The 997,384-nt window shown below is 39.4% G+C and overlaps 4 protein-coding genes and 1 long non-coding RNA gene across 24 annotated transcripts; 2 read left to right on the top strand and 3 right to left on the bottom strand.

The window, feature by feature from the left end:
- Window positions 1-47,625: 47,625 nt before the first annotated feature.
- Window positions 47,626-50,366, bottom strand: LOC115339074. The gene is made up of 2 exons (XR_003922633.2): window positions 49,387-50,366; window positions 47,626-48,988 (listed from the first exon to the last, which is right to left on the bottom strand). It is a non-coding gene; the product is annotated as an uncharacterized LOC115339074 (long non-coding RNA).
- A 291-nt stretch (window positions 50,367-50,657) lies between these two features.
- Window positions 50,658-640,946, top strand: SORCS2 (sortilin related VPS10 domain containing receptor 2). Of its 6 annotated transcripts, none has more exons than XM_030008352.2 (28): window positions 50,658-51,044; window positions 238,450-238,517; window positions 375,563-375,662; window positions 510,248-510,412; window positions 515,170-515,243; window positions 527,457-527,521; window positions 529,660-529,778; window positions 533,921-534,010; window positions 548,124-548,303; window positions 553,607-553,753; window positions 555,153-555,255; window positions 574,211-574,287; window positions 580,292-580,383; window positions 581,857-581,964; window positions 595,244-595,364; window positions 596,680-596,813; window positions 597,420-597,548; window positions 598,969-599,140; window positions 602,551-602,737; window positions 606,618-606,751; window positions 608,098-608,221; window positions 609,970-610,082; window positions 611,714-611,839; window positions 616,582-616,681; window positions 618,148-618,250; window positions 627,433-627,590; window positions 629,753-629,832; window positions 630,172-640,946. In XM_030008352.2, exons 1-28 carry the CDS (start codon window positions 50,664-50,666, stop codon window positions 630,193-630,195), a joined length of 3,474 nt encoding a protein of 1,157 aa, XP_029864212.2. In that variant the 5' UTR covers window positions 50,658-50,663; the 3' UTR covers window positions 630,196-640,946. The 6 variants fall into 6 exon arrangements, with proteins under 6 accessions (XP_029864212.2, XP_040980299.1, XP_040980289.1 ...); XM_041124365.1 differs by having other exon boundaries at window positions 50,892-51,044; window positions 627,433-627,536; XM_041124355.1 differs by having other exon boundaries at window positions 50,892-51,044; window positions 627,433-627,578.
- A 5,335-nt stretch (window positions 640,947-646,281) lies between these two features.
- Window positions 646,282-767,228, bottom strand: AFAP1 (actin filament associated protein 1). 2 transcript variants are annotated; one of them, XM_030019947.1, is made up of 18 exons: window positions 767,119-767,228; window positions 713,050-713,178; window positions 707,711-707,808; window positions 694,050-694,158; window positions 688,218-688,429; window positions 684,993-685,172; window positions 675,531-675,623; window positions 673,916-674,000; window positions 670,445-670,594; window positions 666,922-667,133; window positions 665,290-665,435; window positions 661,596-661,713; window positions 659,820-660,077; window positions 657,879-657,993; window positions 656,201-656,365; window positions 655,453-655,643; window positions 654,559-654,720; window positions 646,282-649,869 (listed from the first exon to the last, which is right to left on the bottom strand). In XM_030019947.1, exons 2-18 carry the CDS (start codon window positions 713,174-713,176, stop codon window positions 649,843-649,845), a joined length of 2,448 nt encoding a protein of 815 aa, XP_029875807.1. In that variant the 5' UTR covers window positions 713,177-713,178; window positions 767,119-767,228; the 3' UTR covers window positions 646,282-649,842. The 2 variants fall into 2 exon arrangements, with proteins under 2 accessions (XP_029875807.1, XP_029875815.1); XM_030019955.1 differs by lacking the exon at window positions 659,820-660,077.
- Window positions 767,229-777,881: 10,653 nt separating this feature from the next.
- ABLIM2 (actin binding LIM protein family member 2) lies at window positions 777,882-923,412 on the bottom strand. 14 transcript variants are annotated; one of them, XM_030014279.1, is made up of 21 exons: window positions 923,308-923,409; window positions 883,162-883,305; window positions 867,837-868,020; window positions 857,984-858,099; window positions 853,026-853,152; window positions 850,907-851,000; window positions 834,462-834,549; window positions 831,128-831,186; window positions 827,024-827,101; window positions 822,262-822,408; window positions 817,551-817,671; window positions 815,714-815,812; window positions 810,086-810,187; window positions 808,165-808,218; window positions 803,730-803,779; window positions 802,961-803,108; window positions 797,163-797,221; window positions 794,189-794,243; window positions 792,755-792,819; window positions 792,503-792,583; window positions 777,882-779,638 (listed from the first exon to the last, which is right to left on the bottom strand). In XM_030014279.1, the coding sequence occupies exons 1-21, from the start codon at window positions 923,354-923,356 to the stop codon at window positions 779,525-779,527; spliced, it is 2,034 nt and encodes a 677-aa protein (XP_029870139.1). In that variant the 5' UTR covers window positions 923,357-923,409; the 3' UTR covers window positions 777,882-779,524. The 14 variants fall into 14 exon arrangements, with proteins under 14 accessions (XP_029870139.1, XP_029870130.1, XP_029870175.1 ...); XM_030014270.1 differs by having other exon boundaries at window positions 803,730-803,782; window positions 923,308-923,407; XM_030014315.1 differs by having other exon boundaries at window positions 792,812-792,819; window positions 803,730-803,782; window positions 923,308-923,402.
- A 12,862-nt stretch (window positions 923,413-936,274) lies between these two features.
- Window positions 936,275-970,138, top strand: SH3TC1 (SH3 domain and tetratricopeptide repeats 1). The gene is made up of 18 exons (XM_030027168.2): window positions 936,275-936,372; window positions 942,307-942,557; window positions 945,005-945,079; window positions 947,324-947,451; window positions 949,958-950,063; window positions 951,908-952,051; window positions 952,749-952,926; window positions 953,711-953,784; window positions 954,696-954,891; window positions 955,782-955,909; window positions 958,171-958,212; window positions 959,794-961,482; window positions 962,175-962,355; window positions 964,795-964,945; window positions 967,075-967,197; window positions 967,483-967,633; window positions 968,531-968,727; window positions 968,960-970,138. The coding sequence occupies exons 2-18, from the start codon at window positions 942,350-942,352 to the stop codon at window positions 969,188-969,190; spliced, it is 4,002 nt and encodes a 1,333-aa protein (XP_029883028.1). The 5' UTR covers window positions 936,275-936,372; window positions 942,307-942,349; the 3' UTR covers window positions 969,191-970,138.
- The last annotated feature ends 27,246 nt before the right edge of the window (window positions 970,139-997,384 follow it).

Raw genomic sequence — 997,384 nt, 5'->3', positions numbered from 1 at the left:
TCAAAACTGGTCAATGCAAGCTGGAGGAGGCAGCTTGGTGGCTGCCGGTGGTCCAGTCTAACGATCCATGTCTTTCCTGTGCAAGTTGTGACTGAAAAAGTTTGAAGATTGCAGCTCATTTTTTTTAAAACTGCTGAAAAACCCTGTTATCAGTAGTACCTTGTAGTCTGTGAACAGTTTGGCTGCAAACCTCCACGTAGAGGTTTTCATCATGTGCATCTATATGTGCTTCCTAACTGCTGTATACAATCTTGCTGGATAATTGTGATCTAAAATCCTGAGCTTTCATTAAAAGGCATAACATTTCTAATCCATGGCTTCCAAATTTGGCCACCTGCTTGTGCAGCCTGTTTGTGCAAGTGTCCCATGTAACTGGAGGTTACGGAAACCCTGCTCAGTGATTCTTGGTTGACCTAACTTGAGCAGTGTTGTCAATTAGTTTGTCATTACCCTGTTCAAAGGGAAAAAAATATCAAGGTCACACATTTATCGTACAGTCCCAAATTGAGTGCTAGATTATTCACAGATGCCTGAACAACAGCTGTTAACCTGATTTTTGCATGCATTTATGCACTTTCCAAACGCAATTTGAAGGATAGAGAAGATGCAGATTCCATAAGCCAAATTCAGTAAATGTTATATTCAAGTGTATAATTAAAGTATTACTAAAAAAGAAGCTGCAGAAGACATTTTTGGCTTGCCACATGAGAATCCTGCAGAAGTTAGGACCTTGCTAAGTTCAAACTTTGGCAGAGCTCACTAAGTTTTCAGCGTGGCTTTTATTTGGCAGGTTTGCTTGTCTGTGATGTGTTGCTTCATGGCCTCTGCAGAAAGCAGGATAAATGGTATAATGAGGCCAGTGGCCTCATACTGTGACAACTGTTAGATCCCAAGAAGTCTCGCTGTCTCCTACAGTTACATGGATGTGGATTTCTCCTCCTGTGAAAAGATTGGAAGAGCTAGAAGCATACTGATAAACATTCTTGGGTGAGAACAGGCAACAGCTCTAAGATAAAAACCAAATGGGTCTGCAGTCCGTTGTTTTTATGTTTTGGTGATTGCTGGTTTGTGATGTGACACGGGCACAGTCCAATGGCTTGCCGATACAGAGCACAACAAAGAAAAAGGGTGTATGCCATGTGCTGTCCATACATGGAGTGGCTGTAGTGCTGTCAGTATCGGCTTTCTGGAAAGTAGATAAGCCACAAATTCCAAGCTTCATCCTCAGAAATACTGAAAGAAGTCATTGAGGAAATCTGTTAAAGATGCTGATAATCCTGAGGAAGGATCAGAGAGAACAAGGAGAAAAATTGGATATTGAATAGCCATAAAGGATGATACCCACAGAAAGGCATGAAGAAATGAGACAGGGAAGGTAAGTGGATATTTAGGTCTGATGTTATTAAAATGTTTCCTGGAAGGATAATTGGTTCCTTACAAAACCTAGACAAGCAGTCTGCCTGTCTCATCTTTCTTGTCTGTTGTTTTGCCCTGACACCCTTAGGATGGAGCTTCCTATTTTAGCCTTTCTTCATTCTCTGCTGCCTACCATCTTTGGAAGTTGTGCTTGATTAATGATCAATCACAAAATCACAGAACTGATAACAAAAGGTTGAGAAAAGCCCATTGCCAGCTTGTCTCATTAATAACTGAGTAAAATACACTGGACTCAAGATTTCTGAAACAAGTTTCTTCTTGTATTGGGACCCATTTACCCCAAATGACAGTTCATAGGCCTTTTGCAAGCAAATTTTAAAGATACTCCACACTGAAAATGAATTTTGCTGTGAATTTCTTAACTCGGAACTGCTGTCAAGAAACCCCCCCCAGGTAGCACAGATACTGATGGGTCAAGACTAAACAGCATATGCAGCACAAAAAAAGGGGATGCAAGTTTACGTGGAGCTTGTTTGCATCATGACTGATGTTTGCTGTAAGTGCCGTCCCACTTTGACAAAAAAAAAAAAAAAAGACTTTTTCATGCTTCTGACTTACACTATTGCAGTCTGTTCTGTTTTAATTGTAGTGCCACCTAGTGGGTTGTTTTCTTTTTAAACTCAACTAATGAGTATTCAGCATCTGTTGCTTGACCTGGTTGGCAGTCACAGATGTTCAATAATAAGCATAGTTTTGTTCTTGAGCAGTCCTCTCCATATCAAGCGGTCTTTTGCTCTTCACATAAATACCAGGTTTGAATATGATTTGATGATAAGTAACGCTTATCCTGAATTCTAAAACATTAACCAGCTGCTACTTTTCAACTTGATGTGGTTGAAAGTGACTCTAACCTCTAATTTCTGTGGACTAGTGATAGAATCAGGTAGTCTGGATATAATTCCTGGTTCCTCTAGTGATTCACTTTGTGGTCTTGTGCAGTTATTTAACCTCATTTCCACATTTCTACAACTACAAATTAAGGGTAGTAATCTTTCAGTACTTTACAAGAAGGTTGTTTAGAGAGTGAAAGGGAATTTCTCTGATATTTTGAAAATTCAAAATGTCAACTGAACGAGAAGCGTCTTCTTTTATTATTAACATTGCACTTGTAGTAAAGAGACTTGTAATCCTTCGAGATGAAAAATGCCATGAATGCAAGAGTTGTGCTTGAAAAGTTAAATGAAAAATTAAGGCATTTCTGTTTCTCTAAAATAAAAAAGGTAGCTCTGTCTCCTAATGCTAAGATATAGTCTACTGGTATTCAACCAGCAAACAGAATGCCATTACATTTGTGTTTCAATATGAACTGTATTATTAGTGTTTTGAGGGTAAAAACAAGAGGGTATTGTATCTTCTCCGATCAGATATGTTATATGTCATCCTAATCGGAACCTAATATTGAGCTATGGTGGGAGCAAGTGGGGAAAAAAAATACCAAGAAATACCTTTGTAAATATTCTAGCAGTGACCTTTTGGGCCAGTTACTAGGGAATACCTAAATCGAATTAAAAATGTTAATTTAGCTGTAAGACTGTTACTGAATTATATAGCAGTGAAGACAAACTTGTTATTCATACCTGTGCCCTTTAGGAAAGATCACAGATAAGACCACTTAGCCGTAGTATTCCATAGTCCATTGTGGGAAGATGTCTAGTGTAAAATTAAGGGACTGATCCTTGTGTATAAAATAATAAAAAAATTTCCTCCATAAGGATTATTGAGACTGAGGATCAGCTACACCCTGGATCCATTTCAGACAGAGGACAATAAAGATTAAATCATTACTTGAATCCAGAAACTTTAAATCCTGAAATGCAGGTTGGGATGTGTGTGGGAGATAACCTTATTTTCTTTTAATTAGAACAGTACTAAAATGGTTAATCTGTACATTCAGAATTTATAATTTTTAATGCAAACATTTTAAGAAATCTCTCCCAGGAGAGAATGTGTAATACCTACTTTCTGCCTAGTTTCTCCTTAGGCTGAAAATACAGAATCATACATCTTGCTCTGATTATAAAGAGTACCCTTTGAGTTCCCATAGCTTTTTGCTAACTAGTTTGAAAGGTACATATTGTAACTATCTTGTTGCCTGGAGAATGTTGTTGCTGTGTTGGAAATCTAATAGCTATAGCCACAGGGCTCTGAAGAGAGCTAATTAGAGCAATTTAGAATAACAAAAGTTCTGTTCCTGGGAGGACACTGATGAGATCCTTCCCCAAAGCAGCATGCCACAATTTCAGAGACAATTTATTGGAATATTCCTGCATAAGTCATCTGGTATCCCAAGGATTTACAAATCTGGCTATCTATTACAGTTTAGCCCTCATGTTATCAGGGGTACTTGTGTATGTCTTGTAACATTCCTGGAGATACAAAAATGGAAAAACTCTGTCAATCAAGCATTGTCTATCTTACTTTAGTCTAGTTACCAGTCAGAACCAAGCTGTTCAAATGCACAGAAACAATCTTCTATCATGCTGATGTGGGTTTCCACCTTGAGACAAATTTATTGAGCTTCGATAGAAGAGTTTTCAAATCAATTGTGCTTCTCTTAGTGTGGGGTCATGGATTTTCTTAATATTTTTTGTAAAAATAAATTGTTGCCTTTCAACTTACCAGAACAAGTTGATAGAAGAGGAGATCAGCTCTCTTTTGTCACATTCAGATTTGCCAAGAAGACAGCAGTTGTTGGTATCCATTCCTGTACGAAGGCTCACAATGGAAGTCCTGTTAATGGAATGGTATTTTGACATTCAGATCTACATTTTTCTTTCTTTCTTAATTTTTCTTTAAGATTTGATGAATTAGTTGCTGTGGGCCCATTTCTGCTGCCCTTGTGTACAAGTGATTTGTATTAGTCAAAGGGAATGTTGTACGGTGAGGGACTGCCAAGCCAGGTGCTAGGCAAATAGGCTGCCAGTAGCGCTGTAAAAGCCTGAGGCCTGGCTATTTATTGCTCAAGTGTGACTTGTGCAAATGTTTCTTCCTTGCTTTTTACATATTTTTTCTGATGACTGACAGGATGTTGAATGGCATGGTTGGTTGGGCCAGTGCATGGAGCTCTGTTTAGGCATGGTGTTTTAGTGCTCTGATTCACAGTTCAGTCTCGTAGGTAGGCTGTTCTTTGTGCACCCAGCTGGTGAACAAAGGAGGAATGCTCATTGTTGATGTTGTGCAAGGGTATTGAAAAGCTACGAATGAACGAAGCGTAAAGCAAAATTTAAAAAGGTTATCTTGCACTTTTATTCAGCTCCTCTAGAAAGCAGCAAGAGCTTTTAATTGTGTTTCTATGCATAATTAATGAGTGGGTGAACGCTCCTGTGGGAACATTGCTGTGCTCCATTCAATCCTAATCTGGCTAGGTGAGTCTGGCCAGAACGGGGACAAAGAGTTCAGCTAAAACTAGCTGGAGTGGGAGGGAATAAAAAGCTTCCAAATATCTGATTGCCACATACACAAATTCTAACTAACACCTTTTTGGTGCTTTATGTGGCGGTCACAGTCTCTGAACCTGGACTTAAACCTCCTGGACTCCAAACCCTAAAATGAAAGCTTTACCCTTTGTTCCCTTTCCACAAGTATCTGTGAGGGCACAACTTCAACCCTGTTATAGGAGCTTGTATCATCATTAAAGTTAGACTGGTGAAATTTAAGGCATGTGTGTGTTTTTGTCAGATTTTCCTCAAGATCAGTTGGGTTCTGTTACTGATATCTGTGGTATAACTCCAGTTTTTGGAGTTTATTTGAATGTAAAATCTGTGCCAGGCAGGTGCAGACTGAACTGAATTAAAGCCCTTGTTTTACATACACAGTACTTGTACCTTTTTCAGAAAGCAAGAGCATGGCCGCTTTACATTTTCTAATAGCTGTTACCCAAAGTACTTTCACTGCTGTTTTAAAGGTCACCTCAGATTTATGAATCACCTCAGGTTAATGTGTTATTAATCAATCAGAAACTGGTTGAAAATTACTGGTTCAGCACTGTGAATGCTCCTGTGCTAGATGTTTATAAAATAAAATACCAGGAAGGGAATCTGTACTTCCATGCTATGTGTTAAGTAGGAATTCTGTTGCTATAGCTGAAACCGCATAGTCTTTCCCTCTGACTCCATTACCAGCTCCTGGTCTCTGCACTGTTCTCTGATCTGACTGGAGAAGCTGCTTCTCATTGCCTTTATAACACATTGTTGGTCCTTGGATTTTGCCCAGGCTTATGCTGTCCTTTCTCCTTCCTCTTCCACCTTCCGCTCTTCACTTTCCATCACCACGTCTGCTCTGTTTAGAGTGGAAGAGCCTCTTAACACAGTACTTCCATCTCTGCTTACTCACTTGTTCTCTGGTTTTGCTGAAGCTATCCTTGCTTAAGATGTCATCATGATTTGTGATCAAGAACGCCTTCACCTTTTTGATATTAAACATTGTTTCAACAGCACTGTGTTCATTTCTAGAGGTGGTGTGACTGGTACCCCCTGCTCTGGTTCACGATATAAGTGTTGGTTGATAATTATGCTTGTGCTGTGTGGTAAAGCATTAAGGTGGAGAATCCCTGCCCTGCTGTGGCTTCTCTTTTAATTCATATTTATTACTGAACAAAGCAGACTCTTCCATTTCAAAGAGCTTATAGCTTTTTTATGACTAGTGTCTGTAGTTTATTAGACCACCTTTTTCTGCTTGCTTAATTTGTATTTTAGTCTATTTTAAAAATGATACTTCTATGGTGTCTTTTTAGATATGTGTTTATTACTTTTCTATGACTCCCCAAGTACCTTGGCTGGCAAAGTCTTAATGAATAAAATTACTGTCATGCTATAGCTATAAAAATCCACTCCCTCCTTGGAATGGGACGTGCAAGTTTGAAGAAGCTGCGGAAAATGAGAAGTGTCGTTATCTTGGAGTTATTTTAAGTAAAATAGGATAAATACAAAGGAAAAATATTTGTAAAATTATTTTGCAGTTATGAACTGTTAATGTGTTGATCTTCCTAATTCTACATTATGCACATAAACCAAATGGTGTATCTGTACTATTATTACAGTGATGTTTGCTTTGTAGGGCAGATTTACCCAGGCTAACCTTGTAGAAGTTGAACGCTGACAGTAGTTTTGAAATACCAAAGAATTCTGTATGCGCTAGAAAACCTGCTTGAGTGTCACGGTACATTGTCCTGCTAATTAGGTCTGAGCTGGTTGTGATTTTGGAAGGCAACTAGTGTCTGAGGCAGCTTGTATCTCATACAGCTCTATACTGCTCTGCACACACATTAGCGACTGTCTACACATTGATTTGACAGCTTTTCTGTTACTTAGAACAGAATGAGCTGTTTTGGACTGCTGGTTGTTGTTTTTCAGTATGAATTGTTAATACCTTGGTACAACACCAAGTGAATAAAAGATATACAAACAAGAAGCTGAGGCTTCAGAGATAACTCTGAGAGCTGTAAGGTAGATGCTGTACTCCTCTGCCGTAAGACGGCATGACAGACTCAGAGGATCTGTTCTCATGGTTCTCTACACTGCAAATAAGTGTGTTTCAGAGCCAGCTTTCCAGTAGACTCCAGCTAAACTATGTAGACTGTGTAAGCAGTTGGCCAGTGCAGCTACAAGCAAGGTCAAGCAAGAGCCCAGCACAGGAAATATTTATGCACTAATGTCAATTTCTTTGTTACAGCTCATGGTTTGTAAGGAATAAATTCCCAGGTGGGGGCAATTCTGAGGCAACAAGCAAATTTACCCAGCTTTTTACATTTCAGGTATTGCCTGCCTTTGTACTGGCTCTGCAGATCACTAAGTGCAAAATGCTGATAAAATTAGTTGATGACTTAAGGCAGTCTCAGCTTTTCAGGCAGAGTCACTGAACGGGAGAGACGGGATGCATTTATCTTCCTCAGTTGGCACAATGTTATGGGTTGGCCCCGGCCAGCAACAAAGCATCCACCAGCCGCTCGCTTATGTCCCCCCCCAGCAGGAATAGGGGAGAGAATTGGAAGGGCAAAAGCAAGAAAAACTCTTGGGTGAAGACAAAGACAGTTTAATAAGGAAAGGAAAAAATGAAAAAACCTCACCAAGTGATGCAAAGGCAATCACCACCTCTCACCAACAGACAGCCCAGCCAGCCTCTGAGCAATGACTGCATTGAGAGACTCCCTCCCCAGTTTTATTGCTGAGCATGACATATGGCATGGAATAACCCTTTGGTCGATTTGGCTCAGCTGTCCCAGCCATGTCTCCTCCCACCCTCCTGTCTGCCCCCAGCCTGTTTGCTGGGGCGGCAGAGTGAAAACCAGAGGTGGCCTTGGCACTTTGTAAGCACTGTTCAGCAATAGCTAAAACATTGGTGTGTTATCAACACTGTTAGTCATAAATCTAAAACACAGCATCATACAGGTTGCTGTGAAGAAAATTATCCACATCCCAGCCAGAGCCAGTATATAAAATAGATAGGCCTGACCCTGCAGTGGGATAAATGCTGTGCTAGCTATAAATACAACTTGACTGCATTTTTATCTTCTCTTCTTACTTTCCTTAGCTCATGTTCATGACATGTATCCAGTTGGCATAGAGAAATACCAGTATCTTAAACTCCTAATAAATTTTATGAAAGCTAGAAGCAAAATTTTCAAATGGAATGGCTGAAATTGTGCATCTGATCTCTCTTTATGCACATAAATATTTTGATATTTTGGTCTTCAGACATGTTCTTCACTTGCAGTTCCAGAAAATTTGTAGGTCTTCATTTTACAGGGGTTGTATATTCATCAGTTTTTTCTTGCATTTTGTGATACATTTTCATTGTATATTTGGGTGGAATTCTAGTTCAGATAAGTCTGTAACCTAGATAAATATAAACCCCTGGTTTAGAGAAACTTATTCCTGTAGAACTGTGTCTTTTCTTCTAGGAAAGTCTGTGCCCTATGGTGAAATCTCACTGTTTAGGGACTTTCTGGAATGCCATTTCTAGCATTCCTCCATTTGCCCTGTAAGTGCTCCTACTTTACTTGAGCACATGTTTTTATGTGAAATTTGTTACATTTATTTCTAGAATGGAAGATCACTTGGAGCAGAGGAGCTGAGATGACGTGTAATGTGAGATGGAGGTGGTAGTAGGCTGGAAACAGTAATACATTATTAAAACCAAGCAGTGTTTTGATCTACACAGGGTCAAGGGATAAGTTGAGCATCAGGCTTCATTTTGTTTGACTGGTGATACCACTGTGGAACTTTTGTATCTGTCATTTGGGCTGGCAGCAGAGTTCTTAGTTTTTTCCACCATGTAAGTTACAAAGCGAGCGATTCAGGTGCTAAATGTGTGCAGTCCCATTGTAGACACCTCACATACCCCACCTGGCCTCCAGCAGCTGTTCCAGAAATGCACAAGCCTTAGTAAGTCTTGTTTTGTTTCCACCGGCCCCATACTGATGTTTCATTTAAAATGTTTTGAGATACTTATTTTTAGTCCCCTGAATCACTCTTCAAACATCAGTTCTAGCAAATACGTCTACGAAAATCCTGTAAGCCACAGTTCTACACCTAGTATATCACCTGTACCATCGCAGCTGGTGTACAAGCTCCTCTGTGCATGTCAAGAGAAGAGCCTCTCAAAGATATTTAAGGCCCAGCAAGTTGCTTTCTATCTTGCAGTCAGTATGCAGCTTTACATCATTGGGGCTCGTCTGCCTGTGCATCCCCTGTGTTTTTGTGTCTGCTTGGCTCTTGGCAAAATTATTTACGCCCTTTCCAGTCAGCCTTCCAGAATTGTCCTGAGGCCTTTGTTTGGCTTAGTCTTCTGGTCTTCAGTCTGTTTTCCCTGGCTCTTCTCTCATCTGCTTCACTCAGTATTTCTTATGACTATGACTCTTGTCGTGGTTTAACTGGCTGTGGCAGGAGATGTCCTGTCTTTTGACTCTTGCATTTTGTGGTCTATCTTGTGAGCTGGCCAGAAATGTGAGGGTGACCATAACCTTGGTTTGAGTTACCTGAGTGCATCCCTGTGTCTCATGTTGAATTCCTAACTATTTACTAGCATGTTCTTCTTGCTTTGAATCCTAAGACAACCTCAGGAGACAGGTTTTTAAACCAAACTATTGGCCTGATAAGGCTTGGGATGCCCCTTAAGAGCCTCCTGTAGCTTTGGATAACTAGTTCTTTCTAAGTGAATAGGAAGGAAGATCAAATGTTTGGGATGAGTGAAAAAGTGTTTTAACCTCAGGAAGGACTTCATAAACCTTAGCAAAAGTTGAATTTGCTATTTCCATGTCAGATCTTCTTTCTTCCACAAGATTTGTGATGAGCCAAATGCTCATTGCTTATCCTTGATGTTTCTTGGGCTCTCTAACATACATTGGTGCCAGAGATGAAGTGTGTATATAGTGCATCCAGAAATATGTGTAATGGTCAGGTTAACATAGTGTCAGGATACTACCATGTTGATGTGTATCACAGACTGAACTGAACACTTAAAATTTGTTTCCTTGTTTAGAAAGCATGTAGTGCTAGTAGTGGCATTACAAATATCTCTCTTCAGTCATGTCAAAATTGGTGCATTTGTTCCTACTTGTTAAAAAAAGATAATGTTGATTTCTGTGAGTTAATCATAAATACTTACCTGGTGCTTGGACCATATTGAAAATAAATCCCATTGTATTTAACAAGAAATGCTGCCCCATATGCCACACAGAAGTGGCAGCCAGCATACAGCAGATTGGAAAGATCTTCTATTATTTTTCTAAAGTTCTGAAGTGAAAAGAACATGCCTGTGAAAATATTTAAGTAATATATTCTTCTTATACTGTACCTTGCATTCTGTAAATGCCTCTGAAAATCAATAAAAACAAATTGTACCTAATGTATTCTGTCTTTTGCAAGGAGGGCAGGCCTTTCCCCCTGATTTATTAATGTTTAGAAAAAAGTCATTGCACATAAAAATCCTATATTAAAAATAGTAATTCATGATGTTTTAATATCTTTTTCCCCTGGTTAAAGAAAAGTAGGAAGTATAGGAATGATTGTTTTTTACTGCTATGAAAATATTTCTATTTTTTGACAGTAACTGGCATCAAGAATAACAATAAAAAAAATATAAGCCATACTGAGTATTCCTCCTCTGATGTTTTATGTCTACTCAGAGAAGATAGGGTACAGACAATTGTTCAGCTGCAGTAAAGTTCTCATTTTTATTGTGCAGAGCTAAATTTATCCTTGCTGTAATTTTTTCTAAAATCAGCAGAGTTACTTCTGCTAGGCATGAGAGTGACCTGCTCTGATTGTACTGCTGTTCTAGGAGAGACTACACTTGAGCAGAGTTTCTTCCCTTCAGTTGAATACACGCGTACATGTAAATTGTGTTTACCTCTGCAACTGCTTGTATGATTATAGCCAGCGCAGACAGAAGAGCACAGTAACTTGAATCTGTGGCTTTCAGGTGGATGAGATAAGCTTTTGTTGTTTCAGAGGAAGGATGCTGTTCTGTATCATGTACTTCATCTGAAATGCTTCACCACATACCTGATTAGGCAGAAGCCTTCTTTAGAAATAAATTAGGGTTACTACTCATGAGATGTTCAGGCTTGGTATTTTCTACAGAGTATCCAGAAATCAAGGGGGAAGGGGGGAGCTTTGATTTTTTTAATAAATAAGTTTCTAGAGTTGCATCAGAATATTTTGTGGTTATAAAAGAAAAAAAACAGGTGGTGCAAAAGAAAATAGGCTGATGGGAGTTTTTCCAAAGCTTCTATTTTAATGAATGAATGTGTCAGAAAGGAATAGAGGAATATAAGGTTTACACAGAAGTAGGACCAAACTAAGATTTGACATCCAGTTTCTATTCTGAGATTATTCATTTTCTCCGTATTAGGCTGTACAGACCCAAACTGAGTAAGTTCCCTGTAAACTGAAGATTCATAATTCACTCCCAACATTTCATGTTCCAGTCTCTCTTGTATTGATGTGGAAATCTGGATTTTTAATAGAGCTAATTAATTTTTTTTCCTCTTCCCTTGAAGTATCATGTGTCCAGAAATGTATATGGTTCATTTCTGTGCCTGCTTATTTTTATTTATTTTTAATAGATTCTCTCATTCTCATCAGTAGCATATGTATGATACAGGTTGCCATGGTAAATATGAATTTTTTATTAACATTGTTAGTATTAATTTAAAACATGAGAAGCTGGTAACTGAGATGTTAACACCGCTTTGGAGATTTTCCTGCTCCTGAGGTGATAGAAATTATATATGGGGTTAAAAATGTGAAAAGCAACATGTCTTGGGAAGGAGGTCCTGTAGTGATAGTACAGCAGCCTAAGGGCACAGAAATGTAGGATATTTGGACTGTGAAGCAAAGACAATAGGAGGTCAGACATAAGCTGATGAAGGTTAATACTAGAGATGACATGGAACCAAGGTTCAAGTTTTAAACTCCTTCCTTACATTTCTGGACCATTTGCAGACAGTTCTTTCCATCAGAGTATGACCAATTGGCTCAGCTGAATCCAATATAAAAAAGAGAGTGTGAAGAGACATGGTCAGCTTCAAGGTAGGGAGGGGTACAGGGCTGGCCTCCCAAAGTTTCATTTATGACTTTACATCTAACTTGCTGTGCTAAACAAATAATTTTAGGCAGATTTTTGAAAACTCCCAGTTACCCAAATTTCATTGAGCTCAATGGGAGTTACCTGACAGGAAGTTCTTGAAAATTCACCTTTCTAGACATACCATATCTCTAAAACTCATGTCCTTCAGCCTCTGTTAGATTGTTTGTGAAATGAGTCTGATACTGCTTTGTTTCTTGGAAGGTGAAGAAACAGAAATATTTTTTGATAGGTGGTAGTTTTGTCCAATGGAAAATTTTTTTATGCATAACCTGTGATTCTTGATGAATTTCTATTCATCCATGAAGTCCCTGGTGTTATGACACAGTGTTAATTTTTCACTGTGGATTCACTTTTGGAGCAGAAAGTTATGAGGTTGTTTGTTGTCTTGCCCTGGGACTTTGACTCGTATTTGATGCTGTCACTGAAGAGTGATTTTAGAAGAAGCTACATGATGAGAGGTGCTATCTTTCAGCTGACATGTTAAATTGAGGTCGCTTCTGTCAATGGCCCTCTTAAAAATCACTTCTGTGTCTTGTCAGACATTCCATTTCCCAGTGAAATTAATTCTAAAAATCAAGGACTGTGTCTGAGATATTACAAAGCCCATAATGGTGGCTCTGTTTGCCCCGTCTTCATTGCACTACTGGTATTTTACTTACTATTTTTGTCAGGACTTGTATTATAAAACTCAATTTTACTCTGTTCTATATCACAAAGCAGCATATGTCACGCTAACTCCACTGAGCAGAGTAAGATTACTACATGAAATCTTATATCATCTTGTGATATATATACACACAAGATTACTCAGAAAATAACTTGTCACCACTGTAGACACTTCATGGTTGCTGGAAAAAACACTCCATACTGAAGGTCACATGTATATATACGCTGATTTAACAGCTCTATTCACCCTTTGCTAGAACAATGCTTCTAGCAGAATGACAGGAGACTAGTAAAGCTTCATACTTTCAAAGAAAACTTTGTGATCCCTTCTGTTTAAAGGATCGAAGTTCCTTATATTAAAAGGAAACAGAACTTAGTAACTACATTATTTTATGAAAATAAAAGAACTCTCAACTCCATTTCACCTTGGACACTACTAAGACTCCAAATGTGTCACAAATGTTGCCATACAGCACACCTTAGTCATTGCAGCATTCGATTTGACACTTTCAGATTGTTAATTCCTTGGTTTGAATCATGTAGAGCTTTTTTTTTTTTTTTCTAACACAGATAAACAGTTCAAATAGTTCAGCATCTCTGGTTCTTTCAGCTGAGATGTTAAAAAGCAATTGTCCTTTCAGATTCTTTGTAGACTGAAATCTTATAACCCATGCACAAGAACAGGATTTAGGAAAGCTGGGTTTGGGTGCACTCTCTCCTCCATATTCTGTTCACTGTACTGTATGCTTTTCTCCTTGATGCACTTCAGTAGTGATTTCAAAGGTAAGAAGGCTTCCTTTCTTCTTCTCTCATGAAAAGCCACTTAGATATTGACGATTTGTAACCTGTTGAAATATAACCTTCGCTAATAGTGTTCTGTGCCTTTGAGGTGGCTCCCAAAAGCCCAGGTCTTTCTGTTGGTTCTGTGCATTCCCAACTGAGATGGTTAGTTTTGCAGATTCACCTTTTATGTGTTCTGACTTACCTGCGTATCTAGAACTAAAGCTTATTTTGGCTATGTGATGCTGGTTGATTTCTTGTCTTAAAACATTTCACAAACCCAGTAAGTTTCTTTTATTTCTGTAGAATGTATTTGATAAGAAGTGACATAATTTCATATTCTTCTTTTGTCAATACACAAAAATTATATCCTAAGTGACTTGACTTCTAACAGACCCACATTCAGGTTTTCACAAGGTTCCGATCTAGCTTTGTGTTAATTGATTTCGTTAATGGTTCCAGTGATATCTTACAACAGAAGAACGTTATATGCGACCTAGTAGTGTTGTGCTCTTTGTAGTCCACAAATCAATAAATGCACTTAAAAAAATAAACTCTAAAAACATGAATTATAGATATAGGCAAAGGTCACTTTCTCTGTCAAATTCCTTATCCTATTTCTAAATAAAGAAATTGTAAAACAGCATGCAATTTGTGAAGTCTAGTGACAATATTTATTTTTATATGTAAATTAGACTGTAAGCATTCCATTTTGGAAATGGAATGGAAAAATTTCAGTGAGCAGAATTCCCTACCTGCTTAATAAAAATTGAGGTCTCTCCTAGCATATTATGTAACAACAACAAATCCAGAAACATTATTGTGCTCAATGTCAGTATCTCCATGTGGAATTACTTCTTGATTGTAAAATGGCAGCAGAGTCTCTCAGCACTTTTACAGTAACCAAGCTGGGATCTAAATTGGTATTCTACCACTTTCATTTAAATTCTAGCAATTATATAAAATAAATAGATAGATACCTTTTTATACTTTTTCAAGCCCTGAATGTTGAATTAAAATGTAGAACTTCCTAATTATGTCAAATGCTGTCATGAAGAGTTCACTTGAAAACATTTCAGACATTGCAGAGAATGGAATGGCTTATTCAGCTTATTATTTCTTTCACTTAACTCGAGTTCTAATGTGAAATTGCTTTAATAGCTTTGTTTCCATTTTAAGTGTTTTACAGGCTCTCTTTCTCCACAGAAATTTTAGTCACATATTTAATTTAGGAATCTTTCCTTAATTAAATTAGTATTTATAAAAGTTGGCAACCTTGTAGGCAAAATTCTGTGTTTATTCTTAGAACAGATATAGCATAGACAAGAAGAATGTAGTGCTATTGCTAGATAGGCATGGTCATCTGGATCAAGCTGTATCAGTTAAAGTTATCACCACAGCCCCTGGAAATGGCAGCACTGTGTCCTATGCTCTGCATTGTGCAGGTGCTCTCAAACCATGTCCTGGTAAAGTCAGCTGAGACAGCCAGCTTTGCATTGAAGGGAAGGAGAAGCATTTACTTGTTTCTTCTACTAGCAAAGGTTTGGGGGCAATAGCCTAAGGCAAGGGATAGCAACAAGCCACTGTAAATTATTGATACCTGATACATGCTTCCTTGCAACATGAATGTGAATCATGATCTGGACTTCCATCTCACTTGTTCAATGATACTTCAGTCTTATTTTGAAATAGAAGAACAACTTCTAGCATTACAAATATGCTCATTTTTTCTTTGTAGTATGGGTTGTGATGCAGGTTGTCTATACTAGTGCAATGTGAATACAAAACACTTTCATTGTGAGTTAATAATACTGAACACTTCAGCCTTATTTTAAATTGCTGGAAATTACACAGAGCTATGGACTATGGGGCTTTGGGGTCCTTCCACAGTAGGTAAAGGGATTTGTGCTAACTGTGTGATAACTAACATGTAAAAACCCTAATGGTTATATGGTATGTACACAGCCTGGTTTTCTATAGCAGACATAATTTTGTTTGTTTTTAAGGTAGCATTTACAAATAATTATCATCGTGCTTTTTGGAATGTTAGCTTCTGCACAAGAACTGGTCTACCTCCTTTGTCAATTTTGGTTTGACTTAAAAGGGCACTATTGAACCAGTATTTGAATCAGTGCTGGAGTCTGTATAGGTGATGAAGTGTGGGTAGACCTGCTATCCAGAAGGTGGGTAAAGGGACAGATGCACTCTTCAGCTAGAGGTTAGCACACCTGATGCAGAGCATCAGATTGGTAAGTGTGTAACATGGTACAAAATCAGCCAGTGTAGCTCCAGCCATGACTGGCATGATTTAAGGTGAGCTTTGACCTTGCCCTGAAGAAACGAGGATGACTCAGACATTTTGGCTTCTTGGCTCTAATGCAAGGGGAGTAACTTGCAGCCAAGGGATGGCAACATGCAGCTTTAGGGCAGTGACACTGCCTAAGGCTGTGTTAGGGCAGTAACTGCTCCAGACACCTGCTAAAAATCTAGTTTATATTTGTTAGTTTTATACCATGAAAATATAGATATAAACTCTCATAAGCTCAAAGAAGCAGATGCAAACTATACAGGTGTAAGCCAGATTAGATGTAATGCAAAAATGTCATAATATTAATGCATAATACTTCAAAATGTAGTTCATTAAGCCCATGCAAGTCACAGAGAGATTTGGGGGGAAAAAAGGGCACTACATTACAAAAATTACTAAGCCCCACTGTCTAAATCAACTCAGGCATTGGAAAGAATAAATGTCATGGAAAGTCAATAAGACTTGGCTCCTGGGTAACACATGTTATTTTAAATGTCATGCTCTGTACTAAATAGTGACTCATTTTGTACATGTTACTGAATCTTCTTGGGAAATGATCTAGGTTAAAGTAACGCCTGTGAAAGGAGCAGTCACTCCCTGGCCATCCATTTCTGATTTTTTGATTCTTTAAATATTGATAGCCCTGCAAGGGGTCTAAGAAAAAAATGGCTCATGAACTAAAGGTGACCTGAATGCCTAGCAAAGATCTATGGCAAAGAAACCAAAGGTGTCAAATGCCATATGATTCTGAGACAGGAACGTTACATACAGAGGCAGACATGCAGCTCTTAAGTGTAGTTCAGGTCTGAAAGAGGGTTTCATATGTACTTACGATTTTCCAGGAAATATTTCACTGAAGTTGTATTTATGCTAAACATACACCTTTAATTTACTGCGCTGAATACTATAGTGTTTTCCAGTTTTTCTTTTCTCTAAACTCTGCTTAAGTGTCCTCAAACTAGCACAGATGGTTTTGATTGTCAAATATTGTTAACTTTGAATTCCAGGTTGTTTTCTAAAGGAAAGTTGTTTTTCTGGTTCTGTCAGAGCAAACAACATCAGATTCTATATGTGCTGGTCTCTACTCTTCATTTAAGTTGGTCTTGTACTCAGTGCAATCAGTCGCTCAGTCTATAACATACTGAAAGCAGTAGGAGGTATTCTGTTAATTAATAGAAGTTGGACTTCTCAAAGAAAAAGAAAATGATCCTCTGAGATCAGATTCTGGCATCCAGTTTCCTTTCTACAATTTTAAGTATCTTTCCTGACTTTTTGTGAACATGAGAGAGATTTTAGAGAACCATCTTTAAGTCTGCAACAGCAGTTGAAGAAGCAGAAGTATTTTGTCTTGTTTCTGTTCTAACCCAGATACATGCTTGATTATAGTGTTCTCCTGTATGACACCACAGAAAAGATCTGGCAGTTAATAACTGTTTCAAAAGCTGTGAACTTTGGCTGTGTTGTGGTTTAACCCCAGCCAGCAACTAAGCACCACGCAGCTGCTTGCTCACTCCCGCCCAGCCGGTGGGATGGGGGAGAGAATCAACAAAAAGTAAAACCTGTGGGTTGAGATAAAGACAGTTTAACAGGACAGAAAGGAAGAAAATAATAATAATGATAATAATAATAAAATAAAAATAATAATAATAAAAGAATTAGAATACACAAAACAAGTGATGCACAGTGCAGTTACTCACCCCTCACTGACCAATGCCCAGTCAGTTCCCGAGCAGCAATCCGCACCCCCCGGCTAACTCCCCCCAGTTTATATACTGGGCATGATGTCACATGGTATGGAATACCCCTTTGGCCAGTTTGGGTCAGCTGCCCTGGCTGTGTCCCCTCCCAACTTCTTGGGCCCCTCCAGCCTTCTTGCTGGCTGGGCATGAGTAGCTGAAAAATCCTCGACTTAGTCTAAACACTACTTAGCAACAACTGAAAACATCAGTGTGTTATCAACATTCTTCTCATACTAAATCCAAGACATAACACTGTACCAGCTACTAGAAAGAAAATTAACTCTATCTCAGCTGAAATCAAGACAGGCTGTAAATAGCATTCCATGTGGAAAATTGGTACAGCAGGTGTCAGCTCAGGATACTCAGAATTCTTCCTCCCTCTGCTACCAAATCAGGCACAGGAAACATCATAACGATTTTGTGGTTTCATGTTCCACTGTGCTGTTTTTCATTCTTGTTACTCCTATTTTACCTCCAATCTCACCTTCCACAAGTTTCTTATATGAATGAGGTTCTACAGAAATGCAAGAAGGAGGACTATGTGACCTGCAGGCTGATAGCGTCACCTCAGTCCCTGAAGAGGTTATGGAGCAAGTCATGTTGGAAGCTACTTCCCAGACATTTGAAGAGCAAGAAGATAATTGAGAACAGCACAGATTTATCGGGACAAATGATGCCTGACCAATTCATTACCCTCTAGAATGAAATGTGGCTGAAGGAACAGCCGTGGATGTTGTTTACCTTGACAAGGCTTCTGACATGGTCTCTCATACCATCCTTGTAGCTAAACTGGTGAGACATGGATCAGATAGTGGATGAAAAATCAGACTGTTGTCTCAAAGAAGAGTGATCAATGGTTTGGAATAAAACTGGCAGGCAGCTACAAGTGATCTTCCTCAGCGATCAGTACTGGGGCTGATAGTGTTGAAGACCTTCATCAGCATGAAGGGGCAACATGCGCCCTCAGCAAATTCATGAATGATGCCAAACTGTGTGTGTGTGAGGGGAGCAGCTGATATGCTAGATTGGAGCAGAGCTTCCATACAGAGGTGTTGTCCCACAAATGGGGTTTGTTTACCTGGTGTGCAAGCCAATAACACACAGAGTTGAGGTATTTTCCAATTAATTTCATTGATGTGCATGAATGGGTGCCTGTCTTGACAGCACACCCTTGCCTCAAAAATTCTCACATTTATATACTTAACTAATACATATTCATTATTATTTTCCATAATGATTGGTTCTTTCTTCTTCGCATCTCCCGTAAATTAGTGCACAGACTCTGTCTTCTTCCTTCATTGTCTTCTTTTGAGTAGGTGGTATCATTTGAGTAGGTGGTCATTGAGTCAGTGGTTGTGATCTCCCCCTGTAGGCATTACCTTTTACCTAATTCTTACTCTGTCTTGGCAGTTCCAAGTGGTTCTTCAAGGTTTGTTGACCAGACCACAATCCATTACCTTTTCTGACATAAGCATTCTACCTCTTTACAAAGCCCCATTGTCTAGTAGTTTATTCCTAAACCCTAAATCATGTATAGTTATTGTTTCCCTATTTTAAATATTAACTGATGGTGGGGTGAGGCTGTACACAGGACTTTAGCAACTCCCTGGTTATTTCAATCATATTATACATATTATTTGATAACAGAGGGACCTCAGCAAGTAGGAGGAATGGGCTGGTAGGAGCCTCATAATGTTCACAATGCAAATGCACTGTTCTGCCAAGACAGATTAGTACAGGCTGGGGGCCAACTGTCTAGAAAGCAGCTCTGCAGAAAGACCTGGGGGGTCCTGGTGGGCAACGAGTTGATCATGAGTCAGCAGGAACACCCTCAGAGCAATGAAAGCCAATTGCATACTGGGCTGCCTTATCAAGACTGTAGCCAGCAGGTCAAGTGGTTATTCCCCCTCTATTCATTACTTACAAGGCCCCATGCAGAGAAGGGTGTTCAGTTTTGACCTCCTGTGCAAGAGAGAGATGAATAAACTGGAGCAAGTCCAGCAGGGAGTGGGTAAGATCGTTAGGGAGCTGCAGCATAGAAAAATTAAAGAAATTTAAGGCAGTGCAAGGAAAAGTTGAGAGCACTGTGCTTGTTTATCCTGGATAAGTTAAGGCTAAGGTAGGATCTAACTGCAGTCTTCCACTACCTCAAGGAAGGATATGGAGAAGATGGAACTAGAACTGCACAACAAAAGGCCAAGATGCAATGGATACAAGTTGCTACATAGAAAATTCAAAGGCATTAGGAAAATCTGTTAGATATAAGGTAGTTTTATTTCACAGGGAGGGTGCTTAAGTACTGGATCAGGTTGCCCAGAGATGTTGTGGGGTTTCCATCCTTGCAGATATTGTAACTTGTTAAACCCCTGAGCAACCCAGCTTCACTTCGGAGCTCACCATGTTTTGAGGAGGAGGTTGGGCTTGTTGATCTTCAGAGGTCTTTTCCAACCTAACTATTCTATAATTATCCCATTCTATAATAAGACTTTACCTCTGGACATGACATCCTTCTGAAATGTAGGAGAGCTGTAGCGAGGAGATGGGAAAGATGCTCGAGGTTTGAAAATTACTCTGTGTGCTTTCATAGAAGATTTTTTAGATCTTAGGTTTGTCCTTGAGTCAGCTCTCCTCCTGATTTCCATGGGTGTATCAATTCTTAGAAGTATCACAGAGCTCAGGTAATGCCTGAATAGCAGCATGGTCCAGCATGTGGGACACAAGACTGAGTTGGGTTCTGGACTTGACCATGCTGCTGCCTTGATAATGTACAAATCGCTAGTTTGTTTTCCACTCCCATTCCTTCCCTATGTAGACTGCAAACTTTTTGGACCAGGAAGTGAATTTTTACTAGTTGTTTAGCATACAACATGCCAGGACCTCATATTGGGTAGGCCTTAAGTGCTATTTTTTGTAAAACACCATCTGAGGTGAACAATGCTGTGAAAATGCAAAGTGTTATAGCTGGAATTTCTCTCAGACTACATTTGTCATGTAACACTGGGAGAAAATAAAAGTCCTCAATGCGGTACTGCTCCCAGTGAGAGACTTAACTAAACTCATATTATAAATGGAAATATTAGCAGTGATGGCTGGAGACTGGGATTGAACTAGAGTTATCTGAAGGAGAAAGACTGAAGAGTCTTGTTACAATTAATGGGGCAAGACAGGGGAGAAGAATCTATTTGTTCATAAGACTCTGCTTGTCCCTTGGCTCCCTTCTCTTCCCTTCTCCTAAAATAAAAATAAAACCACAGGGCTTTATTTGCAGCTGAAATCCTTATGTGACTTGGTGGAAGACTTTCTGTTCGTTCTGTAGTGGTAGTTCCTGGAGGGTACTGTGAACCCTTGACTTCCAATCAATGTTGATATAAAGTGCTCACAGGATTTATGAGCCAGAATTAAGAAAAATAACAGATGGGACTGCTGTCATAGGCTCTTGAGATTCTCTTGTAGCCAATTTTGCTGCCACTAGTATTGTTTCTGGCAAAGTACTGCAGCTGCCTTTCTTTCCTTTTCCAAAATGGAAGGAAATGTCTGATATCGCCGTGTGCATGTGTTCCCTGCATCTTCTTACAAAGGCAGCTGGAACAACTGTTGAAATTAAGAGTTCAGAGACCCGGTGAATAGTTCTAGTTGTGTTGCCACCCATGAGGCGATAGAAGAGTAACCATAAAGCCCACTCCATGGCCAGGGGCAAATTAACTCACCTGGGGAAGAGTGCTGTGTTACTAGTTTCTCATGGGCCATGCAACTGTGGGTATGACTGGGACATGATACGATGTTTCAGCAGTGTTAAATGCCTGAGTAGGCCCCCTTTGCTCCCACATACAACATATGCCAAGCTAATTTCTGGCCATTGGATAAGGGAACTGTGAACCACGTTTGCTGATTTCCTTACCTTTCCCAAACTGAAAGCCTCCATCTGAGGCAGCTCAGATGGGGCTGAAGCTTTTAAAAATATTTGTTCCTAGCAATTGTTTGTCAGAATTCACCCTTTTCTTTTTTTTTTTTTTTTAAAAAAAAGGGATTCTTTACTGAGAATATAAAGCTGTGATTTAAATTACTCTGGAGATGGTATTTCTAAAATAAATACTAGTCTTAGGTTTATATTAACTTGTCCTTCGCTCAGTTTTGCTTTGATAGAGCTACTATGAACATATGGCAAGTGACTCAGAAAGCTTTGAATTTTATTTTGTTACTGCCCCTGCTTGCCTCATTATTCCTCATGAAGTTCCAGGATGTGATCTATGAGTAATTTGTAATTATATGCAACTAGAAAGGTAATGCTGGTCTTGCAGAGAAATCACAGGACTTCATGGCAGGAGATGTAGGTTCTTTCAGCTTCATTACCTTTGTGGCTCCAGCAAGTCATTGGATTTTGGTGTCTCACAGTACCTATCTGCTTCAGTGGGCTCAGAAGCCCTGTCAAGTACAACAGAGACTCAATATTTATACAGATTTGGTGAACTTTTAATGGACTGTCGCGTGAAAGTTAATGATATGATTTTGTAAGTCTCAACCCAAGATTTAGCACTCACCCACATAGGATGTTTCTGGTGAAAACATTGCTGCTCTTAGTTCTGTTGTTTGGAAACTAGATTAAAGTGCATGCAAGGGAGGAAAAATAGCAACAATGTCTGAAGTCTGTGAAGAGATGTGGCATAATGCTGCTTCTGCCTTTATGTTGTAGCAACACTGGTATCTGTAGTAACAATAACTGTTTTTATGATGGCCAGTATTATAGTGTAGCTTCAGAAAAGGAATTTAAATCCTTCTGAAATTAATAGGCTATAATCTGAGTACTTTGACTAAATACATAGTTGAGAAGAGGTCTCTTCCAATAGCAAATTTTCTTACAAAAAATTCTTGACCTGTGCTAATCATGGGAAAACTGATCTACAGCTTAATCATGCACACAGAATAGATTAATAGATGGCCAGAAGTAACCTGATGTCTTTATCAAAGACAACATTCCTATTGATTAAGGATTGTTTTGGTTGGTTCATTCTGTTGTAGACTATGATAACTGCTGTGCATGGTAACACCTGGGAAATAGCTAAGCAAAGAGAGACTATTATAGAGCATAATCTATAATTTTTCCTTTTTTGTTGAAACACATTTGTGATAACGTAGCTTACTGTTATGTTGGCTGAAAAAGAAATACCTGTGCATATAATTCTGTAAAATTTAGTTGGACTTTTATGAGTAGTGTATTTTTATGTGATAAAAAGAGGGAGATAAAGTGATAAAGACAGCCAGAAAGATCAGTTGAACTATAATGATCTCAAACTGTATGCTGGAGTCACAGGTCCATTTAACTGCAGTATGGAGAATTCTGATTCCTGAATACATTTTCTTTGGTGTGATGATTTTTAAATAAGCCTTTAAAGTTTCTGTATTTTTAAGGATTTTGTACTTTTCTTAAAAGTATATAGGGCTAATAGATTGACTTGTAGCATAGAAAAAGCTGAGTAAAATTTTTTCCTTAAGCTTATGATTCTGGTACCTTTACATGCCTGTCTGTCTAGTTCATTGAAATTTATGTTGATAAAAGTTGGATATGAGAACAGATACTAACCATAGTGTCCTTGACATATTCACACTCTATAAGGCTAACTCCTTACTCCTGTTTTTTTACAAGTGGTCTAATTACTTTCAGTGGAACTTGTCACAAGACTCAAGAATTTAAGGGCTTTTAGATTGATTCTGAAATAGTGCAATCCACTTAACTTCCTTATGCAGTTTGACATGAATACTGTTCTAAGCTTTGACATAGAATAGCATAGCTGTATGCTGTTAATCAGCTGCTGTCCCCTACTCCATGTGTTTGCTTGTGATTCCTGTGTCTCCCTTTAATTGTTTGATTAACAAATGGGAGGTGTTATTGGTGTTTGTGAAGTGCTTTGAAATCCATGTATTAATGGTGTCGTAAAAGTGAAAAGCTGTTCTTTGGCAATGCCAGGAAAAACAGGCATTGCTTTGAATGTGGCCCATGGAGTTATCCTCAGTCACTCCCTTATCATTACTTGGCTTTATGAAAAAATAAATAAAACAATGGGGTATGACTGGGCTCATTAAAAACATATTTTGTTATTAAGCATCCCATAAAGAACATACTGTAATATCAATTACTGGCTTCAGCAGTTTTGGGAAATGCGAGCATCAAAGTGTATGAAAGCCAATATGCACCAATGGTACAGTCATTGATTTTCATAGGACTGTGGGAGTCAAAAATGGAAATTGATATTGCAGTGATGTCCTGGGTAATTGACCATTTAAGTGATTTGGTAGTTGTCCTGTAGGTAAGGGAAGAGGTGCCCTTCTTTGGTGCCTGTTCCATATTAATGAGTTTCATACTTAGTCTTTTATGCTCGTTTCGTTTATAGTAGAGCTCTAAGTACCTGATCTTGACTTGAGAGTACTTGGCATCTTGCAGGATCAGGAATTGTGCCTGCCGAAGCTTGCTGCATTTAATTTAATTGTATCATTTTATTCTCTGTTACTCACTCCATCTATCCCAAGGGGAACATAAAGAAAGGAAAAGAGAAAGGAGAGAGTGCCAGTAAACTATAATAGCAGAAAGAAGGAACTAATTTTAAACTGCTTTGAAACATGCTTTCTGTAAGCCATGTTGTCCTCTCAAGTGCCAAAGAGCTTAACTATTGGGAAGAACTGCAATAAATTTAGGTTTTCTTCCAATGGCATAACAGTGTATTGATAACACATACTTACAAGCACTGTCTAAAATGGATTTTCTAACCTAGGGAAATTGTCAAGTTGATAGGACCCAAAAAACCAGAAATCCTTGTTATGATCATAACTTATAGTGAGGGTCATACAGAGGGTTAATAAAAGACTTAATAGATATTTGAATAAAAGGCAAATCAGCAATTACAGTCCAGTAGGTTGCTTATGATCATTGCCTTTAACTATCCATTAAACCTTCTAATGATATTGTCAGCTGTAATATGTAAATCTTATAACTATACTGTCCTTATAACATGTTATAATCATTTAACCTTTATAAAATATTTATAAATGGAACTTTATTATAAGTGTAGCCCCTATTTTGTGTCTTTGGTTTCCATTCTGCAGCATGCTGCTTATTGTGCAGATCCATATTGTCTTATTGCTTCCTTGTATTCCCCCATCTGCCTGTATGTAAGAAAAGAGGATTTTCTTTAGATTATCCCCATGATACTGTGGAATTGTGCACGTGTTTAATCACACACACAAATATTATGAATGGCTTCCGAAAGACCAGTTCAGGAAATGCCAAAATGAATGTTACCTGTCCCAAAAGAGGCACATGCAACCCTGCTGTGAAGGACTCCCATCTCATAGCATATGAAATTGGGAGTTAAGCCTCTGTGGGATGTTTTACATGAAGCAGTGTTCCTCCTGTTCCTCCTGTGCCCTGACATCCTACCATATGGCGGGATCAGCATGACGGTATGGGTGGAAGGAAGATCCAGGCTCAGTGACGTGTCATTTGGTAGATTCACTGTTAGCCCACTTCAAATCAGGAGAGTATTTTTGAAGTTGATCTCCCAGTTGTCAACACTTACTGCACATTTCTTTGCATCGTAGAGCATTTGCAGTTTGGATGAGCTAGATTGCTTTCAGAGGAAATTAAACAAGATCCACTGTGGGTATGTACCAAATATGCCCCAGTCCCTAATTAATGAGGGCTAAAACCATTAATTGCCCTCAGCACCATGATGTTCTCCAGCATGAATCGAATGCACACCAAGAAAAGGCTCTTGGACATTTGAGAGTTTGTGCAGCACCCAGAAAGTACTTCTAGTGCTATATAAAGGCCCATATGGCAAGTATGCCTTGATGTTTGCTGCTGTTGACCACCTTGAAATTTGCTCCTTTTTTTTTTTCTGGGACAACTCCTACCTCCATATACTTTTCTTTCTTTGTAAGCACTGTCTTGTGTTGCAGTCTGTCTTTGCTGAACCTAGTTCTGAACAGAATCTTGATCTCTTTTACAAGATCTCTCTTTTTTCCCCATCTTGTTATTATTTTGGCCCACTCCCTGCTGTCTTTTCAGGTGGAAATGTCTTGCTGCTTCAGCATCCCAGAAGATCCAACAAGGTACATGCTGTGGCCCCAGGAATATAATCATGTTTATTATCTTGTACTGTGAGAAAGCTGAAAATTTCTCCGGTGGCAGAATAACCAGGTGGCAGAACAAAGAGCTTGCTAACCTCAGGATAGCTTCTAGGTGCAAGGGGGCTGGCAGTCAGTGGTGTACAAAGCGCTGGAAGATGAAGGTTCTCTTGGTAACAATAACTGCACTTTTGGGGAGACACAGTGGATGTAACCCTGCTAAGGAGATCTGAACAGCTCTTCAGGTGGGACCACACCTCTGATGCTGCTGTCTACTTGGATGCTTGTGCCCTGGGTCCTGGGATCATCATGCAGGGGTCCTGGAGGAGAACTCAGCCTCTAATGCCACTCCAGGGAAAGCTGAATCCCACAAATGACTCCTGTGAAAAACTGTCAACATTAAGGGATATTTCTTTTACCCACTCTCTGCTGTGGCCAGTATCGACAGTCCCCTGTGCCAGATTGAGTGTTTTCATTTTAGGTAAGCATAGGTTTGCACAGCAGCGCTAAGGATCCCACTTCCTCCCCATGAAAACAAGGACAAGTGCAGGCTGCATTTGTTTCAGAAATCAAGCCAAGGGTTTATCTTGATCTGCTATTACATTAGAACACTACAAAGTTTTCTGTCTCCATTAATATTTTACCCTTAATTTCAACTTCATTCTAATGAAGGCAAACCATGAGAACAGTACCAACCTTAATGTTAGTACATAAACTATGTATGTATTTTAGGTGACTAGCCATAATTAAGACTTGGCTTGTTTTCTTCCTCTTTCTTGGCCTGTGTGATAATGAACAAACAATTCTGATGAGTTATTTATCAAACTTGCTTGTAATGATAAAGTAGAATAAAACCCAGGTAATTTAAAATTATTTTTAAAGTTGAAATGAAACGTATTTTCTATTGAAAATAGATCTTTTAAAAAGACCTTTAAAACATGAGTATATACTAAGCACTGACTTTAGTAAAAAAGAAATTTAGTTATTTTTATGCATTAAAAGTTTATTATATTGTTGTCAATATTTTCAGTAGTCAAACTCCTGCAGTCACTGAGTAAGTGTTTGAAACCATAGGCTATAATAGGATTAGTTTTTTTCCGCAGACATCAAAAATGCTCCCTTATTTTGGCCTTTTCAAATAGTTTAGTTCAATAATTATTTAACTCCAAGCTGAGAAACTGACCTGTGCTGAAAAAGCAGAAAAACTTGTTTTTCTCTCCCAAACTGTTGATAGGATAGGATGATCAGATCTACTAATTAAACACTTGGAGACAACAGCTATAAAAGACAATTGGATTTTTGCTAATTTTAGATTAGTAAAGCTTTCTTTATGAATTAGAAACTTTTGAAAAGAAAATGTGAGTTGACAAACTTTTTTCTTCAGGTATACAGCAGATGATTGAAAATTTTTACTTTAAAATAGCTTCAAATGCTGTGTTATGCATTTGGGGTGAATTAGAATTTTAATCTAATTTAGTTTGACAGAAGTTACACAAAAGCAGGCATTTAATAAACAAGACAGATGCTATTCACAAGAGTCTGACTCTAAGACCCTGAAGAGGCAAAATAATTGCGTATTACTCAAGTAAGGTCTTAAATTAATTTATTTTTGTTGGCAAAGAGAAAATAACAATGCATGCCACCAATGAAAATTAACTAAGTAAAGAATATAATTGCAAAACAAAAGTAATGATTATTTAAGGTTTTCTCCTTGGTAATTCAAATTATCATTAAAATCTGTGACTATCGGCATAGCTACAAATTATCAGTAATTCAAAGGCAGCAGCAGAACTGTCTTTACTCTTCAGAAAGTCTCAATATTCAAAGATAGAAATTTCTGTGGCAAGGTGGGAAATAGAAGAAAGATTCTGTGGAAGGAGACTGACGATTATGTTTTCAGTAATTCCTCAGTGGTAAAATGCTTATTCAGCAGTTAAAGCTGAATTGAAATGTTCTTACATATATTGAAATGCTAACTTACTCTACAGGAAATCACATTCATTGCAGTGTCTTGTTCAGTAATGTGGTGGTTAGTCATTCTAAGACTACAGATGGTCTTTTGCTTCTTTAGTTTCTTTCTTACTGCTGGTAACACTTTATCTGTATTTTTAATTGTAAGTAGGTAAAAATAAACTGACCACCATAAGGAAATTGAGCCAACAAAAGCAGTTTACCTTTGGATATGAACTTAATGGAGAAAAAACAACAAAAGCCCTCAGAAGACCATTAATTTTGACTGAAAAGGCTGAGCTATATTTTTAATTGTAACACTTTTAAATTCCATGCTGTTATTTCTGGTTGTTTCTCAATGGATTTAAATGGTATGTGATGAATAAAATATTGATTGGTGGTTTTGGATGACAGATGCTTCTAAATCTGAACAAACATAACTAATATGAAATTCAAATTCTGATCAAACAGAAAATTAATATGAATTTCATATTTTCTTGCCTTTAATAAGCACAGATGTCTTGCCAGTGGCTCAGGCTCTGTCAAGCATCACTGCATCACTTTTTGTGGGCTCAAACATAAAGGTATAGAGTTCTTTCTATGTATGTGCCTTGCATGCAGAATCAAACTGGTTGATATTCTCGCATAACTGATGTTGATTTTCTTGAATGGTGATTGTGGTCCTAATGTAAAAATCCTGAAACTCTTTGTTTTTCCACTAGAAGATGCATTTAGTAATTTAGGACCAGAAGGGTCCTAGCTCATCAGTGAATCACGTCCCCTGGTCTTGCAGGCAATTTGATCATATAATCCCTTTAACAGACTGATGCAGCTCTGTACCTCTTACTGCTTGACAATGGGTAAAAAAGATAAAATTGCCGATACTTCTTTTATCTTTTACCAGATTACTGAAGAGAAATAATGTCCTCACCTAAATGAAGTATCAGTTTAGTGAACAATGAAGTATATGAACACCAGAATTGCCATGTAGGTCAAAATATTGTGTATCTAGTGTAGTATTCTAGGTTTGACAATGTCCTGTTCCAGAGTGAGGTTTAAGAAACTCTTTTCTGAACCATTGCACAGTGACCTTCCTCTGGAGGAGACATTTTTGTAATGGCTGTCAGAAATCCACCCAAACATGAGGTTTAATTTTTTTTTACTCCTGTTATATAACTTGTGTGTTCATCCTGTTTATAATGTAAGTTTTGCTTTTAATGCCTTATAGTGATGAGTTTCAGAGGTTAACCTGACAATTTTTATATTTTAAATATTTCTGCCTTTTACCTTCACTGCTTCACTGAGTGAAGGTATACTAAACCCTGACTGACTGTGGCTATACCATTGATTATTTTATATATCTCCATCATATGTCTTCTTGTTGGCATCTTGCTGAAGCACTTAGTTTCCTCCATTATCTTTGAATATATGATGCCCAGAACTAAATGCACTATTTTAGCTGAAGGCATACTAATGACTAGAATAAAATGACATGCTAACATTATTTTAACTCTTTTCTGTATCATTCCATTACAGAAAATAAGGCTGAGAATCTCAAGAAATCATCTTTTCCCCTCCTTCTTCCATAATCCTAACACATTGTTTGCTGCTTTATTTGCAGTTGTGTGTTGATCAGAAGCTTTTGTATTCAATCTGTTTACAGTAGTGCTCCTGCCTCTTTCCTGAAAGGTCCTAATTAATTTAGAATCTATCAGTGTCTAAGTAATTCAGACAGGATTACTGTATAGTGAACTGTGTCTGGATTAAAATCCTCATGTGTTGGATTGCTGAGCGGACTGCTTGCAATGCCTTTCAGTTCTAAGGCAGTTTGATATGGTAGTGACCAAAAATTTTCACCAATGTGAATGGAGTTTGTGGTGGTATCATCTTGGCACTTTTTTCATAATTGGTATGTTTTTAGGAAATCTTCACCAAGAGGCCAAGGCTGGCATGAAGTAGAGCCTGTGCAGGTGTCTCTTAAAGGTGGACCAGAGTGAAAAAGCTGACACTGCTGCTTGCTCTGCATTATTAATTCTAAACAGGCCCTGGTGAAGGGCAGGGAAGTATTTTTTTTTTGTCAGTCAGGAACTTGAATGATATTTCTGCCCTCCCCAAAGTGGTGTCCTAAGTGTCTTTTGCTCCTTGGGTCAGACAACTATGTTATATCATTCCTTTAATAACCTAACCAAACTCAGCCTAAAGTTGTGCTGGGGACTGTGGCCATGGCCAAAGAATCCAGCAGTAATAATACATTCTGATTAGGAGGCACCTATGCCTGAGGATTATAGCTTCATTAGCTGCAATTAGCATGAATATGCAACAAGCTGGAATATGCCCAGGAGCGCAGGATGAGAAAAATCTGAAGAAAATTACCACTTACATCCCATTGCCTCAAAACACTTAAAATGGACAATAAATATATGTCTGTACAGGAGCAATACAGCCTATTACCTGGTTGAGTCCTGATGTGCATATAGATATGGAAATCTCATTTCATGGCAAGAATGTACACAGTGTGTTCAAAGAGTGAAACAGATGCAACACACTGGGTACATGAATTATCAATATGTGAGTAGTTACCTATCATTTTAAATCGATATAAATAGTAGATATGTGGTAGATTGATGTATCCAGTACATGTACATATATATTAGATGCAGGAATAAAACAAAAAATATCTTTGCCTAGTATATGTCTGACATCTTATTAATTGCACAAATTTTATCTAGACAGCACTATGTGTGATGGAAAAAGAATTTATTCCTTCCAGAAGTTTCGAGTGCAAAGCAATAAAGAATCTGGGGGTTTATGACGTATTTTCTGTGATTATAAAAGAATCTTCAGCTATTGCATGAGTTGACCTGTCATGAAAAGTCTTACCAGAGATCAACTATTACAAGTTCAGCATTCATCCCCAGTGTTCCCTCCTTACAGTATACAGTTCATGCAAGACTCATCCTAGACATACGGCATTAGAAAGACATTACTCTGTCTCGGTACTGGAGTTGTTCAGAACTCTGCCACTGATCACCATTATTAATAATGTCTGTCTCATTCGGAGGACCGGAAGAGGACCAGGGCTTTTCTGTGTTTAATGCTGCATAAGACTGGTAGGATAGTGTCTGGCTTCTACAGCCTAAGGTTTAAATTGCCAAGGGAGAAGTGGAGAAGCATATAAATACCCAAATTACCATTAGATGTGTAGAGCACACACATGCATGCATCAGGGCACACATTTTTGCTAGTTTAAGTAGAGAAACCAACTATTTAGTTTAGTTAGCATGTTAGCTCATTTCTTCTAGGCATCATGGCAGAGCTGGATAATGGTAAAAAAAGGATGATCCAGGTGCTGGTGCTCTAACCTGGTGGGAATTTAAATCTCTGTGTTAGATAGACAAATTCGAGAATTGTAAAACACTCATATTGAAAGAGACCTTCAGGGGTTATCAGTGTCATTCCCTTGTCCCAGTCTTCTCTGGCTTTGAATCCACAGAGGGCCCTGGCTATATTGACAGTCCTCATACAAATAGAGATTCATTCTTTCATTGCTCTTAACTTCATGTACTCTGTTCATCTTAATTTGCGAAGCATAGGTGCCCGAACTGGTATTTTTTCATGATGCTGAAAGATTGATTTAGCAGACTGAATAAGCAAAATGCAGCTCTCTTTCTCTGTCTCTCCTGCTCCTTGCATTGTTTCTGTAGCTGGTGTGGTATCAGTCAGCTATTACAGTTTTGTCTTCATTTTTACGAGTTCATCTTTAGATTGACTCACTGCACAGCAAATGCCATAGCCACAGTTTCTAGTGATATATTTAAAAATTCTAATTCAGTCTTGTTACTGCTCAGTATGTCTGCAAACTGTCAAATTGATCATAGCATTCTCATCACTCGGCGGTCTTCTGCATAAGGCCAACATGTTGCAGCACTTGAGCAGCTTTCATCTTTTCAAACTACTTGTTTTTGCTTACATACATTCTGCATGGAACTCAGGATTTATCTGTGTTTTTATAAGAAGAAAATAAAATCTCAGGAGAAATTTGGTTTTTTTATTTCTGTTTCGTCTATTATGTCTTCTGTTGTGATTATAAAATATAGAAGCTACTATTCCTTATATCGAGGAACAGGGTTTTTAAAATAATGTTCATCTGAAGTTTATAGGAAAAGTTTTAAATTATTTTTCCATTTTAAATGCATTTTCAGTTTTTCTGTAGGATATGAGTTATGTATTACTTTCCTCTTTTCCTTATCACGGAGTGTGAGGTTCTCAAGGTGTTACGAAGCTGTATTTCCACTTTTTTTCCTACACGGACCTAGTGTACCTCCAATAAAGTTGCTTTTGATTTCAGTAGGTACCATAGTGATGAGAATTGTCTCTCTGATTTTAAAACTGCTGAAAATAATTTGCTCTTATTCAAGATTTGAAAGGACAACAGAATGCTATAAATAGACCTAAGATGAAAGCTAGTACCAGATGCAGCCATAACGTGAAAGAAGGGATGTTGCCGGATGACTGCTTCTGTGTCATCTGACTAATATCACGTGCTTGTCTTGGTCCACTGCTTTCCCCATACCCACAGTAGTGGATCTACCTTTGTGAAGTGTAGGGAGCAAGAAAGGAGCGAAGTACCATGTCCTGACTTTCCTCCACAACCAGTCTCACAATGACAAGAAGCTCCTTCCTTTAGGGTCAGATGCTGAGCTATTAGGAATATTACTCCCCCCTCCCTTTTTTTTCCCTGCAGCTACATATATTCAGTTTAGCTAGACAATGATGTGTTTTTGCAGATGGACGTACCACTTGTGATTTAAGCTTCCTTTGTCCTCAGAGCAGCATCAAGAAATTTGTTGGAGTCATTTAGTGACGAGAAATAATAGCAGCCTGCTTTCCTAGGGAAGTGACACAGTCAGGTCTGGTTTCACCAATAGTAATGTTTAAATCATCTGAATTGAAAGGGAGTAGAGCTATCAGAAGTATTACATTCCTGCATGTTTTGTGAGAACAGATTGGCTGGTGAAGGAGGTGTAACCTGTTAGTGTTGGAATAGCTTTGATTCAAATGTGTTCAGGCATCAGTGTCAATCCATCTTGAGTATTAGGTTTTCTTAATGCTAGTTATTATAGAAGTACATGTTTTAAAACAGGGAGACTCACTAAATGGTGGTTTAGTTTTATAGTAATTTGTCATTGGAAGGCTGTGTCTGGGGATAACTGGATTCTCTGTCACTGTTTCCTTAATTACTTCTTTCTAAACTGGATAGCCTTTTGAATATAGCTTCTAAATATGGCACAAGAAATAATTGGCGAAATTGTAAAGATTCTTAATTGCCTTAAAAACTTTTGAAAATTCTAATTCTAATTTATTTATCTGTAAAGAAGGTTTACATTGCAGGAGCTCAAGGCAGATATCTCAGTCTCCCTATGAATCCTGTGTTTATCACCTCTCATGTATTTTAAGAGCAGATATAGTACTCAGATTCTTATGTTTGATCCATTTTTCAAACTCATAGAAATCATGTACATCATGAAGCTTTCAGAATGTAAATATTTAATATAGACTTCTTCCAGGCGATGGAACCATATTGATCCTGTGTTCTTAATCTTTACAACTTCATCATTTGTCTAACTGAAATTTGAAGCTATCCTTTGTGGTTTTTTGAGTTCTCTTTCCAGTTATGCTGAATGACCTAATTAAACTCCAGATCAGTAGGACTGTAATTTATGTAACTCAGTTTCTCAGCCTCTATCTCCTCATTGAAACACTGTGTGGTTTGTTTCATTATTGAAACAGACCGCACTCCATAACTTACTGTTCAGTCTTTCAGCAGGTAAGCTAAGAGTCTAAATCTGAATGAAGGGAAGAAGTCTGAACTTCATACACAGAAGCTGTAATTCAAACAACAAAGCAGATATTTCTCAGAACATTTAATAAGGACTAGTCATTAAATAGAGTAAAATCAAAGCTTCCAACACTTCTTCTATGTTGAGATTGTAAATTAGGGTAATAAAAGCTTCAGTAATGAGGATCGATTAAATGAAGTCATATGCAGACCATAAGTAACAGAACATTCACCACCACTCTAATGAGAGGGCACTTGATTTTAGAAGAATGTGCTTTCTTTCTATGAAATTAAGTATACATGTTTTTCATGTTTTAGATCTGGGATTTTTAACAAGTAGCAACTACACCTTACTTCTATTCAGGCGGGTATTAATTATATGGTAGATACCATAATTTCTGGTATTATCAGTTGGTGACAAGACTTTGCCCAAATCAATCTGGAACAGACTTTGCACCTTACTATAAAGCAAAGGAGCAGGTAGGCACCATGTGATGTTTTAGAACAGTAGGCAATATAGAGAAGATTGGCGCACAGCAAAAACTCTAAAACTGAAGTTGTCACCCTGCTTGGGGCTAGAACTTATAGTTCAGAAAGTTAATAGTTTGCAGGTCCTTTTCCTTGGTGAGCATTACTAGAAGTTTACCATCAATATGCACTAGGAAAAGTTCAATACATTTTAACCAAAATTGTTGCTGAAAATGTCCAGTAACTAATAGTAATCTATCCAACAGATACAGACTTTCTTTCTGCAGTTCTGTTTTTGCCATTATGTCTTTAATCCTATTTGTCCAGAACACATACTCCAGTCCACCCTTGCAATTTCTGAGACACTGAATCATTTCATTTCTCTAAATCCCTCTGTGACTAGATGATGAATTCTTGCAACTCAGTAATCTTGCACCATTTCCCTCACTGAAGTAACATACTCAGTAAGAGGGAGACTTTAACTAAGCTTGGTGGTTTTGCACCAAGTTTCTTGGGAACCAGATGTTCACGTGGCTGACTTGCTTAATGTCTTGCGAAAGTGAATTCTATTTCATGAAATTAATGGGACTAGGACATAATTCTGGTAGTTGTCTGGCTAGTTTGATAATGCCATCTGAAAGTAGTGGAAAATGACATGTAAACAATTGAATTTCACATGCTTGTGTTGTTATTCTATTATTGCTCCATATCTGAGTGTAGCTTTGTAGAGATAGAAAGGTGTGATTGCTGCTGCTCTCTCCTTTTGTAGTTAAGTTACTTTGCATTAAAAAAGTTAAAATGGTGATACAAACAGAGCAAAGAGATATAAATAGAGCACCATCTCTCAATATCCAGTAACAGATGTTTTCGGAAAAATAAAAGAAACAGGGCAAATACTGAATAATCTTTCCCTGGTGCCATCCAACCTTTCTGCAAATGGCAATTTAGGGACTTTCAGACCTGGATGTTTCATCTGTACCATGGTGCTCAAAAGCCTTGATGTGCCATTACCTCTCTCTAATGTCTCTTTATACTTCTGGCTTCCACAACACCTCATGTGGAATTTAATTATGTTAAGAAGTGTTTCATTTTCTATGTTTTAGACCTGCTGCATGCTGAATTAATGAGCTACTTTATCCCTAACAATTATTTCATATAACTATACTGTACTTCAGTCATCCTTCATCCAAGCCCAAGTCTGACTAGCCTCTTCTTATACAGATGTTGCTCATACTTTCAATCATCATTGTTGCACATTTCCTTCTTCTAGTTCTGTTACATCCTTTCTGAGATGGGTAGGTCAGCACTCCACACAGTATTTAAAGTGTAGGTGCACCATATATATGTACAATAGTGAAAACTGTCTTTGCATCTGTTCTCAATTTCTTTTCTAAAAATATGGCCATCATAGGGGAAAGAGAATGTTTGAATACCTTGTCATGCCATTTACAAGGTCTTCACAGGGCATTTACATTACAATCAGCTGTGCAGTTCATCCTGGAAGACCAGACCTTACCCCTTCCATCTCTTCTAATGCACCCTTTCCTGGTCTTAAAGAGTTTCAGAACTCCCAAGTGGCCAGATTCTCTTCACTGGTTATGACTGGCTCTGGAGCAGATACTTCTTTGACCAGTACTTCCTTTAGCGCTTTCACTTCTGAGCCTCACAAACAACTACTGCTGGCTGCTTGCTTGGTGTAACTGCTGCTCCCCACGTTAAGTATGCAAAGGTGCTTCCCAGCTTACACATGCCAGTAGTCTCTCCTTCTCTGTTGCTTGCTTTATCTGGCTCCTCCTGCTGCTTTCACATGCATGGAGTGCCATGTTCTTCCTTTACTACCTGCTCCCCTTTCAGGGTCTTCCACTTCTACGTTACTTTGCTTGTATTATTTTTCCCCTTCTCATCTTTTTTAGAAATCAATGGTGAAGCATTTAATGTGATGGGAGATTGGAGGTCTGTGGTCCATTTTGTCAAGCAGCATATGAACTTGACAGAAAAGGTAATCTTAGTTTGTAAGAGCTTACTATATAAGTTAAAGGTAATAGGGGGCTATGACAAGGGAAATGGAGCAGAGCAGTGAACTGTAAAAACTAGAGATAGTCACAATGGCACTACGAGTCAACATATGTCTGAGTCTAACTTGGAGTCCTATAGTACTGAAATGTGGTTTGGAAGAAATAGTCGTTGTGTTTATAATAGCCAGAATCAAACCTTTGATTCAGATACCACTAAGCACTAAGGTAAGAGACTGTTAAAATGGAGACAATATTTTCTTGTGCCTCAGGCCCATGTTCAAGTGAAGACTTAAACAAAAAAAAAAGTCTCTGCAGCAATAAAAATACTAAATAAAACCACTAAATACAATGTAAGGTTAATAACAAGCACTCCCTATCATAGCATTATTTTCATGGTTTTATGCACAGGAAGTCTTTCGTACCCATGACATGATAAAAAGTTATTATTAATAGATGAATTGTCTGCTTAAAAAAAGCTACAAAATATTGCACTACTAACAAACTTCTACTTAAGATATACTTTCTCCTCATAATCTTAGACCTGTATGTACAACATGTAAGGGTTTTTGAGAATAATAAATGAAAGTTGCTATAGAAATAATACAAGAATGCTTAAGAATGACTTTTAAATGGTTCGGTGAAGTAGATACTGGAACAGCAATCTAAATTCTATCAGACAAGGTAATGGAGGGTAAAGAAGCTGGCAAGCAGAGTGACTGGAAAACTAAATGATAATATAAGCCTAAAGCGTAGAAGAGCTTTGAAAAACTCTATGCAAATGGGCCAGGAAACTAATGTATACATGACTGTAGCTTGAAAGGAGTAAAGGGAATATCTGGTTGAAAAGGGGTCAAGGAAGGGCTGAGCCAAAGGTGTTACTGAGTGCTTTTGCTTTGGATGCATGGCACCCGTGCAGCTGAGGGCTAAATTCCCATTTGTGGTGTTTTGTTTTAAAATAAGGGCTATACAGATACAAAATATAGCTGGTAATGGTCATCTGGTGAACCTCTTGGCTCCAAACCAGGATCAGCTGTACCTCAGCCATCTTACAAAGCCTTGTTCTACAGGTCCTTAAAAACCTGCATTGGGGATGTGCAGTCACCAGAAGCATTCTCTTCCAAGTGTTGGCAATTTACCTTAGGCAACTTTTCCTGATACGTCACCTTAATATTTCTTTCTGCACTTTGGACCCTTTACTTCTAGCCACATCCTCAGCTGACAAGAATGAGATCTTGCTGCTGTATTAGCTTGAATCTCAGGCTTCACTTCTCTGCTCCCACAGTCGTCCCTAATGTCTGTATGATACCCTTGGGCTCTAGTCTGCAGTGACGCGCTTACCTTCTGTAGACAGGGAACTCAGGTCATTGTCAAAATGGCACAGGTGCCATGTTTCTGTCTAAGGTATTCTGCACAGAAATATTTGGACATTGGCCTGATAGCTCCTGGTAGCTACTATTTTGGCTGATACCCTGGATATGTAGCAGCCAATCACAAATGTATAAATCCTCCATATTAAGCCTGGAAGAAAATCTTGGCTTGAAAAGGAAGACACATCTTAGAGAAATCCATGGGAATACAACCTGGGGGGGAAACATTCATAGCTGGTGAATTCTAGTTTGAATGTGTTTAGTCTAAAGTGTTCTGACAATGGAGTTCTTACTGATAGTTATTTGAGAAATACATAATAAAAATAGCAGAGTGGCAATTTCAGTTCTCATATAGAACAATCACTGAGAAAGTTGTTCCCAGGGCTTTTCTAGAACTAGACAAGCGTTCACAGGTTTCTTTAGCAATAAAAAGTGCTCTAAAAAGAAAGCTTACCACCATAGTCCAGCCGCGTGACAAAGTATCCCAAGTAAATTAGTATATCACATGTGTATCACAGGGGAATCCTGTCGGGGTTTTATAGGTTTGGTTTGTATTGATGATCTGGCTGCTGTTGAATACAGTAAAACAGCAGATGCTATGTTGAAATTTTGATTGAGGAGAAGACTGTTTTTAAGTATCTCATCCAGCGTGGTTCCCTGAGGATTTGGAAGGAAGGATGTTTGCACAACATTGCAGATGAATACCTTGTCTGTACTGGTCAGTGCTACAGCTGTACTTGGTCTATAACCAAGCCTAAGCTTCTCAACACATGTGGTGTTTGGAACAATTAACGCTGTTGCCTTCAAAAGGGATAAGAATTTGATGCAATTTGCTCTGTTTTTAGCCAGTTGGGTAGTGCCACACATTATTTAGTTTTGATTAGCTTAGTCAATGCACAGGGCTAGTAAATGTTAAACATTAATATTAATCATAGAGCAGTGCCACTTATAGGCTCTCAGCATTCTGATCTTTAGCCAGATGTGCAGGTGTGCAAATGAGGAATGTTTTGCCTTTAAAAGCCAAACGTTTCTGCCTCTCACACCTGCACATGTTTGGAAAATAAATATAGTCAACAAAAGCTCTTCTAAAATATTATTGTCCAAGGGTTCCCTACCCAAACATTTGCAAGACATGCACACATATATAAAAGAAGCAGATGCTATTCTGAGAAGTGTAAAGCATGCATATTGCACAGAAGTTGATGTGATCTACTCCTGCTCACCAGAACAGCAGCTTGTAGGAGGCGTTTGATTACCTGCAGAGTCTGGCCCTGGCTCAGTAGACTGGTATACGATTATATAAAAAGCCTCATCTTGCTCCCTCTGAAGTCAATGACAGTGTTCTCATCTTCTTGTCATTAATGGGTCATCTCTTGGCAATATTTCGTTAGATTGTAGTTCACATACATGAGCTTCCAATTAAAATCTTTGCAAATATCTCCTTTCTTACTTGTTTGTTTTAAGGGAGATACTTAAACATTTTCACTTGCCTTCTGCATTTTTTTGTTATCTTATTGTAGGTTCATATTTTTTTTAACACTCAAAATTACAGGGTCAAGATAACTACAGGAGTAAGTGGTATGTTATCCTACTGATTTCAGTGAAGTTGTAATTGCATACTTTACAATTTGCACGGCAAAATCTGGCAAAATGCAAAACCTGGTATTAATAATTTCAGTTTTTGTAAGAAAACCTACTTTGAACACTGCTTGTTACACTATTTTTGAAGACATTAGTTCAGAATGAAATAGAAATTTGGTAAAGGGTATTTGTGAAAAGAATCGATCACACAAGGGATATTATTCCCCGAAAGTTGCACAGACCCTCATGAAAGCTCTGCTGCTGAAAAGCAAGGTCCTCTTGTAGTACAGGATACACAGGTGCCTAATATGTATCTTCTGGATGTCAAAGAGGAGATAAGAAGATCAAAAGTGGTATGGAACATTCATAATTAATAAACCTTTTATGAAGAGAAGTCGGTTCCTGACTTGCCCCTCCAGGGAGCTCCCAAAGGAAAAAGCAAGTGTGTGTGTGTGTGAATATCTTCCTGGTGTCCAGTGAGACAAGTGATTCAGGAAGGTTAGTGCAGTTCCTGTTAGAGTTTCAGCTGTTTAAGTTAGCATAAGCACAGCAACCTTGGTAACAGCTGGGGAAAGCATGACTGAACTTGTTTAGAGCTAGTTTGGTTATCTCTTTCAACAGTAGATGTGAATCTGGCTTAATGTGTAAAACTTGGGGAAGCCACAATTACAAGATGATGATGGGGAATATTGGCAGAACTATTTAAAGTGAATAAACATCATGAAGGGAAAGAATTAAACTTTTCAGAGACATTGAAAGGATATCTAACTAACTGGAAATAATGGAACCGAGTCAAAGCAAAACTGTTAGGAAACATATCTCATTTGCATTGTGGCTCTAATGGAGTCACATTTTTTTACACTTGAGTTCATTTAAGGCATACATCCACCTAAAAAGATCACTATAGGCTTGGTTTGCATGGCAGTAAGTTTATCTAAGGTTCAGAAACAACATTTATAGTAGGAGAATAAATAAGTGAATGGCAATAGCTGTTAAGACATGGTTATATTTGATGTATATGTCAGAGTTGGTTAACTTCTGAATGGCTAGAGGCTACTTTTATTCTCTGGTAGGTGTTTGGTGACCAGAACTAGCACCTGTATTTCTGTGGTATTGCATGACCTGTCCTAGATTACCATCCTCTGTATAACCCACACACAAAAATTTGGCTGGTCTCTTGACCTGATGGCACTCCTGGAATCCAGGTTTCAGCCCTGCAAGACCTACAAACCTCAGATTCCTACGTGGCCACTCCTTTCAACTGTGCTGCAAATGGGTTTCCAACCTAGGTTAGGGGTCATAGCATGAATAAGACTTTAGGGTAAGCTGGAAATAAAAAGTCCACATGACAAATATGACAGCTAACATTGGGACATCATTAATATAGGAAATACTACTATGAAGTCAATCCTTCTTTGAAATGCTAATGCTTAGTGAATGCAATGGGCATGAAGTCAGGATTTTCTCCATATTTAACCATTTTTAAAAATGCACAAAGATGTTTTGTTTCAAGGGATGCAAAGTATGATTCCTAGTGAAATCAGTGGATTCATGTGCATGACTTAAGTTAAATGTATGCTCAAGGTCTCTACTGATTTGTGAGCCTTGGCATAGGACCTTCCTTTATTGCTCTTTTTTGTCATTGCAAAGTCAGTAATGTATTCAACATATTTTCCATAATTTATAACCCAACAGTGACAAGCAGTGTATCAAATACTGCTGTAATGACTGATTGAATTAATGAAGTCCAGGGGCCATGTGCAATATTGAACAGCTTGACAAAGAATCAGACTGTGGTTGGAGATGGGGGGAGACGCAGCCAATATTAAAAAAGATCAAGTATGCACCCTATTCACAGTAATACTCATATCCCTAGGAATAACTACTAATACAGCTAAGGCGGAAAACCTGGAAAATGAAGGTGTTTTGAAAATAAGGTGGTAGAAATGAGCTAAGGTTGAGAAAAATTCTGCATCAAGCCAGCTACAACTGAATATCTTCACTAATATTTTGTTCTGTTGACAACAGAGACCCCATGAGAAGTCTTTTTTTTTTTTTTCTTCCCAAAACAGAAGATTTGTGTCCTGTGATGCAGTTCTATGCAGGCTAAAACTACAAGAGCACTGCTGGAAAATTACGGGAACAATGATTTATTCCTGGGTTGAAAGCTGAACAAGGGAAAACACATAAACACTGCACTATAGGCACAAAGGGTGATTATTTTTGCCACATGAAACAGTTTTAAAATTCATGGGAAAAAGTAATTTTTGTAGGTGGTTTAGGTCTTATAAAAATAGCTATGGACGGTATGTTTGCTTTTCAGACTGCTATCTCTGCTCTACCATTCAGGTATTTTTAATGGCTTTTCTTGAATAAGACTTAGATTAGTTATGTTTATTGATGGATGAATTTATATGATTACACCAGACTAAAATTGCAGAATCTTTACAATAGCAGAAACAAATCTGTGTCCCTACTGTATTTTTCTTCAGCAAGTTGTCTTGGGAGAAAAGATCTGATAATTCTATTTGATTGATTTTTTTTTTCCCCAGTTGTATTTATTTTAAGTATTTCAGTGGATAAATGTACTACTTTTCTGGGTGCTACACGCTGAATCATATATGAAATTAGAGTGAAGTATGGGAATTTAGCAGTAGTTTTGTCACTAAAATATATATAAAAGTCATTCTCTGTTTCTTTGTCAATTTTTACAGTTTAGGTGATGCAAATTCAGATTTCATATGCTCTTTCGTAAGCCCTAAGCAGATTTGTTTTGTTAGGTGTTTCTAATGTCCGTCTTTCCAAGATTTCTGGTTCCTTCTGTAGATCAGGGATACAGAATCACCAACTAAAGATGGAAAAAAAAAAAAAAATCCTAGTTAAGGTCCTTTTTTTCTTAAAAATTATTTCCCAAGTATCATTTCAAAACCAGAAGAAATCAGTTCAGGTCCTGTAATGTAATAACCACTAAAAACTTTTGCAAGTTTAGTCAGGCAGGAGAAGATGGTGAGAAAATCATGCTAGACCTTTCTACCACAGCACTGCAAAGGAAAAACTAAAATGTTGAAAAATCATGAGAATGTCTTACAGAATGTGACATTAAAATTAAATTCTTGACTCCACTTTCTTTGTCTTCCAGTATCCTGAGTCTAGAGGATTAATTTATTCAGTGGTTTTGGTCTTTCTTTGAAAACATGAGGACTATCACACTTCCTAAATGCCAACACTGAGATTTTTATGCAGTCTCGTGATTCCAACAGCTGGAGCTCTAAGTACTGTGAATCTATAAGCTGCTGTATAAGCTTTATATATTGTTTCCTACGGATACACATTTGCTCTTATTTACCTCTCACACCGTACTTATTCCCAGTTTCCAAGTGAATGATATAGCAGGCATATGGAAAAACATACAAGTTTCCCAGACTTCCCTGCTTTTTGATGATCCCAAAGAAAATTGAAACAGCTACTCATGCCAGATTTCTAAAGGCAAATTCATTTTCTAAAGCATTTGGGCTCTTAGCTCCCATTGATCTTTGTAGAAGTTAGGAGCCAAGAGCATTGAAAATGCCTACCTGCATCTTTACAGATTTAGGCTCTTTCAAGATTCTGGATCAAAGGGAACTTCAGGCTAGGCTGCAATTATTTGGGATTGGAGAGAAAATATTGCATAGGAAAGAAAAAAAGATAGAGAAAAGCTTTTCTTCTGGATATTTTTTCATCCTGTGTGTTTATAAGAGGTACTGATAATGGAATTTATAGAGGGCTGTTCAAAACAGTTTGATATTTATGCACCAGTTTGTTTTTTTCAAGTTAGTTAGGTCATCCTATATTCATAGGACAATACTAAAAGGTACCTTTTCTTTGGGAAAAGTAGTATATTTTCTTGATGTAAGTAACCGGGCTTGATGTATAAAACAAGACTTTAAGATGTTACAAAATATGGGGTTTTTTTGGTTATTTTACCAGCTCAAATGCAGAGCAAGAATGATTTAAAAGAAATTAATGTTTAAATGTAGAAACAGAATTGATAAGAGGAGCCTTGGAAAGTGTGAAGTCCTTTGTATTTCTCCAGCTTGTGATTCCAACGCCCTCCAGCCTTTTACTTACACAAAACATCTGCCTTCAGCTGTTCCATTTTTCAGGAACAATAGCTTGTAGGAGAGGAATTGGTGCCAGTTGTCTTTTATGTTTCTATTACTTTAATTTTCACTATTACTTATACAGCTTTTTTTTGAAAATGGTCTTCTCCAAAATGTGTGATGGTCAGGTTCCCTGGCATCTGATAGTACACATTTTTCACAGTGCTGCATTACTTTCAGTAACCTGTTTTTGGGGGGGACAGGGGAGGAAGACTTATCTTTATCCATTCATCTAGACCATGCAAATCTATATTGCAAACAAACAAGGAAAAAAAAAAAAAAGACATGAAGAAGAGTAAGCCAGCTCAGAAAAATTACTACCTAAACAAAATTCATGTACTATTCTGTTGATTATTTAAAGCATCTATTCCTGAAGGTTCTTACTTTTAAGTAAATCTGTTTCACAGGTTTAAAATAGTGTGGTCTTCTATGATGTTTTAATTGAATATGTCTTCTACAAAAAACTCTCATTTTTCTTGGTTTGGCTTTGAACCAGCCACTGCTATATCTGCAGACCTCAGCCATGAGACAAAATTTAGCAAACTCCCTGGTAAACTTATAGCAAAATCCTTCCCTACCCCTTCAAATAGTCACACAAGACCACACAGTTAGTACCCCGTCCCACACTGACTTAAGCTTGATTGCTTGCAATGGAAAGGATTTGCTCTGTTGGTCAAAACCCATTAACCATAAATTGGAGCCTACTCAACATCTGCATTCCTCACTGAGCTCTTTCCATGAAGAGTTCAAGAGAACTGAGGTAGCTGTAAACATGTCATACTGACTTCCAGCTAAACGTTTACCAGATGGGAAGATCTCCTATTAGAAAAATGGTGCCTTCAGGGATCCTTTGCAAAAGACCAAAAAGACTCATTTAGAAGGAATTGGTTTTAGTTGAGCTTAATATTTATTTATTGTTCTGATACTATTTTCTCAGAAATGCAACCATATTAGCAAACTGATTAATCAAATGACACTGGTAAAAATACTCATAAGATTAGATCAGAATCCAAGTGGTTGGTAAGACATTAACAGTATTTTTTTAAATAAAAGGAACTGCATATCTGTACCTGTATGAAGGTGAATGTAAACCTGAGAATTACATCCTTTACACCACATTTTACTTACTTAAATATCCAAATCTTTTCCAGCTTTCCATATTTTCTCAAATAAGCTTATGAAATTTTAGGACAGAAAAAGCATGAGTGCAAAGCTACTCTGTGAAAAACAAATTCCCGCAGTCTAGCCAGCCACATAAATGGTAAAGTTCTTGTTCTTTTGTGAGCTCTTAAGGTGCAATTAATCCAACTCTCTCATGTTTTCAGAACTCTCCTCATTAATTGTTGGTGAGAAATTATGAAGGCTCAAGACAGATAATCTTACAATAGCCACCACAACATTATGCTTCACCACATGTTTTCTATTTCAGACTAAGCCATTGTTTCAGGCTCTGTGGCATAACAAATTTATACAGGTTAGCTGTATCTTTTCTTTTTTTTTTTTTTTTTCCTGATTGATGGAAGATAAAACTTTAGGGGCTCAAGGCAGCTTGTATTCATTGTCAGCGTGTTTTGTAAGTGACAGTAATTTTACAACTTTTTTCTCTTTGATTTTATGAGCTAAAACTAGAGAAAATTATAGTGTATACTTCCAAGTAAAAATCCTGCAAGGTGCTGAGCTGTTCAGTAACTTTCATTGAACTAGATGAGAGCTGAAGATGCTCAAAGGATGAGGTTTCTAGTCTACCTCAGTGACTTCTTGTTTATGGGCTACTGGCCTATATAAACATGGGTGGTTGTGTCAGTTTTTTCTGCGTACTTACTGTTTACTAGCTTGATACTGATAAAATTAGAAGCTATTTAGCTTTCCCTCAAATCATTTACAGCTCTTCCAAATTTTTTCTCATGGGTGTATGTCAGTTAGTATACTCATACCTGAACACAGCTCTCCATAATAATCAGAGATAATACACTATACTGAAATCCTCTCTCTTTTATATTGTTCAAATTTGAATAGGATAATTGAACGTGTACTTTGTAGCTTAGTCAGTCCTTCATAGAACAAAGGCAGCTACTCACTTTTTTGACTTCAGAACTTCCCACAGAAGTAGAGTTTTGTTTCTCTAGTGACAAGTATTGCTTCCTATTAATTAGGCTTTCTTCTGTGGGCATCTGGGCTAGCTGCTGTCAGCAACGTATCAGTGAATTAATGCGAGCAAAATAATCTGACATCAGCTTGATTTTTTTATTCTCTCAAATGGAACAACTATTGAGAAAAGTGTTAAGACACCTAGATTTGTTGGCTATAGAAAGATTTTTTTTTTTTTGTAATTGTAGTAATGCAAATAGAAATTATTTGGGCCCTGAGAGGCTTAGCTAAATAAAAACTCTGCTGTTTGGCATAAGGGAAATGAGGGTATGGCATTATGTATAATAATTTGCATTTAACACAGAAGAAAGCATTTGTTTTTTGTTAATTGGGTAAAAAGGCAATAAAGCTTTGCCCTTTATTAATTTGTTAGCTTAGAATGTGGTCAGAGTGAGTAATAAGGCTGATTTGGAGTCAGGCATTTTGATAAGACACATGAGATTAAGTTGTTTCATGCATGAGCATTTTGTCGAAAACCCTGCATGTCACTGTGCTTTTAGTGATGTTGTTAACATAAACACAATGTAAATGGAAATTGTTTTCTATCTAATGAATAGAATAAGGTATCCTAAATGCATCTTGATACATTATTTTAAACCAACCTTTAAAAGAGGTAAACAATCTATAAGGAGCATGCTTAATTGGGTAATTCTTCTGTGATTTTCTACCATATTGTGCATCTGCAGTCATCTTGCGCTACCAGCCTAAGAAGGCTGTATGAAACATATAACAAATTGTTATAAATATTTTTATTTGCAAGGGTACTTCTTATGTCCAGCAGCAAAAGGAATATTAGCATTGCATCTTGGTTTCTGCTCAAGCAGAACTTGCAGCTTTCTGTAATACTTTCAGTGTTTGATCAGAAATGGTAAAAATAAAGTGGTCTAATTGAAGCCTTTTTAATCTTAATCTAATCTGACAGTCAATAAAAATGTGAGTAGACTTTATTAGTATAGCACTAATAATTCTGCCATTAACAGGAAGAAACTTGCCTTGGATTTACAACACACTAATTCTTTTTCAAGCTTTTTCTATTGCTATTCTGGGACTAGAGGAGCTCAGAGGTGTCTGATACTAGGTTATTTGTCTTTTTGTCTGCCTGTGTGTATTTGCTGAGCCAAAGTTTATAGGAGACATAAAAGGTGACAAATTTAGGGAAGCCTCTTTGTTTTAGGATCCTTAAACTCAGTCTAAACTAGCTTTTTGGCAACCCTTAAGAAGTTCCAGTTAAACAAGCTTTGAAACTGGGAAAGCCCTTCGCTTCTCAGAGTTGGTCTCTTACATTGCTTAGCTTGCTTGAGCTTTCTAGACAAAATTACACTCACTGGTCTGTAAATTAGCTTCCTTCCTTTATTAACATACTTGATGTTAACAAACCTATAAAAAATCAGCAGCAATTCTCTTCTCCTCTGTTTGTGTTTCAGCTGGAATAGTCACAACAGAATTCGAAGTAATTAAATATTCTGGTCATGCTTTGGACTAGAAGTGTGTTATTTTGATCATCCTTTGCATAACCAAACATTTTTATGAAGCTGGATCAACCTTTGTTTTCTCTTTTTGTACAGTACCTACCTAATGCAATTGGACCCTGATCTGTGATGTGGTCCCCTGACTTTGGACAAAACAAATACATGGTTTTACCTCTTAAGTGATTTAGCTACAGGACTTTGAATGACATTAATGGGAGTTACATAATGAAACTTCCTTTCCAGTTTTGCAGACCTCAGCCTTCTCATCCAATCTGCTCAATACTCATATTTTGAAACTATGCTGTCGTTAAGTGTACACAGTAGTGATATAATGCAATACAGGTATTGTTGCTACCATATCGCTAGTCTAGAGTTACAACATTTTATTATTGTGAATTACTGATATATTAAATATGCATTATTTATTAGATTGGAAGATTCAGTAGATGTGTATTAATCAGGTTGATGTAAAACCAGCTTCAACAGCCATTGAAGAAGTGGCCAGGTAAAAGCCTTTCACTTAGTGGCAGAAGTTCTCTTTATTTATCCTGAGAATGTCTATTGCAGAGACAAGAGGTGGTGCAAAGATTTTCATAGGATTGCCCACACATCTGTCTTGGTTATGATAATCTCTAAAGGAGAGAAAACAGAGAAGTTGCTTTCAGTTCCATTTAATCCTTGACCTCTTAAGAAGAGCCTGATACTAAGGGATTCAATTAGTGATAAGCGGAGTGGTAGGTTGAGTGATTCCTCCCTAGGTACTCAAATCTCACAATTCATACAGAGAAATAAGAACTACATCCATTTCTCTCTGCTTTAGCATCCTTCAGGTGAGATTTTTAATTGACTTGCCTAATAATAAAAGGCCTGTGCAATTATTCTTTGTCAGTGAGCAATCAGTTGGGCTGTGTGTCTGTCCATCAACCTTGGTCAACATCTTCTGAACTTGTAAGACAATTTCAACTAAATTGGCAAACAGGGGGAAGTCACAAAAATAAATGGCAAGTTTTGTGACTAGGCAGACAAGGAGGACTTTATTAGTGGATTTGTTAGGTTCCTGTGAAGATACATGGCAAAGATATTCTGACAGTGGGAAAAGATTCAAGCAGATCTTGCAGTTGACCATAAGATGCAAGGCTGGAGGAAACGAGGCTTCATTAGTTCTAGAACTACTGCTTGGTTTTCTTTTTCTTTTTAGGTCTCATTGTGGGAAATGTCAGTTACTGACAGATACAAAGAGCCTGACTCTTAGGAATGTGGATGTTATAATCTCTTATGTGCTGCTCACTGGGAGCCCTACCTGTCAAACACTGTGGTGAATACAGAATGGATAAGCATGACAAAGTCCAACTGTATTCATTCAGATGCAGTATTAGGGTTTGTATGCCAGTTTTAACATGTAGGTACTCAGGCCCTTCCATCTATTCTGAGTATTTTTAGGTTATTCTACAAATGTTGAGTAATCTTTACAATTTTACATGAGATAGGCCATGATGTCAGGATCAAAATTATTGAATTCCTAATAATGGAGAAATCACCCCTTCATGTTAGTTGATACGATTGTGGTCAATCAGTGTTTTCTTAACAATTCAGCATTGTGTTTTTTCCCTTGTTCCTTTTTGTGCAGAGGTGCAAAAGATGGAAGGTGACACGCTCAACATGCAAGTGTTACACCAGCAGGAATGACTTTCCACTCATGTCTTCTGTGAACTGTTGAATCACTGCCTAATTTCTGCACCCCTAAAGAACATGTTCAAACAGCAATGATTCAAACAAGCGTTTGACCACTAGCTGTCACTGAGACCAGTTTGCAAGAGTCAAGGGGGTTTCGTATAGAAAACTAACTTTCTGCCCACTTAAAACCAGGTGTTTTTCCCCTTACAAGGATTGTGGTTCAGAGGGACAAGACACTGTGAGGAAACCAACTGTATGCAAAGATCATTGTCATCTCATGCTCGTGTTTCACTTCCTTTAGACAGCTCCCTATAGCTTCTCCTAGTCCTTCTGAGCTTTCAGTATTGCCTCTAGAAATCAAGATTTGGAAAAAACCAAATTGACTTGCTTTTTACACAATATGTAAAGTGCTTCAGGAATGAATTTAATATATGGCCCCTTCAAGAGTCCCAGGGGCAGCTTCTGGTGACCTGGGCCAGGTGGTGCTGCCTGCCTGAGTTCCTGCGGGCTGCCTGGGCTCTTGCTGGCAGGGTGTTCAGGGCAGAATCTCCGAAATTGGCAGCTGGAGATTCCCAGAGGAGGTGCAATCCCTTCTGTTAATTCAGATACCATGCTGGAGGAATGAGGGGAAGGCTGTGCAGAGGCTGTTTTGAGGCTGTGGGGCTGCGCTTGGGACTCCGAAAGAGGAATTTATTGGGAGCTGTGGAAAAAGCACATGGGATTATTTGTTTAAATTATTTTTATTTTTAATCTTTATTCTTTTTGAAATGTGAGAGTCATCCTGAATTTGAAGCTGCCTTATAGTTTGAGCCACTACAGTAATAACAGGGCAGGTTACCAGAAGCCTCCTAGCACTGAAGGCATACAGCTAATATGTAATCATATAGCTTGCTGAAAGTTATTTTTACATGCATTTGGGATGCCCGGGTTACTTTAGGTGATTACGGTAGTCATCCCAGGCCTGTAAATGGTATAGTTAAACCAGTGGATACTATTTTTTCTATTAATCTTCCTAGAAAAGCCTTTGTAATCCTAATTTTCTAAGCCATTAGGGTAAAGGCAGATTACAACTAAAGCTGGTTTACTAACTTCACTCACCTTGGTTTTGCCCAGCCCAGATCTCTCCTATTAGGTGTCATCTAACGTGTCTGCCTGTAGCTGGAGTCATTACTTCCCTTGGTGGTCATTCAAGCGTGTTTTCTGACATTTAGGCCTGAGCAACCTTATCTTACTGTGAAGTTAGATTCTGCTTCAGAGCTGGCCCTCACGGCGCAGCAGGTTGGACCGGGAATGCTCCGGAGGTCCCTGCCAACCTCAATTACCCCGTGATTCTACCCTGCTGCCTCTCACAGCATCAAACCGCTTCACAAGCCCCAATGTATTCACTGGCGCGCAGCACGCTGCAGTGGAGCAGGAAGAGCATCCAGTCTGTGATGCATCAATCTTCTTCCACCGCTTCACCTGTCTCTTCTGAGTCACGCCACGCTGCACAGCCCCAGCCGTTGCCCCTCCTGGCCGTGCCCACGCTGCCCCGAGCATTTATTCCCCGGTGCTTCCATGGATCAGTCACAAGTTACGCGTCACACGTCCCCACAGTGGGCAATCCTGGATTAGCAACCGGCCGTGGACAGTGCAGGTGAGAGCCTGGTGCCTCCCTCCCGGGAGCTGAGGGGCCGAAGAAAGGGCACGCTCCCGTCTTCCACGGCAGCACTTCTCGCCTTAATCACAAGAATCCTGTTTTTGCACCTGCTCCGTTTGCTCCTCGGCTTCCAGCCGCTGGCAAACGGAGCCCTTTTGACTTTCTTCACGGCATCCTCCTGGGACTCACGGCCCGACCAGGGCGATCCCCTGTGCCGGCAGAGGCAGGGCTTGCGTGCTGGCCGCCAGCCACCCTCGGCCCGTGGCGCGCCCGCCCCGCGGTGCCGGCGGATCTTCCTCGCAGCGCTCTCCAAACGCCCTTCCCCGGAGCTCCAGCGTGAAACTTCACAGCCGGCGGGCTCGGCCGATGCCGGGACGTTCCCGCCTCGCCGGCGGAGACCTCCCCGCCCCGCCTCGCCTCGCCTCGCCTCACCTCACCTCACCTCGCCTCGTCTCGCCTCACCGGGGGGGCGCGGGCGGGCGTGCCCGCCACTCCGCCCGTGTCCGTGCGCGCGAGAGCGCTCCCCCCCCCCTCCCCTCCCCTGCCGCCCCGCCGCCCGGCGTTTCGGCGCGGGCCAGCAGATGGCGGCGCCGCCCCGGCTGGGCGCGCAGCCCCGCGCACGCCGCTGCCGCGCGAGCCCCGCTCCGGTTACAACCCTCCCCCGCCCCCGCCCTCCGCGGCGGTGTCTCCCTCCCCGCCACCTCCCCGCCTGTCACTACCACGCCGGAGAGCCACCATGGCGCACGGCGGGCCACGCGTGTCCGCCGCTGCCGCTCCGCGCGGGGCCGCCCGCCTGCCGCCGCTACTGCTGCTGCTGCTGCTCCTGCTGCTGCCGCTGCCGCCGCCGCCGCCGCTGCTGGGCGCCGCCGCCGCCGCCGCGTTGGGCTGCGCGGAGCCCCGCGGCCGCCCGCGCCCCGGAGCCCTGACCCGCGGGGCGCGCAGCCCGCCGGAGGCGCGGCGCGGCGGCGGTGGGGCGGCGGCGGAGGGCGGCCGCCCCAGGAGAGCATCCTCGGCGGCGGGCCGGGAGCAGGTCTCCCTCATCAGCACCTCCTTCGTGCTCAAAGGGGACGCGTCTCACAACCAGGCGATGGTGCACTGGACGGGCGAGAACAGCAGCGTGAGTGCGAGGGGCGGCGTGGGGGGGGGTTGTCCCTGCTCTTACCCCTGCCCTTAGCATCGCTTTGCTCCCCGCAACTTGCGGGGCGCAGCCCGCCGCTGCCGCCTCCGCTCCGCCGGGCTCGGTGCGGCCGGAGCGCGCCGCTCCCGCCCCGCCCCGCCCGCCGCCCGGCCGGGGGCGCGGGGGGTCCCCGCGGGCCGCGCTGGGGGCGAGCAGCGCCCCGGCGGCTGGCGAGGTGCCGGCGGGAGGCGAAGCGCCGCCGGGGTCGGGCCGACCCCGCGCAGCCTCCGCCACTTCCCCAGAAGTTTGGAAAGTTTACGAGCGCGCATCTTGCAGAGGGGCCGGGTGCGCGGTGTGCGCTGCGCTGCGAGGAGGAGGAGGAGGACGACGAGGAGGAGGAGGGCTTGGCCCCGGAGCAGCGAGGTGGTGTCCGGGTGCGATCGGTGTGCCCCCGGGGCCGTGCGAGGGTCTCCGGGTAAAGGAGAGGCAGGGGGCGAGCGGCGGCGCGGGGATTATCCCCTCCAGCCCCGCGTAAAGTCCCAGATTAAATTATCGAGGTTTAATCGATTCACCTCGATTCAGTCATCCCCGTGTAAGCTTCTCCGCGCCGCGCTCTGCCTCCTCAAGCGCCAGGGAAAGAAAAACCCAAACCAAAACAAAAATCAAGTAAAAACCCAGCCCCGGGCTTGAGGTGGATGTGAGCGGCAGGAGCGGGCGGTGCGCGGCGAGGGCTGCGGCCGGGAGGGGTCCGTCCGTCCATCCCCCGCCCCACGGCCCGGGCTTCACCCCGCCGGGCCGGCTGCGCGGCGTGGGGGGGGGGGTCCCACAAAGGTCCGGGAATAGCAGCAGCTCTCCGAGCATTTTTACAGCCTCGTCGATGGATAAAAACCGCACGCCGGGGCCGGTGTTACTGCATTAGAGCATCAGCGTTCCCAACTTTTCGCAGTTAAGGCAGTGTGCGTCGCCTTTATTATTTAATTACCTGTTTCAGACAGCGACTCTTACGGTGAGCGCCCATAGTCTGTTTTTAACTCATTTTCAATTTCAACTAGTCTTCATTTCTTTGTGTGTTGACCCACTAACGGCTGTGTATTTGCACGGGTGGTTTGGGGGATTTGCTGCTTCTAATTTATCCTTTACTGAAACATTATATCATAACAGTGGGCGTCATAGGTAAATATTACATGGCACCTTGCACTGCCTGTGTAACTTCATAGACAGGAAAATATTCTTATGAAGGCTCAAGATCAACTTTCTCCTGGAGGATTTTAGTGTTTCTGGAAAACTCTCGAGTGTTTTTACTACAGTTCAGCTAAGCTCCGACTCTGCTTGAACTTCATGAATTTAGCATAAACTTTACTTAAACTTGGCTCAGTTCGGAGAGCTCATGTTGTACTTCTTGTAAGTATGTGAATTATCATCCTTTCTCTAGGATCTCAAGTCCTGGTTTTTGCCTGTTTTGCTAGGGAGTCACCCAGGATGTGGAGCTGCTAAGGCTCCGCTGGTGAGGATGCAGTGATTCCCTTGAGCACGCGCAGCGCTTGTGTTAATCCTCTTGTATAATCAGGTGTCAGAGTTGGAGTCAACATCATAAAGCTTGACACTTTCAAAGCCAGTTTTTGATTTGCTCAGGAAAGAAGTGTAAGATGATGGCCGTTTTCTGTGAAAAGAAAATGTTGCAAATCAGCAGCGTCAGCTATTCTGATTCTGTCCTTCCTCCATTTCTCTGCTGTTAGACTGCTGCCGTTTTTGTGGACAGTGCTTGCAGGCTGTTAGGACTACTTCCTTGAAGAATTAGAATAGAATAGAATCAATTCAATATTAAAAAGTTGGCATAAGTTCATTTTTCGACATAAAAGGCAAGTAACAGCTTTCATGCAAAGCGCTCTGAAGTCTCTAAACCGAATATAGTAGAACCTTGCTAATCCACATTTATGACTAGTGATCTCTCCTCGCCTCTCTGCAAAGATCTAATAACAGATGCTGCAGTGAGGGCTTGTATTGCTAAAATGTTATTATTTTTTCACAGTATGCTACAGTTCACTTACTAGAATACTACCAAGTAGTCTCTTCAAAAGTAAAGATAAATGGCAACTGTCAGAGCAAATGAAAGTGGTTACAGTCTTTTCTGCAACTTAGTTCTTTTTTGTTTGCTTAATTACTATCTACTAATTCACTCTTGCAGGATGATACTCTCATCATGAATGCCTGCAGACATTCTGTACAGTATTTACACATTCAATTAAAAATACTTTTGCAGAGTTACTTAAAAAGTATGCTGCTTGCTCTGCCTGCCATCAGGTGATTATCGTCAAGCAAGACTGGATTTGAACAAGCTACCTGGTAATGAAAGACTCTTTGCCGCCTTAACCCCAATGAGAGCAGTCAGTCTTTTTGCACTGGATGTTTTACGGTATGACTGTCAGCATTTTTTTGCACCTTCTTTTCTTGTTAGCTTTGTTTTATTGCACGCTTCCAGTAGAAGAGCTGATTTTAACAAAGGCTTCCAGAGAAAAATGATTTGTAAAGACAGTCTGTAGAATCTTTTTTTTTTTTTTTTTTTGGAACAGAAGTGGAAGAAATACATTAGGCCCAATGAAAGCAGGATGGGCTTAAAGGGTTTGGAGAGAATTTTGCTGCCTGTATGTATGTGAGGTTAAAACAATTGAAAAGAAGTACCTGATCCAAAACCTATTTAAGGTAGTCTTGAATGTTTGTTTGTATAGCTATCTATGTATGCATTTATTTCACTCTGGGTTAAGTGTTTGGAGGTAGGAACGCTAAGATCCAGTGCTTCTCAAACCTGGCGCCTTACCCTGCGTTCTTAAATCTATGGCAAATCTTGCCTTGCCTCGGAAGCACAGGCTTGAGCCGTGAAGCGCTGTTCTGTCCCAAGTGCATTGCAGTCAAGGGGAGGAGTGTCATTCATAACAGTGGGGTTTTGGATCAGGCCCTGTGAACCTCAGGAGGCACTAAGCAATCTTAAAGTGTCAGGACGCACATTTGACACCTCATTGGAGGTACTCAGCACTTTGTAAACCAAGGACCTAAACTAGTTCCTTTACCCTTTACAGCTGCGTGGCTGAAAATTTGACAGTGATGAGCTCCAGATGACCATATATCCTCTTAAACACCTCACCTAGTAAAATAAATGAAGAAGAAATATGCAGTAGGATTATTCCTTTGAGCTCCATGATAGAGAGACAAATAACCATAAAAGCTGAGGGGGCAGCTGCTTCTCTGAGGGATGTTCACCTGCATGAATAGTTCATTGAAAGTGCTACCATGGAGTACTCATGTGTGTGGATCAAGGGAAAATAAATAAATTTGAAAGGGGCAGAGGTTAGGTTGATGTGCACGTGGAGCTTTAAAAAATTTATTTACATCTTGTAAATCCTCCTGTGCCATAATAATAGGAGCATGTGATTTTTGGTTGCATGAAATGTCTTGAAAGAAACTAAGGAGGCTATAAATTAAATCGATCCTCTCTCCTCCGCCTTCTTTTCTGTGCTGTAGAAGTCTGACGTGTACTTTGTTATCCTCTCGTAATGCCATTAGTTTTGTGAATTAGAGAAATGGTGGATTTGATAGCACAGCAGAGTATATGGTTGCCCTGATTGTAAAGTGAGCTTGAATAACTGGGAACATCACTGTAGGCTCCCTTGCTTTGTCAAGAGAGAGCTGTGCAGGGAGGTATGCAAATTGCTTCCGATTTTGTGTCCTCATTACTTTTATTTTGTACTCTAATATAAATTCCATAAATGATAAGCCTGTCCCTGACCTTTCTTGACAGTGGGATGCATAGTTAAAACCATTACTAGTGATGCAAGTCTTGCAAAGCTAGTCCTTGTAACATCAAGAGTGTATCTGGTTAGTGAATTCCTACAATTAGTATTTCTGCTCTCTGTCCCCTATGCCCACAGAAATATGTTGTGCACTATTACTTTCAAACAAAGGCTCATGCAAGTGGAACTGATTTCCTTTCCAGTCTTGAAATATCATAAACTGAAGACATGACAGGTGGGTGGTGCAGCACACCATTTACTCTGGTAAGGGCTAGTGACTGACATTTGTGTAACTGATAAATAACATGGAGTCGTGCATTGGAATATATACAGGTAGCATGCTTCGAGGATAGCCTCTTACTGTGTTAAGCTGAATATGTATGTTCCTAGATTTTCTAAAAATACACTACCCTTTCTGATTTGGGGAAAAATAGTCAATTGATGACAGCTTTTAAAAACCCTACTTTTCCTTAGAAGACACCTTATAGTCATCCCAGGAGCTTTTTTGTGCTAGGTAAGCAGCTTTCTTTGCAAAACTGTATTCTTTTTGACCCTCTTGGAGAATTCCCATTGTGCATTAATACTAGCTGATTAAAACAAAAAAATCAAAGCCAAACCAGAAATACGGGGAGAGTGAGACTTGTATTCACAATTGATTTTGATTCATGGGCTGCTCTTCATGCTGTGTGCAGACTGCTAAAGTGTTGTGAACAGGACTTCCGCCAACTAGTTCTAAGACTGCAGTGTCATGGTGCCAGTATTTCCATTTTTTGTTTGTTGTCAAAATATTAAGTTCATGCAGGCGCTTATTTGTCCAGTAAGTTGATGTCATGATCCCTCGTAAACATGTAGCTCTTTCTTTGTTACGGAAAATAAACATAAATATACACACAATTTTTTCCAGACTTAATATTTAGCAGCACCTTATCAGAAAGGAAGGTTTATCGCACATCTACAGAAATTGCTACGCACAAAAACTTCAGCTGATCAAGACTTTTCTGTATTTGATATACAGATACTTTGTTTAATTTAAAAATTATTACCCTTTGTGATACAGTTTCACCATATATGATTTGTGGAGCCCAGTGATCACTAAATGTATTCTTCTGGCAGATATTTTATTTAATTGGTTTTCTGTTTTGTTCAGTTTGCAATAAATTGTGCTGAGGGGATCTATAAAAAACATTGACTTCAATATTACTGTAGCAGTATCTATAACGGTAAATGTAATTATCTATCCAAACTGGGCAAAAGTCCATTTGTGGTAAGGTTTTGGTGCTGCTTCTCCAGAGTAGCCAGACTACTTTTTATGAAACTAAAGGGAGCATGAGGTCAAAAATCCTGACGGCTCAGACCTTTGATAAATGGCAGATATATTGCAAAGTGAAAGGCAGACTTCCCATAGGGAGATGGTTTTTTTTAAATTCCTTGGGATGATAGTGTGATAAAAAACAAACAGAAACCAAACCCGATGACTATATTTGAATGGAACAGCAGAATCCCACATGGAAAGCAGAATGATTTTAATCTGACTGAACTAATTCAGGAGTTTAACATCTTTTTTTCCTTTTTTCCCCCATGATATAAAGTTTATGGCTTACTTCATTTATTTGCTTTTACCAGCCTCTGTTTTCCCTCTCTTCCAGCCCTACAGCATGCTAGTCATGTTGCTGCCTGCTGAGCTCCCTCCACGTTTCAGCAAATTCCAGCTGCTAAAGGAAAGAGAGAGCACCTCTTCTCATCCCTTAAGTAGACACTTAAAATTGATACATACTTTAATTAGTAAGTGTGTGTTTCAAAAGTGCTTGAAAGTCCTCTTCCACACGCAGCCCTCCACACCTGCAGCCATACCTGGTTTTACTTGGTTTGCTGGTTTAACTGGCATTACCTGGTTTGCTTAGGAGCAAGCTACTAGCAGCCTTAGCTTGAGTAGGTCCTACTGTGCCAGCACTGGGACAAGCTCAGAGAGTTTAAATCTAGGAGGGAAATTTACCAATGAACACTAAAGACAGACACCGGATTGAAATCCTATCTCTGATACTGCTGATGTTACATGTGCATGATAAACCAAATCTGGCTTAATAACAATCATTAGATACATGTTTAGGTTGTTGATAGCAGGTTCACATATCACAGTGGGAACATAATGCATTCTTCCCAAGCTTGACAGTGTTAGGAATCTACTGATGCAGATCTTTGGAGAAAGATATGAGGACATCCCTTTTGATTTTATTAAAATTCAATAGACCAGTAGTTTTTGAAAGAACAGAAGGGGAAAATTATGAGCTTTTCAGAAAACCAGTAATTGTTCTGCTAAACTGGGAAGTTCTGTAAGGTATGTACCAATTTACGAATTTAAAACATGAAACTGCCCAGGTTACAGAAGTATATATGCCCAGTCCTTTGTATGTCCAAATAAAATATTTTCATAGAATCATTTAGGTTGGAAAAAAGCTTTAAGATCATCCAGTCCAACCGTAAACCTAACACTGCCAAGTCCACCAACACTGCCAAGTCCACCATGGTTATGTTGATTAGGAACAAAGGATGTTAGCATAAGGAGAGATAATCTGCTGTACAATGCAAGTGAGATCCTTCTAGTTCCTGAAAGCACAAATTCATTGAAGCAAAAGCTGAAAGTGTGGGTTGAAAGTAGTCTGCAGTATATGGCTGCTTGCTGTAGCTCAGGATGAAACTTGATGACCTGCAACATTCCTTTGGCATTTTTATTCCCATAGTCTCACATTCTTTACCAAACATTCCTATCTCCAACCCCCTGCCCCAGTAATAGTAATTTTAAATCCTAACAAATCACCAATGACAACACCACTTTTGGAAGAAATAATGGATGGGATCCTTTGTCGTGCCTAACTTCAGCCTTCAAGTCTAAGCTGGACTTCTGCAGTAGGAAGGAGGTGGAGATGGTCACTGGCTTGATCTCTTCCCTGACAATCTTATCATCCGTACTTGAGAAAGCTTGGATGAGTTGACTTCTGAAAGCATGTATCACTCCCTGCTTATTGTAGAGGGGCCTAGATGGCAAACTTTGATAAAACACAGAATTTATTTGAAGTTATCCCTAACCCAAATATCTCAAGTTTATTGCTACTGTAGTTATTTCCTTCCTTCCTTACTGTAGCATGGCTGTTGGAGTTTCAGTTATGGATTAAGACTCTGTTGTGGTAGATATTGCACAACCCCAATGCAAAAATACAGGTGCAGCTCTAAAGATTTTAGAATTACAGTTCTACCTGCATACATCCCTGAGAACAGAATTATACGCTTAAAGGATGTACATTGACAGAAATTACACAAAGGTCTAAGTTTCAGTCCAAGGGCTGCTCCAACAGCTGTTTAAGTCTTTTTTTTTTCTAATGACTTGGAATATTCATACATAAGCAGTCCCTGGGGCAAGGCCTAAAATTTCCCCTCTGAGTTGAGAATTAATCAGGACTTTAGAAATGTGCCTGCTCTGTGTGTATGTATGTAGGTTATGTTTTTCTGTCTCTCTCTCTTTTGTCCAAACCAGTAGATATGCAATGCGTCAAGAAAGTGGAACAGTTTTAGCAGTAAGGGTTGTGAGACTGTTCTGGCAGGAGATGTGTGTTTCAACTATTAGACCCTTCTGCTGGGCAAGCACTCTAACCCTGGTGCTGTTGTGCAAGCATGAGGAGGGCAGTGTCACCTCCCATGAGAAGCCGTGTTTCACAGGGAGTTGCCACTGTGCACTGTGAAATGTTCAGTGTCATAGGTGTGTGCTGGCACATCTGCTAGACTCACTGGCTTCAGTAAGATGAGTGGAGAAGTGCCGTGTTTACAGATCCTTTTGAATTTTGTCAGCCCTTGGTGAGGCTGTTGTGGAAAGAGGAGAGATGCTGAGGTGCTGTTTTCTTGCAGGACTGAGAATGTGTGTGCCACCCTTGGCAGAGCTGGTAATGCTCCGCACAGCCCCGTCACCACGTCTGCGAGCTCAGATCATGGTGATACCTCGGGGACATTTGAGGCTTGGCAAGAGGTAGAGCGTGAGGTTCCAACTGAACGGCTGGCTATTGGGTTAAATTGAAGCTGAATAGGGGTACTGAGGAACTTTGCCAGTTACCTCACCAGTATCCTCTGAAATAGCACTTGCATTACATAGGTGATTTTGTGCCTCAGTTGCATACCTGCAATGTGAGAATAATGGTACTTCCCTATCTCTTAGGATTGCTGTTGCTCTAAACAACCTGTGCACTTCGATATTAAAGTAATGGTTATCATCATAACACCTAAAAGAGGCAGGACCATAGAAAATCACATCTGTGGTTTCTTTGTTCCTTTGACTGTTACACAGTACAATCTAGGAATTAGAGAAGAAAAGGTTCTCACAGGTCATGCAAACTTCTCTGCTTGTTCTGACGTTTGTTTTGATCAGGGCTCCTTTTAATGTGTAGACTCTGGCACTTCAAGGTCATTGAACAGACTGAAGATTATGTGTCTAAAAACATTTTCAGTGAAACTTAACTTGTATTTAACATGACATTTTCTGCCCTCGTTTACCAGTATAGTGAAATAACTGTGCTTCTTTCTCAGTGTTTGTACCTTTCCTACTCTTGTAGACTGGTAATTATTTCTCTGAATAACATTTATTTTGGCCTTTAAAATTTTCTTTTATAACTCACTTTTGCTAGCTCTTTAATTGCACCATCTGGATAGGACAGTACCTACATAAAATAGTACCTACCTACCATGTATTTGACTGGCACATTTTTTAGAAATGTACATACACACAGAGATTATTGTTCATTTCTGGCTTCCCTGTAATCTCTTTAATGTCCTTGTGATTATCTGTGTTTTCTAAAAAGAAAACCACAGAACAGTAAATAGTTGGGGTTTTTTTTAATTAAAAAAGATAAGTAAGTCATAAAAACACTTAAATAATTTGGTCATTAGCAAAAAAGCTAATTTCTGTGGTTTCTGTGCAGTAACATTGTTAAAAGTTTGTTCTGGTAGATGAAGTAGATGTATTTTATGTTTTTTTTCCCCATTCACTTTATGAAATTTGTTTCTTTCATGGTCTTTAGAAGCTCATTGGAGGTATGGTAAAACTGCATGAAGTGTTGTAGAAGCGTATTTGCAAGCACCAACTACTGTGATGTGCCCTTACTCCTACTGAGCAGTAGGCCCATGTTTACTGGCCAGTGTGTTCAGTTTTAGCAGATGGCAAGCTATGCTCTGTGAAAACACATTTTTTTATCAGTGTTACTGTCTCTTCTGTGTTCCCCAGACTGAAAGTGCAACAGGGGAAGAGCAGTCTTCCCCCCGTACGTGTATGAGCAAGATGTGGTATACTGGGGCTCTGCTCTGAGTTGATGGCATTTAGGTCCTTCTGTAATACCAATAAATAATAATGACGATGACTGAGGATTGAGCTGTTCCACTCGTAAATTCTAGCGGTGCATAGCCTGGCCTCCCTAACTGAGCTACCGTAAGGAAAAGTTGCTTTTCTCAGGTATTGAAGAGCAGCCTGTTTATGGTTAATGCATTCCCATGCTTGCCTCCACCAACAATTGTCACTGCAAGATAGATGCCCAAGGGGATGGAACTGGAGGGTTAGAGGAATATGTTGGAATCACTCTTTGAGCTTTGGGCAGTGTTTCACAGTGTTAAATGTGACTGATTCTCAAGAAATAGTTGTTTCTTCATTGAAAACACAGTTGTACCAGGGGATGGTAGGTTGCCATAAAATCCTCCCGGGTCTAAGTTTAATAAGATATTTTTCCTGTATTTGCTAGCAGAAAAATACCTTGTAACTTGCTCTTTTCAGAGGATTGGAACTGCCTGTGAGTCTAAGGCATCTAAATCTGGAGCAGTACTCATTAAGTCTTGCCATTTACGGAAAGCAGAATATTCTTCTCAGTTCTTCTTTTATGCTCCTAGGTATTGTGTTGTGTGTTCAGCATAAATAGACATCAGTGTTAACATAGGTAGAGGTAAGAGTATAACCCTGAGGGAACTTGTGAACCCTTATTGTATGGATAGCTCTTTTTTATGCATGCTTTTGGAGGGGCTCCATGGATAAGGCATAAAACCAGAAATAAACCAAACAAAAGCAACACGTGCCAGTGACAGGTGGATTACTTTCTGGGTGCATAGAGATATTTTTGCCAATCAATTGCTGCCAGAAGGCAATGGGGGCCCATCGGGATGTAGTGCACATACACAATGCTCCAGCATTCAGCCTGTTACAGAGCTCGTGAGGGAAACTCCGGGCGGATTTGTAGCAGCAAATGCCTGGAGATGCCCAGGGACCTGGCTGGTGATGCTGGAGACCTGTAACCACATGCAGCTGGGTGGCAAAGAAACACCAACGCTCTTTTGCCCAACTCACCTCAACTTGCAGTGATCTCCCCAGTGGGAAAGGAAGTTGAAATCGAACGATTGGGATCTGCTATGTGTTTGTGTGTTTGTACTTACAGGCTTTAATCTCAATGATTCTTAACTAAATAAACCCCGGTATCCTACTCCACGACAGGTTGGTATTAACATACTTCTGTCTCTAAGTTCCCAGCTGGTTTTTAGAGTGGTCCCACTGTGCTCTTTCTGAGCACTTTATGGGGCCCTCCTGAGGATAGTAAGGGTTCGCATTAGATTTGGCTGCTACATATTGGTTTGCGGATACGCTATGTGAACATCATTCCTTCTGGCCTCTCTTATGTTAGTCTTGTAAACCACAAAGTTTAATTGGTATGTATAGGACCTCGGAGTCTTGCATATTATAGTATTTCATGTGGTTAGAGCATAGAAGCAAGCAGGCATATGAACTAAAAAGCTTTCTTCTCCCAGGCTCAGATGCCCCCCCACAGGCACTAGGACTTCAGCAGAATTGTAGCTTTTGATTTAGAGGGCCATTTCTTATTTTGCTAATTTGTTTGGCTTTTAATCAGTGGTTTCTTATGTTTCCCTGTCTGTTACCCAACCACATAATGGCAAGCATGTCAAAAGGTCTCAGCTGCCTTGAGAGCAGTCTTGAATCATGTTCTTTGGCCTGAGTGAGAAGTACAAACTGAATGGAACCTATGCAAAACATCTATGTTGGGAGTACAGTAGCTTCAGAGTGGGACCTGTGTGTCCTGAGCACCAGTGACAGACTATAGAGGACTGACAGTGAACTCTCTGGTGGCTCTTCGCTATGCCAGTGCTAGGGTTAGAGAATTGGGAAGGTGTTACTATTGGTGGTTCTGACCTTTTCTTTCTGCCTGGAAGAGGGAGGTCAATACTGGCAGAGTCAGCTGAGACCTGATCCTGTTCTTCTGGAGGTTTCTCAGCCTGATAGGAAAAACAAATACGAAAGAATCCAGAGGCTTTTTTTCCTCTCTTGTATGTGTCATCCACCGAGGTGCTGCTGAGCACATGCAGGAGGGAGGAGGATGTGTGGATGGAGCAAAAGTGCCTGTATTTTTGGAGCAAGCAGGCCACTATGTTTTAAATTTCTCTTGGGTCACAGATGTTATTATTAAACTCTGTCTAAAACCACTGTAAAGAGAAGCAAGAAAGTATGTTGCACATCAGCTGAACAGCATTTTTGTAGCTCCATGAAACCCACTTTGTGATTCACTGTTGGTATAAGCTCTTGGCTCCCACCAGCTTCTGCGAAGGAAGATGCAGAAGGAATGCATTCCCCTGCATATAGGCTGAATCAGGCACCTCTGCTTAAAAATTCTAAGATGTAGCTCAGCGAACATGTTTTCAGTTCATAATGAAATACATATGTTCATCTTCATGCAGCATCTCTCAAGGGCTACTGTGCAGAGCATTGAGGGCCGCTAACAAGATCTTCTTTTCCTTCCTTCCTCCTCTTCCAACTGCTTTAAAACAGTAATTTTTTTTATAAAGTGGGCTACATGTAGAGGGCTTTGAACCTTGGTATTCCTTTTAATAATCTCATTGGTCCTGGAGAACCCTAAGAGACAGCATTTTTTAAAATTCATTGTATAAGCACCTTGTGCCCTATGTTTCATTTCTTTATTTAAAAAATCCTTGGGGGAAGAGGAGGGAGATGATTGATATCAGGCTACCATATATAATCAGTGTGAGATCTAGGTTGTTAGCTGGTAAATTATCAATATAATTTTTTTTTTTAGTTTAGCTAACTGCAGAATAGCCACTTCTTAAACTGGCACAGACTGGCACAACTTAAGAATTGAATGAAAGCCAAGCTTCTTCGTCAGTGGGTGGACTTGGTTCGGCTTGGTCAGTCTGCAAGCACGCAGGAATGTTTGAGCTGCCTTTGTGTGTGCTACTGAGGCAAGAGATGTTTCATGAACACTGGAGCTGCATGAAAAGAAGACCCTCCACTTCCTGTTTGAATCAATGTCCATATTATTGTGAGGGATTACATCTTGCCTCTAATGTTCGTGACTGCGAAGAGACTGTTCCTGAAGATAGGAACGTAAGGCTAGAGAAGGATATAGTCTTTATCACGTTTGCAGAAACTGCCAGCAAGTCTGGTTATTGCATTGCTGTATTTTGTGAAGTATATTGAGGCTCCCTGAGGGAGCAGAACTCAGTCCAGCATGATGTTTCACAGGGGTTGGTAGCTCAGAAATCAAGCCCGTTCAGATGAGAGCACTGAAATTCACATTTAGGCATAGACTGTGTGCCAGGAAATAATATAAAGAGTTCATAGCCTTTGATCCACAGTCTGTTGTATGTGGAGGGTTTGCACAAAATATGCAAGCTTTTTATTTTTTGTAGCACCTAAATAGACTTGTATTTATTAACTGAACCTGATTGTCACAGTCACTATCCCTCAGTGAGAAACTCTGCTCCCCTTTAGGCAACTTCTGTGTCTGTCCTTTGTTTCTGTTACTTTTCTGTCTGCTTTTTTGTACGTCTCTCATTCCTCCTCCCTCCTTTCTTTTCACTGTCTCTGTGTGTCTCCTTTGTTATTCTCCCTTCATTTCCTTCTCTGTATTAAATCACCTTTCTCACCCCTGAGGGCTTAAATAGCATCATCCTCCCGGTTCCATCTGGAAAAAAAGATCTTCAAAGACATGGTTAGTAATGACACAGACATGTCATCAGTTTGGGAGTTGCCATTCCAGTGAATATAGATGTTCGTACTTGGTCACATGTCTGCAGGCTTGGACAGATAGCGCGGCACTGCTTAAGGAAATCTTGCATTCATGGCAGTATCTGTAGCCCTAGAGCATAGCAATAGCAGATGTTTAAAAAAAACATTGTCCCCAAAATACATCATCTAAATTGAAACTGGCCCAGGAGCAGTGTATTTCACCTCATGCCCCCAGCTGAAAGCTGTGAAGTGATCTCTTAAACTCACCTAGGGTGAGTTTTAGATTGGGGACATGAAGTGAAATACACTGCTTCTGTGTCAAGCTTCTGGGTGAGTTTAAATGATCATAATTAGAAATGAAAGACTCAAAATCCCATTTCCAGTCATCCAGTTCCGTAATCTGCACATGCCATCTAATAAGAATTTGTATATTACCCATCACTGGAATTACTGTGCTGCTCATCCAAGTTTAATTGAAAAATAATCATAATCTATTCAGTGTTAGATTTAATGCATAAATGAGGTACTGTGAGCAAAACACAACTTCTGAAACATCTATTACCATGGACTTTATTGTCTGGATTAAGTTCAGATATTAGTGCATGTCATTCTGATATTTGGGTGATGTCATTCTGGTATGTGACTTTGCCAAGTATGCCTCATTATTACTTTTTGCAACCAACCTATAGGCAATGAATTCTTTTTCCTTTAAATGAAATGAAATATTTACAAGCTGTTACTTATTGCAGGAATTTAAATGAATGAAGCTTCTTTTGAAAACAAACGCAAGCTGAGGAAAGCAAAGACAGCAAATGAGTGTGAAGCTGTTGTAGAAGGGAAACTCTGCAGCTCATATATACAAGCTTTGTGGCTTTCACTGAGCCTTGAAAACATGGGAGTCAAAAGCAGGAAAGTGCTAAGGTCTTGGTTTCTGGCATAGCTTGTTTGTGTGATGCAAGTGCACTTGCTGTGCAGTCACTACAGTTCATGGACTGCAGGAAGATGAACAGATTGAGAGCGCTTTTATCTAACATGAAATTGATACTGTCTTATGGGAATGACTTCTAAGAATAATATAAGAATGTCTGTACCAGGCTAGACCCGTGGATGTCTAGGGAAGAGCATCAGACTCCGATGAATATTTTGTGATCCTTCACCAGACAGCTTTTCTGGCCAACAGCAATTTGTGGCTCGGGGTAATTGTAAAAGCTTTTCAGGTGCAAGAAACATACCGTGTTTATAAACATGAAAATGAGAAGGAAGATGAGCTTATATACTTAAATGCAGCAGCTAGCCAAAATTGCTAGTACTGAATTTCTATTGATTACATCATCCTTTCCTGAAAGCTAAATGAGTTCAAATTTTGGGGTGTGTTCTCCGAGCGATTTAAATTTTGTGGCTCTGTAGCTACATTTTAGAATTTCAAAACCACTTCTTACTATATTGATTTAAATAGTATTTAAATTCCAACAAATTATATAAAATAACAAGTAGACCTATCAACACATAATTTACAAAGTACTTCCCTTCTACTGTAAGTGTCTCACTGATTTGGGAAGTTTAAAGGGTACTATTTCTCTTGAGTGAATGTTGTTTCTAGAAAGAAAGATGCATGGCAAAAGTAGTTTTTAGATGTCTTTTTGTTTATATGGAATTTATTAAAGCATCCTTTTAGAAGTGTTGGATGATGGTACTATCATATGGAAAAAGTACTAAGTGTCCGAATGTTTAAAGTTGAGTAAATGTTCATTAAATGGACAACCTCATCTAAGCCAGGATTAATTTTAAATTCAAGCCATTATTCTCTTGGTACATAACCAGTACAGTATATGTTCTTATCAACAAGTGAGTCTCATTTTTAATTTATGAAAGTTTACCTGAGAGTATTCAAATGTCTCACCCTTTCCAAGTATTAAAAAATGCGTTTGATATCTCAGCGTTTGACTTTAAAACAGCTGATCTTCTGGTGTGCTGTATAATAAAGTTGTTATGGTACATACAAGAGATTCTGCTTGTTCGTTCCAAGTTTGCATGGCATAATTAAGCTAGGTTTTTGTTGAGTAAAGATTGGTGATTCTGTAAAAGCAAAAGTCAATCCTTTTCTCTTAAGTTACTTTAAGGCCAATTATAAAACAGGCATGATCAGGTTTCTTAGGTTTTAAGAAGTGCTGAAGGTGAATTTTGAAAATCTTGCTTATTCTTATTTACAAATAGTTCATGATTTTTAAATAAAGTTTTCTAGTGCTTTCTTTTGATTTTTAATATTGGATTGAAGGATATCAATAAAAACATTCAATTATAGTGGACTGTCTACAGGCTCCATGGGAACCTGTGCCGTGATTAGGTTTCTCAGCTAGAGTAAAGCAGCACCATTTAATTGACTTAAATTTCACCCATTATGGAAGGATTCTTAGGTTCGATTTGTCTCACAGTTAGTGGATCGTTCACAATAATGGAAAAGAAGAGGTGCAGGAGCCTACAAAATGGGGAAAAGTAAACAGAAACAGGTAATATCACAAGAATTACATTTTAATTGTTGAATTCCATGCTGTTCTTTCTTACTGTTTTTCCTTTTCAATTTTTTCCCTAAGCATTTTTATATTATCAAGTTTATCTAGAAAACCCCAGCTTGTTAGCTCAAGCAGAGGTTTGTTGATTTTTGCCTTTCTTTGTCTTCTTACTCGCTCTTAGTCCTCTACCTTCCTTTCTATGGATTGGTTAATTTAATCTTTCTAGCTGCTGTATTGGTTTGTTCAGCATCGCTAGGGTCAGCATGTTACATATGGAAGGCACATCACCTGAAGGAAACTAATATCCCGATCAACTTACCATCACTGCAGATAGAGGGAAACCAGCTGGCATGAGTGAATTGATTTCTGCATCAATCTCCTTGCACAGGCAATCAATTCAACAGAGAGAAACGAGACCTGAGTCCTCATCGCTTTCCTGTTGTAGAAGGCTCCCTGTATTGGAGTCTCATTCTTCTGAATTCACTGATGCACTCTGCTATCACTTAGCTATGAGAGCAATGGTACTCCATACAGTTTTACTGAACCCGAAGCCTGTAAAAGGCAACAGCAGGCTTCAGTGTGTTTTGGATCAAATCCTTGGGCTAGTGCTGCAACCATACTAGTCACCGCATTAGTTAAGAGGTATTTAAGCCCCAAAAAGCATTAGGAGGGATCTCTCCTTTCTCATTGCTAACAGCATGAGGCTCATCCTGATAACAAAGCAGGATCAATTTTATTTGTAATTTTTTAGTATACCCAGCTGCTTTTTGTAGTTTCTGAATCACACACATGCTAATAATTCTGAAGAATGACACACAGTTTTAGTAGGCATCATTATTATATCTATATGGGGAAAAAACCATGGTGCTTTCGTTCTCCTCTCTCACTTTTTTGATGAAGGAACAGTAGTGCAGCAAAGCAGGTCTGTTCTATAATAAAAATATTCAGGGCGCTATACTGTATAACTTAGGTAATGGCTTAAATAGTCAAGTTAAAGAGAAAATAATTAGAAGGCTAATGTGGATTCATCCTTCCCTATTACCACGTAAAGATGTTGACTGTAGAGTTCTGTTACTGCTTCATTTAGCTTGACTATAGCGATGACCTAACTTCCTTGTGTGTCAGACTATTCGTGTTGGGATATGAAGTAGGGTTTTTGTGTCACTGGATCAGAGCATGTAGCACCTGTGGCTTTTCTGATACCATAGAATTAGGAGTAAATAAGCTGACATTGGCTTACATAAGGGAACAGACTTGCTCTGCTTTGGTCCCAAAGGTGTCATTGATTCTATTTGCATTACATGGTCAAATATTTGTATATGGTATCATTGAGGCTAACAAAAGGTTGTCATAGGGCAGTGTTTATGTCACAAATTGTGGCATTTACTTGTTGATGGGATAGTATAATGTCAGCATGTCGTGGTGCAAATGTCATCATTTTGTGATGTGACAAATTGTCCCTAAGGATAGACTTTTTAAGAGACCTTAAAGGATGTTGGAAAAATGAGTAGGTTTAGACTGATTTTATTTGCATCAAATTTAGGAGCAATCAGAAGTTTAGAAAGCAAAGCTTGCAGCATTTTGTATCACTTTTCATTCTTGAAGGGTCTTTGCTAATGTCAGAAACTTTAGTCATTATATACATGATGCTTCCTAAGCAGGCAAATTTGTTGATTCATCATGCTTCAAGGCAGCTCACAAGATGACGATTCTTCAGTAGCTAACATGTTTAATTGGACCATTCTCCATTTGAAGCAGACTGGATTTTCCTATTTTAACCACAAAATAGTAGGAGAATTTGGAAAGTTTCCAGTCTGTCAAAACTTAAGTGCAATAGGAAGTAAGATAATTTTGTTTGTATTTGTTCAGTCCTTCATTCAAACCTTGTTAGAGGCAATTGTGAAGCATACTAAGCAGTGCTGCTTATATCTTATCTACAAGGCAAATTCAGCTGGGATGGCTGTGCTTTGTTAACACAACTAAACCGAACCAGAAGTATATTTGGTATTGCAACCTATTCCTGGGCAGTTCCCAATGTATGCCTGAGACATACTGTAAGAAACTGAAGGAGAGGATGTTCAGTAATTTTAAATAAAATTAAGACATGTAACCTGCACTGAAATCAGATCCTTTGAGAATGTTGATTGGGTTTCTTAAATGTGAAGGGATATTCTGGCAAGAACTGAAGGCTGCAGCTTTTTCTGTGGAAATAGTAGATTTATGCTTCTGTAGCAATAGAGTCAATGGAAAATTTGTTTGTCCAAGCACAGAATAATTAAATCATAGATTTGCTCTTCAAGTGAGGTGTTTCTGGATTTCATGATGCAATTTAGTCTTAGGCTGGCCTAGTGATACTTCAGGGTGGTGGTGGTGGCATGCAGGCTTATTCTGTCAAACATGGGTCAGAAAAGCCACATGTAATAGCACTAGCGGGCAGTATCCTGCCCTCTCTTCCTGAAGAGCTGTGCACTCATTCTAAGCTGGACTTCAGATGAGTGATTTTTGTATGAAACTACTTTACAGTAGATTTAGAAAAAGTTCTGATGAAATTTGTGCTTTCCAAGTCTGTATGTTCTTAACTTTGTGTTTGCACAGAATTTTGGGTTTGTGTACGTGCTGTATGTGAAACTGTATATGCAGGTGGTTTCAGGCACTTACTCTGCCTGTATAGTTTTTAGATTTCATGCAGAAGTTTGAGCTGCTGTTCTTTGAAAACACAGATAAATATAAATAAAGTAGAGTGTGTTCTTTTGTAAAATTTTCTAAGTGAGGCCGGGATGGGCAGTCCCTGGATGACTCCTCCCCAGGAGCTGGGGGAAACCTGTCCACTTATGTCAGCTTTAACAATGGCACTGCTGTCAGAGACCCGTGCTCATGCAGACTCTTCTTGCTATACTTGGCCAATACTGAGCTAATGCTCCATGATTACACCAGACTGTAACTTGCTACTAAGGAAGAGAATTTGAATAAAGAAAAAACTGTAGTGTTTGATGGAAATGAACAGTGTTGAACAAACTTTGAACAGCTTTCTGATCAAGATATTTGGACATTGGGTACTTTTTTCAAACCACTTGGTCTGGAACTGATCCAAAGCCAGTCCTTCTCCTGAGCAAATTCCTAAAGTAGGACCCTTTTGCTCAGATTACCAACAGTGTAAGCCTCCGTTTCTGTAGTTTCTGCGTCAGTTCAAAGACAGGCTCCAGGTGAGTTGTGATTTCTCTGTCAGTGGTTGCAACATGATGCAGTTCCTGCAGAAATGGCAAACAAAGTGGGTCTGGTTGTTTTTGCATCTCTTGGGCTTCAGGAGAACCACTTCTGCTTTGCGGGGTTGCCAGAGGCTTTCTGTTCAAACTTGAGCAGGTAACTTGAATCTTTCTGTATCTAAATGTCACATATGGAAATCTTGTTCCGCCTCTTCAGTTATAAGGGCGACATCAAAGATCATGAAGTGTTTGGATACTTTGGAAATTTGTGTGATCATGTTACCGTAGGTAAACAGAAGGAAAAAGAGAGGCAAACTACACAGGAAAGTTATTTTTCTGATGTTAGTCTGATAAAGGGAATCTCATTTTACAGTCCCTTATCCAGAGCTTTCATGTGGCTTTACATCCTACATGATATTGCTTATTAAATGCTGCCCTGTAAAAACAGTAGAGCATTATGAATGATTTTTCATTTACATATATTTTTAATGCCTGATAGTTGCATTAGTGAAATATGCTGCTTCTTATTTTGATATCTATTATTTTCTTTCTTAATAACATCTACTTAAAAAATCTTTGGGAAATTTTACCTTCCTTAAAGAATGTTTGGGATTTTTTAAATTCTTTTTCTCAACGATATGTTTTTTTAATTTTAATTTGGTAAGAGTTATAAATTTCTTAGAATGATTGCATACATAATAATTTGAAAAGTGTCTGGCATTAGTTCTGTAAAAACAATCTGGATGTTCTCTGATCTGGATCTACAGAGCCATAAAATATATATGGCACTGTATTAAGTTTTATAATGCTCATTACTTCAATGTTGTACCTGTTGGGTAGAAAATCACTGAAGCGGATGAAGAGTATTGCTCTTTGAGCAGCAGAAATATTAGAAGTGCTTTTACATGGCCCCTTCTAGATAGGAGTTTCACTGCAGGGTTCAGCAAAGAAATAATTAGTCTTTAAACTGTTTGTGAAGGAATATGACTATTCCTCCAGAGCAGAAGAATTACAAATCAGTGGAGTGCTGCAGGATTTTTCTTTGGGCTAAAATAATTGCCGTATGAGGTCTTCAAGATATAATGAGGGATATCTGTGGTCTAGCAAAGTGAGCTTAAAACTCGATATAGTAGGACCGTGTTTTTCTTTCACATGACTGTCATTGTAATTTGGGGCAATGCTCTTTGTTCCTGTTCCAGTTGTTACAGCTGTATTAGCAACATAATCTGTGTGTCTTTAAAATTAACTGTGCCTTCATATTTAGTTACTTTCAGGGTCAATTGCTAAGCTACTTAGACAACAAATTTAACCTACCTGCTTCGTAATCGCTGTAATCGGTACTCTGGAAGGCCTGGGATCTACATGCGTGTTGTACAACATCGATCATTGTACTCCAGCAATGAGCTCCAAAAGGTTAAATATTTAGACAGTGTTAGCTAACCTTCTGCTTATAATTATAGCTCTAATAAACCTTAATATTTGTCTTGATATCTTTCTATTTTTGAAAGGGATTTTTGTTTATGATCTGTAGGAAACGCATTTATTTAATAGGCATTGCATTAGCATTGCTAATGGTCATAATGTGTTTAGTTTCAAAGGATACATGCTTTGAAATTTACTGCAGAATAGTGGAAGTGACACCATTCATTTGTGAGTGTCTAGGAGAAAGTCATGTTAATGTTTTAATTTTAGAATATGTCATCGTAGTGTTCTCCTTCCGTTACTGAAGTGCCAGTTGTTTGGTCTCAGCCGAGATGTACAGGATGTGAAACAGTCCTGTAAGTATCGTGGTGTTGTCCGAAACGCGGATTCATCACCTGGTGTGCAACGAGCCAAGAACCACACACTCAGGAGAGACATTATTTATTTCATATTTGCGCAAAGATGGGTGCTAGGTGGTAATTCCACAAAGCCAGCACAGCCTGCAGTTAAACAAGCAAGCAATTTATACAGATTTAGATTCACCCACTTAGTTTCCAAAGTCCTTCCCCAAAATCATTATTGGTAGTAGCTTATCTGCCACCATTTCTATTGGGCTACGGTTTTCTCTGCTTCGAATTAAAAATACAGTGTTCTTTTATTCTACAGCACATGCTCAAGGAGTGTGTGTGTGTGTGTGTGGGGGTAAGTCTTTTAGGTCTTGAATTGAGTTGGTGGTCGTGATCTCCCCCTGCCACCTTTACCTTTCCCCTACTTCATGCTTCTTTGGCAATCATCTGGCCTTGGGTACCTTCTGGAGCAGGATGTTTCCTTTTTATCAGTCTTTGGTTCCTTCTTCAAGGGTATAGTGGCTGGCAAAGCCTGCATTGTTTATACAAAGTAACGAGGCCTAGGTAGTGAAACTATTGAGTAATGGTCCTCCTTAAAGGACAATGCATCGTGTTTAACCCTAAATTGAGCAGTAACACCACAGTTAGGCCATAACTCAAACATATGACTACAATGGTACAAAGCCATAAGAAAACGTGGAAGTTGGTGGGGGGCGTATAATCCCCAGCTCAGTTTTGCACAATGAGAGCTTGTTGTCTAGGTTTTGGATGTAAGCAACTTCTGAGTATAAAAAGTGGTATGCTTGCCTCATTTATGTGAGCGACCCAGGTTCACCTGTCTATTGTATGGGTTTTATATGCTTTGCAGTATGCTGATTTTGCATTCTCCCAGGTTATAACCCTATTAAAACAAACCCTCCAAAAGCAGGGTTGTTTTTAAGTTGGCTCATTTCACTGTACTGGTGCATGGTGCAGCTCTGCAACAATTGCACCGACACAACAGGCAGGGCATCAGACATAGGCAAGGGGCTGAGAACAAGTGGCCAGAGCAGTAGGGAAACGGGAACTTTGGGAAGTAGCTTCACTGCTGAATCAGTGTGTTGTGAAATAGATTCCTCAACGTGTAGTTTGCTACCTGTTTCTCTGGGTAGCATTGCTGTCTTAAGCAGCCACAGAGTATTTCCAGGGCTGTACAAACCCTCTCGGTTGGTGTCAGTGTAGTTGTTTGTGGAGAACTGAACTGGAGAATTGATCGTGATAAGAAGAACCTGGACAGCTGGGTTAGGCTATTTTCTTTAATGTCTGATTTAGATCTGCCTTGCTTCACTTTACTTCTTTCCATATCCACTAGGGATATGGAGTAAAGTTTATTCCTTGTCTCTTTTCATCAAGCCTTAATATATCTGAAAGCCTTTATTATGCTTCTCCTGTGTCTTGCATTCTTTAGATTTAATAACCTCAGCTTTGTCATCCTTTCCTTGTTGCTCACTTGGTGCTGATTTTCTAGACCTCTCATCATTGTTATTGCATTCTTCCAGGCTCTCTCCAGTAAATTCACATTAGTCCTGTGATGCTCTGGCATGAACACACACTTCCAACTCAAGGTCTCCAGGCTGGAGTAGAAGTTTCCTTTCTGAGACTCACAGTCTGCATGTGTCTTGCAGCCTTTTTATCAATTACCTTATAGTGCCATGCTGCTACAAAAAACGCAGACATTGTTGTCTTATGATTCATTAACACTCCCAGCTCTTTTGCTGAGTGTACTTTGCTCTTGCCTATTCTGATTATGCGTACTTTAGTATTTATGCTCATTGACTGCTGCCGTTCTTGCTGAATGGCACCCGGCCATTTTTGATCATTTTTCCAATTTGTGAAGATCACTTTGAGTTCTCATCTTGTACCTCAGTCTGTATGTTTCAGCTTGGTATCATCCTCGGAATTAATAAGCATAGCCACTTCAAGCAGATGTTAAATACCAGACTCAGGACATGTTTCCTTGCAAACCCACTTGATGGAGAGGGTATCTGTTGCCTCTCTGTATCTCTAAAGCCTGTTACTCTGCTATATGAGGGAATTAGATAATTTTGATAGTATTTGCTTTTGAGAATTTCAAATTGGACTTCACTCATTGATTGCACACAGTTTATTTAGTGATAGCTTCTAGAATTTTTCTGGGAATTGAAGCTACACTGACTCAGTGGTGCTTTCCAGACTCCTCCTACCCCTTCTCCTCTTTTTATAAAAATAAGTTCAATGTCTGTCCTTTTCTGGTCATCTGGTATGCACCCCAATTTCCATTCCTTCTTTAACAAGTGAGTGAAACAATCTCAAAAGTTATGGCAGTGTCTGAGAATCTGAGGATGATGTTCATCTCCACCTTACCTACTAGTATGCTTCTGTTGCCTTGTTCTTTGTTAAAATACCACCTAAATTCTTCTTTCACCTTTCTCCGTCTCCAGACACCTGTTACTTTTCAATCCATTTCACCTAGCTTTGCCACCACAGCTCTTTGTGCAACCTTGTGATAAAGCAGTTGCGTGAACTGATTTGGGTAATCTACTAGCTCTGTGGTCATTCTCCACAAGGTCTTCCCTTTTCATGCTTTGCATGACACCCCCCCAGCCCTTAACCCCCCCACCACGTTGGGGGAATCGCATGTGGAGAAGTCTGTATCCAGAAGTGACCAGCAGGAAGTTTTGGCAGAGGTGGCGTTCTGCTGCGTTCCTTTTCCAAAATGTCTTCTGGGTAGCTTTGTTCACTTCATTGGTAAACTCCGTGAGTTGAATTATTTTTCATGCTGATCAAAATAATGTACAAAGACAGGAATATTTTAGAAAAATATGAATTTCTAGACTTCTGTGGCTTTTATGTCACATGGCAAACTCTGCTTTGAATTAGTGTATCTGCTTCAAGGCCTGCATAGTGTCATTGGGTTTTGCATGCCATTGCCTGGATGTTCTTCCACACTGGAATATGGGCACACAGCATATGGCCTCCCACACCTCCTCCCACCTCTGTTTCACTGCACTTTTACTGCTGGGCATTCTCTTGGTCTTCCGTAATTTGTTTTTTCTTTATTTCTTCTTTTTATTCTCCTGACACTGCTGGCGTTTTCTTTCTCTCTCCCTCTGCATCCTTAATTCTTCAACCTGCATGAGCTTCATAATACATTGCTGGATTACAGACATAGGTAAATTTTGTATAAGCAAAATAAACAGCTGGTAAAAATAAGTTCTACTAAAATCAGCGAAGGATCAGAAGCTTTGTGTGCATGTATATGTACTTATTTATGTCTCACTTGAAATACTTTGTAGTTTAACCTCTCATTTATGTTCTCCTCAGAAAATCATTGAAATGTTTACAAATAATGACCTCTGTTGCCTTGCTTGTATGTTTACTTTTCACTGTCCCTTTACCCATGTGGCCAATATGAAATCTATGCTTCTGGAACAGTACCTTATATGTCACTTAGTATGATTTTGATTGTGATCTTGGAGTAGGGCATATAGGTGCTACGGTAAAGCAGGTAATAATATTCAGCAGATGTTAATGCATTAAACATAGGAGTTCAGAGGCAGGCTTCTCACTTTTATGATTATTACCGCGCACTGTTTAAGTGTCCCTGTGTCTTCCTAGGCAGATATCAGGAATTTATTGAGTGGAGTAAATTCCTTCTGGGTGTTTACAGGAAGAAGTGACAAATGTGATTTGATAACATTGACAATTACATGATTCCCTTCTTGCTGGTGAATTCAAAACAACTTTTGAGAGCAATATGAAATTAAGTTAGGACCAATGCCAGCCACTGCGAGTTACAGTAAAACCAAGCGTTTGGTTAAACCCTCAGAGCTGCAGAATTTCTTACAGAGACATTCAGACAACAGAAGAAAAATACTAGAATGTTAATGAGCTTTATGTCTACAAGAATTAAACTGATTTTTCAGATAAACAGAAGTGCATAGCTTGCTGAACAGAACAAAGAAGAAACATTGCCTGTGCTACCAAGCTGTCGCTACAGACAGTGTGATGAAGCTGTTGAGGAAAGTTGAAGAGTAACCAGCGGTACAGGGGGTACTAGTCAGCAAAGTGTGTCTGCTGTGCACACAGGAATGCTGTGGTGATTACACGTTAGGTGGCTGTTTCTGGTGCAGTTCATGTGTAGCAAAATGCCTCACTGTCTTGTGTGCTTTACATTGCAAGTTGAGCAAGTTTCATAGACTACTAATGGCATTTATGTAGGTAGAGGAAGACTGAAAATGGGCAGAGCTTGCCACTAAGCATGAGGAAACTGAAATGCTGAAGGTATGGAACTGTGTATTTCCCATGTATTACTATAGAGGTCAGTGAAGCTTTATTAGCAGTTGTGTACACTGTCCTAGGAGACCTGCGCTGCAAAGAAACGCTAAGAGCTATAATATGAGAGTTACCACTGGTAGGATCCAAAGACTTCACTAGCTGAGGGCTATGCAAAGCCAGTGCTCTTTAGGAGAGTGCTGAAGGAAGGCTTAGCATGCCAGAAGAGAGAGGTCTTGGGTCTTCAAAAGACATCTTAAAATACTTGGTGTCAGGTAGTTTCACTGAATATTAGAGAAGGCTCTGAATTTGACATTGTTACTGTTTGGACTGTTTTTTAATACGGTCAGTGAGTTTTTGGAGCTCATGGTGTTCTTGCTGTAGGAAGAAACAAAGGTGAAGTTTGTAAATATGTAACAAAGGCTCTGAAAATAATTTGGGAGAACTTTGGAAACAAAGAACAGAGGAGATTGTGCCAGTGGGAGTTTCCATTGCGATTGGCAAGTCCACCATCTCTCTGAGAGCCAGGAAGTTGAGTTCTGAGATAGTGTGGGGTCATGTTGAAAGTCTGAGTATATTAGAGATTTGGGAGTTTTGTGATGGGGAAAAGTGATACTGTGTTATGGCCATCAGGCTCAATTTTTCACTTTGGCTTTACTAGAGCCAGATTTGATTTTTGAACAAGTCCCATAATCAATCTTTTCCTTGACCTTGATAATCTACCTTTTATTTTCTTTTTGATCCTTTTTGTCTATTGAGATAAAACTTCAGTGAAAAGGCAGTTTCTTACCATGCATTTCTGCAGCATAAAGCACAGAGGAATCCCAAATTTGAACAGAGTTTTGAAGTTCTACAATGCGGAGAGAGGAGTTCACCAAAAGCAGAGCTAGTGCAAATTATTTTGCCTGCTGAGCTGTAGCAGATCTTTAGGAAAAGTTCACAGAGAGAGCATTGGCTCCACTTGTCTAATAACCTAGGCTTCAGTAGTTTGTGATCCCACATATGTTCTGCTTCAGACTAGATAATTAATGTTGCCAGTGGTTATCACTTTCTGTGTAATAACTCATATCTGTCCTGGACTGGAGGATGATAAACTTTTGTTCCATCTAAGGGTGGCTGTGCATCCTCATGCCACTGTATATATACTACTTAAACAGTAATAATCTGTCTCTGGCCTTTCCTGCTTTTGCTTTTCTGTGCCAGTGAGCATCTTTCAGTGTTTGAGAGAAAGAGTGAGTGGGTGATACACTTCACTAGGGAATGAGGACTGTTAAGAGGAGGTCATGCTATATCATGCTAGAGTATTTCTTTATCTTTAACTTGGGCAGACAAGACTTCCTGTCACCTAGGGAGCATATTTTAAACTTCCAGGGTGGGAAAAAATGCCTGTGCGTTTGCTTCCTGAGTTAGAGACATGTCATCCAGGGCAATGCAGCATATAGAGCTTAACAGGAGTATTTAGCCATTGGTCCATATTAGCATGCACCAGATCAGCCTGTAGAGTTTCTGGTAACTTGATCGTGGCTTGCAGAGAGCTTGTTTGAAGATGGTGCTCTCTGCGTCTGGACAGCCCCAGTGGCTTGGAGTGGGCACAGGTATGGCTCCATGCTCCCAGTTTTCTTGTGAGAAATGTTTACAGCACAACATCCTGTTGTGACTAACTAAGGAGTAGAGGGAACAAGTGGGGAGCAGGAGGCCATTTTCATAATTTCTAATTGTAAATACTCCTTCAGTTTGTCTTCACGCTGTTCTGAATCAGAGTCAATAAGGAATAAGCAATGAGGCATAAGCAGAAGTTAGGAGCAAGACGTACAGTGTAACTGAGCCCCAAAACGTTTACAATATCACACTTTGATTTTTAAACAATTGCTTAAACAGATAGTTTATTGATAGAAGGACATTTCTTGAGTTTGAAAATGATTTACGATTTATACAGTAATTGAAGTGGCAGTTACTTCATCACACTTAATTTTATTGATTCCATTAGTACATTGACCTCCTTTGTGCTGAACCACGAGTTTGAACGTCTGTGCTGTGTGGGATAAAGTAAAAGGAAAAGATGCTATTTTCCTAACTATTTTCCTGCAGGACCCAGTTTTCTGCAGTAAAGAAATTAAAGCAAACAAACTAGTGGAAAATGAAAAATCACAGGAGAAATGATGCTTTGAATCTCGTTACATGTGATGGATTTTTCAAAGTAACTTTGTGTTTATCAGAGGATGGCTTTTCTGCAGGTCAGTGATGGATGCTGAGTTTGCTGCTCTGTTAAAGTGGCTAGCAACCATATTCCAGCAGTTGGAATAAGCAGAAATCCAGAAGAATATGAAAACTATCACATGAATGGGAGAACAAGGCCAGCTGGAAAGTGATTTCTGTATGATTCCACTTTGTATATTCTACATGTTAAATAACAGTTTCCACACTTGTATTTCTCCCCAGAAAGATCGCTCATAGTTGGGCGATGCTCAAAGCTGCAAAATAAAAATGTGGAGCGTTGGCATGTGAACTCAATGGGAGCTGAAAGACGGAAATTGCAGAAAGACAGAAATCTCTCTTTAGAGCAAGCTGCCTTCTGCTGCAGTCTCACTTAGTCTTATCTCACCTTTGGGAAGATAGTGGCTTTCTGCACCAAACAGTGCCTGTAAGAGCAGGAGCTGCTGCCTTGCCAGGAGTAAGTGATCCTCCGACTCTGTCTGCCCTCCCTGAATTCCTGGCGTCGTTCAGCTTGTGGCAGTTCTCCTGGAGAGTGTGGTATGAAAGCTGGTGGTCTGCCATGGCACTGAGTGCTCATCTAGTCTGAGCATGGCACTAAGGAATGAACATTTTGGCTGTTGCTGAGTGTCCCTTAGATTTGATAGGTTTTCTGCTTTCTCCCCTTAATCACTGATGAAAGTCAGCCAGACTGAAAGGACATGTTTTGCTCTTTGTAGCTGGGAGACAGAACAAAACAAAGTAAAGATTTGGCCCTTGGGATAATTGAAATGAGAATAACCCATCATTCTGTGTCTGGTGGAAGGATAGTTAATATTTTTACCATTGACAGTATATGCTGGGCTAATGGATGTAAAGCTTCAAAAGCATCTGCAGGATATTCTGACCATTGAATCATGCAATTCTGAAAAATAAAGGACTTTGATTACAACCAAGGCTCCATATAATGGTATCAAGCTAAATTCAAGGTCTCTTAGCAGTACTTAGATACTGGTAGAAGAGGTATTTAGCAAAGTCATCTTAGGAGCACCATATTTTTAACAGCATGATTTGTGCCTGGATTACCACAAAATGAGTTTTGACATGATTCCAGGAGCACCTTTTCATGGGATTTGGCCCAGGCATGCCGTGCTTTCACTGGGGTGAGCCTGGACAAGCTGAATGAGAAAAATAGAAATTGAGAACGGTCATGCTCTTTCCAAAAGGTTTTCAAGCAGATTTGTTTTTATCCTATTGCAAGATGGAAACTTTTGCATGCAGAGCCTGATTCAGAGACCAAAGGGATCGCATAGTCTTGCATTTATTAAATTGCAATGTGAGTTGGGCCATATGGCACAGAAGCAGAACAGGGGGATTGTGAAAGGTTTTCTCCAGGGATCCAACTCTCTTTCTGTGACTACAGTGGAGTTATTACCATTATACGGTACGGACATGCGCAGATGCTGTACTGAGAAGTGCAGTATAGTAATCTGAACTGGACTGAATTAATTTCTTCTATATGACAACAAAGTCTCTGGCCATATTATGAGGTTGGCCTCTTGTCATCTTTTCTGATTGTGGTACTCTAAATTTGGACCATCTGTGTGGGGTTATATTACTGTTGTTGCTCAGAAGTTTACAAGCTTTCTAACAGCCAAGTGGAAAGGGCATTTCTCATTATTGTACCAATGGCCGAGACATTAAATGCTTGTTGTTATGTTCACAAATGAGTGTACAGATTTTTGGCAAAACCAAGGAGTCAGATTCGCTCATGCAGATTAAGGTTTTATTACAGTATGTCCAAGGGGGTTGTATACACCCAGGTCGAACCACTGGGTCTTTGATGTGAAACAAGGAGTAGGTTTTAGATAAATGATAGAATTGTCATAACTTTATCAGCTTTTTTTTTCCTTGTTTTCATCCGTTTGATTAAGAAGAAAACAGGATCTAATTTAATTTCCCTTCGTCCTCCCTGTAAAAATCTGTTTTACTGGCAAATTAGAGTGATGAGAATTTCTGAAAATTTTATCAAGCAAATACTTTCCATCTGACAAGGCTGAAACTCCAAAGTTGCCAGGAAACCAGAAAGCTAGTGTGACGTTAATTAGAGGAGATGGTCTGGCTCTTGCTTTTGCCATCTAACTCCATTTTTCTATCCTTGCATCATTTCACACAGAAAGCCCAATAACTATTTTAGGTTCAGTAGCCAGCTGATTGTCTTGTCTTTTATATTGCATAGCATGAATAAGAAAAGTGTTTGTGTGCAAAAGTATCATGACATATTTGTCTGTGCTACCTATGAAAATACAATAAACTATTTAGATTTTATGTGGCCCGAGCTTAAGGAAGAAAAGGGGGAATGGTGACCAAAAGAGTGGTTGAGTGCACAAAAACTGCAAGAAATACCTTCCACAAGCTCAGTGTTATTACTTTATTAGAATAATGTTTAGGAACCAGTATGAATACTTTGAATAAAGAAACGGTTATGCTTCCCACCTCCTGATTTAAGGAGATGCATAAGGATTAAATTAAAGTAAATATGCCTGTAATTTACTGTATTGCATGCATTCAGTGTACTTGCTCTTTGACAAGTATCCAGCTCTGTTCAGAGCCAGCTACTTCCTAATCAAGTAATAGATGAGGCAGGGAGGAGGCTGCTTAGCATCCTTTGGTTGAGCTTTTGCTGCTGGGTAAAGAGGTTAAAGGGGGCTAGATGCAGAATAAGCAAGAGGAGGCAGGATGCTATAGGAGCATGGATGCTGGGACCGTGGAGGATGCTTCAGCTGCTTGTTGTAGGCATTATTTATACCTTTTTCCTTAAAGGATCATTGGTTAAAGTGCATAAATGGTGATGGAAGAAGTGGATTTAGTGTCTACAGTTGTGTTGATACTTGTCTCAAATGAAGTGATCCACTATCTCCCTGGCTAAGGATTGTAGGACAGAATTTTTAGAAGTGGTGGTTTTGGATGCATCCATGTTGTCTTTGTTGCTAGCCTAAATATTAGTTACTTTTTTTGTCATTTATCTGTCATTGCAGTGGCCTCCTGTCTTGTGAGGTTTATAAACACCCAAAAAATACCAGCCCCCACCCCCAACAACGAATTAAGAAGTAAGTATGAATTTAAGCTGAAGCTTCTTTAGTCCTGGGATCACAGGGAGTGACTACATTCATTGATCCACACTGTGGATGTTTTAGGACTGCACCTTCTACAAGGAGAATTAAACCACATATTAGGGATGAGTTTAACCATCCTGTGGAAAAACTGCAGAATAGTCTAAGTTTAGACTGTGCCATGAAGTGTATCCATTTTTTCCTGAAGTGTTTGTATGGAATTTCTTGAGAATTTTGGTTAGAAGCTTGACTTAAATGGAATCCTTTAAGTCATAGTAATAGCAATCCTTTGTGTTTGATTATGGTTGTCATAGTTTTAGATCAACAGAAGCCAGATCAAAGTGGCCAGTCTCTGGGATCTTGAGCTTCTGCTTTGAATCTGTAAAATGGGAATAACGATGGTTCCTTATGTTTGTATAGGTATCCTGAGAATTAATTCATTAACATCCAGTTGCTGGTAATGGGAGGCCTACAAATATGTGGTGGGAGTGTTGGTATCAGGTATGGTTACATACATACTATATCCAATTCGATTCCATGGGATACATAGTAATATTTTTTAGGTTTTCTGAAGTTTGGTACTATGGAGTCCACTGAGATGAGGGCAAAAGTGGAATCTGAAGTTCTTGTTTTTTTCAAGAGTATCAGTTCACGTGACTCTTCCTTTGGAACCTGAGACTTTCCAACCATGGTCCAAGTTAAAACAAAAGTGAAATAATGTTTTCCATTGTCTCCCAATAGGCATTGGACATGCATTGGATACATGCCTGCACCTTGATTATGTTATAAAATGCATGTAATGGTAATAGCTCTGGTTTGTGTTAGAGACCTCAGTCCTGCAGTGTGCCGGACACTCCTGCCGGTTCTCAGTGCCCTTGCCGTGGCTCAGAGTGTTCAACATGCCCCTTAGGACTATGTAACCAAGCTGAAATACATTGCAGTGCTCAATTATTTTTATTTTCATTTTACTGTTTTTTCTTTACCTCTCTCTTCATTGTTATCTGTTCTCTTCGTTTGGCTTTGGGCTCTGAATATTCTCCGGTCCATAATTGATTCTAGGTTGTTAATAAAGTTTTCCACTACCTGTCTACTTTTTATTCCCTAATGGGGAGCCTTCAATGTAGGAGTAGAAACTTCCATTCCGTGAAGATCTGGTAGGCCAAGAAGACTTTTTGCAGCCAAATTAATTTTTAATGGTGCACTGATTCAGTGTCTGGCAGCTTACATGTCAGAGTGTATGAGACTCAGCCTTTGTCCCATCCCTAGTGCATTTCCCTTTAGCAGTCACTGTTTGTGCATTTTTTTAATTTTTTTTTTTTGACTTAGGGCCTTGAAATGCACTGGTCCTTCCTTAAGTTTTATTTAGTAAGAGTGGATTGCGTTGGTGATCAGTTAAGCTGGTGAACGCTGACAGTTCAGTGAAACTACATACATCCCTGGTGTGCCGTCACGTGCACACTGCTGCTGTTCTGTCTGCTGACATACTCCAAAACAGAGGCAGCTTTAAGAAAGTGCCATAACTAACTTAACTTTTACATTTAGTGTGGAATGATGTAAAGCGGTCTATCATGGAGCAGGGGCTGGCACTCCTGGGTTTGGTTTTCCAGGCAGATCTGTAAGATGCTGGGAGTGCAGACTTTGGGATGCTGGTGCTGGCTGTCCTCATTTGTTGTTGCTGTTTCTTATTGTGTTACCACAGCGTCTAAGCATCGCAGGCAGAGAGCTGAACATCTTTGTTTTATGAGCTCTGTACACAGAACACAAAATGTGGTTTGGGGAACACTTCACAAACTGTATGAATAAAATTATTTTTCTAAAATTTATGCTCAAGTATTTAGATGAACATGGCTGTTTTTTTTCCCAGAAGTGATATGCTGCTTTTTTACCCTTACAAAGACCAAGGGCCTAGCTCTTATGGGAATAAATTAAGATAGCAAACCAAAGAGTTTTAAAAGTGATTAATTATAATAATATATTTATAGCTATTTAATTATTTAAAATATTTAAGATTTTTGGATACCCATTTTGAGGGTTTTTTTAAAAGGATCATTTGAAAGGACTGAGAAAACAGTACTTTCTGAAAATTAGGTCCAGTTAAGGTTGCCTAATATGGAGATGAGTGTGAGTCCGCTCACCACTCACTTTTGAAAATCTACATCTATCTAATGTTGAGGAGCCTAATTTGAGGTCCCTGTTTGGAAACACTGATTCCTTTTTTTTTTCCCCCCCTAGCTTCATTTAATCCCTCTGTACAGGGGACTAAAAGAGATACACCTCATTATGTTGCTGTTGGAGTTAATACTTTTGAAAGACTCTGAATACTTTATAAATTACACTTCTAAAGTATTTGTTTATTATTGTGCCCCTGGTGGAGACATACTTTGCCATTTTGTATCTATATCTCTGTGAAATGAGCACAATGGTATTATTTGGTATTAATCTATATTTTTCCTGTGGGGAATGGAAACCAGTCGATGGAGGTAGGAAATTCTGATGAGCTCCCCCTTTGCAGGTTTTGTAGCTTAAGAGTTCCCTCTGCCATACTGCTGTTCCCCTAAGCTGAAATTTTAAGCTGTTTCCCTCTCTCATTTTGATGCCTACTTTGTAAAATATTCCTATTAACATCACATTTCTGTCCTGGATTATATCTGGTGCTGCTGTGTAGCTGAGAGGTGCAGGCGTTTCAACCCACAGTGAGTTTGTGCCTTGTATTCATATTCAAATTTTGGTATCATCTATCTATGAAATTATTCATCAGATTCCTGTGTGAATGCTTTTAATGGTTTAATGTGTTCAGCTGATAACAAACTGCATGCTCAAACGTAATGTTGCTCTTTTTAGACTTGATTAGACTCTATCCTTGATTGTGATTTAATAGCTGTTCACAAGCTTGTTCGCTCTTGCTGTTGCATATTAAGTACCAAAGTATCCAGCCAGGTCTGCCAAAGTCTTTCAAGGGACCATGGTTTCTCAAGGGAGATGAAAAGCCCTAAGTAGGCTAAAGCTTTGATTCAGGACTTGGATTGTGTTTGATTGTTCTTGATCACCAAAGATTTTGTCCGTAAATCCCTCTGGAAATGTTTTAAGTGCTCAAAGACCTGTCTTAGTGGTGGATTTTACTTTCCTAAAATGCTATCTAAACAATTAAACAAAATCCTTTTTAAAGCAATTAGCACAAGCAACAGCAGTCAAAACAATTCCAAATATAAGTTTTATGCACCTTCTCCTTTTCATTTCACAAATGCCTATCTATCTGAGCTATTGTGCCAGAAAAAGCAATGTATGATTAGAAGCCAGCTATTTCTCATATGCTTTGTGCATCATCTCTAACATCTTGTATTTGTGTATCATGGGTACTTGCATGGCCCCAGTTACCATAGTCTCTGCTTTTTAGCATACGTTATTTTTCACTGTGCCCTTACGGAAGTACCGATAGACCTAACTCATGAACAGGAAGATGCGGGGATTTCCACAGGGAGTCTACAGAGCAAGGGCTTGAGCTGAAGTCCTATGCTAGTGCCATTACCAGAGAGTCACTTTTCCCATAAATATTTAGTCTTCTCTGTTTAAAGTAAGAGAGGATTAATAAAAGTGTGATAGTGATACACTAGTTAGGAGATTGTTTAAGCTAGGCTTGAAGTTATACCATATGCTTGAACAGCACAGCGAGAGATGAAACGTCTTCAGTAGTTTTCTGGAAAAAGTGTCAGATTAGGGAAGATGCCCACTAGGCAGTGGGAATGTGGGACCACAGAAGTATGTTGATGTCTTCTAGTGATGTACTCCTCACCTTTGGCTAATGTGTCTTTTATGAGCCCTAGTGAACTCATGTTCTCTAAGAAAATATCTGTAAGAATAAATTAGCTTTTAACCTGTAGGTTGATGACACCTGACCCTCAGGTGATGTTGAGAGTAGCCTGTCAGCAATGGCATGTTTTAAACCAGAGCTGATTTCCACAGCCTGCATTAACTGTTGCTTTTCTAAAGAAAGAGACAGTCTAAAGATTTGCCAGTGTTTTTTTTATAGCAGTGAGTCTGTATTGATGTCGGTGGAATTATTTCTGGTTTAATCCTGCTAGCTGAGAGGAGGTTAGTTGCCAGTGCTTCTCTTTTCCTTTCTCATATCTGGCTGTGGTTAATGTATCTACCACAAGATTATTGCAAGATGATGGTTTCATTTTAGTGGAAGTATGAACATGAACTGAGTGCTTTTGAACTGCATTTTGTTTGTTTATTAAGCAAAATATGTTGATTTTTCAAAAAAACCCATCAAACCAACCAAAGAGACTTATCACCTACAATAGACTAGACTAGAATAGAATAGACTATTTCTGTTGGAAGGGGCCTACAATGACCATCTAGTCTAACTGCCTGACCAGTTCAGGGCTGACCAAAATGTAAAGCATGTTACTAATGGCATTGTCCAAATGCCTTTTAAACACTGACAGGCTTGGGACATCGACCACCTCTCTAGAAAGCCTGTTCCAGTGTTTGACCACCCTCTCGGTAAAGAAATGCTTCCTAATGTCCAGTCTAAACCTCCCCTGCAACAGCTTTGAACCATTCCCATGCATCCTATCACTGGATACCAGGGAAAAGAGATCAGCACCTCCCTCTCCTCTTCCCCTCCTCAGGAAGCTGTAGAGAGCAATGAGATCGCCCCTCAGCCTCCTTTTCTCCAAACAAGCCCAAAGTCCTTAGCCGCTCCTCATAGGACATTCCTTCCAGCCCTTTCACTAGCTTTGTTGCCCTTTTCTGGATGCATTCAAGGACCTTCACATCCTTCTTAAATTGTGGAGCCCAGAACAGCATGCAGTACTCGAGGTGAGGCCGCACCAATGCTGAATGCAGCGGGACAATCACCTCTTTTGACCAGCTGGTTATATTGTGTTTGATGCACCCCAAGATGGGGTTTGCCCTCTTGGCTGCCAGGGCACACCACTGTCAGCACCCCCAGATCCCTTTCTGCACGGCTGCTGTCCAGCCACTCCTCTCCCAATTTGTACTTGTGCCTGGCATTACTCCGTCCTAGGTGCAGAATCTGGTGTTTCGACTTGTTAGATTTCATCCTACTAATCATTGCCCAATGCTTCAATCTATCTAGGTCCCTCTGCAAGGTCTCCTGTCTCTCAAAAGAGTCAACAGCACCTTCCAGTTTGGTATCATCATCAAACTTGCTAATGGTGCATGCAACTCCTGTGTCCAGATAGTTGACAAATATATTGAACAGAACCAGCCCTAGAACTGAACCCTGAGGAACACCGCTGGTGACGGGTCACCAGCCAGATGTAGCCCCATTCACTACAAATGTTCTGTGGTTTTTTTGTGGTTTTTTTTTCCCCCATAAATCAGAAACTTTATTTTGACATAAGTTTCAGACAGAGAAGGTGGGTGTCGCAGAGGAACCCTTGTCCATGGCTGTGGGGAGCTTCCAGCTGCCTGTGAGACCATGGCACGGTGCAGACTGGGGCTGTGTGTGCTTCCTTGTCCTCAGGTCACGAGCTTTGCAGAAACCTCCAGCTGAGTGCCTGAGGAGGAAGGGGACAGCAGTGTGCTAGGGTCTAGCTGTGTCCCTGTCTGGGCCCGAGGCTGTGAAAAACAAGACAATATGTACAAACAACGAGAGCAGCCACCCTCGCTTAGCATGGGCAACCCCAGCCCAGGGCTCTCCCAGCCTCAGGCCAAGGCTGTCAGTCCCACACCTCCCCAGCAGCCCGGAGACACCTGTCCTGGGATGGCCTTGTCACCAGCCCCACCACCAGCCTGCTGCCCGCTGTGTGACATGGCCACTACATTGTTGGGGCTGGTGCCAAGAGCAGATAGCCCAAAAATGGCACCGGCCAGGTGTTATTTTGATTCCTTTCTGTTGATGTCCTTGTAGAAAGTCACAACTCTCTCCGGCTGAGCAGCTGAAGACAGGAGTGCGCCATGGTCCGGTCGCGTCCTCTTCGAGGCCCCAGAAGGCAAAGGAAGAGCAGCCACTAACTGTTGTACCACAGGCAACCTCTGCCTCCCTGCCTGTGGCCCATCCGTCCCCTTCCCTGCCCTCTTCCCTGCCCTCTCTCCTCAGCCTTTGCTCATCCACGGGCTCTCCTCCAGCCTAGGCTGGCTCATCCCGCAGCCCTTTTTATACTCTCTCTGGGCCAGCCGTGTCACCGGCCGCCCTGTGACACGGCCCTGCCCGCGTTCTGCCTGCCGTGACAGAGCCGCTATAGAACCGCTGGGATGGGGGGGTGCCAGGGGCTGATAAAAGGCCCAGCCTTCGGCTGCCGGGGAAGAAGTACTGTTTCTCTTCAGATTTACTCAAACGCGGTGGGACAGATGGCAACTCAGGCCTAGGAGGAAAATGGCCAAGGCGGACAGCGCACTGTTGCTCCTGTCAGTGTGGGGACAGCCTCTCGCCTGGGGCTGCGGTCACATCGCAGCCCCTCGTCGCCCCATCCCACCCCACCTCCCCTTGGCCTCCTCCTTGCTGTCAGGGCTGGGGCAGAGGGAGGTGGAGCCCGGCATGAGGGCGCAGACAAATAAATGGGGTGTCTAAACACTGCGGGGCAATTCAGGCGTTTAACATACTGACCTAGTGCCACTTTGGCTGGCTGAAAGGCCAATATCCTGTGAATATACATGAAATTGGCAGAATACTGGACCTGGGAAAAATGCATGCCTTTTTAGATAAGCCAGGTGGGGTACACTAAGGCATCTGAAATCACACTAAATACTTAGTTTAATTCCAGTTGTAATGCCTTGAACTCCGCTGGCTCCATCTATGGACGCTTAGCTCACACCTGGCTGCACACCTGTGCTTGGGAAAGATACCAAGCTCACTAGCCTTTTATGAAGCACATTTAGAGATCAAATGCAGAAATTTGTACATGAAGGAGGGATTTTGCTGTAATAAGTAATGTGGTAAATACCAGTTATCGGGGGAAAAGCCATAGGAAAGATGTAATTTTGACCCCTGGTGAGGAGGTGCAATTGACTTGTTTTGAAAGTAGTCTTACAAGGAGGCAGGTTCTTGTACCCTGCTTTAAAACACTTGCAAAGATTAAAACCTCCAACATGCCTGTTCCCATCCAAGTGGCTCTTTTGTGCTTGTATTCAACCCCATGCCTTCATCACTGCCTGCTAAAAGTCCTTCATTTTTCCATGGGGAAATAATCACCAGCTGAAGTGGATCAAGAATTACTTTTACATGGATCTTACTCAGCAACAAGTTTAATTACAGCTGAAGTGGCAGATATTTCCCTTGTGACACATCCTCCCTTTATTGGCACCAGAAGAAACATTTAGCAGTGGAGGAACTCCGAACTTCCAGGAGAATGGTCTGCTTTTCTGCTGCTCTGACCAGGCGACCCTTACGTTAGCCCAGCTGCCCCTTTCCTCTTCCTTTCAGGAGAGAAGCAATATATATCTTGTGATTTAATGCATACCCAGCACACGGACTGGGTATGGTATTTTAAAATCAGCAAAATACTCTGCAAGCTTAAATTGCATGATAGTATTTTATTAAGGCAACAACTCTGGATTTTGTTAAGATGTAATGTAGACATTTTTATTACTCATTAATCAAATCCCAGATATGTCAGGAACATGACTTAATTCCTACTTAATAATCCTCTAAATGCAAATATTGGAACGCTTTAAAAAACAAGCTAAATATTTTTTCAGTTGAGCTTGATGAAGCTGATTAAGAAATACCTGTGATAAGTTGTTTTAGTTCCAGTGTAGACTATTTGTTTAATAAAATAAATTACCACCTCAGGGGAGTGTAAAGAGAAACACTGGAACATACTGAGGGTGAGATTTTCAGAAGCACTTTGCAGTGGCTTAACTCTGCCCTGTGAATTTTACACTTTACTTCAAATGGAGGAAGGTGAGGGAAACACCCAGTGTCCATCTTGGATAAACAATGCACAGAGAATGCAGAAACACTTTTTTCTCTATGTTCTCTATAAAATGTTTGTTCAGTATTGCTATGAAATCCTAGTTGTCTTGCTAAAATCAAAAGTCTTCTGCCAAAGGCAAGGACAGGTTAAACTAAGTGAGCTGAAAAACAGCTGTTGTACTTGCTGGCAGTACTTTATTGTCTGTGTCTTGTTAGCTTTTTGTTGGATTTGGCTCAGTTCCTTGAGAAACAATCCCATCTCTTGAAGAAATAAACCTCATGTTACCACCTTAAAATAATATGAAAAGTACTTGATTCTTCTTACTACATTCCTCCCATCTTGCCTCTTTAAGCTGTGGTGTTTGGCTGTTTTTATGTCCGTCCCTTTCAGTACTGAACCCGATACGTGCAATATTTTTCATTGCCTTATCCCCTAAAAACTCAAGCATATCACAGTGCTTGCCAGAAGCTGGTCAAGCAAAACATTACTAGTTTATGAAATATCTTTAATTAATATGCATATACTTATGAAAAATAGGCGGTGTTAAACACCATTCAGCCAAACTAAGCATCGTGCTGTTGTTTTTATCCGCAGATCTCCCCTCCTTTGTTTGCCTGAATCCCTGTTGAATCCTAACATTAAGCTGGAAGTCCTTCAGAGGGTGGGAGATTCGGATAGCTTGCCAGGGGGCTGGGCCCCACCCTACCTTCTGGAGCCTGGGAAATAATAGACTGTGCTAGGGAAACAATGTGGATCCAATTTGAAGTCCGAGAAGCAAGGACTTTCTGTGGTGTATCGGAAATGCACGGCTTCTAACCCACTTCCTCATGCCTGGCTCTTGCTGATGTCCTTGAGAGCACAGGGATCAAACATGACACACAACACGCGTTACCTCAGCTAAGCACGGTGGCACAGGGGCGGGCAGAGTTATGGCCTTAAATTTGCATTTTCCATGGTTTTGCGATAGATGGAGCGTAACTGTGTGTCGGTGCTGATTCACATGTGCGTATTACGTGTGCTGAGAGGGAGGGCACCAGGGCTTCCCTGATGCCCCACATGGCTCTGGCCTCCCGGAGTGCAGGGCAGGGCGGGCAAGCAGCCGCTCTTCCAGCAGCTATTCATGGCCACCTCTTCTACAGAGCACCCAGATCCCAGATTTATTAGTTGTTATTAATTGTCCTTCTGGATGTTGATAAAATACAGAGTGAAAAATATACTGAACAGCAACTGCGGTTTCTTTTCTTTTGGGTGCTGGAGTTGGGTGCATCTCCTAATGTAAGTTGCACACTGTAGGAGCGTAGAGTGAGTGAAGTGTCCTTTGGAAGTTCATTGCTGGAGGAACTGAATGTAATTGCCTTTGAGAAGTGGATATATTCATTTCAGGACCCTGCTTATTAAGCTTCCATATGGAAGGAAAGAGAGCTTTCCATGCATGGCCCTTTTCATGCAGATCTCTCTCCACAGCTGTCTGTCTTTTCCAACTCTTAGTTCTGTGCTAGAAGCTCACAGATAACTGCATTTGCACGCTGAGAAGGCTTTGGTTAGGCAGAAGCACCATAAGTGAGGTCATCTGGTTTCATGTCCAGTCCTTAACCCTCACTGTCTTTGCAGCCTTAAATAAATCACTTTTAGGCCAACATTTATTGAATGTTGATATCTGAAGTTAGACATCCAAATTTGTAGTTAAGCATGTAAATAGAACTGCTCTGATTTTTATAGAGACTGACTCCCACAGTGTCTTTATGTGTTATATTGTGTGGGGGTTTGCAGCATTACTAAAAACTAAATGTGGATTTAGGAGCATAACGTGAGACAGCCAAGTTTGAGAATGTCAGCCTTGACCTACACAAGCTTAATTTTTTGGCCCTCTGTTAAGCTGACCTAATAAGTCTTACCTGACTGAAGAGGACACCAGGAGGACTGCTGGACAGTGAGTTTTCTGATTATGAGAGTGTTTTGATCAACCAGTAGCTGATATTTTCTGGTTTATGAATAAAGGCGGTTATTGTTACAATATAAGGAGGGAGATTTCTTCAGACCTGTTGCCCAAACATAGTGCAGTTGTCATGTGCAAATGTAGCAATCTAATACATTTCTGAATATCCAGACTGTGCTGTTAAACACAGCCTGGTTTGATCCACCCCCCACCAAAGCAGATGAACTGCAGTTTCTTAGTGAGCAGTTTGATAGCTTCTTAGAGACATGTGCAATATCATACTGATGAGATAAGGGCTCCTTTGTGGTACTCTGGATTCATAAGCATGCTGGCTCCATGGGCTGGGGCAGAATGTTTGGGCATTTTATAAAAAAAAAAAAAAAAAAAAAATTCCACTGTTTTGGTAAAGTTTTGGGGCCACATTCCAATCTCATTTTCATCACATATAGAGGGCATAGAGAACAGAGGAGCTTACAGCTAAACTGGGGGCTAACTTCCCTTTCATCACATGAGGACCAAAGCATAGAGCTCTCCTTTTAAATTCCTCTGGCCCAGATTTACCGTGGCAAGGACACGTTAATCTTGCTTCGTAATATAAAGGGAGTGAGTTCCGTGGCATACATTAAAGGACTAGATTTGATGGTAGTTAAGTGCAATTGCGGCTTTCAGTTTGTAACAGAGTTAAGCTCCAGAGCTTGCGTGGTAAAAAAGAAGTTCCCAGTGAATATAATATTGTTTGCAGGCAGAAGCATCTTCAATTCTAGTACCCCTCTCCCTTCCATTTCGTAAGTGCTGTGACAACTCTGTCCCTTTTGGGGACAGACCAAAGTCTGCTGCAACTTTGTGTGGAACGTATATCAAAGCCTACTTTTGTCTTGCTGAATTCAATGGGAATTTTGTCTTTAAATGTAGTGGCAGGCCTGCTGGATTCCTTCTGTTATAATTTATTCTTTAGGGAGTTTATGTCCAGAAGTACTGACTGCCTCTTGCTTCCAGTGACTTAAACATGAGCTGACTGCTTATCACCCTTGGAAGGTGGGGTTCTTTGCTGCAGGAGATTCCAGTTTAAACAGACAGACATAATTGCTCAGAAGCAATTTTTCCCTTGGCTCCTGATGAGACTGTCTTAAGTCAGGCTTGGTTTGGTTTGGTGTGCTTTGATACAGAGGTGTGACAGTGCTTTTCAGGTAATTGGGTTAACACTGAAAGCGTTGTCTATTTTGATTAACACGGTGTAGTTTTTCTTTAACAGGTAGAGTACCAGTACAGACACAGAATCATTTTGACTGCCGGAAAAATGTTCTTCAAGCAAATGGGCTTATCAGATACTTGGTCAATCTCTCAAAATCCAGCTGTTGAGCAGAATCAGCACAGGCAATTGTGTTTTCTGTGGTTTTAAATAATGTATCAGAAAGGATCTTGACTTTTAAGAAATGCATTGCCTGTGTTTTTTTTTCACTCTGAAGCCATGAAGCTGCTTTGCACCAATTTGGATTCAAGCATCCTGTGCAGCACAAGGCTGTGTGCAGTACACAACGGCTGGAATTGTTTCTTTTTTTAACTAAGAGATCTAAGAGATTGACAGCCACTTGGATGAGTCACAATCATGAGCCTAATTTTAGCTGGTATGTATGTATTGGGAGAATCTACCAGAGACAGTTGCATCTCAAGGGTTGAGAGAGGTGAAGTGAATTTAGTTTTGGGGGTTCTTAGAAATCAGCTTTTGTGTCTGAATTCTGTTTCTTCTCTTGTGGTTCTGTACAGTCATATTATATGACCTTTCTGTTGGAATTCACCTAATTCCTCCACCTTCAAAGAGTTTATCAGAAGGGGACAGTCTAGAGTGACAACATCAATACTTTGATTGATGCTTGTTTTGTATGTGTTTGACTTGTGTTTGTGTTTTGAACATAATGAAGTCCAGAGTTCAAGCTGTCTGTAGTGTCCCAGTTCATTTGTTAATTTATCCATATGCAGCCACTGCTGGTTTCCTCTAGCTGACCTGGGAAATAGTATCCAGGAAGGTGTGGCAGTATGTTGCTTGAGAGGAGTTTAGTATATGCAGTCAGAGCCCTCAAGTCATTCAGGCTGTATAATCTGGCTGCCAGCACTCATGCCACTGTTTAGTGGCTGCTACTGTTATTGTAAGGCAGTAAAGGTATTCTGTTGAATACTGCACTTTGCTCTGTTGGCCCACCTGTATCAAAGTAACACAACCTCTGGCAGGAGCTGGTTCCTACTTCTGTCAGCCTGTTAGGAAAGCAGCGTGGACAGTGGTGCCTGCCTTTAAGTGTGGCATACATGAGAAAGAAAAGGTGTGTGCTTTTTATGGCATCTTGTGGTTCCCTAATGCATTATTCCCGTTTCCTGTGAGGCAAAGGTGTCAGACTGGATTGTGTAAGGAGATGGAGGCCAAGTTGTCATTTACTGTCCATGTTCAGTAAGCAGACATTAGTAGTACACAAGTCGTCCCTCTGCTTTGTGTTCTGCTCAGCCTGTGTGCGCCTAGGTAGTAAACTACCATATGTTGTTTATAGAGAATGCAAAGGCAGTGTATCATTTTCCACTTAATCAGGATGTTCCTAATCGGGAAATTGCCCAGAGAACTAATAAAGCCAAATGTACTCAATAACTACTGTTTAAGAGACACAGTAATTCTGCTTAGCAGGAACATCCTCAGGTGATTTACAGGTACCTGGGCCCCGTCCCATTTTTAAACTGAACGTGGCCTGGTTTCTCCTAGGAGAGCTCTTACTTTTGTCTGAATTATGATGCAGGGAATGTCTGTATGAACAGCTTCCTCTCACTTCACTGTCTGATCTGTATTGAAGGTCCGTCCGTCTTTTCTAGACTAGGTAGGCAGAATGCCCTCTCAGTCGTTGCTGTGGCTGGGTAACAAGTCCTGCTCCCACTCTGAGCAGAGTCACTTCCATTACCCGGAGGATTCTCAGGCTGTGGGCTGGTGGTGGTGATGATGGTGATGGTCCTGGTTAAGCTTTGGTTATGCTGAACGTAAACACCTCCTGGCCCTGGACACGTGTTCCTGATTTGTGCTGCTTCTTGTGTTGTCCTGGCAAACTGTTTGTTCAGCTGTGCACCACCTAAATCTGGATACTGATCTGGCTGAAAAATAACCCAGAGAAAGGGGGGAAAAAAAGAAAAGAAGAGAGGTGTCTCGTCCAAATCGTTTTTCTAGGCTGGTTCACAATGTGGCTACGCAAACAGCTGTACAAGCACAAAGAAGGGAGTGGTGGGAATAAGTGGGTGAGGTCAGGGAGAAGGGAGGCTATTTAAGCCAGCACTGCTGCCAAAACTTACTTGCCAAATGATTTCTCAGCTCCTCTGTTTTCTTGAACATTTCCTCACATCTGCTCTGTCACAGTAAACTCTTATGGATGTTACCGCTTCTGCATAATAACATAACAGCTGTACTGGTTCAGACAAAGACTTCATCTAGCCCAATATCCTGTCTCTGACAGCAGCCATAAGAAGCAGACCCAGGGGGTAAGAAGGGGACAAGCGTGTCTGATACTTCGTGAATGTTCTCTCAGCCTCAAACAATGTTTAGCTCAGGGGACTTCTTGAACCTGATAGGGTTCATTTACACAGTAACTCTCAATGGATCTCTTAAGTACTTGTCCAACTGAAGTATTCCCCTGAAGGCCATGTAAAATTGTGGTGTTCATGACATCTTTTGGCAAGGAGTCCCTCAGTTTCCCTACTTGGGATAATCACAAAGTCCATAGGCAGGACAGACCTATAGTACCAACATGAACGGGCCTGGGACCACGCTGGCCTGGGGGGTGACAGTTGTGGGGACAGCCCAGGACTGTCACACCTCTGCCCGACGAGTGTGCCCTCCAAACCAGGGTAGCTCCAACTGCTCCTCCTCTTGGGAGTGTGGGGCCCCTCAACGGCTCCCAGCATGGACAGGTGAATTCCAGTGATCGGGGATGTTCCCTGGCACTCTTTAATTTACAGAAGGACATGCAGCAGTGATGCCTTCAGTGAAATGTGTGTTTCCCTAATATCATTGGGATATTCCTAGATCAGCATTTTTAACCTCTGAGTGTTTCAGGAAGATGATAATTTCCTAGAGGAGATGATAGTGCTTATTTAGTGTGCTTAAATGGGTAATTCCCTCCACGACACCACTGAGTCAGGTTTAACGCCCAGTGCGGTCATCTGTGACCTATTGTCTTTATTTTTATTAACATATCTTTTTACATAATGTTGAGTCACCTGTGCAACAGATAAAAGTATGGGAGAAGAGGCTTCCTTGAAGAATTGGAAGTATCATGAAGTTATTAACACCTGCTAGCTACTGCTCAGCAAAGGTGAAATGTTTTGGTTGCCTCAGTCCAGTATGTGAAATAAAGATGTGAAAGGACCCTTTCCATAAGCCAGTGAAGGGTAATGAAGTTCTCGGTGTGCTCAGCCAAAATGACTAGGAAGGAGCATCAGGATGCACATTATGTGTTCTCTGAGGTGGATGGGTTGAGTTCATATCTGAAAGCACACCAGCCAGTGGAAAAGCTTGCAGCTTGCCTCAGTTTTGTGGGCAAATGAAAGTTCTTTACATCCTAATGCTTGTCTAATTCCATTGGGATTCATGCTTGATTATAAACTGGATGACTGGATACCATCATTTTCTGTGCACATCTGTGCTTTGTGACCAAGTCAGTGAATTGCAGTGCTGCTCAAGAAGGGTGAATCCACTGAGACAAGGCCGTGTTGACAAACTAGGGCAAATTTTAAATGTTTGTTTAGTGGTGTGTTTGGTGGAGATTATAACTGTTGCTAGAACGTGCATACCCATTCACTGGGATGAGAGGGAAAACTCTCCATCTCTTTTTACCTGATGTTCATTGTGTTTCTCATGGTAATCTGTGCTTAGCCCCGTGAGGCAGTCCTGGTGCGGTGCTGCCTGAGCCACCTGAGTTGCTTTGTCCATGGGGAAGACATGGGTAGAGAATAAAATTACCTGGCATTTATTTGCACATTAAAATCTTTTTATGAATAGGCTGTACATTCCTTTCTCCCACCCCCTTGTGATGTGATTCCCCCTTTGTAAGATATTCACAATTTATGTAAATGATTGTGATTGCCAAACTAATCAAACCAAGGACAAAAGCAATCATGGGCGCTCATCTAGCATCCAGCTTCCTGACTCCAGCCCCCACATTAGCTTCTACTTCATTAAAATATATATGACCCGGTTCAAGAGCTAATTTGGACGAAACCATTAGGCTTCTGTCCTCATCACTGGTAGAAATCTGAGGTTCATTTTCACACACGAGTGAGCAGTTGCAGCTTTTAAGATGCATGAAGGTTATTGCTGTGTATGTGCATATGAATGGGAGAGGGAAAGTAGCAGACAGTGGACATACTCATTATTTCTGTAACGGCATCATTTTATAAGGTCTTATTTGTGCTCCACCTGTGGAACGCTAGGCAGGAGATAAAAATATATGGACGAGTTAAACACATGAAAGGAAAATTGAGCCTCTCAGCAGGGAGGGTGACAGGATGCTCACGTTGCATCGTAACTGTTGGGTGGCTAATACAAAAGTTGGTGGTGGTCTCAGTGGAGTCCCCGGTGGAAGATGTCTGGTTGGATCTCCAGAGGTGTTTGGACCAAGCCTAGAGAATCTCTACACACTCTGCAAAGTTTTTTGGTTTGGTTTAGTTTGTTTTTTTTCATATCGGGTAGCTGTTTTAAATGCCTTAACTTCAAAAGAAGCCCGTAGCAGGCAGAGGTTGCAAAAATACTTAGAAGATCTACAGATTCAGAATCTCAAGATATTTTTTAATCCAGCAAGTCCAAGTAATTTATCCCAGTAATTTCCCAGTCTTGGGAAGGATGCCATGACTAGATTGTGTCAATAATATCTACTGGCATGTGTGGCTGGCAGGGGTTTCTTCCCTGGAGCCACTATCTGGGGTATCAAGTTACTCTCTGGGCTGATGGATGAGTCACTAGAATCTCTGTTTTGTTTGTGCGTTTTATCAGAGATCATCAGGCAGCCGTCAGTATGATTGACTAACTCCGCGCCAAGTGTCAGGCAAAAGTAGCTGAAGTGAAGTAACACAAGTGACAGCTAAAGAATAAGCAACAATCTGTCTTTTCAAATGAGTTGTTCTGTTGGCAATTTGACAAATTGTACGGTGTAACTGAAAGTTCTAGTTAATGTGTTACATTACTTTATTTCAAAATATTCTGTTATGAATTGCTTACATTTAAATTCTGCCAGATAGAATGCTTAATGATATCAGTACAAATACAATAAAATAGACATAAAAATGCTGAGACAGTGCAAGTCTTCTGAGATTTATTCCTAAATATACTTGCAAAGTCCTGTTTCAGCATTTTTAAGAATAATTTGACATTTTTGTTTTCTACAAAATAGAATGTGAGAGTTCTTGATATAAATGGACAAGAAGAAGAAAGGGTGGGATTGGAAACAGTTTGTTTGCCCATAGAAAGCCTCCTGCAAACTTTTGCTCAGCAGATTTATTTGGGTGCCATACCAACTGATTGATCTAATTTGTCTGCCTTGCATGGGTAATTCAAGTTTTTCCCATCCTCAGAAAACCTGACTTCTTTTTTCTTTGAGTTTGGTCAAAATTACTCTGGTTCCATGATATTAGGATGACATTTTAATGGGACATGTGAATAAAGAGTATCTCCATGAACTCCAGTATTGTTGCACAAATATACACCAGGAATGTTGGAAGAATTTTCTTCCAAGCTTTTGTTTTTCCTGGCTGGTTAATGCCTTGGGAGAGCTCACAGCTCTTGTGATCGTCAGTGTTTACCCATGTTTTTTGAAATTACTCTCCTTCTATAAAAAAATGTGAATCATGGTTAATTGAGCAGTGGGTATATTAATTTATTATGACCATATTTCAAGGTCTTATAATTTGTTTCTCACAGTCTGGCCAGTCAGTGTCTTGTACATGGCCAGTTAATGATACAGCTTGTAAAAAGCTTTACTGGAAAAATTAAAAAGTGTGATTTTGCAGTTTTACTGGTATATGTCCCTATGGGGATATCCTTATTCTACGATGATCTTTTTTTTTTTTTTTCCCTTTTTTCCTAGACTGACAAATCAAATTTGTGACTAAATTGAAATATTTTCCTCTGATCCAGAGTAAGCATCCCCACATGAAGAACTACTTGCAAGCAATCAGGTGGCCATATTTTAAAAACTTGCTGTGAAGGTGCTTTAAATGTCCCTGTTTTATTTTGCATTGCAAAGGTCTAGGAGTGTACATTGTGAGCTATCATGCTCGACTGAGAGTGCTAAGTCAATCACATGTGATCATTAAAAATGTCCACTGTCCATTAAATCACTAATACTCTATCTTGGGCTAAAATTGTTTCGATGCTTGCAGCAGCTTACAGTATCTAGGTGCTATAGGTTTCCTGTCACGCTTGTTAGTCTGATACCGTGTGAAGACACACTGTTTCTCTTGGCAGATACAGATTGTAGATTAACCACCAGTTGTATTGCAGTACATCTCCTGTTTGTCTTCGTCACTGCTACCTGCTCATGCTGCGGTGAAGATTTGTCCAGGAGTCTCCGTGAAAACAAGAGCAGATAGCAGGAACAGATTTTCATAACTATCACTTCTTTTACGAGACCTTGCAAACAGCAAAGGAATTTTTTTGCACATGGCATTCCTCAAGTTTTAATCTTATCCCTCCTGATGATAACTGCATAGTTGTTGGGAAGAAGCACAGACTGCAGTTATCATCATTATGTTGAGGCTTGGAGCTAACACAGAAGATAGATAGATAGGGGAAGGCTACTTTCTCTGCTGAAAGCAAGGCAGCATCTTCCCAGTATCACTCTGGTGGGGCTGGTACTCGTCCTGCTGATGTGAGGGCTCTCATGTTTTGGTCTGATTTAAACACCATTGGCATCAAGGCATGTGTGTGACTCTCTTCTAGCGTAGCTGATGTGAGTAAGTTTCTTCCTCAAAATGGGTTGATACTGGAGTTCAGATAGCGTCTAGGTGGTTTTGGCCTGACATAGATGAGGAGCAGAGACCATTTAAATAGAAGATTACCAGCAAGTTATTGCAAGGAATATAACCACTGCTTGCCCTGAAGATATTTATCTGTTCTCTAACAGCTCAATTTGCAATGACATTTTAGTGCCTGTGGCAACTAGCACCATAAGAACTTTTTCTTTCAGATACAGGCTTTGTATCTAAACCTTTAAAAGGCTGTGGTACCTGCAGAAGCTAGCGTTTGTGTATGCTGGAAGCAATGAGGCTGTGCTAACTTCAGCAGACCCTGCCGCAACTGCAGCAAGGCTGGTTGGTGCCTGCACGGCCAGCGGCCCCTCGCTGCCTTGTCTGACTTGGGACTACCTGCTCTGCAACAGGGGAGGCAATTTTGGAGAGGAGAGGAAGGGAAGGGAGGGCTCTAAATGTCATCCCTCTCCCCTATCCTCCAGTCAGCCCATTTCTGTGTGGGGTTCTCCGCTGATGAGAAGCTGGGGTTTTTTTGGAGGACATATACCTCCTGGCATCATTCCAGAAAGTGTTAGACATGACAGTGCTTTTGAGATCTGTCATGGAGAGCTGTAGGTGGAATCTCTTGGCAAGAGTTTAAAAAAGAAAAAAAGACAATTGCACTAACCTCGCTTCTCCTCCCCAATTTAAAACAACTTGGATGTTGGCATTTTCTGTTCCATTTTCAGAAAGATGAACACTAATCCAGAGGTGATGATGATAACGGTTGATGGGTTTACTTTTGTTATGTAGTGAGTGTTGTATTATCCTTTTGTTCTGTGATTTATGGTTAAAAATAAAACTGCCGACAGTTCTGAGAATGCAGGGGAGGCTTGGCTAGCATACATATTGAAATAAAAAAATAAATAGATGAAAAAAATTACATTCTTTATTAGTGAGTATGTTTCTTTCAGGCTAATTTTTCTAAGGCAGATAATAAAATTATGTTACCTAAATTCAAACAACTATATTTAAAATATTTTATTACTTTGTTGGCTTCCTTTTTTACTATATATCCCTAGACTTTTGAAACACAGAGGTCATCTTCTTAAAGAATTTCACCATTGCCTTAGTTTGCAGATTAGCTCCTTGAAATATCAGCTGTACATATTTTACATTTAATAAATTAATTTATTAAGGAAGCAAGAAATTGATTATTCAATTACTGTGGATCAGGCACCAAACAGCCTAGTATGTTAGATGAAGCATGAAGCTGATCAATAAAAATCTATTTCATCAGCATTTCTTAGCAGTGAACTAGCTGCTTGGGAACAAAAGAAAGCACACGCATGCAAACCCCTCTCTCCTCTGGCTGTTTTCAGATGATGTGACTGAAACACAAATGTCCTGTGCAATAGATCTGTGTATAATCAGGGAATTTGTTATGGATGAAATGCAATCAGCATTTCATTCCTGGAAAAAAGTAATATACATGTTTGTTTGTATTATATATGTCTGAGTGAGATATATGGATCCCATGAGTAAGAAACATATTATAAAATCTACATGCAGAAAAATTTTGTGTATCCTAACATTAAAGCTGTGCTGAACACTGGCAACAGTCCAGAATCAAAACTGTTATGGTTTGTATGTGTCTGCCTGTTTCCTTCATAAGATCCTTTAAATCTTTGCTTGAGAGCAGGCTCTTCCAGATAGTTTATAGAGGATGCTGCCAAACTCTTCTCATAGTGGACATATTAGAGGCCATGCGAAACAAACCAACTATTTTCACTGGGAATTTATGTGCAGAGTGATTGCTGAACACTTTGCCTACTTTTCTGGGGGGTGTGTGTCAAAAATGTTCCTGTTGCAGTTGATGAAATGGATCATGTCTCACCATGTACTGAATAAGAATGACAACATGTATCTATTTTGGGATGTGGGCAGTAGAATATAATGACCCTGTCACCTTAACATCAACTTTCTTAAAGTTGCTCCATTTGGATTCTAAATATGCAAGCATCAGGCCATTGCTTGCCATTTTAATGGTCTACAAAATAATGGTTGTGCTGGGCAGTACTGTAATTATTGCGCTTTTGTTTGCATATTTGTTTAATAATCTTCAATTTGGATTCTCCAGGCCAAGCTCTGCACTCTTCTAGATAAGTCTTAGGACTTTGATCTTTGACAAATATTGAATGTGGTTTGTGTAGTATGCTGAGATTAGGGATATGACAATGCTGTTATTCTAGTGGCTTCAGTGGAGTTCCTTTCCATTTACACCTGAATAACTAAGATCAGAGTCAGGTCATTGATGTTTGGAGCCCTATTTTTTCTTTTTTCTTTACTAGAATCTATCTAATGATACTCAGCTGCTTGAAAAATTTCAAGGGAGCCAGAGTAAGTATTGCTTCATGGTTTGGGAGTCTTTCCTATCTTTGAACAGTTTTATTTTGAAAATAAAATTGTGCAAGCTAATTTTAATGCACTTTGCGAAACTCTGCTTAGGAACTATGGTTTGTGTTACTGACACACTCTTTTCCAGCCTGAGGTCTCCCAGCTAGTCCTGGGAGATGTTATAACAGTAGAAGAATCTTTATCCCTCTGTCTATGAACCTGTAAAAACTACAACCACCACAAATCTACACAGATGAAGGAAGCAAAGCAAGTTAAACTCAAGGCAGATTTATGTCCCTCTTCAGCCCAACACTTCAGCATGCATTTGACTACAGACACAGGTTTCATCCATTTTTAGTCAACAAGTCACTTAAGCGCGTGACTAAGTCCCACTGCATTACCATGAGAGGTGAGCATGGGCGTATGTGCTTTCCTGACTTGGAGTCTCTGCCACACGTAAGTGCAAGAGTCTGGTAGTGTCGTGTGTGTGACGTTTGTGCCATGGTAGTTAGGTATAAAGCCACAGACTAAGGGTGAATCATCAACATCACCACAGCAACAAATTTCTTAATACTCAAAACCTTTGTCTCTTGTGAGACAGAATCTCTAATTACATGACCTTGGTAGAGCAGTAAGGAGGTTTTTATTGGAATGAACCGAGCAGGGAGGCTTGCATGTGTTGAAGTTCAACCAGCAACTCTGCTTTGCTTTGCACAGGAGATCTCAGTTTGGACTTCAAGTCCTGTAGTTGCCTCCTGGACGCTGCCCTGGCGCTCTCATGCACTCGTGGAAAGCTGTGGCTGTCCCTGAACCGACGGACATGGGAGGAGAGGGGCACCGAGTACCCTGCTGCTCCGTGGCACCCATCTGCAATCCAGAAAGCATCAGGCTTTGTTAAACCCACAAACATTTGTGTATCAGTGGCAGCTACATCTAACTGCACCATGTAGGGCCATCCATGAAATGAAATTATTTGATATATCAGATTCTCAGCTGGTGAGATTCAGTACCCAAATTAATTACAACGATGTAAAGCAGTGAAGGGGAGGACCCATCTTCCTGTGTGTTTTACATTTGGAGAGTTTGCTCACTGAAGGAGACATCTGAAGTGCCTTTTTTTTTTTTTTGAACGGGAGCATAAATTGATTATTTTGAGAGAATGCAAATGTTCAGAATGAACTATTTTTTACCTGTTTTGGAATTTGAATGATTGTGCCAGAAACTGAGGCTGGTATCCCTTCCAGTCTCCAGCAGGGTGATGAACTTTCTAGAATGAATTTGGTGTTGTCCTATTCTCCTCACTAGCGCGGGTACAAATGTTTCTAAAAAGGAAGGATACTTCTTGATTCTTTGCATAGTGATCTGTAGTCAGTCTTAGATTCCTTATGGGATGTAGTTTGTCAAACACCTGTCAGCCATGTAATATTCTCCGCTTTGTTGAATTCTCAAAAAAGGCATAGGATTCTGTTTTCAGCTTGGTGCTTTAAAATGATTTAATAACATGATGAGTCAAATGTTTTATGAGGCTTTTTGGCTTCTTTATGCTTTTCTTGATATGGATGAAGGCACTTGAAGCTGAACTCAGAACAAGGGTCAGAAGAGAGGTTACGATGAGATGACCATCATGGAGTCCTTTTCCCCCCCCATAGTATTTATTTTGATAATAGAGCTCTTGATGGCGTCGGACAAGAGATTCATGGCTGCTTGTGAGCAGGAAGGCATTGCAGGCGTAGCAAGGTTGGGCGCCCGTATGAAGAGTTGGCCGATATTCTTTCATTTGTTGTGATAATTATAGTTTGAGGTTTTTTCTATTCCTGAAAAACAGCAGGATGAAGAGACTATTAAAAACTACACTGGGAAGATACCACAGTGACTATTCTTCAGTTGCTGGCTCTTGCAACTGTATGCCTTATGTTGTTCTCTACCTCAACAAATTTGTTTGGAGGTAGTAGAGACACTTCTAAATTAAAAAAAACCAAGCCCAAACAAACTGTATTAAATTGTTGTTGAATGAGGGAGAGAGAACACAAATATCTGGCCAGCTCATCTCTCTCTTTGCTTAATGACAGTCTTTGTCCTGGCAGTTATCTTGTGGATTTGACTAGGCTTGTTTCCCAAAATTTATATCCATCTATAATTGGAAGTTAATGTGGTAGAGTAATTCCAGTCCTGATTCTGTGCTCTTTCTCTTAATTAAATTACTTGAGACAGTTTGAGGTGAATAGGGGCAGTGCTATCTGGAAGTTGTAACCTTCTGCCCATCTTGCAGGAAAGAAGTGCTATTTCATGGGTGTCCCCATCAAGAATAATAAGCTTCCTTCCTGGATGAATATAGTTCCGTTAAATGATTTATGTTTACATCAGTCTCTGTTAAACTAAGATTTTTGTGCCAGAAGAGTGCCAGCTAGTGCTGAGAAGCCTTTCCAAATGCTCTGCCCAGCTCTTCTAAACATATACTGATTTTACTATGGTACAGTCTTTGGAGTTTATTGACTTAATAGTCTTCAGCTGGCTTTGGCCTGGCAGTACTTCTACACTCTAAGTGTTAAGCATGTCAGCTCTGCATTTTAGTTCTGGGAATGAGATTTTATCCAACTTGCAAATTCGTAGGGTTTGCTTATTGACTGTATTTATAGTTGATATTTTGAATTTTTAAGTCCTGGATGTCTTACACAATGTGGTTGCGCTCCATGACTAAATTATTGTCTATCATACCTATTTTTTTAATGAGTTAAAAAAAGAGAACACTTTCATTCCTAAGAACACTCTTCTATGTTAATGGATGTGAAATAAAGGGTGGAAAAATCTGTATGGTACAAATCTGTTAATAAAAAATGCAAAGAGAATTAGAGAACATGTAAGAGGACATTTTCCCCAGGTAATATAGCCTGTAGCTTGTTACTCTGCAAAGCAGATGTTGTGTTAACTGTACAGTTCAAGACACACACTTCCATTGTAGTTTTTGATCATTTGAACCAGTCAAGACCCTTATGACTGCTCGGTCTTGAAGAAATAGATGACTCTTTTGTCTTGAATTAGCCATTACCTTTGTAGTTCAGCAATATTTAAATACTGCATAAACTCTCTGAGCTTCCATTCCTCTTTTGATGTACACATTATAGTCATTTTTTGAAGCAGAGTAGTCCTTTCCAGTCACAATATAAGGGCTGCTGAATAGTTCACATTTAATTCCTGAAATGTACATTTCTAGGTATATTCCTGGAGATGAGGCAAATGTAATATAACATTACGGTTTTCTTTTCAGTCCACATGATTGATTTTTTCTCATGATATGGATACAACCTAAGATTTATCAGTTTCAATTTATCAGGTCAATAATGGCCTTCTCTCCAGATGTAATATATTGAGCTCAACAGACAGCAGCCTTTTAACATTTCTGTCTTCTAAATTGCTATTTACATGGAGAAGAGTAGTCAGTGGAATTAGCTGGACTCACATTTTCTCAGGTCTTCAGAATGGAAGACACTAGAGGAAACTAAACTTCTGAGTGCCTTCTGGGTCTAACCGGCAGAGGTGGGTTATTCTTTGCCTACACTAATATATCATAAGATATTCTTTGCTGTCCACAAGCTAATAACTTGTACCGTGTGCTATCAGGGGAGTGTAAAATATGACCTCGAGAATTTGATATCCTTTTCTATTGAGGGCTAGATAAGACATGGGTTCTTTATTTACCGTGAAGATTCAGAAGTAGTTTCATGTTTAATGGCAGCTATTGATTTACTAGGTTTTTTGTTCTATCCTGAGGGGTTGGAAAGAGGAGTGCTTTTGCTCATGCATGCAAACAAAATTTTCAAATCCCAGGCACATCTAAAGGTACGTCCATAAATCAGCATAATCTAATTGGTAGTCTTTGGACTACTTCTACTGCTTTCTTTCTGTTTCCCCAAGAGGAATCAGAGGAGATGGGGATGAGCTCCTCCTGTACATGGAAAGGCACTCGGATATGTCATCCTGCATCAGCCCGGCCTATGAGAAGACCCCCAAATCTGGGATGTGTAGTCTGTCTTATATATGAGGTTTTATCACTCCCTCTTAAATAAGTAAGTGACCTGATCTATATCAGTGCTAAGCACCCATAGCCTCTGATAACTTTTATAAGATTCATGGTGTTCACCATTTGGAAACAAGTTACTAGGTAAATGTTTTCCAGCTTTAGGATGGAGCTTTCAGTATTCTAGCCTTTATTTCAATGACTTGATCATAGGCTTCAGTGCAGTTTTCTGGAATAGTCTTTTAGATGCATTATCTCTTCGGCTGCTCTTACCTTCCCTCCCTCCTTCTCCTAATCCCATGTACAATCCCCTAAGCAGTTACAGCTGCTGTTCTTGCACTCATCTGAGTCAGCCATAGTGAATAGAGCCAAATGAACACATAACCATGATTCCTCTCTACCCCAATATTTTATTCTGTTATCCAGAGCTGCCTCAAAGAGCAGGGATGATGTGAACTTCCATGTGTAGGTGCAGTTAGAAGCGTGTATCACTGTCTTCCAGAGTTCCAGCAGCTCCACGCTATTGTGCCTCTGCCTGTGTTAGAAGCTGAGGCCATTATATTGAAGTACTGTTCATTTTTAAGCTTCAGAATACAGTGATGTCTTTGTTGTATGCTCTTGCTCCTTGCCAGGTAGATGGCTTGCATGATTAACAGTATTTTTGATACTGTGGGGATTTCTGTTTGCACGAACACCTTTCCATAGACAACTTAGATGGTTCAGCCTTTTAAGGCAGAGAGCACAGGGGTTTTATATGTATATTTGTTAACCCAGCATTTGTGTTGTACAAGTAACAGTGCAGGCCTGGCTTGATTCATTGCAGTAGCAGATTTCTTGTGTTCTTTGTATGTGCTAATGCTAAATATTGTCTACTTCCTTATCTTTTTATATGTTGATATGCAAGCTGACATGGTAAGTTGAAAAAATTGAATTGATATGAAATGTTAATAGTTTGAACAAATAATTTAGAGGACTAGCTCTTTCATGCTCATTACCAAAAAAGGAATATTTCAAATATTAATCTAATCCTGTGTGAACTTTGCAAAACAGTTCAATTTCTTTCACTGAGTGTTGATGGTTTTCTCTAGCTTTGCTTAACTCATTGAAAGGATCTGCTTTGTGATGTACCTGAACTCTGTAAGACTCACTGGGAATCTCGTCCATTTAGGGAAGACACTTTTAATTTATTAGGTAGCCTGGTGTATTCTTAGAAAGAAAACTTCAAGATGCCTGTGAAGTATTTGGTATGTATTGAATGCGTACATGATTTGTGTACTGCAGAAAGAGAGGAACTGATTTATCTTGTGATCTCATGCCTATACAAAAGCTTGCAATATGTTAACAAGGTTGGGATATTGTTGCTAGCACATACTGGAGGAAAGCCAAGCTCTGCTCGTATTTGGCTTCAATTCTAGTAAGTAATTTTTGATTATTTCAATTAAATTATTCAGTTTATGTAATTCCATAATGCCTTGATAACGCAGAGGCCTGTGCTGCACACCTGCAATGTCAACTTCACATAATAGCTGTTATTTGGGAGGAACATAATAGAAAATAGTAGAATAAAAAAGAGTAGAATATAAACTTCCTGGTAGTTACACCAAGAATTTTACAGGGTGCTTGTTCTCTAACACATTCCTCTCTTATGCATTTTGCCAACACCCTCAAATAAATAAAATAACATTTTGGAAGAATAAATGATTGATTTCTACCAAAATAGCTCTTTGGGACATCTCATATTGCTTCATGTCATATTGCTTGGTTGGGAGTGCTGGCTGCACTTGAGGCAAGCCTGCAGCTGTTTCCCACACCATTTCAGGTCTGTGGTTTGTGGCATTTGGGATCTGGTACCATTCAAATGCAAAGGCATAAGGCTAAAGATGAAGCAATATTTAAAATACCAGTTTCAGACTATGAGCATGAGTTCTCTCTTTTCTTTTTCTTCAGTAACATTGAGGACTTTCAGTGGTGCCTGTTCATTCAAAATAACCCTTTTCTTCTTCAAGGGACAGAATTATTCAATTGCCATAATGCTCCTGCTGGGTTTGCTGACAGGGCTGGTGTATCTGTAAGGGTTGTGGTTGGAAATACAGCTTCTTCTGTCTTGGGTGGAGAAGAAAGAAATTGTACTTCTTAGTGGAGATGCTGCATAGCTGTCCAGAATGGAAATCTTTAAATGGGGGAATTTTCTAGTGAGTCATAGATATTAATGTAGATACTGATTTTTTTTTCTGGCCGTCTCTACTAATTATCTGATAGGGAACTACCCAACCAGAAGGCCAGGCTGTTGCTTTCTTAGCTGAAGATACGTGCATTGTTGGAATCTGAATGTAAAGCTGCAATCAATAGGATGATCAGTTTTCTGCAAGCAAAGGGAGCATAGTGTATGTAATAATCACTTCGTGTATATGCAGCTTGTTGAAGTGATCAGAAAAATGATGGCATCAGCCTTTTTATCACAGCAGTTGGATTAGTTAGGGCTTCAGCTTGCAATATTATCTCAGAGACAGCAGATAAAGCAGCTGTTTAGGGAAGCTTTGCTTGTTCCCGTTTACAAGGAGCTAGCACCTATACTTGTTTATTTTCCAGTGTGTAGGGAAAAGGCTGAGAGCGTAAAGCCACTGAGTGGCCAGAAATGATACCAGTCCATTACAGTTTTCACGGTTCATATTTTTTTACTGTGCTGTAAGTAGTTAATCTGAGCCACCCGTGGAAACACACATAAACCACAGGCCTCCCATGCTATAGTGGATGCTACTGTTTGCCTTCATCTTTCCTGAGTGATATATTGGTCCTGATCCTGTAGCCTTCTCCCGTGTTGAACAGTCCTTCCTTGCGCATAATCCTGGCTCAGCAGGACCCTCTCTGGAAGTACAGCTTACTTTGTGTGGCGCAGAACCTGCAGAGTCAGGTTGTGATTTCTGTTTTAACTTCCCAGGTGCATGGATTTCTACTGCTTATTGATCAAAGGCAGTAGAAATAAATACACACATGCCAGGATTAAGACATACAGACACCATGCAACTCTTCCTTTCTTTAGGCATACATGATTTGAAGGGTAGATTTTCAAGTTTGTTTGGTTTTTGGGGTGGGTGGGGTTTTTTTTAACTTCTTAAATCCTCTCTGGGCTTTGAAATACACATAGTTTCATTTTCAAAGGCACTGAATACTGGATCTCCTGACATCAGATGCTGAGTACTTTCAAAGATTTATAGGTAGAGATTTAGAAATCCAATTTAGTTTCCAATGAAGTATGAAGCTCAGGATGTTTATTAAGCTTTATTTTAAAAAAAGTAAGAATATCAGTATATATTCCCATCAAGATCATTATTTCTTTGCATTCACAAGCTAATGAATGAAACATTCATTTTTCTGCTTGTGGTGATGATTTTTATCCATGCTTCACCTAGAAAAAGTTTTCCCCAAAATGTAGTTTGCATTTGGAGTTAAACAGCAGGCTTCAGCAAATTTCTTTTGACAAGGACTTTAATATTTGGCATCCAGCCATTGAAAATACACAATCCTTGCTGCTTTGCTCAAAGCTGCATTGTTCCTCGAGAGTAGAGCTATCGTGCAAGATCATGGAAAATGATGGGATTGTAGAGGCAGCTTGGTTAAAGGCTTTGCAAACTTAAGACAAGGCTTTAAAATATTTCTGAAATAAAAAGAAGCATTCGTGTACCGGTGAGGTGTGTTTGTGTGGACTCCTGTTTGCCATGTGTGTCTTCACAGTCATATACCTTGCACTAAATGTAGACAGATAGGGCTGTATCAGATCTGTATGGGAACAATAGTCCACTGTCAAATTTGCTTCAATAAAAATATCTTGCTGTTGGCATAATTAATTAAAACTAGGAGGCTTCCCTTAACAGTTATGGCACTCAGAGGAAGAAAGGTGATCTTAAAAATAGCTTGGACCTAACCCATATAAAGACTTTCATAGATCAGCATCAACATCTTGAACTGTATTAGGGTTAACAGGGCGGTCATATGGTCTGAAAAATTGTTATGTTGTGTTTCTTGTGGATACCTGCTTTCTCCACTGCTTGCAACTCTTAAGTGATCCACAGCTGCTCCATGTGAAAATCAATACAGTAATCCAGTCTGGAGGTCCTAAGGTGTAGCAGCAGTGGCAATTATGCTTTGACAATAGACTTCTAAAGTGTGTGGTATGGCTTCATTACAGTGAATAACTTTAAACGTACTGCCAGTTTTCTTAGGCTCCTCTGATCAGGGCTGAGCTGGAGCGGAGATCTTAAATCAAGACAGCTGCTCTATCTGAGCAGTCCAAGTAAATGGGTCTTAATGGTGGCAGCTAGCGTGGTAATGAAAATCAGTTACACTTATTGCTTAGTGTAGCAGAGCTTTGGATACCACAGAAGTTTGTCTTCAGATGAGATAGGGGATTAGGATTAGTTTAAGGCGGACAGAGCAGATGGTTAAAGAAAATTAGACATTCTGTATTTCAAGGGAACAGCAAAGATTTCAGATTACTTTGTGCTTTGTTGCTTTTTTTATTGTAGACATTTGCAAAGATTACTTTGGATGTGTGCATAGCAATAAAGAAACTTGTAGTTTATGCAAACAAGGAGTCTAGCTTGCACATTTATCTGAGATAAAGAAGATATTTAAGCCGTTAAGGAAATGAAAACATAATGATAGAAATAAGCCCATATAGATACAGCATTATTGTATTTGGTCTTCTGCCAGATACAGCCCTTGGAGTTGTACTCTTTATTTGCTGTCTTTAATATAGAGAGGTGGCCAATGAGACAGTTGGTCAGAGTTGGAAGTTACTTTTAAATCAGAATGCAGTATTGCCTGTTGAGGCTTGCAGTTGTAGGGGACTCTACCATCATCAATCAGATCAAGATGGATGGCTGCAAAATTGGATCTCCAGCCTTGCTGAGCCACACTGGAGTGTGAAGGATGCAGGTGGAGGAATTATGCTCTGGTTTGGCCACACCACTCCAGCTGTAGCCCCAGGGCTGCTGCTGCCATCCCAGCGGTCTCTCTTTTGGCTGAAGCCTAACTACCTCACCCTTGAAGGATTTAAGATAAAGCAATGTGTGTTCTAGTCTGAAGAAGAAAAAATGTTTCTAGCTGTCAGTGCAGTGTGTGTAGCAGGCCTTTTCTGCTTTAAGTTTGCTTCAGGTTCATATGGGAATTAAAAAGGTCAATCTCTTGCAAAGTAACCAACAAGATGATGGTAAGTTGCTCAAACAGACATCCCTCTGTTCCTCAGAAGCATCATCTATGAATCATTTCTCAGCCTCTTTCTTTGCTGTCATGAGATAATAGCAAATTAATTGTAGGTCTGTACATCAAACTTTCAAGTGTGAGTTTGTGCTTCTCTGCAAAAATAGGTTTCAAATGGCTTAGAAATTCTAATTCTAGTGAGCACTCTCCTTCACCCATAACACTTTGTGTCTTTAAGAAGTCATGAACAAGAATTAAGCTTGGTTTTAAAAATTGGTTTTTAAAAATTAACGATTGTTAACAGAGAAGGATGGCTCTTAAGTGGGCTTCTCTACAAAAAATGCAACCACCCTTCTAAGACCCCAAACCTCTTTGTTGCCCATGTTTCTCTAGCAATTTGTCTTCATCAACGGGAAAAAAGTTTCCGTGGAATTGATTTGCTTGACAGTGTAGCAGGGGTGTCCAGAATAGGTCAAAATGCAGTATTGCTCACCATTTTTGAAAGGGCAACAGGCTGCTGTGAGTTTGTGTGTCTTGCTGTCCGTGCACTTGCTGTAGGACTGAGCTACAGATCCACATAAAAGGCCATGGTTGTAGTTTCATGGCAAAGTGAGCCTTAAAAATCCCGTTCTTTATTGCTTAAACTGATTAGAAGACCAGCACCTTTTGCAGGGCTTTTTGTAAATCCAGTTCTATAAAGGTAAGTATCTAGGTCAGAAGCTAGAGTTTCTGTCACCTGTTTTTTCAAGGCTGTAGTATGTTTGGAAACTCTTTAATAAAGTTGGATTGCTATAAGGAATCCAGTGGGTTTCTAAAACACTCATTGAATTTAACCTGTAAAACTCAACTTCCAGCAGGTTAACTGGGGATTGTCAGCTGGTGCCTTCATCTCGACAGGCTGACATGAAAATTTTGAGAAAGCAAAGAAAAAATTCTGTGTTCTCTTTATTCTATTCACATCCCTTTTGAGCTCTTCTCATTTACTTCACTTCCTTCATTACATTGCAAAATCGAGCTTAACTGTCTGTCATTTAGCAGTGCAGGGCACCTGGCCCTGTGGCCTTGTTCTGCTGCTAATGAGGGTATTGACTGCCATGCTGAAGAGACTGTGGCTGCTCGTGCGTTGGGTGCATCCAGCAGAGCAGGAGCAGCCGGTAGCAAGGGAGTGAGCGAAGTGGCCGGGCCAGAAGTGGTGTTAACTCCGTCGAGCTGAGCCCTGGGCACAGTGGCTTTGCTTGGCTTGTGCGGAAACAAGACACCAAGTGCATGCTTGTTTGGACAGAAAACCTGTCCACCTGAAAGGAGCACCTTTGCGCTGAAGGACTTTTTGGGACTATATATACTTTGCTGGTGACACTACCTTTCTTGGCTGTCATGAATTAATACTTGTGGCTCTGGAAGTCAGTTTAATGAATCAGCTGTCTGTAGGACTCTTCAGAAGATGCATCCTGCTGATATCAAAACATGTGAATTGTAGTTCTTGTTTAGAAGTTTCTTCTCTGACTTCAAGAAAAGAAGGGTTTTAGAGTGTGTAGGTACTTAAATATTCAGGCAGAGACCTCGTGAAATTTTAAAGAACAACCTGTTCTTAGCCTGCAGTTACTACAGGTGCTTAACTGCCTTTAAAATCTGCCCTGGGGCTTCTCGACTCTAGATATTCCTTCAGTAAAATGAAAAGATAATCAGGATTAATTTACTAATGGAAAATGTGCGACAGTTGGACAGTGTGCTGAGGACAAAAAGTAACTTCCAATAATCCAAGAAATCCAAGAAATGTGAAATTCTCATAATGCCTTTATAAGAACAATATCAAATACATAGGTCTGGCATGGTGGAGGTAGTAAGGAAGAAGAGGTTGTTCCACAAACCCTCTAAAGAAACAATGTCCCCTTAATGGCTGAACTCTGGGGTCCTTCTTTGCAGAAAGCAGACTGACAGCATTTGTAGGTTAAATGATATGAATTAGCAAACAAGTAATTATATTTGCATGTTATCTTGTTAAGATAGTATCCTGTCCATCTTAAACCTGTCATATTAGACATATTTAATCTTTGTGATGCATGGAGTGGTATATTATGTTTGACAGCTTCTAAAGGAAAAAGGACGAGAGCCTGTAATTGGAATGCTGCCGTTGGATAATAATGATGAGCACTTCTCATCTTCAAAGGGTTTTCAGCCTCTCTAGCTAATCCACACATCCGCTGAGTGGGAAAGTAAGTTTTATCCCTGTTTTACAGATGGAGAAACTGAGATGGAAGAAGAATCACCAGATTAGAACTTGAAATGCCTAGATGCTAGTAGTGCTGTGTAAGAACAAAATTAATTTAATTTGAGCACTCAGAATGAAGTAAATGTATTGTTTAGATTTAGGTTACATACATTACATCAATCATCCTGATATTTGACCCTTCAAATATAAAGTCACTCTCATGCACTGCCAATATAACAAGTGTTCTCTAGTAATCATATTACTGTTGAGTTCAATAATCTTTACAAGTAAAATGTGCAGAGTTTCTGAATGTTTGCACTTGGAAGTGAAGATCTGATCCTGAAAGCCTTCTGGGTATAGAATCTGTTTTGTAATTAGTGGAACTTAAGACTCAGAAAACTGGGAGAGTATAACTCACTGCACTGCCAAAACTCTCACTGGAGCGTGCAGCTTCCTGAACAGTTTTACTTGCTGGATTGGCATGTAAGGTAATTTGAGTTTACTGCTTATTAAAATGATAAAACTAAATCAGTTGCTGAAGTAAACGTCTTCCTGTCCCAAAGTGATTGCTTTTGGTGTTAAACAGATAGGTGGTTTAAAAATAACATTTTCTTTTGGTTTGAAGTCTGTAAGTTATGTTATTAAGCTGGAAAATGTTTTAAAAAATTAAGTTTGCTTACTACTTTTCATACTTTATACTATAATTTACTTCATATAAACAACAAAAGGTAGGTCAATTATTACACATATTATTCGCCGCTGTGTGATTCTCTTGTCCCAACGGCTAGTGAGTATCAAATATACATTAGAGATTTTTACAAAAAGTCTTTATTTCATGACAAAATAAATGCTAAATTATTTTCTACTAATTTTCAATTTAGTGAAGCTTCCTGATGTCACCAACTTTTAATGTATGGATGAGCCATAATATAGTCCCCCATTGGAACCCAATGGATGAACTTTGTGCAGCTGGTAAACAGACATGAAAATATTCTGACTGAAGACATTTCTAATTACTACCTATCTAGAGTATGCTTCATATATATAAAAAAAAAAGCAACATTTAAACACCTCTTTAATAAAACCAGAAATACTCCTTTTTCTTTTTCACTGATAGTCTTCCCCCTTCACTTATTTTTACGTTGCAGCACTGCCCAGTAGTTTTGCGAGTACCCCTTTTGGTTTTTTTCCCTTTTGTATTTTCTGGGGAAATTCCTACATGAACGTGTTAGTTCCCCAATAAAAGAACACACTTTCACTTAGTCTTTACCTGAGTTCTATTGGCTGAAATGACAACGCTGTTAAAAGTCAATGTGCAGAAAGACGGATCATTACTGAGGTTTTCCCTTGAACAGTTCACAGAGACAACAAGCTCAGGAAAACAGCCTGAGTAAACTGCATCACGATTGATTTCAAGTACATCTGATGGAGCATAATTGTCCACCCATTCATTTCTTTTCATTCTCCTCTCTACATGTTTCCCCTTTTGGGATCAAATAATCAGTAGCAATAATCACAAGCAACAAGAATAAAAAAAGAAAATTCATAGAAATGATCCCTTGTCAGTTTTGGTTGCAAAACCAAATAGCAGTAACTTCATATTTCATTTATGAATTCCCATATTCTACTATAAAATCAGCAGAATCTTTGGGAAAGCCCTGACTCCACTTAATAATAACTTAATAAAAATGCACACTTTGGTGTATACTGATGGTTTTGCTGTTAGTGGCATTGAGACTAGATTTTCAAGTGTGTCAACATCATCAGCAATATCTTCTCCCACTTAATTTCTTTTAAAATGTGGCAAGAGAATCAATACTATGAGTGGTTAGGATCCCAGCATTTCTGGGTGGTTGTTTTTGGTGTTGTTTTTTTTTTTTTTTTTTTCCCTTCTCTTAGTTTTTTAATTGACATTTATGGCACTCAAAATGGAGACTCTCCAATTCAGAAAATATTACTCTAACTGGCGTTTTTGAACAGAGCATTAGTTGTGGAATGTGTTCTGATACGTACTTGATATAAATCCAGACTATTAAATTGATATTAATAAACTTCCTTCAGTAGGAGTCCCAATTAAAAGAAATTTAGATTTTACTCATATCCTTAACCTTGTAAATTTACAACAGCACAAACTCTGCTGCAAACTCTTAGTATGGGAAGAAATTGTTCTTCTGTGATTATCTGCCACAGGCCATAAATCTGTTTTATAAAATAATACTCTGCTTAAAATAGTATTCTGAAAATTATTTAATACTTTGGTATTTTTGGTTTCAGGCACAAACAAATATCTTACGGCTACCTAAGCAAATGGTTTTGGAATGGTTTTAAAAAAAGATTATATAATAATACTGTCATCTTACTTATGTATAGTGTGAATTGCTGTTACTGCACTGAAAGGAACCGTTGTCATGAATGTGGACCTTTTTTTGGTTTATTGTATGCTCCTTGCTGTAACTGCTTTCATACCATTGAGTGTATCATCCGAGCACTGTGATTTCTTGTGAAATTTTGCTCTAACGTTGTATGTTACTTTGAGTTTTGTTTAGTCCTAAATTCCTCTCTCAAATAATGCCTTTGTCAGTACGTCCTGGGGTTCTATACCTGCAAGTTCTCAATGTTTTAGGTATCAAATTTACTAGTGAAAAACTCTTTTTTTTCTTCTGCCAGAGCCATAAACTCAATTTGAAACGTGAGAATTGAGTTAAGTTCCTCCTTTTTCTATGTGTGTGCTTAAATCTACCTCTAGCAGGAGATAAGCTTCTTCAGGTGGAAGGTTTATTGACTGTCATCAGAAAAAAAAAATGCACCTTTTTCAGATTATGCCTTCAGTGACCTCACCCACTGAAGGCAGTGGGACTGTGCAGTGAGAACAAGGTTATGAGGAATGAAGGCAGTAATACTTCGTTTTGTTCATGTATGTCTCTGCAAGGAGCAGATGCCATGGAAAAGAAGGTGTCATTTTATTTTGAAGCTCTTCAGAACAGAACAATACTTTTGAGTATCTAAAAAGTCATGTCTGCTGTCATTTTTTATGGGAAGATCATTATACACTTGCTAGCTATTCAAACAGTTTCTCCTTTTGCACTCAATTTTAGGTGTACTAAATCCTTCCCTTCTTTCCTTTTTAATTTTCACACAGTTAATCATCAACTACATTCATGTTTCCTTCTCTTTCCTTCAGCTCAACCTGCATAGGTTTAGCTTGCTTTGTTATTTCATTGTAGGTGAGTCCCTCCAGCTCTGATCATGTTTTGTTAACCTCTGTTAGAGCTCTTCAGTTTATCTACATCTTTGAACTAATACTATGCATAGAAGTGCTGGTTAGCCAACTAAATCTGTGTTAATACAGCCTGTTAATAAGTGATTTAAATGTTTTTAGTTGTGTTAATATGTTAATACAGGTAAATTGGATCAGTACTATATTGGCAAATACATTTCTGTATTACACAAACTTCTGTATATTCTCTTCCTATTTCAGCTGTGACTTTAAGGGAGTGCTATTTACTTTTGACATCCTGGGTGAATTCATACATCTGTTTCAGAAAAGCATAAGTGGACTTTATGGTAGAGAAGGCCCACACTGAGACCTTCACAGAGAGTGAAGTTTTTTGAGAGATGACAATGAATTGGTTTCTGATGAGAATTATAATTGCATTAATTAATTACTTAATTGTATTTTGTTTGAATACAAACTGACATTGTGGGTCTTTTCATTGTCTTAAAATGTGTTTTCATTAATAAAGCAAGATAGCGTGAGGCATAACTCATTTTTGGTTTAAAATAAAGGAAAACATTTGAGTCTGATGTGTAGACCTGAGATTGATATCTACATTCTCCTTGTATTCCCTCTTTTCTTGTATTTCAGGGAAGTTCAGATATATTGGTATAGTGCATGAAACTGTACAGCAAAGAAAATCTGTGGAATTTGACTCTGAATCCAAGAAAAAATTCCACACACAATTCTATCCCTATATTTAGTGAGCTTGCAGCCTATTGTTTCTTATATTTTATTCATTATTACTAAAGTGTTTCTACAACTAAGTCTCCTGGGATTAACTTTTTTTTTTTTTTTTAAAAAAGCTGTCAGTATGTCAGAAATAAACCTTCTGGCATTGGAGGAGACTTTGAGGTGTGGTTCTCAGTCAAGATTTTGGGCCATGATAAACCCCTTTTAGTTACATATCCATAATCAAATAGCCAGTTAAATTCCTGGGAGAAAGACTATTACAGTAAATGTAACAGCTGATGCTGTATTGTATGTGACTAACTCACAGGTCTGTTCCAATTGCACATTAAAGCATAGGGACACACACTTCCGATTTCATCTGCTTCCAAGCACAAGATTACACGTTGTTCCTCATTAGTAATATTCTTTTAAGAATAGTACAAGGATGAAGACAAGGCCTGGACTAGCTTTTATAATGATATCCTGGAGCATTAGAGATACTACAAGCTTCTGATCTTGGTGTGAAAATAGTGAGCAAATGGAAAATGTCTGTGTATTAAGAAGGCAGTGAAGTCTTCCTGAATACTCTCATGCACGCTTTCTCTTTGTTTTGGTGGATTTGAGTATATACCACCGTATTTTAACTCCTGTCCAACATAATACAGTAGTTTCTAATTACACTGCTCTTCGAACCAATGTAGATCTCCAGGCTGTTTTTAAAGGTGGTGGCTTAATACATTAACACAGAATATCAATCACAATAGTTGTTTGTTGCTGAAAATACAGAAGCTGTGCTGTTCATAGAAAGGTAAGAAAGACTACCTTGTGCCTATGAAACTTGAGAGACTGAGACTCAATTTCTTTCTCTTCCACAGTTTTTTTGTGCAACTGTGCCCAAGTGTTTTAGGCTCATAAAAGGACTTGGGTCCTAGTACTTGCTTCTTGTGCTGTTTATTTCCCGTCCCCCCTTTATTTTTTTTCTTTTTTAATTGTAAAATACCTAAGCAGTCTCTTACACGGGCAGTAGAAGTGTTGGAAAATATCTCTGTTCCAGTCTTTTTAATGACCTGGTGGTTAGAGGACCTTCTACCAAAGCAAGAGATGCAGGTTTCAGTGCAGGACCAATATCTACTGGATAAATCTTTTCTCCTCTGTATTAATACACAGAATTGTGAATAACTGAGAGTAGTGAATGACAGTAAAAAAGCTGAGAATAATTAATGTAAGTGCATAACTGAATGCAGAATTAACTCCTCTGCCAGGAAGCTTTGCATTTTCCTTGTTGCTTTCAGTGATTTAAATTTACCAAATAAAACTTTTTATGTACAACTTCTAGTGAAAAGAGGAAGAGAAACTGGTTTGAATGGGAGCCTTTGCTATTGGGATGGAGTCCTCTCCTCAGAGTCCTTGGGAAAATGCTTTTGGGAAATCTGCCTATTAATAGAGCCAAAAAGAAACCTTAGAGGGGCCATAACGACAGCAGTAATGTTGCAAGCAAACAGAAAGACATTTTTGGAAGGTTATGCAGGAGGACTGAAGTGCAAGACACTGGGGCAACCTGTTGGAAGAATTTGTTCTCTTGCTGCCACGATGATTGTATGTACTAGACAGAGAGATGAAGGACTAAAACCAAGTCACCTGTGAGGAAGACAAAAAGGCACAAATCTGGCAGAGACATCATAGTTGCCGTTTCTAAATTTAGATGCTAAGCCAATATTGTAGCTATGTAAGGTGAGAGGACGCTCAGTATATATGGCAGTGGCAGAGTAGAGATGTGTCTGGGTGGTTGGGAAACACTCCTATTATGTCCTCCACACAGGTTGTTGCTAGAGCCAGTCGTCAGAGAAGCAGAATGCTCAGATTTTAGGCTAATTCCCCACTGCAGTGGAGGTGCAGCTTGGAGCAGCTTTCCCAGTTCGCAAGTGTGTGCGTGCACCTGAGCCTCTTGCGCTTGTCAGCTCCGAATACTGCAGAGCTGTCGGGGAGGTTGGCTAGGCTGGGACTAACAGGACAGATCTTTGTAAGGGAAATACGTGTGGTTCTTATACTAGGGAAAGTACTACTGTGAAAACTGCCTTCAAAAAAGAGACATCCCTGCTACAAAGCCACTATGCTTGTCACCAGTTTTACAGACTCTGCTCAAACCTTCCAGATTTCCTCTTCAGTTCCTTTTTTGGTGCTTTGTTTTTTCCCCTTCTCTGCCAAGGTTGTTTACATTTCGTTGCTGTGTATTGCTTGTAGGCTATTTAGTCTATAAAGGACCTGTAGCAGAAAAAGGTCTAATAATGTCAGATGCTCAGTTCTTGTTAGTGCAGCTGCCATCTGTGTTAAGGGAACTCTGCATGGGTGGCTGTAGGTGTGAATTGAAAAAAATGGGGATGTGGTGAAGAAATCGAAGATGTTGTGAATGTGAGCACAGAAATTGGATTGTTGAACATTTCTTATCCTGCAGCATAAAATAATTATTGATGAAAGTTTTACTCTGCAGAAAATCTGTTTTGAGCTTTGTGCACACGAGCTTTTCCATTCCACATACAGTTTTAAATGATGTGGAGAAATGCAATCTCTTTTAGAACGCAGCCATTGACGATAATAGCACTAACCTGGAGTTTGTTTCTGTTTCCTGTAAGTTTGGCAGAACAGGATAGAAAAGCACTGAGCATCCTTTGCTATTCTCATGATGAAGAGGACTGATCTTTTGCACTGCGCTTTGGGTTCCTCTGACTCCACAGAATAGATTATCTGTTGCTTTTTCAGGAAGAAGTTACAATAATTGTATTGATTGTCTTTCATTTGACTCTTGACTGAGAGGAATAAAAAGCTTCAGGATTATTGATTTAGTTTTGCACTCAAGTATTTTACTTTTGTTTTTGCTTCCCATAGGACCTAATCCCAAGGCCATTTGGGCAGTTGTGTAAGGCCTTAATGCAGTAGAGATAATGCAGTTTCACTCTGCAGAAGCCTGAATCAGCAGACAGCCCATGCGTCTATCTCCTTGCTCAGGCATTTATAACTATATCATCTGAGAATAAACCTAAAATGAATTAAGAGAAGTTTAAACAAATGGATTTGTTTATTCTGCCTTTTTAAGAACTGTTCTTTTCTCTTATGCACCCGAATGACTTCCGGATAGATCCTTGCTGTATCTATCCCTGTCAGTGACCTGCACCAGAGGGGCAGGAATTTAGGGCTAGAGATTTTCAAGTGCTAAGCACACCTTGATCTTGTTGCTACTTAAATGCTGTATCTGTCATAGTAGAAATGGTCAGTGTGTTGTGCTTTGGAACATCCATGAGTGGGAGTTAGTCAGTGTTGTCATAGTCAGCACTTAAATTTTGGTGTTTAAATGTTATTTACTTCTCCTTACCCCCTATTCTGCATCCCCAGACAAAGTAGAGCTTAGACAATACCAATCCAAGCAATTCAGTAGGAAAGGCTGTTGAACTCCATGCTAACTGCAGAGGTGATGCCTGGCTCAGAGGCTGGAACTGAGAATCCTTTTTGAAGTCTCTCAGTGCTTCAGTGTTTGTGGAAAATAGTCTCCCATAAAAGTGTCGGATTTTATGTTTAATACTGATTTCTCCAAATCCTTTACTTGGAAAAATAATTAAACAAACCTGTAAATATAAATAAAATTTGGTTGGGCAGAAATATTTAGGCACAAAATACAGTAAAGCAAACATGTAGTACAAGATAAGCACAGAAACATGTCGTTGAATACAACAGGTAAAACTTATTTTATGGATTAGGGTCTGTTGAACTTAAAGGCCTTGTGGTTCAAAGACCCCACGTAGAATCAACACAACTTCTGCATCTGGCACCTTATGCACTGTGCCTATATATGTAGTGCTAGTGTGTGTAGGAGGAAAGGAGTGGGACACATGAATTGATTGTTTATGTAACACAGTCCCAGTGTTTGCTGTACCATTACTAAAATTGCACAATGCTGTGATAATGTAAGTTTGTCTTAGACTTCTTGGCCACATTTTTTCCATCACTTTCAGACATTTTTTCAGGAGTTACATTGGTGCTGTATCCCTCTGCCACCTCTTTTCCTTGATGTTGCAGTAAGGCATTGTCATGATTTAACCCCAGCCAGCAACTAAAGCACCGCACAGCCGCTTGCTCGTTCCCCCCAGCCAGAGGGATGGGGGCGAGAATCGAGAAAAAGTAAAACTCATGGATTGAGATAAAAACAGTTTAATAGGACAGAAAGGAAGAAAGTACTGATAATGATACTGATTTTAATATTAATAACATAACATAACAACAACAACAACAACATCATAATAATAATGAATCAGAATATACAAAACAAGTGATGCATAATGCAATTGCTCACCACTCGCTGACAGACGCCCAGATAGCTCCTGAGCAGCAATCCCCCCAGGCCAGCTCCCCCCAGTTTATATACTGGGCATGATGTCACATGGTATGGAATATCCCTTTGGCCAGTTTGGGTCAGCTGTCCTGGCTGTGTCCCCTCTCAACGTTCTTGTGCCCCTCCAGCCTTCTTGCTGGCTGGGCATGAGAAGCTGAAAAATCCTTGACTTAGTCTAAACACTACTTGGCAACAACTGAAAATGTCAGTGTGTTATCAACATTATTCTCATACTAAATCCAAAACATAACACTATACCAGCTACTAGGAAGAAAATTAACTCTATCCCAGCTGAAACCAGGACAGGCATATTAAAAACTAGGAAATGCTTTGGGACAAAAAGGCGTGTGCATTTAAAATTCTTTTACTATATTATCAGCTTCCATTCCGCTCTGAAATAGTGCCTTATGCAGACCAGAATTTTAGGAAGGCAATTAGATATACTTAAGTCCAGGTCAGGTTTGTTCTCTTGGACAAAGTTGTTTCTCCTAGAATGGTTGGTAGCTAATAACAGAGCCTGGTTCTCTAGTCTTAGTTGTGACTTACTGGATGACCTTGGCAAATCTTTTCTGTGTCTTGTCCTCATTTATAAGATAAAGATAAGGAGGGAGAGATCCATTGCACAATGCTTTGACATCTCTCGATGAAAAATGCTGTGCCATTTTCAAGTTTTTGTTATCATCCAAGTGTGGTCATTAATATATTCTTTCTTTAAGAACATTAAGCCCTTCTCCAACCTGTTCTCCTTTATTTCCTTCAAAAAATTTATGTATATATACCTTATGTCCAGGAACCTTCTAGTACTTTAGAAAGATTGGGGGATAACATTATCTCTGTTTTACAGATGCAGCAATGGAGAATCTGTAAAGAGTAAGATCCTTCTTGGAGATTATACATATTGCTCAGTGGTCCAGGTTCCTGTCTCCCAGCAGCTTTAATCGCTAGAGAACTTTGCTACCCTCTGTAAGAGAGAGAGAGGGATGAAAAAGCCATCTGCTGCTTGTGGTTGCTAGGGAGTTGCATGCTGCCCTCAGGTTAGGCTGATCCACTTTCTCTTACATTTGTACTTGTTGGGACCACTGCTCTGTACTGAGCTAAAGTTGATTTAGCTCTTGCTTTTTTCCTCCCCCTCCTAGTAGTATGGCAACTGGACAGTTCAAGGTAGGCTGCATGAATTTAAATGTATAACCTCTTAATATATACACGCAGAAAGGGAGAGTAAATGTAGATTTTGTAAAGCATTGCTCTTCTACTTGCTTGTTGTCTGAGGCTTGCAGCATGGATGAGGAAGAAAACTGCTTTTAGTGAAGAATGCTCACACCGGAGACACTGGCAGAATACTGAGGTTTATATAAATCTGTTCATTATGGCTCTGTGGGGAATTTCCAAATGTATTAGCATTTTTAGGTCCTCTTATCAGCACTTCAAAGATAAAGTGGTGTGAGATGAACGCTTCTCCCTTAGCGCCGGGTTTTACATACACTGTGCACCCAAAATAGGTAGGAAAGTCTGAAAGGGGATTTATAAGCAGATGTTAAAAAATGCGGTGAATGATTTTTCGTATGGTTTTTAATTATGGTTTGTCAGATGGCTTCTCATAGGAGCATAATCACAAGCCAGATAATCACTGATGGTTTATTTAAAGAAAAAAGAAGAGAAGGCAGGCTGGGTAGTGTTTTTGTGAGGTACTGCTGATGGGGGCTCTGTGTGTCTCCATCATGTTTATCTCCCTGCTCACTGTCGTCATGGAAGCTCGGAGCCAACTGGGAGATCCTGCTCTGCACGGGACTGGATTACTGACCCTAATGCATGGAAAATTGAATGTATTAAGTGGCAGCCGCATTTTCAACCCTAAGGACTTCACAAGGAATTTGAAACAAAAGGCCAGAGCCCTCTAAGGAGATTTTCATCCCAGGGGGGAGTCTCATTTTTAAAAAACAAATTAGCATCACCATAGAGAAGCAGCTTCCAATGACCAAAAATTAGAATACAAAATGAAAGATTTTTTTCGTTCTCCTGCGTGCTGCTTTCCATCTTTTTTTGCCAGTTGAAGGAGCGCTGTTGTCTTAGATGTAGCTGAGGTGAGCTAAGCTCTGACCTCAATGCAGTTGGTTGCACTCACATTGGAAGTGGGAAAACTAGCGACATCAGAATGTCTTGCCAATCCATGGGTGAAAGATAAAAGAGGCTCATTCTTTTATACAGGGTTAACAACAGCGGTCTCTTGATTTATATGTATATAAATGCACTAAAGGTCCATGAAAGGAGAAATCTACAGGAGTTAATCTAGCAGGGACAGATGGGTTTTTTTTTTCCTCCTTTTCCTCCTCGTGGCAAATGAAGTATTTGACAGACTTCTAATAAAAGATAGAATTCTGAAAAGACCTGTGAAAGAAAGCTCATGAGCTATAAACGATTGGCTTGCATGTACTTGCGTGTGGAAAACGTGGCTGTCGTATCCCTCAGCATAGGGATAGCCAGGAGCTGTAGGGAGAGGGCTAAAAGGCTTGCATTTGGAAATGCAAAGGATGGAATTGCCAGAGGTAAGGCATGGACAACCTCCACGTGTCTCCTTAACGCCGGTTCGCTGCTTTGTCCCACAGATTTGTGTTGTAGCAACTGGGCGTTGAGTTGCATGGTGAGGTTAATGGCAGATGTGTGTCTCTGCGTGAGAGATGGAGGGCACAGGGCAAGCCTGGGAGGCCTGTTTTGCTGTTTTGCCCCCTGGGGCGATGGCAGAATAGCTCCTGCCAGGGAAGTCTGTGGGGTCTGTGTGCTGAATTAATGCAAAACGTTTTTCACCTACCTTTTGCTATGATAGATGCTGTCCTCTGAGTTCAGCGTACATCTTTTGAACTCCTCTAAGGAGCTGTTTTAGCCTCGTTGCAAACGGTAGCAGATTTATAAGCTAACAAGCTTATACTGATGAGTGTTTTCTCCTTAAGCCTGGCTATCCAAACGTAATAATACTCTGCAGATTTTTCCCTGAAGGGTGGCTGTGTAGCCTGTCACTTCGGAGGATATGCGCTAAGCCTGAAACAACACTTCATTATAAAGAATAAGCAGATTTTAATGATAGCTGTTGTCATATGAGATTTTGCAAGTGAAGCATGCATTTTTGGTGCAACCAAACCAAGAGCAGACCCAGCAGTACTGTCACTGCTTTTTGACTTTTTGCTGTAGAAAAATAGTAAAAATATCTATGGTTATGGGTTTTTATATGAAAAACACTTTATAAATACTCACAAAATATATACTCAAAGCCAAACTTGTCCCAAGGCCTCTCCTCACCTCTCAGATTGTTTCTCAGTTCCCATCATCTCAAAGTAATTCATGCAGTGCTTCATGTTGATTTGTTTTTGATGGTATAGTACCTGATAAAATTGTAGTATAGGAATCAAATAGATAACTACCTACCTAATTTATTTTAAAGGATTATATGCTACAGCATACTTCAGTATATTTGTTTCTAAGTCTGTATGTGGGCATGTGTCTCTTTGTACAATTAACAGTACTGACACAGCAGTTTCACCACTGAAAGCTCTGGTAGAACATAATAGGAATCTTTTATTGTAAAGGTGGTGGCAAAATATCCTTTTTCTGATCTGTACACTGAACACTTAAAGGTCACGCTTGTCGAGAACAGCAGCTTTATTTTTGCAACACAAGTGAAGTGTTTTGTCCTGGTTTTTGCATTTTACTCTGAGGAGTGAGTTGTGGCGCTTGTGATGTGACTTCGCACCATTTCAATTTGGTAAGTGTTGGGTGACGTACGCTACAGCCAACAGGGGCTCAGGCAGAGGTGCAAAACACCCTGGTGTGGTTTTGATAAAGAAAGATGCTGAATCACTTTCTGCTCTGAAGAAATCTCCTCCAGCAACACAGTTGAGATTAAATGACAGTAACTTCTCAACTGTTCACTTTCTTTTTTTTTAGTGTCTACTAGCATAAGCATACAGTAATGGTGGAAAGTGGGATAGCCAAAACACTGTGCAGGGTAAGATAATAATGGTAAATCACGATAGGAAAGAAAATGAAACAGATCTTTTCTCCAGTACCAAAGCTATAAGGGAACATAGGGAAAAAACCCGAAACAAAAAAACCCAACAAAAATCCACACTGTGATTAACATGGCAAAAAAGCAGAGATGCTGGCATTCCTGTATGTGAATCAGAAGACAGTGGTGACAAATGGACATGCGACAGCCCCCCAGACATTTGCAGCTGATTAGAAGCACCACAGATGAGCAGCTGTCATGCCAATGAAATATTACAGAATTGAAATGAACTTACAGCTGGTTGGGGTGCCACCCCTCGTACTTCCCTTTTATCACTGCTGCTCCAGGCTCCTACTCTTTACCTAGTCGATGAGTCTGTCTCCCTGCATGCATCCCATTTAATTAGGTTCACTTTAAATCAAAATGGGGCTCAGTTTCTGCAAGCCTGTGTTTTATAAGGTGGTGAGGTATTGAGCAGACTCGAAATATTCTCCTCAAGCACAGCTGAGATTGGGTAGGTTATCACTGGTACAAGTGCAATGCTGATCAGCTAATAGCTACAAAAGTTTGGAGACCACTAGCTTTCAAAAAATGCTGGTATCTCTCTGCTTTCTGCTCTTCATTTGTCTTGCCCTTCTTTTCCATGCCCTTTTTCCTCTAGCCCTGTACAGAAATCTTGTTAATATTTTGTTCAGCTACCAGCTAACAGAATGAGCTTGCAAATAAGGGAAATAATTCTCCTGAAGTATCTGCATCCTTAAAAATATATACCTATATACTTAAAATGCTAAGCCTTGGTATAACATGTGTAAAATATATTTGCAGATCATTTAGCTCAAGCCATGGTGTGAAAGGTAATTCTAGTTGACTGCTGGGAAATAGGAAGTGTAGCCTCTCATTTTCTGCTTTCAGTGCTGAGCTATTCATGGAATCTGCAACTTTTTTTTTTTCTTTTCAGTCTCTATTATTTTCCATTATTCTCTAGAATTAGCTGCTTCTAAATCCAAAGGAATAGTCTGGATTTAAAATATTGCCTCCAGGAGCAGAAAGTCTGTTTTCCTGTAGGATGGATGTTTTGCTCTTGAGTCTATTAATTATGGCCTTTTCTTTCAACAGGAATAATTGTGTTATTAATAGTCTTTTCATGAACAGAAGAAAGGCCTCTTTGGAAGGAGAATGCTCTTGCTTCACAAAAGGTTTCTGATAGCCTTAAGGTGGATTTATCTGGTGGAGCCTTGGCTAACCTTCATATTGAACAGACAGAAGCAGTTTAGGGAATTTGGGGATGTGAAGCAAATTAGAAAATAAATTAAAAGCATTATAGCTCAATAGTATAAATTAATGCAGCTGCCGTAAGCTTCATCCTGAGAGAGTTGTCAATATCTGCAAAGCTCCTGCTATGGGGAAGAAAATTAATGTGTATTTTAACATTTGTGTTTTGCCCCACAAGAGGCAATTTGAAAGAGTCCCCTGTAGCTTTGATGGCTTTCCTTATCTTAACTCCTTCCACACCAGTGCCCTGGGTGTCCTCTGGGGGCTGCAGAGCGAAGGGGCTAACAGCCCGTGCCAGGCAAAGCACATTGTGAGTAAAAGCTGTGCAAAACAGATGCTGACGACACTGATGTCCGGGCTTCCCTCTGCAGCCACTTCTGCGGGCTCCCGGCTGTGCAGGTTGTGGCAGACTTGGTCCAGCAATTACTCTGTCTTGCAGATGAATAGTTTGGGGATAGAGGCATGAACTGAGTCTGCGTCCACAGAACAAAAGTCTCTTCTGTTCTGGTATGGTGTTGTTAGTGTTGGTGGGAGAAGAGCACTCACCTCCCTCCCCCTCCTGTATCCCAGCTCTCTGCGGTGCCATTCCCTCTACAGCAGCTCTTTGTGTCTGCTCTTGTCAACGGAGATTTTAGTATTGTCTCTTTCCTCCCTGACACCTGGGTGGAGGCTCTACCAAGAGATCAGAGAGGGCAGTGGTGGGTCTCTTTTTACTTACGGAACAGAGAGGGGAGTGCTGCTTGTCCTAAACCAACATGAGACAAACCTCCCAAAGCAGAGAAGAGTAAGATAGCAGGAATTCTGTCTTCAGCACGGACGGAGTCATTCAGAGTGGTTACATGAGAATTGAGGATAATAGAAAAAACATGTTAAATTGCTGATTAAAAAGAAGACTGTCTATGGCATTTGTTTTCTCTGGTACTCTTAATATAAACAGGAATTGAAAACTGTTGTTGCTGTTGTATTTATATTCTAGTTGCACTGGGCACTCTTAGTCAGATCTGGTCCATGGTGTTCTGAGAACTTTGCAAACACATGTAAACGAGAAATTATGTTCCAGGGAGCTTTTGATCTTGATCAAAATAAGATGTTTCAAAGCATATGAAAGGATGGAAACTAGTGATGGCAACCATGATATGGCCCATGGCTGGCTAGGTCAATATCAGTCCCTACAAGGGTAAGCAGAAGGAGATTGCATCTGGCCACAGTTAACTATTAACCTCTAAGAGAAACAGATTTTAGAAAGCAACCTTTTCAGCTGGTCCTGAGACAACATTCCTAAGGCTATATGTGTCAGAGAGAGAGTTTGAGGTGACAGAGGACCAATGGCTATTTGAGGTGCTGTTATTGGTATGGTGGACCATATTGGAGTGAGACAAGTAGTGGAAACATAGGCTGTGCAAAAGCTCCCCCCCTGCACTGCAGGGGACAAGGGAGGTGTCCTTGAATGAGAGCCAATGGAGGTACTTCCAATGATAAGAATGATGTGTTGGGGCTTTATGATGGTCCTCATGGAGATGACCTGGGTGTTAGGAAAATGGCAAGTATGCATGCTGGACACATACTTCTCCCCCGTGAGGAAGAGGATGCAATCTGTGGCGGAATATGGCAGCAGAAGATCTGGAGAAAATTTGATAAGTTTAACTGATTTGCTGATATCTATGAGGAGATATCCTAGAGACCTCATTCCATGGTTGTAGATAAGATAGGAGACACTTTTCTAAATTTCAGCTTGCTGGCTCTTTTTAGGGGTTTTTCTGTCTCTTAATTTTTAATAAAAAGAACTACTTGCTGTCTTTAATACAGGCTACTACTCTTTAAATACGAATTCTAATCCTAACACTGTGAAATAGATTATAGCATGCTTCCGGCAGAACATGACTTGCCTCCAGAGCAAACAAGGAAACTCCTAATCTTGAAAATCTGACCTTTGCTTAATTTTTTCTTACTTGTTCTCAGTATGTGTTTCTCCTGTAGTCTTCTCTTTATTTAAAACATGAGAGAGTAAGAATGTTAGCTTTGTCTTTCTGCCTTCTTTAAGGTACTCAGTGAACTTTGGATGCCTTGTAATTGTCTGTGTAAGGAGAACGGTATGGGCAAGGAAGATGAGGAATTGCACGTATGTGGAGAAAGATGGAACAGAGTAGCTGGAACAAAGTTGGACTGAAAAATTCTTATCAAATGAAAGCTCGCTTAAGCATAACTCTGCATCTGGTATGTAGCCTAAACTTCTTGCAGCCTCTGCTACAAAACTAGAAAAATATTGTCTGGGCAGTTTGTTTGAGCTCCAAACATTACGAATGGAGTGATGTTAGGAGGAGGCCTAACATGTGACAGCGGGTGCTAATATCTTTATTCTGCTGCACCTGAGACCCTGACATTCCCCTTCTAGTGCTGCTGAAAATGCAGGTCAATTAATAGGAGCAGAGTTCTCATTTTTGATCCTGTATTTAATTCCCTAAAGCTATTATTGCCTTGAGGGAGTGGGGGAACAGTGGAGAAGATAATTAGACTTGACCTTGTGCTATGGACTTGTGCAAACTGTTGGATTAGCAATGAACAGTGTCAAAGCTTGGTTAGAAAGCGAGTGGGGGGACACAACACAATGTAAAGCATGTTGCTGAATATGCAAGAGAATAAAAACTGAAATGGAAAGGACAAGAGGGAAGCTGAAAACAAATACTGAGGCGAACTCTGTAAGTGCAATGCTGTCAGGAGTTAATGTCTTTTTCTTTTTTGTTGTCAGAACATCAGCGATAATCAGACAAAATGGTACTTACCGCAGAGAAACAATTAAGTTGGGCCTTCACAGCCTAAATGATTGGAAAAAAAAAAGAAAGGAAAAAAAATAGGAATTACACTAAGGGAACATGTTATAACAGAACTTGTGATGGCTAAGCAGCAGCCGTACATCAAATAGATGGAGCAGAGCAACTGATTCTGATCAGCTTTGTTTTTTCTTTCCCATTTCTCACTGCACATTCACTCACATTATCCTACTATTAGCATTACTGGCTTCCATTTTGGTGTGGATTACAATGACTTGAATAAGTCTTTTTTGGAAACCATCTGGCCTTAGACATCAAAGAACAGCTGTAGATAGAGCTGGCTTTTAATGTAGCTAAAGTTCACGTCTCTGTGTAAAATAAAATGGAGCAATGCCCACATTGATGCTGACATGGCAACACTGAGCCTTGGGGAATTCAATTTCTCATTTTCGGTTTCTTTGCCTTCAGCCTCTCCCCCCCGCTTTGGGATTCTGGGCCAAATCCTGTTCACCTTGCTCATGTGAAAATAGTTTTTGGTATCAGTAGGATTCTTCACTTCCATCTGTGTCATAAATGTAGGCATTGTTCAGCAAGTAGGGGTGAAAGGAAAAGAAGGCGATATGAAACCCAAAACAATTAGAAATTTTGCTATGATTTAAATTTCGCTAAATCCTTTTTTTTGTTTGTCTGAGTCTTTGTGGCACTGGAAATCCAAAATCAAATGCAGTTCACCAAAATGAAACATGCCAGGAAACACTTCAAAGGGTGAAACCATAGGGCTGAATTCTGCTCTTGTTTCTAGTGGTGTAAATCTAGAGTGATGTGGACATCTTCCAGATTTGTGTAGCTGTCACAAACAACTGCACCAAACCTAGGAAATGGAACTGATCATTGTTTTCAAGACCAGGCTGAGTGCAGGAGGGAGAATTTGAAAACTTGACATGATTTATGAAAATGTATTAATTTTCTGAATTCCTAGGACTTAGCAGTAGCATTACAGCTCAGCTGGAGCTGTAACGTGAAGTTAGAAACTTTCAAAGGGAGCATTAACAGGCAGCCTGCTTCCAAGAACGGGCACGTGGTGGTTGCATTCCCTGTGTGAGGGTCCACAGAAAGGAGAACAGTGCCATGACCCTTTTCTTTCCTTCCTATCCCTGGGGCTTTGGCACGGTGGGCGATGCTGATCTGGCCCAGCCCCACTGTGCAGCGGAGGAGAGCAGTACATAAAAAGATTCATCATCTTCATACCCTCTTCTGGCTTTTGAGAATCCAAACAGAACCTGGGAATGACCTGGCTTGCTGATCATCCCTTTCTACTTCAATTTCTGTAAGTAAAAGTACCTGTGGCCCCTGTGTACTGTGAAGCAAGCAGAATTGTATTTGTGTTACTGCTTTAATAATGGGCTGCACTGTCAAAACAGAGCAAATGGGGAGTGAGCAATGAGAGAGGAAGCTAATCCCCTGTTTATACCAAATCATCTTCCACAGCCCTCTCTGAGAGGAACAAAGAGAAAGTGAAGGCAAGGGAAAAGGGTGCTGCAAAAACATGTTTCAATTACTTTATGAAGAAGTAACTGTAAATGTTCCTCTTTAAAATTTGCTAAGCTTCATTGATTTAACATTGCACTCAACATGGGAATTTTCCTCCTGAGCAGCTAAGTTACATTATACCTGACCTCTTTTCCTGCTATTTCTTTTCTTTTTCAAGAGTGACTTTTTGATAAGGATTTGCAAAACAAAATGAGATTCGCTTTCTAAGTTCTCTCTCTACTTTTGTGTATTCTTTGGCCATTGAAGTAATTGCTTGTAGGAGATAAATATGTTAATGTTATGACCCCCCCCCCCCCCGTAAGTATAGTGTATCTGAACTCACATCCTTATCCTGAGCAGATTTATTTTCAAGATAAAGTGCCCTTGCATACAGTCTCACACTTAACAAAGTGCCGTGACCTATAAATATTCCAGTGAACATTAAATGAAATAGATATTGGGCTGGATGAGTTCTAATATTTTTTACTTCCTCCATGGAGTCTCTGAAAGTTAATCCAAACCCTACTTCCCTTGGGCTGCCAGGGTAATGAGGAACAGCAAAAAAAGGGAAAAAAGAAGAAAAAAATCCCCAGCAAACTGCAGGGTAAAAGATGCTTACAGGAAGAAGTGAAATGCTAAAGGGAGAGGTTAAAATCACTGCCCAGCTACACTGTGGGTTTATACTTGAATTATCTAATGAAAGCGCAATGAGAGGAGTATGTATGATGTATGTAAGTGCGATGTAAATGTAAATTATATGATAATCATCCTACATGTAAGGAGGTAACAGCGCTTCAGATACATTCGTTAAAGATTATATACAAGATATATTTTGGTATTTTAAGTAATGCATAGGTGAATTATCTGAATCGCAGGAAGGTTAAATGACGTGCTGTAGCTACTGGGCCAGTCGTGGAGCTGAGATTAACTTTCAGTAACGTCAGAATGAGGGACTGCGGTGTCCGTCTGTGCCAATAGCAGAGCTGGGGACGGAGGGTCCCTACATGCAACATTCACCAGGATAAAATTACAGATTGCATACAATGTTCTGGTCAATTAAGGTTGAAAATAACCTGATTGCTGAAGATTTTTTTCACCGTTTTCTGTTTCAGTTGTTCTGGTGTGTATCTGGAGTGTGGGTTGCCTGAGGGGGGGGGACTTTCTCTGGCCTCCTTGCTGTGACATCTCTCTGCACGTCTGTGGCCCTGTGGTTAGATAGCAGTCAGGAAATGGTATTAAAGATGTATTCGTGAGCTAATTTGATTCTGAGGAGCCAGATTACATACTTGTCCAGCTCATTCAAAAAGAAACAGGTTGTGATTCTGAATTACCTTCTGGAGGCTTCCTTTCTCTTCTGAAGACTTTACCATCCATGAATGTGTTCAAAGTTGACTTTTGTCCCCAGCCCATAATTTACTTTGTGATTGTCTCCCCAGGAGTCTTGCTTCAAGATGAGGGAAAGATAGGTACCTGCTCTAGCTATTCCAGGCACTTTTGCTGATATTTAACTGTTGACTTTCCAGATTTGGGCTTTGTGGGAATTGAGTCTTATTTTTCTTTGCACCATAGTTCTTCAGAGGGCTCGAACTCACCACAGGTATCATTGCTTAACCAGTTACTGTAAATCAGCTGAGCCATGGTGACTTTCTGTGAGTGCTTGTTCATGAGTCTCAGCCCTTAAGTATGCCCTAATTGCTTCACAGAGATCTCCAGTCAGATCTCAGTGATTTAACTGACTGCACTAGCTTGCTATCTGCTCTCTTTGTTTTTCAATAATGTATTAGTACTCCAAAGTCAGAAATATGCTTGAAGTTTTAAATCAGTTGCTAGTCCTGGAGAAAGCTTGGTTTTTGTTCATCTTAAGACTCAGTTTACTGTCTCTTTTTTTTTTTAAATCAGAATGTATATTACTTGATAATTTGATCAATGCTGCAGCAACAAAAGCCAGCCAGTGCCTCATTGCCTGTTGTGCCCTCTGATTTGAATAGTAACAGCACATTTTCATGCTGAGTTTAGATGAATTGGCTCCTGCCTGTGTGTGCTGGGTAATGTCCTTTCATATTCTTGGCATTGGTAATGAATAGGATTTTGAACACAGCTTGCAGATGTTAAGGCTTATTGTAGGAAAAACCCTCACAAAAACTTTAAGCTTCTAATATGTGCCTAAAAGCCAAAGAGGGTATCGGAATTACGGTACTAATTCAGTTGCTATTGGTTGCTTGCTAGATCTCTAATTGCCCGTACAAGCACTTAAATGCATTTGGTGATAGGTGACTTAATTTTATAGTTCCCAGATTTTTTTTTTCCTGTCCCTTTGCCCATACATAAGAGAACTTCATCAATTTGCTTGCTTTTAGACCTGCATTTGTCTTTTAAATCCTGAGTATCTTCTTGAACATTAATGGTGTTCTTGCATCTTAATTAAGATCAAAGTTTGACCTGCTTTTTTTCCCTTGAAGTAACAAAATAGCTCTGTTACTGATACCATGGTTTACTATAGGATATCCTAAAGAAACCCAAACAAACAACCCAAACCAAAAACCTGACACCTGCCGCAAAACCCAAGACCCTACTAAAATGTCTCTTGCCTGAAGATAGTCATAGTATGTGCCACCTTGTGATTTATTATTTGTTTGCAAAACCAGAAACTGAAAAAAACTTTGCAGTGTCAAAACCGTCAACTTCTTATTTTAACAGGGTGTATTTCTGAATAGTAACACAAATTATAAACAACTAACAACTAACAAATCTCCTCTTTTGAGGAATTACTGTGATTTGCAGTTCCTATTTGATTTTACAGCACAGAGTAATGCTATTGAAAAGCTGGATTTAACACAGGCAGTTAAGAGGGATTCAGTGTGTTGGGTTTTTCGGCTTTTTTTTTTTTTTTTTTTAAAAAAGAGATGTTTATTTCAGCTGTGGATTTAATCCTTCCTTCAAAGAGAACTGGAGGATAAAGTGAATGCCAGAGCAGCACTGCAGGTTTCTACTGTACTCTTTGTTGCTGCAGTGCTAAACAAGTTTCTGTTAATGTGGTGGTCCAGGTGAAAATGCTGGGACTTCATTAACAGTCCTGCTGATGAAGTGTGAGCCAGAATAAAATCCAGGTCCTCCTCTGTTCGCCAAGTTAGATTTGCAGGATGAGCAGAAGCAGAAAGCAGGATGCCCTGCTCGTGGTATTCCACTGAACAGATTTCATCCACTGAACAGATTTCACTCACACTCTACATGGGCAGTAGAGTAAAAGAAAAATAGCAATAAAAATGTGAAATCTTTATGCAGTCACATTTCTGAGTAAAACCAACATCTGAGACCTTCAAAGTGAGATGTCGCAGGCAAATTACAATGGGTCATCTGTGCTGTAGCCAAAATATACTGAGAAAAAGAACTGGAGAACTACAAATTAACAAGGAAAAGGTAAGGAAATGAACACATTGTTTTACCTTGTAGCCTGTGTAATTCAGCAGAGTGTCAGAGAAGGGCGTCAGACTCTGACACAGGTGCATGTGGTTGTACTGGTGCCCGGTTTGCTACCTCCTTAACTCCAGCATGCATAAGATGGATGGTCTTCTGGCCAAAGACCTTGGCTAGGTCTTACAAGTAAGTCTGAATGAATAATAATGATTCTTCCAATTTCCTGGCTAAAATGAATTTAAAAAATTGGAAGCCAAATAAAATGTTTTAAACTGGGTTAAAGCCATTGATTTTTTTTCTGCCCATTGTTCCCTACTCTCATGTGAGAGTAAATTCGGGATGTATGGGTACTGTTGCAGTGGGATGGTATGAACAGACAGGCAGTGACAAGAGAGTCCTATCTGATTAAAGAGTAGCCAGCTCACTGAAGAATTACAGAAAAACCTGGTTTTGTTCTGCCTTTCATAATCTCTCTGGTAGAGCTCTTTTCTAAACCGTGTTTTGCATAAAACAATTTAACTCATATTAAAAAGAGTGCCTCAACATGTTTATTAAGAGAGATGAACAAATAAAACCTTTTTCAACAATGGGAAGTACATCTAACACTTCACTGTTCTTAAGTATCACAACACACAAGAAAATGAAAAATAGAAGAAAATCAGAGTCAGATGAAGATGGTAACAGCAGAAGTTCTTTAAAAGCCAGTGTTTCTTGTCTCTCGGTAATGCAATCAATATATTCTCTAAAAGCTTTAAGGCAGTAAGAATTTCTTTAAATAGTGGAGTAGCTTTGAAATTCCCTTTCATACCTGGGTAGAGCAACATTAAATCAAGAGACAGCATCATCAAACTTGCTTTGACTGATGAAAGAAAAGGGGTGGTTGTCTGAGCCCAATCCTTTTTTTTTCTCCAGGAGATCTTGCTAGCTGCAAGTCATTTGAGACAAAAATCAGATTCTGCATCCATATTACCTTCCTAGAGAGATCTTTGCAGATCTGACCAGTGCTTTCCCTTTTTCCCTAGGAGTCACCAAAATCTTTACTGTTTTTCACTCAATCATATATACTGGAGGCGTTGCTTATTTCCTGGGGCAGACTTCAGATGATGCATAAAACTCAGGTCATGAACACTGGAGGTAATTAAAGATCCGTGGTATGTATGTTCTAGGTTGTTAACTTGGGTATCTAGGCAAAATTGCAGTTTGGGTAATTATGTGCTCTCTTGCCAACTTCTATCAGTGGCTTCAGCTGGGTAAGGTATTGTATTCAAGTCTTCTCCTACATGAGTGCGTAGTATTAGTTGCTCAGTCTCCTGGGCCTGTGATTCTAGGAGCTGATTGCTGATTTATCCTTTGAAAAATCACTAATGATTTTATATGTCTATCTTGTCACCCCATAAAAACATCCAGTTCTGAGAGAGCACATCCTTAACACTTACCGAACATCAAGTCCTTTCAGTATTTCTTGTTAGATTAAGCATGTGAAATCACCAGTTATTTTGGAAAAATTAAGCTTTCAGCAGAAATTCAACATTTTCTCATAGGTTTTGTTCACTGGTAAATTTCAATGCATTTACCAAAAAAACCCCACTCCCTTTTTGACAAAATCTTCCCTTCCCCCCCCAGTAATGCTGAATTTCCCTGAGAATATGTGTATCTTTTTGTCAGAGAAGAATCAGGGAGAACTGCAGTTCATGCTGTCTTTATTGGAAAGGAGTCAATTAGTAGGAGAGAATTCTCATTGCTATTATCTTAATGTATTCGTATATGTATAAATATTAACATTATGTTCCACTGTGTTGCCTGAGTGTTAGTTGAAAGCTTTTGAATATCTAAATCATTAATACTGTAACAGATTCTAGATTGAGGAAAACGATGCTACTTTTTATTCCATCAAACGCTTTGTGAGAGCTGTATTTTGTCATGTGCATGCTCTGCTGTGTATTACTGCTAAGTACCAAATTCCTGAAGACATTGGAAACGTAGTTCTAACAGCGTCTTAAGCTGCTCAGTTACAACAAGAGGACTAAATATAGCTCTGGTCATTTTTATTTTAAAAATTGAGTTTTATTGTAAGAAGACACTCCAGTAATGTATCCCAAGGGACTACTGTGATGAAGTTAATATAGCAGAGATTTTATGTCTTACAACATCACCTGCAGCAAGCTGTCTTGTCACCAAAAACGTGCTGCCATTGTGGAAATAAACTCTTCAGGCATAATTTCTGTGGTTTCTTGAATAACAGGAGTGGAACTTCAGAATGGAATTTCTAAAACCATAGGATAGATATTAATGGGATTAGATAGATATATATCATGCCTCTGAGAAGAGGATACCTAGAGACAGCTTCACTATCTTTAAATCTGATGCTGGTATTGTTGACTGCTTACACAGACTTTGCTTTTGGGTGTTGGCAAGAATCACAGCATGTCATGGATTCTGAGATGCCAAATAACCAGACTTTTCCCTTTTTCAGCTGCGTTTTTTCCTGTTGAAGAGAAAAACAAAAGAGGAGAGAATACAGTATGTCATCAGATCTGATCAGGAAACCTCTGTGCTATTGAGGTGGGACTAGCAACAGTTCAGGGACATTCTTGATGCTTTGCTGCTATAAAGAACATAAAAATTATGTTAGAAACTAGTAAAAACTTTTTCACCATGAAAACCATTGGTGGTTAAGGATTAGAACAGGTGCCCAGACAAGTTGTGGGATCCCAACCGTTTGGGTAGGTACAACCCTCAGCAGCCTGCTCTAACCGGGAAGTTGACCCTGCTTTCAGCAGAGCATTGGACCTGATGACCTCCAGAGATCCTTTCCCTCATATTCTGTGATTCTAAATACACATCTGGATACTTGGAGGTGAATTTATCACTTGTTATTCCACTAACTTCACTAAAATATCTAAAAGATCTGTCCGCATGCCATTACAGCAGGTGGAGATGTTAATTTTGACTTCAGTTGGAATTAGTACGTGTTCTGAGTCTCTGTAGTCCTGTTCCAGTGCCCATTAAATCAGACCTTTTATGACTCTAATTCATTTCTCTAATTTCTCTAATCCATTTGTACATGTGACATCTATAACAGTGTGTGGGAGGCAGTTCCACAGTATCACTGTATGAAAAAAACCACCATTCCGTAGCCTAAAAGTTTATCTACTTTTTTTATTTGCATTCCTTCCCATTGCCTTCCCTCTGCAGTTTGATACGTGTTTGTCAGACCATTTATATGGAGCCGAAACAGTAAAAAACCCATCTTGAATAAAAGAGCTTAGTACTTAACACTGGATTGGGAACTGTCGACCATGACAGAAGATGAAAGTGTTGAAATTTAAATAAGCATCCTGGGCAGTGTATTTCTATCTCATCCTCAATGCTAATATGCCTCGGCTGTGATGATAGTGAAACATTCTGCATGCAGAAGTTACAGCCTTTTGTAAGAGTAGGACTGGTGTGCAATGGATTATTTCTCAAAACTTGCTGACTAGCATCAAGCCCTCGGCTGGTTTAAGAGCATCCTTCTACCCAGCTGAGGAGCTTGCCCGGCAGTCTCATTGCTCCTGAGAGGAGCTAGATTTGAGCCAGTGACCCGGAGGTGAAAAGCTCTGTATCCCATTAGCTATTCTCTGGGGGCTGTTCAGTCTTTCCAATTTTAACTGTTTAAGGATTGCTGCATTTTCTCTGATGGCTGCCTTTGGCAGAAGTGAACTGTTGATAAGAAAAGAGATCAGACCCATTCCCTAGAGGTTTCCTCCCTCACCCTCTCCCCTTGTAGCTCGACAGTTTGGATAGTGAAGAAATCAGTTATTTACTAACATTTTACAGTAGTTGGGCAGAAAAATGTCACAACATCTCTCTAATATAGTCTTTAACTCCAAATCGTGCAAGACTGCTTTGAAATGCCTGGAAATATGCATAACTGCAGCAAGCAGAAAAATTGTAGCTAACAGCTTTGCAATCAAGTCGAGATGACTATATGAATATTTCCTAATATTTGTACCTCTCCTATTCTGAGAGCAGTATTTTTGCTACTTGTAGGCCAGATTCTTCTTGCAGGTTTTATTAGCGTGAGGAAAAAAATTTGGCTGCTTGGGTCTATCCTTTGCAGTTCTCACAGTTTTACAATCACTAGTTGTGTAACCCTTTTTATTACTGGCAGGTGCTGCCGAGGTTTGTTAGTGCAGAGCTGAGTGGGACTAGCTTAGGAACTGGCTGTAACAGCTAGAAATCTGATCAATTTAAAAAAGTGGAGTAATTCTCTTTATCTTAGTATTTTCTCTGAGACAGTGGTTATGGTTCCAGTGCGTTGCTAAAGGCAACCCAGAAGCTGCCTTTCAAACCAAAGTTGTAGGCAGTACCAACAGCAAGCTGGCACGTGGAAGCACAGGTCTCATCAGAGTGCATCTTCTTGAACCTGCCGGGCGCTGGAGCCTGCTCTAACTTGCCTGCAAGGCAGTTTGCAGGTGGGAACAGGGTGCATCGTGTTTGTAGCCACTTCACAGACTGCTCTTTAGAGCACCTAGCCCATGACATGACCTCCCTGGGAGATGGGAGAGTGGCATCTCTGAGTCTATGCAAGAGATGATTTGTTTCAATAAAAATAATGTTGGCTGTAATAAGCAAATAGTGGACTTTCCCATTAGCCTAATTCTTTTTCCCCAGAGGGTATATAGTATAGGAAATTACTTTTATTCCAGGCATTTCTGCCTTGAATGATGAGTGAGAATGGGTGATTCTACTTGAAAGAGACTAAGATGAAAAATGAACGGCGATACCAATATATATTTTTTTTTCAGCTGAATTAATTCTGTTCAGGTGCTTCTGAGTATGGCCATATTCAGCAGCCTGTTAGAAAGAAACCAAGCAAGACATCTCTTACTATGTATGGAGAATCAATTTGAGCCAATAGCCTGGAATGTGGGAGTCTGCCACTACGGCCGTGATGCCACCAGTGGATCCGGATGGCATTCCTTGTGGAGCCTGATGGGATGCCTCGGTGTGGCGTAGCTCTGCCAGCTGTCGCTCTTCCATGGAGTGTAGCACAGTCCATTTAGATTCAATTTTGGTTTTATTCTTTGATGAGTGTTTAATAACCATTTCCAAGTCTCTGCACAGTTGGAAAGTGACATTGTCAAGAACAGGTGCAGTCAGCTGAAATTATGTGGTAATGCTTGTTGTAACAGCACTGGGAAGAAGTAAAGCGGAAAAGTTTTATTTCCTTCAGGGCAGAGTTGGCTAAATGGAATTGAGATATCCTGGGATAAAATAATTACCCTCTTGATTTTGGCTTGCTTTCCATCATGAGAGAATGGGATGGTATTTTCAGCTAGGAATCAAAGTCATATATTCTCATCCCAGCCTTGATATCAGCTTGCTGCATGACATTTGAAAAGTCATATGGACAAAATTCTGAGTTTACTTGTTCTACAACCAGGTGCTTATATAAGCCACCTAGTTTCTTAAAGTAAACCCACGACTCTGCTTTTCATTCTGGACACCCAACCTTCCTGGCACTTGCTATTTGGGAAATTAACTGTATATTGATACAGGCACTCGGGACTGAACGTTTCAGCTTTATTTTTGCTGTAGGAACTCCCTGGGTTGCAAGGAAAATTAGTGGAACCTAGAGGCATGTGGCATCTTCTGAAATAATTTCTTTTATTTCTTAGTTTCTTCCTGGTTAAATTGCCTGGAGGCAACAATTCATATCTCATCGCATTGTTTTGAGGCTTTTAATCAATTAGAGTTGGGATAAAGAACATCACTGGCTCTGATGGATATTAATAGATGAGCATGCAGAGCACCTGGTGCAAGAAGGGATCTTAATATTTGTGACTGCTTTGAGATGCTATTCAAGTGCTAGGCTTATTAAGCTCTATCTTAATGCTAGCAACCCACTGCACTGTCAGTGGGGACTAGCTGTTTGTGGCAATGTTCTTTTATTCATGGTATGTTTTACTGCTTTTTCTCTGATCTTTTCCACTGACTGCTTCATATAAATGTTTTGATGAGCTCTGTAGGTGCTCAAAAGCCTTCCTTCTTGCAACTCTCCACTATCCTTTTCTCTGTTTTCCTTTTCTGATACTCCACCTTTTTGCTTTTCTTCTTCAGTGCGGCAAAACAGCAGGCACAGCAATCTCTGTCCTTCAAAGCGAAAGGATTACAGGGGTTAGATGTTGTAAAAGTATACATCGAATGAATAATTCCCATTAGAAAATCAGTTTGTTGACTAAGGGAAAGTAGCTGGGGAGGAAGGGAAGAGAAGAAACAGGCTTACTTAAAATTGTTGTTCCCTGTTGAATCCTTGTTAGTGTGAACAACTGATGTCTGTGGAAACTCTCTAACCTCCTTGCCTTAACCATGAACCTCCTCTTCATTGCTTTAGCTCCGTTTTTGTGAATAGAGGGGTTAACTCAGTAGATGGCAGTCTCTTTCCTCCGAGTCAGTGCAGAGAGGCAGTGAGCCAGAGCTGCAAGGCGGTTCTGCAGATGCCCTCTTTGGGAGAAGATATAAAGCCCACACCCTGCTGAACTGGGGTCAGTCAGGATTGCTCTGCAGATTTCAGGCAAGTAGGTGTGTTCCACCCCAGTAGGCTATAGCTCTCATAATTACCTTTCATCTTTCCGAGTTAACAGTTGCTATTTTTATTATACCATAAAGTTTGGAAACAATACAGACATGAGATCCAAGCCTTGTCTCACTAAAGCTAGCTTTACATGAGTGTTGAGCAGTGGAGCTGCTCTTCATTCACGTATGGAAGTGGAAGGGGGGTTGATCCCAACATGTTGTCTTTAGCAAGGTGTTTGTCCAAAAATGTGAGAAAAGGCCCATGAAGGTAAGTAATATGGGTAAAACCCTAATGACAAATAACATCTGAGGAGGTGTGCTGCTCCCAAGTGCAGTTTCTCACACAGAGACAGATGTCCTCAAGGAATAGAGGCTCTTTTTTTATTTCATTCACATTATGATAGTTGCAGCAAAAACCTGCACTATGTTTAGTACAACACCAAAAATAATTTACTTTGTATTTTGTTTACTAATATTTAATTTAATGGTTAATATTTCCTTAAAATATTTTAGGAAGAAATGAAATTTAGTATGCATTGCTAGATTTCTTGTTAAAATATTGAAAACTTTTAGTCCTAAATTAATGAATTAGACTTAAAAATTTATTCATGAGACTTAAAAAGAATCCAGAATGTATTTTGTAGTTGGGTTTTTTTTGGCTTCTAAGTGAGGTTCTGCATGGTTTCACTTACTCCAAGAGAAACCAGGGGTGCTTTTAAACACTGCTTTGGGTTGTCTGCATGTTAGCTTGAGGAGGCAGGTCAACTTCCAGGCCCAGATGCCATCATATGATGGCAGAAACTCAGTGCTGGAGTTTCCAGTTCAGGGTGAAATAGGAGGCTAGATTTGAAGATAAAAACTTGGCGCTTTTTTTTTTTTTAAATTTTTTTAAACTTTATTCTCATCAGTGAGTACTGTGACCAGAGCGTCAATGTGTCTGTGGGACAGTGAATCCATTACTAATTGGGCAGCTGCCTGTTACTCCAGCTGGAGTTTGTTTAGATCTCTAGCTTTCAGTCCCGTGCACTGTGCACTGCAGTAGTCAGGCTTGGAGGTCATATATATATGGATGATCCTTGTCTCTCTTCTATTAGTACAGGAGAACATACAGGCCTGAATGGATTAGTTATCAAGTTCACTTTAAAAAGTCCTTGGTTATTATAATTTTTGTCCTCTGAGCTTAAAAAAATTTTTTTAAAAAATTAGCTATTAATACCTCTAATTTTGGAACCTCTCAATATGTTTTGGTTAAGTATTTTGCACCCTGGATTTTGACATACTGTATGTTGCCATAGTATTACTACAACACCTGGTTCAATTTCTTCTCTCTCCTACCTGTCAGTGCATCATTTCATGCTCCACTAAGTGGTGCGAATAGCAAAACCATCTGTTCATTACTCATGTAGCCATTGTGTGAAATATGAATGAAACATCTCATGTCTGAAAGAGTCATTGTCAACTGAGTCCAGCTGGTACGGCTGTATTCTGCCCAGAATCCAGAGTCCAGTTGCTTCCTTCAGTTGTTGTGTTTAGTCTCAGCAAAGTACTTGTTCAAGCAAATGTCTAATCCATGATTCGAAATCTTCTGTTTATTCACTTTCTTCCCCTTGAAATGTACTTTAGGGTTGAGATCCTTGCTAGGACATCAACTATGGCATGAGGTCATTCTTTGATTTTATTCATGTAAGCACAGATAAGTGAATAATATATATGTGTGTACGTACAAATGAGGGAAAGAGATGAATTTGTTATGCATTACAAGAAGTCAATGAATGTTTTAAAGAACTCATTTTTTCCCCCACACTGTCTTTACTGAAATAACTTCCATCAAAAGTTTTCTCCACAAGGTCTAGAGTTCTGTCTCCATCAAAGCTATTTGTACCATTCTTTCTTTTGGCAGAAAGAATTGTTCCTTGGGAAGCCATCATTGTCAGTAGTGCACAGATCAGATGGCAATGGCTTCTAAAATAGCAGGTTAATATCCCTGTCTGACAGGATTAAATGCTTAACAGTGATTCTTGCTTTTACAGCTATCAGGGTAAGTGATGCCATATGCAATGATAAAGATGTGACATTGTTCAGCTTGCCTTTTGGAGAATGATTAAATGACATGCTTAAATCCTTTGTGGCCTCACAGGCTTGATGGTACTGAGTGATACAGTGGAACAGAACAGCTATACCTTAAGTGAGGAACAATGGCTAAGTTACACATCTAAAATTTAGTTTATAAGCTGCAGGCAGAAGGAACAGCACGCACTATTTTCATCTGTAACTAACAAACTGATGTATTGTAAAATCTGTCTCTGGTGTAAGCTTTTCCACACTCCTTATGAAGGCACTCATCCCTTTGGGGTGGAAAAGACTGGATGACAACATATTCAGTAAAACCTGAACCTGCATCATCTCTTTAGACTTCAGGGTAAGATTCTGTTTGTGAATTTAAATATCTGAATAGAGTTGTCTACATGTGAAGCAGGAGTCTAAGCTCCTATTACAAAGTCAGTAAAGATCTCATTGTAAGTATCTAAGGCTATTCAGCTTCTAAAGCAACGCAGTCCAGGGCTGTTCAGCTAACCAAATTTAAGTGCCTATTTTAGGATGAGCTGAGCAGCTGACATAGACTCTTTACATTGACTGTAATGGGTGCTCAGGTGACTTCTTCACGTGTGAACGCCTCTGTGTGGCACATACATTTAGGTGTCCATCTGTGAGCTAGATCCAAGCCTCTCTTTGTGCAGTTTACAGTGAGATGAGTATGCCTTCTCATAATCCATGGAACAAAGCGGACCATTGCAGCACAACAGATGAGGAAGGTTTGGCTTATTAAGATAGAGCTGTTAGGGTTGGGCGAACCCAGTGTCAAAGGTGGGTTGTTTTCTGCATACAGACTTGTGCGGGCTTTAACATTCTTGCCCCTGAAGCACTGAAGGAACAGCTGAACTGTAGGATTTTGAGACTGTCATAGGACCTCTACAATAAATGTAGGTACTGAAACGGAGGTTGATGTCTAAATATCTTTGAGGATTTGGGCCTTGGCATTGTGCACTCGTTGCTGACATATTTAAAAACAATGTTTGGAGTGGTAGTTTGGTCCACTTCTGTATTTTTTATTGCTAGCATGGAATTAAATAGTTGTGTTGTATGATATTAATCATTCACACTAGGGTATCGCAGAAGACAGTGCTGGGAGAGATCTCAAGTGTTAAAATGGCCATCATATCTCCAAAGTCAGGATCAGCTGTGCCAGTATATTTGGAGAAGGCCTTGGAAGGGTGGAGCTTGTCTGCTAGGTGCTTGGGGGCCTCATCCACCACTATTTTACTCCAGTATGGAGGTAGAAAAAGAGTGCTTACTCTTAGCTTTGGTGTTTCCAGTCTTTTGGCTGTTAATCTGTAGTCCCTTTTCTTCTTTCAGTGTCATGTATTATTGCACATGTAGAAATGACATAATTAACCAAAAATATTAGGAATATGAGAATTCTTAGACTAGTTTTAATATAAGATTACAAGTTTCTTTTAAAGTGAGAAGTTGTGGCTGTCTGGCATAAGCCTTCTGCCATCCAGAGCAAACCCTGTGATTCTTTAGTCTCTCTGTTGTGTAGCTTTAAGAGATCCCTGTAATGGGAAATTAACCCTTATATAATCAGGCATCTAATACTTTATGGTAGGATAAAATATAACCTGCAGGTTTGTATTATGTGCAGTTTCCAGGCTTGTAGGATGTGAGCAGGTTTGGGTCAGCCCAAATGACTCAAAAGTTCAGAAATCTGGAAAGCTGCCGGTGTTTGCTTTGCTTAATAAAGCAAACTGTAAGTCAAACATTTAATCACAGCATTCAGGTAACAGGGGGCCTGTTTTAATACAGCTCTTTTATTGGCCTCTTTGTAGTTCAGAAATAATAAAGGCGATCCTGGTGGATAAGGTGTTTTCAATGCAAGTCTCAGGTGGAACCTTTTTCAGACACAGGCCTTGTATAACAATATGAATCACCGACGTGAGAGCTGTTCTGATCTATGGTGGTTTTTCCAGTAGGGAAATAACCTGCTGAGTTTATTAATGTTTGTCTAATTTACATCATTAGGGTCATTTTTTAAATAGCCCTGTCTGCTTGCTTTATTGCCGGCGCGCGTGTTGGGAGGAGGGATGCCAGAGCGCGAGCGCTGCTCGTTTCTGAGTGGAGCGGAAAGCCGAGCCTTGCGTCCTCCGAGGCGCTCCCCGAGCAGAGAAAATCTTTGAGGCTTCAAGCTCTGAAGGCCTGCACACCACCGTAGGCGTACATGTTTCAGTGTGGTTTTTCTAGTTCCTCGAAAGACCTTTGTGACAGCAGGAGAAGAGCAGGGCAGGGGAGGCGGGAGAACAGGGCTTGCGTGCTCAGTGGGGAGGCAACATGACACCCGTTTCACGATTCTGAAGGGGAGTCTGTGCCATCCCTCTCTTTACAGGTGTTGCACATACCAATTAGCGAAGGGGGATTTTTGCAGCTCTTTGTGTGCTGATCATTTGGCAGTGCCTGCAGAATTCAGTGGGGTCGTTCTGGCACTGCTCGTGGGGGAGAGCAAGCTCTTGTCCAGCTCCTCTGAAGTATCCTCTCCTCGGAGGGATGGAAGATGTTTTTCCGTGTCGTTGCAGGAGACAGCGTCATGTCTGTTACTACCACTGCTAGCAGTAATACAGGTGAGACTGTTTAGTTGAAAAGACTGATCTGCAGGTCAGACTGAAATTCTGTTTTTTTTCCTTCTTGTTCATTCTCAGAGAGGAATAAATGAAAGGAAAAGGTAGCACTACAATTGAAATCTAGCAGACCAAGTTGTAATCTTTGTCTTCCAGTGAAAATCTGGAATCTCTCTTTGGTTTGCTAGTTACTCTGGAGTTACTACGTTGAGATTAGAATTTGATCAAGCTGCTATAGTTTTGTGAACTGTAATTGATATCTATCTGTCTTTCTACCTATCTACACATACATAGGTGATACACGAACAGTTGCCTGTACTTCACTAAAATTGTACTTCATTGCTGAAGTGGCAGAACTAATTCAGTTCTGCAGTTTCTGTGACTAAATCCTTTTTACTTGAGTGGCAAAACTTTAAGGAATTGTGCAGTCTGAGCCATAGCGCCTGTTCAGTTTGCCAGTGAGAAGCAGGGAGGTGCTCTGTCCCGTAGTGCATCCAGCCAGGCAGGTAAAGCAGAGGCAGAGATTTGGAAAAATCCTGATCACTACCATTTCTGAGTTTATATTAAGTTTCTGAGTTAAACTTAACTCTCACTAGTAGAGCGTTACACAGATTCCTTGGAGAAGTGTGTTTGAATGACTGATTCTCCTTGTGTAAATGTACTGCAGAATGTAAGGTTTTGAGGTTATCTGGATTTTGGATAAAAAGGAACTCTGAAAGAGCTGTTTAATCTGGTACACTGACTATACTTAGTTCTGTATTAGACTGTAAAGAAGAAGTTATAGGCAACATATTTTCTTCTTTTTCCTCGGTAGGAATTTTTTTTCTTCTCTTTGTGTGGACAGCTGCTCAGCTGCAGGTAAAAAATGTTATAGTTTATGGGACTGCCAGCTGGAGCCAATTAAAATCTAATGGACCAGAGTTGGCACTAAAATATCTTACTCTGCCCTAGCAATGTAGAGGTTTTGTTCTGCTGCTTATACATGATTTAAAAGGTTTACAGTGTTGTTAAGAAACAAATTTACTTACCATTTTGCAAACCAAGACATGTTTGAATTTAAAATCTGACACAGAAACATTACAGTTTTGGTCCGTTAATGAAGTCATGGTTCCACTGAGTGTGAAGAGTTGTGATGGAGGGACTTTCCCTGCCTGATGATGTCCTCCCCTAAATATATGAGATGGAAGCAGAGAGCTAAATGACTTGCTTTGGTCACACCAAGGATCTGCTACATACCTAGGAAAAAATGCGGGTCTTAAGACAGATGATGTGTCTTTTAGTTCTGACTGCCTCAAGCAAAAGAAACCTAGGACAAGACTAGGAGCTTGAGTTACGGTATTGGAGAGTGAAAATCATTATTATTGAGAGCAACATGGGCAAAGGGAGATCTGGATGAGGTATACTAGAGGGACAGAACAGAGAGTAAGAGCTCAGCAAAAAGAATTGATTTCTGGAAAAAGAACTCAGTTCAATTGAACTGGAAAGAGCTGTTGTTTGTTCTTGAGAGGTATGATTCAGACTATTCTCTTTGTGCAAACCTAAAGGCTTAAAAGGCATTTTAGGCCTTTCCAAAATGAAGTATTTTCAAAGATTGAATTGAGACTTTTTCACTTTGCTTTGAAGGTGGGAAGAAATTTTTTGTTCCAAAACATACAAATTTCACCAATGCTGTATGAAACATGGCTCATGTAGGCAATCTTTCTATCTACAAAACCTTTCTATTTCTTTACTTTGTGGTAGTTTAAGTGCATTTCACTTCACATTTTCAGTGACAACATTTGATCGGTTAGCGACCAAGGTTCCTGTGATAAACAGGAACTCAATTGCTTGTGATCGTTTCTCCACATTCTTAAACACTCCTCAGGGCACAGAAGATACCCTGATAACAGGTACAAAAGTAGACCTGCAGATGCATCAAAAAGGAAAGAGGCATAAACCTGGAGCGTATTGTCCCATCGTTTCCACAAACAAGAAGGCTGTGCTTTTGAAAGAGTGGAGAATGTGAATAGTGGGCATTTGAAAGTGTGGTAAACTTAGGCCTGATTTCTCTGTTTTGGTATTCATGGGGCAGATCTAACCTGCTTTTAAGCATTCTGCCATTTATTCAAAGATTGATGTATTCAAAGACTGGTCAACATAGCCGATTTTAATCCTGAACTGACAGGTTTTAACCCAGAAATGGGTTATTCCACGCATGTGTTCATACCTGCTGTGGGTGGTCAAGTTGCTCTAGAAGGCAGGAAGAAAAGAAGTTTGGGAGGACAATAAAAGAACATGAGAAATAGTTGAGAGATACTTGTATGGAACAGATTATACAATGCCTGAAAAACTTGTGTATTTGGATGAGGTACTTCCAAATGTCAAAGGAGGGTCACAAGATCAAGGGTGCATCTAGCGTAATGGTAACCACAAACAGTTGATGTTTGTCCTGCTTTGACTTGTCATGACGTTTCACTGGTTCCTAGGTGACCAGTCTTCTTGTGGACTAGTCTTCCCATGGAAGAAGGACTTTCCACTGCTGTTGGGATGTGGGCATTTAATTTCTGTCCTGACTGAACGCCAACCTGAGATCAGTTTGTGTTGGGGAGCATTTACTGTTAGACCACCTGGCGGCAAAGATGCGGAGCTCAGAGAGAACTGTTCTCAGAGGAATGAGACTGGGGCCAGGCCTAATTTGGTCCTAATTTTAATTTTTCTGTAATTTTCCTTTTCTAAAGAGTTCAGGAACCATTTCTATCTGTTTTTGTGAAAATAAGGTAATGAAATTACAAGTCATTTCTTAGAGCTTTACACAGTTAAAACTATGCAGTTCTCCTCATGATATTTTCAGCTCCCCTCAATACTGAAACCAAGGATTCAAACAGAACTGGAGATTGTACAGCTGTAGCATGGTCCTCAGGCACAGGACTGAGATACACTCTCAGGAAACCATTGGAAATACTGCATAGGTGGTGGTGGTATGCCTGTATCATAGCCAGAGCACTTCCTCTATGAACTTGTGAATGTGTCACTTATAATAGGCATTAAATTTAATATTTGGAGAGACACACAACTTCATAATATTAATAACAGCTTCATAATGTTAAAGAGAAAGATATAACCTAACTGGAGAATGAATGTAGACTTCTTTGGCTGCTCTTCAGGCAGGAGACTTATTAGAAGCACTGTAGTACTCTAATTCCTAATCCATCTCCTCTCACCCAGTTTACATTAAGTCACTCCATTTGCCTCTCTCTCTTAGGAGTACTCTTGAAATGGCATCTTTTTATGTACCTGTTTTTTAGAGAACATTGTGGAGGAAAAGGAAGAAGTAACCAATCCAAAGCAAAGTATGGATGATTCATAGTAAGAACTATTGAGGCTGTAAAAAACCTGGTAGGGATTCCGACGAGTTGGCATATCTCCTTCCACATCGATAAATTTGTCACTGGTGAAAGTGTTTATCCCTTCGCAGTTGTATGATTTATGCTGGACCTTTTGTACTGCATATGTGGACCTATAGCTCATCCTCAAACAGTAGAAGATGAACACTGACTAATAGATCTCAGTGACTATCCTGCAATTTATGCAGGATTAGTATTTTAAAAGGGTAGTGTGCATGATTTAAGTAGGATTTGAGTATATAGCCATGGTTTGTCCTTTGCTGTCAGCAAAGCCATCCTAAGTTCATTTCTTTATAGAAGCTCCAGGCCAAATGTCAGGAAAAATTAAATCAAGCAGTGATGTAGTCCCATAGGGAAAATATTTCAATTGTGAGGTACTCATGGATATAATATGTCACCCAGTAGTCTGTGACTGTTGGGTGCACTTACAGGCAACGTGGCTTGGTAATTGCTACTTGTTAAGAAATTTGGCTACGATAAAAAATGACCTGCCAGGGAGAGAGACAGTTTTGTTAATTTTATTTATGAGACTTTCATCAAAATTGGAAGGATGTGTGTATGTGGCGGCAAATCCTTGGTGATACAGCATCTTTTATTAAAGAGCATTGTTTTTGTCTTCCAGCAAGGAGATACCATAATCTTTTAGAGCTTTGGCTTCAGCAGTCTGAGAAACAAGTTGGACACAAGCCCCTGTTTTTGCTCAGCCACCAACATTTTGCTACTCAATTTGCCCTTCCTGAGAGCAAGTGTAAGCAAATTTTCCGTCTTTCCAACAGATGTGGGACAAAGCTAGGCTTGTCGGATCAGCCTGGATCTAAACCTGGAAAGAATTAAGTCCACCCTCTGTACTTTTGTTTTCATAGAGAGTTTCTTTTTTTTTTTTTTTTTCCTGGCATATTCTAAATAAAACAAACCAGACCCTTGCAGTTCAGATTATTCTTTAGTGTGGATACCTGACCCAGGAGCAAGATCGTGTAGGCCATAATTAGAGGCCTGGCAGGCTGAGATGGAGCCACAAACTCCCTTTCCGTGAGACACTTCCCTGCCCATGCTGTTGTATTAGCTTATTCTCTAAGCTTTTCTGGGGGCATAGGGGCTTGCAGTGGTTTTCTTTATCATCTTTAATTACAGATGGGTTAACTTTGTGGTATCAGTAGCCATAAGCACTGATGTCTGGCATTCAAACATCAATGTCATTCTTAGCCCTGTTATTTGATTACTGTGAAGCATTACATGTGGAGTACACATATAATTTAGGAAGAGTATCTTTTCAGATGCAAATGGATGTTTAAATCAGAAGAAGCTGATGCACTTTTGATAGTAGCATCCTTCCAGAATGAAAAGATTTATCACCTATTGAATCGTTAAGGAACAATAGACCTGCTCCCTCAGCTGGCCAAAATCATTGTATTGCTTTGGGCTTTAGCGACCCTCTGACATTAATGATCTCACCCAGTATTGTTCCTATACCTAAGGAAGAGAGTAATGAAGCCACGTTTCATGGATTTATTTTAAGGATGAGAGAAATAGAAGGGGACACATTCTACTTCGACTTGTGCCACTCAAAGTCCGGAAGAGATGAATTAAAACACCAGAGTAATTTTAAGCAGAGCACTTGTGTTATTCCACGGTAACACTTTCTTAGCCAGAAGCTTAAAAGCAATGACAGAAAAAGATTGAATCATAAGAATTCCTGAATACTTTCATTGTGTGCTAGCACAATGCACAAGATGTTCTGGGTAAGGAAATAGGATGCACAGAGTTTTGAATAGGAAAAAACCCTTATGTAGTTAACCCTTTAGAGTCTGCAGACTCGGTGAAGTGTCACACCAGCTGTAGGTAGGAAAATTAAGGATGGGCTGTCACCAGACAGGTTAATCGGGCCCTTGCATGTCTGGCAACCCAGTCCTTTTGGGGAACTCTTTATTATTCATGGTCTATCTGCAAAATAGTTCTTTTCATGTCAGATTCAGCTTTGTTTATCACTTTTTTGTGTGGATTTCTTGAATTAAAAGACCCATCTAAAGGAAGACAAAGTTTTTGTTCCTTTAGTATTCATTCTTCTTGTTATGTCTTAGAAGAATCATGAATTACTCAGGGTCTGTTGTAACTAAAGTACTTTGTGAGACAGTTAACCAATGCCTCTTCACTGGAGAGGAAGTTGGTTGATAGGTCAAAGTGCATCTTTCCTATAATAGTGAGCAAAAGATTTTAATCGAGCTGCCCATATGACCATAAAAAGATGATCTCTTTTCCTTGGGGACTCAAGGCTGATTTTGACTTCATTGAGTCTTTCCAAAGTGCCTTTCATTACGGTGGCTTTCCTTTGTTACATTGCTGGAACACTTTGCTTTGCTTGGTTTTAGTAGTTTTCTCCAGGTCGTTCCAGAGTCCAACCTAAATGATACCTTGTCACCCACAGACATCTGTTTTAACTGTTTAACATAAGCCCAAAGTTACTAAGGGTATGGAAGGATGTCTGTTGATTTTAATTTCTTATATAAATGCTTTATATATTTCTTATTAAAAATGCTTTTCTAAACATCAGTACTGACTGTTTAGAACAATACCTAGTGTTCACAGCTCTTGGGTGAATAAGCATTCATTTCCATCCTTCCTTCCACAGTTTCTCCTTTAATTTTGTTTCCTACCAGTTTTCTTCTCTTCTTTGGTATTACTGCCTGCAGTATTTTTCTCCTTTGGTTTGCCTCCTTTCCAGCTATTTCCCCCTTCCTTTATTGGAACGAATAATTACTCAGTTTTTCCTAGTTAGTTAATTTCCTCAGCTTTTTTACTAGTCCCCTTATTTTTTTTCATGCTCTCTTTCTTTTCTTTATTGAGAGGTTCTTTCCTCCATCTTGGTTATATTTTATGCAGGTAATTCAAATATATTTCCCTGTTCTACCTTGATTATATTGGATGGTGCTTGTAGTCGCTGTTACCTCTTCTACAGTTGTTCAGCAATACCTGCAGGTATTTCCTTCCTTTTTAGAGACTCATTCGTTGCCTATTGGCCCTGTCTGAGGCTCTGATAGATGGGAGGTCTCACTGAAGCTATTAAAAAAGGTTTGTTAAGAGTCAAAGAAAAGAGTATTCTGCAATTGGTAAATGAAGCTGTCTTTGCTGAAGAAGATTGAAGACAGTAGAGTTGTTAGCAGTTGTGATTTCTACCCGTTCTTCTTTGACAAAGCAATTTATGCAGATGTTATCAAGTGGCGTTCTAGGTACACTAGCCTTCTTGGAGTTACGGAGATCTTCCATGCATGTACCGTCTAATCCTGGCCTGGATTTGCTTGTGGGAGGTGAGGAGAGCACAGCCCAGAGCCAACCTGTGCTGCAGAGTGACCTAGTTGTCCAGGGCTGCAGCTTCCTATTTCTTTGCATTTATCCTTTGAAAAGTGCAGTTAAAATTTTCAGACTCATTTATGTAGTTTGGTGCATAATGATAAGTATGCTTTTTTACAGAAGCCATTTGTAGCACAATGGTTATGTTGCACTTTTATTTCTGAAGACTTCAAGGATTCTTTCTGGGCCATATGACTCACAACTTTGAAGTCACTGAGCAAAGGGTCAAGCCCTTCTTCACTCAATAGATGCTTTCAGCTCCAAGTGCTACTAGTACATTCAGGGCTAAAAATCTTGTCTATTGAAACAGCTGTAGCTTCAAAATGTCGTGAAGCTGCATTAACGCTTCATTTCCTGCAGTGAATCATTTTGCTTACGAAAGTATAAGAGCTAGGGACATTTGTTAAAAAAAAAAAAAAAGGGGGGGAAAGAGAAAGAAATAAACCCTCTGTGCTCTGGAATTTTTTTTTTTTTATTATTTTTTTTCCTCATTGGATAACTTTATCCCATCACAGGAGTAAAATGCAATGATATGGAATAATTATGTGTTCCTAAGCTTTTCCAATTGATCTACTGTTGTGAAAATATATTCAGTAAATTCTCCTGAGTGACTTTGGATAGCAAAATACAAGTACATTATGAATAAAAGAAACACTCATTTGCCTGATATAATGGAGTGTTGTGACCACAGGAACATCATTGTCAACCTCTATTCTAGATTACAGTAGGTTTGTTGTCAGAAAATTGGGGGTGTGGTTCAGAAGGTGACTGTGAAAATGACTTGTGGGGCTTCATATTTATTTCCTCCCTCTACTTTCTGGTCTTAAAATTTAATTAATTTTGGATTGGAAAATCGAGCTCTCTTCTTCCTATTACTGTTAGCAGGAAGGTGATTTTTTTCTGACAGAAACCAAACGGCAATTTTGCTGGGTGAGGAAACAGGAAAAATAAAGCCTAGCTCTTTTCTCTTGATCAGCTTTCTGTTACTACCCATATTTAAAATATAATTTAGCTTTAAAAATACTCAGATTTAAGGGAGCAGATACTTGGAAAAAAGAATGAGCCATTATTAATGATTTGCTTCTATCAGTAGCTGCATTTTGAAGCAGCGCTGTCTTCCCCAGGCTGTATTAGCACTGTGAACAATGAAAACAGAAAAATGCAATGTCATAGATAAAAAGTATACTCATTAGTATTCCCCTATTTTCCTGGAAGTATTCATCTTCTGCATTTGTCAGCCATACTTTAAAATACGAGGTTAAAATTGTTTAAATGTTTGTCAAATGGGGATGGAGGAGTTAGTAAATGCTGTAATGAGAAGTTATTCCAATACATGAGATAATATATATGCTATACAATACACACAGTTTGATATTATTAGGACATTATTGCAGAATTAACAGATTTCAAAAATACACTGTGTAACAGCCAAAGAATATGATATATTGCAAATAAGGTCATCTTGTTATACATCTAGAAGTAGTAAATTTATACTGCTCATGATTGTTTTTCTATATACAGTTATTCTTCAGTGGCATTTGAATTTTTTTCTTTGTGTCTTAGAACAACAAAAGAATTTACTGTAAAAGCTCAGAAACAATGAAGACAGAAGGAAAATCTAAGAAAAGAAAGGAGGCAAAGAGCATTGCAGAGGATGGGTAGCAGAGGATAATGCTCCTTCAAAAATATATTTTTACATATTTTAATTTCAAGAATATAATTTTAATGGGAGACTGTAACCTGTCAAGATACAGAGTTGCCTAAAGAAAGAGAAAAGGAAACCTGTGCTTTCAGTTTTTACACTATTTTAAGTTTGAAAATTTAAACAGAAAGTTTTAAATTTTGTGGGTTTATAATTAAGTGTTTGAATTTTAAATGCTGTTTCCATCTAGCTGCCTCCCTCTTTTTTATTTCACTACTGAGAAATGAGAGGATGTGGAAAGATTTGGGAAAAGGAGGAAAAAAACCGCAAGTGTGGAGAAGAAAAAAAAGGAGACCTACAAGTTTTGTCAAAGTAATTAAACAAAATCTCCAAACCTCTCTTCCAAATTATTTTTTTTTCCATATTTTAAATTATGGAGAAGTCCATTTTTGTCTACAAATACCTACTTTAAAAAAAATTGACTAGTTATATTTGTTAAATTATTATGGTAGAAGTGAGAACATCTAGCATGTTTCTGAATGGTGTGTCAACTATAATTACCTGCACAGGGAATAATTTTTGAGAGTAGAGGGATCTTCAATCCAGGTGTCAAAGACACGGCAAGATCAAGTGGCTGGAAACCAAAGCTAGACAAATTCAAGCAGAAGGTAAAAGCAGAGGTTTTTAACAGGGGAGTGTGTGGGTGTTATCCATAGGAACGTCTCATCAGGGAATGCTGCTCTATCTATCTCCATCACTTGACATCTCACATTGGTAGGAAGGCTTTCTAAAAGATGTACTGGAAGGAATTGAGGGATTTCTGGGATTCATACTCTCCATTCTGTCAGGGGCAAAGTCAGATGAGATATCACAGCAGTCCTGCTGGTCTTAAAAGTCAGAATCTATGAAACATATTTTCAGGCAGCTTTATGAGTCTCTCCTCTATGGCTGTGAGATTCGTCCTGCATGCTGAGCCGGAGGAACCAGAAGCGTTGCGGGGAAAGGCTTATCTGACTATTTCAAGGGGACGGTTCAGAAGACCCGCATAATCCAGTACAGCATGTTGTACAGTCAGGGCTGCCATGTCATCTGTGAACCACTTGACATCTGTGTGTGTTGGCTTGTAAATGCGTACAGCTGGGACACCCTCATTGCTCCTCTGCATGTGCTTCTCTCCTCTTTATTCTAATTCCCACCTCATCCCCAACCAGCCGGTAAACACACAGCACTATCTTGATGTCCCCTCTGTCACATGAAGAACATATTGCTTATGTGTTGCTGCAGCCCACTTCTTGAAGGAACCTTCATTTGGGAAAAGGAATTTTTGAGCCCAACGGCATCTGCTGTCTTCTGTAGCTGTTGCCAAGGATGCTAATTGCAAACCCAGGGGGAGGAAGAGGAGGGTCATTTCTGTGAGGTGGGCAGCTCTTTACTGATGAGTAAAAGGTGTCTTGCTGAGAGCCGAGGTCAGCACTGGAGGAGGTACATTTTTCACCTGGTTTTAATGTTGCATGGGGTTAGATGTGGTGTCACTAGCACTTCTGTCCCTACAGAAATATACTGTGCAGGTCACAATCTGTAATTTGAGGCAAAGAATAGGTGGAAGAGTCAGACTTAGCTGCCATCATTAGTTACTGAGTTATAAGCAGTGTGAAAATAAAGATATTGAGCAGAGGGTGAACATCCCCTGAGTAAAAGAGGCTGTTGCATGTGAACAGGAAGGTTTTACTTTAATCATATGAAGATGACTGAAGAGTTGAAAAATTATTTAAGGATATGCAGGGCTAATATTCATAGTAGCTGAAGGAGTGCAATAGGAGAAGAATTTTGCTCACTTTTTCTTGGTTCTCTATCACTTCGAATGCAGTGATAAGAACCAGTGTAGTATTACAGGTTTGTGGATTATGATACGCAGTTCCCATTCATTAAATAACATGGCTTCATACTTGTCTAGTTGATAAAGAAAAGTAATTTTAGGTGTACATTGTAAAGGGGCGAGATTGAGGCAACTGAAATTTATCTGAATTTTTCTCAGTACAATATTTGATGAAGAGAGGAGCCTCTCTTATGCTAGGGTCAGCTGCAGGTGGCTCCGGTTCCTGGTTTGCCCAAACTTATCCCTGCATGATGGAGCAGCCAGGGTAACGTGCTGTCTGCCAGGGTCCAAATCTTCCCAAGGACAGGGAAGGGCAGCTGGGTAGGGCTGAGATGGTGGCTTTGTGCCTGCTCAGGATTTGCTCTTGGGAGGAGACAGGAGACCTTTTAGTGGGTGAATTTTTGCTATCCCAGTGGACAAGAGGAAAGTAGCATCAGGTTAAATTGCATGCTCCAAAAGAATTCATTAGTTAAATCTTGATACATCACAGGGTTTGTGTGGGATTAGTCAGCATTAATACTGGGCCATTAGGAGTTGAAATTATTTTCCCAGAGTCTCAGAAAGGAGTGGAATCAGAGCCAGGATTTGAAGCCAGCATTTGAAGCCAGGTCCTGTGGTTGGACAATGAGCCTCGTCTCTCTTTTCATGGGGTACGGAGTAGCTGGGTAGAAACATCTATTATTTGTGATATACATATTCAGAATATCTGCACAATTAAGTTGTAGCATTGATCCTTCAGCAGTTGCATTGAGACCTCTGTGGACTAGAGGATTCAGACCTTAGTAGATTTTATGTTTCCTAAATTGATTTTGTAATTATGTTTTCACTATTTCAAATTTCCCCCCTGAAATACTGACATTTGATATACTTTCTCCATCTGTCTCTGTCCGGATTCAAATGGTTTGTGAGGTAAATTTAATCTCTCTGTTGCATCATTAGATTCAACAGCTTGTCAGCATTTCCATCCTGAGCCGTGTTATGGAGGTCTTTGTAACTCATCTGTGTACCAGTGAAATTTGAGCTTAAATGACTAAGATGTGAGTGGTTTTCCCCCCTGTTGCTTATGGGTAATTAAAATAAATTGGTATGGAATGCATTTTTAAGTTTGAGGAAGACCTAATGTTTAGACAGGGAATTGCTTAGGAGGTTGGTTTTTGCTGCTTACACTTAGATAAAGCCTGCCTCATTAGTGCAGTTTGCAGTTACTGTTAATTAGTCCATGCAAAACAAAGCAAGATTGCCTAATTCTCTTCTATATCTCACCTTTTTTTAAACTGGTGTTATTCCAGCATCTCTAATAGAATTACTGTAGATTTACACTTAATAACTACCATGACATGCTGAATAATGCTCTCAAAGTCAAATGTGTTCCTTGCTTGGTAAAACCTGAACTCTGAGATCTTCGGTTGCACTGAGTAGTATCTCAGGTCAAACAAGGGTATAGCTCATTCCCCATGCGTACTCTGGGCACCTATATTTTATTCCAGGTATTTACTGCTGTAAGCACTGTATGCCTGGAGGGTGCAGATTTCCACAGCTGTGTGTCCTCTTACATGCAATTCATTTAAGCTATTCGCGGTATCGACACGTAGTGAGGCAAAGTGGTGACCCAGGGCTAGTGACAGTATGAGGTCTGAATTTTGTGCTGGCACCTAACTCAAGATATCCTCACTTGGAATAATTTTCAACTTTTGCTATGATCAACCTTATTTGTGCCATCTCATTCCTCTTTTCAAATCTAGGTCTGCACAGTGTGTACGTTAAAGAAATTAAATCAGCTGTTGAAGTCACAGCTTAGCACCCCTGCCTTGTATGTGTAGTTCCATGCGTGCCCAAAGAACCAGGTATGTGGGTACTCAGAGTGAGATTAATTCACCAGGAACGGGTAGGACAGAAGTAAAGGTTATGAAGACAAGCAAGCAAATGTGGTTACTTAATACGTTTTGAAATAAATTGCTGCCCACAGTAAGTACGTCTGGGACAGATCTGTGGTGTGCTGAGATGGGCAGGGCCTTGGCATGTTGATGCAAATTGCATGGCATCTTTTACTAAGACTGACATAAAAGTGGTAATGCAGGACCATTAGAAATTAAAAATATAAGTAAAAGTTTGTATGTGCTTCCATTCACAATGCAGAAAGTAGAGACCTAAAGGGAAGTCTACTTCTTTCTCCCAGAGGGATTTTAAATGAGAATAGCATTAATGAGGATTAAAAACCCAAACGCTTGCTGTATAGGAAACGGGAGCCAGCCTGTAACATTTGTGCCTTTCTGCTGCAGCCAGTGTCTCTGTTTCACCACAGCCCATGCATCCTGCATTGGGTTATACCACTGTAGCTGCTGGAAGGAAAGAGTTACAAAATCTTCTTAACCTGATAACAGTCTTAACTCTGCTGGCTGATGATGCCCAGCTCAGAATCCCTTTTTGGTGGCTCTAACTGTTGAGTTTATAGCAACATACTATAAACTCATTATTGCTTCTGGCAATTTGCTGGGCTGTTTTTCACTGAGAAGTGACCTGTGTTATACCAGTGCTGTATGTAGGACAGTCTGGGGCCCCTCTAGGTATTAGGTGCTTGATGATCAAGGCTAATAAAACACCTTCTCTGGAGAGTCCTGCAGACTTGGGAGGTTGTTCATCAGCAATCACATTCTGAAGCTGCATTTGTTTACTTGCTTTGTGCTTCCTTATGTTTGCTTGCAAAATAAATCTCCCATATTCAGTGTCGGATGAAATGTTGACTCATCTGAAATCATTGGGGCCAGCATTTGAATCCAGATCTTTCCAATCCTTATGCTTTCCTCTGCTCTGGGAAGGATTGGAGTTACTAGCCTCTGTACAAGAGCTGAAGATGAGCTCTCCTCTTCCACTCCAATTCCATGGGATCCTTATTCAGGAATAGTCCTGATCTTGTCAGAATTGTTTACTGTATATACTTTTGGTCTTACTCAAGCATAAATAATACTTTTTTTTCAGTTGTCAGGCTCAGTTGCATGCACATAGCATAATCCAGTGTTTGGAGGAGTAGGAAAACTCTCCAAAGTGCTTCTGGCTTTTCAAGAATTTTAAGCTTTGAAAATTAACTTAACTTTTGGCAGAAGTCTAGTATGAAGGGTCTGAGTAGAAAATAACAATTATTGCATCTCTACTGTCATTGTTTCTATGTTTGTTCAGTGTTAGTTTGGCAGTAAGTAATGTGCTGAGTTTCTTAATGTTTATTTTATTACATTGTGGTATACAGAATAGTTGCAAAAGTACACTTGTTTGTTTTAAATTTCAGAGGAGATGTTCTTGCTTTATTGGCAAGATGGGATGCTTGTCAAAATAAGAAACTAAAAATGTGCATAGGCTGGGACCACGAACCCAATCCTCATCTTCCTTACAGTGGTCCAACCATTGCCTTGTGTCTCTCTTAAGCTCATGCACATCTACTGGATTGATGACATTGCACTCATGTACAAAACTGGTGAAGAAAAAGGGGTGCTGACTTCAGTGGTGGTCTTCCAGGTTTTCTGAGGTATTGGTAGGTTTTATTGCCACAGTCCTTTTATCGAACTCACTGAATTTACAGATAATTGTACTTGCAGAATACAGGGTGCTATGTAGTAGCTTTGTGCTTGACTCATTCTGTTATATGAGGGAGTAAAAGCTAGTGGCTAAATTAAAACAATCAAACCTCTGAAGAGGTCTTCAGTAACTTAAATTAAAATTAGTAAGTTTGTAGTGTAGGCCTGCCTTATGCTGTGTATTTTTTCAGTCAAATGAGTGGCATCTTTGCATGATATTTAACAGGTAAACTATGTGAAAGAAGATGCCTCCTTAAAGTATGAAGCAGAGAAGCAGAAAACTGTATTGGTGCTGTTGTCTCATTTAGGCTGCAGTCTTTCCCTACAGACTGAGAAATGTTATTGCATGATCTCCTGGTGAAAGCGGTTATCATTAAAATAGTTAAATTCAATATGGCTCAAATCAAGACAGAGGCTTTATGCAATAGTTGCACAGAGTCTCTGCTGCTGCTATAATTATTTACGACTAAATAGCTTTATATTTTAGATGACAACAAATCCAACTATTCTGACCAAAAAAGCTTGTAGAAATACAAAAGCTATGGATATGACATATTAAAAGTGACCAACGTCTTGTATTTCAGTAACTCAAATACAGCTTGTATGTGTGCAGAACAGACTGGTGCCAAAAAAACCAAAGTTGCCCAAGCCTTATCTTAGTTTCTTACTTGAATTGTTTTCCTATCTTGAAGGCTGACATATTTTTGTCATTAATATCTCTGTAGTACCAAAATATTTCAGGTAACAAGTTCTGACTTGATTTGTGGAACTTGACTGTATGTATTTCTTGGCTTTGCCACTTCGGGTGAAGCCTAAACTGCAGATAGGTAAAAAATGAATGAAAGGGTATTAACAGTCCATTAATATTAACTTTGCATATGGATATTACTGGGGTGTCCACTGACGGCTGTGGCTCCTGGGGCTTGTGGTGGAATAGGAAACTCAAACCAAGAGATTCTCTATTATGGTTTAGCCAAAGGCAGAAGGGAGTAATATTTCTGAGGTCTGCTGGTTTGCCGCAGGAAAGTGGAACTGGGCTCAGTGCAGCATCAGGGATGACAGACATCATTGTTGAAATCTTTCTTGCACACTCAGGAGAGGTTTGAAAGAGCTCAGAGACCAACACAGAGGTGGACTTGGTAAAGGACTTGCCAATAGGGGAGTGGGGGAAGCTTTTGCTTTCTTTTATGCACTTCTAATTTGTCCTACTTAATTTGTTGGTATCAGTATGAGGTTACATTTATTTTGCATTTGATATGATTGAGCAACTCTTTTCAGCTTTTTAAGACTTTCTTCAGCTTTCTCTAGATATCTTACTTCTAAATGTATGCTTTCTGTCTGTGACAAATGCCGGGAGGTGGCAGCCTAAAGGGAGAGGTAGCAGGAGGTGGGGGAGTTCGGTAAAGAAAAGATAAGAATTTGCCTTCAGTGTGGAGAGAAAGATCAATAATACCTTTGATCGTTGCATTTTTGTAAATGATTTGACACAGATCATTGGTGACTGGAGCATGCTAAAGCCATGTGGTCACTTCACACGGACAATCAATATATAAATACAAGGCAGACAAGAATGGCATGAATAACTGGTTTTCTTGAATACTTGGCTGCTTCTTGCCAAGTGCAATATATAGGTGGCTTTTAGGGATTGATGGATGAACATAATTTTTGTGGTCTGATGTGTGGGAGCTTAAGCTACAATGATAAAATCCAATTTAATAATTCTTCTTTAATGAAAGTCCAGCAAGGTTAGCTGTACTGGCAAGTGCCAACTGCAGTCTCACCAGAGCTGGTATACTTCTAGCTCATCAGTGGTGGGAGACAGGAGGATAGACAGAATTAACCATTTCCAGTTCTTTTTGACTCCCTCCATTAGATTTCTTCTGTGTTTAGTGGATTGCAAGTGCCATCCTTGCCATTTTTTTAGTGTGCGTATGTGAGTGATGCTGAGAGGTGAAAACGAACTGTTTCATCTCCCCCCCCCCCCCCCCCACTTTCTTCTATCTCTCTTTTCTTTCTCATCTATTGTACTTTTATTAATTAATCTATTTTCCTTTTATTAATTCTCCTTTCATTGCTATATGACACCAAGGAATGGCATTTACATTTAAGGCTTTTGGGAATTTGGTTAAAGAGGTAGCGAGTCCGACATGGTGAATATGCAGACAGAAGCTGTGCATGTGGCAGACGTTTCTTCTTCTGCTGGTAAGCCCAGCTCCTGAGCTTTTGTATATATCAGAAATCCAAACTCAGATCTGACTTGGCAAAGAGCCCCTAACTCTGGAGTAGGCTGACTTCAAATCTCAGGACAGAAATCTTCCTGGTTTCCTATCAGCTACAGCTTTGAAATGTAAATAAGTTAGTACTGATTTTGTGTGTGTGTGTGAATGTGTGCATACCTACATGCTTCCTTCCCCCACCAACCAAGTTTTTTAAAATTCTCTTTTCTGTAATTTTTCTTTCCTTCTATTTCGTCTGAGGCCTTTCTGCCATTTCCAACATATACAGGATGCTATGGAATAAAAATCCATGTAGAGGTAAGCACCTTAAACCGGCAGTGTGCTCTTTACCTGCCGTGTGGGCAGACGCACAGACCATTTGAAGGCACTCTAGTTTGAGGAGAAAGCCAGCTTCAGAGGAAAGAAAGTGTTTGAGAAATAAAACTCACGCTTTCAGGGACTGGGGCAGAGGTTGGATGCCATTTAGATTTTTCTTCAGCTTATCCTGTCTAAAATTTCAAATTTTAGGTCAAAACCATGTTTCTCGCAGAACTCCAGCTACTTCAAAGTCATTCTGCCTGCACAAGTTTCACAGCTTGGGCTGAAGTCACTGATACGATGGAAGCTGCTGTGGGCTTTGAGATCTCGTGGGGTATTCTAGCCAAAAGGCTCTTGTTCATTAAAATTTGAAGTGGAGAGTTAGAAGCAAGCCATGGGAAAGAATGTGTAATGTTTTTGAAAAGTCTAGGCATCTCATGCTTCCTAAATTTTTAAAATTAGTGCATTTTATTGTGTTTTCCCAATGTTAAAAAATGCCCTGCAGCATTCAGAAGAACCCATTTTACTATTTTTATGCTGGTGGCATCTACCTGTTCCACCATAAATTAGTACCTTGTCTGTTACAGAAACAGACAGAGAAACCATTGTGATTGAATAGGTTTGCAGCCTAAATATACAAGTATTAGCAGTAGGCGAAGGAAATATTAGTATCTGCCTTTTGCAGATAGGGGTATAGGCATGGGGAAATTCAATGATTTGGACTTACGTATTCTGCATCTGCTCAAGGCCTGAATCCCCAGGAACAGAGCCCACATTTTGCCAAATCTCTGAAGATATGACTCTGTTTTATATGACTGGGTCTGCCATTGAACTGGTCAGAATTATTTAAAAACCATGCAGAAAGTAGTCTCCCCAAATACCCGCAATGTAAGTTAACTGTTGGTATGCTAACCCCCGTTTTACTGAAAGGAGAACTGACAGAGAAGTGAATCAGGCTTTCTATGCCATTCCCAAGCCATTCCCCCCCAGAATGCAGGAATTCTCTTGCTTTCACAGTAGTTCCCTGCTCAACTTTCACCACTGAGATAGGATCAGAATCAGTCTTCAGTATTAAATGCCACTGCTCAGTTAGAAGGCAGGTATAGGAAAGACTGCAAGCTGCTATATGCTTATAGATGATCAAAGCAGCTATAAAATTCCACCACTACTCTAAATAAAAAAATGAAGTTGTATCCGTTAGTGTAGGGTTTGTCCATGTTCAGACTATGAAAACATTGGAGTCTGGGTCCTGCATAGCCTTGGAACTGAATCACATAGTAAAGTAATCTGATAAATACTATTATATTTTTTATTATAATTTATGTTTCTATTTAATTGTTTGTATTTATTCCTATCTGTATGCAAAAATCAATCCTTTCTTTTATTAGCTTTGTTAATACTTTAATTGATCTCAAAGTCAGATTTTTATACAACAGCTTCTCCTTGCTAATATTTCACTGAGTTGGTTTTAAGGCAGATGAAGTCTACCTTTTTGAGAGCAGTTTTCCGTTTTAGTTAATCATCTTTGACTGTATACCAGGAATTGTCTGAATGCTGCTTCTTGCACTAAACATTTAGTTCATTTCCTTCCTTGTTATAAAACCATTTTCTGTAACAGGATTGCCATTTATTTCAACAGTACAAAAATGTTCTGTATCATTATCAAAGTAACCACCTGGAGTGCTATAAGTAATGCACATACATGGAACAAAACCCTGCTTTTTATTACAGATTTTTGAATGCAAAGTAGCTGCATGTCAATTTAAAATAACTATTGACTTTGTAGAGTTGCTCAAGATTTATACTTGTGTAATTGAGAGCAAAATGCAGCTTCATGTATACATCTAATAATGCAGCAGTGTTGTGTGAGGAGTAAATCTAAACTTTATTGCTGTCTAATAAATTATCTGGTAAGCACTATAATTAAACTACAAACCAGTTCATTAAATGCAGGCAGTATCACTAGATCGGTTCTAATATAAGCTAGGTAGTTGCAGAATGTGAGTGGCTGATTGTGAATATTATTGCTGTGACAGCAACAGTTAATTCAAATAATGATGGAACTTTAATAGATGAGGTTGTGTGACAGAATTAGCAAAAGCAGATTTGCTGAATAATTGGTTCTTTCTTGGTACAGTAAGTCATTGATTTCTATTCCCTTCCTTCTCCAACTTCCTCTTACAGTTGTAATCATCAGTCTGATCATATGTGCATAACGCCCTGAGACTTCAACTACAGCTGTAGCAAAAGTTCAGTGTCTATTGGAATAGAGCAAGCCTGGCAGAAGAAATGCCAAACCAAATCTATCACCAACCCAGCAGGCACGTGGTCCAGGAGGTAAGGGTTGTGAAATTAAGTGAGGGAAGGCACTCAGCTGGGAGTAACAATAAACCGCACTGTGCTGCAGCCAGAGCTGGGACAACAGGGCGGGTTCTGCCACAAGCCTGCTGAGCTGTTCTACCTGCTCCTAATTTTTTTTTAAAATGAAGTTGCAGCCTAACGTAGTGCTTTCCATGTGTAAATGGCTGTGCCTGCACTGCAGATTTGATGTAGTTCTTTTCTTCATTCACTTTTCCTTGACTTGATCTGTTGCTAAAAAAATCACAGTCAAGCTATTTTACTCACAGATCAAACACTGTTTCATGCTGTCCTTTTCTCCTACAGTGTGAATACTTGTACATTTTTATATACATGAGCCATTGCGAAGTGTGTGCATGCATATGAGCTCATGAATGTATACGTCTGTGAGAATGCACGTGCTACAGTGTTTTCAAAGCTATAATGCCATAGTTTCTCAGCAAATACTTTCAGGGTGTATAGCGTGATCTAGTACATAATCCCGTTTAATGTATTTTTTTAATAGCACCAGACTGTGGGTTGTGCTGCCAGATTCAAATGTATAATACTTGTAATAGCCATTTTAAGGAGAAGGACCTGAACTAAAACACTGGAGGCAATTGGTTAAAATGTGGCTTGACAGGCAGGTGTCCAAAGATCAGATGTAGCTCCAGACTTTGTAGTAGGATAAATCAATTTTCTTATACAGTAACATTTCTCAGAAAGTTTAGAGTTGGAGCTATATTTAGTACCCCAAGGGCCCTGCTTCGGTTTTGGTTTTGCATGCTGAAAGCTTTGATTGGACCTGTGTGTTAACTTGCCATCACTTCAAGGAAGTGTTACATAGATTCATCAATACTCATTTTACTGCGCCTTGACTACCTGACGTGTTTTCTGCAGCAGACGGGGGGAATAACAGCTCCCTGCTGCTGATGCCACTGCAGTCTCTACACTCTTCTCACAGATTCTGTTTTATAATGCCATATAACTGCATTTAGGAGTTCAGAAATTTGGGACATCTACTTTGCAAACTCCAACAGTGCTGAAACAAGGCTCCTGAATAATTCTTAAAAATAACATTTTTCATAGGTCTCCATACACTGGAGTGACAGGTACAGACTGTGCAGGTACAAAGAAAACTGTTCTTTTCTACGTGCTCTGTGTCATATCCCCGCCATTATTATATTTTCTGGATTCAGGCAAGATTCCACCTGGATTCTAGAATTCCTCTAATTTTGGGTTAACCTTTTGTGGTTCTAATTTCATAGAATAATGAAATATTGACCCAAACCATGGATTGAAATGTCCACACAGCTTGAGGAGAGAAAGAAATGATTTAGATAAGATACATGTTTTGGTTCTGCTTTTACTAGCATGCAATTTTTTATTGGATCCTGGAGTGCTGAGAAAGTCAGGGTTTTTAATTTGCAGTCTGTAGGATTCTTGCAGACGCTTTGCAGATAATTTTATACTCCAAGAACTCTGGACTGATCTTCTGCCAAAATCCAGGAGATACTCTCCTGCTTTTTCTGATAAAGCAGGCAGTCTTTCCTTGGAATCCTGTCAACCAGGATCTAGACTAGCATAATGAAATATGTGCTGCTCTATTATAAGCTTAAGTGATTGGATAACATTTAAAGTAATTTCCAAATGGTAAGCTCAGTTGCAGTTCATCATTATGGTCCTTGTCTTACAGAGAGACAAGATTAGGTACAACAGATTAACAGCTCAAAACCTTGTTTAAATATTATAAAATCTGAATACTTTCTAAATCTGTAACTTTATGCCTTGATTCTGAAAAGAATTAGCCAGATATTAGTTACATTGTGTGCAGACTTCTGTCATTCTTCCTTTCTACCCCAGGAAGGTTTTTAAATGACAATGATTTTTGTTTCATAATTGTTTGTAATACACCTAAGACAATCTGATACGTACTCTTTTGCAGCATTTGGATGCTACTAGATAAATTCAGCTTTGAGTCTGGACATTCGTGTTGAAAAAGCCTCAATTGCTGTTTACACAGGTGCTAAATAAATAACAAACATTTTATTTTTCAACTTCTCCCTTATGGACCTTTTTTTACCAGTGCTGACTGCAACATCCAGTTGAGAAGTGCTGCCGGGTACCATTGGCGTGGTATTTTGATAGTTTATATAGAAACATTAGAGATTTCTTGGTTTCAAGTTCTCTTCATGGTTCCAGTTCTTCAGCTGATAAAAGCCATTCTAGAAAAGAGCAGATGTTCAGATTTCTTGTGAAAGTCATGGATTTGCCTACACTTTCTCTAGGTTTAGTCTTTTCCTTTCTGGAATGATAACAAATGTAAATTGATGGACAAATAACTCTGGTACCAATCACTTTTTGTGATTGTCAGTACTTGTGGAGCAGAAATCCACAGACTCTTGTACAAATGTGTAGCTTTCCTGGTTTATTTGCAGGTGTACCAATTTAAAATTGTAGATTTGCTGCTTGTACTATTGAAATTAATATCTTTGTCAGTGATCTGGATGAGGGGATCGAGGGCACCCTCAGTAAGTTTGCAGATGACACCAAGCTGGGCGGGAGGGTTGCTCTGCTTGAGGGCAGAAAGCCTCCACAGAGGGGTCTGGACAGGCTGGATCCATGGGCCAAAGCCAGCTGTATGAGGTTCAACAAGGCCAAGTGCCGGGTCCTGCACTTGGGCCACAACAACCCCATGCAGCGCTACAGGCGTGGGGAAGAGTGGCTGGAAAGCTGCCTGATAGAGAAGGACCTGGGGGTGCTGGTTGACAGCCGGCGGAATATGAGCCAGTAGCATGCCCAGGTGGCCAAGAAGGCCGATAGCATCCTGGCCTGTATCAGAAATCGTGTGGCCAGCAGGAGCAGGGAGGTGATTGTTCCCCTGTACTCAGCACTGGTGAGGCCGCACCTCGAGTACCGTGTTCAGTTTTGGGCCCCTCACTACAGGAAAGACATTGAGGTGCTGGAGCGTGTCCAGAGAAGGGCAACGAAGCTGGTGAAGGGCCTGGAGCACAAGTCCTATGAGGAGCAGCTGAGGGAACTGGGGTTGTTTAGCCTGGAGAAAAGGAGGCTGAGGGGAGACCCTATCACTCTCTACAGCTCCCTGAAAGGGGGGTTGTAGTGAGGTGGGTGCTGGTCTCTTCTGTCAGGTGGCTGGAGATAGGACGAGAGGAAATGGCCTCAAGTTGCGCCAGGGGAGCTTTAGGTTGGATGTTAGAAAAAAATTTCTTTACTCAAAGGGTTGCCAGGCATTGGAACAGGCTGCCCCAGGGAAGTGGTGGAGTCGCCATCCCTGCAGGTCTTCAAAAGCCACGTAGATGTGGCACTTCAGGACATGGTTTAGTGGGCATGGTGGTGGTGGGTTGATGATTGGACTTCATGATCTTAAAGGTCTTTTCCAACCTAAACGATTCTATGATTCTGTGAAATTGTGAAACGGCATGTTATATACAAACCTTATAGTAAATTGCTACCAGGCAGTTCCTGAAGGATTTTTAAATTTAATTCAACATGTCTTGGCTGGATTAGCTTTCATCTCTTAAGTTAGTATAATGAAGGATCCCCTGTAAAGTTGGATATAAAATAATATGATTTAAAGAATAATGTGGATAGTTGCTGTTTGACTCTTGATAATTATTATGGTTTTTAATCCTTAAAGATCCAAGAAGCTATGTGAAACTAATTGAGTATTTTAGAGCTCTGCTATGTTTATCTAACAGTTTAAGTACTTCTAAATTTAGTTTGAAATTTACTTTTATTTAAGAATGGGTAAAAAGAAAGGGTTGTATTTAAATGGATGCATATTCTTCCATTCACAACTATATATTGTTTTAAAACCAGTTACATCAATTTAATTTGCATTTCAATGTTTACTTATGGAAATTGAACCTACCCGAGTCAGATTTATTTTTTGAGGGCAACCACATGGGGTTCAGTAATGCAGTTTGAAATTACATTGTTTATGATACGGACACAACTGAGTATGGAATGACTCTAATTGGAAGGTAAAGCAAATTGATTTAAACCGCCTGTAGTGATGCTTAATATAAGTATCCACACAGTATGGTTGGTAAGTGGTAACTTCTTAAGTGATTTTAACTCCATGACTCTCAGTGAAGTGCCCATATCATCAGGAGAAACTTAGGGCTCAGGTTTGTAATCAGTTTATTACAGCTTAATAAATTACCATGCATCATCTGAGGCACAGCAGTGAAAGCCCAGCAACATAATCTACCTTAAATCTCAGTGTAAGAGGTTTGAGCTACACGGGATTACCTGGCTGTGGGCTAATAGTGTGCATAAGGATGACAGAGTTGTGATAATGTGAATTTGAGATGATAATGAATAGTGCATAGGGATAAGTGGTGTTTCTGTGTTTTTCCTAGCGCATTAAAAAACCTCAGTGGATTACAGCCACCAGTTTGTAAATGAAGAATCTGTAGTAGAATTCTTCCTGTGGTACTCTCCAAAGCCCGTAAATTAATTACATAGGTATTTATTTGAATTTGCTTTGCAAATTCCATTAAGCCTGTGTTTAGCAGTTTAAATTATATACTTTGATGTTTTCAAAAATGCTAAACTTCCAAATAATTTGAAGGTGCTACAGGTTGAGCACTGTTTACAAACAAGCCATGTGTTTAGGTTCTTAATAAAATGTGTGAACCTAGTTTTAGCACCCTCAGGATATGGTCCAAAGTCTATTACATTAATAAGATACCTTCCATTTATCTTAAAGATATTAACTCAATCTGTAATTGATTCTGAGCTATTGCTGCATATTTAAAAAAACCCTTTTTTTAAGAATACCTCATACTGCAATGGAAGGGATTCTGGAGACGTATTCACATAGAGCAATCACCTCTGTGTAGCTGTACAAAACAAACCAGTGACTCAGGTTAGAAAGAATTGTTCAGGGACTGAAGTCTGTACGATACAGGTCAGCAGGTGAAAATGCAGACTCTGTGTAATTGGTAGCATTTCTGTTATTTACAGATGTAACGTCTCCTCTGAATTCTTCTAAAAAGTAAAAGATGTTAAAAACCAATATTTTGACTTGGGCTCCTCTCTGTGAGGTGAAACAGTGGTCTCAACTCACCTTCTGTTTCCCAGCATGTCAAAAAGTAGTCTAAAGTATGTTTGTTCACATAGTGCTTAATTTGAAAAAGGAAAAGAAATCAGGACCTCAGGACTGCAGGCATCCTCCCGTTGACTTGAATCAGTCATTTTAGTTAATACAGCCCAAGCTGGTGTGGAGTATTGTTATTTTCCCAGTTGTCTAGGTTGTATGAAGTAGGCATTAAGACCTTACTGTAATTCTTCCTGCACATGCATTTATCTTGCCTTACAAAGCCGTGGCAATCTGATGGCCACACCAGCTGCGGGAACCAAACCAAGCTCTCTTCTGTTGAAGATCCTTCAGGTGAGCTCAGAGGCTCATGGTTGGGCATGCTGGACCTGCTCTGTTGATAGCCTGAGGATGGCAGGCTTCACGCTGTCATCTCTGCCCATCTGGGTCTCTGGTGTCCTGTCTATCAGAGTGTATAGGGAAGCAAGTAAGTAGAAATCTAGAGCACTCTTTTGAGACTTGAACAGTTTAGGGCAATGCTCAGGTTTTCTGTTTCTTTGATTAAACTTCTTTCCAGATCTAAGTACCGTGTGTTTTAAAATTAAGCTGTATAGATTCAAGATGAAGTAGTAAGCTGGAATGATATTTTTTAGGAAATTAACCAAGATAGGATCTTTACTTTCATGTAATAGAATATTTTTTATGACTGCATTTAAATAGTCAAACTCAGATATGATCAGAGAATTAATGAGATTACATTTGATGTAAATTTCAATTTGTTATTACTGTCACTGTTTTTGTAGACTCTGTAATAACGTCTGTGTGCTGCGCTAGTTCAAAAGGATAACTCTGCCATGGAATGCATTGAGTGAGCATGCACAGTTGGGAAGTGTCTTGGAATGAGTCACAATTGTGTATTTAATATTGAAAGATTTCTGTGATACTGTAGTGATCTGTAAATATTAAGACTGAAACAGTAGCTAATTAAGGCAAGCCTCTCTGTCTTATGAACAACAGTTTAGGTAACAACCCCAGCCTGGGTAAAGGAGAGATTTTGTTTTGTTTTGTTTTGTTTTGTTTTGTTTTCTTTCCAGATTTCACTTACTTCCATTAATTATTGAGCAGAAATACCAGACTGACCAAGCTTCATTGTAACTTTTCCAGAGGTGAATATCATCTCAGGAAAAAAATAATCCACATACATAAACAATATAACACATTTCTTTTTCTGAGGTTAACAAATAAGGAAGAGATCATAGAAGATTAAAGAACTAATAGTTTCTAACCAATCCTTTACTCAGGTTTTTCCTCTTTTAACTTATAAAAGTAATTTTGACTTGAGGAGCCTCCATATGTATTTCACTTCCCGCTTAGGTCTTCTCTGCCTTTATTTTTGAAGACAGAAATGTGCTTGCATTTTCTTTTTGGGGTCACCTGTTTTTCTCCTCTTCCAAGCGATACTTTTTATATCAGCATTACAATCTGCAGGAGAAAGGGTCCAAGACATTACCTGAAAGTGCAGGTTTAAGCATTTGTGCTGCAAATGTCATTATGTGATTCTGTTTGTTGGTAGACAGTCTCTTTGTCATCCTTTCAAAAGGCTGATGGGCTTATTTTGGTATTATTTGAAGCTAAATTAAGGTAGGAGAATGGTTATAAAAACCCATGCAAATGTTGGAGTTGGAAGTGTAGAGGAGCCCTTTCAGGCCAGTGCCTGTGAATAATGATGTCAGCAAAGTAAAAAGAAATAGGACTGCACCTGACTTGTTTACTTTCACCATTTCTTGTCCTAGTTTTTCAGCAGCAAACTAGAGGCTGGAAGCTGCTCAGTGGCACTGTACGGTGGTGCTGTTGCTCTCCTGACAAGCCTTTTCCAATGTTATCTGGGTATGAAAAAGCCTTTGTACCCTTTTATAGATGTGGTTGAGTGTGACTTTTTCTGGTAATTCTTTTCCATGTTTTCTTATTCAGAAAGGGTGACAACTGCCTCTTTCCTAGAAGCTGAGATCTGAAATTGAGTAGCTTTAGTAGCTGTCTTTCATCATTCTGCTAGGAGGAAGAGGTCAGGCCACTTAAAGATGATGAAGACTGATGTATCACAGACAGGGTCAGAAGCAGAACTTGCTTCATTATCACAGAATAATGTTAACCCTCGAAGAGCTGGATTTTGCTCCAGCTTCTACTCTGTAGGCAGTATTTTCAGCTGACTTTTGTGGAACAGTTGAGAGAAAGTGTCTACTGTCAAGCTGAATACATCACCTGCATCACTGATTATATAAATCTTTCTTTTCCCACCTATCATCACTTCATGAACAACCATCTTACATTTCCCTTCTTCAGAATTTTAGTTTTCTTTTTGGTTCACTTTAGTTACTGAATTACATAAAAAGTCTTTCTTGTAGCCAAAGTAGGAATTATAGAATTCCAGTGCCTAAACTTTCCTACAGTGCATCATGTGTCCATTGATATCAGCAAATTCAGTTGTGTGAAGTACATGGCATGGAGTCTGTTCTAAAACCCTTACTGATGGGAGGTTGGTCAACAGGCGCTAGTAGAGAGAGCAGTTGACAAGGTGAGGGTAGTGACCATGGACCCAATGCTTGGCTGAAGCCAGATTTTGCCAAGAATCTTCAAAGTTTCAGAAGGTTGCTGCCATGTGATAACTGAGCAGTGACCTGTATTATTGCTTAGTCTTTGCATGCCAAGTCTTTTGAAGCCAGTGACTTGAAAAGGTATGTCCCATAACGTTTATATGCCAGACCAGGTTGAAACATACTGCTGCTCTGATACAGAAAGGCTGACGTTGCTACAGCTTTCTCTACCAATTCCATGGCTGTTGAGGCATTGTTGGTCTTTAATGTCATTAATGTGCCATGTTTAATAAAAGTAACTACTTCCATTCCAGTTTAATGCCTTGACCCAGATCTGACAATCTCAGAATTGTCTATCACACAGGAGTTTCCCATGTCCTCCTGTTGGCAGGTTCTGCACCTTTGTTCCAGACAGAGTTGCTCTCTCCTCTGATGCAAATGTACAGCCACTTCCCAGGTAGTACCTCTATCCCATAAAAAAGTTTTATTAATTCCAGAAATCCCTTTCCAGATTGAATTAGTGACTGTCTTTAACCAATTTGTACTGGCACCACCTTTCTTATCCATTTCCTTCTAAATAGGTTCATAAACTAACAGTATAGTTGACAGTGAATTGACAGCGAATGTTTAGAAAGATGAGTCGATGCAGGTCTGGAAGGTCCTAATAGTGGCACAGTGTTCTTGTTACAAAGGTTTAGTTGTTGTTGAAATCCAGTAAATGAAACTGGAGCTTTCAAACTGAATGTGGCTGCTACCTAGAACAGTTTACTCCGTTGCTTCTTCTAATATGGTAGTGAAAGAGAATAGAATGCTCATTTGTCATATTCAGTGGTTCATAATGAACCGTAGTGCAACAAATTTTGGGTTTCCATCTGAGGTGGTAATTTTCATGACAATTGGTCATCAGGGATATGGAAGTTGATTGTTGTCAATCCCTATATATGTAGGACGGCGTTTTCAAAACTGTCTAGTATAGTCTGCTCCCATTGGGGCATAAAAGGTAGTTTTACCGCTGACTTCAATGAGAATAGAGTTACGTGCCTGCTCTACATGGTTTTAACAGTCCAGTTTCCTAGTTGTTTTAAATTTGGATACACTTATCCCTGGCAAATGTACTTTGCTTAATAAAGTTCCTTCTGGACTTGGTTCTTGACCATATTGCATGACCAGTATACCCTTGCTAATAAGGAATTATAAACTCGTAAGTGATTTTGTCTGACCTAACTTTCCATGGCAGTGCTTTTATACTCTCACTTTCACTATTTGATAACATTTTTGCCTTACTTGAGCAAAGACTCTTTTAAAACATTTCAAGTCTTAAAGGAAATTCAGTGTAAAGAGATTTGAAAAAGGTTTCTTCTTGAACATCCCATTATCCAAAGAATACATAGAGGGAATAGTTATGGTACCATGAGGCTTCATATGAGAGTAATTGAAGGGAAGGTAGTATTTTAATGGTAAGATTTATGCTGTATAAAAGACTTGACTGAGTATCGCCTTGCATTGAATAAACCAGTAGGTGAGATCATCATTTAAGTAGTCACAGACATGACTGGACATATCTGTCTCTCTCCGTGTTATTCTCTCCTTCATTCTCTGCCATTCTTTTCCTCTAGGTCTTCCTATTCAAATTCACCATGCAGAACAGGTGCCCTGGGCCAGCTCCTGCTGAGCCAGGCTGATGAGAGAGCGCAGATTTTTGTTGCTTTCTGTGATAGGTTGTGGGTGGATGTTGGACATAATGAACCCAGACAAAAAAAAAAAAACCAAAACCCCAAACCACAGAAAAATGTACTAAAACCAGAACAGAGCCTGAGCACTTTAGGGGAGGGTGGGATGGTGTTCTGGGAAAATGCAATTGCCATGTATTCCATCTGTGCCAGCATCTGAGAGGAATGGTTATTAGAGCAGGACCCAGAGCATCACACCTGCAGTCCAGTCTCTGTGGGATCAGTAATTACGTGTTAATTAACAAGTCTGGAATGAGTGAGAGTTTGCATGTCAGCAGATAATCTGTATAGTGACTAATAAGCTGCAGAATGTTTTCAATTAGCAGGCTTGAAAAGGAAATCCCAGTGAGTGTTTTGCTTGGTTGGGAAAGGACTGAATGAATGCGCTCTGTTGTTAGGACCCTCAAAATAGGAAAGTGGCAGATTTAAAAACTACATTGTAAAGATTAAGATCTATGAAACACATAGGCTTAAGTTACTTGCTACTGCTGTCCATTGATGAAATCATACAGAGTAAACCTTAGTGAAATGAAATTTTTCACTTGATTAAATAAGAGCAAACATGGAAAAATTCCATTCTTGTATAGATTCATTAAAGCATTTTAGTAGTCTTAAATGTATTTTTATTACAAGTTTTTTAATGGACTGAAGTAGGGACAACTCCAGAATCTGTTCACTTGGGATGGAAACAAATGTTGTATTCTTTCTTTGACACAGATTCTGGGAATCATTGACTATACTCCACCTCTGTTAGGCTTTTCACTGTGATCTCCAGGTGTTAGATTCCCACCGTTATATGTTTACATAGTAATGTAAGGAGAAAAGTTATTTCCCAGTGACCTGGCTTGTCTGTTTTGACTTGACTTTATTTCTGTTCTGTCCATATTTGCACTCAGGGGCAACATTTGGAGAGGTAATTTCCGGAAGTGTTTGACCAATTTTATCATTCTTTTTTTTTCTCTTTTTTCCTAGGATAGTATTACAAGGGCAGGCAATCTGGGACCCTATTTTTTAATTAGCTACAAGGAAGGAGAGCTCATACAAGGGAAGAATGATTAAAATTTGTTTGGGATGTTACAATTTTTAAAAGTGGACTATAAAACTTTTCCATTAGATTGGACAAATTTAGAGCTTCAAGATACGTAGTGTATAATTTTGAACAACTTTCAGGCACTGCAGATAGATCAGAACTGGTCAAATTAACCTAAAGGCATGGTTTTCAAGTTAATTCTTGATAAGTGAACTGTATTCAAAATGACAGTCAGACAGAAGACATACACTGTGATGGCCTTGGTGTATTGAGAATTACTGTTACGGAGATACGCTCAAAGTATGAGAGATTTTCAGACTCGTGAATATCCAGAACTACCTGGCTCTGTCTCCATGTTGTGCAACTGCTTTTAATGTTTTCTGCTAGTGAGGATGCTTTTGGGGAAAGAAAGGCTGATAGAGACTTGCTCTGTCCATTCCTCACCTGCCATGGCTCATCTTCAGCTCCTTCCAAGCAGGATTGGAGCTGTGCAGAGCCCACCCTGCCCGGGCTGAGCTACAGGAGCAGGAGTCCAAACTCCACTCCTGTGCTATTGCCATATCATACATATCTGATAATGAACATTTTGCAGCAAGTGAGAGTTTTTTATGATCTTGGAACAAGTGCAGCTTGGATATGAATAATGTCAACAGTTGTAGCTTTTCTTCTTAATAATCATCGGTCTAAAGGTTGGCGGTGAGCTGTTGGCATGTCCAAAGTGCAGAACACAGAACCCCTCCTTTTCATCCTGGGTGGTACCTCTTACCCCACGGAAACCACTGAACTACTTGTAGTGTTCAAGGCTTGAGTTGCCCTTTATGGACCTTTTGGCAACTTCAGGGACACTGCTACACCCCCCATCCCTCAGATTGCTGCTGCTGCCCCACACTTAGGGAAGCAAGGCAGAGGCACATGGAAAGGTGCTAGGTCATTTCCACGTGGTGAGATGTAGCAGAGTTGGGCTCATAACTTTAAAAGTCCAGATGCTGCAAGAAGTTTTCCCCAATTTCTCTTCTGTGTCTTCCTGCAGATCCCTTCCTGGCTGCTACATTGAACTGATGTTGGTTGTAAGAGATCTTGATACCATCTAAGGCATGATCTCCTTCATGGAGCTAAAATTGTTATTATCTTCTAATTAATTTGTAAGGTTCTCTGTAGTACCTGTTAGGAAATTGAATTGGATGTACAGATTTGGCCAAGCTCCTTCTAGAGTAGGCAGGCAAGCATTCTGCCATGTCCGATAAACTATGATCCTTGACTTCAAGCCTTTTTAATTCTTATGGGGCTTATTAGTGCTCACCTCCATCAATGGCATACTAGGAGGTTATTTTTAATTAAATTAATCTAGTTCAAGATCTTCCCCTCCTCCTATCAATTTCTGATGGATACCTGAGCTTGTATCTCACTCGGATCAGCTTGCAGATTTTTTAGCCTTCTCTTGTCATGTTAAAACCAGGATTGGTTGGTGCCTGGCATACGTTTTTCACTCTGAAGACAGCGTGCATCTAGAATTATGTCCTTGCAGGTAATTGAAGTTGCGGCTGTTGTACCAGCCACCTCTTCTCACACTGTCAGAGAAAAGAGGCACCGTGGAAGACTACTAGCATCTCAAGTCAACAGCTGGTGTTTCTAACACATGCAGACCGTTATGTGTATAAATGTGAAGATTTTTAAATACGTTAGAGTGACTGTAAATTGGTTGACATCAGAGGTTTCTTTGGATAGAAAATGTCATTGCAGTCATCTCATGTTAATCCTTCTGGTTTTCCATCAGTCTGACAGCTGTCCTTAGCTTATTGTTGAGAATGTTTGTAAAGTGATGACAAGTCATATTATTGTCGCTTACATGGCTTGTTCCAGATTCAATTAATCTAATGTAATAATTTTAAAAGTAATTTTCCCTCCTACTTTTGGGTACATGTAGAAATGATCTAATTACTTGCAATTCCTCTTAGAAAGTACTGGGTGCATTCCTGTCTCCCCTGCAGTTTGACGGGTTATGTTATACAAGATGCTAAAATAAAAATGCCAGTGAAACAATAGTAGCAGTTGCCAGCACATTGTGTTTGACACTGCTGTACCACTGAATGAATGGACAGGACTTTTAAATTACTATGAAATAAAACCACATGGAAGTGGAGTGTAAAGGACTTGACTTAGACTTTCAGATGTTCAGCCAACCTCATGGAAGTCATTTAACTTCTCTGTACCTGTTTGTCTCTTGTTTGCCATCACCCGCGTGATTTACAGTTTCTAGAAATTCCTCTCATGAATGTCTCTAAAATGCTGTGAGACACCTGGATGCCAAAGAACTATAAATATTAGCAAATACTATTCTAATTCTTAGAGCATTTGTGCTGGTGTCTGAACTGGGGTCACCACCGTAGCTATAAAAACAGACTCTCAAACGGTGCAATCTCAAATGAGAAGTAGTTTTAAAAAGCTGACACTTCTCCCAAAGTCTATAAAACCAGATAATCCCAAACAAAAGCTGATGTCCTTAATTCATCTCACTGTAATTTCTGCAATGTCAATGCCTCTTTTCCTGGCTGTCGGCGTGGCTCCACGATGAATCTGCCTATATGCTGTTAGCAGGGGCTGGTTGAAATGGTGTGGGATTCCTGAGCTGCGGTGGCTGGCCAAAATCCCATCCTGCTATCTGCTGCATGAGGGTGCCTTACCCCAGCTGGGCTGGGGCAGCATGCAGAACCTGCTGGGTTTTTAACTAGGCATCATGAGTCAGACACTTTACTGTTGTAAGTGTAGAGTTTGGGCTATTTAATTATTTGTTAGCCATAAGAATCTGAGGATTCATGAACCGTCTCTTTTGAGGAATGCAATGATTTCATCAGATAAATGTTTAAAGCAGGGCTAAGATAGCAGCCAACCACAGCAGAAAAATATTTTTTCCTTTGAGACAACCTCTTAAATATATACATATTTAAACCCATTTTATCTTCTCTGTCTAATTCTAAGCACCCCTTCTGTCAGCAGCAGACAGAATTAAAAAGAGAAAACCCTCAGTGGATGCCTTTATTTTTTTGTGAAATGTGTCAGATGATAAGCAAAATGTAACTGGGTATTTATTTTACTTTTCATGTGCCCTGCAAACTGTGGAAGGCAGCAAGAGATAGAGCAGCAACAGCCCGATAAGCATGGTTTTTCCCTTTTTGCTGGCTTTCTGTTTATACTGCCTTTGAGTGAACACTGGGCTAGAGACCAAATGTCTTTACTCATCTGGGAGATTTCAGAGCTGCTGGGAATAAACTGGAGCAAAAAGCAACTCCTTGATTACAAGATCTGTAGGTAAATGTTACCTTTGCAGTAATCGCCATTTCCCTTCCATCTCCTCCACAGCACATTCTGTTCTAGCAGTGCCTAACAAACAAATAGCAAAAATAAGGCGTATTTTTTACACTGGTTATTTTCTGTCTCTTTACTGAAAAGAACACATAATGGAATGAATCTGGCTTCCCATCTGTTGCTAGGTGCAATTCAAAGTGGCAGTTTTGACCTATAAAGATTTGGCTGGTTTGCGTCATGCTTACCCTAGAGACAGCCTCTCCCCTTTAATTTCTCTGTGTCTCCATTTTCCATCTGTGAAAAATCAGGATAACACTACTTTCCTACTTCACAGGGATTTTACAAGGACACGTTTATTAACAGGCACAAAGCATAGGCTCTGTATTAGACATCACACAAATATCTATGTCTAAAAACTTGCTGCCACCCTCAGTCCCGCAGAACCCAAGTCAGTTGACCTTCATTACATGATAGAAGCTGATTTGTTGTCGTAGGCTGTATTATGGATTCCCAGCTCCTAATCTTGCCATTTTTAAACACATGCATAACATGATACTTGCAAGTTGTCCAGCTGAGTTTGGTGTTTCCCATTAAATAGATTGGGACATCCTAGGCGTATAAAGTATGTTTACATGTTGCAGTTTTGGGTCCCAAATAAAATAAGGGACAGTGGGGACCACAAACTGTTGGGTTGGAGGTGGTGTGTGTGAGATACTTACCTACTTGAGAAGGTTTCCTTGGAGCACATATATCTAGAGTTGTGGTTGCTGGTTGTAATAGAAGTGGAGTAGTTCTTCAGTTAGCTTCATAAATCAGTAGGTCTCAGGTGCATTTTTGCAGTCACATGAAGTCACATGCAGGTCAGGTTTAAGCAGTTCAACATGCCTATTTGAGAGAAGATGTTTCCAGGGCATGTTGGATGATCAAAGCAGTATGTACTGTGCTAAATTATGGACTCAGTCCTGCAAGAGTTCAGGGGATGGGTAGGGGCATTTTAAGGAGCCTTGGCTTTACAGCAGCAACCTTTCAGTCCAGACTTACGGCATTTCATACCTGTCCTATTTCCGATGTGATTGTTGGAATGACAAAATTCAAGCTCAGCAGTGGTAGTAGTTCTGCAACTGAATGGTGGACAGGGCAGCAGTATTTCTTGTGGTTGATTACAAGACATGGTCAATCAAGCTAGATGGATTAACTTCCTCATTGGTGTGGCTCGTATCTTGAAAAAAGTGGGGTCTATCCTTACTAGACCTTTATAACCCTTGGTAAAATCTTTGAGTCTTACTTCCCTGCTGTGCTAAGCATGGATAGCATATATACTACAATGATGCTAGCCCTTGGTGGGGATTTTGGTGGCTATTCCCAAGCTCACAGAGACAGAGAACATGCAGGCTGTGCCGAAGTAGCACGTGAGAAACTGTTTTAAGGTCTGTTAAAGGTCATTGCCATATTTTATGTTTTCCACCACCTTACATTCAAATATTCTGTTTTTTTCATAATATTATCTTCATAACAGTGATGAAATTTGACCTTGTTTGGTGTGATACTGTTCTCTTAAAACTCCCTTGCGTTATGTACGTATGCATACACACGCTTTGCAGAAGACACAAAGTCTTATGCAGAGAGCTCCACCAGCTAAAAAAAAATCAGAGCTGCCACTCTACCTGAGTAACTCCCCTTAATTCTATTCTTTGTGGTTTTGGTAAACGTAGGATTTTATCCTTTTCTGGTCTAGCTACCCTTTAGGAATCTTACTGAGAGAATTTTTAAAAAATTAAATAATATTAAACTGCAGCAGAGTTTTTTTCAACCTGTGTTTAGGAACACATAAGAAATTGCAAATAAGTGGCAAATTAAAATTTAGCTTAAAGTGTATTCATTTTAGTTAATGAAACCCACGAGTCCCTTCATTTGAACATCAGTGATGTGGAAGCTGCAGTTTTGAGGTTTGGCAGTGACACAGCTTTTGAGAACTGGAAATAAAGTATCAGGGAAGGATAAAGACAGTGCCTCCTCTTGCAAGGCTTTACTCATTTGAATAGCTCTTCTTATTTCCTTAGGGCATGTTTGCCTGTAGCACTGCGTTCCAGTGGAAGGGTTCTTAATTTTGCTCAAAGAATGGGGTCAGGAGGAGGTGACTTCTCCTTGCATATGAGGGAGCAGGCAGGTCGAGCTGCGCTGAGCCTCCTCACGCTCCTCCTGCTCAGCCGAAGCAGCGCTTTGGCTTGACCATGTGAGCTATCTCACGGCACCTCATTAGGATGGGATGATGGCTTTATTGGAGGAACGGGTCATAAAAAAGCTTCCTTTGGTTAAAAACGAGCAGTTTCATTTTAGTGTGATGACAGCCTGATACTGAGGATTGAATTTTTGTGTTAAAGCTAGTTTTTTGTGTGTGCAGGCAAGAGAAGGGAACTGTGGACACACATGCCTAGAAAGCAGCCACTGCAGGGGGTAAAACTGAAAGAAAACCTGCTGTGATTTTTTTGATTTTTATTTTTTAAACTTCTGAGGTTTCTACTCTCCTGTCAGCTCAATGGGCATCTCTTTAAGTAGCAAAACCCTTGTGTGGAAGTCCTGTCCCTGAATCTCACTTATAAGTGAACGTTTGCAACTATGGATGAGCAAAGTACCAAGGGTGAAGGTATCAGATGTGTTTTTAACTGCTAGTCATAAAGCAAACATTTAATTAATGTATTGTACAGTCCTGTATCTTGTCATCGTGGAAACACAGTTTACAGAAAGTTTCCATCTTACCTGTTCCAGTGGAAAAACCTAATGTAGGAAAATGTGTCAACCTCCCCTCCCACCCCACCACTGTCATGCCAATGTTTAAAAATCCATGTTCACCTTTCATGTGAGCATCCCAAAGTGCTTTTCAGGTGAGGAAACTGGAGCACAGATTAAGGACATAGTAATTCTGGCTCCCTGTTACAAAACATTTATTGCATCTTTTTTTTGTATCTTGTTACCTAGGAAGACCAAGCTTGGTTTTTTTAATGGTTCATACCATAGTAATGCCCCCACCCTGCCCTGGTCCTGAGGTCTCCAGAAGCTACTATAATGTAAATAATGCATATCAGCAGGGCACCTGATGAGTCAGGGGCAGAGGGAACAGAATCCAGGCTCCAGGGTATGTTTTTCTAGCCACTAGACCGGACTGCCTCCCTAGTGTTGGTTTTCATCATTGACATTATATTGATGTCCAGGGAAAATGCCACAGAGAAGCAGTCATGCATTTGCTGAAAACAGAGCCAGTATAATAGTTATTAGATTTAGAAGCATAGTGCATGCATAGCTCACCCAAAAAAAGCATGTGATTATCTATGGTCAATCACAAGCTAATATGTCTGTCACTGGATAACCACAGATATGCACCATGAAGAACATTATCGTAAGTTCTTCAATACTAAAATGACAGACCTCTATCTGACAAGTCAGCATAAACTAACATACGTGAGAAGAGATCTGACTCAACCTCGTATTAATTTCTGTTTATTTTTGTGATGACAGCCAGTAGAGGGCACTGGTAGATGTCTATATAGTACAGAGCTATGAATTCACTTTCCGTAAGAACCCAAATAGTAACACACAACTTGGTGTGACTCACTGCCAAGAATATGTTGCATTTCTCGCCACAGTGCTTTATCCACCCATAGTTTAGGTCTGCTTGAGCTACCAGCAACTGGATTTAGTTATTCAGCATGTGTTGTAGACCTCATACTTTAGGTCAGGAGGTCTTCATCTAACTCCATTGACAACCAGAATGATAGTTCTTGTGATAGAAGATTTTCTGCTGAAATAGCAAATAATGTTTGCAGATAATGAGTTGGGATATCCATGCATCCATAATTGGGATATCCATATCATAGAATCATCATAGAATGATAGAACGGTTTGGGTTGGAAGGGACCTTAAAGATCATCTCGTTCCACCCCCCCTGCCATGGGCAGGGACACCTTCCACTAGATCAGGTTGCTCAAAGCCCCATCCAACCTTCTTCCTTATATCTAATCTAAATCTACCCTCTTTCAGTTTAAAGCCATTACCCCTTGTCTTATCCATATATGGATAGATAATATCCATATTTAGAGATTAGGTGGGGAAAGGGGAAAAGTGCTACATATCTTGTATAGTTTAGCCACCTTGATTGGAGATGGACCTAACTGGAGACGCTATACTTCTGTCCTCATTGATTAAGATTTTAGGTGCAGCTGTTCTCTGTGACATCCCTACTTACCATTGTGTTGTCATGTATATCTAACATACAGACATACTACCTGCAAGGGAGGAACTAATTTAAAAGGGGTGTTTGGTTGTGGGGAGGTCAGTAAATGAATTGATTGACAGTATGGACCCGAATTCTCATATGAGACACTGTGGCCCTGAGGCCTTGACCAGTTCTCTGCTATCTATATATTTAATATATTTTTTATGTGATGGCTCCATTTATGTCCCATTCTTTGTAAAATAACTAGAACAGTGGTGCCCATGTTGTGAGCAGAGCCCCTGGGCATTATCATGTCATGAATAACAGTGATGTCATTTCCACCTTTAAAGCCTGTGGTGACTTCATCATGTTCTTTTATGAAATATCTACCTTTTCAATGGTGTTCATTGTTACTCTTCATAAAGACTGCAAGAGGAACGTTGACTTACCACTCAGAATATTGAATCTTAGAGTAAACAGATCAGTTATGGCCATTTTGGGGTGTTTTGGTGCCTTTGTATTCTTCAGGTTAAAGTGCTATTTATTCTTAGTGCTGTTGACCAGATTTTAATCCTAGCTAATGTCTTGCAGCCATTGAATGGAATATATTGAGTAGAAAAATAAATTCAGTCTTACAGAATGATGCTATAAGAGCAGTTTAAAAAGGTCAAAGATGGAATTTATTTTCTCTGTGTTGCTGGAACTCCTGTGTTTGAGTGTTTAGAAACTTGATATGCTTTTATAGCAAGTGAATAAATCAGAGAAAAGCTAGAGTCTTATATTGGCAGTTCCTGAATACCTCGCTGAGTAGCTTCTCCTTGGAGGTGAATCAGTGAGAGGTAAAAGGTGTTGAATGTCTTCAGCTATTTGTGGATGTGGGACAGATCAGAGCAGGATGGAATAGAATCCATCCACGAATTAAGTCACCGCAAATGGTTTTCAGTCAATGCACAGTTTCTGCACATACTAGAATAATAAAGAATGGGGGTGGCCGTATCAGAGGTCATAAGAAAAAACTGATGTGTGTTAAATGTTCACATCTGTCAATCCTGCTCTTTTTGGAGTGGATGGAAAATAGCTGAAGAAATCATAATGCATGTCCCAAATGACTCTACACGCGATCTGGGAAGTCTCCAGGGATGGTATTTGATTCTGAACACACACTATTTTTTCTCATCAGTCATCAAATTGGCATTGCACACTGTTATTAAGCTATTACCCAGCTTTTGTGAAACACACAGAATCTTCACAAGATAAAGCCCTAAGTGAAAATCTCAGTGGCTCACAACAAACACTTGTTGAACAAAGCAAAGTTCATACTACTGTTTTCTTTTCAGGGGCATGTACATTTAATACACTAACATATCAGTAACTGTACTCAAAATCGGAGTAATAGAGAGTCTAAAGACATGAAAGTATTTCATGAAACCTACTAATGAAAGTTAGGATTTTGTAGATTGCTCCCTGGAACAGTAAGATCTGTTGAGCACTTACATGTGATTCCTGTATAGGAGAAGGGAAAAGGCTTCCTGTTGATACAGGACAATTTGTTAAAAGGATAATTCATGTTTATATTAATCAATTGACAAATGCTTTCAACTGTACCAAAATACCAGTTCACTTGTGGATTTAAACAAAATGCTGATGACTGATGATAAGTATTTTTATTGTTCTGGAGACTATAAAGACAGTAGGTTTAGTATAACCTGGTTCTGACTTCCATTGACTTTGGTGGAATAGGCCCAGAAAATGTTTCCCTATTTTAGCGGGAAAATACTTTGGCTTTTTCTCTAGTGCTTATGATGTTTAAGTTACTGGAAATACTTTTGCTTTCCACTTTTTAAATGTTTATTGTTTATCTTGTGCTGGTTTTTGCTCAAACTAAATGGAGTTTTAGTTTTGTCTGCTCTCCTCTTGAAGAGAAAGAGGAAGCTTATATTAAGTATGGTATTTTCATGCAATCTTGAAGTATTAGAAATACTTAATTTACACAAATTTTTAGAAAAAATATGTTCTTTATTTCTTAAATGCTGTGTCTGCATTTCAGATTTATGGTACCCATCTCTTTTGAAAATGGGAAATGTAGACAAGGAAGACAGGGAAATGATTCCAAGTATTCATTTAGTTTTTACACTGAAAGACATGAAAGATTCTTTTGGTGTTCAATTTTCTACAGATGGTTTAGAGCATATATTAATCTATGGTAGGGGCATGTGTATGTAAACCATTAACATTTGGGAACAAAATCAACCTTCTTATAAATTTTAGAGAGTTTTTTTAAAAAGACCAAATTCTCTTCCCTGTTATTCAGCAGAAAGGGCTGTGTTTGCAATGGGACAACAGCAATTCTAGCAGAATTTTGCCAGATATGTAGTAATGCCTTTGTTTCACTTTGAGAAGGTGACTGTTTTGAAATGGCTTTTCTAGTTCAGGATATTTTGATATTCAATAAATAATTTAAAAGAGTCTGGATTAGGATGAATGCCTTTAATAAATGTATTTTAAATTAAATAGGATTGAAATATTAATTTATTTTTTCTGCCTAGCTCCAAATTGCCCATCAAGTCATTTTTTTTGTTAGCTCCAAATTCTTCCCTGTGTAAAGTCATGGGGGTCAGCAGAGTTAATCCATGCAAATGTTTTTGCCCATTGTCGTTTTTGGTAACTTAATTTATGCTTAATTGTTCAACATAATTGCAAAGGTACTTTAGTGATAGTTTATGAGAATTAGTCTCAATGAACCATTGCTAACACCATGGCTCCACAAATGAAACGTTGCATCACAACCTGCTAGTTCTGGCATCAGTTTTTTTGTTAAGTGAATAAAAGGTGACGTGAGTAGATTTGGTGCTGAGCTCAGCCTGCAAAAAAGAATAATTTCCCCCATACCACAGCAAGATTTCTTCCTCCTTATATCAATTCCCTGCACTGAGTGTAATGGGACTCTGTATAAGCCATCTCCCCAGTAGAAAGACTAGCTTGTCAAATAGGCTGGTGCATTCCTGCTTGGTATCTGTGGAATATGAATAGACTATAATAATGACACAGCACTAGGCACTGTTGTTATAATCATATTGGAGAGTCTGCTACTTGAGGGTAGCATTTTTATAGTGCGTGTGTTGCAGGGGGCTGTATGACTTGACTTGGGCACCAGCATCTATTACAAAAGACGAGATTGACTTAAATTGATACTGCAACTCAGAACACTAAGGAGAATGACACGACCAACAGACGTGGAGCTTTATAAAAACTGACCTTCATGCTATTGTTAAAAATAACAAAACAAAAGCTCGACATGGAATCCTAATGAATGAGATCTTTGTGTTAATTCAGAGAATTTAATATGATTTTGTAGACCTTTTCAGGTGCCTAGAGTAACTCTACTGCAGCTGTGAAAGGACAAGTCCAATTACTGGTGTAATACTCCTTTTCTGAGTGCCTAATAACCATTCAGTTCCTTGATCAAGGCCATTGTTGGCCCTTTGCTGTCCAGTGAAAATGATATGAAAAAATATTAAAATATTTATATGTAAATGGTATTATCTATTCATATAAAAATAACAGGAATAACTCATACCTGCTTCGTAGGTTACCTGGAAATATACCTGTCTATTAGGATGTAAACTTGCAGTAGATTTGTATTCTCTTGTCTTCAGCTGGTCACGATATTTTCCTTTATTTCTCTGTATTGCACAGAGATTTCTGAGGTTCCTTTCAAGCTATTTCCTTAAATATTTGCTCTAGTTAGCCTTATGTAAATACTAGAAATCTAGGGCAAGATTCTGGTCTATTTTCATTTGCCAAGGTCTGGAGTAACTGTGCTTAGCTGAGTTATTCTAGACTTGTGTGGCAAAGGAGATCACAGTCTGGTCCCTACCAGTAAACATGAATTGTAGTCTCCCATTTGATTCATGCACATTGTTCTCATTATCCTTAATGGATGTTGCACGACATATATTAGGAGAATAGACCCTGTTAGGAACTGTCTAAGAAATGAAATGAAAATTATAATCACTTTGTCTTGGATGAGGTATTGTATTTATTCTATGGGATTTTAAAGGATATTTTAGTGTTTAAATTATCTGGTGCATTAGAGAATGGTTTAGATAGGCTTTGGTTGATTGACAGCAGTGGGTATATTTTAGAAAATTATTATACACATTGGGACTTTAATTTTGCTGTGAATTATATTATTTTTGGAGATGTAAATTGCCGTCTCTCCCAGGAGACAGAGATAGTATGCTGCTTGTTTGATTTTTAGCAATAATTAAAATGATGTGTTAAATTAGGCTCAGGTAGTGTCATAAAACAGGACAAACCTACTTGTGTGGGGGAGCTCAGAGTCCTTGACAAAGCCGTGTTTTTTTGCAGTAAAAGAAACTGGGTACCTTGTGGTTCGTATCCTAGAAATCACCCTTCTCCATGTGATCATCACGTAAGAAGGCCAAGTAGTCTGGCAGAGAGCCATGGTTGCTCTCCAAATGAGAATTAAACTAATTGAAGAACAGATGAGTGGACTGGAGCTATTGCCTTGCCTTACACTTAGCTGACACAGAAGATTGTAATTTTGAATGCTGTCGATCCTTTAATTTCCATCCCATGCCATTCAGATCAGACGAGGCTGTGACTGAAGCAGTAAGTACCTACGTAAGGGCTTCGAGGGATAATTCACTGCCAACTGAATAGTGCAGAGATCTGCAGGTTACATCTCACTTTTCAGATCACTGGGCTTTGTGGTAGGGCTGTAGGAGGGAATAAGGTTAAAAGAAAGATCATTGGGTCTCCTTGTTGTTTGGACTTCATGGCTTCCTACCAGCAGCCCCAATTTAGTTAAGGTTGTTATTTTCTCCCCTAGAGAAGAGAAATCACAAGAAAAGTAGTGACGTTTGTTACGGCTGATGGAAAGCAAATTGAGTGCAGTGGAGTGGGTGATCTTTATTGAGGACTAGGTGGCAATGTCACATATCACCCTCTGTGCAGAACCTGGCAAGTGTAAAGATCCTCTTTCCTTCCTAACTGGAGCAGGGGATGGTTGTCACACTAGATGGATGGAGCGAATGTGAGAGGACTTGGGGAGTATTTTTATGCCTGTAATTGAGGAGAATCTGAGATAAACTGTTAATCTCCAAGGGACAGCAAAAAAAGTTTTATCAGTCAGTCGACAGCTTTGTTCAGAGAAAGAAAAAGATTTAAGTGCGAGTACTATCAGAGCAGGGTAAGTTATTTCTAAATAGTGGTGGGTGTGTTTGTGCATGTGCATCCTTAAATGCTCTAAGCACAAGGTGTTTGCCTGAAGCACAGGGCTGGGATTTGGAATAACACTCAAATAATTTCCTAAATTCCAGCAAAGACAAATATAAATCTACCATATCAGGGAACTACAGAATTCAGACTTAAATTAGTTTCTGTTGTACTACATTGTCTGCAGATGCTCTATGTATAATGTCGCAAAAATGGAAATGCTCTGCAATTTAACCATGCCACTTCTTACTGAGGTGATCAAATGCATTGAGACCACTTATTATCCAAACACTGGAAGCAGCATCAAGAATGGATTCCTAGCATTGATTTTGAATTTCTTTCCATTTTTGTCATGGGCCTTATAGGTATGATCTTATCTCAAAAGGCTTGTATTTAACTTTAATTACAAATCGCTTATGTGTTCTTTAATCCTATAGTTGACAATGTGTAGTCATAATTTAGGATGCTACAGTTTAGCTGTGGTAGGAATCTACAGTCTCTGGGGCCTCAGATTATAATTCTCCGTGTTTGGGGGGAGTAAGCAAAAGTTAGCAATGTGGTATTCAAATTCTGTGGAATTAGGGACCATCCACCTAGGCATCTCTTTAGGCAAAACTCTGAACATGACTGTAAACCAAACACAGTCAGGGAGAATGCAAAACTTGCAATTTTGTATCAAAACAACTGTGTGATTCCTGTAGTCTCTATTGCCAGGTAGTACTTGATTTTTCCAAAGGCTAGGATAGAAAATGGCCAGTAATAAGTAACTGCCAAATAAATATAAATTTCAACATTACTGAGGCTTATCATACGCAAACCGAAAAAAAGCAGAATAGTATTCTCTCAAAAACATTATTTATAACATTAGGTGGTGTATCGATTGGATATCCTCTCAACCAGTGTTTTTATTGACTTTGTGTTCTTAGCTGTTTATCAAAGTACTTACTCCTTTCCTCGTTCCTTTTCTTTTTCATCCTTTGAGGCAAAATTGTCATTTCATCTCAATAACAATAGGACTTGATGATTTTTGCATTCATAAAAAATAGAAAAGCCTGAGAGGTTCCCCAAATCCTCTACATTCTCAATTCATATTTTTCTGTATCACTTTCCCCAGCCTCCTGTACCTGCATCCTGATGACCACTTCCTTGGCAAATCAAAAAGTCTTCCTGCTGTCAGAGAAACTCCTTATTTCTGGCTTCTATTATTTGGAACAATTTCTTCACATCTCTCCACCTCATCAGCTCACCTTATTGACTGTCCCTTGTGCTTCATATTTCATCTAAGAACATATCTTTCTCCCTTGTCCCTGTCTGTATGTTCATTTCTTTGTCATTCTGCTCTGTCTTGGTATTACAGTCATTACTTGTATAATTTCAAGGTAGAAAACAATAAGGGCACAGTTTGTTTGAAGAACTCAGTGTAAGATGAATTTGTATAGTATTTGCTTTTTTCCATTAATTCCCCAGGCTGCTTCTCTCGCTGCAAAAATGAGGCTCAGTTTCTGGAAATGTTCCCTATCGGTTCCCAGCTCTGTCATGCAAAACTGCACCTTGAGGTTGACTTATCTGTGTTGATTATGGTTATGTAGAAAGGGAGAGCGAGCAGCCTTATTTTTCTACTATTTCTTTTAGACCAAATGAGAATCATTCCTTCTCAAAGCCATAAGTATTATGCAGCCATTTGCTGTGTAGCACATGTAAGGAAAAGCCATCACAGGAAAATATCTTGATCAGGAAATACTGATAGCATTTTTCTAGAGCTGAAACTTTAATACAGCATGTCACTGATATCTCTTGCACCAAAACAGTGCTGTTGAATCCTGTTTTGCTTTTTAGTTTGATTGACGTCTTTGGAAATACTTTCAGAATTGAACGTGAGCAGAATGAATTTAAGTGTTTCTTGTGATTATTCTCTGTTTCCACAGTACAAAATAATGATGTGTGTGGGCTGTGACTATCATCAGGTGAATGGTAGGTTTACATCCCCTTTGGACAGCTGTCTGTGGTCACCGACAGCGTGTCCACAGGCAAGGTCTCTGGGACAAAGTACTGCTGAACAGAGGTAAGGTTGGCAGCTAAGGTAGCTGTGCCAGTAACAACCTGGGTAAAGAGCACAAAGTGTTTTTGCTGAAAGAGCCAATATAGAGCTGAAGGGAAATTTGAGCTGGAATAACCTCTGTTGACAAAAAACTCGGGTCCCTTTGAACCACATCTTCGCCATGAGCAATTTTTTGCTGTAATACAGCAGCATAGCTGTAGTGGCAAAACTTCCACTGTACAGATGTGGCCAAAGAGGCCAGGCTCTGCTGTAACCCTACCTAAGCTTGCTGTGTCTGTTAGCACTCTCACCTGTCCTAGCTGCTCTGTAAACAAGAGCATTACTTTTCCGTCATGTGAAATGGCTTCATGTTAAGAACTGTGTGGGCAAGCTGCATTTCAGACAGCATCTTGGCACAGAGAAGCTGTCTGGTCTCAGGGAGTGATGTTTTCCTCTGCTTTTGAGTGTATCATATGTTTTTCACAAATGAATTTCTTAGTCTGAATGTGATGCCATGGTGCGTGGATCAATACTGTTCCTCTGTGGCAAGGTGTACAGAATGCCAAATGTGTTCGGCAGTCTGTTATTATAAGGCAACTTAGCAGAGCCAAGAAGCCTGCAACCACCACTTTCATTAAGGGTAATTATCCTTGAGCAGCTGGAATAGGAGCAGGAGCCTGAATGGTAATTAGCTGCAATTGTTAGGAGGTGCATTTTCAGGTTCCTGTACCATTTTTCTCTCTGTTTAAAGAACAGGCTGAGGGAATTGTGATAAATCCTGAGTCCTTGCTGTTGTAGAGGAGCTAGCTGCCTACTGATCAGCTGAAATTAGGATGTTCTTTGCATGTCCATGTGGTCTTGCTGCAGTGAGAAATCATCCTGCACTTGGATGCTATGGTTCTTTGTGGCAACGTTAACATTTCCCTATCTGTTTTCTCAACAGATGTATTGCTTTATTGTTGAGTTTTATGTTGTAATAAATTAAAGTGACAACTACTGCAGATCGGTTTCAATTCAGTTTTGTTATACAGGTAAAGAGATATGTATGCATGTCACCACTGAACAGAATTACCTGACTGGTAGAACCAGACAGATACAACCTCAGTCACAGATAAGATTGATGTGTTTCTATCCATCAACAATTTCAAAATGTAAATTTTCAGTAGAAGTTTGGTGCTAGATTTAAATGGAAGAATATCTTTTTATTTTTAAAACTTTTTTTTTTCCCCACATCCTTCTTTGGTATTATGTTTTGGTGTCAGTAAATAGCATTAGAAGAGCTTGACAAGTAGTATGTCCTTGCTGCAACATCTTTTCATGAAATGAAAGAATTTGTAAAGAGAGGAAAAAGAATTAGTAAAGCTTTTATCACGCAGCACAAATCTGCTAGACACTTGATCACCCCTGCTCTGTCCTTGGATAATAACAGTTGTCCTTATCTACTAACATTCATCGTCAAAACTTTTTACAAGTATTAGTTAACAAACTCTTGGAGCACTATTTAACCATTAAAAAGAGGTGCATGATGGAAAACTGAAGTAAAGATGTTAGGTAGTATATACTTTTCCTGTATTGTATTTCTTTGTAGGAAACACTTCTTGTTAGTTTGGAAGAAAAAATAAAGATCGAAGACTTGCTTCTGTGCTTTGCAAAGGACCCCTAAGGAATTGTGTCAGTGAGAACCAAGGGCATTCAGCATGTCTGTGCTAGATGCTGGGTCCTGGTAGGATTTGTCCTAGATGTACAGTTGTCTTTTCTGGTTGACCAATTATATTTTCCATGACTGGCATTTGTAGCATACTATGTAGAATGATTATTGACTTGTTTTCACATTGTGTGTGAGAACAAACTATAACAATCTGTCTGCAAAGCAGGCATAAGTTTCATAATATTACAGATTTGACTGTATATCCTTAGAAATGCCTTTTTTTTTCTGAGTTAAGGTTTTTCTGCTTTCTGTTGGAAATCTAAAACAATGGTTTCATCCCCTCCTCCAGTTCTAGCACAATTTCAACATACGCTATTTATGACAGTATTGAGAATCACTGATGCATTGCATCGGTGGGAGTGGAGAGGACTCCAGCTGAGACTGAAATGTTTGAGGAGCCAGGCACAGGTCTGATTTTTGCTGTATGCCTTGAAGTGAGTTTTTCAGCTTTCTGAAAGCCTTTTTGAAAGTTTCCACCGATCTCTGGAGGGGAGGCCACGCTGATCTATTTGTTAATCAGTAGCAGAAGTTTTCATCGCCAGGTGCATTTCTTTCTTTGACACTTTTCCTCTGCAAACCACAAAGTCCAGCAGTTCATGTTCTGTTGTAAGCGTGCTTTGTTGGTGCTGGTACTGTTTTGGCTGCTGCTTCTTTGTAGAGAAAAGAACGTGGTACGAAGGCTTGGTTATAGTGAAGCCTAACAGAGGAGAGGTCAGAGGATGGAGAAGAGATGTCCTGAGCTTAAAATAATGATCCATTTATAAATAACAGAATCTATCCAAATACCTTCCTTTGCAGCAACTCTTCTTCCTGCCCTCTTCCTTTTTTTGGCTATTCTTCCTGTCCAACAGCTATTTGCTTGTAGGTTGCATGAAGTTACAACTTAATAATTGAAATTCCCCCATTTGTTGGCTACATATAGGCCCCCTGGTGCCTTGTTAAGTGCTCCGTTACCAGTCAATGTTCTTAATTATGTTCTGGAAGAGTTGTTCAAGTCACAAGTCATTTACTCAAGGTTTGGGCCCAGCAGGTAAACATTTTCAAATTAATTTAGGTTGCTAAACAGAAACCACTTAGATCTCTTGAATGCTGATAACTTGCACTTCCTACTGAATTCAGTGGGAGATTATTTACCGCATTTTGAAATCAGGCTGATTGTTGGTTAAATGACAGAATAGGCTTTTACTAGTCTCCCAGTTTGGATTATGTTGAATATGATTTGGCTAGAGATAGAGGTGTCTATAAAGTGTCTGACTTGCATATTTAGAAGGGACATTGGGCATGTGCTAATGAAAACAGTAGCCTGTAAATTACTAGGAACAACATCTGATCATAAATGACTGAACATGAAGATTTGTTGTCCTCTATCTTACCAGTTTTATGTAAAGTAAAACAATAAAGCTGTCTTAAGAATCTCTGTTATTTCTTTGTGCATGCAGATATGTACTATAGCAAATGCTTTAAATATTGTAGATACTGAAGGTATTTATAGGTGAATGATCTTTTATCCTTTTATATAAGGACATAACCTTGTTTTTATGGACCTTCGCTTAATGTTACTGTGGGGGTTTTTTCCTTTCATTGAAAGCCATAGAATATTTCTAATTTCTTTGCTGTCATTATCATCTTCAGCTTTGTCCTTGTGCCCTTACTAATGAATGACAGCCATTAGAAACCCAGAGTCAGCAAAATTTATACAGGATGATATGCAGTACAAAGGGCAGGGCTCCCAGGGCTGCACTACTGATGGACCTGGAGCTTTAGAACATCAGACGTACATCTTGACCAAAACCAGACGCTGACAAATAACAGGGGAAAGTGTTCCCCTGCCCCCCCGTATCCGGTTGTAAATCAATCAATAAATAAAACTAGCAAACAAGCAAACTGAAAAACCTCTAAACAGATATAAATCTCCTTTAGCCTAGCTTAAATAATTCCACGAATTTTTAGTAAGACGAGAATGCCCATGTCCTGCTGCCCAATAAAGAAGTGGAAGGCTGGGAGTTTGACATGAGCACGGCCTCAGTTTCTGATGCAAATACACATCAATTATGATGATACCTTAATTTCCAGAATCTTAATTTCAACAGGGTCTGTTGGCAGAAACATAGCTTCTATTAAAAGTGATCATGGTGGTTTATGTACCAAACTTCAACCTGGGCATGGGTTTTTTTGTTGCTGGAACTGGGGACTCCTGTTATTGTATCTTGAAGTATATGCAATTTTGGTTTTTTATTCACTCCCACAGTTGGTAACATGTCCACCTTTGGGAAAACATGTTAGCTGTTTTAATCTGAGCTAATATCAATACTTTTTAGTGCTATACTTTGGTTTCCATCTGTGACTTTGTTAGTATAGAACTTCTGACTTCAGCATAGCGATCTTAATCATAGAAAACATTGAGCTTGCAGAAAAACTGTCAACAACAGAATTTAATTTTATAAATAGCTGTAATGCTATACTTGTTAAGATTTCTTTGGGAAAATATCACTTCAACACATGTCCGCATCCACTCATGGTAAAAAAGATGATTTTTTAGCTAGGAAAAGCCAAAAAATTACTGTCAAATGTCATGCAGGTTGTTTTGTCAGGGTTTATGAAGTAAAAATCTATCTATTTGTAAGTGAATTTACAATATAAATCCAGATTTTCGTGAGTGAATCTTGCTCAAAATATAGTACATGTAGGGGAGGGACTGGAGACATCAGACCCTGTGGAAGTGTACAAGAAATACAACCCCTGACTGCGATCTCCTGCAGGCAAGGGGGGTGCCTGAGGCATCTGACAGGAAAGCTGTATGTGGATGAACTACTTAGTCACCAGGAGGTGGGTGGCACTGAAAATGGGTTTCTGAGATTTGTTGTGTGTATTGAAATCATATAGGTTGTGTGGGTATTTGACAGCTGGGTGTTCGTGGAAACTGAGGAGCTCCTACTGGAAGAACACATAAATAATGGAGATTTGGGCTACTTTGGATGGAAGAGCAAGTAAGTGCTTAGAAAAAAGGGTACTGGGTGCTTGAGGGGTGTGTGGTACAGCTGGATTTGGAAGAACATGAGACTGCTAAGTCAGCACAGTAGACCCTCAACCTGATGGTGGTGCTTCCATGTTCCTGTGGCTTCTGCTAGTAAGCATTAGGCAGCTGGAGGGGAGGTCCCTGACTGCCCTTTCTGCAGTGGTGATGGTGGCTTGAAGTTCTTGCCATGCACTTGCCATGCTCAGCGAGACTTGAACTATGGGTCAGAACTGGTCTGGGCTGAGAAGTGATGGAGGACCTCTCTTCTGACAAGTGAGCAGTCCACCAGGTTTCTCCAGGTAAGTGGCCCCAAAGACGGTGTCCTGCTTAAGTACCAGTAAGCAGTTAGACACATGGTTAAAATGAAAAAATAACTTAATAGAGCTGGCAAGAAAGACAAAAACTGCAGACATTGTGGATGTAGTGGTTGAAACAGTTATCAAAGTGGAAACTGATTGCTCTATCTTTGCAATGGAGACTTCAGCCTCTTCATTTTTAACATCTGGGATGCTCTCTTTAGTTCCCTTTTTACTGAGAATAAAGAGGTGACATGCCTCAGTCAGGTTCTTCTGCCCTGCCTTCCTCCCAGGTCAATATAAATATGAATTTCTTTCTGCTTTCCCAGTTGCTGCTGAAATCAGTTTTATAAATAGCTCCCAAATTTTTCTCCCGCATCTGAAGTTCCATTTGCTTCTGAACAGCCAGCCATGATGTAGCTATGTCCCTGTGTGCCAGATGACTTCCTCAGTTGTTTTTCCCCCTGAAAAATTTCCACTCTTTCCCCCGACTTGCTGGGGATGTGAGGATGTGCCTCCGCATTTCCTAAGCGACCTAGATCAAAAGGGACAGAGTTGACAAGAGTTATGGTAGCTTCCCCTTCAGCCTATTCATCCTACTTGCCTGCTGATCTCCACATGCTTTCCTCTTTTGCCAGTCTTTTTAGTCATTTCAATGGGTAAATGTTTCCTATAATATTCATACATTGATATCAAAGGGTTTATTGGAATTCAAGAAGCAGCAATTGCTGCTATGTATCAGCAGTAATTAACATTCTTTAAATCCTTGATCCTCATCCATAACGCTATAACATCAAAGACCCTGAAGATAAAGGAGCAGTAGCATCTAATAGTGCAGAGACTGTTTTCACCAGGTCATATATCTGCATTTGTTTAGTAAGAGTTTGAAAGCAAAACTACAAGTCCTATTATTTTTATTACTTACAGGAATCCAACTACTTTAGTCTATCATGTATGCAGAAGGTGTGCATACCTGCCCATTACTATGAGGAATAGCAAAGAGATCATGGTAAGGCAGCAAAAAGGTTTTTTGAAGACTTCTGTGAGTTGAGTCTCTGGGTTTATTCTGCCAGTTCTTCAGAACTGATACCCCACTGCTGTGTAGTGAAGGATGCTGGGGTGTTACCATGCTTTCCTCCCGGCGTCCCTGTGGGATGGTTCATCTTCCCCTTCCTTTCATAGAATCCAGAGATGGTTTTTGATGTATGAACTCCTCCATGTTTTTAATCACCAAGGGTAATCTAAGTAGCTTCTTAATGACTATGTGAAAGCTTTCTTAAAAAAAAAAAAAAAAAAAAAAAAGAGTATATTCCATTTTTTTCCCCCTCTGGTTACTTACTTGTTCAGTTGCAGGACCACCTCTTCTTCCTGGTAAGGTATGCATTTCTTTCTTTTCTATAACACTTCCGTTTTTTCATATTCAGGAGTGCTGTCCTTAAGCCACAAGGCACTGTTGTATTATTTGCCTGTGAGCAGAAGGGACCTTTCCCACCCTTGTTGCCTGAATAGTTAAATCACAGTGGAACATAGAGAGGCCGAAACTAATCTATGAGGTGGGGGGCAGCCTGTGCTGTACTGGCTGGTGCCCGGAAGAGATGGCAAAAGTCTCTCTGTTAACATCTTATTGGTGTCATTCAGACTCAAAGCCTGGAATAAATGGTTTATCAACTCCCATCCCAAGCTACTTGCACTGAGGGCAGTTCTAGTCCTGACTCTGGTTATTGGACAGGCACTCTTCATATAGTAGTTCAAATTCTTCATTTATTGTTATTTTAGTGGACCAGTCTGAAGTATTACATGTTTCACTGCTGTATCCGTAGTTGGTTTAGTCCATTTATTCTAGTGCATCTGTTCCACTGCATGCTTGGAGAAGATAGCAGGCCTTTCAAATCAGCTTATATGAACTGATAGGGCCTCAGAAAAGGTATTTTTCTTAAAAAAACAAAACAAACATTCCCCAAAAGCCCAAAACAACAACAGGAACCACCTGGTAGCCACATCTGAATAGCTGCAGATACTGAGATCTGCACTGAATATCTGCATGGTACTCTCCCCAAGAAAAAAACTCTGTTGTATTATGGAAACTGCCCCATACTGTTTTGGGTGACCTTATGGAGAACACAGTCCTGTAAAACCTGCAAACAGAAGCAAATTGTTGACTAGATCAGTAGACTGAACTGCTATTGAACTACTCCAGGCTCAGCAGCCTTAGGTTCCTTTGGTAGATATATTGATGAGCCAACACTAATTCCTCAAGCTGTTTATGCTTCGTGTTGTCAGAAGTCCAATCTAATGTTTTTTTTCACTCCCTTGAGATGGCTGAGAGAATACTAAACTACTTTTTTCTTTCCAAATTACTATTACACTGAAAAATATGGACAGCAGCTGAAACTAGCCAAATACTAGTGTTTCAGTCTCCCCCAGATGTACCCACTGATCACTCACACTAGTTTCCCTTACCCAGCCTTTATCTTTGTCCACCTGGCATCAAAAATTGGTAGATATAGCAGTCTCAGCTGGAACTTTTTAGCTTAAAAACACTCTTCCAGGTTCACTGCAACAATATCCTTAGGGACATTACTTGATTATGCTATATGGAGCTTGTCTGAACCACCAAAGAGAGGAATTGATCACTTATTAAGCATGCTAAAAAGCCTGAGAATGAAAGAGGACTGGTTTGGAGGGGCATCTAGTGGGACCACCTTAAACATCTCCCAAAAGTAAGTTAGTTCTGTTAATGTGCTAGGAATTCTTACGATGCTGTCATCAAGGGGTGAAATTTCTTTTTAGGATAGCAGTATTAGAAATATTGGTTTTTAAATGTGTATATGTATGTATATATATATATATATATATATACAGTGAGCAGAGACTTCTGGTTCTACTGAAAGTAAATTTTTCTTTTTCATTGCAGAGGCTGGTTGTTGTGGTTTAAGCCCAGCCAGCAACTAGGCACCATGCAGCTGCTTGCTCACTCCCCTCCCCACAAGTGGCATGGGGGAGGAGAATTGGGGGGAAAAAAAAAAATGTAAAACTCATGGGTTGAGATAAGAATGATTTAATAACTAAAGTAAAATAAAATGTAATACCAACAATAATAATAATAAAATATAATAATAATTGTAATGTAAAGGAACATAATAAAATACAGTAAAAATAAACCCCAAGAATAGACAAGTGATGCACAATGCAATTGCTCACCGTCCACTGACCGATGCCTGAGCAGCGATCCACCCCTCCCAGCCAACTCCCCCCAGTTTATATACTGAGCATGACATTGTATGGTATGGAATATGCCTTTGGCTAGTTCAGGTCAGCTGTCCTGGCTATGATCCCTCCCAGCTTCTTGTCCACCTGCTCGCTTGCAGAGCATGAGAAACTGAGAAATCCTTAACTTGGGATAAGCACTACTTAGCAACAACTAAAACATCAGCGAGTTATCAACGTTATTCTTGCACTAAACCCAAAACACACCGGACCAGCTACTAAGAAGAAAATTAATTCTACCCCAGCCCAAACCAGGACACTGGTGAGGAGTTATGACTAATTGTTAACTTTTGGAAAAGTAAAGAAAAAAAATCTCAATTCATTCCCAGTTCAGGAGTTTTACCCCATGCATAGACTTGCTTCAGAGTGTCATGTCAGACCACACCGTGGTTTTGCCGCCCTCAGCGTGTCCCTGTGTCTAGCAACAGGTATCTGGGCAACTCTTCATGCAGGCTGCTCTATTAATTGCTACTGGTTACCCTTCTGCATCAGCCACTTCTCAGTTCCCTGGCATGACTTGACTCTGCAGTTCAATCTCCGGTGTTCTTTGACTTCACATTATCTCTAAATGTCAGCTGGTTGGGGACTTGCCCTGTAAATGATCTTTCTCGTCTGATCCTCAGGATACCAGTGACTACCTTGCACATGGACCTTTTCCAATTTTTTTATCCCTTTCCCTAGCAGTCGTTTCTTGAATTGTTACATCTGGTGTGAAGTAGTTGCCCTGAGGCTAAGAATTAGAGCCCATATCTTTAAGAAAACTTCAGCTTCAGCGTCTACTTTATAAGTCTGCCTACAACTTGGTCTGTACGTTTATACAGTGTGTTTGCATTGCTTACCAGTGCATTAGGAAGCTCCCTTGCTAATTGTTTGCAAACTGACTTTTCACAGACGATCTTTTATGTCTTACATCTGGGCACAGAATTCTGGCTGGGATGCCCTTGCCAGGTCTGGCACAGCTGGCTTTGCTTCACTTGAGCTGTCTCTTAAGACAACTGGCACAAAGAAAACTGCATGGAAGTATTTGCAGTGCATACAAATAGGCATACAGAATTGCTCCTCCTGTCTGCCTTCTGGCTTGCCATCCCTTTCGATGTTTCAGAAAGCCGGTCTTTCCTGCCTCCTCCCCTGCTTGGAAGTGCTGTAAGCTTGCACAGCTATCTCTAAGCCCCACTGAGAAATTGCAAGCAAGAGGTTTTGCTATTACTAGTGAAAATTCTGATTGATACAATGCAGCTTTTTCTTTAGCATTTTCATATACAAAAAGCAGTAACTCCAAAATTCAAGTACAGACATGCTTGGTTTGATCAACCTGATCAGTAAATTTAATCTCATGTGGAAATGCTTTTGCCATCTGAATCTGCTGGCAGCACTTATTATTAATTTGAAAGATAAAAAATTTACGATTTCAGCAGACATAGGTAGGATGCAACTATGTGTTATCTACTGTAATAGATAACTACTGTCTTATCCAGCTTCAACACTAAGATACAGGTCCACTCGTTTTTTTGTCTGGGTAGGTATGGTTTTACTTGGCAAATGCGGCTGGCTCGATGTTTTAGTTCACCCAGAAGTAACATAGCAGATTATACTGGTAATCACAGCCAATATGGTATGGAAAAAGCGAAGAATTTCAGAATGTAAAAAGAGTAAGAGGGAAGAAGAGTAATTTTTATAGAAGGTTACTGTTTACTCTAAAATGTGATCTGTGTATGCTTTGTATTGCAAAGGTGAAAAGGCAAAGGGCCAAGTCAGCTTGGGGCTTATGTTAGTATAATTCCGTGTCAGAATAACAGTATTTTCCTGTTATATGAAGAGTTCGCAACCGAGTTGCATCCTTATACTAGACACGTATAACCATATAGTGTTGGAAACCCTGCACTTTAGAAAACTGGAATTAGCAATGAGTGAAATAAATAAGCCAGGAAAGGAGAGGACAGAAATCTGGGTGTTGGTGGTAACTGCATCATTAGCAGTAATCCCAATTGCCCAACCATTAGGACAGAGTTCTTGTGTGAGGCAGATGAGATGCATAAAGCAGTTTTGTAATAAGAAAGACAGCACCTTTTAGTCTCCTAAAAACTAACTAGCCAAGGATGGCTTGTAGTCTGGGAAAATTGCACCATATGCTTGTGGGTTGTACTGAACCTGAAAGGCGGACGGGTTTCTGCGCCTCGGCAAAAGCAGAGTAGGTGTTTGGAGAGCAGGCTGATGTAGGTAACAAAATCACTGCGATGTTCTGCTAGGTGCCATCCTAATGTGGCTCAGGGCCAAGCCTGAACGAGCTTCCTGGCCCCATATCCCCACGCATAACTGTGTCTCCTGCTGCTTAAGGACCCAGCTTGTCTGCACAGCCTGCCAGCATCTCCTCACTGCCACAGCGGGCAGAGCCTGGCGGACGGAGGCTGCCCACCACTCTGGAGAGGAGCACGGAGCTGGAGCCAGCTTGGCGAGTGGTGTAGCCTGGGCTGGGAAGGCAGGGTGAGCACGTGCTCCCAGCACTGGTGGAAGCTGGGGGTGAAGGCAGGCACTAACTATGAGAAAGGCTGGGGGCTCCTCTGCGGGCTCGGCCAAATGCAATTTAGTCTACGCCTCCCAGAAGCTGAAATATGACCCAGCTCTTCTGAAACAATTTAGCTTTGAAAAGCTGTGCATCCTGCAAGCAGTTGTTCAGCTTTAGAGAGCAGAAGGTCTCATTGGTTCAGGATGCGTCGCTAGCGCACACGGCCTTGGACTTAGCTTAGTTTTCCTGTGTGCGAGAGAGATGCTGTGCGTACTTCATAATATACAGAGAAAAAAAACCCCAAATGTGAGCATGGTTTCAACACTGTGCATCTTGGTGAAATCCTCTTCTTCTAAGCTCAGCAGGTAGCTCCACTTAGGGTGGTTAGCACTGGGGGAAGGATGTGCAGCAGGAATTAGCAGACACAAACCAAACTCCCGTGACAGAAGCTTTCTCTTGACGTAGTTTGCCAACATGTCCACAAGGGGACTTGGCTCATATGGTGAGAAGAACCCATTGCTGTCCGTACCCACTGATTTACAATTTGCTTGAAATGTTCTCTTTAAACTGCTAGATTTTTAGTGCACACAGAGGCTGGTGACTTGAATCTGTCACAAGGTACAGGAGCACAGGACAGTGTCTGAAGAGCCTGCTTGCTTACAGACATGAAGGAGCTGTTCAGGTTTTTTTTTTTACTCATCACATGCTTTAAGTGCTAGTTATATTTTTATTCATTAAAACAACACACTTAAACACATTTCTTAGTATTGCATTGCCTGGAGCTGTTACATACTCCTACAGAGTAATTAGGTAGTTAAGACACTGTTAAACGTGTAGAATTTGGAAGGCATTTTTTCCTTGTAAGGCTTTATATATATATGTATATATATACACACACACACAGACACACACACTGCTGAAGGAGAAAAAAACCTCAAAACCAACAAAAAAAAGGAAATTCCACTAAGGAACATAAACCAACATTTAAGTAATAGTGAAGAGTCTGGCTTCAGCTCAATATTCAAGGAAATTCAGAATTAAGGCTGAAAATCCATGTTGACAATCAGCCCTGATTTTTATTTCAGTCTTTATTTTTACAGTAATGAGAATGGAGGCTGGAATTATCAGCCCTTTAGCTTTAGCTCAGAATCCCATTCTAAGTCAGACACTTAATATTGAAGAAGAAGGAAGAAAAAAAATCAGAGTCTTGTAAATCAGTTGTGAATCAGTTTTTCTTGTAATAACACAGTGCACTATTTCCATAGAGAGGAGAAGGTCTTAAAGAAAGCTATTCTTCCAGGTAACAATGTCTCCAGCCTGGCATGCTAAGATGCAAGCATGAATGCAGTCTCTCAACAGCAGCAAATGTTCATAAGGAGCACAACAGGATCACCACGTAGGTAGAGGAGTGATGTGAAAGCGGAGAGGTTGTAGTATTCTGCAAACTGCAGGTGATCAAAAATGAGAAGATTAAACTTATTCAGAAATCAGTAAGCATCTTACTGAGTGCATACATATGTGTATGTATTCTCTCTCTGTGATCAGTATATTATATACAATCAGTGTAAACATAAACATATAATCAGTGTATTTGATATTTCTATCAGTGTTTACTTTCTGACTTCTGAACAGCTAGAGTTTACTTGCTGAAGTCTTTTGAACTTTTCTTTGAGCTTAAATATTATGTCACAACCAGCTAGAATTTAAAAAATGAATCATTTTCTGTAATAAGTGTTTAATTGCAATAAAATCCTAAAAGTTAAAAATAGTAGTTCTAAATTACTGATGCTGAATTCGTTTCCGTTTGGAAAGGTCACTTAAGACTTCTCTCTGATTTGCATTTTATTGATGTGGAACTGTAATATTTACAAGAACTTAGGTGAAATGGGAGGCAGAGAGAAAGCTCCCCCCCCCCCTTTTTTTTTTTTTGGAAGTCTAAAGAGAACTCGCTATTCTGTCTCACTGCTTGGCTGAACAGTGTTTCCCGCAGATGTGATGAGACCTCCTCCTACTGTTTCATTTTATTTTAGACACTGAGTGCACTCAGTGTCTGCACAAGGGATGAAAATCTCAAACCCTTTGAATGAGAAGTACTTGAAATCATACAAAACAGCTAGTGCACATTGATCACTCATCTCATCCCAAATGGCCATGATCAAACCCTTTTCCCCAGGAGAGACGGCTTTTCCTGCCGGGCTCCAGTGCTTCCCATTTCAGCTGTGAAGTAAGGTGCTCTGATGGGAATATCTTTAATGCAAGTTCCTCTCAAGTCCTCATCGACTGGAGTCAAGGTTATTGACATCCACTGCCTTTGAGATGGAAAATAACTCTCATGATCTAGAACTCAAAGAAAATGTTCCTTGGATTTCCCTTGAGGGAACTAATCCCTGTTTTTAATTGGGAGGCAAAACTTTAAATAGAGGATTTTATTAGGCCTCATGTTCCATGAAGTAAAAGAGCAATTTGCACAGCAGCATAGTGAAAGAAATGCTTGAAATGGGCATAAAGGTTGAACAGAGATATATTTCAAAAGCGTTAAACATACCCTAGGAAAATGTTGCTGACATGCTGTGTTGTTGGTGTGTTTGTTGGTTTTGGGGTTTTTTTTGTTTGTTTGTTTTGGTTTTTTTAAATGTACATATCCCTCTAAGGAATAGGCTGTATTTTAAAAAAGATATCTACTAGATACATCACTACAAGAGCTATTACCTGTTGCTGGCTTCTTCACATTTTTATTTAAAGCTGTAGAGCTTTCATATTCTGGGCATATCTGGGGAAATTGCCATGCAGTTCAGAGTCATTTCGGGGTGTTTGGAGTTTAAATTCGCAATATGCTCCAGCTTTTTTTTTTTTTTTTCTTTTTTTGACAAACAATGGTAATATGTTTCATTGGGAGAGAAATGTCAGAAACCTCACTGTTTCTATTGAAGCTAACCTCCCTGCATTATGCTATAAAGAAACTGATACTCCCAGTTCTCTTGCAGTACTAAGTTGTCGTGGGTAATGTTCTTCCCTTCTCCCTCAATCCCCCTCCAGTGTCGCACGCTTTATAGCCCCTGTAGATGTGCGTGGCTGCTGTGAGCTGGATGCAGGCGGGCTGTGCTGTGACCACAGACATGCTTTGATATTTTTTTATATAGAAGACACACGCCTCTTGAGGATTTTTGTGGGCAAAGAAGTTCAGTTGCTGGCAAATGAAGGATAGTCATGCCAAGGACAAACCAAAGTAGCTTTGTCATCTTACAGCATGGAGCTTTTTATTTGCAGAGGAAAATATATTGTGGTTAGTCTGGATCTATGGGTTGGAAGGATTGACTTGAACTTCTTAGAGTCTATGCTGTCGATAAGTATCCTGCTAAGGCTGGCCTTTTTCCCTAATTCCCTTTTTAAATGCAGTTGTAGTGAATTCTTAACTTTTGGAGCTTACAGTATTTCTGCCAAACTTGTTGCATGGGTGGTGAACTTTCAGCTGTGAAATTCTGAACAAAGGGTGTTGCAGGGACACAGAACCTGAGCTAATTTCCCCTCATTTTTCTCCTCCCCCTGAAAAAAAGGATGAAAGTCTTTTCTTACAGCATCTCTAATATGTTGTTTGGATTCTACATCTCCCTCTGCACCTCACAATACAGAGTAAGCAGTTGGGACTGATTTTACCTTAAGAGCAAATATCTGTTTCCAGGAGAAAGCAGAATCTTGAATTTACTTAAATTCTTTAGCAGCTCTAAGTAATTCAAGACATAGCACATCCCATGTAGATCTGCTAGCTGAACTGTGTATCAGAGAAACACAATTAAATGTAATTTGAATCACAGTTTGGCCTGAATGTAACCCTGAAGTAAGTGTCTTATATTAATATTTACAATAGATATCAATCATTGCAATTAGTAATAACACTAATGAGACAGAAGCAAAATAGTAACCTTATTAAAATTCTCATTTCAAGAATGTAATGTGACTCAGACATTTGAAGTGAAAACGGATGCACAATGATTAAATTTGAAAAATAATTTTTTTGAGTCTTTTTCTTAAAAAACTTGTTATAGTTTGATTTGTCACTAAGGTTAACAGTTACCTGTAGTGGAAATGCAGGGTACCATTAAAATAAATGGAGATCAGGAGAAAGAATAGCTGGGAAATCTAGCCTTGTAGCAGGCTCCTGCTGGAGCAGGTTTGGTTATCTCTGGGGTTATGTGTCTTGCAATTTAAATATAATTTTGCATAACCTAAAGTCATTAGGGATTAGGAATATTTATGGTAACCATAAAATATGTGATGATACTATCAGATGTAGTATGCATAGCATCGGGTGTGGTAAATATGTAGTGATCAAAATACTGAGTTTTCAGGTACTTCTGCTACTTTTCTAATCAAAACAGCGCTATAAAATAGAAGCACTTAATTTTGTATTGCTGTTATGATCTTTCTGCTAACTCAGACAGTAAAACAGTACAAATACTTCTCACCAGATCTTAGCCAAGAAATGCACATTTGAAAATGGATTCTTAGTAGTTTCTACAGCATTCTATATTCTCCTGCCAGGAATCCTCTGTTCTGATCCCGATTATTTTCAAGCTGCAATCATGTAAGCCATAATGATTACGAAAGATATTTGGTGCTCTAAGAAAATATCATAAGCAAGAGAGTAGAATATGATTTCAGTGCTGTCTTGGACTTTGCAAGCTTAACAACGTGACCCGTCTCATGACTGCAATATTTGCAAACCCGCTTTGTCTCACAGATTCTTTGCCAGCTTTTCATCTTAGACAGTGTCTCCATCTTCTTTTTTTCTCTCTCCATTTCAGACTTTCTTAATTGCTACAAAACCTAGCACACAAAAGTCTCATCTGAATGCATCATGCAGAATCTTCCTGGCTGTAGCAGAAATGTCTGTCCTGGGTTTTGGGGTTTTTGTTTGTTTGGTTGGTTTTTTTTTCATTTTAAACCCCTACTATAGTAATTAAAGGCTCCCTTCTGTTTATATTGTAGGGATTGCATACAAATAAATTAATCAGGTTCTGTCTGTCAGTTGTAAACCTGTCTTTTCTGTTAACTAAAAACATATTCTCTGTAGTGGTGAATGCTGCTGTTGCCTGATCCTGTTGGCTGTCTACATTCGGTAAGTGTGGAGAAGTACAGTTTGCAAAATTCTAGATAAACTGGGATTTTTAAGCCACTGCCTTTGGTTCTTTGCTATCAAGAATCTCCGTTACTCCTTGGTTTTGGAGAGATTTCCTTTCCAGCTCCCCGTTCTGGTGTTTACAGTGTTTACAGTTTACAGTCTTTGAGGATTTTCTTTTTTTTTTTCTGTAATTATGCACTCTCTTTGACTGGTCAAACTTCTGACAAGACCTGGTGAACGCTGCTTTTCCATCTCACCACTGGGCACAATATTTGATCTTGAGGTTACCCTTCCAGAGGGGTGTTGTGTTATGTTCAGGCTCTTAGCATGCTGAAATAATTGCTTATGGAACGAGAAAGAAACCTGTACTCAGTCTTTGGGAGTTTCTGTCTCATTTTTCCAATTGGATCCATACAGGTAGAGCTATTTTTCCTGCATGTGGATGTACAGGTTTGGTGGCTTCCCTGGGCCCATAAAGATGGTTGACGAGAGCTGCTGTCCCTTGGGTGCCTATTTCATGGCCAGTATGGAAAGGTTGGCTTGGCTTTTCAGCTAGAGGGGTTGCTGTGTGTGAAAAAGCACATTTTTTGACTAAGCAAAGACTGAGCAACCCAAAGTTATTTCTGTACACGTAAAATGAATTTCTTCTTCCCTCCTCTTCATGCCCCTCAGTTCATGGGTTAGGCACACTGGCTTTAGGGTTCTGCAATATTGTTAAATATGCTGTATATACACTTTATATGGTATTATCTAGACTTGTAAGTTCTTTGGGGCAGGGATCTTTTGGGCTCGGTGTTTGTGCAGCATCTAGCACAGTGGGTTTAATTAGAGAGCTAATGTGCAGTATCATCATGAAAAATAATGGCCTGTTAAAGTTCAGGGGACAGCTCAAGTAAAAAAAAAAAAAAAAGATCTTTCTCTTTACCTGTCATTTACCAAACTTTAGATTCACTGTCTTCTCAGAAGATCTTTGCATTTTAATAGCTCCAGATAAATCAAAAGCAGAATATACAGCACAATTATAAAGGAGACACAGGTCTCCATACTACACGCCAGACTAACCATCCTGACTGCCTTCCCTGTCATTTCTATTTATTTTCACATGCTTTCAGATTGCTTTCATCCTTCCCCATCAGTTTGAAAATCAGTTATTTCGGGGTTTTTGTCACAACACTTCTGAATTCCCAACCCGTTGTTAGAGGCCCATCATTGTTTTCTTGGGTTTAGGACAATTTTCCTTACCCTTGATTGGACTTTCATTGCTAACCAGGAATTTGACTGACAGGTGAAATTGTAATCTTTTTCTTGCCTTTCTTGCCGGTGGTTTGGAAGAGAAATTTCCAACCTATTGCACAAGGGTAATACCTGTATGTACTGGGGTTCCATATAAATTTGGTCTTATTACTGCAAGCTTTAGTTTCCTGCAAGTCATTCCTTCACAGGAGATGCTTTGGCACCTTAAACTTTATTTACATTTGGATATCGTTCATGCAGACTTACCAGAGTAAGATGCTGACTGATTAAAAGTAGTGTTTTTGTATTCCAGTTGAAGTATTCACCATCTGTGATCTATAATTAGACTTCTTACTAATTAGATATAACAAAGCTGCATAATGCCAAGTTTGAGGAAAAATTTATTAGAAACATGATGTAATATATGGCTGGTTGTTTTTATTGCTTAACTGTAAATAAAATGTTCCTCTCATGTCCTGGGCATCCATAGTTTCCTACCCCTGTAGAATTGTAAAAAATTCCTTTCAGTCATTCATGACACTACATTGGTTGCTATAGTGACACCAATTTCCTGTCTCAAATTATTGTACTTCAGAGGTACATGAGGTCTGTTAATCTTTTTTTTTTTTTTTTCTCTTTCCCATTTCAGTCTTTGATTTTACAGATGCTCTTACTCAAGGACTGGAATTCCTATATTGTTGGTCCATTTTTTCCACTATCTGATGGAAACCAGAATAAATACATACCTTTCCCCCATAGGACTAATGAAGATCCTGCTGCTTTATTGGTACCCTCGCTGAACATTGAGCTATATCAAAGCCTTACAAAACTTACGTTTAGTTTTGTTATGGGTCACTAAGCTAGAGAAGCACAGGCTGTTCACCTTGGCCAAATCAAGAGCAGCTGTACCCAACCAAGTGGAATTTACACACTCAGGAAGAGCAGCTTGTCAGCCATGATAGATGTTACGTTGAGCGAGATGCTACTGAAATCCAATGAGAAGTCCAGTTGGGCCAAGCCTCCCTAATGCAATTTAATGGGTATTGAACCCTGACTGAGACAGTTTGCTGTTTCTGTGATATATATAATAGAAAGAAACCATAAAGCAGTATTAGCTGATCAATGTTCCTTTCGTTTCTCTACATATGATGACGTCCGTGTGGCAGTTGAATTTTCTGTAAGGATCAAGCTGTTTCTGTGGGGTTGTCACTGTGATGGGCATCTCTGTAATGCTTCCCGCTGTCTCTGTACATCCCTTTGAGGGCTGCTGTCATCAGAGATGGGTGTGCGTTTGGCCTGTTAGTCTTTCGAGGCAATATTCCTGTTCATTATGTGGTCTAATTCCCTCTGCATTTTGTTCTCCTTCCCACAGTACAGCATTGCCACCATAACCTCAATCATCAGAATATGTGGAATTTAGTATGTTTTGTGAGATGTGTAGCCCTAAGCAGGCTCAGTTCAAAGGTCTGTATTGCTAAATGCCTTTCTGCTCAGGAATCACTCGTACAGATGAATGATGCTGTTTCCGATACAGACCGCATCCTGAAAACTCTGCGGAATCAGACAGACTGCTAGAGTTTCTAAGCAGCAGGAAAAAATCATTACTCAATAAGGTAAAAAGGAAAAGATTCCAGGTGGGATTACTGGATTTCCAAATGGACAGAAACTGCGTGGGGGAAGGTGCATATAGAAAACATTCAGGGAAGTCAGGAAAAGGAAGGGATCAGTGTGGCTGGAAGTAAGGGATGTGTCTGTATTCTAGTGGGTAGTACATGCTAAAACTGAAGGAGAAATGGGAAATGAAGAAGATGGATGGGTGTGGATCCCGGGATGAATTCATATCCCATGGAACTACACACCAATTAAGCAGGGTGGCAACGATGTTTGTATAACTGAGAAGGAATGCACAATATTAATGTCTTTCTCATCTCTCTATATATGATTCTACCCCATTTTCTTTCTAATTTAGGCTCTCTTATGATTTCTGTCCCTTGAGTGGCTGCCTAGCATGGTGGATTTATACTGTTTGTTCGGCAACATTCCTACTTTTCTGAGTTCTGTCCCACATGCATTTAGCATAATCTTCATTTGCATTTCCACTTGCTGCCTGCTTGTTTGGCTTTTTCTCCCAGGCCATTAGTTCAGTTCTGTCTTTTTGTGGGGAAAAAATTTCATTCTGTGGTAGAAGTAATTAAGTCTCCTGCACTAAAATAGTCTTCTCCAGGATACTCCAGATTTACTCTAGTATCATTCCCTTGGAATCCATATGTTGGATTGGTGATAGAAAAAACTTGGCTTCTCAAGCTCCTTTTCCAGGCAATGGAAGCTTCTGTGGCTGAACTGGTTGGCAGCAGGTGGGTCCCAAACCGGTACCTGCACCACACCATTAGCAGCTATTTGCTTTGGCAGCCAGAAACTTACCCTATGGTGTTGTCTTTTTTAACTTGTACTGCTGTTCTTGGGTAGCAGCTGCTCGCTTCACTATCTGTTTTTAGCTGCCTGTGTGTGGGCATAAAACCCATGCAAGGATCACTCTACTGTGGTTGTAATAGCAGAAAATAGATGTATTTTTATCTCTCAAAAGATCTTCAGATCTTTTCAAAGTGAACTGAACTGTGATTGTTCAGGGTGAAAAGGGTCTTATGCTTTTTAACTTCTATATGATGACACAAGGGACAACTGCATTTCCTTCTTCTTTTTCTGTTCCTTTTATTGATGCTGGGAATTCAAGGCTTGTCTGGCTCAGGGGAATCCATGGGATTTATCTTTTCTCTCTTTGTTTTGTACTTATTTGAATTCATACCAATGATTGGTTTAAAAGTATTTTTATTAGCTTTTAAACATTAATTGAATTGTGGTGCTATCTACCCGCCTCAGCTGCCAGTGTATGCTGTAACCCCCTCTCTGAACCTGGAAGAATATTGTAGAACAAGCTAGGAAGAGCAGGTCAACCAACGTCTGAAAATTTTTGAACTTTCCATTTTTTCTTGCTTTTTAAATTTGATGTGGGAACAGCAAACCTAGATTAAAAATGATCTAAAATGAATATTTTTTGCAGGCAAGGTAACAAGTCAGGTCTGAGGTCAGGCCAGGAGATCCAAGCAACTATTCAGGAACATCAGGGAACAGGAGTGGGAAAAGGCACCCCTATGCCATAGCTCAGGCCAGGACCCTGAAGCTGAAATGAAGATCCCAGGCTGTGGACAAGAGGGTGCATGGGTTGGGGTCCAAGGTGAGGCTGCCTCGGGCAAGTAAGGCCTATTGGTGCTCTTGGGACCCTGACGAATTTAACTTTCTTTCTCCCATTTACTGGGAGATTCTTATGGCCAAAGACACTGTGACAAGTTAGAAGTCCCCAGTGGAGCTGAAAGGTGGATGATGCTGACTATGTTGAGAATGAGCACGAGGAGCTCATGATGAGTGAGCTGGCTTTCAAATGGAGCAATTAGGAGAAAAAATGGAGAGGAGATATCATTGCAACAGCGGGCTGGATGAAGCCCACAGGGACCTATGATTCCAGTTCATGCCATCTCTTACCAAGGCTTGTATAGTAGAGGAGCCTGGTAATGGAAGAGGACAAGTATATTTCTTGGAACAGCTAAAAAAGATGATAATTATAACTGAATTACTCTGAACATAATCAGTGGACTTACATCACACTTGCTACAAAAGCCTGCCTTTCCAAAATCTTTTTGTGCTTTTGATCTGTGAAAGGAACTGCAGGTGATACTCAGGTCATATTCATATAAAAATACCTGATTTCAGACAGAAATCAAGTACTTAAAATAATAAATAATTTAAATTGCTGTCATTATAATTTCTATAAAAGATATGGATGCAAAAGGAGATGACAATGAAGAACGAAGGTCAAAAATCAGATTCTTAGTACTATCTGGCTAATAGTAAAAATATTTGGTTTCCTGACTAATTTGTCTTTCAAGTAGAAGACTCTCGTGGTAGGGGTATTTTTTACACAATGCACTTGGCCTTCTGCCAACAGATGAGCGCTCCAGATTGATACTAATGAAAGAAATATTAATGCACCGTAGCATGTCAATTATCTTGAAAAGGTCTCCAGCAACCATTTATCACTTAAATTTCACATCTTATAGCTGGGGACCAAATTGTGTTACATGTTAGAATAGTTCTGCCAAATTTGATCCATCATTAACTTTCATTTGTTGATAATTTGAACATGAATTTTTATTTAAGTTATGCATCTTTGTCAACTTGATGGAAACGTCCTGAATTGTCATGTTGTCATAGATGAGTGATGCTGATTCCCAGTTGAGACTTGACTGTATTCTGAAATTACTTTAAAGATATATCCCCCCAGGAAAAATTCCCGAGGCCAGGGACTTTATTTCTTGCATTTGGGGTGGGGGGAGAAGGAAAAAAGGACTTTTATAACTTACATTGGATTCTCAGTTGCTGAATCATGCACAGAAACTTAGTTGTTTTTTTCCTTCTTTAACTGCATCAGTATGATGGCTTTCATTGCTAGGGTTACCAGGCTTCCAAGCAAAACAGAATAGTTATAAAGGGGAAAGGTAACACCAGAGTAAATTTTATTTATCTGCTAGGTGGGTTTCAGTGGATTGGGTGACATATCTCAGGTGCAAGAAGGCAAATGAATCCATTGTAGAGGATGTGATGAAGTCACACGTCTCAGCACTAAGGAACATTAACATCAATTGCCTCAGACTTCAAATAAAGGCAATACCCTAGAGGGGTTTGACCAAGGAGAGTCAACACAGAAGCATCCCCCCATCATAATATTGGGGGAAATCCTTTGGCTAAAGGTGTTTGTTGGACTTGTGCAGTATGGGATGGCTATTCCTATTTACTTGTATGGGGTAATTTGGTAGGCTGTGGAAATATGTATCTTTCTGTGTAATATTGGACCATTGCATAGTCCATCAACTGCTTTTCCCTGTACAAGGCATACTTTTTCTGCTTGCCTTTTTAAAAGCAAACACATAGCAGCCTAGTCTTGTGTTATTTTTTTAAAGCTCTCAAATAAAATTCTTGGTGGCATGCAGAATTCTGACTGGAGGAAGCTCAGAGAAGGCTCATACACAACAGGTTTTAATCGCAGTTTAATATACTTCTGTAAGGTGCTCAGATACGATTTTCAGGAATGTGGTATAAGATGCCTGTGTTGAGTAAACAGAATGGGAATCAAATAAAATGTACTTAAGCAGCAAGTAGATAATTTAGCAAGATCAGGTGGCACCTTCGGATAATATGAATTAAAACCAGAGCGAAAGAGACAACAGAGGGTTAAACACTGATTGTAGCTGTATGAAGTGCCTTGAAAATGGAAGCAAAGCCTTGGCATTGAAAAGAAACAAATTTGTTTTGTTTTGTTTTGTTTTTTTTTAAAGCTATGTCTGATCAATATTCTTGTTATGTTTAAATGGACAGTGCAAATGGATTTTTCATGCAAAGCTCAGGATTGTTGCGTATGTTGTATTTGTGCCTGTGTTTGATTTAATTTACTCTTCTGAGAATCTGTAGCAGTATAAAGGCCTTAGGTAGCCTTTCTCGTCACTTGGTATAGTGATTAGATCCTTGCATTATAACTGATCATGGTTGTAGTCATTTCTCCTTTATCCAGGGTATTGGGAGGTTGGCGTAGACTTTGGATAACGTACCTCATCCAGGATATGCTTGGAGTGCAATTTAAAGGCCCTTGAATCACTGTACTGGGCTCCCCAGGTTTCCGGAAAGGCTGATTAGCTCAGGTTGTGAACATAAAATACCTCTGTTCTGCTTCTAGACAAAACCTGGGCAAGAAGCAGCAAAAATGAGTTGTTGCTGCACCTGAGATAATAAACCTTAGCATGCTCTGCAGAGAGCTACATCCGTAACCCTGTACAGTTAATTGGCAGCTTGAATAATTTGACCGCTTCTGGGCTTAATTGATGGATTTGCCAGCATTTTGCACCTTTGTCACGTTGTCCCAGCCTTCAGTGTCCAGCAGTTGGTTGTCACTATCTCTATGAATTGTCCTGACCCTGCTGCCGCAGCTCCTGTGCGTAGGGTTATCTTTTGCCTCAGTGTGTAAAGTCCCGGTGTCTGTCAAAGGCCGTTGTGCTGGGTACAGACTGCAGACAGTTATATTTCTCAACCATCATGCTAAATGTAAATCTGACTGTTTGTGTGGTTTTATGGTGGTATCTCTTTAGGTAACCATGGTACTTTGCAGGGGAGTTCTTTTCTGCTGCCCTTAGCTTTTAAAGCAGAGGGGCAATGATAGTACGCCAGGCTGGGTTTAGAGAGAGCGCTGCTGAAATGTAGGCTCAGTTATGGTGCTGTCACAAATGTATAAATGTCAAGTCACCTACGCTACCGGGTATTAACATCCCTGGACACTTAATACATCTGTTCCTAACTTTATGTTGCTTTAAAAGCACCATGATCCATTAGTGGTACATGAAGAAACCCACCCCAAGTAATATCTCAATTTGCTTGTTTTGCAGCATGTTGAGTAGTGCTCTGACAATGGACATATGAACATCTCTTTTTATCTAACAGTAGTATAAAGATTTCTGATACATGTATCTTTCTTAGTGTTGCGGATGGAGTCATGAACTTCACTCGCAAGAGAGAAGCAACGATATATTTTATTGATACAAGACAGTGAGTTAACAAAGTTCAATGGTAAATGCAACAGTGGTTTAACAAGATTTGATGGCAAGGTACACGTGATTATTTACTGCATAGAGGACTGCAGGGTCAGACAAAACTGTCAGGGAGACCCTCCTGTTGAGTCATGAGGTTCAGAAAGGACCCCCTTGCGTTCTAAATTCCTTCTCAGAGAGGAGTCTAGGTGCGGCTGGATCCAGACTTAGTCCTAGACTTGGTCAACAGTTTATGTCTATATGCGCAATCAGTCCTTTATATCACTTAGCTAAGATTTCAAAGTTTCAGCGTGGTTATTCCCAATTCACTTACTGAGTACCTGACACGATAAGGATTCTCTCAGCCTCCAAGAGTAACCTTGAGAGGCGTCCCTACTCAAGGGGAGATCCTGGCATGCAGCTCGCTGCCGTGCAGGAAAGCTCAGCGGGCCCTGGGCTGTGCACTATTGATGGAGTAAGATGAGTGGCTTATAGTCATATTTGCATACCAGACGTATTTCGGTTGGCGCATGCTCAACTAGCCCTCAGCTGTTGAGCAAGATTTATAGCCCTTAGCTGTTATGTTGTTATCTGTCTCCCCAGAGTCCAACTTAAGCCAGATACAGCCATTACGACTGCCACTGATGGCTATTGCTTAAGCTGAAAAGGTGGTGGGGCAGCACACCGCCACACTTGTTTGAAAGCTTTTCTTACTATTTACTTTTCTTAACAGTTTGTTATTTTCTGGGTTGTGTCTAAATGATTCTAGAGCCTATCTTACAGTTTTTGTTTGTATTTTTTACGTATTTTGTACATCTTTTTAGATGTCTTGATATTTACAGTTTATTATGTTAGTATCTCATCTGCTTAATCACCTCATCTCATCCACTTAATAGCATTTAGAGTTGTGCTTCCTGTTTAGGTTTGTCAGAAAAAGAAATGTGTGGGTCATCAAAAAACACAACAAACCAACCCTGGTAAAAACATTTCTCCCCACTCTTTGCAAGAATTAAAAAAAAAATATAAACATCAGAGAGTGTGTGCGTGTTGCAGGACTCTGTAATAGTGTATAGCCTGAGGCAATATTTTGGTATCTTACTGAGAATGGAGATGCTCCTTTAGTTCATGTACGTCTCTGAAACAGGGAGGATTTGAGTCTGGCAGTCACTGTTGAAGGAAGAACTTTAGGATTTTTTGCTAATCATGATGCATATATTTTATTTAAAGTAACTAGGGAAGGTTTTGGTGAAGCTTATTTACTTAGTAGCAAAAAACGTCTGTGATCCTAACATGAAAAGCTCCATAGTAGGAGTAAGACTGTCTTTATATTAACAAGCCACTTAGCTCATCACTGGGTTAAGTGATGTGACTCAGTCACCTTCATTCTTGCCGTGCCATGGAAACCAGCTGGATACAGAAACTTGTGGTTTTGGAGGACAAGTCATGGTCAGTCACCTTAGCAGGGAGGCACAGGGGAATTGTTGTGGAACTGATTTTACTCAAAATATTCTGTAAAATGCAATAATTTACATTTCAGTTGTTATAAACCTTCTGCTTATTGGTAACATAAAATAAATTTTGCAATGGAAGTGCAATGGAAGGTCCTTGGGGAAAACAAGAGTGACAACATAGTTATACCGAACTGTTGCTTCCTACATCCCCTATGGAGGTTATGCTCTCTCCCCTTACACACATTCATGGTTTACATAAGTTTGTTATCGACCCAGAGTGCTGCCATTCCTACCTTGGAGGTTTTAAGAAAAAAAGAAATTTAAATGCCAGGGATCTTTGTTATCAGTTTACAACACCGTTAAGTTGGATCCAGTAATGGGGTCCCAGATTGACAGTGTGTCTTGACGTTTTCCACTGAATGGCAAATAACCTGGATGGCATCTGAAATACATGGCTGGGTTTTGTAACACCACATGGTCCAGACTGGTCTGGTCAGAATTACACCTGTACAACTCTGCTCAATCGAGGGTGGCTGGGGAGTGAATCCACCCGCACTTGTGGCTCCGCAGTGCGAGCAGATTGCTGTGAGGCTGTTGCTCTGTCCCAGTGCCCACTTTAGGTACGAGAAGTTTGACTGCTGGAGCAGCGAACAGGCTCTGACCACCTTGGGATGCCCGTGACCAGGGTCGCCTTGGCACGCGGTCCTGGGGGAAGGTTTTCCTGCAGGCTCTGGGCATGGCCCTGCGTGCTGTCTTCCCCGAAGTCCCCGGGCTGGGCAATCTCGCAGGACAGGAGCGCGTTGGCCAGCATGCTGTTTCTCTGTCCTCTCTGGGAGCCTGTTGCTTCTCCCAGGTTGGTGTGAATCAGAAATAAGAGTCCGGCTCCATGATCGTTAATCCCAGACCAGGCGCTCCTTCATCATCCAGCAGCCCAAGTGTGATCTGGAGCAGTGCTGTCAAATTAGCCAGGCAGCACAGCGTGAAATCTGTGCTGGCGCCGTCCCTGATGCTGGAAGACAGATGTTACCTGATCCATAGGGGTGATTGGAACGGTGCAGGCGGATAATACCTGAGCCAACATAAAGCTTGACAATGGAAAATTAACTTTTCAGCCTTTGCTTGTCAGATTTGAACTGTCAGGGTGAGTTAATACTGAAGCAGTGCTTTGGTGTTTTTTTTTTTTAGGAGCCTGAGGGGTAGCTCTGCTGTGGTGTCAAACTACAGCCTAACTCTGATACAACAGCTGTTTATGTAAAGCTTGTGGTGAAACTTTAGGTTAAAAGTCCTTGACTGCTTTTGAAACCTTACCATGAGAGAGGTTTGCACATGGTGAGCACTGTAGCTCTTCCTAACCAGCAATTGGAGTCAGCTCATCTTAACTTTAAAGTAAGCAGTCTGAGCCTGATGTGCCGCCTGTATGCAATGCCATTAAATGAAACCAACTACAGTTGAAGCACAACTAGGATCATTGCAGAATACTTTGTTTTTCTCTCTTAGCTTTAATTTTTTAAGGAAATTTTACTATTATTTCCAGCTTTTTCCTATTTCTTTCTTCTTTTCCACAGTGGGAGAAGAGGATTACAGTAAAGTGAGTTTCTCCTTCACATGATCAGCAACACGATTTGCCATTTTAAGGGCAATGTTTGTAGTCTAGCAACGTGTTAGATACGTTCATAAAAGAACAGAATGCTTGGAAATATGGCTTTCCGCCAAAAGAAAAAATAGCAGAAGTGCATATTATACTGACTTTTGTGAGGAAAATCTGGCTGTAAATTGGTGCAAATTATTTGCACAATTTTAAGAACTGTTTAATAATTTACAGCTAGCCAACACTCTCACTTCCAAATCCTGTTCAGCTGCAATGAAGCATCATTTCAACAGATTGTAATTTTACAGTCTGCAGAAGAAGTTGGTAGAAAGTCATCTCTGTGAGAGAGATGTCCATAGCAGGATCTCACCGGTGCAGATAATTTGTGTAAATTTTAAGGCTTATTCTTTACAAAATTAGTTCATTTTCTAGGCTGAAACTACAGTGACTATCAGAATGTTGTCTTAATGATATAAATTGGTCTTAAAGGATAATTAGTGGAAGGACTCCTTTTCATGATGCAGTGTACTCTTGCAGAGTTATAACCATTAAGGGGAGACTTCTTGCCTTAACGTATCTGGCATTATCCTCTCGGAGACAGGCTGTTGTTAGCTTTTTTTCTAATGTGACTTACAGCACTTTGTAGTTACCAGATGTTACAGCAGTAGAATATATCATATTTGAGATTCTTTTAAAATATAATCTATAGGTATGCTGAATGGCTTGTGGACAGATAACATCTTAAAAGTTTTTTTCTGAAGCCAGCAATGCTTTCTGTTTAAAGTGAAATGATCTGGTTCAGAAAAGGAGATGCAGCTTTAACAAGGTAGAGGGTTTTTGATATGTTCATGTAGAATCTAATGGGACTTATTCTGATGCATCACAATGGACTGTATAAGTGATCACATTCATGTAACAGGAGATATTCATATAACACTGACTGAGTCTGTAGAGAAGAAAAGAAAAGAGAATCAGACCAGCCAATTTTGGTTTTGTGGGAAGAATTTTATCCTAACTGCAACTGCCAGTCTTATTCTTTCACACTGAGACATTCTTAAAAGCAGAAATTCATCAGTGTAATGAACATACAGTCATCCTTGTGGAGGTGAGAATTAGATGCTGAAATGAAGTGTCTGTTGTTTGGTTTGGGTTTTTTTTGTTGTTTTTTTTTTAAATAAAAAATAGCCCATGACACCTCTGATATTTTATTTACAGAAGCGTGACCTCACAGCTTATCCAATTACACTTTAATACTATAAATAGATTTGAAATATGGGGTGCTTCCAAGGTGCTACAGGCATGTAGGAGATAATTTAAAAAAATCTTCTGTGTGTTATAAAAGAAATCTTAGTTGAGCATCAATTAAATGGCACTCTTCTTTATTACATTAAAATTCAGTCACGTTTGAAGAATTGACTCCTGCAGTAGGAATATCAGAATTAAAAAAACCCTTGTTGCCATGCATTCTTTCTTTAATTCTAAATTGCACCTGATTAATGACGTTCGCTAGCCCACGGTGTGAATAGAATAAAAGTTGGTTTGGAACGAATTGCTGCTGTCTAGGTCAGCAACACAGTTGTGCTTTAGAAAACGAGCTTTAGGAGTTGAGCCCTAACTCGATGAATACTTGGTATGTGCCTGGGTGCTTTGCTGAATCATGGTTTCTGCGCTGGAAGTACAGGCTTGGCTCCTAATTGACTCCCCTTTGGGCTGTCACAGATTGTTGGCTGGATGGGATTCCGATTCTGGGAACCCTGCACACTTAGACTGAGCTTTTTTTGTTGAGGAAATGTCTTGTGCAGTAGGGAACTATGTGAACTTGCCTGTCCCTTCTGTGGCACAACTAATATATTAAACTTCTTTTGTTAAATAGAAGCCTGTGTTTCCATGCTTCCTAAAGGTCATGATTTCTGTCCCCTTTGAGCACCCTGCAGAGAGTGGTAGGGAAGGGTCATTTTAAGTTGATGATGTGTATTTGAGAAAGTCACCATTCAGGCTTGGAAAATGTTGCTCACGCAGCTGAACAAGTCCATGCTTGTAGCAGTGAGCTGTGGCCACTTTCTGCAGCTGTGTTGCTTTTCTTTAGTTTTTTTTTTTTTCTTAAGCTATGGGTCCTTTTGCTCTGAAAGGTTCTGAGGTTTCTCTGTGTGTTTGTGTGCAGTTTAACAATAAAAATACTTTGTCAGTGGCTTTTGTTTTTTTTTATTAGCAGCGTTGATTGAGACAGCGATTCATGACTTTTTTGGCCATTAGCCTCCATTGTGGTTTTCACAATACACCATTATTTTCTTTCTTCTTCATAGCGGGCTACTAGCCCAGACTCCTTCAACTTCTGCTGCAGCAGCAGGGTCGATTTAACAGAAATCTCTCCGGGCTCAAAAAGAAAAGTGACTCATGTCCTCTTGCTCATCCACTCATGTACATCTTAATAAAAAGAAGTTTGTTTAATCATTTTGTTATGAATGTAGGGTATAGATTCAGTCTTGTCTTTGCAGTCTGTTAATTTTTTCACTGAAGCGAATGTGGTCAAAACGTTATCGTAGAGCCAAAGTGAGCGCTCACGGCAGATCCCACTCACTCATCCTGCTGTAGCAGCCCTGCTGCCCAGTCTGGCTGCCCCACCTCATTGCGGTAGGAGATGTGAAAGACATGCTTTGCAGCTATAGCCCTGGTCGCTCTGGGAAACCAGGCACCCTAGCTAAAAATAGTCTCCTCTAAGTTAGCAGCTTTGCTTGTGAATACACAGGCATGAGAAGCTGATTTGCGTAATAAGAGATTCCCATGGTAGACTGGGAACCAGGGCTATCTGGAAAGAGACAAACAGGAGAAAGACAGAGATGACAAAGACATAGTGGTTTTAATCCTAGCATTGCCAGTCTATATGGAGTGGTTGATGCCGCATCCTTTAATTTTGCTAACCACTGTGTATTTTCGTAAGATCTCAGTCAAGGTCAGAATTTCATCCCACTAAATGCTTTACACATGTATGAGAGAGCGCTTTTGTCTCAAAGACCATAAAGTTTTAGCAGACCAAGCAGTATGTGAGGAAAACAAAGAATTACTGTATCTTTACTCAGCTCATGGGGAGTTAAGGTGATGGAGGCTTCCTTAAGAGGCTGAAAATTTACCATCAGAGGAACTCGATCTGAATTTTCCGTGTTCAGGATGTGAGCCTCCAGACCAGTTCCCCTCTTCTCCTTATTCCCTTTGACCTGGCTTCTTCCCTCTCCCTCTGCAAAGCTCTCTGTAACCCCCCTTCTTTTCACTTGTGCAGCTGAACTGAACTCATCATGCTGCCGCGGGGAATTCCTCTGCTGTGGGGTGAAGGTGTACTCATCAGTGTTTTATTTGCCCGTGGAACCGGCTCACTTTGTCAGCTATGGAAGATTTTCAGTTAGATCATCAGTGGTACAAGGAGGAAAATAAAGATGGGGGTTGGGAAATGCAACAGATAAGGCTTAAGTGGTCAGAATTTAAATCTTAAATTGCCAATTGCATGGCTGGCTAGAAAAAGGAAATGTGGGAAGAAAAAGGAGGCAGTAAACATGATGATTAAGTGGATCTTACTCAGAGTAAATTACAGCATTCCTGAATGAAAGTCTTCTCTTTAACAGGGAAATCATTAAATGTTAAACTCACACTATTATTTGCGTTTCGTTGGGTAGACTTGCATGTGCAGAAATATCCATTTTAATTAGTGTTGAAAAGAAGTCTCGTGTACAGAGCACTGCCTGGTAGGTATTTTTATACTCTCTCTCAGTGAACTCATTTTATATGATGATGATTTCCTCTAATTTTTAATTAACATGTCTAAGTTAGAGTTGGGGAAAATGATCAGTGTTTCATTAACTGCCTCACACTTGGAGATCTATGCAAACCTAATTGATATGGTTGCTACAGGGTACTTTGTCAAAATGAGCCATCCTGCCACTACCTTTCTCCCCTTGCTTTTCAGTTATATGAATTTGAGTGAAAGGTATACTGCAATAGCATACAGTTTTACCTCTCAAGTGACAGCATATGACGTGGCATTGTATTTCAATGCAACGTTTCATTCAAAATATTTCAAAACATTTTATAGACTGTGTATTGGAAGGTCATTTGTTTATCACTGGTATATAGTGCCCCCCCTTTGCAAAGCGTGTATATAACAGTGCTTAGGAAAACAAGCAGGAGTATTTCTTGCTCCTCCTCTGGGGAAAATTATTGGCTCAACTCTTAAGCATCACAATTAAAAATATACTTGCTAGTCTATAACAAATACCCCTAAATTCATAATGTTTGATATCACAAATTATTAAAGCCTGTTGTTTATATTTACTGATTTATTTAACTATATATACAAATGAATTATAGTATCTCACTGGAAAAAATGGTTGAGATGTGTGAAGGCAGGATGGTCTAGGGGTAAAGGTGGCGTACTTATAAGGCCTCGGCTCTGGTCCCAGCTCTGCCACTAACCTGCTTAATGACTGGGACCAAATCGCTGCGTACAGCTATTGGTGTACTAAAGAAAGTGATTTTGGGGGAGGAAGAGACTGGTTTTAGTCATACTCATTAGTAAGTAAGTATATTCATATTAAATATTTTTCAAGGGGCTTAGGTTAAGCTATAGTTATTGTAGCTATAGGGTTTCTGTTTTGATACTGTGATAATGGGAAAGGATATGGAAACAGCAAAGGTAGAAAAGAGCTGAAACCTAGCAATGTTAACCTCGCAGTACTCTGCCCATGAATTATGCCATGAAACTGAGTTAGAGATTGTAAAGTCTGAGTAGAAATGCTATCTCTGAACTTGCTTTATCTCAGGAAAAACAAGACTTTTTACTGTCTGCTTATAGTGAGAAGAGCTAACTGCAATAGCAGTAGTAGAGCTGGTACATTATAAATTGTTCAAATATATTTTTATGAAGTCATTATTAAAAGGAGAGAAAAAAAATTGTTTTCTTCACAAAGCAGTGAAAATGGTTACAGTATTAAAATATACTTGGTTTCCTCTAAAATTTTTGGACTCAGAAATTTGACCAAGACATTTTTTGTCTTAAAATATGATATTCACATGAGATATTAAGACACATGAGATTAATTTAAAAGCAGTGCATGTGACATAGAACTGCAGAATAAGTGAGGTTGGAAGGGACATCCGAAGGTCATCTGGCCCACCTTCCTGCTCAAAGCAGGGTTTATATCAAACGTGAGATGAAGTTGTTAAGGGCCTGGTCCAGGCACATTTTGAGATCTCGAAGGATAGAGATTCCTCAGCCTCGCTGGGCGACCTGTCCTAGTACTTAACTACTCTCATGGTGAAAATATTTTTCCTTTAATATCCCACTGGAATTTACCTTCCAGCTTGTGGGTTTTCTTCTCTTGTTCTCAGACTCTGCGAAGAGTCTATCTCTTTCTTCTCTTCAGGTAGTGGAAGATGCTGCCTTAGTCTTCTCTGCTTCACTAGACAAATGGAGCTCCCTTACTTTTCCTTATCTGTCATGTGCTTCAGCTCTCTAACCATTATCCTCTACTGGACTCACTCCAGTCTGTCAATCTTTGTTGCAGCAGGATCCCCCAAATGGACATAGTATCCAGATTTTGTATGTAGTTGTAGATAGGGAGTTGCTGAATGATAAATATGAATGGTGGGATCCCTACAACTACCTAGATGTAAGGGGACTTAGTTTATATGCCAAACTTGCCATGAGAAGCTGAATGCAACCTGGAAGGATGAGTTACATAAATCTTTGCCTTTGCACTTGTATTCCAGTTCTGAGAAAAAAGGGATAGGATAGAAACCCAGTTTGAAAGAAGAGAGGAGGATAGAGAGTGCTTGGTTATAATGGTGATATTAAGTACAAATTCTAAAGCTTCATTTTCCTGGTGAGGTGACGAAGAAGCGAGTTATGGAGAGATGAGTGAGAGACTGTCTTTTGATTGGAGCAAGCACATCGCAAGCCCTCAAGCTAACTGAAACATTGGAGCCACTTTAGTGCTAAGGATGATGTAATGCAGTGAACAGTTTCCTTTAACTGTTTCCAGTTCTGCAAGTAGGAATGTAACCCATTGCATTATGAGAATAAAATTTATTTTTCCTGGTAGGCTTTTTAGTGTTGGGTAAATATGACAGTCAGAACACATGGTGTTTCCTTAAAAGCTGTGAATTCAAGTGATGGCTTAGTGTTGAAAAATTATCTTGGGTGTTTACAATCCAAGGCAGGTCTGTCAGCTGCAGAAGTCAGAGTGTGTTTTCCACCAGCTAGAATAGTCCATTTGGGGTAAGTGCCAGAAAAAAAAAAAAAAAAAAAAAAAAAAAATCCCTCGGGGAAGCAGTTGGGGACTTAATTCACAATTTTGTGAAAACTCATTACCTTCTTTTCTAGGCTTTAGTTCTGAATCCAGTGATAGTCAGTATTTCCATATTTTCAATCACTGATATGGATGCTGACGTGAGTTTTGCTGTTAAGTTTGTAGATGGCACAAAAATTGCTAAAATAATGAAGGTTGTTGCAAAGATTATCTGAAATGGCTGATTAGATGATGAACTTCCAGCAAAATTCATTTTAATACAGTCAGATGAAAAGCTGTACATTGGGAAGTGAAAAAAAAAAAAAAAAAAAAAAGGATATAAGACTCTCAGGGTGGAAGGCTGCTTTGGGAAGTAGCAAGCCCGAAGTCAATGTAAGGTTATTGGGAGGGCAGCTTTCTCAACATGTACTTAAACTGAATTGGTATGGCAAAGAGGGCTCATGATGTTTGTTCTTGATGCTGGAATTCCTATCTGTATTTGTGAACTGAACTTGGAAGATTGTTCTTTTTTTTTTTTTTTTTTTTTTTTCCCCCTTTCTTTCCCCCATCCCCTCGTCTCCAGCTGCAGACTTTTTCTTCACAAACTTGCTCTTTCTTCTGCAGACAATCATTTGGGTTCTACTGGCAATTAGCCCAGGGAAGCAGAGACTAATTAGAATAATTATTGCTGGAGGTGTAGGTGGAGGTCTACAAAGCCTAAGGCTAAACAAGAGGAGATAGATTAGAAACAGCTCTTTGGAGTCTGAGAGATGAATAATGTCTGGCTTGGAAAGTTCTTGGATTCTTAGGGAGAACCTGGTGGCGTGGATGAAAAAATGCTGATTATTTTTGTATGTATCTGCATTCATTTAATCCCCCTTCTGCATGCCCTGATTTTATTAGGCGTGTTTGCCAAGTGGTTTTTCCCTTTTAGGGAAAGAACAAAATTTTTAACATAGCTCTCCAACAGCATCACTATGCTGGCTTATCCCAGAATCTCTACTCATGGAAACCTGTGATGAGGTTCCTGTAAGCTGATTGTGGGCTGTCCATAAAGGGTATATCGAGTATAAGTTTGAAAATTAACTTTCCTTTGCCTCTGATAGCTGCTGTTGTTCAGATCTGGTACCCTCACCTCAGAAGTGCCCTCAATTCTAGAGGACATACTCTGAAGATAAGGGGTGGGGAGAGGACCCATAAAAAATGATCCAGATGCTGGAAAATAAGCTTTATGAGGTGAGTTGTAGGCAGGCCAGTCATTAATCTTATCAAAGAGAAAAGGTCAAGAGGTAATGTGATTGCTGTGTGTAAGTACTTACATATGGAGAATATATTTGTCAGCAGGGGCCTTTTAATCTCTTATACAAGGACGTGGCAAGATCCCATAGCTAAAGATCGAAGGTAGACAAATTTAGTCTAGAAATAAGTTGTCATTACCTGGCTGTCCGCATAAATAAATACTGGGACTCTTTACTAGAGGAAGATGTAGGAGCTGTATGTTTTTTGAAATGTAGGTAGCTGTATTTTGAGCAATGTGCTTTAAGCATGTTTCTGAGTTATCTGTATTTAGGTCTGGAAGCAAAGGAGGAGAGGAAGCTGGACAGGAAGGACCAGGCGATCCCTTCTAGCTTTAGACTTTGTGTCTGAGATGCCTTCAGTTTATTCCTTTCATCTGAAGGCCATTTAATTGTTTTTGTTTGAGTGTTCATAATGGCTGCAAATCTCAAGCAAGATGATAATTATCTGACACTTCAGAGCATCAATCTGCAGGAGGTCAGGAGAGATCTGTTTTCCTCCTTGACACATGCTTGGCTCTAGTTGCAGTCCCCCCTGCCCAAGTTCACCCGCCAGCCAGCGTACGTTCCTTCAGGGAGTGGAGGAGAGCCACAGACTGAGATGAGACAGTGCCTGAGATAATGGATGCAAAGAACTTAGATCTTTGGCTTACCACCTCTTTATAAAGAGAGCCTTTTTAGGAGATATGATTGTGTTTTGTGCTTTACGAGGGCCATTTCTACTAGCCAGTATTGTTGCTGCCTCATTTCTCCATCAAGAGACCATGTTCTCCTTACCCCTGTGTCACAGGCAAACAGTCTTGACTGTGGGAATTTTGTTCCTGTCCCCCCTTCCCAACATAAGAGCAAAATATCAAATTAATAATTTAGAATAAATCAGAATATCATGCCTGTTTCTGATGCATAAACCTTCAGGAACAATCAGGATCTTACACAAAATACAAATAATATTAGGGTAAGTTAGACCACAGGTACATCTTAGGAGCTAGAACCTACATTTTAGTGAATCTAAAAGCTAGACTACAAAATGCCTTACAAGCTGAGGTGCCTAAGTACAGAAAACATACACTTTACAGTAAAAAAAAACCACCACTGGGAAGCAAAATGTTTTATTTTTGTAAAACCAGGCATTCTTGTGTTTTGGTTTTTTAATTTTCTTCAGTTTCTTTTCAGTGCAGGAAAGAATTACCTGGTCTACCACCCTAGTAAACATTTACCTTGTAGCCTTTATCCACTTCGATTCATTATGAATTTAAGCAGAAAGCATTTAGCTTTTGTGATCATTATCTTCCATTACCTGCTATGAGGACTGTTATACTTTATTGTATTGAACTTTACTGGAATTAAGGTTGCAGTTGCAATTCCTTGAAGAAATATCTATTTCCATGGATTTGTAGCTCAATTCTAACCATTCTGGATAGAAAACATTTAGCTACAGGCAGTTATTTAATTTTTTATTTCTGTCCTTTTCCTTTGGTGTCAAAAATAAAATTTTAAACAGCATAATCTTCTGAAACTATAAAATAAACAGATTGTCTTGGAGACTTACTGTTCCCCCCCCCCCCCCCATTTGCTTTTGTCCGTTTCCCTACCCCTCATGTAGCTGAAGTGGGATGGACCCTTTCCTCTAGTCTGTCTGTGTGAAATAACCATAAGAGTCACTGCAAAGCTGAATGGTAATTAATAATTAAAGAGCGATCCAGAGGAATGTATCTATAATGCATTGATTTTGGGGGGGGAAGGAGTATGTAAGTTGCTTTTTCTTTTTTTCAAAGAAAAGAAAGACTTAGCAGCTTGTCTTTATTTTAGACACAGATCCATTTTACAAACTTCAGACTAAGCTTCTTATTAGAAATAACGCCGCTCCTAGGTACGGTGAGTTAGGTATTCAGTTTGCAGATCTCTCAGTCCTTGTTCATATTAGCCGGTCACACACAGCCACAGACTGTTAGTATTCTTTGCTCTGAGAAAATAAAAGGAAAAAGGAAGGACAATCCTAGGTACCAGGGTACTAAAACCAAAACAAAGACTTGCCTGAGCTGTGATCAGAGACCCTGCACATTTCCCTAAGCTATTTCTCTTAAGGCACTGAGGAGTCAATATTTTTTAGGGACTGACAGTTCTCCAAACAGCTTAAGCCGCTGAGAAAATGGACACTGCTTGAGTTGGATAGGAACCAGAGAACTGAACTGATGTGTTTGAGCATCCGTTTCCCCCTTCCTCATTGATACATTTCTCTAGTAGCACATTTACTGCCTTTTCATTTTATTCATAGGGAATTCACGTTATTTCTCGATATCTGATGATTCCTATTTTTTTCACTGTAGTCCTCTATGTCCTTTACATCCATACTGTGGACCTCTTCCTTCTTTTGTTCCAAAAATTTTTGATCATTGTCCTGTTGTGCCTTAGTTAATTAGTACAGCTGATTAAGAGCAGTATGTGTTATGTCTCCTTCCTGAGAAATGCGCTTCAGGCTGCTTGTGTCATGACTTGGGGAAGGGAGAGGAAAGTTACAAAAAATACCACTTCAGGTAAATTGCTGTCTATGTGTTGTCACAGAGATTAAAGGATGCTTTCACCTTCTCTGGAGCAGGGAATATGGAGGGGACTTGATTTCTTTCCCTGCTGATAGGCAATCAATGCCCTTGAAATTGCATAGGTTTCTGTGGGTAGCTCCCTGTGCTGGGAGGTTTGTGAATATAGGTAGGAAATATCTGGACTGAGTTAATGTCTCCCAGCACTGAACTTTATTATTTATAATTTCTTTCGTCATATAGCAGTACTAATGATGCTGTATTAATTAACTAATTCTGTAATGTGTTATGCATGCTCATTTTAAGTCTCTGAAAGAAAGCCTGAGCCATTTTGATCTGTATTTTTCCTATATTGTGCATAAGAGCTTTCATTGGGATACCATTCGCACTTTTGATTGTTGAAAGTCAAATTTTAGCTGAAAAAACCTTTTGTTTCCTTATTTTTGACACTGCTCTTCCTGAAGAAATGTCACTGTTCTCTGCTCAATTGAAGAATTGGAAGGCAAAATAGAAGGTTTTGTTCGTTTGATTGTTTGGTGGTTTGTTGTCGGGGGTTTTTTTTGTGGGTTTTGTTGTTGTTATTTGTTTTTTGTTTTGGTTTGGCTTTTTTGCCTAAACCTTGATCAGCTCTTGACATGTTTCTGTCTTCAGGAGGTAGCTGAGTAATCTTGAATGGACGTTTTATTCATTTTATTGTGTCTACAAATTAAACTTCTACAAGCTATCTGTTGGGCTGGATTGAAAGCATCTTTTCCCTTCTACTTGCTGTTGAAAAATACAGGCCTACTGCCCTATCTAAGAAGATAATGTGATTGGGAGAGTTTGGAATATTCTTTCTGTGCTCACGAAAAGGTATTTTTTTTTCCAAAGTGGGGAAATTAAAGGAGTTGAATGTTGTTTTGGATGTATGGGTGATATATTTTTCCTGTGGCCTTTAATCTTGTAAAATTCCTGCAAAATACAGTATTTTTAAAAAAACAAATATATGTAGGTGATCATGGATTGACATAATAGGTCTGAGGTAATTTCCGGTAGTCTACCTCTGCTCACTTTCTCCTCTACATTGTGAGTGAAATTTTACTTTAAGAAATGTCTGTTTAGAGAGATCTTCAGAACTATGAGTTCCCACTATAGCATAAAAAAGCTTGCATCATTAAGTATAACCCTAGCTGTTCTCTTTGAGTAGTCTCATGTCCCTTGTAACTTGACTTTGAAAGTAACAAATTTGTACAACTATGTGCATTTTGTGGAAAATACAGTGTGGTTGTTTCTGCTGTGCACAGAATGTATAAAACTTTTGCAAATACTGGTTTTATCAAAATTGGATCCTTCCCTTCATGAAGGAAACTTCAAGATCTGATTTGCTTTTAATATGTTTAGAATGGGCTTAATCCAGATTCCCATTGGTTTAAACAGACTTTGGATCAGACTCAAAATAAATGCATGGGTATGGAAGGGTGAGGAGGGATCAAGAAAAACATCTGTTTGCTAACATCATCGAGCTGAAAAATTGCCATTGGGTTTGGGCTGTATCCTCTGCACTCTGGTTATTAGTGCCTTTCTGTCATAGCATCAGTTAAACCCCAAACTCCAAACTCAAGAAAAACAATTTGCAAGAATTAAAAGGTTCAGATTTTTTTTCTTTGTTTTGGGATAATGTAATTTCCATAAGGAAAAGACTATTGACTTGTAAACAGAGAAGGCTATGCTGTAAGTTTCAGAAATAGAATATAAATAGAGGCAGTCATTTACAATACAAATATAGAACAAACTCATTAGAAAAAAAGACTGGAAAATAAATAGCAGTTCTAGAGAGATGCTCGATATCATGAAGGACAAGAGTGAATGTTATGTACACTGTACAGAAGTTTTAACTGTTTAATAGTATTAAGTTCTGTAATAAAGTACGTTGGTATGAAACACATCATAGTCATACATGCCATTTTTAAGAAATGAATTGTGGTTTTTTAGTAGTTACAAAAACTAGTCTGCTGTACCTTCTGAGATGGTATATAATTGCATAAGTTTCTTCTAACTCTTTCCTCAGATTTCCATTTATTCCTTGGCAGAAAGGCAGGTAAGGGGAAAAATTAATTTTTCCCCATATTGAAAATGTTGACTTTTTGTCACAGTTCATATTATGTGTCAGTTAGGACATCTGTGGTACAGAAGCACGTAACTGTACGTGAGACCTCCTAGCTCTGCCAAGTGCTGGTGCATTGCTCTAAGTCATGGGTACCTGTGTTAGGATAAGTGGTCTTGAATGAATGCAAGACTTGAGTCTGGGAGCATCATGCATTGGAAAAGAACATCCTTAAGGTTAGTGGCACACAGAATTTATGTTGTGTCTGTTGATCGTGCTTCTCGGTTTGTCTTCTTTTTATATGCTGTTTTCTGTTCTGCCTGGACTTCTCCTGCAACTTGTTTAAGCATGGGTTCATCCAGTCTTTCTGAGAGGGTCAAGCTGGAAGTGTAAGTCCTCAGCATGATAAGTCAATGTAAAAAAAGAGTACTTCCAAAGGACTATTTAGATCTAGATAGGCAAAACTGATCTCCAGAGGTATCTGTCTCTGACCCTGTTGGCCAGTACATCCTAAAGTTAGGTGGGATAAATCAGAGTGATACATCTCCGGCTCCATTTCCCAACAGTAAAATAGACAGTACTACTACCTTATGTTAAGGGGATGCGAGAAGCGTGAAATTACTGCATTTCTACAGAAAAGAGCCATGAGAATATGTAAGTGTTAGAGATAACTGTTAGAAGTGTTCTAGGCATGATTTAAAAGTATTTTTCTTCTAAGTCTTGTGCTGCTTAACTGTTGTACCTGTCCTTATATCTATGAAGACAGAAAAGAGTAATTCTCGTAACACGAAGAAAGAAGTTCTTAACATATTTCTAAAACAATCTGGGATCACAGGGGAGAGACCAAGCATGAAAAACATCAGTCTCTAAGGGGGAGAATTTCACATTAATAGTTTGTTACTGAAACTGCTTTGTAGCCCTAGCTACAGCCTGCTAAATGCTGACATACAAAAAATGTCTCCAAAGAATCTGTTGAATGCCTAAGTCTTTGCTGGAGTAAAATAAAGAAATACAGACCTCATTTATCAGGGCCTACAATCTTTTCCTGCTTGTATCTACTTGATCTGAAGGTCATTTAAAATGTATTAGAGGTTTAAGATTGGAATGCGAGGCTAATTTGAAACCTGGCTCTAAGTTGACCGATTGTGTTAATATTCTTCATACTGGTTAAACTAAAGCTTAGTGTCTGTGTGACAGGACAGCATTAGCTAGGGATCCAAAATGGTGTGGCATTGCCTGGTGAAATAGCTGTTTCTTTTCACAGATAATGCTGTATAATTCCACTTAAATTTAATGGCCCCATGGCTCTTAAAGTAATGAACACCTAGGGCAGAGGCTGGGTGAGCAAATACAAAGAGCTGGCGAAAACTCAGTGCTCGCAGATTGGAAACGTCATGGTTTGGATTTGGACTGAATGTGGAGAACTCTCCAGCACTCCCCCGGCCCCTTCCAATGTTTTCTCTGACATATTTGGCCCCTGACCAATTTTTCCAACTGCTCCCAAGTCCTTTCTAATGGTCTCCTAACCCAGTTGGATGTTCCCTCGGCTCCTTTATGCCCTTTCCATTGGCACAGGTATGAAGTTCTGCTGCTTCAGGGATAATGCTGAAGATAAATGTGCTTTCATCCTTCTTCCTCTCAAAGGGGGTCATTCCCAGTATTTTACAGTAGCTGAATTCTGTTAATGTCATTTGAGGTGTTCCAAATTGATTCTGAATGTGGCCACAGGGAGCAGGCGGGCTTTGCATTTGAGTGGGAATGGTCCCCTTTCACGCCATACTAGGGGCACTGTGTTGGTACTTCTGCTGAAATTAATTATTTTAGCAAGATAAGTAGGGATGAAACAGTTAAAATGAAAGGCAGATGGAGAGAGACCAACTTCCGCCCAGTAAAAGGACGACGACGGGGTTGCATTGGGCCTAGTGTGGCCCAGTGCGAAGCTGCAGAGGAAATGGTCCTTGTTCGGAGAGGCACCCAGGCCCACCCCACCGGGAGGGTGATCATGCTGGGAGACCAGAGGGCTTTTTTAGACAGCACTTGAAGTAACATGCCCAGATCTGTTTTGTGTTATTCCTGTTTTGCTAGGCAACCTCCTGACTTTTGCTGGGTTTTTTGTTTTGTTTTGTTTGTTTTTCCTTTTTTTCTCTCACTCTGTTTTTGTGTCATTGTCCAGGCCTGATTTTGTCTTTGGAATACGGGGTGTTAAAGTACCCCTGAGCATGTTAAAGCTGTTCAATGCAACACGCATGCCCCAGATCACAAAAGGTGCAAAACCAGTTTTGCATCTGCCTCTGCTATGTCTCTGGTCTTCTGACTAAAATATTAATCAGCATCCCTCTGTCACTAGAATAGAACTGCCTTGATCTTTAGCGTATTTGTCCTGGCAGCACGCCTTTCAGGTAGGAGTGTGCTGTTGTCCCTTCTGTAGATCCTGTGGCCATGTTTATCTTTCTCATTTGTAAGAACAAATTCAGGTACCTACAATATTCAGGAAATAAAAAGTCCCGTCCTTATTCATGATAAGAAGGATATTAAACAGTGACTCTATGGCTGATCTTGATGCAGTGTCATAGTCCTTGCTCCCATATACAGTCTTATAAAGTCTCTTTATGATAGGCAATTAGGTCCTATTTGAACACTGTAAGCCATTCGCAGAGATAATTAAATGTAATTTTGAGGTCAGTGTAAGTTGATGCAACCTCTGATAAATATGATGTTATCTGGTACAATGATATTTAATCCTGTGGTTTGGGTGAAGACAGAGCAGCTGTGAGGGGGAGTAAGCGGTATGAACATATCTGCCAACAGCCCTGCCTCAAATGAACAGTCTTCCCAGCTTGTGGTATCCTCTACAGATGTTTCCATATGTCTTGCATAATAATTTCTTTTTTGAAATAGAGAGTGTAATTATTTTTATACAGTAATGTTAAAAAAAAAAAAGCTCTAGCTTTGAAAAAGGATTTAGTGATGCAGATTGGAAACTCACTTTCAATTTTTATATTTTACTGTTGGGCAGTAACACTGCATGACAGACTAGGAGTATTTCACAAACAGCACTTGAAGTTTGATCTTTCTTTTCTGGTAGTAAATAGCTGTATAACATTGATGACCAAGGTGAACTGCCTCTCTGTAATATTGGATTCCTGAAATATCTTGAAGAAGGTAAAGATGTTTTACATATGTCTTCTATGGATGTCAGCTCTGCTTCCTCTTGAATTTTCATTGGAAAGGAAAAGAATATTCAGACAATAGGTTTGCTTCTGCAGGAAGGATTGTTAATTCAATTTAGAATACATTATTAGAGGAGATAAGTAAAGCTAGTCTATATTTCAAAAAAATTTACAATTAGGATTCAAGCCAGACTAGGAAAAAAATATTCTTGCTTCATGCTTTAGAAATGTATTCTCTTGGCATGTTCACTGATGTGGTTTTAAGAGCTTATTAAATGCTATGTTAAATATTTAAACCTAAAAATACTCTGCTTGTGTAGAAAAAGGCAATAGCAGAAAACTGGAGATTTTTGTGTCAGAGATGACATTGTTTTGGGCTCTTTGAAAAAGAACAGGAAGTTTAATTGAACAAGTAGTTAAAATGTTAGACACTGTTTCCCAAGCTGCAGATTCAATCTAGAATTTTGGATCCTTTAATCCTGTGGCCTTCAAACTGAGTTCCTGTTTGCTTGAGCGAGCTCTGCATCTGCAGCTTGCCCAGAAATCTCAGAGCTGCATCTAATAATTATAGAAATGAGAAGCAACATGAATATGTTAGAGTAGCAGCAGTTCACAAATTGGTTGACCAATTTTACGTATGCTTTTATTTTTGAGGACTGCCCATTAAAAGTTACAAACACAATAGTCTCTATTGTTGTGCTGATGGGTCAGCCAGTACCACCTAGAAGCCTGAGCTTATCCAAGCAGCCAACTGCTAAACACTGGAGTAACAACAGACCAGCTGCCTGAGTTGCAAACTACTGAAGGCTGGAAAATATATTTGGGAAGCATCTTTATTTATATGCTTCCTCCATTCTTATACTTTTGTATTTTTTGTTTGCCACTGTTCCAGATGGATCTGTGGTATGAAACAGTATGGCTACTGAATCAGCCATATGGCTATCTATCTCTCTGTTAAATACAATTGAAATCAGTCAGTGGATTTAGAATTATAAGGTAGGGATGAGCAGCCAAAACTATATATATACAGTGTACATGCAGTACCATCACATAAACATAATTTTCTTAAGAGCTTGCACTGAAAATCTGACATCAGTTGATGATGTGAAGACTTCTCTCTTTCTGAACTTGGACTGTAGGCTCCTGAAGGCAGTAGGTGTTCTTTTTGTTCTGTGTTTGTAGAGTGCTAACAGAATATAATCCTGTTCTGTGCTATATAGTGGATTAAATATATTGGATATCTTAAAGTTACTCTTCTGTATAAATGTTTGCAGGGTCAGTGTGTATAGTACTATATTTAAAGTAGTTTTGAATCAGGAAGCAATCACTTTCAAGACTATGCACTTATTCAGCTCTTGTAGATAGAAATACCTCTTAGAGAATAGGAATTGAGCCATTACTGTGTCTTGCCTTGAATTATGAATAAATCCACTGTACAGAATTATTACTAATGCTTAAGACAAGTGTACTGGTCCAGTCAGTGACTTCAGACACGGTAAGTTCTCTCTTCTCCCAATACAATTTAGTTGGAAGAACTATAAATCTAATTCTTTAAGTCTTTCATGTTAAGTCAGGGATTGGTTTTATGAACTTTATCACAGAGAGGAGTAGAAGCTTATACAGTGAATTCTTAATAGCTTTAGTAATGGTATAAATGTTGTCTTTTTCACCTTTCATCATAACACTGCAACAGAGTAAACCTAAATGCTCTTTTTTCCATTTACAGTTCTCCCAGCATAATCAAATTATTACGAAGTTGTTAATAGTATTATGGCAGTTGGTCCATATAATAGACTTGTGGTAATATACCTTCATGTTAATAATTTCTTGGTTTTTACTTTTCTCTTAAGAGTCTTTGTTTTAAATAATGAATGTAAAAACTAATGTCGACCTTAGCGTGATGATTGAAGAGCCTGCTGCTGCAAAAGTGGACGTGGCTTGAGGGATTGGAGCAGTAGGTGGTTGCCTATAATTTGTTAAAGGAGTTTTTTGATTATTAGTTGTCAATAAAGTTTTGGAAGTACAGGGGGTGGTGGTGACGAATTAGTAGGCTGTGCCTAGAACACCTTGATCTCCCTGAAATAGTTACAGTTTATAGTGAAATAGTTTAATAGCTGAAAAGGTGAGTTAGGCTGTGTTCTTGAACAAAACAGCAGCTTCCGTTCCAGTCATACAGAGTATTAAGTGCCTGTTCAAGTGACTCTCATAAACACTTCTCTTGATTTCAGTGGGTTCATTCACATGAATTAAATTAAGCAGATGCTAAAAATTTTGCAGAAACTGGAGTCTGTCTAAGCAGTATGTTTTCCTGCTAGCTCTGGCTGCCCAGAAGTATTTATAGTGTGCCCTCACCTTCTAATAAACTTGGGAAAACACAAAAACTTGCAATCATACTTGCAATTATGCGTTTGAAAGTATGAGTCTTTTGCTATTAAATTTCCGAATAGATGCCAAAAAAAATAATTACTTCAAATCACAAATGGCAGGGGTCAAATAAAGCTTAATCCGTAAGAGTCTCCATGTAGATAGAAAAAAAGAGATCTCTGTTAAGAATGGTCCATGAAAGAAAACATCATGGAGGGAGTGGGGCGAGGGGGGGGGGAGGGGGGGGGGATTTTTTTCCATAAGTCAATGTTTATCAAAAAGTGAAGGATCTTAGCAAATCCTTCAAAGAAAAGGGAAAAAACCCAAAGATAAAATATAAACACCAGGGAAAGTGATTGATCTAGAATTTGTTCCTTTTTCCTTTCTCGCCCCTCTTAGCTGACATGGTGATGAAAAGAGAGGATTAAAATGGGCTTCTTTAAAGCCAAAATTTTATTAGGAAATGATTAAAAGCACATTGTATCTCTTAAAGTGAAGTTTTGCTCTTTTTGGTCCAGCCTTGCTACAAAGCATTTTCGGAAGAGAACATGAGAAAAGGAGAGGGGAAAAATGGAGATAATTCTAACTTTAATTATACATGTTATCTTGGAATTTTCCATTTGTTTTCCCTGTCCATCATCCACTAAAAAGCCAGTGCACTTCTGAAGACAGGTCTACATCCAGAAAGGATTTTTGGGTCAGAAACTGCTACAGCTCTTGTGTGGAGAACAGTTTTGAGCTGTAACTACCATAAAAGTAAAAATCCACCCAGGCAGGAACTAAGTTATGGAAGCAGGGGAATGGCATGGGGGAATCAAAATTCTCTCTGTGCACCTTCCCCTCCCCCCAAAAAAAAGGTGGAGGGAGGATGAAAAAGTATAGGTAAAGAAATTTCTGAACCTCAAGGTCTTCCAGCCTAGACAAATTGACCAAAATTATAGTTATTATTTCCACTGAAAACTTACTTACTTCCAATGCACATTGCATATAATTTTTGGAATCCTAAGGGATTTATCTTCCATACCGTGTCCCATATGGAGAAATACTGGCCACCTTTGGCTTTATGGAGAGGTCAAGGGCTTTAGTAAAGAAGCAGGTAATAGAGCACTGATTTTGTGACAAAAGCTGGAGGTTTTCATTTCCTTTCTCCCTTTTTTATTTTAAATCTGTATGGTGTGACATGGTTGGTGTATGCCTGTCATGTAGTATCCAAATAAAACAATTTTTTGGAAAGAAAAGGGTGAAAATATTGTCTCCTGAATTCTACGCAGGGAACCTGGCAGGGAATTGGAGATACGATGCTCTGTTTATTCTAATGTTCCTGAAGGGAGGTGAAACTGCAGTGGTCTGCCATCTTGCTGCAAAAGGCAGAAGGCACTGGGATCAGAACAAGCAGTAGAAAGGTAATCAGAAAGCTGTGAGGTACAGTAAGGACTGCTCTTAAGAGAAGTCTGTGATGCTCAAATACTGAGCAAGGGAATCTGTACTAGACATCTATGTCTCTATTTTGGACCAAAATATGTATGTATTTTTACTTGTATTTACTTGAAACCTCCAAACAACCAAAATTCTGTGAAGAAGGAATGCCTAGGGACTTTTGTTTCAGGGCAATGAAAGCAGAAGGGATAAATTTCTTAGGTATATTTGTCCAGAAGCACCATCAGGTGTTCATAGATCCCTAGCACACAACAGAGAATTACTGTTGCCACCTCCATTGACATACACTGGGGACTAACTCAAAGAACCGTGGCTGAATTGAAGATGAAATGGTTTAAAAAGGGTTTCACAAGTCTCCTCATAAAACAGGAGACTGGATGGACTAGGAGAATCTCTAGGTAACCCTATAAATCCATCTTTAAATAAAGAATCTGGTAAATCCAATTCTTCTCCATTGCCTGCATTTATTTTAGTTATAAAATAATAACACAAAAAAGCTAAATTTATTTTAGCTATCCATGACTGATGGTAGTAGTATGAGCTGGTTAAGAATCATATCCTTGATCATTGCTTAGTTGCTGTTGTGCTTCAAGCCTCTCCCCATCTACAGGCCACCCAGGCGCTTTCCCTAGGACAGCTGTGTGTATGAACCATTGGCTTCGATCCAACCTGTAAAATGCTTGTAATTATGAAGTCCCATTGAAATGAAATCAGTAAAACAGGTCTCTGCTCTTAGAAATGATGCACAGAATCCAGAGATACTGAAGACCTTTATGTTTTTATTGTGAAATGATTCCTCTTGTTCTTTGCATCTGTTTGTTAATTGAGGAAAAACACCGTTATGGTTAGTAGGATCACTATTTAGCCTGAAAAGATGCCCACAATCCACAAGACAATGCTGCAAAATCTGTTAAATAGCTGACCTACATTTTTCGGATATTGGGACGAAATCCACTGGCATAGTTGAAACACCAGTCAGCACCCTGGCAGCCTCCTACTTCTTAAGTTGCAACAGAACTCTCCTAACAGTGTTTAAGAATTCAAAGATAGCTCATTATGGCTTTGTTTTTCTTACTAAGTCATTCTCCCTGCTTCTGAAATGCAAAATAAGGTCTTTTAATTTTTAAATGCATTTACCAGTCAGATTGGAAAATACTGACCTCTGTTTTTCAGAGCTGTGACTCAGATTAAGGCACCAATCCTGCAGCGTAAATAAGCCATTTTACTGCTTATGGCTGCTCCCCAATGCAGTTTGCAATTACCTGAAAGCCATTCATTTGAAGTGTGTGGAACAACAGTAGCTTTCTGATTTGGCGTGTGCATCCCCTAGATGAACTACAGCTAGCAAGCAGTACAGTGAGCCTACCCCTTGTTCCTGAAAGTCTTTAACACTTAGGACAGGTGCTGAGTTACAGAAATGGCTTATCTGAAAGGTGCTTTGTTGATGCTTCCATAGAGGTTAACTTCCAAAGCAGGTGGATTGAAGGTAACCCAATAGGAACTTCTGTGTATGATAGTAACCAGTTTAATTCAGGAATGAAATATTGGGCTTACCCTGTGGCAAGGTGGCTCCAACATACATTGCTGAAAATCATCTGAATTTTAAAAGTTACAGCTTTAGGATGCACAGGGATGAAAAAAAGTTGGCTAAGTTCAGGATTCAGTCTCTGGTTCTGCGTGAATGTAAGGAAACAAAGTGTAATCTCTTATATCTTTTGATACTTTCTTTTTTATTTTCATGCACCAAGTATGCATTCTTGTATGTCTTAAAAAAACCTCCCAGGTTGATTTTTGTGGCCTAAGAGGAATTTCAATTGCTCAGAAAAGCACAGTCTGAAACTTTTTCCTTAATAATTGGAGCCAATAGATGCTCCCAGTAGTGAAGTTTCTTTCTTTTTCTCCTTAATTGCAAGCACCAGCAGAAAGCTGTAGTTAAGACACTGACAATAGAAAAAATAGCTGACCTGATGGAGTGTGCTTGGGCTGTAGCCAGGAATCTCATCAGTAGATACTCTCTCCTTTGGGAAATGGTTCTTCCTCTTGGCTTTGTAAGTCTTCGTAGTAACCTATTTAAAAGTAAAAGTTTGTTTTTGTTTTTTTTTTTTCTTGCTTGCTTTATTTTAAGCCAAACCTTTATTTTTAAAAATCATCAAATTCCAGCAAAGTGATCTGGTAGATTGTGACTCTTTGGAGAATAGGAGAGAATAATACTATTTGTGAGTTATGGATTGCTTCTGCTTTTAATTATATCAATATACATCCAGGAATACATGTTGTGAATTTATTAGGTTTAGATAACCCTGAATGAGACTGGTATTATAGCTCAGTTCTGTAAAACATTGTGTTATTTCCAAAGCGCCATGTACCTAACACCCATGGTCTGGAATTCTGTTCTCTCACAAGCTCCAGTGTACAGAGCAGCATAAATATATCATCAGCATATTAATTACCTGAATAATCAAAGTGAATGCCTACAGTTGCTGTTTGCTGGAGATTTCATCTGGTGGTCAGGAGCAGAGGAAGTGCCAGCTCAGTAACAGCATGCCTCAAACTGTTGGAGACCGATGTTGACCCCGCATTAAAGAAAGCCAACAGCTGTGCAAGGAAGGAACCAGAGGTTCTTCTTGTTCTACCTCTATGGGGTTGCTATGGGAACGTGGGTGTAAGAACCACTACTATGGACTGGCAGCAAGCGAAGGAAATCTGGTTTAAATGATCTGAACTTAAACCATAGCACTCAGCTTGATACACCAGTCATGGACTAGTGCTTTATGTTGTTTGACCAGTGAATTTGTCGGATGTTGAGTGAATGGAAAGTGTTTCTTGCTGACTCTTCTCATAGGCTGAGATGTTTTGTGGATGAAATTTTTTTCTGTATTTTGTTGGCTGTTGGTGATGTAGATGAGTAATTTACAGAGCACAGAGCTGGTTCTTGAGGGAAGAAAAGATGATACTTCTAGGAACGAAAAATGACAGACATGGAAGTTACATTCCTGATCTTGCAGGGAAGACCAAAGCTCATTTTCTGCCTGAATTTGTTATCCAGATAATCAGTTAATTACCATTGTTTAACACTTTGGATTTTTTTCTGTAGATGTCCAAGAGAGTTGCCTCCCAAATTTAAACTAGCAACCAGATTGGTTCTTCCTGCTGAGAAAGTCATACAAATTGCTTGGGGGCTGTCATGTGGTGGGGGGATTTATGTGACTATTCCAACTCCACTGCTCATGTGAAACGGACAATCTTTCACAAAGTCACCAGGTTTGCAGAAAACTTCGAGTGCTGAAATCACTCTCCTCAGAAAGAGGAGGGAAAAAACCCAGTCTGAAAGCAAAACTGGTAAGCGGTTAAAATAAAGTGAAATACAATTCAGATTTTCAGGAGCCTCACTTTTGCATTTACCAGAATAATGCTGCTCATGATCTACTTGTGTTTCCTATATCAGTTTACATGTATAAATGTATTTATTCTTGTTTTCATTTTAGGTGATCCTGATCCTTACCAAGTATTATCATACTGACATGGGGAAAGTGCTGGAGAGCTCTTTGTGGAGGTAATGTCTCTGCTTTTTCGATGACCACCTCCCCCACCCCATTCTTAGAACAGATCTGTCTCTTTTCCTTGTCCAAACTGCTGCTGAGTTGAGTTGGTAGCTGATTGTTGCTAATATAGCAAGATTATCCAGATTGTCATCAACTTTTACTCCTTCTCTTCCTTAAATGCCGTTCCTGCAGTTCAGTAACAAAGAGTTTGAAATTAGTTTTAACAGTAGAGACAATGATAGAGAGTATAAGATACTTTCCGTAATGCCACTTTGAAAGGTGCCATTCTTTTCTTAGTATTTTTGCATCAAAGTTACTTAAAAACTTTGAAATACTTACCGTGTTGGGATGTGTCTGTTGGGAGTTCTTGCTGCTATTGAGTACTATATTGAGGTTAGTAAATAATCCTGATTTGGAAGCAGTCACGATTGTCTGGATGAAATGTAACACCAGTGCAGGTTATATTGTGTTTTATGACAACTGGGAATATGTAGTAATCCCAATAAATTTTAAATTGATTCTCGTTCCCTTAACATTTGTGAATTAAGATATCAGTATGCTTGTTGCCTGGTGTGCACAAATTGCACACTCAGGTATATGTCAGCACAAAACCAGGGCTAGGGTAAGCCTATGTTATACTAGTCATACTGGTTATCTTCTCATGTGTTAATTTGGTTTTGCTAAGTGGGATTTTTGAGCGCTAATTTTCTGTGTATCTATACAAATCTTCCACCACAAATTTTTGCTAGACCCAATATGTACACTTCAGAAGTGAAAGTATTTCACTGGTATCAATAAATATAATATTGCTCCAATGTTTGCTATGCTAGTTTTGCTGGGTTATCTGTAGCAGTAAAAATATTCTTGAAATATTCTGCTGGGATATCTAAATAATTGTTATATATGACAGGAGACTTCTTTGAGGAGTATTACGTGAAATTCTTACATAACCCATAAGCTTCAGGTCTAGAAACAAATGGGTTATCTAATACCTTGTGGCTTAGGCACCTGTAAACTTCATACTGTCCCGAGAGCTTGTATGGGGACTCGAACTTCATCTGTGTGTGTAAGGAGCTTTACAGAAAGAATCCAAGAAAAGGAGTGGGCAAGGGAATAGGGAATGAGAAAAGCCTGTGACCAGGACGTGCTGCACAACCGCTTTGTCACTTGTTTTGAAGGAGGCTGCATTGTTTTAACCTTGTGGGATTTCTCATAATGACAGCGTATCTTTGCAATACCTTGTTTTCATACTAGTGGCTGAGTAGTCCAGTCTGGCCAGGGGCAGTGGTCCATGCAGCACAAGGGTATTTTGAAGTAAAAAAGAAACTTTTAGTCATAAAAAGGGTGTGTTCAGGAAAGAGAGTAAGATCAAATGGAGACTGCTTAGTATTGGCTCAGGATTGGCATTTTTAGGGCTGTGATGGTTCATTTGTAATTATCCTTTAAACCTTTAAGATGCGAAATTAACTGCACATTTGTTTCTGTTTTAATTTTTGTCCAACATCTTGTGCAAAGACGACAACCAAATGGCAATTTGGATACTCCCATAATGGCGTAAGCACACATTGCTTTCCTGTTATATGCCCCTGGCCTATACAACATGTGCAATATGTTTCAAGTTTTGCTATCCACGCTTCAGTGTAATCTATCATAGAAGTCTTTTAAACTTATTCAGTTGGACTCTTCAAAATAAACTCTCTGCTCTTTCAAAATAAACATAAAACAGGCTTCAGATAATCTTGCTTTCTTTTGAGAACATAAACACTTTAAACAAGGTCATTCAGACCTTGCTGACAGCTGGTGTAAAGAAGAACTGGTGTGAACTGCATTCAAATAAAATTGATGCTAGCGTGCTTCATAGGGAAATCGGGCCCTTTTACTTACAACTAATAGATGTACCAGATGCTTTGGTTGTTTATAAAACTAGGATGGAAATGCTGAAAGGAAGCAAGTGCTTAAGATTAGCACTTAGGCCAGGGGTGGTAGCTGATCCATCCCTAGATACGTTCTGCTCTGGGCTCACCTCGTTCCTCTGCCTCCGCCCACTGTGGCGTAAAAGCGGCACATGCGGTTGTCATACTGGGGGAGTTACAAGGTGCCTGGATCTGGAAAAGCACAAATGAGACCAACTGGTGCAAAAAAAATCAAATTTATTTATCTATCAAATTAGATAAAATAAATCAAATTTATTTATCAAATAGTGCCTCTCTCTGTTGAGATGTAGCTCGTTATTTGTACTAAATAAAATAAAAATAAATACTGAACGAAGCTGTCCGTGAAGTCAGGGAACTTTTGTGTTTTTTCTCTGTGTAAAATCGTTGGGTGTAAATTGATGAAGCTCCATGTTTGTTGATGGAGCCAGAGTGTTGTACTCACATTGGCAGCCTGCCCAGAATGCACAGTGTACATATTTTTAAACTTTTTTATTTGATTCTCTTTTGCATTCCTCTCATTTGCATGAGAACACATATACAGTAAAACAGGTGTGAAAAATGGTATAGGGTTTTTTGCCAGCAGACAAAAGCCATTAATCTTTGTGAGGTTTCTCTGCCCTAGTGGGAATGGATCCTGTCCGGTTATTTCCTCAATCAGTCCAATGTTTTTTCTTCTTCCTATCTTGCCCAGCTAGATCATACCAGACACTTGATATTCTCTAAGTCTCTAAGTGCAAATAAACTTGTTTTATAACCTGATCAATCCCCACCATGTAAATTTTTTTATGTTGTTAATCTCCCACTTTTATTTTGCCAATCAGTAAATATTATCCTAGCTTGGCATTTATCAGTTCTTTCTTTTCTTCCTCTAAAACATATTTCCTCTTCATCTCTATCTTTTTCTCCTATTACTCAAAAGAATATTTTTTTTTTTTCCTTCCTTAGTGGAACAGGGATTGAGAAAGGAAGGGTGACTCAGTAGTCCAGTGATGCTTATTTGTTCTTAGCGGTCTTGAAGTTGCAGTCAGACTTTTAAGAGTAATGCAAATGGTGGGGGAAAACACCAGTCGGAGGTACGTGCCTGGCGAGGGCTTTACATGAAGAAGATAGATTTTTTTTTTTTGGAAGTGGATCTAGGTGATGAATTTCTGTGCCTCTGCAGAGCATTGTTAATTTGTGTAGGTAATTTATGCCTGCCCACACAAGTCAGGTTACAGGATTGGGAGGCCTAAATTTTAATTACCTTGGAATTTTTTCATCGTTGAATAAACAGGGAAAATGGTGCTGGATAATGAAAGTCTTAACAACTTTTTACTAGTAGCAGCCATGTCTGGTTACACTGAGGAGGTGGAGGCATAAATCTCAGTGGAAGCATGTAGTTAGAAAACACCAGGGTGTGCTTCTCTAGTCAGCTATTTCTGATACTTTGCTAATTTGTTTATTAAGTAAGTGTTAAGGTTGGGGTAAATTGTATAGTTATTTGACTCAAAATAAGGTAGGGAAATAAACAGAGATGATATTAGCTGCCTCTTGAATATAAATTAAAATAACTTATTGAGAAGGAACAGAGGATTTTTTTCAGGTCTATTTTTAGACTTTCTAAACTGCATTACATATTGAGAATACAGGTTGGTGGTTGTGTTAGGCCGCGTTAGCATAATGAAAAAACTGATACTGTGACTAAAACTTAAAATTCGGGTAATAAAATTATCCCCAGAAATTGTGCATATATTGAAGATACTTTGCATACTAGTTCTGTTCCTGTCAGACTCCATATACATCTTCATCCAGGATGTTTACAGTATGAAGAACCTGAATCAAACAGACCGTTTAGGATAATAGATACTTGAGTATGTGTTTTCATATGCTTTATGGACCAGTTTGTGCATAAATATATAGGTGTACATACTTTACAACCTCAGGTGCAACTTTTGCATACGTTGCATGCCTGCAGCTTTAGGTGTATGTACTTGAAACTTGCAATCAAATGTTTTAATTTTGAATTGGTAGCCACTAAGAAATTAATGATAATACTTATCTGTACACATGATTTAATCCTAATAATGTCTCTTGGAAATATAAATATTTATTGTTATTCCATTTTATGCACGGGACAACTGAGATGGTAAGTGATTGCTGAAGGTTATGCAGTGACTCAGCACTGTGTGGCCATGGAATTGGTTTCCAACCTTGTACTTAGACTGGCTCAGAGTCCTGTTTCTGGTATGCACGCAGGCTTCCCCATCTTAGCTTGATCTAAGCAATGAATAATAGATGCTGCTGATGATTGCTAATAAAGTTTTGATTGCATAGTATCAAGCTGTAATGATATGGTAGTGCTAAAGCAACTTGCTGTGTAATTGCCATTGTTCCCAATGGCATCACCATGTTGTTACTGCTTCACCACAGCAAAACAAATGGCATTATTTGATGTTAACTGCACGGTTAACTCCTGTTAGCATTGCATGCTGAACCCTAGGTAGGTCTATTTCCAGAGATTTTGGGATAATTTGCCCCATGTTGTCAATAATGAACCATTAAATGAAGAAACAGACTTCCCCACCTGCTTAAATATGGTTGGATATGCTAGCTGAACTTCCTGGGACTCCTTACTCCAGATGGAGCCTGAGGAGGGAGCGAAGTCGCAGCGCTGTGTGAGGAGGTTATGAGTGCAGGACAGCGGCTGGGCAGCTGGAGGTGAGAGCAATTAGGTGAGCCTCATGGACAGCATGAGACTTGGCAAACCTCAAGGAGTCAGGCAAATCCTATCTTTAGCAGCACAGCTGTTTCTGTCTGCATCCACAAAAAGCCACATATTCAGGGCAAGACCTGTTTGTACAAGCCCACTGGCCGTCAGTAGCAATCAATGCACAGTGACTGCATGGTGCTTTGGGCATTTACACAAAGGTGCATGCCTACACTAAGGTTAAAATCCAGGCTACAAAGAGCAGGAGCAGGTAGATGCAGTGAACAACATACCACTCAGGAAAGTAAAATTTCCAGACCCTGTGTGGCTCACAGAGTGCGAGAAAATGAGTATGGGCATTTGTTTCCAAACTTTTTGGACTTGTAGGTGAAACTCATTTCACCTGTGTCCTGAAATTAATTTAAAAAGCAAAACAAAAAAAACCCCAATATAGAGTCTGGTGCCCCAGTAAAATTCTTTCTTGGTGTGAAGTGCTGCTTAATAAGTGAGCAACTATATTCTGCAGCAACTTGCACTTCCAGATGGTCTTATATTGTGGTTCTGCTTTGAAAAGTGACTTTGTAGAAATGGCCCCAAGGGATGGAGTTATTGAGTCTGTGATTTCCATATCAAATTTGCTCTCTTTCCAAGTGAAAACAAAAAAAGAAATGGCTTTCTAATTATTAGCCCAGTGAACTCAGCTTGGGATCCAATGTCTAGCTGTGCTTTCTCTGGCTAATGCATCGTCCTGAATAATGCAGGTTCTGCAATCAAAATAGACTGCCCTCAGTTATACCTGTGCAGCTCTTTTGTCCTCCTGTTATATCCTTATTTACATCTGTTCCACTGTGAAAAGGTTTTAGGCAGTACTGTTGAAAAGGCAGTCCTACAATTAGAACTTTATTTCTCTTATTGAACAACAGATTGTTATGTTCTCTTTGATCATATTTCCATATTCACCTAATAGCATTACAAAGACTTTCATTATCTTTGCTGCAATTTCTGTCTTGCTAATGTTCTACAGTGCATTGTTATGAGTTGAATTGCGCAGGAAAGTCTATTTTAGATTTATTTTGGACATTTAAAATGAGCCATAAAACCACAGTTAGAAAGTGAACATAGTGGATTTGAGCCTATCAGCAATGTTTTATCATGGGTGTCAGGTAAGAAAAATACATAAAGACAAAGGAAATGAAAGGAACATGTCTTGACAAACCTTGGAATGTGCAAGATATTGAGGAGATGATTATTCATGTTTTTAACAGCTGGTGGTACTGATTTAGGGACCTAAAGGGTGCCGATGTTGCAGTGTGCTTCTGTAGTGCGTGCTCTAATGGACACACAACCCACCATAGTCTTTCCTAAGACCAAGACCCATCACATTGGCAATAACCTTACTGTTACCTTGGTGCAGCACTCATCCTGTCACATGCTTTGCCTGTAGCTTTTGGCTATTAAATAAAGGAATGAACTTTGGTCATGGATGTTGGGAACATTCTCTGAGTTGTGACCTGTAGACCCCTCTGAAGGAGATGTGTCTTTTAAATGGCTCTCCAGGGCACGGGACTTAGCTTAAGGAGGTCCTTTTATGTCTGTGTTACCATAATAGCATTTAAAAAATATTTTTACATCTAGTATGTATGTAACTGAAAAAAATAATTCCCCGCAAACAAGTAAAAGCTACCAAAGAAGTCTATCCAAAATTCTTTACTGAATATCTGTTGCACACAGATGAGAGCGCTGTGTCATAACTACTTTTCCAAGTCTTTGACAACTTGGAGCAGCGATGATGATTTCGACTGTTTACACATTTCTACACTAGTTTGTGAATACACAAAGAATATATGAGATATAGATTAAGATCCAGTTGGAAAGCTGTGATTTATATAGTTAAGAAAAGGCTCTTGCCTGCAGTACACTTGGGTTTATTGGAGCTGGTTGCAGCATGGCTGCTGAGCATGTTAAATATATCTTGCAGCATGGGAATTTTGCTACATTACAGGTTGATTTCTTTTTTTCTTTCCCTTTCCCTAACCCTCCTTCTGGAAAAGGAATTAAATCATTGTGAGATGTAACTCATTATGAGCAAGTCAATTTATTAAGAAAGAATAAGCATTTATTTTAAATGGTTTAAGAATCCTGTCCTATTATTTGAGTTACTTGAACCCAAGTCATAGAATTTCTGATTGCTTTAACTGGTACTGGTATCATAAACATTTTTTATAGGCACAGAGCGTGTGGGAATTGTACCACAGGTTCTTGTTTTAAGTAGATTCCTTTTGGCAGGGACTGACGGTAATAGAGTAAGCAATCTTTCCTACCCAAAACCCATCCAGGTCAGTAGCAGCAGGAAGTTCAGGAAAGCCACTTCACTGGCTTTTCCTCAGATCTGTCATGGTATCTTATTGCATAAGCCTGCCTACAAGAAATTATCATCGTTCTTGCTAGCCTCAGCAGACAGGTTTAAGGTGAGGAATAGATAAACAATGTCCTTCTATGCATTAGTTGTCTGTGGGGTTTGTAGTTTTGTGTGTGTGTTGCTTTTCCCCTCCCTCCCAGCATAAAAGAGGGAAGCTTGCGTTGGCACTGCCCATGATCCACTTCTATATGATCAAACCAAGAACTGCAATCTAAGAGCTTTTATTGTGGCATGATTCCTCTGTACTAAATTCATATAAAAACAGTTGAGCCATCAGCTTTTAGCTAATCAGAAGTACTCTGCTGCATTGTCATCCATTAACTCCCACTGTCAGCAGGCCAGCACAGCAGGGAGGTGCTGGGCCCGTAACCGAGGGGCAGATGGAATGACACCATATATATATTAAGCAATGTTTCCTTTGCCACTCTGCAAAATGGAATAAATAAGAAACCACAATCAAAGCAGCTAGTTTCATTGCTCATCACATTTTTATGATGATGAATGAGGTATGAAAACCTGAATAGGATATATTTTTAAAACTGAAAAGGGCGAAGTCATGGCTTAGGGGAGCATATGGTGAGGTAGAAATGACATTGCACTCACCAACTAGTGATGCTGCTGGTTCCACCTTCAGCCTGCTGTGTGACCTTGTTTGAAGAACCTACTGTTCCAGTGCTTTCCTCCACTTGGTCTTTGCCCAAATTGTTCCTTTGGAATGTAAGTAATTTGGGGAACTGATTGTACAAGCGCAGTGGGACCCCCGTCAGTGCTGCGGCTGTACAAAGGAGCTGTAATGTTTAGGAATGTTTAATGTTTGTCTCCTTAAAGTTTTTGGCTTGAGCCATGAAGGACAGAAGACCATCAGAGAGCACTGACACAAGACTCATCTGAAAACACTTGCTCATAGTTTCACTACAAGGCAGCTAATGATGAAGTGCCTTTTCTCAGCTGCTGTTTTGAAAATACTGTTTTGCAACCCCCTGTTGCTTCTCTTAGTGTTGGGCACCTTGTGTCACTGATGTGGTATGTGGCATGCGAGCAGCTTTGCTTGCTTCTGTAGTGTGTGCGGTCTGCTCTTGTGCATCCCCTGCGAACTGACTGCAAATTAATTTGGTTGTTGGGACTGAATGAATGAACAGCTGCATAGTTAATTATGCAGAATGGTATAGAAAAATGTAGTGTTAACGTTTTATACTCTCATTATCTCTGCGGTATGGAATATATTTTTCAGTGTGAAAATAACAAAGGCAATATTTCCCACATAACTTATTTATTAGGAACTCTGTATTGTTAGGCAGCTTTCTCTGCTTTAATTTAGTAGGGATTGGGACAATTAAAAACTCCATACAGGCCAGTTTTTAAAATGTAAATATAATCTTATGTGCTGAAGAATTTGGGGGTGTGGGTAGTTTACAAAAATTAAACCCATTTTACAGTAAGACTTAAATGTCTTGATTATTTTTGGTGTTCTGAAATATGGAAGGTTAGCTGAGAGTTTTTCGTTCTTCTCCTTGCAACCTGTCATTGAACAGATGACTGATAATTAGTCAATTAGTCAATTGAATTTCTGTTCCAGCTACTTTTGGGGAATTTGTTTGTTTGTTTTGTTTTGTTTTGTTTTCATATGATATTTGGTTTTGTCCCTTCCTACTTCTGCTCCCCCTCTTTTTCTCCTTGGCATCATTTCCTCCTATTGCATATAGAGCAGGGATAACAACTTATTTTGCTACAACAAATAGCCATTCTTGAGCTAACTTTCAAAAAAGATATTTCATTTTCTTACCAGTTTTCTCTCCTAGTGGCCTTTTCTTACTAGCTATTACCCTCCCTCTTTCATAGGGCTGAGCTTCTGTCTCTTCCGGGCCTGACTTCTCCAGACCAGACTGGAGAAGTTGCTTTTTGGATGAGGGGTTAAGTGCCTACCAAAAGTTTTTGCATTTTTGCCTTACATGTCAGCTCCAAAGCTGGCTGTTGAAGCTGTTCCAGAGCTGACGTCCTTCTGATGGCAGGGCTTTTCCCCTGTACTTGCTTTGACAGACTGTAGATATTTCCATGACCTGTGAGCACATTTGATGCCAATTTTCTATCATAGGTTCTGAAATTGTAATTTCAGTCTGGGGGTGGGGGGAAATACCTGCTATCACCTATTTGTTGAAAAGCACCTGTCTGTGTTAATTTATTTTTTTCACATCTGATATGTACTTTTTTTGCCAAATGGATATTGTTTTTCTTGAAGAGGGTGCATGCAGTTTGAATTACACCCCTTGATAAAAAGGCATTGCAGTATCAGTGAAATACAGCCACCTCTGGGCAAAAGCCAGGGAAACAAGTAAAGCAGACACGCAGTAAAGTGTGCTTTCTTAATATCAGAAAGACTAACAGTTCAGCTCAAAAGCATCTACATCATTCAACCTTTTGATATCCAGTTTTTCAAGCTTTCCTTTCTGGCAGGAAGAGGATGTATGGTCGTGCTTTCTGTATGATTCAGATGGTTTTCTGTAATGCTGATCTGTCCTTAGGATCATTGGCTGTTCTGAAGCCTTCAACATAAAATGGTAACACATGGGAGAGAAAATGATTTTAAATTTTACTCTCTTCCAAGAATTTGGAGACTTATCACTGCTTTATCTTAATTCTTACCATATGCTGTCCAGGCCTTAATTTTGTAATGTCTCTTTGGGATAGAATTTAAAAATAAAGTTGTGCTCTTCTGAAGTACAGTGGCTGGAGTTTGAGATTTCTCTCCCTTTACCCTACCCGTAGACAGTGTTGGTACTAAATACTGGACTCTCAGGTTTCAGTAGTTTTTAATTTGCTTTTTCTTCAGCCTGACACATAAAATTAGAAAAATAGCAATATTTTAGGTTTTAGCCTCATTTAAAAATAATTGGAAGCAAAATATACATGTGATGGAGTTTGGTGTGTGTGATGATTTCAGGTGCATAATACTTAAGCTCCTGGTGCTATTTTGGTGCAATTTTCAGCTTAGCTCAGACTGCTTTGTGCTAATGGGAAGGACACATGAGTAAAATATTATTCCTCTGTGCTGTGAGAGGGCAGCGCTTTCTGGCAAAGGGCAGAAGCCCAGAGTGAAAACTCTCATGCCTCGGCTTTCCATATGACCTCAAGTGAATATATGAATCTGTCGGTGTTCCAGAGTGGAAAGCGTCCAAGAAGTGCATATTTAAATAAAATTAAAGAAGGAAAGAAAGTTAATTATTTAAAGATCAGAAAAGTATGTTACAAATATGCTGCATAAAGCACCATGACCTATAACAGCATTACCTTAATAGGTCACAGTTAGAGGAGACCTTGACTCCTTGCTTAATATACTTCAGGTACAACATCCTTTAACATGCAGTGGCATGTGAAATGCAGGGTTGGATTTCCAAGAACTTCACAGTGGTAATAGGACTTAGCTTTTCAAAACGCATGTTAACATTTGTAGAGTACTTCAATAAGTAAATATGAGTAAATATTTAAGTATCAAATTATATTTGATTTTCATGTTAACTGCAAGTCTTGGTGCTTCCAAATGCTTGAGTTTTTATAAAAAATTTTGAGATTTCATCTTGGGATTTGATACACGTTGATGTTATTATAATAAACATTATTATTTCTTTTTTCTTTACCATGTTTGGCAGGGCTGGGAATAGGACATAAGTTTTCTGATTCCCAGTCGATCACTTACATAACTGCTTTACTGGGAAGTTTTTCCATATTGCATAAATACCGAGAATGATTTTGGTTGCAAAGGAGCTCTGGTCATCATCAAGTACAACCCCTGCTCAAAGCAGGGCTCTCTGCAGAAGTTAATCAGGTCGCTCATGGTCTCATCCTGTCCAGTTCTGAAAATCTTCCAGGCTGGAGATCCCACAGCTTTGCTGGGCAACCTCTGCCCATGCATTGCTGCTCTCATTGTGAGGGGTTAAGTCAGCTGGAATTTCCCACCTTGCAGCTTGTGCTTGCCATCTATTGCCTTTTCACTGTATACCCTGGTCCTATCTTATTTATAACCTCCCTTTAGATACTGGAAGACTGAAATCAGATTCCCCATTAGCCTTGTTTCCCAGACTAACCTACCCCAGCTCCCTCAGCCATTCCTTGTACATCATGTGCTCCACTTCCCTCACCATCTTAGTGACCCTCCTATGGACTCACTCCAGGTTGCTGATCTCTCTCTTCCATGAAGTGACACAAAATTATTTTATCCCGTTTGTAGAAGTGGGTTGATCTGTCCTCTGGGGGTCCCTCTCTGCTGCTGTCCCCACATAAAATAGACTGTGCTTGGGTGAATGGTTTAGAATAGTTACCTTATTTATTTGAATATACAAATAAGTGTGAAAATCACTAAATGCTGACATCATTAACAGGGGAAATTCAGTTCTGTAAAAATTACGTAGACACCCAAGTCACTTCACCTCTTGAAAAAGATAACATTGGTCTTGTTTGCACTGAACCTCTCAGCATAAGAACAGAGGGGATGCCAGCATTAACTTTTTGTCCTCACTTTTGTTATGTAGTATGAATTCTTGATAGGTTTTGATTTAGTTGCTGGTACATTATTTATGACATCTCTTGGCTGCAGCTGCTGTAATCCACGAACCAAAGCCAAGCCTATTGTTTCTAGTCATAGAATTGTAGTTTGTTGTAGAGCAACTCCCAGGTAATTAGGCAGGATGTGCTGTAATTGGTTATAACATGGGCTCTTCTAAATATAGCATTAATCAGACTGAATGACAGATTAAAGTTTGGTGTTTTTTTTTCTTTTGAAGATTTGTCTACCACAGGTAAACATTATTGTGGCCACAAACGTTAGGAAGATTAATTTTGCCAGGAAAGGAAGGAGAATTATGTGTGGTTTTTTCTTTTTTTTTTTTTTTTTTTAATGATCCTTCACTTAGAAGAGAGTTCTTTTAAGTGAGAATATTGAAATGTGCAAAGCAGTGTTTTTGAAGGCAAGAATTCATGTACTAATCCTGGGATGTGGGTAACAGCACAGTCTTATTCAAAGAGTGGACTTCATACAGCAGTTTTTACTGCTATTGTATTTAAGAAGTTTCGGACAATTTGGAGTCATCTTTAGCTTGACCTGTACTTTTGTACATGTATATTCTTGATTGACAGGGTTTCAAGGGTCAAATGCAGACATCTGAAATTGCTGGAGTAAAAACAACTGATTGCTTTAAAAAGTGATTATGAGCTCAGAAGAACTTGTAAGAGGTGCACGTTGGTGGATTTCTTGTCTTTTGGCATCTTCCCATCAAAGCTGCGTTCTTTTGTGGAGTATGTGATGGATACAAGTTAACTGGAAACAATGCAAAGGAAATGGGTTGAGATTCAGCATGAGCTCTGAAAATCAGAATATACAGTAGCCATCCCAAAATCTATGAGAAGCTAATGGATTTGCCTCAATTAGTGCAGCAAACTTGTAAAACAGTCTTTGCCATGAGAACAGTCAGGACTGGGGATGGGAAAAAAAAGGGAGTCAAATGGCATTTGTTCCGTTGAAGGTTGTTCCCTTGAACATGTTATTTTGTCATAGTGTTTTGTTAGGAGAGAAATTAAAGAATGAAGGGCCAAAGCTTTTCGCGTTTATGATTCTGTCCTATTCTGAATCTATATGTTCAGTTTCACTGGCTAATGGGGAATGGTGTTTATGAAGAGGCTCTAGTCTCTTCTCTCGCAGGTGGCAATGCAAAGTGAATTACGGTGTCACACATTACAGAGCAAGTGTTGGGATGACACTGAGGCAGAGCCGCAGACCAGACAGGGGTTATTCCAGTTTTTGTTTTGCTCCACAGAGTGCTGCATATTCAGTATTTATTTTTCCTTTGCACCCTCTCTATAAAATTCCCATGAGAAGTAGCAGCTGTTGTTGCTGCCACGCTCACAGTGAGCTGGATTTCGCCAACAGCAAGTCACAGAGTGTTTTTTCTACCAGAAAACAGTCACTCCAGAAGAAGTGAACTGTGTGGTGTCACCCTTGGGGACAAGCTAACCCGCATGGCCCTCCACCTTCTCTCCTTGAAAACAAAGCATATTTTAGGGCACAAATGCATGTGCCCTACTGAGGGACAAGGCTATTGGTGTAATTGGTGTAAAGAGTGCTAGTGCTTTTGCAAGCAGTGGGGCTGTAATGATTTGCACAGGTTACAAGTCAGGTCCTAAAACTAAACAATAGACTTTAACTGCAGTTTGTACCAATTGTGGATATTTTAAAGCAAACATTTGTGGAGTGCAGTGTTACTTATTATGGAAGTAGTAATCATCTGTTCCCATTCTGTTTTCCCTCTGCTTGCTAGCCTCTGAGGAGGCATTCCTTTAATCACTGGAGTATCTGTTCCACAGATGAAGCCCTGCAGCAGAAAAGGGGTTAAACTTGAGCTCAATAGCAGGAACTTTCTCATCTTGACAGTTTGCACAGCAATTTTTTTTTGCATCACAAAGCATTTTCATCTAGGCAGAAACTGGGTGATCTTACTTGGGGTGGGAGAGTAGGAAGACGGCAGCGTCAATTGTGTACAGGTTAGAGTATTCTGAGTAAAAACTGTAGGCTTGAAAGGCCTCGGGCTTCCTCCATGCATCTGATGATGATTGTGTTGGTTTGGACATTAAAGTGGAGAGAACTGGCGTGTTAGAACGAAGTCTCCTCATCCATTTGTTCTCAGCTCCCTGACCTATTCTTTGCTCTGTCACAAGCAAGGATCTTTGTTGAGTGTCATCCCTTATCATTCATTTTGTCACTTAGTGTAATGGGCAGAAGATTTCGAGGAGGCACACTGGAGGCAAAGTGGCTCTGGAGTAGATTCTTGGCTCCTGGTTTCCTTCTGCATTTAATAGCAAATGGCAAGAGTCCCAGTGTTGAATCAAGTCCTTCTCCCCCAGCGAGGCTTAAGTCAATCCTGCCTAGGCAGCTGAATGGCAGCAAGACAGCCAGTTGCAGAAAGGCAATAGTTTCTGTCTGTCACAGTTTGCTCACAACACCTGGCTTATGTCCGTATTGAAAACAAGTGAATGGATCAGCCCCACCTCTGCTTAAAGATATGAATATCAAAATGTAAGCATAAGAGATCTGATTGCCTCCAGCTGTCTGGGGCCACTGCTTAGAATTTGGTCAGTGGTAGGGTGCACACTTGGTGTGGCATCTGGTGCTTTCATACTTTATTTAAAACTCAGCACATGACTTACCCAGAGTCTTGTAATACTCACCAAAGGTGTTATCATGTGCCTTAAGTTGGTCACTGTATTTGTTCACATGCTAAATAAATTAACACAATATTTCCATAAATGAGAAGTCATTACTGATAACTCACCTAATTTTCAGAAAGTGGATGTTCAATAATTTCCAGTTACCAATTTCTTCCTTCTGAGTACTCAGAATGGGAGTTACCCCAAATTTTTATCATCTTTGAAATTAGATGGTGACATGTCCATGAGAAAAAACATTTGATAAACAAACAAAGAAAATGTACTATTGATAAAGTTTTGTGTTTTAGTTACTGAACACCCAGAACTCTTGGGATCCAGTAAGGATGACAACTGTTTTGTTTATGCAGTAGAACAAGAAGTATCACCAGAAAGAAATTAGAAGTTGAACTGGTTTTGTTGATTTCCACTTTGGTTTTCCACATCTTTACCAAAATTCTGCTTAAGCTTTTTTCTTTAGAAATTAGTCTGGGAGTTTTTGAACTGATATATTCTGCTTCACTGATTCTTTTCTGTATCATATTCTGGGAGTTTGCTATCTTTTAAAATTGAAATTTCCTGATACTTGTTCTCTGTTTGATGGGGTGGGGGGAAAGCACTGTGCAGTATCGATAAGGCACAGGTTAAATATATTAAAAACTGGTTAATTCACAGATCTTTTAAATTAAATTAACATTGAGTAATTGTAACTACCTAGAGTTTAGCAGTGATCAGTATCAGCCTTGCTTCTAGTCAACATTTTAAGCACTTATTTGGCAGTAAATACAAATCATTGCTGATTACAGTTATGGGTGACAAAAAAGAATTGACAGAGTTATGAGGACTGGACTGACAGAAGAGCTTTAAGTTGGCCCATTAAAACCAAGTTCAGCTTAATGGAATGCTATTTATCTGGGAACAAGAAATGTGGGATATGATGTACAAAATATGTTGGCATATGGTGGAAAATCGTGATGGTAAAAAGGCTCAGGGGATCAGAGAGGCAACCTCCATGGTTGTGTCTTCAGTAATTACGAACTTCGTGTAAACTGCACTCATGAGTAGAGAGAAGAGCATTATCTTGCTTTCTGTGTACACCGCTGCAAGGGTGATGGTGAAATACATCAGGCCGTCTTGTCCATACATTCAGATGCATGTAGAAAATGGAAGAGAGCCACAGGAGCACCTGAAAGCTCGAGAAAATGGCCTGCTGCAAGAGATGCACAGAATTCAGTCTTTCAGCTTACCAAAAGAATGTAAAGGGCTCTTTAATCTCATGGTTAAGTTTACAACAGGGCTTGATGATTGCTCTGCTCAACCCTAGGTGACCCTGGATGTAGCCAGTAGGCTTCAGGGAAATGACAGCTCTGTCTATTCATTTGTTTTCTCTTTCTGATATCCCCCATCTTACCTGTTTTGACCAAAAATGCCTTTCTGACTTTTTGCTCCTTAGCCAAACAGATTTCTCTGTAAACTTTCCTTAAAAAAGAAAGGCAGGCAGTAACTGCTCTGTTGGATGGGCATATTCGTTCTCTGATTGTTTTTGCAGGGGTGGAACAGAGGGAAGGAAGGCCAAAGAGTAGTAAGAGGCAAGTAAGAAAATAACTACGTGGAAGAAGACATCACTATCCTTTACAAAAAGCTTTCTAACATTTTGACATGCCAAAGATGCTTTTTAAACAACATTGACTTAGTTTATAAATGTCATCCCACTTACAAATTAACAGTACATAGCACCAGTTGTGCATTGGAAGAGTTGGTAATCTTGGTCTGATTGCTCACAGCAAAGTTGTTAAAATGATCAGGAGCCCCACCAGAGTCAGTGCTGATCTATGTTCCTGTAGGCAGCGGCAGCAGAAGGACCAGGGAACTGATACAAGCGTAGCCATGAAAAACGCTCTTCTTGGATGTGGATGATTCAGATCAGAGCTTCGGCCATTAGCACAGTGATTGGTTTTATTTTCTTGTCTGTTTAGTTTAATCAGTATTCGGTTTTGAAACCCTGAAACCTTGTTAGTTGATCCTTTTAAAGACCATGTGAAGTAAGAAAGTATCACTACGTCTGTGCAATAGAGAGACAGGAGGGAATCCAGACTCAAGCATGGGTAATGTTCACTGAGAGCCTGCGTATCTAAGGTGTCTTAGCAAAGTGCAATGTGTACACACTTCTGTGTGCCTTCAGGTGCCTATGTACTCTCAGGCTTTGGGACTTCCTTCTGAGAGTAGAGGCAAGGATATTATTCCTGTTTTGTTTGCTTCTCATCCACGTATTCTGTCACTTTGAATAGGAATATTTCCCCAAGAGACCGTTAACTAAAAGGAAACAAGATATTTCAAATTGAAAGGTTATCAGCAAATGCTGCATGAATGAAAACGTTAAATGAGTGAATCTCCCGCATGTCTTCTCTGTCACTGCTGCTTATAGGAACTCCCAAGAAAGAGACAAAATGCCCAATGGCTTATATTGGTGGCATTTAACAAGTTGAAATACTCTAATTACCCACGTACTTGTTAGGAGAAGGGGTTGGTACTTGGGGGGAGAACTTACATGGTTCAGAAACACTATAAATTGGAAAACATGGATTTTTTTTTTTTAGGTTTAAATAGAGATGTTATGAAATGATGTTAGACAGCTTGTATGTGGGGCATTTCTCTGAGTGGAGAATGCATGTTTTTGGTAGATTTTAATGGTCAATTTGAGTAGCATCCATGCCGGCTAAGCAGTCGTCTCTAATTTGAAAAAAATTATTTAAGTTTTGTTCTGAATTGCACTGTTACATTTAGATGTATTGAAGATTATTATAATTTAAAATGAATGGGCAGGAAGGGGAAAAATAAATCAAGATGAATTCTCTATTGGAGGATATGGTTTTGAAAACCTATATATACTATAAATACCCTCCAAAACACCTTGTACATGCAGAGAAAGCTTTTTAGGAGATTATTGTTTTAGTAAAAACTTTTACATTTTCCCCTTTCTTGTGATTCTTTTTTTTTTTCCTTCTTGCTATCGGATGAGGAGTGAGCGAAGGTGAGAATAAACTCATTGAGTATGGTGAGAGTGAGAATGATGTAGTGCAAAGCAATATTAGAGTCCTTCTCAGCTACACATTCATCATTTTCAGCCCTGTATTCTTTGAATTGGGATAAGGAGCCATTGGGTCCTTATGAGTCAGCTCCAATCACCTTCTCCTTTAGGAGGAAGATAAGGAAGAAAAATAGATTCTTCAAATAACATAACCTCCATTTAAGTCCTGTGGAAGTTATATTAAAAGGAGAATCACTCCCTGGAAAGCTTTTGCAATGTGAGAATTGAATTTAACAGGCTAAGCTTTCCGTGATAATAATTGCACAGCTAAGGATGATGCAAATTTAATGGCTCTAATCAGATGAGGTGAAACAAAGCAAACATTAGGTTTATGCTTTAATTTGTGATTTGCTCTACTGTTAATTCTTCCGTGCAAGAAGAAAGGTATGTTATGTTTTGTTCTTTTTTTTTTCTTTTTCTTTTTTTTTTTAACCTGGAAAGCTTTGGAAAATATTAATCAAATTGCATGCTCTTCATTAACATAAACTGATTTCAGCTAAAATGATACATTTTACAACATTTAAATTAAAATAGTTTGCTGAAAATTATCATCTAGAAAATGAGAGTGACCATAGCAGGTCACAACAGAGTACTGAGCTGGACAGTCCTTCATCTCTGCCAGTAGCTCATACCAAATACTTATGAACTGTAAGAAAAGGACACAAGTCTATAGTGGAGTTTCACAGAATCACATAATGATTGAGGGTGGAAGGAACCTCTCAAGATCATCTAGTCCAAGCCCCCTGCTCAAAGTACGGTCGACTATAGCAGGTTGCCCAGGACCATGCTCAGCTGGGTTTTGAATATCTCCAAGGATGGAGACTCCAAAACCATTCTGGGCAACCTGTGCCAGTGTTTGACCCTCTTCACATTAAAAGGTCTTTTTATGATGTTTAAATGCAAATTTCTGTGTTCCAGTGCATACCCATTGCCTCTTATCCTGTCACTGGGCATCACAGAGAAGAGTCTGGCTCAGTTTTCTTTGCAACCTCCCCATCAGGCATTTATACGCATTAATAAGCTTCTCCTTGAGTCTTTTTTCACCAGGATAAACACTCCCAGCTCTCTCAGTTTCTCCTCATGTGTCAGATGCTCCAGTACCTTAACCATCCTTGAGGCCCTTAGCTGACTTGCTTCAGTATGTCTGTCTCATACTGGGGAGACCAGACTTGGACCTAGGACTCCAGACCAACTCACCAGTCCTGAGTGGGAAGGATCACCTCTCTCAACATGCTGGCCATGCTCTTCCTAATGCAGCCCAGGAGGCTGTTGCTGTTCTTTGCTGAAAGGGCACATTGCTGGCTCATGTTCAACATGTTGTCCACCCTTGATGAGTTTCATGAGGTTCCTGTCAGCCCGTTTCTCCAGCCTGTGGAGGTCCCTCTGAATAGCAGCACAGCCATCTGAGGTATCAGTCACTCCTCCCAGTTTTGTATCATCTGCAAACTTGCTGAGGTTACAATCTGTGCCATCATCTAGGTCATTAATGAGTATATTGAGCAGTATTGGCCCCAGTGTCAGCCCATGGGGTACATTACTAGTGCCTCACCTCCACCCGGACTTCATGCTGCTGATCAAAACCTGCTGGGCCTAGGATTTCAGCCTACCTCACTATCCACTTATCTAGCCCATACTTCATCAGTTTGTCAATTAAAGTGTTATGGAAGATGGTGTCAAAAGCCTTGCTAAAGTCAAAATAAACAATATCTACTGCTCTCCCCTCATCCTGTGAGCTACCTAGAAGGTTATCAGTTTGGCTAAGCATGATTTTCCCCTTCAGAAATCCATACCGACTACTCCCAAACCTTCTTGTTCCTATATGTAGAAATGGGTTTCAGGATTATTTGCTCCATCCTTCCCAGGGATGAAGATGAGATGGACATCCCTGTAGTTTCCCAGATCCTCCTTCTTGCCCTTCTTGAAGGTAGGAGGAACATTCATTCTTCCATGAACACTCTTCAAGCCTCTAACAATTTTTGACTCAGGCAGTTCCTGTGCCTGAGGTGCAATCCCTTTGTTTAATATCCCTTCATAGATTCCCCCCCCTCCCCCCCGCCAACTCTGTGGTTCTTTTTTTTTTTTTTTTTTTTATAATTTGGGCACATTATTTTACCGCAACTGTGGGTTATGATGAAACACATCCTCCACTTTATCCTGTAAGCTTTTGATTTTATGAACACTACAGTTTTTGGTCCTTGAAGAGAAGTCGTTTCATTCTTTTGCTTGCCCTTGTCTGTCGTATGTGTATTTCTTGTGCTTCCCTTGTGTGCTGTTTGAGGTAAGTAGAGCAGTATTGAACACCGTGTTGAAGGTAAGGGCAGAATGAAGGGGCTAATACAGTGCTATACTGGCATTTTCCATTTGGTTCCCTGTTACCTTCCTAAAAATTTCTGAATTTATTTGTTTTTTCAATTGCTGTTGAATGGCAGATTGATGTTTTTATGGTACTCTGCATCATACCACTCAGGTACCTTTACAGAATGGTAGTAGTTTGTGCAAAAGCCTTCATTTTGTATGTAATGTTAAAATATCCCTTTAAATTTATCTACTATGAATTTCTTTTGCCATTTTAATGACCAGTCACTCAGTATCATGAAGTTCATTTACAACTTTTCATACTATCTTACTTGATATTTAGTTGTCTTCATTTTACTCCTTTGAATGATGTTGTGTTACTCACTGACTTTTGTCACCGTCTGCCCCTGTTTCTATAATTATGAATACATTAAATAGGACTGACCAAAGTATCTTGTGGGACTCCTTTGATAACTTTTCTCAACAGCAAAAATGAATCAAACCTTATGTTTCCCATTTTTAGAATAATTATTTCTCCAAATGAAGACCTGTCATCTTGTCCTCTTATCTTGTAGCAATATAGTTTCTTGAACACATTTTGTGGGGGATCTTTCAGAAGGATTTTTAGAGTAGGCTATTTGGTTGACTTTTCCTTTTTATATATTCATTGATTCTGTCAAAACTGAAGACATTAATGAGTCATGCATTCCCTCTCCAAAGTCATGTGGACTCTCACTTGGTACCTCTTATTTCTCCGTGTGTCAAATTACAGAATTGGAATAGTTTTTACTAATTTGCCTAGTGCTGACATCAAACTTTACTGCCCTGAAGAACCTCTCTAAATTGCTCTTGGAGACCTTTAAAAAAATTGGAATCCATATTTGCAATGTCGATTTCTCTAATGCAAACATTATTTTAAATGAGAAGACACTGCAATTAATGGCTTAGTGATTTCATCCTTGAGTTCCTTTAGAACATTTGGATGAATACCATCTGGTTTGGGCAGATGAGTAGTGTTGATTTGTGTAAAATGTCTTTCACTGACACTTTAATATGAGACATATCTTAATACAGCGACAGCAAAGAGCTCTGACATGGGAACCTTTCAAAGCAGCTCCAGGGTGAACAAAGATGCAAAATGTTAGTTTGCTTTCTCTGCTGTGGCTTTGTCTCTGGATGCTCTTTTCTCACCTTGCTCATGTGTTGGCTCCACAGATTGCTGTGATAGGCTTCACATCTTTTGGTAGGTTGACAGAAAATTTGTTATTAGAGTGTAAACTTTTTACTTTTTCAAGTTGTGTTTCAAAGGTTTTTGTTTTGGCCTATTGCATTACAGTGTTATCCTTCTGAGGAGTATTCCTCCCCCCCCCCCCCCCCCCCCCCATTATCTTCAGCTAGACAAAAATTCAACTTGTTAAAGTTGTCTTTCTTCAAGTAATGTTTCTTTTTAATCATGCCGGGTTTTTTTGGGTCCACTTCAGGTAGTATGCACTTGCACTGAAATTCAATCTCATGCCTTTAAAAAGACATTTCTGATATTTTACCTATATCATTCCTTCTTTTAGCTTTCTTTTTGTAACCAAGCTTCCTCCTTTTTGTCCAAGAATCCTGTTGAACCCACGCCCGTTGTGGATATTTTGGCTTCCTTGCTTATGCACAGATGTTGACTCTACGTCCATGCTGATCATGATTGCAGAGTGACTCACTGACAGCCCTGCTGAGATGTGGTGAAGAGTTGCTTCCCCTCGGAGTTTCCTGGCTAGCTGCTCATGAAGAAGGGTCTGCAAATTTGCTCTTGGCATCGTGCCCCAAAATAACATTTAAGCAATCTACGTGGGGTTATTGAAATCTCCCATTACTGCTGTGTTTCCTGATCTTGCAGTTGTTGAGTTCACGAAGTAAATCAGTCACTGCTCCCATCCAGGCCAGCCCTGTGGTGGTATGCTAAATACTCCATACTGCACTCCCAGCCCTGTGTGGGACTGAACTTCCAGTCCACAGGGATTGCGTGTTACTTCCTACAGTTAACTAACTTACTGGTTTTAGCTTTATGCTTTTCCAGATGGATGGTACCATTGCTAGCTATTCTGTTTTTTCTGTATTCCCTAACCCCCGCCCAGTATTTAAGCAATTTACTACTTTCTTGGATATCTAATGTGTATATAGAAGGACATTTACTTACTTTATCCTCTGGTCTGATTTTCTATTTTTTTCATGCTTGCTTAAAAGGAACTTTCTTTTATGTGAATGCTTTTAAACATCTGCTATTTCAGATTTGCCAACATCTCTCCTCTTCTTTGCTTAAGAATACAGTGTTTGACTCCCTTCTCAAAAAGACACATTGTCCCAAACTGTGTGTCCTTCTCCACCTTTCAGCATTCTTTTTCTATATGTCTTTTCTTAATTTGCTTTCCTGTCATGTGGCTGTCAACATTATTGACTTCAAATCTACTAGTAAGTAGAAAGAGGAGAGGAAGAAATCTGCATTTTTTTTTTTTTGTTAAAAAAAAAAAAGCAAGTGATGCTAAATATTATCACATACATTAAATTTTTTTATTATCAATGTATTTTGGGGGGCTCTTTTCTATTCTCTTTTTCCTATGACTGTGAGTTTACACATTGGAGATGTCAAAAATGAAGCAGCACTACATTTCTTTTTTAGGGAAGAGGATCCTTAACTCAAAAGCATTCCTGCCTTTCTCCCTCACTCCAGTGGCTTCCCTGGGAAAATTCTCACTAAGAGCGAGGAAGCCTTTGTAAAATCCTTGGCCATGTGTTTTGTGTACATTTGTCATCTGGCCTTTTCCTTTTTTCTTTTTCCTTTCCTTTCTTTTTTTCTTTTAGTTATACATATTTGGTATAAAACCAAGTTGAAACTAACCAGAATTCAGAGGCTTTGACTTCTCTGGTGAATAAAAACAAAGATAGTGCACATGAATAAAACAGACTTTGCGTGTCTGCAGCAGCTTCCCACACTCCTTCCATCTAGCAGCCAACACTTTCTGTTGGCTTTTCAATTAAAGCTCTATGCATAGGGACAGATTTGCATCATTTAAAATAAAACTGCTGTTTAATGCCTCATAGACATCACCTCCAGAACATTATTATTTGTTAATTTTTATGGCTAAAAAACAGCTTAGTCATCTGGATTGTAGTTTATCTCACTACCACTTGTGCCTGTAATAGATCCTGCCTGTCTGTGATTTGAGCAGTGATGTTTGGTAGTCCTTTCCTTGCCATCTGTGCCTCTTGCTTCTGCCTTCCCCTTTATAGGGAGACATTTCTTATGTTCTTTCACTCGAGAAGAGATCTCTCCCCATCTTCCCCAACCCATTTTTTTCAGGGTATTTTAAAACATAAGCAGAGGTGTTAATAACAGGAGATCAACATTTCTAAGAATAAATACAGTTCTTGGTTGTTTCTAAGACAGTAATTGTGGATCAAATTTCCTAGAAATTTTGTAAGGTTTTCATGCATTTCCAAATATGAGTTCATATATTTTTAAGAAAAGGGCTCCCCCCCAAGTAGTAAAACTCTGTCCATGACCTTCCTGTACAGTAGAAGGTCCTTTTCTTGCTAAGGAGGCCATTACAAGAACAAGTCTTTATATCAGACCTGTCAGGAAAAGAAAAGGAGGAAGCCTTGGCCCCGTGTCTCTGCATATCTTTCATCAGGTGTATTCTATGTCTGAGGAAGAGGAGACGATAGCAGGAGCTGAAAACTTTGCCCGGGGGGGGGGGAAGAGAGGTGGGAGGAATTACTAGGAGACTATTTCATACTTTCTCTCTTTCTCCCCAGAAAATACTAACATACAAAATATAAATAAGAGCTGCATGCCACCTAAACAGTGTATTAAGGCTTATTAGATTGTCAGCTTCTGTATGTCATCTCAACTGTGTGTATTTAGGGCGGGTATAGGGCTGCACGAAGAGCCTACTTGGGAACGTGAAGTGCTTTGTAAGCAAGGACTGATTGTCCTTCCTTTGGGATTTTGCACTGTTCCTCATCATCAGGACCGAAAAAAGCTCTCCTCTAAATGCTTTTTAATGGGCTTTTACTGCCACTGTCAGTGGTTTAGGATGGAACTTCAGGATGTGCCAGGTATATACAGAAAATGAACTTGTCTGCCATGAGGTGGAAATCTGTTCTGTCATTCCGCAGTGGAGCTGTAATCACTTCAAGCTGTGATCTTGTTGGACACCATCACCAAGCGAGCAGGCCTAGGCCAGGCTTCCCGACTGCTATATCAAACCCCGAGCGACGTGCTAAGTGTAGTAGGGAGAAGAGGAGGGCACCGAGTAACTGATACTGCCCCTCTGAGTGGCGAAAATTGATGCTAGTGCTGTCTCTTTGATAAGGCACTAAATAAAATCTTTATCTTTTGTTATTAGCAAGCCAGTCATTATAAAAGCAGAGGACTTAACCCTGTTATCCTGGACGCACTTCAACTGCTACACGCACATTTTTCAGACTTTGTAAAGATGTTGATCAGAGGTAATGGTGATGTGATACTCTGTGTTTGTATATGTGCGTTTCTGTATTTAGACGTATACCATTTAAAAGAAATTAAATGTACTCTCAAACAGAGGAAATACCAAGTACTGAAGAGCTTTACACTCTAACAAAAAAAGGCATGTATAGAATCAATGGGTAGGAATTGAAGCAAGAGAAATTAAAATTAGAAATCAGGCACACATTTTTAAGTGGAAGCATAATTATATGCTGAAACAAACCAACCAGAGTAAGTGATAGATTCCTCTAGTCAAGACTGGCATTTAGAAAGACATGCATTGGTCAGAGAAGAGTTACTGTCCTCTTGTGTAGCTGTACTTGAGTGAAATGCTCTGGCCAGTTTTATGCAGCAGGTCAGGCTAGAGGCTTTAATGCTTCTTTCCAGATTAAAACTAAGTGAATCTAAATACTAACAGTATTGCTGCGAGACAGATGTATCTAAAACTGGAAAACAGCAGCCTTATTAAAATGTAGAGGGGCAAGTGTTGAAGGAAGGCTCATGTTAAATTCCTAGTTTAAATTCCTGTTTGTAGTATGATTTTTAGGTTTGGGTTTTTTTTTGTTTTCCTTCTCACGGGCATGTTCTTTACCTGTGTTGGCAAAGAATTTGAACATAGAACAGCTTTATAAGTTGGGATCTAACTGCTTTTCTTTATGTACTTCTGTCATTGGTTGGATTGGGGGATACTAAGGTGCTTTCATTTTCCAATGAAGAGGAAGGAGCAGCAATTTAAAACAGAATTTCTTTTCCTTCCTGTTTTTGGCACATTTGACCCTTTTCACATATAGATGTAGGAATATTTTTGTCAGTGCTTTTTCTATTGTGTTGTGGGGGCTGTATCATTCTGTTTGACATTAGTTTGTGGCCTCTATATCATATAGAAGCTTGGAGTAGAAAATTAGACAAAGTGTTTGAGAAATTTCCAGTGGTCTTACATTGGAGGAGGCAGCTTATCCATTTCCTACACTGTTGTTGCTCCATCAGCCTTAACGTTGGAAGGAAAAAGCAGCATGCCAGCAAAGTGGGGATGGGGGAATGCTGGAAGAACTGAACTATGCCAGTCTCCAAGGAAATTGTAATGATTGTCCTTTTATTCTAGCAAACTTTGACTCTGTTTGTGTGTCTTGGGGGAATGAAGGGGGGAATAAGGTTTGAACACGAATTTTTAACTGTTTTTCTGTTCCTTCTTCTAACACTCACTGTTCTGCCTGGCAGTATATTGGCAGCCAGGGACTGCTGGCATCCCCTGGAGGGGGAGGAGGAATCCTGCCTTGAGATTATACGGACATGATCAACCTTGAGCAGATGTAGTAACTCAACCACCCAAAGCTGCTGTTGCCATCTATCTTCTTAATTTCAAAAATTTGCTTTTGAATGCATTTCGTCAAAGCTACAGGAAGACATCATATAGCTCTTAGTACAACAGTATGCAAGATTTTATGTACGTGGTACTCTGGGAGACTATGAAATGTATAGGATCTCTTAAGGGGGTGTCTGTTTCTGTCTCTTCTTTTTTTTTCTTTTCCTCTTTTTTTCTGTGTTATAGAGATTACACAGGAAGTAAAAATACCCTTCCAGCTGCTTTCCCAAATTTTAAATAGGTTTGGAAGCTTCCTATGAAGTCATCAGTCACCTAGTTACTACACATAAATGTGTTCCTAAATGTAACAGGTTTCAGATTTCTGGCTGAATTCCTCTTTGCCTGTGTCAGAAAAGCCCCACAAACTACAGACATCTGGAGCTAAACAGAAATAATCATTCTCTGGAAGTGCCTTTACTGTGTATGGCAGACGGACAACAATTACTTAACTGCTTTTTAGGTTTGTCTCTGTGTTTTTGTGAACACTGTACACAATATTGAGGAAGTTATAAATTTTAAATTGCCATTTTTGCTACTTTTCTTACAGTCAAAGAGTAATTTGGAGTTGGGGAACTTATTAGTAGAGGCTTGAATACATTTGTTCTGCCCAGCAGAAACTATGTAAAATATTTAGCAGTGCTACTAGAAACAAGGAGGAAGGCAAGGAAAATACAGATACTTAAGCTTTAATGAGCAGAGTTGTAACTAACTCCATTTCCCTTTTCTCCTCTTCATGTAGGTTTTATTTTTTAAAGGAAGAGCTCTCCTCTAAATGCATCAAGTGACTGTGAGCCCCAGACATTCCTATTAACTTAAATGCCTGAATTAGGTAGGTAGTCGCCTAAGGTCATATGTATGGCTAATGGAGATGAGTGGAGGCCTCCCGAGGATGATTAGGAAGATAGGAGTGATGATCTCACCATGGCAGTTGCCTTTCTCTGTCCGCTGATTTCTGCAAGGTGAATGTTTAGTGGGATGGACCTGGACCATTAGTCCCACTGGGAAAGGAGGAGTCAGTAGGTACCAGCTCTCCAATTCTCTTGTTTTGGAATCAAAGATGGTGATCTAAGATACATTTAGGGGAAAGGAGGAGACAAAAATACAGCATGAACGATTCTGGGGAGGTGCGACCCTTGAAGTTCAGCTTGGTGCCTTGTTGAGCAAGAAACAGTAAAGAAGGTGGGAGGGATACAACAGGAGAATGACTCAGTCATGGAGTGAGAAAAACACTAGCAGATCAAATTCATCTTTTCAGAATACCTTTCAGGTGATGCTCATGTCTGGTTCACTCCCATCACTTAGTCCATGCAGGACATTTCTTGAGTAGGGAGAGATTTGAGGATTGTATATTGTAGACTTGCTAGGTAGGTGATGATAACCATGACTGTAGTCTTTTTGATGCAACAGGGATGTTGCTGCCATTGCTTTCTGCCTTGTTCAGTGAGTTGCTACATTTTTCTTTCCGAGAAGTATCCAAAAAAAATGGACATTGCAGTCCTCCCCAACAAATTCTTGACTGTTTCTGTCTGGCTAGGGAGAGTTCCGTTTCTTATGGAAAGATACAGGTTAGTGTGCCATCTCCATCTGCTGGTTGAGCAGATTGGCAACAGGAGTATCTGAACTGATTTCAGAAGAAAGAGAATTAACATACTGGAAAATACAAGTAGGAAAGTAGAAAGCATACTATACACTTTAACCCTTACTGAAAAATGGAGTTTAATCAACAAGATACTTAAAATTACGGCCTTCCCTTGGATGATTTCAATAATCTTTCCTATTTTCATGGCAGGGATATAATTACATATTGTTTGATTAATTGCATAAGATGTTACTGTGGAATATAACTTGACTGATACAGGCATATCAATATATCTATGCTACTGAAAATATGGTAAAATAGGCATCTTTATTTGGAGAAGATAGCATGGTTTGTTTTAAAATTCAATTATGTGTAAAGCAATTATATGAATTGTATGTTTTATAAACTCTGTGTGTTTAGTTTCTAACCAAGGGGTTTGATAATTTCATTGTTATCCTTAGGGTGTAAAATTACTTAATTGCTAATGCAAATGTTCAGCCCACCCGAAAAAATGTATTACCTAAGTGCTTCTATTAAATGTTTGCTGTTCTGTACAGAGCAGAGGACGTTCTCATTTTTAAACTGGTTGTCATTGAAGTATTCACTTACTGTTGCTACACTTCATCATTTGAAATGTGCTTAGAGGAGGAACTTAGGTATTTTCCTTTTCAGACTTCAGTACATAAAATAGTCTGAGTGGCATGCTGGTAACCTTCAGGGCAAAGGGATTTCTTCTGTGCCCAAATAATAGAGGTGCACATTCAAGACTTTCCTGGAGCAAAGTAGAAACCTTAAAAAGGGTAGAGGTGAGCTCTACCAGCTGGCAAATTTTCTTGGCAGGTTGACTTCACTAAAATAATGTGTTAATGAAGTCATGATCTGTAACTTTGGAGTTCAATCATTAAAAGGTGCATATTTACATATATTTAAATTTATACGTGTGTGTGTATATTGCAAGCATGTTCCTGAAGTTTAGCATTTGGATCTTCAGCATAACATTAAATTGATGTAGTTCCCTGCTGTTGTTTTAATCTATATTCAAAGCAAAAAAAGGTAAAGCTTCTATAAGCACCCTCCTTCCCTTATTTCCAGGGAATATGATTACCTTGATATCAATCTATCCCTTTATTCAAACGTGTTGGGGTTTGTTTTTTTTATGCATGCATATATGTAACTACATAGAGAGGTATGAATTTCTCAGCTGCACATTTCAATGAAAAGAAAATCAAAGTGATACAAAAGCAATTACTGTCATCATCTTCTGACGTCTCTGTTTAGGGTCATGGTTTTGCATCTGGATATCATAGTGACTTTTTGATAGAAAACAGCGTGGCTTCATCTTTCCTGAATCCATTGATTTGAAAACAGTGAGAGTCCAGCGGGCTTCAAGCATAGGCAACATATATTAACCACACAATTGAGGACAGAATTAATGTAATTATTTTTTTTTTTTTTACTATAGGGGTAAATTAAAAAAAACCAAACCAAACCAAACCAAACCAGAAAGAGTGTTTTAGTATTTTGGAAAATGTTTGAGGTATAGGCCAAACTGTTGCTAACTGTAAGTAAGGAGCAAATTAAAAAGTTATTGTGGTGGGTGTAAATTGAAAATAAACCCCGTGCTTTGCTTTATGCTCCTTCTCTTCCAGAGTGGCAGACAATGTTGTTAGTATTATGTAATTGCAACATGCAACATTAATAGTTTGGTGTAACTAGAATATAAAACCTTCATCCAATAAGGAAATGTTAAATGTTTGGACTTGAAGTCACTGATGCTTATTTTTCAGTGTATTAGCTATGAGTACCAAAAGCAGCAGGATATGGGAAGGATTTGGTGTAAACCTGATCAGCTATTCATTCCTTAAGAGCTGGTTATCCTTAGGCAAGTTTCTCTGTCCAGTCTTTGCCAGTTTGTAAACTGTGACTGGCAAGAATATATATCCAGTACCAAAAGGAATTGCACTTTTCATGAAGTGGTTGTCTGATATACATCCTTTTACCCCATTTGAGTTTCTCTTCCTGTGAAAGGAGGTAGTTTTGCCTTCATGACAAATATTTCCTCCCAGTAAGCACACCTTTGATTGAGACCATTTCTATCTTAAAAAAAATTCATCCCAAACAGAGTTTGAATAACCAGCACCAGCTGCGCAACATTTCCATTTTGTCCTATTAGAATATGCAGTATGTGCCCTGGTACTGCAAGCAAGAGGGTAAAATACATAAATGCACTTTGAAGAGTAATAACAGTCAACCTTTTCATATAGCAGTTGATTGTGTATTCCCTGATAACATACCACTACTAAGAACTTCAAAACCTGTTATTTGTTGCTGCCTGGATTGGTGGAAAATATTTTAGCAATGATAAAGCTTGTGAATATTGGGTCAATGGGCCTATGAGTGGGGCTTTGTGCTAGCTCGCACTTCAGAGGCACTCACTGATATTCCTTCTTCAACTTTGCCTACAGGAAACTTAATTAAAAAATGAGAGCTTGTTCTATTGCTCCAAGATTTCAAATCCAAACAGCAGAAAATATATTCAAATGGATCTGAAAGGATATGCTGGTATGTCTGCCACAGAAATATCTGGTTTTGATGTCTTTCCTGGAAAGTAAAATTCATTCTTGCGATACCCCTCAGGCTTTTGAACTCTTAAGCCATTCTCCAAGCCATAGATAATTTGAACAAATGACCCATATCTCTCTAACAGGTCCTTCCTACAGGGGTGATAGCACTGAAGATTTTTTTCCTTTGTCTTGCGTTTATTTCAAATGAGGATATAGACTTCTGGTGATGTCTAAAAGAGGCTAACCAAATTTCATATACCATATACCAGGTGCTTTTTGTAAACTCCTCTGAAGGGCAAGATCTACCCCAAATCAGAATTGCAGCTATAATTGCCCACTTGCATGATATCTGGTGTCATCTTGGCTGAGCAGGCCAGGGGCAGGATTCCCACTTTTGGAAATGGTGACTAGAATGAAGCCTCAGCTCTGAGAATGAGAAGTCACCAGAGGATCACTGTGTTGCATGGCTAAGTTGTGGAGCTGATGTAAATAGAGATGTGACAGGGAAGGAAAGGAGCTTTCCCAAGGGTCCTTTATGCTGCTGAATTTCTTCCTCCATTCGGTGCCAGAACTGAGTGTACAATGCTGGAGTTTCTTTTCTTACTGCTGTCTTTCCTTGGAAGAAGTATGTTTGAAACTATTGTTATTATATCGTTAGCCTGGGGATCTTGGGGACCTGGGTGTCCTACCCGATGAGAGAGACTTCTATGTCCACTTGCTACAGAGTGTAATGGAGGCAGCAGGTGTCCGGATGAAGCTGAGCTAAAGGCATCTCCATGGGCATCTCCGAACGGCCCCCGACCCAGCGATGGTGCTTTAAGGAGAGATGGCATGGTACAGAGGTAGTGCAAGAAGTCTCTTGACAGCAGAGGAACACAAATTCCCTTTGTAGGGAGCGGAAACAGATTTGTTTGTGTGTGGTCTAGTCTCTGAGACTTCATTAACCACAGTTTAAAGCCCACAGGAAGGGGTAAGTGAGCTGTAGAAGCAAGATCATAGAACTCACAGGCATGTTGGCTGGAAGTGACTTTTGGAGATTATGTAGTGCAGCCTCTCAAGATCTTTGCATTGGGCAATTTCACTATCAGCAGCTGTGCAAACTGAGGTGAGGGATTACTGCTAACATATCTGTGGGGCTGGGTATTCAGCTTATATTTATGCATACGTTTTAGCATTTTCTTATTTTAGTACTGTTTCTTTTCCTCGTAATAAACGTACCTTATAAAGGGCTTATGAGAGGGATCAAGCCACTGAGGTGTACTTATATAAGTAAGAACCCTTGGATGTTTGCATCCTTCCACCTTTGTTGCTTACAACACTGCTCTAAACAAGAATTTCAGGACTTGGCTCCAGACATTTGGCTTTGAATGAAGCTGGATTTTGGGAGGGACAATGGCAATATTTCACCGACATGTTAGGTGAAGAAAGACTGGTTTTAGTCTGTCCATATAAGAAATAGAAGTGCATATATGAAGTGATAAGGGAAATAATATGGAAGTGGAAATCAGGCTTGCATACTCACGGGGCACACCAGGATTTATTATATATCATATACATTTATCCCTTAATGTTATTTTGAAGATAGATAATAGCTGAGAACTCCCTCTTGCCCTGTTTCTGAAATATCTTACGGTATCTGAAGGATAAATATTTAAGAAACACCTAGTGGTTCTGAAATATGAGAGAATCATAGAGTTGGGAAGTAAAGGCCACCTTTTATCTGCAGAACTGGTTCACTGAAGGTCATGGTAGGAACTGTTTCTCAGCTCAACGCTGTTTGGAAGGACCACCTCTAGCAGAGGGAGGATGCAGCCTCTGTTGCTGTTGCCCATTGAACCACTAACATCTAGTGTGTGATTGCCAACAAGGCTGTCAATTAGTGCTAATTGTGTTGGTAGTTTTTGTGAGTCTTAACTTTTTCAAGCCATTCATATTGCTTTCCTTGGTCTTTCTGGATTATTTGTTACCCACAGTCTGTGAGAAGACATTTATGCTTAGGTTGCATTGGTGCCAAATTAGATAGTTTAATGGCTATACCTTGTTGAAAACTGATGCTTGTGGCTTAGGAATACGTGGATGGAAATAAACACTGACAGCATCTAGGAATAATAATTTGGTTTTGTCATTTTTAGTTGCGGGCATTTGCACACAGATGACACTTGCAGGTATTAACAAGCCCATCTGCTCTTCCAGCATTTGCCCACCAACTCACATAAGCTGGTATCATAAGCAACTAGAGATAGATGATGGGCTATGTCTTTGAAAATGTGAGTTTGCCTCCATCGGCTCTGATGAGTTTTACTTTAATTTATGTTATCTAAGGATTTGTCTGGGAGTGGTGTAAGGGAGTGTCCGTGTTTCTATACATACTGGAGCAGGGACTAGGGCTGAGAATTTCCAGGATATAAAAGTGAGATCTCGGGGCAGGGGGGAGGGTGCAAGCTGTTAGTCCTCTGCTTCTTAATATAGTTCAAGATTTTTCTTGGTTATTGGAGGAATCCCCACATTGACAGGAGCACTCAGCTGAGTGCTTTGGCATGTTGCCATTTACTAACTTTCATTTGAGTCTAATCTGCAAAGTAATACTAATTTTTCAAATAAATGTTTTAAAGCTGCAGGATGTTCTCACACTGAAAGAAACCCCAGGGGATCACCTGTTTCCTCTTTCCTGCTACAGCAGGGGAGATTGTTTCTACCTCTTTCTTTCCATACTATTCTTTCCAGCAGTACCTATTGTCCTAAGCCATGCAGTAACCTAGGTACACAGCACTGCCAGTCACAAGTAACCCAGACTCTCAGCATTGCAAGTCATAAGCAGAATTAAATATTTCCCACCCTTTATTTGGCTATACAGTGCTGGATGGAAAGAAAAATGTTATTTTGCTTTAGGAAGTGGTGAACCTTTATGCTCCATAGATTAACTCCCTGTGTATTCAGAACTTGATATATTCTGGCTTTATGTCCTTTATAGAACCAAGCGTAAAATTCTTGTTCCATAGAAAGTTGTTACAGCAAGAGGCAAAAAGGCTGTTTAGTTGATCTTTGAGGGAAGATATCACAGAAATATAAATATGCATTGGCATTTTACTTATCCATAATTTAAAAATTAATAAAGGAGCTAGAAAGTGTATAAAGTTTCTTGTTTGAACATGTTTTTTAGATGAACTAGAAGTTCCCATTACACTTGTTCTTTCTTATTAGTGATCTATCCAAAATGAAAAATTTAACCCTGGATCCAAATGCAGTTTGTGAACATCCTTTCTTACTGCAAAAAGCCATGGACCTTATATTGAGTCCTTAAAGAGATAGTGTTTAAGGACTGAGGGCATGTTCAGAATGTGGGCTGGAGCCCAGAGATCTCTCTCCTCTATTGTCAGATTTGAGAACCTTTAAAAATTCTAGGGTTTTGCCTTTCTCTCAGCAGTGCTTCTACTCCTTAGGCTTATTTTGTGGAAATGAGTCAACTGGGGAAATTTTCTTTTCTTCTTTCCTCCCCCTCCCCCCCCCCCGCCTTTTTTTTTTTCCTTTGCATTTATGAATACGGCTTTTTGCTGTCAGGGCACAAGAGAGTTTCTTTAAGGAAATTTATGGCTGAAATAAGGGAAGAAAATGAAATTGTGCTGGCTGCCGCTTAAGACTTATGGACAAAGAACATACGGACAATAATTACTTTTAAAGCCTCCCTGGAAAATATAAAAATCTCTTGCTATTAACTAAACTGCCTTTAAAACTAAAGAAGGCATGTGCAAGGCCTGCACAATTTTTTCGTGTGTGTCCATGCGTAATTCTCTGTAGATTTTTCATTTCAAGTCTACATTTGCAATATTCTCAATTTCTTTCCTCTTTACCCCTTTAAAGAACTTCTAATGCCTGTTTAGACACAGAGAACACGTATTGTAATCCAGAATTCCACTACTGAGTTTATTTATTTTTCATCTGATTATTATGTTTTATTATAATATTGCATGCGCATCTTGGTTAGCTAAATATACCTGTGTTGATCTGATTAATTTACAGTTGGAGCATGTGTCTTAATGTAGGCAGTTCTTCCTTCGCAATGACTTTTCTGGTAGCTTGCAGTCTATTTGTACTTTCCTTGGTAATATTTCCCCGAGGTGGGATTTAAGGAAGGAAATGGAGCAAATCTAGATTCAGACTTTGCTTTTGGATCTCCTCTCTCTAGAGGATCAGAACAAATCCCTGAATTTAATGATGCGCTCAAATGTAATGAAAATTTGGATATTAATCATCACTGGGAACCTGTGTTCTGTGCTCATTAAATAGCAAATTTTGGTGAGTGCTTCCCATTCCCCTATGAGATACCAGAACAGCAGGTAGACACCAAGCAATGTCAGGTCATAATGCAAATTTTATTTGAGGTAGAGCAGTGCATATTGCATTAGTTTTCAATGAAACTTCAGATTCCACTTTTCCTGATGTAATTTTAACATCATAAATATGCAAAACGGCCTTATCATATGCAATACGGGATTCTCATCACTTTTGTTAGTGAAAGTCTGGACTATTTAAAAAGACCAGTTGTTTGAGTTGACATGTGAATTAGATTGAGAGATTTCAAGAGTGAAGAACAATAATTCAAGTGACATAGAAATAAGTGACTGTTGAAATATTTCCTGACTTACTAATGAAGTATATCTTTTTTAATTAATTATATTTATATATAATGCAACATGACCTAAATCTTTGGGGTCATACAGGACTCTCAGCAATGTTGTCAATCTATCTGATGCATTTAGAAGTCAGAAACAAGCTTGAGTTAATCAATTTTGAATTCTTTTTGCTTGTCTTCTGGCATTTTTACCCTTAGGACCTATATTTTGAAGTTTCTTTTCTACTTTGACAAAGAACAGAAATTTTAATTTGCAATGCTTAAAAAACCCAAACCAAAGCAAAAACACCCCCCGACCCCCCCCCCCAAAAAAAACCCAAAAAAGAAAAGGAAAAAAAAAAGCTGGGATTTTTGGGTGGTTATGTATCTCCCTGAAAGGAAAGAGGTCATTTCAAGGAAAAAAAAAAAATTACCCTAAGGCTCAGGATGATTCTCAGATTTCCTATAAGGTAACACAGTATGAAACAGAAGATAATTCCCCGGGCTAGACCTGTGTCTTGCCTGTTCCCAGGACAGGGTTCCCTTCTCTCTCCATAATGCCCCGTGCCTGGTGCAGCCGAGTCGTGGTGCAGGTGTTTCCTATTCTGATGGGTTCTTATGCAGCAGGACTCTAGGAAGACATTCAGAATCCAGCTGTAACTCATGCTCCAGGTTGCTTCACCTGCCACCATCCTCCCTCCCGACCCCAAATAGCTCTGGCCTTGTAATGTGTCCTGGTATGGGGCTGTCATATGAGCAGAGACAGTAAGGACTTGCAAGTTTTAAACAGTGATGGCTACATATGGATTGTGTCACCGAGCGTTTCTGCAGAAATACGGTATCGGTGTGATGGTTCTTCCACCATGCAAGAAGTCTAGCTTTTTATATTCTGCATGGACATGTGGAGTTCCCCCTGAGTTATTGGTTCACACTATAGGAAGCAAATGACAAATTGAAAAATTATTCAGGATCCATGTGTTGCATCAGAAGAAAAAAAAAAACCCAAACAACAAACCCTGAAGGTTTTTTGGGTAATCAATACAGGGCACTTAGGAGCAAAGGAAATACCACAGTGAGTTTAAATTGTCTCTTCTCAAACCGTTTTAACATTAGAAAAGCAATATCTATGCTAACCTGTAAGAAAGCAACTGAAGCATGTAACATCTGAAATTATTGAGTGCCAGAGGTAAAACTGTGTTTTTAGAATACAAGTATGAATTCACTAATGCATATATTTTTAAACATGCAAAAACCCCCTAGATTAGGAGCAAGCAATTGGATTCATGCTGTTGGATTTCCTGTAAACTTTGTTAGGTATCACACGGGTAGGGTTTTGCTCAAGTGGATCTGGGGCAAAATCTTGTTTTCCTTCATTCACCTGGCAGGTGTGATATTCTAGGTTCAGGACACTGCAGTTCCATGCAATGGCTGATAAGTTGCATGTACATAAGGCTTGTAATCCTAAATCCAGAACTCAGCAAGGTTATAAAGGACAGTATTTTTAGATGCATTCCCATATACAGTATAATGTGTTATATGTTTAAGTCTGTGTTTATAAGGATAGATTATTCCAAATGTTTAAAAAATGCAAATCAGAATAGAATATGTCATTTTTAATACATATTCTTTGTCAGCTGATGCTATTTTAAAAGAGACTTTATATGTATACATTACATATGTATGTATGTTCTTTTCATAGAACAAAAATGAAGTTTGAAATTAATTCATTTTTAAAGACAAATTACCATGTTTGTACTCAATAGTGTATTAGAACATCATGTATTAATACATTGTATGTTATTTATTAAAAATGAGGCCTCTGAAGAAGAATTTAACTTACTTCTCATTGTTTGTTACTGATCTCATGCAGTGGTACTTGAATATTCTTACTTCCAAAAGCTGAATGGGAAGTGGTGGAATGGAATAGCGTTAATTCACCAGCAGCACTTTCTAATTGTTTGCATCTTTTGGCTTTTTTGATTTAAAGAAGTAATATTTGTTGCAGAAATACTAGTTTTGTTTTTATGTTTGCGGTGGGTGCTAAGCAGCTCTCCTTCCAAGACTGGTCTGAGCTCGCAAAACTATGCATTATTATACTAATGAACTTTAATATTAGATTTTATACAATCTGCTTAAACCCCAAATGGGAGTAGACTATTGAAGACATCCTTCTAAATCCTCTTCTGTTGTGCAGTTTCGTACTGATCTATGTAATCTATAATAAAAGAATATCTGCAATTACTCGCTTGGTTTGCTTTTTTTCCTAAATGCCGTCTTCTTGTTTGCTTTGTTTGTATGCAGGAGAGGACTTGGAGGCCTTTTTTATTCTAGTGTTATAATAACACATTTTAGTTTACTTGTGTACGTGAGCAAATGTATGTTCCATGCTCTAAAAGGGAAAAATGAAACCTCTTTTTCTAGTATTTAGCATGAGTTGCTTTTGTTGAGTCTAGGTTTTAAAAACAGAGATCTTCTGCCCTGTAAACCCATTTGTCCGTAATTTACTGACTCTGAAAGCCTGTTAATTTGCTTGGCCTTCCCATCCCGTGCTGACTGACTGGTTTGAATTTCAGGAGTAAATGAATTTGTGAGCAATGGTTTGTTCCATTCTGGCTTTAAGGCTTAATGAGACTCTTATGTATCCAGGCTGAAGTTTCTGTTTGATCTCGTAATAGTAGGAAACGGACAAATAGATTGCACTAATCATTAACAATTGCTAATACATTTGTTTCTCTCTATTCTGACAGAATGACTGTCTGATGCCTGGGCTGGGGTCGGGCACATGGTAAAACCAGAAGGGTTATATCATCTTACTTATGAAATGTCACTGGCAAAAAATACATAGTTGGTTATGGAGAAGGCTGGCCATCTTTCACGTCTTCCTCCGTAGGAGTTGAAGATGGAACGGTCAGTGCTGTTTAGAATAGCAGGATGTTTTTATTGGGAACCTCCTCCTCCTGTGAGCTGCTCTGCAGGCGTGACAGAGCTGATCCTAATGCCAGTGGAGGAAGCGGGATGCTTTCAGTCATGCCTGGTGGGAATTAATGGTCCAGAGCATTGTATTGGAACTGGTGGCACATTTGTCCTGTTAAAGTAAAAGTTCACCTTTAATGTAGTGACTCTGGTGCTCATTCCTGAGACTCAGTCCTTTTGTCCTCTCATAGGTGTTGGAGTGAATTATCTGTCCTGCCAGAACACTCTGAAATGAATATACTTCCTCTAGGAAAATTGCAAAATTAAATTAAACTTTAAAGAAACCACAGAATCCCTTTTGAATACTTAACTTAAACCTTGACACCCCCCCCCCCCCCCCCCCCCCCCCCCACCACTTGGCGCGACATGGGACAGAATCAGAACTGAGGAATGGAAACCAGGGGTGGGAGGGCAGCCCTGAGCTAGAAGTTGGGGTTTTGGGTGGTGGCCAATCATGGGAGGAAGCCAAACTGGAAAACTTGCAGAGGTGTTAAAGGCTCTGAGCCCACAAACCTGTGGCTCACTGATCTAAGCTAGAAAAAACTGCTGATCTGAAAAGGTAATGTGAAATGTATTGTAAAACTTCTGGATGATGAAATAATACATGCAGTGAAATGGGAAACAATCTTGGACTTTTCAAAAACATCTGGATGATCTGGGGTGGTTTTTGTTGTTTTCTTAAGTTAAATAGGACTTAAAAAATGCGCAGCATATGGGAGCTGCAGATTCCCACCATGTGTTGCTGCTAAGTGTAAGGAGGTATGGTTTGTGCAGCAACTTCTGTTGTTTTCAAAGCGTCTGTGTGATTTAGCTGCTTGCTTTCCTTTCCCCTCTGCCCCAATGAGTGAAGGCTGTCAGCTCGTGGCAGGACAGAGCTTTAAAGCCATTGCAGATGACGTGGTGCTCTGGAGATGGACATAGATTCTGGCAGAAACAGACCCTGGGAGCCTAAAAGTTTCCAGTGTAACTTGACTGTCCAGCTCACTTTCCACAGGCCCTGTCAGCAACACTTAACTGTGGTGCTGATAAGTACTATAAAATGTCATGGATGTTGTCTGGAGCCAAATCCTGATGGTGTTGCATTAGATTTGATCATGGGAATATACATTCTCTTAGAAACAGTTCTGATATTAAAAAGAATCTTTTCTTGCACCAACATTTGGCTGGCAGCTATATAGACACTTCCCAGTAACAACACAGATGGCTTTATTTGCTTTTGGAAGGTTTTGCTGCCTGAGTTCATGCTCCTTCCCTGCCTTTCTCCACCCAATTTTTTTTTCTAAAATAGGACTTGATCAAGGCACAGTGGGTTTTGCAAGAAACCTTATGCTTTTTGGTGTCTTGGTGACAAAACAGATAAGTCAAGTGTCTTTTCCTGGCATACAAACACTTACTGACTTGAAGAAACAGTGTGTGTGGAGTATCCAAACATTTAGAGAGAGAAGAATGGCCATGGCAGCTGCACCTTATTTTATAACTGTGATAAAGATAAAATCATTCTGGTGCTTTTTTGAACCTAAGGAAATTATTTAGTTGAGGAAAAAAAAAAAGGCATTTTCTGGTGTATATGAAGAAACCTACATGCACACTACGTTTAAATTGCAGTGCAACAATTTCGGCAGGTTTAAGAGGTGGGAGTGTTTTCCTTACGACACAACGTTCCCTGAGGACACATGGAGCAGGGTCTCGCAGCCCAGACAGGGTGTAGCAGGTTCTCGGGGATCCTTATGCCTTGTGATGTCTTTTGTTTTTAAAGGGAGTACAAGATTAGGTGATCCGGTTTTCAGGAGTGAAGTACTTAGCAGTAGGCTTTCCTTTCTTTGAAACATTGTCAGTGTTTGAAACACTGGGATAACTTCACAGTTCAGAGTGCGTTATGTGCATTTTGGTGGCGTGGTGAAAATATTAGAAGATGCCAGATGGGTGATACGATATTGTGGGCAGATGACAGGGACTATGACTAAGACTTGTGGAGGTCCAGCCATAATGGAGACCTTCAATAACAGATGCTATATAATTTTCTAGTGCAAATGTAATGAAAAGTGTCTCCCTGTAACTCAGAGCATTAGCATCCTGTTGAGTAAGCAGATGGTTCTGGAAACCACCAAATGAAGGCATTAAGTACCTGTTGTATATGCTAGTCTTTGCTAGTAATGATGGTTTATTAGTCTTAGAAATGAGGCACACATTTTCTTTGTTGTTTCTTTTGAAAGATTTCTTTGCAAGTGGTGATTAATGTTTTCTTTGCTTGGAGTTTTCATTGAGGTTTTGCTTTTTTTTTTTTTTTTTTACTGCTTTTAAAGACACTAAACGTTGCCAAATAGTCTGCAAAAACAGTCTGCTAAGTTAAGAGATGTATAACAGGATTGTGCCTAGTCCTGAATAATGAAAACTAATCGGATGAGAACAAAATGCAGTCTGTTTCTTGCCTTGTATTCTGGGAGATAGAATAGATGGATAATCTTCAAGTTCAGGCATAAATCCTGGGTTTGGCTCTGCTATAAATTTCATACATGGTACTCTCAGAGGCTGTTCAAAGAGCGTTCTCTAGGCATCTACAGAGTATCTCAGTGGCCAATTTTATGCGTTTAGGAATCATGAGGCTTCAAGGTCAATCATGGCTCTGGGAAAGTGATTCCCTGAGCTGGGTATACAACTCTCATCACTGGCAGGTTAAGTTGTACACGGATACTGCATTTCTCAAGGCCCATGCAAAGTGCTCACTTTTGTGCAATCCTATCTTTTTGGGGCACTATTCTTGGTTTATAATTGTTATAGTCTCAGTACAATTATGGCCTCTACCAGGGCTACTCAAAAAATGTTACCTACCTGTCATGTTATATTTTGACATACTGAAACTTGATACAATAACCATGGAAGCAGCAGATCTGCTATGAGGATATGAGCTGTACTCCACAGGGTTTCAGGCCCAAAGGAAACACTAGAGGATTTAGTTTTAATTTTCTTCAGAGAAAATCATAGAAAAAGATCATTTTTTGTAATACCCATGTACTCCTTTGTGAAGACTAAAGAATTTTTGTCTTCTGGAGACTAAATTCTTTGTGCCAGATTGCAGGAGAGATCATGAAGCCTCCAATACTTGATACTCTTGGAATGACAAAGAATATTTATTAGGTATGATTACATGAGTCTATCAGAAAAGAAGGAGTTCATAGCACCATTTTTCTAATTTTATATCTTTTGCTTGTTCTTAATCTCTGATGCTGCAGAAGAAGCTAAATAGAGTTCTCTCCTTTTCTGCCTTTGGAGTATGTCTAGGTAGCTGCATGGGAGGGAGGTGGTGTTGTTTCTGACCTCAGTGGGTGATTTTGGAAGCCCTAAAATATGACATTTCAATAAAACAATTTTAATGGAGAACAGAAGTCATTCTGACTCTTTCGAGAGAAAGGCAAGAAACTGTTTTCCTGTGACCTGTGAAGGAAGAGAGATGAGCAGAGGTTTTTGGAGTATGTTTACCTTCATACTCTTTCTGTCCCTGAAAGTCAAAACATGATGTTTCCTGTCCAGTCCAACAAAGCATGTTAACTGCAGAGAATTTCTCCAAGAACCTGTGGGAAAAAAATGAAAAAGAAGAGGAGAAATGTATTCTAGAAGGATAGCATAATTTTCTTTTAAAGACTTCAAGCAATGCAGAGTCCCCTGGTAAAATATTTTGATTTGATTTTCCCAGCTGTGAAGGTAATCAAAAGCTTCTTTCAAGGTTTAACTTGCTAATGAGATCCAGTGACTGGTAGTTAGTTATGCCATTGCCTGCATGATTAACTATTTCTATCCTGTTATCAGGTAGCTTTTATGTGTGAAAATACCTGTGTGTGGTGATGAAGTCAGCCTATAACATTCTCTTTGATGATCTGAATATGTTGCGCTTCTTAAGTCTCACATCATGAATCATGTTTTCTAGGCTTGACTCAGTTTTGTGGCTCTCCTTTGAACGTTTTCCAGTATTTCTACATGTTTCTTAAATTGTGGACACTATGCTGGTATTCTGTCAGAATTCTCACAAGTAATGTAAAAAAAAGTGAGATGATTTCTATTTGCCTAACCTTTACTTGATTCTCCCCGCCCCCCGCTCCCGCCCCCAGAATGTCATAGATGCTTTTCACAGAGAAGGTCTTTCAGGAGTTTATCCTGAAGTTCTCATCCTTCTCTTTCCTCCAGCTTCTCTTTTATATCTCACTTCCACTGAAGCTCTTATCCAGGTTCCCAAAGTGGGTGGCTGCCATGGCAGTGCCCAACCGATGGCCTTCAGGCATCCATTTCTTTTTCTGTAATTCTGTAGAAAACATAGGTTCTTATTTTAAAAACTTTGACAAGCATCTAAACTAAATTCCTTAAGTAGGCAAGTCAAGTACAGTCCTGAAGTTCCCATTAGGCACATAAAAACTCCATTCTTAATTCCCCTTGTGTTGCTGTGCATTTGGTTCTATTAAAATGAATTTTGTTAGATTCTCCTTGTAGGCAGCAACTCAGATTGCTTCTCAGACACCACATTTTCTTCCCTAACCTTTGAGATGCTGTCTCAGCTATCGCTGTTACCACATGAGATCTTATATTTTTGATAAAAATAACTTCAGATGAAGAATGAATCCCTTACGGCTCCACTAAATGAGGAATTGTCGGTATCAAGAACATTTTGAGACCTGTGAGTATACTACAATTGAATCCAACTGAAGTACACTCTGTTAATTCCACATCATCATTTTTTAATTGAGATGTCATGTTGTACTAAGTCAAATGCCATGGAGAAATCAAGTGCACTATAGCATACAATTGCCTTTGTCAACCAGACCTGTTATCTCTTCACAAAAAGACAATAGGTTTGTTTTACAAGACCAACTTTCCATTAAACTGATTGACATTAATTAGATTTTTAGCCTCTAATTCTTTGTTGATGAAATTCCAAATTAATCACTCCTTTTACTGAATGTTAAATAACTATTCTAGAGGTCTGTGGCCCATCGCTTTTATCCTTACTTAAATATTGGATCTCCTTTGGCAGTCCTTTATTTCTTTGGAATTTCCCCAGTTTTCAAAGGTTTGTTTAAAAATTAATATTAGCAGTTCAGGGAAGCTCCTCAGCATGTCCTTTTAACACTCAGGGGTATATGCTATCCAGGCTGCTGATTTCAACATTGTTTAATTTTAGCAGATGTTGCCTAACATCCTTCTTTATCACATATGGCAAACTTTCTAATCCATCCACAACTTTGCATGAGGTGAATGCCTCCTGCTTCGTTCTGAATACAGAACAGAAGAAAAACCTGTTGGAGCATCTCTGTGTACTTTACATCACCCTTTACAGCTTTACTGCTCCCCTCTTGGAGATCTTCTGTATCTTTTCTTCCTACTATTATCTTTTATGCATTGCCACTCACTTACCTTTCTTCAGCTTTATATGTCCACACTCTCTCCTTCTTCCTATGTATGTTCTATATGTTCTAGTTTCTTTTCTGTTTTCATTGTTAATTCCCTGTCTCAGTTTAAGCAGGATACCTTCCTGGCCTTTTCTTGTGTGCATCTGGGTAATGATGACTTCTTGGGAATTTAGAAGGATATTTGTAAAGACACCCTCATATTTTGTGAAAACGTGCAACATAAATTTATTTTGTTGGTTTTTAGTTTTTGTGCCAACTGTTGCTTTAAATTTTGGAAAAATGATTCTCCAGACTTTTCAAATTTCCTGTAAAATATGTGCTTGTGTTTTTAGATAGAATTTGTTTTTCTGTATGGAGGTGTTTTACACAAGGTAAGTGCAGTGTAGTCATGATCATGAGTATCGCCGTCTGATGTTGAGCACTTTTTTTTTAACAGTGTTTCAAATTCAGATATCTGAAACAGATCGTGGGTGATGAACCTGGAGTTTTTGGGGTTCTGACATGTTGATTTTGTCAATGGATGAGGGCAAATATTTGTCTTTGCTAGAATTTCCTTTACTTTTCTCAGCAGAGCTGAGCAAATCAGCTGGTGCAGAGCCCACGGAGAGCTGTGCCACTGTGCCAGCGCGGAGGCTCCATGCCATCAGCAAATTCCAGCAGCTGGTACCTGCTAATATGACATCCTTTTAATGATACTCAGTGGTATTTACACAATATTACAGTGAAAACTGTTCATTCAGGCCCTCTTGTGTGTGAGCTGTTAATGCAACACACTAGATCTCCTGCTTGCCGTCCCTCCTATGGTACAACTGCAATGATATTAATATTACTTCCTACCCTGGCCGTGTTTGAGCAGGTGTGCTTTTGAGTCTTACTAAGCTGTATTGGCTCCCTGTGGCATCCTCCATGTGCCGCTCTGGCACCCACTTCTGCCCTCAGCAATGTTTAGTCTTGTTTGGCAGCAAAGAGCTCTGTAGCCCCACAGGTTTAGATTTACATTTAGGAAATGCTATAGTGGGAGAGCAACTACCCTGAGGTGGTTGATGGCCAGTGTGAACCCAAGACAGACAGCACGACCACCCTGCGGCAGAGTCTGTTCCTGATGGGACTCCGATCACTCTTCTTTCCATCTCCTCCATTGTTCAATGAGTCCAGGTAAGCTCAGGATGCTGCTGCGGTGAGAAAGGATTGTGTGCAGGGAGGTTTTGTGGGGCTGATTAGGAAATCTGCTCCTCAGAGAAAGGGCGTCTCTTGAGATTTTTTTAAGAAGCAGAGAGGAGCAGAAGAACAGGGGTTGATAGTTGAAGGTAGAGGGCACATCTGAACTGGGGAAGCTCATGTGCACACAGCAGCTTGGTCTCACAAATCTTCCTGTAACTCCGACTGGATTGCTTCCAGTATCTGAGTTGTGGGTACGTATCTTTAATACCTGTTTCATGCAGAAGTGGCTCACATAGCTGTATGTTGCTCTGAGCCCCAAGAGAACAGCTGGTGATGAAATGTAGAGACTTAAGACAGTGCAGACTTGATGCCCTAAGCGTAACTGCCTCCTTCAAAATCTGACACGTTTTTACCACAACATTTTCTATACATGTCATCCACCTCTTCAGATTTTGGTTCCGAGTCCTGTGCTTTCTTGCCTTGCTCATTAGTACTCCTGCAGATATCGGTGCATCCTCGACTGCTCTGACTGCTGTGGTAAAGATGACTTTATTATGAACACAATTACAAATGTTGTTTATGGGTTTTTTGACCCTTTTTAATCACTTTAATCACTTCCCTTCCCTGAGCTGCTGACTGCTGACAGACGGACTTTGTTTCCTAGCTGTCCCTGAATGCGTGGAGACTAAATAACCTTGTACTTCAATCACATCTTCAATGCTTGTGTCTCTAATAGAAAAATGATTGATCAACTAATTGATAAAATCTGGCTAAGAATTCACTAAAGTGCTTGTGGGCACAAAAGAGGTAAGGAAAAAATGGAAAACCTATTTATTCTAATTAACTCAGTAAAAAACTATTTCAGGAAACAATGCCTGCCTCGGTTGTGTGGAAACCTACAGATATAGGCAAAATAGCTTTATATACTGTTTCTCATTTTATTAAGAGGGAGTTTCTGATTTGCCAGAGGGGCTCACTTTGCAGCGTTTTTGCAATACAAGTAAGGTAGAAGAAGAAAATTGAAACTAGAGTCCTGGCAGCTTGAATGTTAAGTGTACTCACCAGTGGTTTTTGTTCTTCTCGCAGCCCCAAGCATAGAAAATCTCCTGTGCTGTTTCATTTCTTGCCTCAATGCATATATTTGAAGTAAGGCTGAGAGTCAAAGTCAGTGGTAAAATTCTGTGCCTGAGACATGGGAGTGAAATGGAAAGGAGCTGCAAGACATCAGCCACATGATTCTAAATCTCATTGATTTTATCTCCTTCTTCATATGTTGGAGTTCAGGAGAACCTTTTGCCCTTGCGCCCCACTTCCTTCCCAGGAATGACAAAAAGGTTGTTTTGACCTGTAAATGCTTTGGAGTCAGAGTGTGTGTGCATGTATGGATAATTCAGTCACTTTCTACAACTCTTTGTGCAACACATAATATGCTGCAGTTGATGCCTTGGGTTAAATCTGGTCCTGTAGCTAAGCTTTTACTTAAAAAAAAACCCAACCACCAAACCAGCACCACCACCAGCAATGAACAAGAAGCCCCAAACCAAACCAACAACCAAAAAACCCCAAACCAATCAAGCTCCTCTTCAGTAATTTCTTTCAGTTGTTCGAAGTGTAAACCAACAACTCTTTGCTTGTCTGATTTTAAAGCCTGACTGTAAGACTAGTCTTTAAGGGGTGTAAGCATTTATTTCACTGAGATGCCAAACTTTGAAAAAAATCAAATCGTACCAGTGTGAATAGCAGCTCTTTCAAGTTTAGTCAATTATTTCATTGCCTACATCAGGCAGTGAAATAATTAACTAAATAATATGCTTGATTTCCAAACTCAGACGGCTTCGTCAGGTATCTAAACCTTCCAGTACTTCCTCTCCGTCTGTCAAAATTTCTGCTTTCCCTATAGCCTTTCCTGACAGGATTTGTAATGTCCTTGTGCGTTTTCAGGGCAAAACTTTCTCCATGTTGCCATTTAAATCTTCAAAGCCACCCAAGTTAATCAAATGTAGTATAAAATTAAATAAGGGAGTAAATGCAGACCCGATCATTTAATATTTAGTTCACTTTAAAATTTTATTTTTCAGTGTGCCACAAGATTTTCCCTTACATTGCAATAAATGATAGACTCTTATCTTTGAATTGAGGCATTTCCCCCACAGTACGTGGCGCTTGCCTGCAGCAAGGTTATTCCCCATGTGCAGGGCTGGTGTGGGCAGCAATGGCCACTCGCTAATGTGAGCTGCAGTTCACTTCTAGCCCTAGACAGGGTTGTTATTATCTCACTGTGGCATCTTTAACAGATGTACTTTATAGATCAGATATAAAAGATATATCTTTGAGGGGGGTACAGGACGTTTTCTTCCCAAAAACTTTTGATTCCTCCTCTCCTTTATAAATAGCACAGAGCTACTGCTGTTACTGCAAGTGCTGCATTGACTGGCAAATAAGCTCATTCAGTACAGATGAATTTTCAATCCGAAAATGCCTTCATGCTCCTCCTGGCTGCTTTGGATATGCCTGGCTATTGGAAAAACCAGGAGCGATGTTGTACAGCTTTGACTAACCTTAATTTAAAAAAGAGGGAAATCTTCTTGAAATTAAAGAAAGAATATATTTCTACCAAACTGTCTTGAATTTTCTAAAAGAAGCATTACTATATTTTATAGCTATATTACAAGTATGAAATAGGATTAGATTTAATACAGAGAGGCTGTGATTTCTTCAAAGAGTTTGTCTCATTATGCTTCTGTGTACCATGAGCTATATATATATTGTCAAGTGAGTATATTGTGTCATGGAAGTTACAAGTTCAGTTCAGGATGGCTTAGCTTAAATTGCTGCAAACTGAATAGTTCTGGTTCAAGGGTCTTATAAGCTCCTCAAGTCTGAATGTTCTAGCTCAAGATATTTGTATCTCCTGCCTGTGGAGGCCAGTGTAGTTTGTTTGTTCTGCAAGAAGAGCAGCTTGAGACTTCTTTTCACCTTTTATTTCATAATGTGTTTGCTTGTGGGTTGTTTTTTTTTTATTTTCTCCAGGTTTTTCTCACTTCTGTGCAGTCACGATACTGTTATATAAGGAAGTTGCACACTCGTGACTTCTGTTCAGTAGGGGTGAAAAAAACCATACACAAACATCAAGAAGCTGAAACTAAAACTTGAATATCCAACTCTAATTTGACCTAAGTTGTGTCTGCAGTAAGATAATGTGTCACTTTGTAGCATTGACTACTTATCATATAATAAAATTGATCGTGCTGTAAAAAGTTAAGATTGTCAGATATATCATACATTTATCACAGGCTTTGAGGGCAATATAAAATTTCATTCATAGACAAGAGAAAACTAGTCAGTCTGTGAAATTTTTACATTCTTTAAACTTACATTCTGCAGACTTAGGGCCTTTAAAATAGCATTCATTTCTTACAACTAAAACCCTAACTGGTATGAATATTTAATATAGCAAATTATATTTAATGTTTGGAATGCATTAGTAATTACTGATTATTTTAACATGAAAATTTGAAGTGATGTTCAGGTTAACCTTGGAGAGTTGGTATGATGTGAGAGAGTCAGGGAGTCAGGTGAAAGCCAGTACCCTGGGGGACGGGAGAGCCTCTGGGAGGCTGTATAGCAGCAGGAGGCTGCAGATGGGCTCTATAGGGACCACAGGTCCTCTGTGGTACCCGCAGCTGGTGTGTGGTGCCAGGGCGTAACAGAAACCCTGCACCAAGACCACGAGTTCCCCACGCCGGGGCAAGGCAGTCACAATCCCAAACTAATTTGGGGCAAGCTGCCAGTTCCTCTTAATGCCTTCATAAATCTTCTGCTGGTGAAACCCAATAAAGTCTGTTGTGACTCACTTCAGCAAGGTGTGGAGACCAAGGAAGCAGAAGAAAAATCCTTTTGCAGGTCCCCCCCAGAAAAGCAGCTGTAGGAGGGAGGGAGCGGGGTTGCAGGGTGTGCATCCAATGCAAGGGATGCTCGAGCACACAGACTTAGTGGGAAGCCTTCTCCTAAAACGTTGTGGTTTCCTAGCATAGGTCAGGCTCCCACCTATCTGTGATTTCCTGGAAAAAAACTGCCTTTTTTTGTTTAAAATCCAGTCTTGTTGGAGTTTCTTACTTTGGTTCACTTGTCTGAGATTCGTGCTTTACAGACAGTGCAGGCAGGAGCTCCTGCCCTGAGTTCAGAGCATTTGCAGCTCAGAGAACTGAGCTGCTCCACCTTCAACTCCTGGTGCAGAAACCATTGTCCAAATACTGCACCCAAAATATGTCGTCTCTGTGGGAACTTTACCTGGCTTTGTACTAATGAGACAAGGAAAAGAGGGAATGTTAGGAAGTCAGAAAGCTTGCTTTTTTTGAAAACCCTGTGTAAGACAGCAGTAATGGTGAAAAAGGGAAATGGTCTTCTACATGTATACTTTTGCCCCAAGCAAATCCTTGTCAAAAGTTTGTCTTCCTTAGCTCAGCATTTTTTGCCTTATTTGGGCATTATTGTGTAGCATTATTTACATATGCTTATGTAAATAAGTTTACTCATTAAAGCTGACACATTTTCTTTCCTGTCATTTTTCTGATACTGCCTTCCTTCCTTCCTTCCTATTCCATTAATAAAAAGAAATTCATGTTCTTGGAATTCAGACACTAAAGGATGAAGATAGTATTATACCCTTGCACATTATCATTATCTATATCCATATATGGATATAAGTATAGATTTTTGTTATGAGCAAAACTTTCTGATGTTCCAGAAGTGTCACTGAGAGCTTTTGGTTAAAAAGGAAATAAAAGTAAAGGTGAAAATAGAAAGACAAAAGTTGCGCTTTGTCCTTTGATATCTTACAAATAGGAGGTGTGTATCTGAAAAATGACTGCCTTCTGAGGCCTCCCTCTGATTCAACTAATCTTTTAAAATTGGTGCTGATATTCACTTTTGCTCAAATCTGGGAATAAAACCTGTTCTAACGATGACCTGTGATTTGCTGCTTTTTTCCTCTGCTCTTTTCTCTGCCTCCTGCCCTTCATATAAAGCCTGCTTGTAATGGGAAGAAATGGTCAATGTGCTATACACAGCTGGTTTTGAAAAAATGCAGCTATGTAAAAATGAGTTCACTTTGAGCAAACTCACGCAGTTCCTCTATTTTTCTATTAATGCCATGCCAACAACTTACATGCAAGCCCCTATCTAGCTGAGGGTCATCCATTTTTTTTTTTTTGATCTTAGGTTTGTGGGTTGGAAGGATATGAAAGATCTGGTCAATGCACGCATATTCTCTGTAATAAAATGTGAATTTGACACAGTTTAAGCAGAAATTTGTGTATCTGAATTCTGTGCAGAATTCTGAAGTGCACACACTTGTCTGCAAACAAGGGCCCTAAATGGTAGTTCCCATTTATTTTGATTTCTTTGAGGTCTGTTTATATGGTTTTGGAATAGTTTAGGTGACAAAATTAATTGGAGTTTAATTCAGTTGATGAAGGGATCAGCATTATTCTTTCAGTAAGTGTCCTAGTCATGGTAAATGGACTATACAAGGATTAAAAATACCTTCCAGTGTATTCCACAACCTGCATGTGAGTGCTGGTGAATTCACTGTTACTGGATTAAGTCTAACCAAACTTTTACTGAAGCCAAGTATTTAATGGAAAACTTTGGGTTTTAACGTACAGCCAAGACACAAATAATGTTTTGTATTTCACAGACTTTAACACCACCCATTGCCCAAATGTTGTGCTCATTTAACTCTTAGTATGTCATTCCTGTTTCTGTTAGAGCACGGAGGACTGAAGGAGGCCCATGCATAGTGGGAACATGGTAGCCCACAAAGCTAACGTATTGAAGCTTGTGGAGTTGCTTTCTTTTCCAGCACTTACAGTTATGAATACAGTGGCTACTCTAACAAAATGGACAGACTATGCATATCCTTAACAGATCGGTCTAGGAGACAATGGTAAGATAACTGACGGTCTGTGAAATCGCTTTCTACGAATGCAGAACACAACTGTTGAAGTAGTTGGGTGTCGGTGGCTGAATGCATCCCTGGGAGTGGAAGATGAAATGCTGTGGTGTAGCATGCACATTGGGGTAGGCTGCCACTTAGTGCAGCCTTCCACAAAAAAATGATAATGAAACAAACACTATGTGTGTTTCGCATAGCTCAGAAGTAGCAGCCTTTGGTAGCAGCTGTTGAAGCAAGCAGAACATGAGGAAGTTGGGAGGATGGTGGCACCGAATTCCAGGGTGATATTGCCTATAAGTGGAGCTGGGCATGCGAGAGCACAAGATCGTCTAGGTTGTGGACAGATGTTGTTATGTCTCATAGATTTGCACAAATGGTATTGTTGCAGTGGTACCCACGTCCGGCTGTCGGCTCTGCTGTGCAGCATGTTCTGCGGGAAGGCAGTGTCTTAATACCATCGGTTAGAAAATTCAGCCAGGTGGTAAGTTGAACAGGAGTCAGATGATGATCTTGAATAGTTGTTTTTAGATGGAGGTCTTGGCCTGTTATTTAATGTCTTCATACAAACACATAGCACTTAGCATCATATTTGCATCTTTTGACAGTTAAGGCTTTTTATATGCTGCAGTCTTGATGCAGATGATGATATCCGTGGAGCAAATACTTTCCGTGCTCCAGCAATTGCTGTTACATCTCAAGATAACCGTTTTCCCAGGAAAAAGACATTTCATAACCAGGAGATGTGTCTTTCTCAGAGTCAGTTTGCCGTATATCTAGTGTTACTCTTGCAGAAGGTAATGTTGAATAACTGCAGATGTGATTACAGCCCTGTCAATTTTGATATGAAAAGGTGTCTTAAATTCTTCTCAGCAGTTTTCCTGGATCTTACTCTTGTTCCTTATAACGGAATTGGTATTCTCATGATACTGTCCCTAAATGGTCTTGATACCTAAATGGGATTATATAGCAGAAATTGAGATGGGTACACTTTTATGCCAACAGTGCGCAAGAGAATTACAATCTTTGCATTGTGCTCAATTTCATGGGAAGTTCACTTTTACTAAACTAAGGCAACACGATTTTAAGTGATTTAAGAAACCTAAATCCTTGTAAAAAAATTGGAAAATGTTCAGCACAAGGATTTTTGAAGCCCAGTGTCCTCTCACTAACAATGACCGACAGTGGATGCTTAGGAAACAGGATGAAAACAAACATAGGTTACACATTCAGAGACACCTCCTGCCTCTGCCAACAATCAACGTTTTACACTCGCTGAACCGGAGGTTGCATCAGGATTAGTGCAGCTACTGCAGCCATTCATGAATCCTCCTTTGCTGATGCAATACAGAGCAAGAAAACCTACAGACAAACCAGTAAGGTCGAAGTCTGTCCTGTGCACTTCCAGGAATAAGAATCTGCTGCCTCTGCTGTGAGCACATCTTTTGGAAAGCTGTCCACCTTTTTCTATAACCTACTTTGTTATAATCCCTCTTTCACGCATTCGAATTTTGCTATAATACTCCTGTGAAACCTCATCTTCCAAATCATATTTTTCAAGAGGATTTCTCTTTTCTTTAAAGACAAAGGTTTGGTTTGTGCAGTGTGTGTCCCAAGTACTTCATTCCCAACTCTGCCAATGATTTGCTTTAATTTTGGACAAGACTGTTTATCCACTTTGTGGAAGCAGAGGTAATATTATTTTTCTACAGAGATGAGTTTGAAGTTTTTTAATTTTTAAAGATACTGCACTATTGGGTCCACGCTATTTCACAATATTTTATTCATGAACTGGACAGTGAATAAAGCTTATAGTATAGTGAGATCATGAGATATTGCTTGGGAGACAGCTTAAATTTACCTAGTGGTGAAAATTCAGTACACAGCTGAATAGCTCTGTGTGGCATTTCAGAAATACACATCTGAAATATGTTGAGCTTTTTTCTTACACAACACTTCATTGTGGATTTTTTTTAATAGAAGTAAATAGAAGTTCTTTATGTCATATATGTACCTGCAAAGAACTTGACTGCTGTGGAATGATGGTTAAATATGCTCTAATTTTTCCTGTGATGTGTTAAGCCCCTTTTCTTTCAGGCTTTGCTCTCATTCTTAAAATGTAAAAAGCCCTTTGGTTCCACCAGCTTGCACTGTCCATATTTTTCTGCTTACCTAACCTGGCATGCCAAAGTCAGTTTGCTGATTCCAGCTCTTCTAGAAACTGTTGAAAGAGCCAAACTATGTTTTTGCCTTGTAACATGTCAGAGAAATAGTGACTTATTGCATTTATCTCCAAGTTGAAGTATCGTGCAAGAGGCTGGTTGTCATCATGTTTTCTTCTGGTGTAAAGCACACACTAAAATGGGTGTGTGCTTGCGACGCACAGGGAAAATTATTCACATTAACTGGCATAAGTGGCTACTTGCATGTGGGCGATGCTGAGCAAATGCTTCTAAAATTAACTGCTGAAACGTAATAAGAAGAAAAACTTCTATCGTGCTGTAAGGTTCCTTTAGGAATCCATTCTCCCTCATCTGAAATGTGGAAAGGATGTTATCTCCTTATAACCACTGCTGCTTCCACCTCCTGCCTCACAGGATGATTCTTTTTTACGATGGCAACATTTTGTAGAAGATTGGGAAAATGTAGAACATTACAGCAGAAAGAAAGATCACTCACTTGTCTGGCTATATTTAAATGGATATTTATCCTCTGTTGTGGTATAAATTAACTGAAAAACAACTATACTAAAAATAAATGTACTGTTGTGGTAAATAAGTCAAAATTGTATTGTTTCTCTTTGCATTATTCTAAATGATGCATTCTATCCAATCCTATCCTTTCCAAGTCTAATCTGTTTGGTTTTTTTTGTTTTGTTTTGGTTTGGTTTTTTTGTAAAAGATACTGTATTCCTTAAATGATAACACTGAGTTTAAATGCAGCAAACAATGTAGTCAGGAATAGTGCAAAGCTGCTGCTGTGCCAGTTTCTTTGTACCAGCTTGGGACTGAACTACACTGAACTGAACAGCCTCTGTTTTCAAGTTCTCCATGAAAAAAACTGGGAAATGTTTTAATTGTTGACCTTCAGAGTGAAAAAGCTGGTGCAGTAACTTATAATGTCTCTTACTATACTGTGCTTATTGATTCATGGGGCCAGAAGTGTAAATAATAACAAACTGATATGCTTTAACAGCAATTTATTATAATAATTAGTCACAATTATTTGATGGCACCTCTTCTCCTTTTCCTTCCCTCCTGCAATACTGTTTCATTTTCTATATTTTTGCTGCATCTCCCTAAGTCCATTGGTTCATCTGACCTCCCTATTAGTGTCTGTTAATGCCAGGAGCATGAAGTTTTAATCCCTCATTAGATAATCAAAGGATTTTTTATGTAAGTACAAAACACAGGTTTTCATAATAACATATTTCCAGTTCTTCTCTGGGTCTAGTTCAATAGGAAAAGAAAATATTTACTGGATACCTTATTTTAAAAGTTGTTTTGTATCTTCAAAGTAGTGCAAATACTGTTTTGCGAAGAAATGGAGAGCTGGTGTAGACTGACTTGTATGCGTGCTAAACCACGTATCTTTTTTTGCATCTTTGCTCCTGATTTTGGTCTTGGCAGGTTGAGAGCTCTGCAGGGAAAACTTCATAAATGCTTTACAAATCTTCAGTAAATTGGGCTTAAGTTACATCAAAGTAACTTTTGATCTCATTATCTAGAAAAAGCATCACTTGCTGCAGAATTTAATGGTGATTGTTGAATTAGATGATGGTTTTTATGCTGGCTACTATTATCTCTGGTGATGTAGATGGATAAGCCATTATCTGACATGCAGCTTATAGAGATGTAGAGTAGATAGCTCAAACTTGGACTGGAAAGTGCTGAAGATATTTTGGGGAAAAAAAAATCTATTGATCAGTGAATACTTATTTTTGATGCATTTAATCATTCTCATAATGCACATGGTATTAAATGGATCTGGCAGATTTTATTTTGTAGATACAATGTTTAAAGAGGAGAATGCCTAATTCATGTAAGTGTGAGTGGTCTGAACTCCCACCAACAGGATGTACAAATGCTCGTGTCTGCTAAGAACTAAAACCTTGAAAACACACACGTTGTGACAGGGAGTGACTGCAGCTGCTGTAGGTGACTAAGCCACAGTAGGGGACTGCTATAATTGTTTGTTTTCATAATTTCTATTAGTTCTTGAGTCTTTCCAACTGCTGATCACACTAAGTTTAAGGGTGGTTTTTTCCAGCGTGGACAAATGTTTCCTTTTCTGGATTTGAAGTCAAGGCAGTGGAGTGTCCTCCTTACCAATAATATAAAAAAACACAAATTATTCTCTTCATTCCCTGTCCTCTATGAGAAAAGATAACGCAAAAACTTCTATAGATATGAAAGGTCAGAGCAGACTTGTAAAGTAATTTAAAAGGTTAGTGAATTACATGTAGTTTCCCTGAAAAAAAAGTCTTTCTGTATGTGTGGCTTTTAGGCAAAATTTGATATGTGATTTTGATAACTGAACATCAGAGTGTGGTGATACGTCAAAGCAGAACTTAATCCAGATACTAAACAATGCATTTGACTGTGAATTATCAAATTGCTGACTGTGTTTATTCCAGCATTACACACTAGGTTTCTCTGAAGCTCTGCACTCAAGAGAATGAAAGCAGCGTGTCTTGTTCAGGTATGACCATTTATTACTTCTGGTGCATGTGGTTGAGGTCAGGCTCTGGAACCTGTAATGACCATTGTGTGTCAGTGGAGATGGGTAATAAAGGTCTCTGGAGGTGAAATAATCTGCAAGGGCTCTAGTGAATTCTCACTGGTGCTATATGGATTATGTTTCTAGTGCTGTGTTGTAGTGCATGATTATGAATTGATTTATCATGGGCCTGTATCAGTTGTTGCGTTTCATTATATCACTCCTGGCGCAGAGATAGTCTGATACGGCTTCTGGATCAATTATTTTGCAGTTACTTTTCTGGCTTTTGAATTGTGCAATGTATTGGTTAAAGCACCATCGGAAGATCTTAATTCTCCATACATTACTGCAAGAGAAGATAATATTTTAGTGCAACTGCACTACCTGCTAAGTTACTTGATGGAAGATGTAAAGTAGTTGTGCAGAGAGCAGAGAAGAAAGTTCTACTAGTGGTTGCAAAGTATTTATATTCTGATTCGTCCTTTCCAAGACTTACTCTACAAAGGCTCTAATTGTCTGTGCTTGGTCTCTGCCCAAGAGCGAGGGTTTTGTTGCTGTGAGGGGGGGATCTATCCGCTTTTGTTTTTAAACTCAAGCCAAAATGGTTTAGTCATTATACAGAGACATGAGAAAACTAAATACAACAATTGTCCTAGTTGTCATTATACAGAATTAGACAAATTTGAAAAGCCTAAATAAAAAATGAGGCAAAACTAAACTTTGGGATTAAAAAATCCTTCCCTTGGAAGGACAGTGCGGTGTTTTGATTAGGTTCAGCAGTGAGAAAACGTTCATTTTTGTGTTGACTAATACAGCTCTTTTTACCCTCGTATGTCAAAGTTCCTAGTGAAATCTGGATCAATTATACATGCTTGAGTATCATTTTCCATGCGTCATGAAGCTTGCCTGTTTTGTGATGTACTTACTCCTAGTCATATTGTTTGTTACGCATATAGAGGGTGTTTTTCTCAGACCTGGGGAAAAAAAAAATTAAGACCTTTGCTTGGCTGTTTGCCTGAGTGCAGGGTAATCTAGCCGCTGTGTGTCCGGTTCTTTGACCGTGCCTTCTGCTCAGGACCTAGGCGTGTTTCTTCTTAGAAATGTTCTTCTGAGTGGTCCTCTGGCAGCAGGGCATCAGTGCAAGGGTGGTCCTTGAAGAACAGGGGACAAGGTGTGCTCTGAAACATCTCTGTTCCTGTGGACCCTTAAGAAGGGACTGGCGAGGGAGGTTCGAATAACCTCTGTAGGACAAGAAGACATTACATCTGAAGACTGTGACTCTAGGATGATAGGTTTCCTAGAATTTTTTATTGAGCTTTACAAAATTTCCAAAATGTGGTGAGTTCTTACAGTTCACTAAGGGCAAGCCCCTTCTGATCTCCTTAGTAATTTGCCTAATGGACAAAATTAATACCAAAAAATGCCCTAAAGAAGATCATAACAAAAGCATACTTTGCGTTGGCCCAGTATGTGTTTTCCTAATACAGAGCTTTGATTTTTGGTTGGCATTGGCGGGGGTCTGGGATGTTGTTTGCTTTGATTCTGCGATTTGAGCTTGGATGGAGAACAGTCAATTATTGACTAATTGTTTGAGACAATTTAGCCTTAAAGCAACCTAGGAAGCCAAGTGATCATAAACGATAGTTGCTTAGTTTCTTAAATAAAGCTATTCACAAAGCTCTTTTAAAGATGTAATTTAAATCTTCATGATACTATGCTTGTTAGTTCTCAAAATAATAGTAATTTCCATTTATAATACTAGTGTGCAATTGTTATACTATAACAGTATGCTCTGGATAATATTTATTCAGTGTTTTTAACTGGAAGAGCTTAAAGCATTTCACAAAGCATTAATAATCCTTGCAATTGCCCTCTTAATGGAAATATTCATAGACCCAGTTTCCATATAAAAGAAGACGGAGACATTGAGTCATTTCATAGAGTTGTAGAATGGTTTGGGTTGGAAGGGACCTTAAAGATCATCTAGTCCCATGGGCAGGGACACCTTCCACTACACCAGATTGCTCAAAGGCCACCAAATTTGCCCTAGGTTACAGAACAAGCCAGTGGCAGAGTGAAAATGTAACCTATGGGCTCTGATCTCTGAGAAGTGAAATAAATCGTCTAACACAGGCAAACTTTTTTCACTGCATGAGAATTCCTTTATGTGAACAGGGGGTAGGTTTTATGAGTGAGTGCTTATGGAATTATGTACTGATTTTCTTGAACTCCTTCTCATAACTTTTTTTTTTTTTAAGTTCTTTTTGAAAGAGTAGAAGTAAAATTTGCTAATAGGGCTATATAACAATGGTTATCTTCTGTATTCTTTTTTCACTATGGCATTACAAAAAATAAAAGCACATGCAGTGCTTTTGTGAGCATTTGAATTGTAGATTAGTATTTAACTGTTCAGCTGTAATGCTATCAAGCACTACCAACCAGGGCTGACACAAGTGATATGAAAATATAGAACAATGCAATTTTTGCATCTCTGAGGAGATTCAAATCATTCGCCTGTGTAGAATAAAGTATATTTGAACAGATATCAGCCATATGAGAATAGACACTTTTAATTGAGTCAAGCTTAGTCCTTGAATATAAAAATGCTTTATTTACATAACCAAAATTATGCTACAGTAGCATTTTTTTTCTGTATGTGAGAAGTTTTCTGTATTTAGAGCTATAAAAATGTGAAAGTTCAAATTAGTGTTATGGTTTTAATAACATTCTGCTGTAAATCAAGTGTATAGCTTAGTTTGATGTTTTTATATTATATCAGTTTCTCAAGAAGTATACAACTTAAAAATTAAGCTTCACATCACAAAAAAGCAATTCTATATTAAAAAGGAAATAACTATCATCAAGAGTTTATGTGTCTGAAGTTTCCTTTCTTCATCTAGCACAGGGCATTTTATTCTCAGTTTCTACTCAGCAGAGAGATGATTCCAAACCTTTCCATGGTCTGCGCTATATTGAAATAATATTGATGGCTTTTGCCTGTTGGAAGGTAAGAAAGGTGCAACCCAACTGCACTTACGCTCTTCTGCCTTTGCTGTTGAAGGAAAGGTGTTTGGTGCTGTATTGGTTTCTAATGTAAATTTTGCACAATTACATTGCATTACTCTCCTGTAGTGATACAGCAGGAAACGAAGACTATTTTATAGCCCCCATGGAGAAAATAGCCTAAGAGGGTGCTCTGCCTCTTGGGTCCTCAGACCTGTGCTAACACTTATCTTTTTTCTGCTGCTAGTGATTTTGGAAAAATGCTATTACTTCACACTACTGTGATGCTTTGTAAAAGGAAAAATACTGAATTTTAAAAATAAATTGAAAAAGAAAAATACACTCAGTGATGGCTTTGGTCTCTTTCTGTGGGGTTGGGCACCTTACTGAAAAGAGACTCTCTGTGAAACGCACTATAACTGGTTCTGTGCTGACTGGCTTATGAAAAATGGGTTGTTGGTATTCAGATTTTCAGAATCAGTATTCAGTCTGCAGTGCTGCATGGAACATTATAGATTGAATATATTATGAATAAAGCTGTCAGATCTACTTCAGGAGAAATAATTAATGCTAGTTGCAAAGCATGCTGTCGTCATGACAAAATCCAAATGTTAAGTTGAATATACCTGATCTAGTGACCACTGATCTTTGTAAGTATCTCGTTTGGAGACTGTTGTATGTTTGTGGTCCATGTCTGAATAGCAGCTATTCTTCTATAGTCAAAAGAATAAAACATCAGCAACAAAAAATTTTCCCTTTTAGAGATATACCTTGGAAGAAAAGTCAAGTATTCAAGAGCAACAGATACAGGATTGCGGATCAGCATAAGAAGAGAAAGAGAAAGGGAGAAGGGGAGAATTTTGCAATGGTGCAGTTACACTTTCAAGTAACCAAATTACTTTTTCTTGCTGGTACAAGAAAATCTGTATGTTGATCTTCCAGCAGCTCATGATTACTAGGTGATCAGTGATCCAGCTAGTCCAGTGTGTAACATGAGTACCAAATGCTTAAGGAAAAGTGCAGAACATGGTAAGAGGTTTCTTTGGTATCTAAACTGGTTGGGACCCTGAAGAATTGGGTTCGATAAGGTTTCTAAAATGTGCTGGAACACTTGCCAGCAACTCTAGAAATTGTTATTTCTCTAAATATCATGCCATGACCTAAATATCATTCTTAGTCTTTCTCTGCTTGATTTCTTTACTATGTGAGAAGGAGATCCATGGATTGGTTGCTTGAGAAAGATTGTTTGGCTTAATCAGGTTTGATTTGATACGTTCTTTGTTTTGTTCAGTATACCTTTGTCATGGTGCTGCATTAAAAAAAGTGTCAGATCAGCCCTCCGTAGCCTTTGCTTTTGTTACACAGCACGCTTATCATGTTTCTTCTAATTTTATCTTTGTAAAATAATCTTTCAGTCTTTTAAGTCACTCTTTTTGAGGGAGTGCTGCTATCACGCTACAATTAATCTTATAACCCCCCTCCCTCAACTCCCTTCAGCTCTTTAATAAATGGATTTAGCCATTTGGATTAAGCATAAAGCAGACTAATTCTGCAGCTAGAAATGGATTTAAACTTGTACTTTAATGTTTTGCTGAACCTTGGCCTAAATGAATACATTGGTTAAATCAGGAGTGTTTCTTAATTAGTATGCAGACACTGGTGAATGAATATTAATTTCTTATTAGCTATTTTTGGATTAAGTTAATAAAATTACCAAGCATTTCATAAAGGACTATTTTTAATATTTTTACTCTTGTACACTGCCAGCTAAGTATGTGAAGGTTTTTTCAGATCTTGAGTTTTCTTTTTCTTTTTAATGGATCAACACATTTCAGAAACAAACTTGGTTTAGTATAGGGCTGAAATCATACAGTGCTAAATTTTGGCATATAAAGAGTTTGAGATAATAAATCCTCCACTTATCAAAGGCTATAAAAGAAACCTTCACTGACCTTTAACTATAATGTCATAATCCTGACTATATAGCATAGAACACCATATAGGATTTCAGGTGAAATAACTTAATTTATGTTAAAACATTTTAGGACATTGGAACAAATCTGTTCCCTTTGGTTCCAACAAGCCGCATGCTGTAGCAGCTTTGTTAATCTTCCAATATATGTAAGGCACACCACAGTTTAAATCTTTGCGAGGGATAGGTACACATACAGAGACAATAAAATGATTGTATGAATTAGGTGAAAAAAAGTTTTATAACGTGGATTTGTTAGGATTACCTTCTTTCAAGGCCTGAGCTGGCTGTGCAGTGGGAGTGCAGTGGGAAATGTAATACTGTTTGGCTGATGGGTCTTGTTTGCTCCCCCGCTCCCTCCCCCTTTTTCTTCGGTTCCCAGCCCGAAACCTGAAGCTTTCCCGAATCCACGTCCAATCCACAGGGATAAGCTGCTGGGAGTCAGTTAGCCTTCCAGTGAAACGTGGCTGATCTGGGGCACCGACATCTGTGGCCGTGACCTTCCTATGAACCCTCTATTGCCGTTTTTCTGCATTCATTCAATATATGTGGCAAAGATTCACTAATTGCATTTGCTGGGCTATGCTACCTTTAAAACATTGCTTTTACAATGTCCTTTCCCCTCATCCACTGTTTTTTTCCCCTTTCCTGCAGTATCTGGAGAGTATCAAACTGATAGTTGCAAACTGAGTACAAGCTTTTGAAGTCCAGACATTTGGAATATTGCTTGGCTTTAATGGTGAGAATAAGTATGTTACAGAGAGATATTAAAGACAACTGGAGTCCTAATGACGTCAGGCCTGAAAAAATGATTATTCTATCAGTAGAACATTTAATTTCCGAAAATTAAATTATGCATCATTTCCACATTTGTAATAAAATAATTAGTGCCTGCACTTTCTCATTATCAACTGGTTTGCTCCAATTTCTTTATATGAAAGGGGCTTTGTCGTTTAGTGAGGAGTCATATTATAGTCAAGTTTTACACATTTTATTGTCTCAGCTTCAGCTCCAAGAATTACATGTCTACTTGGGAAATGAATTCACAGTACCACAGAGGCTGGCAAGCTTCCAGATTTTAATTGCTTACCAGTGAGGTTCAGGGCAGACTGTTGTTCCTAGGGTGGGAAAACGAAAAAGAAACAAACCTCAGTGGTGCTAAAGAAAATGAAAATCACCTTCTTGAAAAGAGTATTCGCTGATACATGAAACAAAGAACTGCATCATAGTTATCATTGCATAGTGGGCTCTGTGGCTGAATTAACAAAATTGGGGAACTAAGCAAAGTCAGAGCTGTCGTGGTATTTAGCCAAGTCTTACGGCTTTTTGTAACTAACTTTTTAGGCAGACTGAGGTAGCTGATGGGAAAAAAGGGGACCTAAGATCAAAATACATGGGAAAAGTTGAGAGGAAGTTGAGAGGCTAAAAAGCTGTGTAGTAACAAAGCAGAGAAGTAGCCCCAAACACATCAGCCGCAATGTAAAGGTACTGCGCAAGGAGGTCGAGTGATGAGATCCTGTTACCGAAAACCAGAGATTTCCATCTTAGGCTCCTCTGAGGACCTGTCGTGCCTTGTTTCTGGCGTGCTCTCTCTGCAAAGAAGGAATATTTTTCCACCTTTTGCCTGAAGTTCTCTTCTCTCTCTCTTTTAAAGAATTATTTTCCATTGTATAACTTCATATCATTGCTTTCATGTCTCCGTCTTGTAGCGTGCAACCATCATGATACCAAAAAAGTAGTGAGAGTAACAGAGTAAAGGACTAGTGAAGGGTAAATATCTGAAGTGAAACAGTAACTTTAAGTGTAGGAAGTTGTGCTGGTTTTGGCTGGGGTAGAGTTAATTTTCTTCGTGGTAGCTAGTATGGGGCTATGTTTTGGATTCTTTGCAATTTATTGCCATCAAGCTGTCTAGAAAACATGTTATTTATTTGATAGAGCTTCAAAAGGGATCATTGGTGCTTTGAGGAGGAGGACAATGTTGTGTTTCACCTGCTGACACTACTGTAGCAGCTACTTAAGGATGCAAAAGGGATAAAAAAGGAAAGAGGGCAGTGTTGAACAAGCTCAAATATAGGCTTTTCTAGAAAGAGTGATTCCACAAAGTGAAGCAGTTAATAGGTGATAAAAAAGTGAATTTTTTGTTTGCTACAAATGTGGATAAAGAACTAGTGGAGCTCTATTAGGAAGGATCTTTATTGCACTGTGCATGAATAGATGAAAAATAACATGCTTGAGTTTGGATATGAGCAGCTTGGGAGATTGTGGAGGAGGTGAGATGCAGTAATCAACAGCTGTAGGCGAGCTTGGCAGCTGGAAGGGTGGCTGGATTGGTGCAGGGGGGTCTCTGTTCCAGGACTTGTTTACTTGGAGCATGGACAACCTGACATCTGGTTGTCTTCTAATGAAACTCAGAGCCTCAACTTCATTGCCTCTCCTGAGCTTTCCTTTCATACCTGTTAATTGGCTTATACTAATATTTGAGCAGCCCCTGTATTTTTCATTCTTTTCATTGCCAGGCTGGTAAATGACAGGAAGTACGGTTTAGCTGAGAGAAAAATATTTCCCTGCAGTGCAACATGGGCACTAAACTATATTCGCCAAACAAGAGCAAGCATACTGCTTACATGACTTAAGATCTCTCTATCTGTCAACAATTCCGTGCTCCAATAGGTACTATTTAATCTCAAGATACTAATAATATGCATTCTAAAAAAAGCTCTAGTTAGATTTGTCAGATCCAAAACTTTATAAGCCTTGCTATTCATTCACTAATGTTCACACTCACCAATGTTCATGCTCGTTAAATGTAACAGTCATTAAAAATATATAATACATATTCATCATTTTAGTTATCCATCACTAAATCAGATTAATAGATCACCATACAATTTTACATTCTTTTTACATTCTTTTTACAACTTAATGGAAATGATCCATTATTCAAATACTGAGCATTGCCCATCTGCACTCTTATTTTTTTTTCTCCAGCTGAGTCACTCATTAATGAGTGACAAAAAGAGTAATGCTGACAAATGTATTTGGAGATCTTCAAGATCCCTGTTGTAAGGGTTGGTCAGCCTTCTGAGTCAATACTCTGTGCTTCTGGCTTCTCGTGCATCCTCGGGTGGGGTACTCCTGTTTTGGCAATGCCTCTGAAGAACGGGATCTCTATGATTGGATTAATGGATTCCCTTATTATGTCTGATGACTTTTCATATTTCTCATTTTAATCAATTTTTTAAAAATAGCCTCATGTCTTGGTAGCCTCTTTCCTATGAGAGGAGGTCTGTTTTAATCAAAACACTTCATTAAAGGGATTTTTGGGCGTCAGTATCTCATTCTTTTTGCCAATACTACCATATAAATACCACATAGCATTGTCACGTATTTTAAAATTCTGTGTACATGGGATAGGCAGGACATTGTATGGGTTTCTATTCCAGTTTAAGGTTTCTGAGCACACTAGGGAGGCAAAAGACAATATGGTGTCATACTTAACTTCAATATTAATCACAACAATAACTAACTGCAAGCATATCCCTCACTGATTTGTTTCATCTGGGTTTAGCTCAAGCAAAACCTTCACTCCAAGAGATTTCTTCCTCAATGTTTCCCTATCTGTCTCTGTTATTAATTCTAATTGTTTTTGTCTTGAACATCTCCAGAGGAGGTGGTTGCTGAAAACTAGTGTGTAGCAGTCAGTCTCCATCCCCCAGACCTGTCACCATGAGGCTTGGCAATAGGATCCGAAACCTTCTAAAAGTGTTAGCAGCTTCTCAGCCACTGTCAATGCTAAATGATGCAATTTTAGGAGAAACTCTTGGCAATCTGTTCTGCTATTCATAGTCAGCAATGAACTAGCACATATACAGGGTGCCTCAATTCCTGGGCAGTTCATGTCACTCAGTGCACAGGGATGAGCAATAATAACCAGGCTTAAGAGTTTTACAAGAAATGCTAAGGGAGAGGGGTGAAAAAAGGGTGGGGGAGAGTTAAAGTCTGGGTCCGGTCATTGCAAAAAAATTGCTTTCCAGCACCTGTGAAGGCTTGTACAGCTCATGATGAATTTTCTCTCTCTCTCTCTCTCTGTAGTGTTTTTTTTTTTGTGTGTGTAATTCCTTTGGCCAAGGACTGACAGGTTGTAAACATAATATATTCTTTTAAAAATACCATTCAGTAAATCCATCGCGTTCACTTTTATTCTTTTGTCCTCCTTTACCCTTCATTTTGCCCCCGCACGTCGTTCTGTTTATACTTACCAAAGAGCTGCTTGTTGAGGGTACTGTCAGTAGGGATGCTGGGCAGGTGATGTGCTGGGGGGACAGCGGGGACACCTTTTGCTTCTGGCCTTCCCTTGCTCAGCCAGTGCCCAGGAGCGCTCCCAGAAGCGGTACGGTGCCCTCCTGAACCTGCTTCCCACTGGGCTGATGGTCTCAATTGGCTGTGCGTGGAGCCAGGTCTTCAGTTTTCTGAACCTGCTCTTTTCCCCCTGGTTTTCCTTTTTCTTTCTACCTTGTTTCCCGTGTCTGCCCTCTGCCTTCCCTCCCAAGAGCTGCTGTTAAGGGGAGTGGGTGCAAGCTGGGCTTGCTGGCTGTGAAAGGTTTTCACAGGGAAACCATGTAGGAGGCTGAAAGGTGAGAATTGTTTTCTTTTTCCTCAGTAAACACTTGAAAAAACCAGCTTCGACAATGAAATAAACCTTCAGAAGTGATACTAGGGTAAAAGTGAAAATTTTCCACAGTGTGGAAAACATATCAGGCAATGTGTGTTTTAATTACAGGAAAGCAAACAAAGAAACCTGTGAAGTCTGCAGTTTTTTGATTTGATGCTTCATGAATTGCTGAGAGAGAAGTGTTGCTATGCTGTGAAATCATCAGGTTCCCCTATACTTGCCCTATATCTGTAAGGCAAAACCAACTCCACTTTACGTATTTATTTAAAGCTTACTCACTGCTGCTGTAAGCTTCTTCACAAACCAAGAGTGGATCCGAGTTATTGATCACTCAAAACTGAGGTGCTTTAATAACAGAAAAATAAAGAAAGCAACAGTAGATTATACATCAATATTTTAAACATAAAGCAAACATATTTCATACACATCCTTTCCTAATCATGCATTTAGCAGCAGATTTTTTCTATGTAGGTCCAGTGATGCAGTGAGTGGGGTTTGTTCACATGTTGTGCAACAACATTTGATTTCACCTGCATGTTTTCAGCTTAGGAAAAAGTGGTCAGATAACCTGTACAGATAGGATGCGAGCTTTCTCCTATAGCTAAAACGTGATGACCCAATTCGTACTTACATTTCGAAGTGTTTGGACAGGCTCTTACATTATGAACATTTTCTTCTAACGTTCAGTGGTTTGCTAAGATTACTATTTGCATTTCCTGTTCTCATCTCCCTTCCTGCTCAGCCTTCATATTTCCTTCCCAAATATATCTTTTCTGTATGTCCTTGTGCCTTTTGCTCCGTCTTTTTTCCCTGTCCTTTCTAATTTTAATTCCTTTATTCTCTTTCAGCATCAAAGAGCCTCACCTGCACCCTTACCCTGACTCTGTAAAGCCTTTCAGGAGCAATCCTCCTCTGAGATCCCCTAATGTCAGAAATTAAACAAAGCAACAAAAGAAAGAGCTCAACCGAATGATAAATGCACCTTTCTGAATTTCAGTATTTAGCCCACGTTGTTTCGTTGGGACTTGTGTGCTTTGCTCATATGGTAGAGACACTTCCTTGGAGAGCTTACAGGCTGAAAAGCACCACTGGAGAAAACAATTGGTTAAAGAGGTTACAAGCACAGTATGTTGTACAAAAAAATCCTCTACTAGAAAAGGAAGATTTGTTTTTACACTGTAAATGGTAGTAGCGGGTCTTCAGGAGGGATGAGAGGAGCAATGAGAAATCCATAGAGGAATCATTTGTTTAAGAGAGCTTCTCATGTATAAGGGGCATGGGAAGGAGGGAGGGAAGTCACGTTGTTGGCGGAGGAGGGAGGTTGGGGAGCAACTTCATGAGACATCAGGACGGTTTCCTGGACTTTCTGCTCCAAGTTCAATGGAGCTTCAAAGTGGAACGAAGAATTTTGGATGACAGTCTGGCCTTTTCAAAAGATGAAGGGGTTTGTATCCTCCTTAAATATTTAAAGAACACAGGGAGCACTTTGAAAAGACTAAAGTGTTGAACTAGGCAATTAAAAGAGAGAAGATTCTGCTGAGACCTTGTTTTTGAAGATGTACTGGAGAGGTAAAAAAGCAGCCTAGTCCAAATGCTTAGTACACAGAAGATAGCAGATAGTAATTGCTTAAGCAAATGCGTGTTGTAAAAAAAAGTGAGCAATACAAAAAAGGTCAGCGTTCCCAATTTGCCGTTGAGAACCTGAGTACAGTTGTGCATGTTTGCATTAGAAATCCGTGCACTTGCATGGCAGTGTGTAATATGCCTTTGTACTGCTGAAGTTAGGAGCCTTGCAGCATCGTTCTACTTGGATAAAATTATTTTATTCAGCCTCTGCCCATCCTGTCATTGAGAACTGATGGGATATCCCGAGATTTATTGTGCTCTGTAGGTTTTTAAAAACTCACAGATTTTTCATGGCACAAAATCTTTCCAAAGGAGTTAATTGTAAGAATTGTCAGTCAGCGACAACCCCCCCCACCCCCTCACCCCTGCTAGCACACGGATTTTTGTCCTGACTCAGGGGATCTTTGATATAGCCAGTGGTACCTGTAAAGTGTTTCAGAGAAGCATAAATGGGAAAGGCACAGGTCATTCAGTAGCGGGTATTCACAATTGAAAGAATCCTAGGAAAATAATTGGCTTCAGAAGACTTTGGATTTGTGATTAATTATTCACAGCACAATTTCTCTAGCCCATCTTGGTCTTACACTTTAATCTCTTCAATTTGTCTGGCCTTCGTTGGTTTTATTTGTAAGTTCATTAAAATTAATCTTTCTGAAAAAGAAGTCTGACTTTGAATATAATCTTGCTTGCGTGATGAATGTGGACATTTTGCTTTGTTATATGCATATATATTTGGGGGAGCCGCATATGAAAGGGTAGTCATGTGGATTAGATGAATGTGCAATCAGTTGTCTCTGGGTGTAATATGTTACACAGCTTCCCTTCTAGAAGACAGTGGAGCATCTGGGTGGACACATTCTATACAGCAGCACTGCCTTCACGTTGCTGCACATTTTTTGAAAAGATAAAAAACACTACTATGAATGCCTTCAAATTACTTGTAAGTGGGCTGCAAGTGGAAAGCTGGGGTATGCTTTAGGTGCTGTGTTTGATTTTTTTAGTCCTCATTACATCCCATGTGCTTGCTGCTGGTATCTTAGGGCTGGGGTTGCACAGGCATTTTAATAATGAGAAATTCCCCTGGCACAGAAAGGGGCAGCTCGTTTCCTTCTCCTTTCCCAGCTACGGGCCACTGGTACCCGCATCATCCCCTCTGCGGGCGCTGGTGCTCGTGCAGCTGCGGGGCGAGCAGGGCCGAGCGTGGGGCTGGCCGACGGCTTCGTGAAGGGGACCAGTTTGCAGCCAGGGTTTTTTGCAGCAGTTTCTTGCCCTAGCTCACTTCTCTCGCCTGGGGTTTTGGTACGAAGGTGGGAGCGGTGGCCTGTGGCAGGGAAGCGGGGCTACAGACAGCCTGCGTACCTACCTCTGAAGGCATCAGCAAGCAGTACTTTATTTAGAGAAGTAGGATAGCGTTGCGGTTTGTCAAAGGCAGCGGAAAGGACAGACAACATAGGATGTTTAGGATGCTATTAGTGCTAACGAATTTAGCTACTAATCAAGATTGATGCATGGTTTGGTAGAGTGGTATTTTAATATATTGGTTGACAGAAAAAAGTGAAATACTGCTTTGACAATTTTGATATTCTTGTTCCTACATCTCCTCTGGTGTATTTGACTGGAAAGTGGCGTGGATAACCTCTGATTTGGGACTCTGTTTTATAGCTATTTGCTCGAGTTTCGTGCACCTTCTTTTGATCTCTTTAGAAAGTATTTCTGTACCCCTCAGCAGATAGATACATTCTTGATCAGGTAAGAGTGTTTCATCTGAGCCTTTTTCAAAATTGTAATGATGCTCTGCTAGTTCATATTCCAGGAGGAGAAAGTATCACCTTGTTCTAGTTGCTATGAAATTATTACTTTGCTTTTGTCCTCTGTATAAATTTTAAACATGCTTTATGGCTCAGCTGAATATAGTTGGGTTTGCTTAGCCCTTTTTTGTGAACAAAATAATAAGCCTGAATTAATATTTCTTAATTAGCAGTCCCTAGTCTTTGCTGATAAAAGTCACTTTGAAAATGAATCCAACAAAGGTTGCTATAGTGCTAGAGATACTCATTAGGCATTTCTGTCCATAATTCTGTTCCCGATGTTCTCTCAGGTTTTAGTACTGATATTTGGAATGACTGGCAGCGGATGGGGAAGAGTTTGGGGCATAAGTCCTCAAAACAGCAGATCTGCAATTTTGCAGTTGGCCAGTATGGACCAGAAGCAAGGGGAAATAGAGTGGAAGTGTGTAACCAGCATGAAGGGAGATATGGCAGACCGGTGGTCACGCTGTTTAGGCACTCTGTTTGCAGCCAACTCAGTTGAGGATCAGTTTGCTTTCTTCTTGCGTTTCAAATCTTTACTTGGCATGAAGGAAGAAGGGAAAATGTACTGCTTTCAGGGTCCTGTGATAACGAACCTCACTGCAGAGAGCCCTGCTTTAACCCATCACATACCTTAGTGGAGTGTTTCAGAATTGCACAAAGGCTGGCTTTTGGTCTCCGGTCCTAAAATCTGAAAGCACTTGTGAAAACCTCACCACTCTGGGGTGATGAGATGTCCCACAGAGGTAAGGGGAAGTTTTGCAGATGAGAGGAAGAAGTTGGAACTGTGAGAGCTTCCAGTGTTCAGCTGGATCTGGATAGGGGACAAGTGAGGAATCACAAGGCAATATGGGCGGTATGAGAGGTTTCCTTGCAAGACACAAGACAGTGCTGTGCTGTGTGGTCAGCTTGCTTGTTCCTCTGTTCTGGGAATTTTAAAAGTGGTTTATGGAGACAAAGTGGCCAAGCCTGAGGTGAAGTGAATTCATGCCAGTAGCCTTCTTTTTGGGTAAAACTTAAGGGATTCTGGAGAGAAGCATCTAACATCTAACAGACAGGTGCCAGCCAGTACCAAATGGCTGTACTGAAAGCAAGCAGCACATACCAATGTGTTTTATGGAGGGACAGCATGATTTAAACTGCATACAAAAAAGGAAGCGGGTGTTTACATGTGGTCAGATTATTCCTTGTATTCCGCTCTAACAGGAGTAGAATTTAAATTTTCAGAAGTTTGCCTTAACTCTTAATTTTTTAGCTTCCAGAAGCTTTGCTGAACTTGAGATTCAGAAAAGAGACATGATATTATCAGGCAATGAATTCTTTTGTTACAAAATACTCTTATCAGCTCAGCCATTTACATATTATTAATGTAGAGTTAAGCAAATATTTAACTTCAACTGTACTTGCTTTGCCAATTGCCTTCATGGACAAAAGTTGCAGCTGGTATATTCAGAATTTCACAAATTTTATGACTTGCTAAGTCAGGGGTTTTAATTTTTGTGTTGCTTGCATGCATATATTTCAGACTAGAGATTGTTTTAGAAATCTGCACTAGCCTGTGTCTAGAGAGTTAAACCTGCTTTGAGTGTGACTGTGTTAGCAGCATTTTCTTATAATGGTATATCTGAAAAAATGGAATACTGGCAATCCTTGACTAGCCATACATTAATAGTCCTGACAGAAATTCTGCCACTTTGCCCTTCAGGTAGTGGGTGGTAGAAGAATGATCGTTGTTACTCTTCTGGTCGATGGCTTTGTCTTGGTTCACTGAGTTTCTGTCTTCATAAACACATTGCACGTGAATCGCTACTCACCATGTGTCCCAACCAATCTAGCCAATATCGTCTCCTTTTTCCAAATGGACTGAAATTGGGCAGTCAAATGGAAACTCCTATTCACAGTTTGTGATGAAAAAACTAATGAAATGCTCCATTAATCATTTAGTTTGCCCTTCATTCCCACTGTAATGAAGACTGAGAGGCAACATTCACCCATCTGAAAGGTTTAAGCGTTTGAGATTGATCCTGAATGCAATAAGGCCATCAGTGATATGATACAGGATTACTAAAGGCTTAAATAAATAACTCATGTCTTATAGTTGTGTTAACATAATAATCAGTCAAACGTAGTACTTCTAGGTATGGTATCTAAATTTCATTATTGAAATGCCTCTCACTGCTGGGAGTTTTGTCTGCTTGATGAAAAACTTGGGAAGGCTGCTTACTTTGTCTCTCCAGTATTTTATTCCACTACTTATAATGCTGTGAATGTTAATAATGCTGTGAGGCAGGAATTATTTTTTAATACCTGTAAAATAAAAATACTGCTGCTTTGTGCAGAGTTTCATCAGTCAGTGTCAGCGGTACTCTTCTCTTCGTGGCAGATGATCCCAGATCCAAATCCTACTTCGAAACTTGGACATCAATTGTCTCAACATCTCAACATGGTGTCTTGTGATTTTTGTGAGGCGTTGAACCATATCCATGCTTGAAGTGCGAATTCTGCAATTACAGGCACAATATGTGGAAAGTGTAGAGGAATTTAGGGTACAGTGTAATTTATATATTTTTTTTGTAATACTTCTTTCACAACTTTTATAATTAGGATGGAGCATCTATGGAAACAAGCATTGGTATTCAAAAGACTTTCCATTATAAGTGTCCCCATTAAGTAAATAGATGTAGGAGTCATAGCAAAGCAATTTGTTGTTTAGCTGTATAAAACAGCAGTGATTTGTGCTTATTGAATTTTAAAACAGCGCAAAAAAGTTAGAGCAGAATTTAGGAAATCGCTGTGGAGTTCTTGTTCACTGTTACAAAAAGTTGAGTGATGCATACAAATAGAACTAATTAATTTTTCAGTAGGAAACCAACACTTCATGCATACTGATTCTTCCAACACTGGCATGAAATTGGTTACACTATTGCTATACTGGGAGCAAGAGGCATTGCTGCCGGGAATTATAATGTGTGTAGAAAGGTGTTATGCAATCAGCACTTCTTGGATCTGCAGTCTCATTGACTGAAAGCATTAAAAATGGGAAAATGTATCATTCTGGTTTTACCTGTTACTTACTTTGAAAATGTATGAAATTGAAATGTAATTTTCTGATTTTTTACTTTAGGTAAATTATGCTATGATCAGTCTGTAACAAATGGAAGGATTATTCTGGTGCTTGAGTCAGGGTTGACAGCAAGCTCTAGGCAATGATAGTCTTTAAATGAGCTGAACTTGTTGCTTGTCAAACGATGTTTGTCAGTAGAGCAGGTTTAATGTGAGATTTTTAATAAGACTTTGTGGTTTTGTAGAATTCTGTTTAAAGATCTGTAGAGTTTCTTTCTTCCTATTAATGAACAAAGGCTCAGAATACTTTTTTTTTCTTTTATCAGGCTGCAATATTCAAGATAATAAGCCTTTAAAAAACCCTAAGAGGTAGTTAAAGGCTGCAGCTGTTAATGCTACTTCTTTGCATTTACCTTTTTTCAAATGCAGTGAAAAGCAGAAACGTGTGTGAAATTTCTGTACAGCAGGAAGCTGAATTGATCATTCTGATGATAGGGAGAGTAAACTTTCTGAAATGTTTTTACAACAGAAAAATGCATTAAAATAATAAATGAGTCATGATAGCTAAAACTTCAAGTCATTGGGGCAATGCCTCTGCATATCCACTATGGACTCAGCCCATTAAGTACTTTTCACCTGTGGATGATGAAGCATGAGAAGGTGGAAAAGCACTGTTACTGCCAGAGGACAGAGTATAAAAATGTTGTTGCAGGGCTTCTCACAGTCACTGTCACTTTGCACTTCCCTTTGATATGGCTCTACATACTTTTCCTGGGACAAAAGTATAGTCTGCTGAATTAGCAGTTGATGAGGTTCCCAACTTGCACCAAAGAAAATCTTTCTTTGGCTCTTGTATTGAAATAACTTGGAACTAATTTAGAGTGGGCATGTTTGTGGCTTTGTGAGTTGACCAAATTGTGTTTAGGCCTTTGCAAAATGTCTACATTACAGTCCCTGGCTTGGATGCAGCTTCTGGGATTATTTGTCTGGACCTGGAACAATTAGAAAGTCTTTTTCTTCCCCTGCCCATGTCAGAGTGCTTACTCTGCGAGTTGCTGCTGTAATCTCATATTTCCCAAGAACAGGGTGACTTGCTATTGATATATACCACAGCAGACATTTGGTTCAAACACTTGAGGATGTTGAACAGTCCTCCCACAGAATGCAACAACAGAATTGTAAAATTTTGGGTGTTAGTGAAATAATTGCTATCGATTTCACTGAATGCAAGCTCAGGTGTTAGAAATGTAGAGCATGATACAAATTTCAGTGTTAAAATTTTCAGCATCCGCTAGGAATAGTGATTTCTAGCTCGCTTCCAGCCTTTCTTTATGTCTTCTTTAGAAAGTTCCCCTGTTGCTTAATTGGCTGGTACAGAATGGCTTGGTATATTTCGGAATTTTTTTTTGTAATTCTCTCTGGCAATAGCAATTCATCCTGCTAGGCAAGGGGCTCAAACAGTTATCACCAAGCTGATGTATCAGGACCATTCTTAAGTACCAGCATACATTGCTGCTGTGAAGCTCTGGGAGCAGCAGGGAATTTCATTTCACAACTCCAGTGCTCTAATGCATAGCCAGGGCCTTTTTAATAGGGCAAGACTTTTCCCCAACTGGAAAATTTGAGCCAAACTGAGAATTAGCTAAGTGTTTCTAATGATTTTTCAGCTCTACCTACTTTGTAACAAAACACCCAACTGAACAGTCTTACTGTATAATATTATATTTCTTGACCTGCTCTATCAAATTTTGGGTGCATTAAATGATTAAATGACTCATTCATTCTTTATACTGCTCAGAATGCGAAGTGCTCTGTGGTGGTGGGACAGAGTTTCTCCTGATGTAGAGTTCAGTGTGAAGAACAAGTTTCAAGTCCCATTCTATGAGGGGACAACAGAACGTTGTTGTTGCTTTTTAATTGGACTGTGTGAATGTTAGAACAATACAAACTCAGAGTAGCACAACTTCTATCTGAACGACGAAAATGAAAGCACTCTGGCCAACCCAAACAAAACTTTATTGTCAGATGGTAAGGATGGGGTAAGGTAACACTGTTCAAAGTGATATTTTACTGTTAATGCTAGAGCATTAATAGAGGTATTGAACTTGCAATAAAAAGTCATCTCAAGAATTCAAATCTGTTTTATAAATACACATTTATTTGTGTCCTAAAGCTTTTGATGAAAGTAATTATTATAGTCAAGTAAAGGGGGGTACAGTTTGTAAGAGAGAGGAGGGTTTTGTCACCTCTCACTAGATGCCAGACCCACTGGGAAAGTGTGCAGAACAAAAGGTTTATTACGAAAGAAGTGAACCTGATGGTTTGCTCCCCTCCCTGGTTGAGCTGTATTACTAGTTTATGCCCCAGTATATTTTCTGATACTATGTTTTAAACCCCCTATATGACATCCTATACCTGACAGCCTTTTCTATATGTTGTACAGACAAGTATTTGTGTAGAATGAATACCTCTAATGCTTTTGTGGGCAGCTTTCCCCCTCCTGTCACAACATATCTCCTTTTATTGAGTATGATACTGAATCAGGCTGTCTGATCTGTTCCTTTTAGACTTTTGTCACTTAGATTCTTCTTCCCAGTGTCTTGTGGCAGGTGATTATTAAGGTTATTCTTCTTCCATGTTTTGGGTTTGTTTTTTTTTTTTTTTTTAATTGTAACCTAGGCTTTATAGCTTGCATTTCTCTGTAGAGTACAGTAGAATATCTTAAATACTGATCTTGCCATGTGTCTGAATTTCTAAGTAATTAAAAATTTTATTATTGCTTCTGTTTCTATTAACTCTAGGTTTATATTATCAGTAATTTTTTTAACCTATTTAGCCTCCTTCTGAGTCTTTGATCAGCTTTAATACTGACCACTTTTAGATTCAAGCTATTACTCCTTTAGTTCTCTCTTCTACCATTTTAAATAATCCCTTACCAGAAGGAATTATTCTTAAAAGGTGTACTCTCACCTTTCCTGCCAGGTATAAATGAAGCTTTCTCATTCCCTCTCCTCTGGGTTTTATCTTTACAACCCTTTCATTGTTTTGCTTGCCTGCTTTAGATTCTCTCTAATTTATTAATGTCCTTTTTGTAGTAAGTGCCCAAAATGGCATGCAGTACTTTAAAGCACAGGTGCTAAATAATTTATTTTCTATGAATAATTCAGTCCATACTCTGTTAATGAACTGATCCTGCCTCCACAGAAGCAGCCATTGTTCGTAAGTGTGTGCCAAATTGTTTGTGCAAACAAATTTCAGGTGATGTGATCTTGAATAGTTCAGCTGTTTGGTTTTGGTGGTATATGACTATTAACATAAGGTCTTGTCTTACCACAGTTTTCCTTAGTTAAATTCGTGCAAAGGACTTATGTATTAAGAGGACTTTAACGTGCTCTTGAGTATTAGTAGTGTTACAAGTTCAGCTCGTCAGCTCATTTTCATCAATAGAATCTATGCTGTTAGTCCATCACAAATGTGTGATGAGATTTTTGCCTCTCTTTCAGATAAACAGGTTTAATCTAAGACCCTGAGTACAGCTGTTACTGCTCATGAGTTTTCAGCACATACATCTGTATTCTTGGTTGCATGTCTAAACTTAATTTACCCTAAATGTGTTCCTAAGCAACTTCAGCTAAATTGAAATAAACACATGGTTTAAGCTGAAATGAGAGCAGATACAAACACCTTGCAGAAATGCAACGCAATTCTGCAATCCAGTCCTGTCTGTGTGCCAGGATTGCAAGAGTGAAATTTGTCAGTGCAAGAAAATGGGATTATAGAGTGCCAGTGAAAAGAAACCAAGGCAGGCCTACTAAAACAGGCAAATGCAGAAGTTATCACCAGAATCCTTTATCTGTTCCAATAATCGTAATATGAATCCTGTTCCAAGAATTAAAGCTGAAGTGACATCTAATAACATAAGGACAGTCTTTCACAGAGTGTCAAGAGTAAAATTTGGAGTGGTTTCATTCATGATTATATCATTTTTAAAATACAAGGTTTAAAAAGAGATGTATCTGGGACCTCATCATTTGTCAGTGAGTCAATGAAGGATAACAGTGCATTACATTTTCTGTTATTAATCTGCTTTCCGCAGTCTGTGGGACTGGAGACATTGAATTTTGACAGGGACATTGAATCTTGTAACAAGCTGTTACAAGAATATTCTGAGGAAAGTATCACTTAAAATTATTTAACAAGCAATTTGTTATTTTGACTTCATATTCAATGGCTTAATTGCCTAGACTGTAAGACGTTGTGTCAAGACCATTTTCCTCTTCTACACTTAGCTGTCTGCCTTAGGATGGGTGATACAGATAACGTAGTGATACAGATACATAGTAGTACTGAAATTCGGTCTTAGCTTAGCTCTATAGATAATTTGTATTTTTTAATTCAGCTACTCTAAATAAAAATTCAAAATGTCAAACTGTAGATTTAAAACAGTCTTGCAGCATGTAATATGTCTGAATTTAGAGGTAAAGTGTCTCTGATACTATATTCTGAAGGGAAAATTCAACAGACTTTGGTCCTGAATGTTAGATATCAGCTAGGCAAATCAGTTGTAATTCCTCTATCTGCAAATTGAAACATCATTCTGGTCTTGGTTACTACCTCTGATTTTAGGATTTCTCAATTAAGGAGGCCATTTTATAATGCATTTCAAAAGTAGTAGAAAAATTCTATTCCATCCCTCACGAACAGTTATAGGAGATGGTGTTTCTTTGACTGATGGGCTGATTTTGACTTCTAGTAAAAAAATGAATTGCAGCCATAACTATGAACTCTCTATTTCCAATTCCCATAAGTGCTCTTCTATTGTATATTAAGGACATGAGATCTGAAAGAAGATTTAGTAAGGAGGACTATAATTCAGAATTAATAGAATATCTGGAGTTATATCAAGGTATTTGATTGGCTAGTGTACAGCTTATTACTTCTTTAGAGTTCATTTAAAACACATTGTTTCAAAATAGCCATATGTCTATCACATTTAATTTTTTTTTATGACAGCAGTAAAGTGAGTACAAGTCATTTCTGTGGAATCGATTGTCAACAAAGGTTAAATGTCCCAAGAAGTACCTTGTGTCTCAATCATTGTGCCTGAAAGAGGTGTGGATAGCTTAAAACCTTGAAAAAGTGTTGGCAAGTCTGTTCTAAGGCATAAAGATGAGAAACCACATCAAAAGGAATATGTGGGATGGAGTATAAAGAGTTACTCACATTTGGACCAGGAGGGGTTAAATAACTGAGACCTGTTCTACAAATGGCTTCTGAGAAACTTCAGGTCGGTGTAATGAAAACCAAGCATGTCACACTGAATTTTAGTACAAAAATGTAGCTTGGCTTTATTATGATTTGACAAATAGAGAAAAGCAAAGAAAACTGCAGGAGAAAAAAGGTGAAAATTTAAAGTATTCAGAAATGGCAGAAGTAACACAGAGAGCAACATTTAAATCCTTTTATAGTTATTTGAGATTTAAAAAAAACCACTTCAAAGATTTGCTTTAGCATATCTGTGGCAGCATGCAGCTCCCAGCACACTAGAACTCAGCTTGTTTGGAATTCTTTGTGTTTGATGATGATAAAAATACTTCCTGTTAATGCATCAATCTGTGAGCAAGATTATTTGGCAAACTGGTATAAGTAGATGACAGAAAATTGGCTAACGTACTTGTGGCAAAGTTATTTGCTGCTTTTTGCCCATTGGACCCAATTCTGTAGTCTCTGTAGAGTGTTACTGATTCAGTGTCATTTGGAAAATCTTTTAATAGCAGTTAAACATGGACTTTCAAATGTGGAATGACAATTATGCAAGACTTCTTCGCAATTAAAGATAATATTTAGTTAATACCCTACGATTATCTTTTAAAGATCTGATGGTATGTGGGTTATTTTCACAAGAAAGTATTTGAAATTTTGTACTCGTTATGTAATCATGAATTGAGAATAACAAATAGTAGCATCTTCTGTAGGAAGACACCTATATCCTTTTGTTATTTCTAAAATATAATATATTCTAAAAGCAAAGCATATTGAATCCTCCAGATTAGATGGATGTTAAGAACACAAACTACACGCTCGGTTGCCTGCTTCTGCAAAACAATTTAAAGGGAATGTCCTATCTGACAATGGAGATCTGAAAAACCACTTTTCCTTATACTGGTAATTAACTTCCTGCTGGGAAAAGTGCCATATGTCCTATTGGTTTCTAGAACACAAACCTGAAAATTAAGAGAGATCAACCCATCCGGGGAGACAGAATACACTGGGCTGAAAAGTTTCAGGAGATCATAGTCAAAGACTTGTTTTCCAATATTGAAACTGCAGTAAGTACAAAATTGCATCTGTTAACGTAAATACAGTGCCAGGGATGGTTGAACTTTTTTCTTTACAGGGTATTTTGCCTCTATAATTTTTTCTGCTATGTTGTTGTGTGACTGTAAACCCAGTGGGATGTTGGTTTTGATTTTTCTGAAAAAAAAAAAAAAAAAAAACCAAAAAGAAAACCAGTCCAAACAACCAAACACAAAAACCCCCAAACAAACTGAAAGAGGTTTCTGTTATGAAAGAATAGCAAATAATTAAGCAGTTTTGCAAAGAGAAACTGTACATTGATCATGCCAATTTAGGCTGATTTATAGTAGAATATACAGCGTGCTTTCTTATCCAGGTAAATACTGATAAATTCCTAGCCTAATCCATGGAGATTTTTATAGGTGAATATGTAAAGACCAATATATTGAGCTGCAGGCATTTTCAGTGTGGTCCTTGTTTTTATTCATTATTCTTATATTCCTGTTAAAATAAGAATGGGAAATTCAGCATCTAGGATGCTGGCACATGATGTGGTAGAGCTTTTCAGGGAGATGTGGCAGCTCTATTTCAATAGATGTAGCTGCTGAACAACGTTGTGGTAGCAGCATCACTTAATCAGTTCCTTCTCTGGGCTGTCTCCTTGATTCTCTCTGTGTGCTGCCACTGCCCTAGTAATAATACTCACTTATTTTTCTAATGGAATTGTTCTACAGCTTGACCAGTTCCCCCATTCTAGTTATGAGATGGGCACACGAACACCTCCTCAAGCACAGTGCTGCATGCTGTGCAAGGGCAGGAGTAAGTGGCTGGGATTGAGGGGGTGATTACTTAAGCTGCTATAGGCAGTACTGCTGGGGAATGTGTAATTGCAGCCTAGCTCCCATTGACTTTCAACCCCTGTCACTTGTGCTTATGGAAATCTGAATCATTGTGTATGGCCCAGCGATAATTCCTGTTGTAGACTTCCAGCATATTTGATCTGACTACTTGGTGTTTTCAGACTGAAATACTTGACCTCTTTTTGGCTTATCTGTCTTCATGTGACCCCCTGAGTCGACAATGACTTATTTCCTCTACAATGTGAAGACTGAGGTGCAGCTGTAATTACTGGTTCGCTCAAACATTTTGGAGGATCTGAGCTGTCGTAAACAATTGCATTAGGTGAGCACTTCGCCTGCTAGTGAAACCACTTGCAGTCACTTATCATAGCCTGCTCTCATTTCTCCACCTTGGAAGAACTGAGTTTTTGCAGATTACTGCTGCTTAACAATTCTCAATGTTCTTTCAGCTCCTTTGCCCCCCCTCCAGGGGGGCCGTGATCCATAGTGTAAGACCACATTCGTATTCATAAATTGAATGTATGAAGTGTCTAACTTGAAGTGAAATTGAAAAGAGGAATATGAATTTTGGAAGAGTGAAAAAAAGCGTTTCAGAATCACTTAATCTCTTTTTGAGCTTCATCATTATAAGAGAATACCTAGAAGAATATGTGTCTTTTATTAACCTGAAGACCATACTGCTTGCACCTTATATTAAGTCATCCTGTTGCTTTCACTGGGGCTATTTAAGAGAGTAAGACACAAATCAATATAACATTGTTCGAGTCTTGCCGTGTGTAATGCATGAAATTATATTTCCAAGGTGTTTTCTTTTTCATCTGACTTGGTCTGTCTTATGAACACATTTTTTTTAAATTAGAAATGACCGTTTAACATGGCTTTCTGAATCAGCTATGGAAGCTTGCCATGTTTCTGTGACCGACCCATGAGCAGGCTTGAGACCACAATCTGAGAGCCCATGACAGTTTGAGAATAACTTTCCATGGTTTGTTCTGAAACTCAAGGTGGGATTGATGATAGTAAAGATAACAGTATTCTTGTTCTTTGGTTTGCCTTATGATCTGAGAAGGTGAAGAAGCAATATCTCAGTTCTCTGAGCCAAAGACAAAATGCATTTATAGTCTTTAAACTAGTTTAGAGTTTGTAATATATAGAAAGATTCTCCCTCGCTTGCTCTCTGCCTAAGGTGATGGTTAGCTCATTATCAGCCACTAACAATAAGCTCTTGGCTTCTGCTAGTTCAGTGTACTTGTATTTTGAGGCGGATAATGCTCTGGTTCTTCTCTCCCCAATTTATTTTTTTAATTGTAAAAATCAGATGGAATAAACTGATTCTAGAGATGTCTGGCCTTTGAGGGATCCCGCCAGTTTTTCATTATTACATGCTCTTACATTACACTTTATGCCAATGAAATACATCGTCTGTCAAGGGTTACCTTTCACCCTCTTTTCTTTTAAATATATGGTTACACTTCAGAACATAGCGTGGGGAGTTTCTTATGAGTCTGAGCAAAGTGTGATGGCTCCCTGTTGGCTTGTGCAGGAGATGGTAATGGAAATCTTCACACTCCTGTCTTGAGCTTGAGCCGGGGTCTTCAGCTGTAGCAGCCATGGACTGGACCAGCACGTACTGCCCAATGGCTTAAACGAGCACCGTAAAACTAGATAAGAATCTTTCCAAGAATTCAATAAGGTCTGGGACTCAATCCTAAATAAACATTAAAAAGTTTGAAAGGAACGTAGTCCCAAGATATGTTTTACATTTATGAGCCACAGGTTTTCACATGGGCCAGAAACAGGTTTTGATTAATGAAACGGCAGTAGTTCAGCTGATGGTGCTTAGAAATACATTGATTGCATGTAAGCAAATAGATATTTGACTAACGTGTGGTTTAGTGGCCACATAGTGTCCTTCCAGGCTTACATAAGTTATTGATAGAAATTTTTCATGCCTCCAGTATATTTTACCCTTCAATTGGAAGTATATTTATTTGTGATCTAGTAATTAGCTCTACTGAAGTTGGCACATATGTTTTGCCGTTTTGAGGGGACATAATGTCTGTGCAAAGCAAACAACTTGTTACATTGTAGTAGAGAGGTAGATGAGTTCTTCAACTTTCATTTCTCTAAGAAATATTTTATGGGGCTTACAGCTGAAAGCCAGTCTCAACTGCTACTGTGGAGTGATAGTTGCTCTATAATAAACTTACAATGCTATCATAGGATGAAATATATAGATGTAGGCATACAGTTGTGTTATAAATATTTGATTCTGTGTTTTTTCAAAGCCTCATAGCTTGAATCATGGGCTTTTTTTTTGTTTCCTTTACAGATTATATGAGGGTAAGTTGATTGCACATTGTACAAAAAAATGGCTTTGGAGGAGAAGAGAGAGATATTGAATATCGAGTACAAAAAGGTCTATAACAAACAGTAAAAGGAAGACAAGCAGGAAAAAAGGAAAAATTAAGATACAGAGCTTGTGAGAGTCACTCCATCAAGCACTGAAATAGACTTGTTCTTCTCCAGTGTGCCTGCTCAGTCTATACTGTTTCAGGCTGCTGAATCCTGTACTCTGTCATACTTCCCAGGTCTTTGGCTCGTCTGTTCATTTTTTCGTTGTTGTTCACAGCAAAGAAGTCTTCTCCAGAGGACTGTAGTGATGAATGAATAGAAACCAGGACATCCATCTTAGTTATAATTATGACCTTGCAACTTTTAAGAAGTATTGGGGGGATTTCTTGCTCAAAAATTCCCCAGAAACTGCTCATTCATAGTAACGACATTCCAAATGAAACTGGCAGTGAACTGTTCATAACACAAGGTCAGCAAATCATCTAATGCTAGTTAGCTGTGGAAAGAAGTATTCTCTAATGTAGATGCTGTTAGAATCTTAATAGTTTATATCTGTAAACATGGCGTTGAATGCCCATTATCCTCTGTGAATTACCATTTAGCTTAGATACATGGGAAAAAAAAGTTCCGTCTAAGTCATATTCCTGTCTTCATATTAGTCGTGGTTAACACTGTCACCTAACATTGGAGGCTGACTAAGCTGTGCAGTATTGAAAGACACTGCATCCCTTTATAGTGCCTGGGGTTGCAAAAAATTTTGCTTTAGAAGTGTGTGATACCACTTCGACAGCAGGAAGCATTTGTACACGCAGGTTGCATCCTTCTTGCTGTGCAGGAGAAGCCTCGAGGCCAGACTTGAGGCCAAATTCATCACCTATATACTTCATTTTCTCCAGTGCCTTCAGGGTTGCCTCCGAGGTAACCCAGCAGTGTTTCTGGGAACTCCCGTTTCAGCGCACACTCAAGCGTGTATGTATTTGTATGCTGGCAGTCTCCTGTGGCTCTGGCACACATGTAACAGACATACATGCAGTACTTCTTAAATGGCCACCAAGTTTATGTGCCAAAAATGTAGATGGATTTCTGCAGTAGAAAAACTGTCCACGCTGTCCACAAAGAAAATGTGGAATGATGATGCAAGCCTAAGCATAGGCATGGCCAGAGCACCTCTAGTGGGACCAGAATCTTTGATGAAATAGAAACAACAAAAATAAAGAAGGAATTGGTGGTGAGAGGCTGTGTGCCATCCAGGCCTTGGAGTATAGAGGAAATACAAAAAGGTTCAAGCTAGGTTATTGCTTCTTATTCCTCTTCTCTCATTTTTTTTCATTTTCAATCTGATGTCTCCTGTGGATTTCTACATCCACCATCTCTCTGCCTTTGTAGAGCCTCCCCAGGTGTATTGTCTCCAATAGTTTCGCTCTGTATTCTTTTGTGTAGCTTTCCTTGCTGCTTCTATTATTGGAGCTACTTCTGGTCAAATATATCAGTCCAGATAAGGGAATTACTTCATGGCTCAAAACCTAAAATAGTAATAAAAAGGAGTACTGGGAAGGGAAATCAATCTTCTCCCTTAATCATATATGTTAACTCTTCTCCAAACCATCTTTTGTTTGTAGGCATAGCCTTACATAGGAGTTATTGCCAGCAAGAAAAAAACCCCTATATTTTAAAAAAAAGCAACCCCCTTTTTTTGCTGATAAAATTATCTCCAAATATATGGCATGTGTTTGCCTAAACAGTACAATATAAATAGTAGCACAAATGTGAGATAGCAAAATGTTGCAGTAGCAGTATCTTTCACTGAAGCAACCAGGAGTCCCATTACCTTCCCTATGATCATTATGATAGCAGTAGGACTGGCTTGGTTAGTCTGACAGCTGTCCCTAAGTGTGCAAAATGAGATATGAGGACAGAGGGGAAAACCGTGTGCGAAGAAAACACATCTCTTAATTGAGCTGGGACTGAAAGTGAAGGAGTCTTTATGAGAACACCTTTTATTATCTCTCTCTGCATCAGGTATGAGGAGTGACCTGGAGCACTTTGTGTTAGAAATATTTTCCACTGTTAGCATAAGCATAGCAAACAACATAGCACAGCAGTCAAGACGCTAATGTGCATTGGCAGTATATGCAAATGCTCTAAAAAGAAGTTTTCATTTATTTATATACACTGCTATCGGTGTAGTGGGAATTGAAACTAGTAATGTCTGAATTGTTTAGTTGTTTTTTGGATACATGAAAAGAGTCGAATGTAGGAACCTGATATATTAGCTTTTTAGATGGGATCATTTAAAATTTTTTTATATATTGTGTTCTAGAAGGTGCTTTGCTGCTGAAGAAACTTGCTCTGTTCTCTGAAGAATTGCTATGCTAAATGAGGCTGTATTTATTGACGTGTTATCATTTTTCTACTAGAAAATGGGGCGTTCCTTTTCTAGCTACTTGGAAGCTTATCCTCTAAGGAAGGGTGTCCATTACTCAGGCTAGTTGTCCCGATTCCAGCACCATTTTCTTAATCCGAGAACAAGTCTTGAATTTGCAGGACAGAAAAAAAGGAGGAGGATTGATGTAGCTCAAGCTAGACAAGAAGAAATTAAAGCTTGGCTGCTTTGAAAGATGGATGCCTCCCAGCAGGAGCTCAGAGAAGAATTGCATGTAAGAATAGAAAGTGGGGACAGGTTGCTGGGAAACGGATTAATGAGCTGGAAGATAAATCGAAAGGAAAAATTAAACAGCAGATAGACCCTGCCTTTAGTGTCACAAAGACTGATGTCCAGTTCCCTGTAAGTGAAGAAGCTGTGAGTAAAACTTCCACCTTAAATCCTCATGCTCCTGATTTCCACACCAAATCGTGTTCTGTAATCACATCGGGTGGTGGGGCAGGTTGGGGTGCGTTGCGCTGCACGTGTGTAGTCCTGCCTGCTCGCAGTGGTTTCAAGACCTGCCATAGTGAATGGATAATGACACTGTGATGGTGTTACATGGGAGAAAGGCAGAACTGGGCCCTAAAATGGGGAGAGTTACCAATAGTGTGCTCTGTTAAATTACGTTTGGATGCACGTACTTTACTTCTCTTGAGCAGATGGGAAACTGTAATGTTTTCTGACATGCTTTTAAGGGGAAAAAATGCTTTCTTAATTGATTTAAAAGTTTATCTGTAAAAATGAATGGAATACCTAAGCAATTGCTTTCGAAAACAGACTATTAAGATGCTATGCGTGATGTATATGCATTGGTACTGAATCACTTTGTCATCATTTTGCAATCTACACTTTGAGGACTGAGGCTAAGTCAGCCTTAGATCACTAGGGAAACCTTTGACTGTCACAAACTTCCTTTTGTTTGTCAGTAATGGTGCTAGTACGTCATTATGAGTGAGCCAGTGATGAAACTTGTAAGTAAGAAGAACATTTTGGATATGCATGGGAGATATACTGCAGGTTCTCAGAAAAAAGGAGAACATGTCCCATTTGGAGAGACAACAGTAGAAAAAGCAGATTATGGAAATGGGTCATGGTCTGCAACAATATGTGATGCCTGAGGGGCTATCTAAGAAGCATCTAAGAGCTGGAAATGTAATGACATGGTTATGGATGGAGCCGCTCTGCTCATCCATTGGAGCAGAAAGCAAATACATCACTTTTCAAGAGCAAGAGAAGACAGGTGCAACAAGAGCTGAAGGGAATAAGAGTTACATACTGTGTAAAGCTCTCCTGTGCTACGGCCTTGGCATTGAGTCCTTTTGTACACATTTCCCAAAATATAAGTTGTAGCATTTGTTTTGGTAAAATCTTGTATGCCTCGATTATGCTTTCAGTTAACCTGATGCAAATTTAGCATCAATCTGTTTAGTTCAGTAGAGTTACTTGCCATTTCTAGTAAGGCAACTGAAGCAATATCTGGCCTCTACGGATGCTATACATTTGAATGCAGAAGAGGGCAGTTGTGTGCAATGATGCTCTTGTCAGAGCACGAGAACAAGAATGTTAACAGGAAGGAGGTCGTCCTTCTAAATTTATAAAATTGCATTAGATTAAGTTTTCTAAAATTCTGGCCTTTAACCCAAGTGAAGGCTAGCGTGGGACTGAATTTTATAGGCTAGGTAAATGGGAAGATGAAGAAAGCAACCCAGCTGAAAACAGGCTGAGGTGACTCTGTAGAGAATTATATTACTGTTTTTTGGCCTAAATCTGATCACATTGATCCCAGTGATTCAGTGTCTAGGCTACAGGGAGCTAGAGACAGAAATATTATGGAAAGTTTGGGCAAAAGCTTTGTGGCAGACTAGTCAGATTCGAAACTATTTAGACCATAGGGATCTAGTAGGTGAAGAAAAACAAAAGAAAGAGAGGGAAGCAACACCTGAAGTATAGCATTTTTAGACAACATGGAATATTTTACTGCTCTATTTGCTCGTCTTGCAGGTGAGAGAGGGAGGGAAAACATGGGAGATCATTTTGTTTAACCATATAACATATACAGGTAACGCAAGTAATTTCAGATTTTGTGCCATTTTGCCACTTGTCAAAATATGCAGATGAGCCCTCATTGTCCTGATGGTTGATGTACTGCACAAACCGCAGCCAGAGTTGGGCGATGCTAAAAAGATTGGCTTTGAAAATACAAATAACTGCTTTGCTGCTATAGCTCCCCCAGCCTCTTTCTGTAGTCCAGCAAAAGATTGGAGACAGCATCAGCTTTTACAGGGTGCTCTCAAATTTCTACTTTCTCTTACTGTCTGCTAAGTTATGAACAGTCGTATGCCTGGTGCAGCATCTGGTTAATCTTTAATTCTGTAGTGAATAAATTCTCCTGCCTTTAGCACTGATGTGAAATAATGGGTCTGACCTTTAATTTCAGACCCTAGTCTTGTGGGATAAAGTGAAGCATAATGCTTTTTTCGCAGCTCCAGGAGGTTCCCTGTTTAATATTGGCAAGGGTACAATAGGATCTCATGTCTCATTACCATTGGGCAGTTTTAGGGATTTTTATTAGAAGTATTTAGAACAATAACAAGAGATGCCCTTTGTAGAAGCTCGTGTATAGCATCCTGATGAAGCTTTTCAACAGAGGCTCCCTATGAAGCATCTCAAGGCCTATTATTAGGAAGACACCTGTCTCAAGTCAGGTAATTGCACCACTTTTTCCTCACTCTATTGTATGCAAAAGTACGAAGAACCACTTCTGTCCTTCAACTGGTTTTTTTTCCACTATAGTCCTATGATTAATAAGATATTCACCTTGAATCAGATATAAAAAAGAAGTTAAGATGAATGTAAATTTGCAGGCATAATTCAGAGTTCTGAATTCTCAGATCCCTCGTTATGAAAATGAAATTCCCCCAATGCAGACATTGGAAATGTGGTATTAGGAATAACTTTATTTGAAGAATATGGGAGAAGTGCTCAAAGGAAGTGCCATTGTGTTAGGATATTATGAGGAAACACTATCAAAGATGAGAAACATGCACTAAAAACTTGCTTTTGAACCCATAGTTATCCTAACAAGCTTCAAAAATGTGAGGCATTTATGGAGGATTTTTTGAAAAATGGTCTTGAAATTGAAATTGCAGAGGATTTAAATATGAACTCATTGTGTCTTCATTGTACTGTTAAGCAGAAACTTTCCAGTCCTACTAATCTGGACAGAACTTTTTCTGATTTTCTCTTCACGCTGACTTACTTATGCTTATGTCTACTAATGTGTCATTTATTGTCTGTTAAAAATGCAGTCATTTTCAGTAACATTGATATTGGTAAAGTAAATCTCAGTAGTGTAACCTAATGTACAGATGAAGCATCTTCAGCTCTATATGTTTGCTGTTAAGAAGTCACATTATAATTTTGTCAGTACCTAATAATATTTGTGAAGGTTTCTTTTGTTTTGTGAACTACGCTATTAGGCATAAAATTAAAGAAGAAATGACAATGCCCAACCCTGACGGCTGTGCACTCTGCATTCCAAACACGGCGGTTATGGGAAAAGACTGCTTTCTTTCATTTGTATTTTTTAAGGATAACTTCACTTATTTTTATGTCATGTGTTATAAAATATACACTTAAACCAGTTTTAGTTTTACTTGGTGTTGTTAGTCTGATATGTATCTAAAAAAATATAACTAAGGTATTTATCTCCTTTCCTCTTCTACTTTGAGTTTGCCATAGGAGATGATAGCAATTGCAAAAGCCCCATTGCTTTCAGGGAGGCCAAAATTTCACGTTTGGGGAAGCTTATTGAAGCCAACAGAGACAGTTGTTATAAAATATTTAGTTTTCTTTTTTCTTCTGATTTAAATGGCTGTTAAATAGAATTTTCCAGAGTTTCAACTTTAAGAAAAGATGGGAGAAGTGGAAATTTGAGAAGAAAATAAACCAGTGGAGGCTTTCCTCCCAGCAAACCAGTTTTAGTACCTGTAATCCATGAGCATGGATAGAGGTGTATGGCCCTCATTCATAATCCCCAAAATGGTCCATTATGAATGAAAGTTATAAGGACATGGCTATTATAATTTAGTAAGAAACAGTAATATTTCCCATTAATTTGGTTGTAATTTTGAAAGACCCATCAGCTGGAGTATTGCTAAGACATTGATAACTGATTAATTTGTTTCCAGTTAGACTTGTTCTCATTTATGGATGTTTCCATTTGTTTGACTGCCAAAACTGCAGTGAGATGCAATTTTTTGCTAAAATGCCTTGAAGTCTATAACATGTCTGTCCTCTTTAGAAGCCAGTGGAGAGATTCCTCATTAATTTCAATAGGAATTGGGTTGATGCAAAAATTATTTGGCTTTAAGATTTGTTTCTACTTTTTTTTTACCAGCGCATATTGTGCGTTGTGCATTTTTTTCCATACTTCTCTCATTAAAAAACCACATTATTTGGAGAGAGAAGCTCTAAGCATTGTGTGGTTGGGATACAGGAATTCTGCCTTTCAGCTCTTAGTAAGAAGAATTTCTTTCTGTCTGAGGAGACTCATTTGTCACCTATGAAGACATTTCAACTTTGTCTCGATCAACCATTGCAGTTAATATTGTTTGTTCTATTTAATTTTTATTTCTTCTCAAGGAAGGAAAGATAACCATGGGATTCCTAAAATTATGAGATAGAAAACAAAGAACTGAGAAGACAGATGGAGAGTGTTAGGGGAGGGCCAGGGGTGGGCATATAGAGTTTTGGGTTCTTTTTAAAATCTATAAACAGAATACCAACTTCTGCCTTTATAGTTTCTGAATGGAAAAACAATTGTGCTCTACAGGAGTCTGCTTGCCCTAATGTAATCTATACACGGGCTTAGAGTCACAACACTCAAGTTTCAAATGAATCCATAAATTGAACTAAAATCATATCTATCTTTTAAACAATGGAAGTATAAATTACATTAGTTCCGTCTTGGAGAGAAGGGAAAAGTCCGTGAAATGTGGGTGGTCAAAAGTCTGTGCAACAGACGAGAGCTCTAATTTATACAGAGGTCATGATTTCAGGGGATAAATGTTTATAATCCCAGATGGGAAAAGGTCTTAGAAAATAATTTTACTGTCATGGGATTGCCATTCAGAGAAGAATTACCTTCTTCTGGACATACCTTCAGTTATAACTCAGTTAAATATGTGTATGTACACTAGTAATAATTTAACACCTTCCTGCTGTTGTGTCTTACTGTGATGGAGAAAGGCTTTATTCTTTACTGAACTCTCCGTCTCTCTCTTTTCCCACCTCCATTGGTTCTTCCAGATGTCTGTAATAGATGCCATGAAATGATAAAAGGGTTAAGGTTTTAAGCCATCTGGTGATGTAAGTCTTCCTAGCATTAAAAATTCTAATTACACATCTCAGCATAGTACACATTTTTTAAGACAACCTTTATTTCATTTTCAACGCCCTCCTTGTAGGGTCTTTTAAGGCATAGATTTACTTTTTTACCAGTTTTAGAGATCAAACAAATATTCAGTACCTTGGTTATTTGGCAGCCTTCTCTTACTATTTTCACTTACTGAAGTGTCCTTACAAATATTGGAATAATTCTCCTATCTTTTTGTTACATAATTTTAGTTGTGAAGCATATTTATTTAAGTTTATTCCATACTCTGGGTTAATTAACAGCATTTTAAGTAATCTGCCTTTTACTAAAACATCTAAGGTCCAGATTTTTTAACTGCATCCCTTTGAGGATCTGGGCGTGATTAACTGCAAGGTCCATAGAGTTCACGCAATACAGTGTGATGGAAATGAAATGAGAGTTAAGCTTCTTACACTGTACTTCATGCAGTTGCTTTAATAAGCAAAATGCTCTCAGTGTAACCAAAGCAGGCAGCTCACAAATGGCTAAGAACTGTAACTGTAAAATTATCCAGTCCTTCAGAGTGATCTTCTTTGCAAATGCTTATGAGAAAAAAGTGTCTGTGGATTGATGTGTGGAGAGATTGTGAATGCATACCATGTTTCTAGGGCTCACTGTCAACACCCAGGCAACAGCTCCCACCCGATTTTCAGAATGGGAAAATATCTCATGGGTTGTAGTAGTATAGGAAAGCCCTGCAGGCACAGGAAGTTTCTAAACATAAAATGGTCAAAGTTATTCAAGGCCATGTTTTGGTATTTTTACTCCAACTAAGTAATTTAAATAAATAGGAATAAGTTGGCAGTATTGGCGAAAACCTGCTTTTTGGTGTAAGGGTATTGCCATCAGATACTTCATGATCTAATCTAAATGTCAACGATGTAGACATCCATGTTCGTTGTCTGGATTTCTGTTTTATATGTGTTTGTATAAAGATTGTCTGTGTGCTATTAACATAATCCTAAAGCAGCTTTCCAAACCTGAGCCCTCATATGCCTGTTTCTCCTCATTGGTGATAAAGCGAGCACAGGTGACTGGCTCAGATGTTGGCATTTACATTGTAGAAGTATAACGTTTGGCAAGATGAGTCCCACCATTGGCATGGCAAAGTCAGAAACCCCCAAACCTTACCTGATTGCTGATTTTAATATGCAAGCTTACTTCTCAGCTCAGAAGGATATATAAAGGCCACGTAGAATATAAATTGCCAAGTAATTTATTGAAGTGACACATTGCACTTGTGTTGAAATGGGCTGCATCTCATAACGTGTTTTACAGAAGAGTAACTTTGAGTTCAGTTATTAAGGCTCTAAACCAGTGGGGAATCACGTCTGCACAAGAAGTCATCAAAGCAGCTATGATGCGAGAGCCACTGACTGCAGTGCCACATGAGTAAGAGCTTCTTAGGCCCGTATCTACAAGGACCATTACCTGCAGCAAATCAAGGAAAGTTGTCAAAACTCAAAGTAACAGGAAGACTTGAACAGTTAGAGTCTCCTTTCGGAAATGCTGGTCATACCCATTCATAACAGGAATGGGATTCAACTGCATGAAATTCAACTGCAGCTGGAATCTCTGAAATGGAGAACGATGTTGTGGGTAAAACCGAGATGCAGAGGAGGTTCTGGCTGACCTTTATAATATAAATTACTGATATATTTTCCTTGCTTTACTACAGCCAGTTAGTCATGTAATACCAGTTGCTATATTCTATACCTAGAGTCTATCTTACTTTTTCTTAAAACTGATAAAACCCTAACCTGAGGCATCTGATGTCAGCCAACAGTAAATTTTCATCCCCTCTTTTAAAATTCAAGTGAAACCACTATCCTGTCAGATACACGAAATTCTTTCCACTTTATTAAGGAACTTCAGCCAGGTTTTTGTTTTTGGGAAGGTTTGACTTTTTCTAATTTAAGTTGGCTGTTCAATTTTTTTTTTTTTTACCCTTACGATTTTAATCAGAAGGCTGTGTTTTCATTTTAGGCTTTAGGATACCATTCATTCTGAAAGACACAGGATAACTCTGCTGTAATTAGGAAAATTTACATGCAGCCCCTGGGTGACTGTCAAAACCAATCCGTAGCTTTTGTAATCCTTTTCCTTTGGGAAGGGGAAAAATGTTTAAAGCACCCCTGCTCAACTCTTCTGTTAGTCACTTCACTAGTTTCTCTAGGCTTAACACTTACCAGTGATGCCAAAAGGGAAGGGAGAAACCTGGATAGGGCATGTTCAAAGTCTGAACTTGATACAGCACTGAAATATCAGAAAACATGTTTTAGAAAACTGTATTGGAAATACGAATGACTTCTTAATTTGTGGGTTTTTTTCAATTTCCAGCTTGGATGATTCTGTGGCATATGCTGTTTGTTTTCTCGAGCTTCCTTTTATAGCTGGAGAATTTGTGTGCACTCGTTAGCAGTAAACTGGGATAGGACTTGGTAGCTGTTTCTCTTGGCCTCAGGTTTGCTTTTCTTTGGAATACCTCCACTTTTTAAAGATTTATAAATATCCTGACCCATTTCAGTAAAACTGCAAGATCACTAGCAAGGGCATTGGCCAGTTCCTCCTTCCCTTTTCAATAAATCTGAAGTTTAACAGCCTGTAAGCAGCCTTTCTCTCCAGAATGTGTCATCTTTTTTTGCTCGGAATGTCCTTACTTTGCTCAGGAAGGAACATAAGAACTGCTGCTCTGGTCAGGGCAGGGGTCCTGCCAGCCCAGTTTCCTTTCTCCAGGAAAGATCAGTACCTTATGGAGGAATATTAAAAACAAGGCATTGAAAAGAAGCTTTAAAATACATTAATTTGTTGTCTTTTCCATGGTTTTAGCAGGTTTACACAGTCATTAGCTCTGTTTTATGCTAAAGCATAATACGTGCTTATTAATTTTCTCTCAAGACTCATATAAATTGCCGTATGAAATATAAAATTTTGATAAAAGTGCAAATATAGGACCTACAGAGTCCTCTGTTCATAGTAGAAAGTTTTTAATGTATTAGGTCCACGTACAACAAACCTTAATCTTCTCTGTTTGCTATGTACAGAAAATATTCTCCAGCTGTTGAAAACAAGTGTAAATAATGTTGGAGAAAGCAGAAGCTGACATAGATTAAGTGACCTTTCTAATAAAAGGAACAATGATTGTAAATTAAAGTTTCAATTACCCAACATACTTATGGATCAATATCTACAGATGAGTCTCCTGTTGTGGCAATAAATACTAAGGGAAAGGTCCTATATACAAGAGGAGTTTCTTTTTAAGTTGTCTTCTTTCAGCGTCTGTGATTTTTTGCATTTTTTCAACTGTAATTTCTTGCATGGAATTGTGTTTCTGTCCCCAAAACTAGAACTTCTTTTCCTTATCTTCATTTCTGATGATGTGCCCTTGGCCTCTCTCCATTCTTCATCCCTCTCGCTGCCCTCACAACTGCGCACTTTCTTTTTCCCTAGATCTCTTTGCTAGCAAAACTATTGTCATCCATTTATATTCTGCTCTCTGCTGCTGTTTACATTTCTGATTTTCTCACTTTCTATTTCCACAGCATGCTCTTCATATTAAATAATTTCTCTTTGTTCTATTTTTTCGCTCTGAACTTTGATCTCTTATTTACACCTGGAAGATTTTCCCCATTCAGTGGGGGAATAAGCTCTCTTCATTCATACCCTTTCTGAGAACTCATCTCCTGTGTATGATTGATACTGATAAACCATGCAAATTATTTTAGGTATTCTTAAAATAATTTACAGTTTGAGATAAAGTCATCTTCAGGTCTGTAATATCTTATGTGTCTTTCTTGTATGTGATTACAGCTGCCTTGGGGCAGGGTTCCTGTCTTTGTTTCTTTTGCATGCAGCTCTGAGCATGTTATCGTCACTAAACAAGTCATGTTGTTATTGACTAATAGATGGGGTGTTTCACTTCTCTGTTTTCTTAATTTGAACCTGTGTGAAAAGTGATTCCCTTTTTAACTATTTAAAAAATATCTTACAGCTACTTTTATCCACAGCCCAATGGAAACAAACAAGGTATTTTGTCAGCAGAAGCATTTTACATAAAATGTACTGTTGGCATGACTCCTGAATCTTGATTTATAAGATTTTAGAACAGACATTTTCAATAATTTCTAAATGAAATGTAGTGAATTATATGCTGTGTTTGCTTCAGAGAATGACTGACATGCAATCTAGAGTTTCTTCACAGTTGTATAGTTATTACTTTTGATTTTAATGTGAAATTCAAGCCACCACTATCAATTTGATTAATGGAGTAATACAACTTATGACATTAAAATAAGTTAAATGTTGATAAAGGCAGCATTTTCCTAGGAAGCTGAAAATATATTCTACTTATTGCTGAAGAGTTACGAAGTCTGGTCTCTTGAAAATGTTAGCAAGATTCTTAATGTTACAACTTTAAATAATACTTGTCATCTGAATATTTGTGCGGTTCTCCATTCTGTAAGACTTTACGCCGAAGTCTTAGTCTCTGCAGGGGCAAAGAACTTTGTTACATAAACTAATTGGTTGTGAAGAAAGGAAAAGGGCGTAAAATTGACACAAGAATAAGCAGAAATGCCACTCTTCTTGAAATCCACTGATTAGAATAGTTCTGAGAAAATTACATCTACAATATGAATGTGCAAAAAGCATCTTGGCCTTTTTAATTTTAACATTTATTTTTCTTTTTGTGTACAGTATGTAATATTTTAATTATATTTTACTATTGTGGTAAACCAAAATATTGTCTATCTATAAGCAAACACACCATTTTCTGTACAGGTGAAGTGAAAGAATGCAATTACAGAGGGAGACAGCAGCACTCCATACAAAGTGTAGTTTAACACGCACACTATTCCAAGAGGTGACGTTCTTTCAACTGTAGAGGTGAAACACAGAAAAAGAAGGAAGATTTAGGAGATTAGTGTGTAAGGGTAGATGAAAATAGGCTATGTAACAGGAGGAATCTTAAAACACTTTCCCCTCACCTCTCTCTCCTTTCTAGGCTCAACTTCACTCCCGAATTCTCTACCTCCTCCCCACCAGCAGTGCAGAGGGATGGGGAATGGGGGTTGGGGTCAGTTCATCACACATTGTCTCTGCCGCTCCTTCCTCCTCAGGGGCAGGACTCCTCACTCTTCCCCTGCTCCACTGTGGAGTCCCTCCCACAGGAGGCAGTCCTCCATGAACCTCTTCAGCGTGAGTCCTTCCCATGGGCTGCAGTTCTTCCCAAACTGCTCCAGCGCGGGTCCCTTCCACGGGCTGCAGTCCTTCAGGGACAGACTGCTCCAGCGCAGGCTCTCCCATGGAGTCACGGCCATCTTTGGGGGCATCCCCCTGCTCTGGTGTGGGCTCCTCCCCAGGCTGCAGGTGGGCATCTGCTCCCCCGCTCCCCTCCATGGGCTGGGGGGGGGACAGCCTGCCGTCTCACCACAGGCTGCAGGGGCATCCCCTCCTCCCCCTGCTCCTCCTTCCCCTCTTTCTTCACCAACCTCAGTATCCGCAGAGGGTTTTCTTTCACATTCCAATCTCCTTCCCTGCTGTAGGTTCCCTTTCTTAAATCTGTTATGCCAGAGGTGCTACCACCATCGCTGATGGGCTCAGTCTTGGCCAGTGGTGGGTCCAACTTGGAGCTGGGGAAGCTTCTAGCAGCTTCTCACAGGAGCTGCCCTGTAGCTCCTCCCCCGCTACCAAAACCCCACCACACAAACACAAAACAAACGCCAATACAGTCACCAAACTAGACACTCATGTCAAGAGGAAGAAATATGGCCATATGCAATTAATCCATTTAATAGTCTATTGTTTTCATAGCAGAGTAGAGCTATACTCTGAGAAAAATAGTTTTGTTAGCTGTGAAAAGAATGCTGATTCCCATGTGCTGTACTACCAAGTTGATGCCCGTTAGTTAATATTTCTTAGTATACATTGACATCAAGTGTTTCTCTGTGGGAGAGGGAGTCCTCTCTGCCAGAGTGTGTAGGTGTGTGCAAGTACTGAGTGCGTGTCTGTGAGCAAATCTGACTTTGTATTCTTATCAGGCAAGAGGAGTTGTGATTGGGAAAAACCAAAATTTTACCCCCATTTATTGCTGCAAAGCTGAAGAACAGAGAAATTAAGCAATTTGAGGCCACAGAACTAATCTCTGGTGACAGAACGAGGACCTTCTGAGCCCAGAACTTCCCTCCATAGCAGGAGTGTTATTGTTGCCATTCCTCCTGCTCTCTTCTTGTAGAATTACAAGCCTTGGACTAATCTTGTCCATGAGGCACGCTATAGGGCTATTAAGATTCACATCACAAAATACTTCAACTTTTAGGAAACAACATCATCCTCAGCGTTGTCATCTTGCCTCCTATCTCTTCAATGACTTGATTAATCTAAACTTGTCTTTAATATAAGATTGGTACTCCGTACGGATTTTGTGTTTTTAATTACCCTTGATTTAGGGAAGATCAGCTTGTTTTTAAAGTGCTCCTGTAAATTCTTTATGGAAAATAAGGAGCCTCAAATGGCATAAATTGCATGTTTTATCATCAGTTTTCTCCAAATAAATTGACAGTTTCAGAGATTTAAATACTTACAGCCCTACTCTCAGTTAAGACTGTGAGCAGGCCCAAAGGGATTCATGACTGTGTTTGAATAATAAGATATCACACAGAATGAATGAAAATAGCAAATGCCAGCCCTATGCTGTTACTAACATGTTGATGCACCAGAGGCATATAAAGTTTTGGCTGAAAAAAAGGCTTTGAAAGGAAAGCAAAATATAGACAACTATGAATGAAGCTTTAAAAGTACAAAGAAGATGACCTGAAAGGAGAGTAGATTTAACGTACCTCTTGCAGAATGAAAATTGAATCCCTCACCTTCTCCCCACTGATATTTTGCTCGCATGCTTTTAGAAAACAGCAGTGACAAGTTAATGCTTTACACCAATTAACATTTTCTCTATGGTGGACTTCAAAATTTCTGCATTCTTGAGGAAATCTAAATTGCATGGTAAAATATTAAAATGGTGGTGTTTAAATTCTATTGTCTTATGCTTATGACCAATGAGAAGCCATTTGCTTCTGTATTTTCACTCATTTCATTCAGTAGTTGCCACAATATTGACTGTCAGTTCCCACACCCAGTAGGCTAGAGGTTTTTTGTATGATGTTTGAATATGGATTGGTACTATAAGGACCTAAATCCAAAATATTTTCCAAGGTTGAAGCACAGATGTTGCATTCATTTAACTGAATTTTTATTTCCTCTGTACAAGTGCAATTCAAAGTCCCATGGGGTGGGTTTCCATCTTCTCGGTCCTGTATAAGAATATCTCTGAGACTGCTGAATCCAGTATCTGTCTCCAGACAAAATCCATTCTTCAGAGAAGCTGTCGTCGTACTGGCTCTGAATTGACTGATGCCATCTTTATGTTGATTTTCACATAAGATGCCCTGAAATATGAAGGTTTTCTTTATTACATAGATAAAATCAGGAGCAGAGATATGTGGAATTAAATTGCTTTTCTTGGTGTATAGTATTCAAGTGTAATGAATCTTTGTTTTTTTGCTTCTTAATCACTAGCTACTGGTATAGTGAACTCAAAAATAAAGTTGAGCACCAGTATGTTTTAATGTAGCAGTGCATCAGGTTTTACTATTGTATCTTTATATCTAAATGATTTCTTCTTCCTATTTCTGTCCTTAGTGTTCTACATTTATATGTCCAGATTAAGCAGTTTTTATGGTTGAGAGGTTTTTTTCTAAAGCAAATGATGAATGTAGCTTTACACAAGAATTTTAATGCAACAGATGCATTCACTTATAGTAGAACCTCAAAGACTCTTTGACAGCAAAATGAAAATATATTAGCGTGTCATTAAAGGAATTTTGAATTTCCTACTAACTTGGATAAATGCAACAAAGTATATTTTTGACATCTCATTAGTTAAGTTGATTCCAATAGAGTTGTACGTTGTTAAATATGATAAAACATAACATTAGACCCTTGACTGGAAAACACAGTACAGAACAAACTGCAACTGATATGTTTTGTGGTTTTTTTCTGCACCCACAATTTACACATGATCAGCATGATTTTACATGCATTATCTTAAAATCTTACAGAGATATTACAAAAATATGAATTTTGCCCCAGTTTTTCTTTTAAGTGCAAATATAACTATGAGATAAATCAGTCTCCTTACCTGGTGGTCATAGCAAGCCTGCTTACAACCACATCACCTAGCCAGCAGACAGACACTAAACACACAGTAGTAAATTAGACTTTTTAAAAAGAATTTTTTCACTACTTTGATATCTGGCACCCTGTCCTGCTTCCATTATCCTGCCTTCTTTTGGTTCATCGGTGGTCCTTACTTTGTGATCTTGGTTTTGGAGTTTGTTTTCGGTCAAACATATTCCAATACTCCCCACTTTTACACTGTATTATTATTATTATTATTATTATTATTATTATTATTATTATTATTATTATTATTATTATTATTATTATCATAGAGTCTTAATGAATTGATAGGCATTGTGGTTGTGGTGGAAGCTTGAAAAGGTGAAACACTTTAAATGCAACAAAAATAAACTAAAGAATTAAACAAACTAGGCCCCAAATTCATTATTAAAAACAGTCATATAAAATCCTACTTTTGAGAAACCTGACTTGGTAAATTTACATATTTGGGATTCCCAGTGCAGTGTCACAGTGTAACTTTTTTTACATGTCATCATTGATTTTAATCAATAGTAACAGTATATTTAGCACTGGTGGTGTTATTTCTCACTTAAATAAAACGTTTACCTCTGGATCTGCTGCATGCAGGTACAGCCTTTGCTGGACAGCTGGCTAGCTTGCATTTCTGCAGTGTCACTTTATCAGATTTGTTACTGGTTGAAGGTATCCTATTCAGAAACAACTGGGAACATACAAGTAACAAGTCATACTGAAGTGTCATTCTTTAAAACGTCCTTGCAGAAAACTCAAGGGAAAAAGAATGGTAAAGTGAATTAATTGTATGTACTGTGCAGCAAGCCCTTGTAATGGTCATTAGTTGTCTCTTCATCAAGGTTCTAACAGTATCCTTGAGAACCAGGGAATTTGAGCATTGATTTGAAGGAGATGGTATGTTAACAAGGATTCTAATAATAGTAAAATATTGTCTGATAGTTAAGAAATAATAACATAAACAGATGGATTACTTTCAGGAGGAAGAAAGAACAGTAGGAATGACATGCTTGCCCCAGAACCCCATTTATTCATGTACTGCATTTTTGAACCTATGAATTTGACTAAAGTTTATTTTGTTATCACCTATCACGTTCTTGAAACCATTTTACATCTCTGCAGATGCTTTGGACTTGCATTCTTCTGTAGCCATGTCCAGTCAGTCCTCTGTATACAAAGCAGATTCATCAGAATCATCTAAGAGGAGTTAGGGTTTCTTGGGGGCTTTTTGCAAAAGGTGTGCAGTGTTTATTTTGAGACTGGTTTGCTTAAACATTTCATGCCAACTTCTGTTAGTAAATACAGAGAGCTATAGTTTAAACTGTCCTATGTGAACATCCAAACACATTGACAATATCTGGCTATTAGTATTTTACATTTTAGCCTGTTGCCAAAGACAAACTGAGAATAGGTCCCATTCCAGACAATACTGCTTGTTCTACTGAAAATATTCTGTTGATCATCTGATGATAGGACATCCCTAGGTCCTTTTTGGTTTTAAAACAGAAGACACTCACTGTCTTTTATTCATTTGTCATCCCTAATTAATAATTGCTGGTAATGTTGTCCCCTGAACATCTTTTCCCTCTTTCATTAAATATAGTTGCCCATACCACTGGGGGCGATTGATTGAATGCACAGTTTTCTGAAGAGCTGGCAGACTGGTTGGTGATTGGTGTTATCTCCTGGGAACTGGCTTCGTGCAGCGATAGCTCAGAGCAATCAAAGTTGAGGACCTCAGGAGCATATTGCACAAATGCATCTATACTTTTTTTAGGGGGGGAACGACACCTGGCTTCAAGCTGACGCTGTGTAGTCTATCACCAGCTTGGGTCAAAGATAGGTTGCAAACCCCACCTCGATCCTGACCACACTGAACAGATGAAGCCCTTGCCTCTGCTCCACACCCCTGATCTGGGGGCCTTTGGTAGGGCTTCATCTTGCAGTTTATAAGCCCTCCTTTTGCCATTGCTGAGCCAGACGTCACGAAGCTGATGCGTATCCAGGTCCTGCTGGGGTGTCTCTGCATACATTCCCATGCTCCCATTTCTAGGAGGATTTTCACTTGCTCTCTTTCGTGATACTGTGCCTATGGTAATGTAATGCAAACACCCAAGCCAAGCTGGCTTCCTACAGACAGGTGTATTTATTACAGGAACAAGTCAAACCTCCTACAGTGCCTGATCATTTGGGGCTTTGCCCTTCTTGGGAATGTGCCAGCCCCCTTCCTTGCCTTAGATGATAATTGGCCTATTTAAAGGATCTACTAAAATGATAGACTAGGGACTCTTTCAAAGGTGATAAAAACAATTATTTGTGCTGGTAGTTACTCTCTGTTGTCATATTTTCCTTTACAAACTTGAGAGATGTGGAACAGGGCCTAAGAAGGGGGGTTTTGTGTGTATGTACAGAGACATTTTCACTTTCGTTAAGAATATATGGGGACATATTAAAAAACATGGTATTGAGACATTATTTGACAGGATTCAGTCTTTCCAATGCAGACAAGATTGAATGCTACTTCAGGTATGTCGTTGAATCTTCCCAAGATGACATTATGTTCAACTAGTCTCGTTCTCTAAGTAAAATCAGAAAATGTGCAGAATTGCTGAAACGTTCACTGCTGAAACATAAAGCGTAATTTAGGGGCATGAATAAAATGCAGATCAGTCCAAACTACGTAGAAGTACTAAATTTATTTTTACTTTTGTGCAGTGAACCCGCAATATAGTTAACAATGTGTGCAGGAGCAAGGATGCAACTCCCTATAATAAGATTTAATGGTTGTACAGCTTGGTTTTATCATTTCTATATGTATATGTTTCTAGAAATAAGAAAAATGCAGAAATTCAAAATGGCTCAGTCATCAAATTGGCTAAAAGTAAAGAAGAAATTAAGCAAAGTAGAGATGCACAGTGTTTTCACAATGCTGCAGAAAGACAGGGGGGACAGCATTATAGGAGTGACCAGTTCATGGCAAGAGAGGTAATGAGCAGGAAATGAGCCAGCAAAATAAAAAGGTGGAAAAGAGGAGATGTGGAAAGAATGATGCAAAAAGAAGGTATGCTGTTTGGCAAGAGAGAAATTACTTGATGATCTATTAAATTAGAGAGGAAAGAAAGATATGATGAAGTGAAATTGGATTTAATGAGGTAGAAGAAAGGTGATTAGGGACAGAAGAAAAATAGAATTTAGTGATGAGAAAATCCTACTAAATTATCCAATAAATCTTCTTGCCACTCAAGGATTTCCCTTCTTTCTCCTCCTTCTCCCCAGGATATTTTCCAGGGTGGTTGTGTCAATATCTAACAATACAAGAGCGCCATTTTCCATATGAAGCACTTCACCATCTCTCTATAGGGCCAGGAAAATGATACAGGCGTACGCCTGGCACATAGTCATAGCTTTCAGGCTTGTAGTCTATGTAGTGTGTTAGTGTTTTGTCAAGACTGTGTCTAAGAGACTGGGATAACTTTTTTAAGGGCTCTTTCATTTAGGGTGTTTTTTGAGGGGATTATATCTGTTCATTATATCAGATACTATGTATGAAATAACTGCCTTTCCATTTTTCCAGTAAGCTCCATTGCATAAGCTAAATCTCTGGACTTTGTATGGTTCACTTGCTTTTAACATCATTCAGTTCTGTGTTACAGTTTTTTTAAATCCAAGCAAAGTAGATAGGAACAGCAATATAGTGCACATAACAGGTGGCTTTCCATTAGGAAATTATCAGTTTATCTGAATTATACTCAGAAGGCAAAGTTCATAGTATTTGTGAAGTCTCTTTGCTTTCTTTTTTTTTTTATGGATAAACAGGAAAATTCAACACTTCGTGCCTTAACAAAACCACTCCTAAGACAGTCCATCAAAACAATTACAATGCAGCTACTATTGCATTCTCAGTGTGCGACATTTCTACCTTCATGTTCTGTCATTGAGACCTTGTTTGGCAAGAATTTGCCTATAGGTTAAAATTTGATATGTTTGGACAGTAGGATGGAAATGCCAGCAAAATTACATATTTTCCACAAAAAGTGGCTTAATGAAACAAGCCTGGAAAGACTTCAAGGACAACTCATGCTTTACTGGTCTGAAACAGGGCTCTCTTCAAGTCAGTGAGCTAGTAGAGATGGAGGGGTATGATGGAGTGGTGTCCTGAAAAAGCAGTACAACTAAACTGCAAAGTAATTAAAGTGTAGTTTAATTTGCATATAGAAAGCTTTCCAGTGCACTTACACTAGATGTGATGCATCAACTAAAACATCAGTCTTAAAATGGTGTGTTTTACCGAGTGGAAGGCAGCTAAATTGACCAGTGTTTCTGGAGGTCTCCTGATCTGTTAGTGACGACTAGTCACCACTTTTTAAGGTTTTTAATTTTTATTTTTCCTTTGGCAATTGTTTTAGATGTTCTAGAAGACTTTTTTGAAGACTGTTTCGCAGGAAAAAAGAAATCCAGGAACTGAAGTTAATGCAGTTGTCATAAAAGAAATATGTTGGTTTAGTCAAATCTTAAAACTTCATGGAGTGTACCGTTATGCTTATCCTACAAACTGGGAATACTGAGCAGAAATGAATGTGTACTAACCAAGTCTTCCACCTCTGTGTCCTTCATGGGAAAATGTTTTGAGTGCTGCAGTTCCACAAGTCTGTTTGTTCAGCTTGAAGCACATTTCAAAACTGTTCTGGTCAATTAGATAAGCCTGATGCTGCTCAGCAAAGGTCTTAATTTTTAGTGCTATAAAGTTGCAAGGAAGTTCCCTTAAGCAGTAGTCCCCATGACATGGAAGGTGCTGAAATCAAAACTGAGCAAGCTGCTTTCCTTTCCTATAGTGTCTGGCTGATAACCCTGTCGCCATGAATTCATGCTACTCACCCATTGTTATGCTGAAGATGCAATTGGCAGCATTTTAGAGAAATAGAATTGTTAACTTATTTTAACAAGAGAACCGATATCCAAATAAAGGCTGTGTACCACGATTTTGAAAATGTGTGTGAGTATGAAGTAAGACCATTCCTAATGACTGTGAAAAAGAAAAAATACTGAAGTAATGAATGAATTTAAAGAGAGAAATAAATGTATACTTTTAGCTCTGTGCTGTACCTGTTTCTTAAATACTTGGTATTAACAGTAAGGTCTCTGCATATTAATCCTAAAACCTCTCTTTACTGGGAAGATGATGCACACAGATATTGCTATGCCAGCTGTTTTTCCAGCCATATGAGTACAGTCTCTCTTTTGAGTGATGGACCAAACACCCATTCTTCTACCAGTGATTATTGCATCAGGTTGTGGGCAGGTTCCTGCGGTGTGTGTGTACCAAAGAGTGAAACTGTATGTAAAGTGAAATTTGAAAAGAAGACAACAAGTAAAAATTTCTGAAGGAACATAAAATAAAACAGGATAGCAGTGGAAAGCTAAAGGAAGCTTGAAGTGGCAAGAAGAGAGGAAGTATTCTAAATTTATAATGAAAATTAATTATGCATTCATTGCATTTGAAGAGGTCAGACATGATGAATTTAAATAGTACATGAGAATGAAGGCCATCTTTTATTTTAAAGGCATTACAACAGGGTGATGTGAGGAGGGGCAAAGAAATAAAGGAAGCAAAGGGGGAAAACTGCAACACTGAGGCAGTAAGTAGCAAGAACATTAAATCGAACAGATCTGCTTTGTGACTAAATTGATTCAGCATTTTCAGGCAATTCAAAGTAATGATAATTTATTAACCATAAATTTATTCGGGAAAAATGTTTAAAGCTGCTGAGAAAGTTAGTAAAAGAAGGAATTTCCAAGTGGATTCTCACCAGTTTGCAGCAACTTTTACAACTTCTGTACAGTGGAGTAATTTTTTCTTAAAATTTTTTTTTCTTTCTTACATATAGTTGCTATATATGCTTCCTGCTTTTATGGGGAAAATACTAGGGGTTTTTTCCATTTTTTGCTATCTCCTGTCACATCTGTCTTGCTTTCACTACTCTGTTTCATTTGTGAATATAGTATACGAGCAAAGAGATTAAATACAAGCTTGTGTAAATGCCATACGGGATAACTAGCTGTAGGGCTAAAGCAGAGTATGTTACTCCACTTTCTGGGTTACTGGAGCGGAGAGTTATTCTTAGCAGGGATAGACTATACTGAATAACACCAGTAGAAATACAGCGTAACCTTTCTGCTTAACACTGTTTTAAAATACATATTCTGGGGTGTATAAAGATAGCACATTACTCAGCCATCTTTGTGTTTAGAAACTCAGATGCTTTGGAGCTGGGGACCCTATACCTTCCATGTGGAGTCAGGCAATACTTATATTGATATCTAAACACTGCTGTCAGACCCAATAGTTTATTTTGACTCAATGTATTGCTATGGAGCTTGTGGAGATGCAAATAGTATGTGTATAGTAGCATGACTAGAAAGTCAGAAACTTGCACTGACTTTCCCAGCAAAGGCATACCGTTAACTACGGAAATTCCAGGTGAAGGGAGTCCTTCAAGAATTTCATTCCTATGGCCCTGAGCTAAGCATTGTCAATAGCAAGTGAAATCAGAGAGGCTTAGTGGTTAAGAAGGGGGAAAAAAGGTAGAACAGCAAATAGTAAATTGTCACCTCAGGCTTTTACAAAGTACCACATAAAAGAAATAAAGAGTATTTTTCCCCAGAGGGTGGTTTCATGTACGTAGTTGTCCATGGGGTGCAAGGTTACCGGAACAGTATAGTGTACCAGATAATTCCTCTATGGCAGCTGTTATGATTCACTGGTTTTAATATTATCCCCAACTTCACTTGAGGGAATTCTCCAGGCAAGCTTCTAAAGCATCGCATGTAACCTAATGGCATTATTGTTTTTATTTTTTTATCACAGGCATATTCTTCATTTACGTACAGTCTATACTGAAAACTGCACCGTAATTCTTATAGCCACAATTAGATAACCACAGTTAGATTGAATCAATACCCATTCTTCAGAAGAATATTATACTGAAATTGTGGAGTATGGCTTTCTTTGTCCAGATAAATGCAATTACCACAGGAACCCTGGTCTAAAGCCCACCTAATTAATGTAATTAAGTTATTTACCAATTAAATAATATATAAATAACAGAAAAGTTAGTATTTAACACATGTATGCTGTCCTTGTATTTTAGAATCCTAAGTGTTCAGCATAGTTATCTATTGATGACTAGTTACTGCACTATGTTTGGTGAAAATCCTAACAAGTTTAACAGCCAAGAATGGTGGTGTTGGGCTTTCAGCACATGCGATTTTTGACACCTGATAAGGAGTTTAGGGTTTTCATGTTATATCTCCTTTTCCCTTTTATTTTCCTTATTCTTCACCCTAGAAATGAGAGTAATTGTTATTATGAGGGTAGAAAATTTGTATGATGTGTCTCCTTACCCCCGAAGTGCTTGGTGCTACTTCTCTTTCAAGCTTTGCATTGTATTTTGAACTGACAAATGGTTGGGCTGGCATGGTTCTACTAAAATCATCAATGGTGAGACCACCCATATTAACCTGTCATTTTTTCTTTGAGGACTTCGCAGTTCACTCCCTTTAACGCTGAAAAACTTGTTTACATCGATTTACCACTAGGATTTTTTCCTTTGCAAGGCACTTCTGCACAACTGTGTGTTAGCCTGCTAGCACCTGCTAGCACCTAATTTACCATTGGCTTTACAGCAGAAGTTTGCTTCTTGGAGAGGCAATACATAAACCAGGACAATCATCTCCTGTTTTGAGCTTGCCATTTTAATGCTTTCCAAGGGTATAATTCGATTCCAATCATGACTTAAATTTTGCCTGAAGTTTGACTTTAAAATCCTATCCATTTCCAACTTCTTTGGGGTTTTAAAATGTTTCTACATAATTTCTCTTATTTTAATACCTCCGTCTTCAATCAGAAGTAGATTTTTTTCTTTTAAAAAAGGCACAACAGGGAAAAATCCTTCCCTGCTAGGACCCAGTCAAATTTGCCTCATCAGTTAGGTTGACAGCAGGTTTAGCACATTTATTAATTATGAGTGCAATTTGTTAGAACAAACAAGAGTCCAAACCTTTAGGAGGCCTAGCATGATTATAAATAAATAAAAAACCTTGAAAAATGCTTCAAGGCAAGAGCTCAGCAAACAAGAAGAAGGGACTCTACTTTGAGATTAAGCCAGTGAAGTGGAGAGTACCTTCCCCTTTTGAAAAATTATGTCAGGTACCTTAGCAGTATGTTAATGGTCTACAAGTGTATATACAGTTTTTTGCTTGATAGATGTTCATCAAAGCAAAACATGTTATGAACTTGTATATGAATCTTCTTCTGAACATCTTCTGCCTTCAGGACAGGCAGTAGTTCTGTCCTCTTTCTTGTGTGTCTGATTGTATTTCCACCTTCGGGGCACCTGTCTATGCTACTCAGCAGATAAAATTGTGCAAGAGCGGTGATTACTCTGGGAAGTTGGTTCTGAGTTGGCACATGCTCTTCTTCTTTTTCAGGAGGATGGATGCTTTCCAGGCCCATACAGGGATCTCTGGAGGTCATCTATCTAGTCAAACTCCCTACTCAAAAAATGCAACCACCTTCTTCAAAATTACCATCTGTCATAGTTAACCAAAACGGGAAGGTTTATTTTCAGACATCATTTTCCATGTTGCATTTGTTACCTAACAGACTACTTACTGAGCAGAACCAAAATACTAATGCTGGGGACATCAGTTGTCATAAATTACTACAGAGCTGCTTTTTGTATGCCAATAGATACAAGAGATTTAGGTGCTTAGCAGCTATTATGGCCAACTACTGTATTTAGAGAATCTAAATTGTTCTGTGTTAGAGGCAGGCAGTGTGGCAATTTAGTTGGATAGCACTAAGATTATTGATTTCAGATCTTGAGAGACTTGTTGAGCATATCATGAAGGCCAGTATTCTTTTTTTTTTTTTTTTTTTTTAATGAACAGACATAGAATCATAGAATCATAGCATGGTTTGGGTTGGAAGTGACCTTAAAGATCATCTAGATTCACCCCCCCTGCCATGGGCAAGGACGCCTTCCACTAGACCAGGTTGCTCAAAGCCCCATCCAGCCTGGCCTTGAGCACTTCCAGGGATGGGGCATCCACAATCTCTCTGGGCAACCTGTGCCAGTGCCTCAGCACCCTCACAGTGACAAACAACAGCAACAGTGAAGTTCATCAACACTGAAACAACAAAAGTGGACTGTACAGCAGTGATAGAAATAAACCTCATGTTAATATCTTCAGAATAAGCAAATACCTGTTTGTAACAAGCACAATCATATTTCCTGTCCTGCCCTGCCCTGTGTCTCCCTATTTACAAATATTTATGATTCCTGTGATCTCCAATTTTATATATCTCACCCTGTGAACATATGCCTTCCAGTGCTGTAGCCACTCCATTTCTTGATACAAAACCAGTATGAACAGTTGTGTCTTGTCTTACTGTCTTGGGATTAGTATATCTTTATTCTCTTCTATGGCAGGGGATTTGCATCAAATACCTCTATCCCATTGCTATACATTCTGCCATGAGAAGCAGAAAATAATGTAATGCAACCAAATAATCTGCTCATCACTGACAGTAGAACTTCAGAAATGAAAACTTTTTTTTCCATAACTAACCTGGATAGCCTTTTCTCAAGGAAATGTAAGGGCACTTGTGCTATGAACTGGATTCACCTCTTTGTTACAGTGATGTTAAAAAGGGTTCTGCGGTTGCATTTCTGGGGCAGTTCCAGTGAAATTCAGGGAGCTACTCCAGCTATACAGCTTAGTAAAACAGAGCTGAACTTGGCTCATTAACATGTTTTTCTTCAGATGTAAGATTTGATTTCGACGATGTGCTACTGTGGTGTGCTGCTTTTGTAACTGCATTCATTTCTTTGAAGTTGCATATATGACAATGATGTACTGTCAAGGTAGGTCAGACTCACAGAGGTGTATGAGATAGTCAGGAGGAGGATATTGTGGGCTGTGAGAGTGTCTGTGACCCAGAAAGTAGCACAGAAGCGCATTTACTCTATGTGCTGATGACATAGTCACTTTGTTTTTTCAAGAACTCAGTTACTCATTTTCCCACTCTATTATGTTTATTGGACAAGTTCCACATAGTTCATGATCAGCAGAAAACTGAGGTCATACCATTAACATTTTTTTGGCATTCATAGCTAGACACATTTTTTTTTCCCCTTTTAACAGAACACGGCTTTGAAATAAATAAATTAAAAACCCCTAAAGCCAATTGTGGTACCTTGTAGGTCAACGACTTGGTTTTCCAAAAAATGGTGGTGCCTGACAATACCTGTCGGCAACTGCTCAGCCATTCTGAAAATCAAGGCATCTGGTTAGGTACATGAGTGTAAATGCCACCATCTGACTTAAGGATTCTGTTATTTGTATTTTTTTTTTCCATAATTTCTTCATGGCTTGGAGGGTCTTTTCTCTCATACAGAAGTTAACAACCAAAGAAAACAGACTCACATCTGAGTGTCCAAGTATAAATCACCAAAAAAGTGAAGGAGTCTCGGATTTGGGACATTTAATATCCAAGTTGTTCATCTTTGTCTGTGAAGTTGCTGCATTGACCCGAAGGTCTGTGGGATCTGCTGAAAGGCTGATATTTATGTCACAGTTTTTAAAAAGCCCTAAATGCCTTGTGCAACCACTCCTGATTTTCAGTGAGATGTATTCTCTTTCTGAATATTTATATTGAGATTCCTGAAGGACCAGATGGTAGAGGATTCACTCAGTGACTGACTTTCAGGCTGTCCTGGACTTTATAATTTGTGATTTCAATTCTGTTTTAGCTATGACCATTTATGACCATATTAACAAAGTAGGTTAGTTTTAGTATGTTTCAGATTTGAAGTCTACATTGTTCTTTAGAGTTTTAAGACACAAAGTAGATATATAGTTGTTGTGGTTTAACCCCAGCCAGTAACTAAGCACCACACAGCTGCTCACTCCCCGCCCCCCCCCCCCCCCCCCCCAGAGGGATGAGGGAGAGAATTGGGAAAAAAAAAGTAAAACTCATGGCTTGAGATAAGAACAGTGTAATAGAACAGAAAGGAAGAAACTAATGATAATAGTAACAATAATAAAATGACAAAACTAATAAAAGGATTGGAATATACGAAACAAGTGATGCACAACCTAATTGCTTACCACCTGCCGACCGATGCCCAGTTAGTTCCCGAGCAGTGATTCCTCCCAGCCCAACTCCCCCCAGTTTATATATATATATATATATATATATGAACATAATTGCTAGTACTTGAAATACTTCTCCAAATAAGTTGAGATTAGTTTTTTTAAATACGATTTTTTTAATTCTCAGGTACACAGAGATACGTTGTCCTATTAGCTGGGTATTCTAGAGGTTGCATTGTTTTGTATTGTGTTATGTGTATATATAAAATATTCTTACAAAGATATTTGTATTATTAAAATGGCTCACATCTAATGAAAGATGTTTTAGGAACTCTGAGATTAATTCAATATTCAGAAGGTTGGTCCTTTATCTCAGAGCTTTGTGCTCTGCCTTGCGTTTGCCCTGTGGAGCCCTCTTCCTCTGCCGTCCTTTCCTTCCTGTCATTGTCCTCAGTGACTCTGTCCCACCCTGGCTTTCTCCTGTGGCCTTGTCTTGCTCTCCCAATCACTTGTAAGGGCTTGAGTTGGGAAGGAGACTGTTCTACATTTGGGTGATCACAGCTTTCATTTCAGGTGTGCAGACCAGACATGACGCTTCCCCATTGTAGATCAGTTTTCCCCTCTGTCACCCACCCCACACGTGGTCTGTGCTGCAGGACAGCTGCTTGGTCCTTACCAGGAGCTGCTCTCTTTCATTACCTTTTCTCTTGTTATGCCTCAAAGCAAGGAAGGCATTGTTTCAGCTGCTGTCTGCGCCTGTGGTTCAGGCAGTATAGAACCAGGAAAGTTTCACAGGACTCATCTGTGGACAGCTGTATTTAATGATGCTCTTTTGTGGATTTTGGAATATCCTGTAGTTAAAATTATCATAATTCAGTCTTTACAAACACTTTTGTGAACATTTCATAGCCATGCCCAAGCCATTCTCCATGTTTTGTGCAGACAAGGAGAGGTGATTTCAAAGGAAACATTCTGTTCCTTTCTGGATGACATCCTGCTGCTTCCCAACCATTTTTTGTTTGCCCCCCCCCCCCTTTTTTTTTTCCCTTCCGTCATATATTAATTCCATCTCTTCCTCCTTCAGAGACAGATGGTGAGCTGGTGATACTAATGAGCTCCCTGCTGCCCAGGGAAGGAAGACTGAAATGCTTTGTGTTCTGAGAACTAGCAGGCTGAGCACCCTCACTAAGGATGTAACACATGCGATGAAAGGTTTGATGCACAAATACTGTAGCAGACTTTCTTCACATGCACCTATGAACTGTGTTTCCCCAAGAGAACAACTTCCTGAAACAGCCTACCTAATAGTCCAATCCTTACTGTGTTTATTGGGGTGTTGCTCTGAATGGTACAATAATCCCTCTCTTTTATGGAGATAGAGAGAGCATTAGGTTGTGGACACATGGCAATTGAATGCCCTGCTTCTCTGGCATTAGCACACTGAGAAATAAAAACAAAGAGCACCTGCTGTTCCTCAGAATGAGTCTTTGAACATTATAAAAACTTTCTTGGCAGAAAGCCATTCTTTGCTGGGCTGACTTTAAAAAGAATGCAATTAATTATAGGAACTGCAGACCTCTAAGGTAACAAAATGCAATTATCCAGGGATTCATGATGGATCCAGTTATGTCTTGTTTAAAATGTAACCAGGTTGTCAAAACTGACTTGTACTAAGTACGCAATTAAAGGCAGATCCAGTTGGCCTGGAAGTCTAATGGCTGCAGTCGTGTGGCCAGTTCAAGGCTGCCTACAAAGTTCCCAGGAGGTAGTAGTTATGTGGATTCAGCATGATCCCAAGGAGATTTTCAAAACCTAATGAATTGGTTATGATTCTGAGAACTTTTGTAATGGATTGATTAAATGTTCTCTCTCCAGCAGAGATCACAAAGAGAGATGTATCCCTTTCTCCACACTCAGCAGAATAACTGCAATGACACAAGATTTCTGATTGAGTGAATGTGAAACATTCACTTTTTGTGTTTAAAACCACATCAGAGTATCTGTCTTTTAATGTGTGAGATCTCTTTCTCAAGAAACAGCATTTTGCCACTGGAACGGAGAACAAAAAACCCCAAACTTTGCTTTCAATTACTATGTTGAGATATATCACATAAGTTTAGGGGATGGATAGTAAATCTAACTCTAACCTGACCAGCTATTATAACTGATAGGTGTTGAGCTGAGGTGTTGATCTTTTATCAAAGCAGGTGCTTTGATATCTGTTGATGCAGAATAGTACCCAGTCCACATTTAAGTTAATTACTGTATAGTAGCAAGTAACAGATGTGCTGCAGATGGCTAGGGTGATTAAAATAGAAAAGCTCACAAATAAAGATTTTACAGGTTTGGAAGCTAACAATAAATAAATGGGTTAAAAAGCAGTATATTAAAACTCAAATATTTTAGTAATTGAACTAAACTCATATTTGTTTCCTTATTGTCAATCAGTTGCTGTGAATAGGTTTAAAACAAAATGAGTTACAGACTCAAACCGAGATGTTTTTGCCATTTGAATTTACTAGTACTATGCCAACAGTTACTCTGGGAAAATGTGTGTGTACTCTTTTCTTCGTTCTGTGCTTTTACCAGCTTTCAGTAAGAACATAAATTGAGGGTCAGTCTGGAAGTAGCAGATGGTCCTTTTTTTAGAATGTACCTTTACTTTTACTGAAATGAAAGCTTTTTACAGGAATGTACTGGTTTCACCAAGAATGCTTTTACCAGCGTTTCTACTTTATGACTGGGAATTCCACCCTGAAAGGAGAGGGAGCCACATATAGACAGGCAAACACCTATCTCAGAAAAAGCAGGGTGGTCCTGTAGGCAGTGTAGGATCAAGAAGTTGAACCAGAGGTTCCCACAGGACTAGTGGGTATCTTCACCATAAGGCTTCTTTCTTTTCTGGAATGTTGCTCTGTCTCTGGGTTTTGTTGGTTTGCAATTTTTTTGAGAAAAACATTGGCAAGTCTTATTCCATCCCTATTTTTATCCTAATTCAAACCACGGCAATTTATGGAGTCTCAAAACTTTCATATGACAAGAAAATGGTTTCCTGCCTAGCTGCGAGAAGCGTCATTGTAAGGTGAGAAAGATTATGAAAGGTTAGTAAAGGAAATGATACAATCTCAGTAATTTATGTGTGTATGGGTAAGTTGACCCAATTTCCAAATCAGTAGTAAAAATGTAGACTACCTTGCTTTGAGATCTGATCAAGAAGAACTACTTAGATATGTGATGTAGCACTGAATTAGCCTAAAGGAGCTTAGTATATTCAATGTACTACACTAAGTAACGTGTACAGAAGACCCATCATACTGTGGTACTCTGGACTGGATTAAAAAAAAAAAAAAAAAGAAAATTCATCTTTTAGAAATTGTTCATAAGTAATTTTCTGTTTCTTTGTTTTTTTGTTTTCTCATGGGATTGTAAATGGTACTTAATAGTGTATGAATGTTTTGTTTTAAGAGGTTATTTTTAATATTAGGTGAAATAACTACTTTTTGAAAGAGATGACTAAACACAGGTGAACTGCTTTTTTCTGGATTTTGCTATAGCTACTTTTGCAACTGTTTATTAAGGGAGAGATGATAAACAAATAAGAAGAGAATACCCAGCTTCTACTATTTGTGGTTATAGACTGCTGTGTACGAGTGGGACATCAGATAACCTCACTCACTGCACAGAAAGCCCATGGAATTTTCTCCCCATATCTTAAGGCATTCTACTTTTTATTCTAGTAAACCTCTGCACTGTGTAGTAATTTACACCGTATTCACATGGGAGTAGCTGTGGTAGTAGAATCACACAACACTTTGCTTATGGGTTTTTCTCCTACCCACTGTAATAACAAACTTCCTTGCTATGTTCCCCTGGTCTTTCTCTTCGACTGCTGCAATATCGCATGGTCATCTCCATGTGCTTCTTGGAAAGGCAAGAGGCAGGACTTGCTGTGGCTGATGATGAGCTGTGTGACTGCTAGCGAGACAGCCGGCTGCTGCCTGCCAGATCCCCAGATAGCCTCTTCCGTTTGCCTTTCCCTCAGTGGAGATGCTAATTGGGTCTGTATCCTTTATCCAACTATTGCTATTCATAAAACTTGTAGGAGTTCAGGATTTTTGAGGTCTTTCTTCCTCTGAAATCTGGGTCCAAAAGCTATTTTGGATGGGGAAAGGAACCGGGAGAGAAAACAAATGATCATGTAAGTCTTGTTTCCTTAGGGAGCCAGATTAAAGATGTGTATCTAAGACTTGTATTGCACATTACAGATCAAGCACCCTCTGGTGTATAGGTATAGTGGGCAAGCTTAATTACAGGGGTGATCAAGAATTTAAAACTCTGCCTCTATTGCCATGTGATAGCTCTGGGTTTTTATTATTTCAGAAATGCAGTTGTCATTGTTCTGTCATTCGTTCATATGTTCTAGGTAGTTGTCACCTGTTTTCAGCTGTTTCCTCTCAGGTCATAGCCAGAGATGACATAATTACATCCATTAATATATCTATATGATCTTTTATTTGCCAAAAAGTGTTGCACTGTGCAGTGTTCTGTCATATGAGAAGGTAAGCATGAGATGTGCTACAGAAACACTTCCTTGCAGTGTTCTCTCCCTTATTAAATTTGTTTTTTATTCATGCTTTCTATTAGTTTGGACTTCTGGATATGGTGGAACATTATCAAGTATAATGCAATTGTGTTGTTCAGACAAGTATTAGGTTTGCATCATCACAGACACACCCTTAAAGAATTAGACAGGAAGGAAAAAGAATGTTGCCTTTTCCTGAATTTGCATTATGAAGCACCTTCTTAGAAATAATTTTTAAATTTCCATCATGTCATATGAAGAAGTCCTTCCTTTCCCTTTAGTTCTGAGACAAATACCCCACCCACTGCCCAGATGTACAGAAAGATGTAAGCTGGAGAGGTATTTAGAATTAAGCTTTCTAGTTTGAGCATATGCTGGTGGAAACCTTGGAAACGCTCTCCCAGTAAAGATAAAGTGAGAAAAGATGCCTTTTCAATGCTGAATAAACCACCTCTGCTTTAAATATGGAGAAGCTTTGGTATTTTCGATTTAATGAGGCCTAAATATGTCAATACTGGAGGCTGTTTGCTTTTGTTAAATAGTTGGCACACTATACCGGCTGGCATTGTTGTATTTGCTCTGTCAAAATCCTCTGCAACTCATTGTTTCCCAAGCTATATGGATTCAGCTCTTCAGGCCTGCCTTCATATTAGGTTGTTCTGTTTAGTTTTAGGATGAACTACATCTGCTCTCTGGTTTTTTTTTTCCAAATGTCTTGCTATTTCTTCTTTTACACATCCTACAAGCATATAGACAAATTAATGTGAATAATTCTTTTGAATAAAGCCAGTGGAAGAAAAGTGATGCATTTGAAATGTGAACTGTGGAAGTTTAGCTCATGTAGATACCCTAATGCAGCCTGATCGTATTCAGAACTGGCTTCTGAACGTCCAAGACTACAGTTCTTTTGGCCAGGGGCACAAGGCTCTCATGCATATGGAAGTGGATTGCTCTGCAGTCCCAAATCTGAAATCTCCTGAGCTCGCACTACAAGGGATTATACTTGTTACAAGTGACAACTCTATAATCCGCTATCAGATTTCTCCACTAAAAATAGTTCTAGTCACAAGGCCTACTTGAGTTAGTGTCTAGAAAGCATATTTTCTCCATGGTTGCTGCAGTTTTAATTTCTCTTTCTGTGGTTAGCATGCAAAGGACTACAGTAAATCATGTCCTTTGCTGTTGTGTACCACATCTCTCTTGTAAGTACAATGCCAGAATTATAATGTGAATTGTTAATATTCCAATGCTGAGCTCTGAAATCAATGGAAACTTGGCATGTAGGATGATGGGATTATCAGTATGAGTTCAGTAAAAGGCATGTACGTTTTATTGCTTTATTCAGTCATTTTCCATGAAGTAATTTTGGAGTATCCAGTTCTTTATTTTTGTCCAAAGATTTTGATGGCCTGCTGAAAAAACCCCAACATTGAGGGGTTGATAATCAAATGAAGCTTACTACAGAGGGGGTGGAGAGCTGGTCTGAAGACTTTCTCAGAAAGAGTCATTACTGCTTCACTGGGAAAACAGAAAAGTGAAATGAACGGGATTCTCTAGAGATCTGTGTGTTCGGGGTAAATAAATTTTTATTAGTGATCTGGTTGATGGTGTAGGCAGTGTATATATTACATTTGTAGATGTCATGGACACTGAAGGGGTTGTAAGCATGTTGGAAGACAAAATTTGAATTCAAAATGATCTTGGCAAACTGAGGAAATGACTGGAAAGAGAGAGGAGATCAATTAGTAGGTATAAGTGCAAACTATTGCGCTTCAACAGGAATTGACAGCTTCACAGCTACTGATTAAGTGGAAATTTTACAGAAGTAAAATTTGAGTGTTAAAATGGACCACAAACTGAACTTCAGTCCTGACTTGGTGATGCAGAAAAGCCAAACCTCACACTGGAATATATATATGTGAGTTTGCATGCAAAAGATACAAATTACTCCTTCTGGTCAATTCAACTTTGTAGGGCATCAGATGGGAGTGAGACTAGAGAATAGCATCAGGGTTGAAGGAAGGTCCAACATGTGACCTATGGCAAAGACCAGAAGAACGTTGGGTTATTTATTTTAGAGAAGAGCAGTCAATGGGCAATGTGTTAACAGTCTTCAAATATATTAAAAAATGTCAGCAAAGAGGATACAGTCTCCAAATGGCATAGTGCTAGATGATGAAAAACAGGCTTACATGTTAGCAAAGAACACACAAGTTAGAAATTAGGGAAAACTTTATAAAATTGTATGCCATTTGGAATTAAATGTAATTAAATCTGGCCAGTGACATCAAGGGCAGCAAGAAAAGCTTCTATAGGTAGGTTGGTGATGGAAGACTAGGGCAAATGTGGGCCCTCTCTGGAAGGAAACGGGAGACCTGGTTACCCAGGATATAGAGAAGGCTGAGGTACTCAATGACTTTTTTGCCTCAGTCTTCAGCGGCAAGTGCTCCAGCTATACCGCCTGAGACACAGGAGGCAAAGGCAGGGACTGGGAGAACGAAGAACCGCCCACTATAGGAGAAGATCAGGTTCAAGACCATCTGAGGAACCTGAAGGTACACAAGTCCATGGAACCTGATGAGATGCATCTGCAGGTCCTGAAGGATCTGTCAGATGAAGTGGCTAAGCCACTATCCATCATATTTGAGAAGTTGTGGCAGTCTGGGGAAGTTCCCACTGACTGGAAGAGGGGAAACATAACCTCCATTTTTACAAAGGGAACAAAAGAAGTCCTGGGGAACTACAGGCCACTCAGTCTCACCTCTGTGATCGGCAAGATCATGGAGTGGATTCTCCTGGAAATTGTGCTAAGGCACATGGAAAATAAGGAGGTGATTGGTGACAGCCAACATGGCTTCACTAAGGGCAAATCGTGCCTGACAAATTTGGTGGCCTTCTATGAAGGGGTTGCAGCACTGGTGGATAAGGGAAGAGCAATGGATGTCATCTACCTGGACTTGTGCAAAGCACCTGACACTGTTCTGCATGACAGCCTTATCTCTAAATTGGAGAGACATGGATTTGATGGATGGAGCAGTAGGTGGATAAGGAATTGGCTGGATGGTCGCACTGAAAGAGTTGTGGTCAATGCCTTGATGTCCTAGTGGAGACCAGCGACAAGTGGTGTTCCTCAGGGGTCGGTATTGGGACTGGTGCTGTTTAACATCTTTGTCAGTGACATGGACAGCAGGATTGAGTGCACCCTCAGCAAGTTTGCCAACAACACCAAGCTGTGTGGTGCAGTCAACACACTGGAGGGAAGGGATGCCATCCAGAGGGACCTTGACAGGCTTGAGAGGTGGGCCCATGCGAACCTCATGAAGTTCAGCAAGGCCAAGTGCAAGGTCCTGCACATGGGTTGGGGCAAGCCCAAGCACAAATACAGGCTGGGCAATGAGTGGATTGAGGGCAGCCCTGAGGAGAAGGACTTGGGGGTATTAGTGGATGAAAAACTGAATACGAGCCGGTAATGCGTGCTTGCAGCCCAGAAAGCCAACCGTATCCTGGGCTGCATCAAAAGAAGCATGACCAGCAGGTCAAGGGAGGTCATTCTCCCCCTCTACTCCACTTTTGTGAGACCCCACCTGGAGTACTGTGTTCAGCTCTGGGGCCCCCAACATAAGAACTACATGGACTTGTTAGAGCGAGTCCAGAGGAGGGCCACGAAGATGATCAGGGGGCTGGAGTATCTCCCTTATGAGGATAGGCTGAGAGAGTCAAGGTTGTCTAACCTGGAGAAGAGAAGGCTCTGGGGAGACCATATAGCGGCCTTCAGGTCCTTAAAGGGGGCCTACAGGAAAGATGGGGAGGGACTATTTATCAGGGAGTATAGTGATAGGATAAGGGGTAATGGCTTTAAACTGAAAGAGGGCAGATTTAGATTGGATATTAGGAAGAAGTTCTTGACTGTGAGGTTGGTGAGGCACTGGAAGAGGTTGCCCAGAGAAGTTGTGGATGCCCCATCCCTGGAAGTGTTCAAGGCCAGGTTGGCTGGGGCTTTGAGCAACCTGGTCTAGTGGAAGGTGTCCCTGCCCATGGCAGGGGGCTGGAACTAGGTGATCTTTAAGGTCCCTTCCAACCCAAACCATTCTATGATCCTATGATTCTATGATTATTTGCCTGAGGAGGTTATAAAATCTTCATTACTAGAGGTTCATAAATATATAAACAAATATCCATTAGGGACAACAGAGGTATAATTCACCTGCCTTGGCAGTGGTGGAAATAAAGTAGGCTTCTTTTGAAGAAACTTGCAGCCTTTTTTTCTGGATTTCTGTGTTGGTTGGTTTGTTTGTTTGTTGTGATTCTAATGGCAAATTGATATTAGCAGATGATAAATTTGGGGATTTAGGACTACTTACTGCTTTATGTACTTAAAGCCTGAAAAATTTCACACCTACAGGTAATATTGCTTACGTCTAACTGATAAGAGGGTTTCTTAAATTAGGCAGATCAATACTGGTATGCTGATCAATAATTATTTAATATATCTGTGATAAATTTAAATCAGATCTTATTATCCTTTCAGTGTGTGCTAAATTGTATCTTCCTTCTGGAGAACTTCCTTTTATGACCATGCCTAAAATAAACACTTTTATCTGCTCTGACATCTTGATGGTAAATAAAATATATTGTTAGTATTATGGGTCTTTTTTAAGTGTCAGATTTATTCTGATTACTCTTGTGACCTCCTGCAAGTGGTAATTAGGAAAACACAGCAAGAATGTTAATAGGCTCCACAGGCACATTAGCCTACATGGCATTAGAGTTTATTTCTAACTTCAGTAGAAGTTTGTACAGTAAAGCAGAATTTGCCTCTGTGCCTTTGGCCTGATTCATACTGATGTGCCGTTTTATGTGGCATAATACTTCTGTGTTGTTGTGATTTAACCTCAGCCAGCGACTAAGCACCGTGCAGCTGCTCACTCACTCACCCCCACCCAATGGGACGGGGGAGAGAATCAGAAGGAAAAAGGTAAAACTTGTGGGCTGAGATAAGAACAGTTTAATAGAACAGAAAGGAAGAAACTAATAATGATGATAACAATAATAATAAAACACAATAATAATAAAAGGATTGGAATATACAAAACAAGTGATGCACAATTCAATTGCTCACCACTCGCCGTCTGATGCCCAGTTAGTTCCTGAGCAGCAATCCCCCCCAGGCCAACTCCCCCCAGTTTATATACTGGGCATGACATCACATGGTATGGAATATCCCTTTGGCCAGTTTGGGTCAGCTGTCCTGGCTGTGTCCCCTCCCAACTTCTTGGGCCCCTCCAGCCTTCTTGCTGGCTGGGCATGAGAAGCTGAAAAATCCTCGACTTAGTCTAAACACTACTGAGCAACAACTGAAAACATCAGTGTGTTATCATCATTCTTCTCATACTGAATCCAAAACATAGCACTATACCAGCTACTAGAAAGAAAATTAACTCTATCCCAGCTGAAACCAGGACATGTGTAAAGTAGTATAAGCTCAGATTGGAAAGTAATGTGAAATCTTTATTGCAGAGGAAAAACCTACATCAGGATCTGCTGGAAATTTGGGAGAAGCAAAGGATTTGGTTTCTTTTGTCCATGTAACTGCCTTACCCATGGTGGAGATGGGCATGGCAGAGCAGGCAGGGCACCCTGTGGTGTTTGAGGTGGATCGGACACCTGAATTAATCCTCTGTAGAGGTGAGCAGTTCACCAACAGTTGGCAGCCATTCTGCCTGTCCCCAGACCTTTCATTTTTCATAGAGAAAGCAGGTTTTTGATCCTGTGAGGTGCTTCCTTTATGTGGATTACAGGTATGCTGGAAAAGTGTGTTTAGATCCACAGTTCAGTAATGGAAGGATCGAGGACTGAAACACTTTCACTGAGAAGAAGGTAATTTTGTATACAAGAGATAAATATTTATCGGCACAGTGACAGGAAACTGGAATCCTGACTGCTAATTGTGATTTATGCTCAAATCAAGAAGCTTCTTTTAGATTTTTCATGCTTTGCATATGTTTGCATTTGTGCCTTAATGCATTTTTAATTCCTTTTGTTACCTTAAATATCCTACATATTTTAGATTTGGAAGAATGGACAATTTCCACCAGGCTCATTTGTTCCAAGCTGCAGCATTACCTCATAGTTTTATGCCATGAAATATAGTAAACACTTAGCTCTGTTAGCTCTCCTGGATCCCCATGTAAAGTTGTAAATGAATTTGATATTGTACACAGATGTCAGCTCCATTATAAAGGTAGAACACTGAAATCAGATCCCGCTATCGCTAAGCTTAACATTCAGTGTAATTTAAAAAGAAGAAAAGCTATCAACGGCTTTCATATTAACAGTGCCCCACTGCAATTACTGGAGGTTGTGAGCATTGTGCATGGCAGTACTTGCAGGACCAGTTGGAGCTTGGTTTATATGAATGTTATGTTGTACAACCATTACCACTTGAAAACATTTTCAGACAAACGTGAACACTCTCCAAATGTATGTGAAGAAGAGGAGCCAAGAAGTGTTTATGGTACTGACTGATGACATTTGTAATTTTCTTTAGTGAAGTAAAATTTTTGTGAAAGCTGGAGCATTCCAAAATACATTAGAACAAGTAATTCCAAGGTTAAGATTTAATTTGGGGTGTTTCCAAGTGGCAAAACATTGCCAAAAAGGCACAAGTGTAGACCAGGTGAAGAAGCACTCATTCTGTGGTTAAGTTTGTTGGGACAGGTGTGGTCACAGTTTTGCATCTCCAATAAATGCAGCACACATCACTTGTGTGTCTTACAGTTCTGTTCAGTCACTATTAGTTTGAGAGATAGGAGCAGTGTGTTTGGGGAGTACTTAGGCAAAAAGGTGTGCATTATTTAGTGCGTATGCGGTGTGTGAGGATTAATTGAGAGGCCTTGTAGAAAGCTCGGTTGCAAGTGGTTCATCAGGTGAACTAAGAAACCTTTTAAACTGCTCCCCCTGCACGCTCCTGTTGAGTTGGACTCAGTTTTTTGGGGAGAAGAAACAATGATTTTTGATTATGGAAATAACTTTTGCTTTGAATGGGAATATGTTCGCAATTCAAATGATTCTTAACCACTTGGATAAGCAGATTTCAGGATGAAATCATATATTTATAAATGTCTCTCTATATTGAATGAGAATAGGAAAATAACATTTACATTTTGAAGCATTCTTTAGAGAATTAATCGTTAAGTTAAAAAGCATTACTGTTCCACATCAGCAGGGATAGTGGTAGCTGGTAGAGAAGTGGAAGGATAACGCTGGAATATTTACTCGGCCCTGGATGAGCAAGTGGCTTTACTCTGGAGCACCAAGTGTCGAGGAGCTCTGGATCCTACGATAAACCTCTGTGACTGACAAGGGCTACTGTCATAGATCTTGCCTCCTGCGAGTTCTGCCAATTTCCTGTGTGTACTTAGGATTCACAGTGTGGCATTTAAACAGAATCAGCACCAATAGTAGTTGTTACCACATATGTTACGGCATGTAGAGCCAATTCTCTTTTTCATATCACTGTTTTTCGGAACAGAGTGTTTTCTAGAAGCAGACTGGACCAAGCATTGGTACTTTGCTTTCTGTCTGCAGGTGCTTATTCTGAGGTTGGGAGCTGGCATCATTTTGTTCTGTGGATGGTGTGATTTGATGGACAATATTCCCTGCAACACAGAGCCTGTTAGCAAAACCAACGGCAAGAACGGTAGCATTCCTCTCACACTGAGGATTAATTGACAAGCCAAAAGATACCGTTGTGGAACCAGTGAGGGTGAAACCCAGAGGGGTGACTATGGCCATTAATTTTCTTGTGGAAGTCTTCCCTATATCTGAGTGTGTTTACAGTTGCGACTGAGTTTGGTTTCAGACAGGAAGCATATGGCAGTGGGCTGGGGAGCTGAGACTTTGCTGGGACACAGACCCAAAGAAGCCACGTGAGTAATTGAAACTCTTGTTCTGCTTGAGTCAAGCAACAGAATATTGCAAGTTTTCTGTGAATATTAGCTCATATTTGAGAATTAATTTATTTCAATCCTGTCTAGACCTGTCCTGTGTTCATTTTCTACAAATAGACTTCAGCAAATGGCAGGATTTGCCAAATCAATACATTTTAACTATACAATACAGAATACTCGAGGATGGCAATTGGAATTTAGAATCAGAAATGCTTAGGACAGAAGTCTGATTCTACAAGTTGCAAGTTGATCATGCAAAACCAAACTTAACATGTTACTTTATGCCCTGTCAGAGCTCAAGTATTTTATAGATAACAAGCTACAGGTCAAGAATTACTTTACAAATAATCTGAGACAACTATTGTTGATTTGTCAGATAATTTACAAACAGAGGAGTCATTTGTCTGGATAAATAATGTAATGCAATGTTCTGTGATATTCTTATGTATTGAGATGAATTTAGTGCTCATATGCATAGAAAGCACAGGGCTTGATTCCAAGTGATTTACTTAGGTGCCTTTTTACTGGGGACTTAGAGGATGGACTGTGCTCTGCCTCTCAGCATCTCTTCCTTTCCTGTATACATCTTTGCAGAATATTTACCATTTTCAGGAAATGCAGTTTGTCTCACCATTCTCAGAGCTTCACCTTTTCTCTATTATAATGGAAACTAGGGTGGTGAGGGTGGCAAGTGAATTCGGAAGGGACAGGCCAAATCCAGAGGAAGTACATGGAGCTGGTGCAGTTAAATAAGCAGACTACTGTAGGTTTAGATGAACAGTTTTTCCAGCCATCTGTCCTATTTTTCTCTCCAGAATTCATGGCAGAGTATCAAAACTGTTGAATGGTTAGCAATAGCTGTTAGAGGTATCTGTAAGCTCCCTATATAGTGGTTCACAAATAGTTGGTACGGACCACTGGTGGTCTGCAAGTTCATGGGCCAATGCTTCACAGCTGAGCTGTGGAACTACATTGTAGGTATGTTGTTTTCAATTGGAAGTGTAAAGTATAGTGATATTTGAAATATTCTGACAGAGGTCCACTTATCCAAAATTTTTGGAACCAGTTGCCTGCCAACAGCATACCTGATATTTAAGGTATTTGTTTTCTCTTCTCTGAGATGGGACAGTAAATTGACACCGAGCACTGATATGCTAAAAGAGAACGTAATAGAAAATTCCAAAGCAAATACAAATAGGCCTTCTCGTCTGTGTGCCAAGGATGCCTGACGTTGCTATCAGTACTGTTAGTGATGCTCTACCTGCAATTTAGATGAAATCTGTGCCTAGCATGTCCAGCTCTCAAAATAGGGAATAATGCATTTCTCTCTCCTTGCTGATGCTACACACAGGGTCTTGTGTAATCAATGCCAAAAGATAAGAATGGAATGGGAAGAAAAAGTAGCAAGAAACAATGCTGTTCTGATGAGGAAGGCAAAGAAAAGATAGGTATAAAGGAAAGATTGTATGTGCAGTTGGTGCTGTGATAATAATTTGAAATGCAATTACTAAAGGTCAGCCATCTCCAAAGGCAAATTTTGCTCTGCTGCTCGTGGACTTGTAAGCTGCGGGGGGAGAGGCTTACAGGAAGTAACAAGTAGGGATGGGGTGGGCAGCAGAGGATAGCAGATCATCTTTTCCTCCTCAGGACCTTAGATTTTCTAATGATGAAATCACATAAATCTCTAGTTGTCATATACCTGACAGTTTGCATATTCACTACAGCTTCAATGCATGGATGACCCCGCTCCATTCCTGTTTCATTATACCTCTGCCTTTGTGTATCTGCTGCTCGAGGGATGGGGGAACAGCAGAACTAATTCCCTCCCACATTCTTCTATGCCATTTGAGACATTTAGTAACAAAGACAACTTATTTTTTCCCCAAAATCTATACCTAAAGATTTGAAGAGGCAACTGCAAAGCATGAAATTGAAGCCTAAAAATCTACATACAGTATGCATAAGCCAAGCTCCATTTTCTTTAAGATATTCCATTGAAAATATGACATAAATGTTCTTTTCTTTCTTCTTTCACTTGACAGTATGTGCGTAAAGGTGTGAGAGTCCAGACGTGGTATTATTTATTATTATTGTTGTAGTTATTTAGTAAAGCCACAGAGCTGAAATTATAAGTAACCAAAACCTCATAATAATAAGTAGGCATGACTCATGGGTTGCTCATAAAGTATTTGTTACATTACTCCAACTCTGTTGTTTGGTTTGAAAGTAATTACATGTTGAATATCAGTGTGAATAACCTAATGGTTTGGAATCACTTGAAATTTCTTATCAATCTATCAACTAATATCCCTTACTTATAATTTGTATTCTTAACAGGACAAGTAACTCAAAGCTACTTCTTATTTTATTTCTTTTTATAATCATTTACAGCTTCCTTTGATCATAGGGTAATATCCTTCACTTTTACATCCTTCAGTGTCTTAGAGGCAACAGGTATCAACTTTGTTCTATTTTTATGCTTTATTGAGGCAAAACAGAGGTTTCTCTGTCCTCTTCTAATATTTGAAGAAATTTGAGGAATCTGAAGCTCAGTTGTGTTGAATGCATATTTATTTATCTATGTAAAATATGCAAGTTGTTAGGAGAATCTGAGGCAGATCGAAAAGCTATAACAAAAAAAAAAAATATTAGAAACTTTAAGTGCTAATTGAAATGCTGTCCACACAGCTGCCGAATATGCCATATGTGGCCAATGCAAATAATACAGGTGTGACGTGACTGTTCGTTGTTCTGCTAGATTAGTCAGTTCCTGAAGACACAGCGCTAATGTTGGAGGACAGTTTCTCTGGGATTTGATGGGTCATCTGATTATCATATTTTGTATTATTCTTACTAATCTCATGCTGTAGAATAGATGAATTTGTGAGCAGGTATATAAGGAGAGTGCAACTATATTGGAAGGAGTTGGAACAAAAGATCACTTTTCCTCCTGAGACAGTTATGCAGCAAAGCAAAGGGTCTTCAGTAAACACAAGAGAAAATTATTGCCATATGTATTTTTTCATGTAATATTGCTAATGAAGGAAGGAAAGTATTACCACCAGAAAAGATTTCCTTCCTCCACCCCCCTCTTTAAATCTAGATGTCTCATTTTCACGTATCTGAAGTGCAGGAATGCAGGCCCCATGTTAATGACTGAGGGACAAATAGCCAGTTTTTATACATTGTACATAATGATGAAAGAGTAAACCAGCTTTAAGTCATGTAGGCTGCTTCTCAAACTTGCCCAAGGCTTGCTCAGTAAGAGGTGACTAAGCTTTTTAGGTTCTGTAGCTCTTTCTGGAAAGGGTGTTGCATCTGTCAAGTCAAGTCCTTTATTTGACAGTATAGCTTTTTTCTTGTTCGCATGTAATGTGGTCTATGTTGACCTCAAAAAAATAAAGAATGTTCTTCAATAAAAAAAACCACCAAAGAATAAAAAGTGCTTTAAGAATTGTTTTACTTGTCTTTAATCATAAGGTGGAATAATGACATTTGTCTCTCTTTCTTAAAGTACATTACAGATGACCCTACTGTCCAAACTCATTTACTATTATTAGATCTTTTCAAACCTGAGAAGTGCTGACATCCTGTCATTAATACTCTTGTAAATTCTGAAGTAAACAGATTTCAAAGGCACTCAACTGTTAGTGTGACGACAAGGTCAAAGAGTTGAATGACAAGTCCTCCTGGTACAATAAGACTACCCATCAATCAGTTTTACTAGCAACTTCCTAATAAAGAAAAGAGATCAGAACATGACAAAATAGTATCTTGGAAAATATATGTGCATTACATCCATTGTGGTATCCTTGGACTAGTAGTTAATGATGAACAACCGTTATATATGGTCTGGAACTATGGTAGTCTCCTGGAGGAGAACCTCTTCTGCAGTTTAAAACTATTGAAATTCAGAAATTGAAAAAATCTATTATGCAAAAACTTTCTCAACAAGATATATTAAAATAACTAAAATAAGCAAGATGGTTAAATTTCATTTAAGAATTGCCAGGTTTTAGTATTGATAACTCAGGGATGATCATTTGCAGCCATTAAAAACAATTTTATTTCTGTTATTAAGTACTCTTTTGTATGAGTGTGCAAGCTTCACTGTCAATGCATTCCACAAATACACAGCTCAGAAGCTAGGTCATTTTCCTCTAACTTTCTGATTAAAGTTTTTGGAACTTTTTAGCCTGCCCTGTGGTGCCACTGTGTTTCATTTCCTTAAATTGTCTGTGGCATTTATTCTACAGGGTTAGATGTTACAGACAGGTTAATTAGTGGTAATGTTAAATACAGCCAGTCTACCAGTTTAATAGTAGGACATGGTCTAAAGTTAGACAGATGGTTCTGGAAGAAGGAATTCCCTTTATCTATTAAGTAAATATATAGGAACAACAAAATTATGACTCAGAGCTCTCATTTTTATTAGCACAGGATATTAAAAATTAGAGAAAATATAAAATGCCTACATGTGAAAGGACTTCAGATGCATTCAACAGGCAAGATATTACATGTGTCTTTAAGATATATTGGGAGATTGGGAGACCTTTTCGTTTGGTCATTATCTCATGATGATAATGAGAGTTTGTCTCAGTAAAAAGAAAACAAAAGTCAGTTCATATCTGGAGATCCAGTCTGATCCAGTCTGAACATAAGATACGTTTACATGTAAATTTACTTTACTATATGAAGCTGAGATAAGGAGGGCAGACTGCAGTCTTTTGTGTTCCATGGGATTACCCACAAATGTGGGGCAATAGGCATTGCACTGAGTGACTCCTCCTAACCACCCTCCTTTTGCTTTCTCCAATAATAGCTGGAGTCTTGATTTCTTTGAAAAAGACTGCCTTGGATTGGATGTGATTTGGAAGTAAGAACAGCAAACGTATTTTAGTGTCTCCTCAAACACTGTCATATTGGTTTCCGAGTCATGTATAAAAGTATGTATTAGTAAAATATGCCCGGTGGGACTAGTGGCTAGCATTTGGAATCTGTACATTTATTTGTAGAGTAGTGGTGTTGTGCTGAACTTTCACTATGAACCTGAGGCTTGACCACATATGCCAAAAGGTTTGTCAAAGCCTTTGTAGGTTAAATTCCCCAAAGTGGTGGTTTTGAGTGGAATCAACAACAGCAGGGGAAAAAAAAAGCTTTTATTAGGCAAACCCACATTTTTTTTCCTGTAAGCTTGACTGCTTTGGGCAGTTAAATAAGGTTTAGTTATATGACTGCAAAAAGAAAGGTAGATAAAACACTTCTGTGCCACCTTTCAAACTGCAAATGTAGAGTTTGGGATATGATTATAATTTCAGACTTCATATCCAAAGATTGTGCAGGACCTATGTTGTAGGTACTTTGCTTATCAGTAAATGTGAGGGTATCTTTTGTTGGCTTAACCAACACTGCTGCACGGTTGAGCACTTTGGCACAAGCAGACTCCAGGCAGACTTCTGATTCCACTGAACTTAAAGACAAAACAAAATGGCAAAGCTTTTGTTTTTAGTATGGTCAAGACTTCATGTGAAGTTGTGGATTTCCCAGAAAATATTCAGCTATGTTCCTTCTGTGACCTGGTGGTGCTCTAATTGTGTTGGTTGTCTACAGAAAATGGTTTTTGTTACACAGTATCTTCAACAAAGACAAATCATGGTGTAATTTTCAGTAGCTGCAGAATCACAAATTGATTGAGGTTGGAAGGGAACTCTTGACATTATTGAATCCAGCCCTCTTGCTCAAAGCACAGTGCTCTAGACCTTGTCCAATTGAATTTTGAGTATCTCCCAGGATGGAGATTCCACAGCTTTCTGGGCAATCTGTGCCCAGTGTTCAACCACCCTCATGGTTAAAAATATTTTTTTCTTATGTTTAAAGGGAGTTTAATGTATATCAATTTGTGCCCATTGCCGCTTGTCTTGTCACTGGGCACTGCCAAGAGTCTAGCTCAATTTTTTCTCCCTCCTATTAGGTATTTATACACATCGATAAGGTTTCCCCTGAGCCTTCTCTTCTCCAGGCTGAACAGTCCCAGCTCTCTCAACCTTGCCCTATGTGGTAGATGCTCCAGTCTCTAATCATCTTTGTGGCTCTTTGGTGGGCTTACTCCAGTATGTCCATGCCTCTTTCATACTGAGGGGCCACAGGACTGCAGATGTTTCTCACCAGTGCTGAGTGGGAAGGGTCACCTCCCTTGGCCTGCTGGCAGTGCTCTTCCTGATGCAGCCTGAGACACTGTTGGCCACCTTTGCTGCAAGGGCACATTGCTGGTCTGCGTTCAACTTGATGTGCACCAGGACCCCCAGGGCCTTTTCTGCAAAGCTGCTTTCCAACCTCTTGGCCTCCAGTATGTACTGGTGCATGAAGTTATTACTCTCCAGGTGCAGGACTTTGCACCTGCCTTTGTTGAGCTTCATGAGATTCCTGTTTGCCCATATCTCCACAAGATGTACCACTTATGTATCAGCCACTCCTCACAGTTTTGTATCATCTATAAACTTGCTGTCATCATCCCATGGATCTTTTTCCCATCATCTCAGAAGCTGTGAAGTCTGCTGAGCTCCTTCTGCAGCTCTTCACTTGGTGATGCAGATCTTCCACCACCACAAGGCTCCTGCAAGGAAGGAGCCTGTCTCCTGCTGTCCCAGCTTCAGTGAGGGACCCCAGACACCCCAGCAGCCCCAGACCTGCAGAGCTGCATCCTCTGCTGGCAGCTCCATCTGAGCTTGAATGGTAGATGCTAGGGGAAGCAGGAGAACACATAATAACCTTCACTCCTACAAAAAGAACTCCTTTTTAGATGCTGGGTCGCTTTTTTCTCTTCCTAGTCTCCCTTCATGCCAGACAAGAATGTGATTGAATTTTTGGCTCCTTGAGTGTTTTGTGTTATTTTCAATGTAGAGAACTATTCTTATTCTGTGGGGGTTGTTTTCACTTGCATTTGAAATTACATGGCAACAATTTATAGTGGACCAAGCTTCCGTTAAGAGCAGTTAGTCATCATCAAGTGACCGAATATATTAGCATGTCACCCTGGTATATATCAACCCTCTCTCCTGTAAAGCACAGTGTCAGCTGTGAACACACTCTTAGTGCGACTTTCCTTTTACAAAATAGATCCAGCATGGCATGTATTCAGAAGACTTCTTCTGCCAAGGATCATCTCCTTACTGATTTATTTTTAGAACATTCATTACCATGGCGTGGAAGCACCGTAGATCCATGTGAAAGTGTTAATGGCCATAAAACCGCCCGCTTCCTGTACTTGTTGCTATGAAGTGTGATCTTCTCAGTTTGGAAACTCCTATGTAAATGCGTGTATTTGTCTTAGGATTCTGTTTCCTAGCAAACTGCGGTGCAGTGCAAAATGTGCTGCATTTGCTGTGGCTGGCCCTCGTAATCTGTCAGCATAATTTATGGGAACACTTCACGGCACCTTCTGCTGCTAATGGTCTCTCGGAGTCCTGCAGAAAAGGCCGGTTCTGCCTCCTAATTTTAAGACCTGTGATGGTGGCACTGTTTGTCTCTTTTCTGGATCTATTTTGGATTTATGTCTGGCCAAGGGTTTGGAAGAGCTGCTATAAAAGCAGAAACATCTGCTGGGGCTTTATGTGCTGCTGGCTTGCCAGGTTCAACAGCAGGCCAAACTACAGCTGATGGGCTCGGCCCTCCCCGGGTGTCACTGCAGTTACAGGAGAACGACTGCAAGAGAAATTTGGCTGCTGAAAGCTCTAAACAAAATAAATTAAAAAAAAAAAAAGCTTCAGCGATTGTAGAAGGCTATTAGGAGGTAGCGACTGGAGTCATTAGCAAGTACAAAACCAAGTCCTGCTGAAGTGGTTGTGAGCACCTGAATTCCCCCAGTCAGCCTGGTACTGCAGCACCCTCAGGCGTGCCTCCTCCCACCCTGTCCTGCAGACCGCCAGTTCAGGTGGCACAGACGCAGGGTGATTTTAAAGGCTGTTAGGAAAACCTAATCTTGGTTAACTCTCTGAATGTTTTCATGACTTCAGGCACATCGTGGCAACCTCGTTCATGGGCAGACATGAGTGAGACGGGCAGTGTTTTTGACATGGACAGTGAACTCCTGTTGCAGGAGAGGAATTCAAAATGATGTACCTTAAAATTCCTTGCAAAGATTTTGTTCCTGATGCAATTGTAATAACTTAGAATAATCACTCCTTTGACACTGGGGACAAGGGAACCAATATCCTGGTTGAACTTGCGCTGCATCTGAACACTGCCCAGCCTCTACCCGATACCAGTCTATTTATCTGTATTTTCTTACTGTTTAGGATATTTTCATTCTTTACAAAAATGTCCAGTTCCTCCCTTAGTTCTGCCAAGCGTTTGGCTTCAGGTGCAGAGTACCACAGTGAAATTACTGACAAAACATTGACTTCATTTACCTTTTTGTAAAGGGCTACAACCTGGCCATGTAATTCACTCCTCCTCCCACCTCCCCCAGAGCAATCATAAAGTTGAGGTCAGCACTTCAGCAGCAAATGCAAAAACTTCTGCAAATGGAGCTAAAGAAGAGTTCCATTTACTGAAGAGTAAGTAGCTGACTGTTGTAGTTGGCAGAGCCTGTTACTAGAGGAATACATAATCGCATGTGAATGTGCACATACAATTTATTAAATTGTTATCAGTGCTTTTTTAGTTTTGTAAATGTTCTTGTTGCAGCCACATCTATCCAGCAATTACAAGAAAACTTGTTGTTCTTGTCAGAAAGCACAAGGCCAAATTCTCTCTTCTCATACATCCCAACATCCTTCTTGCCTTCCAAGGAGCTGCCTGACTGACAATAAAGTTGTTTCAGAAATATTTCAGCAGTGTGTAGTGGTTTAAATAAAAAGCTTGGGCTGTGGGAAATACCTAGCATTTTTCCATGGTGGAGGATTTTAATGTTCCTTGCAAACCTCAAGAAAATGTTCTTAAACCATCCTCTTTCCCCAAAGAACACAAGTATGTGAGATGAGAAATTTTCCTTTGTAATTACTCATTTCCAATCACAGAACTCATAAAAGAGGAATTGTACTGGAGGTGATATAAGGATGTTTCCGCTTCTGGCAAGACAGTTAGTAAGCATAATTTTGGAAAATTGCACTTTAGCACCAAAGGCTTTTCTTTCTTTTTTCTTTTCCCTAAATTTTCAACAAACACACCTTTTTTTCAAAGGTGGTTGGTTGTTCAAATTGGTGGAAGGAAGTTAACACTTCCTAATATAGGAAGTGAAGTATTCATTTCTTTTGTAGGTAGTAATTAAGTAGTTAAGTGAAGCCACTGGGGTTTTTTCCCAACACAGTACTTTCAGAAATAATAAACTGAGCTTATGGAGGAAAGCCTTTTTACTAAAAAATATACACCTAACAGTAAAATTATTCCTGTACTCTAATTCAGCTAGCATTTTTATGGTACAAAACCCTCAAATTAATATTACTCATTTTTGTAGCACTGTATGAATTATCAGTACTGGTATTTTATTTATGTTTCTAATATGCCAGAGCTGTCTCTCAGTAGCAAACCCCTCAAACGCTCCATGATATACTCCATTCCTTGCTGAGACCTACTAATGCAATGCTGGATTTGCAGCTGCTGAAATTAAATCTACACAGGACTGTTTCTTAGGATAAATGCACACTAATGTTTAGTTACATGATACACTGAATTCAGTGAAGAAAGTGTGGTAAGAAATTGATCTTTCCCTATTTCCCACAATTTCATTCTTGTTTTCTACTCCCTTATTTAGGTCACTACAACTGTTTGTGGGACTGAGTTGTAAACAGGATTACTGAAATGATCCAGGTTAAAAGCAAATCTTCAAACCCATTAATTGGAACGTGGATCATTTCAGGCGTTTTGTTTTTAACAGGAGCAAATGGCTGGAGTAGAATGATGGTGGGGAATTTTTCAGGTGCCCCCAGGCCTGGCTGTGTCCAGCGACTGCACCTCGAGGGCTGCGTGCTCCGCTGCCTGCTCCAGCCCCACCTGGGTTGCAAAGCTAAGAAGGAAGAAATAACACAGAGCTTTTACTTTTTAGAGAAGTAAGACGTAACCCTGGCAGTGTCTTGTCTGCTTTGTCACTGTGACACTGCTTGTTTCATGGTTGAACGGATTCATCACAAATATCTGTGTACTGCAAGCGTGGCTACAGGCTGTGCCTTCCAAAACGTGCCGTCAGCGAGCGCTCTGTGTTGGTGATGGAATTAATGCACGAAGGCAGCAGTTTCAGAATAGGTGTCTTACCTAAACTAACAGTTTCTGGGAGAAAATGTGATGGCTGTAGCTAAGAGAAGCTAATGTGATGTTTTGCGGGCCTGTAAAATATGAAGGCTAATTATTGGAGCTGTGCGGCAAAGTAATGAGGAGCTTGAAAATGTAACCGATAAGCAGTGTGATTATAGGCTAACGAGCAGGATGTTTGTGGTATACTGAAGGACTAATGAAGGGCTGCAAAAGATAACTGTGGTGTACAGTGAGACTATGCAGAGTAGGAATGTATAAATACAGTACTGAAAGATATGTAGTGTATACTAAAGACACAATGCTGCTAACTATTGGAGTTTAAGTGTGTGTGTATATATTGTACAGATTAAGTAATTAACGAAAAATGGTACACGATAAATACGTGACAACAGATACCAGTAAGGGAAAACATGATACAGTACATAAGTACGTATTATATAGCTTGAATTTCTGCACCAAGCAACACCCACATCCATACACAGAGCTCTGTTTGTCACCTTCCATGTTGCCTCATAAGAAAACATGAATTCCTGTACCGTGCGACACTTTGTGACCAGACAGCTCTGAGACAGGCTAATTCCTGGAAAATGTGGGCTTTGAAACACTTTCTGCAAAGGTAATTGCAACGTCGGAATAGAAAGTTGTAGCCTGGCATGCCAGTATGGGGCAGTCAGCTCAGGTACCGTGTAGCACCAGGGGAAGCAGTTGTCAGACCCTCAGGGGAGAAGCCAATGTGTAGCATCGTTTAGCATTTGTCTTCTGTGATTTTTACATACATTGCAAAATAAGGCAGTGCCCTATTCCTCACTGTGAGGCTAGTAACCATAGTTCCTGAGGAAGGATCTGACTCCCTTAAGTCACCTAGCAGGGTAATCTTTGCTTTTATTATCAGCTACAGAGGACTGGTTTTCCCTCTTAGTGCAGCCAGTTGAATTGGGTATATGTAATGCATTTAATAAAAGTCCAGTTCTAGAATTTGTGACGTTTTGATCCTCCTTGAGTTCTCACTTGATATGAATGTGGCTGTTCGGTGTTTTCGTTTCATTTGAGTTTTTTTCTGTGGATTTATTTAGGTCAGTATTTTACAAGCAACTATATATTTACAGGTCACTAAAAAGCTACCATGAATGGCCACCTGTCCTTTATTGTGCTCCCATGGAGTGACCGAGACTGTAGGGCTCTTCATGTGCACATAATACCTGTAAAAATGGGAAGGAATCTCTATACCTATATAAATGCAGAGTTGCACCGTGATCTGTACTCATCAGAACATTACAGAGCAGGTCACTTCAGCTAAAAGGGCTGTTGTGATAATCCACAGTTCTTAAAAATATCTATGTTATCAGAATATGTGATCAATATATGTTATCAGTAATGGATTGGTAAGTAAAAACAGGATACACTGGTCTTCGTAGTGCTTTTGGAAAAAAAGGTAAACTCTATTGCCTAAATTTGAAGTTGCTAAACTGTTTATCTGTTAGCTCTTGCCTACACCATTGATTCTTTAGTGTAAAACTGGATTAAGGAAGAAACATTTCTATATTTCTGTTTTTGAGAGGAAAAATATGTAACTTCAAAAAGGTTCAACTTTTCTGGAAAGCGGAGAGAGAGGTATTTTCAGAAAGTTCTCCAGCAGAGTTGATAGCTGATGAGTAATCTGTTAATTGGATTGCTAGGAGTCATACTCTTCTACAGCCTTTGAAGAAACTTTCATCTGCACAAATTCCTCAATACATGAGTCAGGTATTGGAACCTAATGTTACAATGTGTTTCTACTCTGAAGAAAGGCTTTAGGGTTTTGGAGGTTTTTTGTTGCTGTTTAAAAAGATTTTAGGAGGCTAACCAAAGTCCGCAATTTCCACATTGTACATGTAAGAGCCCTTGAAGGCTTCTGTGCTGTTTAAGTAAAGAAGATACCTTAGTGTACCACTTCTTAAATGATATTCCTCTGGTTACTTCCCTTTCAGTCGGTTTGTCCCGGCATTTGTTGTTGGAACTTCTGATGTATCTGTTTTAGATACTCCATCAGCCAATTCTTCGTTACTTTACTGTCCTATAGATACCTATTTTCCTTACAGACATTTGAGGTATAGGAGATAGTGTTGTCTCTATTTTTCAGGTGAGGGACCAGAACACAAAGGAAATCCTGGTGTTAGACATAAGTCTGTGACAGAGCAAGAACCCGAATTATTTCTCTTGCACTTTAAAGTTCATGGTGTAAATACTGGATTGTTCTTCTGACCAAAAGGAGGGGAAGGCAAGAAGACGACATTTGCAATACAATCTGGAGAAAATTAAGTGGGAAGAAGTCCAGTGAGTGTTACACACAGATCCACTCTTCCTTGAGTCTGCAATGTGATTCTCAATTGAGTCTTTTTTTTTTTCATCAACTTATCAATAATCTAAACCAGCAGATCTTTTGTATGTTTTTTTTCCAAAGGCTTTCTTTTTGTTTCGCTAGTTAAGTAATCCATGTGTCATTTGAAATCTCTTCATTGTTGTCTTCTAGGATTTTCAGTTAATAGGGCTCGTACAGTATGGCTCATTTGGCTAGAATGGAGCTTGAGTTAATCTTCAAGAAGAAAAGGTAGAGGAAATCTGATGAACATGTGTGTTAAGTGTTCCAACCATTCTCTTTCCAGTGCGTCTCTTCAATTCATTAAAAATAAAAGAAAATGGGAAAGGAAGCATTTGCAGTTGACATTTCTTTGAGTATTAAATTTGGCTTGAGAATGTAATTTTCATCTGTCTCAAAATTTTCATTAACATCTTACTATATACATTTTAATGTTTCTTATATATATTAATATATACTTGTAAATATAGTCTGGAAAAACAACTAACAATGAGGAATACTGAATCATAGGTGTCAGTCATCAGTGGAGAGCTGTATAATGGTAGTGAAGTTCAGACTGGCAAACATTTGGTTCATGCCTCTTTTGGTATCTGTGAAATTTCTTCTTCTTTCTCAAAATTTCTGTTGGATAATGTCCAGACTCAGCATTTAGGTACAGTTCCAAATGATGTTAGGCATAGATTTATTTTAGCTCCAATATAAAAAAGTTATGTTTTTAAGGAGGAGACCCAAATTTCCTCAAAGTTTAGGGACTTTGGAAGTTTGTTTCATCAGGGTACATTTCTATACCACTTGGAAGTTTTCCAACTATCGTTTGAGCTCACAGTATTAAAACAAGCTAAAAAGACATAATTCTGTCTGGGCTGTAATATCATTGTATGGTTTTGATGATTGCTATTTGAACACTCCTTAAACAAAAAAGAATGGCACATATTTCAGCAGATGTACACACTTTCAAAGAAGCTATTACCCAGCTGCAAGCCCTGTCAAACACAGGTTGTGTGATGTCTGCATCAGTACCTGAGTAATCATGTCGTTCCAGCATCTGATGGTCCTACCGCTCTTGAATGGCCCATCACCTGAATGCTGGAAGATGTGTTTCCTACGAGTCCTCCCCCGAGTTTTGCTCTACTAAGAAACATCCATACAATCTATAGCGTGTAGCACACAGGTGGATAAGCAGCAGCAGGAAGCAGTCTGTGCATAGCTTGCTGTATCCCCTGGAATGTCTCACAGGAAGCCAAAATGTTCACTGACTGCATGCAGATCACTCAGAACTGCAGATCAGGCCCATCTTTAAGATAGCAGACTTTACATTTCTTGCTCTGGTTTATGGAGTTCTGCTGTTGTGCTACCACTGCAAATAAACCATGCTATAGAAGAATGTTTTACTGTTCTTATCAAATACATGTGTAGCCTGTTTCGATTATACCTTGAAATATCTTTTCATGAATTTTTAGGGAGGAAAGAGAATGTATTTATCCTGATAAACACAGATGGTTCATTTCTGGTTTTTTTTTTCCCTTTCCTTAACACTTTTAACAAAGCACAAATTTGGATTTTAACACACACACACAAAAATCTCTTCATGACTGCAAGAGCATAGAGGGCTCCTCCTCTCCTGAATTTGTACAAAACACATTTTGTGCTTCTTCTTAATATGTTCTTGAAATAGGCGTGCACTGAGATCCCAGAATTCTTTCTTCCACAATCCTGTCTGTAGCCCAGCAGTACAATTACAGGGAATTCTGTTCTAGCTGTGCGCTACAAAATGTTAATTCTTTATATATGCAGAGTCAGGAACTTGGAATTTATATCTCAAGTAAAAAAGTTGTGGTGACCTGTTTTCTCTGGATTATAGCAGTTTGGGTAAACCAGTTATTTTGGACAGTGCTTCCCTTGAATGATGTCCTTGAACTGTGTCCTCTTGTATGTAAATGTCTCAAAGAGTAGCTGACATTCCTGGGCTCCCTCGAGGCTGGGTTACAGTAAAAAAGATTTAGGAGTCTGAATAAATTTCTCCATAGATCCACAGATCTTCTGCCAATCCGTGTCTTCCTGCTTAGGCATGGTGTACCTACCTTCATGGATATGCATTAGCCTGTTGTCTCAGGTTGGAACAGGATTTTTTTTTTTTCCCCTTGAGATAGCTAATTTGTACCAGAAAATAAAAGATTTTTGACTATATAGTTCTTCTACCTTTGTCTGAAAATACCTTAGTTACCTTAGTGTACTCTTTTTGTTACAACTTTATTCTTTTCTGGCAGTACTTTTTATAAGTCATGAGAATTCGAAGAGTAATTTTAGACTGGAACTTTTTATCTTTGAAATGGCCTATCCTCTTTGGGCTTTCTGCCTGTACTCTTTTCATACCTTGATACAGTTGCCGCCACCATCCCTCCTGCAGTGTCACTCTCCAGTGGTCCCATTGTATTAATCCTGGAACTGCCTCTTCAAAGTAAATTGGATCATCTTTAAGGTTCAGAGAATTATTTCAGGATGTTATTACTGGGCAAGTCACTGACCTGATATTCTTTCCTCAAAGAGAATAGACTAGGTTCTGTTTCCATCATACATACTTGTTCTGCATGATTTCAGTACATCTGGCTGAAGTCAGTATTTTAGTCTTCACTTTAATTTTTTTTCTGTCAAACACCTCCAGCAAATTAGGTTTCACACTGTCCGTACTATTCCCCTTAGAATTTTAATTAGCTCGGTGCTGAATACCCAGTACAGTGCAATTGTATGTATTTGATTTCTACACAATTATTTGTCAAAACTGAATTGCTATGATTCCAACTTTTGTAATGCATTGCTGTATATCTGCAGGCGAAGCAACATTATGAGGAAAAAAACCTAATCAAGTGATTCAGATGTCACTATAAAATAGATAAAATCTCAACTTTAGTCTGTGAGTGTGGTCTGTGTGTCATAGGCTTATGCCCTATCATTTTTTGACTGGTAGAGAGGGAAGGACAGCAAGGTAAATGTGAACCCTTCTTTACTTGGTGTCCCTTAGGACCTGATCCAGGCATATCATTCTGTGCCCAATATGCTTGGTGATGCCAAAGACATAGAAAGCTGTTCCACAACCACAGTAAAAGTTCTCATATCATGTGGAAAGCTGAATGTGTGAAAGCAAAGTAGCCGCCTGTGGCTTCGTACCACGTGCCCTCTGACTTAATGACATCCTCAGTGGGACTGGGACATGGGCAGGCAGAGAGTGGGCACTCAGTGCTCCTGGCAGCCTCCTGTGGGCACCCGTCCCTTGGGGACCGTTCTGCCTCCCGTGGCTTGGAGGAGACCTCAGGCTGTGGGCCACCTCAGCCAGGGATTTGGTTTCTCGCTTTTCTCTCTCGCTGTACTCAGTCATGTTCCTATGAATTTCAGCAGTGACTCCTCTGGGCGAGGAGTATGAGACAACAGAGCCCACCGGGGAGCAATGAACGTGTTAGAATGGGGCTATAGGGCAGAAATCACTGCATAGGCAGTCCTCAGTGTCACACTGGGAAGGACAAAGGTCTCATCCTGGTTCTGTTGGACATGAGAGCTGTTGCATGTTCCCAAATGTTTGAATGATGCAGAGGTACCAGGCAGGGCACCTTCAGCCCTGTTTGTTAAAGGAGATTGTTATTCCAGTGAAAAAAAAGGAGTATAGAGTGGAAGTCCTCCCACCAACCATCTGTCCTAGGGAGGGCTTCTTGGTGAAGAAGGGATAGGTGCCTTAGATGTGTCTGAGTCCCCTTCCAAATGTGAAAGGCAAAACTGTAAATATGGAGAGACCATATGGTGCAATTTGATCCTATATAGAACAAGTGAGACTTCATCCAAAGTGATTTAATTTTGGATGTCACTTGCTTTGAGTTTCACTAACTAATGTTTTCCTATACTAACATTTTACTTGTGCATTCTTTTTATACTAGACATTGCCAATAGAGGCGCGCAGCACAGATGCCATTTTTCATTGTAGATTTTTCAGGAATACGAAACAATTTCTGCAGAGTGCACACACTTGAAATATTCATAGATTTGTGTGTATGACATACTGATGACCAAGTACTGACTTTGGTTTTATTCATTCAAAATTTAGTGATCCTCTGAAAAAGAGCTGGAGGAGTGGATGGATACTTTTATCAAGTACAAATTCTGGTAGTGGTCCATTGCGAGTCTTCCAGATCTCAGGCCAAATTGTTCTCTTATGCAACACGAGGCTCTGAAGTCAGCTCTTCTTTTTCTGCATAGCTGAGGAGGTGTTGTTAGTACTTGCTGATGAGCCTTTGCGCTACTTACCTCTTTTTTTTCCCACCTTGTGGGTGGTGATGGAAAGGTATAATTGTTGTGCTTCTGTCGCTGCACGGTGCAGTGTCAGAATGAAAACTAGCATCACACAGAACAGACAGAACTAGCCATGTTTTTTCAAACCTAGAAAAATATTTTTAATAGTGGCAGGTTTCTTTTAGTAGCTAATGAGCAGCAAAAAGAACAAAAGGATGGCAGAGAAGCATTGAAAATGGATAGTTAGTGCTACAAAGTGGGTGTTTTTTCAGAGTTTCAATGCTGAAGCCTTTAGAAGAGAGCACTTACAGATGTTTGATTTCTTTCAGGTCCTCAGATTTTGGGACGTTATACACAAAGTTGAATCTACAGCCTGGAATTGCCACTGTTATTGACAATTTCTACATTTGTCCTACCAACAAAAAAAAGGTATGTGGCAAAAAAAATGACTTTTTATAGTGCAGCTAAGATTCTGCAACTATGTGAAGTGTGTTTTACAGGTTTTCAAAATATAGGGAAGTGGTTTTCACAAAGTTGCAGGTTACCTCAGGTGCATTTTGTGACATATGGAATTGGGATATTTATTTCTTCCTGTATAATTTAGAAAGGAAAAAATGCCTTGATGGACTCTGAAAACTTATGAGGCCATTGACTTCTGGCAGTTGAGCTTCTGTGGAGTTTTCCATGGAGAAGAAAAGGACCTCCTGTAGGTTTTCACACATCCACACAAATTCTGGGACTAACATTCAACCTCTTCAACCTTTATGCACAATTTCAAAGTCCTTTGCACGTTGCTTAATATAAAGCACAGGGATTGGGCAGGCTGTCATTGAGAATGATGTTTATCCTGTGTAAAACCTTAATTAAAAAATAAAAACACCCTCTCCTTGAGACTCTTTCTTAAGAAATGTTCTTGCATCATTACTGAACCAAAAAGCTTTTCATGGAGCCTAGGAAGATTAAGTGGACTTTATAAGTGCAAGCAAAATCGACCCATTGAGTGTATTTACAATGGATGTTATATTAGAAGCAACAGGAAGAGCGATTATGAGAAAAAAAAAAAACAATAACAACCCTTCTATGTCTGCAAAATGCCCGTGATTTAAACGGCAAGAATTGTGAAATACATTGTGAATAACACAAGCACAGTAGGTCTTTCATGAAATAAGAATTTTCTCTTGATAAGGGCCTTTTAACTCCAGTGTAATACAGAAGCATTGATTTCATGCAGAGACTGCTGATTGGAAGGACACTGTTAGTTGTGTTTATCTGTCTGTTCTGCTTAATCAAAAATCAGTGGAACTCGGCGAGACTGCCTGGATGATTAAGTACATATTTTATTTCTCTTGCAACGGTCACTGGAGTTTTTTTGCCAAAGCTATGCTACACCTGAGCTCGGTAATATATTTTTAATCTGCTGCAAAGTCAGAAATGATTTTTTTGTTTCTTGAAGTGGAACTACCACCAAGCACAAAGTTTCTGTAGATTGTGTGTCTCAGAGATAAGATCTACTGATGATTTCAAGTCCTAAAGAATAAAACCAAAAATCTTTACCCATCTCAGTTTCTGGAATAAAGGCTAAATGTATGAGATGGATGAGAGCCCTGTGGAGGATTTTTCCCAGCTCACCCAGCTACAATGTAAAAGCCTGCACAAGCACAGGGGGAGTCAGTGACAATGTGGTTGTGCCAGTTGTCTGGCAAAATAAACAGTGGTAAGATCACTGCTGAATTTCAAGCTTGAAGGACACACCAATGTTCACAAAAATTCTGCTCAAGACAAGTTGAAGTTTTTAGAGATACAAACCCTGCTTACTAAACTAATATCATATTGGAATCCTTCTGTTACAGAAAGTCCCTTTGAGTCATTAAATACGCTATTTTTATGCTGAGATTTGCTTCTACAGGGATGTTGTTCAATAGTATACAAACAACAAAAACAGCAGAGCAGAAAGGATTTCTAGGGCCTGTAAATGATGCCAGAGGGAGATATTTTTACATGCAAATGTATATACATATATGGATACATGGTACAAAAATGTGAAAGCATTGGGGTTAAATGCTGTAGCCAACAGCTTCAGAGTGGTCTTGGAGGCGTTGCAGCCACATGTGGCAGGTAAGGGGGAAGTCTCCATGTTGACTTCGTCAGTCATCATGGGAACTTTTCTGGTGCTGGACATTTGATTAGGACACTAAGACTACTGGCTGATTTCACAAAAGTTATTTAGAAAGATGGAAGAACATGTCTCGCTATCCACCCATTTCAGCACAATTGCACTGGGGTGGAATAGAACATTTAGAGCTCTGACTCCCTTTTCTGAGCTGAGCAGAAGTCTCGGGGTTTCACTCGTTCCTGGTGTTACCAGACTTTAGATCATTATGGTGTGGGTTTTCTTCAGCAAGTTCACATCTTTTGAAATGTGCTGAAAATGGGAACTGGAGTGCTGACCGTGCGTACTGGAACTGAGCATGCACTTTAAATTTAAAGCATAAGTAGTCCCATGCTACGACTTAGCATTAGGGACTGGGAATATGCATGAAGGCAAAGATAAAAGGCACTGATGGGGATTTTTTGAATACTTTGCATATTAAGCATTATTCTGTGCTTTCATTCCATTTACCCATTGTAGACCTCATCTGTGAAAGAACTGATACTGCAAATTTAATGCTCATAATTTCCACCTCAATGTCATCAGAGCATTAACCTCACCTGATTTTAGCTCTGTGGAATTTAGGTGTCTAGTCAAGCCCTCTCCCTCTACAGTCAAAGGAGGAACGTGGGTACCTCCAGGCAGTTCATCCCGTTAAAATCATAGTTCTTTGTACTTATGAGAATAAGATTGAATGATCTTGTGGAGGTTGCTATAAATGGCTTTGTAACTATTGTGGGTCTGAACAGAGTCTCACTGCAAAGACGTACAAAGAGATGTCATGGTTTAACCCCAGCCAGCAACTAAGCAGCACACAGCTGCTCACTCATTCCCACTGCAGCGGGATGGGGGGAAGAGAATTGGAAGGGTAGAAGTGAGGAAACTCATCGGTTGAGATAAGAACAGTTGAATAATTGAAATAATAATATAATAATAATAATATTAATAATAATAATGATAATGAAAATCGTAATGAAAAGGAAAATAACAAAGAGAAATAAAACCCAAGAAAGACAAGTGATGCAAATGAAAACAATTGCTCACCACCAACCAGCCGATGCCCCACCAGTCCCTGAGCAGCGGCCCCCCCCGGCCAACTCCCCCCGTAGTTTTATCACTGAGCATGACGTCCTATGGTCTGGAATATCCCTTTGGTCACTTGGGGTCAGCTGTCCTGGCTGCGTCCCCTCCCAATTTCTTGAGCACCCCCAGCCTACTCACTGGTGGGAAGGTGTGAGGAGCAGAAAAGGCCTTGGCTCTATGCAAGCACTGCTCAGCAGTAACGAAAACATCCCTGCATTATCAACACTGTTTTCAGCACAAATCCAAAACATAGCCCCATACTAGCCACTATGAAGAACATTAACTCTATGCCCACCAAAACCAGCACAAGATGGAAAATTTTTTGTTTTGTTTTGGACTGCAATTAGATGAAATATTTTCTAGAAGGCTCCAGTCTACTTCTTGGACTGACATTATTTCTTCAGTTTATCTCTGCTGATATACCAGCTCCTGGAGTGACTTAGAGTTTCCCTCACAAAAGTTTATACTTCTTATCTTCCCTACCCCATTGTTTAAGAAGTTAAAATTCAAAAGAATTATAATATTGCTCATGAAGAAGTGCATTAGCAGATGCAGAAGGTACAACAGCATCCTTTTCACATAGTGCTACAAGCAAAAGGGATTATATAAAAAAAAGAGTAAGATTACAAGGTAAAATATAGGAATGCTGGGGGCTTTGAATTAGCTGGTGGAAAGATAGAAATAATTTGTTAAACCCACTAAATCCGTGCAAAGAAGTGGAACATTCCTTTTCTCTCTTACCCTTTGATAAACAAGTTGCGATGAGTACTGTTCATAGATCTAAGAGAAGAATCAGGAAGGAGTTGTTGTGTCAATGTCATGTCTACACAATCTTTTGACGATTGAGGTAAATTCACTCAGTCTGTGTCTTTTTCTGGCTGAACGCAGCAGAACTCTGATGCAGAAATTGTGTTGCTGGGGTTACCATAGGACTCAAGCTATGAAACCCAGTTTTGACAAGAAATTATGACAAACCTCTGAGGGTAGAGCTTTAGAGGGCTTTGTGTATCCCTCTGAATGGGCCTTTCTGATGAAATCATGGGATGGAGGCGTGAACCGTGGCTGTATTGTTTGTGTTGCAGAGCTGAATTGCAGTCAGCCAGCAGCACAAGTAGAAGACATTTGCACCTACCCACAAAAGACTCACCCTAAATGCTGTGAAACAATAGAGTAGCAGGGGAGGTAACACTGTAATTAAGAGTTCACATGTCCTAAGGATGCATTAATATTTGCTTTGCATTCTGGCTGGTTTTTAGTGTATTATAAACCTGCAACTAAAGACACTGAGACTTACTCTGATATGGTTTTGGAAAGATGTAGAGTAATGAAGGTGAGTTCTCCTATGTAAGCTCTCTGATGCTAACTTCTCCATTTGAAGCACTTTTTCATTGATCTGTGACATAAAAAATACTCTATGCAGGCCTTGAAGTGCTGTGCATTGATAAGGGATGTTCCTGCACTTTAAACAACGGAACTTATGTAGTTATCACCTTTTCAGTAATTACTCTATGCCGATAACATCAAATAGTGCAGGCATCCCATAATGTACCATGTAGGGGAAATAATTTGATTTGTATCCTCTGTTTTCCAAAACAGCATTATAATTGTGATTTGGAAGTGATGCACGTGATTCATGGAGTATGGGATTATGTTTTCCATAGTGTCAGTCTGGAGTCAGCTGAACAAAGTAAATTCTTTCTACAGAAGACAGAAGTTAGCAGAACTCAGCTTCACTAAGCTATATTATTGACCAAATATTTAACTTTTTTATAGGGCATATATGCGGTTGGATGTAGAAGTTATATATTTGCTTTAATTCTGTGCGTGTAATGTTGCTGGGGAGGAGTTGAATGAACACACTGTTTTTTTTCCCACATTCAGCACATATTTTAATTTTCATTGGTGCTAATGCAACTGATGCATCCATTCTTCTGTTTATATGCTTCTGGAAAAGAGGCAGCTAAGCAGCGTATATTCAGGCTTTTCATATTAAGAGAAAATAAATGTTGATTGTGCATACACTGACTTATTAGTTAAATGGGTTGAACACTTACATTTCCCAGCTGTCACAATAACCAATAGCTGGTTTTCCATTCTAAAAGGCAAGATGACAAATGTGTATTCTTGCTTGACAAACCACGCAGAACACTTAAGATAGTAATAAGGATATAGGCTATCCTGTACCATATTTTAACTCCTGATACTTTAAAATAGTATAAATTACACATGATCGCAAAAAGGTATTTGCCACAGCTATAAAAGCATTTCCCAAGATGCAACTGGCTTGAGCAATGTTTGTCAGCACTTACAGGTAAATGCAGCCCTACAGCATTTTGACATTTGTCTTTCAGAGCAAAACAATTGGTAGTGGAAGTTGTCAAAATGCAGTATGACTACATTTACTTTTAAGGAATAATTCTACTCAAGAATCAATTTCCTTAGAGACCATACGAGAACGTCCGCAAACATAGAGAGCAGAATTATCTTACACTTTTATTAGTAGAAGTTGTCAACTATGGAATATTCCTTTCAATAACCTGAGTAGTTACTTCAGGAAAGTTTCACTGTGAAATTGCACAATATGAGTCTGTATGTTGTGATGCATCATCTCTCTACCGTGATGCATTCTTTCCTTATAAACAGTGTTACCATTCAGTTTTATTCTAGTGATGTACCACCAGAGCACTGATGTAACCTGACTGCATCATTTTGCTTAAGACTTCTGTCCAGGACTGTTCAGTTCATCTTCAGATTTTCCAAATTTTTCAGATTTTCCAGAAGTATGCCCAGTAATTGAATTTTTTTTCCACCCACAGTTTGCTTTGTAAGTGGATTGCTGTGAGAGGCAGTCCTATACAGAAATCCCAGATTTTATTCACACACAACTGATGAGCAGTTGCCTAGTTGACAGCCAGGAAGCTATTAAATGCAAGTGGAACTCAATAGGTTAAAACAGTCAGAGCTTTCACTGAGCTCTTAGCTAGGAGTCACCATCCATGGCAGAGGTTCATGTAGCACCACCAAAACCAAGCCATACAGGGGGAAGATTTAATGGATGCTATTTGATGGGGCGTGAGTATGTATATGTGGAGAAAGTATGATGAAGCTTTGGGAAACAGAGAATGGAACAGTTGAAAATTAAAAATATGTTTGGAACAATCACTAGGAATCTGGCTCTTAGAAAAGTATTTGAGCTATTTACTGGCTAAATGGAGACTAGGAGCTACAGCTTTCCCTGTCTAACTGATTCCTGCTATGTTTGAGAAAACGGCTTTTTTCACACTTCGTATGTAAACAGGGCTGCATCAAAAATGTGTAACTCTTACGTGATTTTCATATTCTAACTCCTTGTAACACCTCCAATAAGTCAAAGGTAGTAGCAGCGTTACTGTTTTGTTTAAGTATACCCTCTCTCTTAAGCAGTAGACTATGAATGCATTTTTTTATATATGTTTGGTTTGATTTCCATAAAAATTTTGCACTTTCTGTGCATTTCTCCATCCTGGACTTTTACATACGGAGCTAGAAAGGAATCCGCAGCTCTTGTTGATTAGATGCATTGTTGTCTTTGAATACCTTTTTGCATGCATGTCTACCAAAACATTGAACCGTGCATTCTGAAGGTGCATCTAAACCTTTTTGTTTCAGTTCTGCTCCCTTTGACCTACAAATGTTTTATAGTCCAGCACCTGGAGTAGACTGTGGTCAAAGGCTGCACCTCATTTAAGAAAAGAAAAAAAAAAATCCACAAAAAAACCCAAATCAAGAAACCTGGCTAACAATACACGTGAACAGTAGACTGCCATGACTAGTGTGTAGGTTTGCCGTAGTATGTAGGATAATTACTCATCAAGGTAGAAGGAGGGTGTGTGGGCTAAATGAGTGCACACTTGAACAGACATTCTGTGTTATTATTCTATCCTATAATTTATTTGGTGCTTAATGTAGAGATCTCAATTGAAGTTTTTGAGATTGACCTTCTGCTGTGATTTTGTAGCCTAATGTGCAACTTTCCCATTCTTTTGTGCTCAGGCGTACAATTATTCTAAGGAAAAATAGTCCTGTCTTTATTGCATGCTTATTATAGATTCTTTTGTTCTGTTTTTATGAATTTCCTGTCTAAAACTCATTAATCATAAAAGCAGACCAACAACTACCAAAAAGCCGTAATGTTAAATTAAGTTTACTGTAGTGAAGCCAAAAATAAAAAGACTAGTTGGTGGGAGTACAACATAAAAAAGATTTATGTGATAATGGAAAAGACCTGTGAGCAAGTGTTAAGAGACCATTGTGCATATGATTCTGCACTTGAGAGGCATCCATTTCCCTCCCGGTAATTCTGGGAAGAGAAGGAATCCAAGCATCATATTTTCAGCAAGGTTTTATTTCCTATCATGATGAGCAGGGGTCATTGCTTGGAGAAATAGGAATAGTCAATCAAGAACATATAGTAGAAAGCAGGTCTGAAGCTACCCTCAGCACCTAAGTTAATGTGTGCTGCTGAGTGGGTGGCTGGTCAGAGAGGAGCTGTAAACGGGAAAGTGTAATGTTCCACACCAGAGGGGTTTTAAGATTTGGGATTTTGATTTGGTATGTCTGAAAATAAGGGCAATTTTGCGAAATTTAGACCAGGCTGTCATTTCAAAGCTATTTATTTTAAAATGCAGATTGTTATACTGAGGCCCAAATCTAAATCTGAGCCATACGCCAGAGAAGAATCTAAAGCGGTGGTGGTAGATTTGCTGTGCAGGACACTAGGCAAGTTGTGTGTTTGCCTTGTCCAGCTTGCTCATGGGCTCATTGACCTGAAAGTACTTCTCAGTTCCTCCTGTGCTTGAGATAAGAACTAGGGGGTAAACCAAAATCAACTAATCAACGAAAATTGTCTGTGGTTGGTCTCTAGACCTGAGTGAGACCTAGGCTTTTCTCCAGCATGGCAGAGACTTTCTTGTGTCCTAGCTAGAGCTACAAATGTTTTCTAATTAATAGCTATGAGGATCATGCACATCTTTTTTTAAGGATGTACATTCCCATAAGAATATCATCCTGGAAGATTTTTTGATACAATATGGAGCTCACAGAATTAAATATAACAAGGAGGCAAATTATGATATATGGGATAGTGTCCAAAGGAGAAAGTGTCCATATGAAGAGTGAATAGAGAGTTACCAATTCAGGGTTGCGTGAAATCTGTGACAGATAAAACCAGAAAGGAAGAGGTGGTTATATTAGCAGTGCTGAATCATTGCAAAAGGAAAGAGGAGAGAGAGAAGCTAATTGTAAAGAGGAAATGGTAAAGGATTAGTAGCAAGCATCTTATGGTACTTAGTAAGTATTTAATTGGTTGCCCAGTATGCTAGGAAGAAATAGGTACAGGTCAGTCTATAGAACAGAGTCAGGTTTCTGCTAAACTGACATACACAAGATGAGGGGTTTCTGTGATTAATTTACATTATTTATAGCTATTGCAATTATCCTGTGTGTTGAGATTCATCTAATTATTTACTGAACGTCATAACATGCCTACAGGCACGTATCAAGGTTCCTGCGTTACAGAAGGGAGGAAATTGGCATCTCTTTCATCTTAACTCAAAGTCTAACCACAGCAACAACTAACCAATAGGACAATGTTAAGGAGGTTATATGAAAACTTCTAAACAGTATTTGAAGAAAGATGAGTATTACTGTTCAGGAGGTCTGCAAGGACAACGTACAGTAGGCATATTCCCCAGACAGCCCAAAAATAATGGTGTAGTGTGTTTGAAACATATTCATCATGCTTGCTGATGGATCTTCTGTATCTCGTGGAGACCTGTGCATTTCCTCCTCATTTCCCCAATGATGGAACGGCAGCACAAGTCCCAGCTTCCACGCTTCATGCTCTGCTAGCGTTTTCCAATCTACTGATGTGTCAAATTCTGCTTCTCTTCACTGCAGCTGTTCAACTTCCCTCCACTCGTGCTGACCACACAAACTCCTCTGGCTCTCTCAGGATCAGACATGCAGCAGCGTTTTTTTCCCAGGGGTTGGCATGGAAGCACAGTAGAAATGAGCAGGGTTTAAATTGCTGCCACGGCCATTTTGCAGGGCTGGCAGAGTGCTCACCCCACTGAGAATCCCCGTGGCTGCAGCCCCCCTGCACTGCCAGGAGTAAAACTGCTGCTTAAACCAGTCAGCTGCTGCAATCTTGCTGTCATGGCACAAATATTTGTACAGGACTCCTAAACTACTGTGAAAACTAAGTATTCCAGTGATTTTGTTTAGTCTACCCACTTTGTGGCATTTACTAGAAGGGAGGAATGTAACTGTTCTCTTACATGTTTCTAATCCTGAAACGAGCCCTGATTCCCAGTAGCCCCAGCACCCAGCAGCAGCAAACTTCTACTGAAAAGGCAGGACCTGTGTGATACATATGTTTTAATCATAGCCTTCTCATGCAGCCGGTGCCCATATATTTGAATATAGTCAACAAAAATTCATGCAAACATAAAACAGGATTTTTTTTTTTTTTTTTTTTTTTTTCATTTCACACTACGTGTTTCTCTCAGGCAGAAAAGGATTCTTACTTCTGGAAACTGAAATCTCCTGTGTTTAACTAAGTCACCTCTGAAGCCTTCTTGATGGTGGCCTCTTTCAGGCTAGTGCTAGAGACAGATTTTTTCCTTCTGGGGGAGTAACGCACTAGGTTGCTGTCATCCCTTCATAGCATAAGATTGCTGTCAAATGAATGGTGATTCTCCATAATTCCTGATTTGGTTTTGAGGAGAGATGTTCTGCAAACTTGTTTTGTTTTGTGTCTAACTGGTATTTCTTTCTTCCCTCTTTTTTTCATAATAATTTTTTGCAACCTTTCATCACCTCTTTCTACCCTTCTGTCTCTTAATCTCTTCCCAACACTTTCTTGGTTTCCTGCTTTTCTTTCTTCATTTCTGACCATTACTCCTTTCTACACCTCACATGTAGATTCTGGACCGAATTAGACCTTTTTTCTTTCATAATTACAATTACTAAAGAAAAGTATTATTTACAAGACTGTAGCTGATGGTCTATGTTTCTATTAAAAAATCACAATTTTCTTGGGATAATTATAAAACTGCTGACACATCCCTAACTATAATTCATAAAATGAATCTCTTCAACAGCGGTAGTAGGATGATTCGATCAGGGAGCTGTTAGCTAGGAGACCTGACTTCAGTTTCTATGACCTTGAGCAAGCCTGAGCCTCCCTGAAGCCTGACTTCCCATTGCCTTGCACCTTGTAATATCATTTGCCTTGTGCAAAAACACTGTGACATGACATGATTTGACAGTCTACCCTGAGGTCAAATTACAAGGTTTTGCAAAAAGTACAGAATTAGTCTGGTTTAGTTTCCTTATTTATAAACTTAAGACAATAATACTGAAGTCTGCAGAGCACCTGCGATCCCTAAATAAACGCTAAGTATTTTTACGATCCCATTTCAAGAGGAATGCATATTTATAAAGTATTTTTTGTGTCACATCCCTGCAGTACTGGACAGCATTTTAAGATTTGCAGAATGCTGGAAATAATTGTTATAAATATGTTCCTATGATTCTCAAGATTGTTTAGCATTTATCAGGCATGGCTGCTTCAGGACATAGGTAATAATTTGAATATGATGATAGTACTTCTACTCTCAGATAAATGAGGAAATTAAGCTACTTGCCCCAAATGGAACACATTTCATTGCTGCAGTTGCTGAATCTACAATTTACAGGTTTACAATCTTATTCTCAGTTCTCTAAACAAAATTATCAGTCTGGACATTGAAATGGCTTTCAGATTTGACTTTAAAGTGCTCTTGTTCTTTTCTAGAAGACACTAAGTGTAAACACGGAGATCTGGTGGAAAGGTCTGGTGAGGGAAGTGCCTCAGGTAGCACTGAGGGATTGTGGAGTGTTTATCTTGTAAGGCTTGGTGCCAAAACTGGACAACTGCTAGTTGCATAAAAAGCTGTGCTTTCGGTGTAACTATGACTACAGGAATCAGACTGAGATCCCTGGGAATAAGCAAACATCTCATGTCAATTTAAGATATTAAATGCACTGATATATGTTCTGTTTGTTTCATTCAGCCATACCTGTGAACTAATTTTTTTACACATTGCATGACTTTTTAGGATTTTCTGTATTTAAGTGCTTTTACAGTTTGTTTGTGATGCAGTGCAGGCAGTCACAAATTAGTGAGGGTTTGGCTAAAGGTTCCGGTCGGTCCATGAGAAGAATAGTGTCCCGCACTTTGTTCTTTCTGTGGGGTCCAGCAAAGACGATGGTTCTCTTACTTGCTGCACCTGAAGGTTTGAGAAATGCTTTTCTGCTCTGCAAGGTGCTGTAACACAGGAGCAGGAGATCTGGGCCTCCATTTCTTACATCTTTGCTACGTAGAGCTCAGGGATACAGGGCTTCTGCTGGGCTTTGGGATTGTGATGCCCAAAGGCTCCTCTGAAACTCTCTCACATTCTAGATTATTGCAAGGTCCAGCCATAACTTTTCACTTGACTTAAGCAGACAAAGTCTATGAAACTGTCCTTTCCAGAATAAAATGCCATTCAGAAGGTAGTAATGGTCCATTCTAATGTTGCTTGGTATATTGTAAGGCCATATTAAAACCACTTGTGAGTAGTGCTTGCCATAAGATCTAAAAATTTTATACGCGCATAGATGATTTGGTGTATCCTGTTAATAACTTTGGGAATTCTGAAGATGTTATAGGATTTCCCTTTTACAGATGTGGAAACAGAAAGATGTAAATGACTTGCCTTGGAAAGAAATGAGAGAAATTTAATAATATCCCACACATCTAAGCCAGCCTCTCAGCTTGAAGCACAAACCTACCCTTTTGCCCCTCAATAAAATAATAGGTGAATTAAATCAAATGTATTTTTACCAGTTCAAGGGAGAGTATGGGCTTGTGGAAGGTCTATCAATACCATATATATTATCAGTAGTCAAATATACAAAAACTTATTTTTGAAAAAAAACCAAAAACAAAACCAAAAAACCACCACCACCACCAAAATCGGAATGGTTAATATTTCCAGAAAAAAGGACTGAAATTTGGGAAGTATTTTCAACAGTAAGATCATAATTAGCTTTAAGCAAGGACCAGATAGATTTTTACACTTTTTTTGTGTTACCGTATTGAAAGATTAAATAGATGAATACACAGAATTTGATAAAATATTCAGCAATAGTTCTTCTAAGACTAAAGATGAGACTTCTGAGCCGAATTTTTTAATAACTTCATAGAACGCTAATCTGTGATGATAATCAAAGAAATTTTAAAGTTTTTCTAAAATGTTAGAGGCAATTTGAACTACATCTTTAAAAAAGTTATACTCAGAAACAAAGAAGGGAGCTGAATTTACATCCAGGACCTTAATTTTAGATACTCTGTTGGAAAACATTGGCCCTGTGTTTCTGCTTAGAATTCACTTTTTATTAACACTTATCTACTATAAACCAGTTACCATTTAAAACATGGGTGGGTTAAAATAAGGTCAGAAATGTTTATCAGTAGTCTGAAAATTTCCGAAAAAATTATATCCTGACTTACAGATGAAAATAAAAAACTTGGAAAAGAGTTGATGGAGCCAAGATAAGGAAAAACAGATAAGAATAAGAGAAATATTTTGTTTAAATTGTGGCCCTCTTAAATGTAGTGTTTTAAAAGTATGTCAAGGTTTACTTATAAAAATAATAAATACTCCTAATTAAAATTAATATTTGAATTGGGAAACTTGTCAAAATTAAAATGTGCGCTGGAAAACATTGCCTTTGCCACTTCAGCACTTTCTGAAAATGCCCTGGCATTTTAATAGCCAGTAAAGTGCCAGAATCTTATACATTTTTTCCTCTGATAGCTGGTAAATTTTTGACTTACATAATATTTATAACTCTTGACTTTATCTCAAAGCTATAATGTATTCTGCTTTACTTATATATTTTTCTCTCCGTGGGATTCTTTGATTCGTTAATAGGGGGATTATCCTCTTCCCCTTGTTTTTTTTAACTAAGATGTTAAGAGGCAAATTCATTAGGCTGATGCTTATAGTCTGCAGGTGACACTGCTGTGTTTTTCTTTTTTCCTGTATTCACTGGCCCATGATTTAGGTAATTGCCAGTTATTTGTCTTTTTTGAACATTTTGGTAGCACACTGGGTTTTGTGTATGGTGGCTTTTCACCCTCTCTTTTCTGCTCTCTTTGACTGGAGGAACTACTGCAGCTTGTCAGTGGCTGAGGTTGGACACTTCGCTGTTCCTTAATACTACTGTGTCACCTGCCACTACATTTAAGCCATGTTCAAAAATGTAAGCTAAATATCACCCAGGTAAAAAAACAGAGAAAGGCTAAATCTCTAAATGTTCATGCTAACAAATACATTTATTTAAAAATCACGAAGTGATGCAATGGCAGAACCCAAGAGTCCCCCTTTCTGCCTTCTCTGCAAGTCAATTTATAAGCTTCAGCTAACAAAATTATCCTCAGAGAACACTGTGGTTGTAAACTGGCAATGACATCTATTGTGGTAGGGGCTACAGGCTTTTACCAGAAATCTCAAAAAAAGGTCTATTCTCAAGGCTGTAGCCATTTTTAGTAGATCTTAGAAGGGTGAAGAATAACATAAGAATGCACAATAAATTTTCAGTCCACTTTTTATCCAGTAACTGTATGCTGATGGCTGCACAGTAAGATGTTGCGCTTTTCCCCTGAAGGATTTGAGTTTCCAGCTTATTTTGATTTCTTAAGGAACCACAAAAACCAGGAGGAAACATCCAATTTAGGCTTGCCCAGTTCTGTTGTGGTATATTATATGGTAATCGGGGTACTCCAGCTTGATGACCTTTCATCTAGGGCTGTTGTTTAACAGTGTACAGTGCTGCAATCTGGGCTTTCATGTGTTTTGAGTATTGATTTTCCAGATACAGAGAACTGCAATAATAACCTGGGGAGGTCTGGCATCACTGTGACCTGGTTTGCTTTTATTCCTCACGTCTCTAGGCAAAGCAGTCAATCCCAGAGAGCAGTGGGCTGCTGGAAATGGCATGTGTCTGCCCACTTTGCTTGTGTGAAAGCCCTGAAAAAATATTTCCCTGGTGTAACTGGCTCTCCCTCCTGCTTTCCTTTCCAGCTTATTTCCATTCCACTTCTCTTTTTCTCCTCCCACCCTTCCAGTTGCAGATCAGCCTGGAGGGGGCTTTTCCTGGCACCCTCACTCCAGGAGCAGCAGCATTCAGCTCAGCCTGTATTGCTGGGCAGCCTTGAACATCAGATGCAAGATTGCCTATCAGATGCAGTTGTGGTCAAGAATCACCTCAAAATGGTGCTCTGCTTTCATAATGTATTGTTTCTTTCCTTCAGATGAAGAAATGTGCTGGCATCATCTCCTTCAAATCTCTATGTAAATTCACTTCCTCTCTTTCTGAAGCTCTAAAGAATGAATTCCATTCACACTTGGGGTACCACAGAATTATAGAATAATTTAGGTCAGAAAAGACCTTTAAGATCATTGAGTCCAACCATAAACCTAACACTGCCAAGTCCACTGCTAAACCACGTCCCTAAGTAAGTGCCATGTCTACACGTCTTTTAAATACCTCCAGGGATGATGACTCCCCCACTTCCCTGGGCAGCCTCTTCCAATGCTTGATAACCCTTTTGGTGAAGAAATTTTTCCTAATACCCAATCTAAACCTCCCCTGGCGCAACTTGAGGCCATTTCCTCTGTCCTATCACTTGTTACTTGGGAAAAGAGACCAAAACCCACCTCACTACAACCTCCTTTCAGGTAGTTGTAGAGAGCAATAAGGTCTCCCCTCAGCCTCCTTTTCTCCAGGCTAAACAACCCCAGTTCCCTCAGCCGCTCCTTATAGGACTTGTGCTCTAGACCTTTCACCAGTTTCCTTGCCCTTCTCTGGACACGATCCAGCACCTCAATGTCTGTCTTGTCGTGAGGGGCCCAAAACTGAACACGGTATTCGAGCTGCGGCCTCACCAGTGCCGAGTACAGGGGGACGATCACTTCCCTGCTCCTGCTGGCCACACGATTTCTGATACAGGCCAGGATGCTATCGGCCTTCTTGGCCACCTGGGCACACTGCCGGCTCATATTCCACCAGCCGTCGACCAGCACCCCCAGGTCTTTCTCTACCAGGCAGCTTTCCAGCCACTTTTCCCCAAGCCCGTAGCACTGCATGGGGTTGTTGTGACCCAAGTGCAGGACCCGGCACTTGGCGTTGTTGAACCTCATACAGTTGGCCTCAGCCCATCGATCCAGCCTGTCCAGATCCCTCTGTGGAGGCTTTCTGCCCTCAAGCAGAGCAACACTCCCGCCCAGCTTGGTGTCATCTGCAAACTTACTGAGGGTGCCCTCGATCCCCTCATCCAGATCATTGATAAAGATATTAATGATCTGGATGAGGGGATCAAGTGCACCATGGTGATGGGTGGTTTCCAAATACCAAAGACAAAAAGTGTGAGGCTGGTTGCTGTGGTGTTCTTAATCCCCTCATAATCCTCTTTATATGAGACAAGCCCTATGTGAAGAACCTATGATCCAGACTAAATGCTCTCCATGCCAGAGGAACGACAGTATGGGGAGCCGTGGTGCCTCATGGGGTTGAGCTGGTGACCAATGAATGTCAGTACTCCAGGTTTCTAAAGCTATGTCACCAGATGTCTTTTTAGTCTTGGATACATTTACTCGATCTAAAAAACTCTTTGTAAATGGGGTTCTCTCATGTGAATGAGAGAGTTACCTACTGACTGTTTCAGAATGCATTATATTGTCAATATTTGTTCATCACATGTAATGGTGGGTATGCAATATTTATAGTATTTCCGTAAGGATTACCATTGGGAATAGCGGAGTCACAACTGATTGCCTCAGCTGCTACTTACAAAAGCGAGCTCAGTTACCATACCTTGGTTGGAATAATCTAGCCCTGCGTTAGAAGTATATTACCCAGAAAACACAATGCAGTTGATGCCTATTTGAAGAGACCTCACTCATTTCAAAAGTCTCAGGAGACAAAATAAGTTATTTGTGTGGCTGAATTGCTGAACAAAAGAGAAGACATTTGTTATCTGAAGTAACAGGACAGCATATGTTTCACTGCAGTGTGGCTGGCAGCCTAGAGTCTTGAAAAATATGTTCTTGTCTTCAGGGGAGCATAGACATCAACTTTGTGCATCTCAAGAGGTGTTAAAAGAACATCTGATGAGCCAAGTTGCAATCAAATGAGCCTTGCTAGGGAAGAGCAAGCAACATATTCAAGATTTTGGCAACTGCCATTTTACCTTTGCCTTTTTTAATCAGAGAAAATCTACTGTGATTTCTCACAAGTTTTCTTGAGCTTTACAATAAAGAAAGATGCCCTGAGCTATTCTCTCTCTCACCCAACCATCCTGAAATTTTAACCTTAGAAGTGAAAATAGAAAGTTAAAATACAGTTTGTATTTTAGCTTCTATTCTCTTACCTATTAAAAATCACTAAGTTTGTCACTTAAGATTTACTGAGTTAGTCACCAGAGGGGAGACCTGTGGAACCTGTCTTTATTCTGGAAAAAACAAATTGTCAATTTTTATTTTTTTATCATTTTGAAGAACATTTTGACTGCCAAACAAATGTCCTGAAGAGTCAGTTCTGCAGATGTACGTAGTCCTAAATTTGTTGTGTTTGTGTTCAGATATGCCATGCCATCTGTCTTTATGATTATAAGAAATCTATTACGTGTAGCCATTTGGGTAGCTTAGAATTTGTATTTTGTGGTAGAAGGTATCAATGATGCCCACATTTTTAGCACCCTCACACTAGTTAAGAAGAAAAGATGGTAATCATTAGAGACATTTTATGCCCAGCAGCTTGCAAACACTGTGGAAAATAGCCAGTCCTTGTACAAGATAAAGATGAAAGGTGTGTGAAATGGTTTTCAAAGTCCATATGTTTCTAGAAGGTCAAACAATTTCATCACCAGTGCTAGGCAAAGATGAGGGACTTCATTTGCTGCTGATGAAAACAGTCCGGTCAAAAGAGGTAACAGTCAAGTGTGTGGAGGGGTTCTGTGCTTTGGTTCAATCTGTAATTTCATTATGCTGTCTGAGTAAAAGGTATGTGGTAAAGGAGTTTCACAGCAGAGCCTGAAGCACTGGTTCTTATCTGGAAGCACAGGGAAAGAGAAAACATATTCTGCCCAGATTTGGCTGGCTGAGGTTGGAAGCAGAGGTTGGTTCCACAACACCTAACTATGGATTATTGACTGGAAGAGCCTCAGCTGGAACTATGACACATTAATTAATAGAGAAATCCATGACCATGTTGATATCAAAGGCTCAGACAGTTCTCGTCTTCGGGAGTAATTAACAGCTTCATTGCTTGAATATGTCCACCTAGTACTATTATGAACCAATCAGTTCTTACCATGGTGCCATGCAATACGCTTGCACATCCACTTAGAAGCAATTGCAGCAACAGGTAAAAAGGTAGATAACTTAGAGACCTGATCCTGTTTATATTTTGCTTGATCTCAATGAAAACTGTTGTGCTTAGTTTCCTACCCTACCCTTTGCATTAATTTAACAATACTAGTACTATTTGCTGAACAGGGTGTAGGCAAATGGGAGGAGATGCCTTAGGTGTGAGGCCTCTCATTTCTGATGATTTTTCACCTCAGAATTCCTTTTTCCTCACAGAAGTCATATTTATAATGGAAATTAAGAAGGTTTTAAGGAAATCCTTTCATCTTCTGTCTTCTTGCCATGTTGAGGAATTATCCCCAAAAGTGGAAACACTGACCTTTTCCTCATTCAGAAATAATACAGAAAATGAACTCAATCAGTACAGATTATTTCAATACATGTTGGACAAAACTACTTAGTTGTGCCATACCTATTACATCATGGGGAAATTGTTACATTAGGATGGCTAATAATTGCCTTGATGAATGATCGCCTATTTTGTTAGCATACCTCATGCTGTTGCATGATTATTGCAATTATCAAGGTAATGGAGTGGTTCGTACATGTGACATTGCATTCTGTTGACATCCTTTTATCAATACTTGATCACATTCTCAGGAACAGTGGCTCAACTGGTTCATGGGTGACAGTGATTAGTAGGTAAGGCAGCATGGACAAGTCTTTTAAATATTTCTACTTTTTTCTTTTTTGGCTTTTCCATGGCTGTAAGCAACATTCAAGAGCATCACAGGCAGTGTGTTGCTCCCACTGCTGCTTTGCAAGCTGACCTAAAGAGATTGGTAACTAGCTGAATACTGTAAAAAAAAAAAAAAAAGAAAAAAAGATGTAAATTAGGTGGATTTACTCTTCAGGATGTAAGTGAAGGGGTATTTGTCACAATATCATCCAGAACTTCTGCTATGTTTACTTGTGTCATTCATTCACATGTCATCACCCTTCTCAGAGCCTAAACCTTTTGTCTGCCACTAGAACTTGAGTGTTGAAAATAGTTTCTTAGTTGTTCTATGGACTATGAGTATCTTTATTATCAGATTATATCCTTATGACACAGAATATAGCTAGAGATGTATGATATGCAAATATGATAAGTGTCACTAGAGCTCATCCTTGATTAAGAATTTATTTCACTCTCCTCTTAACAAGGATTGACTGGATCACAGGCCATTTCATTTAGGAGGCTGTATGTGAGTGCTTTGTTGATTTTTAATTTTCCTCCATTGATTTTCAACATCCAGAGAGCACTTGTTCTCTAATGGCTCTCTGTGTTGGTGTTTGCTTGCAAATTGAAGTAAAAAATAAACGGCTTTCAGGGTAACACCTCCCCAAGGGCTTCCACTTGAGGCCTGGTGGCGGTTAGCAGAGCTGCAGTGTGTTTAGAAAAGTTCTGTGCTCAAACAACGGCATTCCTGAGTCTCTAAGTGTGGTAAAATTGTTTTAGGCCTGCTGTGACAACAATTTCTAGCTGATTTATAAATCCTTACAAGGCATAGCCGAATTTTTCCACATTTTTCTATGAAAGTGAAATGCTCTGCACTTTTCTTAATAGGGATTCAAATGTTTTCCTTGCACATGTTGTTCCTCAGCAAACAATTGATTTTTCAGTAAAAGAAGAGGAGAAGAGCTGCTGGTATTTGGTTAGTTACGAACAAGTATTTGTACTAAAATGCAGTAATTATTTGCTTGTGCTAAGGTTGAAAGTTTTGGCCTGTCTATTGGAAAACAATATTTTGAAACTGCTATAAACTTAATTTTAAAAATCTTTGCTTGCTTAGGAATAATAAGCTCATCTATAATGTAAACTTGCTTAATATTTGGATATTTCAAGCCTGCTTGTATACTGTTGCTGTGATACATCATTGCATTATGTAACAGTGTTCTGCCTTATTACCACTGCTAACGAAAGGGTCCTGCTTAGCACCCCTTGCCCATTGCCTTCTCAGACCAGGCTTCACTATTTGGAAAAGACATATCCTTACTCTAGGCTTGAGTTAGAAAACCATGGAAAAAGGGGTGTGAGGCTCTTGGTGCTCCAGGGAGATGATCCTGTGGATCGTGAGCCTCATCTCCCACAGGTGCTGGGCAGCATCTCTTCACATTGGCTCCTCTGGAAATGATTGCTGTTCATTGCCTCAGAAAGTTGTATTTGTGTGTCAGATAGCTTTATAGAGCATGTACACACAGACTGCAGTATGTATTTTCACACACTCAAGTTGTAAAATTAGGCTAATAGAAATTTTTAAGAGAGTTCAGTTATTAAACGTATACTACTTACATAGCATCCATGTGTGTTTTTTCTAAATTAGATTTTCAGCTTTTCAAGTGTCCTGTAAAATCAGTAAAAATTTTACTTAAGGAACCTGTGATACATTTTTGTTACTCTCTGCTTTTCATGCCACTTGCATCAAGCTTAATTCAAGCAGCTTCAGCAAAGGTCTGGAGTAAGATACACATTCACATGTCTGGATCAGGACTGAAACAGGTTAACAAACTTCTCCATTAGCATATAGGTCTGAGAAATTAAATGAGGAGGAGCTACAAATCCTGGGCTCCTTTCTCTGTTCTGCTCCTGTGTCGTTTTCTGTCTCCAAGATGGGTAATAAGGACAGTCTTAACAGTCCCCTCATCCTGAAGTGTTCAGCATCAGTTGGAGTTTCATCAAAACTGAAGAATGGAGAACCTGAATTTCAGGTTGGTTTCTGTGTTCTGCTTCGGCAGAAGTTTAAACTGTTCATGTTTAGCATTAAGCATGTGGATGATGCTATTGACTTCAGTGCATAAGGTTAAGCATTTGCACTACTGCGTTTGGGAACTGGGGAATAAAATGGAATGCACAAAAATTAGTCTTTACCAAAGGAGCGGGACAGTAATCTCTCCACATCTTAATTTATAAATGAGAAGAGTAGCTTTTTTCCAAGCAAATGAAGTCACTATTTTATAGCAAAATGCAGTTTATCTGAAGCCTTCCCTTGGCTCTTTTTTTAAAGTCATAAATTGCTGATGGCTGTGTGTGCCACAGGGCACACAAAAATCTTTTGCTGGAGGCTTTGTTTCAAGCTTGTGGGGCTTTTCCTTCTCAGTAGCCAGGCTTATTACATCAGATGTGCTTTTGTTTTGTTTCTTCAATGCAGCTTTCAGGGTGACCTCTGCTGAGATAAAAGGACTAAAACCACTGTGGTTTTTCCTGAAGCAACATCTTCAGCAGCCATGGGCAGTTCATCGCTCTGAAAGCAACTGCACGCTCCAGAAAAGAACCCAAACCAGACCAGAGCAGACCTGGCAGAGCTCTTGCTTTTCTCTGTCCCTCCTGTATTGCTTGTGAATCAGGGCAATGTTAAATCTTAAAATACAGTAGTGTAGGTAATGACCATAGTAATGATTGAGAAAAAGCGTTGTCTTATTTTTTATTGAGGAATTTAAGGAGTATCGTAATGTTGTTACATTCCTGGTCAGCTGTTCGTTGGGGGCTCTTCTGGAAGAGCTTGAATTTTGGACTGTATCTTCACTGCATGGCTCAGTGCTGTTTAAACTCAGGCAAATCTAATGTGAATGGGTCTGAAATGCTGCCAATAGTAAGGGCTGGCTTTAAGCTACTGTTACGAGAAGCACCACCGAAATAGGGAAGAGGACTGGGTTTGGACTATGCAGAGGTTCTGCAGATGCTTTTTAATGAAGTGACACGTATGTGCTAAGGATCCGTCCCAGGGCCTCGTTTCCCAGTCAGTGAGTTTAAATATGGTTTTAGGCCAGCACAGAGCTCCAGAAAAGGATCTTCTCCTTCTCCCTCCCTCCTAAAAAGGGAGAGCAGCAGGTTGGGCTCGAAGGAGCTCTTCTCACAAAGAGAAAGATATATCCCCCAAATGACTGAAGGGGAAAGTTGCAGACCCAAGGGGCATTAATTGGAGTGAGTCCTGGTGTTTCTTCTGTTTGGCTTTGAAATAAAGCTTGATGCAGCAGCCTTCCCGCAAGAGGCGGTTGGTGCTTGTCCTTGGGACGGTGTGGATGAGGCTGGCTGCTCTGCTGACACTGTAGGAGCTCGGTAGGGATCCAGCAGTTTTTGGTGAGAGGGTAGGGTAGTGTGTATTTAGGTTTGCATAGCTGTGAATGGCTGAATTGAAAGCCAGGGAGTAGAGAAATGAAACCTCCACCTGTTGTGGAAGTGGCAAATAATAGTCTCTATTGTGAAGCTGACTGTTTACTTTCATTGCAATAGAAGGTAGGACATTTTGTAAGCAATATTAGACGATTTTGCAGTCCATAAATCAACCCATGTTCTTTGAAATGGAGGTGGGGGTGGGGTGCATGTGTCTGTTTATCAGCAATAGATGCCCTAGAGTATTTCATGGGAAACAGGTAAGGCTGATATCAGGGAATAGTCCTGGAATAAAACTTAAATGAATAAAACAGGGGATATTTTTCATAATACTTCTTTTTAATAAGATGCCTAACAAGGAAGTTGAGGGAGGGCACTGGAGTGGTTTGAAGCTGAAAATCAAGTATTTTTATGGAAATAGACTCATTAAAGCTGCCAGTTATAGAAGTGCAACTGCTTTTCTATGAACGTGATATTTGTTCAATAATTGAAATACGTTTCTTAAAAAGAAATATACTGTCAGTTTTCTTTTTCTTTTTTTTTTTTTTGGTTATGTAATTCATAAATGCCATTTATAAGTAGATTAGATACCTTGCCCTGGAAAGCCTGGAACACATCTACCTGCTTTTTACTGGTCTGGTAATCTAACCAACCTGCAAAATAAAGGCATATTTTATTACCTTTGGGTAAATTTCTAATGTGAATCCGTAAGTAGAGATGTGGTTCTGCACCACAGCATGTATTGTCTAAAGTTGATGAACCAGACTCAAGTTGCTTTAAGTTCTTTGCATTATTTAAAATACTTCCTATGAACTAGTAACATCTTTTACAATATATTTTAAAAATTATTTTTTAAAAAACAATTCTTTCACTTTGAAACTTTTCTTAGATCTTAAGCAATAGACCTTGCTATCACCTTTGCACACAGGTTTGGGGAAGCCACTTGATTACTTGTTGTAGTTATACTGTAATTTTTTTAACCCCCCTGTTGATACTTAAATTCTGCAGAGTGCTATTTAGTTTTTATTTCCACCACAGAGTGATAGCCTTGGCTTAAGGAAGTCTATGCAATTTATTCCAGCTTCAGTGTTCAGTGTCAGGGCACAGCGCGGGGTGGCTGCTCCCTCTGGGATGGGGAGCTGGGAGCTGAGGGGGATCCTGCGGCCAGTGGGGCAGAGACAGAGATTGCCAGGCATATCCATGGTGATGAGGTGTCGTGGTTTAACCCCAGCCAGCAACTAAGCACCACGCAGCCGCTCGCTCACCTACCAGCTACTAGGAAGACAGTTAACTCTATCCCAGCTGAAACTAGGAGATGAGGCCATGGTCAAGGGGATCAGCCCCGGCTGTGGCCTCCCCACAGGTTATGTGGGAGCCTCTTCCTCCTTCCCACCCCAAGGTTTTCACAAATGTTTTCAACCCAAATTAGCTGCTCTGCTAATCCCATCAGTCAGCCCCCAGGCTGGTCTGCTTGAGCAGGAGGCTGGAGTGGAGACTCCTGAGGTCTGCTGGGCTTCTGGGGTTACCGAGTGCCACATGCGTTCCAAATTCAGTTTCATGGTTCTTCCAGCCAGAGGTTATGATTTACTTAATGTGTTTTTATTTTACATGTCCAGTTGTTTAACTTAAATTCAAAACTGCTTAAGACTCTTCTTTGGATAAGATGAGCAGTATGAATTGGGCCATTTATGTATACAATCTGGTTATATATTGTGGAGTTAAAGACACCATGGGAAAGGAAAATGCTATGAAGCATGCAGTATAAATCCTTGAAATAGATCCTCTGAGTCTTAAAGTCACCAATTTTTCACTGCTCAGTGTACAAAAACGTATTGGTTCAAACCTCCAGTTGGCCACAGACCCCATTTTAAACATTTATTTCTCATTTCCTTGATATCCTTTCCCTTTTGTACGTATCTGAACTAGACTTTTCAAGATTGTAGCATTTCCTTCCTCCCCTTCCCCTGATGGGACAAAAGATTGCTCCTGTTGTGCCCCCCGAGTGAGACAAGAATCAGTGCCTTGTTAAGCTGAGAGCATCTCAAATTCCCCAGGGATAAAAAGCCATGCTGTTGTAAGCAAGATGACCCAAGTTCGCTTGGTTTTGTTGCATTATGTGTATTGATATTGGTTCTTTTGTCACTTGGCTGACTTGTCACTTAACAACCTTCCTGTTTTGAAGTCTAGTGGCATGCTGGAGACCAGTTGAACCCGAGAGGCACTGGTGATCTATTGTGTGGGAGTTAGGGGTGTCTGAAGCTGTGGTTTGCAATTCAGTGAATGCTGATCAGTTCCTGTGGCAGATGCCATTAGTTATGGTTTCCCTTTAAGCGAAAGGTTTGCAAGCGCCTTTGTACCAAGTTCATTGGTAAAAGAGAAAGACGTAGTGTGCACATGGAGTATTCACCCCCTTCCAGAGCGGTCCACTCTTCTGCAGATTTTTTTCTTTTTCTATGTATTACATACTTTGCTGTTTATTGATGGATTTTTTTCACCTCTTCCACCTAATTTGGTTTCGAATATGGCTATCTGAGTAAACTGGTTTATACTTTTCACTTCAGGTTGTTCATTCAAAGACATCAAAGCACACTACAAATTTGTCTAACCCAAGGCAAAACTGAGTGTGAGGTGCTGGAATGCAATTTTTCATGGAGAAAGAGACAGAGAAAGGTAGAGTCCATAGAGGTGGGTCACACCCCATGTGTGACAGCGTCAGGGATCGCTTGCAGAGTGCTGATTGCATGCCAATTAATAGGCCGTGTTCTCAACCTTTAGTTTCTTAGGCGTATATCCTCACTGTTAGTGTATGAACTGCTGGGTCTTTGGCTGTTCACACAGGGTATTGAAGGTAGACTGGTATAGACTTTTTTTCTTTTTTTTCTGAAGTCTGTTCAAAGCAGGCAAGCTGTGAGAATCTGCAGTGTACCTATAGGCAAAGTACGTTCTGTACAGCACATTTGGTGACCCCTTTCAGCTCTCCCCTAAACAGTAGAGCACCTATTGATGGACTTTGTGTTGGCATTTTCATCAGGTTTCTGAAGAGGCAACACTGCTGGCTCGATCGATAAAACTCAGTTAGATTTACTGATTACACTATTCTCTTTTCCCAAGACAAACAGCAAGTTCGTAATTGCTCAGTGTACTATATTTTCTAGCAGCTATATCCAGCCACACCTGTCAGTTTGCATGTGTCACAAGACCGGATTCAGATCGCTTCAGACCTCTGTCTTCTCTCACACTGCTGTAAGCTGGTGGACTTTCTTCAGCAGAAAAGGAGAAACATGCTTTTTACAATCTGAGCGTGTCACTGCAGTCTTCAGAGCAGCGACCATAACGTGAAACAAATGTTTTGAGATTTTAAAAGGGTAGATTGTGACAGCTAAATGTGCTACCTTAAAAAAGAGATAGACTGTCTCAGTATAGCATACTAATCCTACAAATTAATAATAACAAATGAAGTTACTATAGTACATCCAACTGACCTACACTATCACTGATTTTAATTTTATTTCTGAATAAAAATATAATTTTTGTTGTTTACAAGACTATGCTAGGAACTGTGAGATATGTTATGTGTTGTTACCTCTACAGCTGTATACCTGCTCTTTTCCTGTACATTAGCAGACACATCTGTCTTACGTTTTGGGAGTCTTAAGTCTCCAGTACACATAAAGACTCTGGGCTTAGTGTAAGTGTTGGGCCTCTTGTGCAAACTAAATGCCAGTCAAGAAAAACTGATAGTTGAAGTCTTGGAGCTGAGGGTAATTAATTAATTTAATCAAGCCTATCTGGATATCTGCAAACCACTATGCTACATGTTAATGGGCAAGTCTCTCAAACTGCCTTTTTCTCCCTGGGTTTGGTAAAGCAGTCATTCTCCTCTTTGAAAATGCAGGTCATGTACGACATGGAAAATACGTGCTAAATAACACTAAACAGTTAGATGAGAACTTCCATTCCCGTAATCACATTTTCCCTAGAATTGTTGTTGCTTTTTAGTAATCTATTTACTGCTGTAAGAATGCTGCAATTACTGGACTAAGGTGTGCTTACTGAAGTGCTTCCTAAGTAGCTCTGTTAGAGGTATGTCCTTCTTTAATTTTGCTGCCTAGTAGGGAATTACAGCCATTCCCTTTGTTTCCTTTCTTCTGGAGCACAGATTCTCTGTTGACATGAACAGACAAAGCTTCACTGATAACAACACTCGATTTTGAGCCCTTTCTTTGCTATGCCCTCTTCTGCACTTCAGTTGTTACTGCTGCAAGAAACTCTTCTCATCAGCTTGCATAATTTGTTTTGGTAAATGTAATAGCTTGGCCATCCCTCTTACTGGTGTGCAAACCTGATATCCCTGGAAAATCCATGGAAAAAGAAGGGTAGGATTCAATGACACTGAACGGCTGGAATTGCCTTCTCTTAGGGGTTACGTCTTTTTTTCTAAATAATTTTGATACTGTTCGGGCTTGATTCTCCACTGTCCTGAAACCTGCTTAGTGAATTCTAAAACTGTAAGGAGAAGCTTCAAGCACACAAGTACTCCATCAGCTCTGTGACAATAGAAAATGGAGGCAGCAGAGAAACAGGGCTGGTTTTACACAGCAAACAGAAAGGATTTGAGGATCCTAATAAAAGGGTTAATAAATGTTCTCAAGGGTGGAAACAGACTGAGTTTCCTAATGAGTATTTTATTGCATTTCAGGCAACCGTTTCACCAAAATTATCATCTTTGCTTTCTTTGAAACAGACTGACCTGCAGCTGAACTGTGCTAAGACACAGCTTTAACAGAATTATACCAGCTGTTAATAGAGAGTTAGAAAAAAACACGCGCTAGTTTCGCAGCTAGTATAAATTGATGCAATTACATTGCATTCAGGGGACCTCCACTCGTTATGCGAACCCGAGAGTCTGGTATTTGGGTCTTTCTGAGACTGATGTGCAGCATGTGACTGCTATTTTCCCCACGTGCTGTGCGGTTGCAGATATCTAAGTTTAGTCTTAGAGATTCCTGTCTTGGATTTTGAAGAATCTCCTGAATTTGACCTTTTGCCACCTCTAATGCTTCCTGGCTCTTGAAGAGCACAGCGTACCAACTGCTTGCCTGGCTGGAAGTGCACCAGCCGGTCACAGATATGGAACCTCCCTGAGGTAGGCATAAATACATGCGATACGTTATTTCACTTCATAGTGTAAAAGCGCTTAAAAGGAGGTCCCATTTTCAAGGACAAACTGTATTGTAACATGTTGAAGATACCTAAACGTGAGCAATATCTGCATTGTAGTCTTAGCCACTGGTTTGCAGGTAGGTGGAAATAAGGGGAAGAAATTTGTGGGCTCATCTTTTCCAGGTTGCCTGCTTCTCAGGAAAACTATAATTAAAGCTTTCTGCTTTAGACAGATTTGTCTCCTCTAGGTACCAGGTAGGTGGTTGGTTGTTTTTTAATATCAGATAAAGTTTTTGATGCATAGCTTATTCTCTTTAAGTAGCTTTCTGGTAGTGCTCTTAAATTATAAAATCCCTAGGAGATGGGTGCTATCTAAGTCCAGAGGGACCTGAAAAAAAAGCTAAGCTGCTTTTGTCCAAACCTGCATTTTTCAGTATCTGTCTGCAATACTGCAATGTCTGTGGGAAGGTGAGTTTTTTCCCTTGTTACTTTGGCACTGTGAAGTAATGGCTGTATGATATAGATGCTATTTAGTAGCCCTTGCTTACTCCTATATGTAGAAATAAAAGTCTTCAAAAGAAATAAAGATAGTTAAATATATGCTAAAGATGTTTTGAACATCTTTACTTTTTTGGATGTCTAAACTGAGACATTTTTTCACATGATTACTTCTTGCCATTTTCTAAAGTAGGGATTGTCTCCAAGTGGATGTGCTGGAATGAGATATCAAATCCATTTTGTCTTTGATTCTTAGGCAGCCTATTACAGCTAGAGGGAAGGGCAGCCAAATGTTAAATGATGTGTCATAGGCCATAGATACTAGTTTCAGAGACAGCATTAAAATTCAGAAAAATTAGTACCCTTCCTTGGACTGATAGCTTTCAGTGGAAAAAACAAACGAACAAAACCAAAACAAGAACTCCCGCCACCCCTTGCCATTGCAATACTTTTGTATTTTTCTTTAAAGATTTGTTTGTGTGTGTGTGTGTGTGTACCTCCTTTAAATCTATGATTGCCTAAGTTACTTCTCTCTCCCAATATATAGCATCCATTATGACCAAGGGGAGCTATTCCTTATGTGTGAGGTAGGAATGTATGTATTTCTAGCCTATTTTAATATGGTTTAGCAGGTGGAAGAGGGAGCAGAATTACCTTCAGGTGGCCAGGTACTCCTTGGTGTAGCAGCAGCAGGTGAACTGCTGGCCTCTAGTGGTAAATTGGGAGTAATCTGAGAGTCTGAGTATCTCTTGTTCAGAGATGATGTCTTCTGATGTTACTTCACGTAAGTTACACCAAAATTTGAAGTATGACTGAGACCATGGTGGTGATTTGGTTTCAGTTACATGAATTATTTTCGGTATGATTCAGATAATCTTGAAATGAAATACTCTTCATTTTTACTGGTGTAAATAAAGCTCAAGCTGTGTGCGAGCACTGAAAGAGTTAAATTCTAGTAGCGAGAGCCAAAGGTAGAGTTATTTTAAGGGAATATGCAGTCAGTATTTTATAATTTCTGTAAAGAGGAAAAACCTCTGTCAGGCTGCTTGTGACAGAGAAATAGATGTCATTATAAAACATGTAATCCTCTGAAGATACTTATTTTTTTCTTTTCCAAGTGAATCTACAAAGAGATACGGCTCTCTCTGGGCTATATGGGCAGCTCTCTCTTTCTACAGTTAATGAGGAAAATAATATAAAGGCCAGTTTGGTGGCCTACAGGTAAGTGCTGTGTTACAGGGCTGATCTTTACCCTCCTGAAGAAGGCAGGAGCCGCAGAGGGGATGAGCTGCAACATTCCCATTTTTAACACATCACTGAACTGTGGTCCAGGCCAGCAAGTGTTGCAGTGGTGCTCACATGAGCTCTCCTGATGAAATTTAGTAGTTGTCACATGGAAATGGTAGCCAAAACATGCTGAATCTGTCCAGCAGTCTCTATTGCAAATGTTCATTATAGCAATACCTTAGAGGGTTTCAAAGAAGGGAGGAAAATGCAAACCTTTCAGGACAGTTGAGAGGAGAACAAGCTCCTTCATTAACCCCAGAAGCAATTAGTGTGAGAAGTGAGACATTTAGTCTTACTAATTTGTGTATTGTCAGATGTTTTTACATTGCTTTAATTTTCTTTGGTAAATATATCTGAGTTAAAACTTACCCATTGCCCAACTTGTGTTAATACTAGATATAGTTACTCTCAGCTTAGTTCAGTCCTTTTTTTAAAGGACAGAAATAATGGCCCTGAGTCCTAATCACAGAAAATGGTGTAATTCAGAGGTTGAGCCAAAGGATCTGTGCCAAGGTAAAACCAGAATGGAATTCGATTCCCTCGTTCTGAATGGTGAGCTAGACTTTGGCTTTAAGGTTGAGTTAGCGTTTTCGGGTTGGCCCAGACTAGCTGCCATTTCTCCAAGGATACTCCCTTCTGTAAGACCTCCTTCATCCCCTTTTTCCTGCCTCTCCTCAGTCACTGAAGTGACAGAAAGGATCTGCTTACGCTTACATGCACCTCAATAACAGTATTTGCCAAACATTCCCTGGCAGGACATTTTGTGGTGACTGAAAGTTTCTCTTTGTGTATCCATTTACTCCCTTTTTTTTTTTTTTTTTTTTTTTTTTTTTTTGGTCTATTTGGAGACATGTAAGGTATCTGCTGGGTTTCTGGACATGTTCTGTCCAGCAGAAGAAGGCATTGCAGATGGAGACATGCCAGAAATGCAATTTACTTTTCTTTATAAAAGATAACTTGCAGTGTAGATGGTTCAGCTGCAGACCAAGGGCTGTAGACCCCAGCTTCTCCCTGCCTGCCCGGCCGTGGGCTGGCTGATGGCATGGGGGTTATTAGGACCTGGGGGAAGAAAATGGCAAAAGCAAATTAGAAAAGCCCAAAACTGCAAGAAGCTTGAACAGCCAGGTGTTGTTTACCCAGTATAGTCTCTGTGAAGTTTCTATTACTGTAGAAATTTTAATGTTTAAGATTTGCCTCTGAAACCGTCAGTATTTCAGCAGCTCCAGAGTCTTTTGGAGCTTTTCCCCGGGTGTCCCCATCTTGGAAGAATGTGTCGCTTTACTGTAGCTGCTGGAGATCAGGCTTTGTGTTTGGTTCTTAGTGCTGTTCCCCTCTTTCATAGGGAGCAGTGGCTTGGAAGAAAAGACTGATGCCCCTCCTGGCATTCATAATAAGATTTCCTTCCATTTACAGGGCCTTAACATTACTTACTCAGCTGTGCAGGGGTTGATGTCAGTGAATAGCTGGCTGAGTCATTTTTGAGTTATTTAAAATGCTGAGAATAAGCCTGAAGCTGTCAGATGAGTAACATCTACATAGGCTTTTTCTAGCTGCAGCCATTCTTAATTTCTGTGCTATATTAAAGCTAAGCTAATAATAGTACTTTGGGTGATACTTTGATGGGAAGCTTTGCTAATGCATTTGTGAGGACTAAAGAGGTCGGTTAATTCAGTGCTAGAAATCTTAGAGAGGCAATGATGCTAAACTGGAGTTTGAATGAATAGGTGGAACAGCTAGTTGTTTTGCTAAAGAAGATAAAATATCTGTGTGTAGGTCTTTGCAGCCCATTAACTGGTGAATAGGCACAATAGCTGCATTGTCATAGTTGAAGCTGCATCTTTTCTTCTTTAAGAACAGATGCTTAGTATTTGAAGTAGAAACTGATTGTTAAAAGTGAGACTAATTTGAAGAATATGGGTACAGATATTCAGTTCCTTGTTACACATGTCCTGGTTTCAGCTGGGATAGAGTTAATTTTCTTTCTAGTAGCTGGTACAGTGTTATGTCTTAGATTCAGTATGAGAAGAATGATGATAACACACTGATGTTTTCAGTTGTTGCTAAGTAGTGTTTAGACTAAGTCGAGGATTTTTCAGCTTTTCATGCCCAGCCAGCAAGAAGGCTGGAGGGGCACAAGAAGTTGGGAGGGGACACAGCCAGAGCAGCTGACCCCAATTGGCCAAAGGGGTATTCCAGACCATGTGACATCATGCCCAGTATATAAACTGGGGGGAGTTGGCCTGGGGGGGATCACTGCTTGGGAACTAACTGGGCATTGGTTGGTGAGTGGTGAGCAATTGCATTGTGCATCACTTGTTTTGTATATTCCAATCCTGTTATTGTTATTGTCGTTTTATCATTGTTATTAGTATCATTATTATTTTCTTCCTTTCTGTTCTATTAAACTGTTCTTATTTCAACCCACGAGTTTTACCTTTTTCCTTCTGATTCTCTCCCCCATCCCACTGGGTGGGGGGGAAGTGAGTGAGTGGCTGCGTGGTGCTTAGTTGCTGGCTGGGGTTAAACCATGACACACGTTAGTAGTCATTCCCACACTGAATCTTTTTTCAGAAGCAGCCTATTGTTTAGCCCAAGTTAATTAGAAGGAAGGAGCGTGGTACATCTCTGTCAGCAGATGATGTACAGAAGACACCCATGTCTGCACTACTGTCCAGCAAAATAAAGTAGGCCCATCTCCAAGCTGATCTGGTGACTTCAGAAAGTCAAGAAAAGAGTGGTGGCAATGAGAGGAGCATCTGTGCAGAGGAGGTGATGCTGGTGAGGATGGGGAGGGGAGGCGTACTGTAGGGCTTAATAAGGCCACTGTTGTAGCAGAGTTATGTGTCAAATATATCTGTGTCTGGAGAACCAGACCCCTTTTTGGTAGCATTGATGGAGTCAGTGGAGCTGTGGTGACTCGCCACATTTGAGATTTTTGTCTCAAGGGGTCAGCTGCCTTATTGAGACTTCTGTGGGCTCAGAGGTGTGGAGTAGCTGACATTCACCACTGACTAATCTGAGAGAGACATCATGTTTAGGAAAGTAAGATTAGGATACCTAATAATAAACACAACAGTCACTGCAAGACTGTAACCCTCTAGAAATCACTGATTTTTCTATTAAAATTAAGTTCAGTTGGATGTTAACTGGTCATAAAAGCAAAACTTACAGATACGTGCTTTCTTAAAATGAATAGTTTTATATTTGTATCAATAAACTGTTAATAAATATTTTACAGTATATGTTGACTTCTGTGGCTATGTGGTTTTTATGTGTGGGAGGAGTTGCAGGGTGAGATCTAAGTGTATCCTGCCAGGTTTATTTTGTTTACTTTCTTGCTTTTCCTTATACTTTGGTGTCTCTCTGTGGAGTAATTGTACTGTATTAGATAAATTCTATCTCTTGTATAAAATTGTATAGATAAGCTTGAAAACTATTTTGAAAGAAACTACTCTACTAAATTCTGTGGATGGGGTTTTATTTTCTTTGTTCATACTGAATGAGTCTATAGAGGAAGAATTATATGTTATATGGTATTGTTTAGTATTAGTAATAGTGGCAGAAAAGAGCTTTATATATTTGAGAGGTATTTCCTTGGCTAAGTCTGTGAAAGTGTCAAGGGCAGCACAAATGAACAGGCCGGGGTAAGAGTAGGAGACAGAAATGCTGAAAAAGATGGTAAAAAATGAAAATACATTAGTGCAAAGAAGCTAAGCTTTGGATAGCCTTTTGTTGCCTTCTCCATAAATCCCCACATTCAAGGGTTAAGCTAGCGTGTGAAGTCCTGTGGCAGGAAACCTGATGCACCTGTACTTGTTGCTGACTGCCACTATCAGCTTGTCTGTGGCACTTCCCATCCAAGCAGTTTGGTACGATTTTGGTACAATTTTCAAGCATTATACAGAGAAGCTGTCACCCAGACAGGTTAAGAGAGTTGTCTGGGGCTGTCCAGGGGTGCAAGGCAGATGCAGAACCCAGCCTGTGGGAGGCTTTCTTCTGTCTTCCCCTGCATGGCTCAGTGTGGCAGCCTTGTGGTGGAAACCACAGTATCTTTGCTTTTGGGTTGCATGTATTCTTTTGATTGCAGAAGATTGGGCAGTGTAGAGTCACAAAATGTGTCCTGTAGGTTACCTTCGCAGGGGTGTTGTGGAGACCACCGATGCACGTTACCCTGTGGGAGATACTGTCTATAATCTGTATACAATATACAAAAGGAGCAGAGCCAGATCTTCAGCCCACCTAACAGTGGCAATTTTCTGTCCAGATTGGCTCCTGCTTTGGATGTGAGGAAGGCAATGTGGTCAATGCCCCATATTCTCTGTATCCCCCTTTGCTCCAACTGTACAGCTTGCTCACAGCGTATGTAAGCTGATAAGCTCCTCTCTTGTATTACCTTTGTGATTTCCTTGCATGTTTTCCTTTTTTCCCTCTTCGTACATGGACCAAGTGATAAACCTTGAAAGCAAATGTGCAAGAATAAACAGATTGTCCACTCTCTGTATCCCTTGCAGACAATACAGAGTTTGAAATGTTTTTTCTTTCAGCTAGAAATGTCAAAATAGTCAGGGACTGGAGAGCTACTGCTTTGTATTAAGGGAAAATGTTGACACAATTTTCACTAGCATCAAGGCTCTTAATAAGCAACTGTTAAGGAAGAGACGACCAACACAAGTAATTGTATTGCTCATTGGGATTACCCTGTCAGCTATAGTTCTTCTTTTCAGAAAAGCAGAAGAATATTTTTATGATAATTGGAAATGTAAGATATACTGAGGACTGAGAGTCTCTTTTTACACCTGGAAAATGAAGCTTCCAATCATCCTGAAAAATTGAATAATCATTTCTTCCACTGCACGTTGAGAGCAGTCTTGCAGATGTGATGCAGGGCCATTAATGAGTCAATGGTAGATCATTGTCCTAACCTTGTCTTGGCCTCTGTGTCATTCAAAGGTGAAGTGTAAATATCTTCGGATGATGTAACTGAATAGGATGTCTCTTTCTGAGATTTCTGAAAGTCGAATAGTCTCTTGCCTAGTACAGTTATTCTTCAGGGGCAATGGAACAGGGACATTTTTAGCAGTTAAAGTGTTGAATAATGGAAGCTAAGAGAAATAATCCCACTTCTCTTTGTGGATTTAAGCATGTAAAGTCTGTTAATACCCATGGTACTAATGTTTTTAAATACTGCTAGTAGTCAAATGTAAAAAATATGCAAGTTGATCTAAAATATGTATCTTTTTGGCCAGGATTGTCTGAAAACTGAAATATTGCTGTTCTAGAATTTAGTGAAATGGCTTTTGTTTTTATGAAGAAATAGAGGAATCATAAGCTTTACTAAATGGACGTCATCACTCACTGGTCTATGTACTGTGTAGCTGTGATGCCTTGTGCTTTCTCTGCTGATTCCACTGTTGCTATCCCAGCATAAAGGCTGTTTGGTTGATACTTAATACTGGACAGAGTCGGAAGAGAATGCCAAAGTCCAAATTCAGGCTCTCTAAAGGCTGAAAAATTTGGTAGGTGAACTAACTTAAAGATGTCCTTGTTTCCCTGAGAAAAAAATTTGTGTCCTAGGTATTTAGAAGTAATTTTTTTGTTGTTGTTTTGGTGGGGTTTTTTGTTGTTGTTTTTAGTATAGAAGCAGATTTTTTTTGTGTTGTAACTTGTGCTGATAATATTTTAAGCAACACACAGAAAAAAATAACATGTCAAGGGGCTGGATTAAAAACCCCAAACATTACTTTCCCTGTACTCTCTCTCATTACTCTTCCTCTGCTTCCTAAATGATACTTCCTACTGAATTTCCTGATTATAAAATGATTTTAAAGAACTGTCAACTTGACAAAACTTTACAATTGGATTTGCTTATGCACATCCAGAATATTTACATTTCTCTTGTTAAAGGTTTTGGATTTATTTTATTTTTTGATTGTATTATTGCTAAGGGCCTAATTCTAACAGCTACCATTTTTATTGTGTTTATATTTTCATGAACCTGAACTGTAGAAATTAGATTTAAACCTCATAGCACTAATAAGGACTGACTTGTTTGCTCCTGAATGCTTCAGTTGTACGTCCTCATCTCTCAGAAGGTCACATGTTCCTACTGTCCCTCAGGTTTTGAACAAAATGAGATCCTTTAGATGCATTTTGTGGTTCAGCCTAACAAATAATATTTGGTTATGTACTTAATGAAGAAGATTGCTGGTGGATTCTCTTGCTCTATTTTCAGTTGTTATCTGTGCTCATCAATCCATGAGAGCAGTATAATTACACTAAAAATGAATGTCGATGGATGTTGAAAGAAATAAATCTTTTAAATCTGTATAGCATACTTCACTGAAATAAACGACTCTACTGCCCTTCCTAAGACTACTTTTAAGAAAGGTTAAAATGGAGATATAATGTTCTGTGTTTCTGCATCCTTCAGCACTCACATTTAAGCTGTCTGTCACTACTTTTAAAATCAAGGTTTGGGACAATGAGTTGATTTGTAGAGGAGAGCTTTGTAGATTTCAGGTGATCTGTCTTTATGTGATATTTCATGTTTATGTTGGGTTGATTTGCTCTGGATTTATTTTAGCCACGCTTAAAATGGCAAGAATTAGCTATGAAAGGGTAGGAAGTGGGCTTAGCTGTTACCCAGATAACATATCAAAAAGAGTTATTGACTGAGCTCAGCTCTGTCTCTTAGCTATCGGAGTGGCAACATTTTGGTTGAGTGGGAACTGTAGACTTCATTCTGTTTTGCTGCAAGGAAGTGCATTCTGGAGGTTTTTCTTGAACATAAGATATTGTTCAACCATCAGAATCACCAGCCGTGTTTTCCAAATTGTGGGATTCAAGACACTTATTTGTATGCATGTGAGGCAGAAGGGTAATTGATGTTTAGGTCAGTACCTTGAATGGTCTCTGAAAATAACATAGTAGTTGTGTGATCTGATTGTTGCTAATCTCATTTCCTGGTCTAAAAAGTGTTTGGATTTTTGGCTGTGTTTTCTGGCAGTCTGCTGAATTGCTGGGTGAAAATACAGTAATTTAGAACAACTCACATTTCTTTAACTCTATTTGTAAGTGAATTTCTCAGAGGGCTTCATAAAGCCTTTAATTACAGAGTAGCTGTGGAATAAGTATCCGTAGGACAATGCAGGTACCATTTAAAGCTCAGCTACATCACCTTTATGGTAATCACACTTAATGTCAACTAATGAGTGTGGTGTTCATGAGAGAGTAGATATTGGCAGGATAACACAGCCGTTGCTGCAACTATAAAAGGTCATTGGATTTTTAAGCTTTCAGTTAGCAAACAGCTACTTAAATGGGCAGGAACTGGGACTGATGTTTCGGCCATTATCACTGTAAACTCACTTAAATACATATGTACAACCAGTGAAAACCTGACAGCTTCCACCTTCATGGCAATCAGGGGAAAGCAGACCTGACCTTGGTGGCTCTTACCTTCCCTGCATGAAGTGCAAGGCAAGCACTACTCAAAGTGGTTCATGTTTGTCACCCTCCCATGCATTCACTGACTTTAGACATTGACTCACAGGTTCAGCTGTCCCTTCATTTAAAACAAAACCCCAAACCTTTCTATTAAACAGGAATCAAACCATTTTAGAGATGTTTTTTTACCCCCCTCTCTAACATTACAGTGTTTACTTTTGAAGCTGAGACTGAAGTGATCTTCCTGAAGTCAGACAGGAGGTGGGGTGTGGAGATTATTCTGCTGGCACTGCTCTTGTCCATTGGGAGGTGCTGTCCCCATCAGCGGTGTGTGTCCAGTGTTTCCAGCTTGCTCCTCGTGGTGGGGTTTTGGTAGCGGGGGAGGGGCTACAGGGGCAGCTCCTGGGAGAAGCCGCTAGAAGCTTCCCCGGCTCCAAGTCGGCCCTGCCTCTGCCCAAGGCTGAGCCCATCAGCGACAGTAGCAGCACCTCTGGGATAACGTTTTTAAGAAGGGGAAAACCTGCAGTGGAGGGGGGAGTGGAATATGAGAGGAACCCCTCTGCAGATACCGAGGTCGGCGAAGAAGGAGGGGGAGGAGGAGCGGGGGATGAGGGGATGCCCCTGCAGCCCGTGGTGAGACGGCAGGCTGTCCCCCCCCAGCCCATGGACGTGAGTGGGGGAGCAGATGCCCACCTGCAGCCCAGGGAGGACCCCATGCCGGAGCAGGGGGATGCCCCTGAAGATGGCCATGACTCCGTGGGAAGCCCATGCCGGAACAGTCTGTCCCTGAAGGACTGCAGCCTGTGGAAGGGACCTGCGCTGGAGCAGTTTGTGAAGAACTGCAGCCTGTGGGAAGGACTCACGTTGGAGAAGTTAATGGAGGACTGTCTCCTGTGGGAGGGACTCCACGCTGGAGCAGGGGAAGAGTGAGGAGTCCTGCCCCCGAGGAGGAAGGAGCAGCAGGGACAATGTGTGATGAACTGACCCCAACCCCCATTACCCCTTCCCCTGTGCTGCTGGCAGGGAGGAGGTAGAGAATTTGGGAGTGAAGTTGGGCCCGGGAAGAAGGGAGGGGTGGGGGGAAGGTGTTTTAAGATTTGGGGTTTACTTCCCATTATCCTTGCTTTGATTTGATTGCTAGTAAATTAAACCGATTTTGTTTTTTCCCCAAGTTGAGTCTGGTTTTTGCCCATGACCATAACTGGTGAGTGATCCTTCCCTGTCCTTGTCTCGACCCACGAGCTTTTCTTTATATTTTCTCATCATCATTCCATGGTGGGGGAGGAGTGAGTGAGCAGCTTTGTGGTGCTTTGTTGCCAGCTGGGCTTAAACCATGACACTCCTGTATTTGGTTTTATAGCCCAGTAATGAGTATTGCTCATCTGGTTTCCTGCTAGACCATTTATTGTATTAAAATCTGTGTGCTGTGTTATCCTCAAGCTGAACTCGAGGGCTGGTATATAACAGTCCAGTGGCTATGGCTCATTTAACTTTGCAGTTTTTAAACACAGTTATTGATACTCCTCTGTCCTTTATTTGTAAGCGCTGCAAGGACTCAGTAGTCCTGTCTGATCAAGTGTATTGGACAGATAAGTAGCTTGCAAAATATTAAAGAAAATGTGAGTGGGGAAAAAGGAATAGGTGCTTCTTAAACTGCAACTCTAGTTCTTCATAATTTAGGAAAAGAAGAAATTTTTCAACTGTTTTTTTTTTTTTTTTAATAAAGACTGGCATTTTCCCCCCATAATTCTTTGATTCAGTGACTTGTAAAAAAGAAAGAATAAAATTATTGCTGCTGTAGTTCTATAGTCTTGTACACAGTAGGCCAGATCCAGAAGTGATACAAATGTTGATATTAATTATGTACTAGTAATTTAGGAGAGAGGAGGGACTTGCTTCCTTCAACCGTAGCAATCCAAAAAGTTAGCCATTTAGTACATCTTAGTTATCAAAATTAATAAAAAGCCAATGGCATCTCAACATGACATGTCATAGAATTGGAGTGAGAGATAGTTGAAATACATTATTGAATATGGAAATTACGGAGGTGACCAGCTTTGCCTAGAGAACGAGGAGATCTTCACTGAGAGTCAGGTTTTTAGAAATAAACAGTGAAGAAGATTTAGAAACTGGCCTTTCATTGTCATTATTGACTTCTTTTTTGTGTGTGTTCGTTGTTAAAACCTTAAGCATCTAATCTTGTGTTAAGTTTGCATTTCTAAATCAATACTACCAAAGGAGAATTTTGCTTACAGAGTTTATTCTATGTCTGACAAATGAAAACTAATAATGAGGAATTCCTAATTTCCATCTGCATTTCTACTGTGCATCGTAAACTGGCTTGAAATCGTAGGTCGATGCTATTAGTGGCTCAGTCATTCATGTCTTCTGATATAAATTGCTGTTGTTATTACTCTTAAAAATAGGTGGGTGTGTGGGCGTCTGTTGCTGTTGGTACTTCTCCTTGCACCAGGAGGCATCTTGAACACCTCCCAAAGCAGTAAAATATGACTTCTGAACCTGGGGAACTGTGATACAGATTGCAAATCGGTATGATGAGGGTGCGACAGTACAGAAAAAAATAGTAAAACTAGAAGGGTCCCTGTATTTGGCAAGATCATAGCATGCCTGGAGATGAACAAAGTGAGCTGGGGATATCTGTTCTTTTAGTTTGTTAGTAGCTGATCTCCCTACAATCCAAGCCTTTTGTCTTTGGAAATGCTGTGTTCTTTCTCAATTGTGTGTGCACTGTTAACCTTCAGGAAGAAATTACCTGAAAAAAATCAGAATTATGTACACACACAGCAGATTAGACTTGAGCTCCATCTCTACTGAAGTGACTTTTCACTCCTACTAACAGTAATTTGGTTGGGGTTTTTTTTGAAAATTTAATGGAAAATACACAGCTAGATGATGTGACACCACTTTAAATAGTCTTCGTTGTCCATGGCCATTTGCTGTTGATTACAAGGGCATAAAAGTGTTTGCTACATGTTCCCCTCAGAAGGGCTCTATTGAAGTACAGTCTGCCTCTTTTTCAAGACCACAGTGGTATTAATATTAAGCAGGTTTTCCTGCAGACATGGCAAATAGAGGACAGTAACAGTTTTTTGTCTAATGCTAATCAGAGATAGATGTTAAAAGTGAATAGGCTGGTGGTCTCTTGATAAAGGTAACTCTGTATTTGTAGATCCATTTTGCAGTGGGCATTGTTTTACTAAAGTATAATGGTACGTTGCTAGTTCTACCAAGAAACTATGGTCAATAAGGTAATAAAGTAATTAAATTCCTTTAGAATTAACCTTTAATGAAAGTCTCAATGTGATTAATGAAGAAAGGAGATTCTCCATAAAGGTTATATGTTAATAGTATTAACACTTAAGATGTACTGAAAATTACTGTGATGTATTTGTAGAACTTGAGTGTCTTCCTCAGTTGCATACCAATACATGCTTTCTGAAATACATATTCGGTGGACTAGTTCAGTGTGGTACACGCCAGATTTGGCAGCAGGTGTGATTATCATCTCCTTTCTGAAGCAAGTTAATTGTCAGTCGTTCAATTTAACACATAGGTATTTTCCACTGAAGGTGAAATATCAGAGTGCTACCTGCTTGATGAGGATATTTAGATTCCATGGCTCTTTTAGTAAAGGTGGATTTTTTTCTGTCATTAAGATTGTAATCTGCTGAAATCTGTAATTTTTAGGCACATTCTTTAGCTGTCAGCTGTCACTCTGTTGCAGAAGCTGGAGCTTTTCATTGGCACTGTACGTGACTTTGAAGCCTTCTGGGGTGAGCAGAACTGCTGTGTTAAAATATTGCTAATAAAAATGTAAATACCAAAAGACACATTATCCTGGGAAATTCAGATCTGCAGAATGTGCAGATCTACGTGGTGAACCTTTGTGAAGAGCAGCAGCAACAGAGATTTGGGTATTGAGATGAGCAACATTGGCTTTTGACTCTTCAAAGTGTCACAGATGGCAGGGAGGCAAATTAACAATTCTTTGAGAAAACAGTTGTGTGTGCTACCAGACTTTTGACAGATGGATTTCTGCAGTAAGGCCTGCAAGCTATAGTTTCCGCTGCTGCTGTTGACTTACGAATTCAGGGGAGTTAGCACTGGATCAATAGGGATTTCAGAAGGCTTCAAGGCTTATACTGGGAGGTGAGCGAGTGATATTCTTGGACATTCAAGAGGTTACTCAGTAATAAATCAGGCAAAGATGTGAATTTCTACCACAACAGTGATATGAAAGAATGAACTTTGTAGCTTGAAAGACATTAATTCTTCTCTCTTCAACAAATGTGCATATGACTGAGATTCAGTTAATTCAGTCTGGTAATTGGATCAGCAGTTTCTGTGGTAAAGCCTGACTACTGGTAGTGCTGATGACAAAAACACAGAACTGTTATTCCTCCTGAGAGTGAAAAGGCTAATCTTTTCGGTGCTGTTTTCCGTGAGGTGGCCGAGGCCATCACTGGTGTCCCTCTGGATCTGAGGGAGCAGCACCCCATGGTTCTGCCACGTGTCTGTCCTGTGACTCATGTGTTGAACCACCCAAGCTCCTGGAAGGAGGAAGGAGTAAAGGCTTTAAGGAGAAGACAGGTACCACAAATTGGTACTGACTGCTTATGAAAGAAATAAATCTAAAAACTTGATAAAAACTAGAAAGAGGGACCAGTGCAGGGTCTTTGCTGTATGCATGGATGCATACCAGCCCATCTTATAGGAAGAGGAGAAGATAGGTGTATACTGATATTCTAATGTCTTTATCTTAAGCTTCATTTTCCAGATGTATTCAGGTATCTGATAAAGGCAAAAAGAAAAGGCTGGATTAAACTGACCTCAGATCTGCTGCTATACAATGTTATATCCAACGTAGAAGGAAAGTACCTCTTAAGGAGAATTGTGAGTGCTTATCTGAATGGTTATAGAAATTCTTATCATGTTAGATAAAAGCCAACATGCAGAAATGAAGAATTAGGAAGCAAGGAAAAAGCCTAATGTAAATAAGAGTGCTAGGATTTATTGGTGTCAGAGATGCCAGTAAAAGGCTTGTGTCACTTCAGGAGGCATGGAGAGGGTCGCATGGTGGGGTATTTGGTGGGCATTTCCTCTTGGATTAAAAATTGTAGGCAGAATACAATTCAACCTACTGAAGTTTCCATGTGAGAAAAAAATTTAAAAAAATCCTTTTGCTGGGCAACAAGAGCAAACGGGGGCACAGCGAAGCGGGCAGTGTACCATCCTTGCTGTCTATGGTCTGCAGCAGGTAACCCAGTATATCCCTTTCCCAGATCACCTGTAAGTGGCCAGAACCTCTCACTTCTCAAATAAATAACCCAGCCTCACCCTTCAGAAAATCCTCCTTAGAGCCTCAGGAGCACAAGTTGGGAAGGCAAATCTATTGGAAAGCAGTGATTTTGCATGTTAATGCATGACCATGTTGGATTCAGGGGTCACCAATGTCAAATTTTGACTGAATGCCTGGCAGAGGGGAACCCTGATTGCATCTGGACCACTATACAAATCTGCACCAAAATACAAATGTATTAATCATAATCTTAATGAAAACAACAGCTGCAGATGGCATTAACATCTTTAGAGAAAATTTTAAAGAATTACTGTAGGCAAATTTTCATACTCTAAAATTACTGAACTTTTAAGTAACTCAGTTTCCTAACACTGGTAATTCTTATTGCACTGGATCAGTCAGCAGAATGCCTAATGCCAGGGAGGGAATGCTTCACACTGACAGGCTAAAGGAGAGAGGAGAAATTTAAAATTTCTTCAGAGTAAGAAGCAAGACAATTCATTGCTGATGGTACTTTAGGAAATGTTAGGAACAGCCCGTCAGCTGCATTGGTGAGAGCATCTTCTGGGCATACTGATAGAAAAGGCTAATAAAGCCAGGGCTCAAGAACATGAAAGAAAGAGCACTTGGCAGGAAGCCATAGGCAAAAAGTTCATCCCTGTATTTAGAAATTAGTAAAATTGCAGTTGAAAGGAGGTGGAAAAAAGCAAGGCTAGATGTGTAAGGAGAAGAACCAGAGTACTGATGCTGTTAGCACGGGAAGCACAGGGCTGCATACTGCACAGGGACTGACTGTAGACTCATCTTTATTTCACAGTGTCTGAGACCAGAAAGGGGAGAATGAAATCATGCAAAGTTCAGACTGGCTATTAAATTGTGTTGAGTAGTGTTGTACTGAGCCCAAGAGATTTGCTCAAACCAGTTCTGCCCCAAAGCACTGCATGCTACAAGCAAACAGGAGGCTCAATCTCCTTCCCAATCCTAAATCTCATGTGAACGTGGAGGAGATGAAACCATGAACTTAAAAAATGGTTTATTTTCACTGCCACAATATCATGTCTTTTTATTTTTGCTTTCGGCCATCATATCCTAACATACATACATCAACGAAACTGAGCATTTCTCTTTCATTACATCTTTTTTCTGTCTTAGTACCAACAGTTTGCTCTTGCTGAACAGATTGAGCTCTGGAGGCCTTACATGGTAAAACTGACTTTTCCACCCTTAGAACATTTTTGTGGCTTTTTTTTTTCTTACAGTTCTGTGGCATTATCACATTTTACATTTGAGCAAATTTATTTGCTAACTATAGCCTCCCCTACCTATCTAATACTCTGTATTGGTTTTTTTGTTACCTACAAATGGTACCAGCAAAGATTCTATATAAGAATCTATATTATCAGTGAATGCTGCTTAACGATATATTCTACAACAGGGGCAGCTGACTATTTCTTGAGTTCCTTACAAAATATGTAATTGTAATTGTGAGGTTGGCTTTTCAAAGATTTTCTTGCTGGCCTAGTTCTGCTCCTGCTGGAGACCATAGTAAACTTTCTCTTTCTAGGCAGTGGGAGCAAAGTTAGGCAGGCAATGAGAGCTTTAGAAAATCCCACCCTACAATTACAACCAAAAATAATTTTCTAGCAAGTGGTTGTCTCTGGTTTCTTTTTTTAAAGCTAAGCCACCCACTGGGAGTTTGATTCTGTAGGACTCTGAAGATGATTTGGGGGGGCGGAGGAGGGGAAATTCAACCTAAAAATAACTTAGAGGAGCTCTTTTATGCCTCAATAAAGACATAGTTGTAGGCCTGTCATTTCTGGATCTTCAGAGCTGAGAAATAAGTGCTGGATGCTTTGGAAAGAGAACATGTGCATGTAAACACGTGCCTCTGTGCTCTGGATGTATACACAGAAACTTTGTCAATTTTTGCCCTCCTTGGAATGAATTAGAAATGTTCATTCGAGAATCTGGATTACTGTCTTCTTCAGAATCCTTTTTACATTTGTTGTTGTTGTTGTAGTTATGTAATACCCAAAGTACTGCAATTCATTAAGACTATTGTTAGCTAAGTTGTTGGAAATCCTTCAGTTACAGTTTATAAAATAGTGAGACCGTTGATACAAGCAAGTGAATCGTTTTCAGCAGAACTGCAGGAAAAGTTGGATTTTCAGAAGGAATCTGAGGTGCTGCTTTGTAAGTAGAGCAATAGACACGTGACCATGTTGCGTTCAGCACTTAGACTGGAGTCGATCCCGATGAGGTCCACTAAATTTACCAAATCCGTGCTAACTTCATGGTGCACTTGTGTGAGAGCAGGATACAACCTATGGTGTCCTACTGCTTGCTTCACTTGTGGGTGGATTAACAAGGTTCGGCACTGAAGCAGTTGCTGACTTGTGACTCCTAGTAGTGCATCTCCCTCTTGCTGCATCCCTGGCTGCAGCATCGTAGGAAAATGTCACTTGGGAATGAGGTAGCCAAGTTCCTGTGGGCAAAAGGCATTTAATTCTTTTCCTCCTAGGAGACAGAGCGTGTCACCTGTTGGTTGCTTTCCATTTTCAGAGTCTATCTGGCAAGTGCGCAGAAAAATTTTTCTCGTGCATTTGAGGTGAAGGACTTTGGAACACAGTCTTTCGGCTTTTCAGGGTGGGTATCATTGGTCTTGCAGTGCAAATGCACATGGATGCCTGCAATGCTCTGCTGCTGTTCTGCTGGAAAAGCTGGCCATACAATGTAAGGTAAATTGAAAGCCAGAAATATAGCTGATCCTGCTTGAATTCTGTAGTTCTTCCACAAAGAGGTAATATTCTCTCATTTGTCTTAAAGTGCAATTTTTGCATTTATTTTACTTTGAGCCTTCAGCAGCACCCATCAAGCCTGATTATACAAAGGGTTTGCAGTCAGACGCTACTTGGGGAGAAGGAAGGATGTAAACATTGCTGCTTGCTTTATAAAGAAGCATATTAATCTCACTCTGCCAGGCCTTTGTAAAACTTTGCAGTGGATAAATGATATTACAATTCTTCAAGCATGTAGAGAAGGGAAAGCTGGTTACTTCACTTGTGCTGTCAGCTATCATTGGCAACATAAAGTCTGTATTCCTACAGCTGCTGACAGTTTGTAGAAGTCATGAATAAAAATACACATTTTTAGTCACATTGTGGTGCCTAACCCCAGTATGCTGTTAGTATGATATCCTATTTCTGGGTGGAATATAATAATTTGATTGAATAATTCTGTTTTGAGTTTAGTATTTCATTTTTCTGCCTGTATTTTCAAGGTCATAAATAAATTCATGTGATCATTTTGACATTATCTTACAATAAAAAGCTATGGTAATTTCTGGATAAGAGATAAGAATTCATTTGTAATTTGATCAAATGTTAAATCTATACTTATGTGTATTCATCATTATGCAATATAATATTTTTGTCACCATATTACAAAAACTTATAATTGCACTCTAAGACTGTAATTTCAAGAAATGTTCTTTGTGGTAGTCAGTGTTGAAAGGTAGATTATGAAAAGGATTCCATTCTTGCTTTCTGGGGGTCATAAATAGAATCATAAATATACCGCAATAATATGAATTCTAATTCATATTTCTGTGTAATTATGGAAAACATAGGTAGTTATTTGTCCCCTGTAATTTTCTGGCTGTATTTCCTGTAAATGCCAGCTCTACCATTTTTCTATATATTTTAATTTTCTTAGCTGACGAAAATGTCATTTCCCAGTAGACAAACTCCTCTGTAAATAAAGTAAAAACAGAAATGTAAAATGTCAGCAACTGTTTTCTTTTAAAGAAGGCCATTTTGTTTGTGTGTTTGCATGCAGTGAGTAGGGAAAAGGAGTTGCATTTTTTTCCCCAGCATTGCCGATAAGGATGATATTTCAAGCAGCATTTTAAATTTTTTCTTCTCCAGGGGCTGACTGGTATAAAATGGTGATAATGAATTATTAGCAGTTTTTAACAGAGATGCTGCCAGTTCACAGTGTGCCTGTAATCCATGGTCGGATCTGTCCTCCTTGAAGGAATAGTACTTTGTTCTGTGAAATCAGTGGGATTTCAGCTGGGGTCAAATGACCTTCAAGAAACAGCTGTAGTGGGCTGAGATGGTACCATCCCTGAACTGTTCATCCTTTGCACCGGAGGCTGGACTGGAGGACAGTTGAGGTAGCAGAACAAATCATCCAAGCACTGTTCAGCAGCTTTCATGAAAAATGAATTCTCTTTGTTTAATCAGGTCTCACTAGTTATCCAAGTCAAGCCATCTGAGTCTGTGCTGAAGAAGAGGAGGGATTTTTATACATTCAGCTCCTCAATCAGCAGTAGGAGGGGTAGTCTCCAGCCAAAGAGTTAGCAAAGACCTGATACAAGGGAAGGGCTTACACCCTGTAGAAACATGTAGCCATTAGAGATGACAGCCATCACTGTTTCTTAGTTTATTTTAATCTTGGAGAAGAAAGTTGGGGAGGATGATATTTGTACATTGGTGTCCAGATTCATTCCAAAACTGCGTAACTGTCTTTGATTTGCTTTCCTAACCTGCCATCTTAGTCTTCACCTGTAGAGAAGGACTGGCATTTTGAGGGTGCATTTCCATCCACCTAGGATGTGAATACTCCTGTGCTTCCTCTTTTCACTCACTGTAGAAGGACCACATGCCATTTCATACATGTAGATTAAGTATTACCCTTGGTTGTCTACAATTAGGTGGGATGAATTTGGTGTTAACAGCTCAAACACACAATCAAGTTATTGTGCTAACAAATTGCCTCCGACAAACTCATGCAAGTTATCTTTAACAGTCTCTCACTGTGTATTAAGTTGTAGTGCATTAATTTGCATTTATTATGGTCTAAGACTATGCACACTGATAGTTGCCATGGGTCTGGTGATATTTGGTAGCTGAATAAACTATAGTAACTCGATTTGGAATCTAATCCTAGGCTGAATGTGTGCATGAAGAGTATTGTTGTTATTGAACTTCTTTATTAGAGTATCTGTGTGCTAAGAAACCAAGAATTACATTAATAGATGTGATCTAAGGTAGATAGATGTGATCTGCTTAGTTTAATATCCTGTCTCCAAGAGAAATTTGTTTGGGAAAAGCATCAATATCTCACAAACAAGGAGTGAAGGGGAAAGAGTTAATGTTTCCTATCCTTTTTTTTTTTTTAAATATACCACCAGTCAATTTTGTTGAGTGACCCTTACTCTTCTGTCATGAGACCGAGAACTAAAGCTCCTTTTCAATATAACTCATTATTTTTGATACATTAATTATGCATCATCTTGTTTATTTCCCTTCTGGGATAAACACTATCAGTGTTTTCAAATCCTACTTCAAAGGAAGAAGCTCTGTTTACAAAGAATTCCTAAAAATATGGCTAATCTTAAAAGTATGTTCCAGACACAGACTCTTTGATAAATGTAACATTACTATTGTAACTATTATAACAAAGCATCGTGGAAAAAGATGGACTCAGAAAATAATGCCCTTTCTGTTCATTGACCTGATGCTGCTACCTTTAGACTGAAGATAGCTGGAGTTAGTATGAGAAAATCTATCTCATGTTTTGGAGGAGAGGGAAAGTGCAGCGTGTTTCCTGTAAAATCTGAAATTTGTGTATTTGGGTTTTTGAATGGAGATGTTGGACTGCCCAGTTCGTCAGCACTGTGTTAGAAATGGATAACAAAGGGAAGCATATACCAGGCAATGCAGTCACTGGAGGAACAAAGATACTCTACATATTTATGAGAATAAATAAGGACAATGTTTGGACTACTTCTTTTTGCTGTCTCAGTTGCCTCTTCCAATTATAGCATCCCTTTTTATCTGTCATCTTTTTCTTAATTAATACTGGTGAAGTCACCCTCATCCATGTTGTCTAGACATCTTTTTTCATACTTAAACATTTTAGTTTTTAAAAAAATTATGTTGCCTAATGATCGCATCATACTCTGAGATGGTATGAATGCCCCTAGTAATGTTTGCCTTAGGCTACTTTTTTGGTATATTGAGGTAGCAATCAGAGCACTGGAGTTAGAACCCAAGTCTTCTATGTAATGAGCAGCGAGAGCTATGTGACCTTGAGGGTGGATGAGGGTATATATATCAAGAATTTGAACAGAAAAGTGGCTCCTCTGTAAAAACCTCAGACTTTTTTCACATCTCAAAACTTTAATATTTCAATTAGAAGTCTCTTATGCCAAGGGTGGTCTTTTAGATAAGTTTTTTTTTTTTTTTTACTTGAGCATTAGCACTCAATTTATTATTACAGATGAGAAAGAGCATTCAAGAGCATTAGAATACATATCAGGATGTTCTTCAAATCATAAGATTGGTTTAGTTTGCTGTTGCACAGGTACAATGATACTCTGAAAGGACCAAGGTATTAAAGTCATTTTAAATCAGGTTTTACAGCTTAATATATTTCTTGCATAGCGATAGACGACTTGTTTTACAATACAAATAAAGTCATTGGAATTAATTATGGGGTATAAAATTAAACATAAACTTGCTGAGTCCTTACAGAATTGTGGCCCAACAATTATTACATCCTGGAAAATTATTAGATTTAAGTACATCTCAAAACTTGGCTTTCAATTTGGGAGATAGATCTGAGCTGTCTGACTACTTGATGAAACACTTTACATATAAAAATTGAAAAGACAAGTTTGATAGGAGCAGGTTTTTTCCATATATCAGCATTCCTTTAAAAAATTGCTTCTGATTGTCAAATTCTGTGTATTGAAGTCTTAGTCAAAACCTGGTAACTGTTATGAAAAGATAGGTCAGAAAGAGGCAACTCATGACCAGCCCAGGGGCAAGTCAAAAGTTGTTGGTACATCTGCCTATATACTGCTTTTTATTGTTTGTCAAGGAGTCAGGAGATGCTACACAGGGAACATCCTTTGTGACTACTGTCTGTGCTGCCAGACCATGGCTGCATGCACCAGGGACTGCACATACCATGTTTGAGGAGTCCTTACATAGTAAAGAAGAGAGCAAAGAAGGACTTAATCTTTACTAATCGTGTCTTTGAGGATACATTCCCACTGTAATCTGCAATGGATTGCTGTTGCTGCTCTAGAATAACAGTAGAGGTTGCTTGAATTTTGTATTAGGTCAGGGAAATTCAGGTAAAATAAGTGCAAATTAGACCATGTTCAAACTTGTTTTCTATAAATATAATTCAACTTTTAATATGCATTTTTGTAGACTTTTCATCATGGTTATATTTAGTAGTATTATCTTGCTGCAAGAAAATAATTCTTGAAGGATAACTAGAAGACTTTCTCTTCTGTCAGTGAAAATAAAAACACAATCAAAGCTAGTTTGACGGGAAAATGCAAAATGGATGTCCTCCATTTTATATATAAAGGCTGAATAAATGCCAGTTTTGCATATTCTCTATTTAACTTAAACTTAGAAAAGATTCCTTTACTGAATCTTGCACTTTCTTGCTTATTGATATTATATTAGTTATTCAGTACACACAATTGTACAGTTACATTAATCCATAGTCATTATGCAGCTGTCCTTTATTTGGGAAAGAAATCACAGCAGTCTGCTTCCAAACTGGTTCACGTATTTGGGCCCAGGACTTAGGATGATGTAGCATTTAAATTGAAGGATCAATGTTCCATTTCTGCCATCTAAAGATATGAGCAATAATTGCTATAACGATCCCAAGGATAACACTAGAGCTTCTCATGGGTAGTATCTCCTTTTAGGGTTAGAGAAATCATTGCAACTTCAAATGTTTTCCAAGATAGTCTGAGATTTTGAACAGTTCTAGCAATTACTCAGTTACTTAATGATTTAAAAGATGCTGAAGCTGTATTGAAATGCTCGAGAAGCATTGGTAGTAAGAGACTTTAGAATAGTTCTTATTCTATAATAAAGTATAATATATTTGATATACTTGAGTATGATAGTAGTTAAGATATCTAAGAATGTAATTCTCAGTTATATTTTTTTCTCTTTTCTTTTCTTTCTTCTTTTCTAAGACTTCTCCACTGTTAACCAGCAGCTACAAGAATTGAAACTTTGGTAATAATTTTTGGAATTCTCATACAGGGAGAAAATAGAGAACTTTTTTGAAAGAAAAAGAAGAAAGGCAACAGCAATTAGTTCAGCTTGGAGTGCTTTCCTCCATGGCTGGACAATTTTAAAGTGACTGAATTGGTTTCTCTTAGCAGAGGCCAGATGAAGAGAGACCAGATCACAGTACAATTTGAGTAGCAAAAGCCTAAACCCAGGGTTTAAAGTGAATAGTACTTGCTAACCCCACAACAGGTTGCTGTTGTGTGTTACTCTACTAATGTATCTCCTGTTTATATGAAGTATTGATTTCTTTGTCAAAATTCTCTGTAAGAAGAGCAAATATACTTAAAAATGATTGATAGCATTTGTTACCTTGCCTTTCCACTTTCTATTCTTTTTGCAATTCCTTTTTGGTTGCATTGCTGTACGCTTCTGATGGTCAAGCTGATGCACTTGAAGGCACTCCTGCTGCTGAACTTGGTCAACAAGCTTTTCATGATTGCAGGAGATATTTGTTGTATTTGGGCGCATTATACTGGACACGTTTTGCTATTTGTTCTACTCTAGAAGTAAATGCAGGCATGGTTCCCTGAAATCATCATTTGGCAGCAAGGGCTGGTGGCAGGACCAACCTCTCAATGTTCAAACCAAGTCTTCTAACCATCTGCTTGCTGATGGCTGATGCAGACCTTTGAGTTAGAAAAGAGCTGTGTCTGTTGTGAGAAGTATTTGACTAAAGGCTGCCTTTTAGAACTAAGAAACTTGAATGGGCAGCGTGGTGCCTGGTGCTTTCACATACCTAAAGGTGGTATATCGCAGACCCTAAATCTGACCATTGAGTGTACATCACGATTATGTCATTAAATGCAGCTGGAAGAACATTTGTCTGGCATTAAACCAAACAGCTCAACTCTTTCAGACAGTAGCATACATATAACAGTTTCAGATCATTCATCCATCTAGTTTTTGATCTACTGTGAAAAGAAATGCCAGACTTTATGCACTTGGTCACACTGCTGACAGATTCCTCAGGATGCTTTGAAGAAATCTGACAGCTCCAATTTAAGTTTACTAATGTGATAAAGTGTCTTTTAATGGGAAAAAAACATTTTATGTGGGGAGCTGCAGTCTTGCCAAGGGAAAGTGTTTGGCTTTACGAAAACATAAAGCAAACAAACTCCCCTCCATAAAATGACATGTCTTTACAGTGATATTGTTAGAGAAATTTATATAGTTAAATCTGCTGAAGAAACTAAAGGATTCCATAGGCAATTGGCTATCTAGGCCAAATCCTAAAACTCCAGAAGTATTCTAATAGAAGAAAGGTTAAATTGTGTGGTTAAAAAACCAAAACAAAACACCCTCTGGTTTTTCAAAATTTTTTCTCTAAATTAAACATGAAATATTGGCTTAAATGTGATTCTTTATGGAAAATACCTTTACAAAGGTCAAATCCAGTTGTTTGATATTTTGGTTGATATGAAACTTTGTATTTAAGCCATCAAAGCTACTGATGTTTCCAAACCAAGCTACTCAGTTCAGGACTGTCTCCAGTTTTACATCTGAGTAACTGGTTTAATGTCCTTCTTCAATCCTTTTGAATATATGGAACCAGAGTGAGAGTGCAGTTAGTGCAATTGCTTTATCCAAACATATGGTGCAAGTAGTAGTTCAGGAGAGAAAGCTGCTATAGCGTGTCTGTGGGTGTTGTAGTGTCCCCTATACTCCTTGACAGCAAGGAATAAGAAAACTGATCTCTCCCTTCCCATTCGGTTTGGACCAATTTCCTCAATGCTTTTAACATAGCATGGATGAAATAGATTTTTAACTTGAGCTTGTGAAAGAACTTAATTGCTGTTCAGGATAATTACTTGTTTTCTGCTGTATTGTAATACACAATGTCCTTCTTGCAGTAAAAGAGCATCTTAGAGTAAGAACACTTAATAACAATTACTCTGATTTTAAATTATAACCATCAATGGGAAGGTAAGCATCATGTTGTTCCCCACTTCACAGATGTACGGTGAAGATAATCAATTGGTTTGATTGTGTCTATTGTGTCAAGTGTAAACTTTGAAATGATCAAGAGAATAGAAGAAACTTTTATTGCCTGAAATGAGTCGAGAGGTCCTCCCACCATCATCCTTGTTCACAGGGGACATCCAAGAGGATGAAACTGAAGTGCCAGTAGTGGAGGTATTAAATTGCCAGGAGCTGATGGTAATCACCCAGGAGGCGAAAGGAACTTAGAGATGAAATAGCTCTGCCTTGTACCTGTTGCTGAGATCTGATGTGCCACCAGAGGACTAGAAGGTGTCAAAGATACCTCAAAATTGGAGGGGGAAGAAAAGGGAGGATGTGTGATCGGTGGAACTACCCACTAAGCCCAATACCCATAACTAATCATTAGAAATGCTTTTAAAAAATAAAAATCATAAATAAATTCTTACCAAAGGGATTCTGTATGAATCTGAATGTCTCAAAAATGTTAGAGGTTTTTTTGCGGAACCAGCCAATATTTGAACAAGAAAGATTTGTTTGATAGTCTAATTGGATATTCTAATGGTCCTACTTTCCTCCTTCTCCAGCTGCTTTGTGTGTCTCAGTATTGGCACAGGAGTCTGTGGATGCTAAACATTTGCAATGGTTTAAAAAGGGATTAAGAAATTCATGGAAGAAAAGTACATGTAGACTGTTAAACACAAAGCTGCCACTCTTGTCTTGGAAACTACTGAACAGTGAGTTGGTGGAAGATGACAGTGTAGAAAAACTGTAAGGCAAAAAGTGTTGGCCAAAGATTTACTTTCCTATAGTATTTTTTTCTCAGAAATATATTCCTCTCCAGACCTAGAGAGAAGACATTGATGTGAACCCTCTGTCAGCACCAGAGTGGCTAATCTTGTGGATATCTGAAGAGTATAAAACTGCAAAAGTTCCTGCGTAGCATCTGCATCTTCCACTGGCCAATGCTCCCTGTGGCTATATTTTTTTTTAATGTGAAATGAGAAATGCACCTAATATATTTTTTAGGTTAAATATTATAGTTGTTCTCTGAATAGATTATTATTGAATGTTTACTCTCCTCTAACTGAAAATACATACTTAATTTAAAATCATTCCAGTAGTGTGAAAGATGTATCACACAGTATATGATTCTGTTCAGAAGAGGATGTACCAGAATACACCCGAATGCTCCTGAAATGATTCAACGTACTCTTTCTCAATATTCTGAATGGAATTCCCTTATAGCTTTATCATGTAATGTTTTCTATATATTGTCTTTGTTAAGTGATGGATTCAATAGATGAACATGATATTGGGTGCTAAACTTTCTCATCACTTTCTAAATCTTCTCATTTCTTTCAGCAGATAGATATGGATACAGTCTTCTATGTGAATATGACATACAGCTCTCCCCAGTTACTCGTTTCTTTGTTGCTTCTTATAGCACACTCATCATCTTTCTCTTAAGCCTAGCTCAAAATTTAGCATCTAAATACAATTCTGATGGAATTGAAGTGCAGGAGAATAATCTTGAGAATGTCACTGGGTGAGTTACAAACCCTGGAAGTCCAATTTCTTTCACTAGTGGAGTTATTAAGGTGCCTAGGCTTTTACTGCCATGCAAGCCCAGAGGTGCCTCAGTCTCCGCTGAGCTGAATGTCTTGGCACCTACCTGGTGCCTGAGGCGGTGTGTGGTTCACACAGCCAGCATCTCACTGCTTAATCCCCCAAGCAAATAATGTAGTAGGTCTGTTCAGCACATCTAACCTATACTGAAAGTGTTGCAAAGCTATGGCTACTGTAACTGCTACTAGTGGTGGTTATACCTGTAAGTAAGTGAGAAGAGCATCTGTCCAGGGAATGGAAAACCAGGATCTTAGGACTGTTTTAGCTAGAGGGAAGTCAAGCCAGAGGTTGCACTTTTCAGAGGTATCCCCTAAAATTCCATTCTCCTAGGAGAGTTTCTGTTTTATATTAAGTGATCAGTGAATATAAAATGTGCTTCTGAAAGCTAGGACCAAATCCAGGACTTTGCCTTCCCAGATGATTCCCAAAAGAGGGGACCTAGAGACAGGATCCTGCTACTCCCCCCCTTCCTGCCTCCCTAAATCTTCTCTTCTTGCTGACCCAATGGCCAAACATTAACATGTGGCCTTGTCCAGCTTGGCTGAAAGCTGATAGGTGGGATGCTCTTTAACTTTGTGAGTAGCTTACCATATAGTAAAGTAAATAACAATTCTTACACCCCTTCCTCCAGCTTAAAAGGAAAAGCATATGCCACTTCTGTCTCCAAAAAGTGAAACATTCAATTTAGGGGAAAGCTGATAATCCCAGTCTTCTACCAGTATCAAGCTGGAGGCTTTTGCTCAGTATACAATCTCTAGAAAGAGATGGTATTTTTCACCATTTTATCTCACTTACTTTAGGTGCACTCTTGATCCTCTGCCCTTTTCAGTGTATTAACAGTAGTTGAATTCCACTCTAGATGCCTCAGGCTCTACATTCAGAATAGAGTGGGTTTAAAAAAAAAAAAAAAAAAAAAAAAAGAAATAAAAAATTAACACAGACACAAGGTTAACCCAAATGTCCAGACACAATATACATGCCTAGAATCAATATGTCTGTGTTTGCATGATAGGTAAGAGTGTCAACTCAAGTGTCTTTGCATCATGGTTCTGCTTAAAGGGCTGGCTTAGGAAGCCCTGTCGGGACAGTTAGTTAGACAAACTTTTATGCTTCTAAAAAGCAGGGTTGTTAATTCTGCTTTGTCATGTCGGTGTCTTGACTCCCCTTGCGGACATGACCAAAGGACCATGCTGATACCTGTGTTGAATTCCAGCATGTGTTTTCACCCCCTTCTGCATTTCTAAAGCATTCCTAAGGCTTTTCCATAAGGAAAGTAACTGAAGCTGTGGAAGTTTCAGAAGTAATTACATTGAAAATGCCATATAGTATGAAGAAGATTTGAAGACATGGTTCAATATTTTGTTTTAAATGGATTTATAATTACATATGGGGATTCTTTGCTTCCACAGTCCTGAATGGGACAGAAGGAGAAGAATGACAGCATGTGTGGGAGTATTGATTTTATATAACTAGACTATTAAATGATAGCAAAAAATGCATCACTTGGTAGATATCGCTAAGGACGATACCACATTCATCTGTCACTGTGGAATGAAAATAAGTTTTAGACTAATACCTCAGCTTTTGATATAGATTTTATAGACTTTTTTTGCTTTTATAATTGGATTAGAATTGTTGCACTTGTAACCTTTTTAGTAGGTACTCATTCAAGTATTGACACATGTATGTGTTTTATTAGTATCACCCTTGTTGTGCAAGGGCCTGTGCTACAAATGAATGGATATCTGGCTCCCTAGAAATGTCTCTCAATGACTTCAAATTTCAAGAAAAGATATAATTTATAATAATATTGATTTTCATTTTTTCCCTTTAGTTGAATTTAGCAGCATCTCTTCAGGTTGACAGTGCTGGCTATTCAAACCCTCTGTTTGGGTACAGATGGAACTATAGTTCTAAGAGCCTCCTTGTACGATGCCTAAATCATGTCAGCCCCTCTGCAAGGTCTCTTATGACTCTTCAGTAGAGTTGGGAGGCATTATGTTGCCTATAATAGTTGCATCCAGTGAAAAATGTGGAACTTTTCTTAATAAAACCACTTTTAAATTTGTGTTGAATTAATATCATTATTACATAAGAGGTTGAAAAAAGTGGTTATGATATTGTGAGGTACTGGTTTATTTTTTTTTAAATTGAGTTTCATTTTTAAGCTGTCCTAACTGGGGGGGGGGGGGGGGGGGGGGGGGGGGGGAAGTATTAAGGTAGGTGATAATGTTATGCACAGTTTTTAATCCCTTTTTTACTTTAAATATTCGGGAATAAAGGCAATGTGTCCTAGAACCATTTTCTTTTCATAGCAATTTCTAAATCTCTGTGATTTAGAGATTTAGAAATTCATGATCAGGAATTAGGAATTAATAGCATCACGTAGATACAAACCACATTGGAACTGGAGAGCAGACACATAATCAGGTTTCATCTGGAAATATGACAGAGAAGCACTCTGAATTTTTGTGTAGATACAGTATGTATTTGAGTTGGTGGAGAGGCAATTCTCAAAACCAAATGCAAACCTTTTATCCAAAATGCATAACTGATACGAGATAATGTTGATCCAATGATGGCCTTTGTGATCTCAGACTAATTTGTTTAATATGTATGCACAACTTGTAATATTTTGAATTTTTTTGGTGTGCGGAAAACCACATAGCTGTCCTGTATTATCCTGAGGGATGAAGTTGAATGCATCTTAGTTCTGGTAACACTGCTGGGAGTTTCATGTGAGAAGGTGATCTAACACCTTCCTAATGCAGAGAAATAGTTGGTTTCCAAACACAACATATTACGGCCTAATCCTGTACTTGACTCATGAGGTGTCTCTCAAGTGGGACTATTTGTATAGGCAAGGATAATAATTTCCAGTTCACTCTTTCCACAAATACAAGCATCAGGAGTTAGATTATGTGCAATGCCAGCAATAGAAAGTGCTCACTTAAAGAACAATTTTTATTCTTATTTTAAATAAAACATACTTCCCAACCATAATTCTTTCTGTATGTTTTGCTGAAAATAGCTGGGCTCAGCTGAGGAAACCATATCCGTGTGAACAGTCCTATTAACATCAAGGTTTGTGGCTAATTATGCTACAGAGTAACTGAACAGTGGCGCCCGCTCATGTTCTCAGAGGGTTTCTTTAGGAGCAGGAAGTTCTTTCTGATTTTCCCCCTGTCACTCCATCCTCTGCCTTTTCCAGTGGCTTTTTTTGGTTGTTTGGTTTGGGTTTTTTGCCAGCCTTTAAGCTTTGAATATCTGTTCCCTTTAATATAGATGGTAACTTCACACACATGAGTAATCTCTTTTAATTCAGTGGGGACTACCTGTGAGTTTAAGACTGCACATCACCTTCATTCTCTGGGGCAGAGATTACTTCTCATCCATGATGGTGCAGAGCATATCATCAGCACTCTAAACAAACAATAAGTACTAACTACATATAAAATATCAGGCTTAGATTTATCAGTGCGCAGAAAAGTACAGAATAATTTTTTATTTTTTTTTAAAAAGACACAACTGCTTTCTCCCTGTGCTTAAATAACTCAAAACTGGCAAAAATGATCTTGTGTTAACCTTTACAAAGTATTTTCTTTTGGAACCAAGACCAGGCAGGAGAAAGATCATCCCAGACGTATGCTTTTTGAGGAGGTATACATGATGGAAAAGACCCAGTTAGAAGTGAAAAATGCTGTTTCAACTTGATCTTTAACATCTATCCCCAGAAGATGCTCTGTAAATAGCTCTGGTGGTTTTCACTTTGGAAAGTCTTGTTTTAACCTAATGGCTGGCATGCCAAGGCACTATGCAGTCCGCATCCTCAATGTGGCTGATGCATTTCTGATAATACAGGCTTTGGATAGAGGTCTGCTGGCAGAAGTTGTGTTGGTGATGGTAACGATCTCTATTTGTGGTGGTGAGAGTCAGGTTGTGGTTGTTTAGTGGGGACAGCAGAGGTCATTCACCTGGGAAACGTGGATGAGGTGTGACTATATTTGTCCTTTTTGTTTGTTTGTTTTCCTAATGCATTGCAAGCATCCTTCTGTTAGTGTTTCTATGATGTGCATCTCTCCCACAAGACACTATCCATGCACCGAAATGACCTTTCAGTGAATCAAAGACAGGCTATCTCCAGAATCATCACAATCTTTATACCCTAAAAATGCTTTTTTTAAAACAAGTCAGGTAGGCAAGAAACAGATCTTTTCTGGATCATTATGTGTTGTCTTTCCTGCTCTCCCCTCCTTGATGTGGTGTGCATAATCAGGTGGAAGTTAGAGATGTGAACTTACAGCTGCTGCTTTGGGACCTTGCTGATAGGAACTCGCTTGTATTTCAGACAGCGTGTGGTGACAGTGGGCATGAGCACCACCACGATGACCTGACCTCTCCTTTCCTCTCCTTTCTGGTGGCATTCCTAAATTACATGCAGTAGCAGACTTGGCAACTTTGGTTTAAGCAACTCGGGCTAATAATTTAGGTCGTTTATGGGATTTTTTTTAATCTTTCTGTTAAATTTGTTTTCAAATGACAGAAGGTTGCAGCAGGAGGTGGATGCCGAGTCCAGCAGCAGATGCTGCCTGCTACAAAAGGGGGCTGGAAGGGAGTTTGAGGACACTAAATGGGGATAAAGAGAAAAATAAGCTGCAAGTCCATTTTGAAAGCTTTTGAAGCCATAATCCATCTCTTATCATAGGTTTTTGTGGTGTTTAGAAACCCATGTCAGGGCAGCTTTTTCAGCTTCAAATACTGGTGATGGCATAAGGTTAAATGTTAAAAAAAAAAAAAAAAGTGGTGGGAAGTTGTAGTAACTCTAGTAGCAGAAAAAAGTTGAAGCCACAGGGGTGAACAACAGCTGACATATCAAAGTGTAAAGTATGTTTTATCTCAGTTCTCAGTCCTTTTGTAAGATATTAATGGTTTATTTGAAATGCAAATGAGGAAGGACAAAATGTTATTGCAAAACCGTATTCCACATCAAACTTTGATGTCTGATTATACAGAAAGAGCTTCTAAAATTTTTCTGTAGTTTTTAAAATCAGCTCAACATATTCTTAAAGGGCCTGCATTTAAGATAAAAGACTTGGTAAGCAAACAGCAGTTGCTGTTTTAAGTGCAGTTTCCTATTCTCCAAAGCATCAGGCAGGAGAATCATTAAGTCTCCTTTGTTTAAGTCGAGTGGAAAGAGAGGGCGGGAGGTGAGTAAAGACGTTGTTATTTTTGCAGAAACTATTTTATACAGCCCTTTTGTACCACCTGACTGGGAATCAATAGTACTTTATTGGAAGACAAACAAGCAAAATGAAAAGCAAGGAAAGCTCCTGAGCACAGCTGTCTGCATTGCCATTGGGAAATGAAATCTTTCTCCAACTTTCAGCATTTGCACAAAAGGGCAGCGATGCCGTTGGAGTTTTACATTAAATTTGACTTCTTTTTAGAAATTTTTTTTTACAGAATGCATAGCCTATTATTTTTGTGGAATATAAATCACATATTCTCATATGTGCTGTACCAGTACAGTAACTTCTACTTGGAAAGACTTTACTGTTTGGGTTTTTTTTTTCTTATATTTGGTTCTATCTTCTTGTTCTCTTCCCTCTTTTCTTCCTGTGCTTCTATCCCCAACTCCACTTCTTTACAATGACATAAATGGCAACCAGATTGCCAAGAAGTGGAGAAGTATTCTTAAAGGACATCATCTCAGAGAAGCTCTTGATGTCTTTGGTTTGCACTTGAGTGTTGTATCTGTGTGCCTTCCTGCACTGAGAAGGTGTTACCGACTCAACAAAGTAGCAGAGAATTCAACTCCGTAATTCAAGCTGGAAATGGTCAAACTGAAATGGAAGCTTTTTTCCTAAGGAAAGAAAAAAATTGTTTGAACAATTCATCAGAAAAATGTGACAAAACTGTGAAAATTTGTGAATAGAACAACATTTATTTTGAAATGTTGTCATCAAAATAAACATTGTTGACCCGTTCTGCTAATCCTCTTTTTCCTTGGTTTGGTAATGACCCCTTTGCAAAACTCTGCCTTCAAGCCTGGGAGGAGAGTCCCCTAAAATTATTATTGTGATTTTTGTTTTTCACATGCTTTTTTGTTACTTCAATTTTTTACATTTTTAGAAATATGAATGGAAGGAATTGTAAAAATTAAAGTTGGTTAACTTTTGGGGTAGGATTCCTCAGGCCTGAGGTGTAGATGTCAACATCTCAGTTATTATTGGGTGGAAGGAATTGCACTTTCAGGATGCAGTTCAATTCATAGAATGGATGTCTGAATTTGTACCTTTAGAAGTGCCTATTTCTCTTCATTGCCTAGAGAAGCTTGGATAACTAACTCAGGTCTAGGTATTTATGTAGATGTCTGAATTCAGAAATTAATTTTGTGCTCTAACTTGATAGCATCTAGTAAAATATAGACCTTGGCATCAGTGCAGACAGCTGAATTCAGTCTTCTGTGTATTGTGCAACAGCTGCCAAAGAATAAACAAATATTCAAAAGTTAAAAGAATGGGAGAGAGAAAAATACTGAGAACACTATGGCTATGATTTTATTAAAAAACAAGAAAAGTCAGTGCTGTGCCCTCACCTGGCATATAAAATACTGAGAACACTATGGCTATGATTTTATTAAAAACCAAGAAAAGTCAGTGCTGTGCCCTCACCTGGCATATTGTGTTTGGTTCCAACTGCTGCACCAGAAAGACACATTGGAGAAACAGAGTGGTTGAGACAGAAGATGAGAATGACGGGGATATGGAGAAAATGTTCTCATATGAAAAAAGATTGAAAAGACTTGGACTATTTAGGGAGAGGTGAATAAGAGGGAAACAGCAAAACTAGCCAAAGTAATGATTACAGTAAAGAAAAGCAGGATGGGAATTTGTATTTTATTTTTAAAGCTTGAATAGAAGAACAAGGAAACACTGATTGAAACTGGAAGGGGGAAATTGAAAACTGATGGAAGAAAAGATTTTATTCACACATTGCATAATTAACCCATGGCAGTCATTTCCCTAAGATAGCATTGACGTTAGTGTTTTACTAGCCTTGGAAAAAAGGGGACTGGAAATATATATATGGGAGCAAGCAAAAAATCTAGTGATGATAATATGCAACATCTCCCCTCAAAAATAAGAGAGGAGCTTTGACTGTTTACAAAGAAATTTCAATGCTCCTAGAACAGCACGACTTTGGGCTGATTTCAGATTTCACACTTCTGAACCAAGTAGAAAGTAAATGGTTTTGAGGAATTTTTTGCAATAGTTAATTTGTTTATGCAAAATAAATGTACTGTTTGAAACCATCAGATTGGATATTGCTTGGTTATCATCTGCTCTCATTTATTCAACTTTATGCAAAATCCGTTGTGGCCCTCTATCAGAATGGAGGCATATTTTTGTTTGTGATATATTAAGGGCAAAATAGCAGCAATATTTCAAAAAGAGTGGGCTAAATCAGTTTCAGTATATTGTCTGGCTGGGAGATGAGCTCAAAGGAATCTCAAAGCAATTCAAGCAGGTTGCAGCCTTTAAATGCTAATTGGGTTTGTCTGCAATGTTATTGATAGAGCCTCTGAGGAAGAGAATGAGAATTCATTATTCTTTATATGAATAACCGAAGGAAGAGGAAGTGAATTAAAGGGAGATATACTTTTTCTTCCTAAAGTCTAGATTTATCAAACTGATTTCACTCATTTCAATCTTGTGTCTAGTGGTCAATGTAATATTTTAGATTTTGTTCTGTTGGAAGATCATTAAATATCTGTTGCAAATATCGGTGTTTTTTTTACTTAAGCAGCTAGCAAAAATGTGTTCTCTTGTTGATTGCTGCAGTTGTGGGATGAAACGTAGCAATGCAGTCCAGTTCTGTGTCTGCTTTGGTCTGTTCCACGAGGATTATATGAAGTCCTGTTTCCCTGAGTTAAGAAGAACTGTTTTCTGAAAGCCTAAAGATTGTTTTAACTGGGACGTGCCATCAAGGTGCTCCTTGAACCCTCTGTTAAGTGCCTCCGTGCCTTTTTTTGGCCAAGGAGTTCTGGAATTTCTGTCCTAGTCTCACTGCCCCCACCTCTTGGTGGCATTGCGTTGTGCTGTGCAATTCCCTGATTCTCACCTCAGGCTGGGATGGGGTTTGGGCTGTATGGGATTGGTGTGAGAAGGCAACACAGCAGCTTCCCATTCATTTTGTGGTCCATGGGGAAAAAGTATGGAGAGACCATTTCCAGAAGGGTATGACAAATACGTATGAGGTAGCACACTGGTTAGAGGTGGTGGGAAGCAACAAAAAAGGAGCTGCTTGGAACTGAACCATGGGGGTTTTTGCTTCCTAATCTGGAATGATATTCTGGCTGTGTGCACTTCTCTCCCCTTTCTCAGTGTAGTTTGCTGTGGTACAACCCTTCATGTTGTTACTAACCAAAAATTTCCATGAAGCTGCTGCTGCTGTGAGTGTCGAATTGGGTTAGAATGTGACTTGGAATGAGCAAGAAGGAGTTTAAAACCGGGAGCAATGGACCTGTATTCATTAGTGCATACCAGCTGCTCTGTTTTGATGTGAAGGGTGTGAAAACATTGTCAAATCAGGAGATTAAACTAGGTTTACGGCTGCTTTCTGTTACTTCTGAAGAGACTGCTGTACTGTACTGGTGAATCCCTGTAATTTTGAGAATGGTTTGAAAAAGGAAGGCCATTAATCTTTTAGATTTATTTTGTTAAACCCTGGGAAAATGGATGTCATTGAGAGGGCTATTATTTTTCACAGACTTGCAGTAAAAACTGGAGAGCACCTGTAAAGATTGTGCTGGATACTGTGTGTGTGTACCATGGGTAGCTGTGCCTCGAATGTCTTAGGAACCATTTGCTGAAATGAATTTGAAATGAATTTTTCTTTTTCTCCCCCCCCCCCAACTTCAATGATGAACTTTCTATTCACTTCTTTTTTCATAAAAGAGATTTAAAACAAAGAGCTTGCAAACTGTCAGATATTCACTGATGAAGTGTATTAATTTTTTTTAGCATTCTTTTTTATTGTGGCATTGGAATAAGCGATATAATTATGCTCTGTTAAACCAACCCAAAAAGCATTTCCATGTGGCTGGGCAAAAGTTAGTGCCCTTTTCGATAGCACTGTGGACCAGAGTCCATATGTATTTCTTGGTATTCTCTCTTAATCTTAAATTTAAAACAGAAGAAGAAGAACAAAAGCTGTAGTATTACAGAATTTTTGCCTGAGTGATCCTGGTTTCCTCCTTGTTGCAGCCCCTCCCAGTTGCTTTTATAGGGTCTTTCCAGCCATTCTGGCTATATCTCTTTCTTACATGTCTTCATACTGTTGATAAAGGTGTAATGACACCTGCCAGGGCAAAATGATCCAGCACAATAGCTCTTTATCTTTGTGCATCATGAACCTGTCTTGGGACGTTACGTTAAATCTCTTAAATCCTTTTGGGGGCTGGGCACACAGTAAATAAGGCCCGGATTTGCAAGGGTCCTGAAGAGGTCTTGTTTCTTTGGACTTCCATGGGATGTAATGCTGGTTATCTCCCATGAAAATCAGTCCTTATGTTTCCAGGCCTTAATGCAAATGTGTAAGACTTAGTGGGAGTTTCTGCTTGAAGTTTAACCTTCTTGCTGCCAGATGCATCGGTTCTAAAAATAATAATAACAATTTCTTCTGAACTATTTCATTCTCACAGCAAAATATGTTTAATGTACTTTTGTCTATTATGCTCCATTACTAAGTACTATATCTATGTCATTATTAAGTGAAGAGTGATAAGAAAGTAAGTAAACAAAATGCACAAATTGTAAATATTTCTGCATTCAGGTCCTAAGTGATGGAGATTTAAATACAATCATGATATAAGACATTGTATTTACTTGGTAGCTGCCAAATGAAAGAAGAGTGGATGCGTATTTAAACTGAACTTGGTTTGAATTCTGCAAGCACTGAACATAGACAGCTAGATTCATTGCAGCTCTTTTTATTACAGTTGTTGAGGAGGAAGTGTGTTTAGATGAAGGAGGGAGAGAGTTTGTAGGATTATAACTGCACGAAACCCAAACTCTGAAACTAATGAGGATACTTGGCCAAGTTTTTCCACGCATATACTTTAGTATAGCCATGTATTAATCATAGTAAATCTATTCTGCCTAACAGGCAACCAGAAGTTGTCTATAATCACTATGTGTGTGTGTGTGTATATATATATAAATGAAAGCTTTACATCTGTAGCAGAAGAAATGTTTCAGAATGAAGATTTAGGACACATGCATTTAAAAAAGAGTTGAGTTAGAGAAAAATAAAAGAACGACCCTGTGTAATAACCTGTGCTTTGCCGCAGGTGGGCTGAGAGAGAAGCGTGTCGTGGAAAGTGTTAAGTATTAGAAGATGATGAGTAGCATGGTTATCTTAAATTGTTAGTGCTCCTTTGTGTATCATAGTGACTGACAGGCCACAGAGCATATCCACTTGGTCTGTTGAGCCAGCAAAGCATCCGTCTGTCTTTTTCAAATAATGCTTGTTGCTAATTGGTGTTGAATCGAACCATGGCATAGAGTTTTTCAGAGGGTTTTTTGAACCACTTAATATTGAAGCTTTTTGATACTATCTATAAGCCTCCTTCATGATTGTGTTTAAGTATTCTTTTGGTGCTGGTTCAACTATGATCAGATTTGCAGAGCACACAAAGTGGTCACAGAAAATGTGGACAAAAACAGGAAAAAATGTCAGTGTGGCTTCAGAAGTAAACTGGGAGCAATAAAAACATATGGCTGGTGCAGAATGAAGGTTGATTTCCAAATAGCTGGATTTAATTCCTTTTCCTGACACTATTTTAAAACATGAATGATATTGATGTAAATTTGATGAGAAAGCAGAATATCACTGTATCTTCTTAGTGCCTGGCATGCTCCAATGATGCAAACTGAATGGAAGTCTGGTTTAAAGTGAGTTTAAAGTAAAATGAAACCTATTCCTATGTCATTGTTGTCACCAATGGAGTAGCAGTGACTGTAGCCTAAATTTGTATTTATTTCCTTTAAAAAAATAATATTAATAATAAAATTTAAAAAAAAAAAAAAGGTTTGGGCTTGGGAATGGAAACGCCATCAAAAAATTTGCTTTCATTAATGGCTGAGTCTTGACAATCAGCAGCAATAGTCATAGATATGTTCATGGTACCACTAATGAAAACTTCAAAATTATTGTTATCTCTCTTTGAAATGGTGACCAAAGCTTTCCTTTATCACCTTTGTCTTTGCCTGCAAGGGAGATGATTCTTTTTTCATCGCTTTCCAAAGGGAGACACCACAAACTGTCAACATTAGGAGAGAGGTTCATTAAATGAGAATATGATGGTGTTTCAAGGCATTCAAAATTAGATGTACATGCTTAAAGTGACTATCTGCTCTCCATTATGAACCATATACTGCAATTAATTGGACGGCCTCTGAGAATATTTCCAGCCATCTGGATATCTACAAAAATGGTAGAAGAGCTTTATCTCTTCAGGTAAAAAAAAAAAAAAAAAAAAAAAAAAGCAAGCTTGAGTTTAATATCAATTAGGGGTTTAACATCTGTTACTAGAACTAATAGTCCATAAACATCAGAATTCTCAACATCAAACATTAAAGGTTGGAACGTATCAGACTTAGCATTAGCAGTATAAATGTTATGCATTTAGCTAGAGCTGATTTTCTAGTGTTTCTGTCTAGTCAATGGACAGAGGCACCTATGGAGGATGATTTGTTCTGTCCTAAAATAGATGTCTAAGATGACTAGCAGAAGTCCCTCTTTCAAGGTGCCTACCTCTCTGCCATGACATTAGAGAGAAACTAGGTGTTTGTCTTTTTAGATCACTAGGGTGAAGTCAGATTAATTCCAATGTAAGTACCAAATTACAGCTTATTTTGAAACAGAAAAAAGAAGGAAAAAAAAAAAAAAAACAGGGGAAAAAAAAAGGTGGTGTGAAATGGTGATGGATATCTCATAGCAGGTATGAGTCAAGTGGCATATTGGGAATCTTCTAAATCAGCCTGGCTTTGGAATTAGTACTATGTAGGGAAGGGGCAGGGGAAAAGGCTGTTTGGAAGTGATTAAATAAGACATGCTGTTATAACTGGAATACTCTACTCTTATGTTTGTTTGTTTGCTTTCACTTGTCCCACTTAGGTCTGAACCCCAGAGAGAGCTGTGCAGTAGGTATTGTCTTGGCTGTTTAAGTCCAACCACTTTTTAGACTGAATTTTTTACAGCTACTCAAGCATAGATGCTGATGATTCTGTGCTGTAAGGGTAATTACCATTTTCTCATCTTAATAGAACTTTTTCTAAAGAAATTAGAGCACTCCTATCTCCATGCTTTCTCAGTGATTTAGCATATCCCCAGTGTATTTGAATTGTTCATTAAGCAGATGCTACCTAGATTAGAAGGGAAAAGGTAATCTACCATGCAACATGACCCAATACTTGCTTAAAAATGAACTAAATTCATTCCAAACCATAGCAAATAACATGGGCTTGTCCCTTGGGCTTTCCACTGAAAATTTCATGCAGAGCTTATAAATGTCATCTCTGTGTCCATATGCAGTTTGTACACATGCTGTTTTGTGTAATGAGGTGTCTTGTCAGTCTTGAACAAAGTTGGGATAATGTTGTAGGGACAAACCACAGGCCATTCCTTTTCTTTTCTTTTTTTTTTTTTTTTTTTTTTTTTTTTTAATATCATGCCTTACATAGAGAATCAAATAAATAGTTTAATAGAGATTCTGGAATCAGATCTGGCTCCCTTCTGCATTTATCTGTTGATCTGTTAGGATTTCATGAAGTTTTAAGGCCATGTGAATAGAACTGGAGATTCTGGTTAAGGTTTATAAAGAGATTAAGGGACCAAAGGAAGCAGATGGACTTCTTGCAGTATTTGCATAAATGCATAAACAATTTGGTGATTAAAACCAAAGTTTAGCTAAACCATTGTGGGCACTGCTGTAGCTCATTCTAGGCACATATTTATATTTGAGTGCTTTCAGTATCTTCATAAATCTGACTACAGGAGCTAAAACCTCCAATAAATGTGTACTTTGGGGGATTTTTTTTATTATTATTGTCATTTATAGTCCATAGCTGCATAGAGATCACTGGAAGTGCTCAGAAAAGAATGAGTGCCAGGGGAGGAGCCAAGACTCAGTTGTCTCCACATGCTTACTTGTATAAGAGTTTTAAATTCTTATGGTACCATTCATAGTCTTTAAACTTTATGCCACACAAGCCACAGGAAAAGACTGGTACTTACCTGGGAAACCTGCAACATATTGAAAAAATGCAAATTAAGTATAATTACCATAGGTTTTGTGGGATGTCAGTAGTAATAGTAACGTAGTGGTAATGTAATATAGACCCTAGATACCCTCGTCATCTGTTTGCCATTAAAAAATGTAGCTTCTGTGCCTGTTTTGATGTTAAACCTAGCTAGAAGAGTAGCACTGAACTTCATTTTTCTTCTTTTATATTATTGCCTAGTGTAACTCCTAATGTTTCAGATATTTCCTTTCATCTTTCCTCCTCTCTTTTACAGAGCAGGTAAATGCTGCGATGTTTAAGATCAAACCATCATGATGAAGAAGGTTCAAATTTGGTGAAAAGAGTTCACTCATTTTCGATAATGATATCTAAGATATCGGTAGTTACGATTTTTGAAACTGCTATATTTATGTATTGGAAAGGCTGAATTACTCTGTGATCTTATGAATATTAAGAAGTATTATAAAGCAATGCTTTTCTTCCTGGTGAAGTTCTAATGTCAACATGCGATTGCAATGTTATAAGCACATGTTTTTTCTGTGGAAAGCTTAACAGATGGGTATAGTTTCAATCTTTTTATTCACAAAGGTGTTCAATAATTTATATGCTACCTTGCATCCCATTTTAAAACTGCTCAGTGAGCAAATTAAAGCTTTAAGAAGGCTGTTGGGTTTGTGCAACAGAATTCTGTTCAGTATTTCAGTTCTTTTATCTCAAGCCTCTCTTCTTCTCCCATCTGTCCTTACCGCTACTGCTTCTGTTGTGTGGTGCCCATACCTTTCTGACCATCAACTTCTGTCCTCCGCTATTCGTCCTCTTTTCTGTCTACAGAATTTCCATTCCTGTAAAAACATCCTAACCTTCCACAGCCTACTCATAGGTTTCACATTCTATTTGGAGGCATGAATTTACAGAAAAATGGCAAATTTGCACCCACTACAACGGAGGGAGGTAGAAGTAAAATTCCTGTTCTCCACTTAACATATTGGCAGATATTCCCTCTTGACCCATCTGCTGAGTAGTTAGATATTCAGCCCTGTGTTCTCTCTAGAAAAAGGTAAGTGATTCATACAGACAGTCAGTCTCACCTCCGTGCCCAGCAAGACCATGGAGTGGATCCTCCTGGAAACCATGATAAGGCACATGGTAAAATAAGGAGGTGATTGGTGACAGCCAACATGGCTTCACCAAGGGCAAATCATGCCTGACAAATTTGGTGGCCTTTTACGATGGGGTTACAGTGTTGGTAGATAAAGGAAGAGCAATGGATGTCATCTACCTGGACTTTTGCAAAGCATTTGACACTGTCCTGCATGACAGCCTTATCGCTAAATTGGAGAGACATGGATTTGATGGATGGAGCAGTAGGTGGATAAGGAATTGGCTGGATGGTCGCACTGAAAGAGTTGCAATCAACAGCTTGATGTCCAAGTGGAGAGCGTGTGGTGTTCCTTAGTGACGAGTGGTTGGTATTGGGACCGGTGCTGTTTAACATCTTTGTCAGTGACATGGACAGCAGGATTGAGCGCACCCTCAGCAACTTTGCCAACAACACCAAGCTGTGTGGTGCGGTCGACACGCTGGAGGGAAGGGATGCCATCCAGAGGGAACTTGACAGGCTTGAGAGGTGGGCCCATGCGAACCTCATGAAGTTCAGCAAGGCCAAGTGCAAGGTCCTGCACATGGGTTGGGGCAAGCCCAAGCACAAATACAGGCTGGGCAATGAGTGGATTGAGGGCAGCCCTGAGGAGAAGGACTTGGGGGTATTAGTGGATGAAAAAGTGAATATGAGCCAGCAATGTGTGCTTGCAGGCCAGAAAGCCAATCGCACTCTGGGCTGTTTCAAAAGAAGTGTGGCTAGCAGGTCGAGGGAGGTGATTCTTCCCATCTACTGCGCTCTCATGAGACCCCACCTGGAGTACTGTGTTCAGCTCTGTGGCCCCCAACATAAGAATGACATGGACCTGTTGGAGTGAGTCCAGAGGAGGGCCACGAAGATGATCAGAGAGCTGGAGCACCTCTCCTATGAAGACAGGCTGAGAGAGTTGGGGTTGTTTAGCCTAGAGAAGAGAAGGCTCTGGGGAGACCTTGTAGCAACCTTCCAGTACCTAAAGGGCACCTACAGGAAAGATGGGGAGGGACTATTTATCAGGGAATATAGTGATAGGATGAGGGGTAATGGTTTTAAACTGAAAGAGGGCAGATTTAGATTAGATAGAAGGAAGAAGTTCTTCCCTGTGAGGGTGCTGAGGCACTGGAACAGGTTGCCCAGAGAGGCTGTGGATGCCCCATCCCTGGAAGTGCTCAAGGCCAGGTTGGCTGGGGCTTTGAGCAACCTGGTCTAGTGGAAGGTGTCCCTGCCCATGGCAGGGGGCTTGGAACTAGATGATCTTTAAGGTCCCTTCCAACCCAAACCATTCTATGAGTCTAGGATATTATTTCTGTATTATTTATTTTGTGTTCTGCAATGTGATAAATTGACTCTCAAGAATTCAAAATGAAGAAATTAAATGTTTTGGAAGGCTCTGCCCACCTCAGAATTAATGAAGTAAAGACCATCGATTTTACTGGGGATAGTGGCATGTCAATTAACAAATTACTTTGATGTATATATGATTTGAGGACGGTGGGAAGGTCTGAAAGACATCTAGAAAAATTGAGGTTGGTAATTTCTTTCTCAAATCAGGGTGTGTAGTGCTACCCATTGCATTCAGTGCATGAACTTTTTCTCCCAACTGCAGTACATTGCAAGGAAGGAGAGGAAGTCATTCTGCTGCAGACAATATTTCACTGTGTTGAAATGTTAATAAATGTGACTTAATTTTGGTTAAACTATGAAAATCAGGAAGGTTCTATTTGTGGATAATTTGATTCTAAAATGTATGCACTCACTAATGATAATTTCCTTTTAAATTTGTTAAACACACATGAGGCACTCTACTATATCTCAGAGCAGGTAGAGATAATTTCAATACGGTGCCATTGATATTCTGTCGCGTTTTACTGGTAATCAATAGAAAAGGTTGGCAGCAACGTCACTTATATTAGCACATGGTTTTGTTTTGGTTTTCCATTTATTGAGAAAACAAATAGTTCACATTTTAATCTAAACCCCTTAAATTGTTGACAGGTCCTGACTATTCTTAGGACTGACAGTAAATTAATCAAGAGAAGTCTTGTCAGACTGGTGTTACCAGTTAGAATCTTTTCCAGGTGTGACAGTGTGATTATTTTTTTTTTTCCTGAAGACAATTGCAAAGGAAGATCAGCTAGTTGGAATTGGGAGCAGATGTCTCAGCAGTCATTGAATGGTCAAAGTTGAGCTAAAGGTAGTTAAAAGTCTTGAAAGCAAAGCCAAGAATGCTGTAGTTCACAGGGACAGGAAAAAAGGAGCCAGAGAGGGAAGCAAAGAGGAGGATAAGAAAATTGTTTAGATGAGTATCAGTGGGAGAAGACTGCATTTGCAAACGCCAGGAAAAAGGAATCTGCAGTAATAGTTTGCCAATGTAATATACTGAACAAGACTGAATAATATGAAAGGAAAGTCGTATCTTAGATTTGATACACAATTCCTGCAAAACGTAGGTGCATGATAAAAAGGTGCCTGAGTGGAAAGTTGGGACTGAACCAGGATAAAATGGTGCCATCTACTAATTGAGAAGCTCTCAAATTGCTGAACTTTGCTGAGTTTCGTTTAATAAAACATGTATTTTGCCCAATAAGCCTGTTACTTAAGAGAGAGCTTAGTTGGTTTAAGCATGTATACAGTTGAGATTTATAACAAATTAATGAGATCAATTTAAAATTGATTCAAGTTAAACCAGTTCAATTTCTCATGAAGATTGAATTTCAGATGGGTCAACTACTGGAACAGGAGATTAGGGCAAAGTTTTTCCACAAAGATAATTTCCAGGTAGTTGGCAGTTATGAAAATTAAACTTCTTATTGATGGTTAAATCAAATGTAGGAACTTAACTCTGTTCTCTTTTCATCTCTTGGCCTCAGTGACTTGCCCAGGGTCACTCTGTGAGTCAATGGCAGAGCTGGAAATAAAACTGAAGAATTATTACTCCCAGTCACAGGCACTAACCACAAGACAATCTTTCTCCTCATTTCCCTTTTAATGGACTACACTTGCATTTAGCATTCCACACCAGTCAACAGGGGAAAATTATTGGCTATAGTTAGACAAGCGTATTAAAGAGTACCTCAGAGTTTATGGATGAAAACAGCTATAAAAATGCTCAGTTTTATTATTATTATTTATTGTTTGCAAACATGGAAATTCAATAAACGTTTACAGATAAAAGAGGCCCAGCACAGGACTTAAGTTTCCCATTATTTCTTTTCTGTTCCAAAAGCAATATGCATTACTTAAAATATTTAGCTAAAAGATGTTGTTGCCAACATTTTCTGATATTTATTCTTGGAAAAGTATATTAAAATATGGAAGAACTCATTATGAAAAATTATCTTAAATTATCCTGTTCCCATTCTTAGCTTCTCTACTTCACCTAGTAATTGTCACGTAGTTCTCTGCTAAGAATTTAAAACAGGACCTATTAGTGAAATCAAGAGTACCTATAGTCCTGAGTAATCTGTGAAGGGTTTTCTTTCATTGCCAGATCATTTTCACTAGTCTCAGTGCCAGCTCAGTTCTCCACACTGAGGTCAGTTCCCAAATTTTTTAGTTGATTTGTCTTCCTGTCCTTGCCAATCAGTATGAGTGAGTGGTGGGAATGAGTTGGATGATCAAGTACCATTCAACATGAACAACCCATAAAAAATTAATGGCTATATTTTTCTTTTGGTGATTCCATTAATTTAAACGTGAACCATATTTGACAGCAAACATTGACACCCTGAATTGAAATAATTGAGAATTGAGATGAAAAGCTAAGGTTAGCAGGTTATGAAACTTCAGACAGTCTGACTGCACAAGTTCAGCAAGGACATCACAGCATGTCCTTGAATGGTTAAGACACAAGATGAAATCTGTCTTCTTGGAGACATAGTCACAAAATAAATGGATCTGCATACCTAGCAGAACCTGGCAGTGGTTGTAGGGCTGCAACAAAAGCATGGGGCAGCTAAACACTAGGCAGCAAGCAGTGTTTGTTTTGCATATCAACTGCCAATCCTGTAAATGAGCTGCAGAGATGTGCCATGCAGCTTACCAGGAGAACAGAGAATAACCTTCAGGACATGTGCAATAAGGGGATTTGAGGGCAATGCTTCATTGTGTTCAGGAATTGCAAATTAATTCCACGAGGAGAGGACCTACTCCCATGCATTCAGGGTGCTACATCTATCTAGTTGCAGAATTAAGAGGGAGTGGTGTAAAATAGTTACTGATGCTTCCAAGGGCCACAAGGCCCTGCAGCAGCTGGTGTATATTTCTTAATTCAGAATCTCTAGTACCTTTTGTTTGTGGAATGAGCATCTATGAGTGAGTCCAGGGTGGTGAAATGGGGAATTGGTGCTGATAATAGATAAGATGCTAGTACTGCTAAAAAAGGGTGAATAAATTAGCATGAGCAAGTGGTCCAGTAGTGCCACTGCAGAAATGAGACACGTATTTTTGAATGCTGTGCTTGAGGAGGTCATATGCAGAAGCATAACATATGCACTGGTATGTCTGGTATTGCTACCTATGCTAAAAGTGTGATGAAAATTACAGTTTTGTGAGGAACTGTAAACAAGTACAAGTGTGTTGGTGTGCCTGGAACTATGTGGAGCTTCTTGTCATTCATCATGTCCACTGTGTGCTTTCTTGATTTAAAGGACTTTCTGTCTTCTCTTTCTGTTTATTTATTTATTACCAAAGGATTGAGAGTCTAATCAACCTCAGTTGGCCAAGAAACAGCAATTTTAAAGCCTCTTGCTCCTTGGTCATTTGTGTGACTCACATACTTAAGTTTTGTTTATTCTTTAATGCTAAATCCCACTAGAGTGAGGAAAAAAGCAAGCAAGCCTCAGAACCTGACACAAACCACAGTCAACAAGTAGCAGAATCCAATAGCAAATTTCAGGCTTCACTTGACTACAAATTAATTCTGCATTCTAACTGTGCTCTCTGGTTCATTAACATTCCAGTTTCTTTTGTGTTTTCTGAGCACTGCATTTAACTCCAACACATCCCAGTTTATTTCTGCATAACCTCATTCCACCACAACATTCCAATAGCAGAAACCAGGCTTAGAGAAATGCAGCTATTTTTTTCCTCTTTTTTTTTTTTTTTACTTCCCCTCCAACATATTTCTCATCAAAAGAGTTTTGCCATCAGCTTCTGTAAGGCAATATTTCACCAAGAGTGCATTAAAAATGAGGATAAAGTGTGTAAGTGTGAATACATCAGTAAAAATAGCTTTCCTTTTTTTTCCTTTTTTTTTTTTCCTTTTTTTTTTTTTAATTTGCAAGCCATTTGGATCTTTCAGACCTCTCTTAAAAGTCATTAATATTGTTATGGTACTCTCTAGTCTCAATAGAGAGCCTTAACTGATTAAATAGACTGGGGGAGGGGGGGAACCCTTCCATGATAGCAACAATACCAGGCTTGTTTTGCAAGATTCCTCTCACCCTCTCCACCCCTTAGAAAGGTATCATTTGTAACTCGTAATATTGTCTTTAGTGCAAAAATGAGTACAGTAAAATTTACTGAATGTGAAATCATCATGTACTCTTGTTAATATAAAGTACAAATGATATAAACTGTCAAGCTTTGGGTTTGCAAGCTGATCAACTGGAGTAAGAGAAATCTCCTAATCTCCAGGTGCATGAGTTTTTGTGCATTCCTCTAAAGCATTAGACCACAGCTGGAAACAGATGAGGATGATCTGCGGCACTTAGTGTAACAATTCCCAGAAAAATATGCATTTAGCATTTGCAGCCATGAAATGAGTACATTTATGTAATGGATTTCTGTTTTTTCCTTGGACAAATAGTATTCCAAAAATGAAATGTTTGGCAGACTGGAATACAAAGTGTGAGACAGATTTGTTTGTTTGTTTGTTTTGGGGGTTTGTTATCCTTTAATAAAAGGTGAGGGATGAAATGTAATTCTTTCACTCTGTTCTGCTTCATGCACCTCAGTCACAAATACGTAATGGAAATGCAGTGCGACTCATGTCACCTTTGCAAGCTGCTCTGTAGTCAAATGTCGGGGGACTCAGACCTGACTTCAGAGCCCTGCTCCTGGGATAATTTCTGTTTTTCATATGTTGGCTGTGTAATGTACAACACATAAACTAAGCAGACAGTATAACCTAGTATCTCCCAGTTCCCACCGAGTACCGTGAGTACAAGGCCAGAGAAACAGCTCACTCTGCCTGCAAATACCTTCACCCCTCTAATGTGCAGCTATGAAATGCATCTTCAGCAGCCTCTCCTGTAGCCTGGTGGACAGGCACTCTGACTTGTATTCCTCCCACTAAATTCTAGGCACTTAATTGAAATGTTAAAAGGAGTTCAGGACCTTAGCTCAATCGTAGAATGGTTTGGGTTGGAAGGGACCTTAAAGATCATCTAGTTCCAAGCCCTTTGCCATGGGCAGGGACACCTTCCACTAGACCAGGTTGCTCAAAGCCCCATCCAACCTGGCCTTGAGCACTTCCAGGGATGGGGCATCCACAACTTCTCTGGGCAACCTGTTCCAGTGCCTCAGCACCCTCACAGGGAAGAACTTCTTCCTTATATCTAATCTAAATTTGCCCTCTTTCAGATTAAAACCATTACCCCTCATCCTATCACTATATTCCCTGATAAATAGTCCCTCCCCGTCTTTGCTGTAGGTGCCCTTTAGGTACTGGAAGGCTGCTATAAGGTCTCCCTGGAGCCTTCTCTTCTCCAGGCTGAACAACCCCAACTCTCTCAGCCTGTCAATAATGAATGGAAAGAGAGAAGCAGTTCTCCATCAAATATATTTACAGGTAAATTGCCCATGGTCTGTACACACATATGTGCTCTCTCAACCTAGAGAGACCCACAACAAATTCTTTCCAAATTTAGGAAAGCACCTAGAATTAGATGGAGGAAGACTTGCCTCTCTGAGATGCATGACAAGTGTGTTTGAGTTTCTTGTACCCAAGGGAAGATCCAGATCCCACCTCTCCCATTCCTGGTTATATATGCTAACCTACAGGGCACTGTGTAAGCGATTATTGGCACCCACCATTGGACGTGGCTTATAGATATAAGTCCTACCTGCAGGTGTTGTACCTGGATATCAAGTGGAGGAAGCCACTAAGCCCTTACTCAGGTGCCTTTGCTTCAGAGCGTGGCAGGAGTGCTCTGCTCTGGAGACACCCCTAATATCTAGCTGTAGGTTTCTCCTTGCTAACTTTAGGGCTTTCTAGGTCATTCTTTGGAAGTTTTTGCTGCTGGTGACTTTTTTTTTTTTCTTAAGGGGCTATAGAGTCCTTAGTTAAAAGCAAAACAAGAACATGTGTATGTTACTGCCTGAGTCTGTGAACTGGCTTACATAGCAGCAACATTCACAGTCACAGACTTAGCCAGACTAGGCAGGTTTCCTACACATTCTACACCCCTTCTGGTCTTCAGCTCCTCTGCTAAAGCTGTTCTCTCCTGCTGTGCAGGATAAGGGGTAATACTCTTTTTGCTCCTCCTTCCCACTCTGGATGGAAGGGAGTGTTAGCAGGGCTGATTACACCCATAGGAGATTACTAATCACTTCTGGCAGCTTGCTATTAATATACCCATCACACCATCAAATCCTGGTGATGTGAAAAGGCATATGCATCTTCTTAAGGCTTTTAGTCTGGAAGACACAATTTAGTTGCGAATAGGGATATTTCTTTTAGAAACAGTCTCCTTTCCCCAATTTTACACTGAAGACAGTCACCTAGCTGCTTTTATGTGCAGTTGTAAGTCTGTAGTAAACTGTGTGACTTAAGCGTGTTACATATCAATGCAATACATGTCAAGGTCAACTGAAAATAAGCCAGATCTTTGCACATGTAAAAACGTTACTCAAGTGAACAAAATGATCATGTTTGCGTGATCTTTTTTCCTCTCACTGTAAGCATTGAAGAGTGAAATGTCAATTGTTGATATGCAGTTATGCCATTTAATACTAATAGTACAGGTTCTCCGGAATTATTTTTTTCTTCAGCTGAAGAAGTGATGATATAATAATATCAGAAGAAGATACAGTAGCATTTTGGCCAATGTAGTATGAAGTGCCTTGCTGTAAATTGGAGTGCATGTTAAAACATTCTTTGTCAAACATGCAGTTAGGTGGCTGGCTGAGGAAGGAGGTCCTAAAATAGGAAACGAAAAACTGTCTGTTCCTTCTTGTGATGTCCCTAGTTCAGTATCCTAAACTTCTAAGGAGCTGGGTATTTTGGGGGTTTTGGTGTGTTGTTTTGTTTTTAAATAATGGGGAAGAAGTGATCTGCCTCACTGTATTTTGTAGTAGCACAATTCTGCTGACGTCTTCTTAGTACAGCTCTTTTACAGATTTTGTAGATAAAGCAAGGTGAGCATTGTCTCTCCCATGAAAGATAAAGGGTTACAACCGATGTAAAACATACCTCCTGAGGTACTTTTTGTGCTAATTACACCTCTGTTCAAAGCCATGGTGTGATAACAGCTGTTTGGTCTGCTGTAGGGCAGAAAATATGCATACCATCTCACATGTCTTTATTACTAGTACTTTCAAAGCCTGTCTTGAGTTTAGTAAAAGTTATAATAATTTAGAACTTAATAAAATCATTCCATTAAAAAGTTCAACAAATAATTGGCTGCAGCATGCTGAAACCTGTGTCACTGAAAATTGGGTAGGTTTTTGAGTGTTATGTTTTTATTATGCTTAAATAAGTGAAATATTTTAAGATCATTTTCTCCAGCTCTTCACGTGTCACAACTGTATTTCTAAGAAAATAGTTTGGGATTAAGAAGCCTAGGTATTTTAGGCTGCATAAAAATTGAATCAACTAAGCATTTAAAAATGTTCTTCATTTTAAATTAATAGCCAATATATCCATTCTACACAGGACTTCAGCAATTCAGTGTGATTTATTACATACTTGACTTCAATTCCTGGAAAAATACTGGAAGAAGTCACTAAAAGCACCTGTAAGCACCCAGAAAAATAAAGGACTTGCAGGATGGTAAACATACATTTGCCAAGAACAAAATGTGTCAAACCAATTTAATTTTCATGTCTCATAAAATAACAGGTCTTGTGGGTAAAGGACAGGCAGCAGATGTCATATATTTTGACTTCAGCAGACGAAATTATTTTAGGTGGATAGAAAACTGTTGAAAAAGCTATAATAGGGGAGTGTTATTAATATTTCACTGTCAAAAAGAAGCGTGTGTCAAGAATGTGCTTATTAAATCTGTAGATGACACCAACCTGAGTAGTACTGTAAGTAAGTACTTGGAAAATAGTGAAGCAGAAGATCAGGAAAAAAAGTTATAATGTGATTACATAGGGAGAGGTACCTGGGAAATGTAATGATGTTGCAATAAGTAGGGAATGCCTCAGTTTTGCTAAAGTTTAAAATAAATTGTGGCTGAATAAAAAGCATGGCAGATCGTTACATTTGCTATTTTTCTTGATGATCACAATTGAAAAAGATTTGATTTTCAGTATTCATGTTAGCACTTAAGGTGTAATATTTCTATCTAATGATTTGGGTGAAAGAGTCCATGCAAATGAAAAGGGACATAATATCTGTTTGAGAAAAGTACAAATCTTTGATATCGAACTTTAAAGCTGTTTTATATCACAACTGCCAAAAACTTCAATTTCAGCATTGCAGCTGACACCTCCACTCTATCCAGCCATCAGCTTTTCTTGTATTAACTGATGTTTTATCATTTAAGTGGGCAAAATACAATCTATTTGATCATATGAAAATAGCAGAATAGAAGTTCTGTAAGGAGGCAATTTTCATCTCTCTGTAACAATAAGAAAAGAAATATCCCTGGTAAAAGTAGTTTAGCGTCTTATCTAAATATTGCTGTTAAGAGGGTGTTATCCACTTTTTTACTTTGTCTTCTTATCATATATTGCTTCTGATAGAAGTATATTAACATCTGTATATACATCTTAATATAGTGTCTATACATGGATCTCTATATGCATGTTAATTATACCTGAAAGCCTTAAGTTTTGCAAAAGTCTATCCTTAAACCCTCCTTTAGGAAGCTACTACAATTTTAAGAAAATTATTTACTTACATTCACAAAAGAAATATGGAAGGACTGGAATTCAAATCCCAATTCCCTTAATAGCATTGTGTTAACCTCTTTAAAGAAATTCTGTTAAGTGTAGGAGTATTGTGGGGTTAAGTAAAGGATTGCTGAACAGTTTCTTTTCATAGTATCAAAATTATTTGACTTAAGTGATCAAGTCTCAGCAAAATAAATGCTTCCAGAACTTGTTTAACTTCAAAATAACTATGGAGAATATTTTTATTTACTATATAAATCTGCTGTTTGGTTACCACGTTAGCATTTCATTTGTTGTGTTTCTAGACGATGCATTTTTAATATTAATCCCTTTAATAGGTTTTACCATCTTTTTCTTAGTAAGATTGTTTTATCTTCACTGAAATAATTATATTTTCTTTAATAAGATGAACATTTAATGTGCTCTTGGCATGAATTAATTTTTAATAAACCATTATTAAGTCAGATCTCTGTGGATTTCTTTCCCCTAAAAATCAAGCCTCTTCCAGCAAGGAGTTTTTGATAGATCCTGGTATTTTAATTTATTGTAGCATTTTCAACATTATTCACAAGAAGAAGAAAGGAAAAATTCTGGTTAGTCAGACTATAGATGATTTTTCCTCTTTGATACATTTATGAGACAGTGTAAAATTTGTATTGCTAGAGAAACTGATTCTTTTAAGCTCTGGTGAAGCCTCAGTTATTATACCTTGTTTTCTAATTTCCTAGCAGAAATTAACAAAATTGCAAATTTTATCTATTTATCTACCTGTCAGAATGTTTGTGTTGTACTCAACTGGTGGGTTGTTTTTTTTTTTTCTTTTTCTTTTTTTGTGTGTGGTGGGTTTTTGTTGTTGGTTTGGGTGGGGGTCGCTTGGTTTTTGGGTGGAGTGTTGTTTTTTTGTGGGTTTTTTTTAAAGCACTAATTCACTCTTCAATTGGTTAATGAGCTACTGCGACAGTTTTTGCATTGATGCTTCAAAGATCTGAGGTGCAGAACTGACATTGTCTGAGTATGGAAACAGGAGTTCTACTAAAAACTTGAAAACCTACCTTGGTAAATATAGACCTAGCCTTCTGTCTATTCTGTCCAAGACTTACAAAGGAGATAGCGTGAATATCTTGGTGGTTGATTTAATATTGCCAGCCATCAGTCTTTAGATGATAAATTAAACGTGCCCTGAGTTTGCATGTGAACTCCATGAAAAAGCTGTACATTCCAGCTCTCATGGCGGGAGTGGATGCTCTGTGAAAAGAGCTTATCTGGGTTACCTTTTGTTGCACTGACCGTAGAGTTGGCAAAAAGTGGACAAGCCTTTCGGCCTTCCAGTTCAAAACAGAATTTTTTTCAGAAAGAACAATTTGCCAGGGTTTAGTTATGTTGATATCAGCTAGACCACTTGGGACAAGGTAGTTTGGTACTTGTGGGATGGAGTGGAAAAGGCTGAGTTGCTCTCTCCAGGGAGAAGGAGGTCAAGACTGTAGAAATGTAAACTGTACTTTTAAAAGAAAGTGACTTCTATGCTAATTCCTCTGTGTAAATTTAGGAAATCTGACAGTGGGTTTTATCTGCTCACAGGTACTCAACATTTATACCAGAGACTTTTTGTTGACCTCCAGTGGGTTACTGCACTTAACTGAAGTCAGTGACTCTTTCCACTCAGTGAAAGTTGTAGTCGGAGCTGTGTAACCTCTTGCACGTAGCCTGTTGTTTCATGGACATTATTTCTGTCAGCAGAGAACTTAAAGTCGTCAAGTGGAAGGCTTCTCTTCGATCATTTTGTGCAGCTGGAGCTCTGTTTCAGTATAAAGTTGATGCAAGTCTTGTAGGTGTTTGCCTAAAACTTATGGAAAAATTAGTGAATTTTAGACTCTGTTGTATTACAGACTGGAAGGAGACAAGTGGGTACAAAACCACTTCGTCAGGATCTACCCTGAGGCAAGAGCTACCCTTGGTTCTACTTATAGCTAATGGATTTTAGTAACACTTTGAGGGATGAAGGCCTCACTCCATCTTAATACGTAGTCATCAGCTCAAATCCAGCTGTGCTACCAGTTCCGTTGAGTTAAATGGGGCTACTGCCAGCCTTCCAGTTGCAGCACTGAGTGTGCTGCATGGGATCAGGCCGTACGTAAACTGGGATTTGTTGACTTTGCTGCTCCCAAGTTCTTTTCTTTTTTTACCCCAAAGAACTTTGTGTTATTAATGAAATGGTGGTGAACCTGAGTTAACTTCAGCATTTTAAAGGAACTGCAGCAAAGTAGAGGAACTAATGTGTGTATATGGCAATATATACACTTCTATATTCTGCAGAAAAAAATGTGGTTTTTTCTTCCTCCATTGCATTATGGAGACAGTGTTCTCCTTAGGTTTGGGCCTTTCTAGCTGCGCTCAGAAGTGTTGCTGTGCATGTGGAATTCAAAGACAAGACTTGCTCCTATGCTGTTGTGTGTTGAAGATGTTCTCAGTCTGAGCCATTAATTTAAGAGGAAACTTACATTTATTTTTGTTAAATTAGAGTTAAAGGTTTTTAGAATAGACTTCAAAGAGGAATAGATAAAACAGTCTGAAGAACTAATAATTGGCCTGGATTTATAAACTATGTAGCTATATATAACTTGTGGTTACTTCCAAAAAGCTTGTCGGCTTCTTGCTTCAAAGGTGCTGACAGTTTCTGCTGTGGTACAGTTTGAATAAGCCTGCAAACATGCAAATGCAATCCAAGATAACCTTACGCTAACACTAACAACCAATTGATCAGGTCAAGTGACAGAGACAAGCCATGCAGAGCTAAACCAAAGTCTGAAGGGGATTCTTATTGCTTTATTTGTATTCATTTTTATTGCTGCTAAATCACAGAGGTATAAGGGGAACACCCACAGGCATTCCCCTGGAATGTGGTTCTGTGACCATAAGGATCGTGTCTTTTGCAAGTGTCTTTTCTAAGCAATTACTGATGCTTTGTACCGTATAATACAGCCATTTTTATTGTTTTCTATCTTAGTTACAGTAGCTTTCTATGCTTAAGTTACCTGCTTTCCTTCCTCTGCCTGTGCTAATTCTGTCCATCCTGAAGTAAGGAATCTTGAATAGTTGCCACATACTTTTGTTTTAATAGGTGCAATCTTCTGGTTTTGGTTGGGTTTTTTTTTAAGGTTTAAAGCAATCCAGCATGGAGGATGGCTATGGTGTTCAGAAAATTGCTGTGTTATGTTAAATGCAGGGCATTTTTGTCACCATTGTGAAGAAAATTAAAAATACCATAGACAGATACCATTAAAAGGTGTTTTTGTTGGGGGTAGGGGTTGTTGGGTTTTTTGATCATTTAACTGCTTTGCAGGCTATGCTTGTTGAATATGATCACTGCTCTGTGTATATGGGTGCATTGAGCTAGGTATTTTTATGTATTAGGAAATTAATATAGTCTTTGTTCTTGCTGTTTATCTAAGGAGCGAGTAAGCATTCTTGCAGCGATGCTTTTAGGCATATAGAGTAACTATTTACTTTTAAGTGTATGGCCTCAGTGTTTTTCTAGCAAGGTGATTTCAATTCTGCTGACATAAATGAATCTAATACCCTGGAGTGAAATAGAAAATACTTCTCTAAAGGGATTTGCTAAATATTAACATTAACTTTAAGAATATATATGTATAATAATTGATATTTTAAAATATTGTCAATTATAATAATTCAGACAGACCACATAACATGTGAAACCTTATTAGATACCCACACTATAGGAAGAACTTCAGCTTTCAGGATCCTTTAAGTATGTGGTCTCTATAATTGTAAATGAAAGAATTGTCATGAATCATGGCAAGAACCAATACCGAGATTGCTAGGAAAGTACTTAAGCAGGCTACTATACATTGCAGTATTTGCACTCATTGAGTTTGGCCAGTACAATAACCACACACCTGGATTTCTTGCCTAGCCTGAAATAACACTGCAGTAGTTGCTGGAGCAGCCCACTCAATAGAAATAGGGCCAGGTGCAGAAAGGTTGAGGATGAGAGCTGAGCTCCAGCACCTAGCATTTAAGCTCCTTGTCTCTGGCATAGAAGCCATACTGCTGGGTGCACCATAGGAAGACTAAGGAATTAGAAAGAGCTAAATGTCCCAAATGAAATATCGAGCATGTTGGGCAGGAGGAGATGCTGAAGTACACGTTCAGTTGTCAGTCCCTTTGCATAATCTAATAGGAGAAAAGTGAGGAAAATAAGCCTTAAATCAGACAGTGGTCTTCTAACTGTAGTTTGGAGGAATCTTCTGAAGATACTCCTGTCTTATGTTAGTGGAATATTTGCTTAGGAGATGAAAGAGACCACCAGGTTCAGCGCTGTCATCAGCACAATGGTGCTGTGACCCTCCACTCCTGCCGAAACTATCCTGTTGCACAGAGTGCAGGTCACAAGAAGCAAGAGAGAAGAAAGCAAGTGAGGAGGAAAGAAAACACAGGGGTGTTATGAATCCTTGTGACTCAGCTTCTGTATTAAGCAACGACTGGTTACTATAAAATATACGAGTGGTCTTGTAAACAGGGATGCAAGGCTTCATAATGCCTGTTCCTCCCTGCTCCATCCTCCCCAGAGGTAATCTCATAGTTACAGCCACGTTGATAGGAGACATGGATTTGAATCCTTTCAGGTAGAGGAAGACGTTGGATTTCAGTCTTCTACTGTGTCACAACTGCATTTTGTGCAGGTTTTTATGCTGGTGGTAAATGTTACTAGTGCTTCGAGAACACTTACCAGACTGAGGCTCCAGAGGCATATAGACAACAAATAATCTATTTTTTTTGAAACTGGCTGGTCTTCAGTGCCACAATAGTTTTTCACCAAAACCTGAGTGGAAAGGGCAAACATAATGCCATCTGTAAAACAAGGGAAGGAGGAAGAATCTTGGCATTACAAGGTTGTCAGTTTAACTCATTTCTTTAGAAGAGCATTGGAAAAAATAAATAAATTCTTTGTAAGCAACTAGAAGATTACAACGATGTGTAATAACTGTAATCAGGAAATCAAGATTAATCAAGAAAAAAATGTGTCATATAAATTTAATTCTCTATTCTGACAGCTTAACAGATCTGGTGGATAGAAGAGAAGCCGTAGATATCTGTATACATACACATTAGAAAATCTGTCAGAATGGACAGATACATCAAATGGGACTTTTCAGGAACCTGACTTCAGCCCAATTATTTTTCTGTATTTTCATTAAATACTTTGAAAGTATTGAAATTCAAGTACTTTGAATGAAGGATAGAGACTGCTTATTCAGTCTTAAGGTGACAACAACATTAGAAAATGTACAAGGATGTTTGGGAGGAAAAGTCTGAATTCTGTGAATATAAAATCATTCTAGTCGTTCTGTTACTGAAACACTATGGGAAAAATAAAATAAGCTTAGCTGGGTTGCTATGTAGAAAGGACAGATTTAGACTCTGTATTTAGATAGGAATAATTAACTGTACAAGCACAGAATGGATAATGACTCCTTAGGCATCAGCAATACAAGAAGAAATGTGGGTTAATAGTCGATTTTAACTTGAACTTAGGTAAACAATGTCTTGTTAATGATGTCAAACACCATCTGGAGTGTGTGACAGGAACATTGTGTTAAACAGCAGAAGGAATTCTTTAGCCCTCCTTGAACGTCCTAAGGTCAAAAAGGATATGGACCAATTTAAGAGAGTTCAGAGAAAAATAACCAGAGTCCTCAGAAGTCTGTTTAAAAAAAAAAAAGAAAGACTAATAAGAAAAGGTTGAAGGAACTGGATTTTTTTAATACAGAGAAGGTAAGACTAAGGTGTCATGATAACAGCTTTCAAATATATAAAAGGCTGTTGCAAAGAGGTAGAGAATACATTCATGATCTTTCACAGGGAGATCAGTGAGAAACAGACTTGAATTGCAGCAAGGAAGATTTAGGTTATACATCAGAAAAAAACCTAACAATAAGGATGGTGAAGCTTTGAAACAGGCAGCATAGAGAGAATGTGTGGTTTCCATTATCTGAGGTTTCAAGAACAAGTATCTGTACTTGGTATTAGGGCAATACAGCAGGAGCACGGGAAGCTCTTTGACCTAGGGTAATAGATGCATATGAATCTGAGGCATCGAGTAAACAGCTATTAGCTTTATGTTCAATTTTTAGAAAAAACATGTTTGTAATTGAATGTTTGTTGTATGATACTGATACATGAAAATACTAGGATGTAAAGCAATGAAATATGCGCTGAACCTGAAAAGAGGAGCATAACTTATTCCCTTGCTCTCTCATTCTTCTGTGCAAAGGCATCTACCTGGACTTTTGCAAAGTGTTTGACACTGTCCCACATGACATCCTTGTCTCTAAATTGGAAAGACGTGGATTTGGTGGATGGAGCACTAGGTGGATAAGGAATTGGCTGGGTGGTCACACTCAAAGAGTTACAGTCAACGGCTCGATGTCCAAGTGGAGAGCAGTGATGAGTGGTGTTCCTCAGGGGTTGGTATTGGGACCAGCACTGTTTAACATCTTTGTCAGTGACATGGACAGTAGGATGAGTGCACCCTCAGCAAGTTTGCTGATGACACCAAGCTGTGTGGTGCAGTTGACATGCTGGTGGGAAGGGATGCCATCCAGAGGGAACTTGACAGGCTTGAGAGGTGGGCCCATGCAAACCTCATGAAGTTCAACAACGGGTTGGGGCAATCCCAAGCACAAATACAGGCTGGGCAATGAGTGGATTGAGGGCAGCCCTGAGGAGAAGGACTTGGGGGTATTAGTGGATGAAAAAGTGAATATGAGCCAGCAATGTGTGCTTGCAGGCCAGAAAGCCAATCGCACTCTGGGCTGTTTCAAAAGAAGTGTGGCTAGCAGGTCGAGGGAGGTGATTCTTCCCATCTACTGCGCTCTCATGAGACCCCACCTGGAGTACTGTGTTCAGCTCTGTGGCCCCCAACATAAGAATGACATGGACCTGTTGGAGTGAGTCCAGAGGAGGGCCACGAAGATGATCAGAGGGCTGGAGCACCTCTCCTATGAAGACAGGCTGAGAGAGTTGGGGTTGTTTAGCCTAGAGAAGAGAAGGCTCTGGGGAGACCTTGTAGCAACCTTCCAGTACCTAAAGGGCAGCTACAGGAAAGATGGGGAGGGACTATTTATCAGGGAGTATAGTGATAGGATGAGGGGTAATGGTTTTAAACTGAAAGAGGGCAGATTTAGATTAGATAGAAGGAAGAAGTTCTTCCCTGTGAGGGTGCTGAGGCACTGGAACAGGTTGCCCAGAGAGGCTGTGGATGCCCCATCCCTGGAAGTGCTCAAGGCCAGGTTGGCTGGGGCTTTGAGCAACCTGGTGTAGTGGAAGGTGTCCCTGCCTATGGCAGGGGGCTTGGAACTAGATGATCTTTAAGGTCCTTTCCAACCCAAACCATTCTGTGATTCTATGGTCTCTACCTGTTAGTCTTTTAAAGGTGAAGTAGACAACAAATCTGAACTGCTTTTCTTACAGATCTTTTCCTCCTAAAATGCTGGTTCAGCACTTGGCAGCTCAGAGCACGACATTTCCACTGGAGAGCTGTAGTTCTGTCCTAACCCCATCCTAATGGCCCCACAGGGCCCAATGCTTCTCAGCCAGTGCTTGTTATTGACTTTGATTTTGCAGAACCTGACAGCAAAGGTCCTGCAAATTCCAGCCTTGTTATAGTCTTGTTTCTATGTCTCATAACTTCTTTAGCGTGCACTGAGATTCTCCACCCCCCGCACCCTACCCCTCTTGCTTGTGTAATCCTGGTTGGGATCGTATCAAATGGTGTTCTTAAACATCAGGTCCAAAGCCACCTCTCTGCTTGATCCTGCTTTTATTGCAAAAAAGATCTCTTCTGGTTTTCTTTTTAAACAGCAAAGGACTTCACTTCAGGTCAGGCTGTTTATCTGAAAGGCACTTCAGAGATAAACAGAAGAATGCTGTATTTATCTTGCAGTAACAGCAACATCCAGCAAATAATGCAGCCATTTCCCTTGGCTCCTGTGCCTGAGACACAAACAAACCAGCTATAGAAAGCAGTTCATGTTGCTATAGATTCTCAATTTAAGCACTGCCTATTAAAGAACATCTACAGGACCAATTTTTTCTTGTTTCCCCCCTCAGGAGGAAAGAAGACCTAGCTGTTTTTCAGTCACAAAAGTTCTCAGTCCCAACAGATGGAAGAGCTGTCATCTCTCTTCTCCTTAAGTGGAAAAAGGACATTCATCAGCTCTTGGAATTGGGTGCAAAAATCGATAGCTCCTGTGTTGTTAAAGCCATTCAAAGCGGTAGTTTCAGCATATTTGTAAAACATCTTAATGCAGTGAATAAAAAAGAAGCATTGCAGTAGGAAAACCTCACTAATTTCAGTATTAGCTAAAATATTCACTATTAGCCTACTTAAATATTAGTATAGATCCAAAATATAAGGGTTTTTCTTCTAATCCAAAACAGACTTAATTTTAAAACCCAGAATGAATTTCTCACATTTCTTATCTTCTAAATACTTACTTACCTCAAAATTCAATTTGTCACTAGCTTAGCTAGTGCTGTATGCATTGTAAGCTGTGACAGAATTGCTAGTACAACCTGGGCTGTTCAGAAGTGACTCAAAGGCAAGAAGGCGGCAGATGGGTGCTGCTTCACTGAGTTTCTGATTTTGAGCTGATCCCTAGTAGGTAGCTGAACTGCTACTGCAATATCCTCCGGTGGTGACATTTCAAGGTACTGGAATTAGTCTAGGATAAATACATCGAGTCTTTTGGCAAATATAAACTTTCTTTGCTCAGGGAAGGTGAGAGCAGTAGTGGGAAATATTTTTTTCTGTATTTAACATTGGGTCTTTCACTGAAATTGGCCTGTCGTTTTTTTCAGAAAATATGACAAACTTCGATTCTTTGCTGACACTGTTCATTTGAGACTTTGTGACCATCTGCGGCTCTCTTTAGTTTTTCTAAATTCCAGAATAAACTTTGCTTTTAAAGATAGGGCTTTTCATTATTACGTAAAATTCTGTTTAATCTCAGAATTAAGAGCTCCTGTTCACTGGATAAGGAAATCAGGAATTATGTTGTTCAGGCCTTTAACAGAAATATATTTTGCATCTCACATATGATAAAGCACATGTAAAAACATAAAGTTGGAATGTATGTAATCTGAGAGACTGAGATCCAAGTTTTTCTCTGCACGTAGAACTGAGATATGAGTGTTTGCTTCCCATACAGCAGATGAGTGCCCTAACCTCTGTGTGTTGGCTGGTCTGCCTTGATGAGGCTTTAACTTTGGGAAGATCTTGGGTAGTCAGATGTGTCATGAAAGCTTTCATGCCCAGCACTAGTTCAGGGTTACAGCTACTCTTGGTAGTGATCAGAGAATGGTTGAGGTTGGACGGGACCTCTGGCAGTCATCCGGTCCAAGCCCCCTGCTCAAGCTGGTTGCCCAGGATGACGTCCAGACAGTTTTTTAATATCTCTAAGGAGGGCTCCACAACCTCTCTGGGCAGCCTGTGCCAGTGCTTGGTCACTCTCACAGTAAGAAAGTGTTTTCTGATGTTCAGAGGGAACCTCCTGTGTTTCAGTTTGTGCCCACTGCCTCTGGTCCTGTCACTGGGCACCACTGAAAAGAGCCTGGCTCAATCTTCTTTGCAACCTCCCTCCAGGTATTTATATACATTGGTAAGATCCCCCTCCTGAGCCTTCCCTTCTCCAGGCTGAAGAAGCTGAAGGTTTCTAATACCACTCTTATACTGTATCATTCTAAACTTTACTATCATCATGAAAACTCATTAAAGTTTCTGTTTATATGTCAGTCAGATTATTTACTGACCTGAAAGCAGTTGTACCTGTAAAAATCCATTGAAAGCAGTTGGTTTGACATATTAGTAAAGTCAGGGTTGAGTACTATGTGTTTGAATAGATATAATCATAATTTAATACATGAAGCTGTATTTCTGGTGATGACAAACTTCTGAGCAATTCAGCTTGACTTTGAGATCCCAGATGGCGTTTGGAGTGGAGGACCAGTAAATAGTTGTAAAAATCTCTGAAAGAGAATGTCTTCTGTTACAAAATTTTGCAATTATATTTATAATGCAAATTGCACTAAACATGTACTTCAGGGTAAGCAGGAGTGTTCTTCCCCTGTTCGGACAGATTTATCCTATATTACAGGGAAATCCCTTTATCTTATCACAGGTTTTCTTCGGTGGTAACAAGGTATTATCAATCACATTACAGTGACATCAGATTTTGTTTTCTTCTGGAGAACAAATGCGCTTGCAGTAGCAGATGTCATTCAGTGTATTGTTTTCAAGGTGAAGCCTTGAGAGATTCTCCTTTTAATGAGAAGGCTTGAATTCTTAGATCTGATTATTGCTTAGGTTTAGAGTAAGTTATGTTAAAATTCAATTGTGTTAGTAGAAATGGTCAATTGGTTAAAGAATTTACTCTTGTATCTGTAACATCTCCAAAATTGCACCTTTTTTGGTTCTGACTTTAAAGATTAAAGGTGACTTACGGTGTTGTTAGAAGTGGATTTCATGGAAAGCTTTTAAGAAAATCCTGGTCTACTATTCAAAGAAGACACAAAGCTGTAATTCTTTCTTTGATGAAGTCCACCACTGTGAGATTTGACACTTGAGTCCCCATTGTATTCTGTACATGCATGATGGATTTCTGATAAAAGTATGTGCTGCTCTCTCATCCGGCTTTGTGTGTGTTTATGTGTGGTTATTTTAGAGGACATATGACATTTCTCTCCATTCTTGCTGTCAGTGTTCTTAGGGTAAATAATAGAAGATCTTCTAAAAATTTTGTCATAAAAATTAAATTGTAGATAAAGAGAAGCTTGGTGGCTCATTACTACAGAAGAAATAAAATCTCTTTTTAATTGGCAGTATTATTGAGAAATATATATGCATAGTCTTTTGAGAATTTTATAAAGTTATCCTTAATGTAGTGTTTCTTCTCTTCTTTAATACTTTTTAATAAAGATGCAGAATTCAGTTTTGAGTACTTGATATGTGGCAGTTAAGCATAAAAACTAACTAAATATAGCTTGGTCAGGTTCTTCATAAGAACATTAAGGAAATTTTTCTGCAGACTGGATAAAAACTAATTAATGCTTTATCATGACTTTGCCTTACGTGAGCAATGTTACTGGTGGGAAGATAGAATCTCTTCAACCTGAAGAATTTTTTACTGAGACTTCTGCGTCTCATTGCTTTTAAAAAATGAATAAGTAAAAAAGGCAGCATTCTGAGAGCAGCATATTTTAAATGATCCTTTTGTGGCACGTACTCAACAAAAATGCCAGAGTGCAGTCTTGTGCTAATGGCTTATCTTAATGTTTTCTTCTGTCAGACATATTGGCAGGTATTTTATTTCTTCTCCTCTCTTAACAACTCTTTGCTACTGGCCTAAGGTACAGCTTCAATTAAAAGGAGTGTGTAGGAGAGAAGTCAAAAGGAGCTACAGTTCCTTATGGGCATGAGAGTGACAGAAGTTGTATGACATCACATCTGCAAAGTATATGCAGGAATTTGGATGCTATGCGGCTTGCTTTTGGGGGATCTGGGTGCATGATGACAGAATATTAACCTGTAGATCTTCAGCTGGGTTCAAGGCACATCACACTGAACATTGACCATATTTACAGCTGGATTAGAAGAATGGAAAAAATTATCAATACACTGGAGGGATATTTTTGTACTTGGTATTCGATGGGTTTTCTGTTGGACTTTTGGTAAGGGAAGGTTGCAGAGGGGTAAGGGAGAAGGCAGCTGGGAATTGCAGGAGGATTCAGAACCTGAGCATAGCCAAATGATTTGTCAGAGAAATAAGAATGGATTAGGCAACTGGGTGGCGGGTGTGCAACAGCTGCAGCTCTGAGGCCGTAGGAGCTGCAGAGAGGAGGAAAGGTGCTAGAGATGTACCACGTGTATGCTTTCAATGTTCAACACCAGCTGAGAATGTGGTTGGGGATGCAGCACTTCTTCAGTCCTGGCAGGTTAACAATGAATCTTTCCGGTGTATCTTTCAACTGGATTTTATGTGTTATTGGGATCTCTAAATGTCCACCCTCATTCACAGCCCCTCTCACAGCTGCAGTTATCCATCCTGGTGATGGCTTCAAATCAATTCCTTTTTTGATTTGGCATCAGGGAAAGATTTGCATGTCTTTGTTTTATTCGGCTCGGAATGTAAGATAAGAGGTGCACCTAGACTGAATGTGTGCAAATTTTTTTTTAAACTGTAGAGGTAGTCCTCTCAAATGAGTAAAAATCACTAGTAACCTCCAGTACTATTCAATGGACTTGGGAGTTAGATGACAATTTTCAATTACCTGTGGTTCACCTCGCAGATCATGAGTTCATGCAGAGGTGGAATCTTTTGCAGAATAGTAAAAAAGTCCAGATTGTCACAAATTAGGTGACTGTTTTGCTGCGAGAAAGCTGCGTATTTAGGGGAATTTTATATATATATATATATATATATTTAAACATTTTCAAGCAGTGCAATCTCATTAGTTTATCAAAACAGATACCAAGATATGACATGACTATGATTTATGAGTATGGTAACAGGAGACAGTTTTCAAGAAACACTAAGACAGACAATTTAAACTTCATACTGCATGCAAATTTTAATGGGTTGTGACTTTCACCTCTTGAGGTTCCCGGCTTGAAACTAGTGACTTACTCTATAATATAAAATAGAATGTAGGCAAATACTAGTTGAACTTGAGAATGGTAAGTGGTATTGCATAAGCTTTACTGCACTGATTTCAGGCTAGTTCTGATGATCCCTTCCCTTAGAAACCTGTGAATCAATGATTCCCAAGTAATAAAAAAGCTCTGCCAAAACTAAGCTAACACTGACCTCTAAAATTCTTATTCAGAATAAATTGGCAAAGTTAGACCAAATATTGAAACTAAGCTTCATTTGCAGAATAAAAACCTTTCTTCAGTAGATCTGGAAAAATAAGGGACTTAAAAGTCATAAGCTTTTCATGAGAACTTGGCAGTTACATCTGGCTTGCTCTACATTCCTACATCCCAACCAGAATAAGCAGTTGGCACATCATATTTGTTACAGTAAGTGGAGCCGTCTGTGTCGCTGTTAGTGGACTCTATCCCAAACTTTGTGTCCAGTTCTTTAGAACTGACTGAACATTTTGTTTTGAGTTTTAAATTTCCCAAGTCTAATGGTGAGCTATCTCTTACTCTTCATTTGTTTTCTATCAGACTTGACCAACTCTGACTGAAATGGGTGGTTGCATATTTGTCCAAATTATCTCATTTAGAAATTATGTTCTTCTCGATCTTCTCTGAGCTAATAATAATGTTAAGACTTGCTCCTATAATAGCATGGCTGTCACTCTCATCACTAGATGTTCGACCTGATCTCTTCCTCAGGGTTTAACTTTCTTTTTCTTTTTCTTTTTTTTTTTTTTCCTTATTCATGCAGATGTTATCAGCTTTGCAAGGGTAATATTGCTTGAGTTGCAGCTGCTAGAATAGGCCTGTCAATCCATCAAGTTTTGATCACTTTTTGCCATTCATTGGTGTTTCTTCTTATTGATCACCCTAAACAGGTGTACTTCTCCTGCAAACTATTGTAATAATGTTGTGATTTATTAGTTGCCTGCTAATTTGTGAATGGTATTGAATACCAGTCTTTCCCATCATCCCTATCTACTGCTCATCACACCATTGGGAGGGTTTTTTGGATTTGTAAAGGTTAAGGAAAGTGATATTAAATGAATGGTAAGAGCAGAATATCCCAGTAGATAACAGATGTAGAGGAAATTTCATAAGAAAATGCTTGTGTCTAACAGAAAAAGCTATCCAAGAAATGAAATTAAGTGACGATCATTTGATAAAGATATCAAGAGAAGGAGAGGAGGGTTCTCCACCATTCTCATGCTGTGTATTAAAAAAACTAGTGAAGTGTGTCAGAGCTATCTCTTCTTTTTTGCAGGAAGATAGCTTTTGACCACTAGAATTCACCGAGTTACTAGGTCAAACTCAGACCTTTTTGGGGTAGAGGGAGTTACTTATGATCGGTGAAGAATATAAGACCCGAAACAGTTTGTGAGGAAGCTGTAACTGCTGCTGCTGTTGTGTTGCTTTTTAAGGGAAATGCACAGATTAATAAATCTTAGGCCTGAAGATCTATTGAACTTCTTTGTGTAATAGAGATCACAGAATGTCACCAGTGTGATGAGCTGAAGAGCTTGTCTGGAGTCTGTAGGCAAAGCAGTTTGTTTACAAGATGCCTTGAGTATTATTAAAATATTAGATTATTAAGTCAGAAAAGTCTTACTAAAATATTCTGATTTATGAGGTGTATAATACCTGAAATGCAGAAGTACTTTTGATAATATACATAAGGGTTATAAAGTGTCTGCTATAGCATGAGACAATAACAGTAATAATAGCTATTCTTCAGTAAGAGACATTTCCTGCTCATTGCAGGCATTTATTTAGGTTTTAAGATAATTTATTTTTATGTTGAAATATAATTTTATTATAGAGGTTTCTGTAACTCAGAACATCTATAATTTCAATAGAAAAAAACCCAAACAGTAATAACCAAACAAGAAAGTTCTCATAAAAGTGATTTCCTGGTACTGCTAGGCTGTTATATCTGGAAATTGTCTATTTTGGGACAAAATCTAACACCAAGCTATACATCTGTACAAAGGCATTTACTCTTGTGTTTTGTTTGTTTGCTTTTTAAATTCATACTGAATGACTGCTGCTCCCTGTCAGTCCCTGACAACTTTTTGGTTTTTCTTTTTTTCCTTTCACCCTTTGCAGAGCGCAGTATTGACTCCCATTTAGAGCAAAGGGATGCAGTCTGTGATTTCATCCATAAGCTTCTTTCCAACTGCTTGTCATTCTCAACAAGGCCGAGGAGTCTGTTGCCACCTAATTGCAGTTGGTTTTGGAAATGAGCTCCATCATTTTTACACAGCAGTAGAACCCAGCATTCCTTCATGTCATGGATTTTCTTGGTAAATTAAGGCAAACAGATGAATTGTGAAGGTGTGTTGCTGTATACTTGTCAGTGAGATATTCTAAAATGCAATTCAGAAATGCTCCCTTTGCAACTCTGCTGTGCTTCAAGGGGAAATATTTGTACAGGAAACACTGTAAATCAGTTTGCTAAAGTATGTCATCCATGATTCCTAAAGTCCTAGTTCTCAGCCGGGCACAGGGTTCTGTTCATCGTGACTTACTTGGGAGGTTTATAATAATCTGTCATCATCTCCCTTTCCTCCTCACCTGCCCTGTCTGACCCTTTTCTCCTGGTAATCAGTGACTGAGATGTTTTTATTTCCTTGAATTTTGTCATCGTGGTGACTCCTCTGGAGATAGTGCTATGTTCAGATAATCCATTTCAACTCAGAGCTCCAGACAAGTGCAGACGAAGACAGCAGGGAGTGACAGAAAATGGCATTTGGAGGAATAAAGGATAAGCAATAAATTTTTAAAACCCAAGTGAACAAGAAGTGGGGACACACAGGGAAAGAAATAGCAGCAAAAATATTTCCAGAAATAGGACATCTTTTCAAGTCATGGATTGGAAACGATGGGTCATGTTATGATGTCCTAAATGCTTCCTGCACCTTTTAAAGAGACATTGCACACATGGCTTCAGAAAAGGCACTGCAGTGTTAACTGAGTAAATTCTTTATTAGTTTGATTTGTCTTTGATAAGCATCTGTATCCATTACCACAACATTATTTGTGTTTCACTGGTAAGGTCATGAATTTGTTACATCAAAACTGCAAACTAGGAGGATATTTACTTGTACTCAGCTTTTTTAGTACACCATAGTTTGAACTGATTGGAATTATCACAGTGATTTCTAAGTTTAGAATGTAAAGTTAAAGAAATACAGTGATTTAGCAAGCTGGCACTCCTGACTTCTCAGGATTGCACGTGCATCTTCTTGCAGTCTACAGTGCACATAACTTATAAAATTGAAATTCCAGGAATGTGCTCAGCCCCACAATACGATGGTGTTGGAAGGTGAGCTCAGCTGACATGCCACCTCCAATTTTCTGCAAGACTTGAGGTTTTCTGCAAGACCTGAGGTTTTTTAACACAGATCTTTTTTTTTTTAATTTCTTTCTTCCCCGCCCGATAAATTGAATGAATCACAGGGAAAAGTTGTCTAAGGTCACCCAGTAAAGTTCATGGTTCAGTGCCTAATTTTCCCTAGGCTTTTTATCTTCTGATTTAAGTACCTGATTGCATGGTCTCGTTAAAAATGAACCAGAAGCAAGAACATATAGAAATCCTATCAAAAACAACGGCTGCAATTTGGTAAGTTATGCTAGCCAAATGGTAAGCTTTAATATTAAATAGAGATGCAGTGCTTTCCAACAATTTCATTTCAGGAGGATGTAACTGGTAATTAAAAAATGATTACTCAATACTCAAAGTGATAAAAGCTATTGTATGACATAGCTAAGTGCCTTTCAAGCAGTGACATAGTGGAGGGTAGATGAAGTATGTTTACTCTGCCTCCCCTCTTGGATTATCGTTGCAACAGTGCCTTGAAGAAAGCAAAATTTATTATCATGTTTTGATCTTAAACTGAAGAAGTTGTTTAGTGGTAGAGTACGTTAACTGTGCTTAACACATAAACACAGTGGATATATCTAAACGCTTCCAACTATGAAAAACTCAACTATGACAGCCATTGGTTACCTTCAACCATTGGTTGTACTCAAGCCTTCAAGAAAGCATGAAAATAATTAAATGTAAAGGATATCTTTTAGGTGGTAGGACCAGTTGCGATGGTAGGACTGCTTTGATGCCTTCTCTGTAGTAACTGTTCTTAAGCATGAACGGTGTCTGTGCTGGACAAAAAAACCTCTGCAATGCTTTTGGTCTGAACCAGGCAGCCATTGAGCAGGGTGGACTTCAAAAAGCCTTGAGAGGGATTGATTGTTGCTGATTTGATTCTCATGAGTAAATAATCCAGATTACCAGACAGTAAATTCTGCTAATATGCAAACGAACCATGTTCTTAGTTTATTCTTTTGAGATGTCAGAATAATCCCATGGTTTGGGGTGTTTTATGTATTTGTAAAGTAATGAAGGCAATAGCATATATTTCCTTTCAGTTTCATTTTGGCATGGAGAGCAACTTTAACTCTTTGTTGGGGCTGTTTTTTCATTGTACTGGGAGGGACAAAAAGTGTGGGGGGGAGGCCTGATGCCACCACTGTTGATGTCAATAGCAAATAGCCTGCTCGAAGAAACTGTTGTCACTACAGTTCTTCCTATTGACCTCTGTGAATTTTGGACCAACCCCATGAAAATGGGAGCAGGTCCCTAGCAGAAGAAAAGCAAAAAGAGCAGAAAAGCCATTTTCATCTCGACTTAAACAAGTTTGGAATAAGGACCTTGAAGTCTTGAATCCCCTAAAGGGACAGTGAGGCATCCTCACCTTCATTCCCTCAAAGCATATCATATCACCCAGCAGGTCTGCAGATGACCTGGGAGAGGACTTGTAGCATTGCTGAACATCATCACAGTTGTTTTTTGAATATCCAGCTCCAGGAACGGAGCCCACAAGCCCACCTTCCAGCACCTGCTCTTTATAAAGCACATGGAAACTGTCAGGTGTCCAAGCATGTGAACTGTGCAGGACTGTCTAACCCAGCTAAAAGCTGAAGCCAGTTGCCTGGGGCTGCAGGAGGTAATGCAAATGGGTCTCAGCAGCAACTGCAGCCTGTCAGCTGTATCACGAAGAAGTGAGGGGAGAAAGTGAGATCCCAGAAGGGACATGGTTTGGGGGACGAGAAGGAGATCTGCACCCCTCTGTGGCTTGAATAACTATGATCCCTTGTCCCTCAAACCCAGTTCCTCCCAGTGGGGCAGATCCCAGTACTCTTCCTGCATCCTGCTGTCAGTCTTTCCCGCACAAGCCCCACCAGCCCCTCTAGCCCTTGGGATGCTGATGACTGCTTCTGCCTCTTCTGTGGGTCTTAACCCACTGCGTTGCCAGTGCAAAACTGAGTCGTGCTAACAATATTGAAGCCTGGAATCACCTCCAAGTCATTTGACAGGAAAAGGTGAACAAAGGCAGGGTGCAAAAATGTGTCTGTGGCCCGACTGGAGTGTTGCTGGGGTAGGCATTCATTGTTTCACTTTTTAGGAATTTAATACATAATTAAATTGTCGCTGTTTTCTTCATTTGGTGGGATGGAAAGAAAGAGGATTCTGCTATTTATGCAATGGCCTCATGACCGCACGCCCTCCCCGCGAGCAGGCAGCGGGCTCCGTTGCATCCCCTGTCTCGGCAGCGCAGCCCTGCCTCCCTGCGAAAGCTGGGCCGGCTGGCAGGAGAGAGGGCAGCGAAGAAAGCAGGCTGCAGCTTCTGTCTGACTGTGCTTTATGCATTTTATATTTTCACTCTTCAATGAGAAATGAGTAAGTAGTTTTCAGGCCAAGGTCTAGAAGCCAGGTCTCGTATTTCCTGGGCAGGGGACCCAGCCACCACACACTATTAGGAAAATGTAAGCACCACTGCTGTCTTCTGCTCTTCGTTTTCCTCCTTTTTGAGCTTGGTGCTGTCCATGCTCATGGGCCTGTGCTAAGTGCATCTCCCAGATTAGTAGACACAAATTTTAGGCCCACGGGTGCCTGAATTTATGAATCTGAGCTGGAGTTGGCATGCGTTTACATACACAGCTGAGGAAAGATAGCAAATGCATAACAGCAAACTCAAAGCACCCCAGTAATTTGTCTGGGGAAAACAGAAGTGCTCAGGGACCGTTAGGTATGGAAGGTGTTAACAATGGAAATTATTTTGTAGCTCTCACATTGGACTATGCCTAAATTTTGCCTGATTTGAATTTTGGATGCCTGAGTGCTTTTTTTTCCCCCTAAATATGGACAGATAAAGTCTGTCTTGGGCAAAATTGAGGCACACATAAATAGTACATTTACATTGCTATAGAATGTTTTATGTTAGAAATTTGTTCTCAAATCTACAGATGGATTTTTTTTTTACCTTCCTCTTCGTTAAAAGTGTGTTAGGATCCAATAGGAGCTAATGATGTAAAGATGTAATAGGCACTGAATTTCGCAAATTAGTGAGTATACAAATTCAATTTTTTTCAGGAAAGAAAAGATAATGCAACTCAATGTATTTTAGTTCTTTATTTGACAAATGCAGATTAATACTGAATTAAAGGCTTCCTAGAATACTAATAGATATTATTTGATAATTTTCAGTAAAGCTTGAGATTCTTACGGTAATGTACAGTAAATAGCAAATCTCATTATGTTGGTCTTTAGAAATCCTTTCTGAGAAGAAGGTAGACGGTGATTATAATGCAAATTGTGGAATGCAAGCTAAATATTAGCTAGTAAGGTGCTATTCTATTTAGATTTTATGGTTCTTATTTTCTCTGATAGATAAACCTACTACATTCATTTTAAAAATAAATAGTGTTATGGAGTTTCCATGCCTATTGTACATTAGGATAAAGCACTAATTCTTTTTTTTTTTAATTTGTGGGGTTGTTTAATATGATTCCATTTATATGTGGAGATACAGAAGAGTGCCCTCCTTTGCTCTTTCCTCTTGCTCTGAAATTTTTATTTTCTGCAGTGACTGTTTACTCTAGAGAAGTGGAATGAAAGGTGATTTGAACTGGTGTGACATGGTTTTCTGGGTTCCCTGGCACCTCTTGTGGCCTTAATTTCTCTAGATTGGTCATGACTTTCCTATTGAGCTGTCATCCTGTCTCTCCCCAAAGTGATGATGCTCACAACTGCTTTGACACCCTTTCGTGACAATGCAGTTGTCAGAAGCATAACTTTTCCTCGGCATATGCAGTACATAATGAAACTGTCTTTACGTCCAGGGTGGATTCCCATAGCAACAGCAATGTGTTCACTGAAAGGTTAATTACAGTCATGTTGGTAAATGAAGAGCTCCAGGAGCTGCGTGGTGACTAATCTCATCTACCTGTGCCTGCCACTGAGGTGATGCTTGGTTTAGGAGAGCATATCATTCCCTACATTTTTGAATTATGCACCCCATGAAGCAACACCTTTTACAACAGTCAGGGTGGAACAACTTTTATCAGTGTTATTTTGATCAGATTCGGACTAAGGACACAGACCAGGGGGGCTGCCTCACCAACGTCTGGTCCCACAGGGCTGCGGGCAACTGGTGCCTCTGAAGCACCTTACGGACTATTTCCCTTGGCCAGCTTGGGAACCCGACAGCAGAAGTTTTTCACTTCTAACTGGATATTTTGTGAAGGTTTTCTCTGGTTTCATTAGTGCAGAAATGCAATGTCAAAACTAATAACTATTACTGAAAACAGATGAACAAGAAGGTAGCAGCCCGGGGTTTATGAGCAGCCAGTGCGTTATCGCTTCCGTCTTGTTTGACCCCATCACCAAGAGTCTATAAGGAACTGGTACACAGAGTGAAAAGTTTCAGACCAAATCCTTACAGACCTACTAGAATCCATTTTATTGGTATCTGACAACAGATAGGAGAAAGTGTAATCTCCACATTAGCCCTAAAAAGGTATCAATGCGTGATGACTATATTGAGAGAAAACTCCTCTGAAACACCATGGAGGGAAATCTACAGCTGTCATCTTTAAGCTGTAACTAAACTTTTCAAGGACAAAAGGGATTGAATCGTCAGGTGAAGTTTAATAAATACATCTGAAATTTCAGTTAATTACTTTTTCCAGTTTCACTTGTTGAGTATCATAGAATCATAGAATATCTCAAGTTGAAAGGGACCCATAAGGATCATCGAGTCCAAATCCCCGCTCCTTGCAGGACTACCTGTACCCTTGATACTACCTATATCCAAAGATACCTAGTATCTTTGTTACACTGGTCACCATATTGAATTTCTACAATTCACTTCTGAAAGCAAAGACTGATTCAGTGATTTTTTGCTTTCATATTGTAAGATGAAGGTAAAATCCTTAGTAATGTAACTTGAACAAAACACAGGGGTTTTTTGTGGTAATAGGCAGCCTGGGAATGTGTTCAGGCGAGGCACTGGGATACTATTCTACCATTTGGTCCCAGCATGGATGATACCAGTGAGGAGTGCATATTGCAGGATTCGTACACATTGCTGCCTACCTTTTATCAGGCAGTGACTTTATTTACGAAGAAATGTGTGCAGATGTGGAAGGAAAAGCAAATATAGTTGAACCAACAAAATGTGTACTGAGCTTAGCCATGCTTTTATCCATTCTCTTTTTTTTTCTTTACCTAGTTTGATTTTATGCCCTTCAGAATGGCATCTATCTGTCTGTAAGTAGTACATTACTGTTTCTTTCTGACACTGTGCAAGTGATAAATACTAACAAAATTTCATCTGACCTGCAGTGAGAAGTCAGGGACACTTGGTCATAGAAATTTACTCTGCAAAGTAGAAAAAACCTCATATAAGACGATTGAAATTTTAGACTTTGGAAGAATGTAATCACAATTTGCAAATGCATTTGCAAATTTCCTTGTGGAGATAATCGAGAAGATCCAGAATGTTTAAATTGGATGCACAGAAATGTTTGATTTTTGGGGTTTTTTTATACAAGTAAATCTGTTTTATAGAGATCAGTCTTTTAAATATATCTACTATGAAATGAGATGGCTTGGTGCTTATTTCTTAGTCCAAGCTTAGATCATTTCAGTGATGGATGCAGAATAGTTAGATATCCTGTTTCTAGTGTGATTGAAGCCTTGTGAGACGTGATAGCAGCCATAAGCAGGGATAGCTTGCAATATGTTTGAAGGACATGACGGAGGTCACTTTTTAAAAAATCTATCTAAGTTCTGTCAGCGTTTTTGTGTAGCCACTTCATTTATACTACAGCTTTTGAGTTTGTTTAGTCTCAAAAGAAAGAAAGAAAGAAAAGAAAGGCAGAGAATTACTAAGAGGTAGATACAGGGATTTTTTTAATATATTTTATTTTTCCCAATACCTTGTCCCTTTGCACAGAACAGAGTCAGTCTGATCTTTGTGGGGAGAAGGAGGTAAATAGTAATAAATATGGCATCTGCATCTGAAATGAAATTATGCCCTTCCCCAGTTTTAGTTTGGTATCTGGAAAACAAATGTAAAACTGCATTGAAACAAATGTGGGGAAGGCATGCCATGGGTTACTGCTTTGTGTGGATAATGTAGATGCAGTGTTGAAGTAATGCTTTTGGACAGCTAAACCAGTATGCAAGAATTTGTGTATGGTCTGTCTAACAGTAATTTTATTTCCAAAAACTTTCAAAGTTTCCTTGGGGGGACAGGATATGTCCAGCAGAAAAAAAAGCACCATAGCTGTATGCTGTTATGATGATAAGGAGTGACTTCAAAGGCAGGGACCCTCATCAATAGGTTTTGACCCAAAGCTCCACTTGCCCTTAGTAAGGTTTAGTCTCCAGACTTGTATGTAAAAGCTAGAAAAGCACGTATGTTTACGCAAAAGACATGAACATTGGCTGCTAAGTAAGTGGCTGGCCTGCTGCCGTCTTTGGGTAATCTACTACAATAGCGTATGTTGGCGAGAAAACATGTTTATGTAAATGACCAATTTGTAGACAAGGAAGGCTGAGTGGGATTTGTCTTGTCTGAGTATGCCTGACGTTGGAAGACTGAAAGATTAGCCTTGTCAATAGTAATTACTCCCTCTTCCTCTAGCCCTTGCAGGGGAAGAATGATACCCCAAGCACTTTGCTGCTTGCTACCTGCTGCCATGTGATAATTGCTTTGGCTCAATCAAACTTTAATTAAAATGTTATTGATAATTTGACTGCAAAGAAACACTTGCTCACATTTCTTAATGGGAGGCCAAATCTTCATCAACTAAAACTTTATTAGAAAATAACTAAAATTTACCTTGGTCTTTTTGCTTTACTGTGGAAGTGTTGGTCAGTAAGTTTTCACCCTGTTGATTTCGATAGGCAGAACTAACTGGTGAAAGCAAAGGGTACAGGCTGATATGCAAGGACATCCAGGGATGGCATGCAAAAAAGATGCACAAAAGAGATAACACTTTACAAATGAGATAACATATCAATTGCTTAGCAACTATAGCTGAGCAAAGTTCAGCAAGTTTATTTCTTCTACAGCTGTTTAAAGACTTTCTCCCAATTGTTGGATCTGAAGTGTAACAATAAACAATTTTCACTCAATATTCCAGTAAATAAAACCCATAAATCCTTATAATAAAGCTCAAAACTGCTCAACTTATCTGAGTTTGCAATGAAATACATACTTCAAGTGATTTTATAGAAAAATCACTGAGGTTGACTCCACTCAGGAGTGGAGACTCTTATTTCAGGAGCAAAGATTTTCTAAATCTTAGCATGTGATGTAACACATCATCTTCTATTTGGAATTTATAATGCGTAGGGATAATTGACTAATGTATTTCAGATTTGTCTGATTTGCTGAAAATAATAGATAAATTTTGTGTTTACAAATCAGGTAAATTGTATATGATTTCAAATTTGGTTGCCATGTTAGACACTAACACAACCATTTGCATGTTTTTAAATCAGTAGTAGATGCATGTAGAAGTCGTAGATGCAAGTAGGAGTAGCAGATGTGTTAGTAGATGCAAGCAAGTGCCTTTAAATCACTTACATGTATATAATGAGTCAACTTTTATGCACCAGGTATGAACTTACAACGCTGTTGTTTTCATTAAGTTACCTAGCTAGCACTGATGTTGGTAGCATAAATGTCAGTAAATACTATTGACATATTATGTGTGTGTGTATGTATATGAATATGTATATATCCACATATATATTTATATACATACGAATCTCAAAATTGTATTGGGGTCATATAAGAGAAGAAATTTGTTAATCTCCGAGAGTGATCAGATGTTTGGCCAAGGAATCCTGCAGCTTCCGTCCCTGACAACTTTGAGTCCCACTTCAGAGAACATCGCCATTAGGTATGTACCTGAAGGGAATATACTTTGGCAAAAAGATTAGTGTGTGGAATGGTGCCAGTGAAGATCAAGGGTTTTGTATTAGCTATTATTATTGTATATACTTGTTTTGATTTCTGGTTGGAAAAATCCTTTGGAGAAAAGCTGTCATTGACTATACCCAATTTGCCTTTGGCTTAATCTTTCAACAAATATGTGATCAACTGTCTTTGCTGGATATACTTTGGTAAACTGTGGCAAGTTTTTGTCCAGTATTTACTGGTCTTTCCTTGAATACGCATTCTGCAAGTGTATAGGATGTTGCGTCCACCTGCTTTTTCAGTGTTTTTTAGCATTACATTGTAGCTACTTTATGAATTTCTGTATTTTGGTATCTTTGTTCTGAGGCTGAAAAGCAATTTATGCTTTTAAACAACGAGGTAAGAGCAGTAGCTTGACTATAAGCTTGATGGAGCTAATGAGTTGGATTCTGTAAAAAATGGTTAAGTAAAATCTGACTAGGAATGGTATTGATGCTGCAAGAGAATATTTTATAGCACACTCTTAAATTTCTTCCAATACATGCACATGAAGGAGTGATTCCGTTAACCACAGTTGTCAACGTACAACCTTATGTGTGTAATTGTTTGGGAGAAAAAAAGGACAAACTAATGTGTTAACTTCAAATGAAGTTTATTCAGAGCATGTAAGCACTTTCAAAAGCAAAACAGTTGTGCCCAGGAAAAGCATTGGCTAGCTTGTGGTCTGGGACATCATTACCAATCATTCATACTGTGTTGATTATAGAAATTTTTCCAGCTGTTATTTTAGAAGGCATGGGTTTTAATTCGTAGAGTGATTTTCGTCTTTGGCCTCCATCTTCACATCAAAGTCTAAACATTCTGATTGCTTCTATGATTGAGGCAAATCTCTGTGGGAGGAGATTTATTCCAGTATACATCTAGCAGATAGGGTGGGGATTTTCTTTGCTCTCATAAGTAGATTATGTAAAAGCAGGCATAAATTGAGTCTCATTAGTGCTGGATATAGGAAGGCCAGTTTCTTCATTCTCTCTCCACCAATAATTAGCATAAAATGTTACTCCATGCCTCAATATGCTTTTGTGATCTCTGTTTCATAGCTGACATAACTCAAATACACTTCACGCTTAAATGGTGCTCCACATTATCAGTGTGTTGTACAAATCATTAACAGTCCTTGTCATTTCCCTTTCATTGTGGTGAGGAGAAAGGTATTATCGTCATCATCTTTACAGAAAAGTCTAACAGACAGAAAAGTGAAGAGGCTTCTTTATCATGAGTCACTAGCAGAGAGTCAGCCCCAGATAATGACAACACCTGGAGCAGAGCGGGTGGTCACTAGGGTGCAATTCTGACTACTGAACCGTGCTGCCTTGCTGGAAGGAGAGGTAAGAAAGGATTTAATAAGAACTGCTATGTGGCCGGTGGCAGCTACGTTAGGAAATGAGGCAGTATTTATTGCAAGATGCATATAGCTATTGTATTTCCTTGCCAGAGAAATGAAAGCATAAATATTTAGCCAGATTTCTAATTACTCCTATCCAGTTAAGGGACTATGCAATCAGTTTGGAGCTAAATCTCTGTGAATGGAATGGCCATTTTTATTTGCAAGACAACTTCCCTCTCCTATTCTGTTGTCTTATGCAGGGTCTGCGTCAAGCATAGCCATCAGTTTTCTGTAATTCCTCATTGTGCTAGTCCTATTTTCCTGCTTTGAATCCACCCAGTAGGTGACCAGTTTCTAGTTAGATTTTTCAGAAATGGTTTTGTTTCAGTGGTAGTAATACCCACTTTTTACGTAAGAAATCTGGTTGCACATCAAACATGTATATTGTGACTCCAGTGAGGTCCTGCTTGAGGAGATTTCTTGCAATTCACGCTAGCCTTCAGTCAGTTGTTGTGTTACAGTGAGTATTTTTGTTACTGATATGTGAAGAAACAAAGAACTTAAGACTAATGATACATAGAAATCAAGCAGTAGATGTTGGGTTGAAAAGTAAATGTTTGTCTCTTCCTGCCTTCTGCATTTTGGGTATGGCACATTTTGGTTTTTGCCTGTTCATGTGTGTAAGGGAAGGATAGGTGAAAACAAGTGTGACTTTAGGGATTGTACAGTTGTGGATTTTGGACTACGAAAGTATGAAATTCCTTTTCTCAAGACATGGGTCATGAAATGGACTCATTTCCCTTTACTGTCTGCAGATCTCCTATTTAAATCTTTGCTACGTTTGTTCTGCAGAATTTGTTTTACCTCATCCCAGCTATAGAAATGAGTACTTTTTATTGTGTCACTAATATAAAACAATCGTCTCTGAAAGTAGTACTATTCCATCTTCTCCTTCACCCTTCTGAGGACTGTAGCCTTAATAGCTCATGTTCATTTACTGTCTTTTCTGTTGTCTTGTCTGTTTTCAGACTTAAGCCCACTTCAGCGCACCTGTCCAGTTTACAGAAGTTTTTCCTCATTAGTTTTAGTATCTAAATTCTTTAACATTTGAAATGTGAAGCACATGTACCGTGCCTTGGGCTCATCTGGTGTAATTTGTGTTTCTTTGTTATTTTGTATTTCCGGCTAAAACCAGATGAGGAAAAAAACCTCAATGATGTGAGCATCATTGAACATGAAAGCAAAAACGGAATACAGAACTGATGTCCTCTTTGTAGTCTAAGCACAAATCGAGCCCAGGCTAAGAAAAAGGTGACCAACCCCAAAGGATCAGTTTGCATTTTCAGTCATCGTGACAAAAGCATCATAAATAATAGTGTCAGAAACTAGTAATCTTTCACAACCTTTTTCTTAGGAAATCCCATTGTTTTGCCATTAATAGAGCATCTTACTTTATATCAACTACACTACTTATAAAGAAAAACTATATTGTGTATAATGATAGCTTAGCATAAATGCTTCCCATTTAGCCTATTACTTTGAGATCCTGTATTATTAGTGTCTGACACATTTGTCTCATCATAGTTTGACCAACATGACATAAAAGTATTAGCAAATTTCTTGAAGCTGCATAAGGTACCTTTCTGTAAAAGATAAGCTTCTCAAGTGTGTACCATATTAAAAGAGAAAAGCTGAAGGGGAATATGAAGTTGTGCATGGTGTTTTGGACTCCTGTAGATGAAAAGTCCTAAGGACTTGTATAGTGAAATTTTATCATCAAAAAAATTACCCAGCTGAAATTCTTCCCAATCCCCATATACCATGTAGCTGTAGTTGTCGGATAATACAGCGCCCAACTAGTTGAGTCCTTGACAAGCTTGGATGTGTGTGAAAAGTCAAGTGATGAAATAAAGTAGATGAAATAGAGTAGAACCTCCTACCCTAGGAGGTTCCATAGTTCTGTAGTTTGAGGTCAAAACAGAGATGCCTAAAGTTGTGACCGTGGGTTTGTGCCAGGATAGCATCTCATGCTGTGGGTCAAGGTCATCCAATCTGCCAAATTTCTTTTATAGTCTAATGAATAATTTGTTTCATGACTGGTTGTGAGAAAAGAATCTTAATCCAGAATCTGCAGAGGGGCATCAGTATTTTTATTCAAGTACTGATCATATTTGTTTTTACCGGCTGCTCAGGGTTGTAGCTTGCGTTTATCTGTGTTTGTGATAGTGTTTAACTTGCAGATGACATGTAGAAGTTTTTCAGTAACTCCTCTTCTATTATACTTTATATTCAGCCTTGTGTTCTTGTTCTAATAGGCACATTCTTTCCCAATGAATCAGAAATACAGATCTTCCAACAGAAGGATTTTTACAGCAGTGTGTTCCTGCCTGAGCCACTTATCTATTGTACAACTGTCTTCTGAATAAATTCCAAAATTTCCTGAAATAATCATCACTGAAAGAGAAGGGAATGAAAAATTGTTGCAGTAATGGACAGTAGTGGAAAGACCGTGCAGAAACAGATGAGCTTTTCTTTTGCTCTTCTTGCAAAGGTGTTTTATTTTCCCCCAAATGTTTGTCTCCTTTTCAAATCTGGCCTCTAGTTGAAAGTTTGTTTTACATAATTGATTTTTTTGGCAGGGAAACCCTAGATGACATGTCTAATGTATACTGCAGGCATCTGTTCTTCTCTGAGAGTAAGTCCTGCTAGAACATTTTAAAGCCTTTCAACTACCAGATGGCTGTATGAGTTTTCAAGAGAACTTTTTCAGTTTGAACCTGGGCTCAGGTTATTTCAGTCCAATCATTTTGGTTTGTGAATTCTGAACAAAGCATTGGGGAAATATACAAGTACAAAGCTACTTAGTTTAATGATACATATTCATTGAACTTTTCCTTTTCCTATGTATTAACATTTAAAAGAAAGAGGCACAGTGGCCCATTTCATGATGGGCTGGTTTCCTTAGTATTACATAATTTTTGGAGTTTGTGGCAGCTGTTTGGTCATTTGGGAAATAAATGTTGAATTTTCATATTGAACCTGAAGAATTTAACTATGTTTGACACAAAGTGATATGCCTTACCAAGCAGAATCAATGTGTCTCTTTGTGCCTTTTAAGATAAGGCCGTGGTTTACCTGGGTTTTTAATTTAGTGACATGCTTTTTAGCTTAAGGATTCCTACTCTTGGTTGTTTGCAAAAAAAACCCCAAACCCAAACAGAACCAACGAAAAAGTGAGAAAAGGCCGTTATATTAGGATTTAATTACTTTAAATATTAGGTTCATTTTAAGTTTTAAAAACTTCATTAAGTAATGACAGTAGATATAGCACTGAGTCACTCTGTCTGATTTTTTTATTGCTCATCTTAACCATAACAAGGAGAATTTTTTGAAGTGACTAAATGACTTACTAGAACATGTGGCAATGAAAATGGTGTGCTTAGATACCTTTGAAAATATTTATCCTGTGTTTACTGTAATCTGTGATAATGATGAACTTTACAAATGCATAGGGCAAAACATGCTACAATCAAATCAAGCATTCTGATGCATTCAGTAATGATTTTGATAAAATCTTCATTTTCAGAGCATAAGTATTGCTTTAAAAATATTAAAAATATTTTTAAAATATTAAAATATTAAAAATATTAAAAATGGGTTGATGAAACCAGAAGGAGCCTTGAACGTTTTGTACTCTCTATGAGATTTGCTGTAACACTCTGTGTCAGTTGTAAGCAGAACCAGAAGTAACAGGAATGTTTTAAACAGCCAGAGGAGTTGGAACATCCGTAAATAATCGAGAGAATGGAATTGACCTTGACTGAAGTTTGGGTTACTATGTGGTCTTAAGTTAAACAGAATCTTATGTTTTGCTTTACTCATATGAGAGCCTGATTTGAAGCTGAATCTTCCCATATCCTCCACTGGGTTTTGAATAGGTTTCAGATGAATCTCCCATGGTTATTACGAAAGTTAATAAGTTAATGTTTGTGCATCGCATAGAAAATGTAAGGTAATCCCTACTCAGTGAATATGTTGAATTTAGAAGTGGCTGTAGTCCAGGTATAGATGGAGAGAAGGGAGAGTGAAAGGTTGAGGCAAGCTACATATCTACACAACCGTGACCATGTCATGTGATTCAGGAATTTATACCGCTGTGTCTAGTGATAATTGAGGAGCTATAGCCTCTTTAATCTTCCTTATCCAATAAATCTATCCTAACTGAAATAAGCCTTCCAAAAAACTTAGTGAACGGCAACCTCTGAGAAGACAACCGTTTCACGCTCCTTGTACCCATGAGTATGGTTTTACTGTTCTTTAATAAGAATGAACTCTTTCTTTGGGAAAAAAAATTACTCTTTTTGAGCAAACATATAGATAAGATATTGTTGGATGATGCTAAATGTTAGGGATTCAAGGTGAATGCTTCTATTTTGAGGCTTTGTTATCTGCTTCTAGGCTGACTAGTGATGCTAGCATGTGGATTTTGTCTTGCCTAAGCTATTCTAGACAGACAGAAGATTTGATTATTTGCAAGCATGTCCAAAGACCAGCTGCAAGAGTAAGGTGATATCATGGAGTGAGATACTTTCAGGTTAACTCTTGTAAACACAGTTTATTCCATAAGTCAAATAAATACAGCCCCATTGTATTTGGGTTCCCAGTCATAATATGGCACCTTTGAATCTGAAGGATTCGCTTTGGGGGAGGAAGCCAGAAAGGGCGAGTGATGAAGATGGGAGAGGGCTGAACTTTGAGACTATTCAGAGGAAACCTCTGCCTTCACGTGGTGATGTTGTGTTTGGAATAGTGAAAACAGTTAGTGGTATTATGGGCTATTGAAGTGACTAAATGACTTACTAGAACATGTGGCAATGAAAATGGTGTGCTTAGATACCTTTGAAAATATTGTAGAGCAGTCCCTATGTTTTTTCCCAGTTTATTACCTGACATTTCTTTGCCTCAATTTTCAGTAAAGTACAATTGAGATCAAGGAGGATAGTCAACTTTTGAGGTAAAAATCAGGGACAGCTGCAAGGTATGTTTTACAGCCAAGGAGGATCACTTATCATCTGTGCTACTAAGAGCCACAGGGTAGCTTCTGTCTCTATATACGTCTTTGCAGAAAAATTTAAAGATAACCAAAGATGCTGAGAAGCATTTTTTTAATCCTGCCTCTTACACCAGAAACGCCTGAGAATTGAGCAGAAAAGCTTAGAGAACGTACTGCAGTGCTGTAATAAATAAACATATTTGGCTGTGGATAAAGTCGGCTGGACACATCTCCCCCCAGAGATGAATAATGCAGCCCTGTGTGGCAGCCAGAGGGGCCAGTTCAGAGTGATCTGAGCTGCTTGCAGCCCCCAGGAGATATTAACAATTGCATTTAATGCTTATGTAGCACTTTCCCAATGTTTAACTGGATTACTGAAGGCTTGTAACTTAAAGGCTTCTGGTGACTTGAAACAGAAGAATAGCTGAAATCCATTAAAATAAAAAATGCCCACAAAAAAGCACAGTGTTCCCTGCCTAAACCTCCAGCTCTGAAAAAAGAGCATGATAAAGAGCAAATACAACCAGAGGGCAGAAACATCCTCCTCCTTATGGACATACCCTAGGACAGGAGCATTCAAACAGGAACAAAAGCATGAGTCCACTCAAACTTGAGCTTTACCAAATGTGGCTTGTTATGTACAGAGTATGCACTGGGTCATATACTCAGCAATCAAACAAAAACCAGAGATGGCGTCATATCCATAGCAATGGTAGATAAAGGTTTTTTTCAGCATGATAGCAATAAATTAAATGCAAGCTCTTGCTAGCCAAAATGTGATCTGGACCTAACATGTCTGTAAAAGGACCAGTAAGGAAGATATAAAATAAGGCTGAAATAAAGCCAGTCCATGTAAAAGGAGAAATATATTGTAGTCTGTAAAGTCGGGAACAGCAGCTAAAAATTTACTTTTACCTTAAGTGGAAGTGAAGAAGTTGGGAAAGTATTTTAATGGTGTAAAGTAAGAGTCCTCTCCCTGGGTTCCCTCTGAGCTGATGGACCTAGGAGTTGGTTCATGGTACAAAACACCAAGCAACAGCATCTGAAACAAACCTCCTGCTAATATCAGGTACAGACTAGATAGCAAGGGTTTGAAACAAATTATACCAGACATTTTTCATAACCCATTAATGGCAATACATTATTGCCAGCAGATACCGTGGCATTAGAAAATAAAATGCGCAGATACCAAAACCATGGGATCATGCTGCGTGTGTTGTCAAAGGGGTGATCCAAGTATTTGTGGTTGTTATTAAAGTTGTCTAGTATTTCCTAATGCAGGACTTACTTTTCAGTTGCTTATAACTCTGCCTGGCTTTAGTTTGGTAAAAATTTAGACAGAATTTTTATGTTATGTATCTGTTATGTGACTGTTTTAATTAACTGTGAAAGTGCCAGCATATTTTTTTTGGTAATATTAGGCAGCAAATGGCCTTTGAAGATCAGGTATACATCTTTTGCCAGTGAATGAAGGCAGTATGTGGCACTGTGTGCAAGAAGGAAAGGAACATATGCTCAAAGACTCATTTGTAATATATACCTAAGAAGCTGAGCCAAGGTTGCACAAGCAACGTCAGTGTAAGTTTTGGCAATTACAGCTCCGGCATTTCTGGTCCATGTCTCTGGGACAGGAGTGCTGGAATATTAAGAGTTAAATAAACACATCTGTGTGGGCCCATGTGAATTTAGCTCTGAATCAGTGTTCTGTGCCTTGTTCACTAAACAAGTGAATCCTGGAGGCCTCTATCAGCTCAAGTGCAACACTGTGCCTCGGATAACCAAGAGGCATTCCCTGTTCTTGGAGTGCCAGAGAAGGCAGTGCTGAATCCCATGGATCTTTCCTCATGTGCTGCATTTGCTTCACCCTCCCGTGCACATGTGGCAATAGAAGTATTTGGTTTGCCTTCCCCCTCCTTCCTCCCACTCCCAAAATTGGAGAATTGACTCTAATGTTATTTTAGGCTATTTTCTGAAGAATATGTCCCTTGCTGAACCATTTATCCTTTTGACACAGGATGACAATTACGTGGTAGACATTTTGCCTCTTTAATCTTTCCCATGAAGTGTAAGTGAAAACAAGTGTGGTTTTATTGTCAACAAACAACATGTTGGAGCCCAATTTCAATGACTTTACTCATGCACATTAGCATCTAGCTCCAGAAGTAGCCCTACCGGATTCATTGGGTCTGTTTATCGAGCAAGAAGTCTCTCACCATGAGTAAATGTAGAGAAGTGGTACTCTAGCTCTGGACCGGACAGAAGATCTGGCAAGAAAAAAAAAAATAAAGGTCTTCATTATTTCATTCTAATTTTGACTTCTAGCAAGTTCTGTTAAAGCTAGTAGGAGTGGAGGGAATAAATACTGAGGTAGCATATCAAGATTTGGCTTCTCTTGGTAAGGGGAAAAAAGATATTCTGATGCTAATAGCTCAGCACACTGCAAATATAGCAACGCAGAAGTGATGTGAGCAGTTATGGTTGACCAAACAAATATAATTGTGCTCGGTCAACCTGATGCAATGGTGACACATGACATGTTCCTTTCCAGCAAGACACGATGTGTGGTTTCATCATGCCACATTGCATGGGCCAGTAATCAACCTAGAAATGCTTTTGGTAGAAGAAATCAAGTGGTTCTGTTGTAAATACTAAGGAAAATATACTGTAGCTTGTATTTTGGCTTGATGTTTGTGCATGCATTTTTGTCAGGTGAAACAGGTTTTGGTTTATAAACCTCAAATCACTATCCGATCCAATATGCATTGTCATTTAATCTTAATCTTAGAATTTTCTATTCTTGTAACTTGATTTCTTTTTTCTTCCAAACATAGATGAAACCAGAAGACTATATTTTGTTTTCAGTAGCAGTCTTCAGTGACTTTATGCATATTTTTGGAACATGTATGCATAAAAGTGTATAGATCTCTGCGAGCACAAAAACTCTAACCTATGTTCATAGTGATGATGAAAATTCAGTAGTTGCTCCTATAAACATCTAGTTACATATCTGCATCTACTTGCATGTATAAATATGCATGTGACTTTTTAAAAATTAAGTCATCATAATTATGGTTACTCTGCCACTGACAAAATGGTCATTCATCTTAATGTTTCTAGAGCATGCTTGACAGTATGTCCATTTGTATAATACAGTTAGCAAGTTTATGATTGCAAAACCACTTTGGTCCCCAGATAGTTGGGAAAGCTGATAAATTGTAGATAGTGCAGGCAGCATTTTGAAAGCATGAGCTCCTAAGTTTTTGTGTGCTGAACTCAACTGTTGGAAGCATATCTGTCCTTTGGGAACCAGTTCTTTGAAGAACCATCATTTGCTTGGGTTTGGGGTTTGTGGGTTTTTTTTCATGGAAAAGGTACAGAGAAGTAGCATTTCCGTGCCATAGTCCATAAGCAAGCTGAAAAAAAGGCGGCTAGAATCCTCTCATGTTTTCTTTGTTAAAAGGCTTAAAATAACCAATATTTTTGAAAGAATCTTTCTTTACTGCAAGACTTTTGTCTGCAACAAATCAACAAGCTCCAAGACTCGCATTTTGCTGAATTTTCTGAGCAAAGTAATTTGGCTCAAACATCACACAAAGATATTTTCAAAATGCTAAGAGAAGCTCATAATACAATTTTCAAGATTTGAATCATACTATACCTTCAAGACACTAATATTCTTATACTGAAAAGGTTTCTATTATATATATGGTACTGAGTTCAGTGTTAAAGCTCCTCATAATCAAAATGTTCATAACAGTGTTATTGCAACTGAATTGCATGAAATCAGATGTCTTAGCTGATTCTCTGTATTGCTGCTGTGTATCAGGATAATAGATTGCAGATTTATTTTTCCTTCAGTAATTTTCCAGCCTGTTTATGAATATGCTGAAACATTTTACATGTTACATAGTGTAATTCCTTACTGTTCAACTAATTATTATACAAATCCAATGTGAAGTTCACTATCTGTAAAGTTTTTGAATTGGTGCTATTTCTCAACTTGTTTGATGTCAGATATTTTTCGCAGATATTAATGAGTGTGGCCTTTGCGGGAAGTTGTTTTTACAACAGAATTAGAAATTAAAAAGAATAACAAAAATCATACTAATGGCCAGTAACTCGGTGGAGGGTGGGACAAACTTATACATTTCATGAGGTTTTCTAGTAAGTGTTTCTATTCAATGGTGGATTCTCATAACAGAGCTCACTGGGAAAAGCTTGTGTCTTAATTTCCACCATTCACGTAAGTCCTTCATATCCTACTGTGAGTCTGAGGGAACATCCTGCCCACTGCCAATTTTTTTCCCTTGCTATTCTAAAATGGTGTTAAAGTTAAGGATGTGCTCGGTGGATTGCTCATTGATTTCAGGCCCAGTGTGCAGCTTCTATGTATCAAGCGATGAATTTTTCTCTGGAATATTGGGGGAAAAATTAGGTTTAAAGGTTTTAAATCTATTCCAAAAGCACACATCAGCCAAACTTTATGCTTCTCAACCATCCTCATTTTATGAATACCTGCTGAGATGGAATCTTATTTTTATTTCTTCAGTGGTTTTTTTTCCTGCATCCTTGATTAAAAATGTGAAATGGCAATGAATTCTTCTCTTAGAATGTATCTGCACAATATTTGGTAGTAATCATGTCATCTGTCTGATTACATAGGATGATTACAAAAGCAGGTGTTCAGACTGATTACATAAAACAGCTTCCCTTTTGCAAATAACTGTCATTAAGGGGCAAATTGTGCTCTCATGCTAGTTTAATTCCAAAGTCACTCCATTAAAATTAATGGAATGTCTTTGGATTTCAACCAAAATAAGGTGTTTAGTGAACAGTTCAGATGCCAAACTGACAGCCATATGTATCTGGCATCTTACTGTATAATTTTTTTTTTTCCCCAGGTGTTCTCCTGAAGCCAGAGAGAATGTTTTGGGGTGATTATGCAGAGGTCATTATCTGAAACACAGATTAAAGAAAGGAGCTATGTAAAATGGAATTTTGGGGTTTTTTTTGTTTTAAAGGCCGGGAATTTCAAGTCTGGTATAAACAAAAGTATTTCATTTTGTTGGTGTCATTAATGGCACTGAAAAATTGCTTGGAAATAGGCCTCAGGCAAAAAATAGAGCGTACTTCAGGAGCACCATTTATTTGCCACAGCTACCTCTGCAATTCCTAATGTGGGTAATGCTCTTCCTTGACAGCTGCAGACCTTTCTTCAGTTGAAATATGATTCCATTAATGTAGAGACGCATTGAGGTTACTTGGATACAAATGGTGTCCCAATATCTCGTGATAAGACCTGAAGTATTCCTACATCCCCCTATAGGGGATTCATTTGCTATGATGTCGAGTAGGATGGTGTTAGTATGACTCTCACCAGCCCCTCTTGATCTTTGGATTGCTGTGCTTCATGAGATGATCTACATTTTACAGCAAAAGCAGAACACATGCAGGAAATGTTCCTAATCTAGGAAATAAAGTTGCACCATTTTGAAGTTTTACGCTACATCACAGTGTTTTTATGTAATAAGTATAGGCAGCATAATATTAAAGAGATAATTAGTAGAGATCTGGGGAAAATCCAGCAAGCCAGCAAAATTATGCCAGTTTAAAAGTGGTGTTAGAAATCTACAGTACTATCACATGCAGTTTCAGCAGTGTTGCACTCATAAGAGACTGTTGTAATGGCCTCTTCTAGCCTTAAAAGGTATGAATCTGTGAGGTTTTTTATAGTTAGGGAAAATACAGCAATTGCTCTGTATTTTTATGGTAAATAAGTACTTCTAAAAATTGTTTGGTGTCAGTAATTTAATGCATAACTGACTCAGCTGTTTACATATGGGTTGCAGTCTGCCTTTTAGATCAATTCGTCCAGCAAATGGAAGCCTCATAATAGATATATTTGAGCACTATCTGGTGCTCAGGGCTAATATTAACGCACACAGCAAAACCTGTTATGACTTTCTTACGGGGCTTCATTGTCTTTTTTATATCACAGGAGCAGAGATGAAGGGTTCTATCCTTCAGGTTTTTCAGTTACTTGACTTTCTCAAGTATGCCCTGCATTTGAACAGGAACACTGCTTAATGCTATCATATTGCAATCCAAGTTCATTGCACTAAAACCGACACTGTCATGATTTGAGCACAGCTGAGTTGATTCTGTTGTCTAATCTGTAAACTCACAACCTGCTGTACAAGTGATGGCTTATCAAAACTTGATTAAGAGGTAGAAACTGGGGAGGCAGGATAGGAATCTCAAATGCTACACCTTTTGAACTCTCACTTGGAAACTCCGGTGGCAAATAGCTGATAGAAGTAGGTTGCTATTGCAAAGGCTTGAACAGGTCCAGTAAAGGGCAGTGGTGCACATCTGTGTCAGCTGTGTATCAGCAGTGATACCTGCCCCTCAATTACACTTACCTCTGAAGTTTCATGGGTACATACCACCTTCATAAAATAGACTAAACAAGGATATTCCATGCACAGAGCTCAGTAAAAAGTTGACTGTCTTGTATGATGCTGAATTGGAAAGTTACAGATGGAGGATCTGTAAAGGGGGGTGAAATTCAGAGGAGAAAAACACTTTAATAAATCCTAACTCCTGACTCTAATGAATGTTGATTGACTGTGTAACTTTTAGGTAGGTTTGAGTTGGAATAAATGTCAAATATAATTCAGTTCACACAGCAGTGTGAAAAGAACTGTTACTTCCCTCAGAGAAAACCTGACAGCCCAACTTTCTTAAAGGGCTTTTCTGTCTTGCTCATTCGTTCTCTCTTTTTAATGAAGCCTTTCACAATTGTCACTTCCCTAACAAAAGGTAACACAGGTCATTCTATTAAACAGAATATTCTTCCATCAGCAACATCACAGCTGTAATCTGAGATCAGAAACTATTATTTCTCTTTCATCTGATGGAAGGGATGAGTTGTTACTCATAAGAATAGTGTGATGTTCTGAAGTGATGTCTTCAGACTGCAGGTGCTTGGTATTAATGGCACATGTTGAGAACAGGTATTAACTGCCATAAATATAAAAAAAAAAAAATGTAATGAAGACATGTGGTATTAAGCTCTTGAGTGAAAGAGAAAATGCACTGCATTAATACCCAACTTTGCAACAGACTTCACATTTACAGAATCCTTTTGGGAGCAGATTTGGGGGATGGTGGGAGAGGAGAGAAAGGATCAAAATTTCTTAGTGCCTATGATTAAGATCAGATTTTCAAGAGCTGAGAGTACCAAGTTCTGACATAATTGGAAAATGTACTCATGGGGTCAAAACAGGAGTTGCTGTATGCTCAGCATTTTTGAAAACCACGACTTTATTTAAATGCTTCAATAGAAGGTAAGTTTTTTTGAAAGCTGGTCTTTTTTTTTCTCCATGAATTTACAACAAGGAGAGCAATGGTAATGTTTTTCCCTTGTACTTCAATCTATTTTCTTTTTTATATTATAAGTGATGGTCAGGATCTGTCTTCCCTTCTCTGTGCTCACATTTCTGATCTGCTGTGGTTGGTACAGAGTCATTGAAGTATTCAGAAGTCCTTCAGATCCATCTGTTGTATTTTAGCCTTCTGGGGCAGGATCACACTGCTTTTAACTGTTGGGGATTTCTGAGAAGACAACCAGTACGTGTGCCAGTCAAAGTTAGGAGGAGCAGGAGTGTTAGATTTGCTTCTAACAGGGGAAGGACCAAGCCAGGGTGGGTTAAAAAAGGAAGACTTTCCCTCGAAGGGCAATCAAGAAAGGGTCAAGAGCAAGGAGAGAAAGGAAGAGCAGGAGCAGAAGGTTGTGGGAGCTGGAGATTGCTTTTGACAAGTGATTCAGGAAGCAACTGTCTTGTCAATAATTCAGCCACGTTGAACCAAGCCACCTACAGTGCCGCTCCTTGCTGAATGTTGGGAGATGTGTTAATTCAGCATGGTAATGAAAATAAAGAAATAAATGTGTCTGAATAACAGGGAGCTGGGTTGAACTACTAAGAGCCAGGGTTGAACTACTAAGAGCTACTATTGAAACATAAAAAAGGTTTGTCCCTGCAAAATGTAGGAAGTTCTGTTCTGGATGTAATTATATAAGCAAGACTGGCAGATAGTAAAGAGATGATGATGGAGGAAAAAACGCACCTGTATTGTTCTCAGATAAGACTGAGATTCGGTTTGTATCTGTATTTTTTACAAAAAACAAGGCACATAGCGATCCAGTTTGGTGAAAATAGAATTATTTATGTATAGAGTAAGAATTGTGAAGAAAAATCTTTTCTATTACGGGCAATGTGTTTTTATACTACTCTTGAGGTGATTAAGAAAATCATTTTGGTAGTCCTGTCTGAAGATAAATTTTGACACTTGCCAATCATTCCTTAATTACAGTTGTTTATGACTTGGGAGAAGCTGGCTGTGCGGTGTGAGTAATGATGATATCCCCCGTGATTACTCAGAAGCCAGCAGTACTTATAAGGTTCCCTGCAATTTTTGTCTACACGAATTGTACTAAAGCCACTCTGGGATATAATATTTCTCAAGCAGCCAAATACTGTTCCTCAAAGGTTCTTAAAATTACTCTAGTAAATATATTTTGTATGTAGATAAAACCAAAATAACTTAAATCTTGGAATGATTTGCACTGCTGTAATTCTCTGCCATATTTTGCTGCCATGGTATATATTCCCACTTGTATTGCAACACACTAGTACTGCTTTGAAGTAAGAATCATACTTGATTTTCCTTCATTTTAGCCATTTGTCTTTTACAAGATGACCATTTCAAGGTGGAAGGCTATGGTACACACTTAATGCTTTCCAAATTGCTATTCAGGATGGAATGGGTTGAATTCAGAGTAGATATTGGGGAGTGAGGGAGACAAAAATTCTGATAATTCAGCAGTATTTCCAAACTGTGTATTAATTTATTTGCAGTGGCACTCCATGGGTATTAACATCCTGCTTTATCATATTACTCCCTAGCCCACTGGGAAAGCTTGTCTTTGCAGAAGACAAAGCTTTCTTGGGATTTGGTCTGGGAGAACGCTAAGAACCTCCAGCAACCTCTGTATCTTCTCTTCCATCTGCAAAGGGCACTCTTGATCTTGTATTCTCCAGAGTACAGAAGTGTGTGTATTTATTTTAATAAAACTTCAGATTGAGACTGTGCACAAGTGCCTCTTGAAAAATATTTTTAAGGATCTCTCTGTGATCAGACTGTATCGTTCCATTAATTCAACTAAACTGATACAGAACTAGGCATCCAGAAACACCAGTAACTCATAATGCTGATGGAGTGACCTTTTTTCCTGAGGCAAAGAATGGTTTATACTAACTTGTAGTCAGCGTGATTTAACATGATGTGACTTTTGATTCCTTTTTACTGAGTAATTCAAGTATGGTCCATTCAGAATTTGTAATATAATGGTGAATGCTGGGATTCTGCTTTTTCTTCAGAGTGGTGAGACTGCTAGTGGTAATTACGGGATCTAAAAATAGATATATTAGCTAACTTTCAGATCAGAAATAGGAGGGGGGAAATGGAGTGCTAATACAAGTGTTAACTTTTCACACTGAATTGAGCACCTCTTGATAATACGAACGTCACCGAGTACCGGTGTGCTATAGAGGGTAAACCAGCTCCAAGGCCTAAATTCTTACACCTCTGAAAACCAAGACAGTCATCACAAATTGTTTTACTTCAATAGATGGTCACAGAAAACCCAATTCTGCAGCCTCCTCTTACATAAGAAAGGATTACTTACTTCACTAGAACACCATATATGTTAAAGTGAAGAAGGACTCTATAGACCCCTACCTCCAACTGTATTTTTTTGAAAGGTCAAAATAGATCTGGACTTCATAGATTTAGCCACAATTTTTACACTGGCAAACGTGATTGAACCAGATTTTGTAGCAAGGGGTTTTGTTTCTCAGGGTAAACATTTGTATCTGTTAGACTGAGCTTCAACAGATTTAATGGTCTTCATATTTGGCTCTGTCATTTCTAGAGGGAACTATGAAGTTCAATGGGTGGAGGTTATACTTACTTTATGGAAAATCTGCTTTTGAGACTTCTTTTGACAGCACAGATGATGTTTATTTTTCTTCACCATACTGTTTGTTTCCTTGTTCATCAGTGGCTAGTATTTTGATCCTCATTATGCCCATTGCAACAACAGTTTTACATTATATGGTCAAAATGCCAGCGTGTAAAATGAGAAGAAACCCACACAGGATGAAACCTGTGTGCTTTTTTGGAGAAGTGTAAGTAGGGATATTCTGAAGTACTTACAGCAGAGGACAGTTTAATATTAAAGTCATATTTTAATTCCATCATCTTAGCCCTACAGTGCACATAAGTATTATCTCCATTATGTTGATGGGTATTATAAAGCACAGACAGGTGAGGTAAACAGTCCCCCAAGTCTTAGAGTGAATTGCTAAGAAAATCTTAAATACAGCTTGGGATCCTGACTCTCTCATGCCTGCTTTTGCTGCCTGCCCATCACAGCCACATCCTTGTTGGGATCCGAGAGTCATCTTCTGGTGGATCTCGTTTAAACTATCAATGTAACGGTTTGTCATAATGTACTGGTCTATGACCAGGGTGGGCATTTTTGCTCTTCCTTTTCTAGAGTGTAACCTTCAGCAGAGAGTTTACAGACACCCAGCTCAAAATACAGCAGAGTTGGCATAGCTGTAGGGTCTTGTGTTGATGGGGGAGGCTTTGTGAGCATGTAATTTTATTACAAATCTTCTGTTGAGAAAAGGCTGTGTGGTTTTTGCAGGCGTGATATATGTTTGTGGAGTGCAGTGTGCTTTGGGAACAGTTACTGTACCTTGTCAGCTTGCATTATGTTACAGCATTCACAGCAAATTGCTTTGTTACCATCACTATATTGCAAAAAGTACTCTTCAGTGAATGAAACTTCTGCAGGTGGGGGTTTTTTTCTCTTTATATTTAACAAAGTCAGTATGGATTAAGAAAGGTCATAGCTGATTATTTTGCCTAAAAATACAACAGACAGATTTGGGAATAGGTGCAAAAAACCATAATGCATTCCTAAGTTCTGAAGGCAAATGTAGACAGAATACTGACATAAAACCAAACCATTTTTCATTATATGAGAATTTAGAGTATCACAGGATCAGCTGTTGCTACTGTGCTAGATAATGGGAACTACAGACCATCAAATGCTTTCCTGGGGGGCCCAGATCTGATAAAGATACAGGGCAGCACAGAAATCACGTTAACTGCAACTTTTGATGGAGATGCTTATATGAATGTTTAAATTACCTATAACCTACACTGCTCATTCTCCTTCTACTTCAGTGATAGTTTGTCAACTTGCAGTTTCACTTAGACATGAATAACCGAGAGAAGTCAAAAGATGTACCTGGGGGCTGGAGGAACAAAATACAGAAATTCCCAGCCTAAGCATGGTAAATCTTGGACACTAATGACAATACAAACTTGAAATGCATATTGTAACATGATCTGTATCCCATTAATGTTTCCAAAGCCTTGCAGGCATGTAAAGACTTTGTCCCTATTCATTTTACTGGTGAAAAAACAGAGATAATCTGTGGTTAATAGGTTATCATGTGAACATGTAGGTAGGCTGCAAAATTTAGCTGTTTCGTTTCTTTCCAAGAAATGTCTCAATATGAGGCAGACTTTTTTCGGTGGGATTGTTTTATTGTAGAACTGATTTTAGCTGGAAACCAAATCTGCACTATGTTGAGCCATATGGCCCCAGTTCACTGAAAAATGTTTCTCTGTAGCAGATGTAGGTTCCATACTCCATAAGAAACTGTGGCCTAAATCTGAATTCACAAATTCTCTCAAAAACCAAGGACTAAACATACTAACTGTAAATTTGAATGTGAATAAGAAAGATGTCAACAATTGTTTTGTATTAGAAAAATATTGTCATCATGCTGCAGCTGCCCTACCTGGTTGGATTTCCGTAAAAACTTGTACTGATGACCTGTGCCCTGTTCAGCAAGGGAACCAGAGATTCTCCTGATGTCACAGAGAGAGAGAGAAGAGAGATGGGAACCAGATAAGCAGGTCTTCCCTGAGGCTTGACAGGTCGGGTATGTTGTTGTTGAGAGTTTGCAGGGATTTACCATTCCCCAGAATTGATATAGGCCACTCCAAAAAATAGCTTCAACTTCTTGTTTCATCCTGTTTCAACTAACTGTTGGCAATCTGACATTTCTTAGTCAGAGTTTGTTTTCCAGGGGAACAGTTCAGCTTCTCAATGGCTTGCAGTGATTACTCTCAGTTAGCATGGTGCCACAACAGGTTGTTTGGGCACCAACCTGCGTTGTTCTCTTTTATTCTCTTCCTCCTTGGCTGCAGTGATTATAACAGGATGAATCACATCTAACCTTTCATTAATACCCACTGCCATGATTGTTTGCAAAATCACATTCATAGCTCCATGATACTGAAAACTCTTCCTAGTGATAAACCTTGGAAAAGATGCTCAGAACAGGAGGCTAAGCAGACTCAGGCTTCTCTGTAGGCACAGATTTAAAATCTCTGAAAATTGTGGAAAGCATGAAAGAAGATGATATAATTGGGAATTTCTGATGCCAAGCAGTTTGCAGATCACACCACTAGTGTATCAGCAGTAGTACAATGAATGAAATTAATGGAGCTGCTTTCTGTATCTGATGGTGGAAATGAGGGCAGTGTGTTGCTCATATGAATTAATTTGCCAAAAATATTTGATGTCTCTTCAAAAATTGCCAGGTTCTTATTTAGGGGTTAAAAAAATAGAATTGAGTTCAAAAAACACTCAGCAGCTCTCAGCACTTGGTGTGACCAGTCTGGTTTGTGCAGCTGTATTTATTTACTTTTATCATGGTTGCACCTAGAGGCAAAGGTATGATTGAGCTCAGCACTGTCCAGATGTGAAGCAGAGAGACAGTCTTGCCCTGGGCAACTTGTAATCAGGCACACAGAGAAATAGATGTGCTGAAGCCATTTGAAAACTTAGCTAGGACTATAGGCATGCTGACTGCATTTTTGATGGTGGGATCCTCTTGCTGCTTTGTTTACGAATCCTAACTTCAGTATTATTTCTGCGTCCCCAATCACCACCTTGATTTATACAGCTAAAACTCACAGAAATTTTGGTTATTACTTTCTGAAACATTTTGATTTAGGATCCTTTGGTTCTGTATAATCATGCAATATTGTTTAGTTATCAAAGACAAATTATTTCACAGACCACAGAAGTCTGTTTGGCAGCAATTTGGGAAGACTAGCCATCCACCTGGGCAATCTTTCTTCTTGAATGAGGCTTATTTTTTCTCTTGGTTTTGGGTTTTGGGAGGGGTTGGTGTTTTGGTTTTGGGTTTTTTTTTTTTGTAAATGTAGCATCTTTGATGTCTTTTAAGTCCCATAGGCCCTTTTGTTTCAGTAGCAATAAATGAGTTATAGCCTATTCCTCTACAAACTTTTTCTTGTCTCCTTATTAATTCTGTCAAAGAAATGCCTAGGAGCAAGCTGATGAAGTGAGGTAGATTTGACTGTGAGACACTGTCAGGCAAGAGAGTAAATAACCCTCTCTTCCCCCTGTTCCCCGCTCCCCCCCGTATCACTGAACTGTTTAACTTGCAATAAATTATCAAGAACTGTTAGTAAATTAGTATGCCACCTGGGATGGGGTGTTGATTATTGTGTGATTTCTGTTTACTTTTCTGGAATGGGCTGCAGTCTCAGATGAGTGCTTCTTTCAGGAAACTCACTTGTAGAAATGACAAAGGACCATTTTTTCTGGATATAGATTATACTGAGAGTTTTTAATTAACTTTTAATTATGTGATAGAGGCTCTTCATATCTCCTAGTGTTTCTTTTTTTATGTCTCATCCTTTATGGCTAACGCACACCACTCAGCCTCCACCCAGTTAGTTGTGTTGGTGCTTACAAGTTTTTTTGAGCATTACCTCAAATACAATTGATATAAAAGACCATAAATCTTCTTATGCTTTTTATCAGTCGCTAGCTATGGTCAGGGGCTACAATGGATTAAAACATAAGAGGTAAAGGACAAGGTGTCCTGGAAAGTTATACTGGCAAGGATTTTATAAACATAAGAAAGTACGCTATGTCGTTTACAGGGCTAATACCAACAGGAAAAAAAAAAAACAGAACAAAAAGCAAATTTTGAAACAAATCTGGGGACCAGAAAAGGTCATTTGAATGTATTCTAGAACAGAGATGAGCAATTAAACATTCCTAATTATAACTGACGCTAGAAAATCAAGAGTGGAATCTCATCCTTCTAATTTAGGAATCTGAGATTCTGACTCATCAAAATGTTAGGGGCTTGGACTACGGGGGACAATCAACCCCACTTTACCTAGGCGTCTAGCTTTCTCCAACAAGATAGATCGAAACGTCTGAAAAACCCAGAGGACAATCTAGTCTTCGTAGCTTCAGTGCTTGCCCTTCACTATAGGTTGTACAACTTGTGCATCACTTGTTTTGTATATCCCAATTCTTTTATTATTATTATGGTCTTTTTATTATTGTTATTATTATCATTATTAATTTCTTCTTTTCTGTTCTATTAAACTGTTCTTATCTCAACCCACAAGTTTTACTTTTTTTTTTTTCCCCCGATTCTTTCCCCCACCCCACTGGGTTGCAGGGAAGTGAATGAGCAGCTGCGTGGTGCTTAGTTGCCGGCTGGGGTTAAACCACGACAACAGGGAGCAGCATTTGTGGGGGACAATGTGGTCGTTGTTGAGAAAACAGCAATTGTTAGGTGCTTCCATCTACACACATTTTTTTTTTTAGGATGGTACTTTCAGAGTCACATTCACTGTGCAGGCTGGAGAAATGAACTGGTAGGAAACATGAAGTTCAACAAAGTCAAATACAAAAAAACCCCTCCATCTGTGATGAAATAACTCCAGCAACTATATAAATAGGGCTGGCTGGCTAGAAAGCAGCTTGGCAGGAAAGATCTGGGGTTCCTCATTGAACTCCCAAGAGTGGAGCAGTGTGCCTTTGCAGCAAAGAAACCCAGCCACATGCTCTGGAAAGAGCGTAGCCAGCAGGTCCAGGGAAGTGATCCTTCCCTTCTATTTAGGAATCTTGAGACTGCATCTAGAATAGGTCCTTCAGTTTTGGGCTCCTCCGGACAAGAAAGGCACTGACATACCATAGGGAGCCCAGTGGAGGAGCAGCTAGATCCAGAGCTAGGGCACAAGAGACAGGAGGAGAGGCTGAGGGAGCTGGGCTTGTTCAGCCTCGACAAGGCTCAGGGGAGATCTTATTGCTGTCTAAAACAGGGTGTGCATGAAGCTGGAGTCAGACTCTTCTCAGCTGGACTGGAGGTAGAGCCAACAACACCAGCTGTAACATGGGAGACTCCCAACAGGTTACAATAAAACAAATTTTTATGATGAGGGTGGTTGAACGCTGAAACAGACCATCCAGACTGTGGGATCTCCATCCTTAGAGATATTCACGACTGGAGGAGACATGGTCCTGAACTATGTCCTCTACTTGGCCTTGCTTGGGGGAGGAGGTTGGATTAGATGACCTCCAGAAGTCTCTTCCTACCTATATGTGTGTATTATTCCCTTCTCTTCAGCATTCTAGGAGTTACACTGGACAAATAACTCCCAGTAGCTGCATAGCCTGTCCCTTAGCACAACAGATGATCTGAGGAGCATAGGCAAAGGAGAGGGAAAAACAGTGAGATGAGCTGAAGCTGTTATCTGGGAATAAGAACATGTTCATTTGAAAGGAAAGAAAGAAAGGGGAAGACTGTAAAAACATGCAACTTCCAAGTAAAAAGCTATATTCTAATGCAAAGCCTGGGCAGTATCCATCTGGGTCTATCACACACTGGAACTGCATCTCCCAGAACGATACCTAACTACCAGCTGAGATTAATTGTTTTATTCTTTCTGTCTAACCCAGGTTATTTAAGACTGCCTGTTCAAATCCAAAGATGTACAGGTCTGTGTTCTGTTTGCTGTGTATGTGCACACCAGTTGACCAGTAGATTTCATCAAAACCATACATATCTGCACAGCTGAGATTAGAAATTGGCTCTGGAGCAGTAAGGTGTTCTTCCCTCATGGAAGTTAACTGTAGGATAGTGAGACCACTGGAAGCATCAGTATAGTGTGGTCTTAATGTACAGTAAAGGGCTGAAATTTATTATTCAGTCATTGGAAGTAGATGGTACTTTAAACTGAAAGGTTGAAGTTGCATTGCAATAGGGGTTTTTTTGTTTGGTTTTTGGGTTTTTTTGTGTTTTTTTTTTCATAAGAACAACTGGTATTAATATGAACATTTTTTCATGACTGATACTTATTTCATTGACAGCATGGGGGGGGGTGTAAGAAGGAAGAGTTGCTTTTTTATTTAGTCTTAAAATTCATTTTGTTAATATGGGGCTGCTTCCAATAGTCCCATATTTACTTCCAATATGCTTGAGACAATCCAGTGACTTCTGTTGTATCTGGTATGTTCTGCTAATGAAATCAAAATATGAACAATATGGCCATCCTGAGGAGAATGGCAGAGAGGTTTTTTCCCTCCTTTCTTTGTTGAAATGCAATTGTTCCTGCCAATATATCTTCTTCAATATTTTGTTCCCATTCCTGAATTGCTCTGGGTTTGTAGTTCCTCCATTTCCCTTTTAACAGCACCCGTAAGCACATACGTATTTTTATTCCCATCTTGTTGGTATTGATGTGAAATGTAGAGAAACTGTGATATATATAAATTCTCATAAGACATTGGTGTTACAGCCTCAAGACTGCAAAATCTTGTCAGTGCCAACGTGGTGGTAAGACCAATGTTTCATTTCGATTCTGCTTTGGATGAGGTCAGTCCCAGGGTCTGCAAAATGGTCAGTTTGCAAAGTTTCTGCTGACTGAGAACAGAATTGGCACCCAGAATTCTGAGAACAGAATTCTGAGAACAGAATTGGTATCCCAAGACTAATCTTGGTCTGATGTTTTTAGAGCTCTGTGTAGCTGTCTGTCTTAGAAGGAAAAATAATGATATCACCTGGATTTTCTTTTTCAGTATCAGCCATAATTCATAGCTGAATCTCTAACAATATTCTTGCCAAGAGAGAAAGCTCCTGAAATCTTACTAGCTCCTTCTGTGTCTGTAAACACACTGCCAGGATCCAAGCTCTCCAACTTCTCATTTTCAGTAAAGTATTATGTTAAAAAAAAAAAAAAAAAAAAATCCCCTGGATTAATTACAAACTTTTCATGAGGATTAAACGTGAGTAAAAGTGAGAGAAAGGGGATTAGTAGAAATGTTTGTGCATTCATTTCATTTCCTTTCCTATTCACTTTTCAACTTTTCATTAAAATGTACTGAAAAAGAGCCAAAATAACATGCTTGGGAACAAACATAGAAACAATAACCCTTGCCCCTGAATTTTACCAATCTAGCAAATGAGCAAAAGAACATTGTTTCTGTCTTGGTTTTGATGATATGCAGCCTTTTCTCTCTCATATATATAAGAATATGTACAGAATTGCCTAAGGTTTAGTAATCACAGCATTCAACAGGGAAGATACCAAGACTTGTTCCTGCAGCGACACATACAAGTACTCTAACAGCTGATCCACAAAGTCAGTGTCTCTGTCCCAATAAATATTTTCTATCTATGAGCGTAAGGTGGAAGAGCCCCAGAAGGAATACCCTGTCCCCCTAATTCGTTCATGGGCCTTAGGAATCATGCTGGTAAATCTTCTGATGTAAGTTTTCAGTAATACATTACAGTTATGGCAAAATGATGCTTTTCAATAGAAAAAATGTTTTACACATTATCTTTCAAAAGCTCCAGTCAGCACCCATCCCAAGTACACCTGGAGAAAAACTAGTGCAATGAGTGCCAGGCATGTGCATTTACTAAAACCCTACCTCAATATAAAATGGGTACTTTACAACTGCAGAAATCTAAGCCATGATGGAGGAAGGTTTATTATCTAGAGTGCTGCTAGAATAAGGCACAGCGGTACTGTATGCTTCTGAATATAAACCCTCTATTCTTCAGTGAAGTCCTTTTTCTATTAATGAGATTCACCCTAATGGGACCAAAAATTACTTTAAAAGACATTTCCTTTCTGCTTTTCAAGGGCTTTTTTCCAGTCCATTTGGACTGGATATCAAAGATAAGGGGAAATATTTCAATAGCAAGAGCTTTTATAATTAAGCTTTGTAGCCTACATAATGGAGATATGGCCAAATTCAAGTGAAAAGTAATTACTGTTTTTCCAGCATTTGCTTCTGCTGCTCTGCCTCCCTTTCTACTCCCCCTTCCATTTTCCCCTTCAAAACCACATAATCAGTTGTGCCTTACATATGAAAGACTTGCTCAACACAGCTCTTTCCCCCAGGTTTGTATTTTCCTCTGTGGTCTAGGAGAGAAAAGCTGTTCAATCTTTAACTATACCCAGACCTCCCTTAAGGAGAGAGCCTACAGTTCTCAAAAGCGAGCAGGTGCTTCCTGAAGGGTAAGGTCTTTAACAACTCACTTCATAGTGCCAGCTACCCCTTTAGGTATGGGAATGGACACATTCAAAATACAGTGTGAGACACATCGGAGAGACTTTGTAAATGATGCTAAGATGGGCATGATGTTTATTGTTTTCCATTCTTCAGGAACCTCTCCCAGTCACTGGAGCCTTTTAGAGCTCTCAGTGATTTCAGCCAGCTGCTTCAGCAACTTTGGATGCAGCCCATCCGTTTGCATAAACCTGTGGGTATTTGCAGATGTACCTGTGCGTGCGCACACACGCACACATCTCCAAGTTTGGAAAATGCTACTTATTCTTTATGATTTGTAACAGAGTCGTTAAGTACATTGATCTCCATAAGAAGTGTTCCATAGAATTGGGAGAGAGAGGAATATAGGTACTTGAAGTTGATGCCTCAACTGGTGTTAGGGATATCTTGGCAACATTATGGGAAGGCCGTTGGCTGCGAGAACACCAGGAACCTGTTGAGTATTTGGGATTGGAGGGGGCAATTTGTGCAAAGTGAGATTCCCCAGAATAATGTTTTGAGAGCTCCCTTTTCCAGTTTTCCTAGAAAATTATTATGCAGCCTTATAATAGAGCTGATTTTCATAATAAAAGACCAAAAGGCACACCTGTAATATTTTTAAGACAGACAAGTGTTTACCTATTACACAAGACGATGAGGTCCTGATCAATCCCATATGACTCATATTTTTAACCACCACAACTGCCTTTCTTTCCTTCATGTTCTCTTCCCGTCCACTAATTACCATCCATGTAATATGTCTTTCAGTTTAGTCCAGTTTTTGCTGCTGACAAATTAATGGCTGGCGACTAGGAACTGTTTGATCTGTTTCTTCATTAAATTAGATCAACACACATATGCAGTCATTTGCTGTGCATCCATTTTCCTGTTTGGGAAGCATTGTTTATTTTTCTCTGTGATGTCTTCAGGCAGAAAATATTTGCAGGTTTATTGGAGGCTGCAAAATAACTTCTGGAATTAGATTAGTCTGTGAATGCCCAAGCTAAGTAGATCAGTGTGTGCCTGTTCTGTCTGGGAAATACTGATGTTTGTGGAGATGTTGGTGAGAAAGAGTCAAACTTGCCCATTTCTGTTGTGCAATCCAACTCCCTTTTTTTTCTCCAAGACACGCAAAATGTCCTTATTTTATGGGCATTATAAAACCTGGTTAGGGAACATTCCCCTGCTGTGACAAGAATTGGCACTATGCCTCTCCCAGTGCTGTTCCCCACTCAAACTGCTGATTTAGAGCACAGTGGGAAAGACTATCTGATTTAGTTCCAGGTATACTGGAGTGCATAGTTTTAAATGAAACCATTTGAATATGCAAAGATATCAATATGATGATCATCCCACAAAAAATCTCAACATTCAGTTTTGCTCTTTTTAGATGTAGGAACTGCACAAAGGATACATTAAATGATCACTTTTGCTGAAGAATTAGCAATAGCCAGGCTAACATTGGACCATGCAGGAAGACCAAAGGACTCTTCTGTTTTCACTTCAGAGACAAAAAAGTAGTATCTGTAACAAATAGTATTAGGTTCCTTTATGTCAATCTTATGTACCTAATCAAGCTTCTTTTCCTCTCAGTGTAATTTCAGCCTGTGCCAAGAGATCCACTGGATATATTAAAGATATTCCTTATTAATTAACTACTTGCTCATAACAGTGCCAATGTATTTTGCAGAAGATAAACAATGTATGTGTACCTTAGCTCTGCAAGATAGGTGCAAATAACACTAGAAAAAATAGCTATTAAAGAAAGGGCTGTCTATGAAGATGTTCAGTGCAGTTTCTCCTCTCCCTCTGCTGTGACCTTCAGCATATTCACACTTCAGTATATTGCAGGAGTACCAAATTTGCTTAATATGTGCCAATTTTTTTAGAATTCTAGGGTTAGCGGCACGAGTTATTGCTCTGAAATGTTTTTGAACAGAGCATTCCTCATGAAAATTTGGCCTGCCATGCTAGTAAACTGTCAACAATTTTTTGGTTCCAGCAGGTTACAGATGGATGAGATTTCTTCCCATGGAGGAAGAGATAATGATCAGCTTGCTTATCCTACCCAACACTTCTCTAAATAAGAAGACTGAAGAATTGAGCTGTAATTGGTATCCCCTGGAGAGTTGGTGTAGTCAGCATCTTTGAGGTGTTCAGTTATAGAGATCTGGCAGATTTAGATGTATACAGGTTGCCAACAAAGTGCAACAGGGCAGGATTTTCAAGCTGGTCATCAATATCAGTCAGGACTTTTGTAGGTGTTTCTCTGTGAGCATTCATTATTATGATATCTAACCACCCTTAAACTTGCTTCCACTATAGTGAATCCCTAGAGAAAAAACAACCATTTCAAAACTTTCCTTTTATGATCAGATTATATCATTTCAGACTTGCCTAGTTGCAGTGTGATCCAGTTGTTTTCTGTCCAGTTACTCTGATCACATTTTTCTTTTAAGGTGCTAACTCTGGTATTCATTCCTTCTTCACCATGTCTCATGTGTTACCAACTGCTCCAGTTGGTAACCAGCCCATTTTAAGATCCTAACCTCATAATATTCACTCCACATCCTAAAGTGCCTAATATGTTGCTGGTACTAGATAAATAATATTACAGCTTCAGTTGTGATATTGCAAATGATGAATGAGCTGACCACAACACAGGGGAGACAAAACTGTACTATGTGCTTTCCATTTGCCCCACCAGGATTGCTTCAGATGGCCTTTGATTGTGTCCTCAGATTATGTGATCAGTGTAGTTGATATTTCTCGGGAGCCATCCTTAACATTCCCACCTTCCCTTCCCTTATGGCAGTTCTCATAGAGACTAGTTGCTGTTTTGAAATGCATCTGTGTGACAGCTTGAAAGGGGCTCTTCAAGAGAAAGTATGTTCAAATTCTAGAGGAAGCTGTGAATGCTTACCATGAAAAGTAATATACTGTTCTGGGATGTATGTACATTCATGTATGTATGTATTCCATCAATGTGCATTTACGCAATTGGGTTGCGCACAGAAGCTGATTTTCTAGCTCTTAATTTTCAGTGATTCATTAGTGATTAGATTCACTAATAACTGACATCTGTGAGGAGTGATTTTGGGTGCAACTTCCAGGAAAAATCTACAAGATTAAACTGCTATCTGGAAGGCATTTTATTTCACTCTGCTTGGAATTACCCTGGGTTGATTCTTTAGATATTGTTTTTACCAATATGAGAGTAAAGGGACTATGTTTCGCTCTGCAGCTTTGCAACTTTTGAGTTATCAGGTCTTTCATACCATCCAAGATAAAAAATCATAACCCTTGGCAGTCCACTTTGTGTGTTTTATGAATGCCATCTGAGAAGCAACATCTCGTTTACAATTGGGACCAGGAGCTAGAGTAATTTCTGTATCGGCCAAGCATATCTAATAAAACATAAATAATGTAAACTGTAAGAACAAGAAAAATAGATGAGTTAGTTACTTAATCTGAAAAATGTTGAGGGTGTGACTGCAGTGCTGCGAAGCTCTATGAATACTGCCCCGAGATTGGCAGTACTGCCACAAAGAATATTGCTCTTCAGAACACACGTAGGCATGCAGGTTTATGTGATGGTATCACTAGGAGTTTGGTGCTGCTCTGTGCCCAGCAGCCTTGTCTCCAGTTTAGCTCAGAACCTTCATCTAGGTGTTGACATTACATGTTCTTAATGGAAATTATTTGACCTTAGTAGGGATGGCTCATAAGTTTGCATCGTTAAGGTTTTTGCTGGAGTGAACTCTTTAGGATTGAATCCCCATAGCCAAATCCAGACAGAATTCACTCCAGTGGGAGTTCAGTCTCCTGGAGGCGACTGAAGAAGTGTAGGTGCTTCCTGGGCACTCTTGGCCTCTCAGTGCACGGCTGCTGTGTGCTGAAATGAAGAGTTTCTGTATTTTGATTTCTTACTCAGCCCAAAGGAGGTTTCTTCCTTCAAGGTCAGTTTAGAGTGCTGGGGAATATGAAGTGTCTTGATTTCTGACCATATGCAAGATTGTAGAATTAAAAAATGGTATGTCTCATCTCTCTCACCACTTACTGCAGAAATCTCCTGTGGCAAGTCAGATGCTGTGAGTCTAGAAATTTCTTCACGATGGACATTTTGACTTTTTATTTTTTCTTTCTTTAATAGTAGAGAAACAGAAAGGAAAATAAAAGCTAGAATTAAAATTAAGATCAGTTGCTGAAGCTGAAAGAGACAGCACAATTGTAATAGGTTAGAAGATTGCTTTGTTTTAGAGAAAGTGCTGATTAAGATCAAATTTATCTTGAGTTTACATTTTGATTGGACCTAAACTGAGGGGAGGGGGGTTGTATTTCAGACTCAGTGCAAATGATGCATGTTAATATCCTGTGTTTATTGCCACTTGAAATTACAGCATAGCTTTGAATTGCTGCCAAATCTACAGTTAAGACTCCCTAGTAATCACTATGATTATTCCAAGTCTTCATGGTAATAGCGGAAGAAGAAGTATGATACGCAAGCTACTGTAGCCTAAGCTGTCAGAGTCTTTTTATCCTTTGGGGCTCAGATTGTGGTTCCACCCAGTAGAGGGAATGGTTAGACATGCCCATTGGCCAATCAGTCCTGAAAGAGAGATTAAATAAATGGATTTAATTATGTTATTTTCAGATTTATTTGGCTTTTATATTACCGCCTGCCTCAGTAACTTTTCCTGAAATGAGGAAAAGCATGGCTTTTCTTTATTTTTGGAATGCTTTAATTCATGTGTTGGCATGGTGTAGTATTTTTCATTTTTATTAGAAATCTTTTTTGCTTTCCTCCTGTTGATCTATAACATATCCTATTTTTACTCACTTTCTTTACAATCCATGGGATGGTTTATCTCCTTGAAATATTCTTTTACCTCTGCTTAACTATTGGAAGTTGTAGATTTACACCTGATCTGAATGTATACACATGTTTTATTGTGGTTTATTTAGCTGATGGGAGATTAGGAAGAGAGGTCAGGGATAAACAGAAAAATATAAAGTTACAAATATTAGAAGAGTCTCACAGGAGGGAGAAATGCTTTGTAAAATGATGTTTAAAAGAAGCTTAAGTGAAATTTAGATGTGATTAAAATCTGTTCTGGTTTTTGGATACACAATTATTCAAGCAAGTAGTTGTTTATTTTGAGTTAAAACCCTCAGCAATCACTGTTAGTCGGCTCTCCGGATAGTATGTCCCAGTTGCATCCCTTCATCAGTTGCTAGCAGGAAGGTTTTGTTATTTGTTCCAGTTACAAAGTAAACAAAACTTGTTATGGAAAGCATTTAATGTGGGTACAATATTTACTCTGGAATATTTTCCTCAATAAGTAGTGTTAGCCAGCAGGCAAGTCTGAGCACCCAGTGTGTTAGCTGTGGGAAGCAAATCTGTATGCTTGGCACATAATGATCAGTTTAAACTATTGAAATATAAATCAGAACACTGAGTGAAATTCAAAAATATTTCATTAAATGAATTATGATGTGTGTGTGAATAAAAATATAGTTAGGGACTTTGCCATATATGCTTAGATGTCTACAATCTTTAGGCTGGTTTTTTTCGGATAGATTGAACTCCAAAAGATACATAATATTTTTGAAGGACAGCATTAGCAAATATCACAGTGTGTTTGCATTTCATTATAGCTAGCATTTTTCTTATGACTTCAGTTTCTAGAATGATGGTCTCTGCAAGCTGCTCTTGGGTCCTCATTATGAAACTTAGACGTGCCTACACTCAAGACTCATTAACAGTGAAAAACACTCCCAAATTTATAAACCTCATTCCTTTATTTTTTTGAAGCCAATATTTTGGTATTTTTGGAAGCGTAAGATTTATTGGGCCAGAAAAAGCAAGCAAGACAATAGTGCTTGTAGTCCTGAGATTGCCATTCTGTACAAGGGCAGTTTAAACCTTTTCTGGAGTATATGCCATACTGATTTGTTGTCTTAGTTGTATAAATTTTTTAAAATATTAACAGGAAAGAATGAAGATAATGATAATTATGGAAAGTGTTATTTGGACTAGAAGACTGTATCCAAAGATATTAAGCTTTCTATATGGAATTACTACCTTACTGCTTCTAGTGATACAGCATGGAAAGACTTGTACACACTGCAAGCTAAGCACAGGTGTCAGGACCAGCCTTGTGCATGTGTTAAAATGCGAGGGCGTGCCTGGACACAAGTTTCATCAGGAATTGTGGCGCTCACATTGCAGCTTTGCTTGTGGAGTTTACTTTAGCACAGGACTGGGTCCTTCTTTCTGTGATCTGGTCGGGAACCAACAGGAATGAGCACTATATAGCTTGCTCAGCATGCAGATAGTTTGAATTCATTTATTTCCAAGAAAAACTAGATATTTTGAGGCTGAGTTGCAGATGGTAGCGTGGCAAGGAAAGTACAAATCTCCATGCTGGGCATAAACACTTCTTCACGCCGCCTCGCGATGCAAGCAAAGGGACAGGGCAGCACACGACAGTCACATTCAATTTTAGGTTGGTGCCGTGCCTTCTGCAGAAAACCTGCCAAATGAGTGTGTTACAGGAACCTTTGAATGCTATATCTAGGCCGCCAGCAGCATACTTGGAGTGTATACGGTAATAAATTAAACAGATACCGTCTGAAGAGTTTACCAAGAGACATAGGAATAAGAGATGGCATTTGTGAAGGTGTCATTTATAGAGGCTTTCCAATAAAAATGACACAGTTTCCTACTCTTGGGTAAAGTATGTAATTTAAAAAATAAAAGATCATAGCAAGGTTATGGGCTATTATCTTGCTCTGACTGACCTAGTCACACAGTTAATAGAAGTACCTTTGGCTTAATATATGCTTCAGTGTGGGGTTTCAGTGGTGGACCATGGACCCTGAAGTACGTGCAACTCTCTCTCATTCAACAATGTACTTCAGTATGTGCCCCGTTTTAGGTGTATGAAAGCTATGCAGAAATTAGTGCTACTGTGTATGTGCTTCAAGTACAAGTGCACATGCTTAAGTAACCTGTCAAATTAGAGCATCAACAAATGTTGTATTTATAGTTTTTCCCCCAAGACCAATTGCACTAAAAGCTCAGTCCAGCTGTCATATCTGTGTAATTCATTAGAAATTTTGAATTTTTAACTTCAGCTTTAGTTTAAAAGAGTGACTACATAAAAATTGTACTGCTTTGTCCAATATATTTCTTCCTCTGTATTCACATTATTGTAATTCTGTTTGCATAACTCGTTGCCATTTATCTCTATAAGCAATTTACAGTCACAGTATCACAGTGATCAGTATTCTATGGTGTCATCTACATCATCTGCTTAATATTCTAAATACATTTTTGAATTCAGGGTTTTTATTTTTTTTTAATTGTTTTTGAAGTGTAAGCCAAATACAGCCCAGCTGGGCTTTGAAAATCTGTTTTGTTTGTAGGCTATCAGTTGATAAAGGCACCTTTTTGAATGCAAACTGGACCCATTTGACCTGGAAGGACAATAAAAATGCATCCTCACATTGGCATTTTTAGAACCACCCTGTAACACGCTGGCCAACTGCAAAAGGTGAAGAAGTTGAAAATTCTCAGAAGAGTGAAATTCTCATTAAATTATGTGGGGAGAATTTCTTTGTTGCTGAAAGCCTGATATGAAGTTCGCACAAGGAGACAGCTCAAGCTATTACTATGTTTGAGTCAAGGTATTATTTGGAGCTGAGAAGGAAATGCAAATAATTGATCGGCATATTTTTCTGCATTAAAGTGAATTGCCTTTTTATCCAAAATGTTGCAGCAGGAGAAGAATGGTGAAGCAATGGAGAGATGTTATAAACTAGTTCTTTATCCGGGTCATTCTTCTGATATAACTATAGCAGTGATTTTTACATTTAGTATTTATAAAGGCATCCTCACTAAATAAAGTGATGTATTTATATGGACATGTTAAAATGAGTCATTACTAGTATTAATTCTTTTTTGGTTAGACTGGATATTTTCTCATGTGGCCTCATGAACCTTGCACAAGGACGAAAATCTAAGGCAGTCGTTTTGAGAAGAGATGAGGAGCGTGATCAATTTGGTGTGATTTGCAAGAGAAGTTATAGAATTTAACATCCACAGATTTGGTCAGGGAAGATTAATAGGATCTTGCAGTCCTTATCTCTTAGATGCTTTTGAGTTTCTTGTCCACAGAATTTTGATAGGTAAGGTATGTACAAAATGTGACATTTACACAAGAAAAATAAGGCTGTGTTGTCTGTTATAGAGAAAACAGTCTTCTGAATATATGTTGTTGGTTTTGTCTCTTAGATAATTCTTGTAAGTTCTTCCCATAATGACCGTGACCAAAGCCTTTTCATAAGCATGGATGAAGGAGCCACCTTCCAGAAACAACCCATTACTTTCTTTGTGGAAACTCTCCTTTTTCACCCAAAAGAAGAAGATAAAGTACTTGCATACACCAAGGAAGGCAAGGTAAGGCTTGAAGATACTGCATTTGTTTGAAATTTAGGAATTACTTTGTTAAGGAGATATAAAACAGTTCTGATATGCTGATTAGTGTTGGGTTTTATGAAATACCAGTTGCCCAGAAGCAAATCATAATCTGGTTTTGAGGTTTATTTAAAAGTTTATTGTCTTCATGTCCAAATCTTTGTTTTTATCGTAATTTCAATCCTGGCATTTTCAGCTGGTATGGATATTGGTAATATTTATCCTCCTGCATGATATAGTTAAATAGTACCTCTGAAATGTGCTCCTCCCTAGAAAGTGACCATAAGCAATTGCTCTGTAATTTATAGTGTAGTAGAAAGTTAATGAAGCTGAAACAGTGCCTCCAAAGGCCGTTCATGGGATGTAAAATAAAGTAATATAACATAAACTGCATAGTGGTACAGCAGAAAAGGATTTGGGGAATCAGTGAATCTGTAGAAATGCAGAATAATTCTCTCTCTTATGATGTATTTATACCACTTTCAGATTCAGGAGTTGTATCATGTTTGTAAATTTTGACCATCTTTCAGTTTTCTTCTGGTTAAATTATAAAGTCATTTTTCTGGATGGGTTAGGCTAAGCACTGATGAGTGCGCACACAGTGTGTAAGTGTGTGGTTCATCTCTTTTTCACAGTGCCGAAACTACATCTGTAAAGTCACTGTGATTCTGGTCCTGGTAGTCATCTTGACTCACTTCCATCATTACTCCTCTTTTAAACTGAAATTAGTAAACTCTAGTCCATTTTAATCCTTGTCAGACTTCACAGAAGGTGTTTATTTAGGTGGTGAGATTAGTCAGAGAAAGTTGCTCATGCTGCAGCCAAATACTGCACTAATTTCAGTGTTGTTCTATCAAGTCATCCTTTGGGGTATTTTCTGGGATGTATGTTAATAGCTGGTCCCAAAACAATTCATGTTTATAGGCATGTGCAAATAAGGATAGAACTAGAATAAAAAACATATCAAACCAAACTCAGTCACAAATTACATTAAATATTTTACTTAGCAGCTTCAATTTGAAATCCTAACACAATTACAAATATGTTGAATGCATGCATGTAAACAAAATACTTCAAGGAAGCCTGAAGTTATGACAAGCCTATGTTATGAAAACCTCTTTTTTCAGTTTGACTTTTGTTTCTGACAATAGATAGAATTCCTCAGTTCTATATAGTTACAGAATGGCAGAATCTTTAAGTGCAAGAGTCCAAAGAAGTGTATTGAAGGAGTTAACCAGCTCACAACAAGTGGGTAGAAATATTTGCCAGGAGAGAGAAAGAGGCAGAAGCATAAAGTGAAGCATTTGCTTTGTGTTTTGATGAATAATGCATGATAGGGAGATTTTCAGGCATTTTATACTTGGATAATCTTCCAAAAGGAGCGATGCTATTATTTGCCACACTTAAAATGTGACTGGACAAAAAAATGTACAAAATATTCAGGACAAAATAGTTCTGCAGGAGTAGCAGGAAGGGTTAGGTAATCTGATGGACTTTTCTCAGGCTTTCAATATGACACTAAAAGGAGTCAACCATAAAGATTTACTGGACAAGTCCTACATCTTTACCTAAAAAGTGCAGGTATGAAGGATGCCTTTAACTATAACTGGGTCACTAACCTGCTTACATTTTGTATAAGGTCTGATATGTTGGGCCTAGAAGGGAGAGGAAGATGAAGTGATGTTGGCAAAGGAGGAGTTGAAAATCAGAATTGCAACCTGACATAAGAAAAGGTCACTGTACAAAAATCAACGGTCTTGAGAGATAGCGTTGATCTGAATTTGGCCTAGGGAGATGGTATACTCTAGACTTTTGAGTTAAGTAACTTTACCTTCACTGAAAGAAAGTAGTATCAGGATGTAACACAATCTAAAACTCAGGAGAAGCTGTTACCTCCTGTAACTCAAATGATTTCTTACAAAGGCACTTTTGAGAATACAAGGAATACAGGATCACTTCCTTCATAAATAGCAATCAGCAAGGCTTCTCTGTCTACTGGAGCATCACGGCCTTTCTCACAACTTCTGATGTGATTTAGGGCTTATTTTATATTGCAAAATATGCGTTGTTCTTTCATTCAGAACCCTAGATTTTGTTTAAATAAAGCTCTAGCCTCTAGCTGACACTATAAATGAATGCAAATCTAGTCAATGTGGTTGGATTAATCTATTTACTGCCTCAAATCTATACTCTCTTTTTCTGGCTACCTCAGTTATAAGGAATAACAATCAGCTATTCACTGAGGCTGTATAAATGCTTCTAGATTTTTTTAAAACTCGACAGGGATGCAGTAGATTTTATTTGTTCATTTGGAAGCTGAAAGGATGAAAAAATGGCAAAGCTGAGAAAAGCATTTTCAATTTTATTTAAAAGTGATTCCACATCTTTATTACATGGGTGGTAATAAGCAGAATTATAAGATCTATTAGGTGTGTTTGCTGAAGCCAGAGATTTTACTTGTCCACTAATATAACTGTTTTCACCTCATATCTAATCTCATGTAGTAGTTTTATCATATGTACTTGTTAAAAACCAAACACATATGGGTCATTTTTTTAATTAAAGGAAGTTAAATGTGTGCATAAGTTAGTTACACATTATTTTTTATTTATTTCAAATACTGCATCAATCAAAAATTCCTCTTAGTTTGAATATGCCTTATTCGTCCTACTTCACTCTCCCTTACAGTAAGACTGCAAGGGCTTCCCCCTACACTAAGCCAAACTGTTCATCCATAAGCTCCCAGACTTCAGTCTTAAATGTGCATGAGGGGAGGTAGTTTGGGTTTGGTGGTGGGGGTTTGGGTTTGGTTTGGTCTTTTTTGGCACCTGCTGCACAGGCATCACTGTTCTAATGACGAGAATCTTTTCTCATTTTCTTCTGAAATTCATCCATGACAAAATTACATCCCTTTGTTCATGTGCCAGTGTTGCCCCTTTTCCTAAATAGCTCTTCTCCCTCTTGCCAGGAACCTCTGAATTCTTGGCTTTCTTTGCAACTTGGACACCAGGGCTAGGGCAACACATTAAATGATCATCTCTTCCAGATTTATAGCAGTCTGCTGAGGCAGGTAACTAACTGAGCAGTGTCCACCCTTTTAGAAAGATGGTCAAACCAATGGTTATCTTTTCTGTAATGACTGCGGTGACAAATGTTTGAAGAAATAAGAAGCTTAGGTTCTCCATCCTGCACAGTCTAGCCCATTCAAAGCCACATGCCTCCCTCCCAAGAGGTTGCTCTAAGCTATATGCTATAAAATACACTGGTTGCAGCAAACCCTAACCCACATAATAAAACTAAGATGAGAAAGTTAGCAGGCAAATCAGGAGCCTGGCTCTGCAGCCCTGTCATTAAGGCATTTAGCTCTCAGAGCGAAGACTTTTTGATCCCTGATTATTTCTGTCTAGGCACTGACTGGGTGAATGCTAAAGTAAGCAGTTTGAGCCCCAATTGTAGTTCCTTACCCAAACTGTGATCTGCCTACCTTAATTGAGTATGCAGTGGAACAAAGCCCAGTCATTGTGAAGTGCAGAGTAACTGGGAAATACTGTTTTATCTCTAATTCAAATTTTATTAAATTTACCCATAGAGTTTATGCTTAGATAAGTTACCTCAGCCTTTGTCTTTACATATTAATATTGCTGGTTTTCTGTAGTAAAACATAATACATAATTGTGGGGGTTTTTTTTCATTTGTCATTGAAGCTGTCATTTTAAAACAAAAACATTCCTTAATAGACCTCATGAGACACTTTCCCCCAGAACAATGAGCAACTGAACTGGTGACTTATTCCCACAACAGAGAAGAACAGTTTTACTTGCCTTTTTTTCCCTATTTGAGATATTAAGAGAAAACCCATCATATGTAAATTGGATCAAATAAGAAATGCATGCAGACAGCAGGGGTCTTTAAATCTGCCTTTTTAGAAGTCTGATAGATATTTCCTTTTTTAACTGGAGGAAACACATTACGAAGGCAAATGCTGAAGGAGGGAGATTTTTGAGTAGTATTTTATATCCCACTTTATTCTGGGGGAAAACAGCTTTCATCTGCACTCTTGATATCCATCTATATCATTAGCATTTGGTTTTTTTACCAGGGGTGAACTGTTCAGAGGGAAGGTGGAGCTGGAGTCCTCCTCCTCCAGGCCATCTTCTGCCTCTCTGCTGAGTGACCATTTCTCACGGGTTACAAACTGCTATCCATGAAGGAAGCCCTTAAGTGCATCTTTCCTCATCAAATCTCTTAAGCATTTCTCTAATACCTTTTGGTCCTATTTTAGCAGAGTTTTAAATCCATTGACTTCCTGGCTTAAGTATTTTTGATGGAATTAAGGCCTGAAGCATAAAGGGAACATTTGTGCTTTTTTAGCCAATGAATGGGAAGAAGAAGAAAAAGGTCCTTTTACCATTCCTCTTGTTTAACCATGCTGAGGTAAAAAAGAATTTGACCCAAAATGAACTGTGAATTGTTTTCATGGTAAACAAAAAGACATTGTCACTGAGTTTTGTTCATTATCGATTATATTTTAAAAGATTTTTTCTATGAAAGTTTATTACTCTGAAAAACATTGTAAAGAGTTCCTGGTAATGATTTTTTATTTTTTATTGGTGTGCAATCTGTCATTTTAATAGTGACATAGGACCTGTCTTTGAAGATGTACAACATTAACAGTTTCCTATCATCTAATTTTTTTTTCCTCCTTTTTTTTTTTTTTTTTTTTTTTTTTTTTTTTGGAGGTTTATGTATCCATTGACTTGGGGAAAAAATGGATCCTTCTGCAGGAACGAGTTTCAAAAGATCATATTTTTTGGTAAGAAGTCCGTTATTTTCCAAATAAAAAATGAACAGAAAAAGTATTTCATTCTAATCAAGAAATATGTTTCCAGGGGTACTGATGGGGACAGTACGAGCCTTGGTGTCTTTTGCAGACTGAGTATGTCACTGTTGCTGCGTCCACTATTGCAAATTCATACTTACACCAGTGATCATACTGTGTCAGCACATATAAAGGTTATAGGTCTGGATCTATGGAGCCCAAGATTTAAAGAGAGCTGTAATGTCCAATGAAATTGCTCTTTGTTCTACTGGTGAAATTGATCTTTAGAACGGAGAGCAGTCTTTTTGCAATGAAAAATCTATAACATTTTTTTAGGAGAGGTTGAATCAGACCTATTAACTGGAGTCATATATAAACTTACACTATTAAGGAAACTGGTGAAAAAATATGACTTTATCGAGTACACATTTATCAAATGATTTCATTTTCAGCTCAAATATTTTGCAGTCTCTCAAAATGTTTAAGAAGTGATTTAACCAGGTTGACAAAATGTTTGAAGAATAAGTCAATGCCTGTTTTATATACAAACAAAATTAATTTGAGAAGTGTATAACTTCTTTTACACCAAAATTAACCTTTTGATAGTGTTTTAATTAATCTCATATTTAAAAATCATAAGTTTGCACACTCAACATTTACCTGATTTCTATTGAAAAAGCCAGAGTATTTCCCCTTTCACATTTTACTTCAGTGTGTATGTACGTACTGTGCATAACTGAATCATTACCAATAAGTGGTATTTTTTATTACAGGATTAGTCATAATGTGCTAGACACTTCCATTCCCTAAATGGCTTCTGATTTCAATTCTAGATGGACTCTGATCCATGTCAGTTGCATAAAGTGTAATTATCTATATGGCTATGAAGCCATATCTGGCTTTCAGCAATGTTTTGCGGTTTGCTAGTGGTGTTGCCAGTATTGAAATGGGTATACCTGATGTTGGTTGCAAGATTTGCGATGTGTTTGGCATTCATGCTGTGATCCTCCTCGTTCTTCAGGCAGTTGCTTTCCTCCTGAGCTGAAATGGCCATACTCGGGTGGGGGGGGGGGGGAAGAAACAAACCCCCAACCTGCTTAAACTGCTGGTGTAGAGGTTACAAAGCACGCAGAGCTGTTACAGTACCTACAGATACATTGGCCACTGGCCCAAAACATGACGTGGCGAGTCTAACGGTGTAGTGGCGCGTGTGCTGCTGCTGAAGCTGAGCGGGGGGGAGGCTGTGACGCAGGGCAGGGACTCGTGGACAGGTTAAACCCTGTGTGAAAGAGCTGGGAGCACAAGGCCTAACCTGCCCTGCTGCCCTGTCGGTGTAATTATCCCTGGACATATCAAGGCAGCTTTTTCACACTTCCAAGGGCCTCTTCTTCAATCTGCAACCTACTTACTGTCCATACTTTTAGAAAACCAGCCTGTGGTTGGTTTGTAGTAACACCCATCTGATTTACTCCAGTTCGTCTCAAGCTTTTCTGCTGAAATACTTGAGTCGGCCTGACTCTGCTTATTTGCCTCTGCAAAATATAGCCCTATTGAAGAAATTATTTCTTCACAGCAGCTGGAGTTTCATAGGCAATACACTTTACAGGTCTCTTAACTACCATGTGAAAGGGTATAATCATTTAGAAGTAACACAGTGGGTCAGAAATGTCATGTCTGCCTTATAACCAATTTTTCCTTAGCAAGATTGTATAGGGTGTAAATCAGGAGGGCATGTGATTCTCTGTCTTTAATAAAAAAAAAATTTCAAATATATTAGGACTGAAAACCATCGAAGTCACTAACAGGTAAGAAAGGACAGTGGAAGCCTCCCTCCTGCAGACTTGTTTAATGGCGTTTTTCTTATCTGAGTCTAGGTATATTTAGCACACTTAAATTGTGAAAAAACATAGCATACCACTGAAGTATGTGTCAGTTTTGCTCTGACTTAAGCAATCTGTCAATGGTCTTTGTATGTAAGAATTAAAGCCAGCAAGTGCATGTTTAATATTAAGTCTGTATTTTGCTGTGTTTCAGAATCTTTATGTTTCCTTATATCATTCAGGCACAGTCAGGGATGTGTCCTGGACCTTCGATAGGAATAACTCCCGTGTAGTACTTCAAAGTCATGGTTGTTCATAAACATCACATTCCTCTCAGACAAGAATAATAAATTCTAAGAGTCTGTACATTTATAACCATTAGAAATATTTTCTAGGTTTTTGTTTTCCCCTTTTCTGTATATAGACCATTCTGATTTCTTTCGAGAACTGTATCAGCCAGCAACAGTAAGGATTTGGGAGCAGACATTTAGTGCCTCATAAGTACCAAATGATCCTTCCCTTAAACTTCCTTAGTAATAAAGATATATAAATATATTTTACTTCTAATATCATATGGGACATTGCAATATATAAAGAATCTGCTGCAAGTGGAGGGTTGGACATGACGGCTGTCCAGTGGGAGTTTGTCTGTCATTATGTGAAACTTTCCACTACTTCATGGCCTTCATCACCTGAGTTATCCAAATGCTAGATAGAAAGAAGTATTTGTGTATTTTTCAACAGATGTAAGAATATGGGCTTTGTCATACCTTGACTATTAGGACACTAAGTCCAGTATTGTTTTCTTGGCAATATAGAACATCTCATGTGTTAAAGATAGGTGAACTGAATTCAAACTAATTGTACATCTCACTATAAATGAGGGCATGTGTCTTGCTGATACTGGCTAGTTGTGCCAAGAACATTTCACTGGGCAGATCTTTAGAAGATGTTTCTTCTTTGATTTCAGTCAAGTTTTGCAACTGAGGTTGATAATATAGCCTAAGATTTTTATTTCAGCCTGGTAACTACAAATATTATCAGTCATAATATTTTCCTGTGCTTTGTAAAAACAATTTTTTCCTGTGCCTCCAGCAGCAGTCAGATCTTCATGCATTTACTGAAGAAGCATTTTTTTTTTTACTTAATGAAAATCTAAATGCAATTAATTTAGTGGGATGTCTTATGTATTTATATTAAGGGAAGGTCAGTAGGGACCGCATATTTTAAACCATTTATGTTCAGATCTTATACTGTAAGTTTATAAGCAATATATTAAAATAATCTTCTAGGCTTTATTTGCTTTTCAAGTGTTCTGGACCACCCCTTAAGTATCTTTGCAGATTTAATGTATGGAATTTGGTCTTTCATGACAGTGGAACTAATGGAAAGATTATTGGTATCAGTAGAAAGTGTATACTACCATCTCTGTTTTAGGAGCACAGAATATTTTCTTCCCCTCTGTGATATAGTGTGGCATTTTCTTACCCCCTCCCAGCCGTTTTCCCAATTTGTTTCATTTATTCTTTTGGAAAGGAAAGTTGACTAATCCTTCATAGCAGTTTGTCTTCTGTTAGCATCTTAGGAAGCAAAACAGGCTTCCTAGAGAGGTGGTTGATGCCCCCACCCTGTCAGTGTTTAAGAGGCATTTGGACAATGCATTTCATAACATGCGTTAACTTTTGGTCAGCCCTGAAGTGATCAGGCAGTTGGACAAGATGATCGTGGTAGGTCCCTTCCAACTGAAACTATTCTATTCTAAAAACAAAAGAGCTGTAAGGCTGCAGGTATATGTAAAGATGGTTGCAAAACAGGTGAATGCTAGAAATGTATTTATTTTTCTTCGATTGTTTTCTCATTTAAGTGGAAATAAAAAAATCAAAATATAGGAAAAAAACTGTTCAGAAAATACGGAAATACTGAAAATAAATGCTCTGACATTGTTAAAAAGCTTTTTTTAATTTTCAAAGCAAAATAATGAAATGCAGATTTGAAAATAATAAAATGAAATACTAAGTCACACTGTAATTCAAAACAAAAAAAATTCATTTTGTATCAACATTTAGAAAATAAATCTTTTATTTCCATATAAATACCAGCTAGGAAGATTCAAATCCCCCCCATTTTTTAATGTGAAAAGTTATAATTTTGGGCAAATTCTTGTGCTTTAAAATTAAGAAACTTTGATTACCATGACCAGTTTTACTGCTGCATATAAACTGCAACTGGCCATGCAGTATTGCCCCAATGTGATGATTTCTGTTTAAGGGATGTTACAGTACCCATCTTTTATAAGTACTTTTTCCAGTTCTTGATGTATTGATAAGAAAGAATGCAAAGAGATATGACCTATCCCAGCCAAACATTAAACACCCACACATCACATGGTATGTAATTGGTTTTATATATATAAAGCCCATTAAAAAAAAAAAAAAAAAAAGTATATTATGTGGTAATCCTTGAGAACAAGAAAGAGTAGTGCAGTTTGGAATTCCTCTGGCTCTGCTGCTATTCTTCTCAGTCCCCAAGGGTTATGCACCAGTTAAGTTCCTTTTGATTTCTCAAAATAGAGCTTAGTAATACATAAGCGAAGAATAGATTGTAAATCAGCTGTCTATACCAGCACAAATATACCCCAGGACAGTAACTCATGAATCAGTAATTACCAGAGAATTAAGCCTGGCACATTTCCTTTATGATTCTGTCTAGAGCCTTAGAAAAGTTTTATCCTTGACTCACTTGGATATGTGGTCCTATGCTATGGGTATCTGTTACTCTTATTTTTAGCTATAGGTTCTCCATTTTCATGAGAGGTGAGAACATAAAAATAAAAAATGATGAGTTTATTTGGGCAGAGTAGTTGTTCTCAGGGGACCAAACTTTTATTCTCATCATGAAATCCCATATGAGTAATCAATCACAGCCATACCCATTAATGTCAAGTGTAGCGGGTTCCTAGCTATTCAAGTGTCTGGTGAAAGAGGGGATTTCAGTGATGTTATGCCCTGAAGGAGAGAGAAATGCAGAGAGGATTTCATTGAGCCTTTAACACTGAAGTTCGTGTGAAAGGCTCTTGTGTGGGAAGCCAAGAATCTGTGTGGGCAGTCATTCTTATGTTTGACTTTTAATCACTTGGGATGGTATTTGTTTCTATTTCTATCAGTGTGGTGATGTGTATCACTGTATTGGGTTTATGTGGCGAGGTTTGGTAGCAGGAGCATTCAGGGCTTCTGTGAGAAGAGACCGGGAGCTGTCCCTGTGTCGGACAGAGCCAGTTCCAGCTGGCTCCAAGGCAGACCCACCGCTGGCTAAAGCTGAGCCCATGAGTGACGCTGGTGGTGCCTCTGTGACAGCATATTTAAGAAAGGGTAAAAAAGCTGCGCAACAGCATCTGTGAGAGAGGAGTGAGAAAAAACATGAGAGAAACAGCCCTGCAGACCCCCAGGTCAGTGCAGAAGGAGGGGGAGGAGATGCTCCAGGCGCCGGAGCAGAGATTCCCCTGCAGCCCGTGGGGAAGACCATGGTGAGGCAGGCTGTCCCCCTGCAGCCCACGGAGGTCCACGGTGGAGCAGATGATATCCACCTGCAGCCCGTGGAGGACCCCACGCCGGAGCAGGTGGGTGCCTGAAGGAGGCTGTGACCCCGTGGGAAGCCCGCGCTGGAGCAGGCTCCTGGCAGGACCTGTGGCCCTGTGGAGAGAGGAGCCCACGCTGGAGCAGGTTTTCTGGCAGGACTTGTGACCCCGTGGGGGACCCACGCTGGAGCAGTCTGTGCCTGAAGGACTGCAGCCCGTGGAAGGGACCCACGCTGGAGCAGTTCGTGAAGAACTGCAGCCTGTGGGAAGGACTCACAGTGGAGAAGTTCATGGAGGACTGTCTCCCGTGGGAAGGTCCCCACGCTGGAGCAGGGGAAGAGTGAGGAGGAGGAGCGGCAGAGACAATGTGTGATGAACTGACCCCAACCCCCATTCCCAATCCCCCTGTCCCTCTGCTGGCAGGGAGGAGGTAGAGAAATCAGGAGTGAAGCTGAGCCTGGGAAGAAGGGAGGGGTGGGGAGAAGGTGTCTTTTTAGCTTGGTTTTTGTTTCTCACTACCCTACTCTGTTATTAATTGGTGATAAATTAAATGAATCTTCCCCAAGTCAAGTCTGTTTCACCTGTGATGGTAACTGGTGAGCAATCTCCCTGTCTATATCTCAATCCACAAGCTTTTCATCTTATTTTTTCCCCCTGTACTGTCATGTTAAGAAGGGGGAGTAATAGAGCGGCTTGCTGGGCACCTGGTGGCCAGCCAAGGTCAACCCACAGCAATGACAAACCACTCCAGCTCCGCTGTTTGGATAAAGGTGACAGGAAAAATAGCTTTGTTAAAAAGCATTTAAGCATAGGGAGTAAATAAGTAGCAGCAGACACTGGCTGTGTAGAGCATTGACTGAATCACTGAAGGTGCATCTTTCAAAGCAGATGCAAAGGCGTCAAGGCCTGAAACACAAATCAGTCATAATCAAATGTATTTTTAGCTTGTATGATTCAAATCATAGTTTTGTCTCCCTGAGTAACCAGGTTGCCAAGAGTCAATACCATTTGAAGCTACTCAGTGAAAACATTTGCATGCTTTTGACTTGCTTTCTTAGCAGTGCCCTTAGCCAGTTGCTAGAAATCAGTCACTATAAACTGGGAACTTGTTACCTTTTGGATAAACTTCATATTCAGAGATTATGAGAGGGGCTGATTGAGGAGACCGGCACATTTTCAGATGGGCTTTGATTGGAAGCTCCTGCACATCAGCGAGCAGGTTTGTTTTCATTTGGTTTTGTTTTCAGATGTCCTTTTTGAAGATGTCTCTTCATTAATATCCACCCAAGGGAGCTGCATCAAATATTTAACAATGAAAGGATCCATTGGAGATAGAGAAGATATATGTCCATAGCAGACTCCACTTGATTAGTGTTTGCAGTCAACGGCTCCCCTACAAAATGAGCCTGGACTACTGGAAACAAAGAAGTGTTTCCTGCTTGAAGTAAAATACGAATCATAGTTATCATAGAAGGGATTGATGCTTATGATTCACATTTTGAGATACATAGTGTTACATGTCAGTGGTGATTTTTGTTCATGTATATTACAAATACCAAATTTCAGGTGAGTATTGAAGTTTTTCTAATACTGCATTCAACTAGAGTGAGAAAATACTGGGGCAGTTTGTGAACAAGAGCGGTAGCTGAATAAAAGAGAAATTATTATTAAAATAATGCCAAAGGTCTCATAATTGGAATTCTTAACAGAAAATTCTAAATTCTTAGAATTGTAGTGTGGTTATTTAAAAGTATAAAATACCTACTGGTTGTATCATGGAGTATACATTTATACACAGACCAAGGCCAATGCAGAGGGCTTTTTAGTCCCCTCCATTGCACCATTTTCATGCTGATGTAATGCTGTTAAGGTGAGTAGAATTACCTGGCAGAGCACTAATGCAGAGACGTGAAGAATTAGGTCATACAACAGATAATCTTTCGGGAGAATGTCCCTAAAGTCTAAAAAAAACCATATCCAGAAAAAAAGGGCTCTAGTGTCCCTCAGGAGACCACATTCAGGCCTGAATGGAAACAAAGGTGCCCTGATTTCCCTCTGCTTCTCATCGTGTTTTATTAGATGCAGCTTTATGACCTGAATGACGTTAGACCTGCAGAAAGGCTGCAGCGGGGCTGAGGCAATTGCACCTCTGCACCATCAAAAGGGGCTATCGTGCCACTTTTCTTCCACAGGATTGGTGCTCAACTTCTGGCATGATCCAGTGCTTTAAGAAACAGAAAACTAACCCCTCCAAAAAGTTCTAAAATGACAGTCTGCAGGACTAGTTTTCCCAAGAGGCTCAACATGGTGTCAGACAAACACAAGGGAGGTAATGGGAACTTGTGTTCACAGGAAAGGGAAGAAGCGTATTGAGGCTGCCTATATTTACACCACCCTACAATCAAGTTGGGCTATTTTAATTCTGAAGTGGTGTAACCACACTGTTACATGATCTTACGTGCTGGCGTGTTGCACTTGCCTTATCCAGCATGGTATACTTGGTCAGAAGATATTTCTTTTCCTAGAGAAAGAATTGTCTCATCTAAAAACTAAAGTTAGTCTGAATTTCACTGGAGATTTTAACGGTTGAATGTAAAACACTAAAACAACCCAAACCAGAAAACCCTAAATTCAGTTGAGAGCCCTCCTTTACCCAAGTAAAACAAATAAATAAAGAAATGGTTCCAGATTGCTGAGATATGAACATTTTCATCGCAAACTACTGTGAGAAGAAAAGTGGGGGAATTCTAACCAAACCAAACCAAAAACCCTGCTGAAACTGAGAAAAATAGATAGTTCCTGAGAAACTGCTTGTTCTATTTGGGGAAAAAGAATTAAAAATTGATGCTGAAATGTCAACTAAAAAGGAAGAAGCTGTTGAGATTATCCGGGTCCATTGCCTCTGTGTTTTATAAGACAGAACAGGTCCTACCCTAAAGCCAGCTGTGGAACAGTAAACTTGTGCTTGTGCATGGATGTGTGGACACAATCCTCACACTGGTACAATGCATTTATGTTGTGGTAGTAGTAAGTTTGTAAATGAAAATGAAAAAAAAAAAAAAAAAAAAAAAGTCTTACATTTCTCCCTCAATATGAAAAAACATATAACTGAACCTTCTTTTAAACTGGATCATTTGCTGTATGTGTTCCTGTATGTGCATTGTTTGCCCACCACTTTAAGAAAGATTTATTGCGTGGGCAGAGGGATCTAGACTGTGTTTAGCCTGCATAGTGTCATACGACTTTTCCTTTGGTTCATGATTTAAGCACAAGTGAAATAACAGTATTGCTTTTAAAAGTACTGTTGCCAGAGAAGTCCACTGAAATGAGGAGATTAGTTTATTCTTCAGGGATATAGCTTCAAGTTCTTTGCATTAGTTATACTCTGTTCTGAAGATTTTCTTAGCAACCGTAATAGATGGGGTCTTTTTTTCAATAAAAGAAGAAAGGACTATTCCTAAGTGTTTGTAAAGCTAGGTAAAGGGACTTCTGAGTTTGGAAACTCTGCTCTGTAGCTGACATTCAAAAGTACACTTTGAGGGTGTAACGTCATCAGCAAATAAACAGTCTCTGCTGTTATAGCCCATCTGTACAATTAAAGTAATGAAAAAGACAAAACATATTTTTGAAATATTCTGCTTACTTAATTTGTGCCTTTCAGAATGGATAAACTCTGCACTTAAAGGGTACATCTGACCTGTTAGACTTGTCTAAAGTTGGAGATCTACAGGTATAGCTTAATGATCATTTCTTTTGGCAGCCTTGTGGCTTATACCTTTGTAGGGTCACCTTTAAATTAGACAATTCCCAGCACTGGGACCTGGCAAGTTCAATGGGATGGCTGAGGCGGTGAAGGAGAGGCAAGACTGGAGACACAGAATGGGGTGACTTAATCTGGTAGAGCAATGAGAAGAAATGCTTGTCAAACTGCTGCATGGAGCTGTCGTCCTAAACCTTCCTGATAGTCAAGGGACACCGTGGGAGGTGATCCAGCTAGTTTAGGAATAGAGGACTTACCTTTTGGAAGTAACTGTTCTCCTGGTTAATAAAGGGTAGTTTTAAAAGGAGGGGTAAGGGAAATGTCTGAACTTCAGGGGGAAAAAGATATTACATTTTCCTGGCTGGGTTAAAAAAACCCTTCCTTGTGATTTATTCACAACTACTCAAATAAAAGTCTAAGGGAGAAAAGTAGCTTGGATTGGAAACTTTCATTTTCTGTGTCCATGCAGTGTTCATTAAAGCAGATCAGTTACAACCTCTTGCACTGAAAGATTACACTGGAAACAAGATTAGAGGCTACTTGTGCCAGCTGCCACTGTTAGGAGGAACATGGTAGACCTGAGATCGTTGTCACTTCTGAGCTGTTGAAAGAAATATGAGAAGGTAAAGATATTGACAAATACCTCAAACTGTGCTTATGAAATCATGTGTGATAAATTATAGATACAAGAGGTTGTTTCAGAAGTACCTAAAAACTATCTTTACATTATTGATGCTGATCAACATGTCAGGCTGAGCCTCAGAAAATTTCAACCCTAAAGTTTCTGTTAGTTTGTACTTCAGCTGCATGAGGTCCAGCACAAAAAGTAAAATATTCAGTAAACATCATTTTCTTCCCTCAAAAACCTGACTGCAGAGTTGATAGCAGAGTTGATTTGGTGTTGTGAATATCTAGAAAAATAGATACAGTGCACACAGCAAAAATGTTCACAGATCCCTTCCCTCTGCTCATATATATTCTTATCAGACCTCAGTGAATATAACATCTTCTCTGACTTAAATGTGCTGCCTCCAAAATGCTAGAATAGTTTGTGTTTGAGAGACCAATTTCTTAGTAAATGCAAGATTTTTCCATGCATTTACTAAAAAATCCCCCCTAGAAGTTTCCTTCACATCTCATGGCTTGGCAGGGGCTCATCCTTCCCCCTCCCCTTCCTTCTTTGGACTGATCATTTATCTTGTTAGGGAAAAACAGCATATGTGATTATTTCTGGTTGTTATGCAGCAGTGGAAATCATCCAGTCTCTTCCCCCTGGCCTGCGTTCCCAAGGAGCCACCAATTACCGAGTCTGAGTTTTAACCGCTCCTCATAAATCAATGCTATTAAAATCATTAAACAATGATGTAATTTCAATCCAAAGTATAGCTTTATTGCATTTGATTATTAATAATTGTATCAAAATGATAATTTTCTCTTAAGTATTTTAATGGACTTTTAAAATATCTGCAACCAGCTGCACTTTATCACTCAGTATATCTCCTTTGCGTGTCTTCAATTCACATCTGCTGACTCGATGGACTCTTACCGTGCTGTCATAGTTTAACCCCAGCCGGCAACTAAGCCCCACACAGCTGCTCGCTCACTCCTCTCCGGTGGGATGGGGGAGAGAATCAGAAGAGTAAAAGTGAGAAAATTCATGGGTTGAGATAAAGACAGTTTAATAGGCAAAGCAAAAGCCGCGCACGCAAGCAAAGCAAAACAAGGAATTCATTCCCCGCTTCCCATGGGCAGGCAGGTGTCCAGCCACCTCCAGGAAAGCAGGGCTCCATCACACCTAACAGTGACTTGGGAAGACAAATGCCATCACTCTGAATGTCCCCCCCTTCCTTCTTCTTTCCCCAGCTTTATCTGCTGATCATGATGTCCTATGGTCTGGAATATCCCTTTGGTCAGTTGGGGTCAGCTGTCCCAGCTGTGTCCCCTCCCAACTCCTTGTGCTCCCCCAGCCTCCTCGCTGGTGGGGAGGTGTGAGAAGCAGAAAAGGCCACGGCGCTGTATAAGCACTTCTCAGCGATCATGAAAACATCTCTGGATTATCAATACTGTTTTCAGCACAAATCCAAAACATAGTCTCATACTAGCTACTATGAAGAAAATTAACTCTGCCCCAGCCAAAACCAGCACACACACCAGTGAAGAGCCTTGTGAAGAGCAATGTAGCTATGCTAGTGGGGCCGGATTCTGCTTCGCTTAGTGACAGCACAACTGTCATCTCAAAACTTTCTCTGCAGAATCTGCCTGACTAATGACAATGGAAGGGCCAGAAAAAACCACAGCTGGGGCTGCCGTTCCCAGGTTGCGATGGAAGCCCTGAGGATAGAAAACTCATCTTTTGTCTGAGCGTATTTGACATGGGAGTTATTAAGAGAAAATCAGTCTGTATTCCCATTACACCTTTTCACAGTTAAACTGCACCTTGATCAATTCTGACTGAATTTCCTTCTCAGGATATTCTTCTCAAAATTATTCTTCACCTTCTTCCTTTGTCAAGGCAGAATCTACTCTTCGCTTGAATATACTAACCAAAGATATATCAATTTGTTTTGGAAGCTGTGTGTCAAGTTTAAGATATTTCTAATAAGAATGGAATCTAAGTCTTTTTTAGCACTAAATCTGCCTTGTAGTCTCAAATGTCAAACGTAATTGTAAAAAGATGCTCTAGCGCTTGCCAGTGCATGTGAATGTGTGCATATCTGTGTATGTGTATGTATATCAATATGTATATCGATTTATGATTATGAAGTTTTGTTTCCAATTTCACATCTATTTCTGTTCTTTTCTCCAATTGATCCTATTTGTATGCACATTTTAGTGAAAGAGATTCTAAAGAAATTTAAGAAAAACATAGTGGCAAGTACAGAAAAAATAGTTTCCTTCTAGATGTTAGTAATAGGACATTATAAATGGGGTTTATTTTAATTTCCCAGCTAGAATGTTAAAGCTGTTTAGTATGAAATCCTCTCTTTTCTTCCATCCACATAATTACTATTCTATAGCTGGCTCTGCATAACTTGATTATATTATGTTCTCAGGGCCGTTGCTGGAGTTGACAGAGACCCTGATTTAGTTCATATGGAAATCCAGGACCCCAGTGGAGGTATGCAAATGAAAATGTTATCAATTGATACCCTAGTGTACAGTCATTTCTCTTTGTTTTAGAGTGTACTTTTTGGATTGTTTTTAAAACTAGCCAGAAGAGAAATTGTGCAAGTCAGATTCTTCTTCTGTTTATCTGTAGTCAGCAAAGCTGTCCTGTTGTATAAAAATATAGTATAATTTAAAATTTACTTGTTTTCCACTTTAAGATGAATTGACGTCAAGATGCTATGCTCCGTTGAAAATGTCCATTAATAGTGCAATTTATTCTGGCAGTTAAACATTGAACATTTTTTCCTGATTTGCAAATGAAACTGGCAATGCAGTGTTAGTGCTGGGTAAGTGTCTGTTAAAGTGAATCATTGCGTATGTCAGTCCTGCTGCACTAACCACTGTCTCCCGGAATTTCCTCATGTTACAGTATCCAGCATACTTTGAGACTTCAAAAGGAAAATAAATGAAAAAGCAGATTAGCAGTCAGGATGTGCTGTACTAAAGACTCACCATGATTCCAAAAGCTTGTATAGTTTCTTGTTACCAATTGTACTCTTGAAAGATAATTTAATTCCTTGAATCACATCATCTAAGTTCCTGTGCAGTCTTAAAAATGAGCTGTAAAGAATGCATGGTTTTACTTTCCCTGATCCAGTAGCTTTTCTTCCTTTCAGCCCTATAAAGTTACCATGTTAAAATCCGGATGACAAAGTTTCTAAATCTTTTAGCAGTGAGATTTCTGAGATGTGGTGACCCTGTCAGCTGCTCTGTTTAGACACAGTGTGGATTCTTCAGAGGCTGGATGGAAAGAATTTTTTTTATTTAACAGAAACAGCAGAAAAAGAAAAACTCTCATGAAGTATCTCCTGGCTGGGTTCTCAACAAACTGACTTTGTGCACTTGTGGTCAGCACAAGCATCAGCATTGATTCTAGTGGAAACAGCATCTTTGTGCTACCTATCTGATGAAGAACTGTAATGCTTGTCATGTGAATTAAGAATAGCTGCAAGACTTTTCAATGGCCCACTGCTGCGCTTGCTCGAATATCCTTGTGGTGATGATTTGGACATAAGCAGGAGAACTTGGGTTGACTCTAGCTGCCTCTTAAACAGATTCAGATTTTAAAACAAATATTTGTATCTAGTGTACTGTTTTGGCATTTTCTAATTAAAAGTCACAAAGTGTGGAATGCATTTCCTATCACACTGCAAAAGTAACGAAGGACATAGGAGTGCATTATTTGCTCTTTCATACTCTATCTGGAGTGTGGGGGAAATTAGTGATCTGGACACAGGATTGTGTGTGTAACGTTTTTTCTCACTTCTTTTGGGAAAGTCACTCAAGTACTTTGTGCTCAGAAGCTTGTGAAGAAGGGTAAGCTGTACAAGGGCTTGGATCTAGGAGAAGCTCTTTGGGCCACAGCTGGTGTAAGATATGATTATTGGCTCTGCTCTTTCTGATTAGAGCAGATTGCATCAAAGATGCAGTGATACTGTTCTAACAGCCCAGGCAGAGAGAATATTCCTTGCCCATTGCTAACTGGAGAGGAAGAGAGAGGCCATAGCCTCCACTGATATAAATCATTCCAGGCTTTTTCAGCAAGATATTAACTCTGACTATAGAAGTCCTGCCCCAACAGAGCAGTTCCAATAGTGTGTTAATAGTGTATCTTAACTTTCCTACAGAGCTTTGAAAATAGTCTTTAAAATTCTGCATGCTGTCTATTAAACGGAGTCTGATTCTCTTCTCACTCATCACAATTTTATACTAGGGTTGATCTATTGATTTCAGTTATGTTGTGTCAGGCTGCCATTTGTCCAAGTGAATAATTTGGCTCTGTGCATAGGTTAAGTGAGAAAAGTGGCTCCTTCTATTATCCCCACCCATGACTGTCTCATTCATCTAACCCCTAATCTCTCTGGACCAGCAAAATTTGGATAATAACAGGCTGCCTCCCGGGAATGATCTGAACTGTAAGCAGTTAATATATTCTCAGTACATTGGAGATTGAAAAACTCTTGTATGAGGGTTACAACTAACTCACTTGGCAAAGGCAGTGCTTTCCCTACATGAATAACATTTTATACTGCTTGCTTCTTTTTCTGTTGATAGCCCTGTCATATGTTTCTGTCTCTCTTCCCTCAGGTTATCGCTACATCACTTGCCAGATTCAAAATTGCTCTGAAAAGACAATGACAGTCCAGTTTGCTGGTGGCACTGATCGGGATTCCCTGACCGTGCAGGATGACTACATATTTCTTCAGGTACTGCCACTTTCTGGAGAGACAGTGCATTTTCAAATTCAAAAATAAAATTTTGAACAGTGCAGCAACATTGTAACTTAGGAGGATGGAGTTCCAGACTGTGAATGATGATTTATGAATTTTTACATGGAACAAAGTATTCCTTTATCAGTCAAAAAAACCAATGCATCTTTAATTTGTGCAACCAGTTGTCTGTATGTTTGATTTTAATTTATCACTGACCTAGCTTTAACTATATGAAAATTTTCAAGTGGATTGTGTGGTTCAAAGTTACTTTTTATGAATAGTTTTGTGTGTTAGGCAAAATGCAACCCTTTTGTTTTTACACTTACAACCTCTTCTGGGTACTTTCCAGTACCTCCATAGCACAAAAAGGTTCCCTGAGAAGAGCATCCAAGGAAAGCCACTGAGAGAGTAGTGGCTCAGCTTCTTCATATGGATTCTTCTCTGAAGAGGTTTTGCCAGGAAAGAACTTATATGACTGTGTTTAGGAAGTGAAAGGGTTAAATGGCCATAGCTGGGGAGTTTGGAGCAACTTGGAATAGAATCACAGAATCAGTTAGGTTCGAAAAGACCCTTAAGATTATTGAGTCCAACTGTAAACCTAACACTGCCAAGTCCACCACTAACCCATGTCCCTAAATGCCATGTCTACAACTTGTGATGGTCCAAATTACATTGGGGTTATTTCATTCCCAAAGTACAAGATCTGCATGCAGAAACCTGGGGTGGAACACCGTTAGCCTTATGGCATCAGTACAGCTCAGGCACACTTGAAAATTTCGTTTTATGTGCTCAGGACTGGTTGTGATTTGAATCTATCATCAGAGCTACAAAATTCTCAAAGAACAGTTATGTCCTCCCTCTTTTTTAAGATTTTAGTAGGGAAGTTGCTTGTACTTTCCTCAGTGGTTGGCTGTCATTTTTCCCTTACTTTGATATGATTTGCTTGTTGCAAGGCTTGTCTATTTATTGACTTTTGCAGGAAAGCAATATCACGGCAATGGATAGGTCTCCCCACCGCTGCCTCTGGATACATCTGATTGGCTTCTTTGCAGCTTTCACCCCTTGTGGCTGTTTCTTCCAAAAGGATCTGTAAATTAATAGAGACACAAAAGATCTGTCCTCATGTTTGGCACAGAGGATTCAAGGGCGCACATGGCTTAGAACATTTAGCACCACAAAGAAACAGCAAAATGGATTTGGGAAAGAATTTTTGAATTAAAGTAGGCATTTTTCAGCTCAGGTCTAGTACTCATGGGACTCATTTTGCTCAAAGGTATTATTTTCTGTGGCTCCCCCCCCCAGGCACACTCTAAAATCCATTTCACAGTGTGTAGACAGTGAGAAGTGCTTCTCACCGTGTGAACTTCCAGACTGCTCTGCTCAGCAAAACACTGGCTGCTTCCTCTTCAAGCATTTTGTTTTGCCGGACGTTTTGTATAATTGCATCTCGAGCTGTTGTTATTCTGTCTCATGCCAGGCATGGGCAGACACAAAATGGAAGTGCAACCTGGAAATATGCACATAAAGTAATAGACCGTTGCTAATAGCAAAATGATGGCATTGGTAATGTAGTCTCGGTAGTTTTGAGACATGTCAATGCCAGCAGGTGAGATGTGCATGTGTTCCACAAAAAAGGGGAAATATCTCTAGTCTTTTCCTTTCAGACTTACCTGCAGTAAATCACAGTATGTAATATAAATCTCTCTTACTGCTACATTGGTTTACAGTTAGCCCTATCTATATTACTGCAGGATAGAATATAACTCTGGGATCCTACAGTCACATCTGAAGCACATCCACTCCTAAGGTGTAATGCAGGACACTATTTACCTGCTCCAGTGAAACCACAGAGCAGCTGCACACCTGAGAAACAGCATACTTTTGAAACCACGTGGAAATTCTTTTATCATTAGACTAAAATATTGCTATATAAGTTAAAATATTGCTATCTAAGTTAGAATCAGACCAGGGACTCCTCTTAATATCACAGCAATATCTGTCAGAAAGAGGATGGGACAGAATCATCTGTGCAAAAAGAGAGGAGAGTTTGAAACTGTCTTATTGCCCCTGGCATCACTCACATCCCCTGAGCTGTGCAGCTGTGAATCAGAGCGTTGCAGGTCTGCACTGCTAATCCTCGCCCAAATCTCAGACTTTTACCATCTTAGAGGAAGATCTCAACCCCATTTCTTTAATATGTCTATATCCACAAAGATAAGGATCTTTCTAATACTCATTTCTTTTCTAGTTTGCACCAACAGTCAGACAGTTTCAGAGGTGATTTTAGTAGAAGGATTAAAGATTCAACACTGTTTTTAAGCACAGACCAGCCTTTAATGTCAGTGAGGCTTGACACCAATAGCTGCTTCAACTCTGATTCTCTGCTGCCTTGCATCATCTTCAGTCATTTAAAATGAGTGACAAAAAAATGCATAATGAACAAGAAGGCTATGAAAAGATGGATAAGACTGCTATTTAACACTAATTAAATAAATGGTGAGGTTTTTGGTTTAATCCATCGTTTAACAAATCAGATTCCTAAAGGGCATCACATTTTTCTACCACAAAAAAAAGAAAACTGGTTTCAAGAAAGAGTGAAAATGATTACAATATTAAATACTTGATATCTTTAAAATATTCAGGCAGGTAGACCTGCTGTCATGCATCAACTCTATTTTTGCCAAGCCAAGTTTGCATGCTTCAGGATAGACTGTCTTCGAAATCAGGTTCCCTTTTTAAACACAAAAGGTGAGGAGAAAAGCAGTGAGATTGGGGTAGGGTTTTAAATGGATTCCCTGCGTCAAAGAGAAAAGATGAGTCTGTTTGTGCTTCTGTTCCACAATCTGATTTCTCATGGACAACCAGAGAAAAATTTTGGACATTTCACTTCTTCCATTTTCTTTTTCGACCAGTCCATTCCTGTAAAGCAGCCACCCTTTATAAACTTAGTGAAAATGACTGAATAGCCATTACCTAGCTGATCTTCAGGGGGGGACACATGACAGACGGACACGTGAAAAAATGTGAAATATTATCTACCAAAGCCTAAAACCTTTGCTAATCTCATCTGATGGTGCTCAAGAGGCTTAGTTGGTAATGTGCTGATTTATATACCAGCACAGATTTTGGTATTACATTTCTAACTAGAAAAACCTAGGGAGGCTGTTAGTTGAGTTTTTTCATCAATGTTTATTTAGAATCTTCCTTTTAGTACTTTGGAACAGTATTTGCATTGGGGTTTTTTGTGAATAAGATAAAAGTCTTAAAATGACCAGTGTATCTGCTATTACAAAGAGGAGAAAGGGGCTAATGGTAATAGTCATACAGTGGTATTCCTTTCAATGAGTGTTTCTGTTGGCTTTCTTTAGTGAAAATCTTCATAAGCCCCCATGTATTTTACATAAAACCTAATCTGCCTTCAGTTCCACACATGCAAGCAGTTGAAATACATGTTTACCTCTCTATTTAAGCATATAATTGTGTCTTTAGGATATATCACTGACTTTCAAACTGACTGACCAATGGATTCAGAATTGCATCATTATCTTCTATGTGGCATGTCAGCATCTTGCACTGGGAAATGTTTTATCCTGTATAGAAAATATTAGTCAAATATAGTGAATGCTTTACATATGTCAGCGTGATTTATTCAGCCTTTTGTGCTCTGCTTTGAATTGTGGTGTTGGAGTTCCACTTGTCTTGAGGTACCTGGTGTTCATGGCCAGTGCACCTCCTCCCTACCTCTTACCTGGAGGGTGCTGCTGCCTGGAATCCTGTGAAAGGGCAAAGATGTGGGATGCCAGTGGGTACAGAGATACCAGTAAGGACTGGGGACAGTGAGATGCTGAAGTCTGAGGTATCACCCAAGACAGCTGAAATGGCAAAAGAGGGAAGTAAATCACTTTTTTCTCCATAAAGAGGAGGAGAGCAAAAGGGTTTGAGTCTATTTGGAGTCTATTTTGTCATAACTTTTGATTTATTCTTTCAGGAGTACACTGTGCAAATTAATCACGTGCTATAAAAGTGATAGCTATGTATTTCAGTTGCAGGTTAGAAAGAAAAAAAAAATGTCTTCCATCTCAGACTCTTTAGACTTAAAATGATCTATCACAAGGTTTTGGTTTTGCTTTGTATAGACAACATCAGCAAATCGGACCAAGTATTATGTGTCTTACCGTCGAAATGGTTTTGTACAGATGAAGTTGCCAAAATATGCATTGCCAAAAGTAAGTATATACGTTTTTCTTTCAGTTTATATATTTGTCTTCTTCTCTTTCTACCAAAACTAGTTTTGTTCTTTTCTTTTTTAAACCTCATTATTCTGAGATCACAATTTCTCCTTGTAAATGTTTCTGAATCCCATTTGAGGCATATTCTTACCCTACTGTTTTTATTTTTTTCTAGGAATATAGTAGCTCATCAACCATAGAGGGCAAGAACATAGGATAGCTTATTTGTCATCAGTTACTACAACAGTTTTTGAGCTTTGCTTCCATGAAGCAGTGCTACATACCCAATGGCAATGTAATGATATTGAGCAAGTGTTCTTTCAAGAATCAATTACAGTTAATTCCACATGGTGCTTTTGGTATAAGCATGAATAATAATATAAGAAAATTTCACCAGTTGATGGTGCTCTATTTCATTAAAGAATCCCAATATGGACTTTAATTACTTAACAAAATCACAAGGCTTGTTGAGAGGTTACTTCAGTCTAGCATATTTTTATAGTGACAGGGTTTCTGTATTTGCATAGTAAATTAGCAATAAAGCACATATATATTTACATATGGTCTAACTGATGCAATTGGATTTTTGTGCTGCACACAGTGTGTTTCCTAACTTTATTTATAGTTAGAAGGCTTCTGCAATCCTGAAGAAAAATGACTTGGAAGTTTTAAAGACCCAGCTGGATAAAGCCCTCAGTAACCTGGCCTGGCCTCACAGCGCACCCTGCTCCCAACAGGAGGTCGGTCTGGAGACCTCCTGAGGTTCCTGCCTTTTCACGTGATTCCGTGTGATTCTGTCACTTACTTAGCAGAGACCTGAGACATGTTATCTTTGCATGTCTTGAACTGCACAGGTTTAATTCATTGCTCATCTAATGAAGAACGCTGGAGTATAATGTATTTCCTTCTGTCATTGTTATAAACCAAAGAATGTGTTTAATGTCAGGTTTTTCATCTTTGATATTTTTTATTTTTTATTTTAGTCTAAGTGGTGGTCTGAAGTCGTCTGGTTTTAAACGTACAACATATTAACAAAATCCTCAAATCAAATCCTCAGATATTAGTTGAACAAGAATCTGAAACTTGAATATGCTCCTAGTAGAACTATAGAAATAGCTATATATTTATTTATCTATCTGTCTATTTTGACAAGAAATGTATAGCTAAGGACAGGTAAATAGATCAACCCTTCCACAGAATTATTTCAGTGTTTTTATGGCCTTCAAAATAGCCTTTATGCTTTCTTGAGGGAATTAGTAATTAGGAAAACAGCAGGAGAATATTCAGTTTTAAATGTTAAAACATGCCAGATATGGACACCCCAAAGGACTGCAGCCCATGGATGACCCATGCCAGGGCAGAAGAAAACAAGTAAGGAGCAAGGGAGGAAAGCAAAGAATAAGCAAGGAGCAGCAGAAAGAAACACTTCCACAGATGACCCCAACCTCCTGCATAGCCCATTGCCTCACTGAAGCAGTTGGGAGGAACCAACTTAACACAGGGTAGAAACAAGGGAGTTGAGAGTAGGAAGGGGGAGAAAAGGTAGCTGAGCCTAGAGAAGCGGGAGGAAGGATGTTTCCCCAAGTGTTTGTTTATGTGGTTTTTTTTTGTCAAAATCCAAATCAGTAATTTAAAGTGTGTGTTAGCTGGCAATAAATTAAATCAGGTAACATTACCCAAGCTGCAAATGTTTTGTCCACAGCAAATTTCCTGAAGAAGTGTCAGCACGTTGGTGCAAGTGTTGACTATGCTAACTTGTGTGGGAAAATGTTGTGCGTTGGGAAACAGAAGGGCAGAAATCTTCTAAGAGAGACCAGGGCATTGCTTCCTTCTGCTTCTGGATGGCCTGTGCAGGAGGAATCTGTACCTTTCCATTGCAGTTTCCTTCTCATGCCCAGTAACCTGCGGCCTTTGGCCAAGGCAGCACTGTTTGTCTTTCCTGATACTGCCGTCACATAGAAGATGGACATACTAACTCAATTTTTTAAAAGTTGTACAGAGTGTTATGATTACAGACGGTAGTTCATATTCCACGTGGGGATGATTACTTCAAGCATTCAGGAAAGTGAATTATTTTTAAGAAGTTGGGTGTGTACTATACCTCCTTAATGACACATGGCTCTCATTTAAATATCAATATTGTAGTACACTATATTAATGAAGGGCATGTTATTTGGGTTCAGATCTCGCTATCTGACAGAACTGAATAAATTGGTGGAGGTTGTCAGAACTCAAGAACTATATTAGACTATTGTCTTGTAGACATCCATGTTTGTAATAGGTGAACTTGCATCAGTTATGAAGAAAAGCAGCAAATGCTACAGGAGGGCTGGAGACAACAGCACACAGTAGGTGACCTAGATCTCTGTCCCATGGAGCTTTCCTTGGCAGCAAAATCAGTTTAAGTCCTCCACAGTCACTTATTTCTACTACTCTTCTGCAGTCCATGATGACCTCTGTTGTGTTTGTGGGACCACACTATAAACAAGATCAGTGTAGCAATCTCAGTGGAAAATAACCCTGAAAAAAGTATGATTTCTTGTTCAAAAATGCAGATCAAGAGGCGACTTGATTGTAGTGAAGAAGCCTCCTCATAGGGAGAAAATACTTAAAAGCACTTTAGTAGAGAAAGACCCCCTATAGCTGGGAGCTGAATCAAAATTAGAAACTGAGCTTGACTTCTTAATGGTGTTGGTGATTACGGATTTGAAAAATTGCCAAGGAAAGTGACAGATATTCTAGGTTTTGAACTTTTCAAATCATAACTGAGTGCCTTTCTGGGAGATTTGCTCTAACCATATAGAAGTTATTTGCTCCTTGTGCATCTTATAAAATATGCAGAAATAATTGTTGGAAATTTTCTGGTTGGAAAGATAGCAGAGAGCAAACTAGAGGATCTAATCATCACTTTTAGCCTTAAAATCCATTAATCTGCAAAGGGTGTATAGTTTACTGGGCATATGCTCTTACTGAGTGCATTTCTGACATATTCAAAAAGTGTCAGTCATAATTCCCTAGTATTTCTGTCATGTAGTCTGGATTGTTTGAAATAGTGCTGCATGCTGAATTCTTTGTCTTCGAAAATATGTTTTTTTGTTTATTTGTCTTTTTTTTTTTTCTTGCTAAGCAGATTAACTCCAGACTTGACTGAATAAATAAATTAGAAGTTAATGGTTTCATTTTAGATAGTCAATAGCTAGCTAGGAACAGGATGACTGTGTCATTTGGAAAGGGATGTTTTTGTGTTCTTCGTAGTTCAGGCAGTACCCAATGAGTGGAACAAAATAAACTGTATCTCTTTAGCATTTTGATGATGCCTCCAAGAGAAGTTTCTTTGGTATCTGCACACAATAGAGCTGAAAATTTCACTAAGAGGGCCTGGAAGCTAGACATCCATTAGAACAGTGGTGAACATGAAAGATTTTAACCTCTTCTGTAAAAGATACTTTTTTTTTTTTTAAAGCTATTTGGTACCTTCACATTACAGCAGAAATTTTAGATACTGATGTAAATAAGAACACAGCTCTGAAATTTTTCATCACACCATATTTCAGTGAGAATCATCTGAGTGCAGCTGAAATGTATCTTGCAATCCGATTTGAACAGAAGAGAAAGGATTCATATGAGCAAACTACTGATGAAATTTTTCAGAGAAGCGGGATATCAGCAAAGACACTGGCATATTAAGAGTACATCTAGAACACGTGACTGTGGAGTTGCTACTTTTATGGTGGTAGGAGATAAACAGAATGAAAGAATTTACAAAGATTTATAATTTTTTTTAAGATTGATTAAAAACAATAGCTTGTGAAAGAACTGAGTTTCAGGGTTTTTTAAGTATTAGAGTCTGCCTAACCAGGAGATGAAGCAGGTCTGAAATAGGCTGTATTTCATTTTTCTCAAAAGAATTGAATGAGGCTTCAAAAAAAATCTCTTTCCAAGTGGTCTCTGTAAAATGCTTCATGTCACTGGCCAGAATTTTTGAGCAGTGACTGTGTACAGGGAAGGAAAACTGTAGCCAAGTCAGAAGACACTACAGGCTGGTCAAGGATGTGTCTAACAACCTTAGGAGAGCTGTGCTGGAACACCAGGCTCTAGCCTGAGGGAACAGTGCTGGGCTCTTCAGATATTATTCTTTTGCTGCACAGATGCATTTCACGGTGATTTTACATGTGGAGATAGAATGAACATTTTCAGACTGAGTAATTAGAAAATGTTATTGATGTCTCATTTTCCTTTCAATATAACGAGGCTGAAAATCTGCAAAAAAATGATTCAATTGTTTTATATTGTTTGTATTTGCATTTGTGTTTGTATTTGTCCAAATGTATTTGCAAAGAGAAACCTAGAAGAGGATAAATGTTTGTCTTTGGACATATTTCAAGGCCTCCTTACTTGTGAATCAAAGGCTGGTAAAAGTAGCTTCCAACCAAGCTTTACATGTGCTAAGTTTCTAGGCTCCACCTCCACAGTGCCCCTTAGATCACCTTTTTGTAACACATCATACCTCCATATATGTACAGAGAGCAGAGCTGTTGGGGGCCATCTAATGAACAGAATTCAGAATTCAGATTTCTTTTTTTTTTTTTTTTTTTTTTAGCTTTTTCCTGTGCTGTTGAGAGATATTTTTTTTTTAGTAGTGTGTTTGATACTGACAGGACATTGACTCACACAGCTGTCTGCTGCATGTGACAGGAGTCAAGTGCTGGCTGCTGCCAGGCAGGGTGGTAGCAGAGATTGGTGAGACCATATTAAAGGCTGCCTGTATGCTCCCCAAAACAGAAGAGTAATTTTGGAGCTGTTCTATTAAAGATGAATTGGGTTTTATACTATATTCCATTTTACCAGGATTGCTTGTTCTTTGTTGCTAAAACTAGATGAGAAGTTAATAACTTGTAGGAAGGGAATACCAAAATCAAGCCGAGAGCAGCAGGATTGCATTTGTGTGTCGAGATGGCTGGCTAGGCATGCAGGAGTGTTCCAGGGAGATCCAGGGAGATCCAGCAATCCCCCTTGGGCTGTGTTCAGCCTGGAGCAGGGGTTCAGCTGCCACCGCTGGGAGAGCAGGTCTGCCGAGCGGCGCAGGCTGCAGCCCATCCAGAGAGTCATCGGGCTTAGAATCATAGGATCATTTAGGTTGGAAAAGACCTTAAGATCATCGAGTCCAACCATCAGCCATGCCCGCTAAACCATGTCCTGAAGTGCCTTGTCTACACGCTTTTTGAATACCTCCAGGGATGGTGACTCCACCACTTCCCTGTGCAGCCTGTTCCAATGCCTGAAAACCCTTTTGGTGAAAAAATTTTTCCTAATGTCCAATCTAAACCTCCCCTGGCACAACTTGAGGCTGTTTCCTCCCATCCTATCATTTGTTAATTGGGAAAAGAGATCAACATCCGCCTCACTACAACCTCCTTTCAGGCAGTTGTAGAGACTGATAAGGTCTGCCCTCAGCCTCCTTTTCTCCAGACTAAACAGCCCCAGTTCCCTCAGCCGCTCCTCATGAGACTTGTGCTCCAGGCCCCTCACCAGCTTGGTTGTCCTTCTCTGGACACGCTCCAGCACCTCAATGTCTTTCCTGGACTGAGGGGCCCAAAACTGAACACGGTACTCGAGGTGCGGCCTCACCAGTGCCGAGTACAGGGGAACAATCACCTCCCTGCTCCTGCTGGCCACACGATTTCTGATACAGGCCAGGATGCTGTTGGCCTTCTTGGCCACCTGGGCACGCTACTGGCTCGTATTCAGGTGGCTGTTCACCAATACCCCCAGGTCTTTCTCTGCCGGGCAGCTTTCCAGCCACTCTTCCCCATGCCTGTAGCGCTTCATGGGGTTGCCGTGACCGAAGTGCAGGACCCGGCACTTGGCCTTGTTGAACCTCATACAGCTGGCTTTGGCCCATCGATCCAGCCTGTCCAGATCCCTCTGTAGAGACTCTCTGCCCTCAAGCAGAGCAACCCTCCCGCCCAGCTTGGTGTCATCTGCAAATTTACTGAGGGTGCCCTCGATCCCCTCATCCAGATCATTGATAAAAATATTAAACAGAACTGGCCCCAATACTGAGCCCTGAGAAACACCACTTGTGACCAGTTGCCAACTGGATTTAACTGCATTCACCACCACCCTTTGGGCTCAGCCATCCAGCCAGTTTTTTACTCAGCAAAGAGTACACTTGCCTAAGCCATGAGCCGCCAGCTTCTCAGGGAGTATGCTGTGAGAGACAGTGTCAAAGGCCTTACTGAAGTCCAGGTAAACAACATCCACAGCCTTCCCCTCGTCCACTAGGTGGGTCACCTGGTCATAGAAGGAGATCAGGTTGGTCAAGCAGAACCTGCCTTTCATGAACCCATGCTGACTGGGCCTGATCCCCTGGTTGTCCCGCACATGCTGTGTGAGCGCACTCAAGATGAACCATTCCATAATCTTCCCCAGTACCAAGGTCAGGCTGACAGGCCTGTTGTTCCCCAGATCCTCCCTCCAGCCCTTCTTGTAAATGGGTGTCACATTGGCAAGCCTCCAGTCATCTGGGACCTCCCCTGTTGACCAGGATTGCTGATAAATGATGGAGAGTGGCTTGGCAAGCACCTCCGCCAGCTCCCTCAGTACTCTTGGATGGATCCCATCTGGTTCCATAGATCTGTGAGTGTCCAGATGGTGTAGTAGGTCACTAACTATTTCCTCCTGGATTATGGAGGGTATGTATGGCTTGTATTGCACAAAAGTTCCTGCAGCTCTGATTGCCCTTGCCTAGAGAAGTGTGGTGTGGAGAAGGAGGAGTACAGTGGGTTCTGGTCCTTATTTGAGATTATGAGTCATGCTCTAATGTGACTAACAATAAAACAGGGAATTAGTTCATTCTGAGAGTTTAAGCAAAAAATTTGTTAACAAAATTGCTGACCAAACCCAGGAATCTGCTACAAATCATGGTAGTTTTACTGTTGCAATTTGGAAAAATTTAATTATTCTGAGTCCCCTTCCCACCCCTGGTAAATAAACTCCATTGATAATGATCTCCTTTTATGAACTGATACAAGGCATTCATTGATTCTGCATTTGTTCATGCCAGCTACAAAAACTTAATAATGTGAGAGCTCTATTGTCTGTTATATCCTACTGCAATTCAGAAGGCTTAGTTCTGAAAACATATGGTGTGGAAAAAGCTTCTTTCATCTATTTTGATCTCTCTACGTCTCTTCAATCTTGTGAAATAGGCAATAACGTAAAATTTTTCAGGTAACCAAGATAAAAGAGAGTACAGGGGAAAAATAAACAAAAATAAAAGAAGAAAAAAATCCTATTGCCATAGAAGTAAGTTAAAGTCTTTAATGTACTCATGGTAATATGAATCTCCTATACATGCCTTTTATCAACTCCATATATTCTTTTTATTTGATTATCACCTAGTGCCCTTCCGAGGGGCTTGAAACAGGCCCACCTCTTCCTTGCCTCAGTCTGAGATACACATCACTGTTTTAACCACAGGTTTTCTTCCAAACTTGTCTGGATCATTCAATAATAGATATAACAGTATCAAAAGTAAAATATTTTGAGCAATATTTTGAGCAGTTTTCCTCTTTCTCTCTAAATAGCAATCATCTTTTGAAGCACGTATTCCCTTCTCTATCAAGCTCCCTCTCACCATAACTTTTTCAAGGATTCCTTAAATGGGTCCCTTCGTTAACAGCAGAAATGGCAGGGGAGATTCCTGCAGCCCTTTTGTCAGCAAAGTACTCCTGAGGCTCTGGCTGCCTGATGGTTGGATTACAAAGTACTGAGGCTATGAGAGCTCATTTAGCAAGGCTCTTAGTCTCCCAAGAATTGTTTCTTCGCTTGGGTAGCCCCTTCACCACCTCTGCCATCTGCCACCCTAGGAGGCTTTGGCTGAGGTTGTTCCTCTGTGCCAGGCAGAAGAGCAGGTTGCAGCTGCAGCAGGACTATTTATCCATTCTTCTGAAAGTCCGTTGGAATGTCCGTTGAACAAAGAATAAAGGGAACAAAATAGAAATACAGGTAGCAGTGGCATTTGATGCAGGGGAAGTATTCCTTTCCCGGTCGGTGTCACAGCAGTAGCCAGTGAACCTGAGCTGTAGCAGCTGTCTGGCTCCCTGGTTGTACAAATCCATCCAAGGTGGATTCAAGGAACTGTTCTTTTCTTCACAGTGTAACTTGTTATTGATTTCTCTCCTTGCACCCTTTTACTTGGCCAGGCAAGGAAGATTAGGAAGATTATCTTTATGTGCCATCCAGTTACCTTGATTGTGCTTAAGAGATTACAGGGGTATAAATGTGGTTCACCTGGAGGTCAAGGCTGAGACTACACAGGCTTGAGTGCTTACATCTGTTGTACTTCTGATACATTTACTCCTTGTGATTCTCTGTTCAATTTATCACTTGCTGCAGGTTAATGTATTGCCCAACCACAGCATTAAAAGATTGCAAAAGGGCAAAGTCCTGACATTGGACAGCAAATTGTAAGATTTCAAAACCAGGAATTTTGAGGCTCCTTTTTATTTGCCTTATTGACTAAAGCACCACAGTCCTGCCTGCATAGCATTATACTGGCTGTGCTGAACCTTGCCTACAGTGTTTTCACTTAATGATATTTCCTGTGTCATCAGCACATTTTGCTACACAAAGGAGCACTGGCTTGCTGTACGATTCTTGTCATCTTTTATATCCTTCTGTCTTCAGGGTGTAATTGTATTTATTTGTATCATAGGGTTTCTTATCACAGTTAGTAATATAGTAAACCATATTGAGCGTTTCTTGAATATAAAATTCTATAAAGTATTAGCAGACTTACAGGCTGGTGAGTTACTAAATGTAGATGGTATGGGGCTGTATGCAGTGAAAACAATGTATTTCTCTTCCCTTCCTGCTCTAAACATCTTTACTTCCTCCCTCCTATCCTCAGGTCCCCCCAAACCCAACTCTCTTAATTGTTTAATGCTTTTGGGCTTCTTGACTGATTTTTCATTTTCAATTTGGTGTTTGTTCAGCCTTCTGTCAAAACAGACTCAAGTGCATTAAAAGCAGGTAATTTTGGAAGAATATTAGACTGATTACGTTGGTATCTCTGTGTTAAAGAAATAATTCCCAAGCAGTGTGGATGTTTTTAAGAAGTAATATTTGTTTGTTACTCTGTACTTGCTGGAAGAGCTCTTGGGTGCTTTTTCTCCATGTCATGACTGAACATGCACAGTTCTTTCAGTGTCACGTGCACACCCTCAAACTTATTTATTTATTTTGTTTAACAGATGAAGTCTGTCCATGTGATATAAAGTTTCTTTGAAGTGGTGCTCATCTTTTGGCACAATTTGGCCTTCTATACATGTCTAATTGTTTCTAGTATCACTGAGAAACTGTCTTTGTATTTATTTGAACAATTATGTTCTATTCTGCTGATGTAAGGTACAAACATAGGAGCTTACAAGTCCCTGAGAGACCAAGAGTGGTGTGACCTGTCACTGGATGCCTTGTTTAATCATACCAGTTTTTAATACTCAGTCTTTGATCACCTTCAGGATTCATTTAGTATTTTTGTAGAAAATTAATCCTGATGCAACAGACTTCCAGCAGCCCTTAATTCTAACTCCATGATCAAGTTGAAATACTTATTTGTCTGGAAATTGTTTACTTTCTTTAGCATAGTTGCGAAATTATAGCTCTTGAATTAAAAAAAAAAAAACAAACAACAAAAAAACCCAAAACAAACAGAAAAAAAACCCTCCACAACAAAAAAAAACCAACCAAAAAATCCCCAAATAAAAGAAAACCCAAAGCAAAACCCCCAAAACCAAATCCTGTCTTTTTATATGATATTTCTCATTGTATGTGTAACATTTCAAGTAATCTCAATAAGGTGTGTTTTTATTTTCCCCTGTTTTCACAGGATCATAGACAATAGACATGGAAAGTATCTTGAAAGGTCCTTTTCCAAAGTATGGTCATCTGCCTAAACCTGTCCTGACAGATATTTCTCTAATCTACTCATAACAGCTCCTGAGGATGAAGATTACTTTACCTCCCTAAGCATTTTATCCTCAGTGTGTATGACCGGGCCCTACTGTAGAAGGATATTCTCATGTCTAACCTAAATCTCCTTAGCTGTGATTTATACCTGCTATTTAACTCCAAGTAGACTTAAACAGTTTATTCCATTTTCCTTGGGGTGGCTGTTTACATTATTTGAAGACTGTTTTCTGTCTACTCTCACCCATCCATAGGGACTTGATTGCATAGTGGATTTTAGAGCACTTTTCAGGCTTCTTTGGTTGCACCTATAGGTAGTCCTATCCCTGGCCCTGGGTTGGTCCACTGTCTTGGACCTATGAGTAGTTCCACAGACTTTTAGTGATGAACATACAGATATCTGTGCTTAGTAACATTACCCAGTAAAGAGAGGAGCATGAAGGAAACGTTGTGACAAAGGAATTTGCAGAATATAGTGCACAAGAAGCATGTTAGCAAACAGAACAGTGAAATCTCATGGGGTTGTAACGTTAAAAAAGGATTTTTGGACAATACAGCTAGTAGCATCTCAGAACTGTACAAAAGCTTACGACCTAAGAAGATGAGATAAACTAAATGGAGAATACCGGTATTTGGGAATCACAGTCTAGTGCTGATACAAATTGTCATTGCTGAGCTTTGCAAAAACAAAAAAGAGAGAGAGAAGTGAGAATGGCGAGAGCATGGATGCTTGGGTCAGCAAGACATGGAACAAAGCAGACATGGCAGACGGACAGACCAAAAGTAAAGTATAGATATGAGAGAAAGGATGTCCATGGAGGAATGGACATGCCACAGAGGAAACAACATGGTTGGTATGGCAAATCTGGAAAAAGATTCTTGGGACACCTGAAAGTGTGTGGACCCTCTCATTTGAGCATGGAAATTAAAGGAAAGCACAAGAGCTCAAATACCGAATGTATACCAAAAAAGCAGCCTGGAGATAAACAAAAATCTGAGTAGCTGAGACTAAGGAGTGTTCCAAATCATAAAGATCTCTAACATCAGTAAAGAAGATCTTTATAAATGAATCTGAATAAATCATGTGTGAATAGCATAATTACAGAAAAATTACATGATCAGCGGGACTTTGAGTAGCCTGCAGAATGTGGAGAGAGGAAGCAGGAGGTCCGGCAAGAAGGCAATTGGAGTAGTCCAAGCATGAAATCATCAAAGAATAAATGCTTTCCTTATAGGATCTGCTGAGATTACAGCCTAAGGTAGTATCTGTGGCCATGAATTAGATAAAGCAATAAAAACTTGCATTCCCTCCATCAAGATATTTCTTCTTCCTCGGATGTCCTTACTAGTTAACTCTTTAGTGACAGTAACTTCTGTCTAGCAATAATTGCTGGCATCCTGTCTTCATGTGCTTGTCATCTGTTGAGGAGCAGGTAGCTGGGCCGGAGGGTTGGACTTGGCACACTGAAGACCCAGCCTCTGTATTTGTCAATCAATTTCTTCTTCTTCTTCTTCTTAAATTCACCTTTCAAGGATAGGAATATTATGAGTGACATGACAGGTTAGCTTTGTTTTAAACTGTGTCATCTGGGATTTTAGAAGATTAATTTAAGAATCAGGCATGAAATTTGTAGTTTTCCTTACTTTGTCAATTAATTTTCCCAGAAGATTATATCATGACTGGGCAGAAAGTGGTGTGCAGGATTGTTGCAAGGTAGTATAACTGAAGGATCGGTTTGCTTCTTGAGGGAAAAGAAATCACTGTGAAAGGAAAATAGCAGTAAGGCTGAACTGGAAATATGAAAATGTAAATTCTGAATGGGAGGAACAAAGTTCAAGGCAGCGCAAGGGGAATTTCACTTGCTAAAACGAGATCTGTTAAGTTGCCTCAGAAAAAATTGGCATCCAGCAGTCTGAGTGTACAAACCTCTTTCCTGGTAACAGTCACTGCCAAGAGAAAAGTAAACTCTAATTTGCTGCAGTAAACTTCTGCGGTCCAATTCCTCTTTTTTTCACCTGATCCCTCCAGTCTGCCCAAAATGAATCTTCCTGTCCTTCTGCACCACATGTGGTGGCTCTTTGTGCATTGCTCCTGCTGGCTCAGCAGCTCCCACTCCACCCTGAGATAGGAGAACCACCACCGTGCCCGTCCTCCCAGCTCTCACCTCTGCCACCACGGGCCACGCGTGCAACCACTGCCACCCCACCAGCACTTGGGGCAAGGCAAGGGCCTTACGTTCACTGGAGTTTTGCATTTGTTTATGGCACTGTATAAATGTTTTATTATGATAATGTAGATAATAATTTTGCTGAAAGCTCCTGGCATCACAGGAGAGTAAGGGTTTTCTAGAGGTTTTCACATGAAAAAAGAACTGTTTCTTTATTCCTTCTTTTGACTCTCTGCTTCACTTCCATCCTTACTTATTGAATAATCAGGGGAGCTTTTCTCACACTGCAAAAGAATAGGTGAATTCAGTTTTAGATGTGGTGTAATGTGGGCTACCCAGCCTCATACTGCCCTGGTTTAAGGCAGGAGATGAAGCGTTCTGTACATATAAGAGGCTTTTTAAAGAACCTGTTGGGATCAGTTGCTGTGTTTTGCTGGCATTTCTGCCAGAGTCTCTGCTTGCAAGTAATTTTTGAGTACAAGAAAAAAGAGAACTATTCATGGGATGCTAAACAAAAATCTACTTTCGTACGTAGTTCAACATGAGAGTCTTTGGAAACAGCACTGAGCTGTCATTGATAGGAAAGTTCACTTAGGTTCTTTTGTGTTGAGATGTGTCACATATGTAAAAATAGTTTAAATTTTACTAAATTATTTGTTATTTAAGAACCATCTTTTGTTCATATTAAAAATCTTTCCATTGTATTATTTTATTTCTATTCATGTCTTTTTTTTTAATCTTAAGTGCCTCAGTCACATCATGCATGTTGCCTACAGCATAACTGCCATGCTTTACCAAGTACTCAGTGTTGCTCTGTTACATTTTCTTCAGTCTTGACTGGATTCTTACAGAATTTGTTTTATTTCTTTCTTAGAGTTCTACAAGTTATTTTCTTGATTTTTTTCTTTTTTTTTTTTTTAAAGCCAATTTTCCCCAAACTCATGTTTTCCTGACATTTTGGTAGCTTTATTTAATATTCACTCCATTGCCTTAGTTATTTTTCCAGTAATAAGGTGACCAGAACTGGATACAGTCTCCCAGTTAAGTACCAAGGTCATAAAGAGTTTACAAGTTTTCAGTCTCCGTGACTCGATTTCATTTCATATGTAGTACCAACATCTGCCTTTATGCTCCCATATCCTATTGCAAACTCATGTCCTTTTTTTCTGTTTGCTAAGCTTAGTTCAGTGTTGCTACTTCCTGATTTATTTCTTCTGTTTAATATTAGTGTTAAATTATTTTCCCCAGCTGTGCATTTTTTGTCTGAGAAGTTTGGAGTGAAAAAGCCGAGAAAACTGAAAGCAAGCTGTTGCAATATAGACGCCTGAAATTCCTGAGATGAATGCAGAATGTTGACTCTCATGTTATTACTGTTGAATATTTAAGTGGATCTGTCTACATAGATAGATAAATTAGTGTTATGTACTATAATAGACATGAGCTTTGTGCATGATGGTACTACTTCCTATGTAACTGCTCTAAATTATATCTGATCCTCTTTGTGCTGTGTTATGCTTTGTCTAGCACACTGGACAAAACAGTTCTTAATTCTCTAGGTACCTGAGGATTATTTTTTAGATTAGTTCTGTTTATGTTGTTTCAGTCTTTCATTGACTCTCATGTAGGTCTTGGAAAATCTTTTGTTTCTTTTTTCCTTTCCTTTTTTTCCCTTCTTTTCAAGAAGTCATTTCCCATAAAAGTCAAAGCAGATCACAGCTTTTGCACATTCATGATTTTGATCTTCACTAAGCTGGTTTGCGCTTTGATAACCTGTACCAAAAGGCAGTGACTGAGCACCTCGGAGTGGTGGGATACAGCATGTTGATTAGTATTCTGTTGATAGATTACTGTTAGTGAACTTTCAGATGCATTCCTCCCCACGCCCGGTATTAAACTCTCTTGGCCAACTTATTGTTTGTAAAATAGAAATGATGGAAAAATTAGTCATTTTGTATCTTATTTTTCTACAGGATTTACAGATAATCAGTACAGATGAAAACCAGGTATTTGTGGCTGTTCAGGAGTGGTACCAGACAGACACGTACAACCTGTACCAGTCTGACCCGCAAGGAGTTTACTACTCTATCCTGCTGGAGAACGTCCGGAGCACAAAGCAGCCAGAAGAGAATGTCCTGATAGATATTCTGGAGGTAGGCCTTTATCTCTTCCAATGTGTGTAGTCTGTGTGGAGTTTTAATTTTTTTTTTTTTTATTTTGACTGAGTATCATTAATTTTACATTAATATATTTTCACAGTTACCTTTAATGTAAAAAGACTAGAATTTCTTTCTTACTGATAGTGCGTTGTTACTACTTACATGTTTCCCTCTTACCCTGCTAATGTGCTGTGCGCTCTAAGAGCTAGATTCTTGGTATGGTGTTCCATGGATGTGCAAAACCTGAACTGGCTGAGGGTTTATTTTTTTAAGGTATTGAAAAGTGAAGCTGGCAGCACAGTTTATTATTGATGTAAGAAGTTATGCAGCTGCCTACGTACAGCTTTTTTCTTCTAGTTGACTCAGTGATATACTTCTGGACTTAGAGCAGGATGTCTTTTAGCCAGCAGGGCCTTAAATAGTAATCCTGCGAGCCTTGTGCTACGTTGTGTCAGCTCTGACAAGCAAAGAACCAACAAAATTAGGTATTGGACAGCAAATCCACTTGCCTTCTGTACATCTTTTGTGCCAACAGCATCTGCTATGAGACAAACTCTCCTGTAAACAAATCTATCTTGAATTTTAACATCAGTGCACTCGGCAAAATAAAGACTGAAGAATATAGTGTTTTAGAAAAGTAGCACAAACTGTTATTAATTCCATTCCTGCTGATGACAACATTTAAATGTAATAAGGTGTACATTTGCTCTTGTTCTGTTCTTTCTTGTAGCACGTAGGACTGGCCATTATCAAAGTATTAAACTAATGGACCTTTGGTCTGACCCAGTTTGGCCACTGTTACACTCTAATCTGCCTGGTGTTAGTTTAAGAAAAAAAAAAAAAACAACTTTATAAGTGCGCCAGACTTCTTTGGTTTGTAGTAATTCTGGATACAAATCGTACACTTACAGAGCTGTTAAAAGGCTGTAATTAGACTCTTCCTGGTGGGGGAAAATGATAGTATTTTTTTCACCCTTACCTCCTCCATCTTTGTTTAGCTTTTTCTTTCCAAATGGCTGTAGTAAAACAAAAAGGTCTATCACTACCAATGATTATTTTCTAGACTCTACATTTTTAGAAATGAGGCTTCCTAATGAGTGAAGCTATACATTGTGTGTAGCCACATTCCCACAGGGTGATTTATTGAGAGCATTAGTTTGCAGCTCTTTGCTCCTGGTCACTCCTGTGGGATGCAAAGCTAAAAGGGAGTCAGGTGCAATCTCTACTCCCTGCCTCACCTGTACCATGTAATTTCAGATAAGGTGTACAGAGATGCCACCCCTGGCTGTCCTTTTGTCTACAAGAGTTATTTACTCAATTCAGTTTCACTGATGATTTCAGAATTTCACAATGTTACTGAGGGCATATTTGATAATGCACGCGCGAGAGAGAGAGAATTCCTAGATTATTGTGTGTGCTGGATTAATTTGTACAGTTGCATTAAAAAGAAAATGTGCACATGATAAAGAGTAATTGAAAGACAATACACATGGAGCCATACAATTCAATTTTTTAGAGCTATTTTTGGAATAGAGTTGCATTATAGGAGAACACTGTTATTTGCTTAGAATAAGAAAGCCTACAGCTTCCAGATAGCTTGTACGATAAATAATTAGTGTTCATCATCTTTACTGGAATGTGATCAACTGCTCCTGTATACAAGTAATGTATGGGTTATTTGCACAGTACAAAATAGCTAATAAATATAACGCATTTGGCCTAGTCTGGGTTTTCTCTCTGGGCATTTTAATGCAAGTATCCAATCTTGGGAAGAGGAATCTTCAGTGCAACACAGAGACAGTCCTCAATGGTTGACAATTTCTCTTTCCACCAGTGCATAATTCTCCTTAAAATTTGCACTGTTCATCTTCATTCTCTTATGCTGACCTCACTTCATCTTTTAGTTGTACATCTGCTATAAAATATTTTATAGGTTTCTACCTGCCTGCATTCATTTTCTTTTATATGCTTTATCTTTTTTTTTTTTGTACTGTATTTCTTTTCATGTTGTGTGTGTTAAAGGGGTATAATTCCCAAATACTTGTTCAAAGAAGGAACGACAAAGAAAGGTAAAGTATTAAGTGACTGTACAAAAGGAGCATGTCCTTGAAATTGTATCAGGTGCTGCCAGTGTGAACCAGCCACAAATTTGACATAGGCATATCTGCAAAGTGGGCATACTAATGCAGTACTTCTAGATTGGATCTTGTTGTGACTTCTCATATAGGTAAGAGTTACACAAGTTGCAGTACCCATTCTTCATGCTTTTCTTCCCGAACAACAAATCACTTATATTTAAAGTTTAAGCACAAACTTATATTATATAGCAGTATTTTTTGTATTTCAGTAACTGCTGCTAATAAACACTGTGGGGCCATCTGAACTGTGATTTTTGCTACCGACTAGTATAGAATATTGTTTGGCTGTAAAATCGGTAATGTTAACAACGCAGCAATTAATGTGTCACAGAATACATAGTCATAGCAGAAAATTCATTTAGAAAATAGGTTTATAAGGTACAAAGTGCTTTTCTAACAGTACTGGGGAACTAGTAAACCCTGAACTGTTTTGGAAAATAGGTGCTCCGAGAACTAATCCAAAAGTCCAAAGAAAATCAAAGGAAAGGTACTTTTTAATTTCCTTGTGTTTGTCTGTCTTGGGTAGCTACTGGATTGTTTATCAGAGTAACTGAACACCCCACAATGTTGAAATGCCTTCTTTTCCATAGCACCTTATCATTAATGTGAATCTCTTCCCTTCTTGGTAGAAAGATACTAATCTCCAATTTTAGATTAGGGAACTGAGTCAAGGAAAAGAAAGTACAGAAGAATTTGGGTGCCTCAGCATCCCAGTCGAATCCAGAAGGTAGATTTGACATACAGCATTTACAGTATTTACAGAAAGAGTCAGGTGTATATTTACATAGGTCACAAGGCAAATACAATAGAAAATGCTACAGAGGGTGTGGGGAGTTTTAAAGCTGCCATTTTTTACACACCGTAATTTTATATTAGTTATTATTTTTTAGGCTAATGCACCACTCTGAACATCATACTTCTGAACGTGCTTTGAAGATAGGTGCCTGAAACTTATTTATTATTTCAAGCAGGGTTTATGTCTTTCATTCAAAATACAACTGCTGAAGTACTGGTCGACTTTTATCTTTTAGAGTAGTAGTGAGAGAAATTAAAGCAGTAGTGAGAGAAGTTAACTGAGACACTGGAAGAAATTTTTTTCATAACCTTTATGGGTCTGGTAGATTCAAACACTTATGTCCCATATTCTAGAGAGGAGAGGTTACCCTAGAGCTGCATTAGGTTAGAGATGGGAGTGGGAATGGAGAAAAATTTTAGCCTGACTCCCGTTGAATGATTATATGGAATGATTAAATATTCATTAAACAAGAATGAGAGAAAAAAAGAGAGAGAGGAAACAAAAATATTCATGATGCAGCGCTGGTTTTGCCATCCACAAATGAAGAGGGAACCTCAGCTGCAGTCCCTGATCTAATTATTGTTTAAATATTTAATATTGTGTTCACTGGAAGAAAGGCATGTACAGAAATTGAACCCCAAGTCTACCTTCCCACGTAAATGTTTGAACTGCCAGGTTTTTTGTTCATATTCATGGTTGTGCTGTCTCTGGAAGGTAGAATATATAATAAAGCCCCAGCAAGTTGAAAATGCTTTGAAAGTAAAGAAAGCAGGTTCCTCATTTCTCTCCTTCCCTTCCTTTTCTCACCTGCATTGCAAAGTAGTTGACTTTTAGAGTATGTTTGACTTGGAGGTGATTCTGAGCTTCCAGCATCCTGGAAAAGCAAGCCAACCACACATGCATGGGGTTTTAAGGAAGAAGGAGCTCATGAGAGAGAGGGGTATTAAATTTGGCTATCTAAACGTAAATATATTTCCAAGTTCTAGGCTGTTACCATAACCAGCAGAAAATCCTTATTTTCTGTAGATTTGGGTCAGTTCCTTAGGAAAAAAGCATATATTTTATAAACAATAGGTATCAAATCTGTAGTCTGCTGGAAGGGATGCCTTCTCTTCGCTCTAAATGCAGACTTTTGTTAAATGAATGTCAAAGGGCGTTAGTACCTGCTAGTTGGAAAAAAAGGAAACAGTATTTCAAATACAAAATAAATAGTAAGTCCAGGAACAAATCATATCAGCAAGAGGCAAATATTCCCGATCATGCAAAGAGCTGGCTCTCTTGTGCATTTAGTTGTAATGAATGCTTCAGTTTTGTTAAATGTCAGCACATAAGCAGATTAGAGAGCTGTACTATGCTGGAAATGGTATATGTGTTGATATACATTGTCAAGAATTTTTCAAAAATTCAAGAAGCCTCATAAATAATCACAAGGGAGACAAGAACACTCTTAAGGAAACCTTCAAATTTAATACAAGATCTTATCTCATGCCATTGGGTGGAATATTAACACATAATGTAAAAGTTGGGGCTAGGACTAAACATATTAAAGTGCAATTACTGTCAGGTTGCTTCTAAAAATTATCCCCATTAACTTTGACAGTCTGAGTTGTAATAATTTTCTAATACAGATTGTTTTGAAATAAAAGAACTAAGTTTGCCCAAGAGAAGAGAGAGCCTGTAAACTTTTTTTTTTTTCTTTTTCCCCCAAGGTTAAACAGGTGAAGGGAGGCTAAATGTGTGGAGGTGGACTGGGTGTGGAAGCATTTTGGATGCTTGAGAGGTTGATTCAGCCCTCACAGTTTCTTCCCTGGATGATCTGTCTGCATTTATTTCCTACAAAAGGCAATTGTGCTTGCTAATTCAGTGTTATTTTAAAAGATATTATATTGTATTTTGTTATCGTAACCTATTTGTGTACTATTTATATGATATGGGTCACATGACTTCAGTGTAAAAGTCAGGTTGCTGTTATAAATTGCTTACATCATTTGTAGAATAACGTTTTAGAGCTGTCCATATTTAAAAAAAATGCAGAGCTGTAATTTTAACAGTAGTGTACAGTAAGGCCATGCTATCGTAATTTTTGTATTTTGCTGTATAAACTACATGTAATTCGACATTGAGAGAACTGTATATCCTTTTAAAATACATTTAGAAATACAAATCGGTTAGTAATTGTCCTCCCCTTCTGCCTTTCTCCCTTTCCTCTTATCCTTTTGCCTTCCTTATTTTTTTTAAGGTATCATTCACTTTTCTAGTGGAGAAACTATCTGAGGAGCCACAAAAGAGCAGCTAATCAGAGATAATCCTTGTTGAAAAAAATGTGTATGTGCTGGTCATTAACTCCCTCCTGTATGCTTCAGGTCAGAGGTGTCAAAGGAGTCTTTTTGGCCAACCAGAAAATTGATGGGAAAGTTACAACTCTGATAACCTACAACAAAGGCCGTGACTGGGATTTTCTAAACCCTCCAGACATCGATATGAATGGCAAACCGACAAACTGCAAACCTGTAAGTGGCTCTTTTTAGCCTATCCTTTCTCTAAAGTGCACGAGAATTATTTGTATGGTAGGATGTGCAGTAGTTCCAACAGCCCAAGAGCTTTGTGCCGAGTTTACCAGCCAAACTACTAGGCAAATACACTTGCATTGCATGAGCAGTGGTTTCACAAGCTGTTAGTCCAGTCATCTTGTAGAGTGAGTAGTCAGGACTCTCTGTTGCACTGCATTTCATATTTTAGATCACTTTGACACAAAGAGGACATTTTTTCTTGTGTGTCAACCACACAATCCAGTTCAGAATAATCATGACAACAGTCATTTGTGTCTGGATATAAGGGGCACATCATCAGTCAAATAGAGCATACCAATGCCTTTTCCTTTTCCATCTTTCATAGTTCTGTTTCATCTTAAACCAAGGTAACCCTTGGTTCCCTGTTAAAGGGAACTCTTGACAGTTGCTTGCAAATAAACACCACAGTTAACTGCATGAAAAAGTCCTTTCTTTTTGTGAGATGATGTGATTTCAGTTTGTTTAGGTGCCCCAGCTACCCATAATATTTTGTTGCCTGCGAGGCTGTACTGAAAACCTTGTATTTTTCTCACTGACTCTCTGCTCCTGGGAACTCCAAGCTCTGCATTGCTGGGCAAAATAAATGCTTTTATTCCTGCCACTGCCACAGCTTTGATCCCTCTCCATATAGCAGAAGTGGAGGGCTGGAGCTGCTGGCTCCCTTTTGAAGAGTTCAAGACCATGCTACGTGGTTCAAGCCTGCAGGGCCTGATCCAGAGCTCTCTGAGACGAGTGGAAAGATCGCAGTGGCAGCAGCTCCCGGGCGGTGCTGGCACCCGCTCCTGGTAAAGCTCATGGCCAGATTGCTGTGAGATGCATGAGCTTTGAGTGCTGCTTCAGAAAGAGCAAGAAGCAGTAAGTTGCTTAGCAAGGAGAGATGATCAGATGTGTCCAAAAGTCATTATGCTGTTTTTCATACCGTTTTTTTTCTAAAAAAGAAATTTCAGTACAAACAGTTGGTTTTAATCATCATTTTACCAATTACCTTGAACCAACAAACATGCAATACTTGTTGCTGTTGCTGTTAGTTAGCATTTTTAAGCAATTATTCTGTCAGAGGGGTTTTTTTATACAATAATTTCATCCTGACTTCTTTGAGTTTGGAGATCTTTTTGTTGAGATGGTGCCATACTACGCAGACATCACCAGAGATTCTTGTTAGAAGGCTAAGGTTGGTTTTTCAGAGTGGAATGTGGCTCCATGGGAAACAGCCATTCTCTTTCTCTACAAAGACATACATTGCTGAAGCTGCTCTCTGACTGGGCTTTCATTATTGTGGAAACATAACTGTTACCAGTTATTTTTCAAACCTGTCTTCTTCTTCTTCTTCCCCCACAAGCCTGATTGCTACCTTCACCTCCATCTCCGCTGGGCAGACAATCCCTATGTGTCAGGAACAGTCCACACGAAGGACACTGCACCAGGGCTCATAATGGGGGCAGGTAAATGCATGACATTATTTTTTAAGACCTGAAATGTGGCAGCAGTTCTTTGTAGATCTAGTCTTTTGGTTTATAACAATACCATGCTACAAACATTGCCAAAATAAGGCTTTCCCTGCAGAATAATCCTTTATGGGATCTCTTGATCAAACAATTTAATAAAAGTTAATTCAAGTCCCAGAGCTGGGTCTTCTAGGACAGACCTGTAACAGTCGCCTGGATACATTATGCTTCTCTGTGCTGTGTAGTAATATCTCCTTCCCCATTAGTGTGGTGTGGAGGAGTGACGGTGGCTGAAGGACTTGTCCTGCATTCTTTTTCTCTGGAGGTGGGGTGTAGGGCCTCCAGCATCATGAATAGCCCAGCAAATCCAATAAACTGATGTAAACAGTGGCCAAGCCTTTGTTCTTTAAGCTTAGATACAGATAATTTGTCTTGTAATTTTTATTAATTCCTTTCTGCCTGAAGAGAGATGAAGTGAAAGAGGCAAATGTGTCTCTGTGTTGGGAACAATGCTGGTTGTGGCTTCTTCATTATAACATACATATGGAGCCATGGTTCTGTGAAGTGGCATTTAATAAAAGAAATTCCATTGCAGTGTTGACTACTCATCAAGAAAAATATTCACATAACTCTGTTTTACTTTGTATCCTTGTGATTCATCTGTTCATTTAATCTAATTTTCTGTTTCTTTGTTTCAAAATTATTGAAATGTTGACTGTTCTAAGAGCTTTTTTAAATGGCATTATTTTATTTTTATGTTATGGTTTATGTTTGGGTGAAATACATACATGTACTGCTTCCCTTTTGGTAAAAGTGTAGCTGTTTTTAATCAATAATGGTTTCTGCCTTAGCTTACACTAGTCTCTTATAAACAAACAGTTTACTAAACTGAAAATTTCCTGAGAATATCAAGGTGAGCATATTTGGTGTTTAAAGAGAATGACAGCTGCCATTACTTCAATATAACTGGAGATTTCAAGTTTCCCCCTACTGTAAATGGAGCTTAAAGTATTTTACTGGAGGCAGACCTACCTGGTGAAATGCTGCTGTGTTTTTATTGACACAAATGAGAATAAGAATTTATACAGTGCCCTTGTAGATACATTTCTATTAGGTCTTTAATTCATATTCTATGAATTCCAATATTTCAAAAAATAACATCCATCTCAAGGATCTTCTTTTTACATAAAGGTAGTCCTATTCTAATGTGGGTTCTTAATTTTAGCCTCGTCATATTGTACCTGAATGCCTTCTGGTAGCAAATTAAGCAATGAAGTTTAATTAATTAGTCCATTAATTCTATTTCATTTTTCTCTGTCCTTGCATTATAATCTGATGTGGTGAACCAGTATTCGTTGAGATGTTGGGTTGTTTTCTTTTGGTTGGGTTTTGTGGAGGCTTTCTAAGTGCACTGTTCTCTGAGATCATATTAGGGATGGCAGGTTGAAGAAGAGTATTTTGCCCTTAATTCCTTCCTAGAATAGGGTGAGATTTTATCACTGTGACATTGTTTTACCATGCCAGGTAGGTAAACTTGTCAAGAGCTTTCCTCAACATGAGCATGAGGGAGTCTTTCATGACATCCAGGTATCATTAGTAATGAACTAATATGTTAAATCTGACTGGATGGTGGAGCAACCTATAATGTAATGGAAATGGTAGAGAGGCATGCTCACTGATAGCAGCTGGCTAAAAAACTCAGAGAAATGGTGTGAAAGTGGGAAAAATTTGCCCAAGAGTAGTGCAGTACATCCTTTCTCTGGCAGAAGGTCATGTAGTTCCAAACAGAGCCAAGGGACTTATTTTTGGAGTCTTAAAAATCTTGAAGAGCAACTGCATCCCCTTGCCAAGAGAAGACCTGAATCAGCTCTGATTTTGACTTACATTTACATTATTTGGATGCTCAGGTCATCTGGATTCAGTGCACATGCTCAGCCTTATCTGGCAAACCTGATATCCTTGTAAACTTACACTTCTTATCAGAAATACTTTACATACAATGAGTTTGAATTTCTTCTGGCGTGATCCTTGAAACAGATAATCCTATGCAAATCAACAGAAGTACTACACTCTTAGCACATACAGAAATCAGATTATTTGGGCCACATCACACACTATTGGAATTTTACTGTTAGATTTAGAGAGAGCACATCTTCTGGAAATGACTGAAGATGATAAAGATCTGTGAATGTCAGTTGATCACAGTGTGTCTAGGAACCATCAGTGCCTTGTGCTGTGAAAAAGGAAACGTATTCTGAGGGCAAAGTAGGTAAATAATTGCCAACGGAGAGAGGGAAATATTAATACTCTGGCAAAGTACTGTACAGTGACCTTTTTAATAAGAATGTGTACAATTCTGATCATCAATTTTCAGGACCAGTGAGCAGGTGCTAAGAAGGACTACTTGGCAGTTGATGGAAATAGAGAACATTTACAAGAGAAACCTCATTAGCTGAGAAAAAGAAAGGGCAATAAAGAATATGATATTTTTCCTGAAAGTGTAACCATGGGGTAGAAACAAGTGATGTAAACAAATGGATAAGAACTAGAAATTAGAAAACAGTTTCTAACCATAGAGCCATGAAGTTCATCCCCTCAATAAAAGCAGTGTGGCTATCAATCAAAAAGGAAAAAAAAGAAATTCCCTTTAACATGGAGTTTGGCTATTTTATAGGAAGCTTATACAACACAGCTGCTTTTGGTAATGAAAAACCTAACCTGTGACTTAAGGATAGTTGAAACTCAGAGCACAGAGACTATTGAATATTGTTTTAATTTAAAAAATAATTAAATGGTGAACAGCATTAACTCCTAGAGCATTTGGGAAAAATGCAATAATAGGATGTTAAAATTGCATCTTTTAAAACTCATATTTACAAATAAAAATTCCACTCTATTAAAGTTGCATAAATAGTTCTGAGGAATGCATATTTTTAGCTTATGTATATATATAAATTGTTCAGACAGAATATTAAATTTTATAGCTGCATATTAAAGTGTTCTTTTAAATAACTGCTTTGCTCCATTTAAGAAATGTAATAGGATTTTACATTTACATTTGATTTTCATGCATTTTAATCTTGGCAGCAGCTTCTATTTCTCACAGCATCAGCTATGAAATGTGTGTCAATTGATGTGTAAATTTTTACTATAAACTTGTAAAGGACTTTTCTATGAAAAATGTTTAGAGAAGTGTAGATTTTTCAGGTGCTAGTTTACAATAATCGTCTGCTTAGCTTCCAATCCAGATGGCAAATCAAGCAAGCAGTAAATTCTGCACATTCACATGAATTGAGGAAGTGCTGGAAAAGTTCAGTTTACTTTTTGTCATATCAGGCCCAAATACATTGCGTACATTGTGATAAATTTCTATAATTTTTCACAAAAGTAGCATACCAGGATGCCACTATAAAAAGGATGAGGGAACAGGGAGGTGATTGAACATTTCCCAGGGCATTTTGGAGCGAAGATCCTGCAATTCCCTTGGATTTTTCTTATGTCAACATGTTCCCCCATTCTGATGGGATGAATGACTCCCTTAGCCCTCAGCTGAACACATCTTCAGCTTGCCAGGCAAAAACTGTCGATCTGGGACATTTAAACACAAATTGGTTGTATGTTTGTTCAACACTGTAACTACAAGTTTACAAACCATGAAATTTTAGCTTATTGTGCATTGACTGAAGGGATGTTACGACTGTATTTATTACCAGTAATCTAGGCAAGGCACATCTCTCTTTTTGGAGTAGGTGTCTGCCTGTATACTAAATCTAAGTGGCTGGAAAAGATTTTCCATATTAGAAGCATTATTGAAGTATTGCATATGGAGATTGTTTCTTCTCACAGTAAGCATGTCTAAAGTCATGTATAAAAATATGGGTAAATGTAGTGATAAGTAGCACTTAAAACACCTAAATTAATAGTAAACTGTAAATGAAACTAATCTCCCATATTTGTGTGACCCAGTAGGAACCTGCCAAAATGCCTGAGCAAAGACAAACTTACAATTACTCTTGAGACCTGTATGTGTTTTTCACAGCTATACCACGTTTCCAGAGAGCTTGGCTGGCCACCAGTCATCACTAAAATACATTGCTTTCTTTCACATCCCTGTGCTACCAGCTGCTAAACTGGCATGTGCAAAGTTACAGATAGCTTGGAGAACTATGCTGAACAGTAGTTAGTACCCCTGTATTCTAGTTTTCGGGACTGCCACCGCTGCGGGGATGGAACGTGTAATTTTACCCAGTGACTTTAAAATTAGCCTTTACTCAGGACAAGTAAAAAAGCAAAAGAGGAATTCCTGTATCCCAAAGCACAGTTTGAAAAGGTTTATAAGGATGCAAGTAACAGAAATGAAAAATGACTATGCTTAATCAAAAAATCCAAAATGCAGGCCAAAATGTTTCCTTTTGTTTCCTAAATTGAAGATGCAAGGTATCAGAACATAACAACAGCAGAGTCATACTGACTCAGGCCAAGAGTCCATCTAGCACAGTATCCTGGCTCTGTTGGTCACAAAAGCCTTTTGGGAAGCGTTTAAGAACAATTCAGGTATATATGGTCCCCCAGGCCATATTTAGGGGCAAGGCACACATATGAGACTGTTTATAATAAGTGCTATGGTCAAGACAGCACCAGGTTTGCCTCTCCTAACCTACAGAGCTCAAGGACACAATCGTACCTTGGCCTTCTACCCTCAGACACATCCATCATGACCAGGGGGCATGCCACACACATCCTCAGTCTCATCACATGAAAACACCATTTTTGTGGCCTATAACATAACCCTCGTGTTATTTCAGGTAATTTGAACTGGGGTGGGGGGGACACATGACATGACACCTCACAAAAATACATCTTCTGGCCATGGCAGCACCACCTGGGGAGAGACAGGGCTGAGCACTATGTGGTGTGAACATGGTCGGGTCATGCCAACTGGCCTCAGCTGCAGGACAGTCTCTGGCCTTCCCTTATTTCATTTATGTGTAGTGTTTGCAATAATACCATCCCTTTATTAGGGACAAAGTATGAACCTCTAAAAATGCCTTCAACAGCAATATATTTAAAATTGGATGAGAAATGTTGTCCCGATCCAATGTCGGGGAAGGTTTCGATATGATCCCAAGAGCGAGATTAAGACACAAACGAGGTCAAATGCCGTATAGTCAAAAGAGTTTTTATTATCAAAAGTATCAAAAGCGGAAAATGGTAGCGATAGGATAGAATGGAAGAAAAGGTAGAAATTAAGCAAGCAGTCGGGATAGAGTTGCAAGGATAGTCACCACCATGGATCCAGCGGCGTCCCGTCGGTCCTCAGGCAAGTAGTCGGTGGTGAGAGTTGCAAGGATGGTCACCAGCACGGATCCAGCGGCGTCCCGTTGGTCCTCAGGCCAGCAGTCGGTCAAGGAAGGTCACCAGCACGGATCCAGCGGCGTCCCGTTGGTCCTCAGGCCAACAGTCGGTCAAGGATGGTCACCAGCACGGATCCAACGGCATCCAGTCGGTCCTCAATCTTCGATTCTTTGGTGAGGGAAGAAAAGGCCCCCCTTCACCACTTGTTTCTAGGGGTTCTTTATAGGGCATATTTCGATGATGTCATGCGCTGCAGGTTTCATTCATCACACACGACCTTCGCGTGATCGATACCAGAAACCAATATCTTATCAGCTCCAGCCCAGTTTCCTCCCCTGAATGCCTCAATGGCCTGGTAATCGTCCTTATGGACAGAGGAGTGTCCCGCTTAAACCGGCCATCTTGGAGACAAAGGGCTCTGGATGAGCAGTTCACAGTTCCTTGATGACAGCCCAGTCCCTCATACCTCACAATCTTTGAGGCAAATGGTTCGAGATAACAATTCAGCCTCTAACACCACCCCGTGGCTCAAAGATTGTTTCAGGACCCATGGTGGTTTTGAGAAAAGATAGCTATATAGAAAAGCCAGAAAAGAGCATTTTATACAATCTGTATTACCGACAGTGTGGTTCGGTGCACAGCGTGAATTTGTTTAACACCGTCAGGCAAAATAGTAGTTACAAATTGCATATTAGTTACAACACGTTGAATCAATTGTATAAAGCATGGAATGACACATGGTAAAAAGAATAACATGGCAAAACTACACAACAAGTAAAATAGGATTCGTTTAACCCATGGACCTCCAGGGAGCCAGGAAAACATATCTATGTCCCAGCTTTTCCATGTCTGGACAGGAACATGGGCCAGCTTTCGTATTCCCGCAGTAATTTGTTTAACAATTTTCCCGCTGTCATCAATTTTTAAACAACAGTTAGAATCATTTAGTTTACCACAAACACCTCCTTCCTCGGCTAGCAGGTAATCGAGAACCATGCGATGTTGTAATATTGCTGTTCGCATTTGTGTGGCTTGATCCGCCAATAGATCAAGGGCACGGGCTGTCTCGTTAGTAATGATCTCTAGGACAGCTTGTAACCGGATGATGCGATTTAGGTTATAGATAGGTTCTCGAGCACCGCTAACCCACTCATTGGGGTTCCAGGTGGCAGGTCCATAATGTTGTATGATACGTTGAGGCGTCCACTTGTCTTTGCCCCAGGTTTGACCACTCCCACCTGCTATAGAGGTATCAATGGATCGTCGATATCGATTGAGATCATCATATACCTTAACACCCAGTCCATCCCCTTCATCGTCTGGGAGCAGGAAAAACAAAGGGTGAATTACCCCCACATAACACACTCCAGTCCAATTTGTTGGTAGCAGTTTGTAGGCCCGTTGGCCACACACCCAATAGTGACCCTTTAAGGCTCGTGCACCATTTTCAAACAAACCAGTAGGTGTCTGTGGTGATTGGAAATATGTTGAATTACCTACTCCCAGAGGATGATCTGATGGACCGTTCATCAACAACCTGTCCACAGTTTTTCCCACCCCCTCTGTGGTGTCTCAGCAGATAGGAAGCCCATCCGGACCTATACTCAAATGTCCCTTACAGTAGTCTTTATTATCACTTGACCACCAAATTTGAGTCCCATCAGGGAGATGAGAATATGTTTTATCAATGAGTCTGCATTTCCAGGCACCAGAATCATGGTGCCAAAAGCAGGTAACATTAAGGTTATTAGACTGATTAGTGGAAGACCAAAAATGGGAAAACTGTTTCCTGTGTCCTGTTTGATTCACCCAGGCCCATCCAGACCAGCGAGGCACAAAATTTGGAGAACTAGAACTCAAAAGGCGACAATATGCCTGGTCGCCCCCCTCTGGCAGTGATATAGCTGCCCTATGGTTTGAACAATCAATTGGTCTACAACCATCAGTGAGGCAATGGTTGTCATAAGTATAGGTCCAGTTACACTTGCTATTTCCCACGGGAATACCATCTTTCTGTGTTCGGTTCAGACAATATTCACCTTGGACTGGGTATTGTATTGTCCAGGGCTGCATGTCTTCACTCCAGTAAGAATCATTTTTGACCTCACTGTAATTACTCACTAACCATTTTGGGGAAATAGGGACAGCAGTCCATGGCCAGCTTTCCAAACCTAAGGGCCCACCACATACCCAACAATTAGTCAGATTAAAAGTGTTGGCCACTTGCTGGCCTAGAGCCACAAATTCATTTTGCCACTCCAAGCCGAAAAGAGGGGCACAGGAGTTTCCCCAGATATTAAAGGCGGTAACAATAGTTAACAAAAACAACATCTGTGGTAGTATAATGAACATTCTGTGAATATTAACAAAGCAATCACCGACAAAACTACACAAACAAGTAACAGCTTCACGTATTTCCTTGGGTCCGCTCCAGAGTCTTCACCTGAGAGAGAAAAGAAAAAAAAAAACAGACTCGGTTCGTTCTAAGGAACCGGAAGTAAATTGTTATTAGAAGGATGGAATAATCCACCTGGTATTGATTTTATGTTCCTTTCCATAAGCATCTTTTGCTTTCCAAGCATATTTATTCATTGGTGTTTCCAGTACCAGAGGTACGGTTCCCACCGTGGGGAGTTCAACTAAGACTGGTTGGCCCGGAAAGTGTGATGGATTTCTGGGATGATCCGGGTCATCTGGAGCTGGCATAATGGTTGGGGTCTTTGGGCAAAATGCTGTAATTTTCGGGCACCCATTCATTCCCCAACGACTGTTAACAGTAGTCACTGCATCCCATAGCCGTTCAGCCCATCCAGGCTTATGTGGCTTGAGGAAGCGTTTCAGCAATCCATTTGTTCTTTCCACAATTCCATTTGCCTGTGGATAATACGGAGTATGGCGTACCCACGAGATCCCTTCCTGGGTTGCCCAATCTTGGACTATGTTAGCAGTAAAGTGGGAACCATTGTCTGACTGAATTGAGTGAGGTTTGGGGAAAGTGCCAAACCACTCTTTCAAAGCTTTCACTGTGTTTTCCCCAGTGGCTCTGGTAAAGGCTTCGGCCTGGACTAATCCTGACACTATCTCTACTCCAACTAACACATAATGCTTTCCTTCTGATTTTCGGAAGGGGCCAATGTAGTCCACTTGCCAAGCCTCCCACAACCCTTTCCCCTCCCTTAGGTGTAGGGGGTCACCTTCTAGGGGGTGTCTTTCCAAGCGGGTACGACATTGTTCACAGGCAGACACACAAGTTTTACATTCTTCCCTGGTAACTGGCCAACCTCGAGCTTGGGCCTCACAATAGAGATCTTTGATCCCCGAATGTTTCCTTTTTACATGTAGCCATTCTAACAATCGCTCCCAGTCTTCTGCTATTGGGGTGTTCTGGAGGGGAGCTAATCGGGCCAATTCATCAGCTTTGCCATTCCACTGGCTAACAGGGGTGCTATCCTGTTGATGGGAAGCTACCCAGGCTACTGCAAATTTTCCTTGTCTAGCAATGGTTAGAATATCTTGCCACTTTTCTTTCTGCCATACAGGTATCCTATTGACTTCCCACCCATTTTGTTCCCAGAATGGAAGCCATTCAGTACAGCCTTTAAATACAGCATAGGAATCAGTATAGATATAGACAGGAGAGGTAGATTGAGTTTCATGCTGGAAAACACTCCATACTGCAACTAATTCCCCTACTTGAGCACTACCCTCCCCTTCGGTGATTATTTGTTTGTCCTCATCTACGCGGAGCGCTACAGCTCGATATTTCCAAGTTTTTCCTTCTCGTTTAGAGGAAGCATCAGTAAACCAAACATTCTGCAACTGTTCAGAAAAGGGGGGGGCCACTTGTATTACAGGAGGAAGTTCAGGCGTTTCTCTATCTGGGCTTGTTTCCTCTTGAATGGTTAACATCTTTGTTGCCCCCTCAGACACAGTAAAAATGTCACAATAATGCTCTATCTGGGCATACCATTTTCGTACAGAGGCTCTCTGAGCCACCCCGTCAGGGGGCGGAGTTCCTGCTAAAACAGTCTTGGTTACTTTAAACGGGCCTCTAAGTACTATAGACTGCTGTCGAATAGTCCGTTCAGCCTCTCTCAAGGCTAGACTGACTACAAACAAACCTTTCTCCCAAGCAGTATATCTTTTTTCTGCATCCTTAAAACTGCGAGAATAGAACCCAATAGGTCGAGTGGGTCCTTTGGGGCCCTTTTGCCATAAATGTATTGATAACCCACTTTTGGCAAATCCCCATTCAATATGGACAGGGTCTGTGGGATGAATAGGACCAAGGGCTTGATGGGCAGTTGCTTCAAAAATTAGCAATTGCAATGCCTCTTCGTGGGGCCTGGTCCATTCCCACTGAGCCCCTTTTCGCAACAAGTCATATAGGGGTCTTGCAATAATTGAAAAATCAGGGATATGTTTCCTCCAAAACACAAGTAATCCTAGTACGTGCTGTAAATCCTTTTTGACTCTGGCATTTTAATCTGATCCAATGAGGAAAGGGTGTCAGGGGGGATACATGTCATCCCTCCCTTCCACCAAATTCCTAAAAACTTTACTTCGCTTGAGGGTGTTTGTATTTTCTCTGGTGGAGTTTTCAGCCCCAAGCTTTCCAAGTGAGAAATTATGTTATCTTGAGTTTTCCGAACCTTTTCTGTTTCATCCCCACCTACAAGAATGTCATCAATGTACTGATAAACACTGACCCCTTCCTCTGTCTGAATTACTTCTAGCTCCTGCGCTAACGCATGATGAGCTAGAGTGGGGGAATGCTTGTATCCTTGTGGGAGTCGGGTAAAAGTAAATTGCTGACCCTCCCAAGTAAATGCAAAGCGGTCTTGATCCTCTGTTTGCAGGGGGACCATAAAAAACATATCTTTAACATCCACTGTTGCCATAATCGGGTGGGCTCGTTCTTGGATTGTAGCTATAAGCTCAGCAATATTTGGTACCGCAGCTGTCAATGGACCGGTATTTGCATTAAGTCTGCGATAATCTACAGTTAATCTCCACTTGCCGTTAGGTTTTCGCACTGGCCACACCGGGGAGTTAAAAGGAGAATGGGTTGGAATCACAATACCCTGTCCCTTTAAGTCCTCTAACACAGGCGCTATTCCCTCTCTGGCCCCCAAGGGTATCGGGTAGGGCTTAACATTTGTAAGCTTTGAAGGGGGAAGCAGCGGCGCGGCTTTTAACAGCCGAATATCTATTGTGGGAGAGCCAAACGACCACTGTCTGCTTTGGTTATCAATCCAGGTTTTTCCTTTTAAAACATCGAGTCCTAAAAGGTTAAGTGGAAACTCCCCCACAACCATTGTCACTGTAGTGGCATTATCTTCTCCTGGCAAACGCAGGCTGACCATTGCTAATGCCTGTGGCTGAACAATGCCGAATGCATCTGCCACAAAAAGCCGCTGTTTGGAGGGTGTAATTCCGCAATTAGCAGCATCTTTAGTTTTAATAGCTGAAATCTGAGCTCCGGTATCTACCAAAAAGGTGACTGGGACTTGTCTTGGTCCCACAATGCCTGTAATTAGTAAATCACCCTGGCCGTTTTCAGTGAGCTGTCTAATATACATCCAACCTTCGCCCCCCCGCTCACCACTGGAAGGCGAAGGATCTAGTTTCCCGCCGGCTCTTGGGTGGCATTTGTTTCTGATAAATCAATCAGGGAAGGTGTGCTCAGGGTAGTATTCTCAAAATCCACTTTTCTGTTTACTGGTTTATCAGGCCACGCTGTTACCAATTTTTCCAATTTGTCTGTTGGCATCCCGTCCATTAAGCCACGCGGGATCCCCTTCTGGTATCCCCGCGCCCACAGTATATTACGTTTGTTCGGGATATCTCTCCCCCCCGGCGGTTTAGCAAGGGGTGTTCTCTTATCACTCCCAGGGCACGGAACTATTTTTACTTCAGTCCGCCTCAAGCCCCTGGAGTCTGTTTTGGTGGCTGGAGGGTTAACAGGACCATATTTGCGCCCGTAATTAATTAATTCCTGGGCCACTTCTCCCCAAGTCCAAATTTTCTTATCTGGGGGGCGGCGGTGCTGATCAGGCGTGAATCCTCCTGAAGCAGCCCCAACACTCTCGCCCTGGGGCATCGCCTGTATCTTTCCTTGTAATTGTATACCAATTGGTTTCAGGGAATCAGGGAGTCCCCGTATAAGGGGAGTCATTCGCTCAGGATCCACCAACATCATCATTGGGGACTCCTGCCTAGGCTCCAATTTTCGATCATACATCATCTGCAGACAAGCTGCCTTTTGCACACTCTCCACTAATTGATCAACAGTCCCCGTAATCGCGAGGGGATCTCCCCTCTCCAAGGGGTTCAAACCCCCCGCCCAATAGGCTGCCCGTTGGGTTAAAGACCAGGGGGCACGGTGATTCCCAGTAGTTAAAAACACTCCCGGTCCCCAATACCCTTCCGCCTCCTTTTCACTTAACAGAATCTGGTCCCCCCCCGACAATGATACTCTCCACACATACTCCGTTTCTGACTCTTTAGGGGTTCGGCCAAATTCCTTTTTTAGTTTTGCCAACTCAGTGGCAGTATAGGGGACCTCTTTAGTTGTAACTTGGGGGAACTGGTCTTGCTCATCATCATAAGTATATTCAGTTTTGACTAAAGGTCGCAATGAAGGCAGCTCTAACTTCTCCACTCTCTCTTTTGCTGCTTGCAGGTCCTTAAAGGGGTAGCCAATTTCTGATCTTGGAGGAATTTCCTCACGGACAGTACCTGCAAGGAGCTGCTCCTTAAGAGCAATTTGCAAATGTTTCACTTGGTTCTTTCCTGCTTCAAGTTGTGCTTTTAATCCCGCCACTTGTCCCATAAGGGACTGAACAAGATTTTGGAGGGATTCAATAATTTGAGATTCTGCAGTGAGGTGGCAATCCCTATCCTCCACTGCTGCGGCCAGACTGGCTCCGAGAACGGCACAGACAATTGCTTTTCCTTTCCCTGACCGCACTCTAGCATCTCTCTGTAAAGCGACCATCCGATCAACAACGCTCTGCAGATTATACCAATTTCCCTGAGCCCAGTCTATCCCAAGCACAGAGGGTCGCGCTTTATGTTTTTCTAAAAAATCAAACAAAGCTTCTTTCCCCAAACGGGCAATTTTGCTATCACCCATCTTATACAAAGCGGGGAAGCAGTCGTCTCAGGAAGGTAGCACGTAAAGTTTCAAACACCACAAGCCTGCCCCCCTTACGTTCCTGAGAGGTCTCACATGTTAAAGTGGGGAAGCAGTCGTCTCAGGAAGGTAGCACGTAAAGTTTCAAACACCTTATAAAAAGCGGGGAAGCAGTCGTCTCAGGAAGGCAGCACGTAAAGTTTCAAACACCACAAGCCTGCCCCCCTTACGTTCCTGAGAGGTCTCGCGTATTAAAGCAGGGAAACAGTACGGCACTCTCGTCTCAAGGGATCCTGTCCGTGACGCCAATTTAAATGTCCCGATCCAATGTCGGGGAAGGTTTCGATATGATCCCAAGAGCGAGATTAAGACACAAACGAGGTCAAATGCCGTATAGTCAAAAGAGTTTTTATTATCAAAAGTATCAAAAGCGGAAAATGGTAGCGATAGGATAGAATGGAAGAAAAGGTAGAAATTAAGCAAGCAGTCGGGATAGAGTTGCAAGGATAGTCACCACCATGGATCCAGCGGCGTCCCGTCGGTCCTCAGGCAAGTAGTCGGTGGTGAGAGTTGCAAGGATGGTCACCAGCACGGATCCAGCGGCGTCCCGTTGGTCCTCAGGCCAGCAGTCGGTCAAGGAAGGTCACCAGCACGGATCCAGCGGCGTCCCGTTGGTCCTCAGGCCAACAGTCGGTCAAGGATGGTCACCAGCACGGATCCAACGGCATCCAGTCGGTCCTCAATCTTCGATTCTTTGGTGAGGGAAGAAAAGGCCCCCCTTCACCACTTGTTTCTAGGGGTTCTTTATAGGGCATATTTCGATGATGTCATGCGCTGCAGGTTTCATTCATCACACACGACCTTCGCGTGATCGATACCAGAAACCAATATCTTATCAGCTCCAGCCCAGTTTCCTCCCCTGAATGCCTCAATGGCCTGGTAATCGTCCTTATGGACAGAGGAGTGTCCCGCTTAAACCGGCCATCTTGGAGACAAAGGGCTCTGGATGAGCAGTTCACAGTTCCTTGATGACAGCCCAGTCCCTCATACCTCACAATCTTTGAGGCAAATGGTTCGAGATAACAATTCAGCCTCTAACAAATGTAGAAAGCAAAGTTGAGGCAGTAATTGAAGGGTCTTCTTTCCTGTTCTTTCCTGTTCCTGTCATTTAGCTACAAAAAGAATATAAAATAATATAAGACAAACTTGAGGAGCTTCTGTATTACAAACAAAACTTCTTGAAACTAGATGGAAAACTTCTTGAAACTAGATGGCAAAATACTCTGTGTCATGTCAAAGGACTTTTCAGGCCATTTAGATTAAAAAGTGATGTTAGAAAAAGTGATGTTAAAATGATACCATTTATAGCTCTAGCTAATATTGCCTTGTTGTGGTTTAACCCCAGCTGGCAGCTAAGCACCACACAGCCGCTCACTCACTCCCTGCCCTGGGTGGGATTGGGGAGAGAATAAGAAGAGTAAAATTGAGAAAACTCAGGGGTTGAGATAACAACAGTTTAATAATTTAAATTAAATAATAATAACAATAATAAATAAAAATGTAAGGAAAAGGAAAATAACAAAGAGAGAGAAGTAAAACCCAAGAAAGACAAGTGACGCAAATGAAAACAATTGCTCCCCACCAACTGACCGATGCCCCGCCAGTCCCTGAGCAGCGGCCCCGCCCCAGGCAACCTCCCCCCTAGTTTATCTGCTGAGCATGACGTCCTATGGTCTGGAATATCCCTTTGGTCAGTTGGGGTCAGCCGTCCCGGCTGTGTCCCCTCCCAACTCCTTGTGCTCCCCCAGCCTCCTCACTGGTGGGGAGGTGTGAGAAGCAGAAAAGGCCATGGCTCTGTATAAGCACTTCTCAGCAGTAATGAAAACATTTCTGCATTATCAACACTGTTTTCAGCACAAATCCAAAACATAGCCTCATACTAGCTACTATGAAGAAAATTAAGTCTATGCCAGCTAAAACCAGCACAAGCCTGCAGTTGATTACCCATTTGAGATGCAGTAACTTTTTCAGTATGAACCTGAATTGCCTTCAGTGTATTAGATTACCTTTACTTGTTACCACAGATGGATTTCGAGATGTAATACAGACCCACTAAAATGATAGAAAAGTTTCCATGTTGTAGTGGCACACCTGAGGAGTTACTGCAGATATTTACAGCTGTAATAAGGAGCACAGATTTTAGTGTGATTCACCAGGCAAACAGCACACTGATGTTTGTGGCTGTGCAGTACAGTCCAAACAGTTCAGGACGTGGTGGGAATGGTACTTACACACTGTAAGTGTTAGCTTCCAGTCTTGGGGCTGAGCATAATTTTTCTGTTTCTCACCTTCTGTATCACTTGATCGTGATGTCAGTTGTGCACATGTTTAATTGGCTGCCACACTTAGAACAAATACGGTTCATAATTCTCCTCAGATACAGCACAGAAACTTTCAGGGTGTCTTAGCTCTACTTTGAGTGCTCCTGTGACTTTGCAGTTGTTTGTTTGTAATGTTACTAATGTCAGGATTTTTTACATTTCATTTGATGTGAATTGGACCTGTTGTAAAGGGGTTTACAGGGTGCTATTACATGTGCTTTGTTTAGTTAGCTGGCTTAATCCAGTAACATGACACACTGCGAGGTAGCTAGAGCCTAAAATTATGCGCTTTATTTCAAATCTCAAAAAGAACAGAATGTCCCAAATCTTTGAAGTTATTTTTTATTAGAACATAAAAAATAAAGTTAAAACAGTGTAACTCTTCAGAGAAAACTCATAACTCTTGTGTGACACATGTTAAACAGAAAGGTTTGCAAATAAAATTGTGGTGAGTCCTCTAAGTTCTTTGAAGGACTTAGTTTTATTCCAGTTCTACTTTTTCAGGCTAACAGCTTTCAAAGATATCCTTGGCTTAACAAACACATCACACACCCCTGTGTGTTCCTACGGAAATTTCCTTCTGCCTGTCACCTCTGAGATTTGGCTGCATGGCTGCTTCCCACTGCAAATAACCCCCTGTGCTGTGCAGGAGCCTCCCTGTCTCCATTGGTGATGCAGGTTTCCTGCTTGCTCCCTCACCTGCTTTTTCTCTCTGAATCCACTGATGCTGTTTTTCAGCAAGACATTGTCTGCAGTACCCACAGAGGAAACTGAAACTAAATTGAAAAGTTTTACCCTCACTTACAGAAAGGGTTCTCTTATGTACTTGAAGACTTGCCTCTATAAAGTATGCAAAATTAGGTAATGTAATTGCATCTTCTAAAAAATCTGGAAGTAGTGGAAATTACAGCCTTCATTAATGTGCAGAACATTATGTCAGCAATGAGAAGTTCCTGCATGCGTCACTTCTGGGTTTTCACTCTTGGCCTGGGGATGGACCACTTTGAAACATCAAGGAGCAGTGAAGTCCTTTTTCCCAAAGCAGTACACTGTATCCCAAGTTTGTCATCAGTTGTGTTTTTTGACAGAATGGCATTTCTCTGTAATTATAGCGGAGTCCACCAACTCCTTTTGCTCATTTACCAAGAAAAGGCAATAAAGGTAAAACCAAAACTAGGAGAAGTCCTGTCTGTCTTGTTACACACCTGCAATTACAAAGCAGTTGCTAATATCTTTCAGTCATTACCATATCAGCTGGATATAAAAGGCTTTCTAATGAAGCACAAGTTGATGCTGTTTAGTTTACAGACTAATTCTCCATTAGCTAAGGCAATTTGCCACTGCACTTTTTAAAGTGCAGATCCATAGCAATTCTCAAAATAAAGACCTACTCATGCAAGTAGATTTCAGTAAGTGGTGAAAAGAGGTACAATAAACAGCATTTATCCAGGAGCAAAACTAACAATGCATTCATTAAAGGTATCTGTGCAAAAAAGGGTGTAGACTGACAGCAATACTTTAGATTCTAGCAAGCAAATAAATATTTCTATCCACAGCTATCCCAAAGAAAAAGTTCTGTGAGTAACTGCAGAAGCACAAGAATATACCTATTCGCAGAAATATGTACCAGTAAAAACTATACAGAGGAAAGTAAGAATAGCAAAATAAATATGTTTTGTATTAACAGCAAATCAAATCTTTCCATTCCTTCAGTTGTGAGAAGGTGATTTCTCATTCATACCTCCTTCTTGTGACCAGATGAATCTTTGCTACACAAAGCTGATGTGACCTGGCCCTACTTCCTGATGAAATCTGTGAGATGCAGGAAAATAAGATCATTTTTCCTGATCTTTGCTCACATAGGGTTTTAGGATTCAAAGTGATAATAAGTTCAAAATGGCCATTAACCAAATAGGTTTAAATAAACCTGTATTTGGGGAGAAAATGCAACTAAATTCAGGTGTGAAGCTTTCATTTTGGAACTGTCTCATTAGGTAATATTCATGATTTAATCATGTTTAATTGTTGGGGTTTTTTCTCTTATACTGGAAGATCTGCCTAAATGAATGCAACATGGCTACAACCAAAAGATGTAATTTTCCAAGGACTACTGGACAGAATAAAACCAAAAGTTGAATCTGTTCTTAAAAAGACCTGAAACTTTTGTTAGGCTTCTGGTCCTTTGTCCTTAACACTTATGTTGTGGTTGTAACTTTCTGTCATTTCCGTCATGGAGGTTTCATTTTGATTGCTGGTATCAGTAGACCCTTTGTTTCTTAAAGCTAGACAGCCTTATATAAAAATGATAACCCTTTTGTGAAGCCATATGATGGCCCTGGCTACCCTGGCTGCATGGAGCAAGTCAGCAGGCAGAGGGGTGGGAAGGTGATGCTGCGTGTCTGCCAGACAAGCACCCTCAGCCTCTGTCCTGACTTCGGGGTGGGCTGGTTTTCGAAGATGAAGATGCTTGCAGGGAAAGAATAGGGGCTGTTCACTCCACAGTTACCCGTTTCTCTTTCCTTCCTGCTTGGCACAACTGCTGTCACATCCAATAGTAGTCATGAGGGTCATCCCTGCACTTTGACTCTAAGTTGGTTTTGGCACGTTTTTAGTCTTACAGGTCTTATATCTACTTCATCCATACAAGCCTGGTTCTTAAGTGTGTGTTCAGTCCACATCACTTTCATTCATACTGTGCTGACCTTAACAAATCTCATTGCCTACAGGAATAGGGTCTTACTTTCAAAATGGCCAACTAAATCTGTGCTGAATTATTTGATAAACAAGAGAGCATGAAGTGAGTTGGAAAGATGAAAACCCAAGAGAGGCAGTGGCATCTTCTGAAATGTTAGATGCAGTTGAAAGAAATGAACTGACGCCTATAAATTCCCTGAGTCAACATAAATATCCTAATCCTGTCTAGGCCATATGTAGGGTTAAATAATATAGTTATACCATTAAACAGTGGAGCACATGCAATCTTGATGGTCCAAATAGAGCCTGTATTTTGGGCAGTGGGTGCTGTCATTCCTCTCAGGAGCCTTTCAGCACTAGTGAGCACACTCTGCATAAACAGATCTGTTTGGGTGGTTAAAAACAGCTATTTATATAACACACAAGTGAAATTTCATACTACTATCCTAATCTCAAGTGTTTTCTTTCCTCGTCTCTTCTGCTTAAGAGGATCTGATAACTTTTATCTTATTTCTACTGTAAAAACATACAAACCATATATTTTAAGTCAAAATCCCCTGGAGGATTTCATTTAGAAGGAATATTGTGCCATGATTGCTTCTCCCCTAGAACACTGTAAACTGCCTGGTTGTTTAATAGTTTTCTATTCAAAATACTGCATGTTAAAAGATGGAGATGTCAGTATTTGGGATTGCATCTGCTAAGATCATCTTCCACAAGTTTGTTTTAACACTTCTGTTTGCTTTGCAGCAATCTGAATGCTAGCTGCTGCTCCTCAGTGCTTTTTGTCAAAATATGCAGTAGTTTCCTGGTCAATATTTAGGTAAATCAAGTAATTCTGCTTTAGGTTCTTCTGTATTTATGCACTTTTTCAACCCCCCTGCCCCCTCTTTCAGTGTTACGTATTTCTCCAGATTCTAGATTTTGCTACCACTTCATAAAGTCTTACAGGTAAAGCATTTTTTATTTTAACAATTCAAGTTCAAGGTGAATAATTTTACAGAATGTGATTAAAGTTAAGGTATGGCTTCTGAGTTTATGGACGTTTCAGACTTACATCTTAAATATGTGTTCTTTTATGATAATTTTTCAGCATGCAGCAACAGAACTGAAATGTTGGTTTGGCCTCTGCATTTTGGTATTAGAATTAAGCCTCGTTTCTCCCACTTACGGATAGCTAGCAACATAAAGGAAGAAGCTAGAAGTGTACATATATGTTTTTAAAAGGATTTATCTGGTGCTACCAGAAATAAAGTAAGCCTGCTGATCATCTGCGTTTAGTTCTTGCTCTGACCTGGAAACTTACTTTGACTGGCGTCAGGACTAGATCCAATCTCTCTTGTTCATGTGGATGCAACCCTTGTTTCCTCCTGTTTCGTGACAGGTAACCTGGGGTCCCAGCTGGTTGAGTATAAAGAAGAGATGTACATAACATCTGACTGTGGGAAGACGTGGCGTCAGGTAGGAAACAGAAATCATCAAAGGCACATGGAAATAATTTTAATGTACCAAATGGGATGAATTTTATAATGCTTAACTAATCTTTATATACTCACTCTTTTGAGAGAGGTGGCTATTATTATCCGCATTTCACTTGGAAACTGGGAGAGATTAAGAAGGTGATTTGCAAAACTCAGATTGACTGGGCTGTCAGGTTCTGCTGAAATTCCAGTATTTTGGTATCTTTAAAGGTCTTATAAATATCTTGCATAAAAAACAGAATCTGTTTAGGTTTTTAATAATTTAAGTAATATGCTTATGCTAATGCTAATGATGAAGTGGACCTGGCCTAGATCTTGCAAATATTCCAAGCTAGAAGACATGGTTTAGGTAGAAAGGCAGAAATTCTTCTGCTTCGTAGTCTGAAAAATGATATTTAAGCTTAAATTTTGTTCTTCGTTGAAACTGAGAAAGGAAAAAGAGATTTTAAAAAAAAACAATACATTTTTGAATGTCTGTTAGTATGATTTAATCAATTCTGGGACTACAAACACCAAAGTATTAAATAAAGAACAGTCATGTAGTAGCTGTAATGCCATTTGAATTCTGGATGTCTTTTGCTTCAAATGCCTAGTGTCAATTTAAGCACTGCACCTTTATTGTGTATTTTTTCCTAAATTGCTCTATCTCAGCAATGCTTAATCATGGGGATATTTTCTTTCTGTGTGTATATAGCAACAACACACAATATGATCTGGAATCTACTTATAATGTATATCCAGGAGGAAAAAAAAACCACCCTCAAAGGACCAAAGTGTGTCAAAAAATAATTTAATTTCAGTTAAAATACCGGTTTAGTGTTCAGCTAAAATAAAATTAAGTTGTGTTATTTTCTAGAGAACAAGTGTGAAAATGTTCTCACTAGTGTTACTGAGCTTGAGGAGTTTGAGATTAAAAGAGGAAAATACAGACAGTTTCTTCTGTTGCTATTGCGGGGTGCCATTAATACTCCACAGAAGGACTTTTTAAAAGAAATACATTATTTTTGTCATGACAATGTCCTTTGAGGTTTAAAAGATAAAATTTTATGCCAAATGCCTTCTTGAAATCTAGCATATGATAAATAAGTGTTTAAATGCAAAAGCCTTCCAGGATTTACAGTGGGTACTGTGTTGTCTAATACGTCATAGAGGCCTCTCTAATAATTTATTGTCAGCATTTGCCAAAGTCCTATATTTTTTTCTGGTGTGAAAAGTAAGAAGAAAAGAGCAAAGGGGATCAAATTCATATTTTTGCTGCTTTTTATTTGTGAGACACTCACACAAATGATATGTGATGAAACTTGACCTTAAGATGACTATTCATGCTGCAAAACCAACGACAAACTGATCCCTCGTTATGACAGTCAAAATGAAAAACACATTTGCTAGCTTTGCTTTAATTAAAACTGCTACAAAGCCTTTGAAAGAGCTTACTCAATCTTAATATTTGTGATCAGAATGAAAATGTAGATTATTTTATGGCCTCACTGTTCATGATCGAACAGTTCTTCCACAGGACAGCGGTACATTTCCTTTCTCTGTTGGAGCTCATGCAACAAAAGACAAGGCTTCAGTTAGATGATACAGGAATTATTTAGACAGTTAATTACAGATCTCATGAGCTGGCAGAAGCAGAGCAAAGCTCGCGTTCAGGTGGGTTTAAGTCACTGACTTGGAAACTTTGCAGTTGTCATTACCGAGTGCCTGTCACCTTTCTCACATGCCACACATGATGTTGCAGAGCTGTCTACAGACTAGAAGATGAGCAGTCTGTGCTTGCATAGAGTGAAAGAGCAAGGCAGAAAAGTAAATATAAAAGATTTAGGAGAAAAGGCAGTTCAAGGAATTAATTAAAAGCTTTCCTGAAATAATAGCAGTATTGGTTCATACGAATATAGGACTGGGAGGAAGGTGAAAGATCATGTAGTTCAACTGTGTGCTCTGAGACAACGTCAAACGTACTAGGAACACCTCTGACACAGGTTTGCCAGACCTATTTGTTAATCGTTCACTGTAGGAGATTCTGCAGTCTGGCTACCTGGTGTTTCACCATTCTTCATAGAGTTTTCTGAATATTTAATGTAAGCCTACTATATGCTTTTTGCTGTTGTTCTCGCAGTTTCACAAATTCTGCAAGATAAGTTGATTTCTTCTTGTCTTTGGAGAGGAGTGGTTTTCTGTCACCTTTCAATAACTTTTCAGATGTTGAAAGGTGATTATCATATCTACCCAGAGTATAGAGTTTTTCTCCTTGGAAAACAGCAAACTCAAATCCACTGATTTTCCTAATGGATCAAATTTCTAAAGCGCTTTTCCTTTTTGTTGCTCATTGATTGGACTATCTAATATGACATCCCTCTCCTGAAGCATGGTAAAACTGAATGCAAAATTACAAATTTTATCAGTACTAAACAGAATTAAATGATTGCCCTTGATGTCTTGACATTACTGGCACCTCATTTCAGATTTCTCTTCTTTACACTGGCATCACATTGTTGACTCAGATTCAGTTTGTGATTCATAACTGGGACCAGTCCCTGAGTTCCTGAATGTGCAATACATTCTCAATTTAACAACAATCTACTGATCATTTTCATTCCATAATTTCTTAACCGGCTGTATACACTTAAATGATTTCAACTGAACCCTTATTTCCATAGCTTGCATATGGTAAGGTCATATGAGAGTTCAGGAAGACTTACTATGGTAGGATATACAGCCGGTGTTTATAGGTGGAAATAAAAATGCCCAAATGAGAGTTTTGTGAAATTAAGTAAATCCTAGTGATAAATAGAAAAGTAAACATAAGGATTGTGATTAGAAGTAGCCACAATACCACTTGGGCTTGCTCCAGTTGTTCTTCTGCCTTTCAGTTGCACAATGCCTGAGCTACTTCTTAGTATCTCTTGAAACCATCGCTCCACTGCGTACCATTTTAAGGCAAACTGAAAATTGTGACTGTGTATTGTACAGCATTGCACTGTAAATAGCAGTAGTTTAGGAGCTGGTTGACAAGTAGCTGGAATGTCCATGCAACAGCAGTGATCTGGCCTGTAGAAGATAGTCTCACCTTGACATTATCATGAACTATGTGGGCTTAGATCATCTTAAGTGAACGATGAAGATGTAGCCTGAGGTGAACTTGTGGGACAGATATGTCTATTTAGAAGATTTCTCTATTACACGAGGAAAACAATATCATAAAATATGTTAATGAACATGATAGCAGTCAGATAGATACCGTACAAACTGATTTCTGTTCACAGTTATGGTTGCCATTGCTATTTCAACAGCATCTCTTACAACACTGTGCTTGAAATAGGGCACACAGAGTAAGAGAAAGGTCTGGCTTTCAAAAGAAAAGGCTTAAATAAAAGGAAAAACAACAAAAAACCTTTCATATTTGATCTGCTACCAAAGTAGCTAGTGTAGCAACAAAATGCCCAATTAAGCTAATAAGGTTACACAGAAAGTCTGTTGTATGTCTAGGGACAGAATCCAGATCTCTGGAGCTTTAGTCCAGTGCTTTGTTCGTTGGAATATTATTTCTCTATGTCAAATCCTTTTGTATCAAAGCAATTTGGAAAACATTTGTTTAAGCAAGACTACTTGTTTTTCTGCAGACATCTTTAAGAGATGGATGGTAACACCTTTAAGCACAACAGGAACGGCTGCAATCCCAGCCTTACCCCTGGGAAGGTCCAACTGGCTTATTCTGTGTAGGAAAACTTCTGTTTCCAGATTTGAATTTACAAATGGATGTCACTTTGTGAGAGAAGCAAGTGACTTTGGGCATTTTTGGTTACTTTTGAAACTTATGTATCTCAGAGTAAAATTGTGTGGATTGTATTTCTCTAGGGTCATTTAAACATGTTTTCATTGAATTCATGGAGCTCTCCTAATTTCTCCCAACAGATATCCTGGCCTGAAACAGATGCTGAAGTTGATAGGACAGACACAGGAAAAAACATGGAGAGCAGATGGAGGGGAGAGAGGGAGAGAAAAGAAGTTGACATTACAATTGTAAAGCATATAACATGCTCCAAAAATTACAGAAAGAAAAAACATAGAAATAGGTTATAAGAATCTACTTCTGTAGTTGCTGGCTACCAGTAAGGACTGTAATAAATTTATTACCTGACTTTAGTTAGTGGATAGACATATATCAGAATTCGTGGCTGACTGTGAACATACATATCACTTGATCCTGGGTTCGAACTTCAGCTCTGACACTGGGACCACCTTTGCCTAAATCCTTTGCAAACTGATTGTCTTGGTTTTGTTTCTAGAAAGTAGACAGAAATATTTACTTTTGTGCTGAACTCCACAGGCATGAAATTGTTAATTCTTTTCAATGTACTGAAGATGAAGATTTACTTTCATCAGGAATGTCATACATTTTTCATTCTTAAATGTTTGAAAAGTGTACAAGAAGAGCATGATATAAAGATAGCATTAATGTGTCTGTAATGTATCCTCTGTGCTTCATAGTGTGCCAAGTGGATGTAGGGTAAAGCTGGGGTACTGAAATGGTGCATGAGGAATTGCCATGGTGCTTTTCTGGGAAAACCTAATTTGGATAAAGTGATGCACATACCAGCTTCCTTTATCTTCAATATGATGGTGAAGCTTTTGGAGACTTTGTGTCCCAGCATATATCATTTCATTTTGATTTGAGCAAAAGTTCAAACAAAGTTTAGAGGAGGATCAAAACTCTGCTTACTTATCTGACTCCAGCTAATCTCATCCTTTTGAAGTGCATCTAAATTAATGTCTATCCTTTACTGAATTCTCTTCTAAAATATGCAGCTGTGTGGAACAAGAAGATAGGATTGTAAATGCCTCATATCGGGGTTTTGCCTGTAAATTGGCAACACTGAAAAGCTGATCAGACACTTGAAGCCCTAGGATTCCCGTAAAATAGGCTCTCGCTAGATGAGAGGAAGACTACATTCTGAACCCAAATTAAATGCTTATTATTTTTGAAGTAATTGTGAATGTGCTGTAAGATACTTTCCTCCTACCTCTGGTTCAGTCTTACTGATAAATCCTCTAAATGTAGCATTTAGTATTGTCAAAAAAAGAAGCATTTAGTATTGCCAGGTTTTTTCATTCACAAGGCAAAGTAAAGCTAACCTTTATGTTTTTCACCTTTGCTTTGTCAAAGCCTGTAGGTGGCTGCATGTTCATCTATTAACTGCTAAGTGTGTGTAGTAACTCTCACTTTATCACCTGCTCTTATGTTAAATGAACTTTCACAGGTTAATAACGTGAGTAAACCCTGCCTTAAAACAGATTTCACATGTAAAAAAGGGAAGATATCTACCTGTTCATTTATTTTAGTACTGCTGATGACCTCTAGAAAATGAATGAAAATAATTTAGGAAATTTTGAATCCTTTATACCATTAAATCAATATTACGTGTATTTTGGTTCTGAACTCAGAGCGGCCTCTGTGTGAGATCACATAAAGTTTGAATTTAAATAAATCATTGACACTGGAAATGCAGAAAACATGCTTGCACCAATTATTTCAAATTCTGTAGAGTCTGGAGAACACGTGAGAAAGTCACGGACAACAGTACTTTTCCTATTTTTCTTAGAATTAGACTACAAAACATTTTATTCTGCAAGATACACAGAATATGGCAAATACCAAAGTAAGGTGATAGGTCACTTGGTGATATATAATAGGAAGGAATGCAGAATGCATACTGTGAGAAATATAAGCTTGGGCTAAAATCACTTCAGACAGTTTAATCTGACTGTGATTTGAACCTGAACATTTTCTGATTCACCTGCTTAACTTTCTTTTCTTTTACAGCTGTGAGAAATATAAGAGTTAAACTGACTTTTATGTCCTTTTCAATTTGAAGTGCGGACATTATAAAACATAGAAGTCTTTTAATCCTGGTTTGCTCGTCCATTTTATTTCTGCTGGTTTGTACATTTCCTTAGCTGGCCTTTTTTTATCTGACTTGTAGGTCTTTGAAGAAGAGCACCACATCTTGTACCTGGACCATGGTGGAGTTATTGTGGCCATCAAAGACACCTCTATCCCTCTGAAAATACTCAAGTAATCCTACAGTCAATTAGAGTAGAGCTATTGTGTATTCGAGACTTAAGGCAAAGTTCAGAATTTAAGATGAGCATTTTAGTGTCATCATGTATGAAATGCAGGTGAAGTCAGCTTAATTTATCATTCATTAAGTCAACAAAATGCAGGTGGATGTTTTCTTAAAGATTACTTCATGGTGCTGAAGGTACCGTGGTATAACGTATTAATAATAATAAAATTTTCTGGCATCAATGTAGGTATTTTTGTTTAAAAGGCTATCTTGGAACTCTACAGTACAAGACATGTTCAGTGTGATTGTTATCTGCTACTGGTCGCACCAGCAGTATATGGCAATGATGCTCAACCTAAGATGCATGTGTGGCTTAGGTACCCAGTCAGGATAGTTCATTCATACTATTCATACTGTTCATTCATAAAGCTCTGTCCCTTCCAAGGGCCACAGTGAATGAAGATGTTGGAGAATAGTCCTGAGTTGCTCTCGCACGAGCAATATAATGTAGAGTTTGGGAGCCAATGGGGAAAGGACTTATGCATCCTTATGTGCTGTGTAACACAGTATGCAAAAAGCTCAGTTCATCTGAGACATTTATGCACAAATTAACTGTAGTATGCATAGATACTGTCCTATAGTGATAATGCAGCAAATGGCTTTCTCATCTTGTTTGGCAGGAAAGGTTTGCTGCAAAGCATTTTGTTATAAAACACCAAGTTTTAAACTGCATAATACTGAAGCAAAATATGGTAACCTTACATAGTGGCATACAGAACTATCATCTTCGGCATAAAAAACATAAGAGATCTTCGTCACTTGTGACTAGGTTCATTTTTGCATAATACTGTATACACTAGTAGGAACTAGGCTATGTACTTGGTTAGCTAGGATGAAAGCCATCATAAACCTACTATCCAAGAGACCTGGAGGAAATGTAGAGAAGAAAATTTGATTCATAAATTTTGGGTGCACAGAGTATTTGAAATATGTTTTGCCAATTCATCAGCATCTTTTGCAAATTTTAAGTGGATGGTAGCAGCTGTGAAGGGCCATCATCTTGGTGCCTGCAGTCACCGCACCTCCCACATATTTTAGCAATTGGGTTGTTTGGCTCCCATGCTTCACTGACCTCTGCTTAACAGGTCTCTAGCTCAGAGACTACTAGAAAGAGTGAAGTGTAGATTAACTTGCTCTTGAACCTACAAGGTAGCAAGATAGTTTGTTGACAGACCTCAGTTTTTATCTGCCTGAGAATTTCCTTTGTTGTGGCAAATTTATTATACACCTTCTAAAGATGTGAGCCCCTGGATACATTGCTGAGAAAAAGATCACATTAATATGATATACTGTCCAGGCATATTGTATTTTGGTGATCATAAATCCTGGGCTTTAGTAGTGAGGGGATTTTTTTTTTAATGAATCAATTCTGTTTTGTATAATAACAGTTGTAAATGAAAACCGTTTCTGCTTTTTTGCAGGTTCAGCATAGATGAAGGCCAGACTTGGAGTACACATAATTTTACCAGCACTTCAGTCTTTGTAGATGGATTACTTAGTGAACCTGGAGATGAGACACTGGTCATGACGTAAGTTTCTGGTTTTATCTCTTTTTTCAGGGCTCTCTCTGCTTATGCACTTGAGCATATTTTTAATTGTGGATGTTTGAGATAGATAGTTCTTGAGTCAGTGGCTTTTGCTTCTTGCAGTCACAGAGGCTTTTTACACTGATGTCCGAACAGCCCTAGTATGCAACCTGTCTTTGAAATTATTTGGGTGCAGTATTTCAGATTGTAAAGATGAAGTGTTATGTTCAGATGAAATTTCGCAAAGTTACCACCAGGGAGAGTGGAATAATAGGACTGCAAATACAAATCAGAGAAACGTAGGTAAAAAAATAACTCATTACTGCATTTTTTTCTGTTTTCTATAGATTCTTAGGCAGACTTAAAAAATGTTTAATATCTGTCCTTTCTTCTTGTAAAGATTGTCTTCACAGTGTAAACAACTATATTGTTGTCCTGGTAACAAGCATTGCAGTACTTTGTGTAACCAAACACTCTGCTAACAAATACACGTTTTTATTCTGTGCAGTGACTGAGGCAGATGCTGTGAATAGAGTCAAAAATAACCAAATTCTGCATCTCAGGCCCCTGTTTATCTGTCTTTTTCCAAAGGGCCAAGGACATCTGGATCTGAGCTGCAGGTTTTGCTCCATCTCTAGGATGAATGCTAATATTTTAGAAGTGTCTGAGAGTAAAAAACACCCGTCCAATTAGGGAGAAAGGCACATGCTGACTGCAGCAGGAAAGGGGAGTGCACTCAGGGATGTGCAGGTTGTTACCTGTGTTCCTATCAGAACAGCTTGTGCAATCCTTTATATTGGAGCTCAGTGTGTTCATGACAAGCTTTTTCTCCTAGGAGTTACAAATAGAGCTGCCTTTGACATGTACCGGTAGCATTTTCCCCAGGGGGGGAAAAAACCCAAACAGCCCATAGCCCAGCATGGAGTTGTGTAAAGGATCCTCATCAAAACAGAAATCCTACTCAATGTACTTAAAAGCATTGCGCCAAGTTCATAACACTGTACTGCGCAGAGGTGAATTTGTTCTGTTAGTTATTTCTTTCTTTCTCTACTGTCCCATTTATCCTCCATTATACATATATGACCTGGGAAGAACAGTATTATCCCATCATCTTCCCCTTCTCTCAAGTATAGGGTTTTTTTTATCATATAATATATGCCACATGGAGATACTTATGCTTCTGAATGAAGGATTTCCATTGATTTCAGTGGAAGTAGAGGGATCAAAAGCTTACCCTAAACTGTACTTACTGGCAGATAAAATGATATGTGATTACTATATGCTCTGGGTTTTTTTTTTTCTTATTAAATATCATTAAAAACAGTGATTTTGTGAAGATGTATTTAAATATCTGGCTGAGTGGGCTAAAGAGCTCTTGTAAAACACAATGTCTTTTTTAAATCATCCATCTGAAATACATAAAACTGTAGCTACATTTGGTACGTGAGCCCAGATTGACAAAAAAACATCATGTGACTTGTGTGTTTCTAACGGCAGAACAAGAGTCTGACTCCAGCACCTCAATGCCAGGCTTGTAGGATCTTACTTTGCAGCTAGTTCTGCTGAACATGGAAGACATCAAACACATTCTATCACATACTGGCCTTAAAAAGACAAGCAGCCTTCCTCCCAGGCTCTAAAGATAATGAGAAGAATAAACCTGCAGTATGTGTTTCCTTGTTGCTGTTGTATCAGCTTCCTTGTCTCTCCTACTGCTTTTGATTGGGTTTTACTTTCAGGGTGACGTTGTCTGCCCCATGATGCTCTGTCTGAGTTTACATCAAGACCTTTTGTCGTTCTGTCTGGCTTAGGTCATTTTCTTTCAAAATTTCATGCTTGTACTGAGTTGCTGTGCATGACAATCTACAGTGATTTGCTGCTTTTGAGAAATGTCATCCACTGATAGACACTCCCTGGGAAAAAAAAAAAAAAATCAACTGTGCCATCTTTTCCATTTTATTAGATAAAAAGTGTTTTTTCTTCTGGGTAGGATGTGGTAAGATGAAATTGTGTATGGTAATGGAAATAAATTAGTAGTGTCTTTCACCCCAAGGAATCCCCAAATCCATTACTAAGGACCTAGTCTGACATTTTTTACTTGTACAGGAATTTAATTTTCTCCCTTTCGTATGGAGTTTGTTTGAATAAGGACTTTGAATAGAGTCCAATGTCAAAATCTGCATAAATTAGGAGAGATAGCACAATTCTGAAGTAGGAAGGTAATAACTGAAAAAGTGTACAGCAAAATTGTGGAACAAGCATTATTTCATTTAGAGCTTCTAGAATAAACTCACAGAGTCAAAGAGTATTTTACTTGTACAGAAAGAGGCTATTACTATACGCTAAAATCCTGGTTCCACTGAAGTCAGCTTAGGGATTTCCATCAAGGTTTTTAATTTGTATTAAAAAAAAAAAAAAAAAAAACAAACCACAAAAAGATTATCTGGGAAAGACATTAAGGGACCTGGTAACACTGTGTGTAAGAGAGATTTCTCATTCTGCAGCATGGTGACTGGGACGTTGACCTGACTTGTAAGGGGCTTCCATTTGAATTCCTATTCTGTCCTAACTTCTCGAAAATGAATTGGTCTGGTAAGTTTCACTGAAGAAGCAGGGGAATGTGAACCTGGTTGCCTCAAGTCTTCATTTCAGAAAGTTTTGCTTTTTCTCCAAAACGGAGAAAAAACAAATGTTGACTTGTCAAAAGTTTTCATAAAACTGAGTTGTCATCTGCCAGTCGACATTAATCTAAATCATTCGTCTAAATCCCCTGTAGTATTCAAAATATGTACACTCAAATGCCAAGGAAAATATATTTTATTCCATTGCACTCTGCAATAGACCTACTTAAGATATTTAGGAGTTTAAGTGGTAAAGTACTGAAAAACTCTAGGAAACTCATTCTGTGTAAAAATCAATTTCTAAATAGACCTAGTTAAGAGTTTTAGGAAAGATAAGCAGTAAAGTATTCATGAAGTTTAGGAAACTCGATCTGTTTAAAAATCAATTTCTAAATGAAGAGCTCAAATCCACCATTTATTGCTAAATGAATAAGTAAGGTTTGCTAAGAAATTTTCACAGCTATTTGATATATATTCATCAAAGTAGTGCATGGTCTAGTAGGCTCTATTTTGTTCTAAATTCTTTAAGAATGAAAGTTACTGCAGCCCAGTGTTATACTTCATATATTATATTTGGGAAAAATTACTTAATAACGCTGGATTGAGTAATGGCCTAACTCAGTGGAAAAAGGAAGAATTTTCGTGTGTCTGAAATATTGATGTTCCTCTTCAGAGGAAGTAGTTCATATAATGAAAGTTTCAAACCTGTTAAAATGACTTCTAAATCACAGTTCAGCTCCTGGGAGTGTTTCCTAAACCGGGTTATTTAGATTGCAGTGTAAACCCAGCAGGCACAATAACTGTGGTACTGCCGACTATGGCCCCTTTTAAAAGGCCAATAAGAAGTTACATAAAAGAACTGCTTTTCTTTTTGTCAGGTGGTAGAATCAAAATCTTCCTTGTGGGTAATTGTATTTTTTTCCAGAGGGATTTTTTTTCTAAGGTCTCATAGAGTAACAGTTTAAGATGCTGCTGGGAACTTTATGACATCTCTGAACCGCAGAACTCCTGCATGTGCATTTTGCTATTTTGAAAGTCTGTTATTGTGTTCCTGTTGGGTTCCTAGGTGATAATGGAAGCAAGAAAATAGTCTAGTTTAAACTTAATCAAAACAAGGTGGATATGATATTAACAGGTGTTAGATATTAGGGAGAACCATCTGGATTTTTGCAGCTGTCGATTCTGCTAGGAATGTCAGCCTCACCTTTAACAACATCAGTAACAGTCAACATTACATGTAGTTTGTGGGGCTTATTGTTGTGCCACACATGGCAGCACACTACCTGTTCTGTTGTCTTTGAGGATCTTACTGGGTGGAGGTCCTTCTCTGTTGTGAATTCTTCACTACTAACTTTCTCATACTGTGACCCTTAAAAAAGGTAGATAAATGGTAGATAAAGACTCATTATGTAAGAGAATAGCTGATTTCCCAAGGCAAATTCTAGGTTTTATTTGCAGAGTTAGTTAATCTTTTGTTTGAGAAGCATTGCTCAGTTATGAAATGGTTGTTCTGCTCTCTGCATAACGAGGAACATATCTGTCTGTCAATAGATGGAGGAAACATACAGAAAGACAGGAAAAGAATGGTGAAAAAAGCATTGAAAAAGCAAACTGGTTACTCTGTTTCAATCTAGTCTAGATACCAGCGATCCAGATGTACAGATGTCTGTTTAGTGGCAAGTCTAACGCTTTTGCTGGCATCACTGTGGACACAGATGTTAGCAGAGCAAGTCAATGCGTTCTAGTGTCACTGCCAACCTGCGGTCTTGGAGCCAAGACCATGGGACTGCCTCTGTCTCTCCCTCTGCTCAAAAGAAGTTCAGTGGGTAAAGCTTTGGTTTTTTTCTTTTCTTTTCTTTCCCTAAAGTTTTTATAACATATTCAGAAGCATGTGAACATGATGCTTTCAGTGTCTTGCTAAACACCATATTTAGTACATTTTGAGGGCAGACCTGGAAATATATCTGAATAAGAGGAACTGAAAGGTTAGGAATCCGGGTCCTGTAAGAATCTTTTATCACCTTGGCCCTAGTTAAAGGAGGAGAGAAGGACAGAAAAAGGGTGACACGTGACTTTTTCATTCAGATAGAGTCTTTGTGTCATTTTGAGCCCCTGTCACAGAGTGAGCGCCTGCAGCTACGGTGCTCTAACTTCTCCTGTGTTGGTTCCATTTTAGTTTCTAAGTCTAATAAATGCTGATGATGAGGTAGACATTAGAAACTTAGGCCAACAATAAAATTGTTCAAACATTATACCTAATTTTGGGTGAGGCCTTGAACTCCATTTTGCTATATCTTGCTCTCAAAATGAAGGAGCCACAGTTTAGGTGACCATAGGTTATTTACTCTGGCTCTGCCAAGTGAAGTCTGAATGAAGAATTTCCTACCTGTGACAAAAGAGACCCTATTTTTAAATATGTGAGTAGGGAAAAAAAAAAAATATTAGCTAAAGAATTAATTCTAAAATTTTGTAAGTATCCCAAATTAATTCAATCTTTAAGTAGGATGACAGCGGAGAGCTGAATGATGTGAATGATGTAAAGCTATCCTCTACAATGTCATATGTTTGTCTTTTAAATTAATCCATTTTGCTCACTATCCACCTTGTATTTACTTCTGCATAGGGCATCAGGCTATGCATTAAATCTGCAATTTTTTCCAAACAGCTTACATGTTAAAAGGTTGTTCTTGGACAGGAATTTACCAAATGGATGGAAAAAAATGTTGGAGGTAATCCACAAACATCATGGAGCCACTGAGCTTCTGGATAAAATGGGAACACACTCATCCTGCTCCTCCCCAGCACTTCTCAGAACCACAGCATTCATTTCCGTTCTTTTTCCCCAAAAGAGCTGAAACCAAGATGTTTTGGCATAAAGAATGAATGGCAATTATTATTTTTTGGGGGCAGGAAACAATGAAAAAACATATTTTGGTTCAATTTCAACTAAATTGTTTCCTCCCCTCATTTTTCACTTTGGCAGCCAAACCAAAAAAAACAAAAAAAAAAAAACCCAAACCACCAACCTACTCTTTACTGCATTAACTATATGCATGTGTTTGTAGTTTAAGGCACTTAAATCATAAGTGTCTCAGCATATTTGCACATGATCTGTTGTGTACACAAGCACTGTTTATGTGCAGTTGTTTTATGTAGGCAGGTGTCTGCTTTTGCACATGGAAGCATTCATCATTTCTGTAGTTGCAATTTAGGAAGGCCACTGAAAATGTGACCTCTGTTACCTTCTTTTGGGGAATTAGAAAAATATGCTGAATTATAATCTTGATGTGTAATAGATTGCAGCTTGAATTCTGCATTACTTTCATCCATTTTAGTAGTATGAACCCTTTGACTTACCTAGTTTTTGTTGATTTTACAATAGTGTAAAGGAAGCAGAGACAACTGTTAGAAGGAAAGCATGTCTATAAAGATTCATCTGTCATATTCTTTTTGAAAATGGTAGGCTTTAAATAGCACTGTAGGACATAGTCATGGCCAGCCTGCTCTTCCAACCCATATCCCCTTGGAAAATCTTTCATTAATAATGTTACTGCTTCTGTGAGTTAAGGAGAACACTACCTATTGGCGGTGCTTACACTAGAGATAAAGTGCATCCTTCCATGCCACGACCTCATCACTTTACTCCCTCAATTTAGTAATTTCTTTACAGATTTTGACATGGAGAGGTCATGTGTCTTGCTCTATGTTCAAAGGCACTGTAATAATATGAACTACAACAGGCAAAACAAAAAGAAGATTGTCATATTTATTTGCTTTTTCAGTTATATTGTCATCATTTGTAGTAAAGGTCTAAGTGAAGCAAAGGACTTGGCTCTTGAAGATCACCATAAACTGACAAGAAACTTCTAACACACTATACTTTTTATGTAAAAGACAACTGAGAAAGCAGCTGCTGTTTTAATATAAATGGCCTCTGATATCTAGTGAATGGTAAAGTGGATTAAGTATTCAATCTGAAATTGCAATTCTGTTATAAAAATAATCAGGGAAGTGTGACAGTCAAAATATTTTAACAGTACAGTAAGTTCACTGACAATTGTATTTCCTACTAATATGATTTACTACAGGAAAGGTAACCTTATATGGGGAACAAGATCTAAATACCACTTTTTAGCATAGCTCTGTGACTGCTTCCATTTAAACAAATGCTTCCCAAGAGACAGGCTGAGAGTTGTTAAAATAATTAACCTTTTCCTTAAAATAATTAACTGTTTCCTTTCCCATACTCACTGTTGGATATTGAGGTTTAGATCTATAAAGAATTTGAGGTACCTGCCTTTTTGCACATGCTTGGACATCTTTGCTTAGGTGCTGCCCAGAGGAATTTAGACATGTTATCCAAGATAGAGCCATTGAGATTGCCCATATCACCTGTCTGTGGGGTCCTCGGTTGACTCTGATTCAAACCCTAGGTTTTATTGTCAGTAGTTTTATACATTTGAAGGCTCTCCCAAAAAACTAGAGGTCCTGGTTCCACCCCCAACTGACATGTCAAGTTAGCAGAGTGTGTCAACAGGGCAGTACAGGACTGTGCAGACAAATTCTGCTACCTAGGCAGTATGCTGTTTTCAACATCACGGTTGATGACAAAGTCATATAGAGGAGAGCAAAAGCCAACACAGCACTTGGGAGATTAAAGCAGCGTGTCTAGAATGAGAGAGGCATCTGATTTCAAACAAAAGGAGCTGTGCATCACGCAGTTGTCATCACTAGTCTTCAGTACGACTGCAAAACTGAAGTTGCTATGTTAAACTTCTGAATAAATTCCACATGTGCTGTCTTTGTGACCTTGGTGGGGTAGTACAGCAGGATCACTGCTGCCACTCGGAGGTCTTTGAGTGCTCTCAAATATTCAGCAAAACTGTTGCAGGGTCAGCTGTGCTGCTCTGAGGATCAAGACATCAGGCTGATCAAAGCCATTTTCTTTGCCCGGAGACAATATGGCTAACAGCTCAAAGGTAAACCACCATAATACTACAAAAAGTTGCTCAAGGAGTGTCTTAATGTATATGGCATGAGATCCATGATGTGGGACACCGTAGCTAAAATCCATCTGCTCTGGTTTTGATGCTGTGAAACCTATGAACAAAATCCTGAAGAACACAGCAGAAAAGCTAAGGAGGAAGGCAAGCGCAGGGGTTGTAAAAAGCTATGTCTGTGACATCCGAGATGAGCAGTGTGTTGTCAAAATCAGGCTCATTTCTCCTGAACGAAGTCATGGAAGCTGAATGTTTATGTGGTAAGTCTCTGGGAGTCTCCAGCATCAGCACCATCAGAGCTGCAGTCGGGTGGTTTGCAGGTGACGCGGGCAGCAAGCGACACAGCTATTACTGCTCATGTGAACTAGGAACATCTATTGAATAGATGCTCTTTTCTATTGAATAGAAACGAGAATTTACTGGAAAAGATTATCATTGCATATAATTTCTGTTAAATTAGCTCCCCCTGATTATGAGCTTTATCAGGAACAGAAATAACCAGCAATCCTCCAGCAAATAGTTTAAATGAGTTAGCTTAAAAACTGCATTAAACTGTCTTATCTATCAAATGATACAATCAAATTAAAAAATGATGTGCTCATAAATGAACTAGGAACAAATGTACAAAGTTGTTATGGCAACTGAAACACTGAAGTTAAAATTATGGATCCCAAATTCTTGCAAATAAAAGTAAATTAATTTCCAAGGTAATTGGAATTTCTTTCAAAAATTATTTATCACTGCATCATCTTTCATAGTTTCAACAGAATTGATTTGATTGCTTTCTAATGAAGTATAATTAATCAAGAGGAAGGTTTTAGTAGCTTATGAATTACTATCATCTTGATATTTAACTTCTAATCATCAGTTACACTTGCTGCACCATTCCAGTTTTTTCCATAAATATGATTTTATTGGACATATATATTTTGCACCTGAGCAATTAGATTGTGATTGCTGTTACGTATTGCTTTATTGTAGCTCATATTTTTGTCTAATCCATTGAATCCTACTTAATACATGCCTTTCTTTCTTACTTTGGAAAAATACTTTTTTATTCTAGTGATATTTGGCAATACATTTAAATGGGCTCTTCTGATGTGTCTGCAAAACCCTGTCCTCAATAGGGCAACAAGTGTACTGCAACAACAGCATTAATAACCATTAAGCCTTTTTTTTCAAACAGTTTGCTAAGCTGGGTGCATGTAAGGTGCTGGATTCCTTAGGACATTTACCCCAGGAATTACAAAGCTGTATGGCTGCATTTTTGACAGGGCTGGTGGCTGTGCTGGAACAATTCCTTGAATCTCTGGAATTTTAATTAAGCCAGAGAATGGTGGAATCAGTGGTGCAGTTACTGTGCTCTGTCAGAACATGGTTTTCAGTCCATAGAATCAGAATAGCCATAATGGAAATGAGTATTTTTTTTGCAAGAGGCTGGACCAACAGGCAGAAAAGTTATTTCTGTCTTTTGATAAAAATCCACAGAGGAGAGGCTTATAGTTCACCCATTGAAGCAGTGCCTTTGCTGTATACACATACAGTTTGCACAGAGCTTCCATATTACTCTAGTTGAATTTGCATGATTTCTAGAGTAATTTCTGTAATTTTTATAACATTATAGGATGCGGGACTGGGCAATATCTCAAAAGGTTATCTAATCTCTAACTCTAATCCTGATGTTTCACTGATTTCTTGCTCCAGTGGGGGAGAATAAACAACCTCAATAGCTTGTATCATTACCATTACAGAATCAGAGTCACAAAATGGCTGAGGTTGGAAGGGACCTCTGGAGGTCATCTGGTCCAACCCCCCTGCTCAAGGAGGGCCACCTAGAGCCAGTCACCCAGGACCGTGTCCAGATGGCTTTTGAATTCTCCAAGGATGGAGACTCCACAATCTCCTTGGGCAACCTGTGCCAGTGCTTGATCACCCTCACAGTAAAAAAGTGTTTCCTAATGTTCAGAGGGAACCTCCTGTGTTTCAATTTGTGTCCATTGCCTCTGGTCCTGTCACTGGGCACCACTGAAAAGAACCTGGATCTGCCCTCTGTGCACCCTCCCTCCACGTATTTATATACATCAATAAGATCCTCCTGAGCCTTCTCTTCTCCAGGATAGACAGTCCCAGCTCTCTCAGCCTTTCCTCACAGGAGAGATGCTCTGGTCCCTTCATCATCTTCATGGCACTTCATTGGACTCTCTCCAGTCTGCCCATGTCTCTCTCATACTGAGGATCCCAGAAATGGACACAGTACTCCAGGTGTGGCCCTCCAGTGCTGAGGAGAAAGAGTTAGAGAATTACGTATCTGTATCTTTTAAGTTTATTGATCCTTGTCTTTCATCCTATTTGCCCCTTCTCCAGGTCTCTTTGAAGAAAAGTCTTCAATCCATAGCAAGACTCTTTGAAGACGTTTTGTTGTACTCTTCAGTTTTATCTTTTCCAGAGAAAAACCCAATTCTTTCAGTCTTTCTTCATTGGTTACATTTTCTAAGCAGCTAGCAGCTTGAGTCATTCTTGCCCCTCTCCAAATTCATTTTTAGTGGGTGTGTAAATATGCATATAACATCCAAAATTAGACACCATATTCTTTCAGAGGCTCCACCGGTGCCAAGTTTATCAAAATAATTGCCTCCATGTCTTCTGTTTTCCAGTTCTGAATACAACCTAGAATTAGTCTGTCGTCTTTTGCAGCAACATTACATTCCTGTTTTAATTCCTGAGAATTGCCCAAGCCTTTTCTTCAGTGTTTGAAAGTTATTCTCCATTTTGGCTCTGTACCTTTGTTGGTGTTTTTTTCCTACGAGTACTTTTTCTGACCATTGCTTCCACCAGTCAGTGTCCGCTCTCTTCTGTGTTATCTGCAAAATTTTGTGTGTGTTTGTTATTTGACCACGCGGGTGTTAATGAAAATATTGACTGTGGACCCATCAAATCTTTGTGGTACATATCTCAAAATATTTCCCTGTTTGATAACTACTTTTTGAAAATGGATTCTTCTAATTGGATATATTTTCTCATTCCTCATTACAACGATTTTATCTGCACTGGTGTTTTCCTTTTTAAGTTGAGACAGTGTCAGCTAGAAATGTGTAAGAGTTTTAACAAAGGTCAAAATATGCTACATGTTCTCCTTTCCTTTTTCCACTAAGCCAGTTACCCTGTAAAAGAAGGAAATTCCATTCATTTGACATGATTTGTTTTTGACAAATCCATGGTGGCTGTTTGCTATCATTTTAATTATCTCCAAGGTGCTTAGAAAAGGATAGCTTAATAATTTGTTTGGTATCTTTGTGGATATCAAAATCAATTCTGTAACTGTCTGGGCTCTATTTTGTTGATTTATATATATGGTTATATATACATATACACACATATATTTGTGTGTGTGTGTGTGTATAGGCAAAATGTTTCCTTTTCCATAGTCATCCTCTGTGAGGTCTTAAAGATGATTATTAATAGTTCAGAGATTTTGTTTTTTATTTTCAGGGGAATTTCATTATTCTGTTCTGCATTGAATTCAAACAACCATCTCCTTTCTTTTTTCCTGAGTAATCTGCCTGAAATAGGTAACATGGATGAAGAAAATTTCATCTATTCCATAGAAAATACTTTTCTTGAGGCAGGAGTGAAGCTTTGACAGGACTTAGCTCCTTGCACTTCAACATATTTGTTGATAAATGTGTTAATAAAAGAAATGTAACCAATTTGTAAAGTTTTGTGGTGCCTAAAGAAGCATTTGCTGAGGTAGGTAGGTAGCTGTATATGCACATGGTGAAGTCTGCCTTATGTTAGTACCTTGTATGGAGAAAAAAAGTTTTAAAAACAAAAAAGAGGTACAGGTATTTAGCCTGCAAAAGACACTTTGTGGCTGTCAGCAAAGCCAGTCATACTGAAGGAGGCATTGTGGAAAAAGCATGAGACCACCTAAGTAGTAACTTTATTGAGTATGTAACTACAAGTGAATAAGATTATATGGTGACAGCAGCTCTCAGGATCCAGCTGAACCAGAAAAAGTAACCAAACCTGTAGGTCTCGATGAGAGAAGTGGGACCACACACCTATGTGCACATACAGCCGGTGGACGGAGCCACATTTTTTTAGTTTTTGTGTATTGTTTCTACTTCTGAGCCATGGGTACACTTAGAAGGAAAGAAAGTAGATGATCCAAGTCCTTTAATCTCAGAGCCTTACTAAGAAAAGAGTAAGACACACAAACTAAATGCACATGTTTCTGTTTAATTAAGTGCACTTCTGATGGTGAAGTTTCCTGTAAGCATGGATTGTCTGGTCATTATAATGTGGGCAGTATGGGCAGTAATCAATAGACACCTACATCTCTGTGCTACGGCTGAGAAGCAAAGACACCAGAAAGGAAAGGGGGAAATCACTGTACATCTTTAGTCTTTGTGACTATTTTTCAGCCTCTCTGGTAGACTTCAGATCTCTACATCCATCTACCAGGGAGGAGCTTAGTGTGATGATGTTGCCTCTGTGCTGCAGAGAATCCACCATTTCCTCACTTACGGTCTACCCTAGTTCCACTTTGAACCTGGTATTCAGGACAAGAGCAATGACTGTGCGCAGCAGAATCTTTTAGCAGAACTGTACCATTCCTGCTGTGTCTGGATTTGAACAAAACTGAGGGCAAAACAAAAGGAATTAATTAGTTTGGAGAATACTACTAAAGCTTGGAATATGAACTCTGTGCAGTATGAACTGCACAGAAATTGTTGGCTCCAGAATCAACCTTAAATTCTTTGGCAAGTAAGCCACATAAGCCTGATACAAACCACAAATACGTTTGACTTTTGCCCAAATAGAGTCTTTATCCTTTCTAATTTGTTGCTGGATGTCATACTTACCCATTTTGTTTTGGAAATAAATATTCTGACTTTGAAAATGTTGGCTGCTTTGAAAGTACAGCTTGGTTTCTAAAGCAATGAGATTTCAGTTTGTTGGTTGTGGGGTTTTTTGGGTTTTTTTTGTTTTTTTTTTTCAAAAAGAAATTTACAGTTTGTGGCTGGTTTTTGTTATACATTGGACTATCTGAAATGAAGAGGAGTCTGAGAGTTCCTCAGTACAATATGTAGATTCAGTGTATTCCTTAGAAATGAATGCAATTTCATGATACTGCTGTGAGTTTAAACAATAGCAAATTGCCATCTAACATCTGCAGAAGTTAAAAAAAAAAAAACAAAACAACTGAAGAAGTTGCATCATAATCAAAAGGAATGAGTGACAGAGCTGGAAATTGAACCCGGTGATCCTGGGTTCTTCTCCCTCATCTGAGCTTGCTGTCAAAATCTGAGAGCTCTGTATGTTTCATATAACAACATAATAGACAAAAATGTTGGGTTCCAAATTAGAAAAAGTAGTATATTTTCAATTAAATTTGTGGATACTTTGCTGGGAAAAAAAAAATCTCTCATCTAGGAGCTATATTCTTTCATTGTGAAGTTTCATAGACAATTGGCAAGTGTTTTCTAACTAGACACATTGTATATGAAGAGGAATAAAAGTGGAAGAAAAATTCACCAGGGATCTTTTAGTAGGGAACCATGACCATGGAAAGGAAAACATTTGAACATTTGAAAATTTGAATCTCAGATGTATGGTATTTCTTTGCAGTAAGATTTTACTTTTGAACTTTTTGTTCAGAGTCTTTGGACATATTAGCTACCGTTCGGACTGGGAACTGGTGAAGGTGGACTTCAGACCATCCTTCCCCAGGGAGTGCACTGATGATGACTATGAGTCTTGGGAGCTCACAAATCTACAGGTATTCATGGTCTTATGTTAAGTGCCACAACTTTGCAGTAGCTTTCGCATTCATATAGAACTGTGTGCTAGGAAAATGTTTTCAAATAGAATTTGGATGCTACATCCCCAGCTTTGATCTCCTTGTGCTGGTATTTGCTGATTTTACAATAGTTTAAAATGAGAGAGGATTTTGTGTTCCCTTTGGCTGTGTGATCTGTGTCCTGGGAAAGGCGGAAGTATATCTGGTGGTCTGCCATAATAATAGGTGGTCCTGCTGGATTGTGAAGCATACACCATAAAGTGTGTAATATTGATTGAAGCAATTTCAACATGCAGTTGTGTTCTGCCAACTTCCTGACCACATACTGTACTCATATATAAATTGCCATAAGTAAAGCCCATTCCAGAAGTAATTTAGGATCTCAGTGGACCAATCATGTCATGGAGTGCAGTTGTTTTGGGCAATACCATCTCTGCAATAATGTGTTAAGGCTGTGCTAATCCTGGTGCTCGCGCCAAATCCAATTTTGGGAAGCTACATTCTATATACAATGTATTGATTAAAGAAACCGGTGGGGGGGGGGGTACATTAAATGGAATATGTTATATTTATTCATAATCATTCTGATTATTATGTTTTGCTTCTTCCAGTACATTTGTTCTCTTGCTCTCTGCAGGGTGGGGGTTTTTTTGCATACTACTCTGTGTTACTCCAGCTCTCCAGCTCTTATTTGCTATTTCTTATGCCTAATTTTACACTTCTTGTTTGGGAATGCTGTGTGTTACAAAGAATGTTATGCAGATCTGAGCCCAAAGAGTAAGAGTATCTTGGGATATTGGCATTGAAATGTCTTTCAGAAATTAGAAACTACGAAAATGACTTTGAGTACTTGCAGCTGCCCAATTACCAATGGAGTGTGTTCAGATAGTCTACATTCTGCCTGTGTCCACAAGGTTGGTGCTTTGTGTTGACTGTCAACACAAGACATGGTGATTTAGATAGAACTTCAGCCATCTGCATCCATGCTGAATTTTTAAATGGCCAGTTGTAGGGTAGTCCCTAGATTGTGCACACATGAAGCATGGGTTAAATTGCACTTGAATTTTCATGTACATCTTTGGATTTGTGCCCTGAAATATTTTACAACTCTGTAATGGCCCATTAGTGGACAGAGGGGCTATGAGAGCTTTCTATACCTATACATTTGAATATGAGAGAGTTGATACAAGTTTATAGTCTTGGCAGCAAGACCAGCCTTTCTCAGGACAATGTAAGGTCATGTCTGTGTGGTGTAGGTTACGGCGTGCAATAAGTCTGGTGCTTTGATGTTCAGGGTGATCGTTGCATCATGGGCCAGCAGAGGAGCTTTCGAAAGAGGAAGATTTCATCATGGTGCATTAAAGGGAGAAGTTTCACATCAGCTCTTACATCCAAAGTTTGTGAATGTGTGAACTCTGATTTCTTATGGTGAGTCTCTCTGTGGACCTTTTGATTTATTGCTAGTAAATAGTTACCTAGAGTTTGAGATGGGTTTATTTTCCTCCTTTTGCCCCTCTCCCCACATAGCCAGGTATAAACAAATAGGCAAGCTGTTATTCGAATAACAGGTTGCTTTTGTATTTGCCTTTGTTTAAAAAGATTGCCATGTTTTAAGTATTTGTTTCTCTTGACTGAACAAATCCTGATGTTTTTCTCTATTGATCAAGACTTGAAAAATGACCATTGGATTGATTATAAGGCAAGAAAACCCTTTCTATTTGCAAATGAAGGAAAAAAAAAAAAAGGAAATGTGTTGGTCTGAGTGGCAAAGGAAACCTTTTAAAACTCAGAACTACCAAGAGAGTTAATTTTTCAGAACTGACAAAGTAATTACAACCAGTTTTTCCCCAAAGTGTACATAACTCCCATTGAAATTAGACTTAGAACAGAACTGGCTTCATCAACTTGTATGTTCAGCTGGTAGAATAATACTAAAAAAATCTTTTTACTGTTAAAAAAGTAGTCTCATCCACCCCAAATTAGACTGCTGAATGAAGTGAGGATAGTAACACACTTGGTGTTGATGTTTTTCAGTGATTATGGGTTTGAACGTTCTGCACCTCTGAAGTCAGAGTCTAGCAAATGCTTTGCTGACTTTTGGTTTAACCCTGAAGCACCTCCTGAGGACTGTGTGCTGGGGCAGGCATACACCAGCAGCACTGGGTAAGCTGATTTTGTGTTTGACTGGGTTGCAGAGGCTTACAGAGAGGAGGAGAACATTCTGACCAAGGGCCAGAAAAGTGATTTGAAGGAAATGTAAATAAGGCAAACTGTAAAAACTGGGAAGTGCAAAAGTTCTGACTCAGAGCATGTGCAGAAGCTTCCTACAGACTAGTGAAAGAGAAATGTTACATGTTAACAGCAGTTCAGAAATTAATCAATTTGAGAAGAGGGGGAGCTGTCTTGTTCTCAGTATATTTTTTATTTTTGATAATGTTTTGTAGCCACTGTTACACTTGTGATAGGAATGTCCATTCAGAGCCTTTTCGTTTAGCCCATTGCTTGGGTTCAGACCAATTTTCAGTTTGAATCTGGTGAATTAATCTGAGGAGCCAGTAACATCTCCCAGAACTTCCCAGTCTCTCACTTCCATAGGGGTAAGGAGTTCTGTGGAGAATAGATTCTTTTCCTGACCATATGGGACGCTCAGAATCAAAGGAAAGCTTTATTAACTGTAAACAATACCGCATAGAATATACACTACAATGTAGTCTGACGTCTGTGCTGAGAATAACTTGCAGCTGGCGTCTATTCTGGCTTATCATAACATCATCACTGTCGGTTGTGGAGATGAGAACCAAATGATGAAATGTCAAATCTGGCAATAGAATCATGGTCTCTGTGTATATTTGCCTTACTGAGGAAAATGATGCCTTTTGGGTTGCGGCTGACAGCTGCGATATACAGAATAGGAATTCAAAAGAGTGAAATCTGACTCCGATTTTAAAGGATGTTTAAAAATAACATACCTGAGTGAAACCTATCTGTAAATAATTACTGTACGCATCCAAGTATTTTATTATTAGTTCTTTAAAAGTGTTAGGCTTTTCACTCTTTTATACTTTTACCTTTTATACTATATGTTATGTTAAATAAATGCTTTATGTGTTTTAAGAAATGCATAGATTTGAGAGCTGCAGTTAAGCAATTGGTTCTGGGTTAATGCAGAAGCTGCTTGGTCTAATTTCCTTCTGATCTTTGGGGTTTGAATGAAGACCTCTAGAGCACTGAAGACTGTTGAATGCTGGGAAAGGGTATGGCAGAGAGGACAGCAGACTGTCTAGCTCCTGGAGGGCTGGTCAGGCATGTTTCTAAATTTGAAAAGGCAGATTCTTCCAATGCATACAAGTGAAATCCTCATCGTGCTCCATACCCTGTTTCTTCAACAGGTTTTATTCAGTAGAGGCAATGTTGCTCATCAAAGTATTTGCATCATGAGTTGGTTTTGATGATCTGCAATCTTGTCTGTTTCTGAACCCAAGGAATATTCATTAGCTACCATCACACTCACATTCGGTGCCTCTGATGGCATTCTTCTGCTTACCTCCAATTCACCGTGCTCGCTGCCTACTGTTTTTTTCAGGTACAGGAAAGTTGTTTCTAATGTGTGTGAAGGTGGCGTAGACCTGCAGCAGAACTTAGCACAGCATATGTGTCCATCGATTGCTCCCAAGGGGCTTCAGGTCAGCATCAGAGAAGAAAGCCTGGCTGTTAAGCCTGGTGAAGACATCACCTTCGTCGTCAGACAAGAGCAGGTAGTAATGAACATTGGCTTTATGAAAGTTTCCTCACTATTTTTAGGGTTCATTTCCCTCCTACCTGCTTTGCTGCTGAATGAAGGTTAATTCGTGCTTGAGACAAAGAGAAATGACTCTTTAACTATTGAAACTTCTGTTTTCAAGTGCATCAGACAATCCAGTAAGCTCAGTGAACCACCAAGTTCTGTCCACAGAATGGGATTTGTCTCCTCAGCGTAGCCAGTTATGATTCCTTAAAGGCAATGGCTAAATTACCAAAGTCTCCTTGGCCTGAAAATTTCAACTGCTGTATCAGAGAAGAACAGAAATGCAAAGAACATTTAATATTCTGGTTTAAGTGTTTTTGAGAATCTGCCTTTCAGAAAGGAATGAGGCAAAGCTTTACAGAAATCAACAAATAGCACAGCATAAGAACATTTATTATATATTAGTTGTGTTGCCAAGGATATGGTTTTTTCTGTTTATTGAGAGAGACAATGCCCTAAGGCCCTGACCAACAGCAGCGAGTAACTTTTGGATGTATTGTTTGCCATGGGTATGTTTCCTAATGCTTGTTTTTTAGCATTAGGCTATAACTGCTGTGCTCAGGTTATGGGCGTATTGTACTTCCTGGCTAACCCCACTGATTTGCAAGAACTTGAAGAAGGTTTACACATTTTGGCAAACCTGAGCAATGTAAATCAGGCACTTGGGATTTATTTCTGTAATAGAATCAAGAAGGTTACGTGCAGAACACCGGACTGCTTAACGCTTCACAGGCTCTGCGTCCCAATGCTTGCAGTGCCCCAACAGTTTGTGTGGCAAGTTATGCTGCCTTCTCTTTTTATAATTTGTTTGGAAATGTTTATTGTAAGAATAGAGCATTTGGTTGCAATTTGGACTCTAATGATTTTGATTGGCAGTTTGAATTTTTTTCTTACTGAAGCTTTTACTGTGGCAATACTTAAATATTTCAAACTATTCAAAAACCTTCAGAAGTGAGGGATCTTGAAGGGAATTCCATGCTGTTTCTGATGAAGTCTTTGCTTGGTACATCGAAGTGGAAGGCAGATTTAGAAGAAATGTAGCAGTTTGCTGCCCCCTATGGCTAAGAATAATATTTATGTTCAAATGTCCTGAGCGTTGCTTAGGATTTAATCTGTACAACAAAGTCTAATGAGAATTCATAACAATTACTGAGTTTAAGAAACAGCTCTACTAGGATAAACCAAAACATACCACTTTCTGTGCTGAACAAAATTAATTCAGTAGTTTAGTGAATGCCTGTTACTAGGTGCAGGAATGCCAGACATCAGGCAGTAAAGAAAGCAGGCTTCGGGTAGGTTTGGGCAGTTTGCAAGTGGCCTTAGAGATAATAGTAGTTTATAATTGTAATTTTTTTTCCCAAATTCTGTTGGCTGAGCGTATGAATAAATAATGTCATGGTGATCATCTATTTTGCATGGAAGTGGAAGCCCCAGTTCCTTTTAAGTTTAGCTGCCTTTTCCCTACATGACTTCTGTTATCTGTCCACTGCTCTCTGTCTTTCCTGGTCAGGGAAACTGAAGTGCCTTGATGTTTTGAAGACAGCACTCTCATCTTTACACTAGGGAAACTATTAGAATAAAACGTTAAGAGAAGCCTGCATCTACTGGCTTTCAACGCTGGTTTCTGTCTCACCTGGAAAAAATATGCATGTATACTTGTTAGCATAAGAAAGAGTGAACAAGAGCTGTTTGCAGGCTAATGTCATCTAAAGAGATTCCACTTACTGGCACGTTGCTGGCAAGAAGACATCTCTTTTGCTTTAAACTTTAATAACATATTATCTCCTCTGCTAAATTCTACCCATCTGTTGTCAAAAGAAAGATGTTATTTGGAAAAAAATATTCACAGTGAAGAAGCTTTCAAGGTCCTTCATGTGTGTTGAAATATGGTGTTTAGGTATTTGCTAACCCTACACGTTCCTTATTATGGGTATTCTTTTACATTATAAGCAATGCTCTTTCATCTGATAAAACATGGAAGAAAATCAACCAAACTGCAAAATAATAAAAGGAGGAAATAATAGTATGTTTTCCTTCCCTTTGTAATGCCAGGGTACACAAGTTCTAGGCTTTGTTGCCTCCTTTGATTTTACATTAGTGCTGCCTTTTGGGATTAGATTTTGATATAAACCTATTTCAGAGAGTGGCTTATGGGAGAGTGAAGTGATTTGTTAATACTTTGATGAATGTCAATCCTTGTCTGCTCTGATGGCCATTCAGGTGACCTGACTAGCATATGGATGTATAAATTCCTTTCCTAGAGGCAATGAAGATTTTTAAACCAACACTGTGTTTTCATAATACAGAGGATTTTCTACCAAGCCTGGCCCTGCAACCTGTATTAACTGCATGACTGTGATGGCTGTGTACTGTGGCAAGCGAGCAGGAACATATTGCTGAAGACCAAGGGAGCAGGGCAGCTCACTAAGGCAGTGCTGCCAGTAGTATTGAGAAAGTGTTGCTGCTCACAGCTAAAATTAATTTTCCTTTGACTCCACCCACATCACCAGCCCACATAGCACAGGCCTGACTTCTTTCCTGAGCAGCCACACCATGACAACATGAGTGATAGGCACAGGTTTGTCCTCTGACAGTAGTATCAGTCTTGCAGTATTTTAGGCCGAGTTTAGGAAGACAGTGTCATTTAAAGGAGCACTTAACAGAAGTGCAATGTATTATAAATTCTGCGAGATGTTTGACATGACAGAGTTATTTGGCTGGACTTTTAAACCCTTTCCCAAACTCAGCTCAATAATCTGGTTCATTAGGCATGCATCTAATTTTGCAGCAGAGCATGTTAGTTCTAGACATGCTGGTAGCTCTGATTAGTGCAGTACAACTCTGTGTGAAGACCCTAGCTTGGATCTCGAAGGCTATATATGGTTGACACTGAGTGGGTGTGATTAGAAGGTGCTGTGAAGTGGGTTTAAACCAATTAATTTTACTTTATAATTGCAGAGGCTAGAAGTTCACTGGATGAGGGGTAATTTGCTAAAATAACAATATTCAGTTGTTTGCAATCATATGAGCATCACTCCAGAGCTTGGGGCTGCCCTGCACTGTTATGTTAGTTAATGTCCAGCTGCGTTAAGACAAGAGTGATGGTTTCTATGTCATACAACTTGCTTAGTGGTCTGGGTGTTTTATTTTAAGGTAGTACCTTACTGTGGAAATTTGGTATTGTCTCTATTAATGCACACAACATCTGTTGCACTAAAATATCTGCCATGGGTGTAGTGGTTTTACTGCAACTATTGCAATTGAGTCAAAATATCTGGCTGGGGCTGGAAATGCTGTTGTGATTCAGGAAATGGTTATAATCACGTCCTGTCTATTTCAGTTCTGGCCATTTAAAATATTTTTGATATATTTTCCTTTTAGGGTGATACACTGAATACCAAATACCAGGTAGATCTTGGAGATGGCTTTAAGGCGATATATGTGAACCTTACAATGACTGGAGAACCCATCCGTCACCGCTATGAGAATCCTGGGATTTACCGTGTCTCGGTGAAGGCTGAGAATGTGGCTGGGCATGACGAGGCTGTGGTGTTCGTCCAAGTCAACTGTAAATCAGCTCTTTGGTTTTCTTACTTTTGCTACTGTGTAAAAACCTCATGACAATGAAGTAGTAAAGAAAATTACTAGTCATAATTAGGAAAAATGCATATTTTTTCAACAACCTCACACAGTCTTGCAGTGCTGTATGTTGTTAATGCAGAGGCTTGTAAACCTAAAGTATTAGGAAGTCAGAGTTAGTTTTGTTTGGATTTGGGAGAAGGATGCTATATTAATCTTTTAAATAGCAAGCATGCCTCAATTCCAATCTCAGGTTTGATCCATCTTCCTGACTCAAGACCCTGTTGGCAGTCTTAGCAGCTAAAATGTAATACTTCAAGCTATGTCTTTTTAGGAGCTTCTAGGTGCTGTGTGAAGCAAGTGAACAGACATGTTGAGAAACGTTTGAGCTCTTGTATGATTTTAAAAAAGAATCAAAATCTCAGTGTTTCTAAAAGTCAGGTTAGTTATTCAAGTACTAGAATCTGGATTTTAGGTAGTTAATTCTCACAAAGTTTTAAAGTGGTACTTGGGTATAACTTGATGTTGGCAGGCAGTATTACGTGACTTAGACTTCTCTCCCTCTCCTTAATTAAGACCTAAAAAACCCCATCAAATAGATTTAAAAGAAAAGAATAGCATGGCACAGGGAATATCATGCACCGTCGCAAGCTTAATGTACCTCAGTCATCTCATAATTGAAATGAAGAAGGAAACTCATAACTGGAACTGAATTTTCCTCTTTGTTCGAGATTCAAGACAGCTACTACTTTGCCGTTTTCAGATGTGTGAAAAACTCAGAAACAAGTAACATCAAAAGAAAAGATACTCATCTTGCATTCTCTAGGTGTCTGTTTCCCTCTGTTGTGAGTGGTGTGTCCTCCACCCTAATCCCAAAGCAATGGAAACCGCTGAAGCCACATACAAGGCTGTGCACAGATCCATGTGCTTTATGTCAGCCTGTCTAGTGACCGCTGATATTTATGTATTTTGTTAGTCAGAGTCCTTGAGTCCAGAGTTTCCAGTTCTGCTTTGATTAGCAGATGGAGCTGAACACATTAATACTAATGGTCAATCTCCTATTAAAATCAAATGGAAAGGATCAGAATTGAAGTCTCTGCCTCAGTTTCATTATCTGTTTCATTGTTGTGGTTGGTTTTTAAATCATTGGACAACTCCAGAGAGCTCAGATAAATTACTTAGGGCTTCACCGTTACTTTTCCGGAGCTTCTAGGTGCTGAGAAGTAGATTAAGCACAGGAACAGTAGATCTGTACAAGCGATGAACAGCGAAAAACTCTGTAACATCCTTCTCTCCAGGGAGAGCAACTTCTTACCGTTCAGAGAATGATGAGCAGTAGCAAGCCCTGATGGAAAGCTGAACAACCGTTTTCTGAAAATGTGCTTCTTGGGGTGACCTACATCAGGATAAACAGTAAAAATAAAAGATGTCGATTGTGTTTTATGCAGTGGATTTACCAGTTGCAGAAGCCAGAGGTATTTTTCACAAGTAAAATGACTGGTGCGCTGAGAGGACTTTGGTGCTGTAGTGCAGAGGCAGCAGAGCAGGGAAGCAGATGTGGTCCATTCCTGAGCTTTTCTGTGGATGCTGCTCGTAGTCTGGAAGACTCACAGAACCATGTTACCCAGCCTGCTTGAATAAATGCTTTCTGTGCAATTTGCTCCGTTTAATTTTTTAGGTAAATTACAAGATTTGAGGAAATTAGCTGGCACTAATTAAACTGCAATTTCTATGTTCTAGAGAAACACTAATAGCCATTCAGGGACATTTTTCCCTATCAAATACCATGAAAGCATAAATGTCCCTAGAGTCCTTTTTTCACTCTATCTCTGATATATTCCCAGGGAATTTTTTCAGGGACAAATGGTAAAGGGAATATTTTTTACTCCTGCCAAGTTCTGTTGCTATGGGATGCCCTGTAATGCAGGACAATTATATGAACTTTGGCCTGTCATCCAGGTTATGCTTTCTGATCCAGATCACACAATCTACAACTTGTTAATGAACTGTAAGAGAAATTAGAACAAGTCTGATAGTATAAACGTGAGTAGGTAACCCAGAATAAAAGGAACTAAAGAAGAACTAGGCATACATTTTCTTTTTCATGAAACCATAATTTCTGTAGTGTGCAAATAATCGGAGAGCTTTGAAAACTGTACTGAAATTGTAGCTTCCTTAAACAGAAATCGTGTAAGTCAACTTCTTTCCTCATTGTACACACTTAAGGGTGCTGTGAAGCTTGTCCAAATGCATTATGGAGTTGTGTGACTGAGAGAAGCAGAACAACTCACAATAATTATTTTTAGCTCGTTAATATATAGGAATGGCAAACTTGAAATCACAGTCATCATTCAAGGACCAAACAACTTCCCTTCTAAAAATTTTGGAAAAGAAAGTAACCTTCTTCAGGAGCAAAACCATATCTCAAAATGATCTGTTTCATCTGGGAAAATGTATATTTATGGCAAAATCAAAACAGTGATGCAGATCCCTCCAGACCTCTTTAACTTGCTTCATCAGAAGGAAAATCAATTTCTAGGAGGAACAAATGTAATGGAATTCCTACAACTTCTGAATTTTCTTCAAGACACCAGCAATAGGAAGAGCATTTTAACTCTGTTTTGGTAAAGAAACTATTGAAGAAAACATTTGTTTGAGCACCCAACATATCTTGAATTCATGTAGATGGTTAAAGAGTCATCAGAGAAAACGCTGAGTGAAAGTAGAGCCTTACCTTTGGATGAAGCAGCACACGGGCTGGTTGAAGTGAGGTGGAAAAGGAGGGTGTGCACAGCTTGGACAGAGAAGTTCAAAGTGAATTAGAAGTGAGTGGGCAATGATTCAGTTCATGAAAGAGAGTAAGAGAAAGACTTTGGACTGGTGTTGATTACCTTTAAGTTAGCACTGAGATGAAAGACCTCTGAATGAATTAAAAGATAGTTAGAATGGAACAAAAATGGGTGGGTTATTACTCATTCTGTGTAATGAATGCATTTTGGACCATACAGCAGTTTGTCATCATGGATAGATGGTGTTGCTAAAGTTAAGAAATGCTGGTTATCACATTATGCTATTATAAAGCTTTTACCTTCAGACATTCTGAAAAAGATATACTCGGAAACCTCCAAGGGAAAAGATTTTCTTTCAATGAAGTTATTTTACTATGAAGCAAAATACAACGTTAAGAAGCAGATAAAATCATTGTAATGATGCATTTCTTTTATACAAATAATAATGTTTACAGCCTTTGTAGGCAAAAGTTCAGAAAGGAATAAACTTACTCTAAGGCACGTTTTGGAGTACAGAGGTTATCTATTTTGATTTGCAAATAAATGCTCCCCTGATGTACACATCTATTTTAAAGCATGCATTAATGAGAGTTTATGTGTGGTGTGAGCATAACAGCTGATATTTCATAATGAAAATGAGTAGTCAGCAACATTCTTTTTCAGTTTTCTGCTTTTCCCTTAGCAGTTTGAGATGTGTTAGATTTCTATTCATTTGATCTTTTATTACTTAAAAAAAAAAAAAGAAGAAAAGCTGAGATTGCCTTTTCCACTTTTTAACTGGGATATTTGCTTATGTTTTCTAGAAAAAAAAACATATGCACCAAAAAAAGTGCATCAGGGAGATGCATTTTGGTGATCTGTCTCATTGCTCTAGGATTTTGTTTGTGGGTTTGGGGGGTTTTTTTGGTTGAAATGAGGTCCTTACAATTATTCTCATAGCTTTCAACACAGATGTAAAAGTAGAAGGGAGGGAAAAATAAATTCAGGACCTTATAGCGTGCAGGTGAGAGGCTTTTGGGGAAAGAGGCATTAATAAATTGATGGATTCTTGTTCAGTGATATTTTGGGAACTTTGTTCAGCTCCACTGCAGGCTTTAAATTTAGAAGTGGTTCCAGTCATTGGGAGAAACCAGGAGGTGAACCTGACAGCCATCATACTGCCTAAGAACCCTAATTTGACAGTCTTCTACTGGTGGATAGGAAACAATCTTCAGGTACATGAATGGTTTTGACTGAGATTATTTTCAATCTCTTTCCAGTAAAGGTTGAGTCACACCTTTTACTTTAATAGAAATACTACCACGTTGCATGACTTCTTTTAGACCATCTTTCATTCCAAATAGTCAGTTATGTCTGGTGGCAAGCAGTATCTAACTTTCCCTGTTTTATCACACACATTTAAGATGTTAATTTCCCTTTTTTTGCTACTTACATGGAAATGGGAATTTCTCTTCTAGAATTGGTTTGAATTTCTAAACTATTTTCTTTTTGGGAGAAACAACAATTTATTCTATTTCATTGCCTATTAAAAAAAACTTTTGGAGGGGGGTGCATTTGGGATCATAGCATTGGTGAATTATGAAGTTTGGATTTATGCGCTTCCATGTTGATAATGTGAGTACTGTAAATTTAAGTGCTGTACAGAAGTATATATATATATTCATTGTAAAGATAAATATTTTCTGGGAGTCTAAAATAAAGTGGCATATCAAAAACAACTGGGATATCTAAAAGGATATCAAAAGAGTGAGAGCACTCAAACAATCTAGTGATATTCATTTGGGGATAGAAAGTCTAGATAAACATATCCTAGAGCAATAAATATCCAACTGTTTCTATGTAGGAATATTTCTTGTCTAGCTGGGTTAATTTCTTTAAAGGTAATTCTTTCAATAACAGATAAGTAAAATATTTTCTTTATGAGGCAGACTAAGCATGACAGAGAAATGCTTCAGATAAGCGCAACGAACTTTCTTCTTGTAAATGTGCTGTCTACCATAATCCCAGCCTGTATCTGTTCATTATTATTGACTTTGCTATTGCTACAACAGACACTGCAGATCAATGTAGTCTTGTGAAGGGTTTTGTAATTCGTACGAATGTGGTCAGGGAACAGAGGATCTCAGCTCTGCCTTGGAGGTTACGGTGGACTGGTGCACTTCCATGGGTTGTGGTTTACGTTGACAGAATTAATCCTTTTGACTCTGACATACCCTACATTTTTTGAGGCAAATGACTTGCTACATATGATCTTGTAGAGATTGTTGAGCCTGCCTCAAAATCTATTTATTTCAGTGGGATCTGAATGAAAACCTAATACTCTACCAATTATTCTGAAAGAAATGTTTGCCCATCTGGCAGCTATTCTGTTTATAAAGGATCCATTTAGGGAAAGAAATATCCTGTATTGAAAATTTTAATTTAACAATTTGATAAAATTATTAATTGAATAATTGGTGTGAAACCTTTTTTGCTAATATTTTTAGTGACAATCTCTTCAGACACTGGTCTCATGGTTCTTGCTGAAATTCTATTTTCAACTTTTCTTTGCTTTTTAAAGCCACTCCTTACATTGGAGAGTTTTCTGGTGACAAAGTTTGCTGAGACAGGTGACATCAGAGTTACAGTGCAAGCTTCCTGTGGGAGCTCCATGCTTCAGGACTCAAAAGTTGTCCACGTTTTTGGTGAGACATTACTCTCGTTGATTTTTTTTTGTTTCATGTGTACTTGTTTCTTATACCTGTTAGACCAGCCCCGACACAACTGAACCTGTTGTAAAATTATATCTAATGCCACATTTAATTCTTAAACTTAGAGGTAACTAGGTAACTCCATAAAGTTAGAACAGTGGGATTGTATGGAAAGGTTTCATCTGAATTCGCTTATTTTAAATGTTACTGTGGTTCCCAAATGCTATATGTAGCAATAGTGTTTAATTAGTATTTTGGCCTATGGCTAGAAAGTTTCTTAGAATTTCTAAATAGAGTAGTTTAAGTACCTCTGAAATAAAGAAAATTTAGTTGTGTATGTGCTCTCAGCATTAAAAACGATGTGAAGTAATTGCCTTTTATCACAGTGTATCACTGTTCCTTTGATGTTTACCTGAGAGTTTGGATCAAGTATAGCTCCACTGTAAATTATTGAATAACCCTTCAGCTCTTGTTTCACGTTGTGCTTTGGTGTGTTTTGTTGTTTCTTATAATGTGGTGACAAGGCATAATATACTGTGAAAAATGTAGTGCCAACAAATTATTTACATTTGTATTTATGCTGTCACATGTGGGAATTGTGATAAGTGAAAAAACTTCTTTTTAATGCAGAGCTAAAAGCCTTCAGATATCATGAAATACACAAGATGATACATCTCTGTTGTCTGAAGAAGTTATTTTTGCTTTTAGTGTACTTATTAATTTAAAATAATGGTAAAAACCACACTCATGCTAAATGGAGCTTTTATGAACCTTCTTCTTTCCTAAGATAAATGGATTTAACGTTTATGCTACCACTTATAAGTGCATCCACTTTTTAAGAAATCTTTAAAAGTATAACACTCTTAGTGTGACTAGATCAATGACTTTGGCTTTCCAAATGGCTTCTGTTCTTCATGTTGGCCAATCCTGATACCAAGAGCAAGAAAGTACTGGCCATGAGGGAAATAAAGAAACCTTTGGAAAAGAAAACCACATTAAAATACAATTCTGTTGGAAGTGTTGGGGAGGCCAGGCTTGACTCATGCATACCAGAGGATCTCTTTCTCTGCTTTGCATTGAGTTCCCCAGGTGTTCATCCAAGGAGCCTATATGGAGAAAGGGAAGATTTTAGAGACTGTTTACTGAGGAACAGCCCATTTGTAGTATTTCAGATATTTTTGACAATATCCAGAGAAATTTTGCAGGTGTACCTTGTTTTAGTTTTTTCAAAGAGGGACATAGTTAGCCTTTGTCATATAATTTCTGTTCTTATTTTCATAGCTAGTTTATGAAGTGTGTAAAGTATTCATTTTACATGAAAACAGGAACATGTAGTGGACAAAAAACACATGTTTATGATTCAGTGAGAATAAAATCCATTGGCGCATTCCCATTACAAATAAAAGAAACCAACCACGTCTGTGTGGTAAAAAATTACTGGGAAGGTATGGCCCCAGAGCATGTATGTAAATCTGCTTTGTTTATATTTTTTCATCCTTTTTTTTTTTATGTTTAGGCACATATTTGATGACATTGATGAAAATAGAGTAAGAAATTGAGTGCCTGACAGGAGCGTACTCTTGCTCCATGAAAGAGTACACAACACAGAGCAGTGATCCCAGATACTGCAGCGCTGCACAGCAAATAATGCCAAATACATATTTTCAGCTTCTATTTCTACAAAACTGTTTTTGCAGCCTGGTTTGTTACTTGTTCAAAAATGTTTCTTTTTGTTTTTCTAGATCATTTCCATGTTCTTCCTCTGAAGTTTACTAAGCACCTGGACATGTATAACCCCGACATACCGGAGTGGAGGGAGGACATAGGGCGGGTAGTAACACGACTTCTTGCAAAGGTGCTCTTTCAGATTGCTCATAAAATGTTCCCTTGCCAGTTGTAAAGCTTGAAGGTTAAGTTAATGCCTTCTCATTTAGAAAAAAGGAGGCAGAGCAAAATAATAAAGTGAACCTCATGAGCCACATTTCAAACAAGTTTGAGCCTAGTGTCGCTTTTATGTGCAGGCTGTAGATGATGATATTGTAACATAGACAGTTTAGGTCTAACACAGCCTAATTGGCAATTAATGCTAAATATTGCTCTCTGGGATTAGGGATAGACATATTGGCAAATACTGCTGACTCCAAAACAGGAAGAGTAGCTTAAATGTGATATATTTAGAAGTTAAGTAGAGGATGCTGTGTAATATAAAAGACATAATCTTTGTGTAAAAACAAAGCAGAAAGAAAGAATTTACAATGCCAGTTGTGTAACTTTGAAAATTACATATAATATGTAGGCACGCAGTTCATACAGCTGGTTTTTTAGATCATGTTCGGAAAAGAAGTGTGGATTGGGAGCAGCTGAATCCTGTAGGTTAAATCAAGTACAAAGCCATGCAGCAGTACTGTGAGATAAGAGCACCCCATGAAAACTGTGAGCTCTAGAGCTCTGCTCCTCGGGTACACGCACTGCCAGCAACTGAGTGTGCACACACTGACTTTTGTGAGGGCGATAGCACTGAGGTGCAATTTGATAATGTTTTTAAAATACTTGCATTTGAAATCACTTGACTTTTCCTGGTTTTGCAGTAGTGCAAATCAGGTTCTGGAATTTTGACTTTATACCGTTTCCTGCCTTTTTTTTAAGGTTCACATCAAATGTCAAATTAAAGTAATTTCCCACTTTTATCGACTTAAACCCATTCCATACCCAGTGTCAGTCAAACAAATATTTTGCTCCCTTATAAAATAGCCCTTGCATTTTAATAATTACTAAATCATTTGCATAAGAATATGAACGATGTAATGGAATTTCAGAATCTGTTTGAGAAAGGCTACAGGAAGTGCCCAGGGTGTTGTCATTAGAATTGTGTGGTTGTATTATACAAGACATGGAGGAATTTGGGACTAAAAGCAAAATTTGCACAAACTATTTTGAAAAGGGATGCACTTCACTTTCAGTGGGGGATGCAGGTATTCATCACAACTTCAGGAACTGAACCTAGGTGCTCTTAGTCTCACCCTGGAAGACTTCTCTCTGTCCATTAAACACAGATGGAAAAGTAACCTCCCTAAGCTAAAGTTATCTGTAATGAATATGCCCTTCTAAGTCTACTAAGTGTCTGAATAGCCCACAAAGAATCCTAAATCACTTAGGAATTTTTTTTTTACGTTACCATGGAAACACACAACCATTGCAGAGTTTTGCTAAAACTGCATACCACTTCATTTTTCTTCTTTCCATGATGCCACTAAATCGCTTTAATGCAATAACAATGCTTAGCACTTCCAATCTTCAAAGAGCAGCTCACATTTCTGTTAATTTATGTTTGGCTTTGTTCATGTTTTAGCTTCTGGTGGAATCCCCTCTAAATATTAGGGATCTGAACACGAAAGACTAAAAGACACATGTGGAGTTACTTACATGTTTTCTATAAAATTTAAAGCATGCTGTCCTGTAATTTGCCACATGCCTTTGTCTTCACAGGAAACCAATATACCTGAAGAAACTCTCATGACAGTCGTGAAACCCGGTCTGCCCACAACTGCTGACTTGCATGTGCTACTACCAGCAAACCAACCAAAAAGGAAAAGAAGTGTGACTAGTGATAAGGTAATCAGAGCAATGTATGTCTGGTTAGGACAGTCTTCATCCTGTTTTGCAGTCAGTGGCTGTACTGTCATTGTCTTTATGGGAAATTAAAGGGTGCTCCCTAACTAGGTAAAGATCTCACTCCTACCTGACAAGAGACATGTAAAAGCTAGCAACAGCTATGACTGCTGCATTCAACAGTGTATAGATCAGCATAATCTAGTGCTTACTGGTATTAGTGTATTTCTCAAGAACAACTAATATCCATCTGTTTTTTAAACAGAAACAACAGTGATGGCATGTCAGTCTGTGAAGATCCGGTAGAGCAAAGAGTGTATTTAGGACACTGATATTTCTAAAGGGGGATGAACCATCTCTGCACTGTCTTCAGAAGCAGATTTCAGGTCAAACAGAAACAGAACCTTAATAGTTGACCTATAATGTAAAGAGCATCAAGCAGGTAGTTTCTGCCTTTATGAGCAAATGCCCTTTTCAATTGGCAAGAAATAAATATAGTGAACACAGGAATGAAAATCAGACATTAGTTTCTCCCTACTTATTTCCAAACAATATTTCTTCCATAATAAAAGGCCTTATACCAGTTGAAAAGACTGGCACTTACAGTTTATGGTATTTGTCCTTTTGCTGTGATAGAGAAGGAACAGATCCCAACACTGTGCCTGTATCTTGCAGTTCAAGTCCTGCCAGTTACAAAGAATCCCAATGTAAGGTATTGTTAATTTTAAAGGGCATTTTACAACTTTTTGAGACAAGGTCACGGTATCCAAATTGCTGGAGAAGTAGGTAAGATGAAGCTCTTCATATTAACTCAAAACCAGTAGATTGTGTTTGGAATTGATGGGGTACACTTTGGAAGGTCTAAAGGAGTATGTTGATGTTGTCAAAGTACTTGAACAGGTGTCTTACTTTAAATTGCACAGAGTACAGTGTGAATGCACAAAATTTTCTGCTTTGTGGCAACCCCCAACTCTCACTGTTCTCCCTCTGTAATCACAGTGGGAATTCCTAGGATCTTAAATCCCAATTATGTTGCAGGAAATGGTTAATTTTAACGGGTTGTTTGATTAGTAGAGAGCCATTCATGTACTATGGCTTTCAGCCAGGTGAGTATTACCACTTCAAAATTACTTGCATCTTTCCACTTCTTGAAGAAGCAAGGTGCAGCTTCTAGAGGAAATTCTTTCTCTTTATTCTCAGCATATATGGAACGGGCGTCTTTAATAATTTAAGGGAACTGATAGTGATAGATTCAGAGCTTGTGCAAACGTTTTATTTCAGTGCAAAGTGTGATGCATATTAGTTGCCTTTAAATCTCAACTGTTATATTAGTGCTGTGCTTCAAGGCAGCTTAAAGAATATTATCAATTATAATCAATGCTGTCTCAAGGTTCTTTTCATGTTTGTGTATGAAATATCAAGTGAGTTACTCCAAAGCATAAAGAAGAGCAATCACATGTTGCAAATGATTCGGTAAAACTTCTGTTTAGTGGGACTATGGGGAAATTACAGTAGTTTAGCAGGGCACAGTTTCTGTAACAAGTAGTCCTCCGGTAAGACCTTGCAAAGGTTTTCTGAAGCTAGAGGGGCACTGAAGGGTGAAAGTAATTGTATAATCTGGAGAATAGATATACATTTCTGACATTGTTAGGATGGACCAGGTCAGACCAGTGGTGGCTGGGGATTACATGTATGGAAATACCAAATATGGTACAACCTACATTTGGTTGGAGCAGGAACAAAGGGAGACGGAAGCAATTACAGCAACCTATGCTATCCAATGATAAAAAATCAGGTACACTAGTATCACATTTCAACACCAATTATTTTATGGAGTACAATGCTGTAGAGCCAGCCTTCTAGAGCCAGCTGCCTAAATTGCTATTTTTGTATTATTGCTAAGGAATACTACTTTAGCTATTGATATGTGCATATAAATTTGTTGATGCAGAACTGAATGGCACAAATTTTGATAAAATATGTGTTGTATCAGAGTCCATTGTGACTCGAGGAATATCCTGAAAATATACCCTATGTAAATAAACTTAGCAGCAGAAACTGGTTAAGTCAACAGGAAAATACTCACGGTGTCACTTATTTAAAGATTCATTACATTCCCTTCTATTACCAGAAGAGAATCTTGAAGGTCTTCATCATGTTTCACTGGAAGGATGTCCTTTGTCATGCTGCTAGTGCCAGTTCTCAGTGTTGTGACACTGTTGTGAGGACTCACCAATGCAGAATGTTTTCTGCACATTTGGAGGAGGTGTCCCTGAAATCCTTAACTAAGACATAGTTATGAAATGTATTCCCTTAAAGAGAACCTATTTGTTCTTGGCTGAAAACCTTTTAGATTTGGGATATTATGTGCTTTCAGAAGGATTGTTAAAGGCAATAATTTCTTGGTCAGGCAAAGAACACGTACTTGGTGGAGTTTCTATTGGCGTTTTACATGGGGTGTTGTGATGTGATGCTATTTATTAAGTTAGTGGTCTAGAATAGGAGTCCTTACTGATAAAAGTAGCCAGCAATAACAAAGATCGTAAGTAAGTTGGCAGTGTAGTAGCAGGAGCCTTTGGATAATTCTCAAGTTTGGTTCCATTCTGAGAAAAGCCCTTTTTCTTTCAAATTTATGCATGTAGAAATAAAAGCTGAGTGTGATTTAACCTGGTTTTAAGAACACAGCGATTTCAAAAGTATTTAATTCCAATCATTGACTCTAGAGGAAGACTAGGTTGCTTAATTTATGCACATCTGTTACATGTCTAATGTCAGGTGAGATGAATCCAGCTGAAAGAGTCAATTAAAGTGCGTTTAAATTGTGCCTGGAAAGCAGTGGCTCTGAGGAAGATTTGGGGCTCTATCTAGACAAACTACTACATGAAACTTCTCAGTGAGTTGCTTTGGCAAAAAGGGTAAGGCAGACTCCCAGATACATAAGTAAGTGGGTAAGAGTTTGAATAGTGTTGTTTTTGCATCCTTATACCACAGTGCAGGAGCCATTGCGTTCACATGTTCAAATATTCTCATTGGAAAGGATGTAGAAAAAGAAGATAAAAAATTCAAATGGTGCTGTGAGAACCTTAACTTAGAGAGTCTAGGGAGGAGCTCCAAACACTAGATTTGTTTTTTAAAAAGTTGGAGAGGTGGCAGCACTGTGCTCAATAAATACCTTGGGGCAGAAAAAAAGCCTGTGAGTACTGAAGCAACCATCAATCTAACAGTGAAATAAATAAGCCAGAACCTTTGGCTGGATTCATAGGAGATTCAAATTTTTGACCTGTGGAAGTGAAGTTCCTATAGGCTTGGGTGGGAACCCAGGGGTGGGGAGAGAAATAACGAACAAGTGTTAGTCAAGTGTTAGTCATTTAAGCAAAAACCAGAGCAAATGTTGGATTCCTCAAACAGCTGCCAGGAAAATATGATGTATGCAAAGTTATAGGGCTCAGTAATTTCATTTACTGGCTGAAAGTCAGATTAGCCTGAAGTACTTACTGGTCCCACTTGCATTGTACACCATGAACATGTGAATGAACCTGGACTGACACTAAGTAACTCTATTTCAGTGGTGCCAGCATCACTTTAAAGGCTGCTAATCAATATAGTTGTCATATCCATTCTCTTTTCAGACTTTGGACAAAAAGATAAATACTTAGGCACTATCTGGAGTAATTGTGTTGTAAAATAACTGAGGCCATGCTCACATCACCCTTCTGTTGAGTCATTCCCCCACAAAAAATGTAATAAAGTCAGTGGAATGGCTTCAGAAGTTAGATATTCCCTAATATGAGTGAGGATATTTGAATTTGAACTTTTGTGTAGTCTCTGTCCATAACTTGGGAGAGACTACAGAGATTTCTATCTATTATACTGCAAAGGCTTGTCAAAAATGAGCACCATAATTGATAATATCATAAAAGGAGTTACTCGTGAAGGTTTCATGGATATAAAGCATATTTCTAATTTGGCATCCTGTGGGAAGTCATATCCTAAATTATATAAGGCAGAGAGTATAAAACTAGCTTTGATCTTTTAGAAAATTACTCATGTTGAAGACACAAGCAAGTAGAAGGGAAAATTCAGACAGTTTGTCATCTGGGGTTAGGATATGATGGTATATTTAATGGTTCTGCTCCATAAAAATGTGAGAGGCCATATTTTACTGTGCTCTACCCACTGAAAAAAAAATAGGAGGAATCCTGATTTTTTCCACATGGATGGATGTATGTATTTCTACAGAGTATTGTTAAAAATTAGGTATAAATGGAATCCATCCCATTATAGCTAAGGAGATGAGGTAAATTACGACATGCAGTTCATTATCAAATAGCAGTTACTTTTCATAGCAAAAAATCTAAAGTGACATCGCAGGTTTTCTTCTGATAGGTTAGAAGAAGAATGGAGAGTTTTTAATATGGATTATGCATTGTGTGAGTTATGACCAAGGTAAACCCAATAGCGCGTGCAAATGACATGCTGTCTGTCATATACCGGGTAAACGTAAAAGCTTTGGTAAGGAGAAATATTTGGCTATAAAGATTTGACATTTTCAGCTTTTATGGCTTGTGGAGTTTTGCATGATTTTTAAATATGGAATTTCTTTAACATTTCAGCTCATCATTGACAAATGCTTTCTGAGTTTCTCACCATTTAATGAACCAGAGATTTTCCTTTTTAGAGCATTGAGCCTCTCAAAAGTGGAACAGAGTGCCAGGTGTTTGACATTCTCCCTGTTGTATTTTCAGAGAATCGCAGCTATCAAGCAAGCCTTGAATGCACACAACATCAGTTTCTTTCTGAGGGGAGGATACTGGGTCCTAGTGACTTTAGCTGACTCCAGTTCAGGTAAATATATAAACAAAGCTCCCAACACACCAAGCCTGTCTGAGTTCTGATAAGTTAAGGAGAAAATCTTGATACCAATATAGATGTGTACATATACACACATATGTATATACTTTCTTCGTACTTGTTACATCTAGATACACACATAAATATATATGTGTGTACATATGTATGTATATGAATATATATACACATAGACACACACATGTATATATGGATATATTTTCATTTAGTACTTGTTAACAATCACCACCAAATAAACACTTCTTAAATATTTCCATTTTGTCATACCTCATGATTTGTTTCAGAAGGTTCTTGCTTTTTTCTGTGTAACCATGACATTAACTAAACACCTATATTATACAAAACAGTGCCCTTAAGGAAGACCCAACCAGGCTTCAAAAAAAACCATCTGGTGAAGCACTTTGGCTGCATTGGCTGCTGAGAAAGCAGAGTTTCTTTACTGCAGCCATTAAGTCTGCAGATGTAACTCCAGGGATCTGGGACATAGCCTTGCATCTCTGATCTTCAGTAAGGTCTCCACATTGCTAATCCTGTCCTGACATAAATTATATGCTTTTTCTGTGTTTAAAACAAATGGAAATAGTTTTTTTTGCGTGCATTTGCTGCATCTCTAGCTTCGCTATGTACCTGTAAACTGGTTGAAGAGCATATGTGTGCCTACATGTGTGTGTATTTTGAACAGAGAGATGTTAAAATGATGTTTTAACCAGAAAGTTGAGCTTTGACATGAAACTTGTATTAGAATGTCCTGTAATTTTTGTGTATCGTATCCCATAGTATATTCTGCTTTCTTATTTCGATGCGTTCTTAGAGAACCTCTTAGTTGACCACAATCAATTTATGTAAGTACAGGTGTGATATTTTATCTGTCAGCTCTATATAGGAGACAAAGCTCTTTTATCTAGTCTCTAACGTAGAATCATGTTACAGTTTTGCTGTGGTACCTCATCTGGTTTAAAGGGCTAACATTTGTTAGCCAGCACAAAAGGCTGGGATTGAAAGAAGCTCATGTTCATTCCAGCCTCTACCAACGTACAACCTTGAGTTCATTTCATGTTCAGCGCCTTAGTTTCTCCATCTGTGAAATTAATACAGCCCTGCTTTTGCAATGCATGTACTTAAGAGTATGTGAACATTTCCTGTGATAGATAACTTTAGATTCCCAGAAAAAAAACCAAAACTGTGAGTATGCAAATAATTAAATCTTCAAGGTTTTGTTTGCTTTTGTTTTTTTTTTTAAATTGGTCCTCTGTCCTTCAGTCACAAGTCACCAATTACTTTTGTGTTGCCTTTTTGAAGAAGCTACAGGTGGAGTGAAAAGAAAAGGTTACACAAATAACAAAAAATGGGTTTGACCTGACAATTAGATAGAAAAGAAAGCCCAAGAATGTGCCTAATCTGAAAGACGACGTGCTAAACTGTTCTTTTATTTCATATTTCAGACTCTCAGAGGATTGGAGGAGGCAGTGGCTACTGGGCTATTGTGGTTCTCTTTGTTATCTGTCTAGTCGCAGTTGGGGCTTTCATCCTCTACAAGTTCAAAAGGCAAGTAAACCTTAATCAACAACATACACATTTTAAGAATTAGATTTATCCACAGATCAGCAAAACAGAGTTTGTTATTTGAAAAGGAGATTTCTTGAAGAATTGCAAAAAGTCCACTGCTTTGAAAATTGTGTTTTTCTGAACTTTTCAGACATCAAGGTAGGGCACTGATGCTTGCTTTCACTTGCAGTGTTCCAAGATAAATAGCAGCAATATGGGAAGTACGGAGAGTTTGTTCAGCTTGTCTAAATAATATCGTCAAGAAAGAGAGCTGAACTAAAATATTATTCCTGATTAATTCCTACCTCATTACTCCTAGCAGTTATGAATAAACTAAAGCTATTGGGACAATGAGTGCTGATTTGCTTAAAAAAAGCAGTTTTATCAAAATATGTAGCTCTGGAGTTTCTCTGTGTACACATTACATTTTAATTGCTGGGGCAATGCCACATAGAATAAGTGATGGAAGTAGATTAGCATTAATTTGACACTGGAGTATGTTGAGGGGAGAAATAATTCTGTAAGTGGGCTTTATGAGAGACATCTTCTCAAAATTGACAGGGGATACCATGCCGGCCTTTGACAGTCTGATAGGTCTTTGGTCTGCAATTTATTTTAATCGTAGCTACTAGGGTGCTGTGCAACTTAAAGAATTTTGTTCTTGTTGATGAGTTTGTGTAATCATTGGCTGTGCTCTTGTTATTTTTGTATTGCTGGGTCATTTAGAAGCTATTGGGTTTGATCATACTGGAAGCCTTCATCATCATCAAATCCTGATGTCCTCACTCAGTGAGGATTCCTATTGATTTGTCTCATTCTTTAAAGAGTGGTTTTTATTTGAAGTAAACGTAAGTTTATAGAAGTGAATGCGGCACTGAGTATGTGCTGGCAATAAGCGTAGATAGCATTTAAGAGTTTGTTTAGAAAAGATTTTTTAAGGCAATAGAGAAAAACTCTTTTTTACAAGAATCTCTTCATTTCCTCACTGCAGCACCTAAGTTTCTTAGAGCTCATAGTGGCTGATTGCTCTAAAGGACAAAGCACAGAATGCTGTATCAGACTGTCTACAACTGAATAAAAATCGATTTCACTATTTTAGGTGCCTGCAGCAAGGAAAAGCATAAAAATGGTTGATGTGATGTAATTATATTATTTCAGTAGCAATTCATGGAGGATTTGCTGTTTGTAGTGTGGGATCATAAAACTTGCTTGTGATATCTTTCGAAAGCTGTATGATTTGTATCTTTTAGTAGCTCTTAAATGAGAGCAATTAAATAACAGAGACAATTACTGCATGGCAAAAGAAGTATAAAATATTCAAGAAAGGAAGAAAAAAATTATTTTCCTTGACTTCTTTCTAAAATGCCCAATGAACCATCGCTTTATAAATAGAGCTTTTATTAAGGAGGAAACTGTAGTACAATTTGCACATTGCAAGCTTTAATGTCTCTCACACTTCTGTATATAATTTGTGAAAATAATTTGCATTTAAATTTTGTGGGCATTTAATTTAGGTGCGAGTGAGCAGAATTGTGAGGTATATTCAAATGTTTCTCAGTAGCCTGAAAATTGCTGTTGGCATTGATGAATGACCATGCAGTAGTATTCAGTTTTGGTCCGTATCATACCTGTTACTGAGATATTTGACAGAATTATTTTTAAATATTCCTGCTAAGCATTTCCAAGATGACAATTTTTTTGGTTGCATCCTTCATTTGCAATTTGGTCTTCAAAGACTACTGAGCACCTAATCAGTGCTACGTTTGAAAAATTACTTTTTCCCCATGTGCTCCCTGTGAACTCCTTTCCCACCCAAATCTTTAATCCCTTAGAAAAAGTCTTTCTTGTGTTTATAAAGACTGATAGTGAATTTCTGGATCCCCATGGAGTACTTACTTGTGAGTATAGTCCCTTTAAAGTCAGTACAGTGAGTATGTAAGTTTACAAACTGGTCCATAGGGACTGAGGCTATAAAAATGCAAGTCCTTTATAAAGGTTGCAAGTTGCAATGCACAAAGGCAGCTTGTCAATATTATATGCCTGTATATTAAAAATTAATTTGCTGAAAGAATGCCATAGGCAACAAAAATTGTTCAATTTTAGGAGATAATTTCAGCAGAATAACACTTACTGGGCCCTATGGTAACTCAGACAACGCATACAAATATAAACATGAATTATTTCAACATAGAAATTACAGACATGTATAAGCTGTTGAAATGTTAATACTGTCCATAATTTTTATGTATGATTCACAAAATTAAGGAGGAGATGGAAGACATTGGTGGTGCCATCCTTTCACTTATGTAAGTTGGTAGTCAGATGGTCCCTTCATAAAAGGGTTAAAATTCCTTTTTTCCCCAGGTCAGAGAAATGTTTATTAATCTTAGTTTTATCACAACACTAGTTGGGTCTATAGGACTTGCAGTTGGCATTGGGGCACAGGCAAAGCAGGTGGTCTGCAAAAGATTGCATGGACGTGCCTTGGACTATTCTCTCTCTCTTTCTCTCTCTTTGCCGGCCCAAAGACAGTTCTTTACTTAAGGTTAAGTTTGATACCCGGAAAGATGCAAGATGGAAACACTGGCTTGCAGATAAGATGATGACTGGATTGGCGGGGGGGTTACAGCTTCATACGTGAGAGCGTTTCATCCATTTGCAACAAGCAGAGGCACTGTTCAGGACTTGGGATGAAAAGTAAAGAGAAAACAGCAGGCTTCTGTGTAGACCATAGTACAGCTTCGATAGAAAATGGAGAAACCTGCCCAAACTGCCCAATGGTTCCTGAGTGCCGAGGTCCCTTGTCCCAAAGCCTGGTCACCTGCCCTCCCTGCCTGGATTATTTCTGAAGTTCATGTTGTAAGAACTTGGGTCTTAATTTACACTGATTTTTGTCAGGCAGAATTGCGAGATGAAAGATGGTGTTGACAAGACATCAAGAACTAATCTAATACCTCTTTTTTATGAATCTTTTAGGGCAATCAGGACAGCTATGATGAAACTTGCTGCTCCTGTTTAATTTCTCTTTTCCTGAAAAATGCAATACCCAGCGCTAAAAATTGTTGTCCCTCGCAAGAAGTAAATCTCACAGAATTGGTTTGGGGGAGAGCAGTAATCTAAAAATAACAATCTTGCATAAGATCCTGTGTCAGATGCCTCATATGCAGAAAATGAAGAGAGTATTTTATCTAATTAAGTAGTGGGGTAGATGAAAAACAGAGGTAGATTGATATAGAGGTAGTGGGATTTTGGCTGATTAGTTATACGCGCAGTAAAAACCAGTGCCGTCTCATCACTCCTGAAGGAATGCCCATTAAAAAGAAAAGATTAAAATGGAGTAATTTCCCACTACTCTAATCAAAACTAAAATTGTAGGGTCTGCTGGATAATCACAGCTGTCATGGCTGTCTAGCTAATGATTAGGTGATTGTAGGTTACATCAGTTCTGATATGCCCTAATCCCAAATACTTAAACACTGACGAGGAAGACTGCTGCCCTCTGTTCTTACATGCAGTACAATTGCAAGCATTTATCATTTCACCTCCCTGTCTGCTCCCTCCCCGCCCCCCCCCCCCCCGCCCTTCCCTTTATCTGATGGCCTGTTTGTGCATCCAGCCACTTCTTGCCAGGAACATGTGCTGGAAAAACTGGTGCTGGAGTCCCCAGAGCTCGTGGAGCGACTCCTGGCAATCCCGAGAGTGCTTAGATGCTTTAGACAAAAAAAATAAAAAGCCAAAAAGTCTTGAGACCTGCAGGGTTTTGATCCTTTGTGATCAGAGTAGGTAAACAATTCAGATTAGGGCTAATTTTACCCAGTAAATGAAAAGTAAATTTTAAATGATAAATGCTGAAGGTTTTAAAAAACTAATTCTAGTCGTATCCCACAAATGAACAAAGATTGGTTTAGGTAGATTGGAGGGGGTGAATTTTTCAGCACGGCAGCAAGGAACAAAAGGTAATACCCCAGCTGCTCAACCTGCCTGTGGCTGTGGCACAAGAGGCAGTGCAGACAATGAACGCTGATGGCGGGCAAGCCAAGAATAATTTGCCTTGTCTTTGCTCTTACTTTCTGAGTGTGGAAATCACCAGTCTGATGCCTCAAGTAAACAATATGTTACAATACTCACTAGTATGCTTCAGTTGTTTAAGCATCCAGGTGAAATAGACTACAGCTGCTTCTTTTGACCAGAACAGTATGAAGCAGCTGAAAAATATTTCTGAGAAATCAGGTCTATTTTTTAATCCAGACCTGGGATCTGCATATATTTTTTTCTGTACCATACCATACCATACCATACCATCTATACTAAATTTAGTTCAGTAAAAATACACTTCTTCCATTCCCTTGGGAACAATGTTTATATTTTTTGTGGGTTTCAGGTTGCCATCCAGAAAAGATTTCTTCATGCTTTCAGAGCAAGCTTCTATGGTGTGGGGTCCTGGGCAACAGTAGAGAGAAGGCAAATAGCACTGTCTGCACTAGGCAAAGTAGAGGAAAGGAAAATTATATTTTAGCCACATCAAAGCTGCCATGTAATCATCATGTTACTAGTGGAAGATCTGAAATCATCCTTTTCCTATTTTTTACTTCTTTGTAACAACAGGGTATTAGAGTAGCCAAACCAGAGCAAATAGTTGGCTTTTCTGCTTACGTATTTTACCTGGTTAATAGTAGCAAATACAGCTCTCTAAAAGAGTATGAAAATCTTCATCTTTTAATTTGTATGCAAACTACTGCCAGTGTACTTAAAGCTGCATTCATTGTTTTCACAAATCTCAGTGAATCTCCTTCAGCCAAATTTATACCATTTTGTGTGTATTCCTTTTTTCCCCAGTACTATCAAGTGCCACTTTTGGCCCCCTTCTGGGTCATTTCCACAATCAGGAGGAGAACTGTGTTATCTTTCTGCCTCATTGACTTACTATCTCATTTTCAGTCTCTGAAGAAAAGCTATCTTTTTTCCCCACCTTGCTTATGCTACTTTTATGTTCCATGAGAGTGAGTTTAGTCCCAATCCATGCCCTTTAGTTATAAAAAAACAGGCACTAATTTAATGATCCATAATATTTCAGAAAAACTTCCTCAGAAATCAAAGTAATAGCATGTAGAAAAGATTTCTGAAATGAAAGAGGCAAGTAAATCAGAATTGCCTTAAAGCAAAAAGTCAGTCATCTGAACATTTATCCAAACATAATAAAGCCAACACCACAATAAAGTATTCTGTTTAATGGATTATTATTGTTGTTAGTTTTATTTAAGTTCCAAGAGAATGCTACATTATTCTATATCCTTTGCCATGTGAATATATTCCTATTTTTTATACTAAACAGAATCTTAATCAAGCCTCTGGAAAATGAACGAAGTTGCATAAAGACCAATGAATATTGGCTCCACAAGGAAGAAATTGAAAGCCAAATAAAGTAGAGAGTTTAAATGAGTGAGAATCAATATCTCACCCCCCTCCTGCTGTTCCTTACTGCTGAACATTTTTAAGTGCAAACAGTTTCGGGTGTGAACTGGTTAGAATTTGTGAATATAGGGAGGAAAGAAAATACTTTCTGGAATATCTTCTAAAAGGTGTGGGACCTGGAGAGCTTGGTGAAAGCCATGTGCTGTAATGTTCGTTAGTAGTTCCGTGCAGAATTAAGTCTCCAGTTTATATTTTTATGGTCCTCAAAGCAGGCATGAATATTTCTTCTTCTTCATGACTGAAATAAAATGCTACAGAGAAAACAAAAGGAACTAAAAATGTAAACCATGGAATGCTGCTCAGCAGAGGTAATTGTCTCCAGCGATGGATGCGAAGCACATGCATTTTGCAGCTGAAAAGTAAACCCCCAAAAGAAATTATTGCATAATCTTTTTCTCTGTCCTTATAAATGTGCTTTCAATTTTCATATTGCTGATATAAATCTCTTGGGTCAAATTGCGTGTCTTGTCATGTTTTCACAGTAGTCTTTTATGTAGGCCCAAGCATTTCAGCTTTGCTTACTTCAAACAGTTACATTGGACTCAACACAAATTGCTTCCTTAAGAAGAACAAAGCACATCAGGGTACACAAGAGTTTCTCTCTGTATAATTAGGGATAGCAGCTTCCTTCCTACATGTTAGAGCAGTGAAGAGCGACTGGAAAATTGCCAGAATCAGGCCCATCTTTAGCAAGGACTCAGTATCCACATCCTGTTTCATCTCACAGTGCGGTTGTCCCTTATAAAGAGAACATCTGTCACGTGTTAAAAATACCTCTTGAAAAGGCTTGGACTATCATTTACTTCAGCCTGGTTGAGTCTCCTCCTTGTTAAACTGAACCAATATGAAACACGTAGAGATCTCTAGAATGTATAAAAGGTAAATGCCTGCAATGTATGTGTTCACAAGACCTGTAACATTCTTCCTCCCATCCATACTCCATGTTACAATCTAAGATGCTTTCCTCTGCAAGCGTGAGGAGCAAAGGAAAGTACAGAAGAGTCACTGAGTACCTGAACTTTATACCTTCCGTGAAGGATCTGTACTTGGCAGGATTGGGCTCATGGGGTTTAGGTGAGTGAGAAGTAACAGCTTACGCCTTTTCACCTTTTCTCCGTAACCCATATAGAAGTGCTCTTAACAACAATACGTTTAATGGTTATTTATGAACTTACGAGGTTTCTTCATTCAGGCACCCCTTAATAAGTTTAATAGTATGTGTTGTGATTGTGGTGATCTCTAACTAGTAAGTCTTACCAAAGACATGAGTTCAGCCTCAGGATTTACACCAAAGGACACACCTTGTTGACCTGGTTTCAGAAAGGTCCTTCAGCTTGGGCAGACAACAGTTAGACTAGCAGCTCTGCTCCCTTTACTTAACTGCAAAGCTCTGATGTGCCATATGGGTTCGAGATAGATAACATTTTTATTATGTCAAAAATATTTTGATAATGCCGTTGATGCTTCTACAGTCTGTCAGAAATACAGTTTTGAGAAGGTCCCCTAATTATTGCAGAAACATATGTGCTAATTCTGTGAATGTGTTGCAAAGACATTCTTCTGGGTCTTGTTTCCCTTAGGCATTTGGTGGTGGACTGAAAGTGAGCAACTTGACAGGTTTGATGCAGGTCTGATTGAGAGGGATATTGTTTTCCACATGACCAGTTTCATTAGCAAACACATTAAAAACAGTCTGGAGTTACTGGCCCTAGAGAAAAAAATCAAAATTAATTACCTAATGTATTTGTTTTGGTGATGAGGAATGTCCTTCCCCCTTTCAACGTGGCTTGTTTCATCCAGTTAATGGGAGGAGAGTGATGCAGGGCTTGCCTTTGTGTGTATGTTTGTGTTGAAGGAGCTCTCGGACCTGTTGGAGTGGTCATAACAGCACAGTGTTTTGCTATCAGACCTTCCTTCCACTCTTGTCCTTTGCATTTGGTTAGTCCTGTGCTTCATTTACTCCATGCTCACTGAGATACAGAAAAGAGCAAAAGCAATCAGATTTCTTTCTTTGTGCTGCTTATAAATAATGGGATAAAATACCTGATTTCTGTATATAATTTTGTGTCTCTGTGTGGGTGTGTGTATAGACATACCTATACAGATGTGTGTGTGTGTGTGTACATATAAAGGTGTATAGGATGCAATTCATCTCTTGGATAGTTCAAGTTAAAGGGAGGAGATCCTCTTCAGTTGTCTTTCATTGTTTAGCAATTTCCATTTATTCTAATTACTTTGATGTAATGGAAGGTGCTGTTCAAAATAGTTTGCTGCAGTAACTTTTATCTCAAACTAAGATGGTGCCACCTGGTAAAGAACCTTTCTTCTGAAATGACATTTAAAGGCAGGTCATCTTCAGAAGCCTAGAGGAAACAGAACTTTCAAACTGCTGCCAGAATGTGGAGCAGAAGATGGTCGTTTTTCGAGAGATACCTAAAAATTAGTGTCACTTTTTCTGTCTTCTCACTGTCTAAAGGAGCTCAGTAGAAACTGAAGCTTAACCTCAGCAGTTCAACCCTGTTTTCTTCTCTTTTCTTCTCGTTGTCTGCCCATTGCAATAATCTGTGTTTAAGCACAGACTTTGACAGCCATGATCTGCTGTCATGCTGATCAAGCTGTCAAGCTGCTTCTTGCAGTTTGGGAAATGGAGCTCACAAACTGCAACTCCCTAATCAAAAGTGTCTGCTTGGTGCCCAGGAAAAGATGTTCTTATGTCCCCAGGCAGATTGCAGGTGAATGCAGCTACAGCAAAGGGTATGGCTTTTGAGAAATGTTCAAACCACAAATTCTGTTGCAAAGTTAGAAGTCCCTGATTATTCCCTTTGATTTTACAAAGTCTAATTTAAGTTAATCTAGTTAAGAATTCTTTACCAATACTAAGCCTTAAGCCTCTCAGTCCCAGCCATGGTGTTAATTGTTCATTAGAGCTGATAGAGCCATTTAATAACAAGCTTTTTGTTTTTCTAGTCTCAAATCAGAATGAATGAATTAAATGCTGTCTACCATAGAGAGTTTTGTCTAATTCAGCCGTTCCCAGTAGTCCTAGGCCAAGCTTTACACTCTGTCTCCTTTAGTGCTGCCTGCTTAACTTCACCAACCTCCCCTGTCTTCACATTTGCTCTTATCGATGCCTGTTTACCTCCTTACTCCTTACACCTTGGTCCTGGCCTCCTGGTTCCTTACTCTCTGCTCCCTCTCCATTCCCTGTCTCCTGGATTTCTCCCACTTCTTTCTCCTCAACCCTGATGGAATGTCAGACTGCCATTCAATACTATTACACTTCAGTGTCAGCCCACCTCACCAGGGAGATGTGATGATGATTGTGACCCAGCTTAATGTTTGTGAAGGCACCTGGAAACAAGAATGAATGCTTGTTGGGACTTTTTATTGCTTGAGTTCTTAAAATAGCTTTTCTGTGGTTTTAGGTTCGGTTTTTTTTCAGTATTGTTCATTGTCTGTCAATTAGTCAGAAATTGATGCTTAATTATTACATTGGTATGAACATCATGAATAAGGCAGTTACATAAAACTGTGACTGAGAATAAGGAGTTGGTAAGTTTAGGTTGTGAATACAAAAGTAAGGAAGGGTGGATTGGTTCTGTTTTGTGATTCTGGAATGACTTTGCTATGCTGGAGCTCTGCTCTGATGCCAGCATGAGCGCAACATGAAGGAACTCCATCACAAGACTTTTTGTCCTTGTCTGATTTAGGAAACTGCCAGGCAGAAATGTCTATGCCCAGATGCACAACGAAAAAGAGCAGGAGATGACAAGCCCTGTTAATCATAGTGAGGACACCCAGAACATCATCCAGGGTGAGGAGTTTATTGATGATGATCTGGACTCTCAAACACTAGGTAACGCAAGAGGTAACTTCATTTTTAGTTTATAAATTTTCATAAGTAATTGATTTTTAATTGATGTTTGTTTTCATTTTAGCTATTTTCATTTTCTGCTCAGTCTCAGGAAGAAGCAAATAGTACACCACTAACAAAGGATTATCTCAGTTATCTTCTTTTGGCTTGCTTTTGATACAGGCTAATGCATGGATGACATGCTATATAGAGCATGAGTACAGAGATAGGACAGCTTAATGTCAGGAGACTTCCTGGGACAATTTTAGAGAGAAATTATATTTGGTAGAACAGGATATAATAGGTAACAGTTGAATTAACTCAATAACCCCATGAATTGGTGGAAAATGGAGTTTAGATCAGAAGGATTTGTAGAGTCAATGTTTCCATGATTTCAGATGGATTGTACCTAGATCCATTGCTATATTTGCCATCATATTCCAGTGGCATTTAAAGTTTTCATGATTAGAAACATTAAATTTATTCCTGTATAAAAAGTATCGTAAGTCTTCTCTAATTTAGCTGATAACTTTCTAGTATTTATGGGGTGGTCATAAGGAACCCAAGAGGGAAACTTTCTGTGAATATCTCTCAGTGCAAATGATTTCAGTGTCAGGTGGAAGAGCATATCCTGGCACCCTGTGGTTGTTTTTAATGTAACATGGAGTGCTTATCTGTAAAATTCATTTCTTGTAAAGTTTACCATTGTGTTCAGACTGCTTTCAGGTCACAGTCTGAAAAGTGTAGGACTATGGAAAAAACTCCCCAGTTCCATTCCTACACAGTTTGTGAAAATAAATCAGATAACCCAAAGCCTTTGGGATTTGTAGCAGCAGACTCATGGTGTAACAGGCAACTGTAATGTCTTCATGAACCCACAGAAGATGTGTTTTAGCTGCACCACAGGTAGCCTGGGGAAGGACAGAACTTTGGCAGAGGAGAGATTTCTTTATCTTGGATTTCACCTTTATCGTTTGTTCTCGATGTCTTTATTTTTATTTACTGAACTGTGTGGCGCTTCTAGGTTCTTGGAGGTGTTAGCTTTGAGCACGAGGGAAGAATCCAGCCTCCCGCTTTGCTTTGTGTATTTCTATCTTTTCTTTGTGTATGAGTATCACTGTGTTTCCATTCAGATTTTGCAAGACAACCTTGATTGCACTCCTGATTTTACCGGAGTTAGTTCTAAAAACAACCCTGGAAAAACAAAGTCTGTGTTAAAATTGTCTGATCGACTCATCTCCTGGGTCTTTAGAAGAGAAGGCTGAATGCTAACAAAGTCCTTGCAGGCATGCCTATTAAAGTGGAGCATTCAAACACCTCTAGCAATGTACAGAAGCGTAACTTCTTTTAATGGTAGAAAATCCCTTATGGCCTATTTATATAAGGCAGCTTGAGATGCTGTAATAAAGAAGTGCTACCCTGATTTGTAACGCATTCAGAAATAATCTCTACTTGCCCTGCACTCCTTACTCAGAGAAAAAAAAAAAATCTTCTATCTGGGCAGAGCATTATTAGGGTTAAAGAGTGCAAGGTCATGATGTTTTGATGTGAAACTTAAGACAGTTAGCAAATGCAGATCTCAAAGTGATTTGTGCTTCTGCCAGGTTGTCAACACCAGTAGCATTTCCAGCAGAGCGTAAAGAGTTCATTTCTGTGGATCATAATCATCCATATTTGTCAGCTACTGTACAGCTTTTAGACACAAAACTTTATTTAGGACATAAAACTATACTTCTGCTCGCTGTACTGTTTTGTTACTTGCAGTACTTTGCACTAGCTCCGGTATTGCTCAGTACTGCCAAGAAAATATTCCTGTTAATGATACTCGTCTGTTTTATCTGGCTAGAGTATGAAGCATGTTATAATCCCTGCTTTATACTAAATTCTGTTTTACGACATTATTTGCCGAAGGTTCCTATGCTATGGAGATCCCTTCTAGTTCTGGTGAGCTTTCTCCCTCCCTGTTGGGAGAAGTCAGTAGCAGCCTCCGCTCCATGCACAGCAGGGAGTTACAGGCCTGGGTTTCTGTTTGTTCTCTCTCTTCTCATAACTTTTGAATTTCCACAGTACAGTATTTCCAGACTCACCCATCCACTTTTTTTGTTTTCTATATATTTTATGTTGCCTACTTTATCGCAACCCCCACCTTGGGACTCCTCAACACCATTACCTTGCAGTGACTCCTTCTGGGAGAAGTGGCAACTTGAACAGCTACAGAGTTCCCTTATTGCTGATGCCGGTCAGTGTCCAGTCCCAGGTCAGTGGCATGTCGAATGGATGCCTCAGGTTCCATTCTCCTCCCTCACCTGCACCCCTCGAGACAACTACACCTTTTTAAGCCACAAAGAGAACCAACTTATGCTGTCGCTAGGATAGAAACCCTAGGAATTTGCCACAAATCCACCACCATGAGCAAAAGCTTTGCGCGAAAGTATGCTGTAGGTACATGGAGCTGTTGCACCAACCTTCACCTGACCTGTTGTTTGATAAAGCCACTCTCTTTATGCGATTGACTTGTCCCTGCCATAAAAGGGGGATTTATTGTGAAGTGCCTGAAATACACTAATGCTGGCCTTTTGTTTCTTTATTTTTGTAGGCAATCACTCAGGCGTGGTTTTGAGCATCAACTCCAGAGAGATGCACAGTTACCTGGTTAGCTGATATTTACAGCTGAACACAAAAACCGAAAGACTCTTCTCTGTATCGTTTTATTTTTCCCTGGTGATGTCACAAAATTGCAAATATGGCTGTAAATGCTGGTGGAGAGGAGGTTTCTTATCAGTCCCGTGGAAAAAAGCATCCATCATCAGTTACCAAGGGAGAAGGATAATACGCCTTGTGTTGACTCTATGGCCTGGGAACTCGTTCCAATTGAAACTCAAACTATGGTAGCAAATTTGTAGCCCTAGGCACCTTCAATGCCACCTTATTTCTTTTCTGTATATGCTCTAGTTCTTTAGGTTTATTTTTAGAAGGATTGACTGTAACTTTTTAATTATATTTTTAATTGAGGTATTCAGCGGAAGGCTGGGACTCATCAGCCCGAAAAGGTGATTTTTACACAAGCGACTAGACCAGAACAGATGGTTGGTTGATCATGATGACGTTTTTTTAGGAGGCCAAGTGTTTCTGTACTGGGAGAGGACTGAGCAAGGAGACAAATGCACTTCTAGTCGATACAAGCTCTTAACTTAAACATGTGTCAGACAATCTAATGAATTTAGGCTTAGGCCCTTCTGTGGATTAGAGGAAGTAAATTGTTAATTAAGATATCTCATAATATAGGATAATGCTCTTGTAAATGTAGCAAGTCCTGACAAACCATCAGCACCAGTACCTTTCCCAGTCCCACCCCATGTGAAAGAAAAACACCAGCTTGATGCTATTTCCAGACCAGGTGCCTTCACTTGTGGACAGTCATTTCAGTTGTTCCCTTCTTGTCTCATAAGCGAGCACCTTTAGGACGATGGCAGCTGCCGGATGAGTTACCCTGTAAAACCCCATGCTGGTGGCCTGTCTCTTTTTAAATTTGCAGAGAGTGTAAATACCTCTTTTAAGTCGCTTTCTTAGTATGATTATTTTTTTAAAACTTCCTATTAGGGCAGAGGTGCCGGGTAGGTCGGAGCTCTCCTCCGGGCAGGACTGGGTAGCTCACCACCATCCCCTTCCCACTTGCATCCTTTGGGATTTTCCCTGGCTGTTTGCCCTGGCAGACAGGGGTGGGCAAACTCTGAGCTGACCTTTGCCTCTCGGGTTGGTTTGACAATCCAGAGGGTCATGGGGAGGGAGGATGGGCTGAGATTTAGGGGTTCGTATTTCCTTTCCGTCACCACAGGGTGTCACTCAGTCCCTACCACCACCGGCCCCCATTTCTGCAGGGAGGGCAGTGGGGCTTCTGAAGGAGCTGCGGGCAGAAAGGCTTGTGAATCAGGTCGGAGTTTCCTAATCCCAATTTTGTGAGTTGGGTCAGAGTTTCCTAGCCCTGACCCCTGCATCCCTTGGGAACGGCTCTGCGGTGAATCCACACCCCGCTGGTTGTTTCCCTGAGGTTTATGGAGACGTGTAGGAAACGGACTGTGGTGTGATGAGTTTAAACATCTGGCATCCTATGTGTCACAGCTGCCTGGGATTAGGATGCTTCTCTCAGAAACCTATATAATCTCTTCACTTTTTGCCTTCGATAGAGAATAAATAGCTCTTTACTCACTGAATGTCATACTGATGCTAGTGGCAAGCCGCACACCACCTTGCTTAAGGAGGATACAGATAGCTAACTACATCTTTCTGAACAAACAAACAGAAAATAATGCTGGTAAGACAGAAAAGGACTGTCTTAAAATTATTGTATGCATTGAAGTCATTCTTCCATGTAGCTGTGGATATCCTAGAGCATATTGTCATCAAATGCAATGGACTGGGATGTAATAATTCAGTGTAGTAGGCTCTCACAAACCCCACAGGATGTATGTGTAAAGCACAAGAAAATCTAGATTATAAACTTACTGTAAGGAACTAGGTGAAAAAGTTTAAGTGAAGATTCTGAAAAGCGCTTGCAAACTGCTCAGGAAAATAATTTCAAAAATTGTTCTAAAATTTCTGCCTATATAGTTATAGAGTGCCGTGCAAACCAATTTACAGAGAAGCAATGCTCTTGCTGACTGTTGTATGCCAGACTGTGTAGAAATCCAAGGTGGTACATGTATCTGAGTCTGGGTTCCTTGAAGAGAAGCGTAAATACAAAATGTGCTGTGCATTGGAAACTCTCGGGATCGTTGCACCAGAGGTCTTTCTGTTCTCACCAGCTCTTTATGCTTTTTCTAGTGGAAATGAGCTGGAACAGAGAATAAAATAGTATTGCAAACAGCTTACTTGTTCCTGTGAAATAAATCTGAAGAGGGTTATTTGTATAGGGCAGGTGAGTAGCAGATTAGCCTCATGGACAAGGGATGGCATGGAAGTTCTAGCTCCGGGTTGTTTTCCCACAGTTTGTCGGGTTGGCAAAGGACACTGTTGCAGCTAGGTCACACATCTAATTTATGCTTTCACAGCTATTTTTATACATTTAATACAGGGTGATTTGTGTCTCTGATAACAGGAGTCTTTTGGAACACCGTAGAATATTTAACCGCTTGGTACTCTAATTAACACTTAGCACAATATAGTGCCTGTAATAATGTTTTTCGATGCTTATTAATTTGATTCATGCAGCACTCCTGTGAGGTTGGTTTGTCATGTCTTAAAAACATTGTTTTCTAATGAGTTGTCAGTATTGCCATAACTGTATTAATAATACCCAGCAGATAATAAAGGAAGCCTTTGATTCCCTGGCAAGAATAACTTTAAAACGAATTATTTTAAAACTGAGAAAATACCATTACCATTTTCCCATTCATGGTGTCTTTGTTTATCTTTAAATGAAATGTCTCACTAGGGCTACATTTTGAATCTCCTGAACTACATCCATGACATCTTAGCATTTTATCCTTTATATGTATCTAAGATCCTGATACATTCTTATACAGAAACAGAGTTGTTTCTATGCACAAACGCTAGTCACGCATGCATGCTCACAGACGTGCAGTATTTGTACATATTCCAGTTAAATTTGTTAGTGGGGAAGGGCGATTCGATGGCTAAGAAACAAGATGGCTGTCAGGTACCTGTATTCTGTACCCACTTTGGGCAAGTTACTTAACCTGTATGTGCCTCAGTTTCCCCACCTGTAAAATGGGTCTGATAGTAATTATCTACCTCACAGGGGTATTGTGAGGCTCAATTAATCACTGTTTGTTCAGGATCTTCAGAGTGAAAGAATTTTCTGAGCATAAATTATTAATAGTTTCGCTTTCTTTGTTTCACATGTAATTATTGCTGTTATTAAAGGTAGTCTGCTGAAACCAGATGCAATTACGTACAATGTAAAAAATGCATAATCCGAAAAAGGTACATCACTGTTAAAAAAAAAGGTAATTTTATTTTAAAACTGTTATTGGAACATACTGTTATGTGGTAGCATTGCAACATTGGCTGTGATTTTGCTGTTACACACTAGTATCTTAAATTTACTTTTCTGCAGTGTTATTTGGTCAAAAGCCTTATAATAACGGGTACAGTGATACTTACCAACATTGATATTGAACTATACTGAAACCAACAAAACTGGCAGTGTATTGGCCTCATTCACACCTTTTGGTCTTCTTAAACTCTGATGTATTTGCAATTTCAAAAACACCCTGTACTTTTCAGAGTGCTCCAAGCTGTACTGATTTGAAGCATTCTAACAGAGCCATCAAGATTTACAGCTGGTATCTTTGCTTTCCCTTTTGATATTGAATGTTTTATATGGCTTTGGAGTGGTCCATCCATACAAAGTGCTCAGAAATGCTCAGAAGACATTTAGGGAAAATCCACACATAGTGTAAATTAATTTCTCAAAAATAAAAGCAATATAAATCAATGTATGTTTTTATACCCTGTAGAAGAGGGTGGTGGAAATGGGTGTGAAGAAATAGAAGGTACCAGCCTAAGGCAAGATGTTGTTATCTCCAATTCACATCCAATTTCCTTGAACTCTTTGTGGATATTCTCATTGAATTATATTCTTCCTGATGAGTTTTCTGCTTTCAATGACCAGTTTAAAGAGGAGTAAAGTGTTTATTCATATAAAGTAAATGATTTGTTAAATGACTGTCCTCTGGACAGACAGGGCCAAATCAGCGCTTTGCCATTAGTAGTTCCTAGTGCAAAGCAGATTTCATCTGACATGATTATGATGGTTAGCTGTGGTTTAGGTTCAATGAGACATCACTTTAGTGGGAATACTCTACTACTGTATGCTGTCTCTTTAACAGAGGTCAGTAGAATGGAACTGCAGTGGTTTCCATCCCCCTTATACAAATACATGCTCAAAGAAATGGGGGGGGGGGGGGGCTGTATTATTTTTAAGAAATTAAATACATGCATTTGTTTGCAGTAACTTTTTGATGATGAACCAGTGGTTCTGATAAGCTTTGAATTTCTAGTGTTATTTCAAGTTGAATACAATGTTGCTAAGTTGATGACAGAATCGATGACAATTTCAGTCATAGAGTTTTCCTATGTTTCCTATAAAACAATATTTTGTAATTTTTCATTAATGAAACATTGAGGGGAAAAGAGAGACTGAAATTTTTATTTCATTGCACAATCCCTGACAGTTGGAGTTGTTATTGTATATTGATTGATACGGCTGTATTGTTTCTATCTTCATTTTTATTTCAGACTTTTAGATGGAAGTAACTGCACATTTCTCTCAAAATATTGGCTTTCTACCAGGAAGAAATTTATAAGCATTTACCTTCACAAATATTGATTTTAGAGATGCAAAATTTTGTTGTGTCTTCTAAGTCCATCCAAAAAGCTGCTTCCTGGCTCATGTTCTCTGTTCTAGTCCCAATTGCACATTGCTTCTACAACTTTCTTTACAAGATTGGCATATAGCCTAATCTTACTAGTCTGAGAAAGTCTTTCTAAAACTTCCATTAGAATAGCATTTAATTGCCCAGAAGTAGTTCCAGGATCTGCTCAGACCATTTTCCTAATGTTAAATCTGTATTTTCATGTTCTTTATTTCCTTTCAGTATTTCAGTATTAGCCCTCTCAGTGCCATTTAAATGCGTGTTTATTCCTGTCATGGATATATATGTAATGTTTTTCACTTATTTTCAGACTATAATCATCAAAGTGACAACTTTTGAAATAACTCAGACCCCCAGTTAGCTTTTGCAATTAAAAGCCTAACCCCGCAGCCTTTGGGAAATGTCAAGCTGTGCACTCTTAATTTTTTAATCTTCTTTCCTAAGTCAGCCCTTCTACCCGATTGATCACCTCAGCAGATTTTCCTCCAATTCTTGTTGTAAACTCAAGCTGGAGGGAGTGCAGAAGAGTTTCTCAATGTTGAGATGGACTAGAACAGCTCATGTCCCAAATCTGAATGGGAATGTCATGTGGACAAAGTTTTTATTTTTTCTTTCTTTTCAAGTATGTTACATAGAGTAGAGAGGATTATACATACCATCGGGGAAATAAGGCCCTGTAATGGTACATCAGGATGGTATGAAGACTAAAGAATGCATTCATCCTAGAAATGTCTTTTTTTTTTTTTTTTTCTGAAATTGATACATACAGCAAGTTCATTTCATGATTTTTAATATGTGAGATCTCATTTCTTTAAGTCTTAAGTCCTGGCCTTTTTCCTCCTGTTAAATGGAGTAGCAAATTACTTAAAATATGAATTGTGGAGCCATGTATGACCGAATGAAGGATTTTCATTCTTTTCATCTCTTTTTTTTTCCTTATGTGAAGCTTGTCAGAATTACTATTTTCAGCTAGTTTATGTGCTGGTAGCTGAGAAGATCTTCTGGAAGACAGTATCTAAGAAAAGAAATACTGGAAGGCTTAGAAATATGTACTCTGAAGTGCAACAATATAGCTATGTGAACAAAATCCTTATCAAAGAGCTGTTATGGTTTGTATTAAAATACTTTTTTTAATAGTATCTGTAAAAATACATGTTCTTAATTGCATACTCTTTGTCTCTCTCTCCTTCCAGATTGATTTTCTTTTAGGAGTGACATTTACTAGCCCTGAGAAAAGTGGATTCTTTCTCTTACACAAGTAATTCTGTTTAAAATTATTTCCATGCAACACTTGACTTGAAAGCATTACACAAACTTGAGCTTTATTGATTGGACTTGATTTCTGACTTTCTGTAGAATTTGCATCTTTACACTGATTTGTTGCGGTACAGTGGACTTAAAGCCCTGCTGGGCAGCAATAACACATGCAGCAGTACATGGCACTACTTAAATAATATGCCTTTGTTGCACATATTTTTAATGGTATAATGAGTATATGAATCACCAGGAAGGCCAGGCATTCCAAATAACTTTCTAAGCATGTCTTACATTTCTATGTTATTTATTGCTAATTTTAGCCAGCTTTTGATACTTACATTTAGTTCTTACTGACAGTGTCTGCTCTTGCAGATCAAAGGGCAAGAATTGGCTTATTCTGTTTTTAAAAAAAGTATTAATTCACACCGTTTGCTTATTAATTAAAACAGTTTGAAAAGAAAATCTTTCTGAAATGGTGAAAGAGATGCTTTTTAATGAGAACAGCTCATATAGGGAAACAACAGACTTGTATCCATACAGTTTTTGAGACATTCTTGTCACAGATTATGAATAGGCAGGACTATGCAGAAGGAGAAGTGTAAACCCCAAACATCAGTAACAGGCACATAGGCAGTTTGCAAATGATAAAGCTAGTCTAAAGGAGAATATTTTAATACATCACTTACTTATATGTCCCAGATTCACAGAAGGGCATTTAAATGGTTAAGATTACAGAATATCATCACAAACATAGGAAGATGCCCAATTCACTGGCTCCGTTTGCTTGGAAATATACTGCTCTCTTTGGGGTTAATCTTTTGAGACGCTGAACTCTGAAGAGAAGTGACCTGCATTGTTTAATGCTTCCAACTTTTTGCTAAGTAATTGGTGACACTTTATAGAAAAGATTGTCTGAATTTCCATTCTCTTTTGTTTCTCCTCGTTTCTTCCCCCCTCCTTTTTTTGTCCTTTTATTCTTTTGCATTATTGCTGCTGTTCGTTGCTGTGCCTTGCCTGCCTCCTTCTCTTGATGACAGTTCTTTACAGTCCACTTTTTTCTTCCTTGGTTTTTGTTTTGCTTTATGTTCTGTTTCTATCCGTGTTTTTATTTGGATATGCACCCTGCTGTGTCCTAAGTGGTAACAAGAAGAATCATGATCTCTTCCCCATCCCTGTCTCTCCTCTGAGCTCTGTGCTGTTTTCTGGGTTGGTGTAGTTCCCCTGTGCTTTTCTCACTGCAGTCCATCCTTCCTGTTTCTTTCCCACTTTTGGTTCTTTTAATCCTTTCACTTTTAATTATGACTTTCATTTTCTCTGAATCTTTCTGGAACTCTTCCCTTTTGCCTTTCCAGGACTTCTCTCAGCTGCTTGTCCCAGAGAGCACATACTTCTAGTCTGAGACGTCGATGAGTGTTATCCTTCCTGAAGAATAAATAACTAGCATTTTTCCTCCCTCATCCATGTATATATTGACCTTGCTGTTGGCCTGTTGTGGAAAATATATATTTAATTGACAGACAGCTATACCCATTATCTCCCAAATACCTCCTTCTGCCTCATTTTGGGTTATGGGGATGAGACATAGTGTTTGCATGAGTTTCCTGGAGCACGGCGAGGGCTGGCTTGCTTTGCAGCCGTTCAATCTGGCAGGTACAGAACTGCAGCAAGGTTGGGCAAAAGACACTTTGCCAGGCCATTGGGCTGCGTTTGTATTTCAGTATGGGAAATATTGAGGCCCAAGGTAGTATGTAACCTTTTAGATGATTTGTTACAACCTGAAGCAGAAGAATAAGTGAGGTGAAGAGGGTCCATTGCTAATAGAGGAGCAGGACCGGGAATCATTCCTCTTGGGAGCAATTTGACTTGTCAGGTTTGTGGGATGGGTGTGTATGCAACCTTCCCTAGAGGCAGAGGCAAATGGCTTGCTTTCAAGTTCCATAAAATACAAGTTTAAGCAATGTCAACAGATAGGTTTGGGAGAATCTTCTTGTTGGAGGAGCTTGGAGAAGTCAATGGGAATACAATAATGGAAAAGCTCAGTGGTATCTTTGAAGGGTAGAGCCTGTGTTAGAGAGGGAGCGTATGTGAGAGATGCAGGAGGGAGCAGAGCACAAGACTAAACAGGACAAGGAAGAGTAGGGAGAAAGTCAGTGTTACCAGTGTGTATGATTTTGCCCTGAGTTGTTTATTTTGTTTTGCTTAAGCCTTGGAGCTTACTTTAATTCGTAATGGTAACTGTTTTCAGTTTTGCTGACTGCATACAGAGACTTTAAACCATGAGTCTAAACTGATGCAGCACCAGGAGCATGGAAAATTATCAACATTTCTACCTGTAATTTAAGACTAACAGCAACATCCCACTTGAGGTGCGTGGAAAAGAGGTTGCTTCCCAGGAGCCAGGATGTATGCCTGTGTACTCCAGAGGTAGCTCCAATGTAAGTTTACTTCTGAGATGATTGTAGGGCATTTGCTGATGGTGCTCCTTCTTAGCACAGCACTGAGCTAGGAGGCAAGGGAGGAGAATTATTTTATAGGGTCTGTGTCTTGGATTTATACCGCTTAAATGTAATTTGCTGGAATCCCTCGATGAGCTGTAATTTTATAATGTTTAGAGAGGATGAGTTGGTATAGCGTTCCTGCGGGTAAACACCAGCCACTGGAGTTTACTGAACATGTGACTAGAAATTTTAATTTTAGGAAGACAGAGTTCCTCCATTTCATATACACACCAGGCATTTGAGTACAGCTCCTTTTTTTATTTGTCACTGACAAGCTATGATTTATTTCCTCATGGGTGTAAGTCATGGGCTGCGCTTGCTGCCATGCAGAAGGCTCTGGAGGGAAAAATGTAATCAAATGGAGACATATACTTGAATTCTCCCTTTGATCCCAGCCTCTTCTGAGTCGCTTTTCTCCGATTGTGGTTCTGCCAGTAAGCTGGGGTGATGTCAAAAGGGGATTAACTCATTTTTATACTCTTCTGTGTAGCTGAGAAAAAAATACAAGAAAAAATTTGCAGAGGAATAGCAGATTGGAAGAGGTGGGGAACTTCATCAGCTGTCAGGGCACTTTGGGAAGCTTTCACTTTTGTGCTTTACTTACCACTTATTTTTACAAATACGTACAACTTCTGTGATTTACCTTTCCATTAACCATAGATATGTTTCTTTGCAAAAGGGGAGGTGGTTCTAAGGAACATCACACTAGTGATGCATTCCAAGTGTGGTCTTAGGAGACATCAACTATTGCCCTTCCTCACCCAAATGAAATTATCATAGTATCATTGCTCTGTATTTATGAAGCTGCACTAGGAATATCAATTCACCCTGGATTAAGTAGTGGAGGAAGACTTGGAGAGATAATGAGAGTTGGAATGGGAGAATTTTCCATTTTAAGAGTAAAGGATGAATACTGGCATATTTACAGTGCATCTGTGGCTGTTTGCAGCACAGGTGGGTCCAAAATCTCACATTCCAGACTTGGACAGATAAATCATACAGATTTTGCTGGCGCTACTCTCATGACAAAAGGAGAAAAAATTGGTAATTAAACCTAGCCCAAATCATATTTTTTGGCTAATTAGAGCTACAGCTCTTGGTAAAGATATGAAAGCCAATAAAATAAAAACTAGACTTGACATACTTCTTGGGAAGATTCACAAAGCATTTCTGGTTACCCTGTTGTTCATGCGGAGCATTATTTATTCGGCATTACAGGGCCAAATTCTACCCTAATTATGACTCTGCAGTTCCACAGACTTTGTCAGTTCAGCTTTCTGTTACAGAAGAAAGGCACTCACCCACGGTGAATTTGAAATGCAGCTGCAGGCTAAAATCAGTTATCATCTCACTGCATCTGTACTCACACAGGTGACTGGCTGATTTTCACTTGTAATTCTTGTTCTCATGGTTAGCACGAGAGTACTTTGGGTAGATGTAAGCTAATTACAACCAAGGCAGAACTTTTAGTTTTTGAACTACTTGCAACTGCTTTTCCAGAATATGATCAGCAAATGCTTAACACTGTGTTTCTAACCAGATTTCTGACAAAGGGGCCCCTCCAATCCGTGTAAAGGCTCTTAGTTGCCATAAGTATGCTATAGTCCATACCTTTAACATACATGACTACGCAGTCCTCTCCTTTTGCCTTTGCACACATTCTAGTATTTGTGAAAACAGTACATGCCTTTTCCTAATTTTGTTTCAGGAGACCTTGACTTTGAGCAGGTTTCTTTGTATACAGTACCAGGGCTCAAGGGAAGAATGAAATTAATCCATAACTGGTGCATTGTCATAAATGGGGAAAAGTGTTATTTGTATATTTTTGTAAATATGTAACATTTAATGGCAGTTTTGTAGTGACGTGCTGTTTTTGAGAAAAAAAAAAAACAAAAACAAATATATGTTTGAATATGCTTAATGTAACACTTAACTGTGATTCAATTGCACAATTAATAGCTTAATCAAAAGTCTTGTGCAATATGTAGTGCACACACATAACCAAGTATCTGTTAGTGATCACAACCAAGTTTTTGGCAACTTTTAATGATGGTGATGAACTGTGCAGTACAGATTATCACAGTCTCTTTCAGCTTCCAAACATGTAGCAGACAAACTACTGTATACGTACCTGTGTACTCCACTGCATCCAAAGGTATGCATTTGTCCTGAGAACCTGCACTACAGGTTTTTCTTTAATAAAATTCGGTTCTAAACTATTGGTTGCTTTGTTTTTCTTGTGAAGCATTTCATGGGATTTGTGGAGGAAAATGGTTTAACCAGTCCCCAGAATTTGTGTGTGTGTTTTGATTTATCAGTAATTAGCGGCAAACTACTCAACTTCAGCAGCACTGAACTCAAAGGCTGCAGCAAAGCTTCATCCTCCTCCACTTTAGCTACTCCACTTCATCCTCCTATACTGCAGCTCAACTCTGCTCCGGAGTGGAGTTGCTGCAGTATAATTGGTGCAGGGTGACACTCTGTGGTGAGACTGAAGCCATGCAACTGCAGGTGAAGAAAAATAAATGTTCTTCTAGAACTCCACTGAATCAAAGGCTGAGTATTTCTGTCTAGCTAAAGAATTAAAGAATTCAGCAGGTTTCAGCCTTGATCTCCCTGTAATAGAAAGCCATAAACAGAACAAAGCTGTGTGTGTTCTTCTGCCTTTCCCATGTCTTTATTCCAAACTCTTCCATTTTCATTGGCTTCACACACTACTTGCTCCTTATTTATTCTTTTTTCTTTATTAACTGAATTGTCTTTCCTTTATCCTACTGTGTTCCTGAAGAGTTGCCTGTGCTGTATAGAAGCTGCATCCTCCTTGCAATATTGAGGGGTCTGCAAATCAAAACTCTGGTTCTCAAAGTGCTGTTGCTGTTACTGATCCTGGCGAGCGCTCTCTTATCTTTGCAAAGGTCACTGAATTGCTAAAGTCAGAATATGATGTCATGCATCCCTGCAATTTGGACATTCTTCCCTGCTTCAAAGTTTTGAGGTGAGCTGCTACTGGCTTAGCTCAGATTTAGGGTTGGAATACAGTTTATGGTTTGCTGACAGGTAGTTGCTGCTGTGCAGCTTGGCCTTCCCAGGGAAAGCCTGACACTGGTAAAAGAAAAACTTGACCGTTCTTTTCATGCCTTACGCCCAAAACAGGGAAGAGCAGAGATGTTGCTAAGTGTTGTGGTTGTGGATGTGCAATGTGAAGTCCTGTTAAACCTCATACTGGGACAAAGCAGCAACATAAACTATTACCTACCGATTTTTTAATTAGCCATAGAAAATTTATAGACTACAATGAAGTTTTAATGGGACAATGAATGGATTATTTATTCATGCAGTGGGTATATTTTGAAGCTCGGAAGATGGGCAATTAGAATGAAAAATTTCCAAAATGTAAGTTTAAACTTCCTTTTCTCAGTCTGCCCTAGTTCAGCACTTTCTCATAGTCCCTGCTGAAAGACTTCGCAGCCAGAGGAACCCTGCGGTATGGGCTAGATGATCCTACTCTGTGGCACATCATGCTAAATGTGAGGCTGGATTCAGAAATGAAGCTTGAAGCTTTCCCTACTAGTGTAAAATTCAGCTAGAAAACATTTTGATGGTTGTCATTTTAGGTTCTTTAATCCTATATTGTGACTAGCTGGGACTTTAAACTGCAATTTATCACTAAAAAAGCAGCCTGTTCAATCTCAAGTGACTGCGTTTCATTTTCCAAATTTAGTGCTCCGATATAAATAAAAGCAAAATGAAAAGAAACCCTGAAGTCTCTTATTTTTAATGATGTTCCAATAGTTCTGAGAAAAGCTCCTGAGTTGGAAGGGCAGGAGTGAGAACAGACATGGACAAGCTGTTCCCATGAGACACCAAATGAAACTTGCTAATACTTAACCTAAAGGGCTATTTAACTTCAGAAACCAATTTCCATGGAAAAAAGAATAAGATAATCACTTCACTTCTGTTTCCTTTGCTGTCCTCATCAAAGCCATATTAATTGCTACACTATTTTGAAGCCTAACTGGTTGCAACATCATCATAAATTATGTCTCTATAATAAAACTTCTGAGTCATAAATACCAGCCAATATTTTTTCCTGTTTTCCATTAAGACACTGATTTCTTTTCCATTTTTTTTCTTTTTGTGATTTGTGCCCTGAAAGATACTTTGCTTTCATATGAATCCAGCTGCTGTGGTGAAAATGTTACTGTATTCTGACCCTCATGGTTTTCAAAAGCTGAAGCAAAATGCTACAAATGCTGCTCAGTGTATTTTTAACCTGATAAAAGGATCCATTCTTGCCATGACAGCATCTCACCAAAAGCTGACCTCCAAAAAAATCAGAAGCAGCAGTACATGCTAAAAAAAACAGGTTAAAAAAGTAATAGTTACAAGGAATAATTCAGTGACAGCAATTATCAAGTCTATTTAAAAATCAATAATGAAACAAGGAATGAAGCTTTTCACTTAAGTTCAACTCGGGACCATGTAGCTGTAACTGTACTGAGCTGTAATTCTACAAAATCTAATAGGAAAATTATTTCCTTGTCATCAGGAGAGATTATTGAAGAGGAATATCCTTGCTGTAATTTAATTCTTTCAGTTGTCTAATATATTGTGAAGGAATAATAATGCATTGTCTTGATCTTAAGAGAGATCCTTGCTTTAAAAATCAAATTGAAAAGAATATGATACATTATTTTATAGGAGGGAATGCTTTTGTAACTGCTGGTGGGAAAAATTAAATAGTCTTCTATGAAAGAAACCAGCTTCACTTATTATTAGCAATATGGCAGGGGAAAGCACACGAGGACACTTACCCAGTATGCGCTTCCAGCCTCCATCCACCCCGGAGCTGGACATTCCCACTTTGGAGCTGGTAGCTTTCTGTTTGATAGCCTTAAGTAATTCTTTTCTGCCATGAATTTTGTTTATTGTTTATGGACCCATATAAGCTTTTAGCATCTGTAAAATTCTGTGGCAACAACTTCCGTAGCTGAATTCGGCAGTGAGTGAAAGCACCTCTGTGTAGTTGTTTTGAACCTGCCCCATTAATTCTGATACCCTCAGAGTTTGTACTGTTAGTGACAGGGACTATTATTTCATTCCCCACTCTGGTGCTGATTTTTATAACCTTTTAACATATTCCCTCCTCTCCTCAAGATTTTTTTTTCACACTGAAAAGACCTTTCTTTTCCCCTTGAATTTCATTGTACTAGCAATAATTTTCCTTGTAGGGAGAGGGCTAGGCTTTTGGATTTCTTTCTTGATCTTGTACCATCACCCATATGCGTTTATCAGTGCCCAGACTTTGGATAATGTTCTGTAGGTCCTAAAGCAGATGATGGAGGTATCAGGGATGCCAGGTGGGTGGTTTTCTTTTCTTTAACACTTGTTTGTGCGAGTTGTGCAAGTCAGACAGGCTCTAGAGCTATGTGCTGATTTTAGACCACATGATATTTGCCAGGGTTTTTTTGCTGTGTTTTGGGGTTTTTTTTGTTTTGTTTCTTTTTTTCTAATTATTGTTACTATGCAGTACATCAACCTAACTATTAAAACGCCATGATCATCTTGGGTGTAGTCGTATTTTGGCACTCTTAATTGTCTAGGTTGGGGGGTTTTTGAGGTTCTTTTTTCTTCTTTTCTTACCACAGGCAGCTCTTTCTATATTTCTCTACATTGAATTTCTTCTGACCTTTTAATCACCAGTGAAGTTGTGAATGGTATTTCTGCAACTCCTTGTAGCTGGCTTTTAGTGTTACTATCTTGACTATATTAGTAACAACAAATTTGTCTGGGGTTTTTTTTCAATTATTTCTGAATATTCTGATATGCACAAGGCTCAGACCCCAGCCCTGTGGAATCCCAAGGCTGAATGGAAAGGCCAAAGCCACTGAAAATAGAGAATTTATGCCCTATTTTTTTGTTTGTTTACCAACCAGTTATTTATCCTATTGGGCCTTTTAATTTTCTCCAGTAGCTCCTTAAACCTCTTTAGTGATGGATCTTGTCAAAAGTGTGTTGAAGAAATCCAAGCAGAGTATGTTCTTTTCCTGGATGCTCACTAACAGCCTCACACACCTCTCAGCGCTTCATGAGCAATGACACTCCAGTATAAAACCTGTGTTGACTCTAGCCCAGTACAGTGATTCCTCAGTCTGTTCACTAATTCTTCACTTTATTATACCATCTGTCAATTTGCTCAGTACAGCTGTAAAAGTCTGTGATTCCTGATTTTTTCCCTCTCCATTCAAAAAATGGTGTCACATTTGCCATCATTCATTCTCTAGCCAGGAGCCCTTCTTTATAAAGCCCTGTGCTTAAGTACTGTAATAAGGGGTCTGACGGTGCTCGACTTTTAGGCACAAATTTTAAAAAAATACATAAAAAAGAAGAACTTAACATTAAAGCACTGCAATGCTTACAATGTGGCTGCCCACCTGCAGGAATAAACCACAAGAAGTAAGGTGTTGGTGGGGTCTTTCATATTAAATGCCTTTGGGATGTAATTGTAGACCAAACATTAAATGTAGCTTACAGAAAAACACTAAGATCCTCTTTAAGGCTTTTTTAGGCCATGAGCCTGAGTAACTTAAGGTACTAATTTTCTAATTTTTGCATATATACTATTATACTGTAATAATAGTATATATTATATTATTCTAAATGTATATTTTATATATAACATTTTTATACAACTTGTCCTATAGATATCTTTTCTACAGACATTCTTTCTTTCTCTAGAGAAATACTAATAATTTGCTTTGAAGGCTTTTTAATTGACAAAAGGCAGTGAGGGGTTATAAGCTTTGATTAAGCGGACAAAAAGCTGTGTCTACTTGAGAGACAATTCTTATTAGTTATACCACCATGACATGTTTTAAAAATGCTGACCACCTTTTTCTCCTGAGGTCAAGGAGGCTGTGAGTACAGAAAGGAAACAAATCAGACTACTTTATAATACTGCTTCCCTGAGTTTGGTAAAATGAAATGTATTTTCTACTTAAGCATGACATTTGGTAATAATTTTAGTGTAATGGGAGCAAAAGCTAAATCCAAGAAAAGCAACAAGGAGTAATTATGGCTCATCACTTTTCAATATCTCATCTGTCAGTCATCTATAAGGAGTTGCTCTATTCATCGTTAAGTAGCCTGATAATTAGCTCAGTTTGATTTTGATCCACTTCAGTTTCTTAGGGGTAATTTTTGACGTTTTACATTTTACATTATTTATTGATGGGGTTGACATCTAAGCAAACTGATACAGTAACGCTAGATAAGTGGCAACTTCTGGTATGAGCTCGAAATCCATTGAACTTCCATTTCCCATTGCCGGGCGAGCCCTTAGATAGACCGCGTCCACGGTGCAGGTGGTCATCGCACAGTTAAACGGGGACAGAACTGATACCAAAAAAATACTAATTATAACCTGTCCAAGTATTTTTCAACCAACTGGCACGGGAGAATGGTACTTGGTTGAGGGTGACTATTGCAGGTGTCCTGCTAAGGTGCCACCTACTTATACTGACAAATACCAAGAAACAACAATGCAGACACTTCTTTCTTTGACAGGTAACTTTATTAATAATGGTCTTGGATCTGTCGCACCTACCAGATGCCAGTCTTTTTTCACACTCTGTAAGACTTTCTGAAGAATAAACTAGAAAGGCATAAAGTTAGTTGAAGCTACTAAGACACACATTTGAAGGTGGGTCTATTTTGGACCTTTTTTTTTTTTTTTACAGAAGTTTCCATGAATGTGTGTCAAAAAACTTAAATACATTGAGAAATACAGTAGAAAGACTATATTTACAGTCAATTATAATGGGCACTGCCAACATATCCAATAAAAAAAATAAAACAAAAAAATTTTCATGTTTCTTTCATGCTTTTTTCACAGAGTTTTTTTAAATATGATTTTGTTTTTTAAAAAATACAGTAAGGAAATAATTACATTCTTAATACGAGAACATTATCTTACAACATACAGCCTGGGCCAATTAATTTGAAAGTGTCTTTAACAAAAATTGATACTAAATGAAGTATTCTCCATTTGAAAAATCAAATTGCCACAATCATCTCATTAAAAAAACCACCTTTGATCCCCTAAAGTTATGATCTGTTTTTTTCTAAAAAAAGCATCACCCATAAAAAAACAATAAAAAAAAGCACCTGGTACAGTAACAGGAGTTTGTTGAGGAAGCACAAGTGTAACATTTTCTTAAAAGACATAGAAATGGTTTAAAATACAAGAGTTTTCCTTTAAAATGAAAGTCATGCTGCTCTATCGCTGACTTTGCCTGGTGATCCTGAAATCTAAAAACGGTGAAAATACAAGCTGTGTCGCTTTTTATAAAAAATTGTGCAGCAATAGTACTATTCAAGAAAACAGAGTACATTTCACAGCACCAAATGTGGTCTATAGAGAGGTTATTTCCCGAGGGTTTTTTGGTTTTCCTCCTTTCAAAACCTTGGCCATTATATAGACTAGACGTGTTACTAAGGCAAATTGTGATGGCACCAATGTACTTCTTATACATTAGAGACATACAATTACAGTCCATGCCGGGTTGGGGGCGAGGGGGCGGTGGTGGCTTTATGGAGCCTTTGCTGCAGGAAAGGCAAAAGATGCTTTATTTTGCCGGCAGCCCCTGCCGCAGCGGGTGCTATAGGTGCCGAGGGTGACCAGCGTCTACGGCAGAGCAGAAGGCTGCGGCACCGGGGCTGGGGTTGTGTGCGCGGCCCCAGCACCACGCCATTTCTCTTTGCTCGGACGGAAGTTTGCACACTTCCGTCTCAGGCATGGATTAAAACCTGTCTTTGCCAAGGATTTTTTTTTTTTTTTCATGGGATACAGGGGGTGGAAGATACAATGCCAATATTGGGTAAACAGGACAGGTGATTTGGCTTTTAACTACTCTGCATTACTTGATGCGGGACCACTTCTTAATGGCAACTGTTACATCATTGCAAACGTTGACTAGAAGCCTAATTTGCATCATAAATATGTACAGATATAAATTAAATATTTATTGAAATATACAAATAAATAACTTAATTTGAAATAAAAAGCCTAAATGAACTTTTGCTTCAAATTTGTTTCTGCTAATATTTGTGGGAACTTGATACTGTTTAGTCCATAGTCATACAGCATAGAATGTGCCCTCCACTTATAGAGTTAGTAAGTAAGCAGATGACCTAAAATAATACAAAAAAAATCCTGTTTTCAGTGAAAACCACACTGACACTTGCTTCCCTACTGTATCTGCATTCTTGCGGCACTTTGTACAAAGCACAGTCCCAAGAAGCAAAGAGCCTTTTCTCGTGTTGGGCCCCATTTCTACTGTGCTACGGTCAATGGGATCCCTGGCACTGATTGCATTTGGGAACAGGACACAGCCCTGTGTCCTGGCAGCTATCAGGTCTTTCTGATAGCTCTGTGCCTTCAAATCCCACCAGCTCCTGCAGAAAGTTCTCTGGCATCCAGCTCAGCTGGGAATCTCGGTGTACCCCTCCGGAGTTACACACACCTATTCCTAAAGGTAAGAGACAAACTATAGGCTGGGCCATAAAGGGATGTGATCCTTGATAACTGCTGTCTTGCCAACTTCTGTGGTTTTAATTGCAAGTCTTAACTAATTATCAAGACTCCAGCCCTAACATCTGTGATTATCTCAAAATCTAAGTAGTAGTTTAATTTTTTTAATTAAAGTAATTTGCTAGTCCTCCCAGTTGAGGAGGAAAAAAATCTTGAGAATGTGATTGAAGGCTCTCCAAAGGCTTAAAAAAAACACAGAGAAAAAAATTAAAAGAACCCAACTCATGATGTGGTTTTTTTCCCCTCGCTCTCTTCTGACTTTTTAAAGCCAATCTTGAGATTTTGAAGGACTTTAGTTGGCAATTAACTGCATGTAAGTTCTCAGGAGTGACATGGATGGAGACAAAGAAGAACAGATTTCTATAATTTTACAGACTAAAATGCAAGACACTGTTTCCTAGTAAACAGAAATGGACTCCTGTCTGAGAAAATCCCCAATTCTTTGTAAAATTGTTTATAAAAGAGTCTGGAAATTATCATCTTTTCAGTCCGCCTTCCTCAAAAATAATAGCTGAGGTCTGAAAAGACGAAGGAAACTAAGTACAGCAGTGTTCTATAACTCAAGTTTAACAATACTATATTATAAAAAACAAAACAAGACTGACTGCATAAGCTATTCTGAGTTGCCATTATCTGTTGAAGATTAATTTCAATAATGTTTTCCTTTTCTTTTTCAAAAAGTATAGAAAAGAAGCAGTATCTAAAAACACCTGTTTGCCTTTTAAAAAAATCAGGAACAAGTCATAGTTCAACAACATGACCTTTGAAAACGACTGGTACTTCAGAATAGCAATAAAGAGAATGTACTAAAATGCATTTTTTTCAAAGTATGGCAGCTTTTTATCTCCCAACGACAAAAGCATCTGTCTAAAAAGTATCCAAAAAATGCTCCACAGCTGAGTTGTGTTCATCCCACAGTCTCACACCAGCGTAGAGGACAGCGGCACTGAAGAGCTCCTGCCTTCCCAGCCAAGCAAGCCACGCCATTTCTGTGAATACATTTCTTCAGTTTGCTTTTGCCACACGAACAGCTAACAGCAAAGCGACTGCTAATGAGCAAGACTTCGCTCAGCCACCTCTGTGGCAGACCTCGAGAGTCAGCTTTAACCTGTAAGAGTTACGATTTCACATCGGTCTTAATGCACCAGTCTTCAGTGGTGTTCAGGCCATCTGATGCAATACAGTTGCTGGTCTATGCTGTTTCAGCAAAGTAAACTTTCAACGGCGACTTTATGCTCCTTTTTAATTACTATGGTTGGTTTGGGTTTTTTGGTTTTCATTTTCTTTACCAGTGAAGTTGGAAGTAAAGATTTACAGCTAACAAAAAGGGGCACACATAGTTACACAGCAATACAGTAGAGGGAATACAGGCAAATTAGCGCCAAGCTACCATTAACTTAACAGAATTATAAAACCTCTTATGTTGTATCGCTTGATACCACCTTTCAGATGAGTCTTTTGCAGCCTATGTCTTGGTCCATAATAGGTAAGGCCTTTATGGAAAGTGAGTGCTTTTGCTATATTTATGTTCCATTTTTCATCTCCCATTCCTGGAAGGGGAAAAAAAAAGATATGGAAAATGTTAGAGAAATCAGAATATTTCACTGATGTCATCAGATCTGCTAAGCCAAAGCCAGCTGAGGTCAGTAACAGTTTTTCCATAAACTTCACTGGATCCAGTCTTCTGCCCGCAAATTAGTTAAGGAATGCTAACAAGTATGTCCTGATAGCGTCCGTGTGCAGCTTCCACCCCTCCGCAACTATATACGGCAACTTTTTTTTCTAGTGCAGTGCAAATAAGCCATGTTTGTTTTCTGCAAAGGGTACTTACAGAGCAAATTTGCACACCACAGTTGGTGTAAAGCACTCAGCTGGAGCTGAATAAGGGAGAGGCTGATTTAGCATATAGGGCTTTCTGACTTACTTGCATGGGACAGTAGAAAACACTCAGTATCTCTCACAGCTGACACCAAGTGATTGCTTTACTACACTTCAATTTTTTATTATAAAGCTCATGGCAGACACATATTTCCATGGCTAAAAAGGGCAACTTACTGAGGCAGAGAGACTTCCAGGCAGGGTAAAGAAAACCAAGTTCGTTTACATGCATTTGTTTCCCTTATATGTAATCGAAGTTGAGCTATTGCTCGGCAAGTTAAAGAAATCACTTTGCCTTTCTGTGCCTCTGTTTCCCCACCTGTTAGCTGAGGACAATGACACCTACCATCCACAGCAAAGCACGTAATCTATAACACTCTCATCTATATGTCTCAGAGCAAGGTATTGCCATTTCTTCTGCCACGTAAGTGAAAACCATAAGATTGCTATAGCTAAACACCCAGCTAAATCAAAGTTGTGGCTATTCAGTGATACCTACACTATTTCCTAACAGTACACAGAAGCAGAAGAGCTGAAGAGGGATGAGCTCAGCTTAGGACACCCACACTGTACCTACTCCCTGAATCGTATCCTTACAGCAATCAGGAACTAATGAAGATACGAAGGAGTTGGCCTCTCGCTGAAGTAATCCCCGTGGAGCAACCGCCCAGCTGTTCCTGGCCAGGCGCTGGGGTCTACAGATTCCTCTCCCACCCATCTATTCTGCAGAGATACTCTGCAGGCAGCCTGCTGACTTGGCTCCCAACCTGAATTCCTGAATTTAACACTCATTCCACAACATTTAAGAGCTCTGACTGAAAACCGTTACTTATGCATGTAAATACCTGTTTCTGCTGCTGAAAGCAGTAAAAGCATTAGTTTGGCTAAACAGCTGCATGACCATGACACCTCTTCAACCATTGTAAAGGTCACAGTTAGTGGCTGCTTTAGCAATGTAAGAAAAAAATCCTGGGTTTAAAGCAGGTAGACAGTAATATATCTTTTTTTACATCTTGGGGATTTTTTTTCCTTCATTTGAATGATACTTTTATTAAAATAGAATATATTTTAAATATTCAGTTTTACACTTCAAATTATGGTAAACCTAAACTTAAAACACAGTATTGGTAAAAACTAGAATACTTTAAAAAGGCTATTAAATATATATTCCCTACGTGTACGCTACCAAAGCTCTAAAGGAAATCCTTGGCTAAGCAACTGGGAGGAGAATTTTTTTAAAGTGTTAAATAAGCCTTGAAAGCAGTAGCTTCTTTTGCAGGTGCAGAAGGAACTTTTTCTTTGTTTCCATGTCTCCAGCAGGTTCACGCCAATGAAAGAATGTTTAAGTCAACACTGACAGCCTGACTGGGAGCTGGGAAACTGGGAGAGCTCCTTTTCTTCTCCTGTCCCTGAACATAAGCAAAATGTAAGCTGCTGACATTCACCAGTCCACCAGTTTTGAAAACAAATCAGAAATAATCATTGCAGGTTCCTTGCTACACATAACAGTTTAGTTTCAGAAATTCATTTGAAATGTGAAATGTTTAAATAATTGTTTTTCTTGTACAGCATGGATATTTGGACCATTTTACTTCTCTAGGAGTGCTAATGCAGAATACTGTTTTTCACATTTCAATACAGTCTCCATTTCCAGGCAGAGATTAACAAAATCGCAATTAGAATGCCTTCTGGTTTCTTAAAAATATGTTATTACTTTCTAAAACAAATTAAAAGCATATGTTACAAACAGAAAAGTTAAAAAAAATCCAAAAATATGCATGCATATGTATGTATACGTATAGAGTACGTCCCAAAAAGTCAATCCCCAAATTGCTGCTAGTTCTTAGATTTAACACTAGATCCACCCTTTTGCTTCTTTCTCTACTTCCTTCTCAGCCAGTGCATCTGAGAGGAGAGAGATTTTGGTGGAGCAGCTTCCAAACCTGCTGTCTGAGGTGCCCTGCCTCCCCTCGGAGGCATGGCCGTGCCACCCAGCTCTAACGGCGCAGGAGCACCCGTTTCACAGCAGCAGCTGCCCTAGCAAAGAGCGGCCCAGTGCTGCAGGCGCATCAGCACAACAGTGACGCGAGGGTGGCTGCAAACATGAGGCTGGCTGGTGACAGCCTCAGCATCCTTTGGGCAAGGAAAGAGCAAGAAGGGAGGCATTCAGTGCATTCGAATACATACTGGGGGGGGGGAAAAATAATCTTGACATTTTGAGCGCTTATACAACTCCCTCGTAACGTTGGGAGATTCGCCAGCTGCTGAAGATGCAAGTGCAAGCACAGACGTGAAATCTGTTTCCCTCCCACGTACTGCACTGACATCCGTGCGTGGAGAGCCAAGCCAGTTCTGCTCTGGGATACTCACGTGTGACGCCCTTTCCTTAGCCACATCTATAAGGCCTGGGCTCACTCGTAACTGCAAAAGGCCAAAAGAATTGAGAGCCAAATTCCACCCCCGCACATGTACAGTTAACTCCCCCTGAAAGCGGGCTGTGCTGCAGATGCATACCTGATGGCAGACTTTGGCTGCAGCTCCTTGCGAATAGGCTGAGTACAGCTTGGGTTGCACTATCTAATTCAGCAAAATTTCACTAAATATTTAGTGCGTGAGGTTTTAGGAAAAAGCTGTTAAAGCTGAATTGGATACTTTGAGTTGTTTTTCCCAGGATGAGAAATATGCTTAGTAGCTCCATATCCTATTTGATTAGCCTAATCTTATATCCGAGATTCCTCTACAAAAGAGCTTGACCAACCTATCGTGCCATCCAAAGCACAGCGATAGCACAAAACACAGCAGGGCTTTTCCTGTATGGTATATGCTAAGCATAAAAAATGTACTACAGCTGGAAGGTATTCTTTACACCAAAAATGTTTAGGTTTTTATAGTGCCCTGGTTTCTCCAGCTGTAAAGATTAAATGGCTGGCTTTAATGTGCCCGTCCAGTCCGTAGCACAAATCCACGCTCCCTTTTGTAAGAACTGTGCTCTGCTAGACCACATTCCCTGAGTAACGCTGTGCTAACAAGCAAATCTAAGACAAAGTGTATAGTTAGAGATGGTATCTTTATGAGACAAATTTGGGTATAATTGGAATACACAGATAAGCTTTAGAACACATGAATCCTTCTTCAGGTTTGAAACACAAGCAGCGAACTTCAAAGTTAAATAGAACTGAAACCCATTATGCTGAGTTTAATTATTCTTAGTTGAATTTAAATGAATCAGGCTAACTGGCAGAAAAAGCAGTTGATGTCCATGGAAAGGAGGGAGGAAATGGTGGCAGAAGGAGGGCAGGAAAGCTCTCACATGAGGTATAGCAGAAGAAGTAATTCATGGCCTGGGCAAGGTAGAGAGGTTAAAGGGGCGGCTGGGGGAGGAAACAGAGAGAGTAGGATGGGCCAGGAAACCAAATCATTTGTTGAGATGATGATTTTTCAGTATCTGCCACATTTAGGTGCCAGGCTCATGCTCAGTCACTGTAACTGTATATAATCAATGAAGACATGTAACAAGTTACTTAAAAAAATCCCTATATAGTATACCTCATTGTTTTAAGAAAAGAAATGGACTGCATGAAAGACAAATGTCTATGATTATTATTGTTTATAATTACAATTAGCAGTGAACTACTAAGTCAACAAAAGCTTGGGCCAGTGCTATTACTGTCACCCTTGGTTACGTGCTGCCCACACACTTACGTTGTTAGCAAATTTAGCCCAGAAGAATGATCATGCAAATTCCATTTAAACTAAAGTGCAAAAATTAGAAAACTGTAACAATACAAGAGGACCACAAACTTCGGCCTGGTACCTGCGAGACTAAATTAAATTAATTCAATTTCTACTTTAAGTGTACATTAAGAGTAGATACTTGCACAACACATTGTTATTATAATGTACAACTATTTTGTTCTTGCAAAGATCAGACCCCATCTTGTGTTGTTTCAGAGCATTTACTATAACAGTGCTCTTTTAACCACTTCTCTGCTACACAGATCAGTGTAACTTTATGAATTTTAGACGGACTGTCTACACCACAGACTACTTACCTTGCACATTAAATCTATAAAGGAACAGAGAAAAACACAGAATGAGAGAGTAGGGCCAAATCTGTCTCCCAAACTACTTACCAATTCTTCTGCAAAAGGTTCCCCCAAACCAGCAATGTTTATGTAGTAATACAAATAATTTATATATGGCATATTCTCTTCTTAAGGATAAATTTCACCCACAGAAGCAGCAGGAACCAATCTTTCCCTCTCTCCTTTTCTGTCTCTGTCTCTCCACAAGCAAATAAGATTTTTTTAAGAAAGTAAGAAAAAGGACAGAAAAAGAAAACTAGAAGTAAGTCTTCTCACCTTTGCTTTTCGAAGGACATGGCCTCGACATGGTGAACTATTTGACGAGGGAGGTCGCTTCAGAGCTGCTGCGCTGTTCACAGGTATTGAGCATTCAGTATCACTGGTATCACAGCTGGAGATTGGAGAGTTTTCCAAAGTTCGGTGCTTGAAAATTGGAGACTAATGAAGAGTGAAAAGCCTACATTGAGTTTCCTCCAAGTAGTCACATGGGCAATAGTTTCTATCTAGACTTAGAACTGCAGATTTTTTTTTAAAGAAACCATATTCATAATAATGATGGATACATGAAAAAGAGGTTAGAACAAAAGAAAACAAAACAAAGTATGTGTTCCGTGATGAAAATTATAGTTCGTTTTCTGTGATTAAACAACATTGGGTCATCTGGAGGAACTGACACATCCTTCTCTGGTCCTTCTGATGGCTGCTTCTGACACCCATCTATAGCACAAGCCAGGACTGCCATGCTCCATCGTGAACATGTGAGATGCAGCCCTTGCAAAGGGTGACAGTGACTGATAGGGGACCGGCACAAGTAGGTCTCCATCACTGCACAATGACTTGGTGCACTTAAGTCTCCCTGGGATGGAGCACTGTCTCAGTTCATGCACTTTTACAATCGCTGAGGACAATGAGTTGTCAGCTTTTGCGTATTACCCTAACACATACTGCCTGTGACTCCCATGTCTACCGGCTCCCCGTTGCTGTAGAAAGTACACCAGATACAGGTGAAGAATGCAAATAACGCAGAAAGACATCTAGTTCTGCTTTTCTTTCCTGTGCTTAATAAACCTGTTGAAAACTCTCAGTTCCCACTCGTTTTACTGGAGCTGAGAAGGCAGAGCACTCGCAGCCCGTGGTACTGGGATTTGCGTGTTTAATGACTTTGCATACCTGTGGGCTTGATGTTCCTGACTTGGGCTCGATAGCCAAGCCCAGTGTGATGCCACCAGCCAAGGCTTTCTTAAGGCTCTCCTTCACCTCGGTCAGTTCTAGCTCCAGGTTTACACGCTCAGCCTCCTTCTGCTTACACTCCTCTTCCAACTTCTTTAACTTGTCTTCAAGAATCACTTGGGTCTTCCTGCCTGCCATCCACAGCAATGTTATTATTTCAATGAGAAGCTTAAATTGACACTTACAGAAATTATTTTTAAAAAAACAAGGAACAAGGTCTCTAAAAATCAGTGACATCACAAAAAAGTTACGTACATTGCAAAAACCACTTTTTTCATGTAAAAAATTTAGCAACAGATATCAACTGCTTTCTTTCAGGTGCCTTCCCTAGGTTTCTAGCGTAGTTTCAAAACAGTATTTGTTTTGTTATTTTCCATGTCATGAAAATATAATCAGCCAGTCACAATAAAATTATTCCTATTCTGCTTGTCTGAAGTCCCCATCAGTGTCATTTCATAGGTGTGTGTTTATGTATATATATACACACACACACATATATAAAATGAGTATATACACCTATACATACATATTTTATATCTACATAGAAAGCAAATATAGACATTGCAGAGTATTGTTTAACATCAAAACCAAACCTCCTGTAGTGGCATGTCTTCAGCACAGAATACAAAGCTATTTGGATAATGAAGCCTACCCAGGGTGGAATTCAGCACAAAAAAGCACCTCATACCAGCATTGACTTCAATAGCAGCTCGTAGATCTTTTCTTTCTTTTCTAAGCTGGGCCAGCCTATTCCGGAGTGCTTCCTTCCTCTTTAGCAGCTCCTCCTCTTTGCTTTGTAACCTCTTTGCATCTGCCTCCACACGATTCTTGCCGTATTTGTACTGCTCCGCATCTGTATGTATTGAATTGTAGTTATTTATGGTTAAAATTAACCGTAAAACTCTGAAGTGATCCCTGAGACTGAACATCACACGAAGCATGTCATGGTTTGAGAAACTAGTTTGCCATCCCTCCTCCACCGGCTTTTTCTCAAGGTCCATGATTCTTGCTGAGTTCTGCAGCACAGCTACAGAAATGATATGGGATAGATAGTTTGCTCTCTACATATATAAGGGGAAGATGAGAAATACCAGTTACCTTATGGTACACCTGTTTTGAAAAATGGCCTTGCCTTTGTACGTCGTTCAGAGGACAGAAAGGAGGCTCCTCTTTAGCTCTGAACACTTGATTTTTAATTGGAAGGGGTCAGAGGAAAAATCTACCTGTTTGCCCTTTTGCTTGACTTCCATTCCTACTTCAAGTGCTTAAAGCACATGTCTTTTCTCCCGTAACATAAGAGAATACAAAGATGTTCTCACTTTTCTGATACTTGAGAGCTTTCATTTTCTTTTCTTAATTTCCCATATAAATGCTTTCATTTCATGGCTCACAGGTATCTGTGGTCTAATTTATATCACAGCCCCCTCTATGCCTCTGCTCCAGTTGCAGACTCAAAGAAAATAGGTCAGCTAACAGATCACTTTGTCTGCATATCTAAAGGCAAACTCAAGGACACTAAAATTCCTGACAAATAGTTGTCAAACCAGTTTTAGTTGGTCTTTAGTAACCAAGATGCCTTTACTCCCACAACTATCTATTCCAGCACCAATTGACCTGCATGGCTAGAAAGATACATACTTTTTTCCTAAAGTCTAACCCAAATTTCTCTTGTTGCCATTAAATCCATGACTTCTTAAAAATTTATCACAGGATTAAAAAACCACATTCATTCCTTCTCTAGAAGAAGCCAGGCTTTTGACTCCATATTTAAAAAGTATGATTATAGCTCTTTTTTGTCTTTTCTTCTTTACACAAAGCGACCCTGGTTAGGGATTTTCTAGAGGCAACCCACCCGCCCAGAACGTGCCAGTCACCAATTGAAATCTCCTCTCTCTGAGGAAGGTTTTGAGACGTGTGGTTGTCTTCATTATTTTGTTATACCTTTTTCTTTTTCATTAGTGGTCAGAGTAAGTCCACTTTTGAGCAACATAATGTTCTCATGTCTTTCCCAGTTTCTTATCCTCCTCTTCCAACAGGAATACAGAATTGCTCTCTGCCCCAAATGAAGATTCATTACCGCTTTTTTTTCCCCCCTGCTGCCCTCATGACTTTGCAGCCACGGGTCCACGTTTCATATTTATCATTCTCCATGACAACCTTTTATCTTATGGCATGGCTGGAGTACTAATGAGTCACCAATGCACACAATATCTCCTATTCAAAATCTTGGTGGGCATCTCCTGCTCAGCCTCTCAGCCACAGAAGAACCACAGTGGTTCTTTATCTCGTTTGCTAAGACGACAGCTATTTTGGGTATCCTCATGACTCCACTCGCAAGTGAGGCAGCAGTGAGGAGAGATACTTACTGGATGCAGTGCGCTTCACACATGATACCGATTCAGATTTCTTCGGCTGGCTATTTAAAGTTCTCCCCTTTCCGGTGACCCCATTAGCAGTCGCAGGAGGCTTCTTGCCTTTAAACTGTTTGAAAACAAAAGTACAAATGGGCTCCAGCTATTCCTGTGCCACTGACATTACAGTCACCTTTTCATCAAGGGCAAAGCTGACAAAAAAGCCGCCTGCTCGGAGAGCCTTAATAGAACGCATTGATTGAGCTGGAGACGGCGCTTCCTCCAGAGATGTCATTTCTGAGAGCTGCCTGCTCAGCGGGAGCCACACCAGCAATCACAGGATAACGAGGGGATGAACTAACTCCCCTTCTCTGCTGGCATCATGGTCTCCAAGTTATTTAATACTCTGGCATTTAGTGTATTGGGAGTAGCCATGGAAAGGCAGAAAAGTTGAACCTTTGAATAATTTTATACAGTAACGATTCTTGAAACACAGATTTGTCAGGGTTAATTTCATACAGAAAAACCCAACAGGGCTTGCCACACAAAAATTCAACACTGTTTCTTATTTACTGTATGACCTTGCCATCTTTGTGGTGCATGGATTTATATTTTTTTAAAACAATAGAATTATTTCACATTTTTTAATGTTAGGAGTTAACATATCAATTTCCTCTTACACAACCTCTAGCTACTAATTAAAAGGTTTTCTTACTTAAAAAACCCCTCTCATAATGGGCAGACAAGCTCACAAGATTACCAGAAACAGCACATTTCATGTCCAAGAGGTTTCCATTTAGAGGGTTCCCCTGCAATGAACTGAACCCTGGGAAGAGCAACACTGTCCTGACTAATCGTAGTTTTTCCATGGCGGGGGGGGGGGGTGCCTTAGGCAAGCACAGGGCATATGTGGGCCACGCTTTCTTCACGTGCTTCCAAAAGCTTTTGAGGACCGAACTGGGAGTGCAACGAGAAGCCTGCTGCTGCAGCCAGGGATCGGGGCAACTTACTGCTCGGGTCCACCTCCGATTCTGCAACTTCACCGAATTCTAACATTCCAATATGAAGTTTTTGTAAGGGTTAAGTGAGTTAACAAGCAATAGGACAGGTACCCTATACAAGGGAAACACTTATCTAACTGTTCCATGTCAGATTAGACTGAAAACCACCCATCTCTGTGATACATTTGCAGGCTTATGCCAATGACCAGCTTTTGGAGACTGGCTACGGGCTCTGGAGATGGTCCCTGGCGTGGCTGTGAGCAAGGCTTGCTCTTCCCCGCTGCTGGGGTCTGCCTGTCTGCCACTGAGGCTGAGTACACGGGATTCCATCTGCTCTGTAGCTTCGCATTTCAGCTGAGGTCCAGAAGCCTGAGGCCACCCTCAGAAAGCAGCATAGACATAGGCTTAGGTTTTTTTCAGGGGAAGAAAAGAACAGGCAGTAATTTAAATATGGTATATACACACTATATACGACATCATTTAGTATATATATAATATATGTTATGATATACATGTATATTCACAATATATATATCCATAGTATATACAATATACAGATTAGTAAAATTCTAGAGAGGCAAATTTGCTGTCACAGCCAGGTCATATTTTACTTTTCTTTTTTTTTTTTTTTTTAAAAGTCATCACTTCCTTAGGAGACAGAAGGTGGCTATATATGCATTCAGGTTAAGTTTGGAAGGTCACATCTATTTTTTTTATTACTATCCACAATCTGTAAATCATCAAGAACTTATGGGGAAAGCCTTTCACAGGTGCCAACACTTCACAGCAGAATTTACAACCCACCAAACCTGTTTCATTCGCAGTGGCCTCATGACTAAAGCCCAAGCACTTCAGTGCTAACACTAAGGGACTGAAATAGCCCAAGGCCCTTAAGATAACAACCAGATAAACAGAACAGCCAAAAAATAAAAAGCTTTGTTAAATAGTACAGTACCTGCGAGCCAGATCCCCTCCCCACAGCAGAGGTATTAGTGACAGACTGAGCAGAAGACAGATTGGATGAGACAGGGTATTTGTAATGGTTAGAGGAGGGTTTGTCAGTAGATAACCTATTGGGTTTTCTGTCAGCTGGTGGATAGCGCGCAAAGATTTTTGGAGACGGCAAGTTATCGTACAGGCCTGCGTTATCATAAAGCATTTCTTCTCCAATGTTCCTGCTACGAGAAGAAGGAAAGCCATCTTCTGGTTCCCACTGCAACACATACACTTTGGCAGTTAGTAAACAATACACCATGCAGAACCTCCTAAGTGAAATTAAAACATTAGTAATTCTTTTGACTGTAGCAAGCCCTCGGTGTTTAGCAAGCATGTTCTTATTGCTTACACTTGAGACAAACTGTTTAGAAAGGCAGGGTGGACACAGTGTGGAAAGGAAGCACTGCATTATATGGCTTATAGCCTCAGTCCTGTGCATTTTCCATAGCATGAGCAAACCAGTACTATCCTATCACCCTTGCTGTTTCATAGACTGCACCTTCAGTTGTTAGCTCTAGCACTGAGGGGGCACAAACAAACTGTGTTAACAGGGGGATAGATATTCACAGGCTACACAGATGAATCTCTGGGATTACATCTGGTACATGAGTTGTTAAAAGCAATATGGCCTAACAGTTAGCAGAAGCCAAGAGGGTTTTTTCTTTCTTTTTTTTTTTTCTTTCTTCAGGCTATATGTCTTTCCAGTGAATACCAGCTGCTGGTATGCTAGCATTACATTTTATTTGTTGGAGAATTATTATTCTGAGCTAACCAGCTAAAATAGCTACAGGCCATTCCTTTTTTTTTTTTTTTTTTTTTTTTTCCAGAAAAATGGAAAGCTCAACAACAATACTCCAGTGATTCATTCAATTAATCTTAAAAGAAACCAACCTCATTGCCAAATATCCTTCCTTAATCCATCCTGGCTGTGGCAGTACGCTACTCATACAAAGGCACGAGTATATCCAAGAACTACACATACCCACTACTCACCACATATGTGGTCGCGTGGTGCTCCCAGGAGGGGCTTTCTGCCATCTTTCTGACATTAGTAAGACACGATGGAGGACTGAATTTGCAGTCCACTTCACACTTCGAAACTCTGAATTTCTCTTGCGTTTGGCCTTAGTGGGGGCCTTTATGAAGCAGCCCAAATTAAGAGCTGACACGGGCTGTAGCTCCCCTGTAAATCTTCTGGAGGACCACATATTGCTATGGGTTAACATCCACTATGTGTTAAAACCTATTACACATCTGCCTACGATCATCTCTGCCATTTATGAAGGTGGAAGTGACCACTGTGGTTCTCCTTTGGGATGAGCAATACCTGCTGTCATGAGGAATGCAGGCCCGTGGACTGAGAAGTGTTTGGGTTTTGTTTTTTTTTTTTTTCAACAGACACCACAAAGTGGTGTAACTGAGTCCTCAGTTTTGCCAGGCCTGGTGTGATCTAAAAAATACCCCCTCAAGTGAGTATTATATTCAAGGACTTGGCAACAAATCGTCAACAGGCAACTGCTTTCTAAATGCACGTTGGCTCACATGCAGGTTAATGTAAACAGTATGTCCCACACCCCTAATACTCTGAAGGTGTGAGAGAAGTTTGCAACCCCCAATCAAAAAAAGAGAGTTCATTTTGAAACTGCCCAGTGGGACTTTTTAGGTAATATAATTTTCAGATGTCCATGCATTCGACACATGCAAACCATTTGTTCTGTGCAAATTCAACTCTTACCGATCCATTTATGCAGGGAACATCATCGTAATGAAGTGCCATTCCACTCGGACAGGCGTAGCCATTGGCAGTGCTTCCCCGATACGGATTTGTAGATATAACTCGCCTGTTCATGAAACTGAATAAAGCAAAATAAAAATAATAAAAATCAGTGCTCGAACCTAAGTCTAAATGATGATTCAGTGGTATGTTCCTTGTGTCTGATTATGTAGCCTGGAAGCATATAGCTTCTCACTTTCTGCAGGACAGTTTTTCTTCTTTTGCTACTCACATGTTGCTGCTAGCAGCCAATATGACAACATATGTTCCTGTATTCCATTCTTACACTGGGGATAGGCCCGTGTGAAAGGCAGGAGGGCAACAGCTGTAACTGCTCAGTGGCATGTTTACATGGGAACCTGCTGATCTGTGTTATAAACCAGCTTGCCAGTGTCCCATAAAAGTTCCCTTGTTGTCTGCATTGGGAAGAAGCAGGTGTTTCTGGGTGCATGCATGCTCAGGGGGTATGCAAACTTAGGAATTGGGAGAAACAAGAATCAAATCCAGCAAAAAGTGAAAGAAAAGGTGGAACTTCGCTGAAATCTAAGTTATCTATCAAAATTTGCTGAATAATTACTTCCTCGAAATCTGGGAATTTTTCTTTTCCATATCAGAACTTTCGTCTGGGTAGAGCATGCACAATGGCACTACGCTTCCTAACTCTGTCTGGGTAATTGTGCATGCAAATACTCTACATGCTCATTCTTGCTCTGTGTCACATGATGGATCCGAGTCCTCTGGAAACTTCAAAAGGGGTGTGTGTGTGTGTATATATATATATATATATATATATAATTTCTTCCCCCCCGCCCCCCGCCTCCCCAAAATCAACATTGTAACTTGTTTTTCTGGAGTTCTGCAGAACACATGCAAGATATCATAGACTACAACAGGCTTGCAAAGATCTAACAATGCAGGAAGTGGCAGAATCATGCCCAAGTGCAAGTTTTCCTTCATAGCAACCACTGAAATTGAATGAGGTATAGAGTGAGATCCCAAATAATTCCTACAGCTTCAGGTGTACGTGAATAGGAAAACAAAGCTTTCCATCCCAAACAATGGAACTATTCAGACTCTGTGCTGACATTCATAAAATATGATAAAGCTGTACTAAAGCAGAGAGGGTCTTCTGTAGCACTGGCCGGAGCTCAAGAATGCTGTGGTTTCAACAGTTGCTTTCTTTTGGCTTTGGAATAACATGGAGTCCATTGAATTTCTCATTCAGAGAGAGACAGACCTCATCCAACTGTGCCTCACCTGAGCCGCAGGAGACACGGGCTCACAGGAGAGACGAACCTGCCCAGTTCGGTGTGAACCTTTCAGGGCAGTGCGAGGGTGGAATAATCATTAGACAGAAGCTTTTCTTACTTCAAACAAACAAATAACAAAAAGCCCAAGATAAATTCCATGATAAAAATGTTTTTAACTTTATCGTATCTCATACTTTATTAGCCATTATTAAAGGACTGCATTTGTTTACTGTTCCTCTTAATGAAGAGCATTACTCAAGTGTTTCTAGTTAGTCTGAAGGACTGCATTTGGAGTCGTTCTTGTATTTCTTTCTATTTAAGTAGCTCCAATGAGAGTGATGCATAACAACCACGTCTGAAAACTAGGATATTCATCAGTGACAACTGATGCACCTGTAGTAACTATTTCTACCACCAAAGGAAGCTAAGATTTATCTAAGTGTCTGCAAACACTTCATAAGCATTATTTCACTAAGCCTTATAAATCCTGTTTACAGATGCATCCATGTAAGTTAACTGTATTCTGAAACTGCTAGATGAGGAAGGAAATGGAGAAAACCTGCTTGGAAGCATTTTTTCTTCAGCCTTTCCTAGATGCCTAATGAGTTAGATGAAGAAAATTGATTGGACTGTTAATGAAGAGCCGATCGTTCTGCAAAGCATCAGTCTCAGGAAACAAATAACCAATAATCCTGAAGGGACTGTGCGATAATCAAAGCTTTAATGATAACTGCAGTTAATTTGGAACACTGATATTCATTCTAGAAAGGGCAACAATAGTACTTTATTAACACGTAAGTATGACTGTAATTTCTCCTCATTTTCTAGGAGTAGTTGAAAATCAGCAGACAACTACTCGAGTTGCTTATCAACAAGCTCTTACAGTCTTTCAAAGACACCCAATGAATTTTAACTAATTCTTAATAGGGGAATTCTGCTATTTTGCAAGTTGTTTGACATTCCTTTCTAACATGTGGTCTAGTTGCATATGTTTTTTCACTTGGCTCCAATTAATATCACATTTGTTCAGAAAAGGAAAGCCATGCAGTATTCAGAGGGAAAAGGTTTTCATTCTATTTCTTTCTTAAATGTGGTTATTGCTAGATGCTGACTGAAGCAAAAATACATGTCAACACAGGATAAATTTCTGAGCCCTATTAACTTCAAAACAAATATTAACATAAGTCTGTAAGCTAAGTGCATTTTGATTCTATCAAAATTATCAGGTTTTCACAAAACTGGGCTTGTGGTAACACTGACTCACTTTGATTTCTATCAGAAGTCATTCAAACCAGATCCTGAATGAAGCTGCACATTTTCCCTTGTTAAAGCCCTCTTAACACCTCGCTAATGGCAGGAGAATCTTCTTTTGGAAAACTCTGAAGCTTTTGCCTTTTTTTTTTTTTGCATTTTCAGTCTGTTTAAAGTTATGATGGGCAGATGGGGTGTGATTCTCTAATGTATTAAGTCACACAAATTCCAAATTTGTGTGGGGAGTCTCATTTTGCAGCAAGATGAGGTATGACGCCTTTGCCAGCTGTCTTCTCAGGCCACCCACTTTCTGACCACAGGAAACCACGGGGAACGTCTGTGCAGGGCATCCTGCCTGTCCCAACTGTTCCTTCACTCCCGTTTCTAAACCACCTCATCTACTCAAGGAAAAATTACAGTCTTTTCCCACCAAAGACTGTTTTAATGCCTAAACTGATTTGAACATGTAAATCACTATATATGCTAAGTATGCATTACTTTTCTTAGCATAGGATCAGTAATGGGGAATTCACTGTAGTGATTTGCAATTTAAACAGAGTTTCTGTGCTGCGCCCTAGACACCTTCCCAATTTCCACCTCCTAAATTAAAACCCAGAAATTAATTGGACTGGTGTGAGCTTGGTGAAGTTTTTAATTAATCATAAAGAACTTGAGAAGGAAACACTGAGAATGTGACTATCCAAGACTTAAATTTGCTATACATTCTTAGTGTACAGCATTATCAGCCAATATATGCTGTACATATTGGCGATATGGACAGCAAATACAGCCAATAGATAAACGTGAACTACAGAGCTGCATATTTCAGCATATTTGTCCTTTTCCAGGGATAGTTCTAAGTCTTCAGGCAAAATAAAAGATTAAAATATAGCATTTGATATGGAGACTTACTGAAAAAATGAGTAAAGATTTGAGTAAAGTTGGATAGTGTCTGCATCTTTTACAGAACTTAGCAGGATGCCAACACGATAATGATAAACACATCTAACATGCTGCTATGCTGAAGCACTTCAGGAGTTCAATATCTGGCAAAGGGGGAGGTGGATTTTGATAAGCTGTCTTGGCACCAGAGTTAACATACGGATATAAATTCTCAGAGTACTGGAAACACCGGGTAGCTGAACGCCTCTCACCAGAAGGTCTGTTTTGCAGCCTGGATGACACTTGCTGTCATTTCCACGTCAATGTAGTCATAGTGCAGAGCTCCGGGGTCTGTTGAAGACCCCGTTTCTGCCAGCAAAATTCCTATCCATCTGCCCATGTCTTCGGAGGAGGATGCCTGTGAGGAGAGGGCAAGAACATAGGTCAGGTCTTTACTCTGCCACTGAGCTGAGCATTACTGCAAAACGGTGCATTCTTCTTGGCTGACAAATTGCTACCACATTGTATGAGAGGCTCTGGTTTCTCTCTGCTGAACTCCTAAAAACCCCAGGATTTCTTATTAAATCCGCTTTACTAGAAGGAGTGCATTGTAAGTAAGCTATGTGCTCATCAGTTATGATGTAATACAAAGTGGGCAATCTCCAAAAAAGAAGAAAAAATAATCATTTAAGGCTAGTGGATTTAGATTCAAGTCATGCTTATTTTAGACTTCAGAAAATTGAAAGCTATAACAGAATTATTTCCCTATCCTAGGCCGGGGGATTTTAGTTAGCATGACTCCTGAGACGAAAATGTTAGTGCTAAGTAGAAATGAGGCGGGGGGAGGGAAATGAAATAGTAGAAGAAATTTTAATGTTGTATTTTGAAAAATTCCTCTACATTTGTGCAGATGATGGCATTCATTTTCCTAATGGCACAAGTACAAACATGAATACTATTAAAATAATTATAAGTTTTTCATATTTTGCTTCAAGTCACCAATTGTAGTTAAACAGTAGCAAAATAAAGAATGGAAAAAAAGGGGTGGGGAAGGAAACTGTGCAGTTTCTAAATTTCTTGTTCTTTTAAAATATTTCATTGCCTTTCACAGTTCCTTGAGCTGCTTTCTAGTTTTTCAACTTCTCTGAACTGCTCACATATACCAGGCCTGGTTGCAAGGACAGGAGACTAATGTGACCTGCAGCCAGAAACCCAAAGTGGTCAAAGTGTCTGTCCTGCCACTGAAAGCAAAAGGTTGCCTCCTCCTATACCTTCATTATACTTGGCTTTAAGTGTCTTCTCATTTCAGCTTCCAAAATACAATGAATAAAGCCCCTCAAAAAATTCTGACCCACCTAACACTGATGAAGGTATGACCTTCGTAGCGTGAGCAGTGTGCCAGCGTGTACATGTGTGGTGTGTCAAGAGGCTCACCAGGTTGCTGGCACGTGGTATTTTCTTACTGCAGAATTACCTTAATATTGACGCAGCCTGAGCAAAAGGAGTTCACATAAGTAGCAGGCAAATGAGAGTTAAGAGCTCTAGAGTTCCCATCAACAGTGATCCATTCTTTAATTATTACTAAGTTATTTACCCAAAGTAATTATCTCCCTGATGTAAAAGTGTGCCTAGAGAAGGAGCAGGGATATTTTAGTAGCAGGTCAAGGGAAGGTCAGTGTAGAGAAAAGCATCTTACTGAGAAGATTTCTGAACTGCATTAAATCTCAGTTCTCTCTTTGCCTACAACACTTAATATTTCTTTTCTCCTTCCAGTATTTATTATCCAGCTCTGCAATAATATTATTCCAAAGATTTTTTTTTGAATGGCCAGGTTGTATGAAAGTGCTTCTCTAATTTAGCTTGTGGGTGTTCCTACAAGTCATAACCATTAGCAACCACCACACCTCGAGCACAGCGACCTCCTGCCCGTTTCGGAGCAGGCGGAAGGTCAGGGGATGCTTCGAATCCAGTCCCAGGATGACTTCGCAGCCACGGAGAGGGATAGAAACAATATGCGTCTTCAGATCTGTCCTGTCCTTGTGGAAAATGAGTTTATTATCTTTCACTCTGCACCAGCGCTCACGCCAACGGTTATTTGAGAGCACGTTGAGATATCCTGCAATAAAATGAAACATGAGATATCTTACTCCTGACTTTTTTTGAAAAGAAAAAAAAAAAAGAAACTTACTTTTCAATGTAATGCTAGCACTTAAACAACTTATTCCTCTTACAATAGAAAGTCCAGATGGATTTTAGGAAGACAAGTAAATGACCCTGCCCCACTTCTTTTAATGAAAACTTTCACTGTGCCAATAACCTAGAAAAAAGCATATAAAGATGTGATCCTGCTCATGTGCAAATGGCTGTTCTGTGTTAGTCACTGCAGCAGCTGGATAAGCAGAAGCACACAGATCCCCAAGACTTTAGTAAGAATGGGAGAGGGACAGTAATAAAAAGGTATGTACACAGCTGATGTGCTCACACAAAAGACCCACCTTGTCCATGCATAATGGCTTTGATAAATGTGGCTGACCAAAATTTTCTGGGAAAATCACAGCTCATATTATATAATTAGGTGATGAGCTACCTTCTGTAACATCCAAAATCAGTGTTTTAAAGACCTACTAAGGATTGATGTTATATGTTCTGATTTCATTTAGAAAGAAGAATGCACGTTTGGTTTGCAACACTTTTAAAGCAGAATTTAAAAGATTGCTACTGATGCCAATAAAAATAAAATTAATATTGGTTTAAAATTCAAGAAGTAAATGTATATGAAATTTAGCTAAACTTGAAGACAAAAGTTTAAACAAAGGTATTTTTTTTCCAGGGATAATACAGTACTCTTACAAAAAATCAAAATTTCATTAACAAATTGCCTTTTAAAAAACCCCCCGCTTTTCTTATCATGCTCTGTATCGGATATGGTGTCTAGGCATATAATATCATTAAATGGGCAGTATTTTGTATTTTTCCTTCTCTGTCCCATAGCAACAATTATTCCAAACTCAAACCTTAAAATCAAGCCAATGCCCAATTTTTTCTGCCTTATTTAGTTTGGGAATGGGAAAAAAAAAAAGTATCTTTTGCTTCTACATTACAAACAGTACATGAATTCAGCATGTTGCTGCTTCCAAACAGGCTATGAGGAGGGAAACAAATGGTATCTTGCACAGGCCAGAATTTATGTAAAAAAATTGTCTTCTATCTCAGGTCTGATTCTCATTTAATCCTGTTGGATAGCTATCTCTTTGGTTTTCATTAAAACTATGACTTATCATTAATTTTTCTGGATTTCCCTTCCAAAATTATGGTTCCAATGTCAAAGCTTGATCCAACAGGATATAGCACATCAGAATTGCACACATCTTGGAAGGTGCCATAAAAAAAGGAGGATGTGCACAATCCTCTGATTTTGGCTCCTCGTGATGATCACACTCTCCAGCTCTTCTCCCTCCTCCTGTAACAAAACCCCGTAGAGCTGTGCCTTATACTATAATCCCTAGAAATGGAAAATCCCTTCACATGCAAGCCAGCTGGCTTGTTTTGGAGTGAGAGTCCTTTTTTTCAGACAGTACTTGTTTTTCCCCTCTGCTCCCAATGCACCTCTCCGAAAAGCTCTTCCAAACCAGCCTCCTTCAGTTGAACTAAGCAGGATCCCATGCTTTTCCTCCCACATATCCCTACTTAAACCTTCAACAGTTGACATGACCAAAATGTCTTGAGTGTGTTCCCAGTTGGGGCATTAGCACTTCAGCTTAGCCCAGGTGGTCAAAGACCAGTGATGCTGTAGGGAAGAGCTTTGCCGTGACTCCAAGTGCAGGTGGGTTTTAGTTTCCACTCTAGCTGGGTGTCCCCTGCAGCCCCACTGGGCTTTCCCCTTTGTTCATGGGAGGCAGAGCCTTCTCAAGTGTAAAAGCCTTCAACTATGGAGCAGCCTCCCAGAGGGCATTGAACTGAGCCAAATTTCTGGTGGTGAGAAACTTCTGCAAAGACTTCCTGAAATGACCAAAGCCTAGACACTTACATATTTTCCTATAAAATCTGCAAGTGGTGTTGAGTAGAGCCAAATGCAGCAATAGTAATGACTATATTTATGTCCATATCCGAAATAATGACAGAAATGCTAGGAATTAGATTGTACAGCTGTGGTTAAAGTCTCACATAATACAGAATAATCAATGGAGTATGAGACCCCGGAAGTTTGAGTTTTTATGGAAGCCAGATGCTTCGGACATTGCATCTGGCTAGACAGAGCTTTTTTCCAGCTGCTCTTTTGGTTGATAAATCACATCTGTACTTAGCTGATATATAGATATATACACACACACTTATTTAATCAAAGATTGCTTATGTGAATGATTCCCAAAGTGTGGCTTGAGAGCCACCTGTGATCTATGAAGTTCTCGCTGGTGGTCCATGGCTCTGCTTCTTTCACATTGAGCAAGCATGTACCGCACTTCATGCACCGACGAGTTCTGCCAACTGCTGCCTAATCACAGATTTCTGGGTTTCCCAAAGCATTCCTAGTCAATTTAAGGGGAAAAGGCAAATCCAAATTCAGAATCCGGCGCAACTGCTTCACAGCTTGCTTTCTATGGAATTTCTGGGTTTTTTTGGAAGGGATTGGGAGAAGGGTGGATTCAACCTTATTCGCGTATGGAAGTGTTACTTAATACTGGAGCACCAAAAGGCAAACAGGAGAATGTAAATACAGCGCATTGTTTGAAAATACCAGAGCTGTGAGGACATCAGCTAAGTGCATTGCACAAAGTCCTAAATTGTGAGCAAACAGTAACAGCTAAGATACAAAAGTTAAGCATTTTCTCCATGCCTTTTTCTATATTTCCTTTGTGCTGCCAAGCACTACAGCTGTCATATGGAGTGATCAACATTAGGAAAAAATAGCTTACTAGAAATTTGTTACTTCATTCAAGTTTTGCCCAATATGTACCACTTTAGGAACCCACAATTAAACTCAAAACACTTTGGCTGAGGCCAGTCTACTGCTGTCTTGATTGCTATCCCACAAAACCTCACCATTATCCATCATAAAAGACTTGATCCCTTCCCAAGAACCTTCTTCTAATTCCTAGCCTAAATTTATTTCATAGTTCAGCCTATACTCCTTTTATATTAATTTGTTTGAAAACAGGTCTTGTTTCTTTCTGCTTTTTGTCCCCGCTTCTCTTCTCCCTCACCTTTGCAAAGAGCAATGATATTCCTTCTGAGCCTGTGCTACCATTTCATTTAAAAAGTCAAGTTCTTCTAGTCTCTTTCCAAATGATGAGCTCCTGATTACTCCTTTTTCAGTCTGAGTGCATCCTTCTCATGTTGGGGGAAGAATTCCAGCAGTAAAAGCAATTTTAGAGGAATTAGAATTTTATAAAGTTTTAGTTGCAATGTGTATGTAAAAAAATCACTTACCACACGTTGGAACATCTTCTTCAGCTGATGAGGTCTGTTCATCTGTTGACGGCTTTTTCTTTCCTAAACCAATGATCTTCGTTATTTTTTTCCCTGTTACTTTAGTCACGGTGCCCTTGGCTTCTGATTTTGAACTTTTTTTCCTCTTCACTATTAAGACAGCAAAAGTGTGTATTTTAGTGTGTTTGAATTAACCAATGAATAGAGAGAACCTGAATAAGAATAGTAGTTCAGACAAACAATCCTATGCAAGATGAACATTTGTACAAAAGTTGCAGACTGCAATGAGATAAACATTATATGCCCTCTCTAATGCAGATACCTATAAATAACCTCTGTGCTATAAAAATCACGGCATTCAGAAGGATAAGAAAAACAAAAATCAAGCTTGTAATTTAATTTAATCTAATCAAGCTGAAAGTCTCTTTCCACAGCAGTCATCATCTAATTTATCAGTATGACTAGGTACCTGCGTAAATTTAGCTCATATACACAAGAATAAAAATCCAGTCAGATGATCCTTCGTTGTTCCTAAACATTTAGCTCAAAATACTTCAACAATTAAGTACACAACAAAAACAGAATATGCTTGCCTAGCAAAATGCACCTGCCACATACAATTAGGTTAAGGTATCTTATCACAATGGACCTTTTAGAAAGACAAGGCTTATAAATTAACTACTAACAATGAAATTAGTGGGAGCAGTATAAGCATTCAGTGGTTAGGAGTTGGCACTTTTTGTGATCATGAGGGCGTGGAAAGAAAAAGCTCTGCTGAAAAGAGGTATTTTGCTAACATCCAGTCTATGCCTCCATTAACTTAATATGATACTAGTAATATTACGGCTCTGTGCACTGAGCTGCTGAATGTAATATGACAAGGACTATGGATGTAATTTTTAAAAGTGCCTACCTGACTAAAATCCTAACGAATTAAAAAAAACTTTCTAAGATTAAACAGGATCAGAAAAAAAGACCTTTTATTTGCAAAACAGAACAACTGAAATAAACTTTCAGAAATTGCATTCAGTGGTCTAATTTGAATTCCATCAATAGAGCGGAAGTCTCTCTGCTAACTGACAGGGCAGGAAAAATATCTATCAACTTGCCCTGATACATGATTTTGACGAAAAATACATTTAGGACAGTTACTGATTGAGCTGCTGTAACTTTATCCCCGACATATCAATTCCCTTTGCAACAGGGAACATTTAGTGGTTATGGACTTGTGTAAACTGAGGAAAAAAAGGACAAAATGTTCATATGAGCAATGGCTATATGAATTGATGAACCGGGAAGACAAATGCACGGAAAATAGAGAAGCAGTTAGGGACTCACAATGGGATAATTTATCATATTTAGCTTAATTGTTGGGAATCACGGAACATTATTTAGAAATTGTATCTGTAGCCAAGACTGTACAAATCTGTCACCTGCTGCATGCGGTGCTGAGGGGGAAGGGCAGCTTTTCGGGTGTGGGTAGCTGTTCACCAGCAAACCCCAATACAGCGACATGCAAGTGGCAAGCAAATGTCTAATTCTCTCTTCCTAAGGGAAGGGTGTTCACAACTTATCTGGTGCTCTCTAAACATGCAACGAGCTCTCGTGTTCAAGGGAGGAAGGCCACCCGCCCCGTCTGCTCATGCCAGCCCCTGCCCGAGGGAGGACCTGAAGGCAGCCCCTGCCTGCAGACAGCTTTCCATCCCACCCAGGGGCAGCTCATGACCGACCGGGGCTGTCGAGTGGCAAGGAGATGGAAAGCATTGAAGAAAGCCAGAGACTGAGAAAAACTCATCTCTCTGAGACAGAAGTCCAAAGGAATCATTCTCATGAGCACGAACAGACAGTGGAATAAGCCCATTTCAGTGGGTTCCTTTTGTTTTTCTGTCCTAGCTTCCCTTCACACTGCTGTTTTATTCTCCTGCAGAACCGAGAGGCAGCAGAAATAAGGCCTTCATGACTTAATCTTTTCGAGTCCAAAGAATACACCGATTGCCTGACTGCCACTGACTTTTTTCACAAAAGCTTTTTCTTCTCATTTCCTTCCCCACAGCAAAATGAGCAGCTGGTTAAGAGCAGAGTAGAGGCTGGCCAGTGGGTGATGGCTGGAGATGACCGCTCTCCGGAGTCTCCCTTCCCATGTGCTCCCTTAAGCGTTTCCTATCCATTTCTTAACAAATAGTGTCACTTCATCCAGAACCCTTTAAAATGATTCATGGGGTATTTTAATATCCTTGCAGTCATCAATGCCTATTATTTTTATTACTACATATTGAAGGTCACAATTTTCAAAAGCAACTGGTATTTTTAATTAGTCTCCTTGAGACATTTAAGCCGGGCTGGTTTTCCAGCAACGCATGCTCCATCAGCATGCCTCCCGTGGGGCACCTGAGCCATCAGGCACTTTTGGACATCATGGACAACACAGCTTTTGGGTCACAGATTTTTCTCAGCAGGTTTCTGAGACTAAAACAGTACCGTGCTTTTTGAAAGCTTAATAGAAGATTTTATAGGGTGAAATCTAACCATGAACCACAACCTTTAAGAAACCACAAAACCTGACGTTGTTCCATACTGTTGGGTATGTCAGAGATCTGTACAGTCAGGAAATATTGGAAAACAACCCAAGGAGAAGATAAAGGAAATGAGTCAAAAGGCGAGACAGCGCTGGCACCAAGGCCAGTATTGACATTGTGCTCACTGCAGCTCACATTACCCTTCATCTTGACAGCTGCAGAAAAATGTCTTATCTAAACGATCAAACGATCAAACAAAATTCCTTCTGGGTTTGGGATTTGCCTTTGTTAGATTATAAGGACTACAAAACATGCATGGCTCCAAAGTAGCATATGTAAAATAATATACATATATACTTACAAACCCACTGATATTACATGATTACATACATTTTAGTATGTTAATATAAATAATCATACATAAGAGTTTATATATATATATCTGTTCATACACACATATATATAAACTGTGTATATATGTGTATACATACATATGCATGTATACACACATATATATATAAAATACACATGATTCTTTCCTTCTAGCATTCAATGATAGCTTTTTTCGCTTAGAAACTATACACCCAGTATTTATGTTGCCACTATACAGTTATGGTTACTAAAAGCAACTCTTAGTTGCCTATAGTGATCGCCCAAGCTCTGAAAAGCTGTACTTTTGAACACACAAAAGGCCAAGTCAAAATTTCTATATTCTGTTTCCTTATGCTAATCATATTGATTTCACCTGCACAATAACATCAAATGCCTTCTGTTACTGCAAAATTTTAAGGATTTACTCTTCACATAATCAGCTTTCAAGTTAAATTGAATCCTAATAAAAATATTCAAAAACTTTACTACCTATTTTTAAAAGACAAAGGCCAGGTATTTCACTACCTATCACTCCCTATATGCACATATTATTTACACAAGCATCTCTGGATCCGAGACGTACCTTGTTCTTTCCCATTGCACACGGTCGTTATGCCATTTTCCACAGCACCCTCCCCATCTGAGCTTGGCCTCTCAAATGACAACTTCTGCAGGGCAAAGAGATTAGTTGACACACAATGTTGGCACCTTCGCCAAATGAACTGTCATGAGTCAATTTAAAAGTATGCTTACTATGGAATAAAACACATTTCAAGCTCTCATCCACTTGGAAGACAAGTAGAAGACAGTAAAAAATCCGGGTTTAGAGGCTTTAGAAAAGTACAGAAACCACAAAATAGGTCTGTATTTGAAAGTGTAGTCAAAACAGTGAAATAATAATTCAATATCTCTTATTACGCAATATATTTTTAATGAATTTCTAGACTCTAAATGTTGCTGTTTATTAAATCTGCTAAGCAATGAACAATTACAGGGATCAGATAAGAATAATTTTTAAATTATTTCTGTAAATAATGCTTCATATATGCATTTACAATTACAACTTATCAGAAAACAGTGCATTCCTATAAGGTGCTTCAATACTTTCAATATGTGCAAAAAAGAGGCTTTTGAAATATATTTTTAGCACTGATTATTCTGTAATGGTTGTGTAGGAGATAGATAGGTATGGGATGAAGCAGTATAGAGCTTATGACAGCACAGTTTTGGTAACCACATTACTCATGAGTGGTGCAGCCATGAAGATGATCTACAGATTATCACAAAAAGAAATGAATGAGAAGTTTTGCTACACTTTCCTATGGCATGCGTTTTAGAAAACTACTGTTCTATGACATTTTATTTTGTTAATACTGTGCAGGTGTCTGCAAGGGTGCAAACACAACAGCTTTTGCCTTGTGAAATCAGGAGGTCTGAGCTGCCATGGAACATGCTTTGCTGTTCGTTTCCCACGTGCAAAGCCACTACTGTAGAACTTGCCATCAGGAATTTGGTGACAAAACTTTTGTCAGTGGGACTTTTAAGCAGGGCCTGCAAAGGGGTCTGCTCACATGGATGCCTTAACGGAGCAGGGGCTTAAATTGGTGCTGGTAATGTACTGAGCATTCAATGCCCAGCTGCTCTCTTTCCTCGTTCTTGCTCTCATACCCTGCTGAGTCAAGGCAGCAGAGACAACCACATGTGAATAGCCAAGCTTCTGTACTGAGACACGAATGCTTGAAAGGGCCTGCCAAAACGGTGACCACAGCATGCCCAGGGAACCCTTCAAAAACTAAATGCCCCAAAATAAAAGACTTTGCCTTAAAACTTTTGTATAACGTTCAGCTGTTCTTCCCTGAGACTCACATCTCTGCTTGCTCTTTGCACTTGACGGAAAGCGTCTCTGCATCACAGCGCACGTATCAGACCCGCTTAGTCTGCACCCTTCTAAATGGCTAAAGAGAAGCTGCTAATGGATATGAGCCAGTCTGCTGGTTGCTCATGACCAAACGAGCAGACGTGGCAGAAGTCTTAACTCTGTAGGGTGTGTGCACATACCCCGACAAGCAAAAACAACACAGGGACTAGTAGCCTCAAATAGTAGCATAAGTCAGCAAGTATCTACATCCAGTGTCTAGTGGTGCCTCTTTAATAAGCAACCATAAAGAATTTTGCATTCCTCATTTTGATAACTTTACCTTTTCCAGCTCTGTCTTGTGTACTGGAGAACTAGACAATGGCCCATCAGAGTCTACAGCTCCCGTACAGTTGCTGCACACATCTTTTATAACCTTAGGAGACAAGGCAAAACTTATTAATTATGAATAAAATACAAATCAGAGAAAAAATATATAAATGTGAAGAGAGATGGGAAGGAGAATCACATAGAAATTTACTAGGCTGGCAGGTGTCAGGCAGGCTGCCACTACACCAACTTCTCCACGCTGCCTCCCTAAGTACAACCTGGAGGAGACATCATGTCTAGAGGTGGAAGGTTTCAGCTTCTAGACAAGCTAAGCTCCAAGGCTCTCCTGAGTAAAGAAACCAACAGCACTGCTGATTTCCATGTGCTAGTTTAGCAATATGAACAGAGCTGACACCACCAAATTATTTTCATTACGATGATGAAAAAGTGGGATTAAATCCAAGGTCCCGCAAGTCAAAGGACAAGAGTTTTGCATAATACACTACCCAGCTGCTCTTTTTTTGCTATTGGAGAACTAATGAAATGCTGATCGACTTAAGAGTTAATACTGCACAGTGGTATTACCTGGCATTTTTGTATTATACTTGCACATTGACATAAAGGTATAGGTCAAAGTAATTGTAAATGTGTTTGTAGGAAATGGGAATGGCATTGTTTGCTTTTAGAAAGTTAAAGAAAAATCCGGAACCTGGAATTCACTGAGATTTTAATAGAATTTGAAGAACTTAAAACCCTGAAATGATATAAATGTAAAAATAAATTATGAGTGAAGACATTTGATGGTTCCCCATGGGCATAATTAAGTTTTTTAATCTGTTGTGAGGTTACCACCAGCCTATTATCAATCTGAAATTGCTTGTGCTGATGAGAACAGGTCCCAGCTCTCCATCCAGACTCACGCCAAGGGGGTGCTGAGCTCGACGCCGCTGATTACAGCCATGCAAGGACTGCAGAGCCAAGTGAGCTAAGAAAGAAAGGCATCCTACTTTGCTGGAAGCATTACCGCTAGACATCCAAGCTTTCCGCTTTACATGTACATGTACGTGTTTACATATCCAGCTCCTCCCTTTACACTGTTTACAGCAAGCCTGGCTGGCAGAGAGGAGGATCTGGCCTGAGAACTCCTAGTTCCAGGGAAAACAGCAATTAGCTAACTGTCAAAATCCAGGTTTCTTTCAAGGAAAGGAAAAGCAAAACAACAAACACCATCTTTTTAGTTTCGAACTGAACAACTTTGATGTGGAAAGTATTAAAGAGCTAAAGATGGCACCAGACAGTCCTTTCACAGCATTGAAATTCCCTTTAAGGGTGAAGCTAAACAAATCAAATGTTTATGGGCTTACAAAGACCCTATTGCTACAACTCATAAGCACATCATAAATTACAGGCATTATATGCCATAAAGAGCACCAGCCCCATTTTACAGACAGAGAACTCAGGAACAAAAGAAAGATGAAATCGCTCACTCAATGTCACATAAAAAAAATCTAAGCAGAGCAGGGAAATGAACCTACACTTTTATTTCTGAGCTAGTATCTTAAAACACTTCAGCATCCTTTCTTGACTGTCTGAACTTCCCTGTGTCTTGTCCCAGAAACATAAGCACATTATTTCATGGCACTTGGTGTCCTTTATAACAGAAAATTTAGACATATCTGTTGCAGAGCATTTGCACCTCAGAGTTAAACGTAGCCCTAAATTCCCATTTTTTTAATGTGTGTTGGTTTATTTTCAACTGCTGGTCCTCAGTATGGTGTAAATACACTGCTGTTTTCTTCCTAGAGAAATGTGACCGTACAGTTTCTGGGAACATTCATTTCTGTCTCCTGCATGACCCTGATTCAATGGCTCATGTTTTCAGCATCTGCTCACACCACACAGTTAGTTAATTTTGGCAAAGGCAGATAGTAATGGGAGTTACAGACAGAACAGAGGGAAATGATTTGGCCGCTCTAACTGAAGAGTATGTGCAAAGTCATGCACTCAAGTAAATCCGGTTCTTATCATACCTCACATATTTAAGGAGAAGTTAAAGTGTTTAATTGGGTTGTAATTAAATTTTGATTTAAAAAATGACACACTATCAAATGGAAGTTCGTGGCAAGATCTAAAGTAAATGCATATTCAAGGATCCAACACTTCATTTGGGTTCAGGGGGTTCACTGGCAAAGACTTGCTCATCACCTTCTATGTGCAATATAATTGTGTTCGATGCACAGCATAAAACTCGTACTTCTACAGCTCACCAGGATGAAATGCCTTTAATGTATAATGGTTGCCTGGATGCACTCTCTATAATTATGTTTGCAGACAGCTGCCATTATAAATGTGGTTTTCTCATGCTTATAGCTTTAACGCAAAATTTTAAGGATAAAACATTCCACCAGCGTTGCCAACTTGCATAATTTCAATCACAAGACTCAGAGTTCTTGTCAATTTTTTCTATGTTCCATCTCCTGGAGTCATATGAAAACAAAAGTTCACTATTTTCATTAAAAAATAGTTGTGAGTGAGAATGGGGAAAGGAGGTCAGCAAACTTTTATCCATTGCAATGAAATGTGTGAAAATATGAGTAAATGTATCTCAATGGCTCCAAAACCAGAAAGGAAATAAAAGGAATCCCCAAATGTGTTATTTTTAATAAAATGGCATAATCTGGAAGCCAGTACTGAGAATACTTTGTAATGGCACATACTCCATTAATAGTTTAAGTATTCTCACACATTAGAAAAGGGAAATCATTCTCTTTTTCTCACCACAAATGCCTTTGTACATTACATACACACACACACAGGGTGATCTGCTAGGAAAATCAAACTGAGATCATAAACAGACTATGTATTCAAATATTTAAAATGCATGAGCAACTGTAATGAGAAAACTGAAGACTTTTCATTTCTTTGGATAGCCTCAAAACTAAATACATTTAAAATAATCTTCTGTTATTCCATCACAAGAATTTTAAATACAATTACCACTAAAATGTTACAATTAGCAGACTTCAGAACTGCCTCTTTCAAATGCAGACATGGAAAAAGCTTGTGCAGCCTGAACTATATCATTATTCTTTATGTTATAGAAAGGTCTTGAATCCCCAGCTGAATCAGGATATACACCAGTGTATCACATTGAGTGCGATGACATGAGGAATAGAGGGGAAATATTTGCAGGTAGAAAGCTGGAAAGATTCCCTGCCCTGAGCCATTGACAATGACGGGTGAAGTCAGTGGAATTTCTGCCACATGGTGTTTCTGGAATATTTCTCTCTAAAACTATCTCACTACACAAGCACTAACATTGACTATAAAACGTTCATACCTGCACTCACCTACAAATTTCTGTAATTCTTGTATCTTATTTTAAATGACACACCAGGACTGGAAGCAAAATACTTGCCCTACATTTATTCTTTCTACATGCAAAGTCAGAAAAAAATCAAATTAGATTTCTCCAGCTACCTTCAAAGAGTCAGGCTTCAGATAAAAAGCACAGGCTATGCAGTAAAACCAGAAAGCCAGCTGCTTGCCAGCCAGACCCTGCCATACAGAAACCCAACAAATTCCGAGTAAAGGAACTAAATTTGTAGATGGTTCCTTGTGGTCGATCTCTTTGGGACCTGATACGGAGTAAGACTGAAAGTCATCCTGCGTTTGAGGAGCTTGCAGACCACTCTCCTGGTGGATACCGTGGGATGAGTTCAGGCTACAGGCTGTGCTCACCACAGGGATGTGATTACAGCATCTCCTCTCGTCTCGTGTTTTCATGAAACTCACAGTAGAAGCTCACACTTTTAATATGATCGAGTTCAAAAGCGATTAGGGAGAAAGCTGACAGCCTGACTGCACATTTGCTTCACTTCCAGATGTAACCAGGCTAGAAATCCATCCGGCCGACCCACCCCCTTGTCCCCATCTATCCACGTGGGACAGAAACACAGGAATTGCTAGAAATGGGACGGGCTGTCTCTGCTCTGTCTCTGCTGCTTAACTCTGAAGACAGGAATATGGTAAAGCTGAAATCTGCTTATGCACAACACAGCAGAGGGAAAAAGGTTTGGCTCCAGGCGTAACTCAGAATTTCTCATTCCTGAAACACTCCTTTTTCAGTGCTGGAGGAGTACTGCTTTCTGGGACTCTTCATCATTTTGGCATGACTAAATTCTCATTTTCTCTCTCTTTTGGACCCTTACACACTACATACGTTAGTGTCAATCTCCTCCTCCTTAAGAGAGCACCAAAACTCTCTTAGCATTTTGCAGAGAAGACATGCCTCAAGGAGTTTACCTAGATAAATTAGAGGAAAAGCAGAAATTATTCACATCATAGCCTATGCTTTAAGTCTCAAAAAGAAACCACCTTTACCTTCTGTACTGGAAAACATCATTCTCAAGCATCCCCTAGCCTGAAAAGATTCATCTTTCTGCCTTATTGCCGTTTGTCTGAGCAAAGTGGGGATGACATTCTACCAGACTAGCAGCCAGCAAGCCTATCTTTACTGCCTGTATATCCCCTTAGAAATACTTTTCTGACATATTCAACCAACAAAACCCCTGTATCATTTCTCTTGTGTTATTACCATGAAGTCTATTGCTATATATAGCCACTGGATCGGGCAGAGCCCGGGGAAGGAGGCACTGGGGAGGGTGGCTGGAGGCATTGCTGCTGCGAGGGCAGAGGTACTCTGTGCAAGGGGAGCTGCATCCCCAGCCCAGGCAGCGCAGAGATGCAGACCACGCTTTGGGCTGTAAATCTGAGCTAGGTATGATTTAAATAATTTTCCATCCAAAGCTGTGAGCAGGAGAGAGGAGGAATACTACCTAGTGGTGAAAGCAGGGCACCTCAGCCCTCCTGGGTTCTGCTCTGAGATCTGCTACAGCTTGTATTTGTGATTTTAGCCAGGAATCTAACGAAAACATATCCCTTGGAAAACAAGCAAATAGGATGTTTGTGGTTCTGTATTCATTGGGGGGTGGGGTGGGTGTTGTTTGTTTGTTTTTTAAATTTACATATGCATCTGTTGTTTTAAGTAAGGTATTGTTTCCCGTGGTGCTGGTCACACGCACCCTCCGGTTCAGAGCCAAGCTGGGGTCCTCTGGCTGTGTCGAAGCACACTGGCAGCAGTCCGGCAGGCTGGTCACAGCTCTCCTGTACAGCCCAGTCCGTCACGTCTGCAGGTTAGGCCCTAAATAGCTCTTATGCAAACATACCGACCTTGCTGTGATTTGAACCGAGGCATCTAAACCCGTCTCTTTTGAGACAAGAGGGATGTAAGTCCCGGGAGGTTTAATTTGGTTTGCAAAGCCTTCACTGCCGCTGCTGATGTGTAGTGGAGAAAGAACCCAGCCCAAATACCTTGGGACACAGTATATTGCTGAAGTTACTTATAAACTAACAAATGCTATATGGAAATGACTTGTACTGGGTATGCATCCCCAAACACGCTTTTTACAGTCAGTTTTAAGGCACGGTCATTCAGCACTTGACTCTACTCAGCTACAAAATGGAGATAACAACCTCTTTGGGGAACATTAATTAAGCCAAGAAAGTAATGTTTGAAGTGTTTTGAGATCTCTAGCTGGAAATTCCCATAGAAAGTAAAACCAGCCACACAATATTTACAGTTACAAGCTCAGTTTTGTGCTGATTTCAACTGGTCAAAGGAGAGCTCCGTCAGTAGTTTATTCTTCAGTAAAACTTCAGTAAAACATTAAGACCAGAGCCCAGAAGTTACTTGACTCCCCTTGCTAAGCTCAGGGCAGTGAAATAAAAAGATGTTTTCAAAGAATTTTAAAAGAGACAACATGCAGTTATCAGAGATGGAAACTGGGTAGGACAACCAGATTAACAGCCCTACGAGGAGTGTTGCAGGGTCTTTGGATGACTGGATACAGTCACAGCCTTGATTTTCTTCTCTCTGCAGGGCAAAAAATCCCTCTTACTACTACAAGTTTAGAACTGACTGAACATTGTCAAAATGATAGACGCAGAAATGTCTACTTATGCCTGAAAGATTCACTGCTCAATTACAGACCCTGAACTGAAGAGATTGCTGCAAAATGGCTGCACACCATAAAATGAAGAAAAGTTAACAAAGGGTGCCTAACGTTAGAGAAAAATGAAAATCAAGGCCATTACTCCAAAATGATAGATTACCTCTCATGCATGATAAATCAGAAATACATTTTTGCAGGAGGCAATGCTAAGAAAAAGAGAAAGCCTTGGGACCAGACACCATGACCATTTCCTTCTTCTACTGGTCTTCTGCGAGAAGCTACTTCAGAACTTAATGTCTTTGGCATCCATGTATTTCTAATATTAAGAGTGGGTTTCTGTGGCCAAGTCTGAAGGTCCTGCACACAGAACACATTCATCTGTATGAATGAAGCCACTAAACAAGCATCTTCTTGTAATGTCATGTTCTTAGTAGTCCTTTATTTTTAACATAGCCTTTCCCAGGGATGCTGACAAATAAGTGTAGTTTCACCAGTCCGCTGGATGTGCTGAGACAAACAGGCAGATTTAAGACCTTGCTTGACCACAAATGCACAAAAGCGCACACAGATGCACATACACTCAAGTGCGCATGGAAAAAGCTCATTTTTGGGTCAGAGCGTGTAACTGCACACATTTTTTCATGTACATTTTTGTGGGAACATTTTAGGACTCAAGTCTGGAAAATTCCATCACTTTATGTTGCCCACCATATTACTGCTATGATCTCAGCTCTAGCCTGAATTTATACTAGTTACACTCCTTGCTCTGAAATCTTGACAGGCTCTTTGGTGACATCAGCTATCTTTTTTTCATCAAGCATTTGTTAGCTGGTAAAACTGAAACTCCCTTTGTGGTTTCCAGTCTAGACTTCAATTTGCACTAGGTTTATCAGCTGGGTTTTTTTGGTGTCATCTTTACAAAAAAGGTCTAAAATATTCCGCATTTATTTTGAACTTGTCTTGCAATAGATATTTTAAAATTATTTGCTTAAGTAAACATATTTTATACTGATTGCATCTGACTTAAAAAAAAATCATCTGGTTTAGCTTTCATGGGAAAATCTGGCCTCCAAAGCCATTTTGAGCTTTTCAGGCTCAAGAGTAAAGGTTTAATTTGACACTTAATATGAATTCATGAGAACTCATTGCTCCTGAGTGATAACCTGGCTCCACTGGCATGAATTGGTACCGTATCTTTGACAAAGAAGGCATCTTATGATTTAAAAATGTCGTTGCAGAGACCTTTCTCATTGTCAGTCTCTGAATGTCCAATTTATTAACTATAGAAATCACACGTAGGTGACAGAGCGCTTGGGGAGGACCCTGGCCCTCTGAGTGACAGGCAGGGAAAGCTCAAACCGCTTCTCCCAAGACAAAGCAGTGATCTCTTTCTCAGTATAGGAACTTCCTACACAAAGCCACAAATGATTTTCAGAAGCTCATTTAAAGCTTGAATGAGCAAAAAATAATTATTTTCATAATAATAAAAAAAACCCTTAAATTTTGCTACATTTTTAAAAAAACAAAACCCAATGCTTTTTTTCCTCAAAAAGCTATACTTCTTGAAAACATTGGAGCTGTTGCAGGAGCTGCACAGACCGTTTTTGGTTAGCTGTTGGATAGGCAATTTGTACTGCACAGAGCAGAGTGCTGCAGCAGCGCTGAGGACATGGAAGTTGAGCGTACAGTAGCGGTGCCATGTACTTGAAAGAGTTTTTATTAATAGAGAGTTTTGCAGCCTGAAGGAACTAACTAAAGTGCTGTCAGACTGTCTCCAAATGCTTTGCAGATAACATACTGTACGGCCATTCACCCTCAGCACACACAACTTTGTTAACATGCAACTGTTACAAAATCTTTTTTTTTTTAAAGTAACAGGAATGCATCTGGTATATGGAAAAATCTAGCACTGCTCTGTTTGCCTGTGTAGGGAATGCTTTATGTACAGTTTAAAAAAAAACCCCACAATTTTATGAAAGAAAGTCTGATAAATGCCAGTGAATTCAGCATTACTAAACTCCAGTTCAGAACAACACAGGAAATAATGGTGCAGTTACTATGATCTAATTACAGCGGAATTCCCTTGGAAAAGAATATGACTTATGAATTTCTTTTCATTCCAATCCAGTCAGTGTTTTTGAAACTCTAGGTGAGTTAGTGGGACACTTAGATGGTGCTAGATTTTAAAAATTAAAACAAGATACTGGTGTTAGAAGAAGCCTAACAAATACATGGTTGTGATTGGTTTTATTAAAAAGACAATAGAGAGTGTGTTTTCTAAGCTAAGATACAAACTCGCAGTGAAAACCAAACACACACACACAAGCCACAACCCCCCAAAAGGTATATTCATATATTGCAAAATAGGAAATTACAGATTAATTTTCCATTTAGTAAATTAGCCCACAGCAGAACTCATACCTCTTAAGCTGCATTTTATGTCTCTCTCTTCTGCAGAAAAACTATCTGCATTAGGAAATTCCTACGTGTTTAATTCTATTGTATTTGGAAAAATACAATTTATTCTTAGAAAAATAAGTACCATATAAGGTCAGATCAGAGCACAGCATGGAGAATGCCTGACGAGTCTTATGTATTCAGACTTTTACATGCATTTAAAAGGCTGGCTTTCAAGGTCTTAAAACAAGCTACTGAAACTGCAGTGATAGTTTCCCACACTACTTCACTGACGTCCACATTTGAGACTGGCAAAGTCCAACATAAATACTAGTAATCTGGTTAGGACCTGAAACTGCAGCCCTCATGTTGGGATTTTCCGCATTTGCAGACACTGAACAGAAAGCAGTGGAAGATGACAAAATCCCCTTCCTCAGAAGTCTGCATTCCCAGAACAAACCATAACGGATGATACGCTGCTAAACCAGGATTAGAAAACTTGTATTGACTTCAGGAAGATGAAGGATTTTCCTCCATCCAGAGCGATTCAAACAGGTATCTCCTCCGAGATCCTTCTTTTTAAAAAGGGGATTGTGATGTTGGTATCCCAATTTTTGCAGGGTAGCCTATGGCAGCTATGCATATACACCCCTCCAAAAAGCAACCTGGGTGCCAGCCCCCTCCACCTTATGGAATTTGAACCTTCAGCTCACTACCAGTGTGCCATAACCACCAAAGCTTTCTGGAAAACGAGCTAGAGATGAAGATGGAAGGGAATTTGCTACCTCTCCTCTCGGTGCCAGGTTATTGTGCAATTAGCAGTGAAAACCATACGCAGCAGCAGCAGCAGCAGCTGTGCAATACTGAGCTGCTGGTTGCTCAAGTTGTTGCTTCGAGGCCTGAACATTACGTCTGTATTTCTGCAGCACCAAATTAGATGGGATTTCAGTGGTCTGGATTTGCCTGAAAGTTGCTGCCTGTATCTCGGTTTTTAACAGCAACTGAGCAGGCAATGGAAGCACTTTGTGGGTGCAAAAGTTCCTGGTCAGAAATCCCTTCCTTACCTTTAGCCACTGTTCCGCCTGCTCTTTGCTCTGCACTGCCAGAACCAGGGCATCCGCTCCTTGGTGTGAGATTTTCAGCTCATGCTTCTTCTTTTTGCTGTCTTTGGGAATGTACGTGATACTGCAGTCATTTAGGAGCAGTTCCATCTGGGGCTGCTGGTCCTTGGAACTTTTGTAACACTAAATAAATGTAAGGAAAGTTCAAAAGTTAGATATCACCTTTCTGAACGTTGGGGGACAGCTGTGTTATATAGAAATGCTATTTTTAAATTTTTAATATTTTTCAAGCACCCCTTTACCACATACCACAGAGTTCAGCCAATGCCAACTTTGCATTTCTCCCTCTCATCCCCTCTGTAAAGCAAAATTACTTCCAGACTGACATTAATAGACATCTTTTATTGCAGGACAGGTACAACATATGGAGAGCATTAAGCTTCTTCATCCTTATGACTCAACCTTGACCTTGACCAGGTAGGAAGAGGGTGATTTAGGATATCTGTTCACATGTAGCAGCAGAATAAACTTGTACAGTTAATGACTTTAAAGCCCAGATATTTACCCTGCCCTCCAGCAATAGCCTAGCATATCAAGACAAATCTATACATCAGTGCCTACAGCCTGCAGTTGCAAAGACTCTGGCACACACCTTACCTCAAGAAAAAGAACAGCTGAGTAAGTAAAAAAAATTGTCACAGTGCGGAAAGGGGGCAAAGTCCCACTTTTTCAGCTAATGCAGTTTAATAATCACTGCACAAAACTGCATTAATCTCCATGTTAGTTTACTTTGTAAGCTCCTGGCTAAAACTATATGACATATGCGATGTTTTTTTCCCCTCATTAAATGCTGTCAATGAAGAGCCATTTCATGCTGGATCACTGATGACCTGCTCTATGTTTGAATTGGTGATCTAAAGATGAAGGGTTCCACATTACATCACTTGTCCTATAGTCCCAGTCCCTATTCCCACCTTCCAACACATCGGTACGGCTGAGGTTCCTAAAGCTGTCGTAGTGCCATACTACGGAACAACGTTTAACTGCGCATATGAATGTCCAGTTATTTTATATACTTATGTAAATTGGGCTTTCACTCATACAAATAAGCACGAAGGCTAAAAAGGCATCTGATGATGAAGAATGTATCTGCTAATAAAGACGACTAATTAGTATATGCATACATAGAACAGCTGAGTATAAATATGAACAGAGAAAAGCACGTGAACTTTTGCATGTCTGCAGCAGTATTCATGTCATGATGCAACTGTCAGGAAGACAGTAGCTGTTAAAAATATGTTATAGACACCACAACTTAGGCTGAGCAAATATGGCCACTCTAAACCAGCCTCTGCAAATCACTCATGATCCTCCCTCCCTCTCCAAAGACCATTAACTCAAAGTTTCTCTAGCTTTGTCACACATTTTAAGTTTGTAACATTAAAAAAATATTAAGTTTTCATGCTATGAAATCTTGAAAACATACATTAGTCTCTTCAAGAAGCCATAAACAGCATATAATTCCCTTTATATTAATTTAAATATTTTATATATAATTATACATTACTAAACCTGAAGTATTTACATATTAAAGGACTTTAAGTGAAAAACAATACCCTATTAAAAGTTATTTCTAATGTCTAACTCTAAGTAAAATATTTTGGGTTTATGATGACAGCTGCATTTATAATACAAGCAATTACAAATCCCTAAGAACACAGATTTGTTTTACTTGCATATCTCATATGTTAAATGACTAAGTCCTCCTTCAAACAATAAACCAATCTTGTGTAACTTGGTCGTTAGACTCCTATTGTGATTTTTATTTTCTTAATCCCCATTACAGAATTACTGAAAGGCAATCCCTATAAGGAAAAAAACCCCAGCTTTTCAGACCACACATGTGGCTAAAGGAAATGAAAATAGAAAAAATAACATATTTCTATACAGAACAACAAACATAATTGTAGAAGACCTATTGTGTGACTTCAGAGAAAAATCTGTCTCTTTCCCTCCTTCTTTCTTTTCTTCAAGCTGTTACCAGACGGTCCTGAAATCTGATATGATCCTGATATATGGTGATAAAAATGTGGACTAAGGATAATGGCACTGTAACAATATAATAGAAACTGAATCAGAATCAACACTCTTTTCAACATTTAAATAGAGGAGGATACAAAAATTAAATCCTCAGTAACCACTGAAAACTAGCAAATTCATTCCAACTATATTTTCAGAAACCTCTTACATCTATTTCATGTACTTCTATTTCATAGCCTGTTATTTCCTATACTGCCATAAGCACAAATGTACTTGGAAAGTGAACACACCTAAGCTACGTGTACCAGGGTAGAATAATGAGGTTCTACATAAAATGTTCTATCACCTGTTAATCAGCTTTTAACATTTGGGATATTGCAGTAATTATTAGTCACATAATTAGTTACAACTGTTGGAAGCACCAGACAGGAAGGCAGGGAGTGCCCAGCTTATTTATTACTGTAAGCATTAGTTCGCTTATAATGACACAGAAATAAGCATTTCCCTCAATTAGGCTCTCTTTTCAGAAACCAAAAAGACATCTATGAGCAGATAATTTACTAACTTATCAGATCTTTTACTGGTGCCTCCAATCAGAAAGAAACGTAACAGATTTGCTTAAGGAACAAATACATCCACTTGTTTCTTTCCTTTCTATAATGCAGCTGTGCATCATGTGAATACTGCATCTGTAATTACCGCAGAACAGATGGCAAAGGTTTAGTTTAAAGTGTATACATTACCACGGCATATGCTGCCAAGTGAATTCTCAGTCTAACAAGGGACTTTTCTCTCCAGCGGTCTGATCCAACAGTTCATACACAAAGCTCCCTATGAGATTTTTTGTCCGCAGGGAATGAAAGATTGGATTTACAGTTTCAGCAATTTTTTTTTTCCAAATGAAATACATTAGAAGATAATAGGCCAGACTTTCTTTCCAATATCAGGGAACTGCCTGGGTTTGAGTTTAAGTGCAATAAAAATCAAAGTTCGAAGTGGCTAAATGATACACTTATAATTTCAGTGCTTCTCTGCTTCTTGGGTAAATCATGACTGAACTCTTTGGTAAGGTTACTGTAGACTTGGCCACTGTCTGCAGAACATATTCCAAAAACCAGATTCCTGTAAAAATAAATGTATCATCTAAAAGGTACAAAGAAAATATAGCTAGATAAAAATAAAAATTACCAGTAGTTTGTTTTCTTTGATAACACACAGTAGTTTGGTCCATTGCCCAAATCGTTTTTTCCTAAGAAGGAAGGCACAGATTTTGGCATCCTTCACCAGATCCATAGAGGCTTCCTCGGAAGGCCACTGATGTCTCATTTTCTTCCCCTTTCCATCCTCCTCCTCTTCATCGTAGGATTCATAAGAGCTGCTCATAGCATCTGAGTCATAATCTTTAAGAAAAGTGTAAAAGTGTCAAGTTAAAACATTTAGCCATGAAGCACACTGAAATAACTGAAAATCTCAACAGGGTTCATTTTTAAGTTAAGGCTTTTGAAAGTCAGCCACGAACAAATTACTGTTTCACTGCTTAGTAGCATCAATACATTAAGTTAATTGAAGAAGAGATGCTGTTCCATTATAAAACTTTATAGAAGACCCATACTGACACCTTGGGAATTTTAATGGAAAGAATAAGCTGGGAATACATAGCTAGAAGTAGTGTTTTATTATCTTCAAAGTATTATTTGGCATATACCTTCATCTTTTGTAATTCTTTTACAGAGAAACATCTTCATCTTGTCCTATTGCATAATGCAAAATGTAGGCACAGAAATGTCAGTATTAGTACAGCATATCAAAAAACAAACACTGAATATGACAAAGGACACAAAAGTACATTATGGGGCACTACCTACCTATCATAACACTTCATATAATTCTCAAATACAGCACCTGCACCGATACAATTAACGTTAAATAGACAATGCTGTTCCTTGAACTACAGATTCTGCTGGAGTTAAAGGCATTCTGCAAAAAAAATGTTTTGCTATGTGCTTTTAGCCTGAACAGCTTAATCTTGCTCCAAGTTTGGTGATGGAATGGCAAGATTCCTTTTTAATTAAACAATCTTTGTTCAGGCCTTTCATTTTCAACAATGCAGTCCGCTCTAGCAGTCCCCTCAACTACAAAACTAATTTGCCATTATCACAGAACCCTCTCTTCCACCATCCATATTTATTTGTTTAGGTGGGTGTGTATATATATATATAAAGCCCTTCAGGTAACAACACCTGAAGGCATGCCTGTTATCCACTAGCATATGCTCCCATGGAGGAAAATTGATGGGAATATTTTTAACAGCTGAAATTTCATCTAAACATTTCAAGTAGACTTTGATAAATTTTTAGGCCAGAAGGTGGAAGAAAATCTCTCATTTGCCTTAGCTAGGTATTTAGGACACAGTTGGGATGTAAGAAGGAGACCTGGGACAACTGGGAAGAGGACAAGGGAATGGATTGCTGGAAAGCTCATTCTACATCAGTTTCTCCCTACGTGCATAGTCAGAATGGGATATACCCAGACCTCACATCTCTGAATCAAGACTAGATACTCCGATTTGATTTGTGTTTTCACAGAAGTGTACAAAACAGTGTATCTTCATTCCAAAGTAAAATGAAGATAAAATTTGAAGCTCTGGAAACTTTTTTTTTTTTTTTTTTTTTAATTGAATTCCCATCTTCTGGTCAATTCTGCTACGGAGTGTTTGGTTTGGGGCAGCTCCATATGGGCAAGTGGTAAAAGCCTCAGATGATTATCAATGGGAAAACACTACAATTTTTCACTTGCTTTACAAAAATCAAGAGACAGATGGAAGAACTTAGGGTAGATGTTTAAACTGACAGATTTGGAAACATTTATTCCAGAGTATTTATTTTTGCATATTTGTTTAAAAGAATGTGTAAGATCTGGTAGAACTTGCCGCTTCATCCGCCTCTTCCTCCTTCCTCCCAATGAAGCAGGAAAAAGCCTAAACAAAAACCCACCAAAACCAGAACCAGAACAAAACATTCCCCAGCCCTGACCTCCTTTTGGAGTGGCTATCCACAAACTTTCACATAGAAATGTCAGGAAGTGCTTGAGAGATCATCGACCAGTCTCAAACACACAGTAGCATGCCAGCCTGTTCGAAGCAAAGGCAGAATGATTCCTGTGGTGTTACTGAATATGAAGATGTAAGGTCTAGTCGTGAAATCAGCATCTTCAAGAAGGCCTTCTCCCAAAGGCACAGGTTAAGGGACAAGCTGCCATAACCTAAAGTTGCTGTCTCTCTGGGAACTTCATCTTTAACGCCTGCCTTTCCCTTTTCAAAACAGTAATACTTAGGTGCCCATAACCTCCTCATCCCTTCTTTGAATTTAGTAGTGATCTTTGTTGCAACTACGCCACTGTCATAAAGTTCACCTTGACGTTTGCTGCCTTTCTACAAAACTCCTTTACCTCATTTGTGATTTTGTTCTAGTTTTGGCAATAATATTACCCTGAAACTTACATTTTTTTGAGGTAAGAAGCAGAAGCAAGAAGTCACTGCTCATATATTGAGATATGGAAATACTACTTTGGTAGCATTTTTCTGTTTAATTACTAATGAGATTTTTCCTCCAAAATTAAGAAACCACTTTTTCAATGTAACAGTGTCTGGGGGTTAATTTTCATCCGATCAACTTGAAGCATGACTGTACAGGAGGGACACTCCTTAAATACAGTCCTCCCAAGAGAGTGGAGCTGGGTCATTTTTCTACACTCTGCATACATACTGAAGAAGGGATGTTTGCATGACAGAGTCAAAGACTTTTCTGTCAGAGGATGGTCTATCAAATATGTCTTCTCCATCTGCATTTTTAAATGCATCAGTAAAAAGGATGCAAAAACTAAATGCGTTTTAACACATTGTTTTTCCTTCCTCTTTAGGACGTGATTTAACTTTTTCATATTGCAGAAAATAAGGTTTCACCTTGGATAAAATTATCGCTCGTCTCTTTGCCATATATCAAAAAGCTGGTTTTCTTCTTACCATAAACCCCATGCAGCAATCTCGCCTTCCTTTCAGCAAAGTTACTGGGTTAAATCATTGCTTTTTCCTCACAACAGTGAATCTTATGACTTTTTTCTTACAGCAAGTTTTACCGGTTTCTAAAAACAATTACTGTAGGAAGCGCTGATTGAGACTTCAACGTAGAGACTGAAATTCTGCATGTTAAATATCCTACAGGTACTTCCTATGTGGCTCACAAGCAGTCCACGTGCAGATTCCATGTTAGCCGTAAGTTGTGTGATCAGCAGAGAGACTCTGCACAGCAGTTGCAGGTTCCTCCAAATCTCAGTTTACAGGAGGCTGAAAGCCAACAGGAGCTTCTGAGGCTCCCACCCTCACACAGGCTAACGGGTTCTCTGGGGACCTGTTGCCATATCCTGCCCACGAACTACTCCTCATGGTTTTCTTCTCCTTGGTTTGTGGGACTCTTGGCCAGAAGAAGAGTTTGCTATGTGACTCACACCAGGAAGGATGACCACCTTGGAGTATTACTCATATAATCTGGGCCGAAACTTTGCTGCTCTTTGCCACACCTCGCTTCTATTCTTTGTTTCTCCAAACTGCTGTATCACATCCAGAACAAGGCTTTCAGGCTCTGAGACACAAACTAGCATGTGCAGAAAAAGTGGAAAATGTCTCTCCAAAATAAAGTGGGTTTATTAAGTCTACTAAAGTCTCAGAGACTTAGGACGCACTGATACAACATGTTCCAAAGCTGCTAATCTGCCTTTTTTTGCATCTTCTGCATTTTCTGATTATTCTAGCTTCTTTTGACATTGGCTTTTCACCCTTATCTTCACCAAAATTTTCCACTGTTAAGGGGTGAAAATCACAATGGACTTTCACAGTATTTGTAATAACGTATTCCAAAGATTAGCCTGTAATAATTTAGGCATATTGTACAGATCAGCAGCTTTTAATAAAGAGAAAGAGAGTTCTCAGACAAGGCATATACCGTCTTGTTTTCATCTACATGCAAGTGTTTGTTTACAAACAGATAACAGGGACTTGGGAAAGTTACGGATATTTCATTTTCATGACCTATGTTCTGCAATTTTCTTCAGTTCCTCTTTGCCTTTGCAGGTAGGACACATGATATGTGAGCCTTCTTGCTATTAATGGTATCACAAAGATATTCCATAGGAATATTTACTTAAGATAATGATATCTAGCCCAACAGTTGTTTAACAGTTTATTCTTGCACTTCTTATACTTTTAGCGCTTCTTTGTTATCGTCTTCTCCATCTCAAACAGTTTGAACAGCTAAGGTTACATCTTTGGTTAATACACTGCTTTGGTGGCTTATTTTAATTACCACACAACTGGATTTAGTGGAAGTTTTGCTTGAGTGGAGATATATTACTAATGTCATATTGAATTTAAAAGCAACTTTATTACCAATGAAGAGCGGAATCTTTTAAGACAAATTAAAAGAGATGATAAGGAGTTCAGGACATAAGAAAATACAGCAAAATCACAGCAAGTGAGATGATAAGTTATGCTAACAGAGCTTTAAATGTCTGGATATATATATAATTAAATCATGGAATTATTAATGAACTTTTAAGGCTTATATCCTAAATATTTTTGTGGATTTGGGTGGTTAAGTACAGTAAGAAATCAGTTTCATATTTTGTCTTCTTTTTCCCTAGGCGATCCTTTAGCAGTGCTATTAATATTTGTATTATTAATAATTTTCTGCCTGAGCATGGCTCTTGTTTAATGACAAAACACAAATCGCGGTTCACTGGATTACAGGGTGTAGCAGGACCACCCTGCAGCATTTCAAGGGAGGAAATGAAGAGAGGAGTGATTCTGCTACTCTGCTAAGACTATGTTCCTTCATTTGCTTTACAGTATATGAAACTCTTACCTTGAATTTCTTAGGTATATTAAGAGCTGCCAGATAACCTCAGTTCGTGCAGTGTACAAATGCATAATTAATGTTCTAAGGTGACTCCTGTGCATGTTTTAAGAACAGAGATATCATTTTATTCATTTGTTCTGGTTCAAATAATAAAAATGGCTATAAAATGGGCGAAGACACGCCTTTAATCCTTGGGCCATAGAAAATAATGATTAGTGATAAATCAGCCACACACAAGTAATAAATTACCCCGGCCAATAAAAAAGCAGCAAAAAGGAAAACCTTTGCAATTTTTTGGTACATAATGTCCTGTTGACTGAACCTGTGTAAATGCTCACAGCAGTCATTTCAGCGTTTCATCAGCATGCTCTCAGCATAGCTCCACTTAAGTGAATAGGTCTTTGGATAAGTATTTGGACATGAGAAAGAGCATTTGTGTGTTGCAGAAGGACGTTCTGGTGGTCAGTTAGGAGGCAGCCCTCTGCCTTTTGCACTAAACAAGTAGTCACAAAAATACTGTCATGTGCATCAAACATGGCTTTTGGGAGCCAGTATGACTGATTTATCCCTTTCCATAATGTGTCACCAAAATGCTGCAAACCACACCTTTTCAATAATTCCTTTTTTCTTTTGTCTACTTTAGCAAGTAATTCAGTGCAGTAGAAACATACCAGTAGATCTGCAGATCAGCACCAGTTTCTAAGACCTCTACATTTACAGTATCACCAGTTTAGAGAGGTTTACTCTGGATGATACTTAACGCTGGACTCCTGGTCCAATGCCCCACCATGTTCGTGGTTCAAAGCTGTCCGAAAGACCAGTGGCTGATTTGGACCGTCTATCTTCAATAGCAGCTGAAACACGTTTATGCGCATCTAACTTGAGCTCCAGGTTTAGTTTCCTGTAAAGGGAGCCTGGTTTGTGCACACCAAAACAGTTCTGCAAACCAAACCAATGCATGGCAAGTGAGGATAACCAGAGCCAGACCCAAACGGTCAAAGCCATGCTTACAACACAGCACTAATAGAGATGTAACTGTCAAATACTAAAAAAGTTGAAGGACACTGGAATTACCAATTGCTCAGAAACTGATCTGGAAATAATTACTTACTGGAAGTGATATACTCAGGAGCCTTCCCAGGACTAAGTGGCACTGCCTCTTCGTAATAGCCTTCAGGAAGGGAAGATGTTGGTAATGGTGGAGGCCCATTATCTGGTGGCTAAATAGAGAAAAAAAGAAAAAATGATTACATACCAACAAGGTGTTAAATTAAACATGGTCAGAACATCTGCTCATCATCAGTGCTAATGTTACCAGCCTTATAGACCCAATGGCTGCTCCTGTGACTATTTCTTATGTTAACCATCTCTAAAGGTAAGGCTCTGGAGGGGTGAATTAGATGTTGTCCTTTGAATAAGGTGTGTTCTGCAGGTTAGCATCTTTTAGAAGGGAAACAAGCCTAAATCTCAAGTTCCTCATATGTTGCTATAATTAAACAATAATAAGTAGAGGTTGAGATTTGAAGCAATACGGTCACTTAATTATGCTTCATAACATAATGATAAATTTTTAAATGTAACATTATTGTCAAGAACTTTACCTCCACTCATGATAAGGAAGTAGAACCTTGCATGTCCTTCAGCTGAGTCCTTTGGGGATATAAACACAGTAGGATCCTACTTGCCATTGTTAAGGATGCAAAATCAAGATAACAGCTACATTAGAAGTTCTTTCTACAACAGCATTAAGTGGTAAAAATGTTGAAAAGATATAGTTCTCTATTTAAGAACTAGAAATCTAAAGAGTCTATGTAGGAAAGAGATTTCTGTGCATAGACCATTTTACAGAGTTAAGGCTTATTTATTAGTATTTTACACCTAAAATAATTCCTATTACAGCAGGAAACAACAGTTTGGTTGGACAGGTTAGAAAAGTTAAATAGCCTGGGATGGCAGAGATCAAGGACAGATAATTTAGACCACATTTTCATGATGCATTTTGTTTTTCAGATCAATTCTTAACCAGACATTAATTTTTAAAATGCTATTTCTACATAGTGAAAACTGAGCTACAACCAATGAAAAGTTTGGAACATCAAGAAACTATTATATGATAAAATAAATATTTCAAATACCAGGTCAAATTCTAAAACGCTTCTTTTCTAAATATAAACCTGTTTTAAATTTAAAACTGATCAACTGCTGGTATGTTGATATAGTAACAAAGTAAATTTAGTACTCTGTGACTTCTTCCATATGACTTTACTGTTCTATTTCTTTAACAAGTACCAAAACAACTGTATTTTATAGAATTCATTCATACTGGCCGCAGGTTTTTAGTTCCATATTTTCATATTAGAGAAAATACTGAAGTCTTTTTCCAACACTAGTGGTTTATTGTATGATTACAAAAATGTAACTTGTAAGCAGAGTCTCATTTCTGCAGTAACATTTTTTCAATACCTCTTTCTCTTTTTTCAGGTAATGAAAGAGATGTAATGGTGTTTGTCTGCTTTGGACTGATCCAGTCTAAACTCGGGGAACAGAGATACTGAAGTAAGAAACTAGTCAGGGTGGGCTTTGCTCATGGTCAGATACAGACACTTCTGGACTGCAACTCAGGTGGGCTGAACAGTCTAGCAGAGGCATAGAGTCGTATTGCACATATAACAGCTGAAGCCACAGTGACTATACTTCTCTTTTGCTGTAGACCTAAAGTTACCTGGCAGGAACCCCAGCTTTAATAACATAAGTGGCATTAGCTGTAATGAAATTACTTCTGCCGGCACTTTCAGGGCTGGATTCATCTTTGCGTATTTCAAAGCTAGACATCTCCAAATCTCATTACTGATTACACACCTACGCCAGACACCTAATTCTTAACAACATCGGCAAGACGAGTCCCACCCTTAGTGCGCTCTGTAGTTAAATTCATATGGAGTAGGGTATTCTGCCTTGCAGCAAGTGCTTGTGTATTCCCAATGTGCAGGAAGGCAAGGAGCTAGCGACTAAACCTGCCCTTCAGCTCATCCAGCACTGAATTCCCCTTGTGCACCAAGGAAAATCAGAAACTTCCTCATGAACAATGAACCGATTCGTGCCTGAACACAGAAATTCTTGGTCAGATTGAGATTTACACTAACATTACTTCTATATCAAATGATATAGCCAACTTCATATGTCACACTCAATTACAGATAAGAGATGGCAATTACTGTTATCTACAATGTGAACCAAATGAGTTTTCCTCACAGACCAGTTTTGCTGGAGAAATTATCTGTCAAAGAAGCAAAATAATGAAAAAATATTACTTTGAGCATAGTATCCCTGTAATTCTGCTGAAAAAAAAGCCCCAAATTGCAAATCTGCACATCATCACAAACTAAATGAGTCTTTCAAGGTTAGCTGCTGCTGTGCAACAAGCATAAGGGACATTAAAAAATATTATATGTTTGTTAATATTGGAAAATTGACAGCAATTATGAATTTTGCCCTACACACCTGCACACATCAGCTTTGTGTGGCCTGAACTGCTAGACACAATAGGGGGAACTGCCTCCAAAGAGTTTGTCTTTTCTCCCTTCACGCAGGTGGGCAGAGCCTTGCTCAAGTGAGTTGGGGTCAAGGTTTGTTCCTGGGGCAGTGTAGATTCATACCACCCCTTTCATTAGACAGATATATTAATATCTTGGTCTAGCCTTAAACTACTTTTCCCGTCAGGTGTATACACAATATATGAAATTCCTATCATTATTAAACCTAATTCACCCAGGAAATACCTGTCCCAAGGGTCATGCCAATTTTGACTTGACACAGCACCGAGGTTTCAAAGCTATCTTTTATCCAGAAACAAGTAAGAGGTTCCAATAAAGATCAGGGCAGGGGGGGTGGGGGGGGAAATCCTTGTTTTTAGACAAAATGTTATTCAGAAAGAAAGAAAAAAGGAAATGAAACACAAATGGTGCTTGTCTGAATTCGACCCTGCTGGAGCACCAGTTACTTCATACAGCTGGGGCGGGCTGGGCTGTGCAGCCAACGTCAACACAGATGGAATCCATTGCTGATTTAACCAGGCCCTCCTCTCTGAAATGCATTTTGCAGTGCTTGCCATAACAAAGTTGAAAACAATTATAAAAAAGATTTAAAAAAAAAAATATTAGGAGAAACAGAAACATCCGACATTAATACTTTCTGATTAGAGCAAGGCTGCTTTAATATTGAAAGAAAATCCAACAACAATTATTTAAATACAAAATAAATCTGTTTAAATACAAAATATAAATATCTCACTCAAATCTGTACCACAAACAACTACATCTTTTGGGAGCTATGGAATATGTAAGAGTTTGAGCATCAAGAAATGCAAAAGTACATCTGAGGATTCTGGCATTACATACTAATATTTACAGTGCTTTAATTTTTTTTACTATTGCTAGTTGTATTGTTTAATTCTTTCAACCTGGCAATTTTTAGTGGAGGAATTTTGGTGAAGTTATGAATTATGAACTGAAGTAATTCTTGATTCAATAACTTTTCATTAGTTTGCCTGAAAAATAAAAAGGCCATAAAACCCACAGAACTATTTACATATTCTGTAAAAGGATTAAACCTCAAAAAAACCCTAGAACATCTGTAGTTTGAGTGGTATCAGGAGGAAAGACCTGGCAACCTGCAAAGAAGGCATTAGCACGAATTTCTACTTTTATTTTTTTTTTTTTACGACAGGCAACAGGGAAGAAAACTAGAGAATGCTGCCTTTCAAGACAAATAACCTTGCTCAATCACAGCAGTAAGAACTGAGTTAGAAAAAAATTACCATTATTTTTATGTCACTGGAAGAAAAGGGACAATAGATGAGTGAGATATTGTTGTGCAGAGTAATACCAGTAATACTGAAACAATACTGATGAAGGCGTTTGTCAGGTGCTGGGTCCGAAGCAAAAGGAGAGATGCTTTACGTGAAACCAAGAAGAGGAGGGGATGATAATTACACTACAGAGTTGAGATCTCTGAAGACGTTAAAGACTGGACTGTGCACGGGATGCCCAACTCCAGTTTACAGGAAGGATTGTTGAGAGAAAGAAAAAAGTATCTCCAAATAATAAGCAATATTTACCTGGATAATAAAACACATTATTCTACTGGACACCATGAAACAGACTTAGGGGAAATATTAATTTTATGTCATATTATGGTCTTCCCCTTCACCTGCTCCTCTGTGTTCCACAGACCACAAATAAACTCTTTCCTTCTTTATCCTAGGAGATAAATTACTTTGTTTCCCCCTCCTGTCCAAGGGTACCTAGCAAGATAGTCAGTAACTTTTTTTTTAGGGGTAGTCTGGCTGATATCCGCTGACGATATGGAAGTATATAGTGTGGAAAGCAGTATGAAAGACAGAGGAAAATAAATGTCATTGTATAGGGGCCTGAGGATATAAAATCACTTTACACCCCAATGAAGACTTACACTTTGTAGGAAACAGAAAGAAACGCCTCCCTTTATGCAATGATTTAGGACGTGGAGATTTCCAGTGCAAAGCAGTGACTTTAGCAGAAACTGTCAGTACACCCGTGCTGCAGGCAAAGGCTGCCAGCAATTCAAGGGCCATGCTCGCATGTGTGTTATTAGATCAACCACCAATTCGGATCCAGCCGGACTGTGGAGCCAGCTGCTACGTAACCCCTCAACACTGAAAGCAGCAACATGAGACTGGAAAAGTGGTAACACACTGGTGATGCATAATAAAGCTATTCAGAAGCCAGAAGGCAAATGTGGGCTGTCAAGAAGAAACCTTGACACATGCACATGCCATTTGCTTTGGAGCAAGCGTAGACCTGACCTCTGTACAACCCCACCGCATCCTCAGCCTGGAGGGGGTCCAGTGCTCACACACTTATGATCCCTCTCCCCACATGTAAAAAAATGGATGTCCAGAAAGCAAGATGAATCAACAATCTGAGTATCAATACAATTGGCAAAATTACTGACTGCACATTTCAACCAGGCTTCGTCGTACTACTGTAAAGGCTGGAAATTGGGCATTAGTACTTGCCACGCACTTGTTAAGAAAGCCTTTATATAAACTCAGAATCGCTAAGGCACTAAAGAGAAATCACCATTTATTGCCAGCAGCTGAGGACCTGGATGGACCTTCGATTTATTCAGGACAAAAGCGCTGACTATATGGGATGTTAAGACCATACTGAGCTGTGCAGGAGGGAAATACTAGCCTGAGCATAGACAAGTACAAGCTGAGAAGAATTCTTCATTTGACCTCAGCTCCATATTCTAAGGTTCTTAATTTCTCAGCTTGTCAGCTGGACCCTACAAAACCGGGAGCCAAATAACGTGAAAGAAGTCTAACAACTTCTCTTTTCAGCTTCTGAGCACATCTGACAAAAGACAGCATACCAGCCAGACAGACACCAACTGGAAGAGAGTAACCCTGTCAGTCCCACCACGAGGTGGGGAACACGGCTGCACGACAGGCTGTTGGTATAGTCCTACCAACCACCGCTGAGCGTACCCACGCAACTACAGCACACGCCTCTGGGACACCGGTGCTACCAGGAAAAAAAACCCAAAAGGAACTGCCCAAGAAATCAAGAGCCAGAGTCAGACATGGTGGGAGGCCCAGCAACCCAAGCAATCCTACGAAGGGCTGAACTGGTAACCCAGAGCTGAACTGGTAACCCACCAGCTCCTACTGCAGTGCTGAACAGTTGAGGGCAAGGAGGAAATGCTAGTGGAAGTGATTACCAGGTGGAGGATGAGTATAAGCACAAGCGAAGCTTTTCCTTAGGGTGATCCTGAAGAATGACTTGAGCAGGTTTAAGACAGAACAAAAGAAGGTACACGCTTTGCACACTGTCCTCCAGGGAGCGGAGGTACATCTGACACAGCCTAAGAGTGTGTCTGCTGACTCAGGGGTGAATGTCTAATTAAAGATATCTCTGAAAAAGTGCTTAGTAAGTAGAGTATAGTGACTATGGACAGATCACAGCCTCAGAAAGCACAGCCTGATGATGGGAAACGGATCTGAACAGACTTGCTCGCATTTAAAGACCGAATCAGGGCATACCATGGCTCCACAGTTTGATCTGAAGATTGTCCGGAGAGAGTTTACACAGGAACCTCACCAGGAACTGAGTTACCATTTCACAAAACACAACACATCTGACTTCTGCTTAGATAACCCGATAACCCCTTTACCTAAGCAACAGCAAGGTAAAGATGGCAACGAAGAGGACCAAATGGAAACAGTAAGAAACCAACGAAGTATATCGACTGAATGGAGAACCCAGTTGATTCTTGCATCTCTCCGATGGCAACGTCAGCCTGCAGCAGAACCCAGGCATAAGTTTAAGTCTCAGTTCTTGCCATTGTATTTAGAATCATAGAATCATTTAGGTTGGAAAAGACCTTTAAGATCACTGAATCTAACCGTTAACCTACCACCGCCAAGTCCACCACTAAACCGTGTCCCTAAGCGCCACGTCTACATTCTATTAACATTTGAGGTATTAAGTAAAACTGAAAAGACTGGAGCACAGAACACACCACAGAAAGGACAGATAGCTGGAAGGAGTTACACCCAAACTCTGTAGAAGACAGGAGTGGAAATAAACTCCAGACTCCATGGAAATAACAGAAGATCTAACGACATAATTCAAAAGTGAAAAAGAATGAGCCAGAAACAAAACCACGGTATTTCTGTATCATTCAGATTTTATAATAAAAGATTATTACATGGCCAGCTGGACGCATCACTCAGACAAAACAATGGAGTTGACTCATATCAAGCAAAGGGTCTGGGTGTACCAAGAAAAGAAATGGGCTTTAATTAATACTAGGGAACACTTTCATGCATACTACATGAGAAAGCCAAACTTGAATTTTAAGCAGCATGGGACCCTCAGTCAGAGGTGTTTATTGTAACTGTGCTCAAAGAGTGTCTGTACTCCTCAGCAAAGACAAAATTACCTTCCTCTTCCAGGAGTTAATAAGCTCATCCAGGTACGTGACATGACAGTGGGGACAAGACAAGACAGCACAGTGAGAAAAGTGTGGGCAACACCATTTCCACCGGAACAATATTCTCTAAGGGCCTGAGCACTGCATCAAACAAAAACAAGAGAAGACTTGGTACTTACTGGCCTAATTCCTTTCCCATGTGTTTGTGCACAGAACATTAATGAGCATGGTTAGGAAAGAAAATAAGCTGGTCCCTAGTTATCAGCACAGGGAAGGTGTTTATGGACACCTATAGCGTAGAAACGAGAAATGAAAAACCTGAGGCCAGAAGAGTGAGTGTGTTATGAAAAATGGTGGGACAATATCCTATCAAATCTGTGGCATGAGTAATTTAATAGCTTTCTTATAAGAAGGTACAAAGATCATCAGTATCTAGTAAAGATAGAAAAGAGGGCATATAGCTTCACAATGATCATAGAAAGAATCTGGTAAAGCAGTTCAATCCTACTGTAAACCTGATCTGAGCTCATCCAGTTTAAATGCAAATTCCAGTTAAAGGCAGTCAGGAACAGCTCATTCTGGCAGCTTAGACATGAAGAAAGCTTTGAAATGTGGTGATGTGCATTGTTATAAAGGTATACTATAAATGAACTGAGAAGGAAATTACTTCAACTAAAACTTTTCTGTGATACCATTTGCAAATGTGAAATAAATCATTAACAATAATGCACCCAGGGGAAATGGGAATGGCAACTACAGTGTCCTGCAAGACATGACCAACACAAAAAAGAGGCTGCAAACATTTCTTTATCTTTATTCCTTATGCAATCACATGTGATGACCAAAACTATTCCACAACCGCAGTATGCCCAGGTGGCCAAGAAGGCCAACGGCATCCTGGCCTGTATCAGAAATCGTGTGGCCAGCAGGAGCAGGGAGGTGATTGTTCCCCTGTACTCGGCACTGGTGAGGCTGCACCTCAGTACCGTGTTCAGTTTTGGGCCCCTCAGTCCAGGAAAGACATTGAGGTGCTGGAGCGTGTCCAGAGAAGGGCAACAGAGCTGGTGAAGGGTCTAGAGAGCAAGTCTTAATGAGGAGTGGCTGAGGGAACTGGGGTTGTTTAGCCTGGAGAAAAGGAGGCTGAGGGCAGACCTTATCGCTCTCTACAGCTACCTGAAAGGAGGTTGTAGCGAGGTGGGTGCTGGTCTCTTCTGTCAAGTAACTAGTGATAGGACAAGAGGAAATGGCCTCAAGTTGCGCCAGGGGAGGTTTAGGTTGGATATTAGGAAAAATTTCTTTACTGAAACGTTTGTCAGGTATTGGAACGGGCTGCCCAGGGAAGTGGTGGAGTCGCCATCCCTGGAGGTATATAAAGACGTGTGGGTGGCATTTAAGGACATGGTTTAGTGGTGGACTTGGAAGTGTTAGGTTAACGGCTGGACTCAATGATCCTAAGGGTCTTTTCCAACCTAAATGATTCTGTGATTCTATGTCCAGAAGACTCTTCTGTTCTGGTCACTCATGATCAAAATAGAACTTGAACCTTACAGCAGGTGCATGGGAGAAATACTGATATAGCTCACTAGAATTAAACTATAGCTCAAAATGAAACTGATGGAACCTTTCTTATATGCAGTAGAGTGAAATGAAACCTTGGAGGAATACGATTACAATTTCAAAGGATATCTGAGGCACAGGTACTGAGGTGAGGAAAAAAGCTACTTAAACACAAGGACAGAGGCTGGCAATGAACACTGGGATGGTGGAACAGCCTTTCAAATTGAACTAGTGGGTTAAAGAAACCTAAATGCTAGAAAATAGATTTTGGTAAGTTTCTGAAAGGGTTAGTATTTTATAATTGCCTGCACAGTAAGAGTGACTGCACTGAATAATCAAACAGGCCCCTTTAGTTGTTCGTTACAGAAGAACTTGTTGAGATCTGTTCAAACTGAAGCTATTAGCCAGCTCTGAATGAAAAAACTGAATTTTTGTGGAGTTTATTTTTGTGGCTTTTAAAAATTTTCTGCAAGGAAAAAGCTCCAAGGCTAATACTATCTTAAGATTATCTTTTAAGAAGAACAGAGAATAACAACTGCTTTTCAGTGTAAGAAGAAAAAGCAAGATGAAATAAAAATTCATTAAGTACTCATCTGGCACATGAACCCCTTGCTTTTTGTCATGGCATTAGTCCCACTGCTCATTTTAGAACCTTTAAGACTGGCACACTTTTGGTTGTTTTTCAAAGAATGATTAATGGAATTGGTGATATATCACCTCAAAAATCCTTTTGATTTCAGGATAATTTTTTTCTCCTCCAAGGACTCCGTCTCCTTTCAGCATTTTCTAATAAATATCTAAAAGTATACCTGACAGGCAGCCAGATAAAGGGAGGCTGTCAAATCACTTCTCCACAATAGGAAACCCATTTATATGGAACACTCCTACAGGGTGACTGTGTACATTGCAGGAAAGGGTTGGAGGAAGATGACCTATCCTTTTGATTTATGTCTACAGGGGTTCTGGCATCTTGCTGGACACTTGTTGCGGTTAAGTAATTATTAAATTGTCCATATTCCAAGAAAAACAAAACGTATACTCAATTTTACTGTGAAAATCATGCAAAATAGCTGTGTGCTGTTTGTATTTGATTTTGTTGGATTGCACAGTGCACTGAAATCACCGACTGTCAGATGTAATATGACAACCAAATGCTGGGAGGCTAGAAGTATTCTGTCACTGTCATGCTGCGGATAATTTCTGCCAGTAATCCTCAGGCGCATCTGAGCAGCGGGACACACCGGATGTTATCCTACTGCCTCAGTGGAAAATGTACTTCAAGGCAACTTGGTGATACTGCAATGATGGGATCCCAGGTGTTAAACCACCAGCAGCACTTTGAGGCATGCACAGAGCATTGGCTGTTATTCCTCCAAACCCATCATCTAGCACTGCTTCTTGCCTCTCAAGAGCAGGGAAATACCCTAAAAGTATCTGGAGAAAGCAGGCTAAAAGACACAAGCCTTCGCAGTAAGCAGATTCAAGAGGGGAGAACCAGTACGACTCTATTTCAAACACGGTGATCTCCTCCTCTGCTGCTGACCCAGGCAAAGCTTCCCTAGCTGCTAGCACTGTATTCATGCTAGCAAGCACATACTAACGCACCCGGGCAAGCGGTGTTTCAGTTCTGCAGCAGGACTCTGAGCTGCCCTTAAGCTCACATCCTTTATCTGCAACTTTTACTTTGCTGGCCGTCTGAAGGAGCTGTATGCACAGGCTAAAGCAAGAGAGGATTTGTGCTTTCTAAGCCTGACAGAAAGTCTGCTAGACCAGATGTAGGCAAGGGAATGTATACAGAAAAAGAGAATTACTAAAAGACTGCATGCTTAGTGATTCGCTTCATTCAAGTATATGCAAGGTCCAACTTTGTCCCTCAATTTTAAGACCTGTTCCAAAGCCCACTGAGTCCAGGAAAACTCTCTGGGCTTTAATGTGTTTTAATAACTGGAGACTTCATTTAAACTAAAACATTTAAACACTATGTCTCTAAATAAAATGAATTTTATACTCTTTGTTCATGGCCTGATGAACAACAAAACTGATACAAGATTTGGCCTGAGCAAATATGCAGGTCTATTTACAGATTTACAAAGGAAACCTTGCACAGCACCTGCCCACACATAATTCTGGCTCCTGGCACTACTTTAAGGAGTATTGAATTCCTTCCCACCCACACATCTTTACATAAGTAAAAGCTTAAACATCAATTCAGACTAAACATTTTTGAATGCAGAATCCCCTGAGTGCCATAAAAAGAAACAGTGGTGTAAATGAAACTTTAATTTCCATCACACTCAATAACTGATGTGCTAAAAACATAGCTTTTAAAACAGTGCATAGTTTATTTAAAGTTATTGATTCCCACTTCCAGTAAATTCCTATGTTCCAGCAGCACACTGTGTTTCCACTGGAGGCTGAGACCACCACTAGATGTTATTCAGCAAGTGGCAAAAAGTTTCTGTCCTGAACGGCTGGCAAAGAGAAGTGCCATACAACATGACTTCCAACTTGCCATGTGAAAAAGGGCAACCTGGAGCAGAATTTCCTAGCTTCTGGTGGGCCCCAGGGATTTCTTCCGCTGGACTATGAAAAGTGGCTAGGGAAGTTTGCTCAGTATTGGTGTCACTGAGCAATGTAATTATGTACAGTTTTTATAGAGATTGGCATCATCAGCTACAAATTTTTAGGATGCCGTTGATTCAGGGTAGGTTGAAAATCACCGTGCAGGAGCATGAATGGAAGGGAAAATTAGATCTTGGCCACTGTCGCTGATGTCCAGCCTGGTGTAAAAAGAAAGATAATATGACAGTCTCTGATCATATCTAGTAACAATGAGGGGCTAACAAAGAGGCATCTAATACAGAAGGTTTCCAAAAAACAGCTAATGATCAATTCCATTAGTTCAACATGACTTCAGGAGAAGTTTTTAAACAGTCAGACTGGGGTCTGAGCTTGCCCCAGTGCACAAAGGTCAAAGAGCTGATGGTTTTGTCCTTCCCTTCTGACTCCACCTGGTCTTTTGCAGGACAGCAGCAGTCTGTCATCTTTTTCACAAATTATGAAGTGCTACCATCTTAAAATAGCACCACTTGTAACCTGTAATGGGATAATGCAAGACAACGAGAGGCTTGGGACATTTCCCGGCTGATCTCAGAGTGGCACCAACACCAGAAAGGGACGTGAAAACCACCACTGCCTGACAGCAGCAACAGAATTGCAGAAAAACTGTCAAAAATCAGCGTCCATCACTGTGGAAAAACCAGCTCAGCTTGGTGACTTCACCGAGATGAAAGTGTCCGCAGCGTTACGGGCAGGTCAGAGGGGAGGGCCACGTTCAAACCACACTTTGCCAGGCTCAACATGGCAAGACTGCGCTCCAGACCAGCCAGCTCTAACTGTGTCAACTTCCACAGTAACTCCCACTGTATCTCAGAGAAATATTTTTGTTACACAAAAAACAAACTGAACTACTGCAAAAAACAATGTTGACCTTCTGGACCTAATTCATACTTCACACCATTTCACTCACTGCAGCTGTACCAACTTTAAGGGAATTTACACATTAGTGTATGAGAAAGGAGAAGTAGGTCAGTTGTCTTTAGAAAAACAACTTGAATCTTCAGAGCCAATTTATTAAACTGAACCTACATAAATATGAAAGAATGAGAATCTCAACTGGCTTCAGTTTATGAAGCTAGCACCTGAAGTCTACATTTCAAAGGCATGTGCATTTTGCATAATCTTCCTGCCTCTCATCAACCCCTTCCCTTGTAATTTATGCTATATGCATCTTGAATTAAAGAAAAATAATCATTTTCAGGCACTGTTAACCATGAAATGGATTCTTCAGGTTTCACTGCATATTAATAAGACCACTTTTGCATCCATTCAAATCTATACATAATTATTTTACAGCATCCCTTTTAGTTGAATTTTGCTACAAGTAAATATAACAACTCTGGATATGAATGTTTCTAACATAAACATTCCCTTCCGATAATGATTTCAGCATATCTCATTACATTAGGTAGAATTAAAATTGGGAAAAAAAATAATCTTGCTCAGGTCACAACCCAAAAGCTGGCAGTGCTTAGGGAGAAACTACAATTAAGGTATCGTACATAATACATGTTTGTTGGGTTTTTTTTCACTTTGTTCTGCAGTACATAGCATTATTCAGCATTACTCACCATCAAATAAAGGTTATTACGAAAGGCTGGCCAAGAGTTTGATCTGACAAATTAGTTCTTATCTTATCTTAGCCACTAGTAAGATGCTAGTGGCTTATATATCTCTTAAAACTGGGCATAAATGTGGTAACAGAGTAACATGCTAAAATGAAGCAGAACATCAGTTGTCCAGTTGTTCTGCCCCCGTAAGCTGCATCTGTACTTCTTGCTTCAGCCAATGAACATGGGTGTCCACGGATTGACCTTAGCATCATGCACAAAATTTTCCACAAATGAATAAAAAGATGGATAATTTATCAATATTAGGGCTAAGACCATGTTCACCTTTCAACAGGCTAAACCATGATTTGCTTACGCTTCTTTAAAAGAAATACTGAAAATGTTTCCTTCAAATCTACTGTAAAGTCAGTAACAGAGAAGCATTGAAACTTGTTTATAGTTTATTCTATAACAAGACAGCTGCTCCCAACTGGAGGAATTGAATTACAGATCTCAATCACTACCTTTGCTATAAACACTTTCAAGAACATGCACTTCTACTTGTTCTGCAGGGAATTTCCTACCCAGAGACTGAGCACAGAAGGGCACTAAAGACTTTATAAAAAAAGGAAGCATTCTTCCTTCATTTTTCAGCTATCAAGAGGGAGTCTTCTCGTAAGGCTTGCTCCAGGAAAAGCAGATCATTAAAATTGTAAGAAACTGGCTGGGACCTGTGGGCTTGGCCAGGCCAACCTCCAACACAATGCAGGTCAACCTTTGACGTTAAGATTAAGTCGCTCAGGCGTTTGCCGCTTGAATTTTGAAAATCACTAAAGAGTGTGATTGCACAGCCTTTGCAAGTGATCTGTTCCTGGGCTTATTTCACCATAGGGATTTTTTTGCCCTCTATTCTGCAAGTTGAACCCAATTCCTTCAACCAGAGCAGAGGTGAGAGGAATAATCATTTCCCTGGACCTGCAGGCTCCTTCCCCCTGTAACCACTTCTGTTAGTGCTTATCACAAATATATTCTCTCTTATATATATTTATAGATTTAAATTAACACTCACCAGCCACTGCTGAGGTATTTCTGGCAGAGGCATTTGAGGAGGCGCCGGCAAACTGTTGGCGACTTCTTGCTTCTGTACATGTTCTTTTATTTCAAAACCTGTGGAAGAGCAACAGACATCACTTAACACTTCGGTAGATGCAAACGGGACATTTTTTCCACATGTGGACACCATGTCTGACTGTCACACCAAAATCTGGCACACAGGGATGCTCACAGCCTACCTCCCAAGTGCGGTTACTGAGGCAGGACTGGAAGAATGCTGGGAATTCAGGAATTTAATCAAGCAGAACAAACACATACTTACTCTATATGATAATGACATATATGCTATTTGGATCAACAAATACCAGACATAGAAAAAATGTACAGGAAATCATTCTGAACTGCCTATCCATCTGGAACTGAAAGACTTAAACAGCTAAAATTCAAACATGTTGCCAGGCATGTACCATACAGATAAAACCATTTATAGGGGGAGGATACAACACTTGTGAACATCTCAATGGCACCGTACAGTGAATAAAACGCTCTGCCTGTGGGCAGTATGTGGCTGGCTGCCGTTTACCAGCAGAGACAAGCAACAGTTGTTCCCATGGCACATTTTGGATGGGCAAGGCCATCGTGCAGAAACGAGTCCAAAACCACCTTTCATGCCAAAAGAGTGGGGAAGAGGGCAGCAGAAGAGACCCTGCCCACCTCCCTTCCTGGCAGCAACGGTGACAGCTATTTGGCCAAGCCCACAGCACCCGCGTTCCCCGGGCTCCCTGCTGCCACCACCATCCCCGGTCACGGAGCCGTGGCGTGAGTCTGCACAAGTCCTGGGAGATGCAGGATGCTGCGACACTCCAACCTGGAGCACGCTGCTGCTGGGGGGACGTTGCCCTAACCAACTCACCATGAACAGAACCGCGCACTGAGCGTGTTTTCCCACCACTTCCTTCTTCCTCTCTGTTTTTTTAAATAGTCCCATAGTTTTACAGGTGCATTTGAAAAGGGAAAAGGAGCAGAATGTAAAAGCTGCTTTGAGGGTCCTTTGTATCACTACAGCATCTCCCTCCCAGGGGAAAAGAGGACTGACCCACTCGCTCTGAGTTTTTGGCACAATAATTTAAATCACGCTTGAACTCACTTCACAGGAACATGATATCGTTTATTTTTCTAAATATCAAAAGGGAGATTACGGTGCATCTCCTCAATGTTCTGGCAAAAATTCAGTCAATGGATTGTACCCTGCTTACCCCTAGACTGAATTTAGCTTCTAGTGTTTAGTTTAGTTTTTTAAATATATATTTACATAGTCAAATGGATGTCTTTTGGTCAAGATCATATAATTTTCAAAAATGTAATCAATGATGAAATGTTTCTTGTCATAATACCCCAGTCCCACTGGCTGTGAAGTCATGGATTGAAAAACAACACTGATAAAATAAACTGGCTGGGAGGGCCACTGATTCTTCTTTCTTCTTACAAATGAAGTGGGGGATTAGTCTTGGGAAACATTCCAGTTGTTGGGTTTTTTTTCACAAAGTTATACACTTTCACTTGTTCCTCTTTATGTAGGGTAAATCCATATTATGACTGCTATCCATATCCAAGTCTCCCATGTTTTCTGTAACAACCAGAAGTCAACTATGAAGGGCTTTTTACTGAAAAAAAAAAAAAAAAAAGTATAACAAGTGAATGCTATTGATTCTGTAAAACTAGTTTTTCCCCAGTTTTAAACTGTGTATTTAAGCAAGAACCTGCTCTAAAATTTATTTTCTTCTACCATTTTACACAGCAAAGTGAGCATTATAGGTTTACGGCATCAGGTCCCTTTAAGGAAAACAGGCAATGTTGACAGTCATATTAAATGACTAAATCCAGCAACAGTTCTTACTCCAAAATAAACTGTTTGTGTCTTTGTTTTTTAGAAGAAAGTCTGAGTTTCAGAAGGAAATGCCAAGTGTTTTCTTCAGACCTACAATCCATTGGGCATGCCAAGGCTCAGGAAGAAAAATAAAGTTTATAGTTTTGCCAGCTATTCAGAGTAACCACTGGTCTGGAACGTGGGGCAGGTCAAGGCCAGGCAGCTATGACCTGAAGAACACATCTGCCCAGCCCAGTTCTCTCTGCCTGATAGATATTAAATGAAGAAAACATTGTGTATTTGGGAGATGGAACAAAACAAGGCAAAAGATTTCTAAAGAATACCCCAAGTAAGAACTTAGTGAGTTTAAAGTTTTTTACTAAAAGCCAACCAGCCCATTACAATAATTTCCACACCTTTACAAAGAAAACCATAATTGTCCATTTCCAGATGTTATAAAGAACCCAGCCAGTTCCCAGTTGCCCAGATCCTTCATCGCCATTCCCCATTGATCTTAAATGGCTTGCTCCAGCATTCGAAATATCCTGTTGGATTCACACAGTTGATTTTTGCAAATGTGTATAAAGAGTGTGAACTCAGCATAGTACTGAGGCCTCTTAAACTGTGCCAGCGACCCGAGAGCTCTCGTGGAGTTATGTGGGTGGAGTAAAACAACATTTTGAAAAACAGACTCCAAATGACAGTTCAGCTTAGTTACAGAGTACTGTGGGCTTATGCATCTTTTATTGCTTTTAATTTTAATGAAGAGATGAATAGTTTCAAAGGGATGGGAGTACTGAATGTTATAACCGATAAAAAAAGCAGCAGGGTCAGCTCCAGTAAAGAACATGACTCCCCGGGCAGTTTCACACACACTTGAAGCCAGTGCGGGATGGCAGAGGTCCCAGGGAGGCAGCTCCTCTCCTTCCCTGCCTTGTTTCTGTCCCTGTACCAGCCTCTCCTTTGTGCCAGCGCAAGCATGTGTGTGGCCTCAGGTTGAACCAGACCGGGGAATTGACACTGGTTAGGACTAAACCAGCCAAAAACCCCCAAACAGTTCCTGTGCTAGCAGAAAGGAAGATGCATTACATGATGAGCAGGAACGAGTAGCCCGGGGAGAGAAACAGGATGCTTTTTTTAAAGGCCACGCCAGCTTAAACTCTATTTAAACTGCAGTTCCGTAAACTAGAGTTTATAGACATATAAAGCATAGTCCTATGACCTCTTGCTTAACTGAACCATGAGATTTCCTTGAATTAATTCTTGTTTGAACGAGAGCATATCTTTTAGCAAAATATTCCATCTTGATAAAATGCCAGCAATGGCACGCAGACCTTACGAAGTTCTTCCATTAGTTCATAGCTTCGATGCTCAAAACATGTGCGTTATTTCCACTTTGAAACAAACATTCAGCCATTGCATTTACTGTTGTGTAAGTCTAAGAGCTCATTCTCAGTCCTTCCTTTTCTACATTAAGATTAATTATGACACCTCATTTTGGATAATTTGAAGACATATTTCCGGATCCCTTAATCACTTTTACAACTTTTCTTTGAAATGTCTAAATTTTACTTCCTTGAATGTAGGCGCTACAAGTGGGTAAAATGTTCCAGTAACAACTGCACTGAGCTAAGCCCTACCACTTAATATATGGATCTCGTGCTAATGGATGGATCCTGTAATAGGATGTAATGGATCTTGTTACAGATCCCGTAACAGGCTTTAAAGCCTAAATGGGAGGTGCTGAAAGGTAGAAAGCTATGGTCCTTGGGTCTTTTTATCCTTGGCACATCAAGAGTCATAAATTAAACATGCCTAGGAAGGTGCTCCGGTATGGAGAAATTGATATCCATATGGTTAAAATCTCTCACCAGTCAAAACCAAGGTGGAGGGTGATGATTTTGAACTGTCTGTTGGTAACAGGTCTTTGCCCGTGCTAACTCCCAAATCATGCCTAGGAACTGATGGAAGAGATGAGTCAGCTCAGGCCAAACCCATGCCAAGGACCACTCCATAATTTAACAGCATAAATAATTGAGTTCTAGGGTCCAGAAACATACCCAGCACTGTTTAATTCACTAGTAGAGCTGTAGCTTTTGTGTCCTGAAACACTATCCACAATCCAGAAGGAAAGGATATGACAACCCTTCCCTGTGTTTGCAAAGTTGGCAACACAACATAATCTGACTTCTGAGGAAGTCAAACGTTTTTCTTAATAAATCTAGCTGAAAAGATTACAAGAACATGCAGTGTCAGATCAGCACTGTTGAGGTTATTTTGAACTCCTGTAAAATACCACTGTTTCTAAATATATCAAATTGCAGGTTCTCACCTACAGATTTTGGTTTTGGTAAGTTTGGAGTATTTTGATCGGCTTTTGGAGCATGAAGCCTCCTTCCAAAATATGTGAAATTGGTAACTGCCTCCTTCTGTCAGCAGTAGAGTAAAAATAGCAATGGGTCTTTAAGAATGTCAAAATGGAAAGAAGACAATCATTATTTTCAAGTTGATCTCCTTGGACTTGAATCCTGTGGCAAAAATGATTTCTTTACTGAAGAGGGGGAAGCACTGCATCAAACAAGACCATATTTTTTTAGCACTGGAGGAGAAACAAATCATGAGAAATGCAGCTGCTCACAAGGTGGCATTTTTCCTCAACACACTGGTATTTTTCAAAAATCTAAACACTGAGGGTTTACACTGACAGTATTTCTGTCAAATGCAGGAGTGACAGAGGTCTTATAGCCCAGATGCCACTTCACACAGAAAGGTGCTGTAAGAAAATATGAGAGTACTGTTAGAAAAAATAGTGAGGAATATTCTTCGTATAAGCTCTGTGGAAAGGTTGCTGTACACAGTGAATCATTTATATTGCATTCAGTTCCATAATCTTGATGGAGACAAAAGCGATTGTGCAATCAAAATGGCTTTAGATAAGAAGAAAAGTGGAAAGTGAATATAACTTTTAATTGCAAAATGCAAACCAAACATGCTGACAGCCATTTCCTAGCTCTGGCTCAGCACTCCTGTACCAGCCGTGCACCAGAGTCCACCTCAATATCAAGCCTTCTGATGGATTTGGGTCATTTGACAGAGATGCAGCATGCAGCACCCACGCATCTATAAAATGGTGCTGTGGCCAGCACTCCCTGATACATATTACTTTTCCATTAAAACTCATAAATAGCATTGCTGCCACAAATAAAATGAAGTAACCACTCTCCCAGCAGAAGAGAAAACATTCTATCTAGCACGTAATTTTGTGGCTGGATTCACCCACGTGCACCCAAGATACTTCCAGTATGCCTTTTGCTATATTTTACTGCTGAACATGAAGGAGAGCATTCAGGAAAGTTACACTTTGGTTTCACCCTGTCTTTCTGTCTTCCTTCAATTTAGGGCTTGTCTTTAGTTCTTAAAGCCATTTCACTGAGCACAGACTTATTCTGTGCATTCTGCAAGTGAGAAAACCCACCCCTGACACTGACCTTTTGATGACTGTATCCTCAGGAGAATGTTAGTTATTACTGCCTTCTTCTCCCTGACAGTGGAAGTTAGATATTCATGGTCCAGAAGTTCAAGAAACAGGCGCAGCTCAACTATTAACTCTTCCATGGCTGAAAGACAAAAAAAGAGAAAAAAATTAAAGTTTGGTAAACCTTCTAGACACATCGATATTTTCATCGATCTTTAGGGAAAGTCTCTCTTTCCCTCATCTTATTTCTTCTGTTTGCTGGGGTAAAAAATCACAGGTATTCCTTTTTTACAGTGATCGTCTTTCTTACAATTTCCAAAGACAAGCTCCCAACTTGTCGTGTAATTTCTTATTTACTCGCCAGATTCCTGATGATGCACTTCATATTTCATCCTATTTCTATTTTTCCAGATCTCAAGGCTTTCCAATTCACTCTAGAAAAAATGACACTCCTTTTCTGTATTCCCAATGCTTCACAATTTTTTTATCAACAAACTTTATAAGCACATTTCCACTTTTTACCTTTCAAATTACCTCTGAAATCTTGCATTGTCTTAATACCTGCAGAAGCTCAGACCATACATACAAACACATTTTTTACAGCCTAATCATATGATACCTATTCAGCAGGTTTATGAGAAGCCCATGGTATTGAACCTCATTTTCATGCTTCAATTTTCTCATAATTCTGAGATTCTCTGGTTCCTTCGCTTAAGTGAACTCACTATTTTTAGTTTTGGTTTCATCTTGGATAGAATAGTTCACATTTTCATACTTTCTGCATCTAATGACATTATCCTCATTAAAAGACGAGGAGAAACATCCATTTCATTTCAGGGCCACACCTAGCATTAATCTCAGTCCTATCCTCGTTCCAAAATGTGTCTACTTAAATTTTTCTCTACTTAATCACATTTGTTTTTATAGTATTTTCAAGGCCTAACAGGGCGATCGCTGCTAAGCCTCTTCAGACCTCTAAAAAGTACATTCTTTGCTGCTTAATCCCTTACCAGATCTTCCCTACTCCTAAAACCTTTTCTGAGACAGTCGTTTACCCGAGTGAACCTGGAATCCCTTTTTTCCATTTCTGAGAATGTGTCTGGATGTTTAAACAACCCTTGGTCAAGATGCATTTGTTTTATCCTACACTTGAAAACTGCACCATGCAGGGAAACGTGCAGATGTCAGCTACACCCCTACAAGGTGTTGGCCCCTTCTTGTCTCCAGGGAGTGCAGGTTCTCCCATTTATTTGCAGACTGAACCTGCAAGTAGGCTCAGGCTGTTCTGGCAAACCTGACATACTCCTAGCGGGCACAGAAGACTTGCCAGTCTACAATACCAAGGCACGATAACATCTTAACAAAGAAATCCCTGAAGAAGTATGCTTTGGCAAATATTTTCTGAAAGACACCATTAATTTGCACGTATACATTCATCCTGCCCAAGTTTTTTCTTGGTGAATATGTTCTTCTATTCAGCTGTCCAGTAGTACTGCCATTACGTAAACTGTCCACACTTTCAGGAAATATGTTTCTCAAAGATTTTTACAATATACAGGCAGAAAGAGGGTATCCAAAATGACAGCAAAACCGTCTACATCACTTCACAATGTAGTTCATGAAAAACATCCCATGACTACAGGTCATTTTTTTTGCCATCATGCTTGTAGCCGTCTAAGCCGTCTAGAAGTCCATCAGAAATCCAAAGTATTTCACAACAACACTATTACTTCCAGTGTTGTTCACATTATGGAACAACAACATATACACCTACAGCATACAGCTTTCTGAAGTGAAAAGGTATACTTTTCAGATTTGTGAAGCGGTAAGTGATCACAAGACTCAAGGAGGAAAAAAGAAAGAGGACCTATGACCTAAAAAAAATAGTAATACCCAAATAATCAGCTCTTTGCTGTTTGTTTTTTTTTTTTTTCAAATGGTACACTTTAGAAATAAGATGTATATTCCATTAAGTGTATAGTGGTCTCTTGCTTTGAAGTATGCTTTGAATATAAGCTGTATTACTATTGTTGTTATGAGCTTTATTTTAGTTATGGAATATATAAATCTTTTAATATTTACTTATTTATGATAATACATGCAGTTCAAAAGCTATCATTAGCATAGAATCTAGGCAGTCATTGTGAAATCTAATCTGTATACAGTACAAGAAATGTGTATTTTTCAAGTAGTTCTACAGCCATATAAATTACTGTCAGTAATTGCACATATTACTGCACTAAAATTTCTTTGCAATGGCATGTTTTCTGGATTCTTTAAGGCAAAGGACTGTAAATAGGCTGAAAGGGAGCTCTCCCTTCTCCTCTTCAACAGCGAATACCGTGTGCCATTTCTTTGCTGAGAACCTTCACTTCTGGGAAGGAAGAGGGAAAAGGGTGTAAGCATCAGATACCATTGATGTGCACGGTGTGCATATCTATTTTCAGTTATTAAAAATTGTAAGATCCTTGTACTCAGGAGCTTATAATCTAACATAAACAGATAGATTGTAAAATGAGAAATGAAAACAGAGCAAGCGGGAGTCATGAAGCAAAGAGACAGGGAAGCAAGAGAAGAGGAGATAGGAAGCCGCTGCTGGAGAGACTCCTGGGAGCTGGCATCAGCCCAAATCTCTCCTGAGGCCTCATGCCATAAATGTGTGGCCTTCCTCTATGTCTTTGGAGGAAATCTGCATTGCAGTCACTGGTGACCACAGTCCATCGACCTATGATGACCAAGCCACCTAAGTTACTGGAAGCAGTTTAACTGCCCCCAGCAGAGGATTTAAAAAAAAGCCTTGGTTAGGACCAACAGAGGATGACACAATGAAGCTGATACCAGTAAGACAATGCTTAAAAAATCTCAAAACCACTGCCTTAGTAACACATTCACTGTAACCGTGTTTACATTTGGCCTGGTGTCCAGCACCGCGGTTCAAATATCTAATAGTCTGTCATAAAGAAATACAGAGCGTGAGAAGACTTCTCTTCCTGCCTTTGCAAACTTAAAGGTATATGACACTGACTTCAAGCAAGCAGTCGTAAATGCTAGTTTAAAATTTTAGTACGACAACAGAATAAAATTGTTAGCAGCTGTTGTAAAATGCTAGGCATGAAGACTTCAGACATTGCTTCTCTTATTTTTCTACCAGGATTAAATTGGGGTTGTATTTTCTTTTGTGGGAGTTAATAGCACCACAAACATCAATGTGTAAAGGAAGGAAGTTCTGAATTTCACTTTATATATATGCAGTGATGTCAAACATCCAAAAAGAAAGGGAAACACTGTTCCCAGCTAGTAAGAAACACTCTTTCCACCTATCTTAAAAGTGCACGTTGCTTTTTTAATACTTTTGCTGCTTAAGCAGAGAACAGAAATACTGCCATGGAGTGCATTTGAAGTATTTAAAATAAGGAACTGGAAACTCTTTTTTCTAAGATGGCAACAAATAAACTTGTATGTACTCAGGAAAAAACAAGTTTGCCTGTTGTCAATCATTGGCTTATCTTCTGGATTAAAGAATCTTCTTTTCTCCTTCCTAGAAATGTACTGATGTGCTCACAAAAGTAAGGGATCTGAATAATAGAAAATCCACATAACGCATATTTTCAGTAAGCAATCATTACTTCTGAAATGGAGACTAAAAATGAGAGGGTGATGCAAGTCTCAAAGAAAAACATACTCCTCCAGTGAGAGATTACCCTTGGAAATCTGACATCACCACAAAATAAGAATAATAATCAGAAGGCTCTCAAAAAGGGGCCAATTTATTTGACAGTTTTGGCTGTATTCTCATTGCCAAAGGAATTACTTCTAAGTGGCAGGTGGTGAAAGGCAGGGTGGAGCCCAGGGATGGTAATCACAACAGTAAGCAGATTTTAGCTCCACTGAGGAGCAAAATCACATTCCATATTAAATGATGAGAAGTCCATTCTATGCTCAATAGGAATTATAGGCCCCTAATGGGCTGCTGCAATTGCCATGTACAAATAAAAAAACAATGATACATCCAGAAGGGTTTCCAAGACTGGCTCTCAAGAGTTTTAAAGTTTTTCAAATGACAGCACATAAAAACTATATACACAAGCCAGCCACGGAATACACCAAGGTAAAAATAATCAGAGGAAGGCAATTACATCATACTGTAGTTTTTGTTCCAAACCAGAACTAAAACCAACTGGGATTGAAAGAGTATGATGATGCAATTATTCCAAATCTACATTTATGGGTACTAGCCTATAACCATTTTTTAAAGAATATAAAGTTTTCACTTCCAATTGATTAAAAAAAAATTGTACAAGCAGTACTATATCACATACACTATTTCAAGGTTGCTTAAACCAGAAGAAAAGACAAGGATGAGCTCATTAAAAGAATGGTCAGACTGTTTTTTGGTCACTCACAGCAACTACAGTATCTCTTAACCTTGCCATACCACAAGTGACCCAAGAGTGTTTTCCAGTTGACTAATATATGCTGAAGCACTTAAAGGAAAAAAACCCACCAAATCCAGGAAGGATTACAAGTATTTTTATTGATTATTGTCTTGTCCATACAATACAAACCCCACACAAAGTAAATGCACTTCCATGCTTGCGTGTCTATTATAAATGCACATATATAAATATGCCAGTATACAAATCTATCATAGAAACATGAATTAAAATTGAACTTCAAATTTTTAGAAGATCCTCTTGATTCGTTCCTTGCACATTGCTGAATCTAATTTCTCTTGTCTTAAATCTTCTATTCTCTGCTTAGTTTGTCATTTACAGATGTTAAAGGCCAGAACAGACCATGTCAATGAGATCCACTAGAAGAAATCGCCTGATCTGACTTTCTGTACAATACAGGCCAGAGACTTTCATCTAGCTACTCCTCTGTTAGCGGAAAGACTTGTATTTACCTAAAGCACACCTTCCAGGAAAGCCGAAAATCTATGTCAGCATTTTGAGCCCTACTTTCATGGGCGGGGAATCCCATTTAGCTTCCGGAAACAAATTTGATTGGATTTATGGATAACATTGATGCGAATCTTCAACCTATATATGAAAATCAGGTATTGAGAATAGGTGTGCTTCAATCCAACGTGCACACACACACACACAAAAGCACTATATTTAGTAACCACTAAGAGATTTTCAAAGTGGGTGTCTCAGCGTTAACCTTGCCTTTACGGTCGTTTATTGCAAGGCTATATAAAAAGAAATACATACCTAATCCTATAATAGTATTTATTCTCTGAAAAATGTTCATGCTGCAGTTCTGTACTACATAAAGAAGATGTTCTCTAACTTGTACACCACATGGGCCAATTTAAATGAATCTGTGTTCTCACCTCTTAAAAATCTAAGCCTCCATATTCTGTTAGCAGTATGATACATTGGGACTTCCTCCAGAAAAAAGTTAAAGCTGGTGATGGCTGGCTGGCTGAATGATTAAAAATGATTCTCTTTCAAAATGTGATTAAAGCCTACTAAGATCCAATCTGTAAAAACTTCTTGAAACATACAGACTCTCCCACCCTGCCAAAAAAGCCTCGTTGGCATTTCGGTACACAAGCAACAGTGGAGAAACCAGACATATGATCTAGTTTTGAATCAAAACCAGAGTGTGAACTGCCTGTTTATACCCATTTCTATTGAAATAGTGTCATCATCCTTAGTTTTGGATGTCATCATTTGAATATTTTATTAAAAAGCTCATAACAGAATATTGCTGGGGAAACCATGTCTGTTTTTCATAAAGATAAAAATATCAGAAACGCTGTGAAGAATATAGAGCCACAAGGAGACAAAAATCTTCATGAAGAAAAACACAAAATCACTTTGACTGTTTCCACTCAATCCTATAATGCAGTTACAAAAATCCAGTAATTAATGAAAAAGTTCCTTTCATGACTACATTGTCATTATCCAGGAAAAGAATTTCACACAGAAATACACAAATTCTGGAAGCAGGCAGTGATAGCTTATTTAGCACTAGAAAAAATTTTTACTTTTTTCAATATGCTACCAGAAACTAGATGACATATTTGAAAACTGTATCAAAATCCTATCCACCAAGAATTGAAAAGGCATGCTGTTCGAAGAACACAGAGTGAAAAGACAAGACTTTTCACTAGGAGAGTTTTCTCTTGGTTGCATTGACCCTTCTTTGTTGCCCTAATAATACTAGTGGACAAGGTGTGATGAACTCTACCTGTTAAGTATGCTGAAAACCTGCTCCAGAAAGTAGAGATGATCATCTTGGGGGTACATGGCATTACAGGAAAGAATGGTAAAAGTGTATGAAAAAGGGTGAACCCTAAATAGTAGATGAAGCCCTAAAGATGAAGAATTAGCACAGAACAAGTAAAACACATAAAAGGATTGTCATCAGAGTGTTTTAATGTAAAAATAATGATATTTAAGCCTCTCTAAAAGCTCATAACAATCATCTTTTGTTTAAAATTTGGAGCTCGCCCTACTGTCACAAACTCTCTTTCCAGGCAGCTTGGGGCAAGAGAGGCAAAACACAGCTACTACAAACTCCTCCTGTCTCATGCATATTTATGATCAACCTCAATGGGTGTCAAGGGATCATTTCAGCCACAACCCACATGTATTCCTCTTTTTCTTTCTTCCCTCTGCTTCAGTTTTCAAGGAATTGGCTTTTACAAAATCAGCTTTCCAAAAAAGCTATCAGAGCTCCAAATGCTGCTGTTGCAATAGTTGGGTGATAAAACAAGAGGTGGGAAAGCATTAAGGAATGTTTGGACAAGAAAGAAGCTGCCAAAAATCTTACTCAATCAGCTACAGCCATGCAATGAGTGACAGCAATGCAGGAGTGTAATCCATTAGCATAAGGTAGATGGATAAAGAGTTTATTTTTTAAAGTCCAGACCAGTGTTTAAGCACTGCCACAGACTTTGGAAAGGAATGCCTCCTTTTAAGCAAGTTCACAGACTCATAGAAAAAAAGAAGAAAGAAAAAAAGAAAAAATAAAAAAAGAAAGGAAAAAAAGGCAGAAAAAAGAAAGAAAAAAGAGAAAAGATAAAAGAGATGAAAGAGAAAAAATAAAAAATAAAAAAGAATGAAGAAAAGATGAAAAAAAGAAGAAAGAAAAAGAGAAAAAAGAAAGAAGAAACAGAAGAACAAAGAAGGAAGAAAAGAAAAAGAAAAATGAAAAAAATTAGTATTACAGGCATTTATTTTTATTTAAGTACTAATTATCTACATTGAACTCATAATATGTTAGCCAAAAAAAACCCCAAACCCTCCTGATAACTAACTACAGAAACTTACAGTGGACTTTATCGAGTGGCTGAAGACTTTCTCTAAAAGTACATTTTCCACATGAGGCTTCTTTTGTTCCCCAAATAAATGTAACATACCTTGTAAAGCAAATGAACATGGATCTCACTCCAACTGCACGCCCAGCAGGCTGGGCAAGAGTCTCGCCCTCCCGCCTCTGTGCTCACTGTGGGCATTCAGGTTGACTTTTCTTTTCAGACTCCCATTACCCTACTAGGGCAGAAAACAGAGATTTCTTGCATTTAACCATCTCCAAATGTATCAGCTGACATCATCTCGTCAGGACAAGACATTCCAGGTCTTGCTCGCTGGCTCCTGCATTAACTCAGCTCCTCCGTTACTCCAAACCACAAAAGATAAGCAGCCACTACAGAATTAATAAACGGGCTCCGATTTCACAAAAGAAAAGCAGTTTCCTCATGATGCAAAAAGGAGACAGAAAATCTGTGGTAGGAGGTGAAAGTCTGCCCCAGACCCCAAGTCCCAGGGGGAGATGGGGCTCAGTTAAGGCTGCGACACACAGAAGCAGATAACCTGCGGTAGTAAAAAGAAAGAGAAGCGTTGCAGTACACCTTGTGAGCTCTTCACTCGGGTCCTCAGCTGCACACAGATCCCTTTTAGGTTAGGATTTCTTTCAAAGTTATGAATAGTTACATATCCAGCAGAAATGTGAGACAGTAAATTAATGAAGTTAATGGAATGGAGAAACAGAATAGCAAAACAATGACAAAGAAATACAAATATGGCAATGGAATGAACTGCATATTATCATTTGGTATTTTGTATATTCAGCAATACAATTTTTATTATACATGTCAAATACCAAACTTAAAAATTGTTCAAGAAGTCCTGCATCTGATCATGTCAGCCATATGTGCAGTACAATCCAAGAATAGTTTGCACTCTGTGAATCTGGTGCTCTAGGCTTCTAGTTTGCAGCTAATTTAAAGCCAGAAATGAGATAATACTGCTTTTTCTAAGAACAGATCCATAAGTTCTCACATTTATATGTGAAGATAGAAAAAAATAAATTTTTTTTTGTATCCTACAACACTTTTTTATACCACAGTTCTCACTGCTGGGTCTGTTATGCAATGAGTAACTTCTACCATACATTGCTTATGCTCTTCCCAAGCAGAGAGGCATGTTCTGCTTTTTCTGTCAGGCTTTTGAAAATGTCTTTAAATAGATGTACACACTGATATAGATTTATGTTAAGAAAATAAGATCAAAGATACATACTTTACACTGATAGAGAGTAGAATGGTGAGAGCTGAAATCTCTCTTCATGTGGAAAATACATCATTTCCCACCTTACACCAGTGCCCCAAGAAACTTCTGTCTCTTTTAGTGTCACCCCTTCTTCTTATTTTGGAGAATTTCATTATGTCAGAGGTAGATCATAGTCAACAGAAAAAAAAAATATCAGAGCTTAAGGTAGCTTTGAAACTCAAGCCCCATAGGTGAAGAACCATTAACGTAAAAATGGAAATCTTATTTTAAAAAAGAAAAAAACTCTGTAGAGAATGCTCCAAAAGGTTTCAACAAATCCTTCATAGTAAAAAATACTTGAACTCTGTGAATATCATGTATCTATATAGAGCTATATATAGATACATACATATCAGTTATTTAATATCTTGTGTGCTCTGTTCCTTATCCAGGGGTGGCTCTGGGCCTTAGGGACTTCACATTCTTTTATGTGCAGAAATATTAGTTTTCTTAGGAGCTTTTCGATGGCATTCACCCTTGGTTTGTCCAAGTGATTCACAAATGAAGTTTGCTACAAAGCACAATTGCACAGGCAGTATCACCTCATTTTAGATAAGGAACTAAGATAAAGAAAGAGTAGAGATGGAAGGAGCTCCTGATTCTGGATGTTGTTTGAAATTAACCAATTTTTCAAAGTGCTCAGAACCACGCAGAACTTGACTTCTGCAAGCACAGCTCTCCTGGACACCAGGCTGATCAGGAGTGCTCTGCACTTTTGTCAGGTGGCTCACAGGACCTTGATTTCCACGCTTAGGGAATGAGGAATATGTGGTCACTGTCAGTCTCCTGGGAAGTCAGGTCTAAGACGCTGGGCTCATCATGCAACTCTGAAGACAGAGGATCCAGTGCTCTAAGGCAACGCTAGACTGCCAGAGAAAACGAGAGTATCCTTTCTCTGCTGCAATTCTTTGCCTCATTCAAAAATCTGGAGGACACCTAAACAGGTGCCCTAAAACCAACACCTTCTCCCACTATGCAAGTTGACTCACTCCTAGACCTCTGCTCTGAATAAGGATGTAAATGCAACTGAAATTCCATAAAATCCCACCATCGTGATAAATATCACCATAAAACTTCTCAGTCAATTAGTATGTACCCTTAGACATATTTTCCAGGTCAGAAAGAAAGCGAGCTTTGCTACATCTCCAACACAGACTTTTAGAGACCAAAGGGAGAAGCAGTTGCAAATGTATGGGACCTTAAGGGAGAATACCTGCAATAAGCATCTTCTTTCATAACACTGGCCCTCCTACACAAGCACCCATCCAAAACAGCTTTTTACAGTCTGATGCTCAAAAAGGAACGTCTTAGACATGTTGTCCCAGGACGTTCATGGTTTTATGGAGAACTGAAAATCAACATGTTGAAACCAGTTCATAAACCAAGACACAGTCAAGATGATAATAGTAAATGAAGTGTTCACAAAGAAGCACATATAATGTAATAATAATGATAATGATAATAATAATAATACAGTATTTGGTATGTAGCCCCTTCCACTGTAATTGTGTGGTACCAGTGGAGAAATTTTTCTGTACCAGATCTGACACCAGTCTGCAGTGGAAAATAGAAAGCAGGGTTTGAGGCAGTGGGCAGGTAATGAAAATGAGGACCTACTGTTTGGTGACACACAGGTAGGGCTGGTGGCAGAGCCTATATGCTAAATCCATCAATGGGTGACAGGGAACAGCTCTCCTCCTAAGCGATGCCTTCAAAGCGCTTTCTCCAGCATGCACACACACACAAGTTATATCACTTTGCTGAACTTCTTTGGTGCACCATTCACTTGGACCTGTCTCTGACACACATGATTTGTAACTATGAAATATATTCTCTATTGAAAACAGCAATATATGCATTGCAACAGTGGATTCAGCTAGCTGTAGGAAAGTTGTAATTCTAAAATGGGGAATTTCAATTCCCTTTACCTCGTGTAGCCCTCAAGTTAATTCTCTGAAACACATCAATGTCTCTCTGATTTCTCCTCTTTCTGGTTCTCCTTCATGATTACTACGTAGACAGGAAAATTAAATAAACTTTCAATTTTATAGTTTCTGACCAAAAGAAAGGTCAAGCTCAGCCACCCAGAGGCAAATTATTCCTTTCAGTTCCTTCACTCAGCCCACCTCTACAGCACGCAAAACAAGACTGACCAAAGGTTCCCTATGTAACTCTGGCAGTCGGTGCTGGGAGCCTGGATTTGGTCCAGGTGCCTCTGGGCTTGGACAGAGGCTGCTCCAAAGGAGGGCCACGGCAAACACCCTAACTAGAGGTAAGGGATCAGCCAAGAGTGGAATTCGCACTTGCTAACGGAGCTCCACAGAGCAACCTTCAAGGCCCCTTTTTTGCCTCCATAACTGTGTTTATAAGTGAAGGTTACACTTGCTCTCTAAAAGCAGATAAAGTTAGCAAGTACCTTTTAGAAATCTGTGAAAATTTAAGTCCCAGAAACTAAGTTATATTTCCTTTAAATAGGAGAATTAGAAGCCAAAAAAGTGCATTTTTTACATACTTGTTAGAAAAGAAGATGTGCTAAAGAATACACTAGTAATAAGCTGGTTCAATAAGTCAACAGAAATTTTGCCAGTTGAGCTAAGGACTCTGCTGGAATTCAAAATGCTATTTTGTCACAAAATCTCATACTGCTGCCTTTAAAAACACGCAGAAACTTCCTCATTTAAATATTCTAGCACAATGCTGGAGGTGCCTATGAGAGTTTTAAAGAAATGCAGCTGTACACAGGTACGGTTCACTGCCCTGGCAAAACATGGGCAGTTATTATCATGACAGGACCTGAAACCGAGCATGCTGTAGAGGAAGGATCACAAACGCTCTGGAACAATTTTCAGGAATGGATTTCAACCCCACAAATCTGATGTAAGAAGTTGTCACCATGTCACCAACAGCCACCCAGTGAACCATATGAAATACACTAAGTGCAAAGCCAAGTATTTTCAATAACCAGAGTACGGACACATGGTGGGGTTTGTCTCCAGCACTGATCAGGCTGAAAACAAGGTATCAGACCATTACATTTCAAAAGACTTGAGCATTTCACAGCATGAAAACCATCAACTCCTTCTTTAAAAATCAGTAAGTGATACATCATTTTAATTACTGACTGTATAGTGTGCCATAAGATGGACAGAAACACTGAAATTAGTGAAGATACTTCTTCATGGTAGCCTTCAAAATGCACAGTCAGATCCCTGAAACATTAAATACTGGATACTGCACAAGCTTTCAAAGAAAACGCCATCTTTCTCATACTACCAACAGTTATTCTGAAGACTTACGATGAACTGGATCTGCAGAAAGATGAAGTGCAAGGCTGGACACTGAAGTGGACTACAGTCTCTTAGTTCTTAGTTCTGTTTGCTGTTTCTTTAGAGTACAAAATTCTAGCAAGAAACTTTGCCTGAAAAAATGCAGATTCTGACAAATTTATTTAACTACTGTTTCTGGGTTTGGTTGTTTTGGGTTTTTTTTAATATACAATCTACCTGAAAACAAAACTTGGACTTAAAATTGAATTTCCCTCATCAAACAAAATAAACATTAATCTCAATTCTAAGGATACAGAGTAAAATAAATAAATAAGCAAATTCCCCTCACAACAAAATAGAACAAAAAAACCTTACTAAAAACTTTGGGTCCTTTCTGGTGTAGTTCTCATGGTTTCAGTGATGCTCAACTAATTCATTGCAACCTAGGATATACAGCTAATACTTGTATGTGACAGAGACTTAATTTTAATTATAGTTGTGCTTTGAATTTGAATCATGAAACCAGAAAACATATGTTTAACAAACAGTAATAAACTGCTGCTAACACCTTTCTTTCAGGCTGCTCCAGCCACCTTTCCTCTTCTATCTGATCACCCGCACACCTCTTTGGAATACAGACTGTGTTAGACAGACTTACTTACAAGATCTCAGGGAAAATTTACCTCCATGGTTTTGACTCTCCATGGCCACTTTCTGTTTTCTGCACATTATCCAGTTTTTCTACATCTGCTTAGGCTGCCCCATATGTTTGGAACAGCCTTCCTTTTCCCTGCCAAGCAACCTCCCTCTCTCCCATGAAATCCCTCTTTCTTTCAGCAGTCCCTTCAACAATAATCCTCACATTCCCCCTCACCTAACAGTTGTGCCACGTCTCGTCATGCAGCTGGTTTTTTTATCTACCTTTAGGCCAGATCTTGCAAACATTTTCCCATGGTCAAAAAAGAAAAGTCCCAATCCTTCTGATTGGTTTCACTAACCACAACAACAGGATGAGTTCAGAGAAGAAAAACAAAAAAAAAATCCGTGTTTAGTTATTAACATCTAAAAGGCAGTAATTTCATTCCTGTGCAACAGGAGCAAAGTAGACAAACAGTCGGATGTCTGTTCCTCCTGCCAGCAGCGGGAGGATGCGGGGCTGAGGATGGGAGAACAGGGCAGCTGCTGGGACGTACCCTGGCACCAGCACCGGCGCTGCCCGGCTGGCTGCGCCTGCTCCATCCTCCCCCCTCACACCTGGCCCTCTCCAACAGGGAGGTGATATTTAAAAAAAAAAAAAAATTATTTTTCCATACAAGAGTATTTCAGAGCTCGGAGGATGTATGTCCAAAATGTTACCATTACCAGAGGCTCTCGCTGAGGCACCCTCAGTCCAGGTGCATTTTTTGAGGTCAATAAGCTAATTTACCGTTTGTAAAATGTGCTGCCCCAGAACTGAACAGCACAAGCAACACCAGCTTCTCACTGTTATGGCATCTAAAAACTTCCTATCTGGCCACGGGAGAGGAAAAAAAAGCACTTTACACATACCCTCAGCGTGTTCTCCCCATGACTGCCCACTTGTGTCAGCTGATGGATCCCATAAAGATAAAAATGGACCATTGGATCCAGAACAAAACCCTCTATTCAAATTACACAGCTACCTCCGAGCACACTTCAGCAATATCACTTAGGCGAAGAAGCCACATTTTATGACTCGGAGGATCACTGTGATTCCACTTTTCCTCACCAGACTTCTGTCACAGCTGAGGGAATATCCTGATCAACATGAGCTTCACCAAGGGTTGGGCGTGCCATCGATCTCATGCCTTGTATCACCGGATAAGGTCCTGGATGGCTTGTTTAACAATATTTGCCAAAAGGTGCTTCCCAGTTCTTCCTGTATTCCTGAGTAACAAAGAAGATGCGCTGCCAAATGTCCTCCCCACTGAGATCTCAAAGGCAAAAACCCAGCACCCTCCCCCACGAAAAAAAAAAAAGCAGCAAGGATTTCAGTTTATAGCAAGTTTGCATATTTTCCTGGGTTTATGTGCTTTGTTTTTCACAGACTCATAGCCTAACTATGAAACCACAGACTGCTGCATCTGTTGGTCTCAGTTATTATCAAAAATGTGCTGACTCTGTATAAAAGTTAGCCCATTGCATCATAGCACAAACAACGCGTGTCACGCCTGTAGCCGTGCACAGATGAGCCCCGTGCAGCATCGCTCGGCAGCCGGGCTGGGGAAGGACCAGCTGGTGCGGTTGGGCAGCGATCGGGCCCCGCCGGCTCAGCCCGGCACCAGCCACAGCTATTACACAAAGGTAAAAGCTATCGATGGCAAGCATTTGCATCCTTGCCTCATCTCACCATCTGCTTCTGCTGCTGCTCACTTGAAAATTAATACGGTCGTTGTTTGAATCAGAAGCTAATGCTACATCTGTCTTCCTTAGCATTACAGATAATTATTAGACTACGGATGCAACCCTTTTTGCAACTCAAATGGGGCGACGGTGGCCTCTCATCTGACAGGATCTGTCCTTCGTCAAGAGAGACCAAAATGCTTCATTTGCAATTGCAGACCCTGAAACAAATCGGACTGAATCTGCCTCCTCCTAGTCTGTGTTTCCTTACTTCCCTTCTTCTTCTTCTTCTTCCCCGTACGCTTTCATCAGAGCTAAAAAGTAAATTAATAAAGTGTAAATCTCTTTCAATGAACATAAAAAGGTCTTTCACAAGCAAATGTATGGAAAACTCAGGGCTGGTCTTGCTTGTATAAATTACATCTCCTAGCCCAATTTCTAGGGGCTGTTCTCCAATCATGGACATTAAGGAAACAACTGAAATTGCATTTTATCATCTCAATCATTTATTCTTAACAGTTTCCTATTTGCATCTGATTCGTACTGCATGAAGAAAAGCAGAAATAAGAGATGAATCAAGTATATACTGCCATAAAGTCCTTGAGGTTAGCATACTCATACAAATCTTAATTCTGTGGCCTTTAATCCAGAGAAAGTGTCAAAGAGGTATTCCCTAAATATAAACTGCAACATACTGGTTTTAGAGAAGGACTAATTTCACAGGCTTCAGGGGGAAAACTCTGAGACAGAAATCTGTTCTTTTCTTTCCCATGTAAGACATGCTGGAAACTGCTTATAGGAACATTATCAAACTGAATATTTTTAAAAGCCTCCTAGTAAAAATGATTTTACCCTATGTGTACTTTTCATCATTCAAGTTAGAAATTATTTACAATAAGAAAGCGAGCAGTCAAATCCACTTTGATAGTTTTTAGGGGAATTCTAAAGAAATGGATATATCTAAAAAAACCCAGAAAAAACCCTTCCCTCCTGTTCAAAGCAATTTGAAAATGCAGTGAAGAAACTTCTAAGAAGAAAGTTTGCGACCATTTTTTTCATAAGCTATAGTTTGAGCACCATGGTTATAGCGAGTAAGCTGCTAAAACTAAAAATTATAAGAAAGGAAAAAACGCTCCATCATGTCCTAGTCCTTTCCAGTTCTTTCCCCCTATTTGCAGAGGCTCACGACATATATACACATTAGCAGTAAAATAATGCAAGATGACCTCCTTCACCTCCTAGCAGCAAGACAACAACAGACAATTGGCAAAAGGCAAAGAAGGCCAGCAGAAAAATGGAAACTAGTTAAATAAACCTTTGTTTTGGGGCATTTGAGAATGGCAGAAAGGTGCTTCAAAAAGGCCAGGCTGTCCTGTGAACAGGAAGGAGCATGAGAAGAAAAACAAGAGAGAGATGGGTCATTTGGAGATCATGAACCTTAACAGTATTCCTTGAAGAAAAACAAAAACATTTATCTCAGTTAAATAGTTTGTTTATAGGAAAGATGCAAACATGCACTTATGGCAAAGAGGTTTTTTTCTCTTCTATGCTGCTTTAATCTGTTTCGACACGATTACACTTTTTTGCCCCCCAATTTTTCTTAGGAGACATACAAAGAAAGGCAAAATCAGCTTATGCTTTCTTCTGATACCAGATGGCAAACTGATGAAAACTGACTAATAGCCAAATCAAGAAACAAATTATGATGAAGGCATAGATTCTAAAAAAAACTTTGCAATTTTTCAAGTGAGAGAAGCAGGAGAGCAAATATCATCGTGTAACTTTTAGGAGAATTTCCATTCTCAAGGCACTGTAGACCCATTAACTATTTCATTTTCCTACCACCCTTTTGGGTTACAAAGTAGCACTCTCTCTGGTTTACAGCTGGGAAACTGAGGCAGGCTTAGTACCCCAAAGACCTTCATGGAGCGTAACTCAGCGCTGCCACCAGAAGGAGCTGCTGCTCGTACCCTTCCCAAACCCAGGCTGTCATTCCTGCCCCTTCTCTGGGCTGGCATGTGTCCCTGTGCAGCCACAGCATGGACTGGAGCAGAGGACTGGTACAGTTTTTAGGTGCAATACCTAGTTATGCTAGAGTAACTTTATGGTGGACCACCACTGTGGATCTACTTGTACCTAAATTAATGCCCCATGGAGCTCCATGGGGCTGTAGTCCCAAACTCAGGCTGTTTAGAAATCCCTTTTATCCTAGGATCAGGCAATAGTGGGGGATCTCAGTATGAAAGAATCAGGTGCTCCTCTGTGTCCACTTTCCTGACATATCACAAGGAGAGACAGGACACATGGAGGGCTGCTGTCCCATCCACACTGCACGCTGGAGCAGTTCTGTGCACTTCCTAAAGAAGGAATACCTGATATATCCCTCCTGGGGACACGAGCAAAAGATGGGGAAAATTGCACGTACTGCAGTTCTCAAAATCCACAAATTTGGTGTCAACATCATTTCTGTGCCACAACCTCAAATTAGCCCTATAGACCAAATATATCCACATTGAATGTGTAACACTGAATGTCTGAGGCAAAATCTCAGATCCAAACAGCATTTGTCTAACGATTCCCATTAATGGCAAAGTTCTCCCAACGTCAACGGCTGCTGAGATAATCTAACCCTTAGCACATCTGAAAATCCAAATCAAGCTGTGGCCCTCTCAAGATAATCTGACTAATTTTATCCTTTCTTGACAGTGTTGTCTATTTTTGTCTTTGGCTTTTGTAACTAAAATGTGGATCTAAATCATATGACCTGGATGCAGTGGAAAGTCCTTAAGGACTTTTTGAAGAAGAGATAAGTTTTCCGTAAACCTTAAAAAAGCCCAAACCCCTATATAGTAAATGACTCGATATTTGTATCAGAGAATTAGAAAAAAGCATTCAAAGCATATAGAGTTTACTATTACGCTATTCATAACTGTAATAATATTTAATTTTATTACTAAATCTCTACACCACTTTGCAGGTTTCCCTGACGTCGCAGAGCTGTCCCAGGGCCACAGCCCCGTGAACGGGGCAGACCCCACTGGCAGGAGCTGCCTCTGCGCATGCTGCAGCATGGCTTGACCAGATGTGCAGATGCTAATAAATAATAATAACGATGATGATGATGGCAGAACCATGTAACCGTTCATGATTTTCTAGTTCCCAGCCTCTCCTCGAACTGTAACACCAAACTGCCTCAGCTGGCTGGCGAGAAGTCAGATGCTGACAGCCATCCTGGCAGCGCTCTCGGCCCCCGGGGCCCCTCACCTAATTAGCCTGACATGGAGCAGAAGGATGCTGTGCCGCTGCCAAACGGGGAGGTGTGGGCTCAGGGGGACACCCAATTTCAGCACATGATGCTCCGCACCGAACCCAAGGGAGTCTGGCCTGGGAGGACCATCACAGGCCACGTTGGGCCCTCGGATCGACGTTCTGGGCTTGCATTAGCCTACAGGCAAATGGTCTACCTAAATCCAGGAGTAGTGAGGAAGAAGACTGGATTTCAAGTCAAAACAGAGGTTATTTGCAGCATGGATTAATTAAAACTACTCTGATTTCACTTTTTACGCTCCCATACTGAGAAAGAATAAATGCTTCAGAATAAAAATGCTCAACCACGCCAACACATCTCCCCCAGCAACACCACCAAGTGATTGCTGCTCGCTCCAGGGGTGCAGCCTCACCATATCTGGCTAGTGGAATTCTCCGACACAAAGATACTGACAAAAATATTTCACAGGCTACGGTGAAACTGTATCCCACTGTATCAGCTTGGCCTACAAGTCTGAAACAAGAAGAACACGGAGAAGTAAAGCAAGAGGTGAAAATTGTCATCATATTCAAGCAAACCACATGCACAACTCTGAAATGTTCATTATAAAATTCCAAGCAATGGTCTCAGTTCTGCGGCACAGAGAGACTATATTTTGAAATAATGAAAGAGCAAGGGTGGAAGGGGGCTTGGAATAAAAGTCAGCAGGTGTGATTATTATTTGGAAAATTCTTATGCGCTTATTCTTCAGAGCACTGCATGAACATTCCTTAAGCCTTCCAGCTTAGGAGGTTTCAGATTGGAGTGTTGATATCTTCCCTTTATGGAAGAAAAAACAAGGCGTAAAAGCCCAGCTTCAGACAGCTAAGTGGAACTTGAGGATTGTAGTTTCTCCATAGCCTCATCAACTCTTTTACCCATTATCTTTAAGGTAAAAAGAGCAACAAGTGACTGTGGAGAAAGGCAATTGCCTAAGACCACTACAAAAATAAATGGCAAAGCCAGAGATGAATTCAGAGCTCTGAAAACTCAGTCCAGTACCCTGGCCCTTTGGGAACACTACTTAAGTGTAGCAAATCATGAGCTAATAATATCACTCTTTGGAGCTCTGGTAGCAGTTTCCCAAAGCCTGCTCTGTAAGGCCACAGTTCAATGATCCATGCAGCTGATCAGTGGAGCAGTGCTGTCAGCAGAGCTTCAAATTAAAAGCTAAAAGAAAAGGGTTCACTGAGCTCTTGACATAAGTTTTAGGTTCAGCAACAGTGCCTCAAAAACACTGCTCTTTCTTTGGCAATTATCACAGTCAGATGGCATTTTTCAGAAAATATCTCAGGTTTGGAAAAATAACATTTTGTCAGGGAGTTTCTTGTAAGCCCCGTATATTCTGATTTGCAGTTGAGAACTACCACGGCAAACACCTCCCCGAGTGTAAGTTAGAGATGGGCACCTATTTAAGTGTAAGTTAGAGAATCCGCATCTGCACCTTTCAGACGAACACTGGGGCAAACAGTTTTGCTTCAAGAAGCTTCAATAACATCTCAAAAAGCTATTTAGAAAAGAAACAATCCTGGCTGCAAAGTCTGTGTGGAAAGCCTAGGAAGTAGCCAGATGATATGCTGTGCCCCAACAGCTTTCCTCCCCCAAAAAACAGAGGACTAAAAGGAAGATACTAGAGGACTCAGTAGACCTACTTCTGGTTCTTCATGGACCCATGAGATGCACTGAAGCAACTGATATCTCTTCTCTATCCTCCAGGTTCCCCATCATTGCAAATAAAGATAATAGTTTTAATCCCTTTTGTTTTGAGCCTTGATACCCACTAAAGAAAGACACTACATTAGAGTTAGATATCATTATATCAAGTTTTTTAAAACACATGTATGAAAGCAACACAAGAATTCATGCGTATGCCATCTAACAGTTTAATGGTTTTGTAACTATACAAATCTGAAAGCGTGACAAGAAGAAAAAGTGCTGCAAATGTAACCAGAGTGTGATCCCAAAGGTCTGCCAGCAAGCAACCAAACCTTTCTTACTTGTTCAGTCATTTCTAACCTTCCCTGCATTAGAAGCAGTTGCTATTTACCCTCATTTACAGGATATTCCTTTGAGTAAAGGACACAGGGTCATTGGTACCCTGGCAGGGTTTAATCTTCTAGGTGGTCTATGTAATGGTGAAGTTTTTCCAAATGAACAAATAAATATATATCTTCAAGCCTTTCCCACTTAAAAGTAAACAATATGAAGCTAAGTAACATAAGAACTTTAAGCAGAGTAAAAACAAATCAAAGAAAAAGACTGAGGCAATACAGATGGTTGAAACCTGAAAAATGCAAAGTCTGGGAAGGGGAAAATTGGGAAGAAACTTTAGGGAAGAGCTTAGAAAAGCTGCTCTCTACACCGCATTTTCATACAGGGTGCCTTAACTGTGGGCTTGCCTGATGCTGCTGGGAAAGGTCACTGCCATCATTCACCCAGGAGCTGACAAAGAAACCAAGAAATGCCCATTCCCACCAGCTCTGCCGGGCTGCGGGCTCCCCCGCCATTCCCTCCTGCTCTTCCCCAGCATGGCCCACATGGAGAAGAGAGCGTCATGTCACTTCTGAATGTCACCCCAGCAACTCCCGATGTGCCCTACGGCACCTCCCCAGTCTCTGCCTGTCCCTGCCATCTTGATTCCACACTCCATCCCATGTGAAAAAAAAGAAAATGGAGTGAACACATCTACTTCATGTACCACAACCAGCAACAGAACAGGGAACGTATATAAACAGTGGGGGGACAGAAACACAGTAATTGTTATAATGCTACATGCTGCTCACAAAACCCATGTATAGATGATTAAAATGCCTGAAAGATCAGGTGGACTTGCTTTAGAGAAAAAAAACCAAAACATAATCCATTTGTCTTAGGAAAGGAAAAAGTGTAAAAATAACGATGTAAAACAGGGCACCGGGTTTCTATTTACTCATCTTAATAATTAAACAGCAAGAAGATAGCAAAACTGAAAGACAACAAACAGATAAAAGGAAATTATACAAAATTGTCATGTGAAAAGTATGAATATAAAATATCAGCAGGGATGCAAAGAATGTATTTTTTGCTAATTATTCTGGATCACTGGGTAGCACAAAGACAAAACAGGGTTATCTATTTCTCAGGGGGGAAGAAGAAACTTCCCAGAAGGGCAGGTTATGCCAAGATCACCAAACAGATGGGGCGAGGTATCCTCTTTCTGTGCATTTATTAGATGAGGTGGATCTCCGGCAATAGTGCACTCAGACAAGGGCAGATAGGAGGAAAATGTTGCATTTGCTTTGGGAGCATCTTAGCAATATTTGATTCCATCATCACTAATTGTCCCTGTTTCTGCCCCTACGCTTGGAGCATGCCCTGGCGCCAGTGAATCAGCAGAGAAGACAAGGGGGAAGCTGAGTGCAAGGAATAGTCTGGGTCATAGTTTATTTGTGTATTATTTTGTGTTTCACTTAATTCTATGAAATTCTTTTCTAATGTGCGCATTTTTTCCAAGGGCATTGCTTCTTTGTGTTTTCTTATAGATTCTGCACCTCTTAAAGAGCCTCTTGGCTGCCTTTTGGCTTTGGACAGGCTGCAGCCTTATCTCTCTTTGCAAAATTTTATTTATTCTCTTTGCAAAACCTTATTTATTGTTGGACACTGGTAGTGAGATCAGCCTCTTCAGAACACAAGTGTGGACACAGTCCAAACCCCCATAGAGTTTACAATCCAAACACTCACTCAGCAGAAAATCCTCGTTAGCTCTGTTTCATCCCTGTCTCCTACCCCCTATTTATTTTGGCATTGTGAAAGAATATGCTGTGTTCTTGAAAACAGAAGTTTCCTCTATAGTAAGATTTAGGTATATTAAAGCAGGTAAAGTATAATTTTGATGAACATTTATGTAGTAGCCCGGTGGGAGTGCAGCTGTTCAGCTATGCTCAGCAGAAAAAGAAGTGCTGAACTGCAGGTGACAGCTACCAGCTTCACCGTGGCAGGAAGAGGGATGGAAGAAAAGGAGCCCCATCCCAGAAATACAAAGTTTCCCAGTTTGTAACATCACGTTCCTGTTAAGGGAGCAGTTGTGAGACCCTCCAGCAAAAGACAGTTGTATATAAGCACATACATGTTAGATCACTGCCAAGGGTCTTTAGGAGCTTCAGAATCACTTGAATTCACCCTCACATCCCAGTCTGATGGAGGTATGTCTTGGTGTACTAGAAGGAGGAGGTTGTGAAGGGTTACGTGACCATCTTCTCAGTGGGAACTGCATGCTGTGACAAGGAGCAGGTAGGTGATCTTTTGCACTTCCTCGACCACCCTTCTCTTTTCTCCTCGAGAGCATGAGAAGTTGCCACACCAAGAGGAGAGATTTGCAACATGCCAAGCATAAAAGGCAGGATCACGCGGGGTGGCGAGAGGCCTCCTCCGAGAACCAAAGATATGTTGAGAAGTTTTTTATCAGGACAAAATACAAGGCCCCACCAACCTCAGGTGCTCAGATAGAGTCAGAAGGTCACCTTATTTATAGCCAGTGCTCCAGAGTTCTTCATGCCTTCAAGGCACTAGAACATTTTATGCACCTCAGAATAATACAGTATTAAATGTTAGAAAAAGATGCTCTGGAAACTTACCATGTAGGTTACCAGCAAATATCCACTTGGCAGCCTTGTGTATTTGGAGAGGTCTTTTATTTAGTTTAAAAAAAAAAAAAAAAAAAAGAATTTTTTACTAAATAAACATACACATGTTATTACTCACATCTAGAAGGAAGTGTGACTTTTCAGGAAAAATGAACTTTCTGCTCAGGCAGTTTCCAATAAGAGCTCAGAAGAATGAGTGTGCCACAAGTCAGATTCATTAGAAGTAAATTAAAATAGTCTGTCATAAGAAGATTCTTTTTTTCTCCTCTAAACTTTTGTACTGAAGCAGAAATCAATTTCAATTGTACTTCAAAACAAAGTAAATAAAAGATTTTTTAACTTGCACCACCTCCCTAATTGCAGTGTTTACAATGAACAGAAGTTATTTATTTTTGGAGGGTAAAAAATGAACATTCTGGTATTATTTTTGGCTGATTTGTGCCTTTTTAACAGCAAGGCATTTCATTCTTTTCAAATGCCTATTAATTTTTGGCATTACAATACCTTTAGGTAATTTTGTAAATAGAAAGATACTGAAGTCTGTGTCTTTACATCACTAGTTTATATATCTTTTTAAAAACGAATCTCACTGATTCATTTTGAAATTCCCCAAAAGGTCAAAGTTTTCAGCACTTTGAAGAACTGGGCCCTAATATCAGTTAAAACGTCATTATATTTTAACCTGTTTGGAAACCAGAGCCTCTACACTTAATCATGAACACTACAGCTAAAGTCTGAGCTAAGTGCTGTGCAGGAGCTGGTGCCAGTTAGGAAGATAATCTAATTCTCTCTGTTCCCAGAGCTGGGCTTTATCCAGGGGACAATTTTTGGTTTGGGTTGTATTTTTTTTTTAAGCTAATTTGGACATTTTGCCTTTGGCTTGGAACATTTTCTAAATAAAATAAAAACATTGATTTGGACATAGTATTAGTGCCAATACCATAATATACTAATTTAATATGGTTTAATGTGAAAAAAAAAATCCCCATTACATCAAAGAGACAATTAGAATAAAAGATATAGTGGTAAAAAGCCTTCTCTTTCTTTCAGGCATGTGGGAAATGTCGCTCTGAACAGATCTGCAGAACCTACAGCAAACCCAAAAGTTAACTTGAATCATCTTCCGATGGCACATCTAGCTAGAAACACAATTCTTTGTTTCTCCTACTCCAGTGTGATTGTGGGCTGCTGGGAAAGGACAGAGCTGCTCTGCCCCCCACTTTCTGCTGCGGGTTTGTGGCTTTTCCCTGCATCAAGGACTAGCCTGAGCAGTTGCAGAGTGCCTCAGTTCAGTGCAAAAGGAAGGATTCCTTTTCTTTGAGTAAGAACCATCTCACCCTACAGCTGCACAACTGTTAGATCTGGTGCATCCATCACGAATCCAACCAAGTCACTGGTAAAGCAATCCAGTCAGGTGCCGTGATCTTCAGGGCTTCTGACTTTAATTTTACAATGACTCCGCAGCTACTCAATTTCCAACTGCTTTTTGTTCTGCTTGCTAATGTCTTACTCTGAAGTCAAGAATGCAATCTTTCAATAGCCAAGTTTAATCATAAAACCCATTTATATTTAAAAAGTGCATTCCTCCAATATTTGCTCGGTTGTACTGCCCTGAATTTCGTTAGATAATTTAAGACAGAGGGCAGTTAAATTTCGTCCCAGAAGCAGTTCAGCAGGTCACTCTTATTTTATAAGAATGTTTTGCTAACACGGAGATACAGAAAATTAGGAGCTGTCTTCATGGAACCGATTTCTAATTTTTTATTAAATATTTCCTGCTAGCAGTTTTATATTAGGCCACTGTCTGTTGGAAACTACACGCCTGATCCTGGTACAGGTTGCACAGCCTGAGGCACACACAGCTCTGCCAGGGTCTGAGCCCCTCTCCTACAGAGCCCTCCGAGCACGTGCGGCTGGAGACAAAGCCATGCCTTGAAACCACCCTTCGTGCTGCAGGGCCAGGGCTTGCTTTTTTCCTAGTGCTGAAGTAGTTAAGGAAAAAGGGGGGAAAAAAAAGGTTTCTAAAAGTTAAAGACATAGTTTCAAATTAGAACTAGCATTGGACCTCAGATGTTTTGGGGAGAACTGCTAGAAGGTGGATGGCAGCTGGGGAACCTCCATCTTTACTCTCTGTTAAGGTTTGCTCCTGCAATATACGAAACAAAATGCACCAGACACATGCATAATTATCTGAATTCATGGGACCAGTTACTTGTTTCAGCACATGCTCCTTCTGGACTCAGTTACTCAGAGATTAAACCCTTCTCTTGGGTCCTCAGAGGGCTGGCACGTACTCTGGCAGGAAGGCATCCTTTCATCCAAGTGCAGCAGGACACGCACTGACAGAGATTCATTTGTTCCCATTCTTTTCTGTAATCACACCGTCCCCTCCGCAGGACAGCTAATTGGCATAGTACACATATCTTAAGCAAATCCATCACATCTGCACCTCTCCCCCCAGAAGAGGGAAGTGCTAGCCCAGAGAGCCTGAGGCCGTCAGATGCTGCCCGGAGTTGGAGCCGGGCAAAACTCCCCATCCTCCCCTCCCCAGCCCAGGACTAAACCGCACTGGGCTACATAGAATCATAGAATTGTTTAGGTTGGAAAAGACTTTTAAGATCATGGTGTCCAACCGTCAACCCACCACCACCATGCCTGCTAAACCATGTCCTGAAGTGCCACGTCTATGTGGTTTTTGAAGACCTCCAGGGATGGTGACTCCACCACTTCCCTGGGCAGCCTGTTCCAATGTCTGGCAACCCTTTGAGTAAAGAAATTTTTTCTGATATCCAATCTAAACCTCCCGTGGCGCAACTTGAGGCCATTTCCTCTCGTCCTATCACTAGTTACTTGATAGAAGAGACCAGTACATGGACTCCCCCTCACTCACACTTCAGGAACAGGGTGAAGGTGGGGAGCCGAAGCCTTTCTCCGCTGTCCCAGCACTGCTCCTGCTCAGTCAAGGAAGGAGGCAGTGCTTGATGCTACAGGTTTTTCCATCTCCTCTAGTCTTGGTGGTTGAAAACTGCTGCAAGACTCTTTCACGTGGTTCAGTCTTCCCCTCCCACGCCACAGACTGTCCTCAGGCTTAATACGCTCTCTCTACTTCACTGCTATTAGACTACATCTATATGTAAAAATTTCTCTGTAAGTTGAATGAAAGACACATCCAATTTGTAAATCAATTTTCCCTCTACCATCTATGACTGTAAAAAAGCCCATCCTGTTAATTGGTCTAAACTTCAAAAGACATTTAATTCTACATTTTTGCAACTACAATGGCAAATGCCTGGGGTTTTTTTTTCAGTTTAATCTTTTTAAGTTCGTTTAACTGAATGGTAGTGATGAGCTGTGAATTACACACAGAGATCTTTCTGCAGAAGGTTCATGTCCTCAGAACAAGCCTTTTGATGAAGAGCCACAGGCCTCAGTAACGTTTGCTGACAGCTATAGCATATTGACAATACTTTTATTAGCGTATTTCATGACGCTAATACCCAAAAGATTGCAAAATGGGGTGAAATTAACTGAGGCTTTATTACAGCTAAGACGACAGTACCACTACTCGCAGGATTGGATGCTCAGGTTGTTTTTTCCACATATAATCTCACCTGCCGCTAGTATTTATTTTAGTGTTAGGAGACAGTCAGTTCTTATATCCTTTCCATTCTCGATTAAGGTTACATTCATCTCAAGGTTCCATTCAGACACAGACACTGTAATTACAGTGAAGGCTATTCTACTGTGTCTGAAATATACCTCAGTCATGAAAACTGAAGGCTTCTTTCTAAAAGCCCAGCAAGTATAGCATGATAACATAATGGAAAACGCCAGAGGATGCTCCACTAACAGACCTCAAACATGACATGGAGAAAAGTTTTTCTAGGTAAAAAACTTTTCACATCCTAGGAAGTTGCATTATTTTGTTATTTATGTATTTAATTACACCCACTAGAAATACATTTTCTGCACCAGTTGCAGCAAAAGCATTTTACTATAGATGCCTATCAATAACTGGATGAGACTTCCACTTCATTTCACATTAGCTAGAAACAGTCTCAGCCATGTTAATGACTTTGAGGTTGGCTGGATTTCAACTAATAACCTAAAGATGAACAATCCTACGTATCCAATTACTAAACTGAGTCCCCTCAAATGGACACTAACTGGATACTCATCTTTGTATTCAGAGAGAAGAAAGGAAAAAATTCTTAGCCAGGCTGGCAGAAACCATTTATTTGGCAACTTTCTGAACTAAGTAGTAGATATATCAGTTTAAAGAATAGTCTAAAAATTAGAATTGCCATGAAGTCAAACAGACATAAAGTTGTAATCTTATTCCAAATTTTGACTACAATCTTTCAAATGACATGCCTCACTCAATTGTCAAATCTTTAAAGTCCAGGAAAGACTTGGTGGCCAATCAAAAAGATATTCAGTAAAAGCAAGTTGTAATACAGGATAATAATCGTAACAGTTCCCAGTGGTGGCTCTGTGGTCCAACTTCCCTTTCTCGTTCTTGAGCATCTACTGAAAATGTACACAGACTATTTCACATTCTGTTTTGATACAAGTAAATAATTTATGAGCAAAATTTCTTCTTTAACAGAAAAAGCAGTATTTGGTAAATATGAATTGCAAGAATGAAAAACCTGTAGAGATTGTTTATGATGTGAGTGCTAGTTAAAACAACTGCAGATTATATGGCACCAAAAAAGAGTAATCAAACTAAAAATACAACAAAAACAAAGAGATGATGATCTACTATTATATATTTTAAATTATAGGTTTTGAAGTAAATACAGCTTTCTCTAAACACTAAACATTAGTCTAAGACTGCTTGCTCTTCTGTCTTCCCTAACTTCTTTGTTTCAAATTTATGAAAGTCTGTTGCTATTACCGGACCTATTCCCTTCTTAATGCTCCAGTGAGAATGTGCTTCCTATCCTGCAAATAAACACACCCTGTGAGGATACGGAAGAGTACAAAAAAGTGATAAATTAATCACTTATCATCATAACTGGACTAAAGGAGTTAACAATTTATGACAAAATATGAATATGCTGAGTAAACATTGGTTTTCCCTAAAGTTCTGAAGAAACACAAAGGAGAAACCATTCCTCCTTATTACATAGTTATGTTCATGCACATTTGTTGCTTATGAAACGCGAGTCCCCGTTGCCCGCCTTTGCTGTCCTCGGCAGAGAGGATGCCTGCTCTGCGCACCAGAATGCCACAAGTGTATTTTAATCACAGTAGTATTCAGGAAGGTACAGTAAACCCCAAAGACATCGTGTACGTGTCCCAGTGGCATACATATCAGACAGATACCAGATAACAAGGAAATGAAAATCTCAAGGATTTTGTTGAGTCTTAAGGTACGGAGTGACCCTCGGGGTGGGTAAAAGACAAGAATTCAGTGTAACCCCAGCTCTGCTTAAGCTGATCTAAGGATGGAATAACACTGCTGTGTTCCTGGTGGTTTTCAAGATTCATTCCTCTATAAATCAGGAACCAGCAGTTTCAATGATCAGATGGGGAGGCTGGAAATTTAGATTGCAACATTTTAGTCTCAGGTTCTTCACAGTCTTCCAGTACAGCCTACCTTGACATTATTTAAGGTCTCTGAAAACACTAACACATTGCTACCTTCCTTTCACAAGTGTTGCAATACGTTGAAGTACTCTGATTAAAGTGACAGTAGTGGTCAGATTGCCAACATGCACCTTTGAACCATCACATCAAACATTTAACACAGTCTGCTTCTCAGAAAGGACACCAGAGCCAACCTACTGATAAAATAACTTCTACAGATATGAAATTATCCAGCAGCTCCTGTACAAATAGGCCCCCATGCCACATTAGCTGATATCATGGAGTAAATAAACCAACTCTTTTAACACACAGATTTTAAACACATAATACTTTGTTAACATTGATGCATTTACTCCTTGTTTTACTCCCGTCTATGAGAAGATCCTGCTATATTCCTAAAATCCTTAGCACAATACAGTGGCAGTAAGAAACCGGTTCCTTGTCCCTTTGCATTTGTGTGTTCTTTCATTCCTCATCTCAGCGCTTCTGGAAAAGTGCAGCATCAGTGACAGATTCTGCTTGTCAGGAATTGGTAATACTTACTGCCAAAAAACACACACACCGAAAAAAACTAGGGAGCAAATTTAATAGAAAAAACATCACGTTATTTATGCCAAAATCATGTAGGCCACATTAAACATTTGGATATGGTGGTTCACATTGACATTTAAATATTTAAGGAAGAACGGCGAAATTTTTTTGATGTTATTACTGTCTCACAATTTCCAGGGAGCACTACATACCTTCTTGACCCTTATATCAAACATACAAAGTCTATCCTGCACTGTCTCTCAGTTACTTCTCTGAAAAAGTTTGGATTAGAAAACCAGTACATACTTATTATTTTTTCTAATTTTGTAAGTAAAGAGACCACAAATTTTTGTGATACTTTCTAAACAAAACTTTCTAAACAAAGATATTAACAAAACAGTGCAGTCTCTGCCAAATCAAATCAAACTATCCATCTCCATGTAAATATAAGAAAAAGTAAGAAGGCTCCCCACGGAGTCCTCCAGCATTACCTTTAGAGAGCATCTATCATTTGAAAGGGAAAAAATACAGCAATCTCCTAGAGAGTGAATAGCCTGTAAATATTCAAATAAAAATTAGAAAGAATCCTGCTTTTTGCAATGCAGAAAAATTTACTACTCTTACCTCATTATTACTAAGACATTAGCATGGCTTTTGCAAAACATTCCAGTGGCCTTCCAAACTGCAAAACCTGCCAAATTCTTTGACTCAGTTGCCATAAAACATTTCTAAATTGCTAGAAGCAGATCCAAATTTCGTTTTATAAAAGTATAAAAAGGATATGAGTAAAAAACGTGGATTGATTCACTGTGAAAGTAACATATGTTAAAGGGTTTCCGGGTCCTGTTACTAATTATGAGAAAATAGCGATCCAGATACGCAGATATATTATGGTGGCTCCACAGATTTAGTCTTATCCTATTGTTTTTGGTAGCTTTCCCTTTCATCTAATCATCTGCATCTGGATTTTCCCTAAGTAAATCCATGTCTTCCAAAACCAAGTAAGCTAAAACAGTGCCATCAATAAAAGTGTGTACTTTCTCTAGTAATATTAACCACACGCTTTCCTCTTTGTCAACAGGGCAAATTAGACCACAGAGAAAATGACCCCTTGGACTTCTCAAAAATTCAGCCATATTACTATGAAATTTGGAGTATTTTTATCCTTTGAGAAGACAATAACGTAACTTACAACTGAATTTATTCCCAGGTTGTACAAACAGCTAGAAAGGATCCTTAGGTATTTTTTTTTTTAATTCTTACTCAGAATGTTTCCGTGAAGATCTCTATGAGTTTTACAGCTTAAACAAATCTTTAGAGGCTGTTCAGTAGTTAATACTTTCCATATAATCAACTAACCAATCATCATGAAACTCATCCTTAAATGCTAAAACATGTCTTTTGCTGCAAGAACATCTGCTTTACTGCTCAATGGACTAACCCGGTTGAGGTGTGGGAGGTCTATCAAGTATACTTAAGATACCTCTTGCCTTTCCAGATGGGTTTTGCAAGAGCTTCTGGGAGCATATCTCCATAGGTTCAGCACGTCCTTTCAGGCACATATAGGAAATTCTGGGAACGCACAGAAGAGTAACAACTCCTCTGTAGCTTGGTCCCATCCTCCCTGGGAAGCGGCAAGAATAGCAGCCTGCATGAACGACCCACTCAGCTATTAGCTGATCCGCTCATGTCGACCTGCTCGCCTATACTGAAAGCAGCACCAAGCTCTGTTCAGAGGTTTTAAAGTGTGTTTGGGAAGTGAACTAGACAACTTCACACCTGGGCAAGTGTAGGAGTGAAGTCTGCAGAAGAAGCAGCAGCTAATTCATCTCCATCAGTCCTTCCTGGAGTCTGAGCAGTCCCAGAGCTGCAGCTTAATGGGAGGTAACACAAGACTTAATATTACTGTTTGGCACAGGGGGTTTTTTGTCTAAACTAAAGGCTGGAATTACAAAGACAGATATAAAGCAAGTTAAATTCTTATTACGGGTTGTGATGTTTGTGTAATGTGCAACTGGGTTTTCTGAATTTCAGGAAGTGTCTTTCAGACTAAGAGTTCAAGTCTGGGCAGTGCCGGGGGAGTGATGAGGCTGGTTTGACCTCATTTGTAAGCAAGAATATTTCCATGCTTTTAGTGTCAGTTTTCAAAAACGCAAGGCTTTTTTTCTTTTTCTTTTGGGTAATTTTTTAAACTTTCAGATAAAGACCAAAGTGATCCATTGCTTTGGAGGACTCTGTGGAAGGGATGTGTTTTTAACAAACATCCCAAGATTCTCTTGAGAAATGAAACCTGCAATCTCTTCTGTCCCATCACTTAAGGGTTTTTTTTGCCTGCACACTGAATTTCTTTAAATTATTTTTTAGTTTCTTTTTTTCTTATTTGACTCTACTGTAGAACAACTATTTCCTCTCAAACATCAACATAAAGCAAATGTATTCTTTGAATTGTTTTGCTGATTGTGTCCCTTCCACAACATATTTTGTTTTTCAGTGCTCGCCACCCATATCAAGCTGGTTTTAGGCAGCAGCACAAGGAACTTCAGGACTTCACTTAATATTCAGTATTCCTCTCCCTAAGGAGTTGTGGTGTCGTATTTCAGCTTTTGCTTTATATTTCCCGTTGTCTTGTGTCTCCATGGTTTTTTTAAGACACAATTTAGGCAGAATCTATTTCTGTGGGGTTCATAGTAGGAAAAATGCACTTTTAGCAAAGACAAAGAGTACGACAATAGGGAAAGATGCAAGAGCTAAAGAACCAAAAAGGGGAAAAACACTAACAAGCAGGGTATGATTGCCACTCCAAACCATTGCTTTCAGCCCAAAAATGTTTCTAAAAAGTGGAATCTTAGTCATTATCTCTGGTTTTTTTTTGTTTTTGTAGCTAAGTGATTATATTTAACACAGCTTGAAGCCAGTTGTTTATACAAGTGCATGGGTCTAACATGGAGAACCAAAGTCTGCCAAAAGTAATTGAACCGTAACAGTCACTGAAAGTTTTCATGTTACACCAGAGGGGGAGAAACAGATATCGGTGCTGTATTCTAACAAGACAGCTGAAAAAGAAAGTTGGACATTTGCTGGTCATGTTTTCTTAGAAATGGTATTTCTACAATACTTCAAAGAAAACCTTTTTAGTACTAAAGCCACTTCTAAAGCGGCAGCAATCAAAGGAAGCAGGATGAGACAACAGAGGCGGGGGGAGGAAGGACAGACCGCAACACCGGAATGAGATGTCCCCTTAGTCGGAGCCTCTCCCAGCGTTCGTTCATTAAATGCTCAGTTGGATATTTTCCTCCTAAAAAGTTAGGCTTTAGTAATCACAGACTTCTATGTTACTTTGAGCGGACTGTCTTTTGCAAGTCGAATCTCTCAAAGGCCGCATCTCCTAAGGATGAGTGGTGGGCTGACTCAGTACAATGATGTACTCTCATCAGGGAGTAAGAAGTGCCAGCCACTAAAAACTGAAAGAAGGGGACAGCAAGCGTGTCCCAGCCTGACTGCAGCTTCATCAGATGGTTTTCTTCAATTTCTGCCCATTTCAGAGGCAAATGGGAGGGAGAGAAAGGGAAGGTATTGCCGTCAAGAAAAGGTGACAAAGCAACTAATCCTGCAGCTGCTTTCAAAGGTGAAGAGTCCATGTCAGTTTTGCTAAGAATTGCAGAATTCAATTTCAACACAATAAAAGAAGAAGAGAAAAAAAAGGACAGAATAATTCCAAATATAAAGTTATATGGAAAAGGTTTGGGTGAACATGAAACTGTGATCTGAGAAGACAGAACTAAGGATATGAAAGTGAACCAATGGTATTTAGCAGCTAAAGCTTCCTCCAAGATGTCAAAACCATTTTGCATTCGTTAGTTACTGTGTGGCCATCATAGTCTTTTTAAGATGGAGAAACAGAAGCTGGCAGGTCATTGTCTGAAGAGAGCAGCCAGGAAATCGAAGCTGCCCTCATGAAAAATGTTCTTTACTACGTTTAAGTTTACTTTGTTAAGACATCATTAAGCATTAGCCTGAGGAAAGCCATTACCAAAAGACAGAGGAAAAATCAATCTTTTTGGTGGGAGAGGATTAGAAAAATATGAGAATGCACACAACTTGAATAGTTCTTGTTCAATCAAAGAATATGGCTGAAAGAACATTGAGGAAGTGGTGATGTTCATCATTCTCATCCAAGGCAAGTCCAGCTATACCTCTCTCATTCCTCATGGAAGTCAGTCCAACCTTTGACCTCCACTGGCAATCAAGTCCAACCTTCAGTCATTGTTAACATAAGAAAGAGTGTTTCTAACATGCACTATCAATCTCCTTTGCTGAGTTTAAGCCCATTTTTTTCTGCTTCTGTCCACAGAAGACATGGGGAACACATTCCCTTTCTCTTTGTAGCAGCCTTAACATATTTGAAGACAATTATCATGCCTCTCCTTAGTTTTCTTTTTGCTAAACAACTGAAATCCCATCACCAATCTCTCACAGGTTGCATCTTCCAGCCTTCTGATTATTCCTTTTACTTTCTTCTGAAATCTCTCCAACAGTCCATATTATCCCTCACGTACAGCACCCCACATGACACACTCCAGCTGAGGCCTTCCTAAGGTTATTTGGGCCTGGGGGATTATTTCACATCTCTTCCAGACAACACTCCCAGTAAAATGTTTGTCTGTTTTTCTGGCAAAGGCATGACATCAGTCCTTCAGTCTTGGCCAAAATGTGGCTGTCACATCTGCACATCTTGCAGTGCATACAGTTGTTTTATTCTTGCTATAGATAATGCAACAAAATGAAAGATACCACTTACTTTTACCTTAAATTGTTTCTATTACTTAAACACAGGGAGGGGAGGGGCAGGGATGACATTTTATAATGATACTGGCCTTCAACCTCTGCACAAGCAACATGAAAAAGTCTTCAGGGTTTCATCACCAGATTTATCATACCAAAGATGAAAAATGAGTGGGGGAAACTCACCCTAATTGCCTAGAACATTAAATCTTTTTGTTATCTGGGCATGAGACAAGATGATAAAAGAGCTGCAAACATCCCAGCTGGTAGCTGTCTGAAGAAACCGCTTTGCTCCAGGTTGAGAGACCCCTTCCCACATGCCAAGATTTTGGAGAAGACCTGCTAACTCCTCCCCCATGTTATAAAAGTCAGTTTTATGAGAACCAGAATGATGGGAAGAGGAAGGATTGCAAATGGATGACACTAATGAGGTGCTCAGGAGTCCAGGAACAGCCTTCAGCCTGGACTTGCTACTTTTCTGCTTAAGCAATGTTTGAGTAACAGTGTCAGCACTGGGGGAAAGAACGTGACATAATCTATCACCTCCTGATATTACTGCACATCATTTTAATCAGAGAAACAGCCTGTGTCTGTCTGAAGTATTAACAGTGACAATATATACATAGCCCAGCTGACCTTACCCTTTCATGATAAAAAAGGTTATGATGAGGAAACGTTGCTTTGCTAATATGACAAATCGGTAGGTTGTAAAGAAGCGGACACGTGACAAAGCCTAATTACGGAGTGCAGATAATAGGTTATAGGCTCCTTTCTGTCTGTCCTGAATTGTTACAAAAGTACCGGCAGGAAGAAAAAGAGGCAGAATATTTACAGGATGAGGCACTATACAAGCCCTTCAAAATCAGCTCATCTCAAAAGAATGACATGGATCTCTTAGGGCTTGGAGGTACCTTGGCACAGTTGCCAAGGATATCGCTCTCCCTCTTCCCCGTGCATGGAAGCTGCACAGGTCTTATTTCAGCTGATGAGCCACTGTGGCTGAAAAGTCACGTTAATGCAAAAGATCCCCATTTCTAGTTAGTATTTAAATGCCACAGCAGTTCAGCAGCTGAATCACAACTAGTTCAGCCATGCACGCATAGTATTAACTTCAGTTGGCCATGAAGGCTACGCCAGAGCTCTTAACCAAGTAGGGTTTGAAAGGCTTACCAGTAAAGAAGCCTGCACAGAGCTTCAAGTAACTGATCTTTTCCTAACACCCTCCTCTTCTTTCTTGTTAGTTTATGACATGATGTAATTTTCACAAGAAATAAGTGTTTCTCATTAATGATTTAGATATAATCATGCTGAGTGCTGTTTAAGCAGGAAGAAATCAAGTTCTTAAGGAATCTGTCTGATGCTTGTCAAGAAGTAGCAGTTATTTAGACATTAGCTGTAACACAGCATTCAAATAATATACCAGGAAAAGTCAGAAAAAGATAACTTTAACATTGCTAAGAGTTTAAATTCAAAAGGTATTAATCTACTTCTCTTCAGATTGGCATCATATAAATAATATACTCTGCGAGAGGATGACATGTACAATAAATAAACATAAATAAAAAAACTCCTGTTAATGCTCTCTCCACTTCCCTTCTTCCCTTCCAAGATGCTCAAGGGGTGCTTTCAGCTTAACTATTTCCTAATTGGAGAACTTAGCAATGCTTAGGCCAGGCTGGATGTTCTCCTTAAAATGAGTTACCAGTGCTCTGAGAAAACAGTAACTGGAGAGTCACTTTCTGAGATACCGAGATGACATTCAGCGCAGTCTGTAGAAGTGAAGGAAGCATGTACAAATGTGTAAATATGTTTGTACTTCAAATTAGATGGTTATTTCTGCTTTTTTTTCTCCCTGTCTTTCCTGCAAGCTGTGGTTTTACAAAAACTTTGTTAACCTATGTCTGGGCTGCCACTGAGAGGGGCTGACCTCACCTCTGATCCCTCATTTTCATGCCTGCCTTTGGGCCAACATTAGCATTTCTGGGCCAACACTAGCATTTCTGGGCCACGGGGTGAGCCAGAGGAGGGCACAGACCCAGCCCACTGTGTGCCTACAGGAGCTTCTGCTGGTGCCCAGGCAGGGCAGGAGCAAGGAAGGGAGGATGAGTTGGATCATCTCTTTTAGTAGCAGCCTACATTTAGATATAAAGCTATTGTGCAACAACAGTCTCTGGTGTAGATGTCACACAACGGTTAACGTTAGAAGGGACCTCTGCACGTGGTCAAGTTCTATATATGTGCATACATATGTGCGTATATATACATACACACACAAATATACATGTACATACGAGACTTTCCTTATGTTGCTGCGGGTGGAAGCATGACAGCTATCGGGAGGCGAGTGGTGGGAGAAAACATCTCCGTCTGCTGGGTCAGGCACTCGAGGTACAGCAGGAAGGCTCCAGCTCATCCCGAGCTCCTCAGAGAAGAGTCCCTATTCCTGTGGGGTTTCATTTGTTTATGTGTCGGACTCAGTAGCTATGTGGAAGCAAAAATAAGGATGTTTTTAACATGCAGTATACTCAGTTTCTTGGAGCACACGTGACTCGGACATAGAAATTCTGGGCTGCATAGACCATACTGTAACAAAACACCTGAAGGTAAAAAATGGTGTATATTAAACACATATGCAAAATACTTCTGAGTATTTTATGTGAAATACACTCAGGCACTCTAAACTGCTGAAATTACCGGAGGCAATGTCACCAATAGCCTAAATGTTATAATTATTTTCAAATGAAAGCAATAGCTGCAAGTAGGCTCACATTTAGCTTTCTCCTCCCTGGGGCAGAGCATTCCTAGCAGGGGTGTTATCCTGCATCTCTGTGGAAAACATTAGCTGCTCTGATAACAATGCAGCTCTGTGCTTTTAAAGACTACAAAGTAACCACGCAAAGAGTAGTAAAGTTCATTCTGAATATTTCTGTGAGAATTAAACAGTCCAGTAGTATTTCATGTTTTACATTAGGGACATTGTTTATTTTCCCTTCTGAAATTTGGCTTAAGGTCAATAAATACAACATCAGTAGAGATTTATTTTTTTTTTTACAAAAATAATGAACCAGTGGGCTACTACACCTACCCTTTACTTTTTACCCTTTTTACTTTGTGCTTCTACCTGATAATTAAACAGAACAGACTGAAACTGGATAAGCAAATATTATAATGGAGGAATGCACACAGTTATTCACATCTTACATTTCAAGGGGACTTATTTAATTTTTTGATGTATTTTAACTCTCAGGACATTGTTCTCCAGGTGAAATTGAGTACAATAAAGTTCATTCTACACTCTTTTTTCCTAGAAGTATGGTTCAACCATATTATTCAACCCTTACAGAAGCAGTAGTAATAATAGAAAATGCATATATATTCTTACACTGTAAGATGAATTTAATAAAACTATTTATTGGAAAAATAGTTGACAAGTGTTTTGATTTGTGCTGACATGTAACAACCAAGAGAAGTCAGTAATTTTTAAAGTACCTCCTGGCAAGTTTTTGGAATCCACAAGCACCATGGCAAATGAATGCAGTAAATAAAAATGAAAAGAAAAGAAAAGAAAAGAGAAAAGAGAAGAAAAGAAAAGAAATGAAATTAAAAGAAAAGAAAAGAAAGGAAAGAAAAGAAAGGAGAAGAAAAGGAAAAAAACCCCAACACCCAAACAAGGAAAATGAACCCATACCCTTTAAGGATGGAGTATGGAAAGGTGGAAAGCTTTGGTGCTTCCAGTATGAGAGAAAATGAAAATGTATCTGAAATGATAGGAAGAAATCTCTCCTGAAGACTTTCAGAATTCCCCTGCAATGGCAGGGGAAATATCGTATTTCTAGTTGCTTATCTATGGATGTCTGTTACACAGTGTAAATGCATGCAGAAGTGTTAATGCAAGAGCCTACACACACGCATTCATATACAAGACCAGCTGTTCATAACACAGTTTAAGCCACTGTGTCTTTCCTATCCCACAGCCATCCCACAGATAAACCAATTCATCAGCTAGAAGCACTATCTAGCTTTACTTTGTGCTCCTGTTTCTGCAGCAAATCCCACAGCTCCATCACGGACTCATGAAAAGTGGGCAAGCTTGCCTAAATTAAGAGGAAAAGAATTGGGTCCACTGCAAAGACCCAGGGGATATACGTTACTCTCAGTAATTTCAGTGCCAGGGACGAGGCAGTGCAGTGCAAGGGTAGACATAGATTTGAGTGTCATTTCACAGCATGGCTTCTCTCAGCCATCCTCCACTGACCCAAGAAGAGCACCTGGAGTATATATATTTTTTATATATATATACACATCATCTGTAGGACACTGGTAGTAGAATAGCATCAGAAAGGGGAGGAGTGATGGGCACCAGCTAGTCATCTATTAAGAAGTTGGAGCCAATGGTCCCCAAATATATTTATGGTCAGCAAATGAGGCTGCTTGAAGAAAAAAATTTAGATGTTTCCACCCTCTTGAAACTGAGAGCTTGTGCTTTTATACTGTAGGCTTGCTGAACAGTATATGGTTTTATTCCAGAACTGCACCTGTAATACACTTTACTAGATTACTAGGTCAGACCTCGCTATTTCCCAGGGAGAAGACTAGTTGCAAATTTTTAAGTCAAGAAATCCTATGGAAGGTAGTATTTATTAATATCCTTATGAAGTGAAGAGGTATAAGCACCTATGTACTATATGGTTGCAGGTACAAACCGGTTTCTTCCAAATCAATGTCAATAGTGAAAAGGAGGCATCTCCAGAAGGTTGTTCCTTGCATTTAAATTCCTAATCCCTGCCCAGTCCTTTAAATTTTATTGTATCTAAGGTCTTTACCTGCAAGAGATATCAGCAGTTCTCTGGATAGTAAGGTAAGGAGGGTTGTGTGAATACCTACAACAGATCTCTTCCCACCAACATCTGTAGCAAGTTGTGGTGTTTTGCTAGGGATCTGGATAGTTTTGGGGAAAGCACAGAAATATCTACCAAGGCTTGATGCCCTCATTTAGCTCTGTCTTGCCTTTCTGGTTAATACAGAATGTTAACGTAAACTCCAGCTGCTCAGCATATCACAAGCCCTTCTAAAGAACATGTAAATGCACGCTTGCCTAAACTGAACAGCAACCATGTGGTGGTCTACACTTGAGTGAATGTGATGTGTTTATCAATAGCAGTTTCTAATAAGTGCTCTACCTCGCCAGCTCTTAATAATATTTAACTTACCTCTTTCATTCAACAAAAATTATTTAGGTAAAACAATACAGCAATAATCATCACGTTTCAAACAATAATGAATCTTTCTGGGAAATCACCTACAATAGGTAATATAAGCAAGATGTAGCCAGACAGCAATTATTCAGCCTGAAGCAGTGATAACAACTACATTCTTTATAAAAATAGCTTAAACTATTTTTAAGCCTTTGAACTATTTTTAAGACTTAAACAGCAACAAAAAGTCAGACAAAGGCTGATACCAGTAAACAAATGTCAACAGGAAAAGAAATACAGAACATGGGTTATGTCCACTGTCTGCCTTAGGGGTCAAGTTAACCCCGGGACGAAGGAGCTTCACAAGGCGCTCCGCATCTTCTAGGTCTGCAGTTTTATTTGACCTTCTGGTGCATTAATAGACATATTTAAATCTCTGAATTTTCCCATTGGCTTCAATGCAAACACACACACGTATAAAGAACTTTGCTTGATTGGGTCTTGTGGGCAAAACCCTATTTTTATGGGTGCTCATTTCCTACTGGAGTCATTTCAGTGCTGTTGCATGTTTACAGTTTCCAGCCATCTCTATGTAAATCTCTTCACTAAATGCTATGGAAATTATTGCTCTACTAAACTACCTGAGAAGGATAAATATATAATATATAATGTATTTAATATGTAATATATATAATAGAGTATATAATAAAACCAAAACCAAATAAAAGTTTGGTTAAAAAACAGCCTTTAAGGAGATCAGCTTGCAATACAATGGTTTATAGATGGACTTCTGAAGAAAGCTGTATTTCTCAATTATCTATATCTATACTTCCTGTCCAAATCTGAAGTATACTTACAAAAAAATCAGGGTTTGGTAATAAATTCAAGCCACTGGTTCTCCCTGGACTTCCTTTCAAAATCCCAAATCCCTGATATTACTCAGACGTAGGATTTGTGTTTAAATGGATTAGTAAATTATTGGCCTCTAATGTGCACCTTTTCCAAGGACACAAGCAACAAAATTTTCCCAAGTTCTAGCTGTAGTTTCCCATGTGATGACTCCCAATGACTACACAATCAGTTTCTTTTTCACTTTCTTATGTCTTCAGAACATATTTTTCTGTGATTTGACAGCCCATTTTTTTCTTTTTTAAACTGTGGTAATAAAACTGATAATTTTGGTTTATTTAAGATTAAGAACCTTAGTCACCCAAATGCAAGACATCTTAATTAGTAAAGCACTGAGCATAGCAGTCTAAATAAAAATCTCACAGCTGAATGAACTGACATTTGGTATACGAATGATCTTACATGAGATCAATACGGCAAATTACTCATTAAGCAGAGAACTAAAATTATACAGCAATGCTCAGAAATACACCACTAAGGATTTTGTCTCATAAAACTCATTTTCCAAGAATCTCAGTCATCATTCCTGCATTTTCAATCTCTTTTCAAGGATGTTTTCACTGAGTCCCATGAGCCTTCAAAGCATTGAAGTAGCCATGCAAAGATGTCCTGACAGACGTTTTTGTTAAGCAGCGAGAAAACCCAAATTAAGAGTACAACTAACCCACCTATCTATGCAAATCCAAAGAATGATCATCTTGTTTTAAGCCTCCTCAAGCAATTCTTTTACTGCAGAATTACTCATTTTACAGGGTTGAAAGCAGGGAGGCAGACCATTTGAGCTTTAGAGGTGACATTCCTCTGACTAACTGCCAATGCTTACAATGTAGTCATCTGTATCTCGGCTAGCTGCCCTAGGCTCAGTGCACAGACAATGGAGAAATTTAGGCTTCCTAAAATAGACATCTAGAACAGATCAGATTAATTACATCCTAGAGAAGCAGATTTCTACCCCCTGATTGTAAAGGAAGTCTACAGGGAAGGAGCTCAGCTGTAGACCTGCTCTCCCGTGTGTGGCTCGAGTCTGGCAGGATGTATCCCACTCTAAGTGCTTATCAGCTTTCACATGCCTTTAATGTGAAAATCTGATCCTACATTTAATAAAATGAAAGTCAAAAAGACCTTTCTCATTACGGTAAAGCATTTAAATATAGTTAGAAAGCTGTTCAAAATGGCGTATGTTATATTCACACACATATTTAATAGTGCTATTGTTACTTACCATTTTTATGTCATCTTTTTCCTGTGCTTAACTGGTTTTACTGAGAACAGAAGTAAGAGAAATATCTAGACTTATATTTTCTCAGGTACCTATTAACTGGCACCATTGGGAGCCACAGTGGAGCTCACATAGTCTCCTCAGTTTCTGACTCCCTCAGCATGCACAGGAGGCTGCTGTTAAAAGCACCAGGGACAGGCAGGACTTGTGAACGTACGATGACGCTTAGCTTCATATTCCCATTTTTTCAATACAGATGGTCCGAGTGACTGCTTTTCTTAGTGCCTTGCAAGTACCAATAGTTGAGTCCTAATTTAGAAGTGAATAGATTAAAACATACTGTTTCTCCTCAGTTAGAAAGCACATTTCCAAATGCTAATCTTCAAGATTAGTAAATGCAACATTACTTCATAAAAATGCATTCTCATTTCACTCTAACTTTGGCTTCCTCCTGTCACAGCCTCATCACGGGTCTTTTTCTCCCAGCCTCAAAACTCTCATGTGAAAACCATAACAGATTTGACATACGAATGAAAGATTTCATCCCACTGTCCCAAGAGAAGGGAGGAGGGAAAGAGCACTTCTGGCTCGTAGCTGTCATCCATGTATCAAGAACAGCCAATGTGACAAGTCACCGCAAACATAATGAAAATTGTTTTAGCAAACAGCATGCCTATTCCCTCAAATCCCACTGACAAGCAGGGTAAGGGTTTGCACTGCATTCAGTACCTTTGCTTTTCCGAACCTACCAACGCCAGTTCAGCCATGTCGATTTAGCTCCAGCCCCCGCAGTACACTGAATAATGCAGTTATATATCCCATCACTACTCTTCTACATCCCATTACTACTCATCTACACCCAATGTAGATAAGCATTGGTGCATTTATGTCACAAATCTTTGCTATTACTATTACTGTTACTATTTGAAATCATTCTCCTATTCCATCAATGTCCAAGTTGGTTGCCCTCTGCTTCACTTTGCCTTTCGTTGCACATGTCAAGTTGCATTCTGTCCTTGAAGGACAGTGATTGAAAATAATCTGAAATGAAATTCCCTACATAATTTCTACCCGTGGTCTTTCAATAAAAAAGCAGACCCAAAAAATTCCCATTGCCAAGACTCTGTACTGTGGGACTGAAAATCACCATGCTGGAGCACCTTGGTGTCATTTCTTACAAGGGTGGACTTTCTCACCATTTGTCTTCTAAAGCAATTTGTCAGGATAGTGACTCTATCATAATCTCCTCTCACATGAAAATTCACAACAGATGCAGGTACTCAATCAAATACAGAGGAAGGCAAGGCAAAGAAAAAGGATGGCAGAAATCGTATAGAGGATAGGGTACCTTCAGTCACGAATGTATGCCAAGCCCAAAAAATCTCCAGTATGGGGTAGGCTTTTGCTTAAGAACAAGCATAAACATAAATAATAATTAATATTAATATTTTGGGGTACAATATTTACAAGTGAAATGATTTCACTGTGGAGACAAACCAGTTCAATGTTTACCAAGTCCAGCAGAAATATTGTCATCTTTGGATGACGTAGTTAGATTGAGCTCATCCTACATTGCCAAGTGCCCTGTATGAGTAGATGCTGATAGATGATCGTTTGGAAATGTGTTTGGAAAAGAAGCTATCAATCAGTCACGATCAGTACACCACTTTAAATTTTCCCTTCAGAAGTTACTATTTTTAATCTGGAAACTGATAGCAATCTGGCCTAACAAGTATCTTAGTAAAAATCATACAATACCAATACACTGAAAAAGTGGTGACACACTATTTACTTATCTTACAGAATACACAGTTCTTGCCTTGAAAGATTCTGAAATTGGTTACACATACGAAGAAGGTAGGAAAAAACCTCTGGGAAGATAAAGAAGCTAGGGCAATACAAAACTACCCAAATCATTCCCTTTGCTAGTCTTAATATACATTTTACATTGTTTATCTAGCTTAATAATGCCATTTCTTAGCCCTCACACTTGGAACAGATGGGATGCAGCCCTCTGATCGTTAAATTAAAGAACATGCAACTTTATGCTGATGAAGTTTTTAATCATCCAGGACACACAGTCTACCACCGTCACAATTTTAATTCAGTGGGATAATTCCATGGTGCGATCAGATAAAGAAAGGCAAATAATGGTATCCTCAAAAGCCCAGATTCTAGTAACCTTCGCTACTAGGCGCAAGCCGGCAGACAAGCTGAATGTAAAACAAGATAATGGCAGCAGACAATGAAAAATCTCACTCAAAGGGCTCTCTGCTGGCGTTCAGTGATTTCCCAGCAGTCCTATTATTAGGGTCCCAAGTCCCTGATCCTTCTCTTATTAGTCAGTGACAAAAATTCACTTGCTTACAGGCAAAGGAGGAGTCATTGTAGGCACGGATGCTATTTCTTAAGCACAGAAAGAAGGAGACATCACTCTGATTGTAATGCCAAATTAAAAAAAAAATGAATAAAATTATTAAATGCTGTATTAGGTTTACTACAGTATAAATAATAATTCCATAGGAAAATGCACTTTACATGTGAAATCAGCAACCACTGAACATTTATTTTTCCAGGTGGCTTTTATCATTCTGTTCTTAACAGTTTGAAATGGCATTTTTCCCTTCTGCTTTGGACAACTTCCACTGGTGAATGTGGAGTATCTGTTTCCTCCTTACAAGAATTGGGAAGAAAATCTCACTTTAATAAAAGAAACAATGACAAAAGGAATTTAACATTTTCCTAGGTAGGCTTACCAGAAAATGTCCAATAATTACAATTTGGGAGAATTATGCCACTAGTAATGATTTCTCCAATCCAAGGAAAAACCTTGTCATGTCCTTTGTCTGCTTTCATGTAGTGACACCCTGACTGACTCTATTATCAGAAGGTACAGTTGCCTAATATTACTTTGTGCCTTTCCGAACCATGCAAAAAAATGCTCTTTATTATTGACTGCAGCAAAACTACCCTGTGAAGTGCTACGGTACACATAGAGCCGTGCTTCGTTCCACCCCTCCCAGAGCTGATAAGAGCCTTCTAGAATTATACACATACTTCTAGTTGCTTCATTGCACTGGGTGCAGCTGAAATGAATAGGGGAAGGATTATTTTGGCAGACTGCTGTAATGAAGTGAACTGATCTGGGATGGTCACGACCCCCTATAGCTGGCCCTAGTGAATGCAATCAAAGAAAAGTGCACCTATGTCTGGAAAGTCCCAGCACGCCTCACATCAGTGAGGTAACTTGCACGGCTCTTCTCCACTGGCTCGCTGGGAGAAGAGCGCAGTCTGTAATTTTAATACCAAATAGCATTACATGACACTGCTCACATAAGGAGTACAGGGCGGTAAAACAGCAGGTGAGATGTTTGCTCGATAGACTGCTTGACAGAAGGGGCAGATGAGCTAACCCCTGTAAACCGCAGTTCAAAAGTGGTGTGGCAAATGGTCTTACGGATATAACACCTAGCATTATTCTAAAAACTAAGTTTCCCAGGTAAAGTAGATAAATGCTTGCTTATCCCAGAGTTAAGGAGTGTTCCTAAACTTACCTGAGTTGCAGGAGTTAAGATCAAAGCTTATAAACCGGGATGACTAATAGCAAAAAAGGGAAAAGATGCTCCAGGATTCTTACACGCTTCTCTCTCTCCTATGCACTTCATTAAAGTGAAGATTACGGTTTTGTACTGAAATCTTGGGAGTGTTGAGGCACTAGCAGGGCTGATGAGAGAGATGACCAGTGTACCAAAATCCTTACAACTTTATTATGCGTTCCTTTCAAGCACTCAGGGAGGCTAAGCCAGTTCTCTCCTTCCCTCTGCACCCTGAGCACCTGCCATTTCAACTTCCTACTCCCCGTCCCATCTCATGAAGTCATTAGTTTTTTATGAGTTATTAACACGTAAAGAGCTGCCCTAGGGTACCACATGCTCTGTAAATCACTGATGACACCTTCCTAGAAGGGCACACACTTCTTTGGCTATATATGTAGCTCAAGCTATAGCTTGAGCAAGGGCACATTCCGGCTATGTTGTCTCCGGGCCACTTTGGTCCTGGCTGTGCTGGGTGACAGGACCATCCAGGTTGATGCCTCGTGGCCAAGAACAGCTTTGCAGTCACACCTAGGCAAGCTGCATACCTTCATTTCATGTACCTTTACTTTCGGATATTTACATTTAGATGTTGCTCTGGGTTCTCCAGATTCTGACTCACAGAGGAAAGCACTTCGACCTCAGTAGGAAGCAGCCCTTCCCTATGGTGATGTACAGGGAAAAGGCTGGACTCTTTCATAAATACTGCTTCCAAGGCACCTCCCTGAAGGCAAAGAAGAACTTAACTAGTGCAACTGCAAAGACTGAGACTACTTAAAGCATACTCAAACCAAGCTAAGGTTTGATCCCTATTTGGCAGAGTATTTTTTCTTTATTTGGTTGTTTTTCTTTAAAGCTAGCAGAGTGACAATCCCAGAACAGCTGTTTTTTTGTAAGGGCTGGTATGTCAGGAAACCTAGCCCAAATGACCCCAAGTCTCAAAGACGGATTTCACCCTTTGCTCTCACAAAGTACAATAAACTTCAGGGCAATCTGAGTTTGCACTTAGATCTTGGAGCCCGTAGATGAGCTGACCATAAACCAGAAAGGAATCCCCAAGTGCAAGTACAGCAGAGCTAGTCCCATAATGCTTAAAAAGATATTACTGTGGTAAGAAAAAGAAGGAGTTGTAAAGGGTTGAAGAAGTCTAAAAATCCCCAAACATCATAGCTCTTCAAGACAGCTTTTGCTTTCCTTGTAATTTAATCAGTATTTCAGTTGTTTCTTTGGGGGAGACAGTCACGTGGGCCTTCTACACATACCTGTAATTGCCCTTAGGATGTAGAGAGAGCGACTGTTTACAGGGAAGCCTTCAGTATAGCTTATTTTTTAAGCTCAAATTACTTTTAAAAGTTACATAATTGGACTATAAGCAAGAGGACAGAAGAATGAGAGATCTGGAGAAGATGAGGTTCAAGGGGTGACAGCTATCAGCAAGATTTTCCACATATGCAAAATCTAGACTCGGCGTTTTGTAAACAATAATAAAGAAGATCCAAAGCGACCTGAAGGAAATTGCAGTGTTGAGAGGCTGTGAGGCTCAGTCATTGCAGACAGACAGACGGGAAGAGCAGTCACCAAGAGACTAATTGGGACTTGAGTCAGGTTAAAATTAACTGTTGTGTCTTTTTGGCTTGTTGGATACAGTTTGATCCAGATCGGCTTTGGGATCAGGCTCAGGATGTGGGTGTCACAAGGGGAAAGGTGTCTTGGTGGCTCCAAGCCACAGCAGTGAAGGTCGGTGGGAAGGCTCCTTTTGGGGACAGAAAGGTGGATGTGGGGTTGGCACACCTTACACACCTCCCGAGCTGACTCCTCTCCGCAGGCCTCCCGTTCAGCGTAAACACGCATGCAAACCCAAGCAGTAATCTCACCGACATCAAATAAGATGATTCATTTATTTAAAGCTGAGCACTTGCATAAACACTTCTCTGAGCTCCAGGGAAAGAAGTGCAGGAGACCAAGAAGCTGCAAAAAGTGAAGGAAGGACAGCAGAAAGTCCCAGAGAAGATGAAAAGTTCACAAGTCACAGGAACAGACAAACTTTCCCAGAGAGAGAACAGCTCTTCCTTTCCCCAGAGAACACTTGTTTTGTTTATCTGAGGGTTTTGGTGTGTGCTTTCAGCTGTCTGCATGTTTGGGGGCTTGTTTTCATTAATTTCTGAAGTGAGAGACTAGGGTTTTTAGCTTTGGTTTTTTTTTTTTAAGGTCTCCAACTGGTTTTTTTTTTTCCTTTTAAATGAGACCTTACTCGTTAAATATCCCTTTTTCCAGCAGAACTAACTAACCTTGGAAATAGGATTGTTTTTGTATCCAGGTGGGGTCCCACCCATCTGCACTCAGCATTATTCACACTGGCCCTCATCCAGAATTCTCCCCAAGACTCTTCAGGGTGGATCTCATTCCTGTTAAGCTCAAAACAAAATGCCGTGGCCTGACCTAGCCTCTCTCTCCTTTCAGCTCTCCTGGTTCTTCCTGAAGGACCACCATGCACCCATCATCCCCTGTCCAAGGAGACTCACGGCTTTTCATGGTCCTAATGGCAAACACATGGTGCAGATAGAGGATCAGGCAAGGAGAAGAGCTCTGTATATTCACAGAAGCTCCTCAGCCTGAATATTTTCCCCCCTTAAGAAGCAAATCTTTTCATCTTCCAAAGGGTATTCTTTGATAATGTTGTGTGTTAACAGAGTTGAAAATCAGCTAGCTCCTAACATTTTCAGGTGTGCTTTTTCTTCCATCTGTATCTCCTACAGCCAGTGACAACATCCAGTTAAGTATTGCACTCTATTCCCTAGCACGGACTTGGCTTACAAGAATAAATCCCACTCTCCACAAGGGCAATTTCTTGCGGTTTGATCTATGCTAAGCCCCAGCAGTAGAACAGCATCAGAGAGTGGCCCCTCTGCAGCTCGCCTCCCGGCCACCGCTGCCCTGGTGACACTCGGCAGCCCTGCTTCTTATCTAATGCTTTTGCCTTTTACATTATCTATCTTATTTTCAACTCCTGCCATTTTATCATTTCCTCATTGCAGCCCACCGTGCTTGCAGGGCTGAAAGGATGTCTTTTCATTCGGTCTACGCCAGCAGCAGGCAGCCGGCCGGTTCGCTGCGTGCTCATGAAGCAGGAGCCCCCGAACGGCGACACAGGACTCGCTCCCGAGGCCAATTCCTGCTGGCAGCTTCTGCTCTCCTCCTCATCCTCCTGCTGGAACGGGACCTCTTACGGCTCTGGCCTCTTAAAACCCCTCTACCAAGCGGCTGTGCAGCCGTGGTGCCTGGCTGCTGGAGCTCGTAGTCCAGAGTTCCAGCCTCTCCCGGCCCCATCCCCTGCTCGGGCAGAGATGCTGGGGCTGATGCCGGCTCAACAGTGAGGACGGGCACCGCCGGCACGCAGCGCCTGACAGCACCGTCTGAAACCAGCCAAGGGTGTCTGTTTGTCAAACCCTTCCCCTCGGCTGCCAAAATCCTCAGGGACGGCCCCAGCGTTTGAAGACGGACGACGCGCAGCATCGTTTTGGGCAGGCTCCTTTTAAACTCGCGTTTGCTGGTCTCTGGGGCAGGAGCTGCGAGCTGCAGCCGCTGCCCTGCCTAGTGCCCGTTCAGCAGCTGGGGCCATAAAACCTGTCAAACTGACACAGCACACACAGAGGAAAACCACAAAAGTCATTCTTTCCATAGCCAGCTAGCCAACTCATGAGATTTTTTTCCTGACAGAGTAGATAACCATTTTGCTAAACGTATTCCATGTTTTATGAGCATTTTCATTGCACCTGTTATTGCACATTTCTTACGGCATTTCAAGCTTCCTTGCCCAAATCTGGTACCAAGGTAGCTTCTACTAAGAACTGGCTGGTTAAAAACCACAAAAACTATAGATCATACCCTGCTGTTGGCCATCAACATTACCACTCTGAAGCTCAGGGCCTTAACCTTTTACTTGATGGTGTAACAGTAAATGTATATATATTTATTAGCAATTAGCCATTTTTCTCAGAACACCTGTGTGACATATATATATATGTGACATATAATATTTATCACCTATACATATACACACTCTCTATGTATTTACCTGTCTGTATACGTCCACATATGTATCTGTATATAACGTATATACACACAAATATTTGCCCATGAAGGAACTTAGAATTACACGCTAGCAATTCTGCCCGTCCCCATTGCTTCTTGCTCTCCCATCTACCTGTTAGCTAGGACTTTGCCTGCAAGGAAGCCAGGCATGAAGTGACAACCTGTCACTGTACTGAGCCCTGGAAAGGAAGGCAAGGAAGTTGTACTTAATGCAGCTGGCAAGAAAAGCAGAGCAAAGGAATTTGAAAACAGCAGTGAACTTGGTGTAACAGTGAAACAAATCTAAGAACACAAAATGTTGTAAATTTCAGTAAAACTCCAAAGCAGACCAAGGTCAGTAGGGAAAATCAATCAATCAAACAAACAAACAAACCACTTACAGGGTGTTAATAAAGTTTTCCATGCTTAAAAGTGGGATGTTGCAGCTGATCGGCTGACCTTGGCCACTACATTGTAAACTTGTCTCTGAAAGAGCCCTAGAATAGCCTGCAACGGCACGCACGTTCCCACAAAAAACAGTAAACCTCTTAATCTGAGAAAGATATGTTATATCATGTAAGAATCAGAGAAGTCGGAAAACACTTCTTTATTCCCTAATATTTACGTGTGCAGAAAACACCTGGATGAATCTAACTGCATCAATTCCTCAGTAAAAATAATGCTGAGGATTAGAATGAGACTGGAGAGCATCGACTGCGAAAGGCTGAAGCTGCAACAGCTTGTGAATGATTTGCCAATGCCATTGAGATGTAGCGGAAGTCTCTTCCACCGCTTTGCAATCATCATCTTTTACCAATCAGCCCAACAGCACACGGTAAAAATTGAAATCTGCCTACAAAGCCACCACATATGGGAAAAGCTCAGTCTTGGTTGTTTTATTTTCAACAAAACCTACAGTAGCCCCCATTGTTTGTTTGTTTTTCCCCCCAGACTAGACAGCATGTGGCTTATGAGCCACACTGATAGATGCGATAAAGCTCCTGCCAGATCTGATTGATGACGGCGCTAGGAAATGCTGTGAAGGTCACACTGTAATTCTCTCTTTGCAGCTGCTCCTGGTAAGAAACGATACAGCAAAAAAAAATCTGGATCCGCTAATTGCTAATAACAGGGAAATTCCCTCCTTACCTTGCCTTCTCTTCTCTTCTCTTCCACTTTTGAACAACAGGAATGCCATAAGCATGCGTAACCGATGAGAGACCAGGTAAGTTTCAAAGAGACACTTAAACATACTTTAATGGACAAAAAAATATCCATCCACAGCAACTGGCCAAATATTGAGCTTTTATACATTTGAAGACAGTGCATAGGAGTTCAGCATGAAAGCGGCATATTAAAGAGTTTTTACTATTTGCTTCTCTGCAAAACTGAGATAACATACCACTACGTATTCTCTGTGAAGGAGTGCTATCTCTGATAATGTGAATACATGAATTAAGCTCCTTTCCCAAAGTCCATTCATTTTAAATAAACCAAGCAAGCATGCTCATTAAAAGTGGCTACCAGCTCAGGATAAACTCAGCAAGCCAGAACATCAGTCAGTCAAGTAGGACACCAAAATCTTGTTTTCCATAAATGTTTACATGTGATTAGGACAGTGATAAGAGACTTTGGGGAATTCACAAACATGATATAATCACAGTCCCCTAATGAATAATATATATTTAGTGCAGCTCACACCAATTACCTCACATACACAAAGTGCTATATTTCTTGGGGGTAAAATGCTGTTATCTTTGAGACATCAGCTACATTACAGATTAAATTTGAAACCACTTGTGTACTCTTTTCTGGCACTTATTACTAATGGATGGAAATATTTTTATTCAGCATTTTGTACTCATAAGGATTTTGGCACAATAAGGCCATCACCAACATCTGTCCTAGAGAAAGACAGCCTTTATCACTCAGCTTAAAAATACATGATGGCAGAGAGATGCTGGCAGCAGAAATCCCCCAGACAGTCAAAAAAATCCCACCACTATGTCACCATGAAAGGAATAATGGACTGATTTTTTTAAAATGTTTATTTCTTTTTCAGTTTAGGAAAGAGATTTAAAGAAGACAGTCCTATGCAGTTTTGCTTATTTTACTGCCAAACATACATCATCAACTTTCAAGATACACTACATGTAAAGAGCAGTATCTATACAAAATCAAACCTATAAAAAAATCTTCTTCTTTTAAGAGTTTCTTTCCTAGATGTCTTGATGGACACTGGTAAAACATACAACAGATATCGATTCATCCTTTTCACAGCCTAGTGTATTCTCCCCAGGGCTACTCTAAGAGAAGTGATCACCACCAGCTCATGTGGACATTGCTGCGTGTTAAGGGTGCTCAGCACCTTGAGCAATCAAACCTTACTTACTACGCACCATATGTCATGACCAACTTTCTGTTAAGGTGGCAGAGGGGTAATGGACGGCAGACAACGCTATTTTTCTGCTATTCAGCATTTCATTTCTTACCGTATCTCTGGAAATTAGGGCTTATGTCCCAACAGGTTCATTTGTTATCCGCTATGAGATATCCTCCTTTCCACAAACCCCAATTATGTTCCTGAGATTCTATTCGTTAGCATTACTAGCATCAGCACGTGTTTCATGACCTGGAGAGTCAAGAGTTAACTTTTAATCAGGGAGTGAGAGCAATTTAATCTATACATAGTATTTTACTACAGTGCTGTTGCATATGCAATACAAATACAAGACCTTCACGTATACCCAGATGGGTAGGTGCCATCCGACAGTCACGCCGGTGTAACCCCTGCGCACTGCATTCAGTCACCTCCGTGCAATTGCAGCTACATGTTTTCCTACCTGCTCATAGTGTTGACAGACTATTCTCAGTATTGCTTTATACAGACACTCCCCCAAAAGCCATCTGGTATGATATCAAAAACTTAAATTTGCTGTAAGTCCAGCTTAGGATGTTTCATAGTAGAAAAGCTAACTGCTCCTAAATTTCAACAGATAACCTTAATAGGTGTAGAAAAGGAGTACATTCAAGACTTAGCTTTTTCAGTCCTGGTCCAGAGTTCACAGTAGCCCTGTATTCCTTTGGTTGACTTCCACTTTTCTATTATTTTTGTTGGGGTTTACTATTAGAGGTCAACTGGGAGCCTCGGAACATTTTATATTAGGGTATATTAACCTGGAATAGTATCTACTGAGAGTGTAACACACTCACCTGCTCAGCCCAGACAGACAGTTCCTGTGCCAGATGAAACACTGTATTTGTCAATAAACTGATGAATCAGAGGAAATTCAGGGTCATACCAGTAGCTAGGTGTGATTCACATCTAAAACAAGCTGAATTGCGTAACTGGAAGGGATGCATAATTTTTTTGAAAAGTTGACACAGTAGGCTTTAGTGTGACTAAAACCATAATAACATAGAGTGAACTAAACTGTAGAGGAGTTTGGAAGCGTAAGTCCTTGCATCCCACCCTCCCACTTCAGCAAGAGATCTCTTGCTAATGAATATAAAGCACATCCGTTCCTCCTCCTCGCCCCCTCCTCGCAAAACAAAGAGCACAGCTTTGAACAATGCAGTTAACCAGGCACGCTCCTGGACACCACACTCCCATTGACTGATGTATCAGATACGAAACTTGTGAAAATGGACGGAAATTAAATCGGTTGACTCCAGATTGCATAAACCAGCCCTGAACCGCTGGCTCTTTGTCCTGGGGCAGTCTCAAGGAAGTCTGCAGCGAGCAGCAGGGCAAGACAATTCCTGATCTGACCTTACAGCAGGTTCTCTTTGCACCACTGAAACGAATAGGACAATTAGTCATATGTGTACCAAATACAGCCTGCCCCCACTGAGATTTCGATTTTTTTTTTTTTTTTTTTTTTTTTTTTTATGTCTCTGACAATATCCCTTCAATTTTGGGAGGTTCGGGAGATGAAAATGAAAAACCTTTCCACTAAGATTGTAAGATTTTTAAAATAGTGTGAGTGGCTCACCTATTAATGTGTCTTTGCATTTTACCCCTCTTTGTTGCCACTGCTTCAAGAAACACTGCAATTTCAACCCCACAGATCTTCCAAATCCCTTCATCTAAAAATCTACCTGAGACCCAGGAACACCACATAACACTTTGAATTGTGCTGATATACTTCCTGGGAAACACCAAACAGTGCCACATATCACCAAAGGCAGTGAATATCTGCTCATTGTTCTGCGTGCAGGCTTGTCACTGTGATCACCGGGTATTCAGACACACAAAGAAAACTGTGGATGCTTCTTTTCAGAAGCCATTTCAAATTCTTCTTAAACCCATCTGATGCCCTATAGCCCCAGAAAGACAGGACTGCTCTCCCTCGGGCTTTAATGCAGGATTTGCTCCTCTGCCACCCCAGTTCCAAATGGAAAAACGGATTGTTCAAAAGGAGAAAGTAATTGTGCAGCTCTTCCTATAGAAACCACCAGGAGGCATAAGGGATGACTGAAGGGCACCATGTGCCCATATAGGAGAGCGCTGATGGATGGATCCATCTGGCTGCCAAGCTGTTCCCTTGTCCCCCTGCACCGACCCTTCCCGGAGAAGCAGAGAGAAAGAACTTCATAATACTGCTATTTTCCTGAAAGAACAAAGTGGCCCTGTAACACTTGGAGCAAACAGCGACAGAGCACCTGCGAGGGCGAGATACTAGTTACGGAACATACTCCGAGAGCCAACCCAAGACCTGCTGTGACATTTTTCCCCCCGTGGAACAAAACAAAGAACCGCACAAAGAACAGCAGAATCCGTCGGCTTAGGAAGCCCTGGACTGCAGTACAATATTTAATTAGATCTCTCTGGCTTTGAGATGTATTATTTTATAGTCGGATCTCAGCTGAAAAGCTCAGTCACGGCAAAGGTACGATAAATACAACAGGCAAGGACACACCAAGTGTTGGCATGAAACTGGTCCTAGAGGATTCAGAGGGGAGATTAGCTCAATACTTCTCTGTTCCCGACATCTGTCTTGTCTCGCCTTTCAGTAGTGTGCGTCCATTCAACTGCACTGCCTTTCTGGGCAGGTGAACGCCTCGGTTTCCGAGGGATGCCTGCCTGAAACCATTCACCTCCTGCGACTCCAGAGCTCGGAGTTTATAAAGCGACGTCTGCTTTTGGCCGTTTCTCCTGCTCTTTTGCCGCCTATTATTTTCCTACCGGCTAAATCTTTGGCAAGTTTCCCCTACCCTCCCCACACAAGACACATACGCGCCTAGAGCCGACAAAGTTAAAACTGAGTTTCCAAAAAACCCTCAGTGGAAGAAATCAAAATACGTCGCTGTGAACTGAACTGCCGCCTACCAATCGCAGGCTGCTTTTTAGTTTTAACCTCTCTGTTAAACAGGAAATAAAAAGGAGGGGGTCGAACGGGGAAGCCAATGGGATAGATCTGGAAGGATGGTTCTTTTCGCCTTTGCCCTTACTGAATCCAGGACTGTAACATGATGCAATCTCTCGGCTATGATGAAACGGGTTCAAATGGCAAGGACTAGAGAGAGACCACCTCTTCCCACCCTGAAAGGCAGAAAATCACGAAACTCTCAGCCGTACAAAGCAGCGACGCGGCTGCCAGGCTTGGTGCCTCCCCCCGGGAAGGGATGCGAGCTCGGGGATGGCAAACGGAGGCTTTCATTCCGCGGGATCTCGGCCGGATTTTTGGCTCGTCCGAAGTCCGGCCGCGGGCCGCGTCCCGCAGCGATGCCGGGGCCCGGCGGGGAGCCGAGGGGGGCGGCAGCCGCCGCCTGATGCTCGGGCTCCCTCGCCGCTTTTTCCATGTGCTTCTCCCGGCCAAGAAAACGACCGAGACTTTTTTTATTTTTCAGGCTTTTTTCCAGCCAGCCCACGGCCTTCCTCGCACGGGGCTGCCCGGGGCGGCAGCGAAGCCTCGGCAGAAAAAAGCCCCTTTCCGAATCCAGCCCTTCCCCTCCCTCTTTTTTCCTCCTCTTCCTCCCTCCCTCCCTCCCTCCCCGCCCGCCGAGCTCGGGAGAGAGAGATGCTGCCGGGAGCGAGCGGGGACCGCGGCAGCCCTCCTACCTTTCCGGCCGTCCTGCCGCGGCTGCCGGCACAAAGCGGGCTGCGCGCAGCAGCGGGGGCGGGCGCAGCTCCGGCCGCGGAGCTCAGCGCAGCCCAGCACCGCGCCGCGCCGCGCCAGGGGCGGGGACGGGGCGGGGAGGACGGGGCGCCGGCCCGCCCGCCCGCTCCCACCGCCCCCGGCCCGCCCGGCCCCCGCCCCGCGGGGAGGGGACAGGGGGGAGGCGGAGCCGGCGGAACAAAGGCGGGGGGGGGCGGCATTGGGGGGGGCGTGGGGTGCGGCAGCCCACGGGCAGGGGTTTGGGGGGGGCAGCCTCCCCCCGGGCAGGGGCAGGTGAGCCGAAGTGCCCCCCCCCCCCCCCCCCCGACACCTTGCGAGGCAGATGCTGGCAGTTCCGACGGGGGCTTCCTGCCCCCGAGCAGAGCGTCCTTGGGGGATGGAGGCTTTTTTTCCCCCCCAGTGAATGCTGAAATAGTGCGAAATCGTGGAGCTTCAGCGCGGTCCACCCCCTTCCCGTATTTATGGCCAGGAGACGCTGTCAGTCTGGCGTTCGGCTCGTGGGGGGGAATAACCCGAAGCGTGGAACTGGAGCACACCGAGCGTGGTGCCGTTTATCTGAAGTCACAATTTAAGCCCGTTTGTTAAAATGGTGTAAAGCCATGCACAGACCCAACCCGGATTTAAAACTGGGCTCTGTCATCTTCGCTTAGCTTGATACAAGCCAGATGCAAATCAAGAGTGCAAGGTGAGACAGCCGATGTTTATTAAAGTTTGTGTTGATTAAAAATTCCCTCCAAGAGCTTAAAGCAGGCTTCAGTTTTTAACAACATCCCAGGGCAAACCAGTGCAAACTTCCATATGGACAAGGTGGGTAAACATGTTCCAACTTTGACAAGTTCACGTATTTCTTTTCTTCTCTGTCCAGAAAGAAATTGTAAAACTGAGGTCACAGAGGAATGTTACTAAAGGAAGAACATTAGTTAAGGCAACAATTTTTCTTCATCTTTAGTCCAGCTGGGTGTTACAGCATCTTTTCGTTTACTTCAACTCTAACAGCTGGATGCACAAATGGTCTCTTGTGAGAAGCACTTCTCACTTCTACATGCAAGTTCATCATTCTGTACAAGCCTGTAGCTTCTGTTGTTGTGCATTTTAAGAGTATACAACTCATTAAGCATCTTTAATTTTGGTCAATAAAATTTGGTTTGATCTGGCCAAGTTTAATGGGATCTTCTGTCCTGCTTCAACATCCTCAGTCATTCCAATACGGTGATACCCAAAGTAACAGGTTCAACCATGGAAACTTCTCTTTATTCAGCATTTACACTGCATGGCCAGCTAGGATATGCATGCGATCTCTGTAGCCTAAACCAGGAGTGCTGAATTCACACCCCAACCTTGTCAGGAAAAATTGTTTAGCCTAAAATCTCACTTTCAGCTGTTCTCTTTCTTGTATGCCTTTGGGTATGGGCAGGGAAGGACTTGCCTACTGGATGAGCTCTTCAGACAGCAGCAGCCTGCTCCTACCTGCCTTTTTTCATTCCGCTTGTTGAGAGCTGGCAGGAGTGGGGTTTGGAGTACTTAGAAGTAGTGATTTTTCTGGCAATATTAAAGGGCTTAGTCGGCCTTGAAAAATTAAACCGGAGCTCCACTTCTCCACAGTTCAATTGCTTTCAGCTATTGCTGTCTTAGAGCTACTTGATTTGTATCATGACCTGTAAAACAGGATCGCTAGAGAGACCAATCCAAAAGCTTGCTGTAAAAGCACAGCCCTTGGCTGCTCTGGCGCATGCAGTGTAATCCGTGCGTAGTACCACTGATTTGTATGCTTGCAGTGAGCACTTCCAGGATTTCGTGGCTTTACTGCCACTGGTTTGATAAATTTTAATGCACACATTACATTAAGTAACACTTCAGTGTATAGCCTCCACTCGCCCTAAGACATTGTGTGGCACCTCTGCAGTCTGTAAGCAGGGTGCTTGGTTCTGGCAACACTGCAGAGTATTTCTTCTACAGAAATGTCCTGAAGATGTTAGGAAGCTGATCAGCAAAGAAACAAAGATGAGAAATAGTCATCACAAGACCGACAGGAAAATAAGCACTTTATGCCCTATGCCAGATGAGAAAGTGAGATAACAAGGGGTTTATCCTTAGGCTGTTGGAGAGATTGGTAAGGACTTCTTGTCTGCTGGTGGTAACTCCATAGGGATTAAAGAATGGGCCATCTATCCCAGAGACAAATATCAGACAGCACAAACAGTTCCTCTTGAAGACAAACTCTCTCTAAAGCTGAAGGGCTCAAAAGAGCTTTTTTCTTATTTGAATTCTTAGTTTCCACAATGATGCATTTTTAAATGGCATTCCCCCCGGCTCCCAATTCTGAGTTTGGCCATATGCATTCCATAAGCTAATTCAGCCGCAGAATAGACCTTAGTGATTCAGTGAATTTCTTTCCCATGAGTGTCTAATGACACTATTTAAATACAAATTCTATTTTATAGAATTAAAAGGAACAGCATATAACTCACCTCAAACACAGTATCGTCAAAATAAATCAATTGATTACTACGGAGTTTCTTGCATGGAAACTGAAGTCATGTCATTAATAGGAAATCTGTGGTTCACAGTAACTGTACGTCATACTTTGCACCCAATAAACTTCTTAAACTAATCATCTTCTAACACAAAGTAGTAGAAGGCAAATTTGTATAAATCTCCTTATGTGAAACACACATCCTCCATGCTTGAAAAAGCACCTTCAAGCTTTAAGACCAAACATCCATGCAATGTTCCAAATACTCTTTGTTCTCAATAATTCACAATACACTTCCACTCCATGGAGGGTAACTTCATTACTGTAGAAATAGTCTTCACAAGCTTTAGGCGTGACGTGATGAAGCTTACTCATAGGGATGCCCTTATCTTCCTGTAATCTTCTCAGCACTGGTTATCACATAAAAGAAAATAATCAGAGCAAAGAAAAGGAAAATAATCGAGTAGTCCCAGCAGTAAGGTATCCAAATATAGTTGTTGACAAGATTGGGACTTTAACCATCAGATAATCCCTAGTGTGTTGAAGGAGAAAAGTCATGACAATGACAGGCCATATTTATTATCTTTAGGATGTGCTTAGAAGAGTTATTATGCATGTTTTAAGATTTTATTTTTTTTTCCCTTGGAAAATCAACATTGAATGAAATCTGAGAAACACAGGCATGAGAAAAAAAACTCCAACCATTTGTTGTGATTTATGTCTTGTACAGAACTCCAAGCAATTTGGATTTGGCTCACTTAAATAATGTGAAAAGGCAGGAAAACAGTACTTGAAGCATTTAAAAGTATGGGTCAGTTTTTAAAGATACACTCCATTCCACTTCAAATCTGCCTTGGACTGAGTCCGTAAGCGGACAACTCACTAGTTTAAGAGGCCCCAAAACCTCAGCAACATCCTGGTGAGAAAACAAGTATAAGAAAAGCTATTGGATGATGTAAGTGACGATTGGTATCCCCTGAAAGTCTGCACAGTACTTTCAGTAAGACCTTTCAAGACGTCTCTACAAGAATATGAGGGTTTTTTCAGTGTCTTATAGTGAAATCATAGCTGTAGGAAAGAGCCTGTATGTTCTTGTCATTTGGTACCAGAAAGGCTGTCAAAACAATCTCCCTCTTTGGGGTGGGGTTTTTTTTGGGAGGGGGGGGTTGGTTGAGGGATTTTTGTTGTTTGAGCAGACATAAAAAACCTACAATCGGTAAAACCTTGACTTCACGTAGAGACCAGCCGCTGCCCCATGCAGAAGACAGCGGCGTGTCGGGCCGGGAGATGAGGGCTCCCCGGAGCGAGCCGTGCTGCGGCCGCCTCCCGCCGCCTCCGACCTCCTGCCCTCCCATCCAGCTGGCACGGGAGAACGGACGGTCTCGGGGAACAGCGAAAGGCCGGCAAAAATACTGCGCAACCTGGGCTGTCAAGAGATGGAGTGACATTACAGTAATTGCCACTCTCTTCAGTAGAACATAATGATGGCAGGATTTCAAAACCAGAAGGCAAGTTACGGCTTTTTAGAACAAAAATCTTCTGTTACCTTGAAACTGTGATTCTTCTGTAAAGAAAACATCAGTGTTTCTACAGCTGTCTCAGACGCTTGAGGCATTTACAAACTAGGAATAAATGTCTTTTACCCACAGCAGAAAGCTCTTGATAAAGGTTTTTTTTTTTTCTTTTTTATCATATACTGTGATCCTGTTATGGCAGAATCTATTGTTATTAATACTCTCTCAGCATCTTTCTGATTTTTTTTTTAAATAGTATCTTTTTGAAGGATCTCTTTAACAAGCCATTTTTTCCTGGGTCCCGTGTACTTTCCACGTTCACTGTAGAAAACAAATATTATATTTTGCATATACTTTTAAAATTTGTTTCAGGAATCTCACAGTGCTGAGTATACATGTGTCCCAAAAGGGCTGCTTCTACAGGTAAAACTTACTTTTATAGAAATGCCATTCACCTTTCTGCAGAAAGCAAATTTGAAAAAGTGTGCATCATAGAAACTTCAAGAAGAGGGATTATGCAGCTTTTATATCATGCATGTGTCTCTCCTTACTTTCTACACAGATAGGCCTTCTCCTGTATAACAAAACTATTTACAACTATCTTCTCTTCACAGAGATGTAAAATAACTTAAATTAGCTTCTTCATTCTACTACAAATTGATTTTGAATCAGGGTGAAGGAGGGAATACATACAAAAGAATAATATATACTTTATAGAATCTTAATGTAGCTAAAAATGATTACTTCCCATTCATATTCTTCTGTTTGAGCTAAATACAAACAAACAATCCCTCCTTCTGATTTCCATTTTAGAAGAAATTCTATATAACCTGACCTTTACGGTCTTGTGCAGGTAAGATTGCCAGTGATTTCAGTGGGCTTAGCATTTAGCACCTGACATTTTCAAAATGCTATGTTAACATCCTTTTATTAGTTTCATATTAAACCCTCAGCATCACTGAGAAGTAGCTCTACCTTTGGGTAGTACAAACTTTAAAAAAAAAAAAAAAAAAATCCAAGTCTCGTTATTTTTATTTTTATATTAAGCTTGAACACACTGGGGGATTTCCTCTAAATCTCGCCTCCTTGCCCCTGCTTTCTTTGAATTCAAGCAAGATTGGGCCAAAAATGGAATCTCAGCCTTTCCCTGCCTCTGTCCCCCCTGCATTGTTCAACAAGGTATGAAACTCTATACCTTCCTTCTCCTTTATCATCAAGATCAGGGAACAGCCAGTTCTTAAACTTATCAACTGTCAAAATAATGCCTGTGTAATTCTGTTGAAAATCTCAACTATTCAGATAAACCCACTGTGTTGTTTTACGATACCATTATTTCAACACTTTTTTCCTAAAGAAGAACACTTTTGTAAGCACTGGAAAAGCTAATTTAAGTTACTTCTTATTTACACCTTATTTACTCTTGAGTTGACTCACTGTGATACAACGTCTCTTTTTTACATGAGTAATTTTCTTATTCCTTCAAGAAAGCTTGGCCAGCTTTGCTTTTAATGATACTTTCACAAGTAACACAGCCATACTTCTTCTGCTCCAAAACCCCTTTCCAATTTTTCCATTTAAGCCAATGCATTAGAAGGATTTTGAAAGAAAAAGACCTTATTTATGGTTGGGCACCTGCTACTTTAAGGCTTACCTTCTGTACAGTGTTTGGAAATGAAGGTCTGATGATGCAGAGTAAGTATCTTTGTAAGATTTGTTTTGCAAGTATTAGGCCTCTTTATTTCTTACTGAATTTCTTACAGTAGATGTTTCACCATTTTTAGTAAGCAAGATAGGGTTCAAGAAAATTTTCATAAATATTTCTAGTTTCAGAATAATAATATCAGTTGCCAAACTGATATTAGTATAGAAATACTAATTTTAGTCATCTCATGAGTGTAGAAGGCCCAAAGTATGCTAATTTATATGTAAGCCTATTTCAGAGGTACAAAGGTAAAGGAAATGTGAAAGCACATAATGGTATTTATATTTTTATAGAATATTTTCAAAAACATTTATACATCCTGGAGGAAGGTATCTGCCTTGAAATTCAGCACCTCATAATAACCTACAGCAGCAGAGTCCTCCCACTGATGACAACAGGTGAACATTCTTCTGTAGAGCCCTTTAATTTTAGCCCCTACTCAAAAAAAAACCAAAAAAACCAAAAGATACATTTCAGCTTCTATTCTGTATTTATATTCTCTTCTGGGCCATTTAAAATGGAATAAAGTATTTCAGTAGCCTTTGATGATTATGTTATTTTTATTGCACTATAAAAATAACCAGTTATTACACTGAAAAAAGGATTAAGGAAAAAAATGCAATTTGAACAATTTGATGCTTATGCGATGACTCATAAAGTCCTGCAGGCACTTCCATCTATCAAAAACTGGCTGGGAGATGAAAAATGCCTAGTATAAAACTGGCAAAAACTGGGGAGCCCCAAGTGTCTATACTCCACATCCTTAACTTGAGAGATTTTTTTTTAAAGTCTGACTAGCAAAATTGGCAAGTGACATGAAGAGTATTAACCTGGTTCCCCAACTGAATTATTCCAGGCCAGAGAACTGTAAGAAAATTCAGACAGACCATTAACAACCTCAATTGTTTAATTTGCTGTCAATCATGGTACGTATTTAATTATCAGTTAATAGAAAAAAAATTATAGATAGTAGTGTAAAAAATTATAATGACTCTTATGTCAGAGTTCAGAAGCATGTCCACTCAGGGTGGGAAAAAACCCAACAACTGGCAATAGTGAGACTAGCTCAAGCAAGGCTTCAGCGTAATGTATATTTGTAGTAAAAAAAGTCAGTCATTCTTACCTTTCTTCTTCCCCTGTAAAAAAAGATGTTATAACATTTGACATAACATCGTTAATATAAAGCAAATACCTTAACGCCTTTATCCTGGCAGACCACCTCCTGAATACAAGGCACAGTGGGCTGAGAGGAGCTTGCAGAAGAATTATCAAGGGCAAAGAAAGGTTTTAATCTCTAAAGAAATTGAAAACATTGCAATTTCTAATGGAGAGATGAGTTAGAGGATGTAATAAAGGAGTGCATCATAGCAAGTGGAGAAAACAGGCCAACAGCAAATCATTAAGGACACCAATGTAACAAGATGCAGAAACAGAAATCAAGGATACCCAGGCTTCTTCTAACAAATGGTAAACACATCATAGCTGAGACAGTAAACACCTTCCTTAAAGCCTTGAATCGTTATACATTTGGATATGTGGGACACACTGCTTTTGTCTGGTTTTGGTTTCCTAGCGATCACCCTGGAGCTGCTGCTGTTGGGCAGTCTGGCACAGAAGGACTACTGGCCGGTCCCAACTGCTTGAGTGCTGCACAGATTTGTTCAACCACTTAAAAAAAAGGTGGAACCTACCTATTTACAAATACCTGCATGCATAGTAGTCAAGACATCAAACACCAAGCGGTGGGAAGAAAACATGCTGAATCATGAAAGTAAGAGCACTTAGAAAAACACAAAACTACTCACTTCTCTTAGCTGTAACTCACAGTGACGGTGGTTGTGAGGAGGGAATAATAACCAGCTGCAGTGACCCAACAAGTGTGCTTCATTACCAGAGAAGTGAACTACCGAGATCACGTTTCAAAGGCATGCATTCTTACTGAGTACCACCTTTTCTAACATGGCTTTTTACAAAATAGAAAAAGTGAGAAGGGATAGAAAGACTCAAAAAGCCTGAGCCGGCACCTCCCAAGAGCCTGTGAGGATTTGGCCATACCTCAGAGGCAGCCTGGGTATGAAGAAGAAATGGAAGCCTCCAGTATAATTTTGCATGTACAAGAGGGCTGCAGTCCGTCATTGTGATATTAAAACCAGTCGTCTTTTTTTTTCAGATACTCAAAATACCTGAAAAATGGGAGTCACGCCTGTGACCAATCAAGTAATCACATTGGTCAAGGGTCAGTCTAGATCTTGGGAAGCTTGGAAGAACACGACACTTTTCCTCACACACAAGTCAAAGTGCCAGGAGAATATAAGGACACTCTGAAGCCCATGTGCCATACAGATGACAGTGCCTGGGATGTCACGTAGCTTACCTGCAAATAGCAGAAGGGTATTTTCCTGCAGATCTGTGAAGAGGCTAATACAATTAATGGTCTGGCTTGGTCACACTTGGGAAATGTCAAATAGATGGTTCCTCATCAAAATGAGCAATGTAAGACAAGGCATCTCTCTTGGTCTGAACTGTATCTTTTTTGTTCATGTAAAACTAGCCTTGTCTCAGAGGGTTATGACATTCCAGGTAGCTTCTCACAACTATGTATTTTCTTGTTTCTGCAATTCCAGTTTTCAGAGCTCTCCCCTGAACCACAAGGAAAAGAAATAGAAGAAGGTCAGACAAAAATGTCCAGCCTTCTCAGACAGCTATAACGGTAATCTGGCACGCCTGGTTTCCTATCTGGAATTGTTGGTCAGATATTCCTCAGCAACCACAAAAATCCATGTGTTTCTTTGTCTCAAAGACTATGATGATGAAAGAAGTTGGCTCTTTCATTGCTGTGTTTAAGACATGCCTTCTTTAAAATACATGAGGTGAGAATTAGGTCATACATCAGGGTTGTCATGAACAGCTGAGACATACGCTTCAGACCCAAGTCTGAAAATGAAATCTCTTGACAGAATTCCCTTGCTTTTTGTATATGTATCAAAATAGGTTCCATCAAGAGCTATACTGACCCTTTTGAGCTGCATAGCCATATCCATACTTAGCAAAATGCTGAAAGACAGCACTTCCTTGAAAACAAGACTACAGAACGGTATCTTAATATCTCTAAAGCACATTATCTAAAAAACAGCCGATGATTTGTCGAGACTCTCAGTTTGTTAGTGCCAAGGCTGGACCGCACTATCAGATGGAATATTCTGGCAAAGATTTATCTCATTACTCTGAAATGTATTTTCCATTTCATAATGCTATTTAAGATTAGCATAGGGAACACTAGACATAAACCAGAATATTGATTATGCACGTTAGTCTATTCACATTTAATAAGACACTCTAAGTTCCTGAAAGAAGACTACATGACTAAAATTCCAATTTGCAGTTTTTAAATGGGCAAAATATGATAACTTTTAGAAACAGAAATGTTGTATTCTCTGGTATGCCACGTTCTGGTTTATAGAGTTTAGGTGGTGTACAGAAAACTTAGCAGCGAAGTGAATTATAACACTACTCACTTCATGGCCCTTTTACACTGATGTATTTGGCTGGTGCCAAACCCAGCATACAATATCATACTGTAAATGAGAATTTAGTTAGGCTAGAAAGCATAACTAAATAGGTCACTACACTATATGACAGGAGATGCTTTAAATATAGAGTGATACACCGACATGTATCATCTGAAAAACAGAACAGCTTATTGAGTTATGCTACCTTGGCACAGAACAGACATCTACAGACCATTTCAAACTTTCAGGAAAATGAAGTAAGAAGGACACACAAGAGTACTTGTTCATCTAACGTCAGCAAAGGTTTTGTGTATGGAAGCCAAAATTCCTTTTTGGTTTTGGCTGGTAGTAGGAACGTAAGTTGATAAACTGACTGTCTTCTAAAACATTTTTGCGTGTTTGGCATCGAATATGTGCCTTTTTTGGTGAATAGTATAATGAACACAAAGAATTACTGTCTTAAGGCATTTTGTGAGATCTGTGCAATTCAAAGTATACCGCCCTAATGGCTCGGAAGTGATTTGGTAACATGGTCTAGGAACTGCCAATGGTTGTAAGACTGGTATTCCACCAACTTGGTAAAATCTGGCTTACTATTTTCACTGACAGACTGCAGGCATAGAATTAATTTCATCTAAGATTAGATAGCTTACAATGTATACTTCCGCAGTTGGATTGGCTTTCTTTATATTCAGTGGTCAGAAATATGAGAGCTGCAATTCATATAACTAGTTTTGAGCATTAGGATGTGATTTTTTTCTCTTCACTGACCATAAAACGGAACATAATACAGTACAGCAGCATGGAGCTGTTGATCACAAGCGTTGCTTAGTAATGCACATGTTCCTTATAGCATAGGTTGAATCCTACACCAGTACAATAGCTGCTGTGGTTAAGCAATTTCCAAAATATTTATGAAGATCCACACTGAACCTGATCTGCACCAGTATATAGATTTCTTTGATTGACCTGCAATTTTTTGACCCAATGGGAAGATGCCTGTAATCAATCTGATGTCCCAGGAAGGTATAGATGAAAAGAGTGATCTTCACCAACGTCAAACTTATTCATCATCATTCTCCAGCCAATTGTTCTCCTGGATTTAGATTTTCATGGTACCAATGGACGTTGCTGATCATGTTTTGGAATGGCCCATTTCAGTGCGCTGCCAGTTTTCACATGTAGGCAAGATGTAAGCTATTCTGAGGTTGAAGAGCATTATGGATGCAGCCTACAGGTGATCAGGAGCTCTCAGTTAAGACTGGCTAATGGTCTGTACACTGAACATCACCAGTGAAGCAACTTTTGCTTGGTGAGATGTGACGGTTGCTAGATGGATTGTTTAAATCATGACCAACTTTATAGTAACTTGACATTCAGAGGTACACTTGATCTCCTCGGTGAGCAAATCTAATGCAAATTACATACTATTTACATTAATATCATGGGAAGACCCTATCCAGAGCAGCAGTACAATCTAAAAATTATACACACATTAGCAAAGTCATTCAGTTATGTCTTCGTTTTAATGAATTTTTTAAACATTTGTATCATCAGACAAAACATTTAGGTCATGAGAAAATATTTATTTCCAACAGCATGGACTTTGAAAGTTAGTTAGAAGAAGGCATGTTCAATGCTATGATTTTTCCAATGCTGGGTCAGTTGAAATAGTGTGTTGTAGTGCATATATTAACCAGTTACTTTAAGGAAATGCAAAAATACATAGTGAAGTAGGAAGTGAGTACAAACATTCAAGGCAGTAAAAATGGAGAATACTGACACATGGCTGAAAAATGTACTTTTTGTAACGCTCTTTTAGTATCACACAAAACTAGCAACTCACTTTAGAACATTCTTTGTCAGCAACCATACTTCTGACCATATGAAATTATTAAATTTAATACAGTCTTTCAGCTGGAAGAGATATTAAGGTCTAACGCTCATATCAAACACTTAGATTTTGTTAGCTTTGCTTGTTATTTAAGATAGTTTCAAGGTACTGCACCAGTATCACATAGGTTTGGTTTTTTTGAATTGATTTGTACAGAAACATGCAAAGAGTAATGCATGAGGGTTTTATATATTTGATTATAATTGGATGTATTATTGATAGAGCACACCAAGCTTTTTTTGTTACATTTTATGCTGAACTGTTCCATTTCCACACCTACCAATTGCCATCACCGTTCTCATGGCTTATCATGTAAAGCCAGAAAGTGGAAAAAGTAAGAATGTCTTTACTTAGGACACATATTAATGAAAATAATTCTTTTATAGATAGATATATCTATCTACATATAATTAAGATTACATGGTATTTTTTTCAGCATGAAATGTAAAAAAAAAGTTCTCCAAACACCCCAAACTAGTAGGAAAACACAGTTAACTGGCACAATACACTCTTAAACCAGTTTTGTATAAGGCTTCAGTTTTCCTGATGAATGGGACTAAATTTTTAAGTAGGTCTGTATACATTTTAGTCATTATAACTGTTTTATGTCACAATATATTCTTAATAAAATAAAAACTCTTGTGTTGTAATTAAAGATAGCTAGTTACCTTCTAGACAAATATGACCTTTTAGAGAGTAGGCTGTGTCTAAATATAAGAAGTAGAATTAAGGTGCTTCCATATTTTTGCTTTCATTTTTAAAAAGTACCACACATAAACAATTGCAATAATTGCTTGTGAACATGCTTTTCTTTGGCTTTTACCATATTTTTAATAGCATGTGATCCCCCCTTGGAGAATTTTATATTCATTACTTACTTGATTTTGTAAAAATTGTGTTGTAAAACTTAATAGAACAAAATGTTGGATGCATTTCCTTTGTCACAGCTACACTTTTTTCTCTTCCTTTCAGAATTTCCGTTTGCATCAAGCAATAACTGCAAGCAACAATAAATTTAAAGCTAGATTTTTTGCACGTTGTAAACTGGGTAGGACCAGGAGTTACTGACAAAACCAGCTGGTCATGCAAGATTAGCAAATTCTCTGTATTCCAACGCATTGCCATCTAATCTGTCCTGTTTCCCCTGACACATACTAACACAATGAAGCTGGACAATGGTTCAACAGCAAGTGCATGTGATAGTTCTGGCAAGACTATTTTTGTTTTGATTAAGCACATATTTTATCCGGGAGGGGCTAGAAAAGCAGGGCCTTTTTCTTCAGGTCATTCCGCTTCCAAAGTGCCAGACGATCAAATTCCTCAATGCTCATTTTGAAGACTTCCTGGAACTCTTCAGGGGACAAATGCCTCTTGAAAATGAAAACACAAAAAGCACCATTAAGCTCGTCTGTGCATACAGGAAGATTTCTGCCCTTCCTAAGTTTTAAAACACACCGCAAAATAATGCATTAGGATTTGCATTTAAATTCCCAAATTGGTTCTGGAAAAGACTGCATCAAAACCAAAGGAGCTCAGAGTAGCTGGGAAATGAAATTATTGATGGCAGTAGTGACTTTGGAAAAAAAAAAAGTAATCTTTTCAATATAGTTCCAACTGAGCAGAAGTTATGGGTTTTGGGAAAAAGAAGTGTTTATACACGGTGCTTGATGACAGAGCACGCTGAGACAAATTTAAGCGATTCCAGAACTTTAAAGAGATTGATAACAATGTAATTTCAGAGTTGGATTTGTTTTGCCTTTATCTTTAATGAGAGCAGTGGACACCACACTGGTCCACTGATAGCAGCCTTGTAACAAAGGAGAGAGCACATTGCTAAATTCTTAAATCCAAAATGTGCTTATCCATGGGGATAAACTCCTATCAGAAGTCCAAGTTGGATAAAGTGGGGTTTTTTTTAAATGCCAAGAACTACGCTTCTATTTGATGCTTTCATGATTCAATATTAAAAAAAACAAGAGAGAGAAAAAAAGGGGAGAATACCAACATAAAGAATTGGAAGGAGGTAGGATAACAATTGCCTAACAATTATTAGTATACACACAGAAAAGTCAGAAAAGATAAACGTGTGAATTAGAAAAGAATATCATATAAAATTCTTCTGATAATTGTGGACTAACTCTTGCTCAAGCATTTCAGGGGTATCAGTTACGGTGCTCTGTTCTGATCTGTTAAGCACACACCATCTAAAAGGGACAGATTCAGTGCCATGACAATTACGAATTGCGATTTTTAAACGTGGACTCTCCTCTTCCACATAGACTTCCCTGAAACCTGGGACCAGCACTGCAATCTAACCCTCTCTTCCCCAACCGAGCTTTTGACTTGAAGCTCCGCAGACGCAGCTCTCCTTCCAGGCACACCTGGGCAGCCCCAGCCTGAGCACCTCAGCGCCTGCTGAAGCACCACCTGCATCCAAAAATTAGGTCCCCCAAAGCTGCTAAGCGCAAGAAACGCTCAGACATGCCTCACGCAGCAGAATCAGGCTCATCACACATTAGACAACTGTGTTATTTCAAGGGAAGGATATCGGCCCTTTCCTTTCATCTCACTGCCTCCTGGTTGCAGGACTTCCCAGGAGGTGAGAAACCTGAGTTCAGTGTCCTCATCGCTTGGAGGAGGCTCAAAACCACCATCTAGTCTACATTACTCACTCTCAAGACGCATGCTGGCAAGCCAGCCAGGAGAGTAATTTTAAAGGAGATACAGTCCTCACCAATGTGTATAATGCTACCAGCAAACACTGAGTGCAAGACGCTGAAGGCAGGGGGGACACAGCACTGCCCAGGGGAAGGGGAGCCACTGGGTCCCTTCGACTATGTTTTTACCGGTCATTCAAATAGGCCAAGGTTGTCTATCACTTGAATCAGCTCCCAGCATCGTCTGGAAGAGCGCTTGCTTCTATTAGCCAAAATTGTGGCACAGAGCATGCTAACATGCCCTGGTAATCCCACGACGGTTTACCTGACCAGGATGGACGCAGCCCTACCTCACAAAGCTATTTTTTTGGACAAATTTGAAAGCAAAATTCTTTTCCCACCTATTAACAATGAGTTTATTTTTGTAATGTAAATTACTCAAGGAAAACTAATTAAATTGTTTGTAAGAAATCACTACATTTAATTACCTTGAATGGTCATCATGGGCCCCTGTGGTTTCTTAAAAAAGGACAGCCTTGGGTTTTTTTCCCCTTGAGATTCCACATATTCAGAACAGTGACTAAGAGTTTGGAACTGAGCCTTCATTTTTCATTTGACCAATGATAGCAACCCACCATAAGCACTACGCATAGCATGGAACAAACACGGCATGCATATTTGGCAAAGGAGATCCTGTTTCGCATGGAAATGAGCAACATCTGACAATATATTTTAGAAACAATCTCTCACTGACAGAATTTAATTCTACTGGGTTTGGAAAGAAAAAGTAACTTCTCACTGCATTGATTTTTTTTAATATTTTCCTGGTAATCCAGCAGACAAATGTGAGCAAGCTTAACTTCAGCAATTTCTCACAGCAAGGAACATGTCTGTAAGTTGTGGGATTGAAAAAGAAGTATGGATGAGCAAAGTGTATCATATTTTGTTTTATCTTACTTTCTAGATTGTGGATGAGACTGGAGATATCCCCTCACTCAGGAGAAAGCAGTGACAAACTGTAGTTCATACTCAAAGAGAAAATCAGAAAGCCCATACCCTGCAGGTAAATCCACTTTGCCAATCATCCAAAACCATAGGAAATGTAAAACTTTAGAAGGAATGTTTTCACTATTTTTTTTCTTGAGGTAAATTACACCATGTCTTCCTAGAAATTGCTGTGGTCTCATCAAATCTGTTTCAGCACCGAAGGTCAATGGAGGAAGACTCAGCAAGCCCTACATCAGGCCGCAGGCCTTTTCTGCAGGGTGCCAAATACTCGCTACACATTCCCCTTCCAACGAAGCTTGCCACCAATCTCAGTAAAAGCTCTGCAATTTCCCCTTTCCTCTCCAAGGCTGTACTTTGTTGTTTATCATTTTGCTTTGCCCTCAGGCTTAGCGAGCTTTGAGTCCACATGCATCTATCCAAGCCTGTATGAATTGGATGTGCGCTCTGCTCCTCTGCTTGTATCCAGATGACATCACCTTCATTCCTCGCATGCACTCATTTTCTAATTATACTGAATTTTTGTTTTACACCAGCACCATTTTTTTCCCTCGCAGAAGTTCTCAGTTGGTGCTCCCTGGTCCAAAAACAGCTGAGAGTTTCCATCCCAGGGATGCAGTAGCAGAGATTGAGATGGGGAAAGGACGAGCTCACTTAATTCCACCTCCCATTCCACTAGGCAGTTTCTTTGCTTTTAATTCTCCTCCACATACTGTCCCTCATCTCAAGGACTAACAACCAGGCTGCAATATTAGTAAAGTTTCTTACTCCATCAATGCATTATCCACAAGCAAAATTAATTCTAGTAGAAGGGAACACTTCCCCTTCGGTCTGAACCCTCTCTGAGGACACCAGTCTGTGCCCAGTGTAGCATAATTCCCACTGTTTTCCCTGCATCTCAGAAACTTTCACCATCCCTTTCTTAGGCATCAAGGGCTCTAGCTTTGGGACTGACTCTAGAAGCAGCAGTGATTACAGTTCTGTCTGCAAATTTTGGAATAAACTTTGATCCCAGAAAGATGTCATCAAACTGGCAAAGCTTCAGATAAAAGTAACAAAAGTAATCATGGGTTGCAGAGTTTGATTTATGAGGAAAGACTAAAAGGCCTAAGTATGTATAAGCTTAGCCAAATGATGACTAAGGGAAAATATGGTAAATGTCTACAAGTATTTGAAGGGTCTAAACACCATGGGAATAGGCCAGTGTGGGAAGTTTATGATCATACTTTGTATGTGCGATGTTAAATTTTGTCTGCACTATTGTTGGGACTTTCCTAAACCTTATAGCTTTAAGACCTAGGGCTCTTCCCAAAGGCAGAGAAAATGCACCACTAAGAAGTCTTAGATTGATTTATCTTTCTTCTCAGCTATTTGAATATTAGTTTGTCTTAAATGAAGCGTTACCTTGTCTCATTAGTCAAACAAAGAAGGGAAATTGAAAATTATGCATAGGGAATAGGGAGGATATTCATTTTGAGGTATGAGAGAAGATGTGTATGTAAAGCTATGCTTTACAAGGCCAAGAACATGGTTTCTTTTTTCTTTTTTTTTTAGGATTGGATCGGCTTAAAATATCCAGCTATGTTAATAGTTCATCATTGGGCCATTAAAGGAATGGCCAAACTTATTAGTAAAAGTAACATTGATTCCTTTTTTTTACTAGGGTTGGCCTTGTTTACATAGGAAGTCTGGGTGTTTTACAGTATGCTAGTAACCGATTCTTAATTCCCTTTGTGACAATTTGGCCATATTCAGGCAGCTTAACACAATCTACTTCTCTGCTCTGCATCAACAGCAAAGCTGGGCACGCTGCAGACACTGAAGAGAGTACAGAGGACCACATTAAGGTCCCCTTCTGCCCACACGCTGAACTGACCATATTTAAGTGAGCTCAGTTTGGAACCTGCATAGTGATGTTAACATGATACTACCTGAAAACCTTGCTAAAAGACAAGGTAAACAGTTTAAAGATGGTTCTTCACTAAAAAGGCTGCCATACTGGAGCTTCCAGCATGAGAACATCAGCATTTTGGATATATTTAAGTGTAAAATTGCCACACTAGAAAGGACTACTGCCTCATATTGTTTTGATAAAATTATTAATCTGAGGCTTGTAAAGTCAATAGTGCTCAATCTTTTGTTCTGGATAGCATTTTGTGTCAGCTTGCATGGGAAATCAGAAAAAGACAGTGAGACTCAAGTTCAGTAAAGTGCTGAGGATCCACCACATGCGTCCATGGACCGGTCACAGCAGTGGCTTTGTATGGAAGAGGAGAGTCATGTCTCCAGAAGCACAATCTCTCACCTGCACTGACAGCATTTTGGATTAGAGATATGGGATCACAACCTTGGGATGCCACTTTGGGAAGCCCGAAGGCGGCCTGCAGCTTGGGAACTGAATGTTGCTGCTGTAATTCCTCACCTGGATGTCACCTAAAGGGCACAGCACTGTGTACGAAGGGTCACCACACCCTGCTGTAATTATGTAGCTAGCTCTCCCTAAAACATGCAAATGCACGACGGAAGAATTAAAATGCAAATGTTTCTTATTAAGATACACAGAACTAAGCGAGGGCTGAGCTAAACCTCTCTACTGCAATCCAACCACTCTAATGGAAAATCCTCGTGCTCTACGAAACTTGATCATCAAAACGAGCAGTACAGATATGCGCTCATTTTTGAGTCTCTCAGAACAAAAATAATTAATTGCACATTCAAATCCTTGTTCCATGGTATTATCTCACAAAAAAGTGATGCTTTTCGCTGTAAATTAATGAGGCTTGTCTCTATTTTTCTGTGGCCTGCTAAAAAGCCACTAATCATTCTGAGTATAGTTATAATGTTTATTTAATTCAATGAGATTTCTTTTCCCTGAGAATAATTGTGCTTTTAATGAAATTCGGAGTTCTTCAAAAATAATACTTGGGAACATGCCATTAGTGTGAATAAGTCACAGGAAGGGAAAATTGCAATTAAGCTTCAGCCATACTGCAGTAAGCTGCGACCAGGTCATGCTGCACAAGCATGTTTATTCTGTGTCAGTAATTGGATGGGAGTCCTCATGTGAAAACCTGCTGATGTAGGAAATTCAGAGAATATCATACTTCCTCTTGAGTCAATATTGAACCAATGAACCAACACAGCGGATGGCAGGAGGTGATGAGTTGAAGACTAGAAAAATCAAAGATCTAATTCCTAGAGGTCATTTAAAACCTCAGGTTTGTTTCTCTTTTGCTTTTTGTTATGTTCATAGGAAGTGGCAGCTGAGCATTACATTGCCTTTGCTTGAATCCATAGTGAGTATTTCAGCTAGTCTCTCTCTGAAGCACTACTGTGCACTCTATTTTATAGAGTGTAATTTTAAATAGTTGTCCACTTCAATTCATTTTTGTTCAGAGTCCTTGTAACAGTTCCAACCTCTGATCCACAAAATCCAGAAGTAAAAGCTACAGGATCTTTTCCAGAGTTTTCAAAATGCAAAATACTCAAACTAAACAGGGATTTACTGGGAAAGGTTTATTCACAGGTAAGCCACCATTCATGTAAATAACCAAATCTTAGCTCTTTAGGGTAGTGCAGAGGCTTTGCTGGTGGGACCTAAGTCTTTTCCTGTATTAAGATTTAGGAAGTTAGAGGTATCTCAAAATTTGGAACAATAATAGCCTCCTCCCTTCTCCAGTTTTTTTCCTCTCCCCTCCCCTTCCATTCCCATCTCCTATGCCTCTCAAAGTTAGCCCAAATATTACTTTCAGATGCCCAATCATAATTTTCTGGAAAAAAACTTCTTTTTTATCTATTGAATTTCAAATCCTCATTTTGCTTTCACAAGGTTTGCACTCTTCATCCTTCTTTCTGTTGCACTGCTGGGGCTCAGCAGGCTTTTCAGAGGTTTCTTCTAAGCCTACTGCATGGCTAATTACAAAGCTGTAATCAGCCATGTGCCACGTTCCCAAGAGAGTATTGAATGTTATGCTCATCTACGGAGTAATTAAGCTTCATGCTCAATAAATATTTCAAACTATTAAGTAATTATGCGATAAGGGAGGGAAAGTCAAGAAATGGCGTAAGTTGCTACCTAATGAACTTCAAAAGGTATCAAAAGATAACTAGAGCAGCTCCATTGATGAGGGGATGAGGGAGTAGGTGCTACAATTGCGGTTACGCTAGATGAGGGCACTCAGTCACAACAGTGAAGAGCGGGAGCACTTGTGCAACTGAGCCTTGGCAGGAGGTGTAGGGTCCCCCTCTCTCCTCTGCTTCCATACTGCAGTGTGGGTCCCCAAAAAGGCTCCCAGGAACAGCAGTGTAACAGAAGCAACGAGGAAAAGAGTCTGAAACCCTTGCCCATGCCGATGTCACCTCAAGCATCTATTCAAGTCTCCTGGATCTGTGGATATATCTCATTTATTATCTCAGGGTATCATGAAACTTCACAGAGAAGCTGCATTCCACTCAGCACTACTACTGTGGGGTACTTACAGTCCAACCAACCTTGTGAAATATCACAAGGCACACACAAAGTATTCTGCAGTAGCATTGTACATCCAATATTCTCCCCAGCTGAGTCATGCATAAATATGCAAGAAGCTGAACAGATGCAATTATTTCTCCCAGGGATATCAGTATATCACCTACACAGCGGTACACATAGAACATCTCTGAGGATAACTCGTGCCATCATTCTGTCATTCAACCAAATGAGTTTTTTCATACTGACATTGACATAAGTAATTGCCTTCAGCAGACTGCTGATAAAAAATACTATATAATTAAGAAATTAATTCATAAATAAAACTAAAACTATGAGTCCATAATGAATTATGAAAACATATAGTATATTTTGAGTTTAAAAAATTTCATTTGATTTAGGTACAAAATACTTTATTCTTAAAGCAGATTTTCCAGTTTCCCTTAGTTTGGGCTTTAGTGCATCCGTAATATGAATGCTCCACATCTAATCTCTGTTCACTCCCACAGAGTTTCCACTCTGATAGGAATTAGCTTTCATACATACCACATAATTTCTAATGCATATTTTCATTTTATAAGGGCTCCTTTCCTAAGGGCTTTGAAAACTGATATAGACATCCAGCACTGATCACAACACAACCATATGCCTAGAATAAGAAACACCACACAAACGTTTTTCATGTTAAACAGTAGTACCACTGAATTCAGTGACCCGCACTTTCTCACTCCAGGTTATAAGCTTCATCACAAAGTGAGCCTGTAACCTCAAATCCAGCCCCAAACTACAAACTGCACTTCTCTATGTTAAAACACACAGCATTCCAGTTTTGCTCTGATTTTCCCTATCTGAGCTCCAGAGGAGGTGAGACAGACAACATTACTTGTATGAATGACATCTAGGAGCTGGGCCTGTTATAAATTCAGGCTCGATTACTGGAAACCAGTCCTAAAATGGTTGCAGCCCAAATGGCTAGAACCCAGGGTGATTGTTGAATAAAAACTAGTGGAAAAAATGTCATCCCTAAAACAAATCCAGACAAGCAGTTTCAGGAGGAAAAGCATGTTTGAATTAATGTGAGTGCTCTGTTCAAACAAGACCGCACCCATGTTTAATCTCTCATTTCTGTTTACAAGAGAACAAGGTGGCAGATGAAGGTTTGCTACTTGACATTCCAGAATATTTTTTTCCTTAGCAATTGTTTCAGTGTATCCTTGTTAAACAAAGAATGAACAGGCTCAAACAAAAGTGGAAAAATTTACTTTCTACTGTATTTGATAGGCATGAATGAATAATGCTTTTAACTCTCTGACATTGAAAAGAAAAGGATAAAGAAACTAAGATACATTAAGATAAGAAAATCAAAAGAAAACACTAAAAGATGGTTTCCAAATGGAAGACTCTAACTATGTTGGCTTTCAAAACTACCAGCCTGTGACCACAAAAGAAATCTTATACTCTGTGATAAACGCAACTTCAGGAGGAAAAAAAGAAAATAAATCTATGCAGCTGGGCACGAACCATCAATCTGGATGTACAAGCACTGAACCACATTGCTGTGACTCAACAACAGGCAAACAATATCCACTCTAAGATAAAAGTACCAAGTGCATGCTTTTAGGAGCCCAAGGCCTAAATCATAAAAGGTATTAAAGTACTTAAAAGAGGTATCAACATTTTCAAAATCTTCCCAACTTCATTTGGAAAAAAAAACCAAACACGCCACGTGGAACACCACTGGGAAACCAGCAGGTAAGGAATGCGCTAATGTGTACCATCCAAAGGTCATAGTCCTTGGAAACTCGGGACTTAAGTTGTCCAGAATAGGGAATTTTGCTGCAGGACAGTAATATTTAAGCCCCTGCATAATAAAATGATCTTTTGGATAAGATGTTCCAAGATAGACCAAATTATGTATTTTTGCAAGTGCTATTGCAGCAAGAGCACCATTATGTTAAGGCTTTGTCTTCACACAATATACCAATCTAAGCAAATTAGGGACTTACGGAGGTCTTCAAAGTAGGGCCAACTTTAAAATTAGACCACGTTCCTCAAGGCCTTGTCCAGCTGAGTTTTGCATGCCTCAAGGGATGGAGACTCCATAGGCTCTTGGGCAACCCATTCCAGCGAACTACTCTCCCAGTGAGGAACTTTTCCTTTACATGTAACTGTAATTTCCCTTCCTGCAACTTGTGACTGTTGCCTCTTGGCCTTCCAGTGCCTACTTCTGAGAAGGGTATGTTTTCCTCTATAACCCCGTCACTGCAAAGTGATGAGCTGCTGACTCATGTTCAGCTTGTTTTCCATTAGGTACTTTTCTCCAGAGCTGTTACCCCCTTCTTGTGCTGACGAATGCCGTTATTCTGTCACAAGTGCAGGAATCTGGATTTACCTTCACTGAACTTCATGAAGACCCTGTTGACCCATTTCTCTAGCCTGGCCAGGTCCCTCTGAACGGAGGCTTTGCTCACCTGAGTTCCCTCACTGCTGTTCCCTCAAGTCTGTGTCATCTGCAGATGACAGCGCAGATGCAGCGACAGTGCAATTCCTCTTCTTCACCCTTCAATTGTATAATCCAACCCTGTGCTACTGCTTTGCTCTGCAACATGATCTGAACTAACTTGTTCTTCACCATTTCCTGTTAGAATAGCTCACGGGAATGCTGCTCCGTTCATCTAACATTAGAATAAACAGCAGTGTGGTGGAGAGAAACTTCTAAAAAAAATTCCTGGGCCAAATACTTTTCTTGTGTAAACTCCTCGCTTTTCTAGTCAGCTTACACTAAATGAAGATCCAGGCTATTCATTCAAAGGCCAGAGTGCCAGTAATGTATTTAAAAATCAGCAGGTCATTTATTTTAACTACTTCTCAATGCTGCATGTATTAGTTCACTGTTGGCATAAACATCTCCTGGAGGAGCACAAGGAACTGGGTAGTTCTGCCTCACTGCTGAGTTAGAACAAGCAAACAAAAACATGCCGAGTGTTTCTACACTTAGATATATGTGCTTTTGAAGAAAGAATTCCTATTATTTGAATACATTTATTACCAGTTGAGCCTTGTTGAGCCTTCCTAATCTCTAGATACCTCTTGGGCTTAGAAAAATATGCATTTTTACGAGAAAATATTTTTTATAATCCTTAAAATAAATTTCTTACACAACTGTGTAATCTAAAAAATACTCACAATGGGAGCAAAGTTAGGAAAACTCTACCACCCATTAAAACCACACCCTCCTGCGGTCCTTGACCATTAGCCGGGGCCTTCATTGCAGCTTCCCTTAATTTGACCCAAGGAGCTAATACGATTTACTTGAGTTCACTTTTCATGATAGAACACTCAATATAGGAGACTTCCCTTGGCAGAGGGAATCAGAGACAAACAACAGTGCCTCTTCCATGACATCTATGCCGGATCATTCAAAGTTCACAACAACTCTGTTGCACAAACAGAAGCCCGCTTCAAGTCAACTTGCAGGAGGGCTGTTAAATAAATCTAGCTCATGCAGATTTAGTCACCTTATTGCTCCTAAGTAGACCAGGAAATCAGAAACATCACGTGTGAGATATTCTAATCATACTGGACATGGTGAGACCATTTTCAGGTTTGATAGTTGATATAAAACGCAACAGTTCTAGGTCTCCTTTCACTGACACCACCTGTACGCTGTCCACAGCCATCACACCCAGGAGCTTGTTCTGATTTGCGGCAGCGAGAGCATGGTGAGGCTTCAGCCCACAACACTGATCAGAATAAAACTAGAGTATTAGAACATGGATGTTTTCTTAAAAGATTTTCCCAGATAAATCACTCTACAGTTTGGATAATACATGGGCTTAGCAGTGCTATCACCTTCACCATTTCTGTAGGCACAATCCAGCCCTTTCACAAGTGACATTGGCTACGCAGGATGAAAACAGAAGATCAGCTGGCAACCAATTCTGCTCGGAGAGAGCATTTGCCTCCTAGATATCTGTGAGCATCGAATCACACCATCTAGCGAATGTGAAATGGAGCTCAAGAAAAGGTGAAATCTAACCTTAGTACTTGCTTCCAGTATCCCTAGTGTTGCCCCCAAAAGCTTGAAGATACCAAGGTATGCTAAGTGGGTCCTCTACTAACAGATGGGGGGTGTATGTGTGTGTCTGTGTGTCTAATCCCGGGCTGCTCCTGTGCAAACCTATAAACCCACGTAGTCTTGGGCGTCCTGAGTCCTGGGTCTTGCCCAAGCCTGAAATCTGCCGAATGCCCAAGTCAGTGACTAAGTTACAAACTACTTCTTCTTCTGCCACAAGAGGAAATAATGATAAACTGCTTTTTTATGCAAAGCCACTTATTTCCAGCAATCCTGTACTGCAGAAGGAAGGGACGGGGAGGAGGGGAAGAGGCCGGCAGGGAAAGCAACAGTTTGTGCCTGTCACTCAGCTCTGCATATGGTTTGAATGTGTAGATGAGCTGCTGCCTCTGTTCTTCCAGTAGCTATAATCCTATTAAAACGCCGCTAATTTAATTGTTTAAAAAACTACCAATCCCTAATAAATGTAAGATGGTCTACAAAGGAGTCCTTCCTGCAGACACACATGTTTAACATAGTGTAGCAATCAGCAGGATCAGCCTGGTCCCCTTATCGCTTTTCTGGTGCAGGTTTGAAGAAGAACTTGTTTATTGTTCTTTTTTGCAAACCTCTGTGAGATCTTTGAAGTGGTTGGGCTCCTTGAGCCATCAGGCACTGGGCTGCACCTGGTGCGAGGCAGACTGAGCAACTCCAATGTTAAACAAACAGCGATCCCAGCTGAGGACAGTGTATGAGTTACGGATAATGGCAGCCAGGACAGGCACGATCCATCCAAAGCAAACTGTACGTTGTCTTAAAAAAGCAATTTGGAGCTGCGTTTGCTATTCAGACCAGTCTGACGTGTTTAAACAAAGACTCTATTCTTTAATATACACACACACACATATATATGTATATATATAAAAGAATCCCTTATAGGATGTATCCAGATGAGCATCCCTCCAACTCCCTGGTCCTTTTTCTGGACTTACTATGCTTTTTATTATTGCTGTCATGCCTTGCTATACCCCAGGCTTAAAACAGCACACGTTTGAGGCTCTTTTTTCCTTATAGTCAAATCAATACCACTTGCTGGGTAATCCAGCAACAAGCACACTGAAGTATTTAACAACATAACACCATTTCCAAAATATACTACATGTATAAGAATTTGGTAAATTAATTTTTTTTTGAAAATTGATCTTTAAGGAGGAACTTTCTGCTACTTTATGAAGTTCTTATTTTTTGTGCTTTAAGATTAAAGTTTCTTCTTTTCTTGTCACATTATCAAGTTAAAAATACACTAAATTTATTTAAATATAAATCTTGCCAAAATTCCAAAATTGTTATCCCATAATTTTTATTGATCTATCTCTTCTTCTTAATAGTAATTCACACAAAAATACATCAGTTGAATAATTCAGGTGAGTCTTTATTCAGTCCTGTCATTACTCAGTCAAAAAAATCAACCTCATGAATTTTGCCTGAACATCAACTTCAGGATTTGGCCTTTGGAAACGAAGCTTTCCTTTATGATAAATTATATCTGCATTTCTCCAGCTTGTATTACTACTCTTTGAGAGAGGTGGATGCTACAGCAAATCTGTAGCACAGTGATCATGGATCACACAGCCAAAGGAGAGGCTGAATAAGACGATGGACCAGAAACATAGGTCCCTGTATTTGCAGGATAAATGGAGCTTTTTTAGAATACTCAGGTTATTCTAGGAGGGTTTTTTTTATAGGCATTAAGAAACCAAGTTTCTACCCGCCCTGTTCCAACTTTCAGTATCCTGTATAATCATCCAAAACTAATGACTTTCATCAGTATCTTTGTAAAACACCATTTGGTCAAACATTTGCCAGGTTTTTGGCTATTCTTTTTTAGTTAAATTGCCTACATACTAGTGTTCTGAAATAAAATGTAATATATAATGTTATTCCTCTCTTCTCTCTTCTTTCATTGCCGTTACTTAGGCACACGAATATCTAAGGTGGTAAACAAACAGGACAAAGACTTGCAAAGCCATCAAGCAAATATCATTCCTACCTCCAGCCTGGTCCTGTCCACATCCTTAGGCAATTTCACACGAACTCGGTTTGTTACAATAAGTGTTTCATAAGGATAAATCTGTTAAAAAGACAAGAGCAAATGAACTCCAGCCAAATCTGATTCTGATGTGTGGAAATGACAGTGTGGGGAACTTACTAATTTAAATGGTACATACTTGCATCCTGATTTGACAAATATTTCACTGGGACAAAAATTAACAAAATAAAATAAAAAAGGAACACATGTAACCTTGCTAGGAAGTGCTGAATCTGATTGTTCTTCCAGTGTTGGAAAAGCCCTTCTTACCTTGTATTCTGCAAGAGAATGAGAACAGGTTCATAGTTTAGAATTTATAGGCTTTTGGAGTCACCACAATGAACATTTAGGTACATCAGCAATTCGTTATGCTACTACATTTCTCTCTTCTCAATAGTTGTTGAGTAACTGCATGCGTAGTAAGCATTTGACCCCCATGCTCTGAATGCCTATAACACTGTCTATTACCGAAGCAATAGTCCTTGAAATCAAAGCCTTATTACAGAAAATCCATCTCCCGATGCCATTGGGTTACACAGTGAGTATGTCTGGCAAAATAGGGAATTTCTTTTTACAGGAGGCTTTTGTGCAGAGTTAAGTCAGTCTGTCATCCAAAAGTCCTGCCCTTATTGTTCTTTACTGAAAATAGTTAAAATATATGGATTATTACAGGCATGTCAGTTTGGGAACATATATGAAAACCATTGATTTAATACAGTATTCTAAGATGCCAACATCCTGCACTTCGGCTGACTGCAGTGGGAATAACAACAGTGAAGAAAAGATGATTTGGGGGTGTGGGGAGAACGACTCCTGGATCTAAACTAACACAAGAGTATTCTAGTTAAGACAGTATATGACTATATATGATATGACTACCACAAGGTCATCTATTCACAACAATGATTAAATGCAACCAGGATGGCCAGTATGTTTTCATAGACCTTTTTATGGTCTGAAATGAAATCAGAGATAAGTCTACTTTTCAAAATCTGTTCTTTAAACTATTCAAACATAGAGACAAAGATTTGTATCAACACAGAGGCATGAAGTGAAGCATTAGAGTAAGATTTTTAAAACAATATTGTGTGTCTTGGAAACAAAATCCTACTCTTCCCCATGAGTAGATGCATGTTCCTAAATTGCTCAGCTCTTTTGAAAATTCCAACCCAAGTTCCATATTAAGTTCAGAGTCCACTAAAACTGTAATAAAAAAAATGAATGCAAATAAATTCTGCTCTTTGAATTCCGTACATTTTAACCACACTGTAGCACAAACAAGAGGCACAATGGACATTTTTTTTTTTTAATTAGATATGTCTTGAAGGAGTGAGTATCTTAAATTTTCTCCTCTCTTTGATATGAGCACCACCACCACAGAGGCTGTTGCCGCATACTGAGGATACTGGGATTGACTTAGACTGGTTGCACCACTTTATGATGCAGGACTTCAGTCAGGCCTTTCTGTTCAGTTAGATAAAAAGAAGATTCTCTGTGACATACGTGATACTGAGCTGGGTCTCTGCCTAGTCATTATTACATGAACTATGAGAAGATCTCAGAACAGTAACCTTCATGACAATATGTTAACCAGCAACCTCAAAGGAAGAAAACATGAAGCGGAGTGGAAATGATATTGCAATGTACCTTTCATCCCCCAGCTCGCCTCCTGGTCCGTTTCATATTGGCCCATATTTTCAGGCTGAAAAAGAAAGAAAGAAGCAATGTAGCAGCAAAATACACCAGAAAACCACTCTGCACATTATCAAGAGAAAAAAGAAAACCAGCTGGTACCATGCAATCAAAATACAGATCCTTGAGAGAGAGAAAGAATAAAATCTCATTCGAACTTGACCTAATGGCTCAAAGCAGCATCCCGAGCACTCACAACACCCACTGATCTACAACCATAGAGATGGAGCTGTGCCCGTAGAAGAAGATGAAGTGTCAAGTGCGTGCCTGGGTCCTCAGAGGCACTGCAGGTGCTGTTTGCTGTCTACGCTGCGAACTCCCACAGACCAGCGAAAGCTGGAGCTTGGATGTCACTCAGAGACGCAACTGCAGTGTCCTATCAACCCACCTCACCCCTAAGCTCTTTGGACATTTTCGAGCTCTGATTCCTTCCAGCTTTCAATAAGTCAGAAAGGTGTCAGAAAGCCACCAGCCACCCCCATTTGAAGAGCTGGCAGTAAGGTAAGACTGAAATTGTCACATGCCTTTCCCTGTGATGCAGACGTCTTACTGCCGCCATCACAAATCACTTATGCTGCACTGAAACTTGTCTCATTCTGCTTTCTGCTTCACACTGCTGATGCCACTAAGACCAGGGAGAACTGTGCGCATGTGCCATAGCTTTGTTTGACCCGCTGTCTTTTTCCTTTGCTGGCAAATGCTATGATGAAAAACATTACAGGAGATCAGAAAAGCACAACTATATGATTTTTTTTTTTTCCCCGAGTCTCATTTTTGCCTGTTAGGGTATCATCAGTGTGCACAGCTATGCTCACAATAACCTGCAAGGCTGCTTATTGTTTTGTTTGGTTTATTTTGTTACGCAGCATTGGCACGGCTGATTAAAAATAACAAACCGCAAAAGCTGGTATGAACCTGCAATCCAAACAGAGGACAAGCATTCTGGGAAGAATTTTGGCCTCAAGGATTTGACCATGAGCAACCTTTTCAACTTTCCTACAGTTTTCAGCTGGGAGGTTGGACCCTTTAGGCGGGACAAATGCTGCCATCTGCTGCCTTCCTATCACATTGCATGGCTTCAGCCTACAAGAGCTGCCAACTCCACGGCTGATGGAGTTTGCTTTGGCCTCCTCTGGGTGAAGCTTTCTGATGGCTTTGGTGCCTCACCAGCACAGCGGTTGGGCGCAAGTCGGTCCCTTGCTCGCTTCAGGTTACTGGTAACAGTTATTCTGAAAAGTCAGAAAAAAGCTGTTGACTCATAGGTGGGGACGGGTTTATCTAGACCCTTTCAAATTCCTAAATCTCCTTCGATCAAGTTGCAGTGCCACTGGTTCCTTGAGAGAGGAATTCAAGCAGTCAGGTACTGAAGCAACGCAGGCACAATTAGTCTCGTAATATTAACTCAAAGGGATGAACATTTCAGTAGCTATTGAAAAATTTATTTAGCTACTCTCTGACAGTTGATTTCTTGTAGCTCCTTCCAATGACCTTATCACTGGGGAAGTTTAATCCTGCTCATATACTTCAGTAGCTTTCACATCTTCCTTTGGAGAAAGGAGGGAATTTGCATGAGGTCTTGACCATGTAATTTAGACACAAATCAATCTTCAAAATGTTAAGTGCACATGCATCTATGTATTGCCAGCTTATGACTATTAACCATAATGGGTTTGTACCTAAAGATGTAAGCTGTGAACTGAGAACCCGTAATGCTAGATGCCAGAGAGAAAGAGACCACAGTGTCAAAGATGCCTTTTTCCTAAAGACTTATAAAAATTATAAAAAAGGATTAGAAAACCTGATCATAATTTTGTTATGCATTTTTTTTTCTAGATTGCTGCCTTCCATTCTCTCTGTATTGCTTCCTCCCCACCTTAAAAGTACGATGACTGTGTGTGTATACACATATGTCCTGGTTTTGGCTGGGATAGACTTAATTTTCTTTCTAGTAGCTGGTACAGTGTTATGTTTTGGATTCAGTATGAGCAGAATGTTGATAACACACTGATGTTTTCAGTTGTTGCTAAGTAGTGTTTAGACTAAGTCAAGGAATTTTCAGCTTCTCATGCCCAGCCAGCAAGAAGGCTGGAGGGGCACAAGAAGCTGGGAGGGGACACAGCCAGGACAGCTGACCCAAACTGGCCAAAGGAATATTCAGCACCATGTGATGTCATGCCCAGTATATAAACTGGGGGGAGTTGGCCAGAGGGGGATCGCTGCTCAGGAACTAACTGGGCATCAGTCGGCGAGTGGTGAGCAATTGCATTGTGCATCACTTGTTTTGTATATTCCAATCCTTTCATTATTATTGTCATGTTATTATTGTTACTATCATTATTAGTTTCTTCTTTTCTGTTCTATTAAACTGTTCTTATCTCAACCCACGAGTTTTACCTTCTTCCTTCCAATTCTCTCCCCCATTCAACTGGGTGGGGGGAAGTGAGTGAATGGCTGCGTGGTACTTAGTTGCTGGCTGGGGTTAAACCACGACAACATATATATACACACACATGCATACTGGAAAAAAACAGAACAGATGGTTCAAGAAATGCAATGGATGTGGGCTGCTCCACCTTTGCTCTAAAATCATTACTTGCCTAATTATAGGCCTAACCCCTCTATCATTAATTCAAGCTATACTGTGATCTATTAATATGTGCAGCCTGTACATTTTGGACCTTCATTTGTTCTGGGAGGAGAATCAAGATTCCTAATGCTTACGATGCACACAATTAAAAGCAGAAGCCTCAGTCTGTCTTACTCTTGCAGACAGACAAACTGTAACCCACATAGGGTATGAATCTGTCAGACAGGGCTGGCAGCCAAAACACCTTTGAAGTGTTATTACTTTGTAGATTTTCAACTAGTTACTAAGCTGCTTATTTATGATACACTATTGCCTGGAGAATGCATTTAAATGTATACCTACCTGATGTAAACCATTCTTTCCATAGCCAGGTAGAGAAGCAGATTTAGAATATGGAAATCCTGTAAAAGACATAACATACAGCTATATTTTTTGTAAATCCTTTACAGCCTGCTAAAACACAGAATTCCAGAAAACATCCAGAAACAGCAATTACAAGATCAATATGTACATTCTATTAATGGGATGAAATATAACTGAGCAATGCTCACCTTTTCTCCATATTTCATGTACATGAACATGTGTAACAATGTCAATAAATAACAGCATGGCAGGATGCACTTACCTACCGGGCCTGACATGAAGAGAGTTGTGGGACTCATGTTATGGAAGCCTTATGCAGCTACATGATGCAAAGCAGATTTGAGAGCTTGTGAAATCTCTGCCCTCCATGACTTGAAAATGGGATTAAAGGTACCATCATTTTAGAGTTACATCACTTCTGATCATGTTGTATGTGGTCTGGTTTTGTTTTTGTTTCTTAAAAAAGGGTTGGTGTCCTACCATTTAAAAAAACCCACAAAATTTTCTTTTGCTTTCTTTAAAGCTTATTCTACTGCTTCAAGTGGAAAAAAGCATAAATGAAGTTATGGTAATGGTTAAAGTAAACCAGTGAGTATAAACACTCAAGAGAAATAAAGTTTTAAGATAGACAAAATTGGCAAAGTGGTGTTGCCATGAACAAACTGGATGTAATATGGTGATGAAACTGTATGCAGTCACTATGAAACAACTGAAGAGCCTTACTTTTAATATTGACACCCTAATAAGAAAGTTTGGAAGTTTGTCAGGGAAAGGACAAAAATGTGTTTCAGATTAGTTTTTGGTTAGTAAAAATAATGCTGTATAGAAGTGACAAGCTGAATTAGTTTAAATTAAACAGAAGATTAACAAACACGTGTGTAATAAACATTGCTGATTCCAGTACAGGAAACTTTGATAAACTGATGCAAAGACTTCTGTAAGTCAGTTAGCTCAAAGAACTGAATGTGTAACACTTCTGTCAAAAATGTTAGCAATCTGTGTCCAAAGGGGAATGCAGGATGGGAATCCAGACCCACTGGATTAATAAATACCCCAAGGAGATGATTAGGAATAAGCATACAGAAAGAAAAAACAAAAGATGGATCAGCAAAGAGCTCACGATGTGCTCAGATAAAGTGAGAACTGCCAGAAGTCAAGCTGAGTTAAACACTGAAAATGATATTAAAACAAATAGCAAAAGGTTCTCCAGCTATCCAAATAAAAAGAGAACAAGGCAAGAAGAAATGGGATCACTGGGAGTTACGCTGTATCAGTACACAGCAGAGGTGAAAGGTAACCTAGGTAGGGCTCCAGTGCTGAAGGAGTATTTCACCTCTGTTTTTAAGAACAAAAGGTGGAACACTTAGCAAGGAGGGAAAGCTAACAGAATAAGGGTACACCAATGAATCACAGTCATGATGGAAACATAATTCAAAGCACTTAATGTACTTAGGGAGCGATAAGCTCACATCGAATTGGAAGTCCAATACCTCTTACCATTGGAGAACAGCAACTATAGTTTTTATATTTAAGAGGGGAAAAAGATAACGAGGAGCTACCAGTTTGCTTCCAACAGAAAACTTTAAGGAAAGACTGAACAAAAACATCAAAATAAACAGAAAATCAATTATATTTATATAGATTTTAATTGGTTTGACATAAATTAAAGACACAGTGCCAGACTTGCTTGGTAGCTTTCTTTGCTAAGAGAAATGACTTCTGCACAACATCAATTTTATTGGATCTCTTCTAATGTGATATCATTACAGTGTTTGGTATTTGGCTGCACATGGAATTAAATGCAAATGTGGAGAAGATGGAGTTTATCAGAGGAATTACAGAGTCAGTAAGGAAATAATGAAATGTAAGAAATGGGTAGTGAGAACTGAGCAGAGCTGATAGAGACAACTGTCAGCATGGGCCAGTGTTGAGCTGAAATTGCCTCGTGTTTTCACTAATAATCTGGACACCAAAAATAGTAACGGGCTAATAAACTTTGCTGTCTACACAAAGTTATAAAGCACTGCCAATATAGAGGAGGATTGGGATATTATAAAGAACTGGGATAACCTTGAACATTAGAGAAATAGAAATGCAATAAAATTTAATAATTCATGGGAAAAGTCATGCACTTGGGGACTAATAAATACCCCAAAGTTCTACTGTTTAAGCTGAGAGCTCATAATTCGGAAATGATGGGGAAGGAGACAGTCTTAGATATACAGCTCAATCACAGGATGACCTTGAGTTACTAATGTAAGTGTAAAAAAAAGCAGAAGTTGGAAATGACTGTCCTGATACACAGAAGATATGGAAGTAATAGTATTTTCAGGCAGTGACAGGAGATCCTGGATGAATCGTTTGTGCTGTTCTTGTTCATCAGTGTTCAAGTGGGTTAAATTAACTACACCAGACCAGTAGCCTACAGGGTAACTGGAGCAATGAAAGCTCATCGCAGGAAAGAAGGCTTGATAAATCTGACTTATTTAAGCTAGTAAAATGAAGATGATCTATAAAAGCAAGAGATGTTTTAGAAACATAATCAACCACCACCTGAGAAGTGGTACAAACTACGAGCTGAACTTTTGTTTTCAGCCCCGCAGGGGGTTTCCATGTCTGGTACAGGGACGTAGTGATGAATACTGAATTAGATGGATCACTTAGCTATTCCCAGTTTGGAAACTAGAAACTTATCATCGTCTGTTATCTGAAAGGTAGTGACACCAGAGGGTGAAGAGTATCATACCTGTGAGATAGAATGAATGTATCTGCAACAAAACTATTGTCTCTGCTCCTGCCTGGAAAAAAGATGCTGGTGTTGAACATCAGTTTCTTGGCCTCTTGGCTACAGAGAAGATGGGTGAGACAGTTTTATTCTATCGCCAAATACTACTACTCAGTTACCAAAGAAAAATGCACTAAAGCAAAGACCAGTTTGAAAACAAACACAATTCACTTGAGCAGGCAGCAGTTGAGGAGCTGCCGCCCAGGCTGCCAGGACTGAGCCACATTCGCGGGCACAAGCGACATCGTGTGGCCAGCTGGAAAAAATCCAAGAGGCATATAAAGCCAAAATAGCCCAAAACAAGCTAGCAACACCCACTAACTCCAGTGGGAACTCTATTTCACTTAGCTTCTGTTTCCCATGGGCTTAGTTAAAACGTTAAACACTTTTTATTTTGCTTCTTTCTTTTTAATGTAAAGGAAAAATATACCACTAAAAGCCAACAAACACATACTGCCCATTATCACATCCAACTGCAGTTGTACTGCTACAGTAAATTTTCTGCAGTAACTGGCCAAGATAAAGCAATCTTTCTCTCTAATTAGGCACTATCTGAACATCAGCTACTCTCTGCACAGATACGTCTCCTGCTTTTTCCAGTATGACATTCACTCTAACCTGGATATTCTGAGGTTGCTTCTCAGCACATCAGAGACACATGAACAGCAAGGGTTACACAGCTCGCTAGATGTCTGCTTTCCTAAATATGTGACACTTAAAATAATGAATTATGGTAAATGATTAAACATCAACATATACAGAAACAAGACACACTCACATACATGGATATAAGGAAGATGCAAGCTCCACTCTAGATGTCTGCTAATTACACAAGCCTCATACTGATGTGCTTTGTTGTTAGACGTATTCTTCTGGGCATATAGCCAACATAAGGTGGCTAAATATCTTCTAGAGCAGAATAACCCTTCTCTGGTTTGCTCAGAGGCTGGACAGATGATGGCAGGGCTCTTTGCACAGTATGTTTGGACACATCACCAGAGATTCGCAGTCTGATGCCTGCTAACCCCCTCCACTCTGCATGTAACCACTTGGCACCAAACCTATACCCAAAAAGTTTATTTTCTCTGATACTCACTGACTATGCCACAGAGATGGGGCTGAATGTCAGAGTTCTTAACCATAAGTGCAAGAGGCAGAGAACCTACTCTTCCATGGCCAATGGGGCACGTGACAGACTACAAATATTCAGAACTAAACAGGGAAACACTGAATAGAGAAGGAATTACTTAGGATGTCCATGGGTATTAAAACAGTCAGGTGGCTGAATAAAATCATAAAGAAAGGAAGAAAAAAGAAGTGTCAATGTCAGGAAAATAAAACTTCCTCAATGTCAATTCTGTGTAGCTGCTAATTGGGTAGCAGGGCCAACTTTCACAAGGGACAGAGAAACGCTGACAAAAAGCAATGGAAAATGAACTACATAACCTATACTGCATTGGTACAGAGGTGATATTGACCCTGACAGAGCTGTGAACCATCTTTTGCATTTCTAGTTTTAATAGCTCCACATTCCCAAGATAATAAAAAAAAATATAAAAGAAATGCTGGTACAGAAGAGTGACAGGTATAGCAATATTCTCATGAAAAAAAAATGACACCGTATGTTGTTCCTGTATAACACAGTTCTGGGTGTGCTACATACTTCTCCCTACTTAAAATTTGCAGGCAAGGACTCTTCTCTCAATACCTACACAGAAAAGCATCAGATCAACTCCAGAAAGCTTCCGAACATACCCACCGTGTGCATTACCATGAAAGGTTTAGGTGTTTATTTCTGGGCAATGACTTATTGAAGTTAGGTGTGTGAGGTGGTCAGGCTTGGTTTCCCCTGCACAGGGAATCCTACAATACACCTTGCGCATGTGTATGCGATGTCTGGTAAGGACTAAGGAATTAAATCTCTTCAAGTTAGACCAGTGAGACTAATGATCCAAAATAACTCTTCTTCTTTATCTTGTTACAGTCTTGTGACAGACTTTGTAGCATCTGTTTTTCCTCTTCCTTGCATAGCTAAGCCATAATTTCCTTAATGTAAGTTGATGGAGCCAGCTATCACTTTACCAAAATGCCCACAAGACTGACATCCTAGCCCTGCTGCCAGACATGCCTTGCATTGGATGCATTCTTTTGGAAAACTGCTTCCCCAACTTGTTTACCCCAGATGACCGGCTACTGCAGTATGGTGTAAAGTGGAAGAGCCAGGGAGAGGAATGGCCCAGTTATCTGTTAAAATTCATTTAACCTATTTTTTGTCATTTATGTAATCTGAAAGTAAAATTCAGACCTGATTCTGATGACCATTTCCTTCACCTCCTGACTTGCTGAAACGTGGAGTAAGAAATGTGTAGAACACACTTTTGGTACTGACAGCTAGCATGGGCATATGGTCTTCAGACCAATAAAAAAAATTACCCCATTATTCCACCTGGAACATTTCTGTGAACGTACAGGTACAACTGTGAGCGGTAACAAAAAATGCCTACTGTAAGTTAATCTTTAGAGCAAAGTGTTCTTTATGCTCATTATCACAATACCGAAGAAATGGCTCTACCAATATTCAAAATACATAGTTTGTATCAAGGAATAATTACCACAAGTCAACAATCTGCCTGATACTACCATCTTGTCTATTGAAAATAGCATATAATAAATAGGCACTTTTATGTATTAATGAGGGGCAGGTTTGTGGCAAGGAACCTCTGCTCTCCAAAGAGACAACATAGTTTCTTTATACAAGCAATGCTGCTTCCTTCACCAATATGAAACTATAAATAGTTGCACTATCGAAGTCTGAAGGCACTGAATGCTTACAAGCCATAGCAAACCAAACCGACAAACAGGTATAATCGCGACAGAGAAATGAAGCATAAAGCCAGCTAGAGAGCTATGTGGACGAGGCTGCGGCAGGGCCACCTTCCTTTGCCACATTCCTACTCGAGAGCGCCGGCGGGCCAGGGGATGCAGTACTCACGGGAGTAGCCGGCAGTCGTGCCCTCCGGCGCCCGCGGGAAGTTCTCTCTGTCGGTTCCGGCAGTAAGAGACAGGGATCGCGTGTCCGAATCCGGAGAATTAGTTCTGGTGTCCATATCCCCTTTCAGAATAAGCCAACTGGTCTTTAGCTGGAGAGAGTAAAAGCCTGTTACAAGACTCAGGATTTAACATCTGAATGCAGTTCTCCTACTTCACCTGTCTAGGAAGTCTTGTGAACTGATGGTATGTTTATGCTCACTGCAAATTGTACCAGCCTTTATCAAATTATAAAAGTTCACTGTATCATGACTTAGACATCACAGCTACCAAAACCTTCTAACTTTCAGCTGGGCTAAGGATAGTTTCTCTGTTAGTTAAGCTGCCCACTGTGCTCCACTTTAGAAGATGCACTATGTCATTTTCTAGTAATTAATCTGCTGTTAACATTCTTCTTGTCTGTTAATATGCACCCTAAGTAAAAGTCTGCAGGCTTAGCTGTATCACCAATGTATATATTGAGACTGAGTGAAAATCTATACTTATTACTCTTAATCTCAATATCCCTACTTCTTTTTTTACTGTAGAATGTAGATTCTAAACCGTCTGGGTGAGAGATTAAAGCTTTTCTGCATCTTCTTGAAAAGACCTAAAAGTAGTAATGATTATTTCACTTATATGAAAGAATACCTTTATGTATGAACGTGTCTTAAAAAACAGCTGCTTCAAGAAAGATCAATAAATTACTCCCTTTTGTTCTTTCTGATCATTACCTTCTTACTGTCCTGATCCAAGCTTCCATCCTCCCCTTCTGATCTTCTTGCTGCTGGAAGATTAAGTTGATTTTAAAAATTAGAACAGATTACATCTGAAAACCTAAAAGCTATTCATTAGGTAGTTCCCAACCATCAAATGTGTTTTTCCTTGTCTTTTATGTCCCCAAGTATTGTTCCAGACACTGAGTTACACCTCAGGATCTTACAGAAAGATTCTGTGCCAAATTTCACATCGTTTCGGATAAATTCCCAAAATTTGAGTCCTACTTGCCTCTGTAACACTCTATGTTGTTTTGGGGACAGTTTTAATGGTACAAACTGGAGTCATGCAAGATGTAGCGTAATTTAAGCGCATGAGAAGTCATCATAACAAGGGGGTTGTCTGCAATGCCTGAGTAAAAGGGCGACACAAGAACCCCATGCAATGCAATATAGCTAGAAAACATGTATTAATAATAAAAATAGTAAGACGATACAAAAGTTAAGGCTCAGATTAGTTTCTCAGAGACAGAGGTGGAGAGGAGATTAAGTTGCACCGTTAGAAGTGCTGCAACTCTCCCAGAAAGTTGGGAACAACTCTGCCCTCTCAGTTACCCCCGCCAGCATGTTTGCAGAGAATCTGCCCAGCATCTAAACAACACGGGCAAAAGGCCACCACCATTAGCTTTTCAGTGCTATGCTGTCTCACTTTCTGGTGCCATCACACAGCTCACATCCAGCCCGTAACTAGTTTTGTTGAGGTGATACTTAAAAAATGACAAATTGCAGTAAGGAAAAAATCTTTGTTTTAGAGGTGAAAATGTGTGACTGTAGAGGTTTTTTTCCCTCAATTTCATGTGGCAAAACAAAGCTGGGTCATAAAGTGAAAAAACTCAAGGTTTTCACAGTTAGCTAATAGCATGCCAATGAAGGCATTTTCCCAAGATGGCAAGCTGCTTCTCTGAGAAATAAATAGAAAGAAATATCCATATATGACAGATGAAGAATAAAATCCCTACATCGCAAGAAGGACTTAAATCTGGTTCACTGATATTTTGGGAGCATACCCTAAATCACCAGTCAACAAGTTGTTCCAGGTTATATGTATGGATCTTGCTCTCACTAAATTAGAAATCCATATAGAGAATCTGATGCATTTTTGGAAATTGTTTTTGTTTCAAGATGTTGATGTTTTCAAAGGAAAAAAACAGGTTTAATCCAAAGCGTTATTCAGAGATTTCAAACGTTCCGTGGAATCTTGAAAGCATCTGACTTCAAAGAGATGCAGAGGAGTACAACTAAAATCAATAGGGCCATGAAGGCCTGCCCCTCCCAAGTTCCTGAGAGGGCTTTATACAACACATCATTGGCAAATAAATCCAAGTGGCCTGAATTTCATCAGTACTGACTGTTAGCTTCACCACTACAAGGGATACTCGGTTCTGCTGTGAACCCCAATGTGAACCGCATGTTTCACACAGATCAGTGCTGATATTGCTGAAAAGCAAACCTCTTCAATTTTTTTTTTTTTTTAAACTTTGAATGATGTTCAAGTATTTCTGAAACATGAACACACACAAAAGAATGACCACGCAGGCTCCCGCACTCTTCACTTTCCGACCCCAGCTCTCAGCCTAATCTCTTGTATGTCCCATTTTTCCACCACCTTTTTTTCATTCTGAAGTTGGGTGTTTATAATAGAAACACAGAAGCTGTAGCTACAGCAAATCTGTTGGGCACTGCTGTAACTGAAACCTTTTAAAGCCAAATGTTTTGGAAGAGCTTCTTGCACTTTTTGTTTTAAAGAACATTTTTGTACTTGTTTGTTCAAACTTGGTCTCTTCAACGAAGGAATGTTCTCTGGCTCCTTTTCAGCATGCATTAGTTCAGTGTCCTGTTAGCTTGAGGAGCTGAATCATCAGCTGCTCATGTGTTCATGCTTTAGCCGGGAGTTCTTCCAGAACAAAAGGTAAATTTTATTTATTTAATTTTTTTTAATTGGAAAGAAAGTGTGTTGGTTTTTTTGAGTTAGAGTAAATTATGTTTTGCTCTTCAGTAGAAAAACAACGAGCATGTATTTTCAACACAACCTTTCAGAACATCTATAATCTATAAAAGAAAGTTTAAAACATATATCCTTGTTAACCTATAGAGATTGCTGACTTGGTAATTTAATTCTCCGCTCACTCCAGTGATTACAAGGAACAACTCCATACAGCACTGCAAAATTGACATAATCCAGACTTCGACTGCATATCTGACAGATGGAAAACTGATATAAAAATGCCTGGCCTGGAAGAAAAAAAGCTGCTGCTTAGAATCCTCTTTGCAAACCAAGAATATGTATACAATTAAATGACACAGCCAGGATACAGGACAACAGAGCCATATCATCAGCTTGTGTAAATCAGTGAAGCTATGCTGATTTACACCAGATGATTGTAACTTTGCCTTTGCTCATGATCTTTCCAAATACCACTACAACATCTTCCTTTGTCAGTAGCTTTTTTCGCTCAGCCTGAGTAGTTGCCTCAAATGATTTGTATATCTAAGGACAAGAAGGAATTAGAGAGCTTGGGCAGACTATAAAGTTGGCAGATTACATTAAATCAAGCACTAAACCAAACAGATACTATCTTTTTGCCTGAGAGGTAACATTAGTTTGTCCAAGATTAGGATATTGTGAGCAGAAAATGTCTACCAAAGACCAACACCTAAAGTGCACTGAAACATCAGCAAGTATGACTTTGCTTAAAACCATACCCAGAAAACCCACAGAGGTTATCTCAATTCTGGATGATCTGAATGCACAGTTACTTTAGCATGAAGTACCAGGCTGACTCACTCAGTTGGGAGACATCAGTTGACAATTTTCTTTCTCCTATTACTGTGCCAGATCCAAACTAGAACTTCATCCAAAACAGAAATAACTGTCGTTTTCCATGAGAGATAGTATAAAAATGATAACTACATAAAAGCATCATTTTAAAAATGATGTTAACTGGGTGTTTTAAAATCAATTAAAGCCCCCTGTTACCACAAAAGAAAAAAATGTAAAATGTGTTTTCCTTGTTCTGACCACGAAGGCAGCGATGTATCTGCAATCCCCTAACCTTTCATTCAGGGAAAGTTATCAGCGATCAGCTAAAGCCAACATACGGGAGAACAGACACACAGACCTTTCTCACTCTCACATACAACATGGGAAGCTGTCTCTGTGCGGACGGTGCCGCAGAAGGCAATAGGATGCGAGGAGCTGCTCCAACAGAGACACTGCTCACAGGCACAGCCTCGACCTTCCCTTGCCACCCAGAGTGGTGTAGCTTCGTTCTCCCACCCGTACCTCCGAAGATACATGCTTTCATCCCCAAAGTGCCTTAGCTCACAACGTGATGAACACTTCTCAGCTTTATTTTATTCACTCATTCGTTCCCAAGGAGGGGTGCAATCATGATTAAAGTAAAGGTTTTGGTGTGGGGCAGATTTATAGCACGTATTTTATTTTTGCCCTTTGCTTCTGAACACAGGAGTACCCCTGTCATGACTCTCTTAATCAGAAATGTACTTCTGCATTTTTTAGGCACCCTTATTGCAGTAGAATCCCCACACATTTGTTTCCAAAGATTAATAGCAGGATTCAGTTTAAAAAAATGAATTCCCTATTACTAATCCTGTACCACGAACAAAGATCATTGTCAAACATCACTGAGAACACAGTAGGCACTGACACCAACATGGAAATTGCATTGATATTAATCAGTGAAATACAGAGCAAAAATAATAATAGAAGAATGCAGACTTTGTATTTCTATTTTTCATATTTACTAGGGTCTTAAGTCCAATTCTCAGTGGCATAAAACATCACATGTTTCTTTCTGTTGTTTAGAAACTCAGACAGCAATCTTGTTTCTGGGTCTACCAAAGGTTTTCCAATCACATCTTGCCGATGTTATCAGCTACTGAATTTGTTCGTCACTGCCATGGTGTGACTACACTTGTTCTTGATATTTTACAGCTTGAAGAACTTGCAGATGAAAAGTAGATATTTCATATACACCACTTATCAATGTATAATTTTTTCCCCAGCAATGTAGAAGTCAGAACTGTTTACAAAAAACAGATATCCCAAGGCATGGTCTGAACACAGGAGAGCAACCTTCAACATTTACATGTTTTATATCATTCCACAAATAAGAAAACTGCTTTGAAGTTAGTATCAGCTCTGACTTACCAAGGTAAATCAATATCCCAGTTTTAAAGAAGTTACTGAATCCTTGGACAGCATGTTATACAAAATGCTATTTAATTTTCACGTTACTTTTTTTCCTTTTCTATTTGAGATTATAGAGACATAATGAAATGCAAAGACTACAGCAAACTACTTTGGAAGTCAATATGCATTTCTTTACAAAGACAGGTAGAGAAAACTGCAACAGAGAAAAGCAGACTGTACCATGCTGTTTGTAGATAGGAGGTTTCCTATAGATGTTATCTTTTACGCCAGTGTCTGAGGAAGAGGAAAGAGAAAGGAAAGAATAAAAGAGTAAGCAAGCAGTTCAGACCACGCTGCTCTTGTCTCCTCTCAACAACACTAAAAATGCAAACACATCAGCAAAGACAATGCATTCATTCAGTGCTTTGTCATTCACTGGTTATTACAAGAGAATGAAGCTTTATCCATCATATTTATATATTTAAAACATTGGCTATACCTATGTATGCAGCACAATCCCCTCTAAGTCCCTCAAAACACTTTAAAACACCTCGAATGGCATCCATTTGCTGAAAAGTAGATGGTTACATCTGCACTACCAATGTATACTTCATAGACAACAAAGAGAAACTGGCTACACTTGTTACTACTTAAAATAAAATTCCTATACGTGTACAACAGACTACTGTAATAGTCACACTTGTAAAGGGACTTTCTCTATTAATTATGAAGAAAGTGTACATGTTTAGATATAGATGTTTATACTGGAAATGCCCAATATTCTTATAGGAAATCCTATAGTTTCTCTATATTTTGAATTGTTGTCCTGGTTTTGGCTGGGGTAGAGTTAATTTTTTTTCTAGTAGCTGGTACAGTGTTATGTTTTGGATTCAGTATGAGAAGAATGTTGATAACACACTGATGTTTTCAGTTGTTGCTCAGTAGTGTTTAGACTAAGTCAAGGAATTTTCAGCTTCTCATGCCCAGCCAGCGAGAAGGCTGGAGGGGCACAAGAAGTTGGGAGGGGACACAGCCAGGGCAGCTGACCCAAACTGGCCAAAGGGGTATTCCATACCATGTGATGTCATGCCCAGTATATAAACTGGGGGGAGTTGGCCTGGGGGGATCGCTGCTCGGGAACTAACTGGGCATCAGTCGGCGAGTGGTGAGCAATTGCATTGTGCATCACTTGTTTTGTATATTCCAATTCTATTATTATTATTATTATTATTATTATTATTATTGTCATTTTATTATTGTTACCATCATTATTATTTTCTTCCTTTCTGTTCTATTAAACTGTTCTTATCTCAACCCACGAGTTTTACCTTTTATCCTGATTCTCGCCCCCCATCCCACTGGGTGGGGGGAAGTGAGTCAGTGGCTGCGTGGTGCTTAGTTGCTGGCTGGGGTTAAACCACAACAACTGTATAGCTAGCTTGGCCTTCCAGGCATTTTTTGAAAGTCCCCAGAGCCACAGTCCAGGGTTCCCATATCATGTTGTACAGACATCAGATTTACTTAGTACTGCAGACCTGAGCAGATACAATTCCTAATTACAGTGTGTTTACAGAAACATTAACCCCAGAAGCTAAACACAAATAAACAAACTATTCCACTGAGCAGGTAGATGTGCTTAGTAGTCAAAAAGCTAAACAGTGCGGACATAAATTTAATGTGCTTGTTGACTGAATGTGAACTTGCAAACAGGATAGTACATATGCAAAGACACAGCCACAGTGAGCTTCCCAGAGTTCTAAAGTCTTCCAGGTATTTTTAAAGTCTATGTTAATATGACTCTTTAATTCAGAGAGTAGATGGATAAGGAAAAAAACAAAACCAAAAACCCCTTCAGCCTTCCCTCCTGCACACAAATTGAACAGACCTATGCAGCCATGGCACTATACACAATTGTATCTTTGTAGGCTTAATAACACTTGTCACCGTGTGCCTCCTCTAATTATACATAAGCACACAGCGTTCTAACTAACTCCTTTATTTCTGAGACAAAGTTTAACAGGTAACAGATTTTCACTTATCAGACATTTTCTTCTCTTGCAGTTCAAAATTCACAAATCAATGCAAAAAAAAAAAATACATTCAGAAGAGTACAAACAGGTGCCAGCAATTGAAGATCAAAAGCTAAGCAGTGAATGCCTACCTGGAATATGGAAATGCCTAGGAGCCTGCTGATAGACAGAAGGTGAAGATTTGCTGTCTGAGTACATGGATAAGCTTGGAGTGCTCCGACCACTTTCACTGCCTCCAAGGGGAAGAGCAAAGAAAGCAGATAAAAGAAAAAATGGAAAGCAAAGTAGAGTATTTCAAGCATAAAAGCTTGTTCAGAATGACTTGTTAATCCAACAGTTTAAATATATGGTTCTTGTAAAACCCATTATTTTTCAGCACAGTGTATTGGCTTAGTCTCCAAACATCTCATCAATAATGAATATCTGATAGATAATATCAGATTACACTGTCCCACTTTGAAACGAAAGCTTCTGTTTTAACAACAAGAAAAGAAATCAATCAAGAAAATGCAAGGATAAGAACATCCACAATCTTGTAATGTGTTTTGCATAGCCTTAACTGAATACTCTATCAATCAAGTTTTTTAAAAGTTTAATGCTATGGCTGATGGCCTGCCCGTGAAACCAGTAATGAAATCGTTCAGTAGTGTTTCAATTATCTCAAAGCAGGACTAGACCAAAAAACAGATGTTATGGTTAAGTCAAATATTCCTGCATATATCAGTGACAAAACCAGATGTGGAAATTTGGTTCTTAATTGCAAACTCTTCCCACAGGTAACATGCCACAGCACTTTTTATTTATGCAAACAAGGTTGGATTATCAAGTCATGGATCTATAATGCCATAGTCACTTCACCAATTTCAAGATATACATAGGATTGATCCATATTCATTTTTCCACTTGTTTTGTCAAATGATCATTAGGTGCCGTTCATTTCCTCTTAGCTTATTTCCCCGAAGCACACTCTATGGCATTATAGTGCTGCTTGGCAAACAAAAAAGTAAAGCTCTACTTTTTTGGGACTTGTAAAATCCTATTAATTTACAGCACTGTTAAGCAACTGGAAGCCAAACATGACATTTATCCTGACATAAAATGGTTGTTAATTCGCTGTTATTGTTTTAGTGTGGATGGAGCACATATTTAATGGCTAGTAACAATGAAATTACAGCAAGTTTTTTGGGGGTAAGGAAAGTGCAGGAGCTCAGAGCACTAGATCTGTAACAGAGTTCTGCCTTCAGGTAGGGGAAGTTTTATAACCATAAAACTACTGGATTACCGTAGCTGTCTAGGCCTTGCCCACAGAGGTGGTCTCTGCCTCTGCTGACAAGCAGTGGCTGCATGGTCATCGGTCTGTCACCAAAGTCAGCCTTGACAATGCACCACTGAAGTCAACTGGGTAGTGCCACTGAGTTCAACAGGAGCAGAAACAGGCCAGACGAAGTCAGCAGAGCGTGCTGTGTATCTCATGACGATACACTAACTAATCCGTTCTAAATTTTGTGTCTGTTATTTTCACAGTTGGTGAAACATTAAAACTCAAGAACTATTCAGCTGTTACCACTGTGCACTCAATAACAGTGATTTCTTGTTGAAAAAATGTAATCTGAGCAGTTGAGAAATTGATATTACAACCACATGTGCTAATAGCTTATGGTCCTTCCAAAAAGTAAGGGAAGAATTATGGAATTACTAAAATTCTGGTGCATCACCACGAGCTTGCCCTCGAGTTGTCCTCAAACAAGGAACCAGATGGTTATTCAGTTTCTTGATTCCCGCTTTGCTCTTGGAAGGAAAGAAGCGGTGACAGGTTTTCGCTGCACATTTATTAATTCCCTCTTTCTTTCCTGCTTGCTGCCCAGATGCTTGGCCATCCCTACTAAATGGAAGAATCCTCAATGTCACTCCCAGTTTGAATGCAAAGAGTAGTGGTAGACACTTATTTAAGTAAGGTCCCTTACAAGTCCAAAAACCTCAAAAATCTTGTAATATCATTCATTCAAATGTGATGTTAATATTGGAATTTTTAAATTTAAAATGAAAAGGAAAGTCTTCAAGTGATTTTCACAGTGTATTAACTCCTCATTTACTTAAAAATTATTAAAAACATACATTCATATATGACCTGCATGAATAATCATTTCACTGAGCAGTGACCCCAGGGTGCTGATATTGTGCTGATACACATAGAGAGTCATTCTTCAGGGATAGGGTAGAGTGTCAGTCGAATCAGGAGGAAGCATTGATTAAGAGGAATAACATGTAAGAAAACAGGATGCAAGCACAAGTACCAGGGGACAGCAAATCTGCAAACTGCTCGATGCAAGGATCATCTGTGTGGATCAGTTTGCAAAGCCATCACCACTAACTTGCTTAAAAGGGAAGAATCAAGGATGAAATGAGGGAAAAGGTTCTTCTTGCAGCCCACTTGTACAAGCTGATGCACATTCAAACTTTAATTCTGCCACTGATTTGGACAAACACAAGAGTAGGTATATTTCACATTTTGCATACAAAAATAAATATTTAATAATAAAGCAACCTGAAGACCCATGCAGAAAGTTCATGTGTAGGAACTACAGACAGTCATTTAATCTAGCCTATAATTAAAATCTCTAAAATGAGACTTTGCCAGGAATTTGTCTCTTTCAAGTTTTGCCTGGTATACACTTAAGAGGAACTTCAAATAAGGTCTCAAGAGAAAATACAACTACCAGAGAGAACGATTTCTCAAACTTTTGGTTTTGTCTTCTGCCATAGGCAGCTGCAAGCTGTGGTCTGCTCTACTGGTCAGTGCAGAGCAAAAAACCAGAATCATGAACTCTTCCCTGGATTTTGTTTAACTTGGAAAGAATCTGGAAAGGTTTACTTTGAACTTGAGTGTCAACCACAAAAACTTCCTTGTGTCTTTTGGCTGCTGACAGGGTAGGCTGCTCTTTTAACCTTGTTTGTGTGAAGCCAACTGACCAGAGCTCAGACCATGCTGCCTTTCCAAGGTATTGGCAGGAAAAGTAAAATACTGTTTATACCTCCTTCCTAGTCAACTTTTATCTTATCTGGGAGGATGAGAAATTTGATAACAACTTACAGTAAGAGCCGTCTAAGTTCGGGAGTGAACAACAAAGAGATGCCACTGGCCGCATGAGAGAGATGTCAGAGCCTACTCCCGAAACTGGATCCTTTAATATCTCTACACATGGTGCATTAAGCTAGGCAAAGTTTTTTGAAGTTTGATGACTAATTATTTTCAAGCTTTCAAAGCCAAATAAATGGGCTTTGGAAGCTGTGCTCCTGCACTAAAAAGGCAAGATACTTTCCACCACGTTTTAAGTAAGCATTTTTGAGCAGGACTCAGCACGGCCGGTATGCTCACTGACCCCATCACCTCAAGAGGGAGAGTTACACCAAGCGTAGGTACTTGGAATATCACACCCTATGATTCGCAAGGACATGAACTGTGAAGCTTTTTTGAAGTGAGGCTGTCACAGAATTTATTCTGAAGACAAAAATCCTTAAAAGAGCACAACCAAATCATTTGTCAGCATGATAAAGAACAGCTCATCCTCTTGCACTTCATGGGAGCTAGACTACAGTATACTGAAGAAAGGACAGGAACTCAGTAATTATATTTTTTGCTGGAAAAATGATGAACCATGTCATTCTCAGGAAGAATATGATGCTAACTCAGTGAAGTCAAAAAGAAGATTCTGTTTTAATTTCCCTAGGGTAGTAACATTTCTGTCTCCTGGAAGCTTAAAGAAATATTTTTTATGACGATTGTGGAGTGCTGGTTTTACAAAGATTACTTCTAGTATTATTAAGCAGTGTATTATTTTTGGATTTAATAAAAATTTTTTAAATTAGTTTGATTTCACCTTGCTAAAACTGAAGTGGCAACATTAACCTCGGTCTGGATACAAAGCAGCTGTTGGTACAATCCTACTCTTCCCACACTAACCACTTTGAAGACAAAAAAATAGCACATTGACACCCTCAAAAGGCTTCTCCAGATAAGGAAAAAAATACAGTCTGCAACTCAGAGAAAAGAATTCAGAGACCTTGAAGATGATCACACAAATCTGACTCCTTTTGGGCTGAGAGGTTAACTCAGTGTAAAACAGTGGATAATCTATACAACCTCTGCAGGGCTCAAGATTACCTATATAGGAAAATTACAAACAGACTCGCCTGCCTCACAGGAGCACTGTGAGGCACTGTAAGCTACTGCTTGCAAAATATTTTAGCTCCTTGATAAAAAGTGCTGCAGAATTGCAAAGTATTATAATTTTGATCACACTACTAATAATTGTTTGGGCATAAGGAGCTGCCACTTGATGATTTCTTCCTCCAAACAGCAGCACTAAGTAATTGCTGCTGCTCTGAGCAACAGCAGGTACCACTGAACACAAACTCATTTTAACAGGAGTGCTGCTAAGCAACTGCAGGCGGGCTTTCAAATAAGAGCTTTCCATACAGTGAAATCGTGCACTGCAGCACACGAAAGAGGTTTTCCTTACTCAGTACATCAGGTTGGATAATATCATCCAAATTTAGAGGGCAGATCAAAAAACCGTTCAAGCAGTGCCTCAGAGAATACCAGGGTGTGTGCCAGCCTTCCAAGAAACGTGGCGGGCGGGGGGTGCCTGCTTGTGGGTGCGGGAAGGGGCTTTGCAGGCAGACTTTAAAATGGCAAAACCCAGTTTAATCTCATCAGCTTTTTCCTCCAAAGTTTTCTCTTGGGGATTGTATTTGGAAGACTCAAGCTTGATTCTGTTCCTGTTTATACCAGTGAAATTCAGCTGTCTTTGGGCAGAATTGTTTCTGGAAGGGCCCAATGAAGATGCATTAGTTATTTTTCCAAAGGCAATGAGTGCCTGCTATTCACTTGAGTTTGCGAGTCTGGTTCCTGCAGAGGGTCACTTCCTTTTCTGTAATGGTTACAATGGCAAGAACAGTTTTGTTTCATTAAACCAAACAGTACATGTGAGTCAAGGAACAGGCATTGAAAATGTTTGCCATTCATGTCTCCTCCCTGTTCATATTGTTACAAGGGAGGACAGACTCAGGGGAAGACAGATGTGGTAGCTGAATGTCTTCTTTTTCTGACATTTAACTAACTAGCTAATAAAAAATAGCCTTTGCCTCAAAGGTTCTTGGCATTTCTCGGTACCGTCTCACATCCGCAAGATGGAGGTCATTAAACTTTAATATTCACTGCAAAAAAAATTAATGGCAAGGAGAATATATTCAGTTACTCTGTTTTATAATACATGGCACAGAGTATTTGCTAATCAGTGCAGCTATATTGATTTAACCAGCTTATCTGGCATAAGTTTTGGTAATGATACAAATAATAGGAAGAATATCTAAATGTAGGTTAGAAGGTTAGATAACTGATCGTCCCGTGTTGGATCCAATGTATATTTATTTAGCATCACCAAAATAGGTTAAAAGTAGACACCGTAATTTAGAATAAACAGACTTTTAAATTATTCCCTCCCTCATTTTCATTATAAAAGCTAATTCCTTCCCTCCACCCCTTTGAAAGACACTTAACACTCACTGAAAAAAAGCAAAAATAAAACAACCCATACCCACTCAGTTCTTAAAACTTACACAGTACATCAATAAAGCACTTGCACAAAATTAAGACAAATTTTATCCAAGTGGAAGCCATGCTTGCACAGACATAAAAGTGAAACACATCTGAATAAGTCTACAGTATCACAGCACGGTTTTGCATTCCTGGACCTTACCTTTGAAGAAAGGGATGTAATGATGTCTGAATGTAGATGTAGGGCTTGGGTGTTGGGGCAGGGAGATGCAGCTACTGGTACCAAGACTCTGAGTACCAGCTGGGGGCAACAGAGAGTAAGTGAAAATAAACTATTTAGTTCACTTACTGAAAGCCACAAATTACAACGCCATCCTTTTTTTCAGGAACATTTTCCTCCTGATGCTTAGAAAACATATAGTTTATATTTAAGACTTCACCCTTCTCTGGTTATTGCTAAAAACATCACAGTGGCCATATTATGCAGTTGGCCAAGGGACACAGGCTTTCTGCAGACAGGAAGAGTATCATACAAAATGCTGATAATGTAACGCATCAGAAAATATTCCAAAAAAGGCACCACAAAAAGCAGAGCTGCACTCAGGGAAAAATCTGCATATTCAAAAGCTGCAGGAGGGGATGATATATGCTCATAATGGATCTAATGAAATGAAATGGGGAGAGTCTTGTCTCTGCTGAGAACTGTGCTACGAGTGGGTCCAGTTCTCACTGCCGTCGGTGCACACTGGTAGGATTTAGTTCACAACGCACCAGGGCACTCAAGTGCATGGCTAATTTAAGCATTTGAAGAAACATCCTGAAGTTATTTGAGCTCTGAAAGTTAGACATGTGATTAAGTACTTTGAAAAACGTTCTCAAATGTCATCTTTGTTTGCTTTATTGTAATAATGTCCTGATAACATATTTCAGAGGACTAATGGCAATTATTAGAAGTGGCAATTATGATGACTATCTTCTAAATTTTCAATGAAGCTGTAAAACATCAGAATTAATTTGGAATTTCTTTTGTCTTTCCTCCTTGCTTTAACAGTGTGCAGCTAAGCTTAAGCATGACACAGCTGCCAGACCTTCAGCAGAGACTAATCTTTCGTCTCTTTAATAGATCTTTGATACTCAATCTCATTTCCACTTGTCAAAGAGTTTATGTAGTACAAATACTCAATTCCTGTAAAAACTCTTTCGGTTACCCATGAAATTTTCATTTCCACTGGAAAGATGAACTCCCAATTTTCCAAACTAGTTAATAATTATAATGTATCCCCAATTAAATTAAAAGACCCCAAGAAAATAATATAAATGCTCTGTGTTCCCCACCCAAATGATGAACTGGAGAAAAATCAGAATGACTTTTGAGTAATTTAGTTGACTATTTCCAAGTATAAAGCTCTGTACAGTGCCCAAATATGAATGGACTTTTGTAAGGGACTTCCACACAAAGATCAAAAGGAGGCAATCCCCTCTCTGTGTGACAGAAGCACCAACACAGCTGTTACTACAGCCCAAAGCTGCAATAAACATTGCTGTAAGCTTCTCAACTAAAGCAACATGGCCTTCAAAATCCAGCCATTACAACACTAGTCACTCCTCCAGCTCTCGCACTGTGGAGAAGAGACATGGACCATAACCCTGCGGTGCAAAAAGGGATACGAAGTCACTCGGATCACCCTCTTGGCATTGTGTGCATTCACTGCTACCATGCCGCACCTTGAAAGAGCTGTGGATTGAATGTGTAGCTTCAGGCAGGATGGGACCAGGATTAAGTCCTTTAAACTGTTCTATCTTCTGTTTACAGATACATAAAATCAATCTTTCTAGATGCCTGTTTTTGTTTTCTTAGATGCTCAATCCTGAAGCGCTTGTTTCCTTTCTTCCCATGGGACTCTGTCCACAGTAAATAAATCACTGCAATGAACTGCTACTCCACCTTATAACCCTGTCCACTGGAGTCTACCCTACTTACAACATAAGACAAAGTAGTGGAAAAATCTAGAGAACAAATAAGGCTGCTTTTCAATTACCTGGTCTGCTGTAATGCTGAGGAGAATGGGAGGTTGGAGTGTAGCGACCATAGCCCAGCGAGCCAGCAGAGCTAGGACTTGACGTCCTGTACTGCTTGAAAGATCTGTCATCTTGGTCACCCTGAGAGGAAGAGAGGAAATATACGTCATTAGGGAGGAGAAATAACTTCCGAAACAGGAAGAATGTGCCATTCTGCACGTCTGTGCCACGTTGATGGAAGTCGATGCTGTCGTAACACTCCATGCAATCCCAATGATATGAGGTGGCTTTCAGCCGTAAGCACCTCCACCGCAGTGTGACCAAAAGAGCTCTGCCAAGTATCAGAGAACGGTCATGTTCCCAGGAAAGTAAGCACATACATGAATTTAAAATGACAATATAATTTGAAAAGAACATAACACTGTAGAAGTGTTGTTTCAGGACAATATAATTCACTGAACATACACAGGTGGTGGAAGATGAGATGAGGTTAGTGCGATAGTACCACGGTCACTTTGTACCCATACAAATGGATGCATAATGGTTACAGGCAGCACAAAAATCAGCATTTGTTGGCTTCATTACATCACAGAAACAACTGTGTGTGCTGTATAAATTGCCCGGCATACCATATTATAACACCGTCATTACTAGCTAAGTAACAGATATAAACGCTCATATATAGCATTAGCATTAATACTGCAGCATTGCGCAAAGCAGTTCATACAACCCACTTCCCACTAAACCCTTGGCTTCAACCACTTAAAACCACGTACACCCATTCCAAACCCCTCACTCGCTATAGCTAGTTAAATTACGAATTGCATGTAGTGTCTTCTTAACAGTAAAAGCATTACTGAGTGAATTCGATGTGCAAATGACTTTTTGTAAACTAGCTATAAAAGCAAATTCAAATTTCTTGTTTAAGACAAGCAAGAATTGGCTTGAGTTAACTTCAAATTACAACAGATCAATGTAATGTGCAGATGCTCCCTTATGGAAAGTCATACTCCAAAAAATGCTTCCCTCTCCTACTCCAGTAGGAGTGAGTGAAGATAGACTATACCACAGCAGGTGTCAGTCACTTGTCATGAATACTGGGACATCTTTAGGCATCTGTGTGACTCCCACTGGATCATTCATCATTTAAACACACAGGAGATCCCACTTAGCCCCATCACCATCTCCCAGATTCCTATCAGGATCCATCCATCTTCAGACTAATGCAGTTTCCTATTCAGCTTCTCTGGGATTATCCTTGACTCCACAGAGATTTACAACGTTCTCCCATCATCAGTTTTTCTCCTCTGGTTCAGGTGTGCTCCATCCTTTCCACCTCACCCCAGACTCACTAACTGCATTTTCAAAAATGGAAAATCAGTTTTGTACAGTGGTAAGTAGCATTATTGCTTTAATATCCATTTCAGAAGAAATTATACAAAAAAGGAAGAAAAACTGATGCCTTCCCAAGCATGCAGCGTTCTGTAGGCATTCTGCCACCAATCCCTCTATGCTCAGTTTGAGATGTTTCCCTCCTGAAGTAGCTACACTATTTAATACCCACTCTAACCCTTGCGAAGAGTTACAAGCAATATAGCTATGTCTCTAGAAAGTCTTGTGATGATATTTAAATATCATGAGTGTTAGCTAATGGTCTACGATGTGTCCAATTGTATGATAAAGTGGAATTTTTCTCTAATAAAAATCCCTGCAAAAAAAAACTGGTGACAAGTTTGCAGATGATAATGCCTGAGCACCTGATCATAGACTCTTTAGAGAAAGACAGCAAGCATGGCAAAGCTGGATAACATGGGAGTATTCCCGTAACACAAATCACGGCAGCACCAACCTCCATACCACTGTCACTTTCGGAATTTAATAGTATTGATGGGTTGATAACTGGTAGCTAATCTAAAGGAAATTATTATAATCTTCCAAAACACCAAGATTCCATATTGATTGTTTCAAACCTTACCTTTGTGTACTTTGTGTCTCTGTAAGGAACAGTCAATCAAGTTCATGAAATCCGGTATTAAATAAAGTATGTTTTTATTTTTAAACTATCAGTTAAATTACATCTCTATTGGTTAACTTCTCTGTTTAACCAGTGCTTATAGTGACAGTTTCTGATTTACAATCCTTAATGGAAATTCGTAATTCTCCACTATTACCAAATTTTGCAATACATAAAATTGGGATAACAGAGAAATTAGCCAGGCCTGTGATATGTAATTGAGTTACTATCTGGGAAACTATGTGAAATGCTATCACTGCTTCCAAAGTGATGTTTCTTGAAACAATGATTGGCTTTGATCATTAATGCACATCAAAATACACAGACCTAGAAGTTCAGGTATGTGCAAATGATTTAACAGTACGTATGCACAAATGGTAGAAATAGTTTAACTATTTGTGGAATAAAAAAATAAAAAGAAAAAAAGAAGAGACAGCTATGCCAAGCATTAATTCAAGTCAACTCACACTGGCAGCTTTAAATGTAAACATAAAACATATTTCCCAATGTAATTTATTTAGTAGATCTCGAAGAAGTGACCACCATACAACCTTTATTTTGGAAAGCAGAAACATGGATGACAGTGGAGGTAGATGCATACAGATGACAATCCAGAAGCAGAGCACATATTCAACACAAGTAACACTGTGAAAAACGTAAATTATAAAACCCCATGCACTGTAGAGGCAGGAGGCAAACCCCACATTTCAGACACTGCTGGTTATCAATATGACCAGGTTTATGCATCACAAAATGGGTCAGAACAGGAGAACAAAGGCATTGGGGATTACCTCAGTAGGTGCTGGAGAGAGCAACTGAGGTGACTGCAAACAGCAACACACAACAAATTAGTGATACAGATTCATGCATTATGTTACTTGTGAGAAGAACTACTCTTAAAATATCAATATCCATGTATAACACAATACAGTTAGGAAAAACACCTGTCAATTAAGTTAGGGCAATTTTTCTTTTTTTAAATAAGGAATGAGATATGAACAATTTCACGTGAAGCTTTTGTTGATTTCTCTGCTACAAAGTCCTGGGGTCTGGTGAGGCCAGTCCTGTGCCACAGAGATGCTGCTAGTAGGCAAACTCCCATTTAAAGCAACTGCCTGAAACTACACACAAGCCCTAGTTAAATCTGCATTGAAGCACCTCCAAAATCTGGACTAGAACTCTGTTGTTCAGAGCTGGCTGGTTTAAGGGAAAGCAAAATATCTGTCCTATTTAATTTTTAATTAAACATCATGTAATTCGACCGTTTGCTGTTCACTCACTTTCCTTTCAAAATTAAACACTATGTTTGGCTAGTTGAGCAAATCTACTGAAACTATTGCGGATACAGGTAGTAGCCAGGATGCTGAAATTTGGAAGGCAGGATTTTTTTTTTTCCCCTGGCAATATCAAGGATATAAATATGTGGAGCACCATGAAAATGTGCGTGTTGGATTGCGAGCACAGCCCAAAATCACCTTGGAGCAGGTGCAATGACTGAGTCCTCACAGGAGCTGGGCGGAAGGTTGTTTAGACTATGCACCTCTGCCAAGTCTAGATGTAAACAGGCAGTTGAGGAGGGCCACAAACATTTTCAGCACCCACCAGTTTTGACACAGAAGGGAAGTGTTTATACTCCATAGGTTCAGGGCTAGGCAGCAGCTTTCAGTTTTGTGAAATCAGAAACCTAAATACCATTTAAACCCTCTACTAGATACAATCTCAATTCTTTTAGAATGTATTATAATGGAGCTACTGTGGTTCAACGTTGTACAGGGAGGGTTTGAAAGAGTTTGCAAAACCTAACATATGTATGTGCCGCACTTTCCCTGAGAGTAGTGCTGAGACTTTAGTGGTACTGATTAAGTGTAAAAGGTGTAAGTGATAGTAGGACTAGGGCTATTATTTATAGCATTTAATTCTACCCATTCACTTACACCTACAGAGAACAAAGCAGACTTCATTCTAGACCACATATATCTTGCTAACATACCTAGTATATCTAAGAGGTTTGCTTTGTAAAAACTTACCTAAAATTATAAAAGAAATCAGAAATTCAAACGAAAGATAGATATGGTTAGGAATGAAAAGCTAACTTGCATGACAGGAGTTATATACAAATATGCTTCACAAACCCCAGAATTAGTATTAGTAAGATTATGTTAAATTAGATTTCAGTAGAACAAACTGCGTAATATTAGCTCTGCGTATGAATAGGTTGAAATGCATGCGTGACATGAGGATGAACTTTAGTAAGGGACAGTTGAAAGAAACTTGTACATAGGAAAGTGATACCATTGTTGTGTCACCAAAATAACATGGTACACTTTATAAAAAAAAAAAAAAAAAAAAATCATGAAAGACATTTGGCTTTGCTTCTGATTTTTGCATTATAATTAGCAATGGCTCCTGTTTCCCACTGCAGGCATGTAGAACTCCTCTCATAGAAAAACATATTTTAATTACATGTCATCTGTTTAAAAAATGATCACAGAAAGCAATTCTTTAATTTTCACAAACTAAAAAGTGCAATTAACATCTTCCTTGCTTTTTGGAAGGCCTTGTGAATGAATGGAGGACATGACTCAACTAAAGTTACACAAGTTAGGTTTGGGGTTTTTTTTAAAATTATGCACATATTTAAGAATGTTCAGCAACATGTTTAATGATGCACATAAAATCTCAAATTCATAGTAAAAAAAATACCCATGGTTCAGTACCTCCCCGTAACTATGCCTGTCATCTGAAGAGTAACTGATATATGGAGAATAGGAGATCATATCTGGGCGGTCAATGTTATAGATGGCTTTATTTTTAGGAAGAGCAGCCAAATCCCTGTAGTCAAGAATTTCATCTCCAAGCTTTGCCTAAGAAAAGGAGGAAAGAAAGCAGTGAGAATAAGAAAGAATATGATCAGGATGCAAAAGAAAAGGACAGGTAAGTGTAAGTAGAAAAGTCATCATCGTAACAATAAACAACTTTTTCTGTTTGTGCACATTTAAACCTCTTATATTTACTACACAATGCTAAATATTACTGCTGTTTTCTTCTTATATACTGGTGCTTTCTACTTTTCTTTGTCACTCACATTTGGTTATTAGGAGTAGCATGGCATCATTGTTCCCTTGGTTATATCCCACTTACTGCTAGCTGTGCAGAGACATGGGGGACAGATATTGTAGTCTCTTCAGGCAAAACACCCTCCATTTTAAAGTGGTTTCGGTGTGCAGCGTTCCCCTACTATAAGCAGTAGTGAATAATCAAATATGTATTTCCAACATATACTCTCCAGATACTGAAAAACATTACTCAGGTCTTTAAATTTTCCCATTCAGCTGTGTCCCACAGCTACACCTCCTTTCCTGACTATGTCTAAGTAGCCCTTAATTATGGGTCACAAACCAGCAGATGATAGATCTGCACCATGGTGGATTAGTTGGAAGATCATAGATGCCACTTAAGTAAAGTTCAAATCCTCTCATGAGACTCACACAGCCAACAGAGGGAAAGGGCTGTGTCACTCCCCATTCTCCTCTTACTACGCTTATTCCAAAAGTATAATTACCAGAATGCCACATTTGCACAGATTATCTTTAGGATAATGGTAACTTGCACCAAAGATGTATCCAGCACGTACTGTCTTGTAGATATGACAAGTTGGCCACATTGAGAGTGGAGAAATGGGCAGCCTAATTGTCTCATTCCCAGTTCAGGCTTTGCAGAATTATAAGCTCTTTGTTGGCAACAAAATGATGAGCGAATCTTGCTGTTCTCTGAAAATCTCAGAGATCTCAGTATGATCAGCTATAAAACTGTAATAATGTTTTCCACATGCAAAAATATGAAAGTATCCAGGATTTATGTGTGCAGTCATTATTTTTTCTTAGCATGAGCTAACAAAAGCTCAATAGATTTTCCAGGGAAGTTTTCTATTAGTTAATCATACAGGAAAAATTCAGTGTGACAACTTCCAGTTATCCCTTTTTCTAAAACAATGTATGAATTTGTGCAGGTGTAAGCAACAGGGAAAGGAGGAAGATTCCTCTTACCTAAGAAATGTGTTTTAATCAAATATGTGATTCTTCAGCAACCTACAGATCTCACCTTCCTTGCAGCTACTTGAAGAAGCTAAAGAGCAATGAAATAGCCCCTTAATGAAAATAAATCCCTCCCTACTGAGACGCAAGTGGCAAGCTCTGATGCAGACACAGGTCATGCAAATGTAAGGAGGAGTCTGTCCATCAGGTCTGTTCCAGGAAGACTTTGGGCAGCATTGTACCTACAAGGAAGGCCAATGAGGCTGTGATAATTTCTTTTTTAAAGTATCCAGGTTGTGGAGATTATTCTAGTGAACCCAAAGAAGTTAAGAATCGGGAATAGTTAAATGTGAATTACAGTAATTTTAGCCCCTATCTTTTCACATAGATGTGCAACTTGAGATCCTCCCACTAGACTTCAGAACTGTCAGGAGTCAAACTTACCTAGTTACATAATTCCTTTCAGTTTAAATATCAAAATATAGGCAAGTTTGGATGAAAAAACACCTTAGAGATACACCTGCTTTCTAAACACTCAATTCTACAAACATTCAGCCTACATTGTTTTTTATTTTATTTTTTTCACCTACTATCAAATACGTGAGCAGAATTCAAATATGTTAGGGAAGGCTCAAATTACAGCTAAAAGGCTTTAGGCCATTTCTTCAATAATCTGGTACTTTGGATTCTATTAAAACCGTACTCTAAGTTTAGAGTATCCATTTCACTTGGAATATGTAATTTTACAATTGTATAATTGCAAATATGATCTGTATAAAAATACAATGTGATTTCTATTCCTAGTATGAGAACATACAACACAGCTGTGTAACCTAACCTAAACCTTCCAGTTGGATATATTAGGTCAGAGCACCTAATTCTCTCTTAAAATTTAGCTAAGTATAAAGGACTTTTATTTAAGCCTTATTTAATGACATAATTTAGAAATCAACTGATTTTTAAGTGGAATTCAGGGACTCTGAGGGGACAGCAGCACTAAGGTAAATTTCAGTTTGGATATAATGAAGTCATCACTAAAGATCATGAAAAGATGCCCATTAACTTCAAAGGGCATTGGCCTGTGCCCTCTCTCAATGCAAGAAGACATCAAAGTGGTATCAACAGATGAAGAAAAAGTGGTATGGCTTAATAAACCAAATGTATGAACCACATTCAGGTTTAGTCAAAACACACTTTCTTCACCTTTCCCCAGCTGACCGTTCACCCATGGCCCAGAAACACGTCTCCCATGAGATGCCACATTGTTCAGAATGATTGCATTGCTCTGACTCGATGCCTTCGGAAGTATGAGCACCACAAATTCACGGTTCCTAAGCTTTAACCATTTTCTCTAAATTCTCTTGTCCAACATGATACTTCACAGGGCTCACCAGTTGTTAAGGCACAGTTTTACTGCTGTTTTTAATGATCTGAATCCATGCTGCTGCCGAAAGCGGCTGTACTGTGTGTGCCTTCCCACTCTGCTCTGCCTTCTACGTTAGCCTTAGAAGACATGTAGACAGCTGGGTCTTTTTTTTCCTCTTTGGTTAGCTGGAGGTTTTTTCTGGGTTATTTTTTAGCTGAATCTGGTCTCAAAGCTGACCGATCATACCCCTGTGTACCCACTAGTACTAGCACCAAAGAGTATACGGGAAGATGTGGCCAGAGAGGGACAGGGCTACATGCGGGTGGGACCTTCCTTTCAGTGGCAGCATGAATTTAGGTTTGGTAAAACCAACCACGAAAGCACCCAAGACAAATCTTGAGCATGTCTGTATGTCATAACACTCCTGTAATAGAAAACAGATGCAAAAGAGAGACAAAGAATCATTTTGATAATATAGAAGTCCAGTAACATGTTTTTAATTGTTTTTACTTTCCTGTTCGTGAAAGCTAAAATAGGATTTAATCAATCTCACAGCTTTGACAATTAAGCAGTCAGAGATGAGACAGATATAGCAAGAACTTGCACGCCTCTGGGGAATCTTTTTTCCTAATTGACTCATATTTGCTAGACAACTTTATTCTTTCACAGTCCCAGCTGCCTCTAAAGTATATTACAGTAACAAACATTACAGTTGTGTGCTGATTTAACAATATCCTTTGAAAAAAAAACAGAAAAAGAGAATGGAAGTTTGTCCTTGACTTTCAACAGCCTGTGAAGCATATTTAAAGCTGTAATCACAAGCATCAAGAAAAACAGTACCATCCAACAGTTAGATAAATGTCACTAAAAGCATATAAATCTTAGAAGAATGCTCATGCTTCTAAAAACAATGAAGTGGTGCATGGCTGGAGAGATCGAGACCATCTGGGCCAAAGAAAGTTCTTACATGGTAACAGGCTCCTAGCACAATAATTGTCTTCACAGGAGTTGAGGCAACAACTTTTTTTTTACTGGGAATATACCACTGGCATCCACCAGCATGGAGCTCTACTGTAAGAAGAACTCAGAAACACCGATGCGCATTTAGGTAAGGGGCAGTTCCTCCACTTCTACTTCAATCTTACTCAGAGAAAGGGTATACTGCATTCAAAATAATGTTTACTTGAAGAAAAAAGACAATTTTGACTCCAAGGCACTCTTTTGTTTGTCTCAGTGTAGTAGATAAAAGCCCTTAATCTTTGTACAATAACCTCTCCAGCAGTCAATCACATCTCCAGCAATCTCCTCTGCATGTGGTCCTATCCGATGAGAACAACCTGCCTACGTGAGGGATACCTGGACAGGACAAAGAATAGCCCTGGGAATACTGAAGCTCTGCAAGAGATGTTTGTATGGATCATGCCACATTTGTGGATGTTTTTTAGCTATTGGTGGTAGCCTTGAGAATTTGGCCATGAACATCAGCTACAGCAATTATGACAAGCAAGGTACAACCAGTACTGAAAAAATACTCAGCATAAGCTTTTATCATACTTGTTATTTTAAATTCTCTCTATGAGCTTTCCAGAGCTAGCACTTCTTAAATGATAAACACATCAAAGGTCTTCTGAGGTTAGGGACTGGCATTTGTCAAGGCCCGAGTCCTGCAATCCCATGCACGAGTGTTTTCATAAGCAATCAGATGCAGGCTCAAGAGCTGGATTTAGACAAGCTGCGTTCAAATCTATGCTTGTAATCCACCTGTGGGCTGTACTGTTTACTTAAACTTTTCTTTTTAGAAAGCACTGCAGTATTTTGCATGCTTTGGTATAAGCCAGCTCTAGTCATAATGCAAATGCTATAAATACACCACAAAAAATAAGAGGAAACTGCCAGAAATGTATTATGGCAAATGCAGTACTCAAACATTTTAACCATGAGAAAGTAAATTCCATTTTAGAGGAATCACTAACTGCAGTGGTTTGGAGACACTAACTTTCCACACAACGCGCTAAACTGTAGGAGGAAGCATGGGGTTTTCCCCATCCCACAGAATGACCTTCGCTGTGAAATACTCACATAGATCACACGGCTTGGGGAACCTGATGTACTTGAAGCAGGTACAGAAATAATACTCTCAGAGGAAGTCCTCGTTTCCTATGGCAGGAGAAGAGAAGTGAAACAGATAAGAAATAGAGGAGATGGAGAGAAAATGTAACCGTTACTTCAAAAAGAGTATGCGAGATATTTCACTTAATTTAACCTTTACCACTCCAAAGTGGCATATTACAGCGAGCTCAAAACGTACAGGCATACCAAAGGGTTAAAAATAAAAGAACACTTTTAGTCAGTCAAATTAACCTTTTGAAAATGCAAAAATTATTTTACATATGACTTTCTTTTCCCCTTCCTTCAGAATGAAATGGCCTGGAGCACTTCTGGGCTGTCAGGACAGCCTTTGGGCACTATCAGGGACAGGTCAAGTTACAAGATGATACAGTGGCAGCATTTTTACTCTGAGGTTATACCATCAAACCAATCTGCACTGCTTCTGGAACATGTCATGCTACCGCGCCATTCACTCATAGCAAACAGCATGACATCCTGCAGAGCATCCTGAATCAGACACCCAACAGGTTAGCTTCCCCCTCTCTGATTGTAAGGCTACCAGATTAATTTTAATACTCAACTGGTTTTGCCCTGTTTTCAATCATTCTGGCATTCAGTGACAGACGTTTATTGCTTCCTTTTTGGTAGATTCCTTTATGATGAAAAATATAATTACTTTTAAATAACAAAGGGTTGTGAGACACAATGATATTAACCATAAGTGAAGAGACCTCACATTCATAATTGAAGTTTAAACAAATCTTACTATGAAATCAATGGGTTTATACTCTCTTTTACCCAGATATGTTAGTTCTGGGTAAATATTCTTTCCCATCTATGGAGAAACCTGTCCCTGATTGCAAAAAGTATGTATTTTTCCATGCGCTCAGAATTACCATCATTTACTGTCTCACCAAAGGCTGACATTTCTTACCTGGAGGTTACAACTGTTCAAACCCTTAAAAGGATTTTAGCACTATTAAGCTGTCAGGTCAAGGCAGCATCCTCCCTACTACTCCAGTCTTTACTTGAAGTATTTACTAGCTTTTAGAAGCAATATGTAAATATATCTGTACTGTACTGCACTGTGTCAGCAGAGCAAACAAACTAAATGATCACAACTATGCTTCCGGTGACCTTCTTTAGTCCAAATAGTCCTGTGGCTTCTCTGAGACTATACGTGGAGATACTTATCCATACGAAAAAGATTCAGTTTAATTGTTTTGGCATGTCTGACTGGGATTTTGGAATTTTCTCTCTCTCATTTTCAGTTGTCTCACACTGAGGCTCTGTAAACACACTCAGAAGGTCCAAGGGGACAAGCACAGAAACAGAGTATTATCTGAGAATACTTGTGGCTGCCATTGAGATGATCATTTAATACGGACAGTGTAATTCACTGTTCTTCTACATAGTTAAAGCACGCTGTAGTTTTCCAGAACTTGTGTAAATGACATGAAAGTGTCATCAATGCACTGATGTCATGTGCAAACCATACTTCTCTTTCATAATGTCCCTACAGGAGGCCCAATGTGGTAGAGAAAAAAAACGTGAAGAAAACTGCACTATTCCAACGTTTTGAACCCTGTTAAAGTCAAATGACAGTTTTGGATTAAGCTCAGGATGCTCTAGATAGAGCTTCAGAGCTTCTTTCTGTGTCATGTGCATCAGTGGAGTGTGCTTTAAGATCACACACTGCAGCGTGACCTTAAAGCGCATAACATACCTGGCTGAATACATTTAATAACTCTTAATAAATTCCTGGAGTTTTTTCATGGGCGTTCCTCAACTTAAGAGGTGCCACCTTGTTTTTAAGAAGAACTACAATTCGTTAGAATTTCTAATTTTTGCAATCAAAGTGTAGAGTCTCATCTTTTTAAGGTACTTCTGCAGACTTCTGTGCTTCCTTATGCTATTCAGTTACTCCCACAAATTCTCCCATTTCTCCTCCTGGTGATTAAAACCCGGTCATTCCACATCTCACACATGCTCTTTATTCTCTGTATGATCCATTACCCCTTTTAGCATCCCCAGTCCATGCCTGCTGCACATAACCTCCGAGCTTTTGCAGTAAAAACTTACATCTCAGTTGGCTCCGTTGCCTCTGTTCAGTTCTTTTCACCGTACTACACATTTTTATTCTCCCTCCACCTACCTCTTTTTCCTTTATGCCTTTTGATAATCCTTATTTTTTCTCTTGCTACTTTGATTTCTTCTGTCTTTTCCTGCTTCATCCCTTCTACTTACAATCTCACTCTCCCATCATTTTTCTTTTTGCTGTCACTCTCTTTCACAACTTCTTTTTCCCTTCCACTCCATCTCCAAAGTTTTGGAGTGTGCTGCCACTTACTCCTTCTGCCTTTGTCACCTACTTTACATGCTGTGAATATATCTCTATAAATATACAGAAAGATAACTTTTAAAAACAACAAACTGCAAAGGTTGACCAGAAAATTTCTCAACCAGTATATCCCATTCCCAACTTCACAAGTTACCTTGAAAAGCCCATTACTACCCTCTTTGAAATGGCATCCTTTCTTCTTGATTTATTTTTTCAATAATGAGTGTAAGGACCAAAAAAAGAGGAAAAACCCAAAGAAAAGGAAAAATGACTAGACTTGGGAAAATCCTTTGAGCTCCATCCTGTTTTTTTTCCCTACTCAGGCAAAACTCCCACTGTCTTTCAGATACAGATGTTTTCCTCTCTGCTGGGGAAGGGGCAAACTCCCACTGCTCAGAAGAGATGTGTTATAAATGAATCAGCCTTTACACAACATCTTGCAAGTACACTTTCTTTGCCTTTGTGAGGAAAACGCAGCCAAGTAGGAACACAGTACAACCAAGTTCGCTGTCTGTCTTTGAAGGAGGGGAAAAAAACCAAAACTCTACTACATTTTCAATAAATTACATGGGGTTTTAGCCTTGCAATTTCAGTTACTCAGCCAGAATAAAATCCTTAGGAAGCCTGAAATACTGCTTATTAGTATTAGGCTGAATCAGCAGCACTTATTAAAGTATTTTGACAATTTTAAATATACATGTGATAAACAATACATTTTATACTGAAATGCTACTTATTTGATATTCAGATCTCCCCATGAAGAATGCCAGAGCAATCGCTTCCCAAACACATGGGTACAAAAAATACAGCCACGATCCTTCAGGGTAAAGCCCAAACCAATTTTTTTCAAAACTGTAATTTAGTCAAAGTTGCACTTGCTAACACACCAGATTTGTAAATGCTCTTTTTATAGCTGCTGCCTGCTGTTCTGACTTGTCCGATGTGCCTTCCGTCCAAGCCCTGATGAATCAAAGCAAAGCTTTTTCGAACAAGGATACCAAGAGTACTACTTGGAGCATCAGGAAACATCAGAACTGAAAAACCCCATATTTGGCCTGTGCCTTAATGAGATAGTTGTATCTCAGTCCCACCACTTCAGAGGGATCATTTCCCCAGCCACAGATTAATTCTTCATTTCCTAGGGGCAGCTTATTCATCTGCTAACCTTGTAATTATTAAAGTTGCCAGAACTCCCCCTTTTCCCCTTGCACACGGACAGATGCACAAATCATCCAACTTAAGGAGGTACTTAAAGCCAGAGATTAAATTAAGTTGGGGCTGGCTTGCCAACATTTTATAAACAAATAATAAAAAAGAAATTCCAAGGAGAGATTTTTTTTGTAAAAACAAATAAAGCGAAAGTCCTCTGATCTTTTAAGTGCAGAGCCACATAAAAAGAGAAGAGGTCATGCACTGATCACATCAAAATCAGACAGAACTTAAAAATTTATTTTTTTTTCTCATTCATATTTTCACATTTTTCCTTATTCAGTTTATACATGTAACTCTTAGGTCAGCATTCTCCTGAAGCTGTAGCTTTAATCACTAAGTAAAAGCAGAATATTTATATTACATTATTACATTACATTAACCTACTAGATTTCTGTAATTTAAAATTTAAAATTACAGTATTGAAAAAATTCCAAATCCTTCCCTCCAAGCCCACTGTAAAAAAAGGGATAGAGAATAATATGACAATAGAATAACACTGGGTAAAAATACGGTCTTTTTACCTTGTTTTTTTCTTCAGCCTTTGCAGCCTGTCTACAAACTGGATGCCAGATGGATGTACCTGGAAAGTAAATTTAAAGTTCTGCTTAATTCAGTTCCCCAATAAGAACCTTAAAAGGTTTAAAATAAGAACCTTATTAAACCTTCCTATAAGGTCTTATAAGACACAGCATTCTGACTGATTCCACTGCAGTCACTATTTCATGGATACTTTCAAAGCTAAAACTGACAACTTCTCAGTATCAGTAAGCCTGATCACATACATTTTAAAGACTAGGTACACTTCAGAAAGCTACGTGTACTTCAATATGTGAGATCAACACCAAAACCTGAGTCCTAAGAAGTGTGATATGGGATCTGTGGAGCTCCTCCAGCCCAACCTCCTGCTCAGAGCAGGTCCCATTACAGTAGGCAGCTCAGGGCTGTGCCCAGTTGGGTTCTGAATATCTCCAAGGATGGAGATCCCTCAGCATCTCTGGGCAAGCTGTTCCACTCTCATGGTAAATTTTTTTTTTCCTTTTATGTAGTTAGTATTTCCTGTACTCTTCTTATATGTATTCTTGTAATAACCTGGCCCAGGTCATACTAAGTAGCACACTGAGATGGGATGGAATAGCATTGTGGCATTTAACACTAGCTGAAAATTCAGTCTTTCTTTCAGAATTATTCACTGTACTGATCTTCACTTCCTGTATGTTTGTCTCTCATAAGCCAAATACTAAGGAACTGCATAAATTCAAGAGAAAATCCATCCTGGAGGAAGCGGGAAATATAGAATGAACCAGCTCTCTACTGCATGCGTACTGAAGAGAGGATTATGAACTCCAGAGATATAAGTAAACATCAAGTGTGAGAAAGAAACTTAATAGTTTTGCATTAGTCACAAAGTTAAAAAAAAAAAATCTTTTAAATGGTTGAACACAATGTTCAATACTCAGTGTTCAATGGAAATGGAATGTGTGTAACTATATAAAATAAAATAATTATTTGTAAATTTTAATAGTAAAAAGGAACCTTTGTTTATGCCAGTCTGAGCTCGGACAAGCCACAAACTAAAGCTCCGCAGAGTTAAATAATGTGAGTGCACTGCAACTTCTGCCTGACTAAATGGGAAGTTGAGAGCCTTTGTGTTATAAATATTTAATGTTTATACTGGGTGGAGAGCACCAAGAAGAGTTATTGGAAATGCTTTGTTTTCACAGCAGTTTGATAGTTTTCTAACCAGTGGATTTTGGAAACAAGATAGAAACAGAAAGTCTATTTCCCAGAAGACAGATGGAGATCATTATAATTTATTTCACAAAAGTAACCCCGATGAACCCAGACTCAAGCAGTAAAAGACTATCTATAAGTACAGACTGGGTAAATTACATTTACCAAGTTACTGAAGTTTCTTGGGACTGAACCACTAAGCAACATCTTTATAGCACCTTTAAATTCAATACTAACTTATCTTCCAATTACAAGTGGGTCTGAGCTTGCCCACTGAAGGCGTTTGTCCCAACTGCTGCATAAGTTGATGTAAATCTTCCCAATGGTTTTAAGAAGTATTTAGATCAACTTTTTTTTATCTGTGGTCAAGCAAAACTGGCTGGGAAACTTTTTGACACAGAAGAAAGAGTCCTTTCACCCACAAGTCCACCCAAAGTGCATGCTGACGACTCAATTTCTGCTAAGGAACATGCAACACCTAAAGGAACTTTACAATAGTTTATTAAGAGGATGAAGAACAAGTTATAAAATCCTGGGCTCTGACATTTTTTATTATCTACCACATCAGGTGAGATAGTCCAAATACCTAATCACAGATCTTTCATGAAGTTAACATCAGCTTCTAATGGAAACTGCTTTTCATGTTAAGACAAAAAGCGTACAACAGTAAGCTGGTATGAATGTTTCATGCGTCAGAAAATAAAGTGAGTAAGATGGGTCCAAATTAACAGGACCCAAGCATACTTTGTGATTATTTGAACTAAAAATCAGCTCAAAACCTAACAAATATCCACCCTTATAACAAAATGAACTTAAAAAGAAGATTCACTTGCAACCCAGTTTCAGAAGGTTTGAAATCTAGAAACAAATTTGTGGTTTGATACCTTTTTTTTAAACTATCGATTTCCCAGGGGATTTTAGTACTGCTAAACTACTTTGCAATTGGAAGAACCACAGCATTTTCTGGCTCCTGAGGGAGAATCCATGAGAACAGAAAAGGATCATTATGTCCTTTAATGAGCTAGTTCTTGTTACAAACCAAGTGACAATAAAATTGTCATTTTAAATAACGTACTAAATTATAATTAGATCTTACTGAGACCACTGTTGTGTTTTAAATAAAGTGTAACTTTTCCAGCTTAATGAATGATTTCAAAGTACACTTCTAGAAAACTGTGGACAATTGCAAAGTTATAATACAGATGTGGGCAAGCATGTGATTTTAGGATAATACACCAGCCTTGCAGTTCCCACATCTCACTGAGTTTCTCTTTTCTGTCTTCCTTTGAAAAGATACAGTCAGTCAAAGACATAGGCAAAAGCCTTCATTTTCTCTGGTGTCTGACCCTGTATTTAACTGTGTAGACATTGTTTTCTTCGATCAGTGTAGTACAGCTAAAAGTTGGTACATATGAAATACAGATTTTAGCTCATATCTATGTTAAATAACTTTTTTTTTCATTGAATAAATTATTGTGCAAGTCTTTCTCTATTACCACTGAAATTCCCTGACAAGAAACACTGAATTTCTCTTGTGCAAGCTTATGGCTGCGTAAGGTATAGGCATATTCTGTGGTAAGGGCTTCAGCTCCATGGCATCCTCTTCTTCACCCTCTGAGGGCACTTAGGTCTGAATGAGGGGAATTCAGGTACAGACCTGCAGATTTTCTCCTCATACCCAAATGGGCAATGGGTACAGAACTGGTCTTAGGACTACAACAACAGCTTTGGGGAACCTGCTGCCCCGCATGTGTGTTAACTTTCATCTGGACCATTTATCATTGCAGAAAAATCACATTTTTTAGTAAATGGAAAATTTTATAATCTTTACTGTCAAGTACTTCCATCTGCAGGAAGTAACTGCTACCACTCATCCTTTCTGTGATTCACACTTGCTATTGGATTTGAACTGAGAGAGAAGTAATAGGTGAGTAAGAAGCAACAAGGAGGGTTTTTTTGCTCTTTGTTAGCCTACACATTGCATTCTTCATTTTCTTTGGTAGTTACAAAGTGAGAATATGTGCAAAACACCTCAGCCATGCTAGCAGGTATGGGCAAGAGGGGCATGTTGCCAAGTGTAACTGTTTTGGGTTTTGTTTTTTGGTTGTTTGCTTTTGTTTTTACCTTGAAGATACATTTCTTCTCCTTCTGCAAACATCTGACTGCACCTGACACATCGTGCGCAGGTTGGGTGATAATGTTTTTCTCCTGCCTGTTTGGGAAAAAAGGTACAGATGATTAAGTACACTGATCAATTCAGCAGCTTCGCTATGTGGAGTTTTTCTTTCATCCTCTAGAATATGACTAATTAGAGTAAAATTAGTTAATGCCTATAAGTTCAATAATCTCCTACAACCATAATGCCAATTTTTTATTATAGACAACTCATGATTTAAAATATAATTATGGTCTCGCCTACGCAAAAAAGTTAATGTTCAATAGTTAAATCTCTGAATTTACAGAATGGAAACAATTTTGTATAGTGAACACATTTTCCCTGTAAACAACCATACTGTGCACCAAGTGCAAGGTAGCTTAGGACTTACCTGCACAAGGAAGTTGGGAGGTCATAACCTTGAGCATGGATTTGCAACTTAACTGTATGTTTGTCATGATCCCACTGAATATATAATCTTAACACACAGTAAGAACCATCTTGTGCAAGGAATGTTTGTATCTGCTTTGAAACTGTCTTGCAGGTAATGGGTACTAAAGGGTTTCCATGAGGAATGTGTGTGGGATGCCTATAGGTCTCAAGTTCAGAGCTGACGCTTTTGGGTACTGTGCACTAACTCTCTCACTCAGACAAGCCAGGAGCTTTGCCAATTGTTCTGAGATTAATCCACATAATTTAATACCACCATTTTCATTGATGGGAATGAGAATAGGACTGAACCCTAAATTTGCTCAGAACAGCTTAGTAACTCATCAATTTTCATAAATTTAGATTTCCAAATACCTTATAACCCCATTAATTTAAACTGTTTCACCATTGACCTCAGTGTGTTTTTCAAGAGAAGACATCTACCTGCTATAAAGGAGCAAGGGCTTGTCTATGTCAGAACATCAATGTGTAACACAGGCAAGGGTGAAGTCAACCTCAAATGACTATCAGAAAAAAAAGCCAAGAATCTTGGATCAAGGGATTTATGCAGGACTCAATTTTGGTAGCTTGGCCAAAATTCAGTTCTATGGCTGACTGTGGGCAAACTTGTTCACTCTGCTTCCCACAGGCAAGGACAGCAGCACCACAAGGCAATGTTGGTTTGAGCCAGGGACAAAAATAGCATTCAGGGAGTTGTGTTCTTCTGAGTGAACAACACAGGCCAGTCCCTCCAAACTGCACCCTTACCCCATCTTTCAGATGATACTCACAAAAGAGTTCAACAACCCAAAGGCAGCGCTTGCGCATGCTCCCAACGCTCCTCACTCTTCCAAACCTCTACAGAGCTGAAAGCCACATCTTGGCATCTCCTTCCTCCTCTTTGACCCCATACTCTTCTGTGCTAGACAGAATGGCCCATGGTTTAAGTGGCTTAAGGTCAATGCCACTTCCATTATGAACAAAAGCCAGGAGACCAAGTAATTCTAAAGCTTAGAGCTAAATTAAACTACGTTTACCTTAAAGCTAAGTCTGACTTCAGTAGGAATTCTCCTGCAGTTAAAAATAAGCAAATTTTGGTCCATGTAAAATGTCTCATACCCTGCTTATCTGAAAGAGGTTGAAAGTGCTACTATGATTGTGTGTGCCTTTAAAAAATTACTATCAAATACTGCCCCACTGTCTTCAGCATGTAAATATGCTCTCACAGCATTGCACTGTAAATCCCCCTTCTATTAATATAGAAATTCTAGAAATTCAACACTGTTACTACAGGAATGACTTGTCTTACTCTTTTTCATTGACTGAATGACAAAGCTTTCAGAGGTATTTATACTAAAGAACATCTGTGTCTGGGGGCTATTTTGCCATTCACAATATCAAACATATGACTGTGGTAATCTAGGTTAAAGAATCTCTGATTTTACTTCATCAGTGTTAACTTGATTCACCCCTGAGAAGCTGTTGCTGCATTTTAAATCAGCAATGAGGAAGAGCAACGCATCACATTGAAACTGCCATTTTGAAAAAAGCTTTGTTCCAGTTCACTCTCCTTTTTATGGTGTCATTTGTGCAGACTGCTGAGCGATTTTTGCAACTTGAGACATGGAAGATGGTCACTACTGTGTTGACACCTTAAGGTATCAGACCATGAAGTATCAGTATTGGGCTTAAACCTCAGGTTTAAAATTGCTTGCCGGATTGCAGGTGTTTAAGCACAGAAGAGTATTCAACTATCACCAGATAAACTTAGGTTTGGAATATCAAGCTGAAAAGAAGTTCATTTCCCTTGGAAGATTTGTACTGCACAAGCATTGCTAATGCAATGCATAGTCTCAATAATTCAATTGATTTAGCACAGCTGATACAATTCCCAGGCTAACACCCTCTAGGGGAATTCAATTACTCCTCTGCTAAAATACACTGTCAGAACACATTCTCAGATAACCTGGATGCATCACAGAATAAAATCTATTTCCCCAAATTTAACAGTATAACCAAATACATCATTTTAATTCACTCCATATAGTAAGTAATATCAACTAGCTGTAGAATTGCAGAGAGAGACCTCTTTTATAACTTAGATACAATTATAACAGAGAAATCAGGGGAGAAAGGTATAATGATCCTTTTGCTGATGCTCACACCAGGATAACTCCAATGGATTCTGCATAACTACCTCTGAATTAAAATGGGACATACTCGAACTTTTCATCTAACTTTAAGTGCCAACAGTGGTTTTTGTTCCCCCTGTTTAAATTTTTTTTGTTTTGTCCCTCTTCTAACCAAAGCACAGAAGACAAGATATGGCAGACTCTTCATCAATTTAAGTATTTAAAACAGATCACATCATCTTTCTAAATGAGAGGCAACAGCTGAATCTGAGGCTAGTGACTTGATGCAGGAATTAACTAATAATGATCCCTGATATATTTATACAGTTAGCCTGATTAGGTAACATAAATTATATTCAAACCTAGGACCTGGTTGTGTTGGGTCTGAATGTGAATCATAACCTCACCTGGGTACATGCCAAAGAGGCTTTCATCAGTGCCCCTTTCTCCTCTCTCTTCAGACTATTTCAGTGGCTTCATCTCATAGATGAACAATTGGCTCCAGCAGATCCCAGAAATTTTGTAAGCTTAGGGCAGCAACTGTTTTATGTTTTCAGTTTAGTTGTAATGATGGCCTCGTTATTTTTTCTTTTCTTGGTTATATTGATGTGAGGGAGTTCAATGCAGCAAACAAATTCCTAACCATATGGTTACTTCTTCTTTGCACAGTTTGAAAGCTTAGTTTGACAGATTGTTGTCTCAGTGTTTAATAAAATATCAACACACACATCACACAGAAGAAGTAACATTCATCTCTCAGATCTCTCTTATGGTTCAAGTGGTAGATTGCACGAAACCTTCTCAATATCCTACATTTGCTTCAAGACTGCACCAGGTCTTTGTGCCCAGGCATCCAGATGTGAAGATAGTATTATTATGAAGGTCCATTTAAAGATTAATTCTCAACTGAGATTTCCTCAAACCTGAATAGCAAAGCATGTCCTTAGCAAGACAGTACGCTACCAACAGTTTAATTTCTCTTCAGTTGGCTACACCAGCTTTCCACAATCACCGAGTCAAAGCGTTGGTGTGTAATTTAAGGTGGAGTCAAAACAGTCCATAACACTCCGAGACAAAGTATTACGAATTACTTCATTCCCTTTAGATATGAGGGGCTGCTTTGAATGGTAAATCTCCTCTGCACAGCAGACAGAGCCTTCTGGGCTGGGTCAGCTTGGGGAATGTTCTCCCACGGGAGCCGAGGACCTCCCCGCACTCCCTGCCCTAAGCATGGGGAGCACCGCAGTGTTGCTACCCATCCCACAGCACATCGACAAGTAAACCCATGCTTCACTTAAAACAGGACCAGAAAGCTCTGCAACAGAGTACATAGAACCGCCTTTTCTCATTTCTCATAACTTCTTGAACCAGACAAAAGAACGAACCTGATGCGACAAATATGAATCACATCATTTAAAGCACAATTTGAAGACAGTAAGGGGTTTTATCCTAAAGTCTGCAGAGCAGTATGAACACCAGGCCTGGGAAACATGCAACGCTAGCAAAACTGGAGTAATTCATACCAGAAAGAATAACCTTAACTACTTAAGGTTGGATTTTAAATTAGCTGTCATCACTCAGGAAAAAGATACTACATTATAGCAGACAGCTCAGCAAAAACCTCTGCTCATTCTCTGGCTATGACTGCAATAACTGATGAAGTGGTAGAACATATAAAAGATAATATGTATAATAATTGTAACTCTAGCACAATGACATTGCTCATCTGGCCTCTCATGCCATTGCTAGGAGTGCGATTGATGTAATTTTTCACTGCAGTTGATGAGCGACAACTGCTTATGGATTGACACATGAGGGATTGAACCAGAGCAGCCTAAAGCTCAAAGTGCAAGCTGAGTCCTGGAAAGAAGACTCAAGATTTCTGATGACTCTCTCACCAGTATAGTCTAAGCACATCCTATCTCATTGCCCTACTCGGTAGAGCAGCTAGTAAAGGGAAGAAAGAAAGTAGACAAAATCATTTAATGTGTTAAATAAACTCGTAACTATTTGGTTCCTTTCCTGAGAATGAAAAGTTTTCAGTAAACTTTTTCCTGTAAAAATAAAAAATAATAATAATTTAAAAAATCTATCCTGTTATCAAAATGCACAGTGGTAACTGACATCTTTTACTGCTGGGAGTAAAGAGTTTGTAGAAGTGAGAAAAGGTTAGACTGCCGCAATGACTCAATCATATCAAAGTATATTTTCCATTTTAAATGTATAATACAATATAGGTTGCTGTAATACTGCATTATTACCAGTAAGTGTTATCTATTGAGGTAGGTCCAAAGCCTGCCATCCTCATGCAATCTCCAAATGAAGTCCTAACTGTAGCCTATCCTGAAAACAGATAATGGAGGTCAGCCTGCAAAACGCTGAGCCTACTGGTGTGCCAAGGCACGGTGCAGTTGCATGACCCAGAAACAAAACCCACAGAAGACGGGTTATAAAGCATTCTTAGTTAAAAGCTTTTCACACGGAACAAATTTGTTGAGAGTTGGGTCATCACCAGACAACCACCTGTTCAAGCGACGGGAAACAGAATAAAGCGCAAACCCACTGACAATAAATAAGCCTTTCCATCAGGCAGCTTCTCACCCTGAAATGAAGGACTAAAGCTCTTATGAAAGACATATGACCTGACTGCTGCTGTGTAAGTGGAACAGAATTAGTATTTGTTTGGAATGGGAAGGGGAAAAATACTTAGGAACTGTAGTGAGGGGTAGAAGTTTAAAACTTCAATTAGACAATAAATTATTCTCTTTTCTATACTCTGCCTCCATTTCCTGAATAATTTCATTCACATGGACATTCACATTAATTCATTGAAGGGCACTGAGATTTCTTCAAGTGTGCTTTGTAATACAGGTAATAGTAGAAATACAATTCAGTTTCAAGTCAGGAAGTATGCAAGTGCACCACAGAATGATAGAATAATTCAGGCTGGGAAGGACGTCAGGAGGTCATCTAATCCCACCTTCTGCTCAAAGCAGGGTTGATGCTCAACTCAGATCAGCCTGCTCAGGAATTTGTCCCATCGGATATTGAAAACATCCAAGGACGGAGACTACAAAACCTCTGAGGAGCCTGCCCCAATGCTTAGTTATCCTTACAATGATTTTTTGTTTGTTTGTTTTATCGAGTCAGAACTTCCCCTCTTTCAATTTGTGACAGTTGTCTCCTGCTCTCCCACCATGCACCTCAGTAAGGAGCTTGTCTCCACGTCCTTGAGGCCCTCCTCATAGGTACGGGAACACTGCTATTAGGTCCCCCTAAAGCCATCCCTTCCCCAAGCTGAACAATTCCAGCTCCCTGAGCATCTCCTCACAGGATATGTACTCCAGCCCCTCAACTACCATGGTGGTCCTCCACCAAACTCACTTCAGTTAATCAGCTTCTTTCGGGATGCGAGGGCACAAAGATGGACACAGTATCCTACACATGGTCTAGTGAATGCTGAATAAAAGATGGGTATCTTCAATCTACTGGTTGTGCTCCTGTTGAAATTGCCCTCTAGGCTGGTGGCCTTCATCACTGCCAGGGCACACTGCTCTCAGGTTTAGCTGACTGTCCACCATATCCCATTTGCATTTCCAAGCACTGACAATTGTGTGTAAGGTATCAAAATAAATCAAGATGTGCTTGATGTACATACGTCATACTGAAACAGAACATAGAATCAAGATATAACTCCTTGATAAATGAATCTGCTACCACTTTCAGCTTATGTACATGGATTCATATGAGTAGATCTGGGGAGAAAAACATCTAAACACTGGGTAAGGGAAGTTCATTATCATTTTAAATTCAACATTGAGGAGTATGTACCTTCACTGGGCAATTTTTTTCAGAGTGTGCAAATCAAAAAAGGTGGAAAACCACTGAACCCCTTTAGTGGATATTTAATTCATCCTTCCTCATTCATTCCTCAAATTACTGGTGTTACTGGGATAGTAAACTATTATGTGAATGAACTGTTCTTTTTCTTAGGTGCCAGAAATGTAGAGGAAACTGATAATGAAATACAGGTATAAAAAGGAACTCCACGTATTTATCTTTATGAAAGTTAACAAAGTTTTTGAACAAGATACTGCATTTTGATGTTAAATGGCCCAACTAGTCACTGCATTGATTTATGGAGGCAAATTCACAACTTCTGTAAGTAAATGCAGTTCCCTGACTTTGGCTGAGCTAAGGTTTTAGTACCTGCTCCCAGAAATAAATTAGTTATTATTTAATAGCTTTCTGACCTAACAGCACAGAACTGGCCCAGAAAATCTTCCTATCAAGTTATTCTACCTACTAGGCTGAAATCAGAGGTTGTTCTTGCTTATTCCCACCTGGTAATACAACCCTCTTGTTCTTGGCCAGCACTTCAACATGGGATTGTGCAATGTGGGTTTAATCCTAAAGGCCGTGTAAAATCTAGGGCTCAGGTGTTTGTCCTTCTGTCTTTATCTCAAGAGTACCATAGAGAAGGTGCACAGCACCACACCATCAAGTGTGTTCAACGGCCACACGCTCGTAACTCTGCCATTGCATCAACATCGTGGCATATTATGTGGACTACACTGGCTCCATAAACTGGATTCTATGGGATATTTTCAAATTACAGCAATGATATTCAGAAAATCAGATAACCTTTGCTGCTTGGAGTAGAATACTGTGCTCAGCTACCAGCTTTAAGTATAACCACATAAAATCTCCATTCACACTTCTAGCAAAGTCAGAGTTTTGCATATCCTACAGAAGAACTTGAAGGATTACTCAGTAATAGTTGTATACAATAATGGTTAAGTTAGTAAACAGCTGTCATGTCATCTACTGGGTGTGAAGGGACAGGCAACATTATCAAGGCAGAGGTATTTGGCAAAATATCTATTGCTTATGTTATAAAACAGTGCTGAGGAGAGAAAAGTGCGAGAGCCAGGAGACAAAGAGAGAATTATGTGGAGGAAAACTCTTACTAATTCTGTTAGTCACAGTGGACCTGACTCACCACTGAGTCACTTCAGCAACGTGCCAGGGCAAATGAACCATTTTCAATGGGGTTTACACCAGTGTAAATGTAGTGTAATGTTTTGAATCAATCCTTCTCCTCATCTTCTCCTTACTGGATTCATTTATCATCCCACTAGATGCCAAGAAAGAGTCATGTGAAATGTTCGATACATGCACCTGCAGCATTACTTACAGCTTTAGCTGTCTCACATGTACAGTTATTTCATATTGTCTTGGTTCTGGATCATCCCGCTGTACTTCGCAGAGCCTTGAGACTTCCCACCCACATTTGAGTCATTTTTACTGCCTCCCACACACTCTTTATTCTTCCAGGTATAAAGTGCAGATCAAATGTACCAACAGGGACATTTATCTCAGAATGATAGTAACTTGCTATATGCTGGACTCTCAGAATAAGAAGTTTGTAATGCTTGTGGGAGAAACAAAAAATAGTAATAATAAAAAAAAAAATTAAAAACCCCTAAAGGGAATAATTAAGAAAAAGAAAGAATAGAAAGAAAAATCAGCACTATTGTAACTGTAATCTCATTCTGTGACATCTGCAAACAAGTTCTGACTCAGGACCAAATTCAGCCCTGTGCAGTCAGGCAAAAGCTGGAAAAGGCCAATGATGCATTTTTTCTACAGAATTTGGTACATGATCTTGTAAACCAAAATGATCTGTCATGCCTAAAATCACTGGTTTTGCACTCAGTTGCTTTTGTTATGCAATGAGTGATCTGCCCCTTTTGCCTTTTTCTTCTCAGCTTTGCAAATTTTTCTTCCCACCCACTGAGACTGGAAGAGGCTTCTGTTTTCCGTTTGCTCAACAGCCTCTTTCGTTTCTTTTCCACTTTCCTCTCCCACTCATTAAAACCCACTTATGGGCCAAGACAAGCTGCAGCTGGCTCTCACTTCTGCCATCCCTTGACAGGGGAGAGGGAGCGAAGAAGGAGAAAGATGACTTGCAGACATATTCCCCTTCCTTTTCGACTTTGCAGCTGTGCATTTAGCCCACCCATTTCAGATGGGAAGAATGAAGCTGCAACCAGCACCGAACAGCCCTGGAGAGGCAGCGTGTTATATCAGATGAAGCCAGCACAGCTCTTTTCACGCTGGTCGCGGTGATCCAGGCTGCAAACACCTGAGGACAGAAGGTGTCTCTCATTCTGTGCCTGAATAAGGACCGGTATCTTGGATCCCCAAATTTAGCTGGGACTGGAAATGCTGCTGTCATGTGCAGAACTGACATGAATAGTCCTTCCTGGAAGCAGGAAGTTGCTGCTTTCACACCCATCCACACATTTCCAGTTCAAGGTACCATTCAGAAGTTCTTACTTTGAGGGGAAAAAAAGAAATCTGAAGAAGCAGAAACAACGCTGAAGGTTGGGAGGATGAAAAATCTTAAAGATACAAGAAATGAGTCACATAGGCTGCTTTCCTGCTATTAGCAGATACACTGAACCCTTGTCACATGGGCCAGAGCATCCTGGAGATACTTCATCAACAAAGCCAATTGTCACTAAGTGCACTTACTGCTGCACCACTGTCATGGTTACGGGAGAGAGCTGGAGGGAGGTACCTGTGCTGTTGGCTGGATCACGAGCAGGTACAGGGCACTGCAAAGCAGTGGTCTGGCCGACCGCAGCGTGCCCCAAGCATGAGTCAGAAGACCACCAGAAATGAAAGAATTGGGCAAAGTAATAGGATGAGGAACTGAAAACATGCAAAAAGTGCAACGTTTCACAGACAAAATATTAAAATGCTGGCAGATAGTACCAGATAATAATGCATCACCACAGCAACACCGCTTAGAAAGGCATTGTGACTGGCATACTGTATGCTGTTTGTGTCTGAGGCTCAAAAGGTATCAAGGTGACTACTGGAATCACTGCTTTGATGCTTTAATTAATCAATTAAGGCAGTTTAGGATATCTAACTGGTACTACATTTTTGCATAATGGGAAAAGGCAGTGGACACCATTCACCTACCTGCCAGGCTCAAGAGTCAAACTATGCACTAAAACTCTAACACATACAAACCGACACAAGCACAAATGCACAGCAGCACTACCGGGGACTTTTTCCATACATACTAGACAAATCCTCAACAGAAAATCAAGCAAGCAACTGAAAAAACCCACAAAACCTGCAATAGTCATTCTTTCTTCTCTATCAACCAGTTTACTTCAATTTCTGAACTTCTCTTTTGTGTTATTCAGAAATAGTTTGCAGAACCCCTTACTTTGGTTAACAGGCTTAAGCTATCACCAAATGCTACTCAGTACTCTTCCTCAATAAACCTAAAACCTGATTTACAGGGTAAAAACTATGCAAATAGTTCCTTTTAATATGTACTGCTTTTTCCTGACATGTCAACAATTGTGAGTTTTTAAAAGTTCAGAGAATAAATATGGATAGGTGTAGCTCTGTATCTCTTTCTGGAGAGAAGAGGTGGTTGAAAAAATGAAAGGATGAGGGTGGGAGAAAGAGAAGGCAAATGTATCTAAAACAATACAACTGGGCTACAGAAAAGGCTAAAAGCTAAGGTCAAGAACATCTGCATTACTATTTATATGCTTGTTGATAATATTTTTAAAAATGCCTGTTTTAAAGCAGAAAGCCTAAGTCAACTGTCAATTAACACTTACCCAGCCAAGTGCAGATACTATACACTGATGATTAACCTGCCTTTGCAAACCAGCAGCCCCAGATAAACGCAAGTGGCACCAAAACAGAGACTGTTCTCAAGCTGCAAAATGCCTTGCATCTCAGCAAACACTATGCATTGAAAGTGCTAGTTAATGTTTCCTACCTTAGATGGTTTCCTTTTGCAAGAGCTAATGCTGATTTATTTAGATGTATCTTTTCCAACAGTTTTCCTTCTTCTCTCGTGATGGGAGAAAACTGGCGTAGAGAGCAGTTTCTAATCGAAGATTAGTACTGACACTTGGATCTTTTTGCTGCTCTGACAGCCTTCGCAAGGCTGCCCATGCTACAGGAAACCCTTCGTTTGTATAGACGGATCCACTTTTATTGCACGTTTCAGTATTAATGCCTATATTATAAGCTGCTCAAGTACCTTTCACACATCACTAGGTTTTGTTGTTAGTGAAACAGCAGGGCAACAGACATTTCAGAATGAACCATTTTCCACACTGCAGGCAGAAATTTGTACACCCTGCTGTAAAGAATTAGTCTCGTCTCTCTGCTATACCGAGACTTTTGCAAAGGGAATGGCAATTGATTTACAAAGTAGATGTGGCTGCAAACAAAAGCAGCTCAGCCGCAGGGCAGGGCAAAAAACAAACTACAAAAAATAAGATTCATGTGTTAATTAATAAGTCACTGAGGTATAAGTGGCATTTAACTGACATATAAATTATTGACATTTCTAGTCTCATTTCTGCCTAGTGTAGTGCCTACTGCATTTGTTCCCTTATTTTAAAGTAACATATGGTTGTGATTAATAGATTTTAAAAATATATATTGATTATGCTTTTATATATTTAGACATTTACACATACATGTAAACGAGAAAAATGTTAACCCTTTCTTCCCCCACATATACTGAGTGCCACGCTGCCATGTTAGGATGTCATATACAGCAGCTGGACCCATCTTTATGTTTAGTTAGTGATACAGCCATTTTCACCAGCACTTGAAGGACACATTTACACCACAGCCATACAGCTGTAAATCACGGGCCCGTTGTAGACAGAAGTCTACTCAAGTGCTGAAAATACCCCTCGGTGCTTACAGAAGCAGTTGGGTTGCATGTAAATCAGCCCCAAGAGACCTTTCCAAAAGCATAATTTCCAATGTGCTACACTGTCAACTTTTATTCACAGGAAATTCAAAACACCAGCTAGTAGCGGTGGAGATCCAGCTTGTCCATCAGCTACCAGTACAGTTGGTCGTGGAGGCCTGCTACGAGGCAGCTCAGCCTGGCCATCGCTGGGCTGCAGTTACCTATCCAAGCAATCACACCTGACCTCCTCGCAGCCTATACTGCGTTTGCCATCAAAACAGCCCCAGGAGGTTATCCTTGGGTATGAAGACTTCCTCTAACAATGCAGGAAACCATTAGCTGAAACGGCAGATGAAGAGAAACCCACCAAGTCATATCTCACTATGGGCTGTGAATGTTAACAAAGCCATAGAAAAAAACAACACACTCAGTGCAGATATACCAGGGGAAGTACTTTCTTTAGAAACAGTGGAAGGGGTTACTATCACTGCACAAGGTAGTGGTGAGGCATCATCTGGCGTACAATGCCCACCCATGCTGAGAGAAGGTGGTTCCAGCTAGGAATAGACAGTGAGAAGGTCCACCAGCATCACCAGAAGAGCCTGGAGCTGACCTTATGAGCAGAGGAGAATTCAGTTCATTCAGTTTTGCAAAATAAAAGTTGAGAGGAAGTAAGGCTGTTCTCTATAAATTCTCCCCCGAGTTCATCAATTAAAGGGGAGAAGATAAAAAAGGCTAAAAATCAATCTGTATCCAAAGAATTAGTAACTGTACACAGACCACTTTAAAATAGAGAGGTGCTGGAATGGAGATAAAGTTTCTAAGTCCCCAGGAGGGGACGAGGAAGAGTCGCTGGCGGTCACACAGCTCCTCCAAGCACCTCAACAGCCTTCCAAGCCTCTGCATGGCCTGTCGTGTGGGAAGGACTGGAGGCAGGCAACCCACCTCCGCTTCCTCCGAGCAAAACACAGCTAGAAGACTGATTAAAAAATCATGAAGCAAATGGAAAGTGTTTTCTTGATTGAAAGGGGTTTGTATCAGGCTCTGGATTATCATGCAAAATATAGTATATTTTTAGAGAAAAGGCAATTACACTTATTTTGTCTATTTTTATGGTATGCTCATTAGCACAAGTTGAAATTTTAATTAATAAATAACTGCTTGTGATAGAAAAAGAGAGAAAGAGATATTTTTAGTGCCAAATGCAGAGAAATAGATTGCAACACGACCAAAGGGAAATGGCTGGTTATAAAAATCAACAGCTTGTTATTTTAAAATGTGTTTATTTTCTGTGTTATTGCATGATTTCAGCTATTGCTGGATTAGCAACAAAGCTATAGCATAGGCACTAAAATAAACCCTTTTTTCTCTCTAAAGGTTTTCAGTTGCACTGCATTTTAAGTCAAACTATAAAGTGAACTCCAGCCACCTCTTGTTCCCCATTTAAGATGGTAGGTTCATCAATACATACGGTCAGGGTTAAAACATAGCAATCTCTAGGAGAGGACTGATGCTGCATTAAACAGTGCTCTGTATGCTTCACTAGCAAAGCAAACCTTGCTCATAAAAGCACTGGTGGGCAGGGGTTTTGTAAAAAGAACAGCAAAACTGTTGCCTTTAAAAGCAATAGAAGAATTCATGGTCTCTGTAAATTAGCTGCTCAGCCCCTTTTGTAGCTTTTCCAGTACAAGTTCCCTGGAAGACTGGGGGCAAGCCAAGGTGGATTGGAGAAGAAAGAAACAAGAAAGGAATTATAAACAGAGCTATCCTGTGTTTAAGCCCATTTACTACATGGAATGAATCTGGTCCTCAGAAAATGGGCTGAAGGAAGAATTTAAGTAACTAAATCATCATTGGTTTTGGCTGGCAACCTACAAAAACAGCCGTATTTTTATAAGTTATCAGTAAGTCACACTAGTTGACTCTCCCTTCCTCCTCTGCTGAATAAACATTTAAAACGAACAAGTACTGGAAAGGGAGACAATATTATAAAATCTGGGCACAGAATAATTGTGGAAGCAGCTGTCCTCCTGATATTATCACAGAAATCAGAGATGGAAAAAATCCTATTAGGTCATATAGTCCCTCCCTTTGTCATTGCAGGACTGTTCCCTAACATAGATTTTCCAGTGCTTTGTCCAATCTTGTTTTAATACTATCTAAGTGATAGCTTCCAGCACCTCCCTTGGGAGACTATTCCTCTGCCTAATAAGTATTGCTGTCAAGATTTTCCCCCACTTCAATAGCAAGTTGCCCTATTATTTCTGTTTATGTCCAGATTATATTCAAGATGGGAAAAAGAAATACTGAAGTTTTGAAAAATGTTTCAGGACTCCAGACAATTCCACAAAAAATACATCCTACAACAAAACCCAGCCATGGCTACTTTTTACTTTTTTCTGTTCTCCTGACCAGGAGACATACAAACATATCAACAAGCTGGCTGGTGACAAACACACACTGAGTTCGATATCAGACAGATGGAAGAGATCAGCCCCAATTCCAAGCCTTTCGGACAAGTCCATCTGCTGCACACGAACAACAAATGACTTAACCGCGTTACCTACAGATATGGTCTCTGCGTTCTTTCAAATCTGTTTGCTTAGGTCATGACTTTTAGTCTAGCTTCCTAATGAAATGAGGTGTGCATGCTACCTCCTCATCTGACTGCTCTCCACAGTCAACACTGAAACTCAACGGCCACTTAAAGTGATCCCTTACAGAGGCCCAAAGGCTCATGGAAATCACTGGCTGATCACCACGGAAGGAGCCTCACACTGTGTGTCACCTCTTGACCAAGTAAACAGGCAGTGGAAATGTAAAGAAAGCTCTCGAGATATTTCATGGGGAAACAGAGGGGATGGGAGCAGGTATTTTGGGAGACATCATGATGAACAGGACCTATTGTGACAGCAGAATGCTAGGTTATAGGACATGCACCCATATTGAAGCTTCATTAGTTTTGTTGCACACAAACCAACAAATTGTTTTATATAATCTTATAGAAAGAAGGTTATAGACCATAAAGTTTTCAGGTTGTTGTAACAAGCCTCCAGGCATTAAATATCATTGTACGTGTTCAAATGTATTGCCTGCTTCATACTAACTTCATCCTATCTTTCCTATTTGACAGTGACACTGACACTGCTGTGCTTTTACAGATTGCAAAAGTCCTTTCTCCTCATCTTTTTTTAAAAAAGGTTTCAGAATCTTGCATCAGTATTTTATTCCACAGTTAAATGCCACAGACTTCAATAAAAGTCACTCCCAGCCTGCACCAGTACCAAAGTAAGAAGAGAATCAGTGCTACAGGACTGCCATCAGAGCAACACGGGAGAAGGGGAGAGATGCGGGGCACACATGCACTAACCGAAAACATCACACCTAGAACTACAATGACATACGTAATCAGTCATGGTAAAATTCCTACAACAGCTTTAAAGAATTAACTTTTCTCAAGTTTGTTATTGGTCCCTCTATAATAAAAATGAGGAACTCTCCTCCTGTTCAGTATGCTCTCACCAAGCAGTTAGAAGAAACAGATACAGCCACACATGCCCCCAGGTCCCACAAATCCAATTCAGTACTGTTACTACGCAAAATTTTTTAACTTTTTTTTTCCTTTTCATCATCCACAGAGACAGTAAGGACCCAGTTCTTAATCACATCACACCACATGCTATTGTTTAACCATATTGCAGGTAAAATACCACCAAATAAAAAGAGTATTTTTGTACAGATATTTCAAGGCAAGAACCAGGACAGAAAAACACAATATTGTGAAGCCAAGAGTCAGTACAGAAACTGAAGCTTCTGTTCTTCTCCCATCTTAGTATTAATAACTCCCTGTAACCTGCTATGAGTAAGCGCACCCCAAATTTGCTATAGCTTTGACCATGACACTCTTGTCTCTGCATTCACCTCTCCTTTATCACAACAAATGTAAGTTAATTAGCTTAATCTTCAAAGCCCCCCCCCCCCCCCCCCCCCCCCCCTTACTACCTTTCATTCAGTGTCAAAGGCTGACATCTCTGAAAACATGTAGCAGGTTCCACTGTCCACCTCTTATATTTTTGAAGTTTTTTTAATGTTTTCTTCTGCTTTGTTTCTCCCACTTGAGAGAGCTGTCTGTAAAAAGTGAGTAAGCTGTCTTTATATTCTTTCAAATCCCTTGTTAGAAGTCTGTTTTCTGAGATGTCTGTAAAAACATTTGACAATGGAAAAGCCTCCCATGCCTAACCCTAACACCATATCACACCACCTAGTAGGGACTTATGTTTCCTTCCACTTGCTTCTCAGTTCTTACCTAGCTATAATTGTCCACCATTGGGGTAGTTAAGTCTTTGTACGACTCCGAGCAGATCTTTCTCTGGTGGAAGTCCTTTGGGACTTCTCCAGGCTTTCTTAAGTGATGAAGACAAAGGAGTGAACTGACCAACCTGGGGGACCTCCTCCTAACTCCAGTACTGCTAAGGCTTCACAAGATACAGGGAAAGGGCAGAAGGAAAAAGTTGATAATTGATGACATTGATAGGATAACAATACACTTAGATGCAATGATAAATTCTATTCACTTCAAAGGAATATATTCATTTCTGACCCTGGGTCAGCTATGTGGAAATCCCTTTGCGTAAAGCATAAACATGCACCTACACTAAACAACCTCCTTGCTTTTTAGAACAACAAACTCAAAAAAATCCCTGCAACACAGCTCCTTTCTTGTTGCAAAAATACATTTCAAATTATTGATTTTAGTTTTTCAACAGCTTCATCCTAACTCTGAGGAACATAAAACAGAATCAAAAGGTTGAAATTACAAAGTAATTTAGTGTAAGTATTAAAATGTGCCCAATAACCCATTCACTTATTACTTCTGCTACCTGAACATTCTCCAGTACCACAAATACCCATTTAGGGAGTGTGTGTATTATCAAATCATTAACAGAAGAAACAAGAATTATAGAAAAAGTTCCTAGCATTTCATATAAGTAACATTAAACCGTTGCATTAACACTCAGTTGTGAGCGTATGACTACACCCAAAAGAGCAAGTCTCTTTGTACACTTTGAGATGTGTTTGAATGACAGGTTCTCCTTACCTCGAGCACTCTTCCTGTGATATACTTCTCACAATTGTCACATCTGATACCAAACTTTGCATGATAGTCCATTTCGCAGTATGGAACACCATCTCTACGGAAGAACAACAGCGATACAGAGACTGCTTTACGTAGGTTTACAGGCTTACTGGGAGATTATGAAGCTAAAATTTGTTAATGTTTCAACACATCATAGGGTGTTTATGGATTTCCCACCTCCCAAATACTTGTATTTATTCATTTTGTAAAGAATTGAATAGTTAATGAACTATTCTGGCCCTTCCGAGTCTACCATGATCCCACTTTCTGCTTCGTCGCTGAATTCAGCCATCGCCTCTCCCCTTGTCACAACACTCAGTCTCTGAGACCCTCACGCAACTTGTTTTGATAGTGTTACACATTAACTTCTTCCACGTGTTTCCCCCTCTTTGGAAAAAATAGTTACTTCTACGTATTATTCTTTCCCTCTTTACTTATCATCTAATATATATATCATCTAATCTTTTAGCTTAGACTGGACAGAGTAATTTCTAAACTGAGTATCTTGACTATAAACCAAGTTTTGATTAACATTTAAGTCTACTGACATTCTTGACTTGACTTGCTTAAAGACAGTCATGAATTAACCATCTTGGGAACCTCTTCCATGGAAGCCAGTAATGACTATGAGAATTCAACCTGAGCAGCAGAAGAGATCTTGCAGTACGTTCAGGCATGATGTGAACAGTTATTTCACTACCACAAGCAATTTACAATAATGTACAATTTAAAAACATGAAGAATAAAAACATAAGTCTTAGCTTTTATTCTAAAAAGTCAGAACCAGAACACTTGGCTATTGCTCTGAAATGAACCTATTTGTTAATTTTACATTTGGGTCACAATTTTACCAAGTTCTACACTTAGACCATTAAACCAATGAATGAAAACAAATTGCTCTAGAATAAACTGGAGACTCTTCTCCTGTTTCAAAGTGCAAGTTAAACATAGTTAACTATGTTTAGTGTGTTATGCTACAACAGCCCATGATCAGACAGATTTATTAGCAGAGGCATGATTTTATTGGACATTTCCCTGGAGAAACATAAAAATTAATTTTATAGCATACAAGTTGGATTGCTTAGAGACTAACCTATAAGTTATCACAATAATTAATTGAATTAATTGAAGCAAGGATCTTTCTTCTCTTGAGTTATTTTGCTTGGCATTTAGCTTTTTTAAAAAGAGGATTTCACAATAACTATATCTTTACAATTTATGGGGATTTTTATTATTAAATAACAAGCAAAAAAAGTACTGTACCAAAATACAGCAACTTGAGATAATGCAAAACCTTATTTAAGAACACCCTTTTATTAAATATTGTTTCTCCAGAGCAAGCTGTGAAATTAAATGTTATACTTGTTATTAATCTAAATCCAAAGAATTGTTGAAAGTCAGTGGGACACTGGCTCTGAAACTCCATCATCTCTGGGCACTGGTGAAAGAGTTACTTATCTGTTTAGGAAAATTTCATCATATCAACACACTTCTCTGAAGCAGAAATTAATCCCAAGTGCTTTGGCCAGTGAAAGCCCTGTATCTCACTGGACTGATGAGAGTGTTGACATGGGACTCGGTCTGCATGTGTGCTTTGTGCTGCCTCTCATAGCTGTCATCACATTCAGTCCAAATCTGACAGCATGATGGTCTGGAGCAGTGCAAAAGCATAATATGTACCTCCTTAATGAACTTTTTGAGAATATTTTTGCTTATGTGAAACACATGGAAAGGATATTATCTGCTTGTTCACATTACAGCATCACATAGAGCAAAGTCAAACACAGATAACTAAAGGTGTATTTATGGGGCTTTGAAGCATACTCCGCCCATTGCCTCTCTATAACATAGCTGCTCTGTGAAGCCCCATTCCAGGTAAATGGACAAATTTCACTTCTACTTTTCTTCACTGAATTTTTTCTGCTTTTAATACAATTTAGATAATAATTTAGGTAATAATCTCTCATCGTTTATATATCTCCAAAGATACATGAACAAAACCTAAAGGATATGCAATGCTAAATTAATTATTAGGTATTAAAAGAATGCTGAAAACGAGTGAAAATGCTCCTCAACTTACTTGCTGATGTACTCTGCATTCAGTAGCTTGCCGCATGTATTGCACTTAAAACAGCCCAAATGCCAGTGTTTGTCCAAGGCAACCAATGACTGCCCATTTTTTATTTCTGAACCACAGCCCCCACAATCTGCAAGAGAAAAATCCAATATGAGTGAATCACACGCTTTAGATGGTCACGCAACAATACTGGTTACTGCAGTACGAGCATCCATCAGTGTCCTAGTAACAGCTTGTGCAGGCTCCAAAGCTTGCTGCTGGCTGCTCGCTGAGCGATGTCAAGTGGTGCTGCCCTAATATTGCCCTAACATTGCTAGAAGATGTGAATCATTCAAAGAAAAAAACTACTGACTTCTTAGGTTTTCTAGTGACTTAGGTTTTATTTTATTTATACTGTGTTTAAAAGATACGAAGTTTTGCTGATTAAATTTTCAACACTGCAAATCAGGCCAATAAAATTAATAAAAAGGACCTAAAACTGATGAGATTAAAACAAATAATTGATTCTTCATATTAGACTTTGCTTCTGGGTCTGAAAGCTTTATTTATTATTTCAAAATTCTTTTTGCAACCATGAAAAAAACCTAAGCTGAAGTTCTGATGTGAAATTCTGTAACCAGGAAAAAACACCAACACTTAAGAGGCATTGCAAGTGGCATTGCAATGTATGAAAGTGATGGCTGGCTATATATTTCTTATTTACAGTAATTCACTTATATAAAGCTCAAAAAAGTGGTAATGAAAATTAAATGCAGAACATGTCATAACTGGATAACATAGACTAGGCTATGTTGGTTAAACAGACTATATGTGAACTCGTTATACTCCCTATAAAAAGTAAGTGAGGACAAGACTTTTTGGGGGGTTTGGTTGCTTTCTTTTTTTTTTAAACAATGCATGCTTTTGATTATGCTAGGAAAAGCCAAATCTACTCTCAGTTTTCACACCAACAGTCCACCAGCGAGTGCCCTGTTTCGAGATGCTACATAGACATGGGATGTCAATCTGGTTCTCTATATCCTAAATGAATCCTCTAATACCCTACAGGGTCCAGCTCTCACTCACTCTTCACTCTGTAGATCCTATCTATGTATAATTTTCTTACAAAATGTTAGAATATGTGGAAAAATAGGGATAAATATTAGTAATAAACAGATTCTAGTACCAGTATCTCAGTAACATTTCTAATTCTCCGTATTATTAGATCTTCCATCTTATGTGAAACTATATATACTTTTTTTTTTTTAGGAATTCTTCACGTGTACCAACAATTTGCTAGAGAAAAGACAAACCCTGAAAGACACTTGAAGAGGCATTTAGAGATGCCAGAAGAGGAAAAAAACCACAACAATATCTTGCATGGAAGAAAAAGATAGACAAAAGCATTAAAAAAGATTTATCTAGTTATTAAGAAAGTACTCCAGTCATAGGTTCTCATTAAAAGATTTAAACAGTCCTCTTAAAAACTTTCTGATTTAAGATTCTATTTAGTTGGTTACGTGACCCTAATGAGACACTCTTGTTAGTGCAATTGTAAATGTTTCATTTCTGAGCGCAACAACAATAAAGGATAGTTCTTACTTTCCTTCAGTGGATTTGGAAGGGATTAAGGGAGTAATAATATGTCTCTCTAATGTCACCCTGTAGAGCACCAATATGTGGAAACAAGCCCAGCACAAAAACTTGTGCGCCGCAGATCAGAACATTTCAGTTTTGCTAATAAAAGAGAACATTTGGGTGTGTGCCTGGATTTAGTCCCACAAGAGAATAAATACTGCAGTATTCTGCAGTATCTATTCTTTAACTGCAATCAGAGATTTGTTTGTGATCTCCCCTGGGTTCGTCTGGTAATCTAACTTAATCTCACTGGTTGAGGGTTTATTTCACAAACTTAATACAACACTGTGTGCTCAGATGTCATTCACCTTTCATCTGGTTTAAGCTTGGGTGGGCAGAAACGCAGCATTTTGTGAGCTACTTTTTTATTCCCAACTGCTGTCTTCTCTGTTAAGTTCTGGATAATTAAAAACAAATATTGTGGTTGCTATGACAACAGTGCCTACTGATGCGACACCCTTGTCTTCCTGTCTTGGATGCAGCATCCTTTGGTGACTCACCTAATTTCAACCAATAACTCTGCAGAACACATCAATTTGCTGCTACATGTTCATATTCTTCCCTGAGTACTGTTTCAACATCAACACTGCAACAAGAGGTTTTCACAGCTAGTGTTTTATAAATGAAACAGAACAGGTAGGTAGGTATTTATACAACAATAAAAAAATCAAGGGCTCTGGCAAAAAGCAAATATTTGACATTCTTCGTTTCTTCCAAATGTAACGCATAAAGGAGGTCAAAACCAAAGTGGGAGGATGAAAATAGAAAGACTGGTCAGAAGGGACAGTGATGTTGGGAGCTCAGTGAGTCCCAAGACATCTCCTGAAAACATTCTTGAGCTCAAGTCAGAGATAAATAGGCTGACAAATAACATAACATAGTACGTATCAGGCAGTTCTGAGCCAGGAGCAAAACCAACGTAACAGTGCGTCAACATATTACTTGGTCCTTGACTCGGCTTGCTTGAAGTCACATGTTTTTGTGCACTACTGTTCTTTTATAAATGAATTGTTCATTTAAAACAGTAAGGTCTTTTCCAAGAAGACTGTTGTTAAAACAAGGAGACATGCCATTTATTGCTTTGTGTAATATGTAGCATAGCTACAGACAGCCACTCTGGAATTTCAGTTTTCCAGTTCAACCAAGATGTCTCTGATGCTGCTTGTTTATTCCCGAAACACTGGGTCTAGCCTAAGGATTAGGTGCTTGGAAAAGAGCTGGTATTACATATTGCTCTTTCACATATCACATATTAATCTGAATGTTTCCCAAATTCCTTATTATCTTTTAAGGTATTTTGTTAATTTTCTGTGTATTGTCAGGCTTTTACATATCCTGCAACACATACATGCATGCACCTCCATGTATTTGTGGCTGCAGTGCTTCCCATTGACTCATCGAAGCTCTATTCCCCACACCAAGGAGGGATTATACCATTGCTATCCAATTTCTTGAGTCCCATGAGCTCCACAGCTCCTGGTTCAGCTGGGTGCTGCATGTCACCATGAAATCAGAAGATGCTGGCCTGCACCTGCACTGCAAGACACTGAGGAAATGAAGTAAGGAGGAGTTAAGAAAAGATATAGCCTACACAGGTAAGGACGCTATTTATCTGGGATCCTGGCAACATCATGGCACAATTTACTTGCAGGCCAGATACGGACTTCAGTTTGCCCTTTGAGAAGTCATTGTATCTATCAGCTCACCCCCATCAGTACGTCGTTTGAAAAGCAGAGCTAGTTAGTCTCAGGTGAAGACGAGACCAAATTCCTTTAGAAGTCCAGTCTACAGTGTGGCAGATATCATCCAAGTTTGAACCAAGACTCTTAACCAATTCCACTGAAACTTATGGAAAGACTTCATCCATTTCTAATGAGATTTAAAGCAGACCTGTATTTGAGGTTTAAATATATATGTTCGAGATTTTATTTGGAGAAAAGCTAAACTTTTGTTTTCCAAGGTCAGGTTGTGGCACAAGGATATGCTTCCAGTGCCGTTTCCCTTTGAGGCAAGTGGTTTGTTGAGGTTTGCAGGTACCTGTGCGCTGGGGAGACTCGGTGCAGCGACCTGAGAGAGCTGGGGAAATGCAGTGCAAGAAAAACTCTCCATGGGGTGCGTGTGTGTACAGAGAAAGGGAATGTAAGCATATTAAAGGATTCTGTATCACAGATAATCAAATGAACTTGTTCTGTCAGTACTCAACCAGGCAAATAATTTCCATTAAAGTCAAAGCCACTTTTCCCATATGAAAAGGAGGCAAACAGATGATAGGCCATTAAAGTATGGATCTCCAAATGCAGCCAGCCAACATAGCTGAGGATGATCCGTCTCTGGAACAAGTGACAAGAGAAAGCACTTAAGAGAGAGGGCCATCCCCTCCCCAAAAGAGAACGGCATTAGCAAGAGAGGAATCAACATAGCCTATCTCACTGCATTCACACAGCAGCCTTTGCTGACAAACTGGAGAAAGAAGATGGTGAAAACTTCTGTAAAAAGACAGATGTGGGCAAAAACAAAGAAAAAAGAAAAAAAAGGAGAAATCCCTCCCTGAAGTGGGCTGGATTCCTTATATACAAAGGAGACCAATCTATGGGGTCCTTCCTCAACCACACCAAATCCAGCTTGCTGCGATGTGATAGTCATTAAAAATATTTTTGTCTTTGCTGTTTAAATGAATTGCTGTTGCGGTTTAATTACATAAAGGCAGTGGTTGCTCTTAAAGCGTGGCAGTTCCTCCTGAACAAATCAGCAGAGGAACAGAGTTCAGAGCGACAGTGCCATTCTATGATCTGCTGCAAAAAAGGTGGTATGAAAAGACCACACTTCTTCTCTGCAGTGTTTGTATCTTCTGATAGTACATGATAGTACTGAGATCAAGGCAAATGTCCCTCTGGTCACATTGCATACATCAACCCTTCCTGTATAGTATTTAGCCATGCAGATCTGTCACTGATAATTTTCTGAAGCAATACTGAAACTCTCACAAATTATTAAATCTCACAGTGGATTTTATTTTAGCTGGAGTTGGACTAAATCCTCAAAAATATTAACATCTATATTTCACCTTTCTCCAAGTAATTTCATTTACTCCAGTTTTAATCAAATGTTTTGAGAGGTTCTGTGTATTGTTAACCCTATAATGGCACCATTTGTGTTTCTTTTTACTATCAGACTTTCTCAAAAAACTACCAAATACTTTTTCACATGACTACATTTTATTCTTGACACCTCTTATCCAGCATAGTGGTAGAAGTTCCAGTTACACATATTGGTGTAAAATTTTGGTCTTTAAACCTGCTCAGACTAAGAAGTACCAACAGAAAAGAGCAGAAACCACTACTTACTTCGCAGGTTCTGTACAGGGAAAGAGCCAGTGCTGCTGGAAGGGGGCAGGGAACATTTCTGGCAGATGCACTCCTTCCCGTTAAAAGTTACCCGGTCGCCCGCAGGGAAAGGCAGCCTACAACATAGGAAACAAAAGCAAACAGGTTACAGTCTCACGCCTTTATTGAAATGAAATATCTTTCCATAAAGGAACTGATTATTACTCTGGTTTCTTTTTCTCTGCTTGCCCGGTTCTCATTCATGATTTTTCAGCCACTTGGAGGCTAAAGTATCAAAGGGACATATCAAACAGACAATTGCAAATGCAGATGTTACAGCTACTTAGAAAAAAAATAATAGCTAAAGATACAAAACCACACTGAGTGCTCAAGTCCAAATCCTTGTGTATCTAAGAAATGTAGTATCAGCAAGGGTTGATCACTAACAGGGTCAGTTACAGAATGAAAATAAAATTGGCATCACAGGGAGTAAGTACAGGCAAATGAAGCTGCTTTTATGTTGTTAAAATGCTGCATGAGAGTGATGACTTCTATACATTAAAAAACCAGTACTTGTCCTCCCAACTTTGATCATATCAAGGTCCTTCTCTTAATCTGTATGTTCAGAAAGCAAATGTTGGTGAATTCTCATAGGAGAAAATCTGTCCCAGTTATAAAACCCAAAGTGTCCACATTACTTGTTTGCTCTACTCAACAACAGCTCTCCTTACATTTAATTAAATCCTTCCTTTTTATCAATGTCCTTAAAACAAAAAGCTTTCCACCATGAGCTTTTTCTGGGCACAGAAACTGCTGAGGTTTTTTCTCTAAGACAACCAGATGGACAAATCACTTCATAATGCAGCAAAGGATGGTGAGGATTTAGAAACACATACCACTCCACCCAAAGTTCATGTCCAACTAAATCCCAAGAGGGCTATCAAAATATGGTTTAAGTGGGGCACAAACAACACAGGCCTTCTGCCTCATGGTGAAGTCCATCTGATCAGATTATTTCATTAACATTTCTTTAAAACTCTGCATTACATTACCACACAAACGCTATCAAATTCATACCATTGAGAGGTTGTCTTCACTACAAAAGCTACACAGATACTTCTTGCTAAGCATAAACATTATTTTGCTTCCTAAAGCACCCAAGAGTGGCTTATTCTACATTTGTGTTGCATTTAAAAGATAATTTTTATTACTTAAAAAAAGAACAAAAGCAATGCTGTCCTTTGTTTCTAAATAATGTTACTAACATCTACTTTAAACCAGCTAAATAAGTGTTCAACACTGTCATCCATTTTGGACCATAGGCAATACTTCAAAAATCATGAGGACACACAGAGTTTAAATATTGTTATATTTTTGGATACCTGATAATGAATTCTGATTTTCATCTTTTGTTTTTTCCTTGACTAATGACTTTATACGCCAAATACTTGCTACCTTCTTATTTACCTAAAGTTAAGATAAGGAAAAATATTTTATGGAAATAGCCTTTAAAATTGTCTTGCTCTTTGACACAGCTAAATGCTCCATGTGTGATTCTGGTACAAACAGGCCCAACACCATGTTAGTACAGATCCAGGAGTCTTAAATTTCCACCTGTTCAAGAGTGGATTTTCTCCCATCAATTTCACTCAATAACCTGATCAGAAGAAGCCAACACTCTCTCTAGTACAACAGGCAGGATGTGATGGAGCCACACTGCTCCAGTGAGCAGCAAGTCTGTCCTGTCTTGCAGCAATCCAGCAGCAGCAAGCTCCCGTGTTATGTATATATAAAAAAAAAAAAAAAGGGGGGGGGGGGGAGGTCATTAACTGTTATTTGCAACAGATTTTTATACTGCTTAAAGTCACAGAGCCTTCTAATATATGGAATAATAAAAGGGTTTCATGAATATCACAGAACAGTTGAGGTTGGAAAGGACCTCTGGAGGTCATCTCGTCCAACCTAGAAGTTTATTGAAATGAACATACATACATTTGAATAAAAATTAGTAAATCTGATACACGTCTATGTAGATAATAAAAATTAATGACTAATTACCAAAAACTGTCTCAAAAATGGAGTGATATAATTCAAATGCTGTCCTAGTACTCTACTGACAATGTGAAAGAAACCATTTAATCATGTTTTCATTTTAACAAAATATTACAAAATTAAGTCTAGAACTTAGCACTATTGATTGCCCTGGAAAGGCACAAGCCAAGGAATTTCAACTGTTCCAGAACTGAGTCAAGAATTTATAATCGACCTCCTACATGTTTTTAGGAAGACAACTCATCTTGATTTACAGCTATGCATAGACTTATTATGACCACTGGTAATCTGCTTCAAATTAAACCCCTACAAAGATGGCAACCTGCTCCACAGATACAATCCCAAAACTGCACTGCCATACAACTACCCCGACACCCTTCATTCTCATGCACAGTTGCATGCCCTGAGCAGGATATTACCATCAAGCATGTTTTGCCATAGTCTTTATGGGGACCAAGACTGGGACTCAGCTAATGATGCAACTGAACTCCCATGAGATGCCTCAGTAAAACAGCAGTCTTTGCACCATTACTAATCCTGGAGATGGTGATGTACTGGAAGCCATGAATGATTCACTACTCTGAAGAATGACCGTGACTACTGAGCATTCTTGTATCTAGTATATTAGGAGCAGTAGCCAGAGGGAAGGTTAATATGGTTTTTTGACTCAGTGATTTACCTAACAAAAATTCAGCTGAACTTCCAGCTGAACACAGAAGCCCGTCTCAAACAGATGCACCAAGCATCAAGTAAACTAGAAGCAGAAACCGATCGCTTTGAGTTGGCTCATCTTCGTTAGGCAATCAGACAATTTAAAAGAAAGTAAGTTAAAACTAGAAGAGAAGAATAGGAAAATTGACCTCCTATGGCACAAAGACAGAGCCAGGTAGGTGACATCCCACAAAACATGCCAAAGCTCACAGGCACCACAGCATGCCACAGAGCCTCCTTAGAGGGGAGGGCATGTGGGGGCTTTCCTAGCCCATAAACATATCTTGGTTTATTTTCTAAGAGTTTAGTAACCAACCACAGTGCCCTTCCATTTGGACAGGACAGGGCAACAATTTCACTTCTCTATTAAGTTTTCCACATCTGCAAGACACCTTGCTCTAAAAAAAACAGATAAATCCTCCTTGGAAGTTACCCGCCCAAAGGTACATGCAGACATTGCCTTCCCTCATCGGTCTTCTAAACCCGTAATTAAGTCTCAAGAGTTTGCTTCACTATCTAGTTCATTGGGAATCCAGATTTCGTACACAACACATTTGCCAGTATTTCTGTAACATCTGACCTCTCCCTTTCACAAGCAGCCCTGCTCAAGGCGCCGGTACGAGTGAAGGCGCAACAGAAGGTGGTAACAGTCAATTAACAAGGTTTCAGTTTCTGAGCTCTTTAACTTGTGAGCAGGACTATATATAGCATTGTAGGTTAAGAGCAGCATATCTGCCTTCAAATACAATGACATCTTACCACCAGTAACCCACTGAACATTGCTAGGTATGGGTTTTAATTAGCTACTTATCCTTTTAAAAATATTCAGTGTGATTCTCACAGTTGGATAATCTATTTTCAAAATGAGAATTAGGAGCATCTTTAAAGCAGCTCTCTGAAATGACTTGTAGGATTTTAATATATCTTCTATGATTCATTTCCCAATGAATTTTGTTTTATACACCTGCCTACAATATTTGTAAACCCAGAAACGACTGGAGCTCACCAACAAAATTATATTGTAAAACATCATACCACCATCAGCCTAATCCAGGGTAACTGTGTGCTGACACAGAAAGGTCTGATCTGACTCTGTGGCTGAACAGTCAACTAAATTTGATGTAAGAAAATTAACAGAAGCATATGGTCAGGGTTGTGGGGAAAGCAAAGCTATTCATTTCAGTAGCAGACTGCAGTTACACTGGGTCAAGTGTAATGTCAGACTGTAGCTTAAGGACCTAGAGGATCAAATTCTGCTCTAATTTGTACCTGGTACAATCACATCCCTCAAGGTTGCTCCATAGAGACGAATTTGACCCAGAGTGTTAAACCTGATGAGACAAAGTGGACATTACTTGCTATCTACTGCCTTCACAAGTATCAACAAGGGCAAATGCTAAGTCCTGCACCCAGGGAAGAATAACCCCATGCACCAGTACAACTCAGGGGTCAATCAGCTGGAAAGCATAATAAGACGTGGGGTCCTGGTGGACACCAAGTTGAACATGAGTCAGCAGAGTATCCCTGCGGCAAAGGTGGCCAACAGCATACTGGGCTGCATTAGTCCCAGCAGGTCCAGGGAAATGATCTTTCCCTCTGTTCATCACTTGAGAGACTGCATCTGGAGCAGTGTGTACCACTTTGGGCTCCTCAGGACACCTTTTACTGGAGGGAGACCAGTGGAGGTGGCTAGGTCCAGAGCTGCAGCACAGAATGCATGAGCAGGGGCTGAAGGACATGGACTGGTTCAGCCTTAAAATGCTCAGGGGAGATCTTATTGCTGTCTAAAACTACCTGATGACGTGTATATGAAGTTGGAGCCAGGCTCTGGCCAGAGGTACAGAGTGAAAGAACTAGGGCAGCAGACATCAGCTGGAACATGGGAAATGCCAACTCACTGTAAAGAGGAAAGAAAACCCTACCATGACCATGCTCAAATGCTGGAACAGGCTGTCCAGAAAGTCTGTGGAATCTCCATCCTTGGACATATTTAAAATGTGATGGGACAATGACCTCAGCAGCCTGCTCGAACTGGACTTGCCCTGAGCCAGGGGCTGGACCACTGGACCTCCACAGATCCCTTCCATCTTACATGACTCTAGGGCAACAGGTATGCTCCATGCGTAAACCTGAAGAGCAGCATAGCAAGACTCCTTTGTTCAGGAAGCACCATATATTGATAAATGTATTTGGTTTAGAATCAAAATGCCAAGAACAACACTCAGTCTGATTTCAAAACTTTGGCCTCAACATCCAGATGAAGAAGCCTGCATCATGAGATGCTTTAAGAAGTACCCAGTACTGCTTGAGTGGGAACCAAACTCTTTCAAAATTCAGCAGCACTAAAAAAAGTGAGCAATTAAAAAGGTTTAGCATATTCAAAAAGTCTGACATAATTTCTACATTCCAGAACAAACTGAATTTTAACTTCTAATTTTCAGTATTGTCTTAATTTCTTAAGACTACATACACAAAAGCCCTCAGCTTCTTTCTAGAAACAGCAGTATTGTATGTAGGACTATAACACTCTTTGTTAAAAAAAAAAAAAGTTTTTAGTTTTCCGAAATTTTATATTCAACTGCCTGGCCACAGTGAATTACCTTATTGAAGATAACAGAAATACAAATGGATTGAGAGAAGTTTGAGATCTGGATCTGGCACAAAACCCCTTGAAGAATATGTAACTGCCTTTTGACCCTCCACACATTATTCATCTCTGCATGGCACATACCTTCTGTCAATATGCTGTTTCAAGACAAAGCTTCCTAAATTCAGACAAAATACTGAACTTAGATATCCAAATTCTGTAAAGCAAACATGTACCTGTTTGGTTATTAAGCTGGCACATACATGCTAATTTAGCCCCCCAGCTAAGTAAGAGTTAAATTGTCCTCTCTTCATCATTTACATGGCACAAAAAGCTATATTTTTCCAACCTTTAATTAAAAGAATACTGAAATTAAAAGGATAACTATTATATACATTCCTCCAACTGGGTGAATAAACAACATCCCCAACTTTACCAATTACATTAACGCCTTAAACCAAAACCCAGATTTTTTGATACCTACCCAGATTTTTTGATACCCTATGCACACACAGCACATCAGTAACACTGAAATCAAATACAGAGTCTATGTATAGTACAGCCTTATGCAGACCGTATATCTTACGTATGGATGCTCTGCATAGATGTATTAATACATTTATCTAACTTATTATCACACTAAGACTTCCGAAAATTCCATTTTCAAAAGTATTATCACAGGTATGATTACCCATTGCTTTTGGAAAGACTCCATTTCCTTCCCCTTTCCATCCTGCGTAAGATATTCCTGGGAGCCATACAGTCCTGCCTCTGACACCCATGTAAGAGCTGCATGCACGATTCTAATAAAACTCAGCTTCTGTTGATACAGATAGTCTTACTTTTCTCCCTCTTTCTATTTCACTTTTACAAACATGTGAACCTTTTGGAGAAAATGTCTTTGGCAGCCCTCTGGAGGACACAGCCCCTTCCAATTAATGAAGCTGTAGGACAGCTCACCCACTTCCTGGGAATTCAGAGTAAGCAGTTAATCTGCAACATTCTTCAATCTATGTTGTTATTCTTCTACTCATTCCTAGTTTTAGGCATTATCATCATGAAACACAACAGCAGAAAACCATTTCACTGGACTATAAACAGTGCTTGAAGAAGAGAGGGCCAAACCCTCAATCTTTATGCCGTCAGAGCAAACACGCAGTTAAAACTTGAATTTGTTTAGGAGCCAACTGGTCAATGCAAGATAGAGAGAAACAATCACACGGGATGATACATTATACTGTACTTTTAGTAGTTTTTCTCTGAATACTAATTCATTTTTCTCACACGTTGACCTGTGGCAGCCGTGGGCAATAGCATGTGAGTCCCAAGGGATGCACGCCCAGGGGTGAGTTGGGTTTCGGACACACAAGCTTTTTCACAGAAGAGGGCAGCAGCTTATGAACACAGTGCAGAGGGCACCAGGGAACACAGCTCTTTTCTGTGCCACTGGGCCACGTGGCATTCAAAAGTAGTAATACCACGAGCTCCAGAAAACAAATGGGCTTGCATTACTAGCTTTTTCCCACTGCCCCAGCTAGCTGTATGCACGTTAGATTTTCTCACTGATTTTACCATCTGAAGCAATATACGCTTCCCACCAGTTTCTATTCTAATCTTATCTTCTCTGAAAATAAGAAAAAAAGGGAATTGCTACTGTGACTGGTTTACTATTCAACGCAGGAACAGTTTAAAAGCGTTACTTCAAAGCTACAGAAATACAGGTTATAAAAGTGCTCATTTGAAGCACTTAATGATCCTGCACCACTCTGGAGACCTGTGTCAAGAGCGCAAAGCGCCTTCTGCTGCCAACGTTTTCCTGCTGAAGTTGGTAAGAGCCTTGCTTGGTTTCCATTAGAGCAGGATCAGCCCCACTGTCAGGCTGTCATCACCTCTCAAGTTCACACCATTCTGGAAATCAGATTTCTAATAGAGCACCCACACTAAAGTCCAGCTGTAAAAGGCAACATCAGATGCAGTTTGTGTGATCAGCCAACTACCTCAGACGGCATGCTTTTGGCCTGTTATTTAAGGTTTCCGCCCATCTGTAAGAAATGAAAACACAAATGGTACTCCTGACTCCTACCACCAAAGAAAGTGCGAAGGTAGAGTGCTTTATAATCCTGTACGTCAAATCAAATGGCTCTATTTTTTTGCCCTTTATTTTTTTTTAAACAAAACAAAAGAAAGGTTTTTTTTCCCGCTTAAACCACGTGTATTTGCAGTCTACCCATCTTACTTTTACCGAGGATATAACTCAATAAAATAAATGCTGATGATGTTTAGATAGGACACTCTTTCCCATAAAAAAAACATAAATCATGCCTGGCTTCCAGAGAGTAGGGTAATTGAAGTAATGCTGATTTAAAGCAGTTGAGAACCTGGTCCAGTTTTTTTTTTTACTATAAACAGATGACAGGATTCTTCTGTTGCTCTGCACCACAAGTCAGTGTTACAACCCCCCTGGGAGACATTAATTGAATCCTGCTAGTCAGCAGGGCATTAATTGGCTCTGATGAAGACAACATGAATTTGTGTGTCCTTCTAAGGAAAGCAACAGAAGCAGATCCGGGTCTTCCTACTGAAGCCTTAGATAGCAGCAATTAGAAACTTCATCAGTGAAATACCTTTTAATCCAATTATTTATATAGAAAGTTAGGGAACATCTCTGATTTTTTTTTTATATGAAACACTGTTGTATCAGGAACTTAATTTTTAAAAGCTTTAGCATGTCTTCAATACACATATTTGTATCACGTTCTAGGTAGTATTTCCCTGTATTGCAATTCAGCTCACCTGAATAGTTAGGTACTTATTCTTAAGTAGTTTAGTCATACAGAAAATTATTCTGAATTTCCAGGGAGACAAGACAAATTGTACTGCCAAGCTCCAAACTATCAGCGGAAGGACTTACTAAATACAGCAGGACGTTAGTATATCCAACAGCCTGACTGCAACCTAGGTTAGGTACCAAGCTGCTAAATACAATAACACACAGGTAAATAATTTATGCCTGAATGATAAACCCTAATGGCGTGGCTGAGGGTACAAACACATTTAGCAGGAAAACTGAATCAACCAGTTTTTCTTTTTCTCTTGAAGAAGTACCTCACTTTATAGATGGTACTAGTGCTAAGAAGAAAGGTACCAAGAATTAGCTGTGCTTATCTGCAGAAGAGCTGTAATGCTGACAGGCTGCAGGCCAAGAGCATGTACAGCCAGCAGTTCACTCATGAAATCCATAATTACCCAATTAAATAATTTTTCCTCCTATTTAAAAAAAAAAAAAAAAAGATTTTAGGCTTTTTTGTTACCTTTACTCTTCATGTTTGTTTATAGTATCCAAAAGGAAAAAATCTCCTATTAAATATAGCAAAACTTGAACAGATAGAATTTAATATAATAAAGACTTGTCAGTCTCAGAGTCTTCCCCTTAACATGGCTATTTAATTACTCCTGCAATTGATATATTAAATCAAGATCCTGCCATGAACCACGGCTGTTCTGGAATTTGAAGTCCTTCTTCTGCATCAGCACAGGAGGACATCTGAGCTCAGCAGCCCTACGAGCTGGGCAGATTGGGCTGGCAGACGGCCAGAGGCACCAGCACATACAGCATCTACAATGCAGTGCATCAGTGCCCCGTTGTGCTTTCCCTTTGAACGTGGGGCTACTTTTCTTGTACTGCTACAGGCTCAGGTTTAGCCAGAGAAATTATTACAACATTTCTATTTGCTCCAAACTGCTGTAACAGTGCATTTCCTGAAGGTTTGGTGGACTTAAAAGTTTCTTCCTGAAGTCTTCAACAGATTTGTTTGTGTTATTTCCACAGAAGAGGATTAAGATGGAGGTCAAACAGACATCAATCTGTTTTACTGCAGAGTCTGCAAACATCCCCACCAACACTGGGTCGCAACATTGCACGTACCCACGTGGGAAATGATCTCACTGAACTACACTGGGCTGTAGCGGGGGACAATCTTGTGTGCTGTGTCACTTGTCACCTCCACCGCTGCTGGAGATCCTCGGTGACATCCAACACGTACGTAAGTGTTTGTGAGTCCACGACCCTTCTGTCCTATTTTAAATTAATATTGGAGTTTCTTGGAAGCAGCACTTTGAAACTTCCGTTTAAGTCTATTAATACAGTATCCACTCGGCTCATCGAAGACTCAGCCACTGGCATTGGAATCCTTTGTAACTTCAGCCAACAAAAGACAAATTAGCAGACACAGGGGAAATAAAGCAACATTTGGGGCAAAAGGCCTGACAGTAGAGGCACTGGCAGTTTCTCAAGCACTTTGAAAACCTCACACATGAGATACCATAAAACAGAAAAAGCATTTGGGAAAAAAAGAGGCACTATGAATTAGCATTTTTTTTTAAATTCTGTTACTCTTTAAGAAGTGGATAATAGAAAACAGAACTATTTTTTTTTCCATCTATAGGCTGTAAGTTTGAATGCCTGGCATTGGTCTTTCAAAATTTAGTTTTTAAATGAGACACAACTTCATGTAGAAAACATACCTGCAGACAGCACACACAAAACAGTCTGGGTGATAGGTTTTGCCCAGTGCTGAGACCACTTCTCCCTCAATGAATTCATCACAACTGAAGCACCGTGTGCCATAGAGTCTCTGGTAGTCCAAAGTACAGATGTAGTCTCCCTGTCTCACAAAAAATCCTCCTTGAGCCAGGTCACATCCACAAGCTGCAGGAAGAGAAAAGGCAGACTCAGAAGGCTGGAAAAGCAAAACTTGCTCTCGGAGATGATGCTGATTTTTCACCTATGATCAGCATGGTTCCTAGTGGAGTATTTAGGCACTTCAATATATGGGCTTATGATCACAGAACAGTTGTGCATCTGAAAAACACTACTTTTATAGCAAATTACATCAGTGATGTATTTTGTACACTAACAGTTTGGATTTATTCCATGTAAAAATATTAACCTCAGTGCAGAGGCTGCTAGTACAGAGTTAAGTCTTTAGGAGTTGAGTTCAGGGCTAGCATATACAACACCCATCACATTTAATAGGTTAAAGCAAATCCATAAAGGATACAAACCTTCAAAATCTAAAGCACCAAAGTTACAAAGAAACATCTCTGACAGATTACAATGTCTGATATTCCTCCTGGACACACAAGTGGTTAAAATACTGCTCCCTCTAAACATAGGGTCTGATGAGCATGGCAACAGCTGTAAACTTCCACAAGTTTACAAGATCATTTTTTAAAATCAGATCTTACATTTACCTGATAAACATCACTCACAAAGCATGAATTGGAGGGATCTCCAGAACCACCTGCTCCTGGCAAAAGTAGAGTTTTTAATCCTATCTGTCAATTTATATTTTTTAAGCAAAATCTGTAGGAAAGAGTTAAAGTTGATTGACCAAAGGCTTGTGAGACTTTTCAGGGGCTTTCTCCATTGCACCAGGGATGAAGCTAGGCTGGCATTTTGAGAACATACAAGATGGGAAAGGAGAGGTACAACAGTCTGGCTGAAGTCATACAGAAGTAGACAGAGATGTAGAAGATGATCCTCATCCATATTGACCAGGATCTTTGAAAACAGGCTTGAATTGATTTCTAAGGACAACTGGAATTCAAAATGGTGATTCTGTTGCTGTGCTGACTACTACTTTACTCTAAGTCACAGCATCACACTTGTTACTACGTACTTCTGCTCCTGGGGACGTGCTTGTAGGGAAGCGCTTCCAGCAGCAAACAGTGCTTAGTCAAACAAGGCTGAACAGACAACCACGGCAGTGTCACTACTCACATACAGCACACAGAAGACGAGTAGGAATGTTGCTTATCAAATTTGGGCTGCATGTACAAAACACTGCAGAGCTGCTCAGAGCCTTGGTCCCAATATAACAGAGGTACCTAAACATTTAAAGTTCAAACCTGAGATTACTGTTTAGGTACCTGAGAGTCCACAGGCACTTCAGTTTTTAAAGTAAAAACTAAAAAGTAAAGTAAAGCCTCCCAACTCACACCAAAGCCTGTCTGCAATGCCGGAATAAGTCATACTGCATCTAACCTATGCAAAATGAGTCCAGCAGGCATGCTCAAGGCACAAAATAACACATACTCACAGCACAGAAACTCCAAGCAAGCATTTTGAACATTCATTCAAAAACACACCCAATCACCTGCCCTTTTTTTATCATCTTTCTTAGTAGTTAGAGACAGCAGCACAGGAGGCCTGGGCTCAAGGCCCTCTTTAAACCCTGAGTGGGCCTTCAAACCCTGATCTTTCTGCCTGGAGATGGCCCCAACCACAAAGTGACAGAAAACAACAATCACGGTGAAACTCTATTAGTATATGATCAAGAACTAAAGAACCATGGGTTAATTAACCTTTGTCATAAGTCAAAATAATTCCAATTATATTGCATTTGTCATACTGGATTAGTATTGTCAACACTGGATTAGATGATTTATCTTGCAATACATTGTTTATGTGCTTTACTTCACAGGCTTAACACATTCGCTTTAACATTCTTCTTTCTCACCCTCGCTCTAATTTTTACAAAGGACATGCTTTTTGAACACTTTTCAAAAATATGGCATGACTTGCTGAATATTATGAGTTTCTTTCAGTCTATATATTTCACCTAGGTACGTACGGGTGTGACAGAAGCACAAATCAGCTATGGATTTAAGACGATGCTGAACAGCATGCTGAGCTGATACTAATGATGCACTAGAGCAGTTCTAAATTGTATCATATAGTGTTTAAATTTCAAGAGTCGATCACAAGAGAAAAAAGTTAAAGGACGTTATTGGGTTTCTGAAGTGAGCAGGAGGGGTTACGTCCCTATAGAATATTTCTTTACGCCAGTAGTGCCACATCTGACTGCAGTGCAGCTGAACAAAGCCACCAAGAACTGCTTCGAGCTATAGGGCAGGCACTGACCTACACATTTTGGTCTGTGCCATCCACGAGGGACCTGGAGCTGGGCTTCCACAACAAGGGGAGGATGAGGAGTCGATAGTGTACCCACAAATTATCTGCCACTGCTCCATCATGTACTCTTGCCACTACTCAGCTGCTAAAATGAGCGCTAAGCACGAGGAAATCTCTACGTTGTTCCTGCTGACGCGGGTCCTTACGGGCGTCCCGGCGGCCCCGTCTCCCTGGCCCCAGCGTGGGGTTCGGGGCAGGTGGGGTCGGGGACAGCCCTGACCCTGGCGTCTGATGGCACTGTCTCACCCTGAAGGTATCTGCCTTTCTCTCTGCTCTCACCGAGGTCACAACTACTACGGCTTGCTGCGTATTACTCCAAAGCAGTGTGCACTAATGCACTTAATCCCGGCTTCTCGGGAAACCCTGCAGTGAAACTGTTCACCCCAAGAGAGACAGAAAAACGAGGTATTTGGACTTCAAAGTAAAAGCTGAGCTTGGCGTCTCTAATCGGGCCCCTTTCTGCATTGCTATCACTTCAGCCTCCCTCTGTGCAAAGAGCGGCAGAATTCAGTAAGGAGGAACACAAATTGCTCCATGTTCATTTGAACAGCAGAATGAAGATTAAGAATTGTTTTCCACCCAAATTACTGTACTTTCCAATTAATATTAACAGCCTGACAGTTGTAACAGGTACGCTGCAAGTGAACTTCATGCGGAAATAACAGGTTCTTCAAGTGGCTTTTGCTACACACCACACTACGGTGACTTTCATACAAGAAATGCAAGAAATCAAGTGGACGGTAAGAAGGAAAAACAACTTGCCAACATACTTGCTCCACAATACAATGATTTCATTCCTGCAAAGAGCTATATCAAGATACATGACTTTCTAGATAAAGAAAGTGCTGTAAATCTCACCTACCTGTAGCTCTAGAGCAATAAATACGATAGAAAAAAATAACAGGATAGGATTGTAATTAGGTAATTGGCCAAGGGGGAGATGACAGTGGTTTGTGAAGAAGGGAGAAGCACAGCCCCAAGGAAGGCTATTACTACAGCTGATTAATGACAAAGGGAAACGCCAATAGGAATAATGTTCTTGCCACAACAAAGCAGACCTATGGCAATGAAGTGCGCTAATGACCCAAAGCCCATAGGCACTATCGGTGCAGAGGGGGATCTGGGTAGAAGGGGAGCTGGATACCTCGAGACATGGAGAAGGGATTTACTTAAAATGCACAAGGTGAAACGTCTTCCGTTCAAACAGGAGCAATGAAAAAATTCCCTTCTGAGTGGCAGAAGGAAAGAAAGACTTGCAAATATTGGCAATCACAGGACAACTACAAGTCATTAATGTTTTGAAGTAACAAGAAAGGATGCACTGGGCCAAGCAGGTCCCACAGAGCTAGCTAGTACTAAAGATGTTAAACCCTGTGAGCCCTCATCGAGTGCACAGGGTATAACTTGCTCAGTTATTTCCACAGAAGACTGATTCACAGCAGAGCAAGGCTCTCAGGATGACCTATACAATGAAAGCCTATTTCAAGAGACAAGCAGAACTTGGCTTTTAGCCTAAAAAAACCCCCAACCTTAGGAAACAACTAATATCTCAACATACATCTGAGGCTTAAACAGAGTGAGTTAAAGAAAAGATGAAGAGCTATTTAAATACAATGAGAATGTTGTCACAAGAACAACTGAGAAAACCCTGGCCATGAATAAATGGAGGCTGCAAATTAATAGAAATGTTTCTAACCATCACAGGAAAGAGGCTGTGGAACAGCATCCCAGTAAGAATGAAAAAGATGCGAAAAAAAAAGACCTCAGAGCTCTATAGCTCTGGAATGAAGCCTGAGCAATATTAAAAAGGCATTATGAGATATGGTTAAAATATTAGCCTAAAGAGACTATCTTTTAAAGGATAATGAGAGAGAGATCATAGAACCATAAAAAGCATCAAATGTGAGACAAGCTTGGACGAAATCAGAAGAAAAAAAATTGTTTTCTTTTTTAATTTCTTAGGGTTTGGGTACCTTAAACCCAATACCATCCATAAAATATAAATATCAACATTCAAAAACAAAGTTCTGTTTAATACTTCTGCTTAATGAAGCAGATGCATCTGTCATTCTCCATAAAATCAGTACTCAGCAAAAATTACAATATAACAAATACCTGAACAGTTTTATTCAGCTGTTTCTTGATACTGCACCAAATTTCAAGTCCTTGAATTCTCTGGTTACAGAACAAAATGCATGGGAAATACAGAAAGAAGCCCTTTCTTTTCCACTGACAGTACTACTTTCTGTATCATACAGTAGTAAAAATAAACTGACATATAAATAGGTTATAGTATAAATTTATTTGGAACCAATTAGATTCATAACAAATTGAATTGAGACTAGCGGCCAATGTGCTTATTCTTCTTCAGAGATTTGATAACCTCTTCTGCTCAGCAAGGCTATGAAATCTCCTGATGTACACCAGTGACTACTGATTCAGTTTAGTGCAAGAACTTTTTTATGGCAGAGGACTATAATTTTCTTGAATATTTCTTTTATAAAGCCAGCCTCTTTTATGTCACTAAAACATCTGAAGATTTCAGCTGAAGCAATCTTACATATGCCATATTAAAGAAAAATATTTTTTCCATTACAGCTTTTAAATGAAAACAGGTACACTGTAAAATATTTCTTCAGAGGAAAAAGCTGGGATGAAAAGATTTCAAACAGGCATAGCCATCACGCAAGTTTTTACCTGTATCAGTGATACTGCTTTTCATACACGTTTTCAGTGTTTTAGCATTCCAAGAGGTTTTGGAAATCATTTGTATCAAACCTCGATGCCACATGCGGCCCCTTAATCTCAATTCTTGTCAATGGTCATCAGTTCTTTTAGAGTTCCCTCCAAACTGATTAGCTATAAGCAAAACTCCTAAGAGAGAGAGTCCATTAATGCATTTTTTTGGCACAGAAAACTGAGCAGGGTGGGCTTTTGGCCCTTTCTTTCCATCTTGTTTTGGCACATGCCCGTAACAGAGACGACATCCGTGACAGTTCACAGAGGCCTTAGCCTCTGCAAAGTCTTTATATTTATCCATGAATGAAGAAAAATCTAGCTCATAAGGGAATCTGGAGCACAGGAGGGAGTTTTCATGGTTATACTCTCCCTCTTACCCACTGACTCTGTAGGATGGGGGAAGTCACAGCTTTTCCACAAGCCAAATACTCCTCCCCTGCTCTTCACACATCACTCCACCACCAGCTATTCTCCACCAGCCGCAGCTCGAGTCACGAACCCTCGCGCGCTCCCGCACTCTTTGAACCATCTGATAGGATTTAACTCAACACCCAGCTGACCAGAGGAGAACACAGGCATTCCAGTTAAATACTGGCTTGGATATTAAAATAGTCCCAATTTAAAGCTGAGAAGAGTAGCTCTGAAAACAGACCCCTTAGCCATCCCTCGGGCAAGATGCTGTGCCCCTTGCCTGCTGCTTAGGTGGACAGAGACACTGCCCAGCTGAGATGATCCTGCACACCTGCAGAAACAAGAAATCAGGGAAAGGAAAGCTGGAGGAATGCTAGGGAGCATGTTTGAAGGCAACTACCAGATCTCACTCTCCTAGGATAGGAAATCAGCATTGTGTCACAGATCCACTCTACCCAATGCTTGTCACCCAAAATGAGTATCTGAAGTTTAGGGTTATTTAAAACCTAGAAACAGTTTCCAACCATTACCGACATTCATGTTGGTGAAACAAGAAAAGCGCTGCAAACATAGCGCTTATGATAATGAAGAGACTAATACTGAGTAACTCAGCTGCTTCTCTTGGTATTACCCCACATACAAAGGCAATGCCCTATCCCGAACAGTTACAAGCTGTAGGAGTAATTTTTAAGTAGTGAATAAATATGTGTTTGTCTCCTCTTACGGCATTTGGCAGCAAGCCAGTACCTCGACAGGCTGTGGGACTTGAGGTGGAAGATATCCACACCATTTCTGAGGAGGCTACCTCAGGATGGCTTCTCTGACAACTCAGTAATTCCACTCATTAAGATGGTTTGCAGTTATCTGACGCCAAAATACCTCATATAGATCTGAGGATTTCCTCTACTTGCTTAGAAACAGGCTACGGTCTGTAACAGCACCTGGAGCACTGTCATTTATGCTGTGTGATTTCACAGTCAATCTAACTCCATAATTCTTTATTGCCTACAGCCTATAAAAATAAATAGCAGCAATAGCAATTAATTAACGTACTTTAAGCATGTTGCTAGCCCACTATTGTATGTCATCAGTATTCCACTTGCACTGTACGAATATAAAATGCATCTCTATTTTCCTTGCTGGTAAATGAGCCTACTGAAAGTACATTAATTTTTTGGCTGCGTGCTGGACCTTAAAATCAGCTGTGTACTGAAAGGCTCGGAGGATGCTAGGCTCACTGTGCCACTGTACACTACAGCAGGTTGTAACAGTAAAACGTACTGGTCTTCTTGTCATGCAAACAGTGCCATTTTGGTTTCAGCCTGCCAGACAATCGAGCATTTTGCTTATCAACCTGCAACTGCATGTATGAAGTCTATTTTTTTTCCTCCCATTTGTTGCCTGATGTAAGCAACCAGGCATGAATCCAACACAGGAGAGAGAGAAAGAGGCAATGACCCAGAAAATTAAAGAAGGAACAAAGACCCATTCATAATGTCATTACAGAGAAAACAAGAAAAAGATCTCTGCTTGCTCAGAGCTAAATAAAAGTTTTCTTCCTCAGCACTGCGGCTTTATGTCCATTTCTAGTATTTTCCTCCATCTCCGAGACGGACATTGGTGGCTGACTAAGATCCCAAGAATGACATGTAGTATGTTGTTGACATAATTCTCTTTTGGCAGCTAAACGACATGTCTTCATACACCATTGATGCAGTCTGGGAGCCCATTCTCCAAAAGCCCATGATTATACCTGGAACATTTCTCCTGGTCACTATGCCTGTGAGAAGCAATAGCAACCACCTGGCAGTCTTCCACCGCTATAGCTTTGAGTTAACTTCAAACTGACCTGTAATTAATTTGAAGCAGTCTAAGCCCATTTCCAGAAGATAACTGTCACTGTGATACTCTTTCTGCTGTGTGCTCAGGTGCAGATGAGTCCCAGTAAGCTTTTCCACAAAGGTTTTGGGGAAGTCTTCCCCAGGTGGAAGTTTGCTGACCACTCAAAGTCTGCATGGGAATATCATCTCACTCACCATCTTGGACAATTCACACCTGAAACTTCTGTCTATAGGTGAGGCAAGCAAGACAGAAGGAAACTTGCAATGGTATATAATCCATATAATCCAATCACTCTTCATAGGCAGGAGTGATTATATCTAAGTCTTTCCAAGCAGATGTCTGTGAAATCAAGAAGACTCAAGCCTGTCAGTCACTGGCAGCGTTTTAGCTATAATATCTGAAATAACCAGCTATAATTTCAAGGACTGGAATCTCACTTCATTTTGTTACAGTCCGGGGTAAACAAAAATAGAAGTATGCAGCACCAGGAAAGTCTGGGGCAGAGCTGTTGGCCCCTTCCCCATCTCCCGACCAGGAACTGCAGGAAGGTAGACAGTTCTGCCGGAGGAAAACCAGACCAGCCTTCTGGAGTGGGTAAGATACAGAGAACTGTGGGCTGTATCTTACCCATCTTATAACACTTCACCATGCATGTGTAGCATTGATAAAGCTGTAAAGGATACAGCGTACAGCACATCTACACAAGCTCTCAGGCTAGACTGGCCATGATACCCACAAATTGATTTGTGGAGTACACACTTCAGTGCAGGAAAACCCTTAGAGATTCAGAATGTTCTTATGAGACTGACAAAACATTAATGACTCAGGTGTACTAATTAAATTGAAGGAGAGTTTGGGGAGTTTCCTGTGCACTATGTAACTTGACTCCAATAATTTATGGGAACTACACATCTAGTAATTTTTGCATTAGAAAGTGCATTTCCATTTTCCATTTCCCTTCTGGAAAGTAGAATTTCCCAGTAGCTTAAAGACAATGTTACTGCCCTTTAAAAGCTCTCCTATAGTGTTAAGGGTGAGAGAGATCCTCACAGCACTGTGTACGTGGCTGTTCCAAGCTACCAAAACAACCCCCAAGAAAACTGGAAAAGTTGTCTGGTTTATACTTATTTATTATTTTAAGGAATCGGTCTGGTTATTTAAAATTTACAAGCATGCTGAAGAGATTTAAGAAATGGAGTAACGCGCTTTAATCCATTTTCAACCTAATAGCATCTTAAGTGTTTATGATAAAATACCGCTGTCATTTGCCAGACTAATTAAAACAGTTTGAGCTTTGTTTTTTTTTTTTTTTAAATATGTAAAGAAACAATATTAAATATTTTCTGATTTTTCATAATGATGCTTTGGGTGCCAGTTACAGGTTTGCAAATTAAGTGCTTGCTCTGACTATGCACAGATATGGCAGATGGTCTCATGTTAATTAGTCGCAGAAAGCGGGAGGTGGAGTAACACCACTGTGGCAGTGATGAATTTTATGCCACAACTCTCTCTGGCTCTCCATGCAGGCTTCACATCACCTTAGTGCATTGGAACACCACTAACTACTCCAGCGTGCTGGCGGTATCCCTGCTGTATCCCCATGTGAAAGAGCATGATACAGATAGAAAGTCCCCCTGCATAAAGGCATCCTTGCACTGACATTTTTTGCGTGGGGACAAACTTTACCCTAAGAAGAGAACTTGAGTAATTCAAAAGAATTACAGGCTCTTCACAGGCGTGAAATTATCTAATGTGGGCTGACATTATGTATGCTCAAAACTTCTTTATGTGAATAGTATCTTTACCGCTTGCACAGCTTATGTTACCATCCAAAACTTTATTTAATGAACGTCAGGCATAATTTTTAAATGCATTCAGTTTTGTCCTGGTTCTACTTTGATTTCAACCAGGATGAGTTTTACTCCTCTCCATGTGTTTGGTCTCTTTGTCTAAATCTACCTCAGCATTCCAGCACAGTTAAGCACCTCTCCCAGGTGCCTCTCTCTTCCCAATTAGGAACCAGCCCTCTGCAATGCAAACGTCTTCTGCACATGGCTGTATCTGCAGTTTGGATCATCCCCCAGAAATTTCAGCAATTACTTCTTTTAAAATCCTATCCATCTTTTTAATGAGCACTTAACTTTCCAGTGCAACTTCTCATCTTTGGACTAGAAGAATGTAAATAGGGAGAAAAGCAAGGCAATGAAAAGACTAAAGAAAAATGTAATTAGTATGAAAATAAAGTAGGGGTATTATGTAACATCCTGGATATAAAGACAAGAGTAAGCATGTATAGCTTTACCATGATCTAAAAATCTAAACCCCAGAAACTTTGTCTTTAAATGAAATAAATCAAGTTGGAAACCAGAAGCAACAGAAGCTTGGCTTCCCGTGGTGGACAGTTAGCTAACCTTTATTGAACTGTTAGGAAGATATTCCTTTACCAGTACTCATAACCGTGATTCCTCCCCTGGCCCTTTCACCACACTTCACTAATATTATGTGAATTAATGAAAGATACTCTCAAAAAAATTCATCGGACTCTGGATGAAATATATGCCATGAAATAAAGCTTTCACTAAAATGCTGATGTGATTGGTGTATGACCAAGGCGTGAGGGGCTGCAGAAAGTTCTTTATGAACACAAAGAAAGGTTGCAACAAGAATGTGGTTAAAACAAAATAAAAATTAACAATTACTTTGTGATTGTGAGAGTTCACTAAGTGACCAAAATTTTTTTTCATGCTTTAATTATTGAGTTGCTTTTAGAAAGTTAGTGATTAGTTATTTTTGAAGTTTAAGTTTAAAAATCTCAAAACCACAACACAGAACCATTGGCCACTGCATTAAATTACTTTTGCACAGACAAAAGTGATTATTGTTATCATCCTCATCATTATTTTAGTGAAATAAAATATTAAGCTAACGTGACCTTGGTAAGTCAGCCCCAAACCTAGCATACTGTCCCAGCCAGACTCTGTAAGCGTTGCGTCAGAAGCATAGTTTTCCCTATTATACTGAGTTAATATGATCTGGGACTGCAAACTCCTAAAGTACTTGGGAAGCGATGGGCACGTTGCTGAGAGTTCCTGATGAACAAGAGACCCTACGCTCATCCCCAGTGCCTAAGATACCACACATGCCATCAGCCGCTACTGCTTGGCCAAAAGTTGGGACGCAGAAATCTAACTAGTGAGCTTCCCATAAATGACTCCCATTCTGAAATGTGAAACCCTGTAGCTATGTTCAAACGCGAGTCCCTCAGATTACTCAGTGTAGCTTTTAACATATTTATATCCTAGCAGATGCATTTGATCTAACAAACAAATCACTCCTATTACCAAGTTACTTGATGTTTTTAACCTTTTCACTGAATATTCCATCTTAGCCATTCCCATTAATATGGCTTCACAATAAATGTTGTAACCCTGGGTTGTGCTGTACGTTCCACTGAAAAAATGGTATAGAAGTGGTATATCCAGCCCAGGGCTTTTTCACAATTCCCAGGAAACTGTAATACCACAAGAATCAGAAACGCTGACCCACAGAACCACATTCCCAACTCTAAGCTGAAGATGTGATATGTTCTAACAACAGGTTAATTAAACAAATAGATGAAAATTCACGGGGGAAAAAAGTATACTTGAAACTGCTAGCCGTGCCAGCATGGAAGACAGCATGTGCTGCATCCATAGCAGCAATCCAGGGAATTTTGATTAGGGGTAAAACAAGACAGACATATACATAGCGAAGCTGATATAGCACAATGGTCATGTTTTTACATCTGTGGCCCGGACTGCAAGCTTGCTTCATTTCATCAAGGCCAAAGCAGTAAAGGACAAAGATACGAGTTATGATTCTTCTCACATACGAGCAATCTTGTACAAAGAATGGCTTTTTGCAGGATCGCATGGATTTTCCAATTTAACTACGGTGGAGGCTGCAGGATTTTTGCATGCAAATAGATTTGCAAATGCACTATGGATTGTCCATTATTTGGTCTGCTAGAGTGACTACATAAAATATTGCAAAGTGTACTTTCTGATTTTATATAAAGCCATAGTAATTAAATTATTCAGACCCCCTAGAAACATGGGGCTTTGATTCACACCTCCAATATTTCCTAGATACTATATTTGACATAGGTTACTGCTACTTTGGAAATGCCAGGACGCTATCACATCACAGAAAAAGAAATACTTGACAAACACTCCTAAAACAAGGTAATTTCTATCTTTATGAAAGATCAAAGAGGCTACCCAGGATAACATGATCGCAGCATCTACATCTCTCCTATCTACAATTCTACACTAGTGTGTCTTCACTGGCTCACTAAATTACGTTGTTGTAATCGAGCTCCAAGTGAGTATTTGCCTGTTTGAGAAGCAGTCCTGACCTGACAGACACCCTCAGAATGAACTAGACAACACAATTTGTTTTACCTTGATAGTCTGAGTCATCAATATTTAATCACCTTTTGTCATTTTCCTCGGTGCTTTCATTACAGCGGTAAGAGACAGTAAGAATTTGCAAACGTGGGAACCAAAGCCCTTGAAGTCTAACAAATAAAATGTTTGCCTTATTATTTCAAAGGCACCTGCTTCTATTGTAACTGCATTTTTATTAAACCCAATTAAAATGGTAGATATTTTAAAGTAAATATTGAGTAAAAATTTGAACTGAGGTTAGATGGCATGTTCCCTACAGCCTTTTACTAGTAGATTAGATGTGCATCTTAACAAGAAATAATATATACAAATAGATAGGAGTATAAACCTTACTTATAATGCCTATTTACCTCTGTAAGTCCTATTAAACTTTGATACTGAGCAAAACTACCAGATGTTCACAGTATTGCTACTAAAATTTTTAATCTGGATGTGTATCTCAATCTTGAATAATAAGAAGAATTGTTCGATTTTTAAAACTTTTCTTTGAATTGTTTAGAATCATTGTCTGGAGAATCTAAGAAGAACTGGATGGGAAGGAGTGACATTATACTAACCTTCCTTCATTATATAATTTAATTTAAATACAAAAGGCACCTCCATACTTGCTGTTAGCATTCTGAAACTCACAGTCCCTATAGGAGTAATCAGATGGCAGGATGGCAGTATGCAAAACTAACTTTCTACCCTAAAAAAATGAAACAATTAAATGTCTCTGCCCCCCCCCCCCCCCCAAACCTCACAATTTATCCAACACTATCAAAGAAATGTTTTCACATTTCACACATATTCAAAGAGGTAAGTGTGACTTCTTCCAGTGTAGTATCATCTGTCACTGATCAAGTCATTCAAACAGACCTCAAATACCTCTAGACACCCTCTCAAGACATGGGCATTTGTCATTCTTCACGGACTCTTTGTCAGTTTGTGGTCTCCATCATCATACATCTGTAAATACTGTGAGAAAGAACAAAAGCTTCTGCAGTTTTACAAATATCTAAGGTTTTCTGATGAAGGCTATGAGACGATTTAATACAGAAGCAGTCAAGCCTGCAGGCAGCTTAGCGGGGCAATGCAGCTAGCCCACACGTGGGATTATCTGTCCTGGGACTGTCCTGCAGCTGCACTGGACGCTGGACACACAGCCTCTTTCAAGGTGCTATCTTTGGCGGATGAGGTGAGAGGGGGCAAACTGCATCGCTGAGTACCATCAAAATAAATGCGGCGCAGGGAGGAGTCAGCTGTAAAGGAAATATATTCCCAGGATCATCACCCTGCCCATGCACAACAGTCCAGAAGCGTGACAAGAAAAGGGGTTCAGAAAAGGGGCCGTGGCACAAACCTCTCCTCTAAGGCTGAAAGGAGGTAAGTGGTTAACTGACCAGGAGAACTGAGTACCATTTTTTTGCTAAATCCTAACACATTAACTACAGTTTTTCATCCATTGATTTGAGCACATGATTAAAAACCCAAATCACATTTGCCTAACCTGATTTCTTTTTCCCCTTTATGTTAGCCAGTGAAATGTATGTTCAGTGCTCTGTTCTGTTCCCAAGCTCTTCTCACGTAACAACATGGTAAATCCACACTAGAAAGCAACTTATGCTTCTCAAGTAACAAATAAAACTCGGAAACAAAACAAAAACAGATACCAGAAGGATGCCAGCAAATTGATGGAAACCCATGAAAGTGATAAAAAGAATTAAGGCATTTAAATAATGAGGGGAAAAAACCCCAGCCATGTGTGCAAACTTAGCACTTAGCAAAATGATTAGTAAGGAGGAATATAAGTATTCCAAGAGCCCTGACACCAAGAAGCAGTTTAATCACGCATCTCTGACACTATCTCCTGTGCCAGCTGAGAGTCTGATGGGTGGCTGACAGATGCTACCCTGCTTCTTCCTTGTTAACATAGTGATTTTTTTCTCATTTTATCCAAGATCTGCCTGAAGCGAACAAACTCCTTCTTATCTCTTCCAGACAGGTAGGGGCAATGCAGCTTCTACAGTATATTCATGTCTTCTTCTGCATGGGGGTGGGGGAAAAAGCCTCCACACTGCCTAAATTTGGCATCAGTGAATAGTTTCAGAATCCGCTTGCTGCATTTGTGGGTGACCTGGTAACCTCTAAAAGGAGATGTCCTACGAAATGAAAACATGGCTGTATAATTGTGTCTTGTTCCTTCCGTAGCACTTGTCAATGTTTTCTCACAGCAGATCTGTATAAAGGGGGCTTGGATTTCAACAAGATAATTAAATGGAGCACATACCAGTGTGTTACTGAGACTTCATGCAGGAGACAAGACTCCTGAATAACCAATTAGCTGTTCTCTTCCTGAGTTAGGTCTGAAAAACTAATTTGATAATAAAATTTGCCATAAGAACAGGCGGCTTTAAAAGAGTTTGACAGATGTATGTTGGGGCTGTGTTCTGTTTTGAATACCACTCTGGTTCTGAATAGGTGAGCAAAATATTTTTGCTATTTGGGGTAGCGCACTATGGTTGTTTTTCTGCAATTTTGCGAAGAACACAATTATTGAGTTATTAAATACTATATACTTAATCCCATGGGATGTATAAAAATATCAGTGTAGCTGACAGATGATGACAGTTTTCTTTCTGATAGTCTCCTCTAAACAGAAATGGAAATAGTCACTCTAACCCAGCTGGGACCAGAGCCATGCTCACGTTTCTAGGCTGTGCTACAAGGATTAATAAATGTCATTTATTTCTGACACATCTGACATCTTTAAGCATTTGCTTAATGAAGTAAACAGGTTGTCCAGTAAACTTCAGTTAACATTTCCTCATTTGTAAATTCAAAACAAATGAGATCTTTGCAACTTCCAGATAATCTTTCAAACAACCAAGTGTCTACAGAAGGGGTGCTGTACCAGTTAATTCCCTGTTTCTTTGACCATCCTTCTGTCATTCACAATGTGCCAATATTAGATCACAGCCAGGCACCAACCTGGAGCAAACCAAGTAGTTCCCCCCCAAAAATGGAAAAGCACAGAGGGTCACACTGGGATTCAAACATCACAGTCCAACACAAGAGAGTCTGAACAGACACGGCCATAGCCTACCCCATGGCACGCATTAGAAAGCTGGGAGAGGGACAACCTCCGAGTTTCTTTGTAAATGCTAATTCTCTCCTAACCCCACATCGTGTTTCACTACCAGACCTCCCAAACTGTTCTTCTGCAGGTCCCAACTCTGTAGTAAATTCCATGGGTTTATATCCACTCAAAACATACTCCACTTTTAGGATTTAGGACGTTTATAACCTTACAATAAGCAGTCATTGAGTTTACAGCAAATCCTTTCAGGCATGGATTGGATTGTAAAATATGTTTGTGAAGTTTCCAGGACCGTGAAGTCACATACCCAGTGCTAATGCCCTACTGATAGGAATAGCTGTCACAAACACTTACCTTTACAAACAAAGCACTTAATATGGAAATATTTGTTCTGAACTCTCAAAACTTCTCCTTTGCATGGGTTTCCACAGTTATTGCAGAGAATTGCAGTAGTTGATGGCTTCTCCAGTTGGCTATGTACAGCCTGCGGTTGTGAAACTGCAAGGGAAACAAAACGGAGAGCATTTTAAAGGCCATCAGATGCATCTTCTATAAGACCTACGAATAATGACAATTAACAGCTGGGACAAAACCAGTCAAGCAGATAAAAGTTTTAACTTCCAGTATTGGCCAGCACAGGAGAAGAGATCTGCTAAAGCAGCTGAGCCAAGCTTCCCATTTCATAACTCTCAAAACTAGGTAACATTTCACACATAAATCAGAATTGCTTATAGAGGAAAGAATACAGATAGTCAAGTCTTGAGAACCTCTGCCTGAAATTCAAAAAATGCTTTTTCACATTTTCTCTTCAAGAAGTCAGACTATAGATAAAAGCTGTTGTTTTTATCCAAAATACCTTTAATGGGATTTAACTATTACACTGTGAGCTGCTGATCTTTAAAGTTCAGGGTAAATGCCTTTTTAGCTGATTTTAAGATAGAAATACACTTCTGTAGATGTTTTGAGTTCATACTTCTGAAGCATTGACATCTCTGTAAATACCACATACATCTGATCATTAAACAAAGGTTGCCGTCATTCTGTAAGAAAACCATGATTTCAAGAGATTAGGTTTATCTAGGTTAGTAAACTATTAAGTGAATTAAAAATTTGCTGCCATCTTGTGATGTAAATTAGAAATTGCATTTACTGGGCTGTTGATAATAACAATATAAATTGGCATCCCAATGTGTTATGTAGAAGAGGTGAGATATGACCTTATTCTTGCAATTCTGCTGCAGTACTTGCATCAATTTTTTTATCACAGTGTACTCAGGAGTCTAGAGAGCAAATAACAAGGCAGTTAATTATAAAGGGGCTGTACTATAACTCAATAGACTTGGCTTTTTTCCTTTGTGAAGAAGAACTAATAACAGGAAAATATATTAAGTGTTTTAAGTAAATTACATATTTAATGACATTCTTCTTCTGTAACGTGGCATGCTTATTCTAAGGTTGGATTACTTATTTCAAAGTGATGGAATTTTTTTAAATTTTAGCTTCAAAATAAACTTACCAATGAACCAGTCAAGATGGAGCAAGCTCTCAGGCCAATATACTACATATGAATGGGAATCAGATGTGTTTCCCTTCAGGGTTTAGTCGAGGGATAATGACAGTGCTGTGTGCCACTGCTTTTCTTTCATCAATATTAAAAAAACCAACAAAAAAAAATCAGGAAGTAACTTTTTGTATGAGACTGCTGCAAAACGATTAATAAATTTGTGAGAGGCTGGGTTAAACTCAGACTGGCCAAGATCTTTAGTTTCTATTCCTATTGTAATATCAGAGTTGCTACTTCAGAAAAAAGGCTTCTGAAAGAAAAAAAAAAAAAAGAGGGGAAAAAACCCCACAAAATTTATTTTAATTAAAAAACCACCAACAACAAAACAACAGTAATGTCTATACCTTCACCATAGGTAGGGACAATATAGAGAGGTAGCGATGGTACTGTCACTATGAACATATATGATAACAGACAATACCAAAATCAGTAAGTGAGAGTCATTCAGCTCTTGTTCTCTAATATCTGGCCTTGCTGCTCTTCCTCCTCTATTCTCACCTCATTCCCACCGCTGGCACCTTGTGGTGATACCTAAAAGGCCTTTCCACATCCACTGACTTTAAGGAGTCAGTATTTCAGTGAGATGCTGAGCCTCCCACCCAGTCTTCCAGGGGAGTTTCTGCACGTTTTCCCCAAACCGGCACTTTCTACTCCTGTAAGTAAAGGGGTTTTTTCCCAAGGAGATACATGGGATTGAGCTGCCCGTAGCATTATTCACCACCCATTAGCATTCTGCCTTGTCTGCTGCATTCTGGGATCGTCATAAAAGTCCTGCTCAAGGCAATGTGAACTTTGGAGCTATTACTGAAGCCCTGGTTATAATTAAGTACATCTCCAGTAAAAACAACACAGCACGACAGGCAATTAGAAGATTACAGAAAGGCAGATGCCCAAATTTACACACAGGAAATAGCACACATGGTTCAAGCTAATATGAGGGCCTGACTTACTCCTCAAATGAAAAGGGAGGAAACTCTGAACTTTGCAACACTTAACTTTTGACATGAGAATTTCTCTTTACTGTAACCTGCCCAAAACAAACTACCCACCCTGAAAAAGAATCAACCCTGTAAGAAACCAAAACAGAGTATTTTCCCTAGTTACTTGTTAGAGTTAAAAGTTTATAACTACGGATAAAGAAGGTTTGCACCCTCCAGAATTACTAACAAGCATCAAATTTGTAGCATTTAATTCATGGAAGACTTGACTTAAACAGAGCTTACCACACCCAGAGCGTTTTGGCCTAAAAAGTTACATTTGAAATATAAAATTCTGATTGCAACTATTAAATGTTTGGCTTTTTTTCACACTTGACTCTTCCCATAGCTAAGGCTTTCTGAACAGCACCTTTCCAGAGGCGCCAGCACCTGGTCGGTGCGGAGGCACGCAGAGAGCTGCGATCTCGTGCCGTGGTGCGTCCCACGGGCAGGGCAGTAACCTGGCCGAGGAGTCCCAGCCGCAGCGCAGAGCATGTGCTGGAGGGACCCAGATGGACCGCCGGAGAGCCCCGAGGGCAGCCCTCCACGCCAAACATACCCCCTTTCCCTGAAGTGAAAATATTCACGCTTCTCTGGAACATTTCCAGAGAAAACTTCATTTTTCTGTTTGTTTTCTTGCACCTGGGAGTTCAATGCTGCGCTTATTGCAAAGCAGCAGAAAATCAAAAATTGTTGTAAATTTGTTTTTTGAATTGTGAAAATTGTTGCAAACTGAAAATAGTTGCAAAGTGCCAGAAAACAGAAAGTTTTGCTTTCCACGATGCATGTGGTGTTCAGTGTCCAGAGCTACAGGGCAGGATGACTTCACACATTTGCTTCTCTTCAGGTCTCTGGATCAAGGTTTAGAATGCAAAAAAACCATTAAAAATAAATTAAAAAGGAGAAGATGTAGTATTTCTGTTGGAATTCTTCCATTAATCTTGAAGTAACAGAAATCATATTTAAAATATGCGTGGTAGACAGATGAATAATTATTTTGCTTTTCTCTCAGTTCAGAACTAAGCTACTCAGTATTTCACACAAAACCCCAGTGGCAATACAGTGCCTTTGGGCTCATTATAAAACTGTGCTTCTGAAGACAGTTTTAAATACTTATTCTTTCATCTAGCACAACAAAATGACATAATTAATGATATATTAGTTTAAGTTTCAGTATTTTAAAATATATTGTGCTTCATGTTGAAATTGCAACTGCTGACAATTTTGAGAAACTAACGGTATTAGTGAACTTAACATTTTAACTTATGTTTCAAATCATATTTAAGGTAATACATTTACACGGTAATTTTCAGCATTCTAATTTTATGCCTTTATGTATCAAAATCACTCTTTGAAGCAGCAGAAGATACAATCAACATATTTAATGAGTGAAATAGTGAATTACTGATGGAATGTAATGATCTGAGACTACTCATCAGATCATAACTAACTAAAGAGCTCATTAAAAATTAAATGCTTACATTATACGCTGATTCGTAGAATTTAATGAAACTAGAAATTTCCTTCTTAACTTTAAATGACTTTTTCTAAATGGAAATACAAATGAATGCCTGATTCTCCAAATTTCCCTTTCTCCCACACTGCATTCTGCTCTAGCAGAGGTATCTCCACCAGTCCTTAAACCCTAAAAAGATCTGACTACACTTACTTTTCAACAAGGACAAAAACTGGCAAGAAATGAACAAGCAAGCACTTTCCACAGCACTTCTTTGGTGTGCAAGACCTGTCTGCTGGGGACATCACTGCCGATAATCTTGCCAGATGTCCAGTGCTCACATATTTCTGATGTCGAGACTCGGCCTCCCTCCAACAGGCTATGCAGTACCTAATTCTGCAGCTCTGGATAAAGTTGGGCTTATTGAATTAGCAGTGGTTTGTTAAAAAATTGTCAGATAAGATACATTCCTCGGATTTGCTTCTATACTGCTTGCTCGAGACATACACGCTTGCTGCAAGTACCATGCGGAAGATGGGACAGTGGTATCACTCGTGATTAAAGCTGCATTACACACCTTATGGCAACTGTTAAAGTGACGTTTTCAGTGTGCTTATAACTTTGCCAAACTTCAACTGCTTACATAGACATTATTCACATTTGGTGTTCTTCAGCTCATTTCTTCAGGGAAGATTTCAGACAAACTGTTTAAGCTTTTTATAAAGGTGAAAAAAAGGACAGGATACAATATATTGTTTTTCAATGTTAAAAAGAAAGCATAGCACCTTGGTTTTGGATGTACTTGGAGTAAAGGCTGAAGCCTGACAGAGATGGACTTTGGGACAGGTACACTGGATCCATGAAAATGCACAATATGTGGTCAACCCCACCCCCACCCCCCTTCTTTAAATAAGCATAGCTCTTTCGGAATTGCTAGATTAAGTAGGATTTAACAACAGTGGGGACCAGGATGAAGTGCCAGGGATGAGGACAAGATCTGGCTGAGACAGGAGTGTTTTGGAAGCAGCACAAGACAAGCTGATGGCAGTGGCAGAAGGAAGAAGATTTGCCAAGTCCCTGGTCATGCTCCACTCTGGAGTCTGGGATGGAAAATGTCACCTTCTCTCTGCCGTGAGCAAACCGCTGAGGGAAATCAAACCCTTGGCAAAAGATCCTGCCTAGGACCGATCCACGCAGAGGATGACAAACCCCTTTGCTATCAGGCTCTCTGACAGCCAAATGAGAGGAATCTTCATGGTAGATTACAGACATGATGAAGAAACATATGTCCAGAAACTGCAGGATTTGACACAGTCTTAATGCTTTTTCCCGTTTGGTGCATTTTGTTTTAACTCAGCATAGAACCCATAGCTGAGCTTAGAAATCAAGTACTGAAAAGTTAAGAACTTCATGCTTAAGAATATACATTCAATCTTGGATCAAACCTCAAATATGAAGTTTATTATTAAAGACTTTCACCTGCTTTGTTCGATATACGGATGCAAATAAGGCCACATATTCCATGTACTCCACATTATTTCACCCTGTTCTGAAAAACCAGTGTATTAGATTTACTGCTCTTGGTGATCACAGAAGGCTGAAATGACAAAGGGCCAAATGACACAATTTAAGATTAGAATCACAGAATCCTAGAATGGTTTGGGTTGGAAGGGACCTTAAAGATCATCTAGTTCCAAGCCCCCTGCCATGGGCAGGGACACCTTCCACTACACCAGGTTGCCCAAAGCCCCATCCAACCTGGCCTTCTGTGATATTTCACATGGACATTTTAAAGAGTACTGTGAACTAAACCAAGACATAATTTGAATGGAGGGACAACATTTATGTGATTAAATATTTTATCCCTAAAGAACAAGTTGTTGTAATCCCAACAATTACCTCCCAATGCAGGGAAGGTGCCAATTCCTCACTAAGGTTCCTGGATGGATGGTGCAGAACCAGAGCCTGAAGGCAACAGTAAAAAGAAAACCAAAAGGGTTAGGAGGGGTCACCTCCCTTGTTCTTTTTGTGGGTTGGGGTTTTTTTTGTTTTGTTTTTTATCCTGTTCTGGAGGTTGGTTGGGTTAAAAAAGTGCAAGCCGTTCATTTCAGGCTCATACAAACAGTATCATTGGCCTTCAAGAGCAACCCTCCATCAGCGGAAGAGCTGCATCAATTTTCTTTAGCAACTATCAGCAGTACTGACTCCTCTATTAATTCACGAGGAACATCCCTTCTTCACAACCCATTACATTCACTTCATGAGATGAAAACATTTTGTTTGAGGAAAAAAAATATTTAGAAAGACATTAATATCTAAAATTATTGGTTTCAACAAAGGCAAACTTTGAACCAAAAATGCACAGCTCTGATAATGGATATTATTCTGCATGAAGGAATTAGCAGAAAATTATCTCTGTGTTGACACTGAAACCTTTCATCTCTATAGCTAGAGGTGGTTGCTGAAAATCAAAAAAAAAACAAATATGAGACCCAAATGCCATTTACTCACTAAGTATTTGAGAAACAGGACAGAGGTATTGATTGCTGAAATGCTGTATCAAGCAATTTGGGGAGGGTGTGGTTCACAGCAGCCTGGAGGGGAATTAAATTTGCAATCTTCTCTGAGCAGGATTAAAGGAGAAGCAGATGAGCGCAGCAGCACCCGACTGGAATTAGAGATTGGAGTTCAAGTTGTTTTTTTGCCAAACCCTTCTTTTGTCGCCGCAGTCAAAACACTCAGGGTTGGGTTTAAAAAACACCCAGATGAAAGCAAAGGAAACAAGCATTTAAGTGCCACTAAATATCCCGTGAAGCATTATTCCTGGTTTTAAGTGCCTGAACCTGGCCCCTGTTCCCTCCCTGTCTTGTGTCTGTGTTTAAAATACAACGACTAGGAGTTCTTCCAGTGCTGGCGTGGGGGTAAGGGTAACCTAACACAGTAATAAGTAATACGGTAATACGTGCGGTGTTCAGAGAACTACATGGGTGTGAGCCATAAATTTACTTTAGATAAGGGTTGGGTTTTTTTCCTAAGAACTGGTGATTCATTACGGAGCCTTGTGGGGCCCTGAGAACTCGATGGTCCTTTCCACAGAAAGGATGAGAAAAAGAGCAATTGTGGAACGGGGACTCCACGAGCTTTCCCCATCCATCCTTCCAAGCGTGCTGGGCAGCAGGCAAGAGCAATTCCCCGGCCCCTGCCCTGCCCGGCTCTGCACCCCGGTGCTCCAGGCACTGGGGCAGGGGGGAAGCACAGTGTGACCAAATGGACAGGCACCAAACTTTCCACGGAGCAGACATGTTAGATGTTCTGCAACAGCACGTTAAATAACTAGTGGTAACCTGATTTACCTTATTTCTCAATTAGCAGCTTGTGTTAAAAGACATTTCAAACACATTTGCATGCTTTACGGTGCCTTTTCGCTATAACACAACGCCTTTTTCTTCTGTACATCTCACAACAAAGCAGAAGATAACAAGGATAAAGGGAAAGCTAAAGAAGTTTTGCCTTGAATGTCCACATTACGTAGTCCCTTGAGCCCTCCAGCTGGCCATACTGAGGGCTGAACTGTCCCCACGCCGGCGCACATGAGCTCGCTCACTTCCCCAACGGGGATTTTCTGCACCGAGTGGATCCAGCCGCTCCCCCAGAAATGCTCGCTGCTCTTTCCAAGACCTCTGCTGTGGCTCCTACAGCAAAGCACTATCACTGCTTCCCTCTGTAGTTCCTATACCATAAGACAGGCAAGTCAGCAAATTCAATAAATCTTTATGTCAGTGTGTCTCCATTTAATTGCATGCATTCACATAGTCCAAAAATACAAAATAACACAGTTCAAGAATCATGTTCCTTTTTGAAATGTATACCTGCTTCTACTACTTATAAACAACAGCTTTTACAGTGCCTTTCCGCTGGCACTGAGGAAAGGATTGCATGCCTTTTCCAGCACTTCCTATGGATCATAATCAAAGCAGAAACCTACAGCTGATACAGGACAGCAGGCGGACAGCACAACTGAAGCAACCTCTGCTTTTACTGCTAATTACAGAGTTTATGGGATCAGAGGCGAATGAGAGGTGTTACCCGACAGAATGTGAATATAATCATGCATACGAGATGCAACACAGCACAAGTACTCAGCACACGGGAGCTCCAAATCTCACCATATGCTCAGTGCAACATTCACATCGCAAAAACAAGCCTAGCATGAGCTAACCTCCTGCCCTCGTTATTATAATAAAATATTTACCAAATCCAAAGGCAGTGAGTAAAAATCTCTGCTGAATTTTAGGAACCTTTACTGCAGCAACGTAAAGGCTATTTTTGTAGGGGTTTAGCAAGATTACAATGAGAAAGGATATAGGAACAGCACTCCAATATATCTAGATAAAGCAATAGGTATTTTTCTCATTACAATCTCATATAAACTCTAAAACCAATTTTAAATAAATAAAATGAAGAAAGTTTTCAAATTGAGCTGTCAGCTAAGTGCCAGTATCATTATAATTTCCAAATCATCATTCATATAATTAAAAGAATACAAAGCATAACTTAAAATCAGTGTTTAACCATCTTCTTCCACTCTGCTGCGTTGCCACGTAAACACAGAATAATTATTCTCACGACAGTATCGGTGATTTTGTTACCGCGGCTCTGGATGAAAACCAAGTCATTTCAGGTCTAGGCTCTCCGAAATGCGGAGTCATCACACGGTACCTGTATCTTCCGGCATTCCCGCGTTAATTCCCTTCTAGAAGCAGGGCTGCTGCGTGGCCGAGCACCGCCGGCGTGGCGGGGGAGCGGGAGCTGTGCCCTCACGGCAGCCGCTCCGACACCAACGCGCCCGGGGGTCGGATAACTCCTGCGGCACCCACGCACAGGCTGGAGGCGAGCCAACCCCTCGCCACCGCCGCCGCGTAAAAATAGCGTCCTGCAGAAGCCTAAATATTGTCACGTCCGCGGGGCAGGCCACCGCTGGCAGGGTCGCGGAGGGACCGGAGGCAGGACGTGCCGGGGATGGCCGTCTTTGCATCAGGCGATGCTACCTTCCACAGCCACTGCAAGGGTGGTGCTGGGCACCTGGGGAAAAAGGCTTAAAGAAGGAAAACCTGCAGCCTGCCTGGCCGCAAATTAAAAATATGGGCTGAGGTTGCTGGGAAACCCCTCTAGCCATCCGCCCAGTCCAGGCGGTCCTGTCCCCCTGGTGCAGGAGGGCACAGCACTGATGGCAGAAGATGCTGTAAGCTCGTCTCTCTCACACAGGTGGTCAGAGAGATACCTGGCAGGCAAAAATCTCTCCCTTGACTGCTCATACGGAGTTGGACTGCATATCACTGGAATGACAGCGACGTGTTGAGCTATTTAAAGCAATATGTGCTTGCCCAGCTATCATGTGAATACTCCACGAGGATTAAAATCTGTAGCTCTTAGTTGCTTTGGACTAAATTTGTATGAAGGCAGTAACGTGACATGCATTGGAAAGGAGAGTGATGGCTTGGAGAACAAACTGGCTAAACCTGGAGTAAAGTGCTGGGATAGGAACAGGATTGCACCTTCCTTTTCCACAGTGCAGCTCATTTTTTTCCCTGCAGGCTTCACAGAAGCCAAAACACCCTCGACCCTCCATCGCTCACCATCCTTTACCCAGTCATTACCTACTTGGTTGCAAAGCAGCAAAGAAACAGCTTTTCCTCTCCTTCAGCAAACAGCAGCTAGTCAGGGGTGTAAATGTGAAAACAGGTCTCTGCTGCTTCCGATGCTGCTGAGGGAGGGCTGTGAAAGCAACACTGCTTGTGCAGCACTGTGCACAAAAAGCACAGTAAGTTCACTCTGCTACGCAGGTTGAAGAATAGTTTGCACTGAATCATTTTAAAATCTATTGAACTGATCCAATCTGCATGTGTTGAAGGGTGACTCTCCATCAACCTCAACAGTCGATGCCAAATCATTTCACAGAAAGTTCAATACCTTCCAATCTCCATCAAAAAACAAACTGTTGTTTAAAACTTGAAATACTGGTTTTCCTTGTTTGAAAAAAAAAAAAAAAAAGGAAAAAAAGGCCTTCCTTATTTGTGTAGAATAAAGTGCAAGTTTTATGGCTTAGTGATGTTCTTATTAATTTTTTTACACTCTTATCAGCTCACTATGGATGAATGGTTATAAAAACTATATAAAGAGGGGGTGGAGGCTCTTTATTCATTTTTTTTTAAAACAAAAAGCACCTATGCTTCAAAAGCATCTACATGCAATTATGATCAAGTTTGAAAGTATTTCATGATGAGAAGCCAGAAATAGCTGATAGTTTGTAGATCTTACAGAAATGCCCACCACCTAAAAGCAGAAATCAGTAACTCCCCCGAGTTTCAGAATGTTTCCCTTTGGTTTTTACTTACAGAAAATGTCTTTACATTTTGTAATGGATATGAAGCAAAACCTTGTTTGTCCAGTATTGACTACTGGGAACAGAACGAGCATTTCTATGGCGACAGTTGAGGAGCTCTGACTTCAGAAATCTATACGGTCAGTACACCACTGTCCTGGGCCATGCCAGACATAGTCTGTAACTTTAAATGGCCCCCAACTGACATGGCCTGAGACCCAAAGAGTAGATATGAAGAACCCAGGTTCCTCACATTGAATCAAAACTATGAATTATTCAATTTTTTAAATTTCCTTATATATGCACTATCTTGCAGCAACTGATTTTTGGCATTAAAACCTTATGGCAATATTTTATTTTGTTCAATACTGTTGTGCTGTCTGTGTGAGGCCAAATCTGTCCCTGCACTCTTTTGGATCATCAGCCACCCTGGCTGAGCTCTCCAGATATTTGCAGGATTTGGCCTACTTAGTTTTTCCCAGCGGCTACTTCAGCTTGGCAGAAGCACAGAAGGCACTTTGCTAAATAGCAACGCTGTGAAGGAACGTAAATTAATAGGCAGGAAAAGTGAAAGCGCTTTCACTCTCACACAGTCTTTCCCTCCGCTCACCAGGCTTTCTCCTTTTCAAGGCTATATGCTATAAAACTCACATTTTGACCTTATATGCTCATAATGCAGTCACATACCGTACTAATTTGTATTTACAATTCTAGGTGTAATCCTTGAGCCTCCCCTGTGGTCTCACCGCTTGGCTACAGCAAAGGAGAAATCACACTCAAAGAGCTCCGAGGGTTTTGATGGTGTTTCTGTGAAACTCCGGCACCACTCATGGGCTTCACAGGCACAAAGCACAAGACCGTTGCACTTCATTAGTGTGATGAGCTGATTTGAGGGAGCGTGACAAAGGATGGCAATGCCAGCAGCGCAGGCAAGACAAGCTCAGACCACCGCCTGCTGACACTCCCGCTGCAAATGATCCAGAAAGCAGCATGGCTTCAACCTGATTTCTCAAATCAACACAAAGCCAAACACCTGTAACTCCTCTGTTTCAAAGGTAATAACAGTACACTGCCCTTGCTATAGAAATGGATGAGGCACTTGGCTCCTCTTACAGCTTCCAAGTGAAGTCCTGGTAGCCACAGCAATGCCCTCGCCCATCCTCTGCTTCAGGTTTCCTTTCACCAAGGTTACATTACCGAGGTCAGTGCCTTCACTGATGTCTTTGCAAACAGCAGCCAGACAGCTTAGCAACGAATTTAGGCCACTCTGAAATGGATTAGTTGGCTGCAAACTCTTTATAGCTTATGGTACCATTGGTTGGAAAGGGCATTTTTAAAAGATTTCAGATCCGTTCCTAATTAACTCGGGTTTTTTACTGTACTCACTTCCCTCTTCTCAGTAAAAGTGAATGTCAATAGTAACTGAAGGTGACAGTATGTAGTCTAACCCTGTTCCTGTTCTTCCACGCTCACAGCACCTCACTAGACCCATTCTGAGCTTCCTCCATAGCCCGTCTTTGAAAATGTTTAGAAAGAATTACTACATTTATTAAATATGGAACACTGTAGATGTTTTTCTTCACTGTAAAATATGAAGTACTTTCTAATCAAGAATTTTTTAAAATTCAGAGCTAAAACACCTGAGATTTGGAGTGTTTGTAATATACTACGTGTATGTACCTGCTTAGATATAGCAATTCTTATGCTACTTGGAATCTGCATATTGATTTAAATTTTAGGTTGCCCTATGTGGAGTCAGGAGTTGGACTCAATGATCCTCATGAGCCCTTTCCAACTCAGGCTCTTCTATGATTTTATGAATCTATGTCCCTGGACTTTAAGTCGCTCACTAAGTTTCTAACCAACCGCATATATGACTTGTTTAACAGCAAGTCTGTTTAACTACAGAGTCCAGTCTCAATACAGGTTATGAAATCTACTTTTCATAAACAATCTATAATTAATGAATTTTACTTTGAAAATGCTGGAAAATACAAGAAATCATCATATTTCACAGTTTTTTTCTCAGTATGCTTTAAGGTATCTTTTCTTCTAGGTTGCAAATACTGGCTGTAGTGCTGGTTCATGTTCTTTTTTGCCTTACCGTGGCTTCGATCCAGGCTACTGGTTATTTGAATTCTCTATTAGGGACACTATGATCCCAAACAAACAAAAATGTAGTAAAATTAAGTATGCCTCTGTATGTAATGATACAGATTTTGGCAATGCTTTATCACTAGGACAAAAATAAAATTAAGAAACAGTTGTTTCCTTTTAACTGTCATAATTTATTAATTGAACTGATATATTCCTTAGTGGTTGTGTTCAAAGTTGGCTCTACTGCTGAATGGTCCTTGCCCTCAAGCACTTATGATCCAAATAAAGAGGACAAACCCATGGTAGAAGTGAAAATGAACAGTAAAAGGGTAAAGGTTTAACGAGATGGAGTTGCATAAATGGTGTCTCTACAACTAAACCCATGTCTTCCAACTTTCTGCCCAGGCTCTCTTGCATCAATCCCATTCCTGCTGGGAATGGACTTGCAAGTCACCCAACCATGCCCTCGGTGACCAGTTGCACCCTACCAAAACCTGTCCCGCTCAGAAACAGCCTGAATTTAAACTTCTGGCTCTCGAACACCTCCACCCTCAAGTCAACGCTTGAGAAAACATTTCTCATCGCCTGCACAGCACTGAGCTGTATACATGGGCATCTTTAATTGAAACACACACACAAGCAAGCCAGAGAAAAACAACAATTTGTGGGCTCTTGTAGTACAAGGCACTGAAGTATAACACACCGACAACGCTGCATATTTATGAAGCAGGAAAACTTAAAATGTGAGATCAGGCTGAGAATCCACTCTGAGCTCTGCATAACGGAGAGCAGGCAGCTGTGCTTGCTCCAGAGGTAACTGGGTCATGAGTCTTTCTTTGCTCCCTGCTATCTCTTGAGAATAAAGAGCTTCCTTCAGCCCTGAAATTCGTGATGACAGCCCTTGTCTGCTGTCCAGCAAGTTGGATGAATGAAACCAGAACTTCTCCCACTCCCAGCTCCTTTCTCCCAGGAGGGACCTCTCTACAGCAGACCTAGACCCAGACCGAAGGGTGCGTTATACCCTTTTACTCCCCCAGCTAGAATAAAAGCTCCATCTAGTATTCTTCAGAAAACTGTACACATGAAATAGTGAGCAGAAATCAAACGTAAAGCCTGCAAAGCCTTTAGCAGAGATTTTATAATGGGAAAAAGTAGTATATCAAACCCATAAATAGGGTGCAAGAAAATCCTTAGAGGACTGAAAAAAACCCCACCCCTGTCTCATAATGAGGTGACAGAGTACTGGCACATCCAGAAAGCAACGTGACACAGGTCAGAGGGTAAAGGGATACGGTCTGGTTAGCAGCGAAGGGGTGATGAGAGCCACAGCGACGGTACGGCAAGTCACACGCCTTCAGAAATGAACCTGCCGCACAGGGAATCTGCTGACCTTATGAAACTGATAGGGATGGCCAGTAATAAATGGAGTATATATCAGGTAAGAAAAGATCTGCTTAAGTAGAGGTCATAGGCGACCATTTAGTGCAGAAAAAACTGCCATGTAATAAGGATAAGGCAAGCAATTAACAAAAGGTATTAATTTCTAAAAGGTCAGGCACTACAAGGGACTAACCAGAGAAAGGACTTCAGAGCGCAAGAGGGAAACTTAAACTGTCTGCTGAATACCTAGCGGTAAGCTGGGAAAGTGAACGGGATAATGGGATGTATTGTATTAAGGGAAGGCATCCCAGCTGCAATAGAAACGGTACTGTAACAAGAACTGCCGAAATAAAACCTAGAATCCTAGCCCAGCATTTTATGGGAGGGAAATTGAAGAAGCAGAACGAGGCAATAAATGTCAGTTGGTGCGGCCAAAAATTGCACGTAGTAGGCATGAAAGTTAGAAAAGCTCATTTATATCCTTTAATACAGGAGGAATTAAACTACAATACGAATTTGACATTTAGGGAATTGTGAATGGTGCAAGAAAGATGACAGGCATTGCAAAGACGCCAAGATAATTTTCGGGTATTTCTTCTGGGAGTAAATTAATGCATGGAGCAGGTTTTTAAGGATGGATTTTTCTGTGTGGGTTGATGCTACATGCACACAAAGAGAGAAAGAGATCACTAAATGTTAATTTATCATTATTTTACATACAAAATTACCATTTAAATTGTCTGGAGTTTTAATCAATGGAAATTTTGAGTGCTTAAATAGAGAATAAACTGAAGTATTAGCTAAGTAATTGGATAGACTTGAAGAATCTTCACTGCTTTGCACTCCTCTGAAAAGGTACACAGACATTGCCATAATTCTGCAATCACCAGCTAGCTATCATACATTAAATGATAATGTGGGTTGGGTGCTGTTTAGAAAAAAGATTCAACCTCTCATGTGTTTTAATTAGAATCCAGAAATTTAACTTTGGAGGTGTCTTATAAAGAAGAAGAAATGAATGCACACAAAACCCCCGAAGAAACGGAAGATTTTGAGAGTTGAGAGGCCTGGGACTAGGTCTAAGGAAAGACTCATGTGCCTGAAATGCCACACACATTAAGTCCAAAGCTGCAAGGCTGAAAACCCCCTCCTCACACCTGCTCCTCGGTGCATCCAAAGGCAGAGCGACCTGATTTTTCACTTCCCATTTCCCAGCTGTCCATGGAGGACTGCAAGAAAGTGCCTTCAGCTTCCCCCCCTTTTCCATACGTAGAGGATGGTAAAGCAGCTGTATGTGCTTGTTTGTAGCTTATACCCTTTGTGCGAGTGTGGGGTACCGAGAGCTTTACTCGGTGTCACCCAGCAGTTCTGAGAATCTTCCATTTGAAGAGCTACCTTCCTTGTTTTCCAAGAAAACATGACTAATGAGACCTTTCCGGATCCTTGGCACATTTGCTGGAGGAAACCCGGAGAGACACTTCCCCGCCGAGCGCGGGCTGCCTTGCCGCAAGGCTGCGCAGCTCAGCCCGTCTCCGGTGCGTGGCACTGCCATGACGGGCACGCATGACCGAACACACATGCAGAAACCACTCTTTGCAAAAAGCTGGCTGCAAAAGTCTCCAGATTAGGGCAATCTGAAAAAGTGGAAAGTTCAACCCCAATAGATCCGACAGGGAACCACAGCCGCAAACTCCACTTAACGCAGGGGCTCAAGTGGCTGCGAGTCTAACCCCAGCTTTTGCACAGACAGCTCTGCTCGGGTTTACGAAGGTGAGGAGAGGAAATTACGTTCAGGATCCGGACTGTGAATCCCAAGCGTAAAGCCCTGAACAAGAAACCTGCCCCAGAGGGCAGAGAGGATTTCAGACACGTCCTCATCTTCAGCTCTCCGTGTCCTGTGCGCACGCGCCCGACTCCCAGCGCTTTAATCCTTGCATTCAGCCCACGGTGACCATGCCAGAAAACATTTTTCTGCCTGCTTTCCAAATCCCATTCTCTATAAAGGGATGTAGCTGCAAAGCAGCAGGTCAGATCCAAAGCCTACTTAAATACATTCATTTTGGTTGGTGATCACTGAGGAATTTGTCAACAATGTGGAGTGCTGTTTTGAAAGCAAAAAAGATAAAAAAGAAGTGATGCTGTTGGACTTCACCCTGTTCCCAGTGAAGCCCACCAGTAAAACTATTATTGACTTGGGTGGAAGACTTGTAACAGCATTAATTTCTGATCTGAATTCAGTCAAGTTTTGATCTTAGCAATTTACTCATCACTACCAGAAGTTCAGCCTTTCCTCTGTTTGCCTAAGGTTACAATTTCTCATCAGTAACATCTGAAATGAAATTATGTCTCCGAGCTCACTTTAATACTGAGAAACAAAGCAGAAGGATTTTTTTTTCTTGGAGTATGTCTAAATTAATTTATATTCTTTATTGCTCAGTTCCAGCATAAGTAGCTCTGAAATTTTAAGAATCAATTAAAAAATCACTGGACTCTATGTCTTATTACTGCTCTGCAGCTCTCTGGCTGCCTGATAATCACTTCTAGCACCTCCACCAGTTACTCAAGCCATATTCCTGCCAGTCCCCCCATCTTTAGGGCATTAAGCTATAGAGGGCCATGACCCTCGATCAGAATTTTGCATTTCAGTGTTACTTCTTCCCCCCAGGGCTGTAGCACCGACCAGGCAGCATCCCTGCTTGGCATCACTCTTCACACTGATATTTGCTCCGTGTCATCAAATGGAGGAGGGGAACAAGCACACTCCCTGGCTCGGAAATGAGCAAATGTTTGGAACTGGGGAAAAACAGTTTAGAAGGAATTTCCATGGCTCATTTCTCTTTCCATTCCCCGGTACAAACAGAATAATAAAAACAATGTCTGCTTGTTGCAGCAACACCAAACAGCAAAAGCAAGATAAAATAACGTAGAAAACAATAGTTCATTTTGCTAGCCAAGCCACAATGAATCACCCCCAATCATTAATTAAATTATAATTTACTAACTTTCCACTAATGCTATATGAAATGGTGTTCCTAAAAGGATTACAAACAATAATTTAATGACCTTTTAAAAGGTTCTTTCCTTTTTATGTTGTATTCTACAGCATATAAAAATGTCTTAAATAATTACTCTGCAATATAAAACTGATCTCCTGGTTTCATTTGCTCTGCTTAATTTGGCATTAAGAAGGGATTAGCTGCTGGTTTATTGCAATCATACAGTTATTTCAAATATATATAGGTATTTACATTATTGAAGTGCTGGCGCTAAAGTCACACTACCTTACACAGGTGCAAATTAGTTAACTTTGGTGAAGTTCTCGCAGCATGAGAATTTCTTCTTCGATCCGATTACACACATACAAACCTAATTGTGCTTCCTCCCCATCAGATACATCAGCACGTTGCCTCCCTTTTCACATTCAGGCTATGTAATTTCTGCAATTAATTATCTTTCAACACTGCATTCATAGGAGAAATGTGTTACATTCACACAAACTCAACGCCGGAGCCTACAGCCACTGTGCTACTTCTTGCACAGTTCTGCAACTAACAGTTCTACTGTTGACGGATACATTTTTGAGCTATCTATACAACATGCTTTTTGACCAAGTTTTGGGTTGCTTGATTTGCAACCTGACACCTTATTCAGACAGCAAATGAGTTTTATGTCAAATTGAGTATTTTGGACTGAAGCTTTATATTTGCCTTTTGCAGACAGAAGGGGAAGAAGCAACATCATCTGATAAAATTGTGTCTTACTTATAAAAGAAAGATATCACACACCATTTTTCCCAGATGTACAGAAATGCAGTACAGTAAAGGACGGATGAAAATGCAATGCCAAATCCCACGTTAGCCTCACTCCCCTGATTTCAACAGGGTTGAAACACAGACAAAGTATGTTCATTGTGCCGAGGGAACAATAGTGGGATATTTGCGGTCTGGGGGCAGGGGATGCTGGAGCCCGCTAGTCCCCATCCAGCCTCTGCACCCAGGTTGCTTTTGTGTGGCGACCTTAGTTTAGAGGAGGTGAAGGAAACTGGTGGCTAAGGTCTGGTCCCAGTCCTGTGTCAGGGTGAGGCTGTGGTGAGCACAAACAGGAGTGGCCACAGTCTTCGCATTGCCTGTATTTAGTTAGTACAACTCACTGGAAAAGAAGGACGAAGAGCAGGCTCGGGGGGACCTCATCACAGTACTACAGTATCTAAAGAGCTGCTACAAAGAGGATGGAGACTCGCTCTTCACAAGGAGCCGCATGAAGAAGACAAGGGACAATGGGTACAAATTGCACTGGAAGAGGCTTCATCTTGACATTAAGAAAGAAATGTCTCACAGTGAGAACAATCATGCCCTGGAACAACCTCCCCAGGGTTATGCCGGAGTCTCCATTGCTGGAGGTTTTCAAGATGTGATTGGAAAGGGTGCTAGATGACCTCATCTAGGCTCCCTTTCCCATGAAAGGTTGGACCAGGTGATCTTTCGAGGTCCCTTCCAACCCGAGTTGTTGTATGATTCTGTGAATAAATGCAGCCCTGCATGATGAAAAGCGTGATTCAGAAATTTGTTTCTGTTCACCAAGGGGGGAAACTGTAAAATACGGTTGAAGGAAAGCACCAAAGAATGCTTTTCAAGTCAAAACAAGAGAAAGCAAAAGAAACCATTTTGATGTGCTTACTTAATCTAAATTGGCTTTTAGTTTCACCAGGACTGAACCTGGTAAGTCCTCACATTCCATGCATAAAATACAATTAATCCAAAATTGTAGCCAAGGTCAGGTGAACACCAGCTACCTTTGCAAGAGCATTAGAGAAATCTTTATTTTCCTCTGTCTCAAGAGAGGCCTTTATCTCTGTCCCTAACACAGAAAAGCCTAGCAAGTTGCTGTGACGTGGAGGTTGGCAGCCCCACTGCACGCCCCACCAGGCAGATGTAGGTCACTCCTCCTCCACACAAGGGGAAGGAAACGGGGAGTTTCATCTGGCCGCAAGCTGCTCCAATTACCAATAATCCTACTGATTCAAGTCTTTAGTAACAACCTACTAAGACGACAATTACGTAGGATCCTATTCCATGACCTATATGCCGCTGAAGCAAGACTCGGTCTGTTGGGCCATCACTGACACAGCCGTCCTGGTTCATGGACTGAGCTCGTGACACTACATATTTTACCGCATCCCCTTCTTGCTGTACACGTGGCTCTCAGGGTGTTTGTATTCACAGTCGATCCTCCTTAACCACTTCAAGCTCCCTTCTGCTTCCCCACAAGGGATGGCCACTTATATCTATGCATTGATGACTGCTGTTTGACCAGTTGGCATTATGTAGAAGCAAGATAAATTAAGTATAGCCAAATCCGGGGCACCACAGGACGCGGGGATGCCTCCCACATGCAGCCAGCAAGGAGGCTGGTTGCCAGTCCCCAGTAAGCACACACCACCCCACCAAACCCACACACCGTTTAAGAAGAGGACAGGACAGACTGTGGCCATCGGGTGCTGGGCTCGGCCAGAGAAGGACACTGCCTGGCAGCCAACTTACTCGCAACCAGCCCTGTTTATCCCTAATTTCTCTCCATTTTCCCACAAATGCTCCTCCCTGACCCACCTTGATGACTCCTTTCCCTTTCCCTTTCGATCCTCCTCCTGGACATCTCCCTTCTCCTGGGCGCACAGTCTCTTCACGCTTTCCTTCCACCAGCCCTGGGGCTCCCCGTGGAGCAGGAGGCGGCGAGTCTCCCTTACTGTTTTGCAGGGCTGCAGAACGTGGGACCTCTTTTTCCTCTTCCCCACTGCAGACCATATACCAAAGGAGCATCAGGGCACAATCTGGCTCTGCTCTACTCCCAAAGTATCACACAAAAATACTGGTTTTAATGAGAGAAAAGCCCAACTTTAGTTCAATGCGACACACAGAAAGATCCATGCTACCTCAGCACATTTCCAGCGTTTATTTCTAAAACAGAATATAAGCAAAGATAATTCTCCTCCCAGCCCAAATACTTATAAAGTAAATGCTGACTCAGACGTTAAATACCCTTTCTATGGCATCCCATTTCTCTCTATCATTTAGAGTGACAGCCCTGCTCTCACTGAATTAAAAAAGGACAATTCTGCTTTGTAATGAATGAAATCAACGTTCACTCTAGTATGACTCGTTTTTCTGCACTGCTAAGCACTATCAGTATCTGTACTTCAAAACCTTTTGTTTTTAATAGTGTTTCTGTAGGAACAGGCCTGAATTTCAAAAAGTTATTTTGCTTTTCTGGGTACTCTCTTAAAACATGGACATGAACGTAGCACTGAGCAAGCTACCTAAGAAAAACGTAGTCTACTAAAGTTAATCTGATCAAGCTGGAAGAAGTGAGTATCAATTTCATATTCAAAGCATGATATCCAACTCTGTGAAAAGACTGATGAGGTCCTCAGGGTATGAAAAATGATAGGATGCAATTGAATTATCTCAGCAATACAGTTTCTTACATAAGAACTAGAAAAAGGACACAGTAAGGGCTAACACATTAAATAAGCAGAGAACTAGGAGCAATTCCTTAATGCAATCCAATCCTTACATTTGTAATAATTTTAGCTACAACTGTCATTGGGGCTGTGCAAAATGAGACATCTTCTAGAAGTGCTTCTCTCTGCTGATTAACCAACTTGCTTACACAAGCCAGTGAGATGTTAGGTGCCAAAAGCATAAATCTCTAAATTAGCCACCGTGACTTGCAGAAACCCTTAATTTGACCTAGATTGCAGACTCAGTCATTCTAACAACATTTTTCATACTGTCAATCACAAATCAGTCCCATCTCTTTAAGCTATTCTACTAGTAATACTTTCCTGTATCACTAAGCATTAGAAATTCCACCACTATCTCAATTTTAGTCCCTCTTCTAACACTGAGCTGAAACAGAGTTGAAAAGTCTGGTCTGAATTTCAGTCTGGAAGATGGGAATGACACGCACTTATGCCCCAAGCCATACAGCTTGATGACCCCCATCATGTCACAGTTTCACTATCTGACACCACACTGACAACTCAAGGCAGACAGGCTTTAACACCATGCATTGTATCACTGATTTCGTAACGACAATGCTTTTAGGCAGCTTTATATTTCCAAAGCACTATGAGGAAGACTAACAAGGCATCTTTTCCAATGGCAATTGTAATCGCCAAAGGAATGAGATTTCAGTTCTTCAGACATGAGCTTTATACAAATACAGAGATCAGGTAAAACTTCAGCCTTCCCTTGTTTGCTAGGGTGGGAGACATCTCACCTAACTCCAGGCATCCAGAAATTAGGAAAGTAGTTAAAGTAGGTTCCCACCGTCATAAAAGAGAGAGAAACTTCCCACCATGAAGTCTACCACCACCACCGAATGGCTGGACACAGAACGTCCTCTGGAAGTGCCTCCTTTCCACTCCATGTTGGACTAGCTCAGGCCAGACACCTAACATTGACAGACCTGAAGTCAGATGAAAGAAATCCAAACCTAAGTGCATAACTGCTCCCTGTTTTCTGTGCTTGTTTAAAATTCTTGTTGGGATTGTGAGTTTCATTATTTCCTATGCAAACCATGTCTGAATCTCCTGGATCTCACTGTCACTTAGCTGCCAGCTATCCTGATCCTTCTCATTAAAGCTTCTCGTGACTCCAGTGTGGGAGCCCTCCAAACGTGTGAAAATCTTATCCTTCATTAGGAAAAGAAAAATATAGCTTTCCACACACACCCCCCTCCAAATTACTTGAGAATTGTGTATAATAATTTTAAACAAATATAATGGGTTTTGGAAGTTAGATTTTCTAAAAATTTGGGGAGGCCAGTAACACTTCAGTATCAAGTATCAATCCCTTACTTCAGCAATGCACTGTACCATTTTCTTCATTTTTGTGCTACTTCCCCCCTTCAAGTACTTCTACGTAATTATGAACTTTTAATTGTGAATTATCCCAATTATTGGCTATTTAGTCTTTTTTCTAGCCTCTTTCTTTGATTTTCCTCTGCAGACATGAATCCATTAACAGTCTTTCATATTTTGGATGCTCATATTAGTAGAGTGTATACTAATATGAATATCAACAAAGACAGAAAAATACTAGCTGTATTGAAGTCAACTGAAATACTCCCATGTATAGAGTCAAAGACCTTCATAGATATTTATCTTGATGTCTTTGGCAGGTGACACTGTAAACTTTTTGGAGGAAGGATCATAATTACTTTGTATGTCTACAGGATGCCAGCTTTTGTTTCCTGAAATGCTACTGCCAATAGCAATGCAAGTTTAATCAGAAGAGTGTTAGTAATTTCCAAACAAAATCACTTAGCGAGAACATTGTGTATGAAACAATGTGCTAATATATTTTATTCAAGCAAAGCTATTATATATAAGGGTTTAAGCACTGCTCTTGGGCAAGAATTAACAATATGTGGCATTGTATAACAAAAATGAAACATCTTTTATCTCTAAGCTTTAAAATTAGGCAATGGAAGAAGAAAGTCTCTTTCTGAACAAGTATTCCCACAATGTTACAAACTCTTATTTCCAGATGCTGATTACGCAAGTTCAGGATATAACCAAATATTAAATATACACGCAAACTGTGTCTTTAATGTAGACTCATATAAAAACTTTACAGATTAAATGAAAAAGAAAGAAAGAAACAGAAAGCTGCCTCTTTTAGACGAAGGTTTGTAAAACAATAGAAAACCTCTGCATATAAACACCTGGGAACTGCTGGCAAACACAGGTACTGTCCTGAGGAGAGCGAAGGACCAGGGGAAAGGCAAACCCCACTGATTACTAATCCCAATGGGAAGGGAAAAGAAAAGCAAGAGGTTCTCTGGAGTGGAGAAACAGCTGAAAGGGGTGTTTCTGAATCAGGAGATTGCCTCCTGTTCTTTGGGCCTGCTATTTGCAACAAAAATGGCCTATCTTCATGTTCTTTTTCTTAAGAAAGTGTAATTTTGCAAGGAATACCTGCATTTATTGTCAGTTCTTCCTCTTAACCAAAATAATAAAAAGTGCCCAAAATGCTAGCTAACCATTTGCGAAAAAAGGAGCAATACTGTGTCATTCTATGATTACTATCTATTATCTAAAAATCTAAGATTTTTTGATAAAATATTCTTTGGTCAAGATGGTGTCATGGAGGTTTTCTGTACACATAGTAATATTATTATCTTGATTAATAAATACACCACTAATACAGTGCCATTCAGTATGGCACTTGACAAAGCAGCAGAATCCCTGCACCGCTAGTTCAAGAACATTTTCTGCGGTGCTTTATAATTTGCTTCTTTTAAGCCTCCATTTAACTTTCTTTCTAACTGCAGGTCAAATCCATCATCTAAATCACGACATCAGACCAATTACTGACAGTCTGCTAGCATGGTTATACCTATATAGACGTAATCAACAATTATTTACAAATTGATTAGGCCAATTCCAATTGTGAGTTCCACTTAGCAGCAGAGAAGGGTAAAGAAAAATTGCTGTACATCATCTCTTTGTCCTCCAGATAGGCAGCCTATGTGCCCAATGCTGTAGGACTGTAAGAGCAGTCCCCAAGGATCCTCCAGGAGACTGTCAGATTTTCCACTTCCATATTTGGTCTGTTAACAATTATCAGAAACTGGGAAAAGGCAGAAAATAAACTAACTATAATCAATCTGAAAGCTACTGAGACAGAGTTTTTCATTCAGTCTGTAAGTTCCCTTTTCAACCAGTGAGATTACATTTGTACAAAGGTGGAATTATAACAATCACTTTAAAGTGTATTCTTCTACTCACACAGTAAGATTTAATTATTTTACTTAAAGCACTGCTCAAAAACCTTTCAAACACACTTAGACCTACTCAAAGGCTTTAATGCTTATATGCTAATCCTAAACTCTGGTATGTATCAATCCATTTATTAGTTGTATGATGAGGTATGGACATAACTAGAAAATGTAATAAAATAAATTTTGCTTTTTTAAACTTCAAATTGCTCTGATCTTTAAAAAAGCTCATTTTCTTCAATATCCTCTACAATCATTTTAGAGACAGTTTTATACTAATGAGATTCTACCTCTCCTAACTAGGAATTCACTATATATTTTACATTCAGTCTACAAGAAAATAACTGTCCCAAGATTCAACTTTAAATCAAGACACTATCTTAAAACTGGCCTAGTTGTAATAATGACATTCAATTAAAAATGAGAAGCTGGCTACTCTACTATGCAGAAAACCTACAGAATATTGGAAATGTATTGTCTTTATTCTCAGGTCAGCTGTACAAGAGATTAGATCTTTTAATTATCTGTCACAGAATGGGAAATAGAAGCCTTGAATCCATTCAGCTGTTCAGTATATGACCTGGAGAATTAAATCTGACCCCTTACAAAGTACATCTAAGCATCGCACACCCTGAAACATAGCTATGATTTTGAAACAGTCTTGTAACTGTGGTATATCATAATGCTACAGAATAACCGAGTTTCCATTGAAAATGTAGGTGTGTCTGTATTTTTTGGAAGTGCTGCATGAGAGTCCCAGAAGCATTGCTTGTCTGTCCTGCTCTAGCTTCAAATGTAATTTTAATCATGCCAAAGTCAAATTTAGCACTCCCACACGCTATATTTAGAACCACAGAATAATTTAGGTTGGAAGGCACCTCTGGAGGTCATCCAGTCCAGCCTCCTGCTCAGCACAGATGCCACCAGATCAGGTTGCTCAGGGCCTTGTCCCATCCCGACCTGAAAAACCCCAAGGATGAAAGGCCACCACTTCCCTGGACAACCTGCTCCGGGGCTTTACCACCTTCTTGGGAGTTTTGTTTCCCCTTCTATCTAATCAGAACTTGCCATGTCGCAAGCTGTCACGGTGTGGACTCTTGTCCTTTGAGACTCTTGCACCTTGTTGACTCTTGCACCTCTGAGACTCTTGCACCTCTGAGAAGAGTCTGGGTCCATCTTCTCTACAGCCCCCAGGAGGGACAAGATGACAGTGATTTTCTCCCTCAGCTTCCTGAAGAAGCCTGGCTTCTGCAGCCCCTTCTCGTACATCCAGCCTCTGACCATCCAGGCAGCCAGCCTGTCCATGGACCTGCTCCACTTCATCCCAGTGGCAGGACCCTGGCATGATGGCAAAACAGACCTTCTGTCTAAAATCCCTCTCTCACACAAACATCATCACAAGCGAGTGAGGACACACGCTTTAAAGCAGGGTGATTAAAATTAGCCTTCCAAACTCATATTTAGCATCTATCGAAAAGTGAACTGGCGTTCAGTGCTGCTGAACACCTTTAACTTGCAGCATCTTTGCCCAACCAGGTTTTTTTACAAGGCCACCTTCCATCATAGTATCATACTACATACCATAAGTAATCAAGCAAAACATTTCTCTCCGGATCTGCCACAGGGAACTTGGGATGTCCTGGGGGGTCAACATTTCTGATCTGAACATGTAGCTTTAGACCATTCGATTCTAACAGAATAGAAGCTAATTTTAGGCACACTCATCTATAAATGGCTAAATGAATGACTTTTTTTTTTTTTTTCCAGATATAATGTCAGAATAAATTTCTTGTCCCATAGTGCTATCAATCACAACAAATATGTCTATTTCCATTTACACTGCCTGCCTTCAGATTTGCAGTAGCCTGGCCCGAGGACTGACCCTGAGAATTCAGGAGGAATTTCATTATAATCCTACAAACCAAATATTAGACATACAACGACCTTGGTGATCCCACCACCAAAAAGTCACAGTGAAGCAAAGAAGCCAAGCCGTCTTTTTAAATCTATGCATACACCAAACATACAAAGAAACCAACCTGATTTACAAAGTCACACATTTGAAGTGGCAATTTGCAAAGCTGGGATTTTGTTGTGACTGTAAATACCAATCCCACCTAACCACATAACCTATAGGTCACAGGCATTACTGCACAGGTATCCAGTTTCCAGCCTCTACACCCTGCACAGGTTCCTTGCAATTTAAAGAACAGGCAATGTGATTAACACTGCTAATATGGCTGCATTTTGAATTTTAGCTGACTCTTCGACATGGGAGTTCTGGGAGTTTTGACTGCAATATAAGAAGTACTGTGAAGTCTCACCATTTTATCACAGCCTTTAAATACTTGACGTTTTAAATTAAGTACCATCACTGGGAGATAAGTGATTATGCAGCAATCTGTTCTTTATTTTTTTATTATTTTAATTTGGTTCTAGCTGTCATAGTTGCAAAAAAAGGTTAAAGGTTTTTAACATTTTTGAAAGTCTCCTCATCCCTTTCCTGTGTGAACAACATAAACAAAATCCAAATGGTAAAATAGAGGCTCCAAATTGTATTGTGGTTTATAAATACAGATGCTACTGTTTGTGATTTCTCCCTTAATTGTCTTGTGTGTGTACATGGCCTAATTGATAGATCTCAGGGATATGCATAAGGTTTTTGCTTCTGCTTGTATACTATCTAGTAAACTAATGATACTACAGTAATTAAAAAAAATTATAAGATTGAAAGTCCTAGAGATATACTACAATATCTTGCTTTGGAGCAAGAAAACCAATCACACGAGTTTTGTCGTGAAGTTGCCTTCCCAGCGTGTTGGGAGGAGCGGCCGAAGCAAGCAGGGCAGTCCCACTCACCGGTGTAGCCCCAGTGACAGGGAAAAATATTAGAGGAAAAAAAGAAAAAAATACTCCCACAGCAAGTGATATTCCTCTTGGAAACACCAGAAACAGCCCATTCATTCCACTCACCAATTTTACTGCTGTGGTGGGGGAAATAGGATGGCGGCGACGATGCCCGCAGCTCATCATCTCCTACCAAACCAAGGCAGGGGCCAAAAGCATCTCCCCAATGTGACTGGTATCCAGGGACCCAAAACTGGCCCCCAGCCATCCACCACTTGGAGCAAATCCTGAGCTGCTGGATCCATCCGCGTATCTTTTGCCATAATGCTTAGTTTTCCAGCCCATAGGCAACTGACAGAGCAGATGTCACTGAAATGACCTAACGCATTAAGCAGCTATTTGTTTAATTCTAATGTGGAAAATGTGTCACACTCCAAATAGTTTAGTATGTTAATGTACCACTGCAGCAACCTACAGCAATCTTTTACAATTTTATTCTAGGCCTATTTGCTTATTGATTTTATTTTAGATCTTAATTAAAACCTGTTTTCTTGCTTCCTACCTACATTTTTTAAGTGTACTCTTAACTTCACCTTTAGTTTCCTCAAGCTGAATAAACAGAACTATTATCTCAAATAAACATTTAATGTCCTAGCATATTTTATCTACAGTTCATTTGCATTAAATGACATAAAACAGATGCGAACTTCCAGAATAATATATTCCGTTAATAATTTGCAGCACAATAGCTCATAGATGAGGGGGCTCTGGGGGCTCAACTTTAAGGAATAACATTTTAGTATCTATGTCTGCACGAGAAAGCTGACTAAAGCTATATCTGGAATTGGTCTCTGAGTAATATTATCAATAAAAATCTCTGAAATCTAAAATATTCTTATTTGAATCGAACTTTTTCAAAAAAAGATTCTTCTTAGGTAAGGGGCAGCCTTTAATAGCTGCAGCATGAAGTTTTATTTCTTATATTAGTACATAGTTCCTTATGCTTCAATGGGACTATACATGACAAAGAGCGTATGTAGTATTGAATTTGAAAATTAGTCATCTCAAAAACATTTAAGGAATCAATTTTAGAATAACTTCTAAAACATTATGATGAGCACTACAAATGAGGAATTCCAAGCTGTAAACATGAATAATGTCCATTTCAAACTAAAGGCACAACATAATACCTACTAAATTTAACTCTTCTGTGGATTTGCATCAGATGTTACCGAGCCTTATTAGCTTGCCAAACTATAAGCCTGTATTAGTAAAATTAATCCTCTTGTATGTAGCTGCACTCCTTTGATAAGTCAGCATCCCTAGCATTAGCACTTCTGGTTTCTTGAGACTCTCTGGGCACACATAAGACAAAATTAACTTGCCAGCGCCTTACCCTGATGCTCTGCCACGGCGCATTTTGACAGGCATTCCCTACGGGGGCCGCAGACTTCAGGGCTGGCTGCCGTTTCATCGGTGGCTTCATGTCGACAGCTCTGAAAATAACCCTCATGAATTTCTTAAAATAAACTATAAATTTGAACAAGTTTTGGAGCACACTTTTCAAAATATACCTTCTGAAACATACGTTTCTGTGGTTTGAAGCCCAGTTAAAGCCCATTATTGCACAATATTGAGGATTTCCTGCAAAGAAATACCTGTCTGCATTTTGCTTTACACCAGGCCCACTCAACTCGATGGTGGTCAAACGCCCACTCCTCACCAACAAGACCGAAACGACCCATGTGCACCACAGGTGTAGGCACAGCCCGCTGTGAGCCACCTCTGGAACCAAGGCCAAACGTCGGAAAAAAGGCTTCAAACACCACAAAAGCTGAAATGAGTTTGTTCAGCAATGCAGTTTTTCATAACCAGCCTGTGCTGGTGCTGCACTGGTCCCCAGTGGACACCCCCTGGTGTGACCTGTCTCCTCCACGTCTCATTTGAACGGTTCTCGTTATGCAGATGCTCTTTCCCCCAGTCTTAAATTAAACCAGTGGTAACGCTCTTCTGGAGCGATGAGATGATCAAAACCTGATGACGAACACAAGAAGATAGGAACTTGATGCTGCCACACAGAGAGCATTGGGGAACAACCAGTGTGGTGCACTTCGGTCGGATTCTTCTTAAGATGAACTTGGGGTTTTTGATGTCTTTTGAACAGAAGTGCTATGCGTGGCTTGGAGTAGGTCCACTTTATCGAGACAAAGGTACCCAGAAAACAAGCCTGACTCAGTACAAGGCCTCAGGACTGAAATAATCTTCACACCAGTAACTGAGCTTTCAGGTCACCAGGGGACACAAAAGTTGACACGCATTATCGATCTGATCTGGAATGGATCATAAATATTTTCCAAATTACCTATTGTATTCATGTATTGTGACTGATGAAAGCTGCAGAAATTGAAAAATTGGAACGTTGCCTCCATCCCCAGCTTCTCTACCCGGCTGGGAAAGGGAGATGGGCAAGGAGAGAGAAAAGCAGGGGCTTTTCCACTTTTCTGCCTGTATCTATAAGATTGGCCTTTGGGGAAATATTAACTTAAGCCTGCCTCTAGAGGAAAGAGCTGCATGTTATCTCTTTGCCACGTTACGTCACCTTTAAAGAGCTTTAAGCAACTGGCAAGTGACAGTGGCAGCTGCTGGCAGGGGTCTGCTGGGACAGGCGTCACTGTGGGCTGCACAGATTCCTTGGTGGGGCTGCACGCTTGCAGCTCGGGTGCCAGTGCGTGCAGCCTTTTCCTACCATGTAAAAATAAATTAAAAAAAAACACTTTCCAGGGATAGGTTCTTGTGGGATTTTTTTTTTTTTTTTTAAAGTACTTTACATGTGCAGTCTTATCTGATGGGTGACATCAGTTGCAATCTTGATCTCTTTTTGGAATGAAATCTCCTCATGGATATGATCCAGAGAGAAACAAAAAGTAAGGGGGGGAATATTTAGGCTGCCTGGGGCATGGAGCTAACAGCAGGAAGCTGGCTTTGTTGCAGTTGGTTTTTACAAGCCCAACTCTTCCCTCCCTCCTTCCTTCCTTGAGCCGTTGGACACGCTGCGGACCAGATATTATTTTTCAAAACTCAGGAGAAGATGGCAAACAAATTAAGCTTTCATATTCCTTCTTACTTCTGTAGACAAATGTCAGCCACTCATGCCAATGCCAAAAATAACCCAAAATGTATTAAGCTTGATAATGTGAAGTCAGAGCGACCTAACGGATGCAACATTTAATTCAGACTTCGGTATTTCAGATTCTTTTCCTCTTGACTAATCCTACCAAACATAAGTCACAAATCTCTTCTCAGTTCTCCAGTGTGTACAAGCAAATTCCCTTCTCCTGTAAGAGCTTTGCAGTCAATTGACCAAAAATACTATTAAAAAGCTAAATATATTTATAAAAATATGCAGCACCAACAGTACCATAACGAAATTCTACCAAAAAGAAATCAGAGAACACAAATTTAAAGAGTGATACATCCTACCAAAAAAGGAAGGAGTTCCTGCAAATATGGCAGAATTTTCCTAAAGAGAGGTTGTCTTTCCGCTTGGGACTAAAAACAGTACGGCCATTTATATAGTACACAAAGTACAAAAAAAGTCTAAATAAATTGATAAAAAGAGACTTTAACACTGACAGCAAGATGCAATGGTCGTCTCAGAAGCAGCAGAAGAGATTGCAGCCTAGAGACAAAAGAGGGTGAAACACATAGGGTGACTTGTTTACGGGTCAGTACAACAGCTCTCCTGAATGTGTAGCTCTTACTGTCCATCCAAAGTCCTCCCTCCCTACTGCTCAAGTGCTATACAGAGCTGTCAAGTTGAAACGCCAAATAGCCTGTGACGAATATAGGTGCTTTGGTAACTGTTAGTTCTTCATAGTACCACAATATCAATGCAGTGGAAATACTCTCCATATCATAATTTTTTTTCCATAGCATAATTACCATAATTTTCCTAGAAAATTCATAGTGGCTACCTGTTAAACTTCAGTCCTTTGCCTTCCAGCACAAGCATTATCGCGTGCCTCCCAGATCCACAGTACGGAGCCACAGGGCAGGCTAAGAGTAGGAAGCTTGCTTTAACACGTCAAGGTTTGCTATGTACCCGCTGCTAAGGTCTCTGTAAGCAAAACTGGATGCGTAATCCCTTAAAATACATTCACAGGTTCACTTAGGGAGAAGAGGTTTAATTAGAGAAAATAGAAATTTTTTTTTTTACTTAAAAAATTATAAACCAGTACAGCATTTTCTAAGCAAGCAGAGTGATTAGTACAGAAGTGGACAATCAGGAGAAGCAATGGGTTCATTACCCTTTATCGTCTTGAGGGAAGACAGCTCTGCTTTTGCCAAAAACTCAGTATTGGGATACGTGAGAGAAAACAACCAGTTATACAGAGTACTAGTAGAAGATTAGACAGTTTAGCAACTGAATTTGACCTATAACTTAGACAACGTCATAAAAATAGTTTAAGCAAATCACTAGAATTAAAGATGAATTTCAGAACTGAAATCGGTGAGCTTTTTGATGTCCACAGTGCAAACAGCTATACTGAAAGCATCCATCACTCTATTAAATACCTCATTACTGACCTTAGGAAACACTTGTATGAGAACAAAATTACCAGGATTGAAGCTGGGACTGCCTGCAATGTATAGCATTTCTATATATTTCCAAAAATATTAAGTATCTTTGCATTTAGAAAGGCTCTAAGAAGCTGCTTTTTCTAATTCATAACAGGATGGGTAAATCAAGCAAGTATCCAACCAACGTTATGGCAGTTTCTGACAGCTTTAGATTAACAGCCAGGCTTCTTCTGCCAACTTAAATTTGCAGCTTGTGCTGTTTGCTGCCTTCTAAAATAGGCATGACTATGGCACACTTCTAGATCTATGTAGACCTTATGTGCTTCAGAGACAAGATGCAGAAAACCCAGCCGAGCATTTCTTCACAGCTGGCAGAATCACCCTAACGTCAGTCTCATATTCTTTGCAGGACACAGACTGTGTTGTTCCCATGGAAAATCAGCCTTGACCTTGGACAAACCTTAGGCATATCACAAGTTAAAATTATAGGTCTATGGAAAGAAATGTGAAATGGGTGTCTATCGCTTCAGTAGTTCTCCTGAAAATGTAGCATATCACTTCAGTCCAGAAACATTATTTAACCCCAAAGTTTAGAAATAACGGGAGTTAAGGGTCCTCAGCACAACCTAGGTTTCAGTCTTAGGTCAAATCCAATTAATAAAATAGACACAATCAAAGCTACAGCAATGTAACCGGATAGCTCTATTAAGATATTAAGCTCTATTAATATATTAATAGAAGTTTGTTGTTAGGCTGGCTTTCTGCAGACAATGAAATTTAGGCCACGCTACCAAAAATGAGCTAAAATTCAGCATTTGAGATGATACATCACTTAGTATCGTCTTGAAAAACATTCAAGACCAAGACAGACACAATTAGCCACTGTTACCATTACTTCCCAGGTCAGGACGAGGGGCACAGCCGGACACAGGCTACTGGGCCAAACAGACATTTAATCTGAGCTGGTACAGACAGTGATGATCTTAAATAATGACAATAAACGTGGCATACAGCAAACTGAAGCACAAATGCTTACTACTAAAGGTCTTACGGTTCATTAGGACAGAAGCCTTAAAGAAGATGCTAGTAAAGCTCTGGTTGTTCTCACAGCCAACAACCCATTAAGACAGTCTCTGAGATGCTTGTTATCTTAGTTTTGTACCATGAAAAGCTGTGGCTATTAGAATAAGGATGTTAAAATGTTCACGTCTAATTCTGTACTAAGGCACATAAATAAATGCCCTGGTTTCAGAGTGACAAAACACTCTGCAGTTCGCAGCGATTTCACCCATGGGTGATGGATGCGTAGCACTTCTCAAAGTCCCAGCAATGATGAAGCAGCCAGATGTTCACACCAAACTCTCCATCCAGTTGAAGAGGGGCTCTGCAGCTGCACATACATAACCCATGGGAGAGGTCTGCATATTTAGGCAACTGTTCAACAGATTTGTGGTACATAAACCCTGTTTCTCCACAGGGCCTGGTGCAGGAGAGCTCACAAATGTTCATACATGAAGCTGACACTAGTTTTTCTCCAATTTTCCAAGGCAGGAATGAGCCATCAACACACGGCCAGGAAGACTGGTTGGTAAATGGCCATGCAAAACATTTGAGATTAATCCGCCTGTAGATCTCTGTAGCAGCTCAATGGGAGCTCTGCAGTCACGCTTAAGGATGGCTTCAGACACCCACAGAAAATTTTGGACCGCATGCCCAGAGGTCCAGCTCACAGCAGGGCAACCGTCAAAGTTAGGTCAGGTTGCTCAGGCATTTGCCAATCAAACTTTGAAACTCTCTGAGGCTGGAGACTTCACAGCGTCTCTGGGCACCCTACTCCAGGGATCAGGCGCTCTCATTGTGATCTTTCTTTTCCTTACAACCAGCGGCAATTTCCCTCGCTACACCTCCTGACTGTTGCCTCTTGCCCTTTTTCCATGCACCTGTGAGAGGCGCTTGGCTCCATCTTCCCTCTACGCACCCATTAGGGCACTGAAGACCGCAATTCAATCCCCCTTGGCCTTCTCTTCTCCAGGTGGAACAAAAGCAGACCTCTCCACCTCTCCTTGCACGCCACACGCTCACGGGATGCACAGAGCAGCTCCCCGCATCACACTCGCTGCAGGAACCCCGGTCGCACGTGGGGCTGGGCTCTGCTGACCAAGCGGGTGGGAACGCTCTACCTTTGTCTACGCTATTAGCCACGGAGCGGTTCAAGATTGCACGCAAACCAACGCTGCTCTCTTATCACCAGTATCTACCTACCGCCTGTGCTAAGGCACACTTCTGTCGCTGCTCCAAAGCCAGCAGCAGAGCGCAGGTTTTATTTAGTGTGAGCAGGGCAGGGGCAGCTGAACCGAGGCTCAGGCCGCAAGCAGAAACCCTGCAGTTGGCACTCTTTGAGCCTGACTTACAGCCAGGTTCACAGATAGCAGAACGGAGAGCATATGTGCGAGTCACAGGGGTGAGGCGTTGGAGTCACTGCCAGACACTCACTGCAACTCACGGTGCAGACATACGCAGTCCCAGCTGTTCCCGATTGCCTTGTATCCCCGTTATGGGATCTGGCTGCGACCTCTTTTCCATTCCCGTCTTCCTGTCATCGAGGGTAAGAGCGGCAACACGGCCCGTTTCTATGGCTTCCTTTGGTCTCTGTGCCCTAGACAATTATATATGCAACCTTAAAGATCAGATCCTCTGGATCTGTGTTGCATCTACAATTGTAACCGATTGTTTTAATGCTGCTGGTATTGCAAAGCCAAAAGAAACACCGGAGCAAGGCAAACCCTACGAGACTCTGTAAATCCAAACTTGTCGGCTGAACTCTATCAAAAATCCTCACCAGTCTGTTACGAGGTAAAGAGCAGAAATACCTGTTTGACTGGCAGATCCCAGCTAAGTTTGCAATACTGAGAACATCAACAGGAAAAGAGAGGTAGAGAATTTGTAAACAGAGCAAAGCAAATGAAACTAACTGAGATGAAAATAAAGATGAAACTGTAAAAATATTTTTCATGACTTCTAGAGCATTCGCATCCTTTTAAACAGCAATATTTGCAGCAATCTGAGATTTATAAATGTACCTCAATAAACTCTCTTCACAGCGGTAAAAATAAGTCAAGCAAAACTGAAGTGGTCTGTGATCAAGAACTCTCCAAACTAATCACTGCATATAAGGCTGCCTATTCATTTAGTCCCACTTAGCATTGCTCAGCAGAGAAGATCCCAGTATATATTTACACATCAAGTAGTAAACTGCCTTATGTATTATTTCTGAAATTCCCTGCAGTCCATGAATCCTCAACTCACATACCTGTGAGGGGAAGGAGGTATATGACCTATTTTCTAAAGTGACAAAAGCTCTTGCATGACAGGTTCTGTGGCTTCTTTGTATGATATGTATCAAACTTTTAACTCCTACTTCACCAAGGATTTCAACATACGAACAATGTCACAGGGATTCGATTTTACTTTGTCATCCTCTGAAACAGACTTGAAGGAACACAACTACTGTATGCTCAGTGCTCCACATTTATACTACATCCAGTTATTTCACTCCATAAACCAGTACGGGTGAGGAATTTAATTTTTCCCCCCCCTGAAGCTCAGATGAGCTTGGCAAGAAGGAAGAGGAAGAACGTGGGACAATCACATTGCATCCTCTTCTGAAGTATCAGAGTGTGCCCCACCCTAAAAATGAAATGACAGAAGAGGTACTTGAAAACTTCCAAGGAACTGGATGCTGTATTTGTAAGCAGCTACTACAGAGCAACAACCGAGATACCACACTTGTTCCTCATATCCACCCTGAGGAGCAACTGTGGTCTGCTACTGTTGTACAATGACAATATTACTCAAATCTAAAAATAACAGTTTCTAAATAGCAAAAAAAATCCATATTACAAGAACATTAAAGTCTTTTTAAAATATCACTAGTGATATCTTACAATTGAGGAATGTTTATTTTTCATGGCCAAGTGCATTTAGACTTTGCTTTCCCTCAACTACAGGTCAAACAGCTTGTCCTGTAGGATCAGGAGAATCTCCAAAATAGAGTTATTGATCAGTTTGACTAATGCCAGTAGAAGAATGATTTGCTTTTACAGAGAAAGGGCGAAAAAGGGCTCCTAAGGCAGACAGAAATATTCACTGAATGGAGTTTATATTCCTCTCACATTCCTCTTCTGAAATGGAAAAATAAATAACCGTGCTTTGTGCAAAACAATACTCCATCTAGATTTCAGAGCACGAACATCAACTAATAAGCTGTGAAAAAAACATTCCAACATTTCAGACGGTAACAGTTAAGGACCTTGACACACTGCTAATGGATCTTGACACAGGGAATAATCTAAATTCAGAAATATTTGCCTTAAGGTTATATTTAAGGATGCAGACAGCGAGCCAGCAAATTGTCCAATAATCCCAAAGGCCCATCGGCTGCCCTGCATTTGACGCCGGGCTTGTGCAGAGACACAGCTCCGCCGGCAGTGCCCCCCCTCATCCGGGCGCTCACCGAGCTCTGCTTCAAAAAGCCCCAAGCAGCACAGCCCACTTCCACACAAATATGTTTTAATTCATATTGTGAGTGCTGGGTGCTTGGTTTGAGAACCCAAGGTCCGAAGGTGAGTTAATGGCCCCAGTAATCCTCTAGCAGGACCAGAAAATGCAGCGGTGAGCTTGAAGTTAACAATAGTCAGGAGAGATGCGTTTCCACTGCTAAAAGCCTGAATTTCTGTAGTGTAGAGGGGGAATGATTTGCCAAATTAGGCAGAACTAAAATCAGGGTTTCCTCACTTCTCCTTGAATGTTAGCCAGTCCACTGCATAGAAGAAGGTAAGAGAGGGAAAATGTTCCCTCAGCAGCCATGCTTTAATTAATTTTTCAATTTTCTTCACATTTCTTAGCCCTCTATGTTTTTATGACAAAGTTGACTATTGGGCATTAAGTACATAAGCTATTAATGTCCTGAGAAGCAAAACTGAAAGTATACTGTCTTTAACGTCACACTGAAATGGCAGTAAGATGGGTACAGATACCAGCCATGGAGAATGCTCATTACTGTACAGATGCTGCACTGCAAACAGGCAAATTGGCAAGAAATAGATCTTGCTCACAAAGCCAAATGTCTGGGATTTTTAAAGCATAACTAGCCACCTTTCCAGAGATCTGCTGCAGCTCTGGGGCAGCACGTGAAGGCCCATGGCAGCCAGGAGTTACCAGCTGATGTACCATCACCCGATAACCTCTTCGGACCCACTTCATCCTCTCATAGCTGTGCTGTACGTTCTTACAATCCAAGAACATGATGCCATTTAACAGATGCCATACACTGAGCTGAAATCCTTTTATAAAGAGCTGTAAAGAAGAATCTTCAACCGAAATCCTTAAAGAATCCTAAGATATGGCTTCCTATGTTTTATAATCTAAGAAATCATATATACTCTATGCAACTCAGCTTCAGAGGAAGAAAATACCGTCAGGAAATAAGTGTCATTGCTTATTTTTTCAGAGAAACATGGCTACAATGGCGATGAAATGAAGTAGTTCTGTTTAATTACAAAACTTGGAGGATTGCGTGTTATAATCTGCACACATTCATTAGTTGGAGAACTCCAAAGCAAGTTGACCTCTTGCTGCTCCAATCTAGTAACTCAATGCTCTCTTCTACTAGGGTTCAAAATGAAGGGCTGAGAGTAAAGCACTGTATCTATCTATAAAATATACCACAGTCTGAAACAGTCATACTATTGTCTCTAGAGAGGATTCCTATCGGCCTATTTGCATGTGAACTTTGAAAAGGAATTAAGCATGTCCCAAGCAGAGCCGGACCCTGCATGACCAACCTGCGTAACCTCTTTTGCAACCAGAATCACCATGTTCCTGCTCCATTTGGGCAGTGACACTCCATTAGCTGTTCTCTGATCCACGCAATCTAATTCTCCCTCCAATATAATAGTTTAAAGATTAAATAGCTGTGTGAATTTGTGTCATGACATTTAATTTAATCTAATCTAAGATAATTCACCTAGTATGTAATTAGCTCTGTGATTCCTTTTTTTGCACTTAAATAATAGACACCATGTTACCCTATTTCTGGGAATTGATGGGAACCTAATTTTCGCAATCTCAAATTTTTAACCTACTGTGTTCTTCTTGCTATGATTTCAAGATGGCAAAGAACTGAGATATTAGACTGATAATGATATTATAAACTCTTAAAAGTACATTTAGAGTCCTAAAAGCACAGCCATGCCATGTTAATCTCCTAGGTATAAAAAGCAGTGAATGGGCTCTTCCTTAGAAATCATTTCAGCCAAGACCAATGGTAAATAATATGGAAGGCAGCTGAGAAAAATCACATGTGGAAATATCTAATTACAACGTATGTAATAATGCATTTGAGGTGTGTTTTACTATGCCACACAATCATATGCTTTCTAGATTTAAAATTATAGCATGAGTCTGCAGTCCATTAATGGAGAATGATGGCTCCAAGTATGTATTATTGAGCCACTTGAAATCATATTACCTGTACCTGTACATATTATGAACTAAATCAAGTTTACCAAATAAAAACATATCTAACACCAAATCTTATGGTTAAAACGGCAAGGCAGGGTCACAGGTTACTTGAAACCCTCTTGATACAGATAGCTAATGATGTGTTGCATCAGCACAAGAGGGGACGCAGACTGAGCGAAGGTTTCTGGAGTAACAAGCACAGATCCACAGTTTACTCCATCTCAAGAGTAACAGGAGGAGCAGGGATTTCTCCTGAATTACCAAACAGTGCAGCAATTCCTTGAACCTTATGTGGGGCTGATTTTAATACCACATTGCACCCTTATTTTCTTTGCAGAACCAGAAACATCTTTCTGTTACAGTAAACACCAAACTTTGAATTATAGCCTTTGCATAGTAATTTTGGTGGAAATCTTTCGGAAACTGATTTTAGTCAAATTGTGGCATTAAATTTGCTATACAATACTTGCCCCATTATGTTAATGGAAAATTTCCATTGATTTTGCAGAGTAGATGTGGGCTTCTTACATTTACCAAGAAAATTGATTGTAAGTTGTTTACATAGTCCACGTAGACATGCACAATCAAAATCTGGAAACATCAAAGCTAAACCTATACTTAAAACCAATACTCCTAAAACTGCCAGTTAAACTTTCAAATGAGAGCTAAGAACTCTCAGGGGTTTTTTCCACTCTCTTTTTTTCCCAGGATGTTATTTTCATCTTGGCACCGTTCATTTTTGCTATTTCATTTACACCATGTTTGGTGCAATTACCGAGATAGAATTGTGTTAAGTCTCCTCTGCACTTGACTGTTACGCACTAACTTTTCTACTGGGTTTATAACTTTACAATCTATTTAATTGGTGTTTTAAGCATTACAGAGATACAACTTTGGACTTTAATATTCCCTCTACCAGCCCCAGTTCTACCACTACAGAATTTAAATGTTTCACAGTATTTCATGTTCTTCAGTTCAAAATTACAGACGAGTAACCGAGGATAGGATTCTGTGCTGGAGTTTAATCATCTCCAGAGCAGATGTCACCATCTGCGTTAACCATCTCAATTCCCTTTAGAGACAGAGAACAGACTCGGGATTTCTAGCGCACGATTCAATTCACCCTGAACCTCTGCTCTCACCTGCACTCCTGGACACCTGCCTTGGCCTGGACACTTCCCCAGAGAGGACCAGCACGCTGGCAGTGCATATTTCATCCACAGACCACGCGGGAACACGGATGATCGGCACACATGGAAATGTCTACACCTTCAACAGACACGAGGAAATGCCAAACCGGGTTTTTAGCCGAAGTCTCCGGCAGGTGCCTGACCTCAGGTCACACACTGTTCTAACAGGGAGTTCGTTTTCCTCTTTGTTTGCACTAGGCTCTCATTTGGCTCGCTGTGAGGATGTGGTATGATTAAGCATGTTGACATACAGAGTCACCACGTAATTGTAGCTATTCAACGTCTCCCTGTTGTTGTGGCAGAGGGTATATTTAGCAACTACAGTTACCCTCAGAAATGAAATACACAATCAACTCTCAAAGCCTCCCCCTTCCCCCTACGCACAACCCTGTATTTGCCTTAAAGACTGTAATATTTTGTGATGAGCTGCGCTCTGAAGTAACCACCCCCCGCTGCCACACAACGCAGATGAACGCTGAATCGCCGGAAAACACAATTCCAAGTCAGTTCTCAAATTCTGCATGTACCGCAGGATAAATTACTTTCGTATCGCCCTGGGCAACCGTACCCCTCCGGCTGGCAATCCTAGCCAGGGCTCCGTGAAACCTCCGTGATCCTCACCTTCTCTATCCCCACGGTATCTCGGCCGGCAGAACAGGCCGAGCTTTTAACCTAAATATCGCCGTCTGAGGAGCCGCGTGCTCCCACCCCCCGGGATGCCGGGCGGGGAGGGGGGGCAGCAGCCTGCCAGCCGCCCTCACCCACACCTCGGCTGCGGAGCCGGGGCGAGACAAACCCCCCCCCACCACCACCCCCGCCCCGCCCCGATCCGATCCGATCCGTGCCGCGGGGTACCGGCGGCGGGGGTACACAGACCCGGGGCGTCTCCCGCGGCGGCCGGCCAAGCCCGTCCCGCGGGGCTCCCCGCCGGGGCTGCGGCCGACGCCCGGGGCGGGGGCGGCACCGCCGGAGCCCCCGCGCGGGGTCCCGCCGCCCCGGCAGCAGCCGCAGCTCCTCCCGCCCGCCAGCGCCCGCGGCTGCGGCAGCTCCCCTCCGCGGTACACACACGCGTTGTTTTCTGCGTGGGTTTTTTTTTAGTTTTTTGGGTTTTTTTTTACGTTAGTAATTTTCAGCCGGCTCCCCCTGCCCGCAACCCGGCGAGCGGCCGCACCGCGACGCGACGGACCCCCGCGGGGCAGCCACAATCCCCCTCCCCCCCGTTCCAAAATACAAAGGCGGGGGCTCGGCAGCCCCCCGCGCTCGCCTACCTGTGCCGGTGCTCATGGCGCGCAGGAGGGGCCGGGGCCGCGCCCGCCGCCGCCACCGCTCCCCGCCGCCGCCGCCGCCGCTCCCCGCCGCCCGTCACCGCGCCCCCGCGGGCGGCACCATCCCCGCCCGCCGCCGCCGCCGCCGCGCAGCCCGCAGCGGGGCAGGCGGCGCCGCGCTCCGCCCCCCGTCCCCGTCCCCAGTCCCCGTCCCCGGCAGGTGCCGCGTTCCCTCAGCCCCGGCGCGGTGCGGCGGGCACCTTGGGAAGTGTAGGCAGCTCCCCGCCGCCCCGCGCCGCCGCCCGCGGACTACATCCCCCTCCGTGCCTTGCTGCGGCCGGGGGGGAGGCTCCGGCCCCGCCGCTTCTGCGGGCAGACCTGCTGCAGCCCCCGGCCCCGACCGCCCTCCACTAGCAGAAACTTCCCCGCCGTTTCGGCCAGAGCCCTTGTTCTCACCCTTGGCTCTCCATGCAGCCCCGCTGTGCTCTGTGGGTGAGGTCTGCATTTTCCTGCCCTACTGGTGCTCGGTTTCTGTGATGCCCGAGCAAAGCAAATGGGTGCACAGGTGCTTTAGCGTGTCCCCAAAACGCCCAGGGAATGACGATGAGGATGTTTGCATTGTTCCTCGGCTCAGCCTAGACTCCTGGCAGCGCTGCGCCGCACAGATGTTTGGCAGCAAGTCCAGTTGTTCAGGAGGGGAAGGCAGTGCTTTCGGGAGCAGGTGAACTCTCACTGATGCTTCATATTTGAAAGTACAAGGACACGCAGTGTTTTGTTAAAGCCAGCTTATGCAGTATTTCATCAGTCTGAAAACCTACTATCGTTCTGGAAGAAATAATGTTTTAAGAAAACCCAAAACATCTGTTTTAACAAACCCAGAAGGAGCCAGCTGTAGTTACATAAGCGTGCTGTATTGCACAGCTCCTCTGATGCTGACTTCAGGCTGGGTTCTGGGCAGCTTGGAGTTACAGTAACAGCAGGAAGAAATAGGGGTGTGAAGACAAGACTTGCATTTATATCAGCCTGCTTATTGTGCTCTTTTCCACCAGTGGTTATCTAAAAGTTAAAATTTAGCTAACAGTTGTAACCATAAAAACCTGCATAACTTTCCCATCCTACACCTGTAACTGAAGTGAGATGAGCTCTGTAGCAGTGCCTACGTGTTGTGATTTGATAGGGAATTGTGATCCTCGGCTCTGTGTTAAGTAGAGCAGCACGGTTTGGCTCCCATGTCGTTCGACCAATACGAATTGAGAGCCCCTGGAGATAATCACTGCCTTGGGGAAGAATGTGGACCTACAGTCAGAGCAGCCATACGGGATCAGACAATCCAATCCAGTTCCCCGTTTCTGACAGTCACCAGCAGTGGATATCTGCTGAGGGGACTTCCTGAGCCAGATGTGTGTTCTTTGTATTGAAGAACCTTCCATGGATTTTCTTCCATTATCTTGTCCGGTTGTTGTTTGAACCCATGCACGCTTCAAGCAACTACAGCATCCTGTGCAAGGGATTTCACGGCTGAACTACATGTGATGCAAAGAAACACCTGCTTTTGTTTTGAACCTGCTATTTGCTGTCTTTATTTGATGCCCGTTTGTTCTTGTAGTGGAAGAGATAGCAAACGTATCATTCCCTATTCACTTTCTCTGTGTCACTAATGAATTTATACAGCTCTATCAGATTCCACTCTTCACTCCTACTCTACTTAGTCATTCCTTAAAACTGTCAACTTGTAACTTCAGTAGCACGCTGCTATCTGTCTCTTTCTGTCATTTGTTTTGGAGTTGCATCATTGATTGTTTAACACCACGTTTTGCTAAGCAGTTTTATTACCTGTTTTCCATCCTGCAATTTTCTACCACCCATTTTCCATTGAAAGCTCTCCTGAGCTGCCCATCTGTACTGAAGCATGCCAGCTGAGTTGCAGCTGGCCTTGCAGAACTTCACTGAGATGCAGATGATGCATGAATATCCATGTGTGTATGTATGTCATGTATCGCACTAGTAGAAATGTGTAGAGCATCTCAGTTGTGGCTACGCAGCAGCATCCATCTTGTCTGTTCTGCATTCATGCCAATGAGATCTGGCCTCCAGCATCAGTCCAATTTGTATTTTTAATCATGAACTATCTTTGTGTATAATAACCATCATAAGTTCAAGGCAATCTTTGAATGATGCTAGTACGCCTGTGGCTATGTAGAAGTGTTGCTTTAAAAGCTAAATTAGACATAACTTGTTTTATTGAAGGCGGTGGGTGTGCAATCCATATTGGATGTAATGAAGAGGAAACTGCCTTGGGCTTTAAGGCTGCGAAAAGATAGTTTGACCCTTCTGCTGGGCAGCAGTGCAGAAGGAGGCTGCACACTAAAGCCTTTGCTTATTGATTGCAGTGAGAACCCCAGGGCCACAAGAGGATTTTGTAAGTTCTCTCTACCAGTCGTAGAAACAACTGAAAGGCCCAGGTTACTACACAAACACTCAGAGTGCCTACATGGTGCCAGACTTTAGGGAACACTGTGAGAAACAGGTCATGGACTTCAAAATTCTCCTCATTTAGGAGAATGCCATCTGCCACAAGCTTAATTAGGAGACCCCATGACCCAACAGAAAAGTCATGTTCTGCCACTGGTAAGACCCCATTATTCCAACCAATGAACCGGGGAGTAATCACTACTTTCAAGGCCTACTGTCTAAAATGGATCTTCTCCAAGCTTATCCAAGAGACAACAGGTAAGGATAAGCCCTGCCTGAATCACTTTTGGAGATCGTTTAATATCATGGATGGCATAGATGACACTAGCATTACTTGGGAAGAGGTCACATTTCAGTGTATGAGTGGTCTATGGCAAAAATTGCTGCCAGAGTTTATTCTGAATTCTGCGGGATTTGATGCTATCCTTGCTCTCCAGAAAGACAGCATCTCTATTGCTAAGGAAGTTGCCTTTGAAAGGGTTGATTGCAAAAGTGTGGTGGAATTGTTGGCTTCACAGGTAAAGTGAAACCATCCAGAAAGAGTTGGCAAGAAGGTTTACACTGAACGACTTAAACCGAGCATCCAGTCTCGCAGATGAAACAGCTGAGACCTGTCACAACAATGATCCGTCCTGAGAATGGGCAGACACACTCATCGGGGCACTGTAGGATTCAGTCTCTTGTTACCAATCCAAATCTCAGGCTAGTAGGCAGTCCTCTCTTGATTTTCATTTTTAAAAGCAATCAGCTTCTCCAGCCACTGAAAAGAAGGCTGAAAAGTCAGCCTCTAAACTGTCAGCACTTTGCACCCCTTCCGTCATTACCGGAAACTGAATTGGCACTTGGCAATCCTGATGATCCTGCTTCTTCCTCCACATCCTCAATGTCATCCTGAGTTCTTTTAAGAGCATCACTGGTTTTTGGAAGAGCTTAGAAAACCCTATGCGAGGCAAAAAAGTTTACTTTTTAGTACACAAATGTTTTCTAATATTTCTCCACTAATGTTACTCAGACAGTGTTATGGAAAACTTATATTGCATTTTACTGTCCCTGTGTATTTAAACTGTATGTGTTTCTTAAGTACTTTCACATATCTTGCTCTATTATGTTAGCTGTATTGGAAAAAAAAAAAATCTTCACTAACTATTGAATACCTAACCATCCCAGTTATCAGAAATGCATCCTTATGAAGTAAGGGAATATATGTTCATGTACCTTTCCTCGACAAGTAAGGGAATATAGCTTCATGTAAAGGAAAAAAGAGTGAGCACTTTAAATGTAAACGAAAACAGAACAATCAATATAGTGTATATTCATTAAGAGATATTAGCATTACACTTGACTGTGTGCTTCTATATGTTAAGTATACTGCAGATTTATGGACTGACAAAAAACACATTCTTGCAGAAGCTGGTGTAGCTCAAGCAGCCAGAAAGTTGTTTATTTTTTTCCCCTGTGTATTTAAGTGAAGTTAACCACATCAAAAAGTATTTCCCTTTCTTTTTTTTTTCCTTTTATTACCTTCAAAATTCAGGGAATCCAACTGGAGTAATATTCAATTAATAATACTGGTATTTTAAAATTCAGTTGCACAGCAAAGTTGTCATACAATATTGTTATTTAGTGCTTTTCTTGAAAAAGTTCAGCTGAAGCAAGCAAAAAGGATTGTTTCTAATATTTCTGAACTTTCCAACAATGGCTAGGCCATGGGTTTCCAGCACAATAAATTTATTACTTTTATTTGATTGTTTGTCTGCAAAGCTTTTTAGGTCATTGCCAATTGAGTATGGAAGGGGTCACATTTTTAAAAGTATCTCAGTGACAGAGGCTCCAGCAAGAGGGAGAGGAACTAGAACTTCTGAACAGGGAATGAAGCAGAACCTTTGTCTCTTCAGCAAAAAAAAATACTTGTGAAAAAACCATCATCCAGCCAGTTGCCAGAAGTGATTTACATGCTAATCCAGAATATAGACCAAAAATTCAAGTAGCTGTTTAACTTGATGAAGTTGGCCCTTGGCTTCATGTTCAAAGCTGACATAGTATCACAAGATATTCAGGTCAAATAGCAACTTGGACTAAAACTTAAAAGAACAATTAGTCAGTTTGTGCCAGCTATACTATTCTAAAAATTCTTCTAAAAATTTCCTGAATGGATATCTCATGGAAAAAAAAAATCAGAAAAAACTCACATAAATTAGATACCCTTTTGTAAATCCTACTGTGCATCTCTGTATTTCATGCCTTTAAATTCTATTAGGTAGCCCTGAAAACTGAGCTTAAGCTCCTAAGAAACTTCGGTATTTCTTTACTTTTTAACCCGAAACCTAATTATTAGGCTTATATTCACTCCAAGCTGCTGTCTTTTGACAACTATTATATCTTCTGGAAGATAAAAAGTAATCTTACAATTTATAGTAATTTATTTTGAAGTGCTTATGCTTTAAATGACAAATTAACCCTCAAATGTGTTCTATAAATTTCCAGAAATGTGTCACCTTCCTATTACTTCAAAAATAGCAATTATTTTGTATCACAGAAGACTAAGAACCTGGCATGACATGCTGTCATGACCCCGCTTTTGCTTTTTACTGATTCTCTTTTGTGTGAAGAAACCTTCCTAAACAGCTGTGTTAAAAACATTTGCACTTTTTTTTTTTCTTTTTTTTTTTTTTTTTTTTGAGTCATATGTTTCTCAGGAATTCAGGACTCGGCTACTTTGGCTGGGTTACAGTCCTGTAACTAGACCCGAACTAGTCTAATTTCATGTCTAATCCCAAATCTAAGTTATGACTTTTTTGACATTAAAGCTACTATATCAGGGAATTACTGCTTCTGGGACGGTTGCCAAAATAAGCCATGCTTGTGTTTGTAACTTGTTTGTGCCTGTGACAGTAGTTACCTCTCTACCACCTCACTGTGTTTGTTGTATTGATACAACACTGATAGTAAATAAATATAAGTCAGGTCTAAAGTTTCAGAAGAATAACAGGCTGGGATCTTAAAATGAGATTCTGGGTATGGAAATAAATTGCCAACTATTCACTGAGCCAGAAGTACACATGTTTATAAATAATGAATTAGCGTGAAGCAGCTGTAATGAAATAATAACGTAGCACTATATTGAGATGTCTGCATCGCACTATCAAGATGTCTGTAGCAACTTTTATGCAAAGCTCCTCTCACACCGTGGGCAGAATATAAATATTGCATCAGCAGTTATAACTTAGACATCAATTACCCATTACAAACCTAAATGCATTATGATCAGTAGGTCAAATAAAACTCCCAGGCAAAGTTTGAAAACAGAAAGAATGAAATAACATCAAAGGGAACAATGGCCGAGCATGAAAGAAATCTTTGTTACAGTGAGACAATCAAGGACTGTTCTCTCATGTCAGCAGTCAGCTTTTGGAAAGTTGGTCAGAACAAATAAATTTTAATATCACAGGCTGCTGCATATGACAGGAAGTCTAGCAGGTAATGATTAGCGTCAATATATAATTTATACACAAGAATGACAAGCACCCAGGTTACAGCAATGAAATGTGCAGAAATACAAATGCAAAGGCTGGTTTGGGGAAGAGCCAAGACAAAACATGAATAATATGAAAGTCACTACACTTGCAAAAACACTGGCAAAAATTTAATTTTAATTTGAGAATGGCAGATGAAGCTTGCAAGGATTTCAGTCCAATGTTACGCAGCCTGTGTAACCAGTGATATCAGTACTCCTAACTGGAAACATGTAAATAATGTTGTGCTTTCTCTAGTAAACAAGCGAGAAGTATAATACTGTCCCTTTTGTGCCTGTTGCAGAGAGGTTAATGCTTATTAAGCATATTGTGATCTCTTGCAAATGTGACTCCTTGGAAAACTACTCTTTATGTGAAGCTACAGCTTCTCACTTGAAGTAGAAGATAGTACAATCCTTTGGCCCCGAGTCAATTTAACTCTGTTTTGCAGTACAGGCTGATGTACGCCGATTTCCTGTTGCTTATCCTACATTGCATCTCTAACACTGTTCTTATGTAAAAAAAAAAATACAGCATCATGCTAGCAGAATTTAGACTCTTCCTGGGTGATAAAATTCTCACGTAGCACCATCTGTAAGTGAGGCTTTGCCTGGTAAGATACATGACAGTTTACAGAAGCTTTTGGAACACCCTGCCAGGGAACATACCTGGGCTCGCAGACATCAGTCCCTAGAAAAACGCGGCTGTGACCGAATACTTCTGCGTATGTCCTCAGCTGCATCAAAGCTGCCTTGTACTATCAGTATTGCTTCCCAGGCTTAATGATACCAGGTGAAGATCCCAGTCTGTATCTAATGTCCTGGGCCAAGCCTACTTAAAAGATAACTTAAAGTTTTTAGGTGATGTTTGTGGGTAACATATGCACAGATGTCAACTAGAAAATAAGGAGGAATGGAAACATAATATTTTTCTTCCAAACATGGGAGAAAGTGGAAAAAATACTACTGAATATGATGAATGGATATGACATTTAGTGGAGTGAGCCAAGAATGTATTAATGCTTATTATAATTTTTCTTTTTAGTTGCGTACTCTTAAATGTATTGAGAATCTTTTTATAGCATGCTCCTACACATTCACACCTTAACATCATTATTGTCTGTGATGGCAAGGGAAAGTATATTTCACTTAATCAAAAGTCTGTAAATGGCATTGCAAGATGGCTCAAAGGCCAGAATTTAAATTGGAAGCATCTAGAGTTTTGACAATTTTCAGATCCATATTCACAAAAGCTCCACTGTGCCTCAGATCTTCTCTATTAAATAGAAAATCTTTCCTCATATTTCTCAAGACTGTTGATTGCACTATACCTTTTAAAGACTTTGTTCTAAGAAATACTGCACCAAGCATGCCAAGGCTGGATACTTAAGAAGCAGAAAGTGTTGTGCTTGTTATGTTTATTACTACCTTTTTGTATATTTAGCTGTGGTGTCTGTGGCCAAGTGGTCTAAAAAGATACATATAAGAGGAAAGATGTTACTAGAAGTTGTAATTTCGATCTGCAGATAAAGCTGCAAAAAATGGACACCATTTTGCACACGTGAGCACTTCTTCAGGTCTCAACTAGAGGGCAGCAGTAATTTGGAAAAATCCCAATTACTTTGCTAGTTTTACAAGGATGCAGACTTTTACAGTTATTTGTTAAAGTAAAAATTATCAATATAGGATTTTCTATACTGTAGACATTGTGGTGGCTGGAGATGTTAATCCCAAACTATAAGAAGATAGTATTTGGGGCTACCTTGATCAAAGGGAAAACCCTCAGGTGGCATGCCTGCCACCAACATTTGTTCTGTTGCGCTGACACTAAACTGTGTTGCACCTCATGAACGGCACAGAGATTATAGGATGATAAATTGCAGTTCTACGATCATTTCTAGCCTGGTGGCTATCTATCATTTTGGGTCCTCCAGGTAGTCCTTCAGGCATGTTCTTCCACAGAGCATCAGCAGAGGCAAAAGTGACCCTTCGTTTCTACTGAATCCATATTGAAGTACCTTTCCTCCACTTTGGATGCCTAAGTAAGTAAAAATTTACTTCCTCAGTACCAAAACTAGCTCAGGAGATATCTGTATTCCATGTATATTCAAGCTCCCATAAATAAAGTTCCCTCGCCCTGCATTTTCTAGCACTAAGAAGAATCACCAAGCAGATGGGTAAAATTTCAGTACTGCAAATTGAGTGTTTCAGTGTAGAGATACGGATTGTAAGTGCTGTTCTGTTGAAAGTCTTTTTATCCATCCCAGAAGTGCTTTAGCGCCCTAGTAAAAAAAAGAGTGTGAATATGTATATAGAAATATAAGAATGTATCTCAGATAGTATACATTTATGCAAATCCTTAGAAGGGAGAAGGAATTGAAGCAGAGCTAAATATTAACTGCTGCTGCTCCTCCCCCTTCTTTCTTAAAATCATGGAGCCATGGCTTTCTACTCCAGTCCTCATAATAAACAGTTTCAGATGTACTGATATAGTTTTCTCTGTTTTAAAAGCTAGCAGGAAAACTGTGACAGAAGTCTCACTCAGGAAAAAGCCTTGACTAGTGCCCTTTTCTGAATGTCTAACAAGGAAAACAAAAGGTTTCTCAGAAGGAAAGGAGATACCAAATTCATTCAAACAACAAAACAAAGAATCTTAAATCAATATATCATTACTTAAGTATTTCCTGGCTATCTGTAAGGTTACAAATAATTTCTTAAGAATAAACTCATTTCTACCTGCAAACTTCAAGCAGCTGCAAAAACTCAACCTTTAATGAAAAATCAATTAACCTGATTATAAAAGGAAGTACCTGTTTTCATTTAAATCACCTGCAATGCTATAAAAGGTGGGTTTTTAGACTGAGGAGGGTAAAAAAAAAAAAATATATTTTTTTTTTAAAGTAGGTGTTCTATGGGAGTTTATAAATTGAATTGTATGTAGACAATTTTTTTCCCCCTTTTAATATTTGGAGTTTTGTAGAACAGTATTGTTGCTTCCATATCAACATGTGTTACCTAAGTTCTTAAGGCTTTGTCAGATGTTTTAGAAGCCTTGTTTACCAGGTGGTTGGTTAATCCCAGTAGATAAGAGAAGATACAAGAAAATAAATTTCATTTTCAATATTTAAAAAAAAAAGTAGAGAAAGCTCATTCCTTATACTGGAGTTTGTGAATACAAGCTCTCTGAATGTTTTTGGTTTTGGGTCATGGCAAAGTAAATGCTTTCCATGCTATGTGCAGCTCAAAAGTTTGTGCCTAATTAGGGGAGGTTGTTATCCCTGTCACACAGAAAATAAATCCTGGTGATCCAGAAAGTAAAGGAAGGACATGATTAATTTTCTAAGTGGTAAGTGCTAATTATAATTTTTATTCTGAGCTGATGAAACTGTTTTAGAAGGTTTCTCTTTCTCTAATACTTGGAGGCCTATGGTCCATGTCATGGCTGAGACAGAACAGGGAATCCTACCACAACCTTCTTGCCTGCTGGGATTTAAGTATGAGCCCAAATCGTTTCCTTGGTAGGAGCATGTTGGGGTTTCTGGTCCATGGCCGAAAATGTTCTCAAGTGAGTAACAGTGGCTCTTGGGAGCTGCTAAACTTAGGAGGAAGCTCTGTCAGGTGTGTACCATGTTATTGCTTGTGCTGGGGAATAACAAGCTCGGTAACATCTATTATTAACATTTGATAATTGTAAGTAAACGTAGCTATTATTTAGTGAGCTGGGTAAATAGCTTAGGAGCTGTTTAAGCAGTGTAACAGCTGGATGTTTTGACTCAGCGTTTTCCTGCAGACAACAAGGCGACAGCATTTCCGAACAGATGGATGGCAGTATATTTTTCTTTTCATGTTTTCTGTTTTTCCTTTCTGAACCAGACTATGGAGCTGGGGTGGTGTTTTTTTCAATACCTGGGGGAAGTAAAGCTATCTGGGTTCCAACCAGGCAGAGGAAAAGATGACAGAACTCCATGAGAAAACACTTTAACTCTTTAGCTAGGTCTATATGCAGTTACTGTGGAGAGATAACATGCTAATCAAAAGGAAACATACGGCTAAACCTGTTTCTGTGGAAGTTTTGTGTAACCATAGTGTGAACATGACAACACAACTAATATCCATGCATGCTGCTAATCCTGCTAAAATTAATATAATGATTTGGGTAAGTTTGCTAATTAAAAGGTTGCCACTATGAGTTCACACTTCAAGCTGGATAGATTTTACGTCTAGGGGCTCAACTGATATTTCTTTGTGAACTTTGCAGTACAGATTGTATTACATTACATTTCTTTTTAAGTGAATGTATCTCCTTCACTGGATGAAATAGGAACCACTAGAGACTAATGTAGCCAAGAGAGCACTATCTTGTGTGATTTCAAATTTGTCATGCCAGCTGTAAATAGTGAAGAATGCTAACTTCAGCAAAACGTGAAACAAAGAGGATCTTTTAATGATACTGTTCAGCAAGGGGAAATAAGCTTTGTAACACTTAGTGGACTTGAGATGAAAGAGATCAGGCAGGAATTTAGTAAGGCGGGTGGGAAGAGCGCTTCTTGCCTAAATCTGGTGTTTGCTATCAGTTATCAGTGAATAGTCAAACGAGTTACATTTCAGTGTGCTTGCGTGTTAAAGATAGTCCCTATGGCAGTGGTCTGTTCTTTCATAGGTAGGTCCCCAACTGTGATGGAATAATAGTTGTACTGGAAGGTATGACTCGGGCTTAATATTAAAATGTGTTGTTTTTCCTAAAACAAGCTGCTGTAGTGAAAAATGGTCAGACAAACATGCAGCTGCAGAAGGGCAGACAAACAGGATGATGAAAAGCAATGCCAGAGAGAGACAATTAGAGGAAGTGTCTTGTTTCAACAGGCAATGTCCTCCTTAGCCTCCCGGCAGCTTCTTTTAATAATCCTGAAAAGATCAGGGACAACCCAACATAAACAGGGTGATCAAGTCTTCATGAAATTTTAATAGTTAAAGAAGTATTTTCAAGCCTATTTTTTAGCATAAGGAAGCATGAAGAGGTAGCACCATTTCTAGTGATTAAAATGCAGTATAAGGGATGCGATAACTAATACGGAAACCACTCTGTGTTACCTTTGTGTTTTTCCTGTTTGCTACAATATATTGGTCTCTGGAGTTATTTCATGAGAGCAGCTGTTCACAATTTCAGTAAGGTTATTCACTTCTATTTCTGTAATGCAGATTGGTACTGTTTAATAAGACAACAGAAAGTCTAGGGCCAACTTTTGATGCCATTACCCTGAAGATGAAGACTTTTGTTTTTCTTGTTTCCACTTAAACTACATGTCAATATACACCCCCAAGAATTGAAGTACTGTGCATGGCATGATGAAATACACTTTGGAGTAAAATCATAGAGGAAGCTGAAGATTCCTGATCTAGTTGAAGATGTCCCTGCTCATTGCAGGGGGGGTGGACTAGATGACCTTTAAAGGTCCCTTCCAGCCCAAACTATTCTATGATTCTATGCAGGTATTGAAAAGGGAGTTAAGGAGCGTGGAGTTCAGTTGTTGCTATTTTGTTACTTGTTTCCTTAAGTGAGTTGCTTCTCTCCTAATTTCACTTCTGTAAAATAAAAACTGGATGTATTTTTTTGAGATTTTAGGGACACACTAATCAGTGGTAGATTCTACAATGATTCGGCCATAGAAATAGAGGATGGATTGGATGGATTGATGGATGGTATTCATTGGGAAAAATATAGGGTTAGATGACTTTTTTGGTTTTTTTTGCAAAACTACCTTGAGTACACATAATAGAAGAGGTGATAGGAATACCAGTTAAGAACTGAGGTTATAAAATGTAACCAAAGATTATCCATAAATATACAAATAAAATAACTGTGATGAAAAGATTTAGACATTTATGAAACTCGTAGAAAATTAGTCAGTAAAATGGTGACAGAAATGTGGTATTTCATGCTGTTGGCATAGCTACTACATAAATTAATTAAACCTGAAATGGCATGCTTTGCGTACTGCATTGTAGTGCAATATCAAATTAATTCCAGTGGGAGGAGAGCCCTGTGGGATGATTGGTTAGTTGTGATTTACACAATTACTTGAATACCTTCCAACTTCATAATTTCTGGAAAGATGGAATAGTTCCCAAGCATACTGCAGGAACAGATTGGCCGATCAGTGTGAAGTAGCGTTTATAATTTATGTTAACATGGCGTGACGGGATGAAGTAAGGTAAATGAGAGTATGATTTGTAATTAATACCTAGTTTATAAAGTCTAAAATCAAATTTTAAGTGCATGTTCCTTGAGACAGATTAGCAGGAGTCATAATTAAGGTCTTTAAGGCATCTGAAGGGTCAGTTTTTTTCTGTTCCCCCTGGCAAGAGCTGTAGGAGGGCAGCAGTGCTGCACGGGACAACCCATCACCTCAAACCACATTCTCCAGGTGCTGCGCAGTGCCACAGGCTCTCTCTGGCTGTTCGACGTGTCTCGGGACAACACCCCCCCACCAACACACACACGACTGGTCAATGGCCTGATACCTCAAATGTTGGGATGTTGCCGACTAGAGATGTCTGAGATGACAGATGTATGATCTTTGGGGCAGACACTGTCTGTTTGTTCTCACGTAGTGCCTGCTGCAATGCAGCTCACACCGATGGCATGTGGGGTACTCAGTACTTACCTGTAAGAGTAGCATAACTGTGACTAACTCTATGTGAAATTTTCAGTATGTTAGGGAAGACAAGAATATAAAAACATCTCCAGGTGTGGTGGACAAAAAGCAAGCGGATTTGAAATGGGATGGATTATTTTCAGTTTCTCTCATCCTTGCTTTTGTGGACGATTTAGGATATAACACCTGGATCAGTGATAAAAGTCTTGTGACACAGAAGATATGGTCTGCATGTACTTCACGACAGACTTGCTTAACTCCCCAAACTGATATTTAATGCTGCAGAGTGCATGATAGATCTGCAAAACTCTACACATCTGCAATGTAAACCCAAGCATGTCAGAGTGAATTCACTGTCAAACAATTCTTCATCAGGCTTTTTGTAGCTGGAATGATAGCGAGAAATCTAATTCTGTGATCAAAAGCAAAGTGTCAACAAAGCCTGGTACTCCATCTGAAGGACTATTTGTTACTTTGTCTGAACAATGCTTGCTTAGCACAATGGCCTGGATGTGTCCCATGGAGCCTTTTAGCCACTAATGCAAAATGCCAATGTGAATTATTGCTTTGAAAAGCAGGAGTGTGTGAATGAACCTTCCAGCACACTTGATACATCTCTGCTTTGCATAATGAACTTTAGTAGCTCAACTCCATGCTCATGAATGTTTCTTTTAAGAAAAAAAAAAGGTTTTGAATTAACAGTATCAGTTAATAGACAACTTTCTGTACTTGCCACATCCAAGCCGGGCTGTGCAATCAACAGGAAAGATAAGAAGGTCAAACAGGAAGAGCTGTGCTGGAGTCAGTTTTGAGCAGAGCTGAGGAAGGCACGGATCTGTCTGCTCTTTACCAGCATGTTACAGCAAATCGGACTTGGAAAAGGTAGGAGAAGTCCTGTGCTCTTTATCTGCATGTCCGTCTTTTGCTCTATTTGAGGTACTTGTGGTCTGGTATTTGACTGTAGGGTTTTTGGCAACGTATTAGAATTGCAGCCTGTTAAACAGGGGTAATTTCAGTAGCGTTTAATACTTTGGTGTGCCCATAATGAAATGACTGGAAAATATGTGTAAATGTGATCTGTCATGGTTATAAGAACCTGCTCGGAGTTCCTGTGCTGCTCTCTGTTCCCTCTTCTAGGTACTGTTGTGTGAGTTGAATGGCTATTCAGTAACAAAAGCATTCTTCCTATTTTATTCCTCTGCGATAGCTGCCACAGGCCAAACTCTGTCAAATCTAGCACTCAGAATGAATTATTGAGATTCACAGATGCCTTTTATAGTTTTCTAACGGTGATCTCATTTTTTTTTTTTTTTAAAGCACCCCTAGAGTTTATGCTTATTTTTAATCAGCTACGAAATTGTGGATTTTGGTCTACAATTGTCAGTACCTAAACTTGGAAATTTTGGACTTATGGTGTTTTCAGAGCTGGATTGCAGGTGGAAAGTATATTTCAGTGCTACTGAGGTATGAAGAAAATTAATCGTAAGAGAGGGTTAGAACTTTTAAAGGAAGCTATTGCATCTTTGAAGCTTGCTAGGGCTTTTTTGTTCGTAGACCAACCGTGAAGAATGATACTGCTTGCAACATAGTTTACTAAGAATTGCTAACTAACCTAAAGTTATTTCAGTGATAAAGGAGTCAATCTTCCATTTTTGGAGAGTACTCAGATTCCTAAGTCTGTTTACCGTGATTACAGATTTGCTTTACCTTTCTGTGTAATACATAGCAGCACTGGAGAAAAAAGTGTTAAGAGTTGCCTATACAGTACATAGTATGGATTTTTTTAAATTCATGCCTGTGACTGAATTTCATAGAGGTCAAGGCTGTGGTTTACTTTCTCTGAGGACAAAGTTTATAATGATCTAAGCTGTAAGATGTTTGTAGCCTAATACAGAAGATGTGAAACAAATGCGGGTTGAAACTGGCGAGAAGGAATAATAAAATAATTACTCAAGCATCAGTTTGGGAAAATGACCTAGATTAATTTATGGCAATACAGTTGCAAGACTGAGGTATTGTATGACATGTGGGATGTACAGGAGATGAAGCAGAGCAGAAGATCAAGGGTGTGCACACAGTCAAATGTCCTTTAAATGAAGGCAATGCAGGCTTCACTAGCTGTCTTGCCTGGTTTGGAGCCCTGGAGGAACATAACATGCTGCATGAGATGAGTAAGAATTTGGGGGCTACCAGAGTTCTGTTGTCTCAGGGATAGCAGCAGTGCTGGAAGAGTCTGGAGACTTTAAATTTAGAAGAGTTGCCCCTGATCCACCAGGGGCTCGGGTGAGATGAGATGAGGAGAGAAACAAACAGTAGCTGGTGCTCATTTTCTTTGGGTGAGATAAGAATTGATGCACAGAGGAGCAATGGCAGTGACCTTGTACCATCCAGGAGGTTTCTGATATGTAAGAATAATCCTCTTGGGGTAAATTAATTCAACTTTACATTCACCTCTGGGCTCTGGCTACTTCTTCAGCACTTCTGTAGCACTCCTGTATGACCGCAAATAATATTTGTCTTGATTTCCATCTCTGTAGATCTAGAATAATTATAGTTGTCAACGGTAACTTGAAGCTAGTTATTAGTAAGTTGTCCTGAGCCTCCTAGAGGCAAGATGATGAATGAAAGAGAAATATTGTATTGCATGCAGGTTTTAGGCAACTAGTTTAAACATAATCCATTTTTATATACCGGGTCCTATTCTCATACTTAGAAATGCATCCTTAAAGAGAGAGACAGAACCTATTCAGTGGATATTAGTTTTCTTCTTCAACCCCCTTTAAATGGGAAGGAGTTGGGAGAGAAAGTGTTCCTGTCACCCACAATTCCTCTTAAAACAACAACAAAATGTGGTGGTGGTGGGGGGGGGGGGTAATCCTCAACCTGCATAGTTAGGAAAATAGAAAACGTCAAGCTATATGTTTTTGCTCCTGGTTAGCTGTGTTTTGAAAACAGAGATACAAGCACTCAATGAAAAGAAAGCAGCAACAGAGGGAAAAGCATGATAATGGAATTCTTCTATTTAACTTCCAGTAGGAAAAAGCTGTCTTATTTCCACCTCATATTCAACAGCTGTTGAATACAGACCTTTCCAGCCTGCTGTGCCCTGTGAGAAGGCAAGGGAGAGGTGGTGTGACCTTCTGAGCCTTGCAAGCCTGGACAGGTGCTACCAATGGGTCTGTGTGGGGCAGCATGCCCAGGGAGCTCAGGCCACAGGGAGGGATGACACCAGTGAACCTGGCAGCACTCCTGTAGGAGTTGTTGAGCTGTCCAGTGTCTGCCTCTCCTCTCTCACTGCTCATCCCCACTGCGAGTGCCTGCCTTAGAAAGTGAGGCTCCCCCAGATCAGTGGGCAGTACCACCTCTTGCATGCATGGCTTTTAATAGAGGTTGGCTCCTGGTCTGGAAAAATGGGAAGATCATTAAGTTTTACAGCCAATGTCTTGCACCAAATATGAATTTCTTGGTCAAGCCTCAAAGAGCATGAGATAAAATCTTTTTGTCTAAATTATAAATAAAATGCTTTGTCAATGCACATTGTTGTAAGAACTAGTTATAGAAGACAAACTTACTTTACAAGGTGCGTGTTAGATCTTTAATCCATTTCTTCATCTTGTATTTGTTGCTATTGACAAATAGCTAGTTGCTAGGAAGTATAATGGTAAATTAGCATAATAGGTTTATGAAAAATCTCTAATGATGAGAGTGACTGAAGTTTAATATTCTCTAAATCTATTTTATAGTGGATTAATGTTTTTCCTTTGGTTTGGTGCCTCTGAATCTGTTTTAATTTGTACTGGAACAGTTTAATAATTGATGAGAAAGCATCAGCATAATAAATATGGTGATTATACCATAGCATTGCTTGTGGGTTACGGTTTTGCTCCTTGGGGTACTTATATGATAGTCAAAGGTGAATAATAAAGGGACAGAGATACCATGCAATTCTATGAAATCTTTGTTACTTGGGACCAAATTTGTATCACTTAGGATACATTTAGATGCTAAATAAACATTCAAAAGGCCCTAGGTAGACTGGGCACCTAGCTACAGGGAAGTAATCTACTATCTTGCTGTCAGTACTTGTACAGAGCCACATGGATTGACATTTGGTAGTTAAGGCAAATATTAAAGATGGAAAAGGAATCTGTAGAGGAGAGCATGATTGTTAAAAATGTTCTTGAGATTTGAATTTTCATTCTGTGTATCTTGGAACAGCCAAGAGAAAACATTGATTAGAATGTACCATTTTTGCTTTTCTTTTGCTAGTTCTGATTTTTTCCCCTTGGCTTAGGATCTGGGATACTATGGCTGAATCTTCTTAAACAGATCACATCCATTTTGATTCATTCAGATGTCCTCCTTGCTCTTGCAGCACCAAGCTTTATAGGTTCATTCACAACCCTGTATGTATAAGTTACCCTTACCAACATGCACTGATGCAAAAGACATGAGAAGTTAATCAATATCTCTTCTCCAACTTAAATGAAGTCTAAGAATTCAAGTCACAGCATATTTGTTTTCCTAAATTTTGTTGAGGATGATATTTCTGCTTGTAGATAGGAGCTGATGGAAAAAATTAATATTCTGAACACTAAATTTCATTTCTGGGATTAAGGATAATCCTGATCTAAAAGTAATAACTAGCTTTGGATTCATAGAACAATTTAATTTAAGCAACCACCTTTGGAATTAAATTATCCTTGATATCCCAATATTTACGTCTTCATCAACAGGAGATACCAGTTTTTACAAAATAGATGCAGAAGAGTGTTTCATTCTTAAGAGTGAAAATTGCAATGCATTACATATAATCCTGGTACAGTACTGAAAAGAATGGTGTTAGCTACTGTCATTACTTTAAGGAAAAGATCAGCTGTATAAATGCAAAAGCATATCCCTAGCAGAGCAAGTTTAGTCTCTGGCAGGCCTGTATTTTTAATCATTTATAGCTACGTTATCAAGTCTGATAGGCAGTTTTTCAGGGAAGTTAGCAAGCGAAACTGAGATCTGAAGTCATAACTACAATGTTAACTAAATAGGCTAGTGGAAATACTCTTTTTTGAGAAAAGGCATTAAAATCACTTGTGTTTGAGTTACTATCTGTGTTTCATAGATGTGTATGAATTTATACACATAACTTTACATGGAGAACTGTGATGCTACACCACAAAGCATCTTTTGAAAATCGGCCTCACCACTCTTATAGGCACTTTTGAATAAATGGCAAAATGGGACAATGAAAACATTAAAACAACATCCAGCCTAGATTTCTTCATACTTCATTAACTTATGTGCTTATGGTAGATATGGTTATGGTTTAATTCTCTGAGTTGGTCATAGCACCTGTAAGTATACCTCATTAATTTTTTATAATTGCACAACATGCTTCTGTCTATATATAGGTTATTGCTTATTCGGGTGCTCCATGGGCTAAAGGTTTCAATGGCTACAAAACAGAGTATGAAATTTGCACAGACACATCACTGCCTTGTCCCACGTACCTGCCTACCATGGCAGACAGCTAGGAGCTGTTGTGCTGTTTACGTTGGTGCCCAGTTTGCTCAGGTTTAGGGGTCTAAGACATGAAGCTTGGAGGGCGAGAAGTGTTGGAAGGCATGTACGCGAGGAAGCAAGCCAGAACAATGTGCTCTGGCATACCCCATTGCATGGTGAACAGAGAAGGGAGAAATTTCCTGACCAGTCTGAAGGCAGATCATAAGGGCATACTAGGTGACCAGGCACTAGCCTGAGGTTTTGGCAGAGTGAAAGTAATCTTCCATCAACAGCTTCAGCTTTAACCAATTTCTGCTGGAAAACAAATGAGAGAGGAAATTTCACAAAGATTACAAGTTTGTATACTCATAATGAATGTAGCTCATTAACGAGTATGGCTAGAGTAAGCACAGAGGAATTTGAATTAAGTCCAAGTGACAGGACTAAAGTAAAACCTATCCTGTGGCTTTATGAAATCAATTAAAGAGGCATTTGAGAGCCCACTGAGGAAAAGAGTCTAAATATCAGTGGTGTATGTGCTGGCTACATCAGTCACATCCTTTGCGGGTGCATTGGCTGATGGTCTAGTTGCACTTTTCTGAAGCTGAAGTAGCTTGTGCCCAAGAAATGGGATTGCAGGATGTCTCACATCAGGGGCTGTAGAGGGAGCAGTGAAGCTTGCAACTATTTGTGCTCTACTTCCTTTTCTATTCCTTTCTCCTGATGTTCATGCCAAGAACAGTCTTGAGGCCAAGTCTGGCAGCTAGCTTCAGTAGATTACTCTTCTGCTTTACTGCAAAACCTTTTGGATCCTTGCATGCCAGTCTTCCTGCACTGTGGGTTCCTGCAGAAGATTCATTCTTCAGCTGAATTCCTAAAAACATTCCTGCTTGTTTGAATTAAGCATGCAGTACCCATTCCATTCTCGTCACCTTTAGAAAATGACATTTTTTTCCCCTGCATTGCCTCTGTTAATGTGAATGATGCTATCCCTTGGATGATCTGCGTTAAAGCTGGCCAAGAATGAATAATTAGCAGTGGGCACAAGTACATTCTACTTCAGGCATAGGATTGTTGCTATTAGTCAAATCTATTGCTTTGCTGCTAAAGCAGTGATGCCACCTGATTGTAGGAGCTTTTTCTGGGATACATTTGTGTGCTGGACAACAATTCCTCTGAAAGAAGTCTAAAGCAAATACTTTTATGTATATTACAATTAAAAATAACTCCTGCAGGACAGGGGCAGCTCTTAAATATGTGCATGTATTCTGACATATTTTTTTAAAATATATTACTGATTTTTTTTTTTTTTTCCCTCAGATTGTTGATAGTGTTAATTGCATCACTGTGAGGAATTGCAATTATGGAGAGTTCGGCAGTGGCAGGCAGCGCATCTGTGCTCTGTACTAACACCGTCATCCCTGGTCTAGAGGGAAAGCAAGACAGGAACTTGGAGAGGAAAGAAATGGAGCAGGGAAGGTGCAGGTCTGACTGGAAATGTGCAGAGGCCAATGCTGCTGTCTGCACTGACAGGGATGGAGTCAGGGTGGACATGTTGCAAGAAGAAATCGGTAAGACCTCAATCAATATATCCTGGTCACTCTGCTCTTGACTTTTTGCGTTTAAATTACTGTGTTCTTTAAACATTGATTGCTGTGCCCAAGCAGAGAACTGTCATGTGTTTTTTAGCTGAGCTTTTTTTTTTTTTGAAATACAACTGTTAAATGCAACAAAACAAATGGCTATATTTCCTCCATGGCAATACTGCATAGATTGGGCTACCAAATGATCTATATTGAAATTCACTTTGGGCAGACAAATGGATTATCTATTAGTTAAGATAAGCTGAGACAAAAATTATCATAACACAAGAGCCAGAATACTGACATAGAAGTTCTTTGTCTAGCACTTTTTGCTATAATCTCTAAGACTCAGAAGCAAAGATGAGTTAGACTGTATGTTTCTATTAATAAAATTCTTAGATTTCTGTTTTTCATCAAAAGATGTAATACTATCTTTATTTTTCTGCAAATGAAAACATACTTCATGCAGTAAAAACATGCAAGTCGGAAACCCTTTTTGGGTGGAAGGGTGGAGTGGCATAGGTGGCTGTGTCTCAAAACCAGTGGCTAGACTCTTACTTTATAGTAGGCCCAAGAGGTTTCTGAATGCGAAAATACATCAAGCAATCATGGAAAAACTATTTCATTTTAAATTATATGTCCTACAGTTTAGACAATGTCTTTCTGTTCACAGCTGCAACTCTGCTGACATCAAAGAATACTGGGTACAAGCATCCTAGGGCAGTATAAAGTTTCTCTTTAGCTTGCCAAGAAGTATGCAAGTCATTCCATTAATTAGGAATGGGGCATGGAGTTCATGTAAAGTCTTTAAATCTAATTATAGCACTTTAAACAGTCTCAATGTTTAAAATGTACTTGTAGTAACTCATACTTTTGCTCAAATTTAATAGCAAACTATTATTTTTAAACTCCCATGAGTAATAAAATGTTTGCTGATAGTTTTTGCTTTCTCCTAAAAGTCATAGAAATTAGGTTTAATTTTTAAATAAAATATTAGTCACTGGATAATCATGTCTTGATAAATACCTTTCAAGGAAAGTCCATATCTGGTAATATTGAAATAATAGTAATGGCAAGTTCACATATGCTAATTAATCGTCCTCATCAACTGTTAAATGATGATCAAAGCAACTGATAACATGTCAAACTTTTGATGATTGCTCTGTTTGTGCTTCTGACTAAAACAAGAAAAAGCAGAACTACAACTAAGTATGGTCCCAGAAGCTGTGAGGAACTTAAATTTATAATGTTCCTTAAATACACTCAGCCTACATGGCAATGAGTTTACCATCAAATTTCTATTTAAAAACATTGTTGAGTCCAGATTAAAAAAGGTCAAACAAAAAAAAGCCCCAACACCCTGTCAAACACTCAACAAAAACCAAAGTGCATCGGAACTGCAATTTCTAATTCTAGTATACACTAATAATTGGCCTTAAAGATGATGTTTTTACTGTTTACTGCCTTTTATTCTGAAGTAGGAATTTTCTGTGTTTATGTATCCTTATTTATTTGTGTAAGTTTGTTCATGTAACATCAATAGATGCACTTGAGGGAAGATGCAGAAGACTTAGAAATTACCATGTCCTACTATATTACAAGTTTTTTCTTAAAAGCAGAGCTGCAGAGAAAAATGTCTTAGGATACATGAAAATTGTCTCAGAAGTTTTCTTCTAAAAATTAAAGATTTATTTCTCCCACTTTTATTCTTAGAAAAATCAAGCCTTGTCTTTACTGATTTTTGCCAAGGGAACCTTGAGAAAATAGAATTCGTTGGAATGGGTGTTTCTTCAGCATGAAAATGTATCATTTCCAAAAGGACTGGAAGAAATATGGGCCAAAAAAAGAAAAAAGCAGATTACTATTAACATAAACTATACTTATTTCGTGTCATGTTTCTAAAACTTCAAATCACTTGTTTTTACATTACTCCCAAGTATTAAGCTTGTAACAAATAAAGAGAAGGATTATTTCTTGCCATGTATGAATTGGTACAAGGCACTCATATCATTGCCAATTTATACCAGTGAAGCTTCAGTGGAGGCCACTTCTTAGTATAGGTGCAAGAGAAGAGAAAATGAAGTCTGACCCTTGCTCCCTCCCAAATGGGACTTCAGTTTCCTTAGAGGCTATCTTTCCACCAATTCTCCATTATCTTGATGCTTCACATCAAAATGATGAAATCAAGATTTAACTTTTTCCCCAGTAGGAGAGAAATGATCTGCAAATACTTTTTTGCGGGTTTTGGGAATTATATAGCAGGAAGAGGGAAAAAAATATAGTTATTTTCTTTTAGCAATTATCCAGTGCATCAAACACTTTGAAAGTGTGGGGTGGAGGTGGGGAGGGGGGGGTTGTTTGTTTTGTTTTTTTCCAGTGTGATTTATATGGACTTAGAAAACGCACTTAACCTTTCCTTTCATTTATCATAATAGAGTGTTCTCAAAGTGAAAAATGCACAAATGTCAGTTCAAGGACCCTTCCCAGTCAAGCAGAGAATTTTCCAACTGGTAAGGCATTTTCTTCCATCATATCTTATAATGTTTTTTCTCATTGCTTACTTTTTAATTGAGACAACTACGTCAACAACCTTTGCAGTCGTCACTCCTGTAAACTTTATAATATACTTCATGGCAGCTGTGAAATATCCAGCTTGTACATAAGACTTGTTGAGAATTTCTCATAAAAAGAGAGAACTGCTTTACAGGCCAGAAATTATTTATGGACTATATTGTAATGGCCAACAACAAAAAAAAAAAAAAAAAAAGAAAAGCAAATAAAAGTTCATTGCTTATTTTATGTACGGTTTTCAATTCTTTGAATGTCTTATTTTTTAAGTTTGTGGCCTTTCCAAGTCTCAATTTATTTTTTTTTTTTTTTTAATGCTGTATTTGCAATGAAGCTGCAGTTGAGTGCAGTTCTTCAGTAAATAGGTACAGCAGGCTTCTCTCCTGGCGGACTCGTGGCCTGCTCTGTGAATTGAGGGTCTAGTCACATTCCCCTTCTCTTGTGGAGGAAGAGAAAGAACCATCGAAAAACAACACTGGGATGCGCTCTGCTTTCTGGCTTGACCTGACAAATCACATCAGTGGTAGATAGTCTCACCCAGGCATATGGTTATTTGTAGTTAAATTGTTGGGTTTATGTACCTGTGTGTCTTGCTCCATACAGAATTTGGGTGGTTCTTAACTGTGGGTGTGGATCAGAGCTCACAGAAGCAGACAGGAAGATTACCATAGGTGCAATGGGCTTTTGGACCATGTTTCATTTCCATAAGGCATTATTAATAGTTCTTTTGGCAGATGCAGTCATATTTCAGTTATTTTAATTCAATGTAATTATTATTTCAGTAATATTAACTTTACATAAGACTTAAATATGTAACTGTAGAAACACAATTTAACTTGGAATCAATTTGTTTATGTAAAACAAAAATTTAGATATTTAAGTAATAGATACTTGTGCCAGTATCTTTTATGGCTTCAAGTAAAACAAAAAGGTCAACAATACTGTTACCTAATAGTGATCAGAGTAACATTTAAAGACTCTAGTTTGTGTTCTTTGTACTAACAATTGACTGTATGACCATAGCTTAAACGGAGAGGCCTTGTAATTCTGTAACACTGCTTTATATTTCTGTGCCACAATTCCTGACCTTAAAGTAATGAGTAATTTAGGTGCAAGTCATTGTAAAACTCCTGGAGAAATACATAGGAAGCCCTCCGAAAACAGATTAAGATGCAGCATATTAGACTACGATGTGGAAAATACCTATTTTGCCTCATTAAAGGGTGAAACTCAGAGGAGGTGGAATATTTTAGGATGTACAACAATCCCATTTATTGCTTGAAGTGTGACCTATTTACACGCTTTCAATTGGAATTCTTCCTGAGTGGGTATTATTGGCTTATATGTGCCCATCTGGGTATCTGAAAGCTTATGAATATGATTTACTGTTATCGAGTTAAATTAACAGACATGCAGAATGAAAGCAGCTTTATCAAAGATCCTTTTTATCTGAGAGAAGCTAGCTGAAACTGTACCCTTAGCTGTAGTAAAAGCCTCTCGGAAACAGATGTCAGGATCTGAGAACAGGTATAGCTTCTTTCAGATGTGCTGGGGAAATCATGTAAGTCAGCTTTTAGTTGGACCATTTATCTTTGTTGGTACTGCTCAACCAGCTCAGCTGAGAAACAGCTTTTTCAATAATCAATTCATAGAAGCTTTCTGAAGTAGTGGGGGTGACATGTCAGATAACCATGAACTTAAGATTAGCATAAAGAGTTGTTGTAACATGCTGAACCATCTATGTTTTTTGTTGTTGGGGTTTTTTTTGCCTCAATTTTTAAAATATGCATTGGATATTTGGAAATCTGGGCATGTTCTCAATGTCTGTAGAGCTGTCTAATTTGACAAATTACCAACTTGCTTGCTTTTTGCCTCTTCTTTCTTCTTCATCCCCAATTGTGTCAGTTGTGTCCCAAAACTTCTACAGACTTTCCATCACCCTCCTTTGTAAAGCTGTAGCCTTTATTATGCAACTGAAAAATACCCTTGTGTTTCATGCTAGGCTCCTATCTTACTGGATAGTAAAAATGAAAAAGAAACATGCAGTAAGTCAATTTTCTGTGTCTTTGTCTCTGAAGCTGAAAAAATAGTTCTTAATGTGGATTCTGTGATTTTTGAGGGATTTTCTGGTTCTCCAAAGCTGATTCACAAAACTTGTAGCACTGTAAATGGATATCCTTCTCCAGATATCTCCTTGAAGTTAACAATGGTAAGACGAAAGAGTGGATGTCCTGATTCCAGACTCCAAAGACAGCTCAGAGGGCAGCTCCGTCTTCTGGAAAATGACAGCAGGGAGGTGATGGCAGTTTTCAGTGTAAGTAAATTGCTTGGGAATTGTTTTATTTATTCAGAGAATACACCCTGTGCTACTGAAATAGTCTGAGATTTTTGGGTCCCATTTCCATCTACATGCGGTATGCTTGAATTTGAGTGACCAGAGTTTCCCATAGCCCAAAGCCATCTAGAGACATGAGAAATACTGAAGACGACTGGAACACCAAAGTGATGTAAAATAAATAAACCCAGCTAAATAAGACATTGAAGGGTTTTATTTTAAAAACGTTCTGCTTTGAATTACATCAAAGGAAATAATGGTTTTCTGATTTTTAATTTTCTTTTTTTTTAACTTGCCCTCATATTGACTCTTCATTTCAGTTTCCAGTCACTTGGAGTCATTTGGCATGCAAGTTACCTTGGAAGCCACTGCTAAGCCAAAGAGGAAGTCTGAAGGAGAAGAGCATAAATGCTGGACTTCCTAGGGCTAGATGGCCACAGCTTTAAATAGCATAAAAGAGGGTTGGCCAATTTTTATTACTGTCTTTGTTTGTATATAGGAAACCCATCCTCTACACCAATGAGGTTTGCTACAAATACAATTTAAAGCCTCCTCTTCCCTCTTGATGAAAAAGCAGGATGATACCATTTGACCTTTGGTGTCCCTTTTCTGTCTGAGCCATGAGTTCCAGCCTCCGTCACTAGCAAGCCAAACACTGAAATCTTAATTAGTTATGGCTTTGACTGTCTTGGATGCATGTGTTTCTACACGAATTTCCTTTAATGTGTTGTGAACTCTCCACCACCAGCCTGCTGATTTTGTGGCTGTGAAAACAGTCTGTACTCCTGCTGCTCTGCTCTGGCTTTTGTTTAGGGGGAGATGGAGAAACGGAGAAGGGATCAGGAGGAGGGGGAAAACAGCATACAAATAGACTAGATTTGTGGCCTTATTAGAAACAGACTGGGAAAAGGACTTTGAAGGAAGCAAGATTTATAATGATAAGTTTCCTTAGAATGTTGTTTTGATATTCAGCAGTGCATAAAGCCCTTGAGGCTGAGATATTTTAGCATGTGTTGGCAACTTATTAATAGATTTCAGGCTTACATTAATATTTAATCTAGTGTAGAAAGGGGCATGCAGAAGATCAAAGCAGTATTGAGGCATGCCTGTTGAAGAGGCTTAAGTTGGACTTTTCTTTTCAAAGAAGAATTACTTTTTTAATCTGTTCATGTTGTGTGAATTGAAAATGTGGAAGTTAAACAGAATTAATTCAGAGATCTTTTAAAATCATGACATAATGTCATAAAAACAGTGGATCAGCTCCATCTTGCTCAGATTACAGATAATGTTTAAGGGACACTTCCCTCCCACCCCGAGTTAGAATCCATTTCTTTGTCCTTAAATTGTTTTAAGATGCATTTCAATTTTGATGTGATGGAAGCAAGGGTACTGTACTGGGAAATGATACAGTAGCATTATACCTGTTAGCTTTGCATCTGATTTATTCTCAGAGATACTGGTTCAGATACTTGTCTCATAAATTGCCATAGGACAGCCCTGTTTTTAAGCTACTAACTGAAGTGCAACCAGACTGTATACTACCACTCTTTGGCTAGAATCCATCAAAATGTGTATTTCTTTCACTTATTTGAAGGTTTATGTAGTTCTCCCCTTCAGCATTTCTGAAATCCCTTATAAAATCCATCATTATCATTTACAATGATCACTGCTTATCTTTAAACACACAATTTAATGCTACTGTAGCAACACAAACCAGTACAAATGAGGAGAAAAGGATCTTACTGCATCTTTTGGAAAAAAAAAAAAAAAAAAAAAAACCTCCAGTATATTTAATTGTCTTAACCATGGAAAGAGTGAACTAGGGAATGACTATTCAATGTCTCCTCTGGAACAAGACTGAAGCTACCAGGTAGCAGGTTCAAAGATGCATCAAAGGAGGTATGTTTTCATATGTGTACAGAGCTCTGAGGCTAACCTACAGCAGGATATTGTGGAACCTAAAAATTTACAGTGGTTCAAGTGACCTAGAGAAATTTTAAGTAAAAAAACCCAAACCAACAAAAACAAAGAAACAATTTCCACTATTTAACATTAATGCCCAAGCTGTAAATTGCTGTGTGCTAGGAGGGTATTCTTGGAAGGTACCACTAGATGCTTGCCTGGCTTTCACACTCTAAATAAAGGTCACTTTTATACTGGCCACTAGGCATAGATGTGTCTGAACCAGACAGGCCTTTAGTCTCACTCAGTGTGGTCAGTACTGAGGCCTTAATTCCTCTGTAAATTAACCTTGCTGGAACTGTTGGTACAATTGGTAAGAAAAAATAAGATTAAAAGTTGGCTCACTGTATGTTGTAGGTATGTGTTAAAGAACAGATATCTCATACAGGTAAAACCCTGGAGGATTTTTTTTTATCTTTCTTAATACATAACATTTTAGCACAAGTGTTACCTAGTGAGAAATTATGCTCAAGTCTAGTATAATTGTAATTAAAATACTGGTTTTGATTTATTTTTTTTTTAGGAGCTCTCTGCCAGACTGCTGTCTATTCATAGTGATCAAGATCTAATAGTGGTGACATTTAAAACTTTTGAAGAAATATGGAAGTTTCTAACCTACCACTCACTGGGTAAAGCTGTTTCACCATACCACAGTTCAATATGCTTTTTTTGTTTGTTTTTGTTCCTCTGCACACAATTTGATTGACTGGGAACTTGTTGAACAGGATTTTGAGACTCTTTGTATTAACTCCTAATAGCAGTAAGTAATGTTCCTGAACCGGGTACTAGTGATAGGGCTGGAAAGACCCTCCAACCTCCAGGAGAACCTGCCTTTGTCCCAAAACAGGTAACAGCTATCATTCCTGGAAGGTGTCTTGTTTAAGTTAGATACTCCAGAATCGGGTCATATCTTCTTTCTAAGCAGTCTATTCCAATCCAGGTATTTTTGTCCTAAAGTCTAACCTGTGCTGCAACTTCAATGCTTTTACAGCTTTTTCTTCTCACTGTAGACATGTCAAGGTTACTCCTCTTTCATTGGACCATGCTAATACCTATTTGGAGACTTCTAACCTGCACTTCCACTTAGTGTTGTTTTCACTAGGAAAATCAACCCTAATTTCTATAATTCTTCTTCCCAGAGTGTATTTTCTAGACCTCTGCTCATGCTTCCCACTGGACTCTTCTAGTTGTTCTACATCTTTCCTGAATAGTAGTGAGCAGATAGTGGACAGAGTTGGTAAGACTTCAGAGGAAATATCAAGTAAAACAAAGATTGCTTCATATGCTTTGCATGCTTCAGTTTTTTTCTAAATTTGAGCATGCCTTTTGTAACAATATGATGCCATTGATTTGAGTTCCATTTTTAATATCCTATAACTTCACAGGGCTTCTGAAGAATAGCATTTGAATCAGTTCTTTGTTTCCATTTTGTTCACTTGATTTTTTTTCTTCTGTATAGGGAGAGCTTGTGTGCATTACTATTGAATTTTCCTGGTTCCATCACAACAATTTAAAATAATGAATTTTATTTTTAATTTCATGTTTGCTACTTACTTGCTATTTCGTATTTTAAAATGCTCCTTAGAGAACTAGAAAAAATACTGTTTCAATGCAATTTTGCAGAGAAAGCATAACAAGATGAAGTTTCTTCTTAGGCAAGGTTGTGGCTAACAGGGAATTGATTCAGCATCTTCCAAATTGCAGAGTAGCACCTTAATTACTGATCTGCCCACCTTTCCTCTTCATAATAACCTATACACAAAGGATTAGCTAATGTATTAATGTTGACCATTTAAGTAATAATCTATTATCTATACCATGCTGATTATGATGCACCAATCCAGATTTCCCTGTAACTATCAAATAGCTTTGAAAGCCCTAAATCCTAATGTAAGGAGTCCCAGTTTCCAAATCAAGCACTACCTTCTTCTGATTTGTGTAATTCTGGTAATGGGGTATCATCTCTGTCACAAAGAAATTCCAGGAATTTGATACCCAGGCATGGTTTCTGCTCAATCAGCATAGCTGAGTTGGGCAACAGAAATTTATGAAGATATTATTTTTTGAGATTATTTCCAGTAATCTGTCATTTAAGTGGTGCTGAGAACCTGTTGCTCAAAGGTTGTTAGTGATTACCTCTTTCAGACTCCAAACCTTTCGAATATAGCTAAACTACGGGGAACCCTCGTAAGGGGAGGACATGCTCTGCTGTTTCTGCAGGATTCGGCACAGAAAAGTTGTGCAACTTTTAGGTGTAGTTTGTGAGAGCTATGCATCAAAAGTAGCTGTAATGCATGTAACATAATGGATGTAATTTTGCCAATACTGTGTAGTAAAATTAGCTATATGTTGTGGGTTAAGCAATAATGGAGTTATCTGAATGCCTACCCCGTCTCTGACTTTCTGAAAGGTTATTTTATTGTATAATACTGTAAAACTACAAAGAAAACAAATTGGAATTTCTTTTCCCTAGGTTTTATAAATCATTGCATGGAGAATTTATTCCTAGATCAATCTTTCTGGCTCTATTCTCAAGAGGAAGAAGAAACAGGCATTGAAGTCTGTATAAATGAAAAATCATTATATTTGATGTACAGAAGCCTGCTAGTACAGGAAGGTAAGGAAGACTGTACATGCTAAGGCTAAATTTAGAGAAGCACCTTTCTTTAAAATCCTAAAAGCAAATATTAAGACCTATTCAAATACTTAATGAAGTTGAAATTTAAATCTATTCACTCCAAATGTACAAGAGAAGAGAAAGGAACAAACACAGACTGAGTTCAGTAGGATCATAGGGGGATTAGAGAAATTCATTTGCATCTGGTCCATAAATGGATACCAAAAGAATTAGGCAGGGGTGTACATTCCAACTTGCTTCATATTCTTGCAGATCCTGGAGATGTACAGGAGAGAGATTACAGATAGTTGCCAGGCTCATGTGCTTCTCCTAACTAGCATCACCTGCTGCCACTGTCAGAGACAGAATGATGGGCTAGATGGATTGTTGATTAATGCAATAGGAACATCTCTTGTGTTATTTAGGGAATATAGATACAGATATGTCTAGGTAATTTGCTGCAAAATATTGCAGCAGAAGAAGGTTCGACACTTCATTGAACATATCAGGTCTGCATTCTACTGAAAGAGAAACTAGATAGAAATGTATGAATATCTGACAATTAGAAAATTCTTGTGACATCTCAGATTTTCTGTCTTTAATTGAATATTACTAATGCTCTTGAAGCCAGTTTTAAAGCTTGTATGACACTAAAACATTACATAAAATGACATCTCCTCCACTGCTTGCTTTTTAGGGGCATTTTTTGTTTTAGGTCCTGACAGTCTGATAAGAAAGATAATGGCTATAGGCAATGAAGTGAACACTTATTTTGAGACTGGGACTTTTACTGAAGGTGTAACAGGTGGATCTGTGGATGGTGACATGACCATGCTCTCTAATGCTTCTCTGGAGCCATTGATCCCTTTTCATCAGTAGGTACCTGATGCTAGCTACCTATTCCATATGCATCTGTTCCACGTGTACACACGTCTGCTTAGACATAGGTGTCTCTAAATGGTAGCTTGTTATGGAACATCCATCTTCCATTAACACTGAGAACAAATGCTCTATTTCCTTCCATACCACACAACTGAATTAATCCAGATGCCTGCAGAGCAGCATTTAAAGATGGTTATCCTTCCTGTGAGCTAGATATTGCTTTTTTTCCTGAGTCTGAAATAAAAAATATTAACACTTCTAAAATAACTTAAAGTAAGAATTTTCCTTTTTCAGGATGCTTGGAAATAATGGATGATAACAGGCTAGCAGTGTTTTCAGTCAACATTATTGACAGGAGCCATACACCTCCTTAACGCAGTTTGTGTCAAGGTCATGTCCAAGCTCATAATTGCTATAAAGCCAAAATTGTACCAATGGACTTACCAATGGACTCACCAATGGACTCACTTCAGGAATCACCAGAAAATCGTTCTTGGTGTTAAAAAGCTAGTTAAAGCTGGAATTTTTCTGTTAACCTTGGGCAGGGAGAAATAGTGTGACTTTCTCTGTTAGGTTTGTTTGAAGCAATGCTGCTTCTACTACTAATATTACTGAAAACACAGCTGTGTCTGAAGTGTATGGACAGTTCTGAAATTGAAAGATAATTGTGGGAGGGATGCACCTGTTTCCAAATGGATTTAAAATATCACTGTTATTGTCACAACATTTAGTGAAGTGTTTCATACACTAATTTCCAATTTGTTTTTCTACTTTCAGATGGTTTCTTAGAATGTATTCTAATCCTATTGACACTGCTTGCAAGACTGAATCTAAATCAATCAAGAATGTTGGTAAGAAACTCCATCTGAACATCAGGATAAAAAAAAATAATAACTTATTCTATGCTTTCAATAGAACAGACTCTGAAAGGTTCAATATTTTTCCCCCATTGTATTAGGATGGGAAAACAGCTTTCAAAGTTATATTGCCGTAAACTTAGTAAGAGCATAAACTTCTGCCTATGACTAAAGGGGTTTACAAAACATATGGCTAGACATGTCTAAGTTGAGGTAAAATCTGAAGTCTTGTATCTCCCTTTTTTCTCCTAAATATTGTATTAAGTACGTACACAAAGTAGCAGAGAGTAATTAATTTGAGGATGCCTCTGTAGATATTTTTTTTATGACAAAGTTTAAAAATTAAGAAAATGCACCAATGTAGTTATTGTGGATCTTTCACATGTGTACTTCTTTATCTAATACTGCCAGAGACATAAAACTCATACAGATGGTCTGAGGCTAGAGAGTAAATATTGCTTATTTTTTATCATTCGTGTTGGTTTTAATACTGTATTGAGTGGTCTATAACTATATTTATCCAATAAGGATTTTGTTAGTTGGTTCAAGTGTTTTCACTCTCGCCCAAGTTCAGAGCCCTTTCTTAATAGAGAAAAGTAGGGACTCAGAACACTTCTTTTTGTTACTTCATGATGGAATTTGCTAGAATTTTGAGAACATCTTAGATTTTCCTTTCTAATGTCTGGGAAATGAGGAGTTTTATGCTGTTGTTTACAATTCTAATTGCTCAAACCAAATGGATTAGGTTTGGATGCTTTAAATCTTGCCACATCAGATGTGCAACTCGTGAGTTCCAGGAATGTCTTTTGCTAAATATGCTCTTCTGCTGAGTTGCTGTTCTACTAATTGTATTTGTATGGTTAAATTACTTATCTGAAAATATTGTTTATCTCCTTATTACACAGCAATGGGATCCTGTCTAGCTGTGACGAATTATGAAAGTGTTGTGTCGGAAGAGATTAGTTTCCAGGAAGGGGACAAAATCGAGATCCTTGGTTACTTCATTGAATGCATGGAATGGTTTCTTGGAAAACATGAGTTTACCGGCCAAATAGGTTTTGTAAAGACAAGTCATGTTAAACTGGACTTACCTAGAAATGAGTAAGTGATATGTATGCAACTCAAACAAAAAGAGACTTAGTCTCTTGAGCTTTTAAATACTGAATGTTAAACTCAGGATTTTTTGTGGTAGGTTTTGGGGTTTTTTTTGAGAATTGTCATAGTGTGTATCAGTCAAAACAAATGCAAAGAAATTGGAATATGAAGTCTGCTTAAATGTTGGAAAATATTATCAGCCTGTACCTGAGTTTCTTACTGGGAAAAGGGGTTGCTGTAGTTGTTATATCTGATTCAGTCTCTGTTCTTTGGATCACAAAATCCAAGAAGCTTTAGTCTTGCAGAAGATTCCATTTTTGCTGGTCTCAAGATTTATGTTAAAGCATCTAAGTTCTGTTTTTGCTAGTACCCTCAATTACAGGCCTTAACTTGCTTTAAATGGGGCTCCTATTACAAATAATTGCTCGTAATGCAGACAGAAACCTGTAAAAAGTGTGCATTTCAGCATGCATTGGCACCATGTTAATAGGCTGCTCTTACTAGTATGTCTAGACTGTCTACATGCTGAAACAAGGAGTTCTTAAACATTGTTTGCAGGTCCATTTGATGTGTACCTTTTAAGCTTGTATTAGAGGATCAATACCATAATGTCCTTAAAGATTTGTGCTTTTAATAAATTCTCTCATTAAATGCTATACCATGACACAGGCATAAAACTTACTTTGATATGGCAGAAACTGTTAGCTGCAAGCATAGCTATCATCAGTTTGTATATATTTTTATAAATATGACTGTTACTAATTTTGAACACAGGAGGACCTATCATGTAAAGATTGTATTAGTTTCCCTAACAAGCTCAAATTTGGCTGATGCAGTGAGCTTCTCCAGCCAAACCTGCTTTCAGACACTTTTAAAGTTGATCCTTTCTTTGTTAGACCACAAGACCTGGATTTTCTTGAAGCAGAAGAGCTATCTTTTTTTTCAAAAGAAAAAAATTTGCAAGAAGTGATACATTTATTGAAACAAACCTCCATCACAGATGTTTGCTCTGTGTACAGAATAGGTGAGTTTTACTCCTTTTTACTGCATGATACGTGTGCAGTTCCTATATCCCTGTTATAACTGATTTTTTTTTTTATTATTTCAATGAGATTCCAGCCTTTACCCCTACTGTGAAATATCTTGGTATTCAGTTTGATCATAGATATGGCATGTAAAAATCCTTTATATCATCTTTGCTACTTTCCTGCTGATGCAAGACTTTTCCCAGCAGAGCATTTACAAATCTTCTTTTGTCCTTTTTTGTTGTTTTTTTTGTTTTGTTTTGTTTTTTGGTTTTTTTTGAGTGAATTAAAGAGCAGGGCTTTAAAAATTCAGTTACTGAGCTGAACAGATCTTCAAGCTTTCAAATGTCAGAGTGCTGCATTATAAAAGGCAGCATGTTCACCCAAATACTGCTGGCTTTTCATTCTTCTTAGGAAAGGTGGCATAATAATTAGTGACAGCTAATGCAAACATACACCTCCTTCATGCTTGATTTAACTTTCAAAGGTATAGAAAAATAGCAAAACCTACTCATACCAAGGATAAAAATACTTTTAGCTACATCATCTCCAGTACAGCTGTTATTCCTCTAAGTGCTCATGCTTTGCATAAACTAATTGGGATAACTGGGGTTTCACCTTTACAGACTTAGTGTAAGGTAGTGTTAATATATTTGTCTTGCTGAACTGAACAGGAGCAGTGATTTCTTATCCCACCACAGGCTGTTCTGTGGTGATCTGTATGTTTGTCAAATATCTAACAAAGTTTTATCTCCATTAGTGCCATCCCAAGAGACAGGCCTGTAGGCTCCAATTTGGAAGGAGCTGGTGTGTAGGTTTGACTCAGGTGCATTGGTTTAATTCTGCAAATCAGCATATGTGTGAACAATAACTAAGGCATGCCAGACCCGAGCTGCAAAATGCAACTCATGTCAATGTGCAAAATTACTTCACATCTTGCCTTCCTTGCTCAAATGAAAAGCCTGGGAACAAAAGCTCAGACCTCTATTAGGTACTAAATTAATTTCATGTGCTTAATGGACATACTGCTATTTTTGCCTGTTGCACATTTTTCACCACATCTCATCTCCTCCCTAATCTTTACAAGTGCTAACTTCTTTTTGCATCTTCCCCAGCTAATAGTACCATCTTTACCACTTTTTTCTCTTAAACTGCACAATTGATCTACATAACTTGACTTACTCAGAGCGAGCGTTTTCAATATTCACTTGATATTTTGTTGTGTGACCTGAGTAAATGGGGTTTTGATTCCTTCAATCTACATCAATCTAATGAGAAGTATTTACTTATGAGCACCTCTCCAATTAGATATTCAGACCATTAATTTACAACTGTTGTAAACATCTGTGGCATCTGTCCACCAAAGTCAGGAAAGCATTTAAAGAAAGGAGATCCAGAAGTAAACAGTCAGTGAGAGGTCATTCTTAAAGGCTAGTAAAATAGCTTTCCATCAGCTTAAAATAGACCTAGTTCTGTGAGCCCCTGCTTTTAGATATATCCTTCATACATTCAGTACCACTTAATATTGCATCTAGTGTATGAAAGACAGTGAATATAATCCTGAAATGCAACATGCCAACTGAAATACCTTGAGAAATATCTTTTACACAAAATAGTAGTTATTAAATATTCTACAGATGTGCTATGTTAAACATTTAAAACTAGATCTATAGTAGTAATGTCTACAGAACTTAGATACACCTTTTAAAAGAAAAGATAAATACAGGGATTTTTCATCTGCATGCTATTGGAATGGCCACAAAAGTCTGACACTCTTATCTGCACAAACTACCCTAAATAATTATTCCTCGCCCCCATCCTGCCCTGGGAGTGACACTAAAATGTCTTTCGGCAATATTAAGGGCTTTTTGTTACCTCATTTTAGGGGTGGGTTATTGGGAATGATTGTATCTACACTGCCTACTTGTATTTTAATGCAGCAGTGATGCATCCCTCATGCAGAACAGGTTGGCTTTAATTCTAAATGCAATATGCAGATGTCTCCCCACCCTCCCAAGCAGTGGTAGGTGCATGATCATAACCATGTAGAAAGCAGTGAATTGTATCAGCAGGAGGGTAAGTCCCTAGTATCTGTTAGCTTTGGGTCAGGAATTTCTTCTCTTTTAAATATCCAGGACACATCCAATTCTTCTGACAAAGAATTCCAAACTAAAAAATAGCCTTATTTTAGGAGATTTAAAACTGAAAGAGAACTAAGATACCATAACTAACATGGCTTTTTTTCTTTTTTTTCTTACAGACCAATTAGAAGAACCAGAATTTCAGAAAGCTCATGAATGTGGTAATGCTTCATATGTGTACAATTTTTACATAAAGTTAATGTGACTTCTGATATTTTTGGTGTCTTTGCCAGCTTTTTCTCTTTCTAATGTCTTCTAACTTTCTTCTCTCACTGTTTGCTTTCCTAGGTTTTGCTGTAACCCCTTCTCACTAGGTTTTTCTGTAAGACATTGTGGGTTTTCACTGTTATCAGATGTCTTTCTTGGACTTTGCTATCCAATTGCAAACTGTATGACTTATTTTTACTGCTGTGACACACACACACATGCACCACCCTCCAACCCCTTCATGTAGTTTAACGGCAAAATACTGTTTATGGGCACCTGGCAAGTGCTGACTTTGAATTCTAGCAGATTTTCCATCTGTTAAAAAACTTCATCCCATAAATATACTTCCCAAAGGGGATATTTTGATGAGGATGCAGAATTATTTCCCTTTGGCATTTAGTTGCTAAGCTGTCACTATCATTACTTGTACTACATTTTTCTAAATATCAGTTTTTATGATTCTGCTGAACAGTTTCAGAAATGAGATTTTAAGGAAACTGAGCTCTAAATCTGCAACTTCAATAAGTTCCTGTTGATACACAGCTGTAAGCTTTACACTGACTATGACTGCAAACTACATCCCTAGTCCTTGCCCTATTACCTTGGCTGGATAACGGTGGGAGGACTAAAGAAATGATGGCATGTCTGTCTCATATTTTTAAGATATTCAGCAATGTCAGTACTAGAACTTAGATCAATGACCACATCAATCACCACAAACTTGGTAATTTTGAGAAAGTTAATCTGTGCCAGCAGAGAATCAGGGTTGGTATTTGATTGAAAGGAGAAATCTTATTACACACTACAGAGGCATGGCTGGCCACACGGAGGTAATGTGGACAGGAGAACAGGACCTTTGCAGGCACCCTCACAGCACCCACGTGAGACTTCAACAACTCAAATAGCTCAGTCTTATGCACCCTCCCTGGCTAACCTGCCTTAGTTTTCTATCAGGACATAGACACACCCTTACTTAACTCGCATGCTCAAATTCACAGTTCCCTTAGGCCTTAAGTCCATCCATGCCCTGACCTTGGGTCCTTTATCCAGACCTTGTGTCTTTCCAGATTCTGGTCTTCCTTTGCTTACCAACTAGTCTGAATTGTAATTCATTGGCAGATCTCTCTCACTCATGTGCACAGAGAGAACAGAGAATATGTGCTCAGTGTGTACTTTTTGAGAATACACTTGGCCACAAACCAGTTTGAATTAATGTTGGACTTCAGTTGGATTAATGTTGGATCAGGCACAGGGCCTGGCTAGACAAGTGTACTGATCAGCAACCTGCTTACATGTGGCAAGTCCTGTTTACCCCCACTCCTCCAGTCTCCCAAGCTTATTCCTCCCTGATCCTTCTTGATCTCTTTCTTTCCTCACCCTTGGCTGGTCTCCTAGACATACTGTTAAGAAAATGCAGTACGTTTACATTATGTTTTCCTAACAGCATCTTCTACTGATAAATGTTTTTGTTGGTCTATCAAAGATCATTTTGTGCGTGCACACATGAAGTTGTGATCTGTAATTTATTTTTTCAGAAATTCCATGTTCACATTATAGCACAGGATCCACTAGCAAGAATGGCAAGATAGAAAAATTCCTGAAGAACTTCAAGAATTTGGAGGCCAACCAGGCAGAAGAGCCAACTACTGAAGGAAAGGATTCTGCTAGCTTTCCAAATACAGAAATCTTTCCTCCACCTGAAGGACCTTGCTTCCACATATGTCAAGATGATGTTCAAGCATCTGACATCTTTGAGTCATTGATAGTCTACTTAAATAGGAAAGAATATGACAGAAACTTCAAAAACCTGTATGATTTCTCTTATCCATTTATCAATAGCATGTTTTATGGGTTTTCAGAAGAAGAACAACTGGTTAGCTTTTTTAGATTAGCAAGGGAAGCAGCAAAGAAAGCGGGTATGTCCTGGGCGCTAGCAAGGCTATGCTTTCTCTTAGGCAGGCTCAGTGTTAAAAAGCTGAAGTTTTCCCAAGCTCGGGTGTATTTTGAGGAAGCCTTGGGAGCAGTAGATGGAGGGTTTAGTGATTTGTACTTTGTAGTTGCTCTTTATACAAATCTAGCAGTCATCTACTTGACACAGAAGAACAAAGAAAAATGTGCTCATGTTTTTGATAAGGCTACATCTCTTCTCATGGGAATTCCAAATTATATTTGCAGTGCTGACCTGGAGTCAGATATTCTAAAGTATGCTCTGAAGAGGACAATTTTGAGCCAGAACAAACATGCAGAGGCAAGGGCATGCTTTCTACTGGCAAAACATTACAGTGCACGGAAACAGCATGAAGAGGCACTACCATTCTTGGAAAGGTTTCAACTATTGCTTAATGACTTGGGTTTACAAAACAACTTATCAAACAACTGTTACTTCAAACTAGCAGAGTCCTACAATGAGAAGTGCTTGCCACACATTGTGTTAAGTTGCATAAAGGTCGCCTCTTCCCAGAGCTCCAGTACTTTAAGAGATTCCTTGAAAAGGATTGATTTAGTAATCAAAAATGCTCCCAAGCTCTATGGCATGAGAAAACTCAGGCACATACTCCCATCCCAAGCTGCACCTTACCTCATACAAGCACTTTCCTCTGTGTTTACTAATGAGCAGCAAGGACTATGCAGCACCATCTATCTTAGCTTAGCAAAACTGTACAGCCACCACAAACGGTATGGAAAAGCCATTGTTTACATGATGAAAGCACTGGACTCTGATGTTTCTGCTAAGCCAGAGGAAACTATTAACTATTTGGTTTCACTTGCTTGGTTATACATTCTTTACAGGCAATATGATGTGGCTTTAGCCATTTTAAATGCTGTTGTAGACTCTTCATGGAGCAATCCTCAACAACTAGGCATCGCTTATAATATGCTTGCTATTGCTTTGAAAAGAACAAACAATACAAAAGAAGCTGCTCAGAGCTACTACAAAGCACTGCGTCTTTCGGAAGAGACTGATATGACCCATAACCAAGCTGTAGCCCTGGCTAATTTTGGGGCACTCTGCCTGCATGTAGCAGCCAGCAAGCTGGCAGAACATTATTATATCAGGGCAGTTAAACTATTCTCCAAACTTCCAAGTACGGACTGTGGCCAAGACTTTATCCAAGTCCTCCTTCAGTTGGGGTGTTACTATGTTGATGGAACTCAAAGAGAAAAAGGAAGGTTTTATTATGAATGGGCTTTTTTAGTTGCAATGGAGACAAATCATCTGGAAAGTAAGTATATTTTTTTTCTCAAAGTTATGAAATGCACCCTGTTTGGGAATGTTTGTTATATAGGTATGTTATAGTTGTTCCTTAAACAGCATTTTATGTCCAGTTATGAGACGGCTATCAAAGTGATTGAAATCTTTGCTCTGTCCCATAATGGTGGAGAAATAAATACAGGTTGGCTTGCTCTTCTGGTGGTACTTAGATTTGTCAGAAATGATAGAGAAAATTAAATGTTAAAAAAACTGAATAACTTAATTGGTAAAAAGTCTAGGGATTTCTATGTTCAAGAATATTTACAATAGTTATGATATCATTGGTAGTACAAACAGCACCAGACTTGAGTTTAAAGGTATGAAAACAATTGGTAAACTGGATTACTTTTGCATAAAATTGTTGCATTTAGAAGACCCATGCTTTATTTATTTATTCTTTCTACAATGATTAAGGCAGCTTATACAGGTAAGGTGACTGTTCTATTATTTTATTTTGGAGATCAAGTCTGAAGTAACCTCTAGCCTTTGTTAACTTTGGGGGTGAAGAAACCAGCAGTGGAATCTTCTTGTTATGACTTTTATATTGTTATTCATTGACTGTGCTGTGTTTTGTGAAACACTAAGAATGAATTATTTTAAAACTAATCTAACTTTCATTTTAAAATAGAGATTCATGTTAGTATTTCCAATCTATTCTCCTAGGTCAACTACAAGCAATTAAACTGCTGTGTCAGTTCTACAGTACAGTTGTTCCCAATGAGGCTCAGTGTGTCATCTACAATGAATATCAACTATCTTTAGCTAGAAAGATGTCCAACAAAGTTCTGGAGGGACAAATCTTGGAAACCATTAGTCAGCTCTATTTGTCTTTAGGAACAGAAAGGTAAGACATGCTGAATGAGTCTGCTTTTATTCTGATTGTAACTCTTCTGTCATGCTAAAGAACTCAATTTTTGCAACAGCTGAAGATGACAGATTTTTTTCTCTCTGCTTTGCCAATACACTTTATCAGAATTGAAGGGTCCAGTGCTAGTGGTGACTTCTCTTGGTTTTTTTAAGTAACTATCATCTCTCAAGGGAGACAAGATGTACAGCAGGGATTAGCACCACTTCAAGAGCCAAATTGTTTTTAAAATCTATGTTAATATGCTTAAAAAGTATTATGTTATGTGACTGTTGATGACTGCTATAGCTCTAGGATTATTGCTGGCAGGTGTCTTGTTTGTGGTGATAGTTGGTTTTGTTTTTTGTTTTTTTTTTACAAGACATGTTTTCCATTAGAAACAAAGTGACATATTCCAAACAGGTCAGACATCAAATTGCCTCTGTTTAAGTGTTTCTCTTTGAGGAAATGCTTTTTTCAAAACTTACATAAGTACAAAGCCTATGTGCAAAACGGCATAGTGTCAGTCTCCAGCAATTTCTATGCCGCTTTTATTTTCAGAATACCAATTTTTTTTGCTTTGCTTTGCTTTATTGAAAAAATGGACTGCACAAGTCTATAGTAACTAACAGGTGCTGGGGAAACTTAGAGGTTTCTCTAGACAATTTTTAAAGTGTTTGTTAAGGCAGCTTTGATTTTTTTCTTACTGTATCTCACTTCAGGGAGTCACTTTAGATTCAGGTATTTTTCAAGCATGCCTCAGTAAGGTTGGAAAAAATATTCTCAGTTAAAGAAGGAGAGTAGATGCTTATTTTAGCTTTAAGGGGCTGCAGCCCAAGCATCTAACTTTCCTAGTATGTCAACTAATTTATTTTGCTTTGTTCACTGCTGTTTAATGATATAGTTGGTGAACATCCTTTGGAGAGGCTGAAAACAAAGCAGTTGGTTAAGATTTCAAACTACCTGTAACTTGTAGAAGGATTTCACTAGCTGGAGAAGCTGGTGCTTTGTGTGTGTGTAGTACATGAAATTTATGTATCCTAGGAGCCTGGCTCCCAGACGTTGGCTGTGTAACCTTAGCAGACTACTGGATAATAGCACGTACTTAATATGGTATTAGACCATAGTGTCAGTATTCTCTGAGTTAACAGCCCTGAGTAACAAGGATATGTGTCTATGATGAAGTAACAAAACCAGTGATGTACTTGGTGTTACCGCCTCCATTGTAAATTACTGTGGCCATGCCAGCAGACACAGCCTGACCTGTTCCAGCTGCTGTGCTGGGTTATGGATTGGTATATGTTTCTGTCTGCTGTAAAAGCAAAAACTCTGAAGGAGGGATGAAAGTAGCATTCAGTAATTGGGCGGAGTTGGACTACTTCAACTGCCTTGCCTTTCCTCATGTTAGCAGCTTGTTAGCAAAGGAGAGAAGACTGAAATGTCAGGCTTGTTCAGTGGAGCTTTACTTTCTCTCATGAGTATAAAAGGAGTGACAGTTCTCTTCAATTTCTCTAAGAATCAGAAAGTAGTAAAACTAATTTTTTCCCTCAGATGAGATACCTTGTTGAGACAGAACTGAAATCTTGATAGTGTGAAATATGAGGGAACGTATTACTTTTAGATTTGTTTTGGATCTCTTTGGAGGTCTAAGCAGGCTGTTCTAAAGATGTACTGTGTAAGGATTCACTGTAACTGCGCAGTTCATGTTATATTTCAGTATGTTTGTGTCTTGTGCTTGGAGGAAAATGCATCACGTCAAGGTGATAGGAGTCCAACACAAGACAGAAGGATTTAATAAGTCTGGGGTTTCTATGTCCAGTATAAAGCACCGTAAGATCAATCAATCTGCCAGGTCTTTCCAATGAAGAGTATGACTACTCTTCCGAGAGCACTGTGCCCTTAAACTTAAAGAAAATTGCACTGCTCAATAATCTGATAATATAGGTGCTTCTGGAACTGGTCATGTCGTGTCCTGTTCTCTTCCCCCACCAAGTTTTTCTACAATTGCTGATTAGTCTGAATTGTGCTAGGTGATTTAGAAAAAAATATTTACAGATGCAATTTCTTTCTGAGGTTTCTCGGAAAAAGCCATAAATGATAGAAGAGCTAAAGATGAAGAAAGATTTTTTTTTTTTTTTTTTTTTTTTCACCTGTCCCTAGCCTGAAGTAGGGGAAGGACACATCTAAACTAAACTATACTGAAATAACATAATGTGATAACAATCTAACAGGAAACATAGACTGAACAAAAAAACAAAGGAAGAGGAAAAAGACTGAGTTTGCTAGTTACTAGTATAACATGGCTGAGAAATTATAATTGTGCATTGAATGGGGGAAGCAGATTGTCTTCTATATTAACATACAGCTTTTCTCACTATGAAGAAAACCATTTGCAATTCTGAAGAACCCCTCAGTGATTAGCAGTTTTCCCTGTTTCAGGGCTTACAGGTCAGCTCTGGAGTATACCAAAAGAAGCCTTGGAATATTTATAGATCTCCAGAAAAAAGAGAAAGAGGCATATGCTTGGCTACGGGCAGGAAAGATATATTATGTTCTGAGGCAGAATGAGCTTGTGGATCTTTATATTCAGGTACGTTGTCAACACAGGCATGCACGTGTTGTCAAACATGGTGCAGGTGGCATGGTGAGAGTAAGTAATTCAATATGATGATCCCAGAGATTTTGCTAACTGGTGTTCTGAACATATAGTAACACCATTTATGTAATGCTTAACAGCTGAAAGTCTCAGCATTTTCCATTGGTCCTCTGTTTTAATCTGTTGCTTGACTCTTGAAAGATTTTGGGCAGTGACCTTTTTTAGTGCTTGCTCTGTTGTAAATTCTGTGTATTCCTTCATCACTGTCTACCAGCTATACAGCACCACAGCAATCAAACCATGTATGCATGCTACATGCTGGTGGATAACAGATAATAATCAGCATGCTGGCTTGTGGGCCAGATCCCCAGGAAAACAGAGAGTAGCTTTTTCAGGAAGCATTTCCAAAGCATCTAAAGCTTTCCTTCTGCGGCTGTGCATAGCATGGCACGGAGCCAGCTGGAGCTGCTGCTACCTTTCCAACACTAAGACCAGAGGCATGTGGCTTGCAACCTCAGACACCCCCCAACCAACTGGGACCTGCTGCAGCCTCTGCTGCTGCGCTAACACAGACTGAAAGATGACCTGAAATGGGGATCTAGCCCTTGTGGCTGCTGAAACTGGATGATCCAGAGTCTTTTCTCAGAGCTGCACTGCAGCCCAGATCTGACTCTCAGTTGTCTATATGGCTTCTAGCCATTCACTGAAGTATTTGGGGAATTAGGTTCTCACTTTTGTAAAGGATTTAAAAATACTTTTCTTCTGTTGTGAGGGAGAGTGCTGCCTTGTACTGGAGGATGTATACAGAACCTGATACAGTAAGATTTGAGTCTTGGTACCAAAAGATGATCTCTAAATAAAATAATCAGATGCCTGTTAAGATGTTTTTGAAAAAAACCTACAAAGCCGGAAAACCCAGGGAACAAGTTCATGTTTAAAATGTACTGAGACACAATACATAGGGCCACTTTAATTAATTTTTCTCTGAAATAAGTTACATTATTGAATATTTACCAGGAAAACTGAATAAATATGTTTCTAAGAAGGGACTGTGCTATAGGCCTGTCATTTCTTTTTATTTTACTAAATGACTTTAGCTGATAGCCCCCAAGTCAGTCACCTGGTGGTACAAAGGCCAAATCAGCATGTGGGATGATTTTCTCCATCTGCTTTATTTCCTCCAAGAGGAGGAGTGGGCCAGGGACATGCATGTGTATTTCATACTGTGCATGTATGGCACCTGGTATTTAAAGCAGGTAGTCAGTGCCTGTCCATGAGGAAAGTCTTAAAATAGGAATCTGCCCACTTAAATGTTGACCACTGTGCCAGTAATTTGTGCAAGTCATCACATCTTAATTTGCATGTAAAACACAACTTCCACAATGTGATGCAATAGAGTTCTTAGGTGCCTGAAGACAAAATAGGTGTAAAAGGATCACTGCCTTTGTGCTTAAGTAGAGAGCTAGACTTGTATTAATTGAATGCAATTTGAAAACTGAAGATCGCAAAGCCAAAGCAAGATTCTTAATCTTGCTTCATGTAAAAGTTCCCTTTCTCATTACTACTCATCCTATCAATAACTGAGTATCCTAGTATTCTTGCTTTGGGGAGGATGCATGCTGCCTTTCCTGAAATCCTTTTTGCTAACATGGCATATATTTATTATTTCAGAAGAACAGGATAGTGGAGCTGCATTTGTTTACAGAATTCACTTCACAGGCTTTTAAATCTGCAACGTTAGCAATATCTAACTTGCAATTAGAATTTATTTCTATGATAAGTTCGATCCACTTCAAATGTAATATGTGGCAGCTATCAAATACACTGTTTTTAGAGTGCTATGTGCTGACAAAGGTAGCAGGATACTATTGCCAGAAAAGGGAGACCATGACACTATATGTGCCCAGGTTCTTATATTCCTTCTTCAGCAGCTGCCACTGGTCTGCTCAAAAACAGGGTACAAAAAAGACAGAGCATGGTCTCACCGAATATAGACTTTCCTATCTTATAATGAGAAGAGAGGCCTTAACAAGATCTTTTTTTCAATTGTTAGTATTTATTTATCTTTTTACCAAGAAGTAACCAAGATTTATTTTCTTTCTTTCACCATTCCTTGTTTTCAGGTTGCTCAAGATGCTGCTCTTTACACAGGAGATCCAAATTTAGGAATGGAATTGTTTGAAGCTGCTGGAGACATATTTTTCAATGGTACTTGGGAAAAGGAGAAAGCAGTGACTTTCTACAGGGTTTGTGCAGTTTTTCTACTGCATTAATAGTTATGTACCTGCCCATCATAGCAGGTGTTCTACAAATGCTGAACCAAAAGCTGATCCTCTCAGCAGTTTATAACCTATTGCAGCTGAGTACTTTGTCATAGTGTTAATAGATATCACCTATTTTAAATTCTCTTCTGAGTGTAGGATATAATCAAAGAGCAAAATGAAACCAGAAGTTGGTTGACATGACATAATGGAAGCCTGTTAGTGCACATCTTGGGGATTCAGCTGTATCTAAACTGTTATGTGTTTCAGGACAGGGCTCTTCCACTTGCTGTGCAGACTGGCAACAAAAACACTGAACTCAGATTATGCAATAAACTGGTGGAATTGCTGGTGAATCTGAAGACTTATGAGGAAAGTCTGGAATATGCAAGAGCATCTCTCGTGCTCAGTGTAAATTTAGGTAAGACCAATTTCAATTATAGCTGAATATTACTGATATCTCTAAAATACAGCAGAACTCTAAAGTTTTCTTGCTTTGAATTCAGTCAGATTTCTTGCCAGGATTTCTTAACAATACCATAATTGCTATTTTTGCCTCTGTTCAAGAATGAATAACTTTATTGCTGCCTCTTCCAACTTCAAGTTCTTATGGAAAACCTTTGGTAGAGCACAGAATTAAACCTGGGATTTCAAGTCCAAACTGAGTGTGCTTCTCACAGCTAAGATGTAATACTGATGAATAATATTGTCCCAAGAGGCTTTTTAGTGTCATATACTTTCAGATTTTCTCATAGCCTTGCTGGTGAACCAGCCTAGGATAAAGTAACCAAAACCAATAGGGCTAGTTTCAAAAATTACTATTCTTCAAGTTTGAGAGCTGTTCAGCTGATTAAGAACCCTCTCACCCCTCCATACAAGAACAGACAGGTCGTTTTGATCAGCCTGAAAATCATCTTTTTGCCATAATTTTTGATGTAAAGTATGTAGTGGAAGGGGCAACAGAGTCTCTAATCCCATTACCTTGCTTTCTTTCATTACTTTCATAATAACCTATTTGTATTCTTTGTAAGTATGCACAGGGTGTATATATCTATACATGAGATATGAATGTAGCTATTTCTTAAGAAAATCCCAGATACTGTTAAATCCTACAGTGGGAAATTCAGGAATTCTGTGGTATTTTTCTTAAAGGGCAGGTTTTGGCTTATGTATCTCTTAAGCAAAATTAGTTTTATGCAATAAAAACTCAGCAAATACCATATAGAAATAAAAAAAAAATAGCATAGATGTATTCTGATTTGACACAATTTGACTACTTTGTCTCTTTGGTTTTATCCTGACTCATACATTATCTCAGGAAATCAGCTAAATGAACGAATAGCTTACCATCGGCTGGCTGCCATCCATCATCATTTGGGTCACTGTGAACTAGCTGAACACTTTTATTTAAAGGCCTTGTCCCTCTGTTCCTCTCCTTTGGAGTTTGAGGAGGAAACACTGTATTACGTCAAGGTGTATTCGATCTTAGGAGACATTATATTCTATGACCTTAAGGTAAGAAATACTAAAAACTGCTGCAGAAAATCGTTACATTGAATAATGTTTGATAATGTCAGTTTTTACCACATTCTGGTTTTTATGCATTTAGAATGCAAATAATAAAGTGAGAAAACCTACTGAAGTTCAGAATCTATATTATTCTTGTTTGATACCTAATAAACTGAGCTTGGATGTCCTCTTACATGGCTTGTGCTATAGAGGGTGTTATCTTTGTCTCTTATTTCAGGATCCCTTTGATGCAGCAGGCTATTATCATTTGGCACTTGCTGCTGCCATGGACCTGGGCAACAAAAAAGCTCAACTGAAGATTTACACAAGACTTGCAATAATCTACCATAACTTCCTTGTGGATCGGGAAATGTCTCTCTTCTTCTATCAAAAGGCAAGAACCTTTGCAACAGAGCTGAACGTTAGGAGAATAAACCTAGCTCCTGATCAGCATTACAAGAGTTCATAAGCATCTTTGGAAAATGCAGTCTAACAACTACAGAAGTACCTAGAGAAATATTGCACTGGCTTTGTAGGAGGATGCAGAATGCATTCAATGCCTCATTATGCACGTGCTGTAAGCCAGAGCTCAGCATCCCGGACTAAATTACCAGTTTATATGACAGTGAACTACATTTCATTGTCTCCAAGGTATACAGTCTTTTACTTTTGGTTTAAGGATCAGCCTGTACACTAAAACCAAAACCCAACAGTCTTTTTTTAACTAAATTTTTCTTTGCTAGCTGTTTCTGTCTATCTGGATACCAGAAAATGATCAATGTATAAATGCAATGAAAAATATTAAAGTGTTACAGAGAAAAAAACACTCCATACAAACTGTGGCTTTCTTTGCATGACCTAGCTCTTGTATGACCTAGCTCTACTATTTTTATGACACCAAGTAAATACATTTGCACAAGCATGTTAGGTGGGGTATTTGAGAATTAGTTTGATCCAGTTGCCCAGACATCACCCCTCATTTCCTATCAAATTCATTTACTGCAGTACTTACAGGCACTAGTTAAGATTTATCTTCTAATTCCTGAAGATACTTATGTACATGTTGTAATAACTAACTGGTTTCCAGAACTGAAGTCTCTAGTAATATGTAACTTGTAGTTTTGTGGATTTCAGTGGTCGTGTAAAGGCCCTCTTTCCCTCTTTTCAAAGACAAATTATCTGTTGGGTTTTTTTAACTGACCTTTTTCAGAAGTGTCAGTATTGTCTGCAATGACTTATTACAGGATTTCCTACAGTCTTACATATATACCTTATGTTCAGAAAGCTGTACTACTTCACTGTAGTTGTAAAAATCCTAGATTGTTAATTTTGATAGTTCTAAATCTTTGTGCCTCAAAACATTTTCATACCAAAGCTATGGTAGAAATGACTTATTAGATCATGGTGTATATTCTGAGAAGGAATGTCAATGTCTTAAAAGTCTGATAACCTTGCAATTAAATATTCAGATAGATTTTTGAAATGATACCTTTTCATTCTCGAAGAACTTCATACAAAAACTGCTAGTTCATTTTTAAGAGACATTACAAAGAATGGAAGTATGGAGGTGTCTTTGGAAGATGAACACATAGTCTCAGAAACCAGCTAGGGGTTTGTTGGCTACATATTATATTTTATTTGCTTATACTGTCAAACCCGGGGAAAGGTGCAAAAAACAAACTTTTTTTTCTGGTCTGTGTAGCTATGTAATCTCATTGCTTTGGTACTTTGCCTAAGAATCTTTCTTTTCCTAAAATCTGTCATTCACAGCACACACCGAACGCTTTCCATACATACATTCAGGTGTCTGACTTTTGTCGTCTTTTTGACCTTATGAATTCTTCATTAGTTTTTTGACTTCTTCCCTACAGGGAGAGAGGATACTTATATATAATTGAGATAGACTAACACTTAGGATACTCTTCAGGGAGGTGGGAAGTGCATATTCTTCCTTGGTGAGTGCTGTAAGCACTAGACTATATAACAGATAGTTGCCACTATCATGATAACTGTGACCTGTCAATTACCTTGAAGAGAAGATTTGACTACTTACATAGACAAGGTAACTCTCTGCAGTCCTGCACTTGGCTCAAAGGTCCAGAAAGTGAAGTGGGCCTTCAGTGCTATGCCTTTGAGCTTAAATGCTTTGTATTTGCTATTTCCAGAAGGCTTCTTGCACAGTAAGCATTTTTTTTGTGTTGTCTCTTTTGACACTGTAAGGAGAACTTACATGCTCCTGTGTTTTCAGTTTCATGATGAGGATTAGATGGCTAAAAATAATGAATGTGATAGTGCCTTGCTTGTAAATATGCAGTGTTATTAAACATATCTCAGCACTTTGCTTTTAAAAACTAAAAAAGCTTCATGTCGGTTAGTGAATCAGACCTCTAACGTCTTGATTGTAGAAATGTGTGTACTGCTCAAAGCAATTCTGCACACAAGTTTTCGGTGGTTTGTTTTTTTGGTTTTTTTTTTTTTTTTTTTTTTTTGGACACTCACAATCAGACTGGAACTAAGCATTAAAGTTGAAAGTTTTATTGTTCGGGTGTCTTAGGAACTTACCTTGAAGACTCAGATTCTGACTGGTCATATTGTCCCACTAAGCATGGGAAATTAGTTAGCCCATATCCTCTTCCTTGTCTTGACCTGAAAACTCAACAGAAGTCCTGTATGATCTCTGCAGAGCTGGGAAAATTGTGGATGTTGCTCTTTGTTCATTAACTTGCTTTTCAGTGCTTGTCAGTCTATTTTCCATTTCATTTGGCTTTCAGGCTAGATAAATTTATAACCTCTCTCTGGCTCTGATTACAGCAATCACAGGCAGTCTCTTTGTATTCTGGGAAGGGAAGCTGCACTTCCTAATCTGGAATTCAATTCTGCTGATAAGACCTATCTTCTTTCTTCCATTGCTACTTCATCTTGTTGCCTTGATTCCACAGAATTTTTGCTTTCATAGTAATTCAGTCCTTTATTATTAATTCACCCTTTAATGTTAAATTGTACTTGGGCAGTGTATAGCACACTGAATTTCTTGGCCATTCCTTTCAAGCCAGTTGAACAACATACAAAAATCTGGCTTTTGAAAAGGCAGTACCTGAATTCTCTCCTTGCTCTGATGAGACAGGAATTCTGTGTTTTCCTACTCAGTGTGGTTAAAGTGAGTTATAGGCATAGGATTTCAAAGAACTGCATTCCTATTAGATATATATCTGGCATTTTAGGTTTTTAAAAACTGCTTCAAAACCTGTTAGACCTTTAAATATATCTCTTTCTCCAGGAAGCACAACATCACTTTATGCTTCTGCGATAACAAATGCAGTGCACTTGGACAGCAAAGCTGGAATTTACGAATTCTGGGAGGAACTGAATTTGGGCTAAAGGATTTTACTCCTAAGTTCTGTTCCTTTTGATCAGGAGTGGTAGGATTCATCTTCCCTTTAGGAGACAGCTGTTAGATGGCCCTACTTTCTTTTGCATCAGAGAATGGTTAACTGTCTACAATGTAGAATTGTATAGGTGTGTGAGATGAATCTTACCTGGTGTGCTTCCTGGTGGAAGTCTTTATAAATGGAAGTCTGATTACTTGAGATATTATAAAACTCTGTTTTCCCATAGCTGTTATGTAAATGATCAATTTTAGTTAGATAACTGGTAGAACATTCTTCTAGTTTAATGAAGCAAAAAGGCACAATAGCAGAGAGTCTAGGTGCCTCCTAGGTAGGGTACAAAAAGCATAGCTCTGCAGAGTCTGTTAGAAAAGACAGCGAGGGATGGGATGTTTGAATGATAAATGAAAAAAAAGGCATAGGAAGCAGATATAGATTCAGAGGGCTTCTACCCAGAACTAGTTATATAGCTAGTCAGTAGCAAAAGTCTGATACTCTTAATGATCCAAAAAAAGCCCTGCAGAGCTTTTAACAGCTCAGCAGGCACTGTCACACTGTAGGTATTTCTGCTTGATTTGAAATAACAAGGTCCTGCTTCCAGGAAGGCACAAGCTGGTGCCTGTGAGCAGCTACATATCTAGAACATTGTCAGATATAGAGCCAGATACTTGTGGTGGCTTCTTATCCAGGAATGACATACGTTGCCAAGTGTCACCCCTTCATTTTTAAAACGAGATTACAGAAATGGGAATGGTAGTGATGCTATCATTGTACAGAATACTTAATTACTGAAAAGGAGTGACCTCAACCCCCATGCTTTCCTCAGCCTGTAGAAGCCCAGGTTTCTGAAGAGGAAAATACAGAGTCCCCATTTTTGCAACTTTGGCCTCTTCAGAGAAGTTAAGCCTGCTTCATGTTGGTTTTTTCAAGGTCTAATCCATTCAATCTTAACACTTCATTTTCTGCAGGACCAAGCTAGAGTTTGCCAGCCGAGAGAGCCTCTAGCCACGTGGTGGCAGTCTCTAGCTTTGCATCAGTGGCCTCCAGCCCAGAAGGTTGAGAGGAATTCAGAAACCTGAAAAAGTAGCACGTTGTTCCTCCATTACCCTTCCTTTCCAAATAAAATCTAATGCCTCTTAAAAAAAAAAAACAACAAACCCAAAACCTACTAAAAAAACCCCAAAAACTTAAAAAGTGATGCTGTCAAAAATGACGACCCAGAGCCTAGCTAGGTCTTCAAGCCCCTTTACCAGGATAAGCGAAACATAGATCTTCCCCAGACAAGCATCTGTGTGCTCTGTTGCAAAGGAAGTATGCTCCAAGAAAGCAATGGAGCACTTGCGGAGAGTAAAAAGAGTTGAAGGTAATAATTCTAAGCTACTTCGAAATACTTGAAGTTCTGATAACTGACTTGTCCGCAGACAACCTAGAGAAAGGCAGCTGCTCTAAGGTAGTACACAGCTTTATTTGGCAATAGGAAAACTGGAGTACAAATACAGAATAGTGTGGTAGAGAAGAAATCTAGTAAATGAGGTTAGAGGCAGGCACATGCTGAAAACTGGTGGTGTTAGTTTAAAATGGTCAACTTTTGACAGCTACTTGTTTTGCTAAGAGAAATGCCATATGAATTGCTTTGTATGAGTCTGGATGTATGGTATTCTAGGCAGTGACATTCAAAATATTTAACCTATGTAACAAAGCACTTTTTCTGAAAATGTACCAAAGAGATTAGCAGAGTTAGTAGCTGTTTTCCCACTTAATATAAACTGCCTGCCTGGTTTTATTGTCTGCTGAAGTGCTAAGGAGATGTTCCTCTAACTATTTTGCTTATAAAGCTTTTCTGCCTTCATTTTGCCATTTCACATAATGAAGGGAAGAAAAATAATGTTTGATTTCCCAGAATATTTATCTCTACCTGGCACTTTAATCACTGAGTGGCAGGTTAAGTTGCCTTTGCAGTACACTGACATACTAAATGGATTGTATCTTTGCATGAAAAGGCAAACTAAACAAGATTACTCTGACTTACAATATCATAAAACTTATATGCCATTTAGATGCTGAATTACTCTAGAGAGTTATGTGCTGGGAAACTCTTGAAAAATTTCAGCAGGTGTTTTTTCCTGATGTAGCAGATGTACAAAATCTGCTCAAAGTACCATTTCTTTGCCAAGTCAACAGAAGGGAATTTCACCATTGCACAGAAAATATTGAAATTTTTGGAAGTTGGAATAAGTATGATAAATGGAGCATTTTTGCTTTTCTAAAAATAACACAGATTCTTTCTGAGTGTTTCCTGAAATATATCTACCACCACTGGCTGGTGTTAGATACTTGTGTTCATCAGTCATGTTATAAAATGGGGGAGAGAAATTTTTCAGGAGCCAATCCATTCCCAAACTGGGGAAAGACTTTATCAAGAATTACAGACCATTATCTACCTGCTCATATTTTGCTTAAAGTGCAGATACATTTATGCGTGCCTGCCTTTTCTAATATATGCCATAGTTAGGTGTTTCTTTCTCTCCCTCGAGAAGGGGAATTAACACAGTACCAGTGTAACTGGGCACTTTTTGTAATACCAGAAAGCAACGGCATATGGGTATTAGGACATAAAAGGAAGCACCTAAGAAATGACTGAAAGTTGAACTACTGAGCATTGTTGTAAAATGTGGTCAGGATGTTTTGTCTCATGTTTTCAAACTTGATGTTAGTGTTAACTATGCAGAAACATCTAAAGTATAAAGAAACAGGATAGTAAAATAAATACATCCATTCTATCTATGAAACTATTCCCTAGAAACTATTACTTCTTGATTTTTAATTCTTGGCATAATTCTGTACTTATTTCTTTGGTAGATTGAAGTGATATGCACTGCAATTTTCTTTAAATCATGAAGCTTTGTCTCATATTGGTCAAGACTTATGTGGTATAAAGACTTAGTTAAAATTCATGCATTCTTGTACTGATGAATTGAACTCAAGAGAAAACACTTGTAAATTGCTAAGTAATCTGAAAAGTGTTTTTCTTTTATGCTCTGCTGTAGGTCTGTCAATTATACAGTGTATTAAAATTCTTTTTTCTGTTCTTCCTGCATACCAGAGATAACAATAGTCTTACATGCAAACATACAGCTGAGTAAATACGTTGTTCACCATGAAGTAATAATTATATGACTATAATATTCTTTCTTTATTATCCAAGATAGCAGTCATTCTTCAAGTTTCCCATTTTATTTTACTTATTGATAACCATAGGTTTCTTAAAATCTTGAAAGACTTGTAACCACAAGAAGTTTCAAAAAAATTGAGGTGTGTGTCAGCAAGTATCTTAGCCTAAAAATCTGTCCTTTACTAACAAATTTTAATTAATGTCTTTTTTTCTGACATATTTTATCTTCTTTCACAGATAAGTGGAATTTTTGGGTAGAATCACTTTGTTAGATTACTTATTTCCTTTCCTATCTATATCCTACCAGTTATCAATGTGTATAAATTTGCATCTGTGGTTTTCTGGGTCATTGAACAGATGATGACACTTTCTTATTAAATCAGAGAAAAGTTGTCCTTATTGCACCTTTGCCAATTATGTTTGCTCTATTGCTTTCCCTTTTTAGACACCATTTTTATTTCAGTTTAGGTCTGCCAGGCTTTTCATCACCCTTGCTGGATCCTGGGTGTCTGCCACATACCAGTTAATGTTGGAAAAAAATCAATCCTATTTCTAAGAATGAGTCTAGAGAAAAGTGCACTAATTGGTCAATGTTTATTTTAAACCAAATGAAGTCTGGTTACCTGTTCTCTGTAAAGCTTTAGTGGCCAGGAGCACTGATTTACCGGCAAAGTGGGGTTGCTTTAGGAATGGACTTTCTCCTATCAAAAAGTATTCCTGTCATAAGCTTTTAAAAAAGTGCAACTTGCATAAGAAAGACGTTTTGACACATGCTACCAAACTGTATGCCTACTGAGTAAGCTTGAGCTACTTGCATCTTGTGGGGGTGAGCAGGCTCTGCCACGCGTATGCTTTATGCTGTTACAAGGGTGAAGCAAATAAACCTATGAGACTTCCAACAGAAAAGAAGATAATAGCTTTGAGAAGTACAAAGTTTATCCTCTGCTAAAAATGAGGAAGAATGGGAATGGAGCTACATTTGAAGATGTTGCTGCATCACATCCAACCTCCCATACTCATAGCAATCATATATTAGAAGCTTCAGAATTCTCTGTTGCTTTTTGCTAAACAACCTGAAACACATCCTTTTAATTGCCAAGAGGTAAAACTTAAAACAGTGCCCTGAATATGTTTCTCTATGGTGTTGGTTATTGTAATGTGCAAATATGTGTAATTTTGCAAGCTGCTTGTTTAGTGCTTCTGAACTTCACTTTAAAATCTATACCTGGATTAACCAAATGTATTTGTTGATCTTTTCTGAACTCTTTTTTATTTTTAAAAGACTTTTGATAAACTAGTCCTGTATTAAATATGCTGGATATGGTTTATAACAAGTTAAATCTAATATAAACTTAGATTGAGCATTTAGAAATTTAGATTGCTGCCTTTGGACCTCTGTGTTCACAAGTTAAGGTTTTATTTTAGTTGCTGAGACATGGAACTCCGATTTGGACAATATGCCACTTTCTCAGTTCATATAAATCAGCTAAGCTCCATTAAAATAAAGCCCCAGATCTGGGTCCAATTAAGAATTTGAGATTTGACTAAAGGTCTATATTTAACATGTCATTCTCTTGCCACAGAAGATTAAAGCTAAGTGCTCATGTCCTGCATAAAGGCCCAAGTTGAAGGGACTCCTGGAAACGGAGAGTGTATGTGGGCTGAGAGACTGAATCTTCCTCCCATCTGACAGCTGCTGAGCAGTTCTGGTGTGTGGCTCTGTTTTCCCGTGTGAGAGTCTGGAGGAGTGGGTTACGTGGGCATGGACAAACCAGAGAGACTTCCTCGGCATTGTGTTTGCACTGAACTGTGAGGAGCACTTCTCCACAGGATGTAGAAGTTTTGGCACAGTCCTACACATCCTTCTTCTTAGTTGTCCTCTCAGTGACCTTCCCCTTGCCTTTTCTGTTCTACATAATATTAGAGGCTCTACTGGAAAAAGGGCTGCAGAGTAGGACACATTTTACAGGATTTGGTTTATAAGACCCATTAGAGAGGTCTGATTCTGGAAGAAGGTCACAAGTGCATGCTCTAAAACCAGTCTCTTGCTTTCCTTATAGTTCAAGATCCTATAGAACTTTTTATCTTCTGGAAAAATCTATAATCCTTCATTGGCTGATTCATATTTCTGTAATTTGAGTCTTCTCCCATTCCACAGTTCATAAGCCAAGATACTGTCTGCTTTGTTTACGTTTTCATGAAGCTAATACTTGGCTGATTTTACTGGAGTGTGATTTTGACAATTTCTGCTTGGATTCTTCCTTACTCATTTTGTCGTCTTATGCAGAAAACTTGCACAGTTAGTCTATCAGTAAGACTATATGAGAGACTATCAATGAGAGGATAATTTAATCCTGCATTTATTTTTTAATATTAAGATGACAGGAAATTGTAAAATTGAGCCTTCAGTTCCCCTGAATTAAGGGAAAATATAAGGGAAATGGTGAATAATTTTTATTTCTCAAAAGGGGTATCAAGGCATATTTTCACATATTCTTTTGTAATTTCAGAAATTTTAACTTAAAGCTGAAACAGCTTAATATAAATGTTCAGATTAAGCAAGCACATATCTTTTCAATGTCACTCAGCTAGTTTAAAATAGTCTTGTGAGTGTCTAACAGAATATGCATCTGGTGTTTTATTAAAGTAACAATGCGTGTGGGATATTCAGCAATGTTTTTCCATTGTGGTCAAAGTAGTTTGGAGAATTCAAACATAATGAAAACAGTCTCATGACACTTGGAGATCCTCCCCCCCCCCCCCCCCTTTTTTATCTAATACAGTGTTACTACACTGCTTTTCATGACTTTATTTCTATTCCACAAAAAAAATCAAGCATAATCTCTAGAATAAATTATGCAAACAGTTCCTTTCAGACTACAGAAAAAAATTAAATCTGTGCATTGGACAAGCACAGGAGAGCAATGAATTTTTAGTATCTTTATTGCATCTTCAAAAGTAGTATAATTTTTTCTCACGGTATGGATTAGTTATGCCATAGCAACTAAAGAATAAAGCTGTTAAACCCAATTCTGTACTACCAGTAACACAGTTTAAGTGAAGAGGCTCAAATTGGTAACTGAAGAACGTGTGTGCCAACAAGTTTCAAACATTCATTAACTGCATTCCGATATGAAGTTCTTGGTAAAAATTAAGGGTATCAAAAAAAGTAAAAAATGTACAAGTACAAAAAATTACAAGGAGATGGAATATTGCAGAACCAAGTTTTGGTATATGTTTATTTTCAAGATCTTAGGTACTTTTATTCCTTTACTCCAGCTCAGAAATTCTTCGTGTTTATATTTTTGCAAACATATGATTCATGTTAAGATTTAAGCCCTATTCTTATTTTGGTTAAAGTGACTGCAAAACTTATTTTCATACAGTAGAAGGAGGATTCGGATGCTACAGAAGATATGTGAAAACAAAGATAATTGTTACACCTCATGGACTAAAGTACTGAAATTACAACCTCTGAGTTCCCCAGGCCTACAGGTTCAGTCAGCTGAGTATGAATGTCTCAGATACGCACACAATCTTGGCCAATGTCTGAATTTTTACTATCTTGCTTAGTTGCTGTATCCCATATTATGGGGTGTGGTGGAATATTAATGTTTAAAATCATCCATATCCTGAGGCAATACCTCTGAATAAATGGTGGGAAACAAAATGGATTAAGTTCATCCAACTTTAGAAAACATCTGAAAATAACCTGAAGCTATTTTTCTTCCTTTCAAATGCTCAATCCATTAAGGGGAGGTGGCTCTTCTTTGCTGGGTGGAATCAAGTATCACTTTTCATTTGGTCCATACTCTACTGTACATTAAAATCATGTTCATTCTTTAATTTCATCTTTCATGAATAAAAACAAACTAATGAAAGTCTCTGGAAGAACTCACCATGCAAATAAACTGTTTCATTGTTATAGAGGCTTAAATCATCACTTAGAAATAGGTTTATGTACTTATACTTGAATTTATTTTAATAAAAGATCTTGTTACAGATTTATTTCACACACCCTTTTCCAAAGAACATACAAATTTGGTTCAATCCCAAGAGCCTACTATTGGATGGACTTTTTTTATTATAAAAAATTACTCATATTATAAAGAGTCCACTAGAAAAGCCCAAAGTTTCTGCAGTTTGGATCTGCAATGACATTGCAATTCCTAGATTACCATTGTCCTTATACTTTGTGAAATCTGCAGCGGTCATTGAGGTAGCCACGTTTCTTCTGGAACCCTGAGGACCTCAGAAGTGGGATTTAATAAAAACAAGGCATAATATATGCCACTGGCATGAGACTGGCAGTATGAAATACCAGGATGAGGGTAAACTATCTTAGAGCTCACATGTCAGAGTTTGCCAGGATAAGTACTTTAATGGGACAGTGGATGAAGGTGAAATAATAAATGCCAAACTATATAAAATAGTGTCACATCATACATCCTCTTGTACAAGAATACATGATGTAAATGTGATTTACTAAAAATTTGAAAATAAGTTGTTGGGACTTCATACTATCAAAATGGAAAGGATTTCAAACAGCAGCCTTCGGAGAGAGAATTTTGGGCCTGTTTACATGTTTTGAAGAAATCTGGATATCTATAATTTGCTGACAATGGCAAATTGAAAGGGGCTAAATGCACTAGTGAGGGTAGGATGAGAATTCAAATCTTTTTGAGAAAGGAAACTTGTGTTAAAGACCTGTGTTATGGAAAATAAATGTAGAATGGGGAATAGCTGACTGGGTGACAGAAGAGGATGAAGGATTGTAATGGGTGACATGAATAAACATTTTGGCTGTAGTGCAAAAATGGCAAGCTTCAAATCAGTAGAAGTGTCACGGACAACATACAGAGAAATTTATTCTCTGGCCAGTGAGACCTTGGATGAAGAACTGTATCCAGTTTAGGCACAGCACAACACAAGAAAGATGTTGACAAATTAGAGTACAAAGAGGAACAATAAGACTGATAAGAAGTTTAGAAAATATGAATTTTGAGGAAGCATTGAAGGAACAATGTTTGTTTAGTCTAGAACAGACTGAGGGCAGATATAACAGTTTTCACAGTGTAAAAGCCTTTTATGAAGAAGATAACTCTTCTCATCTGCGGGGTAAAGGAAAATAAGATTTATATTGTGTATTTTCATAATAGTAGAGTACCGAAGTACCAGGATCTGTTACATAAGGAGAGTCTCCTTCATTGCAGCTTTTTAAAAACAAGTTAGATAAATATTTTTTTTTATATTTGGTATCCTGGTTGTAGGTGCTTCTGCCTCAGGGCACCAGGGCTGCACCAGATCCCTAGAGATCCTTCTCATTCCTTGCATTTGCACACTTTCAGGATTTAGTTTGACAAAATAGAACAGCTTAAGCTATGGAGGGATCAAAAGAGCTCCATCTGCAAATGTCCCAGAACCTACTGGATATAAGCCAAAGGAGATGGTGATTCAGACTCTTTCATGTCTAGCTGTCCAACCATTAACTAAAAAGGCATTATTTCATTTGGTTGTGTTCTGTAGGGACAAACCATGCTTACATCACTAAAGTGAGATAGGGGAAACCTGTTTTCTTTCAATTTTGTAAGGTTATAGCCATTTCTTTGGCACTGTCAGTGCTGATGTGTATGTGACCAGTGCCAAAGCTGTAAGCGTACATGGGATTTAATCAGGCTGAAGAGTTCAGAAGAGATTTTGAATGGTGGTTATACCAAAACACTGGATAGATGCTTAGTAAGGAATCCCATATCCTACAGTGACTGAATGGGCTTTGGTCTACCCAAGCTAAACAATAAAAAATCTTTTTGGAAGATTTAGCTTTTTCATTGTATTATTCTTGTGCTCAGACAAGCTTAGTGCTTGTGAATGAAAGCAGATATGACAGCAAAAGAGACAGACATAATTTCTTTATCTGCACAGGCACAGCACGAAATGCAGTGGCAATGCTGATGCTAAAAGGCTTTCTCAGTTTACGGGAGGATAGTTTAGTCTTCAGGCTGATGCAGAAACAGTTACTTACCAAGACTGACGATTCTGATATGGGTGCCTGTCCACTAGGAAATGAGATTGAGAGAGGAGTGTCGGCTAATGAACAGCTGTCACTAACGTCTTAGACTTTACACCCATAATTTAGAACAGAAATATAACAACCGTTGCATGTTACTGCTCTGTTCAGCAATCCGTTTCCACTACTAAAACATTTTTTATAGGCAGAATTGTTTTATACGCTCAGTTTTATTTCAGCTGAATGTAAGACTCCCTAATTATAACTGAAAAATGCAGCTACTTCCAAAATTTTACAATATCTATCAGGAAGAATTAGATTCAATAGTGGGTCAAGCATGACACAATCTTTTCCAGTGATTTTTCTTGTTATGTGTTTCTGCTGGCTTACACCTCTTTTCCATCCATCATCCTCAATGAAAATACTTCAAAGTACTATTGTGTGGGCTAGACAGATCAAGGAATAGGTCAGATACTAGACACCTGACACCAAAGCCCTAGTCCTCCAAACTCATGCTTATCTGCTGCTTAAAGCAGTCTGAAGTCCATAGACACTTATAATCTTGGCCACTGGATTCTCTTGACTAGATGTTCTTCCTGTGGTATATAGTTCCCACATCACGAGTAGCTCAAACCTCATATCTAAATCCCATCAATGTCTGCTAACAAGACATTCCTTTGCTTATTTTGGTTGACACCTCAATCCAGAAAGCAGTTTCAAACTTGCTTAATAAATCAGTCTTTTAAAAAGAATAACTGAAGGATGTTGCTCTCCCTAACCATCAGGCACTGTTAATTTGGGGGAAGAGGTAATAGAAAATGGAGGAAGTTCTATCAGTATTTTCCTAATAGGCCAATAAGACTGTGAAATCACATGGAGTCTCTCTGGCTTTGTAGTTTACCATAAGCTGATGGGCACCACCACTGAATATCTTAGTCCTTATCCTAAGGTCCCAGATAATGATATGTGGGCTTTGCAGTTCCAAAAGCAGGTTCTTATTGGAAGAAAAGTTTTCTTTCAGAAGAGGAAGTCACACCAGTAAAACAGCGGGGCAATTTCCATATGCCTACCTTTGCTGGGTCTCAGCTGTATGAAAAGTACAATGATCCCAGTGTTGTAAACTTCCATTACACATCCAACTGGCTTTGTTGATTGGCCTACATTGGCCTTTCAGCTTTGGGCACTGTGGTTTGAAGTTGATGAAAACTCAGGCAAACACCCAAAAGACTAAAAGACAACTGCTTTTCCAGTGACTACAGTATTAGTCCAGCAACACTGTGAAGTTTACAAAGATATAACCAACCATTCCACAGTATCAAATCAATACTATGTGCAATAAATTATCTATCTGTATTGCTACATACCTCCAAAAATCTAGAGTAATGAGAGCTTTCTTGTGTTTAATTGGAAGAGTTCATGCTACTAATTTTTCCAGCTGAGAGATTTGTTGTCATTGAGTTTGGTGTCCTATTTCACGTAAACCAAGAAATATAGCCTAGAAAGTACACCATTTTTAGCCACTGAGTTTATCACTTTCATTGCCAAGGAAAATATTTTCAAAATTGAAAAATACGCAGGCTTTATTTTCGTACTTGTTGAAAAAAAATTTCCACTGCTACACAAACACACCCGTGAGCACAAATCCTCAGTGAGGTAATAGCAAAGCGCGGAAGCAAGTCTGCAAGAACCGAGACTTGCTTATGTGAACAAAAAAATATTAAATTTACAGGCTGGGTGGCTGACTGCTGTCTTCCACAGGTGCCAGACATAATTTAGCAATAGAATTTGCTTAATTACTGCATTCAGTTTTTATTTCTGTTTGCTGTTATTTATAGAATATGCCTGTCAGAAGCCTTTGATCCTAATTACTATCTTCTAATTACTCTTACTGAGCTCCTTTAATTTTAATGGATATCTGTATTTGTGCCTGAAACTAGTGGACTGAAAAGACAACACTGAGGCTATGGTTTGCAACCATCATGTTTGCCCTTGTGTGGCATAAGGGAGAATGTGGTTGTGGTTCTGTTATTAAGAATAGCCAGTCTGTTACTGTAAGCAGTATGTTTGATGTGAAATAATTTGGAAATTTTTTCTTAATTAAAAATTACTTTCCTTTTGGTAAAAAAGTTAAATGTATAAAATATTGGGAAAATAGAATAATTTTTAATTTTAGAAATGTGCAGAATTTTTTGCCTTTCTATAGAACTGGTGATTTAGCGAGGACAGAGGAGCGAAGATCGATAATTCCTTTCTTCCCCCTTCTATTTTCACTGAAAATTTACTCTTTTTTATTAAGTTGTAACCTGAAAATGCAACAATTCCAAATGCACCATCAGGCAAAATGGCTATTACCATGCATATAAAAGGACATGGCTTCAAGAATATTTTGTCTGTGGGTTTCATAAAAACAGATTTCTGAGGACAATTTGATCTTTCTCCAATGGAAAATTTCTGTGGACTTATGAGCCATTTTGAGTTACAAAATTATACCAGTGCTGATTGTATTTGTCCATGGAAAATCTTGACCTACGTCATGAGGCCTAAAGGAAAGCAAAACAAACCCCATTTTCTGTAGGAGAGAACTATGAAGCTGGTTGTGAGAATAACAGCTTATGTAAATGAGTTTCTAACCTCTCACATAAACAGCTTCTGAGATTACCCAGACTGTAGCAGAGCAGACACCACACAGAACAGAGATCCTTGAAGCCTGCAGAGAGAATGAAAAATTGCCCCTAGGAGCTCTGAAAAGAAATTCCTTGACACAGATATCTATGTACTCCCGTGTGTGCCCACAAAATTATCTCTGTAGAATGAAGACCATAACCCCCTCCCCTAAATACTTATAGTCTAATAGCAAAGGTGACACAACTACTAAGAATTAGAAACAACAGCTAATGATAGATGTGTGACTAGAAAAATTCACACCATACTGAAGCTTCTAAGAAAGTCACAGAGCCACCAGTGAAAGCAGAAAGGGTGGGGAACAGATCATTAAAAAACCCAACAAACCCACAACCCCAAACCAAAAACTTAAAAAAAACCCAAATAACCATCATAAGTACCATAGCATGGACTGGAGAAACTGTTTCACAGAACTTTATGGCTACAGAAATTCAGAGCTTTATTCTGTCCTTCCATTCAACAGTCTGGGCATCTTTGACATAAGTTATGCATAAGGCAGCTTTTTCACAAGCTCTTTGAGAAGGCATACACACACAGTCTCTTTCCCTGAGACCTTACACAATGATGTCCTAAAAATGCTTACTCTGAACAAAGCCATTATCTCCTGTGGTTCCTTGGGAAATGAAATGTCTTACAGTGTAAGAGTCTGGGAAACAAAAGGATGTATTGCCATGTATACATATATGATTGGGTTTCTATCTACAGGAAAACAAGGTAAGTTTCGACTTAGATATATGTTGAATAAAAGGTAACACACTCTTGAGCCTAGCTGAGTGCTGCTTTATCAGTCTCTGAGAAAAAGACGGTTTTTTTAAATGACGAACACATTGGTGGTAAGTTCAGGATAGTGTAATTTAATTTTTTGTTAAAATAATCTCTGCCTTCCTACGAAATCTATAATGATAGCACTGGACTAAGGGATAATGAGCCTAATATGAAAAAACAGAGAGCATACTGAAAAACAGCTGCTTGAGCTTATTTAAAACTATATATACAATCAAAAAATGGTAACAATTTACCTATAGCATGTCAGATAATTTCTAGGTCAAAACCAAAATGAAAGACCAGAATTCCTACTACAGCAAAATTCTTCACTATGCTCCACTGTAACATGGTAATTTTTGGAATTATTATTGCATAGAATAAATATTCTCCTATCTATCAGGGTTTCAAACTCATCAGTGAAGAGGCCTGATCCAATGCCAAAGGGAAGCGATGGAAAAACTACGACAGACTTGAGTGAGAGTTGAAACAGGCCTTAGAGGAGGAAGCCTGTTATGAATAAAGTTGCTTCCTTAGGGTATGGCTTTCCTTGAATGGATGCATATTTCCACAATTAAAACTGTTTTCATAAGTGAGGTACATTAACTGCTGCGGGCCTTAATGAAGAAGACAAACTGGAGGTCCTGCATTACCTTCTTTGCTCTGTGGCAGAAGTATGGTTACTACATCTCAAGTAATCTACTCACAACTACTTGCTGAAGGGCTTTTAGTAACATTCTTGAAAGAAACAGTGAGAAGAGACACAACGAATATTTAGAATTAAAATGTATCATTTGAATATCAAACATATTGAGGAGAAAGTTGGAAAAAATAATGCAAATCTTGCTAGTGTTTTCTACAGGAGATAGATCAGAACAGTTCAAGGTCCTTAATTTCATACACATACACTGAAATAATTTTAGGTTCGTTCTTTCTGAAATTATACTTTCTTCCGTCCCACAATCCAATTGGTATCATCAGTTTGGTACTGGTGCACTGGAATGGAATTGATGACACAGGAGGATCTTTGCCCAACCCAAATGAGTCTATGTAATCAATTTTTTAGCTAACACAGATTTTCCTGCCTCGCTGGTAATCCTTGCTATGCAGGATATGTTCCTTTCTTAAGGGAAGAGATATTCCTTACATTCAGAAAAACACAACCCTTTGAATGCAAATAAAATGACTAATGCTTCTTTAAGCTCATAGTGGTTCCATGCAGTAACTTAAATGAGAGGCTATTAGTTCATCTGTGACTGAAAACCAAAACCAGATGGATTAGCTTGTTAGAGTTCTCACAAAATATATTTATGAGTTATGGTCATGGTGAGGAATACATTTCTTTTTTCAGTTGCCTTCTTTTAAGCTTCTCTTTCAGCTGTTTCATTATACTAGGCTTTTAGAAAATTGTGGCATCTAATCTCTTCTAAAAAGTCTTATTGAGTAAGAGGGAAGAAGCAGATGTTATTTTCAAATGTAAAAATGTAGCTAAAAGATGAAACACAAGTTTGCTAAGGACAACTCATAAACCCTACATGTTCTATTACTCTCTCTTCTGTCAAAGAGAAGCCAAGTTTGAAATACAGTTACAACAACAGAAAAAACAGATATTGGTCTCCTTTTAAAAGCATATTCTTCTTTTTGAGTCTTTGCATGAATTTAGGACTAATGAATTAATGGGATGGTGCCTGCTGTACATTGTTCTCTGTGTGTACATGAACATGCCTAGGGAAACAAACGAATCTGGCATAAAGACACTAACAGTGTGAATCGTAAGGGGCTTTATCAGGAAACAGGCAGCTAGATATCCAGCGTGGTCAGGACAGTACAATTGTATGCATGCCAAGAAGCACAACTTTATATGCATAAGGAAGTTTTAATAGGAAAATGACATGTATTGCATTTCAACTCATAAATGCACTTTTTTGCTTGTAAAGAGCTTCTGCTCTGAGAGTTCTGGCAGCAGAAGTGTGTTTTTGAGTCCCACTCCTGTTCACACTGGAGTCAGTAGGACGGCCTCCACTGCTGTCAGCAAGAGAGTGGATTTGTTAGATCATTCAGCATGTTTTAAGAATGCTCTAGCCCCTCTCAAATGTCTTCGAATCCGATAAGCAGTGTGGATGCTCAGTCCCTGACAGAAATTCCTGAAAAGGTTCATCAGAACTCATCATAGCAACATCTTTCCACTATACAATACGCCTCAACTGTAACTATTAGGGTAACTGCATTGCCTCAACCCTCAGCTGTTAGCGTAATTGCCATGCCTGTTCGGGCTTTGCTTGGTCTACTGGGACTACCAAGTAGTGTCCCACTACAGAACTTTGGAGATAGCAAGCTGAATCAAGCTTCATTTATTGTATTATAAAATATGAGTCTTGGATACGCATCTAGTATCAACTTCATTGGTTTTATTGGGGATGTAGATACCTAGCTACAGGACTGAGATACCAAACAGCCATTAGATGAGAGTAAGTTTTGATTCTGACTAGCTTCGCTTCTATTTAAAAGGAAATAATGCAGTCTGGATGTGTCAGTTGGGAGGGCTATTCAGTCTCCCAAGCCGTTACCTTTATTGCACACAGCTGAGCCGATTCCCATCAAAACCCACGGAAAGACTCCTGGTATCTTCTGTGAAAGATGAACTAAACCCTTTTCAAGCTCTCAGATGAAACAAGACACAATGCATGTGATTCCCCTCACCTAACTTCAAGGACTGAATTCAACTGTTTAAGTTTCAGTGAAGACTGTGATTTTTAACACCTTAATGTATTCAAGACATCTGCACAGGGCTGCCAGGAACAACAGGGCATATGAGAGAGCTATGCCCTTCTGCAGTGTCAGTGCACTTTTGCAGACCAGATGGAATACCCTGGAGCAGCTCAAATGGCAGTAGATCCATATGCATGCAACTGAATTGAGTCCTAAGTAGCTGCAATGTACGTGTCTACATGTACCTCAGGTGTTCAGACTAATCTTAGCATCAATAGAGTTAATATATCAGTAAAATACACAGAACTATTTGTCTAATCTGAAAGTAGCCACCCACATTTGATCAAATGAATTGCACCTTAAACTTCATTGATATTCATCAAATGAACTAAATGTTCTGCTCTTCTATAAGTACGTAACAGTAAAAATAGCTAGAGCCTTTGTTTTGTGGTTGACCACTGCCACTGTGCTGAGGTTTTTCTCTGTCAGTGTCTCCAGACAGATACATAAGGATTTTCTCTCCTCAGAGAACTGTTATGGTTGTCCAGCTCATATCATTTTCTGTATCTCCCCCAAACTGAGTAAAGCTGTTTCAGTTTAACCACAGAGTTAGATATCTAAGAGGGAGCTGTCAGACTGAAGAGACAGACTTTTTAATAAGACATCTAAGTTCACTATACATTTTGCCTACCTAACTCTCACTAGCTAACTCTGATCTTGCTAGTTGTGTTGTGAAAGCTGTATTTGTATTGTCAAACTTCATAGAATCACAGAAACATTTAGGTTGGAAAAGACCTTCAAGATCATCGAGTCCAACCATCAACCATGCCCGCTAAACCATGTTCTGGAGTACCTTGTCTACGTGCTTTTTGAATACCTCCAGGGATGGTGACTCAACCACTTCCCTGGGCAGCCTATTCCAATGCCTGACAACTGTCTCGGTAAAAAAATTTTTCCTAATATCCAACCTAAATCTCCCTTGCTGCAACTTGAGGCCATTTCCTCTCATCCTATCACCAGCCACCTGACAGAAGAGACCAGGACCAACCTCACTACAACCTCCTTTCAGGTGGTTGTAGAGAGCGATAAGGTCTCCCCTCAGCCTCCTTTTCTCCAGACTAAACAGCCCCAGCTCCCTCAAGCTGCTCCTCACAAGACTTGTGCTCCAGGCCCCTCACCAACTTGGTTGCCCTTCTCTGGACACGCTCCAGCACCTCAATGTCTTTCCTGGACTGAGGGGCCCAAAACTGAACACAGTACTCGAGGTGCGGCCTCACCAGTGCCGAGTACAGGAGAACAATCACCTCCCTGCTCCTGCTGGCCACACGATTTCTGATACAGGCCAGGATGCCGTTGGCCTTCTTGGCCACCTGGGCACACTGCTGGCTCGTATTCAGCCGGCTGTCAACCAGCACCCCCAGGCCTTTCTCTGCTGGGCAGCTTTCCAGCCACTCTTCTCCAAGCCTGTAGAGCTGCACAGGGTTGCTGTGACTGAAGTGCAGGTTCTGGCCTGCCTGTATAATAAAGAACCTAGTTATCAGCTGTTGATTTAAAGGTTTCTTAAATTGTAATGCACTTTCTTCAAATCAGCCACTATACAAACTTAGGTTATGATCTCTCCAGATCTTGTAAAGCAATGCAGGCCTGGAGTGGCTAAAATCTGAACGGAAGCTGTGATCTCAAAGAACTGCCAGGTGCTGCAGTGAAATGGCAGTAGCGATTCAGAAGACGGCAGTCTTCCCTCCAAGTCAGCATCAAACCAGTGCCCGATATGCTTCAAAGAGGCACTGTACTGCTGAGAAAGATAAACCTGACTCTTGGTGACTTGTGGTCAATTAAAGGTCTCACGGAACATTTCACAAGGGGAAAGACATTAACCTCTGTGTCCTGGCCAGATTATACAGTATTAGTGAAAACAAGTCTAGAACATTTTGGGTCTAGTTTTGCATTCCTCACTCTGAGTTGGGTGCCAGGATCTCTCCTGGTGCCCTCTGAATTCAAATGAGTTCTGCCAACTAAAAGCTGCATTGGATTTGGCCCTAGAATCAGTTCCCTTCTATATCTGCTGTCAGCTGTGCATTGGAAAATTCACCAGAAGCAGATGGGCTTTTGTTCTGGTTTGGTTTTGACGCTGTCAGGTGAGTGGGAGTTACTTGAACTCCAAATACAGAAGTGGAAATCAAAAAGCAACCTAAATCCCAAGTGATTCTGTCCACAAGCAGATGTTTTTAGACCATCACGATTAAAACGGCTGTATAAGAAAGCATCATTTACAATAAAAAACCAGATTGTTGGCACTTAGTGCCTTTCAAGAAAAGAGCATTACAAAAATTGGTAAAAAAACATTTTAGTGTTGCTAAATCATATTTACTTACTAAACATTGATACCAGATGAGTTGCCATTTGTTGATAAAAACATTTCAACATGATAAATGCTTTTGTCTAAAAGTTTTTGTGAAACATATTGTAAGATGTGGAATACTTAGAGGAGGAAAAAAAGGGAGGACAGGTTGGTTTATACATGAACAAGCAAAAGTTTTGAAAATATCTTGAGTATGATATGTAGGGACAAATATCATCACAATTCAATGGGTTGGTTATACCCTGGGGATTGGATACAACAGACAGACCTGACTGATTAGTTTGGCAAACTAAAATTTTGGGATACTTGCACTAAGTGTCTGAGATACCAGTGTGAATTTGCACTAAAAGGCACAACTTGTCCCTAAGCTATCTGACATACACCTTTAGGAGCAGTTTTTTCATTATCCCATGGAATATTTTGCCATTCAAAAAACTTTTCAGCCTGACATGAAACACTATAAAATGATATCCTTATACAGAATCCTTAGGCAAGTTAGCTATAGATTGAAAAGGGACTGATTTAACTTGAACAAATCATATCATTTGTCTGAGTGAAGTTCATTGCATCCAAGCCAGACATCTGGGATAAGAGTCACCTCTTTAAATGTGGGGGGTGAAGGAGGCAGAGGGGAATGGAGAGAGAGGAGGAGGGAGATTCTTCACAAAGCCAGATGAGAAGACAAAGGTGAGGTTAAACAAAGTAGTTCTGATGAGACAACCCCTCAAGAACTTGTGGAAGTCGCTACTGACAGATTAGATGAGGAGTCAAGAGGAGCTGGTGTGGATGAGGTGAAAAGAAATAACTATTTCCAGAGACTAGGATGGGAATGAGAAGTCTGAATTTCCAGTGAGGAGAATGAGTGTATAATGAGGGACCAGTGGCAGGGAAGAGTCAAGCAGTGGGCCTGCCTGGAAATATTTAGAGGAGGGAAATGAGGGAGTCACACTGCAAAAATGGCAAGACTTCTGCAACAACAGCAAATACCTCTGAAATCCCATGTGAGGACAATCTAAAAGATACTTGTCATCTCCTTCTTAACCCTTGCTTTTCCACATAAGTGAAATTAAGCTATTATTGCTGTAAGTAACTCTGTGATATGTGGTCTATATAGTGGCTCCCAAACATTGATCTTGCTGAGGACTCAACCCTTTGCTATGATTTTTGCAGCACGGAATTCTAATTCTTGGCTCTATTTAAAAAAAAAAACCAAACCCAAACCAAAACCACAACAAGAAACATTGCCTTGTTACCTCTTACACACACACACAAATTATCAATATAGTGGAATTTTATAATATATGTTGCTTTTAGAACATGACCTGACAGGTCATGTTTTAGAACCCTACCTGACAGGGTGTCACAGAAAGGGCTGGTAGGGAGGTACCCATTTTAAAAAAAATCCTGTCCTGAAGAAAAGATAGTTGTTTGGCACTGTCAGACTGCTGAGCACAAAGATTGTGTAGCAGCAAAAGCAAAGTAGTAAAGTATTTACTTTGTGGGATAGACTTATCCCACTGAGCTGAGTATCCTAAACACTAGACTGGAGAAAACATCTCCCATCTGGACCCTTGCATTTTTATGGTCAGAGAAAATGGTGGGAGCTCTCAAAGACAATTGCCAATAGCTTGCCAATGTCAAAAAAAAAAAAAACCCAAACCAAACCAAACCAACCAAACAACAAAAAAAAAGGAGATCCATGCTGAAATTCCCTCTGGGTGCGAATGGTCCAGAATTGTATTCCTTGCTTCCAGGATGAGTTCTCCAATCAATCTATTGCTATATAAAACATGACCAAATCTCCTTCTCCTCCAGCAGATCATCTGAAGAGAAGAATTAGGCAAATGTGCAGTCAAAGATGACACCCAGGTGCCTAAGTGCAGAAGCAATTTTAGTCCTGAATTCGTTTCACTGCAGTGACTGCCAGCCAGCAATGTCACACTTGGCCTGTTTCTAAAATTTACAGCTACCTGGTTGTGAGGAATTCATTCTCCTCTCAGTTGCCCATGTCTTTGTGGCACTGTGTAATGCCAAGCACATCCTCCACCGACTTTGAAAACTGAAACTCACTCAGGATTAGTCCTACTAACAGAGGATTTGTGGGTTACTGCAATGCCTTCTGCCTTCTATAAGAATAGTAGGAAGGGCTGGGGAGAGAGGGACTGGAACATAAAGCTTTGAGACTCTTTTTGCTGACTGAATGGCAGCTCAACAGAGAGAAGTACATGCCATTTCGGACGTGACTGGTTCACTGCAGTTGTTCCTGAATACCAAGAAACTGGCAGATCCATAAAAGAACCTGTCCTTCCAACTCATCCTGCCAAAAGTGTCCAAAATTAAAAGGTTTGTGTGGGGACAAGCTTCATGAGTCTGTACAGTGCTTACACATGGAACTTTTGAATCCTTGTTTTCTCTTGCAACAATGAACATCACGTTATTTAAGTTTCTTTTCAGATTTGATCTCAACTGCAAATACTGATATATTCATCTTGTTCTCTTCCATATGTAGTCACTGCTCTTTCCTAACAACTCTGAAATGCAGCTGCTCCATGACAAGTAAAGGATGAGAAAACAGGCATGCATGACTCCTTGACTAGTAAAATTTTCCAAACACTGGGCCAGAAGCACACAGAAGTCCTGGGGATAGCAGTAAATATACATTCCCTTGGGTTCTTTGGAGTGGAGAGAAGGCAAGCATCTCCTCTTTTTCCTCCCTCACATTAAAAAATACCCTTAAGGTCTGCACGTTTCCAAATACATTTTATGCTCTGATTTCACTGTAGCAATATGATTCAGTAATTTCATTATGCAAATTCCTCAAACTTAGAGCACCAATTATTTGCTCTTCTTTTATCCAGACATCACCAAAAAAACCCCATGACAGTTTTAACCTACTTGGTTAAAACACATTGATAAAAAGAATTTGGTGAGAATACTGATTAAAATAATTTTTTATCATGAAAAAACGCAGCAGATTTCATATACAAGGCAGCCCTTCGCCCTGAATGGAAGAGGAGCATGAAGCAGATGTGCAAGAGGTACAACACCCATCTGTCTTTCAGTATGGGTTCAGTAATGATACGCAGAATTTCAACAGGCATCTATCTAGACGGGGTGGCAAGCAGAAAGCCTTGTCATGACCGCTAGTGAGTTTTCACAGATAGTCATCCGTGGGGACAAACCAGAGAAATGTGATTAATGAGCTGGAATAACACGATCTTGACGAGTACTGTAGTTTGTGCTACAATGTTTCTCCACACTGCACACATCTGTCACAAACAGGCTCATGAAATCATTTGCCGTTTGCTTTATCTGCAGAAACATTCTTTGTGTGCTGACATCATACAAAACGTGCCAGGGTAAGCAAATAAAACGCTATGGCAAACAGCTTGGTCTTATAGTAACACCTGTCTTCTTGACTTGCTTTGGCCAATTATTTCACAGGGCTAAGCTGATAAAAATGCCCGTAGCTTGGGTGAGAAGGTCTAACAACCATCTTCGCAGTCTAGCCCTTTTGCTCAAAGTTAGTCCGAGTCACAGAGTTAGGTGGAGAGTTCCAGTTTAAAATGTAGTAGTGGTGGCAGGATGTGAGAAAACTGCTGCTTCCAAATCAGCAGCACCGTCTAGCAAGAGAAGTGTCAGTTCAGACTTGCTCTATTCTTCTCCAAGGATCTGTTTTAAGTCACCATAAATGAGAGGACACTGGCCCGGAAAGACCACACTTGCGTTCTTATCTTCTCCACACTTGATTCATTGTTCTCCACTTTATGGTTTCACTCACCCTGTCAACCTCCCTATTCTGGCTTTTGAGTTCTACTAGCTCCTCTCTTCTGCCATCATTCAGCCTTCACAGGGAAAATTCAGGCAGTGTTATAATTTTCCTCATTGTGCTTCTGTTGTCTTTAATTCCTCAGTAGTAGTTCTACTTACCTTCAAGTTCTAGGCCTCTAACTTAAACCAGTTTCCAACTCTTACAATTTTATGGCACATCTTGAAAATGTAGTGTTTTTCTTAAAACATGAACTACTGCAGTAATTTGAGAGTCTCCATTCCATAATAAAACAATTTTCTAGCTCTGATTTCATGGAGGGAAGCTCAAAAACACAACTCCCAGGCTTATAAAAAGAATACAATAAAAAGAAACAAAATATAGATTATTAATTTTTAAATTCATAATTAGAAAAAGGCTCAGGAGTTTGAAAACTTGAGGTTGGCAAGACTCCTAAACCCACCTTTCTTCAGCAGTCCTCCTTTGGACTGATTGTTTAATTAGATAAATTTGATGAGAAAAACATCGTGTACCCTAGGCAGGCACCATTTTTATGGTAAATCCTCAAAACTTTTCCAAGTGAAACTGAACAATTTGTCCTTTCATGGATTAAGTAGAATAAAGCTTTCTTCATTAATTTAAACTTTTTACTCTGGTTTCTAGAATTAATTCTATATTTGTTTCTGTAATTAATTCTACAGTTCTGTTTCAGCCTTCCAATCCTCATCCCTCTTGGCACCCACTGTGCAGACCCTCTCACAGAAAGATTGGCTGATATCCAGCGACATCCACACCACCCTTCTACAACGCCAAGCCACCATAAAAAGATTCATAAAATCTGCAGGCCCCTGAACCTTGTTACTCTGCCAGCAAGGAAAAAACCAGTCACAGAAAATGGGATGGTATCAACAAGAAAAATTAGGGAAGAGATGGAAGACAGAAGGAAGTTGATTTTGTGACATTTCAGAGAATATCTATAGTTATATACTGCATACTTAGTGATACCAATAATGATAGTACAAAGGGAGCAAGTTGGATTAATACATGGAATTTGCACATTTAATAGAGTAACTAATTTACAAGAAGTCTTTTCTTACTTGCTGAATAGAATAGATTTTAATATAATACACTTGGTATACCTCTATTCACAGTACATCCTCCACTTGGCAAGATTCTCTAATCTTGCCAATCTTTTCAGGAGATAATACACGCCATCTGGAGGAAATGTTTCTCTTTCCCCCACCCTCCCATCTGTTATATATTTCTCTTTGATCTCCCCACCTTCAGCACTTTATCTTCTGATCATCCCTAGACCTCAAACTCTAGCTGTACAACCATTTTCACTTTCAATCTCACTGTATTTCTATTTGGGTTTTGCCTTGTGATTTTATCACACTACTGAAACTACGAGTCTGCAATAGTCTTAACTGAATCCTTCCTCATCTCTAATTCTAATCCATCTCTTTCTTTCTTTCCTCTTGAAATTCTGACTGAGCTTCCTAAATTCATTTTAGGACTTCTGCTATCTGATTATATACTCTTTAATCAGGCAGATTGTCTGCATTATGGTCACAAAATCAGAAAAAAAGTAGGAAGGGAGTTCAAGATCCTACCTACCCAAGGCAGGATCAGTTCTTTCTAGAGTAATTTCGGAACAATAACTATGTAAGCTTTCTTATAAAGAAGGCCTTAAAAAACAAAGAGATTCCACATCCTCTCCACAAAACTCAGTTCCAGTTCTTTGCTATCTATATTTAAAAATATCAGTCCCTTTATATTTAAAAAGATCTTTGTAGTATCAGTCCTAAGTTCCCTAGCAGGTTTCTGAGTCTTTTTCTTCTTGAGCTACCCCAGTGAACATGGAGAATGGCTTGTTACCCTCTTCTTTCAGCAACCTTTTACATATTTGAATACTCTTATCATGTCCCTTTTCTGTCTTCTTTTGTTTTAGACTAAACAATTTCAAATCTTTCAAGCTTAGCTTTAAGGCATATTTCTAAACCTCTAATGATTTTACACTCTTGTGGATTCTCTCCAACTGATTCACGTCTTTTTTGAAGCTGCAAATGCAAACCTAGGTACAAAATTCCAACTGAGTTCTTAGCAGCAGTGAGTAAAGAGGAAATATGAGGGGTGGGTTTCTTTTTTCTTTTTGTAAGATATACAAAGATTGTATGTATTTCAACAAGGGTCAGAGGCTTGGGTGGTTTGGTGTGTTTTTTCCCCCTCCATATGTAGGCTGATGGTCTCTCATAAGCTTGAAAACTTGTATGCGGAACTGTATTGAACCAGTCAGTCCCTGTTTCATTACTGGATTGCTCATTACTTGTGCCAAAGCGTAGTACTTTGCACTTTTCCTTACTGAACTGCATCTTACTTACTGGAAACATTTCTCCATTTAAAAAAAAAATTTAAATTTCAATTTTTCTATTCTTTTGTCTTGCAGTCAGCTGCAGTTATAAGAACAGTACTGGACTCAAGATATGTTCCTATGGAAATGCCTGACATAATTTCAGGTAGACTATGAAGGATTGATGACTTTTTGGACAGCAGAATTCCAAGAAGTTATACATCATGAAGTTTCACCCAGACTTTAATTTCACTGTTTGCTTACAAAAATATTACAAAGACAATATAAAAAATATTAGTAATGTCAATATGTAGTTATATGACAGCCACAGCTTTTACTCAGTCTACAATCCCTATTATTCTATTATAGATGAAACAGTTTGTGAGACATGGTACATTCTTAATCAGAATGTCTGTTAACTATTACTTTATGGTCTCCTGGAGGCTTATAAGCTGACTTTATTTTCACTCTACTGTGAACTGCACTTCTAGGACGCTTCTGACAGTTCATTAAGAGCATCCTAAGGTGAAACGTACTGGGCCCAGACGAGTAGAAAACATCTAAAAGTGACCCTTTTCCCATTCCATTCAAATTCATTCCTTTTTCTTTCACGCACTGTATTGTTTTGCATGTGGCAGGATCTTGCAGGATATGTATATTCACAGGGACACATCAGCTGGGATGAAGTTATTTGAGATTCTAGGCAGTTGTTCAACAGCAAAGCAGAGCATGGAGCAAAGAGAAGCAAAATCCCATTTACGTTTATATGTTTTCCTCCAATTCACTATAGCCATTTATTAGAAGAATAAGGAGCTTCTATGATTCGCAATCATTTCCATGCTACTTTTGGTTCCACAAACTTGAATCACACACACAAATGTAGGAGCTAGAGCAGACACAGTGTGGGTCTGGCAACATGTCTTGTCTGAAGAACCCACAAAAGCGTGGTTTGAATTGAAGGAAATTTCTCTTTCTTTCATATAGCCCTACACATACTGAACTGATAGCAGTTGGTGTATCTCTCTTTGGAGAGCTCGTAGGAGATAAGGAACAGTACAGCAGTATTTTTAGAGAACTACAAACTTAGGTGTCCTGCTGAGCAGTGACCTGGCCTTAGGTCTGCCTGGTCCACCTAACCTGTCTCAGCAGCTAGCTGAGCTTGTGTGTTGCAGCTTCAGACCTAGCAGCTCTTGCCAAATGGCTCTTCACACAACATTTGTGTCCTATGAATGGAATGGTCCGGAATCCCCTACAGGAGAGTGGGCTGCAAAGCATGAAATCTGCATAGAACAATGGGTTTGATATTTCTTGTCTTTTTGCTTCTGCAAAAAACTAAGGCTTCTAACACCCTATAAAAGAAAACTGAATCTTCCAGAGTAGATAGAATAATTACCTGCAACACCAAAACATCAAAGCCAAGTCCCTGCTCTTGACCAGAAAGATCAGAGAACTGAATCTGAGTCT

The sequence above is a fragment of the Aquila chrysaetos genome, chromosome 1, assembly GCF_900496995.4.
Source record: "Aquila chrysaetos chrysaetos chromosome 1, bAquChr1.4, whole genome shotgun sequence".
In the NCBI taxonomy this organism is placed as follows: Eukaryota; Metazoa; Chordata; class Aves; order Accipitriformes; family Accipitridae; genus Aquila; species Aquila chrysaetos.
The sequence above is the reverse complement of the archived record's forward strand: the minus strand, read 5'-3'. Positions and strand labels throughout refer to the sequence as shown.

Bases quoted from the DNA above. Each gene is read 5' to 3' on its own strand.
- SORCS2 (XM_030008352.2), top strand. From the start codon at position 50,664: ATGGCGCACGGCGGGCCACGCGTGTCCGCCGCTGCCGCTCCGCGCGGG. The intron at 534,011-548,123 runs GTAAGTATATAC...ATTTTTCTACAG, and splicing joins CAAAATATGCATTGCCAAAA to GATTTACAGATAATCAGTAC. The intron at 627,591-629,752 runs GTAACTTCATTT...ATTACCTTGCAG, and splicing joins AACACTAGGTAACGCAAGAG to TGACTCCTTCTGGGAGAAGT.
- AFAP1 (XM_030019947.1), bottom strand. From the start codon at position 713,176: ATGGAAGAGTTAATAGTTGAGCTGCGCCTGTTTCTTGAACTTCTGGAC. The intron at 688,430-694,049 runs GTAAGTAATTAT...CTTTTCTTAAAG, and splicing joins TCCTGAGTATATCACTTCCA to ATTATGACTCAGATGCTATG. The intron at 657,994-659,819 runs GTACTGTACTAT...GTTTTCAAACAG, and splicing joins GGAGGGGATCTGGCTCGCAG to TTTAAAGGCAAGAAGCCTCC.
- ABLIM2 (XM_030014270.1), bottom strand. From the start codon at position 923,356: ATGCAGACCTCACCCACAGAGCACAGCGGGGCTGCATGGAGAGCCAAG. The intron at 827,102-831,127 runs GTAAAAAGACCG...CTCCTGCCATAG, and splicing joins AGGCTGAAGAAAAAAACAAG to GAAACGAGGACTTCCTCTGA. The intron at 822,409-827,023 runs GTGAGTATTTCA...TCCTTTTCTTAG, and splicing joins CCCCAAGCCGTGTGATCTAT to GCAAAGCTTGGAGATGAAAT.
- SH3TC1 (XM_030027168.2), top strand. From the start codon at position 942,350: ATGGAGAGTTCGGCAGTGGCAGGCAGCGCATCTGTGCTCTGTACTAAC. The intron at 945,080-947,323 runs GTAAGGCATTTT...ATCCTTCTCCAG, and splicing joins AGCAGAGAATTTTCCAACTG to ATATCTCCTTGAAGTTAACA. The intron at 952,927-953,710 runs GTAGGTACCTGA...TTCTACTTTCAG, and splicing joins CCATTGATCCCTTTTCATCA to ATGGTTTCTTAGAATGTATT.